Source organism: Pleurodeles waltl, chromosome 8 (assembly GCF_031143425.1).
Source record: "Pleurodeles waltl isolate 20211129_DDA chromosome 8, aPleWal1.hap1.20221129, whole genome shotgun sequence".
NCBI lineage: Eukaryota > Metazoa > Chordata > Amphibia > Caudata > Salamandridae > Pleurodeles > Pleurodeles waltl.
This window is the reverse complement of record NC_090447.1, coordinates 1,415,160,905-1,416,312,829: the sequence shown is the minus strand read 5'-3', so window position 1 is coordinate 1,416,312,829 and position 1,151,925 is coordinate 1,415,160,905. Positions and strand designations below refer to the sequence as shown.

General features: G+C 45.0%; 3 protein-coding genes across 4 annotated transcripts; all 3 read right to left on the bottom strand.

The window, feature by feature from the left end:
- Positions 1 to 59,260: 59,260 nt before the first annotated feature.
- MORC3 (MORC family CW-type zinc finger 3) lies at positions 59,261 to 386,311 on the bottom strand. Of its 2 annotated transcripts, none has more exons than XM_069202531.1 (17): positions 386,205 to 386,311; positions 338,163 to 338,235; positions 310,861 to 310,993; positions 287,634 to 287,847; positions 269,076 to 269,224; positions 253,463 to 253,613; positions 250,806 to 250,937; positions 234,284 to 234,403; positions 197,117 to 197,214; positions 187,084 to 187,188; positions 178,711 to 178,833; positions 178,536 to 178,613; positions 154,109 to 154,202; positions 115,540 to 115,760; positions 83,608 to 84,463; positions 72,049 to 72,206; positions 59,261 to 62,294 (listed from the first exon to the last, which is right to left on the bottom strand). In XM_069202531.1, the coding sequence occupies exons 1-17, from the start codon at positions 386,238 to 386,240 to the stop codon at positions 62,144 to 62,146; spliced, it is 2,892 nt and encodes a 963-aa protein (XP_069058632.1). In that variant the 5' UTR covers positions 386,241 to 386,311; the 3' UTR covers positions 59,261 to 62,143. The 2 variants fall into 2 exon arrangements, with proteins under 2 accessions (XP_069058632.1, XP_069058633.1); XM_069202532.1 differs by lacking the exon at positions 386,205 to 386,311 and adding an exon at positions 385,895 to 385,992.
- A 124,490-nt stretch (positions 386,312 to 510,801) lies between these two features.
- Positions 510,802 to 1,115,200, bottom strand: DOP1B (DOP1 leucine zipper like protein B). Its single transcript, XM_069202530.1, has 37 exons — positions 1,114,959 to 1,115,200; positions 1,082,497 to 1,082,655; positions 967,504 to 967,685; positions 967,240 to 967,410; positions 965,053 to 965,242; positions 931,870 to 931,968; positions 903,447 to 903,570; positions 878,497 to 878,606; positions 854,679 to 854,793; positions 839,293 to 839,410; positions 820,464 to 820,583; positions 810,425 to 810,533; positions 791,630 to 791,821; positions 775,196 to 775,898; positions 763,744 to 764,012; positions 752,040 to 752,192; positions 738,625 to 738,725; positions 737,305 to 737,495; positions 717,325 to 718,927; positions 707,571 to 707,682; positions 674,106 to 674,291; positions 672,334 to 672,459; positions 651,868 to 652,002; positions 650,372 to 650,424; positions 647,505 to 647,609; positions 647,302 to 647,368; positions 644,953 to 645,103; positions 644,769 to 644,857; positions 634,657 to 634,766; positions 623,500 to 623,646; positions 603,737 to 603,798; positions 594,619 to 594,747; positions 590,844 to 590,980; positions 563,215 to 563,270; positions 517,962 to 518,126; positions 513,624 to 513,753; positions 510,802 to 512,534 (listed from the first exon to the last, which is right to left on the bottom strand). The coding sequence occupies exons 2-37, from the start codon at positions 1,082,632 to 1,082,634 to the stop codon at positions 512,283 to 512,285; spliced, it is 6,900 nt and encodes a 2,299-aa protein (XP_069058631.1). The 5' UTR covers positions 1,082,635 to 1,082,655; positions 1,114,959 to 1,115,200; the 3' UTR covers positions 510,802 to 512,282.
- LOC138249607 (small ribosomal subunit protein uS10-like) lies at positions 1,090,432 to 1,090,871 on the bottom strand. The gene has a single exon (XM_069203551.1). The coding sequence runs from the start codon at positions 1,090,786 to 1,090,788 to the stop codon at positions 1,090,432 to 1,090,434; it is 357 nt and encodes a 118-aa protein (XP_069059652.1). The 5' UTR covers positions 1,090,789 to 1,090,871.
- Positions 1,115,201 to 1,151,925: the final 36,725 nt, after the last annotated feature.

Here is a 1,151,925-nt window from a genome sequence, read left to right as displayed (position 1 = left end):
GTGTCAGATTTTGAGATCTTATTTATCTCCTGGAAGTCAGTACAAAAACATATAGATCCATCAAGCTTTGGAACCAATACAATGTGAGAGTTCCATTTACGCACTGATGGCTCGATAATTCCTAGTTTCAACATGGACTGTACTTCCTTCTCAACAGCTTGTCTTTGGGGTTCTTGTATTCTATAAGGCTTTAGTCTAACTTTTTTTCCTGGTTGGCTGTTAATTGAGTGGAATATCATACAGGTTCTCCCTGGAGTGATATAAAATACTTTTCAATGAGGATTTAACTGGTTAAAAAGTTCTTCTCTAAGGCTTTTGTCTAGATCCAGATCAACATGTTTTGAATAGGTCCAATCCTCCAGAGAGAGGATTACAAAGGACCGGGTATGATCCCTCCCATTTCTTGAATAGGCTTATTTGATAGTTATGGGTCTTCTTCTTCTCTTTGTTGATCTCCAATTTATAGGTAACAGGAGTCACTCACTCCAAGACCCTAAATGGTCCCTGCCATCGGCAAAGCATTTTGTGACTGGAAGAAGGCCGCATTAGTAATACCGAGTCTCCTATCTCGAATTTCCTTGTAGCAGTTTGTTTATCATACTGGTCTTTTTGAGTCTGCTGTGCATTCTTGAGATTCTGCTTGGTTATCTCCCTGATCTGGTTCAAATGTGTTTTTTGTCCCACCACATATTCTGATAGGCGTTTTGAATCATCCTTTTCCTGCTCCCAGGACTCCTTGACCATGTCTAATAGGGTACGGGGTTCACGTCCAAATATGAGCTCAAAAGGGAAGGATCCTGTGCTGATTTGTTCCTTACATCTAATAGCGAACAGCCCCAGTGCCAGCATTTGAATCACTTCCTTGACTCCGAGTCCAATCATTTTTTTAATGTGGTTTTTATCATACCATTGTACTGCCCTACTAAACCATCTGTCTGGAGATGATAGGCGGGCGGTACATATATGTTTAATTCCCAGTTGTTCATATATCTGTTTCATTGTGTTTCGATGTAAAAGGGGTTCCCTGGTCTGTTAATATTTCTATGGGAAATCCCACAATGAAGAATATCTCAACTGGTGGTTTTGCTACGAGGGTAGTGGTGGGGTGGCGCAGTAGTATGGCTTCCAGATATCTGATGGCATAGTCCACAAGCACCAATACGTAAGGAAATCCACTTTTAAAAGGGATCAAGGGGCCTATTTATGTCCATTACCCCCTAAGGGTCGCAAGGGAGCTTTCCTAGGGATTTTCTGGCTGTTCTTTGGGCATGTAGGACACTGTCTGCAGTACCTCTGAATATGGCTATATATGCCGGACAAATAGAAACGGTCTAGAATGTTTTTTACAGGTTTCTCTAGGCTAAAATGATCATCCAAAAGGTGACTATGAGCTAAAAACAAGACTTTGGCCCTTATTATTTACATGGGGGTCTGGACCGCCATGCCGGCGGTGGCGGTAATTGCCGCCAACGGCATGGCAGTCCAGACCGGCATATAATGAACGTGGTTGAACCGCCATATTTGAAACGCCGCCACCGCCAGGCTTCCGCCACCAGGCAGCCTGCCGGTGGTGGCGTTTCTGATCCCACTGGGCAGCGCTGCAAGCAGCTCTGCCCGCCGGATAATGAGTCGGATTCCACCAGCCTTTCCCTGGCGGTTTACACCACCAGGGAAAGGCTGGCAGAATGAGTGACTCAGGGCCCCCATGCACAGCCCCGTTGCGCATTTCACTGCCCGATATACGGGTAGTGAAATGCGTGACGGGTGCTGCTGCACCCGCCGCACTGCTACATTGCCACCGGCTCCATTTGGATTCAGTGTCAATGTTCAGGCCCTGCATCCAGATGGGCCGGCTGGTGGAAACACTGTTTCCACCCGCCGGCCCAGCTGGATGTTCGTAATGTGGCCGGTGGGTGGTTCTGCGCGCTGGCGGTCTTCTGTTGACCGTCAGCGCCGATCTCAGCGGGTTTCCTCACCGAGATCATAATGACCCCCTTTGTCCCTAAGTGGAGTAGGAATTAGCAACTGTTTAGGCTTGTTAGTCCCCCCTTTCCTATACAGCAATCCTTGTTTTAGAACAAAGTGTAAACCTACCACATGAGGGTTCTCTTCATCCATAGCCATTCTCCAGGCTTCTTGGAACTGGGGGTCCTCCCTGTAGGCTGCTTGAAAGCTCTTATCTGATTCCCAGATATATTCTTCCTGATAGATGGGCATAGCAGTGGTCTCCTTATACTTGGCAACTCTTCTCTGTTATTTACTCTTGCGAATCTTGAGAGGAGGCCATTCCTCATCTTCTACTTGTGCAAACAGGGCTGTCCCCCACCAGGAGTCCCTCCCTTTCCATGATTCCTCTGAAACAACTCCCCCAACTCCACCAGATTAGGGTAATCAGATCCTACAATGGGTGGTCCCAGGAGTCGAGGTATCATCCCTACTTGGAGGGGAACGAGTGGCTCATCCTTGTGTTGTAAGACTATCTCAGAGACGGGATACTTCTTTTTGTCCCCATAGATGCACCGTATGTTCACTTCCCTACTAGGTTTCAAAGGCCCTCCTGGGATACATTGTGGCCTTATCACACTGACTTCCTGTGTCTAGAAGTGCAGAGACCCTGCCTAGCCCCTGTCGTAGTGTAATAGGAGGATCGGGCTACTCCAATTTCCATTTGTTATTCTTTATGGGTACAGTGCCTATCTATATGTCCTATTTCTCCATAATTAAAAATTGGAGTCCTGATTGCAGGGGTCTGGGAGGGGACCCTGGTATTATAGGGACTGGTTCCACCTTCCTTAATATAGTAGGTTTGGTTTGGCGTACATTGCCTACATTCTTGCCTTTCCACCCACTATCCTCTTGTCCTGTGCAGGATTCCTGTGCACGGCTATAAGCACTGATGATCTCCACAGCGGTTTATAGTGTGAGATTACTATGCTGTCGGACCCACATTTGGATAGGAAGGTGTAGGGAAGTGAGAAATTGTTCTGAATATATCTTCTTCTTCATCTCTCCATTGGTATCCGATTCAAGACTAAGGGGGTCATTCTGACCCCGGCGGTCTCAGACCGCCGGGGCCAGGGTCGGCGGGAGCACCGCCGACAGACCGGCGGTGCCCCGCAGGGCATTCTGACCGCGGCGGTTTGGCCGCGGTCAGATGTGGGAAACCGGCGGTCCCCCGCCGGTTTCCCGCTGCCCTGCAGAATCCTCCATGGCGGCGGAGCGCGCTTCGCCGCCATGGGGATTCTGACACCCCCTCCCGCCATCCTGTTCCTGGCGGGTCTCCCGCCAGGAAGACCTGACACTCTGACACCCCCTCCCGCCCATGGCATGGGCACTGCAGGGGCCCCCGTAAGAGGGCCCCACTGTGTATTTCAGTGTCTGCAATGCAGACACTGAAATACGCGACGGGTGCAAACTGCACCCGTCGCACATACCCACTCCGCCGGCTCCATTCGGAGCCGGCTTCCTCGTGGGGAGGGGTTTCCCGCTGGGCTGGCGGGCGGCCTCCTGGCGGTCGCCCGCCAGCCCAGCGGGAAAGCCTGAATGGCCTCCGCGGTCTTTCGACCGCGGAGCGGCCATATGGCGGTTCCCGCGAGGCGGGCGGCGGTATCGGAATCACCCCCTAAGGGCCTGATTACGACTTCGGCAGAGGGGATTACTCCTTACCAAATGTGGCAGATATCCCGCCCACCAAATTACGAGTCCATTATATCCTATGGAACTCGTAATATGGCAGATAGGATATTCGTCACATTTAGGACGGAGTAATCCCCTCCACCAAAGTTGTAATCAGGCCCTTAGTCACCTATCTGTCATATCCTGTACCCTGTAATATAGTGCTCTGGGGGGTTCCTGAGGACCTTCCTTGATCTCTTGAAGCCTAATCCTATAGGTTTCACCGTCCACTCCCAACCTCTCCAAAATACTCTTCTTAATGTTGTTATAAGGGATAGTTTCCCACGGATTTGCGGCCTGATATGCCGTCTGTATCTCCCCTGTAAGTAGTGGTTCCAGGTAATGTCCCCAGTGGTCCATAGGCCATGCAGTGGCCTGGGCTAACCATTCGAAGTTGTTGAAAAAAAAAATCTGTATCCTCTCCTCCTACACAGTTCTAGAGTACCACAGAAGGGAGAGCAGTGTGCCCTCTCTGTTGTCCCAATACATTGGCTAACTTCCCACTGGCTTTGTCCTGGGATTGAGTTACCCTGTCCTGTTTCTCAGCCTGACTGGTGATGGTTTTATGGACATTCTCCATGTCCTCCGTGACTGCAGTAAGGAAGCCTTCCATGATCTTTTCAAGTCTTTGGTGGCCTTCTGCCATTGTGGAAAAGGAGCACATATTGGGTGTCATTCTGACCCCCGCAGGCGGCGGTCGCCGTCCGCCTGGAGGGAGCGCCATATGGCATACCGCGGAGGCCATTCTGGCTTTCCCGCTGGGCTGGCGGGCGACCGTCAGAAGGCCGCCCGCCAGCCCAGCGGGAAACCCCTCCCCACGATGAAGCCGGCTCCGAATGGAGCCGGCGGAGTGGGTATGTGCGGCGGGTGCAGTGGCACCCGTCGCGTATTTTAGTGTCTGCAAAGCCGACACTGAAATACAAAGTGGGGCCCCCAGGGGCCCCACAACACCCCATACCGCCATCCTGTTCCTGGCGGGCGACCCGCCAGGAACAGGATGGCGGTATGGGGTGTCAGAATCCCCATGGCGGCGCAGCAAGCTGCGCCGCCATGGAGGATTCTGCAGGACAGCGGAAAACCGGCGGGAGACCGCCGGTTTTCCTGTTCTGACCGCGGCTGAACCGCCGCGGTCAGAATGTCCTGAGGAGCACCGCCAGCCTGTTGGCGGTGCTCCCGCATCTCCGGCCCCGGCGGTCCTTGACCCCCATAATGTGGTAAAGTACGTTGGTCTCAAGTAGATGTGGCTCCCACCACCATAACACCCATGGTTTCCCGTGAGAGCTGTCTCCCTACTTCTGTGGGTGGTGTTAACCAGCCGACAAAAAGTGTTTAGGATCAGGGATGGAGGTACAGTTTTAAGGAGAAGGGGTGGTTCATGCACTCAGGATTGTGCAGAAAAGAAAAACAAAAAACATAGGGGTACACCTACTTTGTATATAGAAGAGTGCCCGGTTAACTGAAATTCCTTCAAGTTTAGGTCTTGCTCCCCCCTCTTTCCTTACATTTCCTTACTTTACAAAACTCTCGGGTTCCTGCCTCCTCCCTACTCACTGCACTAGCCACAACTCTCCAGAGTTATGGCCGGCTCTGGGGCTTCCACTGGCGGGGTCCACCAGTCCTCGCACCAGATTTCGGGCACCTCCTTGTTCTCTTTCCCAGTCTCAGTTTCCTCGTCCTGGGGTTAGTGTGTGTGACTCACTTCCTCTTCTTCCTGCTCGCAGCCCGCTCTGGACTTAGCTTCCACACGTTGCTCCCCGCTGGCCTCCTCTGTGTCTTCCTGATGTCTTCTTTCAGCGTCTGTTTCACCGCATGACTTCACCTGCAATGATCCCAAAGGTGTGGTCTCCTTTCCAAGCTGACCTGTTCCTCTTTTTAGGCACTCAACTCTGCCTCGTGCGTCCTGAAAGGGCAAGTCCCTCATTAGTATTGATGACCTTCCACACCTTGGCTTCCTGTTCCCTAATACTTTGTCCTTCTTCCCATGTCCGGATTACCTCTAATTCCTTTTTCAAGCCAGCAATCTTAGGACCTCCTGGGTGTTTCCAATTCCTAGTAAGCTCCCTCTTAGCTAGGATATAGGCCAGACCCTGGAGTCCAGTGGGAGCCCTATTCTTGGGGGTGTGGGGTAACCAGTGGAGAAGGCAGTGCCAATGTGTACAAGGGATGTCACGAGAGACAACCTCAGCCATGAAGGCCGTTACCTCACTCCAGTAATCGGTTAAGTTTGGGCAAGACCAGATCATGTGTAAGAACACATCGTGGACACCTCGCTTCGGCTACGTGAAAGTGCTTGCAGAGAAGCCTAGGGGTGAGATAGGCCCTTAGTAGTATGTAGAAGTTTATCAATTTAAATCAAGCATTCCTAGATACTGTTAGTGTTCTCACTAGGATTAGCTCCCAGCCCCTCTCTGGAATTGGAATCTCCAGGTCATCTTCCTACCGCACTCTCAAAGCATCCAGGTGGCGTGATGCCCTCCGTTCAGATTGCCCCATATAAACAAGTTACTGCCCTGAAAGTGCCCGCCAATACTACTATGTAGTTGCTGATAGTGTGGGGCCGTGGCTCAGTTCACCCAGCTCGGCAATATTTTTGAATAGAGAGGGTAACCGCACAATGCAGTAAAAAATGTCCTAGTGGGAGATCATAATCCTGCTGGAACTCCTCAAAGGGGAGAAGCTCCCCATCCCTGTACAGGTCCCCCAGTCGCGTGGCTCCCGCATCAGCCCAGGATGTGATGCCCCCCAGTCTCCTCGATGAGGCAAACAGAGTAGCCATGCCATTGTGATGTCAGGGGAGTAAGGGACAATCGTACCCGTTTTTTGGAGACATCTATTCCAGCATTTTTGTATGACCCGGACCTCAGGAGTGTCTGTAGGTGTGGGGCGTGTGAATTTCAGTAGGGTTCCCATTAATTGGGGGAGGTGTTGGACCGATCAGTTCACACCACCATTCGGTATCTTACCTCCGCGATCCATTTGGTTAGCCATTGGAGTTGGGTTGTCAAATTATACAACTTGTAATCAACAACCGCTAGCCCCCGCGGCCCCTTCATGGTAGCCAGCGTCACTCTGCGCCATCCCGGTCCTCAAATGAACGCAATGATCAAGGAATCCAGGTCCCGAAAGACACTAGCGGGGATCCTAAGTGGCAAAACTGCAAAGTAGTACAGTAGCCTCGGTTGTGCACTCTCCCCGCCACCGACAATAAGAGCTTCTTCCAGAAGTCCAGATTAGTTTTCGGTGTCCTAGTTGCTTGCCCTATATTTTCCTCCTGGAGGTCAACTCTAGCATGGTAAATTCTGACTCCTAGATAGGATATACACCTAGGATCCCAGGGGACATGGTCCAAGCTTGCAGGTGGGTTTCAGACTGCTGTTATGGGCAAGGTTGCGATTTCTGCCAATTCACCTGCAGACCAGAGAGAGAGACAAACTTTTGTAGCAGTCCTCTGGATCCCCTCAGTTCCAGTGCTGTGTTCCGTAGGAACATGAGCAGGTCATACGCATAGAGCGTTATACGGTGGAAGGTAACCCTGTGTAATAGCCCTTGATTCCAGTGAGCTGTTCGCGCCTTGCTGGCCAATGGCTCCATAGCCAGCACGAACAGCAAGAAAGAGAGGGGACTCCCTTGCCGAGTGCAATATTTCTCCACTCTATATATTTCTGAGATCGTGTTCCCAGTTCGCACTCAGGCTCTAGAGTCCGTTTATAAAAGTTGCGTCCAGCTAAGAAAACCGCACCCAAACCCCAGATGTCCTAACACTCCATATAGGTCGCTCCACTCCAGGCTGTCGAAGTCCTTCTCTGTATCAACAGCAAATACAGCAGCCAATGCTTTGTCTGGGATGAACACGTCAAGAAGATTGATAAGGAGTTGTATATTCTGGGCTGTGTTCTGTGCGGGGATTAATCCTGCTTGGTCATTGTGGACCAGGAGAGTCATGAAAGGCAATAGTCTTGTTTGCTAGGAACCGACTGAGGATTTTATAATCAGTATTGAGCATTGACAGTGGCCTGTAGGCCTAGTTGTTGTATGCCAGCCTGCTGGATTTCAACAGTGGGACTATCAGTGCTTCTTTGGTTATGATAGGCAGGCGCCCTCGGTCTTTGCCCGCTTTGTATATTGCTAAGAGTCTGGAGGTTGGGACATCAACATATGTGGCATAGAATTCAATGGGGGCCCGTCTGTGCCTGGTGTTTCCCCCTCGTAAGGCCCTTCATGGCTGCCAGGATTTCAGATATTTCGATGTCACCCAGCACCTCCCTTTCCTCGACAGTGAGGTTCAGGTATAGCAGAGGTTCCAGGAAGGTCCGTACTTCAGCCTTCCTGCTTTGTACTTGGCTGATATAGAGAGAGGTATAGTATCTGTAAAAATGTTAGTTGATCTCCTCCTGCCGGTATGCCCTCTACCCCGCAGAGATGGCAATTTCCACAGTGGGCGACCCCCTTTTTGATGGGTTAGCTAACCATGCCAGAAGGGTGCCCATCTTGTCCCTTTCGGCATGCACCCTTATCACGTAGTTCTTATAGTCAAGGCAACGGAGCCTCTCTGTATGCTCTGTGACTCTCTCCCTCGTCTTGAGCACCTCCCCTGCAGCTAAGGGTGACCTGGCCTCCGTTTCTTGATTTCCCGTAGCTCACCCTCTGTGACTTACAGTAGCAATGACCTCTGCATCCCTACGGATTCGGCTATACATCTACCTCAGGTCACTACTTTGAAGGCATCCCATGGGATCTGGGGAAAGGAGGCATTTTCCTCATTCTCCTCAAAATATTGCCTGATGTGCCCCTCCTATCTGTTCCCAGGAGACAGGGTCTTCCAGTGATTCTGGATTCAGCCGCCAAGTCTGTATAAGTGGTTTGAAGAATGTAGCATACCCACTAGAGTGGCCAAGAGTTTTGTAAAATTCATTTGTGATGAAGCAAGGCTACAAGGCAATACTTAGACTAGAAATAGCTGCCATCTATGCAAACTGAAGAAATCTCAGTGAACATAGATTGATTGGTACATTTGTCTGTAGTGAAAGATTGGTGAGGGATAAACCTTTTTACCCCTTTAAAGTCCAGAACTGGACAGAAGTGCCCTGAAGACTTTTGGACAAAAAAGAGTATTGAAACAATCCCTTAAAACCTTTCTTTGTGAGAATTGGAACTACTGCAGCATTGATTTGCAATAGCTGAATTCCTTCTAACAGAGCTCGACGATGGAGAGCACATTGAGGTAGAGGAGTCTGACAAAATAGTGAGGTGGTTATCCTTCAAAAACATATTCGATAACCTCTTGTAACAATGTTTAACACCAGGCATTTGTTATTGAGGCTTGCCAGGACTCCTTAACTAGCAGCAGAACCCCAAACGGAGCTGTTGTGGCACAGTCATGCCTTTTGGGGGAGTGGTGGGAATCTGGAGGTAGAAGACTGGAACTGGGATTTGACAGCTACAATCACCCCCAGCAACAGCCCCTGCCTCAAAAGGGCTGGTGATTGCCCTTGGTTGTTCTTGGTCCAATAGCCCTTCTGTATCAAAAGCTGCAACCTCTACTTCCTCAAGCTTTTGGCTGCGCATCTTAAAAACTCTAAAATAGCAGGTTCATGAGAATAGCTTTCTGTGATGAGTCAAGATTGCATACATATTTGTCTGTGCGCAGCAATTTATGCATTCCAGTGCATCAGCAATAGCACACAACTTATCAAAAGATATGACCAACCAAAAAATGACTTGCTGTTCCACTAATGAGAGAGTTGCAGAATAGTCTACCTCTTTTTGTAAGTCTGTAAGGTGTGACTGTGTTGTCTAGATCATTAGCCTGGATGGCAAAATTAGATGGGATATAAGACCTTTTAACTGCGCCGTCAACCTTCTTGTTAATCCCTTCAGTGTTATGGCATCCTCATATATCACTGTGCCTTGAGTAGACAACCTCGCTATTAGATTGTCTCTCAACTGCTGCATCATCTCCATTAAATTAGAGCCTTGTGTAAAATGTCCCCTCATGTCTTCCTCTTTAGGGTTGCCAGCATCATCGCCTGGTTACACTTTAGGCAATTTAGGAAGTATAGGAGCCTCCCAGTCCTCATCAAAGGAGGGTGCCAAGGTTTAGGGACAAGCACCTTCCTCCTCAGGAAGTGTGTTCTCAGCTTAGTGGTTCCTAAAACTGACCGACTCCACCATTGCCGACAACAGCTATCCGTAGAAGGTTCCCACACCATTTACTAAGGCAATGAAATCTCGTGCTCATGAGATTATGCGAGTCAGCCATTTTGAAGTCAGGTGTAATTAATTTTACAGGCAAACACCATTTTAAAACACATTCCCCACTTCTAAAATATAAATAACGAGGACTATTTTTTAACAATAAGAGAATGTTGCTCTTCCATGACTGAAAAGCCAGATAGCAGTAAGACAGTACCCCGTCCCATTTGCCCAGCAAGATGGAAATGAACAATACCTGTGATATACTTGGTTGCTAGAGCTGATCTCTATAAATAATTTAATCACGGATGAGAAGGTACAATCTGCCAAGTCAAAGAACAAACAAATGTTAACAAGATGAGTTCCTCTCTTGTTGGTTATAAGTATTTGGGCACCATGCTAGAGGTATATTTTAAGTTAGAGGTATATTTTAGGTTGGGGTAGGAAAACAACACCTGTGAAGTGGGACAACAACTCTTGGAGTAAGGACTTGTATGAGGAAGACATACGAGGTGGTAATATCTGACCTGAAGCCAACCAGGAGTCTACAGTGGTCCTACAAGAAAAGCAACACGGGAGCTGGCTGAAGGCAGCCGATCTGGTCACAAAGGGATGAGAGGTGACTACAACAGCCTGAAACAACTTTGAAGTTAAAAGATGCTTATCAATTTGTTTGGTAATATGCCCAGAGGAGTCAGGCGTTTGAGCAGGGGGTATAAAGCACTATCATTGAATAAAAGACCCCTCTGAGAGCCCTAGCAACTCTGCGAAATGCTTAGGGGCGCTGTTTGAAGCCAATGGACGTCAACAGGTAGCTTTATGTCAACGCAGAGTGTATTGGATGGTGTATTGGAAACTGCCTCACCCCGACCACACCAACAACACGTTCTGTTGTCTAAAACGCCTAACTCCTGCCTTTTCATATTCATTGTACATTTTGCCATGTTAATTCCTAGTAAAATGAAGTACTGTTAAGGCACTGGTGTGGGGGTCGCTCTTGAGGCACCTGATTAATAGTGACAGGAGTATAATTGCACAGTTGTACTCTAAAACATATTATGCACTAAAATGTATGCAAGTTCAGTGTCACCACAATAGGAAAAGAGCTAGAGCCTAATTATTCAATTCTCCAGTACTCAAATAAATTCAGATTGGCGAATTAATGCAAACTGGAGCTTGATGTTATTTTTTTATTGAGGATAATAACTGAGTGGTAAGATCTATACAGAGTCCTCTGTGTGAAGCTTACTTGCTCAAGAACTAAAGCACTAAAATCAGTTTCTGGCATTAACGAGTCCAGTGAAAAGCTTTTCAATCCGGCCCCATGTTACATGACTTTAATTACTAAGCGTGCGGTGAGAGTATTTATGGCCTGATAAAGAGAAAGAACAGACGCTCACACACGCCAGCGTCTGTACACAGTTTGCCTGTGAATTTGGGATGTACAAGCAAACAGACATAAGCAACTTTGCTTCCAGATCTCAGATAACTTTGATTACAAAAGTCACAACAATCATTTGCAATGCAATGGGTCTCGCGTTTGCTCGAGTTAGAGCTATTAGTGCTGTAAATTCCTAACTGGACTTGTCTTACCACTTAAAATGAAAATGAAAAGTAAAACAGTTGACATAAGCGAGCAGATTCAAAGCGCCATGAGCGCAAAGGAGTGACACAAAAGGAAAATGAAGTTAACTCGCAGTCAAACGTATCAGCAAATGTGCAATTATCAATGTAACAGGGTCGGTGTCCAAGGCGGTAACAAATTGCCCCCAGGAGGGACAAACGTAAAGCATTTACCAATGATGACAAAGGATTTTTGAAAGGCAAGCCCATGAACGAGTGATAGTGATGGACGTGCAGTGGGTGTGGTTAAAAGACCACAGATAGATTACAACAGGTCAAAGCACTTGCACACTCAACCTAAAAACGGTGACAATAATGTATACACATTCTCTAACTAGTACATGGTACCGCAGATAAGCGGGGTTTAAAAACTAGTCTTCCTCCAGCGCCAACTAACCACGTTAAGCAGAATTGCAAGTAAAACTGCAGTACAGGACAAGGTACGGCATCATGTAACAAACTCTGCAACCTTCTTAGACACATTTGTACAGACTCAGTGGAGGACTCTTATATAGTACTGAACAATACATTAACTAGAGTGTCATTAGGCAAAGTCCTGCAAACCGACTACATTTAGTAGTGCAGCTCAGAAAGACCGGATGGAATGTAGTGGCCCTAGGAAATAAGATCCATGAATCAGGCATAACAGCATAGACTGTGTTGTAACATAGGGTGTTATAGTCAAGCTGCTTTCTGTAGTGGATTGTCATCTCCACATGCACACATATGGAAGTGTTTTTGTAGATCAGACTTGGCTAGGCCACATAAGTTCTGGGAACACTACACACATACCCTCTTACATTGGTAGATACCATCTGGGAGTTTATCAGCACCTCTGCACTCCTGGAAGAGACCCATATGTGAACACTAAGACTGCGGGGGACACTGACAGGTGTAGGAAACGTGTATGCGATGCAGAATCCTGAACATGTTTCAGGTTTCTGATTGCAGTGGAAGAAAGTCTACTTCAACATGTGGAGCAGTACCAGAAATCAAACTTGTCATGCCCACTTCAGACCACTGTGTGATAAATCAGTCCACGAGTCTCCATACTAGCTAATGCCACCTGGTATCCAGAGGCAATTCCTCTTAGGACCACTACAGCCCCTGCAGTGGCCAAGGCCCTCCGAGGAATCTTCTACAGGGTGGGTTTTCCTAAAGAGGTGGTATCAGACAGAAGTACAAACTTCATGTCTGCATACCTTAAAGCCATGTGAAAGGAGTGTGGTGTCACTTACAAATTCACCAACCCTTACCATCCACAAACAAATGGGTTAGTTGAGAGATTCAACAAAACCCTCAAAGGCATGTTCATTAGAAAAACTCAGAATGAGTTAGAATGCCCTATTGCCTTGCCTCCTCCTCCCCGCCTACAGGGAGGTTCCTTGAAAGGGAGTGGGCTACAGCCCTGTTGAACTTTGTATGGTCACCCTGTCAGGGGTCCACTTGCAATTGTGAAAGAAGGCTGGAAGCAACCTCTCAAGCCTCCAAAACAGGACATTGTGAATTATGTATTGTGCCTAAGATCTAGAATGGCCGGATACATGAAGAGGGCATCTAAAAATCTTCAGGCCAGCAAAGAACTGCAGAAGCAGTGGCACGGCCAGAAGGCTGTGCTGACTGTTTATAAGCCAGGACAGAACGAGTGGGTCCTGGAGCCTGTGGCTCCCAGGACACTCCAAGATAAGTGGAGTGTCTCACACATTATTGTAGAGAGAAAAGGTGAGGTCACCTACCTGAGTGACTTGAGCACTCCCAGAAGTCCCCCACAGAGTGCTTCATGTGAATCTTCTAAAACCTTATTATGACATGGCTTACATGACTTTACTCTTGGCCACTGATAAAGGTCAGGAAGAAGAGAGTGAGTCTCTTCCCTTCCTCTTCTCTCACAATATAGTAGATGTTTCAGTAGAGGCAGTTGCCCTTAATGAATGCCTCTCTGAGCAACAAAAGGAAGATTCCAAAAATCTCCTGGGTCAGTTCTCTGAAATGTTCTCTTTGACTCCTAGTCAAACAACATGGTATGAACACGCCATTGACACAGGTGACAGCCTGCCTGTCAAAAGTAAAATATACGGGCAGCCTGATCATGTCAGGGAATGCATCAAAACTGAAGTGCGAAAGATGCTGGACCTAGGAGTTATTGAGCCTTCAGACAGCCCCTGGGCTAGTCCTGTAGTCCTTGTACCAAAACCCCACTCTGAAAATGGCAAGAGAGAGATGAGGTTCTGTGTGGGCTACAGAGGCCTCAATACAGTAACAAAAACTGATGCTCATCCATTCCCTAGGGCAGATGAGATAACAGATACTCTGGCTTCTGCCAAGTATCTTAGAGCCTTTGATTTGACTTTTGGATACTGGCAGATCAAGTTATCAGAGGATGCCAAATCCAAAACAGAATTCTCCACTCATAGTGGGCACTATCACTTTACAGTGATGCCCTTTGGATTGAAGAATGCCCCTGCCACATTTCAAAGGTTGGTGAACAAAGTTCTCGAAGGCCTAGAAAGCTTCAGTGCAACAGAGCTGTCTTTAGCTCAATCTGGGAGGATCACCGGGTCCACCTTGGAAATGTACTGGAGGCTCTGCAAAAAGCAGGCCTCACTATCAAGGCATCAAAGTGCCAGATAGGGCAGGGCAAAGTGGTTTATCTGGGCCACCTGGTAGGTGGAGGCCAGATCCAGCCACTCCAGGGTAAAATCCAGAGAATCCTGGATTGGACTGCCCCTACAATTCAGACCCAAGCCAGACCCTTCCTAGGCTTGACAGAGTACTACAGGAGGTTCATTAAGACCTATGGCTCCATTGTAGTCCCCTTAAACGACCTCACATCCAAAAGGATGCCCAAGAAGGATTTATGGACAGCTAGCTGCCAGCTTTTGATGACCTGAAACAGGCCATGTGTTCTGCTTCCATACTATGAAGCCCTGACTATTCCAAGCAGCTCATTGTAAAAACAGATGATTCAGAGGTAGGGATAGGGGCAGTACTCTCTCAACTAAATGATGAGGACCAAAACCAACCAGTAGCTTTCATAAGCAGAAGGTTTACCCCCAGGGAAAAACGTTGGTCAGCCATTGAGAGGGAGGCCTTTGCTGTGGTCTGGGCCTTGAAAAATCTGAAGCCATACTTGTTTGGCCCTCACTTCCTTGTTCAGATAGACCACAAGCCCTTCCTATGGCTTAAGAAAATGAAAAGTGAGAATCCCAAATTGTTGAGGTGGTCCATCACCCTACAGGTAATGGACCATACAGTGGAACATGGACCTGGGAGTAACCACTCCAATGCAGATGGACTCTCCAGATATTTCCACTTAGACAGTGAAGGCTTGACTGGGCAAGTTAAGGCTTATTGTCCTTCGTTGGGGGGGGGGGGGGTGTGGAAGTTATGTAGGAAAGTAGCCTCTTTTTGGCATGGGTACCCCCACTATTTGGCTGCTATCAGGGTGCTTAGACTGTTTTCACTGGGATCCTGCTAACCAGGACCCCAGTGATTGTGCTTTCTCCATCTAAATTTGGTTGTAGAGAACCTTTGTGCACTCCACAATTGGCATACTGGTGCCCCCTTATAAGTCCCTAGTATATGGTACTTAGGTACCAAGAGCATTGGGACACCAGAGGACACCCATGGGCTGCAGCATATGTTATGCCACCCATAGGTGCCCTTGCAAAATGTGTCTGCAGACCTGCCACTGCAGCCTCTGCGAAAAGGTGCATGCACCCTTTCACCACAGGTCACTACACCAGGTCACTGTAAGTCACCCCTATGGTAGGCCCTTCCAGCCCAAAGGGCAGGGTGCAGGTCCCTGTGTGTGAGGGCACCCCTGCATGAGCAGAGGAGCCCCTACGAACTCCAGCTCCATTGCACTGGACTTCGTAAGTGCAGGGAAGCCATTTTACCCGTGTACAGGACACAGATCACCTGTGTCCAGCTACATAATGTTAACTCCGAACCTGGGCATGTTTAGTATCAAACATGTCAGAACCATACCTGTTGCCAGTATTGGTTGCATGATTCCATACACTCTGAGGGCTCCTTAGAGGACCCCCAGTATTGCTCCTACCAGTCTTCTAGGGTTTTCCAGGCAGCCCATGCTGCTGCCACCCCTCAGACAGGTTTCTACCCTCCTGCTGCTTGACCAGCTCAAGCAGGGGTAGGCAGAACAAAGGATTTTCTTTTGGAGACGGAGGCAACATCCTCTCCTTTGGAAATAGGTGTTACAAGGCTTAGGAGAGACAGCCTCCCCAAGTGTCGGTTTGCTTTGAAGGGCTAATTTGGTGTCCTCCTTGCAAAATCCAGTTTGCACCAGTTGAGGGTCACCCAGTCCCTGCTCTGGCATGAAAATGGACAAAGGAAAGGGGATTGACCACTCCCCTGTCCATCACCACTTCAGCGGTGGTGCTCAGAAAACCTCCAGGTGGCCATTCGATTCTGCCATCTTGAAACCAAGATGTGCAAGGGCCCCTGGGAGCATTTAAGTGGCCAGGTCAGGCAGGTGACGTCTTAGACCTCTCCCTGATAGGTGGTTACCGTGCTTGGTGACCAAACCCCCTTTAGGGCTATTTAGGGACCTTTGCAGGTGGGTCCCCAGATTCAACATGCAAGACTCCACCGACGCCTCTGCATCGTTTTCTTCTGCATCTGGCCACTGGGACCGCAACTGGACTCTTCAGGAACCGACAAGTCTGCAACTTCTGCGAAGACCTTGCATTGCAACTTAGTTTCCCCGGCTCCTTCGAGCAACTGCAACATTTCTTCAGCTGTGCATTCTATGTGGTCAGCAAGACTTCAGCTTGCACCAAGAAGCAAGAAGGAATCTCCCTTAGAGTGAAGGAGTCACTCCCCTGCATCTTCAGGCACCAACTGCAACATCATCCGGCTGCGTGGATCTGCCCTTCTCTCGAACTACGTGGATCCTGCATCACAGGTGGTGGTCTGGAGTGGTCCTCTTGGTCCTCCCTGCCTGCTGTTCAACTTGAGAGACAGTGAGCCCCTGCCTCTCCTTGTAGGACAGTACCCCTGTGCACCGCGACTCTTGCAGCTACCAAGGCTTGTTGTCTCCTGCCCCAAGGGATCTTCAGGGCCTCCAGCACTTCTTCCTTCCCAGAACAGTCTCCTCTCTTCTGCTTCAGCGACGTGGGACTCCTCTACAGGTGTGCTGACTGGGCCTCACTGCAACTTACTGTACCTGCTTCCAGTGGGTTGCCTGTGGGGGCTGCGACTGCTTCTGCTGCCTCTCCTGACTGCTGAGGGTCAGCCCGGACTCCCCTCCAAGGTTCGAGTCCCCTGGACCTTGCTGGTCCTCTTCAGCCTTGCAACTCTTCTTGTGCTTCTTCTTGCATTTGCCAAGGCTTTTTGCTGGTTCTCCTAACCACTGACCACCTGCAAACCATCATCCGACGTAGGACACCATCTGCACTGCTCCAAGGACTCCTCTTCATCTCCTGGGCTGCACAGCTGGTCTTCTTCTTCCCCCATCGACCTGGTTCTGCATCTACAGACGGGTGGTTAGTGGCTCCTGCCCCGACTGGAGTCTTGGACTGGACTCTGTCCCCTTCTTTTGCATTTCCTCTTCTGCCAGAATCCACCTTTAATTTCTTCTAGTCTGGTCCGGTTCTTGCACAGTCCCTTTACTAGGTGCTCCTGTTAGTCCTTGGGAAGACCAAGTACTTACCTCTGCTCTCCTTGTTGGTCGGGGTCACTCAGGTACTCACATCTTGGGCTTCCTAGTTCTTCCAGCTTCCCTCTAACAACTCCATATCCTTGGGTGGGGGACTTTACTTTGAATTCCATTTTCTTAGTATATGGTTTGGCCCTCCCTAAGACCCTCATTATTTTCTACAATTTTTGCCAATGCTTTTTGTTTCTACGCTAGTTTCTGATTGCTATTGTGCATATATAGTGCGCTTACCTCCAGTAAGGGGACTACCTATAAGTAATCTAGTGTTGTGTTACTGTAATAAAGTACCTTTATTTTTGTAACACTGTGATTCTTTCATGTGTGATAAGTTGCTGTGTGACTATAGTGGGATTTCATAAGTTTTGCATGTCTTCTAGATAAGTCTTGGCTTCTCATCCACAGCTACCTCTAGAGAGCCTTGGCTTCCTAGACACTGCCTGCATTCACTAATAGGGGATGTCTGGACCTGGTATAAGGTGCCAACACCATAGGTATCCATAACATACCAGGCCAGCATCCTACACATGAGACTTCACAAAAGGTGGAAAGCTCAGTTCAAGCCCTTGGAGAACCTTGCAAAGAGGATGTAGAAAGCCACGTCCAGGACGGAAGCAGCAAGCAGCAAGCAGCAGGCCAGCACAGCAAAGCAACAGGCAGAGCAGCAGTTCCTCCTAAAGCATCCAGCTCTTCTTTCTGGCAGAATGTCCTCAGTGCGGAAGTGTTCCGAAGTTGGGTGGTCAGCAGTCCAGTACTTATACTTATTTCTGCCTTTAAGTAGGCAAACTTCAAAGGAAAGTCTCTTGTAGTGCACAAGACTCTGCCTCTTCCTGTCCTGGCCCAAAAAAACACTCTAGGGGGTTGAAGACAGCTTTGTGTAAGGGCAGGCTCAGCCCTATTCAGGTGCAAGTGTCAGCTCTTCCCTCCACTCTAGCCCAGGAAGACTCATCAGGATATGCAGGAAACACCTCAGCGTCCTTTGTGTGTCTGTCTAGAGTGAATTCACAAACAGCCCAACTGTCAGTCTGACCCAGACGTGTATTACACATCCAGGCAGAGGCACAGAATGGTTAAGCAAGAAAAGGCCCACTTTCTAAAAGTGGCATTTTCAAACTTACAATCAAAAAAACAACTTTACCAAAAGATGTATTTTTAAATTGTGAGACCCCAAGTCCAGATCTCTATCTGCTTCCAATGGGAAACTGCACTTAAGAGATACTTCAAGGCAAACCCTATGTTACCCTATGGGATAAATAGGCCTTGTAATAATGAAAAACGAATTTAGCAGTATTTCACTATCAGAGCATGTAAAACACACTAGCACATGTCCTAGATTTTAAATACACTGCACCCTGCCTATTGGGCTGCCTTAGGGGTGACTTACCTATAGTAAAAGGGAGGGTTTGGGCCTGGCAAGTGGGTACACTTGCCAGGTTTAACTGGCAGTTGAAAAACTGCCCACACAGACACTACAGTGGCAGGTCTGAGACATGTTTACAGAGCTACTCATGTGGATGGCACAACCGGTGCTGCAGGCCCACTAGTAGCATTTGATTTACAGGCCCTGGGCACACATAGTGCACTTTACTTGGGACTTACTAGTAAATCAAATGTGCCAATCGTCGAGAAACCAATCACCAATACAGTTACACAGGGAGCACTTGCACTTTAGCACTGATCAGCAGTGGTAAAATGCCCAGAGACCTCAAACCAGCAAAAACGAGGTTCAGCACTGGATCAAAAACAGGAGGTCAGAAGCAAAAAGTACAGGGGAAACCACGCCCAGACCTAACAGATCTAATAAAGAAGATACCCCTCCCTGTGACATATGCCTTGAGGTCATATTCGAACACCCATAGTTAGAAGCCATTAATAGGGAAATAGTGGTCTGACTCACACTATAGATGGCTGGGTATCTCAACCTTTTAGGGATGTGTCCCTGACCTACATCACCTTCCTGAAAACAGAAATATGTATCTGTTACAGATGTGAACAATAGAGCTACAAGCCCAAGGCAGTCTTCCTGAGATCCATCACCTAACTTTTATCCTGTCAGTCTCCAAAAAGTTGCATCCAATGCAGGTGGAGTTCCTCTTGCAATGTGTGTATCTTAGGCTCTCACTGGCTGATTGTTACCACAGTTGATGACTCACCAAGTCAAACCTCCAGGAGAGCAGAACCTGTGGCCCGCCTGGAGAGATTTTGCAACTTTTGAGGTCCAATAATTTCTAGGAATACACTCTTTGGACAACCTCACGGAGATGCAAACATACACACCTGCATTTCTGGACAGCTTTGGCTGCAGCCTTTGGCGTTGCTTTCACTAGCCAATTGTACAGGTATGGAAGATGCAGTTGCCTGTCTGAGCAGGTGGGCCAGCACAGCGCCCTGAACTTCAAGACGACTCTGGGCATGTAACACAGACTGAAAGAAAACACTTTGAACTGTAATACTCTGGGCCTGCCCTCAGAGGAGCCTTTGATTTCTACAGAATGAGAATGGAAACAGGCATCCTCGAAAACCAAAGATGCTCTTCACCATCTTGAAAGTCTAATTTCAGATAAACATGTTGCCAAAGTGCAGATCTGTGACATGATGCAGTCCCTTTACTTTCTTCAACCAGCTGTTCAGTTTGTTTGCTGGTATGGCATCCATTGCACCCTAGCAAAGCAGAACCTGTACTTCCAACTTCAGCAGTCCAAACTTGGTTCATGACTCCTCTCCCCTCTCATCAGGCAGGATAGTGGCTTTACAGCAAATTCCTTGTATTCCAATACCGAAATATACTTCATCCATCTGTCTAAGGTAATCATGTCCCATTTTTTAATTTAAAAAAACAAACATATTTTATTGGCATGTATCATATGCATACATACGTTGAAAGTTAATTATATCCCATATCAAGGCTTTATTCGATGCATTTGGCAACTGCAGGCAGAAGCAGCTTCTGCCACGGACTCCAAGGTCATCGGCCATTGCAGACTAGTGACAGCAGAGCCTGAGCCCTATACAGTTTCTTCTGTCCTTTTGCACTGAAAGGGCACAAGCCAGTATCTGGAACAGTGTTTTTGCCTTTTTTTTTTTCTATAGCATTAAAGGTTTTGAAAGTAAAGTTGAAGCCTGGTTCCCCAATCTTGGTTTATCTAGATCTCATTTGGAGGCCCTTCTGTCTCCTTCCCGTCCTGTTGGAAAGACTATCCTCCAAGGAGTAAGAGCTCTGAAGTAAATGGATGGGGACATTCTTTGGGGGCACATACTTGGCTTAGAGGCCAGTGTCAGTCTGTGGGTGAAGGCAATTGTACTGGCCTTCCTTCTATGCGTTGGCCTGTAGGAGCAGTGCATTATATTTCCCGGTCTCTTTGTCTCCTTGGCCCTCTTGAAAGTGGTTGTCAGAGTACCTCCCAGCTCAGTGGTCAGCGGTTCCTGATCCACTTCATGTATCAGATCCAGCACGCACATCCTTTACCACAGTTGCATCTGGACTTGCCCAATTTCCTTGTAGATTTGCATTTCCTCGTTTCTACACATACGGTGTGAACCTCTCAGTGTTAGTTTTTTGTAAACTGAAATTTAATGGGAAGCACTTCACGATCCATGTGCTGAGTCCCGCCCCATACACATACCATGATCAATACAAAAAATATCCTGCAAGGATGAACTTGAGGGATGTGACATCCTTCTTGGACATTCTCAGAGTCAGGAGTAGTTGCCCTCTCCCCAGTGTGAATGGCACATCTCTGGAACGGTCCCCTTTCCTCTTCCATGAGCTTCCTGGTCTTCCAATCATTGAGACAGCTTTTAACGCCTGTTCGACTCCCAGCACATTTACCTCTGCTGCTTAGGGTAGATTTTTCAGACGCAAATTTCAAGACTGATTTGCATATGGCTGGGTCCAAACTGGGGTGGCATGGTGAGCAAAAGAATGATGGATTAAACCCAGATCTATGACTGGGGGTGAGTGTTTGACAATGTTCAGCATTCCGTCCATCACTTGTTGTTTTTGCAAATTTCAAACTGGGCATCAAGGCTGGCTGGCGGACTATCCTCGGGGTAGGAGATGAGTGGTGTGACATTTAAGAGGCTTAGAGGGCCTCGACTCAAAATAGAATAGTGTAATTATACCAATGTCGTAGGGCAATGCAGTGGGCACCTGATGTTATTAGGAGCTAGAAAAGAGCTTCTGGAGTCTGAATAGTAGTCACAGGAGAAGTGGCCACTGTAGTGTGGCCCTGGGGCTTGAATTGCTGTCATGTCTAGCTGCCACCGTATCCTCCCTGATAAAGGCTTGGGGAGAGTTAGCCCAAGGAGAATCGGTCTGGGAAGCCATTTTTGTTTTCTACTGGCTTTCATCCATTCACTCAAAGTACATTACCCTCTGTGTGAGGGTTTGCTTCAAAACTGTTCTCGGGCTACACTGGGCCGATTGTGGTACAGGAAGCACTAGATTAGAACCTTCAGTCCAAAGACACAAGCCTTGAGGCTGTACAGCTTAGAAAGTCTGAAAAATATAAGGGCAGCGCTCCAGGAGGGCCTCCGTGCACCACTAGTATGTGCAGTAAGAATCTGAAGAAAGTATATTCTAGTGGCATGCATCACTACAGGGCAAGAAGGGGTGGTTAAAAGTGAGCTGAACAGACTAGAAAAGAACCCCTTACCTAAAAAGACACAACGTGCTGCATTGGACGACTCTCAGCTTTACATGAGAGAATATTCAATAGCATCCGAATCTATAAAGGATCCATTGTAGGCGAACTTCACAATATAAAACAGCTAGCTAAAAAGAGAAATGTGAACAGACGTTGCAGAATGGAAGGTTATTTAAGTGCAACAAATATGATAGATGTAAATGCTATGTATACCAGGCGCATTCAAACACGATTGTTTCATAGCTTGTCTCTAATATAGCAAACAGGGCTAGCCATATCTATGTCAAATCTGACAAACTGTACATACAGTTCCAACTGACAGGCCACATCCCATCTGAACAGAAGTGAAGCAATCTCAGACTTGTTTCAGCTTTATTGGTCCGCAAGCATCTGCACACAGGGGCTCTATATCACAGTGACAAAAAAAGACCCATACATGTGAATACCCGTGCAACTTAGAGCACCTGACTAATCAAAAATATGACCATTGGGAATGCATGCATTAATCTAAAAACAATTTATCTGGTTTCAGATAACCCCAGTTAATCCTAAACAGTGTATTGTTTATGTTTTACCAGACCTTTGGAAAACAACTCCCTGGTAAACAAGGCAGTGAAATTGCTTTGTTCACTTTGATCAACTCCCTTACAATTAAATTAATCATGGTTTCTATGCTTCTTTACAATATTGGACTATTAGATCTGTTTCAGGAAATGATTTTCTAGGAACTGCAGCTCTAGATTTAGAGACGAAAGTGCTTTTAGCAAGTGCTTTTAATATTAAAGCTGTTAATGAGTATGCTGTAAAACCTACTAGGAACGTTAGATTTACCCTAAATACACAGTACCCTACACACACAGCTGGCCTTTGTTCTCAGATTTCATTTCAGATTTTAAGTGAACCAACAAATCACTGGGCCTCTTTTTGGATCTGGCTACATACATAATATCTGTGACCCCTGTAGCTTAAATAGCAGCTAACTTTCTAACCCCATTGGCACGCTGACTCTCTCAGGGCGGCTCATTCCGAAGACACCTCATCACCAGTTTCTGAGGGTTAGCAACCCTCTTCCTATCATTAGCACCGGGTCAGGAAGTCTCACTCCCTAACTGTGGTGAACGCTGCAGCCTCTCTGCTAATTACCACTGACGTTAATTTAGGTGTTAACTACATTGGCTATGCGGTAGATAGTTGATGAGGAATGCATATTTTCCCAACTATATCATGTAGTGGGTTATCCTACTTTTAACGTAATATGTGTAGTTATAATATGATTTTTATTTTACACTAATACATCACTTATGTCGTTTCTGGCAGCTTTCAATAACAGGTGTTTATAATGTGGGTGCTGCTTGTAATGATTTGTGTCATCTAAGGGGCCCTGCACCTATAAATAGGTTTGCCATCTAAAGGCCCCCTGCCTGTAAATGTGCCAACTAGAGGAGATGGGGAGGTCCCCTCTACATTTGCGTGCCATCAAAGAGACTCTGCACATAATTGACTGTGCCATCTTGGCCTAGCGCCCACTACAGGAATAGATGAAAACTGTGACCATACGAAATCAATCTGGACGTTGGATGTTCTCTAGTTTGACTTGCTCCTCTTGCAGGCACTAGGCCCAACCGTTGAAGGGAGGTACCTTTTTATCTGGAGATGTGTGGGCTGGGTGTCAGAAAGTGTTTCTGTCCCCGCAGACTCCAAAAACCTTCCCTCACAGAAATGTGAGGAAAATGCATGTTTCTAGCTAAAGTTTGAAGCTTGCAGGGTAAAGAGGGTAAGAAAACTTAGTGAGATCCCAGCAAGTCACACAACCCTGGACAACGAATGGTGTTTAGGTTAAAACCATGTTTTGGTTTAGTACGTTTCGCTAGGTGGCGGGCGAGCCCTGGCACTAGTACTGCTGGGTCAACTCTGATGGCAAAAAATTGATGTCTCCAATTTGCATTTTCGGGCCTTTCCTGTTGCAGCACCAGGCCTAGCCACAAAAGCGGTGTACTGTTTTTATCAGGAGGAAGTGTGGTAACACAAAATAGTGGAAAATTGTTATTAATGGACTTTTATAATTTTTTGGCTCCCAAACATGACAGTCTGCAAAAAAAAAAAAACACACTCATTTAACAAGATGCCCTCTATATCACGATTGTATGGGTACGCTTTCAGATATGAATAAACCGCTATTAAAATAACCTGGTTTCTTGGGCACATTGTCAGAATTCATATGTTTCCTTTGTACCTGTTTTTCATTCATTCAAATTTACCATATGAAATAAAGCTTATTCAGTGCGCCATGAAAAATCATTACGAGCTGCAGTTCAGTTTTGGCTCTGCGTATCGCATGTTTCTGAACAACTAACAAAACTATATATACCTGCGACCAGAAGGATCTGACAGATGTAAGGGTGAACATGTTATGCACTGCCAGAAATGCTTTTTGTAGTGGATACTCCAACCACAGATTCCTCACATTTAGAATATGCTACAGGTGCCAGATTGGGTCTGGCGATTTCTAATCAGTCCTCCCCTATGGTGCTAGGTGGTGCCTTGCAGCTCCACATTGGCTTCTGTCCACCCCAGAAGTGAGAGAGCACAGCTGCACGTAAGTGCCACCTCAGCGCAATGACAGCCATTTCTTGTGTGACTCTTTCCATGACACATAGCACACAATTATCCTTAACAGTATCCAGATTTCTAATTTAGAACCTTTTCAATTGGTAAAAAGGAACCACTTCACCAAACAGGGAGTTGGGAGAGCTGTAAGCAATCTGCAGTTAGGTAAAATATCTGGCAGAAAGAGGGTTGCCAAGGGTAAGCAACCTGTTCTTCTGGAGGAAACCTCTAAAAGCTGATTCCTCACCTTTAGAACAGATACCAAAGCAGTACCTCCAGAAGGTCGAGGGCCTGTGTAGTGGGCTCAGACCAAAAATACCTGCAGAACTATATGTGCTAAATGCCCTTGAGCCAGACCTGGCTGCCAAGGCAATAGTGCTTCAAGATTGTGTGCACCATCACCCATGTCGCAGCCTAATAGATTTCTACGACAGGCATTCTGTGTGCCAACACAGTGGTGACAGCCTTAGCCTTATTGGAATAAGCTTTGAGCCCTCCATAGGCTGGTTTCTTATTAGTGCTTATCAGATCTTAAAGCAGAAGTGTATCCACTCCAGAGTCATTTTCTGCACCACCCTGCCTTTCTTTATCCCAGTGATTGTCACAAAATGTTGATCATCCACCTGATCGTCTCTGATGCGGTCGATATGAAAGCCTATGGGTTCTAGCCAATGGAGTCTCTCCTCCTCTCTGAACGGGTCAGCAGCACTGGGAAAGTGATGGGCTGTCCAACGTGAAAAGGAAACATTTTTCAACAAGATAGCCATCTAAATCCTCATGACCAGTTTGTCCAGAAAAAAAGGTGGTGTATGGTAGTTATTCTCAGAGCCTAGAGTTCACTCACAGGATCAGCTGAAGTGATCACAATGGAGAAGCAGGTCAGAAGTCACAAGAAGCATCTGTGCATTGGCTCAAAGGGAGTACAAATGAGGAACGTCACAAACAAGTCTGGTTCCATTGTGGTTTCACAAACCGTTTGGGAGGAAACAAATGTGACAAACCTTTAACCCCTTCGCTGCCAGGCCTTTTCCCCTTCTGTGCCGAGCCTTTTTTGGCTATTAGGGGCAGTTTGCGCTTAGGCCCTCATAACTTTTTCTCCACATAAGCTTTCAGCCTCCTTCCAGTTAGTGACAGAAATGGGTGTGAAACCAATGCTGGACCCCAGAAAGTTAAACGTATCTGAAAAGTAGACACAATTCTGACTTCAGCAAATGGTAATTTGTGTAGATCCTAAAAGGGTTTACTTACAGAAAATAACAACTGAAATAAAAGAATATTGAAATTGAGGTGAAAAAACCAGCCATTTTTCTCCACGTTTTACTCTGTAACTTTTTTCCTGTGATGTCAGATTTTTGAAAGCAACATGCTGTTACGTCTGCTGGACTCTTCTGGTTGTGGGGTTATATAGGGCTTGTAGGTTCATCAAGAACCCTAGGTACCCAGAGCCAATAAAGGAGCTGCACCTTGTAATGGGTTTTAATTCTATACCGGGTATACAGCAATTCATTTGCTGAAATATAAAAAGTGAAAAATAGGTATCAAGAAAAACTTTAGATTTCCAAAATGGGCACAAGATAAGGTGTTGAGAAGCAGTGGTTATTTGCACATCATTCAATTCCGGGGTGCCCATACTAACGTGAATTACAGGGAATTTCTCAATTAGACGTCTTTTTTTACACACTGTCTTACATTTGGAAGGAAAAAATGTAGAGAAAGACAAGGGGCAATAACACTTGTTTTGCTATTCTGTGTTTCCCCAAGTCTCCTGATAGAAATGGTACCTCACTTGCGTGGGTAGGCCTAATGCTTGCGACAGGAAACACAACATGGACACATCACATTTTTACATTGAAATCTGACATGTTTTTTGCAAAGTGCCTAGCTGTAGATTTTGACCTCTAGCTCAGCCGGCACCTAAGGAAACCTACCAAACCTGGACAGTTCTAAAAACTAGACACCTAGGAGAATTCAGAATGGAGTGACTTGTGGGGCTCTGACCAGGTTCTGTTACCCAGAATCTTTTCTAAAGCTCAAAATTTGGCCAAAAAAGCACTTTTTCCTCTCATTTCGGTGACAGAAAGTTCTGGAATCTGAGAGGAGCCACAAATTTCCTTCCACCCAGCGTTCACCCAAGTCTCCCGATAAAAATGGTTCCTCACTTGTGTGGGTAGGCCTATCGCCCGCATCAGGAAGTGCCCCCAAAACACAATGTGGACACATCACATTTCCCAAAGAAAACAGAGCTGTTTTTTGCAAAGTGCCTAGCTGTGGATGTTGGCCTCTAGCTCAGCCGGCACCTAGGGAAACCTATCAAACCTGCGCATTTTTGAAAACTAGACACCTAGGGGAATCCACGATGGGGTGACTTGCGGGGCTCTCACCAGGTTCTGTTATCCAGAATCCTTTGCAAACCTCAAAATTTGTCTAAAAAACAGTTTTTCCTCACATTTCGGTGACAGAAAGTTTTGGAATCTGAGAGGAGCCACAAATTTCCTTCCACCCAGCGTTCCCCCAAGTCTCCCGATAAAAATGGTACCTCACTTTTGTGGGTAGGCCTACTCCCCGCAAAGGGAAATGCCCCAAAACACTATCTGGACACATCAAAATTATCAAATACAAAACTACCTATTTTTGCGGGGGGCACCTGCGTTTTTGGTCCTGGGCTCAGCAGCCATTTAGGGAAACCTACCAAACCCAGATATTTATAAAAACTAGACATCCGGGGGAGTCCAGGGAGGTGTGACTTGCGTGGATCCCCCAATGTTTTCTTATCTAGAATCCTCAGCAAACCTCAAATTTACCTACAAAATCACATTTTTCCCACATTTCTGTGTGGGATCACCGCACCAGGACAAATTTCCTACCACCTAACATTCCCCTCAGTCTCCAGGTAAAAATGATATCTCACTTGTGTAGGTGGGTCAAGTGCTTGTGACAGGGAAGAGCCAAAAACATGTCGAAATTGAGGGGGAACTAAAGCGGGTCCAAAAGGGCAGTTTGAAAAAAAACCAATTTTAGGCTGACAAGTGCAGCAGAATTTTTATCGGTATAGATGCGACAATGCTGGGTGGTAGGAATTTTGTGGATTTCTGCAGATTCCGGAAGGTTCCATCACAAAAAATGTGGGAAAAATGTGTGATATCCAGCAAAGTTGGAGGTTTGCAGAGCATTGTGGGTAAGAAAATGGTGCAGGGTGCATGTGAAGCACACCACCCTGGAACCACCCAGATGTTTAGTTTTCAGATGTGTCTAGGTCTTGTGGATTTTAATATATGGCAGCGTCCCAAAGTCCATAAAGTGCAGCCCTCACCATTATACCAAAATAATCAAATGTCCTCTTGCTTGCCGTGGGATAAGATGTTTTAGTGTGTGGGAGGAGAGCTGAAAGACTGTTACCCCCTTCAGTTGGGGGTGGGGGCATATCCAGGCCCATACTGGTTGGTAGCCACCACCCCACTATTTCTTTTTAATTCCCTGGCATCTAGTAAACTTTCTGCCCCCCCCACCCCCGGGGTGTGGATCGGGGGTAATTGCCCCATCTGCCCACTGGTGGGCAGAACAACTTTGGCCCCATTTATTTGGGGTGGGGGTATAGCCTACCCCACCCTCTTATTCTGAAAAAAAATCTTCCCTAGTCTCTGGTGGGCATTCGGGCCTTCCAAAAATAGGCCAATCTACCCCCAAGGTGGGCAGAAATGGCCTAAAATAAATTTGCCGCCCCCCAGGGAAACGACCCTTGCTTACAGGGTCGCTCTCCTTGCATGAAATTGATGCAAAAAAAATAAAGATCCCTGGTGTCTAGTGGTTTCTGCCCCCGCCCCGGGCAGATCGGCCGAATTATAGTAGGCTGATCTGCCGGGGGAGGGGGGGCAGAAAAGGACTAAAAATATTTTGCCCCCCGGGAGCAGTTCTTGCCCAATGGGCCTCTCCCCTTATGCGCACGTATATAAAAAAAATTCCCTGGTGTCTAGCTGAGCTTCCAGCACAATGGGCGCACGCTGACTTCATCAGATGTCACTGGGGGAGGAGTGGTCGGGGAAGGGCTTCCCCTTCCATCCCTGCCCTAGGGGGGTGGGAGGGAAGCCCACCGAGGGAGCCCTCGGAGCTCATGTGCCAGGACATAATGGTTACGTCCTCGGCGCAAGAGCACTGTGCCGGTGGACATAACCATTACATCCCCGGCACAGAACGGGCTAAGAAACTGAATCACAACAGGTCATTTATTCAAGGAAGATTAGCACGATAGGCGAAAAAAAGCCAAAATGGGAAACAAATAACACTTAACATTGTCCATGGCAGGGGAGGAGCCATGGTGGATTGATGGAGGCATAAGTAATTCTAGGTTGATATGAGATCTGACACTTTGGCCCTCATTTTGACCCTGGCGGTCTTTTGACCCCCAGGGTTAATGTGGTGGTGTCACTTCCAACAGGCTGGTGGTGTATTCCGCCATATTATGAGTGAGGTGGGTTGGCCGCAGCCAACCCGCCACATCTCCACTCGTACTACCATGGCACTATGAGCCTCTGGGCCGGAGATGTGCATCTCCGACCCGGTGGTCAACACATGACTGCCAGCAGTATTAAGAGCCGGCCTATTGCTATGCTTTCCACGGCGGTACCACCGCCATGAAAACCATGGCGGTAGGGTTACTGGTGAGAGGGAATTCCTTCCCTGTCACCAACAGAAGGCTCCCCCCCCCACAACCCCACTAGAATAACCGCACCCCCCAACCCCTCACCCCCTAAAATAACAGTACTCCCTGCAATCATGCACACACCCCCACATGCACGACGCATGCACCACCACTTCCATACACGCATTCACTCACACGCATACACACTGACATGCAGATACGCACTCACTGTAACATTCATACACACATTCACTCACATGCATACAACCATGCATACACCACAACTCTCACAGATGCATACACCCACACATACACACACTCAGACACCACACACTCACAACACCCCTCCCGCCACCTCTGACGGATGCTCGACTTACCTCGTCCGGCAGGGAACGCAGCGCTGCTACTGTCAGGAGGACACCGCCATAACACGGCTGGCGGCATCCTTCAGGTGAGGCAGTGCAGGTGGTTGCACCACCCAGGCGCCTTGCCTGCCAGCATGGCTACTGCCGGATTTCTGCCCGAATGGTTGCGGAAATCCAGCAGTGTCCATATTATGGCAGTCTTCTGGCGCCTGTGGCATCGGCCGTCTTTGGGAAAAGACCGCTGATGTCGTAATGGGGGCCTTTGTGTCTACAACTGTTGGTATGTACTCCTGCAGCACAAGCACACTTGCTGCTGCACCAGGTATGATTGTAGTTTATGTTTTGTTTTTAATGTTTCAAAATGGTCAATAAAAAGATATTGAAAAAAACAATGCTCAGAGCAAGCCTTTGCTAAGCTAAAGACGCACAAAAATCATAAACAACTTTGCTTGTTATGGGTCTATCTGGCAGGAACTACACCAGGCTACAGACTTACCACAGCACCCAGTGTAAACAGATTTTGTGGATGGACACATGGCATTTAGAATGGCATCCACAACTTCAGGAGGGAGTTCAAAGGCATTCAGCTGTTGCTGCTCAATCCCCAAGCATGGAGATCTACGTTGTGCAGAACCGTGCCCTGCTGCTGAGAAAGAAGATTCTTCTGAAGCAGCAACCTGATTGGAGGACAGATGTTCATGTCCACATGTCCCAGGTACCACACTCTCCTGGAGTGATCTGGAGCCACTAGGATGACTTTGACCTGGTTGTTCTTGATGATCTTCAGATGTCAACGCAGGAGAGCTAGAGACAGGAAGGCATACAAGAGTCTCAAACTGCACTCTAGGCAGAAAGCGTCTCCAAGAGAGCCTACTTGGGAACTTCAGCACATAAAAGTGTTGAGACTGCACGTTCTTGATGGTGGCAAAGCGATTGGGCTAGGGTTCTCTCCACTGCTGGAAGACACCCCGTGCCACCTCTGTATGCAACTGCCATTTATGATCCGCTAGGCATGAGTTTCTCCACTCTGATCTTCCGTGATTCCTTCAGGTGGTTCACAATAGCTCAGCCAGTTGCAGAGCCTCCTGGCACAGGACCCAGGACCCCTCCTCACTTGGTGCAGTACAACATGCCAGTGGTATTGTCCGTGAGAACCTGAACAGGCCTCCCTTGCTGGCCATCAAAAAGGCCTTCAACCCCAAGGACATGGAATGCAACTCCAGCAGGTCGATGAGCAGCTGGGTCTCCACTGAAGACAAGAGTTCTCTGATCTCCATAGTGATGCTTTTATCACCATCATCAGCTCTGGGTGGGCTAGGGAAATGGGTCTGCTGCTGGTCCAGTTTGCTGTTGAGCAACCACCACTGAAGATCTTTTGCTGTCTCCTCTGAAACACAATGGAATCAGACAGGTTTACAAGGTGCTGAGCCCATTGACACTTCAGATCCCACTGCAGAGCCCGCATGTGCCGCGTGGCATAGTCCACCAGTAGCATCCCAAGAAACCTCAGAGACTCTCTCATTGAAACAAGGGACTAAAGCTGAAACATTGGGGTTATAGCCCAAATGTCCTAGACTCGCTGAACCAGAGGAAAGGTTTGAAACTGCATAATGGTACCATGAACAGGAGCCTCTGTGAAGAGTCAAATGTGACTTCAGCACATTCACCAAGAACCCCAAGGATGGTAAGAGGTCTACCGTTGTCTGTAAGTTGTTGACTTACTGCGGTGAGCTCACCTTCGACAACCAGTCATCAAAGTAGGGGACAACGCAAATAAATAACCTCTGAAGGTGTGTGGTGACCACTGTCGTCATGTTGGTGAACACCCGAAGTGCAATAGTGAGGCCAAAGAGGAGCACAGAAAATTATCTTGGCACACACTGAGCCACATGTAATGCCTGTAGGACTGCAGGACAGGGATAGAAAATAGAAGTCCTGCAGGTCATTGCTTTGGAAGGCCTAGGTATTGTCATCTGAATCCACAACTCTGGCCTTGAAAGGATTTGGGGAGTGGAGCACGGTCTGCTGCTGGGATGAAGGTCCTTGGAGGGGTCTTTGTGCTAAACCCCTTCCAAAGCCTCGAAGACAGTGACATTGCTGGAGATACTGCCCGACAGGGAGTATACTTCGCTCCTTTATGTTTTTTAAGCACTCTAATGCAGAGTCTGCTTTGTTTCTAAAGAGCCATGTGCTGTCAAATGGCATATCCATCAAGGACGCTTGGACGTCACTTAAAGAAAAAACAATGGATCTCATCCATGTGTGGCTTCGAAGCACCACACTGGTAAAGATTACCCTGCCTAGTGTTCAGTCCAGAGCTGATAGCATATTTTTCTGCACCATGGCCATCATAAATGAACTGTGCTAGGTTAGACCCAAGTTCATCAGAGACTGCCCGCAACATCTTGCTGACTATGTCCATAGTGTATGCGTGTACCATCCAAGGAGGCAGCTGGCATTGACTGAATGAAGGGCGAGGCTGGCTGAGGAGAACCTTTGTTTCTCAAATGCTGCCGTGCTGTTGGTAGAGGGTGGACCACTAGCCTCTCAATTGTTTGATGTCGAGTGAGGAAGCCAGGCTCATTTGGGGCAGGTCTATAGGGTCTAGTCACTTGCCTAATACTGGCAGGCAAGTGCAAGATGTGACCCATGTGCTTTTCAGCATGTCAGTCACAAAGGGATAAAAGGTTCTGGGGAGGTCAGCCTGGGCTGCAGAACCTCAGTCAGTATATAAGTATTGACCTCAATAGATGGTAGATGCAAGTCAGGATCTTCAGATGCATGCCAGATGACTATAGCAAAGAGGCTGACTGTTTTGTTGAGGGCAGTGCCATGGGAGTTTGGAGGTCAGGGCGGTGTGGAAGGGGGAACAAATAGCGTCAAGCCACTGGCCTCTTGTAAATCCATAAGAAGGTTGTCATCGTAGCCGTGGGTTGCATCATCACCTCTCTAGTGTCATTACCCAGACCATTTTGACTAAGTCATGGTGACCATAATGTCTAGGTGTTGAATATGTGTCAAAAGCATTTTAAAATACACAAGGTTGACTCGTGGGCAACAGCAATGTTTTGTCTGCATCAGAATGAGGATGGATCAGCTCTCTTGGAACATGTACAGGACGCAACCACAGTCACGGCTCTGGCAGATTAATCGCATCGTTGGAGAAAACAATGGGGCCCTCCTGCAGCGTCTAAGTTGGCGTCAATGTGGTGGGAGCTGGCTTGAGTTATGGTGCTGGGTTTGAAATCGGAATGGATGTCAGTTCCACAGTCTGGTCTGACACCACAGCAAGGCCAAGAGGCACACATGATAAAAGGACTGATATGCTGATAGTAGCCCAACTACAGGCCCCTTTGGTTGTATGGTGCCAGAAGACCTGCCAAAGGGAGCCTGAAGGATGCTGGAGATCCGCAAAATGGATCTTTGAAAGCCTCTATCTGTTGTGGAATCACTGATGGACCTAGAAACTCGCATTGCATTGGGACCAGCTGTGGAACTGGTACCTCAGGAGGAGACCGGGACTGGGACAGCAGGCATCTTGATATCCCTGCGTCTTCTCTGAGCAACAATGGCGAAAAGGTGAAAAATCCTGTTTCGTCTTCTTGGACTTTCCCTTAAAGCAGGATTTTGAATACAGCAAGGATCGTTTGCAGGAACAGTTTGGAGAGCAGGAGCAAGTCCATGCCTTCGACTTAAATGGGAGTGGGTCTTATGTACTTTTCTTCGGCATTCAGCAAGAGTTTAGCTTTGTGCTGCAGGATCACCTTGGGGTTTATCCTGGCACAGCAGTCACAGACCATGGAGTTGCACAACGTCCTTTGACTCCAGAGACATGCCATGTGGGGATTTGTCAGAGACATTACAAAGCTTCAACACTGTAGTTTTTGGTGAGGACCGAAGCTTCACTTGATGCAAAGAAAAAGTTTGGGAGCGAGCTCTAGATATGCGTCCGAAGGTGCAGAAAGAAAGGAACTGACATTAGCATGCTGAGGTGGGGCTTATATGCGGCTCTGATGTCACTTCCAGGGCAGGTCGAAGCTGAATTGGAGTGGCATGATGCCACCTGTTGTAGCACAGCAGCAATGCTGAGAAAAATGTCTAGATACAGGTTTGTACCTTGGGGTGTTCACAGGTTCAGGACTCTTTTATTAGAAGTATCCATCAGAAATTCTTAGCAAATCAGCCGTTTCCTCTGCCTATACAAAATGTTATCCAGAACAATCATTATTCTTTACATTCACCTTAATCAGTAAACCCTGTAGGAAATCTGCACTTTCAGAAGCTGAAATGTAAAAACTGTTGTGGTCTGTGCGTTACGCGTTTGCATAGTACCATTTATAATCATTGAAACAATATATCAGCAACATTAGTGGTGCAAACCATGAAGTAGGAAAAAGCTTGAGTCTTATGCCTTATGGTCTTTGTGAGCCAATTAAACTCAAGCCCTACACAGGCAGTAATCTGTGAACTGGTTGAGAAGTACAAGTTACTTACCTCCAGTAACGATATATCTGGTAGAGACATAATATAGTTTCAGATTCCTTACCTTTGAATTTCCCCAGGCGTCAGTCTGGTTCCGGAAATTTTTCTTAGAGCAGTATCTCTGCGCACCGTCAGGTGGTGTTGGTCGACTCGGCAGGCGTCGTTGGCATCGTGTTCATCATGATGATGTCGCAGTCATATATAGGCACCATCCCGGCGCGTTGACATCAGTTATTTTCTTTCTGCGACAGCTTCCGCGCAGATCCGGAGAGAGCTACCTCAGTCATTTTTTGACTACGTAACACTTTTGTCAAATTCTATTTGACGAGGTCGTGGATGCTTCGAGGGATGTCTGGCCGCGGAGTCACCACCACTCTTCGTCCTCAAGGTCATCGGGACACTCGGGTCATAAGAAGTCGAAGAAGGACATGCAGTCTTCGACTTCACTCTATCGCTCAGATGATGCGGCGTGGGAGGAGCGTCAACGCTCTAGGCCTCTGTCCTCAGAGCCTTCATCTGGGTCGGCGCTGCGCTTCCCCGACTTCCTGGTAGCCGGAGCCACCGCTGCCCAGCTCGAAGAATTTTATGAGGCAATGTGCCTCATTTTTGGGCGGACCGACCCACCTTCAACTTCGGGCATGGCTCCGGAGGATCCAATCGCTGATCCGTCCCAACACCACAGCAACATTCCCCGGTGTTGGGTCAGACGTCGACACTTCTGACGTCAGTTGGGCCTACAATTGACGTTGATCCCATTCTTATACCTGACGACCCGGAGCCAGAACGACGTAGCTCGACGCCAATTCCGTTCTCTATGAGCTCTCCTGGGCCCAGGGTTGACCCATACCCTTACTCTTATGGGTATGGAAACGGGGAGAGTTTGGAGGGGGCGCGGGACCCTTTAGAATACCATCTTGACCCCCAAATGGACTGGGTACAGGATTTGGGTGATGCCAGTGGTCTAGACACCTCCCCTGACACTGGTATGCTCTCTCCTCCTACCGTGGCTACGGAGGAGGGTGCCTCATAGTCCATGGTGGGGAGATGGGCAGCTGATGTCTTGGACCTCGAGCTACCTTCTGTGGAGGTTAGGCCTAATATCCTAACGGGCATGCTTCAGCCGGGGTCTTCCTCATCAGAACCCCTTCTTCCCTTTAATGAGGCACTGACGGACATCTTTTTGGGTACTTGGTCCAGACTCAGCACAGGGACTCCTGTGAATAGGACAATTACCCGTCGCTATCAGCCTGCGCCAACAGACCCAAAATTCCTCACCCATCACCCCACGCCTGAGAGTCTTGTCATCCAGGCTTCTTCTTCATCTGGTGCATTGCCTGGGCCTCCCCCGGACAGGGAATCAAAAAGACTGGACAACTTGGGGAAGAAGTTTTTTTTTCTTCCAACAGTCTAGCGCTGCGGTCCGTGAACAACTGCATGCCTTTTGGGCCGCTATTCCCATACTCTCTGGGATACAGTCGCACAAGTGAGGCCTAGAGTTCGCCCGGGCTATGCTTTCCCAAGCCGTAACAGATGGGAGGGATGCAGCGAAGTTCATGATTCGTTGTGGACTGGATACGACAGACTCTCTGGGCAGATCGGTTGCATCAACGGTGGCATTGAGACGCCATGCCTGGCTGAGAATATCTGGCTTCTGAGGGATGTCCAGCAATCCTTGATGGACATGCCCTTGGATGGCACACATCTCTTTGAGGACCAGGCGGACTCAGCCCTCGAGCGCTTCAAGGATTCCAGAGCCACAGCTCAGTCCCTTGGCCTCGTACCTGCTCCTAGACCACAGCAGTCCGCATTTCCCCCCTTTCGTGGCTATGGAAGAAGCACCCAACCGCGTCCTTTCCCCCCAGCCATCGACCTGTGCATGCTGTACAGCCCCTGCACAGCTGCAGAATCGCACGCCCCCCGGGGATCAGGGAGCCAGCGGGTCTCCCAGTCCACCCCAACCCCCACTTCAGCTTTAAAACCTTCCTAGTCCGCGGGTACACCAGGAACCAGTTGGCAGCAGGATTCGCCATCACCTGCCCCAATGGCAATCCATTACCTCAGACAGGTGGGTCCTCCAGATTGTCTGAAGGGGCTACTCCCTCCCCTTCGAGACACCTCCTCCAGCTATGCCACCTACATACAATTGAATATCTGAGGATCATATGGCGCTTCTCCACGAGGAATTCCAAGCCCTTTTGGCCAAAGGAGCTATAGAGAGGGTTCCTTTGCCAGAAGTAGGTCGTGGTTGCTATTCCCGCTACTTTCTGGTGCTGAAAAGGACAAGGGACTTCGTCCTATGTTAGATCTTCGGTCCCTCAACCTCTTCCTCAAAGAGAAGTTCAAAATGTTGAAATTGGCTCAGGTCCTATCTTCCCTGGATCCCGGAGACTGGACGGTAGCGTTGGACTTTTAGGACGCATACTTCCACATTCCTGTCTTGCCGGCCCACAGACGTTACCTATGATTCGGGGTAGGTCACGAGCACTTTTTCGTTTTACTGTGCTCCCTTTTGGCCTTACCTGGAGCTCCGAGCGATTCGACTAGCATTAATAGCATTCCTTCCCTCTCTCAAGGGGAAAGCAGTGCAAGTGTTCACAGACGACACCACCGCCATGTGGTACTGCAACAAACAAAGCGGAGTGGGGTCGTGGACCCTTTGTCAAGAGGCTCTTCACCTCTGGACTTGGCTGGAACATCAGGGCATTTCCCTGGTGGTTCAACACCTGGAGGGCTCCTTGAATGCCAGAGCAGATGAACTCAGCCGACAATGCATGGTCAATCACGAATGGTGTCTCCATCTGGAGGTGGCACATGGTTTTTCTTTCAGTGGGGAGAAACCTGGTTAGACTTGTTCGCCTCTGTAGAGAACACGCAATGTCAGCTGTTTTGCGTGTTGGAGTTTCCAAGGCGGCACTCGCTTGGCGACACCTTTCGTTACAAGTGGAATTCAGGCTTCCTGTACGCCTTCCCGCCTGTACCACTTCTGCCCAGAGTTCTGAAGAAGATCAGGCAAGACCTAGCCCAAGATATACTGGTGGCTCCAGACTGGGCATGAAGAGTCTGGTATTCCTAGCTGTTGAGCATGGCCATAGCTCCTCCTGTCAGACTGCCTCTTCGGGAGGATCTTCTGACGCAGCAGCAGGGGTGGGTCCTCAATCCAAATCTGTCCACCCTCCGCCTCCTTGCGTGGAGATTGAGCGGCAAGAGTTGATGTCTTTTGACCTGCCACCTGAAGTCTGCAACGTTACCTTGGCAGACAGGCATCCCGCAACCAAAACCGTATACGGCTGTCATTGGAAGAAATTTGTGGCATGGTGCATCGACAAATCTGTTGATCCTCTATCTGCTCCTCTTTCTCAAGTCTTCCTCTTTATACTTTCCTTTGCCAAGCACGGTTCAACCTGGGGCACTCTTAAGGGATATCTTTCTGCTATCTCTGCTTTCTTGAGGTTACCAGATCAGCCTTCCTTATTTAAATCTCCTATTGTTGGGATGTTACTTAAAGACCTCACACATCTTTTTCCTCCTATTCCATTCATTGTGCCCCAATGGGATTTAAACCTGGTATTAACATACCTTATGTGTGCACCGTTTGAGCCGCTCCATAACTGCCCTTTATGGCTCTTAACCATCAAGACTGTCTTTTTAGTTGCCATTACCTCTGCCCGCAGAGTAAGTGAGCGCCAGGCTCTGTCATCTAAGCCACCTTTCCTGGCAATACATCCTGACAAAGCGGTACTTCGCACAAAGGCTTCTTTCCTACCTAAAGTAGTGACACCCTTCCATGTCGGACAGTCCATCACCTTGCCTACCTTTTATGCACCCCCACATCCGTCTGGACCCAAAAAGAGCGTTGGGGTTCTACCTTAATCGTACCAAAGGCTTCCGGGTGGACCAAAGACTTGTGGGCTATGTGAGTGCAAAGAAGGGGAAGGCGGTGCAGAAGAGGACCATTTTACGATGGGCGCTCTTATGCATCAAAATGTGCTACTCTCTGGCTAAGATTTCCTACTCGGTTTACTGATTAAGGTGAATGTAAAGAATAATGATTGTTCTGGATAACATTTTGTATAGGCAGAGGAAACGGCTGATTTGCTAAGAATTTCTGATGGATACCTCTAATAAAAAAAAGAGTCCTGACCCTGTGAAATTCAAAGGTAAGGAATCTTAAACTAGAAGTCTCTATCAGATCTATCAGAAATGGGGTCTCTAGATGGCAGCGGTTTGCACCCTGACCAACTAGGTACCCTCACTCTAGTCAGGGTAAGGGAGGCTTGGCTCAGGCAGTCAGGCTTATTTTAGAGGCAATGTGTAAGGTTTTGGGTACACACAGTATCAGTGAAAGCACTACAAAAGGACTCCAAACCACTTTAGAAAAATAGCCAATATTTATTTGAGTAAAACGAGACCACGACAACACAAAGTCCATCGTACACAATTCAAGGTATCACTTTTAAAAAGTTTAAACAAGTCTTAGTCCATAGGAATCAATGGATGTATCACTTAAGCACAAAGTACCTGGGATGCATCAGAAACAAAGACAATGTGGGCCACAGGAGGTGAGACACCAGAAAAGCAAAGCGATACATCAGTTCATTACTGTGCAGTGGAGGTGATGCGTTGATTCTTTCCTCGCAGGAAAGGCAATGCATTGATTTCCAGACATGCGGCTTTGGTTCCTTTCTGCAGTGCACAGTCAATGAGAAATTGGTGCCCCTGTGAGAGTAAGTGGAAAATCCAGATGCACTGTGTTGATGGACCACGATGAAACAGGCGCCGCGTCGATTCTCCAGCAGCAGGGCAGGTGCGGCATTGATTCTTCAGCCACAAGACAGGCACTGCATCGATTCTTCTGGCACAGCGCACTGATGCGTGGATTTTTGCCTTGAGATCACAAAGTTGCATTTCCAAGGGACTGGAGTTGGCACCGCTTGTCAAGTCAGGACTCTCAGCAGAAGAAGCAGGCCCTGGCAGATGAAGTCTGATGTTCCTGAGACTTAACAGGAGGCGACCTCAGTCCAAGCCCTTGAAGAACCTTTGATAGCAGGATGTAGAAAGCCAACCCCAGTTCGGTCACTCCTGCGACAGAAGCAGCAAGCAGCAGGTCAGCATAGCAAAGCAACAGGCAGAGTCGCAGTCTCCCCTATAGCATCCAGCTCTTCTTTCTGGCAGAATGCCCTCAATCTAGAAGGATCTTAACTATGTGGTGTCAGAGGTCCAGTACTTCTACCCCTTTCTGTCTTTAAAGTAGGCAAACTTCAAAGAGAAGTCTTTGTAGTGCACAAGACCCTGCCTTTCCCTGCCCTGGCCACAGACATACTGTTTTGTGTGAGTACAGGCACAGCCCTATTCAGGTGCAGGTATCAGCTCCTCCCACCACTCTAGCTCAGGAAGATCAATCAGCCTGGTGATGAGCCATCAGGATATGCAGGGCACACCTTAGCTTCCTTTGTGTGACTGTCTAGAGTGAATACACAATCAGCCCAACTGTCATCCTGACCCGGACGTGCAGCCAGCAGACATGCAGAGGCATAGAATGGCTAAGCACGAAAATGCCCACTTTCTAAAAGTGTCATCTTCAAACTTACAATTCCAAAACCAACTTCACTAAAATATGTATTTTTGAATTGTGAGTTCAGAGACCCCCAAACTCAATTTCTCTATCTGCCCCCATTGGGAAACTACACTTAAAAGATTACGAAAGGTACTCCGAACACTCAAAAGTAAACCAACGCTGTGTGGTAATTGTTTGTTTGTACTTTATTTTCTTCTCATCAAATCTTCATTGTCCATGTCTCCCCATGCCAACACGTGTTTCATTGATGTTGCATGAGTATCAGCCGACTTCCTCAGGGCTATAACAAATTGTAAATACACTTGATTTGGAAATCATACCATCACCTTAGTCAAGTCAAACCACTTGTGATTGTTTAGAGGAGGGATCACAAGAGAGGTTAATAAGTTTCTCATACAGTCCGCCCATGCAGTAACTATATTAAAATAATCACTGTGTGAAATTAAGTACGCGCACCTCATTGTGCACACAAGTTATGTGTCATCTTCTACTTTGCTAAATTTACATACCTAAGTGTCTTGATCTCTAGACTCCCGTGTTTTACAGTACATTATTATCCAGATAAACATCTCCTGAAATCCAGAATATGTGTTTTGTATATATATGTAACACAGACAATATATCCACATATGGGCCAAAACGTGGACACCGCTGATCATAACTTACCTACTCTTGCAAATTCTCTTATGTATAGTGTCCTTCTTTACTTTGCGTCTGTGTACAGTACCTATTCAAGTCAACACAGTCAAAGCAATATAATCAGCTACTGGCTCATTCCCATATCCAATAATCCTGTTCTATGTTATATTCCACCATAGAGATCTTGACGTCACGTAACATTTCTGATTTCCCAATGATGAACCTCTACTCAGAGTATTTACTTAAATGCTGGATGCTTTATAATCATACTAAGGTATCTCTGTATGTTGGCTCAAATGGTCAACTTATCACACAACTCTATATATCATGTTTTATAATGAGAGAGAGATATATATATATATATATATATATATATATATGGAAAATGTTACTAACCCAGTAGACATCTGTTCGTGGCATGTAGTGCTGCAGATTCACATGCTTTGCATAAGTCCGCCATCTAGTCTTGGAGTGTTACAAGTTGTTTTTCTTCGAAGAAGCTTTTTCGAGTCACAAGATGGAGTGACTCCTCCTCTTGGCGATAGTGCGCATGGGCATTGAGTCCTTTGTTAGATTGTTTTCCTGCAGGAGGGTGAAGTAAAGAGTGAAGAAATATATGTGTGTGTGTGTGTGTGTGTGTGTGTGTGTATATATATTTATATATATATATGGAAAATGTCACGTACACACTGTACCTCTGTTCGTGGCATGAGACGCTGCAGATTCACATGCTGTGCATTATCCTGCCATCTAGTGTTGGGCTCGGAGTGTTACAAGTTGTTTTTCTTCTAAGAAGTCTTTTCGTGTCACAAGACCGAGGGACTCCTCCCTTTCGGCTCTATTGCGCATGGGCGTTGACTCCATCTTAGATTGTTTTCCCCGCAGAGGGTGAGGTAGGAGTTGTGCGTATACTAGATGTGCCCATGCAATGGAGTAGGTATGTATGTACATAATGTGTATTAAAATAATATTTATTTACAAATTTACAATTCTTATTCAACTAACAACGGCTACAGGCCCCCGGGGGAGGCGGGAGGGCGCATGTGAATCTGCAGCGTCTCATGCCACGAACAGATGTACACTGGGTAAGTGACATTTTCCGTTTGGTGGCATGTGTAGCTGCAGATACACATGCTGTGCATAGACTAATAAGCAGTAATCTCCCCAAAAAGCAGTGACTTAGCCTGTAGGAGTTGACGTTTTTTTGAAATAATGTTCTTAATACAGCTTGTCCTACTGTGGCTTGTTGTGTTGCTAACACATCTACACAGTAATGCTTAGTGAATGTATGAGGGGTAGACCAGGTGGCTGCTTTACAAATTTCCGTCATAGGTATATTCCCCAGAAAAGCCATTGTGGCGCCTTTTTTCCTAGTGGAATGTGCTCTTGGTGTAATAGGTAGATCTCTTTTTGCTTTAATATAGCAAGTTTAAATACATTTAACGATGCCTTGTTTGGATATAGGATTACCTGCATAAGGTTTTTGGAAGGCTACGAACAATTGTTTTGTTTTACGAAATTGTTTTGTTCTGTCAATGTAATACATTAGTGCTCTTTTTATGTCTAATGTATTTAAAGCTCTTTCTGCTACTGAGTCTGGTTGCGGAAAGAAGACTGGGAGTTCCACTGTTTGGTTTAGGTGGAATGGTGATATGACCTTTGGTAGGAATTTGGGATTTGTACGGAGAACTACTTTATGTTTATGTATTTGTATAAAGGGTTCTTGAATAGTAAATGCTTGTATCTCACTTACTCTTCTGAGTGATGTGATAGCTATTAGGAAGGCTACTTTCCAAGTTAAGTATTCCATCTCACAAGAGTGCATGGGCTCGAATGGTGGTCCTATGAGTCGTGTTAATACAATATTAAAGTCCCACGAAGATACTGGTGGTGTCCTTGGGGGTATGATTCTTTTTAGTCCCTCCATAAATGCTTTGATGACTGGGATTCTAAAAAGCGATGTTGTAAGTGTAATCTGCAGATAGGCAGATATTGCAGTGAGATGTATTTTAATGGAAGAGAATGCTAGATTAGACTTTTGTAAGTGTAATAAGTAGCTTACAATGCCCTTTGTGGAGGCATGTAGTGGTTGAATCTGATTAGTGTGGCAGTAGTAAACAAATCTTTTCCATTTGTTTGTGTAACAATGTCTTGTTGTAGATGTTCTAGCTTGTTTAATAACCTCCATACATTCTTGTGTAAGGTTTAAATGTCCAAATTCTAAGACTTCAGGAGCCGGATTGCTAGATTGAGCGATGCTGGATTCGGGTGTCTGATCTGTTGTTTGTGTTGTTAACAGATCTGGTATATTTGGTAATTTGATGTGCGGTACTACTGATAGGTCCAACAGTGTTGTGTACCACGGTTGGCGAGCCCAGGTTGGTGCTATGAGTATTAGTTTGAGTTTGTTTTGACTTAGTTTGTTGAACAGATAAGGAATGAGTGGGAGAGGGGGAAAAGCGTAAGCAAATATCCCTGACCAACTGATCCATATTGCATTGCCCTTGGATTGAGGGTGTGGGTACCTGGACGCGAAGTTTTGGCATTTTGCGTTTTCTTTTGTTGCGAATAGGTCTATGTTTGGTGTTCCCCAGCGGAGGAAGTGATCCTGTAGGATCTGGGGATGAATTTCCCATTCGTGAGTTTGCTGGTGATCTCGACTGAGATTGTCAGCTAACTGGTTCTGAATGCCTGGGATGTATTGTGCTATCAGGTGAATGTGATTGTGAATTGCCCAATGCCAAATTGTTTGTGCTAAGAGACACAGTTGTGACGAGTGTGTCCCCCCCTTGTTTGTTGAGATAATACATTGTTGTCATGTTGTCGGTTTTGACAAGAATGTGTTTGTGGGCTACTAGTGGTTGAAATGCTTTTAATGCTAGAAACACTGCTAGCAGTTCCAAATGATTTATGTGAAATTGTTTTTGTTGATTGTCCCATTGACCCTGTATGCTGTGCTTGTTGAGATGTGATCCCCACCCCATCATGGAAGCATCTGTTGTGATCACATCTTGAGGCACTGGGTCTTGGAATGGCCACCCTTGGTTTAAATTTATAGAGTTCCACCATTGAAGCGAGAAGTGTGTTTGGCAGTCTATCAACACTAGATCTTGAAGTTGACCCTGTGCTTGTGTCCATTGTTTTGCTAGGCACTGTTGTAAGGGCCGCATGTGTAATCTTGCGTTTGGGACAATGGCTATGCATGAAGACATCATGCCTAGAAGTTTCATTACAAACCTTACTGGGTAGTGCTGGTTTGACCGTATGCTTGATGTTATATTTTGGAAAGCTTGGACCCTTTGTGGACTTGGAGTGGCAATTGCTTTTTGTGTGTTGTGTTGCTCCCAAGTATTGTGGTATTTGGGATGGTTGCAGATGTGATTTCTGGTAATTTATAGAGAACCCTAGGTTGTGTAGAGTTTCTATAACGTATTGTGTGTGAAGAAGACACTGTTGTTGAGAGTTGTTTTTTATTAGCCAGTCGTCTAAGTATGGGAATACGTGCATGTGCTGTCTCCTTATGTGAGCGGCTACTACTGCAAGGCATTTCGTGAATACCCTTGGGGCTGTTGTTATCCCAAACGGTAACACTTTGAATTGATAGTGAACGCCGTGTATCACAAACCTTAAGTATTTTCTGTGAGAAGGATGGATGGGTATGTGAAAGTACGCATCCTTGAGATCTAATGTTGACATGTAGTCCTCCTTTTTTAGTAATGGAACCACGTCTTGAAGTGTTACCATGTGGAAGTGGTCTGACTTGATAAAGAGATTCAGTGTTCTGAGGTCTAAAATAGGTCTTAACGTTTTGTCCTCCTTTGGAATTAGGAAATATAGTGAATAGACTCCTGTTCCTTTCTGATGGTTGGGTACTAACTCTATTGCTTGTTTTTATAATAGTGCTTGGACCTCTATTTGTAATAGGTCTAAGTGTTGTTTGGACAGATTGTGTGCCCTTGGGGGCACATTTGGTGGGAACCTTGTGAATTCTATGCAATAACATGTTGGATAATGGCTAGGACCCATGCGTCCGTAGTAATGTGCGTCCAGTTTTGATAGTATGCGGTAAGTCTCCTCCCCACTGGTGTTAAGGTTTTGTGACATTGAAGTCACTGTTTGGTTTGGCTTGTTTTAGGTGTCTGGAACTTTCCCCTTCCTCTTGGGAATTGTCCACCTCTATATGAGCCACAAAACCCTCCCCTCTGGTATTGTGCCTGATAGGTGGGTCTGGTTTGCGAGGTGGAAGGCTCTGGTGTTTGCATTCAAAACCCCCCTCTAAATTGTGGCTTTCTAAATGTGCCTCTGCCCTGTGGGGAGTAGAGCGCGCCCATGGCTCTGGCCGTGTCCTTCTTTAATTTTTCAATTGCTGTGTCCACTTCCAGCCCAAACAAATGTTCCTGGTTAAAAGGCATGCTCAAGACTGCTTGTTGGATTTCTGGCTTGAATCCTGAGCTTCGTAACCATGCATGTCTGCGAATGGTTACCGCAGTGTTGACTGTTCGTGCAGCCGTTTCTGCCGCGTCTAATACTGACCTTATTTGGTTGTTGGATATTGCTTGTCCTTCTTCCACAACCTGCTGGGCACGTTTCTGGTGTTCTTTGGGCAAGTGCTGTATAATGTGTTGCATCTCGTCCCAGTGTGCCCTGTCGTAGCGAGCAAGTAGGGCTTGTGAGTTTGCGATGCGCCATTGATTGGCTGCCTGTGCTGCCACTCGTTTGCCCGCTTCGTCAAACTTCCTACTCTCTTTGTCAGGCGGTGGAGCGTCTCCTGACGATTGAGAGTTTGCCCTCTTTCTTGCTGCTCCTACAACCACTGAGTCTGGTGTAAGTTGCTGTGTTAGAAACACAGGATCCGTTGGGGGAGGCTTGTATTTTTTCTCCACCCTAGGCGTGATAGCCCTTACTTTAACTGGCTCCTGGAATACCTGTTTTGCATGTTTGAGCATGCCCGGGAGCATTGGCAGATTCTGGTAGGAAGTGTGGGTGGATGCCAAGGTGTTGAACAGGAAATCATCCTCTATTGGCTCAGAGTGCATTGCTGCATTGTGGAACGTAGCTGCCCTTGATAGTACCTGCGTATATGCAGTACTGTCCTCTGGAGGGGATGGCTTTGTTGGGTAACAGTCCGCACTGTTGTCTGATACTGGTGCATCATACAAGTCCCATGCATCAGGATCATCCTGCGTCATCCCTGTATGCGTAGGTGACTGCATAGGAGGTGTTCCCACCGGAGACAACTGTGGTGAGTGTAGTGGGAAAGGTTGTGGAGAAAGACTTGGTGGTGGTGTTTTTTCTCTGGCCACCTTCGCCTTTGGCTGCATTTCTGACTCTTGAAATGCCAGTTTTGTTTTTGTTTTAATTGGAGGAAGAGTTTGTATTTTTCCAGTCTCTTTCTGGATATGCAACCTCCTTTGCGTATGGTCTGGCTCCACCATACTTATTTCCTGCTCAAATCTGTGTTTTTCATGCATTTGGCGGGAAAGTCCTTGCTCTTCTGTGTAAAAGCTTCTTTTCGGCTCCGAAGCCGCTTTTTTCGGTACTGATGTTTCCGATAAAGTCTTTCTCGGTTCCGACGTTATTTTTCTCACCTTGGGTGAGTCGAACTCTCGGTGTCGAGATCGTTCGGTGCCGGAATCTTGACCGGAGTCGGAAGTCTTCGGCAAATCTCTGGCCTTTTTCGGTGCCGATGTTTGGTCACCTTCTTTTCGATGGGTTAAGCCATGGCCTGCTGGTGGTGGCGTCCCTTTGGCCTTAACGATCTTGTAGTGAGTTTTGGACGGGGCAGTTTTACTCACTGTTTTCTGCATCGTCGTGGTTCGCTCACTTTCGGAATTGTCAGAGTCCGTCCCCTGGATGGAAATTCTTTCCTCCTCCTCGGCGTCGAGTTGTTCTCTGTGTCGACGCCTTTTGTAGTCTTCTCGCTCGTTGATCACAAAGGGTCTTTTTTGATCGAAACGCTCGACAGGCCTCCCAAGTATCCTCCCTGTGTTCTGGTGATAAACACAGATTACAGACCAGGTGTTGGTCTGTATAAGGATACATCAAGTGGCACTTCGGACAGAAGCGGAAGGGGGTCCGATCCATTAGTCTTCGTCGATGGATGCGTTCGGGCCGACCAGGCCCTGCTGAAGAGCAGAAGCCCCGAAGGGCCGCCGGAGCGCTTCTGCGATCAGTGCCGATACGATAACATTAACCCAGTACCGAGCAAGAACAATACTGTCGAATTTTCGATATTTAGTTAACTTTCCCGATTCGAAATACGGAGCGAAGAGGAACACGTCCGAACCCGATGGCGGAAAGAAAACAATCTAAGATGGAATCAACACCCATGTGCAATGGAGCCAAAAGGGAGGAATCCCTCGGTCTCGAGACTCGAAAAGACTTCTTCGAAGAAAAACAACTTGTAACACTCCGAGCCCAACACTAGATGGCAGGATAATGCACAGCATGTCTATCTGCAGCTACACATGCCCCCGAACACACACACATTATATATATATATATATAGTAAGAAAAGAAGACGTCCATGCAGTGTATATACATATTTACATGAACAAAGTACTACAATGGCTACAGGCTTCCGGGGAGGAGGGAGGGCGCATGTGAATATGCAGCACTACATGTCACGAACAGATGTCTACTGGGCGAGTAATATTTTCTGTTCGATGGCATGTGTAGCTGCAAATACACATGCTTTGCATAGCCTGAAATGCAGTCCCCAGCCAAAAAAAGCGGTGGCTAGCCTGTAGTAGTTGGAGTGGTTTGAAATAGTGTTTTAAGCACTGCTTGACCAACATTTGCTTGTTGGCGAGATAACACATCCACACAGTAGTGGTTAGTAAATGTGTGTGGTGTGGAACTTGTGGCTGCTTTCCATTTCTCTGCCATTGATATAGTTCCTAAGAATGCCATTGAAGCTTCTTTCTTTCTAGTGAAATGTGGTTTAGGAGTTACTAATTGCTGTCTTTTAGCTTTAAGATAGCAAGTTTGAATATGCTTTACTATTCATCTGGCTAATCCTTGTTTTGAAATAGGACTACCCTTATGAGGTTGTTGAAAAGCCACAAAAAGTTGTTTAAAATTTTCTGAAATCTTTTGTTATATCTACATAATACATAATAGCTATTTTAGCATCAAGAATGTGAAGAGCTCTTTTGGCAACTGAATCTGGCTGTGGAAAAAAGACTGGCAATTCCACTGACTGACTGATGTGAAATGGTGAAACTACTTTAGGTAGGAATTTTGGGTTTGTCCCAAGTACTATTTTATTTTTGTGAATTTGGAAGAAAAGTTGTTTACAAGTGAATTCCTGAATTTCACTAACTCTTCTTAAGGAAGTAATTGCTACTAGGAAAGCGACCTCCCATGAGAGAAATTGAAGAGCGCAAGAATGCATGGGTTTAAATGGTGGACCCATAAAACTTGTGAGCACAATGTAAAGATTCCAGGCAGAAGCTGGTGAAGCTCTAGGTGGAATAATTCGTTTAAGGCTGTCAATAAAAGCTTTTATGACAGGGATCCTAAACAGAGAAGTATGCTGTCTGTTTTGGAGGTAAGCAGCTATTGCTGTTAAATGAATTTTAATAGGTGAGTATGCAAGATTTGCTTTTTGTAAATTAAGCAAATAGACAATATCCTGTACTGATGCTTTAAGTGGATCAATGTTTTTGGGTTGACAGTAATATACAAAACGTTTCCATTTAGCTGTATAGCACTGTCTGGTTGTAGGTTTGCATGCTTCTTTTAGAATATCCATACATTCTGTTGGAAGCTGTAAATATCCAAACACTATGACCTCAGGAGCCAAATCGCCAGATTGAGCATACTGGGATTGGGATACCTGATTTGACCTTTGTTTTGAATCAATAGATCCAGTCTGTTTGGAAGCTTGTGATGTGGAACTACAGACAGATCCAAAAGTGGTGTGTACCAGAGTTGACGTGCCCACGTGGGAGATACGAGTATTATAGTGAGGGAGGTGTAACGGATCTTGTTGACCAGAAATGGAATTAGTGGGAGGGGAGGGAAAGCATAAGCAAATATCCCTGACCAATTGATCCATAGAGCATAGCCCTTGGATCGAGGGTGTGGGTACCTGGATGCGAAGTCTGGGCATTTTGCGTTTTCCTTTTTTGCGAAGAGGTATATGTCTGGGGTTCCCCACATGTGAAAGTATTGTTGAATCACTTGGGGGTGAATCTCCCATTCGTGTATTTGTTGCTGCATCCTGCGAATGTGATTGTGAATTGCTAATTTCCAAATTGTCTGTGCTAGAAGGGACAAATGAGATGCCCCCCCCCGTTTTTGCAGATAATACATTGTGGTTATGTTGTCTGTTCTTATCAACACAATTTTTTGCGTGATCTGTGGTTAGAAAGCTTTGAGTGCTAGGAGCAATGCTAGCAATTCCAAATGGTTTAAGTTTGTTGAATTAAGTCCCATTCCCCTTGTATGGTAAGGTTGTTGAGATGGGCCCCTCAACCTATCATTGATGTATCAGTTGTGATTATGGTCTGTGGCACAGGCTTCTGAAATGGCTGCCCTTTTAATAAGTTGGTGTGATTTGCACCATAGCAGAGAATTGTAAGTCTGGCGGTTCAACAACACTAGATCGTGAAGTTGACCCTGTGCCTGAGACCATTGTTGCAAAAGACACTGTTGTAGGGGTATCATGCTTAGACATGCATTAGGTACTACTGCTATGCAGGATGCCATAATTCCCAAAAGTTTCATGATAAACCTTTCTGTGTAAGTGTGATTGTATTGTAGTTGAGATATGAGATTGTGAAAAGCTTGAATTCTCAGTGGGTTTGGGTACGCTAATGCGGATTGAGTGTTCAGAATTGCTTCCAGATACAGTTGTATTTGCATTGGTTGCAGATGAGATGTCTGGTAACGGATGGTGAACCCTAGATTGTGTAGGGTAACCACTGTGTAATATGTGTGCTGATGACAGGCTTGAATGGTGTTGGCTTTTACGAGTCAGATAAGGAAAGACATGTATATGTTGCCTTCTGAGGTTTACTGCAACTACTGCAAGGCATTTGGTGAATACCCCTGGTACTGCTGTTACTCCAAATGGTAGTACTTTGAACTGGTAGTGCTTACCTGCTATCACAAATCTTAGAAATGTGCGATGTGCTGGATGTATGGGAATGTGGAAGGAAGCATGTTTTAGATCTAATGCTGTAATGTAGTCTTGTTTTTGTAGCAGGGGAATGACGTTTTTGAAGAGTGACCATGTGGAAATGCTCTGATTGGATGTACTTATTGAGGTGTCTGAGATCCAGGACTGGTCTGAGAGTACCATCCTTTTTTGGTATGAGGAAGTATAGAGAATATACTCCTGCCACTTTTTGGCATATAGGTACCATCTCTATTGCACCCTTGAGTAGAAGTGATTGTACCTCTGGTTTTAATAAATGTAGGTGTTCCAGAGAAAGCCTGTACGAGCGAGGAGGAATGTTTGGTGGAGTAGAAATGAGTTCTAAGCAATAACCATTCTGGATAATTGACAGCACCCATTGATCTGTTGTAATGCTGTGCCATTGATGGTAGAAATTTCCCAGTCTTCCTCCCACAGGAGATGTATGCTGATGTGCAGAAAATCACTGTTTGGTTGAGGTGGAGGAACCTCTTGTGGTGGTGGTTTTACCTCTACCTCTAAAGTTATTTCCTTTTTAAGAACGTCTGAAAGAACCTCTGGTGTAAAATTGTTGTCCATGTTTCTGTTGGGATGTGGATGGCTCCGAGGTTGATGGTTTAAAGTTAGCTCTGAACTGGGGCCTATGAAAAGTTCATCGAGTAGGGGTAGTGTAAAGGGTACCCACAGCCTTAGCTGTATCAGAGTCTTTCTTTAGTTTCTCTATGGTGGTATCTACTTCTGGGCCAAATAAGTGTTGCTTATCAAAAGGCATATTGAGTACTACCTGTTGTTTTTCATATTTGAATGCTGACATTTTTAACCATGCATGCCTTCTAATTATCACACTGGGGTTCATACCCCTTGCGGCTGTGTCTGCTGCATCTAAGGCAGATATAATTTGGTTATTAGAGATAGCCTGGTCCTCAGTAAGTATCTGCTGTGCCCTTTTCTGGAGTTCTGGTGGAAGGTATTGTAAGAACTTCTCCATTTCATCCCAATGAGCTTTGGCTAACAGAGCTTAGGAATTTGCAATCCTCCAGTGAATAGCAGCTTGAGGTGCTACTCTTTTCCCCACTGCATCATACCTACGACTCTCCTAGTCTGGGGAGGAGCATCCCCTGTGGACTGGCTATTTGCCCTTTTCCTTGCTGCACTGACAACTATAGAGTCAGGTGGCAATTGCTGTGTAATGAAAAGTAGATCGGAAGGTGCAGGTTTGTACTTTTTGTCTACCCTTGGTGTGATAACTCTAGCCTTCACTGGCTCCTTGAAAATGTCGTCTGCATGTTTAAGCATGCCTGGGAGCATGGGTAGACATTAATACTCCTTGTGAGTGGATGTTAATGGGTTGAATAAAAATCATCCTCAATGGGATCTGTATGCAACTGCATGTTGTGCTATGCAGCTGCCCTAGCTATCACCTGATTGTAGGCAGAGGTGTCTTCAGTTGGAGATGGCCTAGCCGGGTATTAATCAGGATCGTTGGAAGGTATGGGATCTGAATCATATAAATCCCATCGATCTACATTGTAATGAGTATCACTTAAATCATCCCCATGTTTAGAGATAGGGGATTGTGGAGAACATTGTGTAGGTGAAGGTGCTGGTGGAGTATCTGGTGGTGGTGAAGCAGTAAGAAAAAGGAGGATGTGGTGGTGAAGGCTGTTGTAGTGCCTTAGGTTTATCCTTATTTTAGCAGGTGGAGGCCCAGCTTCTAGAGTCTCTTGGAAAGTTAACTTTCTCTCTGTTGTAAGAGAAGCAATAATCCTTCGTGTCTTTGTGTATCTGGATTTTGTGCTGTTTAGCTTCCATTACTTCTAATATGGGCCTTATTTCTGAAGACTCCTCAGCAGTTGGAGCACATTTTCCACCCACAGGTTTCAGCTCTGAAAGTCTGGGAACCAAATGTTTTAGTAGGACCGAGAATGTCGGTTCCGAAGTCAATGGCAGTTTTTTCGGCTCCGAGGTGGAAGGCTCTGCTTTTTGACTCGATATCGAAACAGGTGTGGCACGCTGTTCAGTCAGCACTGAATGCACTTTTGTCTTAATTTTTGGACCCCAACCCGGAGGTTGGTCATCCGCATGCGTTTTTCGGGTCTGACCATGGCCAGCAAGCAGTGGTGGACCCAAGACCAGTGCTGAAGTCTTTTTGGCTGTCTTTGGGTGATGTGAAGGGGCTGATGTACTCACGACTGCGCCGCTGGAAGAGATTGGCTGTCCCCATCCGAATCTCGTTCCAAATCAGAATACGCGATGGAAACTGCAGCTTGAGTGTGTTCTTCTCTAAAAAATGTCAGGCGTTTGTTGGATGCCATCTCCAACCGACGTGCTCTTCGATCCCTAACAGTTTTCTTTGAGCGGAAGGATCAACACGCTTCACAGCCCCAAGAAGGGCGTGGTCGCCCTAAAGGGCGTGTAATTGACCCCAATGATGACAACCGGATCGAATATAAGTGAGAAAACATGACTGAGAACTATACAAACATTTATAGGAAGAAGAGAGAAGTTCAGATAATGCTGAACCGAGATCTACCAGAGCGAGAGGAAACCTGTCCGAACCAGACGGCGGAAAGAAAACAATCTAACAAAGGACTCGATGCCCATGCACACTATCACCGAGAGGAGGAGCCACTCGATCTCGTGACTCGAAAACGCTTCTTCGAAGAAAAACAACTTGTAACACACTGAGCCCAACACTAGATGGTGGACTTATGCAAAACATGTGTATCTGCAGCTACACATGCCATCGAACGTTATATATATATATGTATATATATATATATATATATATATATATATGGAAAATGTCACTTACCCAGTGTACATCTGTTCGTGGCATTAGTCGCTGCAGATTCACATGCTGTGCACATCCCGCCATCTGGTGTTGGGCTCGGAGTGATACAAGTTGTTTTTCTTCGAAGAAGTCTTTGAGTCACGAGACTGAGGGACTCCTCCCATTTCGACTCCATTGCGCATGGGCGTCGACTCCATCTTAGATTGTTTTCCCCGCAGAGGGTGAGGTAGGAGTTGTGTATGCTAGTAATAGTGCCCATGCAATGGAGTGAATGCGTATGTACATAATGAAGTTTCAAGTAATATATTTACAAATGTACAAATGTTTAAGATCTACTTCTAAACGGCTACAGGCTCCCGGGGAGGCAGGTGGGCGCATGTGAATCTGCAGCGACTAATGCCACGAACAGATGTACACTGGGTAAGTGACATTTTCCGATCGATTGCATGTGTAGCTGCAGATACACATGCTGTGCATAGACTAATAAGCAGTTATCTCCCCAAAAAGCGGTGGTTCAGCCTGTAGGAGTTGAAGTAGTTTGAAATAATGTTCTTAGTACAGCTTGACCTACTGTTGCCTGTTGTGCAGTTAACACATCTACACAGTAGTGCTTGGTAAATGTATGAGGCGTAGACCATGTTGCTGCCTTACATATTTCGTTCATTGGAATATTTCCCAGAAAGGCCATGGTAGCACCTTTCTTTCTGGTTGAGTGTGCCTTTGGTGCAATAGGCAGTTCTCTTTTAGCTTTAAGATAGCAGGTTTGAATGCACTTAACTATCCATCTAGCGATGCCTTGTTTTGAAATAGGATTTCCTGTATGAGGTTTTTGAAAGGCGATAAAGTTGTTTTGTCTTTCGAATTAGTTTTGTTCTGTCAATGTAGTACATTAGTGCTCTTTTGATGTCTAATGTATGTAGTGCTCTTTCAGCTACAGAATCTGGCTGTGGGAAGAACACTGGTAATTCTACCGTTTGATTCAAGTGGAACGGTGAGATTACTTTTGGTAAAAATTTAGGATTGGTCCGTAGAACAACTTTATTTTTGTGTATTTGAATAAATGGTTCTTGAATGGTAAATGCTTGAATTTCACTCACTCTTCTTAGAGATGTGATGGCAATAAAAAATTCAACTTTCCACGTTAAGTATTTCATTTCACAAGAGTGCATGGGCTCAAAAGGTGGACCCATAAGTCGTGTTAAGACAATGTTGAGGTTCCATGAAGGAACTGGTGGTGTTCTTGGTGGTATAATTCTCTTTAGGCCTTCCATAAACGCTTTTCTGACTGGTATCCTAAATAATGAAGTTGAGTGCGTAATTTGCAGGTAAGCTGAAATTGCCGTAAGATGTATTTTAATGGAAGAGAAAGCTAGTTTAGATTTCTGCAAATGTAGTAAGTATCCTACTATCTCTTTTGCAGATGCGTGTAAAGGTTGAATTTGATTATTATGGAAGTAATAAACAAATCTTTTCCACTTATTTGCATAACAGTGTCTAGTGGTAGGTTTTCTAGCCTGTTTTATGACCTCCATACATTCCTCTGCGAGGTCTAAGTGCCCGAATTCTAGGATTTCAGGAGCCAAATTGCTAGATTCAGCGATGCTGGATTTGGATGTCTGATCTGTTGTTTGTGTTGTGTTGACAGATCTGGTCTGTTTGGCAGTTTGATATGAGGTACTACTGAAAGGTCTAGTAGTGTTGTGTACCAAGGTTGCCTTGCCCATGTTGGTGCTATTAGTATGAGTTTGAGTTTTTTTTTACTCAACTTGTTTACTAGATATGGAAGAAGTGGGAGAGGGGGAAAAGCGTACGCAAATATCCCTGACCAGTTCATCCATAGTGCATTGCCCTGAGACTGATGTTGTGGGTACCTGGATGCGAAGTTTTGGCATTTTGAGTTTTCTTTTGTTGCAAATAGATCTATTTGTGGCGTTCCCCACATTTTGAAGTAAGTGTTCAGTATTTGGGGGTGAATTTCCCATTCGTGGATCTGTTGGTGATCCCGAGAGAGATTGTCTGCTAACTGATTCTGAATCCCTGGAATAAATTGTGCTATTAGGCGAATGTGGTTGTGAATCACCCAATGCCATATTTTTTGTGTTAGGAGTCACAACTGTGTCGAGTGTGTTCCTCCCTGTTTGTTTAGGTAATACATTGTTGTCATGTTGTCTGTTTTGACAAGAGTGTATTTGTGGGTTATTATGGGTTGAAATGCTTTCAGAGCTAGAAACAACGCTAACAGTTCTAAGTGGTTTATATGAAACTGTTTTTGCTGAATGTCCCATTGTCCTTGGATGCTGTGCTGATTGAGGTGTGCTCCCCACCCTGTCATGGATGCATCTGTCGTTATTACGCATTGTGGCACTGGGTCTTGAAAAGGCCGCCCTTGGTTTAAATTTATACTGTTCCACCATTGAAGCGAGATGTATGTTTGGCGGTCTATTAACACCAGAGCTAGAAGTTGACCCTGTGCTTGTGACCACTGTGATGCTAGGCACTGTTGTAAGGGCCACATGTGCAACCTTGCGTTTGGGACAATGGCTATGCATGAGGACATCATGCCTAGGAGTTCCATTACTAATTTGACCTGTATCTTCTGGTTTGGATACATGGCTTGTATTACATTTTGGAATGTTTGGACTCTTTGTGGACTTGGAGTGGCAATCCCTTTTACTGTGTTGATTGTTGCTCCTAGGTATTGCTGTGTTTGACACGGCAGAAGGTGTGACTTTGAGTAATTGATAGAGAAACCTAGTTTGTGTAGGCTTTCTATGACGTAATTTGTATGTCGTGAACACTGTTTTTGCGTGTTGGTTTTGATTAACCAATCGTCTAGGTACGGGAACACATGTATTTGCTGCCTTCTGATATGTGCAGCTACTACTGCTAGACATTTTGTAAAAACTCTTGGCGCAGTTGTTATTCCGAATGGCAACACTTTGAATTGGTAATGTATCCCTTGGAATACAAACCTTAGGTACTTTCTGTGTGAAGGATGTATTGGTATATGGAAATATGCATCCTTTAGATCCAGTGTTGTCATGTAGTCTTGTTGTTTGAGCAGTGGGATTACTTCTTGTAATGTAACCATGTGAAAGTGGTCTGATTTGATGTATCTATTTAATATTCTGAGATCTAGTATAGGTCTTAGAGTTTTGTCTTTTTTGGGTATTAGAAAGTACAGTGAGTAAACTCCTGTGTTTAGTTCTTGTTTTGGTACTAATTCTATTGCCTCTTTTTGGAGCAATGCTTGAACTTCTAATCCTAGAAGATTTATATGTTGTTTCGACATACAGTGTGTTTTCGGTGGGACTGTTGGAGGGAATTCTCGAAATTCTATGCAATAACCATACTGGATAATTGCTAGTACCCAAGTATCTGTTGTTATCTCCTCCCAATGTTTGTAAAATTGGCTTAATCTTCCCCCCACAGGTGTTATGTGATGGGGACGGGTGACTTGTGAGTGTCTGCTTATTTTGAGGACTTTTGGGGCTTTGGAATTTTCCTCTACCTCTTTGGAATTGTCCCCCTCTATATTGCCCCCGAAAACTTCCCCGCTGATATTGGCTTTGGTAAGTGGGCCTTGTTTGTGATGTTGTGGTTTCTGTAGGTTGTCCTCGAAACCCTCCCCTAAAAGGTGTTTTGCGAAAGGTGCCTCTGCTCTGCGGGGAGTAGAGTGCGCCCATGGCTTTTGCCGTATCAGTGTCCTTCTTGAGTTTCTCAATAGCAGTGTCGACTTCCTGCCCAAACAACTGCTGTTCATTAAATGGCATATTTAGCACGGCTTGTTGAATTTCTGGCTTGAAACCTGACGTGCGGAGCCATGCGTGCCTTCTTATTGTTATTGCAGTATTTACTGTCCTTGCAGCCGTATCTGCTGCATCCATTGAAGACCGTATCTGATTATTAGAGATACTTTGTCCTTCTTCCACCACTTGTTGTGCTCTTTTTTGGAACTCCTTGGGTAAGTGTTCTATCAAATGTTGCATCTCATCCCAGTGAGCTCTGTCATATCTTGCCAAAAGCGCTTGTGAATTGGCAATGCGCCATTGGTTTGCTGCTTGTGCTGCAACCCTTTTGCCCGCAGCATCAAATTTGCGACTCTCTTTGTCTGGAGGTGGTGCGTCTCCCGAGGTATGAGAGTTTGCTCTCTTACGAGCTGCCCCGACAACTACTGAGTCTCGAGTTAACTGCGTTGTAATATAAACAGGATCTGTTGGCGGTGGCTTGTATTTTTTCTCCACTCTTGGAGTTATGGCTCGGCCTTTAACAGGATCTTGAAAGATTTGTTTTGAATGTTTTAGCATTCCTGGGAGCATAGGTAGTCTTTGGTACTGGCTATGAGTGGAGGTTAGCGTGTTAAACAAGAAGTCATCCTCAATTGGTTCTGAATGCAAGGTGACGTTATGGAAAGCAGCTGCCCTTGCGATCACCTGTGTGTAAGATGTACTGTCCTCAGGAGGGGACGGCCTGGTAGGGTACGAGTCTGGGCTGTTGTCCGATACTGGAGCATCGTAAAGGTCCCATGCATCAGGATCATCTTGACTCATGGCAGTATGAGTCGGGGAGTGCATCAGTGGAGGAGTTGCTACTGGTGATGTGTGCACTGATGGTGGTGGAGAAGGTGGTGGAGTTGTTTTCTTTGCCACCTTTGCCTGTGGCTCCTTGTCCTTTTCGTGAAAGGCAAGTTTTCTTTTTGTTTTAATTGGAGGAAGAGTGGTTATCTTCCCTGTGTCTTGATGAATGTGGAGCCTCCTTTGAGTATAGTCTGGCTCTACAGCTTGAAGTTCCTCTCCAAATCTATGTTTTTTCCATTTGGGAGGCCAATCCTTGTTCCTCTGTATATGAACCTGTTTTCGGCTCCGAGGCTGGATGTTTCGGAACCGAAACTTTTTCGGAGGTCTTTTTAGGCTCCGAAGAAACCTTTGTAATTTTCGGCGTGGTGGTGTCTCGATGCCGAATTTGTTCGGTGCCGCTGTGACGGTGCCGAAATTTCTCAGAGCCGATGTCTCGGGTCCGAGATTGCTGTGTGGTGGCATCTCGACCGGAGTCGGATGACTTCGACACCAGCGTGCCCTTTTTCGGTGCCTTGGCTCGGTCACCGCTTGTTTGGTTTAAGCCATGGCCTGTTGGCGGTGGCGTCCCCTGGGCTTTTGTTGACTTCTCGTGAGTCTTATGTTTCGACGTCTTACTCACGGTTTTCGGCGTTTCTTCGGCCTCGAGCTCTTCCAAGTCCGACTCTTGGATAGAGAAAGCTTCCTCGAAACGCTCTTGTTCTGTCGGCGTCGACGCCATTTGCAGTCTTCTGGCTCTTTGGTCTCTTAATGTCTTTCTGGACCGAAATGCTCTGGAGACCAGCACAAGTTACAGACCAGATGCTGATCCGTATACAGATACTTGTTATGGCATTTTGGACAGAAGCGGAATGGGGTCCGTTCCATCAGCCTTGAATTCACACGTGGCCGGGCCGACCAGGCCCCGACGGGGGATCGAAAAAACCCCGAAGGGCCACCGGAACTCTTCTAAATTCGGTGTCGATCTGTTGTAACTAACCCGATACCGAACGCAAACAATACCGACGTTTTTTTCCGAGATTCTAACTAACTTTCCGACCCGAAACACGGAGCGAAAAGGAACACGTCCGAACCCGATGGCGGAAAAAAAACAATCTAAGATGGAGTTGACGCCCATGCGCAATGGAGTCGAAATGGGAGGAGTCCCTCGGTCTCGTGACTTGAAAAGACTTCTTCGAAGAAAAACAACTTGTAACACTCCGAGCCCAACACCAGATGGCGGGATGTACACAGCATGTGTATCTGCAGCTACACATGACATCGGACATATATATATATATATATATATATATATATATATATATATATGGAAAATGTCACTTACCCAGTGTACATCTGTTCATGGCATGTTGTGCTGCAGATTCACATGCTATGCATATCGATTCCGACAACTAGTGTTGGGCTTGGAGTGTTACAAGTTGTTTTTCTTCGAAGAAGTCTTTTAGAGCCACAGGATCAAGTGACGACTCCTCTTCAGTTCCATTGCGCATGGCCATCGACTCCATTGTTAGATTATTTTCCCGCAGAGGGTAAAGGAAGGAGTGATAAAGTATATAAGTGAAAAAAGAGAAGTCTGAAATAGAGCTTTTAATAGTTTTTGTCGACTCCGAAGTTGTTGGAGGCGTGGCCTTTTTCGGCGCGGAACCCGAGGGTTGGTCACCAACAGTCTTTTTTCGGGCAGAACCATGGCCTTCCGGCAGTGGTGTACCCAAGGCCTTCTGTTTCTTGTGTGGGGGTGCAGGGGCAGACGTACTCACATGCTGGCCGGCTGTGATGGGTTTGTCTTCCTCGGATTCCTGCTCCGACTCTGTGTCTTGGATAGAGACTGCTGTTTGCATTTGTTCCTCTTCTATAACGTCGAAATGTTCTCCGCTCTTCGACGTCATTTCCAACCTTCTTGCTCTCGGTCTCTAAGAATCTTTTCCGATCGGAACGATCAACAGGCCTCGCAGTTTTCCTCCCGATGGTCTGGAGAAAGGCAGAGGTTGCAAACCAGATGTTGCTCTATGTATAGGTACTCAGCATGGCACCGAGGGCAGAATCGGAATGGAGTCCGATCCATGAGGCTCTCCACGCGGTCGGCCTGAGTTGGGCGCGCGCACCCCTAAGGGCGAACAAAGTTGGTTTCCCGACAGTACTGCTGTTTCAATGGTAGATAAATAAATACAATACTGATGAAACGTAAGTTTTTTTTGTTTATTTTTAAGTTTTCCGAATCGAAATCTCAGAGCAAAAGAAAACACGTCCGAACCCGACGGTGGAAAGAAAACACCCTAACAATGGAGTCGATGACCATGCACAATGGAACCGAAGAGGAGGAGTCACTCGATCCTGTGACTCCGAAAAGACTTCTTTGAAGAAAAACAACTTGTAACACTCCTAGCCCAACACTAGATGTCGGAATAGATATGCATAGCATGTGTATCTGCAGCTACACATGCCATTGAATATATATATATATATATATGATGAACATTTAAAACTGATGTCAGTTGTGCTTGTGGAATACAGGAATTTAAAAAGGTATGCACACATTTATATTTGTCCAAACAGTCGTTTTAAGAAAGACAAACTATTGTAATAACATTCTTGTGTATGTCATCTGTGAAAAACAGATTATCACAGAGTCCTTAAAATGTCAAAGTATTTTATTTGCTACAATGCAAGATCCGGTCACAACATTTATGAAACCATTATTTAGATACAAAAGTCACAAATGAAAAATCCAGTAGGTGAAAAGTGGCAAGTTCAAACAGAAGAGCTGTGTAGAGGTTATAGAAATGTGCTATCAACTTCACGGTTACTCTCAAACCTTTTCCAAGTTTTCAGTAAAAAGAGGTGTTTCAGTGCTAAACACTGAAAAAGCGGTGTCATAAATTTAGTTTGCTGAACTGGGTTAAAAAAAGGTAGTCATCCTATAATAAAAAGTGATGGTTTCCTGTTCTTTAAATAAAATCATAGAAAAATCAAGCAGTGGACCAGCTCTAGCACTGAGTGGACTGAACTCCCCAACCTTGGTCTTCTGGAGCTAGTGTATAGGGTGATTGTGTCTTCAGATCTCTTTGCTGTACCCTGTACCTGTTAAGAAATCATGGCTAGCATATAGTTGTTAGCCAGATAATGGCAAAGACAATATGTCACAGAATCTTTCAACTCGGGACAACCTTCCGAAAAAAGGCTCAGTCCCACTGGAGTAATCTTTTAAGACTGGTGGTGAGTACTAAACAAAATGAGTAATAGGATTCTAAGACAGGCTAGCTGACCAAAACTCAAAAAACTCAAAAGCACACATCCAGATGGACTCCAAAACACTTTCCAGCAACATGAAGGTTTTCTGCTCTTCACACACTGTTTACCTCAGGGAAAACGCTCAGTGTGTCTGTTGCACGTTCATCAACTTGGTCTGCTTTCAAATATGGGAAAAATATATACATTTAGTAAGAAGTCCCGTTTTATTCCCCACTTCTCTGTAATTTCTGTTTAGTCTTGGGCAGGTCTTAGACCTGTGGCCTAGCCACTTTTTTTCCCCCTATGAACTTGCAACATTTGTACATAAAAAAGTGGATTAAAAACATGGCTACTAATTGGACAGGGTAATGCTTGAATAAAGTGCAAGGAAAATATTATAACTTACTGCCATTCAAAACTTAATGAAGTTTGGACCTGATTTATATCCTGTCCACCATATTACACATGCATTATATCCTATGGCACTTGTGATGTGTTGGAAGAGATATCCGTAATGTTTGTTTCAGAGTAACATCTGTGGAACTGTAAATCAGGCCTTTAGTGTCACAATCAGCTAAGTCAATGAAGGATAACTCAATTTATTTTTGATTATAGCTGTGGTACTATAGTGGTGTAGTAAGAATTCAGAACTTCTGTTTCTTTAAATTTGTGGCATTTTCTTTTCCAAAAGGTAGCTTCTCATTTCTGTATTACCATCAGGTTATTAAGTGGGTAGTGCACTTGACTTGTCGATTTTCCATTTTTGGCAATGGCATCAACTGTGAATATCAGAAGCAGGACTTCCACAGCTGTGATGGCCACTGACAACGTCTTTGAACAGATCCAGTTCTTTTGGGACCTAAAAACCAAACGTTGTTCCTCAGGATGATCCTTCCAAAGTAACAATCAACAAGAAAGCCGACGCTGTTGTTTTTCATCTGTTACAATGGAAATGCAGATTAAAATCTATTCCCAGTGCAGCGAATGGGACTTATCACAATATTTCTGAAACAAAAGTACCTTTAAGTACATTATATGACTTTTGACAAACGTAAGAAAACTAAACTGAGAAGATGAAATCACACATTTACAGAAACTTTTTTTTAAAGTACGGAACACTTCAAAAGAGTCACAGGCATCCTGCCAAATCCCTTTTTCTGTCCTTCCAAGAGATCCTTTCAAAGGAGACCAGCAGTGAGATAGTTAACCTTATCTCTATCCAATATGGAAGCAGGAAATAACTATACAAACAGTTCACAAAAAAGATAAGCCACATGACTAGTGAAGCAGACAAAAGACGAAGCTAAATCACAGAGAACTGTGAATTAGCCTGAGGGAGACAGTCAAACTATGAAAGTGTATTGGTTTTACCTACGACATGCTCTACACAGTATATTTAATGTATAGTAGCATCCAGACCACAGTTTTGTGCATTCCAGACACTTGCTTGTACAATCAAGCGCTCTGAAGGAGATTACTAAATCAAACTTCTAGCATTCAAAAGGAATACTATACATAACTAAGTATCAAATTTACAAAAGTGCAGTTGGGATGGGTCTTAACTGTAACTTAGGACGAGTATCAACTACACTAGTAACCATTTACCTCATATCAACCAAGAGAACACCAAATGAGCACAAATAAAACAAATGTCAAAATTTTGACAATTGGTTTCTGTAGTTGCAGGTTCTGCAGTATTCCAAGAACTGATAAAAGGTATCACTGAACCAATATTAAATACATTACATTGTAATCTTAAGTTTAAAGCAAGCTTTTTTTTTTGGAGCTGGGAGGGGCTAGACAGAAAGAGATGTGTTTAGTTTATTGCCATCCAGAATGCAAGTTTATATACAGTAGTTTTAGGCAGGCTGTTCAGTTACTTCTTGTTAAATGCAGTTCAAGTGTGACTACTTACTGATTCAGACCAAGGAACAATGGGTCACCAAATCAAGCTGCATTTCAACTTCATGATCCTCCAGCTTTTTTTCTGAAGCCTGTGAGACGCTTAACATTTACTTCTAAATAATGTGATCATTTTAAAGCAGAAAAACTAATCTGCACACAACATACACTTAAAATTATTACGCACTCGTAAAAGCTGAGGTAATAGCATTGGATTGCACACAAAATCTGCAGTATTGCAGGACAGATTTCCTTTCTTTCCCCGTGCCTTTAACTCCTTTCTGACCATGTCAGATTCCATTAAAACAAAAGAAATAGACAGAGCCTCAGTGTCACTGACTGAAGCAAAGCTGGAAGATCAAACGTGATCCAGGTATACATTATCAAGTGCTTGTTTCTTGCATCTGTTCAACTACTTGTCCTAAAACTTCATCCACCAAATCCGTGTCCCCATTTATCTCTTGCAAGTCCAGTTCCGGCATTATTGTAGCCAACAGGTGGCCAATGTTCAGTCGCAGAGATCTCAGCTTCAGGCTACAAAAGAAAAGAGCAATATTGCTGTTACATATCTGAATGTATTTCCTGTCAGTCAGTTTTTAACAACTAGTTTGAAACCAGTTACGGAATTCATTTATTTTTCATAAAAAACATTGAGTGGAAAAACGTGTGAATACCTATCATTAGTAACAGTAGTTCTGATTATTTTTCAAGCCTGGTTTTTGAATTTCTGTTCTCAAACCAGAATGGCCAAATTGCACATCGAATTGTTCGTGAATAGTGATGCCATTTGCAATGCGACCTGTGTACTATTTCATAGTCATTTGTGCAGCGGCAAAGCTTTGCAAAATGACATGCTAACTAATAATAATTCATAAGTTTGCAATATGTGAATCCTTGTGATTGGCTTACAATTCAGGAACGGTAGCCTGCAAAGACACATTTGACCTCCGTCTCTGCTTTCCCAACTCGGAAATATATTTTTTAATCAGCCACTGTCCATTGTGCCGATTTAAAGAGACCGACGCTGCTTTTTTCGAAAAAATGCTATTTTTCGAGCCAGTTGCCACCCTAACTTGGGGGTAGGTAACTTTTTAATGGTTTGTGAGTTGCAACTGCAGTCATAAAACAGGAGGCATCATTTTACGCCCCTCCTCTTGGTGATTTGCAAAAGGTATTTTACAAGTTAGAAACACTTTTTAAATTCCTAAAGTTCCTTACATACCTTATTGCAGTCCCAAAGCCTGTGAATTTGCGAACTGCAGGCTTTGCAGCGGCAAAATAGTGTAATTCATAAGGCCGTTCATCTTTTATAAAATCCCCAGCAGGCAGGCTGAGATACTGGAGAAGTTTTTTAAGAGGTGCTAGAGGGGCTGGGTCACGTGAAAGTTAATACACTACTGTAGGAAGCTGGCTATCTATGTTGTGTACCAAATGCAAGGGGGGCACTATGCAGGCAGTCAAGGCGACCCTTATTGTTTTACAGGGTTAAAATAATAACTTTTGTGGTAGTGAGGTGAGCAGTTCAGGCTTATCACAGGGTAGTGTCAGGCATTTGTTGAACACAGTGAATAAACAAGACACACATTCAAGAAGAAACTCGATTCCCATGTTCAGAAAAATATAGATACTTTTTATATTATATTCCAACACCAGAAAAAACTTCAAAGAAGGTAAGTACTGTTGCTATCTATTGATCTGCAAGTAAGTAGCAGTTTTAATCAAATGAGCTTTTATGGAGTAAAGCCTTAAAAGTACTTTTAAGGCAATGAGATCCTTGCAGACTGTTCTCCGGTGTCCCCTGTCAGTTGTAGAGCACAAGGGGAGGAATGTTTCTTACAACCCCAGTAGTACAGTTTTTCCTCCCCTATGGCATCTGGGTGCAGTGGGGCGGGACGAGTTGGGTGCCTTGCTCACCTCACAGTTTGTGAAAAGGAACCCACCTAGAAACAGGCTGCCGAGGGGGACTAGGGGACAAGTCTGGGAGCTCCCAATGAGGGGCTCAGCCAGTGAGGGTCCTAGGAGCAGGGATCACCATCGGTTGACTTGGACCCGGGCCGTGGAGCTCGGGTGCAGTGGGTTTTGGTCATCGGGTACTCCTGCGTCGGTGCACCCACAATTCTTGGGTAGACCTGCAAAGAGGGGACAAAAACAAGCCAGCAAGTCCAGTCTCGGTGATGGCCTCTGCGATGCTGACGTCCCTCGTCGGCTGGTCACTGGAGGTGGCGTTTGAGTCCAGTCTAGACTCAATCAAGTGCTAGTTGCTGCAAAGGTCTGGTACCCCGGGGATCGGTCCAGTCCAGCTCCAGTAGGTCCTGGGGTCTTCTCACTTGGTAAAGAGACAGGTTGGTCCTGCTAGAGCTAGGTGATGACCTCCTGGGTGGCTGCTGGGTCAGTGAACCTGGTGGTCAGTGGAATGGTGAACCTGACATTGCTGTTGGTGCCTGCAGGGAAGTGGCGGGAAGATGCTGACGGTTTGGCACACTGATATAGGCTCTCCAAGGCTCTTGGAGGATGCAGCTGCAGCACTAGTAGGGTTGTCGCAATTTTCAGGACAGGAACAGGTAAGCAGGCTGGGTTGGTTCCAAAGTCCACCAGCAGTCCAAGATGGCTTTCCTGTACACTTGCAATGTCTAACTGATTGAACTAGACATCACAGGGGCATATCTGTTTATGCACGTATGTCCTCATATCAAATATAATGCATCCTGCCTTAGGGCTATAAGGCCTGCTCTAGGGGTAACCTACATACATTAAGATGCAGTGACTGGGGCATGGCACAATGTGGGTGCCATGTTGTGTTTTCACTCATGGCTTGCTTGTGTCACGCAGTCTGCGATGGCAGGCTGTGTGCAATTTGTAGGGGAGGTGGGGGTCCCTTAGGGTGGCACAATACATGCTGCAGCCCTTAGGGACCCTCTCTAGTACCCATGTCCTAGGTACCAGGGGTACAATTGACTAAGGACTTACAAAGGTACTAGAGTGTGCCAATTGTGTACAATTAGACCTTTTACTTTGTTTTAGGGAAAGAGCACTGGCGACCTGCTTAGCAGGAACACAGTGCACCTCAAGTGGAAAAACCTCAGTACAAGTGAGTAAAAAGTGGGGGTGACCATGTCCAAAAGGGGCACTTTCCTACACAACCACAACCCCCCAACAAACGAATAGGAATGACACTAATCTTTACAAAGAGTCTTCATTTTCTAAGTTGCATTGGCATGGTCAATCCCAGGTCTGTGTCCCACTGTAAAGTCCATATCCTGTAGGGAGATGGACCACTTCAACAGTTGTAGGAAGCTGTTTTTTTTATATGGTGGACCAAAAAGAGGTACACTGTGTGGAGAATCCAGGCACACCCCAGAGGAATTACAGAGGCACAAATGACACCCCAAATGCTCTCTTTTGTGGTAGTGTGTGCAACCAGTTAGGCATATCAGAGGGCAATGCTAGGCATATAATACACACACAAAGACAGTAAGGGAGACACACACTCAAACAAATCAAACAGCAATTAATTAAAATAACATACTTTTATATAAATTTGGATACTAAGATCACCAGAGTAGGGTGAGTACTTTTAAAGTTATGAATTCTTACAGTTTTCAAAAGTTGATAGTGCAATTTTGGGTGCTGTAATGTTATCCTATAGGGGGAAAATGTATTGCATTCAGGCACTTAACAGCAACTTACGGGACTGCTCTCTGGAACTTAAGGTGAGTATGGGGCAAGGTCTGAGGCCACACCAACAGCTCTGGGGCATCCGGGTGCAGAGGTGTGTTGCGGCGTTGGGTGTCCTATTTACTTCAGTGGGAAACAGTCTGGTCAGGACGATACTGCAAGGGGGGGGGGGTCAGTCCGGGGGAACCCACAGGTGGGCTCGACTCTTGAGGTCTTCTGGCATGTAGAGACACAGTTGGACCACTTCTCCCCAGGCTGTGGGACTCGGTACAGTGGTGTCTTTTGGCGTCAGATCTGGTGGTGTAAATACTCGCAGTTGGAGTTGGCCTGCAGAAGAGGCTGCAGGCGGCAACTAGAAGTCTAGTCTGGCCAAACCCAAGGATGGGCTTAGCTACAGAGGGTCTAAGGACCCCCTGGGCATGGTCAACATCCTCAGCCTCGGTGTAGAGGCACATAGAGGTGTTATGTCATGGTGGTCAGGGACCTTCTCTGGGTCTTGGTGACCTTGTGAAGAGGAGAGAGAGAGAGCTGTGGAGCCACTCTCCTGAATGGCTCTGTGGAGCCTGACATTCCTCCATGGTATGTCTGCTTTAGTGCTGTTGGAATCTGAATTGGACCACTAACAAGGCTCAGTTGCTGCAAAGGCTCCATTACCCCTGGTATAGGTGAAGGGAGCCTCCAGTTGGGGGTCAGCATCTCTGGACTCGGGTAAACTGACAGGGCTGACCTCCTGGGCTCCAGTCTTCTCTTGGCTCATTAATCCCTCAGAGGCCCCGACGGTCAATGGGGCAGAGTACCGGACATTGCAAACATCGCCTCCAGATGCAGGGAAGCAGCTCCTCTGCTCCAAGGGAAATTCTCTGACGAATAGCACAGCACAGGCAGCTCTCAGGATTTCATGGAGTCTGCACTGTGGTAGCACAAGTGTTTCTCCTTTAGGGTCGGGTGCAGCAGGCAGGCTGGCAGGTTCGGCACCAAGTCAGTCATGCTCCTCTGTTCTGCAGTCCTGTTTGTCCGCGCCTCCTTTTGTGTCTGTCAAAATGTGAAGTACTGGTGTCAAGGGGTCCCCCAAATACTAAATTCTGGGGCATTAAAGGGAGTGATGGGTAGTAGCCAATGGGCTACTTAACCCTGGGGGGGCGGGGGGGTCACTACGCCCCATAGATGATCACTTCCTTTGGTAAGTGGGCATCACCCTGTCCCAGAATTCCTAATTCCACTACACATAAAAAGGTGAATTCCTAATTTTGTGTGCACTTCAGACTGGTCACCCTAGAGGAGTGTCCAGCCTGGAAGTGCAACATGCCTTCTGCATAGCTAATTTTCCTGCCTGTGCATGTGCCAAATAGGGCCTGACCGGATGGGGGTTGGCATCCCCTCGGCTCTTGAGGGAAGCCAGATCTGCATACCAAAGGCAGTGGGCTCTTTGAAGCCCCCCCTGCCTTGGAATACAGATTTGCAGGTCATCATGTTTGGACGGGTAACACTCCTGCCACAGCAGGCTTTCTTCTGGCCGTCCAACAGCATGGCAGCTAATTCCTAGAGGCCAGAAACTAGTCTCTGGTGGCAGGGTGGCTAAAACCAGTCAATCAGCACCCCAGTAGTTGGCAGGTGTTCAGGGGGCACCTCTAATGTACCCTCTGGGTTCATGTATTAATAAACCCAACACTGGAATCAGTGTGGGTTTATTAATAAGAGCTGTTTGATACCAAACACCATAGGTTTTAGTGAATTCATTATGTAACTGGGGAACGTTTTTTGACCAGTGCCCGGTACATATCTTAAGATGGCTTCCCTGTTTACTTGTACTGTCAGTAATTGAACTGACCAGCACAGTCGGTTTATCTCCTCATGCAGATCCTCACATGTAATATAATGCACCCTGCCTTAGGGCTGTAAGGCCTACTGGAGGGGTGGCTTATAAGTATTGCATGCAGTGTTGGAGGATATGACACACAAGTGTGTGCCATGTTGTGTTTTTAGAGCACCCTGTCATGCAGCCTGCAGTGACAGTCAGTCAGTCAGTCAGTCAGTGACAGTCTGTATGAGTTTGGTGTTGGGTTCTTTAGAGTGGCAAAAATTATGCTGCCGCTCTTAGGGACTCTCTTTAGTATCTATGCCCTAGGTAGCACTTGTTAAGGACTTACAGAGGTGCTAAAGGCCTGGCCACTTAGGGATCAAGTGACCAGTTGTCTTGTTTTTGAGGAAGGAACACTGGCACTGGGGACCTGTTTAGCAGAAAACCAGTGTACTTCAGTCAAAGTTGCATCAAACACAATGCAAGACGTATGTGTGTGTGTGTGTGTGTGTGTGTGTGTGTGTGTGTGTGTGTGTGGGGGGGAAAGGGGGTAGGAAGCACTCTGCAATCAAAACTCAGTTTCCTACAACAGTTTAGCATTTCCCCCCTTCATTTGCATCAACCATCTGAGAGGCCTTCTGGTCAGTTTGAACAATGAAGTCCAACGCTGTTCTCGGGGGAGAGATGTCCTGCTACTAAAAGCAACAAGCTGGTCCTGGCCATCATCCTTGGTCTGGGATAGAATTGTTCCTGCCCCATACTCAGGGGCATCTGTCTGCACAATTAACTGCTCTGTATGATCTGGAACTTTCAGAATGGGTGCTCAGCACAGAGCATCTATCAGGGTGTCAAAAGTATTCTGACAAATCACTGTCTAGTTTACCTTTTTAGGTTGCTTCTTGAAAGTGAGTTCTGTGAGGGATGCCACAATAGTACCATACCCCTTCACAAACCTCCTATAGCACTCAGTCAAGCTAAGGAATGCCCTGACATGGGTCTGGGTTTCTGACGCCACCAAGTCCAGAATAGTGTGGATCATGAGTTATAAGGGCCTCCACCTACAAGGTGGTCCAAGTATACAACAGTGTCCTGCTGTATCTGCCACATGCTGCGCTTGATGGTGAGTCCTGCATGTTGAAGTGCCTCGAGGATCTTTCCAAGGTGGATCAGGTGATCCTGCTAAGTGGAGCTATAGGCAGCAATGTTCTTATCTAGATATGCTGAACTAAAAGACTCCAACCCAGCAAGGACTTTGTTCACCAACCTCTGGAAGGCGTATGGGCATTCTTTAAACCAAATGGCATTACAGTGAACTGGAAATACCCATCTGGGGTCAAGAATACTGTTTTCTCTTTGGCTCCTGGGGCCAAACCAATCTACCAATACCCTGATTTTAAATAAAAACTACTGAGAAATGTGGGCGTACCCAGCCTGTCAATAAGTTCATCTGCCCTTGGAATGGGGTGGGCATTGGTCTTGGTGACAGCTTGACAGCACTGAGGCCCCTGTAGTCCACAAATAACCTCAACTTTGGTTTGCCTCCCTTGGTATGAGGTTTGGAGGCGGTAGGAGGCTGGCCTGGTGTGTGGTGGGCACCTATGGTACTTACACCTTATACCAGGTCCAGGTTTCCCCTCTTAGTGAAGTGTAGGCAGTGTCTAGAAGCCAGGCTTTCTAGAGGTAGCTGTGGATGAGAAGCCAAGGCTTATCTAGGAGACATGCGAAGCTCATGCAATACCATTGTAGTCACACAGCACTTACACACATGAAAGAAAACACTCGGTTGTACAAAAATAATGGTACTTAATTTTTTGGAACAAATGACCACAAAATACTAGACAGGTGACCCACCCTTAGAGGTACGTAATACACTAAATATATACACTAGCAATCAGAAATAGGCACAGAAAAGATTAGAAAACAGTGCAAATTGTAATAACCAATAGTGACCCTAGGGGGAGCAGAAACCATACACTAAAACAATGGAATACGAACAAGGTACCCCCACCTAGGTAAGTAAAATGTGTAGAGGGGAGCTGGGAGTACTAGAAACCACAGAGGTAAGTAACAGTACCCACCAGCGACCAGATATGCAAGAGTAAAACACTGGATATTTCCCCAAACCACCCAAAAGGCGGAAAAGACAAAAAAGACGACGCCCAGAGAAGACTGCAAGAAAACCAGCAGTGGATTCCTGAATAAAGAAGACCTGTGGAGAGAGGGGACCAAGTCCAAGAGTCACAGTGGAGTCCAGGAAGGGTAAGAGCTACTACCCACCCAGCTGTGGATGCAGGAGTTGGTCGACAGTGATGAAGAACAGGTCAGCACTGCAGCCCTGGAGCTGGAGAAGAGTTCCTGATGGATGCAGATGAAGCCCCACGCTGGAAGGAGGATTGCAGACTGGTGTCGGTGAAGGATTTCTACCAACAAGCCTTGGCAAAAGCAAACTCACGGATGGCAGAGAAGAGGTGCTGCCAGGGACCAGCAAGGCCCGGGAGGACTCAACCCAGGAGGGGGAGTCACAGGGGACCCTCAGCATCGCAGAGAGTCCACAAGAGCAGAGGCAGCACCCACAGGAGTCCCACAGGCGAGGTCATAGAAGGTGAAAGAAGGGGCCCACGCAGCACTACAAAAGAAGATCCCACGCCGCAGGAGAACCACGCAGAAGGCTGGGATTTGCAGGAAGGAGTGCTGGGGAATGGAGCTGCACGTCGCCTGAAGATCCCTTGGAGGAAACGCAAACTAGCCTTGGCGGCTGCAAGGGCCACGGTGCACAGGGGTACTGTCCTGCATGGGAAGGCAAGGGTTACTGCCATCCAAGTTGGACAGCTGGTAGAGAGGACTGACGGGAACACACCAGACCACCACCTGTGATGCAGGATACAGCAGCTCAGCAAGAGAGGGGATCCATGCAGCTGGTCGTCGCTTGCTGTAGGTGCCTGCGGTTGCAGGGCAGTGACTCCTTCACTCTAAGGGAGATTCCTTCTTCTGAAGAGTTGCAGTCTTCTGAGGATGCACAGCGAGGTAAACTGTTGCAAAGCTTGCAGGAACTCTGGACACAATGTTGCAGAAGAGTCTTCCTCGTGGATCTGCAGCTTGTCCGTTCATGGAGGGTCCAGTCGCGGTTCTGGTGACCAGAAGTCAAAGTCGAGGTTGCAGAGGAGTCCTGCTGGAATCTTAAAAGATGAATCTGAGGACCCACCCAAGAGAGAGACCCTAAATAACCCTGAAAGGGGGACTGGCCACCTAACCAGGTAAGCACCTATCAGGAGGGGGCTCTGATGTCACCTACCTGGCCTGGCCACTCAGAGGCTTCCAGAGTTCCCTGTCAACCTTGGAATCAATATGGCAGAACCCAGAGGACCCTCTGGAGGAGCTCTAAGCACCACCCCTGGGGTGGTGATGGACAGGGGAGTGGTTACTCCCCCTTCTATCGTCCAGTTTTGCACCAGAGCAGGGACCTGGGGTCCATGAACGGGTGTGGACTGTTTTATGCATGGAGGGCACCAAATCTGCCCTTCAAAGCAAAACCAGTGCCTTGGAAATGCTACCCCTCTTGAGCCAATCACACCTATTTCTAAAGGGAGAGGGTATAACATCCCTCTCCCAAAGGAAATCCTTTATTCTGCCTTCCTGGGCGTGAGCAAGTCAAGCAGCATGAGGGCAGAAACCTGTCTAGGGGTGTTAGCAGCTGGGGCTGCCCGAAAAAACCCTGGAAGACTGGTGGTAGCAATGCTGGGTGTCCTGTAAGGAACCCCCAGAGTGCATGAAATCATACAACCAATACTTGCAAAAGTACTGGGGTATGATTCCGACATGTTTGATACCAAACATTCCTACGTTCTGAGTTACCATTATGTAGCTGGACATAGGTAGTAACCTATGCCCAGTACACACATAAAATGGTGTCCCCGTACTCAAGAAGTCCAGGAAAATTAAGCTGGAGTTTGTGGGGGCCCTCTGCTAGTGCTGGGGTGCCCTTACACTTGCATCCTGCCCCCTGGGCTAGGAGGGCCTGCCATAGGGGTGACTTACAGTGACCTGGTAGTGAAAGGGTGCATGCATCTGCGCTGGCTGGTGCGTAAAGAAAAGAACGGACGTCAGAGTGCCAGGGTGGCGCCTATATAGGTCCCACAACTTCATATCTGGCGTGCATGATGCTGACGACTGATGCGGAGCCGAGCGATGCCACCTGACGACGTACAGGGCTACTGCTTGAGAAAAATCTCTGGATCCAGATGCCTGGGGGATATTCTATGGTAATGTATCTGCAACTAGAAGTCTCTATCAGAATACATGTTTAGGAAGAAAAACTTTCCTGGTTGAATTGGGACTAAGTACATAAAGGGACACTTGTCCTGACCTTAAAGACTTTCTTAATTCCTGTCTGCATACCCTAAGCATTCTGTAGAACTTTAATTTAAAAAAAAGGAGGGCAGTCAAAATAAATTTGAAAGTTCGCTGTAGACAAGAGAAAACAAACCGATGGCAGGTAGGAAAGGGTGCCAAGACAATATGCACCAAGAATACATCCAAGGACTGCCAAAACATTATGTGCAGGTGAATTCAGAGAGGGGATTTTATGGTACCTAAATTAATTAAATTCGATGCTCAAAGGCAGAAGAAGCACGATCACTGCAGCCTGTGCAGCTACAGCCTATCAAATCAAGTGCAACAGAGGGACTGAGGTGGGAGTTCAAAAGGAGCATGTTATGTTCATAGGTCCATCGTGCAGCTACGGACCTCCCTTACTGTAACATTACAAACAAAAAATAAAATTCAAGTTACGTACATATCAAGAAAGGAAATGCATACCTTTCAGGCGATCGGTTTGAACCATTTTCATTCCGGCTAGTTGTTTGATCTCTTTCTTCAGACATGTCTTTAAGGACACATTTTAACTGTTCGACTTCTGTTTTGAGTCTTTCAACATTTTGAGACATCTGAACCTTTTCCATTTCCAATAAATGAACCTGGAAAGATAAAATAATTTGAAGTATTAAGTGGAGCAGAATGCCCCTGTGTGAACTATTAGCTTCTACTTATTGCCCTTACTAGTCTGTTGTATTTTTTGCATTAGCCTGACTCTTTTTTGATCTGTCTCTGGGGGGCATTGTATTTCTTTAAAGTGGTTTTATTCAGTTACCAAAAAAAAAAAAAAAAAAAGGTCATGTTCAATAGCATTCTTCAGTATCGTCACTGCCCATACATTAACAGTATTCAATTAACAAACATTAACAAAAATACCTTCAGTCAGTGCACTTAAACCCATAACTCCCTCCGCGGAGTGTGCTCCACCACCCAGTGCCACAAGGTTGAATATCAATTATCATTAAGCCTCATGCTACCTACAGAGGCATCTCACTGTTTTTATTCTGTAGTTCGCCATCACTACATCTCATATTTTCACCTTCAACTGTATTCTGGCCCTGCCACACATAGTTGTCAGAAGGTCCCCTTCTGCAGCAGCCCATTTAATAATTTCCACAAAACAGGGGCCTTTTAACCCATGGCTACTTGTTGCATCACTAATATTGGGCCCACATCTACTCATCTGGATTTCAATTTTGTTTTCTTGGGCCTGGTACAAAGTCCCAGGATACACCTTTTAAGATGCATCAGCTCCACTCACCCTGTGATTTCCGACAAGACATCTGACACAGAGAGGACAATTCTGTACAATGCAATACCAAAATATGTTTAAGAAATCAGCATTGTATGCAGTACATCAGCAATATGTGATTCTGCATAGATCCTGCTCAATCTGTGTGTTTTCAGATAATCGTGCACAATGTCAATTTTAATTTTGCATTTCTGGATACTTCAGCCGGATGCGCTCAAAATGTTGTCACTTTTCCATCTGTGAACTGTCCCTGCAGCTCCATCTCACATCTATCTCCTAGTGTCTTGGTCTTAGTTGCTTACTTTGATTGGTGATTTGACAGTATAACATAGTTATAGCTTTCAGACTCCTGCCACAAGTTAAAATATCTTTCAGAACATTGCGAACAGGAGACTCCTCATGCCAGCATTGCCGTGATTTTTTAATTACCTGAACAAGCAAACTGCATATTAGGAGTTGTTCCATGAGCAGCCACTTGGAGTCACAAATACTCAAATGATGTGAACAATCTGGAACTGGCAAAAGTCTGAGATATAGGATCACTTTCCCAAAACTAAGAAATAACCAGCCTTCCTTGCGTCCACCATCATATTCGATTCTTAAACAGGTTAAAAAAAATCCAGGATCCAGTGAGAAAACACCTTTTATTTGAGGGGACAGGCACAGAGATGGATATTTGGCATCTGAATTTTGATTGTCACACCTTATTTGACAGCACTTACACATTTTTAACAATCATATTTATTGATTTTCTAGTTGTAGGAAAGTCCCCCTTTTTGACATGGTCACCCCCCACTTTTTGCCAGGTACGAGATTTAATTATGACTGAAAGTGCACTGGGTTCCTGCTATCCACGTCCCTAGTGCCAGATCTCTTTACCTCAAACTGTACAATTGTTCCCCAATTGGCAATACCTTTGGCACCCCTGTAAGTTGCTAATAAATAGTTCCTCGGGTAACTCGGGCAGGGCACCCAAGCGGGTCCCCTAGGGTACTACAGCCTGTATTGTGCCACCCTCACGGATCCCTCACCTAGCTCATGCAGGCTGCCATTGCACCTTGCATGTCTTGGTGCAACTAAAAATGAAAACCCAACATGGCACACATTCTGTATGCCCTGTCCCCAAACACTGCGTGCAAGTCACCCCAATCACAGGCCTTACAGCCCTAAGGCAGGGTGCATTATATTACATGTGTGGACATATCTGCAATTTCAGATGTGCCCCTGATATATCTTTGTCAATTCATGGTAAGTGATCAGGGAAGCCATTTTGAGTACATGTTCTAGACACTGGTCAATAAGAGTTCATCAGCTACATTATGGATTCACTGAAAATAGTGTGGGTTTATGAATATGAAATGCCTGATATCAAACATACCTGATTCCAGTGATGGATTTAATACTACATGCACCCAGTGGGCACCTTAAAGGTGCCCTGTGAAAAAAACCTACCAGCTACCTCTGTGTGTCTCTATGCCAGGGGTATTAACACACCCCTCTAAACAGGATGACCTGCAAATCTTCATTCGAAGGTAAGGGGGTTCAAAGAGCCCACTGCCCTTGGTGTGCAGATCTGGTTTCCCTCAGAAGTGTGATGTCAACATCCCCTGACTCAGGACCATTTGGCGCTTCAACAGGCAGGAAAATTCGTAGTCAGAGAGGTGTCCACCCTCAGGTCAGTTCCACCCCTCAGGTGAAATGCCTGATGTGGACAGGAAACTGAAAAGTCTGCCATCTTGGTGATGGCAGAACTAGGAACTCTGGGACAGGGTTATGCCTACTACCCACAGAAATTCAGTATTTAGGGGAGCCCCTGGCACCAGAAAATCAGACCCTGCTGACCTGAAGAAAGATGGACACTCCAGAGACGCTAAGGCAAGAACCAAAGAATAGTGACTGACTTGGCACCAGCCTGCTGCCTTCGACAATCATGACAAAGACACCTTGTCCTGCACCTGCTTATGCCTCCAAAAGCTCTGGAGGACTGCCAGTCTTCACCCAAACACCAGGAACTCCCGTGGAGGAGCAGAGCTGCTTCCCTGCATCTTACAGGTACCTAAGAAGAACTAAGAGGACTCCGGACCACCAAAACCAGACACTGGAAAGCACCACTGCACCCGTGCCCCCTAGTCTGAGTCGAAGTGGGCCAACGGTGCCAACGTGGTCCCCAGACCCTCCAGAGATGAAGTCCACATTGGGTCTCACTACTGTAACCTTCCAGACGATGCCTACAGCCTCTTTGTGCAGGCCCCCCCTCTACTACGAGTGACCTGGAGACAAAGACCCAAAGCCTCAGGACACCTCTGCACCTAGCCGCCCCTGACCAAGAGGAGAGGACCAAGGGTATCCTTCTGTCCCCTAGCCTCATGAGACCTAAGCACACTTGTTGGTTTGGCTGAACTGGACCTCCAGTCCATGCCTGCAGCCTCGTTTTGTAAGTCCCCTCTATCGCAACTGCTTTGATGACAAACCCAATGCCTAAGGACACCTGCACCCAGCTGCCCTGGCTCCAGGATAAGAGGACCAGAGGTGTCCCCACATCCCGAGCATTCCAAGTCTTGAACCCCCTTGTTGGTTCAGCCGAACTGGCACATCAGGCCCAGCCTGCAGTGCCTTTCTGACCCGACCAATCCCCACTGACTTCAACAGGGCACCCAATGCAGAACTGCACCTCTGTGCCCAGTCGCCCCAGTGCCACCCAAACGACCTGTTGGTATGGCCTAGGCCCCTGCCCTGTACTCATCTTAAGTCTGGAAGACTGGTCATGTAAGTCATTGCAGAGTCCCTGTTTGCCATATATGTTTTTCCTCCATAGGTTATCATTGCACTGCTGACGTTTCAAAACTAATAATTTCTACTGCAAAAGGTACTTACCTGATAATATTGATTCTGGTGCCTAAATATGGAAAATGTCACTTACCCAGTGTACATTTGTTCGTGGCATGTAGTGCTGCAGATTCACATGCTATGCATATCTCGTCCGATCTAGTGTTGGGCTCGGAGTGTTACAAGTTGTTTTTCTTCTAAGAAGTCTTTTTGGAGTCACAGGATCGAGTGACTCCTCCTATCGGCTACAGTGCGCATGGGCATCGACTCCATTGTTAGATTGTTTTCCCGAAAATGGTGAAGGAAGGAGTGAGAGAGTATAAGAATATAAAGAGATGTCCATGCAAATGTAAATGTATCTACATATGTACAAGTGATAAACTTAAATGACTACAGGCTTCCGGGGAGGAGGGAGGGTGCATGTGAATCTGCAGCACTACATGCCACGAACAGATGTACACTGGGTAAGTGGCATTTTCAGTTCGATGGCATGTGTAGCCGCAGATACACATGCTATGCATAGACTACAAAGCAAATCCTCCCAAAAAGAAGTGATGGCTAGCCTGTAGGAGTTGAAGTTGTTTGAAATAGTGTTCGTAAGACAGCTTGGCCAACACTGGCCTGTTGCTTTGAAAATACATCTACACAATAATGTTTTTTAAATGTATGAGGAGTAGACCATGTGGCAGCTTTACATATATCAGCCATTCGTATGTTTCCTAATAATAATGCCATAGACGCTGGATGAAAAAGCCAAATTAGATTTTTGCAAATGAAGTAGGTAGCATACAATATCTTGTATTGATGCTGTAAGTGGATCAGCGTTTTTAGATTGACAGTAGTAAACAAATCTTTTCCATTTGTTAGCATAACATTGTCTAGTGGTAGGTTTACGTGCCTGCTTGAGCACTTCCATACATTCTAATGGAAGTTTTAGGTATCCAAATTCTATGACTTCAGGAGCCAAATCGCTAAATTGAGAGCACTGGGGTTTGGGTGCCTGATTTGACCTTTGTTTTGTGTTTACAAATCTGGTTTGTTTGGGAGATTGGAATGAGGTACTACAGACAGATCTAGGAGTGTTATGTACCAATGTTGACGTGCCCCTGTTGGGGCTATGAGTATCACGGTCAGAGATGTCTGACGTAGTTTGTTGACCAGAAAGGGAAGGAGTGGGAGAGGGGGGGAAAAGTGTAAGCAAATATCCCTGACCAATTGATCCATAGAGCATTGCCCTTGGATAGGGGTTGTGGGTGTCTGGATGTGAAGTTTTGGCATTTTCTGTTTTCGCTTGTTGCAAATGGGTCTATTTCTGGTGTTCCCCATTTTTTAAAGTACTTTTGAAGTACCTGAAAGTGAATCTCCCATTCGTGTGTTTGTTGGTGATTTCTGCTTAGGAGATCTGCCAGCTGATTGTGTATTCCTGGAATGTATTCTGCTAACAGATGGATGTGATTGTGAATTGCCCATCTCCATATTGTCTGGGCTAGAAGGGACAGCTGGGATGAATGTATCCCGCCTTATTTTCTGAGGTAATACACGGTCGTCATGTTGTCTGTTGCTGTCAGAACAATCTTGTGTTTGAGAAGGGGTGGAATGCTTTTAGGGCAAGAAACGCAGCTAATAATTCTAAACGATTTATGTGAAATTCTTTCTGTTTGGAATCCCATTCCCCTTGAATGGTATGGTTGTCGAGATGAGCTCCCCAACCTATCTTTGATGCATCTGTCGTTATTGTGGTCTGAGGCACAGGGTCTTGAAATGACCGCCCCTTCATTAGATTGCTGAGATTCCACCATTGAAGGGACGTGTGCGTGTTTTGCAGTCCATCAACACTAGATCTTGCAATTGACCGTGTGCCTGAGACCATTGTTGTGAGAGGCATTGTTGTAAAGGTCTCATTTTGAGTCTTGCATGTGGTACTATCGCTATGCAAGATGCCATCATTCCTAGAATCTTCATGATAAATCTTAGTGTATTGTTAATTTGGTTGTATGTGTGGTATGAGATTTTGGAAAGTCTCTATCCTTTGTGTATTTGGATATGCTACGGCTTTTTGAGTATTTAGAATAGCACCTAGGTAAGGTTGTACTTGTGCTGGTTGAAGGTGAGATTTCTGGTAATTTAGAGTGAATCCTAGTGTATGTAGGGTTTCTATTATGTACTGAGTGTGTTGTTGGCATTGTGTAAAATTGCTTGATTTTATTAGTTGATCGTCTAGATATGGAAAGACGTGAATGTGTTGCCTTCTTAAATAGTCTGCTTCTTTTGCTAGTGAACACTCTTGGAGCTGTTGTTATGCCGAATGGCAGAACTTTGAACTGGTAATGTTTTCCTGCTATGACAAACCTGAGGTATTTTCTGTGAGCTGGATGGATGGGTATATAGAAATATGCATCTTTGAGGTCTAAAGCAGTCATGTAATCTTGTGTCTAATAGTGGAATGACGTCCTGCAGAGTTACCATGTGAAAGTGTTCTGACAGGATATATAGACAGAGGCCTGAGGTCTAGGATAGGCCTTAGAGTGTCATCTTTTTTGGGAATGAGGAAGTATAGTGAGTATACCTCCTGTTCCTTGTTGAGAATGTGGCCCCAATTCTATTGCTCGTTTTAGTAGTAGTGATTGTACCTCCTGTTGCAACAGAATGTTGTGTTCTGGGGACAATTTGTGGTAACGTGGTGGAATGTTTGGAGGGGTGGATATTAATTCTAGGCAATAGCCATTGCGAATAATTGATAACACCCAATTGTCTGTGGTGATATTTTGCCAATGATAGTGGAATTGCTGTAGTCTTCCCCTCACAGGAGATGTGTGGGGTGGAGTGGTGGGAAAGAAGTCACTGTTTGGATGGTGTAGTGGCTTGTTTTGAGGCTTGGAACTTGCCTCTGTTTCTACAATAGTGGCCTCTATAGGACCCTCTAAACCCCCTTCTCTGATATTTTTGCTGCTGTTGTCCCTGCTTTGCCTGGGAGGTAGAAGCTTCAGAGGATTGTGGTTTGAATCCTCCTCTAAAATGGGGCCTGCGAAAGGAGCCTCTATATGGTGACATGTATAATGGTCCCATTGCTTTGGCAGTATCGGAGTCTTTCCTCAACTTTTCTATGGTCGTATCGACCTCAGGCCCAAATTAGTGTTTGTCAAAAGGCACGTTGAGTACTGCCTGTTGGATTTCTGGTTTAAAGCCAGAAGAGCGTAGCCATGCATGCCTCCTTATTGTAGAGGCAGTATTTACACTCCTTGTGGCTGTATCGGCAGCATCGAGGGCAGCCTTATCTGGTTGTTACTTATGGCCTGTCCCTCTTCTACGATCTGTTGTGCTCTCTTATGATGCTCTTTTGGGAGGTGCTGTAGGAGTTCTTGCATCTCATCCCAGTGGGCTCTATCATATCCGTTAAGAAGTGCTTGTGAATTTGCAATTCGCCACTGGTTGTCCGCTTGCGTGGGCACTCTCTTGCCAGCAGCATCAAACTTCCTACTCTCCTTAGGTGGAGCAGCATTCCCTGAGGACTGGCTATTAGCCCTCGTTTTTAGCCGCACTGCAGGAGCAGGTTTGTACTTATTGTCAATACGCAGAGTAATTACTCTAGCTTTGACCAGTTCACTAAAAATGTGGTCTGCATGTTTGACCATTCAAGGCAACATGGGGAGGCACTGATATCTAGAGTGAGTGGAAGACAGAGTGTTGATAAGAAATTCTGCTCTAGGGGCTCAGTATGCATAAGCACCCCATGATAAGCAGCTACCCTGGAAATAACCTGTGTGTATGCAATAGTGTTTTCTGGTGTAGAAGGCTTGGAGGGGTATAAGTCAGTATCATTATCTGGAATAGGATCCGGGTCATACAGATCCCAAGGATCCACTGTATACCCATGAGAGTACTGTGAGTGCTTTGGTGAAGGCAACGGTGGTGAACTAGTGTGTGGAGGTGAAAAAGAAAGCTGTGGTGAATGAGGAGGAGAGGGACAAGTACTGGCTTCTCCTTTTGTTTGTACATTTTTGCTGGTGGTTGAATAGAGTCTAATTCCTCTTCAAAAGCCAGCTTTCTTTTAGTTTTCAAGGAGGTGAAGTAACAATTCTGCCAGTCTCTGTGTATATGGATTCTGGATTGTCTCTCATCCATAACCTCCAGTATGGGTTGAATCTCAGTGTCCTCATCAGAAGGTCTGTAAGATTCCTGCATTGGATTTGAACTTTGTTTGAGGCGGCTCGAAAGTCCTTGTTCCTCTGTATAAGCTTTCTTGGGTTCTGAAGTTTGCATCTTTTTTGGTCCTGAAAATGGAGTCTGCTGTTTCAGTGCCGAAGCAGGGCGTCGAAGCTTCGAATCCAATGAGTGAGAATGCTTACTGGAGTCCGAGGCAGAACTTTTTACCAATTTACTTGACTCCGAAGTGGACGAGGGAGTGGCCTTTTTCAGTGCCGAACCCGAAGGTCGGTCAACAACAGTTTTTTCAGGTCGAACCATGGCCTTCTGGAAGTGGTGTACCCAAGGTCTTCAATGTTTTTTTGTATGTGGACGTAGGGGCAGACGTACTAGCGTGCTAGCCCCCAATGATAGGCATATCTTCTTCTGATTCTTGCTCGGAGTCGGTGTCTTGGATGGGGACTGCTTTATGCGCTTGTTCTTCCATGACGTTGAGATGCTCTGTACTTTTCAACACCACCTCTAACCTTCTGGCTCTCCGATCCCACAAGGTCTTCTTAGATCGAAACGATCGACAGGCCTCACAAGCCTCTTCCCGGTGGTCCGGAGAAAGACACAGATTATAAACCAGGTGTTGGTCTGTATAGGGAAACTTTCCATGGCATCGAAGGCAGAATCTAAATGGAGTCCGATCCATCAGGTGTCCACACGGTAGGCCTGAACAAGCCAGAGTCACGCGCACGTGCCCAGGAGGGCGAAATCTATATTCCACCGGTACTATCGGTTCGAGGCTAGATGGAACGTGATCGAAACAATACTGATGATTAAATGAGTTTTCTAAAGTTTCCGATTCGAATTCTCAGAGCGAGAGGAAGCGCGTCCGAACCCTACAGCGGAAAGAAAACAATCTAACAATGGAGTTGATGGCCATGCGCACTGTAACCGAAAGGAGGAGTCACTCGATCCCATGACTCCGAAAAGACTTCTTAGAAGAAAAACAACTTGTAACACTCCAAGCCCAACACTAGATGTCGGAAGAGATATGCATAGCATGTGTATCTGCAGCTACACATGCCATTGAACATATATATATTGAATTGTGTTATTTGCTGACGGTGTGTCTACAGCAGATGTCTACCCCCTAAAAGAGCATCTTGGGCCTGCTAGAACAAGCCTCTGTCCACTCATAAGGAAACTCCTGGACTCTGCCTGGTATACAACAAAGAGCCAGCTTCCTACACTAGCCAAATGTTTTCATAAAAACACAGTGACTGCACTGTAGAACATTCATGGCTTTCCGACCCTTGTCATGATTTATTTAAATTGCTACATCTGATACATTGTCAAAATATGGAGGGCCCCCAGTCCTGGATATCTGTCAGGCTGCAACATGGGCCTCAGGGCACATGTTTACAAAGCACTATTGCCTTAACAGTCAGGATGGACATTCTGACCAGTGGACTGAGCCATTCCATGGACCCATCACCTGGGGAAAGTACTTCTTTTGCATCTATTCACAAGGGGAGTAATCTGCGGTTAGATGTATCCATCAGAAGAAGTCATTTATCTTCAGCAAAGGTATTTCTGGTGGATCCTCTAACTGCAGATCCCTCACTGACCTCCTTCCTCCCCATTCTGTGAAATGTAATGTTTTATCTAAAAACATCCTAGCATAGAGATTCACACACTGGTCATGCCAGTTTCCTACGTCGGAGGGCTTGGAAAGCAACTGACGTCAGCACACCTAGGTAGATTTTATATGCGCCCTGCTTGTCACTTTTGGAGCAGGACAACACTGGTACCGAGCTTCACGACACCACCTACTGGTGAGCAGTATGACTGCTTTTGAGTTTCCAGGTGGAGTCTGATGCCTGGGGGAATATTCACAAGGTAAGGAATCTGCAGTTACAAGTATTCATTAGGAAATCTTCTAGTCGCTTATCTTTGGAAATGGTCAATTGCCCAGTAAGGAGTAATACCTTGTCTAAGTATTCCTGCTCCAGCTTATGCTTCAATTACTTAGCAACGTGAGCTATCACCATGTTGCCCTGTTTGTGGGAGGCTCTTTTGAGATGCAAAAGTGTTAACTGCACTGTACTTTTGGTTATTGCATTGCGCTTTCCTCGTATGGCTGTCACCTTGCGAAGCAAATGCTACTAGACTGGGCCTTGTGCTCGCTCAAATTTTTGTGGCTCTACTTCCAGGTGACCCCACTTTTTTTTTTTTTTACGTTTCTTTCAGTTGGCTAAGGCCCCTACACACTTGCCTGTTATTACAGCCTTGAAAGATTCCTAGTTGCAGGCATAACCTTTCTCACATGGGAGGTTGAGCTGAAAAAATTCATCTGTCTGGGATCTGATGTTTCCCCTCTGTACTGGGTCCCTAGTTAATGAGTGATACAAAATGCACTTCCACCTCGAAGTACACGTTGTTGTCTCTCCAGATTAAGCATTCTTAAACCAGGGCGTTGTTGGAGTGCGCAATGGTAACAGCATCTCAGAGTCTTGGACCCAGATACTTCATTTGTTCTAGTCCCTATTAACTAGGGAATAGTAAATTCTCAGGTATGTTCTGTGGATGTCTAAAAAGAAGGTATAATCCGTCGGATTTTGTTTTTCGCTCCACGTGTTATGAAGGCCTAGTGAATTTACCATGCTTTTAAGTATTAAGTGTTTTGCAGACTGTTCGTTAGAGGAATATGCCCCTGAACCACCTTTCGATGCATCTAATACTAAATTGAAGTCCCTTTGACTACAAGGTCTTCCCTTGCGTGGCCTATTAAAAAAGGACACCAGAAAGCTTTACTACCCCAACATTTTGGTCATACACTGTACCTATCACCATTCTTCTCCATGGAGATCCTGAAACCAGGGCATACATACCCTTCCCTGTTGGTGCTGGTTAATGGGGTAAAGCTAAGGTCCTTACGATAGAAGGCCTACTCCGTAAGGTTTTGTCAGAGCAAGCAGCTTGTAAGGGCACTTCCTCAGATGTGTCTCATGCAGGGAGATTATATCAAACCTTTTGTCATTAATTAAATAAACCTTGTTGGTGGTAACTAAGCTTTCAAAAAAGGTATTGTACACATTTGGTCTCGAAGCAGAACTCAGATTCTTCTAGTCATCAGAAAATAAAGTGTGAATTCTATCATAGAAGTATGGATTCTTTTATGAACACGGCGGCAAGAATTTGCATTATATGATCAAGATGATGTTCAAGAGATTATTAAAAGAAAATGCTGCTGATGTGATGGACAAGAAGTACTAGTGACCTTGTTCATAATGATTGGACTGCTGCAACTTTGTTAAATGTCCACTTTCTCCCCAGGCTTCAGGGGTCATATAGTTACAATAGTCAAGTATTTGTGTTCGTTCCTGCGGAAGGGAGAAATTAAAGTGCTAAAACATTAATGCCTCTGGTGTCTTCATAAAATCCAGGCTTTTCTTCAGAAGCACAAAGAAAATCTACACAATCACTGCTCAGCAAGATGTTTCAGGGAATTTACCTGCCTATTGTGGAAAGAGCTTTAATGACAAACAAATCTCCTGTTTTCACTTTTGATAATTTAGCTTAGTAGGCTATAGACAGGACAAAAGCAGAAAATGAATGCATATTAGTAGCAGCATATCTGTATTGTATGCAATTTATACACGGCAGTTGATCACTGGGAAGAGTTGTGCATTTCAAAAGGAATGGCAATAAGAACAGTTATATGTGGTCTATATGGGTTAAGCATAAAAACAAAGAAATGCACTTCTGTACAATGCATCGTAATGACATACCTTATGTTTAAATTGGTCTCTTTCAGTACTGCAGGTATCCAACTGCCTGAACACATTGTCGAGCTGCAGTGCTATTTCATCCACTTCACTATTCGTGTCGAGGCTCTGTCGGACGGCACATCTCCTACATTCAGATTTGCTACTCTGTAGCAATTCACACTGCTGTTTATACGAGTCCACCTCCTTCAAGGCCTTCTCATACAGCGTAAAAATCTGCTCCTGGCTCAGACTACTAATGCCATCAACGTTGTGAATAAGCATGGCATCACCTTGGTCTTCCTTTTTCACATACTTCTCGGTCATTTCGGACAGCTGCGCTTCCAATGTTTTCACTTGTTTGGTCAGAACCCGGCATTTTGCCAAGTAACATTCTTTTTCTTGGTCCGCAAGGCGAAGCAGGCTCTTTAACCCAAAAATTGTGCTTTCCATATCTCCCACACATTTTGAGGAGTCTTTAGGGATTTCAAATGCAGTTTTCTTTTCATCCAGTACAGGTTTCTTGTCCTCTTCGGGACATTCTTCTTCTTCTTTTTTAATGATCACAGGCTGTTTCTCAGTTTGTGTGGCTGTGGTTGCAGCATCCGCTGTGTCGGCAGCATCGCCTGTGCCAGCTACCTTGCCCTCGTCATTCAGAACGCCCGCTGGAATTGCATCCGGCTCTGCATTTATACTTTCACATTTAACTTTTGAAATATCACAGTTCGCTGATGGCTTTGGAGTGCTGCTGTTCTCTACAATGATAACATCGCCCTCGTCGTTATCCTCCAAGTCAATGACACTGATCACCTCCTTTTCATTTGACTTTGGTTTCTTTGCAGGCACAGGGGTGACGGTCCCCGAAAGTGATCGCTTATTGCTGTGGTGGTGGGAAAAGCAGACGTTATTCCTTAATGCAACGCAGGACAGATTGCGGTTATATGTGTTCTGTACAATACCATTAATGTAAACATTTTTCTGTATTGGAGGTACTTTACACAAGACACGCTGTAACTTGTGCACCCACCTTGTATTGATGGTACCAAGTCAGTTGTGCTTCGTAGTGCCCTGGCTTCAATTTATTTATGTACTGGGGAGGATATAACGACCTGGGCATTATGTACTGCAGACAGGTAAACTAGAATACCGGTTCCTAACCTTTTGACTTCTGTGGACCCCCACTTCATCTTCAATGGAACTCATGGACCCCCCCACTGAGTCACTACTGGAACCCGACCTAAGAATGTTCGATGATCTGAACCACAAAAGAATACACGAAGAATACAGAAACAAGCATTCAGACAACTGATTCAATATTTAATTCACAAACAATATTACAAAATAAAAGTTTAATCAGAAGGTTGGAGCCGGTCTAAATTCAAATGAGGCCACTCATCGTCCATAATATATTCTGTTTGAGGATACTGGCTTAATTTTTAGCCAGCAGTTAAAAATTCCTCCACATTTACAGAACGTTTTAAAGTTTTCAATTTTTCTTTGTGCTTCTTTATTCATATAAACTTTATTATTCTGCTAATATTATTTAATTTTCTAAGCAGCCACAGACCCCGTGAGTAAGCTTTGTGGACCCCAATTGGGTCCCCAGACAACAGGTTAAAAACCACTGGCCTACAGAAAACAGGTTTAAAAGCGGCACTACTTGCCGTCCTCTTATCTAATTTAGCATACAACAAATTCAGGTGCACGAGGTACCAAAAGGCAGAAGGTGACCAAGGCACAGGGTGCACAAGCAAGGCCACATATATTCATTTCAGTTTTGTCATATAGTACTAAGGTATGTCTCCCAGTCACAGGACCTCAAACTACTTAAAAAATACTGGAGGAAGGGATCCGGAGGAAGGGTGCATAAATGTGATAAAAAGTAAGGTGAAAGTTTTTTTTTTTTACACATATTTAAGTTTGACATATAGGGCGCTGCACCTATGAATCTCTACATCCCAATTGTGGTAGGTATATTTTTTACCATAGCCAGACAACAATAAAGTGCCAGGGCATACCACTGTCTGACCTTTTCCCTTTTGAAGGGTCAGCCCATGCCACAACATGAGTTTCCTCCCTTCAAAGGGTCCGCCCATGACACGGCATGCCATTTCCTCCCTTCAGTGGTCCAGACCATGCCACAGTCTATATTTTCCCCCTTGGAAGACCAAGCCCACAACATTGCCTGAATGCGCTCCATTCAGATGGCCAGCCCATGCCCCAGCACTTAAAAAGGCTGCCAGAACTTTGCCTGCTAAAGATAAAGGGAAAAGCTTGAAGTCCAGAGCAGTATTCATTCAGTTCTTTGCTCAGGGAATGCATGTACCCATTACTGATGAGTGTGCTGTGGAAGAACATTTCTAAAGTTACTGTGAACAGCTGTTGAACACACACACAAAGCGTGATAACATGGGACTTGGATACAGAAAGGAAAATGTTACTTACCCTGTAAGCGTCTGTTGATGGCATGTAGTGCTGTAGATACACATACTGTGGATGCTCCTGCCATCTAGTCTTGGGCACAAGTCGTTTTTCTTTGAAGAAGTCTTTTACCATCACGAGGTACTGACTCCAACTACTGCTGGTAATCCACTTGGGCATCAGCTTCACTGTTAAGATTGTTTTTCCCGCACAAAGGATGACAACGTAGGTGAAGCAATAGAGATAGACAGGTGACCGTGCGTAGGAATGATTAAGGATTACAGTCAAGAACATCTGCAACATCTAAAGACGTCTGGGGAGGTGGCTGGGCGCATGTGAATCTACATCACTACATGCCACAAACAGATGCATACATGATAAGTAACATTTTCTGTTTGTGGCTTGTGTAGGTGTAGATGTGCAGAGACTGTAAAGTAGTTCTCCCATAAGTGGTGGCTAGCCTTAGGATGTCGCAGAAACTTGGAAAAATGTGCAAAGGACTGCTTGGCCAAAGCTGGAAGGCTAAAACATCCACACAGTAATATTTCATAAATGGGGAGTAGACCAGATAGCTGCTTTGCAGATGTCAAGTTTAGAAGTTTAGAAATGTTACCCAAGAAAGCCGTAGAAGCTCTTTTGTGGGTTGAGTGGGGTCTTGGAAGGACCGGCAAAGGAAGTTTCGCTTTAGCATAACAGGTTTGTATGCATTTCTCCAGCTAGCATGCTATACCTGCATCAGACAGTGCATGCTCTTTGTCCAGCCTGGAGAAGGAGATAAGACATTGCTGTGTCTTACGGAAGTGCTTTGTTCTGTCAATGTAGTACTCTCCTGACATCTAGTGTGTGAATAACTCATTCTGCTACTGTTTCTGGATGTGTTTCAATGGTTTGATTGAGATGGAAACTAGAGACTAGGTAAGAATTTAGGGTTGACCTGAGGATCACCCTATTGTGGTGCACTTGGAAAAAAGGTTCTCCCAGGGTAAGTGACTGTATCTCACTAACACACCGAATGGAAGTGACAGCTACCAGAAAAATTACTTTCCAGGAAAGGAACTGTAAAGGACAACAGTAAAGTGGTTCAAAAGGAGGGCCAATCAGCCTAGTCAGAAAAATGTTAAGGTTCCCCATGGCAGCAGGTGGCACCTGTGGTGGAATAATCCTTTGAGCCCTTCAAGAAGGCTTTGATAACAGGCACTCTGAAAAGCTAAGTGTTCTGTCTGATTTGGAGATTAGCAGCACAAGCAGCCAAGTGAGGTCTGATAGAAGTATAAGCTAGGCATGACCTCTGCAAATGTAGTAGGTAACAAATAATGTTTGGGTCTGTTGCTTTGAGAGGATAATTTTTTTTTTAGGGGGACAGTTGTGTACAAACTGTTTTCACTTGGCCACATAGCATGCTTTGGTAGTAGGCCTGCAGGTCTTTGAGAATTGTCATGCACTCTGCAGACAAATTAATGTACTCCAATTCTAGGACTTTAGGAGCCAAATTTCAAAATTGAGCTGTTTGAGAGGTCCGAGAGTGCCTTGGTTTTGTGAGAAGATCTGGCCTGTGAGAAGCTCCTCGTGAGGCTTTAACGATAAGTTGAGAAGTGTGGTAAACCAGTGTCTCTGGCCCACAACGGCGCTACTAGAATGAGGGTGAGGGATGTTTGTCAAAAGTAAGAAGTAGAAAAGTGTAGGCACATTTCCCTTACCATTTCATCCATGGACTGTGGGAACCAGGAGGCGAAACTTGAGCATTTTCGGCAATAGCCAACAAGTCTATGTGGGGGAACCCACAACGACGTAAGTAGGACTCAGGGGTGGAGTTAACACTTGTGGACATGTTGAAGCATCATGCTCAGCAGGTCTGCAAAGTCGTAGTCCATGCCAGGTGTGCACTGTATGAGGAGATCAACCCTCTGATGAATCGCCCACTGCCAAATGTCCTTGTTAGGGCAGAGAACTGAAGGGAGTGTGAGCTGCGCGTTTATGCAGGTAAACCATTGTAGTTATATGTTGTCCATTCAGAGAAGAGTTACCTTTGTTGGATGAGGGAGGCGGAAGGCCTCACTCAAACTGCAATCTTCTGCTAGCGCTTTGACACTTCAGGGTTTAGTGCGCTCTATAAGTTTCAAAGACATACATACTCACCTTAATTCCAGAAGACTGGCCCTCTAAGTTGCTGTAAAGTACCTATAGGCAGTATATGCCTTTCCTCCACAGGATAACAGAGCCGCTTTAGAAATTGCACTAAGTGTTGATTTTTCAAACATATAAAAAATTAATAACTCGAAACATACTTACCCGATGATGATCTTGGTGCCTAATTTTGTTTACAAATTGGTGTGGATCTTCCGATTGAGTCGTGCATATCATTTATGACTGTGTGCATGCAGCAAGTGTCTAACACTCCTTTCTGATAAGCTTAAGGCTGCTCGACCACACTGCCCTTTAAGAGAGCACCTTGGGATTGCTAGAGCATGCTCAGGTCCACTTATAAGGGATACCTGGACTCTTTGCACAGTATACATCTTTTTGGTATATTATATAAAGAGCCAGCTTCCTAAAGTCACCAAGTAATACCTTCAACCTGTGCAAGGCCAACCCTTTCTGGGGTTTGTCTTAAATGACAGTACAGCCGGTTCCTACCCAAACCAGAATAGGGTGTTAGCATTAAGCAGCTGGCTTCCAGGATGACATCAATGACCTCGGAAGGAAAATCAAAGGAGACCATCTGTTGTCACTCCATCTCCACACATGGAAGTTCAGATTGCATAGGCTCGGTGCAAGACCCTACCCTGCTACTGCAACAAAAGGTTCTTTCAAAGTGGCAGTCTGAGCAAAAGACACATGCCCAAGCCTAGAAGTTCCAGGTTCCACACTCTCCTGGCTCTCCGAGCTACCAGGATGACATGGTGGTTCCGTATCTTCCTCAGAACATGGGGCAGGAGAGGCAGCAGAGGGGAGGCATCAAGGAGTCCTGTGCTTCACTCTAGGCAGAACAAGTTTCCAAAAGAGAGACTTTTTGGAAACTCCAGCCTGAAAAAGTGCTGCCATTGCATCTTACTGACAGTGGCAAGAAGCTTTAGACCCATCCTCATTGAGACCCAGGACAGAGGCTGAAACATTTGGATCATAACTGGAATGTCCTGGACTTGAAGGTCCACAGGAATGGCTCACAAGTGCACCATATCCAGGATGGCTCCAGTGAAAGGGAGCCTCTGCAAGTGAATCAGTGTGACTTTAGCAGAATGATTGAGAACTTCAATAACGTCAAGAGCTCACCATCATTTTAAGGTGGTTCACGACTGACTGTAGCGAGCCTGCTTTCACAGCCAGTTGTGAGGGTAGTGGAAGTCTGGTACTCCTAACCTCCACATATGGGCAGTCACCACCGCCATGAACTTTATGAGCATCCAAGGGGCATTGGTGAGACAGAAAGGGGGCACAGTAAACAAAAAGTTCTAATTGCCCTTGAACAGCAGGTAGTGCCTGTGGGCCTGTAAGATGGGGATGCGAAAAATATGCATCCTGCAAGTCGTCTGTGATCCAAGGCAAATAGAACCTGGCCCAGGGTGAGCATTTAGACTTTTTCCTTGCACAGGAAGGTGTTGAGAGGAAAATAAATCTCAGTTAGGGCAGACACCAATGTCACTCTTCAACACAAGGAAGGAGTGGGAATAGAACATGTAAGGAAATAGGCTTTTTACAGGTTTACCCTGACTCTGTTTGCCCCCATTTTGACTACTAGGCTCTGGTGTAATGGCTCTGAAATACCCTGAGACCTGCTAAACAGGACTCAGTATATATGCTCTGATCCTTAAAATCAACGTGCATGTTTAATTGGCTTGTACCCTGTAGGAAGTTGGCTCTGTATGCACTATTTCAAAGTAAGGAATAGTATGCACAGAGTCCAAGGGTTCCCCTTAGAGGTAAGATAGTGGCAAAAAGAGATAATACTAATGCTCTATTTTGTGGTAGTGTGGTCGAGCAGTAGGCTTATCAAAGGAGTAGTGTTAAGCATTTGTTGTACATACACACAGGCAATAAATGAGGAACACACACTCAGAGACAATTCCAGGCCAATAGGTTTTTGTATAGAAAAATATCTTTTCTTAGTTTATTTTAAGAACCACAGGTTCACATTCTACATGTAATATCTCATTTGAAAGGTATTGCAGGTAAGTACTTTAGGAACTTTGAATAATCACAATAGCATATATACTTTTTACATAAAACACATATAGCTATTTTAAAAGTGGACACTGCAATTTTCACAGTTCCTAGGGGAGGTAAGTTATTGTTAGTTCTTGCAGGTAAGTAAACCACCTACGGGAATCAAATTGGGGTCCAAGGTAGCCCACCGTTGGGGGTTCAGAGCAACCCCAAAGTCACCACACCAGCAGCTCAGGGCCGGTCAGGTGCAGAGTTCAAAGTGGTGCCCAAAACACACAGGCTTCAATGGAGAAGGGGGTGCCCCGGTTCCAGTCTGCCAGCAGGTAAGTACCCGCGTCTTCGGAGGGCAGACCAGGGGGGTTTTGTAGGGCACCGGGGGACACACAAGTCAGCACAGAAAGTACACCCTCAGCGGCACTGGGGCGGCCGGGTGCAGTGTGCAAACACGCATCGGGTTTTCAATAGGTTTCAATGGGAGACCAAGGGGTCTCTTCAGCGATGCAGGCAGGCAAGGGGGGGGCTCCTCTGGGTAGCCACCACCTGGCCAAGGGAGAGGGCCTCCTGGGGGTCACTCCTGCACTGGAGTTCCGATCCTTCAGGTGCTGGGGGCTGCGGGTGCAGGGTCTTTTCCAGGCGTCGGGATTTTGGATTCAGACAGTCGCGGTCAGGGGGAGCCTCGGGATTCCCTCTGCAGGCGTCGCTGTGGGGGCTCAGGGGGGACAACTTTGGTTACTCACAGTCTTGGAGTCGCCTGGGGGTCCTCCCTGTAGCGTTGTTTCTTCACCAGTCGAGTCGGGGTCGCCGGGTGCAGTGTTGCAAGTCTCACGCTTCTGGCGGGGATTGCAGGGGTCTTTAAAGCTGCTCCTCTGGAAACAAAGTTGCAGTCTTTGTTGAACAGGGCCGCTGTTCTCAGGAGTTTCTTGGTCTTTTTAGAGCAGGGCAGTCCTCTGAGAATTCAGAGGTCGCTGGTCCTGGGGAAAGCGTCGCTGGAGCAGTTTTCTTCCGAAGGGGGGAGACAGGCCGGTAGGGCTGGGGCCAAAGCAGTTGGTGTCTCCGTCTTCTCTGCAGGGTTTTTCAGCTCAGCAGTCCTCTTCTTCTTAAGTTGCAGGAATCTGATTTCCTAGGTTCAGGGGAGCCCCTAAATACAGAATTTAGGGGTGTGTTTAGGTCAGGGAGGGCAGTAGCCAATGGCTACTAGCCCTGAGGGTGGCAACACCCTCTTTGTGCCTCCTCCCAAGGGGTGGGGTTCACATTCCTATCCCTATTGGGGGGATCCTCCATCTGCAAGATGGAGGATTCCTAAAAGTCAGAGTCACTTCTGCTCAGGTTGCCTTAGGGGCTGTCCTGACTGGCCAGTGACGACTCCTTGTTTTTCTCATTATCTCCGCCGGCCTTGCCGCCAAAAGTGGGGCCGTGGCCGGTGGGGGCGGGCAACTCCACTAGCTGGAATGCCCTGTGGTGCTGGAACAAAGGGGGTGAGCCTTTGAGGCTCACCGCCAGGTGTTACAGCTCCTGCAAGGGGGAGGTGATAGCATCTCCACCCAGTGCAGGCTTTGTTATTAGCCACAGAGTGACAAAGGCACTCTCCCCATGTGGCCAGCAACATGTCTTGAGTGTGGCAGGCTGCTAAAACCAGTCAGCCTACACAGGTAGTTGGTTAAGGTTTCAGGGGGCACCTCTAAGGTGCCCTCTGGAGTGTATTTCACAATAAAATGTACACTGGCATCAGTGTGCATTTATTGTGCTCAGAAGTTTGGTACCAAACTTCCCAGTTTTCAGTGCAGCCATTATGGTGCTGTGGAGTTCGTGGTTGACAGACTCCCAGACCATATACTCTTATGGCTACCCTGCACTTACAATGTCTAAGGTTTGGCTTAGACACTGTAGGGGCACAGTGCTCATGCACTGGTGCCCTCACCTATGGTATAGTGCACCCTGCCTTAGGGCTGTAAGGCCTGCTAGAGGGGTGACTTATCTATACTGCATAGGCAGTGTGAGGTTGTCATGGCACCCTGAGGGGAGTGCCATGTCGACTTACTCGTTTTGTCCTCACCAGCACACACAAGCTGGCAAGCAGTGTGTCTGTGCTGAGTGAGGGGTCCCCAGGGTGGCATAAGATATGCTGCAGCCCTTGGAGACCTTCCCTGGCAGCAGGGCCCTTGGTACCAGGGGTACCAGTTACAAGGGACTTACCTGGATGCCAGGGTGTGCCAATTGTGAAAACAAAAGTACAGGTTAGGGAAAGAACACTGGTGCTGGGGCCTGGTTAGCAGGCCTCAGCACACTTTCAATTCAAAACATAGCATCAGCAAAGGCAAAAAGTCAGGGGGTAACCATACCAAGGAGGCATTTCCTTACATCCCCCATTGGCATCGCCTAACTTACTTGTACGTTCCTAGTATATGGTACCAGGGGTATACGGGGCCTATAAGTTAGAGTGCCCCCTGGGACTGCAGCACTTTTTGTGCCACCCTGAGTGGAACAAAGTAAAACAGCATTTAGCCTACCACTACAAGGGCAGTTAAAGCTGCTAACTCGACTTTGCCATTTGAAGTATTGGCAAAGCCCAAACTTCCCTTTTTTAATATTTCTAAGTAATCCCCCTAAGGTAGGCCTAACAAGCCCTAAAGCAGGGTGCAGTACGTTAAAAAAGTGGAACATGTACTGCTACATGTTCCTGCAGTAAAAACCCGAATTTGTTGTGTTTTTTTTTTTTAAACTGTGGAAAGGCTAATAGCTCCATTGCCAAATACGGAGTTACAGGCTGACACCACCCCAGCCTTTGTAACTTGAGTGATACTACTACAGTTGGTACTGTTTGTTTAAAAAAATAAAAAATAAATCAGTGCATTAAGTCGGATTTAATGGTTGAAACACCCTTAATGCCACTAGCGAGCAAATGGCAACTATAGAATTAGCAACTTTAGTTGCTCAAGGTTTCCAGTGCCCGTATACTGAGGTACACTGGGTTTTCATGCACACCGCTTTATGCCTTCCTGGGGGAACATGCTAGTGATTCCCATGAAAGGCCACAACAGAGGCCTGCATGGGAGAGGTGTTGTCTCCTTCCTGCAGGAAGCCACATGGGTGTTACACCAGAACGCGAGCCAGTTCATTGACTTTGTCAAGGTTTGTTTGTGGATGAGTGGGAATGGCTTTGATGTATTATTGCATGTACAATCTATTATCTTCCAAACCCTCCAGTAGATCTTTCTCATTCTAGTGTCTGAATTCTTATAAAAATACAGTCTATTTTTTTAAATTGGTGTCAGATTTCTTGAGTGTTTAAAGTTAAGGGTCCAAAGAGGGGCTGGCGAGTGTATTACACGGTGAGGTCACACAACCACACCATATTATACACCCCATTTCCTCACAACACACAGTCCCAACTCTATAGGCTCCTTTGGCCAAAGGAGCCTGCTCTTCCTGGCATACAGTGAACAGACAGTCCTCTGAAAAGAGGTCAGATGGAGAAGGCAGGCACAGTGGGTTGAAAAGATATGACAGGACGTAGCCCCAATGGACAATGTGCAGCACCTATTTGTTGGAAGTAAAATGTTGCCAACCTTCTGGAAAGTGGCTGGCTGATACTGCCTTCTACCAGATGGCTGTGTACCGTTTAGATGTGCTGCATGGACTCTCAATAGGCTTTCACCTGCTGTAATATCTAAGATCCATGTGGGAACTCATGGTCATTGGGACCAAGTATGAATCAGCTCCTGTGTATAAAGGGAACAAGATCTAGAGGCACACTGATGCCCTTGTGCCTGCTCTGGAGAACATGGGTGGCAGCTGGAAGGGCCAGAGTCCTACTTGGACTTATTATGTTTCTTCCTGGACTTACCTGACGACTTCGACTACAAAGAAAATCTGCAGCAAAACAACATCGGAAGCAGGCCGGCTATGAGGATTAGACTCCCCGGGTGTCCGTCACAATTTCCATTCTACATATGGAATGGACAGGAATAGGGGAAAAGCATAAACACAGACCCTCGACCAGATGATCCATTAAGCGTTGCTAGTAGATTGTGGGTATGGTGCCTGAAAGAAAAGATGATATTTTGCAATCTCACATGTGGCAAACAGGTTTCCCATTTGTGTCCCCCAGGGGTGGCAGTATTGTTGGAGCACATGTGTGTTGATTTTCTATTATGTGTCCATTCCGCTGAAAAGGTTTGCAACATAGTTGTCCAATCCTAAGAGAAGTTCCACTGGTTAAAAGAGGCTGGCACCAAATTGTCTGCACTAGCGTGGACAAATATGGGCTGAGTGTGCCCTCTTATTTTTGTAAGCAGTCCATGGTTATCAGGAAGACTGTATGAATGAGCACTGTCTTGTTGTGAATGAGGTTGTGAAAGGCTCATAGCGCTGGCTGAACTGCCACCAGCTCTAGTCCAGTGGTGTATAGGCAACGTTGTTGCAGTGTCCATTGACCCTGGCCTGAGAGCTGGGCTATGTTTCTCTCACTCCTCAGAGTCGAGGCATCTGTATTGATGGTCACTTGCAACAGGTGTAGTGGAACGATCTGCCCAGTAACAAGGTCTTATTGTTTCACTGTTGCAGTGTGTACTGAACACGGGGGTCCACCCACACTAGGTCATCCAACTGTCCAGTCACTGATGACCAAATGCCATAAGGAGTCTTGCAGAGACCAGAGTGTATTTCCAATCAGGCATTTCGGACTAGTGCAATGAAAACAAGGCAGTGCTTGAGGTGTTGGAGACTTTCAAGTATTGTGTATCATTGGCACACAGGTGAACCTCAGTACTGTTATCTGTGAGTAGAGCACAAACAGCTCCATGTATAGTCTGAAGATGATAAGAGACAGTATGAAACCCTTGAGGACTCTACAGTTGATGGGAATCTTTTAGGGCCTGGAGATGCCCATGTGAACAAACTGGTATTGGTTGGAAAGGTAGAAGGAAAACCAATGAAGGATAATGCAGGCGAGTCCCATTTGAGACTCCAGGGGTGCATATAGGATGGGATGGTCAACTGTCCCTAAGGTAGCTGAGAGATCCAGCAATATCAGAAAGGCAGGGGTCATCTTCATCTGTGGTCCAGAGGGTGTATTCTACGATGTGTAAAACAAAGGTCTCTGTGCCCATTTGTCGGAAGTAAAATGTTGCCACCCTTCTAGAAAGTGGCTGATATTGCCTCCTACCAGATGGTTGTGTACCATTTAGGGCACTAAAGGAGTTTTGAGGTAGCTGCACTTGGGGTTGCAGATTGGGATGTGCGTTGCCTCTGATGGCCAGGCAGTTATCTGTTGGGCCCACGACCCAGACCTCAGAAGGGTTGGGAGGCCGGTTGTGTGGTTGGTGGTGTCCGACGCTGTTGATAGGCATAGCCCTGGCAAACCCCTGACAAGGTAGATATAGTTTTGGGGCGGGGGGAATTGTCGAGCTGAAAGGCCCCAAGAGCATGCTGCGGCTAAGCAGTGTTTAAAAAAACACTACAGGGCAGAGCCCACCTTTTTAACTAACAGTCAAGAACTGTCAAAATGCATGTCCATTCAGGACACCTGGACGTCCTGAAGAAGCCAATGGACTTGATCCATCCATGCCCAGAATCCTTTGAAGGCAATTTATGGTGGCTAAGCCCAAATGGATGGCTAATTTGGCCAAATCCCAACCATCCTGAATGGTTTGGGTTAAGGAGGCACACAAATTGTCTGAAACCACTAACAAGATCTCACTGACCATGTAACCAAGTCAGTAGGTGTAGCGGCTGAGTAGAAAGATTGCATTAGAAGACCTCAAAGCAGGGTGGCCAAGAAAAAAGGTGCCTTGAGATTAAATGTCATCCTGCAGTCCCCATTGTAGGGCAGTGGAATGACTTTTTGGAGAGATGTAATCTTAACAAGTGGTCTGATGCGATGTACTTACTGAGCAGTTGGAAACTGCTTCCCAGCCTCAAATTTCTGTCTTTCTGGGGCTAATAAAATACAGGGAATAGACATCTCGCCCTTGCAGCAGCTGTATGACTGGTTCTATGGCTCCTTTTTGGAATAATACATCTTAGCTGTTCTTGTGTGGTGTTCTTGGCTGATTTTGTGCCGCATAATGATATACTGGGTGTGGAGTTCTAGGCAGACTTTTGTGAAAGGGAATAACACTTATCTAATATGGCGATAATAATCCATATGATTTTATTGAATTAGCATATTCTACATTTTTAAGCATTATTACATTCAAGAGGTGGTTCAAGCTGTTGTTGGCATAATGAGGGAGGGTAATTAAAAGCTGCTATTGCCCTGCAGTTAAGTGCAATAAGTCTATTAGCTCCGTCACTCCTGAACAGTGAATATAGGGCCAGATGTAGCAAGGCTTTTGCGCCTCGCAAACAGCTAAAAATGCCGTTTGCGAGGCGCAAAAGCCTCTACGCAATGCAGAAACGCATTTTGCGAGTCGGAACTGACTCGCAAAATACGTTTCCGACTCGCAAGTAGGAAGGGGTGTTCCCTTCCTATTTGCGACTCGCAACACGATGCAAGTTGATTTGCGACCGCGAAAGCGGTCGCAAATGAACTCGCAGTTACCATCCACTTAAAGTGGATGGTAACTCATTCGCAAACGGGAAGGGGTCCCCATGGGACCCCCTTCCCCTTTGTGAATGATCACAACAATATTTTTTCAGAGCAGGCAGTGGTCCTATGGACCACTGCCTGCTCTGAAAAAAACCGAAACAAAAGGTTTCGGTATTTTTTTCCAAGTGCAGCTCGTTTTCCTTTAAGGAAAACAGGCTGCAGATGGGAAAAAAAAACTGCTTTATTGAAAAGCAGTCATGGACATGGTGGTTTGCTGTCTCCAGCAGGCCACCATCCCTGTGAGTGCCCAGACTCGCAATGGGGTCGCAAACTGCGACCCACCTCCTTAATATTAATGAGGTGGGTCTTTGCGACCCCATTGCGTGTCGCAGAAGGTGTCTGAGACACCTTTCTGCATAGCAAATTGCGAGTTGCAATTTGCGAGTCGCTCGGACTCGCAAATTGCAAGTAGCAATTTGCAACGCACCTACATCTGGCCCTTAGTGTCTAAATTAATATAAAAATCGATGTTATTTTTCTAAATTGGCCTCAAGCTTCTTTTTGAATGTGTGTCTTCTTTATTGACTCAGTGTGTTCAACAAATGCTTAACTCTACCCTATGATAAGTCTAAAATGTTCACCCACACTACCACAAAATAGAGCATTTGGAGATTATTAATTTAAACCCTGTAGGACAATAAGGGTCAACTGGACTATCTGTATGGTCTACCCTTACATTGGCACACTACATAGATAGCCAGCTCCCTACAATAACCAGGGGACCTATCTGATAAACCAAAAGAAGTTTCAAACGATCACAGGGAATGGATAATCTCTAGCTCGTCTCACAAAGTATTCTTCTCCTGTAAATCTTCATTTTGTGTGTTTGCAACAGGTTCAGTCACACATGCTCCACATAAAAACGTAAAGGCTGTGCTGAGATATCTTCCACTTTTCCCTCAGATATATTCATAAAAGAGGGTAGCTGTAAAGAAATAAAGTAACAAAGCACAATCCTCCTCAGTAAGTGTGAAAAGAAGTACTCAGGGAGTGCAATGCTCAGGGATTTTGGGGTGGGAGTCAAGTATTTAATCTGGACTATCTTTCTTTTAAACTACTTCAACAGTTCCTGGCCCTGGCCCTGTTACAATAAGCAGCAGAGGTAACTCATCTTATAAACAGACATAAAACTAGAAAGAACATGCAAGAAGTGAGCATCTTTGACACAGACCCGTAGAAATGTTACCCATAATGCCTATTAAAAACTCCAAAATGTAGTGATGAAACAAGAAGCAGAAGTACTTGAAATAACTTAGCACTGCTTGCTTTCATATGACAGACAGCTTGCAGTTCTTTTACGGTAGACTGCTTAAACTAATTGCACCCACTACCTTGCAAGTGCAGACTGAAAGTTATTTTTAGGGTCGAGCCTGCGTTGCATGCGCTCGCGCATGCGTTTCGCAGGGAGACTCTTTTGTATTTAGAAAAGGGCTCGGAGCCCTGTCAACTTCACGTCAGTGTTTTTTATTGGTTGGTGAGGCTTCCCTAATAAAATCTGCTTGCTTTCATTAGTCGGAGGCACGCATACTCATGCCTTTTCCGGTGGCTAGCCCTCCTCCAGCGCATCGACCAAGTACAGAAAACATGCGAGGCTCGTTGTTTTCCATCGGGCTCGTGGACCTCTTTTTCTCTAATTTACGAGCCCGATCTCGCTTGGCAGAAGTCAAGCGCTTTACATACTTGATTTCACTTTTTCGGGTTATGTACATAAATGCACTTTTGCCCGATAGGTGAAAAGTCGGGTTAGGAGTTGACAACGCGATCAGCTCTAACATGAGCAAACGCGAGACCCGATGCATTGTAAAAGCATGTTCTGAAGGATATGTCCAACTGCAGAATCTTCACCTTTAGAATATCCTCATATGCCATGCTTGATTAGGAGAACTCTTCTGAGTTCTCCCACACAGCAGTTAGTGGCTCTATGCCACCCTGAAGTGACAGAGCGGAGCAACATATAAGTGATTTTCCCCCGCTGATGTCAGTTCTTTATTTCCACACCCTCTGATGCAGGGCCAGAGCTGTGCTCCCAACTTTATCAGGCTTATGACCCCAAAAAGACTTTACAATGTGGTAGAGAATAATTTCACCATCTACAACAACATGATTGAAGACATGCTAACACTGTAGAAAGCAGATATGTATGTCACGAACTGCACAAGGCATGCCTGTGGCTAAGTCATGCAGCAAGTTTTCCTTCATTGAACACAAGGCACTTCGAGACTGGGAAGCTGAACTCCACATTGCTGAGCACAGGAAGAGGTCAAACTCCACACTGCTGGGCACAGGAAGAGGTCACAGACAAAGCAAAGGTCCTGCTCCCATTCCAGGATCCAGGCCTGCTCATCCTGGAATTGCTGCCCTATGGAAAAAAAAACCCTTCCTTTTAAAGTCTTCAGCTCATTTGAAAAGTCTAGGCACAAGAGTTAGGAGTCCATGTGGGGCTCAACACTATCCCATCAATTGAAGTCTAGCGAGAAACTGTCATGATAAAAATGGTGGAAAGTGCGCCATTTGCATTGGTGATTCAGAAGGCAGCAGACAGATCAGAATTGCAGTTGCTCACTACTGAGACAAAAAAAATGTATTGACTGACATTCTTCATCAAGGGCCAGAAATGCAGTATGTCTCTTGCACCCAAGCATTATAGAACACCCAAGCATTATAGAATATGGCCAGTGACATTTTGCCCCTCACCCCAGAGATTAGGGCCTAATTGACCGAAAGGATACATGAAGATCAGAATGCAGCAAAGTGCGTGTTCCAAGCTGGCCACGACACTACAGACTGCATCAGCAGTTACTGGCACTAGCAATGTGCTCAGAAGACAGATGTACATGAGATCAACTAGGTTTTCAGGCGACATGTAGGCATCCCTAACAAACATGGCCAGGACACTACAGACTCCATCAGCAGTTACTGGCACTAGCAATGTGCTCAGAAGGCACATGTACATGAGATCAACTAGATTTTCTGGAGACATGTAGGCATCCCTAACAAACATGGCTCCAGGCTCGTTGAAGAAAATGCTTTGGTGCTGGAAAGATTCTAAGACAGTCGCACACAGCATGATCTCTGGGACTACTGACATCAAATAAACAATTAACCCATCAATACAGAAAATACAGAGGGTATTCCAGGGGCTAATTTGCATCTGTTCTGCAACATACAACCCAGTCCAGTAGCAACTGTTCACATCAGCAGGGACGGCAATCTTCAAACTCTATCTGCTGTGCAGCAGCCATAAAGCACCTCAGGCTCATGCCTGGCCAGTAGGAGGCAGGATACCTTTCCTCCACTTTGGACAGGTGGGTTCTGCAAACTGCTCAAAGGAGCTCTATTTGAAAAATGAGCGAGTGGAAAGGGGTACCAACATATACATTTCTAGCTGTATAGATTGACGAATGAGGTCAATCACAGGCCCATGTGAAAAACAAAGTGCTCGGTCCAAGTCTTACATTTTATTTTGCATTTCAAAGCTAAGTAAAGAACATGACAGGCTAAGATATAACCACCTAAGAGGAGGTAACTGGAAGAAAATTAATACCAATTCCGGCATATGCGATGAATGCATTTAAAATCCAACAATTCGTCGCTGGATAAAGCTCAGTGTAATTGTGATTGCCATCTCTTCTCTCTCCCTAACAGAATAACATCATCACAAATTTGACTAGAATTCAATCTCTCAATCAATCACCCCTTAGGGTATCTGGGTGCTGAGGGTGCCGTGTCTTCTTCTGAAGTTCGCCACGGAGGGAGCTGTTCGGAGGTGGAGGGGCAGGGTGTTCCAGGACTTGGCTTCTGTGTAGAATGAGCGGCTTTTGCTGCGACCGCGATGAATGCGGGGTGTGTGCGCAAGGTTTAGCGAGGCGGAGCGTAGTTGCTTTGCTGGGACGTAGAAGCTCAGTCAATGGTTGATGTAGGACAGCCCTGGGTGTGGAGAGCCTTGTATGAGAGTGTGAGAAATTTGAATTAGGATCTCTTCTGGACATGCAGTCAGTGGAGGTTCCTGAGGTGTGGGGTGTTGCTTGAGTGCTTGGGGAGGTTGAGGATGAGGCTGAGTCTGGCTGCGGTGTTTTGTAGTCTGGAGTCTTTTTACGTAGCTGGTAGGACACTCCAGCATAGAGCGTTGCCATAGTCAAGGCGGGTGGTGACCAGGACGTATGTGACTGTTTTTCTGGCATAGGTAGGGATCCATTTGAAGATTCAGCGGATCAAGTTGAGGATGTAGAAGCAGGAGGCGGTGACGGAGTTTACTTGTCGATTCATGATTAGTTGGCAGTCAAGGATGATGTGGAGGTTTCATGCATGGTCTGATGGAGAGGCGTTGGTCCGAGATTTGCTGGCCACCAGCTGGCCCCATACAGAGGAGTTCGTCCTGAAGACCAGGACTTACATTTTGTCGGTGTTTAGTTTGAGGCAGCTGTTTTTCATCCATGTTGCTACGTTCGTCATGACGTTGCGGAAGTTGGCTTTGGCGTTGAGGGGTCTTTAGTGAGTGAGAGGATTAATTGAGTGTCGTCGGCGTAGGAGACTATATTGAGTCTGTAGGATCTGACTATGTCTGCGAGGGGGTCATGTAGATGTTCAACAGGGTTGGGCCGAGGAGGATCCTTAGGGCAGGTGATGTTCTTGGGTGCACCAGTGAAGGGAGGAAGGCGGATGCTCTGCGTGTGAACAGAAAGGAAAAAGGCAACTCACTTAAAGGCGATTTGTTGAATGCTTATGTTGGAGTCTTTTGAGGAGAGTGTGGTGGAAGACTATCGAACGCTGTAGAAGGGTCCAGAAGGATCAGGGCTGCCGAATCTCCTCGGTCGAGGATGGCCCTTATGTCATCCGTGGCGACGATCAATGCAGTCTCTGTGCTGTGGTTGGCCCAGAATCCTGATTGTGAGGTGTCAATAAGGGGATTTCGTTCGAGGTAGTCTGAGAGCTGTTGGTTGGTGGCTTTCTCAGCTTCGGTGGGAGGTGCTGAGAATTGGAGATGTTAAAGTGGATGATGACGTGGTCGGTCCAGGTGAGTTCAGTCACCTGGGTGAAATTGATTAGGTTGCTAGAAGTGAAGATGGCGTCCAGTGTGTGTCTGGCTTTCTGCATGGGTTTGGTGACCAGTTGGATAAGGCCGACGTTGCTGAGGTTCTCTATGACGGAAGGGGAGTTGGTGTTGTTAAGCAGGAAATTGAGATCACAGAGTACGACATAGTGGAGGGAGTAGATGATGAGGGGGCAATGGCATTGACAATGGCGTCGCAGAAGGCTGGGCGTGGTCCCGGGGGTCTGTATGCGAGGGTGCCTCACGTTGTGGTGTTGGCATTGTTCTGGAGCTGGAAGTTGAGGTGCTCCATGAGGGCATGGATCGTTGTTGGTGATGATGCATTGGATGGTTTCCTTGAAGATGATGGTGAAGCCCCCACCATGTTTGTTGGTGCGGTCACAGTGTATCATCTTGTAGCCGTCAGGGGTGGCCGTGGCGATGTCAGGGTTTGAGGAGGGTGTTAGCCATGTTTCGGTGATGGAAGGTGACGACCGGATTTCCAATCTGTGTTTGCATAAGGAGTGGGCGTTTAGCAAGATGCACTTAAGTGGTGCTTGGTTGTTCATAGTCTTCTGTGTGGCTGCAGTGCAGGTGTTAGTGTGCACAGGTGGGCCCGTCTTGCAGGAGAAACTGCAGTGTAGGCAGGTGAAGGGTCCTTTGGTTGAACGTGAGAGGCCGTGAAGAAGCATTTGGAGTGTCTGACATTCAGGGCCTGGAGCTCCTTGGTGGTGTAGTGGTGGGAGATGGGAGGACCAGAGATCCTGGTGCTGGGCGCGACGGGCACAGACAGGCTTGCCTTTGAAGCACCTGCTGCATGAGACGCCTCCATTATATGTACTGGGAGGTGGGAAGGGCCAGGGTGGGAGGCAAGAGGGGCAGTGGCATGAAGACGGCGTCGGCAGGTGCGTCAGCAGACAAAATCAAGCTCAGGAATGCGGGTAGAGCTGTCAGCAGCAGGCAGGAGGGCCGTGGAGCAGCTGGGGAGCTGTGACTGGCCCAATAGGTCTCTCAAGACCAGAACGAATACTGAATGGAAGATTTCTATATTACTTTGCAAAATTGAAGGTTGCTGACCCAGGCTCATTGCAATATGTTTTTTGGCAGTCAACAATGAAGTCGATGTTGTGGAAAAATTATTTTAATAGTTCTTGTAAGTGCATCAAATATGAAATGCAACCATTCAAAATAAGCAACTAGCAAAAGTACTACTAGGCAAGCAAAAATAATACTCGCAAGCTTAGTTTCTGAGAGCCTGGATAAGAAATCATATAGGAAATTGGCAGTAAAACTGTATGATCCCGTAAGTTATCTTAAGTGACTTTTGGCACTAGACCAGAAACGGAAACTAATTATGCTGAGATTTGGTCTTATTCCTTTGAAAGTCTACTTGTATGGGAGATTGCGTGTCACCACTGACCAATTTTGCAGGCTTTGCAGTGCATGCCCCGAAAAGAAAAGGTTACTTGCCCAGTAAGCATCTGTTTGTGGCATATAGTGCTGTAGATTCACATGCTTTCCATGCTCTTGCCTTCTAGTGTTGGGTTTGGAGTGTTGCAAGTTGATTTTCTTTGAAGAAGCATTTTCGAGTCACGGGATCGAGTGATTCCTCCTTCTCGGTGATACTGCACACCAGCATTGATTCCTTTGTTAGATTGTTTTTCCGCAGGGGAATGAGAAAGTATAGAGAAAGATGTCCATGGAAATGTATATACATATGTACAACTATAAACAAATATAAAGCAACTGATATCACCAGAGGCGTCTGGGAAGGAGAGAGGGCGCATGTGAATCTACAGCACTACATGCCACAAACAAATGCTTACTGGGTAAGTAATATTTTCCGTTCTGTGGCATGTGTGGCTTTAGATACACATGCTCTGCATAGATCGTAAAACAGTCACTCCATGAAAGCAGTGGCTAGCCTGTGGGAGTTACAGTTTATTGGGAAAGTGTTCTCTGTGCTGCTTGGCCTACACTGGCTTGCTGACGTGCAAATATATCTACATAAAAATGTCTTGTAAATGTATGTGGTGTAGAACATGCAACTGCTTTACAAATGTCAGCTATGGGTATGGTTCCAATGAAAGGCATAGTGGCTTTCTTCTTCCTCGTAGAGTGTGCTCTGGAGTGACAGGAAGATGTTTTGCTTTAGCATAACAAGTTTGAATACATTTAACTATCTATCTCGCTATTCTGCTTTTGGATACTGGATTGCCTTTATGAGGTAATGAGGAGGCTATAAAAAGCTGTTTAATCTTTCTGAACTCTTGTTTGATCAGTGTAGAACATTGATGCACGTTTAACGTCTAAAGTGTGAAGAGCTCTTTCAGCAACTGAGTCAGGCTGCGGAAAGAAGACTCAATGGATTAATACTGAATTGAGAGACTACATTAGGAAGGAACTTTGGATTGGTGCGAAGAACCACCATGTCTTTATGAATATGAAAGAATGGTTCTTCCAAGGTTAGTGCCTGGGGTGCACTAACACGCCTGAGAGATGTGATAGAGACTAAAAGGGCACTTTTCATGAGAGGTACTGAAGAGGACATTAGTGAAGTGGCTCGAAAGGAGGACCCATGAGCCTAGTAAGTACAATCTTGAGGTTCCATGATGGTGCAGGGGGCATGCTTGGTGGAATGACCTGTTTAAAACCTTCCATTAATACTTTAATTACCGGAATCCTAAAGAGGGATTTGTGTTGTCTGTTTGTTAAATATGCAGCTATAGCTTCGAGATGTAAGCGAATGGAGGTGTAAGCTAAATTAGCTTTTTGTAAACTAAGCAAGTAACAGACAATGTCTTGGACAGTAGTTTTGATGGGATTAATATGTTTGGGTTGACAGTAGCCGTAGGAAGCTGGCTCTCTATATAATGCACTAAAATGAAGTACACTGTGCAGAGTCCAGTGGATCCCCAATTGGTATTGCAGATGCAAAACTAGACAGGACTAATGCTTTATTTTGTGGTAGTGTGGGCAAGCAGTTACGCTTATCAGAGGGTAGTGCTAAGCATGTGTTGTACTCACAGAGGCAATAAATGAGACACACACTCGAAGAATGAATCGGAGACCAATTTAGAAAAATAAAATTTATTTTTATATACGTTTCAAACCCAAGAACTTAATAATCAGGTTAGTAGATTTAAAAGCATAAATACTTTACAGTTTCAAAAATCAGCACTTAGTGCAATTTTTCAGTTCAGCAATGTTAACTGATAAGGGGAAAACAAGAAAGCAGTTTTGCAGGTAAGTACACAACCTACAAGACCAGTCTTCGGGGTTTTAGGTCAACACCAGGCAAGGTCCAAATCAGTAACAGTAAGGCATCCACAGCGGCACAGGGGCGGCCGGGTGCAGAGGTCAAATTCGGAGTTGGGTGCCCAATGTTAACCAATGGAGACTGGGGGTGAACAAAGATGTACTGCTCACATGTGAGTAAAGGGATGTCAGAGGTCGATCTCCTGGGGTTGAGGTAAGATTGTGTGTGTGTGGGGGGGGGGGGGGGGGGGGGGGAATGAGGCAGGGAGACGTGGTGGTGTGTGAGGTTGAGCACAAGCCAGCACCCAACTTACACCAAACTTACACCCTCAGTGGCACAGGGAGGCCAGGTACAGAGCACCAACACAGCATCAGGCACCCAATGCAAATCAATGAGGGGGATCAGTTTTGGAAAAAGGCTGCAGGCTCGGGCCAGGAGGCTGAACGAACAAAACCCACAGATGCTCAGACAATTTCTGATGCTAGGGGACGTAGGGACACCAAAGGTTTAGCTCCCCAAGGCCCAGGAGCTCCAGTTGCAGGGGTGTCCTTTGGAGTTGGGAACAGTTTATCAGGCAGCTTGCGGTTAGGGGTTGCAGGTTTTGAGACAGAGTCCGGCAGGGGTCTGCCCACAGTGGACTCGGACTCAGAAACGCTGGGGAACCGTCACAGGACCAGTGGGCCACTTGGACTACGGCTGTGGGCGTCTGGTCCTGAGGTGAGTCCGGAGGCAGTTTCACCGTGCCTCAGGGCAGTGTTCTTTTTCTTTTAAAGTTTGTTTCTTTTTTAACAGGCCCCCTGTTCTTGGGAGATCTTGATCTTTGTTGAAAGTAGGCAGTCGTTACCAACGCTTTGGAAGTCACTCGGCTGCAGGACGGGTCGTCTTTTGGTGCAGGATCGTCGAGGGCTGCAGACAGGCCAGAAGGGGTGGGGCCAAGCGGGTTGGTGCCTGCAGTCTTCTCTGCTGGTGCGACTAAGTGGTCGGCTCTTCTTAGGTCGTCAGGAATCTGAGTTCTACGGTTCAGAAGTGCCACCTTAATACTGAATTTAGGGGCGGTTACAGGGAATGCCAGGTGGTAGCCAATAGGCTACTCACCTTTAGGGTGACTACACCATTTTTATGACCACTTCCTTTGGGGAAGTGGGCATAACCTAACCCTAGTGGCCTAATTCCTTCCAAACAAGAAGGAGGAATTGAAAAAGTGGTGTCCACTCAGCTCGTCCACTTTAGGGTTGGGACTGGCATAAAGTGGGCACTCTTCCTAATTTAACTAGTTTTCCCACCAGCCCTGCCACCAGCAAGGGGCAGGAACTGAGGGTCGGTCTTCTCTACCATTAGGAGAGGACTGGGTTGCATTACAAAAGCATCAAGGCCTTTGAAGCTCCCCGCCCTGGAATGTCCATTCTGCAGAGGCGAGGTGTTAGTACGTCTGCCCTTTGTTCTGAACCCTCAAGAGTGTTGGCTGTCACCTCAGGTGGACAGAACTCTGTCTAAGGTGGCTGCACTGGTTTTGACCAGTCAGTGTCCATGCTAGGGGTTGGTCGGTTTTCAGGGGGGGTTTATTAATACAAGATATTTGATATCAAACATCCCTATCTTCAGTGGAGCCATCATGTAGCTGGGGATCTTGTAATGACCAGTGTCCAGCACAGGTACTTAAAATGGTTTCCCCGGTTCAATTACTATGTCTGAGAATCCACAAAGACATAGCAAGGGCATATCTGCTCATGGAGGTATGCCCTCACAACTAATATAATGCACCCTAACTTTAGGGCTGGAAGGCCTGCTAGAGGGGTGACTTACATATATTGCATGCAGTGTAAAGGGGACAGGGTACACAGGCTGTGTGCCATGTTGTTTTCATTTTAGTTCTGCACCAAGACACGCAGCCTGCGAAAGAAGCACTGTGTGCACTTAGTGAGGGGGCCCCTGAGGGTGGCACAATTAAGGCACTTTCCTACATGACCCCCCCCCCCCCCCCCCCCCGAAAGTCCGAGGATAAAATTAACCAGGGAAGTTGTCTTTTAAGTGGAAGACCTGGAAGGGCCATCTACATGGGCATTGTCAGTCCCAGGTGTGTTTTCCACTGTAAAGTCCATTACCTGTAGGGAGATGGACCACCTGAACATCTGAGAGGCCTTTGGTCAGTTTGATCTAGGAAGTGAGAACCAAACAACTATGGGTATCAGCTTCTTCAGGGACTAAAACACAGCAAAGGCTTCCCTCTCAGTGCCACTCCAACGCTGCTCTCTGGAGTTAACCTCCGGCTTATAAAAGCAACAGGTTGGTCATGGCCATCATCACTGATTTGGGACAGAACTGCCCCTTATCCCATGTTCAAAGGCATCTGTATGCACAATTAACTGTTTAGAGTAATCTGGAGCTTTTGTAACAGGTGCTGAGCACAGTGGTTCCTTTAGGGTGTCGGGGGCCTTTTGACAGCTCACTGTCCAGGTTATCTTTTTGGGCATCTTTTTTGATGTGGTTTCTTTGAGGGGTGCCACAACTGTGCCATAGCCCTTCTCAAATCTGTAATACTCAGTGAAGCTAGAGAATGCCCAGACTTGGGTCTGGGTTGTTGGAACGTCCCAGTCCAGAACTGTGTAGATCTTGGGTTGGAGTGGTTGAACTTGCCCCCCACCTTCCAGGTGTCCCAAGTATACAACCTGACCCTGCCCTATCTGGCACTTGCTTGCCTTGATAGTGAGGCCTGCACGTTTCGGAGCCTCAGGGACCTTTCTCGGGTGGATCACGTGATCCTGCCAGGTAGAGCTAAAGACAGCAATATCATCTAGATATGCTGCACTGAAGTCTTCTAACCCAGCAAGAACTTTATTCATCAACCTCTGGAAGGTGGCAAGGATATTCTTCAGACCAAAGGGCATAAGAGTGAACTGATATGCCCAACAGGAGTGGAGAATGCAGACCTCTCTTTTGCTCCTGGAGGAAGCCTTGCTGCCAGTTCCCTGATACAAGATCAAAAGTACTCAGATAATTGTCTGCTCCCAATCTGTCAATGAGTTCATTTGCTCTTGGAACTGGGTGGAAATTTGTCTTGGTCACTGCATTAACACCCCTATAGTCCACACAAAATTTCAGCTCTTTATTTCCACCCTGGGAATGAGGTTTGGGGACTAGCCAACTGGGCTGGCACAGGGGTTCTCTGAGTGCTCAATGACTCCCAATTCCAGCAACTTGCTGACCTCAGCTTTGATACTCTCCTTGACATGGTCAGATTGTCTGTAGATTTTGTTTGAGAGGTAAACTGTCTCCAGTGTACACATCATGGGTACACCAGGTAGTTTTTCCAGGGGTCAAGGAGAAGAGTTCTGCAAACTGGTACAATACTTGCTGGTAGTCAATCTGCTGTTGGTCAGAGAGGGAGTCTAAAAAGACTACTCCCTCCATTGAGCCATCCTTGGGATTGCTGGAGAGGCTCACTCAGTTTCCTGTCCCTCATCTGTGACAATGAGCATTGTCATTTCAGCTTGGTCATGGTAGAGTTTCATTTCAGCTTGGTCATGGTAGGGTTTCAGGCGGTTTACTTGGATTATCCTCTTGGGATTCCTGCAACTGCCAAAGTCCAACAGATACATGATTGCCCCTTTCTTCTGGGGTAGGGTCCACTACTTGTTTTGGAGGGCCCAAGGGGCCACCGGCACCAAAACGCATACCTGCTGCCCAGGTTGGTATACGACCAATCCAGCTTTTTGGTCAAACCAGAGCTTATGGAGCTCTTGGCTGACCTCAAGGTTTTTGTTTTCTTTTTTCATGTACTCAGCCATCCTTGAACGAAGGCCAAGCACATAATCCACTATGTCCTGCTAAGGCTCCCTGGGAGTTATCTCCCATCACTCCTTTACAAGGCAAAGTGGTCCCCTAACAGGGTGCGTAAACAAAGGCAGTTTTGCAGGGAATAGTTCTTTTTCTTTTAAAGTTGGTTTCTTCTTGAACAGGTCCACTGTTCTCAGGAGATCTTGCTCTTTGTCAAAGGCAGGTAGTCCTCCCAAAGTTTTGGAGGTCGCTGAGCTGCTGGACAGGTCGTCCTTTGGTGCAGGATCATTATGGGTTGCAAACAGGACGGTAGGGCTGGGTCCAAGTCAGTTGGTGTCTGCAGTCTTCTCTACTGGTGCGACTCTGTAGTGTCCAGTTCTTCTTAGGCTATCAGGAATCGGAGTTCTTGGGTTCACGGGTGTTACCTAAATACTGATTTTAGGGGATTTACTGGGAGTGCCAGGTGGTAACCAATGGGCTACTCACCTTTAGGGTGACTACATCCTTTTTATGACCACTTCGGTTGGGAAGTGAGCCTAAACCTATTGGCTTAAATCCTTCCAAACAAGATGGAGGAATTTAACAAGTGGTGCCAACTTCAGCTCCTCCACCTTAGGGGTAGGACTGGCATGAAGTGGGCACTCCTCCTAATTTAACTAATTTTCCTGCCAGTCCTGCTGCCAAAAGTGAAGTTGAAACTGCGGGGTCGGCATTCTTGACCATTTGGAGAGGCCTGGTTGCATTACAAAGGTGACAACGCCTTTGAAGCTCCCTGCCCTGGAATGTCCATCTTGCCTAGCCGAGGTGTTAGCACCTCTGCCCAGAGCAGGCCTTTGTTCTGAGCCCTCAAGAGCCTTTGCTTTTACCTCAGGGGTGCAGAACTCTGCCTAAGGTAGCTGCACTATTTTTGACCAGTTAGTGTCCATGCTAGGAGTTGGTAGGTTTTCAGGGGGCACCTGTAAGTTGCCCTCTTAGCGTGTGTATTAATAAATCAATCACTTGATTCATTGAGGGTTTATTATTACAAGATGTTTGATACCAAACATCTCTATCTTCAGTGAAGCCATCATGTAGCTGGGGAACTCGTAATGACTAGTGTGGGCGAGAAGTTATGCTTATCCGAGGGTAGCTGGGGAATTTGTAATGACCAGTGTGGGCGAGCAGTTAGACCTATCTGAGGGTAGTCCAGCACATGTACTTAAAATAGCTTCCCTGTTCACTTACTATGTCTGAGAATCGCCAAAGGCATAGCAGGAGCATATCTGCTCATGCAGGTATGCCCTCACATGTAATATAATGCACCCTGCCTTTAGAGCTGGATGGCCTGCTAGAGTGGTGACTTACATATATTGCTTGTAGTGTAAAGGGGACACATATTTTCTGTGCCATTTTGTGTTTTCATTTTAGTTAGACACGCAGCCTGTAAAAGCAGCACTGTGTGCACTTAGTGAGGGGGTCCCCGAGGATGGGACACTTTGTGCTGCAGCCCTCAGGGGCCTTCCTTTAGTACCCCATGCCCTAGGTACCAGAGTTACCATTTACTAGGGACTTACAGTGGTAGGTAAAGGCTTGCCAATTGGGAAAAAAGAGGGGGTTGGGTACCATGTCACAAAAGGCACTTTCCCGCAGTAGCAAACAAAGGGTTTCCACTTTGTAGCATAACATGCTCTGGATGGAAAATGTTACTTACCCAAGTAGTCATCTGTTCATGGCATGCAGTGCTGGAGATTCACATGCTTTGCACAAGTCCACAATCTAGTGTTGGGCTCGGAGTGTTACAAGTTGTTTTTCTTCGAAGAAGGTTTTCGAGTCACGAGATTGAGCAGCGACTCCTCTCGGTGATTCTGTGCATCGAGTCCTTTATTAGATTGCTTTCTTTCCGCCGTCTGGTTCGGACGTGTTTCTTTTCGCTCCAGTGGATCTTAGATCAGTACTTCTGACTATGACCTCAGGGGGCATATCACAAGGTTGAGAGATTTGGGATCTGAGTGTCTGACCGGACCTTGGTTTTGAGTGAGAAGGTCTGGCCTGTTGGGAAGCTTCTTGTGGGGGACTACTGAGAGATCCAGTAGTGTGGTGAACCATGGCTGGCGTGCCCATGTTGGAGCTACAAGGATCATTTTGAGAGATGTTTGCCTGATCCGGCCAACTAGAAATGGAATGAGAGGGACAGGAGGGAAAAGCGTAGGCAGATATCCCTGACCAGTTCATCCATAGAACATTGCCTTTGGATTGAGAGCATGAGTACATGGATGCGAAGTTTAGGCATTTTGTGTTTTCTGCTGTGGCGAAAAGATCTAATTGAGTTGTCCCCCACTTTCGGAAGTAACGTTTGAAGGACTTGTTGGTGGAGTTCCCATCCGTGGACTTGTGCTGCATCCTGCTGAGCAGGTCTGCAAAGTCGTTGTCCGATCCTGGGAGATACTCTGCCACTATGAGAATGTGATGGGGAGAGCCCCTTTCCATATTATCTGAGAGAGTTGTGACAATTGGAGTGACCTCATGTCCCAGTTTCTGAAGGGGATACATTGATGCCATATTGTCTGTGCAGACTAGGACACATTTATGAAAACGGTGAAGAATAAATGCTTTCACGGTTAGAAATACCGCCTGAAGCTCTAGGAAGTTTATGTGTAACAACTGATGTTGGGAATGCTAATAGCCCTACACTGAGAGGTCCAGAAGGTGAGCGCCCCAGCCTGTGTGTAGGGAACCTGTTGTGGGAGTGATCTGAGGCACAGGGTCCAGAAAAGGCTGCCCTTTTAAGAGGTTGGTGGTGTTCCACCATTGCAGAGAGCATGGTGGTCTAACACTCGATCTTCCCACTGCAGATACAGATATTGCTGTAGACAATGCATGTGGAGTCTGGCATGGGGAACAATGGCAATGCAGCAGGCCATCATTCCTAACAGTTGCATTATGGTCCTGGCCATGTATGAACAATTATCTCGAAACTGGGGGAGGAAAGACTCAAAGTTGTGAACACGAGCCGGATTGGGGTATGCAATCCCTAATTCTGCATGGAGTATAGCTCCTAAATATGGTTGTTTCTGGAGAGGCTGAAGGTCTGATTTGGGGAAGTTGAGTGTGAAACTCAAGTTGTGCAGAAGGTCAACTGTCATCTGAGTGTGGTGGTGGCATTGTGACAATGTGCAGGATTTGATGAGCCAGCCGTCTACATTCACGAATCTCAGGTATTTACGGTGTGTGCAGTGTGAATGGGGATATGGAAGCAGGCGTCCTCAAGAGCTAGGGTGGTCATAAAGTCACCCTTTTGTAGAAGTGTGATAACGTCTTGAAGAGAGACCATGTGAAAGTGTTCTGATAGAATATAATGGTTTAAGGGCCGTAGGTCCAGAATGCGCCAGAGAGCGCAGTCTTTTTTGGGAATTAGGGAAGTATACATAGTATACTCCTGTTCCTTGATATTGTATTGGATCGGTCTTGATGGCTCCTTTGAGAAGAAGGGACTGTACCACTTGTTTGGGGAGAAGGTGCTCCTGCGAGAGCTTGTGAGACCGAGGGGGAATGTTTGGAGGAGTAGTAATGAGCTCCAGACAGTGACCATGTTGGATAATGGATAGGACCCATTGGTCCAAAGTGATGTTGACCCATTCTGTATAGAAATCATGAACTCTTCCTCCAACAGGCGTGGAGTGGGGGTGGACAGGTGTGGATAGTCACTGTTTAGCTGTTGAGGTAGAGGAGCGGGTTGTGGTGGTCATACCTCTACCCCTTTGTGTTGTTACCTCTATAGATGCCTCTATATAATCCTTATGAGTAGGAACTGTAAGGCTGTCTGGCCTGAGATGTGGAGGCCTCTGGGGTTGTTGGTTTGTAACCCGTATAAATATGTGGGGCAAAGAAAAGTACCTCTTTGTGAGGGAGACTGTAAACGGCCCATGGCCTTAGCAGTATCTGTGTCTTTCTTCAGCTTCTCAAGGGTGGAGTCTACTAGGGGGCCGAAAAGATGCTCCTTATCGAAAGGCATATTTAATACTGCTTGTTGTACCTCAGGTTTAAAACCTGAGCACCTAAGCCAGCCGTGTCTCCTAACTAAAACGGCAGTGTTGATACTACGTACAGCAGTGTCCGCGGCATCTAGGGCACATCTGATAGCATTATTAATAATTGTCTGCCCTTCAGGGACAATCTGTTGTACCCTTTTATAGTGCTCGTCTGGGACATATTGGCGAAGCTCCTCCGTTTTATCCCAGTGAGCCCGATCATATCTTGCAGGTAAAGCCTGTGAGTTGGTGATACGCCAGTGATTAGCTGCTTGTGTAGCCTTTCTTTTACCAGCATCAAACGTTTTACTCTCCTGATCCAGAGGAGGACAGTCCCCGGTGGCTCGGAATATTGGCCTGTTTACATGTGATAGTAGCCACAACAGAATCTAGCTGGACTTGTGATCTTATATATAAAGGATCTGAGGGTCAGCATGACGAAGTATCCCACGGAGCACAGGAAGGAACTGAATATCCCTATTTGTTGATGTTAGGGTGTCAAAAGGAAACAGTTGTTCAATGGGGTCCCTGTGAAGGTCAACATTGTGGAACACAGCTGCTCTAGCAATCACCTGTTGGTAAGATGTAGCATACTCTGGTGGTGAAGGTTGTGCAGGGTATAGATCCGTAGAGAGTATGGGATCAGGGTCATATGTATCCCAGGGATCTAGGTCCAGGTGTGTGTCACCTAAGTCTCCCCCAGTGAATAACGGGGAACCCTGTGGTGTTACGTCTGCCTCAGTAGAAGGGGGTGAATGAGGAGGGGGTAAAGGTAGAGGAGAGGTAGGTGGTGAAGAAGGTAGTGGTGGAGGAGGAGGAGGAAGAGGAAAAGGGTAGTGGATAGTGATAGCCGTTTCCTTCATCTTTGGAGGTGGTGATGTGTCCAGAGCCTCCTGAAAAGAATTTTCTCTTGAAGGTAACAGAGGGAATGCAGAGATGCACCCAGTACCTTCTTGGGTGTGGAGGCCGCACTGACGAGTGTCAATAGTCTCCAAAATGGGTTCAACTGGAGATGGAGTGGCCAAAGGTTGAGTAGAGTCTTTCAGTTCTGAAGAAGTTGAATAACTTGTTTTTGGCACCAAAGTTTTAAATCAGTGCCCTTTCATTAGTACCGAAGTTAAGGTGGTGCTTTTTCGGCTCGGTGCCGAAGTAGTTGGTGCTGAGGTTCGAGATGGAATGGAACTGCTGTCTCGGACTGAAGATGTCAAGGTTGACGCTGAAGGAATTGACTTGGGCTTGGCGATTTTCGGTGCACAGGTGGGGCCAGAAGGCGGGGCATCCAAGCCAGTTTTTCGGAGCTGGCCATGGCCCAAAGACAGTGGCGGTCCAGTGACCTTGGTAAAGGGTCTTGAGAGCCAGGAGGGGCAACAGTATTCACAGGATGTGCCGGCATGACGTCTTGGCCTTCGATGTCCGACTGGACATCAGAGTCAGAGTCCTGGTTGGAAAAGGCCTCCTTCGCTTCTGGCTACTTCTGGGCATGCTCCTCCTTGAAGATGTCCAGAGTGTCTTCTGGAGTCTTGTGCGCCATTTCTAGTTGTTGAGCCCTCCGGTCCTGAAGGATCTGTAGGCATCGCAGGTGGCTTCTTGATGGTCAGTGGAGAGGCACAATTTACACACCAGATGTTGGTCAGTGTGCGGGAACCTGCGAAGACGCCCCAACGGGTGCTCGGTTAGTTCCCGAACCAAAGTGAGATGAGCGCGATAACAGAGAAGCATGATTGAAAACAATAGTATTGATGTAAGGAAAGACTGAAGAAAGAATTTGAAACCAGAGCGAAGGGAGAACGGAGCAAAGAGACATGCCCGAATCAGACAACAGAGAACAAACAATCTAACAAAGGAATCGATGCCCATGTGCAGTATCACCAAGAAGGAAGAATCACTCCATCTCATGACTCGAAAATGGTTCTTCGAAGAAAAGCAACTTACAACACTCCGAACCCAACACTAGATGGCAGGAGCATGCAGACCATGTGTATCTACAGCCACACATGCCATTAAACATATTGATTCATATTCTATGTACTTGCAAGAAGCTTCAAGATTTGAGGAAATTTTGGACAGCTTAACATTTGATCTTACAAGGAAGCTGTACAGTCCTCCCTGAAGGGAGAGTCCAGCCAAGTATAAGCATAGTTTTTAAAATATATGGAAGCAGCAATTAAGGAACTGAATTAAATAACGAGCTAGGACTAGTTTGAAGTTAACCCTCTATTTGTGACAGGAAATAATTCTAGACTGCCAGCTATACAATGAAAGATACTTTAAAGTGGGACTGTACTGAATCTATTAAATTATACTTTATTGTGATAAAGTGTAATTTATTGCTCTTTAAAGTATGGGAATTCTTTAATTATTTTAGGATATCACACAACAAACTGTCTGCATCTGAGGCCATGGAAGGAGAAATTCACAAACTGACATCACGCTCACGAGCGGTGCTTTTATGTGGCTCCGCTGTCACTTCTGGGATCGCATAAACTCGCTGCAGACATATGACACCAACTACCAGTGAGGGGGAGCTTGAATAATTCTCCAAATCCAGTCTGGGTCCTCTAGATATTCTAAAAGTAGCGATTCTGCAGAATAATGTGTGGTCACAAACAATTCTATGCTATTCTGTATTGAGTGCTGATTTTTGTATTTTATTTGTAATAGGACTGAAAATCTCTCCTCTGACTAGGGATTAAAATAAACATCTGTATGTACAAACCTGAAAGTGTCTGGTGTAGGATTACTTAATGCTATTAACTCAGGACCAGCATGCTGATTTGAGGTTTCTCCACATCTTGAAATGAAAAAGGTTAGAGCAGGAGAGATTCCAGTTTGAAGGGGAACTGAAATGCCATCTCTTCCAGTTGGTGATGGGCATGCCGGTAGATCAATATTTGGCGTGGGATTAAGCCAGTCTAACGAGAAGTTTTCAAGAGGATCCTGTCCAAAAAGAAGTTGACAAAAACATATTTAAACAAAAGCCAATTTTGATGGCTAGTAACATACAGTCATTTTCAATGGTGGTGAGCAACTGAAAATATCTGAAAGAGCTCTTAAACTAAAGTGCTGGTAGACCTCCTCCATCTATAAACTATGGATCTTTTTAGGTGTACTTATACACAAGTATGCTGACCAGTCCTGCTTTGTTGTAAGATACAATACAGCAAACTATCTTACACCAGATTACAAATACCATAAGTGTAATGGAAGCTAATATTTTTGTATTTGTTTTTTAAAAAGTGATGAGCGTTTGCAAACATTTTATAGACTTGTCTATTCTTGATTAAATAATTCAAGAAAGGAGTAAATCTCAACATAAATTAAGTTTCAATACTCAGTGACACCTTTAAGCCATATAACTAAAGTTCTATTTGACAATGTATATGGGGGGATTTATACATTATAGCAGTGGTTCCCAATCTGTGGTCCGCAGAACACTAGGGGTGTTTAACACATTCCAAGGGGGTCTGCAGGCATCTCAAAACCTGGGCCGTCAGAAAGAAACTTCTCCAGCCGGGAACTCTTGACAAACACAAGTGTTTTTATATTTGTTACTTCATTTGTGCAGCAGTTTTAAAAGCACTGCAATGTTTCTTGTATATCCAGCAGTTTTCAGGTAAAAATAAAAGTGTCAAGTTAACTCAAGTTAGGTGATTAATGTACCTGCTGGAGAGAGATGGGAGCTTTGTCTAGTGGCAGTTTTGACTCATCCAAGGTTGCGCAGTTGATTAATATGACTGCTGCAAAAAACGTGTATCATGCATATCACAGAAAAGTATTTTATGTGCATAGCACAGTGGATTACTTCTTTTGTCACAGAGATTCTTTTGTTACTGTGCAGTTCCTAAGTTCCAATCGTAATCTAACACAGTGAGCTATGAACTGCCATCTTAGAGCTGCATGGTACAAGTTAGAAAGTTATGCCCCCCTCCCCCAGTCTTTCATTATCCTGATGCTGCTAAAAAGGTTTGTTTGCGTACAAATAAATTCTTATTATTGAAGTCAACACTAACCACTGTTATCTTCTGAATCCTGTGTATGTGCTTCTCCAGACCAAGTGCTCTTAGCAAACGCTTACTGATATTGATGACATGCAATCCTCCTACACCCTGCAGTCCCCTTTGCCTTATGGAACATTTTCTATTCACTGATTTACACATGTATGATTCATTGACTGTGTGTGATGTAAAGTGCATGTGTTGTCCATATAAAATAATACAATCTTTAGTAATTTGAGTATTTGTTTGGTGTGTACTTGTTTGTGTATTTTTTGCGAATGACTGTTTTAATGTTTGAAATCTAAATCGTACAAATTGCCTGGGGGGGCCTGGCTTCTAGTAATGATTCAGTGGGTGTCCTCAGGAGACAAAAGTTTGGGAAACACTGCATTATACTATAACCTTGCCGAACTAACTTAGTCTGACAAGGTAATGGTGCGTGGAGAGGCGGTGAGGGGAAGCTGGGTGGAGAGGAGGTGAAGTGAGAAGGGGGATAACTAATAATTTTGCCAGGAGTTTTTCATTCCAGGCTTTAAGTGACAGCACACTTAAGTGTACAATGGTTCTCGTGACATTTACTTGATGTTTAGAGGCAATCCACATCAGGGCATGGTCTGCAGAACTGTGTCTGCCCTAATTTCTGAAACCTGTAGCATAGTCATGGGAATAGGAAGTATGTGTAGGAAGCTGGATTCTGGTTGCAGCCCCTCCCCCCACCACTTTTTTCCTGGATATTGATATGACTGACTGAAGTACACTGGGTTCCTGCCAACTAGGTCCCCAGTCCCAGTTTTTCTCCCCCAAAACAAGACACTTGGTTACTTGATCCCCAAGTGGCCAGGCCCTTTAGCACCTCTGTAAGTGCCTAGTAAATGGTATCTCTGAAACCTAGGGCATAGGTACTAAAGAGGGTCCCCTAAGAGCTGTAGCACAGTTTGTGGCACTCTAAGGGATCCAGCATCAACCTCATGCAGACTGCCATTGCAGGCAGCATAACAAGGTGCTCCCAAAAGTGAAAACATGACCTCCCACACTGTTCCCTTTATCAGCCACCCCTACAGCAGGCCTTACAGCCCTAAGGCAGGGTACATTATATTACATGTGTGGACATATCTCCAAGAGTAGATATGTCCCTGCTATGTCTGTCAATTCCTAGACATAGTAAGTGTACAGGGAAGCCAATTTAAATGCATGTACTGGACACTGGTCAATAAGAGTTCCCCAGGTACATGATGGCTTCACTGAAACTAGGGATGTTTGGTATCAAACATCTCGTATTAATAAACCCTCACTGATTCCAGTGGTGGATTTATTAACACATGCACCCAAAGGGTAGCTTAGAGGTGCTCCCTGAAAACCTACCAACTGCTGGTGGGATCACTGACTAGTTCTAGCCATCCTGCTACCAACAGATGAGATTCTGATCCTCATGGACGAGAGCCTTTGGTCTCTGGAGGACAGAAACAAAGCCTGCTCTAACAGGGGTTTTAATACATTCCTCCCAACATGATGACATGCAAATCTGCATTCCAAGGCAGAAGTCTTCAAAGGAACTCTGACCGATTTGATAATTTAGTGAGATACAGGTAAGCACTTTATGTGCGATACTTGTTCCCCATAATCATATTTATAGCCTATTGAGAGGGAGTATTTTTCCTGGGCTAATATTTTCTGACTGAATTTAAATGTGAATTGGAGGTATCCGAATGTAAGTTGGGACTTGTTCCCAAGGGACATTTTTCTTAAGTGGATTACGAACCTTCGCTACATTCATGTATATATTATATGTGTCAAAAGGATATGTATTCAGCAAACATTGATCACACTCGTCCTTTTTTTTGTAACATACTAGAGATGTCACAAAAGTTTAGCTTGGTTGTTTATTTTTTGATAGAACACGGTACAAGATGAAATAATGAGACTTATTTGAGGAGCGCTTGGAGTAACTATGCATAAGGACACAACCTATTATCGGTAAGGGAGAAACAGGTGGCTTTTGTTTTATTACATTCTTGTGATACGCGGTTGTTTCGATAATGGTTTGGTTTCTTTTACTTCCGGCTTTGCAGGATGACTATGTATACGTTGTAAAAATTATGGCAATAATGATCCTTAAAACTTTTTAATAAGGCAATTAATAGCCTAGTGGGCATAGCCAATAATAACTTGGTGGAGTACAAGTTTACTTATGCACATCAGGTGATGGGACTATGCACCTCACCTGTGTGGATGCAGCAGCATGTTTTGGAATATATTTTTTGGCTAATTAGCACTAATGTTTTTTCCTACGGTGGCACTATAGCAATGATCTACTGCACACCACCCACCATTTCAAGCTTGTCTATTTTAGTTTCACTTGCACCTCTCGTTTTGAAATTTAGATATGTAGTCGGTAACGATCTTTTTAATGTCTAATTATCAACATGTGACTTTGGTCTTTTTCTTTCTTTTCTGATTGGATATGGGTGATATTTTATACTAACAGTTACGGCTGGTGTCGTAATTGTACTGAATTATGTTGATTCTCAGCCTTGATGAAGTCAAAGCGAGTATTGATTGCATGAAGAAACACGTGTTGGCTGGACAGGTTGGAATTGAAGAACACATCCAATAAAAACAAGTGGATTTACTGAACACAAAGATAAGGACAATGGTCATATTTATTTGACACAAGTGCCTTGGACTGTGTATTAGCAACACAGCATTGAACGCCTCGGGCTGGAGGGCTAAAATTACACAAGCAATCCCCTGTGGGTCTTGGCATGCTTGGGTAGTCTGGGTAATCAGGAGGGTTTTGATAATTGGGATCTTATATGCATTTTCAGAGAAGGAGACCTATGGAAGGGGGGTGAAGTGATTCCATTCACAGAGCTACAAAGAGTATTACTTGGATTCCACTGAGACATATTGATATTTGCAAATACGCCACATATTGCAGAAGACTATACAGAAGGGGAAGGACCACCCTGAGGCTTCCCCGCTGAAGGATAGACTGTTGGACGAACCAATGTCAAGAAAAGCAATCTCCCTTACCTATTGTAAACTACAAAATAACTGACACATTAGCCGTACTGTGATTTCAATGGGAACACGATCTTGGTGACCTGGAGTATGAGGAGTGGCTGTCGGCCCTGGCATCCCCTCGAGAAGTGGCCATACGATGTAAATTTTGACTGATACAACTAAAAGTCCTGCATAAATGCTACTATGCCTGTACTACTTTGGAAAAGATGAGAAAGACACCAACTGCAATGTGTCATAGGAACTGTGGTCAAGTGGGAACATTTTTCCACATGCTTTGAAGCTGTCCAAACATTCAGCAATATTGAGAGTTGGCTATAACTTACCCTAATACAGTAAGTGAGGGCAGCTTGGAGGCCTCAGCTAAGTGGTGCCTCCTGACAATCTGGGATGACAAAGACCCTACCCAAATGGTCCAAATCTGGATGACACTGGGTTGGATAGTGGCCAAATGCAGCATTGCATGTTACTGGAGGGCTGAACTGGCAACACAGATGTGTGACTAGAAGCAAGACATGGATTGGTGCATGGTGGCAGGAAGGGCAGAGGCGGTCTGAAAAACTGGGGCAAAATATGGGGTGGGTGGAATGACTATTGAGGAGGGCTCTGTGCCCCTTTGGAGAACACTGGAAGGGATGCTCGACACTGGGGACTTTCGAGGTCTATTGAAACACTTTAAAGGGTATTGAGGTGGGTGGAGATAGAGGAAGGTGCTACGGAATGAAGGGATATCACTATTTTCTGAATGTGTCATGATGCTTTCTGATTTTATGTTTATTGGTTTGGGTTGCATTAGTCACAATAAAAAGATCCCCCCCCAAAAAAACAAAAAACAAGATGGTACACTGCTTTTCTAATATACCTCAATACTGACCTGTGGACCATCCAACGTTTCAGCACATGGTACATATATTGCTTTACTTGTCCTGCAAGCTCAGGACATTCACACATTCACCAATATCATGCATTGCATCTATCTGCCAAATCATTTCAATTGTGAGAACAATTTTAGAAAATGATCCCAGAGTCAGCTACAGCTTTACAAAGCAACAAGAGCAACCCAGGGTATAACTATGAAAGAAAAGCGATAGCATTCATAGGTGTTATTCAACAAAATCAATATGATTTCAGTAGGCTAAATAGACTCACACACCTAATGCTGGATGATAAATTCAAGCACACGACCATCAAAACACTCTAAAAAACATATTTATGATACCCAAAGCTATACCTAATCATAAAAGTTGACCATACAAAACTAATACATAAGGTGCATAGTATCACCTAATGTGATATGGGGAACATCTTCCATTCAAACAATGGAGAAAGAGAATGCCAAGGATAACCCACTCTTGTGAAGAAAATAAACCACTTACATTTGCGGGGAGGAAACTACCCAGCATGTGTATGATATGGCAGTAGTTAGCGTGGGCCGCAATGTTCCTAACTTACTTAAATGCCAAGGGAGACCGCTTTCCTTCAATGAAGGGCAGTGTGCACTGGTTTATTTTCTTCACAATGGTGCATCATCTTTGGCATTCTCTTTGAACAAGGTGTCTATGGCTCCCTTGTCCAAGAACGTGAACAGGTTATTCTCTCTAAAAAATCAAATTTCGGAGTCACAGGATCGAGTGACTCCTCCTATCGGCATGGGCATCGACTCCATTGTTAGATTGTTTTCCTGCAAAGGGTGAAGCAAGGAGTGATAGAGTATAAGAATACAATAAGATGTCCATGCAAATGTATCTACATATGTACAAGTGTTAAACTTGAACAACTACAGGCCTCCGGGGAAGAGGGAGGTTGCATGTGAATCTGCAGCACTACATGCCACGAACAGATGTACACTGGGTAAGTGACGTTTTCCGTTCAATGGCATGTGTAGCTGCAGATACACATTCTATGCATAGACAACAAAGCAGTTAGTCCTCCCAAAAAAGCAGTGGCTAGCCTGCAGGAGTTGAAGTTTTTTTAAATAGTGTTCTTACGACAGCTTGGCCTACAGTGGCTTGTTGCTGTGAAAAAACATCAACACAGTAGTGTTTTGTAAATGTATGAGGAGTTGACCATGTGGCTGCTTTACATATATCAACCATTGGTATGTTCCCAAAGAATGCCATTGACGCACATTTCTTTCTTGTAGAAAGTGCTCTAGGAGTGATCAAAAGTTGTCTTTTTGCTTTGATGTAGCATGTTTGTATGCATTTAACAAACCATCTTGCTAAACCTTGTTTTGATACAGGATTGCCTTTATGTGGTTGTTGGAAAGCAACGAAAAGTTGTTTTGTTGTCCTAAAAACTTTGTTTCTATCTATATAGTACATAAGAGCTCTTTTGAGATCTAGGGTATGAAGACCAGAGTCTGGCTGTGGAAAGAAGACTGCAATTCCACTGTTTGGGTGATGTGAAAAGGAGATACTACCTTTGGTAGAAATTTTGGATTTGTTCTAAGTACAACTTCATGTTTGTGCACTTGGAAAAAAAGGTTCCTTAAGAGCAAAGGCTTGTATTTCACTAATTCTTCTTAAAAAAGTAATAGCTACAAGGAAAGCGACCTTCCATGTCATGTATTGTATTTGACAAGAGTGCATGGGTTCAAAAGGAGGTCCCATGAGTCTGGTAAGTACGATATTTAAATTCCATGATGGAACAGGTGGTGTTCTAGGTGGAATAATGTGTTTTAATCCTTCCATGAAGGCTTTAATAACAGGAATTCTGAGCAGAGAAGTATATTGAAGATTCTGTAAGGATGCAGGTATTGCAGTGAGGTGTATTTTGATGGACGAGAAAGCCAAATTTGACCTTTGCAAACGAAGTAAATAACATACAATATCTTGTATGGATGCTGTAAGTGGGTCAGTGTTTTTAGATTGACAGTAGTATACAAATCTTTTTCACTTTTTTACGTAGCATTGTCTAGTAGTAGGTTTATGTGCTTGTTTAATTACTTCCATACATTCTGGTGGAAGTTTTAGGTAACCAAGTTCTATGGACTTCAGGAGCTAAATCGCTAGATTGAGAGCACTGGGATTTGGATGCCTGATTTGACCTTGGTTCTGGGTTAACAAATTTGGTCTGTTTGGGAGTCTGGAATGGGGTACTACACACAAATCTAGGAGTGTTGTGTACCAATGCTGACGTACCCATGTTGGTGCTATTAGAATCATTATAAGTGATGTTTGACGCAGTTTGCTGACTAAAAAGCTAAGGAGTGGGAGAGGGGGAAAAGCGTAAGCAAATATCCCTGACCAATTGATTCACAGAGCATTGCCCTTGGATAGAGGATGTGGGTGACTGGATGCGAAGTTTAGGCATTTTGCGTTTTCGCTTCCTGCGAATAGGTCTATCTCTGGTGTTCCCAACTTTTGAAAGTACTTTTGAAGTACTTGGGAGTGAATTGCCTATTTGTGTGTTTGTTGGTGATTTCTGCTTAGATCTGCCAGCTGATTGTCTATCCTTGGAATGTATTGTGCTAATAGATGAATGTGATTGTGAATTGCCCATTTCTATATTGTTTGGGCTAGGAGGGATAGCTGAGATGAGTATGTCCCGCCCTGTTTGTTGAGGTAATACACGGTTGTCATGTTGTCTGTTTTTATGAGAACAGTCTTCTGTTTGAGAAGAGGTTGAAACGTTCGTAGCGCAAGAAATACAGCTAACAGCTCTAGGTAGTGTATATGAAGCTGTTTCTGTTGTGCATTGCTCTTGAATGGTCTGATTGTTGAGGTGAGCTCCCCAACCAATCATTGATGCGTCTGTTGTGATTACGGTCTGAGGCACAGGGTCCTAGAATGACCGCCCCTTGATTAGATTGTTGCGATTCCACTACTGAAGGGACATATGTGTTTGGTGGTTTATTAACACTAGATCCTGAAGTTGACGTGTGCCTGAGACCACCGTTGTGAGAGGCACTGTTGTAAGGGCTTCATGTTTAGTCTTGCATGTGGAACTATGGCTATGCAAGATGCCATCATTCCTAGGATCCTTATGATGAACCTTACAGTATATTGTTGATTTTGCTGTATGTGTGGTATGAGATTTTGGAAAGCTTGTATCCTTTGTGTATTTGGATAAGCTAGGGTCTTTTAAGTATTTAGGATAGCACCTAGGTAAGGTTGTACCTGTGCTGGTTAAAGATGTGATTTTTGATAACTGAGAGTGAAAGCTAGGGTACGCGAGGTTTCTATCACATAACTAGTGTGTTGTTGGCATTGTGTAAAATAGCTCGATTTTATTAGCCAGTCGTCTAGATATGGAAAGATGTGGATGTGCTCTCTTCTTAAGTAGGCTGCCACTACAGCTAGACATTTTGTGAACCCTCTTGGAGCTGTTGTTATGACGAATGGCAACACCTTGAACTGGTAATGTTTTACTGCTATGAGAAACCTGAGGTATTTTCTGTGAGCTGGATGGGTGGGTATGTGGAAATACGTACCTTTGAGGTCTAAAGCAGTCATGTAATCTTGTTTTTGTAGTAGTGGAATAACATCTTGTAGAGTTATCATGTGAAAATGTCCTGACAGGATATATAGATTGAGGGGCCTGAGAGTGCAGTCTTTTTGGGGAAAGAGGAAGTTTAGTGAGTATACTCCTGTCCCCTGTTGAGAATGTGGAAATTTTCTATTGCTTGTTTTACAGTAGACATTGTACCTCTTGTTGCAACAGAACAGTTTGTTCTAGGGACAACCTATGGTATTTGGTGGAATGTTTGGGGGTGGGGGGCGGAGATTAATTCTAGGATAATTGATAATACCCAATTGTCTGTGGTGATATTTTGCCAATGAGAGTGGAATTGCTGTAGTCTTCCCCCCCACAGGAGAAGTGTGGTGTGGAAGGGTGGGAAGAAAGTCACTGTTTAGATTATGTTGTGGTTTGCTTTGAGGTTTGAAATTTACCTCTGCTCCTGAAATATTGTCCTCTATAGGACCCTCTAAACCCCCCTCTCTAGTATTGGGTTTGTTGTCCCTGTTTTGTTTGGGAGGTGGAAGCCTCAGAGGATTATGGTTTAAACCCTCCTCTAAACTGTGGTCTGCGAAAGGAGCCTCTATATGGTGTGGTGTATAAAGCCCCCATTACTTTCGCAGTATCGGAGTCCTTCCTCAGTTTTCCAATAGTAGTGTCTACTTCTGGACCAAATCGATGTTTCTTGTGAAAAGTATTGCCTGTTGAATTTCTGGTTTAAAACCAAAGGAGCGTAGCCATACATGTCTTCTAATTGTGATAGCTGTATTGACACTCCTTGCAGCTGTATCAGCAGCATCAAGGGCAGATCTTATTTGGTTATTGCTGATAGCTTGTCCCTCTTCCACCACCTGTGTGCTCTTTTTTGATGCTCCTTTGGGAGATGCTGTATAAGACCTTGCATTTTGTCCCAGTGGGCCCTGTCATACCTGGCGAGAAGTGCCTGAGAATTGGCAATTCTCCATTGGTTTGCTGCTTGTGTGGCAACTCTCTTCGCAGCTGCATCAAATTTTCTACTTTCCTTATCAGGAGGAGATGCGTCTGTTTGCCCTTTTCCTTGCCGCACTGACGACTACTGAGTCTGGAGGGACCCGATGAGTGATACAGTCTGGGTCAGTAGGAGCAGGCTTATACTTTTTAGCAATTCTAGTGGTGATGATCCTAGCTTTGACAGGCTCATTAAAAATTTGGTCTTAATGTTTAACTATTCCCGGTAACATTGGGAGACACTTATCTGGAATGAATAGAAGACAGTGTGTTAAACAAAAAGTCTTCTTCCAGGGGTTCAGAATGCATAACCACTCTATGATATGCTGCTGCCTTAGATATTACTTGGGTGCAGGCAGTGGTGTCTTCTGGAGGAGACGGTTTAGATGGGTAAAGGTCTGGATCATTGTCCGGTATCGGATCAGGGTCATAGAGATCCCATGGGTCTACCGTATCTCCACGTGAGTATAATGAATGTGTTGGAGAAGGCAATGGCGGTGGACTATTATGAGGTAAGAAAGAAAGTTGTGGAGAGTGAGGAAGAGAAGTATGGAGAGGTGCTGGCTTCTCCTTTTGTTTCTGCACATTTGCTGGTGGTTGAACAGAGTCTAAGTCCTCTTGGAAAGCCAGCTTTCTTTTGGTTTTTAAAGATGGTGCAGTGATGATTCGTCCTGTATCCTTATGTATATGGATTCTCGATTGTCTCTCATCCATAACCTCTAGTATTGGTTTATTATCAGTTTCTTCTTCAGAAGTCTTATGAGATTCCATGATGGGCTTTGAGATTTGCTTAAATTTTTTCAAAAGTCCCTGTTCTTCTGTATATGAGGATTTTTTCGGCTCCGAGGTGTGTATCTTTTTCGGTCCAGAAAAAGTAGTATGTCTCGGCTCCGAAACTGATTACCGAATTTTTGACTCTGATGTATGGGGTCTTTTACCGGAATCTGAAGTGGAGGTTTTAATCGATTTACTCAACTCCGAGGTGGACGGAGGAGTGGCCTTTTTCGGCACCGACCCCGAAGGTCGGTCGCCAACAGTTTTTTTCTAAGCCGAACCATGGCCTTCCGGCAGTGGTGTACCCAAGGCCTTCAAATTATTTTTCTGCAGGGGTTTAGGGGCACATGCTGGCCAGCTGTGATGAATCTGTCATTTTCCGATTCCTGTTCGGAGTCTGTGTCTCGGATGGAGACTGCTCTCTGCGCCTGCTCTTCCTCCATGACGTCGAGATGTTCGCTGCTTTTCAACACCATTTCGAGTCTTCGGACTCTGCGATCTCTCAGGGTCTTCTTTGATCGAAATGATCGACAGGCCTTGCAATCTTCCTCCCGATGGTCTGGAGAAAGGCTCAAATTACAAACCAGGTGTTTGTCTGTGTAGGGGTACTTCGTGTGTCACCGAGGGCAGAATCGGAATGGAGTCCGATCCATCAGGCTTTCCACACAGTAGGCCCGAACAGGCCCGAGTTGGGCGCGCATGCGCCACGAAGGGTGAGATGAAGGTTTCTACGGTGCTACCGGTTCGATGCTAGATGGGAAACAATACCGATGAATAAATAGATTTTCTGAAGTTTTCCGAATCAAAATCTCAGAGAGAGAGAGCAAACCCGTCCGAACCCAACCGCGGAAAAAAAAGCAATCTAACAATGGAGTCGATGCCCATGCACACTGTAGCCGAGAGGAGGAGTCACTCGATCCTGTGACTCCGAAAATACTTCTTTGAAGAAAAATAACTTGTAACACTCCGAGCCCAACACTAGATGTCGGAAGAGCTATGCATAGCATGTGTATCTGCAGCTACACGCCATTGAACACAAACACACATATATATATATATATATATGGAAAATTTCACTTACCCGGTGTACAGCTGTTCGTGGCATGTTCCGCTGCAGATTCACATGCTATGCATACCGTCTGCCATCTAGTGTTGAGTTCGGAGTGTTACAAGTTGTTTTTCTTCGAAGAAGTGTTTTCGAGTCACGGGATCGAGTGACTCCTCCTCTTCGGCTCCATTACGCATGGGCATCGACTCCATCTTAGATTGTTTTCCCGCAGAGGGTAAGGTAGGAGTGATAGAGTATAAAGAAAAAAGATGTCCATGCAAATGGAATATATATATATATATATATATATATATATATATATATATATATATATATATATATATATATATACACATACACACACACACATATATATATACACACACACATACATATGTAGAAGTAAATGTTGAACTTAAACGGCTACAGGCTTCCGGGGAGGTGGGAGGGTGCATGTGAATCTGCAGCGGAACATGCCCCAAACAGATGTACACTGGGTAAGTGACATTTTCCGTTCGATGGCATGTGTAGCTGTAGATACACATGCTATTCGTAGACTACAAAGCAGTTTTTCCTCCCATAAAAGCGGGGGTTAGCATGTAGGAGTTGAAGTTGTCTGAAATAATGTTCTTAGTGCAGCTTGTCCTACTGTGGCTTGCTGCGTTGCTAACACATCTACACAGTAATGTTTGGTAAATGTATGTGGTGTTGACCAAGTGCTCCTATACAAATTTCAGCCATTGGTATATTTCCTAAGAAAGCCAATGTAGCTCCTTTTTTCCTTGTGGAATGTGCTTTAGGTGCAACTAAGAGTTGCCTTTTAGCTTTAAGGTAACATGTTTGGATGCATTTTACTATCCACCTTGCTAAACCTTGTTTTGAAATGGGGTTACTAGTATGTGGTTTTTGGAAAGCCACAAATTAACTGTTTAGTCTTTATAAATGATTTAGTTCTATCTATGTAATTCATTTGGGCTCTTTTAATATCTAATGTATGCAGGGCTCTTTTTGCCACAGAATCTGGCTGTGGAAAGAAGACTGGTAGTTCCACTGTTTGATTAATATGAAAAGGTGATACAACTTTTGGAAGAAATTTAGGGTTAGTTTGTAGTACGACTTTATGTTTGTGTACTTGTGTGAACGGTTCTTGAATTGTGAAAGCTTGAATTTCACTAACTCTTCGTAATGAAGTAATTGCGACTAGGAAGGCAACTTTCCATGTTAGGTATTGAATCTGACATGAGTGCATAGGTTCAAATGGTGGGCCCATAAGTCGTGTGAGCACTATGTTTAGATTCCACGAAGGCACTGGAGGCGTTCTAGGTGGGATGATGCGTTTTAACCCTTCCATGAAGACTTTGATAACAGGAACTCTAAATAAAAAGCTGCGCTGTATATTTTGCGAGTATGCGGAAATTGCAGTGAGATGTATTTTTATGGATGAAAAAGCTAAGTTTTCTTTTTGCAAATGAAGCAAATAACATACAGTGTCTTGTATTGATGCTGAAAGAGGGGTAATTTGTTTAGATTGACAGTAATGCACAAATCTTTTCCATTTGTTGGCATAGCACTGCCTGGTAGTGGGTTTTCTTGCTTGTTTAATTACTTCCATACATTCAGTTGGTAGTTGTAGATACCCAAATTCTATGACCTCAGGAGCCAAATCGCTAGATTGAATATGTTGGGATTTGGATGCCAGATCTGCTGTTTGTTTCATGTTAACAGATCTGGTCTGTTTGGGAGTTTGATATGTGGTACTACTGACAGGTCTAACAGTGTGGTGTACCAGGGTTGACGTGCCCACGTTGGCGCTATGAGTATTAGTTTGAGTGTGTTTTGACCCAGTTTGTTGACTAGAAATGGAATGAGAGGGGGAAAAGCGTAAACAAATATCCCTGACCAATTCATCCATAGAGGATTGCCCTTGGATAGGGGATGTGGGTACCTGGATGCAAAGTTTTGGCATTTTGAGTTTTCGCTGGTGGCGAACAGATCTATGTCTGGTATTCCCCATTGTTGAAAGTATAGTTAAAGCACTTGAGGGTGAATCTCCCACTCGTGTGTTTGTTGATGATCTCTGCTGAGAACATCTGCCAATTGGTTGTGTATCCTTAGAATGTATTGTGCTACCAGGTGAATTTTGTTGTAGATTGCCCAGTGACAATGATTTTGTGCTAGGAGGGAGAGTTGGGATGAATGGGTCCCTCCTTGTTTGTTTAGGCAATACATTGTTGTGATGATGTCGGTTTTGACAAGGATATTCTTGTGAGTGAGAAGAGACTGAAAAGCTTTGAGTGCTAGGAATACAGCTAGCAACTCTAAGTGATTTATGTGTAACTGTTTGTGTTTGGCATCCTATTGTCCTTGGATGTTGTGATTGTTGAGGTGAGCCCCCCAGCCAATCATTGATGCATCTGTTGTAAGTATGGTCTGAGGCACAGGGTCTTGAAATGGCCTCCCTTTGTTTAGGTTTGTGGAATTCCACCACTGAAGGGACATGTATGTTTGGCATCTATCAACACTAGATCTTGAAGTTGACCCTGTGCCCGTGACCATTGCTGTGCAAGGCACTGTTGCAAAGGCCGAATGTTTAGTCTTGCATGTGGGACAATGACAATACAGGATGCCATCATGCCCAATAGTTTCCTGACTAATTTGACAGTGTACTGTTGGGCTGGCAGTATTTGTGGTAATATATTGCGAAATGCTTGTATTCTTTGTGGACTTGGGCTTGCGAGAGCGCTGTTTGAGTATTTAGTGTTGCTCCTAAATACTGTTGAATTTGCGCAGGTTGTAGGTCTGATTTTTGATAGGTTATGGAGAACCCCAGGGTGTGTAGGATTTGTATTACATATTGTGTATGGTTTTGACACTGTGTATGGACTGTTGGATTTTATTACCCAATCGTCCAGATATGGAAAGACATGAATGTGTTGCCTTCTTAGGTAGGCTGCAACTACCGCCAGGCATTTTGTGAATTCTCTGGGAGCTGTTGTTATTCCGAAGGGTAACACTTTGAACTGATAATGCTCTCCTTGAATGACAAACCTGAGATATTTTCTGTGCGCTGGATGGATGGGTATGTGAAAATACGCATCTTTGAGGTCTAATGTTGCCATGAAATCGTGTTGTTGAAGTAGTGGGACAACATCCTGTGGTGTTACATTGTGAAAATGTTCTGACAGGATGTAAAGATTGAGGGTTCTGAGAGCTAATATTGGCCTTAAGGTTCCATCCTTTTTGGGAATAAGGAAATACAGTGAGTAAACTCTTGTTCCTATTTGATATTGTGGCACTGCTTCTATTGCTTGTTTGAGTAAAAGAGATTTTACTTCCTCTTGCAACAGGGTGATATGTTGTGTGGAGAGGTTGTGTGGTTTTGGTGGAATATGTGGTGGAGTTTGTGTCAATTCTATGCAATAGCCACTGCAGATAATTGATAATACCCAGCTGTCGGTGGTAATGGGTAGCCAATTGTTGTGGAACCTTTGCAGTCTTCCCTCCTACAGGTGAGGTGTTAATTGGGAAGGGATGGCTCAAGTCACTGCTTTGCTTGTTGCAAGGCTTGTTTTGCTGACTGATGCCTGCCACTGGGGTACCGGCCTCTGTAAGTACTTTTGAAACCACCTCTTTGATATTGAGGTTGGTAGGCCGGCTTTGTCTGTGAGGTGGATGCCTCGGCTCTTTGGGCTCTAAATCCACGTCTGTATTGGGGCTTACGAAAGGATCCCCTGTACTGCGTAGTATACAAAGCACCCATGGCTTTTGCTGTGTCAGAATCTTTTTTCATTTTTTCAATTGTTGTATCTGCCGCTGGGCCAAAAAGCTGTTTTTGGTTAAACGGCATATTGAGGACAGCCTGTTGTATTTCAGGCTTAAATCCGGAAGACCTAAGCCATGCATGTCTTCTTACAGTTACAGCAGTGTTGATGGTTCTAGCTGCCGCATCTGCAGAGTCTAGGGCTGACCTGATCTGGTTATTGGTGATGGCTTGCCTTTCCTCTACTATTTGTTGTGCCCTCTTCTGTTGTTCCTTGGGGAGATGCTGTATTATGTCTTTCATCTCATCCCAGTGAGCCCTGTCGTATCTAGCCAACAATGCCTGAGAGTTGGCTATCCTCCACTGGTTGGCTGCTTGAGATGCCACCCTTTTCCCCACAGCATCAAACTTCCTACTCTCCTTGTCTGGTGGGGGTGCATCCCCTGATGACTGCGAGTTTGCTCTTTTCCTGGCTGCGCTTACCACTACGGAGCCTGGAGGCAACTGTTGGGTCATAAAGACAGGATCAGAGGGAGGTGGCTTATATTTTTTCTCCACCCTAGGAGTAATTATTCCAGTTTTAACTGGCTCCTTGAATATTTGGTCAGCATGCTTTAACATGCCGGGGAGCATGGGAAGCGACTGATAAGCTGCATGTGTAGAGGAAAGTGTATTAAAAAGGAAGTCATCCTCTAATGGCTCAGTATGCATGGCGACATTGTGATAGGATGCCGCCCTAGCTATGACCTGAGTGTAGCCTGTACTATCCTCTGGTGGTGATGGCTTAGAGGGATAGCAATGTGGGTTGTTGTCTAGAATAGTGTCTGGATCATAAAGATCCCATGGAGCCACATTGTCCTGCTGCAAATCCAATGTGTGCTGGTGACTGCATAGGTGTAGGACTAGTAGGGGGAGAGATAAGTAAATGAGGAGAGTGAGGAGGAGACTGAGGAGGAGAAAACTGAGGAGGTGGAGGTTTCACTTTGGTTCTTGGCACCTTAGCTGGAGGCTGAGCAATGTCCAATTCTTCCTGAAAGGCTAATTTCCTCTTTGGTTTTAGAGGAGTTGCTGTTAAAATTCTGCCAGTCTCTTTATGGATATGAATCCTGGCTTGCCTTTCATCCATTGCCTCCATTTGTGGGTGTTCCTCAGTAAGTTTATGGCTTTCTTTGAGTGCTTGAGAAAGTCCATGTTCCTCTGTGTAAATTGGCTTTTTTGGCTCCGAAGCTGTTTTTTTCGGTATCGTAAAAGTCAGGGGTCGAGGAGGGCCTTGGCTCCGAAAACGATTTTCGAGGTTTCGACTCGAAGGATCGATGTTTGGTGGGCTCAGAGACAGAGCCTCGGCTCGAGTCTGATGGCTTGGGTGGTGTGGCCTTTTTCGGTGCCAAAGTTGTGGGTTGGTCACTGAAGGTCTTTTTTCGGGTCGAGCCATGGCCTTCCGGCAGTGGCGTTCCCAAGGCCTTATGTTTGGGCTTGGCTGGGACAGGGGCAGGCGTACTCACGTGCTGTCCCTGCCGTGACCAGTATGTCCTCCTCAGACTCCTGCTCGGAGTCAGATCCTCGAACGGAGACAGCAGTCTGCATGATCTCCTCCTCTTTTCGGTGCTCTTGGATGCCATCTCGAGTATCCGTGCTCTTCTGTCTCGGAACGTTTTCTTGGAGCGGAAGGATCTGCAGGCCTCGCAATTTTCTTCCCAATGGTCTGGGGAAAGGCAGAGATTACAGACGAGATGTTGGTCTGTGTAGGGAAATTTAGCGCGGTACCGAGGACAAAAGCGGAATGGGTCCGGTCCATGAGGCTTCCACGTGGTCGGCCTGACCAGGCCCGATTTGGGCACGGGCGCCCGAAGGACTAATAAAGATGTTTGACCCTAAGGTACCTTAGGGTCGATAGGAGATGGAACGTGATCGAAACAATACCAACGAGAATTAGAGAGTTTTTAAACTTTTCCGACTCGAACTATCTGAGCGAAAGGAAACGTGCGAACCCAATGGCACAAAGAAAACAATCTAACATGGAGTCGATGCCCATTCGCAATGGAGCCGAAGAGGAGGAGTCACTTGATCCCGTGGCTCGAAAACACTTGGAACAAAAATATATTTCTACTACAACGTTTCAGCTTCCGCCTTCCTGAGGAAGGCGGAAGCTGAAACGTTGTAGTAGAAATATATTTTTGTTCTTTAATGAGATCATCTGTTTGAGTCACTTCTTTCTTGGATATATATATATATAGATATATATATATATATATATATATATATATATATATATCTCTCTATATATATATGGAAAATGTCACTTACCCAGTGTACATCTGTTCGTGGCATGAGTCGCTGCAGATTCACATGCTGTGCACATCCCGCCATCTAGTGTTGGGCTCGGAGTGTTACAAGTTGTTTTTCTTCAAAGAAGTCATTTCGAGTCACGAGATCGAGGGACTCCTCCCCTTTCGGCTCCATTGCGCATGGGCGTCGACTCCAACTTAGATTGTTTTCCCCGCAGAGGGTGAGGTAGGAGTTGTGTATTATAGTAATAGTGCCCATGCAATGGAGTGAATATGTATGTACATAATGTAGTTTAAAGTGTTATATTTACAAATTTGCAAATGTTCAAGATCAACTTCGAAACGGTTACAGGCTCCCGGGGAGGCGGGTGGGCGCATGTGAATCTGCAGTGACTCATGCCACGAACAGATGTACACTGGGTAAGTGACATTTTCCGTTCGATGGCATGTGTAGCTGCAGATACACATGCTGTGCATAGACTAGTAAGCAGTTATCGCCCCAAAAGCGGTGGTTCAGCCTGTAGGAGTTGAAGTTGTTTGAAACAAAGTTCGTAATACTGCTTGGCCTACTGTGGCTTGTTGTGCTGTTAACACATCCACGCAGTAGTGTTTGGTAAACGTATGAGGCGTAGACCATGTGGCTGCCTTACATATTTCAGTCATAGGAATATTTCCTAGAAAGGCCATGGTAGTACCTTTCTTTCTAGTCGAGTGTGCCTTTGGTGTAATAGGCAGTTCTCTTTTTGCTTTGAGATAGCAAGTTTGAATGCATTTAACTATCCATCTAGCAATGCCTTGTTTGGAAATCGGATTTCCTGCATGAGGTTTTTGGAAAGCAACAAATAATTGTTTTGTTCTCCGAATTTGTTTTGTTCTGTGAATGTAGTACATTAACGCTCTTTTGATGTCTAATGTTTGTAGTGCTCTTTCAGCTACAGAATCTGGCTGTGGGAAGAACACTGGTAATTCTACTGTTTGATTCAAGTGGAACGGTGATATTACTTTTGGTAAAAATTTAGGATTTGTCCGTAGAACTACTTTATGCTTGTGTATTTGAATAAATGGTTCTTGTATGGTAAATGCTTGAATCTCACTTACTCTTCTTAGAGATGTGATGGCAATTAGAAATGCAACTTTCCATGTTAAGTATTGCATTTCACAAGAGTGCATGGGCTCAAAAGGTGGACCCATGAGTCGTGTTAAGACAATGTTGAGGTTCCATGAAGGAACTGGTGGTGTTCTTGGTGGTATAATTCTCTTTAGGCCTTCCATAAACGCTTTTATGACTGGTATCCTAAATAATGAAGTTGAGTGCGTAATTTGCAGGTAAGCTGAAATTGCGGTAAGATGCATCTTAATGGAAGAAAAAGCTAGCTTTGACTTTTGCAAATGTAGTAAGTATCTTACGATGTCTTTGGCAGATGCGTGTAAGGGTTGAATTTGATTATTATGGCAGTAATAAACAAATCTTTTCCACTTATTTGCATAGCAATGTCTAGTGGTAGGTTTTCTAGCTTGTTTTATGACTTCCATACATTCCTGTGTAAGTTCTAAGTGTCCGAACTCTAGGACTTCAGGAGCCAAATTGCTAGATTCAGCGATGCTGGATTTGGGTGTCTGATTTGTTGTTTGTGTTGAGTTAACAGATCTGGTCTGTTTGGTAATTTGACATGAGGCACTACTGAGAGGTCTAGTAGTGTTGTGTACCAAGGTTGTCTTGCCCAAATTGGCACTATTAGTATGAGTTTGAGTTTGTTTTGACTCAACTTGTTTATCAGATATGGAAGGAGTGGGAGAGGGGGAAAAGCATATGCAAATATCCCTGACCAACTCATCCATAACGCATTGCCCTGAGACTGATCTTGTGGGTACCTGGATGCGAAATTTTGGCATTTTGCGTTTTCTTTTGTTGCAAATAGATCTATTTGTAGTGTTCCCCAACTTTGGAAGTAAGTGTTCAGTATTTGGGGGTGAATCTCCCATTCGTGGATCTGTTGGTGATCCCGAGAGAGATTGTCTGCTAAATGATTCTGAATCCCTGGAATAAATTGTGCTATTAGGCGAATGTGGTTGTGAATCGCCCAATGCCATATTCTCTGTGCCAGGAGACACAATTGTGTTGAGTGTGTCCCTCCCTGTTTGTTTAGGTAATACATCGTTGTCATGTTGTCTGTTTTGACAAGAATGTGTTTGTGGCTTATTATGGGTTGAAATGCCTTTAGCGCTAGAAATACTGCCAGTAGTTCTAAGTGATTTATGTGAAACTGTTTTTGCTGAGTGTCCCATTGTCCCTGGATGCTGTGTTGATTGAGGTGTTGTAAAGAAATGGCTCCCTGTTGCAGTTACCCCCCACTTTTTGCCTGATACTGATGCTGACTTGACTGAGAAGTGTGCTGGGACCCTGCTAACCAGGCCCCAGCACCAGTGTTCTTTCACCTAAAATGTACCATTGATCCCACAATTGGCACACCCTGGCATCCAGATAAGTCCCTTGTAACTGGTACCTCTGGTACCAAGGGCCCTGATGCCAGGGAAGGTCTCTAAGGGCTGCAGCATGCATTATGCCACCCTAGAGACCCCTCACTCAGCACAGCCACACTGCTTACAAGCCTGTGTGTGCTAGTGAGAACAAAATGAGTAAGTCGACATGGCACTCCCCTCAGGGTGCCATGCCAGCCTCTCACTGCCTATGCAGTATAGATAAGACACCCCTCTAGCAGGCCTTACAGCCCTAAGGCAGGGTGCACTATACCATAGGTGAGGGTACCAGTGCATGAGCACTGTGCCCCTACAGTGTCTAAGCAAAACCTTAGACATTGTAAGTGCAGGGTAGCCATAAGAGTATATGGTCTGGGAGTCTGTCAAACACGAACTCCACAGCACCATAATGGCTACACTGAAAACTGGGAAGTTTGGTATCAAACTTCTCAGCACAATAAATGCACACTGATGCCAGTGTACATTTTATTGTAAAATACACCACAGAGGGCACCTTAGAGGTGCCCCCTGAAACTTAACCGACTGTCTGTGTAGGCTGACTAGTTCCAGCAGCCTGCCACACCAGAGACATGTTGCTGGCCCCATGGGGAGAGTGCCTTTGTCACTCTGAGGCCAGTAACAAAGCCTGCACTGGGTGGAGATGCTAACACCTCCCCCAGGCAGGAGCTGTAACACCTGGCGGTGAGCCTCAAAGGCTCACCCCTTTGTCACAGCCCAGCAGGGCACTCCAGCTTAGTGGAGTTGCCCGCCCCCTCCGGCCACGGCCCCCACTTTTGGCGGCAAGGCTGGAGGGAACAAAGAAAGCAACAAGGAGGAGTCACTGGCCAGTCAGGACAGCCCCTAAGGTGTCCTGAGCTGAAGTGACTCTAACTTTTAGAAATCCTCCATCTTGCAGATGGAGGATTCCCCCAATAGGGTTAGGATTGTGACCCCCTCCCCTTGGGAGGAGGCACAAAGAGGGTGTACCCACCCTCAGGGCTAGTAGCCATTGGCTACTAACCCCCCAGACCTAAACACGCCCTTAAATTTAGTATTTAAGGGCTACCCTGAACCCTAGAAAATTAGATTCCTGCAACAAGAAGAAGGACTGCCCAGCTGAAAACCCCTGCAGCGGAAGACCAGAAGACGACAACTGCCTTGGCTCCAGAAACTCACCGGCCTGTCTCCTGCCTTCCAAAGATCCTGCTCCAGCGACGCCTTCCGAAGGGACCAGCGACCTCGACATCCTCTGAGGACTGCCCCTGCTTCGAAAAGACAAGAAACTCCCGAGGACAGCGGACCTGCTCCAAGAAAAGCTGCAACTTTGTTTCCAGCAACTTTAAAGAACCCTGCAAGCTCCCCGCAAGAAGCGTGAGACTTGCAACACTGCACCCGGCGACCCCGACTCGGCTGGTGGCGATCCAACACCTCAGGAGGGACCCCAGGACTACTCTGATACTGTGAGTACCAAAACCTGTCCCCCCTGAGCCCCCACAGCGCCGCCTGCAGAGGGAATCCCGAGGCTTCCCCTGACCGCGACTCCTTGAACCTAAAGTCCCGACGCCTGGGAGAGACCCTGCATCCGCAGCCCCCAGGACCCGAAGGACCGGACTTTCACCGGAGAAGTGACCCCCAGGAGTCCCTCTCCCTTACCCAAGTGGAGGTTTCCCCGAGGAATCCCCCCCTTGCCTGTCTGCAGCGCTGAAGAGATCCCGAGGTCTCTCATAGACTAACATTGAAAACCCGACGCTTGCTTCTACACTGCACCCGGCCGCCCCCGCGCTGCTGAGGGTGAAATTTCTGTGTGGACTTGTGTCCCCCCCGGTGCCCTACAAAACCCCCCTGGTCTGCCCTCCGAAGACGCGGGTACTTACCTGCAAGCAGGCCGGAACCGGGGCACCCCCTTCTCTCCATTCTAGCCTATGTGTTTTGGGCACCACTTGGAACTCTGCACCTGACCGGCCCTGAGCTGCTGGTGTGGTGACTTTGGGGTTGCTCTGAACCCCCAACGGTGGGCTACCTTGGACCAAGAACTGAACCCTGTAAGTGTCCTACTTACCTGGTTAACCTAACAAATACTTACCTCCCCCAGGAACTGTGAAAATTGCACTAAGTGTCCACTTTCAAAACAGCTATTTGTCAATAACTTGAAAAGTATACATGCAATTTTGATGATTTGAAGTTCCTAAAGTACTTACCTGCAATACCTTTCGAATGAGATATTACATGTAGAATTTGAACCTGTGGTTCTTAAAATAAACTAAGAAAAGATATTTTTCTATATAAAAACCTATTGGCTGGATTTGTCTCTGAGTGTGTGTACCTCATTTATTGTCTTGTGTATGTGCAACAAATGCTTAACACTACTCCTTGGATAAGCCTACTGCTCGACCACACTACCACAAAATAGAGCATTAGTATTATCTCTTTTTACCACTATTTTACCTCTAAGGGGAACCCTTGGACTCTGTGCATGCTATTCCTTACTTTGAAATAGCACATACAGAGCCAACTTCCTACATTGGTGGATCAGCGGTGGGGTACAAGACTTTGCATTTGCTGGACTACTCAGCCAATACCTGATCACACGACAAATTCCAAAATTGTCATTAGAAATTGATTTTTGCAATTTGAAAAGTTTTCTAAATTCTTAAAAGACCTGCTAGGGCCTTGTGTTAGATCCTGTTTAGCATTTCTTTTAGAGTTTAAAAGTTTGTAAAAGTTTGAATTAGATTCTAGAACCAGTTGTAGATTCTTAAAAAGTATTCCAACTTTTAGAAGCAAAATGTCTAGCACAGATGTGACTGTGGTGGAACTCGACACCACACCTTACCTCCATCTTAAGATGAGGGAGCTAAGGTCACTCTGTAAAATAAAGAAAATAACAATGGGCCCCAAACCTACCAAAATACAGCTCCAGGAGCTTTTGGCAGAGTTTGAAAAGGCCAACCCCTCTGAGGGTGGCAACTCAGAGGAAGAGGATAGTGACCAGGAGGAAAATTCCCCCCTACCAGTCCTATCTAGGGAGAACAGGGTCCCTCAAACCCTGACTCCAAAAATAATAGTCAGAGATGCTGGTTCCCTCACAGGAGAGACCAACACCTCTGAAATCACTGAGGATAACTCCAGTGAAGATGACCCCCTGTTAGCCAGGATGGTCAAAAGATTGGCTTTGGAAAAGCAGCTCCTAGCCATAGAAAGGGAAAGAAAAGAGATGGGCCTAGGTCCCATCGATGGTGGCAGCAACTTAAATAGGGTCAGAGATTCTCCTGACATCCTAAAAATCCCCAAAGGGATTGTAACAAAATATGAAGATGGTGATGACATCACCAAATGGTTCACAGCTTTTGAGAGGGCTTGTGTAACCAGAAAAGTAAACAGATCTCACTGGGGTGCTCTCCTTTGGGAAATGTTCACTGGAAAGTGTAGGGATAGACTCCTCACACTCTCTGGAAAAGATGCAGAATCTTATGACCTCATGAAGGGTACCCTGATTGAGGGCTTTGGATTCTCCACTGAGGAGTATAGAATTAGATTCAGGGGGGCTCAAAAATCCTCGAGCCAGACCTGGGTTGATTTTGTAGACTACTCAGTAAAAACACTAGATGGTTGGTTAACTGGAAATGAAGTGTGTGACTATGTTGGGCTTTATAATTTGTTTATGAAAGAGCACATTTTAAGTAACTGCTTCAATGAAAAGTTGCATCAGTATCTGGTAGACCTAGGTCCAATTTCTCCCCAAGAATTGGGAAAGAAGGCAGACCACTGGGTCAAGACTAGGGTAACCAAAACTTCCACTGGGGGTGACCAAAAGAAAGGGGTTACAAAAACTCCCCAGGAGAAAGTGGGTGACCCTAGAAACAAAGAAAAAGAGTCCTCTGTAGGCCCCCAAAAACCAGAACAGGTGGGTGGGCCCCAAGACACAACCCAAAACAAAGGTGGGTACCAGGGTAAGAACTGGGATGCCACTAAGGCATGGTGCCACAACTGTAAACAGTCTGGGCACCACACCAAGGACACTTCTTGTCCCAAAAACAAACCCCAGAACACAATTCCAGGGGTAACCAGTGTAGCCATGGGAGATGACTCCTCAGATGAGGAGGTCTTCATAGCCTTCAACTGGAAACAGGGCCCAACAGGTGAGTTGGAGATTCCAGAGGGAAGTAGACACTTCCACCACCTACTGGTGAATGGAATCCCAACCACTGCCCTGAGAGACACTTGTGCCAGTCACACTATTGTGCATGACAGGCTGGTACTCTCAAACCAGTACATCCCAGGTGAGATGGCCAGAGTAAGAGTTAGCCCAGACAGGGTCACTAATAGGCCTGTGGCTCTTGTGCCCATAGAAGTGGGTGGAACTTTTAGCTGGAGAAGGGTGGTAGTCAGTACAGACCTCCCCCTTGATTGTCTCCTTGGAAATGACTACCCAGAGGTTAGTCAGAGCCTAAGAGAAGAACTGGTCCAGGGCCAGTCCTCTCCCAAGGATTCTGGAGTGCCTGCCTCTGCAGTCAATGCAAGTAGGCCCCAGAAGAAAAAGAAAAGGAAACAGAGTAGGAAAGGTGGACAACCTTTAGCCAAGGTTCCAGCAAGCCAAGGAGATTCTGCTCCAGTAGGGGAGAACTCCAAAAATGGCTCTGATAAAGTCCAACCTGACCCACAAGAAGTCCTGGCTAGTCAGGCAACTGTTAAGCCTGAGTGGGTGGCTCCTCAGCTAACAGAAGAAAGAGTGGAAGAAGGGTGTTTACTACAAGATGTGGTAACCCCCCACTCTAATACAGCAGACAGGCACCCTGAACCCAAAGAAGCCTGTAACTTAGCCCCTTCCCTTGTAGGTGAAGAGCTAAAGGTGTGGTTCTGGGCACTGACAGCTGTCAGTGGCCTCTGCTGGGTGTTAGCCTTTATGGCTGCACTATCCTTGGCATGGTGGTCTGACCCCATGCCAAATAACAAGTTAGGCCCCCTGACCCTGTTGGTCATGGTGGGGTTACTCCAGCTCTGGGTAACCTCTTTGGGTAAGCTAGGGGTGACCCTGGCTAAGATAAGATTAGCAGAGGTGGATACCTCTGACCTCAAAATAGAGAGAATGGGTAAAGACATAAAAAGCACAGACAAGAGGCAGTTCAGACTAGGTCCTATCACTGTGGAAGTGGGTCAGTTCCCCAGAGGGAATGACCTGAACAGGAGGATGTAAGGCAGAGTAGGCCCTGCAACAAACCAGCCATTTCCTCTACTCTTCCTCGCCTGACAGACTAGGAAGACTCTTCCAGCGTTGGCTGAGTCTCCTGGCCTGTGGGCTGGGGGGGGCTTGTGTAAAGAAATGGCTCCCTGTTGCAGTTACCCCCCACTTTTTGCCTGATACTGATGCTGACTTGACTGAGAAGTGTGCTGGGACCCTGCTAACCAGGCCCCAGCACCAGTGTTCTTTCACCTAAAATGTACCATTGATCCCACAATTGGCACACCCTGGCATCCAGATAAGTCCCTTGTAACTGGTACCTCTGGTACCAAGGGCCCTGATGCCAGGGAAGGTCTCTAAGGGCTGCAGCATGCATTATGCCACCCTAGAGACCCCTCACTCAGCACAGCCACACTGCTTACAAGCCTGTGTGTGCTAGTGAGAACAAAATGAGTAAGTCGACATGGCACTCCCCTCAGGGTGCCATGCCAGCCTCTCACTGCCTATGCAGTATAGATAAGACACCCCTCTAGCAGGCCTTACAGCCCTAAGGCAGGGTGCACTATACCATAGGTGAGGGTACCAGTGCATGAGCACTGTGCCCCTACAGTGTCTAAGCAAAACCTTAGACATTGTAAGTGCAGGGTAGCCATAAGAGTATATGGTCTGGGAGTCTGTCAAACACGAACTCCACAGCACCATAATGGCTACACTGAAAACTGGGAAGTTTGGTATCAAACTTCTCAGCACAATAAATGCACACTGATGCCAGTGTACATTTTATTGTAAAATACACCACAGAGGGCACCTTAGAGGTGCCCCCTGAAACTTAACCGACTGTCTGTGTAGGCTGACTAGTTCCAGCAGCCTGCCACACCAGAGACATGTTGCTGGCCCCATGGGGAGAGTGCCTTTGTCACTCTGAGGCCAGTAACAAAGCCTGCACTGGGTGGAGATGCTAACACCTCCCCCAGGCAGGAGCTGTAACACCTGGCGGTGAGCCTCAAAGGCTCACCCCTTTGTCACAGCCCAGCAGGGCACTCCAGCTTAGTGGAGTTGCCCGCCCCCTCCGGCCACGGCCCCCACTTTTGGCGGCAAGGCTGGAGGGAACAAAGAAAGCAACAAGGAGGAGTCACTGGCCAGTCAGGACAGCCCCTAAGGTGTCCTGAGCTGAAGTGACTCTAACTTTTAGAAATCCTCCATCTTGCAGATGGAGGATTCCCCCAATAGGGTTAGGATTGTGACCCCCTCCCCTTGGGAGGAGGCACAAAGAGGGTGTACCCACCCTCAGGGCTAGTAGCCATTGGCTACTAACCCCCCAGACCTAAACACGCCCTTAAATTTAGTATTTAAGGGCTACCCTGAACCCTAGAAAATTAGATTCCTGCAACAAGAAGAAGGACTGCCCAGCTGAAAACCCCTGCAGCGGAAGACCAGAAGACGACAACTGCCTTGGCTCCAGAAACTCACCGGCCTGTCTCCTGCCTTCCAAAGATCCTGCTCCAGCGACGCCTTCCGAAGGGACCAGCGACCTCGACATCCTCTGAGGACTGCCCCTGCTTCGAAAAGACAAGAAACTCCCGAGGACAGCGGACCTGCTCCAAGAAAAGCTGCAACTTTGTTTCCAGCAACTTTAAAGAACCCTGCAAGCTCCCCGCAAGAAGCGTGAGACTTGCAACACTGCACCCGGCGACCCCGACTCGGCTGGTGGCGATCCAACACCTCAGGAGGGACCCCAGGACTACTCTGATACTGTGAGTACCAAAACCTGTCCCCCCTGAGCCCCCACAGCGCCGCCTGCAGAGGGAATCCCGAGGCTTCCCCTGACCGCGACTCCTTGAACCTAAAGTCCCGACGCCTGGGAGAGACCCTGCATCCGCAGCCCCCAGGACCCGAAGGACCGGACTTTCACCGGAGAAGTGACCCCCAGGAGTCCCTCTCCCTTACCCAAGTGGAGGTTTCCCCGAGGAATCCCCCCCTTGCCTGTCTGCAGCGCTGAAGAGATCCCGAGGTCTCTCATAGACTAACATTGAAAACCCGACGCTTGCTTCTACACTGCACCCGGCCGCCCCCGCGCTGCTGAGGGTGAAATTTCTGTGTGGACTTGTGTCCCCCCCGGTGCCCTACAAAACCCCCCTGGTCTGCCCTCCGAAGACGCGGGTACTTACCTGCAAGCAGGCCGGAACCGGGGCACCCCCTTCTCTCCATTCTAGCCTATGTGTTTTGGGCACCACTTGGAACTCTGCACCTGACCGGCCCTGAGCTGCTGGTGTGGTGACTTTGGGGTTGCTCTGAACCCCCAACGGTGGGCTACCTTGGACCAAGAACTGAACCCTGTAAGTGTCCTACTTACCTGGTTAACCTAACAAATACTTACCTCCCCCAGGAACTGTGAAAATTGCACTAAGTGTCCACTTTCAAAACAGCTATTTGTCAATAACTTGAAAAGTATACATGCAATTTTGATGATTTGAAGTTCCTAAAGTACTTACCTGCAATACCTTTCGAATGAGATATTACATGTAGAATTTGAACCTGTGGTTCTTAAAATAAACTAAGAAAAGATATTTTTCTATATAAAAACCTATTGGCTGGATTTGTCTCTGAGTGTGTGTACCTCATTTATTGTCTTGTGTATGTGCAACAAATGCTTAACACTACTCCTTGGATAAGCCTACTGCTCGACCACACTACCACAAAATAGAGCATTAGTATTATCTCTTTTTACCACTATTTTACCTCTAAGGGGAACCCTTGGACTCTGTGCATGCTATTCCTTACTTTGAAATAGCACATACAGAGCCAACTTCCTACAGGTGTGCTCCCCACCCTATCATGGAGGCATCTGTGGTTATTACATATTGTGGCACTGGGTCTTAGAAAGGCCGCCCTTGGTTTAAATTTATATTGTTCCACCATTGAAGCGAGGTGTATGTTTGGCGGTCTATCAACACTAGATCTAGAAGTTGACCCTGTGCCTGTGACCATTGTGATGCTAGGCACCGTTGTAAGGGCCGCATGTGTAACCTTGCGTTTGGGACAATGGCTATGCATGAGGACATCATGCCTAGGAGTTTCATCACCATTTTGACTTGTATTCTTTGTTTTGGATACATGGCCTTTATTACATTGTGAAATGCTTGTACCCTTTGTGGGCTTGGAGTGGCAATCCCTTTTGCTGTGTTGATTGTCGCCCCCAAGTATGGCTGTGTTTGACACGGCTGAAGGTGTGACTTTGTGTAGTTGATTGAGAAACCTAGTTTGTGGAGGGTTTCTATGACATACTTTGTGTGTTGTGAACACCGTTCTAGCGTGTTGGTTTTGATTAACCAATCGTCTAGGTACGGGAACACATGTATTTGCTGCCTTCTGATATCTGCAGCTACGACTGCTAGGCATTTTGTAAAAACTCTTGGCGCAGTTGTTATTCCGAATGGCAACACCTTGAATTGGTAATGTACCCCTTGGAATACAAACCTTAAGTACTTCCTGTGTGAAGGATGTATCGGTATATGGAAATATGCATCCTTTAGGTCTAGTGTTGTCATGTAGTCTTGTTGTTTGAGCAGTGGGATTACGTCCTGTAATGTCACCATGTGAAAGTGATCTGATTTGATGTAGGTATTTAATGTTCTGAGATCTAATATAGGTCTTAGAGTCTTGTCCTTTTTGGGTATGAGAAAGTACAGAGAGTAAACTCCTGTTCCTTTCTGTTGAATTGGTACTAATTCTATTGCTCCTTTTTGTAGTAACGCTTGGACCTCTAGTCCTAGAAGATCCATGTTTTCTTTTGACATATTGTGTGTTTTCGGTGGGACGTTTGGAGGGAATTTGAGAAATTCTATGCAATAACCATGCTGGATAATTGCTAGGACCCAAGTGTCTGTTGTTATTTCCTCCCAATGTTTGTAAAACTTGGTTAGTCTCCCCCCCACAGGTGTTATGTGTTGGGGATTTGTGACGTGGAAGTCACTGCTTGTTTTGAGGAGTTTTGGGACTTTGGAACTTCCCTCTATTTTTTGGGAATTGTCCCCCTCTATATTGCCCCCGAAAAATTCCCCGCTGATATTGGCTTTGATAAGTGGGCCTTGCTTGTGAGGTTGTGGCTTCTGTGGTTTGACCTCGAAACCCCTCTCTAAATTGTGTCTTGCGAAATGTGCCCCTGCTCTGTGGGGAGTAGAGTGCACCCATGGCTTTTGCCGTATCAGTGTCTTTTTTAAGTTTCTCAATAGCAGTGTCCACCTCCGGCCCAAACAACTGCTGTTCATTAAAAGGCATATTCAGCACGGCTTATTGTATTTCCGGCTTGAATCCTGACGTACGCAACCATGCGTGTCTTCTTATTGTTACTGCAGTATTTACAGTCCTAGCTGCTGTATCTGCCGCATTTTTTGCTGACCGTATCTGATTATTTGAGATACTTTGTCCTTCCTCCACCACTTGTTGTGCCCTTTTCTGGAACTCCTTGGGTAAGTGTTCTATGAAATGCTGCATTTCGTCCCAATGAGCTCTATCATATCTTTCCAGAAGTGCTTGTGAATTGGCAATGCGCCATTGGTTTGCTGCTTGTGCTGCAACCCTTTTCCCCGCAGCGTTGAATTTGCGACTCTCCTTGTCTGGAGGTGGAGCGTCACCCGAGGTGTGAGAGTTTGCTCTCTTGCGAGCTGCCCCTACAACCACAGAGTCTGGTGTTAACTGCTGCGTAATATAAACAGGGTCTGTTGGCGGTGGCTTGTACTTTTTCTCCACCCTTGGAGTTATTGCCCTGCCTTTCACACGATCCTGAAATACTTGTTTGGAGTGTTTTAGCATTCCAGGGAGCATAGGTAAACTTTGGTATTGGCTATGAGTGGAGGATAGTGTATTAAACAAAAAGTCATCTTCAATCGGTTCTGCATGCAAGGTGACGTTATGAAAAGCAGCTGCCCTTGAGACCACCTGCGTGTAGGATGTACTGTCCTCAGGTGGCGACGGTCTCGCAGGGTAACAGTCTGGGCTGTTATCTGATACCGGGGCATCATAAAGGTCCCATGCGTCGGGATCATCTTGACTCGTTGCAGTATGAGTCGGGGATTGCATCAATGGTGGAGTGGCTACCGGTGATGTGTGTATTGATGGTGGTGGAGATGGTGGCGGAGTTGTTTGTCTTGCCACCTTTGCCTGTGGCTGCTTGTCCTTTTCTTGAAAGGCAAGTCTTCTTTTCATTTTAATTGGGGGAAGTGTGCTTATCTTCCCTGTGTCCTTTTGAATGTGGAGCTTCCTTTGAGTGTAGTCTGGCTCCATTGATTCAAGTTCTTGTCCGAACTTATGTCCTTGCATTTGGGAGGACAACCCCTGGCGGTGGCGTCCCCTGGGCTTTTGTGGTCTTCTCGTGAGTTTTATGTTTCGACGTCTTACTCACGGTTTTCGTTGTTTCTTCGGGCTCAAGCTCGTCTGAGTCCGACTCCTGAATGGAGAAGGTTTCTTCTTCCTCCTCGAACGCCCTTGTCCTGTCGGCGCCGACGCAATCTGCAGTCTTCTCGCTCTTCGTCTCTTAATGTCTTCCTCGACCGAAACGCTCGACTGGCTTCACAAGTATCTTCCTTGTGCTCTGGAGACAAACACAAGTTACAGACCAGATGCTGATCTGTATATGGATACTTGTTGTGACATTTTGGGCAGAATCGGAATGGGGTCCGTTCCATCAGCCTTGAAGAGACACGTGGCCGGGCCGACCAGGCCCCGACGGGGGATGGAAAAAAAACCCAAAGGGCCACCGGAGCTCTTCCAAAGTCGGTGTCGATCTGTTATAACTAACCCGATACCGAATGCAAACAATACCGACGATTTTTCCGAGATTCTAACTAACTTTCCAACCCGAAACACGGAGCGAAAAGGAACACGTCCGAACCCGATGGCGGAAAAAAAACAATCTAAGATGGAGTCGACGCCCATGCGCAATGGAGCCGAAAGGGGAGGAGTCCCTCGATCTCGTGACTCGAAATTACTTTTTTGAAGAAAAACAACTTGTAACACTCCGAGCCCAACACTAGATGGCGGGATGTGCACAGCATGTGTATCTGCAGCTACACATGCCATCGAAAAAAAATATATATATATATCGAAATATATATATATATATATATATATATATATATATATATATATATATATATATATATATATATATATATATATATCCACATAAAGTAACCATGTTCCACAATTTAAAGCACCCATTTGGCAGCGGCAGGAGGAGGGCGCTTCATCACATTTTAGCCATCTTGTACAAAAGTTTGTGGAGTTGGCTGCATATCCTCAAGAATAGCCAGCAAGATGGCTGCCACTCAATCCCACAATGCGTGTCAGTACCTTCCCAGGAGGCAGCTGCTGTTGACTGACTGAAGGGCAAGTAGAAGAAAACACGCGTTTCACAAATTGTTCCTTGTCTTTGGATTTTCTATCATGTAGGCTGGCCAGAAATGCATCCAGAGGAATTCTGCTCCTGGACACCTGCAGCACTAGGCTTTCTGGAGTGGGATACTGCAGGAGGAAATCCGGATCCCTGGGAGCAGGCCTATGCCATCTTACTACCTGCATGTGTGCTGAGGGAGGAAGACCCTGGTTTTGCGCAGGTGCCCTGTGCAGGGGGAAAGGTGAGGTCCAATACTTCTGACGCTCTCCTGATTACAGTTTGAAAGAGGCAGACTCCTCTGTTGCCGCTCAGGTTTAAGGAAGAAAAGGACAATGTCTGGATAAGTATCTAGCCACAGGCACCTTGTAGATCACGAAGGAGATTGCCATTATGGTAAATGTCCTGAAACTGATGGGATGTTGCAGGACCCAAATGGGAGCACAAGCCATTTGCAACTTCAGAGGAGGTTGTAGATGAATCTCTGACTTCGATAAAACTATCGCCTCCACTTCCGGAGTCAAGGTTCAGCTAGTGGCATTGGTCATAGTGCAGAAGGGCAGCATCAGACATTGTGTTTGGTCTGGTGGAGTGAAACCCCAGGAAGAAGCTGGTCTTCAGTCGAGGTTGACTGGCACAGAAACCAACTAGAGATCATCTCTGTAGGAAGCTGGCTCTAGAAATACTACCCAAAGTTAGGTATAGTGTGCACAGAGTCCAGGGGTTCCCCAGAGGTTTTACAGAGGCCAAAGTAGATAATACTAATGCTATCTTTTGTGGTAGTGTGGTCAAGCAGTTAGGCTTATCAGAGGGTAGTGCTAAGCATTTGTTGTACACACACAGTCAAGAAATGAGGCACACACTCAAAGACTAACTCCAGGCCAATGTTTATGGACCGAAAATATACTTTGTTACTTTATTTCTAGAACCAAAAGGATCTTTGTTGCAGGTAAGTACAGTTTCAAGAATGTATCACTTTAAAGTACCAAATGCACTTTTTTTTGTAACTCACAGTTAAAACAGTTTTCAGTTAAGTCATACTTTTCAATATCAAAGGTAGACAGTGCAATTTTCATTGAAGGCAACGCAGTCCTGGGGGGAGAAAGTACATACACAGTTTACAGGTAAGTACTAGACTTACGGTCCCAGTCCTCCGGGGCTCAGGTGTCCACAGTGCACTGTTTAGTAAGACACCAGGGGTGCACCACCAGCAATGTGGGGCCGGCTGGGTGCCGAGGACAAAGTTGGTGTTGGGTGCTTAATGGAATCCTATGGAGAATGGGGGCTGAGCAAAAGAGAATGGTTTGCAGGTAAATACCCACGGGGTCAGATCACAAGCCCGAGGGGGTTTAGATCAGCACCTTGGGGGCCACAGGTAGGCACCAAACACACACCCTCAGCGGTACAAGGGCCACCGTGTGCAGGGTGCAAACACAGCATCAGGCCCTGAATTATTTTCAGTGAGGAACTCGAGGTTCACAAAGAGGCTGCAGGCTTGGTCCAGGGGGTTGGTTGGAGAAGACCAACAGCTGTACAGGTAAGCTGAGGCTCCTCTGGACATCGGTGGACCGTCGGCTGGGTTCCCCCAAGGCCAGGGGCTGCGGGTGCAGGGGTACCCTTAGGCATCAGTTATCTTCACCAGATCCTGTCGTTGTCAGGTGGGGTCCTCTTGATTCAGGCACCAGGCGTCGTGGTGGTGGCCAGGAGGGGTCAACCCCAGGTGGACTCAAGGTTGGAATTGTCTGGGGACTCTCTCTGGTCAGGTGGGACACCCTGACTCAGGCAGTAGGTGTTGGGTGCAGATTGGGCAGGACTCGTGGATCCAGAGGGCTCAGGAGTCCTTGTTGGAGGTTTCTTTGTGGACAGGGCCGCTGTCATCATGAATTCTTGGTCCTTAGATAGGCAGGCCGGCCTCTGGGGGTTTGTAGAGGTCGTTGGTCCTGCACGATAAGTCATTTTTTGTGGCAGGAGTCTTGAAGCTGCAGATAGGCCAGTAGGCCTGGGGCCAAGTCAGTTGCCACCTGGAGTCTTCTCTGCTGGTGCGGCTCTTCCCTCCTCTTTAAAGTTGCCACGAATCTGAAGTGCACGGTTCAGGGGTGCCCCAAAATACTAGATAAGGGCATTACAGGGATCAGAGGACAAAAGTCAATGGCTACTGACCCTGAGGGTGGCTACACCTTTCCTGTGCCCACTCCCTTTGGGGAGGGGGCATATACCTAACCCTATTGGCTATCTCCCTCTAAAACAAGATGGAGGATTCCGACAGGAGAGGTTCACCTCAGGTGTGGTCTCAGCTAGGGTGGACACTCCTGGTGTTCACTAATTTTCCTGCAAGACCTGCCACCAAAAGTTGTCCCGGTGGTGGTGGGGTGGTGGGTGTGTGGATGAGTTGGGGGGGTGTTGTGGGGCAGGCATCTCCAGTAGCTGGAGTGCCCTGAGGCAGCAGAACAAAAGGCGGGAGCCTTTGGGAATCACCACCGAGTGTTGCTGTTCCTGGGGGGGAGAGAGGGGGAGGCGTGAAGCACCTCCACCCAGGGTGCACTTTGCCCCTGATGCCTGAGAGCACAAAGGCCCTCACCCCATGGGGTCAGAAACCTGTCTGGTGGCATACACCAGTCAGCCACACACTAGAGGGTTTGGGCGATTTCAGGGGGCATCTCTTAAATGCCCTCTGTGTGCATTTTACAATGAGTCCAACGCTGGCATTAGTGTAGGTTTTTTGAGCTGCGACGTTTGATAACACACTTCCCAGTCTTCAGGGAAGCCACCATGGAGCTGTGGGGTTTGTAATGAAAAACTCCCAGTCCATGTACTCAATATGGATACACTGCACTTACAATGTCTATGAATGGATTTACTCACTGTAGGGGCATATGCTCATGCAGCTATGCCCTCACCTGTGGTGTAGTGCACCTTGCCTTAGGGCTGTAAGGCCTGCTAGAGGGGCGACTTACCTAAACCACAGGCAGTGGTTTGTGGGCATGGCACCCAGGGAGGGATGCCATGTCGATTTGACCTTTTCCTCCCCACCAACCCACACAATCTGCTATGGCAGTGTGCATGTGTTTGGAAAGGGGTCCCTTAGGGTGGCACAATACATGCTGCAGCCCATAGGGACCTTCTCTGGCCACAGGGCCCTTGGTATCACTGGTACCTTTTACAAGGAACTTAGCTGTGTGCCAGAGGTGTACCAATGGTGGAAGCAATGGTACAGTTTAGGGAAAGAACAGAGGTGCGCTAAGGCCTGGTTAGCAAGATCCCAGCACAAACGCCAGTAAGTTGGCATCATAGATCAGGCAAAAAGTGGGTGGTTATCATGCCATAAAGGGCACTTTCCTACAATCTCAAATTCTTAAGGCCCGACGGCGCTCCAGAGGGATTCGGTGGGGTACCACAAATGTGGCCTATGGCCAGTCTCTGCTCATGGAGGTGTTGTGGTGTTCCCAATTGTACAGGGAAATCGGAGCGCAGTGGGAGCGAGGTTGCAATTGGTTCCAAAGTGGGGGAACAACTCCATGGCATGGAGGTACCCAAGGTTTGGACTTCTTATGTTTTTTGGACTTCGTGGACTTGCCTTCCTCTTGATGACTGTCATGATTATCGGTCACGAGATTCACTTCTGGAATTAGAACTCATCCGAACCCTCGACCAGGGCCAGATCTTCTTCGAAGTTCTGCAACAGCAAGGTTGGCTTCACAGTTGCAGGTAGAGTTTATTTTTGCCTTCGCCAAGCAGGTACACAATGGCAAGTCAGACATGGTGGTTGTCCTTAACAGACATCTCACAATGACAGTCCCTGCATGGTTTGAAGCCTGAGGTTTTAGGAGAGGCCATTCCTTGCACAGTGAACATTTTGAGAAAAAAAGAATTCTGTCAAAATGACAGGATAGACAGGATCTCTGGATCCGCATCGGAAGGCGTGGAAAGAAAAACTGACCTCACCTCACAGAGGTGGTAGAGAGGTAGTGCACCTGAAATCACATCTGGGTTGGGACAGATCCTAAACACAGCCACACAACGAAACCTGCTGACATGTGAGGGAATTGCTGTCTCCAGATCCAGTCTGGCGCCTGGGAGCATTCACAAGGTGAGCAATCTGCCTGTTTAAGTCTTTATCAAAAAGCATTTTTTAAATGCTTAACATACTATTCTGAGCAAGTTCAAGGCTCTATTTGAAATCTTACACAACATGATTGATGTATAAGGTATGGGTGATTCTATCTACTCATGTTAGGCCTAGATTGAGAAGTGCAGCTGTTTGTTAACAACTGTTTGAAACATAGCTAGAGCGGGTTTAGATTCCACCCAGAAGCGTATTTCCTGCTCACATCAGCTATTGGCGATTTGATCTACCATGCTGCCCACTGTAGTGCATGAGAAAGAACTTTACATCTGAAAAGTATTGTCAATCATCACAATGTCATTTTCAAGCCATCCTTTTTCTGTTGGCACTAGCGAAGCCGACAGCTCAGGTTTTAATGTGCTTAACAACATTTGTACATGCAAACAATTTTTGTGAACACTTATGTTTACTTTAAAGCAAGATCTATTGTCTTTGCCAATGTTTTTTGACAGTGATTACATTGGTAAAACATGATAAAACAGTCCATGTGGAGGAAGTGACTGTTGGGTGTTCCATCAATGAGGGTCAGTTGCCGAGAAATCACACGTAAATGTTACCCATTTAAATTAAATGTTTTGACACTTCATTGTTTGGTACTATTCTCTGGGCATATTTAGGGATCCAATCATGGGTTATTTAAGCATCTGAGAAAACTTTAAAAAAAAATTGGTTCGGGCTCAATATTTTGCAAGGGAACAACTGCACTACACAAAGTGACAAAGATGATGCCCATTCGGACAGTGAGACACCTTTAACGCTGTTTTTTAAGGATGCAAAGTTGCTCTAATTTGACATCTTTCCAGAATGCTACAATACCTAGGGCTGATTGCATAACTGAAACAGGGCCAAGGGTTAGACCACTGTATTATTATTTAGATTCTGACTAGTAGATCTGATTTACCCGCTGGTACATAAAATTAAAATATATGTATAAAGTAAAAAAAGAAAGGGGGGCGAACACTTTGACACAATTCAGTTAAAGGCCAGCCAATAGGGCTATTTAGACCAGTTTGAAATTTGGGAGGTAAACAGAAGTGTATAGGAGAAGCACAAGCGTCATGCTTCTGGATAGTACTTTTACTTAGATATTGCTGCTCAATAAATCCTCCAGTCTTACAGCTAAATCTGTTTTTTTTAGCCAGGACTATCAATCAGTTTGATTTACTGACCAACACGATGGCAGAACACATAGGTGCTGGGGGGAGGGGAGGTTTGGTTTTATTAGCAATTATTGCATATGAGTTTTGGCAGATCGGAACAAATACACACAACCAAAATGTAAAACTATAACTTTTACCTGGGTATAGCAGATTAGGGAGTAGTCTCTTAAGCACTTGTAGAACAGAGAGATGTCGACAGGCCCCTTTAACTGCTGTCTCTCTCTCTGTAACAGGGCACAGAAATGCTTTGCCATGTTGATTGGACAGCATTTTCAGACTTTCTTTTATCAAATAAGGACATCTCAAAATGTGAAGAGACATAGACAAGGTTAGTTTACGAAGCAGTTTGACTTTTTTGACTGCCAGATTACAGACTAATGCCTTCTTCATCAATACAAAGTTAAACTTTAAGCTCTGTTGGTTTATATGCAGAGTAGTCATTTAATGTCAAGAACACGGGGTCCATGGCTTTTCTTGACACTAGGAATACAGCATGGATTTTTCCCAGCTCCACAATCAGTCTATAAAATCCAGCCTGAGTACACAGGGCAAAAGATTGTTTGACAACTTTAAGTATCAAGCTCCATGAAGTGAAGTGAAAGACTGAATTATTTGCTTAAAATGTGGATGAAGAGAAATCAGGTAAAGGCGGCATGATCTGAGGTTGCTCTTATTCAGGGTCCTACACAGTAGTACTGATTTTCAAACAAGGCTGTTCAAGCAATAAAAACCATTTTCCTTTCTAAAAGATCTGCAACACCTTGCCCCATTCATTATTAGAGAAATATGACAGAGTGTGACTAGTGACTTAAGGGGAATGGCTGAGAGACTGCTAGATACTAAACAGACAGTGGGAACTTGAAAAATTTAACAAGTTAGAGATGGACTCACGCACCCAATTAAATGGGAATGTTACGACTCTCCAATGGGCTCAAGTTTAAAGGTCACATAAATATTATAAAATTGCAGTGCCACCTAAAATGGAGTCCTGTGAATACTTGGTAACACAAGTCATTTTTGAAGCTGAAATTACAATCCGTCCATCGCCCAAGAAACATATTCCAAACGGCCGTGATCAATAACAAACTAAAAAGCAATGGCTTTCACTATTTTATTGAGCTTCAATGATATCAAGTCCCACCATAAACTGCTATCAATCTCTCTTAACACATTGACTGCCAGGGTACCTGCAGTGTAGCCAATGTTTGCACAGATCTTGCACAAACGTTGGAGTGCCAATGTCTGTGTACAGGATACATTTTTAATGCTGTATATACACAATGCCAGTCAAGTGGTTAAATGAGATGGTGCATTTATGTTTAGGTCATGATTCTTTACGTAACAGAAAGAAAAAATATATTTATACATTAAAAACATGCATAATACTATACATTACTACAGGTTAAGAAAAATACAGCAAACCCTTCCGACGTTGGTTTTGAGATCATTTCTAATCGAGGCCACACACTCGTTTTTACCTCTCCGCCAATTCTGATAAATTACCAATTAATTCCAAACCAAAATATTCTATACAAAAAGACTTACACGCTTACATCAGCGTTTATTTTAACAGCGGTCTTTTACTTTCTAGCCATGCTAACACCCCAGCACAGTCAGCATTACCTGAGTGGAATCTTGTGCATGATGATGGTGGTGCTGGTGGTGTATCTGCTCCAAACGTTCCTCCAATCTCAGGTTCCTAAGCTTTTCTTTATCTCTTTGCAAGAAAAACGAATATTTAAGTGAAATGAGGGCACGCACAACTGAATAATTTTATTCTTGAAAGTAACTTGAATAAAAACATCACATAAAAAGACAACTGTCCTGTAACAACGGTTTTCTAATTCTGGTATCATTCAGGGAGATACAGAAATAATACTTGAAATATTTGTATAACAGCAGAAGGATCAAAGAATGGCTTTTACTATTAATCATTTTTAAGCTATGAAGTTTTCCAACGTTTGAATAATATGAGAATCTATCAAAAACTACCATATGGCCTAGATGGAGCTCCTGAAAAAGGCAACTATGTGTTGTTGTCATACACTGTTCAGTAAAAGGGTTAAAATGGAATGAACGTGATTGGTGGCCCACCAGTACAAAAAGGCCGTAGCTCACCAGTACAAATAGGCTGTAGATACCCCTTTTAGACGACAGTAACTTCCTTATTAGCTGTGGATCCTCAATGAATACATAAGCTCTGCTGAACCGATAACAAACCATTAAAGTGCTTACACTGAGTGCACTGAGTGAAACATGAAAAGGTTTGAGGGTTGCTATAATTAACTGCAAGTTTGACAAACAAGTTACATAACTAGTTCAGTGGCTTATAATGGAAACTATATATTTCTGGCAAGTTACTCATCTTTTGATATAATCCAAGGTGGCAAAGTGGACTTGAGCTCCGGAAATAGTGGCCCGGGGTGTCAGACTCCACATCCCCAACAAATGCCTCTAAATCTACAGAGGTTTTAGTGCCTGCGTTTGAAGCAATACCACCCTCATCTCAAATACCAGCTCCATTTGTATGCCACAAAAGCCAGGGAACCATAAAACTGATTTATGACTGACAAAACAGAACAAGAAGGGTGATGGTAATCTGCAGGAATGTCAAAAACACAATTAAGTTGAGTATCTCATTCTTTCAGTAGTTGCTTCATGTCACAAGGAATTCAATTTTAGCCTCAATTCCCACACAAAACAGTAGCTTGCACTCTCCTGACAAATACCTCTGATGTGTAGTACTCGGAGTAGAGTAGGTAAGTCTAACAGTAGAGCATTATACAGAATAAGCTTTTATGCGCCTTGGGTTTTCAATCTGTATCAGATTAAAGAGATCTTCTCCAACGAAAAAATACTTGTATGGCAACATTGACTCATCTCTAACCATTTATATACCCTAAAAATATCAGTATAACTCAGCAGGCAACATAGAAACAGACAACTCCCTTAAGTCCAATCTATGGAATTTGGCCACCATTTTTTAAACGATTTTAAGTTCACACATGCTTGGTTTTTAGTACGAAAATTAGGCTTCACCAAAGGCAACAACGATAGACTGGCCAAGTGAACAAGTTACTTACCTTTGGTAACTGTATTTTTAGTGGATCCTCTATTTAACCACCTATTACTCACCTTATAGTACTCCCCAGGCACAAGAATGGTTCCAGAAAATGTTTTTCTATCAATGCTCCTGTGTTCTGCTAGGTAGCACAATGCAGCTCTGCAATTACTCCATACCGCCGCTGAAGTAACAGAGCTAAGTTGCAAACAAGCACCACCCCTGCTCACTGAGATTATTTTCCTGTTTGCCTCTTACACACCCTCAGACGTAAAGTGTGAGCAATATGTAGTGAGTGCATGTAGACTCCTAACTTGGTACGTTTTTAGAGGTTAAAAAGAAGGAACTAAACACAATATGCACGTGGGAGGGCAGTATAGTATGATAGAATATCCACCAGAAAAAGAGTTTCTACATGTGCATAACCAGCTCTTCTGATGGGTATCTACAACTGCATTTTCCTCATCTTATAACAGATAATAAAGCAGTACCTCCCCAGGGGGAGGGTCTATGTAGTGGACTCAAACCTAAAAGTCTTGCAAGGCAAAATGAGGAAAACGCCCTTCCTACTGAACCTGGTGGTCAAGGCAGTAGTGCTTTGTGAACGTGTACACCAACACCACTGCCACAACCTCACAGAGGTTAAGGACAGGGACTACACAAGCCAAAACAATGATGGCAGCCTTAGCCTTGGTGGAATAATCCCTTGATCATTCGGTGGTTGCTTCATGGCAGTATGGAGCAGATCTTAATGCAGAGAACTATCCACCACAACAAGTCCCTCTTCTGCACAGCCTTACCGTTTTTTGTCCCAAGGAATTCCACACGCTGATCCTTAGTATGATTAATATATAAGCCTAAAGCCCTCTTCATGGCCAGCTGTTGAAGCCTCTCCTCCTCTTTCAAGAGGTGAGGAGCGGTAAGGAATGTAGGCAAGGTGATAGATGGTATAACATGGATAGATAGAACAACGTGGAAAGGAGTCACAACATTAGGCAAGAAGGCTGCCTGAATTCTCAACACCAGTTTATCTGGGAAAAAGGTGGTGTAGGGTGGATTCATGGTTAGTGCCTGAAGCTCACCCATGCAACAAGCCAAGGTTATCACAATGAGGAAGATAATCTTCAAAGTAAAGCAAAGCAGTGAACAGTTATGCATAGGTTTGAAGGATGTGCACGTGGGAACCGTCAAGACTGAATTAAAGTCCCATTGTGGCACCTGGGAGGAAATGTGTGTCAAGACTTTTGTAATCCTCATCACAACAGGTGATTTAAACATGGAGGGTTGGTCCAGCAAACGTAAAAATGCCAAAGAAGCCTACAAACAACATTTAATAGTGCCCACTGCAAGACCTTGGTGGGCCAAAGGTAAAAACAAACCAAAGAACACCCAACAGCTTGAATTGCTAAGGGTCAATCCAGCGGTTACCACACCAAGCCACAAACTTTTCCCATCGGCCAGTATAAACTGACTTCATGGAGGGCTTCAGGTGGCAATTTCCTAAAGTGGTGAGAAAACGGTTCAGCAGGAGTCAAAAGACTCGCCCTGGCTCTACTTTCTTAGAAACGTTCATTGGCTGAATAGGCTTTCTTCCCCCGAACAATCATGAACCATCGAAAAGTATATCATAACACAGGCTAGTAAATCCCGAAAATCCTGTGGACCGTATGCTAGATTGACAGCAAGCAGAGGACCACATTGGTGCCAAACACCCTTGCCAGATAATGAGTATTATCGAGGACAGAACAAATCTTGTATTTGGCGGCATCTTGACCATTCTGAATTGTTTGAGCCACTGAAGCCCTAAGGTGTTATGGGACCATTGGCTAGATTTTGCTTCCCATGTCCCAGGGGGCATCCATATATCCGCCCAATAAGGAAATTGCTTTGACATACTTCAATGCTAGGCTAGCTGAGAACATTTGTTTTCCAAATGCCTCAATCCTCAGACTTCCAATCTGGAGGAGTTGGTAGGAATGAATTGGAGTTTACCATGCAGACTAAAGCTTGAACAACCAGACTCTCTGGATTAGGATGTTTAGTGAGAAAATCAAGCTCACCAGGCACCAGTCTTTGACATCTGGCCACCAGCCTATTCCCCAGTCAGTAAGGACAGGGCTTTGACCAGGCTCCCATTAGGGTATTAGTGTGGGCCTCAATGAAAGGGACCAAGGTCTCAGAACTCTCAGCTGCTTGCCAGACTACTATTGCAAATGATGCACTCTCTTCCACTGGTGGTCCAAATGGCAAATTCAACAGTGTATCAGGTAAGTGTAAAGCCCAAAGGCCTCCTGTGAGTCCATGTAAAAACTGTCATAAAGGAGGAGGCAGATCACCCCTATGCCCACCATCAATGTCTCTGGTTTGTGGTAAACTCTGGTCAGAATCAGAGTCATAAAGACAATTTTGACTCCGATAGTGTGCCCAGCCACGGAGCGGCACTGGATCAGAGTCAGGATGTATAGTGATTAGTTGCACTTTAGTACTTGGGTAGAGCAACATCAGTAGGGATCCAGCTGAAGTCAGTTTGTCGTCAGACATCGGCAGGGGTTCAGTACAGGGCCAGTCACAAGTTCAAGGGAGTCAGCTGGTGCTGAGGATGGATCTGTAGGTCGTAGCCTGATTGGGGGTCTCTGCGAATCCTAGGGGGCTCAAAGGCACCTAGAGGGAGCAAAGAATGCCAAATATCTGCAGCACAATCTCTTTAAATGTGTCAACTTACTGCAGAGAGCTGGAGGGAGTCTAATATTGTGGTGCCCTTGAACCTTCTCGCTGGATACAAATCGATGGGGTGGGCAAGAGTCCTGCTTTGCGTTCTTGTGCTAGGACTTCAATTTTAAGTTACTGCAGGACTTTGACTGTGAAGAGAACCTCTTGCAGGTTTAGCCTCTGGAGCAGGACCTACTTAAGGCCTTCAACTTCTTCTTGTATTCGGCAACATATAACTTTGTTTCTCGGCCCCAGTGGGTGCGTGAGGGCACACATCACACAACTTCAAGTCGTGTCCCGAGCCCAGGCACCAGAGACATTGTGCAGGTCTGTGACAACATCTGTTTTACTCTAAGCCAAGTGATTACTACTGTCACACATGTAACATATTCATACCCCAACATTCCCTTATTTTTCCCATAAATTATTTTTAGAACTTTTCACTTCCCTCCTGTCCTTTATCTTTCCTACATCATCACATCTCCCTGACTTCTCAGTCTTGTGTATTATGTTGAATACATCTAACCAATATATATTCAAATTGCCACTATCCCATGAATATTCCAGAAGAGGGGTTACAAGTAAGCATAAATACAGAATCTCTAAAGGACACATTAGTTCCACATTTACTCAACAGTTAACTTCTTCAAAGCAGACAGTCATCGATTGATTTGCTAATCTCCTGCTTCCTCGGAGAGAATTTATATCCTGCTCCGTCAATGTAAACGTTCATGCAAAACAATGATTGAAATCATCTACGGTGCTATTAAAACATGTTTCAATCTCCAGCACCACTATCCTTTTTGCATTTTATTATAGACCCTCATTTCTCAGGGCCCACAGATTGGAAAAGAATCCTTTAATTTTGTAACGAAGACATAGTATTTCCTTCATCAACATTTGAAATGTAAGTTATCGGATAACTCTTGTTTTGGACGATAGGATGATGGTATTGAAGCTGTTAAATTGCAAAGTATGTATTTCAGTGATGATCCAAGCATTGTTGTTGAGAGGTATCAATTTGTAACACAAATGGAGAGTATAGGGATACCTCAAGTGGTCCAGCGAGGGATCGACTAGGCGCTTAGCGAGTGCCTCCTTTGACGTAAGTGTGACTATAAGGGGACACTCCCCCTCCTGGAATCTAAGGGACAGTAGCCTTTAGATGTGGGGCCTCCGCTAGGTAGTTCCTCGCCACAGGTAGGCCCCATCATTTATTATATCTCCTTTCCCACTCTTTTATTGAGTGTTGGATGTTTGTCTTTGCATTGCATGACGTTGAGGGATCCTAGGCCCTGAAGAATGCCCCCAGACCTTCCTTGGCTCATTGTAGAGGGCTGAAACATGTCGGCCATTTTTTTTAGATAGGTGACCCAGTGAGTCCTCGCTCTCACTCTGGTGTCCCACCCTTGTTTTTAATACACCAGCAGACACCACTATTAAAAGTGTAGATTGCACACCGGTAACTGCTTAGGTGTTTTTATATCTTCCCCTAGCTTAGCTGGATCCCACTTATTCCAGATAAATAATAATTTACACACTCCCTCCCGTTCCTTTAACGGTGAGGTTGAGTCTGTCCAGGTGGCACTGTCCTACCTGGGTGGAGCTAGGTGGTCAAATGATGAAGCATGACACTATATAGTGTGTGAGAACACCTAGTCCGTAAAGGAAATACCCCTACCCATCACCACCTCACAGCACTCACACTCCATTTTTTCCCATTGAGGTCTAGGAGCCCCTGGATAATCTCCAGTGGACATAGCTCCCTGTCACTATTGAACCCCATACCCTTTTTGTGTTTATTGAGAAGTATCAATTCTACATATAAACAAGAAAGTAAATGAATGATGAATCAAATAACCACTATTTAGCTATTGGTGTTGACTTGTGACATGGATGGTACCATAGAATATTATATAAGAGACCAAATAATGGTAAATAATTTGTATTTATATAAAGTTTTTGTACAACACCTTGTCACCTAGTCCGGTATTAAAGGTCTTTACAGAGAGAAAAATAAATTACATGAGCATGACAGGAGGGACAAAAAAGGGGGAGGAATGAAGGTGGCCAGGAGGTGTAGGAAGGGGTAAATAGTAGCGAACATTGCTGAATAAAGGTAACATGAATGGGATCAGTGACATCTGGAAGAAACGTGTGAGCAACGAGGATGGAGACCATTTTGTAGGCCACTTTGGAGTTTGATTACTCCGTTGAGGTACATTTTGAAAAAAGTTCAAGAGCAGATACTGTGCTAGCCCTAGCCGAGACCCTTCTTATAGTCGTAGGAAAGTACCATCTTTCTAGCATAGTTACTCTCACTTTTTGCCTGATGTCAGTGTGTTTAGATTGTAGTTCACTGGGATCCTGCTATCTAGGACCCAAGTCTGTGCTCTCTCCTCTAAAATCTGGTTGCTGATAAACTCTCTACACCTAAAATTGGCATAATGGTGTACCTACGTAAGTCCCTAGTATATGGTACCTAGGTACACAGGGCACTGGTACACCAGGGGACACCCCCCCCCCCCTTGGCATGGTTACCCCCTGACTTTTTGCCTTTGCTGATGCTATGTTTTGAATTGAAAGTGTGCTGAGGCCTGCTAACCAGGCCCCAGCACCAGTGTTCTTTGCCTAACCTGTACTTTTGTATCCACAATTGGCACACCCTGGCATCCAGGTAAGTCCCTTGTAACTGGTACCTCTGGTACCAAGGGCCCTGATGCCAGGGAAGGTCTCTAAGGGCTGCAGCATGTCTTATGCCACCCTGGAGACCCCTCACTCAGCACAGACACACTGCTTGCCAGCTTGTATGTGCTGGTGAGAACAAAATGAGTAAGTCGACATGGCACTCCCCTCAGGGTGCCATGCCAGCCTCTCACTGCCTATGCAAGTATAGATAAGTCACCCCTCTAGCAGGCCTTACAGCCCTAAGGCAGGGTGCACTATACCATAGGTGAGGGCACCAGTGCATGAGCAATGTGCCCCTACAGTGTCTAAGCCAAACCTTAGACATTGTAAGTGCAGGGTAGCCATAAGAGTATATGGTCTGGGAGTTTGTCAAACACGAACTCCACAGCACCATAATGGCTACACTGAAAACTGGGAAGTTTGGTATCAAACTTCTCAGCACAATAAATGCACACTGATGCCAGTGTACATTTTATTGTGAAACACACCCCAGAGGGCACCTTAGAGGTGCTCCCTGAAACTGTATCCAACTATCTGTGTAGGCTGACTGGTTCCAGCAGCCTGCCACACTAGAGACATGTTGCTGGCCCCATGGGGAGAGTGCCTTTGTCACTCTGAGGCCAGTAACAAAGCCTGCACTGGGTGGAGATGCTAACACCTCCCCCAGGCAGGAGCTGTAACACCTGGCGGTGAGCCTCAAAGGCTCACCCCTTTGTTCCAGCACCGCAGGACACTCCAGCTAGTGGAGTTGCCCGCCCCCTCCGGCCACGGCCCCACTTTTGGCGGCAAGGCTGGAGAAAATAATGAGAAAAACAAGGAGGAGTAACTGGCCAGTCAGGACAGCCCCTAACGTGTCCTGAGCTGAAGTGACTCACTTTTAGAAATCCTCCATCTTGCAGATGGAGGATTCCCCCAATAGGGATAGGATTGTGCCCCCCTCCCCTTGGGAGGAGGCACAAAGAGGGTGTACTCACCCTCAGGGCTAGTAGCCATTGGCTACTAACCCCCCAGACCTAAACACGCCCTTAAATTTAGTATTTAAGGGCTCCCCTGAACCTAAGAATTTAGATTCCTGCAACTTACAAGAAGAAGAGGACTGCTGAGCTGAAAACCCCTGCAGAGGAAGAAAAGAAGACACCAACTGCTTTGGCCCCAGACCTACCGGCCTGTCTCCTGCCTTCCAAAGAAACCTGCTCCAGCGACACTTTCCCAAGGACCAGCGACCTCTGAATCCTCAGAGGACTGCCCTGCTTCAAGAAAGACAAGAAACTCCTGAGGACAGCGGCACTGCTCCAAAAGAACTGCAACTTTGTTACAGAGGAGCAGATTTAAAGACCCCTGCAAATCCCCGCAAGAAGCGTGAGACTTGCAACACTGCACCCGGCGACCCCGACTCGACTGATGGAGAACCAACACCTCAGGGAGGACCCTCCGGCGACTCCGAGACCGTGAGTAACCAAAGCTGTCCCCCCTGAGCCCCAACAGCGACGCCTGCAGAGGGAATCCCGAGGCTCCCCCTGACCGCGACTGCCTGATCCTAAAGTCCCGACGGCTGGAAAAGACCCTGCACCCGAAGCCCCCTGCACCTGAAGGAACGGAACTTCAGTGCAGGAGTGACCCCCAGGAGGCCCTCTCCCTTGCCTAGGTGATGGCTACCCCGAGGAGCCCCCCCCCCTTGCCTGCCTGCACCGCTGAAGAGACCCCTTGGTCTCCCATTGAAACCTACAGAGAACCCGACGCTTGTTTGCACACTGCACCTGGCCGCCCCCGCACTGCTGAGGGTGTACTTTCTGTGTGGACTTGTGTCCCCCCCGGTGCCCTACAAAACCCCCCTGGTCTGCCCTCCGAAGACGCGGGTACTTACCTGCTGGCAGACTGGAACCGGGGCACCCCCTTCTCTCCATTGAAGCCTATGTGTTTTGGGCACCTCTTTGACCTCTGCACCTGACCGGCCCTGAGCTGCTGGTGTGGTAACTTTGGGGTTGCTCTGGACCCCCAACGGTGGGCTACCTTGGACCCAAAACTGAGACCTGTAAGTGATTTACTTACCTGCTAAAAATAACAATACTTTACCTCCCCCAGGAACTGTGAAAATTGCACTGTGTCCACTTTTAAAACAGCTATTTGTGTTTTATGTGAAAAGTATATATACTACTGTAATTATTCAAAGTTCCTAAAGTACTTACCTGCAATACCTTTCAAATGAGATATTACATGTAGAATTTGAACCTGTGGTTCTTAAAATAAACTAAGAAAATATATTTTTCTATAACAAAACCTATTGGCCTGGAATTGTCTGAGTGTGTGTTCCTCATTTATTGCCTGTGTGTATGTACGACAAATGCTTAACACTACTCCTTTGATAAGCCTACTGCTCGACCACACTACCACAAAATAGAGCATTAGTATTATCTCTTTTTGCCACTATCTTACCTCTAAGGGGAACCCTTGGACTCTGTGCATGCTATTCCTTACTTTGAAATAGCACAGACAGAGCCAACTTCCTACATTGGTGGATCAGCGGTGGGGTACAAGACTTTGCATTTGCTGGACTACTCAGCCAATACCTGATCACATGACAAATTCCAAAAATTGTCATTAGAAATTGATTTTTGCAATTTGAAATTTTTCTAAATTCTTAAAAGTCCTGCTAGGGACTTGTGTTAGTCCCTGTTAGCATTTCTTTTAGAGTTTAAAAGTTTGGTAAAAGTTTGAATTAGATTCTAGAACTAGTTTTTAGATTCTTAAAAAGTATTCCAACTTTTAGAAGCATAATGTCTAGTACAGATGTGAATGTGGTGGAACTCGACACCACACCTTACCTCCATCTTAAGATGAGGGAGCTAAGGTCACTCTGTAAAATAAAGAAAATAGCAATGGGCCCCAGACCTTCCAAACTACAGCTCCAGGAGCTGTTGGCAGAGTTTGAAAAGGCCAACCCCTCTGAGGATGGCAACACAGAGGATGATGATAGTGACTTGGAGGATGATTCCCCCCTACCAGTCCTATCTAGGGAGAACAGGGCCTCTCAAGCCCTGACTCCAAACATAATAGTCAGAGATGCTGGCTCCCTCACAGGAGGGACCAACCTCTCTGAAATCACTGAGGATAACTCCAGTGAAGAGGACATCCAGTTAGCCAGGATGGCCAAAAGATTGGCTTTGTAAAGACAGATCCTAGCCATAGAAAGGGAAAGACAAGAGATGGGCCTAGGACCCATCAATGGTGGCAGCAACATAAATAGGGTCAGAGATTCTCCTGACATGTTGAAAATCCCTAAAGGGACTGTAACTAAATATGAAGATGGTGATGACATCACCAAATGGTTCACAGCTTTTGAGAGGGCTTGTGTAACCAGAAAAGTGAACAAATCTCACTGGGGTGCTCTCCTTTGGGAAATGTTCACAGGAAAGTGTAGGGATAGACTCCTCACACTCTCTGAAAAAGATGCAGAATCTTATGACCTCATGAAGGGTACCCTGATTGAGGGCTTTGGATTCTCCACTGAGGAGTATAGGATTAGATTCAGGGGGGCTCAAAAATCCTCGAGCCAGACCTGGGTTGACTTTGTAGACTACTCAGTAAAAACACTAGATGGTTGGATTCAAGGCAGTGGTGTAAGTAATTATGATGGGCTGTACAATTTATTTGTGAAAGAACACCTATTAAGTAATTGTTTCAATGATAAACTGCATCAGCATCTGGTAGACCTAGGACCAATTTCTCCCCAAGAATTGGGAAAGAAGGCGGACCATTGGGTCAAGACTAGGGTGTCCAAAACTTCCACAGGGGGTGACCAAAAGAAAGGGGTCACAAAACCTCCCCAGGGGAAGGGTGGTGAGACAACCAAAAACAAAAATAGTAAAGAGTCTTCTACAGGCCCCCAAAAACCTGCACAGGAGGGTGGGCCCAGAGCCTCTTCACAAAACAATTCTGGGTACAAGGGTAAAAACTTTGATCCCAAAAAGGCCTGGTGTCGTAGCTGTAGTCAGTCTGGACACCAAACTGGAGACAAGGCCTGTCCCAAGAAAAATACCACTTCAAACCCCACTCCAGCTAACACTGGAATGGCTAGTCTCCAAGTGGGATCAACAGTGTGCCCAGAGCAAATCAGGTGTCGCACTGAAGCTACATTAGTCTCTGAGGGTGGGGTGGATTTAGCCACACTGGCTGCCTGGCCCCCTAATATGCAAAAATACAGGCAGCAACTCTTAATTAATGGGACAAGTGTAGAGGGCCTGAGGGATACAGGTGCCAGTGTCACTATGGTGACAGAGAAACTGGTTTCCCCTGGCCAATACCTGACTGGACAAACTTATCCAATCACCAACGCTGACAATCAGACTAAAGTGCATTCCATGGCAATGGTAACTTTAGAGTGGGGAGGGGTCAATGGCCTGAAGCAGGTGGTGGTGTCCTCAAATCCCAATAGACTGTTTGCTTGGAAATGACCTGGAGTCCTCAGCATGGGCTGAGGTAGAACTGAAAACCCATGCAGCCATGCTGGGTATCCCTGAACTGGTGTGTGTCAAGACAAGGGCACAGTGCAAGGCACAGGGTGAAAAAGTAGAGCTGGAGTCTGGAAGAAAGGCCCAGCCTACCAAGAGAAAAGGAAAGTCAGCTGGGAAACCAGCTGCAACACAACAAGAAAAAGAGAACCTCTCTTCTCAGGAAGAAGTTCTGCCCTCTGAGGGAACTGAGCCTATGGAGCTGGAACCTTATCAGGTTGAGCTCTTAGGCCTAGGGGGACCCTCAAGGGAAGAGTTGTGTAAGGGGCAAGAAACCTGTCCCTCTCTTGAAGGCCTTAGGCAGCAAGCTGCTGAAGAGTCCAAAGGCAAGAAAAATGGAACACATAGGGTCTATTGGGAAGATGGACTCCTGTACACCGAGGCAAGAGATCCCAAACCTGGTGCCACTAGGAGAGTGGTAGTGCCTCAGGGGTTCAGAGAGTTTATTCTGACCTTAGCCCATGATATTCCCCTTGCTGGGCATTTGGGACAAACCAAGACGTGGGAGAGGTTAGTCAACCACTTCTACTGGCCCAACATGTCCCAGAAGGTTAAGGAGTTTTGCATCTCCTGTACCACCTGTCAAGCCAGTGGTAAGACAGGTGGACATCCAAAGGCCCCCCTCATTCCACTTCCAGTGGTGGGGGTCCCCTTTGAAAGAGTGGGTGTGGACATAGTGGGTCCACTTGAACCTCCCACAGCCTCAGGAAATATGTACATCCTAGTAGTAGTGGATCATGCTACTAGGTATCCTGAAGCTATTCCCCTTAGGTCGACTACTGCCCCTGCAGTAGCCAAGGCCCTCATTGGTATCTTTACCAGAGTGGGTTTCCCTAAGGAGGTGGTGTCTGACAGAGGTACCAACTTCATGTCAGCCTACCTGAAACACATGTGGAATGACTTATAAATTCACTACACCATATCATCCACAAACTAATCTGCACCTTTCACTAAAAACACTAAGTTACCCCTCTGGCAGGCCCTTCACCCCAAGGGCACGGTGCATGTCCCTAAGTGTGAGGGTACCCTTGTATAAGCGGGATACCCCTACAGACCCCAGGTCCATTCCTGGACTCTGGCGGAGAAGCCATATTAAGATAGGTATTGGACACTGGTTAACATGAGTGGTTCAAATGCATAATGGCTTCTCTGAACCTAGGCATGTTTGGTATCAAAAATGTTGCAAATACACAACTAATCCAATTCCAGTGCTAGCTGCATGATCCCCTGTACTCTTGGGGCTCCTTAGAGGATCTCCTAGGTCTGCCCGTGCAGCCTTACAGGGGCTGGCTGCCAGCCCACTCTATTGCCGACCCCAGACACTGTTCTTCCCTCTTGCTGGTGAGCCTGGGTCAGGCAGAGGAAGGCAGAACAAAGGATTTCCTGCAAGGGAGAGGTGTGACCACCTCTCCCTTTGTATTAGGTGTCTAAGGCCTAGGGTGGCCTCTGAGTGCCAACAGACTGCTTTGAAGGGCACATCTGGTGCCCTCCTAGCATAATCTGGTTTGCATCAGTTGAGGAACCCCCCGTTCCCGCTCTGGCGCGAAACTGCACAAAGGACAGGGTAGTGACCACCCCACTGTCCAGCTCCTCCCCTAGCGAGGTGCACAGGGCTCTGCCAGGTGGTCAGGTGATTCTGCCATTTTGAAAATAATATGTGCAGAGGCCCCTGGGAGCATCTGGCTGATTAGGCAAGGTAGATGACGTCCCAGTCCCCTTCTGATAGGTGGGTCACTTTAGAGAGTGACCAACCCCTTTTTTAAAGGTTACTTAAGGGCTCCCCCAAGGGTGGGTCCTCAGATTCTTTGAGCAAGACTCTACAAGGAACTCTCTGGAACCGCTCCTGGTCTGCAACAGAAATGAAACAAGTCTACTTCTGGTGGGAAGGCTACCATTGCAACAATGTTTCTCCGGATCCTGCAAGAATTCTGCAGCATTCAAAGCTGTGCATCCTCAAGGGTCACAAGAACTCTGTTTGCACCTGGAAGCATGAAGGAATCCCCCTCAAGCGTAGAGTCTCCTGGACCTTGCTGGTCCCCATAACTTTGCATACACATTTTCAGCTCCTGCTTGCATTTGCCAGTGCTTGTTGGTGGCCTCGCTGGTCACTGACCCTCCTGCAATCCGCCGACAGTCGTGGGACAGCTTGTAGGTGACTCCCGGGATCCTCTGCTGCTCCTGGCCCCCTCAGCTGAACTTCTTCCTCAAACGACTTGCAGGTATTTCACCTCTAGGAGGATGGGCATTGCCACCTGCTCACCTCCAAGAATGCTAGACTCTGTTCCATTCCTTTTCAGGTCCTCCATGCCTGGAGTCTGTCCCTGGGTTCTACCGGTCTGGTCCCTGGGTAGCGACAGCAGCAGGACATTTGAGGCATCCATTGACTTCAGTGAGGGTCCTCTCAGCCCTATGAATCCAAGTCCCAGGACACTCTCCAACCTTCCACTTGTCTGCTGGTTTCCTTGGGGTCCGCTGGGAAGGGTCCTGAATTACACAAACTCCAACCCCTAATTTCCTATGTTAGCTTATAGGACAACTGGGTAGGTAACCCCCGCTGCACCTGGTCGTTAGGAACACTTGCTGTACTGACCGTTTGTGTTTTCATCCTTCCCCAGCTTCTAGCTAACTACCATACTCACCTCAGTTGGGTTCTCTATTGTGCATTCCACTTACTTAGTATATGGTGCGGCCCCCTATAGGGTCCTACATGTTTTATGCTATTTCTGCTGGTTATTTTGTGTATATATTGTGTGTATATATCTCCAAAGGGAGATATACCAATGCTAGTCTAGTAGTAGTGCTGTAATAAAGAATTCTTTATTTTTGCAGCACTTGCGTGGTTCTTTCTTGTGAGTGAGTTACCATCTGACTGCTGTGGTATTGCAAGTGCTTTACATTCCTCCTGGATAAGCTTTAGTTGCTCGCCTCAGCTACCCCTAGAGAGCTTTTGCTATCTGGACACCTAAACACTATCACTAAGGGCTGCCTGGACTCAGTATAGGGTGCCACATCATAGGTGTACACCATAAACTGAGTCAGTCTCTAACAATAGTCAAGGGTATTGAGCGTTCAGTCACAGTTGGAGAGCAGGATCTTCATACAAGCGATGCAGGTAGGAGGTAAGTTGTTTATTTTATGTTAGGCCCTTAGATTACAGCAACAGCTGGAAGATCCTGTCAGGGCACCATCCTCCATTCAACTGTCCTCTTATCTCCTAGCTTTCAATCCACATCACACATCAACATCCTATTACATCCCTCATTCTCAGCATTCCAGACATGCAGGGAGTGGAAACACACAGGATACCAAACACCTCCATTTATTTATTATTATTTTTTTTTTTAAACAATAAACTGCCATTCCTTTGTATATAACGTACAGTTAATCACTCATAATGTTCCATCTCCAACATATCTAGCTAAAATGTTCACCCAACAACCACCTGTTAAACTTTCCAATACCGAGATACACAAAGAGGACAATTAGTCACAGAAACTCTGCAACTGATCAAGACATGAGGCTCCCCACACCTCATCTCAAAAAAAGAAAGAAAGAAGACAACTAGGTTGGGACTACACAACATCACAACACTGATGCTCGCTGGACACGTAGTCAAGAATGCCCAGTTACGCAACAACCAGGGAAAAAAAACCACAGACTCCAAATGGTTTCCATATCATTGTTAAGTCCACACATTCAAGCAAAACAATAAAATACAAACTAAGTTTAACCTCACGTCACCTCAACTCAAAATTCCATTATGAGAAACACAAAACTTGTCTTCACAACTACATTCACATAATCCCACAAGCCCACCTCTTCCTACTGGACTACCCAGCACAACAAACACATACCACCTCCATCTTCTACAAGCAACGTACACATCCCCACAGGAATACAATGCACCACATACAAAAGTGCAGATCAGCACTACAATGCACCTCACATCAAGTCATGCTTCCTGGCCAAATCAACATGACTAAGTGCCATGCAGAAGTAAGCACTTAATATGCACCCAAAACCACATCCCCTTGAAACTGCAGGGATGTCCTTAAAACATGTATGCTCCCAGCAGAGACATACGGAATAATTAAACACAGCAACAACCAAAAGCTAGAGCAGTCAAGCAATACAACCACAGATACTAGACCAGGTCAGTAGGTAAAGACGTACTCACTAACAAAACACTAGAACTATGTGAAACACTACAGTTCAAACAACATTGACTCACTACATTACATATAAATTGAATGAAACTCAACACACACAAAAAAAAATAATCACAAACATACTCTGCTTCCTGTGCCACACATTGTCAAATCGTCCAATTTGTACATAATGACGACTAGGTGAAACTTGTGGCTATTACCTACAACACTCAGTGGTGTTGTCGCCATCACCTGCAACACCACACAGTACTCTCACTTGCAACCTATGTTTTCAATTTAAGCTGCACCAAGACACGCAGCCTGCAATGGCAGACTGCATGAGCTATATGAAGGGTCCTTGAGGGTGGCACAATACATGCTGCAGCCCTTGGGGACCTTCTTTGGTACCCATGCCTGAAGTACCTGGAGTACCATTTACTAGGGACTTATAGAGCTGCCAAAGGTATTGCCAATTAGGGAACAACTGTGCAGTTTTAGGGAAAGATATCTGGTACTGGGGACCTGGATAGCAGGAAACTAGGGAACCTTGTGTCACAATTGTATCAAATACCAGGCAAAAACGTGGGGGTGGACCATGTAAAAAAAGGGGCACTTTCCTGCACACACATCACACCCATCAAGTAACTCCAGTATGCAACTTTTCATGAATGGGTATTACTCTTCCCCAACTTAGCACACCACGCTGTACTCCCACTTACAACTTCTAGCACCAGGGTACTGCTCTTTCTTGAGTATGCACCACCACACACACAGGTGTGCTACATTGTTATTACTCAGAACAGGGCACAACTCTTCCCTACATTCGTAACATGTGGACATGCTCAACCAGCACATACCTACACAACAGTCAGATGGGTACTAGACTCTCTTCCCTAAACTGCTAACTAAACTCCACATGGAGTCAAAATAAAATACTCAAGCAGTACTTCCAAAACTACGTTCAGGTAACCAATTTAATCTTCCAAAACTGTTGTGCACTAGTAAGTATTCAGCACACCACAATATTTACCATAACGGTAACTCCCAAACAAGAGAACACAACTGACATGGAAATGTACAAACCAGACACATATTACAAATAAATAATTATAGCACATGTGAATATGTAAGATTCGCCAACCAAACTGTTCCCCCAACCTAATGCATCTCAGTCAGTGGAAAAGACGACATTTCATAACTGAAGCTCACAGGATACTATTAACTTCATGAATATCAAATAACCCCACTGATTAACTCAATGTCATATTTTAACATCGCAATTAGACAAATGCCAGGCTAGCGTTGTTTCGACTCTGCATGACTTCAGGACACAGTATACCCTAGAACAACAGTGTTATTTATATTTCCAGTGTCCTTGGAAATAGCCCTACTTCTCTTTCTAAATTAACCAGAATTCCTTGAGAAGTTGGTCTTCAACATCTTTGGACCTGTCTCAATCAAACAGCTAACTACCTTCCTGTAGGAGAGTGCCTCTATTCCAGAGGGCGACTCAGGAGGAGAATGTAAAGAATTAAGTATACAGAAGGCTGGTATGTATGTTTTCCTTTGTTTTATTTTCCTTCTTTCTTCTCACTGTTTCTGACTCTTTCTTCCTGCCTCTTTGCTTTTCTGTTTTTTTCTTTTATTGTGCTGTTATTTTCACTTTCCTCTCTGTTATAGTCCTTATCACTATCTTGTAGCCTTCCTTATTTTCCTGATATGCTTCTTTCTCTTTATCTTCACTTTTTAATTTCCCTTTTCTTTCTGTCTTAGTTCACTTCCTTTTCTTTAGCTGTGTTTCTTTCCGTCCTGTTCTATTTTCCTGAGCTGGTTTTCTACTTTTCTCCAAATGTCGCAATGCAAAAAAAGAATTTGACGAATAAAAACAAATCTCAGAGAGCATAACCTGCTTGGTTCCTTTTCTCTTTTGTTTTTTTTCTTTTCTTTTATCTATATCTACATACTATATATATATATATATATATATATATATATATATATATATAAAAATATAAAACACAACAGAAATAAAGGAAAAGAAAAAAAAACAAAAAAAAACAAACAAGCTTTGTCTATGTGAGAAGAAGCTCACTTTATGGTTGCCTCACCCCCTTTCTGTATCCGTGTTGAATTACAGACGGGAAAACAAAAAAATAAACAAAAAAAATAAGACAAGGGTTCCTTTTTCCCACTCCGTACCTGGTTAGGCCACACTCTTCCTAGAGCGTGGCCTGCTTCAGTGTCCTGCTGCTTCCTGAGCGCCACCTTTGAGGCTTGGCTCCAGTGTTCTCATTTCCTTCTCCTGCGTTGCGGTCGTCTCTTCTGTGGACATCTTTTTTCGTTGCAGCATTGTCCTCCCTTCCTCTTCTTCAGGGGATTTAAATGTCCCCGCATCATCTGGCTTCTCTGTGCTCCCCGGCGCCGTGAAAAAAACTTCTGGGTTGGGGCAGAAAGTACCGGAAGTGCCCCTGGGGCCTCGGCCGTTCGCAGACGTAACCCCGGGGCACCTGAAGGTTGTGTCCAAGGATGATGCCCTGTTACACTACCTTTAGGATGTCAAAGTCTACATAGCCAGTAACTCTCCACTAAAACACACAGACCTGAAATCCAAGACATGGGAGAGTCTCACGAGCAGTGCGCTGCTATGAACCCAACCGCCACACCCTTTTCTTTGAGTGTTGCTTCACTCGTGCCCGAATGGAAAGTACCCATTTACTTAGTGCTGCACATTGTCACAAGACCTCTGTTTATCCCCTTTATCACACCACAAACAGAAGCCATTCCATTTCCCCAACTCACCAAGTGGTGAGCACCAGAAAATATGTGGAATGCCTGTAACTAGCACTCCTACAGATGGAGCAGGCTACACCAACAGGTCACCTTAGGGGCTCTAGGGTGTTCTGGTGCGGAGGTGTGTTATGGCATCTGGTGTTTCATGTCATTGGAGATCGGTCTGGTTAGACAGTGGCTGCAAGCAAGGACTCGGAGGGCTGGGCGGGGGGTGGGTGGGGTTGGCTGGGCATTAACAGACGGACCCACAGGACTGGACCCATGAGATCCTCTGCTACATAGGGACACTGCTGGCTCACTTCACGGGCTGTAAGGCTCGGGGCAGTGGGTGCAGTGGTATCTTTTGGCATCAGGATGCTTGTGGTTGGAGGGGGCCTGCAGAAAGAGGCTGCTGGCGGTCCCAAGGTGAGCTTCAGCTCTGGAGGGTCTGGGGACCACGCTGGTACCATTGGCTCACTTCAACTCAGGCTGCGGGCACGGGTGCAGTTGTGGTTTTCGGTGTTGGGTTTTTGTTGGTCCAGAGTCCTCAAAGTTCTTTGGTGCCTGGAGGGTACAGGGAAGAAGCTCTGCTACTCCACAGGGGATTCTGGTTACATCTTGAAGTGCTGGTGGTCTTTCCAGGTCTTTGGAGGCAGAACAGCAGCAGGACAAGTAGTCTTTGGCACAACTGTGGAGGACATGTCGCTGGCAGGGTTGGGGCCATCCCAGAATTCTAAAACCACCACCACACAAGATGGTGGAGTTCCTAATTTAGTGTTCACTTCAGGCTGGCCACCTTAGAGGTGTGTCCAGCCTGACAGCACAACATACCTCCTGCATAGCTAGTTTTCCCACCTGTCATAGTGCCAAATTGACCTCAGGGCAGGGGGTTCCCACTCCCACCTCTGGGGGAAACAGGGGTTGCATACCAAAGGTGGCAGGGACTTTGAAGTCCCTAGCCTTGGTATGCAGATTTACTAGCCATCCTGTTGACGGAGGTGATCACACCTCCTGCCAGAGCAGGCACCTTTCTTGAACTCGGAGAGCAGAGGCTTTCACCTGCGGGGGGTCAGAAGCTTGTCTGTGGTGCCAGGCTGGTCAAAACCAGTAGGTTTCAGGGGGCACCTCTAAGGTGCCCTCCGGGTGCATGTCATACTAAATCCAATACTGGCATCAGTATGGATTTATTACGACAAGGTGTTTGATACCAAGCACCACTATTTTCTGTGCAGTCATCATGTAGCTAAGTCACTCGTGCTGACCAGTGTTCAGTACATGCAGTAAGATGGCTGCCCGGTCACTTGCAATGTCTAGGAATGGAACTAGACATCACATCATGCAGATATGTCCTCACATATATTATAATGCACCCTGCCTTCGGGCTCTTAAGGTCTGCTGTAGCGGTGACTTGCATATAACGCATTACAAAAGAGCCCCAGCTAAAAGAACTACCACAGGATGGATAGGAAAAAGGATTTTCCTGTTTGAAAAAACCTTACCCACCAGGGTTACCCCTTGGTGGCATGCTTCATCATTGGGTGTCTTCCCGTTCCGCTACTGAGCGGGGCATGCTACGACCTACTGGATACGTAGGAACACTGATGTAGTCTTGTCAATGTGAATAGGAGTGGTGGGGTCTTGGGTGAGTTAAAAATACCTGTCTCCTAGTAATTACAATGATTTAATAGATCTCTTGGAGGCGGTATGATTAAAAAGGGGCTGCAGAAGTGGGGGATGTAATATACCAGACTTCCTAGTCTACATGTTTTGGAGCCTTACCCCTAGACTCCTCTTCAGGACCAAGGTGGGCTCCCTGGTGCCACTCCTTGTTTGACTACCTCTAATGAAAGCATAAATAATACATGCTCTGTGATATGGTGCAATTCACCTTACTAATGTGATGTCATAAGATGATACCTATCGTTTATGGTGTCTGTCATTGATACTCAGTAGTATTTTGATTCTCATATCATAGCTCCTCTGGGAGGGGGGTTTGGTTGTAGTCACACTTTCCTCAAAGCGACACTCCCGCTCTGTACCTAATGCTCACCTCCCCGGGGTGCATGCTGTGACTTTAGCATGGCACAAAATGTGTGTGCCATGTTGTGTTTTCACTTAGGGCTTGCACCATGACACACAGTCTGTGATGGCAGGCTGTGTGCAATTTGCGTGTGGGTCCCTTAGGGTGGCATAAATTATGCTGCAGCCCTTAAGGACCCTATTTAGTACCCATGCGCCAGGTACGAGAGGTACAACTTTCTAGGGACTTACATGGGCGTTAAAGTCCTGTGCCAATTGTAAACAATCAGACATACCTTACTTTTAAGGAAATAGCACTGGCATCTGTTTAGTAGGCTTCAGTGCAAAATCAGTAACTGGTAGTTCTAAAAGGAAGCAAAAAGTGTGTGTGTGTGTGTGTGTGTGGGGGGGGGAGGCATCTGCAAAGATGCCCAGTTTCCTACAAATACTATCACAAAATGTGCTGCATTACCCCGCATAACTTGCCTTTTATTCCTGCATAATTTAGTCAACTCTGCCACATAATTTGGTCCTCCCCTGGCTGCACAATTCCAGTGGCCCTGCTTATATATTATCGCTCAAATCACAAATTGCATACAGTTTCCACACTGGTCTCATGATCCTCATTTGTAAAAGGAACTTTGTACGTATGGCGCACAATCGTTTCCAAGTACCCTTGAGGCTATTAATCTTCATGTAAGAGTATAGGAAGTTCAAGTCTCCATATAGACTCATTGCAGTTGAGTATGAGTATCCTATCAACAGCATGAAACATCGAGGTTTTGTACTCATATTAGGAGGCAGTCTTAAATACTATTTTCCCTTTTCCAAATATGTGCATCCCTTAAACTTCCCCCTTGGGGGAAGATCAGCCTATTTTCATTAGGTTAGTCTGCTCCCAAGGGGGTGCCGAAACCATTAAGACACCACGGTTTTTTGTTTTTTTTAGGTCAGTTTCACGTAAGGGGAACAACCCCTTAGGCAAGAGTCGCTCCCCTGGGGAGAGGCAAATTCATTTTAGGTCATTTCTGCCCCCCATTGGGGGGGCCTATTTTAATTAGGCCGAACTGCCCCCAAGGGGGGCAGAAACCACTAGGGTTTTTTTTTTTTTTTTTGTGTTTTTTTTTTTTTTCTTACAGATGGGGAGCGACCCCTTAGGCAAGGGTCGCTCCCCTGGGGGTCAATTTTATTTTAGGCCGCTTCTGCCCCCCCGCGGGCCCCATCCCCCCGGTGGGGGGAGGGATGGGGCAGAAACCACTTAGGCACCAGGGATTGGTGTGTGTGTGTATGAGTGTTTTGTTTGGGGGGGGCAGCTCCTTGGGCAACGGTCGCTTCCCATGGGAGCACATTACTGTTGGCCATATCTGCCCCCCTTGAGGGCAGGACAGCCTATTTTTGGAAGGCCCATTTGCCGGGGAGGGGGTGGGGGATGATGGCAGAAATCATACTAGACGCCAGGAAATAAAAAATAAAAAAAAATTGTGGGATGGTGGCTACCAACCAATATGGGCATGGTTATGCCCCTACCCCAACTGAAGGGGGTAACAGTCTTTCAGCTCTCCCCCACACACTAAAACATCTTATCCCATGGCAAGCAAGAGGACATTTGATTATTTTGGTTTTACATTTGGGCCATGAGAGCTAGTCTAACTCAAAATCGTCCCACTTGGAATGGCGATGGTTGCACTTTTTGGACTTTGGGCCGCTGCCATCTAGAAAAATCTAGGAGACCTAGACACATCTGAAAACTAAACATCTGGGTGAGTCCAGGGTGGTGTGCTTCACATGCACCACGCACCATTTTCTTACCCACAAAGCCCTGCAAACCTCCAACTTTGCTGGAAGTCACACATTTTTGTGATGGAACCTTCCTGAATCTGCAGGAATCAACAAAATTCCTACCACCCAGCATTGTCGCATCTATACAGGTAAAAATTCGGCCCCACTTGTCAGCCTAAAAATGTTTTTTTTTTTTTTCAAAACTTCCCGTTTGGACCCGCTTTGGCTCCCCCTCAATTTCGACAAGTTTTTGGCTCTTCCCTGTCACAGGCTCTTGGCCCACCTACAAGAGTGAGGTATCATTTTTACCAGGAGACTGAGGGGAACGTTGGGTGGTAGGAAATTTGATCCCACACAGAAATGTGGGATTTTTTATTTTTTTTTTACCTAAATTTGAGGTTTGCTGAGGATTCTGGGTAAGAAAACACTGGGGGATCCAAGCAAGTCACACCTCCCTGGACTCCCTCAGGTGTCTAGTTTTCAGAAATGCTTGGGTTTGTTAGGCTTCCCTATATGCCTGCTGAGCCCAGGACCAAAAACGCAGGTGCCATCCTCCCTCTCCCACAAAAACAGTAGTTTTGTATTTGATAATTTTGATGTGTCCACATAGTGTTTTGAGGCATTTCCTGTCATGAGCAATAAGCCTACCCACACAAGTGAGGTACCATTTTTATCTGGAGTGTTTAGGGGGGGGGGGCATGGTGGAGGGGAACACTGGGTGGAAAGAAATTTGTGGCTCCTCTTAGATTCCAGAACTTTCTGTCACCGAAATGAGAGGAAAAAGTAGTTTTTTTGCCAAATTTAGAGGTTTGCAAAGGATTCTGGGTAATAGAACCTAGACCTAGTGAGAGCCCCACAAGTCCCCCCATTCTGAATTCTCCTAGGTGTCTAGTTTTTAGAAATGTCCAGGTTTGGTAGGTTTTCCTAGATGCCAGCTGATCTACAGGCCAAAATCCAGAGCTGGGCACTTTGCAAAAAACAGGTCCTTTTTCTTTGGGAAAACGTGATGTGTTCATGTTGCGTTTCCTGTCGCCGGTATTAGGCCTACCCACACAAGTACGGTACCATTTTTATCAGGGGTCCTGGGGGAACACATTATAGAAGAACAAGTGTTATTGCCCCTTGTCTTTCTCTGTATGTTTTCCTTCCAAATGTAAGACAGTGTGTAAAAAAGACGTCTGTTTGAGAAATGCCTTGTAATTCACATGCTAGTACGGGGACCCTGGAATTCAGAGATGTGCAAATACCCACTGCTTCTAAACACCTTATTTAGTGCCCATTTTGGAAATACAAAGGTTTCCTTGATACCTATTTTTCACTCTTTATATTTCACCAAATGAATTGCTGCATACCCAGTATACAATGAAAACCCATCGCAAGGTGCAGTTCATTTATTGCCTTTGGGTACCTAGGGTTCTTGATGAACCTACAAGCCCTATATATCCCCGCAACAGTAAGAGTCCAGCAGACTTAACAGAATATTTCTTTTGAAAATCTGACATGGCAGGAAAAAGTTACAGAGTAAAACGTGGGGAAAAATTGAAGTTTTTTCACTTCAATTTTTTATTTTTATTTTTTTTATTTCCACTGTTATTTTCTGTAGGAAAACCTTGTAGGATCTACACATATGACCCCTTGCTAAATTTAGAGTTTTGTCTACTTTTCAGTAATGTTTAGCTAGGATCACACACGGGTGTGAAACCAATGTTTCACACCAATTTCTGTCACAAACTGGAAGGAGGCTAAAAGCACAAACTATAGTAAAAATGGGGTATGTCCCAGTAAAATGCCAATATTGTGCTGAAAAATTTGGTTTTCTGATTCAAGTCTGCCTGTTCCTGAAAGCAGGGAAGATGGTGATTTGAGCACCACAAACCCTGTTGATGCCATTTTCAATGAAAAAAAACACAAGCCTTCTTCTACAGCCCTTTTTTCCCCATTTTTGTTTTAAAAAACTAGATTTTTGCTGTATTTTGGCTAATTTCTTGGTCTCCTCCAGGTGAACCCATAAACTCTGGGTCACCTCTAGAATCCCTAGGATGTTGGGGGAAAAAAAGGACGCAAATATGGCGTGGGTAGCTTATGTGGGCAAAAAGTTATGAGGGCCTATGCGCGAACTGCTCCAAATAGCCAAAAAAAGGCCTGGCACCCGAGGGGGAAAAGGCCTAGCAGCGAAGGGGTTAAGAGACATATCAATGTTTGGGAACTTTTTTTTACTATAAACAAAATTTGGGACTGATCTCTGTTGCAAAAATGTCAAGTGCAAATATATTTAATGGCAGAAACCAACCGAGAGAACTGAAGTTGCCCAATTTTAGATACCTTTTTGACAACAGGGGGACAAATTTAGTTCATGATGACACACTCACTTTTTCTTGTATGTTTTTTCATAAGTCGGCTGATCCAATAAATCGTCGTCTTCCGGCTCCTCTGGAACAGTGCAATCTCTGTTTAAAGAACGTAAAACAAACGATTAATTGTGAAAATCATTCAGACTGTGCTGAAAACATTGAGAGCACTGTGATATTCTGAAAGCTATGTTACCTGAATTCTGGGTCGGGATTCATATGGCAATACCACTTTTCTGGTAGCTGGTCCATTCCATCTGGAAGCTTTCTCCACCGCAGGCAGGAATCGCACTGAACCCATTGTTGGTCTGGCCGTTTCCTGTAACAAAAAGTAATGAAATGTTTCCATTAATATATTTTATCAAACCTGGATTGGCTTAATTGGAAGTGTTCTCATGATAGCTATTACAAACTACAGAACTACAAAGCAATCTACGTGACATGCGAAAGGACTGCTGACAAAGTAACTACCGAACTGGACATGATAGTCATCTAAAAATTATTAATATTAACTGAGTGACCCTTTTGCAATGAATATTTGTGTTTTTAATGTGTACTATAGAAGAAGAGGGACGCTTTATGTGTATGATGTACTGGCCTATGCCAGTCTCGCTCTACACCCATTTATTTTTAGGGAGTAGATTAACTCCTTACTCATTTCCCCAATTCACCCACTACTTGACTCCACTGGACCAGTTCTTTTGTTGCAATTCTCAAAGAATAGATATTTAACTTCATTACCAATGTTTATGATTTGTACTGTAATTGCAGATTCCTTCTCTTGTGACTCCCCTGAAGCCAGACTGCTGCAAAAAGATACCACATCTGCACACTAATGTTAATTTAATCAGAAGCGGAGCAGATTGTGACTGGCAAATTAAAACACTGATTGTGTATAAACCTAAATTGGAACTTTATTAACCCGAAAGTCCACTCCACAAAACAGTAAAGAGAGTGGCGGTTAAGGAATCAGTAATTAGAGTATCCACTAAAAGGAGTGACTAATTCTTCTGATATGGAACTTATAAATCAATGCCAAAGCAATGATCCCTCCAAGGAGATGGGTACCTGAAGTGGACATTACACAAAGACTTCACACACGACCAAGCAGGCAAAGTGACCCTCAATGTGGTCCTGAGAATGTCTGTAATAGTGCCTGGTTAAACTATGGACAGATGTCCACAGGGCTGATTGGTAGATGTACAAAACAGGGACAACTTGATTAACAGCTGTAGTTGCGGCCTGTGCCCTGGCAGAATGAGCCCTAAGTCTGACAGCAGGGTAATTGTTGGCCAAGGCATAACAGTTTAATGTAAAGAACAATCCATCACACTAGGGTTCATTTCTGGATTGGCTTTCCATTCTTAGCACCAGAAAATTCAGCAAATAATCCACTCGGTATTCCTTAGTCTATCAGTGTATAAGCTAAGGGCCTCCTATGGACACAAACCAAGTAGCCTCTCCTCAGGACCTATTTCAAGAGTTTCTGACTCCATTGTGGGACCTGGCAAGATTTACAAGGTGCGGAATCTGCTGAGAGAAGAATCCATCTGAAGTTAGTGTGAAAGTGTATCTGGTGCCACAAACTCTGTACATGTTTTTCCCATTCTAGTAATAAGCTGTACTCAGCATGCTTCTAGCCCTGAAGAGCTTGTAAAATGTCTGCACTGTCCGCCTTTCTGACGCAGCACAGTGCTTAATAAGTCCCCTTTCTAGCTCCTCCAGCTGAAATAGACAAGGGATTCAAGACGTATTATGCATTCAGATTCTTTGGCAGTTCCATACAGAAAAAAAACACTTTTATTGTTGCCTCCTGATCAGTATTCAGTTGTGCATACCAACAGCAAAAGAACAAAACATGGTAAGAATTCTTAAATACTTGGGACATTCTGGCACATCAACTTGCCTCCTCATTTTTAAGTTATGTTATGGCAATTAAGACTGCTTATGCCAAAACAAATATTCCACCAGCCTTGGAATTGGAAGACCTTCTCCACAGATTGGAAATGTACTAGTCCTGTACTCTAATTTCCAATGCTCCAGATGTTTACCAGTGCTACTATTGGCGGCTCGTGAGTAAGTCATCTGTTTAATTTACTTTGTACAGGGAGCAGAGTGTTAAGTTTATGAGTACTTATGTTAGAAATGGCGGTTCTTCTTTGCATTTTGCAAAACCTTTCAAAAACAGTAGATTTGTACCAAAATATAGGGTTTTCCTCAATTTCCTCCCCTACTTACCAGAGTTTTCTTGTGCTGCCCAGTGGTGGCCAGCTCCTTATCTATGTCAAGCAGTTAAGCCAGCATGCTTGCTATAATATGGATTCTGAATCTCATGACACTGTTCACAACGAATATAGGCCCTCATTATGACTCCGGCGGGCGGCGGAGGCCGCCCGCCAGAATTCCGCCCTCCGTAATACCGCTCCGCGGTCAGAAGACAGCAGAGGGTATTATGAGTTTTTCCCTGGGCTGGCGGGCGGTCTCCAAAAGACCCAGGGGCCCCGCGACTCCCCCTCCCACCATCCTGTTCCTGGCGGGAGAACCGCCAGGAACTGGATGGCGGGAGGGGGAGTCGGAATCCCCAAGCCGGCGCAGCAAGCTGCGCAGGCTTGGAGGATTCCTTGGGGGCAGCGGGAAACCGGCGGGAGACCGCTGGTTTCCCTTCTCTGACCGCGGCTAAGCCGCCGCGGTCAGAATGCCCCGCGGGGCACCGCCGGCCTGTCGGCGGTGCCTCCGCGTCCAGCGGCCCTGGCGGTTACAAACCGCCAGGGTCGTAATGAGGGCCATAGTAAGGGATTTCTAGTATTTATCATCAGCAGTTGTGAGAATCTGGGACTATATTTTTGTTAGTTGGCCTAATCTGCTTTTTTGCTGCCAACACATTCATTCTCCATAACTGCTCACCAGTTAGGAAGAACAACAAGTTAGTTACCTTCACTAACAGTCTTCTGGTGGATACTCTATCCAACCACCAATTCCTCACCTTTTGAACCCCCCCCCCCCGCCCCCCCCATGTGCTTTACAAGATCTTGGATTTTTCAGAGCAATTGTTCCTGCAGGCAGTACCAACAGACTCCATGGTTACTTTTTGGGACCTTTTGAGAACCTTAAAAGTTAATTCCATAGGACGAGAAGGAGGGAGGGAGGTGAGGAATCTGTGGTTAGACAAAAAGTATCCATCAGAAAGAGCATTACCAAGGGTATGAACTTGTTCTTATAATGGTTACTTCTAACCACAGAACCCTAATTTTTTTTAATGGATACCAAAGGAGGCAGAGTGTCTGAGGAGTGCAGGACCAGCAAGTCCTGCAGGATCAAGAAAGTAAAAATTTCCCTCCCTGTAGATTTGACTGTCAAATCAGTAATGCGTGGTGAAGGTGTGTCCTGAAGACCATGTAGTAGCTGGATAGATTTACCAGACCAGAATATCTTTTGTCAACGACGCTGTGGCACCCCTTGCTTTGGTGAATGGGCAAAATTGGGCCTTAGGAGGCTTGGTTTTGAGCAGGGTACAGCTTGACTTTATGCACAGAAGGTTCACATAGCCGAAGTTCGCATCTGGACCACCTTTCCCCTCTCAGCAGCATCAAAGCCAAAAAGAGCTGGTCATCCAACAGGTGCTTTTTCTTTTTTAAGTTCTTTTTATTGAACAATTGCTCAGTGCACCACAATATAGTGTGGTAAACTAGCAACAAAATCAACAGTATTTGACTCTAAATCACAGTCCATACAGCAGAAGTGATCACATTGTACATATCAACATTGTCATACTTGTTTTGAAATCCCAATCTTAATAGTGAAATTCCGTACCCCCTCGGCTTGAGTCGTAAGCTAGCCAATTGCCCCATACCTCTGGTGCTCTTTCTTGTGTACTATCTAAAAGCGAAGGGCTCTTTTTAAGTCTAGTGGGTGACACATTTTCACCTCCTTAGAGGGGTAAGATGGAGCAAAACATATAGAGTGATGGGCTGTCCCACATGTAAGAGGGATACAAATTTAGGCAAAAAAGCAAGCATGAGTTCACAGTAGCAATTTATCTGGGAAAAGGATGGGGTACGGAATTTGTACTGACAGTGCCTGCAGCTTGCTGACTATGCACAGAAGTTTTTGCAAGCCGAAGTACTATCCTGATAGACATTTCAGAAAACAACCGTGCCTGGGCTTAACTTGTGTGCATAGCAAGGACCAAACCAAAGTCCCACTGAGGCATATGAAAGGTGCATGAAAATGTATCACAATTAGTGACTTGAATAACTAAAGTTGTCCACACTGACTGAGACAGGCTAAAAGGACTGAAAAATAACATTTGACAGTGCCACAGCAAAAGTGTGTAGAGCCAGTGATGGAACAACATAATAAGAGTGTCTGCTTGACTTCTCCACAACAGTCCACAATGACCAAAATAAATAATTTGATAGACTCGTGTCTAGCCACAAAAGAAGAAAATCCATCATTTCAGCACTTACGTCAAAGCCACTTAGTTGGTGCTACTCAATCTCCTTGAATGGAGGAGTAGCTTCTGAAGATTCAGGTTCAGAATCCTGACCTGTTGCTGAGACAGGTTCTCCCAAAGAGGTTGCCACATCAGGAGGCAAATGCTCAGACTAAATAGGTGGAGGTATTGCACATTCCTGCTCAAGGACTGAATAATCAGGATAATCTGAGCCCTGTCTTACCTGCACTTCTTCAGACCTCGAGACAGGGATGGGAAGGTGTACAGAAGGCATATATCTCACTGCAGGCAAATAGGTCTGCCCGGGAACATCCTGATTGAAACTTCAGTGCACAATAATCATGACACAGCATTCTCAGCATGGCAAAATGATTCAACCAAGGCCTAGCCACAGGGCAAGGATGCCTTGAGACACATTCAGATGAAGATGCTGTTCATGGTTGCCAGCTGACATCTGCTGAGCTTGTCTGCCCTGGCATTCAGTGAGTGTCAAACGAGTTGGTTGCCAGGACTGTGACATCTGCCTATTGCAGGGGCAGAATGATTTGAAGCTTCTGGTACACACTGACTTTTTGGTGAAAAATGCGATTTTGGCATCAGTGAAAACTGATTAAGCCTGGAGTACTTCAAAGGAGCAGAATAAACTGCATAGTAATGGCACCTTCATTTAGCTTGCTGCAGTTCCTTCTTGAGGCGGAGCAAGCTTGCGGCAGAATCTATAGGAATCACCTGCCTGCATGCGGAATCAATTGTTATAAACAGTTCTGGATCAGTCTGATGTCTGAAGAAATTCTAAAGAAGAGGACTATGCAACCACAAATTAAAGGACAGTATTGGCTTGATACAGTGCTAAGGCCATAGTATAGAAGCAATAAATAAAAACTCATGCTTCTTCAATCAAAACTTTCATTATTATTTTGTACGGATTCCCCATGTCAAAGCGGAAGCAGTCACCTGCGAAATGTTACCCAGCCTACCCAATGTATGGTACCACTATATTAAAGGGGCAGTGGGCTGCTGGCTTCCTAAGGACCCTCTTTCGTAAAACATAGGCTATCACCTTGCTTAAAACCTTGATCCTGTCTGTAAAGAAATGGCTCCCTGTTGCAGTTACCCCCCACTTTTTGCCTGATACTGATGCTGACTTGACTGAGAAGTGTGCTGGGACCCTGCTAACCAGGCCCCAGCACCAGTGTTCTTTCACCTAAAATGTACCATTGTTTCCACAATTGGCACACCCTGGCATCCAGATAAGTCCCTTGTAACTGGTACCTCTGGTACCAAGGGCCCTGATGCCAGGGAAGGTCTCTAAGGGCTGCAGCATGTATTATGCCACCCTAGAGACCCCTCACTCAGCACAGACACACTGCTTACAAGCCTGTGTGTGCTAGTGAGAACAAAAGGAGTAAGTCGACATGGCACTCCCCTCAGGGTGCCATGCCAGCCTCTCACTGCCTATGCAGTATAGGTAAGACACCCCTCTAGCAGGCCTTACAGCCCCAAGGCAGGGTGCACTATACCATAGGTGAGGGTACCAGTGCATGAGCACTGTGCCCCTACAGTGTCTAAGCAAAACCTTAGACATTGTAAGCGCAGGGTAGCCATAAGAGTATATAGTCTGGGAGTCTGTTTTACACGAACTCCACAGCACCATAATGGCTACACTGAAAACTGGGAAGTTTGGTATCAAACTTCTCAGCACAATAAATGCACACTGATGCCAGTGTACATTTTATTGTAAAATACACCACAGAGGGCATCTTGGAGGTGCCCCCTGAAACTTAACCAACTATCTGTGTAGGCTGACTGGTTCCAGCAGCCTGCCACACTAGAGACATGTTGCTGGCCCCATGGGGAGAGTGCCTTTGTCACTCTGAGGCCAGTAACAAAGCCTGCACTGGGTGGAGATGCTAACACCTCCCCCAGGCAGGAGCTGTAACACCTGGCGGTGAGCCTCAAAGGCTCACCCCTTTGTCACAGCCCAGCAGGGCACTCCAGCTTAGTGGAGTTGCCCGCCCCCTCCGGCCACGGCCCCCACTTTTGTCGGCAAGGCTGGAGGGAACAAAGAAAGCAACAAGGAGGAGTCACTGGCCAGTCAGGACAGCCCCTAAGGTGTCCTGAGCTGAGGTGACTCTAACTTTTAGAAATCCTCCATCTTGCAGATGGAGGATTCCCCCAATAGGATTAGGGATGTGACCCCCTCCCCTTGGGAGGAGGCACAAAGAGGGTGTACCCACCCTCAGGGCTAGTAGCCATTGGCTACTAACCCCCCAGACCTAAACACGCCCTTAAATTTAGTATTTAAGGGCTACCCTGAACCCTAGAAAATTAGATTCCTGCAACAACAACAAGAAGGACTGCCTAGCTGAAAACCCCTGCAGAGGAAGACCAGAAGACAACAACTGCCTTGGCTCCAGAAACTCACCGGCCTGTCTCCTGCCTTCCAAAGAACTCTGCTCCAGCGACGCCTTCCAAAGGGACCAGCGACCTCTGAATCCTCTGAGGACTGCCCTGCTTCGACGACGACAAGAAACTCCTGAGGACAGCGGACCTGCTCCAAGAAGACTGCAACTTTATCCAAAGAAGCAGCTTTAAAGAACCCTGCAATCTCCCCGCAAGAAGCCTGAGACTTGCAACACCGCACCCGGCGACCCCGACTCGGCTGGTGGAGAACCAACACCTCAGGGAGGACCCCCGGACTACTCTACGACTGAGTACCAAAACCTGTCCCCCCTGAGCCCCCACAGCGCCGCCTGCAGAGGGAATCCCGAGGCTTCCCCTGACCGCGACTCTCTGAAACCTAAGTCCCGACGCCTGGAAAAGACCCTGCACCCGCAGCCCCCAGGACCTGAAGGACCGGACTTTCACTGCAGAAGTGACCCCCAGGAGTCCCTCTCCCTTGCCCAAGTGGAGGTTTCCCCGAGGAAGCCCCCCCTTGCCTGCCTGCAGCGCTGAAGAGATCCCTTGATCTCTCATTGACTTCCATTGCGAACCCGACGCTTGTTCTAACACTGCACCCGGCCGCCCCCGCGCCGCTGAGGGTGAAATTTCTGTGTGGGCTTGTGTCCCCCCCGGTGCCCTACAAAACCCCCCTGGTCTGCCCTCCGAAGACGCGGGTACTTACCTGCTGGCAGACTGGAACCGGGGCACCCCCTTCTCTCCATTGGAGCCTATGCGTTTTGGGCACCACTTTGAACTCTGCACCTGACCGGCCCTGAGCTGCTGGTGTGGTAACTTTGGGGTTGCTCTGAACCCCCAACGGTGGGCTACCTTGGACCAAGAACTGAACCCTGTAAGTGTCTTACTTACCTGGTAAAACTAACAAAAACTTACCTCCCCCAGGAACTGTGAAAATTGCACTGTGTCCACTTTTTAAATAGCTATTTGTGAATAACTTGAAAAGTATACATGCAATTGAAATGATTCAAAGTTCCTAATGTACTTACCTGCAATGCCTTTCAAACAAGATATTACATGTTAAATTTGAACCTGTGGTTCTTAAAATAAACTAAGAAAATATATTTTTCTATAACAAAACCTATTGGCTGGATTTGTCTCTGAGTGTGTGTACCTCATTTATTGTCTATGTGTATGTACAACAAATGCTTAACACTACTCCTTGGATAAGCCTACTGCTCGACCACACTACCACAAAATAGAGCATTAGTATTATCTCTTTTTACCACTATTTTACCTCTAAGGGGAACCCTTGGACTCTGTGCATGCTATTCCTTACTTTGAAATAGCACATACAGAGCCAACTTCCTACACTGTCCATGCAAGAGACACAAGTTTTTCTATGGGTCTAGAATAGCTTTTATGAACAGGATATGACAGTAACACGTAAGTAAGCAACACTTAATATAGGATTCAGTCTTGATCATCAAGAAAGGATAGGTTTGTAAACGGAATGGTGTTGAAAATAAAGGTACACAAGTTAGTTGAAGTTGCAGCTTCCTGTGCATGTAAGGGTACATTCTTATTGTTCTATTTAATAGGTGTGTTTTCCAGACTACCCCACTGCTTGTAGTTACCGCAGTTAGTTATATTAAATGTGAGGAAAGGTAAGGTAACACTGCTCCAAAAAATCTCAAAAGGATTAGTCATCTCACTTACTGTACGTCTTCAACAAGCAACATCTGAGGATTTTGAAAGTGTCTCTTATGCTTCATTTCATTCCAGTAATCATTAAGCTTTTCTCCAAGTGCAACCATAGTGAGTCTAGAAAAGAAACAAATCCACACAATAACTCACATCAGTATATTTATTATGTTAATAAACCAAAAGCAATCAACACACAAAAGGGGCCAAGGGGAATCTTAATACCATCGGGTACAAACTCCCAAAGAAGTAATACATGCACAACAATACACGCCGGTCTAACAACACTGTTTCAATTTGAAGAGTTCCGCTGACAGTCAATGAGTGACAAGTGAGAAAATTATTTTTCATTAAGGACAAAAATCCTCACCCACCATAAAGTGGCATGCTTCATCATAGGGTTGCATCTAACACCCCAACAATAGTTCTAGTGTGGGCTACAATTCCTACAATAGGAGAAGTTTTTGAAAGTGCTCAGAGAGCCCACCAGGTGTTGAACATCCAGGGATAAGCCAGGGAAGGGGGGCATCCCAGTGATCTCCAAGGGGCACCAATACCTGATCTAAGAGGGTAAGAATTACTCAAGGGGGTATATCTCCTTCCTCCTCCTGCAAGACACCCCCACCCCCACACACACACACAATTTGTCTGCACTATACAGCTTGTTGCACTCTCTTGGATGAACACTATGCTTGGATATGGCTTGGATATTAATAGCACATCCATCACACTTGGTATTATGAGAATGGGTATGTACAAGAATATAGTTTCCTAACATTGATTTTAATTAAATGGAATTTGGTCTCTGTTGATACTCTTTTTAGCTTCCCTGACGTAGAAGGATACAACATTAGTGTAAAATACTATTGATTTCTTAAACAGCACATTATCATAGAGTATTTTTACTCTCATAGTGAGGGTTAGGCTTTGAGATGGGTCCTGATGAATCGCCACTAGATCCCCGAGACTGAGTTTAGAAGAGAAACATGTCGACCGAGATCCATATATCTGTAGTATAAGGATACCCACACGCTGATTGTTTCTAAATTTAAGCCCTCAAATTAAGGAGTAGTGACATTATCCCAATTTTGTTAGGGAATCAGACCGCTATGCTCTGAGTGTCCCTTGTTTCTGTTTTTTTTTACCTTGACATAGGTGCCACTTTTCATTAAAGATAGTTGGTTTTGGTACCGTTAGTCAATTTTGTGGGTATATTTTTTCAGCCCATCGCACATTCACACATTACCGGCAACTATTCTACTAATGATCTCCAGCAAAGAGCCCTCCAGCAGGGCTCGTCAGGCTTTGCAGTGCCGGCCTGACGAGAAGCACAGCCCGATGATGAAGCATGTCACCTATGGGTGAGTGAGAGCTATTGTCCTGTAACTTTGATGCTTTAGGGGAGGAGACTTTTCAGAGTCCTGCCTAGTTGGTAGTACTGAGTCTATATTTTTGGAACAACACGTCTCAAGGGAGTTACAGTTAGACATGGGGAGATTGCCGTGCTGGATCATATAATCCTCCCAACATGGATATCTCTATCCTTTCTTTGGTAACAAAACAAGCATCCTGTTCCTCGTTTTCCTAGAATAAAAGCAAGCTGATAAAAATATGTAAAAAAAATAATCACTAAAACAGCGTTACTAAAATGAATAAATATGAAAAGAAAAACTAAGCTTAAACAGGGATGACCAACTCTGGTCCTAGAGGTCCTCACAACACCTGCAAGTCTAATGCTATCATCCAGTCTCTTGGGACCAGGGCAGACACGACCTGAGCAAGCATGAGCATTTTGAATTTCTACTTCTTGAGGAAGAAATTGAGGGGGCGCAAGTCTAGGATAGGACGGAGGCCTGCATCCTTTTTGGGCACCAGAAAGTAGCGGGAATTGCAACCACGACCCACTTCTGGTTGTCGGCATTCTATCTATGGCTCCCTTGGCCAAGACAGCCATCACTTCCTAGAGGACAAGGGATGGCTAATCCTACCACACACTGGTTGCTCAGGATGTTAAGAGGGCAGATTAGGATGGTTTAGAGGCTGCGGCTGATGAGGGTTGGGGGGCAGGGATGAGATGGTGGACTGGCCTAATCGCTGGCTGCCCAACTCACTGGGTCTGTGGGTACCGCTCCCTCGCAGAGCATGGAAAGAATTCATGCTGTGGTATCTGGGAGAGTAGAGGCACGGTTTAAAGCCCCTTCCATGGCCAAGAAAGGTGGACTGGGGGCGAAGGGGGGTCATGGAAAGGCCTAAGGATCTCGCTGTAGCCCTGCATCCTTAAAGTAGTCCGGAGCGGAATCTGCCATGTCTCTGAAGAGACAGAAGCCATCAAAGGGCATGTCCATGAGAAATGCTTGGACATCCCCAGAAAATCCAGTCAAAGAAGCGTGGCGCCATAAGGCCACTGTTGAAGAAACCGCTCTACCTAGTGAGTCCGTGGTATCCAGTCCGCATCGTATTGTGAACTTGGCTGCGTCCGTCCCATTGGCGATAGCCTGGGAGAGAACAGCTCGAGCTTCCTCCAGGACCATTGGCAGTTTGTAACCATATACCACAGAGCGTGGGAATAGAAGCACAAAAGGTATGCAGTGTCCACGGACTGAAGGGCCAGGCTGGTGGAAGAAAGCATCATTTTCCCTAAAGTGTCCAGCATCTTGGATTCCCAATCCAGGGGAGCAGTAGGGAATGAGCCAGTATTTAACTGGGGGCTGGGGTAGGGTTTTCGGTGAGAAAGTTGGGGTCCCTTGGAGCAGGCCGGTGGCAGCGAGTAATTATCCTGTTCACAGGAGCCCCTGTGCTGGGCTTGGACAGTAGCGGTTCTGAGGAGGACACTCCCAGTTGTAGCACCTTTGGGAAGGCAATCTTGACTGCCAAGTTCAGTGACCTCAGCTGCCTTCCTCCTCACCACAGTAAAGGACGCCCCCTCCTCCGTAGCCATGGTAAGGGGAGAAAGCATGCCAGTATCCAGTCCACTTCCCTCACCTAGTTCCTCACATGAGTCCATGGAGTCATAAGGCTGGTATTCCTAGGGTCCAGAGGCCCCTCCCATTCCTCACCGAGTCCTGGCACGTAAGAATAGGACTCAGGCTCCTGCCTGCAAGGCATGGCTCCAAGTGGTGGACTGGCCGATGCCCCTTCAGCTCGGTGTCTGGGATAAGAAGGGGGATGGCGCTTCCAAAGGGTGCAGGGAGCATCAACATCAGGACAGGAGCCGGGGAGGGCGAAATGACACGATTGGCGTCAGTCCGGATCTAGGAATGGATCCAAGGGGCCCGAATGGTGCTCAGGGCTTCAGCCACCGGCAAAAACCAGTAGGGGCCCCTACCAAACCCTTGGATGCAAAAGCATGCCAGAGGCAATGGGTCACCCAAATATGAAGCGCCTGGCCTCATGGAACTTTTGCAATTGAGCAAGGTCATTTGGAAACTCAGAGAGGCGCAGACCCGTCCCAGTCACTGGCTCTACCGCAGAACCAGGCCTTGAATGTTAATGCTCTCTCATCGGCCAACGGATGAGGTGAAGTCGAAGACCTGTGATTTCTTGCTCTTCTTACAGTGTGACTTGCCTGAGTGACCCAACGACGTCCAGTGTGACAAGGATCTTGGACTCCACAACCACTCCTTTCCTCTCAACCAGGACCTTGAGTGTTGCAGTGTTGAAAGTTGAGCCGCCAGGAGCTTGAGGGAGTGCTCCCTCAAGGAGACCTGGTTCATGGCACAGCAATCGACGCAGTATTTCCGGCTGTGTTTGAGGCACTAGAAGTATAAAAGATGTAGGTCTGTCACTGACATTGAGCAATGACAGGCACCGCAGGCCTTGAAGATAGCCTTAAGAGATGACATCCCTGCCACACCAGGGAGATAACTTCAAGAAGACTTCAAGAAAATGTTGACAAAAAGTTAGTCACTTTTTGACTAAGGGGTAACTCTTCTCACAATCTGCGCTGACTGGTGGGGAAAGAAAAGAACGGACATCAGCACACCTACTTAGGCACTGCAAATGCCACTTTTGGCGCAGACAACGGCAACAACACCTAGTGGAGCTGAACACCACCACCTACCACCGCACAAGGATACTACTCATGTCAAAATTCCAGAACCAGACTGACGTCTGGGAATAATTCCCTAAGGTAAGGAATCTGCTGCTAGAAGTCTTTATCAGATAAACACAGTGATCCCTAACATTGACTGTGACAGTAAGTCCCAAGTACTTTTAATATGCCAATTGTTAGAATTCTTTCTCCTGATGCCCTTTATCCCTCAACTACATTCTTAACTTCTATCATTCAAGACTGAAGCCAAGCAGTAACATTTTGTGCAAGGTGATGTCCAGTATAGGCATCCTGTTGAAGCCACCCTGCCCCCAAGTGGAGGGGATGAGGTGTCAGTTCTAACACTGTTTCAACAAGTCATAATATCAAATCATATATGATATACCTTGTAATATCATGCTCAGACATAGCTTAACAGTTTCTAACACAAGAAAACACTATGAAAACATTATCTGTCCTGTACTGTTTCTAAGGGCAAAATATGTACCTTACAGGTTCAGGCCTATGCACTTGCTTCTTAAATATGGAAATACTGGAGGTAGGATAGCTGGTAATGAAGTATTCTTTTACCCAGTTAAATTAAGACAACAACTTGGGCAATAATGATTGCTTGACCAGAATATCGGTCATCAAATAAGGTAAAAAAACAAAAAAAGGATAGGGATTAAATAGCTTGCAATTCCTCTATATTCTGAGAGCAGGTAATGTCACTTGTAAGAAAGTGCCATCTTTCTGGCATAGTTACCCCCATGTTTTGCCTGATGTCATTGTGCTTGGACTGTAGTTCACTGGGATCCTGCTAACCAGGACTCCAGTGACAGTGCTCTCTCCCCTATTATTTAGTTGTTGGTTACCTTTCACACCCAAAATTGGCATACTGATGCACCCATGTAAGTCCCTAGTATATGGTATCTAGGTACCCAGGGCACTGGCACATCAGGGGTCCCCTATGGGCTGAAGCATGTATTATGCCACTCATAGGAGCCTATACAAACTATGACTGCAGGCCTGCCATTGCATCCTGAGTGAAAGGGTGCATGAACCCTTCACTGCCAAACCTAACAACTGCACTCAGACCCTATAAGCCACCCCTCTGGTAGGCCCTTCAGCTCAAGGGCAGGGTGCATGGCTCCAAGTGTGAGGGTACCCCTGCAAGAGTAGGGTAGCCCCTACAGACCCCCAGGACAATTCCTGGACTCTAAGAATGGGGAAGCCACCTTAAGGTATGTAGTGGACTATGGTCAAAACGAGTGATCCAACTACATAATGGCTACCCTGAACCTAGGCATGTTTGGAATCAAACATGTTGGAATCATGCAACTACACTGATTCCAGTTCCCTGGGGGAACACTAGGGGATCCCCCCAGTTCTGCATGTGCAGCCTTACGGGGTCCAGCTGCCAGTCCGCAGTGCTGCTGACCTCAGACACTGTTCTGCCCTCCTGCTGATGAGCCAGGCTGAGGCCAGAGGAGCAGAGCAAAGGATTTCCTGCAAGGGAGATGTGTGACCACCTCTTCCTGTGTATTAGGTGTCTATGGGCTAGGGTGGCCTCTGAGCGCCACCAGACTGCTTTGAAGGGCACATTTGGTGCTCTCCTTGCAAAATTAAGTTTGCACCAGTTCAGGAACCCCCGGTACCCCCTCCGGCATGAAACTACACAAAGGATAGTGGAGCTACTCACCCACACATACATATAAGGCCATACACAATGCAGGATCAGCCTACCTGAACTACTGCATCTCCTTCCACACTCCTGCCAGATCCAGCCGCTCCACCCAGCTGGCCCTGGCCACCATCCCTCGCATTCGTAACACCACCGCTGGAGGACGATCCTTCACCTACATCGCAGCAAAGAGCTGGAACAACCTCCCCCTGCACCTCAGCCTGGTTAGGCCAGGCAGGTGACGTCGCTGACCCACTCTGATAGGTAGGTCACTGCAAAGAGTGACCAACCCCCTTTTTAAGTTATTTAAGGGCTCCCTTGCGGGTGGGTCCTCTAATTTTTTAAGCAAGACTCAAGAAGGAACTTTCTGCAAGACATCTTCTGCCCCTGGACTCTGGAACTGCTGCTGGTCTTCGTCTGGAACCGAACAAGTCTGCTTCTGGTGGGAAGGCTCCCACTGCAACAGTTTCCTTGGATCCTGCAGGAATTCTGTAACATCTAAGGCTATGCATCCTCCAGGGACACAAGGACTGTTTGCACCAGGAACCAAGAAGGAATCTCCCTTGGAGTGGAGTCACTCCCCTGCAACCTCAGGCACCTCAAGGCATCGTTGACCGGTTGTGGGGTCTGCTGTCTCTGGACATCCAAAGATCGTGCAACACAGGTGGTGAGTCTGCGGCCTTCTCTCGGCCCTGCTGGTCTTCTACCCACGTTTAGAGACTGCAGGCCCTTGCTCCTGCCACTGGACTGGCTCCCCTGTGTACCGCAGCTGTTGCATTTGTCATGGCTTGAGGACTCTTCCTCTGGGTGATCTTTCACCTCCAAGAAGCCCTAGTGCCCAGCACACTGCAAACCAGAGGTTAGCTCCTGTCCTGCAACTCCTGAGATGTAGGACTTCTGTTTTGCTAGGCCGGGAAGGACTCCACGTGACGACTCCCATTGTCCGGTGCCTGTGGGTCACTCGTGGGGGCTCCATCGACGTCTGTTGGCCTTCCTGTGTGCTGAGGGCCAGCTTTAACTCCCCCTCCTGGGTAGAGTCTCCTGGACCTTACTGGTCTCCACAACTTTGCAAATTTCTCTTGTGTTTCCATGTGTACTTGCCAGTGCTTGTTGGTGACCTAACTGGTCACTGACCCTCCTGCAATCCAGCGACCATCGAGGGACAGCTTGTAGGTGACTCCGGGGATCATCGACTCCTGAACCCCGCAGCTGGACTTCCTTTTCCACTAACTTGCAAGAACTTTATCTTCAGGAGGGTGGGCATTGCCACCTGCACCACCTGAGACTCTGTCTCCTTTCTTTGCAGGTCCTCCACATCTGGAATCCGTCCCTGGGTGCAACTGGCCTGATCCATGGGTCGTTACAGCAGCTGGACAATCCGAGGCAGCCTCAGTCTTTTGGGAGAGTCCCTTCTCCCCTCTGCATCTAAGTTCCTGGTGTAGGTACTCCTGTTTTCTGGGTATCCTTGGGTGGGGGCACTCTCCATCCATCTTCTTGCCTGCTGGTTTCCTCAGGGTCAGCCGGTAACAGTCCTGAATTCCACAAACTCCAACCACTGCTTTCTGTGTTAGCCTATGGGACAGCTGGGTGGGCAACTGCCTTATCCCTAGTTGATGGGGGTGACCTACTGTACTTACCTCTGGTGTTTCTGTCTGGACCCAGCCCCTAGCTAACCACCACACTTACCTTGCTTGGAGTTCCACTTTCACATTCCACTTTTTTATGGTATGGTTTGTCCCTCCCCTAGGGCACTGTATATTACTATGCTATTTTACTGGTCAATTTATGTGTATAACTGTATGTAGTACCTCCAAAGGGAGATACACCAATGGTAGTTTGGCAGTATTGGTGTAATAAAGAATACTTTATTTTTGCGACACTTTTGTGGTTCTTTCTTGTGAGTGAGTTACTGTCTGACTACTGTGGTATTGCAAGTGCTTTACATTCCTCCTGGATAAGCTTTAGCTGCTCACCCTAGCTACCCCTAAAGAGCTTCTGCTATCTGGACACCTATTCACTATCACTAAGGGTTGCCTGGACTCAGTATAGGGTGCCAGACTATATGTGTACATCATAAACTGAGCCAGCCTCCTACACCACTGAGGAACATTGTTTTAAAGTCAACAACTGTAAATAACAAAAATGTAAACCCTCTTGAGGTGATGTACAAAAGGCAAAAGGGGAATATATTTTCATGGTCTCTTGGAAATCACTTTATGGCACCTCTGTAAGTGAATCCTGCTCTTCAGATCAAATAAAATAGGAAAATCTCGCTAAGTTGCCTTTTCGGAATCCTCTGAGCCCCTCTTCGACTGGAACATGACTAATTCAAGAATTTCCAGAAAAGAAAAGATCCTAAAAGCAATTACCACATTAGTCGAACTTTTACCAGCATAACAAAACTGTGATGTGCGCCTTTCAGACAGGAAAACAACCACTATCCCTTTTACCAGAACCCATTCTGTTAAGGCGAGCTATTCAGCCTCTAAGCATCGAGACAAAACTGTTACCACACTAGATGGCAAACCTTCCTTGACACCACAGTGGTGACTGCATGCCTTGTTTCATAGAGCCTATGCAGTGGTTCAGCCAATTATGCTCAGAAGTCTGGGTGAATCATAATGCCCTTGCTGCAATGCATGCTGATCTTCCTGATCACCTATGGGTCAAGATGGAAATGGAAGTAATGCATAATCGAGACGGCGTCTCAATCCATTCCAATTGTGTCCCTCTGGGACTCTGAGAAATTTCCATAAAACAGATTAGGAACAGTTGTGCTTGGCTCTGGCAGCAGACGCAGAGGGAAGCATAATAGGTACCCCTTTTGAACATAATTATCTTGTCCAGGAATGCTGGAAAGAAGTTCCCATTCAACCTGTGAAGTATGTAAGAACTGCAGTACTGCCAATTGTTTCAGTGCTTATTTGTAGTCAAACTCATAAAATGGCCATATTTTTTTCAATATTGTGCCGGAAATAGGCCTTGGCCCTGGTAAACTGGTCTGACAAACCCAAAACATTAAACTGTCTGGCACTGCTATCTACTACACAATGCCAGCCAGGCTTCATTTGAAAAGATAGTGGTTTGTTGTTCCAGCAGGAATGCCACTTTTCTATTGTACATGGGTACAAACTGATTTTTAGCTAAATAAAATTTAGCAGCTGGAAAAAGTCTTAAAGACCCATTTCTTCGTTTACCACCGCTCATCTGCTATCAGTCAATTAGGTTTATGGTGTGCCCTGTTCACAGGCTTTGGTCAGTCAAGCATTTCAACCCGGCCAAAAGATGAACCAGATTTACTGTGATATTACACCAGCTGTGATGACTGCTGGAAAATGTATCCTTCATCTGATAGTCAGCAGCACCCACCTATCAATTTTGAAAATGTATATTTCTAGTTTTTCACATTACTTGATGGATATACTCACATGCTTCAATTACCCACTAGGCACTTGCCTAGAGAGACTACTTAAGCAACTCCCTCCCACAACAGCTACATTAATATAAACTGATGAGTTTTTATTGTAAATTAGGATGACTACTTGCACAAATAGAAAAGTAAGTGCAAACCTGGTAAAAAATAAATAAAACAATTATGGATCTCAGAACTTCAGAAATCCAATAATCTATGGCCAAATTGTCCGCTCTTAGACTTCTCTTCCATCTCCACCCAAATTAAGCTATCACAACTTTCTTGGCATATCATTTATGACTGCCATTTTATTGGTGGGGCTGCTAGCAGTCCCGGAACAAAGAATGTGTGATGTAGAAGATGGGGTCAGGGTCACAGATGAAAATCTCTCTCATACAGAGAGAGCATTGGCAACAAGCCAAGCTCTTGTGATCTGTTCATGCTGTAATAATTTGTGCACCATGGGAATGCCGGAATCAGCAGCCATGACTGGGATGGAGGATTCATCTGTGCTACATCCCTTGAGTGTTTTCTATCAAGCTCACAATTTTTAATAGGGTACATACATGAGCTGTTCCAAAGAAGTGATTCATAGTGTGGCAGATCCTAACGTACTGGAATGCTTAATGAAAGTCCTTCAGAGATGCCTGTCCAAACCTTTTGCATTTCGGTCAGTATAATACACTATTTTGCCATATTCAACCAAGTAAACAGGTTTTAGGGAACACTTTCCAAGCCAACCGGTTGAGGTCAGGCTTACCATGCATTTTTGTTGGCAGGTTTACAATCCAACTGTTTTGAACAGGGTTCATGAACTATTGAAATACAAGCAGGATAAATGATGTTGAAAATCAGCACATGAAAAAACAATTAAAATAAATACAGAAAAAACAACTGCGCAAATTGACACACATTAATTTACCTGTATTCATTGGTATAGTCAAAATCCTGCTTATTATGAGTTGGTTTCAGGAAGTTACACTCTATAACACCAACTACACCAACGCCCATGTTGTTAGCCTGTAAACAAAATGTAATAAAATTAACTTCCAGGAGGATACTAAATTACACTTTGAGGAAAATATGAATGAGGACAAATGTCGAGTAGGATTTTATGGTAGTTTTACTTTCATGAATTCCATGAGGAAAACAATAGCTGTCTTCAAGTATAGTTGTCCAGGGTATTTATATTCAATGGCTGAATGATGTGTATTACAGACATATCAAGACAAAAAATAACTCAACACACACATTTATTAACTTTAGACACTGATCCTACATGCCCTTTAGGTGAAATGCTTAGGAACTGCCTAAGGGGATATTGAACAATGCAAACCAGAACTTCTCACCTTCTTAGTTAGAAAACATTTGAGGACTACAGAACTACCATATTAGCCTCAGAATGATTATACTGAAGACCAAATCCAACTATAGTTGTGGTGTGATTCCACAATGTCTGGTTGTAATACTTGCATCAGGGACTACTCGAGCTGTGTTACTCCACCTGCATCTTGTCACAGCTCCTATCCTGCTGCAACCTCATACAGCTGTGCACCTGGATCTTCTTTAGGTACACTGCTCCACAACCTATAATCATGACACTGTATCAACTGCCTCACATTACGACCAATTACCTCCTCTGCTAACGTTTGCCACTTTGCGTAACAGCACCAGTTGTTGTGTGGCTAGGAGTGCGGACCAGCCTGTTGGCAATGGGTTCCTACAAAGCATAGCACTTTTCATATATGTCCAGAGAAGGTTTTTTAGGATGCAGGAGTAAATAATCCGACTTTGAAAGAAAGTAAAGGGTGGAGCTCTAAAGGACGAATCGTGTTTAAGGAGGGAAGGTGGCTGAGAAACAGGGGAGCACTGGAAAGGTTAATATAGTATAAAGAGGCATTGGGCACTGCCCTGTACCTACAACAACCTCAGAAACAGAAGTCTGGTAGAACAAAGCTGACTTTTAAGCAAGCAGACATGGGGTGCTCAAGGACTGTTTTACCATCCTGCCTTCACTTTAAGTGCACCACAAATGTGATGCTTAAACCCAGCAGACCTGTCAAAAAGGCTGTTAAACTGTAATGTCAAAAAGAGGCCCAATGGGATGGGGGAGGGAGAAAAGAAGGGCTCTGCCCAAGTGTCGGCTAAAATTTACCCGTGACAGGGAAGTCCCCTTGAAGTGTGCCCCAACTGTCATATGAAATCCTGTCAAGCGGGATGTGACAATCAAGCCCGTCTTGACACTTTAAGGTCAATATGTATCCCCCCAGCCCCACCTGAATATTCCATCACGTTCAGATGGGTAATTTCTGCCCATTCACATACTGCTTGCTCCTGGGAGCAAATTCACATCTCATTCAAACTGACTTAAATGCTAATTATGGTTGGCTGACATGGGGCACTCAAATGCAGATTTAGCTTCCAGGGACTTTAGAAAGGGCAAGTGTCGCATTCTAAAGGTTACTTTTTTGTTTTATTTAGAAAAACTGCTGCCTTCACCACTGAATTGGATTTTAATTAACTATTAAAAATGGCTGTTATTTTTATAGATAGTCCCATTCCTGAGATACAGTGTTAGTATTCAATATTGCATCCCGTGTTTTCCTATGATACAGCCAGCCTTGCTACAGTGAAAATAACTTTGAGGTGCTAGTCATTGTAAACACATGGTTAACATTAAACATTTACATGTACTACTTGTAAATATCATGCACCCTGCCTTATAGGCAATAATGTAAGGGAGAGTGCTGTTTGAAGGTGGAGTGGCAGGTTGTTCCGGGTCTTCGCAATGATGTAGGAGAAGGAAACAGGCGCTGCTGCGGCTGCGACGGGTACAGGGGGTGTGTGTGCAAGAGCTAGTGAGGAGGAGCGTAGGTGTCAGCGGGTTGGTGAAAGTTCAGTCAGTGGCTGATCCTTGATCGTGTAAGGCTTTGTATGTATGTATGAAATGGCATTTCTTCTGGAATGGGAGGGCAGTGGATGTTTCTGAGATTGGGGGGGGGGGGGTGATGTGGGCCTGTTTGGGGAGGTCCAGGACGAGTCCAGCTGCTGTGTTCTGTATGGTCTGGAGACTTTTGAGGAGTTGGTAGGCGATGTTGGCAAAGAGTGTGTTGCTGTACTCAAGGGCTGGGTGATAGCTTTCCTGATGTTGATTGGGATCCATCTGAAGATTCTGCGAAGCATGAGGAGGGTGTGGAAGCAGGAGGAGGTGACTCCGTTGATTTGTCACTTCATGGTCAGTACGCTGTTGAGAATGATATTGAGGTTGCGTGCGTTGTCTATTGGTCTGGGAGTGGGTCAGCATTGGTTCCACACAGATGTTTCTCTCCTGAAGAACAGTACTTCTTTTTTGTCGGAGATGAGTTTGAGCCAGTTTGCTTTCATCCAGTTGGCTACGTTGCTCATGATGCTGCAGAACTTTGTTCTGGTGGTGGAGGGGTCTTTGGTGAGCAACAGGACTAGCTGTGTATCGTCCGCATAGGACATGATGTTGAGACCGTGGGATCTGACTATTTCGGCAAGGGAGGTTGGCGGGGAGAGGTCATGTAGATGTTGAACAATGTGGGGCTTAGGGCTTATCCTTGGTGTACGCTTAATATGATGTTCTTGGGCTCAGAGGTGAAGGGAGGCAGTTGGATACTTTGAGTACCTTCTGTAAGGAAGTAGACAATCCTTTTGATGGCATTCTCTTGTATGCCAATGTTGTGGAGTCTGTTGATGAGGGTGTACAGCGAAACAGCGTCACATGCGGCTGAGAGGTCGAGGAGGGTCAGGACAGCAGTCTTCCCACGATCAGGGATTTTTCTGACTGCGATGAGTGCGATTGGCACAGAATCCTGATTGGGAGATGACAAGCAGGTTGTTTTGCTCCAAGTATTCAGTGAGTTCTTGATTGATGGCCTTCACCACTATTTAGCAGGGTAGGGTAGCAGAGAGATCAGTCGATAATTTGAATTCACTAGGTTTCTTTAGGAGGGGGTCTGATTTCTGAGTGGTTCCATGTGTTCGGGAAGACTGCCGCAGGTAATAGAGGTGTTGAGGATGCTGGTGAGTTGTTGCTAATGTTGATGACTGATTTATTGGTGATAGTCGCTAAGTGATGCTTTGGGGGCGGCTCTGCCAGAGGGGTTCTTGGTGGATCACCATTGTTTCTCATGTCAGTGCCAGCTGCGCTTGAAGACTCTGAGCGCTGGGGTTTATCAGCTGGCTTGTCCTGATGTTTTGTTTGTAGTGGCTGGTTTCAGCGAGGAAACTGTCAGTGCATTTAGTGATCTAGCTGGAGAAGTTCTGGACAGCCTGTTCTAGGTCTGATGCTGCCTTGGGAGGTGCAGAGGATCTGAGTTCATTGTGTCTCTGTAACCTTGCCTGGTTGCGATGGTTGGAGTTGTTGTACCTGATGATGATATGCTGTGCGCCAGAGATGGTGAACTGAACTATGGAGTGGTCGGACCACGTGAGTTCTGTGACGTGACTGAATTGGACTCTGTTGCTGGAGGTGAAGATGGGGTCAAGTGTGTGTCATGCTTTGTGCATGGACTCAGTGACCAGTTGGGCAAGGCTGATGTTGCTCATGTTCTCCAGGAGTGGTGGAGCTGGCATTGTTGGGGTAGTTGATGTGGAAATTGAGGTTCTAGGATGCTGGCCTGCTGTGTGGTGGGTACCTAAGGTACAGGTATCCCCTATTAGTGTAGTGTAGACAGTGTCTAGAAGCCAGGCTTTCTAGAGGTAGCTGTGGATGAGCAGCCAAGACTTATCTAGAAGACATAAAAAGCTTATGCAATACCACTACAATCACACAGCACTTACACAGATGAAAGAACCACACAGTGTTACAAAAATAAACATACTTTATTCTAGTAACACAAATACTAAAATACTGTATAGGCAGTACTCCAACTGGAGGTAAGTAATGAAAATGTCACTTACCCAGTGTACATCTGTTCGTGGCATCAGTCTCTGAAGATTCACATGTTGTGCATAGCCCGCCATCTGGTGTTGGGTCGGAGTGTTACAAGTTGTTTTTCTTCGAAGAAGTCTTTCGAGTCACGGGACCGAGGGACTCCTCCTCTTTGTCTCCATTGCGCATGGGCGTCGACTCCATCTTCGATTGTTTTCCCCACAGAGGGTGAGGTAGGAGTTGTTTGTTAGTAATAGTGCCCATGCAATGGAGTGAATAAGTATGTACCTATTTAAGATTTAATATATTTACAAATGTACAAAGTTGAAGCTAACTTCCAAACGGCTACAGGCTCCCGGGGAGGTGGGTGGGCACATGTGAATCTTCAGCGACTGATGCCACGAACAGATGTACACTGGGTAAGTGACATTTTCAGTTCGATGGCATCTGTCGCTGTAGATACACATGTTGTGCATAGACTAGTAAGCAGTTATCTCCCCAAAAGCGGTGGCTCAGCCTGTAGGAGTGGAAGTAGTCTGAAATAAGGTTCTTAGTACGGCTTGACCTACTGTGGCTTGTTGTGCGGATAGCACGTGTACACAGTAGTGCTTGGTAAATGTGTGAGGCGTAGACCATGTGGCTGCCTTACATATTTCGTGCATTGGAATATTCCCTAGGAAGGCCATGGTAGCGCCTTTCTTTTTGGTTGAGTGTGCCTTTGGTGTAATGGGCAGGTGTCTTTTTGCTTTAAGGTAGCAGATTTGGATGCACTTAACTATCTATCTGGCTGTACCCTGTTTCGATATTGGGTTTCCTGCGTGAGGTTTTTGAAATGCAATAAACAGTTGTTTAGTTTTTCTGATGTTTTTAGTTCTGTCGATGTAGTACATTAGTGCTCTTTTGACGTCTAATGTATGTAGTGCCCTTTCAGCTATGGAATCTGGCTGTGGGAAGAACACTGGTAGCTCTATCGTTTGAATTAGGTGGAACGGTGAAATAACCTTTGGCAAAAATGTAGGATTGGTCCTTAGGACTACTTTATTTTTGTGTAGTTGGATAAAAGGTTCTTGTATTGTAAACGCCTGAATTTCACTTACTCTTCTTAGAGATGTGATGGCGATGAGAAATGCAACTTTCCAGGTTAGGAATTGTATTTCGCAAGAATGCATAGGTTCAAAGGGTGGACCCATGAGTCTTGTTAAGACGATGTTGAGGTTCCATGAAGGAACAGGTGGTGTCCTTGGTGGTATAATTCTCTTGAGGCCTTCCATAAACGCTTTAATGACAGGTATCCTAAATAGTGAAGTTGAATGGGTAATCTGCAGGTATGCAGATATTGCTGCGAGGTGTATTTTAATGGAAGAGAAGGCCAGGTTCGATTTTTGTAAGTGTAGTAAGTAACCCACTACATCCTTTGGAGATGCGTGTAATGGTTGAATCTGATTATGATGGCAGTAGCAAACAAACCTTTTCCATTTGCTTGCATAGCAGTGTCTAGTGGATGGTCTTCTAGCTTGCTTTATGACTTCCATACATTCTTGTGTGAGGTTTAAGTCTCCGAATTCTAGGATTTCAGGAGCCAGATTGCTAGATTCAGCGATGCTGGGTTTGGATGCCTGATCTGTTGTTTGTGTTGTGTTAACAGATCTGGCCTGTTGGGCAACTTGACGTGGGGTACTACTGATAGGTCTAGCAGTGTTGTGTACCATGGTTGCCTTGCCCATGTTGGTGCTATCAGTATGAGTTTGAGTTTGTTTTGACTCAATTTGTTTACTAGATATGGAAGGAGAGGGAGAGGGGGAAAAGCGTACGCAAATATCCCTGACCAGTTCATCCATAGGGCATTGCCTTGAGACTGCCTGTGTGGGTATCTGGATGCGAAGTTTTGGCATTTTGCGTTCTCCTTTGTTGCAAATAAGTCTATTTGAGGTGTTCCCCAACGTTTGAAGTAAGTGTTTAGAATTTGGGGGTGAATTTCCCATTCATGGACTTGTTGGTGATCTCGAGAGAGATTGTCTGCAAGTTGATTCTGGATCCCTGGAATAAACTGTGCTATTAGGCGAATGTGGTTGTGAATTGCCCATTGCCATATCTTTTGTGCCAGAAGGCACAGCTGTGTCGAGTGTGTCCCCCCTGTTTGTTTAGATAGTACATTGTTGTCATGTTGTCCGTTTTGACAAGAATGTATTTGTGAGTTATGACTGGTTGAAATGCCTTTAATGCTTGGAAAACTGCTAGTAGTTCGAGGTGATTTATATGCAGCTTTCTCTGATGTACGTCCCATTGTCCTTGTATGCTGTGTTGATTGAGGTGTGCTCCCCACCCTGTCATGGAAGCATCTGTTATCACGTATTGTGGCACTGGGTCTTGGAAAGGCCGCCCTTTGTTTAAATTTATATTGTTCCACCATAGAAGCGAGAGGTATGTTAGGCGGTCTATCAACACCAGATCTAGAAGCTGACCCTGTGCTTGTGACCATTGTGATGCTAGGCACTGTTGTAAGGGCCGCATGTGCAACCTTGCGTTTGGGACAATGGTTATGCATGAGGACATCATGCCTAGGAGTTGTAATATCATCTTCGCCTGTATTCTTTGTGTTGGATACATGCGTTGTATAATCTTTTGGAAATTTTGAACCCTTTGTGGACTTGGAGTGGCTATTCCCCTTGTTGTGTCTATTGTCACTCCTAGGTATTGTTGTACTTTGCACGGCAGAATGTGTGATTTCGCATAGTTGATGGTGAAACCGAGTTTGTAGAGGGTTTGTATGACCTGATCTGTGTGGTGTGAGCACCTTGTCAGTGAGTCGGTCTTGATTAGCCAGTCGTCTAGATACGGGAATACGTGTATTTGCTGCCTTCTGATGTGTGCAGCCACTACTGCTAGGCATTTTGTGAAGACTCTTGGTGCAGTTGTTAAACCGAACGGCAATACTTTGAATTGGTAATGTATTCCTTTGAATACGAACCTTAGGTATTTTCGGTGCGACGGATGTATTGGTATGTGGAAATACGCGTCCTTGAGATCTAAGGTTGTCATGTAATCTTGTTGCTTTAGCAATGGTAACACTTCCTGTAGCGTGACCATGTGAAAGTGTTCTGATTTGATGTATGTGTTTAGTGTTCTGAGGTCTAGGATTGGTCTCAGTTTTTGTCCTTCTTTGGTATTAGAAAGTACAGTGAGTAAACCCCTGTATTTTTTTGTGTATCCGGTACCAGTTCTATTGCGTTCTTTTGCAGTAATGCTTGAACTTCTATTTCTAGGAGGTCCGAATGTTGTTTTGATATATTCTGTGTTCTTGGTGGTATGTTTGGAGGGATTTGTAGAAATTCTATGCAATAACCATGTTGGATAATTGCTAAGACCCAAGTGTCTGTTGTTATTTGCTCCCACGCTTGGTAATACTGACCTATTCTTCCCCCCACTGGTGTTGTGTGGAGGGGATGAGTGACGTGTGAGTCACTGTTTGGTTGTAGGTGTTTTGGGGCTTTGAAATCTTCCCCTGCTTCTAGGGAATTGTCCTCCTCTGTATTGGCCCCGAAAGCCTCCCCTTTGGTACTGTCCCTGGTAGGTGGACGGTGTTGAATGTGAGGTACTGGCCTGTGTGGCTTGACCCCGAAACCCCCCTCTAAAGGTTGTCTTGCGGAAGGTGTTGAAAGTGCCTCTGCTCTGCGGGGAGTAGAGCGCGCCCATGGCTTTTGCAGTGTCAGTGTCCTTTTTTAGCTTCTCAATTGCCGTGTCCACTTCAGGTCCGAACAATTGTTGCTCATTGAATGGCATACTGAGCACCGCCTGCTGTATCTCTGGTTTAAAACCAGATGTTCGTAGCCACGCGTGCCTTCGTATGGTTACTGCCGTGTTAATTGTTCTTGCTGCTGTGTCCGCTGCGTCCATAGAGGAGCGTATCTGGTTATTGGAGATGTTTTGGCCCTCCTCAACCACTTGTTTTGCCCTCTTTTGTAGTTCTGTGGGTAGATGCTCAATGAGGTGTTGCATCTCGTCCCAGTGGGCTCTGTCATATCGCGCTAGGAGCGCTTGAGAGTTAGCGATGCGCCACTGGTTTGCAGCCTGTACTGCGACCCTTTTACCGGCTGCATCGAACTTGCGGCTCTCCTTATCCGGGGGTGGTGCATCGCCCGATGTGTGGGAGTTTGCTCTCTTGCGAGCTGCCCCTACCACAACCGAATCTGGTGGCAGTTGTGAGGTGATGAAAGCTGGGTCTGTGGGAGGTGCTTTATATTTCTTTTCCACCCTCGGTGTTATTGCCCTACTCTTGACAGGCTCTTTGAATATGTCCTTTGCGTGCCTTAGCATTCCTGGGAGCATAGGCAGGCTTTGGTAGGTGCTATGTGTGGAAGAGAGGGTGTTGAAGAGGAAGTCATCCTCGACAGGCTCAGAGTGTAGAGACACGTTATGGAACTCTGCTGCTCTAGCCACCACTTGGGAATATGCTGTGCTGTCTTCTGGTGGTGAGGGCTTTGTAGGATACGCCTCTGGACTGTTGTCTGACACTGGGGCGTCGTATAAGTCCCAAGCATCTTGGTCCTGGTCACCTTGGCTTAAGGTGGTATGAGCCGGTGAATGTGACGGAGTCTGTGCCGGTGAAATGTGAACTACAGGTGGAGGAGAGGGTGGCGGAGTTACCTTCTTCACCAGTTTTGTTTGTGGTGCTAGTTCTTGTTGGAATTCAAGTCTCCTCTTCCTCCTAATAGGGGGAAGGGTGCTTATTTTCCCTGTTCCACTCTGTATAAAAATCCGTTTTCGAGTGTGGTCCACCTCGGTGGATTGTAATTCCTCTTCGAATCTATGCTTTCGCATTTGAGAGGCCAGTGATTGTTCCTCTGAATAGGAACCGGTAGTTGGCTCGGTTGTGGGTCGTTTTGGCACCGAAACTATGTCCACGCTCTTTTTCGGCTCAGAGGCGATTTTTCTCTTTTTCGGAGTCGAACCCTCTCGGCGTCGATCCTCCTCGGTGCCACTGTCTCTGCGTCAAGCAGCTTCGGCTCCGCTTTCTCGGCGTCGATCTTTGCCAGCAGCACTATCTCGGTCCCGAGATGGCTGGGTGCCTGTGTCTCGACCCGAGTCGGACGATCTCGGCACTATTTCGGCCTTTTTCGGTGCCGATGGTCGGTCACCGCTTTTATGGGTTGAGCCATGGCCTGATGGCAGTGGCGTCCCCTGGGCCTTGTCAGTTTTCTTATGTGCTATCTTCGACGTCTTACTCACTGTTTCATGGTCGTCAAATTTGTCAGAGTCCGATTCATGGATCGAGAAGGCTTCTATTTCTTCTTGTTCCTCGAATTCTCGATGTCCTGTCGGCGTGGACGCCATTTGCAGTCTTCTGGCTCGTCGGTCACGGAGCGTCTTTCGGGACCGGAACGCACGACAGGCCTCACAAGTTTCTTCCCTGTGCTCGGGCGACAGGCACAGGTTACAGACCGAATGTTGGTCTGTATATGGGTATTTGTTGTGGCATTTAGGACAGAATCGGAACGGGGTTCGTTCCATCAGCGTCGATGTCACACGCGGTCGGGCCGACCAGGCCCCGACGGGGGATCGAAAACTACCCCGAAGGGCAACGGAGATGTTATCGTTTCGATGCGATGTCGATGCTATCTAACCCGATCCCGATCGCAACAATACCGAGGTAATTTTCCGATTTTTAGCTAACTTTCCGTTCCGAAACCCGGAGCGAAAGGAACACGTCCGAACCCGATGGCGGAAAGAAAACAATCGAAGATGGAGTCGACGCCCATGCGCAATGGAGACAAAGAGGAGGAGTCCCTCGGTCCCGTGACTCGAAAGACTTCTTCGAAGAAAAACAACTTGTAACACTCCGACCCAACACCAGATGGCGGACTATGCACAACATGTGTATCTACAGCGACAGATGCCATCGAACACACTATTATACACTTCACTAATAGGGGATACCTGGACCTGGTGTAAGGTGATAACACCATAGGTGCTCACCACACACCAGACCAGTTTCCTGCGTGCAAGACTAACTGAAGATGTGAGATGAGGTTGCCAGCCTCCACCACAAGGCAGAGGACGCAGAGGGCCGATCCAGGTGCAACATTTGCCCACTGGGATTCCCTTAGCACTCAGAAGGACCCAGCATGGAACTGTTTTGTGAAGAATGGTTGGTGCTTGTATACAAGATACTGAAATTCTTCTTCATAGAAAGAGCACACCGGATACCTGGAAGACGTTCTCTGTCAGGTGCCCCACCACATCCCATCATTGTCAGATTTCTTAACTATTGAGACTGCAACTTGCTGTTGCAGCAGTTGACTCTAACACAGGAAGTGGGGGTGGTCTCGTGAATGGTTCTATACACTCTAGGTGTTGATGAGCCTAGGCATCTTCGAGGTAAGCTGTACAACCGGAGTGTGCTGGATGATGATTCATTGGTTTGGTGCCTATCCCTTGGTACAGGTGGACACTAGCACTACCACGCCCAGGCAATTGTTATATTTGTTGTTACTGGTTTATTATTATGAAGCCACTGTACACGTCGACTCCTATGGTATACACATCATTGGGAGGGATTGATCCATCATTCATGGCCAGACGTTGGAGACATAGGGCACGGGTCACGCTGGTCTGGTCTCTTGGCATGTACACTACCACCACTCACCATGGGGCACATGCACTGATAATCTCACTCCCCAATATAATATGGTAACATGGAATGTGCGTGGCATGGTGACTCCCGTACGCACACTGCCATGTTGCCATTGTCACCATTGCTATGTGAGATTGTAATGGAGCCCCTGGCCTGTTGACTGCAGGCACACAATCCTGTAAATAAACATCACATTTTCTCACTTTACGCAGATGATGCGTTGGTCTTCCTGCGTGACATCAGTGCCTCACTGCCGGGCTTGATGCAGCTGTTTAGTGACTTTGGTATAGTTTTGGGCATAAGAGTCAACTGGCCCAAATCTTGCCTGTCATCCCCTCTCTCCAGCCGCCAATGTAGCACTGCTGTCTGTTGCTCTGGAGGATGTTGAGAAGGCACTGACCTGACGGAAACAGTTTTATCCCAACCACTGAATGACCAGGCCTGGACGCAAGCACTGAAACATGTAAAGGACGAGTCCAGAAACCCCAGATTCTGCTTTACCCAATTTAATTATACTTACCATGCTGATCTCTCCCCTCCAAACGCATTGTAGGAGGCTGGACTGGCTTGTAGTGAGTACCAAGGGGTACTTGCACCTTGCACCAGGCCCAGTTATCCCTTAATAGTGTATAGGGTGTCTAGCAGCTTAGGCTGATAGATAATGGTAGCTTAGCAGAGCAGCTTAGGCTGAACTAGGAGACGTGTGAAGCTACTACAGTACCACTTAGTGTCATATGCACAATATCATAAGAAAACACAATACACAGTTATACTAAAAATAAAGGTACTTTATTTTTATGACAATATGCCAACGTATCTTAGAGTGTACCCTCAGTGAGAGGATAGGAAATATACACAAGATATATATACACAATAGCAAATATATGCAGTATAGTCTTAGAAAACAGTGCAAACAATGTATAGTTACAATAGGATGCAATGGGGAAACATAGGGATAGGGGCAACACAAACCATATACTCCAAAAGTGGAATGCGAACCACAAATGGACCCCAAACCTATGTGACCTTGTAGAGGGTCGCTGGGACTATTAGAAAATAGTGAGAGTTAGAAAAATAACCCTCCCCAAGACCCTGAAAAGTGAGTGCAAAGTGCACTAAAGTTCCCCTAAGGACAAAGAAGTCGTGTTAGAGGAATAATGCAGGAAAGACACAAACCAACAATGCAACAACTGTGGATTTCCAATCTAGGGTACCTGTGGAACAAGGGGACCAAGTCCAAAAGTCACAAGCAAGTCGGAGATGGGCAAATGCCCAGGAAATGCCAGCTGCGGGGGCAAAGAAGCTTCTACTGGACAGAAGAAGCTGAGGTTTCAGAAGGAACGAAAAGGGCTAGAGACTTCCCCTTTGGTGGACGGATCCCTCTCGCCGTGGAGAGTCGTGCAGAAGTGTTTTCCCGCCGAAAGAACGCCAACAAGCCTTGCTAGCTGCAAATCGTGCGGTTAGCGTTTTTGGACGCTGCTGAGGCCCAGGAGGGACCAGGAGGTCGCAAATTGGACCAGCAGAGAGAGGGGACGTCGAGCAAGACAATGAGCCCTCTCTGAAGCAGGTAGCACCCGGAGAAGTGCCAGAAACAGGCACTACGAGGATGCGTGAAACGGTGCTCACCCGAAGTCGCACAAAGGAGTCCCACGTCGCCGGAGACCAACTTAGAAAGTCGTGCAATGCAGGTTAGAGTGCCGTGGACCCAGGCTTGGCTGTGCACAAAGGATTTCCGCCGGAAGTGCACAGGGGCCGGAGTAGCTGCAAAAGTCGCGGTTCCCAGCAATGCAGCCCAGTGAGGTGAGGCAAGGACTTACCTCCACCAAACTTGGACTGAAGAGTCACTGGACTGTGGGGGTCACTTGGACAGAGTCGCTGGATTCGAGGGACCTCGCTCGTCGTGCTGAGAGGAGACCCAAGGGACCGGTAATGCAGCTTTTTGGTGCCTGCGGTTGCAGGGGGAAGATTCCGTCGACCCACGGGAGATTTCTTCGGAGCTTCTGGTGCAGAGAGGAGGCAGACTACCCCCACAGCATGCACAAGCAGGAAAACAGTCGAGAAGGTGGCAGGATCAGCGTTACAGAGTTGCAGTAGTCGTCTTTGCTACTATGTTGCAGGTTTGCAGGCTTCCAGCGCGGTCAGCAGTCGATTCCTTGGCAGAAGGTGAAGAGAGAGATGCAGAGGAACTCGGATGAGCTCTTGCATTCGTTATCTAAAGTTTCCCCAGAGACAGAGACCCTAAATAGCCAGAAAAGAGGGTTTGGCTACCTAGAAGAGAGGATAGGCTACTAACACCTGAAGGAGCCTATCAGAAGGAGTCTCTGACGTCACCTGGTGGCATTGGCCACTCAGAGCAGTCCAGTGTGCCAGCAGCACCTCTGTCTCCAAGATGGCAGAGGTCTGGAGCACACTGGAGGAGCTCTGGACACCTCCCAGGGGAGGTGCAGGTCAGGGGAGTGGTCACTCCCCTTTCCTTTGTCCAGTTTCGCGCCAGAGCAGGGCTAAGGGGTCCCCTGAACCGGTGTAGACTGGCTTATGCAGAAATGGGCACATCTGTGCCCAACAAAGCATTTCCAGAGGCTGGGGGAGGCTACTCCTCCCCTGCCTTCACACCATTTTCCAAAGGGAGAGGGTGTCACACCCTCTCTCAGAGGAAGTTCTTTGTTCTGCCATCCTGGACCAGGCCTGGCTGGACCCCAGGAGGGCAGATGCCTGTCTGAGGGGTTGGCAGCAGCAGCAGCTGCAGTGAAACCCCAGGAAGGGCAGTTTGGCAGTACCAGGGTCTGTGCTACAGACCACTGGGATCATGGGATTGTGCCAACTATGCCAGGATGGTATAGAGGGGGCAATTCCATGATCATAGACATGTTACATGGCCATATTCGGAGTTACCATTGTGAAGCTACATATAGGTAGTGACCTATATGTAGTGCACACGTGTAATGGTGTCCCCGCACTCACAAAGTTCAGGGAATTGGCTCTGAACAATGTGGGGGCACCTTGGCTAGTGCCAGGGTGCCCTCACACTAAGTAACTTTGCACCTAACCTTTACCAGGTAAAGCTTAGACATATAGGTGACTTATAAGTTACTTAAGTGCAGTGTAAAATGGCTGTGAAATAACGTGGACGTTATTTCACTCAGGCTGCAGTGGCAGGCCTGTGTAAGAATTGTCAGAGCTCCCTATGGGTGGCAAAAGAAATGCTGCAGCCCATAGGGATCTCCTGGAACCCCAATACCCTGGGTACCTCAGTACCATATACTAGGGAATTATAAGGGTGTTCCAGTAAGCCAATGTAAATTGGTAAAAATGGTCACTAGCCTGTTAGTGACAATTTGGAAAGAAATGAGAGAGCATAAGCACTGAGGTTCTGATTAGCAGAGCCTCAGTGAGACAGTTAGTCACTACACAGGTAACACATTCAGGCACACTTGGGTTACCAGGGTCCCAGTGACACATACAACTAAAACAACATATATACAGTGAAAAATGGGGGTAACATGCCAGGCAAGATGGTACTTTCCTACACGCATCAAGCGCATGTTCCCTGCGTCCACGCCCAAATGCCCAAGGTGCAAGCTGGCCGAAGCTGGTTTCTCCCATATTGTGTGGGAATGCCTGACATTGCAGTTGGTGTGGGTAGAGATCACAGTCACCGTGGTGAAATTAGCTGGCCATACACTGACGCCTACTTGGGAATCCTGCCTCCTTGGCCTTTGCCTCAAGGCTAAAGGAGATCAATATTTACACTGGTTCATTGACCTTGCATTTTGTTCTCTTCAAACGTCAAACTGTGATGCAGTGAAAGTCACCTGCCACCCCTGACACTGCTAAATGGCTGACTGCGTGTTGCAGTGTGCGCATGCGAAGTCCAGTGTGCTGACAATGCTGCGGGCTGGGGGGGGGGGGGGGCATGTGTGGGTGCTGAAAACTGGGACATCTAAGTTGTGAACACTGTGGCCAAGAAGGACACCCACCTACCCTGAAAGATACACTCTGCACCCATACACTCAATACTGCAAAAAGTGTGAGATGGCCAAGATCCTCGTACCATGCACTGGGGATACACAGCAAAGACAGGAAGCCCGGCGCATACAGTTTGGCCCACACACCACAGAGAGGATGGTGGTAAGTCACGTCCTCAAATTCGGTAATATCTAATGCACCACACATCTAATGTTCTGTCCAGACACGGCTACTCCATCCCCTTCAACACTACTTCTGCATTGGAGAAGCTATATGAGTTGTTTATATACTGCCTTCTATGCTATTAAGATGTAACTGCCAGTATGAATGTGTACAATATACATATGGCAACGTGATATGTGTAACCTGATTGGCATTACTTCTGTTGTTGTGTAATCATAATAAAAACATATTTAAGAAAAAAAGCAATCCTCACATTGCAGAAGGAGCATAAACACAGGCACACATTAATGGAAAACTGTTGGTGACATCAGAATAGAAAAAAATGCTGACATGTACAAAGACACAATCATATGAGAAACCAACCAGGAAAGAACACCAGATCACTGCCAAAGTTCAACACACATATTCCAAGACAACAGGGAAAAACATGGAAGGGAATAGTAGCTCTCCTATGGCAGTGAAGTAACCCACCACCAACCTGTCCAAGAACTAACTGTAATGTGTTTCCAGATTTTTGACTATTAAATGGAGAGAGGAAGAGGGGAGGAGGACAACTAGCTAAACTTTACAGACTGCTCCCTCAAGAGTCTGCTATTAAGACCATGAAATAATGGGCCAACAGTGCTACGTAACACCTGAGTTCACAGTGGTGAAAATTCAATGGACAGCAGTATAATACAACGGTCGAACAAATGGGTGTATATGGCAAAGGCAGGGGAAGCACCAAGTTTAAGGTCTTCACTGCCTGACCAATTGCAGGAATCCAGCATTCTGCAACTCTACTACATTCTGGCAAATGAAACACATATAGAGCAGAGAAACAATTACAATTCATAGGTCACAAAAAGACGGTGAGTTTGCCTAGCTTTTAAGCCCAGAATCAGCTATGTGTATGGGACAGCTGGATCCCAGTTTAAACCTCATAAACATGATATATTCCTTCCCAAACCCTTGCAAACAAAGACCAAGACCACAGACTAAAGTCAAACTGCCATAGTGCAACTACATTCCAGCCAAGATGCAATATACCAATAAAGTCCTAATAGAACAGAATACAGAAAACACATTGCGCATAACAATATACATTTTACATGTTTCATTATTTTTGCTGTAATGGATGACTAATGCGCCATTGACAGCATAACCAGACCTGCTTAACTCAAAAGAATCCAACCTAAAAACCTTTCATTTGGCATGCAAATACTTACCCACGGCCCAACCAAAACGAGTTATGGGCCTGATATACAGCAAAGTGGTCTCTTACAGAATGAGAGATACATCAGTATCACCAACTTTAAAAAAACATACATAACGGGTGCAATTCAAGAACCTTTTTCTGTGAATGACTGGTGTTTGTACCTGAAATTCTTGGGCTGGTTCAAGAGGCATTTTCTGTGAGTTGTCAGGTCTTAGTTCATGCTTAAGTCTGACTTACACATTTATTTCCAGGTGGAAGCCGTATACTCAGAGAAAAGCTTTATGCATCGTCCAAAACAATCTTGCCAGGGCCCAAATAGGTAAAATAGTTTGACTCAGCTAAGTCCTAAGTAATACAGCACCATTTCATACCCATATAGAAAAGGCGATAGCCATAAGGAGAGACAGTCTATCAGTAAGCGATAAAGCAACCAGTAAGTTAGAAAATTTGCAATAAAAAGACAAATACTGCAAAACAAAGTATACAAATTCATGATGTATGCCGCAGTTGTCGGTACAGAAAACTAGATTGTTTTACAATAAGACCCAAGTACTAAGGAGTGACATTCACTTGGGATTTAAGCCAGTTATCCTTTTTTGGCTACTTGTTCTTGCCTATTTAGTACTAAAGCATCATCATCCTCAGTTTATTTCGGATTTTCAAAAATCCTACTGAAGCTCCTGAAAATGTGACAACTATTGCATTACATAAATTAGAGCAATTAAGTACAGCAAAGATGATGTAGAAGTAAAATATAAGAGTCATAGGAGAGGGTACGCATTTGCTCAAACAGTGTATCATTTGTAAAGTGCCTAACACCAGCAACTGCCAGACAAAACACAATGTAAACAGAATATGTTACTTCCACTGTAAGCATTTGTTTGTTGTATGTAGTGCTGTAGATGTAAATGCTCCTGCATAGTCCTGACATCTAGTATTGAGCTCAGACAGTTGCAGCTTGTTTTTGGTCGAAAACGTTTTTTGAGTCACTCATCGTTTAGCTGGCAATAAGCGTGGGCACGGACTCAGAAAGTTTTCTGCACAGTAAGTATGCAGGAATGAATGGGGAGTGTGAGGAAATGGGGTGTACTATATGGCGTGTAACACACTTACCAACCCCTTTAGGGCCAGTAGGTTTAGTTTGTTAAACTCTCTAGCTCAATCATGGGTAGCTGCAGCTCTGAGTAGCAAGGCTTACACAGAGGAACACATGTAAAGTGTTTAAACAGCACCAAAACAATGGGAGAAGAAATACAGAAGACACACAAAAAAAACAACACCAATGCATTTTATGTATTTTGTTTTCGATACCACAATAAAAAAGTTTCACCACAGGGTTCCAGAGATATAGAGATTCACAAGGTATAGTAAATGAAACCATTTCCCTCAACATGAACAAGCATTGGAAAATTCAACAAAATGGACACAAACCTTTTCAGGAGAAAGTTAGGCTAGTCATAGTGCAGTCACTTAGTCATTTTAGTCACCTTGGTCGGGAAAGCAGTTTTCAGTCTGTTCCAGGCACTTTTATCGCTTTGCTACAGGTTCCTATGGAAGTGGTGTTGATGCAAAGGATACAGGACAGTCAAGATGCACAAGGATGCTATAGATGTTATGCAGTCGATGGGGGTCTTCCTGTGGCTACTACCCGGTCAATGGAGGGGATGAGGCAGTCCTGTCCACGGGGGTCGACGCCCCTTGAAGTCCTCTCGCTCCTAGTAAAACTCTAGATGCCACTAGGCTACCAATCACCTGGTATCTCTGCCATAGCCAAATCCTTCTCTGTGTGCTCTCTGAAGACTCTCCCAGGTTCAGCAGACTTTGGTTCAACTTCAAGCACAGAGTGCTGGTCTCTGGTGCGGGATGGCAACAAAAAAAGAGCGGCTTGAAGATTTGGGCTACCAACTCGCCCCAGGAGGCTTCTTCAGCTGTTGTGGCCCTGTGCTGCGAATAGGAGGGTCAGCCAACCAACCCTTGGAGTGTCTTGCTTCGTCTGTGCTCTGGAAACTACTTCCCTACGAGCAGGACACAGCAGGCACAGTCCCTCTCCTTTGCTAACCACCAGATTCCGCAGGTGCACTCCATGGTGGTGAAGCCTCTTTTTGCTGGTTCTATGGTGAAGCAGGGCAGTCTTTCGATGGTTCTTCCAGTCCAAATGAGTTGTGAGTCTTGGGTGACAGGAGTGCCCAATTTAGGATTAGGAAGTGTCCTCAGGCAAGATGCGGTCAGTAGCCAATGGGCTACCAGGCTCCCTCCATCCCGATGACCACATCCTCGAAATGTGGCATATGGCTATCCCAAAATGCACCATTCTGCCCACTTCCAACATAGCAGAACCCCTCTCTCAGTGTCTAGAGCTCCCTAGCACAACCCAGTGGTGTGGCTAAACAGGGGGCTACACGCCTCTGAAAAACTAGAAGAAACATCTGCCTTCTTTTCTGATCTTCCGAGCAAGAAGAAACCTCAGCAAGTGTATAGACCCAACAGTGGAAAAAAATAATCTGAAGATGGCAACCAAAGGTGGGAACTACTGGAGGAAGTTCAACAACATCACAGGGGACACCCAATTGAGGTATTTCAACGCCCAACAACAACAAACACAAAAACAAAGGCAGTAAAAAATAGTTTTCAGAGAAAAATCTGGAACCAACCACTAGGTGGAGGAATAATGCACAGCATGTGAATCCAGAAAATATTCACGCTGCAAAACCTTCTGTAACGATAAATATTAAATAGACACTTATCTGAAAACCACAGGCTCAGGAATATCCATCTTCACCTCCGAAGCATCAACTGTACAGCACATGCCAAAGCGTATATGCTCAAAGTAATAGCCCCCCTGCTCACTGTATAACATTGCAATTCAGATTCCTAGGAATACCACTCAACTGAATCATGCAAGAGCAGTCCACCACACTCCGAAATATTATTCTCATGGGGCAATGTCATATTATACATGCTAGTAGGAGCTAGGGTGTGTCCAGTTTAGCCATTTCTGGGGTTCTCAGATGGCAGGTAAAACTTCACATCAAAAAGGATTCTTCTTTTTTTGGGAACACCCAAAATCCTAATATTGTCTCTCCTACTACAGACTTCCAAATCAATTACTTTCCATTAGACCGCCCGTAATTAATAGTACAATTCCTGGTATCTTTAGCTTTAGGTCTTTCAAGTTTTCATTTACAAGAGGTCATTTCAATGTGTATGATTTTAAGTTTTTTAGTAGTGTCAGCTGTTACCTTCTTCACAGTGGAAACCAACAGCTTAATGACTTTGAGAGTCTAAACTAAGGTAGATGCCATCATGGTGGAGTTTTGGGCTTGTGGGGGAGTACCAGAAGGAATGCCCTGGAGTATCTCTGAACAAAGGAGATGTCTAAAAGATCTGCCGCTAGTCACAAGGACATCACAATACATATACTGAGATATGGTAGACGTGACAGAGACCTGCTTTGATGCTGCAACAGAGGATGATGTAGGTTGGTTTCTTCAAATTGGGTGGCAGTCTTTGAGAGCTGTATCCACTGGGAGCCCTTGAGTTCTGATGACAAACTGAAACCCTTGTTTGGTGTTAGGAAGTCAGATTAAAGTCAGGTGTGATAGAGCTCTTCTAGATGGTGGTCATTTATCTTGATTTGTAAAATAAACAGTAAGGGCTGGATCACTGAAATCTTGGTGGCATGGACTTATCTACTAATATTAACTATTAAGCAGCAATTGAAAATGAGAACTGAATGGTGTAAGGAAATGCCTCATTGGCATGGTTACCCCTAACTTTTTGCCTTTGCTGATGCTAAGTTATGATTTGAAAGTGTGCTGGGACCCTGCTAACCAGGACCCAGCACCAGTGTTCTTTCCCTAAACTGTACCTTTGTCTCCACAATTGGCAAAACCCTGGCACCCAGGTAAGTCCCTTGTAACTGGTACCCCTGGTACCAAGGGCCCTGATGCCAGGGAAGGTCTCTAAGGGCTGCAGCATGTCTTATGCCACCCTGGGGACCCCGCACTCAGCACATGCACACTGCCTCTCAGCTTGTGTGTGCTGGTGGGGAGAAAATGAGTAAGTCGACATGGCACTCCCCTCAGAGTGCCATGCCAACTTCACACTGCCTGAGCCATAGGCGAGTCACCCTTCTAGCAGGCCTTACAGCCCTAAGGCAGGGTCCACTATACCACAGGTGAGGGCATATGTGCATGAGCACTATACCCCTACAGTGTCTAAGCAAAACCTTAGACATTGTATGTGCAGGGTAGCCATAGGAGTATATGGTCTGGGAGTTTGTCAAACACGAACTCCACAGTTCCATAATGGCTACACTAAAAACTGGGAAGTTTGGTATCAAAAGTCTCAGCACAATAAATGCACACTGATGCTAGTGTGCAATTTATTGTAACATACACCCAGAGGAGGGCATCTTAGAGATGCCCCCTGAATACCTACCCGACTTCTAGTGTAGGCTGACCAGTTTCTGCCAGCCTGCCACACACCAGACATGTTGCTGCCCACATGGGGAGAGTGCCTTTGTCACTCTGTGGCCAGGAATAAAGCCTATACTGGGTGGAGGTGCTTCTCACCTCCCCCTGCAGGAACTGTAACACCTGGCAGTGAGCCTCAAAGGCTCACACCTTTTGTTACAGCGCCCCAGGACATCCCAGCTAGTGGAGATGCCCGCCCCTCCGGCCACTGCTCCAACTTTTGGTGGCAAGGCTGGAGGAGATAATGAGAAAAACAAGGAGGACTCATTCACCAGTCAGGACAGCCCCTAAGGTGTCCTGAGCTGCGGTAACCCCTGCCTTTAGAAATCTTCCATCTTGAGTTTGGAGGATTCCCCCAATAGGATTAGGGATGTGCCCCCCTCCCCACAGGGAGGAGGCACAAAGTGGGTGCAGCCACCCTCAGGGACAGTAGTTATTGGCTACTGCCCTCCCAGACCTAAACACACCCCTAAATTCAGTATTTGAAGCTCCCCAGATCCCAGGAATTCAGATTCCTGCAACCTGAAGAAACAAGGACTGCTGGCCTACAAGCCTGCAGAGAAGGAGGAAGACGACAACTGCTTTGGCCCCAGCACTACTGGCCTGTCTCCAACTTCGAAAACCTGCTCCAGCGACACACCCGACAGGGACCAGCGACCTCTGAGGCCTCAGAGGACTGCCCTGGACTAAAGGACCAAGAAACTCCAGTGAACAGGAGCCCTGTTCAAAACAAGCTACTTCAAAGAAGCAACTTTGAAAGACTGCACGGTTCCCGCCAGAAGCGTGAGACTTCACACTCTGCACCCGACGCCCCTGGCTCGAGATCCAGAGAACAAACCCCTCAGGGAGGACTCCCCGGCGACTACGAGCCCGTGAGTAACCAGAGACGACCCCCCTGAACCCCTACAGCGACGCCTGCAGAAAGAATCCAGAGGCTCCCCCTGACCACCACTGCCTGTACCAAGGGACCCGATACCTGGAACCAACACTGCACCCGCAGCCCCCAGGACCTGAAGGAACCGAACCTCAGCGCAGGAGTGACCCCCAGGCAACCCTCTGCCGTGCCCAGGTGGTGGCTGTCCCGAGAAGCCCCCCCTGTGCCTGCCTGCACTGCTAGAGTGACCCCCGGGTCCCTCCATTGTTTTCTATCTGAAACCCGACGCCTGCTTTGCACACTGCACCCGGCCGCCCCTGTGCCGCTGAGGGTGTGTTTTGTGTGCCTACTTGTGTCTCCCCCCCAGTGCTCTACAAAAACCCCCAGGTCTGCCCCCCGAGGACGCAGGTACTTACCTGCTGGCATACTGGAACCGTAGCACCCCTGTTCTCCATAGGTGCCTATGTGTTTGGGCACCTCTTTGACCTCTGCACCTGACCCGCCCTGAGCTGCTGGTGTGGTAACTTTGGGGTTGCCTTGAACCCCCAACGGTGGGCTGCCTATGCCCCAGAACTGAGACTAGTAAGTGTTTTACTTACCTCCTAATCTAAACTTTACTTACCTCCCCCAGGAACTGTTAATTTTTGCACTGTGTCCACTTTGTAAAAATGGCAATAAGCTATTTTCAAAGACTGTACATGATATTGTTTCCATTCAAAGTTCCTAAAGTATCTAAGTGAAGTACCTTACATTTAAAGTGTTTACTGTAAATCTTGAACCTGTGGTTCTTAAAATAAACTAAGAAAATATATTTTTCAATATAAAAACCTATAGGCCTGAAGTAAGTCTTTGAGTGTGTGTTCCTCATTTATTGCCTGTGTGTGTACAACAAATGCTTAACACTACCCTCTGATAAGCCTACTGCTCGACCACACTACCACAAAATATAGCATTGGAATTATCTACTTTTGCCACTATCTTACCTCTAAGGGGGAACCCTGGGACTCTGTGCACACTATTTCTTACTTTGAAATAGTATATACAGAGCCAACTTCCTACAAACGGTGAGTGTAATCAAATGAAATAATCAAAAAAGCTCAATCTAGGTCATGGATGGAAGTTGAAGTTCAGGATCCTAGTGGTGTGGGCTGCAGAGACTTAACGTGTCAAAATGTCAAACAAAAGAAGGAACCTGAAATTCTAAAGTACAACCTGGTTGTCAAGGGCTTGTCAACAACTGTACAGTAACATTAAACAGAAATAAGCATTGGCAAAGACAATAGGGCCCAGCTTTCAATGGCTTACTTAATCTTTTGACTTTGCTACTGCTTTTTTGTTGCTGCGGTTTCACATGGGCAACGAAACATGATTTGCAGATGTTTAACTGCATTGGGTACAAAAGTGCGATGAAGAAACCCCAGAGTCACCATATGTAGGAAGCTGGCTCTCTATATGGTGCACTAAAAAGAAGTACACCATGCAGAGAGTCCAGTGGATTTCCAATTGGTTTGCAGGTGCTAAACTGGATAGGACTAATGCTCTATTTTTGTGGTACTGTGAGCGAGCAGTTAGGCTTATCAGAGGGTAGTGCTAAGCATTTGTTGTCCTCACAGAAGCAATAAATGAGACACACACTCCTATAAAAAATCTGAGACCAACTCAGAAAAATAATACTTCGGTTTATAATTTACACCCAAGATCGTCGTTATAAGTAAGTACATGTTCAAGCATAAATATTTTTTAAGTTCAGAAATCGACAGTGTAATTTCAGAGTTCTTCAATGGTCTATGGAGGAAAACACTGTTCAGAAAACACATCGTTAACAACAACTTACGAGACCCATTTGAGAGATTTAAAGAAAGTACTGGGAACTGATCAGAACCAAACCAGCAGTTCCCTCAATGCAGCACTGGGGCACAGGGATGCAGCAAGGTGTTGGATGCCCAATGGTTTTCAATGGGAAAAGGTCCTCGTGAAAAGAGACTGCAGGCTCTGGCAAGGCAACATTTCGGGGACAACAAACAGATAGGTTGTAGACGTGGGGTGCTCAGGAACGTAGGTGCAGCTTTGGTCCTTTTCTCCAGGGCCCAGGGGCGACGGATGCAGGGGTGTCCTTAGGTGTCAGGTTTCTCAATCCGGGAGCATTCGTGGTCCGGGGGTTCCGTTGTGATGAGGCTGCAGGCTTCGTCGGGGAGTCCAGCAGGGGTGAAACTAGGGTAGAGTCGAGCTCAGGGGACGTTGTTGACACCGGTAATCCACCTCAGATTGGGTCTTGGGCAACAGGTGCAGTGGCTGCTGGAGATGTTGGATTTTTTCTCACCACAAGGCCGGGTGGGGAGGGGGACCTGCATGGAGAGCTGCATGGAACTTCAGGGAGTCCAAGAGGGGTGAACCCACAATGGACCCAGACTCTGGACATCTGGGGAACGTTGCTGGCACCGTTGGTTGGCTCCACCTCAGATTGTAGACGTCGGATGCTGTGGTCACTTAGGGTGTCGGGTCTTTGCTGTTCCAGAGGCTGCAGAGTCCTTGCTTGAGACTTTGTTGCAGAGCACATCTGCTGCTCACAAGAGTCTTTTGTGGAAGGCAGGGAGTCCTCCTGGGTTTCTGGAGGCCCAGCTGCAGGATGAGTGGTCTTTTTCGGGCAAAGTCCGTCGAGGTTGGCAGGCTGATAACAGGTTAGCTGCTGCTTCTTTTCCTCTTCTGCAGGTGCAACTCCTCTGTGTCCTTTTCTTCGTAGGTCATAAGGATCTGAGTTAGAGGGTTCAGGGATGCCGCCTAAATACTCAATTTACAGGTGTTACGGGGAGTGCTAGGTGGTAGCCAATGAGTGGACCATCTTTAGGGTGACTACACCCTTTCTAAGACCACTTCTTCTGGGAAGTGGGCATAGCCCTAACTCTAGTGGCCTAATTCCTTTCAAACTAAGATGGAGGAATTTAAAAAGTGGTGTCCATATCAGCTCGTCCACCTTAGGGGTGAGACTGGCATAAAGTGGGCACACCTCCTAATCTGCCTAATTTTCCCACCTGTTCTGCCACCAAAAGTGGGGTCAGGACGGGGGAGGGGGGTCGTTCATCTCTGCCATCAGGAGAGACCTGGGTCACAGTACAAAGGCAGATAGGCCTTTGAAGCTTCCTGCCCTGGAGTGTCCATCCTGCCTGGGTGAGGTGCAAATACCCCCGCCCAGTGCAGGCTTTAGTCGCTGGCTCTCTCACCTTAGGGGGCCACAAACGTGTCCAAGATGGCTGAACCAGTCAGGACCTTTCAGTCAACACACTAGTAGCCTTTCAGGGGGCACCTCTAAGGTGTCCTCTAGGTGCAGTTATTAATAGATACATCCCTGGAATCAGGGAGGGTTTATTACTCTGAGATGTTTGATACCAAACATCCCTATAATCAGAGAAGCCATCATGCAGCTGGGAAACTCATAGTGACCAGTGTTTGTCACATGCATTTAAATTGGCTTTCCTGTTCACTTACTATGTCTAAGCAGGGACTTAGTGCACTTACAGTCAAAATTACCTTTGGTACCAGACAAAAAGTGGGACGCTAACCATGCCAAAAATGGTTCTTTCCTACACCATGCATCTGTTTTTTTGTCTTCCAAGATAGCCAGTGCCCATCTTTGAGCAGTAAAATTTACAAAATGTAAAAAGAGTGCCAATGCACAGTAAAAAAATAGAAAGGAAGGCCTGGAGTCAAACTGCAGCAGTCAGGCCCTGCAAAAAAAAGAAAGCAAAATAGGAACAAAATGAGGGGGTAAGTGGTAATGGTGGAGCAAGCAGGGGTGGGGAGCTAGGGAGTTGGTGTCAGTGCCAATGATCAGTAGTTTTTGGAGGAGTGGGAGCAAATGGAGAGTGGTAGGGCAGGGATTCTAGTAGGGAAGCAGAAGAGGTGGGAGGGAACAAGAAAATATATGAACTAGTATGGACTACAGAAGGAAAAGAATAAAGTCGTTCTCAGAATGTAAGTAGTGGAAACATACAAGTCATCTGAAAAAAAATGTAAATAAGCCATGCTCCAGGGTGCAGCAAATCCAAGTAAAAGATGTAAGGCCATCATATAAGAAACAAGCAAATGAGAATGTGACAATCGAGCAAATCAATGGTAATCAGTGGGCTAACCTAAAGTCCAATATAAGCGCTGTTAGTCCATAATAGGCCTTCCACAGCAAACAGCTAAAAGCTGCCAGTGGTCCGGACCTAAACTGAATATCTTACTTACCCTGTAAACATATGTTCGTGGCATGTAGTGCTGTAAATTCACATGCTCTGTATACTTCTGCCATCTAGTGCTAGGTCCACAGTTTTACAAGTTGTTTTTCTTTGAAGAAGCCTTTCGAGCACAAGGTCGAATGACTCGTCCTTTCTGTGATAATGTGCATGGACATCAACTCCGTTGTTAGATTGTTTTCCCACAGGCGGGTGAGAAGGGAGTGTTGAGTACAAGTATATAGTAAACTATTAAATGGAAAAAACTGCAACAGCACAGATTTCTGGGGAGGAAGGTGAGTGCATGTGAATCTACAGCACTACTAGCCAGATGCTTATAGGATAAGTAGCATATTCTGTTCAATGGCATGTGTTACTGTAGATAGACAGACTGTTAAGCAGTCCCCCTCAGCAGCGGTGGCTAACCTGGGGGTGTGACAGTGGTTCTGAAAACAGTACGTAGCACTGCCCGACCTACGCTGGCTTGTTAGCTTGCTAGAACATCCACACAATAATGTTTGGTAGATGTGTGTAGTTTGGACCATGTAACTGCCTTACATAGGTCTGCTATGGGAATGTTTCAAATAAAGGCCATAGTTGCTCCCTTTTTTGAGTAGTGTGTGCTCTGGGAGGAACAGAGTAAGGTCTTTTAGCCTTAGCATACCACGTTTGAAGGCATTTTATTATCCATCTGGCTATGCCTGATTTGGATATAGGAATGCCTTTATTTGGTGGTGCAAAAGCAACTAAAAGTTGTTTGGACTTTTTAAACGTTTTTTGTTATCAATACAGAACATCTTTGCTATTAACATCTAATGTATGAAGAGCCCTTTCTGCAACATACTCTAGTTGAGGGATAAAACTGGCATTTCGAATGACTGATTAATGTGAAATTGAGACACTACTTTAGGTAGAAATTTAGGACTTGTGCATAGAACCAATTTGTCTCTGTGTAGTTGGAAGAAGGGTTCCTCAAAGGTTAAAGCCTGGAGCTCACTAACACCTCTAAGTGAAGTGATAGCAACAAAAAATGCCACCTTCCAAGAGAGAAACAGAAGGGGGCATGAGTGTAGAGGACCAAATGGTGGACCCATGAGTCTTGTAAGGGCGATATTAAGGTTATAGAAAGGTGCAGGGGATCCTTAATAGAATAGCTCGAGTCCTCCCATAAACGCTTTAATAACTGGTATTTCAAATATATAAAGATTTTGTCTATTTTGTAGGTAGGCAGCTATTGCAGTGAAATGCAGTCGTATGGATGTGAACGCTAACCCATTCTTTTGTAAGTGAAGTAGGTAGCAGACAATGTCTTGTATCGTGGCTTCAAAAAGGCTCAATTTGTTTTGAGTGGTAGTAGTAAACAAAACGTTTCCATTTTGCTATATAGCAGGCTCTAGTGGTGAGTCTTCATGCTTCCTTATGAATGTCCATACATTCTGGTGGTAGGTTAGGGCAACCAAAGTCTATGACCTCAAGAGCCAAATTGCCAGGTTGAGAATTTTTGTATCTGGGGGCCTGATTTGTCAATGGTTCTGAGTGAGACGGTCTGGTCTGTTGGGGAGCATCTTGTGTGGAACTACAGAGAGGTCCAGTAGTGTTGTGAACCAGGGATGACAAGCCCAGGTGGGTGCCACCAGGATCATTGTTAGAGAGGTTTGCCTGAGTTTCCGAACCAGAAATGGAACTAGAGGGAAGTGGTGGAAAAGCGTAGGCAAATATCCCTGACCAACTCATCCATATTGCGTTGTCCTTGGATAGTGGGTGTGGGAGCCTGGAGACGAAGTTTGGGAATTTTGCATTTTCTGGGGTCGCAAAAAGATCTATTTGAGGAAACCCCCACCTTTGCTCAGCAGGTCTGTAAAGTTGTCTGTTCCCAGAAGGTATTCTAAAGATGAATGTTGTGGTGTAGAGCCCAATTCCAGATGGTCTGAGACAGGGGTGATAATTGAGGAGACAGTGTCCCTCCTCTTTGTTTCTGTAGGTAATACATAGCTGTCATATCATCTGTCTGGACTAGGACAACATTGTGAGTCATGTGAGGTAGGAATGCTTTCAATGCAAGATAAACAGCTTGACGCTCTAGGTACCCGATTTGAAGAAATTGTCGTTTGGCATCCCAGAGGCCCTGCACTGTGAGGTGCTGTAGATGTGCACCCCATCCTGTCTGTGATACGTCCGTTGAGAGTGACATGGGGAAGAGGGTGGAGAAAAGGCCACCCTTTCAACAGGTAGGTGGTGTTCCACCATTGCAGAGAGTGGAGCGTATGGTGGTCTGCAAACATCCTCCTGAGACCACTGTTGAGCTAGGCCCTCTTGTAACAGGCTTATATGTAAACGTACATGGGGAACTATAGCACTGCAAGAAGCCATAATTCCCAATAGGCACATGACCATCCTCAATGTGAGCTGATGGTTTGTTTGAAATTGTGGTAGTATTGCCTGAAGGTTTTGGATCCGTATGAAATTGGGGTAAACTAATCCTAGTTGCGTGGTTACTATTGCTCCTAAATACGGCTGAAGCTGCAGTACATGCAGATGAGACTTTGAAATGTTGATAAAGAACACCAAGTTGTGGAGGAGACCCATTGTCATCCAAGTGTGTTGCTGACCGTGATCATGAGTGTTGGCTTTGATACACCATTCATCTAGATATGGGAATACGTGGATAGTTTGTCTGCATACATGAGGTGCTACGACTGCTAGGCATTTTGTGAACACTAGGGGTGCGTGGTGACCCAGAATGGGAGAACATTGACTTGGTAATGTTTGCCGGCTATGGAAAACCTTAGGCATTTGCGATGAGCTGGGTGCATTGGTATGTGGAAGTAGGCACCCTTTAGGTCCAGTGTTGCCATAAAGTCCCCCTGTTGAAGAAGTGGAATGACGTCCTGTAAGGTGTCCATGTGGAAGTGTTCTGATAGAACGTATTTCTTTAAGGCCTTGAGATCTAAGATTGGTCTTAAAGGTCTGTCCTTTTTAGGGATTAAGAAGTATAGAGAGTATAACCATGATGTTGAGAAAGGACTGGTTCTATAGCTCATTTGAGGAGTAAAGTTTGAACTTCCTGCTTGAGTAATGTTAGATGTTCCAGCTTTAAAATATGAGCACGAGTTGAAATATTGGAAGGTGTGGTAATGAGCTCCAGACAATGGTCTTGTTGGATTAACAGCTAATACCCATTTGTCTGTTGTGCTGGAGTGCCAGGTTGGAAGGAATTGCTTAAGTCTGCCCCCGAAAGGTGTTATATGATTGAGGGGAAGGATAGGGTAGTCACAGCTTAGCGGAGGCTGTGGCTTAATGGGGGAGGCACCCTTGCCTCTGCCCTTTGTGTTACTACCTCTGAAAGAGCCATAGTAGTAGCTTTTTGATTGGAAACTTGGGAGAATGTTTCTGTTGGGAGGTGGATGCCTATGAAGAAGTGGATTTGTAGGCTGCACAATATGCTCGGCGATGAGAAGTCCCAGAGGAAGCAGGGTTTTGAGACGCTCCCATGGCTTTCGTTGTCTTGGTGTAGTTTTTCATTTTGCTTCAAGTAGAGTCCACGTGAGGACCGAACAGGTGTTCTTTGTGAAATGGCATATTTAAAACATCCTACTGAACTTCAAGTTTAAACCCAGAAATCCTGAACAAAGCATTACGTGTAAGTAAAACAGAAGTGTTGACTTCTGTTGCTGCAGTGTCTGCTGCATCTAGCGCACATCGTATGGAGGTGTTTGAGATAATTTGGCCCTCTGAAACCAACTGCTGACCACATTTCCCATATTCCTCTGGGAGATACTGAAGTAGTTCTTACATTTAGACCCAGTGGGAGCGATCAGAGCGTGCCAGGGGAGCTTGGGAATTAGCAATACGCCAGTGGTTAGCAGCCTGAGCTGTAACCCTTTGTCCCTCAGCATCTATCCTTTTGCTTTCCTTGTCTGGAGGAGGTGTCTCCAGTGTCTTGTGAGTGGCTACTTTGTGTGCTGTGGTGGTGTAGGAAGTTGGCTCTGTATGTGCTTTTTTAAAGTAAGTAATAGCATGCACAGAGTCCAAGGGTTCCCCTTAGAGGTAAGATAGTGGCAAAAAGAGATAATACTAATGCTCTATTTTGTGGTAGTGTGGTCGAGCAGTAGGCTTATCAAAGGAGTAGTGTTAAGCATTTGTTGTACATACACACAGGCAATAAATGAGGAACACACACTCAGAGACAAATCCAGCCAATAGGTTTTGTTATAGAAAAATATCTTTTCTTAGTTTATTTTAAGAACCACAGGTTCAAATTCTACATGTAATATCTCATTTGAAAGGTATTGCAGGTAAGTACTTTAGGAACTTTGAATAATTACAGTAGCATATATACTTTTCTCATAAAACACAAATAGCTGTTTTAAAAGTGGACACAGTGCAATTTTCACAGTTCCTGGGGGAGGTAAAGTATTGTTAGTTTTAGCAGGTAAGTAAATTACCTACAAGGTTCAGTTTTGGGTCCAAGGTAGCCCACCGTTGGGGGTTCAGAGCAACCCCAAAGTTACCACACCAGCAGCTCAGGGCCGGTCAGGTGCAGAGGTCAAAGAGGTGCCCAAAACACATAGGCTTTAATGGAGAGAAGGGGGTGCCCCGGTTCCAGTCTGCCAGCAGGTAAGTACCCGCGTCTTCGGAGGGCAGACCAGGGGGGTTTTGTAGGGCACCGGGGGGGACACAAGTCCACACAGAAAGTACACCCTCAGCAGCGCGGGGGCGGCCGGGTGCAGTGTGCAAACAAGCGTTGGGTTCTCTGTAGATTTCAATGGGAGACCAAGGGGTCTCTTCAGCGGTGCAGGCAGGCAAGGGGGGGGCTCCTCGGGGTAGCCACCACCTGGGCAAGGGAGAGGGCCTCCTGGGGGGTCACTCCTGCACAGAAGTTCCGATCCTTCAGGTGCTGGGGGCTGCGGGTGCAGGGTCTTTTCCAGCCGTCGGGAAATTAGAGTTCAGGCGGTCAGGGGGAGCCTCGGGATTCCCTCTGCAGGCGTCGCTGTGGGGGCTCAGGGGGGGACAACTTTGGTTACTCACGGTCTCGGAGTCGCCGGAGGGTCCTCCCTGAGGTGTTGGTTCTCCACCAGTCGAGTCGGGGTCGCCGGGTGCAGTGTTGCAAGTCTCACGCTTCTTGCGGGGAGTTGCAGGGGTCTTTAAATCTGCTCCTTTGAAACAAAGTTCAGTTGCAGTTCTTTTGGAGCAGTGCCGCTGTCCTCCGGAGTTTCTCGTCTTTCTTGAAGCAGGGCAGTCCTCTGAGGATTCAGAGGTCGCTGGTCCTTGGGAAAGCGTCGCTGGAGCAGGTTTCTTTGGAAGGCAGGAGACAGGCCGGTAAGACTGGGGCCAAAGCAGTTGGTGTCTTCTGTTCTTCTTCTGCAGGGGTTTTTCAGCTCAGCAGTCCTCTTCTTCTTGTAGTTTCAGGAATCTAAATTCTTAGGTTCAGGGAAGCCCTTAAATACTAAATACTAAATTTAAGGGCGTGTTTAGGTCTGGGGGATGAGTAGCCAATGGCTACTAGCCCTGAGGGTGGGTACACCCTCTTTGTGCCTCCTCCCAAGGGGAGGGGATCACAATCCTATCCCTATTGGGGGAATCCTCCATCTGCAAGATGGAGGATTTCTAAAAGTTAGAGTCACTTCAGCTCAGGACACCTTAGGGGCTGTCCTGACTGGCCAGTGACTCCTTGTTTTTCTCATTATTTTCTCCGGCCTTGCCGCCAAAAGTGGGGGCCATGGCCAGAGGGGGCGGGCAACTCCACTAGCTGGAGTGTCCTGCGGTGCTGGAACAAAGGGGTGAGCCTTTGAGGCTCACCACCAGGTGTTACAGCTCCTGCCTGGGGGAGGTGTTAGCATATCCACCCAGTGCAGGCTTTGTTACTGGCCTCAGAGTGACAAAGGCACTCTCCCCATGGGGCCAGCAACATGTCTCTAGTGTGGCAGGCTGCTGGAACCAGTCAGCCTACACAGATAGTCGGTTAAGGTTTCAGGGGGCACCTCTAAGGTGCCCTCTGGGGTGTATTTCACAATAAAATGTACACTGGCATCAGTGTGCATTTATTGTGCTGAGAAGTTTGATACCAAAACTTCCCAGTTTTCAGTGTAGCCATTATGGTGCTGTGGAGTTCGTGTTTGACAAACTCCCAGACCATATACTCTTATGGCTACCCTGCACTTACAATGTCTAAGGTTTGGCTTAGACACTGTAGGGGCACAGGGCTCATGCACTGGTGCCCTCACCTATGGTATAGTGCACCCTGCCTTAGGGCTGTAAGGCCTGCTAGAGGGGTGACTTATCTATACTTGCATAGGCAGTGAGAGGCTGGCATGGCACCCTGAGGGGAGTGCCATGTCTACTTACTCATTTTGTTCTCACCAGCACACACAAGCTGGCAAGCAGTGTGTCTGTGCTGAGTGAGGGGTCTCCAGGGTGGCATAAGACATGCTGCAGCCCTTAGAGACCTTCCCTGGCATCAGGGCCCTTGGTACCAGAGGTACCAGTTACAAGGGACTTACCTGGATGCCAGGGTGTGCCAATTGTGGATACAAAAGTACAGGTTCGGGAAAGAACACTGGTGCTGGGGCCTGGTTAGCAGGCCTCAGCACACTTTCAATTCAAAACATAGCATCAGCAAAGGCAAAAAGTCAGGGGGTAACCATGCCAAGGAGGCATTTCCTTACAGGTGGTAACTAAGGAATCTGGTGGAAGCTGTTCTTTAATGAAAATACGGTTTGATGGTGCAGGTTTATACATTGTATACCCTAGGTGTCTCTAATAGGGTCTTTAAAAATGTCATTGGTATGCCGAAGCATACTGCAGGAATCTAGTTCTCTATATAGTATACCAAAATGAGCTATACTGTGCAAAGCAACCAGGTATCCCATATAAGAGGACAAGGGATTGCTCTGGCAATCCCAAGGTGCTCTCTTAGGGGGTAGTGTGGTCAAGCGGCCTCAGGCTTATCAGAGAGGAATGTTGGACGTGCTATAAGCACACAGTCAATAAATGATGCACATAACTCAATAACAAGATCCACACCAATTTACAAAAAACAACATGTATCTTTATATAATATTAGGCACCAAAATCATCACAATCAAATAACTACGTTTTGAAAGAGAAATTCTTACAGTTTTAAAAAGTCGACACAGCAATTGTCTGAAGCTGCAATGTTAACATATGGAGGGAAAACATGTAATGCAAATAGGTACTCAACAGCAACTTACAGGACCAATCTTCCAGACTTAAGGTGAGTATGGGGCAAGGTCATAGGCCACACCAACAGGCCACCTCGGGTGGTACTGAGGTGGCCGGAAGCAGAGGTGCAGTTCAACTTCGAGTGCCCCGTTGAAGTCAAAGGGATTGATCCGGTCAGAAAGATGCCGGCGGTTGAGACTTGGGGGGTGGGAGGGGTTTTACCAACAAAGGGGTTTCAGGCCTTGCGATGTTCAAAGACATGGGGGCACCTTTGGTCCTCTTCTCCTGGGATCTGGGCAGCCGGGTGCAGAGGTGTTAAGTTTTTGTCACAGGAGGCAGGGGTGGGGCCCTGCAGATAGAGGCTGTAGATACAGACTGGGGTCCAGTACGGTTGAACCAACAAGTGGGCTCACGTCTCATGAGGCTGGGAGACACCTTTGGTCCTCGTCTCCTTGGTCTGGGGCAGGCTGGTGCAGGTGTCCTGAGGCATGGAGTTTTTGTCTCCGGGTCACTCGCTGTAGAGGTGGACCTGCACAAAGAGGCTGCAGGCGTTGTTGAGAAGTCCACAATTAGCAAACCCAAGATGGGCTTCATCTATGGAGGGTCTGGGGACCACGCTGGCACAGTTGGCCCACTTCAACTCTCTGAGGGAAACCAGATATGCATATCCAAGGCAGTAGGCTCCTTGAAGCCCTCTGCCTTGGAATGCTAATTTACAGGTCATCTTGTTTGAAGGGGTGTGTAACAAACAGCCCTGTCATAGCAGGCTTTGTTCCTGACAGCCCAAGAGTGGAGGCTCTCACACCCCTGAGGGTCAGACACTTGTCTGTGGTAGCAGGCTGGTTAAGACCAGTCTGTCAGCACACTAGAAGTTCGTAGGTTTTTCAGGGGGGGGGACCTCTAAGGTGCCCTCTGAGTGCATGTATCAATAAATCCATCACTAGAATCAGTGATGGTTTAATATTATGAAGTGTTAGATACCAAACATCCCTGGCTTCAGTGAAGCCGTCATGTAGCTGGGGAATTCGTAATGACCAGTGTCCAGCACATATACTTAAAATGGCTTCCCCTATCACTTACTATGTCTAAGAATCGACAAAGACATAGTAGGGGCATATCTGCTCTGCCAGATATGTCCACATATGTAATAAAATGCACCCTGCCTTAGGGCTAGAAGGCCTGCTGTAGGGGTGACTATATTGCATGCAGTGTTAGAGGTCATGGCGCACAGGCTGTGTGCCATGCTGTGTTTTCAATTTTATCTGCACCAAAGCACACAGCCTGCAATGGCAGTTTGCATGTGCTAGTTGAGGGGTCTCTTTGGGTAGCACAATCCATGCTGCAGGCCGAAGGGGCCCTCTATGGCTTGGGTACCTGGGGTACCATTTAATAGAGACCTATATGGCCGCCAAAGGCATTGTCAATTGGGGAACAATTGCACAGTTTAGGGTAAGAGGTCGGGCGCTGGGGACCTGGACAGCAGGAACCCAGAGCACTTACTATCAAAATTGCGTTGAATACCAGGCAAAAAGTGGGGGAGACCATGTCAAAAAGAGACACTTTCCTATGTGTAGTGGAGAGCTATCAAAAAGGAAGTCAACCTCTAATGGCTCCTTGTGTAGCTCATCACTGTGAAAAGCTGCAGCTCTAGCTATTCCCTCTTGATAAGAGATAGTATCCTCGGGGGAGAAATGCGAGCAGGCTAAAGATCAGGATCCGTATCTGCGTGGGGATCTGTATAATTAGTGTCCCATGGATCACCTGCTTGTGGCCCCCCGTAAACATCAGTATCTGAGTGTGGTGACCCCTATGGTGAAATACCAGAGGGGGTCTTCTGGAAGAGATGGTGGAGGAGGAAAATACAGTAATGATGGAGGCGGAGGTGAAGGTGGTGGAGGTGTTGAGGGATATGGAAGGAAGGTAGTACTGAAGGCTTTGTCCACTGTCTGGCATGGTGTTGGAGGAGAATGTAGTGAGGGTGAGGTGAAGGTGATGGAGGTCTTGAGGGACGTGGAAGGAAGCCAAGGCTGAAAGCTTTGTCCATTGTCTGGCATGTCCAATGCCTCCTCAAATGTAAGCTTCCTTCTTAGCAGTGAGAGGAGGAAGCTTTAGCAAGTATTCGGCCAGTCCCCACAAGGATATGAATCTTTTTCTGCAAGTGTTTAATTTTTCCTGCAGCTTGTGCAGAATGGGCCCCACTGGTGGACCAGGAGCAGAGCTGAATTTTGTTGTTTTGCGCTCCGAAGATCTGGGCTTAGGGGGGGTGAGATGGCGTTGGTGTCGAAGTGGTCAAAATTGACTGCCGGATTATCACCGAAAGTCGGTCTCGGTCCGAGAAGGTCGATGCCGAAGATTTCGGCTTCAAATGTGCTTTTTGGCAGTCGTGCCTGATGGCAGGGCATCTGATGCGGGTTTCTGGTGCAGATCATGGCCAGAGATCAGTGGTGGACCGGGGACCTCAGATTCTGTGACCAGAAATGCCAAAGGTTTCTTGGCCAGCTTGCGCTGGAGGGCAGGGGGTGCAGTACTCGCAGGTTCAGCTGATGGAATGTCCTGCATTTTGAGATCATCTCAAGCTCGGAACTGGAGCTTTCGTCGATAGAGAATGCCTCCTCTTCTTCCACAGACAGCTGCTCCAGGGTGTGCTCCTCACCGAAAATGTCGGGAGTGTCAGCGGTGGCTCTGTGTCACATCTTGAGGCGAGGAGCTCTATGGTCCTGAAGTGTTTTCTTGGACATGAAGGACTTGCATGCGTCACAGTCAGATTCCTCGTGGTCTGGGGACAGGCCCAAGTTCCACACTGAGCGTTGATCTGTGTGAAGGTACTTTGTGTGCCAACACAGGCAAAACATGCGTTCTATTAGCAGTTGAGCACTGCTGGAAAACTGGTATGGATGTCGAAGGTAGGCCCCGAAGGGGCTCTGGTCGAATGGAGTGGCACCAGTGTGATTGTTTGTCAGAGCACAGATGAAGAAATGCGAATTGTAACAATACCTACAGAAGGGATAGGGGGGGGGAAGAAAAAAAAGACCTAAGGTCGAACTGTAAGGATTCGAAAACAGAGTGAAGGCACACACATCCGAGCCAGATGGCAGAAAATAAACAATCTAACAATGGAAACGATGCACATGGGCATTATCACAGAGAGGAGGAGTCACTCGACTGTGTGACTCCAAAGACTTCTTTCGAAAAAAAAAAACTTGTACAACTTCTGACCCAACAACAGATGGCAGAAGTATGCAGGGCATGTGTATCTACAGCCACACGCCATCAAACACAAGCAGGCCTAGACAAATCATGAAAATGCTACTAGACCTTCAAATCCAGTAACTTAAATGATCTACTTGACCTAATTGTAATGAACTTGACCCGTTAACTGGTCTTGAATTGTGAGATCCTAGGCAAATATTTTGTTTTATGGAGCTGCCATTTTCTACATTATCACATACGAGAGCACCTTTAGATATGTGAGTTCACCATTTCTTCTTTACAAAAAAGCACTTTATTTACTAGACTAAACAATTGATTCATGTATAATAAGAATTAAGCCCACATATAGGGTGCACACATGACCCCTGGCTTGCTTCTTAGTTCACTAATAGCATTGTCATCAGGTCAGGGGCAGAAATATTTCCCAGTTTATGTTTAAAAACTAACATTTGAGAACTATTTTACTAAAGCATGATGTGGTAGTGCACTGTCATTTATAGACAGTACATTTTCCATTGCAATGGCCACAAACTTTCCCAATAGCAAGCAGCTTTACTGTACTGTACCTTTATAAATACTGAAATATATTTTGAAATGTGTACAGTTCACTTACTAGCTATTTCAATGTTGTGTTAAAAAAAAGCCTTAAATCTTACAGCCTTTCATTTCACACGCTCTGCATAGCACCTCAGACAGTTTACTTAACATGACTTTCGACCTCTGTCTCTGAATACCGAGCAAATATGACAAGATAAAAGTAAGATTTAAAGGCATCTTTATTGCTCATTCACTTTGTGAATGAACAGAACACCTTCTATTTGTCAACTCGCCAAAACGGGCGAGGAGGCCCTAAAGATAGCTCGTCCTGATTAAATCAGGGAAAGTAGATTTCTCGAGACCTGAGAAGGTTACTGCTCCTTTCATAACTGATCATGTTTAGGTTATTCAATGTCACCCTACCCAGCTTAAAACATACCCAAAGAAAGTGCCTGGAGAATTTGTTTTACAACGTCGGACTGTGACACAAGTGCCTTGGTGAGCAGGTGGTGTATGTGGTGTGCACATGGAGTAAGCAGGTTCACAGTTTTTATATTACCTGCAGAACACTTCCCTCAAATATGGTAAGTGAATGCAGGCAGCATAACTGACTTTCAGATATGTATGTACTGACCCATTCTTTTCCAGGTAATGAAAGCACCACTTGCAGCATCACATTAAGTTAGCAACTGTACTTAGTTCAGTAACAACAAAGCACTTACCTTTAACTGGCAACCAACTCTTTCATAAGCTTTGATTAGTCTGTTTTTGTGATACATCATAACCCCATAATGATCTTCATTTCTACAGTTGAAGCCAAATGTAATTTTCACAGTTTTGGGCTGAATACATTAAGGAAAACACTTTAAATATGCTGGGAAAACATTGACAAAATTCAGCTCCCAAAATGTGTTTGATCATATGTTTACGTGTGGCTCCACCTTAATTAACCAAGTGGAGCAAACCTATTGTTTTAAACATCTTTATTTGGTAATTATTTCATCTAACAAAACGGTAATATAATACATCCACAGAGAACTAAGAGCTCGTGCACATGAAGGAAGCATTATTTCTTAATATTATTACAGCATAATATATACAGTTCAAGCAGAGATCTGTAGAACCTCCCGGTGCCTCTTGTTTATTCCTTTGATTGCACATCTATGCCTTACAGGTTGGGTCCAATAGTGCAAACCAGTTTTATAGTCCAGGTTTCAAAGAGCCTCTGTTACTTGGCCTCAACTGAACGGGACAGATTCAGAGTCAGCTGCAACTTCTGAGTGTTTTTATGGGATCACTGGAGTAGTGCAGGAGGACACTTGCTGGTATATTTTTTTAAGATTCATGTTTTAGCTATTCCAAATCAGTCTTCCATTCCATAGTAGAAAGATGTTTTTGTCACATTGATAATCAGGAGATTTTACAATTCGAATTGTATTCTTGAAAATTCAGGTTTGTCTGCTCTGTGGCAAATGATCAGATATTAGCAGTGCATTTTTTTAAAAACCATTTCATTATTTAACATAATGTGTTAAAAAGATGCCGTCTTCTCATCTTGTGATATAGTACTGTTGTTCAAGTCAGTTTTTCTGAAACATGAACAACAAATAACCCAGCAAACAGCAAGGCTAAGCGTTAGGATGCTGGTCCTGTGCCAAAATTAAATGTTTTGACCTAGGCAACGACAAGCATCTTTCAGCATGTTTTCATTCTTTCTCAGATAGTTTGGAGACTGTTTGGGGGATGTCCCTTTGTGTGGTTGGAGGTTTGATTATGCGACAGAAACCCTACATCACTTCCTTCACACCAAGGGTATTCATCTGCAATATTCTAACATATTTTGGTGTAATTTCTTAAGTATGAGCTATGTCTGGTGCAAGGAGTCAAACGGAATACTTTGAACCAGGTGTTACTTGATACTGCTGCCATGTATTACTTGCACTGGCTCGTCTGCCATCTCTATCCCCATGCCTGTTTACCATTTGTGCGCCTGCACTAATAGGTTTTAACCACAACACTGCTAGAGCAGCTTCCTGTACAAATTCTACAGCCCAGACAGCATCTGATTTTTTCTCAGTACTGTGTGCACTTTAAGATCATTGGTCACCTGAGCCAGGTGTCCGCTGCTATCTTCTCATTACTTCCCTAATCCAAAAATGGACCTGGATGGAGCATGTATGCCTCTCTGGACTCCTGGGAGTTGTACGGTTTGCTGGTGTCATGTACGTCACCCACCTCAAATAGTCTATTCCGTGTTTATGCCAGTTTGTCTACTTAGCTCACTAATTTACAGAATGTACCGAAACCCCATAAAAAATCTCAGTGGTAGATACCATTACCATGTCAGTTCTTTTGAGGCAGCACTTCTGTTAACTGCTGGCCATCTGCAACATTAATAGCAATATCTTGATTGGCACCTCTCGCCCACACTATTCTCGCCACAGCCTGTGGCATAATTCCCTCTTAGAGATAGCTGCCCTGCACATCACCAGCCACTGAGAACCACTGGGAAACCCCATTTAGGGGTGCAGAAAGGTAGAAGAGCTCGAAAACAGGGACCCCAAGTTTCCTTTTGGGCCTTGGTTACTGTACTTTCTCCAAGACCAACCTACATCTGCTTCCATCTAGTGTGTGTGTGTGTGTGTGTGTGTGTGTGTGTGTGTGTGTGTGTGTGTATATATATATATATATATATAAAAAACATCACTTACCTAGTGCACATCTGTTCGTGGCATGTTCCGCTGCAGATTCACATGCTGTGCAATACGTCTGCCATCTAGTGTTGGGCTCGGAGTGTTACAAGTTGTTTTTCTTTGAAGAAGTGTTTTCGAGTCACAGGATCAGGTGACTCCTCCTCGTCGGATCGATTGCGCATGGGCATCGACTCCATGTTAGATTGTTTTCCCGCAGAGGATAAGGTAGGAGTGATAGAGTATAAAGAAAAGAGATGTCCATGCAAAGGGAATATATCTACATATGTACAAGTGATTGTTTAACTTAAATGGCTACAGGCTCCCGGGGAGGTGGGAGGGTGCATGTGAATCTGCAGCGGAACATGCCACGAACAGATGTTCACTGGGTAAGTGACATTTTCTGTTCGATGGCATGTGCAGCTGCAGATACACATGATGTGCATAGACTAAAAAGCAGTTATTCCTCCCATAAAAGCAGTGGTTAGCCTGTAGGAGTTGAAGTTGTTTGAAATAATGTTCTTCGTACAGCTTGAGCTATTCTGGCTCGCTGCACTGCTAACATGTACACAATAATGTTTAGTAAATGTATGTGGTGTTGACCAAGTAGCTGCTTTACATATTTCAGCATTGGTATATTTCCTAAGAAAGCCATTGTTGCCTCTTTTCCATGTGGAATGTGTTTTAGGTGCAACTAAGAGCTGTCTTTTAGCTTTAAGGTAACATGTTTGGATGCATTTTACTATCCATCTTGCTAATCCTTGTTTTGAAATGGGGTTACCAGTATGTGGTTTCTGGAAGGCCACAAATAACTGTTTAGTTTTTCTGAATGATGTTGTTCTCTCTATGTAATACATTAGGGCTCGTTTAATATCTAATGTATGCAGGGCTCTTTCTGCCACAGAATCTGGCTGTGGGAAGAAGACTGGTAGTTCCGCTGTTTGATTGATATGAAAAGGTGATACTACTTTTAAAAGAAATTTAGGGTTTGTTCGTAGTACGACTTTATGCCTATGTACTTGTATGAACAGTTCTTGGATTGTGAAAGCTTGAATTTCACTAACTCTGCGCAATGAAGTAATTGCGACTAGGAAGGCTACTTTCCATGTTAAAAATTTCATTTGTCATGAGTGCATATGTTCAAATGGTGGGCCCATAAGTCGTGTGAGCACTATGTTTATATTCCACGAAGGCACTGGAGGCGTTCTAGGTGGGATGATGCATTTTAATCCTTCCATGAAGGCTTTGTTAACAGGAACTCTAAATAAAAAGCTGTGCTGTATATTTTGCAAATACACGGAGATTGCAGTGAGATGTATTTTTATCGATGAAAACGCAAAATTTGATTTTTGCAAATGAAGCAAATAGCATACAATGTCTTGTATTGATGCTGAAAGAGGGGCAGTTTGTTTAGATTGACAGTAATACACAAATCTTTTCCATTAGTTGGCATAGCACTGCCTGTTTTTTTCTTGCTTAATTACTTCCATACATTCAGTTGGTAGTTGTAGATACCCAAATTCTATGACCTCAGGAGCCAAATCACTAGATTGAGTATGTTGGGATTTGGATGCCTGATTTGCCATTTGTTTTGTGTCAACAGATCTGGTCTGTTTGGGAATTTGATTTGTGGTACTACTGACAGGTCTAATAGTGTTGTGTACCACAGTTGACGTGCCCCCGTTGGCGCTATGAGTATCAGCTTGAGCGTGTTTTGACACAGTTTGTTGACTAGAAATGGAATGAGTGGGAGAGGGGGGAAAAGCGTAAGCAAATATCCCTGACCAACTGATCCATAGAGCATTGCCCTTGGATAGGGGATGTGGGTGCCTGGATGCGAAGTTTGGGCTTTTTGCGTTTTCGCTTGTTGCGAAGAGGTCTATTTCTGGTGTCCCCCACCTTTGAAAGTACTGTTGAAGTGCCTGAGAGTGAATCTCTGATTCGTGTATCTGTTGGTGTGTCCTGCTTAGCAGGACCGCTAGCTGATTGTGTATTCCTGGGATGTATTCTGCTAGTAAGTAAATGTGATTGTGAATCACCCATTTCCAAATTGTTTGGGCTAGAAGGGACAGTTGAGATGAATGTGTGCCCCCTTGTTTCCTCAGATAATACATGTCTGTCATACTGTCTGTTTTTATCAAGACAGTTTTGTGTTTGAGAAGGGGTTGAAACGCTTTTAGGGCAAGGAACACAGCTAACAATTATAAATGGTTTATTTGATAAGTTAACTGTTTTGAATTTCATTCCCCTTGTATGGTAAGGTTGTTGAGACGAGCTCTCCAACCTATCATTGATGCATCTGTTATTGTGGTCTGAGGCACAGGGTCTTGAAATGACAGCCCCTTCATTAAATTGCTGCGATTCCACCATTGAAGGGACTTGTGCATTTGGAGGTCTAACACTAGATTTTGCACTTGACCCGGTGCTTGAGACCATTGTTGTGAGAGGCACTGTTGTAGTGTTCTCATATTTAATCTTGCATGTGGTTTTATTGCTATGCAGGATGCCATCATTCCCAATAGTCTCATGGTAAACCTTACGGTGTATTGTTGATTTGGCTGCATTTGTAGTATGAGATTTCGGAAAGCTTGTATCCTTTCTGTATTTGGATAGGCTAAAGCTTTTTGCGCATTGAGAATAGCACCTAGGTAAGGTTGCACCTGTGCTGGCTGAAGATGGGGTTTTGGTAGTTGAGAGTGAACCCTAGTGTATGTAGGGTCTCTATTGGTATTGAGTGTGTTGTGGACACTGTATAAAATTGCTTGACTTTATTAACCAATCATCTAGACATGGAAAGACATGTATGTGTTGTCTTCTTAGGTAGGCTGCTGCTACCGCTAGACATTTTGTGAATACTCTTGGAGCTGTTATGCCGAATGGCAAAACTTTGAACTGATAATGTTTTCCTGCTATCACAAACCTTAGGTATTTTCTGCGAGCTGGATGGATGGGTATATGGAAATATGCATCTTTGAGGTCTAATGCAGTCATGTAATCTTCTTTTTGTAGTAGTGGAATGACGTGCTGCAGATGTGAAAGTGTTCTGACAGGATATACAGATTTAGGGATCTGAGGTCTAGGATGGGTATGAGAGTGCCATCCTTTTTGGGAATGAGGAAGTATAGTGAGTATATTCCTTGTTCCTTGTTGAGAATTTGGGACCAATTCTATTGCCTGTTTTAGTACTAGCGATTTTACTGCTTGTTGTAAAATAACTTTGTGTTCTGGGGACAACTTGTGGTAAGGTGGAGGAATGTTTGGAGGGGTAGAAATCAATTCTGGGCAATAGCCATTGCGGATAATTGGCAATACCCATTGGTCTGAGGTGATATTTTGACATTGGGAGTGGAATTGCTGCAGTCTGCCCCCCACAGAAAATGTGTGGGGCTGAGGGATGGTAAATAAATCACTGTTTAGATGGGGTAGTGGCTTGTTTTGAGGCCTGGAATTTGCCTCTGGTTCTAAAGTATTGGGCTCTATAAGAACCTCTAAATCCCCTTCTCTGGTACTGCTGTTGCCCTTGTTTTTGCCTGGGAGGTAGAAGCCTCTGTGGACTGTGGCTTGAATCCTCCTCTAAATTGTTGCCTACGAAAGGCGCTTATGTAGGGTGTTTTATATAAGGCTCGCATTGGTTTGGAAGTGTCTGAGTCCTTCCTGAGTTTTTTGATGGCAGTGTCAACCTCTGGACCATTTTTAATGAAAGGCATATTCAGCACTGCCTGCTGTATTTCTGGCTTGAAACCAGAGAAATGTAGCAATGCATGCCTGCATATGATGACAGCAGCATTCACACTTCTAGCTGCCGTATCTGCAGCATCAAGGGCAGACCGTATTTGGTAGTTACTTATGGCCTGATCCTCCTCAACAATCTGTTGTGCTCTCTTTTGGTGTTCTTTTGGCAGGTGTTGTAAGAGTTCCTGCATCCCAGTGGGCTCCATCATATCTTGCTAGCAAGGCTTGCAAGTTTGCAATTCACCATTGGTTAGCAGCTTGTGTCGCTACTCTCTTGCCAGCAGCATCAAATTTTCTACTCTCTTTGTCAGGGGGGGGGGGGGGAGCATCCCCTGATGACTGGCTATTAGTCCCCTTTCTGGCAGCACTGACAACCACTGAGTCTGGAGGTACTTGGGGGGTAATGTAATCAGGGTCTGTAGGTGCAGGCTTATATTTTTTTGTCAATGCGTGGTGTTTAAACCCTAGCTTTGACTGGCTCAGTGAATATTTTCACCTGCATGCTTAATCATGCCAGGTGGCATTGGGAGGCACCGATATCGTGAGTGCGTGGAGGATAATGTGTTAAAAAGGAAATCCTCTTCTAAAGGATCTCTGTGCATAAGCATCCCATGGTACGCTGTTGCCCTAGAAATAACCTGCGTGTATGCAGTAGTGTCTTCTGGTGGAGAAGGTTTGGAAGGGTATAAGTCAGGGTCATTGCCAGGAATAGGATCCGGATCATAGAGATCCCAAGGACCAACCGTATCACCATGAGAATATTGTGAATGATTTGGTGAAGGCAAAGGTGGTGGGCTAGTGGGTGGTGGCGAAAAAGAAAGTTGTGGTGAATAGGGGGAGAAGTATGGATAGGTAATGGTTTCTCTTTCCGTTTAAAAATCTTTGCTGGTGGTGGAGCAGTATCTAAATGTTCTTGAAAAGCCAACTTTCTCTTGGTCTGTAAAGGAGGTGCATTAATTATTCTGCCAGCCTCTTTATGGATATGAATCCTTGATTCTCTCATATCCATGATTTCAAGGATGGGTCTCTGTGTCCTCAGAAACATGATCAGATGGTTGATATGACTGCTCGGCAAGTGATTTTGAGCTCTGCTTAAGATTGCTCTAAAGTCCTTGTTCTTCCGAATAAGAAGACTTTTTCGGCTTCAAAGATGGTTGTTTTTTCGGGCCTGAAAATACTGCCTGTTGTTTCGGCTCTGAAGGCATCGAGGCTTCAACTCCTAGGAGTGGGGATACCGCCTCAGTTCGGAAGTTGAGCTTTTGGTGTACTTGCTCGACTCCGGTATTGACGGAGGTGTGGCCTTTTTCAGCACCGAACCCGAAGGTCAGTTGACGAGAATCTGCAGCTACACATGCCATCAAATATATATATATATATACACATACATATATTTTTAACAAAATCTCTTTACTGATTTTGAAAAAGGTATTACCTTCAGGGATACCAACTGAGGAGTCTCAGTTGACATCAGATGGAATATAGTGTACACTGTGTTCAAGTAGAGTGAAATCATGGCAAGTACAAGAACATAATGTTTAAACAGCAAAACTCACTGCTATACTTGTGCCCTCCCCACTCCCAAAACAAAAATACTCACCCCAGCCTTTACTATCAGAAATGTCCCCACATAATAAGTGAAAGCCCCTGCATAATGAGGAAGGAGTAAGGGTGCGTCCCTGTCTAAAAATAGTATTACTATTGGGTTAACGACCGAAAACTGCTAGGGTCACCAATATGGGTGATGCGGTTGGGCTCCCAATGTCTGGTCCCGTTGTAAGCCTCTTTGGACATCAAATAGCCCAGGGTTGGGAGGGGAGAGTGGGTATGGTTCTCTACTGAATGAATCACTGATTACAGTTGTTGCTCGCAATCTTTTCTGTATTTCTGTAGGCCTCTTGCCTCCTCCCTGTGGACCCACAGCCCTCGGCTACAACCTAGTATTCCAGGTTCCTTCGCCAAACATTTACCACAGAGGGGAGAGGTGGGGGGAGCTTGGAAGGGGGGGGGGGGCTATTAGGGAGATTTCGATCTCATCGTAATTGCCCTTTTTGGCAAGACCAAGGAACACATCAGTGCATTTTGAGGAGACAGCTTTTAACATCTAATGATGCAACTAAGTAAGGCAACATGTTTCATTAGCAGTACACATCTCAAATTTCAAACAAAATTGTGAAAGGGGTGTATCAGTGAATAAGGGTTTATCACAAAAATGTAGGTGTTAATGACACTTAATGTGGAACTAGACAATTTACCACTGTTGCCTTTGAGAGTTGGTCCATAACCGCATTTTGCCTCATTTTACTAAAAGTAGCTTCAGCAATTAAAGGGTCCTTCTGCTAATGACTTCTTATTTTTTTTATGTTGTAATCATTATTCTGAATTAGCTAGAAGGATAAAGCACTTATTCTCTGTACTGCAGAACATACAGCTCAGGGGCGGGGGGGGTGCAGTGAATCACAAATTCCTTGGGTGCCCTCGTTTTGGCTCATAACCTCCATTTCCCAAGGTCCAACATATTTCTTTCCAAAAATGGCTCCACTCAGAAACACAACTTTACAGTTGCTAGGTGAGCTACACTAGCCACAAAATACTTCAACTTTTCTGCCTACCAGAACACGGAGCATTAACATGGAAAATAATCTACAATCAGTTTCTTTTGCATTTCAACTGGCCTCAACCTTAAAGATTGTGACTTTTTGATATAACAGCCTTAGTGGAAAAGGTATGTCCAGATGTGGGTCCCTTGCTCACTGTGCCACTTGAACCAAGCTATGGCTGACTGATGAGCCGCAATCAGAGCAAAACCAGCGTTGGGTTGCTTGGTTTATGGAGGATCTTACCTGGCATTTCAGCCTTGACTGTTCTTACTGGACCAGGGTCAAGACTGATTTGCATATGGCTAGATCCAAACAGTTGGGATGGTGAGCAATCAACCATGGAATGGGATGTTACCCTGAGTGATTGCCAGCGCTTAAACAAAGCGCAAGCATTCCTCCCATTTCATTTTGTGTGTTTGATTTTATGTGGAGAGTCACAGCACGGTGGCAGCAGCTCTGTTAACGAAACTCTTTCTGAAATGTTTAATGTGAACTAAATCAATAAATCAATTTCGTTGGCAGTCATCTTTTTTTGAGTATTTTTTCTCTAAGAATAATTGGCTCTTCAAAGCACGTTAAGCATCTTTTGCAGAATTTTGTAGTATAAGTTATTATTCTAGATCTTCCTATAGCAAGCCCAATGTCGACTGAACCATATTATCGTACAGAAAATGAGCTAAAAAAAGGAAAGATAAATGCAACGTACAACCTCTTGAAATCCAGTTGTAAAAAGACAAGTTACTTACCTGTACTGTGCTTCTCTAACTTTGGCATCTGCCATAGATACATATGTTTAAATCTTTCAACGTTGTCAAAATGGAGTCCTTCTGTAACTTTGAAAAAGCAGTTCTGAGCACTGACATAAGTAAATACTTCAGCCAGTGCCTACTTTATTAACACATCCACCTTATTATAAAATGTCTGAATTTCAGTCAATAGGGTGAGAGTGCTCTGACTCACCCCTCCTAGACAAAGGAGTTCACACCTCAGATTTCATAGCACAAGTGGTGGAAGCATAGAATCATACCAGAAACGACTGAGGTGAGCCCTTTCCCTGGGAAGTGGGGTGAGAAACATGTGAATCTATGAAATATACCAAGGCTAAAGAACCACAGTAACAGGTAAGGACCAGCATTGGATTCACATACTTCAATCAAACTAGCAAGCAGTTAACATTTCCAATCTATTTACATAGTACATGAGGATGGAGCGATGGAAAGGCAAAAGGGGCTCACCTTACTGGAATACATGGCTAAGGACTGCCTGTGCCACTGCTACATCTCTATTTGCGACTGCTTCTAGGCAATATTGCTTTTTGAAAGTGTGAATGTTCCTTCATGTTCCAGCTCTGCAGATCTCTATCAATGACAGTCTTGAACTGAGTGCTGATGTAGCAGTTCTGCTTCTAGCAGACTTAACTTAAAATTTCAGTGTTGGAGATATTCCAGCTTTTGCTTGCCAGAAAATTATTATTGTCCCCACCTATCTTGTAATGCCCTGCTTTGCCACAAGGAAACCTTTCCATGGTGCTGAGAAAGACTAGCAGTTGACCGGATTTTCTCTGGTCTTAATTCTGCTGAGATAGAACTTTAGGCATCTTTTGATTTCTTACGAGTAAAGCGTTCTTTCTGCTGAAGTGTTTGTGTTTTGAAGACATGATTTAAGGATAACTGTTAGCTAGTGAGCTGAAACGCAGTCTGTAACTTGGGATTTGTGATTTGTTCTTAACACTACCCTGTCCTTTGAATATTGTATGAAAGGTTTGCATATCTCACTGACTCTTCTTGCTGATATTGCCAGGAGAAATACAGTTTTCCAGGTAAGGAATTTAATGGTGGCTTTATGAATAGATTTCTATGGGGATGACTTGAATAGTGAAGGTACAATATTTAATTCTCAAGTAAGTGGAGGTGCTGGAGTTCGTTGAAATACTCTGAATAAACCTTTATAGGAACGCTTTAACAATTATGTTCAACCATGCAGATAGTACATTCGGTGTGCCTGTCAAATGTGAGATGGAAGCTAGGTGAACTCCGATTGAGGGATGTCTAAGCACAGATTTCGTTAAATGCAACAGATAAGGCAGAAGTTGATAGACCTGTACTTGAAAACGGTGAAATTCTTTAGAGTGACACCAGTAACAAAATCTTTTCAACTTTGCCATATTTTCTATTTGTTGAGACTGCTCTGGCTTGTGCTAAAATGTCCTTGCAGTCTTTCAGGATATCATAGTGTCCCAATTCATGTGCTCAGGAGCCAGGCTGTCACTTTGTGGGACTGCGGTTTCAGGTGAAGTATTTGGCCCCTGAATGTGGTGAAACAATTCACTGAGTATTCCAACTGAATAGGTTGGACTTGCATTAATTGCACTAGGTCCGAGTACCAGTACTATCTTGGCTAGTAGGGGGCTAGAAGAATCAGTGTGCAGGGTCCCCTTCATTTTAGCTTGGGTAGGAGGGGAATCAGTGAAAAAGCATATATTGAAAGTTTCCCCAGGAATGTAGTTGTAGCTGCCTGCTTGCGTAATAGCGGCATTTCTTGTTGCAAACAGATGTTTGATTTTTCCAAAGTCTGAAATACTTGCTTCAGAACAGGGTCCTTCAGCTCCCACTCGTGGTAGTCCTACAATGTTCTGCTGGGGTAATCTGCATGATCGTTGCTCATGGTGAATTTCGCAATGCCAAATTTTTGGTGCCTCTTGATAGAATTTGGGAGTAAGGTACCACCTTGTTTTCAGATGTAGAAAATTGTAGTGGTAGTGTCTTTTCGGACCAGCACTTTCAACTTAGAGAGGAGTGGGGGGAAAAAAAAGACCATAATCCCCTCCTGACTGCTCAGAGTTTGAGCACATTTATATGAAGGCTCTCTTCTTGCAGTGTACAAAGCCCTTTTGTTGATCATTCATGAAGGTGTGCTACCCATCCTTCCATTCAGGCATCAGTAGTGACCACTAAGCGGGATTTAGGACGAAGAAATGTAAGCCCTGTGCCTGTGTTCTTCTGAGCTGTGCACCAAGAGTGCTCGTTTCTTTTTGGTTGTTACGGTGCTGCATTTACAGTTGTTGTATATATTATGGTGCATAAAAATGAATTTTGTTTTTGTAATTAAGGAATACTTGCTTTAGTGTAGCTGAAGGCTTAAGGACTTGAAGAGCTGAATACAAGCTTTGATTGAACTTTTGGTAGACTTTATGGATGAGCCTTTGAGCATCCGTTCATCTCGGTGCAAGGGTAAACTTGATGCCCTAGACAACGAAAGTGGGCTGCTACTGGAACCTTACGTTTTGTAAATATTCTACGGGGGACCAGAGGTTACAAGGAGTACTTGGAAAACAGCTACCTCGAATGAAGTTTCGATGTTTTCTGTGAAAGGGTATATGAAAGTACGCATCCTTGAGATCCAATGATACCATGTATTTGTTTTTCATTAAAAGAAGAAAAACGTCTTGAAGTGCAACCATACTGCTGTTTGGAGTGAAGTCCCACATTTTGATGATGTCTTTTTCCTACTTCTATAGCCTTCTTCCATAGCATAGTTCAAATGTCTGCCCTCAAAAAATGTAGGTGTCTATGCTTTATTCTAGTAGGGGTGTTGTTGGGGGATGTTGAATACACTCAAACATGACTGTACAGAATAATGTCCAGGACCCATTTGTCCATAATAATTGCCTTCAAGTTGTTCCAGAAGGTAGATTTTTTACCTGCTACAGCGTTCAATCAGTACTTGTGGAGCGTGGCTTATCACCCATAAGGGTATAGAGGTGCTGAGCTACTGGGCTTAGTAGAAAAGCCAGGTCTTGAGTCAATTCCTGAAGTTCGTCAGCGAGGGTGACGTTTGGAGATGGAGAGAGAGTGTGTTCCAGGACGTGGCTGCGAGGTGAGAGAAGGAGCTGCCTCCACTGTGGCTATGGCGGATGGGTGGTGTCTGTGCAAGGGCGAGGGAGGCAGAGCAAAGGTTTCTGGATGGTTGGTGGAAGTTTAGGGGTGGTTCATGGATGCTGGTCCTTGGTCATGGAGGGCTTTGCAGGCATATGGCAGTTTGAATTGATATATTTTCAGGGCAAGGAGCCAGTGGAGTTTCCTCAGGTGCTTGGTGATGTGAGTTTGTTTGGGCAGGTTGAGGATCAGTCTGGCCACTGAATTCTGTATCATCTGGGGCCTTCTCATGAGTGGTGCGTATAGTGCTTTGGCTTAGTCCAGATGGCTGGTGATTAGGGCTTGCTTGACTTTTTCTCGTGCTTCTAGGGAGTCATTTGAAGATTCTTCAAAGCATGTGTAGAAGCAGGCAGAAGAGACTGTTGAGCTGTTGTTTCATAGTGAATTTGCTGTCCGGGATGATGCTCAGGTTGCAGGTGTGGTCTTTTGCTGTGGGGCTGAGTACGAGTTCAGCAGGCCTCCAGGTGTCACTCCAGAAGGAGGTATGGCTGCCAAAGATAGGCACTTCAGTCTTGTCTGTGATGAGCTTAAGACAGTTTTCCTGCATCCAGGCTGCATTGTTCTACGTTCTTTATGCAGTTGTGGAGATTGGTAATGGTGGTGGTGGGGATCTTCTGAGAGTGAAAGGAAGAGCTGGGTGTTGTCGGCATAGGATATGATGTTGTTATTGTAGGTTTTGATGATGATGCATGTAGGTGTTGAAGTGGTGCAGTCTCTTGATGAGTGTGTGGTGGGGAAAGGTGTCGAAGGCTGCGGACAGGTCGATAAAGGATCAGGGCGGCCGATTCTCTTCTGTCGAGTAGGTGTGTGCCGATGTCATCTGTGGTGGTGATCAGGGTGGTCTTGGTGGTGTGGTTGGCTTGGAAGCAGTAGTGAATGGAGTCTAGTAGACTGTTTCACTCCAAGTGTTTGGTAAACTAACGGCTGATGGCGTTCTCCAGGATATTGGCTTAAATGGGGCATAGTTTGTGAGTTCGCTGAGATGTGCGGAGGGTTTCTTGAGGAGAAGTCTTACCTCTGCATGTTTTTATTTGTCAGGAAAGGTAGCTGTGGCGAAGGATGCGTTGAGGATGGTGGTGAGTGGGTGGCTGATCTTGTTGCTTCCTAGGTTGAAGAGGCAGTCAGGACAGGGGTCTGTGGGTGCTCCTGAGTGGGTGAAGTTCATGATGGCTCTGGTGTCCAGCGTGGTGAGCTGTTCCCAGGTGATGAGATGTTAGTCAGCGGGAGGCTTCAGTTGGAGTGAGGAGGCTGAGGAGGTCGGTGGGTCAGTGCTCAAAGTTCCTGTAGACGGTGGATATCTTGTTGTGGAAGTGATTCGCTAGAGTGTCACAGCATTCCTGTGAGGGAGGGATCGTTTTCTCGGTGATTGTAGGGCAGGAGAGCTCTGATAATGGTGAAGAGTTCCCTAGTGTGGTTGGCGCTAGTTCGATGGGGTCTGCAAGGGCATCCTTTTTTGCGTCAGTCATTGGTGGTATTTGTTGAGGGCTGACTTGAAGGTGGCTTGGTCTGTGTCGTCTGAGGATTTTGGCTGGTTTGATGGGGGCGACATGGTCGGCTGCGTTGGTGATCCAAGTGTTGAAGTTCTCGACTGCCTGTTTCACCGTCGGGCTGGGTGGTGTTGAGGGCATTCGTCCATTGGTTGTGTGTCACTTTGCTCCAGCTGCAGAGGGAGATTCTGGCAGGGTTGGGGGTGGTGTTAGGTGATCCTGTGATGGTGAAGTGGAAGATGGAGTAATCAGTCTAGGTGAGTGGGTGAGGCTGATGCTGTCCATTCTAAGAGGTTGGCAGTTTTGGTATCTGTGGAGTCATTCAGGTGGAAGCTTAGGTCTCTGAGGAAGATGTGGTAGTTGGATTTGAGGCAGGTGGGGCGAAGAAGTCTGTGATGGCGTCACAGAGGCCGGTGCACGGTCTTGGGGGTCTGTAGGCAAGGGAGCCCTTGATGGTTGTTTTGTCAGCAGTGTGGAGCTGGAAATGCAGGTGTTCCATGATTGGTGTGGTGTCATCTTCGGTGGTGGTGCGGATTGATTCTTTGTGGATGATGGTGAGGCCACCTCCGTATTTGTTGGCGCGTTCCCGGTGTGTCATCTTGCAACCGTTGTGCATTGTGGTAGCTATGTTGGGGTTGGAGGAGGGGTTGAGCCACGTCTATATGATGAATGTTCGGTCAGGTGAGGGTGAAGCTGGTGTCCCAGACTTCGATGGCATGTTTGCAGAGCGATATGGTATTGATCAGGAGGCATCAGAGGAGTTCCGGAATGGTGAATGTTGGCGGATGGGTGTGGGTTTCTGTGAGGGTGGGTGATCCTAGGCTGCAGGTAAAGAGACACCAGTGGCAGGTGATTGGTCCTGCTGTGGAGCAACGAGATGTTAAGCAGCAGTTGTTGAAGCCTCCGGGGTCTGGGGTTCAGATGTCTGCAGTGGAGTACCTGGAGGGCCAGGGTTCCTGGCGCTGGGTGCAGACAGGATTGCCTTTGGTGCGCCCATGCTGCAAAACGGCACCTAGCAGGCAAAAGTGACAAGAAGCCCAGAGAATGAAATTAAACAAAAAAACAGTAACTCGCAAGAGAAGCCCAAGGGAGTAAAATTAAATGAGTCATCTAGCTGGCTGATAGGGAAGACTGCCACAGATTGAATTGCACAGGGCAGGAGCATTCCTAGCAGCGTTGTGGAGGAGGCCACTGACCGCAGCGAGGGGGAGCTGGTGAGGGCCTGATGTTGTTAGATGGCATTCTTCAGTATTAGATGGCTGAAGATTATCAGCGATGTCTAGCGTGCTGGACTTTTTGCTGGGGTTTATGTGTATGTGAGTGCCATGCGCAGGGTTGCTGCAGCAGTCTTTAGGTATATGGCTGTTGATATGGTGCATAGCCCTGGCGATGTTGTTGAGGTTGTTAACTCTGAAATAAGCCTCAGGATGATAGAGTCTGCCTCGTCCACAAAAGGAATGAGATCTACATTGCTGTAAAGCTGCAAGTGAATTTGGCAGTTTCTGTGTTCGCTTTGATTCCCTGAAGCGCATCATCTATATGCATTCTGAATAACCATTTTTCATCAAAAGGCATATCCAAGATTTTATTTTGAATCCCTGGTCTGAAGAAGGTAACTTTTACCCACCCTTGATGACGTAATACTGCTGCTCCGGCTAGCTGCCTGAAGCCTATGTTTGACACATCCACTGCAGAATTGATTAGTGCCAATGAAGCTTTTACACCCTCATGGAGCATGCCTTTCCCCCTCTTGTTTTTTGTCTTTCAGCAGTATTTCTAGATATGCAGTGATGTCTGGCCACATTTGTCAAGGATGCCTGCCAACAACTGCCATTGCACACACTGCTCTGATGGACATAGTCATAGAGGTAAATATTTTCCCTGCCAAAGCCATTCTCCAGAAATTCTAGGCCTGGTGGTGCTGTGTGGAGTGCCATTGGATGGCTGGGTCGTCTCCGAGTCACCTGCATTGTGAGTGAAACTGCCTTAGGGTGACCTAGAAGGCATACTAGTGAATTATCTGGAATACTATACTTTTTATTTATTTGTGCAATTACTGCAGCTACCGTAGCCAACATTTACATACGCTTTCTTCTCTTGCTAGATGTGTTCTACATGAAGAATTGACCTAATAGAGACTTCTTAACCGATTACTCATATAGGAATAAGTCAAATTACTTCACTACAACAGGAAGATGGAATCGTTTGCCTGCTCTATCCACCAACAAATGAAATCTGGAAATGTAATCTGGTGGAGAAACCAAGAATGTATCATCCCTCTTTCACCAAATTAAAAATGGTGAGCAATTAAAGAACTAGATGGCAATCACATGGAAACTGACCAAAAAGGGTACTCTTGAACACACCTCTTTACATTAACTGTACAGGACCCACAAAGACATAGCAGAAATAATCTTATAGTAAATGGGACAAAACAAGGATCAGACAAAAATAACAAGAGGAAATCTATACATGAGGAAGTAAATTGATAAATAGCTGCAAATAGTCAATGGCGCAGAGAAAGGAGACTGGGACTTTGGAACACTGGACTAAATTGTAGTTATTGGTGACTTTAAGAGTTGGGTAAAATGTCTTACTTACCTTTTCAGAAATCCCAACTTCTGCAGTGTGAATCTACATACATACATATAGCATGGTTGAGGAAATCAGATGCTATTACAGCTGTCAAATAATGGGGAGCTGGCTGAAAATTTGTTACAACACAAAATAGTTGAAGACAGCAGCTGTTAATGGAACTTTGAATTCAGAAAGTCACCATATGATAAGTACATAAAAAGGATACTGCCAGAAATTTTGGTCGATAAATGTCCCGTTCAATGTATGCAAGGTTCTTAGAAACCAGCGTTGTTTGGACTTTCTGCCCTCTTATCACGATCTGCATTCGAGGCTTCAGATACAAAATACTACAATAAGCCTAAAAAACAAAATAGTGGTGTTTACTGAACAAGGTCTGCTGCTATCACTTCAACTTAGTTTGTTCAAGTTTCAATTGCAGATAACCTTTACAATACTGTAAAATAATTACAAATAAAGTCACACGATGAAAGTCCATCATGAGAAAACTGTTAAAGGAATGAGATGTTAAATTAACTACGATACAAGTCACCAATGCAGAAATTTGTCATTATAAATGGGTGTTGGCAACAAATGGGTGGCGTATCTTTATTTTATTACTAAAACGAAGATGTCCTTAATGGTTAACCCATTACCTATTGTGCACTCCCCCTGCTACACAAATTTAATTCACTCATCCATCCACCTACCTAGTCTAGAATGAGTCAAGCAATGTGATGTGGGCAATATGGTTTGTTGAGGACAGCCCTATGTCTTAAATCTGTACAAACTAAGGACCCTAGTACTAATCCAGCTCTCGTGTCTCATTCGAGTAACTTGCAATCTTAGTAATTCCTTCTTGCCATTCATGCAATTTTACCATTCTTGCTGTGATTAGCCCCCTCTCACAATTAAAGAAACAGTCAGTGTGTGAAAAATGTATCGGTCTAACTGGCTGCTCTCAGAACTTCAATGTCTGCAGCACTGGAATGGCCTGAACACTTAGTTTCACCCACTACTGTGATATTACTACTGTAATATTTCTTTCAGATATCTGAACTCCTCTTATACTGAACAAACAAATGTCTGTAGTTTATCAGTGCAACAACCTTCTCCCACCCAACTATTCTAGCCACTCCTCCCAAAAATTCCAGCAAACCCATATTTCAAAGATCAATACCTCCTCATGAATGCGAACCATTGGTCTGGGCTGCCCACACAATTGGAGCAATCTAAGTAACAGGTGATGTGAAGCATATCATGCTACCTCATCCGACACTTTAGGTATCTTTTTCAGAGACACTCGAGGATGAAGACTTGGGGTCTGGTATGGACAGGTCGGCTGTGACCAGGAGGGACACATCTGCTCTTTCTCAAATGGGTCCTGTTCACCAAAAATGTTGGGCATCTCTAAAGAGGACTGCTGCTGCATTTTCAAGTGCAAACAATGGCTTTTTCTTCAGTACCTCAGTGTTTTGCTCACTGGACTCTGCTTTGGACTGTGGCAAAACTGGAAAGGTATTCAGTCATTCCATCAGCCCCTCCCTGTCTGCATACTCAGATGGGAGCTCCTCTGGGATCAACTCAATAGGAAACCACATTGTGGATGCCATACTTTTATTCAACTAGCCACCAAATTATGAAGCGATGCTCCCTGCTGTCACAAAACTATTGTTCACCATCTTTCGGTAAAATGTTCAAAATCTTTGTGTGATTAACCATGCAAGTTGATTAGGCTGATTTGTCTATAATCGTTATAGCATCAGGACACCTCTCTAAGTTTCAAGTTTCCTCTATAAAAAACTCCTCAACATAACCGTATCACAAAGGTAAGTACACATAGGTAACTATAAATCTAATCTCGTTGACTTCTGATCTACGTACCTCAAAAGGTAGATGTGGATCACCAAGGCCCTTGAATTTGGCATTCAGGATACTAAAGGTACACGCATCTATATAAACTTACATTCATAATATCGCGATAGTCTATGTGTTGGCCATGCAATTTTACTTCTTGATATTCTGACATACACCTTTTAGTGGTATTGGCAGTGGGGAGCACAGTCAGTGGTGAAATATAGGTGGTGGCAAGTATTTGACATTACTGGTGGTGCTATCTGTGGTGGTAATAGTGATGGTATAATGGTAGTGGAGCTATTGCGTGTTTTTACATACCGAGTTGAGGAAATCTAGCAGATGTAGCTGTGATTAGGGAAGTAGTGCAAGCTTGGGTTAAACTCAAGTCAAATCCCTGTCTAAAATTGAAGACTAGGCATCATGAGGACAGAAAGTTAGGGAAATGGAAACGCCTGTTTTCTAATACAGCCCTCAGACCTGAAACAGGTAATTAATTCATATACATGATTTTGTAATTTTTGGTGTTAGACATGACGCTAACTGCAAAACTTTGTCTTCTGTTCCACCACTGGCAAGAAATGTTTTTCCTCAGCCCAGTGACAGGTTACATGGAACAGAAGGTCTTTGAAGCCTCTCAAGTCAAAAGTCCTAATTGGCTGGAAGAATCCTAGACCAAATTTAAAGGCTAAGAAATGTGAAAATGTTGCTGAGCTGGAGGGGGCTTGTAGGTTAGTGGTTGACATCACAAGAGATTTAAAGACAGATTTGCTCTTCTGTAAATGAGCATATCAAATTGTGGATAGCTGTCAAAACAATAAATGTTAGGATTATCAAGAGCATGTTAAGCTAACAAATTCAAGGGCCAAACCAAGGTGACCTTATTTTACATTTTCATACTATGGCCTCACCAACCACATATGAAACATCATGAATTTACACACTGACAAAACCGGCGTACAAAAATATATTCCGACAAAATGTAGTGAACTATGTGTGAAGCAGAAAGCACATTACTACAAGTATACGTACACGTAGTGAGTAATCACTTTCAGGTGGAATCTGGTCCATTCTTTCTTGCTTTTTATATCCAGTTTTTCCGGATGAATCGTCTAAATCTTCAGGTATTCGGATATCATATTTATCCTTATAAAAATCGAATTCGGGTTTTCCATGCTTATCCCTGAAGAAAACCAAAAATCAATGTAAGCTCATAAATCATTCATGATACATCCATACATTTAACAAACATTACAAAACGGGATTCTGCATTTTAATCATCCAACTTTCATGGTCCCTTAGTCATGTTGAATTTAATTGCCAGTTTCCCAACCATATCACTTATGTCATTAATTTCTCTTTGTCGCTGTTTAAGTCACTGTCTCTATATTTTTTCCACATTGAATGTGCTAGTGAGTTATGTTTATACAAGGTAGAATCAAGGCATAAATCAAAGGGCTTAAGCTGTGCTTCAAGCTGCTGAGCAGTACCCCTTAGGACAATCCACCGTGAGTCTTTCAATGGACCGAGGCAGTCAAAAGATCTAGGAGATGGCCTTGATGCACAAGCCACTATAAAATAACATTAAATATCAAGGGATTGAAACTGAATTTTGATATACCCAGGCTACCATTTGCACTATTTCTACTAACGTTGTAAAGATTATGCGGATTACAAATACATTTACAAAATCAACATAGTTCAACCTGTAAAAGCAAACTTGGAATACCAGATAACAAGATTCAAATCGGATATATAAGGAGACTAAAATAAACAGCAGCACAAAATACCTGCACCTCAATTTCAGCCGACATAGATATTCCTAAAATACCTTGTGGGGCTGGAGGGTGGCGACTTCTCTTTGAACTGCAGCGCTCTTTTCTTTTTTTTAAATCTGTAATTAACAGCCAGGCTGGGCTAAGGATGGTGGAGGGGATAACTGGACTTGACAATCATATTAATCCGACGGGTCAGAGATATCCCTATCATTGGGCACTATGGTGGCATGAGCCCGATTGCTCCTACCGGGTACAGGTGCTGAAAAACATATGGCTGTGTAGAGAATGAAAACTAGAGCCTGCATACAGGGAATATTTGCTTGACATTTTCTGAACTTTAAAAAATGCAATAAAGAACAATACTACCACAAACCTATTATACATTTTAAAACATGGGTTCAGGTATTGCTCAGGAACCTCTCCTTTCTCCAAACTTTTTTAATTGGTCTTGGTTGACGCTGTGCAGGCAAGGTGGGATATTAATTGGTGTGGTGTGGAATGCCAGCAGTAGCAATGGACAAAACAGGAAAACACCAAAGGATCCAAGGTTATATACAGGGAGTGCAGAATTATTAGGCAAGTTGTATTTTTGAGGATTCATTTTATTATTGAACAACAACCATGTTCTCAATGAACCCAAAAAACTCATTAATATCAAAGCTGAATATTTTTGGAAGTAGTTTTTAGTTTGTTTTTAGTTTTAGCTATGTTAGGGGGATATCTGTGTGTGCAGGTGACTATTACTGTGCATAATTATTAGGCAACTTAACAAAAAACAAATATATACCCATTTCAATTATTTATTATTACCAGTGAAACCAATATAACATCTCAACATTCACAAATATACATTTCTGACATTCAAAAACAAAACAAAAACAAATCAGTGACCAATATAGCCACCTTTCTTTGCAAGGACACTCAAAAGCCTGCCATCCATGGATTCTGTCAGTGTTTTGATCTGTTCACCATCAACATTGCGTGCAGCAGCAACCCAGCCTCCCAGACACTGTTCAGAGAGGTGTACTGTTTTCCCTCCTTGTAAATCTCACATTTGATGATGGACCACAGGTTCTCAATGGGGTTCAGATCAGGTGAACAAGGAGGCCATGTCATTAGATTTCCTTCTTTTATACCCTTTCTTGCCAGCCACGCTGTGGAGTACTTGGACGCGTGTGATGGAGCATTGTCCTGCATGAAAATCATGTTTTTCTTGAAGGATGCAGACTTCTTCCTGTACCACTGCTTGAAGAAGGTGTCTTCCAGGAACTGGCAGTAGGACTGGGAGTTGAGCTTGACTCCATCCTCAACCCGAAAAGGCCCCACAAGCTCATCTTTGATGATACCAGCCCAAACCAGTACTCCACCTCCACCTTGCTGGCGTCTGAGTCGGACTGGAGCTCTCTGCCCTTTACCAATCCAGCCACGGGCCCATCCATCTGGCCCATCAAGACTCACTCTCATTTCATCAGTCCATAAAACCTTATAAAAATCAGTCTTGAGATATTTCTTGGCCCAGTCTTGACGTTTCAGCTTGTGTGTCTTGTTCAGTGGTGGTCGTCTTTCAGCCTTTCTTACCTTGGCCATGTCTCTGAGTATTGCACACCTTGTGCTTTTGGGCACTCCAGTGATGTTGCAGCTCTGAAATATGGCCAAACTGGTGGCAAGTGGCATCGTGGCAGCTGCACGCTTGACTTTTCTCAGTTCATGGGCAGTTATTTTGCGCCTTGGTTTTTCCACACGCTTCTTGCGACCCTGTTGACTATTTTGAATGAAACGCTTGATTGTTCGATGATCACGCTTCAGAAGCTTTGCAATTTTAAGAGTGCTGCATCCCTCTGCAAGATTTCTCACTATTTTTGACTTTTCTGAGCCTGTCAAGTCCTTCTTTTGACCCATTTTGCCAAAGAAAAGGAAGTTGCCTAATAATTATGCACACCTGATATAGGGTGTTGATGTCATTAGACCACACCCCTTCTCATTACAGAGATGCACATCACCTAATATGCTTAATTGGTAGTAGGCTTTCGAGCCTATACAGCTTGGAGTAAGACAACATGCATAAAGAGGATGATGTGGTCAAAATACTCATTTGCCTAATAATTCTGCACTCCCTGTATGTGTCACAATGCATCCCCCCCAACAGTCATTGATTACTCCGGGGGCATGGTCAATAGGTGTGCAAGGCAATTGGTTTGGGGCACCTCTAGCCTTTCATCAACTATTTCCACAAAATGCAAACTGAACAAGGTTTATTTGGGTTGGGTTTTCAGAAAGGACTTCTGTGGCTGCTCAGCTGCCTTTGGAAGATGGCTGCTGCCTTTGAAGATATTTGCCTTTGCTGTAACTAAAAGCCAGAATTTTAGGTCTGGATTTGTAGCAACCTGGTAGCCTTTGCTACTTGTGTCCTTTATAATCTTCTACAACATAGAATCTACCAGGGGACCAAAGGGATGTTCCTCAAAGGATAGTGAAATGAGGTGTGACTGGACTTCTGGTCAGATGATTGACACGAAGTGTGTCTGCTGAGTACCTGTGTTGGTTTCTCTTGAGACTGATTCAGCACCATCTATGGCACACTGGATGTTGGCATTTTAAATTGTTTTTCCTTCTTGAACAGTCATTTTCCTTTTCCTACATGTCTCTGGAAGTTGTTTGCTAAGCTCTTCCATCTCCTCCCGTTGGTGTCTATCATATTCAGAGAACAAGCCAGGAGTTTTGGTGCTGCACCACTAGGTGGCAGCTTCTACTGCCATCTGCTTGCTCACAGCATTGATCTTTTTGCCCTCCTTATCGGGCAGAGCTGTATCACCAGTGGTTTGACTGAATCCCCTCTAAAGCACCTTGTGTACAACGACAGAGTCAGGTTGGACAAGCCTGTGAATGTGGACATAATCTTGGGAGGCTGCCTCATACTTCTCTTGCCACATTGTGGTGATAGTAGATAAAACAGACCGTTGCTTACAAGAGCCTTGGCGCTGCCTCTTATAATGCATCTACAGCTGATCTCTTAGGTGGCACGTGCTTTTCCTACATTGAAAAAATATATATAAGTCGAACAGGCAGACTAGTCGTGGCCCTGCGCGAGACCAAGATTACAGACTTGATGTTGTTCTTACCACAAGAACATACTACTGCACTTGGGGCAGAACTTAAAGGTGTATTCTCAATATTCATCGTCACCCACTTAAGTCATTCTCATGTGACCTAGATCAGGGCTTCTCAATTTCATTCAGCTCCAGAGTGGTTGTACAGCAGCTTTTGCAGTGGTTAATGCAAGCACAACGGTCTTGTGTGTGAAAACTACATTCCTCACGTCAGGATTCTGGTGTTTCTCAGCTTCTGTTGTTCAACTATCCAGGAGCAACTGAAGATTAGTCTGAACCCGATGGAGAGAGTGCACAGTATGCAGTCTACAGTAGCCCATGCTACAAACACAACTGTTTTCCAGACTGACCATGATATCCACAGTCGTCATCTTTTGCAATCAAATGAGCAGATCAAGTTCTAAGCTGAAATTTTATGATCCTTGTCATGTGTGGAGGTGTATAAAGCTAGTGACACCTTGAGTGACCTTAACACAGTCAGACTCCCATTGTATTGTTTGCAGACATCCTAAGTGTCCTCAACAAAGGTTTTTAAGTGTTTTGATAACATTTTGAAGTTGGATGTTAACATACTCAACAAAAAGTGAAGTGATTGAGTCTACTGTGGTGATTGGTATGGCCCCAGGTGGTCTTTTAGGTTTGCAGGCATTTGGGAAGAAATAAAAAGTAGCAGTTTTAGGGTGAGGTATGATTAATCAGTGTATTCATCTGTAAGAAGTCTGCTGTCTTTCCATGAAGTTAGTCTGTCTGTGAGAAGAGATAGAAGGTATTCTTGGATTAAGCTCATTAGTCCTATATGGCAGATTAAAAACATGCTGCCTATATTTACATGAGTTTGTTTGCTTAAAGAATACATTTTTGCCAATGAGAAGGGCAGGCTTATGTGGATTAATCCTTTATCAGATTCAGTATACTCTGCCACAACAAAACCACAAAATAGTCTCACAGAAAACAGCCCTTTGGCGCTAAGAACTTGTCAATGGAGAGAAAAATAAAACTCCCAACAGTATCAGACTCATCAAAAGACAATCTGAGAAGAAACAATATTCTCAATTATTCTGAACAAAAAAAAGAATGTCTGTTCTATTTTTGCTGAAGAAATGCTCAAAACCCATTTAAACAGCCAGGAAACTTGAATTCACATGGCCAAAGTATAAAATGGCAACAATGAAAAGGGTCTTCTAAAGGAAGAGGTTTTACATCACAGTAAACACACAGTAATTGTGTGGCTGACTTTACTACTAAAACAAGGTACTAATACTGTAGTAAGGTGAATAATTTAGAAAAACAATGATGTGCCTCTACAGAGACAGCTAGCAAAAAAGTAATTGATTACTCTACTAACCCTGGATTTTCTTCCCATCGAAAAAGTGCTTTAATGTCTAGTAAGCACTACTTAAATGTACCTACAGTACAGCTGGAGTACCTGTGTTAAAACCTAAAACTACCATGTATTACAAAATACCTCTGAATATCTACTTCAGGATTTACCAAAGTAAATTCCATTATTCTGTGCTTTGTAAAAGTAACTCCACTCCTTTTAGGAATATGATAAAGGAGCATTCATGCTGGTCATGTCCAAAGCATTATTCAGGATATGAAAAATAACACAAGCTAAGATAGGGCATGTCAAACTAAACTTGCCACCACCATAAAGATTTGCTCATAAAACCTGTAACTTGGCTCAGAAGGATGTGGTATGCTCCACAAGCTGTGTGCCATCCTTGCTCAAGGGTCACACTATATTTCTCGGCAGCATGCCTATTTTAATACCTTTACTGATGAAGTAGGTACTTGCAAGTTACTAGTAATAGACAGATTTTTTATGTGAGCATGTTTTGGCAGCACATAAGTGGATCTGATGTTACTGGAAACCATATAAGATCCTTCCGATATACAAACGTGTAAAGTTACAATAAGAATTGCTTTAGATGCTCGATGGGAGACGCCTGTTTTTTTTAAATATGGTTTGAAATTGCCCTCCCATTATAACACACTGGACTAGGATACACAACAAAATAGTACGATTATTGGCAATATGCTCATTCCAAATCCAGAACATGCCACATTGAGTCTAGGGTGGACCGAATGGACCTTAAAAACTTTGTGATCATCTATTTAATGGAGGCAAAATGGGAAATTGCACGACACTGGATTACACCAAACTCCAACAATCTCTGAATGGATTAAGGGAATGGATACGAGAGCAGCCACTGAAAAATCAGTTTCTATAGCTCGTGGATGTTCACAAAAGTATCATGCAATATGGGATACATGGTGGAATCATACTGAATAACGGCACCACCTCCTGTTGCCAACTATCTGACCTTACTGATATACTGTTTACTGTCAAATGTAAAGGTGTGTTGGCATGTGTGTGGATGCACTCTGCTGACCATTGTTTTGTTGTAAACTCCAAAAAAGAAATTACTTAAAATAAAAAGTGCAAAGCAAAACTGTAAAAAAATACTACTTCACCAGTTAACTGATTTCAAAGCATCTAAGGCTATGCATAATTAAACATATTTCGCAGATGTATGAATACAGATCTGGTCTTAAACAAAATGCAAGCAAATGAGAGCCCAAACTATTTCCTTTACAAAGGAATAATATCAGACTCCATATATTATCTAGGAATAGCCAGTAGCTCTCTTCAGTCATATCTGAAGCGGAAAAACTAAAGAGACACACATCAGATATGTCAAGACATTAAAGACTATTCAACCTGCTGGCACCTGGAATGATATTTAGCCAGGTTAGACTAACTCACTATTATGAAGAACTGCAAACGTTGATAGTAAGAGAGAAAAGTAAGCTATTCAACTTCCAGCCTCTCATCACGTATAAAACAGTTACATTAACAAAAAGTCACTTGATGTCCAGAGGATTCAACTTTATCTTCAAACAACATGCATTGCTTAACTGTTTTTTATTAGCATTCTGAACCTTTAGCCCTTAAATATTATAAGGCAGTTCTGAAAATTCTAGTTCAATTGTTCCAGAGGACTCGAGTCAGAAGAGACTGTGTCAGTTATAAAGGTTGGGTCTCATGGTGTCCTCTTGAAAAAAGTGGCCTTGGTCTAGCTCAGTGAAGGTGATCCACAAACCCATATATATTTATATCTAGCCCCCTACAGGGCCGGCTCCTGCTACCTTCTAAGGTGCCCACCTTCAGGAGGTAGCTGTTTGCTTTTGCTTGGCGGGAGCTGTGAAAGCTCCCACCAAGCAAAAGCTAACAGTCCGCTTTCAGCAAGTGGGAGCTTTAAAAGCGCTCCCGCTTGCTGAAAGCAGATATTTCATCTCTTTCCCTGCCTGCAGACTTGCGGGCAGGAAAAGAGATGAAAGTACTGCTCCCGCACATAGGGAGCTGTATTTACAGCAGCTCCCTGCATGCAGGAGCAATGCTGGCTCCCATAGGAGACAGGGAGCTAGCTGGGACCATGGGGGCCTTGAGGCTCGCCACGCAATCCCTTCCATCAAAATTATTATTATTATTATTTTTTTAAAACAAAAGCACTTGCTTCTGGAAAGTACAAATCATCCATCTGTGTTTTCTATGCAGTCCCTCCCTGTTAAATTATCTGATGAAGTGCGAGGAACAATCACAATGGCAAAGTTAGAGACACACAACGTCACTGCAGACATTATCTCAGCGTCTCTTAAGCAGCTGTTGTGCAGGAGATGCACGATACATATACCTAATGAGGTAGCATTTACTAATTAACCAGTCAAAAGTGCTCCAGTTGCTTAGGCATTCTTCACATAATGCTTGCCTCTTTCTGGAAAAATATGCAGGGCAGGATTCACTCTGGCACGATGCTCGTTTAACAAATAAAATCTCAAAGGGGAGCATTTACAGATATAAACAAAGACGGTACCCAAGTTGAAGCTCCACTTCTGTTAATTACTAATCATTCAAATTTCTTGCACATGGTGAAGGCGAAGCAAGTGTTTTTTTTCTGCATTTCGACCTTGAAAAATTATCTGTAAACCTTGATGGAGGTGTTTCCATCCCAGCCGAGCAGGGTCAAAGGCCATGCGTGGAGTTGGATGGTAATAAGGGGTTAACTGCAAGGCCTGGCAAGGATGGTTATAGTGGTTGGCCGCAGGTCCTGGCAGTGGCTGGATTAACATATAGTTTAAAAGTAAACTGTTGTAGATACGTAAAATTAAAATGCTGGGAGTGTTAATAAGTCACAATCCTTTAAAATGCAAACCTACTGCATCTGTGTTGCACAGAAGACTTTTTCTTGCATCTATTATAAACGCATTTTTTAGACTTCATCCATCTGACTTGGACATGCCCCAACATCCTGGCATACTGGGGGGCTATCTACTCTGCGGTGTCCCAGACAGTGGGCTAGGAGCTTGCACCCGAGTCCCTCATGGCTTTGCTGAGCTATGTCAAACCACTTCCAAAATCCATCCGGCAGTTCGTAGCCATAGCTCTGTTGCTTGCCAAGCGCTGGATAGCCCTCCACTGGGGCAGTGGTATCCGTCTCACTATTGATGCTTTAAACGCATTTTTGGTTCCTACGTTTGGTGTGAGTTAAGCTTTTTTTTTTTATATATTATTTGGCACAAACGCATTTGGGAGAAAACATTAAAAATGTGCTGAGAAGATACTGTTTCAAAGTCCAAGTCGTGTCATACTGTCTAAATATTTTAGCTTATGCATTTAGTAAAAGGAGCCAATTTGCTTTGAATTTGACGCCGGAGCCATTAGAGAGAACCCTCCCGTCGGAATCTGTAGGCCCAAGTTATGAGCCATAAAGCAGTGGTCTTAGATGTAAGTAAGCAGAGTCTGAAATTCATATTTTTATGGCTTATAACATTGGCATCAGTTAAACATCTCATTGAAAGTTGGCACAAACATTACCAGTAAAAAAATAATTAGGAAATACTAGGGGCCAGATGTATCAAACTTTTTTGCATTTGCAAACAGTGCGAATCGCAAAATGCAGCCGTTCGCAAATGCAAAAATGCCTTTCACAATGTATGAAAGGCATTCGCAGTGCAATTTTAAAGAATCTCTAAAATAGATATTCCTTAAAATTGCAACCGAATTTAGAGAATCGCAAATTGTGATTCTCTAAATAGGAAATCGCAAATAGAGAATTCCTATTTGCGATTGCCAAAGCACACGTATCACGCATTTCCTAAATGCGAATTGGGCATTTAGGAAATACAATTACCACCAAATCCAATTTGGTGGTAAGTAAGTATGTGCAATTAAAAAATGCATTATAAATGCATTTTTAACATTGACATGTAGCACACACATGCCCCTAAGGCATGTGTGCTTCACATGTCTGCAAATATTTTTGGGGGTGCATCACAGGGGGCCTTAGGCCCCAGCACCCTGGGGTTTGCATTTCCTAATTTGCGGATTCCTAACTGGAATTCGCAAATTGGGAAATGCAAAACCATTCGCACCTATGGGCCTGCAGGCCCATAGGGTTGAATGGAGTCACATTCTCTATTTGCGATTCGGTAACAGCGTTTGCGATTTTTAACAAATCGCTGATACCGAATCGCATACCATTTTGCATTTCGTAAAATTTGTTATTTAAGAAATGCAAATCAGATTTTTTATCTATTTGGCCCTAAGTTCCAATTAGTACATGTTTTTCAAAATGTCTATCTTTTTTAATACATTGGGTTTTACTTTGCCAGAATGGCTAGTTCTGGTTTGAGACAGCTTTAGCTTGTTTATCCATCAAGGCATGGGGTTAGAAGCCCTTGCCATGCACAGTTTTCTCATCAATAATTTTATTGCAAATTTTGCAGTGATAATATTAATGATGTCATAGGAGATGTTATGAATGATGTAATATGTGGGTTCATTAGCTGTGCATGGTGAGGATGCGAGTTATAGTTACTTAAAATAACTAACTATAACACCTGAATTTCTATGGTTTTGTGCGTTTAAATTCTCATCCTAACTAGAACGTCCCTGTAACCTGTGGTTTTTAAGTGAATTTCTATGTTTTTTTTTATTCAATTCCCCAACTTTATTGTCCCTGTAATCTTTGTTTTTTCCCAGTGAATTTCTATGTTTTTTGTTTTAAATAATGTAATTTTAATTACTATACGTCAATCCAACCACTGCCACCCAAAAGGGTTTGGAGCTTAAAGGGGGCAACCGGTGATCACCAGCTCCCCTGGACAACATAAAAAAAAAAAAAAAAGATATATGGGGAGCCGCACGGACATTCTCCCCAGTCCCTCCTCAAGACAGCCAGACACACATGCTTGTATTTAGCGATTTGGTACCGGAATCAATGTAGGTAGGAACATGGCCTACAAACAAATAAATACACGTCCCCTCGCGGGCTGATACTGATAATACTTTCAAGATGGCCGCGGCTTATGGTTTATAAGCGAGAATCTCAGGAGTAGCCGGTTTCTCAGGCAGGCCAATCGACAGGGAAGTGTTTTTTCACATAGACGGACCCATCTCAAAGACGTTAGCATTCGATGCAAAAAAAACTTCGAACCAGTAAGTTGTTGAAAACGTGTATGATTTTTTCAGTAATTTTTTCTTAGCGTTTGTAATTAAATGAGGGTTTGCATTACTTTTGAGCTCACTCAGTTGACACACGAATTAAGTCACCCCATGGCAGGGTAAGTTTAGTCTGAAATCCAAAAGGCTTTGGCCATTTTCTAGCCCTAATCATAGAAATTCTCAAAAAGTCTTAAGTTTAAAAAACATTAGCATGTGACACAAGGGTGTTTCATATAGATCTGAGGAGCACATCTATACAAACAATATGAGCATTGCATGAACAGCATGCTACAATATAAATACATGTTCATTGGTGGTTCTGACTATATATTTTGTCTTAATTTTTCTTTTCATTTTTATTATTTTTTGTACTTGTACATAAGATTTACACACGTGATGGTGTTCTGGTGGTAGTCGGTTAGATTTTAGTTTAGTTACAGGCATGCAGCTTACTTTAATGTTTGTATTTATTAGGTGTGGTTCTCTCCAATAGTTCTGAGGAGGCCCAGAGTTGTAGGGGCTGAAACGCGTCGACTGTATAATCTTGGGAGGTTGCAACCAATGCTGAACTTTGTCTCTAAAGAATTCTATACCACAGGCCTTCTCATCTTTCCCTCCAAACAAATGAGGATGTTGTAGGTCTGGGATTTATTTTGCAACCATCCCTCACATGTGGATCTTCCACATAAATTTCTATGACCACCACATGGCTCCATGATTAAGGAGAGGACTTTGGGACTAACCGTCGTCTTTTGTTTATTGTGTGGTTGTTTAGATTTGAAGTGACTTTTGGATGTGAGACATCAACCAAAAGATTTTGAAAAGTTTATTTTTGACTATGTATATAAAAATGATGGCTGTAATTTGAACAGCTGTTCCAGTTGGTGAGATTGGGTGAGATGCTGTGATTGAATACCAATTAAATTGCATGTTCAATGATTGATTTATTGCATTATTGTTGGAATTCTTATGTGTATTTATTCCCACAATTTGACCAACCTTTTTAAAGATACTGTTGTTTATTACCCAGGTCTTGTGGGGTTAAGTGGGTAAACCCTTCTTCTTACTGTATTTAGAGGACAGTCAGCTGTCATAGTAGATTTGCATTGATCTCATTTTCCACTGCCAAAGTCTGTTTGATTCGGATAAATGAAACCTCTGAATATATGCCATTATACTATCACGCAATCTTACTTATGGCAAGCAGCAAGCATTGACAAAGCCAAAAGCTCTCACCTTTGAGACCTACTGGCTTTGTTAATGGTTTTTAGCCACGATTTACAGCATCTCTAACGCTGTGCACCATGGCTAAATAAAAAAATTAAAAAAAGCTATGATATAGCAGTCCGCATCATTCTTTAGGAGAGTGTACCACCAAAGAATTTGCACAGAAAACGACAACCACATTTCCTTCGTTTTATTTGTCGATCCATGTTGGATCGGCAAATAAAAAAAGTGCAACGTGATTTTCGAATCGTAAGAGGTGGGGGAGCAACATGGGGGTTGCAGGAGGAAGGAAGCAACACAAAGGGGTGGGGAGAATAGGCAACGGGTGACAATGTGGGTGTAAGTCAGACGAGCAACACAGAAAAACAGAAGCAACACAGAGTGATGGGGTAAGGACAAGAAGCAATAGCAGACAGCACAGGAGGAGGAAAAGCACAATGGCAAGAAAGCAACAGGTGGGAGGAAAAGTGAGCGCCCTAAGAGGCAGCGAGAAAAAGAACACAGGTTACAGTGAGCAACATGGAGTGCAGGGGAAGAGAAGTACAAGAGGAAGATGCTATAAAGCATGTGCATTCTCATGGAGCACTTAATCAAAAAGAAAAAAAAAGTAGTCCTTGAAAAGCAAGCACTAAAGCATATAAGAACTAATCAAAAAAGATGGTACAGAGGCTATGTACCATAAGAGGAACAATAACACAGCTGAGAAGCTAAGGCACAAATAATAACCTGGCAAATGTGTAACAGGAAAACCTTTCAATGGTAAGCAATGGGCAGGCTTCAAGCCCCTGTATGTTCTTGTAAGTCCATAATATGTCATAAGCAACCAGACATCTACCCTGTCTAGTAGGGTCAACCTAATAAGGGTTAAAAACCCTTCAAAAGGCAAAAGACTTAGTAAAGCATAAAATATGTCATCCAGAAGTGTTTAATTAATAGAGTTTTTCTGAAATCCTTTTCAAAAAGTTTGGAAGCGGTCACATTGCTGCATGTTGTAATTGTGCTGGTCCAATGACAGTCTTGAAGAATGGAGCAGTGGTGGCCACTATTGATAGAGAAGGCTTCTAATTCTCTTGACTGGGTCACCTTGGGCAGATTCTGCAACAGATGGGTTTTGGTCTCTGTATTATTAAGAGATTACAACTACTATAGTTTGCCGAAGGATCACATCAAAACGAGGAGAGTGGTAGCAGACATTTGGGTAGTTCATCTTGGGACAAAGCAGTACAACCCTCTCTCCCTATTGCTCTTTGCATTGGCAGGAGATCCCATGGCATTCGGCATGAGATGAAAGGGGTAGAGGGTAGGCATACAGCACATGGATACACCTCATCTCACTGAATGCAGATGACATCCTACTACACTTGCGGAACTGTGAGAGGGTCTGTTTCAGATGTTAGCTAAGCTGCGCAGGTTTGGGAAGGCATCTAGACTATGGATAAATAGGTTTAAATCGTGTCTTATTCCAGTGGCAAAGAAAAGAGCGGATGTTATAGCCTATGGATTAGTAGTAAAATTTCAAGTGTTCAAGTACCTAGGCATCACAATCTACAAAGACCTCATTGATGTAATACCAGGAAGCATGGCTAAACACAATGGTGGAAGTTACATCATTGATGGCGGTGTGGTACTGGCTGCCACTCTCTGATGGGGCATGTGGTTCTCGCCAAGATGGTATTATTACTCAAACTGCTTAATCTCTTTGCGAACATTCCCTTACGGCTCAAGAAACCCTGGTTTCAGTCATTATCTGCACACATTGTTGACAAAACTAGTGTGGGGTACAAGCAGGAGAATTATTGCTCTGAAGTAATAATATCTGCCCCTTGAGGAAGGTGGGCCGGATGTCTCCGACTTAGAATCGTATTATGGGACTGCTCAGCTTCAATGTCTCCGGTGGTGGTGGTGGTTCAATTTGGGGGCAACTTCAGTTTGTAAGGAATGTGACATCTGAGAATATATAGTGAATTTCAGATTGCAATTTGAGTTGCTGCAATCTTGCTGCTCTCAGCTAAATCCAATTGGAACCATTACTTGGGGCACGGCGTGTCCGGCACTCCCTGTGCTCCTGAGATAATACTATAGGTGCTGCATTAAGTTTAGCGCCACTGTGAAATCAGCAGATAAAGCAGCCTGGACAGCGGTGACCTAAGTGGGTGGCCTATCTGAATAGGGTACTCCATTGACATTTAATGGCGGCATACGGGATGCATCTGCACCAGTTCCTGGTGCAGGCAGCAGTTATCAAACATACAAAAAGTGATGGGAGGAATGCTTACAATTTGTCTAACCACTGGCAAATGCTCAATGTAATATCTCAACCCATCATTCTTTTTCTCACTATGCCACCTCAGTTGCGACCCAGCCATTTGCAAATCAGCCTTAACACTGCTCCTAATGGATACAGTGCAAACAGAACCGCCAGGCCATGTCCTCACTGAACCACAACACAAACAAAATCAAAGCAGGGTCATTTTTGGACAGCTAGCATGGTCATGTGCGTTCTTACACGGATGGTGGACAGGAGTGGCAGCATATATAATAGACTGAACTGTAAACACAATACAGACAGCCCTAAGGTATATTTATTGGTGCTTATGACAAGGTGAAAGACTGATTTAGTGATCTAGCACCGATTATTGCGAAGAAGCTCATCTCCGTGAGCTTGAGGTCCCCAACAACCACCAGATCTGGATAAATGGAAGGTTGATCTAAACAGTTTCACTTTAGCTGAGATGAGATGTTCACAAATAGCGGCAGGTTAAGGGGACTGTCTAGGCCCAATGTGTCACTGAACTGGGAACCTCCTGCAAACCATTGACCCAAAATTGGACGATGGACTCCCACAGATTGCAGATTTGCCAAGGTTTTGTAGCAAAAAGATCCAGTACACAAAGTGAGAATTTGTTATGGCCTTTCTGGATCCTTGTTTGGTTCATAACAGAGAGCTCAGAGATGGGCATATACCCCGAAATTTCTAGCACTAAGCTAGAACTTCATTGTATGCAATAAAAGGGGTTGCATAGGGGACAAGGTGTGAGAGGATATTACATTCTTCTGTTTTTCTTCTTGCAGTTGTTACAGTTGATTTTAATGTATTTTGGTATGCTATTTACGCTACTACTCTAATGAAATTTAATTGCATATGTATGTCAATTGTGGTTATCCTGCTAAATGATATACTAACATTATCTTCTGTCTGCTATACTAAGGTAGAACACAGTAGGAATGCATATTTGTAATATATAAAACCAATAAAGATCAATTTAAAAATGGTGACTTGTCTTGAAGTAATTCAGTTTTTCTCTATGCGAGGCTGTACAGCAACAATAATTTCCTTTTATTTTCCTCACTTTTAATGAAAGAAAATGGAGGACAGGTTCCAGAGCATAGCTCTTTTGAACCCATTTTTTTTATTGTATTGTCATAATTTGACAGTGAACTTAATTTAAAAAGTTCAAAAACGTAATGCGAATGCTGGCCATTAAAAGGCATCTTATTTCTACTTTGTTGAAGAGTTTTTGTCTCCGCTTTTAAATGTACAATAATGAATACTGATCAATATCCATTGAAAATCTAAATAGCCCCTGAACCCACCACACACAAACACACACCTCAGTGTATTGGAACAAAAGGGCCAATAATAGGCCCACGTTGTAAACCTATTTTCATCAAATGTGCAACAAAAATGAAAATGAGTTGCTTGTTCTGAGGCATCACTTACACTATGAATTTAATTCTTATGTGTTTTGGCCCTCTACAACTAAAGCTAAATTTCTATATGTTTTGAATGACAAATGTATACAAGATGACATTTTTCCTATGCTCTAAACAAGGCGGTGTGGCAACACAACCATTGTTTATTATTTTATAATTCAACTCTTAAGGGCATGTTGACATCTGCATTTATAGCCATACAAGTGAACTGTGCATATTTCATATTGTGCAGATGCTTGGGTCCATACACAACATTTTATTTTTAACATGCAGTGGTATATACAAATTCAGCACTGAATAGATGAACTCACCGCTTTAGATTCCAAATAATAATCCTAGTTCCCTTTTTCCCAATAATTGCATCCAGTTCTGCCAAGAGTTCTTTCTCTGTCGAAAATAAGGAATGTTTCAGGATTGCGTTCAGATTAGCCTGCGATGCCGCACTTTTATTGAGCTGCCGTAAGCATGCTGTTAAGGATCCAGAACATGGTAATGGAATATATAACAGGAAGGATGTGTAGCAGTTGTAACTAAAAACCTGGGTCTTTCACAGACTGTTTGTGCATATACTCAGTCACAGGTGACTTGCAGGGGTATTCTAAAGAAAGGAAGTTCTTTACACAAAAAATGTCTTAGGTTCATGCATTTACCTTTCAATGTATACATGTGAACATTGTAAACATTATAATTTTCTTAATGTTAATGCAGAATTTAAAAAGAACCCATCAAACTTAATAGTGCAATGCAGAAAACAAGACAAGCAGACAGTCACTGTAGGTGAATAGGGTACGAGTTATAGTTCACCACTTTCAATGTCCCACTGAAACTTTAGTTTCCAAAAAACATTTTCTGCAGAATAACTGTATGTGGTCCTAGGACAATTACAATCCAAAGAGGGGACCAGAACAACTAGAAGATGGCTACCATCATGTAGTCGATTAATGTGGGAATCTGTAGGAATTTAATTGAGTCTAATTTTTTGTCAAAAACTGCAGGTAGACATTTCAATGGAGTCAACTGGTTACTCATGTTGAATAATTTGGGCAGGGTGTCAGTAACTTGATCTAAAAGACTGGACACTGCACAGCAGCTCCAGGCTAGCTGAAGCATAAAATAACAAGCATTTGCAATGCAATGGGTCTCGCATTTGCTCGAGTTGAAGCTATTAGAGTTGTAAACTCCTAACCAGACCTTTCTTGCCACATAAATTGAAAATTAAAAGTAATATATTTTCACATAAGCGAGCCGATCCAAAGCGCCATGGCATCAGCGTGAAGCAGCACACAAAACAAAAAAGAAGGACGCTCGCGGTCAAACGTATTGGCAAAAGTTCAATTAGCCATGTAACAGGGGCGATGTCAAAGGAGGTAACTAAACCGCCCCAAGGACGGACAAACGTAAAGCATTTACCAACAGATTTTTGAAGGGCAAGCCCATGAACGAGTGATAGTGATGGGCGTGCGGTGGGCATGGTTAAAAACCCAAGTACATACCAACACATCAGAAAAGCAGCACTTGCGCACTGCTATGCTCGACCTAAAAATGGGGAAGACCAAACAACTAACAAGGTATTGTTACAATTAATCATGTGTAGTTGAACTGGCCTTTAATACACTAGTTAAACTAGACATAGTACTGCACAATCTAAACCTAGGGGAGACTTTCCTAATCAGGCCACAGATGGCACCATACGTGCCAAACCCAATTCAAGGTTCCTGAAGCACAGAAGAATGAATGGGTCTCAACTGTGGATTCTAACTCGGACTACCACTGATGGCCAAGAGCCTGGCCTGCTATGGATACTGAGAACTGAGAACCAATTACATCCCTTTACCTCTTGACAATTAGGGCAGCAAAATAAGCAGTCGAAAGCTTACTCAGGGAAGTGGTATCGTTTATAGACTCAGATCTAAATCAACATAATATCACTCAATAAAGAAATGTCCAGTCAGTGCTTTCACTTTATAAAAGAGAAGGAAAATTTTACTTTGGGTGTATGTTTCTGTTCTATAGCATGTAGTGCTGTAGTTTCACCTGCTCTGTATACTCCTGCAACCTAGTGTTGTGCTCAGACATTTGCAAGATATTTTTCTTCGAAGAAGCATTTGAAGTCACAAGGTAAGGTGTGACTCCTCCCTTAGTTGGCAATGTGCATGGACACTGACTACATGTGAGACTGCTTTCCACGCAGCAGGAGAGAGTACAAGGGAGTGAGGAGTAAACGCAGTATGGTGCAACTGTGTATTGCTAAAGGAAGCTAGTTAAAAAAATATATATATATATGTGATGAGCCACACACTTCTGGGAAGTGTGATGGGCACATGTAATTCTACAGCACTACACGATGTAAACAGATGCTTACAGAGAAAGTAAAATTTTCCATTTGTAGCATAGTTTTGCTGTAGATACACATGCTCTGCATGGACTGTAAAGCAGTACCTGCTACAAACGCTGGCTAGAGTGTGAGTGATGCAGATATCTGAAATATTTTATACTGTCATGCTATGCAGATTTGCAGAGCTGACTATCACCCGTGAGGGTATCCTGGTGTTGAGCAGGTGTGGATCTAGCCAAACCTAAGCCTAGTGGGACTACTCGAAAAGCCAGGTCTTCAGATTCTTGAGGAATTCAAAAAGTGAGGAGGAGGATTGTATGTATAGTGGCAGATCATTTCATGATTTAGGAGACATGTAGGAAAAGTTTCGACTGCCGGATCTGGTTTTTCATATGTGTGAGATGTGTGCAAGCAGGAGCCCGGACAAGCAGAAGTGTCTGGAAGGTTTGTGAAAGCAGATGCGATTGTTGCAATATGCTGGGCCAGTGTTATGAACTGCCTTGAAAATGTGGGTAGGGAGTCTGAATTGTGCTCGTTTGTGTATGGGGAACCAATGGAGCTCCACCAAGTGTGGTGTGATGCAAGTGTGGTGTGCAAGGCTAAGAGTTGCTCTGGCACCGAATTCTCAATACAGTGCAGCCTTCTAGTAAATGTGTTGCTGACCCCGGCATAGAGGGTTTCCCTTAGTCCACACTTGACCAGGGCATGTGTGACGGTTTTCTGGGTGCTGAGTAGGAGCCAGCATTCTAAGGGTATAAGAAGTTTGATGCATTGACTGTGTTGACATGGGCGGTCATGTCATGTTTGCTGTTGATAATGACCCTGAGGTTCTTTGCATGGGTGATGGTCTTAGCTCTGCTGGCCACTACTGGAGACCCACAGTGAACAGCTCTGCCCAAAAAAAAAATCACGATTTTGGTCTTGTCTGTGTTCAGTTTCAGACAGTTTGTCTTCATCCAGTGGGCGATTTCTTTTTGCAGGCATTGAACTTGAACAGAGTACTGAGCATCTTGTCCGTGGGGAAGAGAATGAGTTGCATGTGGTCGACGTAGGATAGGACGATGTTGTGAGAGCAGATGATCTTGGCTAAGGTGTATGTGCTAAAAAACGTCAGGGAGGATACATGAACAGTTCCACAGATGAGGTTGTAGGTGTCCAATGTGTACAGTGCTAGGCAGACTGAGTGGTTTCTTACAGGGAGGAAGATGCAGATCCATGGAAGTGTGTGTTCTTGGATTCAGCTGTCTTTTGGGTGATGGATGAGAATGGGATGGGGACAGTGTCAAAAGTAGCAGAGTGGTCCAGGATGATGAGCACTGATGTGTATCCTCTGTCCAGAGTCATGCGGATGACATCAGTGGGGGCAAGACGGCATTTTTGTGCGCTGGTTGGGTCTGAGTGGTGTTGAGGAGTTGGTGGTCATTGAGGTATTCAGTGAGGAGCCTGCTGATTTTCCCCAAAGATATTGGCCAGAAATGGTACAAGGAAGAGTGGCCTGTAGTTGGCAAGCGTTTAAGGGTCACAGAAGTTTTCTTCAGGCATGAGAGGACTGTTGCATGCTTCCTAGCATCTGGGAAGGTTGTGAAAGAAGTGGGGGCATTCAGAATGGTTTTGAGCATGGCACTGATGGATTGCTGTCCCCTTGAGTTGGAGTGTTGGGGGAAATGAGGTCCAGTTGGGTCCCCTGAGTGAATGGATTTCATGGTGGCAGTGGTTTCTGGGGTGATGAAGGGCCATGAGGTCAGCAGTGGTTCTTTGCATGAGATTGGGAGGCGTTGGACGAGGTCTGTCGGGTCAACCTTTGGGTTGAAGTTGTTGCAAATGGAGGTGATTTTGTTCCTAATGAATTGAGAGAGATCACTGCAGAGGCCCTGTGAGGGGGGTGATTAAGTTGGAGGAGGCTCAGGCTTCACAATGGCAAAGATTACTTTGCTTCTGTTGGTGCTGGGATTAATGCGGTCTGCCAGAGCAGTGCATTTGGTGGTCTGGATTATTTGGTGGTAACATCTCAAGCAGATATGAACTTGTGCCTGTCTGTACTGTCCTGGTTCATTCAGTTGTTTACAATTAAATAAGATCCTTAAGACTGTCTGGCCATCCACTGCCTACTGTCCGGCTAGGATGGCCACTCAATAATGCACAGTTCAATGACTGCGAGGGGTTAATGCCTGTGGGTGGGAGTACTATGGGCTCAGAGGCTTTGGCTGGTGCCGTTCAGAGGCTGAGGGCAGTGGAGGTCCAGTAAGCTACACCTTAGTTGTAGGTCTCGAGGCCTGACAACCCCCTGGGTGATTGTGCTGCCTCAACTTGGGGCCTTTTTTATGGCTTGGTATGTTTTCCGGTGCTGACCATACTCATGGTCTTTGCTGAGGCCTGTGTATGGGGATCAGACGGCATGGACACGTGGGAAGCCTTCTGAACTTCTTGCTCTGGATTGAGTCCGAGGAAAAAGGTTGCCTCCAGGCTGGGAAATGGTCGGTGGAACGTACTGCCCAAGGGGCAGGCTCTTGACTCTCCTCAGTGTTGATCAAGGGATGTTTCCTAAAGATGTCCTGAGTGTCATCGAAGGCTTGATGCTGCATCCTCTGGTATGCCCACCTTTTATCTCGTCCTTGTTTTTTTTTCACACAAAAGGTAGGGCAGGCCTCAAACATCAGGCTTAGGGAGAGTAATAGATTACACACTGAGTGGTGATCTGTCCATGGGAAATGTGCATGGCACCAGAGAGAGTTCTGCAAGGAGGTTCATTCCATCATCCTGAGTGCATTCTCCTCCTTGATGAAGTTGTTAAAGATGAGGGGCACACAGCTCTGAAGAGGATGGAAGACAATTGTGGGTTGATTGACAGAGGTATCACTGAGCAACACGGACAATGAAGGGTTTATGCCCCCACCACGGAGTATAAGAGTCAAATTCACTTGATAGGGCGAACAAAAGAGGAAGAACCGCATCAAGCTCGGAGCCCCAGTGTTACACCTCTGAACCTCGAAGAAGGAAAAAAACAATGGAAAACATGGAGCTGGTGCCCACATGCATTGCCAACTAAGGGAGGAGTCACACTACACCTGGTAACTCGAAGAACCTCTTTGAAGAAAAACAACCTGCAAACATCCAAGTCCAAAACTAGATGCCAGGATTGTGCAGAACATGTGTATGCACAACATCATTTGCTACAAACTGTACTTGATTACACTAATTGCTAACAAAAGCATAAAAATATAGGCAGCAGAAACAGGGCCTACTAATATGATTCTGCATGTAAGGTAATGCTAACTAAGCAGGGAAACCTGACGGGTGCATTAAGTGTGAGTGAACAGCTCCTTTTTTCAGAGATTCTTATGTCAGTTTTTAGAGCGTGTCCTGATTTAGTGGCTTTCTCAGGCAAAGCATAAAGTCTGCTATCTTGCTTAGACTTGAAGAACTTACTGTTTTACCTGGTACGCTGTTGCACGATCCCCGTTGTGAGATCTCTGACAGAGTTCAAGTAGACATCTAACCCATTGTCCTCTAAACAAGAGTGACTGTTTTGGGGAAGCCACGGTCAAGCAGAGGAGCCTACACTCAAGGATCTCCGGCACACAATCAAAGATCAAAGGGTGCATAAACCAGGACCAGCACAGTTGGTTTGAAGTGACCAACATTGGTTTGTTGCATCGTTTTGGCTTTGCACACTTCTTGAACACAGTTCGCTGTTGCATACGTTAGATGCTGTTGCACCTCATCTAGTGTCAGTGAAAGTAGAGGTGGGGACACAAGGAGACCCACTGCAGTCATGCTAGTGTCATATCAGCAGTGTCCCTCCATTGGCCATCTCTTCAATCAATCACATGCCATGGAGGGGGCTACGAAACATCTCTAGTCTGGTCCATGCTACCGCTGTCCCTGTTGGGCAGCTCGCCCATTTTCAAGATGATCTCTCTACCAAGACTCCTTACCAACTTCAGAGTTACCCGTTTCCAGGTGCACTGCACTTTCTTCACCAGGCTCAATGTTCTGGCTCGTTTTCTGTTGTGGGGTGGGGGACTTCAATGTATTTCCCTTGGAGGGTACTGCTGCCCATCCTTTGAAGGCAGGTTAGCTACTCCAGATATACTCATTTCTTACCAAGCAGCACCCCTCCTCATCTTAAAGACTAGTGGTTTGAGGGGTTTATCAATCCAGCATTTGCTGCTGAGGGACGGGGCATGGACCACAGCGTTCTCCCACACCTGCTTTACGGGGGCACCAGCTTAGCTCCCCTGCCCAATGCCACAAGAGTTGTGCTGTCGACATGGTCGGATACACTGAGGTCCATGGGCTGGGTAATTTGGAGACACCTCTATGGAGGGGGAACCGTCTCCCGCAGGTTCCAGCACTTTGCTGTTTTTCCGCTTGGGACACCATTGGTATCTCTGTGCTGTGATGTGAAGTGGTTCAATGAAGTCCTTCCTGGACTAGCGCTCAGACTTTTGACTTGCACCGTAAGCAGTTCTTACACTACCTCCAACTCAGACACGCAGTCATGCCTTACATACAGTCTGCAGTGAAAATTCCCAAATACTCCTCCATGGAGGCTAAAATCCTACTTACTAACATTCCCATCACAAACTCTCAACTATATATATGGCATGCTACTCTGTAACATGCCAAACCCTATGGTGGGAGTAAGGGAGGCATGGGAGAGGGACTTGGGACCACTGGAGGACGAGGACTGGATCAAGGCAATGGCTGCCTGAAGGAAAGTGCCTGTTTTTGACATGGTTACCCCATCCCCAAACACACACACTTTTTCAACTGTAAGTGCACTAGGTTCCTGCTAACCAGGTCTCCGGTGCCAGATCTCTTTCCCTAAACTGTACAGTTGTTTACCCAACTAGCAAATCCTTTAGCACCCTCTGTAAGTCCCATGTAAATGGTACCCCTGGTACCTAGGGCCTGAGGTGCTAAAGAGGGCCCCCTAAGGGCTGCAGCTCAAATTGTGCCACCCTAGGGGACCCCTTAAAAAGCACATGGCAGGCTGTCATTGCAGGCTGTGTGTCTTGGTGCAGACAAAAGTGAAAACACAACATGGCACACAGCCCCTAAAAAGAGCGCTCCAGGAACAGTAAAAAGGAGGATACAGTAAAAGGTAATTTCTGCATCTATGAAGGAAGCCCTGTCTCCATCTTTCAGTTTGATGCCAAACAAATGATCATGATTGCTAGCAATACACAAGGCTAGTCTGGCAGGTTATCTCCAACTTTCACATTGTACAGCATACTTGTGGTGGCAGTCCAAGACAGATTCTAATAACTAAAAGCCACAGTGCACTCTTTCCTTAGGCGTATAAACATATGTTATACATGCACATAGCAAGGAACCTGGCAACACAAGACCCACCTAGTGCAGAGAACAGGAGTCGCTCTTGATAAAGGAGGCATACACGGTGCAAGCATTCAGGCCACAAAGCCTTGCTCTCTGTGTCACATAACAATTAGAGTAAGTGGTTCTCAGGGCCCTCGGAGGCCAAAAAACAAAAAAACAAAATGAAAAACACACTTGCATTAGGGTAACTCAGGGCAGAGTTAAATGCTTGTTCAACCATGAACTGCACATTTTGGCCCCAACAATACTGTTCATAGCTATGCCATGCTCCCAGGTCATATACCCATTAGGTGATAAAGAAGGCCACAGAGGACATACTGACTAGGAGATAAAGGGATTGGCTGGACTTCCATACATCCAATCTTGATATACTTTTGCTGACAACCAAGTAATTTTACTCTTAAGTAAATTAAACCTACTTTTTAACAAACTCTTTTGCTGGAAAGGATTTTCAAAAGAGCTTCTACCATCAGGTGCCGATTTGGACAGGTATGTTGCTCAGTCTGAATGAGGAGCAGACCCTATGATGAAGCATGCCACCATTGGTGGGTGAGGGGCGTGCATCCTAAAAATAGGACAGCCTGGTTAATCAGGCTTTCCACCAATCATCCAATTTTCTGCTTGGCCCGTCATGCAATGTGTGTTGGACATACACTTATAGATATTGGAACCTCATTGGGACCTGTGGCGCTTCCCTTCTAGCAAGCTTAAAGTATATGGATACTGCTGCACAAGGTGACTATAAGTGTTACAATATAGATATCTGAGAGCTACTTGGAACATTACTACTCCTTTTTGTAACTGTGTTCCTTATTCAGTAGTTCTACAATAAACCTAACAGCACACCCCAACCACATTAGCCAAATCAACTTTTGAAATGTGAAGTCCAGTCCAGGCAACCCAAGACCCCAATTTCAGAGGTGAATACCACTTTCTAATGGACTCACCCAGAGATTTTCCACTATGCCCAGTGTGTACTCAAATGAATCAATGCCCTTAGAATTACTAAATGTCTCCTATATAAGGCCTGTATTTAAGATCACCAAGGCAATGGTAATCTTTCTGGTTTCTACACATGAAGATAGATCTGTGGTAGCAAACCAATGCAATGTAGCACAGTTGGACAAAGCATGTACACAGTTACAGAGCTGGGCCCACGTAGCCACATGACTCATATGGATTATTCTGCATGTATTGATCAGGTTCAGGCTGCCCATAGTTGCAACATGTTTGTTGTTGAAAAAGTTATCTAGGTAAGACAACATGGGGTAGCCACAAACTAGTACATTTATGAAGCACTTTAATAATCAGTACTCTATCTGCCAGCGAGTGAAGGTTGTTCCATCTTTCATCCATCTTGCTCATCATCTGCAGGGTAGCTAAGACATTACTTGCATACAATTTTAACAGGTTCTTGTGTAAGAATAACTACAGATACATCACCTCATCAAGGCATCATCTAAGCTGTAGAACATTATTCAATCAGGGTGATTTCAGGGTGAGACTTCAGATTTCTCAAATGTTTCTTGAGGCTCAAAAAGCAACCAGGTATGGGATGCTTCTATTGGAGCTGCAAATGTACAGCAGCATCATCATGCATACAATGATACTAATACTTCTGTAATTGTAATCCTTAAGCACTATGTCCATGGCGAATTAAAGTTGTATAGTGGCCATAATACCAGTCTGAAGTCAAGATGAACACTTCGGACTACATCTAGTTAGCCTGCTTGGATCATTATAAAACACCCTTATCATTATGTTTAAGCCCAAACCAAACCTCTCTAATGTTAACCACATTATGTCACAGTCCACAGAGTTAAATGTCTTCTCCGCATCAAAGACCTTAAAAGCATTCCCGGTATTTATTTGCATGGGTTAAACGTGTGCAGAGATTTGACTACATTGAGCAGGATGGACACACACTAACTGGTAATAGGGAATGAAATGCGACATACTTAGGCATTCCTGCTGCATAATTCTAATGGTAATGTCTAATCAAAACTGAATGATGATGATTTAGTACCATCATCACAAGAGAATGATTTAAGTGACATAAGAACCTTTCATTTCAAAATTTCTCAAACATATAACTTCACAGCAATAAGGCAATCATAAACAGAGGGCTTGCCTTACATCATGGGTTACAAGTCATGATATGTTACAGACAAATTAACTTATCTACAGATAACAAATATGAGATGATATATCACACACAAAATCTGAACAGCAGGTATAGAAGGCACTGTGATGGCCATCCCTTAATCGTCATGGGACATGCCCAGAGGTAAAATAAATTCTTTCTGCCACAACACAACAGACTCAAACTTGCCCCAAGCCGATTCATTTATGGCATCTGAATCTGTGTCCATTCCTGAAATGTGAGATTTGCTGATGAAGAACAATACACTTCTGGGACAAGAAGAGTACTGAAAAATATCTTTAACATGCCAATTCCCTATCCCATCCTTTTGTCGATGAGAGGTGTCTACTGGAATAACAAGATTGTTTCACAAACTCTATACAAAGACCCTTTGTAGTCCGACACTAACCCAGTTTCGGAGCACCATTTATGATGTATACCGCTGACACGCAACCGGCTATGCATGTACTATCAGACCATGCTCCAACGCTAAAGAACCAACATCCTTACTTGACTTACTCAAATGTTCAAACCTACCTCCACTAAAGAATTACTACAACTGTTAATTTTTAAACCCTCTTCGCTGAAGGTGAAGCTGTAGATAGAGACTCATGTTTACTCCAGAATCATAATAGTAAAGTGAAAGTCACAATCATAAGGTGGGACAAAAACATTTGCACCCTACTACCCAAAAGGAAATGAAAATAAACAATTTCAGGGACTACTGCACCTCTGCATATTTTAGGAGCATTTATTTGTAGGAAAGTACCCTCTTTCTTTCTGGCATGGTTACCCCACTTTTTGCCCGTTGTCAGTATGTTTTGACTGTGTTCACTGGGATCCAGCTAACCAGGACTCCAGTGACTGTGCTCTCTCCCTTTAAACTTGGTAGCTTGGACCACAAACACCCCACATTTGGCATACTGGTGCCCCCTTATAAGTCCCTAGAATATGGTACTCAGGTACCCAGGGCACTGGGGAAAAGGGGTTCCCCATGGGCTGCAGCCTGTTTTATGCCACCCATGGGGAGCCCATGCAAAGTGTCTGCAGGCCTACCACTGCAGCCTGCGTGAAAGGGAGCAAGCACCCTTTTCACTACAGGTCACTGTAAGTCACTCCTATGGTAGGCCCTACTAGCACAGAGGGCAAGGTGCAGGTACCTGTGCGTGAGGGCCCCCCCTGCATGAGCACGTGTCCCCTACGAACTCCAGCTCCATTTTCATGGACTTCATGAGTGCAGGGACGCCATTTCACATGTGTACTGGACATAGGTCACTACCTATGTCCAGATACATAATGGTAACTCCGAACCTGCGCATGTTTGGTATCAAACATGTCGGAATCATACTCCAATACTGTTGCCATTATTGAAAGTATGATTCCATGCACTCTGGGGGCTCCTTAGAAGACCCCCAGCATTGCTCCTACCAGCTTTCTGGGGTTTTCTGGGCAGCCCATGCTGCTACCACCCCTCAGACTGGTTTCTGCCCTCCTGCTGCTTGAACAGCTCAAGCCCAGGAAGGCAGAACAAAGGATTTCCTTTGGGAGCCGGTGACAACACCCTCTCTTTTTGGAAAATTGGTGTTACATGGGTTGGGAGGGGTAGCCTCCCCAAGCCACTGGTATGCTCTGAAGGGCACACTTGGTGCCCTCCTTACATAAACCAGTCTGCACAGGTTCAGGGACCTCCAGCCCCTGCTCTGGCGCACACCTGGACAATGGAAACGGGAGTGACCACCCACCTAACCATCACCACCCCAAGGGTGGTGCACAGAGCTCCGCCAGATGGCCCCTTGATTCTCCCATCTTGAATCTGAGGTGGGCAGAGGCCTCTGGGAGCATCCAAGTGGCCAGGACAAGCAGGTGACGTCAGAGCCCCCTCCTGTTAGATGGTCACCTGGCTAGGTGACCAATCACCCTTCCATGGCTATTAAGGGTCTCCCCTTTTGGGTGGGTCCTCAGATTCGATGTGCAAGACTCCAGCAGGAATCCTCTACAACGTTTACGTCAACTTCTGGCCACTGGAACCGCAACTGAACTCCACAGTGTAGGAGGCTGGCCTGGCTTATAGTGGTGGTACACACACCTTGTGCCAGGTCCAGTTATCCCTTATTAGTAGAATAGAGGTGTTATAGCAGCTTAGGCTGATAGAGGTAGCTATAGCAGGGCAGCTTAGGCTGAACTAGGAGATATGCAAAGCTCCTACTATACCACTTATATCATATAGCACTATGTCATAAGAAACACAATACTCAGCTACTAAAAATAAAGGTACTTTATATTAGTGACAATATGCCAAAAGTATCTCAGAGGATATACTCCCTTAGGAGGTAAGTAAAACACACAAAATATACACACAAACCAAAATCAGGTAAGTAAACAGTTAGAAAAGTAGTGCAAACACTGTAGAATACAGCAGGATGCAATAGGACACAATAGGCCTAGGGGCAACATAAACCATATACTCCAAAAGTGGAATGCGAACCACGAATGGACCCCAGGCCTAGTGTAGTGTGTAGAGGGTCGCTGGGAGTGTAAGAAAACACTAAGGGTGTCAAAGATACCCCACCCCAAGACTCTGAAAAGTAGGAGTAAAGTTATCCTACTGCCCCAGAAACACAGGAAAGTCGTGATAGGGGATTCTGCAAAGGCAACAACTGACTGCAAAGCACGGAAGACAGATTCCTGGACCTGAGGACCTGTAAAGGAAGGGGACCAAGTCCAAGAGTCACAAAAGTGTCCGGGGGGGGCAGGAGCCCACTAAACCCCGGATGAAGGTGCAAAAGGGCTGCCTCCGGGTGGAAGAAGCTGAAGGTTCTGCAACAACAGAAGATGCCAGGAACTTCTCCTTTGCACAGAAGATGTCCCACGGCGTGCTGGAGGATGCAGAGTTGTTTCCACGCAGAAAGACTGCAAACAAGCCTTGCTAGCTGCAAAGGTCGTGGTTGAAGAAAATGGGTACTGCCCGGGCCCAGGAAGGACCAGGAGGTCACCCCTTGGAGGAGGAGACAGAGGGGGCGCTCAGCAACACGTAGAGCCAACGCAGAAGAAATCTGAGCACGAGGATCATCTCAACACTACAAAAAAGGGTTGCACGAAGCCGGTGGTCAACTCAGCCAGTTGAGCAATGCAGGACGGATTGCTGGGGACCTGGGCTCTACTGTGCACGAAGGATTCCTTGCAAAAGTGCACAGAAGCCCTAGCAGCTGCAGATCAAGCAGTACACAGGATTACTGTCTGGCGTGGGGAGGCAAGGACTTACCTCCACCAAATTTGGACAGAAGGACCACTGGACTGTCGGGTCACTTGCATCCAGCTCCTGTGTTCCAGGGACCACGCTCGTCAAGATGAGAGAGGACCCAGAGGACCAGTGATGCAGAAGTTTGGTGCCTGCGTTAGCAGGGGGAAGAGTCCGTCGACCCACAGGAGATTTCTTCTTGGCTTCTAGGTAGACAGCCCTCAGAGCATGCACCACCAGGAAACAATCGAAAAAGCCGGCAGGATTAGGCACTACAATGTTGCTGGTAGTCGTCTTGCTACTTTGTTGCGGTTTTGCAGGCATCCTGGAGCAGTCAGCGGTCGATCCTTGCCAGAAGTCGAAGAGGGAGATACAGAGGAACTCTGGTGAGCTCTTGCATTCGTTATCAGACGAGAAACCCTAAATAGCCTTCAGAGGAGGATTGATTACCTAACCAGGTAGGCACCTATCAGGAGGGGTCTCTGGCGTCACCTGCTGGCACTGGCCACTCAGAGGCCTCCACTGTGCCCTCACACCTCTGCATTCAAGAAGGCAGAGGTTTGGGACACACTGGAGGAGCTCTGGGCACCACCCCTGGGGTGGTGATGGACAGGGGAGTAGTCACTCCCCTTTCCTTTGTCCAGTTTCGCGCCAGAGCAGGGGCTGGGGAATACCTGAACCGGTGTAGACTGGCTTATGAAAGGAGGGCACCATCTGTGCCCTTCAAAGCATGTCCAGAGGCTGGGGAGGCTACTCCTCCCCAGCCCTTAACACCTATTTCCAGAGGGAGAGGGTGTAACACCCTCTCTCAGAGGAAAGCCTTTGTTCTGCTTTCCTGGGACTGGGCTGCTCAGACCCCAGGAGGGCAGAAACCTGTCTGATGGTTGGCAGCAGATGTAGCTGCAGACAAAGCCCCAGAGAGCTAGTTTGGCAGTACCCAGGGTCCATGCTGGAGCCCCGGGGATGCATGGGGTTGGCACCCCAATACCAGATTTGGCATGGGGGGGACAATTCCATGATCTTAGACATGTTACCTCTCCTCTCTGCGATTCCACTTCCTTGGGTGGGGATCCGACCTTCACATTCCACCTTCTTATCATATGGTTTGGTCTTCTCCTAGGCCTTCAGTATTGCCTATTGCTTTTAACTGTTTTCTATTGCTTTTTATGCCAATTCCGGATTGTTACTGTAGATATATAGTGTGTTCACTTACCTTCTATTAGAGTATTGCCTATCTAGTATTTCAGAACTTGTGTCACTAAAATAAAGCACCTTTATTTTTGTAACACTGTGTGGTTCTTTCATGTGTGTAAGTGCTATGTGACTACAGTGATATTGAATGAGCTTTGCAGGTCTCCTAGATAAGCCTTGGCTGCTCATCCACAGCTACCTCTAGTGAGCCTGGCTTCTAGACACTGCCTACACTTCACTAATAAGGGGATACCTGGACCTGCTGTAAGGTGATAATACCATAGGTACTCACCACACACCAGGCCAGCTTCCAACATTATTTACATATGGAGTTAAATCTCCAACCCTGTATTTAACCAAAAACTCAATACGTAGAGTAGCAATTAGCAAACTGATTCAGACAGATACAGCTATAAAAGTGTTTCAGGTTGGGTTTGTACAGAAAGGTGGCAAACAATCTGGAGACTTTTTCAGCAAATAGCTGAAACCCTAGGGTATGTGATGTAGTGTATTGTGCTGTCAGCAGAAGCTCTCAGTTTAGCTGGGAGCATTATTCCATAGAGTACTTTTTGTCAAGTATTTGACAAAGGTTCTTCTTGCTTTCAGGAGGTAATGTTGGAACTTGTTTTTTGTGTGTGGTACAAGTCATCCTGGTCCCTGAACGTGCATTTGGATATATAAATTCTGTAGCAGGCGATTAACCCAGTAGGCAAACTCACAGCAAATGAACAATACACACACTTTGAAAGTATGGTAAGTCAAAGCAAAGAAAAACAATCCGGCGTTGCACTTTCTAGCACTCATTTAGCAATAGAGGTAATTTAAATGTTCACATATTGAGGCAGTGGCCCGAAATCCTGGGGCTAATTTTATTTTCAATCATCAGCAACAATTGAACAGAGTTCCCAGCTAAGGTCTTTATATGAAATCATACATTCAGACACATAATATCACACTGTAGACTGCATTAACTGTGGATGAGTTTTTTTGTGTTAAGTGTAAATACTAATACCCTTACCATCTCTAAAAACTCTCCGGAAACAACAATCAATGCTGACACGCTCATGGACGATTTCAAGAACAAAATCCTTTTGATCCCATCATCCTCACATCCTAATAGCTCCAACCTCGTGACATCTTCCAAAACATCACTGATCTGGGTTGAGCTCAAAGAATCCTTCCAGACAATCTGTTGAAAATTGTCAAAAACCTCATACCAACGATGATATCACACCGATCATTAAGGGCATCACTTTCTTCACAGAAACATAACAGCATTCCTCAAAAAATATTTCTCATACTCATTAAAATGGAGTAAAATCCCACTCTGTAAAAATCTTGACTCGAACATTCCTTCTAACTATCAAACTGTTTCCAATCTTCCTTGCATAGGCAACGCTCTTGAAAAACAGGCATGTCTCTATCTTCTATCTTCTATCTCATTCAATACTGGCTACATCAACTCATAGCTCATGAGGCAGAATTCAGAGGGGGTCATGACACTAAAACAGCTTCATTCAAAATCCTTGACGACAAACACTGTATTCTTAATGGTGGTCACACAAGCATCCCTAGCCTTTTCAACATAATTGCTGCCTCCGTGTCCTACTCTACTGACGCTTTGGCGTCCAAGGTCTGGTCTCTCAAATAGTTCAAATCCCACCTAATAAATCACTCCTAAATAAGAGAAGGTTTGGATATTTTGCTGTCATTCTTCACTTTCATTGTGGTGTTCCACAAGATTCCATCTTGGCACCCATTCTCTTTAACCTGTACATAAGAGTCCCTGTAGGAAATATGACAGGACACTGTGGTGTTCATCCACCAATATGTGGACAACACTCAGATCTACCTCAAAACCTCTTCTCATCAAGAAGTTTACATGCAAAGGGATGACCTACTCTACCTAGGTTTTTGAGAACTAACACTAAATCCACAAAAAACGGTCATCCTTTTCTTTCAAAGGTTTAAGAAAGCATTCACAGACTTAATTAACAACCTTAATATGCAGATATTAAGAAAACATTCACATTAGACTTAATTAACAACTCTAATATTCAAGAATTTGCTCAGTCACACTCTCCCACAGCCTCTTCTCTTGGAATTTCACTACACACAAACTTCTCTATAATTTCTCATGTCAACAAACTTGCCAAACCAGCTGCATTTTATTGGCATCCGTAAAGGAAGATAAAACCACTCTTATCCCCTCCCAATTTAAAATCAGCTGTGCATGCCCTCCTTTGAACTATGGTTAACTTTGGCAATGTTGCACTTGATGCCACTCCACAAAGTGCCCTCTTGACACTGAAAACTGTCCTCCATGCTGTGGCATAATATGAGAGACCTACCAAAAACTTCAACATTACAACACCCCCAACTGTGTTTTTATTTTTAATATTCTCTTATTGAAGTTCTTCTATTATTGAATATCACAATGTCGCCTTGATTGCAACAATGTAGCCAACAAATGTTTCATCACTGTGGTGCAGTAATTCAAGACTTCATCAGCACTACAAGAAACAAATTACAAACAACCTAAGATAAGGGACTACAGAATACTTCATTGAGTCCTTCACCAAAGTACTCCATATGGTGTAAGTGAAACTTATTTACAATATAGTAAGATAGTTATTCCTCATGCATCATACAAATTCAAAAGAAAACCAGAAGAACGAGTTACTTACCTTCGGTAACGACTTTTCTGGTGGATACATTAGCTACCTGTGGATTCCTCACCTGATGAATGCTGGCGCCATGGGAGTATTCATCAGGTGAGGAATCCACAGGTAGTTGTATCCATCAGAATAACTTAGTTGCAAAAAAGATGTAAGGAGGATACCAGATCAGTGGAACATACCTAGTTGGATAAGTGCAACTGGAAAGGAGTAAGTAAAGAAATAGAGAGATGAGGTGAAGTAAAAGTATCCTCCACCAGATCAAAACTTGGTGTTGTAGACAAGATTTGGTGTTTCCAAGCCTGTAAAGTGAAGTCACCTAACTACACCCAGGCAAGCCAGTGTCAAGTGACCAGGAGTCAAACTCTTACCATAAGTACCCTTCTGCCAAAAACTGTCTCAAAGTGATTGTTAGGTGTATATGTCCATGCCCTAAAGTAGAGAGCAACCATACAAGACCAACAGCAAACAATGACACCAAACAAAACCCCCATTCACTTCCGCTCCCCCACCAAACCAAATTCCCCCAGCCCACCCCACAGAAAATAGCAAAGTCCCATAGGAGAGCTTTAAAGGGAACCATCCCCCAAGGGGACTCGAGACATCCTAACGTACCTACACCAACAAGTGGCGAAGTGGCCAGAAAAATTGAAATAAAAGGGAACACAGTGTAAACGAATCCGGTAGCCCCACAGGCCACCAAACCAGCCGACACAGCCAAGCAGGCAGGCCGGGGTCAGCCGGCAGGACAACAAGCAGGGAAGGGTCACAATGTTCACATCTAGGAGGCCACTCTAGCAGACAGTCAAGGCGGGGAGGGCCCCATTCACGGGTCAGCTAACAGTTAATAATTATCGCTGAGGTGGACACAGCTTGATCATCCCGGCGGATGCAGCAGGCTTGGTGGCAGTAGAACCTATACCACAGATTAACTTAGTCGCAGCTTTGGGATCCGCAAAGTGATGCGTTTTCCCTCAAAGGAGGACTTTGAGCTTGGCCTGAAAGAGCAAGGAGTATGTGGAACCCACTTTTTGCAGTAAGCGCTTCACCAAGATAAACTCCTGGCGGGCAGGAAGACAGTGTTTCCCTGGTATTGGAGGGGGCCAGCGCTCCTTAGCGAGGTGCAGATCAGTCTCCCTAGCTCTATAGTTCAAGAGTCGAGCAACAATCGGACATCCCGGCACCCCCAGGGGGTGGACACGTCCCAAGGGACACGCGGTCGGCACACTCAGCAGCGATGATGGTTTCCAATTAGAGGGATAAATGACAGATTAGGTTTCCTGGCCAGCAGAGCCTCACTAGGCAGTGGCCAATTTGCAGCTGGGCACTCTAGTAACCCTCTTCTCCTAACTGTGTTTACTTAAATTGGCTTCCAGTAGAAGCATCAATAAAGTTTGAACTGGGATAACTGGCTTGTAAAGCCATCCAACTCCAATTACCTACCCTAGTTTACTTCCATGCTCGAGCAGGTGGTTGGCTACAGAACGTCAAGAAGCAAAATTAATTTACAACCCAAGCCACCCAACTTCAAAACTACTCATGTTCAGCATCAGTCAATCCCAGGTATTACCTCACACCTGAGGAACTCACTCTCATTTAACAGTAAAACCCACCAAGATGTCTATTCATAAACATCCAAAACCTACTTTTTGGGATTACGGTTTCAGACTAAACAATTTACCATCTACTCATGGCCATCTTTCCACCCATCCCCCCCAATACTGCGGTTACAACTCTTCATAGATAATAATTGCCTTGTTATCATTTTATTCTGCTTGTGTTAAATGATGTTCTTTGAAGACTATTTTTCTTTTTGTGCTATGTAAAGTGATCTCAAACCTGTTGGTGCTCTGTCTAATATAAAACTGTTAAATAAATACCGACAAATGTCAAAGTTGTCTATTACACACTGAATCCATTACAGCAAAGCAAAAGGATATGGTGTTTGTTGAACGTTATGATTGGAACAACCACATGTTCAGCCTTTATGGCTTCCAGATAGGACTGTGACAACATTCCAACGCATAAAGTATTTTCTTTTTTGGTGAAGACAATTGCATCTTTGCCCAGGCGCATTGATCCGGATTTAAACCCGTTTCCATATAGTCCAACTGGAACATGTCCGTTCACTGTGACTTTGTCACTGAAACCGAAACTGAAAAAGAAAAGTTAAGTAAATCAGAAAAGTAGTAAGGGCATTTTTCTCAAATATAGCATTGACACCTTTCTAGAAATAAAAGACCATAAGATGGAAATCCCTGTACCTTATAACAAAGGTTCCAGTGTGATACCAAAAACAAAATATAAAGCAGGGTTAGGCCAAACCACCAGCTTATGGCTACTACAAAATGTATATTACGGGGAGTGAGTGACTTTTCTGCAACCAATTGACAAATCGCTTAGAAGATATTCACTTATGTCCAAGTTTAAACACAGTCATGAAGCCTGAACCACTGACTGTATCGGACAGCCTCACGTAGTCCTGTTGTGGACGGAGAACTTCATAAGTAGCAAAAGAACCTAAACTCGCCCGTTTGGATACTGGCTAATATTGGGTCCAGGAAGGCACACCTCAAGGATTCAGGCTACTGATTCTTTTAGAAAGACACTCTACTCACTGGCTGGTTGTGTTGTATTTGTGTTGAGCACATACTAGGAGCAGCACAGTAAAATTAAACAAACAACAACACATCCAAATTTAGATTGTTTTGTTCCATACATTACATTTTCCAACGAGATTCACAATATTCAAATGTTCCAAACACAAAAAAAAGCCATCAGAATTATGGAAAAAAATATTGCATCTTATGAATCACATACCATACTATCTTAACATCACAAGCTTGCTGATTGGCAGTATACCTTATTCTAAAAACTATTCAGTTAAAGCAGTGTTTAGTGAACAAGATGTACTGAAAAGCAAACTCCTTATGATGAGAGCTGTTAAAACCCTGACATTGTGAAAAAAGGCTTACTTTACTTAAACCAGCAAGAAATCTAAAATGTACCCATTACCTGGTATCAGCCAGATTACAACTAGTAATGTTGATTTAACAAGTATAGGTAACTCATCACCACAGAGAAAATAATCAACTGTGTTTGCTACTGTAATTTGTATTATTAACGTTATAAGCACTAACTGTGACTCTTGGAGTGACCTCTCACTAAATATATGATATTCCATAACCTGCAAGCATAATAAATTACTAGTCAAGAGAATATGAATAATTTGGAGACCAATGAAGAATAGGCATCTAGAACGGATACAGACAATATGCATGTATGTGATATTTCCATAATGCAAACCTAGCCAAAGGGCAGCAGAATACTATATAGTATCGAAGACAAGCAAAGTCAACACACAATAGTAGATGTAGCCGAGTTACTAATGGTTACTGCATTTGATGTAGTTTTCTTTAAAAGTATAGTCTTCAGCCCTTTCTAAAACTGTAGTCGTACTGGGGTGGGCCTGATGGATATTGGGATGCTGTAGTGGATCCTGGGTGCATATATGGAAAAGGCCTACTACGTTCATTTTTCTTTTTTTTTACACTTCGCAGTCAGATGGTGCCCTGGCTGTGGGTGTTCAGTGAAACACCATAGACAGTGAGCTTGTCTGCAAGATAAGCAGGGTGCTGATTGCGATGGCTTGTAAATGATGAAGCTGTTTTCAAAGATGGTGTAGGCCGGCAAGTGGATCCAATGCAGTTCCATCGGAATGGGGGTGATGGGATCATATTTCTTTAGGCTCTGAATGAGACATGATGCAGAATAAAGGATACCCTTAAAGACTGTCATTGTGGAGTCTGAAAGGCTACAGGGAAGGGTGTTGCCACTATCCAGAAGCATTTCTGAATTTGCTTTCTGGGAGATACAGTTCCACTTTCATTATTGGAGATAGCTGGTATCAAGCCGAGATTGATTTTTTGGCCATGTATTCCTTGAGGGACAGGCTGGTGTCCAGAATGAGCCCAAGTGACTTGGCATTTGCTGAAAGTTAGTATTTGACGTAGTGGAGGATCATGCCACGGAGTCAGGTTTGTACTGTTTCTCGTATCTTGTTCTTGACAAACAAAATTAATTCCATCTGGGATGAGCTGAGCTTCAGGTAGGTGTTGGACATCCAGTTCTAGAAGATATGCAGTCAGTGCTTGAGGTGCTGGATGCCTGAAGCACAGGAGAGATCTACGCAGTGTTGTACATCATTGGCCTATCTGTTAAACTTGATGCTGTTAGAGGTTTAAGGCAAGCTCTGGAAAAGCCAACAGGTCGCACCTTTAAATGAGCTTTTGACCTTGCCAATACTTTAGCTGATACACTAACATCTCAAAAAGAAGAAAAAAAGCACTTGCAATGCAAATGGTCTCACATTTTCTTGACTTAGAGCTACTGGCATTGTAAATTCATAACTGGACTTTTCTTACACAAAAATTGGTCAACCAATTTCCTGCCACAAAATTCCAGTGCCCCTGCATATAATAAAAGCACTTCCATTTACCTTCTTCCTCCATCTGCAGACAAAAATGAAGATGTTTCCATTTAGAATCCTAATTGAAATCTGCTACGCTAATTCCAACAGAATACCATTTTCACCACCCCTCATCAAAGTTGCTGGCTAACTAACACAATTCCACCCCCCACCAAAAAAAAGACACAAGACAGCCACAGAGGAGTAACAAGAGAAATAAACTAGATACTGTGCCACTGATCGCTGCAGGGACATGTGTAATGTACAGTTAGCCTTTTTAAGGATTCTCAGTTTGCATTGGCACCTATGTGCCAGTTTGAAGTTGGAATAGTGTTACCTATATGCCAATGGCCTGAGGAGGTGAAGCTGGTAACATGCTGACCCAGTCCAGTCACTTATGTGCAGTTGTGGGGAGGAGAAGGGAATGTGCTGCATTTGTATCCACCTAGATGTACAGGCAACAATGTTGATGTCTCATGTACTGCCTAGAAAGGGGCAGGAAGTAATAAAAGTATTGACAGTAACTGTGGGCCGTGCTCTTTGAGAAGAAACAGCAACAGAAAAGGGAAGCTAGTGAACTTGTGTAGGAAGTTGGCTCTGTATGTGCTATTTCTAAGTAAGGAATAGCATGCACAGAGTCCAAGGGTTCCCCTTAGAGGTTAGATAGTGGCAAAAAGAGATAATACTAGTGCTCTATTTTGTGGTAGTGTGGTCGAGCAGTAGGCTTATCAAAGGAGTAGTGTTAAGCATTTGTTGTACATACACACAGGCAATAAATGAGGAACACACACTCAGAGACAATTCCAGGCCAATAGGTTTTGTATAGAAAAATATCTTTTCTTAGTTTATTTTAAGAACCACAGGTTCAAATTCTACATGTAATATCACATTTGAAAGGTATTGCAGGTAAGTACTTTAGGAACTTTGAATAATCACAATAGCGTATATACTTTTTACATAAAACACATTTAGCTGTTTTAAAAGTGGACAGTGCAATTTTCACAGTTCCTGGTGGAGGTAAAGTAATGTTAGTTCTTGCAGGTAAGTAAACCACCTACGGGGTTCAAATTGGGGTCCAAGGTAGCCCACCGTTGGGGGTTCAGAGCAACCCCAAAGTTACCACACCAGCAGCTCAGGGCCGGTCAGGTGCAGAGGTCAAAGAGGTGCCCAAAACACATAGGCTTCAATGGAGAAGGGGGTGCCCCGGTTCCAGTCTGCCAGCAGGTAAGTACCCGCGTCTTCGGAGGACAGACCAGGGGGGTTTTGTAGGGCACCGGGGGGGACGCAAGTCAGCACAAAAAGTACACCCTCAGCAGCGCGGGGGCGGCCGGGTGCAGGGTGCAAACATGCGTCGGGTTTTCAATAGGTTTCAATGAGAGACCAAGGGGTCTCTTCAGCATTGCAGGCAGGCAAGGGGGGGGCTCCTCGGGGTAGCCACCACCTGGGCAAGGGACAGGGCCTCCTGGGGGTCACTCCTGCACTGGAGTTCCGATCCTTCAGGTCCTGGGAGCTGCGGGTGCAGGGTCTTTTCCAGGCATCGGGATTTCAGAGTCAGGCAGTCGCGGTCAGGGGGAGCCTCGGGATTCCCTCTGCAGGCGTCGCTGTGGGGGCTCAGGGGGGACAACTTTGGTTACTCACAGTCTTGGAGTCGCCTGGGGTCCTCCCTGTAGCGTTGTTTCTTCACCAGTCGAGTCGGGGTCGCCGGGTGCAGTGTTGCAAGTCTCACGCTTCTTGCGGGGATTGCAGGGGTCTTTAAATCTGCTCCTCTGAAACAAAGTTGCAGTCTTTGTTGAACAGGGCCGCTGTTCTCTAGTTTTCTTGGTCTTTTGGAAGCAGGGCAGTCCTCTGAGGATTCAGAGGTCGCTGGTCCTGGGGAAAGCGTCGCTGGAGCAGTTTTCTTCCGAAGGAGGGAGACAAGCCGGTAGGGCTGGGGCCAAAGCAGTTGTTGTCTTCTTCTCTGCAGGGTTTTTCAGCTCAGCAGTCCTCTTCTTCTTTAAGTTGCAGGAATCTAAATTCTTAGGTTCAGGGAAGCCCTTAAATACTAAATTTAAGGGCGTGTTTAGGTCTGGGGGGTTAGTAGCCAATGGCTACTAGCCCTGAGGGTGGATACACCCTCTTTGTGCCTCCTCCCAAGGGAAGGGGTCACATTCCTATCCCTATTGGGGGAATCACCCATCTGCAAGATGGAGGATTTCTAAAAGTTAGAATCACTTCAGCTCAGGACACCTTAGGGGCTGTCCTGACTGGCCAGTGACGACTCCTTGTTATTCTCATTATTTCCTCCGGCCTTGCCGCCAAAAGTGGGGCCGTGACCGGAGGGGGCGGGCAACTCCACTAAGCTGGAGTGCCCTGTGGTGCTGGAACAAAGGGGGTGAGCCTTTGAGGCTCACCGCCAGGTGTTACAGCTCCTGCCTGGGGGAGGTGTTAGCATCTCCACCCAGTGCAGGCTTTGTTACTGGCCTCAGAGTGACAAAGGCACTCTCCCCCCATGGGGCCAGCAACAAGTCTCAAGTGTGGCAGGCTGCTAAAACCAGTCAGCCTACACAGGTAGTTGGTTAAAGTTTCAGGGGGCACCTCTAAGGTGCCCTCTGGGGTGTATTTTACAATAAAATGTACACTGGCATCAGTGTGCATTTATTGTGCTGAGAAGTTTGATACCAAACTTCCCAGTTTTCAGTGTAGCCAATATGGTGCTGTGGAGTTCGTGTTTGACAGACTCCCAGACCATATACTCTTATGGCTACCCTGCACTTACAATGTCTAAGGTTTGGCTTAGACACTGTAGGGGCACAGTGCTCATGCACTGGTGCCCTCACCTATGGTATAGTGCACCCTGCCTTAGGGCTGTAAGGCCTGCTAGAGGGGTGACTTATCTATACTGCATAGGCAGTGTGAGGTTGGCATGGCACCCTGAGGGGAGTGTCATGTCGACTTACTCGTTTTGTCCTCACCAGCACACACAAGCTGGCAAGCAGTGTGTCTGTGCTGAGTGAGGGGTCCCCAGGGTGGCATAAGACATGCTGCAACGCTTAGAGACCTTCCCTGGCATCAGGGCCCTTGGTACCAGGGGTACCAGTTACAAGGGACTTACCTGGATGCCAGGGTGTGCCAATTGTGGATACAAAAGTACAGGTTAGGGAAAGAACACGGGTGCTGGGGCCTGGTTAGCAGGCCTCAGCACACTTTCAATTCAAAACATAGCATCAGCAAAGGCAAAAAGTCAGGGGGTAACCATGACAAGGAGGCATTTCCTTACAACTTGTTTCTGCAGCAGATGGTGTAGACAGGAAGTGCCAATGGTCTGATACTGAGAGACAACAGATCCATATCCCGGCATAAGTAGGAAGTCAATAGGGTCACAATTAAAGGAAAGGAGATGGAGACAATGACAGCATGCATCATGTAGCAGTGAACACACTTCAGAGGCAGTGGATTCATTGACTTGCATCAGAGCCAATTGACATGTAAAAGACTTGGGGCATGCAGGGAAGTCAATTATACGGGGTGTAGAGGGCACTGGAGTAGTTTACTATGTCTCTACCATTGCTGTAGCACTGGAAAGAAGCATAACTTACTTAGAGAGGTGTGATGCTTAGGCCATAACTCACAGCGCTGGGGGGGGGGGGGGGGGGGGGAGAAACGAGATTCTCAGTCCCACAACCACTCCAAAACCGTGCACCAGCAGCAACCAATAGCCAGGAAGCACCACCAGCCAAAGACCGAAAGTAGACACATCATCGCACAGATGTAACGCGTTGATTGACAGGGGTGGGAGCGCTGTCTCCAGCCACCAGCAGCTCTGAAAGGAAAGCTCTGTCCAGAACCATAGAGTGTTGAGGGAATGGGAAAGAGCAGCACCATGGAAAGGGGGCCACAGGCTAGGAAAACCAGGGTCGAAGTGCATTAAACAAGAACACGTGGCCTGGCAACAAAGGTCCACATAAACAAAAAACAAGCAGCTGCTGGGACAGTGATGTGTGCCGAAGGAGCATGAAACAATAAAAAACACCAAGAATGAGCCACTTTAAAGCACCATGACATAAGCGCAAAGGAGAGACATGAAAAAAAAGACAAAATTGGTTGCTCGCAGTAAAACATATCGTCAATAATCCATGTAACAGGGTCAGTCCCAAAGGCGGTAACAAACCGGCCCCAAGGCGGGACAAACAAAGCAATTGCCGATGACAAAGGAGTTTTGAAAGGCAAGTCCACAAACAAGTGAAAGTGATGGGCATGAGGTGGGTACGGTTAAAAGCCCACGATACTTAAAAACAGGTCTAAGCGCTTGCGTGCTCGACCTAAAAAGGGGCAACCTGCTTGCAAATTGAAGCTGCTTGACCCTCCAAAAATGTTTTTAAAAATTAGTTTGAAAAAGAATGAGGTGGGGCCAGGGGTAGCAACAGTGGACAAGGCAGGTTGATGGTAACAAGTGTTGAGAGTGCGTGGAAAAGCAATGACAAGGAAGTTACTTACCTTCGGTAACGCTTTTTCTGGTGGATACACTAGCTACCTGTGGATTCCTCACCTAATGAATTCTCCCCATGCGTAGCATTCGACGGAAACTTCTCTCAAGCTCTGCACGTCGGCGAGGATGTCACAATTGCCCGACTCAACGCGGCTCCGCCTGACGTCATTGTGGCAATAAAAGGCCCTCGCCGGCGTGCTGACGTCAGTTTACACCATTTTTGACGTGCCTTTGAGACGAATAGATAAACATTGATAATCCAAACACTTCATGATCATATCCATAAACCTTTATAGAAAACGCAAACGTCAATAAGAGAAAATACCAATGGTCCTTCTTAAAAGTTCTACACCATCATGAACAAATTTAAGAACTTGCAAATAAACAGAAATGCAACTATATATGTATGTACATATATACAAATATACAAAATTAAAACATACAAATGCGCACCCAAGGCGATCTCGGTATGACCAGACAGACAACGGTGAGGCAGAGGGACCGTGAGGAATCCACAGGTAGCTAGTGTATCCACCAGAAAAAGCGTTACCGAAGGTAAGTAACTCGCTCTTCTGATCGATACAACTACCTGTGGATTCCTCACCTAATGAATAGAGTCCGAAAGCAGTACCACCTCGGAGGAGGGTGTCTGTCTGGTCACACCAGGAACTCCTGCAGCACAGACCGCGCAAAATGGCCATCCCTCTGCACCTCAGAATCCAGGCAATAATGCTTTACAAAGGTGTGGAGGGAAGACCAAGTCGCGGCCTTATAAATGTCCGCCGCCGGAACTCCTCTGGCCAGGGCCGATGAGGTCGACTTGGCCCTGGTGGAATGGGCCCTGATCCCTCTCAGGAGGATCCTTCTTCGCCAATGAATAACATATTCTAATACAAAGAACGACCCATCTGGATAGTGTTAGTTTGTGGACAGCCTTCCCCTTCCTCTTCCCCACGTATCCAATAAAGAGTTGGTCATCCAAGCGGAACTCTCTCGTCCTGTCAATGTAAAAACTGAGAGCCCTCCTGTGGTCCAGGCGATGGAGTCTTTCCTCCTCAGATGGATGCGGAGGAGGGTAGAATGTCGAGAGAGTGATGGATTGTCCCAAGTGAAACGGAGACACTACCTTGGTGAGGAAAGCCGCCCTGGTCCTCAAAACCACCTTGTCTTTATGAAAGGTTGTAAACGGCGGATGAACAGAAAGCGCCTGGAGCTCACTTACACGTCTAGCCGACGTGATGGCGGTTAGAAACACAGTTTTTAAAAACAAATACCTCAAGTGACAAGAATGAAGTGGCTCAAAGGGAGAGCCCATCAAAAAAGTTAACACCAGATTAAAGTCCCACTGGGGTAGATAAAAGGAGTGGGAGGAAACCTATTAGTAAGCCCCTTCAAAAACCTTAATACTAAAGGGGATTTGAACAGAGAGGGTTGATCAAGAAGACATAAGAAGGCCGACAGGGCCGAAAGATAGCCTTTAACAGTGGCCACAGCACAACCTCGCTGCGCCAACGACAAAACAAACAACAATATATCTGATAGATAGGCACTTAAGGGATGAATTTGTTGCTCTCCACAGCAATGAACAAATTTAGCCCCCCTGCTCGCATAGACCTATTTGGTGGAGTGTCGCATGGCCGATGAAAGAACGTCCACCACCTTTGGCGGGAGAGAAAAAGCACTCAGGTTACCCCGTTCAATCTCCAGACATGAAGGTGCAGGCTCTGGAGGTGTGGGTGTAGAACCCGCCCCTGTGAGAGGAGGTAGGCCCTGAGAGGGAGACGGAGCGGAGGGCACAGCGAGAGTTGGAGAAGGTCTGCGTACCACACCCTTTGTGGCCAATCCGGAGCTATTAGAATGACTTGGGCCCGGTCTTGGTGAATCTTCCTCAGAACCCGAGGAATCAAGGGTATGGGGGGGAAAACGCGTAAAGCAACTGGCCACACCAGGACATCTGAAACGCGTACCCCAACGCTCCTTGCGTCGGATACTGAAGGCTGCAGAACAACGGGCAGTGCGCGTTCTCCAGAGTGGCAAATAGGTCTATCCGGGGAAAACCCCCCATCCGAAAGATGTAAAGAATCAGATCCGGTTGAAGACGCCAATCGTGATCGTTTGAGAAGAATCAACTGAGACTGTCCGCACGCACGTTTTGAACCCCCGCCAGATGGTTTGCTATAATGCAAAGCCGATGGTCCCGAGCCCAGGACCAGAGTAGCAGAGCCTCTCTGCAAATAAGGTACGACCCTACACCGCCCTGCTTGTTGATATACCACATCGCGGTCATGTTGTCCGTTAGAACCTGAACCCACTGACCGAAGGGAGGAAGGCCCGCAGTTCCAGCAGATTGATATGAAACATCTGCTCCACTGGAGACCAACGACCCTTGATCTCCAGGTCCCCCAGGTGCGTTCCCCACCCCAAAGTGGAGGCATCCGTTATCAATGTGGTCAACGGAGGAGGAAGTGAAAATGGCTTTCCTTGAGACAGGTTGTCGTCCGCAACCCAACATCGGAGATCCGCCACAGTGTCTCTGGAGATCCTTATCAACTCCTCGAGATCCCCTCTGTGTTGAAACCACTGCCTGCGGAGGCACCACTGAAGAGCCCTCATGTGCCAGCGTGCATGAGTGACCAACAGAATGCAAGAAACGAACAAACCGAGTAAACGAATGACCTTGAGGACTGGAACAACCGCTCCTTCTTGAAACATTGGAATCAACGCCTGAATGTCCTGGATCTGCTGTGGCGAAGGAAAGGCCTGATTCAATGTAGTATTCAGTACTGCTCATATGAACAGGAGACGTTGAGAGGGCTCTAGGTGAGACTTGGGCACATTTATTGAAAAGCCCAGACTGAACAACAACTGGATTGCCAGCTGCAGATGATGCAACACAAGCCCCGGAGACTCGGCTTTGATCAACCAATCGTCCAGGTAAGGGAATACCGCTATCCCTTTCCTCCTGAGGTCTGCTGCAACCGTGAAGACCCGAGGTGCGGAAGTAAGACCAAAAGGAAGGACCGCAAACTGGTAGTGCTGCGATCCCACCACAAACCGGAGATACTTCCTGTGCGACTTGAGAATGGGAAAGTGGAAATAAGCATCCTGCAAGTCGACCGACACCATCCAATCCTCCTTGTTCAACGCCATAAAGTACCTGTGCTAGAGTCAGCATTTTGAATTTCTCCTGCTTGAGGAACCAATTCAAAATCCTCAGGTCCAAGATAGGCCTCAGACGACCATCCTTTTTGGGGATCAGAGAGTACCTTGAATAACATCCCTGACCCGTCTCCTGCTCGGGAACCAACTCCACTGCGCCTTTCAACAATAGGGACGGAACCTCCTGTTCTAGCAACAGGAGATGATCTTCTGAACAAAAGGAAGGACGGGGAGGGAAGGGAAGGGAGGTGGAATCTCCTAAAAGGGAAGGGCATAGCCTTTTCTCACCACACTGATGACCCAAGAATCGGATGTTATGGACTCCCACATGGAAAGAAAATGAGAAAGCCTCCCCCCTACCGGAGAGGCATGGGAGACGATGGCGAGAGGACTAGGGCTGCTTTCCTTGTGGCATCCCTCATGAGAAAGGAGGAAGAGGAAGAGTGCTGCTGCTGGGTGGCCCCTCTAGTGCAGACCCTTCCCAGCCCCTTAAATGATCCATAAGGGAGGCTCGAAGACTGCTGCGATCTCCCACGAAAGGAATCTCCTCTTCCAAACACCCGCAGCCGCCTAAACGAGCGAAATGGGGTCGAAACAGCCTGCAGGCCCAAGGACGTAGCAGTGGCCCTACACTCCTTAAAGCGCTATAGCGCAGAGTCCGCTTTAGATCCAAACAATTTTGCCCCATCAAAAGGCAAGTCCAACAACGTGGCCTGAACGTCTGAAGAAAATCCAGAAGTGCGTAACCAAGCATGGTACCTGGTGGCAACAGAGGTCCCCATGGCTCTTGCAACAGAGTCCGTAGTATCCAGCCCTGACTGAATGACTTGCGTAGCCGATGTCTGGGCATCCGAAAGTAGGCCATCAAGGCCTGGGGCATGTCTGGTAAAACTGTCTTCGCTGCGTTCATTATTGCGTGTATGTACCTGCCAAGAATGCAGGTAGCATTGGCAGATTTTAACGCCATGCTACACGATGAAAAAAACTTTCTTGGCCGACTGTTCCATAAGCTTGGACTCCCGTTCAGATGAACTCCCGGAAAAGAGCCAGGAGCAGACCGCGAAGAACATGATGCATGTACGACCAGACTCTCTGGAGACTGATGCTTAGACAAAACCTCAGGGTCTCCAGGTGCAGACCTATATCGTCTGGCCACCGACCTGCTCACAGCAGACGAGGGGACAGGCTTCTTCCACACCTCTTCTGTTGGCTCCATAAGAGCCTCATTAAATGGCAAAAGAGGATCCGCAATGGCTGCAGCAGGGTGCAGTACTTCTGTCGGAAGGTTGGCTTTAACCTGAGCTGTAGGCAAGGAAAGTTGCAAGAAATTTGCAGCCTTCCTGATGATGGAGTGAAAGGTGGCTGCCTCCTCTGCATACTCCCCTGGGGAGGCCAGATACCATTCTGGGGAAGTATCAAGTCCACTGGCCGTATGCAATCCTGGAAACTCACTCTGGGGATCAGGAATCTCCCCCTTCTCAAGGATGTGCTGCTGGTATTCCCTTTCCTCCAGCAACCTGAGACCTTCCTTCTGAATCTCAACTTGGCCTCCAACCCCGGCATCGACATGGAGTGCAACGATGTCGGTGAATGGCGCTGAGAAGGCGTCATGACAGGATCTCCGGATCCTCCCGAAAGATGGATCAATCGGCGCCATGGATAAAGGCCCTGCAACCGACGACGCCATCCAGCTTTGAGGCTCCATCTCATCCGACAACGGCTAAATTTAAACAAATTGAGAATGGAGCACACATAGAATAGTATCATTCTGTTATCAGTGCTAAGGTGGTCATGTCCCACTGAATTGTGTAAGAGAACCTTAATGATGTGATTATAGCCAGATGTGGTATCTGTACAATGTGTGACAATTTAAAAATTGGAAAACAAAGGAAAATTAATTAGTAAATCAAAAACATTACTTTTAATATATAGCAGAAAATTGCTGTTTTCCAAAATTTACAAAATAACTAAAGTACCATAACAAATAACCTATCAATACATAAAAAAAATTCCCAAAAAGTTAAACAATTGTGTATTCAAATCAAGAACAGAGCGGTTCATCCCTTAATATATTTGTACAAAGTCCAACAAATTGTTTACAAAGGTGGAAATTATCCACTCTGATGATTTTGAAGCGGAAGGATTTGTCTTCATCCAATAGGAAAAAAGGATTGTCAAATTCATCCAAATTCAGCCGACACGTGTTTCGTCCTAAGAGGACTTTATCAAGGCTTTTTCTTTTTATTGTTCGTTGTTTTTTGTTAGAAATATGAATCCAAAGTTGTTCTCAGAATCCGACAACGGCGTCGAAGGACTCTCTCTCAACGTTGATGGCTGCGCTGCCGGAATCTCCTGCCGGACAGAATGGCATAAACGGCGTTGGCCTGTACGGAGCCGGAACGCCCAGATTGAATGCCAGGGGACCAGTGGGGCCAGCCAACGCACCACCTCCCGGAGCCATATTCTGGAATATGTCAAACATGGCATTTAGAAAAGCCGGATCCGTCTCCGGAAACATATGATAGCCCTGAGGAGCCGGGGCCAGCGTCGGACTTGACTCCTGCGTGCCTGGATGCGCCAGAGAAGCCTATTGACTTTGAGGCTCCACAACCTCAAAGACCGACGGCGCCGGGGACGTCTACGGAGTCACTAGTTGTAGAGACACCGTCGGGCTGACTTCCCAAGACTTACGGCATCGAGTCGACGGAGACCTCGACTCCGACTGGCTTCTGGACCGACGCCTAGAGTCACGATGACGCCGTTTCTTGTGACTCGACTTCCCCGAAGACGATCCATGGTGCCGCTTTCTCTCTTTCTTCGACTTGGCTAAGAACAGCTTAGCCTCACGTTCCTTCAAGGCCTTCGGATTCATCTCTTGGCATGAACCACATTCCTGGACGTCATGATCTGAACTAAGGCACCAAAGGCAGTCGTTGTGGGGATCAGTCACCGACATCCGACCTCCGCATTCTCTGCAGGGTTTAAAACCGGACTTCTTTGGAGCCGACATGTCGACAAAAACACAAAGTATCCCTTCCGAAGAGCGAACGATACAGGTAGCTAGAAAAGTAACCGTTATCGACGGCACGGAAAAAAAGGGAACTGACGTCGGCGAGGGCCTCTTATTGCCACGATGACATCAGGCTGCGGCGTGGAGTCGGGCAATTGTGACGTCCTCGCCTACATACAGAGCTAGAGAGAAGTTTCAGGCGAATGCTACGCATGGGGAGAATTCATTAGGTGAGGAATCCACAGGTAGTTGTATCCATCAGAAGGACCTGTTTTACTTTTTTTGGGGGGGCGGGGGGGTTGAGTTGTATAAACAACTTTAAAAAAAAAAAAAAAAAAAAAAAACACGTTTAGGAAAATATAAAAATGTGAAGAAACCTCAAACAAAAAAACCACCACCACTGCTATCAGCAGAACGCACTATGAAACTATGTAACCAAAGAACAATGCAGACCCATGTGACACAAGGACACAAAATAGGTGAGAGCTCATCAGAAAGCAAAACACAGCTCAGCAAGTTTCAGTTAAATGGGAAAACGTTTAACAAGCCTTGAAGAGTTTACAATCACAGCACATATTCCATCACCATTGTTAGCTGAGACAGTGACTTAGTAAATATGTGGTCAAAGGTAACTTTAGTCAAGAGTCTCCAGAGTCAGGTAAGAAAACCTGATAACAGCAGAACAAACACACTCAGAGAGGTTAAAGGTTGACGTTTCATCAAAGCTCTGTTAGGCTTACGATAAGGGGAGAGGACACGAGTTCAAGGATGCAGGTGGTGTGGTGTTTACGTGGAAATATATCATTAACTTGTTCCATCACTTGTTATTGTTTTTTAAGATAATATCTAACTCAAGTGAGCATTTTTTGTGACTATAAAAAACAGCTGCCTGCATGCAGCCAATTGAGACAGTCAGTCCTACATGGCTGACTATCACCCGGCCATACTTTAAGTAAACCTATTCTCTAGTGCCAACGCCTGTGCCTTTAATATCTTTCCTTGCTTTTTTTTTTTTGATAACCAACTTTTGAGTTTTGCAGCAAGGAAAATAAGACATATGTGACATATCAAGGAGACCGACACAGCAGTCGCGTACAATAGGCACAGTAAACTGACACATAACCACAGCCACGTAATCACTACATTTCTCCCCCTCAAGACAATTGACCAAGTCATTTCCCCCAGACCAGGTTGTTCTTCCTGGGGAAACTGCAGGCTTCACAGACCGGCTTCTCTTGTTGGGAACACCAATTCACACTCTTACCCAGAGGTGCCACTGGGCTATGGTAGGAGGTGTGGGGGTTCTCCGATCGGATATGTACTGCTTGGCAACCATTAATGCTGTTCCCAGGAATATCCTGTCAGCCCTGGTACCCCCAGAGCCCTTAAGGGCGCCCAATGAAAGCATCAAAAGAGGAAAGGGGAATCTTCCACCCCACCAGTGCAGATAATTCCCCTGCCACTGCTATCCAGAATCTCTGGACCTCAGGACACATCCAAACCATAGTAGTCAACGGGGACTACACTGCAGTGTGGGCAGGTTGGTTGAGAGAGGAAGCCTGCGTAATGCAGTCTAGCTGGAGCGAGATAGGCACTATACAAATAGAATGTTTGAATCAAGCGCAGTTTAGAAGATATGGTGATGGTCCTAGGCACCCATAAGGGCATCTCGCCAATCATCATCCTCCAGGGGAGCTATCCATCGCCCTCAATAAGCTCTAAGGTGGTCTAGCATGCACGGGGCATTAATGATCAATGTACGGTAAATCTGGGAGACCCTACCTCTAGCTTGGTTTTAGGAAAGGACTAGGTACCGTAGAACAATGTGTTAACCTAGACCAAATTATAGAGAAGTATACCAAGGCCAAAAAAGGATCTCTATATCTATGTTTTGCAGACCTCAGTTCTGCATTCAATATAGTGGCACATGCACTCCTTTGGCCTACATTATTAGAGATGGGTGCCCCAAGGTAGATCATCAATTTTTTGGCTTTCCTACATAGAGATTTGACATTTAAAGTCCGCTTCGGGCAACTGGGAGAATGCACCACCTCTTTCAAGATAGGAAGAGGTATCCGTCAAGGTTGCGTCCTTGCCCTGTTATTGTTCTCCCTATTTATTAATGCGGTTGATAAACATTTGCGGGTTCTAAAGGCTGATCCCCCGTATGTGGCTGGACGCCCTGTGCCTGACCTACTTTATGCAGATGTTGTCCTGATCTCCAGAACACCCATGGGGCTCCAGAAGTTAATGTGCGGATTTGAACAGTTCATGTCACCAAGGGGTATGATAATTAACAAATCCAAAACATTTACTATGGCATGTGGCACGAAAGTAAAGAAATGTAGAAGTTTCTACATTCAGAAAATGGAAATTAGTACTGTCAATTGCTTTAACTATCTGGGGGTTTTGTTCTCTAGTAATGGGCAGTGGGTCCAGCTGGTTTGTTCAGGCCGGAACAAACTAAGAAGAAACTCAGGTGCTATATTCAGATTTGCCAGTAAACTAGGGAGTCGCCCATAGGCACTATGTTGAACATTTACAGGGCTAGAGTTGTTTCTACGGTAGAATATGGTGCAGGGGTGTGGAGTTACACTAAAAGCGCTCCCCTACAATTAGAGAAGTGTTTTCTAAAATGCATGCTATGTTTACCCACTTAAGCCTCCAACTGGATCACACATCAAGAAATGGGCATGCAATATTTGGAAGATGTGCTACAGGTGAGACCTCTGCTTTTATGGCACAGCATAAGGTCCAAAGAAGCCACTGGTTTGACAAAAGACCTCATATTAGACTGTATGAAATTGGATAATGTCATGTGTACACCAAGGCTAGCTTTTATTGATTCCTCTTTTAAATCTATTTATAATAATAGATCTATAAATCCTAAACCAGAGGATGTGCTGTCACTATCTAAAAAATGTATTAAGGATACTTTTATGCAATATAAGGCGGACGATAGGAAGCTAATTGAATCGACTAAAACCACTGTTGGCCTTTACTTGTCTTACTCAATGGATGCAGGTAGGTTTGGCTATCTTTCCTTAGTCACCAGCATGCAGCACCGGTTTGTTTTAACTAGACTAAGGCTGGGCCAATCCCCAAAACAACAGTGCAGATAGCTTAGCTTGCAGCAGGCTAGTCTTACAGGTGCCGAATCAAGCTATAACTTGTCCCAGCGCCCAGTGAACACTAATTTCTGTAGATGGCCAACTGGCCGGAAAGAAAAATATTAACTTCAGGAGTACGACCGCAGCAGTCTATATGCCGCCACATAATTTCCAAACATAGAGGTATAGATTGTGCAGGTTCAGGCTCAGGTGTAGAACCCTGTCCTGCTGCAGCAACAGAAGATCCTCTTGAACTGGTAGCCTGGTAGGGGGACTGACACTCAAGCCCAGCCATTCCAGGTACCACCCTCTCCTGCATCATTCTAAAGCCACCAGGCTGATTCCGGCTTGGTAGTTCCTAATTTTTTCCACACCTCAGGCCAGGGAAAGACAGGCACGCCGGACTCCATCCTCTAAGCTAACTGGAACATGACCCTTAAGAGAGCCTTCTTTGAAACTCCAGTATGCAAAAGCATTGACACAGCACTTTCAACAGTGGTGAAAAGATCCAGCCGGGTCCCACTGTTAAATGATGCCTTGCACCACCTCAGGATGCAACAGACATGGTGATCCACCAGGTGGCACCAGTTGAGCTTGTCCGTCCTGGCGTTTAAAGATCTAGCCAGGTGGCTTACAATCTAGGGGATACCCTGACTCCCTAGCCACTTCCAGGACAAGAACCCAACACTGCCCTGCTTGTTGCAGTGCCACATGGCTCTGGCATTGTCTGAAAGGACCTGTACCAACCTCCCTTTGATTGACAGTAGGATGGCTTTTAACAGGCAACTGAACCACAACTTCAAGAGATTGATGTGAAGTTGGGTTTCTGCCAGACTCTGATCTTCACCTCTCCCAGATGACCTCCCCTGCCCAGCACAGATATATACATCACCACCATCATCACCACCATCAACTATGGGTGGGGTAGGAGGAGGGGTCTGCTACTGGTACAGTAGCTACTACTGCAGGACTTCTGTAGGCTCCTCAGAAACCTTAATGGAACGAGACCGGTTCCCTTGGTGACAGGCGACGGAGACTTCGGATCCCACTGCACAGACCACATACACCACATTCAGAGTGTTGAGATCCAAAATAGGGTGAAGGTCTCTGTCCCTATTTCAAAGGCTGGTCTCCTCCCCATGACCCCTTTGACCAGTTCTTGCAACAAGATAGACTGGTACTCCTCTGAAAGCTGACTGGACCTGAATGGAAGTAAAGGAATGGCAGGGCATAGCCACATTGAACGATCTGAAGGACCCATATGTTGGATGTTATATTTTGCCAGCCTTAGAGGAAAAGTCTGACCCTGCCTCACAGAGGGTGGTCATGCACCACTAAGAGCAAACTAAACCAGATTTGAAGCTGATGGCAAAGGATTAGGGGACTGAGAAGGTCACTTCCCCTGATGGCCTAAGCTGCTTGATCCTAGTCCCAGATTTCGAAATGACCAGGGTGTCCGCTGCGAGGCAGGGGACCTTGACTTTGCCTGTATGGCAAACCTATAGAATATCCCTTAAAGGGGCGAAACTTCTGAGGAAACTGTCTAGCAGGAAGTGAGAGGGCCCAGGAATGCACTATGGCCTGCCTCTTTTTTAATCGTTCTAAGGCAGTACGAGACATTTCTCCAAATAGGTGAGATCTGTCAAAAGGCATAGTCATAAGGGATGACAGCACATTCCACGAAAATCCTATGGATGACATCTCAGTGTGCCAAAGTATCACACAAATGCCAACTGCTCGGCCCAACCAATCAGCAGTATCTAAGCTAGATCTAAATACATATTTGGCCACATCCTTTCCTTGGTTCGTTTGAGAAGGGAGGCCTCATTCTTCGGGGACAGTCGGAAAGATTTCATTGACCATGTCCCAAGAGCGTGTGAATATCGCACCAGCAAGGAAGCTTGCACTGACCGCCCTCAGGACTAGGCTGGCCGAATACCTAAATTCTTTTCAACTCTGTCGGAGAGTAGGGAAGAGTGGGGGAGAAGGGCTGTAGGAGGACTAGTGAATGAACTGGTGGTAGTCTGGTGGTAGAATCTTGTACCATCAGACTTTCTAGTACAGTATAAGGGTCATCTGGCATCTGTCTGTAGAATCACTACCTGTCTGTTCACCAGTGGGCAAGAACAAGACTTAGACCAGGTGCTCATTAACGTGTTGGTCAGGAACTCATTGAATGGTAGTAAAGGTTTAGAGGAAGGCTATCCAGGCTGCAAAGCCTCAGTAAATACATGTGTCTTACCTTCGGCATAAGGAAGCTGCATGTTTTATCACCACAATGAAAGAAACCATGTCTTCTGTTGCCTGTCCCCACAGGGGGTGGAGGTGAACCAACACATTTTCAGGGGATATTTCCAAACTACTGGACCCCTGTGAATCCATGTATAGATTGGTTCCATATTCTGAGGGTAAATCATCCCCAAGGACATCTTTGAATGCTGGATAGCTTTGATCCGAGCTGGAGCCAAAAGGGTGGTACAGAACTGTGAGGGTGGGGGGGGGGGGGGGGGGGGGGATGGCTGCTAGATTGTAAAAGTAGCATCTTGTCAAAATAAACTGAGAAGGACCATTGACACGACCTCTGCCAAGATAAGATCGGCTAAGAATCAGGCATTTAGTGAATATTGCAGTCTGATAAGAGTATGTACCACAGAATAATTTTGAGACAGGCCTTTTTTTTGATGACCTGTTAAATTAACACTTTCCAGTAATGCTTGGATACCCTTAAAGAGAAGAAAGCATAGCAATCTTTGCAGTCTTCTGCTGTTTAGTAGTCTTGCTTGAAAAAGGGCCAGGTCATGAAGCAGGGTTGTCCGCAACATCAATTCAGATTCTGCTAATGAGGCAATCTGGCAGTACTTTGCCCAGCCTAACTAGCAATTCAGGGGTCTCCAGATGCAGCAGCAGAACCACCTTCTGTAGCATAGCCAGGCAGAAGAGAGGGTCACATTTGCTCTCATTGTAACAACAAGGCTGCTGCATTTGGGTGGCAGCATCACCTGAGTTGTGGGGAACTGAGTCCAATCCCACACCATCGACAACTGTCAGCCTAATCCGTTTCCGGACAGCTATCAGCACCTCATCTCTGCCCAAGAGCAGGGATGATTTGTGAACAACCGGGCGCATGACATAGTGCCTTCTCAGGGAAATTGTGGCAGATCAGATCTCATCATTTTTCTCCCAGTTCCATTTGTCTCACACATGCAAAGATAAACAGAGGCAGGAAAAGGTTAATAAGGCTTACTGAACCAGCTGCGTCTTAGATAAAATAACACAAAATGCAATAATTAGGGTGTTGAAATATAGTAGAAGCAAAATGGTGGCAAAGAAAGTCAAACAACAAGAAAGGTTCCACCACACGGTCACTATGCAAGATGTATGATTCCTACCTACGCCACTAATGTTCTATATTACAGCACAGCAGGATAAGCCCTAATCTGCTCTTCAGGATTCCCCTGGGAAGACATCATCCCCCGCATACCTGAGTAGGACAGTAGTAGAGAAGCCTGCTGTCTATAGAGACACCATCCCCTTGTAGGTCAGGGAAAGAGCAGCAAGCAGCTGGGACAAAGTCAGACAGCATGCGGTCATGGTCATCTGGATGGATCATCCCTCTAACGTGCACGGGACAGATAACTGTTTTTATTATAAAAACAGCCGACGTTCTGAAAAAAGTGTCCCCACACAAAAATACTTATGTTTCTGTAAAACGTTAGAGATGCAGTATACCACTTGTGCCGACAATCCTATTTTGGTTGCAGCCTTGAAAAAAGCACAGAGTGTTGTGCTAAGACATGTAAATGCTTTAATAGGCTAAAGTACAGCAAGATTAAGGAAAATAAAGCATCACCACACATGTGGCCGATTCTAAAAGAATAAAATAAAATAAAACGTTATTAGGTTAAAGGGCACCAGCACCAGGACTAGTTGCTAAAATAACGTGCCCACAGGCATCACTGAAATGGCTCCATAACAAGAGCTTTCTCTTTTAAAAAGACAGCAGCAGGAGGTAGAAACGCAGTAGAGAGAGGACAGGTAGGTGCCGCTAAGGTGAAGAAAGTAGCCTTACTTCAAAAGCCAAATGGGCTGCTCAAGAGCTATATCTCCTTCCGTACTTTGTCAGTGAATTACTTTAAACACCAGAAACAAAACCTGATCAGAATGGTTCCACCTACTGGAAGGTGTTCCAGGGAGCCAACCTCAAACAAATGCATATTATTTTGAGTAACGTTCAGACCACTAGTCACAAAACATACCATAATACTTGCAGTGTCACAGATGCCAAGGTGATATAGCAAGCATCCTAGAAAACTTAGAGGATGTTAACTGTCCTGTTCAAAGAGACAGGAATGAGAAGCACAGGGACATGAAGGGGAAAAGTGGAATTAGTTTAGAGATACATACACACAGAAAGCAGGACATTTTAAACAGTGTACCAGCAGGTAGGGCATGCCCTTATTGATCCTGTTATTTAATATTTTTTCGCAGCTGCAAGCTAAGGCAATGCATACCCATTAAAATACTCCATCTATCCACTAAAATAAAGGCATAAAATTGGTCTACATGTAGATCTAATAATGATTTATATATCAGATCTATAATGTATCCCAACCTTGCAGCCACCATTCCTGTTTTTGTGGCGAATTACACCATGTACTCAGACAAGACCTCAGGAAAGATTTTTGTCAGACTTGGTGATAGAGGTAAACATGTCTAGTAGGTATTTATCTACATGGTCACTAGAGCTTTCAAGTGTTTGAGGTGAACAATAAACGGCAATGCTCCTGAGATCGTTGGATCATCCACCCATGTTCAAGAGACAAAGACTGAGTCTGTGGGAGTTTGGGAGGAAACCCCAGCCAAGACGAGTTCAACTCTGAATCGGACACCAGAATGGACAATGAGTTACCCGGCATCACTGTTGAAGGAACCAGTGTGGCTTTTGGCGCAGATGGCCAGGAACGATGTTGAAGGAGCTGGCGTATATTTTGTCACTAGAATGGAAATCTACCCCAAAACGAGGGCAGATCCCGAGACAAGTTCAGGAGGCAAAGACGACACTGAGGACTGATCAGCCCATACTAACCAGATTGGTGGCCTCCGTGCATCCTTGAGGCTCAAAGGCTGTGCGGAGGGATAAGACAGAGTGCCAAAGATTCACACTATAGCCTTCCTCTGCTGCAAATGTCAGTGGCCTAGGGGACTTTGGGATTAATTGCGGAATCTGCATTTGGGAGTGAGACAGTGTGTCATTTTAACACCCTTGCAACTTCTCCGGTGGATAGTGGCATTAAGGGGACAAGTCCCACATGGCCTGCTTAAGTTTCCACTCTGCCTCTGACTTACCCAAAGATTTCTACAGTGAAAAGGACCTGATGTGGGAATGGCATAAACAGCAGGAAGAGATCTGCGCCTTCATCTTTCAGCAGGACTTGAATGGTTTCTTGTTCCAATTTTCGGTGTTAAGCAGCTTTGCTTCACAATACCAGATCCCCTTTGGGTTCATGACGGCGCACACCTTGTACGACCCAGAGCTGTGCCCCGAACCCTAACACCACAGGTAAACCTCAGGATGGTCAGTCACAGACATTTGTTTGTAACAATCCAGACAAGGTCTAAATCATGCAGGTGTGAACCCTGAAGTCTCTGGATTAATTTAGTTCTTTCGCACACTGATAGTTTGGGTTTGAAAAGTGTTTTTGAAGTAAAACACTCATCAACGATGAGAAGGAGGGTAAGCGAAGCTCCAGATCTGCTAACGAAAGCACAGACAGAAAGGAACGGAGATTAGCGCACATAGGTGGTGCTTTTAGGTCACTCCCTTAGTCACTCTGGGGTGGAATGAAGTTGATGGGGAGCCGCACAATGCTACCTACTGGTGCACAGGAGCAATGCCCTTTAAAGCTTCCACATCCAGTCCGGTGCCTGGAGAGATTATAAAAGGTGAGAGACCTGCAATCAGAAATGTCCATCAGAAATATTAGTGGGAAGCTAGTGAGAAACACATCTTTTGTCAGATAGGCACATGTCAATGTTAACAGTGCAGGGAGTGACAATGCTCTAGATAACAGAAGGAATGCAAACATATCTGGTGAAGATTGCAGTCTGATAGAGTACATACCACAGAATAAGTTTTAGACCGGTGTTTTTGTTTTTGTTTTTTTAAAGCTGTAATTTTAACACTTAAGTAATGCTTAGCTATGGTTTGATGTCTATAGGTGTACCAAGCATTGAAGGCTTCAGTTCCTTAGTAGTCTTACCGGATTACTAAAGAGGTATCCTTCCTCTGTACTAGGACAGTGAATTGCATTAAACACCGGAAACAAAGCCTGCTCAGGATGGTTCTCCTTACTGGCAGGTGTTCCAGGGTTATGCCTACTTACACTCAAAACATCTACTGAGCTTGAGCAAGTCTGTTGATAGGATGATAGAGTTACTAGGTGAAGACTAGTGTAGCAGCAGTAATCCTTAAACCATTAGGGTGTACCACAACCAGTTCAGCATTTAAAAAGAGAGAGGCTTGCAGCTTCTTATAAAGAGGTGTTCTGGGAAAATACTAACCCTCGAGTCAGCAGAGAAGAGCTGGGGTGTTCAGCTTAATTTAAACTCATGTAGGCGCTCATGCTAGAGGAGCAGAAATCAGCAAAAACCTGTAGGAAGCTGCAGAAGTTGGGTCAGCGAGCCATTACATCAAGACTTGGGGCCAGGTGTATCAAAGGGTTTTACCCATTCTGTGTCTATGGGAAAATGCGTTGGTACATATGGACCTTGGAGACTTAGCAATTGCCCACTATGCAGAAGTGTAATAAACATTATCATACTACACACACAACACACACTGTTTGCTTGCTTATAAGAGGCCTATAGCTGATATGTGGTCTAGGTATATAGGTATAGATGTAGCCCGCACACAAAGCAGATGGAGAAATAATCTGAATTCAGTGCATGGTACTCACCTAAGCATTTTGTGCAATTTATCTTGAGTCATGCCACTTCCGTTATCTGTGAAGGTCATGCACATATTATGCCTTATGACTGTTTTATCAATCCATATTTGTTTTGCATTAACATCTGGATCATATGCATTATCTGAAAAATAAAGTTATTTTTAATATAGTTACATTTCTTGAAAGCTTTAATCTCCGATGCTCAGCATGAGGGAGAAATCTATTAATGCATATTACACATGGTGCCCAAAAGGAAACTTCTTGCTTCTAACTCATTTTTTATTCTGAAGGAACGGATATATTTAAATCCAGAAATAAATATTATAAATGCACATAAATAGTAAACATGCACACAAATATATTGGTGTGAGATCTCCAGTATAGCTAAGGGGCTTTGACCTCCCAACAGGAAGTAAAAAGTGTATCCTCAATGTTTAGCCAACGTCTACCAAATTACTTATAGCCACACAAATTCCAGATGTGCAGTTCATCATGTTAAGTTTAGAAAATGAAGGAGGGATGTATTTTTCTATTCTCCCGAAGTTGTGATACGTGGATCAATATTGAATTTTCCACGTGACAAGCAAAAAGTTAAAAAGCCAAGAATGAACTGACAGAGGCACACATCACAAATATTGTAAACTTTTTTTTTTAAATAATTTTGCCATACACTGAGCAACCAAATCAGTTCTGAAAAAAATTTATATAAATGGAACAAAATAATGCTTTCCAAAGTCAAGATTAACAGTGTTATTATTTGGGGAACTTCACACGGCCATATAAAACACATTAAAATATGTTAATGCATCCAGTAAAAAATACTCATCTGGGCAGCAATCAAATAAGTTACTGAGTAAAGACAGACCAACAGACAACTGTTCCATTCGGGCAGGAGTAAAACAGGAGACACAATTAGATAATCATTCCTAAAGTTTCTTATGAAACACTTGGACCATTACACATAGACACCAAAAACATCTGTAAACCATTAAGTCACTTATGAATTAACACTAATCAAATCCAATACACACACTGCGGAAATACACAGCTACCATGCGCACCAAAGACACAATGCTCCACTATTCCACACAGAACGAATGAACATCCATACAACACAACCATAAAACACTGGTTAATATTTGCACGTCTCCCTCTTGCCTAACAGAGCAACACATCATTCAGACAGGATTACTACTAATATGACAGTAAGGTCTCCAAAAAATCCCCAGCTGAATCCAAAATACAACTAATAATATATATCAGCAAGGCACACATTACCTGCTCCATGTGCACCCCTTCAATGAACTGAACACAACCTAAACAAATCTTTATAGACATCCATGTGGCATGCAAAGCTACGCAGGTGAAGTGCAGAAACAGAATCCACTACAAGCTCCACTCTTCCAGTTCCTGGCAAATAGAACAACCTCTGCCAATCTACAAGTAGTTGGGCCTGTGCAGTTTTTCATCAGAGTTTGGACAGGTACTAGGAACACCTGATAGACCACCTCCTCCTAAAACAATACAATCAGCACCATGTATACCTTAGTCCTCGAGCTATTCTCTAGCTCTTAAAAGAGGGCACCAACACAGAATATATGTGCATGATCACCGCTTTCAACTGCGCTGGTGTGCTCAGCTACGCATGCTCAAAGGGTGAATTTACATTCTGACCAAAAGGGCCTGCTTATATCGGTAAGTCGTCAGTAGATGCAAGGGTAACCCACCATTCAGTTGTGCCTAACTAGAAAATGTAGAGTAAGCCAACCTAAATCAAATTCATATTTTTTTTGAGTAACGTTCAGTCGAATGAACACTTTCTGTCCCAAAATACTTGCAAAGTCACAGATTCCATGGTGATAGCAAGAATCCTAGAAAGAGGATGTGAACCAGCTGTCGGTTGTCAGCCAACAGCAGTTTCTGGTTCATCCAAGCATTTGATGCTCCAAATCAGAGAATTTGATCTACACTGTCCTGATCAGGGAGTCATGGAAAGCAGGAAAACTTTACCCTGGTATGCCAGCAGGGAGGGATGCCCCTTTTCGACCCGGTTATTTAATATCTTACCCAAGCTGCTAGCTCAGGCACTGCATACCCATTAAAATATTCCATCTTTTGGCCATAAAAATCAGCCGCAACAATTGGTATACAGGCAGATCCAATCATTTATACATCAGAGCATTGTCATGTTTTCCAACCTTGTAGCCACCATCCAGTATTTGGCAAGTGATAAATTACAGATTGTGCTCTGACAAGTCCTCAGGGATAACCTGGGCTGAAGGATTTTTTTTGATTTGTTGATAGAGGTAAACATGTTTATTACGTACTTAGCTACAAGGTCATGAGGGCTTTCAGGCATTTGAGATGAACAACAAAGCAACAACGCTCTAGTGGTCTTCGGACCATCCACCTCTGCTCACTGTAGGCTCAATCTGATATGAACTAAAAAAGGGTTATGTTGAAGACTCTCATGCGTTTTTTTCCAGCACGGTTCTGGTCAAGACAGGAGCTGGAGATCCATTTTTGCCCCATTTTCTCATGATAGCTTACCATCTGTCCCAGCTCAACTTTGGAGGATATTAAGAGTGACCAACTCCATAGGCCACTAAAGGGGGGAGGATTCACTTAGGCCAACAAGATGTTTAACAGAGGTCAGTTGAAACCATTTGTCAAACTGTCTGCTCTGCCTAGGGTAAATTATTCTCTCTAAAGTATTTGCAGTTGAAGAATGAGTTCAATAGAATGAAGTGGTTAGGACTTTAAGAGCAGCAGCATGAACTAGTGTGCTGTTTTGAAACAGCCGACAAACAGCATGATGAGTTTCCTTTTGGTATAGGATTTAGTCACAGGTGGATCAAATATCAAAGTCTACCCTATTGACAAAATGATGCACTGATTTTAGTGAATTAATGGGCAAAAAGGAATGGAAATCTTGGATGTGACCAAGTCAAACAAATTTGCATACAGCAAATCTGATCAAGAAACTTTTACGCACTCTCCATCAACTTTATTGGATGCCACTTAAAATTCTATAGCTGCTTAGCACTAAGGGGAGCAGACATATCCTGCCTCCTGGGATGTCGACAGATGTTTTTGTCATCTTTCTGTAACTCTCCAGGGCTGGTACACTTTTGGCATCAAAAATCAGAAGGTATTAATAGCTACCTCCAAGCTGCTGTTGGGGCAGATACAAAGCTGTCATCTTGACATGGCAGAGCAGAAGGGACTAGGAAAGATGCATGCAATGTGTTACTTACTACCAAGCAACTGATAGCCAAGTACTGGTTGAGAATATAACCTGCTTCATTTCACAAATGTTTGGCATTCAAAAGTACTGTTATGAAAAAAAAAAAAAAAAAAAGAAAAACGCGTTCACACAAGTCTTAGTTTGGGGTCCACTTGTTAAGTACTGGAGAAGCTGTCTGATAATCTAGACATTACCGCACCTCCTATCGGTTCAATATAAGGGTTAGGCGAAGGACTTTTTTTTTTCTAGTAGTACAGTTTCTTTGAGAAGAGGCAGACGTTTTCCATGGGAGATCATGTTGCTGGCGCTGGTGCCTATAAGAACTTAAAACACACAAAAAAAATAAAAAAACAAACAATTCCCTTACAGGCCTTTTTACATATATACACAAAAGTCATAATGTGTATCCTGCGTGCAGTGCTTAATTTGTAAATAAAAAGGTGCCGGTGCTCAAAGCCCTCCTCTTAAACACGTGGCTGCTGCAATTAAATGTGTGAACAGGGAATACTGAGGTGGCGTAATCCTGAAGCCATCTCGGGCCTCTTCAAACCATATAAAGCCCCTTCCTGCCCCTTCAGCTCACTCTTGCAGCTTTCTACTTCCTCCCTTTGTGACACTTTTTCGTTTTTCACTTTGTCCGTCTTTCCTATATGTGTCTTTTGCTCGCAGCAAATGCTTGAGGCAGAAGAATAAGCCCCGGCCCTCAAAAATAAGTGCTGGTGCTCAGCACCAGAAACAACAAGCACAAATTAAGCACTGCCTGCGTGCCCATATGACATAGATACAATATATTATAGGCACTAAACACAAAAGTCGAGGAAAGTGTCCTTTCCAATATTTGTACAAGCAAAAACACTAGAGAAAATGATGGCACAGGAGTGCAAAGGCGCCCAAGCAGTCAAGAGTTTAAAGAGGTATTTTGGTTAGAATTAAAAACTTAAACCTCTGAAACTGGTCACTTGAGGTCACCATCTGAAACAAAATACCCACGGGCAAACTATCCCAGAAAGAAACAGACTTGGTGTTGACTAAAACACGATTCAATTTCAGACATTTTAATGCCTAATCATAATGTTGCTTAATATTGCTGTTAGCTTACTTTGGAGAAAGATGAGAATCTCATTCAAAAACTTCACATTTGATCATCCCTGGAAAGAGCATGAACAATCACTGCTACAATTTGAGGTGATTCGAGTCTTTCCGATATTAAAAAACAAATTAAAAACACAATATTATGGTCACGATCCAGTAACTAAAAACCTCTGATTCTAGCAGTTATGGTTAGGTAAGCAACCATTAGCCCACCTGGCCCCAGCCACTGTCATCATTCACTAACTCGTTTTATACATGTTAAATCTCACTTGTTATTTTTACGAAACAAAGGGAAAGCAGGGAAGTTGATGAAATGAAGTAAAGTACACATATTCCTACTAAGTAGCTCAGAAAATCTCTAATATTCTAGATTGTTGACTTCAGACAGGCTTGCTCATTATGTTTACTTTCCACATGCTTGTAACAAGGCTTTTCAAAAACACTCTTCTAGAGGCATCAGTAGCTCTAATCTCCCAAATCAAACCAAGCTGGGTGCATAGGTGACAGAAATGGGACTCTGACTTGCCTGACTGACCTGTTCTAAACACTTTTATAGATGACCCCAGTACCTACAGCAGTGTGGGTTTCCTCTGAAATTCTCTTTGGCTTTCTTATGTTGTATTATAATATAATGTGCTCTTCCTATCCTTCACTGTCAGAGGCTCACATGGAGAAAGTCGGCCAGCTTTGACACCATTAAAAAAAACTATGTTGCATCCAGCTTTCTCTTTGGTCTTCTATTGCTAGGTCACAAGAATACACTCTGGTCCCATTATGTCTGTGTTTTTCATCTAAAGACCCTACTTCGTAACTGTTGGTACATTAGCCTACATATAAATGGATTCTCTTACATTCAGGTACGAAGGTGATATAATCAGCAGGCAATCCAGTAACGCCTGTGCAACATCTTGACTCACTGTGCAACAGATTCGACAGATGAACCCTTCATTTCATGCTTTATCTCTCTGAATAGTACAAATGAAGTATATTCTCCATGCACCTAAAGCAGAAGTGCTAATTGTGCCAGTTCTCTGTTGAATTTGTTTGGTCCAGCATACTATATAGAAAGGAGACTAAACTTTCCCAAATTCTTCAGATAGTCAAGATAACTTGGGTTGCTGGACACTCTGCCAGGGCTCGAAAAATCCACTCGACCACTCGCACTGGCGAGTCTCATTTGATCAGGTTGAGCTATTTTTAATACTTACTCGACCCTTCTGATGAATTGGCACTGAACAGGCATTCTGTTTAGTTGAAAAGTGAAGGAGCACATTTGCTATGTGTTCACAGAGGTCAAAAGTCAGTTTTTCTCACAATTAATTTTCCTTCTGACTACAGAGTTCCAGGACTTTGCAAGGTGAACTGTGTGACCTGCTGCTTAGAATGTAAAATAAAAGGATATAGGGTCAGGTTTTTCCTAACACACAACATTTAAAGGACTATGTCAACTGTGCAAATATTTCAAAATATATTTCAGTAGTTGGGAAAGCCCTTTTTTTAATATTTGTGCGTGATGAAAAAATATTTTAATAGAATGAAAACAAATCTGAATACTTCACATGTTGATGTGCAAAGGATATGTTTTCTGAAACCCAATTTTCACATATTGTTAATAGACAATATACTTTTATCAGTTAATACTACAAGTTAGTGGAGACGTTTTTGGACATTGTTTGGAAAGTTACAGTGTGTAGATGACAATATGTTACCACATCATGGTTTAGTAATATATTTATTAAAATTGAGTGTTTAAGCAAACTGAGAAACACTCCTGCCCTGATGTCAATGTTGTTAGTAAACTAAAAGAAGTCCTATGTTATGTCGGCTGACCTCATGGGTATGTGGGCTAGATTCTCGTGATGCATATAGCAAACTTTAGTCTACTTAAACAAGTTTACTCTGTAAACTATTTGCCTAGGATCACACAATTTGAGACTCATATACGGGTCAAGTGCATTACAGTTAGGTCAAGTAGATTAATTAAGTTACTCGACCTGCAGGTCTAGTAAGATTTCTATGATTTTTTTTAGCCCTGTCTGGTATGAAGGAGTATGTCTGCAGGATGAAGCATCCAAATTAAAAGGATATAAACTTCTCTGGACTTCTGTGGCCTCCGGCTGTTGTTGGACTAATCTTTAAGTGACTAGAGTTTGGCACTCAGCTGTCTTCTCTAGCAAGCTCGATTTCAAATGCAGATGATGATTATCCATGATGCAGTTACTGCTAAGCATTCCTTTATCTGAAATGAAACGAGCATCTCAATATAGCTATGCCTGGGATAGAAGGCAATCATCCCTTTTTGGATACAGTTTACTGCACTCAAATTAAGTTACTCCCCTACTAATAGTTCCCAAAGCACCTGTCTAAATACTAGGAAATGTGTGGTATCAGTGTGCTTCTCCACTAGAATATTGTGTGTGTGTATATGGTGACTGGACTTCATGTCACCCACGCCACACTAAACTCAGCATCATCTACAGCCAAGCACTCAGAATAAGACGCATCTGCAGCAATGAAGACACTTGTAAAGGCCATCTACAGGAGCTTGTTAGATTATTTAAAAAGCGAGACTATCCTCTGCTTATCATTCTGCAACAAATTGACAAGTCTTTGCAGTTACCCAGGGAAGCACTTATGTGGAATAACAACAGAAGAAACAAAAGTGACAGAATCCCATTTGTGGTTGACTATCATTCATCAGCTCCCAACTACAGAAATATAATACAAACAACTTTTCCCTTACTATCTACTCGTGAAAAACTGCAAAAGCTTATTCCAAAACCGCCAGTCATTGCTTACCGTAGAGCTCCCAATTTACGATCACTTATTGTGAGAGCTGAACTTAAGCAAGCTGTAACAAATGCAGGAGTTCATTGCTGTGATACCAAAAGGTGCATCACATGTGAATACCTTTTACAAACATCATCACTAACTAGCTCTGTTACAAAAAGGACCTATGGAATAAGACAGCAAGTTATATGTCGCTCAACATGCATTATTTATGTGATTCAGTGCCAACGTCAAAGCTGTAAAAAACAATATGTAGGTCAAACTGTGAATGACCTCTGTACACGATTCAGGAACCACAAATCAGCAATAATTAACAAGAAACTTGACCAGTCTGTAGCCAACCATTTTAACCTTGTGGACCATTTACTATCAGATTGGAAGATTTTCCCTGCGGAACATGTTTTAAAGGAAGAACTACTGGACATCAAAGAAAATTTCTGGATGTACCGTTTAAAATCACTGCATCCATATGGACTGAACATCACTGACAACACCACTTGATGTCTGCATATCTGAAGAGTTCTCAGGACTGCATTGATTCCACATTCCAATTGGAATCTTCACTCATGATGCTTTTTTTAAATCCACCAGTGTCAGCTGTGCAGCCACTGAGAAAACCATCTTGTACTACCTGAGGAAGGCGAAAGCTGAAACGTTGTAGTAGAAATATATTTTTGTTCTTTAGTGAGATCATCTGTTTGAGTCACTTCTTTCATATATATATATATATATATATATATATACACATACACATACACACACACACACACACACACACACACACACACACACACACACACACATATACTTTATTCATGAAAGACTGTCTATCTCTATGCATTTATGAAATCCCATATAACAGAACCAAGGTGTGGTAGAGGTCTCAAATGCCTTGCTAAATATTAAGTTATTTAGATTTTTGCCAAGATGTATAGGGATTTGTGTGATATGCTGGTCTGCCAAGACTTCATCCTTTGTAGCTTCAGAGAGCTTTAAAACTGAGCCAATGGCTTTGCTCCTCTGTTGTACTGCTGCCTTTTTTGGCATTCACAAATGTTGTTTTCGCTTGGCATGCAGAGCTTGCTTCACTAGTGACCAGTTGCCTCATTCCTTGAAGCAATGTTTGCTATCTGCATATCCATTGCTTTGCACGTTTATTTCAATATTAAGGACCATCTCTGAACCTCAGTTATTGGGATATTTATTCCACCGTCCAAGTCAGAAGTAGGTGGATGGCAAAGACTTCCATAGCCCACCTACATTCTTAACTGTTAGACAATTAAGTACGCTGGTGAACTGTTTTAATTTCATAACAATTAAGAAGAATGGGGTAGAGAAAAATCTGGTACTTCTCTACTATAATGATTTGGCATCTATCTTTCCACCAAAAATCTGAGACATGAGCTGCTTCCCTGGGAGCAGGTCATCTTCACATTCAGGTGCATGTGGGTTTTCCCCTTCTGATAAAACTTTCCAGCTATCAAGGGGTACTCTCTAGGCAAGGTTGAATAAAACTTGTATTTAGCATCCTACATTGTTTTATAATACCATAGCAACTACAAGTATCAGTCTAAGCATCTCTAAGCCATGTATATGCAATACTATGGTACTATATTAATCTTCACTTACTTTGCTGACATTTTTGGACTGTGAAAACCTTTCACTTAAGTAACACTAATCCGAGAAAGATGATTTTCAGAATTTGGCACACAGGTTTAGTTACATCATGAACTACTACTCTACTATGAAAATAGAGTGTCGGTACAAACACGATCTTATGATGAGAATAAACAGTCCGTTCAGAAGAAACCACTCACTAAAAGCCTGGAAGCATTCGTAAAAAATAAAATAAAATAAAAAACGGTACAATTCAGACATGAGTCACAACAATGGTATGTAAAACTGATATCCATCTCCAGCATACTAGGAGCCAAGCTGTCATTTTTATAGGTGGAGAGAGTGGTGGTAAAATAATATTTTATACTGGCAGAATTTCAGATATTTTGTAAAACTGTTCAGCAAACCGTGTAATCCAAAAGGAAGAAAAGAAGAATCTGGACAACTGTCTGAGGTCAGCTAAGATTCTCAGCTGGGCGGCACTGATAGATGGAAATAACTTAAAACAGTATGGAGCATTTTACCTCTAATTTCTTAAATCCTGTAAGAAGAAACCCACTGCCGACCCCTAGGTACTCAAAAACATCCGATCCATCTCCCTGTCCTCCTACCGTGCCAAAGTATTCAAGAAGGCCATAAATCATCAGCTCACCAGCTACCTGGAAGAAAAACAACGCACTTAACATCACCCAATCAGGATTACATACCAACCACAGCACCGAGATTGTGCTCGTCACTGCCACAGACGACATCAGAGCATTCCTCAATCACAGGGAGACCGCTGCACTGATTTTTCTCGACCTATCAGCTGTCTTCAACACTGTCTCCCCTCACACCGTCATCAACAAACTTCAAAGCAATGGCACACAAGACCACGTCCTCAAATAGATCGCCTCTTTCCTAACATGATGCACTCCGGTTGTTCGGCTGCCTCCCTTCACCTCCGCACCCAAGAACATAATTTGTGGAGTGCACCATGGTTCATTTCTCAGCCCCAGTTGTTCAACACCTACATGACCCACCCCCCTGGCAGACATCATCAGATCCCACTGACTCATCATCTGACGCAGACAACATTCAGCTCATCCTCTCGCTCACTGAAGATCCCTAAACCACCAGAACAAACTTCTGCAACGCCATGATCAACTTAGCCGATTGGATGAAAACTAACTGCCTCAAACTCAAATCCAAAAAGAAGGAAGTTCTGATCTTCCGGAAAAACACATCCATATGGAACCACAGCTGGTGGGCAGCTGAACTCTAACACACTCCCAAGTCCATGGACCACGTGCGCAACCTCTGCATCATCCTCGACAGCTGCCCATGAAGCAGATCAACGCAGTCGCATCCTCCTGCTTCTGCATGCTCTGCAGAAACTTCAGATGGGTCCCAGCTAACACAAGGAAACCCGTCACCCAGGCCCTCGTAACCAGCCACCTCGACTACAGCAGCGCCCTCTACGACGCATATCTTCCCCGCTCCTGAAAGACTTCAGACCATTAGAACACGGCAACCAGACTTGTCCTGGGCCTCCCCAAGTGTACCTACATCATCCCCCACCTCAGAAACCTCCAATGGCTCCCTCCATCCATCCATCCAGAAGAGGTGCCTTTTCAAGCTCCTCATTCATGCCTATAAAGCCCTGCACGATCAAGGACCCAACTAGCTACATCAACCACCGACTACACTTCCATCAACCTGCCAAACACTTGTGCTCCTCCTCTCTGGCCCTTGCACACACACCCAGAATCCACTGCAGTTGTGGCGGTGTCCGCTTTCTCTCCTACATTGCCACCAAGGCTTCGAAAGATCTAGTCCTCCCCCTCTAAACTGCACCCTCACACACAGACTTTCGGAAGAGCCTCAGGGCCTGGCTCTTCGATAGGGACATTGTACTGCAGTGCCCAGATACCTCCAAGGATGGCAGTGCTGTGCTACACAAATGATTGATTAAAAGAAACAGGTGAAACCTGCAAGGGCTTTCAGACTGCCTATCAGAGCGACAGGCAGAAATGTAGCTAAACATGCAATAGTGAGAGGAGAAGCCAGAGAAAACATTCTGTATAGAACAGCTCAGAAGATGATCATCGTTTGCACTGGAAACAATGTTTTCCCACCAGACCTATGCCTCGGAAAACAAGTAAGGAAAACACTCCATGTTGTCAGAAAGCTGAGCATGGTTCTAAACATGTAGGGGCATCCAGCCAAAATCAGAGCACTATTTAAACTAAGTTAGGTGAAGCTGGCTCAGTGCTTCCTAGATGACATTTGAGACCACACATGCTTGAAAATAATAAAACCAGTAGTCATGCACTAGTGTTGGCAGATTAGAAGTAATACTACTACTAGTACTATGAATAATAATAATAATAATTTGTCCTCTTTAGCTATTGCTATCAATTTTGTAGTTTCAAAGTAATGCAAGCAATGTAATGGGACTAAATGTAATGCTGTCATAAAGATAAAGGGTAAATTAAGATCCCTCTGGGGTTTAAACCTGTGAATTGCTGGACAGACAAAGGTCAGAGTGCGCAGGAAGAAGAAAAAATTTCACAAACACCTCCAATACATCAGATCAATTAAGGAAACTGCAGTTTCATCAACAACAATTTTATTGAAGGTAGTTCAGAAAGCCTGTTGGCCAGATAAGTGGGTGGTCTACTCCCCTAAGGTACAGGAAGGTGCATGGGTGTGCATGGGTCACCACGCACATCTGTCATGACCCTACAGCTATTATGAATTTGTTTTCAATTATGGTTTCAAGAGGGCAGAAACATCTTCTAGCTGTAGATTAAAAACAAAAAAGGGTGCAAATTATTGAGAATGAACATACTGTTAGCAATCTCAGCAAACAAACCAGCCAAATACAGAAAAGAAAATCTAAAAAAACAAAAACAGGAATCTATAGGGGAAGGGCAAACACAATAAGACGGAAGGATGCTAATGAGTAAGAAGCAAGTGAATGACATCGAAAAGAAAGTTAACCGATGATAAGCAATGGGCTGACCTAAAGCTTACTCTAAGCACTGGCAATGTCCACAATAGGTCAACCACTGACAGCTAAAACATGTTCGCTGGCTAGACCTATAAAACTTACAGTTTCACCTTTGCCGTTTAACATCTGGCCTTGCGAACATAAACTGTCAGTTACACACAGCAACACAGCACCACACATTTAATAAGAAGAGAACAAGAAATTAACAAGCAAATGTGAACTATTGGCATTGAAAACAGCATTTGTTTTGTAACTTTTGTTTTTCTTTCTATGTGGTGGAATGCTGATATTTGCATAGTGCTATTGCCATTCGCGTGACCTTGTGGGGCTGGAGAACCAGATAAGGGGAAATAGGTTATGAGGGAGGGGACACAAGAGTAGTTAGTCCCTGCTCTGAAGAGAAAAAGGAGGGACAAAGAGGCAAGTCTGACCACTGCCAAGCAGGGATTTTAAAGGGCACTGAAACAAACAAATAACATAGCTTTAAGCCCACAAGAAGTATACAAGAGGCTGTATGCTTACGCTCGACCTAAAAAGACGCTCAGTGATATCTTATTAACTACTGTCAAAGGACCTTATTTGGTATACGCTGTAGAAATGTGCAGTACCACTTAACACCACCACCCTAGAGCATGGGCAGTGGGTAATCACCAGAGATATGGCCTGTCTGCCATGTCCCTGATTTTTTAAAGCTGACCCTAAATGCCTCCCAGCTTCGAATATAGAGAAGGTTAGGTTCCTTGGGAATGCAAGGCTCCCTGTCGCTTGTACGTGCAGATATTTGTGGGCTCCTTATGATAAAGATAGATTGATTCCACAGTCCTTGCGTTTTTGTAAGTCACCTTTTTATTTATGTCTGTCCTGATTTTGTCACCGTTCCACAAGATCTGGTTAAACCGAACTAAGAGAAAGGAAAACAAAGATCTGCATTTGGCAGCTGGCTGCAAGAATTAGGTGTTCCTAGGGGAGCTAGGTCTGCTATTGACACAAATGTATGTAAAGACTTTCCACAAAGAACTGAAGCACTGTGCAGGTCATGGAAAAGGAAAACGAGGAGTGGGAAGCACCTCAAGTTGGAGGTGTGCTGGTCGTAACTTGGAAATTAAGCTTCATCCGCAGTAGTTCGTATTACCTATGTAACTTGCTAAAAATAAATAACTAATCACTGCTTAAAACAAACGAGCATCTTGCACAAGGGTGTATCTTCCATATTTTCACACTGTGTGTTTTATATAATGTGCAGACCGTGTTTAGTCACCTGGGCAACCATCTGGATTGCTACATACTGCAATTAGCTGAAGGCAGGACATGATAGGCAGCAGAATGCATTCTGTCTATGAAGAATTAGCTTACTCCTGATTTAATCATCCTCTGAGCCAAGAGATAGCACAGTGGGGTTGAGCACCCTCTGCAGCAACCCATGTACCCTGTTGATCAGGTGCTGATGAGGTCAGGTCACGCTGAGATTTTCGTCGTTTAAAGGTCGATAAGGTAAACACCACTGACAATGTGTCAATTATTAAAAATAAGGGGCAGGTTGGTGTCTAGCCTGTGTTATAGTAACCATTTGGATGCCGTGGACTTAACGGTTACGTCCTCTGCAGTACTGCTCGGGTGCCAAGAACGTAACCCTTATGTCCTGGTATGGACCCTTGGGGGAAGCGCTACCTCCCACAGAGGGCCTGGCACACCCCTCCCATGGCCAGGGATGGAAGGGGAATCACTTCCCCTTCCACCCTTGCCCCCTCTCCCCACCTTCGCCTCCCAGTGAAGTCGGATGACATCAGCACACGATCGTGCGCTGACCTCATCAGAGGACGACCCATCAGAAGAGAAACGTGAAAGCAATTCTCTTCCAATCACAGGCTGGGGACGGGAGAGGCATCAAGGGAAAGGCCTTTCCTTTCCTTTATTGTCTTTCTGAGCATTTCTGCAGCCCAATCGTGAAGTGATCTGGCAGCAGAAATGCCCACTAGACACCAGGGAGTTTGTTAATATAAACAATGAAGGGGACTGACCCCTTTAGCAAGAGTTGCTCCCCTGGGGGCAATTTTCAATTAGGCCTTTTCTGGACCCCCCCCCCTTCCCCCACACCCGGGGCAGATCGGCCTATATTAATTAGGCCAATCAGCCCCCAAGGGGGGAGCTGAAACAAACCACTAGACACCAGGGATTTTTTTTTAGGTCAATTTCACGCAAGGGGAGCGGCCCCTTTGTACAAATGGGAGATCTCTACCGCAACGCTAATCTATAATCGTTTGAGGACTTTCGCCAGGCACATGGCCTACCAAGTGGGGGACACTTCCTGTTACATTGACATGTGCATTGACACACACTATCAACAGGTGCTGGCGTCTGCAAGGTGAAGAACCGCCCCTTCATAGACCTAGTGCTTTTATACTGACCAGACGGCACACAAAAAGCCATTTCTGGGTTACATAGCACGCTTCTTGCGGGAATGATGCACCCCTTGGCTGCTCTGAGACAAAAATGGGAGACTGTTCTAAGGACCCCTATATCAGAGGAGACCTGGGATCAGATATTGGACTGAGCCTCGAAGGTCTCCAGAAACACCAGGTTTCAACTCATACACTACATCATTATACACAGGGCGTACGTTACCCCGAAAAAGCTCCGGGAGCACTCGCATGTTCTAGATGCGAAATGCCCTAGATGTGGGGAGGAGACAGCAGATCTAATACACATGCTTTGGTCTTGCCCCCACTTGACTGATTACTGAAAAGAAGTGACTGCATATGTTGCGGGAGTCATCGAGCACAAGGTGGATTGCACTTCGGTCCACTGTTTATTACACTGGTTACCCCATACTGCTAAGACTAGGGCAACCAGCAAACTCCAAGACTTGGCATACATCCTGGCCAATGTGAATTAACAAAAAAATGGAAGAATTCCATGGCTCCCAACGTCCACAGATGGAAAAGGGAGCTCAGGAGATGGGCAGAGATTGAAGGGCTGGTCATGAAACGAGAGCTGGCTCAGGGGTCGGGCTCCCGGACCTAACGTCAGCCTGGGAACAGATAGTAGTAGCGTTGCAGGAGAAGTTAGAGGCCCCCCCGTCGGACTAATCACCTCGCATCAGCTGCGCTGGGTGGCAACACCTCCATTGCAGTGAGCCATTGAAGGAGATGAGACCTGAAAATATGCCTACCCCATGAGAAGATAAACCAAGGGATGCGCACAGATGCTGTTAAGACACTGGCGCAACCAGACAAACCAGTATGGGGCAAGGAGCGGGCGGGCGCAGAGGGAGCAAGGGGGGTGGGAAGGAGTCACACTGCCATGAAAGGATATCACTCTAGACTGCTAAACAGAGTAACATGTGCGCTAATGTATATAAATTGATCTACGATACGACCTTGACGTATGCGGTAAGCTGAGAAGATGCAGAGCGGTCTCTCCCTTGGTCAGGACTCTTGCGCCAAGTGGACAAAGTCTAGCGGACATGCAGAGACTACCTTAGCAATACTGCAATAATAACATTTACTGTACTTCAGTTGGGGAACTGTTACGAAGTTGTAAAATCAATAAAATGTGTTTACAAAAAAAAAAAAAAAAAAGTCAAAGGTCGCTCCCCAGTGGTGGGGGGGCTTGGGGGGTGAAAAATTATTTTAGGCCATTTCTGCCCCCCTTCGTGCAGATCGGCCTATTTTTGTAAGGCCCATCAGCCCCCAAGTGCGACAAAGAATGCCCACCAGAGACCAGGGAAGATTTTATTTTATTTTTTTCCAAAAAAAAGAGGGTGGGGGTATGGCCATACCCCCACCCCAATTAAATGGGGACAAAGTTGTTCTGCCCACCAGTGCGCAGATGGGGCAATTACCCCAGTTCCACGGCCCGGCCAGAAAGCCTACTAGATGACAGGGAATTAAAAAATATATATATATTTTTTTTTTTAACAATTGTGGGGTGGTGGCTACCAACCAGTATGGCCATGGTTATGCCACCCCAACTGAAGGGGGTAACAGTCCTTCAGTGTTTCCCCCGCACACAAACATCTTATCCCACGGCAAGCAAGAGGACATTTGATTATTTTGGGTTTTGGTTTTACATTTGGGCCACAAGAGCTTGTCTAACTCTCCCACTTGGAATGGTGAGGGCTGCACTTTTTGGACTGTGGGACGCTGCCATGTAGAAAAATCTAGGAGACCTAGACACATCTGAAAACTAAACATCTGGGTGAGTCCAGGGTGGTGTCCTTCACATGCACCTGCACCATTTTCTTACCCACAATGCTCTGCAAACCTTCACCTTTGCTTGAAATCACACATTTTTCCCACATTTCTTTCCGGAAGCTGCATGAATCACAAACTTCCTACCACCCAGCATTGTCGCATCTATACCAATAAAAATTCTGCCCCACTTGCCAGCCTAAAAACATTTCTTTTTCAAACTGCCCTTTTGGACCCGTTTTGGTCCCCCTCATTTTCGACATGTTTTTGGCTCGTCCCCGTCACAGGCATTTGGCCCACATACACAAGTGAGATATCATTTTTACCGGGAGGCTGAGGGGAACGTTGAGTGGTATGAAATTCGTGCTGGTGCGGTGATCCCACACAGAAATGTGAGGGAAAATGTAATTTATTTAGCTAAATTTGAGTATTGGTGAGGATTCTGGGTAAGAAAACACTGTGGGATCCACGCAAGTCACAATTCCCTGGACACCCTCTGGTGTCTAGTTGTCAGAAATGTTTGGTAAGTTTCCCTAGATTGCTGTTGAGCCCAGGACCAAAAACGCAGGTGCCCCACCCCTCGCAAAAACACATGGTTTTGTATTTGAAACTTTGATGTGTCCACATAGTGTTTTGGGACATTTCCAGTTGCCGTCACTAGGCCTACCCACACAAATGAGTTACCATTTTTAAATGGGACACTTTAGGGAATGCTGGGTGGAAGGAAATTTGTGGCTCTCAGATTCCAGAACTTTCTATCACCGAAAACTGAGGAAAAGGTGTTTTTTTGTCAAATTGTGAGGTTTGCAAGGGATTATGTGTAAAAGAACCTGTTGAGAGCGCCACAAGTCATCCCATCCTGGATTCCCCTAGGTGTCTAGTTTTGAAAAATGCACAGGTTTGGTAGGTTTCCCTAGGTGCCGCCTGAGCTAGAGGCCAAAATTCCCAGCTAGGCACTTACCAAAAAACACACCAGATTTCAATGTAAAAATGTGATATGTCCATGCTACGTTTCCTGTCGCAGGCATTAGGCCTACCCACACAAGTGAGGTACCATTTTTATCTTGAGACATGGGGGAACACAGAATAGCAGAACAAGTGTTATCGCCCCTTGTCTTTCTCTACATTTCTTCCTTCCAAATGTAAAACGGTGTGTAAAAAATGTAATTCTATTTGAGAAATGCCCTGTAATTCACATGCTAGTATGGGGACCCCGGAATTCAGAGATGTGCAAATAACCACTGTTTCTCAACGCCTTATCTTGTGCCCATTTTGGAAATACAAAGGTTTCCTTGATATCTATTTTTCACTCTTCATATTTCAACAAATGAATTGCTGTATACCCGGTATACAATGAAAACCCATTGCAAGGTGCAGCTCCTTTATTGGCTCTGGGTACCTAGGGTTCTTGATGAACCTATATATCCAGCAACCAGAAGAGTCCAGCAGGCGTAACGGTATATTACTTTTGAAATTATGACATCGCAGGAAAAAGTTATGTGGAGAAAAAATTATTTTTTTCACCTCAATTTCAATATTCTTTTTAATTCAGCGGTTATTTTCTGTAGAAAAACCTTGTAGGATCTACACAAATGACCCCTTGCTGAATTCAGAATTCTATCTACTTTTGAGAAATGTTAAGCTGTCCGTGATCCAGCATTGGTTTCACAACCACTTCTGTCAATAACTGGAAGGAGGCTAAAAGCACCAAAAAAATTATAAAAAATGGGTATGTCCCAGTAAAATGCCAAAATTGTGTTGAAAAATTTGGTTGTCTGATTCAAGTCTGCCTGTTCCTGAAAGCTGGGAAGATGGTGATTTTAGCACCGCAAACCCTTTGTTGATGCCATTTTCAGGGAAAGAACTACAAGCCTTCTTCTGCAGCCCTTTTTTTAAAAAACACATTTTTTGCTGTATTTTGTCTAATTTCTTGGTGTCCGCCAGGGGAACCCACAAACTCTGGGGACTTCTAGAACCCCTAGGATGTTGGAAAAAAGGACGCAAATTTGCCGTGGGTAGTTTATGTGGACAAAAAGTTATGAGGGCCTAAGCACGAACTGCCCCAAACAGCCAAAAAAAGGCCTGGCACCTGAGGGGGAAAAGGCCTGGCAACGAAGGGGTTAAAGTTTGATGTTTTTCCTATTTCAGCTTCTAGTGATGATCAACATGGAGAGGTAAGTGTTCAATTCTCTCTACTCTGCTAATTTTAGCGAACTAAACTCTTGTTCTCCCCAAAAGTCTCCAACAAATGCATTCCTGAAATATACATGACTACTGGAAAGGCTCTTGATATATATGGGAAGATGGGATTTGAACTACTCTAATATTGATTTGCCCATGTTTGAAATACCTCTGGAAGAGAGTGTTGTCTTACTGGTAATTAAGGGGTATCTCGACTACCCAGAAATGTTAACCTACTGGACCTGTAGTCATATAGCTTACACTTAGCTCTCACAATAAGTCCCCCAACTTTTTGTTCATATAAACTGCAGGAAAACTAAAGCAATGCAAGTATTATTCTATGTGTTTGTTGTATGGTTTTTCACACAAGCATAATGACTTGAAATCACTTTCAGAGAGCTCTGAGATAGCATGGCTCTGAACTTTAAAAAAACATGAAACATTAAGCATTCAAGATGTTCTTTTGAGGGTGGCCCTTGAAAAAGGGCTGTGTGACCGGTCACTCACCCCTTCCGAGGTAGGGTCAGAAAGCCCCCAAGCGAGCTGCGTTGCCTTTCTTGGTTATAAATGGCCTGCCACCTCAGAAGAGCCATCCACTCCTTGCAATCGAACAAAAGCACCTCTGGTTAGGAGCTGCAACCCTTTCTGCAGGGCCAGCGAGGAGCTGGTTGGTTCCCGCCGCCTTGAAAGGACTGAAGTTAGATCATAAAAGCAAATTACCCTTGGTACGGGGCTCTCTATGCCTGACCTAAACTATACCAGTTTTTCTGGACATCCTGCAGAAGTGAAGGAGTGGCACGCGTGCTGCTGTTACCACAAGCTGCAGTGAAAGCAAAGCTGCGATGCAAGAAGGACGGCAGCAATGACGGGAGGGAGCGGTTGCGAGCGAGGAGGCAACAGATGGCCAGAGATGGACAACAAAAAGAACAATATAGAAAAAACAGCAATGAGGGTATTTATTTTATGACCTCTGGGTTTGAATGCTTGGCAAATGTGACCAAGATAACAGGTTGATTTACAGCCCTGTCTCCCGAAACAACCTTGCAGCGAAGCTAAACTCAAGAGCAATAATGCTCTGCAAATGAAAAGGGAAGCTTCGCCAAACACAAGCAGGAAACAAAGAAAAAAAAAGTCCCCCAAGGAACGATAAACAAGAAAAATCGTAATTACACAGTAGTTAGTCCCTGCTCCCAAAAGGAAACAGGAGGGACAATGAGGATGACTGACCACTAGCAAGCAAGGATTTTTAAAATAACACTGAAAGGAACAAATTAGGTAAAAAAAAGAAAAAAAAACACGGTCACATGGAGCTCCCGTCATGCTCCTTGACTGAGGCGGCGTCCTTCCTGGGAGGCAGCACTAGAGAAGCTGAGGAAGTGGATGATCGGCTGAGAGCTGGGGCCAGTTCGAGTTCCACAGAGCATAGAAAGGATTAGTGCTCCAGCGTCGGTCAATCGTGTGCACCATGGATCTCTTTTGGAGCCCCTGGAGCACAGAGAGCTGCACAGAGAGCTGCGGAGGCGCTGCTTTCCACGCAGAGACGACCCAGAACAGGAAAACAGGAAACTGGCAAAGCCATGAAGCATGAAAGATCAAAGATAAGTACAAAGCCGTGAGTGTGGGTTAAGAAAGCATGTTATTGCCCTATTGCCCGAGGGGATGGATCTAAGTGGTTGGTTTGGAATTTTTAAAAAATTGTTGTCGGTCTTAGACCGTGTTTCTTTTCTGGACAAGAGGAGGTGGGAAAAAGGGAAAGAAAGGAAAGAGAAAAGAAAAGGGGATAATCAAGCTCTTTCAAACAGTTTACAGACCAAGAGGGGGCGAGACTAGGAAAAAATACTTTTTTGGTTTCTGGCAGAGGAATCCCCCTGCTCCCTGTCCCCGGGCCTGCAATGAAACGTATGATGCAGGACTTACCTTCGAAATCACGTCCAGTGGGGAGAACCCCCCAAAAAAAAAAAAAAAAAAAAAAAACTATATCCATGAGAAATCAAAAACACGGCTCAAGTAGGCAAGAGCATGCGAGTGATGCCTTCAGAGACTCTGAAGGGTTTGAAGAGTCGACGGTTGTGCCTCTGGCCTGTTCTGAAATCAGCCCTCCAAATAGTCACGAATCAGAGATTTTGCACCCCGATTTAAATACCGAACTTTCTACGTTATATTCTAGCCCTGTTTTGGATGGCGCAAGTAATAATAACTCGCACATGAGCCCTTCAGGCCCAAGAGCGAATATCAATCCACCTCTGGCGCCAGCTTCTAATAAGGGGCAACTCAAGGATAAGCCTTCCTACCTTGTTTCTGGTTGTACAAGTATCAAAGGGGGAATAAATGAGAAAGAGAAAGAAAAAGGGGCAAATGGGCTTAAAGAGAACACACAGGGTAGACCAGCATCCTCTAATATACAAATGGATTCTACGTCAGGAGGACCATCCCATAATCTATGTACTTCAGTATTCATAGGCGGAACTGCTCACACTCGGGTATATCAGGCTTCTGTACCTACTTTAAAACTAACAGGAGTAGCGGAAGACGCGAGCACAGTGGAAGGCGTGCTTGGGAAAATCCTGGAGGAGCTATGCACAATAAAAATTTCACAAGAGTGAAAGGACACTAATGAACACTTGAACCAGATAAATGTCAATTTAACCCTTCTCTCTACACGGATCTCACAAGCAGAGCAAAGGGTGTTGGACCTTGAAGATCCAAAAAAACCAACAAGTGTCTGAACTCACAGGTCCAGGCGGAACTCGAGGAACTACAGCTTAAGCTTGATGATTTGGAAAATAGATCTCGACTGTCTAATTTGAGATTCATGGGAGTTCCAGAAGGGACAGAAACATCACCTTCGGTAGCTAAAGTGATCACAGACTTAATATAAAAACAGATACTTCCTGACAGAACCAGGGTTCAAGACGATCTTTCCATTATGCTGCTACATAGGGTCCCGTCAGAGCATAATACAAACTTTAAATATCCACGTACCATTTTGTTTAGCTTTGGGGACTAGAGGATCAAAGAGCAAATACTGTCCAAAGCCATAAGAACGAAAAACTTTAAAGAGGGCAACGACTTCAGCTTTTGGGTGTTTTCCGACATATCTTTTGCAGAAGCACGACGACAACAGGAATTTGTCGGGCTTATCGATGATTTTAAGAAACCTGGGGCCAATTGGCGAAGCTTAAGGTGTTTCGTAAGGGTCAGGCTCACGTTTTCCAGAATGTGCAGCAGGTGAAGGATTTATTTGGGCACATTAAGACAATCATTGCAGCAATTATATGTAGTTGTAGATATAGTCGATAACAGTGTTTGTTGTTATTAGAAGTGTGTGTGTATATATATATATATATATATATATATATATATATATATATATATATATATACAGGGAGTGCAGAATTATTAGGCAAATGAGTATTTTGACCACATCATCCTCTTTATGCATGTTGTCTTACTCCAAGCTGTATAGGCTCGAAAGCCTACTACCAATTAAGCATATTAGGTGATGTGCATCTCTGTAATGAGAAGGGGTGTGGTCTAATGACATCAACACCCTATATCAGGTGTGCATAATTATTAGGCAACTTCCTTTCCTTTGGCAAAATGGGTCAAAAGAAGGACTTGACAGGCTCAGAAAAGTCAAAAATAGTGAGATATCTTGCAGAGGGATGCAGCACTCTTAAAATTGCAAAGCTTCTGAAGCGTGATCATCGAACAATCAAGCGTTTCATTCAAAATAGTCAACAGGGTCGCAAGAAGCGTGTGGAAAAACCAAGGCGCAAAATAACTGCCCATGAACTGAGAAAAGTCAAGCGTGCAGCTGCCACGATGCCACTTGCCACCAGTTTGGCCATATTTCAGAGCTGCAACATCACTGGAGTGCCCAAAAGCACAAGGAGTGCAATACTCAGAGACATGGCCAAGGTAAGAAAGGCTGAAAGACGACCACCACTGAACAAGACACACAAGCTGAAACGTCAAGACTGGGCCAAGAAATATCTCAAGACTGATTTTTCTAAGGTTTTATGGACTGATGAAATGAGAGTGAGTCTTGATGGGCCAGATGGATGGGCCCGTGGCTACATTGGTAAAGGGCAGAGAGCTCCAGTCCGACTCAGACGCCAGCAAGGTGGAGTTGGAGTACTGGTTTGGGCTGGTATCATCAAAGATGAGCTTGTGGGGCCTTTTCGGGTTGAGGATGGAGTCAAGCTCAACTCCCAGTCCTACTGCCAGTTCCTGGAAGACACCTTCTTCAAGCAGTGGTACAGGAAGAAGTCTGCATCCTTCAAGAAAAACATGATTCTCATGCAGGACAATGCTCCATCACACGCGTCCAAGTACTCCACAGCGTGGCTGGCAAGAAAGGGTATAAAAGAAGGAAATCTAATGACATGGCCTCCTTGTTCACCTGATCTGAACCCCATTGAGAACCTGTGGTCCATCATCAAATGTGAGATTTACAAGGAGGGAAAACAGTACACCTCTCTGAACAGTGTCTGGGAGGCTGTGGTTGCTGCTGCACGCAATGTTGATGGTGAACAGATCAAAACACTGACAGAATCCATGGATGGCAGGCTTTTGAGTGTCCTTGCAAAGAAAGGTGGCTATATTGGTCACTGATTTGTTTTTGTTTTGTTTTTGAATGTCAGAAATGTATATTTGTGAATGTTGAGATGTTATATTGGTTTCACTGGTAATAATAAATAATTGAAATGGGTATATATATTTTTTTGTTAAGTTGCCTAATAATTATGCACAGTAATAGTCACCTGCACACACAGATATCCCCCTAACATAGCTAAAACTAAAAACAAACTAAAAACTACTTCCAAAAATATTCAGCTTTGATATTAATGAGTTTTTTGGGTTCATTGAGAACATGGTTGTTGTTCAATAATAAAATTAATCCTCAAAAATACAACTTGCCTAATAATTCTGCACTCCTTGTGTATATATATATATATATATATATATATATATATATATATGATAGGTATTGTGCTTCCCAGGGCTTAGGCTCTAAAGTGCCCTCATTTTTTAAGGTTGGGGGAGGGGGCACGGGGGAGTTCAGGGGGTTGGGTGCTGGGTTGGTCACTAGGGGGTAAGAGATCATTGGGAGGATGAAAGCGGGGCCATGACGGGTAGAGGCCCTTTTGATGGATTGGGGACACTCGCTGCAGATATAGGGAAAAATGCAGGTGAATTGCAGATGGTCATATCCGTTTTTTGGGGACAGAGCAGGTAGGTGGGGGTAAAGTAAAGAACACAAAAGTGCCAAAAATTCAAAACCATTCAGTGTCACTGGGGTCATCTAATCTGAGCCAATGTTCAAACAGGGTGAATGTTGACCTTCCCTTCCTTCTTTTTCTTTCCTGCTTTGACAAGCTATATAGGGAGATAAGGGATGGATGAGAATAGGGTAAAATTAGCCTCATGCAGTTTGAATGGTGCCAATAACAATGTAAAATTACAAGCGATACTGAAGTGGCTATAAGCTTTTAAGTCCAGGGTTATTACATTATAGGAGGGGATTTTAATATCATACCTAATATCTATATAGATACATCACAAAAGAACAAAACACAGAATAAACCAAAAGTATCTCAAATGCTTAACAAGCTAGCTCCGGATTTAGCATTAATTGACGTTTGGCGGGTTGAACATCCTCAGGAAAAGGAATTTACCTGCTTCTCTAAAAGATACAATACTGCCTCAAGGATCGATTTCAGCTTAATCTCATATGCTTTGGCAAGACATGGGTCGGGTATACAGGCCAATCCCTTTTCGGATCATTCCGCCCCCTGGGCCAGCATAGTGGGACCTAATAATCAGTCACATCACCCGTACTGAACCATGGATAAATCTCTCTTGACAGAGCAAGGTTGGATTATATCCCTCAAAGTATCAGTCGCAGAATTTTTAAATATAAATAAAAGGGTCAGGCTCCCTCTTTAATATATGGGAATCCACCAATAAAAGATATTTAAAAAAAATATATATGGGAATCCACCAAAGCCCACATACGAGGCGAGGCAATCTCATTCAAAGCTCATTTAGGGAAGGTAGTTAGGGAAAAAAAAAAACACTACACTTCAACAAGAACTTGAACATATGACAAGGCGGCATCAATTAATAGGTAATAAGGAGACAGCTTCTTCGCTTGAAAGAGCCCAGACTAGACTAAGGGATTTTTTTACGTCTCGTGAAATACATAATTGGCACACAAGCTTTCAGAAGTAGTATGAAGAAAATGAGCACGTGGGGAGATTTCTGGCTTGGTCAGTCAAAAAAAATAAAATCTAATTCCAATTTGATAAAAAAAGATCTGATGAGGAGCAGGGAATAATGGTCAATCAGCCTAAAGAGATAGTCTTTTTCTCAGATTATTAAAAGCTCTATACTGAGACAATACAAGCAAATACATCGGAAATTGAGCACTACCTAGACTCATTGGTATTGCCAGGGTTAGGCCAAGGAGCCCAAGCCTTACTAATTGCTCCCATCATTCTCTCGGAACCAAAGGAGGCAATACCGGCTGCACCCAATGGGAAGGCCAAGGGGAGGATGGTCTTCCAGTGGAAGTAAATAAGATTCTGGAAGCCCAAACAGCCAAAATATTAGTTGATATATTTAATGAAATATTAGAAGGGCGAAGGGTTCCATCTTCATTTCATTCTCCAGGGCCACAGTGGTTAGTTTTTACAAAAAGGAAAAGCTACCGGAAAACCCAGGTTCATATCGCCCGATCAGCCTTCTTAATCAGGACTACAAGCTATTCACAAAGATTCTAGCTGTATGTACAGCCCAAGTGGCACAAGGACTTATCCACGAGGATCAATGCAGCTTTCTCCCTGGAAGGCTGTTGTCTACTAATAACAATTTCTTGGTACAAGCAACTGATTATTTTTCCCAAAATAAACATCCGGCAACAATCATAATGCTTGACACTGAAAAGGCATTTGATTTAGTCCAATTGGAAGTTTTGTTCATGACCTTAGAAAAGTCTGGGTTTCCAGGGAAGTTTATTCAGACATTACATAATTTGTATTTGGGAGCTCAAGCTACGGTCTTAATAAATGCACAAATAGCAAGATTACTACATATAACACAAGGTACGCGGCAAGGCTGCCCTCTTTCACCGGTACTTTTTGCACTTTTTATTGAACCATTGGCAGCAGCAATCCGACAAGACAAACACGTACTCCCCACTTCCTCAAGCACACCCCAACTTAAATTATTCGCTGATGACATGATTTTATATCTCCAAGCAGATACACGCAATATCGTCAGAGCATTTTCAAAGAATAAGATTTTTTCGGACCTGGGCTGTTATAGAATTAACTGCTCTAAATCAGAAGCTCTTTTATATAATGCAGAGAAAACAGTTCTACCAGCGGATATCCGGGTCCAATCCTCAACTTCTGGTCCCATTAGATACTTAGGGATATTTGTGTCCAATGATTTTTCAGATCTTTTCCAGATAAACTACCTAAGTACTTCTAAGAAAATACAAGGTCTACTTCAGAAATGGCAAACATCTTTCATGACGATCATAGGGCGGGTAGCATTGGTCAAAATGATGATTCTCCCTTTGGTTTTATTTATCTTCTCAAGCATAATCTTGAGAGTTCCTCAACATTTTTTAGGGAAATAGATTCTCTGATTAGACAATTTATATGGGCCAATAAGAAACCGCGTCTCCAGCTAGAAAAGGTAGTTCTTACAGTGGAAAATGGGGGGCTGGCACTCCCCAATATTAAACCTACTAAAAGGCACCGTTCTTAGATTGTGCTTCAAAGACCACAACATTGCCAAACACTAGCTTTTATCTTAACCGCATGTTAAGAGACAATGGCATACAGCTTCCCTGATTCCTTAAACAACCCGCCTTCCAAAACATGTGAGGTACAAATTGCCGGTAATGATTCAGCCCAGTAGGTTGTTGATACAGGCAAAATACCAAATCTGTAGGATGTATCCATCAGTTAGACTTCACGATTCTTGGATGCTATTCTTGAACTTAACCAAGGATATGTACAGAAATGGTCAGAAGCAGGTGGGGAGGGGGGGGGGGTTTTGGAGCTTTGCTGATTTTTTTAATAGGGGATCACATTAAAACATGGACGCAGCACCTAGCAGATAAAGACAATATCTCGGATGATCTTAGGTTTTCCTATTATCAAATCCAGCATTTTCTACAAACAATGGAGAGAACAACCGAAAGCCCTAGCTCTACTATTGTTCAGGCCTATTTTGGGAATTTATTAGGGATACGTAACTGGTACAGAAGACTCAGTATAGGGCACACATCTGACATAATCCCTAAAATATTACTTAAAATAGAAAACCTCACTGGATGTAAATTAGAAATACAGCAATGGAAAACAACACAATAACTTAACATAAAAGGACTCAGGGGGGCTTATTTAAAAAAAAACAAAAATGCATTTTATTCTAAATGGGTGCTTTATTATACTCCAGCTAGATTAAAGGAAATGTATCCTGAGACATCTGGCTCCTGTCCGCGCTGTCAGGCGATTCAGGGGGACTGGCTTCATATGAGCTTCACATGCAAATACCTCACAACTTTTTGGGAGAAAGTATTTCAGAGGATCAGTGTCTTGATTTCTTATAAATTGTTCCAAACCCGCTGGGGGCATTATTTGGCATTTCGCAACATCCAGCCTTGCCTATTCGCTCCAAGCAAATTAGATTTGCTGCTACTTTAATAGCCAAGTCATTAATTCTTCAAGCTTGGAAATTACCAATACTCCCTACTTATTCAGCATGGGGGGAAGAAAATGGAAGCGGTGTGGGAAAGAGAAAAGTTATATGCTCAATGGGTGGGAGCCTTGCGTAGATTTGAAGGCATATGGGGAGAATCTAGGAACGACTAAGTGAAATGTAAAAAGGCTGATTATTGTTTATTATTTCATTGTAAAACGTTATGCTAAAGATATGATTGGAGCCCAAAAGAATTTATGTTGTGTAATTACACCTGCAATAAAAGATGTAAAGAGAAAAAAAAAAGAAAGGAACAAATTAAATGGCTTTAAGCACACAGAAGAAGTAGACTTAAAAGTATACAAGAGGTTCTGCGCTCACGCTCAACCTAAACACCGGCATCTACATATTTTAACAATTCAAACAATTACATAAACCACACAAGTTTGACACAAATATGGGGAAAATATGTTTTTACCTATTAGTTCTGCCACTGCACTAAAAGGCCATGTGTGACTTGTAGAATTTGTGTGCAAAAACTTGGGGCACAGCTGAAAAGAAAAGAAATGAGATGTTTCAATGCAACAATAACACAATAAGGAAATACAGTCAAAATACACAAACCAAATGTTCTGTAAGTCGCTTATAGTTTCTTTTGATAACCAAGAAAAATAGTTACTTACCTGTAATGGGAGTTCTCCAATATCAATGTCTTTTGTAGATCCCCATGTTTGAAAAGTCCCAGACATCTATCTGGGAGTCCCACAGTAACATTACAACAGTAGTCCAATGTCAACACAGCCTACAGGCTGTAATCATGGTTCTTAAATAGCCTGGTCATGTCATTTTAAAACAACCAAACTTGAGCCAATCCAAATTAAGGCTCCATACTGAGAGGCCACTATTCTTCAGATTTCAAAGTACTTGTGAAGGACCAGTAATGTTAAGTGAGCCTCTCGCAGGGAAGAGAATGGGATGTATGTGAATTTATTAAAGATATCAATACTGCAGAACTGCTTCACAAGTAAGTAACTTTTTTCTTCTCCACTAGTGATCTTTAATAGATTCCCATGCTTGAATCAGAGTAAGAAGCAGTAGATAGCACTCAGAATAAATAAAGTCAATAGATAGAGGGAAATTACAGTACGCTCATCTCAATGAAAAAGAGGATTTAACACTGATTGGCATATTGTTCATGTTTCCATCTTTTAGATGGGAATGTTGTGTAAAGGTGTGAATTCTGCCATGTCACTCCTCTGCATGTATCTTGTAACGACACCCCTGCAAACAGAGGGGTGGATGCCACAGCACTCCTGTTAGAATGAGATGTTACAGCACTGTGCAGTAGACTACCTGCATTTGTGTGGTAAAAATGAAATAGTAGGTGCATCCCATGGAGCTATACACCATTTAGAAATGGCTTCTCCCTTGTTTAGAATCCCAAAAGCATTTAAAGATCTGACTTCCAAAATTTTAGTCCTGTCCAAGTATAATTTCAGACATCTTTTTATGTCTACAGAGTGTACGTTTCTCTCCGGAACTGTGCTTGGACTTTGAATTGGTTCATTTAAGTGGAGTCTGAAGTAACTTTAGGTATAAACTTCTGGTTAGATCTCAACATTACCCTGTCACAGCAAAATTGAAGTTAGGGCTCTTTAATTGTGAAGGTCTGTATTTTGCTGACCCTCTGCACTGGTGGTCATATAAGTTGCAACAGGACTGTGTTGAGCTGCTAAAGCACAGGATGAGTCCTTATAGGAGACCTGAGAAGCCCTTTTATGAACCCCCTATCAGTACATACAGAGGGTTTGTTAAGTTCTGTTCTGAAATGGGAAATAGGTGCTACATTCTAAGACCAAGTAAGTAGGGGACAATTTAATGTGGCATTGCAGATGTAGGGTGAAAATCTTGCGATATGCACCAATTTTCCATATACCAAGGTACGTTTTGTTTGCTGAAAAATCTCACCAGCTATATTCTACAGTCTTCTGATATGTTCATATTGGAAAACGTGTAAGCAAATGTCCCTGACAATGCTATTGATAGGGTATCCCTCACAACCATGGTAACATACGCCTACTTGCATAGTGCTAGCATTATTGATTTATGCTTGATAGAGGTTTGGTTTGCCCCAGATAAAGATCAATGTCAAACTGGGATTGATGCATTTCAAATTCATGACATCTGTACGCTGAGACACAGGGCATCTGCCCAGTTCTTGCCTACCACGGTAGACTCAAATATATAGTACGTTCAGTTCAGCTGCCCATGTCCAAAGGAGTGTGCTTCCTTCAACAGGCTGTTCCATCTTGTACCTCCCAGCATGTAAGGTGGGAGGAGTGAGCTTTTCAAAACAGGTGATCCAGTTACTCTTCAAAGAAGAATTGAAAACGCAAGTGTACTTCGTGAAGGTCTACTAAATGTATTCCTCCAGAGTCCGCCAACCACTGATAGCTGGGTCTTGCATATGTCCCATTCTTTCAAGGATGTGTTTGTAGGCAAAATAAACATTGTGGGCTGTATTAAAAACAGGAGGCATGTTGTTGTAAGGGCCACCTTTGTCCACTCTAACAAACTTTCTCTTATCAATGTTATTGTGATCTTGCCTTCAAAGGATCTCTTTATTGGACCACCAGGAGATCCAGACCCTCATAGAATACAGGAGAAAGTCATGCCTAAAAGGAGTTTGAATTTGGCACACTGTGACCCATTTTATTTTTGGATCAACTCTGAACTGTTAAATCTTGCAAATCTGTGTTTTCCTTTTCCTGTGGCCAATTTTGCCCCCAGAAATTGGATCTTAGTGTGGATTCGTTGACAATTTTAAGTATTGACTGTGAGGCCTAACCTCTCTAACAGGGTTAGACATGCCTCTGTTGAATTTCTGCCTGAATTTATGTTGTGCCTTTTATCAGTCAGTCATCCAAAAAGGGAAATATTTGATGGCCCTGTTTCCTTCTATGTGCTGCTACTGGTGACAAACATTTTGTAAATATCCTTGTAGCTAACTTCTGTCAGAATGGCAGCAACCTGAACTGATGGTGGCAACTTGTCACCTGTAAATAAATGTTTTTAAAGGTGAAGGTGAATAGAGATGTGAAAGTATGCATCTTGTAGGTCATGGAACACCTCAATTTCCAACTCCAAATAGATAGCAAATCCACCAGAGGGTTCCTCGCCTACAGACCTCCAGGTCCACACCCCAGTTCCTGCGATGCCATCACCGAATTCATTGCCTCGCTCACCATCGACTCCAAACACTACATCTTCTTCTGAGATGTCAATTTCCACTTAGATGACCTCCACGACACCAATACCACCAACATGCTTGAAAGCGTGAACAACATTAGCCTCATCCAACTAGTGACTGACTCTACACACTAAGCAGGGCACAGACTCGACCATGTATTCACTGCCACCGACAGTCAAGCATAGCCATATCACAGAGCTCACCTGGACAGACCACCCGATAGTCCACATCACCAGTACAGGATCCTCGGGCATGATACCAAGACGCCCAGCACTTCATAGTGCAGCTAGAACAAAGTATCAGAGAGCCAGTGGACAGACACCCTCAATACCTTCCACCCGACACAGCAACCAACTTTGAACAGGCTGTCAAGAACTTCTCCACCTGGATCACCGATTGCGCCAATAGAGTCCCCCCATCAAGACCACCAAACTCACGATAGCTCCAGACAGGCTACCTTGTACACCACAGAACCGAGAACCACGATGCTGCTGCAGCCTGGTACCTGAAGGCTCTGCAAGGACTGCAAGGCCCAGGAGTCACTCTGCTCTAGAGAGCCTGGAGAAGGGACTTGCACTTTTGTAGTCATTGGGGGAGCCCCACAGCCGCGGGGCGCTCCCGGGCCAGGGGGCCCAGTCAGAGCCTGGAGGAGGCTGGGTTGAGCTGGGCCCGGTTTCTTTGAAGCTCCCTTCCACAAGTTAACTTTAGTTTTTTCCTTTGCACAGCTATTGTGGAGCTCCCCTATGATTGTACAGACTGTATGGAGCAGGGGAATTGGGGGAGCATATCCGATCTGTGTTTCTAAATAAGATGGGGAAGAAGAAAGTAGCCTGTGAGTCTCCCGCTTTGTATTTTGCACCCATGAGCACCTTCATAGAAAATATTGGAAAGGGCAGTGGGCAATATCACTACAGAGATAGCGCTTAATGAGAGAAGACTCTCCTTAAACTCCGGCACCAAATTAGATGTATTGCCTGTAGAACAGCTTGGTCTTTCTCTTTTGATTCTGTCCCCATCTAGTACCTAAATGAGTCTACCAGAACTGTCTACTTCACAAATTAGAGGTATAAGTTTAGACACCCCATGGAGTCCTGCAAAGGTAGCCAAAACAAAAAGGCTTAAGTGTGGGTACTCAAGTCATTATGAAGGATGCCTATATGCAAGCTCACTGTAATGAGAGAATGCAGCTTTTGGAGGGCTGTTATCAAAAAATTGAAAAACTACTGCTTAGCAAGCTGGCCCCTTTGTGCCACTGTCTCAAGGCTACTGAAGCACAGCTTGCTCGCTTGGCATCACAGAGACCTCACTCCCGTAGTGCAGATGTTGCGATTCTCACTGATATCCATGGTATAATGGAATATCGATCCAACCTGGGTAGCCTGCCAAGCATGGATAGGGCAAGTGACTATTTGGTGCTTTATTACCAGTCCAACTTGCCTTCGAATGGGGCTGCTCCCTACATCTCCAGAGGCCCTGAAAAGCAACAGCTGAATAGCTAAAAACAGGAGGTGGTCTGTACAATGCCTAAGTCAGTGGGTTAGATCCAGTATCTGACAGTCCCTATCTGTCTGTGCTTGTCAGAGTACCCGCCGCCCCCCCCCCCTTGCCTTACGTGAATACCAGGGGGTCTTACGAGGACCTGTCTGACAAATGCTAGACCGGTTAGCTCGTTACAGGGTATCTGGCAAACTAAATCCTGATGATCAGGAGGGTTGGTTGGAATTGTCAAGGCCTGCTCAATCTAGTGGAGACTGTCAACGTTAATTTCAGATCCCCCTCAGTTGGTGCAGAGGCTTTTGCTTGCCAACTTGTGTAAAGACCTTAGGAGGACTTCTAACATTGTGGTGACGCTCTCCTTCATTTAGAAGTTCACTCTTGCCACAACCTCAGTCCCTGCAGGTGCCCGTCCGGATAAAGGAGGTTCTAACCCCTTGCAAAGTTTGTTTTCAAGGACTTTATCAGCAATACAGGGGGGGGGGGGGGGGGGGTCGCAACCCACATCATAGGATTGTTTAAGAATCCATTTCCTTGTCTCTAATCACTCTGATGCCCTATCGGACACTGACTGACCACTATTAAGGTCATGACCTCCCCAGTCAGGTAGGCTCAACACAGGATACACTGCTCTGGAAAGAACAGATGGTGGGGCATGTGTTGGTGGAAGATGTCCTTAGACACACGTGAGCTGGAACGTGGCAGGTCTTTAGGAGAAGATAACCAGTATACACTAGCTCAATTTTATTAAGGATTATGATATCACTGCTTTTCAAGAGAAATGGACCATCCCTCCCTCATTCTGTGAGATTACCCAACATTCAAAAACATGGCTTAAGATACATTTGGTCTCTCAAAGAACCTAAAGTCACTCTTAAGATCGTAGTGGACAAATTCCTTCTGTTGTTCATGGGCTGCCTGGTGGAAGAGAATGGGGAAAGTACTGTACTCAAGTTCCACTGCCTGTGCATAAGCATCAAGAGATTTTTAAATGAAGCATATTAGACCGGCAAGAAATGCCGATGATGTTTTGACAGACCCTGTTCAGAGGCTAACTGCCAATTATGAAGGGCCCTTGTACCATCCCCCAGTGACCCCAAAGTAGTCGTAGAGGCGAGAAGGAACTATAAGTGAACTATAAGAGATAGAAAAAAAAATGTAGTTAGCAAAGATTGGGAACACCTTCAGCTAGCTGCAGCTGGTAAGTGTAGCAGTGTGTTCTGGACCACAGTTAATAACATCAGCAAACGAGGTAGAGGAAGTTATAAATCAAAGTTCGGGTAGGAAGACCCCAGGCCCTGATAGGGTTCCGATGGATCTTTAATAAAAAAATAAAAAAAAGAGAAATAAAGAAAGTAACAGCGGACACTCGGGCCCCTTGCTCACAAATGTATTCAACAATTCATTTAGTTCTAAAATTCTACAGTCCTGCGTGCTATTGAATATCTATCCTATTTTTAAGAAAGGGGACCGGAACCTGCCAAACTGCTGCCTATATCTCTCATACAAAGCACTGTAAACATTTTTTGACAGTACTTTTTAAACATTTAAGAAATTGGAAAAGCAAGAATAATATTTAGCCCTGTTTCAATATGGTTTTCGACCTTGGCTGTGTATGGTAGAGCAAAGCCTAAATCTGCAATTAATTCTGGGCAAATACACAACAGTTAGACAAGGCTCACTGTACCAGGCTTTCATGGACTTGTCCACAGCTTTTAATTCAGTCAACAGGACCATGCTATGGGTATTGTTGTTGGCTATCACACAAACATTTATCAGTGAAGGTGAGATACAGCCTTTCATTTAGTCTGTGGGGTATGCAGGGGTGCATTTTGGCATATCTTCTTTTAATTTTATATATTAACAATCTATGTCCAATCTTGGAGTTGTCACCACGCCTAAGATTGTAAACCGGTTAGTCCCAGCAGCACTGTACGCCGATGATGCCGTTTTGATGGCGAGAACTCCCAAGAGCCCTACAAAGCCTAGTGGAAACTTTTGTCTCGTTTATGGGCAGCGTAAATTTACCAACTAATTTTGGGAAATCCCACATCATGGTGTGTGGGCCAGGGAAGAAGAATTTGGCCTCCTTATAGGTTAAAGATAGGTTCATGAGTAGTGTGAGTAATTTTAATTATCTTGGGGTTACTTTTAAATCAGGTGGCTCTTGGCACTTGCAGCTCATTATTTTACGCATGAAGCGGAGTAGGGTAGCAGGGGTCATCCTAAATCTCACACACTCAACTTTCAAGGGCTCTACTGTATCTTCCATAAAAATATATAATCATCGATGTATCCCTGTGGCCGCGCATGGTGCCGGTATTTGGGGATGCCAAAATCCAGCAGTTCTACAGAGAGAAGAAAACCATATCTGTGGGCATTTTCTTAACCCCCGCCATCTAGGTTATGTTTTATTATGCTCTCCGAGATTAATTAGCCATATATTTCATATGTAGTCAAGCTGGCCCTACTGCTTATATGGGACAGCATATGGACCAATACCAAGGCCAGTGTTAACAAGGAACTATTATTAGTATTATTAGATTGCTTTCACTTGACAAATGATTTTCTACCCCTTTGCTGAAATACGTACACAGGTCTTTTAATGAACTAGGTTACCCAACTTTTTTCAAGCACCGCTCACTTTATCAGACAAATTGCTAGTGAAAAAGAGCTTTAGGGAGTACAGCTTAAACCAGCTTCTGATTATTATTTCTTTGTCATCTCCAGGACCACTCTGGAACTGACCAGATGGAGAAAAAAAAAGTTCCTTTTCCATTTCAGAGAAGGTACAGCATGGAGACTTATGTTTTTATGAGGATGTTCATCAATGGAAATCCAGTTTGCCTGTCTTTCCTTGTGATGGTACTTCTCTTCAGTCTCCAGCATTCCTTGTTTTTCTGTAAATATTATAAAACCTTTTTTATCCATTTTCTAAAAACACTTTTAAAGGACTTCAACATCAAGAAACGTAGAAAAGCCTTATTGTATCTACAGCTATTAGGGAGTTCTGACTATGTTCTTAGAGTATGATCTTTCCTCAAATATGCACTAGGCTGTAGAAAATCAATAGAGGGTTGAGTAATTAGAGAGGAAAGGCATGTCCATCGAAGGGCTGAGTTGTGCGCCAACCTTAATACGTTTTGGCTCGCTTTAAAGTTGTTGTACGATTAATTATATGGCAAGAATAGGATTTAGCTATAATAAAATTGTTTGTATATCGCCTCCCAGCCACAGCCAGATTGCAGAACTATTACACCATTGGGCTCTCTACCCCACCAATGCGCAGGGAGCAGCACTCCAACACACTCCCTTTGAGATAGAACCCTATATAGCCCTGGGTGTTCCTCACCTCTAAACGAGATCCCCTCCTTTTCACTGATACCTCCCTTTCCTCCCACACTCTCACCCCACTAGCTCTGCTGACAATTAACACCTCTCTGTCCCTTTCCCTTTGTTTGAAACCCTTTGATCAATCTTATTACTGTATACACAATATGTGTCTCAAGCCCACTATTGAGATGCTTATAGGCCATTTTCTCCACACCCCGGAACTACCGAATTGTTTATAGTAATTGTCATATATTTGTATCCTGGGCCGTGCTTCGTGTACTAGGCAATTGTACCAGCTGATCGTCAATGCCACCATGTAACACTTCATTATCATTAAAGGTTGACAATTTTTCAATAAACATTAAAAAAACAAAAAAGTTGTTTGTATGAATTTTAATGTATCTTTTCTGACTTCTTGAAACCAAAAAGATATGTTTGATTTTATAACTACGTAATGTAACTGCAAGAAAGGAGATGGTGCACCCCTTCTCTGTAACACCCTTTTGGACTTCTTCCACAACAAGATCTCTACCATCTACAAAAACTTCAAACCCAAACCCACTGCAGCCGACACCCACAATCTCCTCACTCCCAAAGTGGCAATACCAATGCAATCTCCGACCACCTGCTTACTACCTAGGACCAGCTCACCACAGAACACCAAGTCATCAAAAACACCATCCACTCTGGAGCACCCTATGACCCCTACATCCACCACATTTTCATCCATGAGAGCAAGATGATTAGCAGCTACCTTACCGCCATTCTCAACTAATCCATAACAGCCACCTTCCCGTAAGTTTGGGAACACGCAGATGTCAAACCCATTCTCAAGAAACCCTCCACAGACCCTAGCAAACTTAAGAACTACTATCACCCTCCCTGCTCCCCTTTTCCACCAAAGGCCATCAACCGTCACTCACAGAACACAGAGATCAAAAAATTTCTGGACCCTTCCCAATCCAGATTACGCACCATCCACAGCACAAAAACTGCCCAGATCACTGACTGCATCAAAACCCTCCTCACCCAGGAAGAAACTGTGGCCTTGACCCTGCTAGACCTCTCAGCAGCATGTTACACCATATCCTACCACAGACTTATCAAGAGGCGTCATCCCCTCGGAATCCAAGGAGATGCACTCAAATGGATCGCCTCCTTCCTCACCGGAAGAACCTGCTTACCACCTTTCACCTCGGAACCCAAGAACATTATCTGCGGCATTCCTAAAGTTTCATCCCTCAGTCCTACACTGTTCAACATCAACATGACACCCAGGGCCCACACCGTCAGAACCCACAGAATGATCATCATATCCTACGCAGACGACACCCAGCTAATCCTCCCACTATTAGAAGACCCCCACCACCACGAGGGTCAACTTTGGCAGGTGCATGACTAACTGTTGACTTTTAGACAGGTTTTCATCCAGTCAGCACAGACAAAACGGAAGTGCTGATCTTTGGGAAAAACATTTCCCCATGGAACAACTCCCGGTGGCCTTCCGAACTAGGACCAGCACACACTCTGACAGACCACACACACAACCTTGGCATCATCCTGGACAGCAAGCTCACCATTAAAAACCAGATCAACTGTCAAGAACCCTCAGAGTTGCTATGTCTTGACTTTTATAAGGTATAAAAGAAAAACAAAATGCCTACAGGTCAAGAAGTATCCTCAGTGGAAAAGGCAATGTCCTTATGGGAAGATTGTTCTTCGAATTCTATTACAGAAATTGCAAGGAAAGGACAGCGAGAGACATCCAAGATGGCTGCCAGGTTGTCCAGTTACAAGTTCACAGGTCTAGTGTTTGCACTCTTGAGATTCGAGATGTTAATGCGCGTGCGCAACTTCAGCGCTGCACACTTCAACTGTGTTCTGACCGAAATCCGGTGTAGTTCTGAGAGAGTTCATTTCGTGAGGTAAGTTTCCAGCAAATCTCTGCTACTCGGAAATTACAAGAACAACCCAAGTAAGCCACAGACAATAATTGGTATCTGTTCAAAGATGCTAAAAGTTCCTAAGTATTCAGCGGTATTACTCTTTTGAAAGACAAGAAACCTTAGGAGTCAGAGACTAGTGACTTATCTGCATTTGAGAATAGAACATTCTGTGTAAAAGGAATAGTGTTATTTTTTAGAGACATTCAGAGAGTCTTAGGGAGGAGCTTCCCTTCTGAACCAGAGCAAGTTTGAGAATAAATATTAAATTGCACCCGTGCAGTCAGAATTGAGGGAGGTATTTTCTGCAACACTCGTGTATGGAATACAAGGATACTGTTGTGTGATAAAAGCTAATGAAAAAAGACTGAGAGTAATAAAAAATAAAACATCTTTATATGTCACAAGATTGAATTCATCATATATATATATATATATATATATATATATATATATATATCAACAATTTTAAACAGAGGAAGTAAAGGCAAAATAAACTGATTACATATACCTGCAAGGAGTCAGAAAAATTCAACAAAATCAAATTGCTTATCACTACAAGTGTAAAGAACGACCTCTGAGCAATCTCTTACAAATAGTGAGAATGACCAAATAAGAGAGAAGCAAATTCCTCAGAAATTTCAGGTAAAGGGTTTTAAGGTAAAAAACAGAAGTAAACAAAAATAATAATTAGTTGGATGTTGTAGGAATGTAGAAAGCAGTGTGTCCCTAGTAACTCTGTTTGTAATCCTTTCAGGTGCCGCTTCAAAGATAATTTGAAGAGAGTTTGACAGGCAGAGCTAAATAAGAAGCAGACCTCTCAGGCAGTCTCTTTTGTCCCCATTCCCCTCTCCCTCCCCCCCCCCCCCCCCCCCCCCCCCAAGAGTGCTCCCATCCGTTGCGGGTAGCCTGGGTTGGGACTGAGGGCCTTTCTTCTGCTCCCGAGAGATCGAACCAAGGTGTCATGACAAACACAGTCTCTTCCACCTCCTTCCTCACTTTTCACATGCTCTGCAAGATCTTCAAATGGCTCCCTGTCAACACCAGACAAACTGCCAATCAAGCCCTAGTCACCAGCAGGCTGGACTAAGGCAACGCACTCTACGCAAGAATCACCACATACCTCCTTAAGAGACTATAGACCACACAGTATTCAGCGGCCAGACTCTTCAACGGCCTCCTCTGATGGACCCACACCACCCCCAACCTGAAGGAGCTCCACTCACTCCCCATTCAGAAAAGAGGTCAATTCAAGATGCTGACCCACACATAAAAAGCCCTTCACAATCAAGGACCAGCATACACCAACCATCTCCTGAATGTCTACCAACCCTTATGACACCTGTGGTCCGCTTCCCTCCCCCTCGCGCACACCCACCGCAGTCACCGAAGCAACAGTGGAAGACACTCTTTTCCCCTTCTCACTGCAAAATCCTGGTACCTCTTCCGTCACCTATAAACATCATGCCATCTTCTGGAATTCAGGAAAGGACTCAAGACCTGACTGTTCAACTGAACACCTTAGCAGCTTTGTTCTCAGTGCCTGCATATCCTCCTGGGTGATAACCTTTATAAATCCTGATTGATTGATTGGTTTCCATAGCAGATCGCGAATATCCTGCTAGTACACATTCTGGACCTTTTGTTGAGGAAAGACTGAGTGGGATCAGATCTAAAAATTGGTCTCTATTGCCCTGACATTTCTTTTGTTGGAATCTGGGGACCTTCTACATTGACCCTTTATCATGGAGAGAATTTCCTCTTGCAATTTTTGTAGATGTACACGTTGCATTCTGTTTGGTAGTATTCTTTGTGGTTTTTCGAACTCTAAAGTATAGCCAACCTCTACCAAATAGAAAGCCCATCTGTCCATTGTGATACTTCATCATTCAGTGCCACCTGTTGTAAAAACCCATGCTGGTGTACAACCTGGCTAAAACATATTGGCAAAGCCAATAGTTCTTGCATAAGCGAGACCTATTGGCTTTGCCAATGCTGGTTTCTTCTCTTGTCAAAGCCAGCATAGTCACTGGAGGTCTTGGTGGGAACTTCTGTTTTGAGGCAACTGTAGATGTTTTTTTTGCTTGTCGACAGTGTTGTGAAGATGTGAATCTACATCAATGATGAAGCTTTTGATGATGGTGAGAGGAAAGCGGATGGTGAAAATGGAACCTTCTGAAGCTATGGAGAAGGAGCTCTTGTAGGAGCTTCTCATGATAACATGGTTCTGGTTGAAGCTTTGGCTTTTAAGGTCTGTGAGCTACTTCAGGAGACCTGCTGTACTGTTTAGATTTTTTTTTAACAGCTTGTTTGGAGGCAGATGAATCCTTTTCACCTGGGCTTGTTTCAGAGGAGGGTTTTTCCATAGACTGAAGCAACTTACGGGTCTTTTTGTTGAACCTGAGTTTTGATTGGAGGCAATTGCTCCCATTGCATTTTGAAACTAAAGGACTTTTCAAAAGGACGGACTCTATTTTCTAAGGTCTTAGAGTAACACTTTCTGCATCTCTTTAGGATTGAAAGGTAGATGAAGGCAATACAATACAGTTCTTAAGAGGGTAGACTATCACCTTTTACCACAAGAGGCACAATGTCCAAAAACGTTTTTTTAGCAGTATCAGACATCCTAAAGTATGTTAAGAAGAAAGGCTTATGAAAACCCTTATAAAAAGGAAAAAAAACCTCAAAGGATACGTTATCTGAGGTGATTTGAGAAGAGGACAAAGGGACTAAGTTCACACACAATGTGCAGTAGAAATCTAAAGGATGGTGGCCTCTCAGGGCATGATTCAGTGTGATTATCGCTAAATGGCTAAAGTTTGGTTGTTCTAAAATGATGTGACTATGCCATGGTTACAACCTCCGGGCTATGTTTAACATGGGACTACTATTGTAAAACTCCCAGCACAACCGCTGGGATGATTAAGCGTATGAATCTATGAATAAATTAAAACTGGACGTTTGTATTTCAGACAGGAATTCTGAAACCAAATATTTGAAACTTTGAAGAAGGATACTGTCTAGCTCAGAGGTCTCCAAACATTTTAATGCCACGCCCCCCCCCAGCTGAAAAATAAAAATAATTGGGCCCCCTCCTCAGAATTTTTCACAATTATTGTATAAAGATGTCAATGTTTAAATATGTCTAGACCTATTTAAACATTGCAGTTAAGTATTGTTACCTTTTTAAAGCTGCAATAACATGCTTCTGCTTAAAACAAAGGCCTGTTACCTGTGTAATGCTTCTTTTGGCCAGAGTTTGGTGCCCCCCCCTGTTATCACTTGAGGCCCCCCCTAGGGGGCCCGCCCCCCAGTTTGAAGACCTCTGGTCTAGCTCTACCACTTCATTAATCCAAAATCAATGACCTAAACTAGCATGATAATAAATTTACTCTAGTAACCTATCTCTATCATTGGTGAGAATTTCGTGCTAGACAGTATCTTATAAGAGCAGAGCGAGGAGGGTTGAAGATAGAGACCCCGCAATACTACATAATACATGAGTGGGTTATGACAACCAAGCGAATACCACCACACTCACCAAAATGTAAGTGCTTAACATTTGCCATCACGGCTGAGTCAGCCACTTTACCAAAAGCTTAAGGAGCCCAAAAAAAGAAGGTACTGAGAAATTCCAGTCAAAACGGTTGAATGTAAATGCATTTTTGGACTTCAGCCCCCTACACCCACTTTGTTTCAAACTCCTCATAGCTTGGGGTAGTAAATTCATGTTACCTGCCTTTTTATGGTATGAATGTCAATGAAATAGTTCGTTTTTTCTTTACTTACAGAAGCATGTTACTTTTAAATAACACATCCTGCAGAAATTAAGAATGTAAATCACCACTTTCCTAATTAATATAATTTATATTTAGTTTTTGGTAAAATTGTTATGAAATTCTGTTCCTCCTCTGTCTTTAAATGGTTCGTTGTACTTTATCAATGCTCTGTGGAGCTAGTGTCACTATAGGGTCATCACAGCAGTGGAGGCACAATGTCTCCCTACAATTACAGGGTTAGTTATTTTTTGATGAAATTGCACAATATGTGTTTAATATGGATATAAAATAGGGACATCTTTTAATGGGTAAACACAGGTTTGAAGTTACTTCTTATCCACAAATAATCATTGTATTTTATTAATGATAGTATAAGCAATGATTTTAAGGGTTGTATTTCAGCTTTTTGCATGAGCACTTGTATAGCTGATTTTATATTAAATGTAGTATCTCTGTGTGTTCACTAGTTTCACTACTGTGACAACAACAAAAAATATAATTCACAATACTTTCAGAGTGCATAATCACTTGAAAACCAACTATCTTAATCCAATAAATACAAATAAATTTTTTTAAAATCTAATCAATAGGGATAATTTATGATCAATTGCATGTAACGTATCTTTCCAAAATTAAGAATACATTAGAGTAAGAATATAGCAATATTTTTATAGCTAACAAATAGCCTACAGGGTACATTCCTAATGTCTAATAATTAAAATTTACAAGCAATGTGACATTCCTCAATCTTCATATACATGACCAGGTTAGCAATGGGCACATTTCTTATTCTTCAGACAATTCTAGGTAGGCTCCTCACGTTTCATTAAATCCTTAATATTTCTCAGTCTGTAGATCACTCTGTCCATCGAGTTCAGCTTATTTATAGATCTTGTGGACTTCCAGCATTCTAAACTTTTTTCCCTCAAGTCATTGCTTTTTCGATCAATTTTCTATTTCCTTGAGTGACAATCTCAATATGGAAGACTATTGTAGGCCATGGCCAAATACAGATCACAAAAGATAATATACACTTACAAAAGCAGAAAAGATTAAGAAACAGAGATGGAGATGGATATCCTGAATAATGTATGGCCTTAACTGCTGAATGACATCTGAGGCATTTGTTAATATACAGCATAGCCTCAAAATAAAAAAAAATACGTTTAAGTTATTCTAGTCTCAATTCATGATCTAAGATTGATCTCAAATGACAAGACCTGAAAATGCAACAATGACAAGGGCTCTCTTAGTCCCCTACTTACAATATGCCTAGATGCCTGTGAACAATGGAAGTAAAAACCAATAAGGATTCAACTGGTTAACAGAAAAGACAGTGCAAAAGACACTCCTGATTTTATCTGGCAGGTTTGAAAATCTGCCAATTTTTTCAAATACTTTCTCACCACACATATTTTATGGTGTTAGATGACTGCCTGCTCCCTTCTACAGTGTCAACAATTTAAATAATTATAATATTTTGTATACTTTGTATTTGTTAGAAATTAGGTCTCTAGTTGGCAGAGGTATGCACACTATTCAAGTAGGGACCAAAATCCTAATGAGGATAAGTCAATTACACAACATAAATTAGCCTGTGCTCACTCTTCTGTAGCTGGGCGCAGAGCAGACAGGCTTAAGTTAGAAGGCAATGTACTTGGGCAAAATGCCTATAGTAAATACAATGAAAGCACCACAAAAAGACTCCACATAGGAGTATATAAAAAACAGATTCTTTATCTTGACAAATCGCGACCAATACTTTAAAACATTCAATAGGGATTCACTTTTACAGAGAATCAAATAAGTGAAATTTATGCCAGCCTCGTTTTAGAGCCTTTACGGTAAATCCGGGGCGTTCATGTGTCCCTCTGCGCTGGGCACAGCGAAGACGTGTTGGGGTTGTTCAAGACTGACCAAGGGTTGGATCGACGGTAAAATGGTGATTGTATCCCATGGTCATATTTCCTTCAGTTTCCTGATGAGATATGCTATGGTTTGAGCGAGTTACAGACTCTAAAATTGAACATTTGAAGAACTTGCTGATTGCCATCCTTTCGGTCCCTCCTAAGCCAATAAAATTACAAGTGAAGCAAAAGAGCAATTTAATTATGGTGTATTGCATTCAGATACCCGTGAAAAGTAATTACCTACAAAATACAGCTAACGGTGCAAAAAACATCCTACTGTTTTACTTTTACATCACAACACAAATTCAGATAGAAAAACTGGTTTGGCATTCATTTTTAAACAAAGTGGGGTGGAGTCTATTGCTGTGTTTTTATAAAAAATGTTGATAGTTCGAACACAACTGTACCTGTCGGATGAGTACAAATCTGTGCATGCCCAACAAACAAATATCAAATTGCCACAAAGCAATCAAGACTGTGATATAAAGGGTTGTCTCCCTGTGCATTCGGCAACAGAGTGCACCTGATCATCTAGGTTGCAGTTTCTCTATGGAACAGGACAAAGAAAAACATGCACTGGTGAAAGCAAGAGGCTTCTCTTGTGTGCAATCTAATGGGTTTGTCAATGTTTTTTTACAGAGTGCACAGCAGCTCAGCATGCCTGAAAGTAAAGTAAAAAAATAAAATTAAAAAAAAGCACTATGACCGCATCACAGCGATTCCCCCCACCCCTTAAAGCCATGTTGTACAGCAGCCTGTGTTTAAAAAGAAAAACAGCATTGGGGGTGATGGAGGTCTCATCCTGCATGGTGGGAGGGGTGAAACAACGGTGGTAAGAGGGCAGGGGGTGATTTTGAAAACAACGGAGGGGGAGTAAAAACAACAGCGGGCGAGGGAGGATTAAAAACAACGGCAGGGGTGGCTGAAACAAAGGAGACCTGGAGGAGAGGGTGGGTTAAAAGTATGAGAGAGGTGGGTTAAAAAAAAAAAAAAAGGAGGAGCACAGCTACAAAATAAAACATGCATTCGTCAAAAGACCTTATTTATAAAGAAATAAGTAGTTCCGCCAACAAAGGAAGAGGATGAAGACTTCAAAAGGAAGAATGATCCACACTCCAATGAAAATGCAAACAGATGAGGGGAGATGAAGAGAAACCGGAAACCTATATGAAGCAGTACACAACCAATAAAAAGCAAGGAAATTTGAGTGACAAGCAAGCCAACAAATGGTAAAATAGCAGATGGACTGTTAGCCCTTTTTATGATTTTTTTTTTTATTTAATTTTTTTTAATTACAAGAGATTTTGCAGGTACAGCACAAACACTGTGCAGGCGAACCCTAATGAACATACTGCTGAGGCATATTTTACAGAAAGAACGATAGCCAACTGAGAAACATTTTTATAAACGTGTACTTAACAATTCCTGATCTGAGAGGAGTGGCTGGGTCATGCTTAGTATCACTGGAATGGTAACAATAAATCCTCTTTACTGGTAAGGTTGGATGTATTACTGTTAGTCTAGAAATGCTCCTTTTAGAAAGTGGACATTTATCTGCCCTCACTGCCCTGTGAGCCTACAGTCTCCCTCTAATACAAGCCTGGCTTGTGTGGGGTGACAGTTCCACTTGTGCATTCCCTCCAGACACCCACAACACAGGACACACAGCCCGCTCACTGATGGGTACTCCTGGGGCAGGGGTGGGGAGGATCTCACTCTTACATTTCAAAAGGTAAAGGCTGGGAGTACACACAAGAGGGCTGATTACATCCTACTGGCTGTCTGGAGCCGAGACGGACTTGAAAGGGGGACCTGTGCACTTCACAAGGTTTCTTTGTGGTCATCCCCCCACATGAAAGGCACTTTTCTGTATAGGTAGTAGGCCTCTTGACCCACTCAGTAGTACAATTCCGGACCCCACAGAATTGTGCTGGAGGAAAGACTGCTGTGTGCCAGGATCGCCACTCTGCCAGATTCGACTGTTCCCTGGAAATGCTGCCTCTGACCTGCTGTGTTGCCCTGCACCCCTGAAAAGGCTTCACCCAAGGCAACACCAGAGTGACTCCAGGGCCTGCTTGGTGTGCATTGTCTCCCCCAAGAACAGTGATCGGTGAGGTCTGCACCAGCCCAGACTTATTGTCACTGAGGACCGCTATTTCCAGATCACCATGCCCGCCTCAATTCTAAATCACAGTTCTGCTTCAAAGCTAGAGCTCTGAGCCTGCTGCCTCCCAGGGACACCAGAAATCTCAAGACCAGCCCTGCAGCTGCAATCAAAGCAGTGCCGTTCCTCAAGTCAGCAGCACCACAAAGGGAGGCAGTGTCCATTGGAAAGTGTGCTCGCCGGGCTCATGCCCAACTAGATCACAGGGTGCACTCGGGCCACCCTCATCAGAGGAGCCATCGCCCCACCCCACTCCCTTTTGCCAGAGGGAGGCAGCACTCAGAGGATGTACTTGCTGGGCTTGTGCCCAAACTAGACTGCGGGGTGCACTTGGCCCACCCTCATCAGACTCCCCAGTCGCCCGCCACTCATGAGGGACCTGGCTCCGATCTCAGGAACTCCTCGACTGGTCCCCGCCGCCTCCCCTCTTGCCTGCAGCAGCGTCCCTGTCCACAAGGAGAGGTACCACACCACAGCGGCGACTCCATCCCCGGCCGCTCACCTGTTTGCAGCGCGTCCTGAAGGATTACCGTAGTTATTGGAGGTGAGGCGTACTCACATCTTTTACTTTCATGCCTCACCCCCACAGAAAGGAACTGAAGCAATTCCAGATTACACGGGACACCCAATAAAGCCAGAATAAAGCCTCACTGCGGTGCCCATCCTGGAACACCGCTATCTAAACTCTTACCACTTCGCACTATTTAAGGTACTGCCAGAATGAATCAACTTGCATATTGTTAACTGAATTATCACTTTTTTTGCATATACCTGAGAAGATAAAGATTTGAATTATTTTTCCTATAAACCTGTTTGGAGTCCATTTGGGGATACTTTACACACTGCCTTCTAAGGTTTGCCTACCTGCTCTGTGCCAAACTACCAGAGGGTGAGCACAGGTTCCTCTGAGTTGTGTTTCTGACTTGCCTTGACTAGAGTGGAGAGATTCTGCATGGCTGAGGTACAGACCCTAGCCAATCAGAGACCCCATTTCTAACAATGATGTCTCAACTTTGCTCTTCCCAAGATGAACACAGTAAACCATTGTGAGGCCCATTGCCAATCGATGTAACGCCCTCTTGCTTTTCGCTCCTTCCCCATGCGATATAAGGCTTCTAGGAGCAGCACATTCAGTTTAACTATAAACAAATCAATTAGCCTGCTCTGAGTTTCTGACCAGAGTACCCAAGCACCAATGTTTAATATACATGTGATCTTTCCCTCGAGTCCCAGTTACAAGGTGGGATCATTAACAACTCAGACTAGAAACTATATTACATGTGAAATTTCATAGTGCAGGATCAGTCTTCCCAGGTCAAACTGGAATCACTCGGTGATAACATACGTTTTTCAAGAGATATTCTAAACCCTGTGATACTATTTCATAGTGAAAAGCTCAAGGACAAAGAGGAAATGATCAGAAGATAAAAAGAAAGTCAACTGAGGGAGTGGCATGTCTAATTACTAGAAAGAGGCCTGGCTTTGAGCGATAAATTGTGCAAATGCGATTCACTGTAAGCCACAACTTATTTAAAGGCCCGGGAACACAGCTAGCAAAGTACTTAGTGTAAAACATGTCTCCTCCTACGCCACGAGGATCGCCCGTAGGTGTTGCACATTATTCCACAATCGACCTAACTCTGCTTTCTCTGACCTACGATCAAATCATATGTAAACACACACGTCACACACAGTAACACGACTCACGGAGCTCGGTACAACTAATGTAAGGAAACACACTAACCTTGTTACCGGTTGATCTGAACTGAATTTCCCACTACTAAACTAGCTGACCCCGCTGCAAACACAAACGAGATCTTAGCATACAGCAATGTAACTGGAGCAGCGTGCGGTCAGAGCTGCTGATTCGAGAGTTCGAGTCTCAGCATCAGCTCAACATCCTGTGATTTTGGGAAATCATTTAAAATACATCTCAGGGGCTGGTAGGGGCAGGGTGAAGGGATGGGAGAGACTGCACAGGGCGAGCAGGCTGCCACAAGCAGGAAACAACACACGATAGTGAGAATGAAAGCAGTAACAATGTGACGTAACTGGTACTCCTGCAAAACACTCCAATACTTCCGATCGAGTTCGCGCTGCATGAAACTTCATAGTGACATGGCTGCCATGGAGTGCAAAGAGGGAAGACAAAAGAAAAAAAATAGTTTGCCCACACTAAGGTATATGGTCGATGGTGCAATAATCCATGTAACAGAGTCAGTCTGCAAGGTGGTAACAAACCAGTCTCAAGGTGGGACAAACGTAAAGCAATTACCAATGACAGCAAGGGATTTTTGAAAGGCTGGCCTAGGAAAGAATAAAAGTGATGGCCATGAGATGGAGATGGTTAAAGCCCACAGAATAGATGACAACAGGTCGAAAAGAGCAGAGCTTGCGTGCTGCTGTGCTCGACCTAAAAATAAACACATGATGCAATCATTTGGAGTTCTGTGGGCTGGATTATACAGTGAAGTTTTGTCCTACTAATAACCAAAAACCTTTAACATCGACTCCACAATCCTGTAATTACACAGCTCCTATGTAAATGAACAATCTGTTTCAGTTGCAACAATTTGGGTTCCAAAGTAGCAGCGCCCAATCATAGTACACACAATAAAAGTTTCAGCTGTAGAATATTGTTTCTTTTTGTGTTTTACTGTTATTAGCATATTATTCCCCTTTATTTTGACAAAGGTCTTCTAATCCACTTAAACTGTGTTTTCCTGGGCAAATGACTGTTGTCCCTCAGTACTTGGGTCAGCAATAACGGGAGGTACTCAAAGCTGTAAATGGCTGATTTATACTCTACAATGAAGGCAGACCATTTTACATTTCATGGGACAAAAGCCCTTCATATATTTGTGGCAACAGCTCAATCAAAAGCTGAGACCTCTATCTACTTAATAAAAGAATCTACAGGCCATGGCATACTTATTTACCTAATACCCCCACATTTTGGAGTAACCAGGGTTTTTGTAGGCCCAACACACTTTTGTATGATTTGGGAAGTTCATGTGACTGAACCTTTTCTTACTGAATGAAGAGAAAGTTTCAGCACTGTGTTGCTCATCACACAGGTCCCCTGAAAGCGGGACAGTAGGCTTAAAGGAACTGAGGCGTGCGGGGAGTTGGTGTAACCTGCCTTAGAGCACAGGTTGCTGCTGAAGATGACCCCGGGTCAAACAGATTACCAGGAGCCCAGAGAGAAAAAAAGGTCATGGGTATTACACAGCTACCTATTGCTAAAAGGAGGGAGCTGGAGATGCTCAAGATACCTAAAAATCAGGTTTAGGAGCTCAAACGGTGGGGGCAGACATGTGCTCTCCCTTAGCAGAGGATGACCTAAAAAGAACACTCCTGTGGCTACAGACTGCCACCAGGAGCAAAATGTAAAAGCCCCCATTTAAAATCGGTCAAACAGGGTCATTGAAAGAAGTGGTGGTACTAACTCTTGGAGAAGCTGTCTACACTCTTTGCCACTTCATGCTACGCCTCTCTAATCTACCACTCTCTAATGTCAATGCACTCTTTGCCACTCTAAATCACTCCAGTCTAAGCCACACCAATCTACTCTGCAAAACTACACTATGCCACTCTGCAACACTGCACTCTATGCCACCCACTGTACGCTACTCAATATACTCTGCACCATTGCACTATGCCACTGCACTCTACACCACTTTACGCCATTACACTCTGTGCAACTGGCTCTACCCTGCACCACTCCACACTACTGCACTCTACTCTGCTCTATTCCACTCCACCCTGCCCCAATCCAAGCTGCGCCAAATCCACTCGGACACTCTATGCCACTGCACTCTGCATCACTCTGAAACAATCCAATCTGCGCCACTGCACTCTCCATGACCGTACTCTATGCCACTGCTCCCTAAGCCACTCTACTCTGCAACACTGCACTCTCCACCACTGTACTTTACACCACTCCACTATTCTACGACACTGCATTCTATGCCGCTGAATTCAATGCAACTGCACTCAATGCCACCATACTCTGCAACACTGTGCAGCAGTCCACTCTACTGTATGCCACTCCAGAGTATGCCACTCTACGGGGCTCCACACTAAGCCACTTCAATACACAACACTCTCTGTGACACTCCCTTGCCCATGGTTTACTTATGCTTACTTCCCCTCCAACGGTAGAGGCCATCAACCAGAATTCTCCAGCCATGTCTGTCCTGGGTTTTTATTTCAATCTGACTCCAGGTGTAACTCATCCCCTTGCAGTCAGCCTTAAGTCCTTGACGTCAATGATTCCTGGCCCTCCTCTTGTCTTTTTCCGTTGAGAGTTCCAAGTCAGGGCTTGCCTGTGGTGTTTGATTTGAGCTTGTCAAGGGTATGACTTATGCAGCCCCCAGCGTCGTTTCATGAATTCTTCATGAGCAGACATTTGGAGAGTCAGCTCCCATAGTCGTCGTTGCTGAAAGTGTTTAGTCAACGGATTTGGAGGATTTTCCTCAGACAGGCGTTGATGAAGGTCTGAATTGTGTTGGTGGTTATTGTTGTCCTCAAAGCTTCTGCATCATACAGAAGGATTGGTTTTACGTTGGTGTTAAAAAGTCTGATCTTGGTTTGCAAAGTTAGGTCCTTGGAGTTCCAGATCTTCTTTAGCTGTCAATGCTTGCCTTGACGTCGGCGTCTTCTGCCCTGCTTGTCTATGACACTGCCCAGCTCGGGGAAGGCCTTATCCAGTGAATCACTTGCTAAGCGACGCCAGTTGTGCTGGCTGTGTTAGCCTTCAGATCTTAGTATTTTTCCCTGGGGATGTTGAGGTCAAGTTGTGCTGATATGGCTGCCACATTGTCCACCTTCTCTTGCATCTGTAGATGGGTATGGGAGAGTAGGGCAAGGTCGTCTGCTAAGTCCAGGTCGTCAAGCTGCATCCAAGGTGTCTACTGGATTCCATCTCTTCTCCTTGCTGTGTATGTCTTCATGATCCAGTCTCAAACAACTCTGGTGGACCGCACTCCTCAATTGGAAGGCTTCTGTGAGTTGTCCTGCATGGACTCTATTGCAGGTCATTCCCGCTCAAGAGTTCCTGATGATTCTGGCAAGTTTATCTGGCATACTGTATTGGCAGAGGAGTTTCCAAAGGGGATCTCTGTCCACACGGGCAAATGACTTCTCATAGTTGATGAAGCTGACAGGGAGGTGGGACCTCCATTCCATTGACTGCTCAATGATGATGTGCAGTCTGAGCAGGATCCATCTTTGCAGAATCCAGTTTGCTGGTCTTGCAACTGAACATCGACTTGTTCCTTCTTTCTGTTCAGAGTGATTCTGTTGAACACTTTGCTTAAGGATGACAGAAGGGTTATCTCTCGGCAGTCTGCGCAGTTACTAAGGTCACCTTTATTGGGGATCTTGATGATATCCTTCCTTCTAATCTGATGGCACCTTCTCATCTTCGCAGATCCTTCTAAACATGGGGTACAGAATGTTTACTCATGTTTCAATGCCTGCCTTGAGTGCATCTGCAGGAATGTTGCCAGGAACTGCTGCCTTCCCATTTCTCAGATGTTTGATGACTTTCCGTATTTCTTCCTTGGATGGTCTGCTGCTGTCGATTGGTAAGTAATTGTCAGCTGGCTGTATATCTGGTAGAGACCGCAGCACAACCTTGTTCAGCAATTTTTCAATGTGCTCCACCCATCTTCGCTGTTGCCCTTCATTTCCCATGACTGTCTTCCCAGCTTTATCTTAAACAGGTTCTCCTGGCTTGTTGTACATGCCAGAGAGTTTCCTTCTTATGTCGCAGAGTTCTTGCAAGTTTCCATTGACTTGCTGCTTCCTGGGCTTCTGTGGCAAGACCACTGATGAATCTTAGCGTGTCTGCTTTTAAGCTTCTCTTTGCTTCCTTGTTATTTTTGGTGTATTCCCCTTGAGCTTTCATTTTGTTCTGCTCTTGGTCGGTGTAGGAGGCTGGCCTGGCCTATAGTGGGTACCTTGTGGTACTTACACCTTGTGCCAGGTCCAGTTATCCCTTATTAGTAGAATAGAGGTGTTCTAGAAGCTTAGGCTGATAGAGGTAGCTATAGCAGAGCAGCTTAGGCTGAACTAGGAGACATGCAAAGCTCTTACTATACCACTTATATCATATAGCACTATATCATATCATAAGAAAACACAATACTCAGAGTTACTAAAAATAAAGGTACTTTATTTTAGTGACAATATGCCAAAAGTATCTCAGAGGATATACTCCCTTAGGCGGTAAGCAATATACACAAAATATATGCACACAAACCAAAACCAGGTAAGTAACAGTTAGAAAAGTAGTGCAAACAATGTAGAACACAATAGAATGCAATAGGGAGAAACAGGCCTAGGGGCAACACAAACCATATACTCCAAAAATGTAATGCGAACCACGAAAGGACCCCAGGCCCAGTGTAGTGTTAGATGGTCACTGGGAGTGTAAGAAAACACTAAGGGTGTCCAAGATACCCCACCCCAAGACCCTGAAAAGTAGGAGTAAAGTTACCCTACTACCCCTGAAAGACAGTAAAGTCGAGATAGGGGATTCTGCAAGGACAACAACTGACTGCAAAACACTGAAGACGGATTCCTGGACCTGAGGACCTGTAAAGGAAGGGGACCAAGTCTAAGAGTCACGCAAGGGTCCAGGGGGGGGCAGGAGCCCACTAAACCCTGGATGAAGGTGCAAAAGGGCTGCCTCCGGGTGGAAGAAGCCGAAGATTCTGCAACAACAGAAGGTGCCAGGAACTTCTCCTTTGGTCAGACGATGTACCACGGCTTGCTGGAGGATGCAGAGTTGTTTCCACGCAGAAAGACCACAAACAAGCCTTGTTAGCTGCAAGAGTCGCGGTTGAGGATTTTGGGTGCTGCCAGGGCCAAGGAAGAACCAGGAGGTCGCCCCTTGGAGGAGGAGACAGAGGGGGCGCTCAGCAACACAGAGAGGCAACGCTGAAGCAGGCAGCACCCGCAGAAGCACCTGAACAGGCACTTAGAAGATCTGAGGACAACGGTCGACTCAGAGCAACAAAGGAGGGTCCCACGACGTCGGAGTCCAACTCACCGAGTTGGGCAATGCAGGACGGAGTGCTGGGGACCTGGGCTAGGCTGTGCACAAAGGAAGTCTTGCGAAAGTGCACAGAAGCCTGAGAAGCTGCAGTTCACGCAGTACACAGGATTACTGTCTGGTGCGGGGAGGCAAGGACTTACCTCCACCAAATTTGGACAGAAGGGCCACTGGACTGTCGAAGACACTTGGACCGAGCTCCTGTGTTCCAGGGACCACGCTCGTCAGAATGAGAGGGGACCCAGAGGACCGGTGATGCAGAAGTTTGGTGCCTGCGTTAGCATGGGGGAAGATTCCGTCAACCCAAAGGAGATTCTTGGCTTCCAGTGCAGGGTGAAGGCAGACAGCCCTCAGAGCATGCACCACCAGGAAACAGTCAAGAAAGCCGGCAGGATGAGGTGCTACAATGTTGCTGGTAGTCTTCTTGCTACTTTGTTGCAGTTATGCAGGCGTCCTGGAGCAGTCAGCTTGATCCTTGGCAGAAGTCAAAGAGGGAAGTGCAGAGAACTCTGGTGAGCTCTTGCATTCGTTATCTGGTGAGATGCTCACAGTAGAGACCCTAAATAGCCTTCAGAGGAGGATTGACTACCTAACCAGGTAGGCACCTATCAGGAGGGGTCTCTGACGTCACCTGCTGGCACTGGCCACTCGGAGCTGTCCATTGTGCCCTCACACCTCTGCATCAAAGATGGCAGAGGTCTGGAACACACTGGAGGAGCTCTGGGCACCTCCCCTGGGAGGTGCTGGTCAGGGGAGTGGTCACTCCCCTTTCCTTTGTCCAGTTTGGCACCAGAGCAGGGCTGGGGGGGATCCCTGAACCGGTGTAGACTGGTGTATGCAAGTGGGGTACCATCTGTGCCCTTCAAAGCATTTCCAGAGGCCAGGAGAGGCTACTCCTCCCAGGCCCTTCACACCTATTTCCAAAGGGAGAGGGTGTAACACCCTCCCTCAGAGGAGATCCTTTGTTCTGCCCTCCTGGGACCAGGCTGCCCAGGCCCCAGGGGGGCAGAAACCTGTCTGAGGGGTTGGCAGCAGCAGTAGCTGCAGAAGAGACCCCGGAAAGTTTGTTTGGCAGTACCCAGGCTCTATGCTGGAGACCCGGGGATGCATGGAATTGTCCGCCCAATACCAGGATGGTATTGAGGGTGACAATTCCATGATCCTAAAGATGTTACATGGCCATGTTCGGAGTTACCATTGTGACGCTACATATAGGTATTGACCTATATGTAGTGCACACGTGTAATGGTGTCCCTGCACTCACAAAGTCTGGGGAATTTGCCCTGAACAATGTGGGGGCACCTTGGCTAGTGCCAGGGTGCCCTCACACTTAGTAACTTTGAACCTAACCTTCACCAAGTGAGGGTTAGACATATAGGTGACTTATAAGTTACTTAAGTGCAGTGTAAAATGGCTGTGAAATAACGTGGACGTTATTTCACTCAGGCTGCAGTGGCAGTCCTGTGTAAGAATTGTCTGAGCTCCCTATGAGTGGCAAAAGAAATGCTGCAGCCCATAGGGATCTCCTGGAACCCAAATACCCAAGGTATTAGGTACCATATACTAGGGAATTATAAGGGTGTTCCAGTGTGTCAATCAGAATTGGTAAAATTAGTCACTAGCCTGCAGTGACAATTTTAAAAGCAGAGAAAGCATAAAACACTGAGGGTCTGGTTAGCAGAGCTTCAGGGATACAGTTAGGCACCACACAGGGAACACATATAGGCCACAAACGTATGAGCACTGGGGTTCTGGCTAGCAGGATCCCAGTGAGACAGTAAAAACACCCTGACATACTCACAAGCAGGCCAAAAGTGGGGGTAACAAGGTTATAAAGAGGCTACAGTCGGTTGGTGTTGACGGCAGCTTTTTTTTCCTTTTGGATTTTGCAGAGATCCATTCTTTATGCTGGTGTCTCCTGGGACCAAGTACCCCCTGGCAGGTTGATGTCACTGTTTCTTTGATCTTCTACCACTGGCTTTCCGGTGGGCCTCTGTTGTCCTCTAGTTCTTGCAGGACTTGAAACCTGTTACTGATAGTGACTGAGTATTCACTCAGTTTCTGTGAATCTTTGAGAAGGCTGGTGTTACTCGCTTCTGTTGGTTTGTCGGTTCCATCCTTGCTTTCTTTTGCAAAGTCCGCTACTCTCATCACTTGCACATCCAGCAGGGACCTCTGGAACTTCTTGGCAATGCACACATGGTCTATATGATTCTCTGTTGAATGGTCTGGTGACACCCATGTTGCCTTGAGCATTCTTTTGTGTGGGAATACACTACCACCTATCACCAGACTGCAGGGATATGCAAGCCTTTCATTATTCTTGTTCATGTTGCCAAGGCCATGGTTGCCCATGACTTCCTTGTACCAAGTATGGTCGCTTTCATTCTTGGCATCGAGTTTCTCACATTAGTATGGTGATGTCTCCTGCAATGCATTTCTCTGGGATGGACTGGAGTCTGTTAAACTGTTATTTTTCCTCCTCATTTGTAGGTGCGTAGCATTGAATAACATTCATGTTGATCCTCTTTCTTTATGCAAAAGGTTGCTGTGATGATTCTGAGACCGTGGGCTCTCCATACAATCAGAGCTCTGTTGCCTTCTGGTGTTAGCATCAGGGCTACTAGTATGTGGGGCATTCCCCCTTTGTGTCCAATATGCAGGAGAATTCCACCTGGAGTCAATCTTTTCTGTACTGTGTCCAGCAGGCCTTGTTGATGCCAAGCAAGGTAAGGGTGCATTATTTCATCTGAGCTGCCACTTGGCTGTCTTGCCTGTATTGTGCATGGTCGTCATGTTCCATGTCCTGAGGGTGATGGCCTTGGTCGAAAGCAGGTGGATCGGCTTGGCAGCTTCCAGGAATCTCTTGCTTTCACCACAAGGCATCATAGCTCTCCAAGAAGAAAAATTCTCTCTCCCCAAGGCGGGTTGGTCTTTTGGTCGACATTTCTGTAGCTAGGATTTGTTTTTTTTACATGGTTGGGTAGCTAGCCTCGGGCATAACCCTCCTATTGCAGATCGGCTTGGGACCAGCCATAGCGGAGTTTTCCCCATGGTGCAGGATGTTTTAATTTCTGTTTAATATTATCTCTTTTGAAGCGCACAGGCATGTTACATTGATGATCACCGTCCTGTTTGCACCCACTGTCTCCTCCATAGATAAAGTAGCACAGGACAAATATTACTAGACTATGGCTTCATAGTCCCACCAGCGACACATCACACCCTGCAATCAGGGAAAGCCCAGTTAATATGTCCCAGCACAGATGACCAGGTCAGCTGGTCACATGGGGTAGAAGTTTGTATACATTAATCAGCTTGTCTAGTTAACACCCCTGTTAGACCCCTTCCTACAGCTGCAGGATTGAAAAGGTAAATAATAGCGGAGGGAAACCTATGAACCAGAGGAGTAGCAAATAAGTAACAGAATTCAGCTGGGCTTACTGTTAATCTTTTGCTCCAAAGCCTAGCCAAGTCCTCCGCTGCGCATCATAAGCTGTAAAAAACAGAAAATTTGAGGACTCTGATACCTTACTTTTTTTAACCATAGTTCTTTATTAGGTTTTCATAGAAGAGTCTGATGTACATCTATGTTTGCTATGTTTTCAATATACTGCTTGCAGTTACAATAGGTATTTAAATATTTAGTGTTCTACTGACAACCAGGAGCCATGAAAGTTCAAAACAATATTGCAACATTAAATTAACTTTTTCAATTTAGAACTCAAACATGACCCCTCTACACTCCTCGTTTGTACCTATGGCCCGTCCGCAGACATCTCTCATTTATCGCTTATGGCTTGTTTCCCTCTGTAGGGTGTGTATGAGTGGCAGTGTCCAGTGTTAACCTCTTAGTATCTCTCTATGTTGGACACTGCTTCACTGATATCTTGTAGCAGACAGCAAGAAAACTCCCTATTACCCCACTGGATCAGGGACAAAAAGTAATACTGCAAGCAAAAATATCCAGCATGGATAGATATATACTTAACTATCACAGAGAAAAACTCAATTATTCACTGAAAAATAATTTCTTTATTTCCAATTAAATCAAACCAAACTGTAGTGCCCACAAATTACCTGTGACCTAACAGCCGTGACCTTTGGAACTTCTCAGCCGGTCACACACGCTTAATTAAAGATTGTGAGTTGGTCTGCGATATTGACTGATTTATCGCGTTCCCTTCGCCATTCAGGCACTGTCTCTATTGTCCTGAGGAAGCCGGATTTGTTAAGGCTGAAACGCGCCGACTGTATCTTTCAAGGAGTGACTGTTGGAATTTATGAACTATGAAATCTAAGAATTTGAGGATTGTATCGGACTTTTTCTCGGTGACTCTTCTCTCTCACTGAGGCGAGATACATTCCTTGGACAACTGTCATCTACTTTCTCTGTGACTGCTGGTCATTGGATGGCTACGCAGATTATATCCAATATCTCACGGTGCTTTAATGGAACTGTTGTTTGATGATTTTCGTTATGTGAGTATATATATATATTTCGTGTTTTTATTAGTTGTATATAAGATTTTCTTGGGTGCACAGGTAATTTGTGGGCACTACAGTTTAATGGATTTAATTGGAAATAAATACATTATTTTTTAGTGAATAATTGAGTTTTTCACTGTGATAGTTAAGTACATATCTATCCCTTCTGGATATTTTTGCTTGCAGTATCACTGATATCTTGTGACTGAGCAGTTTTGGAAGGCAAAAAGTGCCCTTCGAGTGGAAGGTGTAGCACTCAGTATGGTCTAGGTGCTTTAACAATGGCCATCTCACTGTGTTTATGGAGGTATGTCTGATTTAGCCTGCAGAGCCAGACGTAATGTGTCCCAACTGGTGGTGGCCACGCCCTTCCCCGTCTGGAGATAAGTACACAATACCACATTGATCTCCGCCGTGCTCCGTTGAGTCTGATACTTCTTTATGCAGGTTGGGATAGGGCGCAGCAGAGATTAAGCACCTGCCCTTAGCCACCCTCTCAGCCTGGGTGCACTTCCATCAAGACCAGACCTAGCAACTGGCCAAGTAGGCCTTCCACAGCAGATACAACCCTCTTCTCTTTTAGGACCTTGATCACTGCTATCTACAACAGGCCGTCTCCTCTGCTATGCATGTATGCAGCATCCAACTGGAGGCTCAGCAACCAGTGTGGCAGTCGAGGGGGACCCTCACTCTCCCTAACAAGCCCTGGTAGGTCATGCGCGCAAAAGAGGGAAGGCCACTGAGCACTCCACTGCGGTCACAGTCCTGTTATCTGAGGCAGCCAGCTCACCAACTACCTCCCTACAACTACTGAAGAATTTAGAACCTTGGCCTGAGCAGTTGGGAGTCCTGTTGCGAACAGGATTTGTGCTGGCCCACCAGAGCTGCCTTAAAGGAGGAGCCATTTTGGTTGCTGCACTCTAGTGCACCCTCCAGAAATGTTCCTCATAACTATGTTTACTCCCTTGCTGTAGGATATCGTTTTCCACACACACTGGTCTCAAGGGTCAAATTTCTACACAAGATCTACCACCTCAGTTGTCCTTAATCTGATATGGATGTGGTAGTATAACAAATGCTAAATGGGCCCAGAAAGCAATGCCAACGTGATGTATTATTCACCTGTTATTTACACAACTAGATGATTACACAAGTATTGCAAATATCAGTGCAGATGGCGCAAGATGCAAAAAAATATTCAGTACAGACAAATCTTTACAAAAGTATATATTTACAACCAAATGACACAAGGTATCCGTAAGGAGTCCAATTTCCACATGAACATATCAAAGTTTAGGTTCTGTAGACTGAACAACCCCATGAGTAGGTCTATGTTTCAACCCAAAGGTAACTAATTATTGGGTCTCATCAGGACTTTGGCGACTGGCTGATATCCTAGAGGCAAAAATAGGTGCAATAATGTCCTACCAATGCACAATGTAGTTAACAAAGATGTAAATGTTCATCATACCCCAAACAAAATTAATGTTGAAATCACCACAAATGTTAAACCATGGATTCAATCCCAAAGACGGTCTATGTATCGATCACAGCCAATAATTAAAAGTAACCAGTTTAATGAGCCATATGCCAAAGATGTGTTCCCCAGTTGCTGAATGCTGCATGCATACCAAACCACATCATAAGATATAAAATAGTTCCGCCATATTCAAATGAGAAAATCCATCCACAACCTAGGTGGCAACTTGCAAACACTCAGAGAGTGGACCAAAAGTGAAAAAACTGCTATGTGCATAACAAACATGTTGTAAAATATGAATAGAATCCCATCCGAAAATGTATGTCACGCGAAGGCAGAGAAGAACCATATATTATGTGAATAAAAACCATCCGAATGCAGAGGATGGTTGTGGTATCATGCATGCTGAATGCTCGCTCATCCTATTAGCTATTAGGGCATCCAACATAGTCAGGGCTTCACAGAAGTTAGTGATAGTGCTTTGTAACATGATACACTGAACCATGCCTATGCTTACAATCAAAAAGGTTAAGCTCCACTCTCAAGATATGGACCTTATGATACTGGCATGAAACCATGCCCAATAGGTGTTGATACAACTGGCACAGTGAACTAAGTGCTCTGAACTGAGTGTGGAATCACTGCATCGTCACACGAAAACCACTGTGGTTATGCCAATTAGACCTGCGCTCCCCGCCGCCATCTTGGTCGTGTTCATGCAATTTTGCCTGGGTGGGAGATAGGAAAACAACCCTCCGCCGCAATTTATAGGTGGCAATTCAGCTAATCTTATACAGTTTACTCTCTAAAGGAAACTAAAATCAACAAGAGAATTTATTTTGAAGAACAAAAACAATATGGTATGATGACACACTTCATAGGAAATATCCTCTTTATGGGGAAAAAAGAGAGAGCCAGAACACAGACTCACTCAAAACACAGTCTCAAGAGCCACGAATGACCATGGGTCTCAGTTCATCCCCATCATTAACTCTCAATTCCGTCGTGTTCAGGCGATCTATCCAGCAGCACTCCATCCTTACTAGCATTGAGCTCGTGTTTCCTCCACAAGAGTCCAATTTGGCTGCTCCCACAACTTGCCATTTCATCTGGTCCACATTTGGCACCATTGCCTGATAAAGTTTAACTTCAGGTGCTCATTCTACTGTGCACCATATTCTAGTCCAGTGCTGGCTAACGATCTGTTTAATCATTTGACTTGCTTAACCAATATACATTTCACCACATGGAGATTTGATTGCATACGCCACGTTCTTTATATTGCAGTTCGAATAGTTATTCAATATAGAACATCTGCCACCACCTTAAAACACTTTCGTATTTCTCTTAAACTTGCAAGACACAAAATGTCCACATTTGTACTTTAATGATCTTCTGGACCTCACTACTAACCGGGATAAATGTCGTAATCATAATCAGCCTATACATTTCTGAAAGCCCTCTTCAGGTCTCAAAAGATCATCTTGGTGGCAAAACCAGACTAGCTTAGGGGCAGCCCAGACAATTATTCCTGAATATCCTCTCTCTATATTCCTTTTTAGGTGTTGCCTGCATAGCGCTTGTGAAATCTATTGTATTTAATATAAATCTGAAAAGGGACTTAAATCCTGCCCCATTGCTTTCCTTGCTTTTCACTGGTTCCTGGTCTTGCCACTTACTTTTCCTTCTAACTATTGGCTGTAGCATTATTTCTTTCATTTACCAAAGCCTGTTCCTCCTGCGTTTGCTCTTATCAGTGTCCCAAGGCCCAAGTACTGTTTTCATCGCCTTTGGTTCAGAATTTGTTTTTAATTGATTCGCTACTTTACACATAGCGGGAACCCCAAAGAAGGTATGGGAGTGCTTCATGGGCACTGAGAGATTAAGTGATTTGCACAGAAACAATAGATGTTGTGCCTCACACCCAGATTTGAACCGTGATCACAACGGCATTCACCAGTCCCCAGGGGCTGAAGCAGGCACTCACTCTAGTGCGCCCATTTTTTTGCAAGGCCGGCTCTTGTTCCTAACATCCTCCCTTAGTTAGGAGGTGCTCCCTCGAGAAGGATGTCCATAGATTGAGTTTGGGGAGAGAAGTCGGTTATTTCCTTTGCTTCCTTCATATTCCATTGGTAAGGCTTTGGTGTTTTCTGCAGAACATGGTCCACAGGTAGACCGAGCCCCTCCCTGCTGCCTTTTGTGTAAATTACCTCTAGTGCGTTCTAAGACTTCCCCCTCCCCCCCCCCACCTCTTGGACGGATGGCAGAAGTTCCCTGCAGATGGCACCCCTGGTTGGGGAGGGTGAATGTGACTGCTGAGAGCGTACCATCAGATTATGCCCCAGGCAGGATCGATGCCTCGTGAAATGTATTACTCCGTTTAATGTCCAATTATTTGCAGAATGCCTTTGTCACAGGGTGCCTGAAAAGCTTGCTGTCCTGTGAACGACTGGTGACAGACTGCGGTCTCAGCTTCTTACACAAACTTCCAAAGTGTGCACATCATAAACAGTTTATTCCTCAACAAAATGCTTCAGCACGTTTTGAAGAACTGTAGTAAAACTCCCTTTTTTGGCGAAGTGCGAGGAGCAGTGGCGGTGCTTTTGCAAGGCCAGATAGAAGAGGAGCTCTTTTGCCACTGGCATGTTAGATATGCTGCAGCTTCTACCACTGCTGCTTGCTCTGTTAATGTCAGGGGCCTGCAATGATTTGCAGAGACGGTGTGGCGTAATGGCAGTGGTTTCGACTTTTGAACAGAGGAGCCAAGTTTGAGTCCAATCTCACACCTATTTTATTTTTTGTGCTGCCCTCCAGAAAAGCTTCAGAAATGCCTACACAAGAGCCACTGATTGCATATAATTGAACTGAATTGGTCCAGCGAGTCTCTATTTAACATTAATCTCCCCATAGATTAAAAAAAAAAACGTGTTATGTGTAATGCCACCAATGCTCACGTAAACCGCTCTGAGCTTGTGCTATATAAAACTGAAGAAAAAAAAAAATAGCAGCAGCATTTGGGGGCACAATGCAGGAATAAATGTACTGTTCGCAACTTTTATTTATTTATTGTAGTGAATCTGCCCTGTAATTGATCCACAGTATGTGTAGCTGCTCCTGTTATGTGATTGACTGTTTCTCAGTTTGATAAAAAACACTCTCTGATATGTGGACAGAGAGGGAGCGAGCATGTCACACCTCACTGTCCTTATTCGGTCTTCGTATTTACAGTGATCCAGCACCTTCATGTGGATGCCTTTCACCCGAAAACATTTAGCTTGCTTAGGTGCAAGATGCAGCTGCCTCTTTACACTCTACTTTCAATAACATGCAGACACACAGCATGACATTTTATCTGTTTATGCCATGCATTCCTAATATAGTGGTTCCCTAAGCGCATTGCTGCATCCTTTCCTAGACATAACAGAATGCGGCCAAGATTTACTAGGTGAAACCTAATGCATTTACCAATGCTTGTTGTTACTGCACCCTGTCTGCAGTCCAACCTCAGTCAAGTTTCTGATGTCCCTCTGGATTTGTTGTAGAGGGTCCACTGGGAGTTTCCTGTAATGGTTATAATATAAATTAAAAGAGAAGCACTGAAGTGACTACTGGGGAATAAGAGTATCACCATCAAACTTGCAAACTAAGGCAGGACGATTGTGACCTAATCGACTAAGCAATATGAGGAGATACTTAGTTAGATTATGAGTTGCATTACAGCAACCTACCATTGGATCCTCTAAAAGAATATCCAGAGGAGCATTAGAAATTTTAATTATGATGTTTATGGTGCTTTCAAATGTAATGTCTTCTGCCTGTGGTTCCGTTTACTGAAGGACAGATTTGGCGTAGGGCTGTCTGTCCATCAGCAGTCAGTCATTTAAAAACAAAAGTCAGACTCCCTCTGTGATATTTGACACTCCGGCGGAAGAAAAGTTCATCTAAGTATTGATTTTGACACTAGTTGAGAAAGCAATTAAAACAAGAAAGATAAAGAAAAAGTACCTAATTTCACGTGCCAGCAGTGGAAGGACAATATTAAAGCAATTAATCAATACTTGATCCACACTCCATTTAAGGGGCAAACACACAAGAAAAAAATTAAATGACATGCTGACTAATGAGAAGCAAAGATACGAGAATGACAATTAACTCAATCAATGGTAAGTATTTGGCTGGCTTGAAGCCCCTTCTTTTTCTTTTTAAACAAAAGATCTTGCCTCAAGGAAGACCTAAAAACACCCATTTGAGCAAAAAATAAAGGGACTTTGGCAAAGTGAAAATTTTGTTAATGATAAAGATGTCTGCCACAGAAACCAGCAGAAGTCCTCCTACGTGCAGACAAGGGGTGTATACTGTTATCTGTTACAGCCATCATAACCATTATTAAACTGTTCACTTTCCCAAAATCCAGGCAATTGTTTCTCTCTTATAAGCCAGAATGCTGAAATTAGTTACCTATCCTTCTGTTTCATAATATTCCTATTGACGATTGCCTGTGGTCTTTTAAAACCCTTCTCTCCTCTTTTCATTAAGCAGTGATAGGCAATCATACTTTGGCTACTTGTTTGCCATTAGCACAGTCACAACGAAATTGTTATTAAAGGTTATTATGTGCAGAAAGACATTTGTCCCATTTTATGAATATGCTGGTTCACAGCTTCCGGGCTGTTACTTCTTTCCTAAGGACACATATGAGGATAGTGACTTTCGTAAACTGGATGCCCTTACTGCTTGATTAACTGGACAGGCACTTGCATTACAGTGTCAGGTCCATTTTTTTCATGTCTGGCATTGTAAAGGGGGGTGTGCTGGCTTTTCTAATTTCAAGCAGCCGAATGCGTTGCTTCAGTATTATTCCTACATATTCTCAAGATGAAGTTTTTTTTATGGATGTTTGGGACAGGCTACAAGGGACTGGTGTCTCCAAAACAAAGGGGAAAGGAGTGTTCAAGGTCCAGCATACATGCTCCTTGGCATAAGATAAAGAGAAAAGGGTATAGTGCCTAACAAAAACAGTGTGGAGGCACAGTTCGTCACAGCTGATATGAAATAGATCAGAGGAAAATAATTCAATTTAGGAGCTAGAGCCCTTACCCACCCAACTGGGTAGCATGCTTCATCATCGGGCAGCTCCTTGTTAGGTCGGCGCTGCAATGCTTAAGTAGCACCTACAAGGGGGCTCTTTGCCAGAGATCTTTTGAAAGTGCTGTGTCAAGAGTAAAGAAAAACTGTCTGATGTGTAGATAGAGTGGAACTAGAGAAGGTTAAAAACAGAGGTAAACAATGAAGGAAAATAATGTTCCTTCATGTTTATGTTAAATCCTAACCAAAACAAAATCACCAACTAGGACTGTGAAATAATTACACAAAGCCAACATATAGGAAATAAACAACAAGATAATAGCAGTTGTAAAAGGAATCAATAGTCAGGCAAGTTCCTCCTTCTGATAAAACAGAAAGTGAATAATCATAATGTTAAGGAAAATTTAAAATGCAAGGAAATCCTACCACCACAGACACCATCAGAAAGTGTTATACAATTATACGTAATTAAAGAGCAGTATAAGCCTAAGTTTCACAAGGACACAAAGTAGGTGAGAGTTCACAGGAAAGCAGAACATAAGATCAGCAAGTTTAGTTAAACAGGAAAACATGATTAATAAAGCCCTGAAGAATTTACGATCACAGCACACAAGCTCATACTGCATTCCCCTTGTTAGCAGCGCTGCGGTACAGAAAATATGTGGTCAAAAGTAGTTTTTGTCAGCAGTATAAAAAGTCAGATAAGAAATCCTGGCAACAGAGCAATAAACACTTAGACACTCCAGAGGGAAGGTTAATGTTTCAAAGTTTTGTCAGAATCAAGATAAGGGGAACAGAGACGAGTTCAAGGAAGCAGGTGGTGTGATGTTTATGTGGAAATATAACAATAACTTGTATAATTCCATGATTTGTTTATTGCTTTTTAAGATAACGTGCATGAAGTCATTGTAGCTTTTGAGTATTTAAGGAGCTGCCTGCAAGCAATATTTTGAGATCAGCTTCAGTTCTGTGGGGCTGACTGACGACCCGGCTGTTAACTATTAAACCTATATTTTGTATGAAGACCGGAGGCTCCTATTATGCTTCTCTAATCTTGCTTTAATTCAGTAGCAGTAGTCAAGAAAACTACAATTCCCATAAGGCCAGACAACAAATAGTCAATGGGAATGTAAATCATATCGTAAGAAGCACCAATCATAACAGTGCATAGTATAACCATAACACTTGACTGCAGCCAGTCCTCTTTTCTTGCTGCTCGCAGTCAAGGTAAGTACTACTGCTCATATTTCATATGCTGTACAGATACTTTATGTAACTTGTTTTTTGTCATTATTATGATTTAATACACCTTTAATTGCTTGGTTACTGCTTGGTGTTAACACGCCCTCCGTGTGCGTTCTGAACGCTCTTTCAGCTCACGCTGTTGGTGCTCCATCAACAACTTTAACGTCACTTCTTGTTACCTAGTGTAACTCTCTCGGACTGTTAGTCAGCCGTTCCTCTTTGCTTCGCTGTGCAGATGCTTCTCCTCACGTCTTCAGAGTGAAGCTTCCGATTTCTCTTTGCTGTCTTCGGCCCTCCTCCCCATTGCATCACAGGGGAGCAGCCTATTCCTCTGCCTTTAAGCCGATTTCCCTTAGCCTCAGGCAAGATAGAAATACACACCCAACGGGGCGTGAACTATTTTTAATCTCCCTCCTGGGGGTTTCTGCATTCCTTTAACCCTTTCCTCCCTAAAAGTCAATACATAATATTTTCAATATGGAAATAGACAGCTCTCCCGTTATTCATGTCCGGAATGACGAGGGTGACATTTTTTATAACGATTTCAGTTCTTATATTCACAATTCAGTGGAAAAGGCCATTGCAACCTCTATGGATAAAATGACCAAGAACCCGGACACCTCTGTTAAGACCATGGTGAGAAAATCATTACTGGCCCATTCTGCGGGGGATAGCAGAAACCGTAATCTTAATGTTACGTCATCTCTCAAGTTCCTACTTAACGTCACCCCTTCAGGCTCTGCATTGTCTAGAGAAGTTTCTTCACCCCATATTGAGGACTTACATCCTCCCAGGCCAGGAGGGGAATTCTTCTGCTACCCACTCTAAATGTAAATCCAAAGCTAAACATTTACAAAGCGTGCCTAAACAGATTGTTATTTCGCACATCCTTAATACGGATGATGACATGGGTGCCGTAGGTGATATGGATGATGCTTCTGATATTTTGGGTACTAATGACCCATCTTCACTGCCCCCCACACCCCTAAAGACCTAAGTTATTGTTTTCCTCCTCTGACTCTTATATTGCTAAAACAATCCTAGCCTCAGGTGGCAGCCCTATGTTTGATACCTCCCTGCTACACCATCCTAATTCAACAGAATGGTTTCCTTCTTCCCATGTGGGGGATTATATCTCTTCCAGATTAAGACTTCCATTAGACAAGCAGACAAGGGCTAAGTTAAAATTTGAATGCCCTAGACCCTCTTTATCTTCTAATATTGCATCTACTCCCTCCATAGACCAACCACTTCTTATCTTCTTTTCCAAATTTGGCAAATATCTCTGTAAAGGGGTGGACAAAGCCTGGTTGACTTGCCAGGACAAATTGCTGGACTTAGTGGGTCCTTTGTACCATATTTTTGATATGGCGAGTCTGCAATGCTAGAGAGCTCAGACATTGACCCATGAGACCTTTCTCTGTGGATTCAGAGAGCATTTTGCCTTTTGGGGGGAAGGCCAATGTTGCCATTACACACAAGAGAAGAAAAGGTCTTTTGTTAAAGCTAGATCCTTAGCTAGGTAATTTAGCAACCCCTGGCATTAAAGCGGATGGTCTACTATTCGGGGACTTCTTTATTAAGATCTCAGCAGACATGTGTCTGCATTTGCCTCTATCGATAAAGCAAACCAATCTCTCCAGAAGGTTCTCAACCAGCGGGTTTTTGCACAGGCCGGTAGAGGCAGGAGCCACTTTACTGGCTGTTCCTTTCGTTCGCAAGGATACACTGGTTACTTCAACTTTTCATACGAAGTGCAAGAGTACAAGCCCCAGTTCTGCCTTCAAAGAGGCAGAGGTTACTGGGGTCGAGGACAACGCAACTTCAGGAACAATAACCAACAGGGTAGGTCCCGTTTCTAGCCTTTCCTCTGTAGGGGGTCACTTTCAATTGTTCATAACAAAATGGAAAATGACAGCTGCAGACCCGTGGGTTCTAAATACGATACAGGGTTACTTAACAGAATTCTACTCAACACAGTTTCAGAGGTTCTTTCCTCCCCATTCTCATTTCACGATGGAAATGTCCACTCTAATTTCAGAGGAAAGCAAATCTCTTCTCTCAAAGAATGCCATTCAACTCACACTTCCGAACCATGCAGGTTTTCTAAGTTCCCTTTTTCTGATACAGAAGAAAAACAACAAAATGAGACCAGTCATCATTCGCTTCTATCTCATCTCCACATTACTTGTTCGCTTCTTTCCCAGTTGGTTTTCATAAATCAAAGAAAAATCTGTTATGATTCCTATTCAACAAATAGAGTTTCTGGGTTTTGTGGTAGACTCTTCTTCTGCTACTCTCCATCTTCCTCAGCAAAAAGTAAAAAACTATCAAAGCAGAGATTTTACTCTCTGCAGTACACAAATCTCCCTAAGATCCCTAGCCAGGATAGCAGGTCACCTTTCTTCTTCTTCGTTTCAAGCTATTTTTCCCAGACCCCTTTACTATCGAGCCCTTTAGCACAGAGATTCGTCACCTCAGAAAAAGTCTTGCCTATTCAGATGTTATGGATTTAGACCAAGAGTCCCGTTCAGAACTCCAGTGCTGGATAGACCATTTGGATGCCTGGAACGGTAGAACTATCTTCACATCAGCCCCAGATCTTGTGTTAGAATAAGATCAGAAGCCTAGCAAGAGAAAATTCAGTTTTCTATTCTCCTCCGCATGGACAATGTTACGGCTGTCCGTTACATCGACCATTTGGGAGGTACCAGATCAAAACCTTTGGCGGATCTCGCAAAAAGTCTATGTGAATTTTGTCTCCACAACAGGATTTCTCTTACAGCAGAGTAACTGCCGGGCAGACTCAATGCGACAGAAGACTAGCACTCCCACTTTCTCAGGGATTTCAGTGACTGGAAACTCTATCCGTTGGTATTTCACTCTCTCCTCAACAAATAGGGTCCCTTTGGTATTGATCTCTTTGCTTCCTGTCTGAATTCCCAATGATCTTGATTCTTCAGCTGGCGTCCAGATCCTGTGGCAACAGATATTTTCCTTCAGGACTGGTCCACTTTGGTCAATTATGCCCAAGTCAGACATCAGAAGGCGATGTTGGTGATAGTAGTACCTTTCTATCAATCACAAGTGTGGTTACCTCTTCTTCTGGAGCTAGCAATCTACTTCCGAGTCCTGCTTCCATCCTTTCATTCCCTCCTGCTGGACCTCTTAGGTCATCCTCACAACTTCGTACTCAACAAGTTCCTCACCCTTTAAGCATGGAAAGTGTCAGGTCAGACCAATCTGCCATCCCTATTTCGTCAGAAGCTTCAGACTTTATTAACAAAGCCTGGGCACCAGGTACCAGAAAGGCATACAGTTCTGGTTGGTCTCTTTGGTCAGACTGGTGTATGGGAAGAAATCTCAAAGCCATTTCAGCCGATATAATTTATGTTATAAATTTCTTATCTGCGGAAGCCGGTGCAGGTAAGTCTTATAGAAATTAATCTCTACAGTTCAGCAATTTCGATGCATCACCCCTACATCAATGGGAAACCGATGGGAGAGCATCCTCTTCTATTAAAGGGAGTAACATTTTCTACTCCTCCCCTACCCAAATATTTAAAATTATGGGATGTTAATGTGGTTGTAAATTTGTTTTTATCTTGGCAAGATAATGCAGATTTTTCTTTTAAAATACTTTCTGCTAAACTCACTATGTTGTTATGTCTTATTTATATTAAATGTTTATCAGATGTTAAAGCTTTATATATTTCCTCTTGTCAGTTTACTCCAACTGGAGTATTGTTTTCTATCAACAAGCGTACTAAGAGCAATTTACAAACTGTGTTCTAACCTTACTTTCCTTAACAACGAAAACTTTGTGTAGGGCTATGTCTTAAGATTTATGAAGAGCACAGAGCCAATCTCAGAATGTCCTCATTCTAAACGTATTTCTTTCCACAAACCTGTTTCTTCTGCCACCATAGCCAGATGGGTCTGTTGGGTAATGTCTTTGGCAGGCATTGATACTACAGTTTTTTAAGCTCATTCGTCTAGAGGAGCCATGGCCTCCGAGGCCTTCTGGGTGCGTTCCAGACTTGAAGCCAATCTGAGATCAGCTAACTGGTCCAATGATAATATTTTTTGGACCTTTTATTGTAAGCAAGGTTCATTCAGCAACTTCTGCAGTGATTAACATGGTTTAAAAAGGGATAACAGGAGCCTCTTGTCTTGACATCAAATGTAGATTTTCCTAGTAAACTATGACAATAAGTCTTAATTTTATTGAAGACATGGAGGCGAGTATTAACCCTCTGCGACTCTCAGTAACTGTTGTTGTTAGCTTCCCTCCCTAACAGCATCTGTGATTCATCCACTACCTTCTTCCTAGGAGTTGGACAGTGTTACTGGAGCCTTTTTCCTCTTCTGTGCATCCATCTTGTTTCCAACTATGCAGATTTCTTCTTCGATCCTTTCATGGTTGAACTTCTGTCAAGAACTATTTTCAATGGTTTTGGCATTTACTATAATTTTAGCTATTTTTCCTATGTTCTCTCATAGTGACTAGCCTCTCGCAACAAGAAAAGGGGGCTGGTCACAGTTAAGTGTTAAGTGTATACTATGCACTGTGTTATGATTGGTGCTCCTTACAATATGTTTTGCATTCTTATTGGCTATTAGTTGTCTAGCGTCATTGGAATTGTAGTTTTCTTGACTGATGCTGTTGAACTGAAGCAAGATAAGAGAAGCATAATACTAGCCCTCCGTGTTGTTAATAAAATTAAGATTTTCTGTCATAGTTTACTAGGAAAATCTACATTGTACTGCCAACAGAATTGTGTCTTAGTGTGCTCTCAGTCAACAATTACACTGAATTAAACACACAGAACATATAACATGCCTAGTGTATCAGAGTAAATGGACACACAATTAAAACAAACGTGAGGTAAATTATCACCACGTTAGGATGCACACAATATGTAACATCAAGAAAAGTTAGTTGTGTTTAACCGCAAGAAACACTGCAGCAGACTATGTGTTTCAAACACCGGAGCTGGAACATGTTACCACACTCGATAAAGTAATCCCAAAACACCTATTAAAAAGGTGAAAGGTGTAATTTTCAGCAAAGTCCTGCCTCACTTGAAGTCAGAACCGTAGCCCTTAGGTATCAAGGATGCCACTGCGTATTATACTGTTACTAATGAAAATAATGGCGAAGAAGGTAAGAAACCAGACAACTCACATCAAGCTGGCGGGTTGGGATAAGTACATCAAGAGTACTCAAGAAGGTCAACATGGAACGGTGTCAGTGACCTACCTCCGTCCATAACCTTGGAAGTAACTAGGATGGGTCAGGCGCTGCCTTTGAAGCATGACCTCAGCATGGAGCCTCAAGGGTAGCTCTTCCCACAGTATGGCGTCCAACTTTGGACTCTATTGAAAGGTGTGCTATTTCTCCCGCTCTCCATGGGTGTGGCTCTTCCCCGCTTCATGTACGAGTTCACACTGAGGTTTACCAAAGGCAGTCACCTAGCGACCAAACTGTACGCCTTCCTATCCCCCACAAAAACCTCACAAACTAAACTAACAAGACAAGTAGGAAACTCTACTATCAGACTTCAACAACACTCCAAAATGTCTCACCGGACTTGCCATCTACCTGGAGTAACCTCATTTCCAACATCACATAATAATAATTCCATCACTACCATAAAGCAGATACTGGATTGCCAATATGGCCCACTGGACTCCAGCCAAAATTTATAAACTAGGCCTTTAATCATCCAACACATGCTGGAGCTGTGAGAAGGAAACAGGAGACTTAAGACGCATGATAATCGAGTGTGCCTCCACGAAAATGTTCTGGCAGGACATCAGTGATACAATATCTCAAATACTTCATACAAAATGGACTCCCACTTCAGCCGCTATTACCCTGGAAATCGTCCCCACTGTGATTAAACAGGTGCTAAAAAAAGAGGACCGTCTTATTTGGGACATTCTAGACACAAATTGCCTAAAAGGTATCCTCAATGAGTGGAAAGACTCACCCAAACTGTCCCCCCACCCACACACACACATGGTGGTAATGGGTCAAATTCACCAGAACTGCCTGTAACTAAGTAAACTTATACCTGAAGACAACACCAATGAAGAACGGTAAACTATGGTGCAAACCAGGCAACTTTATGTCTCACTGGTCTTCGTAACCACAATCATCTGATCACTCGATCATTCATGCATTCAATCACTCACTCATTTTCCCACCCTCCTCTCCCCACTCTCCCATCCCATCCTCTCCCCAACCACCCCTACATACTGCCTACTTTTCACGCCTATCACCTTCTCCAGTCTCCGCTCTTTTACAATACTCATTCATCTACAATTGAGGTACCTTAATCATTCCCCACAACATCAAAAAACGCTCTGTCACAATACATATACTGATTAACATCACCTCACCGTTGCAAACAAATACACTTATCTCCACCCTCTATTTTCTATAAATGTGGAGAGACTCCTCATGCTATAACCTAAACTACTGTTCCCACTTGATCTGATGGTACCATACAATGTACTGTTTTTCATTTATGTTATTTAATGTTCCTATTGAATAAAATCCCAAGTAAACCCTCTTGAAATCAATAAATAAAAAAGATCTCCAGCAAAGAGCCCCCTTGTGGGTGCCCATTAGGCATTGGAACACCGGTCTAACAAGGAGATGCTCGATGATGAAGCATGTCATGCAACTGGGTGGGTGAGGGTTCTTGCTCCTAAATTAAATTACTTCCCTCTGACCTATCTCATATCTGACAAACTGTGCCTCCACCCTGTTTTTTGTTAGGAACTGCATTCCTTTTTCTCTTTATTTTAGAAGGGATTGGTGGCCTCCTGGAAAGATATTGAGAGGGTCCCTTCAAGGAAAGACCATTACCTGTGCTTGTGGACCCCTCTGATATACATGTCACATCTTTCATGGCTTCAATAATGAAACCATACATTGTACAGGAGTTTTAAGCTATTGTATTCTTCAGTGTGTCTCCTTGTTTGTACATTCATTTCCACAACGTTTTTATAAGTGTGGATTTTTGTGGTTCTAGTAGCACCAAAGCCCTGGGCCCACATATGTATCATTACTGAAGGACTGTGACGAGGAAAACAAACAGAAGTGATGGACTGGTCTTCATTATTCGTAGCCTTGCTCTTCCATGTCTGTACATACACACCTCCTTAGAACTCAGCTCTGTTTGATCTTCAGTAGTACTTGTATGCCACCTTTCAGTGTGCATATCATTTCAAGTAAAAATGCTGTATTTCAATTGTTAATGATGGCTTGAATACTTTAGAAGAATGCTGGGAACACCAGACCTTCGTATGTCAACGAGGTATGGGAGGGCTGGGGCTTTTATGAGAAAGAAGTTTCTGCAGATTACACATTAGAAATCAGATTTCTGCATGTTTCTAAGGCTGGCGAAGGGGAACCCCAATAAGTGATAACAACTTAAATGCACTGGCCACCAAATCAGGTATAGCAACATCCTATTATTAAAAAAAAAAAAAAATCCCCCTACTATAATGCTCTCACTATTGAGACTCTGGCTCATGTCTTTGTAGTGAAAAACATGATCTCAATGTATTTGCCACCAAACAAAGCTTGGCAGTATTCTCCCTTTAAAGAAGGGCCGCATTTAAAACTAACACTGGCAAAGCCTATAGGTCTGGTGTTTACTATCAGCCTTTTGGCAACTCTTTTCTTGTTTTGTCAAGGTATTTGCAAAACATTGTTGTTCGGGAAGCTGCTGGACCCTCATTAAATCTAAATAAAACATTGGTTGAAGGCAACGTGTTTTCTGATCTCCAAAAAGTATGCATTACTACTGCCCAGCCCACACTGAGGGGATCTATCTTAAGTGTGGAGGTGCTCCTTGTGAAAGAGCAGCATGCCATAACTCATTGTAAAGTTAGTCAGTGGCTCACGATTGCCCCTTGATGCACGCTTAAGTGGGTGGAAGAAAAATGAGAATGACAACCATAGACTAATGGACGAAGCCGGGCTGAAATTCCATATAATAAAGTAGGTTATACATATTTTTAGTAAAATCAAAAAGGTATTGGCTAACATAGACCTAAAAAAATAATGGTCTGGTGAATGAAAAAGGGCAAGGAAGGGGGGCAAAAGGGAAGGAAGGCAAAAGAAAGAAAGGAGGGAAGAAGAAGAAAAGGGAAAAGAAAAAAATTAAAGGCAAAGAAAAGTAAAGTAAGAAAAGAGGCAGAAAAGACAACAGAGGATAGAAAGAAGGAAAAAATAAAAGTAGCAAAGGTAAAAGAAAGAAGGAAAGAAAAAAAAAGTAACAGAAAGGCAAAGAGAAAAAAAAGGAAAAAAATGAACAAGGAAAAAGGCAAAAAAAGGCTAGACAGATGCAAGGAAGGAAAAGCAAGGAATCAAAGGGAACGTAGGCAAAGAGAAAAAGTAAGAACCAATTAAAGAAACAGGGAAAGTAGGCAAAAAAGAATGACAAAAAAACTAATGAATAAAAAACAAACAAATGAGAAGATGAAAACAGGAAAGAGATCGAAAGACGGCAAAAGAGGAAGTATTAAAGAAGTTAAGAAAGGAAAGAGAAGGAAAACAAAAGGAAACAAAGAGGGTTTAAAGTATAGAACATTGGACAGTAAATACAAATTACACCCCACCTGTGACTCAATTATATGGGGATAAGTGTGCTGCGAATGAAACACGATAAAGCACAATTTGCGTTCTGGGAAAAGATTATTTAAAGAACCATTGGTAAAACACAGTCCAGGAACACAATATGGTATGTAATATTTTGTAAAGCACACAGCTACCCAAAAAGGGGTTCCAGGCGCTATAACAAAGAAAGAGTGAGAGCCAGCTACCAGGGTTAGAATAACCCTATGCTGACTGTGAAATAGCAGCAGTGCACTTTAAAAGGAATTTACAACTGCTCTTGATGAAAACTGATAAAGCGGGAAAGTGCCTTGTGCTCACTTCAAATGCATCCTATTATCACATCAGGCAACAATGGCACTAAAGGGAACTATAGTGCCTTCTTTGCGAATGCTCTCGTTTTGAAAAAGCAAAATAGTCACTCAAAGTGACGCTAACCAGTGGCTTAAGCAGGCTCATTCATTACCCCACGCTATATACTGTAGTGGGCGGAAGCAAAATGGTAATGACAACAACAAATCAATGGGTGGAGAGAGGTGGCTGAAAGCCACTTTAAGTATATTACAAATACATATTATTTTAGTAAAACCAGAAGGTCTTGGCTGACGCAGGACCTAAAAATGTTTACCTCACTATAGTGCAGCTACTACTGTAACCCTGACTCTGGTCTCTGTTTCTTCTCTTCCAATGAAGTTTTTTTTTTGCACAAAATACACGCTTTGTGTGAAGTCTCAAAACACCACCCTCTGCCAAAATAGAATCGTCGTTTTTTTGCGGTCGGATGCTCCAGTTTCCGAAGTCTTTCACTGCAAGACTTCACAGCCTGCAGGGTAGCTCAGCGAGATGCCGACTTCCCAATGAAAACGTGTTTAGCGCAGAAAAGAAACGCAAAAACTCAATTGGAGTTAAAGATAATACTTAAGTTAAGACACTGCAGGGTTGAAATAAGTTTCACATACAACTTAAACTCCAAGAAACCGTCTTTTTTATTCACTCTGTTAAACTACTTCTGGTTTTGTCTTTATGGATATCGCACTGGTTTGACAGTCGTTAGTATTTACGGGCGCCTGTGTGCGTGCTTGGATGTGCACAACGGAAAACGTACAGCTCCCTTGCTCTGTCTAAAAATGCCCAACTCGGCATGCATGCCAATAGACCCGGTTCAGACTCACGATTTTTGAAGTAGAAAAATGCTTTATTTTGGCTGGCTGTCGCTTAAAATTGCCTCTTCTAATATGTTGCCATGTATACAAAAGCGCACAAGTTCTACCAACGCTTGACGTGCTTCCTTTTACCACTAGCCACCTGTTACGACTTTCTCCCCTTCCTCAGACACTCAAGCGTAGATTACTCAGCAGAACTGAATCTCAGCCGGTCTCTAAATTTAGGCCGCAGACGTGAAGGGACAACCGTTTTGAGGCATCCCCTCTTCTGAGAAGTGAAATACTTAACACTTAAAACATTATTCCAATAAACACTCGAGTAAACTGTCATTATTGTCAAGTGTACACGCCTGACTAAAGGTGGGAGAAGTGACCGGCACATTACCGGGAGAGTGCTGGGCTCAGAGAATGAATTGTACCAGATTCCTCGGTTATTGATCCCAGTTTCGTTTCTCTCTTGCACTTCGTAAGAAAGATTCGAAACCGCAACTGAGTGCTACTGCTTTTGTGAAGCGGCGCACCCTGACCGTGGAAAAAGCTGGGGTTGCATGAAGTGCATACTGCTTCAATCTGACAGTTCTTGGTCGCCTCATACAAAAACAGTACAGCCAGCAGACTGCCGCGGTCCTGCCTGCAAGAATGCCAACCTCCGACGGCTGGAACCAGTACGAGTGAAGGAAAGCAAAGCTAGCAGTCTACTGCACTGATTACCAATACGAAAGGAAACATAGACAACCAAAAACATCTCTAGCTGGAATGTGTTCAAGCATATTTACATGCTCACAGAACTGCGTGCCTGTGTCGCAAGTAAATGTGCCTCAATACCATCAACGTTACCAACCAAAGCAAACAACAGCAGATTAATGCACAACGGATAAAATGTGCTGCATTAAGGGTTGTACTTCCGAAACCTCCAGTTCCAGGCAAAACACTGAATTTGTCACCTCGCCTCCCCTACTGTAGACACTCACGCAACCCTAAAACGTAGCGCCCTGGCGCCCAATCATTAGCCCAAGTCACTATAAAGACGTATCTGGTCAGCCCATATAACATTTGTTTGCGTTTCTTAAAAATCATAAACTACTACTGGGCGCGATGACAAGTACGTTCATTTACAGTAGCTACCGTTCACCAACCTATTTATGAGCTACGATGGTACTGCTCATAGATTGGCTTACCTAAGCCCAATCGAAACGCCTTCGGTAACAAGCAAAGTAGTATTTTACACAACTGAGCTTTTCCCAAGGTGGTGTTTGAAGTGAGCGGCCTGGGCATGGGTACTACCTCCCTCTGCTTGGGGGGACACACTGTCCCCGAGACGTGAGCCCCTTGGTGCCTCCCGCACTGGGAGCCTCTCGGGATACAGGTATATGGTGAATGGACAGCTGATGTAACCCTCCCTGCCCTTTACTGTGACCAAACAGCAGCCTGTCCTGTAGCCTGGAGCCGCCTCTGTAGACCAGAAACACCCGCTTTCTCGTCACTTACCGCGCTGAGGCGAATTCCTCCTTGTGTTTGCGCCATCTTCGCTCGGGTTGTTGCAGACCGGAATCGGGAGGGATGCGCGAGCAGCTGCACCGCCCACAGAAACGCCAAACAGGGACAGCTCGCATGGACATAGAAGAAGTATCAGCCGTCACTAGAAATACATTTCAACGAGCCCGACGTCCATATTGAAACACCTTAACCCCACCCCCGTCTCGTTGCAAAAAGACATCACCGATTATATTACTTTTATTGATTGAGTCTTACAGATATTTTATATACTGTATAATTTTCCTTACAATTCTAATTCACTGCTAAGGTATTTATATAAACCCATTATACTGATTAGTTACATATTAATTTTCTTAGGTTAATTAGGAATTCACATTTATTTCAAACAGATTCATGCGCTTAAAGCGTCGCTCGGAGTTTTTGATCTGCCTTTTAAAACTGTTTCCGTGGCAACATTTGAAAACGGGACCAAGTTAATTCATTATGCTCCAGTTCCAATATGGCTGCGTTCGTATTGAATACGGAAAGGGGTTTAGTTTTATGGTTCTCAACTTACTTCCTACTGTTTTAGTTCCGAAACTAAAGAGGGTCTCAAGTCCCAAAAGCTTTGCGATTATTATTCTCCTGAACCCTGCCAGGCAGCATCAGGGGCAATCGATTTAAAGCAGCGTGACACACCCCCTTTCCCTCCTAAAACGTCATAACAATAATCTGGCAGTGTTGTAATAGTGTATAGCCACGCTACTATCAAAAACATTTGCGTTTAAATAGTATAAACGGCTGTAGGGGTATCGATGGTTATTTTTTTAGGTTTACAACAAAGACATACAACTGTGTAATAAATTCATGTACTTCTTTATATTCAAGCCAGTGTCTAAAGGCAAGCCTCAGTATTACTCGACTGACCGAGTTCTCAACCATTGTATTTGATCACAACTCATCCAAATCTATGTTATATTTACTATACGTCGTCCGTTTATTTCCGTAGCTGCCAAGGTTTCAGAATGCTTACGGTACCAATTCCATGGTTTCAGTGAACTGATCAGTGACATCCAACTGCCAAATTGTGACGCTTAAAGTGACACTTTCTCGCGAGTAAAACAAAGCAATGCCATCCGTGGAAAGAGCCCGGGTAAATATCTGAAATTACACTTTTTTTGAGCAATGGGCTATAAAATGATATTGACACTGTTACAAAACCCCCAAAAATGGAAGTTCACTAACCTACGTGACATAAAACAAGAAATCTGCACATTTTGTGGCAGCCTATCATATACACGCGCAATACAATTAGGAAAACCTGACTTTGCCATTCACTGTTCTTGCAGTCACAGGCACACACTTCTTAGCACTAAAAATACACGTCAATAACATCCCCTGTGCCCACCAGGATTCCGTTCAGTTTCTCTCCCTTGTTACACGCACCCCTACATGCAGTGATTGCATTATCCAATGAGGCTAGAACATGTAAGAGAGTGCATTTTCTACTGAGTAACTTGCTTTGCTCTTTCATTTTAAGTGTACACCATCAGGGGCGTAGGACACAATACATTTCTGGGGGGTACAGGGAGACCCTTGGGGACATTTCAGTCGACCCTACACAAATCGCTCGTTGTTTGCGAACTGCAGGCTCCATTAAATGTACACAATCATATATTTTGGAAGTGAAATAGGGAGAACGGAAGGCATGTTGTCACAGTCTGAAAGTATCTTTTATTGTTATTTACATTCACAAAGTAATTAGCTCAAATGTGAAAATAACATGTTGATTAACCTTGCATCTTCTTGCACCAAGCAAATAAAGGTAGGAGGGTAAAAAAGGAAGAACATACCCCTTGCGTCCCACACCCATCATGCCCCTCGCCTCATGCCAATTGGAACCGCACTGGAGATATTAAAAGCGATTAGGTACAACAGTTGTAAACTGTGCTCAGAAACCAAAGTTCTAGTAATGCTTCTACTCTTGTTGTGATCTTGGGCAGCTCTGCTCAACATCAGTCATAACTGGAAGCATTTCAACTGAAGAAGCTCTTGGAGTTACATGGGATTCTTTAATCCCTGTATAAACTGCAGTCACTAATTTCTTTAGAATCGGCTATTTGTGATGCACCAAGTCACTGAGTATAAAGACAAGGCATTCACTGATTATACAAAAATACATCAGAAAATGACTATTATAAGGTTATTACAGTCTAGTACTGACATCACAATGCCATCTGCCAGAGCTAGCAGCCAAGGTGAAAGGCAGATCAGGTCACAGAGCATAATTAATGCAGCTGTTTAAAGCAACAAATGGAATGTTGCTTTTCTTTCTTCTGCTCTATTTCTAATAGCTTGCAATGACAGAAGCTATGCGCTAAGGTTTTAAGTGGTTTGTTGGAAAGTTGATGGTGTGACCATGTATTATATGGGGTAAAATACCCCCATGTACATAAGCATATTGCAAGTCACCTCAAAATTCATACCTTATAAACAAGCATTGGCAAAGCCAATAGGTCTAGCCTATGCAGGATCTATTGCCTTTGCCAATGTGTTTTAGCCATGCTGTATACTATAAAACTACTTGTCAGCATGGCTAAAAGTTAATGGCGTAAAGCAGAATGATGTGTCATCGACTGGTGTGCCACAGTGTCATGGAGCAAGTAGGGTGTCCTAGAATGGAGTAGTAAACTAATGCTAAAGGAACAGGGGTCCCTTTAGTAAAATGCAGCACCACTCCAATAAACAATGATATTAAAGTAGTATCCAAATGGAAGGTTTCGTGCATTTATTTAATCAAAATATAAAAGATCAATTGTTGTGGGAAAACATCAACAGGGGAAATCGAGAAAGACTTTGGTATTCAGGCATTACACAAGTTATCTGGATGACCCAATGTCACCAATTACAAGAAAAATGTAAATAGTAACCCGTATAGCACAGTGGTTAGCATCCACAATAATGATTTACAAGCTTTCATACACGGCTTTTACATGAATGACTCAAATAGTGAATCAAGAAGTCATTAGCTCATAGTACCTATGCTTATGCCAACTTATATACAATATCACAAATTCAAGTCAAGGTACTTTGGCCGACGACATTTCTATCCCTTAGACAATATCATGATCATCTTCTGCAGTAATAAAGCCTGAGATACAAGGGTTACAGAGTGCTTGTAACCAAAAAGGGCAAGATAAATCTGACTCACTTCTCACATGAACGAGAAGGCAATCAATGGCGATCTGAACCTCTTATCAAGCGCCAATGCCATAAATTAGTAGTAAGGTTGAGTAGTGTCAGAGTGTAGTAGAGTGGATTGGCAGAGTGTCGTAGAGTGGAAAGGCATAAAGAAGAGTGAAGTGGCATAGAGTGAAATAAAGTAACATGAGGTGGCATAGAGAGAGTTGGGTAGAGTGTTGCTGAGCATAGTACATTCTTGTATAGTGGAGCGGCATCAAGGGTTGTGGAGTAGAGTATCGTAGATTGGAGTGGCATAGAGTGGAATGGAGTGGCGTATAGGGAGTTGTGTAGGGAGTTACAGAGTGGACAAAGTATCATAGTGTGGTACAGAGTGGAGTAGAGTTTAATGGAATAGAGTGTCAGAGTCTAGTATCATGGAGTGTAATGTCAGAATGGAGTTGAGTGGTCTAGAGTGAAGTGGAATAAAGTACAGTGGTGCAAAGTAGATTGGCGTAGAGTGAAGTGGCGTAGAGTGAAGTGGTGTAGAGTGCATTGGTCTAACGTGCACTGATTTAGAGTAGAGTTCATTAGCATAGAGTTGTGAAGAGTAGAGGGGTGCAGAGTGGAGTGGCACAGCATAGATTGCAGTGGTGCAGAATGCAGTGGTGCAAAGTGCTGTGTCAGAGTGATGCAGTGCTTGGTAGAGTGAAGTGGTGCAGGGTAGAGTCGACTCATGTAGAGTGCAGTGATGTAGAGTGGCAAGGAGTAGAGCATAATGATCTATTGTGGAGTAGCATAGAGTGGTGCAGAGCAGATTGACGTGGTGCAGGGTACATCGGAGTGGTGCAGGGTGGATTAGATTTGCATAGCATAGAGTGGAGTTGCGTATATTGCAGTGGCATAGAGTAGACGGTTTCAAAGGAGAGTGAAGTGCCTTTCAGTGGAGTGGGGTAGAGTAGACTAGAGTGCAGTGGTGCAGAATAGAGTGCAGTGGCGTAGAGTTCAGTGGCAGAGTGCAATGTTGCAAATTAGAGGGTCGTAGAGTACAGTGGTGTATTGTAGAGTGGCATAGAGTGTTTTGGTGCAGAGTACAGTGGCATAAAAACTGTGGCATAGAGTGCTGTGGTTCAGAGTAGATAGGCATAGAGGGCATTGGTTTTGTGTAAAGTGGTTAAGAGTGCACTGGCATTGAGTGCAGGGTTGTAGTGTACATTAGAGTGGAGTAACAGACTGTAGTGGCGTAGTGTAGGGTGCTGCAGAATAGAGTGGTGTAGAGTGAAGTGGTACAGCATAGATTGCAGTGGTGTAGAGTAGCACAGAGTGGAGAAAAGTGGTGCAGGGTGCAGTGGCATAGGGTGGATTGTTAGATTGTGTAAGGGTTAATACTATGATTATTTAGGCAATACAGTCTCGGATGGGTGGTGGTACTTATTTATTTGTTTTGTGACATATATAAAGACATCATCTTGTAATCTAACTAATGTTCTTTCTCTTTTCTCTCCTTTTAGGTTGGTTCCTCAGCTGTTAGATGGTGTGGTGGGGAGAGATTCGCCGTTCCCAGGTCACGTTTCTTCATTTTTGTACCTTAGAATGAAGAAGAACGAGGTATCAGGAAAGTGTATTAATGGGTGTTGTGATTGGGTTTTACCAGGGAGGGGAGTGAGTGAGGGAAGTGAGGTAGGGTCACTCCAAAGTGAATAACGCATGTTTTTTTCATGCAAAAGGGGTATATTTAGTTCCCAACTGACGTGTTTTATCTAGGAGCCTACCTCTCCTATGATTCCCTTACTTCCCCTCGTCTCCCTTAGCCCCAATAGGTACACCCGACTTGAAAAATGTCCGTACCTTGTGCAGCTACATTTCTCCAGGAATGTGGCATGGTCTTTTCACAGTGTCCTCCTTTATGGCTGGCTCCTGGTCCACTCCAACACCAGTTAATAGGTTCCTTTATCGTGGTCCTCTGTTTTCTTCCTCCTTCTCCTCCTCCTCCTCGCCCGCTGCTGTTTCTGGGTCCCCCTGGGAACCTTCGTAAGATCCCTGCTGCTCTTCTGTGTTCCTTTCTCCTTCCTCGCTCTCCTTCGGTGTGCTGACGTCCTCTGCTCCCATTTCATGGTTCTCTCCTCGAGTTTTGGCCTCTTCTCGCTCCTTCCCAGCTTGCCCTTCTCTCTTCTCCTCGGCTTGCGTTTCAGTCGACCAGCTAGCCCCTCGTCCGAGACCCAGAAGTGCTCGCTCCCGGTTGGGCTATTACTCTGGGAAGTGCCCCCGGGGCACTTCTGTTGTATTGTAGTATAGTTGGTAGTATTGCTTAAAGGAAGATAGAACCCGGCGGTATCCCGGTAATGGGGATTCGAGACGAGGAAACGGATCATGGAAAGGGAGGAAACGGATCGTGGAATGGGAGGAGGCAGTTGGAAAGGACGGAGCTGGGTCAGGGGTCTAATAACAAATAAACTTACCTTCTAAAGAGGAATCGTACGGTGTATTATTCCGGATGCCGGCGTGGAGATTTAACAGTGGCGACGAGTTGGTGCGGATCTCAGGAACCCAGCGACGAACAGAAGCCAAAACGTATTAGGAAGGTTAACCGACCCCTGACCTCGGTAAGGATTGCAGTCGGCGACGCGAAGGACGTATAGAGGAGAAATCGGAAACACAAATAAACACGATTTTAGTGTTTAAACTTCTGCGCGTGCGGGAACGGCATCCGCGCGCATGACAACGGGCGCGCTGAGCACAGTACAGGCAACAGAGTTGCCTAGCAACGCGACGCTGACAGGAAGATAAACACGAGCGTGTGCAGGGCATCGCTCATGCGCGATCCATAAGAAAAAAAAAGAACATTATTATACATCTATCCCAAAGTGGAATATCAATGTGCATCAGTGAACAGAAAACATCATGTATGATGCTGTGAATGAGAGTTAACCATATGCACACAGTATATTATATATCTGTAGCAGCGCCAAACAGTACAGACACTCAGTAGAGGCAGCTGGGGTTGTTCAGGTAAGTATTTATTTGTTGTTTCGAATAAGTGATGTATATGGTTCGGTACAGTGAGTTGAGGATTAGTTCTTCATTGAGTGAAGTTTGTTTTCCTAACGTGTTTCTCTCCCTCTTCTCCTTTTACGTGGTGTTTGACATCTCCTCTCAGGCTCCCGGGTTGCATATAGGGGAAAGAAAAGGATAAATATCGATGGTGAGTGGGATGACAGCCGTTACATACGTCCTTCGCTTAGCTGTACTACTGGGGAATGGGTTCGGGAAGGGGGGTGCGCCAGTGAGGACGGTGGGCTGTGTCTTTGTTTCCTTATCTCCTAAATGTGTTTACTTCTGGTCGTGCTCGTTACGTGCTCCTTTTGGTGCCCTCTGACTCCCTCCCTGTCCTCCCCTCACCCTGCCTCCCTCCCTTCCCCAGCTCGTTCCCCTTTAAGGTGCCCCTCTGCTCGTCCACAAGGACCGTACCTTCCAGAGCCACGACCCTCCGGGGCCGTGGCTGGCTCTATGGTGGTCCCCTCGTTGCTCTCTGGTCCCCTCGGGCTCCGGCGCCACTCCGCTTCCCCTGGCTTCGTCGTCACAAGTTCCTGGACCGCGGGGCCGCCCTCCGTCTTCGGGGTTGTCCTTCGGATTGCGTGGCTCTCCTCCCCCGCCGTTGCCGCCGCCTTTCTCCTCGCTCGTTGTTCCTCCGTTTTCGTCCGCCGCACCTTCCGCCTCGTTCGCCGCCTCTTCTTTCGCCGTCTCCTCCTTCGCCGTTTTCTCCGTCGCCGTCTCCTCGTTCGCCCCCGCCTCCTGGGGAATCCACGGTCTTTGACCTCCCGCCGGCCAATCCGCTTTGGCCCCGTCATCGGTGGTTGTCAAGGCAACCTCCGAATGCCGTCCTCGTGGTGGACGCGTTCCCATGGCAACATGGGAACGCAACAATACTTGCTCTGCCGGTGCCGTGCCTCCGATCGGGCTGACCCGGTCACACACCCTTCCCCAGGAACTGTCCTGCTCTAGGACAGTGGTAGACAGGGGAAAACGAGACAGATAATCCGCAGGGGCTTGGTGAGATCCGGGTACGTGTCGCACCTGAAAAGAGAAGGGTTGGAGTTCAAGGAACCAGCGGAGTATTCTGGAGTTCGAGTCCTTATGTGCAGCTAACCATGTCAGGGGAGCGTGATCCGTGAATAAAGTAAAAGGTCGGCCCAGGAGATAGTATTGTAGACAGTCTATGGCCCATTTGATAGCCAAACATTCCCTCTCAATAATCGGGTAATTACGCTCCCGAGGACATAACTTCCTGCTGATGTAGACTACGGGGAGGTCAAGGCCTTCCGCATCAGGTTGCGCTAGAACCCCTCCAAGCCCAACATCCGAGGCATCGGTGTAAAGGTGGAAGGGTTTCGTAAAATCCGGGCAGCGTAGTATGGGGTTGGAGGTTAAGGAGGCCCTAAGTTGTTCAAAACTCGCATTCTGTGTCTCCGAAAAAGGCAAAAGCCGATTGGGATGGTGTTTAGCGAGAAGGTCCGTGAGGGGGGCTGCTATGGAGGAATAGTGTGGAATGAAACGTCGGTAATAGCCCACTAATCCTTAAAATAAATGTAACTCTTTTTTAGTGTGTGGAAGAGGGGCATGCAGGATAGCCTCCACTTTTGGATTCTGAGGTTGTAGAGTACCCTGATTAATCCGATAACCTAGGTATGAGATGTCTGTCTTACCTATGATACACTTCTTGGGATTGGCTGTTAAGCCGGCTGATTTGAGGGCATGGAATATCTTCTGTAGGTGTACCAAATGTTCTTCCCACGATTCGCTAAAAACGACTACATCGTCAAGGTATGCGGCAGAAAATGTAGGAAAGGGTTTTAAAATCCTATCCATCAACCTCTGAAAGGTTGCGGGTGCCCCGTGAAGTCCAAAAGGCAGTACAGTGAACTGATATAACCCTGATTGGGTGGAAAAAGCTGTTTTCTCCTTGTCCTGAGCGGCTAGGGGAATCTGCCAGTATCCTTTGGTTAAGTCGATAGTGGACATGTATTTTGCTCTCCCTAGTTTTTCGAGAACGTCATCTACTCGCGGGATGGGGTAAGTGTCAAAGAGGGAGTTTGTGTTAAGTTTGCGGAAATCGATACAAAACCGGACGCTACCGTCAGGTTTTGGTACTAGAACTACCGGTGAACACCAGGGACTCTTGGAGGGTTCGATGACTCCTAAGAATAACATCTTTTTGATTTCTTCTTCAATTATTTGTTTTCTAGCTTCTGGAATGCGATAGGGACGCTCTCTAGTGATTGTACCAGGATTTGTTCGTATGTTGTGGTAGATTAGGGAAGTTTTTCCTGGCTTCTCGGAAAACAGCGGTTGCCACTGTTTCAACATTGTATGTGCCTGTTGTTTTTGCCCTCCAGATAAGTTATCGTTCACCGAGGGTAAACTAACCTCTGGGGATGGGGTGGTGGGGTAGAACTCGATATCTAATCTCTTGTTGGGACATATGAAGTGACCCATTTCTATGGTTTGGTTAGGCTGTTCGGGTGTTTCCCATTTTTTTAGTAAGTTTACATGATATATTTGTGTTTTCCTCGGATGGGAGGATATTTCAATAAGGTAAGTGACGGGGGAAACCGCTTTGATAATGCGATATGGCCCTTGCCATTTGGCGAGGAGTTTGTGTTCGGAGGTGGGCCTCATTATTAGGACTGGGTCTTCGGGTTGGAAAACCCGTAGTTTGCTTCCTTTGTCATATTGGAGTTTCTGAGTTCGTTGGGCCTCTTCCATGTTGGCATGCACGTCCGCCCATAAACTGTGTAGGTGTTTTCTCAATTTTTTTGCATATTCTAATAATGGAGTTCCCTCTTCCTCCGCCTCAGCCTCCCAGGCTTCTACCGCCATGTCTAGTAGGGAGCGAGGTTGGCGTCCAAACACCAACTCAAATGGGCTATGCCCCGTGGATGCTTGTTCGTGGGTTCGTAGGGCATACAGAACCAGTGGGAGCTTTTGGTCCCAATCTTTCCCTGTCTCATTGATGATTTTTTTAAGTAACGTTTTAATGGTTCTGTTATATCGTTCTACCAGTCCATCTGTTTGAGGATGGTAAACGGATGTTCTGATCTGAGCTATTCCCAACGTTTTGCACACTTGTTTCATTAGGGTGGACATAAAGGGGGTACCCTGGTCTGTAAGGATTTCATGGGGAAAACCAAGTCGAGCGAATATATTAATCATGGCTTGGGCAACTGTTTTGGTTGTCATACTCGTCAGGGGAATAGCCTCTGGGTATCGGGTGGCGTAGTCTACAATGACCAGGATGTAGGTGTGTCCTTTTGATGAAGGAATTAAGGGCTCGACCAAGTCCATCCCTATTCGTTTAAAGGGAATATCTATAATGGGAAGGGGTAACAGAGGTGCCTTCCTGGGCCTACCCGGTTCGGTTAACTGACATCGGGGACATTGGGTGCAATACCTTCGTATATGAGCATATACCCCAGGCCAGTAAAATTTTCTGAGTAAATACTCTTCGGTTTTCTCTCTTCCCAAGTGTCCCCCCCCTGGATGACTATGTGCTAGTGCAAGAACATGATCACGATAATCGGTAGGTACTAGAAGTTGGTGTTTACGTATACCCAACCGAGTGGTAGTTACTCGATACAATAAGTTATTTTTCACTACAAAGTAGGGACCCACCTCCTCAGTCTCTTCTGATACGGCGGACCTCCAAGCGTGGGTAAGGGAGGGGTCCTCTCTCTGCTGTTGGCTAAAACTACTAGGGGCTTCTTGAAGTTCTGCCACTATTCCCCCACACGATTTTTCCCCTGCAGTCTTCCGATATTCCTCCCTCTCATGTCGTTTTTCCTTTCGTGATAATCTTCTACGATCAGCTGGACACTCAATACAACTCTCTGCGAAAGGAGCCTCTCTCCACCAATCTGTGACCACCTTGTTATCTCTAACGTGATCCAACAACTCTTGGAAGTGGATATAATCTGTCCCAATGATACACTCCTCGATTAATTGGGGCATTAGTCCTACGGTTAGGAAATCCTGATAGGGTCCCCACACGATTGGAAGCACCTTTATAGGATACTGGACCTTGTCTCCGTGTATACAACATATTGTTACCCATTCTTTCTCCTCGGTGTCGTCCTGTGTCAAGTCTTTTCTAATCACCGATTGGCTACAACCAGAATCAACCAGGGCGTATACTCTTTTCCCGTTAACGGTTATCATTAGTTTAAATTTGAGGGCACCCTTTCCTGTACATAGTACCCTCCTCCTTGTCATTCCTATCTCCATTGGTTCCCCAGTATCCTGTTTTTGCGGACATATACGTGCGATGTGTCCCCATTCGCCACAATTATAACATTGGGGTCCCATTGTAGGTGGACCTTCCGGAAATCTTCGTGGTACTAGGTGGTCGGGTGGGCTTTTTACCAAGGTCTTTGGGCTCGGAAGAATTGGTTTAAGGATGTTTCGTGTCGGAGGGTTCCTAACATCAGTAGACCGGTGGAAAGCACAGGCGAGATCAATGGCCGTTTCAGTGTCCACTTTTGGGTGTTGCCTGATCCAGTGTTTTGTAGACGGTGGCAGACCGTCTAGGTATTGTTCTAGTATGATGGTCTTGAGAACCTCCTCTCGACTATTTCCTACATGGCCTAACCACTTCAATGCCAGATCTTTCACTCAAAAATAAAAGGTTCTAGGATCTTCATTGACTCCCCATTTGATTTTACGAAATTTAACTCGGTAATATTCTGCATCATGGCCCACCCTTTCCAGTATACTAGTTTTTATGTCTTGATAAGGGGTGTCACCACCCGGGTTGGCGGCTTGATATGCTGACTGTAGGATACCTGTGAGTAAGGGAGCAACGTACTGTCCCCACTTATCTTCCGGCCACAGGGCGGAGGAAGCCACTCTTTCAAAATTGGTAAAAAAGGACTCTGGATCCTCTCCCTCCTGGTATTTCTGTAGTACCGAACTAGGTACGTTCGGATGTACCTTGCTAGCGGCAATAGTCTCAGTTAGTTTTTTCATCGCGCTTTCATGGACTAACTGATTATTAGCCAATATGGTCGCCTGACTCTTCAGAGCAGATTGTAGGGCCTCCCGATCCTCTTTAGCTTCCCGCTGTTGGGCTTCCCAGACCAGCTGCAAATGCCGTTGCCCCTCCGCTAGCTGTTTGACCATGGTCTCTAAGGACGGACTTTCGCTCATAGTGTATACTGTTTGGACTGCCCGAGGGGGGGGGTTGATCCCACTTCTGACACCACTGTAGCAGCGCCAAACAGTACAGACACTCAGTAGAGGCAGCTGGGGTTGTTCAGGTAAGTATTTATTTGTTGTTTAGAATAAGTGATGTATTTGGTTCGGTACAGTGAGTTGAGGATTAGTTCTTCATTGAGTGAAGTTCGTTTTCCTAACGTGTTTCTCTCCCTCTTCTCCTTTTACGTGGTGTTTGACATCTCCTCTCAGGCTCCCGGATTGCATATAGGGAAAAGAAAAGGATAAATATCGATGGTGAGTGGGATGACAGCCGTTACATACGTCCTTCGCTTAGCTGTACTACTGGGGAATGGGTTCGGGAAGGGGGGTGCGCCAGTGAGGACGGTGGGCTGTGTCTTTGTTTCCTTATCTCCTAAATGTGTTTACTTTTGGTCGTGCTCGTTACGTGCTCCTTTTGGTGCCCTCTGACTCCCTCCCTGTCCTCCCCACACCCTGCCTCCCTCCCTTCCCCAGCTCGTTCCCCTTTAAGGTGCCCCTCTGCTCGTCCACAAGGACCGTACCTTCCAGAGCCACGACCCTCCGGGGCCGTGGCTGGCTCTATGGTGGTCCCCTCGTTGCTCTCTGGTCCCCTCGGGCTCCGGCACCACTCCGCTTCCCCTGGCTTCGTCGTCACAAGTTCCTGGACCGCGGGGCCGCCCTCCGTCTTCGGGGTTGTCCTTCGGATTGCGTGGCTCTCCTCCCCCGCCGTTGCCTTTCTCCTCGCTCGTTGTTCCTCCGTTTTCGTCCGCCGCACCTTCCGCCTCGTTCGCCGCCTCTTCTTTCGCCGTCTCCTCCTTCGCCGTTTTCTCCGTCGCCGTCTCCTCGTTCGCCCCCGCCTCCTGGGGAATCCACGGTCTTTGACCTCCCGCCGGCCAATCCGCTTTGGCCCCGTCATCGGTGGTTGTCAAGGCAACCTCCGAATGCCGTCCTCGTGGTGGACGCGTTCCCATGGCAACATGGGAACGCAACAACACTTGCTCTGCCGGTGCCGTGCCTCCGATCGGGCTGACCCGGTCACAATATCATTAAAAAAAATAATATATATATATAATAAAAGAAAATAAAGGAAGAACAAACTTAACCTGTGCATAGTAAGTATGGCATCACAGTTGATAAATCCACCACCAGTATTTCTACAACATCCAGGCGAACCATGCATGGTTTGGGAAGATTGGAAAGATGCGTTTATTACTTACTTGGATGCCATTGGAGGGGAGATGTATGTAGAGAAGAGAAAATTGGCAATTTTGAAGCACTGTCTTGGTGTGGAGGGAAGAAAAGTTTTGAAGACTCTACCGTTGCAAGGAGTACAAGGAGAAGATTCTGATCAAGAGGAAGAGGTGTATGAAAATGCCATGAAGGCATTGGAAGAGAACTTTGGAAAAAAAAAAAATATTGTGGTGGAGCGGCATAAATTTTTCTCATGTACTCAAAAACAAGGAGAGACGATAGATCAGTATGTGAGCAACTTACGAAGATTAGCTATAAATTGTAAATTCAAGGATCTGAATGATGAAATTATTTGTGATCAATTCATAAATAGAGTGAAGGATATGAAGATACAGGAAAAATTGCTTGGTTTAAAAAATCCTACGTTGGAAAAGGCGGTTGAGATCGCTAGACATGTGGAGAGTTCACAGCAGTATGTTAAAGAATTAAATGGTACAGATTCCGGAAGTAAGGAACAGAATGCTCTGAGCGAAGTGAAGTTCGTCAGGAAGAATGTGAATAAATATGAAGAAGGTTTTGGAAAGAAAAAGGAATGCTATAGATGTGGCAGCAACAAGCATTTGGCGGAGGCAAAGAATTGTCCAGCTGTCAATACCAAGTGTTTTAAGTGTAAGAAGGTTGGACATTTTGCAAGGGTGTGTAGGATGATAGGTGACAATAAATTCAAGAAATCTGTAAATGCACTAAAAGGAAGCGGAATAGTCAGTAAAATAAGAGACGATAGTACGAGTGAGGAAGAATTGGATGTCATGACCGTGGAAGAAGATGCAATGGTGTGTATCCAACAGGATATGAAGAAGAAGGAGTACAATCCACCTAAGTGCATCGTCGAAATAAATGGGAAACAGTCACATATGTGGGCAGATTCATGCTCCCCATTCACATTAATAGATGAACGAGTTTGGGAAAACTTGAAAGAAAACAAACTTAATCCAACAGATGTGGTGCCAGGAGGATATTGTGGTGGTAAACTTCCAATTTTGGGCTATTTTGAAGCAGAACTTGCATTTAAGAACAGGAGAACTAAAGGGAAGATATATGTGGTGCGACAAGGAAGATCGTTGCTTGGATGGAAGGAACAACGAGCTTTGGGAATTATACTGGATCCCAATCATCTGGAACAAGTGTTGCTAACGAAAGAAAGTGGGGAGGAGAAATGGGTGCAGAGGTTTCCCAAATTGTTTGGCAAGAAATTGGATTGCCTCAGGGGTTTTGAACATCAAATTATTTTAAAGAAAGAGGCTGTACCTAAGATACACAAGGCACGGATGGTACCATTGGCACTAAGAGGTAGATTGAAGGAAGAACTTCAAAGGTTATGTGGAGAGGGTGTGATCGAGCCAATAGAAGTATCTGAATGGTTGAGTCCAGTGGTCATAGCGAAGAAACCTGATGGGAGGATTAGAATGTGCATCGATTTAAGAGACTTAAATGACAATATATTAGTGGATCGCTGCCCATTGCCAAGGATAAACAAAATGTTGACTAGTGTCCGGAAGGGAAGGTGTTTCACGACTTTGGATTTGTCGAATGCCTATCATCAAGTGCGGTTTTCAGAAGGGTCTCGACATTTAACTTCATTCATCACGACAGAGGGTGCGTTTCGATGTATCAGAATGCCTTTTGGGCTAGCATCTGCCTCTGCGGTGTGCCAGAGGATAATGCAAAAGATTTTGGGCAATGTAAATAACTCTTTGGTTTTTCAGGATGATGTCTTGATCTGGGGAGAAGATGAGCAAGCGCATGATAAAGTATTGTTAGAAGTATTGGAGAAGTTGGAAAAAGCAGGACTTACCATTAGTAGGAAGAAATGTAAGTTCTGTGTTGGAGAGGTGGAGTATTTAGGGCACACGTTGAACCAGGATGGCATAAAACCAAAACTTAAATTGATAGATGCCATATCGGAAGCTCCATCCCCTCAAAACAAAGAACAATTGAGGTCATTGCTTGGATTAGCTGAATATTACACAAAATTTGTAGATCATTTTGCGGACAAAGTGCATGTACTGAGAGACCTAATGAAAAAGGGATGTCATTTTGAGTGGTCCAAGGAGTGTCAGGAAGCATTTGATTTGATCAAGAAGGCAATAGTGAAAGCAATTACATTGAAACCATATGACCCCGATGATCAGACCATAATTGCGGCGGATGCAAGTAATTATGGATTGGGGGCGGCATTGTTGCAGAGACATGAAGGCAAGGAAAGAGTGGTAGCTTTTGCCTCACGCACTTTGAAGGGTGCTGAACCAACTTATTCCACAATCGAAAAGGAGGCTTTGGCATGCTGGTGGAGTGTGCAACATTTTCGAACATATGTGTGGGGTACAGAATTTGAATTACGGACCGATCATAAACCGTTGATAGACATGTTCACTACGAAGGAGGCGAGCAGGGCAACACCAAGAATTGCGAAATGTTTATATAGACTACAAGAATACACGTTCAAGATGGAATATGTACCGGGTATAAGGAATATAAATGCAGACTGTATGTCTAGATTGCCAGTGGATGATGGAGAGAAGTTTGAAGAAGATGAGTAGATGGTGGCAGATGTATCAGATATGTGGGGAGCCATAGATAAAGAGGAGTGGGAAGCTGCCATGCAAGGAGACGTGGTGTTGAATAAGATAGTAGAACAATTACCAGAGGTAAAAAAAAAAAGACAGTTGGATATCGATTTGGCTGAATATAAGAATGTGTGGGAAGAATTGTCAGTGATCAATGGTATACTGAGGAGGGGGGACAAATTTGTTTTACCGGATAGCTTAAGAGGAAGAGTGTTGAGATTGATGCATGAAGGACACGGGGGTATGTCTGTCATGAAGAGAAAGGTTCAGGCAGACTATTGGTGGCCAGGAATGGACAAACAAGTTGAGAGGTATGTAAGAGATTGTGTGGCATGTGCATGCAGCGACAAATCACATGTGTTGTCAGAATCTACCATTAAATTGAGTGAATTACCGGAGAGAGCTTGGGAGAAAGTTGCCATCAATATATGTGGTCCCTTTGAAAGTTTGGGATGGTCGGACAGGTTTGCAATTGTTATGATTGACTATTATTCTAAATGGCCGGAAGTGGCGTTTATGAGAGAGGTGAAAACGTGTAATGTGATAATGTTCTGCGAAGAAATCTTCAGAAGAGAAGGTTGTCCTGGAGAAATAGTCAGTGACAATGGGCCACAATTTACTTCCGGTGAGTTTGAGAATTTTCTCAAGAGATGGGGGATTAAACATTACAGGACTCCGGTGTACCATCCCAGGGGTAATGGTATGGTTGAAAGATTTAATCATATGTTGGGGGAAAACATCCAGTTGGCTGTGGGTAGTAACTCTTCTTGGAAAGCTCAAATTAGAGATATGTTGTGGAATTACAGGACGACACCACATAGTGTAACTGGTGAAACGCCGTTTTTGTTACTAAGAGGGAGAGTACCGTGTACTGTGGCGGTACCAGCATGGATGGTAAAAAATAGGAAAGTTTTAGTTGATCCTGAGGAGATTTGCCAAAGGGTGAAGAAGTATCAGCAGCAGTATGAGTCAAGACACAACAGTAAGATTAAGGGAAAACAGGAGGTGTATGAAAGGGGCATGTGGGTAAGAGCTAGTACGGGCAACATGGTAAGGAAGGGAGAATCTAAATTGTCAGAACCTAGATGCGTGATTGAGGTCAAGGGAAACTGTGTTAAGTTAGCGGATGGTAACTGATGGAATGTGAGGAGGATAGTGAAGTGTACGGAGGTGGAAAAAAATGAGTGGCTCAGGAGAAAGGAAATGAATGATGTACGGATTGAAACTAGTATTATAAGAAGGTCCAGTGACAGAGTTAAGGAAAGATCAAGGATGTTGAAAGACTAGGGGGGTCATTACAACCCTGGCGGAAGGCGGAGAACCGGCAGTAAGACCGCCAACAGGCTGGCGGTCTTACTTTGTGGAATTATGACCATGGCGGTTACCGCCATGGTCATCCGCTGGTTCTCCATTCCGCTCGCCAGGGCGAAGACGACCCCTGGGCTGGAGACCTGGGTCTCCAGCCCGGCGGCCGTCACTAGACCGCCGGCGGTATTCGGACCCGGCTTACCGGCGTGGATTTCCAGCGGTTTGAACCGCCATGAAATCCATGGCGGTAAGCACAATCAGTGGCAGGGAATTCCTTCCCTGGCACTGATAGGGGTCTCCCACCCCCCGTCCCCCACCCCCACCACGACTCCCTCCCCTACCCCCCCACCACCCCTGCCACCCCCCAAAGGTGGCAGGGCCCCCCTCCCCACCCGACCCCCAACATCACATCACCCATACCCACACGACACGCACGCAGGCACCACCTACACACTTACACGCACACACGCCGACATACATGCCTACATCCACACACACAGTCAGACATGCACACCCACATTCAAACATACACGCACACATCCATACCCACAGACATACACGCACTCATTCCCATAGACACAACACCCCGCAAGCATACACGCACTCACACACCCCCTCTACATACACACACGCACCCCCCCCCACCCCCCTCTCCTCACGGACGATCGACTTACCTGGTCCGACGATCCTCCGGGAGGGGACGGGAGCCATGGGGGTAGCTCCGCCGACACCACACCACCAAGAGAACACCGCCACGGCGAATCACAGGACGTGATTCGCTGGGCGGTGTTCTGTTGGCGTGGCGGTGGAGGTGGAGCAACCTCCACTTCCCCGCCTCCCGCCAGTATGGCTGTTGGCGGCTCTCCGTCAGTAAAAGGACGGAGAGCTGCCAACGGTCATAATAGGCTATAAACTGCCACCACTGGCGGTCTTCCGCACGGCGGTCCCTCAGCGGTCTTTCAAAAAGACCGCCGAGGTCAAAATGACCCTCTATGTGTGTTATTAGGGTTTTACGGATGTTAGTACGGATGTTAGTTTATAGAAAGGTGCGCGTCTGAAATTCGTGAGTATTATTAACGTTGTTACTTTTGTTCTTAGAATATTTGTTATGTTTTATTATTATAGACTTTGCTCATTTGATATATAGAATAAGGGATGTGTTGTTTTGTAGTGTAGTTGGTAGTATTGCTTTAAGGAAGACAGAACCCGGCGGTATCCCGGTAACGGGGATTCGAGACGAGGAAATGGATCGCGGAAAGGGAGGAAACGGATTGTGGAAAGGGAGGAGGCGGTTGGAAAGGACGGAGCCGGGTCTAATAACAAATAAACTTACCATCTAAAGAGGAGTCGTACGGTGTATTATTCCGGATGCCGGCGTGGAGATTTAACAACTTCCTGGCACCGGCATTCAGGGTTACTTCTGCAACCCGCTCTGCCGGCTGCGAGTCCCTAATGGAGCCCCCATTACAGATTGTTTCAGAGTAGAGTGAAGAAAAGACAGATAGAGAAAATATAATATACTTCAATATGTTTAAGTATGTAACGATAATAACAACATAAATAATAACACTAGGCATAATGGCCAAAAATGAAATATGGCTGCTCCCTGTTAACCACTCTGTAATCAAACCCTTCATTACCTAGATAAAAAACATTAAGCATAAATGTTAGAAAAAGATACCCTTCTAATAACTAAATTGTGTAGTGTGAAAAGGTAAAATCTGGGCTCAATCTCAACTCCTCTGTTTCACCAACTGGTGTGATCTTAGGCAAATACAAATACTGTGTTTCACAGAGTGTCCTTTCTCGCCTGCAGGCATCAGGCTGAGTGGGACTCTGTTTCCTCTTTAGATCTTCCTCATTGTCCTGCAGTGCTCCTCTTCAAGGTGGCAGGTAAGGGAGGGCCAAGGATGCAGACAGCAATCATCAAAAACTCTTTTCTCCTCCTTGCTCCCTTTGTTCTCATGTGCCCTTAATGCCCACAGTTGTAAACAGGACAAACAAAGGGCAGAGGGCGTAGGGGGCCTCCTGATTCACCTTCATTTTGTGACCATTAGACTAGAGGCAGGTCAGCAGTTCAAGTGCAGGGCTATTATAAGTAGCGTTTTTGTGCGCTAACAGCCGTGTGAATAATAGAAGTGAGAGGGGAAATTCTCTTGTCCCCTTGTCCCCCACCCCACCCTCGTTCCCCATAGACTCACCCTCCAAAATCTGGTGGGGGGATACATCCCCGGTGTCCACCACACTTCCTATGCCCATGTGCACCATTATTTCATTTATGAAAGTTAAGGCCACCAAAAATAGTGACAGAATACAAATATTTTGCTTTATTAGCCATGTCTTTGACCCCGTCCACTCTGACACTGCCCCTACTACAGCACTTAACTATGTCAAGTGCTCACCTCGGCTTGACTCAACTGTGGTAACCAGAAGTGTTTGCCAGGCTGAACCAGCAGCAAGCGTCTTCAAATCTGGTGAGCTAGACTGGGCAGCTGATTGTGCTGAGATTAAAGGCTGAGGGCCTTCTAGATAAGCCTGCTCTTGGCCTTTTATGGTGATGGTAACCGCCTCTCGCTGTCACAATGTGTTCTGACTGAGAAGTGATGGAGAATAACCTATAACTTAAAAAACACATGATCCAATTGGCAAAGTAATATAGATTTAATCACAATGGCCGGGAGATCAGTCAGCTCCATAGAGGTGAAAGTCTGATCCCAATGAACTGCTCACAAGCAGTGGTATTTATGCCGAAAAACCCCAGAAAGAAAAACACAGAAAGATTCCAGTTCCATCACTGACTTAAGCAATTTCTACACAGGATATATGAATAACAAAAGTAGATATATCAATTCTTAGAAAGAAGATAGCAATTCTCAGAAACAAAAGCACATACTTTTATGTCAAGACCGGAGGCGAGTATTATGCATTCTAATCTTGCTTTAATTAATATAGCAGCAGTCAAGAACTACAAATCCCAAGAGGATTAGCAACAAGCTAGCCAATGGGATCAACAAACATAAGAATAGTAAGCACCAATGGGGTAACACTTATGACCACAGAGTAAAACACTGGACTGCAAGCAGCCCTCTTTTCTTGCTGCTCACAGTCAAGATAAGTACTCTATTTCGTTATTGCTTCAGTAACAATAATATTGCCTGTTTTACTGTTTATACATTATATATACCATTACCTGGCATTTATTTCAGAATGTTTTGTTCCGTTTCCTCTGGTCGTGCTGTGCCCTGAATATATTTTTTCCTTTGTCGACCCCCAACCGCTTCTCCCCCTCCCACCTTCGTCCTCTCAGACGTTTCTCTATGCCTCATGTATTCTTCGATGGTTTTAACCATCGCGCAGCCTCACCTCAGTGCTCCTCATGTGTTTATCGCTCCACTGCCATCCGACTCGCGCTGCCCTGAGAACGCAGCCTCTTTTCTCCCTGCAGCTCCGGTCTTCGTGTTTATAGCGGTGACGTACAGGCTTCCTCTGCCGCTATCCCATGCCCAGCATTCACCAAGGGGGCGTGGTTACAGTCTCTGCCTTCCGCTACTCCCGGACAACTTTCACCACTGATACACACCTCAGGGGAGTGTCTTTTTTTTTCCTGCTCCCCTTTCACTCCCATTTTTCTTAACCCCTTAACTGACAGTTTTTCTTTACATGGCTATATTTTAATAAACTCCAACACAAAGACCACCTCAACAGGCCAAGCGGTGGCATCGCCATCCTACACAGAGACACCATCAAAGTCACCACCAGCTCCCAAGACACCATCAACAACACTGAACACATGAACTTCCTCATCCACATTAACAACAACTCCACCCTCAGAGGTACACTAATCTACAGACCACCCGGACCACACCCCGCGTTCTGCGACACCATCTCCAACAGCATCAGCTCGCACGCCCTCACCTCCACAGACTACATCATCCTCGGTGATTTCAACTTTCACTTAGAAAACCTACAAGACCACAACACTACCTCCCTCATAGACAACCTCACCAACCTCGGAGTCAAACAACTGGTCACCGCACCCACCCACTCAGCAGGACACACGCTCAATGCAATTTTCACCGCAAGCCAACACATAGCCTACACCCACACCACCAAACTCCTCTGGATGGACCACCACTGCGTCCACTTCTCCTTCACCAAACCCCCCACACACTACCATCAACACACCACACCCTACCGGATGTGGGACAAGATCCCCACAGAATGACTAAACTCCCAACTGGCCCATAACCTCCACGCCAACGACCCCAACACAGGAGCACACAACCTCTCCAAATGGATCACTACCTGCGCAGACACACTAGCCCCCCTCAGAAAACACATCGCCACCTTCAACATCAAGAACGTCCCATGGTTCACCCCTGAATTCCAAGACTCGAAGCGCAAATGCCGCCAAGCTGAGAAAATATGGCGACTAGAACCTTCCACAACCAACTTCTCCACCCTCAAAACCATCATTCGCACCCATCACCAACTCATACGCACCGCCAAAAGAGATCACTACAAGACACGCCTTGACAACAACTCTCAAAACAGCAAAGAACTCTTCATCATCATCAATGAACTTGCCAAACCCAAAGCCAGCAACATAGACCCCACTCACACAGCCCCTATGTGACGCCCATTCCAACCACTTCCTCCACAAAATCCTGGACATCCACAACAGCTTCATACCACACCCACTCACCACACACACCCCTCACTCACCCAACCCAACCCCCACTCATGACCCCCCCACCACACTCTCCACATGGACCCCCACCACACACGAAGAAACTGAAAAAAACATGAACTCCATCCACTCCGGTTCCCCCTCCGTCCCCTGCCCACACCGCATCTACAACAAAGCTAGCCCAACCATCGCCCCCATACTCTACAACATAATCAACTCCTCTTTTGACTCCGCCACCTACCCAGACCCCTGGAAGCACATGGAAATCACTGCTCTCCTAAAAAAAATCTACCTCCTCCCTTTCCCCACCAAGGTTGCAGAGAAATTAGTCAACACCCGCCTATCCCACTTCCTCGAAGCAAACAACACTCTTGACCCCTCACAATCTGGGTTCCGCAAAAACCATAGCATTGAAACTGCCCTCATCACATGCACTGACGACATCAGGACCAAAGTCGACAAAGGCGAAACCGCCGCACTCATCCTCCTAGACCTCTCCGCAGCCTTTAACACCGTCTGCCACCATATACTCCGCACACGCCTCCACAACATAGGAATTTGCCACAAAGCCTTAGACTGGCTCACCTCCTTCCTCACCGACCGGACCTAGAGAGTCCACCTTCCGCCCTTTCACTCCAACACTACCTGCGGAGTCCCCCAAGGGTCCTCCTTCAGCCCCACACTCTTCAACATCTACATGATCCCCCTAGCCAACATCCTCTGAGCACATGGAATCACTATCCTCTCCTATGCAGATGACACCCAACTCATCCTCTCCCTCACCTGCAACCCCACCACCGCCAAAACCAACCTACACGCCACTCTCCTCGACACCGCCAACTGGATGACCACTAACCACCTCAAGCTCAACTCAAACAAAACCGAGATCATCATCTACGGCCCCAACAAAACCACATTGAATGACTCCTGGTGGCCCACCGCCCTAGGCCCCGCACCCACCCCCGCAAACCACGCACGCAACCTGGGCATCATCCTTGACCCCTCCCTCTCCATGACACAGCAAATCAATGCTCTAACCTCCTCCTGCTTCCACACACTCCGCACTCTAAAAAAATCCTTCAAAAGGATTCCCCCAGAAACCAAAAAGACAGTCACCCACGCACTCATCAGCAGCAGACTGGACTACGGTAACGCCCTCTACGCTGGCACCACACTCAAACTCAAACGCAAACTCCAGAGAATCCAGAACACAGCTGCATGCCTCGCCCTTAGCCTCCCCGCCACGAACGAATCTCACCACACCTCAAATCCCTTCACTGGCTCCCCATAGACAAGAGAATCACATTCAAGATCCTCATCCACGCACACAAATCCCTCCACATCACCGGCCCAACCTACCTCAACGAAAGAGTTAACTTCCACACTCCCACAAGCAACCTCCGATCAGCCGACCTCGCCCTAGCCACAGTCCTCCGCATCCAACGCACCACCACAGGAGGCAGTTCTTTCTCCTAACCTGGAACTCCCTCCCCACCGACCTTCGCAAAACCAAAGACCTCCTGGTCTTCAGAAAGAACCTCAAGACATGGTTGTTCGATCAGTGACCCTCCCTGCCCCCCCCTGATTTCCGCCCCCCCAGCGCCTTGAGACCCTCACGGGTGAGTAGTGCGCTGTACACATTTTTTTGATTGATTGATTTAATATGGAGTTGGACAGTTCCCCTTTGATGCCTGATATTAACGATGATGGAAAAACTTTTACACAAGATTTAAATGATTTTTTTCAATCGTCTGTGCAACAAGCCCTTCAGGCTTCCATGGGTAAAATGTAAAATAATATTGAGAATTCCATAAAGAGTATGGTGTCCAGTCCTTTACTGGCCCATTCTGTGAGGGGAAAGCAGAAAACACAAATTAACTCCAAATATCAAAAATAATTTTTCTCTAGTGGAGCACAACTGATGAGTGAGGTTTCCTCACACCAGATTGAGGATTTAATTCCTCCCAGGCCTCCTCGTAAGGAGGGGAAGAACTCCAAGAATGCAAATAGCTCCTCCTTTTCGCATCCTAAATGCAAATTAAAATTGAAAAACATTGATGAAGCTCCTAAAAAGATTATTATCTCGAAGATATTGGACGCTGACGATGATATGGACAATTTAGAACAATCTGATATGGCTGGAAACACTTCTTCTCCCCCTCCTGCCAAGAAAAGCAAGTTATCCAGTTACGATCCTTCCTACTCCCTTATGGATACCGAAGGAATTCCCATGTTCGATCCCATCCTTATCCATCTCCATCTTCCCAATTCCCCTGAATGGTTACCTGCCTCCCACGTTGAAGATTACATTTCTTCTCGCCTTCGTCTTCCTCTAGACAAACAAACACGAGCAAAATTAAAATCCGAATGTCCTAGACCTTCCTTACTGTCCAACATCACTACCACTCAGTCTATTGACCAATCCTTAATTACTTTGTTTACTTAATTCAGAAAAGACCCTCGCAAAGGGGTTGATAAAGCCTGGATAACCTGCCAGGACAAATTACTGGATGTGGTCGCCCCCCTCACCTGCATTTTTGACCTCGCCGAAGTGGCTAGACTGGACAATACAGACAATAATCCCACAGATCTTTCTCTTTAGGTCCAAATGGCTTTTTGCCTCTTAAGAAACACCAATTCGGCTATCATTCACGCAGGAAGGAAATGTTTGCTTCTAAAATTGGACCCTAAACTCGCAAAGCTTGCTACTCTCTACCTGGCATACAAGCAGAAGGGCAACTTTTTGGTGATTCCTTTATCAAGGACCTCTGCCGTTACGTTATGACTTTTTTGTCTATTGACAAGGCCCAGCAATCTCTGAAAAAAGTGTTTAACCAGCATGTTTTTGCACGTGCTGGTAGAGGCAGGAGCCGCTTTACCGGCCATGCCTACCGTAACCAAGGCTCAAGAGGCTCCTTTAACACATCCTACAACGTCCAGGACTACAAGCCCCAGTTATACCCCGAGAGGTCCAGAGGTTTCCACGGCCCCGGACAACAATACTTCAAGGCTAATACTTCCCAAGGTAAGCCTGTCTTTTGGCCTTCCCATTGGAGGGTGCCTTCGATTATTTCTACCAAAATGGCACTCAATTACAACAGACCCTTGGGTGTTAGATACAGGTCCCGGTTATTTCATAGAACTCTACTACTCCCCTCCATTACAAAATGTTTTCCTCCCTCTCCAAGATTTTCTATAGAAATGACCAACCTAATTTCAATGGAAATTCAAGCTCTTTTGCAGAAAAAGGCCATTCAACCTTCCTTCCCCGATCCAACGGGTTTTATGAGTTCTCTCTTCCTTGTTCAAAAGAAAACAAAACGTTAAGACCTGTAATCAACCTCAAATCATTCAATCAATGTGTGGTATACCGCCGTTTCAAAATGGAAACCCTAATGCATCTCAGGGATACTTTATTTCAGTACGACTGGCAAGTGAGACTGGACTTACAAGATGCTTATCTTACAATTCCCATTCATCCTTCGCACAGGAAATTTCTGCAATTCCAATAGCAGTCAAAAACCTATCAGTTTTCTTCCCTTTCTTTAGGGCTTTCTTCAGTTCCCTGGAGTTTGACAAAAGTAATGAAACCGATTGTTGCCCATCTCAGATCTCTAGGTATCAGACTTATAATCTATCTGGACAATATCCTTTCCATGAACCAGAATGTCCAAACTCTTTACTCTCATCTTCAGTTCACACGCTCACTTCTTTCGGATGTAGGTTTTCTAATAAACTCAGAAAAGTCTCTAATGATTCCTACTCAACGAATAGAGTTTCTCGGCTTCTTAATAGATTCCACCACAGCTACCCTTTGTAGGAGGCTGGCCTGGTTTGTAGTGGGTACCTTAGGTACTTAGACCTTATACCAGTTCCAGTTATCCCTTATTAGTGAAATGTAGGCAGTGTTATAGCAGCTTGGGCTGTCTAGAGGTAGCTGTAGCACAGCAGGTTAGGCTGAACTAGGAGACATGCAAAGCTCCTGCAATAGCACTATGGTTACACAGTACTAATACACAATAAAATACAATACTCAGTGTTACCAAAAATAAAGGTACTTTATTTTAGTGACACAAGGCCAAACATATCTTAGAGACAATACTCCTTCTGGAGGTAAGAATTATACACAATATATACACTAGAGACCAAAATCAGGTAAGTCAACAGTCCTAGAATAGTGCAAACAGTAGAAAATACAAGAGAATGGAATAGGCCTAGGGGCAACACAAACCATATACTAAGAAAGTGGAATGTGAATCACAAATTTTCCCTTAGGCAAATTTAGTGTTTAGAGGGGTGCTGGGAGTGTTAGAAAACACCAAAGGTAAGTAAAATACCCCACCCCAGACCCCAGGAACGTAGGAGTAAAATACTGCAAGTTTCCTCAGGACACACTACAACTCGTGATAAGAGTTATTGCAAGAACCAAGCAAGACTGCAATCAACAAATGGTGGATTCCTGGAGGTGAAGACCTGTGAAGAGAGTGGACCAAGTCCAGAAGTCGCAGAAGATTCCAGGAGACAGGAGCCCCTGTCCACCTAGAAGATGGTGTAAAAGTGGCTTCTCCGGTTAGAGGAAGTGTGCAGAAGAGCACCAAAGAAGATGGCTGTGGGTTCCTGCGTGGTGCAGGAGATGTCCCACGTCGAGATGTTGGATGCAGGCTGTTTGCGTCGCTGGATTCGTCCAACAAGCCTTGGTTCAAGCGAGGTTGCGGTTTGTGTCAAAATGGTTCTGCCTGGACCCAGGAGGGACCTGGGGGCCTCAATTTATACTGAGGAGGCAGCGGGGGCTCCCAACACTGGAGAGAGCCCACAGAAGACCAGGCAGCACCCACAGGAGTCCCAGGACACGGGGACAAAGAGGGTGCAAAGTGCGGTTGATGCATCACAACAAAAGAAGCTCCCACGCCACCGGTGAACAACTCAGCGAGTTGTGCCTAGTAGGATGGAGTGCTGGGGACCTGGGCTACACTGTGCACAAAGGATTCTTGGAAGAAGTGCACAGAAGGCCAAGGAGCTGGAGATGATGCAGTGCACAGTGGTACTGTCACAAACTGGGAAGGCAAGCTCTTACCTCCTCCAAATTTGGATGACCAGAACTTAGGACAGTCTGAGTCATGTTGGTCCACCACCTGTGTTCCAGGGAGCATTCTCGTCATCAGGAGAGAAGTCCCAGAGTACTGGTCGTCGTCGCAGAAGGGTGCCTGCACCATTTGTACCCTTCAAAGCATTTCCAGAGGCTCTGGGAGGCTACCTCTCCCAAGCCTGTGACACCTATTTCCAAAGGGAGAAGGTGTAACACCCTCATCCAAAAGGAAATGCATTGTTCTGCCTTCCTGGGACTGAGATGTCAGACCCCAGGAGGGCAGAAACCTGTCTGTGAGGTGGCAGCAGCTGGAGCTGCAGTGCAAACCTCAGAGAGCTGGTTTGGCAGTACTGGGGGTCCATGGTGGAGCCCCCAGGATGCATGGGAGTGGCCCCACAATACCAGATGTGGAATGGGGGGACAATTACATGATCTTAGACACCTTACATGGCCATATTCGGAGTTACCATTGTGAAGCTACATATAGGTATTGAACTATATGTAATGCACACATGTAATGGTATGCCTGCACTCACGAAGTCTGGGGAATTGGCCCTGGACAGCGTGGAGGCACCTTTGCTAGTGCAAGGGTGCCCTCACACTTAGTAACTTTGCACCTAGCCTTCAGTAAATGAAGGTTAGACATATAAGTGACTTATAAGTTACTTAAGTGCAGTGAAAATGGCTGTGTAATATTGTGGGCACTATTTCACTCGGGCCTCAGTGGCAGTCCTGAAGACAGGTTTGTCTGAGCTCCTTATGGGTGGCAAAAGAAATGCTGCAGCCCATAAGGATCTCCAGGAACCCTAATTCCCTGGGTACCTAAGTACCATATACTAGGGACTTCTAACGGGGGTGGGTGGGGGGGTCCAGTGTGCCAATTGGAATTGGAATATGGAGTCACTAAACTATACTGACTAATGTGGAAGTGGAGAGAGCATAAGCACTGGAGTTCTGGTTAGCAGAACTTCAGTGACACAGTTAAGCACTACTGACAACACACACATAGGACACAAACTATGAGCACTGGGGTCCTGGCTAGCAAGATCCCAGTGAGACAGTAAAAACACACTGACACACACTAACAAACAGGTCAAAAGTGGGGGTAACCATGCAAGGAAGAGGCTACTTTCTATCACACTCTTCATCTCCCCTTCACATGTAACTTCAATCAAAAAAACTTCTTCACACCCTCCACAAAGATCAAATCTCCCTCAGATCCCTGGCAAGAATCGCAGGGCTTCTTTCTTCCTCCATTCAAGCCATTTTTCCAGGGCCGCTCCATTATCGAACCCTTCAACGTTTAAAAATTCTCCATCTCCGCCAAGGTCTCGCCTTTTCCGAGCAAATAAAATTAGACACACAATCTTGTCTAGAAATTCTATGGTGGATACACTATTTATAACACCTGGAACGGCAGAACTATCTTTCCCTCAGCGCCCGATCTTGTATTAGAATCAGATGCAAGCCTAACAGGCTGGGGCACCCGTTGTGGACCAATATTGACTGACAGTACATGGTCTTTAGAGGAGTCCAAATTGCACATAAATTGTTTAGAGATGCTTGCAGGCTCCTTTGCAATCAAAAGGCTTGCAAAACACAAAGGGCCTGATTCCAACTTTGGAGGACGGTGTTAAACCGTCCCAAAAGTGGCGGATATACCACCTACCGTATTACGAGTTCCATAGGAAATAATGGACTCGTAATACGGTAGGTGGTATATCCGCCACTTTTGGGACGGTTTAACACCGTCCTCCAAAGTTGGAATCAGGCCCAAAGTGCAATCTTTCATTCTTCTTCGTATGGACAACGTATCTGTAGTTCGGTACATAAATCACCTTGGAGAAACCAAATCAAAACCTTTAGCTCAACTAGCAAAACGTCTTTGGGAATTCTGTCTGCCCCACAACTTTTCGTTTCAAGCAGAATACCTTCCAGGTTCCCAAAATTCCATAGCAGATTGGCATTCCCGTCATCTCAAAGATTCCAGTGACTGGAAACTCCATACCTACATATTCCAAATTATTTTGAACAAATGGAGTCCGTTCCACACAGATCTCTTCGCATCCTGTCTCAATTCTCAATTACTGCGTTTCTTCAGTTGGTGTCTAGATCCTTTGGCTATTGCAACAGATGCTTTCCTACAAGATTGGTCTCTGGCAATCAACTATGCCTTTCCTCCTTTCATCTTAATCAAGAGAGTATTAGCCCAAGTCAGATGCCCGAAAGCGTCCTTGATCACAGTGGCCCCCTTTTGGCAGTCTCAAGTTTGGTTTCCCCCTCTCCTCAAATTATCAACGGACTTCCCAGTTCTTCTTCCTTCTTTTCCATCTCTACTCCTGGACCCATAAGGATCTCCCCACAATCTAATACTCATCAATTCCCTTACTCTCTCGGCTCGGAGGATCTCAGGTTGCACCAACAAGCCACTCTCATTTCAACAGAAGCTTCAGAATTCATTAATAACACCTGGGCTCCTGGAACAAAGAAGGCCTATAAATCAGCTTGGACTCTATGGACAAGCTGGTGTGTGGAAAAATCTATCAATCCCTTTTCAACAAATATAAATCTTATCATTAATTTCTTGGCCGCAGAAGCTAGTTCTATTAAGTCATACAGAACTGTAAACCTCTATAGATCAGCTATTTCCATGCATCATCAATATATCAATGGCAAACACGTCGGTGAACATCCTTTAGTCTGCCGTCTTTTAAAGGGAGTAAAACTTTCCAAGCTTCCTTCTTCAAAGCACACATATTTGTGGGATGTAACTGTGATATTAAATTTGTTCATTTCGTGGCCTTATTACATAGACCTTTCTTTAAAAATGCTTTCAGCAAATTAACTATGTTATTATTTTTATCAAACGTGTGTTTGACATCAAATCCTTAGACGTTTCTTCTCGTCAATTCACTGCTACAGCAGTTTTAATCCATATTAACGCACAAAAACTAATTTACATACAGTTTTTATCCTTTCTTTCCTAATAAACCCAAACTCTGTGTGGGACTGTGTTTAAAAAAATACGAGAAATGTACACTCAACCTCAGAATGTCCTCTGCCCACCAACTACTGATTTCTTTCCGGAAACCCCATAAACCAGTTTCCTCTGTGTGACGGGGTCTTTTATCCCGAGTCGAGGGGATATTGGAAGAAGGTGACAGACGCAGCACTTAAGGGTGTAGTACGTTTATTTTCTTGTTCGTTGGGATTGTAGCACTAGCTTTTCCGCCAAACTGTTATATTCCAAGTCCAAAACCAATATAAATCCCTTTTCTTTTCTGGGTTCCTTGGTGTTCCCGGGACGGCCTGGTCTGGTTCGGAGGGAGAGGTCTTGTTCACCCGGCTCTCATGGTCCCAGGATTTCCCAAAACAAAGAAGGAGAAAGGAACAGGTAAGTGGGGAAAACTATTTATATACGGTTAATTGGGGTTAGTAAGGAGTGAAAGGGGGGGGGATTCTGTGGAGGTGGAGGAATGCGGGGTTACTTTTCTCTTGTGACTTCCTTTCGTTGTGCCCTTTCTGTGACCCCCTTACAGTTTTATTCACTGGTCTGGGTACGGTCCTGGTGTGGTTATTCTTCAGTTAACTGTGGTCCTGTTCAAATTGGCTCCCCTTCCCTACACGACCTCAGCCCTCCCTTCTTAGCCCCCTTAAACCCAGTCAACCACCCAGAACCCCAGTCCCAGCCCCGGTACGCTCGTACCTGACTTGGCCACGCCCCTCCAGGGACGCGGCCGGCTTGTAGGGGATCTCCCGACTTCGTCTCGGCAGGGGCGGGAGGCGCCCAAGGGTTTCCGCTCTCCGTCCGTTGTTCCTCGTCCACGGCGGGGTTTCCCTTCTCTCTTGGCGGTCCGTGGCGTTCGTCTCTCCGGCTCTCCCTGACGTCGGCGTCTCTCTCTGGGTCGCGCAGCGCTTCTCCTCCTTCGGCCGTCCTTCCTGTTTTTGTCTGACGGATGACGTTGGACGTCATCACGTCAGAAATCCCTCGGGTGCCCCCGGGGTATCCCCCGGCGGTCGTTCGCTCCGACAAAGAACCGGCGTCCGGAGGCGCCCGGTTACACATCCCCTCACATGAATGGGGCTGATCGAGCCCCACCAGATCCGGAAACCGGGACAAATAGTCAGCCTGACCCATAAGGTCACCAGGGAGGTGGCAAACCTGGAAGGAGAAAGGTTGGAGTTCTATGAACCATCTCAATATACGATTGTTGGTATTCTTGTATCTTGAGAGCCACGTAAGGGGTGCATGGTCCGTATACAGTAGGAAAGGTCTGCTCAAAAGATAGTATTGGAGGCTTTCGATAGCCCACTTAATGGCAAGACATTCCCGCTCTATAATGGGGTATCTTTGCTCCCTGGGAAATAGTTTATGGCTAATAAAGACGACGGGATGGCTCACTCCGTCTTCATCCTTTTGAAAAAGAACGGCCCCTACCCCCACATCGGAGGCATCCGTTTGGAGATGAAAGGGTTTGTCAAACTCAGGACATTTCAATATCGGTTGAGTGGTGAGACACCTTTGCAAGGTATGATAACTATGAAGTTGAGTCGGGTCTAGTTGTGGGATGTTGTTGGGCTGTCCTTTTCTTAAAAGATTGGTTAGGGGGGCAGCCAAACTGGAATAGTGGGGAATGAACCTTCGATAGTACCCCACTAGACCTAAAAAGGAACGAACTCCCTTCTTCGTGGTGGGAGCATTGGTGTGTAGGATGGCTTCGATTTTATTCTTTTGGGGTCGAAGTATACCGTTGCCAATGTGATAACCCAGGTAGGAGATCTCACTAAAAGCCAGTCGGCTCTTGGCGGGGTTGGCTGTCAGTCCAGCCTTCCCTAAAGCCGAGAAGATATGGTCTATGTGGACCACATGGTCTTCCCAGGTCTCACTGAAAATAACGATGTCATCCAGATAGGCCGCCGCGTATCTGGTATGAGGTCGTAATATGGTGTCAATGAGACGTTGGAAGGTGGCGGGGGCGCCATGTAACCCGAAAGGGAGAACCTTAAAGTGATACAATCCGGAGGGAGTAGCGAAAGCCGTCTTTTCCTTGTCTTCGGGACCCAATGGGATCTGCCAATATCCCTTGGTCAAGTCAAGGGTAGACATGTATTTCGCTTTCCCCAACCTTTCTAAGAGCTCGTCTATCCTTGGAAGGGGATATGTGTCAAACTGTGATATGGAATTGACCTGTCTAAAGTCAATACAAAAACGTATAGACCCATCAGGTTTGGGCACCAATACCACGGGCGAACACCAGGGGCTGTGGGAAGGTTCTATGATGTCTAGATCTAACATCTTCTCGATTTCGTTTTCTACGAGGGTTTGCCTAGCTTCAGGGATACGATAAGGTTTTAGTCGTACGGTCTTCCCAGGTGGTGTGAGGATTTGATGATGTACCAATCGTGTCCTACCGGGTATCGAGGAGAACACCCTAACGTGTTTATCGAAAAGATTCTTCAATTGTCTATTTTGTTGAATCGAGATCTCTGTATTAATGATAGGAACCTCCCTCTCGCCAGGGGGATCAGTGGGGCACCACCCTATCTCTAGTTCCTTAACGGTATTAACTAGGCAGCCATGCCTTGGGTCGTTCGGAGGTTCTTCCCATCTTTTTAATAAGTTAACATGGAAGATCTGTGACCTAGGGGGAGTATCGTTAAGCTGAATTTTATAAGTCACGGGGGTTACTAGTCCTGTTACGGTGTAGGGTCCCTGCCACTTGGCCAACAATTTGTTGTCTGAACTGGGAAGGAGAACTAGCACTTTATCTCCTAGGGAAAAGGACCTCACTTGGGTATTCCGATCATAATTCCTTTTCTGCTTGTCTTGGGCCCTCTCCATGTGTTCCCTTACGCTTTCCCATACTGTATGCAGGTGGGTTTTTAACTCACAGGCGTATTTTAGAATGGTTTTTTCCCCGTCTTCTTCTTCCCACATCTCAGCGGCCATATCTAGTAGGGTCCGTGGTTGTCGCCCAAACAACAGCTCAAACGGACTATGGCCCGTAGAGGCTTGTTCGTGTGTCCTGATTGCGTATAATACTAAGGGGAGTTTCCTATCCCAGTCCTTACCTGTCTCCGAGATAGCTTTCTTTAGTAGTGTTTTGAGGGTACGGTTGTATCTCTCCACCAAACCATCGGTTTGTGGATGATAGACCGACGTCCTTAACTGTTTAATCCCCAATAGCTGACATATTTGTGTCATCAGGTTGGACATAAATTGGGTACCTTGGTCCGTTAGGATTTCTCGAGGAAACCCAATTCGGGAAAAGAACCCTATCATGGCGTGTGCAACACTCTTGGTGTTAATACTAGAGAGGGGAATAGCCTCAGGGTATCTCGTGCCGTAATCCACTAATACCAATATATAACGATAGCCTCTCGACGAGGGCAGAAGAGGGCCAACGAGGTCCATCCCTATTCTGGAGAAGGGGACATCAATGATGGGGAGGGGTTGTAAAGGGGCCTTTCTCCGTGAGCCTGGGTCAATCAATTGGCATTTTGGACATTGTTGACAGAACTTCCTAATCTGGGAAAATACCCCCGGCCAGTAAAATTTCCTCAGCAAATACTCCTCTGTTTTCTCCCTCCCATAGTGTCCACCCCCTGGCTGGCTGTGTGCTAAGTCTAGAACTTGTTGTCTATAAGGTTCTGGAACTATCAACTGTTTCTTTTCGTCTTGGTCTTTGTAAGTGACTCGGTATAATAGGTCCTTAACTATGGTGAACGAGGGACCCTTATCCTGGGGGTTCCGTGGCCGTGCACTTTTCCATGCATGAATTAAACTGGGGTCTTCTCTTTGAGAAGTCCGGAAGCTGGGAAGAGCAGTGAGGGCGAGGACCTTTGTAATTACCCGGGGCCTGCTGGAGTGGTCTTGGGTATAGGCTTTCTTAATTATTCTTTTCTCCTTCCGGGAGAGTTTAGGTCGTACCCTCGGAGGTGATAGAGGCATATTGGAGAAAGGAGCGTCCTTCCACCAGTTGTTAGTTTCTTCGAGCTGTCTAAGGCTGTCTAGGAGTTGCGGGAATTCCAAAAAGTCAGTTCCTATAATAGCTTCTTCAACCAGTTGCTCTACTAAACCCACTCTTATGGGTATTTCTTTTCCTCCCCAGGTGAGGGTTGTCCAGATTAGGGGATATTCTCTGGTTTCTCCATGGATACAACAGATTGATACTGTGAGTCCCGAAGTGTAGTAATGTGCCTCGAACAACCCGGCCCTGACCACAGATTGGTTGCACCCTGAATCGATGAGGGCCACTGTGCTTTTCCCATTGATAATCAGTCTCTTTTTATAAGGGGTGTCTCTTCTCCCTGTATAAAAGACTCTTCCCCTAGTGACCCCTATTTCCATGGGTTCCGGTTTTTCTGTTTTCAGGGGGCAACCTCGAGCTATGTGGCCCCATTCCCCGCAACTGAAACACTGAGGTTGTTGTATATAGGGCCTATCCAGTCCCCCGGTTTTCCCTATGTCCTCATTGATTCTTCGTCCCACTGTCGAGGATGTTCCCGAACCCAGACGCAGGGGACTAGGTGTTGATCGGGGGGGGGTTACTTTGAACTCAAGGGAGCGATGAAAGGCGCAGGCCAACTCGATGGTAGTATTGGTATCCGGGTTTGGATGTTGTTTGATCCAGTTGCGTGTAGACGGAGGCAGAGCGTCTAGGTATTGCTCTAAGAGCACGATCTCAATAATGTCTTCCCGATTTGTCCCTATGGGACCCAACCATTTGAGACCCAGATCTTTGATCCTAAAATATAGGGCCCGGGGATTTTCGTTGGGCCCCCACTTAGCTTTTCTAAACCGGACGCGATAATGTTCAGAATCAAAACCCACCCGTTCTAAGATGCTCTTTTTAATATCCTTATAGGGGGTTATTCCACCGGGGTTTACCGCTTGATAGGCGGCTTGGAGAGTCCCCGTCAATAAGGGGGCGATATATTGGCCCCATCGCTCCTGAGGCCAAGTAGCGGAAGTAGCAACTCGTTCAAAATTGGTGAAAAAGGCATCGGGGTCTTCACCTTCTTGATATCGTTGTAAGACCGAACTGGGCACATTCGGGTGTACGCGGGTAGCAGCAATGGTATCTGTGAGATTCTTAATGGCGGTTTCATGAACCAACTGGTTGTTGGCCATTATGGTGGCCTGACTCTTAAGGGCATTTTGTAGTGCCTCTCTTTCCAATTTGGCCTATTTTTGTTGCTCTTCCCACACTAATTGTAGGTGTCTTTGTCCGGAGGCCAACTGTTGCATCATATCGGATATGGTACACTTCTCCTCCATGGTTGGGAAGTCTCTGTCGCCTATTCCAATATCCCACTTCTGACACCACTGTGACGGGGTCTTTTATCCCGAGTCGAGGGGATATTGGAAGAAGGTGACAGACGCGGCACTTAAGGGTGTAGTACGTTTATTTTCTTGTTCGTTGGGATTGTAGCACTAGCTTTTCCGCCAAACTGTTATATTCCAAGTCCAAAACCAATATAAATCCCTTTTCTTTTCAGGGTTTCCTAGTAATTTATGAAGGAAAGTCTTAATTTTATTAAAGACACGGAGGAGAGAATTATCCCACCACATTTACCATTAACATGTTTTCTTTTCCCTCCCTATCATCAAATCCAGCATTACCTCCTTCGCCCTTCTTCAGAATTCCAGGATCTCATATCTTCAAGATTCACAAGTTTCTCCAAGTCTTTCCTGGATAATCTCCTGTTGCCAAGAACTTTTGTCATTTTTTCTGGCAATCGCTAATATTTGTTCAATATTGCCTCTGTTTTATGACTCTACTTGACCTTCTCGCACAAGAAAAGAGGGCTGCTTGCAGTCAAGTGTGTACTCTGTGGTCATAAGTGTTACCCCATTGGTGCTTACTATTCTTACGTTTGTTGATCCCATTGGCTAGCTTGTTGTTATAGTTAGATAAGATTGCATAATACTCGCCTCCGTGTCTTTAATAAAATGAAGACTGTCCTTCATAAATCACTAGGAAAATGTATATTTCCCCTCATCGCAGTGGGGCTACCATAGAATGAAGAGCGCGTATGTGGGCCTAGTAGTGCATCGTCATGGTGTGCTGAAACTTGATTGGTCCTAGCTATCTGACCTTTAGCATGGGCCTGGATGTGTGGTTTGAAGTGAGTATGCCTCCAGTGAGGTGTGTACCAAGCATTTTCGCTCTTTGTGGGAGGAAGCACATAGGCGTGAAAAGCTTTAGGTGGTGAGTGAGCTCCCGTGTGGTTGAGGCTTTCTAGCTATCTCCCCTAGCAGCTGTGCAATCTGGTTATCAGTTCACGTTCAAGAGCCTGTTTTGACATAACCGCAGAATGTTCTTGTTTAAACTAGGTCAGTGGTGTGGTCTATCTGTTCCTGCCTCAGTGTTCCCTTTTAGCCTGTACCCATGTCATCACTGAGACTCGCAACTCTAAGACGGTTGGGGGCCATATGTCACAAGGGGTCTCTAAACATAGCTTTTTACTCTGCCCCATACCAGAAGGCAAGCTGCCTGCACAGCCAGCATCTTGTGGTTGTTGCTGCTGAAGCATTGTCGCTCATGTGGAGAGTAGATGATTTTATTATACTTTCGGTGCCTCAGTGGTGACCAAGGCTGGACTGGCTGTAGGGACATCAGTCATTTCCCCGGTAGGCTGGGGAGGAGAATTTTGTAACTGGGATGGGGGTGGTTTTGTAACAGTGCAGCAGTTTTAAAAGCACTGCAAAGTTCCTTGTATAGCCGACAGTTTCAGGCAAAAAGCGCTGAGGGTTAATATGCCTGCTGCAAAGAACGTGTAGTGTGCAGATGACAGAACAGCATTTTATGTGCATAGATCAGTGGGATAATGCTTTTGTCACAGAGATCCCTTTGTTGCTGTGCAGTTCATAACTTACGATCATAATCTAGCACAGTGAGCTATGATCTGCCATCAAGGAGCTGAATGCAAACTGCATCGTACAGGTTAGAAACTTATGCTTTTCCCCATCTTTAAGTATTCTAATTTTGGTAAAAAAAGATTTGCTTTGGTAGAAATAAATTGTTATAAGTAAAGTCAACCCTAACCACTTTGTTACATTCTGAATCCTGAATTTATGCTTCTCTGGACCAAGCACTCTTAAAAATGCCTACCAGTATGGATGGCGTGAACCTAGACCTTGTGGTCCCCTTTATCATAAGTAACATTTTCTATACACTGATCTACACACATATGATTCATTGTCTGTGTGTGTGTGATGTAAAGTGCTCCAATGCCCTATGGTGTTAAGAGAGATGCTATGAAACAAATGAGATACTTGTGAGAGATGAGAGGCACTGTTAGAGGGTGATGGTGAGGGAATCATTAAAGAGTGCCAATAAAGAATGCCTTATCCAGGTGCACTTTAATGCCATAATTTACTATGCTTTAAAAATGAATACAACTGAATATATAATAAAAATGTGTTGTACAATGCACCATTCTTGCCATTTTTTCTTACATTTTGTTGGGGGATGGGGAGGAACCCCACAAGCCCCATAGTAGTTGTCAGGCACACTCCCTATGTGCCCTATAGGAGCCGGTCTGATAAAAGTTGCCAGGGCTGCTTTGGGTTCCCAGTCTGGCTCCGGTGGTGGCGAGCTGACTTTTCAAAACATCCTGTCTTGTGCCAGTGAGAGTGTGACCTGCTCTGATGGCCACACGTGGATATGGCACCACTCTAGTGGTAGCAGGAGTGGCAAAAAAATAATAATAATTCTGCCTGCTGCCTTAGTGTGTGCTCTGTTGGGCAATGAGACATTGCATGACATAGTGGGGCTGGCACATTGCTGGAAACAACAGGCACAGTGCAGTCCCCAGAAATAATCCATTTGATGGCACAGTCTTTGCTGGTGCTGTGGGTCCAGATAAATGTTTATGTCTACCACTCGATTCGCTGACAGAAACAAAGAGAGCATGTGATTTGCTCACTCTGAGCCAGATGGGGCGACTCGACTCGAGTTCATTGACAACTTAAAAGTTCATAGTACCATATGCTACCAAATGTTTGCAGACCATGACATAATGACACTCTTGATAAAACTAAGTTGGGGAGCACAGTGTACTCGCTGCTTAAATCCATTGCAGCCTGTCTCGTAGTAGTGCGTGCCTCAAATGCTCCCTGGGGGGCTATAAATGCATGATTGATGTATTTTAGTGAGGTGCTGCGGGCGTCAGCCCTAACATGCATTAGTCTAACCTCTGATGCGTAGTAAATGGCAAGGTAGTATTTCTGCCACTAAGCATTCCAATCAGCAGGAAGTTTTAATCTTCCAATGACTTGCATTGGATGAGGGCAGAAAGGCAAAACTACACTAATTTGCTAAAACTTGCCTGAAAATGAAAACACATCCCTGAAAGAAGTTAGCAAGTTAATAAATTGTTCTTGCGTACTACTTCTTCCCACAGCTTTTGCTATTTACAAAAGGTGTGAACAGGTCTTTATATCAGTCAAGTAAATTGTAGCAAAGTTATCAAACTTGGAAGGATGACTGAATGAGCTGGTACTGCTGGAATTCAAACTTGTGATCTGCAGTTCATACCAGTTGTTGGTTTAATAGCAATCATGTCCAGTCAGCAAGTACCCAAATAAGGTTGCTAGTGTGAGGAAGGGCCTCGTTTGACATGGTTACCCCCCCCAATATTTGCCTGGAAAATGATATGGATTCAAACTGTAAGTGCCCTGGGCCCCTGCTAAACAGTTCTAAGGCCAGATCTCTTTCACCAAAACTGTACTATGTTTGGCACTTCAGCCACCTGTGTAAGTCCCTAGCAAATGGTACCCTTGGTACCTACAGCATGGGTACTGAAGAGGGGACCCCAGAGCTGCGGCACCCATTGTGCCACTCGGAGAGGCCCCATATCAGCCTCATGTAGAATGCCAATGCATGTGCATATAAAGGTGAATCCAAAGTTGCAAACTCGACATGACACTCACCAAGAGTGCCATGTCCACTAACAATGCATGCAATATAGGTAAGTCACCCCTCTGGCAGGCCTTGCAGTCAGCCCTAAGGCAGGGTGCTCTATAAAGCATGTAATATGTGTGCATGAGCCAATATGCCCCTTCTGTGTCTTTGCTAACTCTTAGACATAATAAGTGTACATTGAAGCCATAGGAAATGCATGTACTGGACACTGGTCATTACAAGTTCCCCAGATACATGATGGCCTGTCTGAACCCTGGGTTGTTTGGTATCAAACAACCCAGGAACTTTAACCCACACTGATGCCTGTGTTAGATGTATTCCAAAATGTACCCACAGGGCACCTCAGAGGTGTCCACTGCAAAACCTAACAGCCATGGCATGGATGCTGACTGGCCCTAACCATCCTGCCGCCACCAGACTCAATTTTGGACTCCTGGAGTGACAGCCTGTGCTCTCAGGAGCCAGAACACAAAGTCTTTCCTGGGTAGAGGTGTCACACCTCCTCCCCCAGGCAGGCAAACTGTACCAGCGGTCAGCTTCTAAGGCTTTACCACCTTTGAAATCTGACCCCGCCTGTGCTGCTAGCAGCAGGTGGCTGCCCAATGTTTTTTTTCTCCACTTTGGGTGGGAAAACCTAGCAAGCGTAGGAGGAGTAACCATCCTCAGCCTGCACCAACCAGGTATGGCAGGTGAGATGAACACTCCATTTCATTTCCTTCCATCTTGGATGGCAGAAAAACAGCCAATCAGGGCTAGAGATGTGACCCCTTCACACAGGAAGTGGTCACTTAGTGGGTGTAGCCACCCTAAGGTAAGTGGCCCATTGAGCACTACCAGGTACTCCCGCTACCCCCCCCAAAGACAGTATTTAGAGGACTTATCTTTATGTCCACCTGTGCAGTGTGTTTCCAAGTGGTCCTCTTGTCCCCTTGTCCTCTAGACGCCAGTGTCAGGATTGAATCATGCTTAAACACCTTACTGATGGGCTAATAGTGAGATTATGCAATAATAATCAGAACTTGAACTTGGTTTTACATTTGAACTCTGTTTCAAATAACACTACTATACCAGTTCTTATTTGTTTTAGCTTCTATGCCACACATTTGCTAAAATAAGGTCATTAGTTAAACTGGTTTCACAAATAAGTCACTAAAAGGTTACATTGTAGTTTCAAGGTAAACGGATGACTCATGCTGGGACAAAAAAACAAGTTAAAACAGGTGCAGAGTTAATCAGACCAGCATGACTAATCTGTCACTGTTTTCAGGATGACTCATCCCAATACAGTAAACACAGCCTCACTGCCAGTATATTTAGGATGACTCATCGCAGTGCAGTAGGCAGAGTCTACTTAAACCCGCCCCACCCTCGAGCCTTTGCTTCGTGTCACGATTCCTACGTCCAGCCAAGCCTCTTCAGATCCCCAAGACCCCAGGACAAAGGACTTCAGAACTTTTACTCACTGTATGTTAAGAAACTGATACTCTGCTTCGATCCTCAAACAGTACAGTACCTGTAAAGAAAGAAAGAGACAAGATTAACCGGTAAAAAGGAGCCGCAGCATTGTGCACCGAATACAGACAACAAGGAATTACTCCAAGCCTTTTGTTTGAGCTGTATTTGTGCAAGGATAAACACAAGGACAAGGATTTTCAAAGACAGAAACTTATCTTCGAATTCTGGATTTTTCTTCATGAAAAGACTGAAAGACATTTTATAGCTAAGAAGTGAAGTAACTTCCTAGCGTACTGAGCGCTAAACCCAGGAAATTGCTCTTGTGGAAATCGCTCCTCTTACAGGGCCCCCAGTGTAATTCTCCATGGCACACCATTTTGCGGTGACCTTTCTTCACAACTTCTCATAAGAAGACCTTCCGCCATACACAGGTACAATTCAAGACACCATAGCGTAGGATGGGGAATAGAATCTGGGTATGGACAGTAGGAGGGAAATCTATGTCCTTAAGGTAGAGGCCTCCACATTCTCACTCTCGTTATCTCCCATGATCGACAATTAAACAAAGACAGAAAGAACATCTTCCTGGAAGGCCCCTCTCCCAGAATCTTACCTATTACCCCGAATATATCAGCTTCCCAGACAATAGGTAGGGAGTTAGGAGGTGGGTCCCTATCATTCCAGCAACGTAACAAACAACTCTTCTGCAGGTAAGAATGTTCCTTGGAACCTGTACAGCCAGCTCCAAGACCTTCAGCCGCTACTCCAGTTTGAACCAGGAACCGCCTGACATTCTCCAACAGGCCCAATGAACACTTTAACGACCCGACCTAAAAAATAGGTGACATTTGTGAGAGCAGTGTCTGATTTTATATGCATTTTTAAGGATATTCCCATTCATTTCTATAGTGCGTAATTACACACAAAAACTGAACATTTTCTAAACTTTGAAAAATCATAACTAACGAAGTATTTACCCTTACAGTACGTTGATAAACTTGGACCTAAAAATTTATATAAAAATGTGTAGTATTTTTTTAAATTGGTTTCAAGGTATTCTTCGAAGTGTGTGTCCACATTTATTGATACTGTGAGTACAACAAATGCTTAGCCCATCTCCTGGGTTAGCCTAACTGCTCACCCACACTACCACAAAAACAGAGCATTAGGTGGTCTGCTTTTTACCTCTGGATACGAAGGTGGGGTTGCTTGGACTCTCTGCATAGTGCATGTCATTTTCATACACTATATAGAAAGCCAATTTCCTACAGCCACCTAGTTTGTTTTTACCATCTTGGCCTGTATATTTAAGTACATGCTGGTAAAAATATTGGGGAAATCAGTGAAATACAGAATATTTTCACTTCCGACACATAAATCTAAAACATGCAAACACTTAAAGAAATCTGTTAAAAAGTACTCGCTGTCTAAGTCGTTTCAGAATCCTAACAATTATACACAGATTCTCTTTAACTTACTAGTGCTTGGCTGATCCAGAATAGCAAAATGTAAACAACTGGCATTTTTTCTAAGAGAGATGGCAACATTTCACTGGACTGGAAGCAGAAACAAATGCCTGAGGCTGAGCATTGTATGTCAACAAGAGAGCAGAGTGGCCAGGTCTCCAGTGAACTATTTTAGTTTCAAAAAGGCATTCAGGGCCTCATTACGAGTTTGGAGGTCAGTGGACCGCCACAATGGAGATGACGGTCACACCGCAGCGGGCCTGATGGTGCAGACTGACATATTACGAGTACTGTGAAGGCACCTGCAGAACACAGTCAAGTCTCTGTCTGGACTGCCACTGTGGACGGACCGCTGTTGCCGGCGGAAGGCCTCTTCAGACAGGCACTCACACAGTTTCCACCCAGTGTATTACGAGGTTGCACAGCGCCAGGACTTCCGGGATGGTCTAACCGTCGCGAAAACCATGGTGGAAACGAACAACAGAAAATTAAGTACCCACCTTCTGGAACACAGGCACGTCCATAGGCACCATGGCACGCGAATTACAAGTCTTTCCAATGCTCCTGGTGGCCATTGACATCCAGGACCAGTGACACCGACATAGACACCAGCCGTAAGTACTCCAGCCTAGCACACACTGGAGGGAAGGACATTAGTATATACACACACACGCACAAACGCACAGTTACCACACATACATGCGCAAGGAAAGCCAGGACAAGCTATGCAGCATCAACACCAATGGTGACGTTGTAGATAAATATAATTTGACATATAAAAACCGTAATGAAAACAGCTATTCACATAATGCCACAAGGGCCAGTGCTTGAGTGTCCAAATGTCCTGGGCACACTGGGCATTTGAGGAATGCCCAACTTGACTCTTGACTGCAATGTGCAGACGTCCCCAGTGCAGGGGCATCAATGAGGCATGCAGACACCTCAGGGATGAGGGGTTGGGGGTGTGTGATCAGGGTTTGTATGGGGGGTCCCTCCTCTTGTTTCTAGGCTTCCCCTCCTTACTGCCCTGCTTTCTGGGGGACACCTTCACCTTGCCCCTCTTTCCTGTCTTCTTTGGTGGAACGGCAGTGGAGGCCACAACAGCAGGGGACCCAGATGGAGTGGTACCAGGCCTGGAGGTGTGAGTGGCAGGTCTGCTTGTCATAGCAGTGCTGCAGACTGCTGTCTGCGGGGCATGGCTCAGTCCAGAGGAGGACAGAGAGGTGGAAGGCAGGGGTCCGGGAAAGGTAGCAGGGCGTTTGGGGGGGGAGGGAAAAGGGATTGGACCAGGGAATGGGAACAGGGAAAACTCAAGTAGGAATCTTTTTTTCAGGGCAGCGGGTAGGTCATGGGTAAGGCGTTTGGGAGTGGAGGGAGAAGGGATGGTTGACAGGTGTGTACGTGGATGTCGTTTGGGTGCTGGTGTGTGAGGGTATGATATGTGTGTGGTTTTTTGTGTGTTGGGTGGATGAGTGGGGGGCATATAGGTGTACTGGGAGGAGGAGTGGAGGAGACACAGGGAGATGACAGGGGGATGTGTGAGTGAATGTTGGGGTGGTGTATGCAGGTAGGGTGGGTGTGCTGCATGTGGGTGTGTTGACTGTTGTGCTGCGTGTGGATGTGGTGTATGGGGTGTATGTATGGGGGTCTGCTGTTGTGGTGACGCTGGCAGTGACGGCACATGTGGCTGAAGCTGGGACTGATTATGTGGTGTCTGCAGGAGTGAGTGGCGATGTGATTGTGAGGTGGAAGGAGGTGGGGGAGGCAGTGTAGGGAGTGGATGTTGTTGTGTGTGCGCCTGAATGTGGGTGTGTGCATAGCGGTGCTGGCATTTGTGGTGCATGTGATTATCCTTGCACTGTGGGTCTGCAGGAGGGGATGCATGCTGGTATGAAAGTGTGCTTTGGATGGGAAATGGGAGCGGGATGTGGGAGTGGGACAGGTAGTTGGAGGAGAGACGGAAGAAGAAGGAACACTCGCTGCCGTCATTGAGGAGGCCAGAGCCTGAAACGATCTCTGAGGGGAGGACAGGGCACTGTGAATGCCTTCCAGGAACTCATTTGACTGTTGCATCTGAGATGCCAGTCCCTGGATGGCATTCACAATGGTTGTCTGCCCAACAAAGATGGACCTCAGGAGGTCAATAGCCTCCTCATTGAGGGCAGCAGAGCTGACTGAGGTAGGAGCAGAGATGCCTGGGGCGAAGGAGATGCCCACCTGTCTGGGTGAGCGGGCACAGGCAACTGGATGGGGAGCTACAGGGAGTGCAGAGCTGGTAAGGGGGGTGGCGGACAAGGATGGTGCAGACATAGGGCCTGAAGGTTCCGCCACCACCAGGGAGTCATCATCAGACAGAGAATTTGATGATGGTGTAATTGTTCCTGTCTCCCCCATGGTGCTGCACTCACCCTCCGTCCCACTGATCCCCTTGGCTCCACTGGTATCAGCCTCCTGGGTTCCCGTGGGATGCAGCTTCCCCACTTGCCGGTGCAACTTCTCCTTCGCCTGATGATGCACACAAAGACAGAGGAGGGGAGGGAGGGTGGTACAGTAAGAGACAGGGAGGGATAGAGAGAGAGAGAGAGAGAGGGAGCAATTGGTCAATGCCAGCACAACAGCCACACACAAGTCACTACAACATACTCTAATGCCATGTCATTACATGCCATGCCTTCACTCACACATGCCACTCCAATAACAAACCATGCGTGCCACCACAGTCGTGCACATGTGTTCCACTCATGCTGACACACATTAATTGCTTTACAGGATGAATGCCATACCCTCAACACATGGCTGAACCAGCCCATTGGGTCATGGCTCTTTACGATCTCAAGACCCAAACTAAATAGTCTATGGGTGTTTGGATGCATACTTGCACAGCCACATAACCCATGGACATATAGCTGCGTGATGTGAAACCTCAGACTTCGCAGATTACACATACACCAAATGCCAGGAGACAACAGATAGGGATCTGGCCCCAGCCACACTGTTGGATTGTTGTCCCAACTATGTGTGTGAACTTCAGAAGCAGGGACCCTGTACACATAAAATACCCTGCTCATCTACTACACAGTTGCCATGTCATCGATACTACTTAACAGTTAAGTCAACCTCAACTCACATCCTGCATGGCTTTTTCACACAAGTATGTAGCACATCCGGCCTCAATGTGTCCCAAGCCTCGTCCGACAGTAGCTACCTAGCACACATACCACAGCCTTCACACACTACACAGGCTGCACCTATCACTCACCACATAACCTATGTACTAAAGTGAACTCACCCCCTTGTGGCCGCTGTGCTGCCCTCAAGCACCCATCTACCTCAGGGTGCGCCACTGCAAAAATGTGGGACATAAGGGGGGTCAGGGTCCGACGGGCACCTCTCCCTTGCTGGGAGGACATCCCGAGCTGGGCCTCACTGGTCTTTCTGGCCCAGCGACTCAGGTCCTCCCACTGCCTCCTGCAGTGGTTGCTCCACCGGGCATGGACCGCCAAGGTCCGCACTTGCTTGGGGATGGCACGCCAAATCCCCTTCTTCTGATGGGCGCTCATCTGCATGGATGACACCGAGAAAAGGAGACAGTCATGTAGCGTGGCATCTTAGGGACTGCATTGGACAAAACACATCTCATGATCATACACACATTTCAACATTCCAGTTGTCCTCACAGCCCTCAACCAGGTCCTTCCACAAGTCACTCATCCTCATTCCAAGACCTCTGTCCACATTCGTACTACTCACAGACAGTACAATCACAGTGCACTCACCTGGTGCCCCATACAACTGGGCATGCAGGGGTAGGACACCCTCCATATGCTTCTCCAGTTCTTCCTGTAAGAAGGCTGTGGCCCATCCCCTGCAGCATGTAGCATCTTGGCTACCAGAGTCAGCACACAGCTGCACACGCAGTGGAGGTCTTCTCAGCATGGGTGCCAGGAGTCAAGTGAACATGAGCACATCACTGTTACCGCCGGCGGTGATCACCACTGGCTCATGTCTCCCATAGCCAATCATGTTAACTAATGAGGAGTTGCACGGCGGTTGGGACCGCCTACCTCCATGACGTCTTACGCCGGCGGAATTTGCTCACTCCCATCTGTCCTGTGCATGCAGGATAGGCGGCTGCCATTCTACTTCTACAATGTGTATAGAGGGGGTATATGAGGTGTGTCATGGATGTATTATAGTGACCTGTGCACAGCTGCACTGTATCCACACTGTCCTTAATGCACATAATGATTGATACTCCCTCCTATTCCCAGGTACGGTGGAAGAATGATGGTGAGGAATGCTCCAGTCTACAGACCCCTGGTAGATCTTGCCACCCTTGAAGAGCGGCACGTCATCCAGTGCTATCGGCTGAACCATCAGACCATCATGGAGCTTGTGAGGCTGTTGGAGCCGGATCTGCGGCCTGGTACTCTTCATCCCAATGGCATCACACCCACAGTACAGGTGTTAGCAGTCCTCCACTTCCTTGCCTCAGGGTCCTTCCAAATTACAGTGGGCTGGGCTGGGCTGCCGGAATGTTCCAGCCCATGTTCAGCTACGTCTTGAAGAACGTCCTATGTGCCCTACTCAAACTTATAGACAGCTATATCAGGTTCCCCCAATGTGACGGTCTGCCCACTGTGAAGCCAGCCTTCTATGCTGTAGCACATGTGCCAATGTGATCGGGGCTATTGATGGGACCCACATTCCCTGGTGCCACCCAAGAGTGAACAGGTTTTCAGGAACCGTAAAAACGTCTACTCAACCAATGTGCAGGTGGTATGTCTCACAGACCTCTACATCACACAAGTGACTGCCCAGGTCCCAGGTTCAGGGCATGAGGTCTACATTCTGCGGAACAGCAGCATCCCACACCTGATGGCACCACTGCAATAGGATCGTGCCTGGCTTATCGGTATCCCAACCTGCCATGGCTACTGACACCTCTCAGGCAGCCGGCTACAGCAGCTGAAAACCGTTTCAATGAGGCCCATGGAAGGACTTGACGTTCATCGAACGCACCTTTGGAGTGCTGAAAGCCAGATTCCGATGCCTGCACCTTTCTGGAGGGGCCCTACTGTACGGACCAACAAAAGTGTGCCAGGTCATTGTAGCATGCTGCATGTTGCACAATTTGGCTCTCAGATGTCACATCCCATTGTTGGATGCTGAGGAAGGTGCAACTGTACCAGTGGCTGATGAAGGGGACATGGGGAGTGATGAGGAGGAGGATGACTAGGATGCAGCTGATTTCACAGCAGAGCAGAAACAATACTTCCACTGACATACAGGTATGTGTAAAAGCCATGCTATGCAACCAGTAGCAACATCTACTGTGTGCACGGCTGCCACCAGGGTTGTGTGTTCAATGTGGGTTTTGGGTGAACCCATAACTTCAGATGTGGTGCTGTCATCTGTATTTCAGAACTTGAAAATGATTGCTCCCCCTTCTGGCACTGTCACATACATTGGTGGGACAATGGTCTGCCTGTTACACATGTCATGGCTGTCTGTTTTGTAATCATGGTAGATAAAGACGTAGGCAGTAACTGTGCTCAAAGGTGTTTATTTTTATAAGACCTAGTGCAAGGGCTGATGAGTGGGGTCATGGCGAGTGGGATCATCAGAGTACCTGGCCCACCTGTGGGGAGTTGAAGTCCAGTATGATGGACATATGAAAACGGAGTTATGACAGTGGACCGCCAACAGGGTGTTGCTGTGACACACAAGGGGGTATGTTCTGAAGTGGCTCACTTTCTGGCGGTGGTCTTGGTATCAGTGGAGGCTGGATGTCTGGTTGGACGTCCTCGCTTACGTGGGGGGTACTCAGCTACAGGGGAAGGGGTGCTGGTGTCCTGCGTTTCCTGTGGTAGGGCCTCCATTCCACTGGCTGAGGCTGACATGGAGGGCTCAGATGTGATCTGGCTAATGGTAGTGGCCTGCTGGAGGGAGGTGGACTCACACAGGATGGTGGTAAGTTCCATCAGCAGCCCTGCTATGGAGGCCATGGTGGCACTGTGGGTCTGCCACTGCTGCATGGCCTCTGTATGGTTCTCCCTCTGAAGCCTCTGGGTCTACTGCAGGATAGCGAGGATCTGGGCCATGGTGTCCTGGGTTTGGTGGTATGTTTGAGGGGCTCCTGGCCAGTCTTATGTTGTTGCTGCCCCCTCCCTTGAACCACAGATCCCCTCCCACTAACCCTGGCCCACTGTGCCTGTGCCCCTGACACAGTCTGCCCACTCCCAGTAGCACCATGGCCTTTATTGTCTGGGGCGGGTGCCCTTGACTTAGGCCCCTGTACTGTGGGGCACACCTCTAACTGAATGGTCCCTGAGGCACAGGTTTGGGGTGCAGGGGCTAGCTGAGGTGTTGTAGCCACACAGGAGGGTGAGTCCGGGGTGTCCAGGTTGGGGCTGCTGGGGGTGGACTGGCCAGTCGCCCAAGATGGCCCAGGCAATTCGTCGTCCTCCAGACACCCACTGGGGCCTTCATCCTGGGGAGGGCTCGGACCTTGCCATCCTCTGCTGGGTGGCAGTAGCAGGGTAAGCTGTGGATGGAAAGGAGGAGAGTTAGTAAGTGGATATGTCGTCGTAGTGTCATGGTGTGCTGCTTGCAGTGGCTGGATTCGTTACCCAGGGATGCATATGACATTTGCAGCAATGCAGACATTGCATGGTGAATGAGTTTTGGGTCATGCTTTTCATATCAAATGTAGTCGTGGGTTTGCTGTTTGACATGGCTGTAATTGCAATAGGTAGTGAGGCGGTGTTGGCTAGCAGTCGTGGTGGGCTGTGGGATGATTGTCCATGCAGGTGCTCCACTGTGAGGTGTGTTTGTGACTCGCATCCGGCAAGCGTAGTGATGGAATGTGGGAGTGGTAGTTGAGGAGACTGTGAAGGTTTAGCATGCATTGTGCGGGGTGGGTGTATGGATGGTGGGAGAGAGGTGGTGTGGCATGCAGAGTAGGAAGGTGGGGTGATAGTGTGGGGTGCAGGCTTGTGGTTTGTGATAGTATGGGGAGTGGTGGGTGCTTGGGAGGCATGCAGGACTGGAGTGGTTAGTGCTTGGTGGGGGGTGTTGCTTCCTTACCAGTCAATCCCTCCGATGATTCCAGTCAGGCCCTCAGGAAGCATGATATCCAAGACCTTCTTCTCCCAGGATGTCAGGTCAAGGGGAGGAGGTGGGGGTCCACCGCCAGTCTTGTTGAGGGCAATGTTGTGCTTGGGCACCATGGAACGGACCTTCCCTGAGGTCGTTCTACCTCTTTCTAATGTCCTCCCTTGTGCGTGGGTAGCTGCTGCTTGTGTTCACCCTGTCAACGATCCTCTGCAAGAGCTCGGTTTTCCTGGTCGTAGATGTTTGCGGGACTAGTGCTCCCATCAGTTGTGGCTCTACTCTGACGATCTTGTCCACCATGACCCGCAGCTCATTGTCGGTGAAACGTGGGTGCTTGTGGCGTGACACGTTGTGGGGGTGCGTGCACAGTGTAAAATGAATGCTCAATGTGCAGTGGTTCGTGGGTCATGAATCTCTGGGTCGTGGTAGTATTCGCAAGGGTTTGAGAGGGTCTGAGAGGGTGTGTTATATGGTGCAGTGAACAGGTGTTTGTATTGTGTGTATGTGTTTCAGGTGTGGGATATTCTAATTGTCCAATCTGGTGTTGCCTTCTATTGGCAGTGATTTTCTATGCCTCCCCGGTGCACACTGCCAATGGTTTCCTGCCGTGCATGTTCCGTTGTGCTGAAATCTGACTCATAATATGGTGGCCGGAATGGTGTCGGCCTGGCGGGCGGACAGTTGCTCTTTTGCCATCAGTGGCACTGGCGGTGTTGGATTTCTGTCTGTGTTTCGTCGGCTTGGTGATTGTGACTCGTAATACGGGAACCTCTGTACCGCCAACACTTGCGGACGGTGGTGGCATTTTCCATGGCGGTCTTGCCCGGAGCCCTCCAAACTTGTAATGAATGCCTCACTGTATGCTTGCTTTCTTCATAAACGTATTCCTGGTGTCAAGTATAGAAACTACACATTCACTGGATTGAAAATGCATTGGTTGACACTTCAGTTTTACCAAGAAGTATTGATACGCTTGATTAGTGTGAGGCAAAATGGAATCATCATCAAGCAATCAAATAATTTCTTAAGCGCACTACTCACCCGTTAGGGTCTCAAGGCGCTGAATCATGAATAATTCCAAAACAGGTTCTCACTTTGTCTTTTTAATATCAGATTCATTCAATAAATAAATAAATAAATACATATAATCAATATTACATTAGTAATTTAACCAGCAGAAATAGTTTTAAGGAAAGGGATCTTTTTGCATGACCTCCCACACTTTTTTGACTGAAGCTTCTGGGTTTTGACTCTGAAGTGCACTGGGTCCTGCTGACCAGGCCCCAGTGCATGTGTCTGACTCTTCAAAGTGTATGTGCATTTCGCTAATCCTTGGTTGGCATATTTAACTTAGCTATAAATTCCTAGTGTATGGTACAATATGGGCCCAGGGCTTGTAAGCTAAATGTCACCAGTGGACTGTAACACTTATTGTGCCCCTGCTCCTGTGACAGAGTGAAAAAACAGTAAAAACAAACAGCCAACCCAGTATGTCCTTGTAGGCTTGGGTACAAATATACGAGTGAGAGGGCCATCAAGGGACTTATTTGAACCAAGAAGCTTTTAAGTTGATTGCTACATAATTTTCAGATGTTCACAACTAACATCAAAACTAAACTGAGAAAGATACTTGACACAGTATAAGTCAATCAAACAAATTAACATGGCAGGTGTGTATATAATAGAGATGCTTATATTTTCAAAATACAAAGTTATCCAACGTGAGATTAAAGGGGTTCACAATTTGAATCTCGAAAATACAAAGACAGTCTAAGTCTTATGGTGCAGTCAGAATCATATCCCACATATGTCCATGTATATATAACCCACTCAAGAAATATTGTAGGAAATGTCCAAAAGCAACAAAGGTCCAAGGCTCTCAACTGAATTAAAAAATTGTAAAACTTATTGGAGTGAAAAGCAGTGATTTATGAAAATCATGCAAAAATAATAACTGCTGTTCTTTCCATCTGATTTTTATTGTTTTGGTGTCTATTTGAAGTTCAAACATATACTCTATTTTTAGGTCTGGCATTAGCCAAGACCTTTTGATTTTACTAAAATTTAATGTATGATATACTTACTTAAAGGGGGTTTCAGACACATCTTTTCATCCATTGGTCTACTGTGTCATTGTAATTTTGCTTCCACCCACTACAGCAGCGGTTCCCAACCTGTGGTCCGTGGACCCCAAGGAGTCACCGACATATTCCCGGGGGTCTGCAGGCCTGGGCCGGCAAAGAAGACACTTCCCAGCTGGGTTCTCTCGCTGGTTGTTTTTATATTTATTTATTCATTTGTGCAGAAATTTGAAAATCACAGCAAGGTTCCATGTACATCCAGCAGCTTTTGGGGAAAAATAAAAGCATCAAGATAACTCTGGTGATTAATGTATCTGCTGGAGAGAGATGGGAGTTTTGTCTAGTGACTCAAATATGGTAGCACAGATGGTTAATATGCCTGCTGCAAAGAGCGTGTATCATTCAAAGAACAGTATTTTATGTGCATAGCACAGTGGGTTAATACTTTTGTCACATAGATTCTTTTGTTGCTGTGCAGTTCATAAGTTACAATCGTAATCTGGCACAATGAGCTATGAACTGCCATCAAAGAGCTGCATTCAAACTGCATGGCACACATTAGAAAATTATGTTTTTTTCCCAGTCTTTCATTATCCTTGTCCTGCTAAAAATGATTTGCTTTCATAGAAATACATTCTTATTATTAAAGTCAATGCTAATCACTGTGTTATGTTCTGAATCCTGAGTTTGTGCTTCTCCAGACCAAACACTCTTAGAAAATGTCTACCAGTATGGCTGACGTGAATCCTACACCTTATAGTCTCCTGTAAAGTGCTCCAACACCCTACACTGCTATGAGAGTTGCTATAAAACAAACAAATTACATGTGACAGAGAGACTATGGAGAGATGAGTGGCTCTTATGGTTTTTCTTCCTTTCCCCACCATATATTTATGTAAAAAAGCTTTCTCAGATCTTATGTACCTAAAAATAAAAAACAGAAATCGCTTGGGAAATGTAGACTCTGACCTGAGGATTCAGCTTTCCTAAATAAAACCAAACATTGTAAAGTTAGTCGCCAGGATGCAGTGCCAACCTTCCCTTTAAAATTTGTCGATGTTTGCATATTTTGTCAATATAAAATAATTATAACTTTAGTAATTTGAGTATTAATTTGGTGTGTACTTGTTTGTGTATTGTTTGTGATTTACTGATTTAATGTTTGAAATTTAAATCGTACAAATTACTTGGGGTTCCTGGCTTCCAGTAGTGATTCAGTAGGGGTCCTTAGTCAAAAGGATGGGAACCACTGCACTACACCATATAGCATGGGGCAGTGGGTCAGCCTACTTCAACCACTTGTTAACTTCAATCTGAGTGATTCTATTTTGCGCTTTCAAAATGACCACATCCACAAACAATGTGGGCTTCTTCAGTGGCAGAGTTTTTTTTTTTTTACTCCATAATTCCTTTGGTGTTGACTTTGTGTTTAAATCCCAAGGTGAAAGCAGGACCTTTACAACAGATGTTTATACAGACCACATTCCACACTTTATCAGTTCTTGTTCCTGCCAATTATGTTATAAATTCCTTCTGAAGTGTCCGTTATTTATTTGACTGCTGGTATTTCACAGCATAACTGACTGTGTCCATTTGAAAATGTTCTGTATTCAGTTCTTCTCTTTAGTTTTACCATGTATCCAGTAAACAAACCCAAAGCTTCAATATTATATGTGTGACTTCACAAGCAGAGTATTCTTTTTAACACACTTATTTTTGACTCAATTTTAACAATGGTTCTTTAATACACTTTGCCCTGGAAGAAAACCCACCTTTATCTTACAGCACTTGTAACCCTCTTTCTATTTACTTTAGTCTTCTTTCTTTCCTTTTCTGTCTTTCTTTTTCATTCCTTCTTTCTTTTCATGTTTTCTTCTTTCTTCCCATCTTTCATTCTCTTTCCTTTGCTTTTGTTTTTCATTCATTCTTTTCCTTTCTTTCCATCTTTCTTGCCTTGTTTCCTTCTTTCTTTCTTTTGTTCCTGCATTCTGTTTCATCTTTCATTCTTTCTTTCCTTCTTCCTCTTTCCTCCTTTCATTTCCCTTTCTTTTTTTACATCTGTCCTTCTTTCTTTACACCTTTCATTCCTTCCTTCCTGTCATTTTTCTTTCTTGCTTTCCTTCCTTTCTCTCTTCCCTTCTTTCTATAATTTCCTCTTTTTTGCTTTCCTTCTTTCTTGCTGTCTTTACCTCTTGTCTTCTTTCTTTCTCAGTTTTTTCCCTTCTTTCTCAAAGGCAAGAGGCTGGGAGCTGATGGCAGAACTATTGGCTTTTTTATGCCCAAGCTAGCCAAAACCCTTTGATTTTACTAAAATGATGTGTATGACATAGTTACTCATAGGGGTTTTTCACATTTCATTCATTTGTCTGTGATTCTGTTATTCACATTTTTCTACAACCCATTTAAGCATGCCTCAAGGGGCAATGCGTCAGCCCACTTCAGCTGGCGTACTTCACTGTGAGATATGGCATGCTGTTTTTTCACAATAAGCATACCTACATACAAAGTAGTGCCCTTCAGTGCCAGGGATTACTATGGAAATGTGTGCTTTTTTGAGACCAAAACATTTTTGCATTTAGTCAATATTTATTTTTAGTTTGACAAACGTGTGTCAACTTCTGGAACAATAAAGTTTTGCAAAAACCATGACAACACAAGAATTGCTAAAAGGCTGGCAGAAAATGGCAGACCTATTGTCTATGACAATGCTTGTTATAAATTGGAGAGGGATTTTTGTTGTGTCTTGTTTCTTATTTATTGACTGTTGTGGTACTTTAAAATGCTTTATACTTACTTTCCTTTGAGTTAAGCCTGCCTGATCTCTGCCACAGCTACCTAGGACTGAGCTTAGGGTTTGGTTTAAAATATCCTAACTGCAACTGACTTGGAAATAGGAACATTATCAGTTGGTGAGATCTCAAAACCACCCCAACTAAATAATCCACTTTTTTCACAATACAAATCAAATAGTCAAATCATTAATAGCAAGCACAGGGGTTTCTGCACTTCAAGATCAAAGTGTGCTCAGAGACTCCATACAAATACATGCACACATTAAGCATGCTTAGAAAATAATGTAAAATAAGTAAAATAAGCAAACAAGCCAAGCAAATAAAAGTGAGCCTGCCAAATACAAAATAAGTCAAGTGAGCTCTAAACATAAAATCATAAAATTAGCTCACAATGAACTGCATGCCTGTGAAAGAGCAGAGTGAACTGAGTTCCTTGTCAATAAATTTGAGACTTCGTCTAGTGTTTTGAACAATACGAGCAAATAATGTACACATAACATTGTACATAGCATTACATCAACAACAGAAGCAGGAACCGAAATGATACACCAAAATAAAAACATTTTAATTTGCTTTCCGTTTAGACACTTGAATCCTTAAAATACAATTACACTATACTTTTCTGTGCAAGCATTCATTGTTTATGTAATTTATCCATCAGAAGTAAACTAATGACTAACATATATCGTATTAATTCATTTCTTAGCACATCATTCTTTCTGCATTTACCATGATAAAATGAAGCTTCACATAATATGACCATAAAAATAATTATTTTGCAAAGCACATTGCGGATTTTGTCTGAGAAAATGCTACATCTTGTTGCCAAAGGAATGACTACAACAGACAAACACTAAGGGCATATGAAAACTAATTCAGAGTATTTTTCTGCTTTACAGCGAGAGAAGCACAAGCACATTAATTTGTCATGCATGTTTTAAAGGGCTAAACTGTTAGCAACTACAAAACAATGTTGATTGCATTTTTAATTTGTTAATTAGCTTTTTCACATTTATATATATATGGTACATGGTATTGTGATTTTAATTAAAAATGTGTGAACGTAAATAAGTCAGTTAATTATGTCCTTCTGGCTCAAGCGACGCATTGAGCTTGATGAATGTCTCACACAGGAAGAAATTTAAACTACTCTCAAGGATATGAACTCTGGCAAAACCCCAGGCCCAGACAGCTATCTTGTTCAAAACTATTGCCACTCTTAACACTCCCCCTCCTGGACAAGTATAAAGAAGCAATCACAAAATTCCACTTTCACCCAGAGGTTGTATAATGGAACCACGCACAACATTACTACACACTACCTTTACCGCTACTACCTTTACAACGCAACCATTACAACACAAATGCCTTTACCACATATTTTTGTACCATGCATTTACCTTTACTACGCATGCCATTACAACAAATGTAAGTATTACCCAGGTAAGTATAAAGCTTTTTTGTTTATATATATACCTATTATTATATATATATATATATATATATATATATATATATATATATATACACACACACACAAAATGTGAGTGATATGTATTTTGTTGAATTTATTTAGCATTTGCGATATGTCATGCTGTGCGATTAGCTTTTCAAAAGTAATTGGCACATATTTACCTATTGTAGGCTCTAAATATTAACTCACAATTGTGAATTATATGTGCATAGGCTGCTTAATACACCACATGCACATGTGTTCTGCTTCGCCTCAGACTGAGGGGGAACGAAGTGAAAAGAATGCAAAGAATGCAGCACTCTTAGTCTGAGTAATTAATTTATTAAGGCACTTCCCAGGTTACATGAAGATAATAACGTGAGCACTTAATGTGAATACCGCAACACACATGCAACTCTTGAAATAATCAAAGAAAATGCAATACATCAACAATGAATATATATATATATATATATATATATATATATATATATATATATATATATATATATGTATATATATATAGTGACTACATATATTTATGCATGCACACAGTAAAGTTAGATATTAAGAATTAAAAATGTATCACCATGGGACTTGACTCCAACATCATCCTTTGTTTGCCAATGTCAAGCTGTGGAACCCGTGACAACTGAGACAAAAGAGAGCAACCCAATAAGATTTTACTCTGAGCAGTGCGTCCACTCTCAGAGATGCGTTCCTTCTCCTCAGTGTCAAGCTTCCCCTCCTTATATACTTTAAACAAACTTAAGAGGAAGGTTCTAGAAACATCCCCCTCCCATCCAGTAAGCTGTGAAATTCAAGCGCTGGCCATACCAGGTCAGTGTTGAAGTTGAAAAAACACGTTAGAAACTGGCCACATCTCACAGTGTGTTTCCAAGACTGAGCTGTACCCTTTTCTACCATAAACATTCTCAGCCTGGTACATTCTTATCAGGTTTCTTCCCCCATATTATGCTCCCTTCCCTGGTGAGAAAAGTGAAAACATGTTAACAGGCTGTGCGCGGAAAAATACCTGTGTCACCAATGTGACGGCGTTTGAAGCTAAGCACAAAATTAAGTCAATGGTCAAGATGGCATCAGTGGTTAAATACAGATAGCATCACAACGTGAAACCCCAAATGTTTCATACAATGTTTCGTAATTTGAAGATAATATGCTTTGTGAATATGTTTAGGATGCATTTAAAATTTACAGCCTAATGTACAAGTGACATGTTTTCGGTTGTTTTTATTTAGTATTAATGCTATGCAGCTAGCGATACAAAAGTAACTGGCATATATTTATCTCTTGTGGGCTCTGTATACAAACTTATAAGTGCGATTTTTATATGCATGGACTGCTAAGTACACCGCGTGCATCTGAAACCTGAACTGTTTTATAGGATGTTTCGACATGACGCTTTGTGAAGATGATTAGAATGCATTTAAAACATTTTAAGTGGGATTAGTGATTGTTGCAAACAAGTAGTATTTCTTCTAAATGAATGAGGGGAATATTCCCCTCTCTACACTTTTGCACTTCGCGCTGTGCCACCAGGGTGACCTTAGGGAGGTGCTATCTTACACTGGCTGCTCACCCTGAAGAATTTTGTTTTTGCTAGTTGCGGTTGTGTAGTTTGATTATGCAGTAAATTTTATCTAATGTTTTAACTTGTGTTATTCCATTTTAAATAACTCTGGGATCTGTGTTCAGCCATGGGTATTACCAGCAAAATAATAATGACTTCTTGGGTAAACTCTGCCAAGTGCTCTAGTTATTAAAGAAAATGTAGTAGCAAATTGCTCATTCAGAACAGAAGGTTGTGTTCCAGAAGGATGAGATAGTACTGTGCTGTGAGAAGTAAAACACCCCTTGGGAACTGGAATTGTCTTGGGTAATCAGAATCAGCCGCAGCCCATCCTTTAGGGCGGAGGGGCCATGCCCCCCCACCTTTTGCCCCTCATGAAGAGTGCCTGTCAGGCTGAGCAAAGGCTGGCCTGACAGACACTCTTCATCTTCAGGTCAGGCAGCCAGGAGCGAAACATGCATGATTTGCGCAGACTCCTGGCTGCCTGAGCTGACCTTTGCTGGGCTGAAGAGGTGACAGCTCCTATGGGTGTGACCTCCTCAGCTCAGCAAAGGTGCCCGAGGCCCTCCACCTCAGTGACGAGGGGAAGCGTCACCCATTGACTTCAACCTGGGCGCTTCAGGTTTAAGCCCTGAAGTGCCCAGGGTGAGTGTCAATCAGTGACACTTCGTCACAGAGTGGGATGGGGTCAGCAGCTTCACTGACCCCATCCCACTCTGTGACGAGTGCGGGACTGCTGCCTTCCCTCATTGACTGACCTAAGGTCAGCCAGTTTCCTGGGACCTCCGAGGCAGAGCTGAAGGTAAGTGTGAGTGTGTGTGTGTGTGTATGTATGTTTGAGTATTTGATGAGTGTTGTGAATTGATGTGCTTGTGTGTACCCCTCCCTCTTACAATTACTGGCCACCACTGGTCAGAATTGAAACACATGAGGGTGGACTGTTAATATTCAAGAGGTGGGATGATACTCACCTCTGTGTCTTTTGTAAAGTCTAGACATTGTTTAATTAAATCTAGGGAAAATCCATTTCATGGCAAGACCAGGGGCTCTTACTATGCCTACTAAAACATGGTAACTACTGTTTAAGTAGCAGTAGACCCTCGGTTACAATATAAGGTTTAAATGTGTTGACATTGTACCAATCCTCTGGGCTTTGGATAACATTGCTCCACTTGTAGAATAATTCCCCAAAATGGAAGCATCTTTTCCAGGAAGGAACAAGACTCAATTTTACCCAACAAGCTATAGTAAGGAAAGAAACAGGCGTATAACATTTTCTAAAAGAAAGTAGAAGTTTAGAAGAAGAGGACAGTCTCAGAAGTTCAATTTTCTGACAGTAACTTTTAAGGCAATTTCCCACATACAGCATTGGCTGGTTGAGAAAAAAGGGTTAAACCAGATACTACATTTGTTTTTGTGTTCTACCTATTACATGCTACAGAACTATTAGGCTTTGAAGGGTGTTATAACCAGGCTAGTATGGTATAACTACTCACCATGATGGTGTCCTTTAATGATGGCTTTCGTATCAACTCCTGTTACACTTGCTCTGCAGGGTTTCCGAAACAATTAGTATAAAAATAGAAGCAACCCTCACCCACTAAGAGTGGTCTGCTTCATGATTGGGATTGCCCCATCGCCAGCACCAGTCATGCTCCTCAGCAGACTTTTATGTTGTTATATATTGATGGGGATAACTAGGGTCTGAAATTGATGGTATTAAAATGGTGTCAGGATAGAGATTATGAGTCTGTATGTTTAATGAAGTTATAGCCTACCCCGCACACAATTAAAAACAAAGGTTGAGTATGAGGATGTTGACACTATGGCCCTCAGTCTGACTTTGGCTGGCGGCGGTTGCCGCCAGCCAAACGTGAACCGCCACTTGGCCGCTCCACGGTCAAAAGACTGCGGAGGCCATTCTGGCTTTCCCGCTGGGCCGGCGGGCGCCCGCCAAAGGATCGCCCGCCGGCCCAGCGGGAAAGGCCCTGCAACATTGAAGCCGGCTCCGAATGGAGCCGGCGGTGTTGCAGGGGTGCGACGGGTGCAGTTGCACCCGTCGTGATTTTCACTGTCTGCTAAGCAGACAGTGAAAATCTTTCTGGGGCCCTGTTAGGGGGCCCCTGCACTGCCCATGCCAGTGCAAGCAGCGCCACCATGGAGATTCAGCCCAGCCAGGGGTAATCCGGCGGGAAACCGCCGGATCCCTTTTTCTGACCGCGGCTTTACCGCCGTGATCAGAATGGGCACTGAAGCACCGCCAGCCTGTTGGCGGTGCTTCCGTGTCCCTCCACCCTGGCGGTCATAGACCGCCAGGGTTGGAATGAGGGCCTATGAGAGTAATTCCTACTAATTCCATTTTTGTACTTCTACAGACAACAAAATTGACTTAAGTAGGGGTAAAATTTGTAGTCTAAATATCAAGCAAACTCACGTCTGAAAGGCATTTGAAGGAAACCAAACTAAGGGCCTGATTATAAGTTAAGCAGTGTAGGAAAGTAGCTTCTTTCTAGCTTGGTTATCCCAACTTTTGGCCTGTTTGTCAGTGTGTTTGACTGTGTCCACTGAGATCCTGCTAACCAGGACCCCAGTAGTTATGCTGTCTCCCTTCAAATTGATTGGTGGCTACTGTGAACACAGTATTTAATCCACAATTGGCATACTGGCGTCCCCTTATAAGTCCCTAGTGTATGGTACCTAGGTACCCAGGGCATTGAGGTTCCAGGGGATCCCTATGGGCTACAGCATATATTTTGCCATCCATAAGGAGCCCATGCAAACACATCTGCAGGACTGCCATTGCAGCCTGCGTGAAAAGGTGCACCCTTTCACTGCCCTTTACATTGCACCAGGTAACTTATAAGTCACCCCTATAGCAGGCCTTCCAGCCCTGACAGCAGGGTGCAAAGTACCTGTGTGTGAGGCACCCCTGCAAAAACAGAGGTGCCCCCATAACCTCGAGGACCATTTTCCCAGACTTCGTGAGTGCGGGGACGCCATTTTACGCATGTACTGGACATAGGTCACTACCTATGTCCAGCTACATAATGGTAACTTCGAATATAGGCATCTTTGGCATCAAACATGTTGGAATCATACCCCAAGGCTTTTGCAAGCGTTGGTTGTATGATTCCATGCACTCTGGGGGCTCCTTAGAGGACCCCCAGTATTGCCATTTCAGCCGTCTGAGGTTTTCCAGGCAGCCCCAGCTGCTGCCACCTCACAGACAGGTTTCTGCCCTCCTGTTGCTCGAGCAGCTTGATCCCAGGAAGGCAGTACAAAGCATTTCCTTTGGGAGAGGGATGTTACACCCTCTCCCTTTGGAAATAGGTGTTACAGGCTGGGGAGGGGTAGCCTCCCCAAGCCACCAGAAATGCTTTGAAGGGCATAGATGGTGCCCTACTTGCATTAGCCAGTCTACACTGGTTCAGGGACCCTCAGTCCCTGCTCTGGCACGAAACTGGACAAAGGAAAGGAGAGTGACAACTCCCCTGTCCATCACCACCCCAGGGGTGGTGCTCAGAACTCATCCAGAGCGTCCCTGGGTTTTGCCATCTTGGATTCAAGGTTGGCAGGGAAATCTGGGAGCATCTGAGTGGTCAGTGCCAGCAGGGGACGTCAGGGCCCTCCCCTGACAGGTGCTTACCTGGTTAGGGGACCAATCCCTCTTTCAGGGCTATTTAGGGTCTCTCCCTTGAGTGGTTCCTCAGATTCGGATTGCAAGACTCCAGGGGGAATCCTCTGCATCCTCCACTTCAACCTCTCACCAAAGAAACTGCATCTGGACCCTCCAGGAACTCTACAAACTGCAACAAAGAAGCATGACGCCTTCTGCAACATTGTATCTTCAGCTCCTGCCAGCAACTGCAACTGTTTCCCGGTCATGCATCCTCTGAGGACAGCCCGTCTTCAGCCTGCAGCAGAAGAGCGAGGGAATCTCCACTGGGGTGAAGGAGTCACTCCTCTTCTTCTGCAGGCACCTACTGCAACAACGACTGGCTGCGTGAATCCCCTGTGTTGCTGAGCTGCGTGGATCCTGCATCACAGGTGGGGGACTGAAGTGGTCCCGACAGTCCTGACGTCCTACTGTCCAACCTTGGTGGAGGTAAGAACTTGCCTCCCCAAGCAAGACAGTACCCCAGTGCACCACATGTTTTGCAGTTGCCAAGGCCTGTTGCCATCCTTCCACGAAGTTCTTCATGCATCTTGCAGCTCTGGCACCTAGCAATCTATCCTGTGACACACAGCTTCCCCGTGCTGTGGGACTCCTGTGTGCACTGTCTGAGCTTCTTTGGGCTCTCTGAGTTGCTGAGAGCCCCCTTCAACTCCCGCTCCTGGGTAGAGTCCACCTGGTCCTTTCTGGTCCCAGGCAGTGCCATTTTCTGCCAATAGCTAGCTTTGCGGGTGGTAAGGCTTGTTGGCAGACTCCAGCGACGCAAACCAGACTTCAATTCTCCATCCAGCGTGGGACATCATTTGCATCACCCAGGAATCCGACTCCGTCTTCTTGGGTGCAGTACTGACGGTTCTTCCTCACCGGTGGTTCTTCTTTTGCACCTTCATCCATGTTAGCGGTGGCTCCTATTCTCCCTGGACTCTTCTGAGTTTCTTGGACTTGGTCCCCTTCTCCCACAGGTCCAGGAATCCACTTTTGGTGCCTTGCAGTCTCTTCTGGTTCTTACACACTCTTTTTTCTTGTGTCTGTGTGTGTTCTGGGAAAGTTACTGTGTTTTACTCCTGCTTTCCTGTGCACTGGGGTGGGTTCTAGTATTTACCTTTGGTGTTTTCTAGTTGTCCCAGCTCCCCTCTACACACTACACTTGCCTAGGTGGGAGACCGACATTCGCATTCCACCTTCTTAGTATATGGTTTGTGCTCCCCCTAGGCCCATTTCTAAATATTGTGATTTTCACTAATTGCACTGTTTTCTCACTGTTTTTATGCCTAGTTCTGCATACTAGTGTATATAATTTGTGTATTACTTGCCTCCTAAGGGAGTACAGTCTCTATGGTATTTTTGGTATTTGTGTCACCTAAATAAAGTACATTTATTTTTGTAACACTGAGTATTTTTTGTCATGGGTGTGAGTACAATAGTATTGCATGAGCTTTGCATGTTTCCTTGATGAGCCTTGGCTGCTCATCCACAGCTACCTCTAGAGAGCCTGGCTTCTAGACACTGCCTACATTTCACTAATAAGGGATAACTGGACCTGGTATAATGTGTAAGCACCACAGGTACCCACTACAAACCAGGCCAGCCACCTACATGCGGTCCTAAGACCACCGTACCAATGGTGGCAGTCTAACAACCATACCCGTGGTGGCGGCCCGACCACTGCATCTTTGGTGGTCCGACCGCCAGATTTGGATGCTGGCGGTCAGACCACCACAAGGCCACGCCCTTATCTTGGATCCCAATGCATTGAGGAAAGCCATGGACAAGCATGGTGGTGTTGATGTCGGCACCGCTGTGTGAATCACGACTTGCCTTTCAGTCGGCCTTTTCATGGCGGTGACACCTCCATGAAAAGGACAGCGGAAAGGCAGAGACGGGGCCATAGGGGAGCCGCAGCGCTACCCATGCCATTGCAGAGGTCCCCCTGTCAGCACAGTCTGAATGCTCACTGTTTGCAATGGCAACTGTTCGCATTCTGACTGTGCTGGTGGCGCAGACGGTGTGGCGGCGTTGGCCTCGACTCTCTCTTTTAGCCGAAGCCAATGCCACAGCACTTTCTCCCCCATCCAGCCCCAGTGGGACATCATAATACAGCAGTGGACAGGCCACCGGCCTACCGGCAACCTCCCCACTGCTATAATGGCGGAGCAGCAGTCAGACCGCCAAAGACAAAAACAGGCCCTAAGTAACATTGTTAATTTTTCTGAAAGCAGTTTGAGATAGATATGAATTATCCAGCCAATAAAACAACATATTCAGTACAATATTAACAGCCCAAAACTGACTATATTTAGCAAGAGGGGGGATTACAAAAATGCACTCCCTGTAATAGTCAGCAGATTAAATGGTATACAGCAACAAGTTTGCCATTGACTGGAAGGTGTTCTGATGATGATAATTCTAAAGGATTAGTGTTACCCATCCTATAGGGCTTACCCAGGATAGCTAAAGAGGCTAAAAAATTAGCAACTAATGTTACATTTGCCAAAAAGTGATTGGTAGATTTTACCAAACATCATTGTGACCAAACTCCTCAGGCTGAATAATAGGCCTTAGTAGTACCTGGGGCACAAAACTTCTGTATATATTCTGCAGTTTCTGCCAAAATGATTGGGGTTCTCCAGGTTAGCCTGAGAGTTTCCAAGCTTTTGGTGTTCAAGTACAATTCCAAATTAGGTTGCACGTTTGACCCCAAGAATTGAGGAGAGGGCTGGAAGATGGTAGAGTGAGCATTTGGCAAGTCACAGTCAACTGTACCAAACTAAGGAATGTCAAAGTTGAACTACTAAGATTAGTAGAGACTTTTGTTGCCAAACCTGTGCCAGGACCCTGCTGATTACATTGAAGGGGGGCAAGGCGTAATTGATTGCCTGAGACCAATTCTGAAGAAAATCATCCCTTGTCGAGGCTAGAGAATCCGGTCACCAAATGAAAAAAGAGGGGAGATGTGTGTTTAGAAGAGAGGCAAAAAGGTCTATCTGAAAAGGACCCCACTTAGAAGGCAGATTATTGCCAATTTAATTTCATACAAAGCTGCAAGATAGCTTCCAATTTCCATGGCATATTGATTGATTTTCAGGGCCGGTTGCTCCTTGAGGGGCAAAAGCACATTCATTGACTGTCACCAGCTGTGCAGCCCAGTAGGACTTTTTTAAAATACATAAATGTAATCCTTCTGCCATAAACCACTATCATCAGTTTGCTACAAGCAATGTGTGGTGCTTTCCCACTCCATAGAAGGAATCTGACTTCCGCCTGTAACGTCCAGAAGAAGTAATGGGAGATCTGCAATGGCTTATTTTAAGGAACATAGAGGAATTTGACTAGGGTTACCATTGTAAACATCGCTGCTTGCCCTAGTAATGATAACGGTATTGCTCTCTCGTTAATATTTATAGGTTACTGCTGAGGAAAAAGCTAACTTGAAGAAGGAAGTTTAAAAAAAAAAAAGAGTTTTGTGAAGCTCTATAAAATTACTATGGCCCTCATTACGACCTTGGCGGGCGGCTCCACCGGGCGGTCGCCAATGCGGCCGCACCCCCGCCGCGGTCATTTGGAGATCCCCGCTGGGCCGGCGGCGGAAACCTAGTTTCCCAGCGGGGATCTCGGCCGCAACACAGGAGCCGGCTCCAAATGGAGCCGGCGGTGTTGCGGCTGTGCAACGCGTGCAGTTGCACCCATCGCGCTTTTCACTGTCTGCACAGCAGACAGTGAAAAGCTGCACGGGGCCCTGTCAGGGGGCCCCGCAACTCCCTATACCGCCAGCCTTTTCCTGGCGGTTCAAACCGACAGGAAAAGGCTGGCGGTAGGGGGACTCGTAATCCCCTGGGCAGCGCTGCTAGCAGCGCTGCCCTGGCGGATTACTACCGCCGGGGCCATTGTGGCGGGAAACCGCCGGCCCCTGCGGTGCGACCGCTGCACTTCCGCCGTGGTCGTAATGAGCTGGGAAGCACCGCCAGCCTGTTCGCAGTGCTTCCGTCATGGACCGCCAGGGTTGTAATGACCCCCTATGTATTGTATTTAGAACCCAAGTATCTGGCGTAATATTTTGCCAAGATGGAAGAAAATCTGCTACTCGACTCATATGGAAAGATGCCCAGAAATTGGACCTATCAAAGGGGGCATTGTCTCTTTGAACATGGGCTACAAGGTGTCTCACATCCTTGTCCAGAGTGAAGAAGCTGGGACATCTGTAGTAGTGGAAAGCAACTCCTACCTCCGTCTGCTCTTGCAAAAACCCTGCTGGCCATAGACTCTTTTCGAAGCCTGTTGAGCCTTAATCAATGAAGCAAATGGAGTGGCATATTTGCTTAGATGTTGGATACCCAAATCAACAGCCGCTGTGTTTCCCAGTTTTGGGTCATGAATAATAGATCATTCCTTCATTCATTTGCCACAGAGGCATTAGCATTGCCAAGGAAACCAACCACTCTAAGTCCAAAATCAGAAAGTTGCTTTTTGGATGACATATAACTGTCTACAACTTGATGAGGGAAAATCAGATATTATACTATTCGGCAAAGCTAATCAGATCTGGTCAGAGGATTAGTGGCCTTCCGAGTTGAGAAGCGCCCCATGCCCTAAAAGGGTGGTAAGAACTCTTGCCGTTCATTTGGAAGATGAGATTTCTATGGCCAGCCCAGTTACATCAACTTGCGGCTCCTGTTTTGGCATTTTCCGCCTGCTTAGGAAAGCCTTTCCTTAGCTTCCCCTTAACCGCAGAAAGTACGTCACACAAGCCCGTATAACTAGTCAGTTAGACTATGGCACTGTTCTCCTAGTTGCCACTAATGAGTCCCTTCTGTAAAGGTTGCAGGTGACTCAGAATGCAGCAGCCCGACTGGTCTTCTTTCTTTCTTCCAGCTCCTCCTCAAATCCAATTTAAGGTCCTTACATTGGCTTCCTACTAGAAAGCACTGTAAATGTAAGCGTCTCTGCCATGCCACTAGAGCCCGGCCTATCTTTGTTCCAGAATCAGTTTCTACCATCCATTCATGACCCCTGGCATCTGCCTGTTGTATTCCAGCGACTTGTAGTGGGGATTGTTCTGTCCCCTTTTTGGCTACGCATCACTGGAATATGCGGCCAACCCAAATTCACACCTTTCAATATTTTAGAACTTTTAACTAATTTTTAAAAACATTGGTATTCTAAGGTCTTAGTCTGACAGTAGACTTTTTGGTTGAAGCTTCAGGGCCAGGATACTCCTGTGGGAATGAGCTCTATAAATGCCCTAACATAACAATTGGAAAGGGCCTCTTGATCAATGTTGGTTCCACTTTTTATAGCATCTTCTGCTATATCCAAAATTCTAGCAAGGGGGCTAACAACATACAATAATTTATCTTGGTAATTGGACCTAGCTTTATCAACCACTTTTCTAGGATATAGCGGCAGCAATTTAGTCTGGCAAATTAGATCAGGGACACAAAATGTAGGCTAGACCTAATCTGTTTTTCTTTTTTTGTGTGTATCTGCAGATACTTGGGCATTTCCCGCAATATCAAGCTATTCTGATGTAGTCATAACACTGTCAATCATATTTTCTTGCCATATCTCTCCTAGCCCAATTTTTATGGTTGCCGAAACGTATTTCTTTTCGTACTCAAAGTTTGTAAGTTACAACAGCCAAAAAGGAGCAGTAGTAAGTCATGCACTACACATGGCCAACCACTAACACTAAAATTCCCTTCCTTAGAGAATAATGGAGGTAGTGAATTAAAGTAGAACCCCATAGGAAATATATTACCTACTGGCGGTTCCCAGTAGGGAGTTATAGTTAGGACCTAGTTTCCATTAAAAAAAGCGTTTTTTGACTTGCCTACATCTTCGGCACCGTTTGACAAATCTTCGCAAAATTTTCCAAATAAAGTGTCAATGTGGGTCTTGTGCATGGAAAATTTCAAGCTGGGGCTGAGCTAAAAAGGGGTGGGGGAAAAAAAAGTGTGATTCCCATGTTAATACCCATAGACTCTTTAGACAAGCCTGCAGCAGGAACCACTGGATGGAATTACACCACATTTGGCAAAAAGGTATCTTTTGGCCCGCAGATCACCCTTTTTTTATTTGATGTAAATCAGTTCAGTCATTTTTGGAAAATTAAAGGGAAAAGAAATGTGTATATCTAGGGCCGCGGATCCAGGGAGATCTCCTGCTGATGTCTGACTGGCTGCCAATACTTCAAACAAGAAGGGTTGGCAGCCATTTTGGAACTCGGCTTCAGCTGAGTCCCAAACAAAAAGTAAAAAAAAAAAAGAGGGGCATATCCTGAGCCCCTAACCTTGGTCCAGGGGTCCCCCTGGGAACTCCCCAAGGCTTAAAAATATTTTTTGTTTAAATCACAGAGAAATCCATGTCTGAATCAGTAGATCTCACTGTGCCTTTAAAAACAAAAATGCAGTCTCCTGCATTTCTGATTTTGCCCCCGGGATGGGCCAGGTCCAAGGGACATTTTGGGCAAAAATAGGAGAAGGGTGCATGTGGCCCTCCTCCTAGGGCTTTCAGAAGCCAGGGGGCCCATCACATCCCCAGGGTTATGCTTATTAAATATGCAGGGGGACCATGCAGCACCCACGGGCCCTGGGTAATGCCATCTCTTTGTAGCAACATACTGAGTATGCGGGGGCAGGGGCCGTGAAGACCCCCAGGCCCTGGGGGCCACCACCTTCAGGGACAGCCACCTCCCTTGGGAAATATATTAAGTATGCAGGAGGGACCGCACAGCACCACCCAGGGCTCAGGGACCGTCACCTCCTCGGGGCAATATATTGAGTATGCAGGAGGTGGGCATGGCCCCCAGGCCCCACGACCTCCCCAGGGCAATATACTGAGTATGCGGGTAGCTGCGTGGCCCCAGGGCTTCAGGTACCACCACCTCCTCAGGGCAATATATTGGATATGCAGGGGTGCTGGGCGCTGCCCCCCGCACCCCTGGGACCACCACCTCCCCAGGGCTACATCAAAAATTAAGTAATGGGAGGGTCCTGTGGCCACCCTGGACCCCAGGAACCGCCACCTCTTCAGGGCAATATATTAAGTATGGGGGGTGCACGGCCGCCCTGGGGACCACCACCTCCCTAAAGCAATTTGTACAAAGTATGCGGTGGCCCCCAGCACCCCGGGACAAACACAGAATGAAGTAATAGGAGGGGTCCTGTGGACCCCCCCAACCCTGGGCCCCAGGACTGCCACCTCCACGGGGCAATATGCGAACAATATGCAGGAGTTGCGCAGCCCCCCAATGCCACCTTTCAGGGACAATAAATGTAGTATTTATTGGGGGGGGGTCCTGCGCGCCCCCCCACCATTCTAGGGACTGCCATGTCCCAGATGCTATAAAATGATTTTAGGAGGGGGTCTGTCGTGAAACCCACCTCCCTGGGTAGGCTGACCAGAATGTTTAAGCCAAAAACTGTAATATTTCACAAAAATAGAAGGACTACAATTTTACTTCAACTGAATGCACAGAATAACAGCAATCAGAGTAGAATTAAAGAAGAGGCACCAAGAAAATAAATAAAATACAATTTAAAAAAACAGTTTTATACCTAATAAATAGTTTGCTTTCTTATAACAGCTGCTAACTATACCTACTTTGGAAAACATAACAAGGCACCGCTTACCATTTTCAGTTGATCCTCTCTAGAGAACGGGGACACAAGCTAAATTTCTCAAAATCTGCTGGAACAACTGGTGAAAAACCAGGGCTGTCTGGTCACTCTCTTGCCAGGGCAAAAAGAATATAAGGAGGGGGGCAGTGCAGACCCCTCCCGGAGCAGCCATACATGGCCCTGGGGACCGCCGGCCTCCAGGGTCAGTTCCTGCTACCTCCTGAGCTGCCCACAACTCAGGATGTAGGTGTTTGCTTTGACAGCTCCCGCCAAACAAAAACAAACACTCGACTTCTGGCAAGCCGGAGCTTTAAAATGCTTCTGGTGCTGAAAGTGGGATTTTCATCTCTTTCCCTGCCCACTAACATGCGGGCAGGGAAAGATATGCTATCTGTAGCAGCTCCCTGCGTGCGTTAGCAATGCCGGCTTCAGCAGGAGAAGAAAGCTGGTGAAACCACAGGGGCCCTGGGCACCCAGGAACGTGTGGCTGGGCCCCAGTGATGTGGTCCCTGAGACCAAAATTGCCCAAGGGAGGGGGAGCCACGTAGCCTGCTTCCTTTTTTAGAAAAGTATTTGGCCCCGTGAGGTGGTGGTCCCAGGAGTCCTTCTGCCCCTCTTATAATTTTTTTCAAAACAGCCCCAGGAAGGTGGTGGTCCCTGGAGCCCAAGGAGGGGGTCCGCACAGCCCACTTAGTTTTTAAAATGTAGCCCCACGGAGGAGGTGGTACCTGGGACCTGGGAAGGTCTGTGCGGTTCCCCCATATATTTTTTTAATGTTATCCCGCTGTGGAGGTGGTGGTCCCTGGGACCAGGGGTGAGGGAGGTGGCGATTTTGTAGCACCCCTACGTTTTTTTTTTATGTGGGCCCAGGGAGGGTGTTATCCCTGGGGCCCAATGCGCCCCCTCATATATTTTTTTAATGTTGTCATGTTGTCCCGGGGAGGAGTTGGTGGGGGGGGTCTACTCGACCCCCTAAGTTTTTTTTTTATTATGTAGCCCCAGGGAGGTGGTGGCCCCTGGAGCCTGGGGGGCTTACTATATATTTTTTAATGTTGTCCTGGGGAGGTGGTGGTCCCTGGGGGTTCCTAGATATGTATATTTAATGGTGCCCCTTTAGGCTCCAAACCCCTTCGGCCGTCGGTGGTTAGATTAACGTGTAGTAATTAAAATTACTTTATGTTAAAAAAAAAAAAATAGAAATTCATTGAAAAAAACAAAGGTTACAGGGACAATATAGTTAAGAAATAGAATAAAAAAAATATAAAAAATTCACTCTAAAATCAAAGGCTAAAGGGACGTTATAGTTAGGCTCAGATTTTAAACATACAAAACCATGGAAATTCAGCTGCTATATCAAGTAACCATAACTCACGCCCTCTACATGCACTGCTAATTACCTCAGATATTACAACACTCATGACATCTTTTATAAGACCATTGGGGCTCGAGTTATAGTTACCTTAGGGCACGAGCTATAGTTACTTGAAATTACTAACTATAACAGCTGCACTACTTTGGTTTTGTACGTTTAATATCAGAGCCTAACTAGAACATCCCTGTAATCTTTGTTTTTTAAGTGAATATATGTATATTCACTTAAAAAAATAAAACAGCTGAATTTATATGGTTTTGTGTGTGTAAATTCTGAAGATAACTATAACATCCCTGTAACCTTTTTTTTTAAGTGAATATATATATATAACATTTGCAGTAAAACTATTAATAACTGCATGGCAGAGAGTGCGAGTTATGGTTACCTTAGGGCACAAGCTGTAGTTACTTGAAATAGTTCTAACTATAACAGCTGTACTACTATGGTTTTGTACATTTAAAATCTGAGCCTAACTAGAACATCCCTGTAATCTTTGTTTTTTTAACTGAAACCAAAGGTTACAGGAATGTTCTAATTCAGCTAGGATTTTAAACAAAAAGTGGTCCTATTGGCTTTCTGAAGAGGTCAGGATATCAACAAAAAGCACATGTTTTCTCTTTGTTAAAAAAAAGTCCAATAATTATAATGAAAGTGTAATTCATTAATTCACACGGTTAAATGTTTAATAAAAGTGATTGTCAGCAAAATGTAATAAAGCATTATTAAAAAAAAATAACACATCTTTGGGCCTTTTCTTTTTCATATTTTGCAAGTTACAAAGTGCAGCCACAGAACCAACCACAAGGGACTCTGCACTCTAGGTGAAGAGCATAGAGCACCTGCAAAGACCCTGGAGGCTTAATGTTTTTTTTTAATGTTACTAGGAGTATGCTGCACTCCCTGCATCCCCCACACATTAATAATGGGGGTGCATGGTGGTCACTCCTCTAGCCTTTGCAGGCCCCTGGGACCTCAACCCTCGGGGTCTAGTTTGGGTGCTCTGGTGCCTACTGGGGCATCTACAACATACAAAATTGGAGGCCCCCCGGCCCTGACCGTTTGCTCTTGCCTGCTGGGCAGGAGCATTATCTGCCTCCCTGCCTGCAAGAGTACAGGCAAGGGAAAAGATGTGTGCTCTCAACCGGCAGAGGCATTTTTGCAGCTCCTGTCTGCTGGAATTTGTCAACAGCAGGGCAGTGCGCGCTCTATTGGCGACTACAGTGCAAAAACCCGGAACTCTCAAAACAACGTAATTTATGCATTGTGCTGATATGTTGTTGTTTAACCTTTTGCATTGCAGAGTTCAATCCTGAAGACTTATTTTTAATGTGCTTACAAATGCTGTTCATTTGCAATGTATTGCTGCAGGCTTTCAGAGTGTGTTAGGGTGTGGTCCCTTTCCAGGGCCTTCTATAGACTTTCCCTGCAACATGCCTGGGTGTGGTTGTGGGCTGGGCCAAGACTCTATAAAAAGGAGCCAGCCCAGCTCCAAGTGTTCACTATTCAGAGGTCCCGGTGCAGAGCAGCAGCTACTTCCTGAGCTCCTGTCCCGGTGGCCTATTTGATCTTCCAGACATTTGACTTTCATTCTTCATTTGCGATACTTGTTCTGGGCGGTAAGACGATGATTGGGCTGGCCTCCCGACGCCGTTATCGAGAACTCTCATGTTCTTGGGCCTAATTCTTTTATGATTTGACAGAGTACTTTGCATGTGTGAAATATGCGCTCGAGTGTTTGTGACATTTGCAGGGTGACTTGCGAATCGGCAAGACGCGCGATTCGTTTCATGATAATTTAATCTTGTTATTCATTGCACGCTACCATTTCTTGACAGTTGCATGGTGGCTTAAGAATCAGCAAGACGCGCGATTCATTGTATGGTGTTTTAACTTTGTTGTTCATTCCGCGCTTCCATTTCTTGACATTTACATGGTGGCTTAAGAATCGGCAAAAGACGCGCGATTTGTTTCATTGTACTTTGATCTTGTTATTCATTGTGAGCTGTTATTTCTACGAATCGGCAAGATGCGCGATTCATTTAATGATGATTTGACTTTGATATTCATTGCGTACTACCATTTCTTGGCTTTTTACATGGTGACACTCGAATCGGCAAGACGCACGATTCTCTCCTCGAGTTTAATTCATGTTGTTTATTGTATGCCACTATTCTAAGATATTTATCATGTAATATTCGAGTTGACAATTTATGTGGTTTGTTTTTCCTGAATCCATATTGTGTTATTCATGGTGCACAATCCTTTTATGGTGTTTACTATATATATATATATATATATATATATAAATCTACAATATGCGCAATTTGTGTTGAAACATTTTAAGAGTACACAGAAGATCAGAGTTTCTAGATGCAATAAGGTATGGTCCTAGTATGCATTCTCAAAAAAGGATTTATATGACTGGTTTAAAATTTAGTCAGAATGTTTTTCAGATTCTCATGTAAAGGAAAGTACTTGAATAAGAAAGTTTTCATTTAATCCATCTTGATTCCCTTACAGGTATTCGCTATCTTGAAACTTAGTAATTTTAAACTTAATTCTTAGATTGTTCATGTTTTCAGAATGACTATGCTTAGAATCATAGTCTAGTATTGATTTCAGGAGATATAATTTTCATATTGTGTGTTCTAACCTTTTTCTTACTACAGGTCTCCTTCCCAGCTGTTTCCCTTCCTAATCCCCTCTTGAACTCTCTTAGCCTCTGTGATTTATCTATCAGAGTCTTGGAGCTGTTCGGTGGTGGACGTGTTGGGAACGTGCACAGACCCCGAGGATCTGGTGACTCTGACAGAATAGTGAGCCCACAAATTATTATCCTCCTGGTTTGTGTATGTTCTCAGCATGGCCACGCTGGACGAGTTAGTCAAGCCTATCACCCAGCTCCAGGCAGAGGTGGTATCATCTAAAAAATTGACAACTAGCTTAGCTGAGAGAGTGAGTCAGTTGCAAGATAAGGTAGAGAAGAAGGAACAAAGTCCCACAGGTGTGTCCTGGCCAGGTACTACTTCTCAGGCTTCTGGAAGTAATCCGACAAACATTTCCCTAAATGTTCCTTCCGCAATTCCTTTAGCTCCCCCAGAACGTTTCTCAGGTGACCCTTTGAAAGCGCAATCTTTCCTGGTTCAAGTGGGACTACACTTCACCTGCAGACCACATACTTTCCCCGATGCCCAGTCCAAAGTAGCTTTCTTGTTATCATATTTGGCTGGGGATGCAGCTACTTGGGCAATTCCTCTTGTGCGTAAAAATAGTCCTTTGTTGTACAACTGGAGAAATTGTGTTTGTGAGTTTGAGAGAGTTTTTGATCGTAGAACTGTAACACAGTCAGCAGATCGTGAATTATTAGATTTACGCCAAGGGAATCAAGACTTAGGCCCTGATTCTCACCCTGGCGGTAATTACCGCCAGGGCGGAGGTCGGCGGTAGCACCGCCAACAGGCTGGCGGTGCTCCGCCGGGCATTCTGACCGCAGCGGTACAGCCGCGGCCAGAAGCGGAAAGCCGGCGGGGTACCGCCGACTTTCCGCTGCCCGTCTGAATCCTCCATGGCGGCGGAGCGCGCTCCGCCGCCATGGGGATTCAGACACCCCCTACCGCCATCCTGTTCATGGCGGCTCTCCCGCCATGAACAGGATGGCGGTAGGGGGTGCGGCGGGGCCCCTGGGGGCCCCTGCAGTGCCCATGCCAATGGCATGGGCACTGCAGGGGCCCCCGTAAGAGGGCCCCGCAAAGTATTTCAGTGTCTGCTTTGCAGACACTGAAATACGCGACGGGTGCAACTGCACCCGTCGCACCTTCCCACTCCGCCGGCTCAATTCTGAGCCGGCATCCTAGTGGGAAGGTTGATTTGCCCTGGGCTGGCGGGCGGCCTTTTGGCGGCCGCCCGCCAGCCCAGGGCAAATGTCAGAATCACCGCTGCGGTCTTTCGACCGCGGTGCGGTGTTCTGACGGCGGTACCTTGGCGGACGGCCTCTGCCGTCCGCCAAGGTCAGAATGACCGCCTTAGTGTCGTATTTAGCCAACTTTAACCGTCTAGTTGCCGAGACATCCTGGCCTGAAGAAAAACAAGTAGTCTTGTTTTACAAGGGACTCAAAGAGGAACTAAAAGATATCTTAGCGCAAATCGACCCACAACCTACAAACTGTCAAGAATTAATACACGTTGTCTTGAGGCTTGATCATCGTTTAGCAGAACGTAAAGGAACGCGCAACAAGACTGAAAAATATTCATGGCGTGTTCATGATAACAGAGACTCAAGAACTCCGAAAGAGAGAACGCCGGAACCGACGGAAATTGGAACCATCAGAAGACCTTTGATCAAAGATGAAAAGGACCTATGCAGCAAAAATGGACAATATCTTTATTGTGGGCGGAAGGGTAATTTTCCCAAAGATTGTCCAATCAAACCAAAGAACAAGGAAGGTCCGGTTCAGAAGGTAACAGCCAATGCACCAGTCGAGTTGGAAAACTAAAACACCCAAGATGCAGAGAAGGGTTGCTCTTGGGTGTCACTATGGACCCTTCACAATCTAGACATCTTAAACTGGAAATAAGAGTTCAGATCAAGAAAAAGATCTTTTTCAAAAAAGCTCTAGTTGATTCTGGGGCTACTGGGAACTTTGTTGATGTCCAATTGGTTTGTGCATGGGGGATCCCATGTATTGAACAGAAGACCCCAGAAATCATCCAGGCAGTCGATGGAAAACTCTTGACTGGAGGTCCAGTAACTCTTCAGACTATCCCCTTGTCGATGATTTGTGAAGATAAGAATCAAAGAAAGAAGCATAAAGAGAAAATCATTCTTGATGTGATCCATGCTCCCCAATATGGGATTATCCTCGGCTTGCCATGGTTAACTCATCACAATCCAGAGATCAATTGGGCAGAACGAAAAATCGGGTTCTCATCTGCGCTATGTAATGAACACTGTCTCCAAAAGATTCAAGTACCAAAAGTTTGTAACTCTTACATAGCTACTGCCGCAGAGAAAGAAATTCAGCTGCCCAAACAGTATTCATCTTACAAAGATGTATTTGATGAGAAAGGAGCAGAGACTCTACCTACTCATAGATCTTATGACTGTCAAATTGATCTAGCCCCAGGTGCGATACTTCCCAACTGTCGTGTATATGCCCTGTCAGAACATGAAAATCAACATTTACGAAAATACCTAGATCAATTTTTGGAGAATGGCTTCATTCGCCCCTCTAAGTCTCCTGCAGCTTCGCCTTTGTTTTTTGTTCTAAAAGCTAATGGAGAACTTCGAACTTGCATCGACTATAGGGGTTTGAACAAAGTCACCATCAAGAATAAATATCCTTTACCCCTAATTCCGGTATTATTGGAACAAGTAAAGAGAGCAAAAATGTACACAAAGCTTGACCTTTGAGGTGCTTATCATTTGGTCAGAATGAGGGAGGGTGACGAATGGAAAACAGCATTCAAGACAAGATATGGCTTTTTTTAATACACCGTCATGCCTTTTGGTCTGTGTAATGCTCCAGCAGCATTTCAATTTTTCTTGAATGACGTTCTTAGAGAGTACCTCGACATATTTGCCATAGTCTACATCGATGACATTTTGATCTACTCTGACAATGAAAACGAACATGTCCAACATGTCAAGAAAATTCTTGCAGTCCTTCAAAAGCACCATTTATATTGCAAACTAACCAAGTGTGAGTTTCATGTTAACACAGTTGAGTTTTTAGGGGTTATTCTTACCCCTCAAGTTATGGTGATGGCAGAAAAGTAAGTAAAAGCCGTATCTGATTGGCCCACCCCAAAGGCTGTCCGTGGTGTACAATGTTTCCTTGGGTTTGCAAATTTTTACCGGAGATTCATAAATCATTTCTCCCAGACAGTGGCTCCAATCACTAAGCTACTAAGAAAGAAAGAAAAGTTTGTATGGTCCCCAGAAGCGGATCAAGCCTTCTCGACTTTGAAGAAAGCTTTTTCCACTGCCCCAGTCTTGACTCATCCTAATGCGAATCAACCTTTCATAGTAGAAGCTGATGCTTCAGATGTAGCAATAGGAGCCGTCTTATCACAACGAAATAAAGACACTGGTCAACTTCATCCTGTAGCTTATATGTCTCGGAAGTTGAACGAAGCCGAACAGAACTATGTCATTGCTGAAAAAGAGCTTCTGGTGATTTGTGACGCCTTTAAAGAATGGAGACATCATTTGTTGGGTGCCAAATACACTGTCACAGTATATACTGATCATCGTAATCTTCAATTCATGAGTTCCGCCAGACTTTTGACCCCTCGGCAATTACGCTGGATGCTGTTTTTTGCCGAATTTGATTTTGTAGTAACCTTCCGGCCTGGTAAAGATAATCGCAAAGCTGACGTCTTGTCCCGTCAAGAGTCTACCACGTTTGCCTGCATTTCAAGCCTCCAGAGCTATCATTGCTCCTGACAAGGTTCTATGTATCATAAAAACTGAAGATTTCTTTGAATAAATTCGCAACTCTTTCACTGTTGAAAAATGGCAAACATGGGCCCAAGCAGATCCCAAAAGGTCAATCAAGCAACGACTACCCTTTCATGACGCTCGTTTGTTCGTACCCACTACCAAACTTCGTAAGATAGTGTTTCATTGGTTGCATGTTATACCGATGGCAGGTCACCCAGGTACTCATAAAACTCTTGAACTGATCCAATGCTATTTTTGGTGGCCTACCCTAACAAAAGATGTAAAAGCAATGGTAAACAACTGCGAAGTTTGTGCTCGCATTAAAACAAGTCATTCAAAACCAAAAGGGTTGTTACATCCACTTCCAACCCAAAGTCGTCCATGGGAGCACATTTCTTTAGACTTTATTACCGGTCTGCCAGTGGTTCAACAGCATTCAGTAATTCTGGTGGTAGTAGATAGTCTCACGAAATATGGACATTTCATTGCCTGTAAAGAATTGACCACTTCTAGTGAAATGGCAAATATTTTACTGAACAGAGTGGTTCGTTATCATGGACTGCCAAAAGTTATCCTCTCCGATCGGGGGTCGCAATTTGCCTCAAATTTCTGGAAGGCATGGTGTAAAACACTCGAAGTGACATCTACGCTATCTACTAGTCACCATCCTCAAACAGATGGTCAAACGGAGAGACTAAATCAGACTTTGAAACAATACCTACGTGCCTACGCTGAAAAGGCACTTCATTCTTGGACATCTATGCTCTGGTTAGCTGAGTTAGCTTACAATAACTCATTCCACACTTCTATTGGCGTTACACCTTTTTTTGGTTTATTTGGCTATCATCCTGACACCCTGCCCATCACAATTCCTCAAGAAAGTTCTCTTACTCCAGCTGTGTCAGAAACCATTCAGCATTTGCATCAAACCCAGAAACTGATTCAACAGCATTTAGAAAAAGCCAAACAAAAATACAAAAGGCACTATGACAAGAAACATTGTGAGGGACCGCAATATCAACCAGGTGACAAAGTGTGGCTTTCCACAAAACATATAGACTTCAAGAAGAAGCACATGTTTAATCCCAAATTTATAGGTCCTTACACAGTCCTTCTGCAAATCAAACCGGTAACCTATAAACTACAATTGACCAGATCCTTACGGATTCATCCAGTGTTCCACACATCCCTATTGAAAAGGGCAGTCCAAAAGGTCCACCCCCATCCAGCTCCTGTTCTAGTACAGGGAGAAGAAGAATATGAAGTTAAGAAACTGTTGGATTCTAAACTACGAGGGCGTAATCTATGGTACTTAATCTCATGGAAAGGTTATGGTCCGGAAAGTACCACATGGGTTTCCGCATCTGATGTTCATGCTCCAGTACTTGTTAGACGCTTTCATCGTCTTAATCCAGGCAAACCAGGCCCTAGAGCGCGTCTGGGAGAGGGGAGTACTGTCAACACCAGGGCAGTGCGCGCTCTATTGGCAACTACAATGCAAAAACCCAGCACTCTCAAAACAACGTAATTTATGCATTGTGCTGATATGTTGTTGTTTAACCTTTTGCATTGCAGAGTTCAATCCTGAAGACTTATTTTTAATGTGCTTACAAATGCTGTTCATTTGCAATGTATTGCTGCAGGCTTTCAGAGTGTGTTAGGGTGTGGTCCCTTTCCAGGGCCTTCTAGAGACTTTCCCTGCAACATGCCTGGGTGTGGTTGTGGGCTGGGCAAAGACTCTATAAAAAAAAGGAGCCAGCCCAGCTCCAAGTGCTCACTATTCAGAGGTCCCGGTGCAGAGCAGCAGCTACTTCCTGAGCTCCTGTCCCGGTGGCCTATTTGATCTTCCAGACATCTGACTTTCAATCTTCATTTGTGATCCTTGTTCTGGGCGGTAAGACGGTGGTTGGGCTGGCCTCCCGGTGCCGTTATCGAGAACTCTCATGTTCTTGGGCCTAATTCTTTTATGATTTGACAGAGTACTTTGCACATGTGAAATATGTGCTTGAGTGTTTGTGACATTTGCAGGGTGACTTGCGAATCGGCAAGACGCGTGATTCGTTTCGTGATAATTTAATCTTGTTATTCATTGCACGCTACCATTTCTTGACAGTTGCATGGTGGCTTAAGAATCGGCAAGATGCGCGATTCGTTTTATGGTGTTTTAACTTTGTTATTCATTGCGCGCTACCATTTCTTGACATTTACATGGTGGCTTAAGAATCAGCAAGATGCGCGATTCATTTTATGGAGTTTTAACTTTGTTGTTCATTGCGCGCTACCATTTCTTGACATTTACATAGTGGCTTAAGAATCGAAAAAAGACGCGCGATTCGTTTAATTGTACTTTGATCTTGTTATTCATTGTGAGCTGTTATTTCTTGGCATTTACATCGTGGTTTACGAATCGGCAAGACGCGCAATTCATTTAATGATGATTTGACTTTGATATTCATTGCGTACTACCATTTCTTGGCTTTTTACATGGCGACACTCAAATCAGCAAGACGCACGATTCTCTCCTCGAGTTTAATTCATGTTGTTTATTGTATGCCACTATTCTAAGATATTTATCATGTAATATTCGAGTTGACAAGTTATGTGATTTGTTTTTCCTGAATCCATATTATGTTATTCATGGTGCACAATCCTTTTATGGTGTTTACTATATATATATATATATATAAATCTACAATATGCGCAATTTGTGTTGAAACATTTTAAGAGTACACAGAAGATCAGAGTTTCTAGATGCAATATGGTATGGTCCTAGTATGCATTCTCAAAAAAGGATTTATATGACTGGTTTAAAATTTTGTCAGAATGTTTTTCTGATTCTCATGTAAGGGAAAGTACTTGAATAAGAAAGTTTTCATTTAATCCATCTTGATTCCCTTACAGGTATTCGGCCATCTTGAAACTTAGTCATTTTAAACTTAATTCTTAGATTGTTCATGTTTTCAGAATGACTATGCTTAGAATCATAGTCTAGTATTGATTTCAGGAGCTATATTTTTCATATTGTGTGTTCTAACCTTTTTCTTACTACAGGTCTCCTTCCCAGCGGTTTCCCTTCCTAATCCCCCCTTCCCCTCTTGAACTCTCTTAGCCTCTGTGATTTATTTATCAGAGTCTTGGAGCTGTTCAGTGGTGGACTTGTTGGGAACGTGCGCAGACCCCGAGGATCTGGTGACTCTGACAGAACTACACATTGCTTCGCTGGCCGTGCTCTTGTGGGCAGGGAAACTGTCCTGGGGTGAGCTTCCAGGACAAAACAATGGAGCTAGCCCTGGGAGATGGACTCCGGGGTGTTTCATTGTTCGGGGATGAGGAAAGAGAACCCCTTCTTCTTTTTAAAATAGCAGCCTTGGGGATGGGTGGCAAGGCCTTATGAGGTTTGGTGCAGTGTGCCCCCTGCCTTTTTAAATAATTTTTAACCTGGGGGGATATGATCCACTGGGCCTTTGGAGGCTTGGATGGGGGGACATTATGCCCCACATCCCATTTAATAAAAAAAAAGACCCAGGGTGTAGCCAGCAACTCAGAGAGGCTTAGTAAGGAGGGTTGTTCGCCTCCTCCCCTTTAAATTGATATCGGCGGGCGTCCTAGAGGCTAGGGGATGGGGGGCACTCGCTTCCCTCCCTTAAATATCCAATTGTGCTATCCCCCTAAGGCCTTGGCCTACCCCTGTTTTTTTTGTTTTTTTAAGCAAAGGGGCCGGTGCCTTTTGAACACATATTTTGCAGTTAATTCATGGATCCACTGCAAATTCATGCAAAAATTACAAACACTTCTTTTTCATCCCAGAGAGTTCCTCTGGTGCCTAGGTAGTAGGCCTACGGGGACACGGTATCCCTATCCTGCCCCCCTTATATCTTTTTTTCCCGGACTCTGGACTGAGTCCTGAGTCCTAAGAATGCTGCCATCCCATGGTTGTTGATGTGGAGGCAGCCAATCAGATCTCATCTTGATATCAGTTAGCTCCACAGATCCTCTGTGTTGCTATACAAAGGTTTGGTGCCTTAATTTCTCGAAAACTACTGAACGGATCTACACCAAATCACAAAAAGCATGCTTTCTAGACCAAGTTTCTGCCAAAGATGGTGTAAATCCGTTGAGTGTATTTTGCAGTATCACTGTTCAATGTTCATATGGAAAAATTAATGGGAAAAATGTGTTTTAGCCACCACCTTTTTCTCTGCCCTCATTTGATGGATCACCCCAAAACTTTCAAGGAAAGCCCTGAAGCGGATGAGACTTTTTTTGTGGAACGTTTTGTGAAGATTCATCTAACAGAGACAAGAAATGCTTTTCTACAGACCTAAATATAATTACACAGTGGCAACTGCCAGGGTCTGGGGGTTGGAGCAAGGAATTACTTTGGAGGGTGAGAGTGGCCCCCTTCCCTGAGCCTCAGAGAGGCCCTGGGACCCCATCCCCAGCAGCCATCATTGAAAATAAGGGGAGAGGGGGCTCAGCTCTCCTCCCTGATCCCTAATAGGCCATAGGGGCCACAACCACCAGGGCCAAAGGCTTTAAAAAATGGGAGGAGAGCACGTGCCCCCACCCTCCCTCCCCAAGATGTAAAATGCTCCAGCCGGATGGGAGCAGACTTTTGCGTCCCTGCCCAATGCCAGCTCTTGCAGCACCCAGGACGAGTGCATGGGGGAAGCTGGCTAGGGCCATGGGGCCCATGGAACTCCCTTCGCTGCCCCCGATGGTTGGGAGCACCAACGTTTGGGTGCACCCGGGCACCCACCCAGAAAGTGTACAGACCCAGGACGATGGGTTCCCCTGGGCCTACTAAGGTTCAAGGAAGGGAGCCACGTGCCCCCTTCACTTATGAAAGAAAGTCGGCCCCCGGGGCCTATTTAGATTTGGGGAGGTGGGCCATGCACCTCCTCCCCTTGCTTTATATTATGACCTCGAGGGATCTAAAAGATATTGTGGTAAAGGGCAGGCACACAGAGAGATAAGATTCCAGAACTCAAGCTTAATTGTAAGTAAGCAGGCATAGGAAAGGAGGGAGTCAGCCAGCGTCCTCGGAGGACCCGAGTCTGTTTCTCCCCTCGTGCCTTGAACCTCCCAACACCCGCACTCCACAATCCACCTTAGGACCTAAGCATAAGCTCATCACTGAAACTACAATGGCATATCTATAACATATGTTTTAGCCCTGAGAGATAGGGTCTTTTGGGCCACTATTGTCACAGGAAGGGGTGGGGCATGCGCGTCTCCCCTTAATAAAAAAAAAAAACAGGCCCCAGGGATGGGTCCCATGGTGGCTTCAGGAAGGGAGCCAGATGCCCCACACCCCTTAATAAAAAAACAGTGGCCCCTTGGTATGGTGTACCTGGGGCACGAAGTGGATTGGGGATGAGAGCTGTGCATCCCCTCCCCTTTATAAAAAACAAATAAGGCCCAAGGAGATGCGTTCCCCAGTGGCCCATAGTGGCTCCGGGAGGCGGCTAGTGTTCCCCACTCCCCTTAAAAAAACACAAGGCCCCAGGGGATGGGGTCCGCAGGGCCTAGTGGCTTTGAAACAGAGGCTTCGCATCCCACTCCTTTAAAAAAAAAAAAAAAAGAAAAAAAAAAAAGGCCCCAGCGGGATGGGAGGGGGAGCTGCGTCAATGAGTTGGATACAGGGCCTAGCCAAAGGTGCAGTCTTGTGGCCAACCTCAAATTGCACATGGTCAAAGGCTGTGTGCAGTGTGGAAAATGCTGTCCACGGAGGATTGAATGCAGGGGCTGGCTTCACAGCGTGGCCACAGGCCAGGCAATGCGGCCAACCCCATGCTACTTACTGTTAAAATGCATGCACCACATGGGGTTGGCTGCTTGCAGGGGGTTGGCCACAGGGCTATATGTATGGTGATATAATGTTACTTTATGTTATATTAACAACCCTATAAAAACATTTTACTTTACTAGGAGTTATTGTTTGAATAAAATTTAATATATTCAAATTAATTAGTGGTCACAGTTTATTTTTATGTTGTTCCAACATTTAAGACAAATACATAACTTTATTTACATTAACATAAACATTTACTAATTGTTTTCACGTTTATTAAAGTTTTTTTAAATGTTTGTTCCCTGGGGCAGGTATCTGCTCTTCTAAAGCAAAAACCTAACCTATTCAACAGTATTGGCCCACATGTTCAGAATGTAAGCATGCTCTGAAATTACGATATTGTATGGAGGTCAGGTCGAACATAAGTCGACCTTCGTTATCTGATACTTTGAAGATTTTGAATCCCCAGACAAAATGTACGGTTCTTCTCCACAGGCCCATACCCAAAACTGTCACCATCCATATTAATTCCTAAGACTTCATCATTGATGTTATAAAAATAATAATCGCCATCCATGTAAATTTAGATTGTTAATAATAATTTGATGCACCATTTTTTTTATTTGAACCCTCAAACAATTACCACTCCTAACAGAAGGACCTGGAGAGACAGAGCCCTAAACTATCTGCAAGGAACTCTCTTTAGCCAGATTTGATATAGAAGTAGAAGGTTTCAACTTAACCCCTTCGCTGCCAGGCCTTTTCCCCCTCCTGTGCCGAGCCTTTTTTTGGCTATTTGGGGCAGTTCGCGCTTAGGCCTTCATAACTTTTTGTCCACATAAGCTAGCCAAGACAAATTTGCGTCCTTTTTTTTCCAACATCCTAGGGATTCTAGAGGTACCCAGACTTGGTGGGTTCCCTTGAAGGAGGCCAAGAAATTAGCCAAAATACAGTGAAAATTTCGTTTTTTTCAAAAAAATGGGACAAAGTGGCTGCAGAAGAAGGCTTGTGTTTTTTTCTCTGAAAATGTCATCAACAAAGGGTTTGCGGTGCTAAAATCACCAGCTTCCCAATTTTCAGGAACAGGCAGACTTGAATCAGAAAACCCAATTTTTCAACACAAATTTGGCATTTTACTGGGACATACCCCATTTTTACAATTTTTTGTGCTTTCAGCCTCCTTCCAGTCAGTGACAAAAATGGGCATGAAACCAATGCTGGATCCCAGAAACCTAAACATTTCTGAAAAGTAGACACAATTCTGAATTCAGCAAGGGGTCATTTGTGTAGATCATACAAGGATTTCCTACAGAAAATAACTGAAAAAGAAAAATATTGAAATTATAATTGAGGTGAAAAAAACATAAATTTTTCTCCACGTTTTACTCTGTAACTTTTTCCTGCAATGTCAGATTTTCGAACGCAATATACTGTTATATCTGCTGGACTCCTCTGGTTGCGGGGATATATAGGGCTTGTAGGTTTATCAAGAAGCCTAGGTACCCAGAGCCAATAAATGAGCTGCACCCTGCAGTGCGTTTTCATTCTATACCGGGTATACAGCAATTCATTTGCTGAAATATAAAAAGTGAAAAATAGCTATCAAGAAAACCTTTGTATTTCCAAAAAGGGCACAAGATAAGGTGTTAAGGAGCAGTGGTTATTTGCACATCTCTGAATTTCGGGGTGACCATACTAGCATGTGAATTACAGGGCATGTCTCAAATAGATGTTTTTTTACACACTCTCTTATATTTGGAAGGAAAAAATGTAGAGAAAGACAAGGGGCAATAACACTTGTTTTGCTAATCTATGTTCCCCCAAGTCTCCCAAAAAAATGATACCTTACTTGTGTGGGTAGGCCTAGTGCCCGCGACAGGAAAAGCCCCAAAACGCGACGTGGACACATCACATTTTTTGAAAGAAAACAGAGGTATTTTTTGCAAAGTGCCTACCTGTAGATTTTGGCCTCTAGCTCAGCCGGCACCTAGGGAAACCTACCAAACCTGTGCATTTTTGAAAACTAGAGACCTAGGGGAATCCAAGATGGGGTGACTTGTGGGGCTCTGACCAGGTTCTGTTACCCAGAATCCTTTGCAAACCTCAAACTTTGGCTAAAAAAACACATGTTCCTCAAATTTTGGTGACAGGAAGTTCTGGAATCAGAGAGGAGCCACAAATTTCCTTCCACCCAGTGTTCCCCCAAGTCTTCCGATAAAAACGATACCTCACTTGTGTGGGTAGGCCTAGTGCCCGCAGCAGGAAATGGCCCAAAACACAACGTGGACACATCACATATTTTCATAGAAAACAGTGCATACCTGTGGATTTTGGCCTCTAGCTCAGCCGGACCCAGGGGGGGCAGAAATGGGCTAAAATAAATTTGTCCCCCAACCCCCCCCGGGAACGACCCTTGCCTACGGGGTCGCTCCCCCTGCGTGACATTGGCGCCCAAAAAAAAATCCCCGGTGCCTAGTGGTTTCTGCCCCCCTCGGGGGCAGATTGGCATAGCAAAAATCGGCCGATCTGCCCCCAAAGGGGGCAGAAATGGCGTAAATACAATTTTCCTCTCCAGGGGAGCGACCCTTGTCCAAGGGGTCGCTCCCCATCTGTAAAACAAAAAAACAAAAAAATCCCTGGTGCCTAGTGGTTTATGCCCCCCTTGGGGGCAGATCAGCCTAATCATAATAGGCTGATCTACCCCACAGGGGGGCAGAAATGGCCTAAAATAATTCCCCCCCCCAGGGGAGCGACCCTTTCCTAAGGGGTCGCTCCCCTTGCGTGAAATTCACGTAAAAAAAAAAACCTCCCTGGTGTCAAGTGGTTTCTGTCCCCCTTGGGGGCAGATTGGCCTCATCAAAATAGGCCAATCTGCCCCCAAGGGGGGCAGAAATGGCCTAAATATAATTTGCCCCCTAGGGGAGTGACCCTTGCCTAAGGGGTCGCTCCCCACACCTAAAACAAAAACATAAACAAAAACAAAAGAACAAATATATATATATCCCTGGTGCCCCTAGATCGGCCTAATAATAGGCCGATCTGCCCCCAGGGGGGGCAGAAAAGGCCTTCCCAAAAAATGCCCCCCCTGGGAGCAACCCTTGCCCAAGGGGTTGCTCCCTTATGTCCATTTCCACAAAAAAAGACATCCCTGGTGTCTAGTGGGCGTTTCAAAAGCCGGATTGCAAGCAATACGGCTTTTGAAACGCTTGGAGAGACTTCAAAGGGAAGGAAATACATTTCCTTCCCTTTGAAGCCTTTCCGGGCCTCCCCCTCGTGATCGAAAGAGAAATGCTGAGTATTTCTCTTTCGATCGTGCTGGAAGCTGAGCTTCCAGCGCGATGGGGGAGGCTCTGTGACAAACAGCGCGCACTCGCACGCTGATGTCACGGGGGTGGGGGGTGGAAGGGGAAGGGCTTCCCCTTCCATCCCTGCCTTTGGGGGGGGTGGAGGGAAGCACACAGAGGGAGCAAGAGCGCTCCCTCTGGGCTGTGTGCCGAGGATGCACTGTACCGAAGGACTTAACCACTACAGGTTAAAGGTACAATCAGCTTTTATTTTTGTTTTGTCAGAATTTGGAAGCATTGGGTTTTGAGGATGTTAATAAAACCATGGGCACTTTGTGCTTCCTGCATTCCCCTTTTCTAAAGCATTTAGTTCTTCTCTTTCTTATTACACCTACCGGTGGGCAGTAGTGATTACCCTATCTACGTAAGAAGTTGTTTTTGTGTCAGAGACTTCAGTTGATACTGCAGGAACTTCTCTCAGTTAGGAGAGATGTCTCAGAGTAATCCTAACAATTCAAGTGATCTCACTCAAGATGGAGCTGAACAATATGTATTCAGTAGAGACATGTCAATTCTATACCAATCCATACAACACTATGCACATTTGGGCCCTCATTACAACCCTGGCGGTAAATGCTGCTTACCGCCCTGCTGACGGCCGCCAACATACCGTGACCGCAGCGGTATTCCTTTATGGGTATTATGACCCACACTGAGAAATCCTCCACAATACAGACACCCACACAAGTTCGCCACACCAAACGTCAGTGATAAACCGTCAATAGCAGAACCCACACCGTTACGCCAACAGGAATACGCCCACAGTATTACGACCCACAAATCACCGCAGCGGTCTTTCAAATGCGGTAAACCATTGGCGGTATACACCGCCGCGCTCAAAATACACACACATTTACAAAACACCACCATATTGGACAATTCAAACTACACACACCTGACACACATACACACACCACACCCACACACTCACACCACTATAAAACACACACCCATATTACCCACAACCCCTTACAGCGAAACAAACAATAGCACAGAGAGAGAGACAAGGCAGGAGCACCCACTCAATCAGAGGCACAGAACACCATCACCCACACACCATCCATGCACATCACAACATACACCACAACACATTACCCCACACATCCTCACACATTTTACGCACACCACATCCATGGCACCCCAAAGACACCCCAGATTTTCAAAGGAGGAGCTAAGGGTCATGGTGGACGAAATCATCCGGATAGAGCCACAGCTTTTCGGATCACAGGTGCAGCAGACGTCTATAGTTAGGAAGATAGAGCTATGGCGGAGTATAGTTGACAGGGTCAATGCCGTGGGACAGTACCCCAGAACAAGGGATGACATCAGGAAGAGGTGGAACGACCTACGGGGGAAGGTGCATTCCGTGGTTGCAAGACACCATGTAGCCGTACAGAGGACTGGCGGTGGACCCCCACCTCCTCCCCCACAACCAACAACATGGGAGGAGCAAGTCTTGGCGATAATGCATCCTGAGGGCCTCGCAGGAGTACTGGACTCTGGTAAGTCATATCTTTACTATTATAGCCCCCACCCTACCTGCATGCCATCACATACCCCACCCTTACCCTCAATCCTATCACTCCATCACCTTAAATATACCCCACCATCCCAATACCAATCCCTGCATGCAACACCAATGCATGGACCCCCATCACAGACCTGCATGGACACCCATCACCACAGCATGCCCAGTAAATCACCACTCACACAAGGCCAAGCTGACAGGGAAATCACAATCAGAGGGAAACACACCCATGCACAATATGGCCCACGCAGATACAATAACACTGCATTTGCATCCCCACAGGACCCATAGTCAACGTCACTAGAGGAGGTGCCAGCTACATCCAGTCCCCCACAGAAGAGGCCCACAGTGATGACAGAAGCTCTGCACGCCTGGATCTCGATGACCAACCTGGCCCATCAGGGACCTCTGGACAGTCGGGTACCCAGGCACAGTCCCAACCCACCACAGAGCCTCCCCCCTTAGGAAACACCACCACAGCACCCACCCAGCGGGCCCATGTCACTGTCCCCAGGACACGTCAATCAGCAGTGTGTCCACCACTACAGGGACTCCAGGCAACCCCACAAACCCAGGACAACCAGGGACCTGGGGTCAGTGGCAGAGGGCACACGGTTCAGGGGACAGAGGCACAGGACAACAGGGAAGCTGGGAGGACTGCTGTGCGACAGGGGGAGGACAGGCCCAGGGAACCCACTCTCCACAAGGCACTCTCCAACATCCTGGGAGCATCCCACCATTCCCTGGAGACGACTGGCCTGATACTGGCCAGGCTGCAGGAGGGACAGTACCTGGGGATCAGGGAGGCCCTAACAAAAATATACACTATCCTGGTCACCATTGCAGGGGTGCTGGCAGACACGGGCAAGACCATGAGGGAGGCAGTAGCACAACAACGGGTGCCTGACACTAGCCAAACTGAGGAATAGTATTCCACCTCCGCCGGCGCTAGTGGACAGGAGGCTCCACCATAGGACCAACAGGCTACCAGCACCCCACCCCCTGCAGAAGGAGAACCACCCTGCAAATGGTCCCTGCGAAGACAGAGAACATTGCCAAGACCCCGCCAGGAAACAAGACTCTCCTGATTGTCATCCTTGTGTCCCACACTGTCACCCTGTCCACCTTGAACCACCATTACTCCCCTTCCTATGCCCCATTGGACAATGCACCTGTGATACAAAGAGACTGGAGTCTACCCTGAACTTCCTTCCACCATCAGCCCAGCCCCTTGCACTACCCCCTTTACTTATAAGTACCTAAATAAACACCCTTGGAACAAATACCAATCTGGAGTCTGTCAAATGATTCAAATATGTATTAGTACAACGTTATCAAAGCACTGCAAATCAAAGGTACAGTGAAATATACTTTAGGATGATCTCTGGTGGGCAGCAGTACACATAGCAGGAGCCAGAGTGGGGCACAGAGATCTGAAAATGGAGATGCCAAAGGGTACAGTCAGTGGCCAGACATAAGAAAACAGGCTGCCTTGTACAATGTCCAACAGATAACTGAAATGTTAAGTGAAGTTACAGTGTCTTACCTGTGTGTCACTGGAAGTACTGCTGAATAATATTGGTTTTGATGTCAACATCTTCTTCCTCTGCCTCCTCTTCCTCACTGTCCACAGGCTCCACCGCTGCCACAAGACCAACTCCAGGCTCATCCTCCTGCAGAAAAGGCACCTGGCGTCTCAAAGCCAGGTTGTGCAACATGCAACATGCAAAGATGATCTGGCACACCTTCTTGGGTGAGTAGTAAAGGGATCCACCTGTCAGATGGAGGCACTGGAACCTGGCCTTCAGGGGGCCGAAGGTTCTTTCTATAATCCTCCTTGTACGCTCATGTGCCTCATTGTAACGTTCCTCTGCCCTTGTCCTGGCATTCCTCACTGGGGTCAGTAGCAATGAGAGGTTGGGGTAACCAGAGTCACCTGCAAATATTGAGGGACAACTGTTAGACACACACTAACCCTTAGGGACAACCCCATACCCAGACACCTACTCAAACTGTGTGGGGACCTTTGGCTCACCTATTAGCCACACCCAGTGCCTCTGGAGTTGGCCCATCACATATGGGATGCTGCTATTCCTCAAGATATAGGCGTCATGCACAAAGCCAGGAAATTTGGCATTCACATAGGCGATGTACTGGTCCGCCAAACACAACATCTGCACATTTATTGAGTGATAGCTTTTTCTATTCCTGTAAACTTGTTCATTTCTCCGGGGGGGGTGAGGGGTTACAAATGCCACATGTGTACCATCAATGGCACCAATGATGTTGGGGATATGTCACAGGGCATAAAAGTCAGCTTTCACTGTGACCAAATCCTCCACCTGGGGGAATACAATGTAGCTGTGCATGTGTTTCAGCAGGGCAGACAACACTGGTCAACACGTTAGAGAACATTGGCTGAGACATCCCTGATGCCATGGCCACTGTTGTTTGGAAGGAACCACTTGCCAGGAAATGGAACACTGACAGGACTTGCACTAAAGGGGGGATACCTGTGGGTTGGCGGATAGCAGACATCAGGTCTGGCTCCAATTGGGCACACAGTTCTTGGATTGTGGCACGATCAAGTCTGTAGGTAATAATAATGTGTCTGTTCTCCATTGTCGTTAGGTCCACCAGGGGTCTGTACACCGGAGGATGCCGCCATCTCATAATATTCCTCAGCGGTTGAAGCCTATGGAAGAGAACGATGAGCAGAGGGTCATATTCACACTTATATTGCACTAATGATGAATTGTTAACTTTACAGAAACAGTATGTGAACTCGAGAGTCGTTAATGTGCCAATGTCTGCTGTGACGCAGTTAGGTGAAATGGCGGCTGCCTGACCTGTGAGGAGGGACAAGTGGAAATGAGGTAATTGCACTGGCGTTGTGTGCCGTCGCAGTAGGGATCGATGACTGCCGCGCAAATTCGCATTGATTATCACTGGGCCCTATGGGTTCTAGGAGCCAATGGCGATGTACGCCGGCAGTGACAGTACGCACTGCCGTGGTCGTCACCACCATTTTCTATCTAATCACTCACTTGCTACCTGGCCTTCAACAGGAGAGGACCTACACTGCGAGTGCTGCTGTGACCTGTGTCTGGAAGAGACAATGGCTCCTGTGTCTGGGGAAAGGGCCCCTGCTTTCCCTGCGGAGGAGTTGGAGAAACTGGTGGATGGGGTCCTACCCCAGTACACGTTACTCTACGGTCCTCCAGACAAACAGGTGAGTACACTGTGAGCATGATGTGTGGGCCATGAAAGTATGGACTGCTGTGTGTGTAAGCCACATCTAAGGGGCGCAGAGGGGTCCTGGCCAGAGTGCAGCATGTAAGGTGGTCAATGTATGTGCGCATCAGGGGATGTGTGGAATCTGGTGGGCAATGAGTATGACGGTCCGAACGGGTGAATAATTCCCTTTTCTGCTGTCTTTTCCCTGCAGGTCAGCACCCACCCCAGAAAAAGGGTATTTGGCGTGCCATCGCCAAGGAGGCGAGGACCCTGGGGGCCTTCGACAGGCGGACACCCACTGCCGCAAGAGGTGGGAGTTCCTGGGCCGTTGGGCAAAGAAGACGGTAGAGGCCAGCTGGGGCTGGCCTCCCAACTTTGAAGGGGTGCCCGTCGCACCATGAACCCCCTGATGTTCCGTATCCTGGCGGTGGCCTATCCGGAGTCGGATGGGCGCTTGAAGGCATCACAGAAGCCACGAGGGGGTGAGTACAGAATCTGAAACCTGACTTTGCGCATGTTGGGCTGTGGGCTGTGGGTGCCCCTACGCTAGGGCGAACATGCCAGGGTAGGTCCCTTGTTGGGCAGGTTCAGTATCACTCCTACCCCAATAGTGTTGGTGGCCATCTAGTCCTGGGCAGGGTCCTGTGGGTTTCAGGTGTGCAGCTAATGGCGTTAGGCATTGAACCCAATGGGCTGGTGACTGTCCTAGTAAATGGTTGGGCATGGCCTAGTGCATAGGGCTGCTCCCTGTGTGTTGTGTACACCAACGGTAGGGTTGTTGCTGGCATTGACCAAGTGTATCCTTTGTCTCCCCCCACTTTTTGTTTTGTCACCCTGTCCTTGTGTGCATTAGCATCATCTGGCGGAGGAGCAGAGGCACCGGTGACGGAGGGAGCTGCATCCCCAAACAAATGAGTACCTGGAGGGCATTCACTCTGGTGTGGTGGCCCAACAGAGAGCATTTCAGGCTCTGGCCTCAGCACTGATGGCAGCCCTTGTCCCTGTGTCTAGCCTCCCCCCTCCAACTTCCTCTACCCAGACCCAATCACCTCAACCCCAGCCTATCCCAGGCACATCTTCAGACCATCATTCACCCAAATCAACACACAAAGGTGGCTCAGGCAAACATAAGCACTGCACTTGATCTCACAGGCACTCACACAAGCACCATACCCATGCAGACACACCAACATCCACTGCCTCCACTGTGTCCCCCTCCTCCCTCCCAGTATCGTCTCCACTCACACCTGCATGCACTACATCCTCATCCACTACCTCCATCACCAGCACGCCCATCACAACACACCCCCTCACTGGCAGTCACCACCCCCACAACCATTCACACGTCCCCTGTGTCCTCTTCCAGTGTCTGTGACCCCCTCCTCCCAAAGTACACAAACCCACCCAACAGCCATCCACCTCACAACAGCATCCAGCCCATGCACCTTCACCCAAACTTAGCAGAAAGACACCTTCTACAACCACTCTCTCTTCCTCCACTCCCAAACCCTCTCCCTCTTCCCACCCCAGTGTGTCTAAAAAACCTTTCCTGGCAAACATTGACCTGTTCCCTGCCCCTTCCAACCGTCCTTCCCCTCGGGCAAGGATGTCCAGAACCCAGGCCAACACCTCAGCCACCAAGTCGGAGTCCGCTGTGGTACCTGCAACTCCCAGGGGCTTCAAGGGGGCACCCGTCAGGCCAGCCAGTGTGCCACCAACCCCTGCAAAGGACCATACCATTCTGCCACCTGTCAAGGTGAAGAAGGGGACAGCATGCACCAAGGGCAAGGAGCATGACCCACCCAGCAAGGCCTCCATCAAAACTGCAGCTGCCACAGCCAAGGTCCCAACAGCAGCTGCCAAGGTGAAGAAGGAGCAGAAAAGCCAAGGCAAGGCACCTCAGGTGTCGGAGCCTGCAGACGGGGGCCTCGTGGCCACCATCAGAACCGACAGCCCCGCCACCTGCACCGCCGTTGCCATCACTACTGTCAGCAGCAGCATCCCCAATGGCCGGCCAGCCATCCGAGGCTGCAGGAAAAGGGCTGGTACCTCCCTCCACCACTTGCAGCACCAGCACCTGCACCACGGACAGCACCGCCAGCATCCCGCCGCAAGCACCACCGACAGTAGGACCATTAACAGCAACAGCCCCAGTGTGCGTCCGTCCGGGCTGCAGGAGACAGGCTTCAGCCTCCCACCACCACTGGCAGCACCCCCACCAGCAATGCAACAACCACTAGTTTGCAGCCTCACCGCAGGATGGAGTCTGGCCCTGCCTCTATGGACTTTCCTGCTACCTGTCCCCTGCACATCTCGTGCCTCAGACACCCAGGTGAGGGTTGTGAACTGCCACACCCCATGTGCTTCATCACTGGGCACCAAGCTCCCTCCAGAACCAGTGGAGAAAGACATCCACTCACCCAATCCTTGGCAGGATGAAGCAGGATGAAGCAGACTGGGCACAATGGGCGCATTGCCCCCTCCAAAAACAGTGGAGAAAGGCATCCACTTACCGAATCCTTGACAGGATGAAGCACACTGGGCACCAAGCCCCCTCCAGAACCTGTGGCGAAAGGCATTGTAGGAAAATACCATCTTGCCTGGCATGTTATCCCCATTTTTACTTGGATGTCAGTTTGTTTGTGCCTGTCTCACTGGGATCCTGCTAGCCAGGACCCCAGTGCACATAGTTTGTGGCCTGAATGTGTGTCCCTGTGTAGTGACTAACTGTGTCACTGGGGCTCTGTTAATCAAGACCTCAGTGCTTATGCTCTCTCTGCCTTAAAATTGTCACTAGAGGCTAGTGACCATTTTCACCAATTCTAATTGGCACACTGGAACACCCTTACAATTCACTAGTATATGGTACATAGGTACCCAGGGTATTGGGGTTCCAGGAGATCTCTATGGGCTGCAGCATTTCTTTTGCCACCCATAGGGAGCTCAGACAATTCTTACACAGGACTGCCACTGCAGCCTGAGTGAAATAACGTCCACGTTATTTCACAGCCATTTTACACTGCACTTAAGTAACTTATAAGTCACCTATATGTCTAACCCTCACTTGGTGAAGGTTAGGTGCAAAGTTACTAAGTGTGAGGGCACCCTGGCACTAGCCAAGGTACCCTCACATAGTTCAGGGCAATTTCCCCAGACTTTGTGAATGCGGGGACACCATTACACATGTGCACTACATATAGGTCAATACCTATATGTAGCTTCACAATGGTAACTCCGAATATGGCCATGTAACATGTCGAAAATCATGGAATTGTCCCCCCATGCCAAATCTCCAGCATGGACCCCGGGTACTGCCAAACCAGCTCTCTGGGGTTTTCACTGCAGCTACCGCTGCTGCCAACCCACAAACATGCTTCTGCTCTCCTGGGGTCTGGGCAGCCCAGTCCCAGGAAGGAAGAACAAAGGATTTCCTCTGAGAGAGGGTGTTACACCCTCTCCCTTTGGAAATAGGTGTTAAGGGCCTGAGAGGAGTAGCCTCTCCAGGCCTCTGGAAATGCTTTGAAGGGCACAGATGGTGCTCTCCTTGCATAAACCAGTCTACACCAAGTCAGGGAACCCTCAGCCCCTGCTCTGGTGCGAAACTGAAAAAAGGAAAGAGGAGTGACCACTCCCCTGTCCATCGCCACCCCTGGGGTGGTGCTCAGAGCTCCTCCAGTGTGTCCCAGACCTCTGCCATCTTGAATCCAGAGGTGTGAGGGAACAGTGGAGGCCTCTGAGTGGCCAGTGCCAGCAGGTGACATCAGAGACCCCTCCTGATAGGTGATTACCTGACTAGGTGGCCAATCCTCCTCTGAGAGCTATTGAGGGTCTCTCCAGTGGGCTTTTCTGCAGTTAACGATTTGCAAGAATTCACCAGAGTTCCTCTGCATCTCCCTCTTCGAATTCCGCCAAGGATCGACCGCTGACAGCTCCAGGATGCCTGCAAAACTGTAACAAAGTAGCAAGAAGACTACCAGCAACAGGCACCAAACTTCAGCTTCACTGGTCCTCTGGCTCCCCTCTCATTGTGAGGAGTGTGGTCCCTGGAACACAGGTGGTGGATCCAAGTGACCCAGACAGTCCAGTGGTCCATCTGTACAAATTTGGCAGAGGTAAGTCCTTGCCTCCTTTCACCAGACAGTAATCCTGTGTACTGCGTGAACTGCAGCTGCTAGGGCTTCTGTGCACTTTTGCAAAGAATCCTTCGTGCACAGCATAGCCCAGGTCCCCAGCACTCTGTCCTGCATTGCTCAACTCGCTGAGTTGACCACCAGCTTCGTGGGACCCTCTTTTGTAGTGTTGAGACGACCGCCGTGCTCTGTTTTCTTGAACCCGTGTTCAAATACTTCTGCGGGTGCTGCCTTCTTGTGAGTGGGCTCTCTGTGTTGCTGAGGGACCTTTCTGTCTCCTCTTCCAAGTGGCGACCTCCTGGTCCTTCCTGGGCCCGGGCAGCACCCTTTTTCTTCAACCGTGACCTTTGCAGCTAGCAAGGCTTGTTTGCGGTCTTTCTCCAAAGAAACAACTCTGCATCCTCCAGCACTCTGCGGGACATCTTCTGTGCAAAGGAGAAGTTCCTGGCATCTTCCGTTGTTGCAGAATCTTCCGCTTCTTCCACCGGGAGGCAGCCATTTTGTACCTTCATCCGGGGTTTAGTGGGCTCCTGCCCCTCCTCCCCCCCAGACACTTTTGTGACTCTTGGACTTGGTTCCCTTCCTTTACAGGTCCTCAGGTCCAGGAATAAGTCTTCAGTGCTTTGCAGTCAGTTGTGGTCTTTGCAGAATCTCTTATCACGACTTTAGTGTGTTTCTGGGGAAGTAGGGTCACTTTACTCCTACTTTTCAGGGTCTTGGGGTGGGGTATCTTGGACACCCTTAGTGCTTTCTTACACTCCCAGTGACCCTCTACACACTACACTAGGCCTGGGGTCCCTAAGTGGTTCGCATTCCACTTTCTTAGTATATGGTTTGTGTTGCTCCTAGGCCTATTGCATCCTATTGTATTCTACAGTGTTTGCACTGCTTTTCTAACTGTTTACTTACATGATTTTGGTTTGTGTGTATATTCTGTGTATTTTACTTACCTCCTAAGGGATTATATCCTCTGAGATACTTTTGGCACATTGTCACTAAAATAAAGTACCTTTATTTTTGGTAACTCTGAGTATTGTGATTCTTATGATATAGTACCTATATGATATAAGTGGTATAGTAGGAGCTTTGCATGTCTCCTAGTTCAGCCTAAGCTGCTCTGCTATAGCTACCTCTATCAGCCTAAGCTGCTAGAACACTACTAATCTACTAATAAGGGATAACTGGACCTGGCACAAGGTGTAAGTACCATCAGGTACCCACTATAAGCCAGGCCAGCCTCCTACAGGCACCCACTTGAGAGACTGTGGCCTTGCACTCCCCAGAAGCAAGCAATGGGCAAACCACCCACTTGAGAGACTGTGGCTTTACACTCCCCAGGACCAAGCAGTGGGCAAACCACCCACTCGAGAGACTGTGGCTTTGCACTCCCCAGGACCAAGCAGTGGGCAAACCACCCACTTGAAAGACTGTGGCTTTACACTCCCCAGGACCAAGCAGTGGGCAAACCACCCACTTAACAGACTGTGGCTTTGCACTCCCCAGGACCACACAGTGGCCATAGAGCCGCCTCGAGTGGCGTTATTCCATCTTCCGGCTGAAGTGCCCCACTTCCCTATCCCCCTGAGGTGCCTGTGTGTTTTCGACCTGATGCTCCTGCAGTGTTCTCTCCGTATTGAGGCAGGAGTCAAGTGTGGGTTTGGCCCATGATTTTTGGCCCAGTAGCCCACGGACATTTGCAAAGGACAATGTACGACCTTATGTACATATTGTATATTTTAGTAAATTCAGTTTTTTGAATTTTTACATAAATCTGCCTATTTCTAAAATATCACTGTTTAACTCAATTCCTTTTGTCCTTGCGTTCTTCCAGGGGGTTACGGGGTGTATATGTACTGTTGCTACACGTGTTTGTGTGTATGGTGTTGTGGGTGAGGGTGGGGGTGGGGGTGTTGCGTGTGTGTGTGTGTGTTACTCTTTTTCCTCCCCCTCCCCTGTGTGCTAGGTAGGGGCAGTACTCACCGTGGTCGTCGCCGCCGCCTTTGATATTCCTGGTGTATGAGGAGGTACAACGGCATGGGGAAGACCTGTAACTCGGGCTCCATGGCGTCCTGGTTCTTTGTTGAGTGTCGAGAGGTGAGTGGTTTCCCTTCCAAACACTGTTTCTGCCATGCTTTTGATGGTGTTGGTACCGCCCCGGAAAAGCTGGCGGATTGGAGGGTTGTAATGGGGGGAGCTGTACAATTTCTTCCGCTTGTGTGTTGGCGGTGACCGCTGCGGTGTTGGTTGCTACTGCTGTGGTGGTCGGAGTGTTAAAGTGGCTGTCTATGATGGCGGTTTACGCCGTGGTCGTGATCCCAATTTATTTTTACCGCCAACCTGTTGGCGGTATTACCGCCGCTTTAACACCGATGCCAGGGTTGTAATGAGGGCCATGATTTCTTCATCCTTTAGCTCTTTGGCTCAACAGCTGAATATCGTCTTTTCTCTTTTGCCTCTGTCTGACACTCCTTACTCTTTCGTTTGGGAACAAGGCCTCTCCAAAAGCCAAGAAAGTTTTTAAGGCAGCTGACTTGGACAACCTAAAAAAAGGAAAACTTGGATCCTGTGCCTATAAATACACCAAATGATGAAGATGATGAGTATTCTGAAGAATCAGAAGGTCATAATTAAGTTGAAGCTGACTCTGATGCATCCGAAGAGGATTGGGAGCGCCCACGGCGGTCTTATCCAAATGCATAAAATTGGATGAGGTTTATGGGAAGGCATCTCTGACACAACTCCTTCTTTTGTTTTAAACATATTTTATTAGTTTCGATATACATAGTACAGATGACAACAATGTAACACATAAATACCTAATAATACTTTGTCACTAACAGCATTACAGAATTATACATGCAGAGATGAGACAATGTTCGGGGTCTTCGCCATTGATGGAAGAAAAGCAATTTTGTCATCAGAGTATATCACAACCAAGGTAGCTCACAACCCATTCAATAGAGAAATACCTGCTAGGGGATGCAGTGCAGAAGGCCACTGTACGGCCAGTGGTTTAGGAGGGGAAATTACTACATGACAAGGTGGATAATGTACTCGTAGAGTGGAGGTGAGGTGGGTTAAGTGTGGTTAGGAACATGTGCTCCTAATTAAGTACAGTACGGAAGAGGGTGAGCTGGTCTAGCACTATAGCAGGATGCATGATCAGCCAGAAGCATCCACCTCTCTATTAGCATGTAGCTGGTGATTGCTAGTGTTATCTAGGTGCAGATAGTCTTGCAGTATAGCATCCCACACTTGCTCCCTCAGTAGAGCAGCTCCCTCACAGTCCATCCACTTCATAACCTCAGCTCTACACTGCGTAAGTCAAGGACACTGAGGGGCTTTCCAGCCACCGCTAATTGACAGAGGGCCAGCAATACCAGCAGATCTATAAATTTAGTTGAGATGCATTTTAACCGAGGACAGGGAAATAAACTGAGATATTATAGTGGGGATTTCAGTATTGTGGTGCTTAGTGGCCATGGCAACAAACTGAGTGACAGTAGCCAAATAAGTGCTGAAATCTGGACAAGCCCACACTGCGAGAACGAAATCCACACCCTCGGCAGAGCATCTGGGGCACTTAACACCTGCCTCGTGAACAATGCATTTATCCTCCCTGGAGTTAGGTATGTCCTCTGGAGAAAATTATATGTGATAAGTGTAAAACGAGCATTTCTAGTCAGATGTGGGGTAGCTATGAAGCTAATAGGATGCTGGTCCAATCTCTTTCTGTGAACGCAGTGCCCATGTCCTCCAACCAGCGAGTCCAGAGACCTCGGAGGTCCACCTTGGCCTACTGAATTAATGTATTGTATGATAATGTGATTGCCCTGAATTTGCCCGAAATTGTTCAGTATTGGTCTGCAGGACAGTGTGTACTGGTGGCTCCACGGTGCCGAGCCTTTAATGAGCGCACAATGCACAACACCTGCAGCTCTTTAAGTGTATCTTGCTCAAAAAGATCGCCCAATGTGGCAATGCACAGCGCGGTCCACTCGCGCAGTCCGCTCCAATTGCCCTCGAGTATAAAGGACACTCAGACCAAAATTGGAAGTTCTCGGGCATAGGGGAAAGGGCAATGCATTTGCTGGAGCGCAAAGGCCCACCATTAAAGTTAGGATGACGCCGCTCCATATGGAGAAGTAGGCAAAACAGGGTATGCTGACTAGGAATATCCGCAGAATTGGCCTCCATGTGCCCGGGGATGCCACCCTCCACGGAGTTGTCCAGATTAACAAAGCTTAAATTCTAGGACTGCTAATCCCCCCTCGGTGGCAGGTAACCTCAACTTGGGCAGCAAGATCCTTCACTTCCCAGAACCCTAGACCAAGGACAGAAAAATCTGTTCATCTCATGGAAGACTGCATAGGAAATACTAACAAGCAGGACAGCAAAGAAATAGAATAACTGAGGGAGGACCACCATCTTTTTGAGGGCCACCTAACCTATAAATCAAAGTGGCAACGTGCAGAATGTGGCCGTCTGTCTGAGGGAAGATAATGCCGGCCGCATATTGCCTTCAATTACTTGCGTTTCTGATCGATAAATTTGTACCTCCAAGTAGTGGAAAGTGTGAGGCTCCCATCTGATCTCATCATCAGTTTCTGGGGTCTATCTTTTGAGACACCAGGGCACAGGGAGTAGGCATTGGACTTGTCCCAATCAACACTGAGCCCAACACCGCAGCAAAGTCAGCCATTGCTGTGTAGGCCCCCTTGTGTCCTCTCGCTCGCTGAAGTATAACAGTATGTCATCCACATATAAGGAGACATAGGGGGTTATTCTAACTTTGGAGGAGGTGTTAATCCGTCCCAAAAGTGACGGAAAAGTGACGGATTTACCACCAGCCGTATTACGAGTCCATTATATCCTATGGAACTCGTAATACGGCTGGTGGTATATCCGTCACTTTACCGTCACTTTTGGGATGGATTAACACTCCTCCAAAGTTAGAATAACCCCCATAGTATGGGGTGTTGCCCAACTGTAGCCCCTAAAAGGAGGTGCCTGCCTGAGCATCGCCGCCAGAGGTTCTATGACTTTACCAAACAGCACAGGGGAGAGCGTCCAGCCCTGCCTAGTACCTCTCTCAACCTTGCAAGGACTGAAATAAATCCTCCAGTCTTGAAAACATGCTATAGAGGAGGTATGTAAAAGCTTAGTCCAATAAAGGAACCTGATACCCAGTCCCATGCCAGCCACAACCGTGAACAAGTAATCTCAATTTATGGAGTCAAAAGCTTTCTCTATATCCACTGCCAGCTTGCTTTGGGATAGGCATTAAGTGGAAAGTTTAGTACATGAATACAGCACCTGATGTTATAGACTGCGATACGTGTAAGAATGAAACTGGACTGATACGGACGTGAGTAGCGAGTATACCTAAGTGATAGACCCGAACTGGATACACGCGCCTTATGGGTCATGAAGAGGCCGGAATTGAATAGGCCAAAACGGGTCGACATCAACATACCAGGAGCCCCTGTTATTTACTGATGTATGGACAGTGGCGGATTCCACTGTTCATTCTAAAGTGAAAATAGCAATAGACTATGGCAATTAAGTTTAGCCTAATGGACTACTTGGTCAGTCGGACCAGTATTGTTTGAAATTGAGGTGGATTACAGCCGTCTAATAAATAACACATAAGGGGAATGTACTGTATATAATGGTTTTAGAGACTATATGAGATGTTAAGGTAATTGTTTCATATGTGTTTCCAGAGTGGCAAGTGGTTATTACTACATAGAGTGAACATTGAAGTAATAAAATAAATTACATATAATAGGACAATAATAATTCACGTTCTATTGGTCCAAATGATGTCTATTGATTGATCTCTCTCTAGAGTCAATTTTGTCTTTTATGATTATTATTATATAAATTCAGCAATGTTCAAGGCAGAGTATATAAGATGCATTGATACACTGTTAGCTCGAGAGGAACTTAGATTTCATTGTTGCACAGACGAGTTCTTTAGCCATAAAAACATTTTCCTTGCTGAAGCCATAGAAAACACCATTCCCTTCTGAAGGTTAAAGAAAAGGCAGATCGGGTCTCTCAACAGGTGTATTTGCCTGCCAGAACACAATACAGCCACTGTGGCGCAGAGAGAGAAACAGCTTTCTCTATTGAACACTACTTCAGTTGTTCTAAAAAGATATGCGGCAGTGAGTAAGGCCATCTGAGAAACTCAAAGTAGGTCTCTTTTAGTGCTAAGATCATCTTAGATTACCAAGGGAAGAGAGGGATCTAGGATCCCAATGTTTAGGAATCCCAAATTACCATCATAGTGTCACACTATTTTCTGTTGCTCTGTCTATTGACAAATATCATTGCGATCATTTTGTTCATTTTCATGGTAAATACTTTTAATATTATGCACACTATGCAGGCTTACAGGCCCTGGGTACACTTTTGTACCACAAAGAATGGACTTATATGTAAGTTAAATGTGTCAAACAGGAATATAGCTAACTTCAATAAATGCTTTTATTTATGATAGGACATAACACTATACATATATATTAACCGCTTAAGTGCGGGCGTCGGCCACTGCCCGACATCCACACTACCTCCCTGGTGCGGGTCACGACCAGTGGCCGACACCAGGGAGGGCGTTAATAAATCCTCGGGTGCGTCGCACTCAAGTATTTATTATTATTTTTTTTTTATCCCTGGGAGACACGGAAGCTCTTCCGTGTCTCCCCCTGCCCCCCACCCGCCCCTTTGTGACATCCATTACAATGTTGATTTCCCTATCGGAGCAGGAAGCAGCCTTGCGGCCGCTTCCTGCTCCGATGGGGAAAACGGCCTTCCCCACATTCGGGAAGGTCTCATAAGAAAGGGGAGAGTCTCCCCTTTCTTACGAGGCCTTCCTGAAAGTGTTTCCTGGCCCCCGATCGCAGCTGTGCTGCGATCGGGCCAGGAAACACTTTTCAGGTTTCCTGGCCCCCGAAAGCCCCCGAAAGCCTTCTGAAAGTGTTTCCTGGCCCCCGATCGCAGCATAACTGCTTTCACTTGTGGGGGTCGGCCCCCTCGGGGCATATTTTTTCTTAAAGCCCAGGGACAGGGGGTCGCCCGTGGGCAGGGCGACCCCCTGTGGAGGCAATATTTTTTTAAGTTTTTGTATGGTTTCCCTTGGGGCCAATTTGGCCCCCAAGGAAACCATACAACAACTAAAAAAAATAGATCTATATATATAGATATATCTATGTAGATCTATCTATGTACATGGATATATCTATAGATAGATCTATAGATATATTTAGATATATGTATATATATATCTATAGATCTATATATAGATATATATATGTATATATATATATATATATCACTTTTGTCAATATGTGTGTGGTTTCCCTGGGGGCTGTGATCGGCCCCCAGGAAAACCAGACCCACATATAAAAGTGATATATATATATATATAAATTTGCCACCAGTTGTCTTGCAGTTGGAGCTTGCGTCTTCAAAGCAATGCACATGCTTCAACTGACGCTTTTCAACTGTAGCTTTTAGGCAGCAATAAAAAAGTCAAGTAAGTATTGTGATTATGTTTCTGCTACAAAAGGGTCAGACTTGTCTAGTGGCAGTTTTAGTGCCATAAAGAAGCGTAGAAGGTTTATATGCCTACTGCAAAGAGCAAATCTGTATTTTATGTAAATAGCTGAGTACATTAGTAAAGTCAGCCATTACCTGCGCTATAATACAAATGAAATGTATGTGCCGGGTGGAGGGCGGCTATGGAGAGATGAAGGGCACTTTTGCTGGGTGGTAATGAGGGAATCCGAGGAGGAGGGAGTGGGAGCACCAATAATGATTGTTGGACTTGGCGCAGGAGGTGCTAAAGACTGTGACGAATGGTATGTGACAAGGTGTTTTTTGAGTGTCTTGAAAGAACGTGCTGATTGAGGAAAGAAGCTCAGGTAAGGTGGCCTCTACTGTTGCACATATCTCACACACACCATCGATTTTGTGACTGTCTACGTAGGCTAGTGTTTTAGAGCAACAGTTTAGCCAATAGCAGAGATGGCATCTTGATGGATGACTGCTGCCGTCACTGAGGTTATAGAGGACAGCTCTGACATAGGATCAGAGACTGAGCCATCAGATACTGAGACAGCATCTGAGGGATAGGACAATGGCGGAGAGTCTAGGAGTGATTTTTCAGTCGGAGGAGTCCCACTCGATAACTCCTCTTCCAGTACATTATGAGGGAGGTGATGAGGACAGTCCTGCTGTCCCTTCGCAAGCAGTCTGTGCAACTGGGTAATAGTCGGTTAGCACAACCCAGAGAGCAGGTGAATTCGGGGTCAAGCAGAGAAAGAGAGAGAGTGCTCTCTTGGGAGCTCCCCAATTTAGTTCAGCCCCAAATTCCACCGCCCAAATCGTATTGTGGAGACATAAAAATTATCTATTGCAAAACAAACTGGTTTTGTAAGGCAGGCACCTGTGTTTTTGGTCCTGGGTTCGGCGGCCATATAGAGAAACACACTAAACCCAAACATTTCTGGAAACTAGACATTAGGGGGAGTCCACAGAGGTGTGCCTTGTGTGGATTCCCCAAAGTTTTCTTACCCAGCATACCCTGCAAAGCTGAAATGTTGAATAAAAACTCTATTTTTCTCGCATTTCTGTCACACAAACTACAAGAATATGCTGGGATCCACAAAATTCCTACCACCCAGTGATTCCTCACCTGTCCTAATAAAAATACTACCCACTTGAGTGCCTACACCTAGTGCCTGCGTCAGGAATGGATCACCCCAGGGTCAACAGCTGCCTCATGTAAGGACCAACATTGACCGTTGTGTGATCTATTCCTGTCGCGGGCACCAGGCCTACCCACACAAGTGAGGTACCATTTTTATCGGGAGACTTGGGGGAATGCTGGGTGGAAGGAAATTTGTGGCTCCTCTCAGATTCCAGAACTTTCTGTCACCGAAATGAGAGGAAAAAGTGTTTTTTTGGCCAAATTTTGATGTTTGCAAAGGATTTTGGGTAACAGAACCTGGTCAGAGCCCCACAAGTCACCCCATCTTGGATTCCCCTGGGTTTCTAGTTTTCAAAAATGTGCTGGTTTGCTAGGTTTCCCCAGGTGCCGGCTGAGCTAGAGGCCAAAATCTACAGGTAGGCACTTTGCAAAAAACAGCTCTATTTTCTGTCAAACAATGGGATGTGTCCATGTTGTGTTTTGGGGCATTTCCTGTCGCGGGCGCTAGGCCTACCCACACAATTGAGGGATCATTTTTATCGGGAGACTTGGGGGAACATAGAATAGCAAAACAAGTGTTATTGCCCCTTATCTTTCTCTATATTTTTTCCTTCCAAATATAAGAGAGTGTGTAAAAAAGACGTCTATTTGAGAAATGCCCTGCAATTCACATGCTAGTATGGGCACCCCGGAATTCAGAGATGTGCAAATAACCACTGCTCCTCAAAACCTTATCTTGAGCCCATTTTGGAAATGCAAAGGTTTTCTTGATACCTATTTTTCACTCTCCATATTTCAGCAAATGAATTGCTGTATACCCAGTATAGAATGAAAACCAACTGCAGGGTGCAGCTCATTTATTGGCTCTGGGTACCTAGGGTTCTTGATGAACCTACAAGCCCTTTATATCCCCGCAACCAGAAGAGTCCAGCAGACATAACGGTATATTGCTATCAAAAATCTGACATCGCAGGAAAAAGTTACAGAGTAAAACATATAGAAAAATTGCTGTTGTTTTCAGCTCAATTTCAATTTTTTTTTTATTTCAGCTGTTATTTTCTGTAGGAAAACTTTATAGGATCTACACAAATGACCCTTTGCTGAATTCAGAATTTTGTCTAGTTTTCAGAAATGTTTAGCTTTCCGGGATCCAGCATTGGTTTCACACCCATTCCTGTCACTAACTGGAAGGAGGCTGAAAGCACCAAAAATAGTAAAAATGGGGTATGTCCCAGTAAAATGCCAAATTTGTGTTGAAAAATGTGGTTTTCTGATTCAAGTCTGCCCGTTCCTGAAAGGACAGTCAGAGTCTCAGTCTCAGTCTCAGTCTGTCTGTCTGTCTGTCTGTCTGTCTGTCTGTCTGTCTGTCTGTCTCTCTCTCTCTCTCTCTCTCTCTCTCTCTCTCTCTCTCCCTCTCCCTCTCCCCCTCCTTCACAAATGCTGATTATTTCCCAAAATAATGTGCTTTCTCTCACTCAGTGCACCTACCAATCTCCCCTTCCGCTGCTCCTAAGCCCATCTTCTGTGCCAGCTCGTCATATAATGTATTTCAACATTGTGAGCTACTGTGATTGTTGAGAAATCTGAAGCTCACGCTCACCCTCCCCCACCCCCTCTTCCCCACCCCCACCCAAGCTTACAGACCAATCTACGGCCCTGAAAATTCCTTCAAAACTGGGTCATCATCAGGGTGAGATTTGGTTTTGCTGTTGAAAGCAACTATAATGAGAACCTTGTGTCATTCCCTTATGTTTCATAAATATATCTCATATGACTTCATAAAAAACATTCATAACCTCCCCCCCATTAGTAGTGGCAGGATCCCCATTGCATGGGGACTATACCCCATGGCCATTCTATGATGTGAAAACATATTTCTCAAGCATAAACCTTGCCGGCGCAAGGCAAACTTATGTAGTGGCATGAAATAACAACGTGCAAAGCCCCAGATAAGGGGAGGGCAACCAAGTAAATCTAAAGGGCGGAGAAACCGTCTGAATTACATAGGACAACTACCATGTCTCCAAAATATTCCCAGTAGCAGGAAAAACATTTTGGTTCCCTGGTTATATACCATCCAGTGAGTAGAACCTTAGACATGAAAACTTACCAGTTTGTCTAATGTCTTTTATCCATAACCATCAAAGCTGCCAGTGGTCACCCTACGGACTCAATGCATCACCATAACATATTCCTAGTAAGGAACAAAAATAATCAATTTGTTGTATTTTAACTTACTTAAACTATCCCAAAATAGTATTAAAAACCGAGGTATTGCGAAATAAAAGTCACAAAAATATCCTTCCGGTCACCCAGGGACTAAATCTCATACATTTATAGCTCGCCAGGGAGTCCAAAGGTATCAACCCCAATTGTTAACCGTTATTAACTGGTATGTCAAGCATACTGTAACAACATATCACCCTTACTTCGGTCTATCTCCCACACCTCATACTAACAGGAACCACACATCGCCGTCACTTTGTTTGCCTCTCTGCAAATCCTAAGGCTACTGATTCCATCTGTCTGTAACGCCAAGCAGCCTCAACAATGACACGGGAACAACGAGGTGCATTGTCCACAAAAGTGGGACAACGATTTTGTGAACAACCTTGTTTTCCTCACGCATGTCCAGAACAACAAACATGCATGGTTAAGGCAGAGGAAAACAGACTCCAGATCGGAGAGGACACGGTCAGGAAAGTGTGGCTGGGTAAGGGTTGGGGGGGTAGTTTTTGGGGCGGGATAGGGGTAATTTTAGTTTTTAGGGGCGAGGTGGGGAGGGTCAGGGTAATTTTAGGTTTTAGGAGTGGGGTGGGGGTTGGGTGGTTTTAGGGTCGGGCGGGTAGTTTTAGGATTTAGGGGCGGGGGTGGGGGGTTGCTGAAGTTTTAGGGGCAAGTGTTGGGGTAGTTTAGGTTTTCAGGGCAGGGGTTCGGGGTAGTTTTAGGGGCGGGTGGGGGTCGCTGTAGTTTAAGGGGTGGGGGTTGGGGATCGGGGTAGTTTTAGGGGCAGAGGTGGGGGTCGGGGTACAGATACATTTGTTCATAATACTTGAGTTTTTAAGACCTAATTCAGTTAAGCTATCAATAAGGAGGTAAGCGAACTTGGTAGAGATAAGATAAGGCATGGTAGTATGGGTATTTCATTAGGTATACTAATATTTCATTGCTCATAATTATATAGGTACTCATGTAAATTGGTCCAGTTGGGACTGACTGGAAGAGAGGATTCTAGACAGTTTTAATAGCAGGTACTTTTCCTAAGAGCACTAATAATGAGTACACTACAAATGAAGGAATAAGGGACTTCACTTGTGTGGGCATGTTTGGAACACATTGAATGTTAATATGTCACTGAGGTGATGGAGATGGTGTGATACTTATAGACATTGGTATAGAATGCTTATAGTTTATGGGGATTTCTACTGAGTTATAATTAAGTATATATGAATGCAACAGTGCAGTAGGTTTACTATATGTTTTATGGAATAGGAAATTAATTGGACATGAAACATGAATGTTCACATGAAGGATAATTATTATTGTATGTATTATTGACAGCCGTAAGAAGCCTTAAGGAAGTCAACGGGGAGATACAACCCAGATAAAACACGTGTTGGCTTGGCTGTAGCCGTTTGTGAAGATGCAATAAAGAAGAATTCATTGGACACTCATCTTGGAACTAATGTTTGATATGATTTTTTGTCATTACACATTTTAGTGAACAAGAGTGCTTTCTGCGGTTTCTTATGTTGGGACTAATCTGAGGATTGTCCATGTACAAGGTTTTGTAGGGGCGGTACCTTGTTTAAGCACCGTTCAACTATTTGAGAAAGATTATTGTGGTGGGCGCCATTTTCTCCTTAATACCGCCCCTTGCTAGCAGTTATAATTATATCGGGGGTCAGGGTAGTTGCAGGGGCAGGGGGTTGGGGTAGTTTTAGGGGCAGGGTGGGGGGGTTGTGGTAGTTTTATGGGTGGGGTGTTGGGGTAGTTTAGGTTTTAGGGGTGGCGGGCGGGGTAGTTTTAGGTTTTAGGGGCGGGGGTGGGGGGTTGCGGTAGTTTTAGGGAGGGATGGGAGGGTCAAGGTGGTCCCATGCTGGAACCATGCATGCCTTTACCAGGAATGCCTTTACAACAAAAAATCATTGTTAAGGAATTCGTGGTAAAGGCATTAGCGGTAACAACGCGGTCATTGTTCCGACTGCGTTGTTCAGGCATGCATAGTTCCAGCATGCGTTGTTCGAACATATATTAGATGAAAAGAAGGCTAAAGTCTCTAATCAAGTCATCCAATTTTGCATAATGCAGGTAGACGCGGCACGCCATATAGTGTCCATGTTAGCAAACTAAACATAGAATGGAAATAAAAGCGTTCATTGCAGGCAAAAAAGATCTGCCAAAATCTACCATTTCCGAGGCATAATGAAAACGCTTTAAAAACGGATTCTCACTAACCAATTAACAAACTAAATTGAAGATTTTAATCCACACCGAAAATCATAGAAAAAGGAAAAGTACTACCAACTCTTCAAAGTAGGGGCGAAAGGTCCTCCTTAAAAAAAGAACTGGTATTTTAGACTCTGCCAAAAAAACAAAAACTATCCAAGTTTTGTCCGTTTGTCTCTTTGCAGGACCTGGGCCTAGGTAACTCACTTATAGTGAGATAATAAGAAATAACCCGGTGATCGTCCTATCATACAACCAATCACAGTGGCAGGCTTGCAGCCTATCGCAGTGGCAGATAACCCTTGTTAAACTCCAAAACAGGTTGGTATATCATGTCATTTTATCCTCCTGAGTAAACAGGGGACCTGAAGGACTCACATATAAATAGATGGACATCAAAAAATGACTAAATATTTATGTTATGGTCATTAGTGTGATCAAACTCGTCCCAAATAAGACGCACACATAGTTATTTAGAACCCACCATAAACTGCGCACATCCAACTCTGGGTGAAAAAATGTAAAACGAGAAAATTAAGTAGAACAAGGAAATTATAATAAACAGCAATTACGCTTTATGGGTCAAAAAGAAATGCATTGTTTTTCGGTATCAAACAGTGGAACCATGTGGACAATATTTAGACTAAGAATAGACCAACTAAATCATAATTCAAGCTGTCATAAAGTAATCATGTAATGGCCGACTGCCTCCAGTACTCCAATGTATTAAGACTGTGGGCGATCGTACCACATTTTTCCATCCAAAAAAGTTCTCTCTTACAAAGATTGTTACTGTCCCCTCCACGGGGTCCCAACACGACTTGTTCTATCACTTGCCATTTCAAGTCATCACTGTTGTGTTGAAGCCTTTGGTAATGGTCGACTAGGGGTGCGCCAATGGTTCCACATTATATCCTGCTTCTATGTTGCAGAATCCTGCATTTTACTTTTTGTGTCATCTTGCCTACGTACATCAATCTGCAATAATTTGCCTTTCTTTGCCTGAGAAAATTCCACACAAAGCTGATCAACCACCCAATGGTCTTTGATGCGATCAATGTAAAAGCACAAGGATCTTTTGGGCTCCAGCCGATGTGAAGTCTTTCCTCCTCATTTGAGGGGTGAGGCAGAGCAAACAACATTGGAAGTGTGCTGGGTTGACCAACGTGAAAAGGAGTCATGACTTTTAGCAAAAAAGGTACCTTGGCCCTAAACCGCAGTTTGTCTGAGGAAAAATGTGCAAGGCCACTGCACCAAGAGAGCTTGAAGCTCACTAAAGTGATGAGCTGAAGTGCTCATGACAAGGTACATAGTCTTTGGAGTTAGAAGACATGAAGAACAACTGTGCATTGGCTCGAAGGGCATACACATGAGGAAGGTCAAAACCATTCTGAGATACCACTGTGGTATCACAAAGGATGTAGAGTGAAACATGATAAACCTTTGAGAAATCTCATTACAACAAATGATTTAAACAAGGACAGCTGGTATAGCAAATGCAGAAAAGCCAATTGAGCCAGTAAATAACCTTTCAACGGTGCTTGGTGGGCCAAAAACAGAACAAGCAATAAGACATCCAACAGTTTGATTGTAATGGGTTCATGTTGCTGACACCATACCAGGCACAAATTTGTCTGTGCCCAGCGTAAAATGATTTAGTAGAGCAAGGATAATATCCACCACCTCAGGAGGAAGATCAGTCAACTGCAGAGGCTCAATGTCCATGTATGGAGGTGTAGATTGTACAGGCCCGGATGCAGAGCCCTGCTCTGTTGCTGCAAAAGAAGGTCCTCCTGAAGTGGAGAATAGATGATCATGCCTAGAAGTGCTGGGTACTACACTCTCCAGCTCCAATGCGCAGCCACTAGAAAGACTTGGTCATTCCTGATTTTCTCAGAATTTGGGGTATAAGAGGTAGGGGAGGGAAGGTGTACAGTAGTACCCCCACTCTAATTTGAATGTGTCTCCTGGAGAGAGCCTTCTTGGGAACTCTAGCATAAAAGTGTTGACACTGGGCGTTTTAAGCAGTGGTGAAGATCCAGTTAGGGTTCTCCCCATTGTTGGGGGAGGGCCTTTGTCACCTTGGGGGCAACAGCTATTCACAATCCACCAGGTATCTTAAACTGAATTTGTCTTCCATGCAGTAGCGGATCATGGTGTTAAAGGGGGCGGGTGGGGCGCGAGGGGGAGGGAGGAGAGGACAAAATATTAATAACATTTTTTTAAAATACCTGAAAACCGCGCCGCTCCGATTGCTGGCTGCAGGCAGGCACAGACTCCCAGCCTGCCCTGCGGCCAATCCTGATGCTGCTCAGAGTAGCGTCAGGATTGGCCGGGAGCACCCAGCCCAGTGTGAATGTGTGTTTGGCCGGTCCGAGACGGCTGGCCAAACACACATGCACTCTGAGGAGGAGCACTCCCCCTCACACTCGTCACCCGTGTGGCCCCGTCCATTTATAAGGAAACAATAATAAACATTTCCTTATAAAGGTTTTGTAGCTGGTGCTGCTGGCTGGTGCCAACGCTCCTTCACCCTCATGGAGGCACCATCCCTGCTTCTTTGGCGTTCAAAGATACCGCTAGGTGATTCACAACCAGGGAAATGCCCTGACATCCTAGCCAAATCCAGAGGCGATGAGTCCCTCAGTATGGAACCTAGACAAACTTGTTTTAGTTTAGTATCACCTGGTGGTGATGTTGCCTGTGAATATCTGGACCAGCCCTTTTTTTTAATGGATGGTACTAAGGTCATCAGCGCAAGTACATGGTCTGCAACTCCGACAAGCTGATGTGGAGCCGGGTTTTCACTGGAGACCAGATTCCCCTAATCCCCACCTCTCCCAGATGATCTTCCCAACCCAGAATTTATGCATTTGTCATCACCCTCAGCTCTCGGTGGGGAACAGACTGGGGCTGCCACTGGTCCAATTGTAGTTGAGCAGCCAAACCTGCAGGTATTTTGCAGTCTACTCCAAAACCTGAATGGAATCCCACAGGATCCCTTGGTGCTGGACCCACTGTGATTTCAGGTTCCACTGCAGGACCTGCAAATGCCACCTGGCATTGTAGTCGAGCAGGATGCAGCAAGGCAAAAGACCAAGCAGCCTAAAAGCCAATCTCCTTGAGACTCAGAACTGAGGCTAAAACTTCGGGATAATAGTCTGAATGTTTTAGACATGTAATGTAGGGAAGTTGCTAATCTACACCATATCCAAGATGGCTCCAATAAAAGGGAACCTCTGCGAAGCAGTTAGGTGTGACTTTGACATTCTGATCATGAACCTCAATGATGTTAGGAGGTTTGCTGTGCTCTGGAGGTGGTCTAGGATTGACTGTGGTGAGTTCGCCTCCAATAGCCAGTCACTGATGTAGGGGAAATTTTTTATTTTCAACCTCTAAAGGTGTGCCTCAACTGCTGCCATCATTTTCTTGAACACCTGAGGGGCGCTGGTGAGACCAAAGGAGAGCATGGTAAATTGAAGGTGCTCCCAACCTACCCTGAACAATAGGTAACGCGTGGGACTGCACAATGGGTATATAAAAATACACATTTTGCCAGTCAAGGTCTACCATCCAGTTACCCAGATCCATGGCAGACAGGACCTGGAGCACCTGTGAGTATCTTGAATTTATCCGTCCATAGGAAGGAGGTCAGAGGGTGGAGATCTAAAACAGGATGAAGGCCTTCGCCCTTCTTCAGCACGAGTAGACACTGGGACGAACAACCAGTCCCTATTTCTGATGCTGTACTCTAAGGCCCCTTTGAACAAGAAAGCCTGCATCTCGTGTAACAAAATCGCCAGGTGCTCCTCTCACAACTGCTCAGAAGTGGGTGGAAGATGTGGCAGGTTAGAAAGGAATGGAAGGCATAGCCCTGTTGCGTGCTTTGAAAGATCTATCTGTAGGATGTGATCCTGTGTCACTCTTAGAGGAAAAGTTGGATTCGGTCTCCCACAGGTTGGTTGTGTGCTACTAAGGGAAAGCTAAAGTAGCTTGGAAGCTAATGGCACAGGGCTGGGGCCTGGGATAGTTGCTGTCCCTGGTGACTTGTACGTTGTGTGCCTTAACACCACCCACGACCCCAAAAGGACTGGGGACCTGCCACTATGGGATGAGGGGGGTCTCTGGTGTATCCTCAAAAGGGACAAAATTGCCTGGCAGGCACCGAAAGGCCCAAGAAACGTTCAGTGACTCAGCTTTCTTTAAATCATTTAAGGACCGAATATACCTTCTTGCCAAACAGGTGAGACCCGCCAAAAGGCATGTGCATAAGGGAAACCTGGACATCCACAGCGAAGTTCCATAGACTTCCTTCAAGTGTGGCGGCAGAACACCAGACTGGTGCCGGCCTCAAGATCCAAGCAATCTATAGTACCCAGGCCAGACCTGATGATACATTTGGCAACATCCAAACCATCCCGAATGGTTTGCTCCAAAGAGACCTGCAGGTCTTCAGGGACTGCTGGCAAGATCTCGACTATCTCAACCATGAAGGACATGAATATATCAGCCAATGACGCAGATGGTATTGATACACCTCAAGGCTAGGCTGACCAATGTGAACATTTGCTTACAGAATGCCTCATTTCTATTTGATTCTTTGTTGGGGTGCTGGAAATGAACTAGGGTTCATCTTGCTGGTGCAAGCTTGAACCACCAGGCTTTTTGGAGTCAGACTTTGAGTTAGGAAATCGGGGTCCCCTGGTGCTGGTGTATGACACCTGCCAACCTCTCTCTTCACCAGAAGGCAAGGACAAGGCTTTTCCCAAGTCCCCATCAATGTGTTAGTAAGGGCTTAAGGGCTATGTTAAATAGCAGCAAAGGCTCAGAATAAACTTGTCCAGGCTACAACACCCCTGTGAGCACATTAGTCTTTACCTTCAAAGAAGGGAGCTGTAAGTCCAAAACCTCATTTGCATGCCTAATCATCCCAGCAAAGAAGCACTTTTCTCTACTGAAGGTTCGAGGGGAGGCCATTTTGTATCAGGGGGAGTATCCAGCTCACTGGCCTCCTGCAAATCCATATAGAGATTGTCATCATCATACAGGGTGAGGGCACAAGCCCCCCCCCCCATCATCTCCACTGTCATCGCTGAAGGCTTGCCGACTCTGACTAGAGTTGAAGCTAAGAAGCTGGTGGACAACCTAAGGGTGACCCTGTGGTAGAGGGTATGTTCTTTCTGAATGTGACTGAATGAGAACCAGGTGAGTAAAAGTGGACACGGGATGCGACCTTGGTTGAGGCTCAGGCCCGTTCAGTTGTCAGACACCACAATTGGAAGGAGTTCCCAATTTGGTACTGGCAGAGTCATGGCTGGCATCAAAGTCAAAGGGGTTGGTACAGAGTTTGCTGCCGGAATGAATGTTGGCACCAAAGGCAGGGTGGAACTTAACGCAAGTTTGCTAGGCACAGGTTTTGCCAAAAGTGGATCCACTGGTCGACACTTACTGGAGGCTCCTGCAGATCGTTTGGGCCCAAGGGTGTGACAGAGGGAGCCAGAAGAGTGCTAAAGATTTGCAATATGGCCTTTCTACATAAATCGATTTGTTGTGGCATCGCCAATGACCCACGTAACTCTGGCTGCATCATGACCAAGTATGGAATCAGCTCCTCAGTGGATTGGGATGGAGACCGAATTGCAAGTTGACACTCTCACAACTTCTCTGGAGAGTGGTAGGATGGGGATGAGTCCACTTGTCTTTTTTTGTGCTTCCCCTTCCCTGTGGCGGAAGAATGAGTCCACTCTCTCGACTCTGAACATGAGGATGACTTATGTAGCTTCTTCCAGTGTTTTGCGACGTACAGCTTCACTTCACGTTCCAAGATCTCCTTTGGATGCACAAGGCTAGATTGCTCACACAACTTCAAGTCCTGTGCCCGTCCAAAACACTAAAGGCATACCTCGTGCAAGCCTGTTTCAGGCATTTGTTTGCAACATTTCCAGCATGACTTAAACCCTTTAGTTTTTGTAGGTGACGAAGTTCACTTGCACACTGGGTGAGAACTTTCGCCAAAAAAATCCTGCCAATCAATGAGGAAAAAAGATGGAAAAGAGCTCTGGGGCATGCGGTTGAAGGTGCAGAAAGAAATAAACTGACATCAGCACACGGGGTGGTGCTTATATGCAGCTCTGTTCATCACTTCTGGATGGAACAGAGTCAATACAAAGGTGCACAGCATCGCCTATTGGTGTGAAAGCACTGTTGTGTAAACGTTTCCTAATCTAGTGTAATGCTTCCAGATACTCAGCAGTTAGAACCTTTCAGAATATATAATTGGAGCCTCCCTTGGAATACATGGGTCAGCATCCTATGGTGTTTTATGATGAAAATAATCCTTTAAAAAAGGATGGACGCTGTCAGGAGGCACTCTGAAGGCTATATGTATCTCCTTAGGATATTCAGCCTCTATGATTCAATATGTCACTGTTATCAAGAACAACGACTCAAAACACATTAGGGACATGTGCCGCCTCTTTGCCTCCCTTGGAAAGGCAGTAGTAGTACCAGCTAACAATGCACATCTGCTGTTTCACGCTCTTTAGATAAAACAACCCCATTCTATTTCATTTACACTTATACCTCCACCACTGATGAAGAGCTCTCTCTTTAGTTCAATTTCCAGAATTGAAACTCCCATGGTGGGTTTGGTGGTAAAGAGGGGAAAGGAAGGGGAGCTGGCTCTTCCCTCATTCACCATTTTCTAGAAGCTTCAGAATGCGGAGTCCATTCACAATACGGTGAGTCAAGGGCACATAACTGGCCAAAGGAAGGGTAGGGGTCTGTTTTTCAAGGCGGCAAGGACATGGAATCTTCTGCTTTTCTTTTAACCAATCAGAAAATAGGAGATTGAAGGTAGCAACACCCTAATAGGGTTTCACAGAATTAGAAAACGAAGGGAAGGATCCCTGTGAGTGGAGTCATAGTGGTACTCGACCAACACAAACCGCCTAGTCATCAATAGAGCTGGTAATGCAGGGCTAAGAAGATGAAGGCTGGTGGAGTGGACTGCTTTGTGTGTTGCCCAGAACTGCACAGGTGTTGCTTGTAGTTTTTTTTAATGGAATTATAGTTTTCCTGACATGAAGTGCAATTTTGGATTTAACCCCCCCAGAAAAGTCCCACAATTTGGCAAAAGTCATTTTAATCGAGAACACTTCTTGCTACCACATATATTGACAGGGAAGAAAAACTTGAGTACAAGATGCTAGGCTGCTGAATATGCCCATATGTATGTCATCAGGTCTGTAAGGGGATTTAAAATGTATTTTAAAAGGAAAATAAATGTATGGCACTTATGCAGGATCAGACGTTATGGTCATTTTAGAGGAAACATTTCAATGCTGTCAAATTCTCACATGCTGTGAATATATATCAGTCTTCAGCTGCTACATACTTAAATCTAGAGGCGTCTCAATGGCAATACTATCTCTTAAACCTTTAGTAGCATTATTAAACATTGAGAAGGTGGACATGTCTTGGTTGAAAATTAAATAGAGGGAACCAAAATCATACTGGGAAACACATATGCCTCTAATAGCTCGCAACGTTTTCTTTAAGGTGGTGATGTAATCTAGTAGAAAGTTATCTCAGACATGTCATTTGTAACTTAACAGATGTCTATGACCATAAAAGGGATTAGACACAATTAATTAAAAGGTAAAAGCAAATTAATTTTGCCAGATCTGCAACCTAAGTTAGTAGGAATATACATTTTCCTACCAGTGCACTCAGTCAAGATCAGATGTTTTCTTAATGTAATGCACTTAATTAATATTGTCTCATTTGTTGCCTTCGGAAAGGTTGCAATTTCTCTTCATGCTGATAGTCTACTTCAAACTGAACTAACATGCTTTCTCAGGCACAGATTTTGCCAAAAGTGGATCCTTATACTTATGCTCACATCTTTTAACAGATGGGGTAATTTAGTTGACATTTTAAGAAACCATATTACATTTTTTGAACTCAACACACCAAATTTGAGAGAGTTTGGGAAGCTCTAAGGCCTTCGCTGCCTGGTAAGAGCAGTAGTTTTGCTAGTCACCAAACATCCATTAACAGACCAAAAACTGTAACTTCTCGGTTGAATGATTAAACTAATTGACTTACAGAAATGGCTAAAAGGTATGTTATATACTGTGTCTGAAGGTACGTGCTGCCATCAGTACAAGAGAAGTACTAAAACTCATTTCTTGTCTTTAGGTATCAAAGCTGGTGCAGTGCATACCAACCCAGCTGTGCAACCAGACAGTGTGACAATATCCGTGGTATCTGTTTCTCTCTCTTCTCCCATTTCCACTTCCCTGGGCTCCTCTAATCAACATATTGACAATGTAAGGTTGATAGTGGGATAGGAGTACAAGGTTAGTGCATCTTAACAACATTCATATGAAAAACCTTTGTAATAAGCATATTCATGCAGAGTCCTCACTTTTGAAAATATTAATCTCTGGCCAAGAATGACATATGTTTTGGTTAATTTTATTCATAAAAGTACATTTGAAAGAATATTTGAATTTTTGAGCTTGCAAAGGCTATGAGTTTCTGAAAAGGCATCCAATTTAAAGATGTTTATGAACACATCACATTTAGAAGAAAGGTCAAGTATTAATTCCCTTTATGCTTAAACATTAAGTATACAAGCAGCAATACATTTTATACACAATTTCATAAACATATACAGAGGACACAAAACATAAAACAATCACATTCATTGGGAAGAATGTATATGCTATATGTTTTTTTTGTGTTTTTACTATACTATGAAATACCTTCGCTAGCTGCATCTGTTGGCATTTAATAATGTATTTGTTTTATAATTTAGGAGCCAATCACAACAAACGTGAACATTTCCACCATACAGAAGACCAACAAGAAGACATGCAGCAAAGCAGAGCTGAATAATCACGACACTTCAAAAGAAAAGTATGTGAATTCTCCCAGTGAAGGTTTAATTGTATCTTGTCATTGGCTGTAGGTTCTTTTGATTTATGACGCACACTTCTAACCAAGTTCACAAATAGGAATCGTGCACACACAATCTTCTTCCTGAGTTGACAGGAACAAAACTTTGCTGTGTAGTTGCAATGAACACTGATGGGGATGGTGGAGTTTTTCGTGCTTAGTATCTTCTGGTTAGAAATGTTTTTCCAAGCAGGGCCGGCTTTAGGGCGGTGCAACCTGGATTGGGGGTGCTGACCTCAGGGGGCGCTGTGTTTAACAATAACTTAGAAATTTGTGAATTAAAAGCACCTCCTGAAAAGTTCCTTGTGCGTCCAGCCTTAAGGAAGCAATTAAAATGTCAAGATACCTCTTGTGATTAATGTTCCTGCTAGGGAGAGAGATGGTAGCGTTGTCTAGGGGCAGTTTTGACTCGCCATAAAGTATCGTAGAGGGTTAATATGCCTATTGCAAAGGACAGAACTATATGTTATGTGGATAGCTGAGTGGATTAGTAAAGCCAGCCTTTACAAGCGCTTTTAAAACAAATGAATGTATGTATGTAAAAGGGGGACTATGGAGAGATGAGGGGCGCATTTGCTGGGTGATAAGTGAGGGAATCCGAGGAGGTGGTCATGGGGTGGGAGGTGCCAAAAAAGACTGTTGCACAGGGCGCTACCAGTGCTAAAGCCACCCCTGCTTCCATGGATGCAATGATGAGTCGCCCTCTTCAAGGATGTGCAAGTGTAAAATAGCACAGAAAAAAGGATCCCTCGCTCCCACCTGAATCTGCTTTTTATAGGACAAATTTGACCAACAATGTTAGAGAAGTGTCAGGAAAATGCCACAGCTATTGCCACACTGGGTAAATGACATCCTTTTAGATTGCTATGAAACCAATAGGTAAATATAAATCCTAGATAAATCAAAACAACTCTATAAACCATGTTCACTATTGCAAATGAATAATGTATTAAAATAAATCCTTCATGAATTGGAACAGGTGTCATAGGAACTCAGCTAAAGTGGAACCATTAACCTTGAAATCACACCAGCAATGACTTAAGTACTTTCTCTGCTGCTGGTGTGGTTCATGGTTCCACTGCACACATATTTGCAAAAACATTCTTCTACAGATGACAACTCCTAGCAGCCTATCATAAACACCACTGACTTTGTCTAACCACCGTCTGGTTGAAGTGCCTCGCTATACACAACAGCACACTCACTCACTTGTACAACAATGTCAGGCAGTTGGGACTGGTGAAAGTATGGACCTTGGGTAATCTGAACCTGTTTTTGACAAGGCCAATTCATTACAAATGTTCAGTGAGAAGCTTCTTGTTTAAAACATTCTGGGGGTCATTCTGACCCTGACGGGCGGCGGAGGCCGCCCGCCAGAGTTCCCCCCTCCAGAACACCGCTCCGCGGTCATAAGACCGCTGCGGTGATTCTGGCTTTAGCACTGGGCTGGCGGGCGGCCGCCAAAAGGCCGCCCGCCAGCCCAGTGCAAAAGGGCCTTCCCACGAGGACGCCGGCTCAGAATTGAGCCGGCGGAGTGGGAAGGTGCGACGGGTGCAGTGGCACCCGTCGCATATTTCAGTGTCTGCAATGCAGACACTGAAATACAATGTGGGGCCCTCTCACGGGGGCCCCTGCAGTGCCCATGCCATTGGCATGGGCACTGCAGGGGCCCCCAGGGGCCCCGCGGCACCCCCTACCGCCATCCTGTAACAGGATGGCGGTAGGGGGTGTCAGAATCCCCATGGCGGCGGAGCGCGCTCCGCCGCCATGGAGGATTCTCATGGGCAGCGAAAAACCGGCGGGAGACCGCCGGTTTTCCAAATCTGACCGCGGCCAAAGTGCCGCGGTCAGAATGCCCTGCGGGGCACCGCCGGCCTGTCGGCGGTGCTCCCGCCGACCCTGGCCCCGGCGGTCTCAGACCGCCGGGGTCAGAATCAGGGCCTCTGTGTCCTTCTTCTTTAGTAGGTGCCCTTTTTTAGAGAACTTTTTAATACACTCCCATTACTTCACAGATTGAGGTAAACTGAATTAAACAAAAACACTGACACACATTCTTATAAATCTAGTAAGCATACACCCCTGATTTCTTCTCATGTCACATGGAAGGTGTTTTCATTTGCATTTAGGGGAAAAAAGTGTACAGCACTATGGTCGCTAAAATGCTTGGTCATCCTTCTTTATATGGCAATATATTTACAGCAGTAGGTTCATGTTTATGTTTTTCTTGCGCTATGTTGTTGCCTTACGAACACTGACAGTGTCAGCTTTGCTCATAGTCAACCATGGTTTCATATTCATTTTGACCCTTGGCTCAGGCTACAGAAGAATACGCTGCATTTTTATTCTATAATCCGATGATGTTTCAAGATTGTCAAGTCCTGACAAGCAACGGTTGAAGATGCTATTGTCAGCCTACACACTGGAAGACTAAGCACTTCTCACAAATGAGTCCTGATCCTGTATGGGAGGAGTGAGAAAACACTTTCTCTTAAATGTGTGCAGCTCTTCATTTGTAAGATTTTTATAGTCAACAAGCAGAAATAAATATGAGATATAAATATTTAAAAATCTATATTTGAAGCGAAAATGCTTATCAAATAACCCAAATATATTTATAATCAACAAAAAACAGCATCCACAGGAAAAGTGAAAATGTACTGATGAGAAAATATTGCCTCTGGAAACTTCAGCTTCATCATTCAGCAACCATGATTTTTTGTTTTTTTGCATAGCACCCAAAGGCCAAAGATTTTCAAAAGCATGGAGTGGTTAACTGCATAGGGAAGCTGCAGTAAAAGTTTCAGAAAATAACAGTGCAGCTGAAGAGATGCATTTTCACTCTCTTAGGATCTTGAGAGATTGTCCTTGTGTTTTGGGTCCAAAGTTAGAGAAACATGCTATGCCACAGAGATTTGTTTTCCTGTCAGAATCCACAGGGTACTAGGCAGTAGGAGCGTGGCAGGACGCCACTGACTTGTCTTGATGGAACACGCTTAGCAGTTTCACTTGGTGGCTGTTGATGGAAGGCAACTAAGTGTTTTCAGTGCAGAGATTGTGTGTACGTCCTTGTTTTAGAGCAATATGTATTTATTTATAATATCACTTTTAACCAAATTGCTCTAACCATTGGATTTGGGAAAGAATACTGTTGCTTTCAGAGGACTTTGTAGGGGCGCACAAATGTAAAGACGTGCAAAAACCAATGCTTGCTGATGTAATAACACCGGCACAAGCCAACAATTGATCCTGAGAGAGAAAGAGTAGGAGCTTCCAGAATGCTTTTATCTAGACTCCCCACTGACCAGTTTCTTTAAAAGAAGCAGTTTTGCATCTTACTTTATTGCAGGGCTTTGATGGGCTCTATTTCAAGAATAAAGGTGTAGTAGTGCTGGGAGATTTTTGCTTTAATGACACCTGGAATTCAATCTTCATGAAGACTGGCATTATCTGGAGACTGGATGTCCCATGTTTTGTCAATTGTAAACCTCCAGGTTTGTGTGATTTATTTACACTCATTCCATAAATACTTATGTCCCTTCACACACAGCAAAAGATTTGAGAACTGAGCTCTGTTCACCCAGCCAGAGGAAACAAAAATAAATGTTAAACGGGGGCAATTCAGTCCCTAAAGAAAAACACAATAAAGGAAACCAGCCCAATATGTACTTGGGTGGAAACATTTAATCCAGGGCTAACTCAGGATGAAGCTATCTCTGCGGTTCCCCTGAGCACAAGATCCATGTAAAAGGGGTGATACTCTCTGTTTGTCAAAGATATAAACAGGGCAATCACCACCGGCCACCAAAGTTTATCACATGGACTCTTGCATGTGGATTCCTTTAGAAAACCAAACAAAATATGATAAGCTTCTTTGTAGACGATGCCCTTCTCCCTCTGTTGGACCTGGAATCTTCCATCAGCATGAACATCTTAGCAAAAATAAAGGAGGTTTCAGGTTTTGGAGGTAACAAAGATAAGTCAAAGATTCTGAATATTTCTATTCACCAAGCTATGGCCACATTTCGATGATATCTGCCAGTAGAACATACAGTATTGACAGGAGGATGGCACAGAGCCAACACTCCGTCTATGAACTCTCAACTCATGGCCGATCTGGCCAAGTGACAGTTGCTCTTTTTCCCCTGGGTGGGCCACATTACAATAATTAAGATGCTTTTACCACTGTTTCATTTGTTCAAGTCTCTTCCATCTCTTATTCTGACCACTGAACTCAAGGCCCTACAAAAAGGCATTCTGAAGTCCAGATGGGCTGGTAGAAAGGCTAGGGTTAATAACGGGATCCTCGTGGCCCCACAGAAGTGGGGGGTTTGCCTTTCCTTGACCTCCTCAGGTACTACCAAGCTGCCCAGCTGTGGATAATGGTAGAATAGTAACATAGAGCAAGAAGAGGTGGCTCATAATGAAGCATGTGCTGGGGAGCAGAGCCCTCTAGGGTGTACCATGGCTAGGAAGGGACTTACACCCTCACAATCTTTACTTGTCAAGGCCTCATCACATTCCCATACACAAGAATTCACTTCAATCCCGAATTTTACTCCGGTGATGGCAGATGAAATTGCTTTGGCATGACAAAAAGGAGACTCTTATATGTTGTGAGTTATGTTTGAAAGACAGAATGCTAAATCATTTGCGATGTGTCAGCATGATTTCCAGGTGGCTGAAAGGGATAGACTGCAATACAATACCCCCAATTAAGACTGGATCTTTCATTAATACAATAAAAAAGCTGCAGTCAGACCCATCACTCTCCTGCGTTGCTTATGAAGTTGGCTATAGTTCTCTAAGGGTCTGGTTTCTCATTTGTATACCCTTTTTGGAGGAAGGAGGAATCGCCAACCATGGCTTTAACAAGAGAAATTGTCAAAGGAATTAGATAGAGATATATTAGAGAATGAGAAATACATATTAAATTGCTTCTGAAATGCTACACAGAGGGATACATCACACAAACTCATGTTTCACTGTTTCTTACACCACACAGCCTCAAACAGATGTACATTGAGGTGGATGACTGGTGCTGGAGTTGTGGTACAAGCTTACAAATTTAGTGAGAGACTACATACACAGATATTTTAGAACAATGTTTTTAGCAGGGATACTGGATGACTCTCCTGTAGCAGATCCAGGAATAACCATATAAGCTTAACTGCCTCATAATTGGGTTATAGGTCCAAACCCCGGAAAATATTATTATTCTAGCAAGTGATTCACTGCAGCTCAATGGAAAAGCTGACACAAAATAAATAACCTCTGCCCTTGAAAAGATTACCTTGCACTAGCAATTTAACAAAGTTCAGGAACCTCTGATCCATCATCTGATATGATCCAGTTTAGAGACTTTCCACTGCCCCTGGGAATGCTTCAGTTATTTGATCTGCATAATATGGTGATCAATGGCTCACTGATGAGCTCCGCAGAAGATGGAGAGGACATTTTACCTCATGGCAACACCTGAAGAGAGATGCAGGCAATATACTGGGGGCTGGAAATGAAAGGTAAAGTTAAACCGTAACTGGTTTAAAAAGTACTCCACTGGCCTCCCTTACTATTTGCATGTTATGCTTATGTGATGTATGTTAAATTTCTAATAAAATGTTGACTGGGAAAATACACCAAACAGCTGCTTGTTTATTTGCTTTCTCAACAGAAATGTAGCTAAATTCAATACCACTTATTTCCGAGAGCATTGCTAAAATACTAACATACAACCAACATACTACTACCATAGGCTAGAGATGAAAATTCTAGTAACCATATAGGAATTATGCAAAACACTAAGTAATTGTCATAATGATTAATTATGAGTATAGTCACTGGACACTTTGAACAATCATTCAAAATCATCTCTATCACCCAAAAATGGATGCTTATTGCCTTCAAGGTTTCAGCAAAAAGCCACCAGACAACAGACAGCAATACCAAGTCTTCCAGGACTCGTATATTGAAACAACTGGCCACACAATACTCAGTAAACAAAGAGTTATTCTTCATTGAATGTGCTTCATGATGGGAATTACCAATGGTTTAGTACCCTACATACAACATTGCTGAGATCAGTTTACTAAGGAAGCACATCAGCAATACGTCAAGACTACGTGTGCAATGTTTCTTATGAGCCAGGCTGTTGATCACTGTTGTTTTTAAAAATAAAATCTAAAGAAACAACAGGCTAAGCAGGGGGTGGTGTGATACCTATCTGAACTTAGGAAAGCTTCAGACGAGATAAAGATTTTTTTTTTAAAAGGTGCTTTAAACTTGTGTCACAGATCACATGCTTCTTTGGGTTTTGGGATGTGATGATAGTGCAGGATTATCACAGATAAAGAGAAAGGGCAGGCTATTGAACTCAAGCTGTCCACTTTCAAAATTACAGAAAAATACATTTGTCTTGGCTTTCTAGATAGGACTGCTGAAACATACATCCTCTAAAGGTATACAGAGTCAAACTCTGGGACCGTTTTAGAGGTTGGTGTATGAGTTACTCTGTCACAAAGTAACAGATATGCCATCCACCATATTACAAGTGCCATCGGATATAGTGCACCTGTAGTAAGACAGACAGGATAGCAGTCACACTTGTGACAGATTAATACACCACCAAACCCTAAATCAAGCACTCCATCTTTTATGCACAAATGCATAGATGATTTTGACAAGGTTACTCAACCTGAACATGTTCTTTCTCAGACAAAGGACCTAATTATGATCTCAGTGGCATTGCCGCTAAGACAGTAAATACAGCCGGGGTGAGGCTGCCGTCAAGACGACAGCCTCACCCCCATCATATTACGGAGTTTCCACCACACTGACCAGTGGAAATGTCATATTATGATGTTTCTGCTGGTTAACCTGGTGGAAATAATTTGGTGGCATTGGCCTCGGCTCTCCTAGGGAGCTGATGCCAATTCTGTTGCACACCAGCAGACAGTGCGCTTTCCAAGGGTACTGGCAGGAGGTCAGCACTGGCTTTCCGCCAGCTTTTTCATGGCAGGGACCACGCCATGAAAAAACTGGCAGAAAGTGAAGTTGTGCCCAGCACGGCGGTACCACAATGGGCACCGTGGTGGCTGACCACGACTTCAACCGCTGCCAACCAGGTGGTATCTGTGATCCAGGTGGTAGTGGTGGTCTCCTGGTGTTCCAACTCCCAGGATCATAATCTGGCGGTCGGACCGCCAGATGTGAGGCGGTCTGACCGCCAAACTCCTAAAGAGACCCTTAGTTTTTATTATCTCAGTGGAAACTAGACATTCACATTTCTATATGTTCCTTCACTAAAACGTGCATTTCACAGCTGTTCCACTGCACTATATGTTTGATTATTTAATGAAGGATTATGTCTAATGTCTGGGAAGTACCGCATGCCAACTTGAGATGTGAACATTTTGGCAATCAACACACAATGTACTAGTCCATTTACAAATTTCTAGGATATCAACCAAAAAGGCACAGAGTAAGAGGTTGCAATATATGTGTCAGTGTAACATCCTCCCAAATCTAGGGTATGTATCAAAAAGATAACAAAACACCAATAATGACTATGTTGGTCCAATATATTGAAAGACAATGTGTGGAAAAATTAATTATGCATTAATGGGATGTATTAAAAAGGATGGTGACCCTAACCCACAAGAGTGGCATGTTTCATCATCAGCTCCCTCATCACTGTGGTCCTCTGAGAAGTTCACGGTGGACTCACCCAGGAGCTCTTGAAGTATTGTGGGAAAGATTAGTGTACCTACCGACTGGTCAGGTGTTTGATAATGGGCTTTCCCGTTTAAAAATGCATGAGCAATGATGTTTAATTAATCAAGGGGCTTGTCTAATGCAAACCCTTCGCCTACCTGCACCTACCTAACTAGGGATTAGCATTAAATATGATTAGGATAGAAGGTCAGAGAATAAACTGAAGGCTCCTTATTAATACCTTACCAGTTGGGAGGTACACTAATAAATTAATTAATCCATGAGCTCTTTCATTATGTTGGACCCACTATATTTACTATCAGAGTAATGGTATCTGTTTGATACATATGCTCAAAATATTTGGCATATATTCAGAGTTACAAAATGCTGGAGTCACAATTGAGAAACGAGGTTTAGTGGTCACATGTGTGGCTTGTGGTTCAATAGAAAAGTAAAAGTGTTTGTGAATTCGGGAGAGCAGAATTTCACACTTCTTAGTGAAATGGTCACAGAAGGCTTTCGTCCACTGGACATGTTCTGTGAACAAAAGTTATGTCCTAGTATGGTGAAATACATAAAACCTGGTCCCAATATATAAACATGGACATCTACATTCCAAGGCACAGTACTGGACAAACTAACTGTGCATCTGAAGAGGAACCAAGGGCAAGTGACCTACCTATATGTAGTTCCTTCATGGTGCTATATACCAAGTAGTTGCTGTCTCTGCAACTAGTTTGTTGGCGCTCTCTGGAAGTACATACAGGTAAAGCAGTGGTGTACATGAACAAGACTGTTACCACTGGGCTGGTGTGACAGGTGCATTTGTTAGGCACACAGAGAGCGCACTCTTTCTGTGGTTAAGAATAGATTAGGTCAGGTAAGAGGTGGGTCTGTAGCAGCTGTCTGAGGGTGATAGAGGCACCAATAAGAAAGCATCACCCAATAGAGTGGGCCAATTTTTAATTGGGGAGGGCGGTGATGGGTAATATAGGTGGGTGATTCTGGTATTGGAGGGAAGAGTGTTCTACTTTTGTGGGCAAATATCCCTCGCCATACAAGTAACACAGAGGCATTTAAAATTAAACAAGTCTTTGCTATGAAGCTAATGTAGACAGAGCATGGGAAACATGTTGCACCCTGTGATTGGTGACATTTGGTGGAAGTTATTTTAAGTCATTTGGAAAGGACTGGCGATTCCAAGCACTAATAATAACTAGGGATCTTGTATGACAATCTGGAGCTCGATAGGGGAGTACAGCTTTGTGTTTGCTGAGAAGTTTAAAGGTACCTGGTGATCTTTAAAAGAACAGTTTTTGGTAGAGGGTTTAATGACTGGTCAAATAATTAAGAACTATTTTGAAGTGATTATGGTCTGAAATTCGTTTAGGGATCACAGAAAGGAAAATAAAAGTTTTTTTTTTTTTTTTTTTTTTTTTACAAGACCACGAAACACGTCTGAATAGAATTAAAAAACTGAAATGATATTGGATAGTTTGGCTGCAATACCTCTTAATTCATCTGTGAAGGCTGATTACTGGATCTGAAAACTCATCTTGGGAGAAATTCTATAACTGTACATCCCCGAGAAACACATCTTGAAACTTGAAATCTTCAAGATCTAAATACATAAAAAGCACACAGTGAACTGGGAATGTCTTGGTACTCAAGTTAACACCTCAGCAGAGCTTCATGATCTGAAGGTGATGGATTTGACATTATATAAGTGGATTGGCCACACTTCGAAAGTAGATAGATTGGTGCTTTTGTGAAAACAGGTTTTCCTGCAGCTGACCTTTAAGGTAAATGATTTTAACTTTGCCGCTGCATGTAATCACTACAATTTTAAAAGTGTTAATTTTCCCAAGCATTCATATTTCCAATTATCATTGATTTAAATTAGTGACTGCGTTTTATTAAATAATAATGTACACTTTTGTAAGAGTAAAATCTGTTTCTAACTTGTGTTAAATAAACTATGCATTAAGAAACATTCACATTATGCATTATTTAGATTACATTCTGCCATCTCACTATGTATAGAGTATAAGCTTCGACTGGAGCATCTAGCATCAATATAATCTAGACTAAATACAATAATTTCTAGAGACAAAACTGTGCAAACTGGGCACCGAAGCTTTAGGTATTTGGAATGATCAGAACTAAATCAAACAAAAGAAATGTACAGCAAATCATTATCACAATGATCAATGCATTGTATTTTAACAAAAGAGGAGAAGGTCTTTTGTATCAGTAAATAGCTTAATTTTAAAAGACGGAAGGACATGAAAATGTGGTTGAAAAAATACTACATTCTAGCATAAGTATGTTTTAGGCCAGCAGCTAATTGTAAACAAAAACTGATTTTCAAGTCCTTCCTGCTACCCCGGCTCTTTGGAGTGTGACTTCAAATATGTGCAACACAGGCTTATAACAAAATGAATTTTACAAATGTACAATCAAACGTAATCTCTAATTTTGCCCTTGCAGTGTGAAAAAAACACTGACTGAAAGAAATCTCAAAGCAAAGTGTGCTACAAGATACACTAATGTCTTGACATTAAACACTTCCTGATTCATCATGGAAATAATCTCAGCACTGATACTCCAAACTGATACCCCAAACTCTGTAAAATAAAAAAATAAAAACGAAAACACCATAAATGTCACTCTTTGTGACATGACTTAATATGTCGTCTTAATTATGTCTTTGTGCAATTTTAAGCTCTTTGAGCCATATGAGTGTATTAGGTGGGTATCCATGGCGCACTGTTCAACATCAAATGCGAATGAAATAAGACTTCTAATCAGCGAGAAGACTAACCAGAAACCTATTCATCCACATAAACTTCTCTAAACATGACCTGTTATATTTACTGCATCTATTTCAGAGTTAAAACAGAATTACTCTACTCTACGATTAGCTTTCTAAATTGTCAAGAAAATCATATTCAACGTTTTCCTCTAGTTCCTTCAAGGCTCTTGTAACATCCTCAACGGGGTACTCCACATTCACAGAGGTCGAATCCTGTGGGCCTTTTGCTTGTGTTTTGAAAGCAGTACTCAAAATTCTGAAGAAAGGCAGTAACTGTGTGATACTGGATATGGAACGGAGATTGAGAAGTGGAAATACAAATTTCTTAGACGTCATTTCATTTGTGTAATTGTTAACCTAAAAACAAACACAAAACCATGAATAGCAATACTGAAATTCAGTGTACATCGATCCATTTATTAAGCACTTCTCTAAGAAAATTAGACACAGGAATTAATGTATTCTTAAATATCAGGCACTTTAATACTATTGTCCATTTACAATGAGGAGTAAAGGACACACCTTTAATCAGAATCAAGCTCTTGGAATTGGCTAAATACTTAATTACTGGCTGCATAACGTATAACAGTAAGTAATAGAGTATTTAGCCTATTCCATATGTGCATGCGTTATAAGTACTATGGTTGAAACTGAGTTAGGAAAGGCATAAGCCAACAGTTTTAAGGTAATCAATAGATTACTAGGTGAACAATCCAAGCCTGTAGTTACTAGGCACACAATAAACTATTTAGTAATTTGCCGAGGGCCAAGGGACTACATATCGTATTACCTTCTTGCATGGTGTTCCCTAAAATGCATGCTTGAACTGAATGAATTTCAAAATGTCAGTCAGTGCCAGGGTAGGGAAACTAAGGTGAGAAAGGAATCGATCCCAGTAGAGTCAAGTTTTAATTGGCTGGAATTGATGAGTGGACTGTGTTCAGTGGCAAGGCCAAGTCAATCAATTTAGTGCGCTTATTTGCATGCACCTGGAACACCTTGAAGATAGTCAACACATAGATCAATAAACCAATTGCACAGGGTTGGGTGTGATTATAGGGTCCTACTGCAATTCCCAGGATTCTGAGTGTGCGTTGTGCATGCAAGAAACAGGAAGTAGAATTATATTTTTGAACTTTAGTCTAGATTTAATTTACGAAGTTAGAGTTGAAAATGGCATGGTCACTATTGCTATTCTCAACTGGAGTATGTCAGTGTGCTGTGTGCAAAGATAATAGGGAAATAAGTATTTGTGTTACTTGTAAGATGGGGAGTGAAGGGCAGAACACAAGACAAGATCAGAAGCTGATATGTCTTCTATGAGGTTTGCAGGTAACAGCATGGTAAATGTATTTAAATGATTTTATGGCTCTGCTTATATGCATCAAATACATTCATGCTAAGTTATGGAAAAGCTAAATACAGGAATATAAATTGAAAGTTTACCTCATATTTAGGTTTGAGAAGTTCCATAATTCTGACAACATGAGGTTTGCATTCTTGGTGGCTTTCCACTAGATCCATTGGAACCTTAAGAGGCTCTGTGTCCACTTCTGGAACGAATGCCCATCTGTACCTAAAACATAAAATCAGAAATGTCATCAATAATGCTTAGTGTCTAAACAAATATTACTTGTATAATACAAGATACCTACTCCTTTGTAAATTCAAATGCCTCAGATTCCCATGGGCATCAAATAGGGAAGAAACATGTGCAGCGGTGTTTGGATCTGAACTGGCCCTCCTAATTATTAATTTGTTGTTGTGCTTGTTCACAATATGTAGGGTGGATCCAGGCTGTTCTTGAATAAAAACAGGAGGGGAAACAGCACTGTGAAAGGCAAGGCACCTACTTTACAACTATTACCTGTATAATTATTTGGGTAACAATGGCATGTTGTACAGGATTAAAATAGGGTGCTGTATGTTATTTTTTTTTTGCAGAACATGAGGGGGTGGGAGGGAGACAGTTCTAAAAAAACATTATTTTATGTTTCAGCTTCATACCTTCCCCAATCCACTTGATCTTTCAACTTCACTTCAACTTACCTCCATATGTAACCACAGAGTTAACTTTCTAATACAATTCCAATCCTTTCTTTGGTCATAGCTAAAAGTCTTCTCTCAGCCCCCACCTCCTCAGGATATGTTCCTATTTCATTCTCACACTCTCAAAGCAGTCACACGGGGCCATTGTGTGGCACTGCCTATTAGTCCTATTAATTAGTTCTGATTTGCTCAATAAAACTATCCGCAGACTACATGTAAATTAACAACATTGTGTATGTAGTTTGATTAGGAAAACAATATACAAGTTCAACAAGCAACATGATACCTTATACAGCCATTCATTTGGCGGTAAAGACAAAAACAAAACCAGGCATGCATTCTTCCACATCCACTATGCTCATCATATACAATATTTGCTTACTTAAGAACTGTGGGAAGATGCCATTTTTGTCATATATTTGATTCAAACCTTATACATAAGATGGAGACTCTACAGGCTCTGGTCTTTGCGACCTAAATTCCGAAAGATCCAGTGCTTCTAGGAAGCCACAAAAGTAAAATGTCATGCCCACTCAAAGAGCATTAGCAATGGGCCATGAGGTACTTGTGATTTTTTGGTGAAGAATGTCTTGGCTGATCAAATTGGTTCACTGTTCGAAAACATTTACACACAACTAATCCACTCTCTAAACACAGCTTTCTTGAAAACCATACCTGCAAAGTATCCACAGATAAAAATTCTGCCTGGTTCACTGAGTCCTTCAAGTCACAGCAAAAAACATACTTGAGTAAAATCAAGCCAAAACAAATTCTACCATTGCATAATATTACAACATAATTTTCACTGCAAATGGACACTATACCTCTAAAATCAGCAAAGCATATAACAGCATCCCTGAATTATTGATAATGTCAGTGATGAACAGCACCTACGTGAGCTATACAATCAACAATTCTTAAAGTCAGTGACATTCAGCGAGTCCTCAACATCCCCTTAAGCAGCATCATAGCCCACAAAGTAACAACCAGTCTCACCATTCTCAGTGTGACCCAACACGCCAAAACCACACAAACCAAGCTAAAAAATATGTTAACTTCATATCATCATCCATTCTTAGAAAGCTCCTTTAAGGCATCGCCTGCCCCTCTCATACTTGACACTGGCATTCCTCCTTTTTAAAGAAAAGTAACCTTTCACCCCCAAAATACTGAGCAACAGGCGCACTGCCACATCCCTTGTTATATAAAACATCCTTCAGGAGACAACTTGATCAGTATAGGGAAAGGTGCGGAAGACATTGTGACGAGAAGGGTTAATTAGCTTGAGCAGTGTAGATGAGCGTGATGCCTGCTTAAATCACCGAACAACGTGGAAAATATCATGATATTATTTTCAAGCTTGTTTGTATAGAAGACTCCGTCTCAACCTTGAGAATGAGAGTACAGGGAGAAGATGGAATGAAAACAAAGGCTGGGGAAGGGCAGAGCAGCCAAGTGCTGATAACATAGCTAGGAAATGCCAGAAAGAGATAGAATCCAAGCTTCAAGTTATTTAAGCACTGAAGTGCGGGTGAGAGATGTGAAGCTCGCAGATGGGATTGTGAAAGCTGCCATGGCCCAGCGCTGCCTCCCTGTTTTGCTGTTCAGAAACCGTGATGCTTGAGGGGGAGAGAGGTCCAAGCAGGCAGTAGAGGGCTTCCCAGCATTTCGTGGACTAAGTTAAGTTCCACACAGGGATGAAAGGTCTTTGTTTCTCTGCTCTATTATTATGATTGATTATTATGCTTGCACTGTGTTTATAATCTGAAGAATTCAGCTTGTTTATATTTTGCTTTCTAAACATCGTAGTGTGAGCCTGCTACAGTAATTGAAACATGCATTTTGGTGTGCAGAAAATCAAAGCTTATCTGAAGTATTCAACTCGTTTATATTTTACTTCCTGAACATCGTAGTGTAACACATTTTGGTATACAGTTATTCCAAGCTTATATCTGTCAATGAACTCTGCTCATATGTATATATAGATGCTCTTTGTAGTATACTTATATATAAATAGATGCTTTTCATTGCTATTCTTATTCCACTATTGTTAATGTGCTAAATGCCTACATTTACCTGAAATTCTAGTAAAGCTAAATTGTATTCATAATTGGCGTGTGGTCCTTCATTGATCGTCCTCATTGACTTATACCGAACAGGTGTCAACCAGTCACCTGGATAAGACACCACTGTAGCCATGTTAGTCCAAGTACAAACTTATCCTTACAAAGCAGTTGATCATCTCTCAGAAGCAGCTGTAGAGTATGACTCCTTATTCACCTAGTTTGTTCCCTTCCCAGACAATCGCTTTCATCAAACATGACTATGTATATCACCTGAGACACTTTCAAGGTGACATACAGAGTCTTTCAAGGATCATCCCTGCTAGCTATAATTTTCAAGATCCACATCACCCCCTTCTACAATTTCTTTGGCATGAACAACATGCTTTACTACAGCTATGTACAACACTCTGCCTATGAATTAATGATAAATGACCAATGTCAACCTCTAGATATATTTTGTCCGAATGTGTATAAAAAACATGACCAAGTTTCATGTTATTACCTTCACCTTCACAAAATGCAGTTTACAAAGAGTAATCTTGGGGTTTCACTAACAAGGAAACCCCCTGATGATCACCTAGAGTCACATTATTTACTTCAAAGGGGCCTATGCACAATCGTTCAGTTTTTAGTAAAGTGCAGGTATGTACCAAAAGCAAATCAATGCACCGGTCTGAGCTCAGTCAGACAGCAGGTGTCACTGCTGATGACTGTATATTTTAATAAGTCATACTAAACTCTGGCTAAGTGGTGGGTCAAAGTATGTGACATTATAACAGTGAAAATAACAGAAACAGACATAGAAGGAGTGGGAGGAAAGTGAAATCAAGGGATGGGTAGACATGAGAAATCATGGCAACAAGAACCATGAGACAGGAGACGAGCAGTGAAGCAATGCTACTAATAGTAAGGGTGGGGCTTACCAACCATAATGGCAAGTCCTACGAATCATAACCAGTGGTGTAAATACAAGTGATGAGTGTGGAGGTTTCCAGTAGCCTTTAGAGTACAAGTACTAAAACATTGAGTATGTATTTCGGATTCCTAGTGTGGGTACAGTGCTTAATTTGTGCTTGTTTTTTCCGGTGCTGAGCACCAGCACTTATTTGTGAGGGCCGGGCTTATTCTTATGCCTCAAGCATTTGCTGCAAGCAAAAGACACAAATGGGAAAGACGGAAGAAGGAAAAACTAAAAAGCGTCAAAGGGAGAAAGTAGAAAGTTGCAGGATGAGCTGAAAGGGCAGGGGTGACCGTAAATGGATTGAAGAGGCCCGAGATGGCTTCAGTATTAGGATGCCTCAGTATTCAGCGCTGGTAGATTTAATTACAGCAGCCTCGTGTTTAAGAGAAGGGCTTTGAGCACCGGAACCTCTTTATTTACAAATTAAGCACTGTGTGGGTAAAATAAATTACAAGGATAAGAAGCCTTAATCCTGTTTCAATCTTTTTGCTGTATTCAATAGCACTATTGTGTAGGGTGTTCTACACCGAAACTTTGTACTATCATCCCATTTTGAAACTGTATGAAAACGAAGCCCAACATATTACTATTTCTCATGAGTATTTTAACAAATATTTCCATGAATATAAATGCTATTTCTACCAGCCACTTACTTTCATTGCTAAGTGGCACAAACAGCTGAATTGCAAAATAATGCAAACATCTTACATTTGAAATAAAGGCATCTTTTCCGGAGGGAATGAAAGTGCTGTGTCCAAAAACTTGCAGGCTGCCAGGTACAGGTCGAGGCCACTCTGCTGTATGTCACAAAGGAGAGAGCCACTGCTTTCAGCAGCAGCTGTGTTTTTTTGCTTGTTGGTTTTACTGTTATTCCTATAAAATAAGTGATGCAGAAAACAATATTAATCATATGTTGAACTTACTCAAACTTGCTGCATAGGACAGTTGCAACTAAACCTGCATACCAAGATGTATGCATGGTAGCAATATGACAAAATAAAGTTTGACAAAATGTGACCTCTAGACCAATATATGGATCCCCATCATTAGACAATCCAGGACCTGATGAATTAAAGGACCTTCTTCTTCACTATACATGAGCTGTGCAAACTCGAGGGGTTTGTGGAGTGAAAGCCCAAATCAAATTAGAAAGCTTTAAAATAACACACTGAGTCACAAATGCCTTTGACTGCCAGAATATTAACAATTCAATTCCATGCGATTTGCAAGGAAAATGGAACAGCAAAGAGATGTTGCCCTCCATTCCCTGCAACCTGTAAAGAAATGTGAGTATGCTTTGTGGTGACACATGGGGTTTCGAGCTTTGCAAAGTTTCCCACAGACAGGGCAGGAGGTAAACCATTGTCCAGAACGAGGTATTCATCAGGTACAGTTTTCACCTTGTGACTGGCAGGTGTGGGCATAAAAAAGAGCAACCAGCGTCCACACAGGGAGTGCCCGCTCCTCCCTTTGTCCCATTCGTAAACCGCTTTTTTTTTTTTTATCCTTGCCAATAAAGCCGCACTGCAATTGTGAATGCAGAGATGGAGATCTGCTGTGCCTTGCAGACCCCATCTCTCCATGTGAATGAGGTCACAAGAATTCACAGAAGGAATGTTTCTCATGAATACTAATAATGCATGATTAATTCAAATAACTGCATTCAACTATTTTTAAGCACTTTATCCTTTTCAAATAAAGGTATCCTGGAATCTAATAAACAATCATACTAGGCATTTCCACAATAGCACCCCAGATACTAACTACGGCTCCTGTTGATGCTCTTCTGCATCTTAGATGTTCAGTACACCATCATTGCCACACAAATCTTAATTTCAGCCTTCCAACATCTGTGCTTGCCTTCGGAGTTTATAGTTACGTTAATGGCCATTGCTTTCCATTGAAGTGCCCTTCAATGGAAAGCAATGGCCACTTGCGGCATACATGGTACATGGAATGATCCTTTAATCCTTCAAGGTCAACCCTCAACATTCCCTCCCTGTCACAGCAGCCTATGCTTATGCCAGGTTCTTTCCAGACAGTTCCCCCAATGTGTTGAGCACTTCAGCCCAGTTCTCCAAATCCTGCTCTAGCCCCTCATCTGCTCTCACTGCCCTGAGGCCCAGTTCATAAGCTGCGGACTACTCCAACATATCTTTTTCCCATATCCCTATTGTGGAAGCTCTCAGGAACTGCCAATGTACTGTAATAATCGCAGTGTGGTGACTTTATAGTGGGGCTTTGGTCTTTTGGGTCTGGGTGTTATTCTCAGTAGACAATGTTTGAGTGTGGTGTCTATGTTAACCCTTCAATGCGTCTTTCACTATTACCATCACCTCTCCACAATATCCTGTCAGTGTCCTGCTACTCCAGGTCATACGTAAAAATGTTGACTCTAACACGCCACACGTGAGGCAGGCAGTGGATTGCAATCAATTCTAAATGTTGTGCAAGACCGATACATCTGTGCCTGCCTTTCATCCTTTTTTCAGTTTCTCACAGGTGCCTGTGAGCATCCTGCCTGCTGATGCAGACTTGCCTGCATTTGCTGGATGGTTTTGTGCTTAGCCAACAGGATTATGACAAACGATTGATTCATGAAATGGTTTACTGCTTCTGTTCGCTGAGTGCTGCTCACAGCTGCACAACAGCCTTCAACACTTTATTTACTCGAACAACAGATCAAGTTTTGGTAGCCAGTTTTACTTTAGTCAGAAAGCCATAATTGTGTTCATGTGATCCTACAACCACAACCCCCCCCCCCGAAGGTTGATTTTAAATATTAATAGTTTAATCTGCCATGATCTTTTTTCAGTAGCCTCTTTGTTCTACGTCTAGTGGTTGTTCCTGTACAACGTGCTCTGACATTATCATTTTGGATTTGAAGTTTTCTCAGCTCCATCAGTGTAGGGGTCACAGGGACTGTTATTTCACCAACTGAGCCTTTATAATCAAACACACAGTGCAGCCAGACGGTCCAAAAAGCCCATCAATGCCATCTGGGCATAGGGCATAGCCACCTTGTATCTGAATATTAATAGACTTTATTAATTGAACGCAAGACGTTGCTAGTAGAACATGAAATATGGCCGTCACTGCTTCAAACACCAAGTACAATATTAACTTGACCATAGAGTGTAGAATAAAAACAATAGTTCTCTTTATCCAGACCTGCATCTTTATTAATCACATACGATAAGCAATCTGCGGTGTTACTTTGATTGATGATGTCAGTGCTGATTTTGAAATGTATTGTGACACCATTCATTGGATGGCCCCTTTAACAGTTTAAATTATTTATCACAATATATACTCTTACGGGCCTACTATCTAACACATGCTTAATGGTTAAAATGCTCTCAATATTTACTGTTTGCTGGACACAAAAGAATTATATATATATATATATCTATATGGAAAATGTCACTTACCCAGTGTACATCTGTTCGTGGCATGAGACGCTGCAGATTCACATGCTGTGCACATCCCGCCATCTAGTGTTGGGCTCGTAGTGTTACAAGTTGTTTTTCTTCTAAGAAGTCTTTTTCGAGTCACGAGATCGAGGGACTCCTCCCCTTTCGGCTCCATTGCGCATGGGAGTCGACTCCATCTTAGATTGTTTTCCCCGCAGAGGGTGAGGTAGGAGTTGTGTATATAGTAATAGTGCCCATGCAATGGAGTAAATATGTATGTACATAATGTGTTTAAAAGTAATATATTTAGAAATTTACAAATGTACAAGTCTAATTTTTTCACAACTTAAAACGGCTACAGGCTCCCGGGGAGGTGGGAGGGCGCATGTGAATCTGCAGCGTCTCATGCCACGAACAGATGTACACTGGGTAAGTGACATATTCCGTTCGATGGCATGTGTAGCTGCAGATACACATGCTGTGCATAGACTAGTAAGCAGTTATCTCCCCAAAAGCGGTGGTTTAGCCTGTAGGAGTTGAAGTTGTTTGAAATAAAGTCCGTAATACTGCTTGTCCTACTGTGGCTTGCTGTGTTGTTAACACATCCACGCAGTAATGTCTGGTAAATGTATGAGGCGTAGACCATGTGGCTGCCTTACATATTTCAGTCATTGGTATGTTTCCGAGAAAGGCCATGGTAGCACCTTTCTTTCTAGTTGAGTGTGCCTTTGGTGTAATAGGCAGTTCTCTTTTTGCTTTTATATAACAGGTTTGAATACATTTAACTATCCATCTGGCAATGCCTTGTTTGGATATTGGATTCCCTGTATGAGGTTTTTGGAATGCAACAAACAATTGTTTTGTTTTGCGAATTTGTTTCGTTCTATCTATGTAGTACATTAGTGCTCTTTTAATGTCTAATGTATGTAATGCTCTCTCAGCTACCGAATCTGGTTCTGGAAAGAATACTGGGAGTTCCACTGTTTGATTTAAGTGGAACGGTGATATGACTTTAGGTAAGAATTTAGGATTTGTTCGTAGAACTACTTTATGCTTATGTATCTGAATAAAGGGTTCTTGTATAGTAAATGCTTGTATTTCACTTACTCTTCTGAGAGATGTGATAGCTATCAGAAAAGCTACTTTCCATGTTAAGTACTGTATGTCACATGAGTGCATGGGTTCAAAAGTTGGACCCATAAGTCGTGTTAAGACAATGTTGAGATTCCACGAAGGAACTGGAGGTGTTCTTGGTGGGATAATTCTTTTCAGACCCTCCATAAATGCTTTCATGACTGGGACCCTGAATAATGAAGTTGAGTGCGTAATTTGCAGGTAAGCTGAAATTGCGGTGAGATGTTTTTTAATGGATGAAAAAGCTAATTTTGACTTTTGTAAGTGCAGTAGGTAGCTGACGATGTCTTCAGCAGATGCGTTTAATGGTTGAATTTGATTAATATGGCAGTAATAAACAAATATTTTCCACTTATTTGCATAGCAATGTCTTGTGGTTGGTTTCCTAGCTTGTTTTATGACCTCCATACATTCCTGTGTAAGGTCTAGGTGCCCGAATTCTAAGACTTCAGGAGCCAAATTGCTAGATTCAGCGATGCTGGATTTGGGTGTCTGATCTGTTGTTTGTGTGGAGTTAACAGATCTGGTCTGTTTGGTAGCTTGATATGGGGCGCAACTGAGAGGTCTAGTAGTGTTGTGTACCAAGGTTGTCTTGCCCAAGTTGGTGCTATTAGTATGAGTTTGAGTTTGTTTTGACTCAATTTGTTTACTAGATATGGAAGGAGTGGGAGAGGGGGAAAAGCGTAAGCAAATATCCCTGACCAACTCATCCATAACGCATTGCCCTGAGAGTGAGCCTGTGGGTACCTGGATGTGAAGTTTAGGCATTTTGCGTTTTCTTTTGTTGCAAATAGGTCTATTTGCGGTGTTCCCCACCTTTGGAAGTAAGTTTTTAGTATTTGGGGATGGATTTCCCATTCGTGGATCTGTTGGTGATCCCGAGAGAGATTGTCTGCTAACTGGTTTTGAATTCCAGGTATGAACTGTGCTATTAGGTGAATGTGGTTGTGAATCGCCCAATGCCATATTTTCTGTGCCAGGAGACACAACTGTGTTGAGTGTGTTCCTCCCTATTTGTTCAGATAATACATTGTTGTCATGTTGTCTGTTTTGACAAGAATGTGTTTGTGGGTTATTATAGGTTGAAATGCTTTCAGCGCTAGAAATACTGCTAGTAGTTCTAAGTGATTTATGTGAAACTGTCTCTGCTGAGTGTCCCATTGTCCTTGGATGCTGTGTTGGTTGAGGTGTGCTCCCCACCCTATCAAGGAGGCATCTGTTGTTATTACGTATTGAGGCACTGGGTCTTGAAAAGGCCGCCCTCTGTTTAAATTTATAGTGGTCCACCACTGAAGCGAGGTGTATGTTTGGTGGTCTATAAACACTAGATCTTGAAGTTGACCCTGTGCCTGTGACCATTGTGATGCTAGGCACTGTTGTAAGGGCTGCATGTGCAATCTTGCGTTTGGGACAATGGCTATGCATGAGGACATAATGCCTAGTAGTTTCATCACTAATTTTACCTGTATCTTTCGTTCTGGGTGCATGGCTTGTATTACGTTTTGAAATGCCTGCACCCTTTGTGGACTTGGAGTGGCAATCCCTTTTGTTGTGTTGATTGTTGCTCCTAAGTATTGTTGTATTTGACACGGTTGTAGGTGTGACTTGTTGTAGTTGAGTGAGAAACCTAGTTTGTGAAGGGTTTCTATGACATAATTTGTGTGTTGTGAACACCGTTGTTGCGTATTGGTTTTGATTAACCAATCGTCTAGGTACGGGAACACGTGTATTTGCTGCCTTCTGATATGAGCAGCCACTACTGCCAGGCATTTTGTAAAAACTCTTGGCGCTGTTGTTATACCGAATGGCAACACTTTGAACTGGTAATGTACTCCTTGGAATACAAACCTTAAGTACTTTCTGTGGGAAGGATGTATAGGTATATGGAAATATGCATCCTTTAGGTCTAGTGTTGTCATGCAGTCTTGTTGTTTGAGCAGTGGGATCACGTCTTGCAGTGTCACCATGTGAAAGTGATCTGATTTGATGTAGATGTTTAGTGTTCTGAGATCTAATATAGGTCTTAGAGTTTTGTATTTTTTGGGTATGAGAAGGTACAGGGAGTAAACTCCTGTTCCTCTTTGATGATTTGGTACTATCTCTATTGCATCTTTTTGCAACAAAGCTTGGACCTCCAGTTGTAAGAGTTCCATATGTTGTTTGGACATGTTGTGTGTTTTCGGTGGGACATTTGGAGGGAATTGTAGAAATTCTATGCAATAACCATGCTGGATAATGGCTAGGACCCACGTGTCTGTTGTTATTTCTTTCCAGTGTTTGTAGAACTTGGTTAGTCTCCCCCCCACTGGTTTTATGTGTTGGGGATTTGTGACGTTGAAGTCACTGTTTATTTTGTGGAGTTTTGGGACTCTGGAACTTCCCTCTACTCTTTGGGAATTGTCCCCCTCTATATTGCCCCCGAAAAGTTCCCCGCTGATATTGACTCTGATAAGTGGGCCTTGTTTGTGAGGTTGAGGGTTCTGTGCTCTGTCCCCGAAAGCCCCCTCGAAACTGTGACTTCCGAAAAGTGCCTCTGCTCTGTGGGGAGTAGAGTGCGCCCATGGCTTTAGCCGTATCTGTGTCTTTTTTGAGTTTTTCGATAGCAGTGTCCACCTCCGGCCCAAACAACTGCTGTCCGTTAAATGGCATATTCAGTATGGCTTGTTGTATTTCCGGCTTTAATCCTGATGTACGCAGCCATGCGTGTCTCCTTATGGTCACTGCTGTATTTACAGTCCTAGCAGCTGTGTCCGCTGCGTCCATTGCTGACCGTATCTGATTGTTCGAGATACTCTGTCCTTCCTCCACCACTTGTTGTGCTCTCTTTTGGAACTCTTTGTGCAGGTGTTCTATGAAATGTTGCATTTCGTCCCAATGACCCCTATCATATCTAGCCAGCAAGGCCTGTGAGTTGGCAATGCGCCATTGGTTGGCTGCTTGTGCCGCAACCCTTTTCCCCGCAGCGTCGAACTTGCGACTCTCCTTGTCTGGAGGTGGTGCATCTCCTGAGGTGTGTGAGTTCGCTCTCTTGCGAGCTGCCCCTACTACCACTGAGTCTGGTGTAAATTGCTGCGTGATGTACACAGGGTCTGTTGGTGGCGGTTTGTACTTCTTCTCCACCCTTGGAGTAATGGCCCTGCCCTTCACAGGCTCCTGAAACACTTGTTTGGAGTGTTTCAGCATTCCCGGTAGCATAGGGAGACTTTCGTACTGGCTATGTGTAGACGATAGTGTGTTAAATAAAAAGTCATCCTCAATGGGTTCTGCATGTAGGGTGACATTATGAAACGCCGCTGCCCTTGACACCACCTGTGTGTAGGCTGTACTGTCCTCAGGTGGTGACGGTCTCGCTGGATAACAGTCGGGACTGTTATCTGATACTGGCGCATCATAAAGATCCCATGCGTCGGGATCATCCTGACTCATTCCAGTATGAGTTGGGGACTGCATCATTGGTGGAGTGGCTACCGGTGATGGTTGTGGTGAGCGTTGTGGAGATGGTGGCGGGGTTACTTGTCTTGAAACCTTTGCCTGTGGCTGCTTGTCTTTCTCTTGGAAGGCAAGTTTTCTTTTCATTCGAATTGGGGGAAGAGTACTGATCTTCCCTGTGTCTTTTTGTATGTGGAGCCTTCTTTGAGTGTAATCTGGCTCTATTGTCTCCAGTTCCTGTCCGAATCGGTGTCCTTGCATTTGTGAGGACAGGCCCAGTTTCCTGTGTGTAGGAACTTGATTTCGGTTCCAAGGCCGGATGTTTCGGTATGGAAACTTTTTCGGCTGTCTTTTTCGGTTCCGACAACCCTTTTTTTATCTTCGGCGTACTGATCTCTCGGTGCCGAGATTGCTCTGACCCGGTGTCGAGTCTGCTCTGTGCCGGTATCTCGACCGGAGTCGGATGACATCGACACATGCATGCCTTTTTTCGGTGCCGATGGTCGGTCACCTACTTTCCGGTTTGAGCCATGGCCTGGTGGCGTCCCCTGGGCTTTAGTGCTTTTTCTGTGAGTTTTGTGTATCGACATCTTACTCACGGTTTTCGGCGTCTGTTCGTGATCGACCTCGTCCGAGTCCGAATCCTCGATGGAGAAGGTTTCTTCTTCCTCTTCCAAGTGTTTTTGTCCTGTCGGCGCTGACGCCATTTGTAGTCTTCTTGCTCTTCAGTCTCTTAACGTCTTTCTGGACCGAAACGCTCAACAGGCCTCACAGGTATCCTCTTTGTGGTCTGGAGACAGACACAAATTACAGACCAGATGCTGATCTGTATAAGGATACTTGTTGTGACATTCGGGGCAGAAGCGGAATGGGGTCCGTTCCATTAGCCTTGAAGACGCACGTGGTCGGGCCCGACCAGGCCCGGCCGGGGAATCGAAAACCCCGAAGGGCCACCGGAGTTCTTCAAGATTCAGTGTCGATCTGTTGTAACTAACCCGATACTGAACGCAAACAATACCGTCGAATTTTCTGAGATTTTAGCTAACTTTCCGAACCGAAACGCGGAGCGAAAAGGAACACGTCCGAACCCGATGGTGGAAAGAAAACAATCTAAGATGGAGTCGACGCCCATGTGCAATGGAGCCGAAAGGGGAGGAGTTCCTCGATCTTGTGACTCGAAAAAGACGTCTTCGAAGAAAAACAACTTGTAACACTCCGAGCCCAACACTAGATGGCGGGATGTGCACAGCATGTGTATCTGCAGCTACACATGCCATCAAACATATATATATGTATATATAAATAATTTTATACATATATATAAATATATATTACCTAATGGCGGTCGCCAGAAGTTAGTTATATATAGGACAAAATTTCCAAAGGAAACGTTTCTTGTTCGGCTAATGACGTTGGCGCCATTTGATGAATCTTCACGAAATATTCAAAACTAGTACACCACTCAGTTCAGCTGCTGGATGATTCGTTCAGTAGGGACTGAAAAAAAAGGGGGGTTGAGGGCAGGGGCAAGACGCGTTTTCCTCATGCAATTTCCCATAGAGATTTTAGACATGACTACAGCCCAAACCACTGGATGGAATTACACCAAATTTGGCAGAAAGTTAGATCATGGTCCAGAAAGTGTGCATTTTGTAATTTGGTGTAAATCTGTTCAGTTTGTTTCAAGTATTTGCAGAAAAAAAAAACCCTGTATATTTAGGGTTGTGGATCCATTCGCGGTGGATCTGGTCTTCTCAGTGGATCCAAGAGCCGAAGGAAGGCCCTGCTTGAGAAAAGTTGCATCAGCCATTTTGTTTATAGGCTCCGTGTATGTGTGTGTTGGGGGGGGGGGTGTAAATTAAAGTGAAAAGTGAGATAAGTGGTCAAGAGAGAGCTATTTTGCCCAAAATGTTTTGGTTGCCTCTTTGCTCTACGTCTAGTGGTTGTTCCTGTAGAATTTGCTCTGACACCACCATCTTGGATTAGAAGTTTTCTCTGCTCCATCAGTGAAGGGGTCCCAGGGACTATTATGTCACCAACTGAGCCTTTATAATCAAACACACAGTGCAGCCAGACGGTCCAAAAAGCCCATTGATGCCATCTGGGCATAGGGCATAGCCACCTTGTATCTGAATATTAATAGACTTTATTACTTGAATGTAAGACTTTACTAGTTGAACATGAAATACACTGTTTCAAACACCAAGTACAATACTAACTGAACCATAGAGTATAGATTAAAAAATAGTTATCTTTATCCAGTGCTGCATCTTTAATAATCACACCCAACAAGCATTCTACAATGTTACTTTGTTCGATGATGTCAGTAGTGGTTTTGAAATGTGTTGTGACATCATTCATTGGATGGCCCCATTAACAGTTTAAATTATTTATCACAATATATGCTCTTACGGGCCTACTATCTAAGACATACTCACTGGTTAAAACGCTCTCAATATTTACTGTTGGCGGGAGGGGTTAAATAAAAGCGAAAAGTGAGATAAAGGGTCAGGATAGAGCTATTTTGCCCAAATATTTTTTTAGGTCGATCCGCGTATCCACCTTTGGGCTCAGCATGAACCCCAGTATAAATCCGTAGATACGGAAGCCAATGGAAAAAAAAAAACACACACTCACTCAACCAACCCCGCACGGGGTTGGCAGCATATATATGTGTGTGTGGGGGGGGGGGGCGCTAGGGGTCAGGGCCCGGCCGCAGGGCAGGCCCTGCAGCTGACCCCCTGCTGCGCACGGCCAAAGGCTGTGCACAGTGTGGGACTGGATGCATGCACGGGTCGGCTGTAGGCCGTGCGTGGTGTTGGCAGTAAATGGGGGGGGGGGGGGTGGTTCGGTGCTGGTCCTGCAGCCAACTCTCCACTGAGCATGGCTAAAGCCCTGATGCGTTAAAAAAACATAGAAATTCACTGAAAACACAAAAAGGCTACTGGGACGTTACAGGTAGGAATTAGCATTTACAAATCCTTAAATATTTCCTTAAAAAAAAAAAAAAAAAACTGTTGCCACTGGGTAGTTATGGTCATTAGTTAGGACAATGTTTCAATTGCATATTAATTTTTTAGTTTGTTAATAACTTTGAAGTGGTTTCATGAATCTTCACAAAACTTTCAAAAAACGTCTCACCCACTTCAGCATCTTCCTGTGAAGTTTCAGAGTGATCCATCATGCAAGGGGGCCAAAAAAGGTGGGCAGGGGCGTTTTCCTCATTCAGTTTTTCACAGGAGAATTGAACAGTGATACCACAAAAATACATGAATGGAATTACACCAAATTTGTCAGAAAGCTAGATCTTCCTTCGAAAAGCATGTTTTTTGGGATACTGTGTACATCCATTCAGTACTTTTAGGAACATTAGGATTAAAATTGTAAGAACATATCCGGCCAAGGAAGCTGCATGGACCCAACAGATCTAAAGGTAAGAGGACAAAATGTGGTGGTGGAAGAGATTTAAGGACCCTGGGTCCCCTGCCTTTCAAAAAGAACAAAACAAATAGGGGGCAGGTTAGAGATAGCCAGCCTCTTTTTGCCTGGTGAGGGTGGGGGGATTGGGGAGAGACCCCGCCGGGCCGAAAACCTAATTATTTTTTAACTGTACAACAGATCTTGGTGTTGCACAGTGATGACATGACTTTGAGCTAAAAAACACTGAAAATAACTAAGGTTAAAGTGACACTGTAGTTAGGAACTGAAATAACATCTTACTTTACATTAACAAAAAAACTTAAAAAATCACTGAAAAACACAAAGGTTAAAAGGACGTTATAAGTAAGTGAAAATGCCAGTTAAAACATAATGCTGTAAATTAACAACACCGCTGAAATTCATCAGTTATAGTTATCTCATGTAACTATAACTTGCAACCACACCATGAACTGCTAATTACCTCACATATTACATCCCTCATGACATGTTCTATGACATCATTAACATCACTGCAATATCTGAATTGACATCTTTGATAACACTGTGCATGGCTGACACTTTTACCTAGCAATAACGTCCCTTTAACTTTCATCTTTGTTGTTGTCAATGAATCTCTCTATCTCTAGATAGATATATATATATATATATATATATCTGCAGCTACACATGCCATCGAACATATATATATATATATATATATATATATATATATATATATATATATATAACTATAAGATGGCTAAAATAGGATAGTGGAAGATTACATTTAGTCAAGTAATGGCAGCCTAGATGTAGGACAGTGGCTCTCTGATCTGCAGACATCCCTTGAGGTCGTGGTAGTTGGTTATCATTAATTAGTTTATATCAGATACAGAATCCATGAAACCTCAATTCATACAATTTCCAGCCGAAGTTGGATTAACAGAAGAATAGTTTCAAATAGAAGAAATAAAACATATTACCACTATAATGTAATTAAATAAACATTAAAAAGTGCAAGTGCAAACACTCATTGTGGGCATAACATTTCCAGAGCACTAAAGTGCTACAGAAGGCGGCTAATCCTCACAACACACCTGGGCTCCTAACCCCTTCCTATTGATTTTAAATTTAGATACTGTTAGACAACAGGTTTACAAAACTGAAACAATCCACAGCAAAATCAGGGTTGCTGACAGGGCCACCTGCTCTTCCCAAGGCAGCCAATGTATTCGCGAATGAGGCAAGCTGCATAGAGATATTTGGCCACTGCAACAACAACAACTTCTCTAGTGTCCCATCATAAAACTCTAAGTGCAATTGCGGATTGGCTAAAACATAAAACCTTACAGGCTGGCTCTAGCCATTTCTCACATGGACGCACATAAGCATTTTACAAAACAAAATGGTAGAGAGTTTCCTTCTTTAGTTGACAAGGGCATTTACTAAGGCTACGGTTCTTTCGGTCCCATTTAGTGAAAAAGCTTTTTACAGGCAAAACACAGTACCCCCATTTAAAATAAAGTTGCCTTGCTAGGCACCCGGGAATGACATCAAGATTTGGCTCATAACGATCTAAAAGTAAATCACTCACGCTATCTGACTTAGCTCACTTCAGTATCCGCACCCATAGATATTCCTTAAAACGCTTTTTTTTTTAATGAGCGCAGGACTGATTTAGTTTTATCAGGATTTTCCCATAGAGCCGACAAGCCAATCTCATTTTAAGACATGGATTTAATAAAGACAAGCCAAGGAATCCTCTCCCAACCACTGGATCTGAGAAGTAGTAGTAGTAATAACTTTATTTCGACTAAAAGCCATAAAAGTAATACAATGAATCAGAAGAAAATATTAAAATAATATATATAAAAAGAAGTTCAAAATAAAAATGGAACAATAAATACATAAAAGATAATCTTACAGTGATTTTCTCAGGAGTCTTGTTTACATTTGATGTTGTGTAGTAAAACAACCTTTAGAAAACAGAAGTATATACCAATTCATATAGTCCATAGGAATTGATATCAATAATTTACATTATAACTGACCGTATAACTTGCATTATGCCAGAAGTGTTTACAGATTAAAACTGAACATGTGTTACTACTTGTTAATTGTGTTCTGTGGTTGCAATACTATTGCTCATAAGTTCCATGCTCAAAGTAAATAGCGTGGACTGCAAACACTATTTGCTCCTTTGGGTTACTTTTTTAAATCCTCATTGCCTCATGGTAGTTAAATCAAGTCTCAACCCTAACTGTAAATGAGAGCACTCCAAACTACAATACTTGTTTTTAAAATAGAAATACACATTTCATCACCCTTGCAGATGAAAGCAACATGGCTGATAGTCATGGAGTCTTAAACACTTGGAAGAAACTCATATTTAACCCAAATATACCTCCTTCCATGTCATCAGTCCTGGGCTCCTCAGTTCTAAATATTTTTAGCAGGCGTGTCAGTGGAACTAGTACAAAGGAAAACTCAAAGGCTTCACCTCTAAAAATACATTAGACTGCGAAGTAGTAAAAGCACAGAACTGAAAACATGGTGTTCAGATATAATCCTTAACCAGTTCAGTGACTGAATGAAATCCATACTCATTCCTAACAAATCCTAAACAAAAGAGATTTAATACAAAGTAAGCTCTTTATTTATTGCTGAACAGTGAGCTGAAATATTCGAATGCAAAATCTGAGTGCAGATCTGGTTACCACAGGATGCCCATGAAATCTCTTTTTCCACACTGGAAATACAGCCTTCTAATGCAACATTAAAAGATCTCATTACACCAGGAAGGACTGAGGGGCCCTGCCTCCTCATGTTTTGCCTCAAAGGCCAGGAGCATGAGCTCCAACCTTAGTATGCGCTCACACTTAATATTATTCGTTATTTCTAACTGCCTCTGTAGTAAGCTGAAGATGTCCTCTATAAATATCTTCCATATTGCTGCTATGGGGATCAAACAGGAACCTGTTGTCATATGCATATATATGAGATACATGTTGCAGTTTATCACATAGTAAGGGATAGACGTAACTACTGGGTCCAAAACAAAAGACAATCAGTAACGGAGACTGCCTACTAATGCACAGTTAAGTCAACTCTGTTTCTCTTACAATACGAATCATTATTGGTCAGCCAACAGAATTTATATAATCAAGGTGTTTTGGCTTTCTATCTGTTATTAGCTTTTTGCCTTATGTTGTTTCTAGCTTTTAATGAGAGTGCAAGTAAGGCACACAGCGCTGTACAGGTGTATGCATGTCTAAAGAGTTTTAATTTTTGCAATTCTACATAGGGTGGCACACCCTAGGAAGAGCATCAGCGCATCAACAGGCAGAAGTAATCAGAAAAATATACCTTAGGATGGGAAATCAATGAAACGTTAATGTAGGTAGTTTGCCGTTAAAAGAACTACCATTACAGACTAAACATTTGTGCATAAATAAACAACCACAGTTACAGTATTTGTCTCACAAGTCCAGTATTGAAAGAAACCTTGATCTAGAAACCAGATCTTAGACTGAAGTGACGTAGAACCAAGACACTTTCCATTTCTTTTTTAAAGGTTGCAAAGGGAGGGATATACGTGTTAGGAGCCGTGACGTGTTTGTTTATCTTAAGAAGATGGGTAACTGTTCTCTTAAGGGAGCAAGTCCACCTAAAGGGGCCGGTCTTCTCAGCTAGGTGATAGAGCTGCCAGAATGAAGAGTTTTAAGAACGACGCACGCCAGTCTGTACTTAAATCTACAGGGTTATTTCAGCTGATGTAAACTTATACAAGTCCCATTTCAACAGATTATTTCTCGAAGCCAAAATGTTCAGCCTAGAAGCAAGCCTGTAGCACAGTATGAAGAACTAAGGTAGTATCACACAGGTAGAGTGGGCTATAGTCAAACCAATTCACAGCACAATAATTATTGTAACCGAGTATGGCAATTTAATGAGGATGATAGTTTAAGGGGCGACTTGTAATGGCTTCTTATGAATTATTAAAGCGTTAGAAATAATACACAGGTACTGGACGTGTGAACATAACTCACAAAGACATCAATGAGCAATTCACCAAGTGACCTAAGAACATATTAATGCCATACAATCTCCCTTCTATCAGATAAACACAGTACAGAGCTATAATCTTATTACTGAAGCATTGCAAAGATGCACCACGTGTAGTCGCACATCAATGATAAATGCAGATGTTTTGATTGTCCCTAGAATCCATGCTTGGAGTCTTTCCAGGGCCCCAAAGTTTGATACAATTTTCTGACTTGGAATATACAAAGACACCCAGCAGCAATCCTGGGACTCTGTGACTGCTAAAGCTTCAGAGGCACACTCTAAGAACTATGGCCCTTTGGAAGGTAAGTGCATATTTCTACATGCGCAAAGGTAACATACATGTGCTTTGGTAAGTTGTCTCTATTTCTCCACAGGGGAATTATTTCTTCTCATGCAGAAACCACTTCCTAGTATACCCTCTCCTTAACAACTTTTTGGGGAAACTACATGCAACAGGTTTGTGCATACCTGTACACTTTCAGAGTGATGCTAAATGATGCCAAAACACATCTATATGTCATGTTGAATACAAATGAATTTTTTAATCAGGCCTGTAGTTTCTACTTTGCATTAAGTTAGAAGTTTTTTGTACAGCTGTAAATTGCAAATATGTGAATAAATTGCACACTGAATTGTATGTATTAGCTTACTCCACGCATCAATTACTACTGGGTTACTGCTAAAGTTTGTTTTTTATTTCACCAAATAACCTTCCTCAACATAGTAGCACTATCACCTGAGAGATAACAAATTTGCTAATGAAAAGGGGAAAGAAACTCCACCTGCCCAGAAAATCCCATGCCTGGCAATGGCTCAACTGTCATCAATGAAGCCAGTGGCTTTCCAATGCTATGGAGCAGCTAAGCTGAGGATTCGGAGGACTGATTGCACTTCTGAGCTTCTAGTTACGAGTTACAGAGCAAGCAGGCTCTGCTACTACCAGCCAGTTGGAATAAAAACATAAGTTAATAGAGACACAGCAGAAATCTTACAACATGTCTCTAGGTTGCCTGGTAGCCCAACTGACTGGCTTGAATTCTATCAACACTTACTGAGTGCAGTGACTTCATAGGGCACAATTAAATCACCAGACATCTCCATTCCCAACTCAAAGCACAATTCTACAGGACAAACTGCAAAAGAACACTTTAGCAATAAAATGAAACATCATCACTAGAGACTCAAAACACATCAAAGGTTTAGTATAGTAACAGATGAAGAGGAAATAACATCAATCTAGCAGCCTCTTTGCTGTTTTAACATGCAGGAGAAGCAAAGCAGCACAGCTGCAACATGAACCTGCTGAGATGAGGGGCAGAAGTTGAACAGTATTTTTTTTTAGAAGACCTAGTGGCCACAGAGACATCACCTGGGCCATCATGAAGGTTGTGATGTAAAGAAGAACTTTACAAAGATCCTGAGACATACCAAAATCTAGAGGATGTGTGCTCATGACTTTACCAAGTCTCTCCATGCACTCCTACTGTCATTCTCTAGCCTCACTCCATTACCTCTTTCCTCCAGCACACATGCAGGCTCTTGAAACTTTGATAACCTTTTCCTCAGCAGGAGTATCTCTTTCATACTTGCCCAGTCCCCGACCATATGCGTGCACATACAAACACACACACACCCTCCACCCTACCCTGCTACATTGCATCCAACCCCACTTCTTCATCAACTCCTGTTATTTTTGTCATCCACATTGCTTCTACCTTCAATCCACAAGCATAAAAAAGGCTGATTCTTTTTTTTTTTTTTAATACAATTTTGTTTATTGGCATTTCAAATGTTACATGTCTGTTCGTTCATTTTGCCAGAAATGGATACTCAGGGTTCTATAGCACACTGTTATACAGCCTGCGGGTATCCATTAAGTACTTCGCAGAACCACAATTGCAGGGTATCCAATATCTTATTAGTTCCTTGGCATACATAACCATATTGGCAAAGTCTTACGTTTTGTCAAGTTCTCAGTTGCATAGCTGTGAGATAGGGAGCTGGTAATCACCCCAATCAACACGGCAAGCATGCATGCCTGTGCTCCCTGTGTGCGTGAGCCAAAAACGAAATACAAAGAAACAAAACATTATACTTAATTAACCCAGTAACTTGCCCAGAGTTCCAAACATCAAGTGTATGGTGTGGGGTTACCCATGCCGGGCCCCGATCCTCAAGGGCTGGGGGGAAAGGGGTTGGGCGCGCGGAGGCGGGAGGGACATAAAGGGGCAGTTCGAGGGGGAGGTCCCACCCACAACGCAGACTGACAGTGGTCCGGTCAGTGCTAGTTCTCAGTTATCCCCGAGAGTAGGAAGTTGGCTCTGTATATACTATCTCAAAGTGAGAGATAGTGTGCACAGAGTCCAAGGGTTCCCCTTAGAGGTTGATAGTGGCAAAATTAGATAATACTAATGCTCTATTTTGTGGTAGTGTGGTCGAGCAATAGGCTTATCAGAGGGTAGTGTTAAGCATTTGTTGTACACACACAGGCAAACAATGAGGAACACACACTCAAAGACTTAACTCCAGGCCAATAGTTTTTATATAGAAAAATATATTTTCTTAATTTATTTTAGAACCACAAGATTCAAGACTTGAGGTAAGTACATAAAATGCAAGGTACTTCATACAGGTAAGTAGAGAACTTTGATTTAAAACAGTAGTACACACAGTTTAGGTTAAAATGGCAATAAGCTATTTTAAAAGTGGACACTGCAAAAATCAACAGTTCCTGGGGGAGGTAAGTTTGGTTAGGTTTCTCAGGTAAGTAAAGCACTTACACAGTCCGTCTCCTGGGCATAGGCAGCCCACCGTTGGGGGTTCAAGGAAACCCCAAAGCCACAGCACCTGCAACACAGGGCCGGTCAGGTGCAGAGGTCAAAGGAGGGCCTAAAACACATAAGTGCCTATGAAGAACAGTGGTGCTCCGGTCCTAGTCTGCTGGAAGGTAAGTACCTGCGCCCTCGGGGAGCAGACCAGGGGGGTTTTGTAGAGCACTGGGGGGGGAGGGGGAGGCAGACACAAGCCCACAAAACACACCCTCAGCGGCACAGGGGCGGCCGGGTGCTGTAGGCAAAGTAGGCATCGGGTTTGCTATTGAAAGCAATGGAGTGACCCCGAGGTCACTTAGGCGATGCAGGCAGGGCACAGGGGGGCTTCTCAGGCCAGCCACCGACTGGGCTAGGATGAAGGCCGCCTGCTAGTCACTCCTGCACTGGTAGGTGGTTCCTCTCAGTCCTGGGGGCTGCGGGTGCAGTGCTTGGTCCAGGCGTCGGGTTCCTTTGTTACCAGGCAGTCGCGGTTAGGGGGAGCCTCTGTGTCCTCTCTGCAGGCGTCGCTGTGGGGGTGCAGGGAGGTTGACTCAGGGTGTCCACGTCGCTGGAGTCGCCTGGGAGTCCTCTCTGCTGTGTTGGTTCTCCTGAACTCGAGCCGGGGGCATCAGGTGGAGAGTGTGAAGTTTCATGCTTCCGGCGGGAAGGGAGGGTTCTTTAAAAAGTTGCTTCTTAGTTGCAAAGTTGTTGCAGGTTCTGAACAGTGCCGCTGTTCTCGGGAGTTTCTTGGTCCTTTAGGTTCAGGGCAGTCCTTTGAGTCCTCAGAGGTCGCTGTTCCCTGTTAGATGCGTCACTGTGCAGGTTCTTTGAGTCTGGAGACAGGCCGGTAGGGCTGGGGCCAAGCCAGTTGTTATCTCTGTCGTCTCTGCGGGGCTTTCAGGTCAGCAGTCCTTCTTCTTTCTTCAGGTTGCAGGAATCTGATTTCCTGGGTTTAGGGTCACCCCAAAAAACTGAATTTAGGGGTGTGTTTAGGTCAGGGGGCAGTAGCTAATGGCTACTGTCCTGGACGGTGGCTACACCCTCCTTGTGCCTCCTCCCAGAGGAGAGGGGGGCATATCTCTATTCCAATTGGGGGAATCCTCCAAACTCAAGATAGAGAATTTCTAAAGGCAAGGGTCACCTCAGCTCAAGGCACCTTAGGCGCTGTCCTGACTGGTAGGTGACTCCTCCTTGTTTTTCTCATTATCTCCTCCGACCTTGCCACCAAAAGTGGGGGCAGTGGCTGGAGGGGCGGGCATATCCACTGGCGGGGATGCCCTGGGGTGCTGTAACAAAAGGCATGAGCCTTTGAGGCTCACCGCCAGGTGTTACAGTTCCTGCAGGGGGAGGTGGGAAGCACCTCCACCCAGTACAGGCTTTGTTCCTGGCCACTGAGTGACAAAGGCACTCACCCTATGTGGCCAGAAACTCGTCTGGTTGTGGCAGGCTGGCAGAAACTGGTCAGCCTAGCACTAGGAGTCAGACTGGTATTCAAGGGGCATCACTAAGATGCCCTCTGTGTGTATTTTACAATAAATCCCACACTGGCATCAGTGTGCATTTATTGTGCTGAGAAGTTTGCTACCAAACTTGCCAGATTTCTGTGTAGACATTATGGAACTGTGGAGTTCATAATTGACAGACTCCCAGACCATATACTCTTTATGGCTACCCTGCACTTACAATGTCTAAGGTTTTGCTTAGACACTGTAGGGGCATAGTGCTCATGCAACTATACCCTCACCTGTGGTATAGTGCACTCTGCCTTAGGGCCCTAAGGCCTGCTAGAGGGGTGACTTACCTATACCACAGGCAGTGAGAGGTGGGCATGGCATTCTGAGGCACACTGTGAGACAGTGTGCATGTGCTGAGTGAGGGGTCCCCAGGGTGGTATAATACATGCTGCAGCCCTTAGAGACCTTCCCTGGCCACAGAGCCCTTGGTACCGGGGGTACCATTTACAAGGGACTTATCTGTGTGCCAGGGCTGTGCCTATTGTGGAAACAAAGGTACAGTTTAGGGAAAGAACACTGGTACTGGGGCCTGGTTAGCAGGGTCCCAGCACACTTGCAATCATAACTGGCATCAACAAAAGGCAAAAAGTCAGGGGGTAACCATGCCGAGGAAGGCATTTCCTTATACCGAGCCATTCGGAGTCAGGGCCCCGCCCCTACCATCAGCTGTAGCGACGTCCAGCGTCTCCCATGCGTCCACTACCTCCGCCCACAAAGGGGCAATCGGTCGACTCCTCAGTCCCCTCATCTCCTCTCTAGGCCCAGTATGTAACATCCGCCACCCATGTGGCCAGCCAGGGTCCGTACTTGCTTTTCCAGGCCATCACCAATCTCCTACGTGCAAGTACTAATGACAAGTCTGCAAATCTATTCCCCACTTTTTAAGCTAAGGGCTTGTCAAAAAGGCCCAACAAGTACACCGCTGGCCCATCATCAAGCTGTCTATGTAAAACTGTTAAGACGGGTAATCACCTTTTCCCAGTAGGGCCTTAGCGTTTGACAGTCCCAGGTCATATGGCGAAAGTCCACATCAGCCAACCAACATCTGGGGCATGCTCCCATCGTCCCCCCATAGATCCGGTTAATTCTGCGTGAGGTGAGATAGGTCCTATGAACATAGTTATATTGTATAAACTTCAGACGAATATTATGTGAAATCCTATATGCCGAGGCTAGAATCTTATGCCATTTGGCATCTGTCATGGTTCTGTCTATATCGGCATCCCATTTGAGTCGCAGTCCGTCTAGTGGTCTTTCAATCATCCCATTTAGAGCCTTATATATCCAAGTGACCAGGTGCGAGCCTCCACCCACAACCAGCATAGTCTGGAGGGCTGCCGTCGTGGGTGGTTCACCACTACCGTCTCCCCACAGTGCCCTCAAGGCCCCTGCCACCACCTCATAAGTCAGAAATTGGCCGACCGGCAGGCCCTTTTGGTCTGCTAGGTCCCCGAAGGAGATCAGCATCCCTCACTGATAGCAGTCACCCACTGTATGATCCCTGCCTCTGTCCAGTATTTGAGTTGTCTGGAGGTGAAGGCGGACCCAGTCGCGTCACATGGGAGTCCCACAAGGGATAGCCCAGGTGCAAGGATTAGTTGTATCTATTCTCTGAAGGGCTCTACGCCACGCTGCTGGCGCTGTGGATACCAATACGTTCGGTCTGGGTGGTACTGGTTTCCCCCTGAGCAGTCTTGCTATGAGTTTCTCCCTTTGGCCAGCTTCGCTGTCCGGTGATGTCCGGTGTAAGTTTAGCCCATTTAGCCATTGCGACGGCCATTGTGGTTGAGCTGCCAGATAAAATAATTCAAAGTCTGGGGCTCCAAGTCCCACCTTCTCAGGCGGCAGACAGAGTCCCCAGTGCCACCCGGTGGCGTCCCCCGTCCCATATCAGTTCGTGTTTTAGGGAGTCTAGTGTCCGGTACCACTACACCAGAACAGTCAGCGGTAGGTGGTGAAATAGTAGAGGAGTCTAGGGAGCATCACCATCTTGGTAAGTGTGATCCTGGCCATAACTGGTAGTTTTAAAGCGCGTCAGAAGGCTACCTCTGTTTTAAGGGCCCAGTATGCTTTCACCAGGTTGCCCTCTCGGAGGTCTTTTTTATTATGATAAATCTGGACTCCCAGGTACTTAAACGTCCAGGGAGCCGGGCACGAGAGAGTCTTCCGCCTGTTAAGCCGTAAGCCTGAGTGTTTACCGAAATCCTACAGCGTCTGAAGCACCTGTGGTAGCACAGCGCTCCCATCTTGCACACAGATGAGGAGGTCGTTTGCGTAGAGTGAGATGATGTTGTGGGACCCCCCCCCCTCTAATCACACCACACTGCCGTCCCTTATTCTGGAAATTCTTCCCCAGTGGCTCTATGGCCAAGGCAAATAGTAGGGGCAAAAGCGGACAGCCCTGTCCGGTCCCGCTATGAACTTCGTAGCTGGCAGATATTGTGCGTCCAGTTTTGACCTTAGCTGTAGGGTGGGTGTACAGCAGGTTTACCCATCTCGCCCACTCCGGTCCCAGGCCCATGCATTGCATTGCATAACTGTCTCCAGGAAGTCCCAACGTACAGTGTCAAAGGCCTTTTCCAGATCTACTGACACTATCATAGCTGTTGGGTCATGTGAGTGCTTCTCATCATAGAGCAGCGTGTAGAGCCGCCGTAAATTACTGGATGTGTTTCACGTAGGGACAAACCCATTTTGGTCCTCATGGATGAGGTCCCTCATATGTGGGAGTAGCCGGTTCGCCAGCACTTTGCTGAGTATCTTAAAGTCGGTGTTTAACATTGAGAGTGGGAGGTAGTCAGCAACCGTCGCCCTGTCCCGCCTCCCCTTGGGCAAGGGTATCACCAATGCCTCCCTAACAGAGTAAGGTAATTCCCTCTTCTCATAAGCCTTTGGGTACATCTCCACCAGTCGTGGCGTCAGTACTCACACAAACCGTTGATACAATTCAGGGGGAAGACCGTCAGTCCCTGGGGTTTTCCCCATCGCCAGGTCTTTCATGGCAGTCTGCACCTCCTGTGACGTCACCGGCGCCCCCAATTGTTCACTGTCCAGCACTGGCATCATTCGCAGTTGTAGCCCACCCAAGGAAGTATGCAGCGCGCACCCCTCTGCCAGTAGCGGTGCACTATAGAGGGTCATGTAGTAAGATCTAAACTCATCATTAATGTGTGTCGGTGCATGCAGGATAGTCCTGTCCTGGGTCGTCAGGTGAGTGATTGGAGCGCCTCTGCTTTCCGGTTTTATCAGCCAAGCCAGTAGTCTCCGAGCTCTCCCCTCCTCCGCGTGAATTCTATTAGTGTGCATTTTATAGTTGTGACAGCGAAGGTGCTCTAGCGCCTCATTATGTGCGTCCTGTGCTACTGAGAGCTGTTGAGGTGCCTGCGGGTTGGCACCCATCTCCGACTCCCATCTAAGTAGGGTTGTCTCTATGCGAAGGACTTCGGCCGTCAGTTCACTTCAGTTTCCCACTGTTTGGCCGAGGCAATGGCCCCGGATCACCACCTTCAGAGTCTCTCATTCCACCCTCCGATCTGAGGCTGTCTCCTTATTTAGTGTGAAGTACTCCGTCAGTTTAGTCGCTAAGGCGTTGCGGAAGACCTCATCGTCCAGGGCTCTAGGATACAGGCACCACGTCAGAATTGGCGGTAGTTTCTCGGCTGTCTACATCGTCACTAGCAGTGGACTCTGGTCCGACACTGTGCGGCCATAAGTATTCTGAGTGTGTGAATGTACTGCTAATGCTGGCCATACAGAGCATATGGTCGATCCTAGTATGTGTTTGATAAATGTGAGAGTAATGCGAGAACTCCCTGCAGTGCTGGTGCTGCAACCGCTATATATCTTCCAGCTACCACCCAATTCTTTAAGCCCTTAGCCACCCAGGTTGCCGCCGCCCCCCCAGAATGGTCTAGGTCAGGATCAGGGACAGCGTTGAAGTCACCCCCCAGGAGATAGGGACCACCCGGGTGTGTGGCCAGCCGGGCAGACAACTTGTGGAGGAAGGAGACCTGATCTTGGTTAGGTGCATATATGCTCCCCAGCACTATCAGTCGTCTGTACAAGCAGTCTTCTACTAATACGTACCGGCCCTCTTTGTCCGTGTCCACCGAGATTGGCTCAAATGGCATTCTCGCCTCACCCAGAGCAACGCTCCACGCACATATGCAGAGTATGTGGTGGCAAACAGTTGTCCCTGCCACCGTCTTTGGAGGCGATCGGCCTCCACCTTGGTGGTGTGTGACTCCTGTAACAGTGCAATGTGGACGCCCCTTCTCTTCATGTATGTCAGGATACTATGGCGCTTTGACAAGCTACCCATCCCCCGAATGTTCCAAGCGATTAATTTAAGAGTATTTGCAGCATGCATCAGGGAACCAGCCAGTCACTCATATCGAGATCCCTGCCACCCCCCAGCCCCACGAACCAATCCCCGTCCTGGGCATCACCAACAGCAAGAACATCAACAGTGTTAATCAATCCCCAACTCCCCATCCCCAGGGCAGAACGGCGACGGCAAATCTGTGTTAACAGTCTGAAATCTGTGTTAACAGTCTGAAACTAGCCATCATCTTCACCCTACTGGAGTAATCCAGGGGCAAATGGGGGGTATGTTCATCTTTTAACATCGCAATGGCGTCAGTCACCAGTGACCTCCAGACAGGCCCAAACTCACACCTCGGGCGCTGCTCCCGTAAAGTGGAATTCTATGTAGTGGCGAAAGGCGGTAGCAGCTTAATAATATCTTTAGCTGTCTGAGGTGTCACGTGTGTGGGGGTAGGGGGGCTTGTGCAGGTTCTGGTCCTCTTTACCAGTTCTGTACGTTTCAAGCCAGGACCATGCCTCCTCTGGTCTCAGGCAGAAATGGGTGCGGCCCTCCCGCAGTATTTTCAGGTTCGAGGAAAAGAGCAGAGCATATTGAATCCCTTCAGACCTTAGGGCTTCACTTCGGTATAAGACGCCCTCTTTGCCTGCACTGCTGCTGTAGAGACTGGGTACATACTAACCATGCTGTTCTCCACGTCAAAGGGGCCTTCTTGATGGGCTCTCTGAAGTAGCAGGTCCTGATCCTTGCAATGGAGCAGCTTGGCCACAACAGGTCTGGGGGTCTTCACGGCGTGGGGGACCTGGTTGGGACCCTGTGCGCCCTCTCCAGGGCAAAGAAAGATGTGAGTTGTTGGGGCCCATAAGTCCTTTCATCCAGGGTTCCAAGTAGGCCACCATGTCACTGCCCTCCACAACTTCTGGTAGTTCTACTATCCGTATGTTATCTCGCCGGCTGCGGCCCTCTATGTCTTCAGCCCTATGATCCAGTCTCTGCACTCTGTCTGTAAGGTGGGCAAATTGGGTTTGTTGCGCCCGATGTGATGTGACCATTTTGTTCAACTCTTCCTCTGCATTGTCCACTCTCTCCACCAGCTTTCGGTAGTCCGTTCTTAGAAGGCTCAGGTCCACTGACACTTTCCCTATTTCTTATTGGAGGGTGTTCTTAGAGTCCTCAATTGCCTCCGGATCTTCTGCAAGGTGTCTTGCACCTGGGGCGGCTGGGCTGCTCTCTATGGGGTAGGTGTTCTGGCCCTTCGCTCAGTGTCCGGTCTGGCCATCCGCGATTCCTGTGGCTTAGGGCGCTGCTTCCCCATTATGCTCACTCGGGTGCGGTAGTCAGGCACAAATCTAGAGAGGACCTCTTGCCACCAATGTTGGCCCCCTCTCCTTTGCCCGGGGCCCGCAGCGTCCCAGCAGAACCCCCAGAGCGCAGGGCCGTCGGCGACTCGAGCTGCTCACCCGGGTAGCACCTCAACAGGAGCCAGGGTTTGCCCTCAGACTTCCAGAAGATCAACAGTTGACCGGTCCGGCCTGACCCAACTGTCCACGCCACCCCTAGCTCCAAGGGCCTTTGGGGGGGGGGGGGAGGTCCAACTCCCACTATGACTGCGTCCACTCCAACCTCTGCTTCTCTCTTCTCGGAGGCTACGGACCGCGTCCAGTCAGTCGACGGTAGACCATTCCCATAGTGCTTACCGGCGCTAATACGTCTGCCCAGGTCACACCTCATAGCTCTGTCCCACCGCACCTCATCAGCTCACCATCTGCCAGCTCAGTACCAAGCTCTATCCACTACATAGGGCAGGGTGGGGGGGCGAAGATCCGTCAGTCTTCAAGCCCCTCTTGTCGTGCTCCACATCTGCCACCTCCGGTCGCCACTCCCCAAAGGTCCAGGGTCCCTGCCTCGCCCACCTCCACCAGCACCCGAGACTCCCGTGCGCCACGACCGCCGACAGTGGCCGGCGATCACCTCTACTCCTATAGAGCTGGCGTGCGCCATTTTGTGTGGCCCCACTGTCGCAGCTCACCGCCTCTTCGCCGCCACCTCAGGAGGCCATTGCAGCCGGTTTCAGAGCCACATTAGGCCAGTGACAGCACCCGGATCAGCAGGATAGAATGCAGACCAGACTGAAGTTGCTCCGCTACACCGCCGCCATCGTCAGTGGTTAGCTCCAGGCTGATTCTTTCTTGACGCTAACCATATAGGATTCAATTCAGATGATGAGCCTCTGCCCCTCATTAGCTCAACTGGGGTTTTCTCAGGCTCAAAAAAACAATAATCCCACAAAAATGTCTTCAACAACTCAGCAATACTTCCACTATTGCCAAATGTAATTCTGCAAACAATCTACAAGGATAAAATTTAACCTCTTGGCCATTTCACTGCTTTGCAGTCAACACAAAGGTATTCTTCAAAGGGCGATGCTACAATTTCTCAAAAGCTCTGTCACAGAAATCGAAGCAAAGTGAACCCTGTTATCGTTAAGAATAGTTTTTGGGGCCCCTTCTTTAATTAAAAATGTCCTGCACAATTCTGATAACGTTCACAGTTGTGGATTCACTTACACATCTGACTTCCACACAGTGGGAAAGATGACTGATCAGGACCAGCAAGGACTACATTCCGTGTGAAGCACCTGGGTGGGATTTAAAAGACTCCAACCCTACCTTTTGCCACAAACTACTGGAGCAAATGGAAGGTTATTCTTGGGGAGGTCTCCCAACAAGATTCTTATCAACAGAAGCACACTGACCGCGTCCTTTGCCACTAGGTGGCCAGTAGCATCTTCATTTACCTTTTGTGTTAAAGGTTTCACTCATGTGCCCGTCAAGCACCGCACACAAAATGTTCTTGTGCAGGCCTCCTAGAGAATCTATCTTTTCTCCCCTCAACAAAGCTCCATCTACTTCAGACAATTTACGGAATCTCCTGTTTTAACACTTTCTCTCTCTCTCTCTCTCTCTGCCAGCCTACGACTATGAACTTTAAAAATTCCTGCACTGCTGCATACTTTTCTACTTCAGTTTAATTACTGTGTACCCTTATACATCACAACATCCACATTGACTAGCTCAGTGATACAACTTTCCAAATCTTTGGACCAGACATCCTTGGTGTGGTTTCCCCCAACTTTTTGCCTTCAGTCCTCCTGTTTTTGCTGACTTTGTTTTTACTGGCCTTAGGATCTGTGCACTTTACCACTGCTAAAGTGCTTGTGCTCTCTCCCTAAAACATGGTAACATTAGCTTCGACCCAATTGGCACATTTTATTGACCTGTCAGACTCTGGTAAAGTGGTACTATGTGTAAGCAGGGCCTGTAAATTAAATGCTACTAGTAGGCCTGCAGCACATCTATGGTTACCTACTTAAATAGCCCCCTAAACTTGCCCCAACCCTGCTACTGAGGACGGTGTGGGCAATTTTAAATTGCCATTTCGATCTGGCAAAATAAACCTTTTACCAGGCTTAAACCTCCCTTTTTAATACATGAAAGTCACCCCATATCTTTAATATGCCCTGGGTTGAACAACTCCTAAATTCGTTTTTCACTACTCTGAGGCCACCACTCCTAGGCCTAAGGTCAAAATAAAAGAAAAAAAGCCACCCATCTCGCATTTCTGTTGCTTGGGCCCTGTGCTGTGCGCAGCAAAGGATACATGTGCCTTAAAGCTAGCAAGGAAAATCTGCATGTAAACAGAGGTGAAAGTGGGTGGATCTACTATGGGGACCAATGTGCCTAAGTTATTTAATTTGATAAAAAATGGTTTTAATAAAAAACACTACCATCATATTCCCGAATGGTTAATGCAAACATTGAGGTGCTTCTTGCTGAAAGTCAAAGGAGGTTGGGGGCAGGTCTCCTGTGCTGTGGAGCTCAGGAAGGGACAGAGAGCTAAAGAAGAAACAGACCTTTTCACTAGGTTGACTGCTACCTACAAGGAAAATAAATGCGTGCAATTGGTTAATCATTAAATATAAAGGCTGCTTAGGAACCAGTATGTGTTTAATTGTGGGAAACTCTTGAACCTTCATAGTGACAAAGATGTATTCATTCTAGAAGGTAATAGATTAACATTATCGACTGAGCTCTGCAAGGTATCCTTTTTATAAAACAAAAACATTGTATTGGCATTTGTAAAACTGAACAAAAACAAAAAGCAGACAATTCCATGGGACAAAGGATCTCTGATGTACAAGTCGTCCCCTCCCCACCAATCACCATGGTGCAGAGCCACCAAGTCCACCACCCTCCAAACAGCAGTTTGTCCCTTGACCACGGGGCCTCAAAAATGGGTATTTCATTATACAGGGACTAGAGCGGACCACAGCAGGAGTCAAGATGAATTGCCTCATAGTGACCCCAATCGTTCCAAATCTTGAAGTGTTTTTGAGAGCACCATCTAGCTATGTATATACAGGGAGTGCAGAATTATTAGGCAAATGAGTATTTTGACCACATCATCCTCTTTATGCATGTTGTCTTACTCCAAGCTGTATAGGCTCGAAAGCCTACTACCAATTAAGCATATTAGGTGATGTGCATCTCTGTAATGAGAAGGGGTGTGGTCTAATGACATCAACACCCTATATCAGGTGTGCATAATTATTAGGCAACTTCCTTTCCTTTGGCAAAATGGGTCAAAAGAAGGACTTGACAGGCTCAGAAAAGTCAAAAATAGTGAGATATCTTGCAGAGGGATGCAGCACTCTTAAAATTGCAAAGCTTCTGAAGCGTGATCATCGAACAATCAAGCGTTTCATTCAAAATAGTCAACAGGGTCGCAAGAAGCGTGTGGAAAAACCAAGGCGCAAAATAACTGCCCATGAACTGAGAAAAGTCAAGCGTGCAGCTGCCACGATGCCACTTGCCACCAGTTTGGCCATATTTCAGAGCTGCAACATCACTGGAGTGCCCAAAAGCACAAGGTGTGCAATACTCAGAGACATGGCCAAGGTAAGAAAGGCTGAAAGACGACCACCACTGAACAAGACACACAAGCTGAAACGTCAAGACTGGGCCAAGAAATATCTCAAGACTGATTTTTATAAGGTTTTATGGACTGATGAAATGAGAGTGAGTCTTGATGGGCCAGATGGATGGGCCCGTGGCTGGATTGGTAAAGGGCAGAGAGCTCCAGTCCGACTCAGACGCCAGCAAGGTGGAGGTGGAGTACTGGTTTGGGCTGGTATCATCAAAGATGAGCTTGTGGGGCCTTTTCGGGTTGAGGATGGAGTCAAGCTCAACTCCCAGTCCTACTGCCAGTTCCTGGAAGACACCTTCTTCAAGCAGTGGTACACAGGAAGAAGTCTGCATCCTTCAAGAAAAACATGATTTCCATGCAGGACAATGCTCCATCACACGCGTCCAAGTACTCCACAGCGTGGCTGGCAAGAAAGGGTATAAAAGAAGGAAATCTAATGACATGGCCTCCTTGTTCACCTGATCTGAACCCCATTGAGAACCTGTGGTCCATCATCAAATGTGAGATTTACAAGGAGGGAAAACAGTACACCTCTCTGAACAGTGTCTGGGAGGCTGTGGTTGCTGCTGCACGCAATGTTGATGGTGAACAGATCAAAACACTGACAGAATCCATGGATGGCAGGCTTTTGAGTGTCCTTGCAAAGAAAGGTGGCTATATTGGTCACTGATTTGTTTTTGTTTTGTTTTTGAATGTCAGAAATGTATATTTGTGAATGTTGAGATGTTAAATTGGTTTCACTGGTAATAATAAATAATTGAAATGGGTATATATTTGTTTTTTGTTAAGTTGCCTAATAATTATGCACAGTAATAGTCACCTGCACACACAGATATCCCCCTAACATAGCTAAAACTAAAAACAAACTAAAAACTACTTCCAACAATATTCAGCTTTGATATTAATGTGTTTTTTGGGTTCATTGAGAACATGGTTGTTGTTCAATAATAAAATTAATCCTCAAAAATACAACTTGCCTAATAATTCTGCACTCCCTGTATGTCACTCCATGCTTAAGCATCAGTCAAGTTCCTTCTTCCAGGCATCAAGTGATGGGCCTTCTGTATCTATCCATGCTTCAGCAATGCAATGCATCCTTTTAATGGACACTTATGAAAATGTTGACACTAGGTACAGTCTGATTATGCATGGAGCCCGATTATGTGTTACTAAAATATATACTTTGAAAGCACTTGTTTTATCTTAAACACTGAGGCCCAGCTTACAAACACTTGGCATTACTTTTTTAACATCAACATGATGCAAAGTATTGTGGTGGGATTTACAATCCAATGCAAATTTGTGTTGGATTGTAACCCAAAGTAACACACAGCTGTGCAATGCTCTGCCTTGCACTAGTTTGCATCAAAGAGGTGTTCCATAGGTGATGGTCCCATGCCACTACCCATGCGTTTTGATGCAAATTCCTATCTCTGAAGAAGGGTACATAGGGATTAGCGCCAAAATGGCTGTGCTTACTTGGGGCAGGCATAACGAGGAGAAATGTTTTCATTTCTCTTCACTTTCACTGCATTGTACAACACACATACAAAGTTTTGTATTGGAGTGGACCCCATCTAACACAAAACTCAAGCTTCCCACAAAGCAAATATCCTTGGACTATGGCGCTAGAGTATCTGTGTTGGCGTATTGCAGCAAAAAGTGTGCCAGTGCAGGGAGAGAGGGCAGAACAGCAGCACATTTTAGTACATAAGTCGTTGTTATGATCTCTCCCTCTCACATAATGCAGTGCAGCAACTTTACTTGTTGCTTTCTGTTGCATAAGTTCTATGTAAATGTGGGCCTTCATCATTTTGCTGCAATCTTTCTTACAATGAGCGTAACACACACATGGCACCTTGTAGTACTACAAATACACAAGTCACTATTATGCACCAACTAGGAATCAGTACTGTGACTCGGGGAAACACACACATGCACATAAACACCTACACACACACACGCACACACATTTCATAACGTAAGGGTGCTTTTCCCGCTGACTCATTTGCATTTATTTTTCATGTAAGGTATACGTTATTTTATATGAGGTTAACTACAAGTAAAAATTCAACAAAACAGGCACAGACTATTTTCTTCTTTTCATGCAGGTCTTTGACACTTCCACCCCACTCAATGACCACCCACCCCATGCCACTGAGGAGCACAGTTTCCATGCTTTTTTATCCACTTTAACTGCTGCATGTATATGAAGACAGCATGGGAATGTGCCGAATAATAAGGTCTGCTGATGTGACAGGAGATCCTTCTGAAGAAGAAGCCAGATCTGAGAAGAGATGCTCATGCCCAGAAGTTCTGGATCTCTCCATGCCCAGTCTGAAGCCACTAGGATGACTTTGGCCCAGTAATTCCTGACCTTCAGAACCTTAGGTAGGAGAGGCAGTGTTGGAAAAGTGTACAGGAGTCCTGTGCTCCACTCTATCCAAAATCCATCTCTGAGAGCACCTTCTTAGGAACTCTAGCATGCAAAGGTTTTGACACTATGCGTTCTTGGAGGTGGCAAAAAGATCTAGAGATAGTTCTCCCCACTGGTGGAAGATGGTGAATGCCATTCGTGATCTGCCAGATGCTGCCGGATGTGTTTGTCCACCTTGGTATTCAAAGACCCTTCCAGGTAGTTCATGACCAAGGAAATGCCCTCACGCTCCAACCAACTCCAGACAGATTGCCTCTTGGCATAGAGCCTTGCCTTGCCCCGCCTTGCCTTGCTTTTTGCAGTACCACATGGCGTGGTGTTGTGAGAACCTGCACCTGCGTCCCTTTGATGAACTGAAGCACGGCTTTCAGTGCCAGGCAAAGGGAGCGGCCTGTCTCTGGTCCAATTGCAAGTGCACAAGCACCATTGCAGATCTTTTGCAGGCTCCTCTAAAATCTGGATGGAATGCAACAGTTTCCCCTGGCGCTGGTTCTGAGACTTCAGGTTCCATTGCAGAGCTCACATATGTTACCTGGCAAAATCGACGAGAAAGATGGAGGAGGTAAAAAGGATCAGAAGCCTCAGAGACACACTCACATGGACCTAGGACTGAGACTGAAGCATGGGGGTCACAGCCCGAATAGCTTGGACTCAATGTGATGAAGGGAAGGCGCAAAACTGCACTGTATTCTATGAAAGGAAACCTCTTTGAAGGGGCCAAGTGTGGTTACAGCGAGTTGATAGTGAACCCCAACAATGTCAGGCGGTTTGCCATCATCTGGAGGTGGTCCTTGACTGACTGCGGCTAGCCTGCCAACAAAAGCCAGTCATCGAGGTAAACTGGATTCAAACTCCGAATATGTGCTACAACCAAGATCATCACTGTGTGAACACCAGAGTGGCACTGGTGAGGACGAAGGGAAACACAGTGCATTGAACTGCAACCAGCATCTTTGGGACTGCAGGATGGGGACATGCATGTAAGCGTCCAAATCCACCTTCCTGTCACCAGGATCCAAGGCTGACAGAACCTGAGCCAACACAAAGATCTTGAATTTGTCCTTCCAGAAGAATGCGCTCAGAGGGCTTAGATATAAAATAGGACAAAGGCCTCTATCCTTCTTCAGCATAAGGAAAGGAAAGGCCAGTCCCTATTTCCGTGCCTGAATACTCTCCATAGTTCCTTTGGCAAAAATAGCCTGCACTTCATGGAGCAAGATGGTGTTCCTCTGAAAGCTGCTTTGGTTAGGGTGGAAGCTGCAGTAGATCAAAAAGTAACAGCCAGGGATAGCCTGGTTAAAATATCTGAAGGACCCACCTGTTAAATGTTATATTTTGCTTCCCTTGAAGGAAATATCTGATCCTAAAGCCCCTCTCCCCCTACAAGGTGGTTGTGTGCCACTAAGGGCAAACTAAAGCAGTTAGGAGACTGATTCTGCAGGGGGGACTGAGAAGCTGACTGCACCGGGAAGCCTGGACATTATATGCTTGATCCCCATACTGACGCTGAAATGCCAATTGCAAAGAAGGTGGGCTTTGGTGTTGCCAGAATGCCAAACGTCTGGAGCAGACTCAAAAGGGGTTTAGTACCGGAGGGTGCTGTATTGCTTGACTGGAAAGGCCTAAGCCATGGCCCGTCTTACTTTGAAGTATTCCAAACCTGAATCTACCTTCTCGCAACACACTGATTAAATCCGTCAAATGGCATATCTATCAAAGATGTCTGCACGTCCTCAGAGAAGTCTGTGGATGTCATCCAAGTGTGGTGCTGAAGCACTACACCCATTGCTGACTGCTCTTCCTAAACAGTCAGTAGTGTCCAGTCAAGAATGGATTACATATTTAGCCACATACTGACCATCCTGGATGATGTGAGCCAGGTTGGCCCCAAATTCCTATGGAACTGCAGGCAAGATCTCATAAGGCATGGGAATATCTCTCCAACAAACATCTGGCATTAACTGACCAGAGGTGTAGGCTGGCTGAGGACAACAACCATTTCCCAGATGCCTCGATTCTTTTCAACTCTCTGGAAGAGTAATATTGAATGAATTGGGGTTTGCCGTGCTGGTGGAAGCCTGAACCAACAGACTTTCTGGCATCGAGTGCTGTGTCAGAAAGTCAGGGTTGCCTGATGCCGACCTGTGGTGCCTGGTAACTTGTCTATTCACCTGTGGACAGGGACAAGGCTTAGACCAGGTGCTCATTAGAGCTTCACTGAATAATAATAGAGGCTTGATGAATGACAATAGAGGCTCATAAAAGCCTTCCCAGGTTGCAAAATCTCAATCAACACATTAATTTTGACTTCGATAGATGGCAGCTGCAAGCATGCCTATCTCTTCCCCACAGCAAAAGAGGCACTGTCTTCTGTTGATGGCTCAGAAAGGAGAACACAACCCAGTATTTGGGAAAGTATCCAACCCTTGGCCTCCTGGAAGTCCATAAATAAATTGTCATCCTCATAGGTTTGGGGAAAATAATCCTGATAACCTCCATTGTCATCTCCAATGGTGCACTGACTCTGATCAGAGTTGGAACCAAAAAGATGTTGAAGTGCAGTTCTGAAGCAGGGGTATGGTTCTCTTTGAGTCGGATGGAACTAGAGCCGGTTGCTTTAGTACAAATTCGGGACACAAACTTAGAAAGGGCTGAGATGGATTTGGTGCAGTGAAATTTGGAACACTACGACTGGGGCAATTCCTCCTGTTCCAGTATCAATGTCAAAGGGACTGGAATGGATTTCGTACTGGAATAGAACCTGGCTCTGATCTGAGCAAAACCACACAAGGTTCAGGGTAAGAGATGGCACAGAGGGAGGACTCACTTGTGGTAACCCTACTGTAGGCTTCCATGGATCCTTTGGGCCCAAAGGTGCACCAGGTAAAGCTATAAGAGTGCCAAAAATTTGCAGCATGTTCTATTGAAAAGCGTCATCCTGCTGAAACATCACTAATGACCTTGGAAACTTGGGGAGAATGAGGATCGGTTGTGAAATCCACACCTCAGTGTGAAGCCAGCAGTGAAACTGTGAGACACACTGATATCCTCATGACTTGTCATTCAAACAGTGGGGAGACTGGGACAAAACCTGCTTGTCCTTGTTTTTCCGCTTCAACTTCAACTTAACGAAAGTGCTGGACAGTGATAAAAACCTGCTGTGGGAACTGGCCCATTCCCTACATATTAAACTGGGTGGGGCACCTGAGGCATCTTTGGTATTTATTGATTCACAGCTTTGTCTTGTGTTCCCGGATCTCCTTTTGATTTTTAAAGGCATGCTTCTCACAGGACTTGGGAGTCTTACCCTGAATCCAAACACCAGAGAGACACCTCATAGGGACCTGTCACAAACATTTGTTTGCATCAGTACTTACAAGGTTTAAACATTGTGGTTTTAGCAGGGGGCATATTTCCAGCACACTTTAGAAAAACACTAACTTTAAAAAAAAAGAAAAAACTAATCAACTGATGTGGAAAACGTTTTGATGTAAGCTCTGGATTTGCATTTAGAGGCACAGGGAGAGAGGAACTGATGTCGACATGTAGGAATGGTACTTATATGTGGATACAGTGTCACTTCTGGAGCAGAACGAAATCAATGCAAAGCTGCATGGCGCCACCACCCAGTGCATAGGAACTATGCTGTTTAAATGTTATGGATCCTGTCTGACTCTAATGGGATAATCTACAGGTGATGAATCTGTGGTTATAAGTATCCACCAGAAACTCCACTATAACTAAAATATTCATAATTTCAGGACGTTTGCTTTTTATTCCTGTCCCTTCAACCTCTCTCATGTTAAGACTGCAAATAACAGAGTTATTTTTTTATTAACTCCTTAAATGAGGAGAACATTTAGCACACTACTGCTGAACAAGCTACATGAGTTTGGCTTCTAAAGCTCCCTCTTACCTCCATTCAAATCAATGAGATTTATTCTCAATCCGAGACTCACCATTATTATTTTCTAAAATTAATCACATTTCTCTTCAAAGTTTCAAGAAGATAAATCATCTCCTATCACAGCAATATTATCACTCATCATTGCAAGTCTAGGCAAAGTGGTATTTATAAGCACACCACAGCCAGTGCTTGCTTCCCCTTCAAGGTTGTCAGTAACTCTGCGACCAGGCTCATCATCTCTAAATGAAACATGACCATAATTGAGTGAGCCGTAATGACCCGCAGTTTAAGCCAGAACAATTATAGAAATCTGCTCTTTGGCTCACAAAGCTATTAAATGAATAAACCTCCATAACAGGCTCACGTATTAACCAGAACAGGGAGATCGAGAGGATTTAGAATCAGAAACTTTCTTGACCTCTGGACATTAAACTTTAAAAACTCTCAAACTCAAAACCAACCCTTCACAAGTGCTGCAACCTCCTGCTGCAGCTATCTTCCCAAGGAACTCAGGCTTTTTCCCTACATGGTTATCTTTTCAGGAGTAATATAAAAACTCACTTGTCTGCTGCTTTCTGTCTGACTGAATTCTCCCCCGCTCACTCTACTGCTACTTGGAACTTTTGCTCGCTACTCATTTTGTTCTGACCTTGCTCTTCTTTCCTATCCTGCAAAGAATTTTATTGTTGTTTATTTCCATGTGCAGTGCCCAGTAATCCTCAGGGTGCAGGCACACACTATAAACCAATTAAACAACATAAATGTTAATGCTCTAAATGTATATTAATCAGTCGAAGTGCAAAAAGGCCTTTGTAAATACAATAAATAATGGAGCCTTTGCCTCAGAAATTGTCTAGAGCATCTGGCATTGAGTCCAAGCTAATATACATTTGGTCTAATAAATGTACATTTTGGCAAATGAAAAAGGCACTAAAAATGTACATGCATTGGCGGAAATGTTTATCCTCCTATAGTAAATGCAGAACAAATGTACATTTGTGCTCGTAAGATGGTCAAATTGAACAGGCTATAAAAGAAACTATATAGTTTCAGGAAAAATACACATCATATACATACACATCATTGAACAAATGGGGAAAGTGTGTATATTGAAGCTTGCGAATTCTCTGTACTGTGAGCTACATGACTCATTCATAGATATTCACTATATATACATTAATTGTATAAAATGAGTTTCAGATGTAGATAAGGCTTAGATTAGTGCAAACAACAATCAAAGTTGGTTATAAAAGTACTGACATGCACAGCAGACATTGACACTTCATGCACAGATATGCGCTGAATGCACCAGTTATGGACTGGCATGCTTTAAAGAAACAGAAATTGCCTTAAATTACCATGAATGATTATGAACACACCACAGGACACCACCCAGTAATGTATGATTCACAATGAGTTAAAATGCAGCCTAAGTGATGTACTTCATCACTTCTGAGAAGAAAATAAGTTACTTACCTGTAACTGTAGTTTTCTTCTATTGGAATGTTTCATAGATTCACATGCTTGAATCATTCCCCACCGTCGAGATGGGAGTCCCCCAGTACCTTATAATAGCAATGAAATGTTAACTACAGTGCATGAGGGGCTTAGGTCTCTCACGTTAGTAGCATATCCTTGTCAATTTAAAAAGAGGACAAACATAGGTTTCAGCCCATCAGGCTGCTTTGCCCTCCAGAACACTCATGTGAGAAGCTCCAGTCACTCAGATTTACCAAAGCACGAGCGCTGGAGCACCCAAATTAGATATAGTGTAACGGTGAGCATCTCAGGGGAGGCAGGACGGTGGCATGTGAATCTATGAAAGATTCCAATGCTGGAGAACTACAGTTACGGGTAAGTAACTTATTTTCTTACTCCAGTACTGGAACTTTAATAGATTCACATGCTTGAATCAGAGTAGCAAAAAATAGTGAAACACATGCTTAATATTCATATGATAATCAACAAAAAACACATACGATTGGTCAATAAAACTTTAGATGACAGATACTCATTAATAACCATACAATCTTAAAAAAGTTTACTGTTGAAGGAAGAAAAATTAGTATGCAATGTGCAGAACATATACTGGGATGGAGTGAAAGAGTGAATACAATAGCTCACCGTTACTGGAACAGATGTCTCAGCAGCGCTTGTCCTACTGCTAAATCACCTGGGAGTGTTGTCTCCAAGCAGTAATGCTTCATGAAAGGGTAAGTGCTCTTACAGATAGCCGCTCCATAAATGTCCTGGATGGGCATGCGTCGGTCTGTGCAGAGGGTTTCCTGCAGCTCTGTGACAGTAACTGATTGCGCTAGATATCCACTTAGCACCTCCTTGCTTGGAGAGTGGTTGACCTTTCCTAGGGGAGCTGAAAGCCACAAATAGTTGACTGGATCTTCTAAAGTCCTTCATTGTATCCAGATAAAATGTGAGACATCTTGTAGGAAGTTGGGTTTGTATATACTATCTCATAGTGTGCACAGAGTCCAAGGGTTCCCCTTAGAGGTTGATAGTGGCAAAACTAGATAATACTAATGCTCTTTTTTGTGGTAGTGTGGTCGAGCAGTAGGCTTATCAGAGGGTAGTGTTAAGCATTTGTTGTACACACACAGGAAATAAATGAGGAACACACACTCAAAGACTTTACTCCAGGCCAATAGGTTTTTATATAGAAAAATATATTTTCTGAATTTATTTTTGAACCACAAGATTCAAGATTTGAAGTAAATACATACAATGCAAGTTACTCCACACAGGTAAGTAGGGAACTACTAAAGCAGTAGTACACCCAGTATAGATTAAAATGGCAATAAGCTATTTTAAAAGTGGACACTGCAAAAATCAACAGTCAGTCTCCTGGGCATAGGCAGTCCACCGTTGGGTGTTCAAGGCAACCCCAAAGTCACCGCACCAGCAACACAGGGCCGGTCAGCTGCAGAGGTCAAAGGAGGGCCCAAAACACATAGGTGCCTATTGAGAACAGTGGTGCTCTGGTTCCGGTCTGCTGGCAGGAAGTACCTGCGTCATCAGGGAGCATACCAGGGGGGTTTTGTAGAGCACTGGTGGAGGACACAAACAGGCACACAAAACACACCCTCAGTGGCACAGGGCCGGCCGGGTGCAGTGTGCAAAATTTGCATCGGGTTTGATACAGGAAGCAATGGAGGGACCCGGGGGTCACTCAGATGATGCAGGCAAGGCACAGGGGGGCTTCTCGGGCCAGCCACTGACTGGGCTAGGAAGAGGGCCGCCTGCTGGTCACTCCTGCACTGGAGGTTGGTTCCTCTCGGTCGTGGGGGCTGCGGGTGCAGTGCTTAGTACAGGCGTCATGTTCCTTTTTACCCGGCAGTCGCGATCAGGGGGAGCCTCTGGATCCTCTCTGCAGGCGTCGCTGTGGGGGTACAGGCGGGGTCGACTCACGTCGTCGCAGTTGCCTGGGTTGCCCTCTGCAGTGTTAGTTCTCTGGAGCTCAAGCTGGGGGCATCGGGTGCAGAGTGAGAAGTCTCACGCTTCCGGCGGGAAGGGAGAGTTCTTTCAAAGTTGCAGAGTTGTTGCTGTTGGTGAACAGTGCCACTGTTCTCGGGAGCTTCTTGGTCCTTCAGGTTCAGGGCAGTCCTCTGAGTCCTCAGAGGTCGCTGGTCCCTGTCGGATGGGTCACTGTGCAGGTTCTTTGAGCCTGGAGACAGGCCGGTAAGGCTGGGGCCAAGTCAGTTGTAGTCTCCATCGTCTCTGCAGGGCTTTCAGGTCAGCAGTCCTTCTTGTTGTCCTAAATACTGAATTTAGGGATGTGTTTAGGTCAGGGGGGCAGTAGCCAATTGCTACTGTCCTTGAGGGTGTCTACACCCTCTTTGTGCCTCCTCCCTGTGGGGAGGGGGGCACATCCCTAATCCTATTGGGGGAATCCTCCAAAACCAAGACGGAGGATTTCTAAAGGCAGGGGTCACCTCAGCTCATGGCACCTTAGGGGCTGTCCTGACTGGTAGGTGACTTTTCCTGGTTTTTCTCATTATCTCCTCTGGACTTTTGTAATAAATCCAACACTAGCATCAGTGTGGGTTTATTATTCTGAGAGGTTTGATACCAAACTTCCCAGTATTCAGTTTAGCCTTTATGGAGCTGTGGAGTTCGTTTTGACAAACTCCCAGACCATAACCCACTGTACATACAATGTCTAAGAATAGACTTAGACACTGTAGGGGCATATTGCTAATGCAGCTATGCCCTCACCTGTGGTATAGTGCACCCTGCCTTAGGGCTGTAAGGCCTGCTAGAGGGGTGACTTACCTATGCCACAGGCAGTATTTTGTGTGCATGGCATCCTGAGGGGGATGCAATGTCGACTTTGCCTTTTTCTCCCCACCAACACACACAATCTGCAATGGCAGGATGCATGTGTTAGGTGAGAGGTCCCTTAGGGTGGCACAACACATGCTGCAGCCCTTAGGGACCTTCCCTGGTCACAGGGCCCTGGGTATCACTGGTACCTTTTACAAAGGACTTATCTGTGTGCCAGGGGTGTGCCGATTGTGGAAACAATGGTAAATTTTTAGTGAAAGAACACTGGTGCTGGGGCCTGGTTAGCAGGGTCCCAGCACACTTCTCAGTCAAGTCAGCATCAATACCAGGCAAAAAGTAGGGGGTAACTGCAACAGGGAGCCATTTTCCTACACATCTTTTGACATCTAAGGAATGAAGGGCCTGTTCCGCCAGAGTGGAGGGATTAGGAAGGTACGACTTTAGGACTACTGGCTGATTAATGTGGAAATCCGAAGGTATTTAGGGTATGAACTTGGGATTTTTTTGTAGTATTACCCTATCTTCCTTAAACTGCAAGAAAGGATCCTGTATTGTGAAGGCTTGGATTTCACTAAGCCTTCTAGCTGAGGTAAGGGCAAGAAGCAGCGCAACCTTCCATAATAGGAATTTCAAGTCCGCCTGGTTCGAGTGAAAGTTTCATTAATTGGGACAAAACTATTTCGAGATGCCAAGAAGGCGGAGGCGGTCTTGGTTGACAGGATAGTTCGAAAGAGCCCTCTGAGGAAGTGCTCGACTATCCTCGTCGACCACAAGGGTGGTGAGCTCCCTGATCGTCTATAATGGGATATTGCAATCAAATGAACTTTGATTGAAGCATGAGCCAAGCCAGCTCTCTCTGAACGGATAAGATGAGGAAGTATCTGCTCTGGTGATGATGAGACCAGGTGCACTTGAGCTTGTTTGCACCACATGCAAGATCTTTTCCATTTATGATGGTAAGTCCTGTTTGTACTATCTGCTGGGACTCTCAATAACTCTACAGTCCAGAGAGATGTCTAAGTGTGCAAAATCACTGTCTTCAGGAGCCAGGCTGTCAAATGGAGTAAGGCTGGAACCGGTTGGAGAACCTGACAATTGCTCATTGTTAGCAAACATGGTGTTACTGGTATGGTGACGCTGGGACTCTCAGAGAGGAGAGGTAGCTCCATATACCAGTGCTGGCAAGGCCATGCAGGTGCTATCAGAAAATTTTGCAGCGCTTGTTCTTGATCTTGGCTAGGAGTCTTGGATTGAGGGGAATAGGAGGAAAAGTGTAAGCATAAATTCCTGACCATGTCATTGAAAATGCCTTCCCCCAAGAGCCCGAATGGTGATCCCGACTTGCAAAATATTGGCATTTTGCATTCTGGGGAGTGGCAAATAGGTCCAGGTTTGGTTTGCCCCACTGAGAGAAGACTTGGTTGAGCACCTCCTGATCTACCTCTCATTCGTGGTTGGATGTTGTTAGCATGCTGAGAGAGTCCGCTCTGATATTTTGCTTCCCCTGCATGTGTTCTGCTCGTAGATGCACTCCATCTCCAAATAAAGAGATTCTTGAGATCAGAGCAGGGATCTGGTCCCTCCCTGCTTGTTGATATAGTGCATCGTTGTAGTGTTGTCAGTATGTATGAGGACTGGTGAATTCTTTATTTTTGGTAGGAAAGCTTGAAGGGCTAGTCGAACTGCTTTGCGCTCGAGATAACTTATGTGGTAGGCCTTGTGATGGGTTTTCCAAATGCCGCTGACCTGCAAGTCTTGAAGGTAGGCGTCTGTCGTCATCACCCAAAGGGATGGCAGGGTGAGGAATGAAAGACCAACTGACAAATGAGAACTCTGGGTCCACCAAGAGAGAGATGTGATCATGGTCTCTGTGATCCTGCTTGGTTTGTTTAAAGACCCTGTGGACTGTGTCCACTGGCTGTCCAGTTGGTCTTCAAGGGGTCGCATCTAAAGACGGCAGAATGGAATGAAGGGAATACAAGGATTTGAAGAGGCAAACATAAAGAGATTTTCTTCTTTGTACCAATTTGTCCACAGTGATTAGTTTTTGCTGTCTTTCGCTCGTAGGAGCAGCTTTGTTGAGTCACATGTCCGGGACTGCACCCAGAAAGGTAATCTTTTTTTTGAGGATTAGAAGGTTGACTTCCTGTCGTTGATAGTGAGGCCCAATTACCCGAACAGCTGTATACAGGCAGCTGTCGATCTCTGTGCTTGTGCCTTGGACGTGGCCTTGATCAGCCAGTCGTCCAAATACAGAATTAACTGATGCTTTTGTTTACTCAGGATTGCTGCGACCTGAGCTAAACATTTGGCAAAAATCCTGGGGACTGATTTGAGGCCAAATGGGAGAACTTTGAATTGGAAGTGATTTCCGACTACCGTGAACCTGAGGTACTTTCTATGGGACGGATGGATCAGGTTGTGGAAGTATGCTTTTCAGAGATCAAGAGTTGACATATAGGGGGTCATTACAACATTGGTGGGCGGCCTCACTCCCGCGGTGCCCATTATGACATCCCCGCTAGGCCGGTGGGCGGAAACAGAGTTTTCGTCCGCCGGCCCAGCGGGATGTGGGCCGCAACTTGGGAGCCGGCTCCAAATGGAGCCGGCGGTGTTGCGGCCGTGCGACGGGTGCAGTTGCACCCGTCGCACTTTTCACTGTCTGCATAGCATAGCAGACAGTGAAAAGCTGCACAGGACCCTGTCAGGGGGCTCCTGCACTGCCCATGCCAATGGCATGGGCAGTGCAGGGGCCCCCAGGGAACCCACGACTTCCCGTACCGCCAGCCTTTTCCTGGCAATTCAAACTGCCAGGAAAAGGCTGGCGGTAGGGGGACACTGGCGGATTAACACCGCCGGGCCAAATGTGGTGGGAAACCACTGGCCCCGGCAGTGCGACCGCGGCGGTACCGCCGCGGTCGTAATCCCGTCTGAAGCACAGCCAGCCTGTTGGCAGTGCTTCAGCCAAATCAGCCCTGGCGGTCTTGGACCGCCAGGGTTGTAATGAGGGCCATAGTCTCCTGAATTTAGAAGCAAGAGAATATCAGTTAAAGTAATCATACGGAATGAGTGCTTCTTTGGATACGTGTTTAGGTCCCTTAGATCCAAAATTTGGCACCATTCTCTCCATTTCTTTTGGACGAGAAAGAAACATGAGTAAAAACCCCTCTTTCTGTCTGAAACAGGAACTTTTTCTATTGTTCCTTTCTTGAGCACTGGGTGGGTATTAGATAATCATCCCATTCTGGAGTGCCATCTGGCAAGTCCCCATCCTCTCATCATCAGAGGTTGATGGATCTTGTAACGGGACTGTCTGAGGCGTATGCGTGGGCATTCCCGGATAGAGATAACCCTGTTTAAGCAGGTGTGAAAGGTGGTACTGGTGACCTTGGTAGTATAGGTGCCTGCTGAGGAACAGTAGTAGCAGGCGGAAACCGCTTCCGATAAGCTTCCAGCATTAACTGCAAGTCAGACATGGGGGATTCTGCCCACAAGGTGTATAAAAGGCTTGGGGATCATAAACTTCGGACCCATTCTCATTGTTATTGTCCACTTCTAGGCACTTCACATGTAAATCAGATGGGCTATGAACAACACCGAATGGCCCCTCATCATCTAAATCATCCTCTTCCAATAGATGTGCTGGAATCAAGGGTGATACCATGCTAGGAGAAATGTGGGATGGAGTCAAATACCTCGTTTCTAGATGTAGCTATTGACAATAAAACTGAGTTGTTTTTGTTGACAGCGTAGAAGAGGAAGTTATCTTCAACGTCGACGGTCTGACTGAAGGAACCGTTGACAATAGTGTCATTGTCGGGTGCACAGTCGAAACACTGCTCACCGTAGATACCATTGTTGTAGTAACAGTCATCAACGTAGCTATAGATGCTTTCATCGTCGATGGTGTTGATGACGAGAGCCCAGTCGTCAATGGTGCCATTGATGTTTTTTCAGAAGGCTTCCTGAAGGAATGCTGAACCCTTCAAGGTGATGTAGGGGTTCAGAGGAAATGTTTTTGCGCCATTTTGAAGACGCAGAACACTCCTTCTTCTCCTTATACAAAGATGAAGATCTTCAATGAGGAGAGCCAGAAGGGCTGCGATATTTATAAGACCCTTCAGTGGTCTTTTTTAAGGCCTTTTTGGGCTGCTCACTAGAGGCTCAAGAGTGTGGTGATCTGTCCCTTTTTGAGTCTTTCTTGAGGAAGTGGAAGATTCCTTACTGTCAGATCCAGAAACAGAATTTAGCCTTGATTTTGACTTTTGAAGCCAAATGAGCAGCCTGCCCTCTCTGTCTTTGAGAGTCTTATTAGAAAATGTTCTGCATACCCTGCAGTTCTTCACTGAATGGCCTGGGTCAAGGCAATACATGCAGTTTTTATGTGGGTCTTCAAAATTAATATTTTTCTTGCCACAGGTCTTGCAGGCTCTGAAGAGTCTCTTTTTCTTTTTGACATGGTGGAAGAAGTCAAAAATCAGTTAATCACTAGACCAATATATGGTTTAGGAGATAACTGCTAGAAGTAAGATTCTGTGGAAAAATATTATCAGAAATGATTCTGGAAAGGGGTGACTGAGCAGAGCTCAGTGGAGACTCCCTAGCACAACGTGCGGTAGAAAATCTGAGGGACTGGAGCTTCTCACTGGAAGGCAAAGCAACCTGATCAGCTGAAACCTACGTTTGGTCTCTTTTTTAAATTGAGAAGGATATGCTACAAAAGTGAGAGGCCTAAGGCCCTCATGCACTTTAGTTAACATTAAATTGCTATTATAAGATACCGGGGGACTCCCATCTCGACGATGCGGAATGATTCAATCATGTGAATCTATGAAAGTTCCAATTCTGATGTAATTTATCATTTTAAGTGTTGTAGTGAGCAACGAATGTAGCTTCAACCACAATTTAAATATTTATGTTATTGGACAAAGTTTGGCTAAGGGATATTATTGTTCTCCAACAGGATCACAAAAAACGTAGAAAATTCCCTTGGAAAAATGGCAGTTGATGAGACTTAATGGTTGTAATTTGCTTTCGTAGTTACTATGAGCTGCACAACTATAGTCCCCTTGTACTCCCCCTAATGGCATCACAAATCATATCAATGATATCAACAACATTTCCAATACTTAATACAGGGCATATAGTCCACAGTGGATTGTCTGAGTTCATACTGTTTAAGAAGAGAGTATGGTACAGAACATAAACAGTGTAAAGCATTCAGAACATGACTTTCAATCAAGCTCTGAATACAGCAGGCACTGGGGAAACCATTCTCCCTAAACAAAGGACATAGGCGTACTGGTTATGGCCTACAGGCATGCACTTAAGCTTGTGTTAACACGGACCAAAAACATCAGCATGCAGTGTGTGAAGGGCTTGGCCCAATGCAATGCCATCTACCTGCTAAATTTAGGCTCACAAGGCAATAACGGACAAGAAATCTGGTTGTGTCCTGTGTGCTGCTTGGCTTACAGCATACACAGGGGTAAAAGGCACACCTTCATATGTGTGCACAACATAAGGAGGCTAGGGCACACACAGCCTTGCCTGCATCATGTATTATGTCATTGGTGATATCATATGCAACACCATCAATATGATGATTGATGTCCTGATGCCTTTATTGCAAAGAAGTATTAGGATCTTTTATACTGGGTAATTACTGTTCTTTCAAGGATACAGTTGAGTTTTGCAATGATATACTTAAGACAATGGCTGCAGTACCAGTGGCTATGACCTCTGAATACTGCATGTGTGACATTGCTTCCCAACATGCCCTTCCCACAAGCTATGGTAAAATATAAACCCTGCAGGAGTATTTGGCAGGGTATGCCCATCTGCAAAAATACTGACGATATTGCTTTCAACTACGCATTGTGCACACTACCCGTGCCCACAGCACCCAACGGCTGTATCCTGAAGCTATTAGGCAAGGGCATGTCTGTTTTCCAGAATTTACAACTCTGCCCCCCTCTCTTTTTTCATTCTTAAAGGTCCATAAGCAGCAGTTTGTATACCTGTAAAAGCATGTGTGTCCATCCTACAAAGAAAATAATAGCTTGAAATGTTCATAGCTCTACCACTTTCAAACGTAAATAAACCATCTTTACTTGGGCTCAAGCACTATCTTTATTTTCTGCATATCATGGCCATATGTGCAAACGTATGGCCTCTAGCTTCACTCCTGTTTTGCCAATAAGCAATCATCATGTCTTACCTTGATGAATCATCTTCTACAGAGAGTTCTTCTTCCAATTGCACAAATGCCTGGATCTTTAAAAAGAAAAAGGGATAGCTCTGAAAAAATTATTGGCCACAGTTCCACATTTTACTACACCACAAACATTACACAATGGTGCAGGTGTCTAGACAGAGCCTGAGAAGTTTTCGGAGCCTCGTCTAAGGTGTCACTCAGCTTACTGAACAACGTCTGGGACACGGAACTGCATGGGCTTTGCTGCAGCTGGTGCTTCCAGAAAGCAGATCTGACTCCTGCCAGTTTCCTACTGGGTAGGAAGAAATCAGAAGAACCTACTGAATCTCTGCTGGCTTCACTTGCTGCTGAATTTACCCACATGAAAGCCCTCAGCCAGCCTAAAGAGCCCAGGGACATGGGCACACAGCCGCTCCCTCTCACCAGAAAAGAGGAGGAGAGCTAAATTGTGAAACTGCGTTTGGATGTGTAGGTGGGATGTGATGACTCTACTTCCCCGCACCACCTTTTGTAGTTTGTTTCTACTTTTGACCCTGCCCCTTGTGCAGACGTTGATCTATGTGCTAGCCAGCTTAAGAGGGGACTGTGGGGTCGACTTTGAACCCTCTGTTTGCCTAAAAGCCTGCTTTTAATTTGGGTCATAATGTGATCTGCAACCATCACGACAAAGGCTTATCCAAAGAGTCTAGCATCTGTTTGTCAAGGGAAATCTGCATTTTAAGGGGCAAACGCCACCTAACCCTAAACTAAACGTATTTCCTCCAGACACTGCGATTAAATTTCACGAACACCAAAACACTTTACATTACACTGGCAGCTTACTATCACACCTTATTTTGACTGACACTGTTTTCCGGAGTAGATGATAAGTAGTCTTGTGAAATGTAAGGGTTGGTGAACTATAACAACATGACTCACTATTTTAATGTGATGTTCGTGATAGGGGAGTAATCTTGAACAGTACAAGTTCGTAAACATCGTTAGAAGCATTCCATAATTACAGTAACTGCACTGGTGCTATGCTTCTTTACTTGAACAGTATTAGTATTAGTAACCGTAGTAAGTGGGTTTATGCAGTTTTTTTGGTATGTGGTGAGGACAGAATTATTGGAAAATTGCTGGTTTTCTCAAGACCACTGTATGGGTTTGCTCCACAATCCTCAACAAACCATGCGTAAAGGCTCACAATTAAAACACCATATATAGAGCTGGTAATGATTCCTAAATTCAACATTTTCTCTCTGTAGGGAGAGAGAATATGAACTCCGACTCTACTGGAAACCGTGTTGGGGTTACAAATCTGTTCCAGAACTCCTATGTAGCAGTCCTTATAAAGAACGGGTAGTGTCACACGGAACAGCTTTTTGTCAAGAACAGTCAACCAATGAATTAAAGGGAAAAGCTGGATTATTACCTGCTTTACTTTCACCATTGCACACTTACCTCCTTTTACGTTATGGCACTAGTCTTACTATGCTAACCACCAGAAGATCTTTATTTGATATACATTTTGGGTCACCCCTGGCACCTTGTATGAATGGTATAATGTACCTACCCCCCTTTGCAGTAGACAAGGAAGAACAGTTAGCTATTTAGCCATAGCTTCAGCTGATGCCAAGAACAGAGTTCTTCCTCTGTCACTGAGATTAGTGCTATGCCGAGACTTTTACAGTGTACAAGAATTCTGACAGTTTATGAGGGCACTATAACTCCTTTATGAGGATGGCTACAGCAACCTGGTATCAAAAGTTATCCACTAGAAAGGCTTTCTTAAAAAGGTTATGACTCTGAACCTGGCAGAATTGCAGCAGTATCTCAGACTTGGAAAGGCCCACAGCTTGTAACAATAAATCGTAATGAACAAGTTATTTACCTTTGTTGATGCCCTTTCTGGTGCATACACTCTCTGCCTGCAGGTCCCTCACTTTCAGAATATTCCCCAGGAGCCAGACTGGATCCAGTAGGTTTTCAGCAATGCTTTTGTGTGCCTCCAAGTGGCATTGTGTGGTTCCATGCCTGGTCCACACCCAAAAGTGGACCTGAATAAAGTGCCACCCCTGCGTACTGTTAGTTTTCTGGTTTACTAATTCTGTGTCCTCGGACATAGACCAGTTGTGACCATTGTGAAGATCTCTAACTTGGAACCTTTCTTGAAGTTAACAAACAGGACTCTCCACAGAACAGGGAGGAAGAAAGGTGGTTAGGAATCTGCGGTTACATAGCGTATCTACCAGAAAGAGTGTTAAGTAGGTAGGTCATTTGTTCTATTGACAGATATTTTGAACCACAGATTTCATGCCTTTTAGAACAGATACCAAACCAGTACCTTCTAAAGGTTGAGGGTCTGTGGGCTCAGACCAATATATCCTGCAGGACCAAACGGGCAAAATTTATTTCCAGTTGGACCTGGCTGTCGAGACCGTAGTGCTTTGTGAACGTAGGAACTGATACTCACAAGTCACCTAGCAGATGTCAAGGACAGGCACTTTGCGTGCCAACGTAGTGGCAGCAGTCTTAGGTCTGTTGGAATAGGGTCTAAGCCCTTCCAGAGGTTGCTTTTAGGCCAGTGCATAGCAGTTCTTTATACAAAGGAATGTTCATCTCAACAGAGTCCTCTTCTGAACAGCCTTCCCTTTTATCGCTCCATGGAGCACCCCACAAAAACCTGATTGTTCACCTGAGTGTCTTAAGTATAATCAATGTAAAAGCTTTTGGGGTCCAACTGATGGAGCACCTCTACTTGTATGGGGTAAGGAGGGGCAAAGATTGCAGGGAGAGTGTTGGATTTCCCAACATGGAAAGGAGTCACAACTTTCAACAAGAAGGTCACAAGAATCCGGAGCACCAGCTTCTTCATGAAAGAGGTGGTGTGGAGTGGTTGCACAAACAGTGCCTGAAGCTCACTCATATGACAAGCTGACGTAATCATGATACGAAAGGCAGGCTTTCAAGTCAGAGGATGCATCAAGCAGCTATGGACTGACCCCAAAGTGGGTACACATGAGAAACATCAAGACCAAGTTAAGGTCCCACTACAGCCGCACAGACGGTTTGGGAGCAAATGTGTCACACCTTTAATAAACCGCATCACAGCACAGCTTTTTCATTATTCAAGGCCGGGTGTTGTTAATCCATCTCTGGACACGTGTTTCTGGAATAATACCTTCATCAGCAGAGAAAAGATAAAAAGTATTTCCCCCTCGTAGGGACAGCCATTGCTGGAGGTGTTCCAGACATCTCTTTCCTTGTTAAAAGACAGAGTGCATCGCTCTTCAATTTGACTTTGAATTTGCCTACATAGGTCATGCACTTTGTTTTCATTATTTCGTCTGGCTCCAGCAACCCACTTGGGGTAATATGATATAATGTGCAGGACTTCCGTAACCAGCGTGCACTTTGTAACTCACTTCAGAGGCCCACTGGGGCAAGGTTGGTATTTAAACAGACTAATCAGGTGTCTGCAATTAAACTAGCTGAAGAGTTCTTTGCTCCACCCTTGGGCCTCGCTGAACCCAGGTCCCTCCAGTCTTCTCGCATCCAAGGCTTGCATTAAACTTAACTTGATTTATTTTGTCATTTGCATCTTGCGCTCCTCCCATCGCACTCTGCTTTCCCTCCATGCTTAATGTCCCACCCGCCATACTGGGCCTCTTGTGCAGCCTTTGTGCCGCTCCCCTGGGCCTTTTATGTCTCAGCCAAGTCTACATTAAAGCACCTTACTTTCCCTGTGGGGATCTTATGCAACCTACAGCCCCACTGCATGTATTTCTTTCCATGAACCCCTAATGTCTGCACTATGCTCTTTTCTTGCCCTTGTAGCTCATCGGGTGGTGCTGTTTACAAGTGTCTTCTATCCAGACAATTTGGTGCTCTGCATTGTCCCTTCACCAGCATCTGGAAATGTGAGGCCAGAAAAAGAAAACAGAAGGGACACATAAGAGTTTGCACACAGGTTTGAGGTGACATATTTACCACAAACTAAAAGTCAAAGCCTTAATTTCAGTGATACGATGTCACCAAAATCCTGCACTTGAAACCAAGGGGGGCTTCATATGCTATTCTGGGCAGCACCAGGCATCATGACTTTAAAGCAGCACTGGAGCGCTAGTAAGGGTGATTTCTTTTAATAGCCAGGACAAAAAGGCATCCGTTACAATCCGGTATGTAATGCGACCTCAGTCCCTCACAGGGCCTATAGCTCTGGTCTCACTAAAAAGAGGCGCGTCCCCAGGTGTTCCACTAATCCACATTTTTGTCAAATTTAAAGCAATAACAAGTGTGAGAGTGTGAATTTTGTAATATGTTTATTAATTATTTTTATACTAAAATGTGTAATGAATTAACATGCAAAACGAGTGACTTTTGAAAATGTTCGGTTTTTGTTTGGTTCTTAGATGAGCAAAATTCTAACTGGAACTGTGATTATTTTCCCTAATTCAAAAACTTACATAAAACTGTCTTTGAAGTTTGTGTAGATGTGCTCACAGCTACCTCTAGTGGGTTGCTGCATTATGTCTTACAAGGTCATGTTTTAACCAAACATTGCATAAGTTGAAATGTCCTATTGTTTGAGAATGTTACTAATATCTGGTCTTTCCTCGAGGATGGAAGTGAGTTGAAACAGTAAAAGTTTCTTCCTGAGACAAGATATTTGAGAGGCGATGAAACAATGGAGCTACAGACGAGACGGAAGAGGAAATGTTATTTTTGAAGAAAATGTTATAGTTAGGGTAGATTTGTTGTGTTTTAGGTCATCAATTTAGTTGTTGATTGGCTGAAATGAAACCACCTCATAGATTGACCAATCATAAGCTTATTCGGATTTAGTATAACAACTTGGCAGAATTCTTGGTAGAATTCTCTAGGGGAGGATTTTGTTAGAGTTTTGGAGAGCAGACTAGAGCAGATGAGGTTCAACTCTGATGGTTGAAGACTTATTGGCTGAGTGGGTCTAGCTGTCGTTAGGCCCAAAATGTCTGACGACATAACTGATGATGTACCGTGGCTGAAGCAAGCTACTTGCTGTTTCTACTTTTATTATTGGTAATGTACGTAATTGTGATGTAATATGTGTCTCTTTTGCTTTCTAGGTACCAGCTGCAACTTATGACTTAATTGCTGCATATTAATAGTATATTTCTATCATTAACTGAGATAAAAGAGTTTTTTTCCAAATTTGTGTTACTAAATTCTTTTCACATGAAGCTCAACATGTTAATGCTAATTTGCGGTTAGAGAGGGAACCAATTTGAAATGCTCATGACTTACTTTGAAATCATTTGATGCTGAACTAATATATACTTTGCCATTATTACCGGATTTTGTATTATTAATAAGTGTGATTCTTTTGGAGATAATTTGTTTAACTGTCTGGATCAAATTGAGATATATAAGACACTTTAATCAACCGCTATTCATCTTATATGCTTATCATTTGTGTTTGAGAGATATTTTCGTGAAATCAGTATTGTTAATACAGGGAAAAAAATCTATGAATTCTTAATAAACTGGTGTGGTTATTGATTGGAGTTTAATATTATTGATTGATATTAACCTCTGCTGATACCCAAGTCGTTCACTGATGGCATCCCCTCAAACCTGTCCATCATCCTCTAGCGCAGACTCCACTATTCACTGTAAACAATAGCTAGGATTCCATGGCGCTGCAGCACAAGCAAGTCTCTGTAAGCTCTTTTCGTTTCCACTACCCCCTGCAAACCCCTATTAACGTTCTGGTTAAACACAGTGCTCATGTGTTGTCTAGCAACCTACTTCTTTTTTAGGTAGCACTTAAAAAATGGAACAGAAGTGGTCTTTATTTAAGCGCTATCAATCTTGCAAGATTGAGTAATTGTGGACCAGGAAAATAAAACACTTGCCCCAGATCACCCAAAGTGTTTAAGCGACGGTGAGTCAAGTTTAGAGGCTCAGCACTCTTGTTTGTCAGCTGATAGGCCACACTCTCACAACAGCCTGGTGCACTGCATGCCGAGATAAGGCAGCTATGAGGAATGGTTACCTCAAATGTAAATGGGGGATTAAGAAACTAAAAGTGAATGTATGGCTGGATAGTGCGTTTATGCAGTGCACAGAAATGGGCTTCTTAAAAGTGGACACTGGAAAGCGAACATGGTAATGTAAATGTGTTGAAAGGTTGGTGAGGCCCCCTATTGCTGCACAATGGCAATACTATAACTTTCAGGCCATAAATGCCTCTCTGAGCCTATCAGTTTTTCCTTTGTGTTGAGTTGGCCTTCTCTTCCCCCTGACTCTCTGTAAGAGGTACATCTTTACAGTGAGCAAAGCGTAAAATGGCACCACATAGCTAAGGATTTTACCCCAGGCAGTCAGGAATGAAGTTTGTTTTTCTTCTGGAAAGTAACTACATGCAAAACAAGTGAAAAGACTTAATGGAAAAAAGTCCTGGTAGAAGCTGCGAAACTCAGAAAGAGCTAATGTTGCAAACCTCTCCAGAGAGGCAGTAGAACAAAGTGAAAGTGTACTTATGTTGTGTGCATTCTAGCAGCAATCACAAAGCAACAACAACCAAACCTCCCATACTTACCTCACCAGCCACATAAACCTGTATCTAAGACCATTCCTTCTCCTGTTTGCTGTCTTAGCACTCTGGCATTTTCAAATTCCCTACTCAACCTGTTTCCTTTCTCTTGCTCTGTCTAAACTTTCTGCCATTGGTCTGATTCCCAGTCTTGTGCCCAGTCTAAACCTCATGGTTTCTCTCTTCCCCCCTCTAAGTTGTATTCCTCTCTTCCTTTGGGTCTAAACCCTCAAACAACTCTAGCCAACTTTTACTCTCTTCTTTATTCTGCTCTCAGTTGGATGGTCACCTTTGTCCCCTCTCAAAACCCTGGTCTAAAACAACTACCTCCCCACTTCCCTGCACTATTGCCTTCCATTCTCTCTTTGCCCTATACCATCCATTTAGCTCCTTGTTCTACTAATCTCCTTTTTAGGTTTCACCTGCTTGCACGCTCTGCTTACCAAATGTTTTGTGGATAAAAAAAAATCTTAAAAGGGGTTTAGAACCCACCTCTTACTTACCTTAACTTACCATTGGCTTAGTCCAACGTCACTCTTACTTAAGTGCTTCTGGTTAGCCCACGTCATCTACTTTCACTTCCTGCTCTCTCCTTTGCCGTGCATTCAGTCAGACCAAGTACTCCTGCTTCTCCACTGCTTACTGACTTTTGCCCTGTGCCCTTCCACTGACCACATGCTTAGCAAGGTACTTTTTGAAAAAACTTTTATAACTGCACTCTCTAGGAATACACGTGTCTGCAATCCGTCTGGCCTGGTATTACTTTTCTTGCTCACCTTACTCCCCCCTCCTGCTGTACACCATACTACTATGTATTATTGTTACTCACCAAAACATAATGTGCCCCCTTATGGCCTGCCAGTGTATCACTCTTATTGATAAGAAGTGGTGTGATTAATTGGTCACACACAGACCTGTTTTCAGGCGCCAAGGCGGCCTGAAGCATGCCCAACCCTTGCTGTGGAACAAATACTCTATACCACCACAGCCAGCTTTCTTTGCAGGAAGGGTGAGGGAGACCATTAATTTCGGGTTTGAGCCTCTTCTCCAGTAGTCACCTCAGGAGACGTGCTCTTCCTGTCATTCTTGTGGGATGGAGGATGTTGTTGCATGTGTGGACGGTGGGGCGTGAGGAGTGAGGCAGGTTTTACGGATTGTGACTGATCTAGGTCTGTCTTGCTCAACTGAAGTCAACAGATGGAGGCCGCATGGCTACACTAAACAAACGCCTATTTAACTCTCACCGTGCTGGTTTGATCACCACAACGGAAGAAACAAGGAGAAAAAACTTGCTTTGACAATAGTAGTTGTGTTATTTACATTATGTAGTTTCACGCCTTTTTTATCTCTGTATATAACAGGCTCTACATATAGCCAACTGCAAGGTCAGCAGATTATTTATGTAGGCGTCTATGATTAGTTAAAAGCACAAGCATTAATTCGGCTATTTACAATGTTGTGTTGATTTGTATAATTAGCATTCATTTCATTCTCGAAGTCAGCAATGACCTTTGAAGCTAGGTTTGATCCCCGGATGCCTGATTACAGTAATCGCGTGTTTCAGTTGGTGTGCCAGGCAGATGACAATAGTGCACTGGATTACAGAAACAATATGCTAGCAGCACTATTACGGACAATAACTCTGAGATCGGCACTAAACAATCACCTGCCCTGGCCCCAGTTTGACACATTGCTCATAGAGCGTCTTCTCAGTGTTTTCTTCGTGTTTTCCAAGGGGCATTTTTTCATTCAAGCGGCGGTTCGGCACCGCGTTTGCCTCACGTTCTGCCCAGACTTCAGTTTCCTGTTTCGGGCGGAGTCTGTGGGTGTGTCCCGCCTTGTTTAGCCTTTTTTGGTGTTAGGGGAGTAACTCTCATCCTTTTACACTCCCCTTGCCCACGCTCATTGCCTAAAACATATTTTAACCCTTTCTTTACTGGGTTAAATTTTAGTGTAGCATTTTATTTTTACCTTTCACCTACTTTTTTCGATTTGTGAGCTTTCCTGTACCTTGTAATTATCTGGACATTTAAGGGTGTTTAAGAATACTTCTGAAGTTTCTAATGATGTTGACATTCAGGATTTTCGCGTCAACTTGAATACTTTTATTCAAGATTCTGTTCAACAGGCTGAGTCAGCGTCCATGTTGCAGATGTCAAAAAAATTGGAAATATCCTTTAAAAAATTGGCTTCCCAAAATTCTAAAGTTTCTGAGGCGAATAAAGGGAAGAAGCGTACTCTTCTCAAAGTACAAGTTGTGTCTGCCGCTGAAGATTGTCCCCAACTTTCTGGTCCTTCCCCCGTAAGGAGGTTCATACGGTGGAAAAGGGTCCCTCTCATTTTAATATTACACAGTTGAGGGACACAGATGATGACATGGAGTTCGATGATGGGGATGACGATGATACCCAGGGTTTTGATGACCTCTGGCAAGAGTCTCTAGAGAAAAGGTGAAAAATATATCTTTCTGATCCTGATCTTTCTGTTAATACAAATGATTTTACTGTTCTTGATGGATTGGGGGAACCGATGTTTGATCCCACTTTAATACACCATCCGAATTCCACTGAATGGTTCTCGTCTGAACAAGTGGCGGATTATATTTCACTTCATTTAAGACATTCTTTGGACAAATCCACAAGAAATAAACTTTGTTCCGAATGTCCCCGCCCCTCCCTTCCTCATAACATCACTTCTACTCCCGTTATTGACCCTAATATGGTGTTGTTTTTCTCCAAATATGGTAAAGACCCTAAAAAAGGGGTCGATAGGGCTTGGTCCATTTGCCGCTCAGGCGTTTAAATTTGGTGGGTCCTCTGACCAGAATTCTTGATTTGGCAGAGGAGGCTAGGTTGGAAGGCTCACAAATTGACCCAGCTACCCTATCTAACTGGGACCAACGGGCAGTATGCATTTTGGACAATGCGAACACCGCTATCTCCCAGGAGAGGCGTAAAAGTATTTTGCTAAAAATGGATCCTAAGTTGGGCAGCCTTGCTTCCAGAGAGGAAGGTCAGCAAGCCAATGGTCTTCTTTTTGGGGACTCTTTTATAAAAGAACTGAGTAAATACGTTTCTACCTTCGCGACTTTGGATAAGTCTCAGTTCTCATTAAAGAAGATTTTCAACGCCAGGGTTTTTGGCAGGGCCGGTAAAGGGAGGAGCCGATTTACTGCCTGCTACGCCTCCCATGGTGGCAGTTCCCTCAGAGGCTCCTCTTTCTACTCCCCTGAATACAGACCTCAGTTCTACCCTCAAAGAGGGAGAGGGTTCAGGAGCAGAGGTTACCGTCAAAGAGGAGGACAGGTCTCAGGTAAGAAATTTAAATATTGGCCCTCTTCCTGTGGGAGGTCGATTGGCACATTTTCTTTCAAACTGGTACCAAATTACTGCGGATCCATGGGTTCTTCAAACCATTCAAGGGTATTGCATAGACCTTTATCAAGTTCCCTGCCAGACTCGTCCTCCTCCCCCTCTGAGGTTTTCCCAGGAACAAACCCACTTAATCAATCTGGAGATTCATTCTTTGATTTCAAAGAACGTAATAGAGGAAACACGCTTTCACCCCTCGGGGTTTCTCAGTACCATTTTTCTGGTCCAAAAGAAAAACAAAAAGTTTCGTCCAGTGATAAATCTGAAATTGTTCAACAACTATGTAGTTCAAAATAATTTCAAAATGGAGACTATTCTCCATCTCAGAGACCTTTTGATGGAAGGCGATTGGTTTGTTCGTCTAGATCTCCAGGACGCTTATTTTGCGATTCCTGTCCATACTTTTTACAGAAGATTCCTGCAATTTCAGTGGGAAAGCTCGACCTTTCAGTTCACAGCTCTTTCTTTCGGCCTCGCTTCTGCTCCTTAGTGTTTCACAAAGGTGATTAAACCGGTGGTAGCTCATCTAAGAGCTCAGGGAATAAGACTGATCATTTATCTAGACGATTTTCTCATTATGGCTCAGAACAAGGACACCCTGTTAGGTTATTTGCACATATGCCTTCATCTTTTGTATTCCCTAGGTTTTCTAGTAAATATGGAAAAGTATTCTCTTGCTCCCTCAACTCAAGTGGAATTCCTGGGATTTCTTACAGATTCCAAAAGAACATCCCCGTCTCTTCCCCTACAAAAAGTGAGTCGTATAAAACACGAACTTCGGCAAGTCCTCAATCTTTCCGTTCTCTCTCTTCGATCGCTGGCAAGAATTGTAGGTCTCCTGGCCTCTTCTATTCAGGCCATATTTCCAGGTCCATTACACTACAGGGCCCTTCAGAGGTTGAAGATTCAACATCTTCGCAAAGGTCTTCGTTAATCGGATATAATTCAGTTGGACCAGGACTCTCGAGCAGAGTTACAGTGGTGGCTCGATCATTTGGAAGCATGGAACGGAAGAGCAATTTTCTCTTCGGCCCCAGATCTACTATTAGAATCCGATGCAAGTCGGACAGGTTGGCGCGCAAGATGTGGCAACGTCTCGACTGGGGGCATATGGTCAGGGAAGGAGTCTGCACTGCACATCAATTGAGATGCTTGCAGGCTCCTTTGCATTGAAGACTTTCGCAGAGGACAAGGTAAGTTGCTCTATTGTTTTAAAGATGGACAATATTTCCGCTGTAAAATACATCAATCATCTTGGAAGACGAAATCAAAACATCTTGCGGATCTAGCCAAAAGCTTTTAGGAGTTTTGCCTTCTTCGAAAATTGTCGGTTAGAGCGCAATATCTTCCAGGCAAACTGAATACCATAGCGGATTGGTGTTCTCAGCATCTAAAAGATTCCAGCGATTGTCGTCTTCACCCTTCCGTAGTCAACAAACTTTCTTCGAAATTCGGTGTCATACTCATCCACTCCTCACTCTTCTATGTTATCATCCTCTCACCTATCAATCAATATAATCAGCAGATTGTACGCATCCATATATACATCGTGTAATTATTTGATGTGAAGTGGAATGTTGAAATATGCTTATATATATTCTGTATCGTCTTACAATCTTCCTTAATAAAAACTTTAATAAAGAAAAAAAAAGAAATTTGGTGTCATGACGGTGGATCTGTTCGCTTCTCGCTTGAATTCTCACCTTCCCAAATTTTACAGTTGGGGACCGGATCCTCAAGCTCTTGCTACAAAGGCTTTTCTCCAGGATTGGTCTCTCCATCTCAATTATGCTTTCCCTCCTTTAATGATGATATCCAGAGTCTTGGCCCAGGGTCATTGTCAACGAGCTTCCCTGGTGCTAGTAACTACCTTTTGGCAAACCCAGCCTTGGTTCCCTTTGGTTCTGGAGTTGTCAATCGATTTTCCAGTTCTGATCCCAACCTTTCCCAAGCTCCTTCTCGATCCGGAGGGTCGTCCTCAAGATATGATTCTCGATCATACTTTAACTCTGGTGGCATGGAAGATTTCGTGTCAGCCTGGAGAACCCCCGGAATTTTTGAGGAGGCTGCCCAGTATATCTGCCACTCTTGGGCCCCGGGAACGGCTAAGCCTTACAAGTCCGCCTGGTTGGTCTGGAGTAGCTGGTGCTTGGACAGGAATTCAAATCCCTTTTCAACCGGTGTCACTTTAGCCATTCATTTTTTAGCCTCTCTAGCCTCCCAGGGTAAGGCATATAGAACAGTGAATACCTATAGATCTGCCATTTCTGCCAAGCATATTCAAGTAGATGGGAAACCTGTCAGTGAATATCCTTTGGTGTGTCGTCTCTTGAAGGGAGTAAGATTTTCCAAACCTCCGCTTCTAGATTTAATCATTTATGGGATGTGAATTTGGTTTTGAATTTGTATAATTCTTGGCACAATGACGAACTTCTTTCTCTGAAATGCCTTTTGGCAAAGTTAACAATGTTGCTATTCTTGGTTTCTTCGAAACGTGCTTACGATGTTAGAGCTTTAGATGTATCCTCTGTCCAGTTCTCTCCTACTAATGTGCCTTTCAGAATTCATAAAAGAACAAAAACAAATATTTCCATGGTTCACTACCCGTACTTTCCTTCACATCCTAAACTCTGTGTTGGTAACTGTTTAAAAGTTTACATAGCAAAAACTGCGGATTTAAGAACGTCCTCCTCTCCCAGTTGCTGATTTCCTTTTTCAAACCTCATAAACCCGTCTCTTCCCCTACCCTTGCTCGTTTGGTTAAGTGGGTTATGACCCGCGCGGGTATTGATACCAGTTCCTTTGGGGCTCATTTCGCCAGAGGTGCTATGGCTTCTAAGGCCCTCTGGGCCAGTGCTCGTTTGGAGGACATTATTAGATTGGCAGACTGGTCTAATGTTTCCACTTTTAGAACTTTTTATTGTAAACCAATTTCTACTGTTGCCGATTCTGTTATTGACATGCTTAAAATTCAGTTTTTCCTAGCTTTAGTGAAGGAAAGTCTAGATTTTATTAAAGACACGGAGGCGAGTATTATCCCACCGCTTTTCTTAACCCTCCCATTTCTATTTCAGTGCCGGCTTCCCCTGCACCACTCGCTTAGTCATGAGGATGTTCGTTCTACCACCAAGTTTCTTCCTCAGGAAGTCTCTGCATCTGTTACTCTTCATGGAGATCGGTTTTTGCCTTCCTGTCGTTATGTGGACCAGCCGAATTCAGTTTCCCCTTCAGCTCTGGACTTTGCGAAATACTTTTTTACGCTATTGATGGCATTTTCCATTGTATTGGTTATTATTCCATTGTTTCGTTTCTCTTGACATGCTCTTTTCAAGAAAAGAGGGCTTGTTGCTCACAGTTAAGATAGTTATTGGGGTTGCAGGCTTGCTATTGGTTATTTCTTTATGACTTTAAGTGTGACATCTTGTTTCTCTGATTCATGGGATATGTAGTTCTTGTTGTAATATTGTTCATCTTGGCTGCTGTTAAGATTAAAGCAAGAAAAGGAAGCATAATACTCACCTCTGTGTCTTTAATAAAATCTGGACTTTCCTTCACTAAAGCTAGGAAAATCTGAATTTTCCCAAGCACGAGTGCCAGAGTATCTGAAGAAGACAGGTAACGGTGAGCTTCCCAGGGGAGGAGGGAGGGTCACATGTGAATCTATGAAAGATTCCAATACTGGAGAACTACAGTTACAGGTAAGTAACTAATTTTCTTACTCCAGTATTGGAACTTTCATAGATTCACTTGAATCAGAGCAAGAAGTAATGAAGCACATTGTATAGTATATATCCAAACACATACATGTATTTATTTATATATATAGCTATTGTCATAGAACATACATATATAAACACAATCACTGAAGAAGAAAAAAAAAAAAAGATCATGCAGGAGAGATAGAACCCTAGCAATAAACATGATATAAGAACAGCACCGAGGGGCGGGCCAACCAACATGGCCGATCGGACGTGAGCTCCGTCGGCTCCGTCTAGTTTCCCCTGGGCCCGATGCAGTGAGGCGGTGGAGAGGTGCTGATGGCCGCCCCCCGAGTCGGGGATCAGCCGCGGGTCCCTGGGAGAGGTGATACCCGGCGAGATTCCCGCTGGAGAAAGGGGCGACGCCCGGCGGGGCTCCGCGTGCGGGCCCCGTGGTGAGACGCGGATCTGCGGACCCATGCTGGACGAGCGGAACACGGCTGGTGCTGGAGAGGGGCCGTTGCCCCGAGGTGGAGGACTGGCGGCGCGAGACCTGAGGACGGGGGAGAGCGACGCCCCCGACGCCAGAGACACAGATGAGCGGCGGTGGGCCGTGGGGAAAGGACCACACCCGACCGCGACAAGGGCGAGGTGAGCAGGGGAAAGGCATCCCCTTCTACATGCGGGGAGGCGCGACCGGGGAGGCCCAGTTTGAGAGAAGCGGCTGTAGCATGCGGAGGCCCCCCACCCGCTAGAAGATATAAAGCGACAACAGGAGGGTTCCCCCCAGACGGATGATGATAATTAACACCTGAAATATTCTCTTGGCTGAGATGGCGAAGCTGTGCATTTTGGGGTCAGAGGAAGACTATTGGAGGCCATATTGAGAAGCTCTGAGCGGTAAAGCCTCTTCTCCAAGAAACTCAGAGAGACTAAAGTTTGCAGAGGCGAATACAGGCCCCGACGGGCAGGTCGTTGTCACTGAGGGCAGGCCCACAACGGAGGGAGTGAGCCCACCGAGGAGAGAAGACATAGCTTTGGAACAGGGGAGAGGGGGACATCCCTGTCCCCCCGCCCCCAGAGGTGTGGCGCGACGGAAGGGCGAAGACCCAGAGGGGGGCCCCTGCAGTGAAGGAGTGTAAAAGCTGAGAAGAGGGCGAGACCCCCATGTTAACACCGGGGCCGGGCCCTTAACAGTTTCATATGCCACGACGCAAAATCCAGGCCAATCGGGTCTCCAGCTATTTCACGCCGGCTAGAGTGGAGAGTGCTGACCAGACGCAGGGTGAGGAGATGGCGCTTACAAAGGAGGACTTCTTGCCCTCTCTCCGTGCCTTTAAAACCGAGTTGCGTGAAGAGCTCACAACAGATATCAGAGCAATACTAGAGGCCTTCCAGACGGATGTCAATGGGAGGCTAGTCGCCCTCCAAACAGACGTGGACTCAGTTGGGGCCCGCACACTGGACTTGGAAACGCACATACAGAACATACAACAGAAAATGGTCCCAGTGGAGACTGATCTCACAAATGTAAAATCGCAACTACACCTCACCATAATGAAGTGCGAGGACTTGGAAAATCGCGCACGCCGAGATAACATACGGGTGAGAGGCCTGGAGGAGGGAGCAGAGGGGCCCGACCTAGAGGTCTTTGTGGTGGGGCTGTTTTCCTCACTACTGGGAGAGGAGCAAGCGGAGATACAAGTGGAACGAGTGCACCTTGTGGGCAGCAAAATACTGGGCGACGGGAGGAGACCAAGAGATGTTCTTGCTAAATTAAGCTCATTTAAAGTGAAGGAACGGATACTTCTAAGGACGAGACACCAGGACCCCATCTCCTTCCAAGGTGCGCAATGCTCACTCTTCCAGGATATAGAGCCAGCAACTTTAGCCCAACGTCAACAGTTCCGACCAGTGACGGAGGCGCTGAGAGAGAAGAAGATAAAATATCGATGGACCTTCCCCTTTGGAGTAGCGTTTGAACTCCATAATAAAGCGTGCCATTTCTCAACGGTGGATGCGGCAGCCGCAGCACTGGGCCTAGATACTAGAGGAGAGAGGGGTGCTACCGACTGTGAGGCGGGAGAGGGGCAAGGAGGAGATGCCCCCCCCCCGTTTCGGCAGACCAATGGAAACAACAGAGGAGAGGTAGAAAGATCCCTAGAAAATGAAGCCATGCGGTAAGCCGGTACCGACTCGGACGGGGAGCGGCCACGACGGGGGCCCCCCGGTTGTTCTATGGAGACGGGGGAGGTTCCCCCCCTTGTCGGGAGGGGGTGGAGCGGATCTACTCGCCCCGGATCCTGGTGTTGCTTGTTACCCGAGCATACTTTATCTCTGCTAAGCACTGGGGGTCCGGGGCCCCAGCCTTTGAGATGCCCGTGGGTGTGATTGGGCCTGGGGGAAGAGATGAGACGGAATAGGATCCTGTCCACGACATGAAGACTGTAATACACTTGACGGTTGGGTGCTGCCAGGATAATGTCTGTATTTCTTTTAGAAAATGTTTGTTCAAGTTGTTTAATGTTTACCATCCGTGTCACGGTGCAAGGAGTCAGGGGAAAGCGTCACAGCTGATAGAGAGGGGCACTGGAGATTTTACTGGGAGTCTGGGCGAGAACATTGATGCAACACAGAGATAATGCTGGTACTACTAACAAGGAACGTGAAGGGCCTCAACTCCCCCAATAAACTGTCAAAATTGAAAAAATACCTTGAGGAGCATAGGTATGACATAGTGGCCCTACAAGAAACACATTTGAAGAGGGGGGAGGGACACCGTCTTCGTCACAAACACTATTCTCAAATTGCCCTAGCATCAGCTCCCACAAAACACTGTGGGGTGGCGTTACTATTTAGCAGGTCAGTCCACTTTAAGGAAACAGGGTCCAAGAAAGATAAGGAGGGACGATTTCTGATGTTGAAAAGCAGCCTGGATGGGAAACTCTGTACGATAGCTACTGTCTATACCCCTAACAGTGGTCAAACCCAATATCTGTTACAATTCCTGAGCGAGCTAGAGGGCTTTGCGGAGGGCGAAGTTGTCCTGATGGGGGACTTCAACCTGGTGTGGGACTCAACATTAGACACAACGCACCCACAGAGATCACAAACGAGTGCCTTTGCCAAATCAGTGAAAGCCTCCTTTCGCCATCTGGGGCTGTTTGACTCCTGGAGGGCCATGAATCCCCTGGAGAGGGATTACACCTTCTTTTCACACACTCATCGCTCATACTCAAGGATCGACTATGTGTTCTTGAGCAAACCACTGCGACAGATCCTTACGACAGTAGCTATTAATCCAATTGTCATTTCAGACCACGCTCCAGTGGTGGTAGGTTTAAATTGGTCACTAGCACGCAAACCATCCAGGAGCTGGTACTTTCCAGGGGTGATTACCCGAAATTACAGGCTATCTATACAAATAGGGCAGAGATTACACTATTGAGATTGCGAAAAGCCCACTACGATAAGGGCAATAAAATAGGCACCCCCTTAGCTAGACAGCTGCGAGTCCAACAAGCTTGCGACTACATTGAGCAGGTCAAAGACGGGCACGGGGAACACTTCACTGAAGAGGGAAAACCGAGGGCATTTAGACGATTCTATGAGAGTCTTTATCAATCGGACCACCCACCTGCCCACGCCCAAGAGACCTACTTACGCTCAGTCCACCTACCACAGGTCTCCCAGGAGACGAACGACATGCTAGAGGCACCCTTTACAGCGGAGGAAGTACAGGCAGCCATCAACGCCATAAAGGTCGACAGACTCATGACAACTTAAGGCGTGTCATACACTTAATGGAAAAGGTACAAAAGAAAAAGGTCCTGGCACTCTTATTGGCTTTAGACGCTGAGAAGGCGTTTGACAGGGTTGAGTGGTCCTTTCTAGTAGCAACCATGAGAAGGTTTGGATTTGGGGAACAATTTATTTCCATGGTGATGAGCAACTATGCCTGCCCCAGATCCCGAGTGGTGGTCAATGGGGTAGCTTCTGAATTCTTCGATCTATCCCGAGGCACGAGGCAGGGATGCCCCCTTTCCACTCTGCTCTTTACGCTCAGTGTTGAGCCCTTGGCTACGCGGTGAGGGGATGCGCAGAGTTCCCAGGCATTACATTTGGTGCAGACTCACATAAGATTTCCCTATTCGCAGACGATATTTTATTATTTGTCACTGAGCCTCATACTTCCTCTCAGCCATAAAAGAAGAATTGTCTCGGTTTGAACAAGTTGCGGGGTTCAAGGTGAACACGGGGAAGTCCTATCTCCTAAGTCTGACACTGCCCGAGGGTATGATGACCCAGATAGCCTCCATGACCCCATTTACCTGGGCCAAGAAAGATATTACTTACTTAGGCATTCGGATTGCTCCCCAGGTGGCTGGGTTGTTTAGAGCAAACTACCCCTCTTTGATTAGGTCTCTACGAGACGATTTCAAGAGGTGGTCCCTGTTATGGATATCCTGGCTAGGGCGCATCAATAGTATTAAAATGACGGTGCTCCCACGATTATTATACCTCTTTCAGAACCTACCCGTTGAGATCCCGTCAGATTTCTTTGCGGAGACTCGAACACTTTTCACTAAATGTATTTGGCAGAGTACTAGAGCTAGAGTCTCATACAAGATACTGACACGCCCCAGAGAGAGGGGAGGGTTGGCGCTCCCAGATCTCCTGCTATATTATAGAGCAGCACAACTGCGCGTACTAGCTGAGTGGTCCCTCCGAGAGTCAGATAAGATTTGGCTGCACATGGACAGAGCGGTGACAGGCAAGACCTTGTGGGATATTCCATGGAAACCCAAGGGGGCACGACCACCAAACGCATTCCTTAGCACACCCACAGCCACCACCCTCAGAGTGTGGGACAAAGTTACTAAACTCCATGGGCTTACGTCCTTTCCCTCACCACACACACCTATCCACCTTAACAAAGCATTCCCACCAGGGGAACTACCGGGACCATTTGATCGATGGAGAGAAGGGGGCTGCTTATGCATTGCAGACCTATACCATGGAAACCAACTTAGGACCTTCAATAATTGCTGTAGGGATTTCCAACTCCCACAATCCGAACATTACCATTATACACAGCTAGTGCATTGGGTCACACAGCCACATATAAAGGAAGCAGCTTCTACCAGTAGAGAGATTTGTGCAAAGGGGAGGAGTGACAAAAGGCAGTATTTCAACACTATACTCCATATTAGCTACAGCACAAACAGCACCAACCCCTCGACACATCCCTTTTTGGGAGAAAACCTTGGGTGGCTCGGTGGAGGAGGAGAAATGGCGCTATCTTTACCACGATATACACAAGCACAACCGCTCCATGACAGCTAGAGAGGCCCACTATAAGTTACTCTATAATTGGTACCTGTATCCTGAGAAACTTAAGAAGCTATATCCCCAGGTATCAGATAGATGCTGGAGGGGCTGTGGCATGGTGGGAGACTTTAAACACATATGGTGGGACTGCCCATCGATCCGCCCCTATTGGAATGAAATTCTCTCTCATTTGAAAGAGATGCTGGGATATCCCATCCCGACCACGATGGAACATGCTCTCCTGGGCCTTCGAGCCCAAGAATTACAGCACTAAACATACGGGGACCGGGCTATCATGTGGCTGGCTTTGGGGGTGGCGAAGACAACGCTAGCTTCTTTCTGGAAAAAAGCGGACCCACCGCCTATAACTCTGTGGCTCTCACGATTATGGAAAAGCCTTGCCATGGAGCATCTGGTTGATAAAGGGGAGGGTACACGCAGCAGTTTTGATTACATATGGGACCCCCTGGTCAGGTTCCTCTCCAGGGGACTTCCCCTCACGGCTTGTAGCCCCAAACTAAGGGCCTTGCACCTCTTCCACATATAGGAACCGGAGTCTGAGACGAGGGGGAGACTAGGGAGGACCCCACATAGTCCAGAGAAGGGGACAAGCAACCACCGACTTCTCTTAGCTACTCTTAATTTGTCTAGAGACGGATGGTTTGTTATATGTTAACTTGTTTAATGTCAATTTTTTATTCTATTTCATGTATGGTACGAGCTGGCTATACTTACGACCTTGCATGATGATAAATGTCCCTCAAGATAGAGTATTCCTGGTGCACAATGTAACACTACTCCAGCGAGGACAAAAGACAAAGGAAATAGAGCTGTATGGAATAGTCTAAGATGTTTCTTGATTAAGTATGCTTGTACTGTATTATAAAATGTCAATAAAAAGAAGATTAAAAAAAAAAAAGAACAGCACCTTGATCAGAAAATTAAGAAATATCACAACCTCAAAGGAAGAAACACTGCTATACAATATGCGCAAAGTATACTGGGCTGGTGGGAAAAAAGGAATAAAGCAACAGCTCACAGTTACTGGAATAGATGTTGTAAAACCGCTTGTCCTACTGCCACATCACCCTGCTGAGTTTCTTCTAAACAGTAATGTTTCGCAAATGTATGCGTTGACTTCCACGTGGCTGCCCTGCAGAGGTCCTGGATGGGCCCTCCTGCAAAAAGCGCCACGGATGCAGCCATTTTACTTGTTGAATGTGCATGCGCTGGATTCTGTAAGGGTTTTCCTGATGCTGTATGACAATAGTTAATCGCAGAGGCTATCCACCTTGCAATCCCCTGCTTGGACAATGCTCGGCCTTTACGCGGAGCTGGTTCAATTGTCTAAATTGCTTAGTTCTATCAAGACTGAAAATTTTAGGCACCTCTGAACATCCAATGAATGCAGAGCTTGCTCCACTGGCGTAGATGTATTTGGGAAATATGACTTCAGTCCCACCGACTGGTTAATATGGAAATCCGAAGGGACTTTAGGTATAAATTTTGGGTTTGTCCGTAAAATTACCTTGTCTCTCTTGAACTGCAAGAAAGGGTCTTGGATAGTGAATGCTTGAATTTCGCTCACTCTTCTGGCTGAGGTAAGAGCGAGAAGGAGGGAGACCTTCCAGGATAGAAATTTCAAATCTGCTTTGTGAATTGCCTCAAATGGTGGTTTCATTAATTGAGACAAGACCAAATTAAGCCGCCACAATGGAGGAGGCGGCCTGACTGGAGGGAAAGACCTGAACAGTCCCTTGAGAAACAGCTTTATGACCCTTGCGGACCACAAAGGAGGTACGTTATCTGCACGCCTATAGCGGGAAATCGCTGCTAAGTGGACTTTAATCGAGGAAATAGGCAAACCCGATCTGGCCAGAAGGAGAAGATAACGCAGTATTTGCTGTGGCGATGAATAGAAAGGATGCACCTGAGCTTGTGTACACCGTAAGCAAAACCTCATCCTCTTCAGATGATAACATCTGCTGGTACTCTCAGCTGCAGCCCTGACGATGATGATTCTACAATCCGAAGGTATATCTAGATGTGCAAATTTATGGTGTTCAGGAGCCAGGCTGTCAAGTGAAGTGAAGCCGGATCCGGGTGGAGAATTTGGGCCTCGCTCATTGTTAGCAGGGACGGCATCACTGGTAAAGTGATGCTGTGGTTCTGTGAGAGGAGATGGAGCTCTGTATACCAAAACTTTCCAGGCCATGCTGGACCAATCAGAAGGAGCTTGCAGCGTTTGATCTTGATCTTCACCAGAACCCACGGTATTAGGTGAATGGGAGGAAAAGCGTAAGCATAAATTCCTGACCATTCAATGGAAAACGCATTCCACCAAGAACACTAATGGTGATTCCGACTTGCAAAGAATTGGCATTTCACATTCTGCGGGGTGGCAAAGAGATCCAGGTTTGGTTTTCCCCATAGGGAGAAGACTTGATTCAACACTCCTTGATCCAGCTCCCATTCGTGGTTGGACATTTGAGACCTGCTAAGAGAATCCCCTATGATGTTCTGTACGCCTGGGACATGTTCCGCTCGAAGGTTTATCTGCTGGCTGATAGACCATTCCCAAATGCGCTGAGATTCTCTCGATAAGAGCAGAGACCTGGTTCCTCCCTGTTAGTTGATATAATGCATTGTTGTAGTGTTGTCCGTCCGAATGAGTACTGATGAACTTTTTATTTTTGGAAGAAAAGCGCAAAGCGCTAATCAAACCGCTTTCAATTCGAGGTAATTGATGTGAAAAACCTTCTGATGTGGTTTCCATTTGCCCCTGACTCGTAGGTGCTGGAGGAAGGCACTGCAACCCTTGAGAGAAGCGTCTGTAGTAATTACCCATGGAGCTTGTTGGGAGAGAAAAGAAAGTCCCCTCAATAAGTGAGACTCCTGAGTCCACCAAGTTAGAGGTGATATCATGGGCTTCGTTATTCTGATGACATCGTCGAAAGATCCCCTGGACTGCGTCCACTGAAGGTCTAGCTGCTCCTGTAGGGGCCTCATTCTGAGAAAACAGAATGGTACCAGTGGAATGCAGGAGGACATCATCCCTAACAGGGACTTGAAGGGGGAAACTGAAACATACTTTCTTTTTCGTAAGCACCTCGCGAGGGATATGAGCTTTCTCCGTCTCTCCTCTGTAGGAGTTGCATTGTTGGTGGAAGTGTCCAATATCGCCCCTAGAAATGTCCTCCTTCTTAAGGGCTGGAAGGCTGACTTGTCGCGGTTGACTAATATGCCTAGGCTCGTGAACAGCTCGATGCAGGCGCATGTGGACTTCAGTGCCTGAGACTTGGCCTTGACCAGCCAATCGTCCAGATACAGGAAGACTTGATGGTTCTGCCTTCTGAGGAAAGCTTCTAATAGAGCCAAGCACTTGGTAAAGATTCTGGGGGCCGATTTCAGACCAAAGGGTAACACTTTGAACTGGAAATGGTCTCCGGCTACTACAAATCTGAGGTATTTCCTGTGGGAAGGGTGTATAGGGATATGGAAATATGCATCCTGCAAATTGAGGGTGGACATGTAATCTCCCGGGTTGAGAAGGGACAGGATGTCTGTTAGGGTGATCATACGGAACGATTGTTTCTTGAGATAAGTATTGAGATCCCTGAGGTCTAGGATTGGGTGCCAACTCTTCCACTTCTTTTGAACCAGGAAGAAGTGAAAGTAGTATCCCTTTCTTTTGTCCTGATGTGGAACTCTCTCTATAGCTCCCTTGAGGAGGATCGACTTGACTTCCTGCTTGAGTAAGTGCAAGTGCTTTACCCTTCGAGGGAGGGGAGGTCTTGTAGGAGGGTACTGTAAGAATTCCAAAATATGGCTAAATTGAATGAGATTTAAGACCCATTGGTCTGATGTTATCTTTTGCCAATTGTGAAAATAAAGAGAAATCCTTCCCCCTAGTTTTGTATCCAAGGGAAGGTTCGCAGCCGGAGACAACAGAAAGTCATTGTCTGTGTCCTGTGTCCTTCGCTTGTCTTTCAGTTTTTCCTCTCTGTGAAGGTCTCGAATAAGCCACTTACAGAGGCAGTCTCTGTTGGCACTGGGAAGGAAAGAACTGAGAAGCCGCAGAGACAGAGGGAGTACCTATATTGTTGGAAGCCTCCTCTATATGATAAATACCCCTGACTTCTAGATTCCTGAAAGGGCTGTCTTTTAAACTGCAACGTGCCAAGGGACCCGGCTGTATCAGTATCCGTTTTTATTGACTGAAGCACATCATCAATGTGCTTCCCAAATAGGGCTTCACCATCTAAAGGAAGGTCCAGAATTTTGTTTTGAACCTCAGGCCTAAACGAAGTCGCCCAGACTATAACTTCAGCAGAAGACCTCTCACCCTCTTCCAATTTAGGGTCCTCTAGCAGCTGATCTAGATAGGGAGCAATGTCCGCCCATAGCTGTCTATCATATCTGCCTATGATAGTCAAAGAATTAGAAGCTCTTATCATAAGCGAAGCCATCAAAGAAAAACGCTTCCCAATATTATCGAGCTTTCTACCCTCCTTGTCCAGTGGAGTAGAGATAGGCGCAGAAGGGTTTCTGGATCTACGTCGTGCCGCTTGGGCAATGACTGAGTCCGGTTTGGGATGGCCCGTGAGGCAGGCAGGAGAGTCTTCTGGGACCTTATATTTCTTATCAAGGCGAGGCAGAACCAGGGTGACAGTCGCCGGATTCTTCATTACCTTGATGCCCTTATCCCAAATATAGCCCACAATTGGCATAGACTTTACACTTTTTTTAAATGGCTCTTTGAAATCATACAAGAAACAGTCCATCTGCTTCGTGGGCATGGGCAGCTCAAATCTCTTTGCAGCTCTTTCCAACAAGTTGTGAAAAACCCCGATGTCACCAGGAGGGGAATCCACTGGAACCGGGGAGGGTGAGGACGGGGTAGGAATCTGATAATCATCCTACTCTGTTATGGCATCCGGCAATTCTCCCTCCTCTCTGTCATCATCAGATGAAGACAGATCTTGTGTTGGGATTGAAACTGGCGTCTGTGGTGGTACATGCAATGGCTGGACCCCCGGAAGAACCGGAGTAGAAGGAAGAGGCACAGAGAGTATCATAGAAGGTTGCTGTACTTCCGAGCCAGCTGGTGGAAACCGCCTTCTATAGTCATCCAACATCAGTTGTAAGTCAGCTATAAGCGATCCCGGCAAATAAACCATCTGCTCCTGACAGGGATACTGCTGTGGTTGGGAATAAAATGAGTGCGGATCATGCTGTATGTCCTCCTCTAGATCCTGGCACTTCAGATGTAATTTTGATGGGCTATGGGCAATCCCAAACGGGCCCTCGTCTTCCCAATCTTCCTGTTCCAAAAAATGTGTAGGTACCAACGCTGATACCCTACTTGGAGATGTAACCAGTGGAGAAAGTAAATCAGACTTCTTATGTCTTTTAACTCTCGTCGACAGCATCGTCGACGGCATCGTCATCATCGACGGAAGCGTAGACGGGATCGCAGACGTAGACAGCACTGACGACGGAGAAAGTCTTGTCAACGAGGAAGCCGACGACGGTAGCACCATCGTTGACGGTCTCACCCGCAGCATCGTCGACGGAGAAGAGGCGATGGGTATACTGATCGTCGACGAAGTGACCACAAACACCGTAGACGAGGAAATCGTCGATATGAACATCACTGAAAAGGAAGCAGCCGTAGAGACAGTAGACGTTGTGGTAGTCAACAATGAGGCTGTAAACACACCTTTCAATGCTGCCGTCATCGCAGATTTTTCAGATGGCTTCTTAAAGACATGTTTTACCACAGGAGGTGGCGTTGGAGGCTCTGAAAAGGCTATTTTGCTGCATTCTGAGGAGACAGAACCTTCCTTAGAGTGTCTTTTAGATGAAACAGAACTCCTGTGTGGAGAACTGGAAGGGCTGCCAGCTTTAGAGGACACCGGGTTTGATCTTTTTATGAGCTTTTCTAGGTGGATCCTCAGAATGGTGAGTTTGATATCTGCCTCTTTTTTGTAACCTTCTTGATGAGGAGGAGGACTCCTCACTGTCAGAACCAGACACTGGGTTTGATCTGGATTTCAACTTATGGAGCTAAATCAGTAGCCTACCCTCTCTATCCTTGAGGGTTTTGTTAGAAAAGGTTCTGCATAACTTGCAGTCTTTGACTACATGGTCAGGATAGAGGCAGTGAATACAGTCTTTGTGTGGTTCTTCAAAGTGAAGTATTTTCTTCCCACAGGTTTTGCAGGCTCTAAAAAGACTTTTCTTTTCCTTACCTGACATGTCGAATTTTGACAAAATATAATTCCTTTAGGCTAAGTAAGAAGATGACACCTTACTTGCTGAAGAAATCCACTTTCTTTGAAGAAAACACAGTAGAGATAGACTTCTCTGGAGATTTGACTGAGCAGAGCTCAATGGAGACTCCCTAGCACGAGTGCGATAGAAAATCTGAGGGAATGGAGCTTCTCTCAGGAGGGTTCTAGAGGGAGGGGAAGCCTGATTGGCTGGGACTTGCTTTGGTCCTTTCTACTCATAGAGACAAAGATGGCTACTAAAGTGAAAGCCTTTGGGCCTTTTTTCATTGCAGTAGCTTCTATATTGCTGTTTTGATGTACCGGGGGCTCCCATCTCGACGACGGGGAAGGATTCAAACGTGTGAATCTATGAAAGTTCCAATATTGGAGTAATTATAAATACACAAAACAACTTTGAATCTCGATCAAGATAAAGGAAACCGAAGAGCAATATACTCGGAGATTGTTTGAAACAAATTTCAACTCCTGCATACCACAGTCACTCTTCATGCATCCATACACTCCCATTCCCTGAATTGCTAATGAGGGGGTTGCGCGCCAGTGTCCGTTACTAGTATCGGGGCAGCCGGCAACTTGCCGCCTCCTTCAATCGTCATCAGTCACACTCAACTCTCAGGATAATATCATACATGCACTGCTCTGACACACTTGACAGTCATCCTCAAACACACAGGTATAAGGGGACGGGGATTGGCCAGCCCGAATATCTCGCACCCGTCTCATGCTCACTCCTGAAGGCACATTACCAACAGTGTGAAGGAGTCCCAGTGGTTGTAGCATACTTTGATTTTAGTTCCAATCACATGGTGCTTGGCCTAAGGTTTGCACCTCCCATTCTGCCCAGCAATGACGAACTGTCTTGTAGATTGCAGTTCCAGGGACTCTCGGAGGGCGCAACCTCGTCCAAAAGGCTGGTGTTGCTGCTATCCAAGTTGGAGGCTGTTACCTCCTTCACCAGTGCTCTTGCTTCTGACCGTTCAGATCTCTGTCACTCAGGGTCAATGGGGTGTATTTGGGTCCCCCCATGGTCTGGCCCTCAGTGGTCCAGTTCCATCAAGGCAGACCACCTCGTTGGGAAGAGCGGAAAGCCTGTCTTCCGTGCCTACTCTTCCCTCATGCTTGCCCGGCAAGTGAGGGGGTGGGGGGGGAGGAGGCAGAGGGGATCAGCATCCAGAACTTTTAGCTTGGCCAGACAGAGCACCACATTATGGAGCACCATAGCTCTCACTTTCTGTTCCACACCTCCGAAGGATGTCTGCGTTTGCTGCACTAGGTGGGTATAGTCAGGAAAAATTTATATTTCATGGTTTTCAAACTTATGATTCCCTGTTTGCCATACAACTCGAAGAATGGAGTCACAATCCCTATTGTTTAGTATTTTTTAGATATTGGTGCAAGGGGTAGGGGGGGTAGGGGCACCAGCTTCGGGGTGATCATCATCTATTTCTGCTATGCCTTGGTTAGAATTAGAGCCATAAACAACATAATGGAGCCTCTCTTGGTGCGACCACCTCAGTAGAGGTGCCAGTGGAGAATCAAGCTATCTGACAACCAGTTGTACTTTTGTCATTTCGTATTACATCGGTCGAGATCAGCTAGTCAATTTGGGGTTAGACATTGGAACCAGGATTATGTTGTCCCCTATTATTAGTGCCGGAGACAGCTGCACTGATGTTGAACAGTTGCAGCCTGGTGTGGGAGTAGGCAAATGAGTAGGCATCAGTACCGGAGTCGCTACTGGACCTGAAACTGTTTTCACTGGGTCACTTAGCGGCAAGGGACGCCCTGCCATTGGAAACACAACTGGAGTGCCCCACATATTTTGGACACAGAGGTGCACCAGAGGGAGCAGGTAAAGCAACGTGGCCTCTATGAAGGCTTCAACTTGCTGCCGCACTGCTGATGGCCTGGGGATTTGCGGGTGCATCAGGACACATTAGGCGATTGTCTCCATACTCAGGGGAACCCAGAAGTGACACACTAGTAACCTCTCCTCAGCAATGAATGGAGAGGCAGGATGGGGATTTGTGCTGCTTTCATTATTTATGTTTTTTCTTTTTTTTGTACTTACTAGAAGACTATGAGGGGGATCGTCTGTGAGACCTGTCCTGGGAGTGGGACTGGGCACGTGCAGGTGAAAACTCATCTATAATGGTAATATGTTTACATTTCTTTTAATACAGGCATCCTAACCAACAAATAAACTATGACAAGATGTACTGGTTGACCAGCTTACAGGTAAACTGGTTTCAAGTAGGAGCAGACAAAAGAGGGGCTATTACTTGTTTTCCACGATAGTAACAACATAATTTAGACAGCAATACGACGCAGAGATCAGAACACACTTAGTAAATTCTATTAGAAAGTTCGTGCTTACCAGTTCAGTTACCATGATTGGCCACAGTGAGGTCAGGTGCTGTGGAGAAATCCTAAGCAACAATACTCGGAACAAGAGAAACATCTGGGCAGCAACTACAGAACTCTGTCCATATCGCAAATTCTCTGTCAGTCGCTCTAGCAAAAACATAGAAAGCTATATTTGAACCTCGGAAATTATTTTAAAAACATTTTCTGATGAATATAAGATATTTAGTGAATACCAAAATAATCAAATTGATTTGCAAGAACTTTAATGAATTTCTTTGAAATTAAAACTAATGATTGGATTTTCCTTGCACGTTTAAATTTGAGCAGAGCCAATAACCTTGCATCTACTTCTTCTGGTGAAACTATAAAAGACTGTATTACTCATTGATAAAATGTCGAATTCATTGCAATAGTTGTTGAAAACATAGACAAAATAACTGTGTTTAGGCTGAACATCACTCAAGTCCATTTTGGGGTAACTACCCGTTTAATGTATTTTCCTGCTCCATTTTGGGATAATGGCTTGGACGTTAGCTGACAAAACAGAAAATGCCCCAATTAGGTATGACTCATTTTCATTAAAAGGAGTTTACTCACATTCTTCACATAATACAACACAAACTTTATACTGGATGCACCCTCTACAAAAACAGCATCTTTTTTAGCTTTACTTAATTAAAAACTTTGTTTCTACTTTCCAGGAGGGAAGATACAAACAGAGCCAGCAATGCATCCATAGTTCCAGAGTCATTAAATCATGCAGTAACCTCAGTGATGAGGTTTGCTAAACACTGAAGAGAGGATGGAAAAGAGAACAGTGGTAAAGACTGTAAAGGCATAATATACTTGCCAACTTGCCGGTGGTGATAAAACCAGTGCCATTGAAAAACTATTTTACTGTAGGAGCAACTGTCTTGTGTTTTCCCCTTTCTGCCATGCTTCAGTTTTGTGGATTTAAGCTGCAGTGAAAAGGGTAACTAAAATCCTGGTTTATGTGTAATGTTTAACAACTCCAAGGAGACTTCCAAAGAAACAAATTGACACATAGTTAAATCATTTCTTCGGACATATAAAAGAAAAATACAAGAAGGGGGAGGCATTATTAAATATTACGTATGTAGCAACACGTTTAGAGCCTTGTGTATAAAAACATGCACCTTACTGCCCTAATGGCTGCAGGCTGTAAATATAAAATCATGTAACACACTCACATCACAGTGTACCACATGTTGAGGGCAAGTTGTCCAATCTTCAGAGAAAGTCGACCTAAACTTGTCACTAAAAAGGTTAGGTGCTATTTGTATCAGTTGCACACAAGTGTGATGAAAGGTTTGGCTGAGGGTATGTGATTGTGTACTTGAGCGGGTGTTCAGGGATTAAAACTAATTCAAGACTAACCTTCTGGAGTTCTCTTTTACAAAAAAGTATGACTGTGAGGAGGAGAAAAGGAAGAGGACTGTCTTTTAATGTAAAGGATTTTCAACGTGATTTTGAAATGACACATATAAAATGAAAATTATTTTCTGTCATGTTAGTGAAAGATCACAGATCATTCCCTAGCAGTAAAATATGGGAGCTCCTATGGACATGCACCAGCAAAACTGGGAGTCCATGTGGAGGTTCACTGGCTAAATTCTGAAAGGGTCACCACTGAGGTGCACTGGCAGAGTTTTCCAGCAGGAACCATTTTCCTGTTACCTCTATAGTCCGGCTGCCGATATGAGAATGCTCCAACATGGGACTTTGATGGAGAGTTGGTCCGCATACCACTCATTGTGCCTTAGTTGAAGATTTAAATAATCCCAAAGATGAAGAAAGATGAGACTAGAAGAATTCCCTTCCAATCTTCTTTTATCACGTTCTTCATCATTTCAACCCAAAAAAAGTATGAAAATGTCTAGCTCGAAAGGGTAGTCGTATCATAATTGTATTGCTTTCATGTACAAAGCAGAAGCTGAGGAACTTGCAATAGCTTGCGGCAAGGAGTAATGGGCATTAGCTGCACTTGGTTATGTGTCACATTAAGTCCTTTCCGTCCATGCAGCTGAGATGGAGCAATGTAGTATGCACCCATTAGTACTGGGTGTTTTCCTGTGTTTTCCCTTAAAGCCTGACAGCGACAGAACACAGTAGGCGAAGGTGCTAGTGTATGCAACAAGACTCCTGGGCACCTTTTGGCATCTCTCTCAGGAAATACCTCTAATGCAAATGATCAGTAGGGCCTCTATGCATTAACAAAAATCACTTACATTGTGCCTACTCAGCCATAGGTTCCAAATGAACATCAACACTGGTCTTTTAATGTACTTCATGACAGGCAGGAGATGGACAAATCCAAATCAGGAATTATGTCTTGGGGGCTACCCGTATCCCTTTTCCTTAGCAGAGGCAGGAAGGAGGAAGGACAACGAGGTAATCTAATTATATTTCCATGCATTAAATTGTGTGTTGCTTACAGGTCTGGCAATGTCAAAGTGTGGCAAAGAAACACTCAGATTAGAGCACTGCAACTACTGGCCAGATTCTGTTTATCTATAACTCTTGAATAAATGGGGAAGAAATTAGTTCATTATTCTGTGCTTTTCTGTGAAGGTATATCTTTCCATGTTCCCCGTCCGGCTTCCCTTTTATATACCTATAAGCAATTACTATTCTTTCAACATTTCCTTTACAAGAAAATCGAGATGACTAATACAGGGATGGCTACAGATGACCAAAGGAAGACTATAGTCCCCTCCAGGTGCCTCAAAATGGTGAAGGTATTCCTTCAGAATTCCCCATCTAGGTTTCTTCCCATATTGCACCAATAGAAAAGGAGGAGTGGAATATGTTTTTCTAAGCGGAGTTATGTAACATGGCACTAGAAGCTACAACTATGTCTATTTCATTTGAAAATTGTAGAGGGGCCATATTCTCTACTATATGTTTGTGGTTCCTGATATTGCAGACCAAACAAGCTCCACATATATACATACTTTGAAGCTACCCACACTCTGAAATGGTATGTAGGTGTGGATTACAGGAGGCGATAACCGGTCTTGCTAGAGTATGTTGTAGCGGTAAAAACATACATCAACTTTCACCCATCTCATAAAGCTGCACACTGGAAGTTACTAATTCTTTTATTTCTGATCTACTGTGTGGTTGTGTGGTGAATGTTTAATGGCCTCTTATATAGATTATGGACTACTAAATATGGAGTGTAAAGTCATAAATAATTATATATTTGAATTACTAGTGAGTTGCCTGGAACCATTCGCTTTAAGGTGTGCTCTGCGGTCACAGAATATATTGACATTAAAGAAAAGCACTGTATTAATGGATTTAACTGAGCACATTTCTAATCAAATGTAATATAAACAGATGTGTAAACATTTGGCTGTTCTGTGATAAATAACCACATAGCTTAGGATACCAATTTAAAAAGGGTATGTTACTGTTGCGCCCTAGGTGCAGGGGGTTACCTCTGGAGCTAACAATGGCTTGGGGCCCTGCTCCACAATTTTTAAAAGATAAAATGGTGGCTCTTCTGTAGATGAACTTACAGTGTGATTTATGTCTCCTTTAAACAGATTAAACTCCAATGTCTATATCATTTATACATGTTAGGAGTGGAAACAAATAAGCAATGTGCTTTAAATGAGTGTTGTTGTGCTTGCACTGGCGGTCTAATTGAGGAGAATATTTATAGGTTTTTAATCAAATAATGTTAACACCACTTCTCTGAGGATAACCACTCTTGCTAAGCAGACCACCTGCCCAATCTAAAAAGAAAAATTCTCTACCTTGTATCAATGGCAGGAAAAGATGATACTGATCAAGCTCCCCGCTGAATACTGCAAATGCTTGGCGCTTTAACAACATGGCCTTTTGCTCATTGCTCGGGAAAAGTTTCAAGGAACTGCTCTGCATACCTGCAACAAAGTTGTTTTGTTAATCAGCAAAACATGAGAAAAGGTTGGTTAACCATAGTTCTTTTATGACTCAATGCATGATTTTTAAATGCCTACACAATTTAGAGCTGGCAATTATTTTTTATTTCCTCAATCAACTTTTAACAGAAAAAGCCAGGTTAGTTTACTTGAAACTGAAAGAAATAACCATAAAAATGCTACTTGCTGGCACCAACACCTCTCCAAAAGGGGTAACTAGTATAGTGAGAGACATCATTTCCTTATGGATTTGTGGTGTCTAGATGGCAAAGGTACTAGTATTGCTGTACGGTACCCACACAAATGTAGGACTGCATATTAGGATTACAGATACTCAGGATGTAGGGAGCCACAGAGAGTCCATCTACACCATCAGGAAAGGTTGCCCCAATTCCTAGTTAGCGCACAGTGCCTTACCTGAACCCCTAACCTTCCCAGGGTAGCAGATGATTTTGGTAAGCTTGAACATGACCGCTCTGATTCCCAAGGAAATCGAGGAAAAGGATCTACCCTTTTGCTGTTTACTTGCACATGCCCAAGGTAAGCACAAAAAAAGATATGAATAACGGTTTTCAAACATTTATTGGAATAATCATATTCCTGCATAAAGAGAATGCGCTGCGATTATTATGCAGATGAAACATGGCATTGTTATCATTACTAACATGGTGAATAGGATAAACAATCTAATCATGGCAACATTACGGGGTTATATTTCTATAGGCTCCTATCTATTACCACCTACACTCTGAAAGCCTAGCACGAGTACACTCCGCCATATCTAGAAGGATAGGCCGACCACCTAAACCTGGATAGATGTGCCAGGGAGCCGTTCTGATGTAGTGTAGGCTATCATCCTCTGAAGGACGAGAGGTTGGCGTCAACAGGGTTGCATCTCAAACACAGCTTCTGTTCCAGGACAAGCTTGGCCGAAGTGTTTCTCTGACCCATCTAGGGCAGCACCCAGTTTATTTAATAAAATCACACTGTGTTAAAGGCACAGCCCTGATGGAATGATATGTCTTCAAACGGACAACACAAGCACTAGGATATCTTGATCTATTGTTCTATGTTCCTAGCCTTGAAAAGAATGTACAGATTACACAGTGAGAACGATTTTTCGGGTACAGACATATTCTAGTTGCAGATTCCTTACCTTAGAATTCCTTACCTTAGAATTTCCCCCAGGCATCAGACTTGATCTGGAGAATTTTTCTTAGACGAGTCCCTGTGTGCGCCATCAGGTGGCGTCGGTTGACTCCGCGTCCATCGTTACCGTTGTGGCCACCATAATGACATTGCGGTCGTATACATGGGTGCATCCCCGTCGCGCTGACGTCAGTTTCTTTTCACAACCTTCCACACCAGTAGCGCAGAGCCATGAAGATCACTGAAATTGGTGTGCCAGAGCTAAGGACCTGAAAGTGGAATCCCTGTCCCTAGAAATAAGTTCACAAGCGGGTAGTATGGGTGGGTCGGTAAGGAATGTGCAACTAGACGTCTCTAGAATGGGAATAGCAGCCCAAAACGCAATGCAAGACTGGAGGAAGAAAAGATCTTCTTCCCAAGTTGATCCAGTCTCTTTGATTCTCTATCCGGGGGAGCAGATGGGAATGCGCCAGATGGCGAAGAAGCCTGGATACAAAGGCTCTTAGGTGTGGGGTGTTGAGACAGAAATTTAAGAGTCGCTTGGGGGTGGAGGGTGGGGGCAGCGATGGGGGTGGGCCATGTAGCTAGAAGGACATCAATAAGGGCTTCGTTAAATGGAAGGAGAGGCTCTGAAGTGGAAGCCCCAGACTGAAGCATCTCTGTCAGGAGGTTAGTCTTGACTGTTACAGAGGGAAGCTCAAGGCCAAGGACCTCAGCCACCCTACTGACCACCATAGAGTCAGGCACTACCTCCCCTGTAGCCAGGGTAGGTGGAGACAGCATGCCAGCGTCGTTAGAAGTATCCAGACCACTAGTCTCGTCCAATTACTGTGCCCAGTACATATCAGGGTTGTCGAGCTGGTTTTCCAAAGGGTCCAGCGACTCCTCTAATCCTTCCCCATATTCGTAACCGTAATAAAAAGGGTCAGAATCCAACCAACCAGTCGGAAGCAGAGTCGATCAATGCCCCTCCGGCTCGTCGGGGATGAGGATTGGGTGGACGTCGACTGTGGGCCCAACCGACGTCAGGAGTGTCGAGATCTTACCCCGGCACTGGGGAAGGTCGCACTGGCACGACCGGTGTCCGAACTGATACTAAGAACAGATCCGGAGGGGCCCTCGGAGGCTGGGGCCAGAGCCACCAGCGCTGAACCCATCAGCCTAGCAACGGGGTGAAGTCGATGAACGTTTGTCTTTCTTCGACTTCTTTTACTTGTGACCAAAATGTCCCAAAGATTTTGAATGGGACAAAGAGGAATGGTAATGACTTTGCGAGTGGTCTTGAGACCTTCCTCTTGGGCGAGACTGGGAGCGACTTTAGGGACCACTCCCTCAAAGCCTTCAGGTTCATGGCCCGGCACTCGGAGCACAACTTTGGGTCGTGGTCATGCTCCAGACACCATAAAGATACTATGTGCGGGTCCGTCACTGACATCATGCAGTGACAGGTGTCACATGGTTTGAAGCTGTTCTTCTGAGACATCCCTTGATGCATTAAAGGAGTAAAAAAAGATGACAAAAAGGTCAATTTTAGCCAAAAAATGACTACGGTAGCTCTTCTCCAGATCTGCGCATGGCACGAAAAGAACTGATGTCAGCACGCTGGGGTGGTGCCTATGTACGACAGCAATGTCATCAGAACGACCACAACGCCAATGACAGACATGGAGTCGACTTATGCCACCTGATGGCTTGCAAGGGTACTGCTCAAAGAAAAAGTCTCCGGATCCAGTCTGATGCCTGGGAGAAATTTTAGGGTAAGGAATTCTAAGATAAGGAATCTGCAACTAGAACTCTCTATCAGATATGATTATTAGAAATAAACAGCATGTACAGCGTATTCTCAGTACATTATTGTGTAAGCATTAAAACATGTAAAACATTATTAGAAAAAAATGTCAAACTAAAAATGTGCAACAGAAATAGACAACCAAGTTAGGCATAACACGCCCTAACAACAGTATGTTTTTCTCATATTATTTTTAAAATAAATCAGACACAACAATAGCACATAAATAAAAGGAATGTTAAACACCATAAATCTCTTACTTGACTCGATAGCCTCTAGTACAACAATTACTTGTACATTAGCCCTAGTAGGAAGGCCAGATGTAGGTAAGTCACAAATTGAGACTTGCAATTTGCGAGTCATAGCGACTCGCAAATTGCAACTCGCAATTCGCGATGCAGTAAGGTGTCTCCGACACCTTCTGCGACTTGCTATGGGGTTGCAAAGACCCACCTCATAAATATTTATGAGGTGGGTCGCAGTTTGCGACCCCATAGCGAGTCCAGGCACCCACGGGGATGGTGGCCTGCTGGAGACAGCAGACCACCATGTCCGTGACTGCTTTTCAATAAAGCAGTTTTTTTTTCTCTTTGCAGCCCGTTTTCCTTAAAGGAAAAACGAGCTGCAAATAGAAAAAATACCGAAACCTTTTTGTTTCGTTTGTTTTCAGAGTAGGCAGTGGTCCATAGGAAAAAATAATTTTGTGAGCATTCACAAAGGGAAATGGGTTACCATCCACTTCAAGTGGATGGTAACTGCGAATTGTTTTGCAACCGCTTTCACTGTCACAAATCAACTCTACATCGCGGTACGAATTGCAAATAGGAATGGAACACCCCTTCCGATTTGTGAGTCGGAAACACATTTTGCGAGTCGGTACCGACTCGCAAAATGTGTTTCTGCATCGCGTGAGGCCTTTTGCGCCTCGCAAACGGCGTTTTTCGTCGTTTGTGAGGCGCAAAAGGCTACCTACATCTGGCCCCAAAACACTTCATATAGCCTCCAGTGCATATTATACTTACTTTAACAGTATAAGGTCATTGAAACTCCCTTTTGTCTTGCTTTCTGAAGAAGTAAACTGGTAGACTAACACACTAACTTTAATAGGAAAGTTAGATAAGACGAATAATTCCAAAATATATGGCTTTGATTTTGTCCTAAATGAAGCAGAATTTCCCTAGACAATTTTACCCTTGAATGGGATTTTTTTTAATGTCGACATATGAACGAGTCATCTACAGAGGGATATTGCAGCTTTCAAAATCTGAAAATACTCCCTCTTTTAGCCACCAATAAGAAGGTAGGATGACTCATAGGGAGCTCCAGTCCAGTTTAAGAAAGTTTACATCACAATGCAATTAACTATCAAAACTATTGACCTGATTTAGATCTCGGCGGATGAGAATACTCTGTCACAAATGTGATGGATATCCCATCCGCCGTACTACAATCATCATAGGATATAAGGGGATTGTAATACGGCGGACAGGATATCCGTAATGTTTGTGACAGATTATTCCCCTCCACCGAGATCTAAATCAGGGCATATTTGTAGAAGGCAATTTGAAAAAAAGTGGGCCATATCTCACTTGAAAAACATATGTCTAATTTAGTCGCCCATGCCATCATATTGTTGAAGCATGAACCCACAAAGAATTATTCAATAAACTAAAGTCTGAGAAGGAGGTATACCTCCATACCACTTTTGAGGACTTGTAGGAGGAGTAAATTTTGTCAGATTGAGCCAAGTGCTTGCTGGTAGTCAATAAACCATGCTAATATTTTCCCTATATACTTTCTGTGGACACATTTATTAATGCATACAAAACATACATGTTGTTCGTTGTACTGTGACTGATGAGAAATGTTCTTGGAGTTTTGTATAAAATATTACTGTTACCAGTGTTAATCTAAAACCTGTTGTTTATGACGGCACATCACTTTCAGATGCCTTTGAAGTTCTTGGGATCTAGGTGCACAAGGTTTTTGTAACTAGGTGTGAAACATACCTCTTACAACACTCTGGACAACTCTCTTGAGCTGAGTGAAAGATTCTAAAATTGCACTATTGCTGATTACAGGGTAATTGTGGCCAATGTGTGCAGTATTGTGCTTAATACTATCCACTAGTGAAACTATTCAATCCAAACACAGGAATATCTTCTAAACCTCTAGAAAGACTTCACTGCCAAGGATAATCTAAAACAAGATTTAGTAATCCCCAAAGTTGAAGATACACCACAAAATGAATAACAATTATTTCATTACACACGCGTAGTGATCAAATATTTCACTGAAAGAAAGCTAAAATGGCTTGGATGATCTTGCAGTTACAAATCTCTGAAACTGACTCTAGCATTCCATTAATTTATTTTGTTTTCACTGATAAGGGCTAACAAAGCTGAAACATGTGTAAGTTGCCAGTGGTTCCATACAGAGGTGGCTTGGCCTAAAACTTTGAGATGGAGTGTTCCCTGCTGGGCAGAACTAAGATTGATTTCATATGGTTGCTCCCCGTCTGGCTGTAGTAGCATAGTCAGCAAAAACAGAGTGGAGTGGTATTCAGTCCGGAGTAATTACCAGAGGACAAAATGTTTGCAGCATGAATGATGTCAATTATCACTTCAGAGGTGGTGTGGGTGTGTGTGATATGATCATGGAGATCACTGATGATGTGTTTTGGGGTATTATGGATGCGTGTCTCATAATAGCTAAGAATATGAATGATTTTTAGATTTTGGAGTGTAACCATTAACATTCTTTAAAGTGAGTGTTTAGGGGACTCTGTATGACTTAGGTTTTTTAAATAGCATGTGTTATTTTGTAAAGTAAACAACTCTTAACTTCACCTTAAAGTTTTTCTTTTGTTTTGTTATATTACACTTTGCTTCACATAAAGTTCCCTTATCTTGTGGCTACTATAGTCCAGTGGGAATGTGACTGGCTTTCCCCATCTGAGAAATAATGTGAGCTGGCAAGGGGCATGGTCTTCAGCTACACACTCTGCCCTCAAATCCCAAAGAACACTATCTTCATCCACAACCAGCATGCTCAAGGTGCCTGCCCCAGAGAACGCTCACTGTACAGCTGCTCCCTATGGTCTCTGGCTGAAGGGCATGGCTGACTGAATACCCTGGCCTCAGTACCCGCACTCGTGCAGGTTGTAGTCTTTGGGCATGTTACACATGCACTCTCCCTACCACCAGTGCCCTCTGGGTAGGCCTTTGGAAGTGCATGCACTATGCACACAGTGCAGCCTTTAGCCAATACCATGCATCTACAAACCCATGTCCACTTGGTATTAGTCACAGTACACACTCTCAGACACCTAGCCAAGATTTTATGTTTTGGAGATATGAAATAATCCACAAAGATGACAACATTAAATGAGGTTTCAGGAGGTTCTACCTCCTAATTCTTTCCTCAAAGAACTACAATATGGTGACATATTTAAGTACAAAAATATTGTTCCAATGTGCTGGTGGCCTAACTACAGCCTAACCTGAATGAAATAAGGTTTCTAAGTCCTGTAGGGATCTTGTTGATGGTGGTAGTTTCTGGAGTGATGACACAAGAGTCAGGAGACAGAGCCTCCTTCAGACTCCGCAAGTAGGTGTGTGGAACTCCACTGACAACCTAACTTTCATCTCTAAACCCTTTCACTATGCCTTGCTTGCTGAGTCATCCTCAAACGCAAGGAAATGTATAGACTGCAGATACAAAAGGGATAGTTAGAGACACTTGTTAGCCCTTATTTACCCACCTTACAGTGAAATAGAAGATTCCATTAACAGATTTAATTTATAATTCTTGGTGCTCAGATGACTCTCATTTGGATGATCCAATGTAATTTTTTTGACTGGTTTTCTTTAAGGCTCAAATATTAGTCAAATTGAATGCACTGAAGTAGAAAATTGGACCAGCAGTTCAGTGCCATTAGGTGCTCAACCTCCAGGTGTGCAGAGCTACATGGCTAATCTGCAAATATTGTTGTTCTGCAAGAAAGGGTTTTTTTATTCATGGAAATTCAACAGCAAACACATCTAAATCAAGGGTACGGCACCACTATTAACAAGTATTTCTGTCTCTGGTCCTGAGGGAATTATGAAGACGCCCCATAGAATAAATTCCTCCGATATAGGCACTACATAGACGCCTCTTCCCAACTTTCTGACATTTACCTTCTTCCTTTCTGACACTCTCTTGTTCTCACTTTTCCTTGCTCTCTTGCATTCTTTGTGCTCATTCCTTACATTCATGTTTTAATTCTCAGAAGTCATTAACCCTTCTGCTCTTGTCAGACTAAATGTGATCTCATTCTGCTTGTCTCTCTCTTACAATGTCATTCTCATTTGTCAACCCCTCTCTCTTTATCTCTAATTCCCCTTTCAGTTTCCTTCCCTCTTCCTTGGAGGTTCACCCTTTCTTTGGTTTTCTCTCACTTCTTGCTCAGGTGCCATTTTACTTCATCACCCCTTTTTACTTCTCATTACTACTAAACCGGTCTTCCCAAACTAGTAAGTCAAACCTGAGCTCCTACCTGCCCACACAATGTTTCTGTTTCTGAGGATTTGGAAGCAATGTATATACGCCAATGGCCTCTAGTCTTCAGCACACCTTCTTCTCTCTGCTTTTGTTGTGGATGTGCTCTACTGGAGCTTCTTCATGATCTTCTGAATGATTCACAATCTCTCACTCAGGGTTAGTTTTACCGGCAATTCAGGCTAAAGACTATCAATGGAGATCCACTAAGCAAGAAATGTGCTTTAATTTTGTATAAAAGACTCAATATGAGGGTTGCTATACAGCTCTTTAGCTAATATTCTGAAATTCCATTTGTTGCCTCTGAGTTGGAACATACGTTTTACTGATGGTCTAGAAGCTTGCTTTGGTAGTTATCTCCCCATCTCTTGGCAGGGAGGTGGTTGGAAAACAGCTGGTAAATATACAAACATACAGTGTGTATATCATTCTATAATCAATACATGAATGTAGAACACTTCAAAAAGTCAATCCTACTTATACAGTCACTGTTTGGTATTTAAAACACATCAAGTTAAGATAGTTAAATGAATGAGTAAAGATTATGCAAAAATGATGCAAATATAACAGACGTCAAGTCCCTCTGTTTCATCTGGGACATCAACACACCCTTCAAGGAACATATCACCAAGAAAACAAACAAGGCCTGGAACCAGCTCTCTCTAACAAGGACAGTGAATCAAGTCCTCCCAGAAAGCTACTTCACAATTCCTGGTCATGCCCTCGTACTTCTGTATCTAGAAAGTGGCAATGCCCTGCTCCATGGCCTCCCAGATGCCACAGTGGTCCCATTATATGACATCCTATACACCGCAGCACAAAGCATCAAGGGCCTGAATAAATATGACCAGATTTCTACCACCTTAATGAAACACAACGTATCAAGGGCTTGAATAAATATGCCCACATCTCTACCACCATGACGAAACACCACTGTTTTCCCATGCCAGATCACACCAACTTCTAAATCTAGTACATAATCTACAAAATCGTCATGACCAGCACCGCAGTCTATCTGACTTACAAGCTCATCACCTCTGGTGGCTCTCGGCATGCTCGCAGCTAGGACACCATCATAATGGAGATAAAGAACAGGAAAAAAACAAAAAACGCAAGGCAACGTGTCTTCTCCATCTATGCACCCAGGATCTGGGAGGATATCCCTGTATCCATCAGAATTGCCCTAATGCTGCTACAATTTAGGAAAAAGGTGAAGACACATCTCTTTAAAAATCAATACATCACGAAGCAGTCCACTTTTGCTCTTTGAAACCAGCTACACCTCCAATCACATGTTCACCATATCTTTTCCTTTGGACGTTTTACAGTGCTATGCTGAATTTTGGCTAAGTTTGTACCACACAGATACTAATTAAATGACTTAAACATGTTAAATCTATACAGTTACTTACTGAGAGGTTTAGAAATAATATTTAAGTGAACTAAACTGAGAAATAGCCATAATGAAACCATAAACCTTGCCCTACTTACTCATCAAGTCTTTAAACATTGTTTTTTCATGTGTCAAAAGATGGTCGATTATAGATTTCCAACTGGAAAAAAGAAACAAAAATAACTATTAGGAAGATACAATAAAGTGTGTGTGAAATAAAGGGCTTGTAATTGCAGATCAGACAGAACTTTAACTTCAATTCATTTTACTATAGCAAGACAAAGGAATGTGAGTAAACATACTGTGATACACATCTCATATTCACATTTGGTGCAGGTACCTATGTCAACGGAGTCACAAAAGCATCATATGACAAAACAAAATGGCTTAACAATGGACAAATTCAGATTCCCATGCAAATTATGGAGTGCTTCAGTCAATACAGAAAATAGGATCCCAAATCACACCTCATATTCTTCCAAGTAGGAGTAACAGCACCCACCACTTAAGACTAAGGGCCTGATTTTGAGTTTGGTGGACGGGTTACTCCGTCAAATATGTGACAGATATCCCGTCCATCGAATTAAGATTCCTATAGGATAGAATGGGATGGTAATATGGTGGATGCGATATCCATCATGTTTGTGATAGAGTAACCCTATTCACCAAACTCTAAATCAGACCCTAAGACTGTGTTCAAAACCTGGACTCTGAAACAAGGACTGGTAACAGGCTGAGTCTATAATGAATTGGTTAACTGTTTTCAAGCAGCCAGCCATAGGGGAGAAGAAAATCACTCACTTGCACCCAAACAATGGAGATCTTCTGTGAAGAAATCTGTAAGTTCAGAATGAGTACCCCTACTAAAGATCAACATATATGGATGCTAGGGTAGGTCATATTTTATAATGTGCCCCTTAAGACCTTCAAAATCTGTCAAGGGCCTCACACTAGTTATTTATACTTTCATAATTGACAGTATATCTTGAGAACGTAAACACATAACATGCTGATTGGTGCCATTAATAACAGATTTCTAGTACAGTCGAGTTTATTTTATTACAGGTGAAATGTCTGGCTGCGTAAAGATAAGGGTGCAACTTGTCAAGAATGGTGACCTGTTAGGGTTGCATCAAGCTGAAGACTGGGACAGATGCAGAATATGTTGTGCCCTCATCAGAACATTTTCTGTACTAAATCCTAGATTGAAGAAAAAACAGAGGCATACACATAAATTAAACTTCTTTTACTCATATTGATACCGTGATCACTAGTGTTAACCCAGATTTGAAAGGACCATGCTGCCAAAAATACTGCTGACATATTCGGGAAACTTCTAACATCAGAGAGGGATAGGGCAGCCCAAAAAACTGGGTATGTCCAGTGGGTTTGCTCAGAAGGAGCTTTCCAGCACCTTCAGTTTTTTTTGTTTTTTTTCCCGACTATGGAGACTCTGTGGGAGAGTCAGTCAACAAGGCTAGCATGCAACTGGTACCACACTGGTAAGGAATTTAAATTATTAGACACCAAGGACATATTCTTGTTGAGCTCTAGCTTAATTTCTTCAGCCTCTCACTGCGCACCTGGTAATATTGAATGCATCAAATAATTTGGCTTCTTCCCATACTGGAGACTTAACCTGACATTAATATGGACAAAGTGTACATTTATCAGCAAAGGCCACTGAAAGATCTTCAACAAGTCATTCCAAAATAAGTTTTCAAAACAGTTTCTTAGTAGCTGGTTTAGACCCGACTACAGAATTCCCTTGTCACTCGACTACCCACATCCCACCCTTCTCCACCAAAAGATTCCTACCAGGCAGCCCATCTTGCATTGAGCAGCAACTATTTAAAAAATATCTGCTATTCCATTTCCCTCTGCACTAATTTGTCCATCACTGCATTTAAATTTGGCATACACTTTCAACTGATTGTGCCGCTCCAGCATACCTTCATTCTCTCAATGCTTTTTCTTGGTCTTAACATCATGTGCTCAAGCGACCCCGTACACATTCCCCATCATCCTTCTCTTAGCTCATTCTATGAAGAAAGCTGCTATTCACAGGCCAATCACCTTGTAAATGCTGTTTATTCTTCCTTCTCTCCTCTCATTGTTTGACTTCATGTAATATTTTTGCCAGTTTTAAGTTCGGTGCTAACGCCATTTATGTATGTTTTCATACTTCTTTACTTTTGTTTTCCTGTCTTATTGTAAAGTGGACTGGCACGTTCTGGGCCTTGCATATGCTATATAAAACCAAACAAAAATATCCTCGCAACTTCAAATAAAGCAAGAAGAAACAATGACTTTCATGACACGTACAAATGCTATAACTGAAGAATGCTAAAATTGTGTAACAATTTAAAGTTTCACTGAAGACAATTTGTGAACGTCCTGATGTTATTACTGACCACCATCTTGAGTCAGTTAGCAGTGTAGTTGTCCACAAACCACGATGTGCAGGCCTACCATCAGCTATTTAGGGAATCTTCCATTGTAGCTGTGCACCTCAACTGTAGACTAGCATGTGTTTTCATCTCTCTATAAAATCATTGGGTTATTGACTTTTGTTTGTTAATGGATTTCCTCACATTTCTACAATCTATCAAACAGAAAATGTGTTCTTGGTCTCAAGAGTGGTGGCTCATAGTGTTTTGGGAAATGGTGCTGTACACTAATCTGTGAACCTCTTTCTCTTTGGTTGGGTGTTAATTTAGACATCGGCTTCAAATTGTGTTCCAATTTAAAGTTGTAGTGCGTTTTTTACTGCAGCTATTTTGTGAGCATCCTGATGTGTACCATAACCCACACAATGATGCATCAGTGTATATATTAGCCTAACTGACAGGCAATGGAATTAAACTAGAGTTAGAAATATGCTTTATGTACTGAGTACAGCAATCATTCTGCCTTCTGCATTAGGAACAATCTGAAGACTGTACAGGGAGTGCAGAATTATTAGGCAAGTTGTATTTTTGAGGATTAATTTTATTATTGAACAACAACCATGTTCTCAATGAACCCAAAAAACTCATTAATATCAAAGCTGAATATTTTTGGAAGTAGTTTTTAGTTTGTTTTTAGTTTTAGCTATGTTAGGGGGATATCTGTGTGTGCAGGTGACTATTACTGTGCATAATTATTAGGCAACTTAACAAAAAAAATATATATACCCATTTCAATTATTTATTATTACCAGTGAAACCAATATAACATCTCAACATTCACAAATATACATTTCTGACATTCAAAAACAAAACAAAAACAAATCAGTGACCAATATAGCCACCTTTCTTTGCAAGGACACTCAAAAGCCTGCCATCCATGGATTCTGTCAGTGTTTTGATCTGTTCACCATCAACATTGCGTGCAGCAGCAACCACAGCCTCCCAGACACTGTTCAGAGAGGTGTACTGTTTTCCCTCCTTGTAAATCTCACATTTGATGATGGACCACAGGTTCTCAATGGGGTTCAGATCAGGTGAACAAGGAGGCCATGTCATTAGATTTCCTTCTTTTATACCCTTTCTTGCCAGCCACGCTGTGGAGTACTTGGACGCGTGTGATGGAGCATTGCCCTGCATGAAAATCATGTTTTTCTTGAAGGATGCAGACTTCTTCCTGTACCACTGCTTGAAGAAGGTGTCTTCCAGGAACTGGCAGTAGGACTGGGAGTTGAGCTTGACTCCATCCTCAACCCGAAAAGGCCCCACAAGCTCATCTTTGATGATACCAGCCCAAACCAGTACTCCACCTCCACCTTGCTGGCGTCTGAGTCGGACTGGAGCTCTCTGCCCTTTACCAATCCAGCCACGGGCCCATCCATCTGGCCCATCAAGACTCACTCTCATTTCATCAGTCCATAAAACGTTAGAAAAATCAGTCTTGAGATATTTCTTGACCCAGTCTGGACGTTTCAGCTTGTGTGTCTTGTTCAGTGGTGGTCGTCTTTCAGCCTTTCTTACCTTGGCCATGTCTCTGAGTATTGCACACCTTGTGCTTTTGGGCACTCCAGTGATGTTGCAGCTCTGAAATATGGCCAAACTGGTGGCAAGTGGCATCGTGGCAGCTGCACGCTTGACTTTTCTCAGTTCATGGGCAGTTATTTTGCGCCTTGGTTTTTCCACACGCTTCTTGCGACCCTGTTGACTATTTTGAATGAAACGCTTGATTGTTCGATGATCACGCTTCAGAAGCTTTGCAATTTTAAGAGTGCTGCATCCCTCTGCAAGATATCTCACTATTTTTGACTTTTCTGAGCCTGTCAAGTCCTTCTTTTGACCCATTTTGCCAAAGGAAAGGAAGTTGCCTAATAATTATGCACACCTGATATAGGGTGTTGATGTCATTAGACCACACCCCTTCTCATTACAGAGATGCACATCACCTAATATGCTTAATTGGTAGTAGGCTTTCGAGCCTATACAGCTTGGAGTAAGACAACATGCATAAAGAGGATGATGTGGTCAAAATACTCATTTGCCTAATAATTCTGCACTCCCTGTAGTAACCTCAGTTTTTTATTTAAACAGAAGGAAAATGTTACTTAACTTGTAAGCATCTGTTCATAGCGTGTACTGGTGCAGATTAACATGCTTTGCATACTCCTGCCATCTAGCGTTTCGCTGAGACATTTGCAAATTGTTTTAATCCGAAGAATCCTCTAAAGACACAAGCCTACATTGCGCATGAGCACCAATTCCATGTTAGATTGTTTTTATCCCAGCATGTGTGAATGGTAGAAGAAAGGGGTTGTATATGTGCAGTGCTAAATAAATAAGTATAGAAGAGAAAGAAACAAAAGAGATCTGCAGCCAGAGACACACGCGTACAGGTGAGAAATGTGGGCGCATGTGAATCTACAGCACTACACATTATGAACAAGTGTTTACAAGGTAACATTTTTCGATTGTTGCATGAGTTGCTGTAGATACACATTTATTTGTAATCACAAAACAAGTATCCATTTTCTGACAGCCCAACGTATGGCTGGTTGGAAAACTCAGACAAGCCCTATGTTTGTTTCAATATAAAGTTTACTCACCCTAGTAGCGACATGCTTTATCATCGGGTTCATCCTGGCTGCTAAAAGCCATGATGGGCGCAACCATATTCCAGGGAGCTCTGCATAGACTGTTAAGCAGTACCTCCTTTTGAGCGATAGGCAGCGTGTGGACAGAGGAGATGTCTGAAACAGGGTGCTTAAGACTGTCTGGCTAACTAGAGCTTGCAGTCTAGCAAGAATATCACCCGGTGGTGTTTGGTAAATCTGTGCATCCAAGTAGCTGCTATACAAATATCAGCTAATGAGATGTTTCTTGGCTTTAATGTAGCAGGCTCGAGTACACTTGACTATTTATTAGGCAGTTCCTGCTTTTGAAATAAACTGACCTTTTTGGGAGCTATAAACAGCTGGTCTGCCTTATGAACCAAGCTGGTGTACTGCCATTTGATAAAGTTTGTTTTGACCAATGACTTTGTGTTTCACCACTGCGCATATTAGTTGCTCAATGTTCACATTGTATGTTTTGTTCAGTTTAGCCGCCTATGGGCTTTGACATGGCATTAGCCATTACTTTCTGTATTCAGTTGAGCCGCCTATGGGCTTTGACATTGCATTAGTCATTACATTCTGTATTCTGCCTATTGGCTTTGACATGCTGTATCCAGTCTAGCCGCCTATTGGCTTTGACATTGCATGCCTATTGACTTTGACATGATGTATTCAGTTTAGCTGCCTATTGACTTTGACATGCTATTAGATATTCTGCCTATGGGCTTTGACATGATATTATATATTGCATTTTGTATTCAGCTTAACTGCCTATTGGCTTTGACATGATATTATACATTAGATTTTGTATTCAGCTCCGCTGCCTATTGGCTTTGACATGATATTATACATTGCATTTTGTATTCAGCTCAGCTGCCTATGGGCTTTGACATGATATAAGACATTGCATTTTGTATTCAGCTTAGATGCTTATTGGCTTTGACATGACACTAGACATTGCATTTGATATTTAGGTTAGCTGCCCATTGCCTTTAACGTGGAGTTAGACATTGCAGTTGAGAATCCAAGCTGTATTTTTCCAAGCTGTGTTTTTGCACAAGAGAACCAAGATGTTTTTCTCACAGTAGACTAGACATGATAAGAGAGAGTACATGGGTGTTGTTTTTCTTCGCTTGAGCCTGGGAACAGGAGTAGTCTTGGAGACCTGGCCAGTCTCCAAAAGGCTTGCTCAGTTTCCCAGGTCTGAGAGGAGGGGGCACACCTTTGTAACGAATGTAACAGGCTGCAGAGGGTCAGATTCGAATCTGCCGGACCTCGTGCTGGAGCTTGGCGCCAGCTGCCAGCAATCCCGTGTGGGTAGATGAATCTCTTTCTCGCGGCTGACAGGGGTCATCAGCTTGCAGACCTTAGAAAGATGAAGCTGTAGATAGTTTCCCACACGGTGAAGTATTTGTTTTGCTTTGCATTCAATATCTTATAAATATAACCTGCTGTGTATATTGCAAACTGATATATTTTGTTTGATTAACGCGGACTTGAAAGCTACTAATTCGTCATACATAAAAATTGGGGTTGGGGAAGAATTAACAACAATAAAAGTCTTCTTTGACCTCAGAAGTGCATTTCTGGTGTGTTATGTTAGTGCTTAGAAACTAGATAAGAGGAAAGCACTACAATTGGTACCAGGAGTCGTGGGGTTCGGTCATTAAGAGGTGATTAAGAGGGTGTTGACGAGTTGGTAGATTTCTAAGTGCACACTTTAAAAGTGTAATTGTTTTTGTTGTTTGGAGAATTACAGAAATTGTTTTTTTTGGAGAATCACAGTAGCACGGCAGACCATGTCTGAGAATGCATGTGTTGGTAAACTGCCCGATGGTGCTCGGAAAAACTGTGAATTGTTTTCTGTTTGGGGAATTACAGATAGTGTTTTGAGAAATAATTTCTGTTGTACATATGTAGAAAAAGTGTCTTTTGGAAGTAATGATGACAGAAAGGTCTGGATACCTTTATCTGCTTACAGAGAAATGCAGGAGAAATGTAGGAAGTTGGAACATGAAAATAGGAATTTACGTGAGCAAATTAGCCAGGATACAATAATTCAAAATAATTCTGAAAGTTATAAAAATGCTGTTTTTGAAGAATCTTTCTTGTCCCATTCCAGTAATGAGGGGGTTAAGACAGCTCCGAGCTGCACTGAGTTTTCGTGTGAGCCAGGGTTTTTGGCAGCCAAAATGCATTCCTTAACTGATAACACGGACGAGAGAGACCAGAATGTGATTTACGAGTTACCGTTGCAAAATGCACAAGTAAAACGAAAGATTTTAGAGCAAGAGCCGACTTTCATTAGCTTGTTTGATTTTTGGAAAAAGAATAGCCCTCATTTGAGAGAAATCCTAACACTTTTGTATATGGTCACTGTGAAAAATTATATGCAGTTGCGCGCTTGTGATTTGGCAAATGAAATAATGCAGACTTTAGGTTTTTGCACAGTGCAAGAAGGAAATACTTATGTACATTTAAATCAAGAACAAGGAAAGAAAATAGTGCCCCTAGCTAGAATCATACAATGGATCTGGTACTTGCAAGACAGGGCTAGAGTACCACAGGTAAAAGAGTTATCAATGAAGTTGTGTGCACCATTTGAATTCGTGTCCACTGAAGATAAAAAGCATGTTTGTTTTACTAATGATTCATTGACTGAAATGTTGTTTTCTGGCACCGTAGAAGGAACAGCGTTGTATAATGTGTGTCAGATTTTAAAGCAAGAGCTACGTGAGATGTGTCATTTTTACGCTGATGTTTGGTCCATTGCTAATGTTTTAGCACCTAACTGGTTCAATTACCTTGCGGATGTTAATGAGAAAAATTCAGAGAGAGAAGTGTACACCCAGAATTCTGCCTTAGTGGGGATGGCTAAGTGGGTGCCCCAGAAATGTGAACAGCTGAGAGAAAAAGCCACTTACAGGTGGGCAGAGATGAGAGAGATGCACATTCCCCTAGTTTTGATAAAAACTGTGCAGCACGCACAAAAGCAATCTGTCATGCAAGCAGTCACAGAGCAGTTGGGGAGAGGAAAGTTACCAGAACAGAAATGGCAAATTGATCAGGTTTTAGGGACAGTGATTGTTGCAAATTACCAAGGAAAAATCGAAATTATGCGGATACCTAGAAAAGAATCTGATTCATTCATACAAATTGGAGACAGAATGGCCCAAATTGACAAAAATGCAGTGAAAGGAGGTTTGGTAAAGAAGGAGTCTGCCCCAGCCCTTCTGACAGTGCAAGAAAAGGGAAGCTGTGGCGCAGCAGATAAAAACCTCAGTGCTGATGTGTGGGCTGAAGCCCCAAGTGATCCTCCAGAACCTGCAGTGAATATAACAAAGGGCCCCAAAAACGTCCTGCTGATTATAAAACAGGGAAAGAAAGAGGAAGGGTGCAGTTTAAATGAAAAATGTTATTTGCAAGAAAAGTCATACTTGTTTCTTTTGCAGATCCTACCACGTTTCGCCACTGTCCCTGAGTGTGCTGTGTGGTCCCCCTTCCGGTGTGTGCGTGTGGGGTCGGGGAAGGGACCGAACCCCCAACCTGAACCTGGCTGAGTAAAGTGCCAGCACCATGGATCCATTTTGCGCAAACTGCGCCTTCAGTTCAAGTTCAACTTGTTTGATTGCATTCTTCCACTGGAACTAAGCTGTGTTTTTTTTTTTTTTTCCCTTCTCATATGGAACTCTGACTTTTGCTTAACTTCCAGCAAACCTTTCAGGTGGACCGTGCACCTTTACATGAGCAGAACTCATGCCACATCAAATGGCTAACACTGTTGAATTAGAGACTCACTCAGAGTACAAATTGCTCAGTCTTTTCTATGTAGATGTATCTGATGTGAAAAGTTATGAGATCAACGTGTTAATTCACTTCTATTGCTTTACAGGGATTGCTTTGATCATTCAAATCTGACTTGCTGATAATGTTTTTTTTTTCGTGCTGATGTTTTTTTTGTTTTTTGTTTTTGTTTGAAACAAGAGATATGTGAAACAAAAATTCATTGGTCAAAGGGCGGAATGTACTGCCATTTGATAAAGTTTGTTTTGACCAATTACTTTGTGTTTCACCACTGCGCATATTAGTTGCCCAATGTTCACATTGTATGTTTTGTTCAGTTTAGCCGCCTATGGGCTTTGACATGGCATTAGCCATTACTTTCTGTATTCAGTTGAGCCGCCTATGGGCTTTGACATTGCATTAGTCATTACATTCTGTATTCTGCCTATTGGCTTTGACATGCTGTATCCAGTCTAGCCGCCTATTGGCTTTGACATTGCATGCCTATTGACTTTGACATGATGTATTCAGTTTAGCTGCCTATTGACTTTGACATGCTATTAGATATTCTGCCTATGGGCTTTGACATGATATTATATATTGCATTTTGTATTCAGCTTAACTGCCTATTGGCTTTGACATGATATTATACATTAGATTTTGTATTCAGCTCCGCTGCCTATTGGCTTTGACATGATATTATACATTGCATTTTGTATTCAGCTGAGCTGCCTATGGGCTTTGACATGATATAAGACATTCCATTTTGTATTCAGCTTAGATGCTTATTGGCTTTGACATGACACTAGACATTGCATTTGATATTTAGGTTAGCTGCCCATTGCCTTTAACGTGGAGTTAGACATTGCAGTTGAGAATCCAAGCTGTATTTTTCCAAGCTGTGTTTTTGCACAAGAGAACCAAGATGTTTTTCTCACAGTAGACTAGACATGATAAGAGAGAGTACATGGGTGTTGTTTTTCTTCGCTTGAGCCTGGGAACAGGAGTAGTCTTGGAGACCTGGCCAGTCTCCAAAAGGCCTGCTCAGTTTCCCAGGTCTGAGAGGAGGGGGCACACCTTTGTAACGAATGTAACAGGCTGCAGAGGGTCAGATTCGAATCTGCCGGACCTCGTGCTGGAGCTTGGCGCCAGCTGCCAGCAATCCCGTGTGGGTAGATGAATCTCTTTCTCGCGGCAGACAGGGGTCATCAGCTTGCAGACCTTAGAAAGATGAAGCTGTAGATAGTTTCCCACACGGTGAAGTATTTGTTTTGCTTTGCATTCAATATCTTATAAATATAACCTGCTGTGTATATTGCAAACTGATATATTTTGTTTTATTAACGCGGACTTGAAAGCTACTAATTCGTCATACATAAAAATTGGGGTTGGGGAAGAATTAACAACAATAAAAGTCTTCTTTGACCTCAGAAGTGCATTTCTGGTGTGTTATGTTAGTGCTTAGAAACTAGATAAGAGGAAAGCACTACAGCTGGTCATGTCAATGAAGTACATGAGAGCTCTCCAAGTGTGGAGGGCTCTCTCAGCCACTGACTGTTGTTGTGGAAAGACGACTGGGAGCTCTATGGTCTAGTTGAGATAAAATGGAGAAATAACCATGGGCAGGAACTTTAGGTTGGTGCGTAATACTAATCTATCATTGAGGACCTGAAGGTAGGATTCCTGTTGGTGGGTGACTGCAGCTCACTAATGTATCTGAGTGAAATTATAGCCACTAGGAAGGAAACCTTCCAAGAGAGGAACTGCAAAGGGCAGGAATGCATTAGTTCTACAGGGACACTCATGAGTCTGGTAAGGACTATTTTCAGGGTCCATTGAGCAGCTGCCGGCACTCTTGGGGGAATGTCTCTTTTGAGGCCCTCCATGAAAACCCTGATGACGGAAATGCAGAACAGGAGTGTTGTCTGTTCTGTATGTAAGTGGCTATGGCACCTACATGAAGTCTAACAGAAGTGTATACTAACCCTGATTGTGAAAGCTGAAGGAGATAGCATATGCCCTGAAAAACACGTTCAATGGATCTAGATAGGTTGGTATAGAGTAGCAGACAAATCTTTTTTTTTTTGCTACATAGCAAGCTTGAAAAGTTGATCTGCAGGCCTCTCTGAGAATACCCATGCACTCCCAATCGTTGTTTAAGTAGACAAACTCTAGCACCTCAAATGCCAGATCGCTAGCTTGAGCTGTTTGGGGTCTGGAATGTCCCTGATTTTTGGTGAGTAGGTTTGCTCTGTTAAGGAGCTTTATTTGGGGACTGATGGACATTACGAGTGGAGTGGAGTACCAGGTCCGTCCAGCCCAGGTTGGAGCCACAAGGATGAGTGTCTGGGATGTTTGCTCATCTTATGCACCACCAGTGGAAGGAGAGGGAGAGGCAGAAAAGCGTAAGCAAATATCCCTGGCCAATTCATCCACAGTGCATCACCCATGGACTGTGGGTGTGGGAACCTGAAGCCAAAGTTTGGGCATTTTGCATATTCAGCGGTACCCAACAGGTCCATGTGGGGGAACCCCCAAAGATGAAAGTACGGGAGTAGGACTTGGGGGCGGAGTTCCCATTCTTGGACTTCTTGGTGTGACCTGCTGAGTAGGTCTGCTAGGTCGTTGTCCACCCAGGGAAGATAATTTGCTGTGAAGTGGATGCGGTGACCAAGAGCCCAAATCCAGACTGTTTGAACTAGAAGGGAAAAGCGGAAAAGTGGGTGCTGCTTTGCTTCTGTAGGGAGTACATCGCTGTCATACTGTCTGTCCCAACTAGTACTACCCTGCCCTGTGTTAGAGGGAGGAAGCCTTTGAGTGCTAGTTAAATTGCTAGGAGCTTGAGATAGTTCACGTGGTAACCCTGTTGTTGTGGGGTCCACAGCTCTTACACTGCTGTGAGATTGAGATGTGCCCTCATCTTGCTTGTGATGCAATCTTGGTGATGGTGACCTACGGTAAAGGGTCTTTAAAAGACAGGTCCTGCAATGGGTTGTTGATGGCTCACCATTTCAGAAAGCAATGAACCCTTGCCTTTACAAATATCAGATCCTCCATCTGACCCTCTGCTTGTGATCACTGTTTGCAAGGCAACTGGACACGTGCAAACTGGCAAAGGGAAACTATGGCGATACATGAGTTGCTGAGGAGTAGCATAACTGTTTTGACTGGTAGATGACGATCTGGCTGAAAAAAAAGGAACAAGCGGTTGAAAAGTTATGACTGTTCACTGTAGTAGGCAATAACTGTTACCAAATTCAGAGTCGACCCTAGGAAGATTTGAATCTGAAGAGGGACGAGATGTGACTTGAAGATATTGATGGTAAGCCTAAGGAGGGTAGTAGAGATATGGCAGTTTGTGTATGGGTGAGGCATTGTAATTTGATTGAGCTCTTGGTCAGGCAATCGTTCAAAGAGGGGAAAAAAATGTAAGCCCCCTCACCTTAAATGTGTTGCGACCGCCCCTAAGCAGTTGGTAAAGACCCTTGCAGCTGTTGTTATGCTGAATGGTAACACCTTGAATTGGTAATGCAGGCCACTTACTGTGGAGGGCAGGTAGTGCCAGCTGGCTGGGTGGATGAGGATGTTGGAATATGCACTCTTCAGGTCTAATGCTGCCATGAAGTCACCTTGCTGAATCATGAGTATGATGCCCTGAAGGGTTAACATGTGGATATGGTCTGACACTATAGGTTGAGATGTCCGAGATCCAAAATTGGTCTGAGGTACCTGCCTTTTTGGGGGATAAGAAAATACAGGAAGTAAAACCCATTCCCTTGGTGCTGTGAGGGGCCAGGTTTGATGGTCTATTTTTGAAGGAGGGCTTTGCACTTCTTCCTATAGAAGGTGTATATGGTCCTTGCTGTTATGTAAGGTGGTATGGTGTTGGGAGAGGGGGTTTGAGGGAAAATATATACAGTAACTGTGTTGAACTGTGGCCAGAACCCGCTTGTCTGAAGTGATTTTTGGGCAGTCTGGCAGGAAATCTTTGATTCACTCCCAACAGGTGTTATGTGGTTGGGTGGGATTTGTAGTGAGCCAATGTTTAATGGAGGTGGAGGCTCCTTTACTGTAATCTCCTTTGGCTCTTTCTTTGTTATTATTGCCTCTCTACCCCTTGTGTAAATAACCTTACCGTGGTGTAAAGCTGGTAGGGTTGCTGCTGCTGCTTCCCTTGGTAAAAGCCTGCATCTCTGGAGGTGGACTTAGAGCCTCTATGGTACTGTTGCACGCATATGTACTCCCTTTGAGCAGTGGTTTGGACAGCCTCTGTGACCTTAGGTGTATTTGTATCCTTTTTTAGTTTCTTTAACATCTGACCTATGGGCCGCACAAATTGTCTCAATGAAAGGGGAGACTGAGTAAATGATGTTGCACCTTGGATTTAAGTAACTCCAGAATTTGGTTCCAAGGGGTACTATCATCTGTTGCCAACACAGCAACCAAATTGGCAATGTGCCAATGGTTAGCTGTTCTAGTGACCACCCCTATACCTGCTGTGTCCAGCTTTGTACTATCCTTGTCAGGTGGCGGCGCACCTCGTCCCAAGAGTTTGCACACTTACATGCAGAGTGGATGATTAAGGAGTCCGGTTCCACATGTCCTCCGATGTATTGGGGGGAAGCAGGGGGTCAGATGGTCAGCCCTTGTCAATTCTCTCTACACTGGGGTTACTACCTTGGCTTTGTCTTGGTTATTAAAGAGCTCTGTAGCTGGTTTGAGTATGCCTTTTAAAACAGGTAAAAACTGGATGGTACTTTCCATCTTAGAGAAAGTCTAGACGAAGAGGTCATCTTCCTCTTGAACTACATGAAAGTCCACTTTATGGTATTGGACCACCAGTGCATTACCTCATGGTATGAGGTTCTATAGTCTGGGGGGAGGGTTTAGAGGGATATAGATCTGTGCCGGGGTGCCCCGGAGGTTCTGCAGGATAATAATCTCTGGGATCTCCCCTCTCACCTGGCTCCCCATCTGTGTCATATGTATCATCTTTGTGGCAGAGGCTGTGATCCTGCAGAGGACTGTGATGAACCCAGAGGTGTGTATGCCTCTGTTAGTGTGTCAGGAGTTGGCAGGAGGAGGGAGGAGGGAGAAAAGAGGGTGGAGGAAGAAGAGGGAGAATAGGTGGAGAAAGAGTGGAAGGGGCAACGTGGGTGGGGCCGGTACCCTTGTGTCTGTTTTTATGCTAGGGAGACAGTTCTGGTGTTACAAATAATTCCTCCTTGAAGGTCGGCTTCCTCTTAGGTGGCACCTTGTCAAACACCTTGGGTGTTGGCTTAGCAGCAATCTTTCTCATACGAGGATGAATAAACAGTCTCTTTTGCCAGGTATCAAGCCTGCTTGGAGCTGCTGGAGTGCTGGATGTTCCGATGAGCCAGTGGTCTACAATGTCAGAAGCAACACCTTCGAATTCGTCAGTCTTGACTCCAGTCTTAAGGCACTGAAAGTAGTGTAGGCTCCAAGTTAGCTTCCAGTATCTATAGTGTCTTGGAGCCTTTTTGCATTTTCGGTGCTGGCATGGACTTCATTGATGAGGAGGCTAAAATATTTGTCTTGGCATCAGATCTGGAATTTTGAGAGCCTGTGGATGCATGGGGGTGTCGGCTCCATGGGCTTCTTGTAGGTTCGACCTATGCGCACAGCCATGCAGTGCCTAGAGGGCTGGATCGACTTTGAGGGGCTGATAGCCCAAGATGGTGCTCCTCTCTGCCTCCCCTCGAGGTAGAGGGTCTGCCATATTCGAGGCCTGTGTCATTGCCCGTTTGCGTGGACCTGTTGCCATTATGTCATGGTGGGATAGTTTCTGCTCTTCATCCGAACCAGAGGAGAAAACCATCTGTGGCGAAAGATGATTAATTTGAAAGTCTGAAGGCTAAGTTTCCGCAAAATCCTTGGCGCTAGGGGTTTCTTCCCCAAAATATATCCAGGGCTACTTCTATAGACTGTCAGTACATCGTATGGTGTACCCATCGCCATTCTCTTCGGTAACAAATAGTCCTTTTGGACTTAAATGTCAAGCAGGCTTTACACTTGGGGTCATCATGCTGAGGCAACAAGCATACATTACACACCTGGTGGTGGTCAGACCAGGGGTATTCTGCTTTACAGCAGGGACAGAGTTGAAATGATGTCCGTTCCATCACCAGCTGTGCATTCTCAAAGGAGAGGACACAGAGTACAGGATTCAGGGCTCAAAGCCCCTAGTCGGGCCCACAGTCTAGCGGTACAAAACATCTACTGATATTCTGTGTGGTGGAGGTCTAGGTAGCACATTGGCACCAGTGTACTGTTTTCTGCTTTGATCGGTGCTGAAATAAGACTGGGAATGGTAGAGGAAAGCGTTGAAGTGCACCTCAATCCTGGAGCTCTGGTCATCATTCCTGAACCCGATGGTGGAAAATATCTCAAATGAAGTTGATGCAGGCATAAAGAGTTACCATATACATCATGACTCAAGAAAATTCGTCGATGAAAATTAAGTTGCGAAAATCAGAGGAGTATGCAAAGCATATACATCTACCTCATCACATGCTATGAACATTAAGGGCCAGATGTAGCAACTTCCACATTTGCGATTCCGAAATTGCGAGTCTGTGCGACTCGCAATTTCCGAATCGCAAATGCGGATGCAGAACGGTGTCTCAGACACCGTCTGCGACTCGCTATGGGGTCGCAAAGACCCACCTCATAAATATTAATGAGGTGGGTCGCATTTTGCGACCCCATAGCGAGTCCCTGCACTCACAGGGATGGTGGCCTGCTGAAGTCAGCAGACCTCCATGTCTGTGACTGCTTTTTAAATAAAGCAGTTTTTTTTTTATTTTGCAGCCCGTTTTCCTTAAAGGAAAACAAGTTGCAAAATAAAAAAAATAACAAAACCATTTGGTTTCGTTTTTTCAGAGTAGGCAGTGGTCCATTGGACCACTGCCTGCTCTGAAAAAACCTTTTGGGCAACATTCACAAGGGACCCCTTCCCTTTTGCGAATGAGTTACCACCAGTGTGACACTGGTGGTAACTGCGAATTGCTTTGCGACCGCATTTGCGGTCACAAAGCAATTCTGCATTGCGATGCAAGTCGCAAATAGGAAGGGAACACCCCTTCCTATTTGCGAGTCGCATTCACAATTTGCGAGTCGGTACCGACTCGAAAATTGTGAATGTGCATCACAGAAGGCTTTTTGCATGGCGCAAACTGCAATTTTCGCAGTTTGCACCATGCAAACAGCTTACTACATCTGGCCCTTAGTTACTGAAGCTAAGAGAGTATGAGCACTTGGATGATTACTTTTATAGGTCAAATTTGAATTTGTATAGTAATTTTGTGAGGCTCTCCCCATAACATCATTTGCTCTTAATGGCTTATACTACATCTTTTTTAGAAGAACACAAACAATTATGAAAATGTGAAAATTGTTCAAATACAATTTACTTTCTAATCATGTTATTTCAGATTATATAAGGGATAAAATACCTGCTGCGGGGGTGGGGTGGGGCAGGTGATAGGGCATCGGTCATCTCCACTAGCTGGAATGCGCTGGGGCATTGTAAGAGGAGGCCTGAACCTTTGAGGCTCTCTGCCAAGTGTTACAGTTCCTGCATGGGGGAGTTGTGAAGCACCTCCACCAAGAGCAGGCTTTGTTTCGGACCCCAGAGAGCACAAAGGATCTCACCCCATGGGGTCAGAAACGTGTCTGTTAGTGGCAGGCTTGCACAGGCTGGTCAGCCTTACACTAAAGGGTTGGGTACAATACAGGGGGCATCTCTAAGATGCCTTCTGTGTGCATTTTACAATAAATATTTGACAATAAATCCAACACTGGCATCAGTGTAAGTTTATTGTGCTAAGTTTGATACCAAACTTCAGTAAAGCCATCACGGAGATGTGGAGTTTGTAATGACAAACTCCTAACCAATGCACTCATTATGGCCACACTGCACTTACAATGTCTAAGAATAGACTTAGACACTGTATTGGCCTATTGCTCATACAGCTATGCCCTTACCTGTGGTATAGTGCAACCTGTCTTAGGGCTGTAAGGGCTGCCAGAGGGGTGACTTACCAATGCCACAGGCAGTGGTTTGTGGGCATGGCACCCAGAGAGTGATGCCATGTAGATTTTACCTTTTTCTCCCGACCAGTACACACAAGCTGCAATAGCAGTGCATATTTTTGGTGAGGGGTGCTGCAGCCCTTAAGGACCTTCCCTGGACACAAAGGGACTTAGCTGTGTGCCAGGGGTGTGCCAACTGTGGAAACAATGGTACAGTTTTGGGAAAGAACACTGGTGCTGGGGTCAGGTTAGGAGGATCCCAGAACTCAGTCACGACAGCATCAATATCAGGTAAAACATGTGGGGGTAACCATGCCAAAAGGGGCACTTTCCTACAAGGTCGACCCCCAGTTCTAGACCCTATTTTTAGCTGCAAAACTGGCGGGAAAATTAAGTAAATTAGAAGGCGTGCCTACTTCACCCCAGTCCCACCCTAAGGTGGACGAGAGGAAGTGGATGCTACTTTTTAAATTCCTACATCTTGCATGGAAGAAATTAGGCCAATAGGGTTAGGGCTATGCCACTTCCCAAAGGAAGTGGTCAAAAGAAGCATATAGTCACTCTAAAGGTGAGTAGCCCATTGGCTACCACCTGGCATTCCATATAAAGCCCCTAAATTCAGTATTTAGGTGGCACCCCTGAACCCTAGAATCAGATTCCTACAACCTAAGAAGAACTGGACCCGTCACCAGCAGTGAAGACTGAAGATACCCACTGACGTGGCCACAGCCCTACCCCCCTGTCTGCAGCCTTCAAAGAAACCTGCTCCCAGAAGACTGTCCTGCAGCCCAGAAACCTCCAAAGCCTTGGGAGGCCTGCCTGCCTTTGAAAAAGACCAGGAACTCCTGTGGACAGCAGACCTATCCAGAAGAAACCATCTTTAAAGAAAAGGAAGCCTGTCTGAGGAACCGCAAAATCCGACGCCATGAGTGACCACTGCACCCAATGCCCTGGCCCGAGTCCAAGTGGCCCACCTGTCCAGTGAAGGTTCCCAGGTGCTTCTAATCAAGAGTCTACCGTGAGCTGACCTCTTCCGGACTCCCCAGCGACCCCCATAGCCTAAATCTGAGGGATCCCCCAACCTCGTCCTGCCTGGTGAGCTGATTCCGGTTCTGTGCACCCAGAACCCCTTGGCCTTGGGGAGCTGAACTAACTGTGACCCTACGACCCCCAGCATCTCAACTTACATGCGCACCTGTGGGCTGACCCCTCTCAGCCTCCTGGCCAGAGCCTGAAGCCCGTTTCTGGAAGACATCTCCTCCAATGAAATATACTGGGTTCCCAACATTGTGTTGGCACTCTGCACCCAGCTGTCCCTGAGCTGCTAAGGGTGTAAGTTTGGTGCTAACTTGTGGCCCCCCCTTGTACTTACCTCATTGCAAGGAGATCGACCTCTGACCCCCGCTTTACTCACCTATGAGCAGCGCTGCAGCAGATACCCCCTGTGTCTATTGGAAAGCATTGGCGCCCAACACCCTGTTGGCACTCTGCACCCGGCTGCCCCTGTGCTGCTGTGGGTGAAAGTTTGGTGCTAACTTGTGACACGCACCCCACATCCGCACTCCCTCCCCTTCCCGGTGCTCACCTGAACCCCTAGAGACCAACCTCTGCCACTGTTGGTACTTACCTGTGTGCAGCAGGCCAACTTTACCCCCCAGCCTCCATTGACTAACATTGGGCATCAACCTTAACTTCAGCCTCTGCACCAATCCGCCCGTGCCGCTGTGGGTGCACCTTGGGTACCAGCCTGAACCTTGCCTGGTGCTAGTCTAAACCCCTGAAGACTGAGACTGTAAGTTGTGTACTTACCTGCAAAACTGCATCTTTGTTTCCCTCTATAGGTTAACAGTGAAGACTCTAGAAATTTCCGGAACAGCAAAGTTTTTTTAATTTGAAAACTGCTTAACTTATTACAAAGTTCTTTGGTTCTAATCATATACATAAACAACTGTTATTTTTCAAAATTGGTCTTGGATTCCTTCTTTGTGTCTGTGTTGCATTTATTGCCTCTCTGAGTACAACAAATGCTTAGCACGACTCCTTGATAAGCCTAGCTGCTCACCCACACTACCACAAACAGAGCTCTAGACCTATCTATTTCTGCCTCTGCACATCTTTGGAAATCCACTGGACTCTGCACGGAGTACTTCATTTTAGTGCACTATATAAAGAACTAGCATCCCACAATAAGGTTGCGGAACTCTGAATTGACTTGCAATATCCTCATCATGTACTACAGGGGGTACTTTTTCCCATATGATACTTGGTGAGAAACCACTAAAAACCCTGGTGCATAGAGCGAAAGAGCGAGCATGTTTGCAAACATGAAGTATAAAAATAAAACCTCTAATGCAAACTTAAATGCATGAGAAACCTGTTAGGTATTTGTTGCAGACAGATATTAGAAACAGGTCAAAACAAATCAGTAGCTTGGCATTTGCAGAAACATGCAGAAAGAGACCAGAATTTCTCTAACTAGCTAAGGAGTACAACAAATAAACACGTTCTCACTGCCGGTCATTGTCAGCTAGAAAAAAAGAGCTGAAGAAAGAAAAGCATGGTTGTGTTTTTGTTGCTGTAAACAGCTGCTTCAATTATGCTCTGTGGCCTGACCTGCCTTTCACCTTGGCTGCTTGCTCTGGCAGCAGGCATTGTAACATCAGAACTGACTGCACTAACCTTATATTGGTCAAGTCTGATGACTTCTTTGGGTGCGTCACAAATCGCTGATTATAAAGAAATTATAGACTGGCATTTATACAGGGATTACAGAATCCCATCAATTATAAAGCAATAACAACAACTTTAACACTATCATGACTTTATTGCAATGGAATTGTTCAGATTTCCAAATTGTCAACAAAAGTATTAACTGCCAACCCTGATATGCTTCTGATGTTGGAACACCTGTATTTTTCATTGAAATGTTTTAAGCTATAAAAACAATTGACAAAGTTTGCTCCTTACTGTCCACAGGAGGAATCCATCTGGAAGAATGCTGGTTCCATGAAAAGTTCCAGAACTTCTTTCTTCCATGCTCGTTTGGTGTATGCATATCCACTTAAACTGCTGAGAAGCATTGCACTGGCTCGGAAACTGGGGGCATTATAGGCACTAAAAGACATCATATAAGCCTATTGAATATCCAGATATGCAGCTATAATTATAAATAAATATATCCAACAATCCTTATGTTATGGCAAGTATGACAAGAACTTACAAAGACAATAATTCTGGCTTTTTGTTAGTGGAGATGTTTGCTATTAGCTGATAATGTTAGGGCCCATTTGCTGAAACAATGTATTAGCAGAGTTAAGCTAACCCTCAAAAGGAGTCAGAAGATTAAGCCTGCGTTGTAAGAGGGGTACTTAAAGGGTACACGCAGAAAAATATTGCATAGTTTATATGTTTGACATGGAGAAAGCAAAGCATTTTCGTTGTATCATTAAGAAAGCTTATGCATGTGCACATCTTTACTCTGAACTAAAAAAAGGCTCTATATCCAACATGCCATTAGGACAGCAAAGTAAAACAAATCAACACATGAGGGTTATTAGTATGGGGATGAATAGCATTATGTCTTTATGACACAGTAGGCAGACAAACACTATTAGATTTAAAAAGAGCAACCAACCAGCCATTAAGATGTTGTTGCTTCAGCTAACTAAATACATATCAAAGATCACACAATTGATATATTCTACCACAAGGACTATTTGATGACCCATCTCCAACACCTAATAGGAACACAAATGGGACAAAGTAACTATCCATGAAATGCCACAGTCATGAAGGAAAGCCCTTCCAAGCAATGGCAAACCATGAAAAAAACACGAAATCCAATGAGCCCAGGAGAGCTGTGTCTTATTTCACTGATCACACTAAACAGCGCAGAGAAGAAGATTAGCTCTTTGTAGGCTCCGTTGGAGGTAAAATGGGCAAATTGGTGTCAAAATATACTTGTTCTCAATGGGTGACCTTCTGCATCAAGAATTGGAATGCCTTAGCCAAAAAAGATCCTCGAGAGGTCATTCATGCCCATTCCACTAGGGCCATGAATGCTCCTACAGCTATCACCAACGGTATTCCTGTGGCTGATATCTGCTGCAGTCCATGTGGTTGTTCTACATACTTTTTTCAAAGCATTACTACCTCACTACCCAAGCATGGAGTGACTGGGACTTTTCTAGGAATGTGCTGCATGACTACCTGGGTTAATCAGCACTATTCAATCCCACATCCCAGAAAGCTATTGCTCTGGGTCTCACTCAGAACATGAGGAATCTGCAAGAAAACATATCTATCACAAGAACAAGTTACTTACCTTCAATAAATATCTTTATGTTGGATACTATATCAACCTGTAGATTCTTCACCTGTTGAATAGCCCCAAGTTCAAGACTGGAATTGGAAATTTCATAGCTCTCCCACAGTGGCAGGGGGCACTTAACTATCTTGCGCTCCAAGTGACGCCTTGGTGACTCACTGGAGAGAAAGAGTCCTCCCCTCAGTGAATAGACATCAGTCTCCTTTCTCTTTTTCCGTGTCTTTAAAGGCAGAGTTGAGGAAAGACCTTCATTAAAGTAGCAGAGTGTAGCAGTCTAATTGGAACCTTTTTACTAGGACTTATGACCAGGATGGTTGGATTGTGAGGAATTGGCAGGTGCAGAGAGTATCGACTACACAGATCATTACTAAAGGAAAGTAACTTTTTCTTCTGATTGATACTGCTACCTGCAGACTCCTCACCTGTTGAATAGAGTGTAAAGTAGCACTTCTAAGCTGGTGGGGTCTAAAGGTTTGGTCAGATGAGTAACTCCTGGGGCACAAAGCATGGGAAATGGCCATCCTTCGCATGTCTGATACCAAATAATAATTCATGGGAAAAGTGTAAAGAGGAACCCATGTCACTGTTGCCAGATTGGGTGAGTTCTTGCTCAACTGACTAAATTGTTCCCAGTTCTGCAAGAAATTAATTATTTGTGAGGATCCCATTATATTGGGCTATTTAAAAAAAATACTTTTGCTTATTTAGGGCATTGGGCTACAGCTTTAAGTTAACGTAGGGACGAAGTGTTAACAGTAGACTGTATTGCCTGGGGCTCAGCTGGTGACAGGTGGAGTCTTTGCTGCTCTAACCAATGCCTGCTTTAGTCGTGCTCAGAGCCAACACCTTAAGAAATGTGACTTAAAGATCAACATTGTTATGTACATTTTCATAGATACCACTGAACTAATCCACCTTCATTATTCACCCACATTGACAGGAGCGTGTATGAACAATCTGAGCTTAATAATCTTTTTCGCACATTGCTGGAGATAGGACATGTCGCTATGACCTAATCTGGGGTCCCCCACATTGTTGGCCTTTGTGGACTGGAACCCATAATACGTTGCTCAGCACATTGTAAAAGTCATACTTGTTGATCTCATTGAGCTATGAGTCCAACAGCTTGCTAGATACGTTCAAAGAACCTGTGTAAGTGAAAATTAACTTGGTTAATATCCAATCATGTTTATTCGGTTTGCTCTAAATACACATTTCTAAAGGATAACACATCATGGTAAGGTTTAAAAAAAATCAGAAGTCATCCTTCACAATTGGTTGTGTCACCCACTAAGCTACTTCAAAACGTTGAGAGGTATGCATATGTCAAGAAGTCAACCCAGAACATGAGTGTCATGGCTGAGGGCTCATTTGCACCATCTACTTCAGTCACTCACACTTTTGCTAGTCTTAAAAGTCTTGGGACAAGAGAGGCATCTAGCCAAAGGAGTCACTAAGCACACAACCTCTTGATGCCCCTCCAGCCAGTAGTGATCATTCCTGCCTGCATCACAGTTCCCCAGTCACACCTTTCATGGAGGAGCATTGATGGGCTAGATATGACTACATTTTGGTTAGCTTTGGGTTATAGGAGGGCTTGAAAGTATGACAACACTGGCCACCGTACGATAGATCCCCAAAAAAGGAACATGCCTGGCCACTGCCAAGTTTGAAGACTTTGCCCTGGTGGAATGGGCAAGGATTTCCTCTGTGGCTTCTATTTTGAAAATGGTGTATCACTATTTGATGTACAGTATTAACCAAAAGGACATATTCCCCTTCTGGACTGCTTCACCCCTTTTTCTGCCCCAGTATTCTACGAAGAGCGGGTCATCTGACCTAATCTCTTTGGTATGGTCTAAGTAGTAGCTGACCACCTGCCTCTGGTCTGGCTAATGTAACCACTCCCACCTCTTGGTGGGATGAAGTGGGGGGTAAACGGTGGGAGGAGTAGCAGATTGTCCCAGATGGCAAGGGATCACCACCTTTGGGAAGAAAGCTGTTTTATGTCTAGGACATGTGCCATTCATGCCCTGATGCGTAGTTCCAGTTTTGAAATTTGTTTGTTACTGGCCTGTAGGTTTTGTACAAGGCTATCTTATCTTGGGAACTCACCCTTGAAAAAGAGCCTCCTTCGAGGTTAGGTGAACTTACATAGGTTACAGTACATTGTCCTAAATATCACAAGTGCTGCTATGGCTTATTTTTATTTATTTTGTCTTTTATATTTTACCTTTTTTGAATAGGAGGTTTTTATGGGTTTTACACAATTTGATTTTACCTAATCATGGTATGGAAACTTATGAAATTCTGATTGTCTCCTTTTATATCATGACTGGATATTTTACTGCACTTGTACTTTGTTTGTACTGATATGTGTACTTTTTCGGTTTCTATAAATCGAATAAAGTATTTTGAAGATGATGATAAAAGCTGTTTTAGTTTGTGCAGGAAGAAGCATGTAAATGGAGGGCACATATTTAATGCATACAATTTACTGATGCCCCTTGACGTGGCAATGGGAACCAAAACCAGTCTTACAAGTCAGTAAATAAAGCGGTCAACTATAAAGAGCTCAAAAGAACCACTCATTAAAAATGACACAACCAGGTTTAGGTCCCACTGCGGCATATTTCAGTGTGAAAGGAAATACATTTGTCATTCCCTTCAGAAACATCAACATGATCAGTGGTTTGATATCAGATTCAAGAGGCAGAGAAAAACAAAGTTTCTATGTATCCCTTGAAGGTAACCACTGCGCAGACCGGGTGGATCAGTGAGAGTGCAAATCAGAGTACTTCAGACAGACAAGCCCTCATGGCCTCCATGCACTGTTCAGCAGAAGTAAGTAATCTGTTACACCTCCTTGAGTAGACTGATTTGGTAGACGGACAACAAGCAGATAAGATCATGTTGACCAACTTCAATGTCAGTGGAAAGGAGCTTAGGTGTTCTGGCTAAATCTCAAGGCATGATATTTTGGACTCTGCAGGTTGGGCTGCTGAACCTGCCCCTCTGTCTGGGAGAAGAAGTATGCCCTGGGATGACGGAGAAACTAGGGGGCAGAAAACCTTCTCAGCCAGTCCAGGGTGATGAAGATAATTTAAACTTCTTCTGGCAGATCTTCCTCAGCACCTGAGGAAATAAGAGTGTGGAAGAAAACATGTAATGAAGTGCAAAGTTTCACCTCAATCGAAACTTGTCCCCCAAGGCTCCTTGCACAAGATACTGGAGGGGCAGAAATGTTAAAAACCATTGTGAGTGGCACACAGGTCTAATTTAGGAATGGAACACAGTGCAACAACATATCGTATACCCTCTGGATGGAGATGCCACAAGTGACTGGCAAGATGATGCTGACTTAGGCTTGTGGTAGTGGCATAACAAAGGCCCCCACAGCCTCTACAGTGCTGAGGGCCCCTGAGCTCCAAAGGGCCCCCTCAGCCCAGCACACTGTGCATGGGCAGCAGGCCCCTGACAGGGTCAGGGGGGAGGGCCCCCCTTAAGGTGCTTTGCAAGGGGGCCCCCTCTAGTTACGTTAAGCCACTGACTGTTGGCTCTGGTGTTCAGAAAAGCAGACAAAGGTTTGTGTAGGAAATCTGCCTTTTCTGTATGGTACCCCCAATTTCTCACATTTGTGTGGACTGGCACGTCTTTGCACATTTAAACCTGCTAAACAAGAGTAAAGAGAATGTGCCCCACTTTAAACTTGGTTAATTTGGTTAATTGATGTTTTATATATTTAACTTGCTGATGTGATAGAGAAAATGCAACCAGGGCTTGCAAATGAAATGCTGCCTGTGGACTGTAGCACCTATTGTAGCATTCACAGAGTGGACCTGTAAAATATGACTTCATACCTACCCTATGCAGCCTGACTTCAGAAGCCTAAAAACCTGCTGTCAAACCATTCAAAATAACTCTTTGTGACAGGCAAAAAAAACATGCTTTTAAATAATGCCAAGTGACCCCTAAGTACTCTTTAGTGCCCATAAGGTAGGGTGCCTCACATTTAAAAGTAGAACTTGTGTGAAATTAAAACTGCAATGTTCCCTCACAGATTAGGGCTCAAAACACTTTTTTACTGCCAGGGCTGTAACTGAATCCTCGAAAATATCAAAGTACAGATTATACGTTTAATCAGTATCTTTTGACAGAAATCTTTAAAATAGTCATTTAAGGACTATTTTCCATATTTATTAAATTGCCCATTTTATCGTTGAAGATAGATTTTTAATACATATTTCAGAAAAGTCACTTTTAGAAAGTTACCCTTTTCTTGCTTGAAGCTCCTGGGGGCTAATTTGCATTATCCTTCTAGCAGCTGCCAAGCAAGTGCTTGACCTTACTTCAAGAGCAGAACAATTGGTTATGCTTGGTGATAGAATAAACTGGGTGAGCCACATTTCATCCCTGTCAGCCAAGGAAGAACAGTTGGGGGCGGGCCCAGGAGGTTTGTTAACTTAAAAGGGACAGAGGTGAGGCCTGCCTATTTATAGTTTAAGGTAAGGAGAGACCTAAAGAAGAGAAAGCTTTTGCCCCCAAGGCCTACACTAGCCAGGGTGGCTCTGAACCCAGTAATAGGGAAGCTACACCCAGAAGTTTGGAGTGGACACAGGGAAGGGACAGCTCATTTCCTTGGCCACAGTTCTGGGTTAGCGCAAGAGCTCTGCAGACAGGAGAAAGGGTTTTCACATGTTTGATATTAGGAGTGAGGGGCATTGTGGGATTGTTTGTTGTAGGGCAAGTTGCTACTTTTTCCCTATTAGTTAGGGATTGTCCAGGAGTTACCACCACCTGCTGGCTAGTGGCAACCATAAATGTGGCACTCTAAGGAACCCTCCTCAGAACACTGCCTGAACCTGGAGAAGATTGGAAGATGACTGAACCTGCTGTTTGTTACCTGAGAGGAGCCCTGAAGGCCTGGCTGTGCTCTCACTTGTACCCCCATATGTACCCTATACAGAGAAGTGGACTCCAAAGATCATTTGGCTGACCTCCTGTGTAGCTACAGGGACACAACAAGCAGTAAGAGGTCCTTTTCCTAAAGTGACCAGATGAGCAGTACCATCTGCACCTGGACTAGACCTTGTGCTAAACTCAGCTGGAGTTAGTCCTCGCCCCTAAGTACTGTCCCTGAGGTCCCACAAGGGGAGCTGCTTCAGAAATCCTGAAAAGGAACACTTCTGAACATCCAAGAACCCCAGATCCGTCAGGAGGAACTTGCTGCAAAGGAGTCTAACTTCACTGCACCATCTCCTACACAGCTTCAGGTGTTTCCTAGCTTTTGAATTTTGAGCTTCATAAAAAATACTAAGTCAGAAGGTAAACTCTTTGATCAGGACAAAGCTGCTTGATTTATCCAGCCCAGGCTCGGCCTGAAAACATGCGTAGGTCCAACTTTACCTCTTCTATAGATCGTCATTGGCACCTAGTTATTTTTGGCACCATTTTAATTCAAACTTTAAAAAATCATATTTGCAGTTCCTCCTATTGGATTTTTGTCATTTTGTTTAGTACATTTTACTCTATTTTTCTCATTTGGTTTGGGATTGTTTTTGTTTGGTGTTTTAACTTTATGACTGTTTTGGTCATGCATAAATACTTTACTTATTGCCTTAAGTTAAGCCTGTCTGCTCTGGCCTGTAGCTTCCAGTGGGCTGAGTTTAATTTAGTGACTTTCGGGTTCACCCTGACAATAAGTTGGTGTCATTATCCCTTGAGGTGGGCAACTGCCCACCCCAAATATTAATTCAATTTAATATTTAATCACAGTTTGCGACTAGCCAAATCCCATGTTGGTGCATCTATGACCAGAGCCTCAACATTTTTCAACGGACAAGATGAGAACACACTTGTCACTGTTTGGTTACAAACCGAATTGCCGTTGGGCTGTCTGTCAAAATTTGGGCAGACTGGCTGTGAATGGAAGGGAGAAAGCCTAGAGCACCAGCTAAACTGCCTTGTGTGAGCAGGTTTCTGTGCAGAATCTGATCCTCTGAACACCACAGACCTTTGTCACAGTGTCAAGGCACAGCACAATAGTGTCTGCCAGATCTCTTAAGTTATAAGAATGTTGTAATGTGTTTGCTTACATTACTTGGCTGTTGGTCCTGACTGTGGCTAAGGTATTGAAATAAACTACAGTTGGACACACGTAGGATCTTGTGTAATATCTCACCTTGCCACATTTTGGTGATGAGCCTGTGGTTGTGGTCTGGACCAGTGAAGACCTCAACACATCTGGTAAGGACATTCCCCTTTCAAAAAGAAGGACAAGGTGGAGTTCAGGAGAAGCATGCCTTTAGGAGTGGGCCTAATATGGCAATGAAGGTATTGTGCACAAAGAATGTGAAAAAATGACTGGCATGAATGCACTGATAGAAAGGAACATTTGATTAGAGGAGACTTATGAGATCAGGATGTGTGTGATCAAAGTTAGGAAAACGGATCACTCACCAGGGTGCCCGTGCAGCAAGGTTAAAAAGGACAAAACTACATATGAGGCAAGTACCAGAGATGTTTCATAAGGGGCACAAAAGAAATGTGTCAATTGGCTATTGTTTGTGAATCCTGTATTTTTCTTTGTGTTGGTATATAAATAACCCACATCCCCCAAAAGCCCTGAGCTGCTTGACTTGCGCCACCACTCAGAGTCAAGCGCTAAAGGGGTACCTAGCACAGTTGCTCAGGACCCATAGTAGGTCAGGCGCCAGGACATCAGGAGTAAAAGGCATCAACTCCCAAAGTTGGGCTCAGTAGCTCCTGCTTGCCTCATGGCCCTCTGAATGGAGTTCTTACATATATTAATGAATGATTTGAGTAAGCAATTGTGATTTCTTAAATGGGCATAACATATTGATAGCCTTTCCCCCTTACCACACAGGAAGCATAGATTGTGGTTGCTGGGAGGATTTTCAGCTTTCTTTGCCATTTCCCAAGTAAAAAAGAAGGGTATCACCTTAAATAGCCTTCCTTGACGTTTTCAAAAAGAACGTTCAAGTTTTACACCAGACAACATTATCTACATTGAAGAACATGTTGATCATAATGGCTCTGTGATCTGAGCAAGGGGAGGTGTTAAACTTTAATAGCCATGAAAGGGGCTTCAAAAAACCTAGCCGGGCAAAAGAACCCTATTATGCTTTGGAGTTTTAACAAGATGCTTTGGTCTTAGCTCGGACATGGTTTTAGTAGGCCTTCCGATGACTCATTTAAGAGGAAGTCCAGATGCATGTTAAAATTCCCCAAAAGTACAGTGACCTCCGATTCTCAAATTAATGGTGTAAGAAATTCAAGCAGAACCTCTTGGGAGGAATAATTATGTACTGCAGTCTAAGCACCATTACAAGTTTAAAAGACCTCTCTGGGTTAATTAGCCAATTAAGGGAGAGATTCTACTGAGGCTTATGTATTGAACAAAAATACTCCAGGGTCTTTGTAAAAAATTACCTAGCCATCCTATTGGTCCTGAAAATGTTGCGAAGTTTGAAAAGTGTATTCAAGATTAAATTGTCATTATTTTTAGCCATATTATTCTAATAAAACACATAGAATTTCTGTTCCCCAGAAATTGTAAATATGTGCATGCATTACAGTTGGTCTAGCATTCACCAATTCACAACTGTATTTCAAATCAGATGGGGCTTAGCTCTCCCCACTCAGTACTGAGTAGCTTCAATATAGAATCTACAAATTTTTCTCATGAATTACTAATTAGTTAGTATAGTTTTCATTTTGAGTTAGAATTAGTCTCCTAACACCCTTAAAGTCAGGCATAGTGAGGGACAAATACAAGATGGAGAGTATCCGTGCACGGATGGAGAGCATGTTGCCAGAAGCACTACCACACGTTTTACTCTCTTATTTCCCTTTGTTTGCTACAAGGTTAAAGGCTGTACATATATTTCAGCAACCATTGTTTTACCCCTTCCATCCATTTGTATGCATGGTGCGATCCTGAAGTTAAGTTGTCAATTATTCATGAATGTTTCATCCAGAGGATCCTCTGCTGGCTGTGAACCTCTGCCCATTCACATTGTGTGGCTAATCGGTCAGACGAGGCCTTGTAGCCTTGACTGAAGGCCATAATTATGAAGGTTATCAAGCTTGGCTTTTATCATATAATTACACTCCACCTGGAAAATAAAATTCTAACAAAATTTCTGACATCTAGACTGAATTTAATATAACAGAGTTGTTAGGGCATCACCGATCAATCAGGGTTTTTTGAAAGGGCAACCTAATCTGACAATAGTCCACAAAATAAAAGAAGCACTGTGTCCTTAAAGGTTCAAAATCATTTCACATTGCAAAATTGATGATTTCAGAGAGTCTATTAAAGTGAGATGAAAAGTTAACAGGGGGCACCATATGTCAATGGATGAGCTGTTGGGAGGGTGGGCAGACAGGACAGACTATAGGTTGGCAGAACTTGGCATGCTTCCCCCCAGCAGAGGGAGGTGTCATAGGGCTCTGTGCTGAGCTTCCACTCCCTTCTTTAGCCCCAAGAGCACTGGTGGTTTTATGTGGTGTATTTCTGCATCTCTCAAAACCAGGCCCGTATTCCTCTACAGTGTAACTCCATGTGCAGGAACACCTACTTTGCATAGTATTGGCTTGAGCCATAAGGAAAATGTTGCTTACCCAGTAGACATCTGTTTGTGGCTCGGAGTGTAACACGTTTATTCTAAGAATCTTTTCAAATCACGCGATCGAGTAACTCCTCCTCTCAGTGATAGTGCGCATGGGCATCGAGTCCTTTGTTAGATTGTTTTCTCTCTGCTGCCGGGTTCGCATGTGTTTCCTCTCGCTCTGGTGGACCTCTGTTCGCTCTCTTTCAAGCTTTACTTTCCATCTTTCTATCTACGGCGGTATAGTTTTCAATTGCGTATTCCACACTTTAATTAATCAATCCGATTTTCATCGTCAGGGTTGGTTTAACACCCTTAGGAGTGTCCATGCCCTTCTTGGGCCTACTTCGATAACTGTTGTCGAAAAATGCTAGGCTAAAGGAACATATTCCAATTAGATTCTGTCCTCAATGTCACTCCAAGTTTCCGTACACGGATCAAAACTTGGTGTGTAATTTGTGCTGATCTCCAGAACAAATGGAGCCCAACACTAGATGGCGGACTTATGCAAAGCATGTGTATCTACAGCCACATATGCCATCGACCGACTTATTTCGATTATTGGGATATTTTCAGCATATTTGGTACATAGGGGCAAACAAGCAGCTGACATAATTTCCTTCCCTACAGACAAATATTCGATTTATCCATGATTTTACTGCAGCAACGGGTGGAGGGTATGCCTTTACTAATGGAAAGAAAGTGACTGTACAATAGTAAGTAATATGTTTTATGAGTTGCATGATATTAAGCAGATTTTCATATTAGGTAGACTGGAAGACACAGGTACTTTTAAAAGGTATGCTGATTAGTGCATCAAATAGGTTTTTAAGAGAGCAAAGTGAAAAAATATCTTTCAAGCAATTATGAAGTGTGCAGAAACAAAAGGTGTGATTACTTGTTTATATAAACCACTGTCCACAGTCCAGATGTCTTAGAGGTTCTCGTACACAGAGATGTGACTGATAACAGGTGCCAATGATCAATAATAATAATAATAAGAATAACAATAAGAATAACAGTGGACACGTGATAAGGAACATGAATAGCTGTCCCCTTAGAGAAACTTGCAAAAGACATTTGATTATGTAGAAACAAGGAAAAACACAGTAAAACAAAAACTGAGTCACAAATTATTGCAGAAGGAACAAAGAAGATCAATACCTGTGATTTCTCAAATATGGAAACACGTAGTATAACAGACGTGAGATTAACGGCACAGCCTTTTCTTTCTCATCACTTCTGTACACCATGTCCAGTAATAAAGCGAGCACCTTCAAAATCAGAGAGAATAAGGGTTCACCAGAGTACAAAAGCAACATCATCAGAAGCTAGTGGACATGTCTCCAAGATATCCCCCGGTCAATGGGGTGAAGTGAAGAAGTGGGGACTGACAGCGGGCTTTACAACATAATTTTTAAATACCTAGGCTAAAAGCAATAGCTTTTGCAAGTAGCCACAAAGGGAAACTAAAGCAATTCTCTAGTACTTTACCGTTTGCCAGGCTATATTTCTATCCATATGCATACCCATAAAAAAAAGTGTGTACAGAACGCAAATTATGTGCTGTAGATGGAGCAGTACCTATCTGGTACAATGTGACCTGACTTAAAATCGTCTGCTGAAAATGTGGTTACTAAAGAAATAGCCACACACAAAGAGATGATGGACGGAATGCTGAAACTTTTCAAACACTCACCCCCAGTCACAGATCTGGATTAAATCTGTTGTTCTTTTGCTCACAGTGCCACCCCAGTTTGGAGCCAGCCATATGCAAATCAGTTTTGACCCTGCTCGCCATGGGCACAGTCCAGCCTGAACTGCCAGGCCAGGTTCTCCCTGGACCTGAAACAAGAATCCTGGGACTAGTTTCTGAGTATCACCCCCTCATCAGCCAGGCTAGCTTGAAAAGCTTGAATCCAGTGGCACAGCGAGCAAGGGACCCAAGTCTGGGCATACCCTGGACACTTAGGGTGAAAATACCAACACACAAAAAGATGATGGATGGAGTACTGAAACTAAAGAAATAAAAACTAGTTTTAACTACTGCGACAGGCCATAATGCTCATTACTCTTCCTTTGACAGTTATTAATCCATTAAAATTGGCTTGTCCAAAAATAAAATAACCTTGAAAATGACCATAGACATTAAATATATCTCACATATGCCCAAAAGCTAGATACCACTGCTTGAAATAATCTGTTAAAAATTACTTCTTTGATAAATCGACAAGTGAAAGTTTATCAACTATTTAAAAAAATCAAAGCACCTCTTATAAACACATTTGAAAAATAAATATAGGTTTTCTTGTCAGGTCAGACTCCACAGTGCCACAGTATGTAAAGTGCCATGACCAGGCCAGTTTTTAAAAGACCCCATTATGCAAATAACGCATCACAGTTAAATTTAATAAATTCAGCATAGCCCTGTTAGTGATGCCCAGCCAGCAATGCACCATAATCAGACCAAGTTCCACATTGCCTCAGAAAGTAAAGGATTACAATAGTTTTCCTTTTTCCACTGACCAATAGTACAGATTGCTGTTTTCTAAGCAGGAACACCATCGATGGCGTTTGCTAAAGCAGAATATAGAACTGGACAGGTGGAGTTCAGACTGCTGGAGGCCTCCACCCCACCCCATGCCCTAGCACAGTTGGGGATGTGGAATTCCTATTGCTTGACGACCAGTGCATATTGTTTGGGAGTTAAGTACAACTTTTTTGTGTTTATGTTATCTGCTGAATAATAAGGACCAACCACCCCCAGCACAAACACTTTTGCTGTCAGTTTACAGTATGGTTGTGGAAAAGAGCATTGTACCCTGGCAAGATAAGCATTAATCGTTATGAGACAGCTGAAATTGTAATTATTGTTCATTAATTGAAAGCCTTTACTATTAGGACAAGAGCTCTAAGAAAATACAGTAAATTGTAAGGTAACCTTGTTTTTGATGCAAGCCAGTATTTACAGATCTAGACGTAAAAAACGTACTACTAGCAAACATTTGGGAATTCCATTTTGACAAGACCAAATAAAAAATTGTATATTTGATAATGCGAAACTCTGCAGAGCAAGCACAGACTTAACTTGCTAAGACATAATTGTTTTCTCCAGGTGGAATATAAAGTACATTTCTGATTTGTCAATGGAAGAACTGGGTTGGAGTTGGTGAATACCAATAAACATGTAGGTTTATGGGCATGCACAAACTCACGAAGCATTCCCGTCAAGGAGCTACCACTTCCTGTCTACTTACAGCACCTGTAAGCAGATTTGTTCCCATGAAAATCTTCATGCAAGTAAAATCTTTCAAGAGTGCAAATCCAACTTTTGCACTGCAGGCTAAACAAGCTTATATAAACAGCTGAGATTCAGGCCCTTAACATTTTGATTCTGCACTACCTTGTAGAGTTCATTTAGTTTTTAATATGAAAAACAGTCACTGATATGGTGCTTGGTATTGCTTATAATTATGGCAAACAAGGGATCTAAGGCTCAGTAAAATGAAGTGATTTGCCCTAAAATTACACAGGGTGAGAATCCCAAGACAACAGGGGCCACAGGCTAAAACGGTAGGGACAAGTGAAAGAAAGAGACAGTGAAAGTGACAATGTTAGCAAAGCAGAGAACAGTAGGGACCATCACAGCCCCACTGAAACTTAGAGGACAAATAGTGATGACCACGGCTGCGGATTGCCTCCAAGATGAGATTATGCTATAGGCGGTGGTCGATTGCTCAAATTGGTAGGTTATGAAGACATTGAGATAAGTACAAGGCGACATACACAATGCAAAGCGGTAATGCGGATTTGAAACACTGGTGAGACACTACTGAGTGGTAGTTAAATTGTTTGTGATGTACTAACCAAAGTTGGATCAACAGGCACTTTGCACGTTGGGGATGCAGTTAGTTACAAGCCTGCAAAGCAGGGCACAAGGGAGAGGGAAGTAGGGCAAGAAGGGAAAAAGGGCTGGGTTATCTGATTAACACAGTCATCTCACAGCTAAAGAAGTGAAGAATAGCACAAAAAGAGAATAGGAGATTTAGTCATGAACAGGTCATAGCTGGAATGGGAGTGGGCAATACATCACGTAGCCCTTGATGACTGCTACCATACCATACCATACGAACCTGGAATGATAACAGGTAAAGAGAGAAATTGTTATGTAATGCCTAAAGTGACACTGCCCAGATGTAGTTATGCTCCAATACTCATTTAAAGGGTAACAGTTATACAGTATTCAAGAATTACGGGTGTAAGGGGTCGATCTACGCTGGATTTACCACTGATTTTAGAGGGATGAGCTTCTTGGTCAGAAAGGTGATACTATAGTATCACCTTTATGGCAGACCAAATAAGGCACACCAAATATGGCAGACCAACTCTGGAGATTTGTGGTGCAAACAGGAGACTGGAATGGGTTAACAATGAATCTATGTTCAGTATATATGCCACCTGCGGTGCACTCTGTTACATTACAAGACAGAGGTTCTCTGTTATTACAGTTGCCTGAAAGTCTAGTGATATTAGGAGGTAAAATTACAAAGAAAGGGAGCACATTGCCTACACTCCAGCAACAAAGTCCAACCCCAATGCATCATGGTAAATGCAGTCGAATTCGTAGTTCATTCAGAAAGTAATAAAGTATTTCGCCTCTGTAGGCGCAGCAAGTGCTGTTTATCCCTGTACACGTGTTTCTGGGTTTAGCCCGTCATCAGCAGGGAGCAGCATGGTATATGGCCTTTCTTGAAATGCCGCCAAATGTTTTCTCAGGTTTATGTACCACTCATGGTGCACAGGTGCCTCCCAAGGCTTGTCAGTCGTGGCTCAAGGGAGGATATTAGGAGGTGAGCTTAATATGGCGGTCAATGTGGAGATAGAAAGGGCAAGACTTAGAAAAGGACATGGTGAAGCAGGGTCCTTGCCAAACTTTCTGGATAAAATAGGCTTAACAGTTGTGTGGCAGGCTCACAATCCATTAGAGGCATTATACTTTCTACTGAGCAGCCTACAACAACTTCTCACAAATTGCTATTTCTTAAGATACCTAGCACATTTAGGTTGTTTATCAAGAGTCAGGCAGCTGGCTAGGGGAATTTCTGTCTATTGACCCTCCGAGTTCAGGAGATAAAAGGAAGCCACCAAGGAGGGATGGTCACTAAACCCATGGTCTTAAGAAAAAATATATATATAACCAAATTGAGGGATAGGTCAGAGTAATACTTTAAAGAAAACAAAGGTTTGGTCGATTCCGGGATCACACTATGCGGAGCACATAAGACTGGAGTCAGGGGCCATGTCACCCCATGAATTGCAGGGGAAAAGGAAAAAAGAGGGCCAAAGCCATCATTTACCCCTGAACTCACAGGAATCTTGCTCTGCTACAATTGTGCTGATACACAGCTAAACAGGAATGTTGCTCTGTTGCTGAGGATGGTCTATGCACCAGGTTCTTGGTTTTCCAGCGTCTGAGGTAGGCAGTACATTTGGCAAACTGCTAGTCTGGTTGGGATAGAGAGAGTGTAATAGGATTGGGACTTTGAGTGAAGTCTGTCTCTGGGCAGAGGGTTAGAGCAAACTGAGAGGTGGCAAACTCCTTTGTATAACACTACAGGTGAGTCTATTCCAAGTGCATGGCTTTGTTAAAGATGCCAGGGTCCCCAGGCTGTCACCAGAAGATAGAAACTATAAACTAAGATTCAGCCCGAGGACATTGCAAAAGCAACTAGGGACATGCAATAATGTAAGGCAGCAGGCCCGATGGCCTAAAAACAGAGCTTTAGAAAAGGATGGTGAGCAAGTTAACAGTACACATGTTACATATGCTCGCGGAGACGCTGGAAAAGGGCTGTCTCCCGTATAATGAAAGGATGGCCACAATTGATGCAATATTGAAATAGGTCAACTCGCCTGATGAATGTGCTTTATTAAGGCCCATATCGTTGCTGAATGCTGAGGCAAAGATTCTTGCCACGGTGCTGACAATGAGACTAAAACAACTTCTTACTACCGGACCAGTGTGGCTTTAAGCTAAACAGGGGAACAAAGCTCAACTTGTGTAGACTATAAGGCTGTGTGGGGTACATGAAGGATATACAGAAGCTGAGTACTCTATTGTCATTAGGTGCCACAATGGCGTTTGACACCCTGGAGTGGCCATATATACTTGAAGTCTTAGAGAGAGTGGGATTTGGATCCCAATTCAGGCGTAAGGTGCATCTTTATTCAAGCTACATATGGCCATGGTCAGGGTTAATGCAGCTATGTTGAGCCCATTCCAATTAGACAGGGGATCTTACAGGGATGCCCACTTTTATCCTTGATTTTGACTTTGGCACTAGAACTCCTTGCAGCATGGGACAGGTCAGACCCTTAAACAAGGGATATTAGATGGTAGGACGCATGGGATGATAGAATCTCACTGTACGCAGATGATGTGTTACTATAGATGGTACAACCCAAGGTAAGTATCCCAAGAATGATCCAGCTCTTTCAAATATTTTGGAAGTACTCTGGTTACAAAATATACTGGGATAAAATCCCATTTGTACCCATTGACGGTGAAGTTACTGAAATTACCAATAAGCTGCCAGACCTGATGCAAGGCTTCTGATACCTAGGGGCATAGGTACCTTTCTTGAAGAAACCCTATAAACTTTGCTAGACAAGTTCAAAAGTGATGTCAAACACTAGAGGGTCCCGTGGCTCTCGCTGATGGACAGGGCGGTCATGTCTGAAATGATCTAATTGCCAAACATTTTGTATGCTCTTCAGAACACTAACCTCAAACTACCAGATGACTTTTTCAAAAGGTGGCAGCTCAAGTCTGGTTGCTTTTGTGGAAAGGGAAGATGCCCTGCATAGCATTAATTAATCAACAAGAAGGGTATATTATGGTGATATGCCCCTTCCAGGCATTAAAACATACTACTGGGCCATGCAGTTGGCAACCATTAATGACTGGAAGTTTGCACCACAGGACAAACCTTGAGTTAGGGTTGATAAACATGCAATGGGGAGCAGAGGCTCTACAGCACGACTGTATATGAATAGATCTTCTGTAACATTACTAACCCATGCGTGAACAGTAGTGTCATTGTGGAAGGAAGCCATAAAAATTCTCTAATGGAGGGGAACACTCACTTAAGGGACACCCTTGTGAGATAGTGATGCAGCTGCAGAAATAAAGAAACTGGAGGGATTTTTGAGATGGGACCTCATAGGAATTAGTAAACTAGGAAATACACGATTGGGTGATGAGCTGATTTCCCTGGATATCCCCCTTCAGGAAAGCCAGCTGGCAGAATTCAAAAGTTTAGATACCTGCAGATCAAGTATGCCTTAGGATTTCACATAAAAAAAAAGGCATGGACATTGTCAACTCCTTTCTGATGCAAGATAGAGTACTGAATGATTCTCTTAATAAAAACTCATTTTCTTCTGCAATGCTTTGCCTTTTTTCGTTCTAGTGAACCCCACAAAAAGCTTATCGTCCAACCAGTGGACTTTGGTATCATCTATATAGAAACTCAGTGCTCTCTTGGGGTCCAAGTGATGTCGTCTCTCGTCCTCCTTAGGGAGCTGAGGCGGAGCAGAGAACGCTGGCAGGGTGATGGTTTGACCAAAGTGGAAGGGAACCCCAACCTTCGGCCAGAAGGATGCCTGTGCCTGCAAAACCAGTTTGTCTGGGAAGAGGGAAGTGTATGGTGGATTGCAACAAGGAACCTGAATGCCATCATCTTAGCACAATGTATGAATGAGCTATGAGGAACACAGTCTTGATAATAAGGAGCCATAACGGACAGTTGTGAAGCGGCTTGAACAGAGTTCATATCAAATAAGGCGGGCCAGATTAAGGTCCCATTGGGGCATGATAAAAGAAAAAGGTGGAAATATAAATTGTAGCTCTTTCAAAAATTGCATCACAACGAATGACATCAGAGCCCTCCTGGACAAAGGTGACTCAGCTGTCCAATTCTCCTTGACTGTTCGGCAGCCTTCGACACTATGTCCCACCATTTCTTGATCAAGAGGGGCCAGCAGATAAGCATCCAAGACAGTGCTCTTAAATGGATCACATCCTTCCTCTCCGGAAAGACTCAGAGGGACCACCTCCCTCCCTGCACCTCAAAGCCTAAGAACTCAGTCTGCACGTCCCCCAAGGTTCATCCCTCATGACTCCTCCCACCCCCGGACACCAGCCAACATCATAAGGAACCAAGGGCTGAACATAATCTCCTACGAGGACGATACCCATATTGTCCTGTCACTCTTCAAAGACCCCTCCACCGCAAATAAAAACTTCCACTTCTGCATGATCAATGTCACCAACTGGATGTAAGAGAACTGCCTCAAACTTAACACAGACAAGACATAAGTACTACTCTTCCAGAACACCATCTCGCCATGGTGGACACATGGCGGCCTGCCGACCTGGGACCTTCTCCAATCCCCACAGACCAAGCCCAGAACCTCAGAATCATTCTGGACAGCAAACTCACCATGACGAACCAGATCAGTGCAGTCTCTGCCACCTGCTTCCTCACCCTCAGAATGCTCTGCAAGATCTTCATCTGGCTCCCTGTATCCACCAGATGCACCATCACCAGGCTCTTATCACCAGCCCCCTGGACTATGGTAACGCTCTCTATGCAGGGATCACCTCACACCTCCTCAAGAGACTTGAGACCATCCGGGCCTTGGCGGCATGACTCATCCTTGACGTAACGGACACACATCACGCCCCACCTGAAGGAACTCCATTGGCTCCCTGTTCACAAGAGATGCCAATTTAAGATTCTTATACACACCTACAAAGCCCTGCACAACCAAGGATCAGCATATATCAACCACCGCCTGAGCTTCCACCAACCCGCGAGACACCTGCGTGCCGACTCGCTCTCCCTCGCCAACACCCCCTGTATAAGCCGCAGCAACACTGGTGGTCGATCTTTCTCCTACCTCGCTGTAAAATGCTGGAATAGCCTCCCCATTCACCTGAGGACATCCCCCTCCCTTCAGGAAATCAGAAAGGGTCTCAAGACCTGGCTCTTTGACTGAGACCCCGAGCAGATAGCACCCAATGCCTGAAAACCCCTATGGGTGATTAGCGCACTATACAAATCCGGATGACTGACTGATCGAGAAGGGTCTGGCTCTAACCCAATCACGGTTCAGTATTTGTCACTGCAGATCTTTTGTCATCTACTACGAAATCTGAATGTGGTCGGAGAGGTCTACCTGATGTTAAGCCCTCTGGAACTTCAGATCGCACTGCAGAGCCCGCATATGCCACCTGGCATGTCTGACCAGCAGAATGCAGGAGGCCATCAGTCCCAGAAGTCTTAAAATCTACCTCAATAAAATCTAGGACCTAGGCTAAAAGATAAAGATCATAGCCTCAATGTCCTGGCCTCTCTTTCCCGGAGCAAAGGCATGAAATCGAACAATGTCCAGAATGGCTCTGATGAAGGGGAGCATCTGAGAAGTCAGGTGTGGTTTTGGCATGTTGATAGTGAACCCCAAAGATGACAGGAGGTTTGCCATAGTCTAGTGGTGGTTGATGACTGCCTGGAGCGAGCCCACCTTCAACAGCCAATCATCAAGGTAGGGGAAGACTGGCAGCCCTAACCTCTGAAGGTGTGCTGCCCCCCACCGCCATCTCTTTTGTGAACGCCAAGGGGGCACCAACAGGCAGCACAGCAAAATGAAAATGCTCCTCTCCCCCCATGATCCGCAGGTCGTGCCAATATGCCAGCAGGACGGGAATATGGAGCTAGGCATCCTGCAGGTCCAACACTACCATCCGGTCTCAAGGACCAAGAGCAGACAATACCTGGGTGCGAATGAGCATTCTGAATTTCTCCTTCCGGAGGATGGCATTGAGAGGGTGCAGGTCTAGAATAGGTCAAAGACCTCCATCCATCTTTGACACCAGAAAATAGAAGGAACATCATACTTCTGGCACCAGCACCCTCTAGATGGCCCTTTTGGCCAAAAGGCACGTGCACCCTGCGGCAAAATGGAGACATGGTCTTCTGCCAGTTGCTCAGGGGATGGTGAAAGAAAGAGTAAGGCCTATCCCTTGTGCACAATTTGTAGGACCCACATGTACAACATGATTACCTACCAACCAGGTAAGAATCACTAGATTCTGCTCTCCCCGGATTGCTGTGTCCTTGCAAGGGCATGCTAAAGAGGCTTAGAGCCTTGGCTGACCTTGGCCATGGGGATGATGGACACCACTTCCCCTATTAGCCATTAGAGGGGACGATCAGAGTCACTTCTTCAGGGAGTGAACACACCATCACCAATGAACTGGAAGCAAGCTACACCAAGTTGGCGAGTCTGAATAAGGGTTAAACCGGTCATAGGGTGCTTGTGCTTCGCTTCAGGATTGACTTGATCTGACAGTTTAGGCCGGATGGTTCCTACTGAAGCAGGGTCAAGACTGTTTTGCATTTGGTCGGGTTCCTACTAAGGTGGCATGGTGTGCAAAATAATGAAGGACTGGGATGCGGCCCGAGTAATTACCAGTGGCTGAGATTAATTCACGCATTCCAGCCATCACTTTTTTGTATATGTCAGTCCAGGAATATTATAGCAAAAATAAAGGCAGCTAAAATATTAATAAGGTAAGTATATATATTGAAAAGTGGGCCTATCTTGATATGTAGATTGTCAAGATACACAGATCTAGAATTAGGTATAGTAAATCTAGATTTACGTATATATACAGTTGATATTTTTACCATGTTTTTCATACTATGATATTGAAAACTTGATATTCAAGTACCATACATTTCATGACACAAACCACTTTTTTTAAAAGTTGTGTTCACTGTCATGACTCAGGGATGGTTCATCCATTCACAGACACAGATTTTAACATTATTTGATTATAAAACGATAAAATATACAGGAGCCAATCATAACTTCCATGTTCTGAGTTGGAAGCAATTTGTGCTTACAGCTCATAGGCAATCGTACCCCCTAAGGATAACACTTAAGTAAAAGGTCCCAAAAATATTTTCATGTTTTCTCCCAGGAGAAATGTTGCTCTCGAGTTGGCAGCTGAGCATAAACATTAGGACATGATCTATAGCAAAAAATAGTAAGGCGCTTACAAGGTGTTCTTCACATTCCAGGGATAGCAATAAAGATATCAGGGAAAACTTGCAATCACTTATACTAAGCACAATGGAATCAGATTTTTTGATGATACACTAATACCATGAAATAAATGAAGTTAAACAAAAATATATTACTCTTACTTCTGCAAGGAGTGAGAGTGCTTGAACACTATACATCGAGGGAGCTGAGGCAGATACCATAGAAGACTGTGCTGCTGTTGCTGTACCATCTGCAACAACCAAAGTGGCTTCGTTATCAAATCTGAAAGGAAATCCATAAGCACCATAAACAAACAGTGAGTAATACACCAAGATCACTACATACCATACAAATCTTCTTCCTCATTATCTTCATCAAAGGAAACTTGGGCCTGGGGCTGGGCTTTTACCTCCAGATTTCTACTCAACCAGCTTGTCTGTTCCAAGGAGGAACCAGCAACATTCCCAACAGCTTCCAGAATTTTCTGTGTCACCTCCTGAAAAAACATAACAAACCATCATAGATCATTTACTGAAATCAAAAGAGAGCCCAAAAGAAGGGATTAGCTGGCACACTTTAACAGATAAGCTATACTACTAATTCTGAAGTTGCAATTCTATCTAAACTCCGCCCCTGTCACACTTTTTATAGTGAATCTGTTTCTACACATGCTAGCCTCTTCAAAATTGTTTCCTATTCTGATAAGCAGAGGGTATGCTTTGGTATTCAGCCATGCACTTCATTTAGAAGTTGCAAGGGGTCTCAGTTATGACGACCCCTGGCTTACCCCTAGCGACCCCGGACCTCAAAAGTGGCAAAATCAGTGCAGGGTACACTACAGCTGCTTATCCTTACGGACTTTGTTTGGGGCTCTACTCTCTTTGTTTCTATCAATTTTTTATTCCACTAATACTAACTAATATTACATTACTCAGTATTAGTGTAATAAAACATGGAGTGCAATTAGCTGGAATATGAGCTTCCTGGGAGTCGTGGTAAGTAAACAAAGATTTTAAAATGGGTACTGCATGCGTGCCTCCGGGTGAGAGTGTGTACATGAGAGAGAGTCTGAGTGAGTGTGAATGTGTGTCTATGTGTAAGCCTGCATGTGTGAATAAATGTGAAAGTCTAAGGGAGTGCAGTGTCACTTCCACTACCCCTATAATTTTGGTGAATTGATATCTGTGTATTCAGTCACATAAAAGGATTAGAAGAAGCTATTGACCTCAAATATCTAGCCTTTTTTATTTTTTATGTTGCAGTTCCCTATGAGTTGATCCACCTTGTCTCAAAGTAATGTTTCGCAGTTGAAGGACATGCTACAGGTTTACTTTGCACATGCACTGTAAAACCTGATATTCTTAATAAGGCCTGTTTTGTCATACGCAGACGTTGCCACCGACCAGGCTACAGAATCAACAGCAGCAAAACTAGACCAATATGTTTTGAACTTTCAAAGTTATCAGAACCATTAGCTTAAAAGGTTATACTTAAAGGTCTGGCAGGAAATTATGCTGACACCTATGCTAAAGCCAAGGAGCCAGGTGAAAGAACGTAAATAGAATCAACCATCTTGGACTTCCTGTTAAACGTTGAAGTGAGGAACACATACTAGGTTTCCCTTCACACACAAACAGCACGGACCACTAATCAACAACAGTGTTGTTTGATGAATTAAACATTTCCCAGAAGAAACCTAGAAATGGATAGCAAATATCCTGGCTTCTAACAATAACGTCTATACAACTTTAGAAAGTCATGGGGAAGTGGCACAGTCTCTGTGAAGCATGCCACTCACTTTATGAATAAAGTCCACCCATTCACTGATATCTTCAAATGCAAATTTGCAGAAGCTACCTGCAAAAAAAGCTGCACATAAGGCAAAGGCATAGTAAAATCAACCTCATGCATGTTGCCAAATGATAACAAAAAAGCCACTAACATCCTCTACTAGTCCCTGAATATCCTTGACTATTTTGTGAGAATTTAAGTGCACAAAACCCCAACTGTGGATTTCCTCAAACAGTGTTCAGTAATGCATGGTAACAAACCAGAAACCCTTTGACTTCTATAAGACAAACAGTGTGAAGCACTTGCATTAATCCAATCAAGATGGAAAATCATCTGATGAGAAATACTCAAAACAGTGTTTGTCGTTGACAGTATTGGTTAAAATTACAAAACTCTTCGTGCAAGGAGCTCATTATTTGTAACAGAATGAATGATACAGGGCAAACTGGACCTCAAATATAACTAGTAAGTGGTCCCTTTCAGTAAAGTTGATAGATCTCAGCTACACCGTGGAGAACCTCTTCCCAGTACCCCAATATGCATTAAAATCATTCCAAAGTGCAGTCTACCAACATTAACAAAATATATAAAATCTGCTGGAGGAATGAATTGGGGCACATCATAGCAGAGAGAACTGGGATGGAAAGCTGTGATAAAATGTCGTTCTAATCACTTGCATCTGCAGAAAATGAACTTTTGGGGATAGTCTTCCAACAATTCCCTATGTTGGCTATTAAAAAATACCAATATGTTGATCATGTTATGGCCTACTTGAACATGGCAATGAACTAAGCTGGACTTAGTCATACATAATTAACTCATTGATGAGGAGCTCCTCAAACACATTTCAAGGATTCCCAGAACACAATTCAACATTTTAGTTAATGAAGATAGGATGCACACCTGAAGATCTTTCTGATCCTTCTTGTTTTCCAGGCTGGGAGTTCGTGTTACAAAGTCATTCAAAATGCTGTCAGGAAACACAAAACAGAGCGTAACTGACAAGCCAAAACTGATTGGTCAATCCTTAAAATAGAAATGAGTGCTCCACTGTCTAAATTAACATTAAAAAAAATTAAAGTTAATGTAAGACAATAGCAACATACCTAAGCAGCAGGAAATAACCAGGTGGTGCTAGGTTCAAGGCAACAGACTCCTTCAGTAATCCCAATAAGGGAGGAAAGTTCTCCTGAAGAGCTGGGACAGTAAGCCTGCCAACAAAACAGATGTACACATTTATCAACACCACAAATCAATCCTTTATGTAAACAAGTCCAGTTTATGAGCATGGAGAAAATAAATACGGCTGTCCAAGGAAACAGCATGTCATATGTGTGGAACCTGGCCTAAAACTGTGATTCTTCATACCTGCAGTCGACCTCGATCAGGAAAATAAAAAAAGACTAAGGAAATGTCCTTAGATACAGAGGCCCACATTACAAGTGTGGCAGTCTTAAGACCACCACACTAGCAGTGGCGGTCTTACTGCCTCGGAGCCGGCAGTAAAGACTGCCGCATTACAAGTCTGGCGGTTTGGCCGAAGCCAAACCACAACAGTGCTGCCAGTCTTGCCGGTCCGCTGTGGCCGGCGGTGAGCTCCTCTGGGCCGGCAGCAGGTCTAAGACCGCCGGACGTATTAGGAGGCAGCAAACTGCCTGGCTTTTTGTGGCGGTCGCCCCTCCACAAAAACCGTGGTGGTAACACACCTGGCGAAAGGAATCTCCATTCCTGTGCCGGCACATGCACCCCGTCCATACATGTGCAAACCCCCCCCACCTACATGCAAACACCCCCCAACCCGACCGCACGCATACAAACACCCCCACCCTCTCTCACATTGACATACATGCACCCCCACTCACTCTCACACTGACATACATGCACCCCTACTCATCAACACACGCCCTGGCATGCACCCCCGCTCAACACACTCCTTGACATGCACCCCCACTCGCTCCCACACACCCATCCAAACACCCCCTACTCGCATGCATCCCAATACACACACCTACTCACCCGCACCCCCCACACACCCCTCTCCCCTCTGCTTCCATTCAGACACATACAACCTCCACGCACCCATATATACACACACGCACCCCCATACGGCTATACATACACGCACACAGCACACACATGCACACAACCCCCCACTCCCCTCCTGATGGTCCACCTACCTGTCTGGGCTTCCGGGAAGGGATGGGTGTAGGTGTTTCCACTGTCAGCGCGGCACCGCCATGCAGGAACCGCCGTGCCGTATTACGTCTTGTAATACGGCAGGCGGAGCCCTTTTGTCGTGGCGGTGGAGCCACCTCTCACCCACCGTCAGTCAGGCTGACGTTGTAGGATTTCCGCCCTTATACGTGCGGAAATCCTTGGGTGAGTCCAGATACAGCAGTCTTCGGACCGCCAGCACTGGCGGTCTTTGGGCAGCTGCAACTTCGGCAGTCTTTCCAAAAGTAGTAGTTGTATGCATGCATTGTTCATTTATTGGGTATTGTGATCTGCGTTGTTGACTGTAAGTATCACACTTGCCGGTATTTCCTTCATCATGAGCCAACTGTGGTGCCATGCTGGAGCAATACAAATGCTTTTGCTCACTATGTAGTGTGGTGTAATCACGAGGGCCACAGCGCTCCATTCAATTACTACCTATTCAGAAAAGATGTTATTATGAGAATGGATAACGCCTCTATGAAGCTATTTGGGCATGGTGAAAAAGTAGTTTGCACTTAGCCACAACTGGAGCAAATATCAGAGTCTTGAGTGTTACAAAATTACTGATTCATTCATCATATCACAACAGGCTTATCTGCAGGAAATCAGAGGTGTTTTTGTATTATTTTAAAAACATCTGCATAGCTTTCTTTTTTTTTTAATGAAAAACCACAGCTGAAAATGTAGGCATTTAAAAATAGTCTACGCTGACAACTAGCAACAAATTACTGCTTGTCCTGCTTTCACACCTCAGGCCATTCACCTGTCCCTTTTCAGAAATAGCACAAAGTCACTGTCACATTATCTGGAGTGCTATCATATTTTCCACAAATATCTATGCATTGTTGGCGAATATGCCAAATGGAGGCCATGTGGGTTTGTCCAATAAAACAAACCGATTCCAGTGGTGTATCATAAATGAAACCATTCATGGTCATCGTTATCCAAACACGAAAGCCATTATTAAGGAATTTTCATTTACATTTAATATCCACACCAATTTGTAAGCTGAGAAGCATGTCTCAAAATGGCACCTGCTTAATGAAAACTAATCTGCTAGTGCAGAGGATTGGTGGGTGAGAAAGGTGTCACACGTGCTGCCTCACAAAGCTTCATACTCTGCAGAGACCTGACAGCTGCTCTCAAGAGTATAGCTTTTAGATTTGTCCTACAACAGGAGGCATGAGCCAGGTCTACCGCTGTAACCACAGAACAAATGCACTGGCTTCTCAGCTGTTGTGGGAGAAGGAAACTGGGAGACCTTATTCAAATTACAGATACATTTAATTGAGCAGGTCAACTGCAGGAAGATGTCCAGCCTTAGAGTGTATGGATGATTGATGTGCTAAGGAACTCAGGTCAGAGTGATGCTTCTCAGTCCTTGGCACTTAAGTCTTTGAAATGTGCTGCTTTTCAGCATCTCCACCCATTCCTTTGCCTGTATCTTTTCTTACTGTCATCTAATTATGTACGACAAGAGACCCACTGAACGAGTTTGAAGGGGGAGTCTGATGTCACTCGCATTACTCTCGCTGGACACATCTACACCCTGCTACTACATTTTTGTATGCTCATTGTGTAATCACATACACATATCATTTTATTTACATCACATGTACACACCAATAATTACTTTTTGCCTCACTTGAAGGACAGTTTTAAAGTCTACTAAATGAGAAGTGGAACATAACGTTTACTAATGCTATACATTAATATTAAACAATTACACTGATTAATAAATGTAGCATCACCATACCTTTGGATAAAAGCATAACAGAACTGCAGCATTGGTACATCCACCAAAGACTTCTGGGAAAGAAATAATAAGAACTTTGTTCATTAACTAAAGACAGAGGAGTTTGAAATGCAAATTATACCACTTTAAAGTTTGCTTTCACAGTGCCAAGTAACCGTTTTACAGGGTGCGAGTCACTCAGCAAAAATCCCCAATCTTAACGTGAATTTCTGAACATGCATTTCAACCTTCCAATTTAACAAAGCATTTTAGAACATTTCTAAGAGCTGTTTTATTATCCAGTGAACCATCTCTTTACACCCATCCCATTTTCCTTATCTGCACTCTTACCAGAACCTTACGGAGGTCCAAGAGAGAAAAAACTAAAAATGTGCCTCATGCATAGGGAGCCTAGTTCCTGTGTGATGGGTATATTAGCTATGTGATGCCTGAAAATGAAGCCCTACATTCAGGGTCTGACTCAAGGACGTACAAGAGTAATGACACGCCCACCATGCCAGAATAGCATGGTAGACCTACTGCCATAATATTTTTTCCAAGAAGTGTCTTTCAACTAGTACACACGAGCTGTTTCAAGAAAAATGTTTGACAGCACACTAGTCTGCATTTATCAGCAAAGTTGAAGGTGAATTCACAAGGCAGCCAAGGTGCTTAACAGTGTATGGGGCCTTTCAATTCACATCACTGTACTAGCTAACCAGAAAACTACTACAGTTATACGGGTTGTCATAGGCAGCAATGCCACTGTTTGCTTTGCCTTAGCAGAAGGCTATGTCTGTGACCCATCTCATTACCTTTCAGCTTTTAGCCTCCAGTATCATTTCAGTCTTTCTTCTCTAGATAGTTGCCCAAACTCTTCTACCAGTTTTCAGGCGAATCGGTTTGACTGCCATTTCTGAGGGATGGACTGAACCTCATAACTGTCAGCAGAACCTTGCCTCATCAAATAATCAACCCAGCCATGGACCGTAGTTTTGGGGGAAACACAAGCCCATGTCTGCATCACTTATGGACTACAGAAACCATTTACAGAGCTACTTTAATAACAGGTGGATGAAGTATCCTACACATCATTTGTTTAAAAAAAACCTCAACATCCAAATTGGAGCTGAACCGACTGGAATTCACTATCACACTCTTCTGCAGTTTCTTTAACCATAGGCAGTCACTCGGAGTCTCAGTGTAGCCCATGGACTCTGAAGCAGCAGGTAAAATAACAGACGTGAGTGGTGAGGGTGGAAAAAGGTTTAACATTTCAACAAATAAGCCAGAAATGACTTTCCGTTGCCAAGCAATTGATGTGCAGGGAAGGGGGTGGCGGGGAGATCAAATTACAACAAATGCTTCTGCAGCTATTTGTTAATGATGCTTTGAAACTCTGGTCTGGTGTACGTATCAGGGCATTTTGTGGCATCCCCAAAGACCAGGACTTTATGCATGTAGATCCAACAAATACTTTAAAAAACGCAATACAATACAGATATTAAGCCATTTACCTCCTCTCCTTTAATCTGTGGCGGTTTCTTAACCACTTCTTTCACCAGCTGCAATATGACATCATTCTTCAGGGTTTTCAGAGAGCAGACCAAGTCAACAAGGATAAGCTGAGAGGCGCTGGCACTTGGAAGAATCTGCATAAACATTTCAAGAACAGGTATCACAATGATAAAATTATGTAAATTATTGTTCATAAGACATATATATGCCATTTTGTACAAATTAGTATTGTTTTTAGAAATCTGAAACCCTTCTATTTGAGTTGTTAACTAAACTGAAGCCTTTCTAGAAATTATGTGAAAGAATAAAGTTACTTTCATGGTGAATCGGTTATTCCTACTCTGTCTACCACTGCCAACTTAGGGTACTTTGACACAATATGTTTGGAGAGTGTTAGCACCTATGACTTGCCCAAAGGTGTCACAAAAATGGTAACTTTGTCCTAACCATACGTTTAATCCTCACCCTAAGTGTCCTTCCTTGTAAAGGACAACATGAATGCACAAAGCATTTGTGCCTAGGAATTTGTGAAACCACCTAACTCTCTGCTGATACTGACAGAAGATATAGCCCCAGAGAGGAGTGTGTTGCATTTAAAAGTAAACTTCTGTGTTAGCACTAGTGGGATTTCCATTAATTGATTAAAAAAAACACTACCTGATTTTGAAGAGCGTTGTAATCTAAAGTCATTGTAACAGAATTCAAGAGATTAACCTCCAAAAAGGAAAAAAATTGGTATTCCCTTTAGGGTGAGATGAACTGCTACTCAAAAAGCCTTTCTAATCATCTGGAAGCAGATGTTAGGGATCAAGGGTAGGTAGCAGCATGACAGGGATGACCTGATGGCAAAACACAAGCATTCATGATGTGCTTCTTTGATTGGCATAAGGAAGTAGGCATTGTAGCTATCAAAAGAAGACATCCAGTCTTCCACCTTCATAGCCTGCAAGATTTGAGCTAATGTCACCATCTGGAAGATTTGCACAAGGTAAAAATGGTTCACACAGCCAAAGATGTCCGGAGTCTTGTGCACCATTTCCAGTTGACCTGCCCGTCGGTCCAGTATTGAAAGTGAGCAGGTGAACTCACCGAAGATTAGGTGTTAAAGTAGCCCTTGGGTGATACGTTTGGGAGCAATTTATCCAATTGAAATGTTCAAGAATATTCAACACGTAGTCAAAGTCATACTGGACATCTAGATATTCTTTATTGTAAGGTTTTAGAGAGACAGCCTCATACTGGTCACCCAGATTTCTTTATTGCAAAGTTGTAGAGAGACAGCTGACAAGTGTTTCGCCCCTTACATGGTTGAAAACCCAGGCTTTCTCAATTCTTAGTAAAAAAATCTGTCACTTCCAAGACTCCAATGGTACATTAAACAGGGACAAGCATTTGTAAAAATTATTTCATCCAAGTGAGGTTGAAGTCCTGGGCTAAATCCTGTTCACTGTGGTGCTTACGTGCAGTCCAGTAAAGATGGTGCTGTTGGTCCTGAAGCGTTTTCATCGACCGGAAAGACCTGCAGGCATCACAGGTAGCCTTCTGGTGATCGGGGGAGAGGTACAGGTTACACACCAGATGTTGGTCAGTGTGGGGAAATTTGGCGTGGCACCGAGGACATAAGCGAAACAGCATCCGTTCAATCAGTTTAGCATAGTGGTTGGTGCCTCGTAGTGAGGTAGGCCTGTCTTGTGGGCTCTAATTATCCTAATGAGGCTGCTGGATTCGGGCGGCAGCATCACCTGAATTGTGGGGATGGAGTCCAATCCCACATCAAGTGACAACTGTCAACCTAATCTGTTTTGGCCAACTAGCAGCGCCTCATCTCTGCCCAAGAGCTGGAGTGATTTGTGGCAACCAGACACATTACCTAATGACTTCTAATGACTACTTATCGGGCATCAGGCAACTCTGTTTCGTGCTCATTTCATAGGTTGTTTTACAGTAACTGATGAGTGCTGCTAATACCTCAGTCAGGGTTGCTAACTTATCTATTATTGCGTCACTGAGACATCCCCGCCATGCCACCTTCTTTTCATTTGTTCACCCAATTGTCCAGTTTTCTGGTTAGTGTATCCAGCTTTCTTTCAAGCGTGTGTACACTTTGAGCCAGCATGTGTTAGTTCCAGGTATATCTCTAGTTTATGTGACTGCCAGGTAAGGGCTTTAATAGCAGGTAAGAGGGAGGGGCTTATAGTGTTTATAATGCAATCTGTTCTGTCCTCTCCCCCCGCCTCCTTGCAAGGCGAGTATTCCTTTGCAGTTTCAGCACCGGGGGCCTTCCTCATCTCCGCATCCCCACTATGGTCCTCCATTCTTGGCTCCCATAGTAACCAGCGGCCGTTTGCGGTTGCTGTAAGCATGACGCAGGGGCCATCCATTGAGCCTGGCAAAGGTGTTATTGGTGCATCCCCTATTCCCAAGGAGGCTGCACTGGCACGTGCACTGTAGTCATGGAACTGTTATGAGTCCTGCAAGACAGTGACACGCTCATTTATGCCAGAATGTGTATCTGCCTCCTCCGCACCAGGACCATCAAGATCTGGAACATACATTTCTGTCCTGAACAGGCATTCATATGGGGTATATCCTCCCAGGGACCTCTGGGCAGATTATTAACTGCTCTCTGGACTCCATACATGTGATTAAGCCAACTACGACCCGTGCCTAATACTCTAGCTGTTAAGGATTGCTTTAAATCACGGTTTCTTTGCTCCACAATTCCCTCTAGATGATATGGAGACAAATAGTACAGTTGGACCCCTAAAGAAGCCACAGTGTCCCTGAATGCCCTTGAAGCAAAAGCAGGGCCTGGTCCGAGTGGAAATCCGCAACTGCATATGTGCGATAAAGACTTGCAAATCTTTATTAACAGTTCGAGCGTCAGGCGAGCGTTGTGGCCATACCCATCGAAATCTGGAGCATGAGTCAACAGCAACTAGGATGTATTTGTTTGCACCATCAGGTGTCAGGGGACCACAATGGTCCAGGTATACACATTGTAGAGGTGTGTTGGAAATTAATAGGGCATTTGACGGCAGACCCTTTTATTTGCTCACAGATGTCACAGCAAAGGACATACTGCTTGGTCTGTTTGTATAGACCTGGCCAACAGCATCATGGTAGTAACAGTGAAATAGTAGAGTGCCACACCAGCATGGGAAGAAGCAATTCCATCATGCACTGCTTTAATAAACCCAGGTCTTTGATCTTGATTGGGTATCACATGATCACCCAACCCCTGGTATTGTTATTTGGGCAGTATTAAGGCTAGATATGCGGCAGGAATATTTAGTAGAATATGCTTTAAGCATGGCTTGCCTTCAGTGAAAGCTTTCACAGCAGCCAGAGTTTCATCATCCAACCTCGTCCGTGAACGAGTCATTGCAGCTAAAGAAGCCGTAGCTACTCCTGACTTGGTCGCCTCATCATTCAAGGTATTGCCAGTAACATGTATTTCAACACGTTCATGTGCCAACGTATGTACTACATGGACAATGGGTAGCGTTTCTTTCAGACCCACTACTTCCCCCACAGGAGTCTGTGTTTAATGGTGTTGCCTTTTGAATCTCTGATCCCATTCTGGCGCTAGTAATGCAGATATTCATTGAAGGACTGGACACAGTAGTACGAATCACAGACTATTAATGTTAACTGTCCTGAATCCGTGTGTTCCAGTGCCATTAACAGAGCCTTGAGCTCTGCTAATGGTGCAGTGCAGTTCCCTAAGGTCTGCGTGTAAGTGTGTTGTGGATGGCATTCACCATTTTTCATGAAGCCACTTACGACCACACAGGCAGTAGAGTATTGATGTTTAGTGCCTATTGGGGGCTGGGCTAAGCCATCAGTGTACATAATTATATGGTATTGTTCGATAGGCAATGTGTTTGCTGGAACTGGCCATTCAAGTTCATATTGGAGAAGTTCTTGAGTTTGTAATTTTGGGTCCAAAAAATAGTCAACATCAGTGGCCGTCAGAGACGTTGCCCATTGGATCAAACGTGGATGTAGTACCTTAGCATTAGGAACGCTGGTTTTGTGACAGCCTCGAGGGCTGGGATCGGAGATATGACAATGATACGTTTCCCCTGGGCCAGATGTCTCTCTTTAATGACAGCCGTCTGAACAGCAGTCAGTATTTTTGTGTGGGAGCAAAGCGTTGTGCAGCTGTGGAATGCAGATGTGATTTGTATGCAAACGAGACAGTTTCACCCTCACTGAATGTTACATGTGAAACCAATGGCACCAGCAATTACTCTGACGACCAAATGTGTTTTGTTGTCCTTTGAGTGTAAGCATTTAGCTGCAAGCATATCTTGGTGCAATGCTCAAAGAATGCATGTGTGTTCGACTGTCCAATATCTGCTTGAAGAGTCAGGAAGTATTAAGTCATATTATGATTTAATGCATTGTGCATAATCTGGAATGTATGTTCTGCCAAAGTTTAAAAAGCCCAACAATGACTGGAGATTTTTTAAAGTGTTTGGTGGTTGTAGTTGTGTGTATTTTTCTAAAAATTGGAGCGCTAGGCTCTTGCCTTCATCTGATAATTCATGTCCCGAAAATAGGACACTAAAGAAGGCTATTTTTTTTTTTTTTTTTAATTGAATTTGTAGCCTAATTCGGCAATCCCCACAACAATGGGGGCCACCCATCTTACATATTGCACAAGATCATCATTCGTAAGGTAGATGTCATCTACGTAAGACAATGCCTCAGGGTCAATGTTGTGTAAAACTGAAGTAACACGGGCTGAAAACAATCCTGGACTTTTCTTATACCCTTGTGGGAGTCAGGAGTTTTTTCTGAGAGCCTAAGGTGCTAAAACTTGTTACGTCCCAACTTTCAGGCGCTATATTTTAGCAGAAAAAAACATTGGAAATATCCAAGGTTGTTTTGTATTTTTTGCGCAATGTATTGTTTATAAGTGCTGTACTGTGTACATTTTTTATGCCAAATTTGCGTGTGTGGCTATTTACATGTCTGCAGTCTAAGACTATTCTATATGAATGGTCTGATTTGGCTACGGGGAACAATGGATTGTTCATTGGTGATACACAGGGTTCAATTATGCCCTGGTACTCTAGCTGTGTGAGGATTTCCCTCACAGGTGCTGAAGATTCATGCTTTATTACGTATTGGGTGTGTGGTTGGGGTTAAGACCTAATTGGTATTATATGGTGGGGAGAATCTTTATTCCTCCCTACATGGTTGCGATATAACGCGGGTGCCTGCCCCTTCGCCCAATCTATGGCGTAAGCTTCCCTGAGCTCTCTGGGAACAAGGGGCGAGAAAGTGGGGTCAATTACCTCTTCCCCATATGGGAGATTACAGACGAATTCTGGTGGCCAATCTTTTTCGGCCAATAAGATATCATAAACGGTAACAATGCGATCCCAAAAGATGGTGCCTATTGCGCACTCAATGTTCCCTTCTAATTGTAATTTTAGTTTATACACCCTATTAGGTGTGGAGATGCGCATGTCCGCAGTCTCGACTTGTAAGAAGCCATCGGTTGCTTTCATCTCCAGATGCTCTTGAATATTCCAGCGAACTATTGTGACCTCTGCCGCACTGCCTAGCAGTGCCAGTGCCCACTTCATGTTCTTCAGTAAAGCTCTCATCCTGAGTGGCATTTCGTACAGTAATCGCTGCCACTTTTTTCATTTTGAACAGGGGTTTTTGTTGGGGAAGTTTCTCTTCTTTCTTAACAGAAACTTCTGAGGAGCGTTGCAAGTCCTTTCTCGGATTCAAGTACTCAGTTCACTGCTCTGACCGCCCACCTCTCTCACTGTTTATCCGGTGAAGCCTGAAAGGAACAAGATTGGCGTGTATCAGTATACTGATATATATCAGGCGTTTTTATGTTACCTCTAATTCTAAGAACATATCGATTTTGAGGGGTCTCCAAATGCGTAGATTCTCCCCTTTCTTTTTTAGGAGTTTGTTTTTGTTTCTCCCAGCGTTTTTCAGAACCCTCAGGTGCTTGCTTGGTAGAATCCTTATTGGATTTACCCTGTAATTGTGGTATAATAGGTCTGGCTCCCAGATTATCTCGACCAATGCTAGAGTAGGTCTCAGGGATAATCTTGCATTCTTGATCTTGTGCAGGAACTTCCAGCGCTGCATGCGCACTGCCAGTGAAACTGCTTCCCCTTTAAATTGACTTAATATTATTGAAGATACAGTGGCAAAATTGCCCATTAATTCCATTCCCAAATCCAGGGCCCGGGCAGCCCCATACTCATCTTGAATTTGTTTTAACACTTTTGGAAGATTTGTAAGTGTTGGTGTACCGTGTGTGGTAGTACAGAGCGTGGCAAATACCATGCCCCAAGTATTGCAGTTATCTACTGTGGGAACCATCCCAAATGGCAAGCACAGAGAGAGTATTCTATGTTTGTCCGGAAGTCCTGTATGGGGAAAAACTGCTTCCAGCGCAGTTATTTTTTGAGCTAATCTCCTCCCGTTTGGTGGGTACTTTACCCATGATCGGATGAACAGTTGCAGGGTTAATGCCTGGTGTGACTGCATGTGGAGGCGCTGGGGCCGCATGTGCTGGGTTAATATTTAATGTCTGTATTACGAACCATACTAACAGTCTCTATATTGCTGTAAGCTCAAAGTACAAGTGGCGAACCTCAGCTACTACCAAAGTGGCTGCTTCATAATGCGGTGTATATGTGGCCAATAAAGGCCAGGTAGGACCATCATTGCTTAGAGGACCTAACCGATCGTGTAATATAGTGTGTGGTAGGGCGCCATCAACCCAGTTATTATGGTCTTGAAAAGATAGAGGTATCTCTAAATATGCATATGCTTTGTATTGTGCAGGTAAGTTAGCAAGTGTGTAGTGATGAAATGCATTAGTGTTCCTATCATCTGCTGGAAAAGTGACTCAAGAGTAGAGTATTTCTGTTCTGTAGGCTGGATGAGCCTCAACTACAAATGTTACAGGAACCCCCCCGGGCTGTAAAGCATTAGCTAACAAATGAGCAGTGAGGGTGAGGCCTATTTACTGCAAGTACCACCCGTTGTGGGTTCGCCATGGTGGATATACCTGTTCAGAGATAAGGACACCAAAATGGGGATTAATCCTTTTAAGGTTAAGCTTGAACAACCTACAGCATTGTATATTACTTGGTGCAACGGCAGTGGCCTTCCCGCTGGCTGGCGGGTCACCTGCTAAAGGACTTGGGATTGACTACTGCAGACAGAGAGCTGCACTTGGTGTGCAAAATCTTTCTTCATCAGGGCAGATTCCCCGTGGGTTTAATTCCCTTTTACAAATGGCAGATTCTGCAGAAGCCTTTGTCTGATGCAAACCTTGACGCCATGCACATTCGAGATCCATATCAGCTCCATACGACCATCTATTTGGGAGGAAGGAATTAGCGACCTGGGAAACCACCGGGTGGACACACTAGGCACTCTATTCCAAAAAGGTGCACTCCTTCCCAGTCAGACAGCTCACACAGATTGGGTCCTGCCAGCTGGCCATTTCCTGGCATATAACAGACTACTGGCCGAAATACAACCCCTCTGGTAGATAACAGACAAAGAACCACCAGCACACCCCTTCGTACATACCTCCACACTATTGGTGGAGGCTGTCGACTTATTACCTGGCTCACTTGGTCATTAGTGTACATTCCACAGGATCCCTTATTTCCTACAAAACAGAAATGGGAGCAGGACTTAAGCCGAGAACTATTGCAGAAGGAGTGGGACAAGGCATTACAATACCCTTGTAAGATTTCCTGTAATGTCATATTCCAATACATCCAACATAGTTATCTTCACAGGGCATACCTCACTCCTGCTCATCTACATAAAATATATGGCTCTACCTCGAATTGCTATAGATGCAGCGCGACGAATGCCAACATGGCCCACATGTTCGGACAACTGCTGGAATGCTGCCACATTATGGCAGGAAGTTACAGGAACGCTGTCTCGTAATCTACAGTATCAAATGCCTTCTCTAGGTCCAATACTAGAGAAGCTGTGTTTGGCTATTGAGCTGGTACAAGTTCCATCATCCTATGGAGCCTGCGTATGTTGAGGGTGGTGGACCTCCCGGGGATGAGCTCTTTCTGATCTTTACGGGGATGAATGAAACACTGGGCTAATACAAGGTGTGCTGTGTGTCCTTCAAAAAACATTAAATAGAACCCACAACTTCCTTTCCAGGGCAGCTGTGAGGAGAATGACTGTCCAAACAAGCAACAAACAATCCCATACATGGGGAACTCCAAGGGGTGCAGTTGCAAGGGCAGGAGTTCTCGGTTCAGCAGACTACTGCTACTGACTGTACAGTCCACTGGTGGTCAGAAGGCAGGTACAGCAATCTGCTACGCCACAATGATAGCCATGAGTGTAGTATATCCAGGATTGGCCCTTACCAGGGCAAGAGCAAGGCATCATAAGTAAGTAGGCTATAGGTCCAATCACAGTCAGCTAGTCAATGTCCTCCTCACGCTAATAAATATGCAGTTTGGGGGCATAACGATGGACAGCGTGATTGAGGGGGTGCTGCTGGTCGTAATGCTGGAGCTGGACTCAGAGAGCATATCAGAAACCAGAGGCGGAGGCAAGCACCGTTTCATTGCTAAAGAGGTTATGACAGAGAACGCCCGGATTGGCTCCTCACGGGCTTGCTACGGGGTAGGAACACTCTCCACTCTAGGCTCGAGGACACTGCGTAGCTTGCATTTGTTTCGTCGGCCACGTCTCTGATCCAGGCCGTTGTACTGGTGTGTTCAGAGTTGAGGATTCATAAGGCGCTGTCTGACACAGTCCCAGGCATCTGCAGGCTCAGTAAAGAAGTAACTGTTTTGGTTTGCAATAACTTTCAGTTTGGCTGGAAATAGCAGCGAATAGGTTAGACCCAATTGTCATAGGCGTTTCTTCACTCACAGGAAGGAGGCTCTGTGGCGCTGTACTGCCAGGGTGTAGTCTGGGAACAAGAAAACATACATATTTTTATATGCTAGTGATTCTCCTGCGTGGGTAGCGTGTAAGATGGTTTCCTTGTCCCCATAGTTCATCAGTATGATCACCACGGGTCTGGAAGGAGACCCCAGCAGGGGCCACCGTGCAGGTACCCGATGGGCACATTCCACAAGGTAGTAAGGCAAAAGTGTTGTATGTGCTATCACCTGCAACAGTCAAGGTTCAAAGAAAGAGATTAGGGCCATGCCTTCTGACCCCTCAGGGAAAACAACAATACGGAGGTTATTGTGGCGAGATCGCCCTTCAGAGTTCTCCACTCTGTTCTCCAATTCCTGCAGTTTAGCTGCTAGGGATTGTACTTGGCCCTCCAACTCGGGTATCATAGGATAGATTTCTGCTAGCATGTATTCCACTTATATGATGTGGGCAGTGACCTTTCTATGATAATTGCGGAGCAGCCCCACCTCCACTGCCTCCATGTTGACTCTACCACGGAGATCCTGCTGGCTGTCAGCGATGGTCTCTACTATTGGTTCCAGTTTTGCTTCTGTCAGGGATACAGGCGCGTTCTCCATCTGCTCTGTCTGTTGCATGGGTTCTGGTGCTATACATCCCAGAGAGTGAGCTCTCACACCACTCTGCCCCATCTGTTTAGTGGAGGAGTGCTTTCTGGCTTTACTGGTGAGGATTGTAGTGGAGGGGCACTGAACCCCCAGAGGGGAGGGAGGAGCAGAGGGGTGTCACTGCACAGTGGGCGCCCCTACAACCACAGACCCTGGCCTGTATTCGGGTGGGGGGAGGCCCTGACCAGGGCGGCACGAGCAGTTGTGATGGCTCAGGGTCCACCGCACTAGGTGTCTCAGAGTTCAGGTTCCCACCTTGGAACAGCTCTATTCTGGTCCGCCAAAGTGCCATGTGGGCTGCTTACGAATATCAGGGCAGAGCGACTTCCATCAAACCCTGCAAGGGAGCGCACCATCCACGGTGGTCCCCTGTACGTCTTCCAGCCACAACTCAGCTTAGGCCAAGGTCAGGATTGTAGCACTGGCAAAGGTCCCCAGCAGCAGAGAGGACATAGAGGGGGACAGTTCAACACTAATCACTTCTAAAAGGCTCCAGCAGCATCGCAGAGCAGCCCATGGATGATAAGGAAGGCCGCTGTTGGGGGCCCAAGAGCACCCTTTGGGTGGAAACAATTGTATATTTAAGTGGTTACGGCCGTTGATGAACCAAATCCCTGAGGGTTGACAGAGTGTGGGCTCATATGCGTCTAGACTATTACTGTTCGCTGCACAGTGGGGGAAGGGGGCCTGTACACTCAGTCCATGAGCTGTGCCTGTCCGTGTGGCACAGAGTCTTGAATTTCGGCCCGATATTTGTACCATGCTGCCCTCCAGGGCCCTAGTATGTCACACAGGCGTTCACAGTCCCACAACCGAGATCAGCCAGTCGTGCATTGGCGGGATTCAGTCCGGTCACTCTTGGGGTGCATGCACCTCTCAGGGGTGGGAGAGTAGGGTGGGGGATTGGAGAGGGTGGCTCAACAATTAAGGTGCCCAGGGCACAAGTCCTAAAATGAAAAGTGGGAGGACTAACCAAGTTAGTCAGTATGCATCATGACTTGCAAGATGACACGGTGCACCACAGGAAGTGACATCACAAAAGGGACATCAGATCTTAAGACCTCACTCAGGTCTATAATGAGTACATTTGAGCGCATTATAAGTATACATGCAAACACTCCTGATTTAGGTGGAAGACTCACGCTTTCATAAGCTACATATAAAAAAAAGATGCCTTTTGTCAGCTTAAAGCTTCCTTTACCCTTGAACAAAACTAACTCCCCTGCCAGCCTACTCCATAAGGCATAATATTCCATATCCAGCATATTTCCATTTAGATGTGATTGGTTTGGCTGCCTTTGCTCTCCAGAGGTGCAAAGTGTGCTTAATCAGCCTTACCCCCCACTTATTGTGTCTGTGGTGGGCACTTGCACTCATTTTAGGAGACTGAGGCTCGTTTTTCACCAACAAACCACGACCCAAAGGAAGATAGAAAGACAGAAAGGGAAGAAGACAGAAAGAGTGATAGGAAAACAATGAAGGCAGAAAAGGGGGTGAAAAAAGAATCTGAAAAGTACTGAAAGAAAAAAGTTATGGCAGCTTTGGCATTCAGCAGTGGGACCCTAAAAAAAAAAAAAGGTTTGGGGCTCTGAATTTATCTTTTTACAAATTACAAGCTGCCGCCCAAAAGGTCTCCTCCACATTTAGCAGCAGACATCTCTCATTTTCTTACAGATGGCATAACTATAAGCCAGCCTCACATTCACCAGGGCATCCTGACAGCTCCTCCTGAAATCAGTACAACTAGAACACCTGTATAAAGAGTGGACCATAAATTTCAAAGTAAGAGGTATCAGCTCCATATTAAAATAAGTGTAAGACACTGAGCATCCAAAAATGAAAAAAAATGGTGACAAAGGTAACTCACAAGAAAAGGGCTCATGCAATATCAGTCCCAGCTAGCACTTTCAAGTAAATATTGGCCTTCAGAAGGAAATATTGTTAGTTTGCACAGAAAAACTACCGAAATGGGTAGACAGGAACAGCAAAACACCACAAACTATGGGCAGTAATCAGAATCTACACTAGACTATGCTCACTAATAAGAAATGTGCATATCCTAGACATGTTACACTGCCAAAATGGTGCACTGGAGATGGTCTACTTTACATACTTTTTGAAGTAACAATGACCTGTGGACTCACCTATTCACTATAACTGAAAGTGTCAGCCCTACGTAAGCACAAATGATCATTCATTTCACACATAGCATAATTCTGAATCATATAATTCCCCCAGATCTAAGAGCATCACAACAACGAAGCTACCCTCTGGTATTGTGTTATAATGCAAGATATTGCAAACTGTGGGTAGGTGTGAGAAGGGCAAAAAACAAGGCCACCGAACCCAAGCAGGGCAACAACTTGGCAAAATCAAGTGAAAATCTCAAAAGCTGATAACGGATATGGAATATGTACCCGCTCTCCACCTAGTTCTACAACACAGGTGGTCCCCTACCTGGGTTAACGGTAAAAAAAACTCAGATATCACAGGCATACTATACAAAAAATAAGGGTGAGGCACTCCTTAAACAATAGCACAGCTCTTAAATTGTCCAGGAAGAAGCTAAATGTTCTATAAGATAAGTCCAAACCAATTAATCAATACTCCAAATAGACTGGTATTCATTCATAGTCAAAGTGATATTCTTTATTTATTTCTTGTAATATAGATGGCAAACACAGCCATAATGTGAGTGACAAACACAACTGTGTTTCGACTGGAAGAAAATCGGGCTTCTTCATGGCTGATGAAAAACATATAAAACACAATAAATAAAAAATTAAAATCCTGTTCACTGCAATCCTATAGAAAACACACAACAGAAACATTTTAAAAAATATACATTGCTAAAAACAGTATACCAATTCACAAATAATAAAACTACCTTAGGGCACATAACCAACCACACATAGGTTTGGTCTTAATTAGAAGTAAGACATGGGCCATAAGCACATCTGTAAAACAATAATGTGAAAGCAATCCGGGCTTCTCAGCTTGACCAAATAGTATAATCCTAGGCAAATCTATCTCGTGTTTGATTTATTAGGCTGTAATGTTGCACCAGGTATAATTAGAAACTACGATGCACTTGACACTTGACTTTCATGTGGCTTCTGCCTGGCAGCCTCTCTCTACCCTAATGCACCAAGAATTAAAGACAAATCATTAACCTTTGATGTGAAAGGGGAGAAATAAAGAGCTGTCCATTTAGTGGCTGAATTGCACAAAGTGAATGCAAAAAAAAATGTGTGCTGCCCATGATCTCTGTATGCCAGGTGGGGGCAGCGATGATTGAGGGTTATTGCTCTGGGGCATTGCTCTAATGAGAAGAGGGCTGTTGCCCTCTGCAACGCTGTGACCTGAAGGGAGCTGGTTTCCCTGTGTGCGCTGTTACGAACCTCACATGTGGGGGTGGGGGACAGTGATGAAGTGAAAGGGTTGTCGTCTTGGAGCAGTGTGCAGCTGTGAAGGAGAAGCAAGCCATTATCCTCAGAAGAAGAACAACAATTTAACTACCCAACAATTCCGGAGGATCCAAAACCTGTTACCAAATTCAGGGAGGCTTAGTGCATAGGAGTGCCTCTACGGTAGCATCCAAGGTCAGGGCACTCCGAACCATCCCCCAGAGAGAGCAGTTAAGACTGAATACTGGGTTGCCAGGCCTTGGGGCAACTTGCTCTGACTGACATGCTACGAACAGGAGGCACTTTGACTTTCCCAAAGCCATCATGGAACTTTTATGACTTGAACTTACTAGTGAGACCTACCTGTAATGTCACCTCACATAAACAGGGAATAAACATGATCTGCTTACAGGGAAGTGGGACAGGCAAGCTAACCCAGGGAAAGCTACCACGCCTGCCTTAGGAAGACTATGTATGTTATTTCTTCACAAAATACATGGATGGATGGATGGGAATGTTCATGTACCATCCATGTAATGCCTCCCTGATGCACAGTAAGGTAAGGCAGCACAATGTGCTGTCTTACGTTAAGATTTTTATTTTTTTTACAAAGCCACACAAAAACTATCCTATGAGGATATTTCCTCATTGTATGTGTTCTGTCTAATGTAGCATACTTGCAAAAAGGAAATAGCAAAAAGAAATACAAATATTTCTCTTTGTTTCGTCAACCTCAGGCAGACTCGCCAGTTTGGTGCAAACCTATGCTTACGCCCAGGCACCACGCATGTAATGCCTACCTGATGAAAGGTAATGCATGGCAGGGCAATGTGCTGCCTGTGTTAGTTTTTCTTTACAAACCCAAGCAAACAGGATTTGTGTGTGGTACTGTAAATCCCAAAATGGATTTTGCATCAGAATTTTACCAAAAAGGGTGACACAATCCAGACGCAAGATCGGGGCCTCAACTTATAAGTTGATTTTTTTTAATCTCTGCTACAAATAAAAAATAGGCAAGGAAAAACATGACAGTAAATCTGTTCCGCTTAGTTGGTTGCAAAGTTTGAATTTTAAAATATTTTATCGGGTTAAGGCACCTGCTGCAGAGATCTTAGTTTTCCCAGTAAATCTGAGGGAATAATAATAACGGTAAGATAACTCAAGTGGTTAATGCATTTACAGGAAAGATCTGTGTTTTGTCTAGTCCCAGTTTTGACTCGAAGTAGCATGAGGGTTAATGCATCTCCTGAAAAGCACATCATGTAAAATGCAGATGATAGATTTGCATTTTATGTACATAGGTAAGTGGGTTACCGCTTTTAACAGAGATCCTTTTGTGACTTGCAGTTACATTGCAATACTTTTAATATAGCACAGTGAGCTATAGATAATTATATGTGACTCCTACACCTTGTAATCTTCACTGCCTTATGTAACATATCCTGTACATTGATTTGTTGTCAATGTAATGTGTCTGGGTGGTGTAAAGCGCTCTGACACCCTGCATTCGGATAATAGTGCTATAAAAGAAATAAAAACTAGTCTTATTTAAATTGTTTTGTGTAAACACTGGGACCGAGTAATGTATCTGACATTCTTACAGTGCACGCATATATAGGAACTGAACAAAGTCAAAAGTCTCTAAATTAAGTGTGAAGTGCTAACAAGATGGTTGCTTTTGTTTCCCTTCCGCTGTATTTACATCTAGGTGTTAGGCTCCAGATAGCCCCAAGGCAGGATACTTGAACAAACGGAGGCCTGATGGCCCCTTAAATTCAGTCTTTGTTATGGGCCCAGCGGGAGTTTCAATAAAGGGCTCCTCCCCGCCTGCACGTTGTTGCTCGGATCGATAGCAGACAACGTGCAGGCATTGATGAATGTGTCCCAGTGTTTGAAAATTACACCAAGACGGCTTCAGCATATTTTAAAGTGAGGCCCAACTTATTGGCAGGGTGGACGCCGTCCATCCTCTAAAAATAGTGGGCGGACACTGTCCATTCGCATGGACCCCTGACTATTGCCCTGAAGGCTCCAGAAAGCGTCCAGGGCTGCTATCGCAGTCCGCGGCTCCTCGCTGCCTAGAGGCCTCACTCTGGTCCACGTGGCCTCAGCCTGAGGGGGAGTGTCAGGGGGACCTGCAATCATGCCCCAGCCGGTGAAAAAAACAGCAATGCCATGTGGGTTCTGCAGTCTTGGCAGCCGCCTCCCAGGTCCTCCGCAGCGCTCGGCTTGGCAGATGCTAAAGTATTGTGGATAGCAGCTCGGTGCGGTCTCAAGACACACATCTTGCCGGGTCCGGCCACACCCCCTAATGCTTGATCAACTTGACATATAAGTAACTTAATAGTCTTTCAATTCTTTGTAGCAAAGCTGGGGGGAGGGGGTCCAGGCAATGAAGAACACAGATATTTTGGCCCGTATTTATACTTTTTTTGCGCCGCGTTTGCGTCGTTTTTTGACGCAAAAACGGCGCAAACTTGCAAAATACCATTGTATTTTGTAGGTTTGCGCCGTTTTGCGTCAAAAAGCGGCGCAAATGCGGCGCTAAAAAAAGTATAAATACGGGCCTTTGTTTGGTCAACTAAATTAATAGCTGGAGGAACGGAAATTTCAAGATGGTAGCTGGCTCACGCATAGGCATCAACAACAGTACCACGGTCAAGTTACAATGGGTAGAAGGGAATCACCAGACTGCCAGCAGTCAGTCCATGTGAGGAGATGTGATATCATAGGCCGGACAGAGTTAAAGGGAATAAAGGAGTGAGATGTCAGCCGTGAGAGAGGCAGTCTTTGAGTGTTTCAGAGCAAATAAAGGACACAATAGAACAGGCTCCAGCAGTCCTTTGTAGGAAGCCAGGAATAATTCTACACAAAAAGGCACAGAGGAGACCCAACTGCCAAACTGGGGTGGGGGGAAAGGGTCGGGAGGGTGGGGGGAAAAAGTAATGGGGGAAGGGAGGGAGTGTGAGCTTCAGATTTACAAACTATATAATGTTAAAATACATTATTTCACAAGAAGAGCTTATGAGAGGACTTTAAGGGGCAGTGAAAAGAAAAATATATGCAGATTGGTAGGTGTACAAAGTAAGAGAAATCACAATATTTCATCAAATAACCAACATTTTGTAAGACTTTCTAGACCGAGAGATGGAGAGAGAGTGAATTTTTTGTCTGTGTGTATTTAAAACATCCTGGTGAAATCCGACAGACACATCACTAAACTTGACTGAAAGAACCTGTACCCAACTACTTACCAGAAAATATACTTATTAGGGGGGTGGACACCCTAAACACCCTCTGAAGCTATGTCCCTGCCAACTGCTGCACTACAAGGCCCCTCCACTCAAGAGGAGCCATTGAGAAACTGATAGTCTATGCGGGTGACTGAGGGGCAGGTGACGAAGACTGTGAAGTGTAAGTAGTCTGCTTGGTGCAAGGCTACTGTTCATGTCCTTTTGATGTGTCCTTCACACTTACAGCTCTATTCTCTTGGGGTTATGGACAGTGTAACCTAAGATGGTGAGATGAGAAGGTGTCCATAAGAGAGAAAAGAAACATAACAAATGGGCTCAGGATGATAAGAAATGCGAGCAGCAGCCATGGCATTGAGACCTGTATTCTGGAGGGGATGAGTGTAGGAAAGTAGCCTCTTTCTAGCCTTGTTACCCCCACTTTTGGCCTGTTTGTGAGTATATGTCAGGGTGTTTTCACTGTCTCTCTGGGATCCTGCTAGCCAGGGCCCAGTGCTCATAGTGAAAACCCTATGTTGTCAGTATGTTTGTTATGTGTCACTGGGATCCTGCTAGCCAGGACCCCATTGCTGATCAGTTGTGGCCTATATGTGTTCCCTGTGTGGTACCTAACTGTCTCACTGAGGCTCTGCTAACCAGAACCTCAGTGGTTATGGTCTCTCTGCTTTCCAAATTTGTCACTACAGGCTAGTGACTAAATTTACCAATTCACATTGCCATACTGGTACACCCATATAATTCCCTTGTATATGGTACTGAGGTACCCAGTGTATTGGGGTTCCAGGAGATCCCTATGGGCTGCAGCATTTCTTTTGCCACCCATAGGGAGCTCTGACAATTCTTACACAGGCCTGTCAGTGCAGCCTGCGTGAAATAACGTCCACGTTATTTCACAGCCATTTACCACTGCACTTAAGTAACTTATAAGTCACCTATATGTCTAACCTTCACCTGGTGAAGGTTGGGTGCAAAGTTACTTAGTGTGTGGGCACCCTGGCACTAGCCAAGGTGCCCCCACATCGTTCAGGGCAAATTCCCCAGACTTTGTGAGTGCGGGGACACCATTACACGCGTGCACTATACATAGGTCACTACCTATGTATAGCGTCACAATGGTAACTCTGAACATGGCCATGTAACATGTCTAAGATCATGGAATTGTCCCCCCAATACCATTCTGGTATTGGAGGGACAATTCCATGATCCCCCGGGTCTCTAGCACAGTACCCGGGTACTGCCAAACTGCCTTTCCGGGGTCTCCGCTGCTGCCAACCCCTCAGACAGGTTTCTGCCCTCCTGGGGTCCAGGCAGCCCTGGCCCAGGAAGGCAGAACAAAGGATTTCCTCTGAGAGAGGGTGTTACACCCTCTCACTTTGGAAATAGGTGTGAGGGTTGGGGAGGAGTAGCCTCCCCCAGCCTCTGGAAATGCTTTGATGGGCACAGATGGTTCCCATCTCTGCATAAGCCAGTCTACACCGGTTCAGGGATCCCCCCCAGCCCTGCTCTTGCGTGAAACTTGACAAAGGAAAGGGGAGTGACCCACTCCCATGACCAGTACCTCCCAGGGGAGGTGCCCAGAGCTCCTCCAATGTGTCCCAGACCTCTGCCATCTTGGAAACAGAGGTGTTGGGGCACACTGGACTGCTCTGAGTGGCCAGTGCCAGCAGGTGACGTCAGAGGCTCCTTCTGATAGGCTCTTACCTCTCTTGGTAGCCAATCCTCCTTCCTTGGTAGCCAAACCTCCTTTTCTGGCTATTTAGGGTCTCTGCTTTGGGGAATTCTTTAGATAACGAATGCAAGAGCTCATCAGAGTTCCTCTGCATCTACCTCTTCACCTTCTGCCAAAGGATCGACCGCTAACTGCTCAGGACGCCTGCAAAACCGCAACAAAGTAGCAAGACGACTACTAGCAACATTGTAGCGCCTCATCCTGCTGGCTTTCTCGACTTTTTCCAGGTGGTGCATGGTCTGGGGGTAGCCTGCCTTCACCCTGCACCAGAAGCTCCGAAGAAATCTCCCGTGGGTCGACGGAATCTTCCCCCTGCTAACGCAGACACCAAAAGACTGCAACACTGGTCTTCTGGGTCCCCTCTCATCCTGACGAGCGTGGTCCCTGGAACACAGCAACTCTGTCCAAGTGACTCCCACAGTCCAGTGACTCTTCAGTCCAAGTTTGGTGGAGGTAAGTCCTTGCCTCCCCACGCTAGGCTGCAAAGCTGTGTACTGCGTGATTTGCAGCTGCTCCGGCTCCTGTGCATTCTTCCAGGATTTCCTTTGTGCACAGCCAAGCCTGGGTCCCCGACACTCCTTCCTGCAGTGCACAACCTTCTGAGTTGTCCTACGGCGTCGTGGGACTCCCTTTTGTGACTTCGCGTGGACTCCGGTTCACTCTTCTTCCAAGTGCCTGTTTGGGTACTTCTGCGGGTGCTGCCTGCTTCTGTGAGGGCTCCCTGAGTTGCTGGGTGCCCCCTCTGTCTCTTCCTCCAAGTGGCGACATCCTGGTCCCTCCTGGGCCACAGCAGCACCCAAAAACCTCTACCGCAACCCTTGCAGCTAGCCAGGCTTGTTTGCGGTCTTTCTGCGTGGGAACACCTCTGCAAGCTTCATGGCGACGTGGGACATCCGTCTTCCAAAGGAGAAGTCCCTAGTCCTCTTCTTTCTTGCAGAACTCCAAGCTTCTTCCAACCGGTGGCAGCTTCCTTGCACCCTCAGCTGGCATTTCCTGGGCTCCTGCCCACTCTCGACACTGTCGCGACTATTGGACTTGGTCCCCTTGTCTTACAGGTACTCAGGTCCGGAAATCCACTGTTGTTGCATTGCTGGTGTTTGTTCTTCCTGCAGAATCCCCCTATCACAACTTCTGTGCTCTCTGGAGGTAGTAGGTGCACTTTACACCTACTTTTCAGGGTCTTGGGGTGGGGTATTTTTCTAACCCTCACTGTTTTCTTACAGTCCCAGCGACCCTCTACAAGCTCACATAGGTCTGGGGTCCATTCGTGGTTCGCATTCCACTTTTGGAGTATATGGTTTGTGTTGCCCCTATACCTATGTGCTCCTATTGCAATCTATTGTAATTCTACACGGTTTGCATTACTTTTCTTGCTATTACTTACCTAATTTTGGTTTGTGTACATATAACTTGTGTATATATATCTTATCCTCTTACTGAGGGTACTTACTGAGATAATTTTGGCATATTGTCATAAAAATAAAGTACCTTTATTTTTAGTAACCCTGTGTATTGTGTTTTCTTATGATATTGTGCATATGATATAAGTGGTATAGTAGGAGCTTTACATGTCTCCTAGTTCAGCATAAGCTGCTTTGCCATAGCTACCTTCTATCAGTCTAAGCTGCTAGAAACACCTCTTCTACACTAATAAGGGATAACTGGACCTGGCACAAGGTGTAAGTACCTCTGGTACCCACTACAAGCCAGGCCAGCCTCCTACAATGAGACAGGTCTTGTTAATGATGCTTTAGATTCTTAGAAGCATCTGGGGAGAGGAAGGTCTAGCACACTAACAAAGATGAAAAGGAAGAAGGTTTAATAAGGCCCTCCCACAAATGATCAAATGCCTTACATTAAAAAAGTGTTGGGGCAGATATCCTCATCATTCTTTTGTAAGCCATGCTGCCCTAACCCTGTATGGTTTTGGACAGCCAAGTGTGTTTTCCCACAGTGAGCTCAACAATTCTGCAAGCCCACAAGAGGGACTTACATTTACTCATGTAAGTCACCAGAGCTGGGCTCTGACGTCAAGATGGTACCAAAGTTCACCCCTCGATGTAAGTGTCTACTACCCTCTTAACCCAGGCTATGAGCAAGTGACAGTGATGGGAGAGTAATCTATAGTTGGGGTTTAGGCCTGTTTACCTCTAATATTATGAATGAATTGCCTACTAACTTCACCTAAAACCTGTACAGCTTGCCGTAAATAGGGTTGTTTGCCTCCATGATGCCTGGGACAAGCACGAAGGGAGAGAAAGAGAAGCCAAGAAAGAAGGGGTGTGAGAAAAAGAGAAAGAGTGAGAAAGATAGACAGGATGGGAAAGGGTGAACGAGAGAGAGGAAGAGAGAGAGAGAGAGAGCAAAAGAGGGAGACTGTTTTCCAAGTCCGCCAGGGGTGATAGTGCACTGTACAGGGTCTTTACAAAAAATAAGAAAAATGTACTATGTTTCTGCAGTGAAAACACATTGGTTGACATGCATTTATGTTACAGATTACCTTTGTTTTATTCTGCCCTTTGTTGACTTTCTTCTTGTTCCACACAGCCGCTACCGATGCAATCAGCTGAACTCCCAGATGCGCAGTTAGTGGATTCAAAAAATCTAACACTTTTTGCTTCAAAGTCTATATAAAGTAAAGCACATTATTATTTTAGTGTTTTGGGGTAAAGGTAACAGAATGCCTACTGTTTATATTTTACTATACTTGAGTGCCTAAAAAACACACAAGAGCACACCACACAAGCATGACTGCTGAGGAAACACACACAAACTCTGGTTGTGTGACATAGTTTGACAGAATTTCTTTTAATCATCGCTACATAATATAAACTTAAAACTTTTTACTAACTAATAGCAATAAAATTCTAAATGACTAAACTAGCATGTTCACAAATTCCTCACATCTCCACTATGAACAACCTAGATTTAGAAATCAGTCTTGGCGAGGGGGAACACTGCCTCTCCAGAACTTAACATGTTGTCTTGCATAGCGCAATTTAAGCCAGCCGGGCAATCTACCAAAACAAATGTGAAACTATGAGATTCATAAGCAATATTTTCTTGCTTTGAAGTCAAGGATGGAAAATATCCCTGTACAAAATGAGGCAGTCCGAGAAGAATATGCTGGAAAAATTAGGTGTATGTGGTGAGTTGAGCAATTCAAGCCCAAAGTAGCTGTGTTTGGTTTATAAAGTTGGTACTACCTCACACGTCCTGGTAAAGACATGCATTACCTAGTAAAAACATGGAGCACAATACTGAAGGAGAAGGATAAGGATAAGCGGTATAGTTTGGCAAGAGATCTCACGAAGGCAGGGATAATTTGGAAGCCTTTTGTTTAGCTGATGGATAGGTTTGCTGTAGGATTCAAGGGTTATTTAGCTAACAAATGCCCTATCCAAGGTGCAAGATGGTACAAAATTGTTAGGTTAATCCAGCTGGCACCAGAACCAGTGGTAGGCATGTATTGTCACCACCCACGAGAAGAGTGTACTTGCTTGTATGCTTTTGAAACCTTAGAATCCACTTTGCATTTCTTCTTTTGTCCCCGTCAGTAACCGTACATGGTGAGTGTGCAGACCAATGCTTATAGACAAAGAAGTTAGGATGGTAAAGAAGGTTATACACCATATGGTTGACACCAATATTATGTCCATTGGTGAGGTTGTAATCTAATAAAAACAAGAGCATCATATGAAAGGAGAGGGATAATGCAGGCTGTTTAATTGTCTGTGAGGCAAGATTCATGTACGCCTTCTACCAAGTGTACTGTGTTAGGAACATGCCAAACCTTTGTTGAATTTTAATAGGATTTGAACGGTTTTTAAATGTTTACTGTTGATTTTATGGGTCTGTATTCAACATGAATTTTATTTTCACTTTTTGGGTTCCCAAAGATCCTAATAGATAGAATTAGCATTTAAGATTGAGGCTTGTGAGCAATAGCACCTCCATCTGGAGGACAGCACTCTAGGCACCAGTATTTCCCCCATGAGGGGAGCCTGCCAAATGCCTCAGTGGCCTGATGCTGTGGTCACCACACTTTGTAGCAAACCAATCCGTTCATACATACACACACTGCAAACAAGACTTAATCTCAAGTCTGGCAGAGCATGGCATCTTCCTTCATGTGATAGAATATGTAGAGACTCCCATTTCTTCACACCTCCTCAACTCTTTATTAACCTATTTTGTTATGTAATAATCTCATTACAAAATGTATTAAAATTATATAGGCCAAGCAGGAGATAGCCTTAATTTTCTTCCTACTTTGGTTGCTCTGAAGTAAACAGAAGATGATCCCTTTACGGTTCCAAGGAGGTCTGTGGGTCTTTTCTGTACTTCTTCCTTCCGTATTACACCCCAGAGAAGGGCCATGGTGTAAACAATCCGAGGGAGCTCTTCCAAAATGGCATTTCTTGCATTTTTTAGGTTTGCAGGATCAATCAAGGACGACTATGGAATAAATAAAGCAACAATTAAAAGACCCAAATTGACAAAGTGAACATAAAACCTATTTCACAAATGCACAATTCAGAATGATATACCACTGCAATACAGCATACCTTTTTCAAAATAGGATGCAGTGATCGGATTCACAATAGGGGTACTGTGATGCTATTAATTGTGTTTGACCAATGACTTTGTGTTTCACCACTGCGCATATTAGTTGCTCAATGTTCACCAGTAGCACATTATATGTTTTGTTCAGTTTAGCCGCCTATTGGCTTTGACATGGCATTAGCCATTACTTTCTGTATTCAGTTTAGCCGCCTATTGGCTTTGACATGGCATTAGCCATTACTTTCTGTATTCAGTTTAGCCGCCTATTTACTTTGACATGGCATTAGACATTACATTCTGTATTCAGTTCAGCTGCCTATTGGCTTTGACATGATATTAGACATTACATTTTGTATTCAGCTCAGCTGCCTATTGGCTTTGACATGATATTAGACATTACATTTGATATTTAGGTTAGCTGCCTATTGGCTTTGACATGACATTAGACATTACATTTGATATTTAGGTTAGCTGTCTATTGGCTTTAACGTGGAGTTAGACATTGCAGTTGAAACATCGCAGATGTCTGTATTCTTCCAAGCTGTGTTTTTCCACAAGATGAACCAAGCTGTTTTCTTCACACCAGACCAGTTGCCAGTCTCCCGTGTGGGTAGATAATCTCTTTCTCGCAGTTGACCGGAGTCATCAACTTGCAGACCCCAGAAAGATGAAGCTGAAGATAGGTCCTACTTGCTCATACGGTGATGAATTTTGATTTTTATGCTTTGCTAATATAATCTGCTGTGTACATTGCAACTGAGAAGTACTGTGATATATTTTGTTTTCATTGCTGCGACTACTTTTACTCTTTTGAACGTGTGCTTGAAGTCTATTAATTCGTCTCTCAAAAACTTGTGGGTGGGGAAGAATTAACAACAATAAAGGTCTTCTTTGAACTCAGAAGTGCATTTCAGGGAGGTTCTGTAAGCTCTGATAGGAGATAAGTAGGAATGCAGAACATTTTGGTACCAGAAGTGGGGTCGAATTATAGATTTCTACGTGCACAATTTAAAAGTGTAATTGTTTTTTGTTGTTTGGAGAATTACAGAAGCATGGCAGACCATGTTTGAAAATGCATGTGTAGTTACACTGCCTGATGGTGCTGTGAGAAATATGTTTTCTTTTTGTGATAAAGCATATTTAGAAAATGTGCCTTTTGGAAGCAATGATGTTCCTTTTGTTTTTGACAGAAGGGTTTGGATACTTTTATCTGCTTACAGAAAAATGCAGGAGAGATGTAGGCAGTTAGAACATGAAAATAAGAACTTACGTGAGCAAATTAGCCAGAACACATTAATGCAAGATAATGCTGAAATGTATAAAAATGCTGTTTTAGAAGAATCTGTCTTTTCCCATTCCAGTAATGAGGGGGTTAAGACAGCTGTGAGCCAGTCTGAGCCTCCGTGTGAGCCAGGTTTTTTGGCAGTCGAAGTGCATTCCTTAACTGATAACACGGAGAACAGAGCTCAGAATGTGATTTACGAGTTACCATCGCAAAATGCACAAGTAAAACGAAAGATTTTGGAGTTTCTTACTGTTTGCACTAAGCAAGAGACACCGAGTTTCATTAGCTTGTTTGATTTTTGGAAACAGAATAGCCCTCATCTGAGTGAAATCCTAACACTTTGGTATATGGTCCCTAGGAAAATATATATGCAGCTGCGCGCTTGTGATTTGGCAAATGAAATAATTCAGACTTTAGGTTTCTGCGCAGTGCGAGAGGGAAACACTGATTTACATGTAAATCAGGAACAGGAGAAGAAAAGAGTGCCCCTAGCTAGGATCATACCCTGGATCTGGTACCTGCAAGACAGGGCTAGAGTACCACAGGTAAAAGAGTCACCAGTGAAATTGAGTGCACCATTTGAATTCGTGTCCACTGAGGATAAAAAGCATGTTTGTTTGACTAATGATTCATTGACTGAAATGTTGTTTTCTAGCACAATAGAAGGAACAGTGTTGTACAATGTGTGTTGTCAGATTTTAAAGCAAGAGCTGCTTGAGATGTGTCATTTTTACACTGATTCTTGGTTCATTGCCAATGGTTTAGCTGTTTGGTTTTCCACATGGCTTGTGCATAACTGGTTCAATTCCCTTGCAGATGTTAATGAGAAAAATTCAGAGTCTGAAGTGTTCACCCAGAATTCTGACTTAGTGGGGATGGCTAAGTGGGTGCACCAGAAATGTGAACAGATGGGAGAAAAAGCCACTTACAGGTGGGCAGACATGAGAGAGATGCACATTCCGCTAGATTTGATAAAAACTGTGCAGCACGCACAAGAGAAATCTGTCCCGCAAACAGTCACAGAGCAGTTGGGGAGAGGAAAGTTACCAGGATAGATATGGCAAATTGATCAGGTTTTAGGGGGAGTGATTGCTGCTGATTACCTAGAAAAATGTAAAATTATGCTGATAACTAGAAAATAATCTGATTCATTCATACAAATTGGAGACAGAATGGCCCAACTTGTCAAAAATGCAGTGAATGGAGGTTTGGTAAAGAATGAGTCTGCCCCAGCCCTTCTGACCGTGCAAAGAAATGGAAGCTGTGGTGCAGCAGATAAAAACCTCAGTGCTGAGGTGTGGGTTGAAGCCCCAGATGACCCTCCAGAACCTTCAGAAATTATAACAAAGGGCCCTAAAAACGTCCTGCTGATGCAGTGATCGGATTCACAATAGGGGTACTGTGATGTTATTAATTGTGTTTGACCAATTACTTTGTGTTTCACCACTGCGCATATTAGTTGCTCAATGTTCACCAGTAGCACATTATATGTTTTGTTCAGTTTAGCCGCCTATTGGCTTTGACATGGCATTAGCCATTACTTTCTGTATTCAGTTTCGCCACCTATTGGCTTTGACATGGCATTACACATTACATTCTGTATTCAGTTCAGCCGCCTATTGGCTTTGACATGATATTAGACATTACATTTTGTATTCAGCTCAGCTGCCTATTGGCTTTGACATGATATTAGACATTATTACATTTGATATTTAGGTTAGCTGCCTATTGGCTTTGACATGACATTAGACATTACATTTGATATTTAGGTTAGCTGCCTATTGGCTTTAACGTGGAGTTAGTCATTGCAGTTGAAACATCGCAGATGTCTGTATTCTTCCAAGCTGTGTTTTTCCACAAGATGAACCAAGCTGTTTTCTTCACACCAGACTAGACCTGATAAGAGAGAGTACATTTGGTGTTTTCCTTTCTGCTCAGGCTTGGGAAGAGGAGAAGTCTAGGAGATCTGGCCAGTCTCCAAAGGCTTGCGTAGTTTTCCCGAGTCTGAGAGGAGGGGGCACGCTTTTGTAAGGATGACTCTGGGCTACAGTGAGTTAGATTTGAATCTGCTTGACTTCAGGCTGGAACTAGGCGCCAGTTGCCAGTCTCCCGTGTGGGTAGATAATCTCTTTCTCGCAGTTGACCAGAGTCATCAACTTGCAGACCCCAGAAAGATGAAGCTGAAAATAGGTCCTACTTGCTCATACGGTGATGAATTTTGATTTTTATGCTTTGCTAATATAATCTGCTGTGTACATTGCAACTGAGAAGTACTGTGGTATATTTTGTTTTAATTGCTGCGACTACTTTTACTCTTTTGAACGTGTGCTTGAAGTCTATTAATTCATCTCTCAAGAACTTGTGGGTGGGGAAGAATTAACAACAATAAAGGTCTTCTTTGAACTCAGAAGTGCATTCCAGAGAGGTTCTGTAAGCTCTGATAGGAGATAAGTAGGAACGCAGAACAGGTACACGTACTGGCAATTCACAAGGGGGCTTGCTGTCTGACGGAATGGGCAGACTGGCACAGCAACTGCTGCGCTGAATTTTCCTAGCTGGTATCTCCAATGCATAGTAATGCAGTGACAGCTGTGCATGCCTACCGCTTTATGGTACACTGACTCCCACAAACTACCTGCGAGAGGCCTGCACCAGGTGAGTACTCATGTAGAGAAGGTGAGATGCGCAGGAGCCCATTTTGGTACATCTTTATAAGAAACAACTGGCCCTTGGACTGCACAGCGTGTGAGAATAAATCAAAAGTATGTTAACTCATCAAACTATCACAAACAGAAAATCCTGAAAATATAAGGACAGAAATAACTTTGAAACAGTTCAGATATAGACCTTTGCTAGAAAATTCGACACACTTCGCAAACAAAAGATGGTGGAACAATAAAGACAATACATCAGTGACTGATGTCATTTCGGATATCAGCTCTGAAATGAATCAGGAAGCTGATGAAGGAATATCATCTGCACTGATGTCTGGGCCCTGACCATTAGCTGAGGCATTTCAGTTTTCAGAGTTGGACAAAACACAAAATCAGAGACTGAGGAGAGGGACAAGGGAAGGAGAAGGAACACGAGGAGGGACAATAAGGGGGGAGAAAGATAAGAGGTCAATTCACTGAGACAAACAAGAACCAATAAGGAACACTGACAGGTAATTAATCTAGCCAATGAAGTTCTAACCAAAGCTAAACTACAAATTAACCTGTTTGTTCTCTCCTACTGACCAAGTCATTTTTCAAATATGCACAAACGAGGCTGACATATTCAAATTTATAAGGAATTTCAAATTACTGAAATTCTTTAGGTAATTTGACTGTAAATAAGAAAAGAATAGGTCCCAGTCAAGAGATCAACACTTTTGATACTCTACAACTGCCAGACATAGCATCAATGAATGAACTCATACAATTACCGGGTGAGATACAAGGTGCCTCAGGTTACGGATTTATATTTAGTTATATATACATGTAATTATATACCACAGATGCCATAAGACAAAGTAGATATTTGTATGCTGGAATCTATTATGAGCTATTTAAAGAGGTTACACATTGCCATTAATAGGAAACTCATATATAAAACCATTGTGTACAATAATTATGAAAGCCCAATGACAAAGGTGAAGAATAACCATAACTGCATTGGTAAGTGTTGCAAATTTGTCCTCTCTGCAGGGTCACTCCTGATATTTTTTTGCCGCCTTTTTGTTGAACTCCATTTTTGCTGGTTGTGAAACTCAGTGTACTTTACCACGTTACCCCTGCTTACCAGTGTACCCAAGAGCTCCAAGATAAATATCACCAGTGGGCTGCAGCACTCATTGTGCCATCCACTGCAGTGACAATGCCTGCAGTTCTGCACCAGTAGTCTTAAACTGTAAATCCAAACGTCAAAATAACCTCTTTTGTCAGGCCTCCTTTTAAATATTTATGTCACCCATCAGGAAGCCTTACTGCCTATCAAGGCAGGGTTCATGGTAAGTAAAAGTAGGGCATGTACAGGTTAATGTTAAACACATTCTTACAGTAATAATGCTCTCAAAGCTATTTTCACTGAAGCAGGGTTGCATCCTAGAGCACTGGGATTCAATACTAAGTTTACTAACTGTTATTGACACCTAAAAAAAACACCAAGAAATGTATTATTTTTGCCACTGGTAAAGTCAGATTTGTAATCAATATTTTGGAAAAATGACTTTTAAAAGTCAATTTTTCCCTGCCTGAAATCCCTTGAAGTTAAATCACCATTTTGCTTTCTCCCTTCTGCCAGCCCACCATTAGCATTTCAACGCCATACATGAGGTGTGAACCTGCTGCCAAGACAGGGACAAAAGGCATTGGGTGTGGGGAGGTGTTGATTGTGCTCTTGACAAGGTGCCCTGTGGGCTGGGCCCAAGGACTTGCTTAACTTCAGAGTCCTACCCTGTCATATGTAGATATAGTTAACACCCAGACCTGCACTCTTCTATTGTCCCCACCACTGGACCAGCCTCTATCACAGTGGGCCTCTTGCTGACGCCACAGTGTCCTGCTGCAATGTCAAGTCCTGTTTGGTAAGTTTGCTATGGTTTCTCATATGACAATGGGGTGCCCTTCAAAGAAGGGAAACAGAATGGCAAACAATAAGTATGCATATTCACTGTCTAGGTGCTGAAAGCTCAGCTGTGCCCTGCAAAGATGTCTATTCTTGAGCTTGTTGTGACTACAGGGTCTGCCTAAAACTGGATTTTAGTGTTAGATGTGGGAGTACAATATGATTACCATTGTACACTCCCCACACACCCCCTCAGCACCCACATTTCACGTGGCAGAAGACACTGGCCATCTTGAAAATGCCCGAAGTGGGGATGGTTAGCCACAGGAAGCTTCACCCAATTGATTAGGGCACTGTACCCAGGAGTCATTCCCACTATCTAGATCATGCCAGCCAATAATGTGGCATTTCTAAGCTCCAATTGGGAACACTCCTGGACCCGCAGAAGATCAGAAGAGGTCTGAGCCTGCTGTCTGAAACCTGATAAGAGACTAGAAGACCTGCTCTCTTTGTTCTACCGAGGACAAAGAAGAGGACTCCAAGGGTCATAAGACTGATCTCCTGCTACAGCCACACAAACAAGCTACAAGATACCTTTTCCTGAAACTTACCAGCTGACCGGTGGCAATGGATTGGACTCTCCTGTTGTCCTCTGCCTGCCACCCTGTGAATCTTTAAGTGCCTCCCCTGAGGTCATTGGGTGGGGGTGGGGGGGAGGGGAGGGGGGTAGAGAGGGATGTTTAAGAAGCGTACTCCTGTCTTGGACTTGGGCTAAAGTCAGAAAGTTAAATCTTTGACCATGACAACACTGAAATGCGTAGGTGAGGAGATAGGGTCCGCATCATCAAAGATATGATACCTAGTTTTGTGATGGGAGATGACAGTTTCAAGTGATTTGAGGACTATGAGGTGGTCGTGTGTATGCATTGAGTGCCAAAGAGGACTAGCCTATAGAAGAACATGCCGACTATGGGAAGGGGTACCTTATTGACCCTGGAGAAAGTTAACCGGGTGAAATATGCCCCACTAAGGAAGTCCATGTTGTTGAGATTTAGTGTAACCCAACAGAAGTATAGCATGAAGTTCGGGGGTAGCCAGAAGCAGTCACACCAGTCATTGGTAGACTTTTTAGATTCATCGGGCTAGGCACTGGATGGCTGGGTGAAGGGCACCAAAGTAAATGCGCGTAATGGGATTTACTTTTTAATTATGAAAGAGCACATGTTTAGTAAATGTTTTGCACAGTTGTACCAACACCTTATAGATTACAAACTCACTGTACCCATAGAGCTTGGAAGGAGGGGGAATTCTTGATCAGTAGAAGACTCCACAGAGAGAGGAGGAAGGCTTGGACGAAATAGACAAGTTTCCCAAAGGTTCCTAAAATAGTTTTGAGGAAAAGAATTCCCAGACCACAAGGGGGAGGTTTTGCTTGGCAGAAGCCCAGGGTACCACTTTTCCCACCCATATGTTATGATTTTTACCAGTCAGGGCCAGGGAGGGAGGAGGGAATTAGTTTTGTAACAAGAAACCACCCGTAGGTGGGCTGCACTCCACAGGGGTAGCCACTGTAGTCTTGGGGCAAGGATGGCCCTAGTAGGAGACAGTAGAGCATGGCCCAGTGTCCCTTGGCTGGGAAGTGAATGAAGAAGGTAAGCTGTTGGTCCCTGAGGGTGGGAGACACCACTTTCACCAGCTCACAATGAATGAGGTTTCAGTCACTGTTCTGAGGGTTATCTATGCCAGCCAGATTATGGTGCTAGAAAAGCTGTTTACCTCAGAGCAACATCTGCCAGGATAGGTATGTAGGGTAACCCATGTTCATTGGCAGTACTTTTTCCACTCTATGGCCCCGATATTACTGGAATGATGGGGGGATGGGAGGGCGTGTGCCCAGAGGAGGGTTGTTGTCAGTTCCATATGTCCATTGACTACATCCTTGGCAACAAAATTCCAGCAGTGAGAGGAGAGCTGGGAGGTATCCCTTCCCGCAGAGGTTGGGCACCCTAACTTAACAGTGTCCTGGAGGTACTTAGCCGTAACAGAGGAACTGGAGGCCCAGATAGAGAGCAGAGGGTAAGAGGTGGAGGCAATCCACAGCAGAAGAACAAATAGGTCAGGGGATACCTGCTCTGAGAGAAAAGCACCCCAAGGCTGGCCCTGATGAGGTGACATTTGACTTGGAGGGGCTGCCTGCACCACCAGAGTGATATGACAGGAGAACCTATCCCAGACAGACATCCAAATGACACCGAGTGTGTCATCTTTGATGGAGGTAAGTGACCCCCTGAAATCCCTTGACTTCCACCCTCACTGGAGGCAGAGGTGAGGGTGGAAGGAGGGTGCCAACCACTTGAGGGTGTACACCCCCGCCCCCTCTGAAAAGGCTAATAAGCTAGAAGAACCTCAGGACCAATAAGGGACTCCTTGCCAGCCAACCCAGATGGAAATGATGCCTGCCCAAGGCCCCGGACTGGAATGTCTATCTGGCAGTGGATGGCCAGGGGCCTGGCTTGTGACACGGACAGCCGTCAAGGGTCTCTGTTGGCTACTGTCCATTTGGGTAGAGGTTCTCCTAGGTTGATGACAGAAGATTGACTTAAGGGGCAGAATGGACCACATCACCTTTTTGACCATGGTGGTATGATCTGCATACTGGAATACATCTGTGAGCAATGTAAATTTAGGAGCCTCACAGACAGATGTCTGCAAAGGGAGAGAAGGGTTCCCCATGGGCCAGTAGAGTGACCCAGGAGAATGGTGACAGAGGTGTACCAATAGGTTCACAGAGGCATAGAACAGTCAAGTCCCACAAGAGAAGTGGCAAATAGTCCACATTCTATCACTGAGCAGGGAAGCCCATTAAGGTATTGATTAGTCCCCCATTTTGTTTTGAGTGTGTCTGTGATAGAAATGTACCCTTTCTGCAGGGTCACCCAGATGTTTTTGTCTCCTTTTTTGCTGAACCCTATTTTTGCGGAACTCTTTGTACTTTAACCCCTTTCAACCTGGTCAAACTGAAATAACTGTACTTGTCATATTTAATGTACATCTACGTCACTAGTATATGAAGCCAAAGGGTACCCAGGGCCTATAGCAGGGTCACCAGTGGGCTGCAACACTGATTGTGCCGCCAACTGCTGTGACTATACAAACATGACTGCAGAGCTGCCACTCGTTGGCTGGCTGTACAGGTTTAAACTGCAAATTTGACTATCAAAATAATCCTTTCTGACACGCTTAAAAACTCTCCTTTTAAATATTTATAAGACACTCATAAGTAAGCCTTACTGCTCATTAAGGCAAGGTTAATGGTATTTAAAAGCAGGACATGTAACACTTACTTAAACATGTCCTTACAGTGAAAATTCCCTCTAAGCTATTTTCTCTGAGGCAGGGTTAGCTGTTCTATAGGAAATCAATGGGATACAATAATACATTTAATAAGTATTATCTCCGACTAGGAAAAACCTACATATTTAATTTTTGAAATATATATTGCCAGCCCTATTCACTGGTGAAATCGAATTTATAACAAATATTTTGAAAAGATGACATTTAAAAAGTCACCATTGCCCTGCCGAAGGTCTGTTAAGTTAAGGCTGCATTTGTTATACTATATGGAGTTGTAGAGTGCAATACTAGCCCTGAGGGTAGCCAGAAGCAAAACAAGTACATGTCCAAGGACAGTTGAGGCCCTCTAGTTAAAGAGCCAGGTCTTCAGCGTTCAGATGACTATGGGCTGTTTTCCTCTCTTCCAGAAATTAACATTTAATAGGTCTGAATGAGGTGTGATCTGCTCCCAGCACAGGGACAAAAGACCAAGGGTGTAATGAGGTATTGTTGTGCCCTTGACAGGATGGCCTGTGAGCTGGGACTATGGACTTGATTAACTTAAACAAGACCTACCCTGTCACAAGCAGATGTTGCCAACACTGAGGGCTCCACCTTTCTATTGTATCCCCCAGCTAGACTGGCCTCCATCACTATGGTCCTCTTGTTGACATCACATTGTTAGATCACACTGGAGTGCCAAGGCCTGCCGCAGCCAACACATAATGGGGGTGATTCTGACTATGGCGGACGGCGGAGGCCGTCCGCCATAGTACCGCCGCCAAATGACCGCACCGCGGTCAAAAGACCGTGGCGGCCATTCAGAAATTTCCTCTGGGCCGGCGGGCGCTCTCCAAAAGAGCGCCCGCCGGCCCAGAGGAAATGCCCCTGCAACGAGGACGCCGGCTCAGAATTGAGCCGGCGTAGTTGCAGGGGTGCGACGGGTGCAGATGCACCCATCGCGTATTTCAGTGTCTGCAAGGCAGACACTGAAATACTTTGCGGGCCCCCAGGGGCCCCGCGGCACCCCCTACCGCCATCCTGTTCATGGCGGGTTTCCCGCCATGAACAGGATGGCGGTAGGGGCTGTCAGAATCCTCATGGCGGCGGAGCGCGCTCCGCCGCCATGAAGGATTCCCCCGAGCAGCGGTAAGTCGGCGGGAGCCCGCCGACTTGCCGCTTCTGACCGCGGCTGAACCGCCGCGGTCAGAATGCTCGTGGGAGCACCGCCAGCCTGTTGGCGGTGCTCCCGTGGTCGGTGGCCCTAGTGGCCACCGGCCGCCAGGGTCAGAATGACCCCCAATGTGTTCAGCTCACTGCTCCATATTTGGACCACTGATCACCTGCTTCTCCCACCAGCCCATGTGCAAAATCACATAATTGGGGGCAAAACAGGTACCCACCATTGTCACATGTTTGAAAAAGTCATTGTTAAACAAGAATGTATTTTTAGAGAGACAGTGCCATCATTTGAAGTATCACTGTAAAATGTAATGTAAAAACATTAGCCCTCCACTTCACCACTACACAAACCTTAAAGTCCAAACATGTGCCTACAGGCTCACCACAACCCTATTCTCATTATCCATTCTATCAGACCTTAATGCATGCTGCATAATGTTGTTAAAACTAGCAACATAATAAATGTTAACCTCTTCACACACAACAATGCTACAACCCCTTTGTCCAGCTTCCACTTATCACACATGCTGGTAAATGCCAGATCTGCAAATGCTCACTTCAATGATTTATTCTATGTAATCTCTGATCACAAACTGAATGCTATCTTCAGTACTGAATCTTTGCTTAACGACCATTTGTCTCCCGAATGATTTTAGGGACAGACAGACAACATAAAACTGGAGGTGGTCTAGCAGTAATCATTAAGAACGGAATTACATGCAAGATGGCTTCATTTTTTGGGGAAAATCTGTTTATTAACGTTTTCAGAATATTATAACATTCATTTGTACATCAAACGCAGGACATTTATTATGTGCAATTATTAGTGGACTAGATGAGCACAACTGTCCAAAACAGGCAGCGGAACAACTGGCTGCATAGACATAATGCAGATGGTTCCACCACTCACCATAAAACTCGCATATAACAGGATTAATGCATGAGCGCTATCAGAGAAGACCATACACTGGAATCATGAGTCACACAGATAATCGAGGATGTTACAGGCACCACAGTGGCACCATAAACCATATCAGAAGGTCATTGTGTACGTACAGCAGTGTGCATTCAGGCACAGATCTTCAGATAAGTCACAACTTAACGATAAGAACATGAACGAACTTTGGAGGACTGTCTCTACGAGCAACAGGCCCGGGCCGGAGCATAGTCTCTGGGGCACAGAGACCCCCTGTTTTGCCCGTGCGCATCAGCCGAGGGCAGATACGTGCACACACCACAGTCCCCTGCCTCCCTCATAAGTCACACTCTCAACTCAAAGGCCAAGGTCAGGTCCGCTGCGCAATCTTCAGCACCCAACCCATCGCACTCTCACACCAGGAGTAGATACATGCACTTTGTGGCCTTCAGACCGCCACCTCCACATCCGAGGTCTGCCCCAAACCTCGGAAGCATCCCAGCATCGCCTCCCAACTGACTGATAGTGGGTACTTACGCAGCCCCAGCGCATCTTCCCTCGCCAACGCCACTCCCTCCGCGTCAGCCCACACCTCAAACGAGGACTTCCAGGCCCTCTCAACTGGTGGGTCAGACGACTTCCACCGGTGGGTTATCAATCTCTTGGCCGTTATCAGGCCTAGGTCCAAAAATCGTGCTGCAGCTCTATTCCGCGCATCCCTTGGAAAAAGGCCCAGTATACAGGACTCCCAAGTGAACGGTACCAGTCACGACACGCACTCCGATAAGCAACCCACCACCGCCCCCCAGAAGCAACTCAACGATGGACAGGACCAGAGCATATGGATCATGTCCGCGTCATTGCGGGAGCAACTGGGACATGCCGCATCACAGCGAGCAAAGTATCTGTTTATGCGGGCTGGAGTGAGGTATGCCCTGTGTATTATGTACAATTGAATCAAGCGGAATCTGCAGTTACGCGGTATGTTAACATGGCCGGAAAGAGCTGACTTCCACTACGCGTCCGTGAACAGAGCAGTCGTATCTCGATCCCAGGCCGCGCGCAGCGAATCACATTCAAGGGCTGTGTGTAGGTGCAACGCCTCAGTGAACCATCGAATTAGGTGCCGTCCCTGTCCCATCACCTGTATATACTGTATCAATAAATGTGTGGGAGGAGCAACAGACAAGTCACCCCATTTAGATGCAAGTGACCTCAGCAATGAATTATACAGCAGAAACTGCCCCGCAGGCAGGCCTGACTCCTGCACCAGCGCAGGAAACGGTGTCAGCTTACCATCGACATACAGATCCCCCAGCGTATACAGCTCCACTGCATGCCACGCTCGCAGCTCGGACCCGGACGTAACTATAGAGCCACGGGGAGTGCCCAACCGCGCCGGCACAAACGGGATTGCCCCCCCAGCAAGTCGCAGGGACCTACGATAACAGCTGAAGTCCTCCCTGAGGAACAACTGGTCTGGTAACGCCACTCGTGTTATTGGGTGAAACAAATGAGACTTGCATGAGGGTCCAAGGGCCCTCCAGGGTTGCTGTATCGGCGAGATTCAGGCCCGCCAACCACTTGGACACCCATTGGAGCTGAGACGCCAAATAGTAGTGCTCCAGGTTAGGGACTGACAGGCCACCCCTCTCCAACGGTAATGAAAATGTCACTTACCCAGTGTACATCTGTTCGTGGCATCAGTCGCAGTAGATTCGCATGTTTTGCAATAGCTCGCCATCTGGTGTTGGGCCGGAGTGTTACAAGTTGTTTTTCTTCGAAGAAGTCTTTCGAGTCACGGGACCGAGTGACTCCTCCTCTTGTCTCCATTGCGCATGGGCGTCGACTCCATCTTCGATTGTTTTTCCCCGCAGAGGGTGAGGTAGGAGTTGAATTGTAGTAATAGTGCCCATGCAATGGAGTGAGTAAGTATGCACCTATTTAAGGTTGAGATGATACATATATAAATAGTTGAAGGTAACTTCCAAACTGCTACAGGCTCCCGGGGAGGCGGGTGGGCACATGCGAATCTACTGCGACTGATGCCACGAACAGATGTACACTGGGTAAGTGACATTTTCAGTTCGATGGCATCTGTCGCTGTAGATACGCATGTTTTGCATAGACTAGTAAGCAGTTATCTCCCCAAAAGCGGTGGATCAGCCTGTAGGAGTGGAAGTAGTCTGAAATAATGTTCTTAATATGGCTTGACCTACTGTGGCTTGTTGTGCGGATAACACGTCTACACAGTAGTGCTTGGTGAATGTGTGAGGCGTAGACCATGTGGCTGCCTTACATATTTCTTGCATTGGGATGTTTCCTAGAAAGGCCATGGTAGCACCTTTCTTTCTGGTTGAGTGTGCCCTTGGTGTAATGGGCAGCTGTCGTTTAGCTTTAAGGTAGCAGATTTGGATGCATTTAACTATCCATCTGGCTATACCTTGTTTTGATATTGGCTTTCCTGCATGAGGTTTTTGAAATGCAATAAATAGTTGTTTAGTCTTTCTGATGTTTTTTGTTCTGTCAATGTAATACATCAATGCTCTTTTGACATCTAATGTATGTAGTGCCCTTTCAGCTACGGTATCTGGCTGTGGAAAGAACACTGCAAGTTCCACTGTTTGATTTAGATGGAACGGTGAAATAACCTTTGGCAAAAATTTAGGATTGGTCCTTAGGACGACCTTATTCTTGTGTAGTTGTATAAAAGGTTCCTGTATTGTAAACGCTTGAATCTCGCTTACTCTTCTTAGGGAAGTAATGGCGATGAGAAATGCCACCTTCCAGGTTAGGAACTGTATTTCGCAGGAGTGCACGGGTTCAAAAGGTGGACCCATAAGTCTAGTTAGGACAACATTTAGGTTCCATGAAGGAACAGGTGGTGTTCTTGGTGGTATAATTCTCCTAAGGCCCTCCATGAATGCTTTAATGACTGGTATCTTATATAGGGAAGTTGAATAGGTAGTCTGCAGGTATGCAGATATTGCTGCAAGGTGTATTTTAATGGAAGAGAAAGCCAGGTTAGATTTTTGTAAGTGAAGCAAGTAACCCACTACATGTTCTGGAGTTGTGTGTAATGGTTGTATTTGATTAATATGGCAGTAGCAAACAAACCTCTTCCATTTACTTGCATAGCAGTGCCTGGTGGATGGCCTTCTGGCTTGTTTTATGACTTCCATACATTCTTGGGTAAGTTGTAAGTGCCCGAATTCTAGGATTTCAGGAGCCAGATTGCTAGATTCAGCGATGCTGGATCTGGGTGTCTGATCTTTTGGTTGTGCTGTGTCAACAGATCTGGCCTGTTGGGCAATTTGATGCAGGGTACTACTGATAGGTCTAGCAGCGTTGTGTACCAGGGTTGCCTTGCCCAAGTTGGTGCTATTAATATGAGTTTGAGTTTGTTTTGACTGAGTTTGTTTACCAGGTAAGGAAGGAGAGGGAGAGGAGGAAAAGCGTAAGCAAATATCCCTGACCAGTTCATCCATAGGGCATTGCCTTGGGACTGTTTGTGTGGGTATCTGGATGCGAAGTTTTGGCATTTTGCGTTCTCCTTTGTCGCAAACAAGTCTATCTGAGGTGTTCCCCAGAGTTTGAAATAAGTGTTCAGAATTTGGGGGTGAATTTCCCATTCGTGGACCTGTTGGTGATCTCGAGAGAGATTGTCTGCGAGTTGATTTTGGATCCCTGGTATAAATTGTGCTATTAGGCGAATTTGGTTGTGAATTGCCCAACTCCAAATCTTTTGTGCTAGCAGGCTTAACTGCGTGGACTGCGTCCCCCCTTGCTTGTTTAGATAATACATTGTTGTCATGTTGTCTGTTTTGACGAGAATGTATTTGTGAACTATTATTGGTTGGAAAGCTTTTAGTGCTTGAAAAACTGCTAGAAGTTCTAGGTGATTTATATGCAGTTTTGTTTGATGTACGTTCCATTGTCCTTGTATGCTGTGTTGATCGAGGTGTGCTCCCCACCCTGTCATGGAAGCATCTGTTGTTATTACGTATTGTGGCACTGGGTCTTGGAAAGGCCGCCCCTTGTTTAAATTTATGTTGTTCCACCACAGAAGCGAGAGGTAAGTTTGGCGGTCTATTAACACCAGATCTAGAAGGTGACCCTGTGCTTGTGACCATTGTGATGCTAGGCACTGTTGTAAGGGCCTCATGTGCAGTCTTGCGTTTGGGACAATGGCTATGCATGAAGACATCATGCCTAGGAGTTGTAGTACCATCTTTGCTTGTATCCTTTGTGTTGGATACATGCGTTGTATGATGGTGTTGAAATTTTGAATTCTTTGTGGACTTGGAGTGGCTACTCCTTTTGATGTGTCTATTATGGCTCCCAGGTATTGTTGTACCTTGCGCGGCAGAATTTTGGATTTTGTGAAATTGACGGTGAACCCTAGTTTGAAGAGGGTTTGTATGATATGATTTGTGTGATTTGAGCACTCTGTTAACGAATGGGCCTTGATTAGCCAGTCGTCTAGATATGGGAACACATGTATTTGCTGCCTTCTTATGTGTGCAGCGACTACCGCTAGACATTTGGTAAAGACTCTTGGTGCGGTTGTTAATCCGAAAGGCAGTACCTTGAATTGGTAATGTATTCCCTTGAATACAAACCTTAGGTATTTCCTGTGCGATGGGTGTATTGGTATATGGAAATAAGCATCCTTGAGGTCTAAAGTTGCCATGTAGTCGTGTAGTTTTAGCAATGGCAATACTTCTTGTAGTGTGACCATGTGAAAGTGGTCTGATTTGATGAAAGTGTTCACTACTCTGAGGTCTAGGATTGGTCTCAGCGTTTTGTCCTTCTTTGGTATCAGAAAGTACAGTGAGTAAACTCCTGTGTTTATTTGTGTGTTTGGCACTAATTCGATTGCATTCTTTTGCAATAGTACCTGCACTTCTATCTCCAGGAGATTGAATGGTGTGTTGTCAAATTTTGTGCTTTTGGTGGTATGTTTGGAGGGAATTGTAGAAATTCTATGCAATAACCATGTTGGATAATTGCTAGAACCCAAGTGTCTGTAGTGATTTCCTCCCATGCTTTGTAATAATGACTTATTCTTCCCCCCACTGGTGTTGTGTGGAGGGGGTGAGTGACATGTGAGTCACTGTTTAGTAGTAGGGGTTTTGGGGCTCTGAAATCTTCCTCTATTCCTAGGGAATTGCCCTCCTCTATATTGTCCCCGAAAACCTCCTCTATACTGTCCCTGGTAACTGGACGGTGTTGCTTGTGAGGTGCTGGCTTGTGTGCTCTGACCCCGAAACCCCCCTCGAAAGGGTGGTTTACGGAATGTGCTGTAATTCCCTCTGCTCTGCGGGGAGTAGAGTGCGCCCATGGCTTTGGCAGTGTCCGTATCTTTTTTGAGTTTCTCAATCGCTGTGTCCACTTCTGGACCGAACAGTTCTTTTTCGTTAAACGGCATATTGAGAACTGCTTGTTGAATCTCTGGTTTAAATCCAGACGTTCGGAGCCATGCATGCCTTCTGATAGTTACAGATGTATTAATTGTCCGTGCAGCTGTATCTGCAGCGTCCATGGAGGAGCGGATCTGGTTGTTGGAAATGGTCTGTCCCTCCTCAACCACTTGTTTTGCCCTATTTTGTAAGTCCTTGGGCAGATGTTCAATGAGATGTTGCATCTCGTCCCAGTGGGCTCTGTCATAGCGCGCAAGTAGTGCCTGGGAGTTCGCGATGCGCCACTGGTTTGCAGCTTGTGCTGCGACTCTCTTACCAGCTGCATCGAACTTGCGGCTTTCTTTATCTGGGGGTGGTGCATCTCCAGATGTGTGGGAGTTGGCCCTTTTCCTAGCTGCTCCTACAACGACAGAGTCTGGTGGCAGCTGTGTAGTGATGAAAACCGGGTCTGTAGGAGGCGCCTTATACTTTTTTTCCACCCTTGGTGTGATTGCCCTACTTTTGACCGGCTCCTTAAAGATTTCTTTTGCGTGCCGGAGCATACCAGGGAGCATAGGCAGGCTTTGGTATGAGCTGTGGGTGGAGGAGAGTGTGTTGAATAAAAAATCATCCTCGACCTGTTCTGAGTGGAGGCTTACGTTGTGAAATTGTGCTGCTCTAGCCACCACTTGAGAATACGCGGTGCTGTCCTCTGGTGGAGATGGCTTCGTAGGGTATGACTCCGGACTGTTATCTGACACTGGGGCGTTGTATAGGTCCCATGCGTCTTGATCTTGGTCACCCTGGCTTATGGTGGTGTGAGCTGGGGAGTGTGATGGAGTTTGTGCTGGTGAGACGTTAATCACGGGCGGAGGAGAGGGTGGTGGGGTAACTCTTTTCACCACTTTTGGTTGTGGTGTCTGTTCAGTTTGGAACTCCAACCTTCTCTTTCTTCTAATGGGGGGGAAGGGTGCTTATTTTTCCTGTCCCCTGCTGTATGAAAATACGCTTTTGCGTATGGTCCACATCAATTGATTGGAGCTCTTCCTCAAACCTATGCTTTTGCATTTGGGAGGTTAGCGAGTGCTCTTCTGTATAAGAGCCTGAAGCTGGGTCGCTTGCAGTTTGTTTCGGCACTGAAACCCTGTCTGCGTGTTTTTTCGGCTCCGAGGTGACTTTTTTCTTTTTCGGGGCCGAAACCTCTCGGCGTCGATCTTCTTCGGTGCCGCTGTCTCGACGTCGAGCCGTGTCCACACCGGCATCTCGGTGTCGAGGCTTGTCTGCAGCACTTTCTCGGTCCCGAGAAGGCTGCGTGCCGGTGTCTCGACCGGAGTCGGACGATCTCGGCACTGTTTGGGCCTTTTTCGGTGCCGACGGTCGGTCACCGAATTTATGGGTGGAGCCATGGCCTGATGGCAGTGGCGTCCCCTGGGCCTTGTAAATCTTCCTCTGTGTGGTTTTCGACGTCTTACTCATGGTTTGTGTATCGTCGAATCCTTCGGAGTCCGATTCTTGGATCGAGAAGGTACCTTCCTCTTCTTGTTCCTCGAACTCTCGGTGGGCTGTCGGCGTGGACGCCATCTGAAGTCTTCTGGCTCGACGGTCTCGGAGTGTTTTTCGGGACCGGAACGCACGACAGGCCTCGCAGGTGTCTTCACTGTGCTCAGGTGACAGGCACAGGTTACAGACCAAGTGTTGGTCTGTATAGGGGTATTTATTGTGGCATTTGGGGCAGAAACGGAATGGGGTCCGTTCCATCGGCGTTCTTCAGCCCGCGGTCGGGCCGACCAGGCCCCGACGGGGGATCGAAAAACTACCCCGAAGGGCACCGGAGCTCTTCGATCTTCGATGCGGTGTTGAATCTAACTACGCCGATCCCAAACGCAACAATACCGACGAAAATCTTCCGAAATTAGCTATCTTTCCGTTCCGAAACTCGGAGCGACAGGAACACGTCCGAACCCGATGGCGGAAAAAAAACAATCGAAGATGGAGTCGACGCCCATGCGCAATGGAGACAAGAGGAGGAGTCACTCGGTCCCGTGACTCGAAAGACTTCTTCGAAGAAAAACAACTTGTAACACTCCGGTCCAACACCAGATGGCGAGCTATTGCAAAACATGCGTATCTACAGCGACAGATGCCATCGAACATACAATTTCCTGAGCGCGACTCTACACGTTCCCCATTCCAAATAAAGTCCTTCAATGTAGATTCCAGATTCCTGAAGAAGCTAGGAGGGATATAATGCGGAATGTTAGTGAAGTAATATAAAAGGCGTGGCAGAACTATCATTTTTAATAGCGCTATCCTACCTGCCACCGACAGCGGCAGCGTCTGCCAAAAAGTAATCTGGATCTTGATTGAGGACACCGCTCTCTTAAGGTTTCCGTCTATTAGATTGTCTTCATGGTGATAGATGCGGATGCCTAGATAACGGAATGCACGGGGCTGCCAGGGAACCGCACTCCCAAAGAAACAAAGCTCTGGATCAGAGAGCCCAGGATCAAAGGGGAAAAGGCAGGACTTAGCCCAGTTAACCCTGAGGCCAGACAACAAGGCAAACTGCTGCAGTTAGGACCCGACCCCTGGAGGGATTCGCGAAATATCCCGGAAGTTTAACAAGAGGTTGTCGGCGTATAGCGATATCGTCTGGACACCATTCCCAAGAGAGATGCCGCAGCTCGTACCACTGTCATGCAAGGCCGCATCCAGCGGTTCCATAGCAAGGGAGAAGAGTAGTAGGGAAAGGGGGCAGCCCTGCCTCGTACCTCTGCACACATTGACTGGCTTTGATATCATGTGCCCCACCTTAACCCGAACCTGCGGCTTAGTGTATAGCAGTTTAACCATACAAACAAAAAGGGGCCCCATGCCGAACCGCTGCAAGACCCTGAAAAGATAAGGCCATTCCAAGGAATCGAAGGCCTTCTCCAGGTCAAGGACAAGGCAACCCACCTGCGGCCAGACTCGCCTCGCATAACATATAACTCGAAACAGCCGCCTGATGTTGTGAGACACATTTTGGTCTGGGTGCACCAGGTCCGGCGTGATGGGTGCCAAACGCATCGTAAAAATTTTGGCTATTTTGTGGTCCGTATTGAGCATGGCTAAAGGGCGGTACGAGCCCAACTCAATCGGATCCTTGTCGGGCTTGGGAAGAGATACTAGCATCGCCTCCCTTTGAGATTCCGACAAGTGTTCCCTCTGCACCGCCTCCTCAAAGACACGGAGAAGCTTAGGCGCAAGAAGTAGAGTAAATGCCTTATAAAAGTCGGTCGGCAGGCCATCCGGGCCCGGCGTCCTACCTGACGCCAGCTCCTGAATACCATCCTGCACCTCAGTAAGATCAAGAGGTTCCTCCAGCGCATTTCTCTGGTCAGCCATCAGACATGGGAGCTCCACTCCGGAGAGGAAGTCATCACACAACCCCTAGGGGGCCACCACAACTGAGGTATACAACGTCTCATAGTGTTGCGTGAACGCCGAGTGTATTTCCCCAGGTGTATGCAACAAATGGCCAGTCTCCGAGCGAACCTCCATAACCGGGCCATGGTCGCGGTCACCTCTGATCAGCCAGGCCAGAAGTCTACCCGACTTATCTGCTGAGGCTTGCGTTCTCGCCGAGTGAGCGGCGTAGTTCAATCGACGTAGCCGTTAAAGCAGAGTTAAATGCTCGGCACGAGCCAGAGACAACAACTCCATTGTTGCGGGATCCCTAGCAACCTCCCGCTCCGGGCGCAATGTTTCCCGCTCTATATGAGCAAGGTCCTGCTCAACCGAGCGTCTCAAGTTCCACTGGGTCCCCATGCAATGGCCACGGATAAAAACCTTAAAGGCATCCCACTCCAACAGGCCCGTAGAGGCGGTGCCCTCATTGTGCTCAAAGAACTCTGGGATGGCCGTTTCCAGTGATGTCTTAAAGGCAGCGTCTTCCAGAAGCTCCAGGGACAGCTGAAGGTGAGACATCCCAACAGAGGCCTACAATCTGCGGGTTATGATCCGAGTGCGTGCGCCCCAAATAGTGCACATCCACAATCGTGGGGGCCAGGTTCTACGTGCAGAATATTCGATCAAGGCGTACATGCAGGGAGTGCGGGGCAGAGTAATAGGAATAAACTCTATCGTCAGGATTACGCTGCCGCCATATATCAATCAAGTGCCAGTGATGGGCCCAATGGACCAACCCGCGCACAGCCGCCACAGTTGGCGATGTAGTCAGCGGGGGGAAGGAACGATCTAAATCTATATCTAACACACTATTGAAGACTCCACCCAGCAACCAGGGGTAATCGCTCTAACCCGATAAGTGATGGGACAGAGTGTGCAGAAAAGAAGTCTGATCTACATTTGGGGCGTAGATAGAACCCAGCACTAAGGCACTGCCCGCAAGCCGCCCGCGCACCAGGGCAAATCTCCCCTGCGGGTCTATGATCTGATCTTCCGCAACAAAGGGGACACCCGGCTTAATCCAGATCAGGGCCCCCCTTGCATAGGAGGAGAGGCCTGTTGCATATAATTGCCCTCTCCAGCGCCGCTGCAAACGAGGGAGTTCTGCCAGCGCTAAATGGGTCTCCTGCAAGAAGGCGAGGTGGACCGAGTGCCGTTTAAGATACGAATATATGGAATACCTGCGCCTAGGCCTATGTATACTGAGCACATTCCAGGTGAGTGCCGTGCACGAAGTCATGGCGGTTTTAGCTTAGCATGCGCGCATTCCACATGTCCCGCCCCTAAGCACAGCGCAGCATGTCAATGACCTCACGCCCAGACCGATCGTTCGCGCAGTGCCTCCAACATAAACAAAGCAAAGCCAATACCATCAGAGCAGATGAACAACCGGTTCTCGCCCAAACCCAACAACTTGAACTTTCAGCAACACAATCACACATATTAATCCTCCAGCAATAGGAGAGTGGGGTAAGCCAGATCACAGGGAATCAGGCAAGCTCTAAACCAACCAGCCAGGCTATACTGGATAACAGTAGGGGGAAAGGGAAGGCCAACGGCGGGCCGGGCTTTTGGGCCACGATCTGAGACAACCACAGCACCAGCGGAGGCCACACAGTTTATCAGTGCAACAACTGGTTTCCTGGCATTCAGACCATCAGGATGCCCGTACAGAGTTAGTTATACTCCATCTCCGTGAGCCAGGCCCACCATTTACATCAAGCAGAGGGCCACAGTACCGCCCGGCCGTCCAGATATGTCAAAGCAGGGCCTAGAAGAGGTCGTCCGCAGTGGCAGAAGTCACCGCTGGACAATCCGGGAAACCCAACTCCGAGAGCCGGTCCGGTGTGGCAGGGCGGTCACTGGGGAGCTGTGAGATTTCAGTATTCGACACCCTCGGGGAATTGCTGATCGCCGCTGCCGATTGCAGCACCTCGGGTCTCTCCTGTATTAACTGCTCCAAATCAGGGGCATGCGCCATGGCCTCAGCAGTACCAGCACCCTTCCTTCGTCCGCGCCGCCCCGGACGCGCTTGCTCTGTGACGCAGGTGGGCGCCTCTCCGCCTCACGGCCCAAGACGAGGCCCGTTGACTCCAGCCAGTCCCATGCAGCCTCTGGCGTGGTGAAGAAGTGAGTTTTGTTGTCAGCTATGATGCAGAGCTTGGCTGGAAACAATAGAGAGTACTCCAGGCGCAAATCTCTAAGCCTGCGCTTCAAAGGCATACAGGATGCCCTGTCTCGCTGCACCGCCAGAGTATAGTCCGGGAACAACATTATTTGTACGTCATCTACTCGGGGAGGCGGAGCGGACCTCACCGATTTGAGAATGATGTCACGATCCACATAATTAAGCAAACGTATTATGAAGGGGAGAGGGCCACTTCCCGGAGGTCGGGCCGCATGGGGATTCGATGGGGGTCAGGGCACCTTCCGGCACTAGCTCCCTCAGCCAGTTCTCTGAGTAAGTCACCGCATTCCGGCCCTCTGCACCCTCCGGCAAGCCCACCACTAGTATGTTATTCCGCTGGGTGCGGCCCTCCGCGTTCTCCACGCGGAGCTCCAGCTCTGCCACTCGTGCCAGGGCATCCCCCATATTGGCCTCCAAGCAAGACATCACCGGCGCTAACTCATCCACTCTCGCCTCCAACATACCTGTCTTGTCCGCCAGGTTGCGATGGTCAGCGTGCAGCAGAATAAGGTCACTGGCTACTTTGTCAATCTTGGCTTCCAATGAGGTGCAGGCACGCTCCAGCGAGTCGCCAATGCGTTCTACCGCGGCCAACACAGCGTCCAGCTTTTGACTGTCCTGTTCCGAAGCATCCTGCCCCCTCCCGGTGCCAGTGCCAGAGCGAAGACGTCCGGCTCCCGCCATGGCCAAAGTCCATCCGCACTCCAAATCAGCACCACTGCACACTCCGGGCAACTCACCACAAACGGTGCAGTCGGCGCTCCCCAGCGCAGACAACCAAATCCACAGGACCAGGTCAGGGGAGCAATAGTGTAAGTGCGACAGCAGCACGTCAGTTCAGGTCCTCCGAGCCAGCACCTACACTCTCCTGGTAAGCCACCACGATGGCGCAATTTGCCCAGCACCACGAGGCTGGAAGGATCCTCTCTCTCCGCCGCTAGCTCCGCACCCAGCATCAAAGTCCGTCGCCTCCTCGCCTCGAGCTCTCACAGGGCAGGTGCCTTACCAGACCTTCAAAAGGCCGGGCCCGCTTGCCTGAGCCCCCAGTATGGCGCCGCGCAGCAGCACATGCAGCCCGGCCTGTAATGCACCCGCAGCCAACCTCCATCCACTGCTCACGGGATTCCAGCTGCCAGCTCCGGCCCACAGGTAGTCTGAAGAAGTGGTCCTGCCGGGAGCAGACTGCTCAATGCAAGCCACGTGGCCAGGAGGCCAGAAGCCCCCCTCCAATGTTGTGGGTCTCTGCCTGGGAGGCCGAGGCCTGGCAACACTCGCCTCCCAAGCTCGCAGGCTCCTCTTTGACTCCGTGGGGGCGCCGGTCCTCCAGGCGCCTCCCACACTCAGGCCCGATGGTCCGGCCTCGCTGCAAACAGAGCACACGCATGGCACTCAGCAGGCCGCGGACCCACATGGGCTCAGCCCCTCTCGCCTCCCACCGCCTCCAAAGGCCGCAACCCAGGAGTGCTGCGTCCCGGGCGCCGCAGCAGCATCGCGCCCTCACCAGCCAGGCGCCGCCAGCCCTTGAGCCCCCGTTGATGGCCGGATAAGCCGGGCGGTTCGCGGAGCTCTTCTAGCTCGCGTCCTCCATCTTCAACGGATTGGCCACGCCCCCCTACATGCAAGATGGCTTCATCCAATAATTATGACACACTTGAATGTCTGAAGCTATCTTTCACCTGTTCCCACATTGTACATACATACAATCTACAATCCATCTAAAAACACCTCCAGATTCAGTGACCAGCTATCGGAATACATATTAGAAATCTGCATGTTCTCCAAATACAATCCCTTTCTGGGTGAACTTTAACGCTTACTGGAAGAAATCTTGATAACAGGCACTTCACAATTCTAAATATTTTGCCCCAGCATCACGATTTTCAGCATAAAGTCTCATTGCCCACCCACTCAAACAGCAAAGCACTTGACCTAATTTTTGATGATTCAGAGTCCTCTGTCTATCCCCCTCCCTGTTGATAGGTCTGATCAACGTACTGTTCCGTTTTACATTTTTACTTACAACAATCCACACTGTCTGAAGCACTTGTCCGCAGAAGACTCTCTCTTGCGGCCTAAAGACCTCACTCATCATGCCATGCTAGATAACAGGATGTCTGAACTCTGCGTCCAAAGATGCTGACCGGATGTTCATGGAATACGACTCCATTGTGCCCGAAAATGATGAGCTCCCCTTAAACTCACTAAATCTTGGCCTCAACATAGCCAACCATGGTTTTCAAGACCAAAACTCAGGTAAGAAGCCTCCTCAGGAAAACAGAGAGAGAATGGAGGAGATATAAACAGCTCTAACCTCGATCCAAAGTGAGAAAATTAGAAGACCAATACAAAGTCTGCATCATGTCAGCTTATTCTTCCTACATCAAAAATTAAACAAAACCCTCCCCTAATATTACAAGATCTCTCTTCCAAAACTTTAGAAACCTTCCAACCACTTTCTGCCAGCAGCTACTTACCAGCTTCCTCCAGAGAGAAACACAAGGAATTCCTCGATCACTTTTTAGAGAAAATCTGCTAAATTAGACTCAATTTCATTGCCACTTTGTCACCTCTGCCTCCACCTCCTAAATCTACACGTACTGGGGAATACTTCACTCCTATTACTTCTTAAGAACTATCCAATACAATCAAGAATCTGAAACCCACCATGTACAGTAATGACCCAATACCAGACAAAATAATCAAAGGTAATTTTTCCATCTTCAGAGATACTTGGTGAGAGCTGTTAAACGCCTTTTCCCATCAAGGCATCTTTCCAGCATCATTAAAAACTGGCCAGACCGCACTCATCTTAAAAAAAAAATCCAACCTCAACCCTTCTCTAACTGCAAACTACAATATGTTTCCAACCTACTGTGTATCAGTAAGGCAATAGAGAAAATAATTGCAAACTAACTTACTACTTTCATCTCTGACGATATTCTGCTGGGCAACTACCAATCCTGTTTCAGACCTAGTTATAGCATAGCAACTGCAATACTGAAGGTCCTAAATGATGTGCACCATACACTTGACAAAGAGGACTCCTGTTTAGTTGATCTTCTAGAGCTCTCAGCTGCCTTCAATACTATCTACCACAAAATATTTATTAAAATTCTAGAACACTGCATGGGATTCTGAAGCAAAGTTGGTTTGAATGTTTCCTAACTGATAGATTTCAACTGCTGAAACTAGGTGACTGGTCTTCCTCCACTATCAATAAGTGTTTTGGGGTTCCCAAAATCTCTTTTCTAGCAACCACTTTAATAAATCTCTATTTAGAGCCACTAAGCCTGATCCTCTACAGAGCCGGTTTTACTCTTCACAAGTCTATCTAAAGACTTCAACAATAGATGACCACCTCTTTCTCAGAAACTGACTATAGCAGATTCAATAATGGATGCACCAGAATTTCCTTTTCAACCCCTTCAAAACTGAATTCCTCCTTTTCTTTTACCAAAAACAGATTTGATCCCAAGTCCCTTCATTATCTGAAACTTGAAGGCTATGCACCCACAACAACCGTGACTAACCAAATTTCTTGATTTCATACTTGACTGTGCCCTTCGATTTACCTGCTTATCTCCAAGATGGTGACAGCTGTGAACTTTAAACTTCATATCTTAAATCTTCCCCCTTATGTCTCCTGATCTGCTAAAAATGTATTTTTCAATTAATTGATTATTTCACAATTCAACACAAAGAATGCACTTCTGTTTTGAATGCCTTCAATCTTCTCTGACTCCTCTCAAAGCAGTGCTTCACTTAGCAAGTAAGTTAGCCTGCTCTGCCAGTAAATTTGATCAAATTTCACCTCTTTTTTGTGAGTTGCATTGGCTGCCAATTTTGGCTAGAATCAAACTCAAGATTTGCTGCCCTGCCCACAAGACGTATACAACAAATGAAGGGTGGGATGTTTAAATTATTCTCAGCCACTGGTAATTACTCAAAGACACAGCCCAGTCCATTGTTTTTGTGCCCACAATGCCACTTCAGATTAGTCCCAGCTGTATGCAAATCAGTCTTGACACTGCTTCAATGGGAACAGTCCAGTCGGAACTGCCAAGCCAGATCCTCTCCAAATCAGAACACGAGCAACCCAATACCGTTTTCGTCCTACTTGGGGTTGGTCAGTCAGAAGCAGCTTAGTTCTAATGGCAAAGTGAGCACAGGACACAAGTATACTTTTTAGTGTGATGCCCTATGTGCAACAGGTATACCCAGACATGGGTCTTGTGCTCACTGTGCCACTGACACCAAGATATACTCAACTGAAGAGCCCCAATCAGAGAGAAACTGGTTTTGGGTTGCTAGTGTTCCAGATCCGGGAAGACCTGGCTGGACTGTTCTGATTGAGGCAGGGTCAAGACTGACTTGCATATGACTGGCTCCAAACTGAGGTAGTATGGTGTGCAAAATAAAGATGGACTGGGATGCAGCCTGACTACCAGTGGCAGAGATTAATTCAATTGTTCCTCCCATCACTTTTTTATGCATACTGCTTTACTCACAAGGACATCCATGGTAACAATCCACTTTTCCTGGCTGACCTGCTCAAGATCCCTGGCGGATAAATAGGATTAAGAGCTCATAATTATTTTCTCCTTGAAACACCCAGATTTAGACTCTCAACTGCTCACAGACAATCCTTTTTCCTTTCTGGAAAAAAATGAAGCATCACCTCTTTAGAGAACTTGTACTCTAATTGTATTGTACAAATCTGATGAATTCTATGTGCACATATCCTGTCTTAAATGTTCAATACATTTGTTAATGACTTTGATTGTTTTCCTCCTCTCTCATTTCAACGTACCCTGTTATTTTAAATTGTTTCAGTGTAAGGTACCCAAATACTAATGATGTCTAATGTGTGCATATCTAAGACTCTTTGACTCATGTAAGTTGGAATCAATCTTGCATTGTAAAAATGTTTTAATTGAACCATCATGATACATATCCACATTCTATATTCCACATTCTGCCTCTCCAGAGGGTTTTTCCCTATTGCCAGTGTAAAGTTTATGTTAAACTTGCCTATCTCCTAGTTAAACCCATACCTTTAAATTAGTCTGATATGCACCATTTCCCTGCAACTGCGTAGCTGCATAATAAAGGGGTAAGCTTCGAATCATCATGCCCCTTTGGGCTGGTACAGAACAGCTTATTTCCAAACAAATGTCATAATTAATGTCTGGATATATGACAAGAACTTTCTATTAACTGAGACTGGCACGGCCTGAAACAGGTCTGGGAATGACATTCAGCTTGATGCGGTCATTCTAACCATCCAAGATGTGAAAATAAGTTACTTAGCTGTAATTGTAGTTCTCCAGTATTGGTATCTTCCATAGATTCACATGCTTGAATTATTCCCCGCCAAAGCGGTAGTTCCCATGGTACCACAGAAAGTAGTAGATAACATAAAAGTTAATGTTAAATACATTCACTTTAATAATAGCTTATTAGTGTCATTAAAAAAAAACAAAGTCCAGCCAATCTGGCGACAGCACCCTGTAAATACAGTGAGCCTCTATGGGGAGGAGGGTGGGTCGCATGTGAATCTATGAAAGAGACCAATACTGGAAAACTACAGTTACAGGTAAATAACCTATTTTCTTCTCCAGTATTGAATCTTTCATAGATTCACATGCTTGAATCAGAGTAGTTAGAAGTAATCATTTACAAACACTACATATTTTCATGACATTGCGGAAGGGGGGAAGAGAAATGGTTCACATTATTGAAATAGATGCTGTAAAACTGCTAGTTCCACTAACGCATCAGTCTTGTCACTCACAACCAGGCAGTAATGCTGGGTAAAGGTGTGCCTGCTGGACCATGTTGCTGCTTGGCATATCTGATGAATGGGCACACCAGCAACGACAGCTGCGGATGCAGAAACGGCCCTAGAAGAAAGTGTGTTAAGGGTTTCCCTGCTTGTCTGTGGCAGAATTGAATGGTGGCTGCAATCCATCTTGCTATAGACTGCTTTGATGCAGGGAATCCTTTTCTTATAATTCTATATGCCATAAAAAACTGGTCTGTTTTGAGGAACTGTTTTGTTCTATGTAAATAAAATTTGAGACACCTTTCTTCGTCAAGCGCGTGAAGAGATCTCTCTGCACTTGTTTGTGGATGAATATTTTTAGCACTATGGGTTTAATTAAGTGAACATCCAGAGGTACTTTTCATATGAATTTAGAATTTGTTCTAAGTAGCACAACATCCTTTTTGAATTGGATGAAAGGTTCTTTTATTTTAAACCCCTGAATGTCACTACCTCTTCTTGCTGATGTCAATGCAATGAGTATTGCCCAACGGGGGTTTCATTAGCTGGCTCAATCCCACACTGCGGTGACAAAGAGGAGGAGGCTCTTTAACCATAGGAAACTCTCTGAAAAGTCCGTTGTGGAACTGCTTTATAATCCTTGCTGACCAGAGAGAGACTGACTGGCGAAAACTAGCTATTGCTGCCAACTGTACCTTAATAGATGAATGTGAAAGCCCAGATTCTGCTAAATGTGGGAAATATGGCAATATTTGCTCTGGGTCAGAATACAGTGGATGTACCTGCTTACGGTGGCACCAGAGACAGAATTGTTTCCACTTGAGTTTATAGGTTTTATTGGTGGTGCCTGCTCTAGCTTTCGCCAAAATCTTCCTGCATTCCTCTGGGATGTTTAAGTGTTTAAATTCATGGAATTCAGGAGCCAGGCCAATAAATGTATTAACGTCGGATTGGGATAAAGTACTTGGTTGCTGTTAATCATTAGTAATGCTCAGATGGGCTTCAGTTGAATATGCAGTTGTTCTGAAAGGTGCAAGAGTTCAGTGAACCAGAACTGCTTCAGCCATCTAGGGCAATGAGAATTAACTGGCATGGTTCTCTTTTCATTTTCTTTAGAGTCCTTGGTATTAACAGGATCGGGGGAATTTTTTTTTGACCATTGTATCGAAAATGCATTGCCCCCACGACCCCTTTTGGTGATGCCAACTTGCATAATATTGTCATTTCCTGTTGATGTTGGTTACAAATAGATCTAGTTTTGATTTGCCCCAGCGGGAGAATATGCCCTGTAGAATTTGTTGATCGAGTTCCCACTCGTGGCAGCTGGTAGATGTTCTGCTCAATGTGTCCGCTAGGACGTTGAATATTCTGAGAACATGTTCCGCCTTCAGAGTTCTCTGATGCTACACAGCCCATTCCCAAATTGTCTGCGCTTGTTTTGACAGAGCTGACAATCGTGTTCCTCCTTTCTTGCTGATGTAGTGCATGCTTGTGGTGTTGTCTGTGCGAATGAGGACAGATGAGCATGCTACTCTTGGCAGGAACGATAGTAGAGACAGTTGTATGGCTTTGCATTCTAATTGGTTTATGTGCATGCTCTTTTCAGCGATACTCCATTTGCCACTGATGAAGTGATCCCGGAGATGAGCACCCCATCCCTCTAGAGACGCATCTGTTATTATTAAGTCTGTTATTTGGGAGAGAAACATTAGGCCCTGTGTAATGTTCATATTGAGAGACCACCGCCTCATTGATGTTACCATGGTTCGGGTGATTCAGATGATGTCATCGAATTACCCTCGGATCTATGTCCATTGTTTGTCTGGTTGCTCTTGTAATGGACAAATATGCAGTCTGTAATTCGGTATCAGTGGGATGCAGAAAGATAGCATCCCCAGTAACGATTTGTATGTAGCCGGACTGAAACAGACTTCCTTTTGCTAAGGTCGTGGGCTAGCTGTTGAATCTTGCACTGTCATTCCTGAGAGACATATGCCTTGTTCCAGATAGTATCAAGGACTGCTCCTAGGAATGTTAGTCTTGTTGTTGAAATGACCAAAGATTTCTGTGCATTTACAGAGAGGCCTAGTGTCCTGAAAAGTGTGAGGTATTGAGTTGTATCCACTGCAGCTTGCTGAGAATTTGAAGCTTTTAATAACTTGTCACCCAGGTAAGGGAATACCTGGATGCTTTCCTGCCTCAAGTAGGCCGCCACTGGACCTAGACACTTCGTAAAAATGTGCAGAGCTGATTTCAGACCAAAGGGGAGGTCTTTGAATTGGTAGTGGGTGCTGGCAACTGAGAATCTTAAACATTTCAGATGTTTGGGATGCATCAGTACATGGGAATGTGCATCTTGTTGATCTATGGCTGTCATGTGGTCCACGTGATTCAGATCGAGTAAAATGTCCTGCTTAGTGACCATGTGAAAGGACTGTTTTTTCAAGTACTTGCTGAGGTTCTGAAAGTTTAAGATAGGTCACCAGTCTCGTGATTTCTTTCTTATTAAAAAGAAACAGGAGTAACGTTTCCTAACATTTGTGAAGGAAAGTTTTGATTCTATTAAGGACATGGAGGCAAGACCTGTTCTATTGCACCCTTCGCTAGTAGGTTAAAAATGTCATTTAAAAGTTGTTTAGATGGGGAGGTGTAGATCCTCTTGGGGGGTGGGGGGGCATTTGGGGGTTTGTTGAGGAATTCAAGTCTATGTCCCCAAGCTATGACATCTAGGACCCACTTGTCTGTAGTGATGAGGGACCACTAACAACGGTAATTGCATACTTGGCCTCCAAGTTGTTATGACTGATAGTGGGAGGCAACCGGTACCAAGGAAGGGTCACTGTTTTCTAGTTGTATCCCGCCCTCTAGGGGGCTGTTTGCCTCTTGTTGGTTGCTTGTACGCTGCCAAAGAAGGTTGGAGGTATGCTGTGTGTATTGGGAATGATACTGAGTTTGAAATGGTTGGAATTGCTGTTTGTAAGATTTGAATCCTCCTAAGAGCTTCTGCCTCTAACTCCTTGAAAGGACTGCCTTTTTTATCTGCAAAGTACCTAGAGACTTTGCTGTGTCCTTATCAGTTTTGATAGCTTGCGAACATCTTTGATATGTTTGCCGAACAAGGCTTTTCCTTCATGTCTACGATTTTACTTTGGACCTCTGGGCTGAAGGATATTGCTTTCAGCCAGCCATGTCTCTAAAGTACTGCAGCTCCAGCTAATTGTTTTAACTCTGTTGAAGAAAGGTCTATGGTACAATCAATTATCTCTGCTGAAGCTCTTTCTTCCTCTTGGAAGATCTTTTTGGCATCCACCTTCGCAGCTTCCAGTAAGAGGTCAACAAATTGCAATATGTCAGACCACATCTGTCTGTCGAATCTCCCTAGGATTACTAGAAAGTTGGATGCTCGAACTTTGATGGCTGCCTTATTAGAGAAATTTTTACTGATGCTATCTAAGTTGCATCCATCCTTATCTGGTGGGGTAGATACAGGAGTACACAGCTTTTTAGAATGTTGTTGGGCAGCTTGCCTAATAACACAGTCCGGCTTAGGATGGCCCAAAAAAGACATGTCGGAGAGTCATCCAGAGCTTTATATTTTTTGTCTAATCTGGGCATTACTGCTGTAACTGTAGCTAGGCTTTAAACCCTCTAGTCAAATAACATCAACAATAGGGATGGCCCTTACTGATTTAGTCATCGGCTCTTTAAAGTTGTAGAGAAAACAGTCTGTTTGTTTGGAGAGAATATGAAGTTGAAACCTCTTTGTCGCTCTTTCCATTATATTATGGAAACCACCAATAGAGCTTCCTGTAGTAATGGTGTTTGTGGCTGAGATACAGACTCAGCTGTTGCTGAACCAGAACACCTCCTGTAATAACCCTGTAGCATATCCTGCAAATTGGATAGTAGTTATTGTGGTATTTGATTTGGGTGTCCCTGTTGCTGAGGATGTTCATATGAAGAACACTGTTCCTCGTAGCCTTCTTGTTTTGCAGCTGAGTAATAGTCATCTTCGTAGTATTGGTCATCATCCTTGTCTTGACATTGCACATTTAATTCAGAAGGGCTATGAGCTACTCCAATGGTACCTTCTTCATCTGAGTCATCGTCATCAAGCAAATGCGCTGATGGGAATGGCAAAACTTTGCTTGGAGATGTATGAGCAGGAAGGAGTATGCCCTTATTTGTTGGTTCAATGAACTGCATTATAGAAACAGGCATCAGTGGTGTTAAAGATAATTCAATGGGTTTAAATGTCCTGGAGAGTGTCACTGCTGGTGTAATTATACACTATTTTGAATGAGCTTTAGGGAAATCCTCCATCCTAAGAGGGCAATGAACGTTTTTTTCCCTGGGGAAAGTTAAATAAGATAAGATAAAATTCAAGATCACGACAGAGATTATGTTAACTATCATCTTATGAAGAACACTGAGTGATCCACGGCAGCTGATTGAATATCTCCAAGGTAATGCATACCTACTCCACTAAAAGACACCCATTTGGTATAGGGCCAGGCTGTGGGAACGATCAGGTAGGATGAGCTGTTCTCCAAGGTTGCCTGTGCGCTAGGACATCCTATTGGTGTTTATGTGACTTTTGACCTATGATGAAAGCCTGGCTGATTTATCAATAGGTAGTGGTGGGGCAAATTCTGTCACTGGTCATTTCATACTTTTGAATTAATGGCCTCATCACTGATTTGACAAAAAATTGTTTCATCTATTTGTTTTTGGTTCTCTCATTGGCACCCACAACTGGGATGGATGTAGTCCATACGGGTCCAGTAGCTCGCTACAGCACAGGTCTAAAGCTATACCTCACTGACAAGGCTGAAAACTTTCTTGGGTTACTTCTGTTTCTTTACTGAGGGGGCATGGTGCAGTGATTTGGGACTGACTATTCCTTTTAGTGTGGGGCCAAAGTTGATTTGCTTATGGTTGGTCCTGCCTGTAATTACAGAGTGAGCAAAAAGACAATGGGCCTGAGGGATACGTCCTGTTGTTTCTCAACTGAATCATAAAAACAAAAGTGGTAAAGTATAGCATCAATAAATGATGAACCCAGGATTACATAAAATATACCTTTTTGTTCTGCATGTGATGCTCCAAAAGGCAGAAATGACTGATGCTTGTGAGGCCTTCCAATAAAGTCAGTAGATAATCAGGTGAAATATTTTCCCTTTTCGAAGTCATGCTGTTAGGAGCGAATGTAACAGATGAATATTTAAAAAAAAACACATGTTAATCTCAAGAAACATAGGGTGTCGTGCCTGGTGTGTTAATTACAGTGAATTCAATGGTAACTTCACAACACTAATAATGATTTAAGTTTTGTAATAAACAGTTACTGATTACAAAAATACTCATTTTGGCAATTATATGCGTCATTCTATTGAACAGCTGTAATACGCACACAATGTGGATTGTTATGAATTTCTGGTCATTATTACATGCAATTTATATTTGTTAATTGGTCCACATGTAGCAGTGTAGGATTGAGATGAGAGGCTGACCACCACTCAGAGTGACTTTTAACAGGTGACAACATGATTCACTCTGGTTTCAACAGATATGAGAATTTTATGATAGACAATAATGAGCAAGGCCCTACATTGTAGTTACTTGTTTCCTCTATGTACTTTGTACAACTTGACACATTTTTATAAATGCTTGGAGGAACCTTCATCAGGATGTGTGATAAATCATCAATTAATATAATTCAGTGGTCATACTGATATACATTGAAATCAAATCAGGCGTGAATTGAAATTTTGATAAGACTCCATGTTGAAGAACAAATTACTTACATTCGGTAACCGCTTATCAGGTACAGAAATGTTCTAGTTGCAAATTTATTACCTGTGAGTTTTACCCAGGTGTCAGACTGGATCCAAAGACTTTTCTGAGCAGTACCCCTGTTCCGTTAAGATGGTGTCGACCAGCTCCGCATCCCTCATTGGCATCGTCTGCGTCAGATATGATGTTGCTGGTCCTATTTAGACCCCATTCCGGTGCGCTGATGTCAGTTGCTTTTCACTACTTTCCACGCCAGAAGTGCCGAGCCATGAAGAACACTGACTACTGGTGAATCAAAACTAAGGCCCTGAAGGGGGAGCCCCTGTCCCAAAAAAACAGTTAGCAGAGCGGAAACGATGGGTGGGTTGGCAAGGAATCTGCAACTAGAATATGTCTCTACCAGATAAGATGTTACTGAAGGTAAGTAACTTGTTCATCTGACAAAGACTTCTAGTAGCAGATTCCTTACCTGTGAGTAGATACCCAAGCAATACCATCCCCGGAGGAGGGTCTCCGGAGGACGGTCTGTGAACCAAGATCATACTAGAAAGTCCTGCAGGACAGAACGGGCAAAGTATCCATCCCTATAGTCCTGACTGTCCAGGCAGTAGTGTTTGGTAAATGTGTGTAGGATACCTGTGTTGCCGACCGACAGATATCAAGGAAAGGAATTTGGCATGCTAACACAGCGGTCACAGCTTTAGATAGGATCAAATGAGCACACAAATCCTCTGGGGTTGCTTTTTGGCCAGTGTGTAGCAGATTTTAATGCAGAGTACAACCCATCTGGAGTTGGTCTGCTTCTGCACTGCCTGACCTTTCTTTGCACTCACGTAACAAACAGAGTTGATCATCCACCCAGAACTCTTTTGTATGGTCAAGGTACAACAACAAAGTTCTTTCTGAGTCCAGACGGTGGAGTCTTTCCTGTTCCTTAGAAGGGTGTGTAAAAAGTAGGCAAGGTGATGGATTGGCCTACATGGAAGGGCGTAATCACTTTTGGCAGAAAATAAGCCTTAGTGTGAAGCACCACTTTGTCATGATAGATGAAAAGCTAGGGCGGCATAGATGACAATGCCTGCAGCCCACTCACCCTGCAGGCAGATGTATTGGCCAAAAGGATAGCTGTTTTCAAAGTGAGAAGCCAAAGAGGACAATTGTAGAGATGTTCAAAAACAGCACACATCGGAAAGTTTAAAAATAAATTTAAATCCCATTGGGGCATAATAAATGGGGATGGAGGAAAGAGATGTGTACGGCCTTTAAGGAACTATTAACATTAGGAGACAAACAAAAAAGTTGATAAGGTAACCTCAAAAATGCAGAAACAGCAGACAAATAGCCTTTGAGAGTGCTGATAGCACAGCCCTACTGGGCCAGAGAAAAGATAAAAAAGACCCCCAGAGAGAGGGGCAGAAAGCAGGTCAACAGTCTTTTCTGTGCACCATGCCACAAATTTCTTCTAACAAGAGGCATATATAATTTTGGTGGAGGGATATGCAACTCATGGGGAGCCCATGCAAAATGTATCTGAAGGCCTGCCATTGCAGCCTCCGTGAAAGGGTGTATGCAACCTTTTCACTACCAGTCACTGCACGAGGTCACTGTAGGTCACCCCTAAGGTAGACCCTTCTAGCCCAGAGGATAGGGTGCAGGTACCTGTGTGTGAGGGCAACCCTGCACTAGCAGAGGTGCCCCCATCAACTCCAGTTCCATTTTTGTGGACTTCGTGAGTGTGGAGACACCATTTTATGCATGTACTGGACACAGGTCACTACCTATGTCAAGCTACACAATGGTAACTCCAAACCTAGGCATGTTTGGTATCAAACATGCTGGAATCATACTCCAATACTGTTGCCAGTATTGAAAGTATGATTCCTTGCACTCTGGGGGTCCTTAGAGGACCCCCAGCATTGCTCCTACCAGCCTTCTGGGGTTTTCCCAGCAACCCAAGCTGCTGCCACCCCTCAGACAGGTTTCTGCCCTTGTGCTGCTTGAACAGCTCAAGCCCAGGAAGGCAGAACAAAGGATTTCCTGTGGGAGATGGGGGTAACGCCCTCTTCCTGTGGAAAAAGGTGTAGCTTCCCCAAGCCCCTGGTAGGCTTTAAAGGGCACATTTGGTACCCTCCATGCATAAACTAGTTTACACCAGTTTAGGGACCCCCAGTCCTGGCTCTGGCATGAAACTGGACAGTAGGAAAGGGGAGTTACCACTCCTCTGTCCATCACCACCCCAGGGGTGGTGCCCAGAGCTCCTCCAGAGGGTCCCTGGGTTTTACTATCTAACTATTGAATCGAAGGTTGGCAGGGACCTCTGGGAGCATCCGAGTGGCCAGGTCAGGCAGGGGATGTCAGCGCCCCCTCCTGATAGGTGGTTACATGGCTAGGTGAACAATCCCCCTTCGTGGGCTATTTAGGGTCTCTCTCTCTCTTGGGTAAGTCCTCATATTCGGTTTGCAAGATTCCAGCAGGAATCCTCTGCAACCTATACTTCAACTTCTAGCCACTGGAACTGTGACTGGAACCTTCAGGAACCGACAATCTGCATTCACAACGAAGACTCTGCTTGCAACATTGTTTCCACGACTCCTTTCAGCTTCTGCAACATTTCTCCAGCTGTGCATCCTCCGAGGACAATAAGTCTTCAGTCTGTATGAGAAGGAAGAAGGAATCTCCCTTGGAGTGAAGGAGTCACTCCCCTGCATCCGCAGGCACCAACTGCAACGACGACCGGCTGCGTGGATCTCCTCTCCTCCTGAGCTGCGTGGATCCAGCATCACAAGTGGTGGTCCAGAGTAGTCCTCTTGGTCCTCTCTGCCAGCTGTCGAACTTTGGTGGAGGTAAGCCCTTGCCTTCCCACGCAGGACAGTGCCCCTGTTCACCACGTCTCTTGCAGTCACCAAGGCTCGTTGGCATCTCCTGCAAGGGATCTTTAGGCACCTTCCTGCGACGCACAGCCCTCTGCGTGCTTCTCCTGCAGTGTGGGACCCTTCCCCAGTTGTGCTGCGTGGGCTTCTCTGCGACTCCTGGTTCCTCTTCCTGTGGGTCTCCTGTTGGGGCTGCCTCTTCTTCTATGGACTCTCTGCCTTGCTGAGGGTCCCCCTAGGACTCCCCCCTTTCTCCTCCTCCGTGAGTTGAGTCCTCAGCAGCTTCACTTTTGCTTTTCCGCGACTTCTGCATTTACCAAGGCTTGTTGGTGGTTTTTCCTCACCACTGATCGACTGCCATCATCCATTCAGCGTGGGAATTCGACTGCTTCCTCCAGGAACTCTTCACCTGCTCCAGGGCTGCATTCCTGACAGTCTTCGTTCTACCGTCGACCAACTCCTACAACCACAGTTGGGTGGGTAGTAGCTCCTGTTCCCACTGTGATTTCTGGACTTGGTCCCTTTCTTCCACAGGTCTTCCTCTTCAGGAATTCACCACTGGGTTCTTGCAGTCTTGTCTGGGTATCGCATTGTCTTCATTTTCAGTCCTTTTGTTAGTTTGGGGAATATTCAGTATCTTACTCCTTTCTTCCTGGTCGCTGGGGGGCCCTGTGGTACTTACCTTTAGGGCTTCCTAGTTCCTCCAGCTCCCCCCTACAGATTCCACTCACCTAGGTGGGGGTCCTGCATTTGCATTCAATTTTTTTAGTAGGTGGTTTCAGCTCCCCCTAGGGTCACTACTGTCTATTGCTATTGCACTGTTTTCTATTGCTATTTATGGCTATTTATGATGACTAGTGTACATATTTAGCGTGTTTACTTACCTCCTGCTGGGGTAATTCCCTATCTAGTATTTTTGGTAATTGTGTCACTAAAATAAAGTACCTTTATTTTTGTAACACTGAGTGTTTTCTTTCATGTGCGTAAGAGCTGTGTGATGAAAGTGGTATTGCATGAGCTTTGCATGTCTCCTGGATAAGCCTAGGCTGCTCATCCACAACTACCTCTAGAGAGCCTGGCTTCTAGACACTGCCTACATTTAACTGATAGGGGAACCCTGGAACTGGTATAAGGTGTAAGTACCATAGGTGCCCACCACACACCAGGCCAGCTTCCTACACTGCTCCTTCCCTAAGTTTGTCCTGGACATCTCAATCACTCAAACTCCAAGCATCCAATTGAGGAGGCCGCATGAAGTCCCGGGACGGACCCCTTAGCTGGACTTCAACCAGGGAATGGTCAGAGACTCCCCTAGCATGATGAGCCACCAGACCAAACCGCGAGTCCTGGGTGCACTGAGTGAAAATATAATCTATGCAACAGAAACCCTCATCTGCAGCTGGATAGTATGTGTAATGACGCAGTTGAATGTCGCATTCTTGCCATAAGTCTACTAGACCGAAGGCTCTTGTGAAGTGAGGTAACGGACACTCCCCCCCTTTCCTTCATCAAGCAGCCTGGACCTACTTAGCACCAGGTCCATGAGTGAATTCATGTCGCACCCCAATACCAGAGTTCACCGAGGGAGACCCAACAGTAGATCCCCCACCTCTGGGAAGGTAGTACCATGGAGTCGTAGTGGAAAATAAAAAGAGCAAAGGTTAAGTGTTGTTCCCTGCCAAGTGACGGACAATGCCACATAGCACCCTGCTACATCCTGCCAAACCTGATGAGGAGTAAAAGCCACCGATTTTCTAATGAGGATTCCCTTACCCCTCGAATCTGTAGTGTAGCCAACATGAGCTCTCAGTATATAACCAAATCTATATAAGGCCTTATGTTAGTTCCCTTTGAGATGGGTCTCCTGCATGCGTATAATGTTCACTGAGCTACCTAGACCGTTGATGTGCCATGCCCAGATAGTTAGGTTTGTGTTAACGTTGTAAGGCATTTGTATTGGTCCAGGTCAGTAATAGGATATCTATTTTGTTAAGTGTGTCCCCTCCCACTCCAATGCGGCATAATGTGCTGAGTCTCAACGCCATGCAATTCCCCTCTGACCTCAAGAATATGCAAACAGAAGACATAATAACACTAAGCAAAAGTAAGAAAACAGTTCCCACAAACTCCCCTCTTCCCTGCTCAGTGAGTTATGACATACCCATCCCCCCCAACTTGCAGAGGGTCTGTCGCCCCAAACCAAACATTATGTATTGAGGGTGAGCCATTGCCTGTTCGATGCAAAACGGATATTGCAAGAAAATATTTAAGTCTTCCCTCCCTAGAAATCAGGCATACCATCAAACCCACCTTTAATCACACGACCCTGTGTCTCTGGCCCACTGGCCCAATTTGTGTCCCGTTCTGGAGGCATGTCCCCAAGTGTGTACTGTCACCTTGACATCTGCAACTAAGTTGGAGGGCCTCCTAGGATCCCCCTCACAGACCCCGTGAATTGTGTTTCATCTGGCGCTTTCCTGGGAGGGCAGTAGGGCCCACACACCCCAATTCAGCAGGCCCGAATAAACTTTTCTCTCCATTGTGTCTCCTGCCCGCTACCCTCCAACCCTCGAGCCAGGCCCATGCCTCCTCTGGCAATACAAAGTGACACGTCTTCCCATCTGCCACCACTCGCAATCTTGCCGGAAAGAGCATCATGTATTACACCTCCTTGGCTTGCAGTGCCTTTTTAACTTCCTCAAAGCTTTTCCTCTGACACTGCACCTGAAGGGTGAAATCGAGAGAAAGGCAGATCACAACATTGTCCACCAGAAAGTCCCCATGGGACCTAGCCACCTGCAGTATTGCATCTCTGTCTCTATAATTCAAAATCCTTGCATTGATTGTATGCGGTGAGGCTCCCGGCTTAGCAGACAGGCCCTACATTCTGTGCGCCCTCTCGAATGTGAAGAGGTTTGACAAACACTTTGGTTGTAGTTTGCTAAGGACAAGATCCTCAACGAAGAGGTCCACACTGGGTCCTTCCATGCCCTCCAGCACACCAACTATATGAATATTATTTTGTCTGGCCCTACCCTCCTGATCCTCCAGTTGAGCCGCCAATGGCAAACTTTGCTTTGTGAGGGACCGAACCTGGTCCTCCAACAGCTTTGTGGTCAAAAGAAGCCCCTCAATATGAGTCTTTGCCCTCAACATATTGACTTCAAGCGTCCCAACGCCCAGTTTAGGTTCAATGGGTGAAACTGAACCTTGGATATCCTGAATGGCTGCCATAATGGAGCTTAAAGAAGAACTGTGAACTGGGCCGACTTTCGGAGCTCCATCCCTCGGGCCCCTTTGCTGACCACCAGAGGCTGCCATCTTTACTGCGTATCTGTCCAATCTGTTAACTTGCAACGATTTCGGCTTCTTGCCCTTGACCATGACACAGTGACATAGATCTTTAAAGCTCCCCTTACACCAGTATCTATTGCCGGAATGCCCCAGTCACGGCAAGCACCAAACCACTCCTTCTGTTCCGCGACGTAAGTGGAGGCCAAATCCCCATCCTGGGGATATATTGGAAAGAATGAAGGGAGATCCTTGCCTCTCCCCTATGTCTGAGCTGGACCTCCCTGCCTAGGACCCCTCAGGGGGCAGCTGCCAAGTTTCACACGTTACAGCTTGTGTGCCTGGCAATCAGTGATAGCAGGAGAGGGGAACGGGATGGAAGAGCAGCAGAGCACAATACTGCTCAGGGGGATCACTGTTTACAACCTCCTCTTTCCGCCGCCCCCATCACCCTCTGCCCCTAGCGTCTCTCCTCGCGTGGCCCAGCCGGGCTCCAACATGCTCTCGTCACCAGGCCTCTGAGGTGCCAGCTCTGCACCAGTGTTCTGTGCTCCTCGTCAGCGGCTCCTGTCAACTAGGAGGTGTGTGAGGGTGGTGGGGAGACGGCCCGCATTTCCTCACCACCCCCCACACAGACGATCAGACTCCAGGCCTCTGCTCTCTTCCCTGGCACTCCCACCTTGCACTCTGTCACCAAACCTTCCTAAGGCCCCTCCTACGTTGCTTCGCCCCAGTCGCCCCAGTCGCCACCCAGTAAGACCTCCAGCTTGTCCTTTTGCTCCTCGCACTCCGCACGTCTCATGGCACGTTCACTGGTTAGAGGGCAGGTGAGTTGCACCCCCACAGCAGCAACACCCCGTTGGCTGGCGGTTACCCTCAACAGTTCGGCTGCTATTCTGCTCCGACCGCCATTTGGCCAGGGCAGCTGGGGGGAGTCGGAGCTCTCCTGTCAGGAATCAGGCCGTTTACCCCATATTTCAGCGATATCGGTGTGGTCCTTGGTGAGTAGTTACGGCAGGACAATTAGCGGATTAATGGCGGATGAGAGCAGGATGTACTGGAGCTCACTTAGCCTGCAGCCATCATCGCCGGAGGCTGGCCACACCCCGAAAATTCTTAAGTTAACATAGGAGAAGGGCAGTCCTATTGTTCCTGATTTAAAACTCTATTATTTTGCCTCTCAAATTCAACTTTAACCGCAGTGGATTAACTGTCAGCCTATACAGAACCCTTTACAATAATGTGTAACCATGAACAAACCATTTTAAAATAAGATTTTCTAACAACACAGAAAAGGAGCCATAAGTCTCAAAATAGGCATGTTTGATGTCACAGATGTCAAGTAAAGGGGTGAAAGTAGTTCTCCGCCGTAGCCCATAACTGTGGGGCTTGCAGCATTTTGCGTCACAAAGAAAGCAGTATATGTGGCAATCTGGATAATGAGTGGCTGCACCACTGAAGCCCAAGAGCATTTTAGTGTCGGACAAGGCCAATTCTTGCTATATGTCCACTTGATTAATTCAGCAAGGCATACTTGGGAAGGATTTGTGGGTGGATAACCAGGAACTCATCATACACTAGAAGAGTTGTACACACTGAGAGAATGAGGTAAATCTATTATCACTAAATAGAGCTCTTTACAAAGGCCACTTAATGGAAGTGTAGGGAAAAAAACTAAATGGCAAAAATATTTAGCAATACAGTTTACAGACACATGGAAAAATGACAAACTACATCACACAGAAAGCAAAGAATTTCATAGACCCAGTATAAATCACCTCCAGTGTTATATCCAAGTTTATCTGAATAAAACAGATGAATGCCCCAAATGCGCAGAGACAGGTGTAAGTTTCATGCATATGGGGAAAGGCTAAGCAGAGTGGTGACTAGTTACGGGTAAAAAGTGAAAATCACATTTGCGAACAGCAACAGGATGGGTGGTAAATTGTACACCATAAAACTGTTTAGTAGGACTACACCCACAATCAAAACAAGGAAAAATTAAAAACAAGATAGCAGCACTACCCTTACAATTGGCAAACTTATGTCGAGGCAAACTGGCTACAAGTTGTGTGCCCCTTATACGAGGAATGGCTCTAGAATGCGAATATCTTGTAGTGGAAAACTAATAATTCAATTGGTCCACACAGATAATATAGTGTTTGAAGATTTAATGTAATGAAGGGGAATGCATGAAAAATTGATTGTGGGGAAGAATGGGGAGGAAACAACAGTGAAGGATAGAAATGTCCTCATAAAAAGGAAGAAAGAAGAAGAGAAGGATAAACGCAGTATAGAACAAAAAGGATAAAAACTCCAAAGTGATATAAATGTCTTATGACTGCAATTATAGGCTTTGCTCCACAGGGATACAAAAAATATTCAACACTGTTCAGTAATATTATGTTGACTGTTTTATTGGGCTGGTGTTCTTTTTCTTTTTTGTGTATGATACCCCTTTATTTCATGAAAATGTTTGGTTTAGAAAATGTATACAATGTTAATAAAGAAATACGTTGCTTCTTTGAAAAGACGAGCACTAGACTGGATATTGGAGTTACTGTGTCTCTTGGATGAATCTGAGTGCTGAGCGCGAGCAGTCCACAGTACCTTCCAGAGAAGCCTGTGACAGCCCATCTTTTTTACCCTGAGAGTCAAGAGTGGAAGGGGTTGTACTTGACTCAGTTTGCAGTCTAGTAGAAGGGTCCCAGGACACTGGTAACAAACTACTCCAACCACAAGGTTGGGGCCCAGTACCCATGTGCCCTGGTGCCTACACTGAGGAAGTGTTTAAGAACAAAATAAGCCCATACGAAAACATCAATGTGAATTTCTGAAAAATGCAGGCATATTCCAAAAAATTAGAGAAAAGCACTTACCACATTTTCACAGACTCTTGTTCATACTGTTTGACAAGGTCATCTAGGTTTTTGCATATCTGGGCAACGAATGGTGCAACAGTCAACCCTAAGGACTTCCCGAAGTATGGCAGAGAGGATGTAACTAAGCTCACCCAGGGTGGGTGCATGCCGAAGCCGTATTCTGGACGCAGAGATCTAATCACAGCAGAGACAAAGAGTCCTTGAGATGTCACTGGGTGCGACTGGACGTATTGCATGGCATTGATCGACTGCTGGAAGTTGAGGGACTGTTGCCATTCTTTGGAAAGGTCACTCAAGTTACCTTGCTCCTCATGAAGCTGCTGCAAATGGTGCTCCAGGACAATCAATACCTGTAAGAGTTTCAGTAGCTCAATCTGTAGAGGATGCTCACTCCAAATCTGGTCCTGTCCAAAGTTAATAAGGCTCTCCTCAAAGAGGTTTTCATTTGCGCTGTCCTTGGACCTTTCAGGTGTGGAGAGCTGATACTGTTTTTGGCTAGTGTACATGGATGCTGAGAGTGAAAGTAGAACAAACTCCTGAACATTGCACTTTGCTAGCAATCTGTGTATGAACTCTACATTTTTACCATCTGACGATTTAGCCAATGTGGCCAGCTGGGACATTATTCTGATCAAGACTTCAACACTTTTAACTTGGACATCTCGATTTCCTGGGACATCTTTGTGGCTGACCTTCAGGTAGCATGGATAATATGACCGCAAGAAATTCAAACATAGGTTAGTGAGCAATTCGATCAACAAAGAATGGGGGCACATGGTGGGGGACTGAGTCTGGAGCTTTCCGTAAAAGCTCTGCCCAACAAGCGCTTCTTGGTGGCGCACAATGAGATTGTAAATTAAGTTCAAGTGAGCTGTAGAGCTGGTATCCATGCTACTGCCCGAGATTGCTTCAATAAATTCTTTGGGGTTAGTCTTGAGCACAGCCTCCAATACAGAAAAAGCATACAGAACCCTCTTAGAATCATAAGACTGTAAATACAACAAAATATGTTTAAAAAGTGCTTCAATCATCTCCTGTTTTTCCTTCTGTAACTTCAGCATCCTGGAGGTCCTGATTGCCTGGAGCTCCAATTCTGCCTCTTCATCACTAGATAGGGATTCAGAGGCCTGTGTTTTTTCAGAATCAGTACGTGCAAGATTAAGCAAGGCATTTGGTTTGTTACGCAGCACAATAGATTTATCAGGGGGCACACATGTTTCCAGACCATCAGCATTACTGTCAAGATTTTCCTCGTTGCTTTGGTCCTGAAGATCAAAAGATGGAGGTGAGAAGGAAGAGGTATTTTCACTGTCCATGGCACTTGTGCTCGTATCGGCTGATTCAGTATGCTCACTGTTATCCCTGTCATCATCCGCAGTAGCTCTAGGGTCTTCCTCATATAATGGATTGTTATTTTCGGGCCATTCAAGTTTCAATTCATTTTTTTCTGGATCCTTTTCAACTTCAGCCCATATGGCCTCTCTATCAACTGTGGTGAACTGACTCAGTTGCAAGTTGTCTTCGGAATAACTTTCTGGGATGCCTCCCACTGACTCTTTAAAGCAAGTTCTTTTTCTTCGTACCCAGTAATTGAAATCTTCTGAAAGGGACAAATAAGTAAAATATATTTTTTTAAATACAGAGAAATACCTACTATGCAAAATGTGCTTTCTTTTGTTTAGGTTACTTAGAACATTTGGAATTGAACCTATCAACCATTGTGAAGAAACTTGCATTTTAACATTAATTCTTTAGCACTTTATATTGCTAAACTGGGCATTTTAAGATAATGGGCAATACCATTGAACAGTGGAATTAATATTTTGGGATTGTTAAAAGACTTGCTTTGATTTGCTGGTCTGAAACTCTTATCTACTGAATTAAACAATACCCCATTAACATTACACCATGCAGAAGATCACATTTATTTTTATACCACACCTTTATCCTAGATGAAGGACACTCGTTACACAGAACTAGAGAGATTAATTCAAATTAGGGATAACAGTTCACCAAGCATTATTCAAGCTCCTTTCCATAGGTATGAGGTGTTTATTGAGACTTATCATTTGTGCTCCTACATAGTCACTAGCACCAACACACGCCTGCATTTGGAGATGGATAAAGGACCTGATAAAATCAGTAGCTCCCAAGTCTTCTACCCAAATGAGCAGAGTGCATCACAAGCTTCCTCCATTGTTACCCTCCAGACAGGCCCGACTACTCATCCTTCACAAAAAACATCTCATGCCTTAAAATTTATTCCACTCCCAACATCCCCTCATTTTCCATATCGGTCACCTTGCCAAATTCTCTGATTATTAGTTTTTGTAATGTCCAAGAACTGTATTTGTTCATTTAGTGCTCTGCTAGCTACGTTTCACAAACAGTGCTTTAAAACACTTATAAACAAATGAATACGTTGATAAAGTCAGAGGCATTTTTGGATAGAATGATTCAAGGAGACAGCAATTCAAGATTTCAAACAAGCCTACTGTGGCTACCTATATTTAGGCTTTGAAACCTTTGGTGGAACAGTCATCATACTGAAATTTAAGCTGGGCCACCGATGCACAATGGAGATGTAGCTACTGTAAGGAAATAGAGGGGGCGGGGTGGTTTGGCACCAATGAAGTAAGGAGGACAACTACCGAGCTCCTCCAACCTAGGCCCCATCCAGTGACATCCTGAGGACCCAGGGCTGTCCGGGAGGGCATTGAGACCAGCTTAAGTGCCCCGCAATACAGCCGGCACACAAATCCAGGAGAGAATTGAGGCGTGTCTGAAACTGGGCCAGTGACTCAAAATGGTGGTTCCCAGAGCGAACAGTGCTTGGGGACCGCAGTAATAACACACCCAGAGCAGCGGAGATGAGAGGAGGTGAGCAGACACCCATGGCAGCCTTTTCCCAGACAGGGCATCCTCCATTCGACAGGCGAGGAAGAAGAACTGCAAACGCTCGTCGGCACTCTTGCCTTGGCGTGCTGGGGGCCACAGTGAAGACAAAGTACTGGCCTTCAACCGCGGCCACTGGGAATCCAGAGCTGAAGCCTACATGTGGCATGCCTGCCTGGGTGGCGAGCACACTCAGAGATGGCCGATGGGCACTAATTGCCCGTCCCCGGCCTTCCCCGGTTGCCCCAACAGAGAGGTGAGGAATGCAGCGGTGATTACGGCTGAGAGGAATACTTATTGGAGAGGCCTAATTGTTATGCGAGCTGACAGCCTGGTGGGAAATAGCTGCAGTGGCATGAGCGCATGGTGACCGACAGCTGGGTTACTGAGCTAGGTGGACTCCCTAACAAATTACTGGGGGCACTCTGAAGTCAAAGGGACAGGGGCCCTACCGCAAGTGAGGCCTTAAATGAGACCAGGCCCTGCCTGACCCAATCCTGCTCCCCCCATTTGCACTGGAGACGCTATATGAGGTTGCAGCCTCTGGGTATTTATGCTGTTATGGCCAGGAGGTCATCTCTTGCTGCTACTTCTCCCCCAACACTCCCCAGGTGACTTACTGTTGATGAGGGGGGAGTGTGAGAGGAACTAATCTGACGGAAGTGACTGGTGTGGCGGCTGGTGATACTTCGGGGCCTGAAATCGCACTGTTGTCCTGGTGGCCCCTGCTTGGCAGCGGGAACTGGCACAGAGTTGTTGGCTTTCTGTTGAGGGCGCACTGATATCCCGAGGGCCTGGGGCGCTGCAGCAGAGGGGTCCAGGGGATTGGCAGAACATAGATGAATAAAGGGGCCATGACTGCCTTTTGCGACTCTCTGAACTAACGCTGCTGTCGAAGAGCCCCTCCGGCACAGGCTCAGAACACTTTAAAGGCATACAACTGATTTCTCCTTCTTATTGCGTAGCGGCATTGTCCCTCCACGCGGTACTTTAAGATTAAGGTGGTCCCTTTCCTTTGCTGCACTTAGTCGCAATGGGGAAAGCAGCTAAAAAACGTGACACCATATTGCCTGGCGAGGGGGGCCTTGAGCCCTGAGTTGGATCCCTTGTGGGGCCCAACGCTCCGGGATATCTTACAGGCAATAACAGCCACCAGAGAGGCACTAGAGACAAAAATTTACATAATGGGGTCTGAATTGAATTTGTTACACAATGATCACTGGCGCATATGTGTAGCCAACCCTGCTGTAGACTAGTCACCCTCCCAGAGTCACACTCACACAGAGCAGATAGGGCCTTTTCTAACTGGAAATGGGACTGGGGATTGGTGGACACCAGGAGGGTCACTCACCCACATGTCAAGGACTATTCTTTATTTTCTAGTTTACACGCCTTACTTGCACGCCTAGACACATCTCTTTGTTCCCCCAACATATTCGACCGGGCCTACGACTCAATACCAGAACCAGATGAAGTATGATAATCCTCTGCTCCTTCATTTAGACTGGGCAGGAACCAGAGCCTCAATCCCTACTTGGTGCCTAAAAACTGAATCCTTAGAGGAACAAGTGTTCCACGGAGTAATTAGGCTTAAAATACAGCAGTATTTTGAAGATAATGATGGGACGGCGCCCTCCTCCCAGGTGGAATGGGACACCTTTAAAGTAGTGCTGAGAAGACAATACCTGGCTGCATCAGGGGTTTGAGGGCCACCTTGTTGTGGGAGGGAGGTCTAAGAAGCAGAAAATGAACTCTGCTAACTGGAACTGATATGCCTGGAAGACGAGACCCTTCAGCAGAATCTGCTGGACAAAAAAAAGATGGTGGCAGTTAAAGTCGAGCGGATTCACTGCTCGACTACAAAGGATAAATGGAGCGTACTCGCATGGAGATGGACCAAGAAGGTACCCTGTTGGCCTGGCTGGCTAATACAGCGAAGTGGGGCTCCTCTAGCTTGGATATCGAATTGGAGGGGGGAATCAGGGATATAGCAAGAGGGGGATCAATGACTTTTTTTCTGATATTATACGAAGCAGGAGCTAAACGGGGCAATCAAGGCCATGGCCCGACGCTGAACACCGGGCACTGATGGATTCCTGATTCACTTATATGCCACTAATTCTGACCAGCTCATGCCTAAACTATAAAAGTTATATAACAAAGCCCGTTCTGCAGGCAGTTTACCTACTTCTATTCAGGAAGCAGTGATTGTCCCTCTGTTGAAGCCGGGGAAACTTCCCAATGTCTACAAGTCGTATAGGCCGCTCTCAGTGCTCAATCTAGATTATAAAATCCTCAGTAAGATCCTAGCTACCCGACTGCTCCCCTTCATGACCTGCCTTATCCATGCAGACCAGGTTGGCTTCATCTCCAGCTGAAACATGGCCCCTAGTATCAGACGCCTCCTGTCGATCTTAGAACATAGAGACCTCCACCGAGATGACGCAGGGATTCTTGCTGTTGACAAAAAGAAGGCCTTTGAAAGCCTGGAATGGGGGTGCTTGTATGAGGTCATGGCGGGCATTCAGCTGGGAGAATGGTTCCTGGCGTGGACCAGACTGCCTTACACCAATCAAGTGCAAGAGTTCTGACGGTAGAATGATATCTGGCAGTTACCAAGTTGGGTGGGAAATGCAACAGGGTTGCCCCTTGACGCCATTGCTTTTTGCCCTGGCCACGGAACTCCTAGCTGCCTGGGTGAGATCAGGGGTCAACTATCGAGGCCTGCAGATAGAATGGCATTGGCACAGAATTGCCCTGTATGCAGATGACCTATTGATTTTTTTGAGGGACACACGCAGTGACTTAGTGGGGGTTAAGGCCATGCGTCAAGGATTTGGGGGCATTATTGGGACTTAAGGTAAGATGGTGCAAGTCTTGATTGTTCCCGGCCGCCCCAAATACTGATCCTCCAGAGACACTAGATCCTCTGCAGTGGGCCCCCAGATGCTTATCTTACCTAGGGGTCAGGATATACCATGGCCCTGCCGACCTGTTAGATGGAAATGTTGGGAAGGCCATCAGATCCCTTCATTTTGGAAAATGCTACCGCTATTGGTGATGAGAAGAATAGCATTGCTGAAGATGATTGCACTTCCTCACTTGCGAAACGTTTTTGGGACCCTCCAGTTGTGGAAACCCAGGGGGATGTTTAGAGAGAGAGATTCCCTGCTTGTGACCTTTATCTGAGAGTCAGCGCCTGTAGGCGAGTGGCACTGACCACACTGCAGCAAGCGTCACAAATGGTGGGTTAGCGATGCCGGACTTTAAGCATATTACCTGGCAACCCAACTCCAATGGTTTGTCCAGTGGCTGGCGGGCTGCCAAAGACCTGGCAGGTCTCTTAACCCGTTTATGTCCACGCTGTCGGCCCTGGTGAGGAAGCTGCTAAAGATGAGGTGTGTTCTGTCCCTGGACACAAAGGAATTCCAGATAGTGATTAAGTGCTGGAATTGATGTTTGCATCACTGAAGCGATTAAGGGCCAGATGTAGGAAGATTCCAAATTGCGACTTGCAATTTGCGAGTCCCTGCAACTCGCAAATTGCAAGTCGCAATTTGGAATGCAGAAAGGTGTCTCAGACACCTTCTGCAACTCGCAATGGGGTCGCAAAGACCCACCTCATTAATATTAATGAGGTGGGTCGCAATTTGCAACCCCATTGCGAGTAGGGGCACTCACGGGGATGGTGGCCTGCTGGAGACAGCAGACCACCATGTCCGTGACTGCTTTTTAATAAAGCAGTTTTTTTTTTTCAAAGTGCAACCCGTTTTCCTTAAAGGAAAACGAGCTGCACTTTGAAAAAAAAAACTGAAACCTTTAGTTTCGGTATTTTTCAGGGCAGGTAGTGGTCCATGGGACCACTGCCTGGTCTGAAAAACTATTTTTGTTTCCAGACACTTCAAGTGGATGGTAACTGCGCTTAAAGCGGTCGCAAATGAAAATGAATAGCATTGCGAGTCGCAAATAGGAAGGGAACACCCCTTCCTATTTGCGAGTCGGAAATGCATTTTGCGAGTCGGATCCGACTCGCAAAATGCATTTCTCCATTCCGGTGTGGCTTTTGCGACTCGCAAACTGCGTTTTTCGCCGTTTGCGAGTCGCAAAACCCTTGCTACATCTGGCCCTAAGAAACATTGGCAAATGGACGTAACTGAACCCCAAGCCCTTGGGAGCTGCTCCTGGTACCATTAAGTTTGTAACCTGTCTATACCGTGCCATTGGGGCGGACTTAAGGCATCCCCTGGAGAAACTGCAGAGCAGCTGGGAGGGAGACCTGGGGACACAGATTTCGGAAGCGGCCTGGGCCTCTGTTATAGAAAGAATTCCATAGGTGTCCAGGAACGCTCGCTTTAAACTGATCAACTTTTACATCCTGAATATGGCCTACCTGACCCCAGAATGCATCCTGCGCTACTTCCAGGTAACGGACACAGTCTCTCTCAAAAGCGGTGAAGTGGGGGTGGACGTCCTTCACATGTTGTGGTCGTGCCGCTGCCTGCGTCCTTTTCGGGACGAGGTCACACAGGTACTAGAAACCGTCATATGTAAAGAAGTTCAATTCATGCCGGGTAACTGCCTCCTGAACTTGTACCCACACCCCCCCAAAACAAGAACCACTAATAGATATCAAAACCTAGCATTCCTCATAATGAAGAGGGAAATAACGAGAAACTGGAAATCCATGGGGCCTCATATACTGAAATGTGGTCGGCTTGTGAGGGCAGAGTGCTGCTCTGCGAGGTCCAGAGACAGATTGGCACTCTGGAGAAGGCCCAGGCTTGGGAGGTACAATGGACTGATTTTCAGGCCGTTGACGCAGATTAAGAGGAAGAGACATGAGGGCCCAATTTTATTTCGGGCCTTGGCCTAATACCCATTTCCCATTTTTACGTGTCCGCATGTCTGGGTGCCCCACCTCCCTTAGAAGACAACTGATACACAGCTTTTCCAGATAAGGCATAGATTCTATCCAGAGGACCTAGCCAAGCACCTATAACACCACTATGAATGTACTTTAGATGCAAAGATGGAGGGGTGGGAGGATGGATATGTTCTATTGTTGTTATGAGATTAACAAGTTGTTGTAAATGCTACGTTTTACTTGATTTTCATTTTGCATACGACTAAATGTTCGACATGAAAACAACTCTTATGATTGCCATTGTTAGAGATGCATGTTGGCTGATGCTATAGGGCTTGCTGGGACATATGTTGTGTACCTATGAAACCCAATAAAATGTGTTTACAAAAAAAACAAAAAAACAAGCATTTGCAATGCAATGGGTCTCGCCATCAACCCATTATCAGAGGTAATGGGCAGGTAAGACAGCTTCTAAAATCTCTATCATTTTGGTACAACTGGGAAATAGCCATGCTGCCTGTTTCTAGACGTTCTTGCTGATCTACATAAAGGGGGATATTATGATCCTGGCAGTCATCAGACCGCCAGGGTCACGGTGGCGGTCGGACCACCGCGGTCGTGGAAGTCCGACCGCCACATAAGGCCTCGACAGAGCCGCCACAGTCCAACTGCTGACAGTGCCAGGCTGCCGCCTGCCTGGTGGGCCCGACGGTTGTAATCCTGGGGATTACGAGTCCTCATCCGCCAGCCTGTCCATGGCAATTACACCACCTTGGAAAGGCAGGTGGAATGGGGGATTCGGGAGGGCCCTGGGGGCACCTGCACTGCCCATGCACTTGGCATGGGCAGTGCAGCGGCCCCCATGCACTGCCCCATCACGCATTCCACTGCCCGAATTACAGGCAGTGGAATGCGCAACGGGTGCTGCTGCACCCACTGCACTGCCACATTGCCGCTGGCTCCATTAGGAGCCGGCTGCAAAGTTAAGGCCCTGTTCCCTGCTGGGCCGGTGGGCGGAAACACTGTTTCTGCCCGCAAGCCCAGCAGGGAACTCAAATTGGGGCCGGCGGGGTTCAGGCTGCCCGCTAAAGTCATATTGGGGGCCTGACATGGACAATGATGAATTTCTTAAGGAAAGGATCATTAGCTATCTCTTTCATAATCAGAGACTTATCCTGCAGAGGGTCCACGGTAATTTATGAACTGATGTACAAGAGTGAACAGGGTGTGAAGCAATGCATGCAGCCTCCTGTGGCCAGATACAAGAAGTCCTGCCTGACCACACTTCCTATAACTATGCCTTTGTGACTTTAACTTGAGTGCAGAGGTAATCCACCAAGACAATTAGAGTTGCAACCAAAAGTTTACAAGAAGGCTGTGCTACATCTCTTTAAAAGGCTGAATTGTGTAACACAGAGTTAAAAAAGCAAGGCCTCTCCCTCCTGTTAAATGGCTCACTGGCCTAAGTACAGTTAGGTGAAGTAAGAGGACAAGGCACCCAGCACTGGTGGGAGGGTGGAAGTGTTTTAGTTCCAAGATATTATCCACTTGGAGAGAATATATAATTGTTTGTTACGGCACGCTACTATATCATTGTCTTTATGGTACAATGTTGTAAAATGTTTGACAATGAAAACTAATAAAATTAATTTGGCAAACCATTCCTGGCAGTTGTGGTTGAAATAAAAACTGTTGGGTTGATACACAATTATGCCTTTATGAGAGGATGAAGACATTAATTTGACTTTCTATCTAAGCAGGTCCAAACAATGTTAGTGTTTATAATTCTAGATACACTCATTTTGGTCTATGCCAAATACACACAATAAAGGGGAATTAAAAAGACTGCGCTCTACTGTGTTTGATGCACCTCCTGATTGCTGATATTAAATCTGACTAAATTATAAATTATATGTTTTAAGTGTACCCATCTCAGATAAGTGAAATAGTGGCCAATAACAAATGGCGTTGCAGTTATGTTTTAACCACTATACAAGAAATGTTTTTAGAGAAAAATCACCTGTTTACATGTTTTTCAATGTAGTCTCAACTGTAGGTGTATAAGATCTGAACTTATGTCACCTCAGCCTCAAGGAGCACATTGATTTTAAAAAAAAGGTGACATTGTACCGGATCTTTCTTCTAAAGAAAGTGAAACTGTTTCTTCCCGAAAGCAACTTCAAAGTTGGTGGAAACATTTCTTCCAGAAAGCGACATCAGAACACAGGTCAAGCCCTTTTATCCTCACATCTGACTGCATGGTGGTAATGCTCTAATCCATGGCATCCCAGGCTTCACAATGCCACCCCTGAAGAGCATTCTATATGCCAAAGTAAGTCTCCAGCACCTGAAGAAATATAATCATATCACCTCCATCCTGATGAAAATCCACTGGCTCTCGCTCAACAAGGCAGCAGGCCCTTTGCATCTGTGTACCTAGGATCTGGAAAATATCCAACCGCCCCAAAACTGCTGCAATTTAGGAAAGAGTTGAAGACACTCTGCCTTAAAGAACACTACATCACAACAACGCACTAAGAGTCTACAAAGCAGCCAATTCTCCTATCACACATTGACATTTTGCTAGTCTTGGACCCTAGCCTTTTGGCTAGGTTTGTACTAAAGAAATACCACAAACATATATAACGCCTTGACATTTTGTAATTCCCAATAAATATGCAACACAAAAACTATACACATGCTGATATGCATGATGTATATGATATTCTCCACTACATAATCACCACCACTGTAGATAGGCAAAAAGTTATACATTTACCAAAAAAGTAAAATTAAGTTAACTGAAAACAAACAATGTCAAAAGTCTGGCCGTAAATATGGTAAAAAGGTTTTCTAAGCTGTTAGTAAAACACAGGGACAGGTATCACATGGCCTGCAGATGTGGCAGGTACAGCACAGACAGTGGCATTGCAAGATTCCCTTAACTGCAAAACAGCTGTAGCTTAGGCAGCAATGGGTCCAACTTCCCTTAAATAGAGAAAAGGCACAGTATAACCAGCAGGAGTGCAAATTTCAATCGCATGCAAACAATAGGTGCAGCAGGGTAGCAAGCAGCAGTGCACATTTCACTCACTAGTATCAGGCACAGTACAAGGAGCAGAGCTGCAAAAGTCTCTCATATTTCAGGCATAAATTCTTATGAAACAGTCAGCAGCAGGGCATGTTCCACTTTTACACATAACATACAGCCCTGGCAGGGGTAATGAAAACTTCCTAGACCTGCACACAATACTCCCCAAACTGCAGCAATGGGCACTTCCATCATTACACATCCCAGGTTCAGCACATGGAACAACAGTGCAGAGTTCCTTCAATAAAAGCACTGACTTAGAAAAAAAGCAACAGTACAACTTACAAACACCAGGTAAAGAATGCACACATCACAATAGTGGTCAATTGATCCCTCCCTAGCAAACTGCCTCAACCAGGGATAAACAGATTGATGAGATGGAAAGAAAAGAGATCTTAGGATTCCTTTCCTTGTTCAGAGAACAGGCTCTAGCTGCAAACACACTGTGCTAGTGGTCAGCGCGTGACCCTCTGCTGAGATTGTGCCCCCTTCCCCCGACCTGCTTAACCCCAGCACTGATCACCACAATGAGGCCAATGGGCATGTGCCTTGCTGTGCTCTGTGTTCATATTATCGGTCTTTATATACTGTGATTACTAGTGATCAGACCATGACCAGGTTGCAAAGACTGTGGAACAACCTCCAATTTACAATAAGGATAACTACTTGAATGTAAACCTAAAGAAAACCATAATAAATTGCTTTAAGTGGAGGATAGGAACTCTTTTTTGGAGGTAGTGTTAAGTTAATTTAATTTAGGCATGCATATGCCAAAGATTTTGTACTGGCACACTTGGCTCAATGATTATTACATTCCTGTGTGGTGTACTAAGAGTATAAAAACATATAGTCACCAAAGAATGCAAAGCTTTGCCTGCACTGCTCAAATTAGGGAACAAGAACTGCTCAGATCAAAATTGAGCTTAGTATATTGTCTAAGAGAGAAACAGTCTCAGACCAAATGCTCATGTGTCAAATCTGGGAAACAAATAGAAACTTGAAAGCCACTGTGAAAATCTATTTTTTGTTTTTGCTTTTTATATATGTTATGCATAATACATGTTCTGATGAGCCATTCACAAAAAGATGGTCGAAGTGTAGGTCATTTTGCATAGAATTAACTAGTAAAGGACCACAATTTGGATGCATTGTCTCATTTTAAGAGTTGTAGAGCACTTGCCTCAAGCTCGGATACCTGCAGCTTACAAAAGTATTTTGAACTTCCTCTCTTGCCCAAATCTATTAATGTTTTTTTGAGGTTTAGTTTTTCGTACCTGATCTATTAGCTAAAACCTCAAGTTAGGGTTGAATGTGAAAAGTAAGTTGTGTAGAATATGCAACTTGGATGAAGAAGCAGTCAAACAAGTTTGTATCTGTCCTGGGCTATATGATATTAGATGCCAATATGAAAAAGGGGTGCACTTAAATTACATTATATAAAATGGACTAGTGAAACAGTTAAATTCTATGACACTATCAAATTAAATCAATAGCGTACATGCCGAGTCTGATTCTTAGACATTTCAAGAATACATAATAGTGCCAGTGATTAATCAACAGTTATCAATGCAAAATGTAATAACTGTGTGGGTCAGGAGGTTGTTGTAACTATTTGAAGTATATTTACTGTTGTTTGTACCCAATATATTCTTTGAATTGACATTTGAAAGATGCCTTATAATAATGTATATTGTGCACGTTGTATGTATTATTTGTTTTAAAGTCATTTATTTGATCTAATATGTAATAAATATGAACTGAAATGAGCTATGCTCTGGGTCCCTTCTCTTACAAATGAGAGTAGGATACATGAACTGCAACGAGAGACCAAGTAATTTTGGACCCCGTCAGTAGCTATAGCATCATTGTCAGCCTAAAAAATATAGAGTATTATATACAGACCCCCTCTTTCCAATATAAACAGTGACTCAATTAAATAAAGCATTATCCCTATGCTTTGCTAAACCCAACCGGCAATAAGCATGTTTACGAACAATGAAAACACTTTGAAGAGAAGAGGTATGTGAAGCTTTCTTTAGAATCTTGCTCTAAGGACTATTTTCTTTTTACCACCAGTGTCACTCGTTCCAGGCTACGAGAGCTCAAAGGTAAATATGAAACTAAGAATAGACAGAGCACATGCATAGAGGCTGCTCTTGTGTTATTGTGTCACTGACTTCGAGGCGTGTCATGAGTTGCCAGTGACGTCCATACAGTAGCCGTTTCCATCACACTATGGGAATAATTAACATACAGGAATTTACTGTATAAAAGATATATTTTAAATACTGCTTAGCCAAATAACACATACACCTGCTTGTAGTAATAATGACTGGGACTTTTTTAGTGCAGTGACGCGGTCACTGCTTGGCAAACAGGAATAGATAAACCCTAGGGCATTCAATTTGCCTGTGATGGATACAAAAATATTACTACTTTTTAGAGACTAAACTAAGCATTGTAATAAGTGATATTATATTAATACTACAACTACTACTAACAAAAATAGTAGTATTAATAAGGATGTTTGTTTGATATGAAATAACAATCAGCATGGAGACGACCTTTCTTGAAAGAGATGGTTGAAAAAATTAAATCACTAATAATTCTGTATTTGAACTTATAGGTAAAAGCAGATTTAGATCATTTATAGGGTGTTCTTTATATGTCACTTTCAGAGATTTCTCTAAGTGAGAAGTGACTCCCCACCTGGGGACAATTTAATTAAACAAATACCCCTGTTTATGCTGGATTTACTAAATCTAAATGTAATTATTGAAGACGCAATCAAATATGCCTATATATGTGACAACTACCGTGGAGAAAGAAAATTAGTTACTTACCTGTAACTGTGGTTCTCCAGTATTGGTATCTTTCATAGATTCACATGCTTGAATCATCCCCGTCGTCGAGGTGGGAGCCTCACGGTAACCTGAAATACACATAGCAGTACACTTTATACACTAGGTCCAAAGGGCCCCCTTAGGTTCTTTTACAGTCTATCCATGTCGTTTTGCAAAAAGACCCAAAGTTGAACCTCAGCCAATCAGGCGTCGACACCCTCTAGAATAAGAAACCGTTGTTCACCGTACCCTGGTTGTGGAGGTGGGATGATCCAAGAGGCTCACCTTAACGAAACAAATGCCTCTAGACTGCTTGACCCACTGCTGTGTCCATGTTATTCGCTTCATCAAGACAGTAGTGTTTCGTGAACGTATGCTGGTTGGACCATGTGGTCGCTCTACAGATCTGCCGTAGGGGTACTCCTGCGAAGAGGGCAGCCGATGCGGCTACCGCCCTTGTTGTGTGGGCTCTTTCCCTGTTGTGGAGAGGCTTACCAGCCTGAATATGACTGAATTGGATTGCCAGGCCAATCCACCTAGCTACAGTCTGTTTGGATACTGCCAAGCCCTTCCTTGCGTTTCCAAAGGCCACAAACAACTAGTCTGACTTGCGTATGCTGTGAGTCTTTTGTAGGTAAAACTTTAGACATCTTTTAACGTCCAGGGAACGCAGTACTTTTTCTGCCACTGTCTGCGGATTAGGAAAAAAGGTTTTCAAAACAACGGGTTCATTCAGATGGAAAGTTGAGGGCACTTTCGGAATGTACTTAGGATTCGTTCTCAGAATCACGCTAGTAGTGGTGAATTGAAGAAAAGGCTCTTTAATAGTGAATGCCTGTATGTCACTCACTTTCTTAGCGGAGGTAAGAGCCAGCAGCAACGCAGTTTTCCATGAAATGAACTTTAACTCCGCTATATGAATGGGCTCAAAAGGAGGTCTCATGAGCTGTCCCAGGACCACGTTTAGGGACCACAATGGTGGAGGCTTCTGCACTGGTAAAAAAGTACGAAACAGGCAGGAACTGCTTTTCAATTCTGGTGGAATACAATGAAACCGTATCCTGAGACCTGCGGTATCTTGAAATTGCCGCCACGTGCACGCGGATCGAAGAGTATGAGAGTCCAGACTTTGCCAGGTGTAACAAGTACGGTAATACCTGTTCTGGAGGGGAGGAGATCGGGTGGATCCCTTCCGCTGCGCACCACAGACAAAAACATTTCCATTTCAACCTGTAGGTTCTGTTGGTAGTATCCGCTCTAGCTCTGGCTAGAATCTCCCTGCATTCAGAAGAGATGTTTACAGTGGAGTACTCATGGAATTCAGGAGCCAGGCCGATAAGTGGAGAGATGACGGATCCGGATGTCTGACTTGGCCCCGGTGCATCGTCAATAGGGCTGGCTTCCGTTTGAGTAGCACATGTGGTTGTTCCGAGAGCACGAGGAGCTCCGTGAACCACACCTGTCTGGGCCATCTCAGTGCTATTAATAGAAGGCGACAACCCTCCACCTTCATCTTGCTGATGACTCTCGGTATCAGTGGGATCGGAGGAAAGGCGTAGGCATAAAAGCCGGACCATCTCATCGAAAACACATTCCCCACGATCCTCTTTGGGGAAGCCAGCTTGCGTAGTAGGGGCATTTTTTGTTCTCGAACGTGGCAAACAGATCGATGTTTGGTTTGCCCCATAACTGGAAGAGTTGATCCAGAATCTCCTGGTCTAATTCCCACTCGTGGTAGGGGATAACTGTCCTGCTCAGGGTATCCGCCAGCACGTTGGTGTGTCCTGGGACATGCTCTGCTTTCAGAGAAATGTTGTGCGTTCTGGCCCATTTCCAGATGTTTTGAGCCTGTTGCAAGAGCTGTAGAGACCTTGTGCCACCCTGTTTGTTTAGGTAAAACGTGCTTGTGGTATTGTCCCTTCTGATTAAGACATCTGAGCCCTGAAGTCTTGGCAAGAAAGCTTTTAGAGCAAAATCTATTGCTTTGAGCTACAGCTGAATGATGTGGAGCTGTCTGTCCTTTGGAGTCCAAGGCCCACTGATTCGAAGATCTTGAAGGTGGACACCCCAACCTTTGAGGGAAGCATCCGTCGTCACGATATAGCGAGGCACCTGATGAAGAAACGTGAGACCTCTGGACAAATTTGCCGATGTTGCCACCAAGCCATGGCTGCTCTCATTTCCAGTGTGATGAGAATTTTGTCCTCGAAAGATCCTTGAACCTGGTGCCATTGCACATCCAATTGCTCTTGAAGGGGCCGCATATACAGCCTGCAGTCTGGAACCAGCGGAATGCATGAAGAGATCATTCCCACCAATGACTTGTAAGTGCGAACTGAAACGCACTTTTTTGCCGAGAGGTTGCGGGCTAACCTGTTGAGCTTTAATTTCCTTTCCTGCGACGGGTATGCTTTGCCTTGGACTGTGTCCAGTACCACTCCTAAGAAGTTTAATGTCTGTGTGGGATGAAGATGCGATTTCTGGTAGCTGACGGTAAGTCCCAGATCTTCGAACAACTGGAGGCAGAGAGATATGTGATGCACCACTTGACGTTTGAGGGTGCTTTTATGAGCCAGTCGTCGAGATAGGGAAACACCTGTATGCCCGACTGGCGAAGATGAGCCGCCACTGGAGCCAGCATCTTTGTAAAAATTCTGGGGGCTGATTTTAAACCGAACGGTAGGACCCGAAACTGTAGATGCATACCAGCTACTTTGAACCTGAGGAATTTCCGATGATCGCGGTGTATTGGAACATGAAAGTACGCATCCTGGAGGTCTAGGGATGCCATATGATCTCCGGTACTCAGGAGGCGCAAGATGTCCTGCAGTGTTACCATCCTGAACGATTGTTTCTTCAGAAATGTGTTTAGCGACCTTAAGTCCAGAATGGGGCGCCAGTCTCCTGATGGTTTCTTTACCAGAAAGAAGCGTGAATAGAACCCCTTGTTCCTGTGAGGAGCAGGGACCCGCTCTATTGCTCCCTTGCGTAGCATCACTTGTACTTCTTTGAGGAGTTGGGCTACTCGTGGAGGTGGAGGGCCCGACGGAGGGACGTCCGGTGGTTTCTGTATGAACTCCGGAGTATGTCCTCTGGCCACTACGTCCAACACCCACCTTTCTGATGTTATAACTCTCCAACGAAGGAAGTGAGAAGTGATGCGACCCCCGACCTTGGAGCCCCTGGTAATGTAGGAAGCTGGTATGGCTAGCTGGTCATTTGTTCCTGCTGATATCTCTTCCCCGTGGCGCTGGTCTTCCCTTCGCCGGGTGCCGATATGCTGTGGTAGGTGGTAACCGGTAATGCTGTTGAGGTTGGCCGTATTGCTGTCTGGGTCCTGCTGTAGAGGACTGATACTGGGGTCTGTGTTGTTGAAAACCCCCTCGAAAGGAGTAATTTCCTCTGCCTCTTGCCCCACGAAAGGGCTGCCTGCGATACTGCAAGGTACCTAGCAATCTCGCCGTGTCAGTATCTGTTTTGATGGACTGTAGCATGTCGTCAACATGCTTCCCAAATAGACTTTCCCCATCATACGCCATATCTAGAATGCGGCTCTTGACTTCTGGGCGGAAAGATGTAGACTTGAGCCATCCCTGTCTACGCAAGACTGCTGCTCCTGTGAGTTGGAGGAATCCTGTTAACGAAATGTCTATTGCGCAGTCAATGATTTCCGCTGCGATCCGCTCACCCTCTTGCAGGACTTTCTTTGCTTCCACCTTGACATCCCCAGGTAACAAATCCAAGTAAGCTGACATGTCCGCCCCCATCTGGCGATCGTACCTCCCTAGTATGGCCAAGGAGTTGGCCGCCTTTACCGTGATCGCCGCTACCGAGGAGAACTTTTTACCAATGTTATCTAACCTCCTCCCATCCTTGTCTGGAGGCGATGCGATAGGTGCCGAAGGGTTCTTTGACCAACGTTGTGCAGCTTGGGATATTACAGAGTCCGGCTTTGGTTGCGATATTAAACAGGCTGGAGTGTTGTCAGGGGCCTTGTATTTCTTTTCCAGCTTTGGCATCTGTGAAGGCACTGTGGCTGGGTTGTTCATTGCCTTCAATCCCTCCTGCCATAGGAAGACCATTATAAGGATTGCTCTTTCTGATTTCCTTGATGGCTCCTTGAAATCATATAAGAAACAATCTGTTTCTTGGGAACCGATAGGCAATTCGAATCGCTTGGCTGCCCTTTCTATTAAATTGTGGAAACCCCCGATGTCCTCCGGAGGCAAATCAACTGGTCCTGCCGGCGACGCCGTGGAGATGAGGTAGTCATCCCACTCACCAGGGGCAGCCTCAGAAATCTCTCCTTCTTTCCTCTCTTCATCTGTCAAGATGTGGTCATCTTGTGGCGGTGGAACCAATGGGACACTTCTGTGCGGTGTTCCTGGGAGGCTGGTAAAAGGGGCCTGTATAGGTGTCCGTTGACTGAACGGTCTAGATGGAGTTACCGGCATTGACGGTGGGTACCTTCTATGGTAGTCCTTGAGCATACCCTGTAGATCTGTCACCAGAGACCTGGGCATGGGGAAAGAAGATTCCTGCTCCCCGTTGGGTATGAAGAGCCCTCCTGATATACTGTTGAGGAATAATAGAGCTGCTGCTGTTCTTCTTCCTCCTCATCAAAATCTTGGCATCTTACGTGCAGCTGAGATGGGCTACTGGCTGCACCGAACATTCCCTCATCCTGGGAATAATTGTCTTCATCGTCATCCAGGAGATGCTGCGGGGGATATGGCAAGACTTTGCTTGGAGACGTATGTCTTGGAAGGATTGATGATGGCCATTCTCCCATGGAGATAAAAGAAAGAGGGAGGAATCTTGTGGACTCCTGCTGTCCTCCAAAATCTCCAGAAGGGGTCATGATGGTCGACGATTGAGTGGACAAAACTTCCATCCCTGCCGCTGACACTGCAGTGTTCGTCTTCGACAGTCCCCTCGTCGACGGTGTTGCCGCCGACGGGACTCTCGCCGACGGTTGTGCCGTTGACGGATCTGTCATCGACAGTGGTGGTGTCGTCAACGGGTCTCTCGCCGACGGATCTCTCGTCGACAGTTGTCTCTTGACGCAGGTGCGCTTGTCGACGTCGTTTTCCTCATCCTCGAGGAGAGGTGCTTCGTGGACCATTTCTGTTTCCGCTGTCGACGATGTCTTCTTGAATATTTTGGCCGTTATGATCGTCGTAGATGAAAGCGGTGATGTTATAATCATTGGAGATACCACCAATGTAAACATTGACGTAATCGTCATCGCTGTGACCGTCGACGGGGCCTTTGTCAATGAATGTTTTTTGGTGACATCAGAGGAAGGCCTTACCGGATCACTCGTCGGCGACAGTGACAGAGAGGCACTTTTTGTGGGTGCCTTTTTTCCCACAGGCGTCGTAGGCTCTGAACGAACCTTTTTTTAGGAGTTTTGCCTGGGTCTCTGATCTGGCAGTAGTAGGCTCTTGGTGCCCCTGCTTCTCCATAGATTTATGCTTTGTCTTCTTCATCACCTTCCTTGGGGGTTCCCCAGATAGTCTTCCCTTTTCTCCAGGACGTTTGAGGGAGCGAGATGATGCTTCACTCTCATCTGAGGATGGATTTTCCATGGCTTTCTGTCTCTGGAGCCACAACAGAAGCCTACCCTCAAGGTCCTTGAGGGTTTTCTGACTAAAGGTGCGACAGATTTTACAGTCTCTCACCTTGTGGTCAGGATGGAGGCAGTAGATACACTTTTTGTGGGGGTCATCAACGTGAAGTCTCTTCTTCCCACAGCTGCCACAATCTCTAAACAGACCTTTCTTAGCCTGCTGAGACATGTTAGAATGGTAAAAGTGAAATTTTCTGAGAGAAAAATTCCTGTCAGAAAGGTATACTGAGCAGAGCTCAGGGAGACTCCCCTCACACGACGTGCGGTAGAAAATCTGAGGGAAAGAGCCTCTGTTGGGAGTGTTCTAGAGGGTGTCGACGCCTGATTGGCTGAGGTTCAACTTTGGGTCTTTTTGCAAAACGACATGGATAGACTGTAAAAGAACCTAAGGGGGCCCTTGGGACCTAGTGTATAAAGTGTACTGCTATGTGTATTTCAGGTTACCTTAAGGCTCCCACCTCGACGACGGGGATGATTCAAGCATGTGAATCTATGAAAGATCCATGCTCGCACACACCAAAAATGCACAGTTCTGCAAGTGAAGGCATTTTACTACTTTACACCGTTCATCAAAATGGCAAAACAAGCATGTCCCTTATGCATATTTTACAATATTTATTGATTACATTAAAGAAACTAAGGGTATAGTGACCTGCTGAGTTTTTCGGTTTTATGCACTGGATGGAGGTACGTTGTGTCTTAGGATGGAGCAGCAGGAGAAGTATTGGCTCCAGGATCCGTGCCACATCATTCAGTGAGAGGGCCCGTACGAGCCAGCCCTGTGCTGCTGCGCCAATCGCACCGTCTGAGCAATTCAAGCTGTCCAAGACCACAAACAATGACCTGCGAACATCAACGACAAGAATAAAAACAACATATAGAACTTCACCTGTTAAGGCAGAGTCAGAACCATAGCCCTGATACAGAGTTTGGTTGTAAATCCTCTGCTTTCTGACAAAGGTGTTGAATCTGGTGGAAAGCCCATCAGTGGATTTCTGTGCATCATAAGCCTAATATGGTGGAGGTAATTCCACTGGGGATCTCTCCTCTGAAGTTACCACTTCTCACAGAAATTAAAGGATTTCCCATTATTATCAAAATTTAAATCAGAATATATGTGCCAGAATTCTAAACATCCCGTTGTTGTTCCTGAGGTATGCGTCAATAATTATCTTATAGAATCAAACTCAGAAAGCAGGTTTATTCTTCACTAAGTGAAATGTAATTTTAAGTGGGGCAGATTCTTAAATGTTTTTAGACTAATGTGTAATGCTCAATGATGCAAAATGTTCTTTTGGGTGAGCAATGAAAGACCCTGAATCATAGAATCAGAATCAATTTTTTCTTGCTGGCACCAATGACTGCTCAAGGTAATCTGCAAACTGGCTTGATTTTTCAGAGCAGTAAGAATGGGCTGGAGGAAGAAAAAACGGTCTGAAAAGATTGCTATAGGAGGCGGGTTTGTAAATGTGAAGAACATCTGCAGAGTTGTGACAGAAACCATGTCAAAGCCATTTCATAACACTTACAAATGTATGCCAAATTCAAGAAGGAGGAAGTGTTGTAATGAATGTGACACAATGCTATTTACAATTTACATTTACATTTGTTCACAGTGTGTAGGAGAAGAGGGCTTGTCACATGGAAATGTTCTCCATGAGAAACAAAGAGCAAAATAAACAATCAATAGCATATTTATGCTATCACTCTGAGTGTGGATTTTCGGCTCCACAGACAGTTTGTAGTCTAGGATTATGGCTTTCATGTATATCCTAAATAAACTACAAACGTTACAGTTTATTATAGAGTAAGCCTGCCACTAGTGGGAATCACAACAAAAGAGAGGAAATATATGTCACTGTGGCTAAACATGCATGACATTACAACATTGTTTCGATTAAGGCACACCATATCATCACAAACCAATAAATTATTTGAAATCAGAAGCACTTAGGTAAGAGATAAATGTTACCTGTCAAATGAACGGTTATGGGATGAAACTCTGCTGCCTTGAATTTCTCTAGTCAAATGCCATATTACAGAAAATCTGAAAAGCGCTTCCAGCCTTGTCCCCTTTTGCAAGACAAAAAATGAATACCTCTTAAACAGGACAATGATCTGCATCTTTTGATTTAGTAGTTCAAACATACACCATTCTAACATTGTTAACACTGTTAAACATGCTTCTTTTTCTAACCAACATTTTCATATGTTTTTACTATTCTTCAGGGGCACAGAAAAAATAGCAAACGAGAATTTACAAGCCATGCAGACGTGAAAATGTCAACTGTCAGAAACTGACAAGTACAAGGAAAGCCTAAATATAAAAGGCAGACATTGACTTTGTTGCTAAGATGAGGCAATATGGATTCAGGTTGCATGAGCAGTTTGGGTGAGTTTTGAGGTCGTTCAGGTATGACAGACTCAGAGAGCTTTAAATCAGTATTTGACTGTTGAATTGCAAGGTGGTTTAAAGTGCTATAGAAATAGGCCCAGTTTGGCCCAAGTCTTCTTGATGCAGCGATTAGCAATTACATTATCAGTGCCTCTCATAAAACTGACACAGCACACAAATGTGCACAGAGATTCCTTTGGCATTTTCCAACTTTGAGAAGATAGTTTATATATACACTGCCAAAAGCAGATGGTGGTAGCAGTATGTAAGAGCACGTCTGTCGGTTAAATCTCTGAAATCACCCAGCCCTTTCCCATAGTTACACAATCCAATCTTAATATGCCCAGAGTGTGTAATATGTGTGGATTCCAAACGTTTTTGCATACCAACCAAAATTTACATTGCATCAATATAGATGAAATCTTAAAAACGTGTGCTATGATTCTGTAGTGATCAGGGTCAGGTCTGAGGATAGTCGCAGTGAGCTCAGCTTGTTTCTATTTTAAGGTTACGTGTGAAAGTAGGCAGTGCAAATAATTTGTAAACTCTTGGGCCCAAGTGGCCATCCAGTCCAAGAAGGGTGGGCAGAAATGGATCATGTATTCAGGCATTTTTCACATATTACTACCTTTAACTTAAAAAAACATAGAAATCCGTATTTAGTACTGGAATTTTCTAAGCAATACAGTAAGCAACACAGGATTAAAATAGGTGTTGTGATACTGAATCGTCAGTATACCTGCTTTGGCACAGTCCTCCTGGTACAGGCACAACCCCTCTATTTTAACTTTATAATGGCATTAGTATACAAGTGTGGCTTTGCACAGCATATGTCCCAAAATTGAATCTATGTCTTGTAGTGCCCCAATTATACTGTCAATAATATTACATGTGTGAGCGACTTTGATATGTTTAGTTGTGGGTGTTGAACTTAATTGAAGAGGAAAGGCCAGCTCATTTTCTGTGTTCTATGCCATAAGTGAGCAGTATCCTGTCATCGCTAAGCCAGTGGGTCCCCTAATGTATCTGAAAGGATATTAGGAATCTGGTGAAATTGGCAAGGTTGGTCACACCCATGTATTTGAATGTGAAAGGATCTCCCATTTATTTCCCAGGTGAGTTACTGCAAGTGGAGCAAGCTGGAAAGTTGGGGGAAATTGGGAACGCACATGACTTAGTCCAGTTAGTGAAAAGCCCCCAAATACTGCCCAGTTGTTCGAGGTGTTGTGCGCTCCATGCAATGCCCAGCCTCAGTGTCTCAGAGATATAGAAGCATACCATTTGCATGAAGCGAAATGCCATGCTCACTGACCTGCAATGGGATGCCTCTGCCACACCACTTAACTATACTACTGAAGGGCTTCATCACCAATGCACATAGCAGGGGCAATAAAGGCCCCCCCGTTGGGTTCCTATAACTACTGCAAAGGATGCGAATATGCATTGGTCTGTCGCCTTTTCATCTGCATATAGTCGAGTGAACCATTTGACACACCGTTCCTCTAGATCCATTTATCTTATCACAGCACATCCATAGTTCCCCTGTACCGTGTTGACTGCCTTTTGTAGGCCAATCAACAGTATCACTGCGTCTGGAAACAACCCCTGGGGCATTTCCTTGAGAACCATAAAGGGCTTACTAATGTTTAAGGATGTGTTTCTCTGGGGATAAAGCCATTCTGGTCATTGTGAACTAGGACTTGAAGGTATGGATAGGGGCGATCCACCAGTATTTTACTAGTAATTTTATATTCCAAATTCAGCATGGAGACGGGCCTGTATGAGAATACATCAACAGTATCTACACCAAGGAAGGAGACCATGAGTGCTTCCCTAGTTGTGGTCGGTAGGATACCTCTCTCTAGTTCCTCCCATATCATCCCACTAGTTGCGGTGCAAGAAGAGCTGCATAATTCTGGTAAAACTTAAGAGGCAACCTGTTTGTGCCTGACATTGTGTTCCTTGACAGGTCCCTGAGTGCCACTTTAATTTCAGCCTTAGTTATGGGTCCGCCTATTACAGTTTTAGCGTCATCAGGCAGGCACAATGGCTCACTCTGTGACTCATCCATGTTGGCTACACAAGTCCTCATAGTGTTTTCCTGTGTATACCAAGTTACATGTGCACCACCTCTTCAGAACCAAATCCTGATTTTAGTGATTGGAGCACCTCTATTCTCCAACTGTATTATCCAAGATACTGCCTGCCCTTCCCCCAATGCATGAGCAAATGTTATATACTCCTGATACGCAAGAGAGCACAGGCATTCCAAGATGGCTGCATCTTTTTCTCTCTCACCCAGGAGAGACGCACTACTCAGCAGGACTATGAGTAAGTATTCTTCTAGATGATAGATACTACCTTCCAGAGTGGCAAGCTCACTCTCTTCAGTGGTTATTTAACTCCTATGGTTTGGCTCAAGCAGTGTCCCTGTACTACCACCTTAAAAGCCTCTGCCTCAATAATAGTATGGGCCATGGTGCAGCTACTGGCAATAAATACTCCCTTATGATCGCCTCCAATGGTTCTCTAAACATAGGGTCCTGTAAGAACTGTACATGCAATCTCCACTTAAGTATTGGGTCAAATCACACGAAAAATACAACAGTGAGGAACCACCCCTAGACTCAGTACTAATCTAAACAAATCTGCTCTATTTCTGATATCACTAAGGTGGTAATATAGATCTACTGCTGCAGTCTTAAGTACTCACTAACTAAACTCAAGGCCAAGTGGAAGGAAGATGTGCGCAGAGTACTGGATGAAGTCACATGGGAACAAATTATCTCAATGGCTCACCCAAAATACTGAAACGCCAGATCTAAATTATTTCATTTTAATTTTTTACATAAGACTTACCTCACCCCAGGAAGTGAAATCAAATATTTCCCTAATGCTGGGGCTGAGTGCCCCTTTTGTGGGCTAGCAAATAAAAACTTTTACCACATGATGTGGGACTGTCAACAAATGAAGGAATATTGGACACCGGTCACACAGTTAGTTAATCAGGCGACAGGTAGGAACATTGAGTGCACCATTGAAACATGCATCCTAGATGCATTCCTGCACCTTAAAGACAAGAATGTGATTAGTACAATCACAGATTTGGCCTTCATTCTTGACAGATAGCAATGCACTGGAAGGGGAGAGTAGTGCCATCTATAACAAAACGGTGCAACGAGGTACAGATCTGGGCAGAATATGAGAGTACTTTGTTGCACATGGAAGTAAAGAAAGGGTTGCAAAAACGAGAGCTTGCGAAATTCTGGGAGCCTATCCGTTTTAGACACTGTAAACGAGTCTGAGGGTGTAGACCTGCAGTGAGGGCCCACTCCTGTGCTCCCTACCCCTTTTTTCCATCCTAATTACTTTTCAGGTTGGGTTTATGATGTCCTTCTTGAGGGGAACATAGATGGCTCCTTGCTAAACTGCTGACCTGTCCCTCCTCCCCTCTTCCTGTGTATTTCCTTATCCCATTCTTCCCAAAGGATGTAAATTAAAAGCTCCTTGTCAATGTGCTGAATAGTTAGACTGACTCCTACATGTGATATTGGATATGGAATTAGTTGTTGAAGGTTTTTTTTTCATTGTTTCCTCCCTCCTTTTTCTTATTTCCTTTTTTTTCTGTGAGGCATAAGGTAAATCCTTAGGGAATTCACTGAGGGGGTCTTTATTCTTCAAAGAGAAGATCAACGTACAGTTCAAGCACTCTACAGTAATAACAGATAGCTCTGAATGCTTAAAAATGATTTTTATCATGGTCAGGATACAGTGGCTCTGGGCTTGCTTATGGGCTCCCTACGCAGCATACTGCTAACAGTCATGTTTCCTATGGGAGTGAAATGTTCGCCATTCTATGTATCATTGTGTGATTCATTTCTGAAGGAAAAATAATAAAAGCTATGTTTAAAAAAAATGATTGTGGCAAATCTCAGTCTCCATCGCACTGTTAGTAACAGGGGACTGTGGTCTGAGAATGTGCGGCACACTATGTTGGTGATTGTTTCACTAAATCTGTGGGTGCACATCAGCTTGTCCAGGCGGACATGTAAATCATGTAAATCAGATGCTAAAAGTTATTTCCTGCACCTTTCATTTCTAAGTCTCCATATGTCCCCCAGAGCTAATTCTAAACCCAAGTTGTGAACTTCTTTGTTAATTTAATCCTTGACAAATTCTGGGAATGAAACACATTTTGGGAATGAAACACTGTAATGCAGCGTCTGCAACACTGCTGTCGTCCCCAGCCCCCTCCCCCTCACCCACCCCACCACACCACACAAATCCAGGAAGTCTCTACTCCTGCAGAAAGGAGTGATGCCAAGGATGCCAAAATGGATTCTGTCCCAACTTTGGGGCGTAAACACAGCCCAATGTCACCCTAGTGCCATCTAACTTCCAGTGCACTACTATATATATCTGCCTTCCTTATCGATATGTATGGTTTCTGGATTAAATAGGAATCCTGCTTCCGTCCATATCAGGGAACCAGTGGCATAGAAGGAAAACATTTGGTGAACAGCTGGCCTCTCCATTGTCTTTTTAATTTAAATATTTCTTGGTTCACCAGTTGTATTTCTTGGGGAAATGCCACACATACTTCCATCTCTTAAGGTATGGTAGGACTTTCAGTCTTTTAGCCAAAGTTTCCATTTCCTGCATGTTCCAAGTTAGAAAGGAGTATTTTTTTTATGTTTTGTGCCATGTTATACGTGTAAAGTTATGTTTCGTTTGAATGGGGGAGTAAGCAATCCACACAAAAGTGGTGTTTCAGTCATCTGCCTGCAACATGTTAATGCTCTCCATTACCCTCTCATCATCAGAAGAAGTGAGGCCACCCGTGCTGCAAATTCTGAACCAGTTAACAATAACGAACCCCAACTTCCACACCCGAGGTCAGAATGGCAACGGCAATCCCTCCTATAAACCAAAGTTCGAAACAAAATTTAGTATGTGCATCCATGTTTACCTAAGCTATAGCAGTGATAGTGGTAGTGGCTGCAATATACATTTTCCCAATGCCCACCGACTGCTCAGTGAGTCCCCCAGTCTAAATACCTGTGTGAAGGCCCTACAGGTACCTTTGGTATTCCAGTGCATGCCCCCAGTTATTACTGTCCATGTCCCTCCTCGCGGTTCTTCTCCGCATAGCACCTGCAGATTGGTAAAATAATCACAAGTCATCTGAGGTCAAGGGCAGCAGATGTGGCTGTTCTTATGTCTTCCCCAGTAAAGTTTAGGAGTCAATCACGGATGTCTCTTCCAATCGTTTTGGGAAGCCCACCGATCTGATATTATTTTGCCTATTCTAGTCATCAGCATCTTTGGCTCTCTAACCCAGTGATTCTAAATTGTTGGTGTGGGTCGACAACTGTTTCTGCAGGGTGTCCACAATAGGGTGTACTTTTTCCAGCACCTCTTCAAGGTGTTTGTCTTTATCTACCAGGCGCCTGTGGTCATCTCGCAATATGCCAAGGACAAGCAACACCTTGTCAATTTTGGCCTCTAAGGCCACCCTGGAGAAGAAAATGATAACCATGTGTTACCCTGCAATATCACTGGAGCAGTACCTTTCTCTGGACCACACTTATTAGGATATCCATAGGTGCTTCTCATTCTGTGCCTCACCAAATATGTCTCAAATATTAAGTATGGTGCAATACACCATAACCACTGCAGTAATAGTACATTCTGAACAGACAGAAAGAGGTAATGACTTTCACATTTTATCAATGGCGACTGAGAAGACATGGTTGCTGATTGATTGATTTATTGATTGAGAACATCTTCAATCAATCTTTATTCGGTTTTAACAAAAAGCCATAATAGAACACACATATAACACCACTAAAAGCAACAAATATAAAATGCAGCTAAGTTCAAGATTTTGGTTTGAAAGAATCTCACCAAATGATTGCAGAACTCATCGGTCCCTTCTGTACTGGAGGGCATAGGGGCAATGCAGAGTGATCCATTTAAAGAGCCCTCATGAGGAATTAGCTGACCCAAGTTTGTTGGTACAGAAACAAGGTTTCTCTTCGTTGATGGCCGTGTTGTAATCTCTCACGAGAGTCTTATAGAGATCCTTTTCCTGCGAGTCATAGCTTTTTTCGCCAGGCCCAGTGTTGGTGACAGCAGGCCTGTCTTAACAGTCTGAGCTTCTCTGAAAACCACAGAGAAGTTGGCAATGTTCTCTGTGTGTAGGTTTCCTTAAAAGGAACAACACGGTCAATGACTGAGGTAAGCCAACTGCAGCTAAATCGACATCCTCATGATTAGTCCAACTGCATTAATTCAGGGCCTGAGATAAGGTTTCTTCCCAAAGCCCTTTTCAATTTCTTTTAAGAACTTTGTTGCTATGGCAGTTTGAATTCTCTTGGGTATAATGCCCAACAACCAGGAAAGGGACGGCGTAGTGGTCGGACCAGATTAATGTCAATGTCTCAAGAACCTTAAGACAAACTTCATTGGATAAAATACCATCTATTGTGTGGCCCGTGCTAGGTGTGGGGTCATTGACCAGTTGTGAAAATCCATAGCATGTCATGTCCCTAAACGCCTGGGCATCTCTGCACTTGTTGTCTTCTAAATGGAATTTAAAGTCCCCCATAAAGGTTATATTGTGTTCACGTAAATAGTGTTCAGATATGTGTGAAAATTCTAATATAAAAGAGGACCTAGGTCCAGGGGCTTATAGAACATAATTCCCAGCAAATGAGCACGTAGGAATAATATTTTGGAGAACTGTATCGCTCTGTAAGAAGTCGAGCTCTGAAAAGGCCCGATAAGACAGTTGTAGATGGTTTTGAAAATGATGGCCAGCCCACCTCCTACTCTCCCCTACTGTCTATCATGTCTGAGCATGGTAACGTCATGGGGAGTGGCATCCACCAGGTCTAGCCCGGACAACTCCTTAGTCTAAGTTTCAGTAATGAATATCGAGTCAGGGTCATGTCTTAAGATAAATTTGACCACCTTTAAAAACTTACCTTAAAATTTGTTGTTCAGGCAATCGTTATTCAGGCAAAATCGTTGTTTAGACAGTAGTTGTTCAGTACTTCATTATAGAGACTTTTTAGTTGTTTAGCAGTAGTGGTTTAGGCAAGTAGTTGTTTAGGACCTAGTTGTTCAGGATGTTTCCCCTCCAAACATGTTTTGGGCAGGGAATCACAAAAACATTTAAGTTTTACAATGTGGCTAGGAGTTCCTGGCAAAAAGGGTGCATTATACAAATTAACAAATAACAAACTAGGGGAATTGGGAAATGTCAACAGGACTGCATCCAAATTAGGTGAGCCGATATGAATGTTGGACACTACATACACTAAAGGGTTAGTGAAATAAAAATAAGAAGTCTACCCTTCCCATTATTAGATGGAACTGCAGGAACTCTAAAGGAAAGGAAACCATTTAGAAAACAAATCAGAAGCTGTGTCCCATGTTTCTTGTAAACAAGCAACATTAAAATTGGGCTACAGGATCAAGCAAAGCCTTGTTATCCTTCTTGTGCGCGAGGCCAGCAATGATCCAACTAAGAAAAGAAACAGCGCCAAGATTCAGCTGGTTGTCCTTGGGCCTGCTCAGACAAACAGAGCGGCCACTAACATTGGGGTTGGGCAGTCAATCATTATCACACAATCATCCTAACGTGGCAAAAATATTAAAAGGGGGAACACTAGCCTCTTGCAAGGGCATTACAACAGGAAATAAAGGGCTGACAGGAATAGGAGCTGGAGCAGCTATGAATGTATTGAGACCATTATAACAAACGAAAGAGGGCTTATAAAACAAACCTAATGAAAGCACTGAAATGCCCGATGCTGACTCCTTACTAGCTGACAACTGAGATAAAAGGAAACTAGCTATTCATGAGCTGTTAAAATTGACAACTACACAGTCACCATCCAAAGACACTGGTTGAGAACCGACCCAAGGAACTCTCCTGGCCATAATGATTTCCTTGAACAGAGGCAGGCTGTAACCCAAGTGTTTATGAAACCAGTGCATAACTTTATTTTTAACCTGTTCACATAGTTTTCGGTAGTGTTGGGCACCAGCACAGGGATGTTAGCCAATATAATAACATAGCGCAGGAGAAGTTCTAGATAATGCATCACAACATTACCTCTAGGAGAGTTGGTTGATAAAAGGGAGGTTGTGTGCGCACTACTTCAGAAGGAAGCCCTACTAATGGGGTCTGTGAGTTAGAAATGTCTGTCGCCGTGGGGAAGAGCATGCTCCCTACAATACTGACTGGTATGACATACAGGTTGTGAAACCACAGATGCACGAAGATCATATGGTCCTTGTACCGGAGAGTGCCTGGGCTGAGGGAGAGCACACACTCCCTCAGCAGGGATAAACAATGGATTAGAATTACCCCCTGGAGGAATGGGTCAGGGGACCTGAAAATCTGCCTGTCATTACCATTGTGGAGCTGCGTATCAAATTGACCCTTCAAACTGTTGATAGCTTCTTCAATCTAAAGTCTGAGCTTGCAGGAGGAGAAGGTTGAAGCGACCAGGGATTCCAATTTCGTTGTCAATAAATATATTAATCTGTCAACTACTATCTTGCAGGTATCGCTAGACACTGAACATGGAAAATGACCACAGGATGAAGACTGGATGGCTGCCCTAGACAAAGAACCCTTTGTTAATTACATGACAGGGCGCTATCTTCAGCAGGGTTAAGGGCCCTTGAGTTACCATCACTATTTAAGACCGAAGCACGTGGAGAAGACCGAGGATGCCCAGCGCTGGAGGTGGCAACAGGCACCTGTGTGCTAGGTCCAAATCAATCCCTAAAGCCTGACTCTACTACGGCTGAAACTGGGGACTGTTCAGGACCCTCTAGGCCAATCCCAAGCATGACTTCTACTGTGTTAATTTCTTTCGAAATTGATGCTACAGACGAAGTAAGCAGCATCATAAAGTTAGCCCCACTGGATGGCGTTTAACAGCCCTGACAACTGAAGGTAATTTGCGCTTACTCATTATCTGAATTCAAAAAGGGCAGATGTGTTAAGACAAGGAACACAAGACCAAGAGGGAGGGCCTGGTCCAGTCTCAGCTGGGCACAGACAGGCCTACTCTTAGCCCGCGCACAGACGCTGAGGTGTTTTTTAAGTGCCCGCTTGGTAATGGAAGTGACAGGGGCGTCCCTCCTGCTGCAAAGAATACTTGTGCCTGTAGTCCTGGGCCCCCGCAGTCAAGAGTTGTGTCCCTGCGCAGTAGGACTGCTACGGTGGTTTTAAGAATCCTTGGGAGTTGAATGTGGTACTTTCTAAGCTCATGGGTCCACCTTTCAAACCTATTCACAAGACATCCCTACAGTACCTTAACTTGAAAACTGCTTTTCTTGTTGCTTTTACTTCAGCCCTTAGAGTCAGTGAAGTTCAGTCTCTCTGTGCCAAAGAACCTTACGCAGTATTCCATCCTAACAGGGTAGTAAGGAGAACTCACCTGGGTTTTCTTCCTAAGGTTGTGTCTGATTTCCACATGAATCAGACAAATTCACTACGTAAATTCTTTCCTAAATCATCCACACCAATAGAAAGAAAGTTACAGTCTCTAGATCTTAAAAGAGTGCTGAAATTTAATTTGGACAAGACCAAAGCCTTCAGAAAGTCTGCCCATTTTTGTGAACTATGTCCCTATGACGATGGCATAGCCTCCTCTAAACAAACCATTTCAAGATGGATAGTTTCTTGTATTTTGCTCACCTACTACCTAGCCAACAAACAGTTACCTGCCAGTCCCAAAACCTACCCGACAAGGTTCAAGATGGCAACAGCAGCACTACTACAAAATATTCCCTTTTCCAAAATCTGCAAAGCTCCTACTTGGAGATTGGGGCATACTTTCACAAGGCATTACTGTCTAGATTCAGACACTAAGACAGACACCCAAGTAGGGCAGGCCTCCTTAAGAAACCTATTTAGATGATGATGATGATGATAATCGATGCTTCTGCTTACTTCATCGGCAGGGGCGTGGGATGGCCTTCCTGCCGCAAAGGATGCTAGTACCTGTAGCCCAGGGGCCCCATCGTCAAGAGTTGTGTCTGAAGATGTTCTCATTCAACAAATATTTAGCAAAAATAGCTAATTGGATCTTAGCTTGAGAGAGGCTTTGTGCCTTTCAAACCTTTCAGCTGAGTGAGGAGGCTGACTTCATGGTCGGTAGACTGCCTGATGAACAATCATCATAGCTTTGAAACACATCCTTTGCTGTGCAGGAGGCCAATGAATTTGTCTCGAAATGGGGGTTATAAATTGATGTTTATAGATGCTGCAAACTAAACGTGCTGTAGCATTTTGATTAAGTTGGAAAAAGTTCATAGTTTTGAGTGGGCAGCCAAAAGAATGGCCTGTGAATGGACTATAGCATTTACCACTGTTATATGATGGTATTTGCCCCACAAAGGAAATGGTTTTGATCATCTTGAGGTAAAAGAAGAATATGCTGACAGGGATATTTGTGTGTGGACCAAATGTTGGATATGGGTAGAGATGAATGCCCAGACGCAAACAGACGTGGCAGCAGGCAGGTGCAGATTCATTACACTGGGACAAGGCAGAGTATCAGATGCAACTCCTGTTCGGAGAAAATCAAAACTTTTTTATTGAAAAGTTTCAACTTAAGACAGTTCTGAGACACTGACCAGGATAGCAAGTGTAAGGTGTTTGGTAGGGAATGAGTGTGGGGAGGGGGGACAGGGGGTCGGTGTAAGGGGGTATCTTGTCTAAACCTAAAGGTTATCTGCATACCTTTAAAGCTTTACATCTATCTTAGTTAAGAGTTTAGCAAGTGGGCACATATACATGTTGAACAAAAGGGAGCAAAGTACAGAGTCCTGCGGCAGGCAGCAGCTGAGACCTTTGAGTTTAGAGAGTCATAAGAAGGCAGCGTGACTACTTAGTAAGGAATGGTTAAGCAAGAGGACAACCAATCCAAGACGTTGCTGAAGTCTGGTAATTAAAATAAACTGTGATCCATAGCAGAGTGATCCATGGTACTGAATGAAGCCAACAGGTCCAAACACCAAGGCTTCAACGTCACTGGTGTCTGCCAATGGATGTATATCATTAAGCACTAAAATAATCACCAGTACAGTTCTCCTGCCCCCTTAGTGGGGATGTAAGAGCTGATGTAGTCCGACAAAGTCATGTAACTGTTTGAAGACCACTTTCTCTAGCAGTCTGACCCAGTTTGGGAGGAGGGATATTGGTCTGAAAATATTGAATTGAAAGGGTCTAGGTACAGTTTTTAATAATGGTTGTACCATTGTGATTGTTCAACTATTTGAAAACATACCCGAGGTTAATGACAAGTTGAAAAGTCAGTTAATTTACTAAAAGTACTAAAGGTAAGCTGAGGTCCTAAAGCCAGCCTGTCTGGGAGATCGAAATTATGGGGAGCCTGGTGACCCTGTTTGATTATTATGGTCAGGTCCTTTTTAGTTGTAGGGGAAACAATGGTTAAAGTGGGACAAGTAGGGACAGTCATGCTCACACTAATGTTAGGTGCAAAACAGATTTCAAAATAATAATATTAAATTTATTACATTTTGTCAGTAAAGAAAGCCATAAATTGTTCACAAAGAGCAGCTGAAGGCAGAATGTTGCTGGGTGTAGTTGCGGATGAATAAAGCTCCTTAATTACACAAAACAGATCCTTTGAAACATTAGGGCCCTCATTACAAGTCTGGCGGTCCTAAGCCAAAGCAGCGGTCCGATAGCCACTTTATGACCGTGGCAAAAGTGCCACGGCCTGACTGCCAGCACTGCCACATTTTCGCCGGCCGACACCCACATAGGGGCCCCTGCACTGCCCATGCACTTGGCATGGGCAGTGCAGGAGCCCTCAGGGGCAGCCCCGTCGCGATTTTATTACTGCCCGAATTACAGGCAGTGAAAAGAGTGACAGGTGCTGTCACACCTGACGCACCGCAACATTGCTGCCGGCACAATCATGAGCCGGCGTCAATGTTGTGGGTAGTTTCCCGTTGGGCCGGCGGGCAGAAACACTGTTTCCGGCTGCTGGCCCAGCGGAAAACTCATAATAGGGCCAGCAGGTGAAAAACCAATCTGGCAGTCTTCTGACCCAACAAGTTTGGTGGGTGGCCTCCGCCGCCTGCCAAACTCGTAATGAAGCCCTGGGATTTTGAAATATGAAGCAGTTGTAGTATTGTATTGTTCCAGTATTTCTCAGAAAATGCTCTCTGGATCAGGATCGCCATCCATCTTAACTCATTTCAGAAAGGTCCCCTTGATCTCTTCTTTCAAGAAGCTACTGAAACACTTCAATAATCAACTCTCCTGACCCCATCTAGATCCTTTTACGTTACCCCAGCTCACTTTTAAATGCTGTCATGATGCACACGGCTTTGCTACATTTCGTCCTCTAAACTACAGGTATTATTTTTACATGTAATTTCTCTGACTGATTCTATATTTCTGTTATCTCATGTTTTTGCAATGTTAAAATACCCACTGGTCCTTCTGTACATGTCCTTGACATCTCGGGTATAACTTGGTCCTGCAATGTCAATACATTTGTGGAGTAAATTGATATATTTTATCATGTAAAGCCTACAGGCACCCCATCACTGGGTACCAATGTGCTATATATAAAAGAACAACAAATAAATTAAAAAAGTAAAATAGATACATCCTCACGTTCTTTTAAAGGATGAAGTGGGCTGAAAGAGGACAAAGTAACAACTGTGGCAGCAAGATCTCCACTCACATCAAAAGGTACTTACTGCCTTCTTAGATATAAAGGATGGAGGGAGAGAGGCACCCCAGATCTGCTTATATAGCTATATAAAGCATTCGTATGTACCTAGAGTTTGTTACAGAGGAAAAATCACATAGAAACAATATACCTCAAACAGTGCCTATTCTTCAGAGGAAACCACAAAGCACATTAATAATTAAAAAATAAGTCGTTTGGCACATTTGGGAAAATAAGTAAACAGAAACTCACTTTATCGTTTTCCAGTAATGCTTGGCAAATAATTTCTTCACAGATATTAGCGGAAGGAGCCAAACAGTGCAATCTGTAGAAGAGTTCCACACAGGTAATATGATGCTCCATGGTGTCCTTGTTCAGCTGATTCCAAAGCACCTGGGCCACGCGCTAGGAGGGAAAGCACATGTGAAATGGCGGACTTCACCATTTTTATACAAAGTAAGTATATGAATTTGCGCACTGTGTGTTTTTCAATTCATCTGACCTTTGCATAACATGACTTTTTGTATAGGTTTTGGAATGTGTTACACTGACATTAATTTGAAAATCTTTTCAAAACCAAGTTTTATAAAGACATGTATATATGTTATCCAGAATGGTGCTTGTATATCGGCTCACAGGCAAGTCGTTTGAGGTGTTTCAGAGAGCAGGGGCAAGTGTTGTATACACCACAGCAAGTTGCAAACAACATAGGGGCGCAATCTTGAAGGGATACATTGCACCTAAAACTGCTCCATAAATGATGGCCTGCCATATCCTACTTTTAAGCCAAAACTGTAACTTATTTGTACCCAAACTATCATCACTAGTGCCAAACTCTCAAGGCATTCAACAAACATGGTACCCTATTCCTGATATACATGGCCCCACCTGTCTGAACTTATCTTCCTCGATAGCTAAAGGTAAATTACCATTGTACCCAAAACGTCACTCAATTGTGCCCAAGGGGCTCTTTTACTGTAAAATGTCACTATGTAGAAAAACACACTGGTTAGGTATAACATTGTGGCAAAGACTCTTTCATTAAAACCAACAGGGTCTTCAAGGTTTTCTCCTACATCTGCATAAGCATTTAAAGAGCAGATAACTGGGGAGTGGGGCCATGCCGGCAACCGTGATGGTTGCATGGCTGTGAAGCTTTGGCTGCAGGGTTCCCACATATGTCGGATTAAGGCACGCAATCTGCTCAACATCGCCACGGGAGGAGTGCGGATGACAAGCGCTTTCCGCCCAGTGCTGCGAGGCTGAATTCCCCGCCCGACAACCTTGAGGGAGCCAGGGGACATGGGAGCGGGCTTCGGCCCAGAACTAGTCTCAGAGGTCCTGCGGCAATAGGGGCAACCCTGCCCCTCGCAGGCCACACCTGCCCTCTTGAGTGCCTTTCTGTGGCCCAGGCACTTGGGGTGCTCTCCCCATCTCCTGCAATGTCAGCTTTGCGCTGCCGACTGAGGATCAAACGCTGGGCAGCCGAGCCGCAAACTCAGGCCAACATTGAGTGGCTCTGTGGTGAGGGGGATCACCGCCGGCGGCTATGTTGGGCCACGCTGCAGGCCATGCCGTCGTGCTATCTGCCCTGTTGCTGGAGCCCCAAGGGTACTGATATCTGCACTCAGCGCACTGCAGTGCCTGGACCTCACCCTGGACTGTGCTCAGCCCAGGGAAAAGATGCTGCTTCATGAGAAGGCCACCTGACCACACCAGGGTGAGTAATGTTCTCAACTGCGGCTCCAATACATGGCTGCAGCACTGGCCCCTCAGCCACTCAGCAGCACAGGTGCCTACTCCCCCACAGGTGACTCTGACCTATTGATCTGGCTTTCCCCCCCCCGGGGGTAGGTTTTGATGGGCCTCCTGGCTTGTCTGTGGTGCCCCTGGCGTTGGGTCCTCGGCCTCATTGACCGGCCTGCCTGTTCATTATGCAGCAGTGCAGTGGCCCCGAACTCTGCCCGGAACCTTCCCCCTGTTGCCCCACCTTGCATAGCACTAGATACCGGTCACCTGCGGGAGCTCTTCGACCATGGGGAGGGGCGACCCCAAGCAGAGAAAACTGCAATTTGGGAGGACAGTTGATGTTGACAGCCCAGGTACCCCTGCTGGAGCACAGGGGGTGCCTCTGGGTACCAACTTACTGAACACTTAGCTGGGATAGAGGCCATCATGGCGGAACTCAGTTCTGGGTTCCGTTCCATTGACGCTTGATTCAACAAACTAGCTGGCAGGTTTGAGAAGACGGGGGAGTGCATTGACAGGCACAACATTAGCCTGGATGGCGCCGAGGGACGTGTGTCTGCATTGGAGGATATGGCTGCCGCGACCCAGAAGTGACTACAAAAATTGGAAAAATAATTTAAGATTTGCTATTAAAAATGAAGATCTAGAGTTGAGGGCCCGCCATAACAATCTTCAAATTTTGGGACTACCAGAATCTACAGACACTCGCAGGATGGACCTCTTTGTGGACACTTACTAACTGAGCTATTTGACCGCCAGCAATTCACTCCAACGTTTGTAGTTCAAAGAGCGCACAGATCCCTTGGCCCTCAGCCTCCTGGAACGTCCGTGCACCTGATAATTGCACGACTGCTTTATTTCAGGGACCGCAACACCATGGTAAGACTCATTGGTGAACGGGTCCTGATACAGTGTAAGGGTGCTAAGCTCTAATTTTTTCCAGACTTCACCCTGGTGGTGCAGGAGGCGTGCCGCAAATACACAGAAGTGAAGGACATGCTAAGAAAGCTGGGACTGAAATATGGTATGCTCAATCCCACATGTTTGAAAGCTGACATTGATGGCAGGGCCCGGTTCTTTGAGATCCCTACAGATGCCAAGAAGTTCTGCCAAAAATATGCCAAGGATCATCGGAGCCCTTGATGCACCACCCCAGAAGGGTCCTCGCCGGATCTGCACACCTCTAACTCTTCATGCATGACTGGCTGAGGCGGTTCTTGGTCCACTGTTCTCCATTGTGTTCTACTGTCGCTGTTTCATGAGTGGCATTCTCCTAGCTGCCGACAACTGTGTAAACAATAATTTCTGATGATATGCCTTGATCCACTTATTGTTACTTGCACAACATGCATCAGCGGGGACCTTCTGCCAAGCGTTGCTCATCCCCACGGTGTACACCACTTGTTCTAATTGGTTTATAAGTTGTTGTTTTCATGGTTTGCCTGATTGTTGTTGGGGAGCTAAGGGTGGCCTGGTGTGGGTGGGGAAGGAGGGATGGTGTTATTAACTTGCAGCTGGTTCTTTTTTGTTTTATTGTTTTATTTCCAGGCAGCAACACTTCTGTACACATTGAACAAGCTGCCTCACTACGACACTTAAGCTCCTCTGGGTATGACACTTGACACACATTCCATGTCCTTAGATATCTCACTGCTCTCTTGGAATGTCCAGGGCATTAACAATCCACGCAAGGGTAAAGAAATCCTTTGATATCTTGCATGACACAAAGTTCAGATTGTCTTCCTTGAGGAGAGGCAGGGCGGCCACAAACCTACACCCCCGTATGGAGCCAGCACGGATATTTTTCATACTACAGCACCTATTCCCAGGAAGTGTGCATCTTGATACACAGGTTAGTATCTTTTACTCTCAGTGCTACCTTTGCTGATAATGAGGGACACTATGTGGCAGTCTCGGAGCTCCTAGCAGGTCACAGTGTATTGTTACTTAATGTTTATGCCCCTAATGTCGATGTCCTTGAATTTTTCCAAAAAGTGCTCTCCCTCTGGGGTGGGCAGACACTGATCACATCATACTAGAGGGTGATCTTAACATAGCAGTTAACCGACATTTGGACTCCTCCACCCAGACTACCAGCAGTAAACCCAGTGCACAGCACATTCATCGCGATACCTTCATGCAGACTCCCAGGGTTACACTTTCTACTGAGCCATGCACAATACCTTGATGCGCATCAACTATTGGCTCTTGTCCCCCATAACTCTCTCTTGGCTGGACCCCACAATCTATTCACCCCACATGCTATCTGATCACTCCATGGTGCAGTTGTCCCTGGGCTCCTGCTGGGCACCCGACTCAAACACAGTTGGTGATTCCCATGTGACGCACTATTGGACGATGCATTCTGTTAGGATCTTAGGACTGCCATTGTGACATATTTCAAGCTCAATGTGGGTTCCATGTCCACACAGGCTACCCTGTGGGAGGCCTTTAAGGCCTATATGAAGGGGTCTGCATTTTGAAACATACATTCAGAACTCCCTCAACCGTATCGAAAACACTTTGCGGGAGATTGATACTGCAGACGCTCGGCATCCCCAGAAGCCACAAACATCACGTTGTAGGGCCCTGCTTGAGGAGTTCCACTCATTAGTGGACTAGAAGTCATGCATCTGAGTAAGCACACCCGCCAGTACGGGGAGGGTGATCACCCAAGCCGCACATTGGTACGCCTGTTGCACCCACTGTGGGGCTCTGCCTACATCCCAGAACTACAGCGGGGCGATGGTTCCTGTGCGACAGGTACTGCAGCTGTCTAGGCGTAACTCTAGCATTACTATGCCCATTTATACGCCACTCGCAATACTGCCACAGATAAAGTCATGAAAAACTAAAGGAGATCTCGTAGATGGTATGGCTCTCTGACGCCCAGAGACTTTTTCTCAGTGAAACATGCACCACCGAGGAGATTATACAAGCTATAAATTCATTGGATGGATCCAATGTCCCGGGCCTGGGCGGCTTTGTAGGTGCCTTTTATAAAACATACAAACACCTCCTTGCCCCTCTCCTCATGGAACTCTACACAGAGTCCCTTGTGACGGGCTCCCTTCCTCCCACCCTTCAGGACGTGGTGATTGTCCTGCTTTTGAAACCAAACAAAGACCTATTGCAATGTTCTTTGTATCAGCTCTTATCCCTATTAAATTTTGACAATAAAATACTCGCTAAATTATTGGCAACAGTCTTGCCCTACTACTCGAAACAATAATTTCGCCTTTACAGTCCAGATTTGTTCCCTCCGCTCCACTTCATTTAACCTGCAGACTTTTTTTGGGGTACTGCACAAATCACCAAAGACACCTGCCGCTGTGACCCTCCTTCATGCGGAGAAGACCTTCGATTCCCTGGAGTGGCCTTTTTTGTTAACAGACCGGCGCAAACTGGGTCTCTCCAAGGGATTAAGGTCCCTCATCATGTTACTGTACTCGCAGCCCTCTGCACGCATGTGTCAATGGCTCCTTGACGCCCTCTAATGCCATTTCGAGGGGAACCAGGCAGAGCTGTCCATTGTCCCCATTATTATTCATCATTGCCATGGACCCCTTGGTCCACCACTTTCAGGAGCAGCATCTTCACTGCGGGCTTCAGTTCTGTACATGACCCCTCTTAATCTCCTTCTATGCAGAAGACATCCTTCTTTTTGTACAACCCCCATTGACGAATTTAGAACCCATCTTACATGATGTTGTTCGCTTAGGACAAAGCTCAGGCCGGAATATCAATTGGGACATGTCGGACCTATTTCCGCTCACTAATACAGCGGCCCCTTGGGTTGGCACCTACCCCCTTAGATGGTCTGCAGAATCAGTCAAATACATAGGGATACATATACACCATGAGAAGTAGCAGATTATTTGCTTGAATTACGGCCAAGCCAGATGACGCAAGTAGAGCGCTGGATCTCACTCCTGTTCTCTTGGCTGGCCGGATTGCAACCAAGATCATCAAGATAGTGGTATTGCCCCTATTTTTATACCTTTTTATAAATACAGCCATCCTGCTTACAAACTAACTTCTTCCAGGCGTTGCGCATGTCTCTTCTCTGTTTTGTTTGGGTGGGCCGTTCACCACAGATAGGCTGGGACACACTGACCCTGTCCTACGAGCATGGTGGTTTTGGGTGCCCCACTTTCAGCTCTATTACTTAGTGGTGCAATGCCAGTTCGCATACCATTGGTATCATGGCGACCGGCACCTCCCTTACACAATACTGTAGAGAGACCAACCTGATACCCTGCCCTCACAAGCCACCTTGCCTCAGGGGATATCCCTGGACCCAATGGACATATTGACCCTTTCTACAAACAGCTGGGCCTGGCGTAAACTCCTCCGTTTGTTGGGCCATCCGCTTCTATACTCCTCCCCCCATTCCCATAGTCATAATCCCTGGTTGGCACCCACCTGTGAACCCCTGGTGAACGTACATTAGCCAGTTTTGACTTGCATACTTTCGGAGACTTCTTCCTGGATGGCCATGCATTGTCACATGTAGATGACATCTGCCTTGCGAGTGCTACCCCACTGGACCACTTTATTCTCTGCTGCATACATGGCGCATTACGTGCACAAATATTCACATATCCCTTGGCGTCTAACAAGTTTGAGCCTTTGACACTGCTGATTACTGACCCAACCGAACGACAAATAAGCCTTCATAACGAGTGTGGTCTTAAAACCGCTACACTTGCTGTGGCGGTCTTACCGCTGCTGACCCGGCGGTAAAGACCGCCGCATTACGAATCAGGCGGTTTGTCCGAAGCCAGCCCGACACAAAGCTGCCAGTACAGTTAGGGTGGGCGGCCCTCCAGCCTGGCGGCAGCCATAACCCCACTGACGGTATTGCAACTTGGCAAACCGCCAGGCTTTCTGCGGCGGTCACCCCGCCACAAAAACCCCGGCGGTAACGCACTGGGGGACAGGAATTCTCCATTCATGTTGATGGCACATGCACCCCGCACATCCACACACCGGCAAACACCCCCCCACCCATCCACACACTTGCACCCATCCACTCACTTACAGACACATACCGCAACATTTGCAGACACACACCCCCAACCACATGCTTACATCTGGACACCCCCAATCGCTTGCACACACTCATCAACACAAACCCTGACATGCACCCCCACTTGCTTGAACGCACCCATACAAACACCCCTACTCGCATGCATCCCAATACACACACCTACTCACTCACACTCAGACACATCACCCTCCCCTCTGCTTCCATTCAGAAATACACACCCTCCACAAACACGCAGACACGCATACAAACAGACACCTCCAACCCCCTCCGCATACAAACACACGCATACACCACACACATGCACACAACTCCCCCCTCCCTTTCGGACGGTCCACCTACCTGTCCCCAGGAGTGGATGGGTCTCGGGCGTTTTCCACCGCCAGTATCGCTGCACCGTTCACGAAACTGCCACACCGTATTATGATTCGTAATGCAGCGGACAGAGTCCTGTTGGCGTGGCGGTGGAAAACGCCTCTCTTTCCCCGATGGCCAGGCCGACGGTGTCAGATTTCCACCCGTAAACAGGCAGAAATCCCAATGAAGTTGCAATATGGTGGTCTTTGGACAGCCAACACTGGCGGTCTTCTGGTGCCCACAACTTCGGCGGTCTGTTGAAAAGACCACCAAAGTTGTATTGAGGGACATAGTGTTCAAACTTTTTTACATTAGCTAATCCTTGCTCCCGACCCAAGATGGTAAACTTAGAGAGACCTGGGAGCGTGAACTACAATGTGCCCTAACTGAAAGAATTTGCCCTTAATGTTGCCAGCAAACAAAACCGGTCTCCATGAATCACAGACGCAAGCTCAACCACTTCAAATTCCTTTTCCGTGCCTATGCCACCCCCAGCATGTTGGCGAAGTATGATCCCACCAAGTCCTCGCTGTACCCCAAGTGCCCTGCGGCCGATGCTGATTTTGCCCACCTAACATGGACATGTTGTGCAGTGGGATAGTACTGGAAGGATGTTTATTCCCTGCTGTCCCTTATGATAAGTTCTACATTAAGCCCTGACCCATTTGTTGCGCCGTTGGGATATGTGCGGGAGGTGTCCCAGGGGGTGTGCAGATTTAGAACTATGGCGCTCCTACTAGCTAGGAGAGAGTTAGCCGTCTACTGGGGCAGCCACTGGACGCTGACCACACAAACCTGGTTAACTAGTATAGCCAACTGCAACACCAGCAGTGAAATCTATGCAAAATCCTTACCACCCACCTCCAGACCTGATGACATATGGGGCTCATTCCGAGTCTACCTGGCACAGCATGGGGATCCAGACTCCCCCTAAAGCATACACCCCATATAACTCTCCTATGAGATCACCCCACATGACATCACATAGAGGGGGTATGGAGGCCAATGAGACGAAAAGCCTGTTGCTGCCAACCCTGTCACATGCACATAAGTGCACACACTGCCCAGCCTGAACTACAAAAGCTACTAGTGGAATGTGTATGTTAGTACAATGTGCTACAATGTCACAGCCTATAGTATGCCGCTGTTCATGTCGTTATAACCATCTGTTCTTGATGATAACCTTTTCAATAACCTCTGCTTCTCTGTTTTTTTCTTTCTTTGTCACTCTACACTTTCACTTCTCTAATGCCTGTGTTTCATGGACGTCTGTAACAGCATAATCATTGCAGGGGTTGAAAGTATGTTTATACTTAGTTGTCCACTATAAAATCGATAAATAAAGTTTTTAAAAAAGAGCAGGTCACTGGAGGGCGTCCGAGGGCAGTTTCAGTTTTTACAAGTGGGCTTTTAGACTCATTCTCTGACATTTTATTAATTATGCTGCTGAACTGACCATGTATTTGACGTGTTCACCTTCAGGCTAAAAGCGCCCGAGTGATCTGTGGCTTGAGTACTTTATACGTTTCGTTTGGATTCAGAGAAAGAATCTATTATATCTTAAGATCCTTCTTACTAAGCAGGAGTCAGGAAGCCAGTCCATGTAATTACTTACTGTAGAAGACAAGTGACAAGTTGCTTAGAAGAAGGCCTCGCCCTCTCTGACAACCTATGGGACACAGTCACTCGCTGACACTTCCAGAAAGCTTTGTATGCACACCGTGCAGCAGTATGACATATTTATGTACAACCAGCCTTGGGAAGATATATGACAGCATTATGTCCACACCGAACCCCCTCTCCCCTCCCCAATCACTCGTTGGCTGTAGCTTTGCTTTTGACCCAGTGGAGCACTCGACTGCTTTACACACTTACATACACACTTATCTAAAGCACTGCAAAAACATACAAATACATACACATTTAGCACTGTACAAACATATAAAAATAACCACAAGGTCAGGCCCCGCGTCTCAATTGCAGACAAAATAAAAGGGACTTTTCGGCTGAAATCCAGGATTTCATCACTTGATAGAAAATGTGTGATTCTGAACAGCGATCTCTTAATACACAACAAACAGACCTCACTCATACGTGATCTAGCTGCATTTATTCCTACAGCATACATACATAATGATAACACTAATTACGTTTACGGTTATAGGATCGTTCTTGCCAACACTTATTCACGAGCACTGGTTCAGATTAAACTGACATTTTTTAATGATATTTCAGTAAAAAATAAACGTAAAGAATTAGTTAAACCCACCTGTTATCTACATGTTTTGAGAGTATTGCCGCAGGCATTTTACACATGACAAAACGAGGGTGGGGCATCAAAATACAAACATGTACTTTGGCCCTAGAGGGCCAATGCAAACTTTCAGACGACCCTGAACATAAACTCCAGTGCATGTATTCCTTTCTTTCACATTTTATAGACTAGCACTACTCATCCAGAAAGGTGCATCGCGCTGTAAATTAAAACATGGCGATGCTCAACAGCCCCTAACAAAGAACAAGGGCAAGTTTTGCGCTGCATGGGGTAAAGAAGAAAAAGGGAAGTGCAGAGGCCAGTTCACTGCAGAACTGAGGATTCGTGGGATGGGAGAGGGGGAAAAGTGTGCCTTGAAGTAAGAGAGAGGGAACGCTAGGGAAAGTGAGAAAGAATTGTCTATAGAATGAAGAGAATAGAGAAATCCAGGTAGAGAGGTTACAACACAAGCAACGGCAAAGCCTATATGTCTTACCTGTGTAAAAGCTATTGGCTTTGCCAGTGTGTTTTAGCCATGCGGCTGCTGTTCGCCATGGATAAAAGCTTGTGGTGTAGAGATCAATGGTGCGGAGTGGAGTGGCACAGAGTGCAGCAGTGTAGCGTGGAATGTTGGGTCGTGGAGTGGAGAGTTGTAGAGTGAAGAGTCGTGGATTAGAGTGGATAGGCGCAGAGTGGAGCAGCATGGAGTGATGTGTCAAGGAGTGGGGTGTTGTGGATTAGAGTGAAGGGGTACAGAGCGGTGGGAAGCAGAACACAGTTGTGTAGAATGGAGGGGTGCAGAGTGGTTAGAGGGGGCACAGTGTTTTGTGGCATAAAGTGAAGTACAGTGTTGCAGAGTGCAGTGTCAGAATGGCGCTGAGTAAAGTGTAGTAGAGTGGAGTAAAGTGTAGTAGAGTAGTGTTGTTGAGTTGCGTAGCAAAGGGTAGCGTGACAGAGTGTCGTGGAGTGGCATACAGTGGAGTGGCGTTAAGTGGCAGAGTGGAGTGTTGTAGAGTACAGTTTCAGAGCAGAGTGGTGCTGAGTAGAGAGTTGTACAATAGAGGGTTGTACAGGGGAGGGTGGAAGACTGGAGTACAGTGTTGCAGAGTGGCGTAGAGTGGATGGTGACAAGTGGATGGGCGATGAGGAGAGTGGAGTTTCGTAGAGTGGTATTGAGTGGCGTAGAGTGGAACAGAGTGGAGTGTCACAGAATGGAGTAACTAAGTGGTGGGGCGTATAGTGGTGCAGCATAGAGTTGGCTAAAGTGTTGTAGAGCAGAGTGGAGTGCCTTAGAGTGGAATGGAGCAGCCTAGAGTGGAGTAAAGTGTCAAAGTGGAGTGGCATAGAGTGGAGAAAAGTGGTATACAGTGTTGGGGAGTGGCGTAGAGTGATGTATCACAGAGTAGGCTGCTGTTGAGTAGAGTGTTGTGGAGAGTTGTAGCGTAGAGTTTCGTAGAGTGGAGTGGTCCTCCTGATCCTCACACTTGGAAAGGATCGAAGCGTCGTCGACATTGCACGCAAACCCTATTCTTTGTATTCAAATTGCCTGGGCTGTCTAGCGCTTATTTAAATTGAGACATAAACAATATATTTTTAAGTCACATTTGCCACTTTTTGCATGCCTGAGCACATTAGTATGTCAGTGTTTTGCACTACCAACTGCTATGATTTTCAATAAAATTCTATCCGTAATTTTACATATTAACACATTGTGTCAAATATAAATTGATTTCTGCTATTTCATACTAATTATTTTCCTGTAGGGACATTTGTTCCCTTAAAACATGTTTAAAGAAGCGAGCATTGGGGGAAGAAAACAGTAAATAGGCTATGCTCCACTGGTGGGGCAAACTTAAGCTGGACTTAAGCTGGACAGTTAAAAATGAATAAAGCCAGCAAATAGAAAGCAAGCAAATGTGAGCTATAAAACATAAAACCAATGGTAAGCAATGGGTGGAATGGATTCCCAGGGAAACTTTCACAGTGTCCTTAAGATGTCGTGGGCAAACCAGACAGCTGTGCAGGGAAGGGAGCAAAGATTAATCTGAAAGACAAGGATAAGAGGTGAGGGCGAGATGGGAGTGGAAAATGTCAGACAGTAGGGGCACAAGGATTAACAGAGGGAGTGAGGTACTGGACAGGGATTGAGTAGAAATGTTAACCACGCACAGAAGGGGCAGATAGTAAGGATAGCTTTTAATTTGGAAATGGGGTGGTGTAGGAGGTTTGTGGGCAGTTTCATTTGTGACAAAGGGAGGTTCTAATCTAGACCAGCATGTGCTACTTGTTTGGTTTTAATGTGGTTCAGTATGGGGACAGTGTGTTCTACCCTTTGCAAGTTGTATTCATTTCTTGCTACTTGTAGGTCATTTTATTTGTCTGTGTGCACATTGTGCTCATTATTACTAATCTCAGATTTTATAAGTCTTTTTTGAGTGTGGGAGAAGCATCAAGTGGCCCTACGAGCTTTAAAGATTTGATTAACATGTGTGATTCACAAGAGGTAAAAAAACATAATATTTGGAAATACTTAATCTACAATTTACCTGGTAGAAAACAGTCTTCTCTGCCATCAGCTTAAGAACCCCAGGAGCGATGGGAGGTATGGTCACCATCTGCAGCTTCCCAAGGAATGGATTGTATCCCGAGGTCTTGTATCGTTTCATCCGGTCCTCGATGACGAGTGCAAGAGACTGCGAGTGGTTGACCACCTCCAGCAGAGTCGAGATCGCAACATTCTGGATGTAGCAGTCTTTCACACAGCAGCATATGGTCATCAGGGACTTAAACCACAAGGGGAAGCTGGTGTCACTGCCTGCTCCAAAAACAGAAATAAACACAGATGGAAATATGATTTTTTCAGCTTCATAGAGGGATTTCCAATGTGATATACCACCACTGAAAGGAAATCCCACATCCCACAAAAGACGCCTACCATGTCCCCTTTTGCACACCATAGCCAAAAACCTTTTACTACGCCAATTTATTTCATAAAAGTCCTTTCATCAACAAATCTGTATAACAATTTAATTCAAGTAATAATTAATGCTTCCAGTGATACAACCTTCCATAGTCTTAAAAGCCAATACCCAGGGTCACTTTTGACACTGCTACCACCATCAGTACATACAGTCACTGTGAATGTGATTGTCCCCACTATCTCTGCCACCTGACTCGCTACTGACTCCCACTCAACATTAATGGAAACACGCAAGAGACCAAATACGTTGATGTACATTAGGAAATACCAAGACGTAATCCTGCACTCACAAATATGCATGTTCTGCCACAAAATGTGCCCCTTAAAATCACTGTGTTAAAGTAAATGGTGATCAGAAATACGATGGTTTGGAATGCAGTCGAGCGCGGTTTCCAGTGGCTGAGACTAATTTAAGCATTCCTTCTATACACCTTGCTGTTTTTACAGAATTACTGTTCCACAGTTATGTGCTTTTAGTCTTTAGAGAAGGCCACAGAAGTGAATGTGCTACAGAATACAGGCATCATTGTAACAATTCACAGGGATACAGCCATCAAGATTTCCATCTGTGCTACAAAATATCTTTGCCCAAATCCTTAATGGTAACAGATCAAGGAGCATCTGGTAGCCATCTAAGGATCTGATTTAGATATTGCCGGACAAGTTACTCCAGCACAACTGTGATCCCGTCAGCCGAAATCTAAATCCCACTGAATATAATGGGATTTATATTTCGGCGGATGGGATATCCGTCATCGTTGTGACAGAGTTACTCGTCCACCAATATCTAAATCAGGCCCTTAGTTTGGCAAAGTATATATGTGTTCAAATTTATGTGATATGTTTGCTATTAAAGTAATGGCAATGTTTTTTTTTCGGCACAAGTATAGAATCCTGCCCTTGGAAAAGTGTGAGGTTAATTTGTGACATAAGCAGACAGAAAGGTAGCAGCACCTGTTTGAGGAGAACGGGAAAAGGAGTACACTTATGGAAAAAAATAAGGAAAGTTGTGATTGTGCTGCGAGGAACCAAGAGAAGACACATGGCATAGACACACCCAGGCGCTCCCTTACTCCAAACATTCCAACAAGGATTGAGCAGGTGCTCCAACTACCATTAAGACAATTTTTCATTTGAAATTTGAACCACTTTATTAGAACCACTAGTAAAGCAAGGATGTGACAGTCACAACTGCCATCATGGATCCATCCTGACATCGACTATTACTGGAAGGAAGGCCCTGGCCTACCCAGATTTACAAGATGAGGATAGTCTTTCTTTCCATCACTAATTTCAGCACTTGCTGATTACAAGGTAAGTTTCATGCCAATCTATATTTATGATTGAAAATGCCATTCAATCAAAAAAAAAACTAGTTGCAATTATATTGATTAAAACTCAGTAACCTTAATTATGTCAGTAACGCTCCTCACACACTGTTCTATGTTTTGTTTTATGTTATGAACTTTTTATTGATACTTGCAAAGTCAACAACATAAGGGCGGCAAACCCACCTAATTCAGCTGTCTTGCAAGTAGCAGAATAATCTTTTAACAGTAGTCACATTCATTTTACCCTAACCTTAACCTCTCCCCTCCTCCTACTTAAGAATCCACTTTAGTTAGGAAGCTGTGTCAACCCTATGTCCCCTCGCCCATCTTGTCTATTGGAATAATCTGAAGTGCCCATTATGTCCTTGGCATGTAAGTGATTTCATCAAGCTGAGTAATGGTGTTCCCTTTTCACCAAAGATCTTTGCCGTACCTTTGTTATTGTGTGAGGCCTTCGCCGTTCCCAGCAGCCACCAGTGTCTATGATACCAACTTATCCCCATTGGTGGGTCTGCTTTACCCCATTACTCTAAAAGTGTTTTTTGCAACCAAACGTAGCACTGAAACCAGTGTTTTCGTTCTTTTTCTTCCCCAACAGGGCACCATGGGCATCACAAAATGGATAAACCCCTAAAATACATCTGGCCCAAAGTGTTTCTCTGATTCAGCTGATTTTAAGATTTGTTTGTATGAGATCAGTTCTCTCATTGCTCCCCCCTTTTGCCATGTGGTCCAAGATCCAGTGGTGCATCAAAGAATGTAGAAAAACCTTTCACCCTCCTCCTGTCCATAAACCTTTTTGATTTTGTCGAAGGTTATTATGCCCCCTTTGCTAAAGAGGCCTCCTAGCTTCTTGCATCTATTCAGTTATCACTCTCTGAACACTTACATCTCCATATTAGGCTGGCAATCAGAATTCCTGAACACATGAACAAGGGGCTGGTAAAGAGTCAAACAACTCTTCACTCCTAACTTATGCAGTACTGTCAGTGTTGCACCCACGACCCAGGAATCTAAGATTATTTGTGTTCTGTCTTGCAAACTTACCCATGAAGGTTCAAGACTGTCTGACCCACCAAAATATGGTCCGGGAAGCACCACTGGTCCTCCTTTTGACCATTCCCACTTACTTGTCATCTGAGCTACCACATAGCAAGCAGTAAAATCATCCAGGACTTCCATGCCTCCCATTCTAGGGGGTACACAGCTAGATGCTCTAGGTATATCACCAACAGGAGAGGGAACACAGGGCCTTTCCTTGATCCCACTCTCCACCCACACCCTCCCTGAGTCGATGTTGGTAACTATAAACAATGCCATCAGTAATGCATATCCAAACCGTTTATGCCATCTCTCACAAAGTTCCTATCTACACCTATACCTGGTGGCCTGGTAGGAAGTGACAACAACTTCTGTAGGGTGGGCGATCTAAGAAGTGCTGCTGGTTAATGGATGGTGCATATGCCAAATGTATTGATATTTCTCTCCCTCATAGCTATCTGCTGAGTATGAGCCACCTGGCACCCCTATATGCCAGTGGCTCTGTTGAGGGGGAACAAAATAAACTGTTTGATGTCACAAAAGTATGACCACCCCAGCCATTTCCTATTTCACAGAGACGAAATATTGAGTTGAGAAAGACATAGATCACTGCCTGCACTTGTGCCACCCCAAAAGTTGTGTCTTCCGGAGCAGATATATGTTGCCAGCAAGCTCCTTTGCGCCTGCAGAAACGCAGAGCCCTGCAGTTTCCCTAAACATTAACTCTCCTGGGGATTAACATCATCCCTTACCCTGACAGAATGCCCCTCACTTGTTCCAGTTAGCCAAGGTATTGGAATTCGTTCCCCTCTCCCTATCCTTTCTGCTTATTAACTGTCAACTGTAGAAGTACTCCACTATTCCCTTTCACCCCAACTCCTGAACCTAGAAATGCCAGCTGACCCCTATCTCCCTAGCTTTTATCCAAAAAGCTAAGTAAAAAATCCCCCATGTCACCTGCCCCCTCTCCCTCACCTCACTAAATCATTAGAAACCCATAAGGCATGGGACCCTGTCTGGTCAATCATTTGGTCCAGACAATGGCTCTGGGTCATCCACACTGCCCCTCTTGCGATAAGAGGCAGCCTTTCTGGACTGGCAGATTACTACCTTACGGTCCTGTTAAACAGGTTACTTACCTATGGTAACACCTTATCAAGTAGAGGCTATATCTAGCTGCAGATTACTGACCTTTTAAATTCTCCCTGGGCGTCAGACTGGATCCGGAAGATTTTTGTGAGCAGCACCCCTACACACCAGTAGGTGGCGTGGATCAGCTTTGCAGCGGTTCTCACCCACACAGGAAGTGATGTCGCGGAATCTATATAGGCACCACCCAAGGGCACTGGCGTCAGTTTCTTTTCATGACTTTCCACACCAGAAACATGGTGCCATGAAGGATACAGACCACTAGTGTCTCCAAACAAGGGCCTTGAAAGGGTTATTCCTGTCCCTAAAAATCTGTTTGCAGATCGGGGGAGGACAGGTGGGCCGGTAAGGAATCTGCAGCTAGATATAGTCTCTACCAGATAAGGTGTTACCAAAGGTTAGTAACTTGTTCATCTGATAAGACTTCTAGCTGTAGGTTCCTTACCTTTGAATAGATATCCAAGCAATACCGTCCCCTGAGGCGGGTCTATGAACGAATTTCAAACGAGAAAGTCCTGCAGGACCGAATTGGCAAAGTGCCCATCCCTATGGACCTGACTGTCCAGGCAGTAATGTTTAGTAAACATATGCAGAGGGCCCCACATTGCTGCCTGACAGATGTCGAGGACTGGAACTCAGCGTGCTAAAGCAGTGGTCGCAACTTTAGCTCTGGTGGAATGAATTTGCAAACCATCAGGAGGTTGCTTCTTGGCCAGTGCATAGCAGATCTTGATGCAGAGTATGACCCAACGAGAGATGGTTCACTTCTGCATTGCCAGACCTTTCTTTGCACACACATGCATTAGGAAGAGTTGGCCGTCCACCAAGAACATATGGCTATGGTCAAGGTAGAACATCAATGCTCTTTTTGGGTCCTTAGGAGGATGTGGGGGTGCATAAAACGTAGGCAGGGTGATAGATTGGCCTACGTGAAAGGGTGTGACCACTTTTGATAGAAAAGAGGTCCTTGTGCGAAGCACAAGTTTGTTGGGATATATAGAAAATAGATGACAAGGCCTGCAGCTTACTCACTCTATGGACAGGTGTCACTGCAACACGGAAGGCTGTTTCCTGTGTGAGAAGCCTTAGGGGACAATTGTGGAGAGGCTCGAAAGGAGCACGCTTCAGGAAAGTTAGAACTAAATTAAGGTCCCAGTGGGGCATAAAGAAAGGGGAAGGAGGGAAGAGATGAGTATGACCTTTGAGAAACCTATGTACAATAGGGGCTTGAACAAAGATGGTTGATCAGGCAAATGCAAGAAGGCAGAAATGGCAGACAAACAGCCCTTAAGAGTGCCCAAAGCAGAGCCCTGCTGAGCAAGGGAAAGAATGAAAAGTAAAACCTCAGAAAGAGGGGCAGAAAGGGATTAACAGATTTTTCTGCACACCATGCCATACATTTCTTCCAACAGCAGGCGTTTACCGTTTTGGTGGAGGGATGCCTCGTTGCCAAGATGACCACACAGACTTCAGGACGAAGGTTAAAAGTGGTCAACTGCTGCCGCTCAAGCTTCATGCAAGAAGGGAGATAGTGGACAGGTTTGGGTAAAGAACACTCCACTGCTGCTGCAACAGAAGATCCTCCATAAGGGGTAGCTTGATCAGAGGATCGATGGCCATGCTCAGTAGCTTGGGATACCTGACTCTCCTTGCCCAGTCTGGAGCCACAAGGATGACTTGGTCCCGGTCGTTTCTGATCTTCTTGAGAACTCTGGGCAGGAGTGGTATGGGCGGAAAGGCATAGAGGAGGCCTGAGCTCCACTCAAGGTGAAAAGCATCTGTGAGCGAGAGCCACCTTGGAAACTGTAGCATGCAAAACTCCTGACATTGCGCTTTCTTGGCAAAGGCAAACAAATCTAACCAAGGCTTTCCCTACTGCTGAAAGAGACCTTGCGCCACCTCTGGGTAGAGATGCCATTCGTGTGTCCACTAGGCATCTTTGGCTGAGTTCATCTGCTCTGGCGTTCAGAGAGCCTGCCAGCAAGTTGATGTGCACTCTGGTTTCCACTGGAGACCAGAGTCCTCTGATCTCCACCTCTCTCAGATGCTCCCTCCCATCCAAGGAGTGACGCATCTGTCACCACTGTAGGAGCTGGTTGGTGAAGGGAGAGTGGACTGCTTCTGCCCCAATCGAGGTCCGTTAGCCAACACTGAAGATCTTTTGAATTTACCTCTGTGATCTGGACCATGTCGGAGAGATTCCCCTGATGATGAGCCCAATGAAATTACAGGTCCCAATGCAGGGCCTGCATACACCATTTGGCATGTGTCACCAGCAGAATGCAGGAGGCCATGAGTCTCCAAAAGACTCAGAGTCAGTTTTATTGAAATCCAGTATAGAGGATGAAACATAAGTATAATTGCCTGAATATTCCAGACTTGCAGCTCAGAAGGATAAGCTACGATCCCAGTCTCATGGGTCCAGGGCAGACCAGACCTGAGCCAATGTGAGCATTTAGAACTTCTCCTTCTTGAGTTTTAAAATAGGGCGAAGACCCTTGCCCTTTTTAGGAATAGCAACCACAGTCTACTTCTGGCACTAGAACCCTCTCTTTATCCCACTTGGCCAAAAAAGTTGGAACTTCCTCGCAGAGAAAGGACAGATTGTGAGATGGTTGTGAGAAGGTGGCATGGAAGAAGGGGTAGTCTAGAAGGGGAGGGAGTAGCCAGTTCGGATAATCTGCAAAACCCACCTGTCCGATGTTATGGATCGCCAGTGGGGCAGGTGATGACGAATTCTGCCACCAACTGGGTGCCCATGGTGGTAAAGAGGCAGACAAGGAGGGTTTGGAACCTGCTGAACTTAGGTGGAGGGGCAGCAGAGTGACCAGAATGCAGACCACCCACCCCACGCAGTCTGTGGGTACCACGTCTTGATCCATGCAGAGGCTGGGAAGCATGCACAGCACAGTGGCTGGGTGGGAATTGACGTGGCTGGAAGCCCCTTCCGTACCCATAAAAGGAGCGAAAGGCAGGTGGGGAGATGGAAAGGCCCAAGGTTCTCACTGTAGCCTGAGAGCCATTGAAGCGTTCAAACACCGAATCTGCCTTGACTACGAAAGACAGGTGCCATTGAAGGATATGTCCATCAGAGAAGAATAGGAACCGTCAAAAAGCCAGACATCATCACCCAGTTTTGTCGCTTCAGGGCTACTGATGTGGAAACCGCTCTGCCTAGTGAGTCGGTTGTGTCAATTTTGGAAAGAATTGTGAACTTTGCTGCATCTCTCTCATTGGCAACAGCCTGAGAGAGTACTGTCCAGGACTCCTGTGGAACCTGTGGCAGCACTTATGCAACCGTGTCCCACAGAGTGTGGGAAATGATGGCCCAAAAGGCAAGTGGTGTTCATGGACCGCAATGGAAGGCTGGCAGAAGAAAACATCTTCTCAAATTAGTCCAGCCTCTTGAATTCTTGCTCAAGAAAAATCCCTGGATCCAGACTGACGCCTAGGGAAATCCTAAGGTAGGAAATCTGCAACTAGATGTCTCTATCAGATAGAGGATTTTCTGAGGTGACCACAAAAGCAGGTGCCACTGCCTTGCAAGCTGTTAAACTCTAAGACAGACCTGCACGATGAGTACATGGCTTGGTGACGCACTCTTGACATCTTAAGCGTTGAGGCACCACACTTGCTGAGGGCTCACCATCTGCCTTACATGGGGACTGCCTGCCCTGGCTTCAATTCTCTCTCTTCATGGGTCTCACTTACCACAAACAGGTAGCCATATTATTGAGGGCTTTAGCCACCACAGAGCCACTGCACATGGAGCTTCACGCAATCGTTGGCCCTCCCTTCAGTAGTTCCATCCAAGCCTGATTTGTTCAGGAATCCTCTGCATACTGATAGGGATCAATGGGGCTCCAACACCACTACATGGGATCAATATCAGATGTGGGACCTCAGGAGAAAAAAAAACATACCTCATTCTGCCACCATCTTGGCCACACACTCCCACACACAGTTTTTACGTTTTTTGACACGTCATTCGATATTTTAATAAAATGCAATTACTTAATCTACACCACAGACATGGTGAAATTCTCATATATATTCCCTTTGTCACTGCAGTTAAATTCAATATCTGCAGCACATATTCCATCAGCATGAGGCAACCTCTGTACCTTATTCTGGCATCACCCCCTGCCAAAACTGTAACCCAGTCTCTCACCCTAACCCTTAACACTAATCCTGACCCTAACTGCATTGAGTTACACTTTCAATAGGTTTGTTCTTCTATTAGTTATTATTAGTGAGTTGTACTTTTGATGAAGTAAAGGGTTTTAACAAAATAAAGTAAAATAAAAGTTCCAAATACTGATACATTTATCATCCATAGAGGTCTGTTAGCCCAATAAAAGTTAACAACAGAAGGAAAGCTACATATACGTTGTTAGGCATCTCTCCGCATCTTACAAACAAAACTAAATACTACATTTGGGTTTAATGAATCAACCTATACTTCCAGTAGTTCTTAAAGGCTAACTGGGCATTGCAGATTTCAGTTCCCTCATAGCATTAACAAAAATGCAGAAAAAAACGTCTACAATGAACTGTTCATGCACCTCTTCTTTAACTTACATTTTGAATAAGATCTGAGAGATTACTAAAGCAAAAGATGCAAAATATGTCTAAAGTTCAAAATTCATTTTAGTCCACCTCCCACTCAAACAGTCCATCTGTCCCTGAAGTAGTTCATCCCACCACAAAAGAATTTCATAACCAGAATGACACACTTTCCACTTGCATGAGTAGACTAACATGTTAAGCATAGTTTTTATTATATGTGTGGATTACATTGTATAAGGTACAAGTTTTGTTGTATGTTAACTTGGCTACTATTTGTGCACTCAATATGTTGAGGAGCAGAATAGTATTTTCAGGCCTAGAAAACAGAGCCGTGTATAACTAACGTGAGCTTCTCAGGTTTATGCATGATCAATTTTCATATTTTTTTGATGCTCACATTAGCAACCAGAAAGGATTTTCCATTTTCTGTTTCTTTTTACATTTCACAGTAGATGGGGATCGGCTCAGCAAGTGTAAATGACATTGCATGTTTCTGTTTCAGAGGAACATACAAAATCAGCAGCTTCCGTGTTCTTTCTGAAATCTGAAGTGAGACAGTTTACCATCCTGTCTACCAAAGCGAACAAGCAAGTCCCTCCTTGCTCTATAGACCACCATATCTGAACAAGCATCTGCAATGTAATAGGTCTCGCATTTGCTTGTCTTACAGCTCTTAATGTTGTAAAGTCCTAACCGGACTTTTATTGCCACATAAAATGACAATGAAAAGTAATACAGTTTTACATAAGCAATCTGATTTAAAGCGTCATGCCATGAGCGTGAAGTAGCACACAAAATGAAACAGACGTTAGCTTGCAGTCAAACGTATTGGCAAATGTGCAGCGAGATCATGCTGCATAGGAAATAAAAATAAAAAGTAGTCCAGAAACCATGCTGAAAACATGGAGCCTCGTATGTTTTCAGTAGTTGGCAAGTGCGCTTGAGGAGAGCTAAACACCGGAAAAGGCATGACATATGCATGCATTTCCCAAATAGAATCAAGCGATTTTTAAAAGGCAAGCCACTGAACCAACGAAACTGATGGACGTGCGAATTGCATGGTTCAAAGCCCACAGAGAGATTACAGCAGGCTACACGCTTGCACGCTCTCCCCTAACAAGCCGTAAAAAGTACTTGTGATTGGGAAAGGGCAAGACAAAAGGTCTGGTTACTAAAGGGTCACTCTGAGGCAGGCCTCTGACTTCAGGTCTTAAGGCATAAAGATTCAGGGCTTTACATGACTAGGCATAAGATATTGAAGTGTTATGAAATATTATAGGAGTGTAAGTAGCTCGCATCCTCATATACATTTTGATCATTGAATTATTAATAATTATGGCAACAATTCTTACTCACATTGTTTGTAGGAAGAGAACAGCAAATGAATATGAATTTAATGCAAAATACCAATACCTGTGTGTGGATCTGTGTGTACTGATTTCATAATTCAGGCTCCATTTTGACCTAGAGATGAGATTTTCTGACTAATTTGTCTGATACCTGTCCCTACAAGAGAATAACTCAGTGGTAAAGGTGAGAGACACCTGACAGTTTCCCCTTTTGTCTGATAAAGTCACAGTTGTCTTTTGGGGCCTAGAAAATCTACCGGGTATGACCACAACAGTTTCAGTGAATACAACAAAATGGAACAGGAGGGCCGGCATCGATCACATCAGCTGGCAATGGCAAAGCTCTTTTTGGCCTGTAACCCAGAAGGAAGAGCATGCTTCAACTGGATGGAGGAGTTTCTCCCTGCTTACACAACAGGTGCATCCCCAAAGGAAGTAAAAGGTCATCTGGAAAGACAGCTTCAGAGGATCTCACTACCATATCCTTCTTGTCCAACTGGAAGCATTCAGAATTCGTTTTGGTCAATGTTGTTTTATGTTACATTACAGCTTTTATTTTCCTAATCAGCAAAGGAATGATGAGCCTCGGAGAAAACACATAGGGGGTCATTATGAACACGGCGGTAAACACCGCCCAGTTCATGCTGGTGGTCTTTCTATAGACCGCCAGCCCCCTCGAAACCCCGCCGGCTGCATAAAGAACATTCTGCTGGGCCGGCGGGCGGAAACAGTGTTTCCGCCCACCTGCCCAGAAGAATGGAGGGTTGGGACATTGCCGATGGCTCCACGTGGAGCCGTCGGCAATGACTCAGTGCAGCGGGTGCAGCAGCACACGTCACGCAGATCACTGCCCGTAAATCTGGGAGTGACCTGCCCGACGGGGCACTGAAGGGGGCCCCTGCAATGCCCATGCCAAGTGCATGGGCAGTGCAGGGGCCCCCATAGGGACCCCGAGCACCCCTTCTGCGAGCCTTTCCCTGGTGTATAAAGATTTTGAGTGTGCTGTTAGTGTACTGTTCTCGGACACGGTCACTCAAGTTTCTAAAAAAATATCAGTGAAAGAATGTTCTCTATTAGGCATGCACACAATTATACATTGATTAAACATATACATGCTATGAAAGACCACTGGTAGAGTGGATGGTAAGGCAACTGAACAAAAGATCAAAGCCCTAAAAATTCTTCCTACTAAAGGTTTCTGCCACCATTGTACAACCCAAGTCCCACACATTGCTGCACAGATAACAGCCAGGGGTGCATACCCAAAGGTGTTTTGTTCAATATGTTAACATCCGTTAAAGTGACTTATTTAATAGAATGTATAAGACTTCTTTTTTAGCATCTGCAGTTTGTGCCAAATATGAGAAGTCTCAGTGGGGCTGTATTCAGTGCGAAAATGAGTGGTAAATAACACTAGGGTTTGAGAAAAGAGATAGCTAAAAATGTATCAAGTGTATAGCAAGACATACATTTCTATTTTTCAAGTCTACAAAATTATTGTTTGTTCCTAAGAAAGGGTAGCAGTTATTTTGCTTTTGAATACACGTATGACAATACATTTTGAAGAGGTCCCTCTTACCATGCACTTGGAACAGACTCGAGCACAAGTCCTCAGTTTCCTCTTGAGAAAGGTAAGCCGGGAATGTTGCACAGTCAAGCAGGAGGTGACAAGCAGTGGCAAAAGCTTCCCTGCAGTCTTCGGACATCTGTCCCATGTTAAATATTGCTTGGTCAATGTCCCACCCATCTTCCCTTCTCTCCTTTTTAGCCTCCACGCCAGGGACAGAGCCATGGGTAGTCTGCTGGCCTTTCTGGCTCACTGGTGGAACTTTAACAGTGAATAAATCTGAGAGCATTTGCTTGAACTGTGGAACTGTAATTTGTTTAGGTTCCCAGGTGCTCCTTTTCTTCTTGCCAGTATCATCGATAGGATTGCTCAGATCCTCTTTCTTCTCCTCTTTGCTACTGTTTACAGATAAAGCAGATCCACTGCCCTGGCCTTTCAGTTGCACTCCAAAAATATATCTACTGGCAAAGTTGGCAACCAGCTCTTGGATGCAGTGTAAAGTATTCTGCATGCTTCCGCCACTCTTCCAGACGTCGGTCTTGCCTGGAGACACCCTAGGCATACCTAGGTGTTGTGAGAGCTCAGGGGATGATGCACTCAGGCCTATGCCACTATCTTCAGACTTCAGTGGGGGGAAAATAGGGTCTTCACTATCTTCCTGAACTTCAGGCTCAGTTTCTGCATGCATTTCACCAACATCCTCCTTAACTGGGCTCTAGAATACAAATATTTCGTTTTTTATATTATCACGGCATCTTTTTTATAGCAACAAACTACACGCACATTTTACAGTTCAAACATGTACTAATAGATATTACATCATTCACTGAGAATGGATCTTGTTAAATCAGCTCTTTTGCCAGCGGTGAATCACATAGCCCCTTCATTTATAACACAGAAACAAATGCATTAAGACCTTACCTACTGGTGCATCAATATTTATTTCAAAGTATTCTGTTCCCTAATGTAAAAGAGGTCACAAGCATATATATTATGTATAAAAGAATTCCCTCCACAGTAACACAATAATCTATCACAGTGGCAGGCGCCACTGTATAGTTAGGACAGTGTTCCCATAAAAAGAGCAGTTTTTATTTTTGGTAATAACTTTGGGGGAGTTCGTTGAATATTCGCCCATTTTTCCACAAAATGTTCATCCACCTCAGCTTCTTCCAGAAAGGGTGATCCATCATGTGGGGGGCTGGGAAAAAGTAAGGGGTCCCAAAACCCATTTTCCACATGCAGTTTCCCATAGGAAGTTTAGGAAGCAATGCAAAGAAAAAAACAAATAAAATAAAAAAAACTGCTAAATCGCATTACACCAAATTTAGCGGAAAGCTAGATCTTTACTCAGAAAGTCTGCTTTTTGTGATTTGATGTAATCTGTTCAGCTAATATTGAGAAATTAAAGGTCAAAATATAGTGATAGCTGGACGGTTGGTCCCACAGGAGTATCCCAGTACTTCTACCGTACAGCGAATTTATAAAATAAAGCATTGAGATTGGTAGAGAGGTCTCTTCTCTCCTATCGCCCATCTCAGTCTCGTGGGATTGAGCAATCTGATTGGCTGGCTGCAACATCAACTGAAAAGTTACGTCTGTCATTTCAGGTCTCGGGGACTTGGTCCCGTGTCTGGAGATTGTTAAAAAAAAAAAAAAAAAAAAAAAATGCATAGTAGGTTGCATAGTAGGAATACTATGAGCGCCAGCCTTTGTAGAGTGCACACTCTGGGGGCCTAAATAAAAGATTATGCAGTAATTCAATAAACAAGTAAAGGTTAAAGTGACTTTATAGTTAGATAAGGTGCTAAGATTTCAGGTTAAATAAAAAAAACTAGAAATCTACTGAAAAACTAGGTTAAAATGACATTATAGGTAGGCCTTGTAATAATATAAAAACTATTGTTTTAAAACAAAAAATACTGGAATTCATCATAGTTTACTATAACTAACGGCCTGCCACGCGCTTCTTATGACCTCACATATTACGTCACTCATGACATGTTAATTGATGACATCACTGATGACATCTCAAATGACCACTTCCCAACGTTCTTCTTACCAATTCAAAAGATATCTGAAATTAGGGTCAACGTCAGGGGAAATCAGTGAAAGAAGCAACTGGGGAATTCAATTCCATTGCTTCAAGAGCTTAGTCTAACATGTCAACTTCATCAAAAAGTAAGGGTTTTTCAACTTCATGGACAAACATTCGTACATCAATAACATTGCTTGAGAAAACTAAAGCCCTATATATGGCCCTTCGCAGACCCCGACACCCCGCACCCCAACAAACTGCAAACCTATGCTGCTTTGATTACTCTTGGTCGCAAATAAAACATTTCAGCTAAACTAGTGTCACTGTCTGGGGAACACATTGTGGCATTCATTTTCAGAATTCCTGTTTCATCCAATACTAGGGTCATGCTCTGCAATATCTGCTTTCCCCAAAACAAGAATACAAATTGCTTTGGTTCAAAGAACCCTTGCGCAATTCCCACAGCACAAAGAATGGGTAATGAACATGCAACATGAAGCAGCTTGAGCTGGAATAAACTTTCTCCCCAAACATAGGCTCATTTTGTGAGTGGATATTGCTGTTAATCCTGATTTGCTCAGAAATCACCCATAGATCAGTATCTATAAATTATACACCTAACCTTCTGCACAAGGAAATCCTCAGCATGAATTTGTACACTTTACATATACATCAACTGTACGAGTTTGTATTATTTCAGGACAGTAGCATGTATAACTGCTTTATAAACCTATCAATGAAACAGACATTTAGAAGCAGTCAGAATGGTAGACAATATGCACACTCTACTCCTAAGCTTCCTGTGTAAAAATATGTCTGTTTAATGCATATAAATAAAGTTTTGAGAAGGCGTCTTTTCACAGATGTAAATAAATCTGCAATTTATTTTCCATTAATGTCACAAATGTTAATTCACATGAGTAACATGATGAGTAACATGCCAGTTCTCAGATAAGTATGGAAACATGGAACATATTAGCACTATTGGATGTCAAGGAAGAAAGGAGGAGTGGCAAGAGAGGAAACAAAGAAAGCGGTCCTTGGCTGCTCTAGAATTTGTCCCTCCTGGATTGTACATTAAAGATATTTTGTGACATATGTTGTGGAGAGTGTTTAAACAACTAATAATATTCTATACCAAATTACACAAACATCAGAAATTAAAAAAAATAAAACAAATTCAACTGACAGATGTTATGTAAACTCACAAATGTGGCAAAGTAATTTTATGGATCAAATCTGTTTATTAGTTTTAACATATAAAGTATGAAGCGCATTGTTTGAGTCGCCAGCAAATCGACCACCTAATTACAGCGACTCAATATGACATCCAAGAGAGCATGCACATGATTACTGTCTTATCGCCAAGAGAAATCTCCTTTTTCGTCCATTTCCAAACATTTAGAAGAACAAGGAAGGTAAAGACAATAATCTAATGACCTCAGAGCTTCGTACATAAGCAAACAAAACATACAAAAAATTAACAAAACAAAAACTGTGCCTCCCCCATCCGCTATGTCGCTCCTCTCCCCCAGCATTCTCCCCGTCTTTACACAATAACATCATGCCGGGTCACCCCCAGCCAACAGGCCAAACATCTTCTAAGAAGCGTCTGTCAGCCCCAGAACCCTCAAATAAGCCGGGCATGTCAGCTCGGTGAACTCTGTTGACAGAATCTTAAGAAACGGCTTCCATAACGTAGCTATGTCACCCACTCTCTGCTGAGAAACCAGAGTAAGCTTCTCCATTGCAAGAATAAACCACAGCTTCTGAAGCCAGGTCGCATACGTCGGTACCCTGTCCATCCCCCATAAGGCTAGTATCGACTGCACAGCCGCATTGAGTGCCAGCGCCATCTGTCGCCCTTTTAGGGATCGTAGAGGAAAGGTGAGGGGGTTGGGTAGGCCCAAGAGCATATACGATGGAAACCTAGGGAGCTCAGTCTGAAACACTTTGTCAATATCGTCTAAGATACTCGTCCAATATCTCTGAAGTTTGGGGCAATGCCAGGCATATGTACCAGCGTACCTGTATTACCACACCCCCTCCAGCAAAAGCTGGGCTTGGTGGGGTCCCATGAATGTATACTAGCTGGGGTGTAATACCAATAAGAAGCCACTTTATACGCCATCTCCGTCCCCGCTGCATTGAAAGCTGTATGATGTGCTCTATAGTATATATTGTCCGATTCCTCGTCAGAGAACTCCCTCTCCAGCTCCCTCTCCCATCTCAGTTGCCCTTTAGACTTAGCCAGGCGTTCCCCTCCTTGCAAGAGTGTATACAGTTCTGAAAGGACTCGCCGGTCATCCTTCTTCGCCAACAGCCATTTTTTGAACGGCGTGAGCAGCCTATCCATCAGTGCTCTGTTCGCCGGCAGAAGAGCCCAATGCCTCACCTGGTAATACATCAACCTATTTGCCTCTGTCAGGCCATATGTTTCCCTCATCTGATCAAAAGAAACTACTCCCTGTTCATCAAACAGGCTCCCCACCCTTTTACAGCCTCCATCATACCATTGGCGCAGGCCCTCCAGACACATCCCAGGCTCAAAATCAGGGTTCGCCCCTATCAGGGTCATAGGGGACGGGAACGACGTAAGCCCCGCTCGACATGCCACTGCATCCCAGACACATAACGTCACCCCCGTAATCGGGGAGGAGTATAAGCCCCGCGCCCTATGACGATGTCGAAACAAAGGTTCCTTCCAAATGTGAGATCCCGCTACCGCCTGATCCATGAAACACCAGTGTTTCTTAGTTAGTGGACGGCTCCACTCCAAGAGAAAGCGCAACTGTGCTGCCTGATAATATCGTAGAAGGCAGGGGACCGCCAACCCCCCTTCCGCTCTAGAGCAATATAAAAGTCTTCTAGGGAGCCGTGCCGGGCGCCCATCCCAGATGAACTTGAGGATTGCCGACTGAAGAGTCGCTATCGCACGAGACGGGGAGCCAGAGGGAGCGCCTGGAAGACGTATAATATGCGCGGCATTATAGTCATCTTCACCGCCGCTACCCTGCCCAGTCAGGAAAGTTTATGTTTCGCCCAGCTCTCCAAATCTCGCTGCACCTCCTGAACCAATGTAGCATAATTCAAACTCACCGTCTTCACAACTGAAGACGCCAAATCAATACCCAAGTAAAGGAGTCGTGATGACGACCAAAGAAACGGATATCGAGTCTTCAACTCCTGCTCGCGTTCTGGGTTCACAGACATACTAAGGACCTGGGATTTCTGCATATTAACCCGGAAGCCCGAGATCCGGTTAAACTCCTCCATTATTGCCATTAGCTCAGGCACGGAGGTCGCAGGTTCAGCCAGGGTAAGAATCACGTCATCTGCATACAGAGTGATAAGGTGATGATCCCCTCCAAACTTAACCCCAGAGACCAAGGGGCTGTCGCGTAGACGCTGCGCAAAGGGCTCCATATAGAGCGCAAACAAAAGGGGGGAGAGAGGGCACCCTTGTCGAGTCCCCCATCCAATCGAGAACGGCAAAGAGACTATACCATTAACCTGGACTGCAGCCCTAGGCGAGCAATAAATGCACTGAACCCACCTCCTAAAGCCCGGACCCAATCCATAACGCTCCAGCACCCGGAATAAGTAAGGCCACTGGACCCTATCAAACGCCTTATCCGCGTCAATAGAGAGGAGCAGCGCCTCCCTACGAGATCTGTTAGTTTTATCTATCAAATGCAGCAGTCGCTTCGTATTATCACTGCACTGACGGTGGTGTATAAAGCCCGCCTGGTCCGGATCTATAAGACCCGGCATATAGGGATTAAGGCAGTGGGCCAGAATTCCAGTAAAAAACTTAGCATCTATGTTCAAAAGCGAGATTGGTCTGTACGAAGCACACTCCTCAGGGTCTTTCCCTTGCTTGTGTATCACCGCAATGGTAGCTTCGGACATACTGGGCACCAGAGCCCCTGAGTCCTGAAAAGAGTTTAAAAAGACGCACTAGAAGCGCTGCAAGCTCCACGCAGAAAGTCTTATAAAAGAGCTCCGTAAAGCCGGGAGACTTCCCCACCTTAGCCTTGATATTGCCGAGATAACCTCCTCTACTCTGATAGGCTGATCCAAGGACGACGCTTCCCTCTCACCCAGCGGAGTAATTGCTATCCCTGTGAGGAATGCGGCTGGATTCGCATCGCTCTGAACATCAGCCGTATATAACACTTGATAATATTCGGCGAACGCTTCTGCAATATGATCATCTGTGTGGGCCTCCCTCCCCGAAGGTGAGCGAACCATTTTTAATCACTGCTGCCGCGCGCTGTGCTCTCAACCGATGCGCCAAGAGCCTGCCACACTTATTACTCCCAATGTAATATTTATGCTTAAGCCGCGCTATCGCATACTCTGCCCTGTCCCAGTCCAGCCGCCTCAGCTGCTGTCTCATTTTCTCCAGTTCCCGCCAAATTCTCGGTGCACCCGTGGACTTATGGGATTGCTCCAGTGCTGCCACCTTTTGTTCTAGCGCCGCCCTCTGCTCCCTCCTTGCCCTATTATCTCTTGCTGATATCGACATTACCTCCCCCGCACCACTGCCTTCACAGCCTCCCACAGAGTCTCTAAACGGGTTGTCCTATCATCATTGTGGCTAAAATAATCCAAAATCACGCCCGAAGCGACTCCTCCGTTTCTCTATTCTGCAAGATCGCGTCCCTGAAACGCCAGCTCGAATTGCCCACCCGACCCACATCCACATCAACCTCCACCGTGATAGGCGCATGATCTGTAAGGGCCCTGGGCTCTATTGTGGTCTCTCGAACTTGAGAAGTGAATTCTCGTGAGGTCAGAAAGAAGTCAATCCGTGCGTACGTCTTGGTAGCCGCCGAATAAAAGGAGTAGACCCTAAGCGAAGGATGTATTCTCCTCCAAACATCCTCCAGCCAACACTCGGCCAACCAATGTCGCCCTGCCGTCGTCAACGCACCCGTCTGTCCAAAGCGGTGCCCCGATCGGTCCAACTCATTGTCCATTACCAAATTAAAATCACCTCCCACTAAAACAGCACTATCGGGTGTCGCAAGCGCCGGGGCAAACGCCTGTTTCAGGAAGGATTCTTGCTGAGCGTTGGGGGCGTACAAAGAGGCAATGGTAAAGCAGAAAGCCCCCACCCGTAGTCTAAGGGCCAGGAGTCTGCCATGTACCTCATGTATCTTTGCTACCACTTCCCCAGAGAAGGTCTTCGAGAGCAATATCGCCACCCCAGCATGTTTCGTGGAGGACGAGGACCAGAACTGTCTAGGAAATCACTTTGAGCACATACGATATGTGTCCCAAGCCAGTAGATGCGTCTCCTGTAAGAGGCAAATGTGACTACCAGAGCGCTCAAGCGTCGACAGGATCGCTAATCTCTTAGCCGGACTGTTAAGACCACGGACATTCAAGCTTAGACACTTAAGAGACATATGACCCAGTCTCAAAATCACTCATGAAGAGGATCTGCCGGGGGGGCCCGCACCCAGACCAGTCCCAAGGTCGCTCCAAACCACAGGGCCAGGCCGCCAAGACAACTTGTATACAAGTTCCAGGGGAAGCACACCAACATACAACCATAACGCACAACAGGTGCTCATAACCATAAAGTCCTCTATCACTCATCTCCTAAGAGGCAAAGTCTCAACAGGGGCAGCACAACCACTCAAGTTCGTCATATAGCATCCAACGACTCCACCGCCCAGGTCCCGCCGTAATGGTCACATGACCTGAAATGTTGCAGCCCACATCCGAGAATCTGAGAGCAAGTAGGTTAGTGGCACAATCCCAGAACCTTTTTCAGGCCCTATCCTTTCCAATCTACAATATAACCTACATGTTTATGGTTAATTTTGGAAAACTGAAAACGCTGGAGTTTGTATTCTGTGTTTTTACCTATTATTACAGGTACTGATGGATGTGAAGCACATAGGCCAGGTACTGCGGTCTATAACAAAGAAAATACTGCTTGCATATGGAACCTTTTGGATAGCTGAACGCATACGGAGAACGGAATTAATATTTTAGAAATATGGTAGGGTTCAAAAAAACTTAGGTTAAAATTTCAGAATGCCTTATGTGTATTTGTATATTACACAGCTCACCTGGTAGGTTGACCTGTTGCTGAAGCAGGAGTTGTATGTCTTTAGTTTCTTGGGGAATTAAAGGACTGAGAAAGCGGCTCTGATGTACAAGGGCAGGCCATTTCAGGATCTGCAGTGAGATAGTAGAAGGCACAACTACCGGATATGTTTCTGCATATGGGGCAGTGTGGGCAAGTAAGAGTCTAGCTGAGCGGAGGTGCCTGGTAGGTTTGTGGAAGTTTATGCAGTTGTTGAGGTACGTAGGGAAGTTTAAACCTTCGTATGTGCGAATGAGGAGTAGTGCTCGTTTGTGGATTTGTAGCCAGTGGAGCTTTCTGAGATGCAGGGTGACATGAGTGCAGATTGGGAGGTAGAGTGTGAGCCTCGTCGCAGAGATTTGTAAAGGTCTGAAGTCTTCTAGTCAGTTGAGCATTGATTCCAGTGTAGAGTGCGTTCTAGTATTTGGTATGTATATTTAAATGTTTTGCAGAGAACCATACTTTGTCACCCTATACATAAAATGAGGCCAGTGCACTCTTCCTGTCTCCATAAAATGTGTATCTTGTTTTAGCCTCTGAAAGCTTATAACGTGCACTTTTCAAAACTTCTATAAGGATCTGTAAGTGGACATGCACTCCAAGAACTGGAGTAGTGTTATGGTGTTTATATAGATCAAGATAGCGTCCACAGATTAGAAAAATGTAGAATATACGTGAAAGAATTATGAGCTCTGATATATACAAAATCTGCCAAGGACATGAAATCAGGCCATTCTCCCTAAATGTCTATAAGATAAAGACACATATATTGTACTACCTCCTGATTAATAAGTCAAAACAGTACAGATGGGAGGCTGTTGGACAGGACCCAGCAGAAAGACACTCAAAGTGACTGTACGCCGGGGGCTATACAACAGTAACAGATCCACATAAAGAAAAGATCACATTACAGGCATGGCAGATGTTCTTAACCAGATGGGGCAGAGAACTTCCATAGGAGCTGTGCGCCGCTGTGGGACTTACCGGTTTTACAGCAGGGACGATCTTATGGGGATGGCTACATGGAGGTTGGGCGGCTGTAGAATGGGAGGAGATGTCTATAATGGCAACGCTTTTATCCCCCTGTTGCAAGCCACCGACCAGTTCAATATGGGTGCGGCCTGTGAAGCTCCACAAAACTTGACTTTGCTCCATTTTTGGGCACTTACTTTGCTACCTTCCCAGACTTCAGGAGCCCTCTGGAATCTCTGTCATTCGGATTTTGTGTTCGGATTTTGTTGCATCTAGACCAAATCTTCTGACACTGTTTCTCTCATCATCAGCTACTTTTCATTGGGAACTGTGTGCAATATTCAACCCTTCAACTTGCCACTCTTTTGCTTAGAAACTGCTTCCTGCCGTTTTAAGGTGGCAAAGGTTCAGTGAAGGGGCAGTTGAGACTATCCAGGTTTATGTCTTCTAACTGAGAACGATCACCAGCTTGTAGTATTCTAAGCCACTGAAGTAATTTATTAGATTAGTCCCCTGAACCCTCACTATTACTTCTTCTAGACGTTTTCCAGTACATATCAGATATCTGGCACCTAAAGTCCACTATAATGCTGCCTCGCCTCCAGTTTTGGCTTGCCAGAAAGAAGTTAGGGAAAGCTGAGGGAGCCTGTTATTCCAAGTCAATGCTGCCTTATAAAGGTATTCTCGCTATGGGTCATTTACAATCTCCGGTGACTTAAAAGGCTGTGGCAATGTGCCCAGCCCACACAGCAACCCCAGGCTTACTCAATAAAACATTATTTTCACGAGGTAAGGGGGAAGTCATATAATTGCCCTGACAAAGCTTTTCATAAGCCTTTTTCCATAGCACAGGTTTCAGTAACCCACTCCTTGAAGCCACACTCCCTTCAAGAAGGAGCAGTTTCAGCACCAGTTGACCCGATTTAACATCAGTCGGCGCTATCAAGACTGAGAAATCCATTTCTCTTGAGAAGGCCTTCATCAACAATAGGAGCAATAACATCGGTCCCATTACGACCTGCTCTAATTAATTTTAGCTCAGATGTCTCCTTCTTGGAAAACGTCTGCCAAGATTATGTTCCAAACTTGATGTTACTTCTCTTACTTGTACTATTAAGTCACACAAACTTGATCTGCAGGTGGGCTGTTATGCACTCTAACCACTAATGTAGCTTTAATGGACCACAAACTCACATGACTAAGACCATCATAGATTGGGCCAAGATGGAGCCCACTCAGTCAGCACTGTTTTTTCTCCTTTTATCAGACAAACTTTTAAAGGTCCCACAAATGCTCAGTTATTGATTCAAGAGCAGGTCTTAGCAGCAAGCACTTTCAACACTAAGGGGATAATTTATTTCTTGGAGGATGTTCCGCTGTTAAGCCATGGGGTTGGAGTAAATTACTCCATCCCCATGGTGGAGAGGCTAATTTACAAATGACAGTCAAACAATGCCAGGAACCACTGTCATGGCGGTTCCTGCCAATGCATATTACTCAGTGCTACAGGGCTGTATTTGAATCAAGCGGGCGGACCTTCATGTTGGCGGTATGTATAATCCAGAGCGACATAGTATACATACAGCTAACATATAAATCACCCCCTAAATTCCCTCCCTCTGCTCCTTTAAACCTTGAGAATGATTGGCAACCTAAAAGGTTTATCTGGAGAAATTCACACAAGCAGACCCATTTCATCTACTGGTCTGGGTTATATTTAGCAATTTGCTGCCTCCGAAAGATCCTTCCTGCCTTCAAACCTATTCTTTCAAAAAGACTGAGCAAACTGAAAAATAGAGCCATCTTCGTTTGACCTCCAATCCCATGTGGTCACCACAACTTTGGTGAATCTGAACCTTTCAGAACCAGTGTTTATCACAGATACAAGCCCTTCTGCGCCATCTATCGAAGGCTGGTGTGGACTATCAGATCAACTGATTGGTCAGATTCCATCTCCTAAACCACAGGCAGATTTAACCAATACTTATACTGTAATCCCCAATTAGCTATCTCACCATTTGTAACAGTCTACAAGCAAGTCACCTTTTATGTCTTCCTGGACTACAGCAACAGACCTCAAACACAACTTTATCATCCTTTCAACCGTTCAAAGGAATAACGCTGTGAACTGCTGCCAAATCAAACTATCCCTGCCTCCAGCAATCACCCGAGGATAGAACAAACATCTGAAACAATCTGTTGTCAACAATATGTTTCTAAAGGCCCTAATGATATTCTGAATAGGGTCAATAAGTTGCACCTAGTTCAATTCATTTGATCAATCTCTCACTTGAAATCCTTCTGCGTTACCTGTGTAGGGTTTGATTTTAGGTGTTTCAGGACAAAAAATGTGAATCATCCATAGTAACTTGGGAAAGCGCTGAAGGGAAGGATTACTTCCTAGTCCACTCAGAATTATTGGAAGACTGGGGCATCAAACTAAGAAACCCTTCCCGAAAACGTTAACCACTTGTTTAACATCCAAAGAATGCACCCGTTATAACTGATGCTTCTAGAACCAAGGTCCCTGCGAATGCCATGCCAGCGGCCACTAAAGGCTAATCCAGTGATCCTGCTGCGACTGAACAAAGTTACTCAACACCACTAACAATCACACATAGATCAAACCATAATACACCCTGACCTCTCTAGGAGCAGCCTCCCAACAGTGCTTAGGATGCCTGGGCCTGGCATGTGACGGCGTTAAGCCAAAAGGGGCATGGTCTTCCTGAACTTGTCCACATTCTAGCCTTGACCAGGGCCCACTAAACTCATGTAAAATGCTTCAAAAACACAAAGGTTAGTGGCAACCCATCACCAAGGGCTACCTGTTTTTTTATATCAAGAATATTTAAAATTCATTAAGCAGTGATGACTTTTGACATTCATTTCTTACACATGCCATTTATCGTCTAAACAATTTGATGTCAGCCTTCCATTCACGTTAGCATTATAATAAAAGCGGAGGCTGATCTATCTCACCTAACGTCACTACTCATTAATGTATGTATGTATTAAACAAGGGGTATAAGGCAAAAATAAAGCAGGTAAAAGATCTGCCCACACTGCTAACCGATCTCAAGTTCAACTTTGTGGACACAAACATTTCCATTACAATCTGACCCACTCAAACTAAGATAATACCTGGTATCATGTACAGAATGAATATGTGAAGACCCCTCCCACCTTCCACAAAGGCCGTCTCAATCCACACTGACAACATTTTTACAAACTCAGCCAATATCCAGCACAGTTTAATCTTAATAGCACTGAATAGATGATTTGCAAGTGACATTACCATTGGCTGCATTCATATTACTAACTTATGTCAGGCAATTTTGGATCACACGTTTGTCTCAGTGTAACTCTTCCCTATTATCAGCAATTTCTCAATATACCACTGAAATGCTCACATCACGTAGATGTTTTCATTTTATTGTCCCGGGAATAAGAATCTTCTAAAATTACAATTTGGGTCATCAATGTGTGTCCAACAGTTGAAGTGACTGTATTAGAAATTAGACTACATTACAAAGCTTTTTTTCACTAATCTCTCCAAAGCAAAGTCCCCCGTAATAAGAGTACCCTGGGAAACTCTTCTGGCGTCATTAGACAAACAGTTAACCTCATCAACCCCAGGGCTCTATATCAGGCAACCCGATCACCATCACCACCATAACAAAATAGTTGGTTCTTGACAACCCTAAAATTAAAACAAGAACTTAATAGAGCTATTTGAACACTCTAATGATACCAGATACCATGACACTTGCTATGCTGCATGCAAAGTCATAAAATTACGAACCGACCATAAAAAGCTTGTATGAGACACCAAAAGAACTTACACTGATTCACTATGTCAAAACATTTTTAATATCTGCAAAATCCAACAGCTTCAAGAAATTATGGGAGTTCATCAACTCACTAGACACTGCAAATATGCACAGCGCATGTAGATTAGAATCTTTATTGGACAGTCAATGCCTTATTCAGTACTTGTATGAGGATGGCATACTAGTACAGTCTAACATCTTCACCAGACCGCCCACACTAGACTACCAACCAGTAAACATTGAGAACATTATTACACTCATAAAGAGTTCACGGTTTGTTGTTGTGCCTAGCTCCAAATCATATTCCACCAGTTTTATTAAATATGATTTGAATTACTGTCATACATTATTCACATTTCATAAGAAAGGCCCAATCAACACTACAGCAGCTACAGGTTAGATTATTTACTTGATGTTGCTGCAAAACTGTACATCAAGGTGCTTTTAGCAGATCTCCCCAACTGGGTAGAATGATGTAAGCTGTTGCCCCTTATCCAGACTGGTTTTAGAGGCAATTGCATGATTTTAGATGATATAAAAGCCTTATCAATGCTTATCGACAAGCACATTCAATCAAGCTAAAGTTTCTACGCAGGCTTCATAGATTTTAGAACTGCTTCATATTACATAAACAGGGTATTACTATGGACAAAGCTCTAGAACTGGGGTATTAACTCTACTGCATGGCATATGCCAATTATGTGACAGGTGGGTAGAGATTAAACTCAGACACTGCTATAGTTTTCCCTAAAATTTACAAACGAGCCCGAAAGCAGAGTTGTGTGTAAGGTCTGCTGCTGTTTGATCTATACATTTCTGACTTACATCTATGTCTAACTGATGCCTATCCGTCCCCCCTCCAAGTTCGGTGATATGCACATTCCAGTCATGTGGATGACACAGTGCTACTTGAAACAATCATTGGCAAAGCCAATGCTACTTGAAACAATCATTGTCAAAGCCAATAAGTCTTGCCTACCTTATTTCTAACAATAGCTAACTGTTTTGCAAGATGATTTCCAGATGCTTCATGACGTACATGAAGTATGTTTCCCAACAGACCAGTTGGAATCAACCTGCATTAGCAAAGCCACAGGTCTTGCCTTTGTGACATATTGGTTTTGCCGATGGTGTTTGGCCACATGGCACAGCATCCTTGATGCTGTGCAGCATGGCTAAAGTAAAACCAACAAAAAATGTAAATGTACAAGTCCATCCATGTAGTTTTGAAGGCTTGTGCATCATGCATGTGTGCGCTTACAAAATGCCTCATCCCCCTTTTTTGTTTTTAGTCTCCTATCCGAGTCACATCTGTATCTAAATACAAAAACAAAGACACAAAAGCGTTTTTTTTTTTTTTTTTGGGAGAAGAAGCAATGGGGGTGATGTAACAGGGGATCAGAAGCAACATCTGAAAAGGTAGGTGACATGGAAGTAACATGGCGAGGGCAGGGTAATAGAGAAGCAACGGGGGGGCGGGAGGCATGGAAGCAACACAGGGGAGAGTGGGGGGACACAGAAGCAACATAAGGGAGAGGGGATGCAATCACTGGTAAGTATACAGGCGAGCGCAACAGGGATGGGGAGAAGCATGCTGGGAAAGGCCTCAGCACAAGGGAGTGTACACAAGCAAGACAGCTCAAAAACACATGCACTATCTGTGAGTGCTTACACAAAAAAGAGAAAAGTAGTTCCCCAACATTGAGTACAGCCACCAGGCAAACAGACATGGTAAAGAGGCAATGATTCATGGGAGGCACAAAAACAAGGTTAAGAAGCTGAGGCATGAATAAGAAGTAGGCAAGTGAGAGTGACAAGAATGCCAACCAATGATAATCCAGGGGCAAGCTCCAAGCCCCTCTATGTACATGATAAGCAGATTGTGCCTCAAAACAGATGGCACATGCGCTGGCTCGACCTAAAAAGAAGCCTCACCTTATGGTGCTCTGGAAGGCTGAAAAATGCCAAAGATAACCAACTGAAAGCCGAAATGCCAGCAGAACATAAAGCTAGCAACCAGGATTTGATTAGGGATGCCGAAAGCTGTCAAACACCATTACACATCTGGAACGGGATTGTACATTAACATTGCTCTGGTTTATATAATTCAAGGTAAGCAAACCACAGCAAGCACAAGGCTGCTTCACATCAGCTCCAGTCCAATGCGCAAAACAGTTCTTCTCCCACAATCCCAGCTCTATTTGGAACAACAAGGAAGACTGAGGAAAAGCAAAATTTAAAATTCTTAATACAGGGGTGCCTCTAAGCAAAACAGCCCAGTGCATGACACAGTAGAACATTTTCAGAAGCATTCAGGGTGTTTGGCAACTGTATTTTAACAAAACTATTTATTTGATTTTTGACAGTAATCCAGTACATTACACATAGACAGCCGACAGGCACGGATATATCGTCTAATCCAGCATACATTTGGGATAATAGGGCTATCAGCCTTGCTGTACCACGAGCCATGACAATATAGGAAAAACAAAGAAAAACTAACAAAGTCAATAACAACAACCATACATCCACTGGTAGCACCAAATCATGTTGCAATCCACAGATTGATTGCTCCACAGCTGCCACCCCACCCACTGCCACCCTGCTGGATATGCGCTCATGCAGTGAATGCTCCGATTTCAGCCTTCAAGGACCTCTTTCGCTGTGTGCACCGCTCCAGGTGTATCCTACAGTAGGCTGCCCATCCTTTCCAAATTGTATAGTATTTCTTGGGGTATATAGATAAGCCCTTCCAACTCTAAGCTATGATCTAGTCCTCCCTTCCAACACTCCAGTGAGGGAGCAAGAGCTTCCTTCCATGCCCTCGGCACATCCCATTTGGCTATAGTAAGGCCCAGCCACAAAAAACCACGCCAATATCGGCATCTATCTATACCCTACGAGATGTGCAGCAACATACTGTGGAGTTGTTGGCAGGTTCAGCCCCAATATCCCCTCCAAGCAATTGAACAACCTTGCCAAGAAAGGAGCCAAAACTGCACTGCTCCAGACCATGTCTATGAAGTCCCCCATCTCATTTGGACATCGCAGACAGGTGGCAAATACAAGAAGCCTCTCCATTGTATATTAGACTATGTTTAGGTAACACATCTTTATAAGGTGGTACCAGGAGGCAATGGCCTCCTTGCAAGTAAAGGCCAGTGCCTGTCTCCCGTCTTCGTCTGCCAGGGGGCCCAAGTCTTGAACCCAAGTCTCCCGAAGTGGCCCAAAGGCATCTGGAGTGTTGGTGACTACGGATCGATATAGGACGGAAACCGTATGCGAAGGGATATTTGTCGGAAGTAGGTTGCCTTCTAGTGGGCTAAATGCTGGGATATCATCCAGGTGTGCGATATAGTGTTTGGCAATTCTTGCGGCTTAGCATTCTTCGAATAAAATTTATCTCTCAGGAAGAAGGACATTTCTAGACAGATATACATAAAAAATGTGTTGCACTGAAACTAAAGGAGCACCTCAGATCAACGAGGAACACTTACGTCACATTCGCTTCCAGTCTGCATCTCCAGGTAGGCAGGAGGCATCTGTACTTTGCTCAGCACTTTGAAGCAGGTCTTTAAGGCATGTGTGAGTTCTTTCAGACTTAGGGCATCCATGTTCTCAGCAAGTGACTGTGCCATGTAGCTAAGCATCTGTGGCAGGTACTGTGTCTGCACTTCAGAGTAAAGCTCCTAAAATGAAGACAGTTTTTTATTGGTATCTTGCTACAGTGGCATGTGCTTTTAACATATCAAAGAAACATTACAATAACTAATTATTAGTGCTCTCCTGTCTTTTTCCAACTTCCACTCATCCACATTGCCATACAACTGAACAAAAATATGGAAACCTTCTTTTCTCTCCATCTTCCTAAGCCATATCTTCTCCCAGAATTGTATATCAAATTAGAGAAGTGTTCTTAACTTCGGTGGACATGATAACTCTTGATAGTCTCTATTGAGGTAACTGGTAACAACACCAATTGATTCAAGAATACATATCCACAGGCAGGGTCTAAATGTGTTCTACTGACAATATATCACAATGTTTAAGGAATATAACAGTTGGGTTTTTCTATAACAATTATGTAAAGTGACCAGTTTTGTGCCTAGGTGCATTGTATCAACGTCTTTATAACCATTTGCCATACCTTGATGTTACCAAATTAGCTCAGCTAGTGACAGAAGACCTAAATCACCAGGTTACCCCAAGATATTTTTAATGGTCACAAGAACCTCGTTCCACAAAATCTGACGCTTGGAGCCTGCACATCAGGTGCAGAACTGATGCCTACTTCTCCACATTCTCTAAAACATCTATTTGGCACCCTTACAAATATAAAATGCATATTTCCAGAGTAAGATACCGCCAACATAGAATTCTGCAATTAGTTTCTTACTACTCATGCCCTTCTTCTGGGCACAGAAGGAAGATTATAAAAAGTCCCTTGACTTCTGTCAAAAGCATTCTGCAATAGTCTATATCTTTTTTTTCACATTTAAACGTACAACTCCATCTTTGTTTTTTATAGGAGTCTGTAAAGATTCTATATAAATCATAAAGCATTTCCTTTAATTGTGTTCTTGTAGTGATTAACTTCTAATTTTTTTCAAATGAAAGTCATTATAGACCACACCCTCAAACATGTCTGAAATTCTTCTATGAATGCCTTTTTCCAGGTTATGCAATAAAAATTGAGAGGAATAGCGGCTATGTTTTTAAGTGGTTGGGGGGTTTAATTCTCAAGTAAGAGCTCTTTTGTCTTACACCTGCAGAGTTGAGTGAGTCTGTTGCAATGCAGTACATATCCATGGGTCTCTGTTTTGGGGTTTACCGATCATGTGCCAAAGTACCCTTTTCATCACCACCAGGTTCCTGTGAAGCCAGTTTTTTCCCAAATTTCCTGTAACCAGACACCTAATAAAAGAAGAGCTGGGCAACCATAAAGTAATCCTCCATATCTGAGCAGGCTATGCCTGCCTTTCTATTGGGTAAATGAAGGATTTTTTTCAACATCCTATGTCTTTTGCCACCACACGTAACCCAAATACATTTATTTTGCAGTATTTCTAAAATTACATGGGATATTTCAATCAAGATGGAAATTATATTAACTTTGATTGCAGGCTTCCTCCCTAGACATGAAATATTCAACGCTTGTCTTCTATAAAGATCTTTAGCGATATTGTGAGAAAACCTCATTGCAAACCTCTATGGCATAACAATTTATATGCACTTGTTCTTTTAAAGACCTTGCTGCCCTATTTGACAACTCCAAACAAAAGTTTGCAACAAAAGACAAAAAAAACACATTTGCCTTCATACACTTCTAGTTCTAGAACAAAATGTTGGGCAGATTAAGCACGCTTGGTAAAAATTATATGGCGAAAGAGATCCAAAACTGTGTTTTCCCATTCATAATCACTTAGGAACCTTTATTATATGGTAAGAAGGAAAACGTCAGGACAGATTTACACAATTATACAGGAAGGTAGGGCATGAACCAATCTAAACATCCATTTTGGGATCAGTATGCATAAGTAGATTAGTTTATGAGAATGTAGGAGAAAGTAAACTAATTTTATCCAACAGTACAATTTGACAGACTGTTAAAGGATCAACTTTGAGAAAGATATTAAATCAGAGGCTAAAAAAACAGTTGAACCATTGTAAAGTAAATGTGTGCAAACACACAGATTTTAATAGGCCAAGAACCTCTGCAATCGTATTTGCTGGGAGAGGTGATCATTTTTCTTTCATCTGACGTTATAATCTGGAAAGTGGCCTAGTGAGTACATGAACAATGGCAAAAGGAAAAACACCATGCGCCTTTGTTGAGGCATGGTGAGCACAATTCCTTCTGGTGGGACAAAGATATACATCAAAAGGATGGAAAATGCCTCTTTGTGGATTTAAATAAAAACACAAAAATGCTAATTTCTTACTACTCTTGCAATTTGGGTTGAAGGGAAAATATGTGGGTTTATTTGAATGAACAGACTATGTCAGAAAAACTGCTATGGCCCACTACCTGTCCAGGGTCCTATGACTGACAACTCCTTACACCTGAAAAAAAACCTCACAGCACATCCCAAAATAGGAACCAGGAATAGCTTCCCCTCTTTTCTTCTCTAGCCTAAATTGCACTTGAGGGTTGAAGGAGAGGCAAGCCCTGGACCTAAGGATTTCTGGCACAGGCAAAACCTCTGCTTTTCAGGCTCAGGGGGCGATAGATCAGAAAAGGAGTGGCCAGAGACCACCACATTTGCCCGGAATGTATTGCTCATGGCTGCAGGACACACCAGACAGACTACACCCAGCCTGCTGGGCAGGTCAGGGGAAAGGCCATGCATGGCAGGTTCTGGGAGGTGGGGGTTTGGTGGAGTGGGAGCAGGGCATGGTTTAAAGATACATACAAGTTTTCAGTCAAGGCAGATGGACATAGAAAGAGTGAGCAAATAAGAATCAGGATGACTAAGCTAGGTAAAAGGAGAGAATACGTGTTCCTAAGTTTAACATCTAAGTTGAGTGAAAACTAACATAAAGCAGCAGTAATGGTCTAATCTGATTATAAGTGTTTGTAGTATCTCAGTAAATGTGCTATTAATAGTTATGCTAAAATGTATTTTGCAGTTGGGTCAAGTGGTTCAGTAAAGTCCTTGACATATGTTCTTTTTTTTGGACATCAATTGTCATTTTTAAGGCCTAAAAGTAGGAAGACAGTCTTAGCTGCTGTGTGAAGGAGTCTCATAAATTGGTGGGGTGCTGCAGTCTGGAAAATAATGACTACAGTATTAATACTAATGCCTTAGAGTTGTGTAACAAGCAAGGGAGTAGCAAGGGAGTAGCAATGTTATGATGTGAGTGGTTGATGCTATGTAAAACATTGAATGAACTCATTTTTTGTGCAGGTGAGTCACTTGAGTTAAGCATGCATGTAAGCTGTCTGTGTTTAAGGGAAGCAAAAGAACTGATACTCCTACAAGTATTACTTTGCATTATATTGGTAGGGACAATGCAATGATTTTGGCATCCACAACTATTAGAAATTGGATCTGTAATTGGCAGCGGTATGCACCCTGGCCAAGTAGGGGCCACAATCCAGGTCAGGGTAAGTCAAATACACAACCTAAATTAACCTGTGCTCACTCTCTGGTACCTTGGCACTGAGCAGGCAGACGTAACTTAGAAGGCAATTTGTAAAGTATTTGTGTAAAACACCTGCAGCAACTACAAAAAGACTCCACACAGGTGTATGAAAATAAGGATTATTTATCTGATGAGTACATCAAGACCAAAATGACAAAAATCCAATGACTATTCACCTTAAAAGATATCAAGAATAAGCACACTTTGTACGAGGCTCGTTCGAGAGCCTTTACGGTATTTATAGAAGAGTACGTGTTTCGCAATGCTGTAAGAGCAGCGAAGACTTGTTGGGTCATTCGGGACCGGCCCAAGTACTGAATTCAAATTCCAAATGTGTGTGTCTCTTTATTGCAGGAAGGGCAGCGGAAGCTTTAAGACCGCTCAGGTCTCAGTTATCAGGAAATGCACCGCCGCAGGTTGAAGGCAAGGTGGTATTGAGGAAGGCCGGTGCTGTGGCAGAAAGCAGGGTTGTACCGGAGCGCAGAGCGCCAACTGGGGAAGTGCAAGCGTGTGCAGCGCGTCTACGTTACCTGGCAATACGGACGGCAGGCTGAAAGGTAGCCACCCCAAAGCCTATGCAAAGCGGGCAGCAGGCTGAAATGAAACTGCTCCGAAGTCCTGAAAAAGCAGGCACTAGGCTGAAATAAAACCGCTCTGCGTTCTTTGATACCCCGGAGATCATTAGTAGAACCGGGTGCAAGTCAGTAAGCTGCTGGAGTCACTGTGGAAGTAGTTCTTGGCTCTTTGTCTGTTGAGCTGCCCTGCTGGTTGCTGATCTCTGGCCTGCAAAGAAGGAGAGCAGTTCCTTGAAACTATAAGGCACAGCAAAGTGGCGATCCTACAGCACAGCAGCCTTCACTCCATCAGGGTTTTGTCTTAGGTCCAGAAGTGTACTGATTTATGGGGGCCAGAGACCTAGTACCTATATGAAAAAAGTGCCTTTAATGTGGTGAATGACTTCAAAAGGTTTCTCTGAATTGCACGGGTCCCCCTTTCAGTCCAGCCCTGGCTCCAGACGGTGGGAAGTAACCAGACCCTCAGGCCACTGCCCTTTGAAGTGTAAGAGCCTTTCCCAACCTCTTCCCCAGGAAGACCCATCAGTATGCGGATGCAACTGAGCATCCTGTGTTATGTGTGTTTGAAGCAAAAGCACAAGTGAGCTGTCACCTAGCCCAGGCCAGACGTGCATTGGAGGCAGGCTGTGGGCACACAGGGCAGTGGGAACAGAAAAATGCCAACTTTCTAAAAGAGGCATTTCTAAAACAGTGATATTAAATCTGCCTTTACCAGTAAAGAAAGTTTTATGAACACCATTCTAAAGTTACTAAAAATGCTGCAACTGCTCCTCTCGGATCAGGAATTACAGCTTAAAGTTATTTTAAGGAATTCCCAATGAGCGTCTATGAGAGGGGTAGGCCTCTTAGTAACGAAAAATTACTTTGGTAGTTTTTTATTACCAGGACATGCAAAACTTAAAAGTACATGTCCTGCTTTTTACTAACATGGCATCCTGCCCAATGGGCTACTGAGGGCCTACATTAGGGGTGACCTTTGTAAGGAAAGGGGCGTTTGAGGTTTGGGAAGAGGTTTTAAATGCCAACTCCAAGTGGCAGTGGGACTGGACACAAAGGCTCTGCAGTGGCGGGCCTTAGGCATGTTTACAGGACTACTTAAGTGGGTGGCACAATCAGTGCAGCGGGCCCACTAGTAGCATTTAATTTACATGCTCTGGGTACATGGTATACCACTTTAGAAGGAGCTTATATATAAATTAAATATGCCAAATGTGGATACACCAATGTTACCATGTTTAGGGGGGGAGCACATGCGCTTTAGCACTGGTTAGCAGTGGTAAAGTGCTCAGAGTCCTAAAGCCAACAAAAAGATACAGCAAAAACAGGAGGCAAAAATCAGAAATTCTGGGGTAATACCTCCCCCTAAGGATGCCAGGTCTAACACTACAAAATAACTTTTTGACTTTTCTCATACCAGAAAAGGGCTTCCATTTGATTTTTCTAACAGCTATCCAATCTCAGTTTCCTTTTTATTGCGACAGGTAGCCAGACAACATTACTATGCTTGAGCCCGTGGCCTAGTCAATAGTAGCAGAAGGTACTTAGGTACTCATTTCCCATATCAACTGAAGAGATTTAGGTCTGATTGTTTCAGAATCAGAAACACTACCCGAAGATGGACCAAAAAAATGAAAATTCAATAAAACTCTCCATTTGGATAATGTATGCAACTCAATAAAACTATGTATAATGCTGCATAGACTGCAATTTACTTGAGAGAAGTGTGTTGGATATAGGAAATGTTTAAAGGTGCTGAGCCCAGCAAATAACGGGGAGGTTGCTTGACCTTTCTCAACTACTGCAATGCATGCTAGAGTACAGCATTTCACTAAAAGGGAGCAGAACAAAGAGGTAAATAATATGCAGCTTTGAGAAAGCCATGATTGCTTGCCTACCTCTCCAGAAAATTACTGGAACCTTTCTAATGAAAATCACCCAGGCAAAGTAGTTTTAACTATGACCCATCAAGTAACCTCCTACAGTGTTTTACTCTTAGGACAAATCAGAGATGTATTACCTTTATAAGACACAGCGGGAAACCACCTTAATTAGTAAAATAGTTACTTTAAATCATCATCGAAATTTACTGGTGATTCCCAAGAGATAACAGATACCGAAGAAAAGCCAGTTCAAAGTGAAGATAATAAAAGGTGGGCATTTGAGGCACCAGGAAGGAATGAGCCCGTCTGTACAAGTGGAAGATGTTAACCCTGTGCTTAGGAAGGCATGAAAGAGGTGGAAAATGCCTCCTTGCCCAAGTAAAAAAACAAAACACCATTCATCTGTGCTGCACATAGCTCATCTCTGTTCTGCCTCTCAATCCTGTTTTTGAGGAATCGATAAACTGACCATGTTTTTTGCACTTAGTCAGGAAAGCTAAAGGTCACCACTGCTGTCTACCAGATATATGAACATGTATAAAGGCCCTTCAGCTGCCCTCAAATAAAGTCAAAGGTGTTATAGAAACCAGGCAAAGCTGTTCACAAACTCTGCCAAGTTCTGTATATCTGATGCTTGTTTTAGATGTCCAACCACTATTGAAAGGAAGTTGCAGATGGTGTCTGATTAGAGGAAGGGATCATCTCACAAATATTCATGTAAAACATGCTAGACTCCTTACATTTACTATATTGACAAGATATTCAACAGAGGTAGAATTAAGAGAGATCAATATAGTGGTTAAGCTACAGATCCTCTTTACCATATCGTCACAATTGTGTTCAAATAGATGGTGGAGGTGTCTGAAGTTACTTTGCCCCATCTTGCACCACAGGATGAGACACCCACACATCCATGGGGAGCCCATGTGCCTCAATGATGGGAATGTGACAGAGCCCCCACAATTCTTCTATGATTGTGTCACAGGCTTACATGTGAAACCAAGACCAACGATGGTCTACAACTCTTTAGGAGTAAATTAATTTGAAATATAAAACATTACATTTAATTATATTTTACTTGGGCCACGTTAAACCACAATTATATGGTTAGGATCTAAACATTACAGACCTCAGTTTAATCACCACATGAAGTTTATGGCTTTGCTCTACATCGTAATCAGGCCACTTATGGTATTAGGCACATTCTTATTTAGGCACACAGAGTCAAGGAGGCAAGTTTTAAAACAAGCCGAATATCAGGAAGAGTGCAGCTAGTTTGTCTGTTTCGCCTACAGATGCCTGAAGTTGTAGACCTATCATCTCACACATATCAAAATATTACCAGCATTGCTGACCAACCTCAGTGTCAGAGGCAAATCAAGTTTTTGTGAATACATTTTTTTTTAACTCAAGGAAATGCGGATACTCTAATCACATTTCTCACCAGAAGCCTAGAAAGGGAACATTCTAGCAATTACAGATCAATTAATTCTACTCCTACATCATTTAGTATTAAGATTTTTAGTCATTTTATAGTGTTGTGACAACTGAGATACTCAAAACGATACATTGCGTCTGTGCTCTGTAGAGGAGAAAAAGCTGTGCACAGGCTAGTATTCTAATTATGGATGATAAACTGAATTGTCTCTATGGCATATTTTAGCAACATATTGTTTCAGAGGGGGAATTTATAATTGATCAGATGTCAAATCACTGAATGGAGGTTGGGATATTACTGATATATAACTGGAATCATTGTTTACAAATCAGTTGGGTACATGTTGACATTGACATGCTGCAATGGCCCTGACTTCTGTGCAGAAATTTAAAAAATAGACAAATTCTAGGTTTTTCAGGACTCAACTTACTCAGGGTTCATCTGCAACTGGCACTGCACAGAGAAAGGCTTAGACACTGGGGTTTGGCTAATCTTTTTTTATGTGGGGTACGCAGTTGTGGGTTAAATGGGCTATTTTCCTGGCAGCTATGGCAACCGGTTTGAATGCTGACACTAGGGAAGTGAATGTAGCTGTGCTGCACATATACAGAGACAGCCATTATTTTCTCATATCAAGATGGCTATCACTGTTCACCATATGGAGGCCTCGTTTTTTTCTCTTGCATTTTGCTAGAGTGCATCTGGATCAGTATAAGCAGTGACAGTACTTTAGCCAGCCTATTCTCTAGTTTGCTGCTTTGTAAATTTTCATGTTAATGGGTTTCTTTGTTGGCTACGATACATCACTGAGATCTTCCTTTTTGTCTTGTGTTTCTTGACAGTTACCTATTTTTACTCTTGTGCTTGCTGTTACTGGTCCTCAGCTGCAGGACCCAACTACTCCTACCAGTTTAGGACAACATCCAGTATCTTCCTTGGGCCCATCATCACAAGGCTCTGTATTAGTGTGGATACAGTTTTACAATCATACTTAGTGGTATGTGATGGTGTGTCATGTTGACTTGCCCACAGTGTTTCTCTCTCAAATTCTTGCTTCCCTCCCCTGGCATATGTTTCCTCATGACATGAAATGGCAGTTGTCATTCCCTCTCTAGGAACTGTAGGTCTTTCGTACTGGGGGGAATTTGGATTATTCTTGTGGTCCCTTTTCTCTTCTTGTGACAGCACTCCATCACCGTAATTTGACCAAGATGGGTTTTTGTTTGTAATATACCTTTGGATCTTTTTTTTTTTTAATTTAAAAGGGGCTGTTGTCAGAGCATTGCCTTGAATGCTAGATTGAAAAGAACAAAAAAGACCTAGAATTAAAGCCAAAATGCTGAATCCCCCATTTCTCATAGCTGAGCAGAACTATAAGTGGAGGGCGCCAGATTTCAAACTCCTGCTTGCACAATTACCTGTCTTTGATGTGCAGGCTTGCATTATCATGCTTCTAAATATAGGAGAGTACCGCAGTACTGATGCTTCATCTTATAGGCACCAGCAGGATGTCCCACCATTTTCAGTCCTCATAAGACCCTTACATCGAGTTGTGGATCGAAATGCCATCAACACTTCAAACAAACAAACTTGCTTGTTTATTACTTGTATACCACTGAGATTACAAATCATTTTGACAAGTTGTCTGTTGAGTAAACAACAACTTCCTTGATTTCTGTATATATGCTTGTGTTTGTAATTTGTTTTTATTGTGTTTCTTAGCACTTGGGGCATATTATTATATGTATTTATACGCACACTAGACCTACCAATTACGTCACATGGGGTCCTAGGTTAACTATGAATTACACGTAAAAAACAATAGAAAAATCACTTAAATCCTTTTGTGCCTTTTGTGATAATTTTTATTATTTTGTAGTTATTGTAGGTATGTGACTTGTCTGTGGCATTGTCATTCCATTTGGTGAGTGTCTTTTCATAAACTCCTTTTTACCTTTTCTCACATCTTACAATCGCTATATGTATAAAATATTGCATGGAACCACTTATTTAGGGGGCGGCAGCATTCTAAACAGGAGTGCAGCTTTTGTGAGTGTAGCTTGTACAGTGGCACCAGATACCAGGACTGCAAGGGCCCCACTGCACTGGAATTACAGATGTTTTTGTTTCTACTCAACCAGGAGATAAGGGGTCACATTCCTTGCTTGCATTAGGGCTCATGGACTATCAAGATGCCAAAATAATAAATCTTTAGGAAGCACTGATTAACAGGCAAAAGTGCCAATTTCGAACAAAGTGGCTGCTCTCTCCCTGTAGAGCAGAACTCATGGGGAGGAGGAGGAAAAGTTAAACGCTTTTCACTTTACCAGTATATTTTGGAATGTAGCCCGGTCTGTCTTGCTACTTTTTTAAAACCATGGCCCACTTCTACAAAACCTATTGGACATGTTTACAGTATACAAAACTTAAACTGGAAATTGCAGCTGTTTTTTCACTTGTTTCTGTATCTAATACATATGATGAGTGTTGGAAGACAGATTGTTAGTAGGGGTAAGTACACACCTACCACTAGCAATAGGGCCACCAATCCAATGTTTGGTCCAGTCAACGTATCAAAACATCAGCCCCTGGCTCAACCCCTGGTAGCTTGGCAACCAGCAGGCTTAACTTAGGACACAGGTATGTTAAGCATTTAAATACACCAATACATTAAATAAGCAAGACACAACACACAATACAAATCCCACACCAATTTATAAAAATAGGGAAAAAAATTATCTTTAAAATGACACCAAAATGACAAAAATCATATATTGAGAACCGGAGATATGATTTTTTAAAGATTACATTTTAAAAAGTTCTTAGAATATCAATAGTGCCAACCGGGGACATCTGGTCGTGCTAGACTGGGACCAAGTCACAATTTTAGGCCAACAGCGATTGAGCCCTGAGCAGGCGGCCTCGGGCAAAGTTTTACCTTCTGACTTAGTTGTTTTTCTGGAGCTTTTTTCTCTCGCCATCGGGCAAGGCTCCTTGTTAGGCTGGGATCCGATGCAATGTCGTCAGCCTGAGTTTCTGCAAAGAATCGGTCAACTCCTGGAAGTCTTGTTGACAGGGAAAAGCGACAGAGTTTTGGCGGAATGAACCTGAAATTCAGGCTGGGTCACAGTCTGGTGGCGGCGGCTTGACTCTCGTCAACTGGTCGGTCACCTTATGGAGCTTTTTCACAAAAGTTCTCCTAACTTCAGGAACTTCTTCCTGAAGTTCCTCTGGAGGGTTCAAAGTGTCCCAAACACAAATCAAAGAGTCTAGAAGCTCTGAGATAGTACTACAAAGTTGGGACCACAAGTCTAACAATGCACCTGATCAAATCCTTAAAAGTCCTTTGGACACACTCCAGGCTGAAGACTTTTGAGACAGTTGGTGCAGGCAAGCTCTGTTAACCTGCTGTTTTCAGGGTTTCCACTCCTTAGTCCGTTTTTAAGCAAAGTACTTAGGGCTGTTGTTCCAGTGTGCAACAGGAGCAGTACTTCAGAGTGAAGTCCTTTGGGTTGCAGGCCAGGGTTCCAGCAAGGAAATCCTTCTTCTTGTGCTTTCAGGCAGCAGGTCTAAGTGGCAATGTAGCTCCCAGATATTTATTCAATCGTCTTGGGGGACAAGCAGAGGGACACCCCTGTCCAATGAGAGGGAGGGTGCCTTCTAAAAGCATGACAGTTTCCTCCAAAGTGTGGCACTGTCTTGTCCCACAGAGCACTGCACTTTAAAATCCAAGAGGAACGATTTCTCTTCAGAGGAGCAAAAATGTGGTTAAACCAACCTACTGGTGTGGCTCATTTCCATTAACATTCCCCCTCCAGACCACCTGCAAATTCCTACCCTGGGCCTGCTCTGTGTGTGTGGGGTACATGGTGAGAGGGCAGGCCTGGCTGGCATTCCTTATTGCTCTGCTTCCTTTGAAGCCCAGTTTGATTTACCCAGCCCCCTTCCTTGCCTGGCCTCTACAGCAGCAGACCTCCCCCATCAGATAACCTCTGCTCAGTGCAGGCCACTTATAGCCTCATCAAATCAGCCTGGCTAATCCTGTTACGGCTGACCAATCAGATAGGCCACTACCAGGCTCGATTTCGGCTTACAGAAAATAAAGTTCCATAACTTCTTTTCTGTATTAGTTATGATAAATTAAACTGTGGTAAGCTTTGGATTTACCATTATCAATCTTTTGAGTCTTTTCATGAGACATTTAGCTGCATCCTAGCAATATGTATACCTATATGAAATATTCTGTGGAGCTAAGTATCTACAACGAGGGAAAAATGAAGTGGGCAGTTTTCCACTCACTAGGGCATATAAAACATATTTTATTATGTCCCTGTTTATAGTTACATGGCACACCAGCACTGGGGCACTCAGGAGAGACCTGAGGAGTGACATATGCAAACATAAGGTAGACTATCACTTTGTAAGTACTTTTAATTCCAAAGTCAAATTTGCACACATTTTACTTTTTAAAGACAGCCTGCAAGGCAGGACTGCCTTTAAAATGACAGGAGGCAACACAGCAGTGCAGGCTCCAGTGAAGGAAATCTACTGGGCCTCTCAATGTCCCTGCCCTATTATTTACTTATTAAATACAGACTTATAAGTAGTTTGAATCTCCCTTGCGCTGTTATACATTAAGGACTTACAGGGGTCTGTCATTGCCAATTGCAATAGTACCACATTACCATATACCTTTTGATCAGAGCACTGACCTTGGGCCTGGTTAACAGAGCCCAGGGCACAGTCAGGGTCAATTACCACCAGTATCAGTCAGAAAACAATTTGAGGGTAAACGTGCTAAAAAAGTATGGCTGTCTCACAATTAGATGTTTGGGTAGAAACTTGAGATTCTGCCCCAAACTGCATCACCGAATGTCATGGTGATTTTGAAAAATCCTAGTTTCATACAAAGTGTAGCAAATGTATTCCGCAGGAGAGTCGTAAGTAGCTGGTGTTGCATTTTGAAACACACTGTAACAAATATACTAAACATCATGCAGTATTACATTGTCATTACAGGCAGCACATTTCCATTGAAATGGCCTCTACATTTGCACAGACATGCAGTTTTACTGCAAAAACTGATATAACACACAAATGATAATGTAAGGAAATCGTGTTTCAGTGAAAAAAAATAATTTGAATATCAGTAAGCAAAAGTGCCTAGATTTGTTCTGATCTAACTAAAATCATTGTTTCCATCACACTTCAACATTACAAAAACTGTACTTCATTTTTGCTTTCCTGACTGTCTGATATGTACAGTTCATTATCAGGTACTTACATTTTGTTGTCTGTTACAAAAAATGACATCCTACAAGCTTTCCTTTTACAACCTTCCACTTACCCCAGCAAGATTGTAAACATAGTTCACTTTAAAACCGCCTCTCGATTTGCAGTAAACGAATGAAAGGTAAACGTTAATACCCTTGTCAAAAGAATAAGCAGCAGTTTATTAGGAGGCACAGCCTCGCATTTGACCTCTGTATTTGAAGCACAATAAATGTGACAAGATAAATACAAAATGCTCTTGTGCAGTCCACTAGAAATCGGCTTGTGACCCACTAGTAGGTCGCAACCCACTGATTGGGAATAGCTGCATTAAAGTGTAATTCCTCTGTAATCCGGTATCGGTAATGCCAGGTGCAGTATTACCACAGTTAGTTATTTGTTGGGACAAAGCCCACCTGTAATGAGGGCTGTAATGCCCCAAACCGCTGCCCCCATAGTCAGATGAAAAAAAAGTGTTGATGGATTTGCCTAGATGAAAATTATCAGAAAGATATTCGAGGCTAATAAGAAGTTGATTCCAAGGGGAGCACATCTGAGATCTCAAAGCTCTATCACTGCAGACTTTCTGTCAAAGTGCAGGGATTTAAAACACTGATTAATTAAGCTGCAGAGCGAACAGCCCGGGAATATGCAGATATACAGATTTTCGTTTTATCAAGGAGGGAACCCTCAGTCAAAAATAATGATATGGAACTGCCAGAGCTTTCAATTTTAGAAATGTTCTCACTACAAGCCATTGAAAATTCTTCCATGCAAGAGAGATACATTCTGACTTGTATAGCTTAGGAGAAGCCTAGCAGTGACGTCTGGACATCGTGTTTTGTGAAAATGAAAAACAAAGGGGAGCAAGCAGAGGAAGAGCCCTGGAGCACACTGTAGTGAATCTTAAGGGTTTCAACATCAAAGGGAGGGAGGAACACCAATTGATTCTGCTGTTTCGGAAAGGAAGACAGCCTAACCAACACTCTTCCCCAGTGCAAGCCAAGGGGCGACAGTCTCGCGTTCCGTTCATCAATCCAACAGCATCAAGGGGTCTGCACAGACAATATTCATTTGCAGTTATATGTCGTCTAAAACTGACAACATAGCTAGTTCAGCGCTTTTGATTGGGTGAATGCCTGAAGTGGTAAATTATAATAGTTCCGAAATGACTGAGGTTGGAGGCAAACTGATTTTTCCATATAGATGGTCAGGAAAAAACAGGCACAAAATAAGGTGGACATTTTCTGGCTCTGTGGCATCCAGCTTAGGCCTGTTCAATAACATATATACTGCTCTTTGAAGAGCAACCAGAACCATGCCATTTTTAATTTTCAATGGATTTTTAACCGATTTTCAAATTAAACATCCATCCTAATGGAAAACCATTGATTCCTACCTTCCCCTCAATAAAAAAAAAAACACATGAACAAAACCGTGGGATACGAATTGGAGTTCTGGTGACATCTTTGTCACTCCCAAAACCCTCCTCCCCCATCAGCTTTATCTGACTGGCTGTCATATGGTGAAGGCCCAGTCCCCATTGTCTAGCAGGTGATGTTAGACCTCTATTGTCCAAATTTAGATGTCAGAACAGCGTCTGGCATTTTATTAAATCTGTGGTTTCTCCTTTCAAGTTGTATGCTATTTTCGCATCCACAAGCAGTTGCCTTGGTTTCTAAAGCCACAATTTTTTATTTGCTGGACATTACCTTGTCCCATAACTCTTGAATGGTTTTTAGTGGAAACAAATAGGTGGGTGTACTTCTTCAAACATCACCTGGGGTGTGTTTTATCTATAGTACTTAGCCTCACAGAGGTGTGGTGCAATGAATATAAAATGTTGTATAGTGCTTCTTACCCTTTTGCATGATGTGCAAAACTGTTTATTGGTATACAGAGTCCCAGTGTTTCTGACCGTTGCAAAACCCAGGCCTTTCTCCCAGCTTCTCTGATGTGCTTGTGGGGGGTCGTGTACTGATAGTATAGATTCCTATGTCTAACTGTCACATTGTTGTGAGGGTCCAGAGGAATTTTTCTAAAGATTTAAGTGGCCATGTGGTGGCTTCTTGAATGTGTGGTTGAGTGAACCTGCAGCTAAACTGCAGATGATTGAATCTCTCCCACTTGGCGATTACTTATGTATATTTAATGTTGTCAAAAGAAGAAATTGCCCCAGTACTAAAAAAGTCCTGCAGCTGGAATGAACCCTGTGCCCAAAACGGGAAGCAATTTCTATCAATGCCTGAGGAGAAGTCTGTACCCTCAACTAGAAGAGTTATGGGGGGTGGGTATGAGGAAAGTATCCTATATCTGGTCCAACAGTACCTGGTCTTTCGTGTCACTCTTGTTATGCATGAGACAGAGATGTTGACGTCACTGTACCTTTGGGATCCAGGAGTCCTCGCTGAGGGAGAGTGCCATCAGATTTTATTCTATGAAGCACCATATCTTGGCAGTTTCACCCTGGAGCCACCCTCCAGTACACTGCAATTGGGCTGCGTTGAAGTAATGTTGTGTCAGGTAGACTTGGCCTCCCTCCGCCTAGGGTGAGTCCTACAAAGGTGAGACCACCTCTTCCATAAAGGAAAATTTCCTTTTACACTTACTCACAGAGTAATACTTGGGGTACCATGGGTATATCCCAAGTAGGGTTAACCTTGGATTGAATAATCCTTGTCTATTGGAAGGAAGGGGTCGGATTCTTTTGGGTCTCCCTCAAATAGAGACACTCAGCCGAGCCCCATTGTCCCCTCCACACCTTTTGTGTGCATAGATGCTTGTTTGACACCTTTGTTCAGGTGTCTCTCGCTTTCCACATGCGTGGCACAACAGCAGGTGGCAGATTTGCATCAGACTCGCTTAACTCCAGAATGGCTCTTGCTTTTTCTGGGGTGGATAGGGTATGTAATTGGCCTTCCCAATGGAAAAGGATATGAAATGGGTACCCCTACCTATATATTTAAATAATAATGTCTTTGAATTTCAGCATATCTGTCACTGCTTTAAATGATCTACGTTTGGCTAAGGTGAAGGGGTATACGTTTTGAAAAAGCAGTAATGTTGCTCCATTTAACGAGATACAGCAACCCTCTCAGGCCAAGCCCTGGCAGATTCCTTTTCCTCATAAAAATGCACTATAGCAATGACATCCAGATGGGAACTCCTGGAGGTCTGCCGCTAGTAAACTCTGTGTCCTATTGTGTTCTATCCAGTATAAATGGCAGCTGGACCAATCTCTCAGTTTTGATTTGAAGAGGTTCGTGACATGCACTGGCCAGCTACCACTTGATATTTCTTTGAGTGGCGAAGCTGCACAGATAGGGAGCAATAACTTGGCTAAAGCACTCTTTAAGTAGGCTGGCTGGGCAAGCACCATGTGAAGACCGAGATTACATATGTTGCTAGAGATTTAACAGTTTGGACACACACTCTGGGATGAAAAGACAAAGCTCACCTGGGATAGAATTGTGGAAATAGGGCAGTGGTTCCCAACCCTTTGACTTCTGTGGACCCCCACTTTATCATTACTGGAACCCAGGGACCCTCGCGGAATCATTTGGAGGAATTCGGGGACCCCCCCACTGAGTCATTACTGAAAGCTGTGGACCTAATCTATTAATATAATTTCATTTTCTAAGCAGTAACGGACCACCCAAGGAGGCTTCACGGACCCTCAGGGGTCCCTGGACCACAGGTTGGGAACCACTAAAAAAGGGAATTCTAGTTCTATTGCTCTGCCTTTCAAGCACTTGAAGGTGCTCCAGTATAGCTGATTAATCAATCATTCAATCAATCAGTCAGTGCCTACTCCAGAGACAGACTGAGTGGTCCTATGCTATTCTGGCATCTCTGAGATCATGTCAATGGGTGACTGTCTGGAAAGAGTACTGTGTTCTAGAGAGAAAAGCATGTATAATGGCTCGCTTAGTACACCCTGAAAAGATCTAATGGATCTGTGCTCAATAGAAGTGGGTCATTGATGGAGTCATCACAGAATATGTATGGGTGTGTTAAGTTGGCCCTAATTTGTTTCACCAGTATGGAAAAGACTGTCTTCCCATCTCATTCCCATCTGCAATCCTATTGGACGATTGAATGTGCAAATAAGAGAGATAGGTTAAGGAATTGTCTGAGTTTATAGTGGTTTATATTGGTTCTTGAGGACAACTTCATTGATTTGAGTTTCAACTGAGAGGTAAAAAATGTAAATGATGCCAAGATTTTTTACTTTGTGAATGGAAATAAGAGAGCAAGTCCATTGTCACTGGCCAACTAAAAGGGATCATTTTGTCACTATTGTCTACACTTAAAATTTCTGAAACACGAGTGTGGGGGGGCGGTCAGGTTTTAAGGGGCAGGGTCAGGGTAATATTGTGTTTGGGTTGGGTGGGTTGCGATAATTTTGTATTAAGGGCGGGTGTGGGGTTGGGTCTTTAGGGGCGGGGTGAGGTGGGGGGGGTCGGGATAATTTTGTATTTAGAGGCAGGTTCGGGTTTTAAGGGGTGGGGGGCCAGGGTAATTTTGTGTTTAGGGCATGTGGAGGGGGGTCGGGTTTTTAAGGGCGGGGTGGGGGATCGGGGTAATTTTGTATTTAGGGAGGGTTGGGTTTTAAGCGGCAGGGGTGGGGGTCATTTTGTGTTTAGGGCGGGTGCGGGGTTGGGTTTTTAGGGGTGGGGTGGGGGGCAGGGTCATTTTGTATTTAGGGGCAGGTTCGGGTTTTAAGGGGCGGGGTGTCAGGGTAATTTTGGGTCTAGGGCAGGTGAGGGGTCGGGTTTTTAGGGGTGGGGTGGGGGATCGGGGTAATTTTATATTTACGGAGGATCGGGTTTTAAGGAGTGGGGTTGGGGCAGTCGGGGTAATTTAGTTTTTAGGGGCTGGGTAAGGGGGTTGGGGTAATTTTGTATTTAGGGTGAGTGGGGGGTCAGGGTCATTCTGTTTTTAGGGGCAGGGTGGGGGGTTCATGGTAATTTTGTATTTAGGGCAGGGGGCAGGTTATAGCGGTGGGGGTAATTTTGTATTTAGGGGCAGGTGGGGGGGGTCGGGTTTTAAGGGGTTGGGGTAATTTTGTGTTTAGGGGTGGGGTTTTAAGAGCAGGGATGGGGGGTCGGGGTGATTTTGTTTTTAGGGCGGTGGGTTGGGTTTTTAGGGGTGGGATCAGGGTAATTTTATTTTGTGGGTGGGAGGGTCAGGGTAGTTGTGTTTTAGGGTGGGTGTGGGGTTGGGGGTAGTTGTGTTTATAGGGAGGGTGGGGGTGGTATGCGAAAACCACATATGCCGTTCCACACATGCTTTTACAAGGCATGCCTTTACAACGAAAAATCATCGGAAAGGCATGCGTGGTAAAGGCATGCGTGGAAACAACGCGTTGTTCCAACCGCATTGTTCAGGCATGCGTGGTTGGCACGTGCGTTGTTCCATCATAAATCCTTTCTATGTAGTACCAAAGACACTTGTTTTGTCATCTATGTAAAAAGGCTGCAGAGGTGCCATATCATCTAAGACTTCAGTGGCTAAAGAATTAATACCATGAAGTACTATTTCAGCTTAGAATCGCAAGACATAGTTCAAGAAAAGTGGCTAAAGCCGGATGATAGTAGCTGGCCAAAGTGGATAGCTTTCCAATAGTAGGAAGCAAGACTGTGAAGTGAGGAATCAGATGGGGTGAAGGTGTAGTCACCAGGGGTATGGGCGGGATGTTTGGCACCCACTCTAGACAGAGCTATAAGGTAATTTAATTAGTAAGAACATAGGTCTGAGTAGGTCTGGGCACCATTTAGTGAAATAACATGGCTAGGACATAAATCAACAATGTTGGATCAAGAGTGTCGGCAAGTCAACCCATAATTGTCATTAACAATCATATTTTTCATAAGGCATTTCACATCAACAAAGTACTTTTCATACACACACACATCAACTAAATGTAGTAAACATGCTCATCAGCTATAACGTTTGCTCAGGAAAGAACAATTGTTTTACCAAAGGAATAACATCCAGAAGGAAGACTATGAGTGTGCACAGTTCAGAAATTGTCGGTGGCACACCCACATGATTCACAGATGATGGTCTGGGGTCTGTGAATTTCTGTCTGAAATTTCAAAGAAAACAAATTTTACATATAATGTTTACTATATTCACTCAAAACAAACAGAAAATCTGGAATTTAATTATTTCACATTTACAAAGTGTGAAACATTTGTATATTTGCAGCACTACAATTAATCGTTTAGTTGAAATCATTTTCTAAATAAAACAGAGTACTCTCCCCCAAAAGTTGAGTTTTACAGGAAAGTTAAAAAATAAAATAACACACCTATACAGAAAAAAAGAGCTTTTTCAAAATACTAACCAGAACAAAATAGGAATGACTAAAAGGGGCAATGCAGAAAAAATACCTACAGCTTCAACACAGATTTTGTCTATGTATTCACCCAGTTCACAATTTATAAAAATTGTCAGCCATACACTGCAAACAGCTGTCTCTCACAAACATGTGGTGGCTGGAAGATGACTCAATACTCTCTTTCCAAAATGCAAATGGGATTGCTTAGGTAACGTATGCTCCATTTAACAAGGTTTAGATCAGCAGTTTGTACTGGCGCTGTCTGGAGATTTGTGGAAAAATTAGAAGGTCATATTTTACTAACAACAAACTTTGTATGTAGAGCACAAAGCCTGATGTACTGTCTCTTCTCTCGTCTCTCACTCCCTTCCCTAGCCCGAGTTTACATTTTCCAATTATTAACAAAGATCCTAACATGTTACTCCCACGTTCGATTAAAAGTATTAATGTGAAGTTTCAAGGCTTCTACTTTCATTTATGTATCTACTTTTGCTTCCATCTACGGTTATCCTTCCAACACATCACTCACCATCGAAGGAATAGTTTCTTACCTGTAACTCCAGTTCTCTCATAGGAGTATTTCCATGATAGTCATAAGCGTTGAATAGTTCCACCCGCCTGAGAGGACCCTGGAGCACTTTTTCAAGTGATGATGTTCAACTTACTTCAGGAAGGCCTGCAAAGTCACTTGACAATTTCAATATGCAGCCTAAAGGAAAGGCTACAGAGTCCGACATTCTTCATCTTGTCTGCTTTCAAAAAGGACAATATGCTCTGGCACATGCGTTCAAATGCATGAAAGAGTCGAAAATGTTCGCAGAAAATCTTTCACAAACCTATTTGTAATGCAGAATAAGGATGAAGGAGTGCAGGGCAGTGTAGCCCACAGGCTGCCATTTTAAATGAAGAAAAAGGGGACTGTGTCTTTAAGAACAGACAGACCTCCAGTACCCCATCATGCCTACAGCAAGGCAGTTACCTCAGTTCTTTTTGTAGGCAGTCATCGCTGAGAGTCATGGTATACCTGAGATATTATTTTGTCTACTCCCCCGGGGAGGAGGGAGGGTTGCTTATGACTATCATGGAAGTACCCTTACGAGAGAACTGGAGTTACAGATAAGAAACTATTCCTTCTCTCGTAGGGGATTTCCATGTATAGTCATAAGCTTTGAATAGAATAACAAGCCCATCCCAGAACAATACTGCAATGCGCTATACCTCAAAGAGGTTACTGAGAGAAGCTTGTCCTACTTGAGCATATGTCCTGGCATCAGAGTCAAGACAGTAATGTTTAGTGAATGTGTGGACAAACTTCTGGGTCGCAGCCCTCCAGATATCTGCCAGGGAAACATTCCTCAACAAGGCAAGTCGTAGCAGACTTGCCTCTGGTAGAATGCGTTCTTGGTCTGCCAGCTAGGGTTTTGTTAGCTAGTTGGTAGCAATAAAGAATATAAGAGACAATCCACCTAGAGATTGATTGTTTAGAAGTGGCCAGCCCAGTACGAACCGGCCCATAATTAATAAATAAGTGTTGTGATTTTCTAATAGAGTTGGTTTTATCTAAGTAGAATTTTAAAACCCTCTTTACGTCTAGAGAGTGGAGTGCCCTCTCAGCTGAAGTGGATGGGTTTTAAAAGAAAGTTGGCAAGGAAATCTTCTGGTTGACATGAAAGTCAGAGATAACCTTGGGTAAAATTTAGGATGTGTTTGCATCACTACTTTGGATGAGTGAACACTGTGTAGGGCTCATGAGCACAGAGAGTCTGAATAACGCTAACTCTGCGTGTTGATGTCACTGCCACAAGGAAAGCCGTTTTCGGAGTGAGGGTTTGGAGAGATGCTTTGTATTTGGGTTCAAATGGATGATGCATGAGGCGTGAAAGAACCACGGTCAGTTCCCATGGTGAAGAAGGACGCCTAAGTGGTGGAAAAACGTTCTTAAGTCCCTCTAGGAAATCTTTTATGACTGGCAGATTTGAGAAAGACGTTTATGAAGGACCTTTTCTGTGTGCAGTCAAAGCTGCGAGATGGACTTTAATAGAAGAGAATTGCAGAGCAGATCTTCTTGCAGAAACACCAGATGCAAAATCTCTTCCATTTGGAGGCATATGCAGCTCGGGTGGAAGTCCGTTTTGCCTCTTTTAGAATTTCCATATAGTCCTGTGGAAGAAGCAAGTGTCCATACTGTACTAGCTGAGGAGCCATGATGCCAAACTCAAGGAAGAGAGGTTGGGGTGTCTCATCTAACCTCCAAATTTAGTCAGGAGGTCTGGCCTGCATGGAAGCCTGAGATGTGGTCGGAGCGACCGGTGAAGGGGGTCCGGGAACCACCATTGTCTCGGCTATTCTGGTGCAATGAGGATCATTCTGGCTGAGGTCATTGAGAGTTTGATTAGGACTGCTGGCATCAGGGGAATTGGTGGAAAGGCGTACAGACATTTGTTGGACCAGTCTATCCACAGAGCATTCCCCAACGACTCTGGATGATGAAAGTGCAGCATTTTCTGTTGTCCGCTGTGGCGAAAAGGTTTACAGAAGGTGTGCCCCACAAACGGAATATATCTTGAACGATGTCTTCATGCAGTACCCACTCGTGGTTCTCATCTAAAACCCTGCTGAGGGCATCCGCTTGTACGTTCTGAACACCTGGAAGGTGAGTTGCTATTATCTTCACATTCCCGGCCAGGAGCAGTGCCATATCGTCTGGGCCTTTTGAGACAAGACTCTGGATTTGGTTCCCCCTACTTGTTCGGGTAATCCATGGTGGTTGTATTGTCCGTCTGGACAAGCAGGGTGTCGGTGTTGAACGAAAGGAGAAAATCAAATCATTAACATTTATAAAGCGCGCTACTCACCCGTGCGGGTCTCAAGGCGCTAGGGGGAAGGGGGGGTTACTGCTGCTCGAATAGCCAGGTTTTTAGGAGTCTCCGGAAAGTGGAGTGGTCCTGGGTGGTCCTGAGGCTGGTGGGGAGGGAGTTCCAGGTCTTGGCCGCCAGGAAGGAAAAGGATATCCCACCCACCGTGGAGCGGCAGATGCGAGGGACGGCAGCGAGACCAGAGGAACGGAGGAGGCGGGTGGGGACGTAGAAGCTGAGGCGTCGGTTGAGGTATTCCGGTCCCTTGTTGTGGAGGGCTTTGTGTGCGTGGGTGAGAAGTCGAGAGGTGATCCTTTTGCTGACTGGGAGCCAATGCAGGTGTCTCAGGTGTGCGGAGATGTGGCTGTTGCGGGGTACGTCGAGGATGAGGCGTGCCGCTGCGTTTTGAATGCGTTGCAGGCGATTTTGGAGTTTGGCTGTGGTCCCGGCGTAGAGGGTGTTGCCGTAGTCCAGGCGGCTCGTGACGAGGTCGTGGGTCACGGTTTTTCTAGTGTCGGCGGGGATCCAGCGGAAGATCTTGCGGAGCATGCGGAGGGTGAGGAGGCAGGCGGAGGACACGGCGTTGACTTGCTTGGTCATGGTGAGAAGAGGGTCCAAGATGAAGCCGAGGTTGCGGGCGTGGTCTGAGGGGGTTGGTGTGGTGCCGAGGGCCGTGGGCCACCAGGAGTCGTCCCAGGCGGACGGGGTGTTGCCGAGGATGAGGACTTCCGTTTTTTCAGAGTTCAGCTTTAGGCGGCTGAGCCTCATCCAATCTGCGACGTCCTTCATACCCTCTTGTAGGTTGGTCTTGGCGCTGGCGGGGTCCTTGGTGAGGGAGAGTATAAGTTGGGTGTCGTCGGCGTAGGAGGTGATGATGATGTCGTGCTTGCGAACGATGTTGGCGAGGGGGCTCATGTCGACATTGAAGAGTGTCGGGCTGAGCGATGAGCCTTGTGGGACGCCGCAGATGATCTCGGTGGGTTCTGAGCGAAACGGAGGGAGGTAAACTCTTTGGGAACGGTTTGAGAGGAAGGAGGCGATCCAGTCCAGGGCCTGGCCTAGGATCCCGGTGGAGCGGAGGCGGGTGATTAGGGTGCGGTGACAGACGGTGTCGAAGGCAGCCGAGAGGTCGAGGAGAATGAGGGCGACTGTTTCACCGTTGTCCATCAGGGTTCTGATGTCGTCAGTGACTGAGATGAGGGCGGTTTCCGTGCTGTGGTTGGTTCGGAATCCGGTTTGTGAAGGGTCGAGCAGGTTGTTGTTTTCCAGGAAGATGGTCAGCTGTTTGTTGACGGTCTTCTCTATTACCTTGACTGGGAAAGGCAGAAGAGAGATGGGGCGGAAGTTTTTCAGGTCGCTCGGGTCAGCCGTAGGTTTCTTTAGTAGGGCGTTGACTTCGGCGTGTTTCCAGCATTCGGGGAAGGTAGCAGAAGAAAAAGAAGAGTTGATGACGGTCTGGAGGTGCGGGGCGATGATGTCGTCGGCTTTGTTAAAGATGAAGTGAGGACAGGGGTCCGAAGGGGCGCCGGAGTGGATATAGTTCATGATGGATTTGGTTTCTTCAGTGTTGATGTGGGTCCAGTTGTTGAGGGTAATGGCCGGGGGTGCGGGTTCGGTGGTGTTATGTTGGGTCTGTTGTCCGAAGCTGTAGTGGAGGTCGCTGATCTTGCGATGGAAGAAAGTGGCGAGGGATTCGCACAGATCCTGTGAGGGCGTGACGGCGTTGGCGTTGGGGTTGGAGAACTCCTTGACGATGCTGAAGAGTTCTCTGCTGTTGTGCCTGTTTTTGTCCAGTCTGTCGGTGAAAAAGTTCTTTTTAGCAGCGCGGATCAGGCGGTGGTGTTTGCGGGTAGCGTTCTTGAGGGCGGTCATGTTGTCCGTGGTGTGGTCCTTGCGCCAGGCCTTCTCGAGGGCGCGACAAGTTTTCTTTGATTCTTTGAGGGTGTCAGAGAACCAGAGAGGTTTTTTGAGAACTAGGTGAACCGCATGTAGCTCGAGGAGACTGATGTGGCAAGACTTGTCCCTTGAGACCAGAGGCCTTGTATTTGTAGGTGATCCATATGAACTCCCACCTGAGGAGAGAAGCATCCATCATGATGGTCTGCGACGGAGCATGTGAACGAAAAGGCATTCCTAGTTGTAGATTGGTTGGAGAGCGCCACCAACTGCGGGATTTGATTGCATTGGTGGATAGAATGATTCTGTCTTCCCAGTTTCCCATCAGTTGATTCCATTTGTCTTCCAGGCACTCCTGGGGAGGTTGCATGTGGAGGCGAGCATTGGGAGTTAGGAAGATGCATGAGGCCATGGAGTCTAGAAGTGAGGAAACCGTGCGTACTGCTGGGTGACTGATAGTCTTGAGCACGCTGCACTTCTGTAGTATTGATAAGCGTCATTCCTCAGAAGGACACACTTTTCCCTGCGGCGTGTCTATGGTAGCTCCTAAGTAGTGCAGTTTCTGGACAGGTGTTGCTGTGGACTTGAGAAAGTTGACATGAAGTCCTAGGCGATAAAGGAGATCACATTTCCATTTGATGTGCTGTTGGGCTTCTGGAAATGTGGTTGCCTTGATAAGCCAGTCGTCCAGATATGGATGGACAAATATTCAGTGCTTTTGAAGATGTGCTGCCACGACAGCCATGCAGTTCTGGGTGCTGACTTGAGACCAAATGGAGGGACAGTGTATTGGTAGTGTTGTTTCACCACCACAAATCGTAGGAGCATCCGATGTTTTTTCACAATAGGGATATGAAAGTAGGCGCCCTAAAGGTCGACTGAGCAAAGCCAGTCCCCTTGGTGAATCTGGGGATATATTTGGTGTAAGGCCAGCATCCTGAACTTTTCCTTTTTGATCCATTTGTTGGCAACCTTCAGGTCTAGAATGTGTCTGAATTACTTTTTGTCCTTTTTCGGGACAAGAAAGTACCTTGAATAAATGCCTTTTTCCCTCAGGTTGAGGGGAACCGGTTATATAGTTTTCTTTTCTAGCAATATGTAAAGTTCCACCTTTAGGAGGTCTAGATGAGAAGTGGTTGCCCTTGGCTGAATACTTGGTGGTGGAGTGGAAAATATGAGACAATACGCATTCTGCACAATGTTTAAGACCCAAATGTCTGTTGTAATTTGTTGCCACACTGTCAAGTAATTGGTGACGCTTCCCCCCACTGGAGTGGTTAACGGACTCAGGGGGAAGCAAACTTTCACAGTTTTGTGGATGGTTGTTGCCGAGTACCCTGATTGGGCTGGTGTACCGCTCGTCCTCTTTGTTGTTTCTGTTGAGGCTGTTAGGCTTGTTGGAACTGCTGCTGAGATCTATTAGACAGCCACTGAGGGGTTTCAACCCTCTGAGAAGGGTAGCGGCGCTGGAAGGGACGGAAGGATCTTCGGTCTTTAGATTTTTCAAGACCTACTGCTTTTCAAGTGTCCAGTTCGGTATTCATCCTTGCCATTTCATCATCGGCATGAGAGCTGAACAGTGTGGATCCTGAAAATGGCAAGTTCTGAATGCGTTAATGAGCATCTGGTTTCAGAGACAGCATGCCTCCTTAAGGATATCCCATGGCAGTATGCACGTGCCGAGATCAAGGATGACTCCGCCGCTGCGCTAATGATCTGGTTCGAGACCATGGTGCTTTCTTTGACAATTTCTAAAAAATCCTCTTCCTGATCCCTCAGGAGATGGACTGCAAATTGGAGTAGGGAGTCCCACAAGGCCCTGCCGTATCTTCCCAACAGGGCTGTTGCACTTGCTGCTTTTATGGATGCTGCTGCTGAACTACATACTTTGCGGCCTGCCGAATCCACCTGTCTACTCTCTTTGTCAGGAGGAGAGGTAGCAGACGGAGAAGTGGCGTGAGATTTGTGGGCCGCCAGGATTACCACTGAATCAGGTGGAGGGTCAGAGCACAGAAACAAAGGGTCTCGCTTTGGACGAAGATACTTTTTTAATAGTCTGGAAGGAGCAGTCTTTGTCGTGGCCGGTGTAAGGAAGATTTCCATGGTGGGTTCTAGAAGACCCGGCACCAGAGGAAGTAAGGGTCTTGAGACCGTACGCTGTTGCAGTGTTTTAAAAATAACTGAAGTAGTTGGCGTTGGGACAGCCATAGGAATGTTTCATTTTGCTGCGCCTCGAACTAGAACTTCCTGAAAGTATGAGGTTGAGGCGATTTAGATAGAGTGGGTGAAAAGTCTCTGGTAGACGATGAGGAGTCTCGGTGGTAGCGTCAGAAAGAACATGACCTTGATCTTTGTCGGGATCTGTGACGGGAGTGTCTTGATCTCATTGTAGAACGGCCAGATGTATGATGGCTATGATGTGAATGGTGGCGCGATCTTAAGCTCAGTCTAGGATCTGGAGAGGTGCTCAGTACTTGAGGCACCAGAAGTGGTGTAGGTGCCGGGAGCACTGGAGAAGCCGGCAATGGGGTAGGCAGACCTTGAGGTGGAAAATGCGGTGGAAGAGTTGCAGCCGGAGGAGGAGAGGTGGTGCGAGGAGGAGAAGAAGGAGATGAAGGAAGGAGAACCAATGAAGGAGAAATGTCCCTGGAATGCTGAGACTGATGAGAAATAGATCCTTCTCCTTTTAGAAGTTTACTGTGTCTTCGACGTCAAGGGACTCTTCGACGTCGACCTCTTTCTCCGTCATCTATGTACCAACATTGACCTAGACGTCGGTCTGTGATGGTGACGTTTCCTACGTCTTGACATCGAGTTCACCGACATCGACACACTCCTCGATGTCATGCGTCGAGCATCTGGAGTCCTCAAACATTGTGCGGTCTCTCGATGTTTGTGCGACCTCAAGCCAGACTTCGACAGCGAATAAGGCCTAGAGGCTCTACTATTGATAGGTTATAAAAAATAAAAAAAATAAAAACATTCAATATGGTGCACTGGCCATTCCTACTTTAAATAATGCCCAGAATGAATACTGACCCATGTTTCCATGCCTTTGTGAAGGCTCTATACGATGCCCAGAGAGCACGAGTGATGCTCAAAAGGGTGCTTTCCTCGTCTTTCCCTATTGGGTGTGGTACATGTCAGGGCCGTACATCTTTAACCTCCTCTTTGCCTTTCGTGATGGAGCCCTTGGTGGAAATGATTAGTAGGGATATAGGACTTCCAATGAGCCAATGGACAGGAAGACAGAGGTCCACCATATGTGAAAATGCGCTTCTCTGTCTTCAATATCCGTAGACTTCCTTAATTTGTTTAACACAGATGGTGGAAAGCAAAGCATCAGGGTGAAAGTTAATTGGGAGAAAACAATTACATACAACTAACAGGCACACTGTTACTCCTAAAGTTCCCAGTTTCAGCTGGTGGATGGACCATTTCCATACCTGGGCATATACATAATGTTGGACCACCGAACAGCCTAGACAACTAATATCACCTCAATTTTAAAGCGTACTTGTTCTGACTTCGAGATGTGGGCCTTACTGCCACTCAACTTAATGGGACTTGTGGTGCTTTACAAAATGATAGTTCTACTCTGCTTCCTCTTTGTATTGCAGAACCACCCCTACGTCCTCATGTCTACTTTTTTTCAGGATGTTCATGCAATAACTTCACGATTCTTTTGGGCATGTAAACTACAAAGGTGATGATCCCATAACAAGTGCACTTTTCCAATGTCTAAAGGCAGCTTTGGCACCTCAGACCTCCAACCTTACTACTGGGCAGCACAGATGGTGACAATCAGGAACAAGCTCTTTGGCAATCGGCATGACTCCTCCTGGAATCTAAAGCTGGATGCCACTGAAAAACTAGGCCCTATGGCGAACGTCCCTCCCCTTTATTTCTGCATGGTGAGCAGCCCTTTTACTATCAATGGATAACCAGATTTACCACTCTGCCCCCTCTTTGGGCTGGTACATATCTGAAACAGGTGGTGCGAGTGAGAGGCTCTCAGGACTGGGATCCAATTGCTATCTCCAAGGTGGGAGACATATGGGACTACAATCACATCTGATCTTTTTAGCACCTAGCAGAAGAATTCCGTTTATGCAAATCACAATTCTTTAGATATCTCCAAATCCACCATGCTTTAAATGTTTACATGAGAGACCTAAGCATGGTGCTGCAATAAAGCCCACTTGAGGCTAAACTATGCCGTAAACGATTATCAAGGCATTGAGGATGATGATTGGCAGGAGGCCAGCATGGAAGCCTGGATGCTCGCAATCCTCACAAACCTATGAATCACCTAGTTTAACAACCTCCACTGATGTATTATAGCCCCAAATGCTGTGGAAACTCCCAGTCTAAATTGTACAAGATGTAGTGACTCAATAGGGGTGTTCCACCACATGATCTGGGCATGACCAATCATTGTGATCTATAGGAAAACAGACAGCCTCACCAGCATACTGTAAACACCAAGGACTATGGACCCTAATGTGGCATTATTGGGAGTAGTGGAGGGTTGGGCCGATTTTCAAAGACAGAGAACTTTAGTAGGTATTGGCTTACTTATGGCTAAGCAAGACATCGCTACATGTTGGATATCCTTGGCCATGAAGTCCCGATTTATGGACTAATATGGTAATATGGAGAGGAAAATCTATAAATGGAGAGGGTGTGCAGACAAACACACAAGGGTTGGAAGCCCGTGAATTCCCAGACGAATTGATGCATGAAGTATTTGATATGTATTGTTTTATTATAGGTCATAATGCTGATATAGTGGTTGTGGTCTGTGTCTGTTGATTAACACCCAACTGGTGTAGTTTGATGTCATGGTTATATGTTGTGAAAACTGGCTGGGAATTAAAAAGCAAAATTAACAAATAAACAAATATGTAAATAATAGATTTACCTGAAGCAGTCTTCAAAGCATCTGGTCAAGTAATCCCACAGAAACTCTGTGCTTAGGGATGTGATGAGCAAGTTGGCTGTTTTCACGATCTCTGAAGCAGCTTTGTTTTCCTTGATTGAGCTGCAGCAAAGGAAAAAAAACATGTGTGACTGAGTAGAAACATCAGCTAGCAGACTAGGGGGGCAATAAATCCTTCTTTTACTGAGCTGGGAAGTCATATTCTATTTGACATTTTTGCAAATGTCAGGATTAAGATAATTTGGGAAAGTGAAGTAGATTTACGAAGGGCAACTTGATCTGAAACGTACTTCTGTGAATCTATAACAGGGGGAAGTTGCATTCCAGGCAACAGTGCACTTCAAAGTGGTTGATCTGGTAAAATACAGCCATGATATTGTCACTATGTTTGTGCTAAATTGCACATATTGCTATCTGTTGTACCTCACATTGATTACAGCCAAAACATCATGCAAGTTTCACACACAACGAGATGTAGGTTTTCAGAGGCTGGCAAATTACCTTTTCAAATAGCAGAATAAAACTCCCCATAAAAGGTAAAATGTTCCAGTGTTATACCTAACTGGGTGTTACACGTAAAATATGTGGTCAACCTATCAAGGTGTCAAATTAATTGATTTATTTCAGGTTAGGATTCTTTTATATAGTACATGTGTATCAACAAGCAAAAGTGGCCTGCTGTCTTGAGAGCATTAATATACAAGCAAGTTCATACTATGCCAGCAGGTTCATCTCTAACAAAAAGGGCTGCACACAGAGCAAGATGTGGTACAGAAACTAAGATGTGAGGGTGTAGTTGCCTGGCAATTCGGGCTGGACTGTTGCCATGAGTCCAAACTGAGGTGGCATGTTGAGCAAAAAAACAGTAGATTTAACCCAGATCTGTGACTGGGGGTGGGTGTCTGAAATGTTTCAGCACTCCGTCCATTATCTTATTGTGTTGCTAAGTATACCCTTAGTGGCCAGGGTATGCACAGACGTGGGTCTCTTGCTCACTGGGCCACTGGATTCAACCTAGCCTGGCTGATGAGGGGTGATACCCTGAAACCGGTCCCAGGATACTAGTTTCCAGTCCAGGGAGGACCTGGACTGGCATTCAGTCCAGGCTGGACTGTCTCCATGTGGAACAGGGTCAAGACTAATTTGCATATGGCTGGGTCCCAACTGGGGTGGCATGGTGAGCAAAAAAACAATGGATTGGGGTGAGTGTCTGAAAAGTTTCAGCACTTTGTCCGTCCTCCTGTTGTGTTTTCAAATTAGTAACCTGGTCACTGTAATGTAAATCATCTAACAAGGGAAATTTCCTGGAGATTTCTTGGAACATATAGGTCCTGTAGTGAAAAAATAGGTATGGTGAATTTGCTTTCACTGTTCATCAAAAGTAGGGGGTGGTATTTACTGGTCTCAGCATGCATTCAAACTCCAGCCACATTCTGGATTACTTGGGAAAGTTGTAGAATTCGTAAGATTCATCTTAGCCCTTTACAACAGCACGATGAGCAGGACCTGCATCACAGTTTGTGTTGGCTTTTCAATCTGCTGGTCGGTTATTCTCTGGTTCTCATGTGTGTCACCATCTAGACTGATCTTCACAGTTCTGCTCAATTTTCTTGAAATGACACTTCATTTACTCAGGAAACTTGTCCTGAAGGCTGCCAGATCTAGTCTGAGACTATCCAGGGCTGCAGTGCTTCCAAAGACACCAGAAGCCAAGATAGGCAAGGCTTCCCATTAGTGAATATCACCGGGTGACATTTTCAAAGTAGTTTAACTCAAAGGCTTACTATGCCAAAAAATGTACTGCTTCCTGACCTTCTATGGCTCCCTAAAACAACTGACCCCCATTAGATAAAGGTTACCTTTCCTTTAGTTGCTGCGTTTAATATGATCAAATTGTGTTTTTGTTTTCTCTCTTTATTTTTAGTTTTTTCATTCTTGCTTTGTGGCAATGTGGTCTCGCTTACCTTGGCCTACTATTTTAAACTAATGGACTTATTAGGAGTTTACTGGCTCAGTTACTCGGTCACAAACGTAGTGGATGCTCCATCCGCTGTATTATCAGCTCATTTTAGTCTACGGGACCTGTGGATAGTTTTTCAGATATTTCACTGACAGGCAAACACCGATTCATTCTAGGCATGAATATTTACCCCACTGTGATTACCCGGTGCTGTTTTTTATTTATGCAGATGGATGCGGGGAGGTTCTCCTCTTATCCCGCTCCCTCTTGCTATAGCATCTGCTGCACTGTTTATTTATATGGTGCAGTGCAGGCAGCAAAATACCCCTTAGCACCACAAAGGCCACAAGCCTGACAGACTGGATATCCGTCATGCTTCAACAGACTTTTCCATTTGCCAATCTCTAAGGCCCTAAATTTCTGACTTGGATCATTTTCACTCTTTCACACAGGGCCCATTTAGCACTTCAGTTCAGAAGCTGCAATTTAACGTTTGATCACATACCAAAATAACAAAATGGCCTTCAGCAACTTCCAGTGCTGTCATAACACGCAAAATAATTTACCATTATGAGCCTTGCCTGTTTTGGGTTACTCAACAAACCAGGGCCATTTCAGGAAGGTGAAGACTCTCTCTTGATTGCCTGGCCGCTTACTTGATTTTTCATTTTGTTAGATGCTGGTGGATTCACTTCAGTGTGAACCCATTTGCAAACTTAACCCCTTGTGTGTGGTGGACATCTTGGAGTCGTCGTTCGCTACAGTGGACATGTGCTGAAGACAGCTTCAAGCCGTTCTCATACCCACTTGTGTTGGGAGCGCTGCCACCCGCCAACGCTTTGAGGTCTTTACGAGTGAGTAGTTGCACTTTATAAATCCTGATTTGATTTGAATCCCCCCTCAGTGATCTGAGGCCGGTGGCACATACACAGCACACTGATGTAATGAAAAATGCTGCCGTGGATTCACTGGAAGCCATTTGCTTCCAGCGAGTCCGGAGAAAGCAGCTCGGAAAGATGAGTCTTTCTTTTTTTGGGGGGTGGGGAAGAGGGGGCTTTGAAACAGACACAGGGGGAAAGGAAAGAGTTTTTCCTTTCTCCTACGTGTGTTTTTAGAGTATTTAGTGTATTCCTGCTTCACAATCGTGGGTAGGGCTGCAATCGTGAAGCAGGAATACACTCCACTAAACCACCACAGCATTTGTTGTTGTTGGGGGAGCAGTCCCTTGGCCAAGGGTTGCTCACCATGGGGGTAATATTATTTATCCATGTTTCAGCCCCCCCGAAGGTAGTTTGGCCATTTTTGTGGGCCAACCTACCCACTGGAGGAGTGGGGGGGGACGCAACCCCCCTAGATGCCAGTGATAATTAGGAGGAGGGACCCCTTGGGCAAGAGTCTCTCCCCTTTGGTGATACTTTTTTGGGGGAATTCCGCCTCGATAATTATTGCCCCCTCAGAGCAGATTTTTGGTCTTTTGTGATTGGGCTGGGCCTCAAGGTGGATGGTAACACTTGAGTCACCTTGGAATATGGCATATAGTTATGTATGTGGTGGGAGGTCTGCTTCTGGGGTAAGGCTTACTTCCATCTGGTGTGTCTTTTATGCCTTTTTCATGCCTGGAATATCAGTGTCTTTTGATTGATATTTTGTTTTCATTTTTATTCATTTTTTTTTTAAAATTGTAAAGCAAATCATTTCCTTTGTCTTGCTGGTGAATCCTGTTTGCGGGTGCAGTTCTGGCAGATCTGTAGTTTGTGGAGTTGTGGTTGGTAAGCAACTCATTTTGTAATCTTTTTCGTCTAATGAGGATCCTTGGCCTGTTTGTAACAGTTGTTTTGACTGCTATGATAATGTTTGAATCTTTAGCTTTTTGTGTGATTGTCTTTCAAAGTGACATATTGATTTATGCATGTTCTTTATTCTCTTGTGATATGTGTCATTTTTTCTTTTTTTTTTTCTTTCTAGCGGGACGTCTTTGCTGCTTGATCCTTGTTTTGCTGTCCCTGGCAAGTGATTATAAAGGTCTTTGGGGGTTATTACAACTTTGGAGGAGGTGTTAATCTGTCCCAAAAGTGACGGTAAAGTGACGGATATACCACCAGACGTATTACGAGTCCATTATCTCCTATGGAACTCGTAATACGGCTGGTGGTATATCTGTCACTTTTGGGACGGATTAACACCTCCTCCAAAGTTGTAATAACCCCCTTTGTGTGCTTTGTATTCATAGACTTTCTTCCAAATTACTATATGCCAGTAGTTTTACTTTCTGCTTCATAAAGTCACACTTTGTTTATTTCTTAATTTACTCAGTGTTGGTTATTGTTGATTTATTTGTTGTGTTACTTTTATTAGTAAGGATAATGGCTAGCCGCAGGATTACCACTCAGCAGGTTGTTAGTTAGATTTTCAAATCTTCCTCTGGCCATGGTTCTGAGACTGACACTGCATCTGAGGCAGAGGAAGAAGCCCAAGATTCTGGCAGTGAATTTTCTATCCAAGAATAATCATCTGATGAGGAAGCCACTCTCAGTGTGGAGGAAGTGCCTCTTTTAGAAGAGGACATGGTATGCCAATAGTGCAGCAAGAGGCATCTGGATTGCAGCCTGGGGCTGAAAAGCTTCCCATTGGAACTCTGGGTTGCCCCAAACATGGTGCAACCTGTGTTACCTGCCTTTACTGGTGTACAATGACTACTAAAAACATTTTGCCTATTAATTCCGTTCAGCTGTTTGTGGACAATGTATTTTTGGATGTGATTGTTGACCAGACTAATTTGTATGCTGCACAGTATTTGAGGGGCACCAGTGCCAGACTTAAACCCCACTCTAGAGCTAGTCAATGGACTCCCACAAATATCTGGATGAGTTGAAGAAGTTCTTAGGTTTAACTTTTTTCATGGGCTTGATATGGAAGCCGCTGCTGTCTTCATACTGGTCTACTAGTCCCTTGGTAGCAAGAGGCTATAATTTCTGCACCCATGAGTCATGATTGATATTTGCTTCTGCTTTGGATGCTGAATTTTGTTGATAATGCTTCAGCATTGCAAAAAGATCACCCTGATTGTGGCCTTCGCTTTAAGATTCTGCCTGCCCTTGATCAATTTGTAGATCACTTTTCAGAGATCTATGATCCAGGGAAAGAAATAGCTGTGAGTGAGACTTGGGCCTGTTAAAAGGATGTTTGGTTTTTAGGCAGTACATTACTACAAAGAGGGTACGTTCTGGAATTAAGAAGTATATACTGTTTGAGACTATTACTGGATATGTCTATAATTTCAGGGTGCACACTGATAGGGATTGTTCTTATGATCCACCTGGTTGTTTGTCCACTTTTGGAGTCAGTGAGAATAAATGTGTGGGAACTTGCTTGTGGCACAATCCGCCCTAACAGTAAAGGTCACACTAGCAGAGCTTGTATGTAGAAAGCTTCAGAGGAGACAGCGCAGTGCCTTGCTTAGTGATAAACCTCTAACTGTGACATCTTCAGAGAGGAGAAATGTCCACATGCCGACAACCATTCATAATGAAAGTACTTCATACCATTCATAATGAAAGTATAACTGTTTGGGGTCAGGTTGCTGAAGAGCGCAAAGGTGTGTGCATTTTTTACTACAATAAGCACATGGGTAGATCGAGCAGATCACAGGTTGGAGCCTTACACTGCGGTTTGTAAGGATTACATTTGGTATAAGAAGTTGGATATCCATTTGTTTTATTTAGCAACTTTCAATACTTTTGATGTTTTCAAAGACTGTTCTCCAGATTCAAAGATGACTTTTGTTCAGTTTCAGCAGCCTTTGGGAGGCTGAATGTTTTAAATTTTACCACACACAACAGAATTACTGGGAGCAACTATGAGCGTGAAAGTGAACTGGCTGGTCTGTGTAAAAGTGAAGTGACTGGTCTCTATCATTTTATATTTTTTGTTCAGTTTCATGGTTGGCAGTAGTTAGATGTAATAAAGTTGGACCTGTTGTGTTTGTAATCATAGTTGGTTTGTCATCTCCTTCAAATGTGTTTGTGTTTTTTTTATTAGAATAAATGTGATGGCGGTGTGTGTGGACTGGCGCATGGCTGGCAGTGTGTGTGGACTGGCGCTTGGCTGGCAGTGTGTGTGGACTGGTGCTTGGCTGGCGGTGTGTGTGGACTGGTGCTTGGCTGGAGGTGTGTGGGGGCGATGTGTGTGGACTGGCGCATGGCTGGCAGTGTGTGTGGACTGGCGCTTGGCTGGCAGTGTGTGTGGACTGGCGCTCTGCTGGCGGTGTGTGTGGACTGGTGCTTGGCTGGAGGTGTGTGTGGACTGGTGCCTGGCTGGTGGTGTGTGTGTGTGGACTGGTGCCTGGCTGGCAGTGTGCATGTACTGGCGCTTGGCTGGCAGTGTGTGTGTACTGGCGCTTGGCTGGTGGTGTGCATGGACTGGCACTTGGCTTGTGGTGTGCATGGATGGCGCTTGGCTGGCAGGGTGGGCTGGTGGTGTGTGTGGACTGGCACTTGACTAGCGGCGTACGTGGACTGGTGCTTGGTTGGCAGTGTGTGTGTTATGACTTGCTGCTGGTCACTAAACACACTGTGCTAGCCAAACACCAGTCCACACATTCCGTCAACCAATGAGATTGCTGTGTCAGTCATGGGAGTATGAAAGTGATGGGCCTTTGAATGGGGCTGTCTGATGAGGTGAGTGTTATGTGCTGGGCATGCAGGTGGTGGTGTGAAGGGTTTTGCGTGTGTCATGCATGAAAGGTGTGTGAATGGCCTGTAAAGTGGTTGCTGCCTTCTTGCGGCTTTACAGCTCCCGGGCTGCGAGTCATTGGTTCAGTTTTCTGAACTTTCAATTGTTGACAATGTATTACACTTTTGTGAAATCTCTTGTTGATAAAATTTAGATTTTGAATCTTTTACTCAACCTCGGGCCAAATCCAACTCGTATGTGTGTGTATTTGAGGAACAGGTGGTTGTGCAGTAATGTTTGTCTTTTCTGTCTTTCTCTGCCAGGGTGTACAATGTCTCTTGGGAAAATCTACCAACTCTAGATATTTTCGTAAACTAGACACCCAGGGAAGTGGTATGCCTCCTGTGGATTCAATCACATTTTCTTACCCTTAGTACCCTGCAAACATCAACATTTGACTAAAATCACACATTGTCCTTGCTTTTCTGTGCCATATTCTTCCAGAGTCAGAAGCAAACCACAAAATTCTTACCACCCAGCGTTTCCCCACTTGTCCCAATAAAAATGCTGCTCCACTTATGTGGCTGGGCCTAGTGCCCGCAACAGGAACAAATCAAACTAACATCAATGGAAGTCGTAACAAGGGGACCCTCATTGGCCTCGATTTGTTTTGTTCTGTTGCAGGCACTAGTCCCAGCCACATACGTGAGGTACCACTTTTATCAGAAGATTTGCAGGAATGCTGGGTGGAAGGGAGTGTGCGGCTCCCTTCAGATTCCAGAATTTTTAATTACAGAAATATGAAGAAAATGTTTTTTTGTCAAATTCTGAAGTTTGCAAGGGATTCTGGGCAACACATTCTGGTGAGAGCCACGCAAGTCACCCTATTCTGGATTCCTCTAGGTGTCTAGTTTATAAAAAATGTTACAGGTTTACTAGGTTTCTCTAGATGCCGGCTCAGCTAGGGCCTACAGACCATACCTAGGCACACTGCAATGTTTTCAGGAGCAAAACGTGAGGTGTCCATGTGGCGTTTTGGGCTGTTCCCTGTCGGGGAAAATAGGCCTAGCCACACAAGCGAGGTACCATTTTTATCGGGAGACTTAGGAGAATACAGATAAGTAGAACAATTATTATTGCCAATTTTATTTCTCTGCATTTGCACCTTCATAATGTAAGTGTGTAAGAAAGAAATCATTTTGAGAAATGCCCTCTAAGCCACATGCTAGTATGGGTGCCCACAAATTGAGAGATGTACAAATAACCACTGCTTCTAAACTCCATAAGTTGTGCCTATTTCGGAAATACATTGGTTTCCTTGATACCTATTGATCACCATTGAACTGCTGTATACCTGGTACACACTGAAAAACCATTGCGATATGCAGCTCAGTTATTGCCTCTGGGTAACTCGAGTTCTTGGAAAACTCACAAACCCTACATATCCCCGCAAGCAGAAGGGTCTAGCAGATGTAATGGTATATTGCTTTTGTAAATCAGCCATCATGGCAAGGTGTTATACAAGAAAACGTTGCCACAAATGCCCATATTTTCCTACTAATTTTCAGTATTTTATTATTTCAACATTCAGGTACTGATTATGACTTTGGCAGACAGAAAAGCCCATCCGCCAAAGTTCTGATGGGTAGGTTGCCGCCAGTGTGGCAATCTCCCCACCAGGGCCATTTTAAGTCAGTGAGTGGAAACTCGGTATCCACCCACTGGCCCAGAGGGAAATGGCCTACAGCACTGTCTCCGGCTCGTAATAGAGCTGGCGGCAATGCTGTCGTGTGTAGGGCCCCAGCACCCGTCACAATGTTCACTATCTGCAAACCACCACTGGTTTCACACCCATTTCCACCACAAACTGAAGAGGTTAAAAGCACTCAAAATATGAAAAATGGGCTATCTCCCAGTAAAATACCAAAACTGCGGTAAAAAATGGTTTTCTAAATCAACCCTGTTCCCGATAGCTGGGAAGACGGTGATGCTATCACCGCAAACCTTTTGTTGATGCCATCTACAAGAAAAAAGCAGGCACTTTCTTCTGCAGCACATTGTTCCCATTCCCCCCAAGCCCAGAAAAACAAAAAGCAAAATATAGCTATATTATGGATAATTTGTTGGCCCTCTCCAGGGGAATTCACAAACCATGGGCATATTTGGAATCCCCACGATGTTGAAAAAAAAAGGACAAAAAATTGGCATGGATAGCTTATGTGGACAAAAAAGTTATGATGCCTAAGTATGAACTACCCCAACTAGTCACAAAAAGGCTTAGCACTGTCATTACGTTCAGGTTCAACCATATTTCAAACCTGAAGATCTGAACAAATTAAGTCTTGAATGACTCTTCTTTCCTGAGGTGATTAGTGACTTGTTTTCCCTGTCCTATTTGGTTCTCTGTAGTTTAGGTCCATTTGGTAAGAACCAAAGTGTTGAAAGCACATTAGAATTTGCATGAATTGCTAATATGTAATTGGAACATTCCAAATGTATGCACGTTTTCAGGAAGTGTGAAAATGACAAAGTGGTTTGAAAAATGAATAACCACATTTTCATGTATATTTATTATTTTTAATGTAAATCAATAAAATAAACTTTACTTGCATAGTCAAAATGGGCTATAAATATTTACCTGGGTTGCTGCAATTCTAGACTCATTTCTTGTGGCACACATGGATCTACATGTGGTCATGGTCAGATTGACTATCAAGAGACCCTAAGTCCCAAGTCCACAGCCACATGGATTTCTCACCACCTTGACTTAAACATCCTTAGCACAGGATATCAACCTCTCTCCCTACCAATAACTTTACCCTCTTACTTCCAGATTGTCACTTATGACCACATTCCAAACAAAGGAAAACATTGGGGTTCTAGCCAAGTACACCCTCAACATAGATTTTCAGGGAATGTGCCTATAATGTATATCGAGAAATCCAGTCCTGCATGTACTATTGCTTTCACTTTCATAAATACGGGAGCATTGGGATGAGAACACAAACGGTGTTGCATAAATCAGCACAGCCTAAAAAGTGGTTAACAAGGAACAAAAGGTTAAAAGAAATGAGACTATTTTAAGGGAAGGAAAGCATTCTGCTGTAGTTTCCCTTTGTTATTTTTAGAGTTGGTTCTCTGGAGTGTTCTAAGCTTTGGAATGTATCTGAGTGTAAATTGGCCAACAACTGTAAAGCACATTCAACAGCTAAGAGCAATACAAAGCAACAAATCCAGCCGGAGCCACAAGTGAATTGACCACAAAATGAAACTCAGGAGACTGAGTTTATGCTAGAGTGACTATCTGCTATTGCCAGCATGTGTGGTAGTCAAAGTCTTACAGGACATTTTTTTTATGAATGGTTGGTATGCAGAGTAGGTTTCCATAGATCATAGGTCTTTGTCCAAAAATCATCCTGTTTACAGGTAAAGTGACATATATAAATCTTGGCCATCAACTCCCTAAAGAACTATTTCCATTTGCATTTTAATTCTTAGAATTGCTCGATGCTTGACAATTTACAAACCATTTATTTAGCATTTTATCAACATTGTTGCACCTAAAGTATGTATTATCTTTTCATGAACTATTAGCAGCAAGTATCCAGGCAAAGCAAATATTCCAATTGGTTACTTCTAACCGCAGATTGCTCACTTTTAGAATATTCCTCTGGTGCCAGACTGGATCCAGAAACTCTTCATAGTAGTGCTCCTGTGTGCCGCTAGGTGGAGCCACCTGGCACCATCTAGACTTCATTGCACCTCAGAAGTGATTGAGCAAAGAACTATATAAGCACCACCCCCTGCACACTGACGTCAGTTCCTTTCTTTCAACACCTTCAAATTCTGATCCAGAGCTCCACTCCCATCTTTGCTTTTTTTCGAACGGTGTCCCCTCTTAAGACAGGAGGCTTAGAACCATGCCATGAGTGCAGAAAAAAGATGTTGGTCATGGACACGCATGAGGTGTGTAATTGGTGCTTGGGTTTGGGTACCATTCCAGGTCGTGCGATGAATGCACCATCAGGCACCCTAAAGCGATTCAGGACCATGAAACAAAGTTGTACATTTCCAAACACAGGAAGAATTCCAGGGTTTGCATACGCTCAAGGGTGCAGAAAAGCTCCAAAGGTAACTCCCTTGGAAAGTCATCTTTTCAGTCAAACCTCTCCAGTAAGTTGAAGTCCAAGCAGATAAGCTGAGGATCGAGAAGCAGATTCCACAGTTGATCCCAATGAGCTCAGAGTTCCCCGGCCATTGGTGATGCTGCAGTAGGTCGAGCCATTTATGGAGGCCATGCTGCACATGTTTGGCACTATTCTGGCTTGCCCTGAGGCACTTGGGCCCCAAGTATCTGCAGGGGCTCCCAGACGAATTACTGGTGATGGATCCATCCTTAGTGTCATCTGAACCCCTTGGACCTGTCTCAGGTTCTGCACCGACTCCGGTGTGAACTTCTTCCATGGCTCAGAGATCCACGTAATTTCCTTCTTCATCAAGCAACTTCAATGTCTGACACTGAACTGATGTCGGCTCTACCTCAATCGAGGTCGCCCTCTGAGCATGCTACAACATAAGCCTGAGTCTGATCCTACGATTCCAGGACTCCAGACGCACCCTAACAGGCTACATTGTCTTTCCGACTCCAACTCAGACAAGCGCTTGTTACCACTCAGAGATGCCAACAATGGGGATGATTTACTCTCCCTTACTATGATGACTATTATAAGGACATACAGGAGAACGGTGCTTGATACTTTCCCTGCTACAGGGTAAATTTTGCATCTTGGGCTCCCAATGGAAAGGCGTTTTCCCTTCACTGTTGTAATCAGACGAGCAACAGACTACCTGGACCTACAACTGCTATTTGCTGAAGACAAGACCAATGCCCATACTGAGGTTTTGCAGCCTGGGTCAGCCTCATTGTAAGATAAGATTATCTGTTTAAGTAAGGAGTATTTATACAGATCTGCTCAGACCCCTGACGTAGGTCTGTTCCCAAACAATAGATACCAATTCCCTCGAAACAATGAAGAGGGAAAGTACCTAATGTGAACACCTACAGTTTGTTTATCTTTGTCACTTGATATTAATGCCTTAGCGCAGTGGCACTGATAACGCAAAACTAAAACATGGGCCTAACTAAAAACAAGGCAGCCATCTTAAAAGATTTAATTAAATAAATGCGCTAAAACAGAGCAAGCTAAGTAGGGTAAAAGTCACTAGGTGACGGGGGCACGAGTCTGCAAGCCAAAGGCTAAGCTAACTCCTGTATCCCATTAAAACAAACTAGGATTTACTACTATCTCTTCCACTATTCCTGTGGTGACCCGGGTGGTTTACCTTGCCTGGAGAGCTGCGCTCCACCACACTAAATGGGATATCAAACCCACGCTACAGACTCCCTTATGGCACACACTAGACGCAACAGGGTAATGTGTGGATTGGGGCACATATGTTCCTTTCAAGAGCTCTAGGATACCTACTGTAAGGAAATGGCTCCCTGTTGCAATTACCCCCCACTTTTTGCCTGATACTGATGCTGACTTGACTGAGAAGTGTGCTGGGACCCTGCTAACCAGGCCCCAGCACCAGTGTTCTTTCACCTAAAATGTACCATTGTCTCCACAACTGGCACAACCCTGGCACACAGGTAAGCCCCTTGTAACTGGTACCCCTGGTACCAAGGGCCCTGATGCCAGGGAAGGTCTTTTAGGGCTGCAGCATGTCTTATGCCACCATAGGGACCCCTCACTCAGCACAGACACGCTGCTTGCCAGCTTGTGTGTGCTGGTGGGGAGAAAATGACCAAGTCGACATGGCACTCCCTTCAGGGTGCCATGCCAACCTCACACTGCATGTGGCATAGGTAAGTCACCCCTCTAGCAGGCCTTACAGCCCTAAGGCAGGGTGCACTATACCACAGGTGAGGGCATAGGTGCATGAGCACTATGCCCCTACAGTGTCTAAGCAAACCCTTAGACATTGTAAGTGCAGGGTAGCCATAAGAGTATATGGTCTGGGAGTCTGTCAAAAACGAACTCCACAGCTCCATAATGGCTACACTGAATACTGGGAAGTTTGGTATCAAACTTCACAGAATAATAAACCCACACTGATGCCAGTGTTGGATTTATTAAAAAATGCACACAGAGGGCATCTTAGAGATGCCCCCTGTATTTTACCCAATTGTTCAGTGCAGGACTGACTGGTCTGTGCCAGCCTGCTGCTGAGAGACGAGTTTCTGACCCCATGTGGTGAGGGCCTTTGTGCTCTCTGAGGACAGAAACAAAAGCCTGCTCTGGGTGGAGGTGCTTCACACCTCCCCCCTGCAGGAACTGTAACACCTAGCATTGAGCCTCAAAGGCTCAGGCTTCGTATTACAATGCCCCAGGGCACTCCAACTAGTGGAGATGCCCGCCCCCTGGACACAGCCCCCACTTTTGGCGGCAAGTCCAGGAGAGATAATGAGAAAAACAAGGAGGAGTCACAGGCCAGTCAGGACAGCCCCTAAGGTGTCCTGAGCTGAGGTGACTCTGACTTTTAGAAATCCTCCATCTTGCAGATGGAGGATGCCCCCAATAGGATTAGGGATGTGCCCCCTTCCCCTCAGGAAAGAGGCACAAAGAGGGTGTAGCCACCCTCAAGGACAGTAGCCATTGGCTACTGTCCTCCCAGACCTAAAACACACCCCTAAACTCAGTATTTAGGGGCTCCCCAGAACCTAGGAAAGTAGATTCCTGCAACCTAAGACGAAGAAGGACTGCTGAGCTGAAAAACCTGCAGAGAAGACGGAGACATCAACTGCTTTGGCCGCAGCTCTACCGGCATATCTCCCCATTTCTAAAGAACTGCTCCAGCGACGCGGTCCACAGGGTCCAGCAACCTCTGAAGCCTCAGAGGACTACCCTGCATCTAAAAGGACAAAGAACTCCCGAGGACAGCGGCTCTGCTCCACAAAGACTGCAACTTTGCAACAAAGAAGCAACTTTGAAAGAACACACGTTTCCCGCCGGAAGCGTGAGACTTTGCACTCTGCACCCGACGCCCCCGGCTCGACTTGTGGAGAACACTACAGGGAGGACTCCCCGGTGACTGCGAGCTCGTGAGTAGCCAGAGTTGACCCCCCTGGGCCCCCACAGCGACGCCTGCAGAGGGAATCCCGAGGCTCCCCCTGACCGCGACTGCCTGCTTCAAAGACCCGACGCCTGGTAAGGACACTGCATCCGCAGCCCCCAGGACCTGAAGGATCCGACCTCCAGTGCATTAGCGACCCCCAGGTGGCCCTCTCCCTTGCCCAGGTGGTGGCTACCCCGAGGAGCCCCCCCCCCCCTTGCCTGCCTGCATCTCTGAAGAGACCCCTAGGTCTCCCATTAGATTACATTGCATACCCGACGCCTGTTAGCACACTGCACCCGGCCGCCCCCATGTCGCTGAGGGTGTACTTTTTGTGCTGACTTGTATCCCCCCATGCCCTACAAAACCTCCCTGGTCTGCCCTCCGAAGACGCGGGTACTTACCTGCTGGCAGACTGGAACCGGGGCACCCCCTTCTCCATTGAAGCCTATGTGTTTTGGGCACCACTTTGACCTCTGCACCTGACCGGCCCTGAGCTGCTGGTGTGGTAACTTTGGGGTTGCCCTGAACCCCCAACGGTGGGCTACCTTGGACCCAACTTTGAACCCTGTAGGTGGTTTACTTACCTGCAAAACTAACAAACACTTACCTCCCCCAAGAACTGTTGAAAATTGCACTGTCTAGTTTTAAAATAGCTTATTGCCATTTGTGTGAAAACTGTATATGCTATTTTGCTAATTCAAAGTTCCTAAAGTTCCTAAGTGAAATACCTTTCATTTAAAGTATTGTTTGTAAATCTTGAACCTGTGGTTCTTTAAACTAAGAAAATATATTTTTCTATATAAAAACCTATTGGCCTGGAATTGTCTTTGAGTGTGTGTTCCTCATTTATTGCCTGTATGTGTACAACAAATGCTTAACACTACCCTCTGATAAGCCTACTGCACGACCACACTACCACAAAATAGAGCATTAAAATTATCTCTTTTTGCCACTATCTTACCTCTAAGGGGAACCCTTGGACTCTGTGCATGCTATTTCTTACTTTGAAATAGTACATACAGAGCCAACTTCCTACACCTACACACTCTCCTCCTCACAATTGTACAAGTATCTGCAGTTACAGAATGCGCTCTATACCCACATACCATGAGACACACTTCTGATGGCCCCTCAAGTCATAACGATTTCTTCCAGGCTGCGACTGGTCCAGACTTACTACCTCTACTGCTCCTACCTCGCTCCGGCCTCGGTATACCGAGCAGGCCTTGTTCTTGATCCTGTCTGTCTCTGATGTTCACATGCTCCTGACGACTTTTATTACAGGGTATGGTTGGGCCCAATGATTCAGAGATACTGGATTGATGTGGTTGGAGAACTGACGGAAGTGTTGGGCTGGGAGGTGCACCTCTCACCACTATTGCTGCTGCTGGGGGTCCTGGAGGGCTACGTGAGATTGAGGTCAGACCGGGCATATTTGGGGATGGCTACCATGGTGGCTAAATGAGACACTGCGGCCCAAAGGAAAAATGATGTTCCTCCAATGATCTTGCATTGGCGGCGTGTGGTGGACTGGTGCACAGAGCAAGCGAGACCCCTATTTGAAGCCAAAGAGTCCCTGGAAACATGAACGAATATGGGGGAAATAGTGGAGATGACTGGAGCAGAGTCTTCCGTCGTAATGTATCTTGTTATTATGTCTCCTACTCAAGCAGGTGCCTTAATGCATCTTACAAGTCTGACCTGTGTTTATTTTATTACTACCTCCAATGTGACCACACCGAGCGCCTCATTACAAGTTTGGCGGGTTGAGGAGGCTGCCCGCCAAACTTGTTAGGTCGGAAGACCGACAGTTCGGTTTTCCGTCCGCTGGCCCTATTATAAGTTTCCCGCTGGCCCAGCGGGAAACTACTCACAATACTGATGCTGGCTCGTAATTGAGCTGGCGACAATGTTGCGGTGTGTTGGGTACGACAGCACCCATCGCGCTTTTCACTGCCTGTAATTCAGGCAGTAAAAGCTCAACGGGCCTGCACATGGGAGGTACCACACTGCCCATGCCAAGTGCATAGGCAGTGCAGAGGGCTTCATGGGGCCCCTGGCATCCTGTCTCTGCCAGCTGCAAAAGCTGGTGGACAATGGAGTCGTGGCGGCGGTCCGACAGATACCGCAAGTCTGGCGATCCTAGGACCGCCAGACTCGTAATGAGGGCCTGAGTGTTTCTATTGTACTAAAATCAATAAAAATTGTTTAAAAAATAAAAAAAAGATCTGCTATGCTTTGGACAAAAAGCAGCCTTGGGAAGGTCCGAAAGCCCATTATACTGAGACTAAGGCCACTGGCATGCACAGTGCCTGTCCATGAAAGCTGCCAGGCTGCGTCATTGGCATCAGTGCACATGGTCACAAACCACTACTGTCTTGAAAGCAAGGTCTAAGCAGGAAGGGCATTTTGACAGCTTGGTCACAAACCACTACTGCCTTGAAAGCCAGGTCTAGCAGGAAGGGCATTTTGACAGCTTAGGCCTACAAGATTTTGTGGTCTGAGCCCAGTCCACAGACCCTGCACCTTGGTATGTGGTGCTCTGGTATTTATTCTAAAGGTGAGGAAAAAGTTACTTACCTTTGGTAGTGCTCTTTCTGGTAGATATCTACCCACTGAATTCTCACCGCCCCACCTCCGTCTTCTACGGAGGGGCCTCTTTTTGCCATCTAAAAAGATTCCAAATTAGAGATCTGCATTCTGGTACCAACATTCGTTTTGTACTCCACATCCGAGGCAGCGGAAGGAGTCAAGCAAGAAACTGATGTTGGAGAGCAAGGATGGCACTTCACAAGGCACTGCTCTGCTACTTCCTGCACACTGCTAGGACATGTTTCCAAATCCAATCTGGCACCTGGAGAATATTATGAAGGTGAGGAATCTGCGGTTAGACAGAGTATCCACCAGTTAAGCGCCACTGAAGGTAAGTAACTTGTTATTTTGGCTGTGCATAATGATGATCGTTGCAATTTGATTTCAGCTACTTCTGTCTAAGGCCACAACATCTTGGGCTAAATCTGAGAACATTTGTGGCTGGGGCTATAGCATGTCCTTGGTGGTAAGTAAGGCAATGCTTGGTCCAACAACTTTTACCAAAGAATTACGAAAGCAAATGTTTGAAGGTGGTAATGAGTGATGAAAATATTTGTACTTGTTTGTTATGCTGCATTTTATTGTGTTGAGGATGTTATTGTGTTTTTGCCGCTGTATTTTTGTACTGTTATTGTATTGTGTTGTGTTATTATTGTGTTACTGTAGTTGTGTTGAAATTCTATTTTGACTTTTCTTGTTATGCCCTATTATATTTTAGTTGTGCTCCTATTTTTCTTTGTTGTTATTTTTTTGTGCTTTGTAATTACTTTAGAAATGTCAACACATATTGCTACATTTCCTGCCAAACGCAGAACAGTCTTTAAAATTCCAATGACAAAAAAACATTTACCACTGTCTATGGTGGTAAAGTACTGTTGCTACAGCTCTTCAACTATTTAAGACAGCAGTCAGCACAAACCAGTGCCAGAGACCATTCATTAAACTAGCACTTCCGGTTCTCATGTTATGTGATACGCCCCCTTGAAAAACCACTGGGTTGTAGGTGTGATGCTCATTTAAATCTCAACAATTTAACTCTGCACAGTGCTCCACTGCCTTTTGGCTTGGTTTGCACTAAAGGAATACCAAATAAAAACATACCACTAGATCCAGCTAATTACGATAATGCCTTGGGCATAAACTAGTGTTTGACATAGCATAGACAAACAAAAACACATCCAATGATCTTTGCAGTGAAAAGTGAGCTGTTGATCAAATATTGTAAATTCTGGTCAACGTCTGGAGGAACGTCACACTATTATTAGAGGGAAAGGAGTCCACCCTGCCACGATTTAGACAGAAGTATACACATAACATCTAGGGCTACCTTAGTAACATACTTCCTATATGCAAGAGGATCTACTTTTTGTCTCTCACTGCTTGAAGCCCTGTACGATTTGGAAAATTCATGGTAGTCAAAACTGAGCATGACAGAGTAGGAATGGGTCTAGCTGAGAAAGCATTCAATATGATTATGATGGACAAAAAGCCTGTGGATATGGATGGACCACCACTGTGACGTTTTTAAACTTGGTAATGAAATAAAGAAAAGGTGCTAATATTTTGCTCTCGGCAATGAAGCTTCTGGTGGTACAAGGGGAAGAGACAGAGCATGACGAGTCATGGTATATTTTTTTAAAGACTTGTATTGTATTGCAAATGTTGTGCCAATTGATAGGTATGATGCAACAAAAAGATAGGCAATAAGCGTATTCTGTGCATGTGGTGCGAGTGTAAGTATCATAAGCTTCTGTTTTCTTTTTCTTGACATAGCTGCCATACCACTTGCAGCTCTGCCCAATGAAGCACTTCAGAGGCTTTTTGCTTCCACACATCAAGTGTGAATATGTAGCGGGCCTCGTCTCAAACCATAATTGCCCTACATCGAGCTGTGACATCCAGGTTGTCATGTGCATATGTTTTTACACTGATAAAACTGGCTCCCATTGATCCCTGTATTTTTCCTCTCCATAATGGGTGAGCATTCCAGCATAACGTTCCCTCCTACTAGGCCATCTGATCCCATGTGTTCCTTCCAAGTCAGCTGAATGTTGGCAACACAGACAACCTTGCCCAAGGCACATTTAAAATGTTGTGGAGAGCATGGATAGCATTGCTCGATACACATTTAAACTGTTGCCAATGTGTTGTTACCACTAAAGGGTTAAGAGCAAATGTTTTCAATATTCACTTACTGGTAAGAGCTGTACATACTCCATAGAGGCTGGTGCCATGCAAAATCGACAGTGTGTTCATTTTATCTCTGAGATGAGAGGCAAATGTAAAGAATCACATGGTACTGATACCTTTAAAATGTAGATAAACAACGTCTAGCCTTTTCAAAATAGATTATCAAGGGATATTCTAATAAATTGTGCAAATAGCAGGTGAGTGCAGAAGACTGACGAAGGGAGCATGATCCCCTTGAGGTTCAACCCACTGCATGACAAACAGAGAATTGCACAGTACCTTGTAAGACTGCCACTCTGGTTGTAGCTCAGCTTTAGATCAGACCCCATGGCATCTCTACAGTAAGAATAAAGGGCTCTGATCACTTCTAGGAATACATCAGCGACAACCTGTGGTCCTGAAATGGAAAAAAAATAGAGGAATGCTAGAAGTAATTATTTTTTGTGGTGTGACTCTTGTACATGTTTTAATTGATTGGTTTTGCAAAATTGTTTGAAGACATTTTATGGGGAAATTCAACAAGAAGACACAATAATATGCAATAAGGAGCAAAATACATTAAAAGGCAAGTGCATTGCCTGTTAAAATTCTAAACATTTGCAGATAGTACAAGAAAGAAATCAAACTTTCCAAAAATTGATTTCAATCATAATACAACAGCCATCAAACCTATGAGCAGCAAAAAGCGTAAATATATTTAATAAATGTATTGCTCCATGAGATTGAGACTCAAATATTTTTGTTCTAATAATTGAAATTATCTAAATCAGGGGTCTCCAACCTTTTCTCTAGTGAGAGCTGGTTCTCATCAGTGAAAATCATAGTGAGCTACTGGAGGCTAAACAATTTGCACATTGTTACCAGACAGGTTTGAGCCATACGAGCGCCCCACGAGCATAGGTGGAGTAATCTGTGGCAAATACTTGCCCCGGCCATCTCTGCTGTAGTTTGATACTTTCCGCCTTTATGTGATGAGTTTCCTGCAGCAGCGCAATGAGTGTGGAACGCCGTTTCAGGTAGGAGTAAACTGAATAGCATTGTGAAGGAGAATGCATGCCCCTCATGTTCCATGTAAGTATGTTAAAGTGGGTCAGGGATGACGGGGTACATGGTCTGAAGTCTGGACATGATGCAGGTGACCGCCAGAACTGAACTGCGCATACTGTATTTGCAAGAAACCTGTAGTGGGGGTTTGGGCCAGGCAAAGATGCAAGTCAATACATGAACCATGTGCAGTAATAACATTAAACCTCGAATTCCAATAAAGCAGAGGAACAACGTGTTTCCGCCCAAACTATTAGAAAAGAATACACTCAGTAGGAGCTAATCAGTCATCAGAAGAAAACTGATGGAGAGGAAGCGAGGCAGCCATTGAGAGAGAAATAAGCCATGCTATTATGGAGACATATTCAAAAGCCCATATTAACAATAGCAATCCCCTGTTAAAGAAGCACCAAAGCACAAATCAGTACATTGACAATTAACTAAATGCAGGCTAGATGGGCAGCTTACCCTAAAAGTCCCATGTCCCTAGAGTTGCAGAAGAAAAACCGTAACATTTACATTGTGTCCACAGCAAGAGAAGTGGAACAAAAAAATTATGCATTATAGCTATAGATACCACAACAGTTGTCTCAGAGTTCACAGGAGCAATAACAAACAGTAGTGCTTCTGCATAATAAGTATCAAATGATATCTTCAGATGTGAGGTGTGACTTCGGGAATCACTGTTGAGTCAGCTCAAGAAGGACAAATGGTCGAGGAACCATCATCGCTCATTGACTTGCACGTGTCGTCATCTAGGTCTGAGGCCCAGACATTCTCGCTTAATTCAGCAGCATTTAGTAGTGCCTGCCGCCTCTCTTTTATGAGCTGCTGCAGATCAGGTGAAGCTTCAACCAAGGAGAGCGCCGTGATCGGGCACTTCTGCCTCGCCGTTGCGGAGCTGTTCCGCAAGGAATCTCGGCGCTCCCCTGTGGTCAGCGCACCTCTATCGAGTACCCTGTCACCTTCAGCCAATGGCAGGCATCTTCCAAGGAGTTGAAGAACGTCTTTCCCTCAAGCTGCCACCCTCAGTCTTGCTGGAAAGAAGAGAGCGTATCTAACATGGAGTTCGCAAAACCTGCATTTGACCTCCAGGAAGCAGCTGTGTCTCCTCTGCACAATGACAGTGTAATCCGGGAAAAACATTATTTTGACACTGTCTATGGAGACCTCCTGTGGCCTTCGTGATTCACATAAAACAGGATCTCTGTCTTTACAATATAATAGGCAGAACAACAGGTGCATGTTTCCACATATGTGATTGTGTCTGAGCCCTCTGTTCTCTCAGGCAAGCCCACCACGCATATGTTACTGTGACGGGAGAGGTCCTACCCCTCCTCCATATGGCACTCGAGAACCTCTACTAAATCCGCCACTACGCGCATTGAGGAATCCAATTTGTGAGTCTTCGGCTGTTGTTCTGCAATGGTCAGCTGGGCGGTGTGCACATTATTTGCTAGTTTGCGATGATCTGCGCATAGTAGTGAAATCACTTCATCTGTTTTTCTTTCCAGGGATGTCTGCATGGACTACAATGCAGATCCGATTTAGTCTACTGCTCCAAGGACAGCGTCTAGTTTGTCACTAAGCAAAAGTGGGGGAGTGGGACTGTCTGAGGGGTCATTGTTGTTCGGCGATCTGTCCTGGTCAGTGGCAGGCTTTGAGAAAGCCATGTGCGTACCTGTACAACCTGGTTCAACAGTCCAGGTGGATTGAGCTAAATACCCTCTGATAGGGCCCACTTGCCAATTCCAAGTAGGGTAATAGGTCCCCAGAACACCAGCAGTGCAGAGGTGTCTGATCTTCACAACAGGTAAGACGGCGTTGCAGTAGGTGTCAGGTGCAGTGCATTGCAAAATAAGTTGCTCTGGTGGAGACACAATGCAGCTGTGGATACCACTGGTACAGAGAAGAGTGCCCACTTACGTGGACCTGCAGATTCCCAAGGCACAGCAGCACAAACAGCCCTCATCCAATATAATGTTGTGGGTTTCCGCAGTATATTTCAGCCTGGAATCTCAAAGGGAGGGCAGAATCAAAAGGCCAGATTTTGCTGTGATTAAAGGGAGGCTGGTCAGGAAGAGTCAGAGGCAGTACCAGTAGGAATGTGTATTTGAAAGGCAGACACAGCAGTGTTCACCTAGGTGCACCTCAAGCAGGAGCCGTGATGCAGACAAGATCCAGACCTGTGTGGTGAGGCTGTTTACATGTTCCCAGGGCCAATACAGCATTTGTTAGCCCTTAATTTGCAAGCTTCAAGGGCACCCCTTTATCCTCACAATGCGTCCTCGGGCTCATATCCCCTGCTGGTACGGCTCGGGAGCAGGAGTTGAGGTATTCCAGCATGAGAGGCCTCCACGTGGGCAGCAGGCCTACTGCGGACGGGAGCAAATAGTAGGAGGATGGCTTCATAGGATTGTGCGTCATCCCTACAACATGCGCTGAAGCCTAACAATACGTGCTCATTCACGTGTTCCTTCTTGCCACATGAACAGTCCCAAAAAGGCCTGAGCTTTGCCCACTCACAAGCTGTATTTAGACCTTGCAGCACCGCCATGCCACATTGACTGGGCAAACCATCCAGGGCACACAGATACATCCAGTCTTCAAAGCGCTGCGGTGCCCCGCCGCAGGAGCCCCCAGGTAATTAACTGTCACAGGGGCACGTCTCCTGGTCTGCCGCTTTGCCCCGACCACAACACGAGGCCTTGGCGTACTGTATGTGTAGGGAGGGGCTGCGCGTCAGGGCCTGTGTTGCCGCAGTCACAGTTGTCAGCGCCGTCACCGAAGCTCATGCAGCAACAGCTTTATTAGGAAGGGCAGCAGCTCAGATGGGGGAGGTGGGAAGTGTAGTTTACAAGGTGAGATGGCAGGCCCCTGTAAGGATAAACACCGGATAAACGGGGTGTTTGGCGGAGCTGGACTAAACCTTGTCCGCCATGCTTGCTGTGCAAACCACACCCCCGTCCATAATGCCTAAAATTACAGTTTGAACAAAATACTTTGAGAAGGTGCACTATAACAGGGCTGTCATGTGTGTCAATGACAGCGTGGTCTTTTAGGTATGTGTGAACATGTGTGCATGTGAATAGGGTATATACGTATGGGTGACTGAGAGCCGATGTTAAATGCGCTTGCGGGGCAGAAGGCATACCTTCCACCATATGTGCCACCGTTTCATGTATAACACAAACATACTTTTTTTTTTTTTTTAAATGGGAGAAAATTAAAGTGCAGAAAAATGTTCTGCAAAAATGTTAAAATATGGAAAATCTTTCTGTACTTTAAAGTTCTTCCATTTAAAATAAATACTGTATTTTTCAGTTATACGTATGGCACAGTGTCGAATGGTCACTGGGAGAAAGAGGCCTGCTGTTTGTAAATGTGGCACTTTGACATGGCAGTAATTTAAAATAAAGAGTTAACTTAATCATTAAGGTAATTTTTCTTTTCCATTTTCTCCCATTTAACAGCATTCAGAAACATCCTTTTGCTCTCACCCTCCAATACTGAGTTGACAAGGACTTTTATTTAAGAGCTAAATACCTCAGTGCTTCAGTTTTTCACCTTAGTGACCCAACTGTAGCCTGGGTTGTAAATCTGACTGATCACTGCTCATTATTAGGGCTTGCTATCTGCAACCTGATTATAATAATTCAAAATAAACACAGCCGTCCCTTAACTTTAAAAGGAAATTGTGATCCTGTGCTTATTTAAAAATGAACTCAAAGCCACGAGCTACTCTGAGGTGTCTGGGAGCTACTGGTATCTCACAATCGACTGGTTGGAGACACCTGAAGATATTACCTATGGCATAACAAGCCTTGTTTTATCCAGCATCAATTAAAGAAAGTGAATGCCTCACAGCAATTAAAAAAAATAATGATAAAACCTACAAGTCTCCAAAGAATGTGGGTACAGACAAAATATGTGTATGGTTGCTTCCATCAGATTTTTGCAGAATCAGCAAAGCAGTCTCTGGTCATAAAGACTCTTAACCCTTGCACATTCAATTGCAGGTAGAAAAAAAACTTCAATCAAAATCTAAAAAAAGTCCTTGGCATACACTGTAGTTTACTCGCAATCCACTTTCAATATATCCTCGTGGTCTACCAAACATGCTATACATATATAAATATGTGTGATGAGATCTTCGTTCGTGAGTTATTTTTATAACATTCTTTCCAAATGATCTTAAATTGTCAATTAAAAATACTTTGGAGTTGGTAATTTATAAAACCCCTAAATTTCTCTGGCTTCCAGACCCTGCATAAAACCAATGTGAATTCACAAAAATGATATGAACTGATATTCATTCACTTACAATTGTCCCACTTTCATGCCCAGATTTGCTGAAAAAGCCTAATGCATGTCAGGAAAATTATAGCTACCAAATCAAGAATTAGAACTTGATTATGTTTTAGCTACTGAAAAACAATGTATGATCATTTATTTGTCTTGACACCTCAATGAGCTAATTGTAAATACTAAACCTTTAATACTGTAGTTTCAGGCAGCACACTCAGTATACTGTTTTTAAATTCTAGATGATGGATTGAGGGTCTCATAATGAAATATTACTGGTTTTCTTTTTTGAGCCAGGGAAGCAATTGAGTGGAGTCACTGACTACACATGTATGTCACACTGTGTGATTAAGCTAGTCTTTCATAAAACTAGGATACACACCATCTAAGCATGTGGTTCCTAAACAACACCATGAGCAAAGAGGTAAAGTCAAGCCTGTTACACAGGCGGTAGACTGCAAGATTTATTGTGTTTACAACCAACACCTAGAGGGGTGACCATCAAGGTATATCATCCTGTCAGGATGGTTCATTAAACTCCTCAGAGGACAGATAGGCTACACAGCGAAACAAGTCTAAAAAAATACATTCATCCCTTTTCTAGAAGCAGAGTAACCAGAAAAGTGCTATACAAATCAGACGCATGCATAACTCTCCTGTATAGGCATAGAAGTGCTATTGCACACTACACTTGTCCTTGCCCTTATTCTGTCATGATGTACCCAAGGAGGAACATACTATGTGGCAAGGCAGCCATTGAAGGTTCTCCAAATCAAAAAAAAGGGGGAGCTGCAAATGAGACTGAACAGATAGCTGGACTCTGGAAAAAAAACACTTATGTTGAGCCTTGACGAGTTGAGTTAGCATTTCAGCAGAATATGGACTATTATATTTGAGTATAGCTTAATGGATTCTACCTAGGGTGATGTGCAATAGCTGCAAATTCTCTTTAATGGCCTACATGGACTGATTTCATGCACAGTCAGTATCTGACAGTGATTAATCAGATCTTAGAGATTACACCTGTGGCAATGTACATCATATACAATTCAAGTACTGTTTTTTGGTGGGAAAATACTTTGAGGACAATGAAATTCAGTACAACTCATTCAACTTGGAGTGATATGTTCAATGTGGGCTCATGCCATATGCAGTATGGGCTAACAATAGAGATTAACTCAATGGCAGTAGGCTTCACATTCTATGGAAGTATGACACTTACTTTTGTCTTTAGGGTGGCTGGACAGAGATTCTTAGTCATAGGCGCACTGGTTGCAGAAGTAGATTACTTGTTATCAATCTGAACAACCCTTTGCTGAAGGCTAGAAGCACTCCATTTTTTGAGCAACAGTGTGGCCTGGGTCCCGTGTTATGTCTTAGACTGGGGGCTAAAACAAGTTGATGTTCGACTAAGAGCCAGGATTGCACAGACTAGTAAGCATACTGATTTTACTCAAAGTCAATCCCTTATGCGTTTTAAAACATATTATGTTCCAAGTACCTCACCATTGAGCAGGCATGCAATCTCTCTATTTCCTCTGTGGCCCGCCCATTGAGAGCCAACTCTGTCTATCACTTAGGAGGGGCCCAATGATAAAGCATGCCACTGAGGTGAGTGAGGGCTTCTGTCTTTTTTATGGAGCACTCCAAATAGGAATCAGTGAGTGCATTTTAACCACCCTCTCTCATCGTAGAAGAACCAGGTACCTTGTTTGAATATGTTTCCTTGTATTTTGTTTTTACAAAGTATCATGCCAAGAAGGGTGTACAATGGCAGTATAAATACTTACCTCTCACTTCCATTTGTAGTGAGTTTAACGAAACAAACAGTGGTCATATGTCTCATCCAAGTTATGTGAGGGCAAATATTGAGACAGGCCCTGAACATAAGCCCAACAGCAACACAACTCTAACGCAATACAATTATCCCTTACTTCAGAACAGCCACTAATCCTGTACTTGTCCTTCCTATGCCTGTCTCTGCAACTGCTTCTGACACATATGCTTGCCTTCCTCTTCACAGAGACTCCTTATTCATTACGGTCAACCACACTCAGGTTCTGGTCACCTGGTTCACAACAGCATCTCCTCTTAGCTTACCTCATAGAATCATTGGCACAGCAATTGCTGAAAGAAATGATGTACCATTGGTCCCTATCTTCTCTGTGCCCTCTGCACATGGCCTACAGCATTCTGTTCTCTTGTCACATGCGGACCTTGTGGGTCATGGCGGGCAGGAACATACAGATATTCGCAGACTGATGGGATATATATATATATATATATATATATATCTCAAAATGTTCAAATAGTACTTCGTAAAGATGTGTATTTATATATATATATATATATATATATATATATATATATATATATATATATATATATAATAATGTTACTTACCCAGTAGGCATCTGTTCGTGGCATGCAGTGCTATAGAGTCATATGCTTCGCATAAGTCCGCCATCTAATGTTGGGCTCTGAGTTTTTCTTCGAAGAAGTCTTTTTCCTGAGTCACGGGATAGAGTGACTCCTCCTCTCTGTGATATTGCAAATGGGCATCGAGTCCTGTGTTAGATTGTTTTCCTGCAGGCGGGTGAAGTAAAGAGTGTATCTGTATATGTACATATGGAGTAAAAGAAATGAGATGTCCATGTAATGTATATACATATTTACAATATATAGTACTGCAACGGCCACAGGCCTCTGGGGAGGAGGGAGGGTGCACGTGAATCTACAGCACTACATGCCACGAACCAATGTCTACTGGGAATGTAACATTTTCCGTTCGCGGGCAAGTGTAGCTGTAGATACACTTGCTTTGCATGAACTGAAAAGCAGTCCTCTCCTAAAAAGAAGCGGTGGCTAGCCTGTAAGAGTTGCATTAGTTTGAAATAGTGACCTAAGCACTGCCTGTCCAACACTTGCTTGATGTCGATATAATACATCCACACAGTAGTGTTTAGTAAATGTGTGTGGTATAGACCATGTGGCTGCTTTATATGTCTACCATTTGTATATTGCCTAAGAACGCCATTGAAGCCCCATTCTTCCTAGTGGAATGAGCTTTAGGAGCTAATGGTAACTGTGTTTTAGCATAAAGATAGCAGGTTTATATACATTTGACTATCCATCGTGCTAATCCATTTTGTGAAATGGGATTACCTTTGTGAGGTTGTTGAAATGCCACAAAGAGTTGCTTGGATTTTCTGAAATCTTTTGTTCTGTCTATATTGTACATGAGAGCTCTTTTAACATCAAGGGTGTGAAGAGCTCTTTCAGCAACTGAATCTGGCTGTGGAAAGAAGACTGCCAATTCCACTGACAGATTGATATGAAAAGGTGAAACCACGTTCGGTAGGAATTTTGGGTTTATCCTAAAAAGTATTTTATTTTTGTGAATTTGAAAGACAGGTTCCTCTAAAGTGAACGCTTGAATTTCACTAACTCTCCTTAAAGAAGTGATTGCTACCAAAAAAGCAACCTTCCATGATAAAAAATGAAGAGGGCAAGAATGCATGGGTTCAAAAAAGTGGCCCCATAAGTCTGGTGAGTACAATATTAAGATTCCACACAGGGGCTAGTGGAGCTCTATGTGGAATAATCCTCTATAAGACCCTCCATAAAAGCCTTTATAACAGGAATCCTAAACAGGGAAGTATGTTGTCTGTTTTGGTGGTAAGCAGCTATTGCTGTTAAATGGATTCTAATAGAGGAATATGCAAGATTGCTTTTTGTAAAAGTAACAAATAGCAAGCAATATCTTGTACTTGTGCTAGAAGTGGGTCAATGTTTTTAGGCTGACAATAGCAGACAAAAGGTTTCCATTTTGCTGCATAACATTGTCTAGTTGTGGGTTTGCATGCTTCTTTTAAAATAGTCATACATTCAGATGAAAGTTGTAAGTAGCCAAACTCTAGACTTTAGGAGCCAAATCGCCAGGTTGACTAAACTGGGATTTGGATATCTGATTTGACCTCTCCTTTGAGTCAACAGTTTTGGTTTGTTTGGTAGTTTGTGATGTGGTACTACAGACAGGTCTAATAGTGTTGTGTACCAATGCTGACGTGCCTACGTGAGAGCTATGATTATCATGGTGACTGAAGTTTGTTTCATCTTTCTGATCAGAAATGGAATTAGTGGGAGAGGTGGAAAAGCATAAGCAAATATCCCTGACCAATTCATACATAGAGCATTACCCTTGGATTGAAGGTGTGGGTACCTGGATGCCAAGCTTTGGTATTTTGCATTTTCTTTGTTGCGAAAAGGTCTATTTCTGGTGTTTCCCACATTTGGAAGTTTTGTTGAATCACCTCTGGGTGAATCTCCCATTTGTGTATTTGTTGTTGCGTCCTGCTTAAGAGGTCCGCTAGTTGATTGTGTATCCCTGGGATATACTCTGCCACTAATTAAATGCAATTGTGAACTGCCCATTGCCAAATTGTCTGTGCTAGAAGGGACAATTGTGATGAATGTGTCCCCCCCTGCAGATTAAACATTGTGGTCATATTGTCTGGCCATATTAATACTATTTTGTGTGTGATTTGTGTCTGAAAAGCTTTGAGTACTAGGAATACTGCTAGTAATTCCAAGTGGCTTATGTGATAAATTTGTTGGATTGAGTCCCATTCCTCCTGTATAGCGACGTTGTTGAGATGAGCTCCCCAATCTATCATTGATGCATCTGTTGTGATTATGGTCTGAGGCACAGGGTCCTGAAAGGGCAGACCTTTTGATAGGTTGGTGGAATTTCACCTTTCAGAGAGCATTGAGTCTGGCGGTCCAACAATACTAGATCCTGAATCTGACCGTGTGTCTGAGACCATTGTAGAGAGAGACATTGTTGTAGTGGTCTCATGTGGACCCTGGCATTGGGTACTATTGCTATGCATAAGCCATCATCCCTAATAGTTTCATCACCAACGTCACTGTATAAGTATGGCGGTATTGTAGTTGCGATATGAGATTGTGAAATGCTTGAATCCTGACTGGGTTTGGGTATGCCAATGCTGATTAAGTGTTTAGGGTTGCTCCTAAATACGGTTGTATTTGTGATGGTTGCAGGTGAGATTTTTGGTAACTGATGGTGAATCCTAGATTGTATAGGATGTTTATGGTGTATTGAGTATGTTGTTGACAGATTTGAAGTGTACTGGCTTTTATATGCCAGAAGTCGAGAAATGGGAAGACATGTATGTGTTGTCTCCTGAGGAATGCTGCAACCACAGCTAAACATTTGGTGAACACCCTTTGTGCTGCTGTTACCCCAAGTGGTAGCACTTTGAACTGGTAGTGCTTTCCTGCCACAATGAATCTTAAGATACTTTTGATGTGCTGGATGTATGGGAATGTGGAAGTAAGCATCCTTGAGGTCTAATCCTGTCATGTAATCTTGTTTTTGTAATAGGGGAATAACATCCTGTACGGTTACCATATGGAAGTGTTCTGACAGTATGTATAGATTTGGGGGTCTGAGATTGATCTAAGAGTCCCATCTTTCTTTGGTATGAGGAAGTATAGTGAGTATACTCCGAATCCTTATTGAGATATAGGTACTGTTTCTACGGCTCCTTTGAGCAGTAGTGATTGTACCTCTTGTTTTAATAGAGTGATATGCTCCTGAGTAAGTTTGTGTGAATGAGGATGAATGTTTGGCGGGGTGGAAATGAGTTCTAGACAGTAACCATGTTGGATAATTTACAAAACCCACTGATCTGTAGTGATGTTGTGCCATTGTGGAGTCTTCCTCCCACAGCAGATGTGTGCTCTGTGGGAATGGTGAAAAAGTAATTGTTTATTTGAGTGGGAGGGACATCTGGAAGTGGAGGGTTTACCTCTTCCTCTATTGTTGGATACTCTATAGGAGCCTCTAAACCATCCCTTTCTGTAGAATTGTGAGGATTATTTTTGTTGGGAAGTTCCTGTTTCTGAGGCTAATGGTTTGAAACCCCCTCTAACGTGTGGTCTACAAAAATTACCTCTGCTGGGTGTGGTATAACGCACCCATTGCTCTGGCTGTTTCAGAATATTTTTTTAAGTGTGTTTATGATTGTGTCAACTTCTGGGCAAAATAGATGTTGTTTTTAAAGGGCACAATTAACACTGCCTGTTGTATTTCAGGTTTGAACCCTGAACATCTTAACCAGGCATGTCTTCTAATAAGCACACTGGTGTTCATTGATCAGGCTGCTGTATCAGCTGCATCTATATCAGATCTAACAGCATTATTAGATATAGCTTGCCCCTCAGTTACTATTGGTTGTCCTCTCTTTTGGTGTTCTGGAGGAAGGTACTGCAAGAGTTGTTCCATTTCATCCCAGTGGGCCCTATCAGACCTAGCTAAGAGCTTGTGAGTTGGCTATCCTCCAATGATTTGCAGCTTATGAAGCTACTTTTTCACCTGCTGCATCTATTTTCTTACTTTCTTTGTCTGGAGAAGGAACATCTCCTGTGGACTGACTGCTGGCCATTCTTCTTGCTGCACTGACTACAATTGTGTCAAGCGGTACTTGATTTCTTATAAACACTCGAACTGAAGGTGTAGGTTCATATTTCTTATCCACTCTACGAGTGATATTTCTGGCCTTTACTGGTTCCTGGAAAATATCGGAAGCATGTCCGAGCATTCCTGCGAGCACTGGAAGACATCGATATTATTTATGCATAGACGCTAGTGTGTCAAAAAAGAAATCTTGTTCTATCTGATCTGTGTGCAGCTGCACATTATGATAGGCCACTACTTGATTATATGCAGTAGTGTCTTCAGGTGGTGAAGGTGTGGTAGAATAGGACCAGGATGATATATGTCCAATGGATCTTTGTCCTGCTTTTCATCACTAAAGTAATCCCTGTGTGGTGTCAGTGAGGATATGTGTGGTGACAACTGACCATATGTGGGTGATGGTGGTGGTGTGAATGGAAGAACAGGAGAATGCAGTGGTGAAGGCTGTTTGTGTTTGTAGCCTGTTCCTACTCTTTATCCTTAGAGACCTTCTTGGATCGAGGTACATCCTTTAAAGTGTCTTTAAAAGTTAATTTCCTCTTAAAGGACATTGTAGGAGAAGCAATTATACTTCCTGTCTCCTTCTGAATCTGTATTTTTAGCTGTTTAGCATCCATCACCTCTACAACAGGTTGTATGTTCTAAGATTTATGGGTAGAAGTGGACTCCTTGCTACCTGTGCCTTTCGACTCCGAAGGTTTATGTGTGGAGTGCTTTGATCTAAACGAAAACATCGGTTCACAAGGTGGTGTAGATTCTTTTGGCTCCGAAGATGTCCCCTCTGATTTTCGGCTCGATTCCGAAACTGTTGTTGGAGTCTGTTTGGTCAATGCTGAATGCACTTTAGTCTTTAATCTCGGTGCTGAACCCGAAGGTTGGTCATCGGACTTACTTTTCGGATCCCACCATGGCCCGAAGGCAGTGGAGGACCGATGACCAGTGCTGGAGTCTTTTTTAATATTTTTGTGTGGTGCGATGGGGCAGTTGTACTCACGTACTGCGCTGGAGGTATGTAGTGGCTATTATCATCTGAGTGCTGATCAGAGTCCTGGATTGAAAATGTTGCCCTTTGTCGAACTTCTTCCTGTGCATGTTCTTCACCGAAGATATCAGGTGTGTCTTCTGTGGACTTGGACTCCATTTTGAGACGACGAGCTCTACGGTCCCAGAGAGTCTTTTAGGATCGAAATGATCTGCAGGTATTGCGAGTTTTTTCTCGATGATCTATAGATAAACAGAGATAAACAGAGATTGCACACGGAACGTTGATCGGTGTATGGGAATTTAGCGTGACACCAAGGACAGAATCGAAACAGAGTTCGTTCCATCAGCCTGACATTGAAGTAGGCCCTAAAAGGGGGAGGCCCTTTAAGGACGAGAATTCGACCCCGGCGGTCTAAATCGGATCGAGTATAGATGGAAAACACGATTGAAACAATACCGACAATATTATAGAAAGGGAGAAAAAAGTTCAGAAATACCGAACCGAGAGCCACCGGAGTAAGAGGAAACACGTCCGAACCAGACAGCAGAAAGAAAACAATCTGACAAAGGACTTGATGCCCATACACACTATCACCGAGAGGAGGAGTCACTCGATCTCGTGACTCGAAAACCTTCTTCTAAAAAAAACAAGTTGTAAGACTCCGAGCCCAACACTAGATGGCGGACTTATGAAAGCATGTGTACATACAACTACACATGCCATCGAACATATATATATACATTTAATAACTCACATCACCAGTCAGATGTAAACATTTAAAACAAACACTGGCTTGTGTATTACCGTAAACACTGGAGTGAAAGGTAGATGGTAAACAAATGAGTGTTGCAAAGAGCAGTGCCCGTTTTATTTTTCTGTGTTGCCTCTTGGCACATTCAACAGCTGCAATGGTGGAGCCCAAGGTAGGCCACGGTATGGGCCCCATCTCGCCCTCTTTTTAGATGCCGCTGCCCTGCCATACCACACTAACACTGGCTGCCTGTCTGCTAGTGGTGCAACTGGCTGGTTTAATATTGGTTCTTAAGTGAAGTTTTAACTGGCATCAATTTGATAGCATACTGTGTTATTACAGTTTGTAAGGCACTCCACCAGAGACAGGCTACTTGCAGCTGGACCAAAATCAGGTACAAAAGAAGAACAGAATATTTTTTGGAGAAAAGCTTAGTCTTAAGAGCCTACATAATATTCACTAATGTAGCTGTTTTGTAAGGTTCCAGGAAGATGGACTGTTCACTTCCAGCTGTGGTGTCACCCACATGGACCTGTTTTCGCTGTAAGGTGCTAACAGTTTGCCACACACTTTCTCAAGGATAGCTTCCACACAGTTGCAACTATACCCTTACTGAACAACAGGTAAATCTGGATGAAAATAGATAAAACATAGACACAGGGTATCCAGACGCTTGCCATTAGAGAGGAGGACCTTAACAGTGGATCAGAAGCCAGTATTTCCTACCTCTCACTGACACCATTCGGGGGATAACCTACATCATATACTGGCCAGCAAGAATGTACTTTGAAGGACATCATGAAACTCATTGCCACTAGCCTTAAGCTCCTTATGGAAAAGGTGTATGAAATCTCAGTACAGGTTGCTAGCGCAAAAAGAAAAATTGGGAAAATCACAGACAAGACCAATTATGTCAAAAAGGAACTGTGAGAGTCTGAACATAGTGTCTATAAACACTCAAAATACCTGAAGGAGCTCTCTAAGACATAAGAGACTCAACGCTACATGTTGAACGACTCCGAAAATTGCTTATGTTTGCCGTAATGCCAGTCACTTGCTTTTCAGAGAAAACAGAAGTGGCCACACTTCATAGCCTACCTTCTGCTGGAGGTCTTTACTGGTCACCATAATTGAAAACACTGAATCTAGACTCCATACACTGGCTTTAAGAGAAGATGTGGTAATGTTTATTAGGAGTCCTTGGCCATGAATATACCTACCATGTTCTTCCAATATGCATGAGACTTTAGCCTGTCTTGAGGCAATAGTAGGTGACACCACACTTTTAGAGTTTTCACTCTGTCTCATTGTGCAGTTCCACCGTTACTGGGTGTCTATGTTAGGTATAAATGATTGAGTGGTGTTTTGTTGTTGCTTCTTCACTTTAGGTACCCATATTGTGGAATACAGATATTACTACTAAGAAGTCTTTTGGGTGATATGTGAGACTTTACTGCATCAATTTCTTCATGACCTCAGCCAAATTCATTATTTGGATCGTCCAAGCATTAGCACTCACTTAGAATACTACCAATATTTTATTTTCTGCTGAGGGAGGAAGCACCTCTGTCATGCTGCTAACAGTGCAAAGATAATAAACATTATCTTTAGTCATAAACAAGTGACATTGTATAGACCCCTTTCATATCCACAATTTTCCCATCTAAACTCAGGCCAGGAGGCGTTCAAGTGCACCAGTATTAGAAAGGGATATGCTCAAATGAGACACTGAAAATTATCAGTAACTGCACTTTTAGATCACTGTGTAACTGTATCATAGATAGGGAGCAGGGAAACAGTGTCTTATGTTGCCTCATATGGGAATCTCAGGGAAGAGAGGAGTTAAAAAGGAGACAGCAGGTCCAGGGAAAGGTGATGTTCAGGAATAGGACAGTGAAAATAATTGACTTCAGTTAAAACAGAAGCTGAAAATGCCTGTTTTGGGGTTTTAAAAAAAGTAGCTGTGTCCTTTGAATTGGTCAGAAGCATATATTTTTAAGCATTACTGTCATTATAGATGGGTGATCTTACAAGACAATCACAAAATGAAAACTAGAAGATTATGAGCATGAAATTACCTATCTCAGGTTTATCCAGAAGACTCATGAGGATACGGAATGGTTTCAGATATGTATGCTGTCCCGGTTCCAAGTCGGAACTGGAGATCTTCTGATGTAAAATTTCGATTACAGCCTGCAAATACACAAACATTTTAAAGTAACTAATGTGCCCAATATGTTAAAGTTCAACACATTCCCACTCTAAAGCGGTTACACACATGTTGCTAATACTCTGCAAATTTATATTTAAATATGGGAGCACACTAAGATAGCGTGAAGTGGGACAAGACAGCCCCAAGAATGACGCAGGAGCCCACCACCTCTAAAAGGTTACTGGTTAGGGGTGTTTAAAATGTCTATTTGACATTTTTGTGGCCTTGGTACTTCCTTACAAATAATCCATAGTGGCTGGAACTATCTACCTGCACTTTAGTAGACAATCTCAGCAACATGCCAGGCACTGGATGAATTCACATGAAAATGTAATCTCCACCCTGAGTAAAACTGCATCTGTTTGACAGACAGTAGTGAGGAATTCAGCATTGTTTTTAATTGAATACAGCAAACTGCGCTGCAAATAATGGCAGAAGTTTTTTTTTTTTTTTTTTACAGGGAATGAATTACAAGCTAAAATTCCACAAAAGAACCTATAAGAAACTGATCTGCATATAAAAAACTACCATTTACCAAATGAAAAGGTTTTATTGACAGTTACTAATAACTAAAATAAAAAAAATAAAGATAATAGAATAAAGGCATTTTACCAGTCAATTAGTCTGTAAGATACAGAAGTTGAAAACATGGTTAAACTAGCAGCTGATGCATGTTCACAAAAACTATGACTTGTATTTCATAATTCTTTTGCAGCTTATTACTAAAATATATGCCAGGCTCTCATGACTCAATGCTATCTACAGCCAGCCTCCTTCATCAATCACACCAACAAATTTATTTTTCCTCCTTTATCCAAATAGAAGCATTACAAAAGGGAATGCTCTTCTTTGTGGATGTTTTATTCAATCATCTTTCTCAGGCTACTGCTGAGGCGGTGCAAACACATATGCGACAGTGATTCCTTGATATACACACATAGGCAGCAATTCCTTTCTGTGTTCCTGGAATTCTCCCATTGCTAGGTAACTACATGCACTGGGAAGGCTGGATGGTTAATATATTAATGCATCAATTAAGTGCATAAGCATGGAACTGCTGAATACTGTAGGTAACCAGTGACGGTCCTAGGGAGGAGTTTACAAAAACACAGAGGAGAAGATTTGAGAAATACCTAGGATAAGGTAACTATGGCTTGGCTGAGATAATTACAGTGCCTGGGGCTGACTGCTACAAGGATTCACCAGAGATCAGTGGTTCTTTTACTGTGGTTCACAGATCCTTAGGGCAGGTGAAGGTCCACTATGTCTATTTAAGTGTCTGCATTTTATTAAATTACCAGATTAACAGTACATATACATAAAGAAGCAAAAGTGAGTATTTAAAGTTTTAAAACGCTCTGTAAAAGCAAAAGAATTGGAATTTACAAAATAAATTGCCATTCTTATCTTGATTTGTAGGAACTACACAAGTAGAGCAAATAACATCGAGTATGGATGACTTAATAGCTGAATCGAAGCATCACTGTTATGCGTCAACAAAAAGCATGCATTAGAAGAAAACAGGACAACGTGATATACTGGATTACAGAATACCATTTCGACTTTTTGAAATAAAACTACATTTTGATAAGAGCCTCCCTTCCCAATAAAACAGAAATTTCTATTATCAAATTTTTTTGTTTGAGAAATTAAATAAAATAGTCTATAACTAGTGTACTTATTTGAACTGCATTTGGCTATGTCATTTTGTGTATTGTTTTGGGGTTCAAATCATACAAGTTGCTTGGGCAGGGGGTCCCGTCTTCCAGTAGTGGTTAAGTGGGGGTCTAGATAAGTTAAAAGGTTAAGACCCACTGTCATAGAGCTAGACGGTTATAAGGCAGTGACATCTGGAGGGTCCCCAATCAATCTGTGCAATCTGGTAGAGCAGTAAAACATCTTTTAAAAAGTGCATCAGCTCAAAGGGGAGTCCACAAGAAAGGTCCCTATATAAATGGGGTTCAGACGCACTAAGGGCTACATTACTGCAGAGAGAAATCATTAAAATGAAACTCCTGGACATCCAGAAAACTCTACATGGAGGCAAAGAAAGAGTTACACAATATGTGCCCTCATGCAGGCAGGGACCCGGGGAGCACCCGATTAACTGAGGGAAAAAGGGATTTGGGGGTTGATCACATAAATCCTCCCTGCTCTTATCACCACTGAATGTTATATGTTGAAATACTGGAAGCACTATAGATGGCCTCTGGCCTGTTAGTCACAACCCTTACCCCTCCCTCCACTTACATACCCTTTTCCCCTCCACCATCGGCAGGTGTACATCTACACCCTCCACCTTGAGAGGGGTGGGGGAGTGAAGAATTGAAGCCCCTCAGGAATAGTTTGAAGCGTATATAGTACTGAAGGCATGTTCTTGTATAAGAGACACACTGGTAAGGATGTGGCTATGGCTCATTTCCCTCTCCTTTGATATACGGACTAATGCTCCACGCAAGTGCTGCTTTTCCAACGTGTTGGTATGGAGCTGGGCTTTTAACCACGCCCACCTCACGCCGATCACTATCACTCATTCATGGGCTTGCCTTTCAAAACTCCTTTGTTTTCGTTGGTAACGGCTTTACGTTTGTCCCTCCTTAGGGCGGTTTTGTTACAGCCTTGGCCATCGACCCTGTTACATGGATAATTGCACTATTGCCGATAACTTTGACTGCGAGCGAACTTCATTTTACTTTTGTCTCTATCCTTCACGCTTGCTGCAACGTTTTCAATCGGCTCGCTTATGTCAACTGTTTTACTTTTTATTTTCAAGGTGTGTGGCCAGAAAGATCCAGTTAGAAATTTACAACGCTAATAGCTCTACCTCAAGCAAACGTGAGACCCACTGCATTGCAAATGCTTGTCTGAAGGTGTGAGAAACTGTGGGGGATAATTGTGGCACCTAAACAGCCATTCTACAGCTTGATGTTGTATGAAAACCTTGTGTTGTTGCGATAATGGCAAAAAAGATAAAGTTTTTAAAAAATACTATGCGTTCTTCTGAGGAGCAGTGTAGGTGCAACCCTTATTATGTCACACAGGGTTCTTAGAGTAACGATTCAAAAGACTCCTCCATGAAATCCTAACTCGTCTTATGTTCCTACACTTTGTAAATAAATCATAAACTATCTATTGGATTTGATATGATGACATGACATCATTTCTGGCAAACGTTAAGAGTATTATGCTTATGTCAACTATTTGTACACTGTGGGTTTTATCGTTTTTTTCCCATCAGAAACTTTCTCAAAATGTATTAGAAGGCTGATGTACTTTTGAAATGAAAGAGTTTATTTTGCACAGCTGGAAGAAGCTCAGGAGTTTCTTAAACCGCACAATGTGTTGAGCGGGCATCTGGACTCACGCATATAACTTGAATGATCCTACGCAGCTGCTGGTGCTTAATTTGCAAATAAAAATGTGCCGGTGCCCAAAGCCCTCCTCTTAAACATGTGGCTGGTGCAATTAAATGTGCAAACATGGTATACTGAGGCAGATTAATCCTGAAGCCATCTCGGGCCTCTTCAATCTATTTAAAGCCACTCCCTGTCCCTTCAGCTCACTCTTGCAGCTTTCTGCTTTCTCCCATTTTCAATCAATCACTCATTATACTTGTAAAGCGCTGCAAGTTACCTGCTAGGGTCTCAAGGTGCTAGCTGGGGGGGGATAGGGCAATAAATGAGTAGTTGTCGATGAACAGAGGGGATCAGATGAAGAGCCAAGTTTTAAAGTATTTTCTGAATTGCGATAGAGTGGGAGATCTTCTGAGGTGGATGGGAAGAGAGTTCTAGGTCTTGGTGGCATAGTGGGAGAGGGATCTTCCTCCGGTTGTGGCCTTCCGGACGCGTGGGACGGCGGCGAGGTCGGTGGAGAGGAGCTGTCTGGTGAGCGTGTAGAAGTGGAGTCTGTGGTTGAGGTATTCTGGTCCGGCGTTGTGAAGGGCTTTGTCGACATGCGTAAGATGTTTGAATGTAATTCTCTTGTCTATTGGGAGCCAGTGCAGGACCCTCTGTAGGACGGAGGTGTGGCTGTGTTTGGGAGTGTTCTTGATGAGACAGGTGGAGGCGTTCTGGATGCATTGCAGTCTTTTCCGTACCTTGGTGGTGGTTCCGGCATAGAGTGCGTTGCTGTAGCCCAGGCGGCTGCTGACGAGGGCTTGGGTGACTGTTCTTTTGGATTCGGTTGGGATCCATTTGAAGACCTTCCGGAGCATGCACATGGTGTTGAAACAGGCAGAGGAGACTGCACTCACTTGACGGTTCATCGAGAGTGCTGAGTCCAGGATGAAGCCGAAGTTGCAGATGTGGTTGTGGGGGCCGGAGAGCTACTGAGGGCAGTGGGTCACCAGGAGAAATCCCAGGCTGAGGGGTTGTTGCCGATGAAGAGGACTTCTGTTTTTCGGTATTAAGCTTGAAGCAGCTCTCCTTCATCCAGGTGGTGACTGCCTTCATTCCGTTGTAAAAATTTGCTTTGGTTGTGTGCGGGTCGTTGGTGAGGGAGATGATTAGCTGTGTGGTCATCGGCATATGAGACGATGTTAAGTGCATGGTGTCCGGCAATGGTGGCTAGGGGGGCCATGTAGAGTTTGAGGAGAGTGGGGCTCAGGGAGGAGCCTAGCGGGACGCCACAGATTATCTTGGTTGCCTCTGAGTAGAAGGGGGGAAGTCAGACTTTTTGGGTCCTATCGGAGAGGAAGGAGGTGATCCATTCGAGTGTCTTGTCGCAGATGCCGGCATCATGGAGAAGAGTCCGTAAAGTGCGGCGGGAGATGGTGTTGAAGGTGGCAGACAGGTCAAGGAGGATGAGAGCCACGGTCTCACCCCTGTCTAAGAGGATGCGAATGTCATCTGTGGCGGCGAGGAGGGTGGTCTCGGTGCTTGCGATGCTCCAGAAGCCTGACAGTGAGGGGTCCAGGATGTTGTTGAGTTTGATGTGTTTGGTTAGTTTTCTGTAGCTTTTTCGATGACTATAGCTGGGAGAGGGAAGTAGAGAGATGGGCCGGAGGTTCTTGAGGTCGTCTGGGTCTGCGGTGGGTTTCTTCAGTAAGGGTTTGATTTTGGAGTGTTTCCAGATTTCTGGGAAGGTGGTGGTTCATGATGTTGAGGGTTTCTTTGTTGGAGATGTTGTCCCAGGAGAGTAGGTGGTGGGGGTTTGGAGGAGCTTTGGTGGTGGATTTGACGGTGGTGGGCGTGGGATGGACCTGAGTCAGGAAGCTGTCGTAGATATCTGCTATCTTGCAGTGAAAGTAGGTCGCGAGGTTGTTGCAGAGATCGTGAGGGGGGAATGTCCGTCTAGTTCGCTCTGTGGTTGGTCAGTTCGCTGATGATCACGAAGAGTTCCTTGCTGTTGTGTGCGTTGTTGTTGATGCGTTCCTGGAAGGTGTTTCTCTTTGTGGTCCTGATGAGTTGGTGGTGTGTGTTTATGGCTTTTTAGAAGGCTTCGTGGTTGGTGGGTATCTTGTCAGTGCGCCATTTTCTTTCGAGGCGTCTGCAGTTTTGTTTGGACTCCTTGAGGGTGGGGGTGAACCAGTTGGCTTTCATTGATGTGCATCTGTTGGAGGGTTTGTTGATGGGGGCTAAGGTGTTGGCGCAGTCTAAAATCCAGTTGATGAGGTCTGGGGCAGCTGTGTTTGTGTCAAGGTCGTCTGGGGGGGGGGTGAGTTATTGAGGCTGGTGTGTAGATGGTCCTTGGTGATCTTGTTCCAGCTCCTGCAGGGGGGTAGGTGAGCGAGGTGTCAGCCAAGGTATTTGCTTAAGTTAAAGTGGATACAGTGGTGGTCGGTCCATTGGAGTTCGGTGATGTGGCTAATGGAGATGTGCTTGCTGGCGGTGAAGATGGGGTCGAGTGGGTGGGCGAGGTGATGAGTTGCTTGAGTCCAAGGTTGGCGAGGTTTTCAAGCAGAGTCGTGGAGCTGTCGTCATTGGGGTTCTCCAGGTGGAAGTTGAGGTTCCCGAGGAGGATGTAGTTCTTGGAAGCAAGCACGTGTGTGGTGGCAAGGTCAGTGATGGTGTCGCAGAATGGGGGGTCAGGGCACAGCGGCCTGTAGATGAGGGTGCCCCACACAGCGGTGTTAGCATTGGTTCCAATCTTGGAGTGGAGGAATTCTATGTTGGTTGTGGTGTCTTTGGTGCTGGTGGAGAGGCACAAGGACTCTTTGTAGACGAGGCCGATGCCTCCCGGGGTGGTTCGTGCGGTCTTTGCGGATGATCTTGTAGCCATCAGGGATGGCGATGTCTAGAGCGGAGGAGGGGTTAAGCCAGGTTTCTGTGAGGAAAGCGACGTCCAGGGATGTGGTGTTGATCAGGTTGCAGAGTTTGACGGCGTGCCTGTGAATGGAGTGTGTGTTGATCAGGATACATCTGAGGTTGTGTTCTGCTTTGTGGGTCCTCGGGGGTGGGCTTGAGTGGCGGAGGCTTGTGAATTTGCAGTGGCGACAGGCGAAGGGTCCCTTGGTGTCACTTGGTGATGCCTGCTTACAGTTGTTGTCGTGTCCTGGGTTGTGTGCAATGAGTGCTGCTGGCGTGTAACCGTGGTGGGTGAGAGGTCCAGGGGTCCTTGCGCTGGTCGAGGTCAGGTCAGCTTGCCTTAGGTGCGCCTCTGGCACGCCGGCAGCCACCATTAAGTAGGGAGGGGGGATGGAGAGGACAGCTGGGAAGCAGGAGAACGGAGTGAAAAAGGGGGGCGGGCCACACGGGCCGAAGCGGTGGGGATAAAGAGAGAGAGAGAAGCGAGAATGAGAGAAGTGAAGGAAAACAAGAAAAAACTGAAGAAACGCAGAAGCAAAAGACACAAAAAAAGGCACAATTAAAGAATAAAAACGAGGGGAGGGGACGGAAAAAGAGAAGAGGCAGGGGGCAGCCTGGCAGAAGAGCAGAGCTCTCCCATTAGACACATGGGATGAGGCACAGGCAGAGCCTGCGGGTGGAAGAGGGCATAGAACTACTGACTGGGGTCAGAGTTCAGAAACAGATGGGCTTCACTTACTGGTGGAGAGTGTTCCAGGTCTTGGCGGCGAGGTAGGAGAAGGATCTGCCGCAGCCGGTGGTTTTTCGGATGCGGGGGACTGTGGCGAGGGCGAGGTTGGCTGAGCGGAGGCTTCGGGTGGGGGTGTGGAAGCTGAGTCGGTTGTTGAGGTAGGTGGGTCCGGTGTTGTGCAGTGCTTTGTGTGCGTGGATCAGGAGCTTTAAGGTGATCCTTTTGTTGACAGGGAGCCAGTGCAGGCCTCTCAGGTGGAGTGTGATGTGGCTGTGGCGGGGGACAGCGAGGATGAGTCGGGCCGAGGCGTTCTGGATGCGTTGGAGTCATCTCAGGAGCTTCTTTGTAGTTCCTGAGTAGAGGGCGTTCCCATAGTTGAGTCTGTTGGTGATGAGGGCCTGGGTAACGGTTTTTCTCGTGTCGAGGGGGATCCATTTGAAGATCCTGCGGAGCATATGGAGGGTGTTGAAGCAGGACGCGGAGACGGCGTTGACTTGCCTGGTCATGGAGAGAGTGGAGTCGAGGATGACCCCCAAGTTGCGTGCGTGGTCCGTGGGTTCCGGGGCTGTGCCTAGTGACGTGGGCCACCAAGAGTCGTCCCAGGCTGATGGGGTGGGTCTGAGAATGAGGACCTCCGTCTTGTCTGAGTTCATCTTCAGTCTGCTGTCCTTCATCCAGTCGGCTACGGCCTTCATTCCTCAGTGGAGGTTAGCTTTGGCGGTGCTGGGATCTTCGGTGAGGGATAGGATCAGCTGGGTGTCGTCGGCGTAGGAGATGATGTTGAGGTTGTGTTGTCGTGCGACGTGGGCGAGGGGGGCCATGTAGATATTGAACAGTGTCGGGCTGAGGGAGGATCCCTGTGGGACGCCGCAGATGATCTCTGTGGTTTTGGAGCGGAAGGGTGGGAGGCAGACGCTCTGGGTTCTGCCGGAGAGGAAGGATGTGGTCCAGGCCAGGGCCTTCTCTTGGATACCGGCGTCATGGAGGCGTGCTGATAGGGTGCGGTGGCAGACCGTGTCAAAGGCTGCTGATAAGTCCAGGAGGATGAGGGCGGCTGTTTCTCCTTTGTCCATCAGGGTCCGAATGTCGTCAGTGGCAGCGATGAGGGCGGTTTCGGTGCTGTGGTTACTGCGAAAACCGGATTGGGAGGGGTCCAGGATGTTGTTGACTTCGAGGTAGCGGGTCAGCTGTTTGTTGACAATCTTCTCGGTCACTTTTGCCGGGAAAGGGAGCAGGGAGATGGGACGGAAGTTCTTGAGGTCCTTGGGGTCCGCCTTGGGCTTCTTCAGAAGGGCATTGATCTCGGCGTGCTTCCAGCTTTCTTGGAAGGTTGCTGTCTCGAAGGAACAGTTGATTGTTTTCCGGAGGTGGGGCGCGATGGCTGCGCTGGCTTTGATGAAGACGTGTTGAGGGCAGGGGTCCGATGGGGATCCGGAGTGGATGGAGTTCATGGTTTTGATGGTGTCTTCGTCGCTGACGCTGTGGTAGTCGCAGGGGTGGTGGACTCGGTGGTGGGTGCGGGGGGGTCGGGGTTGAAGCCGTCGTGGATGTCGGTGATCTTGCGGTGGAAGAAGGTGGCCAGGGAGTCACACAGGTCTTGAGATGGCGGGATGTCGTTGGTGATGGAGCTGGGGTTGGAGAGTTCTTTCACGGTGCTGAAGAGCTCTGTGGTGTTGTGTGTGTTGTTGTCTAGGCGGTCCTTGAAGGCGGTCTTCTTGGCGGTCCTGATGAGTTGGTGATGTCTGCGGGTGGTGCTCTTGAGGGCTGTGTGATTGTCTGGTGTTCGGTCGTGGAGCCATTTCTTCTCCAGCTTCCGACAGGTGTGCTTGGAGATCCGGAGGTCCTCAGTGAACCAGGCAGCTTTCTTGTTGGTGTGGTTGGTTGTAAAGGTCTTGAGAGGGGCGAGGGTGTTGGCGCAGTCGTTGATCAACTGTGTGAGGTTGGTCGCGGCAGTGTCTGGGTCGGTGGGGTCGGTGGGTGGTCTCAGGGCGAGGGCAGTAGTCAGTTGGTCCTCGGTGACCTTGCCCCAGCAGCGGCGTGGTAGCTGTTGGGTGCAGTGGTGTGTGGTGGGTTTTCTGAAGGTGAAGTGGACGCATCTGTGGTCGGTCCAGTGTGGTTCGGTGGTGTGGTTGAAGGAGACGTGGGGGCTTGCGGAGAAGATGGGGTCGAGCGTGTGTCCAGCGGCGTGAGTGGGTGTCGTTACGAGCTGTTTGAGTCCGAGGTTGCCGAGGTTGTCGACCAGGGGGGTGGAGTTGGTGTCATTGTTGTTCGAGGTGGAAGTTCAGGTCCCAGAGGAGGATGTAGTCCGTGGAAGCGAGGGCGTGGGTGCTGATGAGGTCGGCGATGGTGTCACTGAACTGTGGGCGGGGTCCGGGAGTTCTGTAGATGAGAGTTCCTATGAGGGTAGTGTTGGGGTCGGTGTGGATCTGGAAGTGCATGCGCTCGGCGGTGGTGAGGGTGTCATCGGTGTTCGTTGAGATTTTGATGGAGTCTTTGTGGATGATGGCGATTCCTCCTCCCACTCCGTTGGTGCGGTCTCTGCGGGAGATCTTGTAGCCCTGTGGGATGGCTATGGCGATGTCTGGTGCTGAGGTAGCGTTCAGCCAGGTCTCCGTCAGGAAGGCGACGTCGGGGGCGTGTGTGTCTTTTGCTTGCACTAAATACTTGAGGCAGGAACACAAGTGCCGGCCCTCAAAAATAAGTGCCGGAAACAACAAGCACAAATTAAGCACTGGTTAAAACACTTGGTTGATGTCTTTCTTCTTTTTTATGATTTGGAGGGGATTTTCTGGATCTTTGGGCGTGTTAAGATGCGCAAGAATTAGTTGCAAATGTTTGTTGCTTTTGGGTATATTTTATAATGTATCCCCTTTAGCACCACCGTGGCCCTCCTGAACTGGGACTACGTCTCGTGGGTCTAGTGTACGATATATGGGTTTTGTGATATAGGCTATAATGGGAAACTGGGCATGTATGCAATGTTTAATTTGTGCTTGTTGTTTTCGGGCACTAGCACTTATTTTTTAGGGCCGGCACTTAATTTTCTACCTCAAGCATTTACTTCGAGCAAAAGACACATATGGTAAAGACGAAGGAAGAGAAACACTGAAAAGAGTCACAATGGGAAAAAGCAGAAAGCTGCAAGAATGAGCTGAAAGCGCAGGGAGTGGCTGTAAATGGATTGATGAGGCCTAATATGGCTTCCGTATTACGCTGCCTCAGTATTCTGTGCTCAAACATTTAATTGAAGCAGCTGCGTGTTTATGAGGAGGGCTTTGGGCACCGGCACCTTTTTATTTATAAATTAAGCACTGCATGTATGTTATAACGTATTTCGCCAGAAACACAAAGTGAGTAAAACCTACTGACACATCAGGCCTCTGGAAAACCGCGCGGGCCCGGTTAAAACATCTGCAACTACCCCGCCGAGCCTCAGTCTCTGTGGAACTCGTATGTTTGCTTACCGTGGTTGCCCCATAAAATGTTACTGGAACTAAAAGTGCTGCCCGCATGTACAAATGAGACGCTAACCTAGGAGGCTCTTAAACCTCCACAAACGGCTGGACTAGACCACTCCCCTGATTGGCACTGCCACTGGGCACATTAGCAGGGGTTTCTGGACTTTTTGTGCACTCGGAGTTTAAATGGCACCGACCATTCTTGTTCTCACACCATACCCTGCCTCGAAGGTCGACTAGTTGGCCGAGACTGTTATTCGCGCGGTCTGGGACACTGTGATCAGTGCAATCACGTGACCACGCCATGGGAGTGTTCGTCATTTGTGGGTGTCAGCACTACCAAGTGCACTCTCTGACGATGTTCTAGCCTTCTGCCAGGCTCCGAGAGTAAACAGCCACTGCTTGATTGTGGTCTCGCGCCACATGTTGTTGGTGAGGTTGAGTAGCTTGCCCAGGCCACTCGGATAGCAATTTGGGGCTCCTACGTTTGGTCAGTGCCATCATATGACCATGAAAATGCGATTTTCGATCTGCATTCCTGACAACCCCCCCCCCTTGTTGAACTAAGGTACCTTAAGGCTGTCGAGACATAACTGCCCCTCAAACACATCACTCAATTCTCACCATGCATCAAACCAACCAACCCTCTTTCATATACGCGTTTTCCAACGTTTTTACATAATGGCAAAACCTGCATGTGTTTTGCTGGTGTTAAGGGAAATCAGAGGAAAGTACACCATCTTTACACGGAGGATAACACACGTAGTGGCTTATGGATGGCATCCTCCGGGCCGTATCTAGGGCGGTGCGACCGGTGCAGCCGCACCTAGCGCTGACTTCGGGATGGGGGGCGGGGGTGATGCACCACATTTAAAAAGCAGCTGTCACACAGCTCCTTCTGTGTTCGGCTGTTTTCAAGCTATAATAAAAAATGTCAAGATAACTCTGGTGATTAATGCTCCTGATGGAGAGAGAGAGGGAGTTTTGTCTAGCCAGTTTCCACTCATGATAAAGTCGGGTACAGGGTAAATACATGCCTGCTGTAAAGAACGTGTACCACGCAAAAAATCGAACTGCACTTTATTGTGACAGCTTAGTGGATTACTGTTTTTGTCACATAGATCCTTTGTTACTTGCAGATCATAAGTTATAACCCTGATCTAGAACAGAGAGCTATGAGTTGTCATCAAAGAGCTGCATGCAAACTGCACAGTATAAGTTAGAATGTTATGTATACTCCTAGTCTTTCATTAACCTAATGTTGCTAAAAAGGGTTGATTTGGGTAGAAATACATTCTTTAAAAAAAAACTATTTTTATTAGAAATACAAACAAGACAAGTAAGTAATGCAAACTTAGCCTCCATGTTGGTCTAATACAGTTGTGTTTCACCAGTATCCACCCTCCTGACCTACCACGGCCCTCCCTCAAGCCCTCTCCCTTCCCCTGCTCCCAATCTTCTCCCAGCATGGCTTTTATGGGGTGTTGCAATCCGGGTCCTCCTCTGTCGCTACTGTGCACAGCCCTCCCCCTTTTTGAGTTCCATTTTCCTTAGTCCTTGTGCCATTTTTTAGGGCAACCCCTCCCCTCATAATTCACTTTTTCCGCCAACATACACCATTCTAAGACATGTTTCCGGGCCTCCACCTCGGGTGGGTTGGGGCCCTCCATGCTCTTGCGATGTTACGCTTTGTTACTATTAAGACTATCCTCATTCAAATGTGATCCATGTTGGCTAGTTCCAAGTCACCCTTTATATTAAAAACACACCATCTGGGCTGAGGCTCTATGTTGCTTCCACATACTACATTAAGGCAGGACACTACTGCCAACCTAAATCTCTATATCTTTGGACAGTCCCATACCATGTGGTAAAAAGTCCCTTGCTGGCTACAATTTCTGGAACACAAAGGCGAGGCTCTCCTTCCCATCTTGGCCAGTGTTGTACAGGCATAATAACTCCTGTGAAGTACTCTCAGCTGTACTAGTCAGAACCTCGCTCGCATCCCTACCTCCCTGGGAGATGCTAAGGCCTCTTGCCATTCTTTCTCATCCAACTGTCCCACGCTCCCAGCATGTTTTTAGGTCTTTGCATTTATCTGGTAAGTTTTTGAGTATCTTATGATATGTGGGAGAGGTTGCCTTTTTGGGTAAATGTTCAAGTAGTAATCTATGTTCTAGCAGGGACGACTCAGGGCGATCCGATCCTCCCCTCTGGGTAGTACTTTATTGAGTGCATGTCTGATTTGGAGGTAGCGATACGTCATTGCCGGGGCCAACTGATATTTCACCTGGAGATTCGTAAAGGTAAGAACGCCCCCTTCAACCCACAGGTCCCCAACTTTTGTGAGACTAATAAGATCCCAGTTCTTAAATCCCTGTTGTGTTGCCAGTGTGCCCAGGGCTGCTGTGTCCCACAAGGGGGTGTTTTGTGTAATGACGTTGTTTCAACCCAGCATCTTCAGTATCTCATGCCAAAGGGTTAACGTAAGCGCTGTCGGAACTGGGAATGTCTGCGCTCCTCGTCCACTATATAGAGCCCAGTGGGTTTCTCCAGGCTGGATTGCTTCCCTATCCATGTGATATGCTTTTTGATTCCGGCTGGAAGACCCACTGATTAATAACCGCGAGTTGTGCCGCTCAATAGTAGCTGCGCACATCTGGGAGGGAGATTCACCCTTCAAACAAACTTCTTGTTATCTTGGCTACCGCTTTTTGAGCCGGCCTCTCAGCCCACAGGAGTGCACGTAGCTCCAGATCAATGGCTCAGAAGTACGAGGCCGGGACCTGATACGGGTTTTTTGAAGTATATAGAGGAACCGGGGTAGGGCCATCATTTTAAACAAAGCTGCCCTTCCAAGAAGTGACAACGGTAGGGAGCGCCATCCCTCAACATCCCCCCCAAGCCGTCGTAGTGGGGGCTCTAAGTTCTGGGTGTAAAGGCTAGTGGCTGTTCCCGTTATAGTGACACCCAAATATTGAAACTCTTCTGTGGCAATCCGGGCATCACAGCCAGTCGGTAGACACGGGGCTGGGCCATGTCATATATAAATCACTGACTTGTCCCAATTAATAGTTTAGCCTGAATATTGACGGAAGAGCGCAAGTATGTTTATCCCCCTGTCCAGGGAGGAATTTGGCTCCAAAATATATAGTAGGATATCGTCGGCATATAGTGATATCCTATCTTCCCATCCCTCAGACCACCAAAAGCCTCTGAACAACGGGTCACCACGTATCCACTCAGCCAATGGCTCCAGCGCCATTGCAAAGATCAATGGGGATAGTGGGCATCCCTGTCATGTGCCACGCCCAAAATTAAAGACCAGGGACGTGCTTTGGTTAATGACCACCTGTGCCAGGGGCTTGTTATACAGGAGACGCACCCAGGCTGTAAATTTTGATCCAAACCCAAATTTTCGTAAAACTTCATAGAGGTAAATCCAGTCTACGGTATCAAAGGCCATCCTCGCATCAAGCAAGAACACTAGTGCTGCCTCTCTTATTCTGTGTGTCCTACCCATGACCCTGTGTAAGCGTTGCAGGTTTAGAGTAGTACTTCGATCCAGCATAAAGCCGGATTGGTCCGGGTGCATCAAGGAGAGGATCACTGTGACCAACCTTGTGGCCAGTATTTTAACAAAAGTTTTTACTTTTGCGATCAGAAGCGAAATAGGCCTATATAAGGCACATTGCTCAGGCGGTTTCCCCTCCTTGGGTATTACCACTATGCTGGTGATTCGCTGATACTGGGGCAAAATACCCTTGCAAGATGCCATAAGTTTCTATAATTCCATGGGTATCCCATTAGGCCCCACTGCTTTGCCCTAGGCCAGGTCCCTTATCGCCTGCAATATTTCATCTTGTGTTATGTCCCGTTTTAGTAGTTCCTTATCTTGGCAGCTGAGGGTCGGCAAATTGATATCTGCTAGTAATTCTCAGATGTCATTAGCCGGGCCCGTGTTGTTTTGGAGTACAGGGTGGTGTAATATTTGGCAAAGTGTTTTGCTATCTCTGGCCCCTCACATACCCTTGCTCCAGTCTGATTTTGAATCTCAGGGACCCATCTTCTGTTCCTCTCTTTGCTCTCCAGCAAGGCAAGTCCCACTTCCCGCCCTATCTTCCACTTCATATAGTTTGTGTTGCATGGCTACGTGGTGTGTGCGGGCTGCTTCCAACATGGTGTCCCTATATTCTTTTTGTTTTAGCGCCAGCTGGTGTGTTCTGTCTATGTGGCCAGTGTCTCCCAGCCCCGCCTCTAGGTCTCTAATTTCTCTCTCCAGTGCCTCTGAAAGTGCATTTATCTCTTGCCTATGCCTCACTATCGCAGAGATCCCATGCCCCTTTATGACTGCCTTATAGGCCTCCCATAATGTCTGTAAAGAGTTAACAGACCATACATTTTCTTTGAAGTAGTTTTGAGTTGCCCTGGTCAAGTGTGAGCCGATCTGCAGGATATTAAGGTACCATGGACTGATCACAAGCCTTCATTGTCCTAGTGGAGCCTGATTGCCCTACAGTGCCCAGGCTGGTGAGTTATCTGATATTCCACGTGCTAAGTGCCTGATTTCTCTATCGTAACCTATCTGATGGGGGGGAAGGTGAGAATGTAGTCAATTCTTGAGAGGCTTCCATGGGCCCCCGAAAGAAACGTGTATTGTTGCTCCCTTGGGTGGCAAGTACGCCACACATCGATTAACCCCAAAGCCGTCAAAGTCTGCCAGTGAGTAGCTAGGTCGGGCCTCTAGCTGTTGCGGCCATCTATCTTGTAGCCTACAGTGTGTCCCGTTAAAATCTCCTCTCATAAGGAGGTGGCCCTCCAGCAGCTGTAAGAGCAGAGTACTAAGTTCCTCATAGGCTTCCGCGTGTAGTCGCGGTGGAATGTACACTAAAATAATGTGCAATGTGGTTTTACCCCATGTCCCAGTGAGCGCTGCATATCTACCATATCTATCTACCCTTGTGCCTTTAATCGTAAATAGCCAGGACTTACGCAGTAGGATGCCCACTCCTCGTGAGCCCAAAGTGTAACCTGCATGTGCTACCATTCTAAATCCCCCACGGTCCAAGACTCGACATGTGTTTCTGTTTAAGTGCGTCTCCTGCAGGAGAACGATATTGGAGGCAAGTCGTTTTAGGTATTGCAACACAATGCCCCCTCTTTATCTTGTCCCCTAGTCCATTTACATTCGGGGAGAGCAGCATAATTTCAACAGGTCTCTGGTGTCATTGACCCAAATTAACACGAACATGGGCCCAGGTACCACTGCATGAGCCAGGAGTTTGGCATTCTGCAGGTCGGGATGTGCTAGCCACAGCGTACTAAGTTTTAAAGGCATCCAGTATTTGCTTGTTGTACAAAACACTTGTTCTAACAATTTCTTAACCATTGAACCAAAACATACCCCCCTCCCTTCCTCCCTGCATGGTGAGTCTAAAACTACCCACCTCCCCAACTCTGCAGAGTGCCTGTCGTCCAGTCCCAACATGTTTAAGTTTATGTTTGGGTTCGGTGTCGCCTGAAAGGTACATCCCTTACGTTTCACCCATACTTGCAAAAGTTTGCTACAGTTTTGTTAGCGTTATTGTTATTTACAGCATTACTGTTTCCGTTAGGCCCCATTTTAGGGTGGCACTGTCCTGTGTCATTGCACTCCCCAACAGCGACCCAATCAAGGTGTCTGGTAGAATGCAGGCACCCCCCGACTCACTCTCCATGTGGACCCCGGTCATAGAATTATCTCAGTCATCTCTCTTCTGGTTATAAAGTCTGTTAAGTGGTTCTCCGTTATTCGGGGTCGAGCCATTTTTCCTCATCTGGCGCAGCATTTTGGTCTTCCCAGGAGCCATCCCTAGGGCTTTTTGTCTTCTCCTCGCTGGCTCAGTCGTCGCAATCCAGCTCTTCTCTGCAGTTTCCTGGCTGTTCGCCAGCCCCCAAGCTACGCCAAGGCATCTGTTGGAGTCTCAAAGAACCATGTTTTCCCCTCCGCGACTATTCTCAATTTGGCAGGAAAGATCATTGAGTATTTAATTTCTTGATCTCATAGCACCTTTTTAACCTCCAGAAAATCCCACCGCTGTTGTTGCACCTGGAGTATGAAGTCTGGGAAAAAAGTAATTGTTGCGTTGCCATACAGGACCGGGGAGCAGCTCTTGCTGTTTGCAGAATCAAGTCTCTATCTCTGAAATGAAAGAGTCTAGTAATAATAGGGCGGGGCGGTGCCGCCCAGGCACCCTGTGAGCCCGCTTCACAGAGAAAAACAGCCTTTTAGGTTCCTCTATAAAGAGGTCTACCGCAGACCCCTCAGACCCTTCTGGAACTCCCACAATTTGCATGTTGTTTCGTCCTGATCTACCTTCATAGTCCTCCAGTCTGGCCAGCATGGTGGTGGTGAGTACCTGCAGTTCGTTAACTTGATTCCTTAAACTGGCATTGACTTCTCTTAGGGTGGAAGTGGAATCCTCAACTTCCTTGACCCCATATTACGCAGGTCTGCTCGCAGGAGGCACACTTCCATTGTAACTGAGTCATTTTGTGTTTCTAGGGATGTACAAACTCCTTTTATGGCCTCCATTACATCTAGGAGTGTAAGGGACTCCTCCTCTATCCCCGTCTGGGTCTGTGACGCCATTCTCCAGTCTGAGGGTCCTTCTGCGTCTGCTGATACTTTTGGTATGGTATATTTGTCAAGTTTGGTTCGTCGCTGTGGCTCGGCAGACGCTCACTCTCTCACCTGTCTGCTCAACAGTGGGTTTTTCCCTTCCTGCTCTATGTCCTGATGGTGGATCACTGCTCCGGGGCTCTTCGCCACCTCACGTGGAGCTCCAGGATCCCCTCGTTCCCAGCCTGACCGTGCGCGTCCAGCCCCTGAAGCCCCCAGCTCGCCTCTTATTCGCTCCGCGGCCTCATCTTCTCGCCGCCGTCACTGCCCGGGTCGGCCTCTTCAGTAGCCTCCGCGACTCGCTCCTCTCCTGTTGTCTCGGAATCTCAAAGGGGAGCCCGCCGCGGTTTCACCATCTCCAGGGTGGCCGCTTGCCGCTGCTCCTCCTGCACTGGTGCCCTTAGGTTGGCCAGGTTTCAACCCCAGCCTCACCTGTTTCAGTGGGGGGGTGAACAACTCCCACCTCTCTGCCGCCAAGGCCGCTGTATATGCCCCGATCTCTACAGCGCTAGGTCGCAATTCCTCCGTTCTTGCCTTACGTTTGCCTAGGCTAATTGTACTCGGATCGGGGCACCGGTACCTTCTCATATATTACTGCATAGATTGTTGCAGGTGGTTTTCCCGGATAAATGGATGGATATTTTATGGATGAACCGACTTAAGGGCAGAAAGCCTCTCTAGGTTGTGGCCATCTTCGATGGTGGTTAGCCACACCCCCTAGAAATACATTCTTATTAGTAAAGTCATCCACTGTGGCACGATTTGTGCTTCTTCAGACCAAACACTCTTAAAAGAAACCGCCTACTATTATCCGTGACAAATTACTCCTACACCGTGTAATCGTCATTGTCTTATGTAACATTTCCTACAGACTGATTTACACATGTATGGTTCACTGGCTCTGTGTAATGGGTGTGTGATGTAAAGTGCTCTGACACCCTACACTGGTATGAGTAGCACTGTAAAACAAATAAAATGCATGTGAGAGAGAAGCTATGGAGAGAATGGGGCCCTGGTGGAGAGTCGTAGTGAGGGAATTCATGGAGCAGAATCTTTTTGGGGGTGGAGGGGTGCTAACAAAGATTGTGGCACTGGGCGCCACCAGCGCTAAACCCTGCCCTGGGTATTCTTGGTGTTTAGCTGTGTCATATTTACTCTGAAGAAATGTATGAAAGGTGAAAGTCTATGAGTTAGTTAGTCTTCCTTATACATACATGAAACATCAGAGCAAATTGCGAGGGCATCAAATTCATGCAACTGTGGTATGCACGGAGGTCAACATGAATTTACAATAAAATATTTTAAGGTCTGAGATATGGCTAACTCTAATGTCTAATGGACAAGTAGATAGAATTATTTAATATACCAATAAAAGTGTACTATTAAATAATTATCAGACAAAATTTAAGGAAGTCAAAACATGCTGACCACATGAAGGTAAGTTCTTATTTGGTTCAGCTCTTCGACGGCTGTATGAAGATATCTTCATTTCTATGATGGGAAGAGTTCAGAAATATAGCTTTCCGATCATCATCTTTGAAAGATGATAAAAATTGGATTGTGAATTTGCAGTTTCACCATTTGCAAAATGTATGTAAATCCAATTGGTGTATAAAAGAGGCATCATAAAAAATATGAAAAATTGCCTTTAATTTAGGGCCTTTGATATCCACGTTAGTAATTATAAGCTAATATTAGTTATGTTAAATCTCACGTAATTGACGTTTTCAAAAAATTAACAATAGGAAATAGGCCACCCATAACCAATTTATCCACACAGATCATATTTTGTGGGCTAGAAATGGCTTCCTAGTACACGCAGCAGAATTACTTACTCAGAAGTAGACACATTCTTTGTCGACCAAAATATGCAGAACATCATTACATACTGAACCAGAGAATTAAAGCCTTTTATCTAAAAGTTCATACAAAATTGCTAAACCTTGTGAAGATATCCACAGACTCAATTCTATGCATGTGCCAAAATCTGAGACTCTAGTAACCTACTGGGAAGTAAGCATTTGCTCCATATAGCAGTAATTCTGATTAGGAGCTTGGTTAGCACTATAAGAAAAGCTTCTTGTATGCAAGTTTTGCTATAGGCATACTGAACGAGTTGTTTCCACATGGGGCAGATCTCTGAGAAAAAAATTAACTCAGGGCTTACAAGAGAAAGTCAGGTTAGAGTTCATTAGAAGGCATTAGAAGTAAATCGGAGTGGCATGAGTGTGAGTTCAGTTATTTATCATGTCCTCTGCAATACAGGGTTCAAAAATACTATTTGAAGGTAGCTAGAGGAGAAACATGTCAACTTTCTTCCATTCCTAGTTATTTCTGATGAAAGCTTACAGTGTTATGTTTTAATCTTCAGCCAATTCAAACATTGCTAGATACAGCACTTTGTAGACTCAGACAAAGGTAAATTATATAAAAAAAAAGTTATTAATTCCTTAACTATAAATGGTGTTTGTAGCCAAGACAAGAAAGTCCATTGTTATCACTTGTCAGCTGCTTGACACAATCTCTTAAACTGCAACTGATTAACTTTAGTCAATAAACAAAATATTATAAGATTAAAGTGTTGTATTCTAATGTAGGAACCATGCTAAATAAGTTAAAATAGCTATTTCCTCATGCCTTCCATGCCTAGAAAGATAAACAGCTAATATCTCTGCGATCAAATTAGTAATTGGCAGGCTAAGCCAGGGCTATTTCATTATTGCAATGCAGAACTGAACAGACACCGTTAAATCCTGCACACAGTGGTATTTTTAAACTAATTGATGGTCTTTCCCAGTATGGATAAGTGTTAAGGAAAGTGTCTGCTGTTGGAACGGGTGATAGTATTGTGAGTGGGATGCATTTTTAGTTAAACTAACTGCATACTTCATAATTACATTGGCCCTACCTGTAGGGTCCCTCTCGATTTTTTCTTAACTTCTGCTGAACACTATTTTTGATGCCTGTCGAACTCTGTGCACTTTACCCCTGCTAAGCAGTAGTAAAGTGAGTGTGCTTCTCCTTTCAACATGGTGAAACTGCTATATGCCAGACTGTCATATTTAACTTACCTATAAGTCCCTAGTATATTGTATCAAAATGTACCCCGGGCCTGTAAGTTAAATGTCACAAGCGGACTGCAGCACCCATTGTGCCATCAACTATGGCGACGATTTGAACATGACAACAGGCCTGCCACTAGTAGCCTGGATGCGCAGGTTTCAAGTGCAAACTCTACAAGTCAAAATAACCTGTTATGAATATTTATGTCATCCCTAAGTAGGCCATATTGCATGGAATTTAAAAGTAGGGCATGTAAAAGTTTAATGTTAAACATGTCCATCTGATGACTAGCCCCTCAAAGCTTTTTTGAATGTAACAGGGTTGGCTGTTCCATAGGAAGGCACTGGGAAAAAATACTATTACTGTATCTTGGGAACAAGACTAGCTAGACAAATGAGTAAATAACTATTTTAATAGATATTAAATATAAAATTCAATGGTGAAGTTGTTTTTTGTCTAGATATTATGGAAAAGTACGTTTTAGAAAACTGGCTTTCCCCTGCCTGAAGTCCCTTGAAGCTAAATCTGCATTTTGTTCTCCAACATATGCCAGCCAATAATTAGCTTTTAAATAGACGTGAATGAGGTATGAATTTGCTCATAGTAGCAAACTGCAGGCAGACATGAATGGGCAAAAACTGCATATCCGAACCTGATAGAATATGCAAAGGGGGCTTAGAAGGTACGCTTTGACATTCAATTGCCAATTCCTGCGTGAATGTCACATGCTGCTTGTGACAGGCCTGTTGGGGTTATTCATATGACACTTAGGGCGCACTTCAAAAAGGCCTCCCCGTTACAGGCAAATGTTAGCTGACACTTGGCCCGGCTTCTTCTTTTGTCCCCTCCCCAGTTAATCAGTACTTTATTCACTATGCTTATTTAGTCTAAAAGTTAGTTAAACTTTAGTTTATTATGTTTGCTTACTTCATGATACACCCTGACCAAGACTGTACCTAATCTTCTCAACTAATAACCTTATTTCTTACAAGAGGACATTATTTAAATATGAGTAGCTTGCCATTAGCACAATGAATCAAGTAAATGAAATACATTAATTGTTCCTCAGTCTTTGGCCCAGGATGATATATTTGCCATGGCTTATTTTAGTAACAACTCTATTCTATGTTAATACTATGATGTACTACTGTCTATTTGAGACTTTGAGGTACCAATACTACACATACCTGGAAGTCATGCTTTACACTGTTAATTTACAAAGGCAGATTTCTAAATTCGAAACTTTAAAAGAGACAGAGGTTTATCCGCTTCTTACAACTCTACAGTTATTTTAGGAAATATTTCCATCAAATGCTCAGACAGCTACTGGAGCATTCTGTACAACTGTGACATTACTGCCAAAAATCAACAATGCAGTAAACAACCCTAAATTGCTTATTCATGAAAGACAAATCATTTGATAATTTCTATTCTCTTCCAGATGAACAATAGGAGTACTTTGTCACAACTAGCCAACACTCCAGCTACTGGATGACCCATGTCTCCCATACCTTATGAAAGCAATGGCCAAGGTTTCTGGCCCACACCATCAGCAAACTATGAACTCATCACTGGTTTTGTACTTGGTGAACTCCCAGGTTCAACGAGTAGGGCTGATACACTATTCAGCTGTTTTTTCCAGGACAAGCTCTTGGCGCCCTCTGCAACCATTCAAATTTCTAAATTTATCAAGAACTAAAGGCTTTTCTGGATCTACCTCAGGTTAGCTTCAGGCCAGTCACATTAAAGAACATGTTAATTCTGGATTCATCTGCTAAGATATGTTAAGGCCACAGCCCCAGGACAGCCAAATACGTCTGAGCTTTCACAAGCCATAGAATCCATCAATTTATTTCAAGTGTACATACATCCAGGAATAGACTTAGTCAATTAAACATGTTGTTTCTGCAAACAAATCCTACGATTTACAAAAACAAAATGTAGTAATCTGAATAGTAACGTATTTGAATATGCCCATCCTTCACACTAACTTTCAAAGGAGACTTGACAATTGGATGGGGTAGGGGTGGCACACTGTCAGAAATCGATTGGCCCTTCAAGTTCACGTAGATTAGATAGTCCACCTGAACTGCAGAATAATGTCAGCAACAGGGATTTTTTGGGTTGTCTGTATTTGCCCACAAAAGTACTAGGAGCAATGAACATGACACGTCAAATGAGTGGCACTTGAGGTAAATGGGCAATATTTTGGTCTCAAATTGTTGTATTTGGGACTAACATAGGGGAAGTTGTTAAGTCACATTTGGAGATTATGGTTCTAAATAAAAGATGATGTCCAAACATATTGGAAGCACTCAATTCACCATTTAATGACATTGAGCCTAATTTAGAAAGCAGAGGACAAGCTTTACTCAGTCACCCTGCCATTCCACCAGTCTTCTCTGACATTGACAGGAACCGCTGACATGGTATTAACAAGACAGACAAAAGGCTCTGTTAACATGATGGTACCGTCTGTTTCACTTTTTGCTTGTTCTTTCATTTTCAAAAACAAAATCCCAAAGCAGGATTTTTTTTTAAAAGTAAAAAAAAAGTTATGGCCCTGCACCATGGGAGTTGTCTCCTATCGTGTAGGGGTCATTATGGAGTTTTCCGTGCCCCATACCACCAGGTTTTACCTAGCCATGACAGACAGTAATAGCTGGCCATCTGACCGCCCACATTAAATCAGGTGGACAGTTAAATGGCCAAACCTCTGATGGCACTTACTCCGTAGGATGTGTATGACACCAGCGGCGATGGAGTGGCCTCCATCCCTTACATACTGATGTTCTGCGCAACTCTAAATGAGGAAGGCAGAACTATAGGTTGGAGAGTACTCGTTACAACTGAGTGCAATCACCGCCAAACTCTAAATAAGGGCCATTGTTTTTTTAAGGGTGTGTTATGATAAATGACAATATATCAATAGACCTTATCATTCCACAGTAGCTCAAATGCTGATGTTTGCATAAAATCAGATTTTGAGAGCCTTAAACACAAACAGTTCCCTTACAAACATGATTATCTTTTTAGACTACAACAATGGGAATCTAATATCATGACTAACAAGCAAGGCCGTACAACTAGACAGCTGAGTTTCACATATATGGATGAATTACCTATCACAATAGGACATTATTTCAATGACATTTATCAGTTTGCCACGTCACAAAAGAAAATTATGTGTTTTAAGGCAATATCTCTACTTTACCAAACTTCATTACTTTTAACTATGTCAGACAAATATTGCAAGATTTCACTTTCAAAGTTACTGAAGACACTGGATACTTGTAATGTCGTATGTGGTAATGATACCTAGAGGAAGGAAATCACCTCCTATATTAAAGTTTAGTGATATGACATCCAAGGTTCAAGCATCTTGCACAGAGGAAAGGGAAACTCATTTCTGAGTAACGTACATGTATAGTAAAACAATGTATTTTGATGGGCTTTAATATTTTCATGTTGATTCTGCTGACACATACTAAGCTGGACTTTATCACTGATAGAACAAGCTCACTTACCAAAACTAAAAGCTCCCTGGAGTATTTTTCAAAGAAATAGTTTGCTTGCTCTTCAGAGGATGTTGACGTAGTTGGCTCCGGAGCTAAGATTCCCATTTTTATATCACAGCCTTCAAAGTAAATGAAATAAGTCATAAAAACATCAAGTCGCAATGGGAAGCATTTTTGTCACATTGCATTACTGAGTGCATTGTTTATTTATCCACACCATAGCGGGACAATGGTAACAGTCAAGATACTAGGATTTTGCACTCCTCAAGTGTAATCAAGGACAGATGCTTACTTGTTTTAATGAGCAAGACAGAACATAAAAATAAATGCTTCTCAACAACGTAGCGGCTATGAGACGATATATAAGGTGCTTTACAAACCTTTCACATGAGTACGTAAAGAACACCGCAAAACATGGTTTGTAATAGTATCTAATTAACTATGGCCTGTACTGAACGACTGCTGACATGCGAAGTACAACAAATGATGGTGAAACAAAGAAATTACCTTTTATTGCAATATGCCTCAATTTTTTCTAACAAAATATTTCTTTGTTCAGAATTTGCTATGATTAAAGATACCAACAAGGGGCTCATTCATATCTGATATCAAATAATTGTAATTTTACAAAATATACCAAGAAATAGTAATTGATTAGAAATCACAAGAAATACAAAATTAGGAACGGTAGTACAATTGAAATTGAAACCGGTACTACAGGATTAATTTTTACCATTGAACATTCAGCACAATAACGAGTGTCTGCTCGACCATTACGTCTTGATTGCTTTTTATGTTTTTTTTCTGAGATGTTGCCCCACATATACTCTTCCTTCAGCTTCAAAATCAATGTATAAGTAGCATTAGGAACTCATACCATTACTCAAACATCAATTTGCCTGCATGTCCAAAACATCTATACTCATGTTATATGGTGAAGGATCCAGGTATGGAAGACTGATAAAAATGAATATATCCCATCAACAAGTGACTCAAAATGAAATGTTCGCAAAGCACTGGAAGAATCACATCTGTGTGAATCGTTTTGTAATAAAAATGAAGTTACAAATTTTGAGCACACATCTAAGTAAAATGCACTGCTTAGGCCCACATTCATTCTGATAGGCCCGATGACATGAATTACTGGACCCACCGGAATAGTAAATTTAAGGAAACACTGATGGTGAGTGGTTATTCTACCTTGAGATTTCATGTTCTACAGGCACGGAAAGTCTAGAGTTGAAATATCAGATACACTTTTTTCAATCTCTTTACGCAGAGAGCTTTTGCTATTAAATGCACGCTAATTTAGAATAATGGGAGGATATCTGGCATTTCATGTGGTTTGTACACCTCTGACACGAAGAACACACAAAAATAGTATGTGGCAGTGTGCCAAAATCTAACTTGTGACCTTATGATGATGTTCGGAGTCCATTCCACCGTGCAGGGAGTTGGGAGGGCAGTGAGGAATCTGCAGCTAGATGCAGTTATCACCACTAGGAGCATTACCAGAGGTAAGTAACTTGTTCTTCTGATTTGCTCGTCTGATGGATACCTCTATGCGCAGAATTATCACCTTTAGTAGAGATACCAAAGTAGTATTTCCCAAAAGTGGAGAATCTGAGATGAACACTCAGATCAAGAAACCTTACAGACCCTCCTGTCGAAACTGGCTGTGAAGGAAGTAGTGTTTTGTGAACATGTGCACTGATGCCAACATCGTAGCCTAGTATATAACCAGACCAGGCACTTCCCTGCCAATACGGTCACAGCAGCCTTGGCCCGGGTCAATCGAGCCTGCGCATAAAGGTTGCTTCTTGGCCAGTGCAAAGCAGATTTTAATACTGAGGACTATACTTCCCTTTTTCTGCTCTTCACAAAGGTGATCAACCACATGACACTCCTCTGTGAGATCAATGTAAAACTAAAATCTCTCTTGGGACTGGGTTTTGAAGGTGGAGGTGGAGCAAAAAATGTTTGCAGAGGGATAGACTGGCCAAAGTGAAATGGTATCATTACTTTAGGTAAGATGGCTGCCTGCTTCCACACAACTAATTTGTCCATGAAGAAGGTTGTGTGCACTGGTTGCACCGAGAATGCCTGCAGTTCACTCATGGGGCGTGCAGAGGGGATGGCAATAAGGTAAACCTTTAAGTGCCAGCAATCTCAGTGAACAGGTGTGCACTGGCTTAAATGACATGCATATAAAAAATGCAACACTAAGTTCAAGTGTCAGTGTGGCATGATGATCAGCATTGGTAGTACCTTGTGATTAAGACCTCTGATAAAAGCGCATCATAACAGGTGATTTAAATAGAGGGAGTAGATTAGGATTAGGTAAACAAAAATAGTCTGAATGGGTCTGAAGATAACCGTTAACTATGTCCACTGCAAGGACGTGCTGGGCCTGTTTAGCTCATCTGTTATGCATTCCTCTTGCCTTTAATCTCCAGAGACGAAGCACCTCTTGGCACGGTAACCAGACTCCACTCCGCCCTATTTGGTGCAGTACCACATAGCAGCCGTTTTGTCAATGAGGACTTGTGCCAGCCTCCTTTTGATCAATTGCAGAAAGGATTTCAGGGCCAAAAGCATCAACTGAATCACCAAAAGACTGATATGCAGCCGGCTCTCTGTCAAAGACTGGAGGTCTCAGACATCTGTCAATCCCCTGTAAAATCCACAACCAGGCAGTACTGCATCTGTTGCAACATGAAGCCCTAGTAGAGAAAGGAGAGCGGCCTGCCGCAGGTCATGATGGCATTTGTCTGCGACCAGAAATCAAGCAGTGACCTGTGAGATCTGTATAGAGTTAAAGAGGCTCACTGAAACCTGAGGAGCCACTGTAAGGTCTATGGATGCCATACAGCGTATGGGATGAGGTGGATGTACGAATAAAGTCTCTGAGTGGAGTTCAGGTGGGTCTTATCATTAATGGAAAACCACAAGGATATAAGGAATCCAGTTGTTGTTTGGAGGAAGCCTACAACTGACTGCGACAAGCCCATTTTGAGCAACCAGTTGCCTAAGAAAAGGACCACATGTATCCCTGACTTCTGAAGATAGGCAGCGACCACCACCTTCACTTTCGTGAACACCTAAGGGGTGGTGGTTGGTTCAAGGACAGCACCGCAAATTCAAATGCAAATTCAAGGTCTCAACATCCATCAACACTACCCAATCTACTGGCTCCAGAGCAGAAAGAATCTGAGGCAGGGTATTTTGAATTTGTCTTTCCTCAGACAACCAATCAGTGGGCAGCCCCTGAGTATAAGTCTGAGGTCTCCATCCTTGTTCAGCATGAGGAAGCACAAATGACACCCCCTGCTCTCTCCAATTCTGGCACCTTGTGGCCAAAGCAGAGGGGTCCAGATGTACAAAGCGGTTTTACGGTCTATATGCACGAAGTGATTTTACTGTTGCAAAGGTCAAATTGGAACCTTTCTGACGCAAAAAGGTTTTTTAAATGTAAAAAACCCAAATGCAGTTCAGTAACATGTTACCAAATCACAATTTGGGTTTTAGAATAAATACAGCATTGGTATTTGGAAGGGGCATTTAGGGAGCGTCCATTCCAAATACCTATTCTTTACCTTATGTTTTAATGTTTTGTGACTGAAGTCTGACTGCAAAATATTAATATTTTTCCCCCAAATCAAAATTGGTGCTAACCATTCGTTAACATGAAAGGATCCCAAAGGGACACCTTCGCCCTTTTTCAATGTCAATCAAAACATGTTTTATGAGCAGGCAGTGGTCCCTGGGTCCTAAAATGTCCAAAAAATGTTCATAAAATAATTAAATTTCTTTTTTAAATGTATCTCGTTTTCCTTAGGAAAAGGAGATGTATTTAAAAACAAAATGTTGCTTTATTTAAAAGCAAACACAGACATAATGGTCTGCTGACACCAGCAGGCCACCATGCCTGTGGCTCTAACCAATGGTAGAAAGTCTCAATTTGCGACCTACCTCATGTACAATAAGGTTTTGGGGACGGCTGGCAATATCTCGCTGGCCATGACCCATAGGACATGAGCGTAGGGTGTACATGCCCAGAAGACACACTGCTTTCAAGGATTGAAAGGCTAAACGAGATTAAGAGAACATTCTGTTTCTGAAGGCATCAATACATCCCAACTTTCTATCCAAGGCTTGGTCAGAAAAGCATTAGTGTCGTAAAGAACATGAGGTTGTCTCCATTTTAAATGGGCCAAGGCTCCATTTTCTGTATTTTGGCAGACTCAGCAATATGTATGCATTTAACGCAGATGTTGTCTGTTCTTATCTTTTCAAGAAACTATGAAAGTGTCAAGTTAAATTACATATAGACATCAACAAGACACCTGATGCAAAATCAGTCTGGAACAAGTGTTTTGTTAGCTCCAGTGTAGTCTGACTTGTTTTAATTTTACTTTATTTGTTTAAAAGAATGCATTTTAGACCAAAATCTTGATGCTCAATGGTTATGCCAGACATTCCTAAAATGATGTTGGAAATTCCATCTTAGATAAGATACAATATATAAGAACTTCCCTTTGACCACTTCTCAGGAGAGGTTTAGAAGGACAGGTGTTAGCCTTTCGCAAGGAATGCAGCCTCCTTCAATCAATCAATCAATCAAGGGGTCTTGTAGAGCGCGACTTGTCACCCCAGGGGGTCTCCAGGCACTGGTGGGTTTCTGCGAGTCTCGGAGGTCGAAAAGCCAAGTCTTGAGCTGCTTTTTAAAGTCCTTCAGAGAAGGGGAGGTGCACAGGCATATGTCGTTCCAGGACTTGGTGGCGAGGTGGGAGGAGCGACCTCCAAATCAGTGGCGAGGGATGCGGTGGACGTGGGCCTGGGTGAGGGTTGCTGAGCAGAGTTTTCTGGTGGGTTGGTGGAATGAAAGGTGGTTGCTGATGTAGGTGGGTTGGGAGTTGCGGAGGGCTTTGTAGGCATGCGTGAGCCTTAGCATCCGATGCCTTCTTACAGGACTGGTCAGGTTCCCTCAACTATGCCTTCCCTCCTTTTCTCATGATCAGCAGGGTGCTCGCTCAGCTCAGACGACAACAAGCTTCCTTGATACTTATAGCTCCATTTTGGCAATCCAAAATTTGGTTTCCAACTCTTTCGGAACTCTCAATATATTTTCCTTTCCTTCTTCCCCCGTTTCTGAATCTTTTGTTGGATCCACTGCATTGTCCTCATCCCCTCATTTTGGACAATCTTCTCACCCGTTCAGCGTGGAAAATCTCGGGAACTCCCAATCTCTCCCTTTCATTTCGGTGGAAGCTTCCCAGTACTTATCACAATCCTGGGCTCCAGGTCCCAAGAAAGCTTACAAATTAGCATGGTCTTTATGGCACAGCTGGTGTCTGGGAAAACACATTGATTCATTTTCAGCAGATGTGATTTTTATTGCAAACGTTTTGGCTGCTGAAGCTAGCAAAGGTAAAGCTTTTCGTACCATCAATCTATATAGATCAGCGATTTCCTCCAATCATGTCTATGTGAATGGAAAACCAGTTAGAGAACATCCTCTTGTTTGTCGTTTTTTAATGTGTGCAAAATTTTCTAATCCCCCATGCCTAAATACAGACAATTATGGGACGTCAATATTGTTTCAAATTTTCTTTTGTCATGGCCTAATAATAACATGCTTACCTTAAAAAGGTTATCTGCTAAGTTAACAATGCTTTTATGTCTTGTTGCTATCAAACAAATTTTGGATGTCAAAGCTTTAGATATTTCTAATCGTCAATTTACTCATACTGGTGTTTTATTTACGATTGTTCGTCGTACTAAAACTAATTTATCTTCAGTTTTTTATCCTTATTTTCCAGATCATCCCAAACTATGTGTAGCACAATGTTTATAAGTTTATGAACAGAAGACTGCAGATTTAAGATCATCCTCTGTTTCACAACTTTTAATTTCATTCAGAAAACCCTTTAATCCTGTTTCAGACACTACTTTAGCCCACTGGGTTAAATGGATTATGTCTTTGGCGGGCATCGGTACTTCCATGTTTGGGTCTCACTCTTCCAGAGGAGCCATGGCTTCCAAAGCCTTTGGGGTAGGTTCTCGTTTAGAGGACATTCTTAAATCTGCAGACTTGTCAAACAACAATATATTTAACGTTTTTTATTGTAAGCCTGTTGATAAATTTTTCATTTAATGTTATTAATATGCTTTGAACTCGCATAATATGAGCCTCCAGTCTTGTCATAAAATGTAGATTTTCCTAGTCCCTTGACGGAAAGTCTTAATTTTATTAAAGACACGGAGGCGAGTATTATGCCTCCACTTTGGTTTAACTCTTGTTCAATTTTCTCCCCCCCCATTTTTATTAGCCTCAACACCGACTATTCAACCGTCATCCTAAGCCAGCATTTCTATCCTTGTGGTCCAGTCTCCAACCTTTTTTTCACCGGCCAGTATTCATCTTCCTGTGGATTCTCCATGATGCAATCATTATCTGTTTCCTGGAATGTTGAACTTTTGTTCTGACTTGTTGTCCTTTATCATGGCTATCCTTATTATTTTTGCCATATTTCCTTTATTTAATTCTGACTGACCTCTCGCAAGAAAAGAGGGCTGTTCGCAGTCAAGTGATGTCATTATGCCCTATATGCATGCTTATTGGTTCGTATGTTGTGGACACTTTTTTGTTCCCATTGGCTCTTTTTCTTTTCCTCATGGGAACTATAGTTTGTTGCTTGACTGCTGCTATTCATTAAAGTAAGAAAAGAAACTCATAATACTCGCCTCTGTGTCTTTAATAAAATTAAGACTTTCCGTCAAGGGACTAGGAAAATCTACATTAACCCATTTCGGAATTTAGGGCTGACCCTCCATATGGAAGGGAGATGTTAGACTGTCCCTATAAACATAAGGCAAGGTGTGTTCTACAAAACAGATCCCTAATTAATGGAAAACGAAAACCCTCTACCACTCCCAACAATTCCCAGCCACAGATCACTTTGTTATGTACAAGTACTAATGCTCATGCTTTATGATTTCTTCCTAAATTACAATAAAACAAAGGAGACATTACTTATACACTAACTCCTTGTTAAAAAGGAGTCTAAAAACAAATCACACCGCTCTCACAAGGTTCCAATGCCATTAACATGCATATGTAGGAATGGCTGTAAATAAGTAGCATTTGTTTCGCACTAACTTGGCCAAAAAGGCAGGGGAGCTTTGTACACAGTGAAATGCGAGCACACAGTCAACAAGTGATGAGAGGTATCTAGTAGTGGATTGTTACAGGATATAGGGCCTCATTACGACATTGGCGGTAAATCCTGCTTACCACCGCAGTGAGAGCCGCCAACATACCGCCGTGGTGGTGGATATCCATTGTTCATATTATGACACACACACACCCCAATCCGACAGAATACTGCCACATACACAAATCCGCCAGCCCAAAGGTCGGTGCTACAGTGGCAGAATCAACAACCATACCGTTACGTCAACAGCACAACGCCCACCATATCATGACCCACGAATCACCACAGCGGACATTCAATGGCAGTAGCCACTGGTGGTACCCACTGGCGCACTCAGAATGGCCACCTAAATGCTAAACTACACCACATTGGCCAATACCAAATATACACACCTGACACTCATACACACACCACACCCACCCACAGCACTATAGAACACACACCCACATTACCCACAACCCTTTACGAATATAAATTATTGCCACCAGACTGACACCAAGACCACCGCAACAACTAGACACACACACACCACATATGCCCACACATCCCTCACGCACCCAACCACAGTACCCAGCACCCACACACTTACACACACCACACAACACCTATGTCTCCACAAAGGCATCCCCATTTCACAGATGAGGAGTTGCGGGTCATGATGGAGGAAATAGTCACGGTAGAGCCACAGCTATTTGGAGCACAGGTACAGCAAATATCCATTGCCAGGAAGATGGAGCTATGGCGGAGAATCGTGGACAGGGTGAATGCCGTAGGACAGCATCCAAGAACAAGAGACGACATAAGGAAGAGGTGGAACGACCTATGGGGGAAGGTACGTTCCGTGGCAGCAAGGCCCAGCTCGCCATACAGAGGACTGGCGGTGGAGCCCCACCTCCTCCCCCACAGCACACAGGATGGGAGGAGCGAGTCTGCATCCTGAGGGACTAACTGGAGTTGCCGGAGGACTGGACACTGGTGAGTCAATATTTACTACTTATCACTCCTCATACCTGCATGCCATCACAGCCCCTCACCCTCACTCCCATCACGCCACCCCATCCCACACACTGCACCTACACATATGACTAACCCCAAAGCCAAGCCCTGCATGCCATACCAATGCATGGACAGTCGTCCCCGTCCTTTATGGACACCTATCACAAAAGAATGCACAGCATGGAGAACTTACAATCCCACAATACAACACCATACACAAACAAAGGTGGCAGGGCAACAGCAACGATAGAGAGGAAGCTAGGGATGTACAATACGTCACAGACATGAAGCATAATACATCACTTACATCCCCACAGATGCTCCAGCCAATCTCAGTGGAGAGGAGGTGTCACGACTAACCAGTCCCCCAAAATAAGATGCCCCCAGTGATAACAGTAACTCTGGACTACAGGATCTGGATGAACTACCTGGCCCATCAGGGACCACTGGTCAGTCGGTCACCCCAGCCCACTCCCAGTCAACCTCATACCCTCCCCCATTAGTATCCAACACCACAGCACCCTCCCAGCGTACCCACACCTCTGTCCCCAGGACACATCAATCAGCAATGGGCCCACCTGTACAGGGACCCCAGTCCGCACCTCACACCCAGGACAATGAGGGACCTGGGGTCAGTGGCAGTGGGCACACCGTTCAGGGGTCACAAGAACAGGGCAACAGGGACACTGGGAGGACCTCTGGGCGCCAGGGGGAGGACAGGCCCAGGGAACCGACTCTCCAGGAGGCACTCAGCAATGTCCAGGGGTCTACCAACAATCCCAGGACACGATGGGCCATACCCTTAACAACATGCAGGAGAACAAGCGGCTGCAGGAGGAACACCATCAGAAGATCAGGGAGGACTTGAAGGCTCTCAACACCACCATGATCTCCATAGCAGGGCTGCTGGCAGAAATGGCCAACATCATGAGGGAATGGTCAGCACAGCAGTGGGCCCCTACCACTAGCTAGTCTATTGACCAGCCCTCCACTTCTGCTGCAGCTAGTGGGCAGAAGGCCCCGCCGCAGGAACCACAGGCCCCTAGTACTCCTCCCCCTGTAGAAGGCGAACCACCCCGCAAACATTCCCTGCAACCCAGACAGAAGCCATAAACACTTGCCAAAACCAAGACCACTGCCAAGAAATTAAACTCTCCTGATTATCCCCCTTGTGTCCCACCCTGTCACCTTGTCCACTTTGAACTGCCTTTCCTTCCCTTCCCATGGCCCCTTGGACACTGGACCTGTGCTACAAACAGACTTGAACAATACCCTGGACTTTCCTCTACCATCAAGCCATTCCATTGCACTTTAAGGTCAATAATTTGCACTACAATAAACACCCATGAACACAATTTGAGTGACACCGTTTTATGTGTTGAAAATGTGTATTTATGGGAACAGTCACATCTAGTGCAAATGATCTGAACACTGTGATAGCATACAAATAATGACCTGTAGCTGTCTGCAGTAAACAAATCAGGACACTGTTGTCATATCACGAACATCTGTAAAAGGACAAGCCATAGGTGACAGTAAGTTGAGATGCAAAGGACGTGAATGCCTTCATGCTACAGCCACACAGAAAACATCAATAGTCAGGGTAATATTCAGGTGCACTGTCTCACCTGTATATTGACATATAACTGATGTTCTGCTGTCCACATCCTCATCCTCTGCCTCCTCATCCTCACTGTCCTCAGGGTCCACTGTTGCCACAGGGGCATCTCCAGTCCCCTCCTCATGCAGAAAAGGCACATGTCATCTGAGGGCCAGGTTGTGCAACATGCCACTACTATCTGGCAGACCTTCTCGGGTGAGTAGCACAGGGTTCCACCTGTCAGATGCAGGCATCTGAACCTGGCCTTCAGGAGGCCGAAGGCCCTCTCGATTATTCTCCTGGTTCGCCCATGTGCATCATTATAACAGTTCTCAGCCCCTGTCCCGGCATTCCTCACAGGGGTCAGGAGACACAACAGGTTTGGGTAGCCAGAGTCACCTACAACTAGTGAGGAACAAAATGTAGTCTTACACAATCCTATTGGGATAACACTTGAATACAATGACATACAGTGGATGGGGACTCTGGCTCACCTATTAGCCACACCTTGTGCCTCTGTAGTTGGGCCATCACATTTGGGATGCTGCTATTCCTCAGAACGAAGGCGTCATGCACCGACCCTGGATACTTGGCAATGACGTGGGAGATGCACTGGTCCGCCAGACACACCATTTGCACATTCAGTGAGTGGAAACTCTTCCGATTCCTGAACACTTGTTCATTCTGATGGGGGGGGGGGGAGGCAAACGGATTATGTGTACCGTCAATCGCCCCAACAGTATTGGGTATATGTCCCATTGCACAGAATCTGGCCTTCACAGTGGCCAAATCTTCCACCTGGGGCAAAGAAATGTAGCTGCACATGTGTTTCACCAAGGCAGACAATACCTTTGCCAGCACGATTGAGAGCACTGGCTGTGACATTCCTGCTGCCAAGCCCCACTGTCACTTGGAATGAACCAGTTGCCAGGAAATGGAGCACTGATAGAACCTGCACAAAAGGGGAGGGGGATCCCAGTGGGATGACGGATAGCTGAGATCAGGTCAGGCTCCAATTGGGCACACAGCTCTGTGATTGTGGCCCTGTCCAGTCTATAGACAAGTATAATGTGCCTGTCCTCCAGTGTAGCCAAGTCCACAAGAGGTCTGTATATGGGGGTTTGTCTCCTCCTCCTATTCGTCCGCAGTGGTAGGTATCTAAGGGACACAAGGGTTAGTAGGTCGTCACAATTTGAACAATGGAACCACCACCTCAGTGTGCATGCAGCATTAATGTGATGGGAGAGATGGGAATGGCTATGTATGTGCAATTTTCGGCAATGACGCAGTTATGGAAGATCTGTATGTAGTCCACCACCATGAAATGGCAACCGCCTGTTCTGTATCTAGGGACAGGTGGAAGTGAGGTAACTCCGCCGACACTGGTCGTTGTGGCGGAAGGTGGTCTTGCACCGCCGTGCAATTCCTCATTGGCTAATATGGGTCTCTATGGGGGTACAGTGGCCAATGGGGATCATCGGGGAGGACGTGACTGCCATTTTCTGTCTATAACCTCACTTGATTACTGACTTTCCACAGGGGAACACCTACACTGCCTGTGCTGCTATGACATGTGTCTGTAACCAACCATGGCCAGTGTGACTGGGGAAAGGGCCCCTGCCTTCACTTCGAAAGAGTTGGATTGCTTGGCGGATGGGGTCCCACCCAAGTATGGACAGCTGTATGGGCCTCCAGATCAACAGGTGAGTACACCCTGGGCACGATGCATGTGGGAAGGTTGCATGGAGATGTGTGTGCAGGCATGTCATTTTGGGGGGGGGGGGGGGGGGGAGGGATGTCTGTTGGTAGTGTACATGGTGGGTGCCGGGCAATGTATGTGCCAATGGAGTTGGAAACGGGATTTGTGGGCCATATGTGTGACAGGTTGAATTGGATGTAGAATGGTGTCCTACTGTCTGTATTATCTCTGCAGGTCAGCGCCAATCAAAAGAAGGGATTGTGGCATGCCATCGCCAAGGACGTGCGGACCCTGGGGGTCTACAGCAGGCGGAGCACCCACTGCCGGAAACGGTGGGAGGAATTGAGACGCTGGGCACAGAAAACCGCGGAGGCCCAGCTGGGCATGTCTTCCCAACAAGGAAGGGGTGCCCATGGGAACCAGACCCCCTAATGGCCCGTATACTGGTGATGGCCTACCAAGGATTGGATGAGCACTTGGGGGCATCACAGCAGCCACAAGGGAGTGAGTACAGTGGGCGTTACTATCATAATTGGTAGGTGGCATGGGATCCGGGTGGTGGGTGTGAGTTAGTGGGTGCCCCTTAATGCCAGGTCAGAGTTTGCAACGTGATTCAGCTCAAGGGTAATGGGTGTATAGCAAATACAGGTAAACGAGCTCGGTTGTATTCCATGTCAGTCAGGGCTTTGTGGGTCCCAGGAGGGGTGCAGTTAGAGGCGGTTGGCCCTCACCTTGCTGTGGCATCTAGCCAATTGAATGCCAGTGCAATGCATAGTGCTCATTCCTGATCCCTGTGTGTGACAGTACTGTGTATGGCAACAGTGGCGTTGGTGCTATAATTGACCCAGTGCCCCCTTTCTCTCCCTTCCCCCTTCTCCTTCTGTCATCCTGTTCAGGTGTATATTAGCATCATCTGGCGGAGGTTCAGGGGCACTGGCAACAGAGGGAGATGCATCCCACAGGACCCAGAGTCCACCGACGCCGAGGGAACCAGTGGGACGGAGTGAGGGAAGCACCACAGCGGGGACAGGAGGTGACAACACTGACTCAGATACCTCCTCTGATGGAAGCTCCCTAGTGGTGGCGGACACCTCTGTGACCACCCCAGCTGCAGGTACAGCTGCCACCCCCCGTACCAGCACCGCCCTCCCAGTAGCCACTCACGGAGTTGCCCGTGCCCCCTCACCCAGGAGGGTGGGCATCTCCTTCACCCCAGGCACCTCAGGCCCTGCCCCAGTGAGCCCTACTGCCCTGAGTGAGGAGGCTATTGACCTCCTGAGATCCATCTCTGTAGGGCAGGCAACGATTGGGAATGTCATCCAGGGGCTGGCATCCAAGATGCAGCAATGCAATGCATTCCTGGAGGGCATCAACAGTGGACTGGCGGCCCAACAGAGATCGATTCAGGCTCTGGTCTCCTCTCTGATGGTAGCCATTGTCCCTGTTTCTATCGTCCCCCCTCAAACTACCACTTCCCAGTCCCAGTCTCCTCAACCCCAACCCATCCAATGCACGCATACAGACGAGCATGCACACAAGACATCACACAAGAGTGGCACAGTCAAACACAGGCACTACACTTCAGTCCACAAGCACTCACACAAACACCAGACAGTTGCACACACATCCACAGCCACTGCCTCCACTGTCTCCCCCATCTCCCTCACAGTCAAGTCTACACTCACACCTGCATACACTGCTTCAACAGCCACCACCAGCATCACCACACCAAGCAGCACACACACCTCACTAGCAGACACCTTCACAACATCCATCCACGTGTCCCGTGTCCTCTCCCACCCTGTCTGTCCCCCTAACTCCTAAAGGACATAAACACAGACACTCAGACACCGAACAGCCATCCATCTCACATTCGCACACTACCCATACACCTGCACCCAAGTCCGGCAGATGTACTCCTAAAAAAAACACTCCCTCAAACTCCACTTCCATCCCTCCTCCTTCATTTCAGCCCACCGTCCCTGAGAAGCTTTTCCTTGCCTAACTTGACCTCTTCTGTCCCCACCAGTCCTGCCTGTAAAAGCAGGGTCCCAACGACCTAGCCCAGCACCTCAGCCAAACAGTCCACGGGGACAGTGGAAGCACATCCTAGTCATGGAGGCAAGACAGTGAAGGATCCCACTCCACAAGCCAGGAAAGGGAAAGATCCCACTCCCCCAGCCAGGAAAGGAAAGGATCCCACTCAACCACCAATGTAAGAAAAGGTTCCCACTCAACCACCAATGCAAGAAAAGGTTCCCACTCAACCACCAATGCAAAACAAAGTTCCCACTCAACTACCAATGACAGGCAAGAAGCCCTCACCTCCTGCTGGGACACAGCAGCCCTCACCTTCAGCAGAGGCTGCCCAGGTGACACCTCCCCCAGCACAGACAATGCAGCCATCTCCTCCAGCTGAAGGCATGTAGGCCACCCTCCAGGGATTGTTGTCAAGGAGCGCCCCTCCAGGATCAGTGGGCAAGTTCCCCACCTGAGAGGCTGTGACCTTGCACTCCCCAGCATTGGGAAATGGGCATGGAGCCCCTTCCAGAACCAGTGGGCAGGTTCCCGACTTCAGCTGAGGTGCCCCCACCCACTTCCCCCTGAGGGGCCTGTCCACTTCCGTGATGTTGCCCCTGCACAGTTTTGTGCGTAGATAATCAGGATCAAGTTGGGGCTTGGACTGTGCCCTGAGGCCATGTGGGCCTAATGGACTTTAGACTAGGCATTGTCCCTTTCTGGACAATTGTTTATGTATCTCTGTTCTAAAATTGGTACATATGGTGGCTTTTGCCTTGCAATTACAATTTAAGTACTGCCAACCTCTAGACCTTGTATTATTATGCCGTGTGCCATTGGTTTACGTCTGCCGCTGGTTGTGTGTATGTGTGTGTGTGAATGCTGTGTGTCGTGCATGTGTGTATCACTCTCCTTTTACTCCCTCCCTCCCTTGAGTGCTAGGCGGCTGTATTCACCATCGTCGTCTTCGTCAGCATTGGTGTCCAGGTGGAGCATGGCATAGAACAGCATCTGGAAGACAAGAAGTTCCAGTTCCATGGCGGCATTGAGCTTCTCTATGTCTCTGTTGGTGAGTCTTTGGGATTCTGTGGTGTGATTCTGCCAGACTTTTGATGTTGTTGGTACTGCCCTGGAAATCGTGGCGGTATGCTGTCATAATATGGTGGGCGGTACCTTGTCTTCCGCCTGGCTGTTGATGGCTCCCGCCGTGGTGCGTGGTCTTAACGCCCTGGCAGATGGTGTGGTACATTGGCGGTCTATGGGAGTTATCACTGCCATGGTCATAATTTGGCAGTAATTACCGACAGCCTGTTGGCGGTATTACCACTACTTTAATAGTCACCGCCAATGTCTTAATGACCACCATAGTGTTTTTTAAGGAAGTACATCTTCAGCTCTTCACTACATTGGAGCAGTGTTGGGATGCTCCTTATATTTATAGGGATACTGCTACAAATCCTGGGTGCATAAATAGAAAATACCTGCTGCTTTGTTTTTTCTCTTTTACACTTCTCAGTCTGCAGTTTGATAGTGTCCTGGCTGCAGATGTGCCAAGAGCTTCCAGAGATCGTGAGCTTGTCTGCAAAATAAGTGGGGGTGCAGGTCATGATGCCTTTGTATATGATGCAGCTGGTTCTGAAGATGGTGTGGGCCAGCATGAAGAACTATTAGAGTTCAATCATTATGGAGGTGATGTGATTATAATTCTTACTACCCTTGATGAGACCTGCTACGGCACGTAGGATGGCAGTAAGAGATGCCAGTGTGGAGTCTGGGAGACCCAGGCACAGAGCATTATCCCCATCTAGATGCACAAATACAAAGGATTGAACACCAGTTCCTACAATGCATGGCATGTTACACTGTCGTTATATAGTCATCGTGCTGCTCAAGCTACACGGTTATGTGGTGTGTTACAGGAACGGAACTGTCAGTCACAGTCTAACTGTGACAAAAGGCTTACCAGGCAGTGTGAGGCAAGTGGGGGAAAGCAATCCAAATGCCAACCAAAGTGAGACTTGGTCATAGAGTAAGAATATAACAAGAAAAACAATATGAGGCACCCCACATTTTAACAATTATAAATAAGATATATGATATGTAAATTGAAAAAACAATTCATTCAGCATTAAACAGAACTGCAAAAACCGTCCGGTACAATCCAGTAATTTATTGAGTCAAGTCTTCAAATTAAGCAGCCATCAGTCCATAAAATGCATTTCCAGCCAACATGTGTTTCGTCTCGGGAAAATTTGCATCCCACACGACTTCTTCAGAGCTTAACTATCCATCCAAAACCAACGTAATTGGGTATCCTTGTCCATCCAAATATGTCCCTTGTGACGCTGCGAAATATACCAATCAAACTGTCCGATTCCCGTAGTAGCAGACTCGTCTCCGTGTTAGGTGTCTCAGAGTTAGGACGCCGATGGCAGCGTACTCTCACATCGGCGTCCTAACTCTGAGACGTCTAACTGTGGGAGTACTAGTGACTAGTCATGTGTGGTGCAGGACTTATTTCATCTCTGAGCTGGAGTACATCTACTTTTGTTTTGGGTTCTTCTGGGCTATAGTAACTATAGAAGTGACGTTTGCGAATATCACTAGCCTACCCTTTTGTGGGTGGGAGCTTGTCCCTCCCTAAACTCCTTCCTAATTCTCCTTAAACCCTCCTTACTCACTTCCAAAACCCCTCCCCTCTATTAGTATTCCCCATTTTCCAACCACTCTCAACTGTCTCATCCACATTTACTACCAAAACGTAAACCTATGTGTGTGGAGACCTCCACACAAAAAAGACAGGAGAGACTAAGGAGTTAACATCAACAAGTAGGTTAGTGGATATAATTTTCGAGGCTGTTGGTAGTTCTACTGTAGTACTAATAAGTGTGTCTGCAAGAATGTGCATGCATGGGTGAGATCTTGTGAAGTGTTGAACCCTCTTTGGCCTCATGATGCCTGCTGCTGTTATAAAGCTGTTTACAGCTTGAGATTGTGAGATTTGTATAGTAGATTTGCAAGGGACATATGGAAGAATGAAATTAAGTGAAAAACAGAAGCAAAGAAAAATGTTAAAACAATTATAGGCTGTTTGAATTTGATGTGTAGTTTCTGAAATACATCTACGTCTTACAGCAATCTGGACATTTGGTATGTAAACTGGACTGGAAAATGCATGTTATCCTCCACTTTCTCCTTGCTTTTTTGGTGCAGGTAAACTACGAATACTCAGGTGGTGGGCCAGACTTGCTTGGCACAACATGGAAGAATTGGAATATTTCATTAGTGCGCCTCCAGAGCCTAGGACTTTGAAAGCAGTATGCACGTAAAACATTTATAAAATGCACGATTTAGTCCTATACGGATGTTGGAGATGAAGGAGAGGGGAATTTGGGTATCCTCCCTCATTCTCAGCTATCTAGGCAAGAGTATTTACTCCAAAATAGCTTGGAACATCGGCAGCTGCCACTTCTCTAGCATTTTGAATGTAAACATTTACTGTTTTTAATATTTTCCTTCACCCGGCTGGCTCTGTTTTCTTGTCTAGAAGATTTTCAGATCTAGTGCACTGAAGGATTGTGTTTAGCAGTTCGAGATGCACTGATCACTGTGTCAGATTGGGGCATATCTGTGAGGAGAACTAAAATGTGAGGCTTGTGCTGTGTTTGTGCACATTTTGAACAGCCCTCAGGACCTGCGTTTGTATATTTATACCAACGCTGGAGCTATTCTGTGCCGACGTGGGGAAATTTGGAGCTGCAATGTATTAAGTGCATCTTTCTTCAGAAAAATAATAGAGGATGGTGAGGGGTACTGCAACGGATAAATCAATCTGTGTAGGAATACATGGTGGCTGACTAGGCCATAATACTTGCATTGGGGCCCGCAGCTGGGGCTGGCACTACTGAGCATCAGTTCCAAACTTCTCTGTCTATCAATCGCAGTCCCATTTGCAATACGCCATTGTAAGTAGCTGGCTCTGTATGTACTACATCAAAATGAGATATAGTGTGCAGAGTCCAGGGGTCCCCAGAGGCTTAACAGAGGCTAAACTGGATAATATTAATGCTCTCTTTTTATGGTAGTGTGGTCGAGCAGTTAAGCTTATCAGAGGGTAGTGCAAAGCATTATTTGTACACACACAGACAACAGAAGCAGCAAACACTCAATGAGTTAACTCCGGACCAATGGTTTTTATATAGCAAAAATATATTTTCTTAATTTATTTTTAGAACCACAAGATTCAAGTTGCAGATAAGTACCTTAAAAGTTACGTATTTCACACAGGTATCAACAGTACTTTGTTTGAAATAGGTAAGTAGTACAGTTTTCGAATTATTGGCAATAATCTGTTTTTAAAATGGACACAGTACAATTTTCTGAAACCGTTCCTGGAGGGAAGAAATGTAAGATCGTTTTACAGGTAAGTACAACACTTACAGTTGCAGTCTCCAGGGTTTAGGAAGTCCACCGGTTGAGGTTCAAGTTAACACCAAACACCCACCACCAGCAACACGGAGACGGCCGAGATCAGAGGTCAAAGTTGAGCAATTGTAATGTGGGCTCCTATGGAGACAGGGGTTACTCAGAATCAGGCCTGCCTGCAGGTAAGTACCCGTGGCTCGGAGGGCAGACCAGGGGGGATTAGAAGAGCACTGAAGGGGCCACAAGTAGGTGCCAAACATACACCCTCAGCGGCGGCTGGGTGCTGGGTGCAAACAGGACATCGGGTTTTCAATGCTGGTCTATGAGGAGACCCCTGGGATCACTCGGAGGCTGCAGGGGAGGTCCAGGGGGTGTCTCGGGCACACCACTGGTTGGACAGAGAGAAGGGCCACCTGCTGAATGTAGAGACACCGGGGGTCAGTTTCTCCAAGCTCCGGGGGGCAGCGGGTGCAGAGTGTCTTTAGGAGGCAGATATCTTCGTCTGGAGCCTAGCTGTCAGGGGGGGTCCTCGGGATTCCCTCTGCAGGCGTCGTCGTGGATGGGTGGAGAGGTCAACTCAGGATGGGCACTTCCTCGCAATCGCCTGGGGACCCTCTCTTGCTGGGTGGACCACCTGGACACGGGCCATGGGCATCGGGTGCACAGGGGTCAATACTCACGCATCTGGAGTGAGGTGGGAGTCCTTGATTGTAGGTTCTTCTCAGACAGAGCCGCTGTCCTCCGGAGTTCTAGGTTCTTTCGGGTGCATGGCAGTCCTCTGGAGTTGGGCAGAGGTCGCTGGTCCCGCTGGATGCGTCGCTGGTCTTTTGCAGGTTCTTTGAAGTAGGAGACAGGCCGGTAGAGCTGGGGTCAAAGCAGTTGTCGTCTTCCTTCTTCTCTGCTGGGGGTTTCAGCTAAGCATTCCTTCTTCTTCTTGTAGGTAAGCCAGGAATCTGGTGAGCTGGGTTCAGGGAGGCCCTTAAATCCTAGATTTTAGGGGTGTTTTAGAGGTCAGAGGGCAGGAGCCAATGGCTACTGTCCCTGAGGGTGGCTACACCCATCTTGTGCCCACTCTCTTTGGGAGGGGGGACACAAATCTAACCCTATTGGACCCTGTCCTCCAAACCAAGATGGAGGATTCTGCAGGGAAGGGGTCACCTAAGCTCTGGACACCTTAGGGGTGGTCCTGGCTGGGGTGGTCACTCCTCCTGTGTCTCCCTAATTTTCCCTCCGGACTTGCTGCCAAAAGTGGGGCTTTGTCCGGGGGTCGGGCATCTCCACTAGCTGGAGTGCCCTGGGGCACTGTAATCAGAGGTTTGAGCCTTTGAGGCTCACCGCCAGGTGTTACAGTTCCTTTTGGGGGGGGGGGGGGAAACGGAGGTGTGAAGCACCTCTACCAAGGACAGGCGTTGTTTCTGACACAGAGTGCACAAAGGCATTCACCCCATGTGGTCAGAAACTTGTCTGAAAGTGGCAGGCTGGCACAAATCGTCAGTCCTACACTAGCAGTTTGGCTAACATACAGGGGGAATCTCTAAGATGCCCTCTGTGTGCATTTTTCAATAAATCCCACACTGACATCAGTGTGGGTTTATTGTGCTGAGAAGTTTGATACCGAACTTCCCAGTGTTCAGTGAGGACATTACGGAGCTGTGGAGTTCGTAATGACAAACTCCCAGACCATATACTCAATATGGCTACACTGCACTTACAATGTCTAAGAATGGACTTAGACACTGTAGAGGCATATTGCTCATGCAGCTAGGCCCTCACCTGGGGTACAATGCACCCTGCCTTAGGACTGTAAGGCCTTCTAGAGGGGTGACTTACCTATGCCACAGGCAGTAATTTGTGGGCATGGCACCCTGAGAGGGGTGCCATGTCAACTTTGTCTTTTTCTTCTCAACAGCACACACAAGCTGCATGGCAGAGTGTATGTGCTTGGTGAGGGGTCCCCTAGGATGGCATAATACATGCTATAGCCCTTAGAGACCTTCCCTGGCCACATGGCCCTTGGTACCGTGTGTACCTTTTACAAGGGACTTAACTGGGTGCCAGGGTTATGCCAATTGTGGAAACAAAGGTACAGTTTTAGAAAGAACACTGGGGATGGGGCATGGTTAGCAAGGCCCCAGCCCACTTTAAATCAAAGTTGGCATCAACAATGTGTGGGGGGGGGGCGTGTAACCATGCCAACAGTGGCACTTTCCTACAGCCATACCCAAGGTGACATGAGGATTTTGGCCAACATTACTTTAAACCACACACTTTTACATAAATGTTACCCTCTGATTCCTCAAAGTGCTAGCTCCAAACCTAACCTATGAAGGTTTTGTTAATGGTAGACAGTTTTCTTTAATATTAATGTTACTGACATTGTACTTTGAAATGTGTAATTGGCACCCATTTTCTAAATCTATTCTTGGGAGGGTGAGTACTTACATCCTCTATAAAACTGTATTTACATTGGGATGTTCCATCTGCCACAACTCATGAGAAGAGTCCACTGCGGGAGAAACTCCAAACCTCCTTAAATTTAAAGCTCATCAAGTTTTGACCAGGTTTACTGGCCCCATGTGCAGCACTTGACACAAACAGTCCCACCTGCTCCACAAGGGTTCTTTCTATCTCTCCTGAATGGAAATCTTTGAACTATGTTCAATTGTAACTAACAAACTTTAAAATGTGTCATTTGTCACCCATTTTCACTTCTGAGGAGAAAGAACAGCATAAAAAATATTGTTGTGCTTTAAAATATCACTGTCAATACAGTACTGTTTCAAATGCTACCACGTCAAGTCTGCCTCTCCTCTCCACATACAATTCTTTGTCTTTGCTGGGGGCCGTGCCCCCCAAAATACATACAATGCTGGCTACAGCCCTGCCTTGGTGAACACCAGAGGGGCGCTGGTAAGGCCAGAGGGGAGCACGGTGAACTGAAAGTAACATCTGTGGGCAGGCAGGGAAGGAGGCAATAAGGAAATGATCGTTCTGCAAGTTCAATGCTATCATCCAGTCTCCTGGGTCCAGGGCAGATAGAACCTAAGCCATAATGAGAATTTTGAACTTCTCCTTCTTGAGGAACAGATTGAGGGACCAAAGGTCTAGGACAGGGCGGTGAGCCTTGTCCTTTTTGGGGTACCAGAAAGTAGCAGAAATTGCAACCCCAACCTACATCTGGCAAGGGAACACTCTATGGCTCTCTTGCCCAGGGGGATGTAACTTCTTTGCGGAGAAGGGATAAGTGAACCTCTGTCATCCGATTGTAGGATGGTGGCATGGATGGAGGGATGGTCTTGAAGGGAAGGGAGTAGCCCCTTCAGACTATTTGCAAAACCCACCAGTCAAATGTTATGGGGATTGCCAGGGGAGGAAGTGTTAGCGTATCCTGCCTCCGACTGGCCCTAGGTGGGAAGCTTAAAGGCTGCTGCGGTGAGGGGGTGAACTGACTGGACTGCTAGCTCCCTGATCCACAAGGTCAGGGGATCCCACCCCCTTGGCCACACAGCACAGTGGATGGCTGGGAATTGACGTGGATAGAGGTCTCTTCCATAGCCACAAAAGGAGCAAAAGGCACAATGAGGGTGATGAAGGGCTGCCGGGAGGCACAGGAACCAGGCCGTAGGTTGAGAATGCTTGAAGCGTTTGAGTGCCGAGTCAGCCTTGTCTCTGAAGAGACGGGTGTCATAAAAGGGCATGCCTGTCAAAGTAGCATGGACATCCCCTGAAAAGCCAGACGTCCTCAGGCAGGTGTGGCGCCTCAGGGCCACTGTCGATTAAACTGCTCTGTACAGCAACTCAGCTGTGTCCAGTCTGCAACAGATGGTGAACTTTGCTGTTTCTCTCCCATCCGCAACTGCTTGGCAAAGTACAGCCCAGGCCTCCTCCAGGACCTGCGGAAGCACTTGTGCAAGTGTATCCCACAGCGTGTGGGAGTAACAGCCCAAAAGGTATGCCATGTTCAGTGACAGTAATGCTAGCCTGGTGGAAGAAAAAAATCTTCTTCTCAAGTGTATCCAGCCTTTTGGATTCCCCATCTGGGGGTGCAGAAGGGAACAAACCCTGGAAACTGTAGGCTTGAATAACCAAGTTCTCAGGGGTGGGGAGTTGCACCAGAAAACTTAGGGGGTTATTCCAACTTTGGAGGAGTGTTAATCCGTCCCAAAAGTGACGGTAAAGTGACGGATATACCACCAGCCGTATTACGAGTTCCATAGGATATAATGGAGTCGTAATACGGCTGGTGGTAAATCCGTCACTTTTCCGTCACTTTTGGGACGGATTAACACCTCCTCCAAAGTTGGAATAACCCCCTTAGTCCCTTGGAGCGGGACCATGGCAGTGGCCAATTGTCCTGTTCACAGGATCCCCTGAGCTGCGTTTAGACCAGGTACCAATATGTCATCCGTAAGGGCCTCATTAAAGGAAGGAAGCTCCAAGCTGAAGCACCTCTGTCAGGAGGATAGTCCCAACTGCCACCAAAGCAACTCAAGGTCCAGGACCTCAGCTACTCTTCTCAGAAACATGGTAGCCACAGTCGGGGTAGACAGCATGTCAGTATCTGGTGAACTATCCAGTCCGCTGGCTTCACCCAAGTCTGTATGCCAGTCCATAGGGTTTTGGGTATTCTAAAGGGTCCAGCAACCCCTCCCATTCCTCACTGTAACCTAGCCCATAAGAAAGGGGTGCAGGAACCGACACAGGAGGCAAGGCTTCTGCTGGCATCGGGGTCGGCTTCAAACCGCACCCATCCAGAGCTGCGTTGGAGTCTGGGAAAAAACTGGGGATAGTGCTGCCCATGATTGCAGGCGGTGACGGGAGCACTGGCGTCGGGACCGATGTCACGGAAGGTCAGTGTGGCACGATGATGTCGGTCCGGAAGCAGGACTGGATCAATGGGTGCCCCTCGGTGCTGAGGCCGAAACCGCCAGTGTGAAACCCAAAGGGGCCCCTTTTGACTCTGTGGGGCCAAAAGGCGCTGCAGCAGTGTCGGACTGCCCAAAAATTAGGTGCATGGCCTTACAGAACTCTTTCAACTGGGCAGGGGGTCATGCCGGCTCGTGGAAACTCAGGAGGCGCTGAGTTGGCCCAGGCACAGGCTCTGCAGAGCGAGGCCTAGAACGTCAATGCTCCCTCGTCTCGGCGGCTGACAGACGAGGAGAAGTCAAAGAATGCTTTGACTTTTTTCTTGTGCCTCGACTTACCCGATAGCCCCGAGGACTTGGAGCGGGATGATGATGGTGGAGGACTCCGCGACCCAGGAACTTCCTCTTGACTGAGATCTCGACTTGCGGAGTCGAGCACCGGGCCACCATCAGCTTCAATACTGCTCCCTCAAAGCCTTCAGATGTGCAGCCTGACGATTCAGAGAATGACCTCAGGTCATGGTCATGCTCCAGGAGCTAAAGACAAACATGATGCAGATCAGTCACAGATATCACCGGATGACAGGAACTGCAGGGCTTGAACACAGTCTTCCTTGATGACATCCTCAATGCACTAGGAGTTGAAAAAAATCAAAAAAATCTTCAACAAAAGTTAAAAAAAGGCCAGTCAAAAAACGGACTGAAAGGTAGCTCTATTTGGATCAGTGCAGACTGATGTGTTAAGAAAACCACTGACGTCAGTGAGCCCAGTTGGCGCCTATATAGGAACCGCAACATTATATCTGGCGCAGATGATGCTGACAACGGACGCTAAGCCGATCAACGCCACCTAACAGCGGGCAGGATGACTGCTCAAGAAAATGCTTCGGATCCAGAATGATACCTGGGTGAAAGTCACAGGTAAGGAATTTGCAAGTAGAAGTCTCTATCAGATGACATCTTTCTAAAAGATAAAGGGCCAGATGTAGGAAATTCCGGCTTTGCGAGTCGCAATTCTGGATGGTGTCCCTGACACCATCTGCGAGATGCAAGGGGGTCGCAAAGGCCGACCTCATTAATATTAATGAGGTGGGTCGCAATTTGCAACCCCCTAGCGAGTTGCAGCACTCACAGGGATGGTGGCCTCCTGGAAACAGCAGACCACCATGTCTGTGACTGATTTTAAATAAAGCCGTTTTTTTTTTTTTTTTAATGCAGCCTGTTTTCCTTAAAGGAAAACGAGATGCTTTACAAACGAAAAAATGAAATGTGTCAGTTTCATTTTTTCAGAGCAGGCAGTGGTCCATAGGACCACTGCCTGCTCTGAAAAATGTTTTCAGGGCCAATCACAAAGGGGAAGGGGTCCCATGGGGACCCCTTCCCTTTTGCGAATGAGTTACCACCAGTGTGACACTGGTGGTAACTGCGAATTGCTTTGCGACCGCGGTCACAAAGCAATTCTGCATTGCGATGAGATTCGCAAATAGGAAGGGGAACACCCCTTCCTATTTGCGACTTGCATTCCCATTTTGCGAGTCGGTAACCAGGTTACCGACTCGCAAAATGGAAATGGGCATCACGATGTAGCTTTTGTGTCTCGCAAACAGCGATTTTTGCTGTTTGCGAGGCACAAAAGCCTTGCTACATCTGGCCCAAAGTTACAATAAGTCATAAAGAGAAAAAATTAGTATCATTTGATAACAATATGATTAGTGATGTTAAATTCATTGAATTTCTGTAACATAGTTCTAGAATACATCATACACTAGTTAAGATAATTTGTTCATAAGTAGTTTGCAGAGTCAACTGCAGAGGTGAATCTCAATTTTGATGGCTGAAAAAACATAATATAATTTCTGCTACAATGTAAGCATTACTTTGCAAAATGCCACTGGAGTGTTTTTGCCAATATGGTAAGATGTCAGTAAGTTAAGCGCCCACTGCCTTGGGTACGTTCCAGCATATTACAGGTTTGAATTCCCCCGGGGATACTATGGTCATTTACTGGGTTTATAAACTGAGCACTAATTTGTAGCATAGTAGCAACCACTGTAATTTACAGCACAGCAAAAAAATCTAATCTGTAACACCAAGCACTATATAATAAAAGATCATTAACTACAGAAAATGGTACTTACCTAGTAGCCATGCATATAATCGTCTATTTAAAGACATGTCTCTTCTCAGGAGAGTCTGTGTTGCTGCTGAGAGAATGTGAACTATATCAGACTTGAGGAGCGGGACAGAACACTCAGTAGGGTCCTAAGGAAATAAGAAAAAGTATCTAAAAATTGATTTTAAACAATGGGAAAAATCACAATCCACTTGATTCATTCATCCTATACAACTACTATACACACACACACACGCACACACACGGGCATGTGACTTAAACTAACTCCTTCTTTCTAGTACCCTTCTCTTCCAGACCACCTGTGCCCTATAGACCACCAGGGTTTCACAACAACTACTCATGACTTTTAACAATTGAATTGCATTACCATATTATGAAAGAATATATCAAAAAAAAAAAGTGACAAGCACAATTATTTTTCTTAAATGAGTTGGAATTTGAAGGCTAAAAATTAGGTTGGTATTGTTAGCTTGATTCGCAGAAGCTGCATGAGCGCAGCAAAAAAAACTTACAATGCATGACTGGTGACCTCAATTGAAGTACCGCTGTGCTCTGCCAAAATAAGAGCATGCATAAAGAGGTAAAAACAAATAATGCAATATGCCAAAGTGTAGCATAACGATTCTGCTTTTAGAAAAAAAAAAAACACACTTTGAAAAGGTCCAAACTTCCAATTAAAATTATAACTTTTGTACGTTTTTGTTTGTAAATTAAATAATTTGTTTAATAATTTGAGTATTTGTTTGATATAGACTCATTTCTGTGTTTTTGTGCATTGTTTTGAGGCTCGAGTCATAGAAATGTCTGAGGCCGTGTTTGATTCTAATAGTGGTTCAATGGGGGGTCCAGTGAAGCCAAAATGTATGCATGGCACTGGTGCCAACATCTCTGTCAACACAGCCTGTGATTCCCAAGCTGGCACGCAATACATACTTTGGCTTGTTCTGGTCATCATGTATAGTTTGAGCCAGCGAGGCTCTGTGGCCTCTAGGAATGACTGGCAATATCTTGCTGTCCCTGTCCCATAAGGCATGTGTGTAGGGTGTACATGCCCAGAAGGCACGCTATTTTCAAGGACTGTAAAGCTAAACTAGATGAAGAGAACATTCTGTTTATGAAGGCCTCAGTACATTCCCACCCTCTATGCGAGGCTTGGTCGGAAAGGCATTAGTTACGATACAGACATTCAAGCTGCTGTTCCAGACTGATGTGAAGAGTTCCACTAGGACAAGTTACTTACCTTCAGTAACACCTTATCTGGCAAAGACTTTGGCCCTCATTACAACATTGGCGGTAAGTGCCGCTTACCGCCATGCTGACTGCCGCCAAGATACCGTGACCGCGGAAGTATACTGCTACCCGTATTATCACCCACACATAGAAATCCATCACTATGCAGACACACACACAAGTCTGCCAGCCCAAAGGTCAGTGATAAAATGGCGGTACCAACACCGTTACGCCAACAGAAATACGCCCACAGCATCATGACCCACGAATCACCGCGGCGGTCATTCAACAGTGGTAAACCATTGGCGGTACACACCGCCGAGCTCAATATACACACACACTAACAAAACACCACCACATTGGACAATTCAAAATACACACACCTGACACACATACACACACCCACACCAATATAAAACACACATACACACACACATACCCACTACCCACAACCCACAACCCTTTACGACCCAAAGATTGTGGCAAGTGAGAGAGAGACAAGCCAGGAGCACCCACTGAATCTGAGCCACAAAACACCATCACCCATTCACCATCCACGCACCTCACAGCACACACCAACACATCACCCCACACACCCTCCCACACACCACTCACACTACACCCATGGCACCACAAAGACACCCCAGGTTCTCAGAGGAGGAGCTAAGGGTCATGGTGGAGGAAATCATCCGAGTAGAGCCACAGCTATTCGGATCAGAGGTGCAGCAGACATCTATTGCAAGGAAGATGGAGCTATAACGGAAAATCGTGGACAGGGTCAGCGCTGTGGGACACCACCCAAGAACAAGGGATGACATCAGGAAGAGGTGGAACGACCTACGGGGGAAGGTACGTTCCGTGGTAGCAAGGCATCAGATAGCAGTACAGAGGACTGGCGGTGGACCCCCACCTCCTCCCCGACAACTAACAACATGGGAGGAGCAAGTCTTGGCGATCATGCATCCTGAGGGCCTGGCAGGAGTAGCAGGAGGACTGGACTCTGGTAAGTCAAATCTTTACTACTTTATCCCCCACCCTACCTGCATGCCATCACAAACAACAACCCCTACCCTCACCCCCATCACCCCACCACCTCACATATACCCCACCATCACAACCCACCCATCCCAATACCAAGCCCTGCATGTAACACCAATGCATGGACCCCCATCACAGACCTGCATGGACACCCATCACCACAGCATGCACACTAGTGACAATAACTTAGCAAAACCAAGCACAACTCACACAAGCCAAAGCTGCCTTGCAAATAACAACCATAGAGGGAAACATATCCATGCATAAGATGGCACACGCAGATACAATAACACTGCATTTACATCCCCACAGGACCCCCACTCAACGTCACTGGAGAGGAGGTGCAGCAACATCCAGTCGCCCCCCTGAAGAAGCCACCAGTGATTACAGCAGCTCTGCACGCCTAAGTCATGATGACCAACCTGGCCCATCAGGGACCAATGGACAGTCGGTAACCCAGGCACATCCCCAACACACCTAAGAGCCTCACCCCTCAGGAAACACCACCACAGCACCCCCCCAGCAGGCCCATCCTTCTTTCCCCAGGACACGTCAATCAGCAGTGTGTCCACCACTACAGGAACCCCAGGCAACCCCACAAACACAGGACGATCAGGGACCTGGGGTCAGTGGCAGTGGGCACACGGTTCAGGGGACAGAGGCACCGGACAACAGGGAAGCTGGGAGTACTGCTGTGCGACAGAGGGAGGACAGGCCCAGGGAACAGACTCTCCACAAAGCACTCACCAACATCCTGGGAGCATACCACCATTCCCAGGAGACCATGGGCCAGATACTGGCCAAGCTGCAGGAGACCCAGCGGCTGCAGGAGGGACAGTACCTGGGGATCAGGGAGGGTCCGAGGGCCATTCTCACCACCCTGGAAATAAGACTCCTGATTGTCACCCTTCTGTTCCACTCGGTCACCCTGTCCACCTTGAACTGCCATTGCTCTTCCTATGTCCCCTTGGATAATGCACCTGTGATACAAATAGACTGGACTCTACCCTGGACTTTCCTCCATCAGCAACACAGCCCATTGCAATACCCCCTGCACTTATCATCACAGAAATAAGCACCCTTGGAACAAAATCAAATATGGAGTCTGGCAATTGTTTGTCAAATGTATTAGTTTCACAAACTGTAAACATTGCAATTCAAATGTACTGTAATATTTACATAGGTATGACCTGTAGTGGGCAGCTGTAAACACACCAGGAGCCAGAGTGGGGCACAGAGATCTGAAAATAGAGATGCCAAAGGGTACAGTAAGTGGCCATAGAAACAGGGAAATCAGGCTGCCATGTTCAATGTCAAACACAAAACTGCAATGGAGGGTGAAGTTACAGTGTCTTACCTGTGTGTCACTCGAAGTACTGTTGAATTAGTGTACTTCTGTTGTCCACATCTTCTTCCTCCTCAACATCACTATCCACAGGCTCCACCGCTGCCACACGACCATCCCCAGGTTCATCCTCCTGCAGAAAAGGCACCTGGTGTCTTAAGGCCAGGTTGTGCAACATGCAACGATGATCTGGCACACCTTCTTGGGTGAGTAGTACAGGGATCCACCTGTCAGATGGAGGCACCGGAATCTGGCCTTCAGGAGACCAAAGGTCCTCTCAATGATCCTCCTTGTAGGCCCATGTGCCTCACTGTAACGTTCCTCTGCCCTTGTCTTGGCATTCCTCACTAGGGTCAGTAGCCATGAGAGGTTGGGGTAACCAGAGTCACCTGTAAATATTCGAGGGATGCCTGTTAGCCACACACTAACCCTTAGGGCCAAACCCACACCCATATATCTACATCAACTGGGTGGGGACCATGGGCTCACCTACTAGCCACACCAGTGCCTCTGGAGTTGAGATATCACATATGGGATGTTGCTGTTCCTCAAGATAAAGGCATCATGCACAGCCCCAGGATACTTGACATTGACATGGGAGACGTACTGGTCCGTCAAACACACCATCTACACATTCAGAGAGTGAAAGCTTTTCCTATTTCTGAACACTTGTTAATTTCTCGGGGTGGGGACAAATGCAATATGTGTACCATCAATGGCACCAATGATGTTGGGGATATGTCCCAGTGCATAAAAGTCAGCCTTCACTGTGGCCAAATCCTCCATATGTCTCAATTAATATGCAATTTTTGCTTTACAGAAACAGTATGTGTACTCGTAAGTCAGTTCATGTGCCAAGGTACTGTATGCTGTGACGCAGTTAAGTACCATGGCCTGTGCCCCCCTGAAATGGCGGCTGCCTGACCTGTGAGGAGAGACAAGTGGAAATGAGGTAATTCCGCTGGCGTTGTGCGCCTTTGCGGTCGGCGGTCGATGACCGCCGCGCAACACCACATTGGTTATCATTGGGCCCTATGGGTTCCAGGAGCCAATGGCGATGCATGCACCGCCGCGGACGTGACCGCCATTTTCTATCTGTGCACTCACTTGCTATCTGACTTTCAACAGGAGAGGACCTACTCTGCAAGTGCTGCTGTGACCTGTGTCTGGAAGCGACAATGGCTCGAGTGTCTGAGGAAAGGGCCGCTGCCTTCAGTTCGGAGGAGTTGGAGAGACTGGTGGTTGGGGTCCTACCCGAGTACACTTTACTCTATGGTCCTCCAGACAAACAGGTGAGTACACTGTGAGCATGATGCATGGGGCATGAATGTATGGATTGCTGTGTGTGTAAGCCTCGTGTAGGGTGGGGTTTGAGTGGTCCTGGGCAGAGTGCAGCATGTATGGTGGGCAATGTATGTGTGTAGGGGGATGGGGGGGATATGTTGGGCCATGAGTATAACAGTCTGGACGGTATAACTAATTCCTTTTCTGCTGTATTTTTTCTGCCATCGCCAAGGAGGTGCGGATCCTGTGGGTCTTAGGCAAGCTGAGCACCCGCTGGTGCAAACGGTGGGAGGACCTGCATCGCTGGGCAAGGAAGACGGCGGAGGCACAGCTGGGGCTGGCCTCCCAACGAGGAAGGGGTGCCCATCGTACCCTGACCCCCCCTGATGTTCCGCATCCTGGCGGTGGCCTATCCGGAGTTGGATGGGCGCTTGAAGGCATCACAGCAGCCACAAGGGGGTGAGTACAGATTCAGAATCACGACTTGCATGCGTTAAGGTTTTACCTGGGTGGGGGATGTGGGCTGTGGGTGCCCCTAGGCCAGGGCGAACATGGCAGGGTATGTTCAATGATGGGCAAGCTCAGATGCACTCCAACCCCAATAATGTTAGTGGGCATCGACTATTGGGCAGGGTCCTGTGGGTTTCAGGTGTGCATCTAATGGCGTTAGGCATTGTACCCCATGGGCTGGTGACTAGCATTATAACAGGTAGTGCATGGCCTAGTTCACAGGGCTGTTCCCTGTGAGTTGTGTATGCCAACGGTAGTGTTGTTGCTGGCATTGACCAAGTGTATCCTTTGTCTCTCCCCCACTTTTTGTTTTGTCACCATGTCCTTGTGTGCTTTAGCATCATCTGGCGGAGGAGCAGAGGCACCAGTGATGGAGGGAGCTGCATCCCACATGGGCCAGGAGCCAGAATCCACTGACGGTGAGGGCACCAGTGGGACGGAGGGCGAGGGCAGCACCACGACAGAGACAGGAGGGGACACTACCGACAGCAAACACCTCCTTCGATGGCATCTCCCTGGCAGTGGCGGACACCTCTGTGGCCACCCGAACTACAGGTAGAGCTTCCACCGCCGTACCAGCACCACCCTCCAAGCAGCCCCTCAGCGTGTTTCCCGTGCCCGCTCACCCAGGAGGGTGGGCATCTCCTTCGCCCAAGGCACCTCAGGCCCTGCTGCCCTCAGTGAGGAGACTATTGACCTCCTGAGATCCCTCTCTGTTGGGCAGTCAACCATAATGAATGCCATCCAGGGTGTAGCAGGGCATTTGCAACAAACAAATGTATACCTGGAGGGCATTCACTGTGGCGTGGCGGCCCAATAGAGAGAATTCCCAGCTCTGGCCAACGTACTGATGGCAGCCATTGTCCCTGTCTCCAGCCTCCACCCTTCCAACTTCCTCTACCCAATCCCCTCAACCCCAGCCTATCCCAAGCACACCTTCAGACCAGCAATTACCCAAATCAACACACAGAAGTGGCTCAGGCAAACACAAGCACCACACTTCATCTCACAGGCACTTACACAAGCATCATCCACATGCAGACACACCAACATCCACTGCCTCCACTGTGTCCCCCTCGTCCCCCTCGTCCAACCTCCCTCCCAGTAGCATCTCCACTCGCACCTGCATGTACTACATCCTCATCCACTACCTCCATACCCAGCACGCCTATCACTACACGCCCCTCACTGGCAGTCACCACCCCCACATCCATGCACACGTCCCCTGTGTCCTCTCCCACTGTGTCTGTGACCCCCCTCCTCCCAAAGTACACAAACGCAAGCACACAGACCCCCAACAGCCATATACCTCACAACTCACATCAGCATCCAGCCCATGCACCTGCACCCAAACACAGCAGACTGACACCTCCTACAACAACTCCCTCTTCCTCCACTCCCAAACCTTCATCCTCATCCCACCCCAGTGTCCCTAAGAAGCTTTTCATCGCCAACATTGACCTTTTCCCTACCCCTCCCCCCCACCGCCCTTCACTTCGGGCCAGGGTGGCCAGAACCCAGCCCAGCACCGCAGCCACCCAGTCCACGGCCATTGTGGTTTCTGCAGCTACTGCAGGTGTGAGAAGCTCCAAGGAGGCACCCGTCAGCCCACCCAGTGTGCCAGTACCACCTGCCAAGGCCAAGAAGGGTCCGCCACCTAGCAAGGGCAATAAGGGGACACCAGTCAGCAAGGTGAAGGAGGCACCACTAGCCAGCAAGGGCAAGAACAAGACACCAGCTGGCAGAACCAAGGGCAGGAAGGAGCACACAACACCAGCCATGGCACTTCAGCGGTCTGAGGCGGCAGGTGAAGGCCTGGAGGCTACCACCACCACTGCCAGCACCACCACCTGCACTGCCACCAACAGCACCACTGCCAGCAGCAGCAGCCCCAGTGGGCAGCCGTCCGAGGTTGCAGGTGAAGGCCTGGAGGCTACCACCACCACTGCCAGCACCACCACCTGCACTGCCACCTGCCCCGCCGCCAGCAGCACCACTGCCAGCAGGCCCAGTGGGCAGACGTCCGAGGCTGCAGGGGAAGGCCTGGAGGCTACCACAACCACTACCAGCACCGCCACCTGCATCACAGCCAGCACCGCCACCTGCACTGCGGCCAGCACCGCCACATGCCCCGCCACCAGCAGCACCATTGCCAAAAGCAGCAGCCCCACTGGGCAGCAGTCCGAGGCAGCAGGTGAAGGCCTGGAGGCTACCACCACCAATGCCAGCACCGCCACCTGCAGCGCAACTGGCATCCACTGAGCAGCCGTCACCGCCAGCGAGCAGTGTGTAGTGGTGAATACATGGGCTGAAGTGCGTCCTGGCCCCTGCAACACCTGTCGGTGTGACACCCAGGTGAGCGATAGTGACCTTGCCCCATCCAGAATGAAGCACACTGGGCACAAGGCGCCCTCCAGAACCAGTGGAAGAAGCCATCCACTCAGCCCCTCCTTGCCAGGATGAAGCACACTGGGCACAAGCCCCCCTCCAGAACCAGTGGAAGAAGCCATCCACTCAGCCCCTCCTTGACAGGATGAAACACACTGGGCACAAGGACCCCTCCAGAACCAGTGGAAGAAGCCATCCACCCAGCCCCTCCTTGCCAGGATGAAACACACTGGGCACAAGGCCCCCTCCAGAACCAATGGAAGAAGCCATCCACTCAGCCCCTCCTTGCCAGGATGAAGCACACTGGGCACAAGGCCCCCTCCAGAACCAGTGGAGAAGCCATCCACTTGAGAGACTGTGGCCTTGCACTCCCCAGGACCAAGCAGTGGGCAAACCACCCACTTGAGAGACTGTGGCCTTGCACTCCCCCGGACCAAGCAGTGGGCAAACCACCCACTTGAGACTGTGGCCTTGCACTCCCCCGGACCAAGCAGTGGGCAGTCCACCCACTTGAGAGGCTGTGGCCTTGTACTCCCAAGGACCAAGCAGTGGGCAGTCCACCCACTTAAGAGACTGTGGCCTTCCACTCCCCAGCACTCCCCAGGACCAAGCAGTGTGCAGTCCACCCACTAGAGAGACTGTGGCCTTGCATTCCCCAGGACCAAGCAGTGGGCATGGAGCACATTTTGGAGTGGGCATTGTCCTTCCTTTTGTATATATTGTACATTCTGTTTATTGCTTTGAGAACGTACTTTGTAAAATTTATAATATTACACTCATTTTACTCCATTCCTTTTGTCCTTGCATTATTCCTGAGGGTTACGGGGTGTATATGTAATGTTGTTGCATCTGTTTGTGTGTATGGGGGTGCGGGTGGGGATGTTGCGTGTGTGTGTCACTCTCTTTTTCTTTCTCACCTCCCTTGTCTGATAGGTGCAGTACTCACTGTGGTCGCCTTCGCCGGCGTTCGTGTTCCTGGTGTATGAGAAGGTATACCAGCGTGGGGAACACCTGCAGTTCGTGCTCCATGGCGTCGTGGTTCTTCCTTGAGTGTCGAGAGGTGAGTTGTTTCCCTTCAGAGTACTGTTTCCGCTGTGCTTTTGATGGCGTTGGTACCGCCCCAGAAAAGTTGGTGGACAGGCGTGTTGTAAAGCAGTGGTCGGTACATTGTCTTCCATCTGGCTGTTGGTGGTTACTGCAGCGGTGTTTGTTGCTACCGACGTGGCGGTCAGTGTGTTAAAGTGGCTATTTGTGTTGGCGGTTTCCGCCGTGATCATGATTCCAATTTTATTGCAGCCGGCCTGGTTGCGGTGTTCCCGCCGCTTTATCACCGACTGCCAGGGTTGTAATGAGGGCCTTTATCTAGATGCAGATTCCTTACCTTTGCATTCTCCCTAGGCATCAAACTGGATCTGGAAGATTTTCATAAGCAGTACCCCTGAGCACTGGTAGGTGGCATTGATCGGCTCCGTGTCCGTCATCCTCCGCAGTGGCTAGGACGTTGCGGGTCCTAAATAGGCACCAGTTAATATTCATTTTCCAAGCACTTGCGGCCCCACTGAGGTGGCTTCACCCTCCAGGGGTTCCTGGACCACAGGTTGGGAACCACTGGTGTAGAGCAGTGCTTCCAAACCTGTGGTCTGGGGACTCCTGGAGGTCCACGAAGCCCCTTCAGGGGTCTGTGACTGCTTAAAAAATTAACTAATATATAAATTGCGAATTGAATGCAGTGCTGGGGAGGGAGCAACAGATGTCCCCAAAATTGGCCCTGCTGGGCACGATGGAGTAGTTGGAAGGCGCAAGAGCCAATCGCACGTTTGTTGGTGTTGCCATGCTGGTGGCCAAAAGAGACACTGCAGCCACCTGTAACTCTCCCAATGGGCCAGCCCTCCAGAAATGGAGACACGGAGTTCACTGGTGTGCAAACTAAATAAAATCGGTCTATGAGGCAAGGGGATGTCCCCATAAGCACACAAATGTGTGGGGGAAACGGTTGAGTCTTCTCCCATGAACGAACATGACTGTGAATTTCTCTACTGTATAACATTGTTGTGGATCTGTTATATGGTTAAAGGATACTGTCATTATGATTATGACTAAGCTGACTGCGCCAGGCCTTACCTGTGCAATGTTTTTCTCCTTCATTTTTTCTCTCCTTCCTTCTTTCCTTTCTTTCAACAAAACTAATAAAAATGTATTTAAAAATATATATATATATTAACAGATTAATAAAGTGTACATAAATAAAGTGACTAAATGTCCAATTGAAAATTTTAAAGTGTACTTTTAATGTCAAGGAATTTGAAATTAGAGGCTAAAAGTGAAATTAGCATCCTCATTCGTGTAAGAAGTGCAGATGCATCAAGCAAAATATACTATGGATGATGTGTGGCTTCAACTGAATGTAGAAGAGCTCCAACCTTCCTACTAAATTAAAAAAAGCAGAAACAACAGAGTGCCCAGAGTACAGCTCTGCTTGGCAAGAGAAGGGATGAACAATAGGACCTCAAAGAGAGGGGCAGAAGGAGGGTCAGACATGTCTGTGAACCATGCCCCAAATTTCTTCATACAACAGGCATATACTATTTTGGTGGAGGGACGTCTGGCTGCAAGATTATGTTACACACTTCAGGAGGAAGGTCACTTAATGTCAACTGTCGCAGCTTAATCTTCACGCAAGAAGTCAGAAAGTGGACAAGTTCAAGTGCAGAACCCTCCCCTGCTGCTGCAACAGAAAATCCTCCCGAAGAGGCACTCTGATCGGAGGATCAATGGACATGCTCAGCACCTTGGGATACCAGACTCTTGGTGCCCAGTCTGGAACCAAAATGAATACTTTGGCCCAGTCCTTCATGATAACTGTGGGCACAAGTATATGGGTGGAAAGGCATACAGGAGGCCTGAATTTCACTCGGGATGAAAAGCGCATCAGAACAAATGCCACCTTGGAAACTCCAACGCGTAAAACTGCTGACATTGCACAGTCTAGGCACAGGCAAACAGTTCTAACCAAGGTTCTCCTCACTGCTGAAAGAGACCTTGTATCACTTCCGGATGGAGACCCCATTTGTGACCAGCTAGACATTTTCAGCTAGTTTGCCCGCTCTGGCATTCAGAGGGCCTGCCAGACGTTGAACCACTAAGGATATGTCCTGCTGTTCCAGTCACGTCCAGAGGCACAGAGCCACTTAACAACTGGTCTGCTTGTTGCAGTACCACAAGCAGTGGTGTTGTCCATGAGCACCTGCACCATCTTTCCCCTGAGAGAGGGAAGTAAGGCTTTTAATGCCAGCCGTATTGCAGGGAGTTCCATCATACTGATGCAGAGTCCTGCTTCCACCGCAGACCAGATGACTCTGATCTTCACCTGTCCCAGACGGCCAACCGATCCCAGGAGCGATGCATCTGTCACTACGGTCAGATCTGTTTGGGGAATCGAGAGGGGTTTGCCTCTGACCCAAATGCAGTTCATTAACCACCACTGCCGATCTTTCGCAGTTCCCTTGTTGAAGAGATTCCCCTGATGCTGTGCCAACTGGAACTTCAGGTCCCACTGCTGAGCCCGCATCTGCCATCTGGTATGTGTTACCAGGAAGCCAGGAGGCCCAGAAGCCTCAGAGCCATTCTCATCAAAGTCCAGGATAGGGGCTGAAACATCGGTATCATAGCCTGGTTATCCTGGCCTTGTCGCTCGGGAAGACAGGTGCGAACCTGCACTGTGTCCAGGACAGCTCTAATGAAAGGGAGCATCTGAGAGGAAGTTAGGTGTGACTATGGCATATTTATAGTGAACCCCAGTGAATGCAGGAGGTCCGCCGTAGTCTGGAGGTAGGAGCCGACAGCCTGGGGAGAGCATGCCTTCAACAGCCAGTTGTTTAGATAGGGGAAGACTGAAACCCCTGACCTCCACAGATGAGCTGCAACCAGCGCCACTACTTTAATGAACACCCGAGGGGTGCTGGTAAGGCCGGTGTGGAGCACAGTGAACTGAAAGTGCTTGTGGCCTACCATGAATCACAAATAGGCAGGTGGGACGGGGGATGTGAAAATAAGTGCCCTGCAGTTCCAAAACTATTATCCAGTCTCCTGGGTCCATGGCGTGTAGAACCTCAGCCAATGTGAGCATCTTCAACTACTACTTTTTGAGGAAGAGATATAGATGACCACCTAACCCACGTGGTTGGTGGTTCCCGAGCCCTCAGCCACACAGAGGCTGAGCAGCATGCGTGGACAGTGGCTGACCAGGAATGGGCACAGTTGGCGACCCTTTCCATAGCTACGAAAAGGGCGAAAGGCAGACTGAGGGAGACAAGGGGCTGTCGCAAGCACTGAAGCACAGAGTCTACCTTGTCTCCGAAGAGATATGTCATCAAAGGGACTGTCCATCAAAGAAGCCAGGCGTTCTATCTAGCAAGTTGGTCCAGTCAAGTCTGCAACAAATTGTGAACTTTCCCATCGGCAACAGCCTAAAAGAGTACAGCCCGGACCTCCTCTGAGACTTGTGCCAGCACTTGCACAACCATATCCCACAGAGCGTGGGATTAATGGCCCAAAATGCATGAAGTTTTCATGGCCTGCAATGCAAGGCTGTTGAAAGAAAACATCTTTCCAGGTGAGTCCAACCTTTTGGACCCCCTGTCCAGAGGAGAGGAAGGAAACGTGTCCTGGGTAGTAGAGGCTTGGACCACCAAGCTCTTAGAGGTGGGGTGTTGCGTCAAGAAACTTGGGTCGCCAAGTGCGGGATGATGGCGGCAGACAATCGTCTTTTTCACAGGAGCCCCTCTACTGGGTTTTGACCAGGTACTCAGTAGGACGTCAGAGAGGGCCTGACTGAACAGGAGCAGGGTTTCTGAGGTGTAAGCTCCCGGTTCCAGCACCTCTGTCAAGAGATTAGGGATGGCACTTCCCATGGGTGCGGACGGCGCCGGCATCAGAGAAGGTCGAGATGGCACAACTGGACTGGATCCTTGGCAGCCCGTCTGACTCCACGGGGCCCGAAGGCGCTATAGTGGCATCAGTCTGCCCAAAAATGAGGCGTATTGCTTCACAGAACTCACGGAGTTGGGCAGGGGTTGCTCCCACTCCCAGAAACTTTGGGAAGCACAGAGTTGTTCTAGGTGCAGGTTCTGCAGAACAAGGCCTAAAGTGTTGACGCTCCCTCACCTTGTCGGCAGACAAACTCAGATTTTCTGCTTAAAAACAGACAACATTGTTACAGGATAACACCTGTGCTCCCCCTTACAGGATTTTTAAACAATTAAATCTTTGCACCTAGTATCAGGATGGTACCAGACAGTGTAAAATTCTGCTCTACCTCCATGCTTTCTCAGAAGTAGTGCAATTTGCAAGTGTGATTACTCTCTTATCTGCTTTGCTTATAGCTTGGTTGACCTCAAGGGCTCCTCTCTGTAAGTTCTTCCATCTCTGTTTCCAGAATCCTTTTGAAGTCTCTGATACTCCTTACATTTGCATTTGTACAAGCATGGAGGGATTAAATGGATTTCACCGAGGCTCACTCACCTTCTGTTAGCACTTTATGAGAAGGCAAACTGCTAAAGAAGAAATTCCTCTATAGCTAAATTTCATCCTCAGTTGGTGTACAAATGCAGCTATTTGTATCAAATGGAAAATCATGAACAACTCTGTGTAGTTGCTGAACCAACAGGTGCCTTTATACAGTAAAAGTTGAGAGCATTGTTCACCAGACACGTAATTAAAAACTGCTTGCAGTCAAAATCTCTGCCCTTATTAGTAGTGTTATCAATATATCTTTATTATTCCTAAGTTGTAAAATAACCGTTCGCTGTGGTCTGAAATAGTTGGGTTTGAAGAACTTGGCTCTTATTTTGAGTTGGTTAAAGGCTTTCAAAAGTGAACACTTCTGTAACACTTAGGCACTTCTGGAGTATGTGATAAAGATTATCTTTTGCTTTTCAAAAGGCATGTTACTTCTCACAGGAAAGCATAAAGAACTTAAAGTTAAATGTCATGGAAGAATCCAGGTGTTGAGTTGTATAAAGGCTACCGGTCACTAGGGTAAAAAGGAGAGACCTTTTATGAAGGACCATAACTTGGTTGTTTGTTAGAACATAGTTTGATAAATTGTTGTCAGGGGTATCTATCATTTTTCTTTTTGTCCTCATCTTCCATGGTTCATTATTTGGTTTGTTTCTGCCTCTGCTTTTCCCTCTGCCTTTGGGAGGTGTTACATCTGTTAATATCGTTATTGGAGATACATTGCCACGAATATGGCGTGTTCAAGATGAGGAAGTCTTGGAAAAAGTTATGAAATGCAGTTTGGAGCATCTCCTGAAATCAGTGAGTGATCTTTGTGGTAAACAGTAGCATGAGGTTCCACAGAAGTGCTGTGCTGAAAGAGGGTCAGGCATTTTTTTGTTCCAACGATGTACTCCAGTGAGCCCCATCACTGGGACTGAGGTTGCGGGGTGCTCTCGAGCTCTGGCCACTGGCAGGGGACACATGATATAAGATGCATGTGACAGAAGGAGTGGCACTTGAAGAGTACAGTCAGACATGAGCACACACCGAAGACTCAACAAGCGCCTCCAGCCCGCTAGCAGGTGAAGTGCCTGTCAAGCAGGGATATCCAAGGCCTTCTTTTCTGTGAAAGCACTACATAGCTTAAGACAAAAGGCAGCATTGCTGAGAAGGCATAGCTGCAGGGAGATGTTAGTGTACAACTTTGAGAAATGTCATCAGTTACCTCAACTGTGTTGCTATTAGATATAAAAAAAAAAAAAAAAAAAATTAAACATGGCCCGGTCCAGCTTACACACAGTGTGTTTTGGTGCATTTGTTGCCAATATAGGCTAAATGTTATGAGGACCATTTGGTTAGTAACTACAATTTTCTGCAATGTTGGTTAATGGGCACTCAATATCCTATAAGAGAAAGGGGAGAGAAGAAGTCCCACAGTCAAAGGTCCATTAAGTAAGAAGCTTTAAGTAGTTGTAAGGTCATCCGTGAAGAAGTCAGTTTGAAGGCCAATGTGTGTCTCTAGGGCCACTTCAGCAGACATTGGTCCTTGTGTTGGTGGAGATGGTGCACCCAATAACCACGACTAAGGGTAGCATTAGAGAAATATGCATAACACTGCCACAATATAGGTAGCAACAATGAATGAATGCCCTGAGAGGCCAAAAGGTAAATGTAGGAAAATTGCTGTTTCTGCACTCACCTTAGATTTTTCATCTTTTGCTGGACCCTTCATTTTGATGGGTGTGGAGCTCTGTGCACTTTACCCCTGCTGACCAGAGCAAAGTGCCTGTGCTCCACATTTCACCATGGTGAAATTGGCATACCACTGACTGGCATGTTTAATTTACGTAAGTCCCTAGTTTATGGTACAAAGTGTACCCAGGGCCTGTAAGTTAAATGTCACTAGTGGACAGTAGCACCCATTTTGCCATCCACTACAGTGACAAAGGAAACACCATTGCAAGACTACCAACTGTACCCAGGCTGCTGCAGTTTTAAATTGCAAATTTGATCTGTCAAAATAATCCCTTTTGACAGGTCAAAACCTTCCTTTTAAATATATATATATTTTTAACATTTATGTTATCCCTGTGTAGGACTTAATCATGATAAGGCTGGGTGCATGGTATTTAAAAGTAGAACATTTAGGGATATAACGTGAAATATGTCCTTACAGTGAATAAGCCCCCAAAACTTATTTTCACTGTAGCAAGGCTGGCCGTTCGATAGAAACAGACTGGGTTACATTCTTTTTAATAATGTTAATTTCGATTAGGGAACAGCTAAACAAACAACTATTTTCAATATGTATTAAAAATACAATTCAGTGGTGAGGATGGATGTTTTGATAAATATTAAAGAAAAGCAGTACTTTTGGAAAGTTACCTTTTCCCTGCCCAAAGCATGTGGAGGCACAATTGCATTTGCTCTCCCACTTCTGGCAGCCAGTAATCAGCATTTGAAGAGGTATAAATGAGTGTAAATAGACTCACTGGAATGGGCAGAGATAAACCCTCTGAAGCTGACAAAATATGCAGGCTGATGCTGCAGTGTCAAATCCTGCTTGAATGTCGAATCCTGATTGACAAGTCTGCCGGGGTTTTACTTAAAACACTTGGGGTATACTTCAAAGGGGCCTCTTCTGTAACAGGTAAATGTTAGCGGACACCTTGGCAGGGCTATTCCTTTGTCCCTCTCCTACCCCAGCCAAGCAGGCCCCAATGGCAGTGGGCCTTTTTTTGACATTACAGTGTCAAATACTGATTGACAGTTCTTCTGGCGTTTTACATTTAACACCTGGGGAGCACTGTAAGGGACAATAAGCAGGATGCTAAAAACAATTATTGTGTAGGCACTGTCCAGTTGCTGGAAAACTTTGTTATGTTCTAACTGACGTTTGTCTCTGGGTTTAACGGGTATATATAATGTTATGTGTGGGAGGAGATAAGGATTACCATATTACAATCTTGAAAATAAGTGAAGTGGGTAGGGTTAGCCTCAGAAACGTTTACTTAATTGGTTAACGTGTGCCCAGGAGTCATTTCTTCCCACTTGATCATGCCAGGCATACATGTGGCAGCTCCAGGCACCCACTTCAAAACACATTTGAACCTGAGGAAAATCAAATGAGGACTAAATCTGCTGTGTGGAACCTGAAAAGATCCATTAAAAGGACTGGGCTTGCTCTCTTATGAACCCAGGATAAGGAAGTGGACTCCAAGGGTCCTAAGGCTGGACTACTGTTAAAGCTACAGAGACAAGCTACAATAGAGCCTTTTCCTCCAGATGACCAGAGACAACTGGACCTGGACTGGACTCTGTTGTTCAGCCTCTGTCTCCCATCCTGTGAATCTCTAAGTGCTTCCCCCGAGGTCCCGGGGAGCTTTAGAAGTGAACTCATGTAGTGGAATGGGACTTAAAGACTAAAGTCAGAAGGTAAAATCTTTGACCACAATGAACGTGGTTGGTGTATCAAACCCGCACTTCACTGTGGTCTATGTCAAACTGTGTCTAGGTCCCGGTCTACCACAACCATTTTCTACATCACTGGCATAGATTTTTGTCATTTTGGTATAATTTTGAATATTAAATGTTACTCTACTTTTCAAATTCGGTTTGAGATTTTTATTGTGCTACGGTTCGACTTTCTCAGTCTTTTAAGACTGAATAGGTACTTTACATTTTTCTCTAGGTTAAGCCTGACTGCTCTATGCCATAGCTGCCAGTGGTTCAGCTCAGGTTAATTTGGTGACTTTAAGAGTTCACGCTCAAGTGTTGTGGTTATTGCTTGAGGTTGGTAGTCAAACGCCCCAATTAACAACCCAGTTTCTTACAGAAAGAAGATGGATACGGGTGACATGATGGGGAGCAGGAGCTTAGAAAAGGAATTTACTTACCAGCCCTGAGAGGCACCGCTCAGAACAGCAAGAGTGAGGGACCATTCTGAGCAGCTTTGTGAAGCCTTTTTGGGGGACAAACATGCTCAAAGTGTAGGATATTTCAATCAGAAGAAATGTAAACATGGAAAGAGGAACAGTGCCAGTGAGGTATCCAGAAACATTAACAAAGACACCATCCCTAATATGGATATTGAGACCGAAAGAGTTCAGATAGGAGGAGTCTATTAGTCCGAAGAAGTGTCTGTTGTATGCAGCTTCCATGCACCAGATCCAGTGAAATATAGAATAGAATGTAAACATGCCAATTATTGAGGAGGAATTTTGACAGCAGTTTTAGTTAACAATTGATGAGACAGAAGTGCCGGCTGTCAGTACGGTGTGCTGAAAATAAAGATTTTCCTGATCTTATACACTGTTGGAGTGAGCAGCATTTATTTCACTGCCGTAAGTAAGGGGACAATCTGGAATCCATAGACAACCCACCTCCTTGTAAGATGTGGAAGAAGGAAACTAGGACTAGACTGAGCAGCTTGATTCATAAGAGCTACGCCCCTGCTCTTCAGGGTGGGCGGCTTCCGCAAAAAGACATGGAATCTGTCACCAAGCAGATTTAGAAGCATCTGGAGAATGAGGTCCACGGCAGACTGGTGCAGAAGTTCCAGAACTCGACACTGAGGGGAAAAAAGGCATAAAATCCAGAGATGGCTCCTCATCTTTTATTTGTAATGTCCAAATACATGAAGGAGCCCAAGAAAGTCACTGCCAGCACCTGGAAGGCCTGTAAAGACAAGGTGCTAAACTTCACCGAGCTATTTACAAAGATTTTGTATTTGGTGAAGGAGGCCAAGGATTCTGGTGAACCTAAGGACCTCAGCTTTCAAACAGTGTGGATACAGTTTGTGATTTGCCTCTTGGGAAAATAAGCCACTCTCTTACAAAAAGAGAAAGAAACACTTTCTGCTTAAGATACACCAATAACTGAGGATCTTACCCTCTTTGGTGGAAATTTGTGGTGACATATGGCCTAGGAAAATGTTCACTTGACTGAAAATAAAGGACATTTGCAGCTATATGTTTTGAAAGGTCTTATCAAGATAAGTTCTGCTTTTGTGGCTTAAGAGCAGCAATCATGCAAGGTTTGCAAAGCAGAGGCTTCAATTATCAAAGGTAAGACAGAGGGAGTTTCAGTTTGTTGTTCTCTACCAGAGGAAGAGGTGGCCGTAGCACAGGCTAGGTTGCACGGCTTCTGCTAACAGTTATAAAGATCTCCCAGAAAGGGCAGTCATAGCTTCTCCTTAAGATTCTTAAGAGAAGAGTCTATGCTTCTGGTGGAAGAGGTGAGAAAACTAGAGTTGAACGAGAAGAAAGAGAAATCTCACCATAGACTACATTTTTTTCTAAAACGTCAGTTCAAAAAATTTGTATTATCTTATGAAGCACAGCATTTGGTACTGACGGCACCATAACAAGGTAAGAGAAATCATAACAGTATCCCTTCTCTTGCCCTATCTAAGTAAATGCTACAATGAATAGATATGCATTAACAAATTGGCAGACAAGGTTATATCTGAATATTGCACTAAGCGAACACGTATGATCTGCGCTGTTAGCTCCTATTATTTCTTATAGCCTGGGAATGGTATGAAAGCTAAGAGCTGCTACTGCAATCAGTTTTCTTTGCTGAATTTAGGAACTACAGGGCTACCATTTGGTGGAAGATAGTCTGTTTAGTCTTCTCTCAGGCAGACATGTTCTTTGCCTTCTTTATCAGAAAGCCCCTGCATCCCAACTCTCTCTTCTTGCACTGGGCAGATGAGCTTCTTCTCTGAAGGCCTTGTAAGGCAGGTTGCAGCAAAAGAGCATCATTAGAGCCTAAACCTAGTCTTGGGCTAGAAATAACCCACCACCAAAAAGCCCAGTTTCTGGCTAAACATCTTTCGGCTGGTGCAAAGAGCCCCTTGAACGACATCCTGATGAAGTACAAAATACTGGTCCAAGGGTGGCAGTATTTATCAAAACTTCAGGGTACTGGTTTAAATCCAGGGATAATTAGAAAGTGCAATATTTCTGAACTTGAAACACTCTGCCTGTAACAACCGAGTGAATCTTCCCTGGAGTTCCAGAGCAAACAGTAAGCACACTGAGAACCTGGTATCACCTGGGACTGAGGATTTTATTTACTCATCTAGAATCTACTAGACAGGCCAAACCAAGGCCTTAGGTTACTTGTTATGACCATCAAACACTGGAAGTGGTTAGGAATGGCACTCGGGCACACTGGATGATAGAAATCTGAACTGAAAGGAAGCTGATGTAGACTGCCCTCAGCCCAGAACAAACCTTTGAATGTAAGGGCAGAGAAGAAGGAAGCAATGGACATGAAGGTTATCACATCAACAGGAGCTAAATACAACTTATGCAAACTTACCAGGAAGCAACTGTTAAATTATACAGGCTTGCACGTTGTGACCTAACGAACAAGTTACTTATCTTCGGTAATGAATGATCTGGTAGAGACTCTATCTAGCTGCAGATTCCTTACCATAGAATTCCCTGGCGTCAGCTTAGAATCTGGAATTTTTCTGCTGAGCAGTACCCTGCGCACGCCAGGTGGCATCGTTCGGATACGCGTGGCATCATCAGCGTTGTTGGAGCCGTCTGTGATGTCACGGTCTTCTATATAGACACCATCCATGCGTGCGTACGTTAGTTCTTTTCCTCAACTTCCCATGCCAGAAGCATAGAATCATGGAAGAACCAACAATTACTTACTTTTCTTTTTGATTGTTTGAGTACAGAAACATGCCCTTGAGAAAGGGAAAAAATTATGAAAAACCTAATGTATATATCCGCAGAGTGGGGAGGCCTGGGTGGGTGTAAGGAATCTGCAGCTAGATAGAGTCTCTACCAGATAATTCATTACCAAGGGTAAGTAACTTGTTCATCTGATAGATACTTCTAGCTGCAGATTCCTTACTTTAGAATAGATACCCAAGCTATAACTCCAGGTAGTGAGCTGCGAGAATATACCTCACACCAGGAAGTCCTGTAGAACGGAGCGGGCAAAATGCCCCTCTCTCCTCACCTGGCTATCCAGGAAGTAGTGTCTTGCAAACGTGTGCAAGGAAGCCCATGTTGCCGCTTGGCAAATATCAAGTACCAGCACGCCTCAAGTCAACGCAGTGGTAGCAGCTTTCCCTCTGGTAGAGTGAGCTCTCAAGCCCTCTGAAAGCTGCTTCTTAGCCAAAGCGTAGCACATTTTTATGCAGAGAACGACCCAGCGCGAAATGGTTCATTCTGGACTGCCCGACCCTTCTTTGCACCAATGTACTCCCACAAAGAGTTGGTTGTCCGCCTGGAACTCTTCTGTGCGGTCAAGGTAGAACGATAACGCTCTTTTTGGGTCCAGCCAATGGAGACGCTTCTCTTCTTTAGAGGGATGCGGTGGAACAAAGAAGGTGGGCAGGGTGATATTTTGACCCAGCTGGAAAGGGGTCACCACCTTAGGGAGGCAGGAGGCACGAGTTCTGAGGACCACTTTATCAGGCTATATCGTGAGATACAGCGGTTTCGATGATAAGGCCTGCATCTCACTCACTCTCCTGGCAGATGTGATCGCCACTAAGAAGGCTGTTTTGATAGTGAGCAGCCGGAGAGGACAGTTATGTAAAGGCTCAAAAGGGACACACATTAGAAAAGTGAGTACTAGATTAAGGTCCAACTGGGGCATAACAAAAGGCATAGATGGAAAAATATGTACAAGCCCTTTTAAGAATCTCTGTACAATGGGAGACTTAAGCAAAGATCGTTGATCGGGCAAGCGAAGAAAAGCCGATAAGGTAGCAAGATAGCCCTTAAGAGTCCCTAAGGAGGAACCCTGTTGGGCGAGTGATAGAATGAACTGAAGGATATTAGAAAGAGAAGAAGAAAGAGGATCAATAGACCTCTCTGTACAATATGATACAAAAAGGTTCCATTGGCAGGCGTAAATCAACTTAGTAGAGGGACGCCTGGCTGCCAGAATGACATCAAAGCCATTGGGAGGGATGTCATAAACCATCAACAGTCGCCGCTCAATCTCCACGGATGCAGCCGCAGAGTAGACAGGTTCGGGTGGAGAACCTTCTCCTGCTGCTGCAACAGAAGATCCTCCCGAAGAGGCAACCTGATTGGAGGACTGGTGCTCATCTTGAGACGCTCTGGATACCAGACTCTTTGTGCCCAATCTGGAGCCACTGGGATTACTTGGGCCCGGTCGTTCTTGATTTTCTTGAGAACTCTGGGCAGAAGTGGTATGGGCGGAAAGGCATACAGGAGGCCTGAACTCCACTCGCGTTGAACAGCGTCGCCTAGCGATAGCCCCCTTGGAAAATCTAACACGCAAAACTGCTGACATTGAGCGTTCTCTGCGGAGGTGAACAGATCTAACCAAGGCTCTCCCCACTGCTGAGAGAGTCCTTGTGCCACCTCCGTATGGAGATACCACTCGTGATCTGCTAAGCATCACCGGCTGAGTTTGTCCGCCCTGGCATTCAGAGAACCTGCCAGGTGTTGAACCACCAGGGTTATGCCCTGCTGTTCCAGCCATGTCCAGATACGCAGAGCCTATTGACAAAGGATCCACGACCTCACACCGCCCTGCTTGTTGCAGTACCACATCCCTGTAGTGTTGTCCGTGAACACCTGCACTACCTTCCTGTTCTCAACAGGAAGAAATGCTTTTAATGCTAGTTGGATCACCCAAAGCTCCAACAAGTTGATATGGAGCCCGGATTCCGCCGAGACCAGAGACCCCTGATCTCCACCTCTCCCAGATGGCCGCCCCATCCCAGAAGTGATGCATCCGTCACTACTGGGAGATCTGTTTGGGGAAGGGAGAGGAGTCTGCCTTTGACCCAATCGCAGTTCACTAACCACCACTGCAGGTCCTTTGCAGTTCCCTCTGAGATCTGAACCACGTTGGTAAGATTTTTCTGATGCGGTGCCCATTGGAACTTCAGGTCCCACTGCAGAGCCCTCATATGCCATCTTCCCTGCTTGACCAATAGGATGCAGGAAGCCATGAGTCCCAACATCCTCAGAGTATGTCTCACCGAAATCCAGGGTAGAGGCCGAAACATCGGTATCATAACCTAAATATCCTGGACTCGCTGCTCTTGAGGATAGGCCCAATACTGCACTGTGTCCAGAACAGCTCCGATGAACGTAAGCTTCTGAGAAGGAGTCAGGTGTGACCTCGGCACATTTATAGTGAACCCCAGCAAATGCAACATCGGAGAAAATGGGTAGCTCTTCCCAGATCTGTGCTTAACCAGCGCAGAAGGAAAAGAACTGACGTACACGTGCTGGGGTAGTGCCTATATAGAAGACCGTGACGTCACAGTCGGCTCCAAAGATGCCATGTGGAGCTGGACAACCCACATGGATCCGAACAACGCCACCCGACGGCGCGCACAGGGTACTGCTCAGCAGAAAAAATCCGTATTCGAAGCTGGCGCCAGGGAATTCTAAGGTAAGGAACCTGCAGCTAGAAGTCTCTATCAGATGGACAGTGTGAGAAACCTACAAACTCCTCACACTCTCCCCACTTGTTTTGATTTTGGACTTCCTGATTTTTGCATCTCTGCTGTAACTGAGATACCCTAACTTATTGAAGTAGCTTCTGCTAAAAACGGATTTAACCTAGAACCATTAGTGTCCTCCTTTTAAAAAGAAGGCAGCTTCTGTCAATCTGGGGTAAGAGGCCCTGAGGATGCTACACAAAAACAGGTGTGCACATGTGTAGGCTGAGCAAGGGAGACTGTTGTCTGACTCAGGCTGGTATCTGTACGCAGGTAATCCTGTCACAAATGGGACTCGCACTAAATTGTTTACAGCCAGCGTAGGCCTTGTCATTTAATTGGGAAACCAAAAAGAAATGTCCCTTTTCTTTCGGTCTAAAGTGTAAGTTAGTAGTGATTAACTTATATACCCTTTTGGTAAAATCTATTTGAAGTAAAATTCTGTATTGGCTTAATGTAAAAAAAAAAAAAAAAAAGAAAACTACTGACAAGACTATGGCCCTCATTCTGACCTTGGCGGGCGGCGGAGGCCGCCCGCCAAAGTCCCGCCGTCAGGTTACCGTTCCGCGGTCGAAAGACCGTAGCGGTAATTCTGACTTTCCCGCTGGGCTGGCGGGCGGTCGCCTTCAGACCGCCCGCCAGCCCAGCGGGAAAGAGGCTTCCACGATGAAGCCGGCTCGGAATCGAGCCGGCGGAGTGGAAGCTGTGCGACGGGTGCAGTTGCACCCGTCGCGTATTTCACTGTCTGCGCAGCAGACAGTGAAATACATGTAGGGGCCCTCTTACGGGGGCCCCTGCAATGCCCATGCCAGTGGCATGGGCACTGCAGGGGTCCCCAGGGGCCCCGCGACCCCCCCTACCGCCATCCGGATCCCGGCGGTCGGACCGCAAGCTGCGCCGCCGTGGAGGATTCAATGGGGCGGCGGTACACTGGCGGGAGCCCGCCAGTGGTGCCGGTCCGACCGCGGCTTTACTGCCGCGGTCGGAATCCCCATTGGAGCACCGCCGGCCTGTCGGCGGTGCTCCCGCGGTCCTCCGCCCTGGCGGTCTTTGACCGCCAGGGTCAGAATGAGGGCCTATGTCTATGTTTCCATGGATCCTGGAGCTCATAAAATAGCAATTTTTACCTACAAACGTTCTTTGATGCATTCTGTTTTTGTGCTATTTCCCTGATCCATCACCTAATAAAATGCAGGTTTTTAACTACTGTGATGAGCCAATATATAGAAGTCTGCTGGCCAACTAGCGGTTCAAAGCCTTTACCTATCAATAGGCCTATTTAGAAATAATAGCCTTCTCCTGAGTAGAAGAGGATGGGGGAGGAACTTGAATAGGGCGAGTGTTACTCTCAAAACGTCTATGCATTTGTTTGTCACTCCCAATGAGCCTATACATTTCATTCTCACTGAGACAAAGGGAGTGCAGGGGTTCCCTTTGAAGTATTGGGGAAGAAAGCAGTTTTGGGTAGATGGAGCCAAAGTCAGGGTAAAGGCTTTGTTTCTTCCAACTTGACAAATCCCAGAAGATTGTGCAGGGATGTGGGCCAGCATGTGTGCTACTCCAAGGAAATGTCCTTTTGGGGGGTGCAGCAGAGGAGAGATATGTGTCATCTGTGCACTGGGTAGGCGCACTTTCTAGAACCCCTCCATCTCCACTTTTAAATCCCTGCACAGGGACACAAAGTTTAAGAGTAATAATAAATATAAATAAATATAAATAAATATTAGTAAAGAAATTAGAAGCTTGAATAGCAATCTGACTAATGATAATGCTGATTTGAAAGAGCTGAAAGAACCAGGAGTTTGGGAAAAGGTTGGCAAAGGACTTGCTTCCGTGGGGAATTGGCTTGGCAATCTAGGAAAACGGCTAATATTGAAAATAATACAAGCGGTATTGATTATTGTGATTTGCATAATTGGAGCATGGGGAATGTATAACTTGTATCATGTGATTAAACTGAAGAAAAGGACACAAAGTTTAAGAGACGTAGACCCAAAAACATGAATCTGACCGGCTCACCAATAAACCCCTGCTGGAAAGGGAGTGGGGGCCCATACATGAGGTGCAACATCTCACCCCAAAGATTTCTTTCACCACTGTTAGTCTCCCATTGTCTTGCATTAGTGGCCTCAGAGAGATTTATATAATTTGCCAGCCCTTCCGGAGCCGAAACGTTTGCACAGGGGCTCTGGGTGCACTGACCTTTGTTGCTGGCCCTCTGTGGTTACAACTTTTTATGGTAGAAGTAAAACATTACAGTGATAGGTTTGGTAGAAGTAAAACATTACAACGATAGGTTTACTGTTTCATTGCTTGATATTGCAGGAATGGCACATTGATAATGAAAGTTAAAGTGACTACATAGTTCTAGCACTATCTGAAATGTCATCCTCTTCTTAAAATGTTTCATTTCTGAAGGGCTCATGGTCTGCCAATTGTTTGCAAGTTGAAACCCTTGCCAAAGTCAGTAGATCAAACTGTTTATTAATGTATTTCTTATGACTGTCTTATGGACACACAGGGTAGTATTGTGCTTTTAGGTGTTAGGGCCTGTCGGTGCCATTAAACCATTAAAGGTCCCTCTGCTGTAGGTGGGGCTAGGTTAATATCAGAGGGTTACTTGAAGTTTATGGCTTTTCCTCGTCGTGTACCCTTATACTTTGTGAGGACCTATACAAGGTATCCCCATTACCACCAGTCAGTCTGCACATATATTGTAAACTTTATGTAGGATTTTATTCTGGATGTATCTACCAACTTTCCTTTTAAAAGTGAAAGCCCTGACTCAGCAGTGGTTTATTAAGTACTGCTTGTTGAGATTTCAGAATCTGTAACCCACAGCAACCCGGAGTAAGCCTTGGACTTTTCTGCATTGCTACCTTGACAGTAAAGTGCTAAAAGGGGAAACTTAGTTTCCTGTTTGGGGAATCGTGGAATGAGGGTCACAAAACACCAGAGGCGAAATACCTCAGCTATTATATTTGAGACCCCATATCTATTGACTGCATTAGAACCCAACACCTGGATTTATCACAGACCCTCTTTACACCACACATGGTGCCAAGCCAGAGCAAACTGCACACTATACACCATGGAGTAAAGACTCACGGGGGACAACACTGATTTATAGGGACTATAGAAACAAATCCTCTATTCCAGTGGTATTGATAAACATGTACGAGTCCATGAACCCAATCAGACTCTACCATCTGTCACCCCAAAGTTTGGTATAAGGCGGCAGTAGCCACCCTCAACTATGGCTGGTGGTACATCTGGGTACAGCCCCTGAACGAGTAGAGACTAGAGTATGGTGTAGATCTTCTTAGTAAAACATGCTCAGCAACCTCATGTTGAATAAAAGCACAAAGAAGGCTAAAATGTTGAACATGGGCAGGGCAGCATAGCATGACCTATCATGTGAGAGCTTTTGTGCTTAAAGAAGAGAACATTTGTAATGCCATTTTCGTAACAAAGAGACTTTCAAAGCAGGCTTACAATTTACAGTTTTATGCGGCCAAGTTGGTTATTTAACTCCAACACTAAAATTTGTTTTATTCTTTGCACCCAATTACACAAAAATAGATCACGAGAGGACTAACTATTGCTACCTAAAACATAAACAGTATTTAAATGTGGAACTGACTAAAGCATAAACTGTTATGTGTTTTATAGATATTCTATCTGAGGAAATTGTACTTCTACAATTAAACAAATTAGGCGTAGATGTAAATGATTCTGTAAAAAGATACAGCATTAGTGTTACATTCTGTTCATTTTCAGTCTAAAATCAATGAGCCTTACTTCCCCCACCAAGAGATATATAAAACAAATAGTGCATGTCTCATTGATGGAACGTACACATTACACAACAGTCAATATTAAAGCTAAGCATTAAAATGTTAAACACCAAGGGGCCTATTCACAACCTGAATTTGTAGTACATAAAGTAGTACTGCAGAAGTACTGTTCATAAACTACAAATTGCTATTCACAAACCTAGGTGTAGAGACCTCGGCCTCCTCCTCTTCTGTCATTTCTGTGTGGAGAACTTTGCACACATAGGTATATATTTTAGTAGTAAATGTGAGATGAACCACAGGAAGTGGCTGGAAAATGGGAAATACTATGAAATGGGAGGAGGCTCAGGAGGGACGTGCTAAGACAAAGACACACCCACATTAGACCTTTGCAATTTGCAGACAATAATTCAAAAGTTACTGAAGCCATAAAGGTCTCAAAACAGGTGTAAATGTACTCCAGCCCAGCCTTGGCTTACATCAAGCATCGAAGCACCACATGTGACGTTTTACATGTACTGCAACCCACTCGCTTGGAAAACAGTGGCAGGGAAGTAAAATAACATCCAATAGGAAATCATTTTAAATGAATTCAACTTTTTATCTAGCTAAGGTTAACTTTATCAACTTGCTAGTTTTATTATTAACAATGATAAAAAACAATTTACAAATTAAATGTTCAAACTTTTATTATAATCAATTTACTACATAACAAACAAGAATGTAAGTGAGGGAGATATTATTTTAAATCATTGCATAAAAGAATTTATAAATAAAATTAATATTAAAATGTATGATTTGATGCATATTTAATTGAATATGTTAGCTTACTGTAGCATTTTATTTAAAAAGCTAAAGGTTAAAAATAAATGTTTATAATAAATTTGCAATTTTATTGCATTGTGTCAGCTTTGAAAGATTTTTTTAAAGAATAATAAACTTTAATAATTTTCCCAATATTTTCCTATCGGCAATGATCTGCCTATGCCTATGGGAAAGTTAGTGGCCCTAACTTTACAGTTGTAAATCCTATGGAGAAGGATTCACCCACTGATATTGGGGGAGGAGACAAGTAACTGTACATTGACGGGTAAATCGATACTCGGAAATGATCAATAGCAAAAATGTATAGAGTTACGCCTAATTGTAGTAACACATATAAACATGAGTAACTATACAGGTGTATATTTAACTTTGTGAATAATCCCCCAAGTTATTAGGTATCAGAAATTAATTTATCAATGTTTAGTGAGACATTCTGAAGTTTTTTACGTAGCAATAGTGAATAACGTTTGGATGTTGTTTTAACGCAGTCGATTTCTGCACTTTTCTCAGTTACCGGCCTGTTTTCTACTTGCATATTCTTCTAGGGTATATCAGGAACAAGGTCAGTAGGAAACAACTCAAGGAGCAAAATTATTGCACATCTCGTAATCCATATTCAGGCACAAATACCTCTTTGCGTCTAAGTCTAGATTTAACTCCTTGGTCTGAATGGGGGCCTATGGCACGAGCTGTTGCTTCTTTGATCATGTAGGCTAATCTAGGTTTCGTTATTTAAGATGCTACTCTAAAGCATCAGAGAGAGCTATCTGACCTGAAGTTGAAAAAATGGTATCTGTATGAACATACACCGTTCAATATATTAGGTTATTTAAATGTGTTCATCATACAAATTTTGAAGTATGAAGGGCCTTGATGTCACTTGTGCTAATGGGAAAGCTAATCAGAGAATTTGTGGAAAAGCATAATCCTGGAGCATAACATGTAATGAATTTTCTTCACTTGCATAATATAGGCATTATTCAAAGTAACAAACTGAATAAATATGTGAGTATTTCAGTAAAAAATGACTAACTTGAAATACATTTCTTACCAAACAGGTGTAAAATGGAAAAAAGAACAGGAGAACCTCCAAAGTGTTTCTTTGTACAAGCACATTTGAATCCATGACTGAAAGGCATAATGCTTTTATCTGTACCAAAGACAAGAAAAATTACACAAAATCAATAGACACATATTACATACTTAAAGATACATCAAGTTATACATTACAAACATTTCAAATTCAAAACACAATATTTAGCATAAAATGATACGTTTGTCACACACGTAATAACTATTTAAAAAACATTTACAATTCCTTGCTTACAGTGCTTACAACACCTAAAGAGATTTGTTAATCATAAGTTTACAATAACTCTCCTTTGCAACCGCTCAAGGCTTTCACCCTAGTTGCCATTTACTTACAGGTACTGAAATCAACTGATAAGGCACAGAAATTCAGATGATGGTAATCAGTGGATAGGGTAAACCATGTAGGAAAAAAGTCCCCATTTATTACTAATTTCCTTAGTAATTTCTCAATAATATCTAGCCAAATATTTTTATTTAGAGTGGGAGCATTTGTTTGGAATGATTAATGCTGAAGTTACTCTGCTGGTTTCCAAAAATAAAAAAATTGATTTAAAATGCTCTGCCCGGTGCACACAGCCTTGCAAGGGACAGTCTTAATTTACTTTTTCCATACTGCTTGACCAAATGCGTAAAGGTACACAAAGCATGAAGATGAAGTCTTTTTGCACAATTAAAGGGGAAGCTCCACACCAAACATATTTTGCACTCTGAATGGCCCACAAATCAAAATCTCAGAATCCTCATTCATTTTGTTTGCAGCCTACCCTCTGTTCCACATTTCAAACTATAACAGTGGAAACCTAACACTTGGCAGCTACCATGTTCACTCCCTTCTTACTATTCTCTGATCCATTTCAAGTGGGGCAGTAGAACAGATGTGTAGGATACTATGGGCCTCATTTCAAGTTTGGCAGAAGGAAATAACCGTCCGCCAAACTCCCGACAGGGTGGTCGCCGCCCACATGACGACCTCCCCGCTGGAGTCATTATGAGTTTCCCACTAGATCGGCAGGTGGAAACCTGAGCTTCCACCGACTGGCCTAGCGGGAAACAGGCTACAGCACTGTCTCCGGCTCGTAATTGGGCCAACGGCAATGCTGTAGCAGACAGTGAACATTGCAGTAGTGCTGGGCAGGGGCACCCCCCGTGGTCCCGTGCACCGGTTCCCTGCCAGCCTTTTTTATGGCGGAGAACAAGGTTGTAATCTGCAGGACAGTGCTGCATGCAGCATTGTCCTGGCAGATTGGGTTCTCCGGCATTGCTAGACCACCGGGACCCAAGATCCTCGAGGAGCTGGCAGTTCCCTGGCAGGCAGACTGAGGGTTGTTATGTGGCAGTCGGATCGTCACACTCGTAATGAGGCCCTATGTATTTTGTGTGAACAACCATGCCTTGCATGATGATGTACTGCCATCATATCAAGTGAACAGCATCAGACATCAGGATTCAGCGTCTCAAATTCATGTAAGTCTAACAAGAAAAGAAAAAAAGACCATAAGCACCTTCAGACCCTAACTTCTAGAATGATTCTCTCCACTTCCTGGCAATCCTGGTTGTAAGACACCTGACTTTAAATGATGAATGCCACCTTTGTCTCCGGAAACATTCCAGTCCCCTCAAAATTAGCAGAAATATTGTTGTTAAGGAAAACTAGTCTAAACCCTTACTTCCATAAGTGGGTTCAGCTAGATCACCAGCTGTCTGCTCCTTAGAAAAAGAAACGGAAAATATGTGGCCTCACAACTCAAAAAATACATGAAGGTAAAGAAGACGCTAGATTCAAAACAATCATGTCCAAGGCTTTGTTATAGCATAAAACAAAATGTTAAATCTTTGCTAAAGCTGTCTGCATTCTTGATTTAAAAAAATCTCCTCCAGACACTTGACAAAGTTCTACTTCTACTTAACCAAATGAAACAACTGGTTAGGATGCAACGAGCTTCCTCTTATCATGTTAAAAAACATGTCGAGTTTATCAAGAAGCTAGCCACCCCAACAGCATGTTCAGTGTTTGCATAGAGTCTTGGGCAATCCTAGTGGATGATTCAGTTGGTTGGAATAAACAGTATTGTGGTACTATGTAAGTCTTTGATCTTCTTCTCTATCAAATATATTCCACATCTGGTAGTTTATCTTGCAAAACGTCAAACATGAACCACATTTTTATTGCAATTAAACATTGATTAAATAACAGTGATTAAATAACAACTGGCAAAACACTTGTTATAAAGGTTTAGAATAAGAATCTCCAAACAGAATAATATACAGACCATTTCGCCCATAAAAAAAAAATGTACAAGCTAGTGGTAACCTACATATATTTTTTTCAGTCTATTACAATGGGAACATTTTATGTAAATAGGCTTGGAAACCATCTTTTTTTTAGTGAGATGAGCCCTGGAAGCTCAGTGCCCCAGCACTCGGGATCCTCACCATTCATGTTCCTTTTCCTAGCTCTGCTCTCTTTTTAGCAAAGGAATTGCTACTGGGCTGTCAGAATGTACTGACCAGCATTCTGAATCCACTAGGGTCATTCAAGTACAGTCTACAGCATACAGATATGGAACAGTCCAACCAGCACACACATTTCTATGTCCAGGAAAGTTATGACGGGCTGACCTGTCTGTAGCCTGGGTATTATAACAGTCATATCAATTCACATAAAACCCTCCTGGTCTGTACTAATAATAATACCATAACCCTCAGAGGTTGAGCAGCAACTATGCTCTTGGTCTCCCATTAGACAAAACCCCAAAAGGCCATGTCCATCAACCAAAACCATAAACTTTGTGCCTATCACTGATACCTCTTCATTCATCATACTGCTAAGCACTCTGCCTCATAATACAATAACCTCACTTCTGTGGTCATCACAGGACACAGAAACACTTTCCACAAAGGACCAAAATAAAGGCAGCACCCTTCCAAATACACACCTTAGACTGTGTAGCGTGCTACCTATGAAGGCAAGCACTTCAGTACTCCATGTACAGGTAGTAAGTGCTACATAAATGTTAAAATACAATGCAATTTAATAAAATACAATAGGAATATTATGGTTAAACCCAAGGAAAGGGGAATGAAAAACCGAGACAATGGATACTGCCACTCTGACTCATCTTGCTGATAGGTGGCATCATCTAGTCAAACATTTGTAATAGTGGATCACCTAAAACAATATTGCACCTTTGACATGTCTCTATAAATAGTCTTCCAACTCTGTAAATCTTAGTATCACTGGGATACTCGTGAGCTTTGGTTATTCTTTGAACTGAAACATAACCAATATCGAAGAGGTTCATATAACTTGTGTTTAAATAATAATCTATTTTTCTTTGTGGTAATGCAAATTTCTCATGTCGATGTACATCCTCTGTGGGTTCTCATGTACATTCAGGTTGTTTCTCACACAGAAATAATTCATCACCTTTTAAGGCTATTTATTGAAATGTTTGGTAATGAGGAACTTCAATGCGTGAAATTCACATGCTTCTTTCCTCACTGGTGCCAGTTCTTCATTGGGCGAGGCCGCATGGAACAATCCTGAGACATTAGCATTATATGTGACTAATAAACAAGCAAGGCTGTAAGCTAAGTAAAGTCTGGTGGAAACTATTTGATTTCTTTAAGCCTTGCTGTTCGAAAACAATTACATGTATAAATCACTGACATCATACAGAAACTAGTTAGGAGGCTATGGAATTAAATGTGACGCACTGGACAGTACACGCAGGGGGTCATTACGACTTTGGCGGACGGAAAAGCCTGTCCGCCGAGTACTGACAAGTAGGTTGCAACCAGTGCAGACGTCTCCCTGCAGGCCCTATTATGAGTTTCCTGCTGGGTCAATGGGTGACAGAGTTTCTGCCCACTGGCCCAGCTGGAAACGGCCTACAGCATTGTCTCCGGCTCGTAATAGAGCTGGCAGTAATGCTGTGGTGCGTAGGGTGCACCAGCACCCGTCGCAATGTCCACTGTCTGAAAAACAGACAGTAAACATTGCGACAGGGCTGCCCAGGGGGCTCCTGCACTGCCTATGCCAAGGGCATGGGCCCTCTGGGGCCTCCTGTCTCCACCAGCCATTTCATGGCGGTGCTACCACCATGAAACCTCTGCGCTGATGGGAATCGTAATCTCCAGGGCAGTGCTGCTAGCAGCGCTGCCCTGGTGGACTAGGACCGCCAGAACCGCCAGACCATTGTGTCGATGAAAAGTGGTGGTGCTGGCGGTCCAACCGTGGCTCAACCAATGCTGTCATAATGTGGCGGTCAGACCACAGCATTGGCAGCGATCTGACTGCCACATTATGACAGCAGCGGTCATTAGACCGCCAGGGTCGTAATAAGGCCCATAATGTTTTCATCATGAACCAAGAGGACTCTTATGCTTTCAGTCTCAAAACTTTAAAACTCTCCCTCAAAACACAGAGTGTGCAGTAGCAATGTTATCTCAATAGAGGCCCAGGACATACAGTACGACTGTAAAATAATAAAAGAAACAGTATTACATGAAACAGAAGCAGTACTAGAGGCTGAAGACCAAGATCGAGTTTTGAAACAGATGTCACAAGAACAGAAAAAATTATGGATGTGGGCTGTCTGTGGTGTCAAGTTGGCTATTCACCTTGGATTACCTTCAGTGTATTGTTCATAAGGATTCCACCCGGATGGTTGCAGTAAATAATTGATAAAGCAGAGGCTGCAGCATATGGTCGAGATAAGAAAATGCTGCTAAACTGCATAACAAGACGTCAACTGTTTGAACAGCTCAGTAAATAAAGGAATGTGCCACCTTCGCTCAACAAACGTAAACCGGATGCAACTTTAGCAACTAGCATTCTCAGTTAGTGATGCGGCAACACTACAGGTGAAAATGGTGCTTCTAAAGGATACAAACAAGGAATCGTTCAATCTCACTCAAAATCAGTTTTATTGGGCCTCATAAAAAAATGACTGGTATTTATGTTATGAAAGGTAGAAAATGGTGGATTTGTTTGTTACATTTTCATATACTCTAAATAAAACCTTATAGTTAAGTTGGTGTGAATACCTTACTGGATAAACATAAAATGGGCAGACATGAACTATTTTAGCAGTTTAAATTGGAATTCCTACATGAAATGGAATTTAAATAATACTTCACTATTACCAAGAGAGGTCCAGTGCTTGAATATTTCCAATAGAGGCTTTATTGGCTCAACAGCACCACCCACCAATACAGAAACAAATAAATACAGTCTACTTTAACGTTTAGCTGGCCGCCTTTCTGATATAGTTATGTGTTGCTCCTCCAAAGATGGTGATTCAAGAAAATGAGGATGGTCTAGTCTAAGAGCGTAGTGAAGCCGAAGTGAAGCGAAGGACGCAGTGAGCGGGACACCCTGAGCATTGAGAGCGGAGGGGTGGAGTCACAATGTACAGCAGCCGCACCAACAGCGCTTGAGCTGTCTCCCGCTGCCACGGGCCGCATTGAGCAGGCAAGCGGCTTCGAATTTGGTCCCTCTGCAAATTCCTCCCCCCCCCCCCCAACCCCAGGCCCTGGAATGTTCCCTGCTCGTTTTCCTGGTTCTTGGCAGTCTTGGCCATTACAAGTGACAGAGGGCCCCTGCAGGGACCATGTGAGCGCTGGGGCTTGAGTTTGGCGCAGCTTGAACGCTTGGACTTGTGCCCCAGATTATAGAGTGCATTGGCCTGGCACTAGATGATCCTATCAGGACCAGAGCAGCGCAACAAGCGGAAGCCCTAATTTGGGCTCAAGGTAAGTGATTAGTGGCACTGCAAGCAGAACCAAGTAATGGGTGGTGGTGCTTAGGCTGCAGGTAACCAGTCTTTGGCGGAGTGCGGCTTGTCAGGGTTGTGCTGTCTTGCGTCATCCTGCCCCCTCACTTTAAATTTGGCTTCTACTGCTCTCCTCTTTCCTTTAAGGTTTCACGCAGCATTGTGATATTATCATATAAGAGCCACAAAGTGTCAATTCAAGGAATCCACCCACGCTGACTGTTATTACTTCCCGCCCTATATTTCCTCAAATTTGAAGGAAGGAGTGTGGGAACTGTTTGTTCTATGAGGTCTGGCAAAGTAAGAAAGGAGCATCCCAACTTCCAAAAAACTTAAGAAATGCCGCTGCAGTGATGTCGTGCACAACGTCATTCCGCATTTGTCACTGGCTCCCAAAGAGCGGTCTCACCATCTTTCTCCTAATTCAATCACGGTGGCTCCTTCTCCATTGGTCGTTGATCTGTTCAATCCCATTGTTTCGAACTCTCAGCTCCTTGCCGCTAAGCTCCTCGAAGTCCAGTGAGTCTTCTCTTCTGGTCTATTTTAAGAGGAAACCCAAGCTGGAATCTAAGGCGAATGGTGGGGATATCAAGCCACAGTCAGGTCTGGGTGAAACGTTGGCGTCTATAGTTATGGATGCCTCATCCGCAGTGTTTGAATCTCTGACAACAGCTGCGCTAATTCATTGTCCTCTTTCTCCAGTTATCTTTGTGAAACCTCAGTGCTCATCAATCCCCCTGAGGCAGGGGTCTATGTCTTTCCTCAGTTAGCCTCTCAAGAAGAAGTGAGCCTTTCAGGGTCACAAGAGGGTCAGCCGACTGTGATCTCACCGAAGCATGAGCTCTCTCCAATTATTATCTCAAATGACCACAAACCTTTGATGCCAGAGAGTGGGTGACTTCTTTAGATGCTTCCCCAGCAGCTTCCTATCGGCAGGATGGGCAGGTCGCTAGCTGTCAAGATAGTTTGCAGGATTGCAGTATCACCCCCCAAACTAGTCCCCGGCAGCACAATGGACCCGTAGTCCAACTGGCAGCATTCGTCCAATGCTACCCACGAGGTCATCCAGTGGGGCCGGTGACACCAGCTCTCAAACTGAGTTCAACAAGGGCGAGCTCAACGATCAATCGCTTCTAGATCTTTCCTGCCTTCAATCTAAAATTATGGGAGGCACTGAGGTGGAACCCAATTCCGGCTTATCTCCAAGATCGCTGTAAGTGGCTCCGCTTGTCCACAGCTTTTGCAAACCCTGCAATCCACTGTGCTGGCTTTGAACTATCACTCTGATAAACTGGATGTCCAAGTTGATTTGTTGAACGCATTGGCCACTTATGTAGCTGGGATTGACCACAAAATAGAAAATCTAAATCAGCTAATTACTAGAGCCCAAACAAGCTCCTCCAATTGTGTTCAAGCAGCCTGTTTCTGTTCCCCAATTTCTGAAAGTCTATAACCTCTGGCTACCTTTTTGAAATTAAGAGGTTCTCTGTAGCTCCTGTGCCTCTGGTGCCCCTGCTGAATCCGAGGTCTCACCCTGATTCGGCTCGGAAACTAACTAAACTAAAAACATTGGACGACTATTTTTTTCTGGCACAGAGTGCAACTATCACCAACTCTCCTCGGCCTGCTGTTACTGGAGTCTCAGAGCATGACACTTTGGCCAACTGTGTTCATAAGAACTCCCTTCTACCTAGAATCAATCCTATGGAGCCTGTTCTCTCACATTATTCTTGCATTGCACCACAACCTGATTCAACACATTCATCACCTCCAGGAGCTGCTTGTGCAGCTCAGCACCCGTTGAGTAAGAGGGGAAAAAAAGGGCTCCTGAAACAAAGGAACAAAAGGCGAAGCCTGCTTCCCCAAGGGTCCCCAAATAATGTTCAACTGTCAGTTCGACTTGATGCACAGCAATTGCAGCAGTCGCAGGAGGTCCCTAATGTGATTCCACTGACTAATTCTCTGATGGCCACCCAGGACGGCCCTTTACTATCTAGTGAGCCTATGCAGGGCCCTTCGGTCAATACTATTCTGCAGGAAACCGAATCCCCCCCGAGGAGCCTCCGATTCCTGCTGAGGAAGCAAAATTGGTAGTTGGTTTGATCGCACTGTCTCACGCCGGGAGGGTGGAGTGTCCGCCCATACTGCAGTTACCCTGTCAAACCCCAAAGAAGTTCATGGAATTACTGATGGTGAGGTTCCAGGCTCCAGTCCCTTTATTTCCTATAAGCTGCCTTCTGATAGTCACTGGAGCCAGTCTTTAGTCTTGCCATCATGCCACCAAGCTTCTTCTATTGACACCCGGGCTCGGGCGGGGGGTCCCTCTGGGCTCGTTCAATGCAGTGTAACAGTTACAGCCCAGGTCTTTTTTTTGCCCCTCAAAGGACTCATCGGAGTGTACAACCACTCAACTTGTGTTTATACCAGAATATCGCCCAAGGGGCCCCCAAAATATTTTGAACAGAGGGAACATATTACGACTCTTCAAGGCCATCCTGGAACTGAGTAATACTGACATTGCCTCTATTGAATTTCTTGACTGAAGGGGGTCTCAAGCTGGGAAATCTACCCTGGTTTCATTAATCTCCACCCCTATAGCTCAGTCCATTCTTGCCAAGAAAGATAAATTCCACTCTTGGGATATTATAATTATTCCTTACAAGGAGTCAGCTATCCTGTGCCATTATCTGAATCTCAAAGTTCAACGGCTCCCATAGCACAAAAGCCGTTTTCAATTTTGAAAAGTGCTCTGGGTAGCACCTCTACCATCAATGGCACTAGCAGCACAGGTCCCGGCCCCAGCGGGGGATCAACTGGGATTGGTTGCCCTCTGCTCTTTTGTATGGGCGTCCCCAATGACCCCTGCGGGTGGGGAGATTAGTGCCAACGTGTTAATGTTTGTACCTATGCTCGTGGAACATCAATGGGATTGTGCATGCGTTTGATTCGACTGAATTAATATCTTTTTTAAACAGTTATGTTGTAATCACCCTCCTGGAAAACTGGGCTGAGATCAGTTGCCAGTTGCTGGGGTATTTAGAAATATGGAAACCCGCTCATAGAAAGAGTAAGAATGGCTGTGCTAGGGGAGGGTTGGCCACCTATGTCACTGTTAAACTAAAACGGTATATTTTGCCACTGGTTTGGGATGATAATTGGATTCACAGGATTGTGATTAGGAACGGGAGCTCGCAGCAAACTCTCTTAGTGATTAATGTTTATATTGCTCCTGGAACAAAGGAAAAAAAGGGGGGGGGGGGGCTGTCCTGACTGATGCAGATTTTGGGTGATCTAGCTACGGAATATCCGTATGCTGATTACCTTATACCAGGGGATTGTAATACAAATCTGTTTCAGAACACGGTAACTGCCAGTTAGTCCCATAACAACTGAGGCCCCAGGGCTGCCCACACTGTCCGTTGGGAGAGTAGTTGTGAGAGTACGTAGTAATGCATTTAAATAGCATGGGCTTTAAAGTATTGAATGACCGTTCACATGACGATGCCCCTTCTTGTTGGACAAGATCGGACAGACAATCCCACTCTTACTTGGAGTATACCATTTGTAACATCGAATTGTTTCCCCTCATTGAAAGTTCTTGAATCTCTCCGCCCCCCCACCAAAGCGAGAGTGATTACCATTCTCAAACTGTAACTATAAAATCTAGTTTCCATTCTCATGATGTCATGCGGGCTATGGCGGGCAGCGTTTTGTTCCGAGTCACTAAAGCATATAAAATGGAACCCTTCTATTAGCGGCACAGTATTGGCTGAATGTGTTAATTTTCTTGACTCTGAAGAATCTAGTTGTACGTCCCCAATTAAGTTATGGGATACATTTTCTTCCTTCTTATGGTCAAGGTTTCATCAACCCACTTGTAATTGCACCTCATTCCAGCCCTTTGCTATTTCTAGGGAAACTAGGAGTTTAAAGAAAGTGCATAACAGATGAGCAAGGCCAATTAGGAAGAGCCCTGACTCTGAGTGTCTACTAATTAGATATAGAGGAACTGACGAAAGAATATAGGAAGGCTATTTATGATGACCATCAGAGCCATTTCAATCAGTTTTGGGCTAAACTTTTAAGCACGAGTAAGGATCCAAATTCTAAAACATGTTGGTCCCTCATTAATAACGTATGAAATAATCAATGAGGTCTTGGCACTGTTAATACTTGCTCTGGTCACGTCTTGTTCCTAGTCCGCTGAGTTTGCGTTTCCCCTTCTTGGAGAGAAGACTCCTTTTCAATCTCGTCTCCTTCGTATTATCTCTAGGGCAAAGCGAGATTAAGCCCCAGGTCCCAATGGCCTTTCACAGATGCTGTTCAAACCGGATTCCTCCTTTTGGGCAGTTCATCTTGCACACCTGTTTTGAGTATTGTCTTCTGACCTCAATAATTCCTGAGTCCTGGTGTGGTGCCATTCTTCATCCGCTATACAAAAGCGGTTCAAGGTCAGATGCAGCTAATTTTAGGATGATAGCCCTGCTTGACAATGAGGCCAAGTTTTATGCCAGTCTTCTGCTGCAAGATCTTCGTGCCTGGGCTGAATTATAGAGATGAATCCCTACTGTTCAAACAGGGTTCTCCGCTGCTTCCAGCCCTTTCTATTTTGATCGATAGGGCGATTCTATCAGGCTCTATGGTGCATTGCTGTTTTGTTGACTTCAAGGCAGCATTTGATCGGATTCCTAGGAGTGCCCTGTGGGCTAAATTACAAAACTGGGGTATTCTTTCCGTGCTCCTGGGTTCCATTATGGAACTACATATGGATACCTGGGTCCGCGTCAAATTAGGTGATCAGTGCTCTCTTTTTAGAAACATTTTCACTGGTCGTGGTGTGAAACAGGGCAGCGTGCTTGCGCCCCTACTTCTGAATCTGTTCATTGCAGATTTGTCATTGTCTCTTGACGCTGTTAATTCTCATCCCCCAAAGATTGGTGGTCCTAGGAGTAGCCACTTGCTCTATGCTGATGATCTCGCATTGTTCAGTTATACCAAGATTGGCCTTCAACGACTGCTTAACCAACTTGCATCTTATATGCCTGTGAATCAATTAGAAGTCAACTTGCTTAAAACCAAAGTGGTCTCCTTTGGAAGAAAAAAACATTTGGGAGCCAGTTGGTATTACAAGAGTAGTAAACTTGTTTCAGACCAGTCTTATAAATATTTAGGGGTGCATTTCAACACTCGGGCAGCTTTGTAAAGCATAAGAAGGAGATTTAACTGAAAGCTGTGGCACTGCAGGTGGCCTTTTCTAAACTATTTAAAGTTTTAAAGGGACCGAATATTCTCCCCCTAATGGAAGTTATGAGCGCAAATATTATCCCCTCATTGTGTTATGGTCAGGAAATCTTGCTGGGTAAAGACTCTTGTCTATTAAATAGGCTGGTTAATAAGATCTATAAGAGAGTTTTCCCCGTATCGCATCTTGCTTCCCCCATGCAGGTGCGATTGTGATTAGGGCTTTTGGATCAGATGGCACCGGCGCCTTCCTGAAGCTGTGTCACAAGCTGCGTCGGGCCAAGGAAGGTAGCTTGGGGGCAGTTCTGTGGCAGGAAATGAGTGCGTCAAAAATGCAGGGGTCTCATTTTCATTTTTTGGTTGAATGTAAACGGCGATTGGAAGCTGATGACCTCTGGGCAAGCAAACCTCCATTCATTGTTCAAACTGGGTGTCAAAAAGATTACACAGCTATACCCGTACACTTGGATCGCTCCCTCCTTGCCAAATGTATGCATGCCTGGTGGGTAATCAATTAATTTAAGCCAGGCATCCAATCTAGCTATTTTTCTTCCTCCTAAGGGTTTCGTCTGAAAGAGGCTTTTATGGCCTTAATGATGGACAATTGGATTTTTTTGAAACATTTACCCATATGCCTGTTAACTCCAGGAGGAGAGTTGATGTGCAGGGGCTGTGGCAAAGGGGAAGAAACAATTGAACAGGTGGTTTGTTTGTGTCCAGCTCTACTTAAGGAATGTAGATCTCCGCTTCAGAGTAAGTGGAAGGAACTCGGGATTCACTCCTGTCGACAGGCCATTATTAAGTCCTTGGATCCTGCGAATTTAAAGTTTAATGTTTTACTGGGCAAATTTATTAAAATCGCTCAAACCAAATTTAGGGGCACTGCGTGTAGTGGATAATTATGTTGAAATTATGTTGAAATTCTCTCTCGCTCTTGCCCCTTTTGGGTTTGTATTAATTTCATCAGGTGGCTGAGCTTCAATGTTGCACCTTGGGTTGTGATCCTTATTGGTTTCTAACCTAATGATTGTTTAATGCACTAAAGCACTTTAGGGCTTTGAGCACTGTGGCCCCTACTCTTTATTATGCATCATGTGGGGTTCTGGTCTGTGGCAGTCCGGTCTTTTTTTAATTGAAGGTTTTATATTGTTATTGTAGGAATGCTTCTTATTATGGTATGTGTATTTAAATTATGGAGTGCTTTTAGCATGTATTTAACATCTGATTGCAAATATGTTACTGATTGTTCTTTTTTTTTGTTCTAATTGTATGGGATTTTATTATCTGTATAATAAACCATTCATTCATTCAAGTCTAAGAGCGACACACTCGGTATCCAGAAATTACAAAATACATATGAAAGTGCATTATAATGATAACTTAAATTCTGTTTTGACAGTGTAGACAACAGCTCTGATTCCATTATTTTAACATGGTGGGGGTAGAGAGGGTTAAAAGTCTTTAATTGGTGTGATGCACTTCCAAGAGATAAAGTAAACATTTGAATGAAAAAACGATCAATACAAAAAACACTGACAGAGAAAAGTAATGCGTGAACAAAAAGTACTGTGTGAAAAAAGTAATTTGTGACCATAAAAGAGAAAATATTTTAAACAAAAATAAGTAATGCTTTAAGAGGTAGATGGGTGTGAAGGAGGTCAGCAAATTGGTTTAGTTAGAAGGGAAGGGTAACCCCCAAGTTTTGGATGAAATAGATTTGGTGGGTACACTGAAAACTGGGAATAGAAGGAGGAGAGTTTCTGCAGTAATATTGAGCATTAATTTGAAAACCTTTATAAAGGAGACGCATGAACCTTTATAGGCCAAACAATTTCAATATTGGGTGCAAGTCCAAGCAGCACTGGAATTTTATTTAAAATGAAAAAGCTTTCAATTTAAATATATTTTAGCTATCAGATTATTGCTTCCTAAAACATGTATATGCAGAACAAATACATTATAAAATACACATTTTCATTTTCGACTTTTCCATCGATATAATGCATTATTTCTCATTATTATATTTTCCCCAATTCATAACATACATTTTCAAATGTATTCCTTCCAAACGTACTTATTGAAACATTGTTTTTTCCACTTTTGCTTCTGAAATGCTCACCTAGATCTGCGTTCTTGCATAATTTGCTGGGGAGATTATTCAGCAATAAAGTCAAAAGGAATATGAAGACAATAATAACCAACGCAATAGAATCAACACCCTATTTAGCACTTTCATCAAATCACTTTGCATAAAGATTGTCTTTAATATTATTATTGTTATTATTATTATTATTATTATTATTATTAATAATACATTTAAACTGGTACTCGTTTTAGCGACCTCTTTAAAGCAGGAAATGCTGAGTTGGCTGTGTCTGCAGTTGAGACTGCTGCAAATGGTTTGCAGATATCACCAATGAACAATTAACTTGCTTAGCTCGCTTACCAGCATTATCATTCACAACAGAAACATCAATTATTTCGAGTTAAAAGCAGTATATTGTCACCACAAATTTATTTTGCAATGCACCATGTTGAGGACGTAGATGGTTAGTTTGGCAACCTTTTTAGGTCTAGCTTGACAAACCAGCTGTTGCTGAAATTTATGTGATCAAAAATAGATCTTCCAGGTTTTCTAGAGAGAGGGACTGTGGATTCGCCAAGACGTTGGTTCATCTGAGCAGTACTTTTGATTTGCCAAAAGCTTTGTGCTTCCCCAGAAACAGTGCTTATCCTGTAATCATTAATTTTTCCATCTGCTTGTGCCAAGAGCTTTATCATGCAAAGCTAATGCATTTGATCCTCACACACGCCAATGTGATGGATAGAGTGTGCCTTTAAGGTCATACAAATTCCACTTAAATGCTATTAAACAACTTCCAGTAGATAATTAGATGTTTATAGTTAGAAATGGGGTCTCAAGTTGGCAGCAGTTTGCATCCTGTCCATGTATGGACCATCACTCCAGACAGGGTAAGGGAATCACACAGCTAAGATAACCCCTGCTCACCCCTTTGGTAGCTTGGCCCAATCAGTCAGGCTTATCTCAGAGGCAATGTGTAAAGTATTTGTGTGTGTATAATGATGCATAATGATTCATTGAATGCTTGAACCAGCAACTGACTGAAGAGGAACTTTCACTTAAGTCACATATCCATGTTACCCACTCCTAAACAGATCTTCAAATTGTTTAACACAACTACATTTAAGAATGTGTAAATAGGTTGCAAAAGTGTATTATAACTTAAGTGTTTTTCCTTCTACAGGGATAAGGTTTTTCCCGATGGACAAACTGATTACCCTCTACCAACAATTATGGGGTGTACCCGTCCAACATGCATGCAAAGACCCATTGGCTTGCACACTTGTGGGTGTTTGCCTACTCGGCGGATAGCCCTGTGCTAGAACACTCTCAACATGAGAGGTTATGGACTTCCACCATCTTGATAGGCATTCTTGTTCAAATGTAATATCACACCATGCTTATGCGCACAAATTAAGTTACAAAGATTCATGTTCTGCGAATAAAAAACTATCCATGTTTTGTCAATTTAAAATGTGCCTTTACAACATAAAATTGGGGTATCTGAGCAAGGATGTTCAATTTAGGTGTGCAAGTACCTATGTGCATTGGTTCCTTAGATAAGATGTATGGTACCAGGCTAATTATAATAAAGGCAATCTGTCCAACTTAAAATCACTTTCCCAGGCTATGCCAAGGTATTTAAAGAAACAGAAAAATAACAAATACAGACTTAAAACTCTGGAAGCTATTGATTTCAGGCTTGGAAGGGTATTTCAGGCTATGGACTCTAGTGATGAACTTGTAAAGCGGAACGTACGACGAAGCTTCTTGGCACTAAAGTGTAACAGACACTAAATTTGGCAATGATTCTCATGGTAAAACAGTGAGTTTCTAATACTTTACTTAACTGTGATACATTTGGTTTAGCATGGAGATAGTAAGGGGTGGCAATATACAGCTTTCCCACCACTGTTGAATAGGCTCTCTGATCCATATTGATTGTTCTAGAGCTGGAGATGGAAATTATAAACTGTGAATCAGAATAGATGAACAGGAAGAGTGATACCAATTGAATTTTCTTCCAGGAATTCCAGACTTAGGTAATGGAGAGCTTTGTATACAAGACCGAAGGCTTTATCAATAATCTTTGGTTTGACTAACAGCCAATGTAGTTTACACAATACCAGTGTAATGTGTGCTTTCGTTGGGATCTTAGTAAATCTGCATACCATTTTGTACAAGGTAGACTTGCACAATCAAATATGTTGAAAAGGCAGGATAAATGACAACTCCACAGTAAAGCCTTGATTGGATACATGCAATCATCATAGACATAAAGGCTATGTTCAAGGATAAGAACTAACGTTTATAATGTTTTTAATTACTGATAACACTTTTGTTTGCAGTGTAAATTACATAGTTTGTAAGCAAACAACCTGAATTAATGATAATGTCCAGGTTCCTCACTGTTTTTTTGTAGGGCCTGCACATGGTCTAATTTCTAGAGGCCAATAAAGCAGGTTGGAATTGCACTGTGGAGCATAAATGGTCAGCAACATCTCCATTTTTAAAGAGTTTAATTTCAAGAAATTCTGATCCATCAACTATCTGGTAATATGGAGGGAGTTATTCAGCTCATTATGGAACATAAGAGCCCATCCTGCACTTTATTAGATTTAGATCTGGTTAGATTGTTTCAACAAAAGGTTGCACCACAGTTTGTTCACAATTCTATATAGAACTTTAGGCAAGTTTGCAGCATCAGCTATTCCGTCGTAGAAGTATTTATTTTTTGTCCACTTAATCATTCTTTTGTAGATTTTTGAATGTTCGTTATACTATGGCCTCAAAGTTATAATCAATGTGATACTTACATTCCAATTACCACGTTTTCCAATCTAGTGTTGACTAATTCAGTAAGGACTGTCATTTCTGAATGTGTGTTCCTAATTTTCTTAATATATTGAGCATGTATAAATATCTTAAAAATCCAAAATTATAGCCAAATGGTCAGTCCACATGAATTCAATGAAATCTTCAACAATGGTGGTATCAGAAGGGGACACAAGCATTGGCAAAGGCAATAGGTGTCGCCTTTGTTTCTTTTACATTCTATCTTAGTAACTGGATGATAAATATTTGGAAAAGGTTATAATAATGATTGTTTTTAAATTTGATAACCCATTAATAGTTGTTTATTTGTGATACATGTTGAATTAATATCCTAGGGTTCCAAACCCATAATTTATACCTTACTTAATATGGGATTGTATTAGAGTATAATAATGTCTAGTTTGTAAAGTGCCACTGCACCTGCTGCACCATTCAACTCATGCCCCTTTTAACTGCAATTGTGTGTGCCAGTTAAGTAGCAACATAATCCAATATTTGGTGTTTGGAGGAACTATGACAACTTTTGGTCCCAGTGCCACTACCCCTGCTGCACCATTCAAATCACGGCCTTAATGCCTGCAAGTTAACTACAGTTGTGGCTGCCTGTTTAGAAGTAAAATGTAGCAATAATTTGTGTTTGGGGGGGTTCCTATAGCTTTCGGGCACAGTGCCACTGCACCGGCTGCACCATTCAAACCACGACCCTAATGCTTGCAAGATAACTGCACTTGTGACTGCCTGTTTAGCAGTAATATTTAGCTATAATCTATGTTTAGAGGGGTTCTGACATGTGGTGGCTCCGGTGCCACTGCACCTGCTGCACCATTCAAATCATGACCCTAGTGCCTGCAAGATAACTGCACTTGTGACTGCCTGTTTAGTAGTAAAATATAACAATATCTGGTGTTTAGAGGAGTTCTGACAACTTTTGGCCCTAGCGCCACTGCACCTGCTGCACCATTCAAATAATGATGCTAGTGCCTGCAAGATAACTGCACTTGTGACTGCCTGTAAATAAGTCACACAGTTCAAAATAAAACTTCACCCAATCATACAAATGACTTTTCTTTAAAAATGAGTGAGTGGTAATTTAATAAACAAACACACAAATAATTTTAATATTTACAACTGTTATTCATGAGAAATGTAATTATTAAGTAATGAAAAACAACATGAACCCACTCACTGCTTGCTTTACATCTGCACTCGATACTCCATTGCAAGATGGCCGACATGTTCACACACTTTTTATACTTGCGTTCAGTTTATCTTTTCGCGTACAAAGACTAACTAGTAACCTATCACCAAAAACTGGAAGGTGTACTTCGGCCACATGCTCCACGCGACGGCAACAGCAGAACAGAAGAGCAGTAAGTGATCAGTAAGCCAATAAACAGCAAGTAAATTCCAGCGACGTTGGAGCGACATTTGAATGAACAAACTGGAAGTTCAGGTAAGTAAGGGGCGAAGTAGGACGGGGTGTTCCGAGACCCTTTAGACTCTGCAAGCGCTGTGCAGGTGGAACCTAAAAACAGATCTAAAAAGTGACCAGTATGTGTTTTTGCTTTGAGTTAATTAATTCCAAAATAAAGGACCTTAATATTACCTCAGAAGCAGATAGCAAAAAAAATCACCATCAATTTTTAAGTCTAGTTTTCCAAGGCTATAATACCAATTTCTTGGTATTATCTTGGTCAAAGAGATGACCAGAGTTCCCTGGAGAAGGTACAAAGGCTAAAACATTATTGTTTACTTTCAATTTTATAAATAGCGCTTCACAATTTTTATCAACTAAGATGGGAATAACAGTGACTTGTAAAGATTTTTGCTTCATAATGGAGACACCACTGCCTTGTTTGTACGGGAGTACCACCCTTAAAATATTCCAACTAGGTGACACAAGTTCTTCCAGAACTGGATTACGGTGCTCGGAAAGCCATGACACTGTTAAACGGATGAGATCAAGGTTATGTGCCTGATTTCGAGCTTTGCGGAGGGGGTTCCTCTGTCACATTTGTGACAGATATCCCATCCGCCTTATTTCAAGGTTATACCCTATGGAACTTGTAACACAGTGGGCTGGGTAATCCTCATATTTGTGACGGAGTAACCCCTCCACCAAACTAAATCAGGCCCCCTGTGTCTCACATAAGTGCCTAATATGTTTCTGGTAAGCTATTGCTGACCTGACATTGCATGTTATCACCTTCAAACATGTTTTTGTGGCTGTGGCAAGAAATTTGAGGTAGATTGCATATCGGTTTGGCATAAAATACATTTCTTTAGAAGTTTAGTGGTTATTTGAGGGTCCAGCCCAAGGTCATAGTAAAGAAGCGAGAGTAACAGAGGCGCAATATGTTCTATAATGGTTACTCACGCTTAGTCGATTGCTGGGATTCCTCCAGGTTAATATTTATAATGTATTATTGAAAAAGCCTTGGCTATAGAGCCATCCACATGTCTACCATGAGGTCCACTGGATCAGGAGAGGTAGGACTGATGTACCAACATCAATAAAGTAGGGGGGGGGGGAACCTAAAAAAGCAAGGCCCAAAGTATCAATCATATTTTTTTACATAGACCCTGAAGAGAAGCTGGATGAGAATTAGGAACGTCTTTGATGATTTAGAAAAAAGTACACAAGGAGACTTTTTAAAGGCATTATTAGTACCATCATGTAGGTAAGAGGCCCTCCTCTGACTATACTATTCATTTTGAGTGTCTCCTGTGGTTTTGTAAAGTCACCTTAATTGGCATACAAGGCAGTCACCCAGAATAATTTTAAGCTGAAAGTCACCTGACACGTCATTCCTTCTGGTGGGCCCATAAATGCACGTTTGCCCCTAAACACTCCCAAGAGGTGTAGGACCTTATTAGTGATCACCATTAAGGCTTCCTGCTCATTACGGTGTCATGGTTTCAAGCCTGGTTGAATGCAGACATTGTTGCCTCACTCAGTTACTCTGTCAATAGTCAGTCATTATTTTTTATTTGGTCATCCAGGGACCATAAAAAACACAATACAATAAAATCACACAAAATACATAAAACAATGCTTAAAATTCCAATATCCTTTGAAATCATAAAATCATAAAACTGAGACATCCCGAACAGGAATAACATTTCATAAAACTGTTACAGAGCGTATGCTTATTGCACGCTGTATAAAAGCTGTAGTTGAACGACATATCCTTACTGTAGGCAACATCCATAAAAACTCCATGGCAGTCCTACACTGTCTAAAATCTGCCTGTTTCAAGAAAGGTATAATAAGCACTCTCCGAAGCGAAGAATAATATTTACAAAAGAGAAACAAGTGTGTTGTGCTTTGTGCAGATTGCCCATCATATATACAAACAGGCACATTAGCAGAAAGCATACCATGCCCAGGGTATAAAGCAAGGAAATAAATGGTATTCAAACTAAGTCTAGAAAGCAAGAACCGATGGTTTAGGTTATTGACCAATATCAAATAAGATTAAGTACCGAAATAAGTGTGAATTTGAACACAGGCAAGAACCGTAGACATTCCCAAGTGTTTTGACAATCTCTCCTCTGTAGATTTGGCTAAAAAATAGTTTGGTCAATGGTCTGGAGAAACTAACAGAAAAGATGCAAGGGTTTATAAACAATTCATTTAGATCCAGTCAGTTACAAGTCTTAGAAATCTAAGAAATCCAAGGTATTTTCTGGCTCTTTCCCAATGTCAAAGACTCACCTAGAACTGAGCGGTTCAGTAGGATTTCCTCCTTAGACCATATCTTTAGCCATAACAAAAGGGGTTGCAACATCATAAGGTCACTTATATACCCTAACCCAATTTCTGTATGGCATATCTAATACTAGCAGACTTGGGCACAGCTAGCAACCTTTTTACAAAAACATTTTCTACCTTCTCCATCTCCGAGTGGTCCTAGAAATGCCAAACACATGCCCAAAAAAGTGCCACCTGGGCAGCACTTTAATTACCTTATTGCCCAATCTAGCAGCAAAGCCTAAAACCGCTTTTATGCTGCTAGCTAAAGTAGCTACCCTGCCAGCTTTCAAAGTACCCCCCAAGTTAATCTTTCATCAAAAGGTACTCCCAGGTTAGGATATGATGACACCCTGCTAATTTTCACAGCATTATAAAAAAAGCTCTTATTTTCCTTGTATTGGGGTCCAAGAACCATTATGTGAGTTTTTGTTTGATTTACCATCAAATCCAAACTATTCATAAAGGCACAGAACCCACCTAATGATTACTGCAAGGCAACTGCAGTTCTGGCCAATAAGACAATTTCATCAGCATACATCGGAGCAGGTACACTACGTTTGCCAACCACAGGACAGTCAACTCTGTACTTCAGCAAATATTTTCCCAAGCAGTTAACATACAGAGAAAAGAGGAAAGGGGACAGTACCAACCCTGCCACACACTACAATCATGTTTGAACCTTTTGTTGTTTCCCCAGATGGGCCATACCTGATGCTGGCAGTAACTTCAGCATGAAGCTCTCTCAAAAAATGTATGCTACTAGACTTCACCCCTAATTCCGTCATGATTGCTCAGAGTTTTGACCTGTTAACTGAATCAAAGGCTGAGCTCAGATCCACGAAAGCTACATACACTTTACCTTCCTTTACTACTGTGTATTTAATGATTAGCAGGTATAAGCTGAAACAAACCCGAGCCCAACATGGAACACAAACTGAAACGCCCACGTCTGCAAACATTCTAGTAAAATGCTTCCCATTATTTTGTCAGTCGAATTTTTTAAAGAGGTAGGGCAATAGCACTTTGGGTCTCCCTTGGAGACTTTCTTAAAAATCGGGACTATTGTCGCATGTGACCAAGCCTTGGTTTGGTCCCAAAAAAAGGAGGCCTTAAGAACGTGTCAGGAGAGGGGCCCAGAAGGGTAGACATGCTCTAAAAAAATCCACGGGTATCCCATCTGGGCCTGGAGCTTTCCGCATAGGGCATCTGTTAATGGCCTCTATTACAGCATTCATTTTGCTCTCAAGGCTACAGAGTGTCTGAGTGGGAATTATTGGGACTGCAGATGTTTAGTCGAGTCTTACTCGAAGCATGACCCTCCCGAGGTGCAGGATCAGAATATAATTGAGAGAAATCCCAGACCTCCAGGAGGATCACTGTATCAAGCCCAGTTTCATAAGCTTTCTCCAGGTAATTACGGTTTATCGTTTGCCAGAAAGGTTTACTATCTTTACATTCACTGGCTTTTAATAAATTATGGTAGGCTTATTTTCTTAGTATCCTTTTCCAGTAGAATAAGGCAGTCTTATACCTCTTTCTACAGATGCGGACCCATTCTAGGTCTCTTGGCAACGCTGTAAGTGCTAACAATAACAGATTATTGGCCTTGGTAGGAATTGTACCAAACCACCTCGCGCATTTAATCTTATGACGCTTCACGTAACAGTGAGTATTTCTTGTGCAGTATCACAGACTTGATCGAAACTGCTTATTATCTCAAACCCCCCGCACCTCCAAGCATATCATAAAATCACATTATGTTGCAGCCATAAGGTGTGAAAGAAAAGTGTCCTTGTCAACTCTGCCCAGCTCATTACGACCCCCTTGCTAAAAATGCCAGTTGTGTTGAGTGGACCAACACCTGCCTCTTTGCAAGAAAAGGCATTACTTATTGAGACAGCTATAAGTCACTCAGAGGGGAATCCACAAACACATACTCTCCCATCCATGTCCTACGATTATGTGACAATAACATGAAATCAATTAGGCTAAAATGGCCAAGCCCTACAAATGTAGGAGTAACAAGTAAGCCGCTATTTAGGCAATCAAAAGTAAACATTAGGTTGTACCGGATTAGTATCATGTCAAGTTCATACAAAAATGGGCTATGGCCAAAATGTGTGGTAGGCTCTCCTTCCTTACTCAACAGGCCACACAACATTGCTGGGACACTTGGCAATGTTTTGTATTAAAATCCCCCATCCACACAATCACAGTTAATGTTAAAACTGATCAGACTTTGTGCTATATCCTCCTGAAAGGCTTTCATTGTGGCAGAGCTGCTGGCACCAAAAACAAGATCATAAAAATTAACTAGCAGCTTATGTTCTCTTTCGTATTTTATGAGTATTTTCTGATAATGGGGAGAGGCCAGGTTTGTCCACAAAACCTGACCCAGGAAGGTAAGTGTGAATAGTGTAAATAAACCTCCCTTAGCCCTACTCATAGGGCCTGCTATTGCTGGAGTAAAAGAGGTCACAAGACCAGCGATAAAAAGGGTTCTAAGAGCCAAGTTTCTTCAAAACAAAGGACTGCGTAGGGTTTGGTAAAGTTTAACCAGTCCAAGTTCACCAGTTTAGTACCCACTCCTGACACATTCCAAGAAGCAAATCTTGGATCTCTACCACCACTGTTTCTACTACATGCAGTAACCCTACTTTCCTCCATTGGAGTGGAAAGGTCAACCATCCTCACTAATGAAACAGGCATGTTCGGCCTATATCTCAGACTGTAAAATCCTTGAGATCAGCTGATGTTTTTGCAAATTAGACTAGTTGATCTGGCTGCGGTAGGAGTAGGCATGTATTTATGGTAGTTGTAAAGTTATTAGTACTCTATGAGGGCAAGATGGAATTGCTGACTGGTAAGTAAAAATAGCCCAGTGGGAGGAAATCAATAATTGAACGACTATATGTTAGAAAGTTGAGTCTACCCAAGATATACTTGACAGTGGCTCTATTCTTAAAGTTAACAACATTGCAGTCGTTGTTGTCTAGCCAGGAGACCCATCATACTAGATTTATCTGGCTATGGAGTTGTCCTAGGCCGTCCACGGGTGCCATGCCAACCTCACATTGCCTATGCAGTATAGATAAGCCACCGCTCTAGCAGGCCTTACAGCCCTAAGGCAGGGTGCACTATACCATGGGTGAGGGCACCAGTGCATGAGCACTGTGCCCCTACAGTGTCTAAGCCAAACCTTAGACATTGTAAGTGCAGGGTAGCCATAAGAGTATATGGTCTGGGAGTCTGTCAACCACGAACTCCACAGCACCATAATGGCTACACTGAAAACTGGGAAGTTTGGTATCAACCTTCTCAGCACAATAAATGCACACTGATGCCAGTGTACATTTTATTGTAAAATACACCCCAGAGGGCACCTTAGAGGTGCCCCCTGAAACCTTAGCCAACTACCTGTGTAGGCTGACTGGTTCTAGCAGCCTGCCACACTCGAGACATGTTGCTGGCCACATGGGGAGAGTGCCTTTGTCACTCTGTGGCTAGTAACAAAGCCTGCACTGGGTGGAGATGCTATCACCTCCCCCTTGCAGGAGCTGTAACACCTGGCGGTGAGCCTCAAAGGCTCACCCCCTTTGTTCCAGCACCACAGGGCATTCCAGCTAGTGGAGTTGCCCGCCCCCTCCGGCCACGGGCCCACTTTTGGCGGCAAGGCCGGAGGAGATAATGAGAAAAACAAGGAGGAGTCACTGACCAGTCAGGACAGCCCCTAAGGCAACCTTAGCTGAAGTGACTCTGACTTTTAGGAATCCTCCATCTTGCAGATGGAGGATCCCCCCAATAGGGATAGGAATGTGACCCCCTTCCCTTGGGAGGAGGCACAAAGAGGGTGTAGCCACCCTCAGGGCTAGTAGCCATTGGCTACTGCCCTCCCTGACCTAAACACACCCCTAAATTCTGTATTTAGGGGCTCCCCTGAACCTAGGAACTCAGATTCCTGCAACCTAAGAAGAAGAGGACTGCTGAGCTGAAAAACCCTGCAGAGAAGACAGAGACACCCACTGCTTTGGCCCCAGCTCTACCAGCGGCCTGTCTCCCCCCTTCGGAAGAAAACTGCTCCAGCGACGCTTTCCCCAGGACCAGCGACCTCTAAATCCTCAGAGGACTGCCCTGCTCTAAAAGGACCAAGAAACTCCTGAGAACAGCGGCCCTGTTCACCCAAGACTGCAACTTTGTTTCCAAAGAAGCAACTTAAAGACAACTGCATTTCCCGCCAGAAGCGTGAGACTTGCAACTCTGCACCCGACGCCCCAGACTCGACTTGTGGAGAAACAACACTTCAGGGACGACTCCCCGGCGACTCCGAGACTGTGAGTAACCAAAGTTGTCCCCCCTGTGCCCCCACAGCGACGCCTGCAGAGGGAATCCAGAGGCTCCCCCTGACTGCGACTGCCTGACTCTCAGATCCCAAATCCTGGAAAAGACCCTGCACCCGCAGCCCCCAGGACCTGAAGGATCAGAACTCCAGTGCAGGAGTGACCCCCAGGAGGCCCTCTCCCTTGCCCAGGTGGTGGCTACCCCGAGGAGCCCCCCCCCTTGCCTGCCTGCATCGCTGAAGAGACCCCTTGGTCTCCCATTGATTCCTATTACAAACCTGGCGCTTGTTTGCACACTGCACCCGGCCGCCCACGCGCTGCTGAGGGTGTACTTTCTGTGTGGACTTGTGTCCCCCCTGGTCTGCCCTCCGAAGACGCTGGTACTTACCTGCTGGCAGACTGGAACTGGGGCACCCCCTTCTCCATTGAAGCCTATGTGTTTTGGGCACCACTTTGAACTCTGCACCTGACCGGCCCTGAGCTGCTGGTGTGGTAACTTTGGGGTTGCTCTGAACCCCCAACGGTGGGCTACCTTGGACCCAAACTTGAACCCCGTAGGTGGTTTATTTACCTGCAAGAACTAACAATTACTTACCTCCCCTAGGAACTGTGAAAATTGCACTGTCTAGTTTTAAAATAGCTATATGTGTTTTATTTGAAAAGTATATATGCTATTGTGATTATTCAAAGTTCCTAAAGTACTTACCTGCAATACCTTTCATGCAACGTATTACATGTAGAATTTCAACCTGTGGTTCTTAAAATAAACTAAGAAAATATATTTTTCTATACAAAAACCTATTGGCCTGGAATAGTCTCTGAGTGTGTGTTCCTCATTTATTGCCTGTGTGTGTATGTACAACAAATGCTTAACACTACTCCTTTGATAAGCCTACTGCTCGACCACACTACCACAAAATAGAGCATTAGTATTATCTCTTTTTGCCACTATCTTACCTCTAAGGGGAACCCTTGGACTCTGTGCATACTATTCCTTACTTTGAAATAGTGCATACAGAGCCAACTTCCTACACTGCCCATTCTTGTTTCTGTACTTGCATCCTTAGAAAAATATCTAGTCTAGAGGCCATTCAGGAAGGCATTTACTAGTTGTTCTCTAGCTGGTTTTCAGTCCATTTCCCTGTTACAATCAGAACAGGCCACTCTGACTTGCAAATCTGGCTCGCTGCAAGACCCCTACCGGCCTGCTATTCTCCACAAGGTAACCGAAGTGGACAATCCTGTCACTGACCATATACTGATTAATTCACTGCCTGTGGCAGTAATCCCAGAGCCCTGAAAAGTGACAGTCGTCAAATCCCTTAAAATAAATTAAAAAAAACACGCTGGCCATCCCTTCAATACTGGCAAATTTACAGCCCATATTGCTTCGTTCTGTGCTCACAAAAATTCTAGAATAATTGGTAAAGACCAACTGATGACTTTTTTGTAAAATCGAAGGCTCTTCACCCCATTTAAACTGCCTTTAGGCCAAGACACTCTACAGAATCATCCTTGTTGGAGTCCGATACCATAAAGATGACGTTGGATGGCGGATATAATGCTGTTAGACCTTTCAGCAGCATTCAATACCATCTCTCCTTCAATACACCTTCAGCATATCTTGGAAACTGGGATTGTCCGCAATGTTTGGTTATGGTTTAAATCTTTTCTTGCACACAGAAGACAAACAGTATCTATTGGGTACTTGCCACCTAAAGAGAAAGCCTTATATTTTGGTATCCTGCAGGCTCCTTGCTCAGCACCTCATTATTTAACGTATTGATGCCTGCCTCCCCGCCCCTATTCCCCACCCAATATCAATAATGAGCTTGTTTGTTATTTTGGCTACCTCTTATGTCAACAATACCCAAATGATATTATCGCTGGATGAAAATTCTTTTGAGTCAGAACTGAACTTCAAAAACTGCTTTATATGGACATTATTCACTGTATGGAAAATAATCACTTAAAATGTAACAGACGAAACTGAAATACTCCTACTTGGGAAACATAACCTGTTCTACCCTAAAATCTGGTGTCCTGACTCTGTGCCTCCATCCTCCGGTAGAGGTGGCCAGAAACAAAGGAGTTAAATTTGATAATTTACTGTCAGTGGCAGGGACATGCTTTTCCCTGATCAAAGCTTTACAAAATGTCTTCAACCTTCTACTTCAGCTGTGGAAAATAGTAGTATTTGCGTTATTAACATCAAGGCTGGACTACTGTAACAGCCTCTATTTAGGAGTTTCCAAATAGCTTCTTCATATGATACAGGTTGTCCAGAACTAAGCAGCTAGGCTAGTGCTGAGACTTCTCAAGAAATGTTCCACTTCTAAAGCACTTAAGAGAATTGCACTGGCTGCCTATTCGCAAGAAAGTTCTTTTCAAATCACTCACCTTGATTTTTAGGTATTTTCACGCCAAGGGCCAAAATACCTATCTAATTATGGGCTTATGACAACTCTCAGATCATTTAACTTCAATCTGTTGACTCCACGTCCCACTCCCCCTTCAGACTAAAGTAAATCTGAGGAAAATCCTTTGCCTTTCTAGGTGCCATAGCCTGGGACCAACTTCCGGGTCCTCTCTGACTAATAACTAATGAAGTCAGTTTTAAGAACACCCTCAAAACATGGCCGGTCTCTGCTCCGGAAGATTTGTGGCATGGTATAATCTACCTCACCTCTTCACTGCTTTCTCTTGCATCGGACTACGTAAACAGGATAAGTGTGAGCTTAGCACAAGGATGTTCAGTCTGAGTGGCTGGTTGCTTTATAAGTCCTGTTTTCATTCATTCATTTATCAACAAGGAAAGGGTTGGCCAGAGTGCTTGAGTGGAAAATGAAGAGGCATACCAAGAATGGCTAAGTTAAGCCAAGAAAGCAGTCCTAAAACAGAAAATAAACAATTAATGGCGCTTGTACCTGCTTATCTGTACTTTAGTTAGGAGGGTGCAAAAACCAAAATAAAGATTACTTTAATGTTTGGCACATCAGGAATATCACTGTAACCCTGGTACAGTTCCACCTCACTAAACCCATGGTTCCCTCCCAAATTTAGAGGTCAAGCAACCACTTGGGTTTCAAACAGGGCCACCAAAATATAAGGGAAAGGAAGAAGCACTTAAAATCTAACGCAAAAGAAATAATCACGGAGAACTGTCTAGCAAGAATGATGAGAGCAAGGATCAGTGTGAAAAATGACAAATAGTGAGAGCTATAAGAGCCTAGTATATGTATCCGATTAAAGCCCCCAAGTTAGCAGTTCCATCAGTGGTGACCGATCACAAATGTGTATGGGTGGAGCCCTGCCACTTTTTCAGCTGTCGCTGTAAGCAACAAAGCTAACAACTTGAACTATATCAATTTGGTGATTGGCTTATCAGTGCTGACTGAACGAGTGATGGAGGTGCTGTGCAACTGTCACCCTCCTCCACCTCAGAACTGTACTAGTTAGAACAAGGGTAGTAAGTTTATTTGGGCAAAGGACAGAGCTTCCCTGTGCCCTTTGAAGAGATGAAGACCTCTAAGGGTAGAAGAACATGCTCCGTTTTAGCATGTAAAGAGGCTCCCCAAACCTCTGTACCAGCCCAGTGTCTTTCGTCTTCTGTCGTTTTCCTCTGCCTTTTCAGAAGCTGCCAACTAGCACTGAAACTTAGCTTGGTAGAGGCCCTTGAAGGAGAGGCCTGGCCAGCACTGGCTCCTTGCAAAGCAGTAATGCTTAGATTTCTGACACGCCAGAGTAGACCAGAAGGTGAATCTGGGGAGAGAGTGCTGGTTGAGCACATGTTCAGAAGACTGGGTATCCTGCTATCATGAGAATGTATGTGAATGGGTGCATTACGTTTCTAAGCATACATGTATGTGTGCTGGGGGGGTGGATGAATTTATAATTTTCTTATCCAGTTTCTGCAAAGAACACATACAGTAACCTAGCAAGCATTTAGTATATATTGTTACACAGAGCACAAATATGTGTTGGTTTCAAAACCAGGAATTGTTTTGTTTCATAACTTTCATATGAAATAAGGACATACAACATAGCAACAGTGTCTTAGCTCGCTGAGGGAAACAGATCAAAACATGGTTTTAATTTATATCTCCATCAGATCTTACCAGCAAAATATTGCACACATCCCAAAAGTTTCGAATTTATCAATTACACTTTTAGACTGCAGTATAGATTTCCTATATACAAAATACATTGAATTTTTTCATATTGTCACTGAAGATGCTATCCCCCACCTGCTCTTCAGTGAAGAACTATTCAGGATCTTACTACTAATGACTCAACAAAGATTAACTTTGTATAAAGGCTGATATCAATTGTCTGCCAGATTACACTGAACACATATCCTCTCTGCAATCTTGTGTGTGTGACCTGTGAATTAATGACTTGTTTAAGCGCTCTGGAGCAAGTCAGAGTCGGAATATATAAAAATATTGGATCATCTGATGATTTAAGCTGAAAGGACTAGTATGAACTGCAAAACTCAACTTCTGCCAATCTTTTGTCCACAGCTAATTTACACTGTTCTAACCTAATTTTCCATACTTCCCAGACAGGTGACATATAGCCGTTTTTCTTATTGTTGATAAATGTATTAAAACCTGTTGAAATATACATTTGTCATTGTATATATCCTCCCCAACCAAATGCTACTTCCTAGTACCAAATCTGCTTCTTAATTATTGGAGATATTTAAAGAAAAAGAAATATGGATTCATGTTTACTTGTCATATGTCAACTCTTTAAATGACACACACTGTCCTACTATTTACCCATCACCTGCAGTGTCCCAAGGATCTTCGCTCAGCACTACGCTTTTCAACACATACTTGACCCCGCTGCCCAACACTGTCAGGTCCCACGGCCTCAACAATCTCCTATGCAGAGGACATTCAACTCATCCTCCCTCTCACCGATGACCCCACCACCACCGAGACCAACTTCTTTGCAGATGCATGACAAGCATCGCCAACTGGATGAAAGACAACTGCCTACAGCTGAACACAGACAAGACTGATGTTCTGACCTTCGGCAAAAGGAGCAACACATGGGACGACTCCTGGTGGCCTTCAGAACTAGGACCCACACCCACTCCCTCTGAGGGCGCTAGAAACCTCGAAATCATCACGGAAAACATGCTCACTCTGAAAACACAGATTACCGTTGTCTCCTCCGCCTCCTTTTTCACTCTGCACATGCTACGTGGGATCTTCAAGTGGCTACCCTTGCACATGAGATGCCCAGTGGCACGGGCCTTCATTCCAGTCGACTGGACTATGGCAACGCCCTCTACGTCGGAATCACTGCACACCTCCTACTAAGACTTAAGAACAAACAGAACGCCGCAGCCAGACTCATCCTCGACCTCCCCTGACAATCCCACATCATAACCACAACTCAGGCAGTTTCACTGGCTCCCCGTGCAGAAGGGGTGCCAATTGAAGTTGCTGACCCATGCACACAAGGCTCTACACAACCAAGGACCCACCTACATTAACCACCACCTGAAATTCCACCAACCATAGAGAAGACTACACTCTGCCTCTCTATCACTTCCCCACACTCCTTGCATCCAACAGCCTTCCTGTGCAAGTCCGGACCATCACCCCACATGTGGAATTCCACAAGGTACTGAAGACCTGGCTGTTCCAATGAGCCGCTGAAACCTGCAAGCGCCAGGATGTAATTGTGGAGGCACACTGATACATACAGTGTGGGAATGCACAAGACTGTCACACTTCTGGGCAGGGGTACAAAGCACTATTGAGAGAATTAGTAATTAATAGAGGGAGATCAGATCTGGTGCGACCAGCCTTTGCAGAGGCACAGCATGTTGTTTTGCAATATCGCTCTTATGGTAGCCAAAATAGATGTGATCAGGGGGGGGAGCACAGACATACTCCTAGTGGAGCAGTGGGCTTGCAACATGAACTGTTGTGTGCAAACCCAAAGAGTTAGTATACCAGGCAAGGGGTGGCCCAAAGAAATGTAACAAATATTTGCAGCCCATGGCATGATGGCCATTAACAGGACTAAACATATTCTTCCAACAGGCTAGGAAACTAACGATCAATGGGAGTGGCTTAACTATCGCCTGAACTGTATAAGTCTTAGAAAAGACTGTGGGAAGGCCGCTGGGTGGCTGCTCTCGAACGGCACGTTGGTGGAAGACACACTAATGACAAAGACCGTTGTGATATGCCATCCTGACCTGTCACATACCGTAGATTTGCTACGTCACACCCGGACCACGCCCCGCCTTCTGCGACACCATCGCAGACAGCATCAGCCGGTACGCCCTCACCTCCACAGACTACATCATCCTCAGTGATTTCAACTTTCACTTAGAAAACCCACAAGACCACAACACTACCTCCCTCATAGACAACCTCAACAACCTCGGACTCAAACAACTGGTCACCGCACCCACCCACTCAGCAGGACACACGCTGGATGCAATCTTCACCTCAACCCAACACATAGCCTACACCCACACCACCGAACTCCCCTGGACAGACCACCGCTGCGTCTACTTCTCCTTCACCAAACCCCCAACACACTACCATCAACACACCACACCCTACCGCATGTGGGACAAGATCCCCACAGAACGTCTAAACTCCCAACTGGCCCATAACTCCCCCCTCCCCCCCCCTCACACCAACGACCCCAAAGCAGGAGCACAAAACCTCTCCAAATGGATCACTACCTGCGCAGACACACTAGCACCCCTCAGAAGACACATCACCACCCGCAACATCAAGAACGCCCCATGGTTCACCCCTGAACTCCAAGACTCCAAGCGCAAATGCCGCCAAGCTGAGAAAATATGGAGAATAGAACCCTCCTCAACCAACTTCTCCACACTCAAAACCAACATTCACATCCATCACCAACTCATACGCACCGCTAAAAGAGTTCACTACAAGACACGCCTTGACAATAACTCCCAAAACAGCAAAGAACTCTTCACCATCATCAATAAACTTGCCAAACCCAAACCCAGCAACATAGACCCCACACACACACAGCCGCTATGTGACGCCCTTTCCAACCACTTCCTCCACAAAATCCTGGACATCCACAACAGCTTCACATCACACACACCCACCACACATACCCCTCTCCCACCCAACTCACCCCCCCAAGACTCCACCACACTATCCACATGGACCCCTACCACACACGAAGAAATGGAAAAAAAACATGAACTCCATCCACTCCGGTTCCCCCTCCGACCCCTGTCCACACCGCTTCTACAACAAAGCTAGCCCTACCATCGCCCCCATACTCTACAACATAATCAACTCCTCTTTTGACTCCGCCACCTACCCAGACCCCTGGAAGCACGCAGAAATTACCGCTCTCCTAAAAATAAAACCTACGCCGACCCGGAGATCCTCTCCAACTACCGCCCCATCTTCCTCCTCCTGTTCCCCGCCAAGGTTGCAGAGAAATTAGTCAACACTCGCCTACCCCACTTCCTCGAAGAAACCAACACCCTTGACCCCTCACAATCTGGGTTCCGCAAGAACCACAGCACAGAAACCTCCCTCATCGCATGCACTGACGACATCAGGACCAAAGTCGACAAAGGCGAGACCGTCGCACTCATCCTCCTAGACCTCTCCGCAGCTTTTGACACCGTCTGCCACCACACACTCTGCACATGCCTCCACAACATAGGAATCCGCCACAAAGCCTTAGACTGGCTCTCCTCCTTCCTCACCGACTGAACCCAGAAAGTCCGCCTCCCGCCCTTCCACTTCAACACTACCAAGATCACCTGCGGAATCCCCCAAGGGTCCTCTCTCAGCCCCACACTCTTCAACATCTACATGATCCCCCTAGCCAACATTCTCTGAGCACACTGAATCACCATCCTCCCATATGCAGATGACACCCAACTCATCCTCTCCCTCACCCGCAACCCCACCACCGCCAAAACCAAAACGCCGCTCTCCTAGACACCGCCAGCTGGATGACCACTAACAATCTCAAGCTCAACTCAAACAAAACCAAAGTCATCATCTTCGGCCCCAACAAAACCACATGGGACGCCTCCTGGTGGCCCACCGCCCTAGGCCCCACACCCACCCCCGCAACCCACGCACGCAACCTCAGCATCATCCTCGATCCCGCCCTCTCCATGACACAGCAAATCAATGCTCTAACCTCCTCCTGCTTCCACACACTCCGCACCCTAAAAAAATCCTTCAAATGGATCCCCCCAGAAACCAGAAAGACAGTCACCCACGCACTCATCATCAGCAGACTGGACTACGACAACGCCCTCTACACCGGCCCCACACTCAAACTCAAACGCAAACTCCAAAGAATACAGAACACAGCTGCGCGCCTCGTCCTTGGCCTCCCCTGACACGAACGCATCTCACCACACCTCAAATCCCTACACTGGCTCCCCATAGACAAGAGAATCACATTCAAGATCCTCATCCACGCACACAAATCCCTCCACAACACCGGCCCAACCTACCTCAATGAAAGAGTAAACTTCCACACTCCCACACGCAACCTCCGATCAGCCGACCTCGCCCTATACACAGTCCCCCACATCCTGCACACCACCACAGGAGGCAGGTCTTTCTCCTACCTCGCGCCCCCAAAACCTGGAACCCCCTCCCCACCGACCTTTGCAAAACCAAAGACCTACTAGTCTTCAGAAACAACCTCAAGACTTGGCTGTTCGACCAGTGACCTTCCCTGGCCCGCCTCCCCCTCCCCCACCCCCAGTGCCTTGAGACACTCACAGGTGAGTAGCACGCTCTACAAATTTCTTTGACTGATTAATTGAGCATGCTTTGCTTGAGAAAATAAATAAAATTGTTCACAAAAAAGAAAATACAAGGGGGTTATTCACAAACATCCATATTTCTCATAGCCGGCATGAACAGCAAAGATGGAACTGCTGTTATTCAAAGTAAGACCTGAGAGATTCACCTTAAAACTCCATAGCACTGTAACCTCAAAAAGTCAAAAAAAGGTCCTCAACAGTTAGCACAAACACATTAAAATCAAGTCTATTATAGATCTGTTAAATCAGCCTGTAAAAGTCATAACTACAACATGTCAGACTTACCGCCAGCTTATAGTCAGTCCCTAGAATGTACTTCTGCTTTCTCCCAGGCAAGGCTCTATTGATGTGGCTGACGACAAAGAGTGAGGCAGGAAGTCTGATGGAAGAGCTGATTAATACACTGCCCCAGAGAGCACCATATAACACCTCTTGTCCTACTTGTAAAGATAGCCGCTGAAGCAGAATGTCAGTCCTGTAAAAGAATATATATGCATGCATAAGGACGCATGATAGCTTGGGTCAGAAGCATTTGGGTGATACATTTGGGCTCAATGCACACAGATTTTGCATAGATTTCTGGCATCATCCATGTGGTAGTGCTTTTCCAAAACTGCCCTATTTAGCGAGGGCTTTGCATGCTTGCCATCTGGCTGTGCACGTCATGCACAGCCCTGGATATTTAGCCAGAGTTGGTTTTTTAGCCAGCTGCACTTTATATGATGGAATTTTTATTTTCATATATATTTGGAGTTTTTGAACAGAGGTCCATCATAGCAGTTCGTCGTACAATATTATTTAGCTTGCGTGTTATATAGGACACTTAGGAGGGGTGGCGGCAACCATCTTTCATAGCAAGTCCATTCTCCCCAACAGTTTTTATATAATTTTATGGATGTTCAATTCTCATTGTGGGTAAGTGTTCAGGTAGTCCTTAATTCCAATTCATAATACGTTATCCATGGACCATATAGTTTCTTAAATTCTCGAGTGCAGTCTCTACTCTCAGAAAATGCCCTTTCCACCCTCTACACTCATCCATACATATATACTGCTTGTCCCATGTCTGGGAGCTGACACTTCCATTCTCTAGCTAGACAGACGAGTGGGCTCTCTTGCCTCACACTGCTGAAAGTGAGTCAAGATTTTGTTCCACAATGCCCTGTACATCCCAGCAATTCCATACGTTGTGAAGGAAGGTGCCATTTTCCCTCCTGCATTTCAGAGACGTGTTATCCATCACCATGCCTTATTTGTAAGCCCTATGGAGTACCTTGAGCTGAATAAGCCACAAGCTAGCTTTAATGATCACATCTTCTGTATGCATCAACGCTGCTCCCCAGTCTATATCTGCAGGGTTCTCACATCCCTCTCCCATCTATCCCCAAGTCTGACCAAACCATCAGGCATATTATTCACCAGTTTCTTGTAGAGAGACGATATGGATCCACCTGCTAATTGGGAAATGAGGAACTGTCATTCTATTGTGGTAATTTCAGGTAGATCTTGCCACTCCATAGAGTGTTCAGTTGGGGCATGCTGGATTTTAGATCATTTTCCCTTAAAGTATCCCTCAGAAAAAGGGCAACGTCTTAGGCTATGGCTAACAACAGGCGTAAAGATTGCAAAAGATCTCCGGTAAGTAGCCCCATATGGGGTCCCCTGGGTATTGGAGGGCCCACCTCACGAGAAGCATCAACCAGTGATGAAGAATGCCACTTTGGTGGGTGATGGCTTGTGCATTCCAACAGGGATGCCCCACTGATCTAACAATGTCCACTGAGTCACAAAGGGATGCTTTGGCCTAGCGAAACTGCACACTTTTTGGGGTCCAGCGCACAAGCGCTCTCTGTTCCTGTTGTAATCTCTCTTTGGGATTTTAACCACGCCCACGTCACACCTGTCACTTTCATTGGTTCGTGGGCTTGCCTTTTAAAATCTGATCGATTTCATTGGTGAAAGGCATGCATACATCATGCCTTTTCCGGTGCTTAGCCCTCCTCAAGCACACCGGCCAACTACTGAAAACATACGCGGCTCCATGTTTTCAGCCTGATTTCTGCACTACTTTATCTTTTCATTTTCCACGCAGTGCAATCGCGATGGGTTTTACATAGCGCGATCTCGCTCAATTTTTTGGTATTCAAGTTTGGCGCAATAGTGCGGAGTTTTACATAGCGTGATCGCACTCAGTGTTTTTCTTTCAATTTATGTGGCAAGAAAAGTCCGGTTAGGAGTTTACAACGCTAATAGCTCTAACTCGAGCAAATGCGTGATCCATTGCATTAAAATGCGTGTTTGATTTTGTGTTAAGTGAGGACGTATGCTGGGTCATATCAAATTTCTCTCTCTCCCTCCCTCCTGGGTTGTGAAAACAATATTTGACCTCAAACTGAATGTAGCAGATGTCCTGAGTACCAAACAAGAGGCAATGATTTTTTAAAGTAAGCACTTATAATGCATACATTTTACCTGTCATAAATTTCCGAGCCCTCCTCCAAGCCAGGCAGGAGTCCAGTTACGAAGGCCTGCAGACTCGGCAGCAGTGACTTCTGGAGAGGAAGAAAGTAGGTCTCGTAGAGGCCCAGTAGAACAGGCCTCACCGACATGGCTGCATTTGACAACAGCGGGAACAGCCCAGAACTTTGAGGTGAAATAAGAGAAGTGAGTAAGTAACTCCAACAATGCATACTGCACTAAACTGAAAAAACACAAGCTTTCGAAAAACGGTTTTACCTGTAGAGGAATAAATCCTTGGCTAGCCATCTTGTGCCGATGATTTTAAAGATGATTTCATAGGTCTCGAGCGCTTTTAAATGGACTCCACTGGGGAGGGCTGGATGCAGGCACTGCGCTAACCTCTTGCTGATAATCAGGCGTCTGGGTAAAAGAGAGTACTTCAAATTGCTCTGTAAAGCCTGAAGAACACAAATATGTAATCAGAGATAAGTAAAACCAATTTTCCTAAACATCGCATTTGTGAATAAAAAGAAACATCAGGATTTTTTTTAATGAAAATGGGCACAAATAAATAACGGTAACATTACCAAAATAACAAAACACTTCAGCTTCTCTTAAATGGGACGATTCTCGGCGCGTTTTTGCACCGAAGTTTGAATTTAAGAACATACTATGGAAATCCAAATTGACATTTTAGATCCTTATAATATACTTCTGAATGCAGAGATCCTGCCAGAGACGTCACTGTCGCAAGTTTTAGATTAGCAACAGCATTCAGGACATTCTTAGGTCTGGGAAGGACAAGCTGTAAAAAAAAACTCACACGTTTGTGGGTGTTCACCTAACCCTAGTGGGCGGGAGCGTTCCCTAGAAGGGAACAGATATTTGGGCCCGTAAAAGTTAAGAACAAGTACAGTTTTAGGTTGGCAGCACCTCATATTTAGGGAGGCCATAAGAGAAGGGTGTTTTCCAAGAGAAAAAATATTGCTCCCTTGGAGATAAAAATCTGCAAAAGCAAGTTTCCTTCACACATTTTTAAAACATTCTTTCTGTTGGCATTTATTTATTAAGGTTGAAATTGAAACATTTACAGCTCGGTCTGTTATACACCAGACTATCCCTGTTTCAAACGCAGCAGTCTACGTATCCCATCATTATAATTCCTCACACGACCCTCAATAATGTGTTATGAGAACAAAAACCAGCAACCGCATTACTTAATAGTATCATTATACTACAGCACTGCTTCTGTGCTGCAGCAGGTGTTCCCATATTTTGGTGGGCTTCAGGGGGCACCCTTGCGCTTCGTACATTGGGCTCTCCCGCACACAGCACATGTCCACATTGGCTTTCCACTTTGTAACACTTGCTGGGGCGGGTTGTCAGCGAATGGTAGGATATGCCTCTCTTTCCAGTTACAAGCCCCGGAAGCGGGGGATTTTTTCAGGATTTGTGCAAGTCTCGTCATCTACAAAACTGAACAGTGCAGTTTTGGGGGTTAAATCAATAGGGCAAGCTGCAATCGCACCAATCGAGTCTTTGATGTTTTCCAGCAGGGTCGAAAAACCCTACATCTCGAAATTGCATGCAACAAGTCTCCCTGCTCGGTCCTACATCTAATCCATATGGTGTCAGGGCTTCTATTCATACGCTAAAGATGCAGGAGGGGTATATAAATATGATGGAGGCGTATAAATTGAATCAGGCAAAAATCTACTGATATAGCGGATTCCAGTGGGGCCATAAGTATGCCAGCTCCAATCTATATCTTCCAGGGAACTACATCTTGTTCCTCTTTCAATCAGGGAAAAGTATCAGGTGTATTCATTACTAGAGATTAGCACCTGGTTAAGATATGGCAAGGTGCAGGTAAGAGAGACATGGTTAGTTTCACCTACAGTGGATTAAATCTGCACTGAGTATTAGATACAACATAAGTGTAAAGCATTATTGTAAGTATTCAACTGGGAGCACGCTAGACCAAGTCCGTTTGCATGCCCTCAAACGATTTCAAAGTGTTAGACTTAACTATGTTCCCCAGAGATTTCATTCCTTTCCAGTCCCATACAGAGCAGATATTCCTAGTCAGTCCCATACAGAGCTGATATTCCTAGTCATTCCCATACAGAGCTGATAATCCTAGTAGTCCCATACAGAGATGAAATTCCTAGTCCGTCTCAAGCTCTGAAGCCCTAAAGGGCCTTAGCTTGTTGAAGATTGTTAACCCACCACAAAGGGGTTTCCCATTTTATTTACTCAAGTGAGATTTTCCATGTGGCTAGGACAACCTTTTGTGCCGGTCAGTGATGTGGAGGTATTTGACAAGCATCATTTTCTGCTTTATAACTAACGAATAGGGGGTCACTTCCATTTGTCCACATCTTCAACCTATATGCCCAGCCTATATGCTGGAACTGCAGCAGATCTTTATTTTCAAGTTAGCTTGCAATGTTCACAGCCCTAGTCCGAGTCTAACGGACCACAATCTTTACCCCCAGGTATATAGCATGTTCTAGTAATGACTATTCCTGCTTGCTTGGTCAATCCATGTTTCAAAATTAGCCATATGACTGAGTGGAAATAGTCTGGATTTGCACCAATTTACACCCAAGCCAGAGAACCTTCCAAATTCATTCAGTGAATGTATTATTATGAGGCCTGAGACATCAGGATTGCTTATGTACACCAGAATGCCATAGGCATATAGCAAGACCGTTTCCCCAATTTTCCCAGACCATCTGAAACTGGTCATGCCGGTTTGTTTTCAGAGTAACAGAGCAAAGGGTTCAAACCGCCAGCACACACAGGAGGGGTGACAGTAGACACCCTGCCTCTTCTCAGTTACAAATGGCTCCGAGAGGAATTCCCCCAGCTTAACTCACACAGTTTGTGTATTATATAGTAATTTAACATAGGACAGCATATGAGGGCCAAATACTCCAATAGAGAGAAAAGATAATTCCATGAAAGGTCTATTCAAAATCGACAAGCATTGGTCAAAGTTCCCTTCAATCTCTGAGCCTTCATGATGGCAAGATACAGTCTGTTAATGACAATGTGTTATTGCTCAATGTGGCATAAAGCTGCATGCACAATATAAACCAAAGTTAGTAACTTAGCATAGCTGGTATTTTGGCTAAGAGCTTTATTTAATCATTTATTAAAGAAACCTCCATATAGGATGCAGAGTAGGTTTTTATAGGGTTGTGGGGTGACTCTTCAAGGTCCCTCATAAGGCCACCTATTTCTCTGTCTTCAAAATACAGATCAAGCAGTGGTTGGGCCAGTGCGTTAGACAGGAATTTAAAGAACTCCATCAACAGCTCGTTAGGGTCTGTGATTTACCTTTCGATACCTGGGAGATGGCGACTATGATCTCATCAAAAGTAAGTTGTTCGTCCAGCATGATCCACTGGTTGTCAGCAAGGCATGAATTATGGATACTGGCCAGGTACTAATGTAGGCCCTCTGGTAGCAGGGACGTGGGGTCTGCATAGAGTGATTTATAGTATTGTTAAAAAAGGATGGCTTTCAGAGTACTGCATGTAGTGCTGACCACCTCCCCCAATGTTTTTTATATGTCTGTGTACCGCCTTCTACTCAACCAATGCAGTAATCTATCAGAATTATTAACATAATCATATAAGGCTAAGGGAAAACTTGCCAATTTTTCCTGGTTCTGTCTATCTGTATTTGTTGGAATTCTAGTTTGGACTTCGTGTGCAGAGGTATGTTTGCCTCTGTATTATCATTCATTAGTTTCTGTTCTGTCATTTGTGTTGCATGCTCATAATCAGTAGACTATGCTTCCATTCTTTCATTTAATGTGTCACGGTGGATATAGTCTTATCTCTAGTGACCACCTTATAAGACTCCCAGAGGACTCCAGAGAAGTTCATTGAGCCTCTGTTAGTTTGGAAGAATTGTGGCAATTTCTCTTGAGGGGCAACCCGGAAGTCTTGTTTAGTCAGCTACAAGTTCAGATTTCATAGCAGGTGAGGCGTCGGCCTGTCGTCCTGCATATGGATCCCAAGCAGCACATTGCCCGAGAGTCCATGTGCATGGATGTGTTTGTGGACTATCTGGTGTAAAAACACAGAGGGAACAAAATAGTATTCTATGCTGGAAAAGGATTTATGTGCTCCACAGAAAAAGTGTAGCCTCTGACTCAGGATAGCAGCAACACTAGACATCACTTAATCAAACAACTGTCATGAAGGACATGAGTGGACATGAGTGGATATGAGGCCAGAAAGGCTGCCACCTGGGGTCCCGCTTGTTCTAGGTCAACAGATATGGGGCTAATAAAGTCTCCAACTATAACTGCGATGGGTGTATTTAGTATGGGGGCACAGGAACGAGAGAGCGGAGGAACTTTATCTCAAGGCCATTTCCACTTCCAAGTCAAATAAGGCAGAGCCCACTCTGTCGCATTCTATCTGGCATTCAGTCTCTCCTATGATAATTCCGATCCAATAGACACTCTCAGTCTAGGAGTATCAGTGGTGAAGCCAGCCCCGTTCCTGCACGCCTCTTCCATGCCACTATCTGGGCCTGTATGTGCAACCATGACTAGGTCTCTATTAGTCTGGGCCGATATCAGTGTCCTAATCTTACCTTTGGTCTCTCTTTGAAGCAAATGTTGCTCCTCCACCCATGTCCACGCCTGGTCCAGGGAGTCAAAGAAGAATAATTGAATTTAAAATAAAACTTTCAATTTGGTAGAATATAATAGCATTTATTTAAGTCTCACTGCTCTCAGCTTCTGTTTAAGCCGGTCAAATGATTTGCACCAGTCTTGTATAATCTGGAAATATCAAAATGGTGTAATGTATATTTCACCTCACATGGTACCCCGACAGTTCGGAGGACCACGTCTCTTATCTCTAAAGTTGAGAAAACGAGCTATTATCAGGCACATTGGAAACCAATTGCTTCCAAAGCATAACAAGAGTTCTTCCTTCGGGATGATCATGAATAGCCAGGTTTTCAGAAAGATTTCTTAATCGTGGCCATTGGACCCCTCGAACCTTCAGGAAAGCCCAAGTATCTCTGGCTGTTTCTTCGAGAATGATCCTTTGCATCCTCTGCTCGCTGAGTCAGCTCCTTATATGAGGTAACCAGCTTGAGAACAATAGATTAGAGCTCCTTAATGTTGCCTTCCAAGTATGATACCTACCCCTCAGCTTCTGTGGCTCTCTCCACTGCACTGTATATATCTTGCCTGAGGAGCACCATGTCCAACTCAACTTGCCAAATTAAATTTCTAGAGGCAAGTTGAAGTCCTCTATGAAGAAGAAAGAGGGACGTCACCGCCTGCATATCAGAAGTAAGTTGTCTGCATCCAACACAGCTCTTTGGAGTCTGAAATGGTCTGTTTGGCACAAAGCACCTCGTATATTTATGCATCTTGCCTTATTCTTGCAAAGAGCTCGACCTGTCCTTGGTAGTAAGCAGCTAGTCAAACAAACAAAAGGTGATGAGAGGAATGCTTGCAATTTATCTCACCATTGGCTACTGCTCGAGGTAGCATCCCAACCTATATATCTTTTGCTCAGTTTGGATCTAGCCATATGCACATCATCCTTGACCCTGCTCCAATAGAACAGTCCAATCTGAACTGCCAGGCCTGGCTCTGCATGAACCGAAACACAACAACCCTTGAATGGTTTCGCCCTGATTAGGGCTCATCAGTCAGGTTTAGTTTGGTAACAGTGGCACAACAAGCAAGAGACTCATGTCTGTGCGTATCCTTAACATTTAGGGTGTTACATCAAATTAACAAAAAATGACGGGAGGAATACTTGCAATTTCTCTAAACACTGGGGTAGCATCTCAACATATCATTCTTTTGTTCATCATGCCACCTATAAGTTTGGGCCCAGCTATATGCAAAGCAGTCTTGACAAAGCAGTTTTGCGCTCAAATCAGGTAAAGCACCCAACAGAGAATTGGTGGCATAAAATTGATTCAGAAATTTTTTTCCTTAACCAGAAGGTACTGAATTAAATATTGAGTACAATTCAGACTAAGATTTGAAGAACTATGTGACATATACTTACGTATGTGCTGGTAAATAAAACAGCACACACTTTGTTGGGTAGCACCAGGGTTTTGGCAGGGCTGAGGGTGGAAGAGGCACAGAGGGGTATGTATTATTTCTCATTCTTTGGCCCATGCTCACGTTTCATGATCCATTCATTAGAACTTGCCAGGGGATGTGAGAAAGAGGGACTGTAGAAATCTTATTTTTTCTTTAATCCATTTTAGTAAAAATCACCGGAGGGTTTACAGCATGAAAAAAAACACCAAGCTCCATCAGAGATACAGTGAACCCCAAAGGGCCACGCTCTTTAGCTACTATAATATTCAACTTCTACGACAAAAACTTTGCACCAAAACTTCAATCATATAATTTTCACCCTATCAAGTAAATTTTAAAGCTTAATTTTTATTAGGGCCGAGTTGATTCACCCTTTGCCCCATCGAACAAAATATCCAGTGGGGTCTTCAGAATGCGACAAAAATATGCCAATAAGAATCACTGAAATTCATGATATGCAAATTTTCTTCTAAGGTATCCATAGTGGATAAGCAAAAACCTGACTGGACTTTACAATTTTTGACTTGACAAGCACACACCTAATATTTACTATTGAGCTTTGATCCTACATAATACACCTTCAACGTTTTCAATTTTAATGATGTGACAGTAACTGTGATTTTTGCCAAACTACTATTCAGTTCTGCCTTTGGATGAATGCTAAGAGTGGTTTCTCATACACTTCTCTCTTAACTGATCAAACAGTACTCTGCTTTCTAAACCATATAGAACAGGTTTTCTTAATTTTCAAACTCATTAGTGTGGTGTATAACATCAATAATGCAGAGTATACTTCTAAATGATCTCTATCAGTGAAGTCTATACAACATTAGATTTCTCCATGTGGACCAGTATTGGTGCTAATTGTATAATCATACTAATGGGATGCATTAGTACTAAACTCTAGATTGAAATACGTGTTAATGTCAATATAACAGAAAATACATTAGTATTAGGGGTATAGGGCTGTATTTACAAACCTTCAGCCCTCTGCCTAACTATACTTCCAAGAGGCTAGTGCCAACAAGTGGTCAGTTCACAGACAAGAGAAGGGATGGCATAGGACTCGGCCCCTTCGAGATTTAGACGACTTGAAAATACCTCACTGTAAGGGAAATGCAGTACACTACATTCAAACCATCAATGCAGCCAGCAACAGAAGCTGAGTGCTCTTCAAAGACATCAAGCACTGTATCAACTCACGCATTGGATCCACCAACAGAAAGCTATTGTAAAGTGCAATGTGATCAACAGATTCAGGAAGGACAGAGATGATGTTAAATCAGTTACCTCTGTTCCACAATCACATCAAGACATGCTCCCAAATTGATACTCTTCACCTCTCTCGTATAGATAAGCTTTCAAACACCCTCAACTTTCTCAGTCATCCCATATGAAGAAGGCATTGATTCCTCAACAGGGAAGTCGCCTTATGGTAAAGTACTTATACGCTGAACATTGTCAATACCTTCCTCTTTCAAGGCACCTTCTCCAACATCACTAATACCAGGCAGATCCTACTCCTAATTAAAAACAATCTGAACTTAGACAGTCTTGGAACTACCGCTTAATCACCCACATTCAATTCCTCAGAAAGATTATGTAAAAGCCATCTGCTACCCAGCTGCGCATGCAAATCAAACACAACATCTTAGTACATGACCACTACTCAGGGCTTAAGCCAGAATGCAATAGAGACAGGAACCACTCAAGTGGAAAACAATGTCTTTGCATAGCAGACAACAGCATCCTGCACCCGTCGGGCACATTTAACCCATACCAACATCAAGCCCTACTCAACACCCTTCGCACACATTTTAGCTTTCAGATGGAACTGTTGTTCAATAATTTGCCTTCTGCTTGAACACATATCAACTCATCAAGCTAGACATTTCCGGACCAATGAGCATTGAGGTACTCGGTGGCATACCACAAGGCTCCGTTTTCTCATTACATTCAACATCTACATGGTACCATTCAGCATACTCCGAACCGAAGACAGGTATGAGACATCCCCTCTTGTAATGCACAGTGCTCTGCTGCTTTAAAAGTACTATCACTGATAGAGTAACACTTATATACAAGATGTATGGCATTACATTAAATTTCCTGTAGTATTCAATCAACCAACCTGATTTATGCCCTGAGCTATCAGGACCACTTGAAGTAAATTGTATGTGGTAAGAAAAACATTACTTTCTTTGTGAGCTGACTGATTTTTTCCCCTCAATCTGCCTATACATTGTGCTCTCCGTATGCATACACTCACCTAATGTGGAACTATAATGGATAATTAACCATACGCAGTGAAGTGTATGTACCAGTTTCCAGAGTATACAAAAAAGACAATCATCAGACTTACACAATTCCTCACAATTTGTAATCCTGGTGTCAAGTGAATGCAAAACTTAATTCATAAAGCTATAACAGCAGCAAAGTAAAGACTACTCATACACAAAATGGTAAATTTGGACCAAACCCAAATAATCCATTACATCATACTTATTTTCTCTTTTGGTCATTGGCTGTCAGAATCATCCGCTCAGAGAAGTCTCTAGTCTCATATTCAGTAATACAATCAGTTAAAACCAAACATCTTGGAAGTTTCCAAACCAATAGGCGCTATATTTCCCAGCAAAGGTTAAACATCATCATCCTTCTTCTGGCTTTGTTGATACCCTCTCATCTTTTTGCAGTCCACAAGTGCTCTAAATACCAGCTTTTACACTACTGCACAGTTTAATGGTACTCTATTTATTGACATAGAAAACTGCAAGTATTTTTGGCCTAGGAAAGATTTGAACCATCCCTTCCAGGGCAGAACAGTGAGCATTTAATTGACCACTTTATCTTGTTGGTGGGATGATGGCTCGGTGATTTGCTCTCTGGTGTCACTGGGCTCTACCTCCTGCAAGGAACTTAGCTGAGAAGCCTCCTTCTAGTATCAGCACTTTCTCCACCAGTAGATGAGTCCATGCACCTCAATCAAATGTATTAGAATTTTCTCTAATGAATCCACTTTTATAGTGGGGAGGTGTTCTTTTATGTGTGAGAAGGCTTCCTTTCTCTGAAGGAAGCATAAAAGTGTGCAGAGGGATACTTCATTGATTAGCAGTATTAGTATGAAAGGGTGGTGAAAGATCCAATAAGTCAATATAGACTGTCCTGGTTGAACACTCAGGATGAAACTCATAGCACTTGGGGATTTTACTGCGTATGATGCAATGAAATGAGTGGTGGTCTTACAGCAATTAATATAGACTTATAGCTTACCCAGTAGGGCTATTCCTGCTGTTAAAGACCCTGATCCATAGTTAAAGGCCTGAGTCACAGTTGAGAGTCTATTAACGAGGAAGAGGACCTTTAACAACTGGTATTGCCCAAGGCAGAAGAGCTATAAGGCTGTTAGAACTTTCCATCTACTCAGGTTAGAATGTTCTGAATTAAAAAGGGAGAAACAGAAAGACAAACAATGTCGGAGCAAAAGGCATTACAGCCATTACTGACCCTGAGCCACTTCACTGACTTCAATGGAACTCCCAACATTCCAATGTTCTAATATATCGTTATAGCCCGTTGTAGTAGGCTATACCGGCCATTAAAGGCATTAACATTAAAGCCCTGAGGAAGCTACAGAGGGCTATAAGGCTATTAGAACATTCCACCACTAAAGGGTACAATGTTCTAATAAATAAACCAAAGGCCTCACAGAGCCCGAGATGATTAAAATCCCCTCGGGCTCCGTGAGGCCTTTGTTCACAGCAACAGTTGTGAACGACAACATTGGAATGTTTGAGCTCCGGGCTTCTACCTGCCATTAGAAGCCTGGGGCACTCCACTGTTTTCAATGGAGCATCCATCATTCCAATCTTCTAATATGAATTACATTGCTTGTATGAAGTTCTACACGCAGCACACCAGAGAGGTGAACCCTATAGCGACCATAACATTCATATCATATGAAGTCACACTTGAGGGTTCATTTCCTCTTCCTTTATCCCCACCCCTCTGTTGGGATAGTGGATTTTTGGTGGGTCTTTGTGTGGTATCATCAACAATTCATAATAAATGAAAATGCTCCAAGGTGTTCTGATAATGGAGGTGTCCCTATTAAAACAAGGGGACTTTCGCCCTGAACAACTGGAATAAAAAAAGTAAAAACACTATTTTTTTATGGTCCAGTGAGTGTAGGTCACCAACACAGAACAGTAGCGGCTCGGCTCCCTTCCTGGAAATGTAGTAGTTTAGCAAAGCATCAAATGTCATTTATCTGGTCATTTCAAATTGTTTGGCTAACAAACATAATACAATATATTAAAGTATGAATGTAGATTGAAATAAGTTGGATGTAAGGTTTGACACCCTACTATTCATTAGTTACTTCCCTTTTAGTAACAGGCAGTGAGTCTAAAGGTAACCTGAATGTCTTGAGTTTTCAGTCTAGCACATCAAGTTTGAATCCTGTTTAGACAAGGGTTCTCATTTTTACTCAAAGTAGTGTAGGCTGGGTCATTTGTTTCTTCCAGTGATGATTTCCAGGTGGTCCAAGAAGAATAAAGAAGAGAGCTCCTAGTGATGATGCAGCACTACCTACTGACTTTTTCAGTCTGGCTTTGGCAAAGATCTTTTGATTTTACAAACAATATACACATAATCTACGTCCTTATTTGGCTTGCAGCACGCCCTCTTTATCTATCTGTTTGCTGTAGTGTCATTCATATTTTGCTTCTCCCCACCAAGGCATACCACATGTGGGCAGAGGTTCAGTCCATTTCAGCCACTGGTTCTTTTACGTGTGAGTGACGGTATTCAGCCTAAGCCCAATGTCCTTACCCACACTGAAAGTAGCCCCCACATTACTGTCAGGGACCAGTGGGGTAGTGTTGTAGGAGGCTGGACTGGCTTGTAGTGAGTACCAAGGGGTACTTGCACCTTGCACCAGGCCAAGTTATCCCTTATTAGTGTATAGGGTGTCTAGCAGCTTAGGCTGATAGATAATGGTAGCTTAGCAGAGCAGCTTAGGCTGAACTAGGAGACGTGTGAAGCTACCACAGTACCACCTAGTGTCATATGCACAATATCATAAGAAAACACCATACACAGTTATACTAAAAATAAAGGTACTTTATTTTTATGACAATATGCCAAAGTATCTTAGAGTGTACCCTCAGTGAGAGGATAGGAAATATACACAAGATATATATACACAATAGCAAAAATATGCAGTATAGTCTTAGAAAACAGTGCAAACAATGTATAGTTACAATAGGATGCAATGGGGAAACATAAGGATAGGGGCAACACAAACCATATACTCCAGAAGTGGAATGCGAACCACGAATGGACCCCAAACCTATGTGACCTTGTAGAGGGTCGCTGGGACTATTAGAAAATAGTGAGAGTTAGAAAAATAACCCTCCCCAAGACCCTGAAAAGTGAGTGCAAAGTGCACTAAAGTTCCCCTAAGGACAAAGAAGTCGTGTTAGAGGAATAATGCAGGAAAGACACAAACCAACAATGCAACAACTGTGGATTTCCAATCTAGGGTACCTGTGGAACAAGGGGACCAAGTCCAAAAGTCACAAGCAAGTCGGAGATGGGCAGATGCCCAGGAAATGCCAGCTGCAGGTGCAAAGAAGCTTCTACTGGACAGAAGAAGCTGAGGTTTCTGCAGGAACGAAAAGGGCTAGAGACTTCCCCTTTGGTGGACGGATCCCTCTCGCCGTGGAGAGTCGTGCAGAAGTGTTTTCCCGCCGAAAGAACGCCAACAAGTCTTGCTAGCTGCAAATCGTGCGGTTAGCGTTTTTGGACGCTGCTGAGGCCCAGGAGGGACCAGGAGGTCGCAAATTGGACCAGCAGAGAGAGGGGACGTCGAGCAAGACAAGGAGCCCTCTCTGAAGCAGGTAGCACCCGGAGAAGTGCCAGAAACAGGCACTACGAGGATGCGTGAAACGGTGGTCGCCGAAGTTGCACAAAGGAGTCCCACGTCGCCGGAGACCAACTTAGAAAGTCGTGCAATGCAGGTTAGAGTGCCGTGGACCCAGGCTTGGCTGTGCACAAAGGATTTCCGCCGGAAGTGCACAGGGGCCGGAGTAGCTGCAAAAGTCGCGGTTCCCAGCAATGCAGCCCAGCGAGGTGAGGCAAGGACTTACCTCCACCAAACTTGGACTGAAGAGTCACTGGACTGTGGGGGTCACTTGGACAGAGTCGCTGGATTCGAGGGACCTCGCTCGTCGTGCTGAGAGGAGACCCAAGGGACCGGTAATGCAGCTTTTTGGTGCCTGCGGTTGCAGGGGGAAGATTCCGTCGACCCACGGGAGATTTCTTCGGAGCTTCTGGTGCAGAGAGGAGGCAGACTACCCCCACAGCATGCACAAGCAGGAAAACAGTCGAGAAGGCGGCAGGATCAGCGTTACAGAGTTGCAGTAGTCGTCTTTGCTACTATGTTGCAGGTTTGCAGGCTTCCAGCGCGGTCAGCAGTCGATTCCTTGGCAGAAGGTGAAGAGAGAGATGCAGAGGAACTCGGATGAGCTCTTGCATTCGTTATCTAAAGTTTCCCCAGAGACAGAGACCCTAAATAGCCAGAAAAGAGGGTTTGGCTACTTAGGAGAGAGGATAGGCTACTAACACCTGAAGGAGCCTATCAGAAGGAGTCTCTGACGTCACCTGGTGGCACTGGCCACTCAGAGCAGTCCAGTGTGCCAGCAGCACCTCTGTTTCCAAGATGGCAGAGGTCTGGAGCACACTGGAGGAGCTCTGGACACCTCCCAGGGGAGGTGCAGGTCAGGGGAGTGGTCACTCCCCTTTCCTTTGTCCAGTTTCACGCCAGAGCAGGGCTAAGGGGTCCCCTGAACCGGTGTAGACTGGCTTATGCAGAATTGGGCACCTCTGTGCCCAACAAAGCATTTCCAGAGGCTGGGGGAGGCTACTCCTCCCCTGCCTTCACACCATTTTCCAAAGGGAGAGGGTGTCACACCCTCTCTCAGAGGAAGTTCTTTGTTCTGCCATCCTGGGCCAGGCCTGGCTGGACCCCAGGAGGGCAGATGCCTGTCTGAGGGGTTGGCAGCAGCAGCAGCTGCAGTGAAACCCCAGGAAGGGCAGTTTGGCAGTACCAGGGTCTGTGCTACAGACCACTGGGATCATGGGATTGTGCCAACTATGCCAGGATGGCATAGAGGGGGCAATTCCATGATCATAGACATGTTACATGGCCATATTCGGAGTTACCATTGTGAAGCTACATATAGGTAGTGACCTATATGTAGTGCACGCGTGTAATGGTGTCCCTGCACTCACAAAGTTCAGGGAATTGGCTCTGAACAATGTGGGGGCACCTTGGCTAGTGCCAGGGTGCCCTCACACTAAGTAACTTTGCACCTAACCTTTACCAGGTAAAGGTTAGACATATAGGTGACTTATAAGTTACTTAAGTGCAGTGTAAAATGGCTGTGAAATAACGTGGACGTTATTTCACTCAGGCTGCAGTGGCAGGCCTGTGTAAGAATTGTCAGAGCTCCCTATGGGTGGCAAAAGAAATGCTGCAGCCCATAGGGATCTCCTGGAACCCCAATACCCTGGGTACCTCAGTACCATATACTAGGGAATTATAAGGGTGTTCCAGTAAGCCAATGTAAATTGGTAAAATTGGTCACTAGCCTGTTAGTGACAATTTGGAAAGAAATGAGAGATCATAACCACTGAGGTTCTGGTTAGCAGAGCCTCAGTGAGACAGTTAGGCACTACACAGGGAACACACACATATAGGCCACAAACTTATCAGCACTGGGGTCCTAACTAGCAGGGTCCCAGTGACACATAACAAACATACTGAAAACATAGGGTTTTCACTATGAGCACTGGGCCCTGGCTAGCAGGATCCTAGTGAGACAGTGAAAACACCCTGACATACACTCACAAACAGGCCCAAAGTGGGGGTAACAAGGCTAGAAAGAGGCTACTTTCTCACACAACCCCCCTCCAAACGAAGGACAATAAGGCTAACCTTGGCCAGTTGAGACTTTATTGTCTAAGTGGTGATAAGTAGAGAGTAGCTCTGCAATAGACTGGTTACTCCCTTTATCATCCACTATATGGTTACTTCCCTGTGGGGATGTAAACCACCCTGTTTGAAGTTTTTTAGCTAAGCAACAATGTGAAGATGTATTTTCTGAGTTTCTATCAGTAAGTTTTAGTTTAGAGCAGTGGGAATTATCCACTGAACCTATTTGTAATGATGGAAATGCCAGACAGGGATGCTTTCTCAGTAAAGCCATAGCTGGGCAAAAACTTTGTCCATATGGCTGGAAGAGAGAACAGGGATGCTGTTTCTCTTGAGTTGGAGCAGGGCAGGGATGCTGTCCTATGAGCTCCACACTAGGTCAGGGATGCTGTCCTAAGTGTTGTGAGGCAGTGCAGGGTTTCTGCACTAAAGTTTCTCTGGGAGGGTTGGAGGGATGCTCCATGTTAACTAAAATGGTGCTCTTTTTCTCACCAATGTTAGTTATCCCACAGAGAGGTACTTCCACCTCAGGGAGTACAGTTTTGCCAACTGATGATTCCCTTGGAACAGGTGCCACCCCAGGAGAGGTTTCTCCCACCACAGGAATGGTATCTTGAATGGTAGGGTGGTTAGGGGATACTGTGATACCCTTTTTACCTGTTGATGGAGAGGGATCCTGAGTTTTCAGGCCTTCTCTCCTTTGCTTTTTCATTTCTGTAGAAATGAGAGGGAACAATTCCTCAGGGATGCCCAGCATGGCTGCATGGGCATAAAACTCTACATCAGCCGCCCAACCTGAGGCCTCTAGGTCATTACCTAAGAGACAATCTACAGGTAAGCTAGGTGATACCACCACCTGCTTAGGGCCAGTAACTCCACCCCAACTAAACTGAATTATAGCTAAGGGAAGAAACTTAGTGGAGTTATGGACATCAATAATCTTATACTGTTGTCCAATGATGTGTTGATCAGGATGCACTAGGTTTTCAGTCACCAAAGTGATACTGGCACCTGTGTCCCTGTAGGCCAAGGCCTCAACACCATTTATTGAAACTGTCTGCCTGTACTTATCCATTGTAAGGGGACAAGCAGCCAGTGTGGCAAGGCCAATGCCACTAGGTGTGACAGAAACTGTCTTGGGAGTGACTACCCCAGTTTCTACTATGGACCCAAAAGTGAACCCAACTACACCCTTAACTTGACTGTTGCCAGCAGTCCCACCACTAGTACCACTACTGCTAGGGGCACTAGAGCTTGATGTATTAGTGGTGGTAGGCTCAGGGGGTTTACCTGGACAGGACTTACCCCCTGGCCTATGGCCTCTGTTTTTACACACAAAGCACAAAGGCTTTTTAATGTGTGCAGGTTGGGAAGAAGAGGAAGACTTTGTTTTATCCCCACCCTCTGAAGAGTGTTTAAGATTTGAAGTGGGATCTTTGGTTTTACCCTTATCCCCATGCTTATCTTGAGATTTTTCACCATCTTTCTTCTTATTGCCATCTTTGTCACCCCCTGTATGAACTTTTCTGTTCACCCTTGTTCTGACCCATTTGTCTGCCTTCTTTCCCAATTCTTGGGGAGAGGTCAGATCAGAGTCTACCAGGTACTGGTGCAACAAATCAGACACACAATTATTAAGTATATGCTCTCTCAGGATTGTGTTATACAGGCTTTCATAATCAGTAACTTTACTGCCATGTAACCACCCCTCCAAGGCCTTCACTGAATGGTCAATAAAATCCACCCAGTCTTGTGAAGACTCCTTTTTGGTCTCTCTGAACTTTATCCTGTATTGTTCAGTGGTTAAGCCATAACCATCCAGGAGTGCATTCTTAAGAACTGTAAAATTATTGGCGTCACTTTCTTTCACAGTAAGGAGCCTATCCCTACCTTTTCCACTAAATGATAGCCATAGGATAGCAGCCCACTGCCTTTGAGGGACATCCTGTACAACACAGGCCCTCTCAAGTGCAGCAAACCACTTGTTAATGTCATCCCCCTCCTTATAAGGGGGAACTATCTTGTGCAGATTCCTGGAATCATGCTCTTTTGCAGGATGACTATGGGGAATACTGCTGCTGCCACCATGGGTTTCTAAACCCAGTTTCTGTCTCTCCTTCTCTACTTCTAAAGTCTGTCTATCCAAATCCAGCTGTTGCTTCTTGAGCTTCAGTCTGGTTTGTTCCACTCTCAATCTATTGAGCTCCCTTTCTAACAATCTGTCATCAGGGTGGGTGGGAGGGACATGCCTTGAAACAGAAGTATGGTGAGAATGGACAGAAGGAGACCTGTCCCTTACAGAAGCCACCCTAACAGCTTGGCTAACAGAAACATCACTACCAGTATGGTGAGAATAAATGCTTTTGCTATGATGTGAGACAACACTATTTATATGGTGTGGCTCATCATCATTACCAACTATGCTAGACTGTCTAGTAATGGGCAGGCTAGGAAGTTTCTTTCCTGAATCTTTTCCTGGGGGAGTCCCTGGATCAGATTGAGAACCATTAGCTACTTTTTCAACAGATTGGGCACTTATGGCCTTATCCTGTACTCTAAGCATGTTAATTAACAGTTCTAAGGAAGGATTCTTCCCTACACTCAAACCTCTCTCTATGCAGAGACTCCTTGCTCCTTTCCAGCTAAGGTGATCATATGCAAGTTTGGACAGATCAACATTTTGGCCTGTGCCAGACATTTTTAGAGAGAGTTAAAGTGATAGTAAAAGATAAAAAGTTTGTCAGAGCTTTTAGAAAGACAGAGAAAAAAATCTTTTAAAACTTTTTAGAACTTTTTAGAAAGTTAGAAGTACTTTTCAGCACTTAGAAAAGAGTGAAAAGAGGAAATGCAAAACTTTTTGGCTATGTGTATATACACTGACCTTGTTTTGTATATTTTTCTCTTATGAAAAGTACAATGACAAGAGTGGTAAGTAGTCTCAAAGCACTTATCCCGTCGCACAACCAATGTAGGAGGCTGGACTGGCTTGTAGTGAGTACCAAGGGGTACTTGCACCTTGCACCAGGCCCAGTTATCCCTTATTAGTGTATAGGGTGTCTAGCAGCTTAGGCTGATAGATAATGGTAGCTTAGCAGAGCAGCTTAGGCTGAACTAGGAGACGTGTGAAGCTACCACAGTACCACCTAGTGTCATATGCACAATATCATAAGAAAACACCATACACAGTTATACTAAAAATAAAGGTACTTTATTTTTATGACAATATGCCAAAGTATCTTAGAGTGTACCCTCAGTGAGAGGATAGGAAATATACACAAGATATATATACACAATAGCAAAAATATGCAGTATAGTCTTAGAAAACAGTGCAAACAATGTATAGTTACAATAGGATGCAATGGGGAAACATAGGGATAGGGGCAACACAAACCATATACTCCAGAAGTGGAATGCGAACCACGAATGGACCCCAAACCTATGTGACCTTGTAGAGGGTCGCTGGGACTATTAGAAAATAGTGAGAGTTAGAAAAATAACCCTCCCCAAGACCCTGAAAAGTGAGTGCAAAGTGCACTAAAGTTCCCCTAAGGACAAAGAAGTCGTGTTAGAGGAATAATGCAGGAAAGACACAAACCAACAATGCAACAACTGTGGATTTCCAATCTAGGGTACCTGTGGAACAAGGGGACCAAGTCCAAAAGTCACAAGCAAGTCGGAGATGGGCAGATGCCCAGGAAATGCCAGCTGCGGGTGCAAAGAAGCTTCTACTGGACAGAAGAAGCTGAGGTTTCTGCAGGAACGAAAAGGGCTAGAGACTTCCCCTTTGGTGGACGGATCCCTCTCGCCGTGGAGAGTCGTGCAGAAGTGTTTTCCCGCCGAAAGAACGCCAACAAGCCTTGCTAGCTGCAAATCGTGCGGTTAGCGTTTTTGGACGCTGCTGAGGCCCAGGAGGGACCAGGAGGTCGCAAATTGGACCAGCAGAGAGAGGGGACGTCGAGCAAGACAAGGAGCCCTCTCTGAAGCAGGTAGCACCCGGAGAAGTGCCAGAAACAGGCACTACGAGGATGCGTGAAACGGTGGTCGCCGAAGTTGCACAAAGGAGTCCCACGTCGCCGGAGACCAACTTAGAAAGTCGTGCAATGCAGGTTAGAGTGCCGTGGACCCAGGCTTGGCTGTGCACAAAGGATTTCCGCCGGAAGTGCACAGGGGCCGGAGTAGCTGCAAAAGTCGCGGTTCCCAGCAATGCAGCCCAGCGAGGTGAGGCAAGGACTTACCTCCACCAAACTTGGACTGAAGAGTCACTGGACTGTGGGGGTCACTTGGACAGAGTCGCTGGATTCGAGGGACCTCGCTCGTCGTGCTGAGAGGAGACCCAAGGGACCGGTAATGCAGCTTTTTGGTGCCTGCGGTTGCAGGGGGAAGATTCCGTCGACCCACGGGAGATTTCTTCGGAGCTTCTGGTGCAGAGAGGAGGCAGACTACCCCCACAGCATGCACAAGCAGGAAAACAGTCGAGAAGGCGGCAGGATCAGCGTTACAGAGTTGCAGTAGTCGTCTTTGCTACTATGTTGCAGGTTTGCAGGCTTCCAGCGCGGTCAGCAGTCGATTCCTTGGCAGAAGGTGAAGAGAGAGATGCAGAGGAACTCGGATGAGCTCTTGCATTCGTTATCTAAAGTTTCCCCAGAGACAGAGACCCTAAATAGCCAGAAAAGAGGGTTTGGCTACTTAGGAGAGAGGATAGGCTACTAACACCTGAAGGAGCCTATCAGAAGGAGTCTCTGACGTCACCTGGTGGCACTGGCCACTCAGAGCAGTCCAGTGTGCCAGCAGCACCTCTGTTTCCAAGATGGCAGAGGTCTGGAGCACACTGGAGGAGCTCTGGACACCTCCCAGGGGAGGTGCAGGTCAGGGGAGTGGTCACTCCCCTTTCCTTTGTCCAGTTTCGCGCCAGAGCAGGGCTAAGGGGTCCCCTGAACCGGTGTAGACTGGCTTATGCAGAATTGGGCACCTCTGTGCCCAACAAAGCATTTCCAGAGGCTGGGGGAGGCTACTCCTCCCCTGCCTTCACACCATTTTCCAAAGGGAGAGGGTGTCACACCCTCTCTCAGAGGAAGTTCTTTGTTCTGCCATCCTGGGCCAGGCCTGGCTGGACCCCAGGAGGGCAGATGCCTGTCTGAGGGGTTGGCAGCAGCAGCAGCTGCAGTGAAACCCCAGGAAGGGCAGTTTGGCAGTACCAGGGTCTGTGCTACAGACCACTGGGATCATGGGATTGTGCCAACTATGCCAGGATGGCATAGAGGGGGCAATTCCATGATCATAGACATGTTACATGGCCATATTCGGAGTTACCATTGTGAAGCTACATATAGGTAGTGACCTATATGTAGTGCACGCGTGTAATGGTGTCCCCGCACTCACAAAGTTCAGGGAATTGGCTCTGAACAATGTGGGGGCACCTTGGCTAGTGCCAGGGTGCCCTCACACTAAGTAACTTTGCACCTAACCTTTACCAGGTAAAGGTTAGACATATAGGTGACTTATAAGTTACTTAAGTGCAGTGTAAAATGGCTGTGAAATAACGTGGACGTTATTTCACTCAGGCTGCAGTGGCAGGCCTGTGTAAGAATTGTCAGAGCTCCCTATGGGTGGCAAAAGAAATGCTGCAGCCCATAGGGATCTCCTGGAACCCCAATACCCTGGGTACCTCAGTACCATATACTAGGGAATTATAAGGGTGTTCCAGTAAGCCAATGTAAATTGGTAAAATTGGTCACTAGCCTGTTAGTGACAATTTGGAAAGAAATGAGAGAGCATAACCACTGAGGTTCTGGTTAGCAGAGCCTCAGTGAGACAGTTAGGCACTACACAGGGAACACACACATATAGGCCACAAACTTATGAGCACTGGGGTCCTAACTAGCAGGGTCCCAGTGACACATAACAAACATACTGAAAACATAGGGTTTTCACTATGAGCACTGGGCCCTGGCTAGCAGGATCCTAGTGAGACAGTGAAAACACCCTGACATACACTCACAAACAGGCCCAAAGTGGGGGTAACAAGGCTAGAAAGAGGCTACTTTCTCACAAGTGTGTTTTAAAAAAAATATATATACATTCTCTCGTTTTTATTACTTTTTGTTTTTTAATTTTCAAGGAACCACCACTTGCCTAGACACAACTACTGCTGCCTCTGTCTACGCATGCATGCAGGCACAGGTGGGTATCTCTGAATGTTTTTGAAAAACCGTGTAACAAAAACATTTTTTAAAAAAACCTGCCTCCACATGTGCCACAGGTGGCCACTGCTGAAAGGTTTTGTAAAACGTGTGTATGTGTGTGTGTCCCAAATAGGTTGAGATTGCGTTTAAAAAAAACATTTTTTTTTTACATTTTTATAATATTAGGCTGGCAGCCATTTCTGTCAATTATTATATAAGCAGCTGAGGAGGCACTGCCACAAACCTCTCTTCTTCACCAATGGTAATATTATCAATCTAAAGGAAGCCATCCAGACCACAGATACAGGTCCAGTTTATCAGCGTGGCTCAGAAGCAGAGGATGAGGGCTGCCCAGGGGTCAGACTATGTGTATGAGGGAGTACCTTCAGAAACAGAAGACTAGGCTCAGTTTTAGCCTGATTAGGATTATAATCATCTACTGCAATCGACGATTTATCTATTTTAAACTCAATTATTGTAGTATAAGCAAATGTTTTTTGTTTTTTTTATTATGATTTTATGTTTATTGAAGTGTATTATATTACTGATGTGCTTTATGGAACCAATTTCCCAATAAACTGCTTAGATTTTGCTAAATTATAGCATACCTACTGCTAGATATCTCTCACACTTTATAGACAACTATATTCTCCATGTGGCTAACACATTTCTATTGGGTCCAATCCCAAACACACACATTGGTCCAAAGCCAAAATCTCTATTCCATTGATTTGTTCTCGCCTACTTGGCCAGGCTGAAGTTTGCCATGCTTGCAGGCTAGTCACTGCCAATAAGTTCATACCTATTGCAGCCATCACTTAGCTTTTATGTGTAACAATCCAACAAGTTGCATTAGTTCCAAACTCTACTAAAATATGCCTAAGCAGCAGGAAACATATGGGTGGTTAATTACCAAGCTTAAAGTAGAATAGGCCAAAGAGTGTTTTGAGGGAAACCTGACGTTTTCATGCAGTTCTGCACATGGAAAGCTCAACGGTCAAAAGCTTAGCACATTTTTAACAGCTCTAGAACGAAAAAAAACTTTAACTGGTGACTTTATTTCTAGCACTACATATTTCACATCAGGTATTTACACTCATTGGTAAATTCACTATTCTGATAGCAGCAATAACCAGAGTCAAATCCAAGGTAATTAGAATTTAAACATTTCAGGCTTCCTCCTGCAAATGTGGAAAATATGTTCTGATACTGCTGGGACACATTATATATTTTTCATTTGATCTTCCTAGTGGCTGGACGAGCTAGTTTGGACTCTCTGGTATGATTTCTTTGGGCTGATTGTACCTTGCCAATGCACAGTCAGTGTCATATCAGGATTTTAGTCTGCCCAACAAGACTTATGCAAAAACATGGAATTTTTAAATTATTTCTAGTGCCATGAGGTTATTTCCTATCTACCCTCAGGCACAGCACCTTGTGAGATGAAGTTGGCTGTGATAACGCCATTGATAAAAAAAAGCCCTTCCTAAAACCCTAAGACCCCCTGAATTTTCATCAATTTCCTTCTTCTGTATCTAAGGAAATGTCTTGAAACTGATACATATAAATATTGGAAAAATGAAAACTGAGAAACCACATTAGAGGAAACCAAATCATGGAAAGCAAGTTTTATGGATTAACAATTTAAGGATATATAAATAAATCGAGGATTAAAGGAACCATTTTAAAGGAAAGACACTTTTAAGGAAAAATCCAAAATTACATTAAACATGGGCGGAGTTTAGGACTAGTGAGGTGTTTCTGGGTTCAGGCAAGATTAATTTCTAGTGGATACATCTACCTGTGAATTCCACACCTTTTGAATACTCACAATGCGCCAGCATTCAACAGAAGATTTTTCTTTCTAGTTCTCCACGTCAATGAGAATGTCACAATGAAAAGCCTCGGCACGAGAGTCTGACTGACATCATCAGCGCTATAAGAAGTCCTTGCTGGAGTGCTGACGTCAGTTCGCTTTTTTCCATGCCTTCAACGCTAACTGTTTTTCTACCTCTCCAGGTGTTACACTGTATCGAGGTAGCTTCTTCGCTGTGTTTTCTTCGTGCTACAATGTCTCCGCCAAAGAAGTCTGGCTTTGAGCCTCGTAGGAAGTGTGGAGGTCATATGTCAGTAACTGACACGCACGAAAATTGCCTCTGCTGCCTGAGTTCTGATCACGATGTCGGGGATGTTTTTCTTGTAAGAGTATGAACCCGAAGCACTGAAGGAAAGAGAAACAAAGCTGTTCATGACAAAGGCCAAAAAGGAGAAGCGGGCCGTCGAAGATCCAGACATCAAGAGGAGTTGTTTTCATATAGATCTTCGAAATTACATAAGGAGTGGCAACACCACAGCTCTCATTGTTGCTGATCCAGAGATGCTAGCATGAGGTCCTTGTCATAGCCTTCCAATTCTCGATGCCGTTATACTTGGGAAGTGAGACCCACCCTTTCTCCTCTGGTCGCCAGAGGCATCACCAGCGCCGTCTTTGGTTGAAATCTCAGCGTCAACTTCAAGTCCTGCGGCGCAGTTCCTCCTGTTACTTTCCAGGAGATGTAGGAGCTAGACTCGGGTCAGGTCCAGCCTCAACAACAATATCCGGCCTTCCCGACTCCTGGGGCAGATCCCTCTGCCTTCTTAAATGCTATGCATTATTAATAGGGCAATGACCCACGTTGGTGCGTCTGCAGGCCCCATGGGTCCCTAAGCCTTTAATCTGGGCTTCCCTGTGCCGTATAAACAGGCTATTTTTATGCCTTTTTTGCCTACTGCTCCGTCATCTTCAGGGATGATGGTGCCGCTGGCGCCGATATCAACATCGGATAATATTCATCCAGTGTCAACCCCCTTTATGGGTCATACAGAGGTCAGGTGGTGATCCTGATCCTCCTCCTCCTCCTCCTCCTCCTCCTCCTGATCCTGATCCTGATCCTCCTCCTCCTCCTCCTCCTCCTCCTCCTCCTCCTCATGATCCTGATCCTCCTCCTCCTCCTCCTCCTGATCCTCCTCCTCCTCCTGATCCTCCTCCTCCTGATCCTCCTCCTCCTGATCCTCCTCCTCCTGATCCTCATCCTCCCCCTCCCCCTCCTCCTCCTCCTCCTGATCCTCCTCCTTATCCTTATCCTCATCCTCATCCTCCTGATCTCCTCCTCATCCTCATCTTGATCCTCCTCCTGATCCTCCTCCTCCTCCTCCTCCTGATCCTGATCTGATCCTCCTCCTCCTGATCCTCCTCCTCCTGATCCTCCTCCTGATCCTCCTCCTCCTCCTCTTCCTCCTGATCCTCCTCCTGATCCTCTTCTCCTCCTCCTGATCCTCTTCCTGATCCTCCTCCTCCTCCTCCTCCTCCTCCTCCTCCTCCTGATCCTCCTCCTCCTCCTGATCCACCTAGTCCTGATATTGATCCTCCTCCTCCTCCTCCTCCTTCTCCTCCTGATCCTCCTCCTCTTCCTCCTGATCCTCCTCCTCCTGATTGACCCTCCTCCTCCTGATCCTCCCCCTCCTGATCGACCCTCCTCCTCCTGATCCTCCCCCTCCTGATCCTCCTCCTCCTCTGATCCCTCTCCTCCTCCTGATCCTCCTCCTCCTCCTCCTGATCCTCCTGCTCATGATCCTCCTCCTGCTCATGATCCTTCTCCTTCTCCTGATCCTCCTCCTCCTCCTGATCCTCCTCCTCCTCCTGATCCTCCTCCTGATCCTCCTCCTCCTGATCTTCCTCCTCCTTCTCCTCCTCCTCCTGATCCTGATCCTCCTCATCCTGATCCTCCTCCTCCTCATCCTGATCCTCCTGATCCTGATCCTCCTCCTCATCCTGATCCCCCTCCTCATCCTCATCCTCCTCCTCCTGATCCACCTAGTCCTGATATTGATCCTCCTGCTCCTCCTCCTGATCCTCTTCCTCCTGATCCTGACCCTCCTCCTCCTCTTCCTCCTGATCCTCATCCTCCTCCTCCTCCTGATCGATCCTCCTCCTCCTCCTCCTCCTCCTCCTCCTCCTCCTGATCCTCCTCCTGATCCTCCTCCTCCTCATCCTGATCCTGATCCTCCTCCTCCTCCTGATCCTTCTCCTTCTCCTCCTCCTGATCCTGATCCTGATCCTGATCCTGATCCTCCTCCTGATCATCCTGATCCTGAACCTCCTCCTCCTGATCCTCCTGCTCCTGATCCTCCTGCTCCTCCTCCTCCTCCTCCTCATCCTGATCCTCCTCCTCCTCCTGATCCTCCTGATCCTTCTCCTCCTCCTCCTGATCCTCCTCCTCCTCCTCCTCCTCCTCCTCCTCCTCCTTCTCCTCCTCCTCCTGATCCTCATCCTGATCCGCCTCATCCTCCTCCTGATCCGGATCCTCCTCCTCCTGATCCTGATCCTCCTCCTCCTCCTCCTCCTCCTGATCCTCCTCTCCCCCCCGTGCGGGGAGGTTAATTCATTTTCTTCAAGAATGGAATTCAATAATGTCGGACTCTTGGGTGTTAAGCATTGCACCTCCTTTCCCTCCCCAGCATACTTTTTTTTCCAGAATATTATCTACTGTTGCTTCAGTGGAGGTACAAGATCTGCTTTTAAAGGGTGCAGTGGAGTTGGTTCCGGGCCAGGAAAAGGGTCAGCGATGTTTCTCATGTTATTTCCTGATCCCCAAAAAAGATGGTCATTTAAGGCCCATTCTAGACTTGAGGATTTTAAATTGCTTCCTCAAACAGGAAAAATTGAAAACGCTGACTCTAGCCCAGGTGCTTCTTACGGTAAACAAGGAAGACTGGATGGTTTCTATCAACTTGCAGAATGCATATTTTTACCTCCCCATTCTGCAGTCACACAGGAAGTACCTCCAGTTCATGGCAGGGACGTAGCACTACCAGTTTGCTGTCCTTCCGTTTGGCCTTAATTCCGCAGCCTGAGTCTTCATCACAAAGGTGATGGCAGTGGTTGCAGTGCATCTCAGAAGAAGGGGAACATCGGTATTTCCTTACCTGGACAATTGGTTGATCAAACTTAAGTCTCAAGAGTTGGTGCTGCATCATTTGCAGGTAACAACCGAGTTGTTGTTCAACCTGGGCTTCTTGTTAAACATGTCCAACTCTCACCTTTAGCCCTCTCAGAGCCTCCTGTTTACGGAGCAGTACAGGACGCAACACTGAATCATGCCTTCCCTCATCCACAGAGGATTCAGGACATTCAGGCTATGATTCCAAAGTTTCGAAATGGCACGGTTGTTCCAGTCCTAAAGGTCCTACACCTGCTCGGTCTGTTTGCTTCCTGTATTTTGTTGGTCACTCACGCACATTGGCACATGAGGGCTCTCCAGTGGTGCCACCGCAAGCAGCAGTTTCAACACAACAGATATCTCGAAGTCAATAACAGTCTCTGGAGACACTGCAGTGGATCTTAGACGGTGGAGTCTGGAGGATAACCTATCACAGGGGAGGCCGTTTTGTATTCCACCTCCGGTGACCACAGTCATAACGGATGCTTCGACTCGAAGGTGGGGAGCACATCTGGCAGAACAGGAGAACAATGTTCTTTGGTCTCTGGAAAAACAGATGTTTCATATCAATCTGTTGGAATTGCGGGTGATACGTCTGGCTCTCAAGGCCTTTCTCCCTTCCATTCACGGTCAATCGGTACAAGTCTTGACAGACAACACTACCGCAATGTGGTTCATAAACAAGCAGGGATGAGTAGGGTTAAATCTTCTCTGCAGGGAGGCTCTAGGACTCTGGTCCTGGGCTCAGAACCATTGCATTTGCATAGTAGCAAACCATTTGGCCAGAGTTCTCAATGTACACTCGGACAGTCTCAGCCTGCACTTTTCAACAGACTATGAGTGGCGTATCCATCTGAAGGGGGTTCTTCATGTCTTCCACCTATGGGGCACGCTTCAGATGGACCTGTTTGCCAATCTCAACAATGCTCACTGCTCATTTTTCTGCAGCCTCCAGTTTCTGATGCAGGGAGCATTGGGGGAAATGTTTCAGATGAGCTGGATCAACCGGCTGCTTTACTCATTTCCTCCCATACCTTTGATTCCTTGGATTCTAAGGAAGATTTGCCAAGACCAGGACCAAATCATATTAATAGCCTCAGATTGGCCAAGAAGGGTGCAGGATACAGACCTAATTCAACTCTTGCTGTGCCCTCTGCTCCCTCTCCCTCAGATGGCAGACCTCCTCTCGAAGCTGCAGGAACAGATTCTACACCCCCACCTTCAGAGCCTGCCTGGAGATTGAATAGAACAATCTGAATTCTTTTTCTCTCCCCCAGAAGTGGTGGATGGCATTTTATTGGCCAGGTGTCATTCCACCAAAAAGGTCTATGCTGGTAGATAGGCCAAGTTTGTTAAATGGTGTGAGGGGCACGTTGATCCTTTAAAGGCCCATTTGTCAAATGTTTTACAGCTTGCTCTCTCCTTGGCACAACAAGGTTGCTTGGTGGTAACAGTGAAGGGCGATCTGTCTGCACTGTCTGCATTTATTTGTTTACCTGACCAACACTCTTTGTTTAAGTTCCCTTAGTCCTAAGGTTTCTTAAAGGTTTGACTGATAGGTTTCCTCCCACTCCTTTTATAATGCCTCAGTGGGATTTAAATTAAATTTTAACGTATCTGATTGGTACACTGTTTGAACCATTGCATAGTTGCCCGTTGAGGCTCCTTACGTTTAAAACTGTTTTTCTCATAGCAATCACGTCGGCTAGACGTGTTAGTGAGCTGCAAGCTCTAAGTGTGAAACTGTTTACTACTTTCTATGCTAACAATGAGGTTTTGAGAATCAAGGTGGGTCATTCTTTGCATTAAGATATGTTATGCACTGGCAAAGAAGGATCTTCCTGAGGGCAGTAGAGCTCCTTCTACCAGAGCTAAGTCTACTACTTCGGTGCTGGCTAGGGGTGTACCTGTTGTTGATATCTGCAAGGCAGCAACTTGGTCTTCCCTCCACACTTTCGCGAAGCATTATTGCTTGAACTCAGAAGTGAGGAGGGATGGCCATTTTGCCTGCTCAGTACTGCTGGATTTCTTGGGATAGCCAGACAGGCACCCACCTCACAGCGCAGGACTGCTTTGGGACTCTATTCCAAAGGTGAGAAATCCACAGGTAGAGGTATCCATCAGAAGAACAAGTTACTTACCGTTGGTAATGCCTTTTCTGGTGGATACTGTATCTACCTGTGGATTCTACACTGCCCCACCTGCCTCCCCTTTGCCTCTCTGGTTATGCCAAGAATGAAATTATTTGTTTATATTGTATGTATATATTTCTTGCAAATTCTATATATAGAATGTATGTTTATATTTGGCTGTATATATAAATTCTGGTATTGAGTTCACACATGTTGTGCTTGTGATGTTGGTGTTGGTGTTCACCCGTTCGCCTCGAAGGCATGGTAAAAAAGTGGGTGAAACTGAAGTGAGCACGCTGGCGAGGACTTCTTATTGCTCCAATGCCGTCAGACAAAGTTGCGTGTGGAGCAGTTCCATTGTGACGTCCTCGTTGACGTTCAGCGCTAGAAAGAAAATAGTTCCATCGAATGACGGCCTACTGGGCGTATTCAAAAGGTGAGTAATCCACAAGTACATACTGTATCCACCAAAAAAGCTGTTACCAAATGTAAGTAACCTGTTCATTTAGAGTTTATGGGGAATACCAGGAATAGATGGCACTCAGGCATAGAAAGGTTTTTTTTAGGGTTCAGGGATGGGTGCTATTTAGGGATGATGGTTTTTTTTAAGGTATCCAAAATGTGTGGAGTTCAGGGGTGGTGAGGGGCTTTTAGGGTTCATGGATGAGTGGTGTTTAGAGCTGTTAAACTGTTTTTATGGTTCAGGAATGAGTGATGTGTAGGGGTACTAAAGGTTTTCAGGGTTCATGGATAGGCAGAGTTTAGGGCTGGTGAGTGTTTTTAAGGTTCAGTGATGGGTACAGGGAAGGTGAAACATTTTTAGGGTGCTGGATTGAGTGGAGTTTAGGGTGATGACTGTTTTTTAAGGATTCAGGGATCTATGTAGTTTTGATGTAGAAAGAGGTTTTAGGGTTCAGGCATGGGTAGAGTTTAGGGGTGGTGAGGGGTCATGGATAAGTGGTGTATAAGGTGTTAAACTCGACCAACGGCCTTAAGATGCTGCAGTAACACAGGTGCTGCATCGCTGGGCATATGGAGGTAGATCAAGGCATCATCTGCGTAGAGTGAGATGATGTGAGTGGTCCAATGGACTCGGATGCCCCAGGCTTCTAATTCTTTACATAGCATTATGGCCATGGGTTCCATTGCAAAAGCGAATAGCAGAGGCAACAGAGGACGGCCCTAACGGGTGCCACGTTCCACCAACTAAGCCGTAGACATGTGACCCCCCACTTTGACTCAGGCAATGGGTCCCGTGTACAAAAGGCGGACCCATTTTTGAAAGACTGGTCCAATCTCAATCTTTTGAAGGACCTTCATGAGGCAGACCCACAGTACTGTATCAAATGCTTTCTTGATGTCTATGGACACCAGTGCTAGTTCTTGATCCGAATGTTCCATCTCATGGAGAACATGGATAAGGCACCGTAGATTAAATGCAGTACTACAGGGGGGAATGATTGATCTTTGTCGACCAAGTGACGGATGACATCTCGCAGGCGCACTGCCAATATTTTACACAGGATTTTAACATCAGTATTGATACTGGTGATGGGTCTATAAGAAGAGGGATCGTCTGGATCCCCTCCTGGTTTTGGCAGAAGGTTAATAATACCCTCATGCATAGTTGGAGGAAGAACACTAAGAAGACCTGTTCTAGTTTCTCACCCAGGATCGTCTAGGACATTTGATAAAACTCAGCGGGGAACCCATCATTTCTGGATGCCTTTGCCCTGTTAAGACCGCAGACTGCCACCTTTAATTCTTCCAACGTGGGAGCCTTGTCAAGGGCCTGAGCATTATCGGGCGAGAGTTGCACTCAGAAAGAACCTATCCATCTTATCCGGGTCTGTCACTCCATCATCCCTATATATTGCACGGATATGAGTTTCTAGGGCTTTTAACATGGCAGTACATTGTGTCAGTACAGTACCATGAACGTCATGTATCAGAAAAATAGGTGGGGTGTCTTGTTCTCATCTCAGAATCCACGCCAGCAGCCTGTTAGACTTGTCCCCTTCCCTGTGCAGTCTGTCTATAGGAGGTGAGGGTGTATTTATTCAATGAAGCCCATAGACCCTGCAGAGCCCTGTGAGTTTGCAACACTTCCATCCTAGTAGTAACCAGCATTGCCTCATCTCTATGTAGGGCAGCCAGTCTCGATTCCGTTCTACTATTGCCCGTGAGAAGTTGTCTTTTTACCTCACACGTCCTCTTGATACAGACATCCCGTAAAACCACCGTAATAGCCTGCCATTCAGTTACCCTGGAACTAGTCGATCCCCAGTTACCATCTACATACGCTTGGTGTGCTTTCCCCAGGGCTTCCCAGCAAGCAGTGTCTTAACATATACGGTGACATAAGCCACCTTTTATTGGCCGATGCATCTGTCCCCCATTTCAAGGGGAGCAAAAATGGGTTGTGGTCCGACAGGTATCTGCCCAGGTGTGCAGAGTCCCATATAGTCCAGACATCAACACCCAATAAGAGAACACAATCTAGACAGCTGTTGGTATGGTGTGTCTGTGAATGATGTGTATTCCCATGTCCAGGGGTGCAACGTCCTCCAACCATCTACCAACCCCCGATTGCCCATGACTTGCGTCATTCCCAGTTTAGTGCCCTGCTTTTGCCAGTTTCTATCACACTCGTCATCCAACACACAATTGAATCACCAGCCCAGACAATGGGGGACCATAGGCTATTCCCTAATAATCTGCATGGTGGGGTAAAATTGTTTACATTCAACATTGGGAGCATATGTATTCAGAATTGAGTATGCCTTGTAGAAGAACATATCAGCCTTCAATATCTGCGTCACTGTTGGTATGAGAGAAGGGGACCCGTGGGGATATCCATATAGCCACCCCCCAGGCATACGAGGAATAGGTTGCAGAATACAATTGCCCGAGCCATTTTGTAGCCAAACTTTGCACTTTCATGCCTTTTAGGTGGGTTCCTGGAGGCAAGCTATTTGAATTTTATGGCTTCTGAGGTATGAATGGACATTATAGCATTTCATATAATCACGCAGACCCTGGACGTTTAAGGTGAGTATACATACATCTTCAGACATGCCTATGTTTCACCACCAACTAAGCATAGGTCTGAATCCCCGTTGATGGATTGTGAAAAGAGTGTGATTGCTCCATTGAAGAAGTAGTAGAGATGTGTACCATGCAATGCAATAAAAACAACCAATAGCAGAAATAAAAAATATAAGAAGTAATAATAACTCTCCCCCCACCTCGGATAAACAGTAAAACACAAAAAGACAACAGTACTGCCCATCCAATATTCTCAATGCTGCCAGGATTTGCAGCATAAAACCAACCCTTCCCCAACTTTCCCTACCACTAATGTGGAAAAAGCTCCCGCCACCCCATCAATACTCAAGAAACCAGGCTACATTGTAACATTTTCAGTACGGCAACAGTAGCAACATTACGTCAAAGTAGCTAAGCTCCAACACATTGGTACATGATTTTCGTCTCCTCCCCAGAAAAGGATGTAGTGAACAAAAACGCCAGATGAGGCACCAGTCAGAGCAGCCTAAGAGCAGCCTGGAGGACTTCCACACCCAGATCAAGGATATTCCCTACCTCCCTCACAATAATGAGAAGTAGCGTCAATTGTTGGCGGTATCGCCGAGGTGTGTTCTACCATGCCGTACTCTGGCAACTGGGGAGGTTCGCACCAGTATGCCTTCATCTTGCACCAAAATACAACCACTGTCCTGGGCATCCAGCTCCCGGGCATTACTCTCCTGTGACCCCCCCAGAACCCCCCCCCCCCACCCCACCCCCCACGGACTCACCAGTTCGAGGTATTTGCTCCCCGTCAGGGTTGAGTTGCAGCCTTCTGTGCCTTCATCTTGTCTCAGGGGAGTCTGTCCCATACTTCCAGCCATTGTCAGACCTCCTCCAGCGAGTCAAAAAAGTGAGATTTATCCCTATAAAGCACGCAGAGGTGGGCCAGATAAAGCAGAATATATTTAAGGCCCAATGAACGCAACTTGTGTTTGACTTCTAGGAAGCCTTTTCGAGTATCGGGTACTTTACGTGTGTAGTCTGGGTATATTGAAATTGTGTGATTTCTAAAGAACAGGTTTTCTGCCTCCTGTGCTGCACGCAGTCTCTACTGTCCCTGTCCTTACAGTTGAGAACACATGCTATAACGGCCCTGGGGCTGAGGTGGGGGGTGCTGGTAAGGGAGGTATCACCAATGCCCGATGAGCTCTTTTAATTGCAAAGAATGGCAAAAGGTCTGTGGGACGTAGAGTTTTCTGGATGCAACACTCCACTAATTGTTCTTTGTGCGTCCCTCTGCGCACTCCGGAAATTCCAGTAGGCCAAGATTATTACTCCGAGAGCCAGGGCCAGGAGCAGCTTTCTCCCCTCTTCAATCCAGGCAGCCCCCAGCTCTCAAAAACAGTCTCTAGAAGGTGCCGCTGAAAAGGATGACAGTGCCCCGCAGTTAAGGTGACTCGGCAGGGCACGCAACAGCAGGATAGAGTAGGAGCCGCCTAGGACTCCATCCTGGTGGCCATATTGTTTGGCCACACCCTGTGTGTCAACTCATTAATAAATCTCATCACAAACAGGTGATATGAATAAGAATGGTTGGTACGGCAAACATAGAAAGGCTGAAAGGGACTACAAGTAACCTTTTACAGTGCACACTGCAAGACTTTGATGGGCTAAAGAAAAAAACGAATAAAAGTACATTCAACAGCTTTGCCTGCAATAGGTCTGTATTCCGAGCACCATATCAGGTCACACATTTATCCCAGTGATGGCATAAAAAGATTTCATGGTGGGGTGCCTAGTAGTGAGAGGAACATCCATCACCACATATGGCATATTGAATGCAATCAATTGCTGTTGCTCAATCTCCACATATGGTGGCGTGTGCTGCACAGTTTTAGGAGGAGGGCACTACCTTGTCGCTGAGACAGAAGGTCCTACCAAAGTGTAAGCCTAATTGGAGGTCACATGCTCATGCTCAAGAGTTCTGGGTACCAGTCTCCCCTGGCATAAAACAAGGCCACTAAGGTGATTTTGGATTAGTAATTCTTGATCTTAAGAACTCAGACAGGAGAGGATATACGAGGGTAAGAGGCCAAGAAGCCTCATTCCAACCCTCATCAGGATTCGGGGGCGAGCCTGAAACATCTGTGTCATAGTGTGAAAGTCCTGAACTCATTGTTGTGAAAGGAAAGCCCTGAACTCCACCGTATCCAGGAATGCCTCAATGAAACGATACCCTCTGTTAGGGAAGAAAGTTGAACTTTAGACTTGTTTGTGGTGAAACACAACAATGTCAAAAGGTCAGACATCGTCTGAAGGTGGTCCACAACTGACTACAGTGAGGCCTTTAGCCGCCAGCCACCAAGGTACAGCAGCTCCTGAATTCTGAAGATGGGCAGCGACCATCACCATCAGTTTGTGAATACCCAAGAGCCACTAATAAGGCCGTACGGGAGCATTGCAAGCCGATACTGCTCCTGGCCCACTTTGAACTACATGTAATGCCTTTGGGACTGCAGACGGGTACAAGAAAATATGCATCCTCCAAGTCGAAACACACCATCCAGTCGCTCAATCGGAAGACCCATTGGATGCAGTGGTTCGCAACCTGGATTGAAGTACCAGATCCTGCCTCCCACTGGGTGGGGATGCGCGTTGCTGAGGGCAAGTTAAAGTGGCTTGTGGACCACTGAAGCAGACAAGGAGAATTGGAAGACTGGTGTACCTGCTGGTCTGCACGATGCTGGATGAATCCACATCCATGATCCTGGAAGGACTGGGCTCTCTGTTTCATCACTGGTTGGGAAGGATGTCTCTGCCTATACACAAACCCTCTGGAGTAACGCCTAAATGTCCAAGACTGGCGTGGGAATTATTTGGCAGGGTCCAACAGCAGAGAGTCAGGACCAATCAAAGGGCATGCCCATCTGCGAAGCCTGCACACAGCTGGAGTATTATGTGTATCTCATCCAGGCATGCTTGTGAAGGACCACACAACCATCCTGCCAAGGCAATCTGCGGTATCCAAACCTGTGAGGATAACATATTTGGTCAAGCCTATCCCATTAAGCATAGTCTGGGCCAAAACGGCTCTAAGATCCTCACAGAAAGCAGACAGGATCTCACTGGACATGTCTCAAAGGGTATGGGTGTATCAGACCAACAGACAAGACTGCATTTGGAGACTGCAGTGCCAGATGGACTAAAAAATAATTTTAAAAAAACATGTTTGTCAAAGGCATCAATTCTTTTAGAATCTCTATCTGAAGGAGAGGTGGGAAATGAATTAGGATGAACTTTACTGGTCAAGGCCTGCAAAATAAGGTTCCTTGCAGTGGTGTGTTGGAGCGAAATTTCAGGTCACGAGTTGTTGGTTTATAATGTCCGGCCACCTACCTGTTACTGGGCGAGCAAGAACATGGCTTCAAGCGCTTATTCATCCGAGTATCATGAGGGCATTAAATTGAAGTAAAGGCTAAACGCTGCTGTTCTTGGCTGCATAATTGCGGTCAAAATATTTCTTCTAAGCTCAAAGGAGAGCAGTTGTACACTAGTACCTTGTCTGCCCCCGACACCCCTGTGAATAAGGCACTCTCTTCGGTTGGTGGCCAATGTGGCGAGTCTAGCTCTGTTTCAAGCCCACTGGTGTTCCGTAAATCAAGGCATATGGTATCATCAGTTTAATGAGAAGGAGCAAGCCATCCTCTTCATTATCATCAACACCATACGGTGTAACCTGCTCCAGCACAGCATCAGCCAGAACCAAAAAGATAATGGAGCTTCTGCTGATAGCTCTAACATTGTTAGAGTCAAACTGCGTACAAGTTGTTTGTTCTTTCGTAATTTCACAGTGCAACATCAGTCGAGCTCAGGCAGACATCAGTGCACAGTCCAACATCAACAATCGGCATGTGGTTGGAGTAGAAGTCTGTATCAGAGTCACAAAGGGCCCAGTAATGCGCCTCAAGGGGAGAGACAGTGAAAGAGAGGGACCTGCAGCAATAACCTAAAGATTTGCGATTTCATGGGGCCCGAAGGCAGGCTTGAGGGAGTCGGAAGCGCACGGAATATTTGCAACATGGCATCTTTGGAGGCCTAAATCTAGCGCGAGGTCCAAAACAGCCAGCGGAACACAGGGCTCGTTGGGGCCAGCTGAGGAATAGGCTCAGTCACTGGTGACCTTGACTGACTGCGAGTTACATCTTAATGGTCTCACGCCTTCTCCTTGAAGCGGAGTCTTGCTTCACTTTTTCATTTTTGTGTTTGGACTTGAACTTACCAAAAGATTTTGAGCAGGAAGTCAAGCATTCATGGAAGCAACCCATGACCGGGACCAAATCTGTGACTTGGTAGAGCGGGAGAAGGATCTACCCAAAGGCCACAATTTCTGTATATGCTCTGCACCATACAACTTCGCCTTCTGGCTTCACATGGTCATTCAAGTGCATGAGGGTGCACTTATTACATGACGTATAGTCATGTCCAAAGTCCAGGCACCAAAGGCACACCTCATGTGGATCCGTTGCTGACATCTGCTTTCTGAAGTTGAGGCATTGCTTTAATCCTATTGTTTTTGGTGGGGACACAGTTCCCTAGCTCTCTGTGAAATGTTTGGAAGCCATCAGAGAACCCGACAAATTTGAAAGTTGAATTCTGGGTCTTTATTGGAAGGTGCAGACAGAAAGGAACAGATATCAGAGTGCAGGGGTGGTTCTTATATGTGGCTCCAGTCTGTCACTACCCAGACTGAATGGAGTCAACGCCAAGCCGCAGGATGCCACCTAGGGGGACGCGCGCAAGTACTGCTGCAAGAAAACCCACGGATCCAGTCTGGCGCCTTGGGGATATTCTGAAGGTGAGGCATCTGCAGCTAGAAGTATGAATCAGAAAGAGAAATTAAAGAGAAAAACAAGAAAGAACGCAAAAAGAAGAAGTATAAAATGAAAGATAAGGCGAGAAAGCAAGAAAGATGTAAGAAAAAATCGAGAAGGATGGAGCGACAGAAAGGAAAGAAAGGAATAAACAAAGACAGGAAGGAGATAAAAAAAGATAAAAAAGAAATAACAATTTGTTTTTCAAAAAATGGTAAGCTGCATTTTCCTGCACTGTCAGTTTCCAAGGCCTCGCCGAAAGGGAAGCAGCATTTTAGAGTGCTCCTTTAGCTGATAAACAGCTGCATATTCTGAAATCAGCATACAATTTTTTTTTTTTAAATCACCGAAATAATACACTTTGCAATACTCATGTGTATGAATGTATGAGAAAGGTATGGCTGAAGACAAACTATCACTGCAGACATACAAATACTTTTGAATTCGACTTTTGCTGTTTAGAATGGGAGTGTGCAGGACATAAGAATTAACTTAGTTAATCATAACCCCAGCTACTGCAATTTCTGATTACTTTGCATTCTGGACCTTGGTCAGTTATGAGTTGCATCCTGTAACAGAGTAAACATTGGATAGGCTCACACGCCTCAAACATACACTAGGACTGTGTACATTACATGCAATGTATAATTTGGAGCCAAAAACAGGGTTTCAATTTCAGAACATTTTCTTCCTGGTCCTTTAACTATTTGCATTTGAAATGTATTTTAACGCTGCACAGTACTCTGTAGTGAACCTGACTAATTTACTGAATGCATTTCTCTATGGTGAGGAACAGATTATTTTCACCGTATAGGAGTCAGGCAGACACGCATCATCCTTCATTGACTGAAAGTCAAAAAGTGGTTTCACAGTCACTCCTCACGTTAATGCCAGTCGAAAACTTGTTTATTCATTTGGGAGGGGATGACACCTACCAACTTAATAAACACGTTCCGCTTAGGCCAAACGAACAGTTCTTCCAGAATCTCTGCTAGACCACTAGCAGCTATGGGAGAAGCAGTAGGCATTCCCAAGAGGAGTGAATATAAAGTCCAAGCAGTACCAACAATCTTAGAGTAAAGAACAAACACAATAACATTTCCACACCAATTTAGGAAAATAGAGAAAAATGTAATGAACAAAACAATAAAAAAATCGTTAGACTGGATAAAGGGAACCACGCGTATGATTTTTTTAAGTAATTGAAAAGTAGCAATTTGTGGTTGGCTGTGACCTATGTGCCAACTGTAAAAGAACAGGAGTCAGATACACCAAGCAGGTTTTCCCAGTCAACGGTTTTAATGTTGGTCTCTTTAAATTAAAGTCAAATCATTCAGTAGGGCAAATTCCAAGGCTGAGGCAGACAAGAGTCCCTAGTAGTGAGATACGTCTTCAATGAGCTCCCTCTGAAGAGGTTGGTTTTGGCGTTAAAGTTCTAAAGCAGGACAAAACTGTATTTTGTAGACACAGAGGTTGCTTCATCACTAGGAACGGGCCACCTCGTAGCAATCAAAGGTTTTATGTGCCGGCTTAAATTACTTTTTTTTTGGTTCTCAAAATTATTCTCCATTAGCTGAGCAGGGCTTGATGAGGCCAGATACTTTTACCATTTCAAGGAGTTTTTATTTTTAGTGCAACAAACAGCTCCATGTGGGAAAAACCTTTTTTTTTTCCCCTTCGTAGAGTTCAATCTCCCTGAGTAAGTCTCAGCACCCTGGCCCTGTCCTCAGTCAATGGAAAAAATGTTTCCTACAACTGCTAGAACAGTACTGTCTGGTAAGTCGTGCTGTCTCCAGGTCTTCAGGGCAGACTTCTAAGCACTAGATAACTCCACAGTCCAGGCTCCTGCAGGATCCAGTTCTCTGTGTTTAGCTGCGCCCTCTTGGAGTCAGGAATTGTTCTGCTTTTTGTGTCTCTGGAACAAGCAACAGGACGCCAACCATTTGACCCTTGACCCTAGATGCCAACAGTAGGCCTTGAGTCCTCTTCTTGCAGCAGGGGTAAGGAGTATTCTTTATTCTAGCAGCGTCTTCTTCCTCAGATGCATTATTCCCAGGAATGTTCTGAGGACATGATAGTGAGGCAGTCTTATACTGTGCACTAGCAAGTGATTAGAGATTTTCCTCTACTCAGTCCGGTCTACTTTTTCACCCCAGCCCCATCTCTGCACTATTTCCTCTTTGCTTTACTGTAAAAATTTCAAGAAGCCCTAAATTCAAGATGTCTGAACCCTTCTTCCCTACGAAAGAGCTCCAGGATGGCTTTTGAGTTCTCCCCTCCATCATGGCCGGAACTGGTTCTCTCTCCTGCTAGGTTTGCAGCGCTGCTGGGTTTGCAGCCAAATGCTCTAAAAACTTCCAACACTTAAAACCAATTTAAAAAAAGACAAAATTCAATACTGCGTGCATTGTTCCAAGGACCTAATATCCTGCTTCTGTTTTGATGTCACATACCCCTGCTGCACTATGTTTTTATCTTTAGAACGTGCAGCCAACAGAACCTGCTAGATTCAAGAGATAATGTTAATCTTTTGCACTTCCCATGGTAAGCTTTAGTAAATTTGGCTTGCTCCAATATTTGAGTCAAAAGGTACTTTTTTCCCAATGGGTTCAAACTCGTTCACATATTAGCTGGATCCCCTTTAAGTCTAGACCAGTCCCAGAGCTTTCATCCGCTACAGGTTTTCAATGATCTTTCACTTAACATTTTTCTACCACTAAAGGTTGTTTTAGGCTCTTATAATAGACCTTTACTACTGGACACTGTCCCTTATAATATACTGTTTGGGATATTACCACTTTTTATTTTCCCCACATAATTTTAGCATTCTTTTTTTTTTTCAATTTTAGAATTCCATTTGCTGGATATTATGCGTGTCAGAAATTACTTATTAATTCAGGAGGTGAATACCACCATCAACTTAATAAACACGATCTGGTTAGGTCACTAAATAACTCTAGGAAAATCCCCCAAAATATCCTTGTTAAACGCAAGCAGCAGCAAACATTAAAGTTAAAAACACAACAAAATAACATTCACAAACCAATTTAGAAGAATCATGAAATAATTAATGAGCAAAACACATAAAAATAAATACATATAACCAGAAGAAGGGGAACTAGATATAAAAAAACTTGAAGCTTTTAGCTAAAACGTGTCAAGAATGCACAAAGCGCCAAACAAAAGTCACAGTTTAAGTTTGACTGGCACTTGGGCGTGATTTCAGCCTATGGAGTGGGGGGGGAGTCACAACGGTCAAAGTTTTTCCTTTGAACTTGAAATATTTTTTAGGTTATCAAAGTCTTCCAGTAGAGCAAGGCAGGATGCTCAAGCTAACAATGCGAGAGCCCGGATGAGCTCCAGCTGAAGCCTTCACCACAAGTACAACAAGCATTTGCAATGTAATGGGTCTCGCATTATGTTGAGTTAGAGCTATTAGCGTTGTAAACTCCTAACCTGACTTTTCTTGTCACATTAAATGGAGAAAAAAAACGAGTGCCACTGCGCTGTGTAAAAAACCAGCGCAATCGTGCTGCAAAATAAAGAGAAAAGGTAGTCCAGAAACCATACGGAAAACATGGAGCCTCTAATGTTTCCAGTAGTTTACCGGTGCTCTCAAGGAGGGCTAAACAACGGAAAAGGCATGACGTATGCATGCCTTTCACGAATGAAAACAAGCGGATTTTAAAAGGCAAGCCCACAAACCAATGAAAGTGACTGACGTAACATAAGCGTGGTTAAAATCACCCCAAAGAGAGATTAGAAGAGGGACGGAGCGCTTTGCGCTCGCCCATAAAAACACTAATGAGACAAAGGGAGGTTTCATAGCTACCAAAGTACCTTCACCACTGAAATAGACTTGCTGCCTCGACTCCGTCGAAAGTTGAACCTTCAGACTTAACCCCTCATCGCAAATGGCCTGTAACATTCAGAACCCTGTGAAAACCACGGTTTGTGCAGGTTTTGCAAATAGAAATGAAGCAGACTTTATTGCATCCTATAATTGCCAGATGCAAAAAGTCCGACCCCCTGAGTTACATTTTGGCAGGTCAAACTTGGTGGAATTTAAAATCAGGAAATTGTCTGGTAATTACTGGGATCTGCTGGTTTTAGTCTGTAAGCACTAAAATATGAGTGTTATTAAAAAAAAAAAAAACAATGTGCTATTTATTTCAACAGATCAATTTCGACCCCCTCGGAGTTGAAGGCCTCTGCTGTTTGACAGATACTCTCTATTGTCTCAGTGACTGTTGTCTATGTATTGGTGCTGCTAATGAAAAACAAAAAAACTATTTCTAGTGATTTTTAGCCATATCGTAGTTCATGGACTTGTTACATAAAACAATATATTCTTAATGTATGATTAGCAATGTCTTTACATAAATGAAATCTATTGGACACTGTTCAATATACATTATTCAAGTCAGACAGCACATCTGTGACACATTTTGTGTATCAGTACAAGCAGCAGGAGGCCAGCAATGTGACCATGGGAGAGTAGTTACAACCGCATTGTGTTAACAGGAGCTGGAGTCCTTGTACCTTCTATTTTCCAGCAGTCAGGCAGTCTCTTCTTGAACTCAGGAGGTTATTTCCAGGTCTAGGAAATTTTTGAAGACGTGGTGGTGAGGTACAGTCTTATTCTTTGTCTTTAGCCCTTGACTGGAAAATTCCCTTCACACAATCTTTGCAAACATTCTGGCAAAAACCCAACCTCATTTTTCAGCACTTCTTTTCTCAGGTTATTGCATCTCTTTCCAGAATCCCTTCACCAAGAAATGCCCTAGCCTGTGCCCAACAACCAGAAGCCACCTTCATATGGAGATGAGGTTTTCTGTCGTCTGGAAGTGTTGGAACAGGATTTCCCTCTTTCTGTGAGCACGGGTAGACAGTTTAGGAATGGTTTCAGATCCTGAGATTGCAACCTGGAATCTTAGCTTATTTATAAAGGAAAAGTAAATGAAAGCTTCCCTTTGTATTGTCAATAGTTCCTGTCCTCTTCCCAGTTGTCTAATACCTGTTAAGTGCCCAGTGGCCACTGACGAAACCACACCAGTCCTCCTGCACCAAGAGGCCACCCTTTTGTTCTCCAAAAGGAGAGTTGTTAAAATTCAGCCAGGGATGTGTATTAAGTCTCTGAAGTAGAGCTACTGGGCATACCAGTTCTGAACTCAGGCAGCACAATGTACACCTTTACAAAGTTCTTTGTCTACTAACTTTAACAAACATCTAGTTTTACCAATGAATTAAATTTTCTATGAGAAGCAGAAAATCGCTTTGACTGAAAGTTCTAACATTTTCCTATGCAGTGTTACAGTTTTAATTCATACCTACACTGTTAATGTAAAATGTTGTTTTACCCATACAGGGACAAGCAGCCTTTTGCAACTCATCACTCTGGTCGCTCACTTTCCTTAATATCTAGCATGGCCCAGTAATAAATTAAACATCCAGCCTTGTAGGCTTACAAGGCACACTTTAGGAGAGATTTAACAAACATAAAAAGTAGCTGTCAAAGCACCTTTCCTTGCCTTTCACCACTGTGGTTCCTTTAAACTGCAGCCCAGCAGATTGCAATGGTGCTCACCAGAGCCATAAACGTTTGACATTTATGTGGATGGTCTACATAGACACTGCAACCCAGACAGAACATTAACTTTGTCAGGGCCACCAGATCCTCGGGGTCTGTGCACGTTCCCAACACTTCCACCATAAGACAGCTCCAATACTCTGATTTGAATTGTTACAGAGCCTAAGAGAGTCCAAGTGAGGAAAAGGGGATTAGGAAGGGAACAGCTTGGAAGGAGACCTGTAGGAAGCAAAGGGTTAAAACACACAATATCAAGATTCCATCATATGAATCAATACTAGGCTGTGACTCTAAGCATTGTCATTCTGAAAACATGTACAACCTAAGGAGAGACTTAAAATGACTAGGCTTCAAGATGACTGTGAGGAAATCAAGAAAGGTTAAATGCAACTTTCAAATTCAGGTTTTATCCTTTCCATGAGGATCAGGAAACAATCTGAATGATTTCCAAACCATCATATGAATCGTGTTTGAGAAACATATTAGAAACACACAACATTTCATCTAGAACTCTGGCTTTTTTTGTTCTCTCAAATTTCCGGAACATGAATTGCGCACACTGCAGATTTTTACATGAGCAGTAAATACCATAGAATGATTGTGCACCATGAATAACACAGATTAGACTTGAGAAATAAATCATGCGGCTTGCCAACTCAAAAGCCACCAAGTAAATACCTTAAAATTGTAGCACATAATGAACACTGTGATTTTAAACACAGAAAAGGAATTGTGCGGCTTGCCGATTCGAACGTCAATAAATAAATGCCAGGAAATGGTAGCGTACAATGAGTAACATGAATTATACACAGGAAATGAATTGCGTGTCTTGCCGATTCGAGTACCACCATGTAACTGCCAAGGAATGGTAGCGCACAATGAATATCAAGGGTTAAAGCACAAGAAAACGAATTGCGCATCTTTCCGATTCGAATGCCACCATGTAACTGCCAAGGAATGGTAGCGCACAATGAATAACATGAATTAAGCACGAGAAAAGAATCGCGCGTATTGCTGATTCGAATGCTACCTTGTAAATGCCATAAAATGGAAGCGTACAATGAATATCAAGAGTTAACGCACAAGCAAAGAATCGCATGTCTTGCCGATTCGAATATCAGCATTTAAATGCCATGAAACGACCAAGCGCATATTCACACGCGCAAGAGTAAAATGGTTTATCATGCAAAATTAGGCCCAACCTCCGTCTTACCGCCCTGATCAACAATCACCAACTAAGTGAAAAGGGCAAGGCCTGGAGGATCAAGGTAGGCCACCGGAACAGGAACTCAGGAAGTTGCTGCTGCTCTGCACCGCAACCTCTGAATAGAGAGCACGTGGAGCTGGGCTGGCTCCCTTATATAGAGTCTTGGCCCAGCCAACAAACCACACCCAGGCATGCTGCAGGGAAAGCTTCTAGAAGGCCCTGGAAGGGGACCACACCCTGACACAGTCTGAAAGCCTGCAGCAGTACATCACATGTGAACAGTATTTAAATGTATGCTGAACATAAGTCTTCAAGATTAAACTCTGCAATGCAAAAGGTTAAGCAACATCATATCAGAACAATGCATAAATTATGTTAGCTTGAAACTGTTAGGTTTTTTGCATTCTAGTCGCCCGTAGAGCACATACTGCCCTGATGTTCACAAACTTTCACATCACTGGTGCAACTGCTAAGTCTGCTTACTATGGTCTTACTAGAAAGTTAAATAGGATACATAAATAAATAAACAGGATGTTCTTTATCACTTCCAAGGTTTTCACTAGTAAGTACAGCTTCCTGCACTCCCACATTTGTCATCTACAGGGTTGAACACCAAATCCACCCAAGAAACCAAATGGTAAGCAAAAGGTAAACTACGGAACACTTTGGACCATGTGGCTTTTGAATAGCTGAACCAAGGTGCTGAAGGAGTAGGGACGCAGCTTCTCAATGTCTACCAGGTCAGTGGCTTTCTCACTGGGCTGGTCTTTATTTTCACTGACTGTCCTTTTAACAACATTAGACTCACAAACCAATCTCCATCCAGTTTTACAGTCCTCTGCAATCCTGATTCGAAGTTCTTAAACTTGTGTAGGTTTAATTTGGAAACACTGCTAAAAAGCCTGCAGCACTTGAGGAGTAAACAAGAATTTTAGCACTTCACAAAGTGTTAACTGAACTTTGTGATTTAGCCCTCTTCGTGATCAAAGCCTAAAAGAATCCATCCATCACATCAGTTAATTTTATACTCAGCGGTTTGCTAATCCCAAACCATTATTGGCTGACTGACAAATCAAGACAGAATTAATGAATGAACCAATCATCAATGAAGGGGTACACCCCAACATTATAGCTGATATGTACCTTCTTAGTGTTACCATTAGCTCATTACATACTCTTTAGCTATCAAGGAATTGGGTGAAGAATGGATTAGGCAGGGATGCAATGAAGTTAATGAATGTATTTTTGGCAGTAATAGGCTGATACATGCTTGTTTTATTATCTCTTGCTTTCAGATTACGAAAGGGACTTGATTAGCAAAATTAATAATTTAAATGTATCAGTATGGAGGTATGCTATTGTATGGATGAAAACCAACTGAGCACAGTATATCATGATAAAACACATCAAGTGCAGGTTTTACACGTTGGAATTGCAGAGTTTTAGCAGACACTACTGTGGTACCCATGATGATGCATCCTTGAAATATAGTTCTATAGTCATCTTACTATGGAAGACCACAGTGTAAAATAATGTTTTGGACATAATATACTATATACATCGGATCGTGTTGTGTTACAGTGAAGTAAGAACTAATTGCATTTCCTAATCCATCAATACGAAGGCTTCTTCATGTGAAAATTCTAGTGATGTATTAACAGTTTTGATTTACTGCGATTTGACTTACTAATATAGTAAACTGAGCTAAGCAAAGTAATATGCTGTACTGTCTGCATTACTCCTTTAAGGCACTCCAACATCTAACCAAGTATCGCTAGGTTTTCAGTGACGTCTAGACTTGCCTACACTCCCCTTCTATACGGCAGACTCCAAATTTTTCCTTTAAAAAATGACTTTTTGATTTGCTTCATTGTTGATTTTTCAAGCAATTAATAGGAAAATCAATTACTCCCCAAATGTTTTTTTGTAAATCTCTCTCAGATCTTCTCCATTGTTAGTATTTGTAAATCCCAAGAACACAAATCAACAAGAAAACAACAACATGCAAAAGTATGACAAAACACATTTTAAAGATTCAACATATTCCAGATAGTCCACAGCTGGCCACCAAGAAGCTCTCATACTTCTCACTAATATGATCCACAAGGAAAACACCAAACAGCTCACATCTTAGAGAATACCAACCAATTATCAACCCAACAGATTTGCAGTTACTTGGGCATCGTTGAGTTAACAATAGTCCCCAAAACATTGTAAAACGTACACAAACTCACAGCAGAATATATCAGATGGAACATACAACATGCAACTAACATAGCCAAGGAATAAGACATAGTTGGCTGACACACACCACATACGCTCTTACCCCAATCCCCAAGACAATGGAAGCCAACCTAGAAAATTAGTTGAAAATTGGTACAGCCCTCAGACCCCAAATCACATACCGAGAACCCAATGAACAGAAGCACCACCATACCTCTCATATCTCTGTGAAAAGTTACCCTTACAGTTGAAAGTCCTTCACAACTGCAGAAATGGGAGACTGTGCACTGTTCAACCACCTATAACCTCATGCACTTATGACTGCTTTACATTTCACATAATCACTATTTTTTTAGGCTGATGGAGATAAGCTGTTTTGGCCAGAATCACACTATTTTGGTGAAGTACCAAATCCGGGGTTAGAGTGCTGGTATCCTGGGTCTAAAGTCATGAACACAGTCACTAAACGACACCCCTCTCTAACTGCCAATGTTATTTTGCTTTAATGTAAAAATGTCAACTGCTAAGAATCGTCACAGTGCTGTAGCTACACTATGCCAACTGCTTTGCAACATTTTTAGGTATCATTGGCGCACACACAACTCTCAGAAATACCAGAAAAGACAACAACGGAATTAGGATTATTAGTATGATAAAGTTTCAGGTCATCACAAAGCGCGTTTAATAGTCTCTACTTTAAAGAGTTTTGTTGTTTTCAAAATTCTATGGCAATACAAATGTCAAGTTGGATAGTTTGTAAACTTAACTCTGTTTAAACCATTAACAACCATTGTCTATGTTTAGAGTTTAACCCCTGCGCTGCCAGGCCTTTTCCTCCTCAGGTGCCATGCTTTTTGTGGCTATTTGGGTCAGTTCATGCTTAGACCCTCATAACGTTTTCTCCACATAAGCTACCCACGCCAAGTTTGCGTCCTTTTTTTCCAACATTTTAGAGATTCTAGAGGTACCCAGACTTTGTGAGTTCCCCTGGAGGAGACCAAGAAATTAGCCAAAATACAGCAACAACTTCGTTTTTTCAAACACATGTGAATAAAGGGCTGCAGAAAAAGGCTTGTGTTTTTTTTCTCTGAAAATGGCATCAACAAAGGGTTTGCGGTGGTAAAACCACCACCTTCCCAGCTTTCAGGAACAGGCAGACTTGAATCAGAAAAACACATTTTCAATACAATTTTGGCATTTTACTGGGACATACCCCATTTTTACTATTTTTTTTGCTTTTAGCCTCCTTCCAGTTAGTGACAGAAATGAGTGTGAAACCAATACTGGATCCCAGAAAGCTAAACATTTCTGAAAAGTAGACAACATTCTGAATTCATCAAGGGGTCATTTGTGTAGATCCTACAAAGTTTTCCTACAGAAAATAACAGCTGAAATAAAAAATATTGAAATTGGGGAGTAAAAAAAACAGCAATTTTTCTCCACATTTTACTCTGTAACTTTTCCTGCGATGTCAGATTTTTTCAAAACAATATACCGTTATGTCTGCTGGACTCTTCTGGCTGTGGGGATATATAGGGCTTGTAGGTTCATTAAGAACCCTAGGCACCCAGAGCCAATAAATGAGCTGCACCTTGCAGTGGGTTTTCATGGTATACCGGGTACACAGCAATTCATTTGCTTAAATATAAAGAGTGAAAAATAGGTATCAAGAAAACCTTTGTATTTCCACAATGGGCACAAGATAAGGTGTTTAGAAGCTGTGGGTATTTGCCCATCTCTGAATTCCGGGGTCCCCATATTAGCATGTGAATTACAGTGCATTTCTCAAATAGACTTCTTTTTTACACACAGTCTTACATTTGGAAGGAAAAAATGCTGAGAAAAATAAGGCGGAATAACACTTGTTCTTCTATTCTGTTTTCCCCCAAGTCTCACTTGTGTGGGTAGACCTAGGGCCTGCGACTGGAAACGCAACATGGACACATCACATTTTTACACTGCAAAAAACACGCCAGATTTCAAAGTGCCTAGCTGTGGATTTTGGTCTCTAGCTCAGCCGGCATCTAGGGAAACCTCCCAAACCTGTGCATTTTTGCAAATTAGACACCTAGGGGAATCCAAGACAGGGCGACTTGTGGGTCTCTCACCAGGTTCTGTTATCCAGAATCCTTTGCCAACTTCAAAACTTGGCCCAAAAACACTTTTTCCTCACATTTCGGTGAAAGAAAGTTCTGGAATCTGAGAAGACCCACAAATTTCCTTCCACCCAGCGTTCCCCCCAGTATCCCGATAAAAATGGTACCTCACTTGTGTGGATAGGCCTAGTGCCCGCGACAAGAAATGCCCCAAAACACTACGTGGACACATCACATTTTCCCAAAGAAAAGAGACCTGTTTTTTGCAAAGTGCCTAGCTGTGGATTTTGGCTTCTAAGAAAACCTAGCAAACCTGGACATTTCTGAAAACTAGACACTGAGGGGAACCCAGGATGGGGTAACTTGTGGTGCTCTCACCAGGTTCTGTTACCCAGAATCCTTAGCAAACCTAAAAATTTGGCAAATATTTTTTTCTCACATTTCGGTGCTGCAAAGTTCTGGAATCTGAGGGGAGCCACAAACTTCCTTCTACCCAGTGTTCCCCCAGGTCTCCCGGTAAAAATGGTACCTCACTTGAGTGGTTAGGCCTAGTGCCCGTGACAGGAAATGCCCCAAAACCCTACGTGGACACATCAAAACTATCAAATACAAAATTACCTGTTTTTGTGGGGGGCACCTGCGTTTTTGGTCCTGGGCTCAGCAGCCATCTAGGGAAACCTACCAAACCCAAACATTTCTTAAAACTAGACACCCGAGGGAATCCAGGGAGGTGTGACTAGCGTGGATCCTCTAGTGTTTTCTTACCCAGAATCGTCAGCAAACCTCACATTTAGCTAAAAGAATCACATTTTTCCCACATTTCTGTGTGGGATCACCACATCGGCACAAATTTCCTAACACCCAATGTTCCCCCCAGTCTCCCGGTAAAAATGATACCTCACTTGTGTAGGTGGGCCAAGTGCCTGTGACAGGGAAGAGCCAAAACCATGTAAAAAATGAGGGGGAACCAAAGCAGATCCAAAAGGTCAGTTTGAAAAAAAAAACGTTTTTAGCCTGACAAGTGGGGCAGATTTTATATTGGTATGGATGCGACAATGCTGAGTGGTAGGAATTTTGTGAATTCCTGCAGATTCCAGAAGGTTCCATCACAAAAATGTGGGGAAAATGAGTGATTTCCAGCAAAGATGGAGGTTTGCAGGGCATTGTGGATAAGAAAATGGTGTGGGCTGCATGTGAAGCACACCACCCTGGACTCACCCAGATGTTTAGTTTTCAGATGTGTAAGTCTTGTGGATTTTTCCACATGGCAGCATCCCAAAGTCCAAAAAGTTGAGCCCTCACCATTCCAAGTGGGATGATTTTGAGAGTTAGACATGCTCTCATGGCCCAAATGTAAAACCCAAACCCAAAATAATCAAATGTCCTCTTGCTTGTCATGGGTTTAAGATCTTTTAGTGTGCGGGGAAGAGCTGAAAGACTGTTACCCCTTTCAGTTGGGGTGGGGCATAACCATGCCCATACTGGTTGGTAGCCCCCATCCCACAATTTTTTTTTTTTTTTTTTTATTCCATGGCAACTAGTAGGCTTTCTGCCACACTCTGGGAAGTGGATCGGGCGTAATTGCCCCATCTGCCCACCAGTGGGCAGAACAACTTTGGCCCCATTTACTTGGGGGAGGGGGGCATGGCCATATCCCCACGCTCTTTGAACGAAAAAAAAAAAATATTCCCTGGACTCTGGTGGGCTTTCTGCCCCCCTTGGGGGCAGATGGGCCTTCTAAAAATAGGCCAATCTGCCCCCACTGGGGGGCAGATATGGCCAACAGTAATGTGACTCCATGGGGAGCGACTCTTGCCCAAGGGGCTGCCCTCCCCCCAAACAAAACACACACACCAATCTCTGGTGCCCAAGGGGGGCAGAAATGGCCTAAAATAAATTTACTCCCCACCCTCCCAAGGGAGTGAGTGACCCTTGCCTAAGGGGTCTCTCTCCAAGTCTAAAAAAAAAAAAAATTATCCCTGGTGCCTAGAGGTTTCTGTCCCCCCAGGGGGCAGATCGGCCTAATTACAATAGGACGATCTGCCCCCAAGGTGGGCAGAAGTGGCCGAAAAACAAGTCTACCCCCCCCCCACCCCACAGAGGAGCGACCCTTGCCTAAGGGGCTGCTCCCCTTATGTGAAATTGACCCATAAAAAAATAAATCCCTGGTGTCTAGTGGTTTCTCCCCCCTTGGGGGCAGATTGGCCTAATAAAATAGGCCGATCTGCACCCAAAGGTGGCAGAAAAGGCCTAAAGATAATTCCCCCCTGGGGGGTGACCCTTGCCTAAGGGGTCGCTCCCCAAGTGTAATTTTTTTTTTTTTTTTAATGATCCCTGGAGTCTAGTGGTTTCTCACCAAGTCTCTAAATGACACACTAAGGTGCAACTGACTGCTTAGTTAATAACTGGCTCTTGAACGTCCTCTATTCACTTCAATGAAAACCTCGTAAGAAAAACCAGCATTGGCAAACCTTTATTGTTGGGGTAGCTGCTGGTTTAGTGTAAATCACGAAAAAAAAGTGTCTAAAAGCAAAAATATTTTTGGAGGGTCTCAAAAAGCATGAATTGCTATTATAGCCCATGTCACTGAAGGGAACTACTTTGTGTGTGGATGTTTTTCATGTGAAACAGCTGAATGCCATCTCTCACAGTGAAGTTAATGACTAAAGTGGGCTGACCCACTACAACCGCTGTAGTGGCTAGAAGAAACATGTGAATGACACAATAACAAACCAATTGATCAATAGGGCTGACAGAAAGCTCCATTAGGAAAGTATATCAGATATATAATTGTAGTAAAATCGAAAGGTTTTAGTTATTGCCAGATCTAACAAGCGCACGTCAAAGCAGTCGCGGGTAGAAATAGGGGCATACAATAAGGCATTTCTTACAGAAAGAGACCATAGGGTAGACAGCGATGGCATCACGGAAGGGGTTTCATGCCATAACTGGCAAATTTATCTGGTTTTGCACGTCTGAGCCAGAACCACAAGTCAATTTTTAACTGTGTTTTTGTCTCTGAAGTTATGTCTCTATGTTTAGAATACATAAACCAGCCCCTGTGCACAACATGGCCAAACCCTTCTGAGCACAATCCCTACTGTACACGGCCCTTGGCTCATCACCTCTGTCATTTTTCCTCGGCATCCCTTTTTCTCTATCTTTCTGCCTCACCTTCCGTCTTTCTCTCTTTTGTCAACCTTTCAAATAGTCGTCAATCATGTCAGATTTCAATGTTTGTTTCACAAAACGGCAACTGAATGCACTACTTCAAATAACGACATGCTTGAGCAGGTTTTCATAAGTGAATCACACAATGTTTGTTCTTTGTGTTTCGTACTCAAGTTCTCCACGCCTCAGCACTTCCCGGGAGTTAGACACTTTTCAGGGTGGCCCTTCTCCAACCTCCAAATGATGAGATCGCATTTCCGGTCAGAAAGTCAGAATCGATTTCAGAGTAATAGCGGTTTGCACAGCGGTGCGATCTTGCACATCAAACATTATAAAGGCTTGCTTTTTTGCAGGACTTCGGATTGTGGTGCTCAGTGTTATTCACATGTCTAGGTGTGTATTTTGTCTTCGATTACAAGCACCAGCATTGGCTTTTGATACCATGTAAACAAAATACAAACACTGATTTTGCTTCTGCAAACAAGAGGCGCTGAATCACCAAGAAACAGACCAAAATCTCACACCCCTTACAACATGCCAAAATGTGAAAAACTGCATCTCTGTGCAAACTACAACCACTGGGGAAGAGTATGTAATATTAGGAGGGGCAGGAAGAGAGGCGAGGAAGAAAGACAGAGAAAGGGAACGGGGGAGAGAGGGGAGGGGAACAAAGAGGGGAAGCGAAGAGAAGAATGAAGAGGAGGGAGAGGGGGGCAGGGGAGAGGGCAAAATAGAGAGAGAGGGAGGGGCAGGGGAAAGGGAGGGGTGAGCGGGAGAAAAAGAGGGAGGGGAAGTGGCGAGAGAGCAAGAGAGAAAGCGAGGGATGAGAGAGGAAGAGAAGCAAGTGGGAGGAAGAGAAGAGCGACAAAGAAAGAGAGAGCGAGATGAAGGGATGGGGTGAGAGACCGAGACAAGGGGGACATGGGGTGTGTGCAAAGAACAGAGTTAGCAGTTCGTATAACCATGTGCTCTGACTGAAAAAGTAACCCCAAAAACAACCATCATTTTATCTCTCTATCTCTCTCTCACACACACACACACACACACACACAACTACATTTCATCAAAAGTTAGTGATAAGCAGTGATCACCAGTGCTGTTGTTTGGCCATTTTAGTGATGTCTCTGGGCACGTTATTTAAGCGTTAAAGTTCGAAAACATACTCTGAAAAGTTTGCAAATTTTTCAGGGAAAGAAGTTAAAATGCTGAGTCGTATTATTTTGAACTGCCCATGACGGAAATGCAACATGTCTTATTAACTGATACAAATTTGTTTTATTCTGATCCCTTTGTTTCCGGTTAGCTATAGAAGGCTATGAATATTGGCTGAAGTTGATTGATTTAAAAAATGTATGGGGAACTAAAAATTTGCAAATAAGGGGAAGGAAGCTTTATTTAGAGCATGCCTGATACCTGTTCAAAATATATGTTTAAATAAATGAAACTGTACACCAGAAAAGCTAGTTATCTAGGTTAGGTGAAAATTAAGGATTTGAATGTGCCTAGTATCCCCGCCCCCTCTAAAATTTATAAATGGCAAAAAAACAATAGTGCAACTGAAGATCCGCTCGATGGGCGGGTCCAAAATGGAACAGATAACACATAACTTTCACATCCTGGACGGTGGTTATTGTGACCAGTGGACTCAAATGGTTGTCATGCGTGTTTTGTTAACTCCACACGGGGTTTTAGAATGAATAGACCAGACCCTCTCTGTGTCATCAGAACATTTGGACATAGTAACAACATACAGTGTAGAGAAATTATGCCAGCAATTGTTTAAAAGTTCCTCACTAGATGCTATTAAAGAAAACCTCAGTCTCCTGTCTAACAACACAGACTTACAGGATTTCCTGTTAGGCCCCAGAAGGCAACGTAAAAAGCGCTTTGTATATGCAGTTTATACTGAAATTTTGAAACTTTCTCAACAAGAAGCTACTCGCCATTTAAGACAAATAGATCAGGAAAACGTACAGAAAGCTTTGGCCGTTGTAGATAATGGGATTAAAACCTTATCAGACCGCATATACACTTTAAACATCATTGTTTTATTTGCAATAGACATTGTACAAAGGGACGTCATTTTTACAACATGGACAGAGTCAGCTAAGGTCCATTATGCAGCTGGGATGGACACTACAGACACTGAAATCTGGTTGCGTTACCTGGTAACATGTCAGCGTGAGGGATATATTTTCTGCATTTAATTTGACACAACAACAACAACAAATAATGGCGAAAAAAGAAGCAACTTATTGTAGGAGGCTGGCCTGGTTTGTAGTGGGTACCTATGGTACTTACACCTTATACCAGGCCCAGTTATCCCTTATTAGTGTAGTGTAGGCAGTGTCTAGAAGCCAGGCTCTCTAGAGATAGCTGTGGACATGCAAAGCTCATGCAATACCACTGTAGTCATACAGTACTCTCACAAAGGAAAGAAAACACTCAGTGTTACAAAAATAAAGGCACTTTATTTTGGTGACACAAATACCAAAAATACCATAGAGACTATACTCCCTTAGGAGGTAAGTAATACACAAATTATATACACTAGTATGCAGAAACAGGCATGAACACAGTTAGAAAACAGTGCAATTAGTGAAAATCACAATACTTAAAAAGGGGCCTGGGGGAACACAAAACCTATACTAAGAAAGTGGAATACGAATGTCGGTTTCCCATCTAGGCAAGTGTAGTGTGTAGAAGGGAGCTGGGAGTTCTAGAAAACCCCAAAGGTAAGTACTAGAACCTGTCCCAGTGCCCAGGAAAGTAAACAATAACTTTCTCAGGACACACACAGAAACGAAAAGAAGGATTTTGCAAGAACCAGAAGAGACTGCAAGACACCAACAGATGATTCCTGGACCTGAGGACCTGTGGGAGAAGGGGACCAAGTCCAAGAAGCACAGAAGAGTCCAAGGAGAACAGGAGCCCCAGCCAACACAGATGAAGGTGCAAAAGAAGAACCACTGGTGAAAAAGAACAGTCCGTATTGCACCCAGTCGTGTTCCTGGTTGGTGCAAGTGATGCCCCACGCTGGATGGAGGATTGCAGTCTGGTTTGCGTCGCTGAAGTCTGCCAACAAGCCTTGGCACACACAAAGCTTGCAGTTAGCGGAAAATGGAGCTGCCCAGGAACCAGGAAGGGACCAGGAAGGACCCAGTGGACTCTACCCAGGAGGGTGAGTCAGAGGGGAATCTCAGCAACTCAGAGCCCACAGAAGACCAGCCAGTGCGCACAGGAGGGCCACAGCACAGGGACAAGGAAGGGGCAAAAGAGGCCCACGCAGCGCTATGACAAAGGATCCCACGCCGCCAGAGAACCACCCAGGAAGCTGTGTGTCGCAGGATAGAGTGCTGGGGCCGGACCTGCAAGATGCACAAATAACTTTGTGGAAGGATGCCAACAAGCCTTGGCAGCTGCGAAGGAAGGCAGGCTCCCTGGGGAGGCAGGCTCTTACCTCCATCAAAGTTGGACAGTAGGACGTCAGGACTGTCAGGACCACTTCAGACTACCACCCGTGATGCAGGATCCACGCAGCTCAGCAAGAGAGGGGATCCACGCAGCCAGTCTTCACTGCAGTTGGTGCCTGCTGAAGCAGGGGAGTGACTCCTTCACCGCAAGGGAGATTTCTTCGCTCTTCTGGGGCAGGTTGATGACAGGCTGTCCTCAGAGGATGCACAACAGGGAAACAGTTGCAGTTGCTGGCAGCAGCTGAAGATACAATGTTGCAGAAGGCGTCTTGCTTCTTTGTTGCAGTTTGTAGAGTTCCTGGCGGGTTCAGATGCAGGTTCTTATGCGAGAAGTCAAAGTGGAGGATGCAGAGGAATCCTGCTGTACTCTTGCAATCCGAATCTGGAGAACCACCCAAAGGAGAGAACCTAAATAGCCCTGAAAGGGGGATTGGTCACCTAACTAAGTAAGCACCTATCAGGGGAGGGCTCTGATGTCACCTGCTGGTACTCAGATGCTCCCAAAGTTCCCTGCCAACCTTGAATCCAAGATGGCAAAACCCAGGGGCCATCTAGAGTAGCTCTGAGTACTACCCCTGAAGTGGTGATGGAACGGAGAGTGGTCACTCCCCTTTCCTTTGTCCAGTTTCTCACCAAAGCAGGGACTGGGGGTCCCTGAGCCGGTGTAGACTAGTTTATGCAAGGAGGGCATCAAATGTGCCCTTCAAAGCATTTTCAGCGGCTTGGGGAGGTTACCCCTCCCAAGCCTGTAACACCTATTTCCAAAGGAAGAGGGTGTAAAACCCCTCTCCCAAAGGAAGTCCTTTGTTCTGCCTTCCTGGGCTCAAACCTTTCAAGCAACAGGAGGGCAGAAACCTGTCTGTGAGGTGGCAGCAGCTGGGGCTGCCTGGAAAACCTCAGAAGGCTGCAATGGCAACACATGGGGGTCTCTAAGGAGCCCCCAGAGTGCATGGAATCATACAACCAACACTTGCAAAAGTCTTGGGGTATGATTCCAACATGTTTGATACCAAACATGCCTATGTTCGGAGTTACCAATATGTAGCTGGACATAGGTAGTGACCTATGTCCAGTACACACGTAAAATGGCGTCCCCACACTCGTGAAGTCAGGGAAAATGGTCCTGGAGGTCGTGGGAACACCTCTGCTAGTGCAGGGGTGCCCTCACACACCCTGCCCTCAGGGCTGGAGGGTCTGCTATAGGGGTGACTCAAAAGTGACCTGGTGCAGTGTAAATGGCAGTGAAAGGGTGCTTGCACCTTTTCATGCAGGCTGGAATGGCAGTCCTGTGGAAGCCTTTGCATGGACTCCCTATGGGTGGCAAAATATATGCTGTAACACATAGGGATACCTGGAACCCAATGCCCCGAGTACCTAGGTACCATATACTAAGGACTTATAAGGGGGCACCAATATGCCAATTGTGGGTGAAATACTGTTAATAGTAAGTAACAACCACATTTAGAGGCGGGAGAGCATAATCACTGGGGTCCTGGGTAGCAGGATCTTAGTGAACACAGTCAAGCACACTGACTTCAGGCAGAAAATGGGGATAACCATGATAAGAAAGAGAGTACTTTCCCACACTTATGTTATGCTAAACATCGAGCAGTTAGAAAAGTTGCCTTTTGCTGTGGCTGAAATAACATCTGTTGAATGGTTAATACATGGGGTTATTTGTCTGCCTATTTCAACACTGCAATTCATTTCCTGCTTGAAACACATTCCAGTGGGCAGATATGAAAGGTTGGGAGATAGTTACATTCACGAGGTGCGGGAGCTTCCCTTTTCTCACAAATGTTTCGATAGCATGAAAGAGGTCTTTCTTAGTGGCAGTGAATGCGAGACTCCTGGGAGCCATTCTATGGTTAGTAGGCAGCTGTCCTTGCACAAGGTGTGTAACGTTTCGGTAGCTAATTTAGTTTGCTATCTGAAGGCAGTTCCAGTCCCTTGATTAGGCCTGCGTTCCAGGTGTTCTATAACAGAAACAACGTGCTTTTTAACAGTGAAGGCTGTTGTGGAATGCAAGCCAAAATTGTTATGTCGGTTGGGTCTCCCAATTTGTCACCTGTTGCTGGAATGTTCTTTTCCCCGCACAACAGACGAAAGTAGCAGGTATTTGGCCTCACATTGCTACTTCAAATGTGAATTTTGACAAGTTGAGCAGACTGAAGGTTTTATTGTTTCAGTAGTCCCTTTTAAATTCAAACCTTCTGAGACACTTTTGTGAGCTCATGGAATGAATTTTTAACATGTCTAGTTCTACTGGGATTGTATATTTCTTTAAGGCTGTTGGTTCAGATTTCGTTAACACCTTCTCCTCTATATTTGATTTAATACCTTCAGCCATCTATATTTTTGAGTATTTTCGGGGGATTTCCAATTACTTTGGCTATAATAGGTGACTTCTTGCTCTTGCTGTTTTTTATTTGCAATGGCTGTCTCATCGCAACAAGGAGGACTGAAAGCGCTTCCACCAGCGCAACTTTGTTGTGAACGCATGATGCAGTATTTCAGAGCACCACTCCTAGAAGACCTGGAGTGCAATTGGTCTCTGTCATTCAGACTGGTTTTGGATTGTGTGCAGCCCGTTTTTCGATGCCTCTGGTGCTTTTGCGAATGTGCACTGAAAGTGTGTCTTTCTATGCGGCGCTTACTTTCATTGGACGCTGATCTGTTGAGGTTCTCGCTGAGGGCTCATTACCAGACATGCGCGTTGAGGGTGCATTTGCTATGGGCCACCATCTAAGAGCTGCCCTTCGTGTATCATGCAGCTCTTGACTTAACATCAGAAACAACACGGAATGCTGCTGCCTCAGCTCCAGCTCAGGCTTTGGAACATGAGTGCTCTTTGGTTTTCCTTGGGTCCGATTTGGTCACATTACCATCTGCTGAAGTGGAACATTTCATTGCTTCAAACATCCTGGGTGTAAATGGAGATTTTAAAAATGACATTGATTATTAGATTTGGTTTCAGTGGCGCCATTGGTAAACTTTTAAATTGACCTTTTCTAACATTTAACATTCTCAAGTGTGTTTTTAAGTTGTCACAATTGACGTTTATGTATACGTTTTAAAGGATTGTATTTTAGTTGCCTTTTAATTAGAAATTAGGTTGCTTTACCACTTCTGAACCGACAAGGGAAGGGTGTTGTATAGCCATTTTAATGATGTCTCGGGGCACGTTATTTTAGCAACTAGGCCCTGCTGCTTGTGGCCTTTAGCCTAGTGACATTGTATTTTGCTTCATTTTATTCTTTAAGGATCGGCCACATTTGTGGTGGAATTTTATTTCCCTTATCTAGTTGTTCTTTCGCCTAGGAAAGCATTACCTTTTTTAGCACACTATTTTTTTCACTGTGCTTTCCTCAAGGCTGCAGCGAGATAGGATTGTCGGCACAAGTGGTACACACTGCGTCTCTGACATTCACAGAAACACACGTAATTTTACATTGGGACACTTAGTTGTTTTATTATAAAAACACTTCTCTGTCACATTCACGTTAGAAGGAGGTTCCAGCCAGAAGACCACAACTGCATGGGGTTTGATTTCGTTACAGCTACTTGCTGAGACCACCGGTTCCCTGGCCTGCAGGGGGATGGTGTCTCTATAGATAACAGGCATCTTCACCACTGTCATATTCAGGTATGGGGGATGATGTCTTCCTAGGGGGCAATACCAAAGGGTGGATTAAGGCTTATCCTGCTGTGCTCTAACATAGCTTAGGTAGGAATCACATATGGTGTGCCTAGTGACAGTATGGTGGGACTTATCCCGTGTTCCACTTTCTTTGTCACCATGTTCCTTCTAGTATGTTTCATCATTCTCATTATTGCATTACGTGCAATTTTATTTAAGATGCAGCTGATTCAACAAATCTTACTGAACCATTTTCTGCCTCGGTTTGTCTTTGCATGTATGAGACTAATGTAACTGAGAGAGAAGGATGAGATTTGATCCACCACGATTTCCCTGAGAAGTCATTATGTCATGGGCCCAGTTGCCACAAATAATCTCTGCTCTTGGGCAGAGATGACGTGCTGATAGCTGGCCGAAAACAGATTAGGCTGACAGTTGTCTCATGGTGTGGGATTGGACTCAGTTACCCACAATTCAGGCGATGCTGCCGCCCAAATCCAGCAGCCTCTTTAGAATAATGAGAGCCCACGCTACAGTGCAATTAGACATCACAATTCTCACCTATTGAAAACATAACCTTCTCTCATGCAGGCACTGACTTGCCAGCACCACAAAATTTTAAACAACGGGGAATGGCGTACTATCCTCTTGATCCCTGACCCTCGAAGCATAGTTTTCCAACATCAACTCAAACCCAAGGTTTTAGGGCTCAGTAATCATACTCAATAAATCATTAGTCTTTAGTTTTCACACTAACATAAACAAACATGTTTGAAGTTATTAATTTCCACAACAAACTCATTATTTAAATCACACTTGGAATTCGAATTGAGGCTATTCAATAGATCAACAGATCAACATGGTATCAGGCCAGCTATGCTACTCACCATCAACACAGTTGCTGTGCATGTGTGCACTTGCTGACATTTATGTAGCGCTTACTGATCTGTGAAATGACAGAGTGCCACGTCATGGCAATTCTGCAATTTTTCCAGTGCTCTTTGCAGTTAAATTGCAGTAGACACCGATTATATCCCTTCCTACATCTTTTTCCCACAATCTTGAATCCCATTTTGATTTTTATTCGAGCAAGGTTAGCTTTACAAACAGTGCACTGTTAAGAAGCATAAGCAAAGCCACTAGATCTTGCCTGTGGAATCTATTGGCAATGTCAATTGGTTTTAGCCATGCTGCACAGCAGCAAACATTTTGGCCGCATCGCTTTGTAGGCGTGCTGGAGCATTTCTTCCTTTGAAGGAATCAATGCCTATGGGTCAACGAATCTTTGGGCCCTGCATAAGGGTGTGGTAACAAACCATCACATTTCAATACAAACCAAATCCTTTACACAGTATAACCAATGTGGCCATACAAGGAAAGGTCCAGTCAGGAATAAAGTTAAGGTGTTTTATTACAAGTTTAAACTCAAAGTCATGTAGACAACTCTCAAGACAAAATTATAAAGATTCAGTATAACCAAGGGTTGACCAAGGCGAAGAAATAAGTTAAGACGAACTAACATTAGAAGAACTAGGCACTCCATAAATACAATACAAAACATTAGCAGAACTACCTGAGGTACAGAAAACAAGCGCTGCTCATTCTTAGTAAGCATTAAGCAGAGGCGCCCCCTCCCCCCCAATTGCGGCACATGAGTGTCTCCGCCCCTTGCTGCCAGTGCCAGTGCAGCAAATATGAAAAGTAAAATGGTAATACAATTAATTACCATTTAATTTTTCACTGTTCTCAGCCCGAGAAGTGTTTGGGGGTGGGGGCATTGCTGGTGACTGGCAGCAGGGGAGTGGCGCTCACTCCTGCAGTTTACACTGCGCAAGGCAGTTTGGTCGGCTGTCTTGAGCCGGCCAGCCTCACATGCGCAGTGTAAACATCTCCACTCAGCTGTCTGAGACTGCTAGGTGGAGAGCAGGCACAGACCCCCTGTGCCTGCTGGAGCAGAGAGGCAGCCCGCTCCTGCCAGTCCTGATGCTGCTCTCATGCTGCTTTGCATCTGCAGCATGAAATCAGCATCGAGGTTTGAAGAGGGGAAGTGCCCGAGGCTTCAGGAAGTGTGCGACAAAGACAAGGGCAAGAAGAATTGGTAAGTACTTTTTTCTTTTTTTTTATCCCCCACTGGCGGGCACTGTGAGACCCTCACATTGCCTTCAGCTTTAATTCCAGAGCTCTCAGTCATGGCCCGTTATAATAACGAGCCATGATTAAGAGCTTTGGAATTTGAGCTAAAGGCATGGTGTGTTTTTTACTGTGCCTGGCACTTGACTGCAACTCGATGACCCTCTTCTGTTGAGGGTCATCGCTGCCACTGGCATTAAGGCAATTCAAATCAACAAATTACAGCTAGTTTGGGTAAGAGAAAACCCTACAGATTTGTCAATTAGGGATTAATGTGTGCTGGACAAAACGCATGCGGACAAAAGACAAAAGGACAAAAAGAATTTCAAAAAAGGTAATCTTGGGCAACAGGTCAGTAACTAGGATCGGCAAAAGTAAGCAACAAGGGAAGTTGTCAGCATTTAAGAAGCTCAGTCACGAGTCTTCTTCTTTGGGTTAGAGGACAATCTCCAAGTCTCAGCAAGGCATTCCAAAGGGTGCAAGGGACCAGAGGACAATACCCTTCAGAGACCAAGAGGCTCAGCAAGCAGCAAAGAAGTGCTTCAGGATTGTGATTCTTCTCTCCCAAGTCCAGTTGAGAAAACGCCATATTAAAGTTCATAGAGCAAGATGATTCATCAATCCATCATTCCACATGATGGTGAAGGTGTAACATGCAGTAGAAATAGATCATGCGACTCAAACTTGAAACATATGTGAGAGTTCTCAGGTTTGGCTTGAGAATAAAATCCATCTGTACTCTTCCGCGCAAGATTACAGCAATTGTATACGCTGCCAGTCAACAGTCCTAAATGTCCCATTCTGAAGGACTACTTCCAAGGCTAACTATGTGTAAAACAATGGACATTTATTACCAAGCTAGCATTCTCATGAGAACGGAATCTGAAAGGAAAGTTCACATTAGCAAGATGACCAGACATTTTCTGCACAGTCACAAATACAGAGCCTAACAGGCCTTACTTAGGCTAATGAAAGGTAATTAAACCAGCGCATTAAATCATGCAAATTAAACATTTCAATATGCGACCAATTAATCTAACATTAATAAACTTCTATTAGCATTCATGTTACAGTAAATTTTAAACAAAATAACTGTCAATACATTTCTATTTATGGTGCGCAGGATTACATTTCTCTACTTTTACATATGTTTTTAAAATAATCCCCCTTCAGAAATCTAATATCGTTTTAATGCAGACTATTAGTTTAAACTCTAAAATTTAACATAATGACAGATTAATTAATCCAACATGAAATTTTATCTCAATCCTACATAGGTTTCATCAATTAATCTAGAGTGTATGTATATTAATATGGCTTCTCCGTGCATCACTTTACAAACTATTAATATCTTGGTTAACATAAGGCATAAACTGTCATGTATAGATTATCACTGACATGACCAACAGTACTAAAATCTCTGCTACATCAGGCATGTGCACCATGCATGCACAGACATGAAAAGGGAAACTGATGTTTTTTTTTTTTTTTTTTTTTTTTTTTTTAATTGTTCCTGATCCGAGTTGTGCTAATAACTAATTGCAGACAAGAGGCAAAGAAGAAAACGTATGATGCAGACAATTAGGGAAGCAAAACCGGAAGAGGAACGGGGGAAACACAGGTAACAGAAACAAAAAATGAGCAGCAGAGAAGAACACATCGTAGCAAAGCAACACAGTAGCAGAGAAGCAGATGGTAAGGGAGAGCAAAACATAGGCGGAGGAGTAGAGAAGCACACAGTGAGACAGAGCAACAAGGAGGCAGGGGAGCACATGGTGTGAGAGAGTGTAGGAGGCTGGACTGGCTTGTAGTGAGTACCAAGGGGTACTTGCACCTTGCACCAGGCCCAGTTATCCCTTATTAGTGTATAGGGTGTCTAGCAGCTTAGGCTGATAGATAATGGTAGCTTAGCAGAGCAGCTTAGGCTGAACTAGGAGACGTGTGAAGCTACTACAGTACCACTTAGTGTCATATGCACAATATCATAAGAAAACACAATACACAGTTATACTAAAAATAAAGGTACTTTATTTTTATGACAATATGCCAAAGTATCTTAGAGTGTACCCTCAGTGAGAGGATAGGAAATATACACAAGATATATATACACAATAGCAAAAATATGCAGTATAGTCTTAGAAAACAGTGCAAACAATGTATAGTTACAATAGGATGCAATGGGGAAACATAGGGATAGGGGCAACACAAACCATATACTCCAAAAGTGGAATGCGAACCACGAATGGACCCCAAACCTATGTGACCTTGTAGAGGGTCGCTGGGACTATTAGAAAATAGTGAGAGTTAGAAAAATAACCCTCCCCAAGACCCTGAAAAGTGAGTGCAAAGTGCACTAAAGTTCCCCTAAAGACAAAGTAGTCGTGTTAGAGGAATAATGCAGGAAAGACACAAACCAGCAATGCAACAACTGTGGATTTCCAATCTAGGGTACCTGTGGAACAAGGGGACCAAGTCCAAAAGTCACAAGCAAGTCGGAGATGGGCAGATGCCCAGGAAATGCCAGCTGCGGGTGCAAAGAAGCTTCGACTGGACAGAAGAAGCTGAGGTTTCTGCAGGAACGAAAAGGGCTAGAGACTTCCCCTTTGGTGGACGGATCCCTCTCACCTTGGAGAGTCGTGCAGAAGTGTTTTCCCGCCGAAAGAACGCCAACAAGCCTTGCTAGCTGCAAATCGTGCGTTTGGCGTTTTTGGACGCTGCTGGGGCCCAGGAGGGACCAGGAGGTCGCGAATTGGACCTGAAGAGAGAGGGGACGTCGAGCAAGACAAAGAGCCCTCACTGAAGCAGGTAGCACCCGGAGAAGTGCCAGAAACAGGCACTACGAGGATGCGTGAAACGGTGCTCGCCGAAGTTGCACAAAGGAGTCCCACATCGCCGGAGACCAACTTAGAAAGTCGTGCAATGCAGGTTAGAGTGCCGTGGACCCAGGCTTGGCTGTGCACAAAGGATTTCCGCCGGAAGTGCACAGGGGCCGGAGCAGCTGCAAAGTCGCGGTTCCCAGCAATGCAGCCCAGCGAGGTGAAGCAAGGACTTACCTCCACCAAACTTGGACTGAAGAGTCACTGGACTGTGGGGGTCACTTGGACAGAGTTGCTGGATTCGAGGGACCTCGCTCGTCGTGCTGAGAGGAGACCCAAGGGACCGGTAATGCAGCTTTTTGGTGCCTGCGGTTGCAGGGGGAAGATTCCGTCGACCCACGGGAGATTTCTTCGGAGCTTCTGGTGCAGAGAGGAGGCAGACTACCCCCACAGCATGCACAAGCAGGAAAACAGTCGAGAAGGCGGCAGGATCAGCGTTACAGAGTTGCAGTAGTCGTCTTTGCTACTATGTTGCAGGTTTGCAGGCTTCCAGCGCGGTCAGCAGTCGATTCCTTATCAGAAGGTGAAGAGAGAGATGCAGAGAAACTCGGCTGAGCTCATGCATTCGTTATCTAAAGTTTCCCCAGAGACAGAGACCCTAAATAGCCAGAAAAGAGGGTTTGGCTACCTAGGAGAGAGGATAGGCTACTAACACCTGAAGGAGCCTATCAGCAGGAGTCTCTGACGTCACCTGGTGGCACTGGCCACTCAGAGCAGTCCAGTGTGCCAGCAGCACCTCTGTTTCCAAGATGGCAGAGGTCTGGAGCACACTGGAGGAGCTCTGGACACCTCCCAGGGGAGGTGCAGGTCAGGGGAGTGGTCACTCCCCTTTCCTTTGTCCAGTTTCGCGCCAGAGCAGGGCTAAGGGGTCCCTGAACCGGTGTAGACTGGCTTATGCAGAATTGGGCACCTCTGTGCCCAACAAAGCATTTCCAGAGGCTGGGGGAGGCTACTCCTCCCCTGCCTTCACACCATTTTCCAAAGGGAGAGGGTGTCCCACCCTCTCTCAGAGGAAGTTCTTTGTTCTGCCATCCTGGGCCAGGCCTGGCTGGACCCCAGGAGGGCAGCTGCCTGTCTGAGGGGTTGGCAGCAGCAGCAGCTGCAGTGAAACCCCAGGAAGGGCAGTTTGGCAGTACCAGGGTCTGTGCTACAGACCACTGGGATCATGGGATTGTGCCAACTATGCCAGGATGGCATAGAGGGGGCAATTCCATGATCATAGACATGTTACATGGCCATATTCGGAGTTACCATGGTGAAGCTACATATAGGTAGTGACCTATATGTAGTGCACGCGTGTAATGGTGTCCCCGCACTCACAAAGTTCAGGGAATTGGCTCTGAACAATGTGGGGGCACCTTGGCTAGTGCCAGGGTGCCCTCACACTAAGTAACTTTGCACCTAACCTTTACCAGGTAAAGGTTAGACATATAGGTGACTTATAAGTTACTTAAGTGCAGTGTAAAATGGCTGTGAAATAACGTGGACGTTATTTCACTCAGGCTGCAGTGGCAGGCCTGTGTAAGAATTGTCAGAGCTCCCTATGGGTGGCAAAAGGAATGCTGCAGCCCCTAGGGATCTCCTGGAACCCCAATACCCTGGGTACCTCAGTACCATATACTAGGGAATTATAAGGGTGTTCCAGTAAGCCAATGTAAATTGGTAAAAATGGTCACTAGCCTGTTAGTGACAATTTGAAAGTAATGAGAGAGCATAACCACTGAGGTTCTGGTTAGCAGAGCCTCAGTGAGACAGTTAGGCACCACACAGGGAACATATACATGCACACCTATGAGCACTGGGGCCCTGTGTGACAGGGTCCCAGTGACACATACATATAGGCCACAAACCTATGAGCACTGGGGTCCTGACCAGCAGGATCCCAGTGACACATAACAAACATACTGAAAACATAGTGTTTTCACTATGAGCACTGAGGCCTGGGTATCAGGATCCCAGTGAGACAGTGAAAACAGTGACAAACACCCTGACATACACTCACAAACAGGCCAAAAGTGGGGGTAACAAGGCTAGAAAGAGGCTACCTTCTCACAGAGAGCAAAACAGAGACAGGGAGCACATGGCAAGCGAGACTTGGGAGGGATGGGGAGGAGAAAATAAGCATAAGGTGAGACAGAACAATCCAGAGACAATGGGGTGAAGAAACAAACAAGGGAAATAGTGGGAAAATGCACACATTCTCATAGAGTACTTAACCAAAAAGGAAAAAGTAGCAACAAAAACAAATGAGCAGTGTAAGGGCACATTAATGCGTTCATGCACCAGGGAGGGACAAGCTAAGAATAGATAAGGGAAAGCCCACCCAAACCATCAAATAAGAAGCAAACATATAATTTTTTGCAACTTTACCCCCTGAACGGAGGGAACAAATATGGCTGGCTTTAAACAGCATTTCACTGTACAATGCAAGTTAAATGGATTTGCGAATGCCTGTTTGGAGATACAGAAACCAGGTCTATTGGCTTTGCTAACGTCTGGCTAAAGTTAGTTTGAAACCTACAGATTTATTACAGAGTAAGATGACATGCTTAAGAGACAAGAGTTAAATTGTGGCGGTCAGGCTTCAATAAGTGATTACAATTCAAATATTATTAATAATTTAAAAGTAATTTAACAATTTAACACTTTGTAACATACAATCCATGGGAAGGGTTAAGCAAAAAGAAGGCGAGGGTTCCAACGTAGCTGTAAAGCCACTACCTGCCAACTCGAGCAATGTGTAAGAAAGAATAAAAATGCTTGTTATTGCAAGTTTTGGAGAAGAATTCGTTCTTGTCCCTAAAAAGGTGGCACAAACATTCCCCAGTGGCATTACTTCTGAAGCTTAAGCTTCAGCTCTGAATTATTCGTGCAACAAAATTAGGTTCACTCAAAAAAGATTGCTGAACCTGAGTCATGTCAAAGCTCTGTGGGAATTTAATAGGAGAAGCTGACATAATACCACCAGACACCAGGGCACTGCTGGCACTGAGCCTAGCCTGTGGTTTCAAACATCTATGAATCACTACTGGAGAGAGACATCCTAATTCTGACTTTGACACACGACTTCTATTTACCCTTCTATGATATACTCTTAGAAGAAGGAAATGTCACAGGGAAACCAGTACAACAACTTCTCCTTAAATGCAAATCAATTTAAATCCTTTGAAGCAGCGATGCAGGCCAGGTCTTACTGCCTCTCCTTAGTTCTCACGTAACAAGGTTTGATAAACGGACATGGGGCTACCTCAAGTCCATTATAGCGTTGATGAGCTTGCCAATGGCTTTAAGAGAGAAGCAAATAACGGGCAGTGTTATATTCAGCTACTCACATAGCCTCCATACTCCATTAACTCAAATGGCAACCTATCTCAAATGCTGCTCCCCATCTTCCCCCATATTTTTGTCTTTATGTATCAGTCATTCCTCCGTTCTTCACTCTCCCTGGAGTCCTATCAAAGGTTCTGTGCAAAATAATCCACAGAAAAATGCTTATATATAGCGGCTGAAAAATAATTTTATGTCTAGAGAAAAAAAAACAATTGTTATTTGTATCATTAGAGATTTAGCTGAATTCCTTTATTAGGCCCAATTAAAACATACTTAATGAGATGAACGAAATATCCTAACCCTCGATTAGGATTGTTTTTTTACCCTGTGTTTAAGAGAACTGAGGAATGCAGTGCTATGCAAATCTTAAAACATAAAGTGATCAAAAGAATAAATATAAAACTCCCCTCATGTAGTGGAGAAGTGGGCATTTTCATGCTTTCATGCAAGATGGACCCTGAGTTTTTGAGGCCAAGTGAATAGGGTTCAAGTATCTGACGAATTCCTAATAATTAAACTCTTATGTTTTTGACACATTAAGGTAAAGAAGGTTTTCCTTCATCCAGTAATATAAATGAGTCAGCCAACAAGTGGTTTGCGGTCAGTGTTCTTTGCTGGTCAATATCTGGATATATAACTAGGTATCATCCTCATGCATATGACAATGGAGTCAATGAAGGGAAATTAACATCACTAGACACTACATTTACATATTAAGAAAAAAAGCAGATAGTGAGAATTCTTAGAGATACTGGAGGATTGCAGTATCCAAAACAGTTTTCCTTACCTCATGGTCTCTTCCCAAAGTCTTGATTCTTATACAACTTAAGAGTAAACTGTAATGTGAGGTCTGTCCCTAATTGCTTGTCCTCTCCCGTTTCACTTGCACAAACCAGTTTATGGGCCCGCTTTTGGACAACTTTTTATACCCTGACTATTGCTCCTCTGCATAATACTTTGTTACAGAACTGCTTGAGCAATAAACAAATACAAGTGAGATTCAATGGTTGCTACCAGAATGTCCAACAAGGTGTTAAAGTAAAACAGGAATATCAGTCATATGAGCTGCAAGAAACAGCTGCTGTAAATAAAGCACCCAGTAGATATTCACCTTAGGCCATTAATAGAAATATTGGAAAGGACATTAGGGACAATATTACTGAACTAAATAAGGTAATCCACAAATTTGAATTCAGGCTAATGGCCATGACGAACATCACTCAATCACATTGGAACTGTTTGTTGTTTGTAGAATTGGCGCAACTTAGACAAATAAGCAGCTACCTAAAAGTGAAGATCTCTGAAAGACTAAACTGCAAATTAAGAAAAATTAATCTAGAGCAGCCATTTTACAAGTGGACATATTAGCCACAGAAATGGAGAACAATGACGACCAAGACTTCGGAATTCAACTTAAGCGATCACCACAGCTCCAAAACCAAAGTAAAACCCCCAAATTGGCATCAAACTTTACTGCATTATCAAACCTGGGAGGCAAGCTAAAAAGAGTCCATCGGTCCAACGATGATATGACTAAGGAAAGAAAAAGACAGAGGGAATTCAGGTGAAGGTTGAGCAGAAAGGGAAACTATCTCATGAGCTGACCTGTGGTTATCTTCCTTAGTAAGGACCACAAGAGAAGAGTGCTTGAACCCTTGGGGGCAGGGGGGGCACAGGACAAAAGCCAACTTAGGAGCCATGTATTAAAACAACCTGCATATTTTGTGAGCAGAATATCTCCTATACAGAAGAGTGGGAAGACGACAGTCGAAATCAATGAGCTACAAAAGGACACCTCAACAGTTATTAAATTGGTAAGTTAGTTAGTATTTCATAGTCATGACATAAGTCCTAATGGTACATATGAGAGGTGAAAAGTCCTATAAAGATGTGCATAAAGGAGAACTTGGCCAATTGTAGATCTTTCTCACAAAATACCAGGTTAAAATAGTACATTTATTAGCAAAAGTCTAATACCAAATTTGGAAAGGATTGAAATCTAACGTATAACAGAACAGAAACAGGGCACACAATCACCAATCAGTGACTGTTACAGGTCAAAAGCAATTGTAGTTTTACAAATCCTGTGTATGATTATTATTGTATGAGCTGCTTTAAAAGCCATTCAGGAAGGTATGCAATCCTAGAAAAGAAGGACCTGCTGTTGCTACTTCACAAAAAGCCCAACATATATTTATCAAGAGCCACTTTAGGAAATAGGTCCCATGAATTATAAAACCACACAACAGTTTAAAAAGCAGGACAAACATCCCGCAAACTTTCCATCCAAGGAGGGACAGTCAGTGAAGTCTGTTGTCACAACTGCTGGCTCTATATACTTTATGTCAATTTATAGCATATTTACTTAGCTTATAAAGGCAAGCACTTTCAGTGAAAACACTTCAAAGTTTCCAAGCAAAGTTACTAACAAAGTTAAATTAACTCTTTTTCCAGATAAAAACAAAATAAACATGCACAAGCGTGCAAAGGCACGAAGTGCATGAAGAAGTTTAGAAGATTAAAAAAAACTGGAGTAACTTGTGCCAGGAGTGTGCTGAAGAAAGCAGCAGTAGGGAATTCCAAAGACAGCTGAACTGGGGGCCAAACGCACCCATGTATAATTTTTAATACCAGCCCTTCTTAGCTAAATTAACATTTTTACCTCACAATTTTCCAAATAAATTGAAGGCAAAGCCACTTAAGTTAACGATTTCTCCTTTGCACTGGAGACTGGAAGGACTGAGGATCCCTCGGACTGTTCAGTTCTCTAAACCAATGTTCTTCAGTCTGCGGGCGTGCTTACTTGAAGTTAAGAATTTATAGATCAGAGCAAATACAATTCACAGCACCACTAATGCCAAAAGGCAATCTACTCCACAAAGCACATCCACATCCAATAGCTTGAATGTCTCAGTTCCAACTGATTCCCTAAGGATTTCCTGGGAACCTCATTCTCCCAACAACCTCAGACCATGTTTTGCATGTTTGATGTACCGCCTTAAGTGGCCAAGGGCCAATGGTATGCCCAGACATGGCCCCTTGCTCACTGTGCCACTGAAACCAAGCTACACCTGACTGAGGAGCCCCAGGCAGGAGGAAATCGTTCTTGGGTTGCTTGTGTTCCAGTACAGAGGGAGGCTGGCTTGGCAGTTTGGGCTGGATTGTTCCCATTGGAGCAGGGTCAAGGCTGATTTGCAGATAGCTGTGTCTAATCTGAGGTAGCATGGAGGGCAAAATAACGATGGGTTGTAATGCTACCCCAAGCAATTACCAGTGGTTAGACTTATTGCAAGCATCCTCCCATCACCTTTTGTGTGACTGAGCACGTTCCAAAGCACATGCATCTGTGTATTTTATCAGTTACATGCCAAAACAGAACCTATGACGTAACACTGAGGGGTACAGCTCAATACACCACAGAGCCAGACAATGACACAACACCTGCTGAAACAGAGGATATACAGAGAAAGGCTAGGAAAGAAAAGTTAAGTGGAGGAATTAGGGCACTTTAAACAGGATCAATTTAATTGCTGATAGTGTATAACAAATGCGTGACCACGGCAGGAAAAAAATCGTACACCATGAAATGTGCAAGAAACCAAAAAGAGGAAATTTGCACCAGTGGAAGAGTACACCGGCGCACGCAAAGGCCAGAAACGAAGATATAACAACACGGACATAGGTGAATGGCAAACCTCTAAATCAGACCAAGAAATTTTAAAAAATGCATTAGATACTAACTGACAAAACATGCATCGTTAAATGAACGTGAATAAAAAATAAGGGAAGCAAGCATGTCTTTTTTTACCCTTCCTCTATTGATATTTTTTGCACAGTGACAGTCAACAGCTCCATATTTAGCCGTTGCGAGCTGTTAGCAAACTAAGGGCCATATGTACCAAAGCATTTTCCCATTGACACAGAATGGGTAAAACCCTTTGATACATCTGGCCCTAAGAGAACTGGTTTTCTAGGCAATCCGAAAACATTTCTATACGGTGTTTAGCAGTCAGAAACATCTTCTCACCTACATACCTTTAAGGGCAAGGAATGTTCATCTGGAAGGGAACCATTGATAGGTCCACTGACTAGGGTTTTACATTAAAGGCATAATGCTCCAGAACCAATAAAGGGTACTGGTATATAAAATGGCAACATGACGCAACTTCTATGTACACGCATATGGCTCACCTTTTTAATGCAGTAAAGTGTGTCACCAAAGCTAACTAAACATAAATCAGCAATTGTCATATTGACAGCTAAGACAGCAGATATTTGTCACTGCGGCTTTTTTGGAATTTACACATACACATTCTGGGCTACCTTTCCAGTAAATCGAAAAAAATATATAGCTAAAACAACCAGTTTTTTTCAGGTGCAAGTTTAACCAAGCCTAGGTAATATCAGGGCAAAAAATACAGAAAAATACTGGCGGAGATTTAAACGTCTGCTTGACCGTACATTTATGGTTCTTTCAAATTCATAAACATTTCCAGAGGTACGCTTGGAAAGCTGCAGGGTGTCAGGCTTAGTGCGGGGAACATCATATTACTTTTTAAACAGACTCCTTTACCCACTGTGATGAGTTCTCTAAAGAGGAGAATGCCGCACAGGGAGAATGGAATCACAAAAGTAAACTCACACTTTTTTTTACTCCTCGGTCAAAAACGTGTTACTCAAATAAAGCCCTTCTCAAACTCCAGCAAACGTTGGCATGGTCCGTTCTCCTTTCCACCCTGGAAGAAAAGTTATGCAAGCCCTATGCTGGGGTAAATCTCTGACTCTTTTCAAACCTGGAAATTATCAGAGATAAGTTTAAGAACGCTAAGAAACATAGGTTTATGGGCGTTCCTAAACTTTCTAGGCAAACCACTTCTTGGAACAGACTCGTCTCACCCTTGAGCGGGATTTACTTGTACAGATTTGTCCGTAATTATGGCTCAGAGTTCTGCACTAGTAACACCATTTACGCCTGCCAGGAATCCCACTGTGAATTCTTAGCAGAAATATAAAGGTGAATTTGGTTGTAAAATACGATTACAACCGAATTTACCTTTGTGATTTAATTATGCATGATGACAAAATGTTAATCAAGTGTACTTACATAAGTGTGATGTATGTGTAAATGATGTATGCAACGCATACCTACACCACAAAAAAATAGAAAAAAATGGTAGTGCTCTTATGGCTGAGACCAGGAGAGAAACGGACAGGAATCTGTAGCCTGATATCTGCATTAATTTCCCATTCCAGAGTGAAAAACAACAGGGTGGTAAGGTATTTCTGGAACTGATCAGGTCAGTGCGGTTTTCCTGAAAAACTTATGAGGGCCTTAGTGGAAATTCACAAACATTTTCCAAGTTTATAGTGTCTTGTGACTTGCTGTCAAGCGGTCAGAAAGTAGATGGCGAAGCATCAAGATTCAAAGCTCTAACATGGTTTGTGTAGGAATTTAGAGTGGAAAAAATATGTAACACTGAGGAAAAATGCAGTGCATTTTATAAGAGAAAGTCTCAATTAAACCTAGGCAGAGATAATCTATGCAATGCAAACAGTACGTGCACAAAGGCTAATGAAAATAAAAGCAATTGGAAGTCACATGCTTCCAGTTTAAAGAATTCATAGCTAACCGATTCCAATTTCCTTGGTTTTTACTGGCTAGCCTTAGACGGATCACAGATAACACTCTTTAGGTGGTACCTTACATCTTTAGTTGGTTTAGTCGGTCAGATCGTCATACATCGTGCCTATCTCGCTCCTCGGTGGCATTGATAAAGCTTTAATTAAAGCTCAACAGTCCCAGGAGGTGGACCAACACTTTACCTACTGGTGGCTTTACATGCTTTCAGGGGTTGGGTTTCTATTACTCCATTCCTATGGTGGCGGTGGACTGGTCATTCATAGGTGAATTATAGAGAGCAATGAAGAAGGGATGACAAGTGTAGGAAAGTCCTCCTTTTTGCCCTGGTCACCCCTACACAGTACCAAAACTGTTAAGGTGGTCCATTTCCCTACAGGGGATGGACTTCACAGTGGAGCACAGACCTGGGACTGCCCATGCCAATGCAGATGGCCTTTCCAGGTTTTTCCACTTAGCTGATGAGGACTACCAGGGTGTAGGTTAGTACCCATCACCTTTCATCTGGGGGGGGGGGGGGGGGGGGGGGTTGGCAGTGTAGGAAAGTCCTCCTTTTTGCCCTGGTCACCCCTACACCAGGTACTGGTGGTTACTGACTCTTGGCTGTGCCCTGGGTACTGCTTACCAGTGCCAGTGCTCTGTGTAAAATGGATATACAAATTAGGCTAATTATAATTGGCTAAGTTAACCTACCTATAAGTCCCTAGTATATGGTAGGGCATGTAGGTTTAGGGACCACAGCATAGGTAGTGCACCCATAGGCGCACTGCTGAGGTGCCCAGTGTCATTTTAAAGGCAGGCCTGCCTTGCTGGCTGCTTTTAAATTAAAGTTATATGCAAATTCGACTTTGGAATTAAAAGTAGTTCCAAAGTCTTAAACTACCTTATTTTTACATATAAGTCACCCCTAAGGTGTGCCCTATGTGCCCCCTAGGGCTGGGTGCCATGTAACTATAAGCAGGGACTTTATAAAAATAGTTTTATAAGCCCTGGTGAGGTAGAAACAGCCAAATTCGTTTTTCCCTCATTGTAGTAAATGGCCTTCATAGGCTAGAATGGGGAGACTTTATTTTAATTTTTAAAGTCTCCTTAAATGATGCATACCAAGAGTTTGGTATCAAATTAATTGTTGTAATAAATCCCACAACTTCCAGTTGTGGGATTTAATATAAATTGCTCAGGTAAATAGTTTTAAACTTTACCTGAAAAGTTGCCAAATTCAGCCCTGCATTGTTTTTGCTGTTGTGCTCTGATTGACCAGCCTCTAGCAGCCTGGCCAGGCTGCCTTGATGAGGTGTGAAGTGGCCTGGCTTCACACAAAGGAATGTGCCTGTGGGAGGGAATCTCCCCGCAGCAGATGGTGAGGCAGGAAGGGGAGGGCTGCCAAACTGGTCTTCAAAGGACATTTGGAGCAACCAGCAACACCCCCACATCCTGCAACCCCAGACAACTAGGTGCCCCCTTGATTAGATTAGGAGAGGGCAGGAGAAGGGTGTGTTTATGATTTTTAGCCACACCAGTGGGTGGGCTCAGCCAGATGTAACCTCCAAAAATCAGATTCAGCCATGATGGATTTTTGGAGAATGTTGCCTCCTGGGATTGATTTTTGCCACACTTCCCAGGAAGTGGTCATCACAGGGGGAAGGACCCTGCACCTGATTGGAGAACCAGGACCCCCCTGCTTTTCACCCAGGAGCAAGGATAAAACTGGCGGACCTGCACCCACACCTGAGATCCCCATCAGATTCCAACAAGGAAGAACCAAAGGAGAAGAAGGACTGCCCTGCTGGACCCCTGGCCTGCACCTGGAACCTGCACTCAGAAGGACTGCACCAGCTGCCCACTTGGGCTTCACCACAAGAGGGACTTTGCCTGGCTTCAACTGGTTCAAGGAGGGACTCCCTGTTTGCTACAGGTGAAAATTTGCTATCCAGAGTACCCTGCACCACCTCCTGAAGAAATCAACCAGCTGGCCACTGCCCAGTGGCCAAAAAGGCATTTGTGCCAGGTGCATTCTGGGAGTTGTAGTCCGCACCCCCCAAGGACCATCTCAGAACTTCTGGACCCTTGGGGTGAGCTGTGGACCTCAAAAGAACCTTAAAAGGACCTCTGGGAGAAGCCCCTGAAGTTTGGAGAAGTTTGGAGAACTTTTGTAAAAAAGCTCCATAGAGGGACCGACCCCCCCGCGGCAACTCTCTCCGGCTTGCCTCAACCGCGACCCGGCCTGATTTGCTGGTTCGTCCCGGTAAAGAAAATCTCTGAAAAAAGAGACTATGGGGGTTATTCCAACTTTGGAGGAGGTGTTAATCCGTCCCAAAAGTGACGGTAAAGTGACGGATATACCACCAGCCGTATTACGAGTCCATTATATCCTATGGAACTCGTAATACGGCTGGTGGTATATCCGTCACTTTTGGGACGGATTAACACCTCCTCCAAAGTTGGAATAACCCCCTAAGTCTGAAGGTAAAAAGTTGACCGGGACCTTCCAGCCAGCGTATCCGAGGAGGGCTCCAGGGACGTCGGATCAAGATCCAGGTTTACCCCGGTCGAAGGATTTTCACCTCGAAAAAGAGACTAAGTCCGAAGGTAAAAATCTCCACCGAGGATTCCCGCATCACGTATCCGGAGAAGGGCTCCAGGAGGTCGGATTGGACTGGCAGGTTCGTCTCGCTGAAGAAAATCTTCGAAAAAGAGACTAAGTGTGAAGGTAAACTTTTAACCGAAGCCTCCCGCGGCCTGTAGCCAAGCAGGGCTCCATCGCGGTCGGCCTTAAACTTTGACTTTGCCCCGGTCGAGGTGCAACCAGATGACCCGATTGGCGCATTTTGTTTCTAGGTGCTAAAAAAAAAAAAAATTCTTTAAAAATTCATATCTCCGGTTCCCCTTAATCTATCTTTATGAATTGGTTTTGGATTTTTAAACTGTTTCCTGTGTTTTATTTAATTACTGTTTTGTGATATTTGAATGCTTTACACTCTGTCTCCTAAGTTAAGCCTTGACGCTCGTTGCCAAGCTACCAAGGGTTGAGCTGGGGTTAATTTATTATGACCTAACTGACCTTAGTGGAGGTTAGTGGCCTATTGCTAAGTGTAGGTACCTACCTGCCCTTACCAATAACCCATTTCCCAACATTTTTGGTGAGCAGTGGTGGGATCCTGTACTTGTGTTCAGTATCACGTTACAGTTTTAAGTAAAACAAAGTAAAAATCCTTTAAATTGTCCTGGTGCAAAAATTGTTTCTAATTTTTATTTTGGATTAATTTCAATTATTGAATTTTTGTGATTTTTCTAAAATCTTGTTTCCAATTTTTGCAAAATGTTTTTGTTGACACAAAACTAGGGAACCATGGAGCTTGATCTGGCTAGCCTACCCACACTGACAGTAGTCCAGCTTAGGGGGTTGTGTACTGAAAGAGGGTTGCCTGCAACCACTGACCTCAGGAAGCATGTCCTGATCAAATCCCTGACAGCGTGGGCTGAGGCCCAAGAGGTAGACCCAGAGGAAGCTACAGAGGAGGGAGAAGTAGGGGAGGATGCTAGCTTTAACCACTCAGGGGAGGGAGGGCATCTGAGCCTAAGTGAGGATGAGGAAGACCAGTCCTCATTAAATACAGTCACTAGGGGCAGACCCAAAGCTAGTTGGGGGAAAGAATTATGATCCTGCTAAAGCAGGAACGTTTCAGGAGCTTGCTAAGGCTGGCAAGTGTTTTGAGTGTCATCAACCTGGACACAAAAGAGGAGATGCTATCTGCTCCAAGAAGCCCCCCCACTGGTGGGCAATCCCAGGGGATTGCTAGTGTAGGGTTGGGGGTGGAAGTTGGCCCACGGCTGGGATCAGGGTACACAGAGGTCACCTTAGTATCCATGGGTGGGGTGGACATTGCAACTATGGCCACCTTACCTCCCAGCATGGAGAGGTATAGGCAGAAGCCTAAAGTCAATGGGACTGAGGTGGAAGCTCAGAGATACAGGAGCCAGTGTGACAATAGTCACAGAGAAGCTGGTTTCTCCAGAACAGGTCTTACCTGGTGTCTTCCACCAAGTGACTTATGCAGATAGCAGAACCAAACTCCATCCCATGGCCATGGTGAGTCTGGAATGGGGAGGTGTGACTGGCCCTAAGAAGGTAGCTGTAGCTCCTGCCCTCCCAGTAGAGTGTCTGCTGGGAAATGATCTTGAAGCATCTGAATGGTCAGAGGTGGAGAGAAGGGTCCATGCACAGATGCTGGACCTCCCTGAATGGGTGTGTGCTGTGACCAGGTCACAGGCAGCACAACAGGGAAGTGCTGGACACTTGGACCCTGGAACAATGGGCCAATCCTCCAAGAAGAAGAGAAAGGGCACTGGGTCTGGCTTGCCAGCCCCTACAAGTACAGAGGGTCAGGAGGAATCCAACCCTGAGGAGGAGGATCTGACCTCTGAGGGAGGGACACTTCCCCTGCAAGCTCTGCCTGACTTGGCAGAACTGCAAGGGGCAGGTGGGCCCACCAGAGAAGAGTTGTGCCAGGGACAAAGAGAATGTCCCACTCTTGAGGGCCTGAGGCAGACTGCTGCCAGGCAAGAACAAGGGGATACCAGTGGGACCCACAAGGTTTACTGGGAGGATGGAGTTCTCTACACTGAGGCAAGGGCCATCAAACCAGGGGCCACCAGGAGAGTAGTGGTCCCCCAGAAGTATAGAGAATTCCTCCTTACCTTAAGCCATATCATCCCCTTAGCTGGACATTTGGGACAGACAAGACCTGGAACAGGCTAGTCAACCATTTTTATTGGCCCCAAATGTCAGAAAAAGTCCGAGTTTTGCAGCTCCTGTGTCACCTGCCAAGCCAGTGGCAAGACAGGGGGCAAGCCAAAGGCTCCCTTGATACCACTGCCAGTGGTTGGGACTCCCTTTGAGCAGGAGGGGATTGACATTGTTGGTCCCCTAGACCCACCAACTGCCTCAGGTAACAGGTACATTTTGGGGGTTGTGAACCATGCCACCAGGTACCCTGAGGCAATACCCCTCCGGACAGTCACGGCTCCCACAGTGGCTAGGGCCCTACTTGGTGTGTTCACCAGAGTGGGGTTCCCAAAGGAGGTGGTCTCAGATAGGGGCACAAACTTTATGTCAGCCTATCTGAAAGCCATGTGGGATGAGTGTAGTGTTACTTATAAGTTCACCACCCCCTATCATCCACAGACCAATGGTCTGGTGGAAAGATTTAATAAGACCCTGAAGGGCATGATCATGGGTTTGTCTGACAAACTCAGGAGGAGATGGGATGTTCTCCTCCCATGCCTGCTGTTTGCCTACAGAGAGGTGCCACAGAAGGGGTTTGGATTCAGCCCCTTTGAGTTACTGTTTGGGCACCCTCTAAGAGGCCCATTGTGCTTGGTGAGAGAGTCTTGGGAAAAGCCTCTCAGAGAGTCCAAGGAGAATGTGCTAGATTATGTGCTGGGCCTGCGGTCACGCATGGCTGAGTACATGAAGAAGGCAAGCAGAAACCTGGAGGCCAGCCAGGAGCTCATGAAGCTCTGGCATGATCAGAAGGCTACCATGCCTGAGTATCACCCAGGACAGCTGGTGTGGGTTTTGGAGCCCATGGCTCCTAGGGCACTTCAGGCCAAATGGACTGGGCCCTATCCAATTCTGGAGAAAAAGGGTGAGGTCACCTACTTGGTGGACCTTGGCACCCCCAGGAATCCTCATAGGATCCTGCATGTTAACAGGCTGAAACCCCACCAGGACAGGGCAGACATGACCATGCTGATGGTCACTGATGAAGGGAAAGAGGAGGAGAGTGAACCTCTGCCAGATCTCCTGTCCTCAAATGCACAAGATGGGTCAGTGGAGGGAGTGGTGCTCTCTCCCAAGTTGACAGACCAGCAACAAAAAGACTGCAAACAGGTTTTGGAACAGTTTGCTAGTCTGTTCTCCCTGACCCCTGGACTCACCAATTGATGTGTCCATGACGTTGACACTGGTGAAAGCTTGCCTGTCAAGAACAAGCTATACAGGCTGTCTGACCAGGTCAAGGCGAACATCAAAGCTGAAGTGGCTAAGATGTTGGAGCTCAAGGTAATTGAGCCCTCTGACAGTCCTTGTTCCAGTCCAGTGGTACTGGTGCCCAAACCTAATCCCCAAGGTGGGAAGAAGGAATTGAGATTTTGTGTGGACTACAGAGGTGTAAACGCAGTCACTAGGACTGATGCTCACCCCATACCTAGAGCTGATGAGCTCATTGATAGGTTGGGGGCTGCCAAATTCCAGAGCACATTTGATCTGACCTCAGGATACTGGCAGATTGCCTTAAGTCCAGGAGCTAAGGAGAGGTCAGCATTTCCACACCAGAGGGCCACTTTCAGTTCAAGGTGATGCCCTTTGGCCTGAAAAATGCTCCTGCCACCTTCCAACGGTTGGTGAATAGAGTCCTGTCTGGGTTGGAATCTTTCAGTGCAGCTTATCTGGATGATATAGCTGTGTTTAGTTCCACCTGGGAGGACCACCTGGTCCACCTGAAGGAAGTGCTTCAGGCCCTGCTTCAAGCAGGCCTGATTATCAAGGCAAGCAAGTGCCAGATAGGGCAAAGCTCAGTTGTGTACCTGGGCTACCTTGTTGGTGGAGGCCATGTACAACCTCTCCAGCCCAAGATCCAGACTATCCTGTATTGGGAGGCTCCTAAAACCCAGACTCCGGTCAGGGCCTTTCTTGGCCTGACTGGGTACTACAGGAGGTTTGTTCAGAATTATGGGACCATAGTGGCCCCTCTGACTGAGCTTACCTCCAAGAAACAGCCCAAGAAGGTAATTTGGACCCCAGAGTGTCAGAAAGCTTTTGACACCCTAAAACAGGCTATGTGTTCAGCACCAGTGTTACTGGCCCCTGACTATAGCAAGGAGTTTGAAGTGCAAACAGATGCTTCAGAGGAAGGGATTGGGGCAGTGGTAGCACAAGTTAATGAAGAGGGCCAAGATCAACCAGTTGCCTTCATCAGCAGGCGACTACTCCCCAGAGGGAAAAGATGGAGTGCCATTGAGAGGGAGGCCTTTGCTGTGGTCTGGTCCCTGAAGAAGTTGAGGCACTCACTTCCGTGTACAAACTGCCTACAGACTTCTCAGATGGTTGATGCAGATGAGGGGGGAGCTGCTGGCTTAGCTGCAGTGCGGTAGGAGTGCACCTGCAATGGTAGGCACCACCAGCCCTCAGATATGCCTTAATCCTGCAGGAATTTAAAGTGTGGCTTTGGACTTACCACTGGCTTACATGGATCCAGGGTGCACCTGCCGATCAGAGGTGTTTGTTGTGAGGTGGGGTTTGTTGCTGGCACTTCACATTTGGAGTCACCTCACAACTTTACTACACCACAGCATCCTAGTCCTGGAAACACACCTTTTGTGTGCCTGCTTGGTGTTGGGCCTCCAAGTCATTGAGCTTTCCTAGACATGCCTGGATTTGGGGTCTGCAGGTGATGTTAGCCCACCTTACAAATGCCTGGCTGGGACATCCACTTTCTTATGTCAGAAATAATCGAATATCCTTCACATACTGTTTTCTTGGCTCCTATGTCCTGATGGCCACTGGTGGTTTGCAGTGATCGTTACCTCTTTGTGCAGAAGTATATTGTGTATGCACACTACTGGCTTGGAAATTCATGATGAGGGCCCCCTCCTGATCCTTGGTGGTCTGCTGATCACACAATCTGGAAACATTACCACGGGTCCCCTTCCTGGAACTCTGTGCTCCTTTCGGATTTCCCTGTAATGGTGGATCACCATGGTAAATGACAGGAGGAAAGGGCACATGCATGGTCAGGGCAAATTGGCCAAATACGCAATGGCAGCCCTGCTAGCCAGAAAGTCTTTCAAACTGGTGCATCTTGAATTTCCTAGAGACCATGAAACAACAGCTATCTCCACAGGAATGAGTCTTATTGCCAGAAGTAATACAACTGAAACCCTAAAGAGAAGGTGTGTTTCAAACTGAGGTTGATGTGGCACTGCTTCGTCATGACCTCGACAAAAAGAGAAGGTGTTGCAAGGCTGAGGTTGATGTGGCACTGCTACGTCATGACCCCCCTAATGTGGTCAACTGGGTCACCCCGATGGAGGGTAGAATAGCCAAACTACAGAATACATTCAATAAACAAAACAAAATTCTAACTGCATGGTAGGCACATTCAAAAGTTCAGAAAACTAAGTTGAGATTTTAAAAGAACATGCATAGTGAAACAACCTATGTGGGAGGGGGTGGAGGGAGCTCACCTTCAGTGCTATCTGGGCAGCTGGATATGCAGTCTCCCCACACCAGAAAAACTATCAATGTGCTTTATGATGGATCAAGCTCACAGTGTATTTGTGACTACCCCAACCAAGTGCACGACCGCACCCAATCCGTGCGAGGTTGCTAATCAACTGAGAGAAAATGTGCTGCATGCAGTGTACCCCAACGACCATATTATGCACAACTAAACACACATAATGGTCTTTCTTGATTACACTTGGAAGGTCTAAAAACAGTGCAAACATTTTGTGGAAGTAATAAAAATGCGCACAATGAAGCAGGAATACATACTCTTTACCCGGCCTAAATCAAGATCATCTTCAACTCCAAATCCTACTTCTTTGACACGCCCTACAAGGGTTCAGACTAGGCTACTGAGTTTACATCATGAACACAACAACAAGTGTCCCTAAAGAAGACAAGTTGTTTCTTTGGGCACGGCCGAGACAAATGGCTGGCCAGCCTCCAGGCTAGACGCAGAACTTGTGCTGCAAAATGGGAATAGCTTCTGAAAATGGAAACACCAAGATGAATGTACCCAGAGACAGCTCAGACCTTGATAATATATTGTTGGAGGAGCCCACTGAAGGTCGTGTGGGGTGCCCAACTGCTAAAATGAATGCATAGTGCCTTGCCTGGTTTTTCTTCAAGTGGAATAACATCAGTGCTTAAGCTGCTACTTATTCTGCTGCCATTTAGGGACAGTGTGTTACCTCTTCGATTATCTTTTGTTTGGTGCTTTTAAATAGTATTTGTTTGTTGCTCTGCATAAGCTGAACACTGGCCCAGATTTCCTTAAGTACTGGCTAGAGTGTGAGTGAATAAGGTTATGACGGACCAGTTTTCCACTCTTATCCCTTCTATTCGGATTAGTGATAGAGCCTCTCACAAAATAGTTGCTCACAAATGTGCAACCAACATTCTAGTGCATGGTCTACACTGTGTTTCTCATACCTCAACACAAAGATTGAAAATAAAGAATCCCTCACGTATTGGAGGTAAAATGACTGTAGTGCACTAGCAATCCATACTTAATATTAACATTGGCCGTGAAAAAGATATTTAACAGAAAAAAACACTATCTAATGTTTCATGTTGTGCTGTCTCCCAGAATAGGATTTCCCCTGGCGCTGATCATTTTCTGGACTCCATTCAGAGTAAACACTATTTTCTCACATGATTTACATTAGATGCACTTTCTGTTTGCACTGAGTTGGATCTAAAAGAACAGTTCAGCATTTGTATTTAACACTGGAAAATAGACAAGTTGTGTAGGCATCGGAAGCAGATTTTTTGGGACTTTCATGTAAATTCCGTTTAAGATTTTATGTTAAGCACTAGTTTCTGGTAGTTCATGTGAAGGAAGATGCAGAGGATTCGCTGCACTTTAAAAAAAACTTTTTATAACAAGTCAAATGAAAAATGTCTGCGTTATAACCAGCAGCCTCAAATTTGTAAATACGCTACCCAGTTAAATAAAAATAAATAAAAAAATGTTTTACCACAATATTCCTTCTGGTTAGTGCATGAACAATAGTCCCTAATGGAGTAATTCAAGCAAACTATAATCGAATCCAAATGGTAATTTAATATACAATTAGAATGCAAAAAGTAATGAAGGTTTGGGGGTTAGTGCTCTTTGAAAAGTGATGTACACACGTGATAAAAGTGATCCAATTGTGGATCAAAGCAGTAAAGAAAAGCATGGCCCATGAGTTACAACATACAATGGAATGGGGCTGCATACAAGTTCGATCCTATTGTAAATACAGGATCATCAAACTCTGTCAAACATGGAGCCCGAGAGAATGTTGTAAAATGACAGAGAAAAGGAGATGTAAGTAAAAAGAAAAATACATAAACACGTGGAAAGGATGAAAAGGGCTGTATGCTAGTCACTTACCTGACCACGGATCAACTGACCACGACCTTAGGGTTTCCACAGGCTAATAATTTATTGAAAATTACTTCACTCTCTTTAAAGCAATCTACTCTGTTTTTGTTATCGTGTCTGATATGTAAGAACTGACTATATGGAAAGTGTCACGTACAGGATGTAGGTGGTAACTTGAGTATTTCTTTTAGTCGGTTCGCGATATAGAATAATTTAAAATTCATCATTTTCTGTTTTAATTGGCAGGTGTTATGTAATTTATATGGCGCACAGCCAACTCGAGAGGTTTCCCGGCGCAGGCGGCAGCAGAAGTAGTAGCAGATTTATTGCTTAAATAGCTACGTGCTCAGGCCCTTCCGGAATTCCACCAGATGCATATCCATCAAAGAGATTCACTCTTGTGGCTATGCAAGGTGAACTTGAGGTCACTGCAGTTTGAGTTAGGCCAATGATGAAACTGAGTGAGATCAGTACAATTACCTCTCCAAAAAAGAAAAATATTGCCCTTTAATGAATCACATCTCCCATGCTCGTGTGCTTTTTTCGCAGTTTCTGTAAGCTTTTTACGCTTCTTTTCTCCTGCCATTTCTATTATTATTATGATTGGCAACTTACACAGGATCCTTTTTTTCCTATTATAGTATGATTTGTGACTTGAGAAAGTGAGTAGCACACACCCCTAACATATGTATGTTGCTATTTACTTATATCTCAGATTATGATTCCTTTTACAGCGTTCTTTCGGGCTCCATGCTTGACTGAGTACTGGTGATGATCCTGTATTTACAATAGGATCGAAACATCATCAACTGCACACAGTCCCATTCCACTGGTTATTATAATTCAAGGACTGCGCTGCTCTTTACTGCTTTGATAAGCACTTTGATCACCTTTATCACTTGTATGTGTCGCACTTCAAAAAGCATGTTCGTCACTAGCACCCACTCTGTCGTTTATTATATATTTGCTTCTTATCTGGACATTAAATTACTACTTGGCTTTAATGATAGTTTGCCTGAATTACTCCACTACAGGCCATTGTTCATACATTAGCCTAACACTATTAGCTTTGTTTCAGCATCAACCTTTAAATGCAGCCTGAAGGCCATGTTTTCACAGTCACTGCCCCAGGACTCGGACTCAAGAATAGCATCACTGTCAAAGCCAGGCACCGCTCTTTCATTAACAAACACATGTTAAAAACCTCACACAGCAGCACTACACTTTTGAATAGAACTGTAGGAAAAGAAAGAAGCAAGCTCTTAATATTTTCTACTTCCCAAGTCCCAGTACTCGATAAACAGTGTCTTTGAGACACAGAACATGGCATACTAAACAGAATACCACAGAAAAATAAATTTTAATTGTTTCAATAATGCAGTCATTTCACTAAAACACCACAGAAACAGAGAAATGCTAGACTGGAGTATGTGGATTAGATATGTTTCAAAACATTTCCCCAGAAAATGTCAAGCAGTGAATTAAAACAGCTGGGTTGCATATTTCTTTAAATATCACCTTAAAGAAAACATAGGAGAATATGCACCATCTGCGCCATAAGCAAAAATACCAAGCTACTAATAAAAATACACTTTTAGTTATTAAAGTAAAAAGAAAAAAGGTAAGAACAAAAAGTGAGAAACTAAAAATCTGAAAATATTTTTGGAAAACCTTTAGTTCTAACACTAGCTTATGGCTGGTGATGTGGGTGAAAAAGAAACAATACTGGTGATAGAGTGAGGTTTAGGGACACAGTACTGAAATGTCCTAAGGCAAGGATAGTTTGTAGTCTGTTATAGCAACAGGATGAGTTAGGGAACGTGAGAAGGTAAGTTTTAATGAAACAGACTGGGCATTTGTAAGAAACTAAAATGGGTAAGTGAAGATGTTAGCATTAGAGGCGAGGGTACTTCAAAGAAAGTGAAAAACAGACTACTTTTAGGTAAGAGAGTGGGAGTACAACTTGGACTAAAGGATATTTTTTTCAAGGTAATTATGATTTCAGCAAGCGTAGCCTCCGTTACAGATTACATTTAGGAGTTCTAGTTAATGAAATCAATCTATGAGGAAAACAACGTAGCTAACTTTACAACATGGTTTGTTGTTTAAGGGGAAATACATCTGCAGTTTGCAATAAATGTTTTCATGTTGACTGTATTTTACATTTCTTTTTAATTTTAAGATCCTCTCTTTAATTTTCATATGTGTTTGAGTTAAAACAAAATTAAGTTTTCAGAATTAGCAGTTCAACTCAAGCCCCATGGGGATGCTGGGGCAGAACCCACACTACCTATAACACCAATTCGGCCCTATTTGAATTTTTATTACTTTGCCCAACATACTGATAATTCGGTAACTATTATTTTATAGTATAGTACCTCGGATTGTTGTGAAAAAAAGGACATGTCAGCTTGGGGTACAAGGGTATCCACAAAATATGAGCATACAATATCTGATTCATAAACCTATTTCCAAATTTAAGTGAAGAGTATCCGCACAAACAGCTTCTTCTATGCAAAGTTGAACTTCTAAATTAATTTCTCACAAGTAATATAATACTAGCAAGGTGTAATTTGAAGCATGAGTAAATCTCACAGAGGCAGGCGGAGGTCAAATTTGACAGCTGTGGCTTCTCTAGTATATTCTCAGAATTCTTATCTAAGTTCAAGAAAGTCTGACATGTTCTCCAAATGTAGTATTAACTACTACTTCCTAAGCTTTTCTACCAAATGCAAATAAACAGTAATTCAGCTTTTTGTAAGTGTGCCTGTTAAGTATACCACATAAAAAACAACCAAAATCATCTGTGTTGATGGACTAGAAGACAAGGGTGGATTCCTTGCTGAACACAGGAAAACCATTTTTACTCAAATTAAAATGCATCTGTAAACAAAATTGATCCATTGCTATAGAATGCAGAATGAGGAAGTAGAATTTGGGTGGTTCCTCAGTGCAATATTTCTGCACCAAAAGATAAGAACAGACCCAATCTAGAACTCTGTCCCTGGGAATAAAGACTGAAGAAAGGGACTATGGCCCTCATTACAACCCTGGCGGTAAACGCCGCCTATGACCGTGCTGACAGCTGCCAACATACCGTGACCGCGGCGGTAATCTGCCACGGGTGTCATGACCCACACATAGAATACTGCCACAATACAGACACCCACACAAGTCCGACAGACTAAAGGTCAGTGATAAAATTGCAATAGCAAAACCCACACTGTTACGCCAACAGGAATACACCCACAGTATCACAACCCACAAATCAACGCAGCGGTCTTTCAACTGCGGTAAACCATTGAAGGTACACACCACTGCATTCAAAATACACTCACACTTACAAAACTACACCACATTGGACAAATTCAAACTACGCACACCTGACACACATACATACACCACACCCGCACACTTGCACCACTATAAAACACACACCCACATTACCCACAACCCTTCCAACGAAAAAAAAGATTGCCAACAGAGGGAGACACAAGCCAGGAGCACCCACTCAATCAGAGGCACAGAACACTATCACCCATACACCATCCACGCACATCACAGCATACAACCCAACACATCACCCCAAACATCATCACACATATCACTCACACCACATCCATGGCACCCCAAAGACACCCCAGGTTTTCAGAGGAGGAACTAAGGGTCATGGTGGAGGGGATCATCCGGGCAGAGCCACAGCTATTCGGATCACAGGTGCAGCAGATATCCACTGCAAGGAAGATGGAGCTATGGCGGACAATCGTGGACAGGGTCAACGCCATGGGACAGCATCCAAGAACAAGGGATGGCATCAGGAAGAGGTGGAACGACCTACGGGAGAATGTGGGTTCCGTGGTTTCAAAACACCAGATTGCTGTACAGAAGACTGGCGGTGGACTCCCACCTCCTCCCCCACAACTAACAACATGGGAGGAGCAAGTCTTGGCGATCATGCATCCTGAGGGCCTTGCAGGAGTAGCAGGAGGACTGGATTCTGGTAAGGCAAATTTTAACTACTCCATCCCCCCCACCTTACCTGCATGCCATCACAAACTCCTACCCCCACTCCCATCACTCCACCAACTCACATATACCCCACTAGCACAACCCACCCATCCCAATACCAAGCCCTGCATGCAACACCAATGCATGGACACCCATCACAGACCTGCATGGGCACCCATCACAGACCTGCATGGGCACCCATCACCCCAGCATGCCCAATAGAGAGACTCACCCAGCCCACAAAATCACCACGCGCACAAGGCCAGGCCGACAGGAAAATCACAGAGGGAAACACAGCCATGCACAAGATGGGACACGCAGATACATTGACAATGCATTTTTCTATCCCAACAGGACCCATACCCAACATCACCGGAGAGGAGGTGCCAGCTACATCCACGCCTGGATCTGGATGATCGACCTGGCCCATCAGAGACCTCTGGACAGTCGTTTCCCTGCCACAGTCCCTACCCACCACAGAGACCCCCCCCCCTCAGGAAACACCAGCATACCACCCAGCGGGTCCATGCCACTATACCCAGGACACGTCAATCAGTAGTGTGTCCACCACAACAGGAACCCCAAGCAACCCCACAAACACAGGACAATCAGGAACCTGGGGTCAGTGGCAGTGGGCACACGGTTCAGGGGACAGAGGCACAGGACACCAGGGAAGCTGGGAGGACTGCTGTGCGACAGGGGGGGGACAGGAAAAGGGAACTGACCCTCCATGAGGCACTCTCAAACATCATGGGAGCATACCACCATTCCCAGGAGACCATGGGCCAGGTACTGGCCAAGTTACAGGAGACCCAGTGGCTGCAGGAGGGACAGTACCTGGGGATCAGAGAAGACCTAACAAAAATATACACCACCCTAGTCACCATTGCAGGGGTGCTGGCTGACATAGGCAAGACCATGAGGGAGGCAGTGGCACAACAAAGGGCGCCTGACACTAGCCAAACCGAGGAACAGCCTTCCACCTCGGCGCTAGTGGACCGGAGGCCCCGCCACAGGACCAACAGGCCACCAGGACCACACCCCCTGCAGAAGGAGAACCATCCCGCAAACGGTCCCTGCAATCCAGGCAGAAGACAGAGAGCACTGCCAAGATCCCCGCCAGGAAATAAGACTCTCCTGATTGTCACCCTTCTGTCCCACTATGTCACCCTGTCCACCTTGAACTGCCATTGCTCCACTTCCTATGTCCCCTTGGACAATGCACCTGTGATACCAATAGACTGGACCCTAACTGGACATTCCTCCACCATCACCCCAGCCCCTTGCACGTACCCCCATACTTATTGGAACAAAAATAAACACCCTTGAAACAAATACCATACTGGAGTCAGTGTAATGAATCGAAAAATATATTAGTACAACATTATCAAAGCATTGCAACGTATATGTTCAGTGAAATATACCACAGGATGACCTCTGGTGGGCAGCAGTACATATAACAGGAGCCAGAATGGAGCACACAGATCTGAAAATAGAGAATCCAAAGGGTACAGTCATTGTCCATAGACATTGGGTAAGAGGCTGCCATGTACAATGTCCAAAAGATTATTGAAAAGTAAAGTTGAGTTACAGTCTCTTACCTGTGTGTCACTGGAAGTACTGCTGTAAAATGTCTGTTCTGTTGTCCACATCTTCTTCATGTGCCTCCTCTTCCTCACTGTCCACAGGCTCCACCGCTGCTACAAGACCGTCTCCAGGCTCATCCTCCTGCAAAAAAGGCACCTGACGTCTCAAGGCCAGGTTGTGCAACATACAGCATGCCACGATGATCCGGCACACCTTCTTGGGTGAGTAGTACAGGGATCCACCTGTCAGATGGCGGCACCGAAACCTGGCCTTCAGGAGGCTGAAGGTTCTCTCAATAATCCTCCTTGTACGCCCATGTGCCTCATTGTAACGTTCCTCTGCCTTTGTCCTGGGATTCCTCACTGGGGTCAGTAGCCATGAGAGGTTGGGGTAACCAGAGTCACCTGTAAATATCGAGGGACAACTGTTAGACACACACTAACCCTTCGGGACAACCCCATACCCAGACACCTACTTATACTGTGTGGGAACCTTGGGCTCGCCTATTAGCCACACCCGGTGCCTCTGAGTTGACCCATCACATAAGGGATGCTGCTATTCCACAAGATATAGGGGTCATGCACAGAGCCAGGATATTTGGCATTCACATGGGAGATGTCCTGGTCCGCCAAACACACCATCTGCACATTTATTGAGTGATAGCCTTTTCTATTCCTGTAAACTTGTTAATTTCTCTTGGGGGAGGGAGGGAGGGAGGGGTTACAAATGCCACATGTGTACCATCAATGGCATCAATGATGTTGGGGATATGTCCCAGGGCATAAAAGTCAGCTTTCACTGTGACCAAATCCTCCACCTGGGGGAACACAATGTAGCTGCGCATGTGTTTCAGCAGGGCAGACAACACTGGTCAACACGTTAGAGAACATTGGCTGAGACATCCCTGATGCCATGGCCACTGTTTGGAAGGAACCACTTGCCAGGAAATGGAGCACTGACAGGACCTGCACTAAAGGGGGGATACCTGTGGGTTGGCGGATAGCAGACATCAGGTCTGGCTCCAATTGGGCACACAGTTCTTGGATTGTGGCACAATCAAGTCTGTAGGTAATAATAATGTGTCTGTTATCCATTGTCGACAGGTCCACCAGGGGTCTGTACACCGGAAGATACCGCCATCTCATCATCTGCCTCGGCAGCTGTAGCCAATGGAGGAGAACGGTGATCAGAAGGTCATATTTCCACATAGCATGCACAACTGTTGCTGAATTTAGGTAACAGAAGCAGTATGTGAAGTCGAGAGTCAGTTGATGGGCCAATGTCTGCTGTGACACAGTTAGATGCCATGCCATGTGCCCCCCTGAAATGGTGGCTGCCTGACCTGTGAGGAGGGACAAGTGGAAATTAGGTAAGTGTGCTGGCGTTGTGCTCAGTCGCGGTAGGTGGTCAATGACCGCCGTGCAACTTTGCATTGGTTATCATTGGGCCTTAAGGGTTCCAGGAGCCAATGGCGATGTACGTCGGTGGTGATGGTATGCACCGCCGCGGACGTCACAGCCATTTTCTAACTATTCACTCACTTGCTACCTGACTGTCAACAGGAGAGGACCTACACTGCAAGTGCTGCTGTGACCGGAGTCTCGAAGCGACAATGGCTAGAGTGTCTGGGGAAAGGACCCCTGCCTTCACTGCAGAGGAGCTGGAGAAACTGGTGGATGGGGTCCTACCCAGGACATATTACTCTACGGTCCTCCAGACAAACAGGTGAGGACATTGTGAGCATGATGTGTGGGCTGAGCATGATGTGTGGGCAATGCATGTTTGGAGTGGTGTGGATGTAAGCCACATGTTGGGGGGGGGCTGCTGAGGCGTCCTGGCCGGAGTGCTGCATGAGAGGTGGTCAGTGTATGTGCGTCAGGGCATGGGTGGGAATTGGGGGGCAATGAGTATGCCGGTCCAGACGGGTGAGTAATTTCCTTTTCTGCTGTCTTTTCCCTCTAGGTCAGCGCCCACCAGAAAAAGGGTATTTGGCGTGCCTTCGCCAAGGAGGTGCGGACCCTGGGGGTCTATCACAGGCGGAGCACCCACTGCCGCAAGAGATGGGAGGATCTGTGCCGCTGGACCAAGAAAATGGCGGAGGCCCAGCTGGGGCTGGCCTCCCAATGTGGAAGGGGTGCCCGTCACACCATGACCCCCCTGATGTTCCGCATCCTGGCGGTGGCCTATCCGGAGTTGGATGGGCGCTTGAGGGCATCACAGCAGCCACAAGGGGGTGAGTACAGATTCTGAATCCTGACTTTGCGCGCTTTAGGAGCTAGCTGGGTGGGGGATGTGGGCTGTGGGTGCCCCTAGGCCAGGACGATCATGGCAGGGTAGGCCCCTTGTGTGCAGGCTCTGAGGCACTCCAAACCCAATGGTGTTAGTGGGCATCTACTACTGGGCAGGGTCCTGTGGGTGTCAGGTGTGCAGATGCTGGCGTTAGGCATTGTACCCCATGGGCTGGTGACCACCTTAGTGCGGGTTTGGGCATAGCCTAGTGCATAGGGCAGCTCCCTGTGTGTTGTGTACGCCAATGGTAGTGTTGTTGCTGGCATTGACAAGTGTATCCTCTGTCTCCCCCCACCCCTTTTTGTTTTGTCACCCTGTCCTTGTGTGCTTTAGCATCATCTGGCGGGGGACGTAGGCACCAGCGTCGGAGGGAGCTGCATCCCATATGAGCATGCAGGCCGAATCCACCGAGGGTGAAGGCACCAGTGGGACGGAGGGCGAGGGGAGCTCCATGACGGAGACAGGAGGGGAGACCAGTGACAGCGACTCCTCCTCTGATGGAAGCTCCCTGGCAGTGGCGGAAACCTCTGTGCCCACCTCGACAACAGGTACAGCCGCCACCCCCTACCAGCACCACCTTCCTAGCAGCCCCTCAGCATGTTTCCCGTGCCCGCTCACCCAGGAGGCTGGGCATCTACTTTGCCCCAAGCACCTTAGGCCCTTCCCCTGTCAGCCCTGCTGCCCTCAGTGAGGAGGCTATTGACCTCCTGAGATCCCTCACTGTTGGGCAGTCAACCATGCTGAATGCCATCCAGGGTGTCGAGAGGCATTTGCAACAAACAAATGCATACATGGAGGGCACTTATTCTGGTGTGGCAGCTCAACAAAGAGCATTTCAGGCTCTGGCCTCACCCTTATGGCAGCCATTGTCCCTGTGTCCAGCCTCCTCCTCCAACTTCCTCTACCCAGTCCCAAGCCCCTCAACCCCAGCCTATCCCAAGCACACCTTCAGACCAGCAATCATCCAAATCAACACACAGAAGTGGCTCAGGCAAACACAAGCACCACGCTTCATCCCACAGGCACTCACACAAGCACCATCCGCATGCAGACACACCAACATCCACTGCCTCCACTGTGTCCCCCTCCTCCTTGTTGTCCACACCCCTCCCAGTAGCATCTCCACTCACACCTGCATGCACATCTTCATCCACTACCTCCATCACCAGCACGTCCATCACAACACAGCCCTCACGAGCAGTCACCACCCCCACAACCATGCACACGTCCCGTGTCCTCTCCCAGTGTGTCTGTGACTCCTCCTCCAAAAGTACACAAACGCAAGCACCCACCCACCCAACAGCCATCCACCTCACAACAGCATCCAGCCCATGCACCTTCACCCAAAATCAGCAGAGGTACACCACTCCCTCTTCCTCCACTCCCAAACCCTCTCCATCATCCCGTCCCAGTGTGTCTAAAAACATTTTCCTTGCAAACTTTGACCTCTTCCCTACGCCTCACCCCCTCAACCGCCCCCCCCACCCCCACCCCCACCACCCCCGCCCGTCCTTCCCCTCGGGCCAGGGTGTCAAGATCCCAGGCCAGCACCTCAGCCACCAAGTCAGCGTCTGCTGTGGTACCTGCAAGTCCCAGGGGATCAAAGGGGGCACCCGTCAGGGCTGCCAGTGTGCCACCGACCCCTGCAAAGGACCAACTCATTCAGCCACCTGCCAAGGTGAAGAAGGTGCCAGCATGCAGCACGGCCAAGAAGCACGACCCACCAAGCAAGGCCTCCTCCAAAACTGCATTTTCCAGTGCCAAGGTCCCAGCAGCGTCTGCCAAGGTGGGGAATGGGAAGAAAACCCAAGGCAAGGCACTTCAGGCCTCGTAGCCTCCAGGTGAGGGACTGGTGCCCACCATCAGTACCGACAGCCCCGCAACCTGTACTGCGGAAAGCACTGCCGCAGGCACCCCCACCTGAACCGCCACCTGCACCGCCATCTGCCCGCCACCTGCCCCGCCACCTGCACTGCCGCTGCCACAACAACTGTCCGCAGCATCATCCCCAGTGGGCACCCGTCTGAGGCTGCAGGAGACGGCCTGGTGTCTCCCTCCACCACTACCAGCACCTGCACCACAGCCAGCACCGGCAGCATCTCCGCCACAAACACCACCACCTGCACCGCCAGATGCCCAGCCGGTGCCACCACATCTGTCATCAGCAGCATCCCCAGTGGGCAGCCATCCGAGGATGCAGGAGGCGGCCTGGACCCTCCCCCCACCACTTGAAGCACCACTACCAGCACCAGCGCTACCAGCAGTTTGCAGCCTTAGTCGCCGCAGGATGGAGTCTGGCTCTGCCTCCATGGAGTATCATGCTACCTGTTCCCTGCACATCTCATGCCTCAGACGCCCAGGTGAGGGAATGGGAACTGACACACTCCAGGTGCAGCATCACTGGGCACAAGGCTCCCTCCAGAACCAATGGAGATATGCATCCACTATCACTTTCCTTGGCAGGATAAAGCAGACTGGGCACAAGGCCTCCTACAGAACCAGTGGAGATATGCACCCACTATCACTTTCCTTGGCAGGATGAAGCAGACTGGGCACAAGGCCCCCTCCAGAATCAGTGGAAGAACACATAGCCATTTTCTAACTATTCACTCACTTGCTACCTGATCGTCAACAGGAGAGGACCTACACTGCAAGTGCTGCTGTGACCGGAGTCTCGAAGCAACAATGGCTAGAGTGTCTGGGGAAAGGACCACTGCCTTCACTGCAGAGGAGCTGGAGAAACTGGTGGATGGGGTCCTACCCAGTACATATTACTCTACGGTCCTCCAGACAAACAGGTGAGGACACGGAGCATGATGTGTGGGCTGAGCATGATGTGTGGGCAATGCATGTTTGGAGTGGTGTGGATGTAAGCCACATGTTGGGGGGGAGGGGTGCTGAGGCGTCCTGGCCTGAGTGCTGCATGAGAGGTGGTCAGTGTATGTGCGTCAGGGCATGGGTGGGAACTGGGGGGCAATGAATATGCCGGTCCGTACGGGTGAGTAATTTCCTTTTCTGCTGTCTTTTCCCTCTAGGTCAGCGCCCACCAGAAAAAGGGTATTTGGAGTGCCATCGCCAAGGAGGTGCGGACCCTGGGGGTCTATCACAGGCGGAGCACCCACTGCCGCAAGAGATGGGAGGATCTGTGCCGCTGGACCAAGAAAATGGCGGAGGCCCAGCTGGGGCTGGCCTCCCAATGTGGAAGGGGTGCCCGTCACACCATGACCCACCTGATGAAGTAGCAACTGTGAGCTAATGCCTCCTCGTTCCGAATGAGCTCTTGTACACTACAAGAAAGGGGAAGGTGTGACAGGGCGCAGCGACTATGAACTGAGTAATGAGGCACGAAACTTGTACATTTCAGCATATGTACAAAATATGAGACATGCAACTTCTGCCACTGTGCAAACAGAACCCCACTAGCTGCTTGTCCTCGGTCTGCAGCACAACAGTCTCCAAGTGTAGTCATAGCTGACAGACACACGTCTAACAAACATCGTAACATATCAAGTATGTGCCCACTATCATCAACAGCACAAAAAATTACATGGTAAAAAAGTAGCAACTGCGAGCTAATGCGCAACTTCAATTAAATATTATGTAAAATATTTTACAAAGGAAAGGTTTGAGATCAGTTAAATGTGCATGGCAATAACAAGACAAACATCTTTTGTTCTTATATTGCACTTTTAAAGGTCCTTTAGCTGAAATACAGTTTTACTAATACAAGACAAACCTAATTTTTTACAGTAATTTACAAGAACTAAAGGTCCAGAGTAAATGCTGACACTTCAGTAGATATTCCACTGGACTAGTGACCATCTACTACCACCTTCCTTGGCAGGATGAAGTACACTGGGCACAAGGCCCACCAGAACCAGTGGAGATATGCACCCACTATCATTTCTTGGCAGGATGAAGCAGGCTGGGCACAAAGCCCCCTCCAAAACCAGTGGAAGAAGGCATCCACTATCACTTTCCTTGGCAGGATGAAGCACACTGGGCACAAGGTCCCCTCCAGAACCAGTGGAGGAGCCACCCACTTGAGAGACTTTGGCTTCGCACTCCCCAGGACCAAGCAGTGGGCAAACCACCCACTTGAGAGACTGTGGCTTTGCACTCCCCAGGACAAAGCAGTGAGCAAACCACCCACTTGAGAGACTGTGGCTTTGCACTCCCCAGGACATCGCTGTGGCCATGTTGCCACCTCCAGGAGCAGTGGCTTTGTACCATCTTCCGGCTGAGGTGCCCCCCTCCCCTTCCCCCTGAGGTGCCTGTGTGTTTTCAACCTGATGCCCCTGCAGTGTTCTCTCCGTTTTGAGGCAGGAGTCAAGTGTGGGCTTCACCCATGATTGTTTTGCCCACTGGGCCATAAACATTTGCAAAGGACAGTGTACGGCTTTCTGTACATGTTGTAAATATTTGTGTATACTGTTTTTTCCAATCGTTAACTTTATCTGCATATTTCTAAATATCACTATTTGCACTCAATTCCTTTTGTCAGTGCGTTCTTCCAGGGGGTTACGGGGTGTAAATGTACTGTTGCTGCATGTGTTTGTGTGTATGGTGTTGTGGGTGAGGTTGGGGGTGTGTGTGTCACTCTTTTTCCTTCCCTCCTCCCGTGTGTGCTAGGTGCAGTACTCACTGTGGTCGTTTTTTACAGTAATTTACAAGAACTAAAGGTCCAGAGTAAATGCTGACACTTCAGTAGATATTCCACTGGACTAGTGACCATCTGAACAGAACCATACGTTTGTGGTATCAATACAAAAAAAAACGAAAAGGCCATAATAACCTTCTACCTATAATGAAAAAACAAAACAAAATATGCTATGTGGGCAGTATATCTGCAAGTACAAAGACTCACGCCATTTGCCTATGGTAAATAAGCATAGGAGATGACCCGCGTGTGCTTGTTTTCTCTGTCTATCGTTTTGATACTGACATTCAGTGTGGTACCAGTGAGCTGGACTGGAGCAAGAGGTAGCTGTGGAGCACATGAGGGAGGAATATTCACCACACTAGTATCCCTGTTACGGCCAGGCTACAAGCAGGGGTGCTACAAGACCTGAACTTTGGGGGGCTGAGGCTGCAAGCGACGAGGCAGAGCCATAATCTAAGCCACTACAAAAAAACTGAGTGACAGATTGGGTTTTCCAGTATGTATACAATACACAAACACAACATGTTTTTATGTATTTAACCCTGTAGATAGGCGACTGATAGAGGTCTTAGTAAAGAAGAAAGCAGCTCCTACACATTTAAACAGGGAAAACAATTCCATAGGGAGAATCCTCCCTGTTGTGTTCCTGTTGGACAGCAATTGCGTCATTCCCCAAGTCGGGTATTTGACTGATGACCCTGTATGGACAACAACCTGTAGTTATGACACAATACCTATTGTGTTAAGGATGTCTTACTTGGTAGGACGTACGGTGGCTTAATAACCTCCCACTCTCTCATAAGGGTTGAAGATATTTAGGCACAGAGGTCATTGCTGTGAGAGGCCTAGGTGTTACGCTTACCTCTTTCAAGAGGTTGTTTCTGTCTCATCCGTTCCTGGTTTTGTTTCTTCAAACGCCTTCATGGCGGATGGTCTATTCTTTGATGACAAGGAGGTTTCAGCCATTCTTTCAGCACCCTCCTTGTTAGGCGACACCACACTTGCCCAGATTATGTCACAACTGGGTGACTGTGTCACCCTAGTCCTTTCTACAACTGCCTTTAAGAAAAAAATGGAGGAATCAAATACAATGATATCAGAATTTAAGGAGTACCTCACCAACCAAAAGGTTACAAATTTCCAAAAATATTTTTTAAAGTTTGCACACGAAGGGGGGCGTGGCCTGCTGAGCAGCGAGAGGGCCGCTCTTTGAGTGTGCTCCGCCGGCCGGATTGAAATCCTTTAATGATCCTTAACATCGGGGCGAGCCCAAACTGCCAAAACCTGTATTAATGTGTGGAGGATGATGCGATGCAGATGGTGACATGTGAATTGTTTTATTTTATTGCCTGCGTGGACTTGGGGGATAGTGCGGCCTGAAAGCGGAACCGGCGGCGTCGTCTGACGGAACTTCTGGTGGAGGAGCCTGGGCTTGGGCTGGGAGCGTGTGCCGGCGGTGGGACCAGAGCGGTGGCGAAGCCGGGGCGCGGAAGGTCCCGGCATTGTCGGGCTGCCCGGGGATCTCGCCGGAGCTGTGGAGCTGGAGCTGCCCCGGGCTGCCTGGGAGGTAGGCTTGCGGAGCCGCGCTGCTGGCGATGGCTCTAGGCGCGGGACGCAGCTAGAGAGCGCAGATGACGCCTACAAGATTAAGGACCCCAGATGGCGGCAAGAAGGGTGAAATTTAGACTGCGCCCGACGGGCGGAGACGCTGGGCATGCAGAGGGGGTCGGTGAGGCGGACATTAGGGGTGGAGACCGCCATTTTGGGGCCAAAAGTGCCGAAAACAGAATGAGGTGGCGCGGGACTGGAGAGGAGCTGAGCACCGGCAAAATCCCGTAAATGCCGAGGGCGCCCTGTGGAGGAGTTGGGAGCGTTTGAAAAGGTGGAAGTGTTTGATCTACCCTGAGCCATGAATAGAGCGCTCCGAAGATGCAGAGGTGAGGCGCCTGGGGGCATGTGAGCAGACACAACTGGGCAAAAGTGGAAAGTTGTTAGAAGAGACAGGGGCTGCGAGGACCTGTCCGATTGCCTCGGGTGTGCGGTGGTGCGAACGTGGGGTCCCCATTCCATCGACCTGCGCTGGTGAACGGCATAATGGACATTGGCTTGCACCCTGGCAACAGTTTGGGTTAGTTGCGGAGAGTCAATTTAAAGGAACCCAGCGGAGGTACAAGCGGCGACACAGTGACTTGTTAAAACAAAATCGGTCAGCGCGGGCGCGGCGAAGGAGGCAGGAGTGCCTAACTGTGGCTGCGAGGGAACGGAGGTGGCTGTGAGACTCAGCTAAAAACTAGTGGCAGTATTGGGTGGATCTCTCGCTGCCATGGGAAAGCACGACGCTAAACAGCCGAAGCTGAACTTTGATCATAAGCGCTCCACGCGCCAGGGAGAGTTGGTGCAGGGGCCCCAGGCGGCAGAGGAGCGCGACCTGGCCGCAGACGACCAGGGCGAAGATTTGCGCACGTTGATGCTTGAGATGCGCTCCAGCCTACGTAATATAGATAATAAACTAGACAATCTCGCCAGTCAGTTAGACTCTGTAAAAACCCAGGTGGCCACACATGAGACGAGGTTGGACACGCTTGAGACCCGCCAGTCAGAATGTCATGAATTTCAAGTAGAAACAAGGGACCAGCTCCTGCACATGGACAAATTATTAGGAATAATCCATGCAAAGAATGAGGACTTGGAGGCACGGTCCCGGCGCAATAATCTACGCATCACAGGAATTCCGGAGACCACTGCCATAAATAAAATGGAGACATATACCACTGAACTCCTACGCGAACTGTTTGACCCCAGCCTCTTGGCGGTGTTTGCGGTGGAGAGGGCGCATAGGTCGTTGGGTCAGAAGCCCCCCGTGGGTGCGCCGCCCTGACCCATAATTGCGAGAATCCTGAACTACCAAGACAGAGATTTGATCCTTAAGATGGCAAGAGAGAGAGGATCCATCACACACAAAGGAAATAACATCTCCTTCTACCCTGACTTCACCCCAGCGGTCCAGGCTGCCCGCCGAGAGTTTCTGCCTGCAAAGCGGCTTCTTCTGCAGGCGCAGGTCCCGTACTCTCTCCTCTACCCGGCTAAATTGAAAGTGTCCTTCGAGGGGTCTGCCCACATATTCACTGATGCAAAGGAGGCGTTGAAATTCGCTAAACATGTGGGGCGCAAATCCGCACAACGCTTCAGGGACACTGTGAGGTCAGAGGACAGCAGGCTCTGCGACAATGAGTAAACGTCGATCCTACTTAATATCCCCTGTGGGGAACTGCTCCTAGTTAAAAGTGACTTCTACTCGCTTGAGATGGAGACGCACTTGTGTTGCTTGTTGTTCAATTTTGTCATCTGCTATTCTAGATAGATTTGATTACTAGGTTTTGTGCGGGGAGGATCCCCTGCAGATCTTCCGGCCACCCCGTTTCATACAGGGGAGAAGCCGGCATTGCCACACCCCCTCGGGAATGTTCCCTTGCTTATTAAAATGTCTCTGTGGGGATAGGAATGGGAAGGTTAATCTACGACCCGGTTGGGGGGTTGGAGTGGGTGGGGGGAGGCTGGTTGGGGCTGTTAGCTTGTTGTTTATTGCCAATATCTATTATATGGTACCTGTGCGGTGTCCTGAACGTACAGCCTGGTTATTGTCAACATGTCTTACTAAATTTTACAAGATGTTTGTGAGAAATGCCAAGAACGGATAAAACCCTGAACTGTCTCACCTGGAATGTTAGGGGGCTCAACGACCACAGGAAGACTAGGTTGGTACATGCATATTTGGTGCCGCATAAGGTGGATGTCTGCCTATTGCAGGAAACGCACTTGAACACCGCTCCTGCCCAAAGACTGCGTCACACTAGATGGGGTCATGTTTATTCAGCTATTTACTCCAACTATGCCCGAGGGGTGGCGATACTCATAAGACGCGGGCTGGACTGGCGTGAGGGTGCAGTTCAATGTGACCCAGAGGGGAGATATGTTTGGGTTCAGGGTATTGTGTGCGGTGTTTCGGTTGTATTTGTGGCTGTGTATGGGCCTAACGCAGATACTCCAGGGTTCTTCCATAAGCTTTGGGGGCAGGTGAAAACCACTGGATGCGATACAATTGTATGGGGAGGTGATTTCAATGCCGTACTTGATGACAATGTAGATAGAAAGGGGGCAGCTTGCACATTGAATCCGTTGGCGGGTTCCGCCCTACGAGAGATAATGCTGGATGGCGCGCTGGTTGATGTATGGCGAGGTAGACACGGGGACCTGAGGGAGGGCACCTGTATATCGTCCTATAGAGGCGCGTGGTCCCGTCTTGACTTCTGGCTTGTGTCGCGAGATGTTGCACTGTGGACGTCGCAGGTAGAGCACATGCCTCGTACACTGTCTGACCATGCGCCCTGTATGTTGAGGTTGCTGCTCCCTGGGGGTCCTTCCCCGGCATTCTCTTGGCGACTCCCACCCCAGGCACTACTTGATGTTGCATTCAGGGAGGAGATACGGACCGACATTGCTGACTACTTTGAGCGTAATGCGGGGTCGGTGGACACGGAGGCGACTCTGTGGGAGGCCTTCAAGGTCGTTATTAGAGGCCAATGTATAGCCCGGCAGGCGGGGGTATTGAAGGCAATACGGAGCACTCTGGTAGAACTTGAAGCCGATATAAAACGACTCGAACGCACTTTCTTGGAGGATGGGGAGTCAGAGGCGGCGGGGCTGTTGAAAACTTAATTACTGGAATATGAAGAGGAAGCATTGAGGGAGGTCAAGTTTCTGAGGAAATATGCTGAGGCGAGGCGCTACGGCGAAGGAGGGAGACCGGGGAAGGTACTAGCAAATATGGTTAGACCGCCGTGTCACGCGACATATATTCATGAGCTGCGCACAACTGATGGCGATCTGCTTCATGACAAGGAGAACATTGTAGGAGCATTCTCCAAGTTCTATTCTCGTTTATACACTAACACTCAAGATGAATGTCCGGAAGGGCTTATATCCTATCTAGATTCCATTGCATTGGTATGGCTCAATAATAACCACAGAGAATATATGGACCTTCCAATAGACGCCGGTGATGTGGCACAAGTTATCAGGAGCCTGCCGCCTGATAAGGCGCCGGGACCTGATGGGCTTACAACAGCCTTTTATAAGGCATACGTAGATGAGCTGTCTCCCCGGTTGCTGGCTGTGTACGAGAAGGCCCTGGAGAGAGGGGTGTTACCTGCCACTATGCGCGAAGCAATGATTATCACGCTGTTGAAGCCGGATAAACCTGCTGACGATCTAAACTCATATAGGCCCTTATCTCTGATTAATGTAGATGTGAAAATCTTGGCCAAACTACTTGCGAATCGAGTGCAGCCAATGCTGTCGATGGTCGCACTCCCAGACCAATCCGGTTTTATACCAGGAAGGGCGACCTCCCACAACCTCCGAACAATCTTCGCTACATTACATTACCTGCACCCCGAAGTTAAAGCTGCCGCGGTATTTTTAGATGCAACTAAGGCCTTTGACACTATTGAATGGCCATATTTATTCCATATACTAAAAAGGATGGGTTTCAGTGCGCTGCTGCTTAGAAAAATTTGCCTGCTTTATACTTTACCTACAGCCAGAGTGTGGGTGAATGGTCTGGTATCTGCACCGTTCCCTGTCTTGCGTGGTACAAGGCAGGGTTGTCCTCTCTCCCCGCTGCTATTTGCCATAGCTATGGAGCCGCTGGCAGCGAGGATTAGGCAACATCATACTGCAAGAGGTATAGGGTTCAGCTCTAGAAACCTTCTAATATCACTATACGCGGACGATGTGACCCTCTATCTTACAAATCCTGCGGACAACTTGGATCCCATCCTGCGGGAATTTGTTCGCTTTGAGGGGTTCGCGGGCATCTCCATCAACTGGTCTAAATCGGTAATCTTTCCCCTCACGGACGGCACTGCGGAGGTGCGCACTAAATACCCCCTGCGCTGGGAGGCGGAAAAAGTCAAATATCTGGGGATTTGGATAAGCCGGGACCTTCAGGAGATTTGGGGCCTCAACTTTGGCAGGGCTATGGTGTGGCTGAGCGAGAAAGTGAAATCATGGGCCTCCCTGCCCCTATCACTAACTGGGCGGATCGCGTTGACAAAGATGATAGTGTTACCCAAATTCCTTTATCTATTCGTAAATATACCTATACCGCTTACAGCACACTTCTTTGCCACTCTGAGGTCATACCTGGTTGAGCTGGTGTGGGCGGGTGGACAGGCCAGGGTAGCGTGGGACACGTTGGCGCTGCCACTGCGGCAGGGAGGTTTGGGGGCCCCAGATATAAAACTGTATGCCCTCTGTGCTCAGGCTCAGTTCCTACATTTTTGGACCCACCCTGTCCCTTTCCAGCCTCACGTGGCGGTGGAGCGTGATATGGTGGCGCCCATTCCACTTGGAGTGGCGATATGCGCTAAAGCAAGGCGCCCTAGAGAAGATGTAGATACGGCTAGGATGCTGCAGTGGGTATGGGAGGAGTTGCGTAGGAGGGCCGGAGTCCCGCTGTTGTATGCTCCATCGCTGCCTCTGCTGCATAACCCGATGCTGCCTTGTGTGGCTGATGGAACAGCTGGCCACCTGATTGACAAGATGAATCTCCTCACCTTTGCTAACCTTTTTCCCAATGGCAAGTTTATGCCCCCCCCTGCGCCGGAGGAGGGGGGTGGGGTGCCCTTTTCCGAATTATTCCTGTACCATAAACTACGTGCGGAGTGCCGGACACTGTGCGAGGGGTTCCCTGACTCGCCGCCGATCTTTACAGCTTTGGAGGCGGTGGTGGGTTCCCCTTCTCCCCGTAAACTAGTAACTCGAATTTACCGCCATATGCAAAACATGACACCAGAGGTAGCGCCTAAATCTATGCTGTATTGGAACGAGGAGCTGCAGCCTGAGATTTCTGGGGAGCAGTGGGAGTTCTGCTGTGGGCAGCTTGCTGAGCTTTCGCCAAATTACAAGCTGCGTTTAATACATTTTAAATACCTACATAGGTTCTACAGAACCCCCATCAGCCTGAAAAGAATGAGGCTTAGAGAGACGGATGAATGCTGGCGATGTGGGTTGGCCTTGGCCTCTTTTTTACATATAGCGTGGTCCTGCCCGAGGTTGAAGGATTATTGGTCTCAGGTTTTTGTATCGGTAAACCAGATAGTGGGCCGCTCGGATGTCCCTTCCCCTCTGCTTGGGCTACTAGGATATGTCAGAGACACTCCGCCAGAAATGCGCAGGCTACATGCATTACTTTTGCTGTTTGCTAAGAGACGGGTGGCGATTCATTGGGGTAGGCCGAGGGTGCCCGCGGTGAGGGATTGGCTGGCGGATTTAACTTACGGGCATACACAGCTAACCACATTCTGGGAGTTAATGCCAGCTGCATCTAGACCCCGCGACATCTGGGATCCGTTTGTGACCTGGGCCCGGGAACAACAGAGCCAGGAATAAGAAGGAGATACCATGAGCGAATGTTCCCTGGGAGGGGGGTGTCGATGGGGCTATATCACACTCCTCGCTTATCACATCATGGAGGAAATGACTTTAACACTTGCATGACCCTAACCGATACCCCTGTTTTATTTTGCAGCCGCCCTCTCTAGGCACTTAGGTAGAATGTTATGACCCTTTTGAGCCCCTGTGCCCAGTTTAGGTGCTTACAATCTCAATTGATATGACATGTTGACTATGGTAATATGTTTCTTTTTATAGGACACCTAATTGCATATTATATGTACACACTAACGATGATAACTAGCAAGTTTGTTTGTTGTATTTACTATAATGTAAAATGCTTAATAAAAATAAATTTAAAAAAAAAAAAAAAAAAAAAAAAAGTTTGCACACGAAAAGTGTACCCTTATTCCAAAGATGACTACATCCCAAGAACAAGTGACAAATCAGATACTTCCTCTGGAGGTAGCTCTGCATCGGATTCCAATAAGGACTCTCGCTCAGGAGAACGCCCGAGAAGAGGGAGAAGGTGGAATTAGAGAGGGTGTCCCAAACCCCAATCCATGGCAGGACACTATCCTCCTCAAGGTGAGTAGATGTGGGGTTCGGCATGCAACTACAGGAAACCTCCCCTCCCCCCCATTTTGAACCTTCTTACCCCCAAAACCACACCACAGTACCGTCCCAATAACTCTTTTTTAGATAGAGACCATGGATGAGGAGGAGGAAACAAGTAGGGGGTCACCTGGCAGAACAAAGATGTACAACAGGAAACAAGCTTAGAGAAGGAAGCAACTCCAAGTACCAGCAAAGCTTGAATCAGTCAGCAGACATCATAATCAACCTGAGCACATGAGAACCGGACGGGGCAGAAACATCTGTATTAAACAAAGGTTATGTCCCCACCCCAAAGAGTGATTATTTTTCAACTTAAGGCTGAAGTAGAAGAATTTCTACGCAAAATTAGATTGAAAATCTTGTTCCTTGAGCATCCTACTACTGATGAAGAAGAACAAAGAAATACAGGCCTCGGCCTGAAATCAAAATTCGTGCCACCAACCTGCGATATGCCAATGGAAGTCCTGGCGTTCGAAAAAGCAGTCAACCGGGAAATGGACACTTTAGGGGAGATAGACCACAAAACCTTCCATAACATAAGCAATGTTGAGATGCAGGCCCTGAATAGGTTGCCAAATGATAAAACGACTGTAATCAGGCCTGCTGATAAGGGTGGTGCTATTGTGATATTACCTATAAAAATCTACAGAGATGAGTCCCTGAGATTACATAATGATGCCCGGAATTATAAACGGCTAACGAGCGATCCAACCCCAGAGATTCTGGAGGAAGTTGATTTTATTGTATCAAAGGGTCTGGAGAACGGGTGGATCACAGAATATGAAGCTGTGTTCCTGACACAAAAGCACCCAAGAATGCCTTATTTTTACATTCTACCAAAAATTCCAAGAACAAAATCCCCTCTCCTGGGAGACCTATTATTTCTGCCATCGGGTCAGCCCTTGAACCTTTAATGCAAATCTGCAACAGATTCTTCCGCCCACTGGTTAAAAAGATGCCGACATTCCTTCAAGACACCCAGGATGTGCTAAACCTACAGGCCGAGATGGCGTTTTACAGAGAAAAATAACTTTTGATCAGCCTAGAGGTGGAATCACTATACACCAGCATTCTGCAAGAGGCCACGCTGAATGTAATTGAAACCATCCTGAACGAGACTGAGTGGGGGCTCTATTACACCTCGGGAATTTGTACTAGATCTTCCACATTTGGCACTGGCACGTAATTGTTCTGTGTTTGAGGGCAAGTACTTCCTTCAGCTGCATGGTACATTGATGGGAAGCACCTTCGCTCCCAGGCTGCCTTTATGTCCATTCTTTTGAGAGTATGTTCTAACATTCTTCCAGTCCTTTTCAGGAAAAGATTAGAATATGGAAACAGTACATTGATGATGTATTTCTCATTTAGACAGGTACCAGGAACGAAGCACTGGATTTTGCCAATTGGCTGAATGCTCTTAACCCTTTTCTGCACTTTACTATCACCATTTGAGGCAATAAACTACTGTTCTTAGGGCTGCTCATCAAGAAAAAGAATGGGTATCTGCAGACTAAGGTGTTTTACAAATCCATGGACTGAAATAACCTGCTGCGGTATGAGACTTTTCACCCTCAAGCTCTCCGTGATAACTTACCAGTAATCCAGTTTTTATGTCTCCGATGCAATTGTTCTGATGTAGGAGACTATAAGACGCATGAAAAAAAACTCAAGCTGAAACTTGCAGCAAAAACTACCATCCTCACCTGATACGAAAAGACAATAAAAGGGCCTTTAAAAACAACAGAGAATAACTCCTAGCAACCTATCAAAAAACAGAAACAGACAAACTGAAATGTGTCACTACTTTCAGTCCTTTATCGAATGACCTTCAGAAGATTATTTAAAAAAACTAGAGAATCCTTAAGTCTGGGGGCATACCTCCAATGAGAGCCATGCACTCCTTTAAGAAAGCGAGGAGCATCAAGGACATGATCGTTCATACACATCCTAGAGCAACTTTTCAGAAGACCAATCAGATGACACTGCGGGGTCTCCCACCACCAGTGGGACACGCTCCTTGTGGAAAATGCAGTGTTTGCTCCTCCACTAATAAAAATTAAAGACTTGGATCTTGGACTTAAAAGACCATGGCGTCTAAAAAGCCTAACCAATTGCAACAGTAGGAACGTTATATATATGATTAAATGCCCATGCAATCTTAAATATATTGGAATGACAACGAGGATAGGGACATGAATTTGCTAACATAGGAGCACCATTAGATGTAGACGGGACTCAACTAGACTCATCAATCACTACATTGAGAAAGGCCACAGCACAGATGAAATCAAGTGGTGTGCGATTGAAAAACTTTCCCGAACACAGCAAGATGTGTCACAACCACTTTCGCTTTTTGAGCAAAGGTAGATAGGACACTACACACAGACGGGCATGGTCTTAACGATGAGATTCCTTGGAGCGCTATGAATAAATATTTATAGTGTTATTCACCATCGTCCTTCAAGCCTCCTGATACTCCTGTGTACCCGACTACAGATTCGCTTGATTGCTGGGAGCATAACAATTGCACTTGACTTTTAACATTTAATGCTTGCTTATCAAAAACACTTCTGTGTCCATTACCTGTACCCCATCCGGCATCTACATTCACGAAATCCAGTGAGAACTAGCCCAGTGGATGAGTGTGGTTCTATCTGAGCAATGCCCAGTGTGCCAATTCCATAAGATATCTTATATCTGTCTCAGAACCTCATATGGCTCACTTGGCTGTAACGTTCCCCATTTGACTCTGTCTCTTGGTGGTCACTCACACTTTCAGGAGGTTTCAAACACCTGTGTACCAAACTACCAACTTAGACATGACAGTGTCAAGCTCTACAACAAATCACAATGTTTACGTTCTGAAAATCAGCAATGTTTATTTTGGCCTCCAACACAGGACTGCTACACTAATTGTTTATTTATGGTGCACAAGTTATTTTAGTCAAGAAATAGCGCCTGACACCCCAAAGATTATTTCTGCCGGCTGGCAGGCTTTTCTGAGTGTGTTTTCCCCCTTGAGAGCACACACGACCTGGAGAACTACAGTTTCCAGCACTCCCTTACATGTTGTGTCTCGATGGCGCACATTGGACGCAAGTCAGACGGCACATGTTCCTCGTTACTGCAAGGACCTTTGAAAATGACAGGCACTTTCCCTGGGCCGTAAAAGCGGCTGGGAACGGGTTCCAACAGGTGCAGTGGCACGGTGGACCTTTCGTTGATGCCGTTGCCCCGATAAGAGACATGCCTTCGATATCTTCTTAAACGTCCCAGAGTGGACGATTTAGCTGTGTTAGTACCTGTTGTGTTAAGGATGTCTTACCTGGAAGGGCGTATGGTGGATTAATAAACCCCCCCCTGTTTTATAAGGTTTGAAGAAAACAAGTTAGAACAGTTTTCACTTAAATCAGTTTTCACTAAGTTATTTCAAGTCAGCAGTCTTTTTGTTAATTCTCAAAGAATTCCATCTGCAAAAGAACAATGTGCTCTTGAAAAATGGATCATTATGTGTCAAGAAATGTGCTCCTGCCTTTTTATTGACCAAGGTATGTTTTAATCTGGTCTGTTAAGGTTGCAGGATATAGTTGTTTGGTCAAACGTGCTTGAACATGACTTAGAGAATATTTAGCTGAGTGGCTTAACACACTTGACCCTGGTTGATGTAACTGGTAACCCACATGTTTGAACTTAACAATTCCCAAACTTGTATGTGAAATATCTATACTGAAGCACAAGCCAGGAAACTATATGAGTAAATCCATTAATCAGTATAAAGAAAGTCCAGCCAATTCGAAGTTAACAGTTCAGGGGTTACACTTTGTCAATTCCACGGATCTTGATTGAACAATTCTTAGCATGCTCTAGAAGCCGACCCGTGTTTTGTCTTTATATGAATTTTTCAAAGCAAAAATGGGAACAATAAGGCATTTGTACTGGATTGTACCAGTCTGTGTATTGGTGATATATTTAAATTAAGTGCATGTTGGTATCTAAAAGTTTATTACTCTTGCACCAAGTCCTTACAAAGAGTACCTTGACTAAATATTAGTTATGTAACAAGTACATAAGAAAAATGTCTGGCAAACTTCTCTCCCTTAGGGGCCAGGGGCAATGTTTCACAATCCTATGCTGTGAACCCACAGACTAAGACTTTTGCCCAATTGTACACGTTGTGTGCTCCTAAGGGTACGAATATAATGATAAAAAAATTATTGTTATAATGTGGCAATGAGTCATCGCCTTTCGTGCCATGTTAATATAAAACAAAAGTCTTAAACATCGATTTACTTTGGGAACCACTTCTTTGCAGCTGGTGCAAACATTTGATTGTCTAGGGGTAAGGCTCATTAACCTGCTTTCATGGTCGCTGCAGATCCAAGAGCAGCTTGATTACGTTGCATGCTTTGGCTAGTATGTTAAAAATGCATAATGCCTCACAATTGCAGGCCATTACACCAGCACTGAAGCTTTGCAGAGCTAAATCGCAGACAGACTCACTTTATGGTGCTAAACTTCGGAGAAATACTAACCTTAATTTGCTAAAAACGAAGGAGCTCAAGTTCCTTGGGTGTTTAATTAAATTACCTCAGTCTGCCCCAACTCTATAACTTTAGATACTACCCATAAAGGTACCAAACACCTTGTCGCTTTTAACCTCTTCTTTATTGGATCAGATCATGGTCCAACGGTGAACAGTACATGTATAGAAGGGACCTTTTAAAAATAAAGAGCATGGACTCCGGCAACAAAATCAAGTGGCTTATCCATTTGAAAGACTGTCTTTATACTTTCCTCAAGTGCATTAACTCCAACTCTAAGGCTTTATTTAAAAAAAAAAAAAAAAAAAAAAACCTTTTAGGCGGGCCAATGGCAACAATAGAAATACAGCTGAATCATATGTTTTAGCTTTATACTCTTTGCTTGATTACTTTTGAGCGTGTATTTTACTGCTTTCTGATGATACACTATTATGTCCATTTAACTGACTGTTAATAATCTGTGTTATTAATGCATATAGTATCCATTTATGTGACGGTTAACAGACTATTGTGCCCATTTCTCTGTTTTTTGATGGCACGTCATTATGCACTATTATCATCTGATAACATCTTATTTTTAATTGCTCTCGCTATTAATGTACTTTATATGTACAAATTGTGGTACCGAGTTATTGTGCTTGCTGCGTGATTATTCAATTGCTAAAAAATATGCCTGTTTGTTCTTATATTGCACTTTTAAAGGTCCTTTGGCCGAAATAAAGTTTTACTACTACAAGACAAACCTAACTTCTTACAGTAACTTACATTAAATAAAGGTCCACAGTAAATACCAACACTTCAGTAGATATTCACTTGGACCATATGAACACAATCATACATTTGTGGTGTCAATACAAAAAATACGAAAAGGCCATGATAAGCCTTTACCTCCAATGAAAAAACAAACAAAATATGCTATGTGGCTAGTAAATCTGTAAGTACAATTAAATTGTACCATTCCATATTCTATAGACAGTAATAAGCTTCTTCCGCACTCTTACTGGCCTAGAATGTTGTGTAGGCTGGAGGAATTCACTCGCCGGCGTGCTGTTGCACACGCTGAAGTAGCACGGTCTCACACAGTCAAAAATGGACTAATTGATAGTTGTGTAGTTTCATCTCTTGCAAGATTTTTTACATAATAGACTTTTAGATACCAGAAGGGCTTAAGATCACATTGGATTTCTGTTTTTGGTCTCAATCACAATTCTTCTATTTAGTGCACAATCATTTTGACACTACACGTGGAGAAAATATATTTTCCCACAAGTTATTTATGCAGTCATTTTGTTTTTTAACATGCTAGTCACTTTGTGAGGTGCACCTAATTTAAATATATACTCAGACTGGTATACAATCCTATACGAATCCATTATTCTTACCAATGCTGCCTTGAAAAAGTTGCATTAAGACAAAACACGTGTCAGCTGCCAGAGCATCATGAGAACTGTACAGTCAAGATGTGTGGAACTGTCAAATTGTAATCAGTGAACTGTTAACTTCAAATGGACTAGACTTTATTTTGTTCACAATTAAAACTCACATTATGGAAACTTAATGAAGAGCACCTATATTTGCTTATGTATCAATAGTTCACACAATTTAAGATTAGTGCTGCTTTTGACAGGCTCAAGCTTAATTTGACAGCAGATTAAGGCTTTATGATTATTTTGCTGTCGAACTTCACTAGTTTGCAAAGGCAGTAAAGATTGATGCATTGCCTTTACTACAAAAAGGCAGCACTGGTGGTATTTTGCACTACCACTACGTAGACACCATTTCAGGGAAACAACACAAGACACACAGAGCAAAAGCTACAGCTAACTCTGCACTATGAGAAACTGATCAAAGAAGTGCTTGAGTTAGGTGGCCAAGGTATCCCTCAGGTCACAAAAAAGTTTTATGGTCAGGTCTCAAACAGACGTGCTTTCTCTTAGTCTACCTAGAGGTCAGGCCCCAGACACATAACCAATTCACCAGGTGACAAAGCACTGACACAAAGAAACTGCCTCAATCCACAATTTATTTTAAAATTGCCCTGATCCTTTGTTTATTGCATGTGGACACAAACCTATGCATGTCAGGTTTACCCAAAAACGAGATCCGGTGGAACACAAAACTGTATTGAACTTTAGAGAAGATATGAACCACCATGAAAGAAGCTTAGGACGAGCCACCATTTCAAAATGGTCATTTCTATGCAGCTTTCATGACAGTAAGTCAGGGACTGAGAGATCTGTCTCTATCAAATAAACTGTCCAGAGCTGGCAAAATCTTAAAATGTATGGTTTGTGAATCCAAACCTACCTCAAGTATATCCTACTTTATGAAGCTCCATGTTTACGGTTTATGAGAATATTTTTGGTGCTTTCTATTTCACTATATAATACCTGCTGGCAGTTTCAAGGCACCAGTGCAACGCACAAGTGAATGCTCTGTATTTGACTATGCATCCCCTGTTAAATTGGGACCCTTGCGCAAAAGTGGTGCGTTGTTTTTTTACCCATGATAATTAAAGGGTGCGATAAAGTATGCTTCCCCTGTTAACTTTTGCAAATCAAACTTGCTGGATTTTAACGGGTGGGAAAAAAACATTAAATACTAAGATATATACATAGACTTTCCATCATCAATATTGGTGTATGTATAATCTTGATTATGTAGCTATGCCTGGCTGTGCAATATAGTATTAATTTAAGAGCAAAAACGGAACTGGTGACTACAGATGGCGGGAAAACGTACATAATAAATAAGCCCTCAAACTTTCCCAACATGAAAACATATATAAACACACACAAACACATGGATATGATGTGCAATTGTAGTGTTAGAGCAAAGGCAGCGGAGGGGGCTAGTTATTAGTTTATAAAGTTACAGCAGGTAGAAAATTGGACAAAACAGGTGAGCTTGGTGACATCAAAACAAAACTAAAATGTAGTTAGCTATACACATGTAGCAGTAACATCATAAAATAAAGACAGATTGGGAGATTAAGGATATGATTCAGCGGTTTAAAGAATGCGTGTAGCCAACCTGTGCACAAACTTCCATATGTGCATGGGTCAGATTTAAAATACAATTTGGAATTAGGGCCTAAATAAAGTCTTCAAGGTTATAGAGGGCAGGATACGTTATGTCAACAGAGTTGTCCAAATGTGCAGTTCCATTATTCCGTCCATGTAGTTACCAAGGGACATAATATATTGAACTGTATTGTAGCTGTATTCATACAACGTTTCCTACTCATGACAAGGTGGCAAAGTACATTTGTGGATGCACTGCACAAGAGTGGCAGATTGTGATTGTATGTTTGCATGCAGTCTGTTGTTCTGCTGTAGTGCATGAAGACCAGATATGTGCAGTCATGTTTAAGTAAAAGCAAAAGATAGGTCACTCAAACATTTGAGTCTAATTTATTTTTTTGTTTGCAGTTTCGTATAGTTTTACAAGAAAACCAGACTATATTACACTTTTTTTGCACAGGGAGCTTTAGTGAGTTGCACAGAATTGCAGGATGTTGATCCAAGCCCAAATTTGTGCCCGGTTCCAGAGTTCCAAAGTTGGCAGCTGTAGCTACTAGGCCCCATCTCCTCCCTAATGTATGGATGGGAGGAGAGTAGACCCAGCAGCTAGACCTGCTGACTTTGGAACCTGGGGACCAGGGTTGAATCCTGCTCAGCGCTTGACTCGCATTGTGTGATTCTGGGTAATTCACTCAAACTCCCTATGCATAAAAACGCAATTTATTCATTGTTTTTTTGTAATCTCCACTCGACGTACACTGTCTCATGGATCATCTCCCATTTCCCAAGTCATGTACAATGCATCATCTCTACGTATCTAGGTGTACGCTATATAAATAGCGGTGCCTATATAGAAGTAGGTTTTTGTATTGCAGCCTATTTGTTAAGTGTGTTGACACTTATATGGCCGAAGATGCTCAAACCCTGTCATAAACAAATGTGCAGTTGCACCTTATTCTTGGATGCAGGAGAAACGTTTGAGGATAGCAGCAGAAGTGCATTCCAATGACTGTATTTTAGGAGTAGTCATACAATTTGAGACAAGGGCAACGCCAAGAGATGAAGGCTGATTGCTACCTTTGGGAGGTACACACACAGTGATTCATGCAGTTAAAAGGCAGAATAATTTACCGAATCACCCTCAGTGGAAGGAGTATGTTGCATAAACTTCACAGGACAACAGGGTGTGAAGGATCCACAATACAGTTTGCTTTAGGCAACAGTTACCTGGAACCAGGGTTACAGTTTTAATGATTAGAATCTTTGATAGAATCTGAGGAGAAAATATAACACCTTTTCCAGTTCACTTTCTGGTTAGTAGTGCCGTTCATTAAAAATGTGTTCAAGGCGCTGAGAAAATAAAGTTCACCCTTTTGCGACTACGACTAGGTACGCCAGTTGTGTAATTTTCAATGGCGTGAGATTGATAATTCAGCCGTTCATTCACAGATATTCTGTCCCAAAATAGTAAATCGAACACCTCGCACGTGGGCCTATTAGCCAGAGAACTGAGACTGCAGAGGGCTCGAGAACCAATAAAGAGTACAAAGCTTCCCGTACCTATGAATTTACTTTTAATGACCCAAGAAAAGCTTTGTATGGGGCCGGCCTTGAAGCCCTAGAGCACTCACGGGCTAAATCTTGTGTGACTAGAAAGCTGCAGCGGCGCGTGGTACGGCACGCGATGGTGGGCGCGGGGGGCCCAGTCGTCGTTGCGCGTCTAGTTAGAGGGAGGGCCAGTAACTGCTGGCACGTGCATGCAGAGGTGTATTTACTGAGGGAGAGTCCACTGTGCAGCTGCATTCCGCTACGAATACGTCAGCAGAGGTCCTTCTACTGTGGCTCTGGCTTTGGAAATAACTTCGGAATAAGCGTTCGGCCACGCAGGACTGACAAAGACTGAAGTCTAAATCCCAGTTAAGCTTGCCAGACCTGTTTCCCCTCCGCCCCCCAAGCAGGACTGTTCACATGCCTGAGTCACCATTCTAACATGCCTGAAAGATTCCTCGCTACTTCAAGTCTTCTACTTTGGGTAGGAGGTTTTGTAATTGTTAATCAGTGTCTGGAATCTCTCATGAACATCACATTGCAGTGCCTTTCAGTAGGCTATTGATTCAGGATGTCAAACTTGTTACGGGAGTTTTTCCACCTTATCAATCTTAGTCAAACTGTGTGACCCCAGGCAAACCAGTTTGCCATCTAAAATTTGCGTAAATCTGAGGTTACAATGGTCACACTTTCCTGTGGATTTTTCTTGACTTAACCCTATGTCTGCAGATAGGCGGCATTGTGGGAAATCTGTAGGTTGCACACAAAAAGCAGCAGAGCGAGTGCATAGCTTTGTTAAGTAAATACATTTCTAACATATTCATTTGTAAAAGTAAAGATGCTTCAACTGATGAATGCAAAACACACAGCTCAAAGAATCTGTCTGCAAAAACATGCCTATAAGGTCAGATTCACAATAGTTAGTTTACGACTCTTTTTCTTTTAAACATCTGCTGTGAACCCAGAAACGAATTCCTGGTGGGCATAAATTATTTTTCGAGTACGGATTTCTCCACAAATGCATTGAAATCTGCACTCATAAGCATCCCTCTCAATGCGTTGGAAATGGGAATTCTAAGGCACAGTTCGCTTTGGAAGTTTGGGGATGCCCCCAAACGTATATTTGTGGACATTTCAAAACTCTTCTTCAACCCTTTCCCACCACGGAATTTGTCCGGGGATTTACTCCAGGCAATGGACGGATTAACTTGCCTTCCTGGATGGGAAGGAGAACGGAATATCCCCACGTTTGGTGGAGGTGTAGAAAATATATCTTCTCCGTGGACAATAAAAATAAGTGTGCGTTAGCACATGAGGATGCATCCTCGTGAGCACACTTCTCTGCTATGGACAACTCAGCATGGCGGGAATAGAAGTTTGGATGAAGGAAGATTTTTCTGACATTTCCAGAGTAGGCCTAGAAACCTGTGCCTGGTCCACCTTCCAGACGTTATTTAGGGGAATAAAGGTGAACGCCAAGGTAAATCTGGAACTCAGGGCACCTTAAGGATTTTGGGGGCCCTGGGCCAAACGTATTTTGAGGGGCCCCTGTCCGGAACAGACTTGACTTTATGATCCAGTTTCAGCTCTTTCATGGCCTCTTTGCTCAGGTCACTGACAGTGCACAGGCGCACTCGTCCACATTTTAAACGTGTGTTTTCAGTACTGTAACACAGCTGCAGCTCAGTAATACTACTGCAAATAGTCTCAGTGACACCCTTCCATTTTTCACATGAGGTTCTGTTTTGATCTACAAGAAACTTTTTATGGATGTTGCATGAAACAAACACAACATTTTTCTGTAAAATGTTTTTTTTAGATTCTGACTGCATTCACATTGAAAATAAATGAAAGGAAGCCGGTATTTAAAATAATGTTTAAATATGATTCAAGATCATCTGGGCAAGATTCTACAGAACAGAGCTTGCTCTATCAGGAGGGCCCCCTGAAAGGCTGGGGCCCTGAGCTACAGCCCACTCCGTCCATGCCTTAAAACTTCTTTCTGCATCAGGGCCAAAGTGTTTGCAGATTTGAGGCTACAGAAAGTAATGCTACGTTAACCAATCAAGCCAGCGGAGTGCAGAGTGCTACACTCACAAATAACAAATACATTATGCAATTTTACTGTATTCATCTGAGCCGCAGGCAACTAAAGCACCTTGCCTGGATCGAACAGGGCTTTTACAACTTTTTGTACATAACCAACTAAATCAGTACTGTCAACTATTAAACCCAATGTCTGAATAATGAGTGGCTTGATAAAGGGTTTGGAATGCACAAATCAACCAAAACTTTTCACCTGCATACACTCAACAGAACACGTTAGCCAGGGCACATCTAGTGTTCGCAACAGTTAGTGATCAACATGCTGCCATTGCACTTCCCATCATCATAGACATAAATAGCCAATGGAAAGCATTAGACAGAATCTTCTTTCAAACACCTAACCCAACCCAGGTAAGTCTTTTACTCACTTACCACAGTATCCAAAACCGCACCCGCCAACTGGGAACACCAAACACAGACCATCTCTCATATTTTTAAGGATGAACTGTCAAATGATTTATAAAAATGACTAAACGTAACTCACTGATCATTAAAAATCATACATGTAATACCCTAATCAGAACACAACACACAATTGTTCTTATTTAATGTTTCATCCCAAATACACGATTGCACTGTTATCTATGTGCCTATGACAGCAAGGTGTGCACAGTTGTTTTGTTTGCTTTTCTAACGTCATTCAATAGAACCCGTGGCACTAGCAAAATCTATATAAAAAATAAAATAAAAACAGGGAATGCCCAACTGTTACTCTCTTGAGTCTTTGGCAGAGAAGCACATATTACAATCAACAATGACTTTTGAGGGAGTATAAATCTCTAGATAATAATACCTCAATTATTAAGGTATATAGGAGAAATCAATTTGCATATATTACATTTTATTTAATTCCTTTGTTAAATCATCAAACTTTGTAGGCTAGACACTCCCTTTATTTATATATTATTACATATCCATAAACAAACTTGCATGAGCTAATAGTGATGTCCATAGAATACTACCGTGGAATATGCAGTATATACTCCTCTGTATATTGTCCCTGTATTAAAAAATGTAACAAGTGGCAGCCATTATTACAAACATCCATGTAAACTGGTCCATCATTTTGGGTAGTCCATAGTCAAAGGACCAATCACCAACATCCAAATACACACTCTGGTGTTAACGCCTCCAGGCTGATGGTCTTCTATTACAGTATAGTATTCTCTAATTTTATCAAGGACTCCTAATGAAACAGTGTGTCGACACGCTTCGGCCTCTTAACTTCTGGTCTCTTCAGGACTATACAAGGATCGTGCATCAAAGCTTAGTTATTCTAGCTCTATCAGTCTTAAAAAGATGGCACTCAATTCCGTCTGCAGGACAAACTCAATTGGTCCCCATTGTGTGCCTCTGGATCCCTCGAAAGAAGAGTAAATCAGCTGTCCATGTAGGGGGTGTGATTTCCACGCTCCGTAAGCAACGCTACAGACCAGTTGGACTAGCAAAGCACCAAAATGCATTAAAGCCTAATACAGAGATGTTAGCAACTACACTTTAATACCACAAAGTGCCGCACCACTATCCAACAGTACCCCAATACAGTTCATATATGGGATTTACTTGATTTTCATCAAACTCACAACAGTAGCCATGTCCAGATAGATTTAGAATTTGCTCTAATCCAACGAAAAATGTTTGACAGATCATAAAACCCTACAGTTGGGAAAACGTTGTCCACTTAATAGCATATCCCAATTTCACAACAGACATAAAAAAAGCATTTAGGACAAGTTAGCTTAAACATTCATCATATTTACACACAAAACACTGCATTTTAGATACATAACCAACTAACGATACCAGTCTTTAGAAGGTCTACTTCAGGTTGGGCAATAAATAACCATAGACCCAGGAGAAACAAAAGAAAGGGCAAATTCTTTTGACACATACATCCAAACACATAGCATGTTACAAAGATCCTTGATGGAATCGGCAACGTTACACTTTTCCCACCAACCAATAAGAACTGCAATTTAGTAATATATTGGAAAAACCCATCTATACTAACCAAATACAAATCAATAGCAACCACTCAAATAAAATGTTAGAATCATATAAAATGGGAGCAGAGACTATATAAGTGTCACATACAAGAGGCAGAGGTTAGCTGTAAAATGTAGTTAGCATAAAAAGCAATTTGTGGTAACTCCGGACACTGACTGAGTTCCTGCTTCCTTCGGATTTTCTTTTCCGTTTCCTAAATTTCCCCACAAACATGAGGCACAGTAAACATGAAACAATTCTAAGTATACCAACAAGTATACAATAATGAGAACCCTTAAATTGACCTCAAGATCTTAGGGCAGCGAGTCGCTAAGTCAGGACTGGCAGCTCCCTCCAGTCCAACTAATTTGCACTAAAAGTGCTCAATCCTTTCTAATAAGGGTTAACCTCTTCAGATAACGTGTCATTCGACTAATTCTACTGCATATAAATCAGACTTGCACAGTGCTTATGCATCAGCTAAAACAACAAGATGACAGTGGTTCCTTTTAGGTCCCATATACCACAAGATTAATTTAGGATAAGGCATAAATGTAATTAAACATCATAGCAAATCAGGTTCAACTTCCTCATTAAAAGGGTGATGCTGCATACCTTGTTGAGTTTGCCAAGTGATGCTATCAGATCAGCCCACTCGGTGGATGACTCAAAGTTTCTCAAAGCTTTTTCGATTCCAGATGAATAATTTCTGTATCTGTAATCGTTTAGAAGTTCCTGTTCTTGTGGGTCCATTTTACATCGTCACTATTAGTCCTGCAGGACGAATAATACAAATTTGTAGATTTAGAAAGTAGTTTATGACAATTCTGGACAAAAACAACCAATCGCATACAGTTTTAGACTAGGTTTAACAAGATAACTCCATATCACCAGAACACAACGTTTTCAGAACTGGAATTTGCTCATATAAATTAGAGTATTGTATTTATTGGGCAGCACGCACATTTTTTTGAACAGACGCTCTACACAGAAACTTAATAAGGTACACTGGTCAATTTCCACTAAGGTGAGTAACATATACAGCTTAGTGTAAATATGGGGGAGAAGTCTCCTCGCCCCTCATCCAGCCTTCACCTCTGGTGCAGGGCTTGGAATTGCTATATGTTTGATTGATCCCGTATGTGGGTACCACTCCTAGGCACACAAATATTAACCTCTAATTAAGGGAAGTGCAGGTAAAGTCAATTATTTTTTTATATGCTAATGCGCTTGTGGTAATAGCAAAGTCGTGCAAACATCTCTTTGGTGTGCCTAGGAGAGTTATGTGAAGAAGCAAATAAATCGAGTTAAAGCTGTTAAAAATAGCACGGGTCACTTAAGTACACAAATCAGCTGGTAATTGGCTAGTCGTCCAAGGAGAAGGCAGCTGACGACCCAACGCCCTTTCCATTTAACCTCACTGACCTTAAATACGACAACAGACGCTAACATGCTGTGCCAGAACACTAGTTCTCCTCCTTATCTAATCAGACTTTACAAAACAAACTTGAAGTTTTACAATCCTTAAAATGTAGAGTAACCTGCAAAGGATGGCTGGCAGTTGATAAAAATTAGAAAACAATATGCACATTTAACACATTGTCAACTGCAGATTTTCCGGCGCCAGGGAATGATACAATTAGAAACAAGCATTGGCAAAGCCAATAGGTCTCGCTTTCACAAGAGCTATTGGCTTTGGCATTTATTTTTGCTATTTTGTACACCAGTGTAGCTGCTGTTCAGCATGGCTAAAAGCTAGTGGCGTGGAGTGTTCTCATGTGAGGTTTGGGGGGGGGGGGGGTAGAGTGTCGCAGACTGGATTTGGTGAAGTACAGTGGTATAGCGTGGACTGGAGGAGTTGAGTGCTGTAGAGTAGAGGGGAGTAAAGTTTAATGGCAGAGTGTTTTAGAGTGCAGTGGCCTTGGGTGAAGTGTCGTAGAGTGGAATAGGGTGCAGTGGGTTGGAGTGGATTGAGGTAGTGAGTTGGATTTGATTAGAGTAATTTGGGGTGGGTTGGGTTGGGTTTGAGTGGGTTAGATTGAGTGGGGGTGGATTGGGGTAGGTGGATTGGATTAGAGTAGGGGGATTTAGAGTGGGTGAATTAGAGCAGAGTGAAGTGGGGTGAATTAGAGTGGATTGGAGTGGGTGGACTGGACTGGAGGGGGTGGATTGGAGTGGGGTGGACTGGAGTGGAGTGGATTGGACTGGACTGGAGTTGGCTGGATGGATTTGTCTGAGTGGGGTGTACTGAACTGGAGTGTATTGATTTTGGGTAGAGTTGATTAGACTGGGGTAGAGTGGGGTAACTGGAGTAGAGTGGGTGGACTGTATTGCAGTGGATTAGAGTGGAGTAGATTGGATGAGGTGGATTAGACAGGAGTGGGGGTGGACTGAGGTATGGTGGACTGGATTGAGGTGGGGTGAATTGGAGTGGGGTGGGCTGTAGTGGATTGGGAATAATGGGGTACACTGGAGTAGGGTGGACTGCATTGGGGTGGAGTGGATTGGAGTGGGGTTGACTGGAGTGGGTGTAATTAAGTGAATTGGAGAGGATTGGATTGGTGATTTGGATTGGGATGGGTAGACTGGAGTGGAGTAGTTTGGATTGCAGTGGGGTGGATTGGTTTGGATTGATGTGTGTTGGACTGTGGTTGGTGGGTGAGGTGAACTGGACTAGGGTGGACTGAGGTGAATTTGATTGGGGTGGATTGGAGTGGGGGTAGATTGGATTTTTTTTGGAATGGAGTGGACTGGAGTGGGATGAAATGGATGGAGTGGGTGGATTGAGGTGAGGTAGAGTAGATTGGAGTGGGGCGGAATGGAGTGGGGCCTACTGGAGCAGATTGCAATTGGTGATTTGGAGTCAGGAGGACTGGAGTACAGCAGATTGTTTTGGATAGGAGTGGGGAAGACTGGAGTTGGGTGGACTGGAGTGTGGCAGAGTGGGGTGGAGTGAAGTGGGCAGATTGTTTTAGCTTGGAGTGGGGCAGAATGGAGTGGGGTGGATTGGAGTGGGGTGGATTAAAGTGGGGCAGAGTGTTTTGGATTGGGTGGTGCACATTGGAGGGGGTGGAACAGAGTGCAGCAGAGTAGGGTGAGAGAGACTGGAGTTGTGCTTATTGTTTTGGACTGACGTGGGGCACACTGGAGTGGGATGGATTGGAGTGTGGCTGATTGTTTTGGATTGGAGTGGGGTTAAGTGGAGTGGGGCAGATTCAAGTGGAGCAAACTGGAGTGGATTGCAGGGGGGCAGATTTGAGTGGAGGAGACTGTTTTAGATTGAAGTAAGGCAGATTGTTTTGGACTGGAATGGGGCAGATTGGAGTGGGGCAGAATGTTTTGGATTGAAGTGGGGCAGATTGTTTGGACTGGAGTGGGACAGATTGTTTTAGATTAAAATGGGGCAGACTGGTTTGGATTGAGTGAGGGAGATTGTTTTAGAAAGGAGTGAGGCAGAATGTTTTGGATTGGCCTGGGGCAGACTGGAGTGCGGAAGATTGGAGTGGGGCAGATTTTTTGGATTAGAGTGGGGCAGATTGTTCTGGAATGGAGTGGGGAAAATTGGGGTGGGTGGATTGCTTAGGATTGGAGTGGGGCAGATTATGTTGGATTGGAGTGGGTCAGAATGTTGTGGATTGGAGTGGGGCTGACTGGAGTGGAGCAAATTGTTTTGGTCAAGCGAGCCGTGACCCACTGTTGAGGTCAGGAGAAGCTCCCCACGCTGCACAGCTCCACCTGTCTGTTCCCGTGCCCCTTTTGCCCGCCCTCGCTGCTGCTGCGAGTTCGAGGCCCTCCTCCACACGCAGGGTCCCGCCTGCGCCTCATCCCTGGTGGCCAGTGGTGAGCTGTAAGTACTGTGTCTGCCTTTGTGTCTGTTTTTTTCCCTTCTGCCTCTTTACTGTTTTTTTTTCTGTGTTTCTCAGTTTTTCTCTGGTTCTCTGTTTTCTTTTACCTTTCTCGGCTTATTTCACGCTCCCTCTCTGTTTTCCCCTTTGTGGTTCCCCTGCGGCCACTCCCATTCACGCTTCCCTCCCGCCTCCCAGCTGCTCCTCCCTCCCACTTCCCCTTCTTAATGACAGCCGCTGGGCGGGCGTGCAGCGGGCGAGCCAGAGGCGCACCAGAGGCAAGCCCGTCTGCACCAGACCCCCTGGCCCCCACGACGCCCCGTCACCCGACGCTACTACGACACCAACACTCTCCACGCCCTAAACACCAGCCGATCTGCCACCTGCTTCCAGGCCTCACCAAATCTCATCCACGGACCTTTCTCCTGCCGGAGCTGCAGCTTCAACAGTCCCCGAGCCGCTGCCGCCCCGCCCACCAGAACAGGACGCAACCACCTCAGATGCATCCTTCTCAACACCTGCTCAGTCCACAAGCACGCCATCGAACTCTGGGACCTTCTTGACTCTTCCTCCCCGGACATCGCCTTCCTGACGGAGACCTGGATGAACCCATCCTCAGCACCCGACATCACCATAGCCATCCCGGACAGCTACAAGATCACCCGCAGAGTCCGCACCATCAGACCGGGAGGAGGGATCGCCATCGTCCACAGGAACACCATCAGAATCTCGACCAACACCGAAGACACCCTCAGCACCGCCGAACACATGCACTTCCAAATCCACATCAATCCCAAGATCACCCTCAGAGGTACCCTCATCTACAGACCCACTGGACCTCGACCACAGTTCAGTGACTCCATCGACGACGTCATCAGCACTCAAGCACTTGCTTCTACAGACTACATCTTCCTCGGAGACGTGAACTTCCACCTCGAAAACACCAATGACAGCAACTCCACCGCCCTGCTCGACAACCTCGGACTCAAACAGCTCGTCACGTCACCCACCCACTCCGCCGGACCCACGCTCGACCCCATCTTCTCTGCCAGCAGCCACATCTCCTTCAGCCACACCACCGAACTCCACTGGACCGACCACCGCTGCATCCACTTCACCTTCGAGAAACCCACCACGCACCACCACCGGCAACCGATCCCCGGCTGCAGCTGGAACAAGGTCACCAACGACTAGCTGATCTCCGCCCTCGCCCGAACCCCACCAGCCGACACTGACAGTTGCCCGCAACCTCAGGCGATGGATCATCGATTGCACCAACGCTCTCGCCCCGATCAAGAAACCATCCTACAACCACATCGTCAGAAAGGCCACCTGGTTCAATACTGACCTCCGGACCTCCAAACAGACTTGCCGAAAACTCGAGAAGAAGTGGCGCCAAGAACAGACACCGGCCACCCATATGGCCCTCAAGAACGCCAGTAGCAAGCACCACCAGCTCATCCGGACCACCAAGAGATCCTCCCTCAAGGAACGAATTGACAACAACACGCACAACAGCAAAGAGCTCTTCAACATTGTGAAGGAACTCTTCAACCCCAGCACCAACGACATCCCACCTTTGCAAGACCTCTGTGACTTCCTTGCCACCTTCTTTCACTGCAAGATTGCAGACATCCATGACAGCTTCAACACCAAGACCCCACCAGCAGTCGCCAACACCTCGGACTCACCGCCCCCCAGCCACACCAACTTCCTGCTCTCCTGGACCCACGTCAGCGACGATGGCACAACCAAAGTAATTAACACCACTCACTCCGGTTTACCATCTGACCCCTGCCCGCACCACACCTTCAACAAAGCGAGTTCCATCATCGCCCCACAACTCCGGATGATCATCAACAGCTCCTTTGAGACCCCCACCTTCCCGGAAAGCTGGAAGCATGCAGAGATCAACGCCTTACTCAAGAAACCCAAGACGGACCCAAAGGACCTCAAAAACTACCTGTCCATCTCCGGTGAAGGTCATCGAGAAGATCATCAAGAGGCAACTGACCCACGACCTTGAGGAAAACAACACTCTGGACCCGTCCCAATCCGGTTTTCACAGCAACCACAGCACTGAGACTGCCCTCATCACTGCAACCGATGACATCAGGACCTTCATGGACAAAGGCGAAACCGCAGCACTCATCCTCCTTGACCTCTCGGCCACCTTTGACACCATCTGCCACCACAACCTATGCACACGCCTCCACGACTCCGGGATCAGCGACAAAGCCCTGGACTGGATCATCTCCTTCCTCACAGGCAGAACCCAGAGAGTCCACCTCCCTCCATTCTGATCTGAAGCCACCAAGACCATCTGTGGCGTACCATAAGGCTCTTCCCTCAGCCCGACCCTCTTCAACGTCTACATGGCACCGCTCGCCAACATCGTCAGATCTCACAACCTCAACATCGTCTCATATGCTGACGCCCAGCTGATCCTCTCCCTCACCAAGGACCCCGCCACCGCCAAAACCAACCTTCACAAAGGTATGAAGGCCGTCGCCAAATGGATGGAGAACAGTCGCCTAAAACTGAACTTGGACAAGACAGAGGTCCACATCCGCCTGGGATGCCTCCTGGTGGTCGACCACACTGGGAGCCGCACCGACACCCACCAACCAAGCACGCAACCTGGGTTTCATCCTTGACTCATCGCTCTCCATGACCCAACAAGTCAACGCCGTCTCATCCTCCTGCTTCAACACCCTCTGCATGCTCTGCAAGATCTACAGGTGGATCCCTACCAAAACCATAAGGACGGTCACCCAGGCCCTCGTCAGCAGCAGACTGGACTACGGCAACGCTCTCTACGCGGGAACCACGGCCAATCTCCAGAAAAGACTGCAACAAATACAGAACGTCTCTGCATGCCTCATGCTCGACATCCCCCGCCGCAGCCAAATTACAGCCCACTTGAGAGCCCTACACTGGCTCCCCGTCAACAAAATGATCACTTTCAAGCTCCTTACCCACATCCACAAAGCAATCCACAACGTCGGACCAGCATACCTCAATGATCGACTCACCTTCTACATCCCGAACCGACAGCTCCGCTCCGCCGACCTCACCCTCGCCACCGTCCCACGTATCCACAGGAAAACAACCGGCAGCAGATCATTCTCCTACCTCGCTGCCAAGACCTGGAACACCCTCCCCATCCACCTACAACTGACCAAGGACCTACTGACCATCAAGAGACACCTCAAGACCTAGCTGTTCAAGCAGTAGCAGCTTCCCCCCCCATATCCCCTCCTCAAGCGCCTTGAGACACTCACGGGTGAGTAGCACGCTCTACAAATGTACTGATTGATTGGAGTGGGGCAGATTGGAGTCGGGCAGGCTGTTTTGGATTGGAGTGGGGCAGATTGTTTTGGACTGGAGTGGAGCAGATTGGTTTGGTGTAGGGTAGAGTAGAGTGGGGTTGATTGTTTTCGATTGCAGGGTGGCAGACTGTTTTGTATTGGAGTGGGGCCAATTGTTTTGGATTGGAATGGGCCAGACTGATTTGGGGCAGATTAGATTGGGGCAGGTTGTTTGGACTGGAGTGGGGTGGATTGTGGTGGATTTGAATGGAGTGGGGTGGATTGGGGCAGGAGCCGGGTGGATTAGATTGGAGCTAAGTGAACTGGATTGGAGTGGGGTGGACTAAATTGGTGTGGGGTGGATTAGAGTGGGGTGGACTGGATTGGGGTGAGGTAGACTGCGTTGGAGTGGGGCGGATTGGAGTCAGGTGGTTTAGAGTGGGGTAGATTGGAGTGGGGCAGATTGTTCTGGACTGGAGCGGGAATGATTGGAGTATGACAGATTGGAGTGGGGCTGATTGTTTGGATTGGAGAGGGGCAGATTAGAACAGAGCAGATTCGACTGGGGCAGATTGTTCTGGATTGGAGTGTGATGACAGAGTGGGAAAGAGTAGAGTGGGGCATCCTGGAGTTGGGTTTATTGTTTTGGATTGGAGTAGGGCAGACTGAAGTGGGATGGATTGGAGTTGGGCAGCTGGTTTTGGATTGAGATGGGGCAGATTGTTTTGGAGTGAGGCAGACTGGAGTGCAGAAAATTAGAGTGAGACAGATTGTTTTGAATTAGAGTGGAGCAAATTGGAGTGTGGCGGACTGGACGGTGTGAGTGAGAATTGAAGTGTGGTGGACTGGAGTGGGCTGGATTGGGGTGAGTAGTGTGGATTGGACTGGTGTGGGGTGGATTGGACTGAGTGGGGTAGATTGGTATAAACTGAGTGCAGTGGATTGGTGTGGGGTGAGGTGGGGTGGGTTGGCATGGGTTTGAGTGGGGCGGATGGGAGTGGGGTAGATTGCGGTGTACTCCACAATTATGTGTTAAAGCATCATTTCAGATATTACACATAAGAAACAGACAATGTCGCTTTTCAGTATTTATAAGAACAATGCCCACCAGCAAAAACAAAAAAAAACATGAGTGCAAAATGAGAAAAAAGACTTGACAAAATAAAAGAAAGTTAACTATAGAAAATACATCTTTGCAATTTTGTTTGTCCTGCTGGGCATGTTTTTGCCAGTCACATGTCTTCTGTTTGCACAGCAATAAAAGTTAAAAAGAACAAAATAGTACCTCAATAATGTAAGGAGCAGCAGAAGGCACTGATTAAGTTGAATCAATCAGTGCTTGGTCCCTGTTCTACAGAATGGAGTGGAAATAATGCCAGGCCTGTAGTGATGAATTACGAGGCAATGGTAACTTCCACTTTTACCCCAGGCTCTATACTGAAGGATGTGGTCTGCTTCACAATCTCAGAAGGACTATGAAGGTCAATCAAGCGCTTGTGAATACGCATCTGGAAACGATCCCAAGTCTTTGAACCTTCACCACAAGGTGTTTTTCGAGTGATAATATGCAGAGTTTTGGTGGGCATGCAAACTGGTCCCTTCACTTTCAGGTTTTTCTCTTTAGCACCTCTGCTAAGATCAGCACACACTTTTTCAAAAGACTTCACATTGCGACTAGTCAGGGTGATTCTGATGCGGTGGATAGCTACTTCCTGCTCCACAGGTGCTTTACCAGCGTCTTTAAAGGCCATAATTAATATGCTTCCTGACCGACTTATTCGTCCAAAAATAATGAAATGAACTAACAGCGGTGAGCTAGGAACAACAGCAGACGTCACTGCCTGAGTTCGAAAAGGCTGTAAAGAACAGTGCTACCCAAGCCAACGAATTGTAAGCAACTGCTGGGCTCCAAGCCCTTTTTTTATACAACAGGGTCTTGCAAGCGAGACACATGATCTAGCACTGCAGGCTTAATCCTATAAAATAGCCTTTACATGGTTAGTAGCTGATGCACTCTTTTAGGAGGAGGGTTTTAAGAGCTCTCTTGAATGAGTTATGCAATAAGACTCTACTATCAGCAAGAAGTGGAGGAGTCCCACGACATTGAAGGAACAGAACCATGATGCCATGCTAGGCAGTTTGGGTCTATTTATAAGGTTCTAACTGGCGTAGCCAAGGTTCAACTAGAGACGTATCAAATGAATGTTTCAGAGATGCATATAAAGGTGGTGCACAGTCAGTGCACCCCCAAATATTCTCCTGTGGAGGGAGGCAGAGAGGTCAGGGGGATATCCCAGGTACCAGAACTGCAGAATGAGGTTGCAGAAGGTGGGGGAGAGGAGTAAGGATTCCATGCCACCCTTTAAACTGAGGCTAGCTCTCCAGCTCCAAATGAAACCAACTAAAAGGCAGACTGACAGCTTTTGAACAGCTCATCTGCCTTCTACTAATGCTTTGCTCAGAAATCAAGTACACATTCACGCCTGCACTATGAGCAGTGCTTGCTTCGTAGGGTGCACTGTCCTTGTCTGTGCCAACCGCCCAGTTAAGATTGCACTACAGCAAACCCAGTTACCTACCCCAGAGAAAAGCATACATTAACATACTTGCGAGTGACTACAAATGGAATACAAGATCTCATCACTCAATTCCTGGAACGTTTTTAGAAATTGTTGTCACTTTCTTTTTAGTTGACATTTCCCACCTACCTTCACCTTCATACTAAGCTATTCCTCCAATTCATCCATGTGCTCTCTTTGTGCCTCTCATAAGGGGTTGCTGGTTACTTACGAGACCGCTTGACTTCTGTTCCCGTGAACACACAATATATTAGAACTATATATTAGAAGGGGGTACCAGATCTACCACTCTTTCAAATATTGCCATTGTTTCAACAATCCCTGGAGTTCATGCATAATACATGTGAGAAAACGTCCCAATGCCAGAGAAAGAGAATAAAAAGTAACAGTAGAACACTTAAAATGCATAGTGAAATTCAATAATTAAATGAGTATGAGAGAATGTGGAGCTGTTCTTAGCACTCACAGAATTATGATCAGACAGTGGTGCTGAAGTATGTGGTCATGCTAGCTAGTAAAATATAAAAATGTAACTTACCTTTTCAAGACGGTGTTCATTTGTAGTATGGGTGGTTGTCGCTAATACTTAATTTTAACCTGGCCCCTATAGTAGTTACAGTACACACTCAGACAGCTTCTCGTGATAAAGGCATCAATCACAGAGAGAAGAAATCCAACTTAATACAGGTTGATGTACATAAATATTTGCCTGAGTCGGTTAGTCACATTCAATGGCACGGGTCAGAAAAAAAACAACAGACCAGAGTGGAGCAGATAAAATCTAATAGCTCCATCCACAAAAGGGGCCTTGGCTCAACTTGTAATATATTTTACTGTGAAATGTGTAGTTTCAAGAGCTTCATTCCTTAAGACTCATGACTGAGATCAGTAAGCTTGTTCATAATCATGCTTTTGACTTACTGGTCAAGCTTGCAGAGCCATGCAGGTAGAACAGCACTGGACCACTTCTATCTGTAGCCATTACGGACTTGCATACTATCTAGGATGTTTTCATGGTGGTCATTGCCTATCTCATCCCTCCTGCGCAAACTGTACGTTCTTTCAACAGTGGCTCAGAATTCGAGTTTTACACATCATAGACAGCAGGAGCGTCATATCATGCTCATTTCAAAGTGATGGTTGTGCTGCCATAATTTATGCTGCTACAAATCTCTTTTATATGTATGGAGAAATAGCCATCAACTTTTGAAAAAAGAGACTTCAATGTCTCACAAGAGTCCATCACGAGCAGCATCTATACTGGAACCTCCTTGGGAAGGTAAAATAGGCCAACTACACCCTAACTGCATCGCCAGTTATGCTTTAAGATTTCCGTGAGCAGCTGGGTGTTTTATCAGCACGTTTATGAGTAAATGCTTGGACTGACAATGAGGCTCGGACATTCAACCAGTGACACCGTCTGATGATCATGGGTTCAAAGGTGCAGCTGGAACGTACAATAACTCACCATGAGGGATCTACTCGAAGGTAAGAACATTTCAATTACTTTAGTACTAGTGAAGTGTTTAGACTAGGAAAGGAGTAAATGCAAGTGATTAATCCAAGGCATATGCTGAAATGTTCATGTATGACTTTGTATTACAAATTTCATATGCAAGTGAAAATGATTTCCTAGATGCAAGTACCAGTTGAGTAATAATCCCAAGAAATGATTCGCTAGTTGTATTTGAATCCCAACAAGAAACCGTCCCTGAGAGGCAATAGATAATCTCTTATTTGTAGATGGGACGCAGATGACTAAGCATATCTAGAACCTAGAGAACTGCAGTAATATACTTTGTGATAATAAGAAGGGTAGAGTCAATCAAAGCTCTACAGTCTTATTATTGTTCACAGTTTGGCTGTATTTTTGTAGCATTTCCTTGTCTCTCTGCCGGCTTATTAGTTTTACATTCACGTTGCAAAACACCTTCCCAGTTGAGCCATCCTTAATGGCCCTCCCCCTACGTCTGGCAATTTCAGCTTCCGTTATCTAACAGACTGAGTTGATGCTGCCACAAGGGCAGGATGGAGGAGATGTGTTGTTTCTGAAGGAGCAAAGCCTGACAGAAACAGACAGAGTTCATGGACAAGAAGAAATATGTGTTGTTGACATCTGTAATAAAAGCTTAAAAGCTATTTGTAATCTAAGTGCTTGTATGTGAACACCACCTCATTTTTAAAGTATTGCTATCTTCCTCTGATGCAACCATATTCATCACTAGACAGTACATGCGGAAAGAAATGGGGTTGGAAAATGACCTACTTGATACTTCTTTATCGTATATGCTAGCAAGATAGAGAACAATGGCACTTGACAATAATTTGGATTTTTTGGATCTGCAGACAAACAGTTCCAAAAGTCTCTCAGTCTTTAGAAGGGTTGGACTTCAAATGAAAATACTGGAAGCCCACTGTAGGGTACATTCAGATGACAAAAGCACTTCTTCATAAACCAACGAGAAGTTGGTTATCCAAGACATAAGTTTATTTAGGAATCCACGACAGACATACATACACCTGACTCAACAGGCTGAAGGTCAGTATCCAAGTCCGAAAGAATCCAGAACCTCACAGGTAGATTCTGTCATCCTAACGGTATGAAACTAACTTGAATATAAACAATAAGTGTATAGATAGGAATAAAGCAAGAAACAATAAAGCACAGGCAAATACAAATGTAAAACAAAATCATAAACAAGATACCATACACATACAACAAAATCAATTTAGGATGTAATCATTATATTTTGAAGGAAGTTTAACCAGTCTATTGCTGCGCGTATACAGTGGATCTGCATCTGGACCAATCGATGAAGAAGAACCAGAACCAGGAACATTCTCTCTCTCCAGAGTGTGACAAAAATTGAATGCTTGGCAACTGGAACCACTTTGTGTGTGATTGGACATCCTGTCTTCAGAACTAGTGGGACTCTCGATAAATGCAGCACTAGAACTGGTATCCTCTTCACGTCCAGCATAAACCTGTTTGAAAATGTCAGCTTGCGAAGAAGAAATTGGAACAATAGAGTTTTTATTCCACCACCCCTTGCCCTCCAGTAACAATGAAGATTTAGAAACTCTTAAAACTTTGACAAGTAACGAATATTTTGATGCTCCTTTGGGTACCCTGAAAGGTTTCTTAATCAGTACCCAGTCATTCACACTAACCAACACCTCAGACACATTTTTCCGAGCATCATAATCACGTTTCTGAACAAACTGTTTCTCAGAAACTTTCTGTTTCAACTCTTTAACTTTCACTTTCACACCCTTGTGAAATGAGGCCATCCATGGAGGTGTCAATTTAGATCTAGATTCCCTCCCTCTGAGTAACACAAAGGGTGAAAAACCTGTGGTGGAATGCGGTGTATTCAGATAAGCCCATAATTTCTCATTCAAAAATTCTTTCACATTGCAGTTGGTAGCAATGGCCTTTTGAATACCTTCTTTGAGAATACGATTAGCTCTCTCCACCAGTCCGTTAGAAGTTGGACTGTACAAAGCCACACATGAATGTTTCGTGTTAAATTTGAGCAAGAAGTTTTCTATTTTACTGGATATGAATTGTATACCATTATCAGTAACAATGTAGAACGGTGGACCTTCTAAATAAAATAGAGATAATAAAAATGAAATAACAGATTCTGTGTCAGCATGTTCCACAAAAGCGTAATAAATCCATTTAGAGAAATAATCAATGGCAACAATCATGTACCTCATATTTCTAGGCAGAAGATTAAAAGGGCCTGAGAAATCTACAGCAATACTTTCCCAAGCGCCATTGGGAAACGGGATATTGTTCAATGGTTTATCATGGCACTTCCAATGCTTATCAGACACCACACAAGAAGTGCACTGGTCCACAAAATTCAACACTTGTTTATCAAGACATGGACACCAGTACCTTTCCTTTAACCTTCTACAGGTGGCTGAAATGCCTAAATGCCCTTCATGAGCAGCCTTTATAAGCAGAGGCCTCAAATCGCAAGGAGGAATGCAAAAAGGACCTCTCATACACACACCATTCTCACACGACAACTCGGCAGCTAATCGACGATAGGTGTTAAGTTCCCCACAGAATTTCTGATTTTTGGGCCAACCATGAGTAATATGAAACATCACTTTTGACAGAACAGAATCTCTTGACATCGCAGAAATCCAATCCTGCTCCGAAAATAAACCATCAGAAGCTGAGACTACATCTAATGCACCAACCACACACTCCGTGTCTTCATGCTCAGTATCAGACATGGGTAAAGGCAACCTGGAAAGGCAATCCGCCCTAACATTTTTCCCTCCAGGAAGATATTTCACATCTAAATTGAACTCTTGCAACTTGGACAACAGTCTTACTAGTCTTGAGGAAGCTTTACCTAAGCCATTTCCATCCATTAGGAATACAAGTGGCTTATGATCCGTGAAGTGTGTACAGGCCATACCCCAAATATAGGTCTTAAACTTACACACTGCCCAAACACAGGCTAGGGCCTCTCTCTCAATGGTACTATAGTTGATTTCAGTATCTGAGAGAGATCTTGATGCAAAAGCGATAGTGCGTTCTTGTCCATCCACCCATTGGCCAAATACCGCCCCCAAACCTTTCATACTAGCATATACCGCTATAAAGGATTTAGCTGAGGCTATGAACGTCTTCAAAGCCGGAGCAGATAATACAAGTGTTTTAATGGCATTAAATGCTCCCACCACTTGCTCACCCCATTCAAACTTACTGCCTTTCTTCAATAGATTTCTAAGGGGTTGTACTATCATCGCATAACCATCGACGAACCTTGAATAGTATTCGCATAGACCTAAAAATGAGCGTAGCTCATCTTTATTCGATGGGCAAGGTGCATTTGATATAGCATCCAGGTTTCCCTGTTTAGACTTAATGCCATCAGCAGAAATAGAGTGACCTAAGTATTCCACACTCTGAACTAAAAATTTGCACTTCTCCTTCTTAATCGTGATACCACAATCTCTGAGTATAGAAAATACTTTGTCTAAAATTATGGTATGTTCTTTCATGTATTTAGTGTGAATCATAATGTCGTCCTGAAAGGCACATACATTCTCAAAATCGCCAAATAAGGAATCCATTAATTTTTTCAAAACGCTCGCCGCTGAGGCTAGTCCAAAAGGAAGTCTAAGATATTTATAAGCCCCAAAAGGAGTCACAAAAGTAGTGAGTTCCTGAGAGTCTAAACTAAGAACAATTTGATGATACGCAGAATGTAAGTCAATAGTTGAGAACATTTTTGAAGTGCCCAAACTAGCAATCATTTCTTGTATACAAGGAAGAGGATGACAGTCAATAATTATGTTTTTGTTCAATGATCTCAAATCCACGCATAACCTCAAGTCCCCATTTCTTTTTTTAGTGAGAACAATGGGCGAAACCCACTCAGAAGAGTCTGTGAGAGTTATGATGCCATCTTTGACTAGCTTCTCCAAAAGATCTCTGAATTGCCCTTTCACAGAAATAGGAATGAGTCTTACCTTATGTGAGACTGGAACAGCCCCATCCTTGAGCATGATACAATGTTCAAAACCCTTAACAACTCCAATAATGTCAGCAAATACCTCAGGGTATTTCCTTGTGAAAGACTCTGAGATATTAGAAATAGGTAAAGTAATTTCTGACACTTCTAACGGCATTTCTCCTAAGACATTGGGATTGTCGAACCCAGGACGTAATACAATGCCCAGCTTCGCTAAATCTTTCCACCCTATGATATCCCTGCCATCCACTGCAACGTATATCTTTGTCACCGTGCTCCTGCCTAGAATAGTCAAAGTGGACAAAAAATACCCTAAGAGTTCAATGTCATGATCCCCAAAAGCTTTGGGACTAATGTCAGCATTAATCAATACTTTCATAATAGGCCAGCATCTGCGGTAAGTGACCTCTGCAATAATGGTGACAGGTGAACCAGAATCAGCCATGGCAGAAATTTCAATTGAATCAATAACTGCCTGACACATAGATTCCCTTGATATTTTTAACCGTGGCAGTATCCACTGTTAGCACAACATTGGATAAGTTAGCTGCACAATCGTCTACTCCATCAACTGTCTGTTCACCTCTAGAGTACACATTACTAACTTTCTCTCTCATGCTATTGCCACTAGGTTTGTAAGTACGGTTAGACTGTCTGCAAACAACTTGAAAATGACCAATTTTCTGACATTTTAAGCATTTCTTGCCCAATGCTGGACACAACTGATTATTGCTTAAATGATTGCGTGACCCAAAGCGGAAACACATTTGTACATTCTTATTAAATTTCGTAGCTCTCTCCTTAATGTAATTAACCTCAGAGTCTCCCATTAATTGATTGACTCCCATATCTTCTGTGTACCCGGACACTACTTTAGAAGTAACAATGGATCTCTCCACAGCTTTAGCTATATCTAGTGTTTCTTCTAAGGAAGGATTGCGACATGCTAACAACCGTTCTTGAATTTTCTTTGAACAACAATGGAATACAAATTGGTCTCTAATGTGCATGTCTACATGAGTACCAAAATCACATCTCGCAGCCAGCACACGTAAATTAGCCACAAACTCATCCACTGTCTCATCCATAGACTGTTTGCACATTGCGAAATTGAATCTTTCTAATAACATATTGTATTCATCCGAGAACTGCTTCCCAATTCTTTCTTTCGCCTCAATGTAAACATTCCATATTGCAGTGTCACTCCCACATTCATTAGGTGGAGCAATCATAGGTAAATTGTCAAAAACACGCTGCCCGGCCACACCTAGGTGATTAAATAGCAGGGCCAATTTCCTGGTGGGAGAAAAGTCATTAGCATCAATAGCAACTAAGTCATTTTCAAAAATCCTTATCCATTCTCTCCACTTGATGTCTGGTTTTCCACTCCTAGATAAAAAAGGTTGAGGCTTTACTACTAGATACCATAATATAACAATAACAACACGAGCTTATGAACGGGGCACCAATATCTTTGTAAGAAACAGTGCCTGAATCCCTAAGTCAAAGTAATGGAAATGTAAACAGTTAGCAATAAAAGTCACTGAGCGAAGAACACCTACTCCGCTAAAGTTCCGGTAGATAGAACAATGAATTCGTTGAAGTAATTGTTTTGAATAAAAATTGTTTTTTTTTTCTTCCTTTTAAAACACTTCTTTCTATAAAAGGTGATAAAGCAAGCAAAACAAGCGTTTTTTTTTTCCGAAATGCTGCGTGCGTATCTCTGTGCGTGTCAATTTCACCACATAGACTCGAATTGTAGGCGTCTTCGTCTCCTAGACGACCACGTTGATCAAAGCGTGTGACGCCGCCTAACGGAGACAAACAATGACATTGTGCGACGTCTGGTGCTGCACGAGAGGAGAAAGACAGTTGGAGCTCGTGGCAAGCAGCACGCGTTGGAGCTCGAGACCAGCAGCACCCGATGATACAAAAGGAAACAGGCCTCGCCCGTCACAAGTAAGGCAAACGCCAGAAATTTAAAATGAAAAGGTGTGCGACACACACACGTTCCAGAGCTGTAAATTACGATGAGTTAAAAGCTGTTCATATGCCGGTCGGTGGACTCGTCAATGTCGTATAAGCTTTAATCTCCTCCGTAGTCTTCCTCCTTACGCGAACCTCTTCACCCCACTCCTGGTACCAAAATATGTAGGGTACATTCAGATGACAAAAGCGCTTCTTCATAAACCAACGAGAAGTTGGTTATCCAAGACATAAGTTTATTTAGGAATCCACGACAGACATACATACACCTGACTCAACAGGCTGAAGGTCAGTATCCAAGTCCGAAAGAATCCAGAACCTCACAGGTAGATTCTGTCATCCTAACGGTATGGAACTAACTTGAATATAAACAATAAGTGTATAGATAGGAATAAAGCAAGAAACAATAAAGCACAGGCAAATACAAATGTAAAACAAGATACCATATGCTACACCCACACATTATAAAAGACAGATCCTTAACTAGATTTTCACCTCTGGTGACACCAAGGGTGAGTTCTTAAATGTTCATGTATACTAGTCACATCATTACGTGCTCCTATTTGACATGCTTAGGTGTTAATTTATCCATGGTGTGAGGCCTGTCACATTAAAGTGCAGGAATGTTAAGGCTTTCACTGCACAGGATCTAAAATGCATGAATAATCACACGTTGGGAGGTGCCCCATTCAGGACAGCATCAATGACAGGGTTTCATGGTTTAATAACACATTCAATGCCTTTTTTGAAGAAAATACTCAGCCTAATTACTGGTTCACGTTTGGGTTGAAAGTTCAGGAACGCTGAAAGCTTGGAATAAGTAGCCTAAGACACCTTACATTCAGTACTAAAGTAGGATTGATCAATTTATAAAAAGAAAACAAATACAAAATAAAAAATAAAAAATAAAGTGTGCTTGCTGGCTAAAATTAAGGAAGCAAATTACAGATTGAGGGAACTATTTAAGTGTTTTAAGAAGCCCATTAATCCCTTCGTAAATCATACTATTCCCAGTCAACAAGGAGACAGTGTTTTTTTATCTACCACAAAGTCTGAATCCCTGAAACTGAAGGGGAGTGGCAACATGAGAGCAGAGCATTATTTTGTATTTATAGCGCAAGAGACTGTAATTCTGATAAAGACAATAATGCCTACTTTGTGTCCCGGAGGTTATGGAGGACAAATAAGGAAGGTTTAGAATACATTGCACAACTCATCACAGATATCTTTAATGTTCTTTTAGGACAGGTAAAATTACATGTATCCTGAAAGATGCATGGGTTTACTCTTTGTTGAAGAAACCATTGTTGGGCAGTTCTGATTCCAACAATTTTATACCCATCTCAAATGTTCTATAGCTGCAGAAAGAAATCAAAAGGTTAACAGGACCCAACTGAGACAACTAATCTAACTTTTTGGTCACACAGAGGCACTGAAACAGCTCTGTCAGATATTCAGACTTGAGTTCTGAACATTTTGGATAAAAATAACCTGCCTTTATTCATGCTGTGTGACCTCTGTGCAGCGTTGGTCAGAAGGGGTAACCAGCACCAAAACTCTTGCCTACTATGGTAATCTGTGAGGTTCCATGTACCTGTAACAAAACACTCATTTGTGGGTTTTAATACAGAGTAATAAAACTCTACCCTTAAATGACCATTGACTTTAACATATGCTTTTCATCATCAATAAGTTAGGCCTACTGCCTTTATTGTAACATTCTGCCTTTATTGTAACGTTTCATAATATACAATAAGGAATTTAGCATTTTGAAATGAGGGAGGCGATGATTAGTCAAATCCAATGATATTTATCTAAGTAAAAGTCAGAGCACCCCAGCCACCACACTTGCCTCTCATTTGCAACCGCTTTGCTTTCCAAAACTCCTCTTGAGCTAAATGGAAACCAAGACCATGTTTCATATGCATTATGATGTTATCACATTCCATTAGCAGGGAAGCTAATGTGGTTGCTATGAGAATACTACAAACCTTTATCATTGGCTTGTTACCATACACCATTGTACAAAGTGGAGGCTCACCACAAGGTAATCATCCTGAATACAGCATAAAAGTACAAATGTATACACAATTACAGTTAGCGAATCAAAATACTATCTGTCCTAAGACAGCCTAAGAAGGACTGTTGTAGTACCTATGTTCTACTCCCCAGGGTGGGTCATTAACACCAAACCCCCTGCCTACTATGTTAATTTTTTTAATTCCACCTAATAAAATATCTGCCTACAGCAGTCTAACAACAATCCATCCTTAAAAGAATATTGTTTTATCACATTATTTTACAATAAGAAGGTTGGGCGTACTGGCTTTGTCTTGAGGTTTCATATAAACAGATCAAACCTATGAAATCTGGCATGACTTTTCCTAAAGAACTGATGAAGCCTTTTTACTATTTTATATTGGTATGTGTATGTCAGGTACAGTAAGTTATTCATCATAGCTTCCTACACTATCCAGTATCCAAGGAGGGTGGGGGGTTGCATGTGAATCCCCAACACTACATGCTTCTAATTTATTGTTCCAGGTAAGTAATGTTTTCTGTTTGCAGAATGTGTTGTATTATTGATTTTTACCGGTAAGTAATCACAAATCCTCTGGAGGCCTAAAATTAGCAACCATTCAGAATTATCAATTTTCAGAATGACCAAATATCCTTCTTAATAAGACACTGTGGCTGGAACTTGAAAATGATATAATAAAACTATTCTCCTTCCTTAATATACTTAGTAAACCAAATATAAACCTCTCACCATTAAATAGCTTCTCAACACAATAAGAGCCATCAAGATCCTTGACAGTAAATTTCAATATAAACTTTTGAGGTTCGTTCACAACATCTCTTGCATTAAACAGAAGTATTCAAATACATGAAAATTCAATTATTTGAAAAGACTAGGCAGAAAAGAGCAAATGAATTTTCAAAGACCTGTACCAGGATGAGGAAACTCCTTTGAGTTTTTCAATACTACAACAAAATCATGATCTCACCAATCTCCAATTCCTCAAGCTAAAGTCTGCAATAAGGAAAACCATCTTCTCACACAAAGCTGAATGCATTACATATTTGAGAAATTTAAATAGAAAGAATCTGTGGCAAGTACCATATACAAATTACTGGGGAAAACGAAATAAACTAACCCAAGACCTAAATGAAAAGTGGAAAACATTATTATTACGCCTATTACCCCACCCTTTGAACATTCATGGGAATACAAATGGCTCAGATGTCTCCAACACAAAGTGGCACCACTACTTGATCAATGCAAATACTGGGCTAGCTATAAAAGCTATTGGACACCAATGAAACCACATAAACAAGGCTTAATTGACTCTTCATCTTGTTGAAGCTGTGAACATACACAGGCAGATCTGGGCTACATGCTTTTTCACTGCATTAATGTGAGAAGACTTATGACTAAGATTGAGACACTAATCGGGGACATATTCCATGCGAACATTACCTTAAATCCTTGTACCATTACCCTTGGCCTCTGATATTTAGACTTGCCAAATGGACTATCAGATAGTGACCTATCCTTTAATGACCTACTCCTAATACCGCTTTGCAGTGGCACGTATGAAAGTTTTGCAACCAAATTACAGCCACAAAACATGAATTTTTTTCACCGACACTGTAACCACTCGCAAATGTGGATGCTGATACAAATATTTTCTACTCTTGAACAATGAAACTTAAACATTTCATTTTTTTTCTTTCTAAACACATCCTGTTTTTCTTCAAGGAACATTTAATGGAAACCATGCATGAGTTTGTAGTACTGTTCTGCCTTTACGTAAGTACAAGTACAATTCCTCAATAAACAATGGGTTGCCCTCAGCAGGTGGGCCTTAGAAGGCGGTGGTAGAGGTTGAGGGAGGTCTTGCAGGCTGCTCTGTCTGAGGCATCCTTGCTGGTGCGCCACCTCGTCTCCAGCTGTTTGCTGTCTCATTTTGCTGTTCTGAGTTCTTGGGTGTACCGGCTGGCCTTTTTGGAGGATTTATCTGGTTGTTGCTTGTGATGGGGATGATAGTGTCTGCGCAACTGGTGATCCAGGGCGTTGAGGTTTTTTATTCCCTGTTCAGTAGCGGCATTGGAGGTGCTGAGGGCGTCTGCCCAGCTGGTCTCTGAGATTTTGTTTCACCTCTTGGGGGGGGGGGGGGGGGTGCTGGTCATCTTGGAGGTGGAGTTGCGGGGCTGGAGATACTGAAGTGAACAATGAAATGATCAGTCCATGTGAATTCTGTGACATGACTGCATTTGATGCAGTTGCTGAAGGTGAAAATGGGGTACAGCGTGTGTCCTGCAGTGTGTGTAGGGTCGTGGACGATCTGGGTCTATCCAAGGCTACTCATACTGTTGAGAAGGTGTGCAGTGTTGTTGTCGATGAGGTCGTTGTCGTAGAAATTTAGGTCGCCGAGGAAGGTGTAGTCCTTGGATTCGAAGGCTAGGGGCTCAATGAAGACTAGGATGACATTGCAGAAGCTGAAGCAGGGACCTGGGGGTTGGCGATGGTATACCTTCAGGGTGGGGGGAGGACCAGCAGTTGTGGCAGTGGGGGCGGACAGACGCAGATGGGCTTGCCTTTGGCACAGTCAAGCTGCGGCCTGCATTAAGTAAGTCCTGTGATGGACGTGGCTTCTGTTGGCAGGAAGAATGGTGAGTTGGAAAACCCGGTCGGGAAAACCCTGGCGGGAAAACCCAGGCAGCTGTGGTGTCACTGCATCAGCCTGGAACAAGCAGGAACTGGAAGCCACAGACAAGTGGCAGGCTAGGTGTCCAGGTGCCTTGAATGTAAGACTAAAGTACAATCAAACGACAAATGTGAGCCCTTTATTTGCATGATTTTGATCAGGGAGTGATTGCATTGCTTCTCTGGCATGAAAAAACACATTATCAAACAGAGATCAGAATCTGATCACCTCTAGGAAGCCCTCAAATGTTCCATGTCTACAGAATTTACTGAGGATGAAAGGAACCATCTTAGTGGGCCAGATAATTTACTTGCCACTTGAGTCAAGCAACTTGCCCTTAAAATAATTTAAGTACCTAATGTAGGAGGGCCAGATTCGTTTTCAGGGCTTAAATTATGCTGTAAAAGATGAACTGTGAAATTGGCTACTACAGTGATGCAATGCAGTGGGAGATAACAAAAAGAGCAAAAGTTAATTAAGGCACTATAGACAAGCTAATGTTTTTGGGGCGAGCATAGCAACATGCAAACGCTGCTCTTTTTGACCTATTGCAGTCTATTCTGGGAGCTCTAACCACACCCATCTTACGCTAATCACTGTCATTCGTTCCTGGGCCTGACTTTTAAAATTCCTTTGATTTTGTAGGTAAATTCCTTATGTTTGTCACGCCTTGAGGCTGATCTGCTACCACCTTGGAGACTGAGCCTATTTCATGGATTATTGTACGATTGGCAAGATACCTTAATGTGGCGTACTACTTTTTCATTTTGCCTCGCTGCCTTGCGCTGCGTGGCTATATGATGTTTCTTCCTCTTCCTTGATTTGGGCATTCTGTTGTTTCTTTTTTATTTATTTCACATTTTTTTAAAAAGGTTCATAGAGTGCAAACTCAATTGGAGAAGCGCTTTACACAAGTACATGAAGTTGCATATAACGCGAACTCGGTCGGAGGCGCACTCTACATAACAGTGAAGTTTAATATAGCGCACACTCGATCTGTGGAGTGCTTTACATGACAACCACAAGTTTAGCAGTTGCAAATATACAAACTGGAGCAGTTACAACAGTGAAAAACACAGAAATCCTCAACGCCGCTCTCCTGGCACAGTGGGAGAGCTGATACTGCAATATTCACTGCACTCGGGGAAACGCGTCCCATAATACTTTGCAGGCATTTCTTTTTCAAAACATTTTTGCCCTTCACTTAGCATGTGGTGGTCCTAAGACAAGAGGACTGCCACCAAAACATTCGGCACAGTGCACTCTTTCTGTCTAGGTCATCTCCGAGACCTCACAATAACCTCTCCTACCATTCAATGTCTTTTAAAGCTCTCTCATAGCTGGAATTTTGTTTTACAGCTGAGAGTAGTTTTTATTTTAAGGGCCTTCTTTGTAATAGTATTGGAATAGGCCTGCTAGACCTCAAAATGTGTACGGCACTACGTCCTCTAGGGGCTACATACATATTTATACTGCATTACTTTCTGACAATCTATTTTCATATGGTTATGCCCTCTAGCAGCTGATTATATGGCTGTGTGACCATGTTTCTTACAAATACCATTTTCACTATGGTGTCCTCTAGGGGCTGTTCTGAGTAGTACAGTCAAAATATTACAATATTTGCTGCACTCGTGGAAGCTCGCCTTATAATCCTTTGTGGGACATTTCTTTTGCAAAACATTTGTGCCCATAACTCAGCCTGTGTTGGTCCTGGAAAAAAGAGACCACCATCAAAATGTTCAGCACGACACACTCTTTCTGATTAGGCCATCTCTGGATCCCCACACTAGGTTGGGGGAACCCCAAAACGGTAACCTCTCCAACCATTGTCTTTTTAATCTCTCTCATGGCTGGTACTTTTGTTTTACAGTTGGGAGTAGTTTGTATTTTCAGGGTCTTCTCTGTAAATAGTATTGCAGTAGGTGTGCTACGCCTCACAATGTGTAAGGCACTATGCCCTCCCGGGGCTACATATATGGTCACACTGTATTACTTTCTGCTATTCTGTTCTCAGGTCGTTGTGCCTTCTAGGTGCTGACTATATGGTTAGATAATCATGTTTCTTATAAATGCTATTTTTATCAAGGTGTCCTATAGGGGCTGTTCTGAGCACTACAGTCAAGACACTACAATATTAGTTGCACTCAGAAACTCGCCCCATAATGCTTTGGGGAGCATTCCTTTTACAAAACATTTTTGCCCATAACTCACCGCACAACGTGCTCTTTCTGTCAAGGTCATCTCTTGGTCCTCACACTAGATTTAAGGGGGGCCAATTAAATGTTTTGCTGCAGATAGAGGAAGAAGGTAAATGGAAGTGCTTTACTAGAATTGCTACTAGAATTTTGCTACTAGAATTTTGTGGCAGAGAGGACCAAATTATATGGCAAGAAAAGTCCAGTTATGCATTTACAATGCCTATAGCTCTAACTCAAGCAAATGCGAGACCTACTGTGTTGCAAATGCTTCTTTCATTATATCATTGACGGTGCTCAGCTGTAGTGCAGTTGCCACACATGTTCTTCAATGGCCCAGAAAGTCTGCCCTGCCCTCATCACATTGGAAACTGACCGAACGTTTCTTCTTTAAATATCACTTAATTTGCCTGTGCCCACTACGATTTTGAATACATTGAATCTATTAGGATTGAGTAGCTTAATGTGTAAAATATCACTTGATTAACACAAAATGGAATTATTTTCAACCCAATGCTGATGCACAATTTCACAAGTTACTCCCTATAAAAATTCTCTACTTTATTCACTCAAATTCAGTATATCTATGCTCAACTTCAGAGGATCTGTGATGGTTTAGAAACTTAAATAATATTTACAGATTAATAAAGTTTAGCTAAATAAAGTGGTAAATGTATAATTGAAATTTTTAAAAAGTACTGTAATTCAGATGGATTCGTGGGAGCAGACTATTGTATGGATGATGTGAGGCTTCAATTGAATTTAGAAAAGCTCCAACCTATCAAAATGTGTATTTTTTATTTATAGTTGTTTACAAATTAAATGAAATGTGTTATCATCTGTGTATGTGTTTAATGGAATGCGTGTTTCTGTATTTTATGTGTATTATTTTGCGCTTCAAATCATCAACAATGTTTAGGCCGGATACTTGTCTTCCAGTAATGACTTAGTGGGTGTCGCTGGGTTCCAGTAATGATAAAGTGGGGGTCAACAGAAGTCAAAAGGTTGAGAACCACTGCCTTAAAACATGTACGTTAATAGGTTTGCACAGACTAAAAAAAGCATTACAACCTTGGAACTATTGCGTACCACTACCTCCTGTCCCAGCACTGTCCCAGTATGCAGATTTGCAGAAAGGAGGCAAAATAAAGTATTCAAGCCCTACTCCAGTACAAGCTGTGGCATAATCAGAGAGGCTAGTATCAGAACTCTAACATAATGAGACTGCTGCCATAATTTGTCACTGCACTACACGGCACCAAAGGGAGTCGATTTTTTTTACAGAACAGGTAGATTTATGAAGCATCCTACCCCTTGGACAAGTAGACATTTTAATAAATTCCACACTCCTGCTATTGTAACAAACGTTGGCAAAAAGCCAAAATATCTCACAAAACACACATTGCCATAATAGTCCCTGGAACTGACCAAAACTTGTCTGCCATTATGCGCCTTGTGAAAGAGCAGACTCTAATTATTCAGTGAAGTAAGCCAATAGATGGATAGAAATAGAGAGAATTTTAATAAAACAAAAAGGTCTTGGTTAACACTAGACCTAATTAGGGTCCCAGTTCTATAAAAAAATCCACAAAAGGAACCAATGGTAGCTGTCTTTTCATTAGTACAGATTTACGTAGTTCATTAATCCACAAGAATTTACAGACGAAGACTATGAAATCACACTTCTAGAAATGATTTGTGAACTGTTCTTCATCAGCTAATCTTACCTGCATTCCCAAATTCAAGAAAACGAGACAAGGAGGACGGGCCTTTGTAGTAAGAGCAGCCCAACTCTGGAGTCAGCTCCCCGTCTCCTTTAGTTTTTCAGCACATCTTATTTATTTCAGGAAAGCTTTAAAAGCTTGGCTTTTTCCTCAGTAAACATTCACCAGCTTCTATGTGGCAGTGCAGTTGTTATTCTTTTCCTGATACTCTAGGCTGTTAGCCCCATGATACCTTTTTTGGTGAAAAGTGCCCTCTATAAACATAAATAAAATAAATAAATATAAAACTGTACCTTAGCATGAGCATTCAAAGTGTTACACAGCAATGGTCCAGCATACATCAATACTGCCTCAAATTTCAGAATCCTTACAGACACCTTTGCTCAGCACAGGTAGCACCAGAACAAGGAGGTTAGACTTCTCGCTATTGGCTCCAAAAGGCCAGAATGACCTGCCTCTACACATATGCACTGTCTCTAAAATAAGTGTATTCCGCAAGAAGCTGGACACTTTGCTCTTCAACTAAGACCATGGATCCCCTGCTTGTCTAGGTTTAAAAAATGTCTGTGGTTTGTAGGTTTGCATGGGTAGTGCCATACCATGGCTTCAAATCCAACACCTACCCCCATTCCTTATCTCAATGTAGCGCTTTACAGCCTTTTGTGTCCAGGCCTCTTTGCAGACCCACACAAAAGGGGTACTGTTGTTTCTTTAGAGATGCATGGGAACTCAGGTTGGTAGGAAATTTGTGGCTCCCAGAAGATTCCAGAACTTTCTGTCACAGAAATGTGAGTATAAAGTGTGTTTCTTATCAAAGCTTTACGTTTGCAAGAGCTTCAAAGTAAAATTACCTGGTGAAAGACATGCAAGTCACATGCCCCTGGAGTCCTCTGCTTGTCTAGTTTCAGTTGTTGCTAGATTTGCCTAGGTGCTGGCTGAGCTAGGGAACAAAATCTGCAGCTACCCAGATTGGGGAAAAAGGTCAGTTTTCAGTGGGAAAATGTGATGGGTCCATCTTGATCTTTGGGCCATTTCCTGTCACTGGCACAAGGCCTACCCACACAAGTGAAGTACCATTTTTATAGGAAGATTTGGGGGAATGTCATGTGGATGGACATTTGTGGCTCTATGCAGGTTCCAGAACTTTCCATCACAGAAATGTGATGAGAATGGGGTTTTAATCAAAGTTTGAGGTTTGCAAGGGATCCCTGGTGAATGCCATGAAAGTCACCCAACCATTGATGCCCCTAGGTGTCTAGTTTTCAAAAATGTACTGTTGGCTTATTTCTTTAAGTGCTTCTAAGCCACGGCCCAAAATCTACACATACCCTGTTGCAAAATAAAGGGTCACTTTTGAGTGGAAAAATGTGATGCGTCTAAATTGCATTTTGGGTTGTTTCCTGTCATAGGCACTAGGCCTGCCCAAACAAGTGAAGTACCATTTTTATCAGAAGACTTGTTGGAGCATAAAATAGTAGAACATTTGTTATTAATTATTGGATTTCACTGCATTTGTGCCTTTCAGATGTAAGCCAGTGTGTAAGAAAGAAGACATTTTGAAAAAGTACCCTCTAAATCATACAACAGTACAGGTACCCACATATTCAGAGATGTACAAATAACCACTGTTCCTAAACCTATATCTTATGCCCATTTCTGAAATACATAGTTTTCCTTGATAACCATTTCTCACTCTACATATTTCGCCGTATGAATTGGTCTACACTCGGTACTCAATGAAAAAACATTTTTCAGTGCAGTTCAACTGTTGGCTCTGGTTACCTTGGGTTCTTGGAGAACCTACAAACCCTATATATCCCTGCAACCAGAAGGGTCTAGTAGACATAATAGTATATTGTTTTAGTAATTTGGCCATTGTGACAAAATGTTACATGGCCGTTTTTTCCTATTCATTTTTAAAATAAAAAAATATTTCAACAGTTATTTTCCTTGAGAAAACCTTGAGGGATCTTACACATATGAACGGTTTCTGAAGTCAGAATTTTGACTACTTTCCAGAAATCTATAGCTTTCCTGGATCACCCTTGGGTTTCACATTGGTTTCCATCACAAACTGGAAGTAAAAAAAAATGGAAAAATGGGCTACCTCTTTGAAAAATGCCAAAACTGTTCTACAAAATTAGGTTTTTTGATTCAGCTCTGCATGTTCCTGAAAGCTGGGAAGATGGTGATTTTAGTACAGCAAACCATTTGTTGATGCTGTTTTTAGGAAAACAACATACATTTTTATTTGGAGCACTTCCTATTTTTCTTTAAAACAAAATCTAAATGTTGCTACATTTTGCCTATTTTCTCAGTCGCTTCCAGGGAAATTCACAAACTCTGGATACCTTTAGAATCCCCAGGATACTGGAAAAAAGGATGCACATTTGGCATGGATACCTTATGTGCAAAAACGTTATGAAGTCCTAATCACGAACTAACCCAAATAGCCAAAAAAGAGCTCAGCACTATTGGGAAAAAGACCCAGCAGCTAAGGGGTTATCTAAGCAGAGCCATGCCTCTTATTCCTCTGCAAACTGTTTTATCTTTGATTTGAATCAATGTCTTTCTAACTTGTGCCTGACAAAGTATACCTTATTTACGGAGTCCAACAAAATTAACTAACTGTCAAGCCATCCCATTCATTAGAGCACAAAGCCCTCTGCTCATGACTAAAGGTACAAAAGCATACGTGCAAAAGTGCAGTCATACGTCCAAAAATCTTGGTCCCCCCAAAGCCCCGGTTTGCAGTCTTCATGTGGGTACCTGAAATCTCTTCCTAGCCAATGTGTTTACAATTGTGACTGGGGAATATTTGAATAATTTTCTCTGCTGGTATGTGGTCTGGGCACATTTTCCATAATAAGTGTTTAAATCTACCCTGCCATGTGATTTCTGAAGTTCTTAGCGAATGAGTAGGCAGGAGGGTGCTGCCTCTACAATGCATCAATCAGCAACTCTCGACCTCACTTCAATAATTGCTTTGGCAACTCCATTTTCATGTTGTCTTGAGAAACACCTGCCTGTATGCCCATTAATCGAGCAATTAACGTGTCCTGCCTAGATAACCATAACATCCAGGTAAAGAGTTACCATTTCTAGCGTGCTATGGAAGAAAGTCAGCTCCATAAATCATTGGGGATGTACACATTCATAAAGAACATTCTGTTGTCATCTAGTAGAACACAGTCCAACACACACCTTTCATTACAGTCTGTGTTTACATGTTGAACTCTTAGAAGCCAGGAGCCATCCCTTTTAAACTACCCGCCTCAAGTATACCAAACATGAGGTTGAAAAGGATGCAAACTGGATTTCTTAATCAGTTGGACTGCTCCACTGTGTTCAGAAGTATCTCCTGTAGGAACACAAAACTGACCTGTTGTCTCAACTATGAGAAGGAACTATGGGGGTTATTACGACTCCGGCGGTCATCGATAATATTGCGGTAAGTACCGCCAACATGCTGGCAGTATCTACCGCCAATGTACCACTCTGACCGCCACGGCGTTAACAGCCGCCAGGCTGGAGATATCCATCTCCAGCCCGGCGGCCGTCATTGTACCGCCAGCTGGATTATGACCCCCACCTCGTTCCCTGTCACTGACAGGGGTCTCCCCCCTTCCACTCCAGTTAGCCCACCCCCCAACTCTCCAAAACCCCCCACACCCTCTACATTCACGCCCTCCTTCACACACACACATACATACACTCATTCACAAATACCTACACACATGCACACACACATCCGCACACACTTTCAAACATACATGCATACACATTACACAACATACACGCACTCACACGTCCGTACATGCACACATGCATTCCGTAAATGTGTCAACCAATTGTGATTTTTTTATTATCTTAAAACTAATAAGTGCATTTAAAAAAAGTGAGAATGTTGCCAATGTAATATAAAGAATCCATTTGATAGACTGGGGAATAGCCTTTCTCTGCAGCAGGAATCAACTGTCTCAAACACATAAGTATAATTCAAACAGGGGTAGAAGGAATGATTCAGTCTGCCATGATTTATTTTGCTCCGCTGCTCATATAAAAAAAGACTCACATAAGAGACAGGCTTCGCGAAAAGCAGCTATTTCAACAAACTTCTTCAGGTTAAACGAATCATGAATATGTTTCATCTGTGTTTAATTTCCCAAGTCATGAATCCTAAGACATCTCCTACATAAAACACCTGAAAAACACTACACTGTTGGGACAGGGTTGGTTCTAAAGGAAAGAGTTTCTTTTAGAGGTGCTTCCAATGGCACTATTGCGAGAAGGCAGATTTTAACCCAAAACTGAAGACAAGTGTTAGAACACTAATATAATGTGTTTAATAAATTAACAACACCTTCTCACTTAGTGGTCATATGTAGGCTTCATTTCTGCTGAGTGAGCATATGTTTAAAACATTATTTTTCACTCGAAGATCGAAAGGACAGTGTTACTAAAGTGATGTTTCTATTCTTCGAAGTAAATAAAATTTGTGTTAACCGTGTGTTAAAACGTTAAAGACAGCTACACAAACATGCCACCGAGAGTGATACTTCATTTGCTTTTTAAGTGCATAATGTACTGTAGAATTTACCTTTCTTCAACCAATAATTTATTCAATACGCTTGAACGTCAAAATCATATACCCACAGAATGTTTCATTTGAGCCGGTTGTGGCAGGTGGAGCTCACTGGCACTCCTTTTTGGAGACCAGGACTTATTTTTGGTCATCAGACTCAGCCCTGAACAAAGAAAGGAAAGGCGTAAAATGGGGGAAGAATGAGGAAGACGGAGAAACACTGACAAAGACAGAAAGCAGAAATGGAAATGAACATGCAAGAGTGAGAAAAAGGGCAAGCTAGTGCATGATGGTGAATGAAAAAAGCCTGAGGTGAGATTAACTAAACAGTATTTGTGTTTGTCAACCACGACATCTGGAAGCACAAGTAGCGGGCTTCTGAGAAAAACTTTGGGCCCTCACACTTATTACTTTTCAAAATAGGTACTGACCCAAAGCATAATAAATAACACAGAGTAACCTAACCAAGCATTTCAGAACACTATAGCTGCAGTACCTCAGCACATTCAGATTCGGAGTCTGGAATCGAAACGGAACCTTAGAGCCAGGTGGAACACTTGGACAGATGTCCATCTATCCTGCTCCATTACCTCAACCTGCCATTTTGGTGGCATTTATGTATTGTCCCCAAAGGAAGTGCATAAGATTATAGCTTCAGAAGACTTTCTGACTCACCTAATGACCCTGCCTAGCAGGCCTCTTTAAAAAAAAAAAAAATGAAGGTGGCGCTGATCGAAACCCCAACAGTAATATTTTACTGTCCCCCTAAAAGAAGGAAGATGCATCTCAATGGAAGGTGGTAATAATACCAGTTCTTCCCTACTTAACAATTCATACTTAAGTTCAAAGAATTTTAATAACTCTACCCCACTTCCACGCAGCCTGGCACTGCCTAACTACTGGAAAATAGAGTGGAGATGAAACAGCGGTGTCAGATAAGCAAGACTGACAAACATTGGCTTTACCTACCTTTGCCTCCACTGCCTATTATCTCAAATGTGGGGATCTTCAAGGCTCTATGTTATCCTCCTTTTTCAAAATCTATCTGTCTTTGGCTAGTTTCAGGCATGTGCTGGGAGCTTGATTAGACTTGTACGTGAATGAAAGTCAGTTCATGTTCAGCCTTGCAATACAGGGGAAGCTGACCAGGGCTACAAGTCAACCCTCCCACCTTACAACTTGGCTGGAAGTGAAATGATGGACGTTTGCAAACGTCTTAATGCTAAACAAAATGTACAGTGAGGTATCGTCAGCATTCAACATCTCCCAGTCACTAGGACTGTAAGAATGGGTGATAGACCATTGTCTGCAGCATCTGCCAAACCCTGAAATACATTATCTGTGCACCAAACCTATTGTGCTTAAATACAGGAATTCACTCAAGATCTGGCAATATTCCCACTAGCCAGGCGTTCTCATCATGCCGTGTTGATGTCGTCCTGTGACAGTGCCATGAGAATATGTTGGAAGTGTGCGTAACAAAAAAAAAACATAAATTGTTGGTCTGCTGAGTGCATAGTGGCAGTATCGTCTGCAGAATGTGCAGTATAGTAGTGCCAATAACACAACATCTGAACACGTGGTTAATTTTTGTCTCTCTCCTTTCAGAGGGGTAGCATCTTGGAATTGGAACAGTATCGGCTGAGAACCCCTTTCGTATCTGTGGAGTAGGTCCCTACTTATTGTAAAGCAAAGAAATGGATAGTTTCTTAAAACTGTGAGACAAGTGTGCATGAATCAATGTTTTGCTACGTAAAACCTTGTGAAATGCATTGTTCTAAATAGGGTAATATTTTCAATCGGATGCTTGTTTCAAAGGTATGGCATAGCAATGTGTATGGTAAGGCACTGTACTGGTAAGTCATTTCACTAGGTAAACGCTGGATAGTGAATGGATTTACAAGGCTAAATAACTGCATATTGTACAGAACGGTGTTGGTCATGAAATTCAATTTAGAATGTCACTGCATGACAAGAGTTTTCAATAGGTTTTTCATTCTTACAGAGATAGGTAACAGCACAGAGTAATTGAGTACAATACTTGATGTTATCTGGTGCTTCGCAGCACACTGCTGTAATTTTCAAAACTTTAAATAACAGGTGTTACTATTACTAGATTTATTTGCACTCGGTTCCAAACTCTCAAACACGGAAGGCTAAACTGGCCTTGACAAAATTCAAACTCATGACATGCAGAGATCATTGCATATTTCAGTATATATTGTTGAACTAATCTGAGATCTGTGTAAATCGTTTCAGATTATTACTGCACACAGAGGTATAATCTGATTATGGACAGTGTCTGCATTCTCTGTCATAGTCTTGGTTTGCTTCCATTCCCGACAGCATTAATTTGGAAGAGAAAAGCCCACACCTAGAAACACCGTGTGCCTGTGAAGATACGGAGTGTAATGATCACACCACTGTAGGGTGGTGGTCTGTGTAAAGATATAGCCACTACATATGGACAATCGCTGCAGACTGTCACTCCATTAAAAAAAACTCTCTTGCACAGGAGCACTGATTTCACAACATATGGAATTATTCAGAACAAAAGTAAGTCACGCAGTAAATCGATGAGCAGGATAAATATACATCCAAACTCGCCCCAAGTTCCCCACAGAGGGCCTTACCTCCCGTCTTCCGAAGATATCCTAGAACGACTGCCTCGGTGATGCTACTGTCACCGACTTGTTCTTATCGGCGTTGATAAGCGAAGGCAAGGAAGGTAATGGGAAAGCTGGTGTTACCCTGATTGACAAGCCAGGGGGCGGTCTAGTCAGAGTGCTTCAGGCGGGCCTTGTACTGAATCAAGCTATCGGTGAGAAACGAATACACGCCCATAACACGTTGTCCCGCCCATCCCTACAGAGTCCACCTGACGCAGGACCGCCCCGGAAAAGCAAGGTCCTTTACACGTCTGCACCGGAAGTGATCGTGCAGGTGTTGATGTAAATTATGGATCAGTCTCCGGAGATCCGGCCCTGTTAGGCTGCTGTTACCCGGACCCATATCAGACTATGGGGGGCGTAAAAAGACGGGACTGAGTCAGGGAGTGTGTCTCGTCATGCTGAGAGGGCGGAGGTGATGGACTGGCAGCGACCCGTAAGCTCCACAAGGTGGCAGCAATATCAGGACAGCCTGTCGGGTTTAGAGTGAGGGTCACAGCCAAACACGCCTTTGGGCAGCCAGTCCAGTGCCACTCTGAAGGCAGGGCCTATGGAATTATTCAGCAGGAAAGGGCAAATTAGAGGATTCTTCTGAGCGGAGAAAGGCACGCGCTGGAGCACAGCTGGTGTGAAAAGGTTTATTTAATGTATATCAAACAGCACAGGACAATCGGACCCTCAGCTCTAGGCGATAGTCACCACTGACTCCCTTGGAACTAAGCCTCGGAATCCTGTCCCCACGAACACCAGACACAACACACCTCCCCGTTAACCACAAAACAATAAACAAAACTTTCAATGGCACAAGACATACACCAAACTACACAACTAAACGACCACAATACAAACACAACTCATAACAGACATAACCAACACCAAATACACAATTGCTTAACAAAGACTAACACATGCATATACAGTCAGCAAAACTTCATAAACCCCTAAATTGAACTTAATTATAGACGAAAACTGCAAGAGAAATACAGTACTCCAACACATAGGCGGTCATTACAACATTGGCGGTAAAAGTCGCTTACTGCTGTGCAGAAGACCGCCAACACACCGCTGCGCCCGCGGAAATCCGCCACAGCTATTATGACCCACAGCACGGAATACACCAAAATTCAGACACCCACACAAGTCCGCCATACCAAAGGTCATTGATAAACTGGCGAAAACAAAACCTCCACCGTCACGCCAACAGAAATAGGCCTACACTATCACAACACACGAATCCACGCGGCGGTCTTTCAACCGCGGTATTCCATTGGCGGTACACACACATATACAAAACACAGCCACATTGGACAATTCCAAATACACACACCTGATACACATACACACACCACTCCCACACACCCAATACAATATAAAACACACACCCACATCACCCACAAACCCTTACGACCACAATTGCGACTGAAGGCCAGAGAGAGACACCACCAGCAACAACACTAGCATTCACAGGCACTCAACACCATCATCCACATAACTTCCACGCACCTCACACAACACCCCACTACATATCAGCACACTTATCACCACACACACCACCCCACACATCACCTACACCACCCCCTGGCACGGCAAAGACACCCCAGGTTCTCGGACGAGGAGCTCAGGGTCATGGTGGAGGAAATCGTCCAGGTAGAGCCACAGCTATTCGGATCACAAGTGCAGCACACCTTCATTGCAAGGAAGATGGAGCTATGGCGAAGAATAGTGGACAGGGTCAACACAGTGGGACAACACCCAAGAAATCGGGAGTACATCAGGAAGAGGTGGAACGACCTACGGGGGAAGGTGCGTTCCGTGGTCTCCAAACACCACCTGGCGGTTCAGCGGACTGGCGGCGGACCCCCACCTCCCCCCCACAACTAACAACATGGGAGGAGCAGGTCTTGGCGATTCTGCATCCTGAGGGCCTCGCAGGAGTAGGTGGAGGAATGTATTCTGGCAAGTCAAAGCTTTACTATTACATACCCCCACCCTCGCCCTCACCCCATCACTCCTACTCCTCACAAATGTCCCAACATCTCAAACCACACATCCCAACACCAAGCCCTGCATGCAACAACAAAGCATGGACACCCATCACTAAAGCATGCCCACTGCACATACCCATACACCCCCCTAAACCATCATCACACAAGGTCCCACACAGGAATTCAAGCACTGGGGTACACGGTCACCCACCCTTTGCACACCTTGACACACACAGATGCAATAATCATGCCTTTATACCCCTGCAGGACCCCTACCCAACGTCACTGGACAGGAGGGTCCACACATGTCCACACCACCAACAGAAGAGGCCCACAGTGATGAAAGCACCTCTGTCCAACTGGATCTAGATGACCAGCCCGGCCCATCGGGGACCTCAGGACAGTCGGTTCCCCACACCCAGTCACAGGCCACTACAGAGCTTCTTCCCTCTGGAAACACCAGCACATCACCCACCCAGCGGGCCCATACCTCCGTCCCCAGGACACGTCAATCAGCAGTGTGTCCACCACTACAGGGAACCCAGGCTAACCCACCACCCCAACAACAACAGGGACCTGGGGACAGTGGTAGTGGGCACACGGTCCAGGGGACAGAGGCCCAGGACACAGGGGAACTGGGAGGGCTGCTGTGCGACAGGGGGCGGACAGGCCCAGGGAACCCACTCTCCACAAGGCCCTCTCCTCCATCATGGGAGCCTACCATCACTCCCAGGAGACGATGGCAACGGTACTGGCCAAGTTTCAGGAGACCCAGCGCCTGCAGGAGGAACAGTATATGGGCTTCATCGAGGAACTCAGAACCATCAATTCCACCCTGGGCACCATTGTAGGGGTGCTGAAGGAAGTACTCAACACCAGGAGGGACACTGTGGCACAACAGGGGCCCCTGACACTAGCCTGGACGATGAACTGCCCACCACCTCCGCCGGTGCTAGTGGACAGGACGCCCCGCCACAGGACCACCACACCAGCACCCCACCCCCTGCAGAGGGAGAACCACCTCGCAAACGGTCCCTGAGATCTAGGAACAAGACAGAGGACGATGCCAAGACCCCCGCCAAGAAATGAGAACATTGTCATCCTACTGTCCCACTTTGTCACTCTGTCCATACTTAAACTGCCCCAGCTCCACTTCCTATGCCCATATGGGCAATGCACCTGTGAGACTAATAGACTGGACTCTGCCATGGACATTCCTCCGCCATCACCCCTCACCATTTTGCTACCCCCTCCAATTTTGAGCACTAAAATAAACACCCTTAAAGCACAAAACAACCTGGAGTCTGTCTGTGATTTCAGAATACTGTATTAGCAATAACTGTGGCAAAAAGCTCTTTCATTTGAATGTCAACATACCTATGTCACACAGCTCTAGTCCATGAAGAATCAAAGCAGATGTCACACTTTGGGACCCAGATCTGTGAAATCGTAAGGGAAAGTGACAACTCAGTGACCATACACTGGGTGAAAAAGACAGACAGTAGAGAGGCAGTAGTGTTTAAGTACATGTATTAGGCAGGTTTGTATCCTCACCTGTGTTTCACTGGAAATATTGCTGGATCACTGAGTCCCTGTTGTCCATGTCTTTTTCCTCTGCTTCCTCGTCTTCACTGTCCACAGGCTCTGCAGCTGCAACAACACCGCCATCTGGACCATCCTCCTGCAGAAAGGGCACCTGTCGTCGCAAAGCCAAGTTGTGAAGCATACAGCAGGCCACGATGATCTGGCACACCTACTTTGGTGAGTAGAATAGGGATCCACCTGTCATATGGAGGCACCTGACCCTGGCCTTCAGGAGGCCAAAGGTCAGCTTGATCACCCTCCTAGTTCGCCCATGGGCCTCATTGTAGCGTTCCTCTGCCCTTGTCCTGGGATTCCTCACTGGAGTCAGTAGCCATGACAGGTTGGGGTAACCAGAGTCACCTCCAAATGGCGAGGGACAACTGTTAGACACACACTAACCAGGAGGGATATCCCCAGACCCAGACAACCATTCCCACTGTCTTCCTTCCAGGTGCTTACCTAGTAGCCACACACGGTGCCTCTGGAGTTGCCCCATCACATAAGGGATGCTGCTATTCCGCAGGATGTAAGCGTCATGCACTGAGCCAGGGAACATGGCATTCACATGGGAGATGTACTGGTCTGCCAAACATACCATCTGTACATTCATCGAATGATAACTCTTCCGGTTTCTGTACACCTGTTCACTCCTGTGGGGGGGTACCAAAGCCACATGGGTCCCATCAATGGCACCTATGATGTTGGGGATATGTCCCAGGGCATAGAAATCACCTTTCACTGTAGGCAAATCCTCCACCTGAGGGAAAACGATGTAGCTCTGCATGTGTTTCAGCAGGGCAGACAACACTCTGGACAACACATTGGAAAACATAGGCTGGGACATACCTGATGCTATGGCCACTGTTGTTTGAAATGACCCACTTGCAAGGAAATGCACCTGCACTTGAGGGGGGATTCCTGTGGGATGGCGGATAGCTGACATCAGGTCTGGCTCCAGCTGGGTACACAGTTCCTGGATTGTGGCACGGTCAAGCCTGTATGGTATTATAACATGTCTTTCCTCCATTGTCGACAGGTCCACCAACGGTCGGTACACCGGAGGATGCCGCCATCTCCTCACATGTCCCAGCGGACGGTGCCTATGAAGGACAACAGCGAGCACAGAGTCAAACAACTCAGAGGTTCGTACCCACAGCTTACACAGAACACCAGTCATGCTCAAAAAGTGGCCTGTATGTGTGTTGAGTCTAGGCCTAGGTATGTGTGACACAGTTGAAAATGAAGCCATGTGGGCCCCTGAAATAGCGGCTGCCTGACCTCTAAAGTGGGACAATGGGATGTGAGGTAACTGCGCTGGCGTTTTACACAGTCGTGGTAGGCGGTTGAAGACCACGGCGCAATGCTGCATTGGTTAACATTGGACACTATGGGTCCCAGGAGCCAATGACGTTGTACGCTGGCGGTGACGGTACGCACCGCCGCGGATGTGACCGCCATTTTCTATCTGTTCAATCACTCAATACCTGATCTTCGACAGGAGAGGACCTACACTGCAAGTGCTGCTGTGACCTCGGTCTGGAAGAGACAATTTCTCGAGTGTCTGGGGAAAGGACCCCTGCCTTCACATCGGAGGAGTTGGAGAAACTCATGGACGGGGTCCTCCCCCAGTACACGCTACTCTACGGTCCTCCAGACAAACAGGTAAGTACACTGGGAGCATGAAGTATGGGCTATGCCCGTGTGGAGAGGGACCCGGAGTTGGATGGGCGCTTGAGGGCATCACAGCAGCCACATGGAGGTGAGTACACTCACATTCTGCTGAGTTTGCGCGCAGTGGAGGGGTCTGGGTGGGGGAGGTGGGCTGTGGGTTTCCCTAGGCCAGGGCGAGTTCCGTAGGCGAGGTCCCTCCGTACGGCAGGCCATGTGGCACCCCACCCCACCTCTGTAGAGTGACAACTACACCTAGTCATTCCCCTGTGTCATCTATGTGTGCAGATGTCGTCCATAGCCTAGTAGGCCATTTCCCAGGGATTGAACAGTGGAGCCCAAGAGCGCGGCGTAGTGCAGGGGGCTTCTGTGTCTGTCGTGTCCGCCAATGGTAGTGGTAATGCATGCACTCAACATGTCTTTCTTCTGTCGTCGTCCCTCGCCTTTTTGTGGTCTCCCTGTTCTTGTGTGCATTAGCATCATCAAGCGGAGGAGCAGTGGCACCGGAGCACCAGGGGGCTGCATCCCACATGGCCATGGAGGGCCACACTGCGGAATCAGTCTTCACCAGTGGGACTGAGGGCGAAGGGGAGCTCCACGGCGGGGACAGGAGCTGAGACCAGTGACACAGACTCGTCCTCTGATGGTAGCTCCATTGTTGGCGGCAACATCTGTGCCACCCCATCTACAGGTACAGCCACCACCCCCCTTCCAGCACGCCCTGCCAGCAGCCCCTCAGCCTTCGCCCCGTGCCCGCTCACCCAGGAGGGTGGGCATCACCTTCGCCCCAGGCACCTCAGGCCCTGCCCCAGTCACCCCTGCTACCCTCAGTGAGGAGGCCATTGACCTCCTCAGGTCCCTCACTGTTGGGCAGTCTACCATTTTGAATGCCATCCAGGGTGTAGAAAGGCAGTTGCAACAAACAAATGCATTCCTGGAGGGCATTCATTCTGGTCAGGCGGCCCTTCAGCGAGCTTTTCAGACTCTGGCCTCAGCACAGATGACAGCCATTGTCCCTGTGTCTAGCCTCCCCCCTCCAACTTCCTCCACCCAGACCCAATCCCCTGTACCTCAGCCTATCCCAAGCACACCTACAGACCAGCATGCACACATGTCAACACACAAGGGAAGCTCAGGCAAACATAAGCACCACACATCCCACAGGCACTCACGCAAGCATCACACACATACAGACATACCAACATCCACTGCCTCCACTGTGTCCCCCTCCTCCTCGTCTCCCTCCTCCCTCCCTGTCTCGTCTACACTCACACCTGCATGCAGTACCTCTACAGCCACTACGACCCTCTCCAGCACACCCACCACCACACCCCGCTCATGTTCAGTCACCACCTCCACTACCATTCACACGTCCCCTGTGTCCTCTCCCAGTGTGTCTGTGACGCCCCCTCTGAAGATACACAAACGCAGGCACACACCCACCCAACAGCCATCCACCTCACAACAGCCTCCAGCGCATGCACCTTCACCCAAAGTCAGCAAACGAACACCTCCTACAACCACCACCTCTTCCTCCACTCCCAAACCCCCTCCAGCTACCTGTCCTAGTGTGTCAAAAAAACTTTTCCTGTCCAACCTTGACCTCTTTCCCACACCTCCCCCACCCTGTCCGTCTCATAGGTCCTGAACTAGCACCTCAGCCACAACATCTTCGGGACCAGTGGTGCCTGTAGTCACCGGAAAATGGAGTTCACCGGCCACCAGGGCAGCCAGTGTGGCACGAAGCCACAGCACAGACAGTCCCCCACCTCTGAAACATCAGAAGTTGGCCAGTGCCCAGCGGGAGAGGGGGAAGACTCCAGCCACCAAAGCCGCTCCCAGGGGTCCCGGTGGGAGTGTGGAGTCAGCTGTGACACCTTCCAAGGTGGGGAAGGGCCACAAGGAACCCGGCAAGTCTGAGAAGAGCAGCACGGCGGAGAAGACCGCCAGCACCAGCCCAGCTGCACAGGAGGCCACCCCTAGCACCAGCCCAGCTGCCCAGGAGGCCACCGCCAGCACCAGCCCAGGAGGCCACTGCCAGCACCAGCCCCGCTGGGCCATGAAGGACCGCCAGCAAAAGCCCCGCTGGACCATGAAGGACCGCCAGCAAAAGCCACGCTGGGCCATGAAGGTCCGCCAGCAGCTGAGTCCCTGCAATGGAGACCGCCGCCTCAAGCACCGCTGAATAGGGCACCGCCGTCTCAAGCACTGCTGAACAGGGCACCGCCGTCTCAGGCACCGCTAAACAGGGCACCGCCGTCTCAAGCACAGCTGAACAGGGCACCGCCGTCTCAAGCACAGCTGAACAGGGCACCGCCGTCTCAAGCACAGCTGAACATGGCACCGCCGTCTCAAGCACCGCTAAACAGGGCACCGCCGCCTCAAGCACCGCTGGCCCATGAGCGCCAAGGGCACTGACGCTACTGAGTCCGTCACAGGGTGAATGAAGCACTCTGGGCACCATGTGCCCTACAGATCCAGTGGAGAGATCCATCCACTACCTCTGTCCTTAGCAGGATGAAGCACTCTGGGCACCATGCCCCCTCCAGAACCAGTGGAGAAATCCATCCACTACCTCTGTCCATAGCAGGATGAATCACTCTGGGCACCACGCCACCTCCAGAACCAGTGGAGAGATCCATCCACTACCTCTGTCCTTAGCAGGATGATGCACTCTGGGCATAAGGCCCCCTCCAGAACCAGTGGAGAGATACATCAACTACCTCTGTCCTTAGCAGGATGAAGCACTCTGGGCACAAGGCCCCCTCCAGAACCAGTGGAGAGATACATCCACTACCTCTCTCCTTAGCAGGATGAAGCACTCTGGGCACCAGGCCCCCTCCAGAACCAATGGAGACTGTTATCCACTTGAGAGACTGTGGCTTTGCATTCCCCAGGATGGAACAGTGGGCAAGCCACCCACTGTAGAGACTTGAGAGACTGTGGCTTTGCACTCCCCAGGATGGAACAGTGGGCAAGCCACCCACTTGTGAGACTTGAGAGACTGTGGCTTTGCACTCCCCAGGATGGAACAGTGGGCAAGCCACCCACTGTAGAGACTTGAGAGACTGTGGCTTTGCACTCCCCAGGATTGAACAGTGGGCAACCCACCCACTGTAGAGACTTGAGAGACTGTGGCTTTGCACTCCCCAGCATGTAACAGTGGGCATGTGGCCCCCTCGTGGATTTGGCGACGTGCAGTCAACTGGCTGAGGTGCCCCCCTTTCCCTCCCCCTGTGGTGCCTGTTTAGTTGCTCTCTGATGCCCCTGCAGTGTTCTTTCCGTCATGGTCGGGGATCTTGTGTGGGTCTCGCCCATACCGTGTGGTCCCAGTGTTCAACGGACGTCATTGGAGCACTACCTGGACTACTATGCTTGGTATATATTTTGTAAATGGTGTATTTATATATATATATATTTGCCTACTTGATTTTAATATATTACAATGGTTACACTCATTTTCTATTGTCTTTGCATTCTTCCAGGGATTTGGGGGGTGTAACTGTGATGTATCAATATGCATTAGTGTGTGTGTTGTAGTGGGTGGGGGTGGTGGTGTTGCATGTGTGTGTCCCTGTTTTTTCCCTCCACCCTCCCCTGTGTCGTAGGTGCAGTACTCACCGTGGTCTTCGCCGCTGGCGTTCGTGCTCCTGGTAGAGGAGGAGGAAGACTATTGCAGGTAGAATTTGGAGTTCCGGGTCCATGGTGTCCACGTTCCTCGTGGGATGTGTGGAGGTGAGCGTTTTCCCTTCGGAATTCCTGTTTCCGCGTGTTTTTATCCGTGGTGAATCCGCCCCGGAAAAGGTGGTGGATTGGCCTGTCATAATAATGTGGGCGGTACATTGTTTCCCGCCTGTCTGTTGGCGGTGACCGCCGCGCTATTTGTTTGTACCGCCGTGGCGGTCGGAGTGTTAAAGTATCTGTCTTTGTTGGCGGTTTCCGCCACAGTGGTAATTGCAATTTTTTTTCTGCTAGCCTGTTGGCGGTCTTACCGCCGCTTTAACACCGTCCACAGGGTTGTAATGACCACCATAATCTTTTAGATATTCGGGAGGACGTACTCTTCTCCTGTTTTCCCTTGAAGACACAGAGCATGCCACGTCAACTCCCAACCGGTGTCTCTCATGCGCCTCAAACCTATTCTTATCACTCATGTCACCCGCACCCAATAGCGATGGCAAGCACTCATCTACCTGAGTCTGCCCTGCATGTCTGAGTTCATTCTGCTCAACCAACCACCATCCTTTATCTAGAGAATATTTTTTGTAAATTATCTACATTCAAATGCTCATTGTCCCCGACTAGAACCACATTTTTCTTGTTCAACCATTTTCCATTCTCCAGCAAAACTACATGCTTGGAGACCTTGACGATGCATGTTTTTGGAAAAAAAATTGAAATACTCTTCTTGGCTCTCACTGGTCTTTTCACCTTGACTACATCACCCACCCGAAAGTGAACTTCCTTTACATTTTTATCTTTGTTGTAGTCCTCTTTGGTTTTCAACTGAGTACGCTCCACCTTGTTGCGCACCTGTTCCAGATCAGGCTACCTGTCCAAACTCTTTGTATGTCCCAAAGCCCAACTAGGACTTAACTTACACGATTCATACATGCCCTTTAATAATACAAAGGGAGAGCCTCCTCTAAGTGAGTGTGGGATGTTCTGATAGCTCTATAAGCTTTCTTGAACAGTCTCTAACACATATACACCTGCTGTGATGGCCAATTGAATAGTCTCAAAATTCTATTCACTCTTTCTACCATGCCATTACCCCGTGGACTATATAGAGCTACTGACACGTGTTTCACACCAAATGACTATAAAAATGTAAGCATTAATTGTGACTTAAACTGGACTCCATTATCTGTAACCAGAGTCCGGGGGAACTCCTTACCTGGAAAACTTTTCCTTCAATAATTCCACAACAGCTGAGGTGGTTGATTCTCTAAAAAAGTTGCACTCCACCGATTTTGAATGATAGTTTATCAGTATCAATGCATATCTCATCCCAGGATTTAAGGTTATACATTGGGCTAGTAAAATACACCCCTCCCAGGGGCCATTGGGAAATTTTACTGGATGAAGAGGAGTATTACACATGGAGACTGCTTTGTCTGCTTCATGAGAACTTCCAACACCTACCCACATGCGTCTTTACTTCACCATCCATACCTGGCCACCAATAATACATGCGTAGGTATTTTTTAGTACCTGTCATCCCAAGATGTCCTTTGTGGGGAAGGGCAATCAGTCTAGGTGTCAACTCCAATGGAGAAACTAGTATATTTCCTCTCATGATGGTTTAATCCTCTATAGCCAATTCATCTTTGACTTTGTATAGGACTGAAAACCTTCACATACCTTTCCTTCTTCAGGCCAACCCTTGATTATGAATTCTTTGATTTTCTTTTGAAACTCTTCTCACTAGGAACACTCCTTCCATTCATTTTTGCTGCTACATCTTTCTAGTACTTGCAACCCTCAACCAAGCAAACCACGCATTCTATCTCTTCTTCAGATTGATCACCTTGCGTGTTGTCTATAGGGTATCTATGTAGAAAATCTGCATGGGAATTCTTCCCGCCCCAAATATGTTTGATCACAAAATTAAACTCATATATTCTGGACAGCAATCTCACGAACCTTGAGCTGACCTTAGTGTGTGAGTTTCAAACATTAAGTACACAAGAAGTTTGTGATCAGTAACAAGCATGAATGTTTTCCTCCATAAAAAGGTCTCAAAATGCTTGGTTGTCTGAACACATGCTGAAGCCTCCCTCTCTATTGTACTATATTTGTGTTCAGTGGGGGAAAGCCACCTTAATGTAAAGCCAGTATTAAGTTCTTTGCCCTCCTCTATTTGCAATAGGACAGCTCAGAGGCCACACCTCTTGAATCCACTGTTACAATAGATTGCACATCGTCCTTGAATGCATACAACGCAGGTGCCTTCACAATAAGATTTTTCACATTTTCAAATGCTGACATTTCAGACTCCTATAAAAATTGTTCATCCTTTCGCAGCAATTTTCTAAGGGGCTCTGCCTGGGGTGGAAAATTATAAATTAATTGTGAATAGTATTCACGGACATCCAAAAAACATCTTTAAGTGGTCTTTGCTCTTAGACTGTTATAGATGGCTCCACAAGATCAGCCTTAGGCCTTATACCTTCCCCAGAAATGTGGTGCCCCAAGTAGTCTTGGCTCTCAACTAAGAATTTAAATTTTTCATACTAACCATGAATACGTTCTTTTCAAGGATACTCTACAGATCACTCAACACAGACAAATATTCATCCGTATAATTTGAAAAGAAGGTAATGTGTAAATTATTTACACACACAGTAATACAGTGAAAACACCACAAAAGCACTCAACACTATTTTAGAAAATTGCCCATATTTATCTGAGTTAAACAAGACCAAAACAACAAAAATCCAACCAACACAAGTAGAGATATAATTTTTTTAAGGTTTAAAAGAGTCTTAATCCTGAAGAATCAATGGCTGTATCCTTATAACACACAATACCCTGGATGTTTCAATAACAAAGACGATGTGGGGCGTAGATTATTTGCTGAAGAAAATGACGCCCCAGGGTGATGTGTAGAAAATCTAGACGCATGGCAAAGGTGTAGGAGGCTGGCCTGGCTTGTAGTGGGTACCAAGAGGTACTTACACTCTGTACCAGGTCCAGTTATCCCTTATTAGTGTAGAAGAGGTGTTTCTAGCAGCTTAGGCTGATAGAAGGTAGCTATAGCAGAGCAGCTTAGGCTGAACTAGGAGACATGCAAAGCTCCTACTATACCATGGTGTCATATGCACAATATCATAAGAAAACACAATACACAGTGTTACTAAAAATAAAGGTATTTTATTTTTATGACAATATGCCAAAAGTATCTCAGTGAGTACCCTCAGTATGAGGATAACAAATATACACAAGATATATGTACACAATACCAAAAATATGCAGTAATAGCAAAAGGAAGTAATGCAACCAGTGTAAAGTTACAATAGATTGCAATAGGAGCACATAGGTATAGGGGCAACACAAACCATTTACTCCAAAAGTGGAATGCGAACCACGAATGGACCCCAAACCTATGTGAACTTGTAGAGGGTCGCTGGGACTGTAAGAAAACAGTGAGAGTTAGAAAAATAGCCCACCCCAAGACCCTGTAAGGTAGGTGTAAAGTGCACCTACAACCCCCAGAGAGCACAGAAGTTGTGATAGGGGGATTCTGCAAGGAAAACCAACACCAGCAAAGCAACAACAGTGGATTTCCGGACCTGAGTACCTGTAAGACAAGGGGACCAAGTCCAAGAGTCGCGACAGTGTCGAGAGTGGGCAGATGCCCAGGAAATGCCAGCTGAGGGTGCAAAGGAGCTGCCACCGGATGGAAGAAGCTTGGTGTTTTGCAAGAAAGAAGAGGACTAGGAACTTCCCCTTTGGAGGATGGATGTCCCACATCGTGAAGAAGCTTGCAGAGGTGTTCCCACACAGAAAGACTGCAAACAAGCCTTTCTAGCTGCAAGCGTCGCGGGTAGGGTTTTTTTGGATGCTGCTGTGACCCAGGAGGGACCAGGATGTCGCCACTTGGATGAGGAGACAGAGGGGGCACCCAGCAAGTCAGGGAGCCCTCGCAGAAGCAGGCAGCACCCGCAGAAGTACCGGAACAGGCACTTGGAAGAGGAGTGAACCGGAGTCCACCCGAAGTCAGAAAAGGGAGTCCCACGACGCCAGAGGACAACTCAGAAGGTTGTGCACTGCAGGTTAGAGTGTCGGGGACCCAGGCTTGGCTGTGCACAAAGGAAATCCTGGAAGAGTGCACAGGAGCCGGAGCAGCTGCAAATCACGCGGTACCCAGCAACGCAGTCTAGCGTGGGGAGGCAAGGACTTACCTCCACCAAACTTGGACTGAAGAGTCACTGGACTGTGGGAGTCACTTGGACAGAGTTGCTGAGTTCCAGGGACCACGCTCGTCATGCTGAGAGGGGACCCAGAGGACCGGTGATGCAGTCTTTTGTTGCCTGCGGTTGCAGGGGGAAGATTCCGTCGACCCACAGGAGATTTCTTCAGAGCTCCTGTTGGAGAAAGGAGGCAGGCTATCCCCAGAGCATGCACCACCAGGAAACAGGCGAAAAAGCCGGCAGGATGAAGCAATACAAGGTTGCAGTAGTCGTCTTTGCTACTTTGTTGCAGTTTTGCAGGCGTCCTGAGCAGTCAGCGGTCGATCCTTTGGTAGTAGGTGAAGAGGGAGATGCAGAGGAACTCTGGTGAGCTCTTGCATTCGGTATCTGAAGAATTCCCCAAAGCAGAGACCCTAAATAGCCAGAAAAGGAGGTTTGTCTACCTAGGAAAGAGGATAGGCTAGTAAGAAAGGTAAGAGCCTATCAGAAGGAATCTCTGATGTCACCTGCTGGCCCTGGCCACTCAGAGCAGTCCAGTGTGCCAGCACACCTCTGAATCCAAGATGGCAGAGGTCTGGGGCACGCTGAAGGAGCTCTGGGCACCTCCCCTGGGAGGTGCAGGTCAGGGGAGTGGTCACTCCCCTTTCCTTTGTCCAGTTTCACGCCAGAGCAGGGCTGGGGGATCCCTGAACCGGTGTAGACTGGCTTATGCAGAGATGGGCACCATTTGTGCCCATCAAAGCATTTCCAGAGGCTGGGGGAGGCTACTCCTCCCCAGCCCTGACACCTATTTCCAAAGGGAGAGGGTGTAACACCCTCTCTCTGAGGAAGTCCTTTGTTCTGCCTTCCTGGGCCAGGCCTGGCTGGACCCCAGAAGGGCAGAAACCTGTCTGAGGGGTTGGCAGCAGCAGCAGCTGCAGTGAAACCCTGGGAAAAGCAGTTTGGCAGTACCCGGGTTCTGTGCTAGAGACCCGGGGGATCATGGAATTGTCTCCCCAATGCCAGAATGGCATTGGGGTGACAATTCCATGATCTTAGACATGTTACATGGCCATGTTCGGAGTTACCATTGTGACGCTGTACATAGGTAGTGACCTATGTATAGTGCACGCGTGAAATGGTGTCCCCGCACTCACAAAGTCCGGGGAATTTGCCCTGAACGATGTGGGGGCACCTTGGCTAGTGCCAGGGTACCCACACACTAAGTAACTTTGCACCCAACCTTCACCAGGTGAAGGTTAGACATATAGGTGACTTATAAGTTACTTACGTGCAGTGGTAAATGGCTGTGAAATAACGTGGACGTTATTTCACTCAGGCTGCACTGGCAGGCCTGTGTAAGATTTGTCAGATCTCCCTATGGGTGGCACAAGAAATGCTGCAGCCCATAGGGATCTCCTGGAACTCCAATACCCTGGGTACCTCAGTACCATATACTGGGGAATCATAAGGGTGTTCCAGTATGCCAATGTGAATTGGTGAAATTGGTCACTAGTCTGTTAGTGACAATTTGGAAAACAGAGAGAGCATAACCACTGAGGTTCTGGTTAGCAGAGCCTCAGTGAGACAGTTAGTCATCACACAGGGAACACATACAGGGCACACTTATGAGCACTGGGGCCCTGGCTGGCAGGGTCCCTGTGACACATACACTAAAACAACATATATACAGTGATATATGGGGGTAACATGCCAGGCAAGATGGTACTTTCCTACAAAAGATGAATCTGCACTGGAGATGCGTCAAATCTGCAGCCGCAAGACAGACACTTTCTTGATTTTTCAGGCGCTGCGTCAATTTTTCTGCCACAATGGCTCAATGCACCGATTTTTCTTCAGGTCCCCAGGTTCCACTGGAACCCAGGGTCTAGATTTGACACCATTTGGCGAGCCAGGACTCTCAGCAGAAGAGCCCAGGCACTGGCAGATGAAGTCTTTGATGTCCCTGAAATGTCTTAATAGGATGCAAGCTCAGTTCAAGCCCTTGGAGAACCTTGGAAAGTAGGATGTAGAAAGCAGAGTCCAGTCCTTTCACTCCCAGGGCAAAAGCAGCAAGCAGTAGTCCAGCACAGCAAAGCAACAGGCAGAGTGGCAATTCCTCCTACGGCATCCAGCTCTTCTCCCTGGCAGAATGTCCTCAGTCCAAAGTGTTCTGAAGTTTTGGTCTCAGAGCCCCAATACTTATACTCATTTCTGCTTTTGGAGTAGGCAAACTTAAAAGGAAAGTCTTTGTAGTGCACAAGACCCTGTCTCTCTCTGTCCTGGCCCCAGACGCACTCCAGGGGTTTGGAGACTGCTTTGTGTAAGGACAGGCACAGCCCTATTCAGGTGAAAGTGTCAGCTCCTCCCACCACTCTAATCCAAGAAGAGCCATCAGGATATGCAGGACACAACTCAGCTCCCTCTGTGACTGTCTGGAGTGAATTTACCATCAACCCAACTGTAATCCTGACCCAGACGTGTATTCCACAGCCAGACAGAGGCACAGAATGGTTAAGCAAGAAAATGCCAAGTTTATTGGAAAGAGCTTGTTAGGTCTATATGCTCCCAGACGCCCAGAGTGCCAGCTCCTCCCACCACTCTAGTCCAAGAAGAGCCATCAGGATATGCAGGACATAACTCAGCTCCCTCTGTGACTGTCTGGAGTGAATTTACCATCAACCCAACTGTAATCCTGACCCAGACGTGTATTCCACAGCCAGACAGAGGCACAGAATGGTTAAGCAAGAAAATGCCAAGTTTATTGGAAAGAGCTTGTTAGGTCTATATGCTCCCAGACGCCCAGAGTGCCAGACACCTGGGTTGTAAAAAATAAATTAGGCTCCGCCTAGAGTGGTCGCAGGCAGCTCCCTCCACATCTTATTGGGCTTTTAATCAACAGTGCCTGCTAGGGGTTTTTTCAACTCCCCCTATTTATTATATATTTTGAGAAAACAGAATTCAGAGCAATATGGCTCAATGAGAAGATCCAGAGGCAGAATACTTCCCTGATGATTCTAGCAATCAGCTAGAGGTTAATTTGGTAGAGGCTTTGGATACCAGAGTACAACAATCTGTAAATGATGCCTTAGGGCTTTGGACCCCTTCTCAGGACAACTTTTTGAATATGCCCAATCGCAAGGCTGGTTGTCTAACCAAAATACCCCTCTTTTGGGAGAAGATTCTGCTAAGCAGAAAGCAAGATCTAATTCTACTGAAGATGCAAAATCCCATTCTGTAGATCCTCATGCAGACGTCTTTGAAAAGATTTGCAAGAAAAGGGCGGCAGAAAATAATTATAGCTCTAAGAAAGATGCCCAGTTAGTGTCTTCCTCATCTGATAAAGACTCTTCCAGTGATTCTGATGACTCAGATATCCCTGAACCCAGTAAGAAAATCAGGAAACAGACTCCTGCGTCACAGGTCTTGAATTTTGATCCAACTGAACGTATTCACCCCAGATCTTCCAATTGGCTTCTTTTGGCTGAAGTAGCGCAATATGTACATTCTAATCTCAGGAAGTGTTTTGATAAAGAAGTCCGCGCTCATCTTCGAGCAGAATGTCCTAGACATGACTTAGACAATAAGGTATCGGACACCCATGAAATTGACCATACAATGGTCACTTTTATGAAAAAGTTCGCTAAAGACCCTAAAAAAGGTTTGGATAGGTCATGGAGACTCTGCCAAGACAAACGTCTTGATTTATCGGGACCTCTAACTAAGATCTTGGATATGGCATTAATGCAAAAGAGTCAGGGACTCCTGTTGACACTGATACCTTAATGGGTTGGACAGAGAGAGCCATTTGCCAACTGGGTAACACCAACTGTGCCATATCCTCAGAGCGCAGGAAGTCTATTCTTATGCGCATTGACCCTAAATTAGTGGACCTAGCGACTTCGGAAGCTGGCCCTGCAGCTGACGGAATGTTATTCGGCTCGTCATTCATTAAAGAGTTGGCAAAATTCTGTTCTACTTTTTCTTCCCTTGATAAAGCCCAGATGTCTATTACAAAAGTGTTCAGAAGGGGCCTTTTTGTCAGGGCCGGTCATTTTGGTGGACGAATGCCCGGCCGAGGATCCTATTCTAGTCCCCAAAACTATTACCCTAGAGGTAGAGGTGGATGGTATGGAGAACAAACTGAACCTACCTTTTATCCCACCTGCACCAGAAGTAACCGCCCCAGATTCCGCAGAGGGCAACGCAGGAGTCAACAGTGAGCCATCCAAGATGCTGGCTACTCAGGTAAATATTATCCATCACACTCAAGTTCCTCTTGGGGGCAGAGTGGGTCTATTCTCAAACAACTGGAAGAAGATCTCTGGAGATCCCTGGATTCTTCAGACGGTCTCTTGGTTCCATCTAGAGTTTATCAGAACTCCAACCCAATTCACTCCCCCTATTCAAATGAGTTTTTCCCTTGACGTTCAGACTTTTATAGACGCAGAGGTACAGTCCTTGATAGACAAAGGAGTGATAGAGTTTTCTGTAGCTCACCCCTCCGGATTTTGCAGTCCTATTTTTGTAGTCGACAAAAAAGAGGGAGGTCATTGTCTAGTTCTCAATCTGAAAGATTTCAATTCTTGGATTGTTTACAGACATTTCAAGATGGAAGGGATCCACATGTTGAGGGACATTCTATCAGAAGGAGATTGGATGGTCCCAATGGACCTAACAGACGCTTATCTATCAGTCCCAATCTTTCCCCCTCACAGATGGTTTCCTCAGTTTCTGTCGAAAGGCCATTGTTTGGAATTCAAAGCATTTTCGTTTGCCCTGTTATCAGCACCTTGGTGTTTCACGAAACTGTTGAGACCAGTTGTGGAATCGTTGAGAACCAAGGGGGTCAGACTGATCATATATCTGGACGACATTTTATTGATGGCTCAGGATCCTCGTTCTCTCCTGATTCATCTGGACTAGACCATCAATTTATTACAGGATTTGGGTTTCCTGATCAATGCGCAGAAGTCGTCATTGAATCCATCTCAAGTGATGGAGTTTCTGGGCTTCAGGATAGACTCAGTACAAGCCCTTCTGGTTCTGCCATCAGCAAAAATTTGCAATATCAAGAGGGAATTGAGAGCAGCGTTAGCAAACACATTTATCTCTCTAAGGACCATTGCCAGATTATTGGGTCTGTTGACCTCCTCTATTCAGGCAATTTTCCCAGCCCCCTTACACTATTGTGCTCTGCAGAGATTAAAGATAAGACACCTACAGCTGGGTCTGAGCTATTCGGAGTTGATCCCCTTGACGAAAGAAGTCAGAGAGGAAATTCATTGGTGGTTACAACACATGAAGGCTTGGAATGGGAGAGCCATCTTTGGGTCACACCCGGAGGTAGTGATCGAATCGGATGCCAGTCAATGGGGTTGGGGAGCCCGATGCGGGTCCCTAGTGACAGGGGGCAGATGGTCACAGACAGAAAGCTCCCTTCATATCAACTGTCTGGAACTCCTAGCAGGCTCATTTGCTATAAGGAGCCTTTCGCCTAAAAAGACGAATTGTTGCATACTACTGCAAATGGACAATATTTCAGCGGTACGTTATGTCAACAAACTGGGAGGGACGAGATCCTGAATTCTAGTGGAGATAGCCAAGGAATTTTGGCATTATTGCCTGAAACATCGATTAGTAGTGATAGCGGAGTACCTTCCGGGGACTCTGAACACTATTGCGGACTGGAACTCCAGATACCTGACGGATTCCAGTGACTGGAAACTGGATCCAGTCATTTTTTCCCAGATAATCAAAGAATGGGGTCCTTGCGATGTGGACCTCTTTGCATCCCGTCTCAATACTCAGACGTCGAACTTCTTCAGTTGGTGTCCAGACCCTCTTGTTCTAGCAACAGATGCATTCCTACAGGATTGGTCCCTGCCTCAGGGTTATGCGTTTCCTCCGTTTCTATTAATATGCAGAGTCTTAGCTCAAATACAGAGACAGAAAACAGATTTGATTCTGGTGACACCATGTTGGAGGTCACAACCCTGGTTCCCAATTGCTCTACAACTGACATGTTCCCGTCCCCTTCTCATTCCTCCTCGTCTGAATCTTCTCTTGAACCCGGAGGGCCATCAAAATCCACTGATACTTTCAGGGAAGTTGACGGTGATGGCGTGGTTAGTTTCAGGTCAAGATGGGATTCCTCAGGCCTTTCGCAACAAGCTATGAATTTTATCAAACAAGCTTGGGCCCCTAGCACTCACAAAAGATATTCGTCAGCCTGGCGTAGATGGAATAGTTGGTGCAGTGGAAGCGATTGTAATCCCGTGGAGTCGGGCATTGAATTGATTGTTAACTTTCTTGCTGAATTGGCTTCTTCAGGTTTGGCTTACAGGACCATCAACACATTTAGATCTGCCATTTCAGCTGGGCATTCTAATGTAGATGGTAAACCAGTGGGGGAACATCCATCAGTATGTAAGCTTTTGAGAGGTATTCGTTTGACCAACCCCCATCAGGCTAAACATTCTCAATTATGGGATGTGAGTATTATTTTGAAGTTCCTAGAGGACTAGCCATCCAATAGGTATTTATCCCGTAAACAGATTTCTGCAAAATTAACTATGTTACTTTGCCTGATATCTTGTAAGAGAGTCTCAGATGTCAAGGCCTTAGACCTCGCAGGTAGAGTATATTCTCCAGATGGAGTATCATTTAACATTACCAAAAGAACGAAGACAAATTGCAGGTCAGTAACGTATCCTAAATTTCCAGATAATTCTAAATTATGTGTAGTTCAATGCTTAAAAGATTATGAAGCAGTCACTGAAGAATTTAGACAGAATTTAAATGGTCAATTACTTATTTCCTTACAGAAACCCTTTAAACCTGTTTTCTCAGCCACTCTTGCTAGGTGGATGAGATGGTTGATGAGTGAAGCGGGTATAGATACAAATCTTTTTGGAGCTCACTCTGTTAGAGGAGCTAAGGCATCTAAAACCTTTGCTTTGGGTTGGAGACTAGAGGACATTATGAAAGCTGCAGATTGGTCTTCTGAGTCTACATAAAAAATATTCTTTCATAAACCAGTAGTTGATGTTGCTTCTGTTGTTATTGATCAGCTTTGAACGAGCATAATCTGAGCCTCTGGTCCTGAAATAGAATAAAAAATGTTCTAGTTTACGCGTCAAGAATTTCCAATTCTCTTAAGGACAGGGAAGCGAGGATTATCCCACCCAGAAATGTTTGTTCTACATGTTATAGAAGATTCATAAATGAAAAACTATTACAGATTTTATTATTGTGCCTACCCTGGGTTATTAAATAAGGTTGTTTATATTTTTATAGATATGTCAACATTATAAGATTTTACCTTTTATTATTATTATGTTTTAGGTTCAGATCAGAAGAATGCTTGATTATCTGAGTTCTTGGATATCGGTGAAGATATTTTTTCCGTCGGATCTTTGAAAATTGTTCATCTTCCAGTTTCCATGGAGTTCGGTTATGTTGGAGATGACTGAAAGGTTTCGAGTGCTTCAGTTCGTAAAGACGTTTTGGTGCAGAAGTTTCAAGGTTATTGTTTTTTTGCAAATAAAGAGAATGTGACGTTTAGATTCATTCATGTAATGGGATAGGTCACAGACAGTGATTGGTGCATGTGATACTGGACTATAGCACCATGGGATATGTAGTTTTTAGGGTCGAGCCTGCGTTGCATGTGCTCGCACATGCGTATCGCAGTGAGGCGCTTTAGTGTTTAGCAAAGGGCTCGGAGCCCATCGACGTCAAGTCAGTGTTTTTCATTGGTTCGTGGGCTTGCCTATTAAAATCTGCTTGCTTTCATTAGTCGAAGGCATGCATACGTCATGCCTTTTCCGGTGGCTAGCCCTCCTCGAGCGCAGCGACCAAGTACAGAAAACATGCAAGGCTCACTGTTTTCTGTCCGGCTCGTGGACTACTTTTTCTCTAATTTACTAGCGCGATTTCGCTTGGCAGAAGTTGAGCGCTTTACACAGTTAATTACACTTTTTCGGGTTACATGCATAAATGCACTTTTTCCGATAGGTGAAAAGTCGGGTTAGAAGTTTACAGCGCTATCAGCTCTAACATGAGCAAACGCCAGACCCGTTGCATTTCAAATGCTTGTTTCGTTTATTGTCATTTGATTGGCTGCTGTGATTTATCTGTAAAGAAAGAGAAAGCATAATCCCCGCCTCCGTGTCCTTAATAGAATTGAAAACACGCGTAAACTAGAATTTGTTTTATTGCAGTGATCTTCAATACGTATTACGCCCTTGTTTTAATCCTGGTTTTGTTTGCATAACTCCAACCTCTTGTTTCCGAAGATTGACGAGTAAATTAAAGCAGAAAAAGATTGCAACTGTTTCGGTGATTATTTACTGCCCTCTAGTGGAACATGTTGGGCCTGCAATAACAGTCCGTTCTCCCATAGATGCCGTTGTGCAGTCGCCCTGAAATGTTGACGGTTATCAGTATTACGCCAATTAAATGCGTTTTCGTACAGAGAGCCTATGTCATTGCCATATCATCTAATTTTGTGGGCTTAAAACACCAATAAGTTTGTTTGATTCGTTCCAAAGACATTAATCCCCAACTGTGCATTGAGACAGGTTTTCGTTAACCTTTATTTTTTTTGCAGTTTTATACAGCGCGACCTCGGCTCGAAGGTATTGGAGCGCTTTACGGGAAGTTATACAAGGGCACATTTATTTTTAACAGGCACCTGCAGATTACGTGATTTGCCCAGTATCACGGATGTAGAGCCGGCGCAGAGACAGACTCGAACCTCGGTTTCCCAACTCCAAAACGGACAGCTATGGCTGTTACACCACATCCTCTTCCCGGTTCAGTATTATCCTCTGATCGAAAGGAGTGGGAATAGGTTGGGTGGGACTATATGCCCGGCTGCTACAGAGAACAGGAAGCCTGTCCACATTCAGCCTGACTGGGCTTACAGGGACCCAAGACAAGCGTTCTGTAGTTGGGTCATAACAGTGGTCTAACTAGGGTGCCCAGATTTTCACAACCAAAAACCGGGACAGACACAAACATAGAAATAGGACGACATGTGGACACCTCATTCAGCTATATGTATATTTATATTGCTGAGTGTTGTTTAGTGATATATATGTGAAGCTCCAGGGTCTGACTTTTGATGAGCTGGGTCCTAGTTTACGGGAGACCTTATTCACCTCTGATTAAATCCTTCTGTGCTGCTTGAATGATGCATGCAGCACAGCAGAGGACTCTGCAAATGTTAAGTTGTGTCTCTGGTGAGATAAGAGGGCCGGATGAAAGGTGAGCCTGCACAACTTTGTGATTAATGTCCACGTTCATCCGACCCTCTCTCAAAAACCGTTTTGACAAAATGTTTTAGGACACCGGGATAGTCTACTGTCAGAGGTCCCCCTTCTGAACTTACTCAGAAGCATTCAGGCCAGAGTACTTTCCTGAGGGGGCCACAGGAGCTCGGGGCCCCCCACATCGCAGGGGACGCGGGGGACCTTTGTTAGCCACTGGGTCAGAAGCACTTCGACGTCAGACATGCCGTGATGCAAGAGTGTAGGATAAAGAAATGCGTGCATTGAGGTGGACCAGTGCACAATCAGTTAATCTGTATGTGCTGTCTGGAGGCTTGGGTTGAGGCAGAATGCGGTGTGTCTGACCAGAGCGACTGACGAAGCATTTATGAGGTTTACATCCGTAAGTTATGAGTAATCTGTCAGGAGATGCTAAGGGAAGCTGATCGACTCACTACGCATAGTGGTAGTAATGCACCCTGACCTCAGGTAGGTTTATAGATTTCCAGTTGTGTCAGGGTGGTGCAGGCAGCCTTTTTAGGTCGAGAGCGCAAGTGCTATGACATGTACTCTATCTGTGAGCTTTTAACCACACCCACCTCACGCCCATCGCTATCACTCGTTCATGGGCTTGCCTTTCAAAAATCCTTTGTTATCATTGGTAAATGCTTTATGTTTGTCCCTCCTTTTGGCAGTTTTGTTACCACCTTGGCCATCGACCCTTTTTTCAGGGATAATTGCACTTTTGTCTCTGAGCCAAATTCCTTTTTCCTCTTGTGTCTCTCCTTCGCGCTCACAGTGGCGGTGGTGCTTTGAAAAGTCTTGTTTATGTCAACTGTTTTACTTTTTATTTTCAATTTACGTGGCAGTAAAAGTCCAATTAAGAATTTACAACACTAATAGCTCTTACTCAGGCAAATGCAAGACCCATTGCATTGCAAATGCTTGTTTACCTTTGAAGACAATTCTAAGGTTATTTCAATATCTGTCTTTCTGGGTCCTACAACCTTCCCATAATTCTTCCTGTTTTTTTCCAATGCCATGGCTGAAAGGAGGACTGGAAGCAGGGTTCCCTGTCAGACTTGTTCCCCAGTGGCATAGCTTGGGGGGCTATTTGGGGTGTGACACCTCCCTAATAAACAATTTCTAGTGTGTGTAGTTGGGTCAGGGGCCTCCAGTTGGGATAGCAGTCTCTGTGGTCAGGTTTCCATTTGGATGAGCAGACCTCATTGCACAGATACACATTTCTATAAAACTTTTCAGAGCTTGTCTACAACCACCCCTTCTTCCCTCTCGCACGAAACAGGCCGAGAATAAACAAAGGCCTTCTGTGGTGCAGAGAATCCTTCTAAATTAATACTATTTTCATCCATTTTTGCCATTTCAATGGCAGTGATGGTTCGGAAATCTCTGTTCGACACCCCCAAAATCTAATTGACTAAGGGAGCCCCTGTTGGTTCCCAACCATTCTGCTCACTGTCCTCTCTGTACCAGGCATGGAGAAGTCTGGGCTGCACTAAGCTCTTGTTTTTTGTAGCAGAAGGAGAGGCACTGATCCTAGTTAGAAGCAAAAGCCGTCTTGACCCCAGGCACACTGGTGGGTGAATGGCAAGTTTTTTTTAATGTAAAATGTAAATTAAAGCTGTTTCATCTACCTTTTTGTGGAAGAGGATTGGGGAAGTTTTGTGCTGTGCCATGGAAAGTAATACACCTCAGCTCAGTCAAGGGTAGCTGGGATCTGTGCAGTCAGGCTTACACAAAGGAAACAAGTGTTACGATTTTAAACAGCACCAAAACAATTGAAGAAGAAAGAAGCTCAATACTCATGAAATGAGGTACCAATTTATAAAAATATAGTATGTTCTTATGAATTTATGGGCACCAAAACTAAAAAGATCCACAGGAGGGTTCAAGAGATATGGATTTTACAAGAAACAATAAATCAAGACTTTTCACTTAACTACAGGGAGTGCAGAATTATTAGGCAAATGAGTATTTTGACCACATCATCCTCTTTATGCATGTTGTCTTACTCCAAGCTGTATAGGCTCGAAAGCCTACTACCAATTAAGCATATTAGGTGATGTGCATCTCTGTAATGAGAAGGGGTGTGGTCTAATGACATCAACACCCTATATCAGGTGTGCATAATTATTAGGCAACTTCCTTTCCTTTGGCAAAATGGGTCAAAAGAAGGACTTGACAGGCTCAGAAAAGTCAAAAATAGTGAGATATCTTGCAGAGGGATGCAGCACTCTTAAAATTGCAATTCTGAAGCGTGATCATCGAACAATCAAGCGTTTCATTCAAAATAGTCAACAGGGTCGCAAGAAGCGTGTGGAAAAACCAAGGCGCAAAATAACTTCCCATGAACTGAGAAAAGTCAAGCGTGCAGCTGCCACGATGCCACTTGCCACCAGTTTGGCCATATTTCAGAGCTGCAACATCACTGGAGTGCCCAAAAGCACAAGGTGTGCAATACTCAGAGACATGGCCAAGGTAAGAAAGGCTGAAAGACGACCACCACTGAACAAGACACACAAGCTGAAACGTCAAGACTGGGCCAAGAAATATCTCAAGACTGATTTTTCTAAGGTTTTATGGACTGATGAAATGAGAGTGAGTCTTGATGGGCCAGATGGATGGGCCCGTGGCTGGATTGGTAAAGGGCAGAGAGCTCCAGTCCGACTCAGACGCCAGCAAGGTGGAGGTGGAGTACTGGTTTGGGCTGGTATCATCAAAGATGAGCTTGTGGGGCCTTTTCGGGTTGAGGATGGAGTCAAGCTCAACTCCCAGTCCTACTGCCAGTTCCTGGAAGACACCTTCTTCAAGCAGTGGTACAGGAAGAAGTCTGCATCCTTCAAGAAAAACATGATTTTCATGCAGGACAATGCTCCATCACACGCATCCAAGTACTCCACAGCGTGGCTGGCAAGAAAGGGTATAAAAGAAGGAAATCTAATGACATGGCCTCCTTGTTCACCTGATCTGAACCCCATTGAGAACCTGTGGTCCATCATCAAATGTGAGATTTACAAGGAGGGAAAACAGTACACCTCTCTGAACAGTGTCTGGGAGGCTGTGGTTGCTGTTGCACGCAATGTTGATGGTGAACAGATCAAAACACTGACAGAATCCATGGATGGCAGGCTTTTGAGTGTCCTTGCAAAGAAAGGTGGCTATATTGGTCACTGATTTGTTTTTGTTTTGTTTTTGAATGTCAGAAATGTATATTTGTGAATGTTGAGATGTTATATTGGTTTCACTGGTAATAATAAATAATTGAAATGGGTATATATTTTTTTTTGTTAAGTTGCCTAATAATTATGCACAGTAATAGTCACCTGCACACACAGATATCCCCCTAACATAGCTAAAACTAAAAACAAACTAAAAACTACTTCCAAAAATATTCAGCTTTGATATTAATGAGTTTTTTGGGTTCATTGAGAACATGGTTGTTGTTCAATAATAAAATTAATCCTCAAAAATACAACTTGCCTAATAATTCTGCACTCCTTGTATGTTCAAGCATTGGCAAATTCAACACATTTGACACTTAGAACATTTTTCAAGAAAACAATTGTCCTAGTGGAATGTGAGTTACTTAGGGAGACCAGCTCTTGCAGGGAGCCAGTCAAGGGGATGAGCAAGGTCCAACCGAACAGCTACCTCCTTAGGAAAAAACAGTCTTCAATCCAGTTCTAGCAACAGTGGCTTCTGGCCACTGTTTCCCCTTCTCTGTCCCCGACGCCTACCTGTCTACCCAAACAAAAGACCAGGCCCTCTTGAGTGTTATCACCAATTGCCCTTCAAAGGCAGCTTCCTTTTGAAGCTCGCTTTCTGGTAAAACCCCATGTAGATTCCTACGTCCTCCAACAGGAAGCTTCTATTGTGACCGGTCCTGTGAGTCATTTACACGTCTGCCCAGACAGGCAGAAGGCTGTGACGTGGTCAACCTCAGTAAACGGCCACTGGAAACTGCGGCACTAGAGCAGCAACTCTCTAGATGTTGCATGCAGCAACAAGTTACATTAATTTCGTTCTGGACATCAAGTTGAGGTTAATGAGCAAGTTACGTACCTTCTGTAACGTCTTATCTGGTATAGACTTTATCTAGACGCAGATTCCTTACCTTAGAATATTACCCAGGCATCAGACGAGATCCTGAAACTTTGGAGCAGTCTACATGAGCAGGAGGTGTCATTTGGCTCTCCGTGAACAGTTGGCGTCGTCTGTGCCAGAAGTGACGTGCACGGTCACTATGTAGGAGCCCCCATAGTGCACTGACCTCAGTTTGTGATTATTTTTCTGTGCTAGAAGCACAGAGTCATACTGACCACTGTGCCAAAGAGAAGTCCTGAAGGAGCTCTTGGAGGTGAAGTGTACAGTTTGCAGAACGGGATGCCTCTGTAAGGAATCTGTGGCTAGATAGAGTCTCTACCACATAAGGCGTTACCAAGGGTAAGTAACTGCTTCATCTGCTAGAGACTTCTAGCCACAGATTTCTTACCTTAGAATAGATACCTAAGCAATTTCTCCCTAGAGGTGCGTCTGTGAATCTGTTAAACCAAAAAGTCCTGGAGGACTGAATGGGCGAAATGCCCATCAGTGTGGACCAAAAGGTTTGGTCTCTAAAACGCATCCAGGCAGATAAAAAGTGGTTACATATGTTGAGTAAATGTAGTCATGTGGAGGTATGGAGGTACATTAAGAACAGAAAGAGTCAAGAAAGCCCCCGCAAGAACGTGATCAATGAAAGCATTGGATACTGCGTGCAAAAAAACTATACATAGATAATGCCATCACTAGATATTCTTGAGAGGAATCTTGTACTCAAGACAACATCTCTGATGAGGAGATTGCTCCAAAGACTACAGAGGTAGCATAAATCCAACATGACATCAGGGCTACAGGCGCTCTGGGCCCGAACCGCATCCCTGCCCAGGTTTTCAAGAATGACATAGAGTTGTGGTCACTGACACTCTCAACACTCTTCTGCAAATGTGTGGCAACTAAGGACATCCCCAAAAGCTGGAGGTGACAAGAAGGATCCAGCCAACTACCACCTTATTGACCTTCTTGACCTCGAAGCCAAGGTGTATGCCTCTATCCTCCTAAAAGAGCTGGGAAATTGGGAGGACAAAAATGGGGTAGTCCAGCTGTGTAAATTCCTCGACCACAAACAGCATAGTGCCTCTCTCCTATTTAATACATCAAGCCTCAAGTAAGAAGTCACCCCCCCCCCTTTATGCCTGCTTTGTCAACTAGTCAGCTGCATTCAACTCAGTGGATAGAAACCATCTATGGAGTAAGATACAGGGTTGAGGCATCCCAAATAACCTGCTGTGGGCAATAGTTTCACTCTAGATGTTGACCTGGGTGAGGATCAAGCTGACACAGACCACCACCACAAAAATAAATTGCACAGATAATAACTTGAAGCAAGGCTGGGTTTTGGCCCCACTGTTATTTATCTTCTTCACAGAAGACATGCCCCTGGCTTTACAATCTGCCAGCCTGATTCCACCAAAAATTGCAGGTCTTAAAGTCACGCTGCTACAATATGCGGATGATATTGTCTTGTTGGATCATTCCAGAACTGGGCTCCAAAAAGCATTAACTGCTCTTAACAACTACAATGAAATAAACAAAATGAAGGCAAATGCAGCAAAGACCAAATTAATAACCTTTGGGGGCTGCCCAAAAAGACACACAACCACTGGAAGATGGTCCCCCTAAAAATCAGTGCTGCAAAATCATACAATTACTTAGGAGTTTGGCTGTCTACAGATGGAAAATCTAAAATTCACTTGTCTCACCTCAAAGCTAATGTTGAATTCATAATCACAAGAACATGCCAGCTTAACACTACTGGAAAGCCCCACATTACGTTGAGTGCCCAGGGCCACTCTCCTACCAGTGTTAATTTATGGTCATGAAGCGTTTCCTGGGAAGTTTACTACAGTAGTGGAAAAACTAAAAATTATAGCCTATAAGAGAGTGTTTAAGCTACCCCAGAATGTAAGAGGCCTCCTGATCTGGTAGGCACTTGGCCTGGAGCAACAGAAGTGAGCCAACATGTGTGCTTTCTTAAAGTAATACTATAGAATCATTATGGCCACGCCCAAAACATTTAAGACAGCTCTGCATCCAATATTTGACTCAAAGATGAACCTATGGTCGCAGTATTTAGCCAAAGAGTTTGGAATCCTTCAGATAGATCAGAAGGAACTCTGTAAGTTGGTGCTCGCCCATGCTGCACTTAAAACCACATTACAAAAGCAAATAAAAACTCTCTCCATAACAAGTGATCTGGCGAAATTGAAAAGCATACCAGTGACAGAAGCAGTGGCACCATCCTATGACACAAATCCACAGACTCTGTTGCCACAGCCATACCTAAAGTGCGCAATCATGAAAGCTTGTCTGACACAAATAATGGCAGCGAGGTTCCTGGCCCCCCAGACTAAGGACATGCATCTCAAATGGCATTCCCTTTCCACAATAACGAACTGCAGGCTTTGTGGCCACCAAGCCGAGTCTTTTAGTCACCTTTTATGCTGCTGCCTGGCTCTGTTGAATGCACATCGCACTTTGTTAAAACCCTTCTATTTAACTCATGGAATAAGAACGTGTAATGAGGCAAGGAACTTATTTTACTTTAACGAAGCCATCTGATCTGCCCAAATTTGGAAAGTACATTAATTAATTACAACTATTGAAAGAATGCACCAAGACTGGCTAAATTGACCACCCCAGACAATCAGATTGCGGACCAGAATACTAATTAGAATACTTGTCACTTTTACTGAGTCTCACCTGGAGTGCACCCTTCTCAAACTCTAATAAATGAGAGGGTGGTGTCGCTTGTTCTGTTGGTCTCTGGTAGAGTGTTGCGGATTGGTATCATAGTCATTCAGAGGCCTTTTATTTCTTCTTTCACGCATGTCGGGGTTTTTCTTTTTTTCCTCTCCTTTCTTTTTATAATGTTTATGATTTTTAATGTGAGGAGGAACATGCTGAACTGTTTTGCATCTGAATGCATGTATTATCGCTTCTGTTTGAGCATCTGCTATGAGCACTTACTTTTATGAAGCAAGAAGAAGGTAATTGCTTGTAATGATTTTAACTAATCATACAGTAACATTTTCTACTAGACCTACAATGTTCAGGAAGTAATGCTTTGCAAAGGCTTGCAGCGATGCTCACGTAGCTGCCTGACAGATGTACAGGACTAAGACTCCTTGAGCTAGCGCAGTGGTTGCAGCTTTGGCTCTGGTGGAGGGAGCCTGGAAGCCTTGAGGGGATTGCTTCTTGGCCACTGCATAGCAGATTTGTATTCAGGAGACAATCTTATCTACTGCCTTTCCTTTCTCTGCATCTACAAATCCAATAGAGTTGATCATCCACTCAGAATTCTCTGGTACTATCAATGTAGAATGACCACACTCCTCTTGGATCCTCTCCTCTTCCTTGGTAGAAAAACAGGGGAAGGGGTGAAGAAAGTAGGCAGTGTGATGTTTTGCCAGATGTGAAAAAGTGTGATCACCTTGGATAAGAAGGAGGAAACTTGTCTGGAAAAAGGCAGTCTGCAGAAGTTGACAGCACCTGCAATTCGCTAATCTCCCTGGCAGATATTATGGCCACACGGAAGCCTGTTTTGTTGGTAAGCAGTCTCAGAGGACAGCTGTGCCTGGGCTCAAAGGGTCAACACATTAAAAAAGTGATAACTAAATTAAAATCTCATTGGGGCATAATGAAGATTGTAGTGGGAAACATGCTCACAAAATGAGTCACAACGGGTGACGTGGACAGGGAGTGTTGATCCAACAACCGTAAAAAGGCAGAGATGGCCGAAAGACACCCTTTAACTGTGCACAAAGCAGGGCCTTGCTGGGCAATAGATAAGGCAAACAAAAGGACTTCAGACAAGGGTGTAGACAGAGGATCAATTGACTTGGCAGCAGACCAAGCAACAAACTTTTTTCATCATCACGCATATATAGTTTTTGTTGAGGGATGCCAGGCTGCCAGAATTACATCACACACTTCTGAAGGGAGGTCAGAGACTCTCAACTGCATCTGCTCAGTCTCCACTCATGCAGATGAAGAGTGCACTGAGGCCGGCAAACCAGACCTCAGTGCCTGTGCCCCTGCTCATAAACTGATATGTCGAATTGACTTTTACCCAATTGGATGACCTAGCTCACCTGTAAATCCCTAGTAAATGGTAACCAGGTAATTAAGAGAGTTAATTCAGGACTGCAGCACTGGTTGTACCACCTTGGGTGAAACAGGAGTAGAACAAGAATGCCAGCCTGCCATTTGCAGGCTGGAACAGTAGTTTAAACTGCTGGCCCTCCTTTTCCATTTTAAGCAATGGCAAAACCAGACTTCTCCCTGGTGTATGTATAAGTCACCTCTATGGCAGTCCTAGCGATCCCTAAGGCAGGGTGCAACACATCTCATGGGCAGAACATGTATCTTACATGTTCTCATAGAAAAATAGGTAAACTGTTATTTTTAATATGAGAAACTTGGTCGCCCAATTTTGACCCCACAGCTGTGCTGACTTTAGAACGGTGAGACCAAAGTGGGTCATCCGAGGGATCACACAACTCTTTATATTAAACCAGACTTCATACTCGGGCCGAAATTAATGTAACAAGTTGCAGTGTGCAACTTTAGCAAAGTTTCCACTTTGTTACCTTCAGTCCCTTGTGCCCATACTGGTTGCACCCAGGGACCTTCAGTGGAGACAGCTTTTTGCTCTCCCGGGGAGACGTTCTAACAACTCCCAGAAAAGGATACACTAGGGGCCTGCTCTGGAAGGAGGTGTCACCTCCCTCCTGCAGGAAGCTACATGGGTGTGGCCCAAAAGGCGAGTTTCAAAGGACAAGTCACATTTGAAGGGCACATGGGTAACACTTGGGTCAGGTTAGGGGAAACCTGTTGCCAAACTAGTTTTTCAGGGTGGTGTAGCTCCTGTGGTAGCCACACTTCTGTGTTGGGCTATGGAGCACCACACACGGGAAAGGGGTCCTTCCAAATTGGGAGTGGGAATAATGGTTCATCCTGGGATGCCCATATTCCACACTTCACAGGAAGTGGTAACTAGGTGGGAGGGAACATAGTAACCCATTTGCTACTAACTGCATCCTGCCCTGAGGGCCTTTTCTGAGCATAAGTAGGGCACCCCTGGCACTCCAAACTCAGATCTTGACTGGACTAGAAGAAGGACCAAAGAAGGACTGCTCTGTTGCACCATGGACCTATCTGAGAGGCTGCATTGGCTTGGACTGCTCCTGCTGAATCTAGTGGCTAGTAAAGGAGAGGGACTGTACCTGCTGTGTTCTGCTCAAGGAGAAGCCATCTCCAGAACTCAGCCAAAGCCAAGAGACTCCAAGGGTCATTGAGCTGGCCTCCTGTTCACAGTACAGGGACACAACAGCTGAGAAGCCTGCTTGGGCAAGTTGTTAGCCCCAAGTCTTCAAACCACTGCCCACTGCTGATGTGCAGCTTCAGGGACCAGGTCCCAATGCACAAATATGCAACAAGTTCACTGAGCCTAGGAGTATCATTTAGGTGCAGCTGGGACTCCCAGAGGACGAGGTATCGACTCAGCTATGTGAACGAAATACTGGGTGACCATTAGTCCAGTGGTGACTGGACTTTTGTCACTACTGATTGGAGTTTGAGGGACATGGACTCTGGGACCAGGAGCGCCTCACCTCCTTTGTGGACTGAGAAGTAGTTGCAGCAAGACCCCTGTCGATCGCATCTACAGAATCCTTTGAGTATCTTCAGCATCTTTCATCCCTTGTACCAGGACCACTTTGATAAAAAGTCCTGCAATTCATAAAAGTGCCTGGAACAGACTGAGGACTGCTTCACCTACTGAGATAACTCTCTCTGGGGACCTTGCTGGTCCCCTTGAGTGGTTTCATGCTAAATTTGGTTACATAAAGTGACTCTTAAGTGACCGTATTCTAGCTTGCCAACGTCTTGGTGAAAACATTTCTAAGTGTCAAATTCAATGAATGTGGCAATGCTTGTTCATGGTTAAGTGAAATAATACAAAATAAATAAATAAATTCCTCCTGTGGATCTTTTTCATTGTGGTGTCTGAATATACACATACAAATACCTACTATTTTTATAAATTGGTGTTGGATTTCTTTGATGTCTTGTCAATTTCGTTTTCAATTGTTTTGGTGGTGTTTAAATATTTCACAATTGTTCCTTTATGTATGCCATGTTGCTCAGGGCTACCCACGGTTGAGCTGAAGGATTAACAAACAAAACCTAAGGGTCCTAAATGGGGTTGGTAAGTATTTTAGACTTAGTTTGCACAGCCACAGCATATAATACACCTCATTTCATTGCACTGGGGCTTAGCAGTGGGATCCAGAACTTGTGTTTACCCGTACCATACAGTTCCTGAAGTTCATACACTAAGATTCCTCCTAGTGAGGACACCCAAAGATATCTTCCTGTGCCTTCCAAGCAGTTGTTGAGTGGCTGTCGACTTCAAAGAGGATTGTTCCAAAGGATTGCAGACCTTTTTAAAGAAGTGAGAAAAGTTGTTTTTTCTTCTGTTTATTAGTATGTCTCCACACATGTACATCATGAATTAAACAACGATCATGCAGACTCTGTGATCCATATTACTACTCGATTATCCTTACAGAACAGCATCACATTATTCCGACCTCTTTCTCCTTTGTTACGTTGCCTTATATGAGAAATAGGAGCATTAAACATACAAAAAAGTTAATTCCTGATGCTTCTAACTTTCCTCCTCTTCCACCCCAACATCCCCCTACCATGCCTGAGCTCGTACAGAGAATATCTACCCCTGACAATGCCATTCAATTCTGCCAAAGTATTTATTTTGTTTCTCCCCCAAGTGGGTTATTGGCCTAGATTGTGGATTAATCTATGGGTTATGTTCTAATGCCATTTGCTCATTCATCCTCCCCACTTTGGGACTGTGTGGGGGCCAACTCTGATCGCCCTCCCTCTCTAGTTCCTGACAACTCTTGTATCATGAGACCCCATGCCAGCAGTAGTTCTGATAGCTTTGCATCTCAACTCGTTTATCTCATATGTATTTCTTCCACTCCCGCCCACTCTCTCAAGTCCCCAGCCGGCGTTCCTTAGTTGGGATCTGATTACTCATCCAGTGAATTGCAATTCTTCTTTTAGCCACGGTAATGCCTAGTACTGCACATTTCCTGCTAAGACTACGCTTTGGAGCTTGGGGCAGCAAACCCAGGACACAGCCACTGACCGTCAGAGGAATGTCCCATCTCGTAGTGTCCCTAATTTGTTCTGTGACAGCCCTCCAAAATGTACGTAACTCTCGGCATGACCAAAGCATGTGTAAAAATTCAGCCTTCAGATCGAGGTATTTTAGGCTTCTGGAGTCCTGTGTCAGGTAAATTATGTGAAGCTGTCTGGGCGAGAGGTAGGTCATGTGTATTATGTTGTATTGTATTTGTTTAAATTTGGCACATACCGATACCTTCCATATTTCCTTGTGGATATGGGACCAATGCTCGGCGGAAAGCGGTTCGCCCCCCACCAAATCCCATTTCTGCTCAATTTTTAACTGTTTAACCAGTCTACCCGATCGTAATGCTCGGTGTTGGACCTGGTCCTTTTACAGGGTCATTCCCCAAACCTTTTGCCTTTTCCTCCTTATTTTTCTGACCCTTTTTGGCTGACGTTATGACTCTGATCACTTTATCACTGCTTATCAGTGCTAAAGTGCATGTGCTCTCCCTGGTAAACTTGGTATGATTGGCTAATACCTGACTGGCGCATTTAATTTACCTGTAAGTCCCTTGTACAGTGGTATCCCTAGACTCAGGGCCTGTAAATTAAATGCTACTAGTGGGCCTGCAACGCAGCTTGAGCCACCCACAGAAGTAGCCTCTCACACTTTCCTCAGGCCTGCTAGCACAGGGCATGCGTGCACAGTTTTCTGCCACAGGGACCTGGCATCTAAATGTACTTGAAAGGCCCAGAACCCCCCTTTTACTACATGTAAGTCACCCCTAAGGTACGTCCTAGCTAGCCCTATGGGCACGGTGCCATGTATGTTGAAGGCAGGACATGTGTCAGGTTGCGTGGCCTGTCCTGTCCTGGTAGTGACAAACATCCTACTTGGTTTCTGTGAGCGCTGCCTTCTCATAGGATTGCATTGGAAATGCCTTGCCTTATGTCTAGGGGATATTGTCTGATTTATGAGGGGTAGCGTAGGCATGTTTGCTATGGTTGTAACAGTGGTGAGAAATGCTACTTACTGGTGTAGGTAATTCTTTTTATTACTATTACAGAAATGCCACTTCTAGAAAGTGAGCATTTCTCTGTGCTTATGACTCTGGTGTTTTGCAGCTTGACTCCAATCCACGTCTGGGCAGAGTGACAGTTGGGCTTTGTGCATACTTTTCAGACAGCCTGTACACAGGGAAGGTGGAGGTCTCACAGAGATGCATCTGCATATTGAATAGTCTTCCTGAACTGAGAGAAGGGAGAGGCGGGGCACACTTGCATTTGTAAAGGCTGTGCCCTGGCCTCATACTATAGGGTCGCTTACCCCCAACTGATGTTTGGAGCCTGTGCTGGAGGAAAGAGGAGTGAAGGGGCACTCCCAGAGCCAGCTGTAACTGGTTGGAACCTCCTCTCCCCTCTCTTTGTGAAACACACTGTAAAATGAGTATAAGTACAGGGGATTTTTCCCCACAATTTAGACATTCTTGAGACTCCAGAGACTCTTCTGGAACTGGACACAGGACGCTGCTGAATGGACTCACTAGGGCCCACCTTGGACTGCTGTTGCTGTGTTGACCTGTGACCTTCTAGGTCACTAGGAGGAAATGCCACCACCTGCATCCCTTGTGCTGGCCTGTTGTTGGGTCTGCTAGCCCTGTGCTTCCCTCCCCTCCAGGGGCAGAGTGTGGTGGCCCCTGACCCCTACAACTATCCAACACAAGGAGTGCTGCTTTTTGTTCCACGTATAGAGCGCCTGGAGAGCGCTTTGCTGTGCCCCCTGCACTCGAAGCACATTGCCGTGCAGGAGATTCACTGCCGCAACCCGGGGCTCATTAAAGTGCCCCTGCGCTTTAAATAGCATGTTGCTGATGCTTGGAATCACCGCTGCGACCCAGGGTCTTAATTGCCCCTAGCACCTTGGCAAGCGTGTTGTGGACAAAAACTCACCTCTGCGACCTGGGCTGGGTCAGCGTGACCAAAGGGCGCTTCACATCATGCCCCCAGGGGACAGAGCACTCAGAGAAGTGCTCCTGGGACACCCCCAGGCTCCTGCTTGTGAGCCTTTTCACTGCTGCGACCCGGGAGAAAGGGCTGCGGACTGGCCAGTGCACTGCATCTGATGCAACTGGTTGAGCGGGTAAGAAGCCTCATCGAAGGTCCCTGCTCCACCAGTCCCAGTGCGGAGTGTGAGATTGGAGGGGAGTCCTCAACGGAGGTTCCCTGCCCCCACCTTTTGGCCCCTGAGACCACAGGCAGGCGGAAGCCTCATCGGAGGCCCGCACCGTGTGGTCTCTCCTTCCCCCCTTCCTTTTGGTGGGGTTTCATTCTGTTCCTCCCCCAGTCGGAGGGCCCATAGTGGCCCTGGAGGGAATCCCTGGAATTGCGGGTCGCAGGAGGGGCCCCGATCAGATAACGAGAGGGGGAGCATTCCGCCCCCTTCATCAGGATCAACCCATGGCCCCAGTTTCACGATTAGGAGCGCCAGGGGCTCCCATATTGATCTCCTTGGCACTGGAAGTGCCTTTTTCTTCCTAAGACAGGTACTTTTTCAAACATCACATAATTCTTATGTGCCTTTTATGGACTGGCTGGAATTGTTATGCTATCCTGTTTTTATGGTGTGACATATATAGGCTGATGTTCCTTTTATGGGCATGATATGCTGATATGTTTTTATGACTTGCCATATGTTCTGTAATGTTCATTTTATGGATTAATGAGATGTTTATGACAAGTGCATTTCTTTAACGTAATTCTTGACTACTGCTTATGTTGCAGAATTCTGACTACTTGTGAGTTCTAATGTGACTACTTCTTATTCTTGCAGAGTATTAGTAACCTGTGAAACATTCTGACAACTGCTAAGGTAGCAGGGTATTACTGAAATGTAATGTTTGGTCTAATTATGTTTTGTGCAATACAGTTTATTATTACATAGGTCAGTGTTGTGTTTACTTTGTGGTGTCTATATATTGCGTCACGTGTGTTGTGTATGTTGTGCAAACGCTTTACACATTGCCTCCGGGTTAGGCCTGACTGCTCGTGCCAAGCTACCAAGGGGGTGAGCAGGGGTTATCTTGGACGTGTAACTCCCTTGCCCTGACTACAGTAGGTGGGTTCTGCCTGGCTTAAGTGCATACCCTAGCCAACCAGAAACCCCATTTCTAACACTCAGTATAAGTGTGTCACTAATTTACGCCCACCCACCATGGATAACAAACAGTGGAGTGTCTGTGTGAGG

Excerpts from the sequence above, each read along its gene's own strand:
- LOC138249607 (XM_069203551.1), bottom strand. The coding sequence starts at position 1,090,788 with ATGGCCTTTAAAGACGCTGGTAAAGCACCTGTGGAGCAGGAAGTAGCT.
- DOP1B (XM_069202530.1), bottom strand. The coding sequence starts at position 1,082,634 with ATGGACCCACAAGAACAGGAACTTCTAAACGATTACAGATACAGAAAT. Across the intron at positions 810,534-820,463 it reads TGCTTTGAAGACTGCTTCAG|ACAGAAATTCACAGACCCCA; the intron begins GTAAATCTATTA and ends TTGAAATTTCAG. Across the intron at positions 791,822-810,424 it reads TTCTGGATGTTATTCCTTTG|GAGCTTTACTCTGAAGTGCA; the intron begins GTAAAACAATTG and ends TCTTCATTTTAG.
- MORC3 (XM_069202531.1), bottom strand. The coding sequence starts at position 386,240 with ATGGCGCAAACACAAGGAGGAATTCGCCTCAGCGCG. Across the intron at positions 178,834-187,083 it reads TTGCTTGTTGAAGACGTACA|GAAACGGCCAGACCAACAAT; the intron begins GTAAGTGAGATG and ends TTTTTGTTACAG. Across the intron at positions 115,761-154,108 it reads ATGCACAAGATTCCACTCAG|GATCCTCTTGAAAACTTCTC; the intron begins GTAATGCTGACT and ends CTTTTTGGACAG.